At 37.4% G+C, this 1,153,433-nt stretch overlaps 4 protein-coding genes and 1 non-coding gene across 27 annotated transcripts; 3 read left to right on the plus strand and 2 right to left on the minus strand.

Moving 5' to 3' along the window:
* Positions 1-129,875: 129,875 nt before the first annotated feature.
* AKT3 (AKT serine/threonine kinase 3) lies at positions 129,876-522,483 on the plus strand. Of its 4 annotated transcripts, none has more exons than XM_057550146.1 (14): positions 129,876-130,560; positions 140,796-140,953; positions 290,159-290,284; positions 319,367-319,478; positions 346,610-346,754; positions 372,262-372,393; positions 391,454-391,519; positions 392,676-392,744; positions 414,230-414,352; positions 423,202-423,330; positions 435,668-435,882; positions 442,425-442,512; positions 514,742-514,844; positions 520,857-522,483. In XM_057550146.1, the coding sequence occupies exons 2-14, from the start codon at positions 140,908-140,910 to the stop codon at positions 520,940-520,942; spliced, it is 1,440 nt and encodes a 479-aa protein (XP_057406129.1). In that variant the 5' UTR covers positions 129,876-130,560; positions 140,796-140,907; the 3' UTR covers positions 520,943-522,483. The 4 variants fall into 4 exon arrangements, with proteins under 4 accessions (XP_057406129.1, XP_057406134.1, XP_057406126.1 ...); XM_057550151.1 differs by lacking the exon at positions 129,876-130,560 and adding an exon at positions 217,032-217,092 and having other exon boundaries at positions 140,836-140,953; XM_057550143.1 differs by lacking the exons at positions 129,876-130,560; positions 140,796-140,953 and adding exons at positions 187,642-187,707; positions 217,032-217,092.
* Positions 522,484-525,864: 3,381 nt separating this feature from the next.
* Positions 525,865-787,741, minus strand: SDCCAG8 (SHH signaling and ciliogenesis regulator SDCCAG8). 5 transcript variants are annotated; one of them, XM_007182438.3, is made up of 18 exons: positions 787,300-787,741; positions 773,806-773,958; positions 773,008-773,090; positions 762,969-763,082; positions 748,936-749,061; positions 743,488-743,628; positions 735,834-735,898; positions 732,897-733,085; positions 720,424-720,562; positions 703,175-703,327; positions 694,964-695,098; positions 691,990-692,106; positions 650,146-650,288; positions 618,475-618,602; positions 616,246-616,354; positions 607,163-607,294; positions 536,050-536,174; positions 525,865-526,385 (listed from the first exon to the last, which is right to left on the minus strand). In XM_007182438.3, the coding sequence occupies exons 1-17, from the start codon at positions 787,364-787,366 to the stop codon at positions 536,075-536,077; spliced, it is 2,094 nt and encodes a 697-aa protein (XP_007182500.2). In that variant the 5' UTR covers positions 787,367-787,741; the 3' UTR covers positions 525,865-526,385; positions 536,050-536,074. The 5 variants fall into 5 exon arrangements, 4 of the variants coding, with proteins under 4 accessions (XP_007182500.2, XP_028022395.1, XP_028022396.1 ...); XM_028166594.2 differs by lacking the exon at positions 525,865-526,385 and adding an exon at positions 532,661-534,357; XM_028166595.2 differs by lacking the exons at positions 525,865-526,385; positions 536,050-536,174 and adding an exon at positions 606,181-606,553.
* On the plus strand, positions 666,768-666,840 carry TRNAE-CUC (transfer RNA glutamic acid (anticodon CUC)). The gene has a single exon. It is a non-coding gene; the product is annotated as a tRNA-Glu (tRNA).
* Positions 681,210-681,828, minus strand: LOC102998539 (ATP synthase subunit d, mitochondrial-like). Its single transcript, XM_057550168.1, has one exon. The coding sequence runs from the start codon at positions 681,777-681,779 to the stop codon at positions 681,294-681,296; it is 486 nt and encodes a 161-aa protein (XP_057406151.1). The 5' UTR covers positions 681,780-681,828; the 3' UTR covers positions 681,210-681,293.
* A 275-nt stretch (positions 787,742-788,016) lies between the features above and the next one.
* Positions 788,017-934,795, plus strand: CEP170 (centrosomal protein 170). 16 transcript variants are annotated; one of them, XM_057550042.1, is made up of 23 exons: positions 788,215-788,484; positions 789,202-789,385; positions 809,133-809,212; positions 824,379-824,524; positions 845,877-845,966; positions 852,902-852,980; positions 863,382-863,440; positions 863,537-863,699; positions 864,801-864,935; positions 879,028-879,504; positions 883,583-883,746; positions 883,933-884,226; positions 896,113-896,262; positions 898,001-898,081; positions 899,073-899,199; positions 901,392-903,227; positions 910,754-910,988; positions 920,125-920,302; positions 922,305-922,475; positions 926,046-926,134; positions 929,977-930,070; positions 930,828-930,879; positions 932,470-934,795. In XM_057550042.1, the coding sequence occupies exons 4-23, from the start codon at positions 824,420-824,422 to the stop codon at positions 932,757-932,759; spliced, it is 4,869 nt and encodes a 1,622-aa protein (XP_057406025.1). In that variant the 5' UTR covers positions 788,215-788,484; positions 789,202-789,385; positions 809,133-809,212; positions 824,379-824,419; the 3' UTR covers positions 932,760-934,795. The 16 variants fall into 16 exon arrangements, with proteins under 16 accessions (XP_057406044.1, XP_057406025.1, XP_057406029.1 ...); XM_057550046.1 differs by lacking the exon at positions 789,202-789,385 and adding an exon at positions 821,457-821,541; XM_057550056.1 differs by lacking the exon at positions 809,133-809,212.
* The last annotated feature ends 218,638 nt before the right edge of the window (positions 934,796-1,153,433 follow it).

Genomic DNA, 1,153,433 nt, shown 5'->3' on the forward strand with positions numbered 1-1,153,433 from the left:
TAAACAGCTCATGCAGCTCTTAAAAAAACAAACAACCCAATCCAAAAATGGGCAGAAGACCTAAATAGACATTTCTCCAAAGAAGACATATAGATGGGCAAGAAGCACATGAAAAGCTGCTCAACATCACTAATTAGTAGAGAAATGCAAATCAAAACTACAATGACGTATCACCTCACACCAGTTAGACTGGGCATCATCAGAAAATCTACAAACAACAAATGCTGGAGAGGGTGTGGAGAAAGGGGAACCCTCTTGCACTGTTGGTGGGAATGTAAATTGATACAGCCACTATGGAGAACAGTATGGAGGCTCCTTATAAAACTAAAAATAGAATTACCATATGACCCAGCAATCCCACTACTGGGCATATACCCAGAGAAAACCATAATTCAAAAAGACACATGCACCCCAATATTTATTGCAGCACTATTTACAATAGCCAGGTCATGGAAGCAACCTAAATGCCCATCAACAGACGAATGTATAAAGAAGATGTGGTACATATATACAATGGACTATTACTCAGCCATAAAAAGGAACGAAATTGAGTCATTTGTTGAGAGGTGGATGGATCTAGAGACTGTCATACAGAGTGAAGTAAGTCAGAAAGAGAAAAATAAATATCGTATATTAATGCATATATGTGGAACCTAGAAAAATGGTACAGATGAACCGGTTGCAGGCCAGAAATTGAGACACAGAGGTAGAGAACAAATGTATGGACACCAAGGGGGGGAAAACCACGGTGGGGTGGGGATGGTGGTGTGCTGAATTGGGCGATTGGGATTGACATGTATACACTGATGTGTATAAAATTGATGACTAATAAGAACCTGCTGTATAAAAAAATAAATAAAATAAAACTCAAAAATTCAAATAAATAAAGTGCCTATCGGTGTCTGGTGCACTGTCACAATCAATAAACAAGTGATACAGGGATGAAGAATGACTGTGCCCAGCCCAGTGTCTGAGCCATGGCCGCTGTTCAATAAAGGCAGCTCTTAGGGGAAGGGAGAAACAGAAGACCCAGGTTTGAAGGAGGGGTAGCAAGAGCAGCAAGGAACTTCTGAGGGTTCTCTACAATATCCATGAAAATAAACTTGTTAAAATAAATTTATTTGGGGAAATGTCTTTATTTAATAAAGTGATTCCTTGCTGATAAATATTCACCAGAGATTTGCTTTTAAAAACTAAATATTTTTCAAAATAACATTCCACATACCACAAATTTATTTACACCCCACTTTCCTGAACAAATCTGTTGCTTTGAGTCACACCTGTATTAATATTTTAGATATTTTAATAATATTAAAAAGGTGAATGAATGCTTACTACTTCGCTATGGAAAATGAGAAGAAATTAGCTTAATTACCATAGAAGGGCCTTAGTGTAGGCCTGAGGAAAAGCATATAAAGGGCAACCATGAACACAAAGAAATTCCCAATTAACTTTGTTAGGGGAATACCTTCACATAAATCATTAAAGACACCACACAGACTTCTGATTTTAGTGGGCTATTTTGGCATCAAGAGTCAATTAGTGGAGATCCCTTGATATTGACAATTTCTATATTCTACAAATGCACTTCCAGTCTGGTTATTGCAGATTTGTAGATCTGAAAGGAATCTGGTCGTTTCATTTTCACAAGTGGACTCTGAAACCCCAGGAGGTTGAGCTGATTTGCCAAAGGTGGCATAGCCATTTAACTGTGCACTTAGGACTGCACCCAGTTCTCTCAAACACTATTATGGCCACATGATATTATTACTACACTTTTCTTCTCTTTCACCACTGTTCTCCTAAGTCTTTATTCATTCAGTTACAATCTCTACATTACCTCCAAATTCAGCCCAAACACCTTTCCTTTTCAAGCGTTCTTGCTCAACGTCAATGTTCCACTGTCGCTCGGTGCATTTTCCATTATACTTTGTTGAGATCCTAATCTTACTGGGTAAGGGCTGTATGTCCTCCAATATTACATTTGATGTAAAATATATTCAAAATGTTTAATAATAATATTCATGATATTCGATTACAGTCATGAGGTGTTGTAGGTGTAAATTATGACTTTGACCATTGAAACCCTAATTTTTAGAAATGAGAAGAGTGGTGTGGGAAAATATTCTCACCACTAGTGAAAAATCACGTTTTCACAGGGTTTGCAAACAGGGAAATATTTGTAGTTTTGTCTCATATGTTTTGCTTTTTTTGGCAAAAGCAAAAGGCAGTTTTCTTTGCAATAAAAACGGCCTTTCATTTTCGCCAATGCTTCACATCCATTTTTGCCAAGCAAAAAGCTGTTTTCCCAGGAGAAAACAGCTCAAGCTGAAATAAAAGTGAAGCACAATTTATAAAATTTCCCTCATTGAAAACAAAAATCACTCCACTCAATGCAAATGCCACCTAAGGGGCCTTGCATGGAGAAAGATAATGGGAGCGCCATGGTTAAAACACATGTATAAACAAGGTTTCTAGTAGAGACAAAAATAAGTCCAAAGTCATATGGATGGGAGGTTTTAAATTGTGCTCAGAATTAACACTGAGAGTCCAATCTTCATTTCTGTGATCCAAATAGGCCTCAAGAATAACAACACACTCTTGATTGGATCCTTCTGTGTCCTTCACTCGGGATGGCTTCTGTATTAATAACGTCTTCCATGTATTATCATACCATGATCCATTTTGATACTTAACAAAATCATACAGATTAGGAAGAACAGGCATGATCTCCTGTTTGTATAAGTTCACCACTCATGTAACAGAGAGGAAGGCGAGTTGCTCAGATGGTGGCCTAGGTAAGGGGACTGAAGCTCACTAGCATTTCTTTGCCAAGGTGATTAAGTGCCAGAACCTGGGCTAGAACCTAGGTGTTTTGACTCTTTCTTTGTGCTTTACCCTGACGTGCTTTATAACGAACTCCAATCAGAAATTCCCAGTGTGGTCATGGAATTTGTTTTTATTTCTGTTCTATTTTGTTTGCTTTGCATTTTCCCACGTGTGGTGATTTCTGGTATACTTTGAAGTGTCATGGCATATTTGTCAGTGGGTCATCTCTGCTGTTAGAAAGACAAATCCTTTAGAAAATTTTAGTTTTGAAAAAATCAGAAGTTTCCAGTGGCCATGCCAATTGCAAATAGATGGTACAGCAACTGTCACCTTTATAGAAGTAAGCCATTTATTACATAGAAAAATTAAAAGATTGAAACCATTTTTCATTAACAGCAATAGTTAGTTAGCTATTCCTTGAGACTTAGCCTCTGGGGAATTTTTTTTATTGAATGTATTCAGACAAAAGCTGTAATCAGATTGCAAAATGACCCTCAAGTTCTTAATTTATTTAAAATAAGATTTTTGATTCTAAACTTCCACATTTATCAGGACTATTCATTTATAACTCATAATTTCATATTCAAGCAGCCGCAAAAGATAATAATAAATATTCTGCGTAAACTCCAAGCTAGATGTGCACAGTCAGGTAAAATCTTGGTGTGCCACAGACATAGTTTCATTTCCCCTCTATCTATCCCAGTCCTACGTATCTTCTCTGAACAAGAGCTCAAGTCACACCTACTTTGAGAGCATCAAATTTTTCTGATCTTCCACCTTTCCCAGTTTCTCTGTCTATTATACTTTGTACTACAAAATTTACCACTATGTCACAGACCTGTACCCTTTAAAACAGTGATTTTTTATGATAAATGTTATATGTATATTTATCTCGAGAAAAATACTGGGGGGAAAATATGGGTTTATTTTTAATGAAGGCCATGTTTAAGTCTAAAGAGCTTAAAAATAAAGCATTTTTGTTATTGCTCCCTTAAAAATTTACTACTTAATTTTATATTTCTTGGATTATTTCACATGTGTACATTATTTATTATATCGTCCTAACTAGACTGATTGTAAGCTTCCTGAAAGCTTGAATCCTGTCTAAACATTTCTAAGTCCTTCTCAAGACTTATAAGAGTGCTGTGAAAGAACAGATAGTAAATCAATAACTACTGATTTATTAAGAAGGATTTTGTTGGACACACCTCAATTTTATGTTCTCTTAAATTTATTGGGAAGCAGCCACATAGAAAGTCACAAAATCTCATCTTACCTCATTTTATCTCAAAATTCTCATTTAATATTATTTAATCACTCTATTCTGTAACCAAATTACCCTTCATATTTGTAAGGAGGAGATTTCACAGAAGCAGAAATAGAGTAGACAGCAATTTTCAGTAATTAACTGTAGGGTGTGGTACCTTGGACAGCGCCTTGGCGTATTGTATGATTCAACAGTCATTCGATGGACTGAGTGGGATATTTGATTAAATGAGCCTTCAGAAAGCAAATAACTAAGAAAAGAGAAATCGGCAGAGGTGGAAGCAGCATGACAGACAGCAGAACAGTGATACTCAATTAGTGCATTAGTGCACTTCAGAAACCCCTAGGGCACCACTTGGAAGCCTTGGGCTTCCTGTCTCCTTGTATATCATGGGAGGCTGGGGGCTCCCCAGAGTCTACATCAGCCAGATGGTGGCAGGACATCTGGAGCATGTCTGCTGGTGCTGAGTCGCCCTACATTGACAAGGGGAGAAGAGACTGGGCCAGCTCAAGCCACGCGGCTCTAATGTGTGTACACTGCTTGCCCTCCATCATGCACTGTGGAAAGGCCTTCAGTTGAGCAAGGGCGGGATGGTGCCCGTCGCCCTTCCCTCTCCAAAGTGAATGTTAAGAAGCTGACATTTATCAAAATGAACAAACACCTGCTGCCAGTGAAGCATGCCCTAAATAAGGACACATAGAAGAAAGAGCATCTAGAGAGTTTGTGATGAGAACCAGGGGCTCTTGAGACCTAGTGCCTCCAAATGCAAGCTTTCCCTCATACTGTGCACGACATTTTATTACAACCAGCTATACCCCTGCAAGAAGGGAATTCTGTGTCCATGATCTTACTTTGCAGAGATAGAGGAAACAGTATGCAGGTTTCTTCCTGAGATATATCCTAGAGTCTCAGCCTTTTGTTCCTTCTTTCTCATATACAGCAGTTCATTTATATTCCACTGGGCTTCTGCACATAAAATTCATCTCTGTGTGGGTGGAAGTAGCCCCAACTTACTTCCGTGCTGTTCACAGAGTTATTTTCATTATTGGTACATGATGTGCTATCTCTGTAACTCACTGTACTTGGAGAAACAAGTGTTGGACTCTAAAGGGGTAAAATCCAGTTTAATTGCCTTAACTCGACTGTCACCATCAGGGTGAACATTGCTCTCCATCGCCCCTCATCACATGCCTCTACCACCAAACTTAGGTCTAGACCTTCAATAAGAAAACCGGTGTAGACTTCAGTGACTTAGAATTTAAGCTGTGCTCAATGCTCTCCATTCCTATCACATAAAGAGAAAAAGTAAAGTAATTTAGTGCGTCCCGTACCCCTTGCTGAGAAACTCCCTCTGGCACCACGCAAGATAATTTCTGGTAAGGATTTGGTCTGGTTTCGGAAGCGGGAGCTAACACTTACTGAGAGCCTTCTATGTGCCAGACATTTTCACCAGTCTTACTTCGTTAATTATGCTCACAATAGCTCTGGAAAGTGCACATTATTAACCTCATCTTGTGGATGAGAAAACTGAGGCAAAGAGAGGTTCAGTAACTTGCCAACAGTCATGCAGCTAGTGAGTGACAGAGCCAGGATTTCAATTCAGGACGGCGCATTTCCAGGGTCTAAGTCCTTTCCGCTCTGCCATGCTGCTTCTCCTAGTTAGTGCAGGTCCTGTGGGATGCGTGAGGCCATCAGGCATCATTTGGAGTGCAGCAAAAGAGAAAGCCGAGAGGACCCCGTTCAGGAAGTCGTAAATGCTCTCTGTTCTTCCCTACACATAATGCAGCAGCACTTGCAGAAAGAAGCAGGCCTCCTTTCCATCAAACCCCTTTGGGGCTTGCTGAGTACAGCTGGATCATGACACATTCTTTCTATCGTGTTTCTCAGTCATCGTAAGGTACTGTTAGCTTTCAATTACTCCTTAATATCTGACTCTGGCTGTCCTGCTTCCAGAGATAAGAGGGCTGCAAAAATCACCCCCCCCCCCCCCGCTCAAAACCAAGATCTCAGATTAAAAAGCTGCAGAGTTCTCAGTCTCCACAGGCTGTGGAGCCAGTCTGCCCAAGTTCAAATATGGCTCTGCCACTTACTAGCTGATTAGTTTTTGGCAAATTGTTTCCCTTTTCTGTGTCTTGGTCTCCTCATATGTAAAACCAGAAATAATAACAGTACATATTTCACAGGGTTGTGGTGGAGATTTAATGAGGTAATATACGCACAGCACTTAGATGACACCTGACCCTTAGAAAGGGCTTCTTGCTATGGTTGCCATGTAGGCAGATGTTCCCTTTGCACTGTGGCAATGACCCTGGGAGAGATTTCCTTGCTTCCGCTAGAACCATAGCATGGCTGACCAGGAGTCCTTATGAGTATTTGGGGAATGCAGTCCTTATTTTCTGTCTGATGTGCCCTTGAAGCAGGCCTGGGTTCTTTCCTTTGTATCTATGGATTTATTCCTCATTTCAGACTTCTATTATTTGGGAAAGGCAAGGGGCAATGCTAGATGCCTTATGCTGGTAATGGTCTTCAGTTGGGAATGTAACCTACTTCACATCCTTTGCACTGGCCTTTCCCTGGCATCTATCATGACAACATTCCATTTTATTTCAGCCCATTTCATAGGCTGTGGATGTGTTCTATGTCCTACAATAGCTTTAGAGGATCTGAAAGAATCACTGAAATGAAGGAGATTGACCTCAAGGAACTTCCAGCCTGTACCCTTTTGTCAGTCTTCCAATTTCCTTTACACCTACAAGAATGCCTTTCTGATGGTGGCATCCATGTACCTGTTCTGATGAGTCTGCAACATTATTATTTCCTGAAGTTGGCAGCATTATTATATCCTGATAGCTTGGTGTAGCTGTAGTTAAGAAACGTACCCGAGTGCATGCTAAGACAATTATTTTTAACGTCTCTTTCCTTCTCCATTTATACAAGTAGAAAGGTTTGAAAATGTGTAATGAGATGTTTCTGTAAAATCTTGTCCAATATTGAAGAAATATTGGCCTACCTTGACGGACCAAGTGTTGTTCTCAGCACTGGGGAAAATGCAAGTCCTCTGCTCTCATGGAACATTCATTGCAGGGGAGGAAACAGCCAACAAACAGGCACTAAGCAATCAGGATAATTTCGGTAAAGTATTATGAAGAAAAAGGAGGAAGAGGCAGAAGAAGAGGAAGGAGAGGGGGCAGGAAGAACCAGGTAACATGACAGAGAGTAAGTTACAGAAAAGGTGGCAGCACAAGGGCTTTTTGAGGTTGAGGATGTGAGAAAGTCCTTTCTAAAGCAGTGACATTTAAGTTGAGACCTAAAAATGGAGAGAGCCAGCCACTTAGAGTGAGCAGAAGAACCTTCTAGGAAGAAGGAACAGCAAGTGCAAAGTCCCCGAGGCAGAAAAAAAGCATGCTATTCAAGCCAGAGAAAGCATGCCAGTTGGCTGAAGTAGGGGGAGAGTGGTTCAGCATAAGACTGCAGGTGTAGACAGTAACCAGCTCAGGCAGGGCCTTGGGGACCATGGTGAAGAGTTTGTATTTGATGGTGAAACCTGTCTGGCATGTTAGCGACTTGTACCACATGCTAGGCTCCACACAAAGGTCTCCCTTCCTTTGATCTGGCATGATCTTCCTCCAACTTTAACAACCATTTGCTACACCAAATTTTTCAACAGTGCTAAAGTAGAGAAGAAAAAGCATAGGAAGGAAGCAAGTTTTAGAGAAACTTTGCCAAATCTGGATGGAAAGGGAGAAAAATAAATCTTTAGTCTGGGTGCTCATATGTTTGAAGCTGCGGTGGCTCTCGTCTTGTCTGTTACAAAGACAAGACTGGTCAGTGAACAGCAACTTAAGTTCCTTTGGATAACAGTTTCAATTGTTTTAAAGCAAATCACTGGTATCAGAAAGGGCAAAGTTTATCTTACAGACACATTCAAAATCCCAGACATAATTCATCAATTAAATCATATAAATAACAGCTTTCTCCTGGTTCCTGAGTCTGAACTTAAAATGGGATAAGGCAAGGGCAGCCGATTTCTCAGTTATGTACCAAAAAAATCGGGGTCCAGTGTTCAGAAGCAAAACTTAGAGTAAAAGGGTAGCATACATCCCTCAGATAAACTAGATATTAAATGATGCTTTAGATAACTGCTCTGTATAATTTGTTAGTTTAAGCATTAAATGTTATTGCACCATTAAGACAGTATCTATTTCTTGTAGAATGTGGTCCAAACTGCTATTTTAAATAGCTAATCAAACAATATGTAGAAAATTAATGTCATTTTAAGGTCTTTCCTTTTATTGTTTGCTTTAATTTATCTAAAGTTCTGGTCTGCTCTCTGTAACATTCAAAATGAAAAGAATAAGAAAACCTTCTACAGCAAGACCACATGAAAATGATCACTTTCCCCACCACAGTGAACAGAAGGGAAACCCCTTGATTTAGGAATAAGAACTTCCTCTCTGGCAGATTTAATTAAATAACTAAATGTTAATAAAGCGTTTGTCACTGGACTATCTGATTACTTTGAAAGCAATATACTCCCCAAGTTCATTTTCCAAATGAGAAAGTTAAGAATCACAGCAATTTAGGAAGCAATCTCCAGAACAATGCACTTTACAACTCTAGCCAGGAAGAACTCACCGCACCTTCTCTTTTTTGTAAAACTAATGCTATTTGTTGTCCTTCCGTGTATTTGAAGCCAGGAAGTAAAGATCTCCCCAAATTTAGAGAATAAAATCACTTTTCTAACAGTTCCTCTTAGAATGGGCTCCAAAGTGCAAAATAAAAAATACAGCATACATCTCTTCTCCATATTTATATCTTCTGTATTTACATCAGAAGTGAATTTTAATTTAGGAAGCACAGTAACTTGTATTTTAAGAACAAATTAGCCTCATTAGCTAGTACAAAATGCTGCTCCTCCAGCTATCATTTTGAGATTTTAAAAAAATTAGACTCATCTCTCCTTTGCCTTCAGAAGCCAATCCTCAGGTTAAGTGACAGCCTTCAGCCATACATACAGAAGACAGCAAATCATTTCTTGCTTTTGGTCACTGCCTTTGCAGATATCAGGAGCATCCAAAAGGATGGAAAAGATAAGCTATCAGCTACAAGCACTTATATAGGGAGTATACTAAAACCAAATTTAAAAACGATCACCTCTGAGTGGAACTTTGCAGAGGAACAAGCATCCAGGGAGATTTCTGGGGTTCTGACAGATGAGCAGGTCCACTTAATTCTTCAGTGTTGAAAGGTCACGGCCAGGGTAAATCTAATGGCTTTGGAATGAAAAGTATGATAACAATGTAACATATTTTTCCAGCCATGGCGCTCCTTTCACTCTCCTAAAAAAATACTTTAATAATCTCCAGCCATGTCGCTCCTTTTACTCTCCTAAAAAGACACTTTACGAGGCTTCCCTGGTGGCGCAGTGGTTGAGAATCTGCCTACCAATGCAGGGCACGCGGGTTCAAGCCCTGTTCTGGGAAGATCCCACGTGCCGCGGAGTGACTAGGCCAGTGAGCCACAACTACTGAGCCTGCGTGTCTGGAGCCTGTGCTCCGCAACAAGAGAGGCCATGGTAGCGAGAGGCTCGTGCACCGCGATGAAGAGCGGCCCCCACTTGTGGCAACTAGAGAAAGCCCTCGCACAGAAACGAAGACCCAACACAGCCATAAATAAATAAATAAAATTAAAAAAAAAAAGATACTTAAATAATCTCATAGCTGTCACTCACAAGTTTTCCTTCTTGTAAATGTCAGTCCTCCATTTTATTTTATTTATTTTTATTTATTTATTTGTTTGTTTATTTATTTATTTATTTTTGGCTGTGTTGGGTCTTCATTGCAGTGCGTGGGCTTCTCATTGCGGTGGCTTCTCTTGCTGCAGAGCACGGGCTCTAGGTGCACAGGCTTCAGTAGTTGTGGTGCATGGGCTCAGTAGTTGTGGCTCATGGGCTCTAGAGCACAGGCTCAGTAGTTGTGGCACACGGGCTGTTGTTCCGTGGCATGTGGGATCTTCCTGGACCAGGGATCGAATCTGTGTCCCCTGCATTGGCAGGCGGATTCTTAACCACTGTGCCACCAGGGAAGTCCCAGTCCTCCATTTTAAACTACAGTATATACTTTTATGCTAATTACAGTTTAATAATTCTTGACTCCTAGGTAAAACATCAGGAAAACACCCTTAAATTTAAATGCTCCACGGTTGTTACTCTTTTAAGCCAAATCACACAGTCCGTTTTCTCATAAATCAGCCTATCACTTGTTAATCACTATCGTTGCTTTATGCTGATTTCCCTCTAGTTCCTCTATATCTGTCTGCTCCCAGGATTCACAGACCTGAACATAATTTTCCAGGTGTGTTTCTGCCAAAAGCACTAAATTATGCCACCTCTCCCTCATGATGTGATGTCTCCACACATATAGCCCCAAATCACATTAGCTTCCGTGGCATATTGCAAACATGTCTAATTTGTTGTCCGTTCTCTCTCGGTCTCTCTGGAATTACTGTTTCTGGAGTTTTCCCTGTTGCTGCTTACTTTTATAGCTTGCTTTTTTCCCTCCAAAGCATTGGGGTTACACCTGTCTGCTTTAATTCTCATTTTGTTTGATCCTTTCTACACTTTTAACCTCAGAAACCCTGTGTAGCATTTCTCTTTATTCACTGGTGTGTTTCCAGTGCTTCTTGATTTAATTTCATCTGTAAATCTAATTAACATGCTGTTTACTACATTTTTTCCAGGTTATAAATGGACATGCTCAGAAAAAAATCGCACTAACAGAGATTCCCGGGGCCCTTCCCAGCACCTCTCCTACTGGGACAGCCTCAGAAAGTGCAATTAACTTTCTCTAGCTCAGGGGATGGCTGCTTCAGTCACTTTACACCATTTTGATGGACAGCTGGGTCTCCCCCCTAATCAGCCAATTTGGAGCTAGAACAATTACAAAAGACAGCAATTACTGAATGCAGTCTGTCATTGTAAAGATGGAGGTTGAGAAGAGGAAAAGGAAAGAAGAAATGGCCCAAGTTTAGAGTCAGATGATTAAAAAAAAGATCTCAGCCCTCTTGTGGGAGTGGGCCTAATCAGGGGGACTCTGAAAAGCAAAGAGACTCCTAGGTTCGAGGAGGTGAAAATGCAGACCTGCTTTTCTAGCAAGCCTCCAGTTCATCTCTGGACTTCTAGTAACCAGACTCATGATTGCTTTTTGTTGTTATTGTTGTTCTTAAAGATTCCAAGAGTTTCTGACAATCATGCTCAGATATTTAAACAATTACTCTTAAGTTATTTCCTTATGTCTTTATTTTTTGTTATCATTTAAATACATTTCACTTGCGTTTTTAAAATGGCTACAATGACTGACTGGATCTTTTTAAAATTTTTATTTATTTATATTATTTTTATTTTATTTTGGCAGTGCTGGGTCTTCATTGCAGTGTACGGGCTCTTCATTGTGGCGTGTGGGCTTCTCTAGTTGTGGTGCGTGGGCTCCAGAGTGTGTGGGCTCAGTAGTTGCAGCGCATGGCCTTCTCTCTAGTTGCAGCACATGGGCTTAGTTGCCCCGCAGCATGTGGGATCTTAGTTCCCCAACCAGGGATCAAACCCACGTCCCCTGCATTGGAAGGAGAATTCTTAACCACTGGACTGCCAGGGAAGTCCCTTCTGACTGGATCTTTTTTACAGTGATCACAAACTGTAGAACTTTGAAGAGATGGCCTGTCATGGTGCCTTCTTTTGGGCTCAGTAACTCTAAGTTCTTGAAATTTCCCTAATTTCACTTTAGCAATTATCTCAAAAGCACCATATACCTTCTCCATAGCCAGTGAAAAGACCCCAAACTGGGATACTAATCAATGAGCAAGTACTATTTCTCAATTTTAATGGTCACAGTCTTATTAAAACATCATATAAATAAATAAATAAATGCTAGTATATCATGGAAAAAAAACAAAAGAAAAATAATATGTATCTCTATTTAAATATGAATTTGGAGGTGGAGTCAAGATGGCGGTGTGGGAAGACGTGGAGTTAGTGTCTCCCCACAACTAGGGCACCTGCAGGCTGCTGGTGGGGGACTCTGACACCCTAGGAGATGGGAGGAACCCCAAAGTGAACCGGTAGGACACAGGGGGACTGAGGGGAGAGGAGAAGTGGAGGCCAGACAGGATCAGTGCCCCTGAGGCTGGGGAGATCAGGGGAGGCAGGTGGGAGGGGCCCTCCGGGAAAAGCAGGAGAGGAGAGGAGGGTGATCGCCTGGCCCACTCAGGCCAGGGAGGCTGCTGAGCTCCCAAGCTGGTCCCCTGCCCTCCAAAGCCCCCTCCAGGCTGCGTAGGTCCATGAGGGCATAGGAGGGAGGCCAGGGAGATCAAGAGAGTCAGGCGGGAGGGGCCCTCCCAGACCGGAGGAGCAGGAGAGGAGAGGAGGGCATTTGCCCCACCCACTCAAGTCCAGGAAGCCTGCTGATCTCCCAGGTGAGGTCCCCTGCCCTCTGAGACCAGGGGTGGGGGGCCTGCCTGGGCCCCTTGTGTCCCTTGAGCCTAATCCCCACACCCCCACAGTCCCCAGGGCCTTTTCCAGCCCTGTGGGTCCTGAGCATTGGCCCCGCCCACTGCCCAAACCTCACCCTTGCTTAGACCCTGCCCTCCACAGCCAAGGACTTCCCTCCCTTTTTTTTTCTTTTCCCTCCTCTTTTTTACTATTGTGGTACTGATGTACTTTCTGGTTGTTGATTCATCTATATTTTTATTTTTATATTCATCCTAATATATCTGTTAGTTTCCTAGTCTAATTTTATTTTTTACTTTGTTATTGTTGGGTTTTGTTTTGTTTTGTTTTGTTTGCCACCCCGGGCAGCTTGCGGTATCTTGGTTCACAAGCCCAAGGTCGGGGCAAAGCTCCTGCGGTGGGAGCTCCGAGTCCAAACCACTGGACTAACAGATAACCTCAGACCCCAGGGAATATTCATTGGAGTGAGGTCTCATGGAGTTCCTCATCTCAGCACTAAGACCCAGCTCTACCCAATAGTCTACAAACCGGAGTGTTGGAAGCCTCAGGCCAAACAACCAGTAGGAGAGGAACACAATCCCACTCATAAAAAAAAAAAAAAATGAGACAGCAAAAAAATACATCACAGATGAAGGAGCAAGGTAAAAACCTACAAGACCAAATAAGTGAAGAGGAAATAGGCAATCTACCTGAAAAAGAATTCAGAGTAATGATAGTAAAGGTGATCCAGAATCTCAGAAGTAGAATGGAGGTACGGATTGAAAAAGTACAAGAAGTGTTTAACAAAGATCTAGAAGAACTAAAGAACAAACAAGCAGATATGAACAACACAATAACTGAAATGAAAAATACACTAGAAGGAATCAATAACAGAATAACTGAGGCAGAAGAACGAATAAGTGAGCTGGAAGACAAAATGGTGGAAATAACTGTCGAGGAGCTGAATAAAGAAAAAAGAATGAAAAGAATTGAAGACAATCACAGACACCTCTGCGACAACATTAAATGTACCAACATTTGAATTATAGGGGTCCCAGAAGAAAGAGACAAAAAGAAAGGGTCTGAGAAAATATTTGAAGAGATTATAGTCAAAAACTTCCCTAACATGGGAAAGGAAATAGTCACCCAAGTTCAGGAAGCACAAAGAGTCCCATACAGGATAAACCCAAGGAAAAACACACTAAGACACATATTAATCAAACTAACAAAAATTAAATTCAGAGAAAAAATATTAAAAGCAGCAAGGGAAAAACAAAAAAATAATATACAAAGGAATCCCCGTAAGGTTATCAGCTAATTTTTCAGCAGAAACTCTGCAGGCCAGAAGGGAGTGGCAGATATACTTAAAGTGATGAAAGAGAAAAACCTACAACCAAGATTATTCTACCCACAAGGATCTCATTCAGATTCAATGGAGAAGTCAAAAGCTTTTCAGACAAGCAAAAGCTAAGAGAATTCAGCACCACCAAACAGCTCTACAACAAATGCTAAAGGAACTTCTCTAAGTGGGAAACACAAGAGAAGAAAAGGACCTACAAAACCAAACCCAAAACAATTAAGAAAATGGTAATAGGAACATACATATCGATAATTACCTTAAAAGTGAATGGATTAAATGCTCCAACAAAAAGACACAGGCTTGCTGAATGGATACAAAAACAAGACCCATATATATGCTGTCTACAAGAGACCCACTTCAGACTTAGGGACACATACAGACTGAAAGTGAAGGGTTGGAAAAAGATATTCCATGCAAATGGAAATCAAAAGAAAGCTGGAGTAGCAATACTCGTATCAGATAAAATAGACTTTAAAATAAAGACCGTTACAAGAGATAAGGAAGGACACTACATAATGATCAAAGGATCAATACAAGAAAAAGATATAACAATTATAAACGTTTATGCACCCAACATAGGAGCACCTCAGTACATAAGGCAAATGCTAACAACCATGAAAGGAGAAATCGACAGTAACACAATAATAGTAGGGGACTTTAACACCCCACTTACACCAATGGACAGATCATCAAAACAGAAAATAGATAAGGAAACACAAGCTTTAAATGACACAATAGACCCTATCTGGTCTATTGATATTTACAGAACATTCCACCCAAAAATGGCAGAATACACTTTCTTCTCAAGTGAACATGGAACATTCTCCAGGATAGATCACATCTGTGGTCGCAAATCAAGCCTCGGAAAATTTAGGAAAACTGAAATCGTATCAAGCATCTTTTCTGACCACAATGCTATGGCATTGGAAATCAATTACAGGAAAAAAACCTGTAAAAAACACAAATACATGGAGGCTAAACAGTGCAGTACTAAATAACCAAGAGATCACTGAAGAAATCAAAAAATACATAGAAACAAATGACAGTGAAAACACCATGACCCAAAACCTATGGGACACAGCAAAAGCAGTTCTAAGAGGGATGTTTATAGCAATACACTCTCACCTCAAGAAACAAGAAACATCTCAAATAAATAATATAACCCTACACTTAAAACAACTAGAGAAAGAAGAGCAAAGAAAACCCTGTCATTAGAAGGAAAGAAATCATAAAGTTCAGAGAAGAAATAAATGAAATAGAAACAAAGAAAACAATAGCAAAGATCAATAAAACTAAAAGCTGGTTCTTTGAGAGGATAAACAAAATTGATAAACCTTTAGCCAGACTCATCAAGAAAAAAAGGGAGAGGATGGAAATCAATAAAATTGAAATGTAAAAGGAGAAATCACAACTGACACTGCAGAAATACAAAGGATTATAAGAGACTGCTACAAACAACTATATGCCAATAAAATGGACAACCACGAAGAAATGGACAAATTCTTGGAAAGGTACAATTTTCCAAGACTGAACAGGAAGACTTAGAAAATATAAACAGACTTATCACAAATAATGAAATTGAAACCATAATTTAAAATTATCCAACAAACAAAAGTCCAGGACCAGATGGCTTCACAGGTGAATTCTAACAAACATTTAGGGAAGAGCTAACACCGATCCTCCTCAGACTTTTCCAAAAATTGCAGAGGGAGAAACACTCCCAAATTCATTCTATGAAGCCACCATCACCCTGATACCAAAACCAGAGAAAGATATCACAAAAAAAGAAAATTATAGACCAATATCACTGATGAACATAGTTGCAAAAATCCTCAACAAAATACTAGCAAACAGAATCCAACAGCACGTTAAAAGGATCATACACCATGATCACGTAGGATTTATCCCAGGGATGCAAGGATTCTTCAATATACACATATCAATCAATGTGATACACCACATTAACAAATTAAGGAATAAAAACCATATGATCATCTCAATAGATGCAGGAAAAGCTTTTGACAAAATTCAACATCCATTTATGATAAAAACTCTCCAGAAAATTGGCACAGAGGGAACCTACCTCAACATAATAAAGGCCATATATGACAAACCCACATCATACTCAATGGTGAAAAGCTGAAAGCATTTCCTCTAAGATCAGGAACAAGACAAGGATGTCCACTCTCGCCACTCTTATTCAACATAGTTTTGGAAGTCCTAGCCACAGCAATCAGAGAAGAAAAAGCAATAAAAGGAATACAAATTGGAAAAGAAGAAGTAAAACTGTCACTGTTTGCCGATGACATGATACTATACATAGAAAATCCTAAAGATGCCACCAGAAAACTACTAGAAATAATCAGTGAATTTGGTAAGGTTGCAGGTATACAAAATTAATGCACAGAAATCTCTGGCATTCTTACACACCAACAATGAAAAATCAGAAAGAGAAATTAAGCAAACACTCCCATTTACCACTGCAACAAAAAGAATAAAATACCTAGGAATAAACCTGCCTAAGGAGGTGAAAGACTTGTACTCAGAAAACTATAAAACACTGATAAAAGAAATCAAAGGTGACATAAACAGATGGAGAAATAAACCATGTTCTTGGATTGGAAGAATCAATACTGTGAAAATGCATCTACTAGCCAAAGCAGTCTACAGATTCAATACAATCCCTATCAAACTACCAACGGCATTCTTCATGAAATTGAACAAAAAATTTTACAATTCGTATGGAAACACAAAAGACCCCGAATACCCAAAGCAATCTTGAGAAAGAAAAATGGAGTTGGAGGAATCAGGTTCCGTGACTTCAATCTATACCACAAAGCTACAGTAATCAAGACATTATGGTACTGGCACAAAAATAGAAATATAGATCAATGGAACAGTATAGAAAACCCAGAGATAAACCCATGCACATATGGTCACCTTATTTTTGATAAAGGAGGCAAGAATATACAATGGAGAAAAGACAACCTCTTCAATAAGTGGTGCTGGGCTAGAAGGGTGGGATAGGGAGGGTGGGAGGGAGGGAGACGCAAGAGGGAAGAGATATGGGGATATATGTATATGTATAACTGATTCACTTTGTTATAAAGCAGAAACTAACACACCATTGTAAAGCAATTATACTCCAACAAAGATGTTTAAAAAAAAAAGTGGTGCTGGGAAAACTGGACAGCTACATGTAAAAGAATGAAATTAGAACACTCCCTAACACCATACACAAAAATAAACTCAAAATGGATTAAAGACTTAAATGTAAGACCAGACACTATAAAACTCTTAGAGGAAAACATAGGAAGAGCACTCTTTGACATAAACCACAACAAGATCTTTCTTGACCCGCCTCCTAGAGTAACAGAAATAAAAACAAAAATAAACAAATGGGACTTAATTAAACTTAAGAGCTTTTGCACAGCAAAGGAAACCATAAACAAGACAAAAAGACAACCCTCAGAATGGGAGAAAATATTTCCAAATGAAACAACAGACAAAGGATTAATCTCCAAGCAGCTTGTGCAGCTCCATATCGAAAAAACAAACAACCCAATCCCAAAATGGGCAGAAGACCTAAATAGACATTTCTCCAAAGAAGATATACAGATTGCCAACAAACACATGAAAGGATGCTCCACATCACTAATCATTAGAGAAATGCAAATCAAAACTACAATGAGGTATCACCTCATACCTGTCAGAATGGCCATCATCAAAAAATCTAGAAACAGTAAATATTGGAGAGGGTGTGGAGAAAACAGAACCCTCTTGCACTGTTGGTGGGAATGTAAGTTGATACAGCCACTATGGAGAACAGTATGGAAGTTCCTTAAAAAACTAAAAAAAGAACCACCATATGACCCAGCAATCCCACTAGTGGGCATATACCCTGAGAAAATCATAATTCAAAAAGAGTCATGTACCACAATGTTCATTGCAGCACTATTTACAATAGCCAGGACATGGAACCAACCTAAATGCCCATCATCAGATGAATGGATAAAGATGTGGCACATATATCCAATGGAATACTACTCAGCCATAATAAGAAACAAAATTGAGTTATTTGTAGTGAGGTGGATGGACCTAGAGTCTGTCATACAGAGTGAAGTAAGTTAGAAAGAGAAAAACAAATACTGTATGCTAATGCATATTTATGGAATCTAAAAAAAAAAATGGTACTGATGAAACTAGTTGCAGGGCATGAATAAAAAGATAGACGTAGAAAATGGACTTGAGGTCATGGGGTGGGAGGGCGAAGCTGGGGCGAAGTGAGAGTAGCATAGACATATATACAGTACCGAATGTAAAATAGTTGGCTGGTGGGAAGCAGCAGCATAGCACAGGGAGATCAGCTCAGCACTTTGCGATGACCTAGAGGGGTGGGATAGGGAGGGTGGGAGGGAGGCTCAAGAGGGAGGGGATATGGGGACATGTGTATGCATATGGCTGATTCGCTTTGTTGTGCAACAGAAACTAACACAGTATTGTGAAGCAGTTATACTCCAATAAAAATCTATTAAAAATTTTAAATAAATAAATAAATAAATATGAATTTAATTAGAATGATTTCTAATTTAATGTATTTTTTTAATATAGGAGCAGGAAAACAAGAAAGGCTATTTTTTAAAAATTGAGTTATTGGAAGAAGTCATGTCAAAAACTAGAGGAGCTTAATAAAGAAATTCTTCCCAACATAGGTTGGACATTCATCAGGAAGGAGAAGGAAATGAGGTAAAAGAATGGTTGCCAGGGAAAACTTTTTCATATTTGGGGTGGGGTAGAAGGGAGAAAAATCTCATTAGAGGATCTTATGGATATTTGACAAAAGTCTTAATCCTCTCCAACTTTTTTCTGTCTTTGTAAAATTAAGAAAAGGAAGGGGAAACCACATAAAAATCCAGCTTCCTGTGAGCAAAAAAAAAAAAGGAGGAAAAGGTTTTTAGATGGGAGATGCCCAAGAGAGATGAGAATTGTGAAGGCAATCAAATGTCCTCTGTGAGGTAAACAGAAAATAGATTGTGGAAGCTTTTGACACCAAAACCTACTGCACCCCTGAAGCAGGTAGACCACACTCAAACTGGAAGCTTCCACCACACTTTGCACAGGCCTGCAGCTCCACAGGTGAAAGTAAGTTAAATATTTTCTCTCTAGAACAGAATGCAGTTAAGTCCAAATTGGATTTAGCAGTGATCCTGATTCCTGGCTTTGCTCTTTATTGGTTGTCTGGTCCTGCTTAAGACACTTGATCTCTCTCCATATCAGCTTTCTCATCTGTTCAAATATCCTCCCGCATAGGGTTGTAGTAATGATCAAATGAAATAGTGGAAGTGAAACCTCAAACTTGACACAGAAATAAGATGTTTTTCTTAATTACGGTTTCACAAAAACTGGAATGTTTTATTGCTACTAAGAGTGTTTATAGTTACTGTTAATTGCCACTGGAAAACATTCCATTTTATATTCATTAGTCTTAGACCAATGATATCAACACTTTTCGTTTTCAAGCAGAGCAAGAAATAGATAAGAATTAAAATTTTTTAAACATTTGAAATATCTATCAAATACATAATTGCATTGCAAATACTCCTAATTGCATTTATTCTGTAACAATCTATTAAAAACAATCAGATTTAGTATGCAGTTTTTCAAAGCCTTTCAATCTGAATGTTTGTATTCTATCACGTAAGTACCTTGAAATATTTTGCTATATTTCCATTTATTCTACTTCTTTACTAATGATGCGAGGTAAAAAGCAAGTCGTGTAATATGTATCACATTGAAATTATCAAATATTTGACAATCACAGTGATGAGTTTCCAAACAATGGGGTAGTTAAATTAATTTAGCCACTGGCATTCCTGAAACAACTGGACATATCACTTGTGGGTTGGTTACTTATCAGTGAACAGTTGACCCTATTTGGCTGCAAATATGACTGACATTAACCAGACTACAAATATTTACTATGATTATTGCCAATTGTTCACTGATCTGTGATCTAATCTGTTAGTCATTGGTCAACTTGTAAATGACCTGTGCATTTGGATGCACAAAGCATGTTATAATTTAGATTTAGCCTCCAACAATGTATAGGCAAGTAAAATACATGTAAAGTATGCTACGGAAAAGTTCTAGGGATGTGTGTGTGTGTGTGTGTGTGTGTGTGTGTGTGTATAAAAGTTGATATTGCCCATTGGCAGTTCTCTAGTAAGTGAATATCAAAGAGTTTTTGTTAGCAATTGAAGGATTCTCTGGCGATTGTACAAAGATAATGATATATCCATATGTGAAAAGAAGGTTGAGAATAGATGAATATAGTCTTAAGGATCAAGAGTATATACACTGGAACTCATTGATTGGTCTTAACATCACTCAAAGTGGGTGGGCAGCAAGATATTATATGTCCTGTAATATGATGCAGTAGGAAGTAGTGACACAGCACCAACTATGAAATGTTCCTAAAACTTGAACCTGAGTCCAATCAATCCTAGAGCTCTAAACACCAGTTTACAGGAAATACAGGGATAGAGGATACAAGGTCAGACTCAGAATGTAAGACATTCTAAGGACAAATGATCTGGTTTATCCCACTAATCAATGAAAGGGAAAGGATAGAATAAAATAAACTTAAGAGAGATAATCAGGACCTTTTTGGGTCCTTATTTGAACAAATTAACTGCATAAACACACACTTGAGATAAACAGGGGACTTTAAAGATAGACTAGGAATTAGATGATATTGAAGAAATAGTTATTTGGAGGGTCATTGTGCTTATAGAATTGCCCTTGTTTGTTAGGAATGAATTATTGAAGCATTTCAAGGTGAAATAGCATTTTGAATTTTCGTCAAAATACACCATGAAAGGGAGGGGGGAAAGTGTGTGAGGGAATGGCAGGGGGAATGATGAAACAAAATTGGCAAAATGTTAATAATTGTTAAGTCTAGGCGATGGATACCTGAGAACTCAGTATTCTAGTCTATTTACTTCTTTTGTATGGTTTAAATTTTCTCATATTAAAACATTTTTTAAAAAGTAAATGATCTATGCTTCAATGAATTATTAATTCAGATAACACAATCATAGATACCAGCACAATAGTTTTGGGGAAAAGACTGTAGCTTGAAACTTAATTTACCTGCAAGTTTTAAGCCACAAGTCACCAAAAATAAGCTCAATTCTAAACTGCAATGAAACAATAGCCCAACAATCTCCATACAGACCTACTCTTGTTCTGCTCCCCCCCCAGATTCCACCAAATTCTTTTCCATCTGTCCTTCTCTCCTTTCCCACTTCCAACAGACTAACAAGAGTGGGTCATTTTATAGTTGTGTTATTGCATCTTGATCATCAACACATAACCTTCTGTGATGGGGCTAGAGAGGGAAAACACTGTCTTCTCACAAACAAGCTTGGTGCTGTACTCAGTACAGGAGTTGACGCTCATGACCCCAAAGAGGAGCTGGGGCTGATGTCTGGTTAGGTACCTGTAGCTGATGCATAGGGAGAATGAATGCAGGGTAGGTGGAAGAAGATGGTATCTGAATATAAAAATTCCTCAATTCTTGCCATTAATATATAATTTTCCTTTGAATTTTTGTTTAACATTTATAAATGGTTTTATTTTAGATGGATATGCTTTATTTTTGTTCACCACCTCTCCAACAAAAAGGATATTTTTTTAAGCCTAGGAAAAAAAAATATATCCCAGGTTGCCATGTGCAGAGAAGAGAAGCTGCCCCAGGGACAGCAGAGAGGCATAATGTGGAGCAACTGTTTGAAGGGTAGAATGAAAGCACATCCTGATGTCTTGGAGCTAGAGAAGGAAAGGGATATTTACATAAGATGAGATGCCAATAAATTGGAAAGTTCAATGTGCTTAGCAATAGATAGTGGCTCGGACAATGATAGAGGAATCACACTGCTGCAGCAGATTGCATCTTTCGTGTTTAATTTTCATTTAATTCCTGAGGAAGGCAGAGGCTCAAAGGAATGACTCACCCTCATCCTCATCTTTCAGAAAAACCTTTGCCGACCCCTCAAATGCCAAAGCCTGGAAATACCCCTATTTGTTATTCCCTAACAAATGAATTGAAAAATAAGTTGATCACTTTTCCTAAGGCATTTATTGATTAAAAGCAATGTTCATCTGAGTTTCAGCCACGAAGCGGTGTTTCAGACCAAGCAAAGAAGTATAGGGCGGACATTTCCAGCCTGTTCATTTAAAGTGATTCATCTGTCATCATTTTTGTGCCCCCAAAGAACAGTAAGCCCTCTCACCTCCTCTTCTGTCTCTTAATTGCTCTGTTACAAATGTACAGTTAACAAATTAAGGTATTTTATCCATTTTAATCAGAAACATTTTTGTCATCTCAGTTAAAAAATGAACTAAAGCTAAGTGATAGAATTAAAGTTCTGAATAATAAGAATAGTTGAGTTGGGTTCAAAATGAGGTTATAACAAAGTAGAAGTAAAGGAGAAATTGAAATCAAATATTTAAATAACTTTAAAGAGTTTTTTTTTAAATTAAATATAGGTGCAATATGCAGAGCCATCTGGAAACAAAGACAGCATGTTTTAATTGTCAAGAACTTGACATCCAGTGAGAGGTAATTAACCCTTATTGTAGTAGTTTCACAAAAGTCTCAAAACACATATAAAACGTTCACTGCATTGCATTGATTATGAATAGAAGCTGATTTATTACGCTGATTTTAGTTCAAGGTAAACTGGAAAACCTAAAGAATTTTGGATTTACTTAAGGACACAGAGTAGATGACATCCAGCTAATCTTTCTCATCTATGGTTTCCCTTTGGGAGAGGAAGTTGGCTAAAATGTATGTGTCAAGTTTGAGGCTGTGGAGAGGACTGACACCTGATTCTCTTTGTTTCTTCCTAATAGAAAATTAGTCATTAATATGGAAGGCAATCATTGATTTTTTAAAAAATTCTGAATATTGATATTTCTTAGACCATAGGTTCATTTATTCAACAAGAATTTATGGAGCATCTACTATGTTCAAGAGACTGTGCATATAGATTTAAGAACCCATTTCTTAATCTTTTGTTATGTTATTATTTTATAATTAGGTAATAGTTTTTGGCTTTCCCATAATATGAACAGATTTTTGTTACAGTAAAAATATTAGAAGAAAACAGTGATTTCTAGCCACTAACAAACAACTTGCTTTGTTCTCTCAACTTTGTGTCTGATATTAAATGTCATTACCCAAAAGATTATACTATATTGTATTTTTAATTCGAGCCCAAATTATAGCATTTTAGATGAAATTAGAGCCAAGTCCCATTGGTATTTCAAAGTGGCAATATCATGATTTCTCCATATTATGTATTCCAGCATTTTTTTCTCTTTTCCCAACCTGTTCTGTAGACAGGTTTCCAATTCTGTACCATGTCTTCAAGTGTGATTCTGCAGGAAATTTTGTATAATTGGGAAATATTCACTATATTTCAGAAACAACCCTCTAATTTGATAACAAATTTTGGTTTAAATGCAAAGTGTATTTTTATTTCCAAGAATTTGACCTTTATTTCCCACAAAACTCCTATGAAGAAATTCCATTCATAAATTTTATCTATATCAGAACAAAATTGTCTAATTGGCTCTTCTTTGAAATCTGTATTTATCAATTATGGCTTTCTCAGGGAAATTCTAATTTGCAAAAATGCTCTATATTCCAAGCTTTAACAGTTGGAGGTGGATGTCCTTAAGGATGGAGGGGGAAAAAGTTCTTTTTTAAATGGCACATTTACTAATTATAAAATGCTCTTATCTCTCTGTAGCCAAAGCCAAAATGAACATGTGCCTTGTACTAAGAAATCCCAGGATTGTCACAACTTGTGCCAGCTGTTGAGGTTATGACACCTGTGCCAGCATCGCCAGCTCTGCCCACTGTCATCTGTTCCAACTGTTCCATCTGCACTGTTTGTACCAATTCTCCCATTTCTGCATCTGTACCTTCTGCAGAAACGTTTCCAACAATGCCAGCTGTGTCATTGGTGCCAAGTATGCCAGATGTTCTATTTGTCCACCCTGGGCCAAATCAATGCAGTTTTGTGCTCATTAGTTTTAGCTGGTAGATTCTATTTTACAATTTTTTGATATGTATTTAGATTGAATCCAGGCAAAAATTCCCCTTATAACAATTTTACATCTATCTATCCACCTTTTGCCACCACAACATTTTTATCTAACAGCATTATAGTCAGTCCATGTGGTCTTGGTCATACTAAACCAGTTTGTGATAACCAGTTCAACGTTAATTGTGGTAGGGCATTTCCCACAATGTAAAACTATATAGAAGAAAATATTGCAAAAGCCATGGAACACAACAATAAATTGCAAAGTAATTAAAAAAGAATAAACTTTGTTCTGATGAACAAATTGAGAGTGCTCAAAAATCAATATGCTGAGCAGGTTAAAGTAATCAATGGCATAATGTTCTATTAGGCTGCCTGGGTTTAGTGGTGTTTTAATTGACAGAGTTACACATGCAGGTTAATATATATGTCTTACACTCCCGTTTTCTGGGTTCGGCTCTACAGAGTAGTAACCAAGGGTGCACACAGGTGGTAGGGCCAGACCTACCGCGCTTGCCCCTTCCTTGTAGAACTAAGCAAGCTCAGGAGCTGGTCCTCTGGCCAGAAGCTAGTTTCTCTTTCCTCTCTCAAAGGTCAGTGCTACCAGTGCCAACAGAAACCACTCAATGAATAAGAATGCTCTTTCAGCTTTAAAGTTGAAAAGCAGTATTTTCGTACTCACAACCTCATTATTCTACATCACCACAAACCAAAAAGTTTTCTCTTTTCTTTTCTCATTCAGGAAAGCCTTTTTTAAGGAGCACAAACATTTAATCTCTGAATTTTAACCCAAGTTCTTGCCCCTCAAATCATATTCAAGTGTGAAGGATGAGTCCAGAGCTTGTCATTTGAAACTGATGTTTTACCAGGAATGTGAGGTCCAGATGACACGATGCTACCTCCTGTTTATTCAGCCTGGATTATTTAACTTGCCCTTTGCAATGATGAAAGTTCCATCTATTCACTAATGCTTGAAAGTGTTAATGATGGCGTTCTTGACAATGGATAAGATGTCAACTCATGATTACGTCCAAAGATTTGTACTCAGTCTATACATGTGACGAGGTACAGTGAGGAAATGTCCCAACAGCTTTATTAGGTTTTCAAAATCCAGGCAGAAAATACTAAGCTTCCATGGTGAATCACCAAATCACCCTAAAACAGATGACTTTATCTAGGTCTTAGGCTGAAAATCCTGGTGACATCATTTCTTCCCAGACAAAGGTCTGTATGCTGAGGCCCCAGACCCACATGCACAATGGTCTCAGTGCACTCCAGTGTTCCTGTAATGGTAGGACACCCTTCAATCCATAACACTTCTCTCTTCTAAGGTCAGTGATTATTTCTCAGTATCTCAAGTCCTTCACTCTCCTACCCAAATTTTATCTGTTTCTGACCTTTTCACTCTGTACCGTTTCCTAACCTTCTCTGAACGTGGAAAGGAGGTTGAATAAATATCAATTAATTAAAATGGTGGTTTTCTATCAAACTATGCCCACTTCCTAGCTTGAGGAATCCAGCTTGAGTCCTCTGACCCTACTTCTAGAAATGCCACAGACTTTTTGATTCTAATTTCCCATGTTACTAGATGCCAGGAGGGAACATCCTTAATTAGGATTAAAATAGTTTCATGACTTGTTGGGAGTGCACCCTGTACCTTCTCAGAACATTTTAATTAATATAACTTCTGCTCCCTGCTGACAAAGATGTTTCCGATGGTGTTTTGGCCCAACGTATTTACCGCCTTCATTAATGTGAGTCATTTGAATACTTGGAGGAATCCATAAACTTCATAGTTTCACGCAGAATAGAGTGTTAGAAGTGCCACGTAGACATACACAGCTGAGAACGTTTTTCACAATCTATGTGGCCTTTTTTTCATAAGTTTTTAATACGGTGGCCATGAGAACACTCAGATTTGCAGATAAAGAATAGAAAATCATACATTTCAAGGTTCCAATGGAAAAGCGAAAATAGACCTGAATGATTTTGAAATTTGCTATCGTTACATTTAGCTTCCCCTTTAGAATGTTGTTTCTCTGGAATTAGTAAGTCACCACAGAGAAGAATACTGCCCATTGATCCTCAAGCCATTTGGAGTAAACTTCAGTCCTCTTAAGTTTCTTGAGTATTTTACCACCTACTTCCCAATCTCACTGTCCACACTTTGAAGTTTGAAAGGAGAATGGAAAATCTTAACTATGTAGCTGCATCATTATCAGATGTATTAGCATACTATGAGTATCACTCTTTAAATCACAAGTATACTAGCAGTTGTATGATCAGTATTTATGAAATATTATAAAAGATAACAATAACTTACACAGGTACCATGGCTCAACTGGTACTACCACCGTCATTTTCATCATTTTCTCACTCATTTCTACACTATGTTATTTTCAGGTAAATGACATTGCTTGACTCACTAATGTTCCAAACTATTATATTCAGCTCCTAAATGGCAGTCCCCAAACTCCAGTGCTGACATATGTAGATAAGCTATCTACATCTAGAATTGAAGGAAGCCTGTCAAAATGTAGAAGTTTGAGTGAAAAGGAAGAGGTTAATAGAAAACAAATTAGGGCAAGGATAGAAAAGAATAAATCACTGCACCAAATTAGGAATTAATAACTCACAACGTTAATGAACCACCAAGTAGAAAGGAGCCTTAGAGACTCACTAATCCAATCAGAAAACAGGACCTCAGGGGTGAAGTAACATATCCAAACTCACACAGCTAATTAATGGTGAAATCAAGTCTGGAACCAACCTATCCTCAGGTTCCTCACCTGTAAAGTGGGGATGTAAATGATAGGGTCTAACCCATAGAGTTGTTGTGAAGGTTAAATCAGTTAATGGGTAAAAAGCACTTAGAACAGGGTCTGAGAGACAGTGAACATCATTATCATCATTAGGATGCTTGAACCTGTGTGATTTTTACTTCTCTAGGATCATACTAGCTAAATCTTGCAAATCTCAGCATCAATTTAAAGTCACACTTTTATTCTTGGCTGTAAATTATCTTATTTCCATTTTGTATTTGACTATCAAATTTGTCTTATGAAATAAAAAGTTGGAGTATGAGTCTGGAATTAAGGAATAGCCCAACTACTTGATTTTCTGTATCTACCTTGCACACAATGCAGACATTCAGTCAATGCAGAGAACTCTGAGGTGCCCACGTTCATGGAAAGAAGGAAAGGCATGATTTATCTAGACCAATAAAGGACACAAAAACAGCATTATTTGGCTTTAGAGAGAAAGCACACTCTCAATCAGTAGCACACTCCCATGTACTCACGCAGATACTTTCTTGTTACCTCTTTTGTGCCAACCACAGGTATGTGGGACTTTGCCGAGCAACAGAAAGATTATAAGGCAACAGGGATTCAAAAAAAAAAAAACTCTACTCCAAATGGATTGAGTTAACCATGTTGGGAAATTGGGAGAAGACAGAAAGGAAAGTATTGCAGTTACATAATAAAACTAATATCTCATATTTGTAAAGCACTTTACGCTTCTCGGTTTTTACCATCATCTTGATTCTAGGCGTCAGTATTTGGTGGCACGTTAGAATCACCTGGGTGAAGGGGGTTTGAAAAACAGGCTGCCAGACCAATTGAATCAGAATCTCTTGGGGATGGAAACCACGCATCTTTGTTTCTTGAAGAGTCACCAGGCTGTTCAGATGCACCAGGAGGGTTAAGAAACCACTCTTGTAAGGTCAGTCAGTGCGCTTCCCTCTTCATTAAAGCAGCCTCCTAATATAGAAATGTAAGTTAATTTAAATTAATTATTTAGAACTTCGGAATTTTGAGCTTTAAACCTGAAATATTACTTCATTAGAAAGATTTGGATTAAAGTGGGTTAACTTTTCCTTTCTAGGCTTCTGTTTGCAGATTTATTTCTTGCCTCATATCAATACATTTAAGTTGGACTGAATCACAAAGCCAGAGATAGAACATTAGCTCTTGAGTTTGCTCCATATGCTCCTGTAGGAGTTTGCCTCGTTGTTAACCTTGTTACAACTCAAGATCCATCATAACAAGTGTTGCGATGAGTGATGATACGGACAGAACGTGTTAGAGAGATAGGTCACGGCGCTGGTATTTAGTGCTATCACAAATATGCAGTGATACCTAAACCTCATTCATAGTATCATAAGTATGAATCCACAGTGTGTGGGACATACACTAGATAGCTTTTCTCAAGCAAACCTTTCAAGTCGTGTTTAAAACAGTCCACAGAACTTTTATGCATCGAAGCAGAGTTTCCCAACCTGTGGGCAATAGCACACTTGTGTGGCCCAGATGGCTTATGGGTGTGCTGAGATAGTGACCCCTTCACCCTTGGGGCAGTCAGAGCTTCTGCACTAGTTGCCCTCAGACATTAGCAGCCATGTGAATATTAACATTTTCTATGTGCCAGAACATGAAGAATGTTGAAGACCACTGAATAGCACAAGCCAAGCACTGGGGCAGTACTCTCTAGACAATTTTTTACCTTGTTTAATATCCCAAGTTTTTTTTGTTTTTTTTGTTTTTTTAATTTATTTTTGGCTGTGTTGGGTCTTCATTTCTGTGCGAGAGCTTTCTCCAGTTGCAGTGAGCGGGGGCCACTCTTCATCGCGGTGCGCAGGCCTCTCACTGTCGCGGCCTCTCGTTGCGGAGCACAGGCTCCAGACGCGCAGGCTCAGTACTTGTGGCTCACGGGCCTAGTTGCTCCGTGGCATGTGGGATCTTCCCAGACCAGGGCTCGAACCCGTGTCCCCTGCATTGGCAGGCAGATTCTCAACCACTGCGCCACCAGGGAAGCCCTATCCCAAGTTTTTATTTTGGATATTAATACAAAGCAACTATCAACTGTGACTATCATTTCATAAAAGAAGGGGATGGTTGAGCTGTTTGTTTCTAACCTACTTTCATTTTAAAGTAGTTTACATCATGCAAGAGATTACAGTCCAAACTTATGGTGCCAATAAAATATTTTATCAAGGAAAATTGAACCTTACTTTCTGATTTTTATTTTGAAATTTTCAGTCCTACTGAAAAGCTGAAATAATACCACAATGAATATCCATATCCCCTTCACCCATATTCACAATTTGTTTACATTTGGCCACATTTGCTTGATCTCTAACTTTTCTTTCAGTGGAACCATTCGAAGGTTGCAGATGTCATGACACTTCACCCCTAAATACTTTGTCATGCTCCCCTAAGAAAAAATTCTCCAAAACCACCACAATAAGGTTGCTCCACCTAAGAAAATTAGGCTGAATTCAATGTCATCTAATAGGCAGTTCATATCCAAATTTCCCCAGTTGTTTCCAAAATCTCCTTTATAGATTTTTTTCCCATCCAAGATTCAATCCAGTTCCATACATTGTATTTGGCTGTTGCATCTCTTTGGTATTTTTATATCTAGAATAGTCCCCCTCCATGTGTTTTTAAAAAGTCATTTGTTTTTCACTATGTTGACTGTTTTGAAGAATCCAGGCAAGTTATGTTGTAGAATGTCCCACATTTTGTATTCGTCTGTTTACTCACACTTAGATTCAGTTAAAAAGAGCATTTTCAAGCTCCTGAATATACAGGAAAGATATAATCTCAACTAAGTGAATACACTGAATTTAAAGAAGACACCCTCTCCATAGTCCCTGTTTTACTCCCCATGGAGTATCAGTAACTTAGTCGCAGGATGGCACTTTCCACAGGCCAGCATTAGGTAACCATCATCCTACAGAATAAAAATGATTCCACCATAGACCATCTGCCAACACACGGTACCACTGGCAAAAGATGCCAGGTCTTCAGAAGAGTGGCCTAAGGTTCTGCTGGGGTTCACTTATAGGCACTAGAGCAATTGCTCACTCCAATAAATGTGTTAGGCTGAAATGGCCTTTTCTTACCTGGATATCCTCTGTGATCAAAGTGAAATGTGCTGGAGCCCAGCGTCTACTAAACAGTTAACAAAAAAAGATGAATTCAGTACCTACTGACTTGCTGAGGAGCCACACGCTGTACCGATGTTCCAAAGCACCCGTCACAGGGCTGGAGCAAGGCTGCCATCACCCACCTGCCTGCTCCATGAACTTGCTCGGTGCCAAGAATGTCCAGAACTTTTCAGTCATGGACAATAAAATAGAAACACACTCAACAGATGAATGGATAAAGAAGATGTGGCACATATATACAATGGAATATTACTCAGCCATAAAAAGAAATGAAATTGAGTTATTTGTAGTGAGGTGGATGGACCTAGAGTCTGTCATACGGAGTGAAGTACGTCAGAAAGAGAAAAACAAATACCATATGCTAACACATATATATGGAATCTAAGGGAAAAAAAAATAAAGGTCATGAAGAACCTAGGGGTAAGACGGGAATAAAGATGCAGACCTACTAGAGAATGGACTTGAGGATATGGGGAGGGGGAAGGGTAAGCTGTGACAAAGTGAGAGAGTGGCATGGACATATATACACTACCAAACATAAAATAGATAGCTACTGGGAAGCAGCCACATAGCACAGGGATATCAGCTCCGTGCTTTGTGACCACCTAGAGGAGTGGGATAGGGAGGGTGGGAGGGACATGCAAGAGGGAGGAGATATGGGGATATATGTATATGTATAGCTGATTCACTTTGTTATAAAGCAGAAACTAACACACCATTGTAAAGCAATTATATTCCAATAAAGATGTTAAAAAAAAGAAAAAAAAAGAAACACACTCAAGCTTGAGCAAAAAGCGTTTCAGCGGTACCCTGACTTTCATCAAGACATTTCCCTAGTTATGCTGACTAGCATTACAATGTGTGACCAGAGTCCAGGTCAGGGACAGCCTCCAGGCAGGGCCCTCGTTTCCTCCCTGGGGCAGAGAGATTCCTCCACCTGCCAATCTCTGTGTGGCTGTCCTCGCAGGGGAGCCGTCCATCACTCCATCAGGTGCTTCCCTCCGCCTACAAGGTGCACTGAGGGGGGAGTGGGGGGGAAGGGAGAGCTGCAGCCGCCTCTCTCTTAGTGGCTGGTAGGTCCACTCCCCTCCCCAGTCTGCCCCTCCGCCTGGGGAGAGGGGTGCAGAACAGAGCACAAGCCAAGAGCAGTGTGCACCCATGTGTCAGGACACAGATGCCAATTTATTTTAAAAGGACACTCATCTGCTTCTAAAGAGGATTTGCCCAAGGCTTACAATAACAGACACTTCTTACTTCAGTGACTCCACTTCAGGCTGACTGCTCCAGCATCTGTTTTGGGCCATTCTAGAACTCGCTGCTTCTCCACCACCTCGGCTTAGGAACCGGTGGAGCCTTCACACTTGAGGCAGTCCAGATGGTGTGTGACTTTTTCAGGGAATAGTTGGTAAACATGGTAGGTAGGCTTGATATGGTGATCAATTAGATATGGGCAGTGTCAGAGGGAAGAATCAATTGCCCTAAAGGTTTCTAGCTTGACAGCTTGATCTAAAGGTTGGTGTCATTAAATAATAAACGAAGTTCTGAGAGATTAGGTTTAGGGTGGGGCAGATGAGCCATTTATTCACTTATCTTTCACTTTACCTTTTACAGGTTAAAAAAATAGAGTCTGAGTATAAGATTGAGATTTAAATAAATGGGCAATGCTTGGGAATTCGTTATATAAAAAGATCAAATTTTACAGGGGAGCTTATTTTCTCATCTCCTACTGTAAGATTGTCCATTCTGCTATTTTATGGTCAGCATTTTTATCTGTTTTAATAATGACTAATTTGGGGAAAAAATAAAATAAAATATGGTTATAATATAGACAAGACACCACCGGCCATCTAGTGATAGTCTGTCCTAACTTCCTACCTGCTGAAACTTGCAAACAACAAATTATAAAACAATCAAATTATATCAAATGCCACCTTCTTCTTTATAGAACACATCAAACAGTGGTCAAATCAAGGAGATATATTTGTTGGTGTCACTTAGTTGAACTCACATCCTTCACAGGTATCCCAAGATGACCAGATTCCTTGTAGTGGAAATTCCCAAGTTATTAACAACACAGTAGCACAACTCTGTGAGACTGAGTTCCCAATCTTTGGTCACAACCACACTGCACTCCTCTCTAGCCCACCTGTTAGGCTGTTTCACTAAAGTTCAGTAAACTGAGACTTTGGCTTTTGGCTGCTGATCTCTGGAGTTCTGTGCATCCTATGAGATAAGAAGTCATCTGGGGGACTTCCCTGGTGGTGCAGTGGTTAAGACTCCACACTCCCAATGCAGGGGGCCTGAGTTCCATCCCTGGTTAGGGAACTAGATCCCACATGCATGCCGCAACTAAGGAGCCCATGTGCTACAACTAAGGAGCTGGCAAGCTGCAACTAAGGAGCCTGCCTGCCACAACTAAGACCCAGCACAACCAAATAAATAATTTTTTTTTTTAAAAAAGAAGTCATCTGTACAATCCAACTTGCCTGTCTCAGAAATAGTAGGTGTTCATAAACCCTTCCAAGGCAAACACTGTATTAGGGACCCAACACCTAATATACAAGTGTAGGAAAAGGAAGGTATATTAGTTCCTAAGGCTGCCACAATAAAGTACCACAAACTGGATGGCTTAAACAACAGAAATGTATTCTCTTACAGTTCTGGAGGCTTGGAGTCCAAGTTCAAGGTGTCTGTAGAGTCATGTTCCCTCAGAAGGCTCTAGAGGAGGATCCTTCCTTGTCTTCGTAGCTTCCAGTGGTTGCCAGCAATCCTTGGCACCCCTTGGCTCATGGCAACACACCACCAATCCTGTCTCCTTCATCACAGGTGGTTCTCCTTGTGTGTCTGCATCTATGTTCAAATTTCCCTCTTCTTATAAGAACACCAGTCACTGGACTAGGGGCTGCCCTAGTCTAGTATGACCTCATCTTAACTTGATTACATTTGCAAAGATCCAATTTCTAAATAAGGTCACATTCACAGGTAGCAAGGACTCAAACACATCTTTTTGGAAGACACAATTCAACCCACAACAGAAGGAAACTGCAGCTTTTTGGCCTTTGTTCTTTGTAATAAAAGGAGACAGAAATAGTTTTTAATAAATGCAGAATGCTACAAATTTTCTTAAGAAAAAAATTTTAAGTTATATGAAATAGAAATTTTATTAGAATGTTAAGATATACCCTAAAAATTAAAATATATAAAAATCTGAAAATGTTATTAACACTATTTGATTTTATTCTGAACTTTTAACACGTGAGTCAAACGTGCTAATCGGATTGATGAAGACTTGCAGAGACAGAAACACCATATGGTGACACTGGGTAGATAACGGTGCAGACATGAAAGTGGAAGTGAAAACAATTCTTTGGGCCCCCAAAGATTAGATATTGGCAGTAATGCTTTTAGCACCTCCAGAGATTATCAGTCATTTCAAACATTTAAGATTCCCATTGCAGAAACATGGCACCTAGAGTCAGAAAACCAAGGTTATACAGATATTTGCAATCCCGTAAACTGTCCTCATGTCAAGTATGAGAAATGCAGTAGGTGTCTCACGTAACCAAACACCGGGCCTGAATCCCCAGAACAGATTTGTGATCTAAATGAGCAAAGACAGCACTCCATGCTGCTTTAAAAAGAATTATCATAGGTGTTACACTTTCACAAAGTCACCTCTTTCAGCAAAACCAAATTGCTCTATCACCTTTCAATCCAGATCATCATGGTAAAATGCTTTCAAAGCAATTTGCAGTGTTTTGCTTCTTGAGACCACACCCTGCCTGGACAGTCACTTTTACAATCATCATTTTCTCATAGAGCTACAAAGGGGAGGATTAGCCCCAGGATACCGGGATCTTGAACTAATGGATTTATAGCCATTTATACCTGCAGTGTATAAATGGCAACAGGATTGTCAGAAAGCGAAACTTTGACAATATCAAGTCACTCTATCTTGGCTTTCTCAAAGCCAGCCTCACTGTTCACTGTTCTCCACCAAGGTAGGACTCAAGGATAAATTAGCAATCACTTTTTCTGCCATTCATCTGGGCTCCTGTGAAATAGTTCCAACCTAGCTTCTACCCGACTGGGAGCAGGAAGAGACCTCAGAGATCATCTGGTTCAGAGCAGAAAATACTCAAGACTTGTGAGCCAATGACTTATTGGTCATTACCTTGATTGGTCAAGGAGACTTCACAAGTTGTCATCTGGTGGATATGCTAAGATTCCTCTGTCCTATTGGATTTCCTTTTCCAGCTAGAACCAACATTTAAGATTCTCGACGTTAAGTCACTCCTTGCTTTCTCCTAGCTCCTCTTTCCGAACGTCCTGAGTGTGCACTGCCCAGCACAAACCGCACTGTGTGTCTGCTTTTCCCACTGGGTGACGGGCGCCTCCCGGCGGCAGTCCTCTCTTAGCTATCCCTGCCCCCTAGGGTCTAACTCAGTGTCTGGCACGTGGTAAATACTCAGAGAGTTTTTCCTCAATGAAAAAATATTCCTAGAAAGAACAGTACAAGAGGCCTGCCTTTACAATCTGAGTATAAATTCATTTTATTAAAGTTTGCCAAGGTAGTTATTTCACAAGTCACTAAGGGAATGAGATGTGATTTGGGTGCTTCTGTTTGCATGGGGACAGCAGGATGAATGGAGTTAAACTCCAGGGATCTATTTAGGAAAAATACAGGTTTAATGGCAAATTTCAGTTGTCAACAGGGTAGGATGAAGGACTGGGTTGGGGTTGGCTGACAGCTAGGGCTGCCTGAGGGCACTGGGGGCCTTGGAAGGTGGGCAGAGACTTCAAGATGGAGAAGGCAAGGGGCCTGGAAATAAGCATTTCTCCAGTTTCCAAAGGGACTTAAGGCTGTTCCTACTATTGCTCTTCTGAGCAGGTCAGGTTAGTTCAAGCGTGAAGCGATTCAACATGCATTGTACATTGTGTAGCCTAAGGTGTAACTGTCACATGCTAATTCCCAACAGTGATGACAAGCCCCTTTATGGGGGAAGTTAATTTTAAGCAAAGGCCCTGAGTCAAGAGTGCATCCTGCTGCCTTCAGCAGAGGAGACAGAACACCCACCGCTTGGCTGGCTTGGCTCTCTCTTCTTGTCCTGTCCCTGCGTAGCGGTCTATTCCAGTTTCGCCCTGGTGGCTTCTCTGGCGACTGACCCTGACCCACCTGGTTCTTTCTCCTCCCTCTCCCTCTCCCCCAGCAGGGACTCAACGTCTGAGCCAAGACCGGTGCTCTTTTCCCTTGTTGAGTAAAGTGAAGTCATAACTTGCAGGAGGGGACGTGCACACAGTCAGAGGTGCCAGGAAATGAATGAGTCTTAAGATTCAGGGCCCTTCTCTTGCCCACGATTCTTCTGAGGTTCTGGGAGGGTCGACAGCAATTTTGCATTTGTCCATGTGAGATGTTCGCACGTGTGCACACAGACACATACATACGTAGACTTACATTCCTTAAACTTCGGGCTCCATACAAGGATCCATCCCTGGTCTCACATAAAAGTCCTGCACAATCACAGCCCTTCTCAGACTACTATACTGTCAGGCAGCCTGACCTGGCCTAGAAAATTCCATTCCCCAAGCCAATCCCTTAGGCTCTTCCCAGGCCCCTCTACCAACAACAGCCCTCTATGTCTCTCCATCTGTTTATAAAAGATGACAACTTGTCTCTGATCTCTCTGAGCTTTTCTTGACCAGAATCTGGGGTTGTGCAGATAAGAGCTTTGTCTCTGCCTTGGCTCGCTTCTTTGTTTTTTTTTTTTTCCTAAGACTTCCTCTTTCTAGTCATTTCCCCCCCACTGAGAATACTGTTCTCTCCTGCTTTTTAAGGCACATGTCATGGCATAAAATAGAATTCTATTTGGTAATAAAAATCACAGCTTACTGAAAGTCAATGTAAAACTAGGCAGCAAAATTCAAGATCAGTCTGATAAGACAGATTCCTGAGCATTTTTACCTCCCTTTGAAATAATAACTGCAGTTAAATTCCAGATTACTAGTTAACTTCAGTTATTCAGTTCGTTCATCTTCACTTGGGCACTTCTTCCTGCCCTTGGGTGACGCTAGGGAAGCAGCTCTTACAACCTCATCTCCTAAAAACCTTCTTTAAATTCATCAAAGGAACAAGCTCTTTCCTGCCCCAGGGCATCTGAACCCACTTTTCCCTCAGCCCAAAGCGATTTTATCCAGCACTCATGAGAAGGCAGATTCCTTTTCATCCTTCATAACTCAGTAATAAATATGACTATCTAAAGCAAGTCCACTGTCACTCTCTCCTTGCACATTTTGTTTCCTTATCAGAATATGTAATTATTTATTTGTTCATTTACTTGTCTCTTTCTTTTTTTTTTTTTTCCTGCGTCTTCCTTCAAACCATAAGCTTCATGAAGGTAAGGACCGTGCCAGCTTTGTCTCCACTGCATTTGTAGCACAAAATACAGTCTGAAGATAGATGTCATTGTTACGGCAGGCTAGATCACCTTACTTGTCCTGGCTTTTCTCACAGTGCGGACAAGAGAGGCATAAAACATTGTCCCAAGCTCCTGGAAGAGCTCTTCCTAAAGGGGCAGGAACAAGGGAACTCTGTCATTGTCATCATCTCTCTCGGAGCTCAGGAGTTGTCCTCTGAGGCATGACTGTGATGGGGTGGCATCTCCAGGGCCTCGCTTCTCTCCTCCCCAACAGGCTGGCTCTCCTGTGCTTGCTCACCGACTCAGAAAGGGTGGGCCAAGGGCAATGGACCCCATATCAGACTGAATGGCCTCGCCAAATTCCAGCTAGGACTTCCCTCCACGTAGGACAAAGGAGTTTCAGGAGACACGGACATTATTTATATAACGCTCCCCCCACTGGAGAGATGGGTTCCAATGGTCCGCTTTGACACCAGGGACAGCTCCCCTGGGCCTGAGGGTGGGCCCTGGTGCTGAAAAAGCTTTCTGGGATTCCACCCCCTGTCCCACCTGTCCTTTGTTACAGCTTTGAGCCACTCTTCCTCTGTAATAACTTCAGAGGTTCAGAGAGCCATTAGAAGGTTATATTGCATTCAAGGCCAGGCTTCACTCAGACCCAGAGCTCAGGGACTTTCCCTTGGAATCCAATATCTCAGAGTTACACCTGGATACACTGGGAATGTAGTGGGATGGGGTGGGGGGTGGATGGGAACAGGTTCAGAATACCAGCTTCTTCCATCAAGAATTTACAGTCTGGTCAAATCTGGGTTAGTCTTGGCAAAATATTAACTTAGAAGTTATTTGTTCTTTTCATTCCTACAGAATGGGATATTTATATGGATGGTGACTCAGCATATTTTAGAAACTATGAGGCAATTGCATCATATTTAGTGGTTCTGGGGTCAGTAAAACTCTGTAGTCAATGTGCCTTAAGATAACTATGGAGCTAGCTCAGAAGGCATCAACACTGATGTCCCTACCTTTAGTAGCCGGCAGGAAAAACCACCAGCAAGGGTTCACCTTTGATGCAGAATGAAGTGTTTCTTGGGAGTTCTGCCCTGCAGTCAGAGTACTGCAACCCAGAGGAGTTAGCACATCAGTGAGAATAGGTTAGTGCAGAAAGTACTGTAACTGCAAAAGAGGCCTTTCTTGGACTTCAGCATCTTATTGTGTTATACTTATATTTTTGGTATCCATTGATTGAGAAGATACATAATGACAAAAAGACGCTATGAATTCAGTAAAACACCTTTAAATGGATTTACGTCTAACTAAATTAGACACAGAAGGAGCTACACACATTTTTAAAACATAATGTGTATATTCACTTAAGACATTCCACATTCCGTCCACATTCAATCTACATTCAGTCCATGATAGACACAGGGACACCTGAACCCCTTGGAACACCTCACACTGTCCAGGCATTACAGCCCTCATATTCTACCATCAGTCCAAGATACAAGGTCAAAGGGCCTGCCCTTCAGGCATGACACAGACAGGCATCAACAGGGTTTGTTCAACAGATGACAAACCCAGGCAGTAGTCCTGCCCTCGGGAATCAGAAACCAGGCGGATGCTGAGACTGCTGACCAAGTGCGGGGAGGCATAGGGCGTGGATCAGCACCAGGGAGGAAGGAGCCTCGTGTGGTGTGAAGAAGTCCATCCAGCAGGCTAAGGCTCAGGGCAGGACTCTGCTTGGTAGAGGCTATTGGAGACAGGAGTGCTAGAACAAGGCAGGCATCTGCCGAACGGAGCATCATAGGGTGTGGTGGCATGCAACAGCTCTGGGGGCATACAGGAGATCAGGGTCCACCCTTCGGGCTGGTTGGCAGCAAAGGACATTGGCAGGTGTGAAAGTTAGCAGGCGTGGCATAGCAATGGTGTCGTGCATCTGCAGGGTATTTAATTTAGTTCTCAGAGGTACTGGCTGGTAGATCGGGCTGAGATTGCAGATACATTTCTGTTGCCAGGGTTGGCTCAGAACTTGGGGCTAAACTGAGCCAGCCAGTGAAGGCATTAGAACATTCAGCAGGACAAACTAAAGACAACGGCTTCAGGGGCAACAAGGCACTGCCGATGAGCCTGAGAGAATGACAGGACATCACAGCCTCGTAAACGAGTATCACCAGACTCAGAACAGATCTGCATACGCTCCCCAAGGTTCTGAGAACTCAAGTAAGTTATTTAGGAAAAGAGAGAGAGAGAGAGATGGAATAATTTCTGAGTCTCCCCTCTTTTTGCACTCTACATGCATCATTGCATACAGTGGGGGAAAACATTAATACTTGGTGCTTTGCTTCCAGAAAAAGAAAATGAGAGTGAAGCAGCTTTATGGGCAGAATCTTTGTGGGCTCTCTTGATTCAAATCCTTATTGTAATTCAGGAGCCAGAAGCTTTTCCACACTGCCCCCGCAACTCAGACTGGAAGAAACAGCTCCTAGAAACAGCCCCCCACCCCAAGCCCTACAGAAACTCTTCCACATCCTTTGTCTATGCATCAAAAACAGGATGATTAATGTAGATGGTGGTGATGCTTAAAACAGGATCCCTGAGACCCAGGGATGTTATCTAACTGCAAGTGTCTCCGAAATGCCTTTCACAAGCCTCAAAGCGCTCTCCATCAGACACAGCCAATGGAGCAGCCGCGAAAGGCCAGGACAATAAATTGAGATGAGTAGTGCTCAGAATAGTAAAAAGTTCCAGGAATGGCCTTAAGTCAAAACAATGCATCTGGTGGGGAGGGAATTCTGCCCTGAGACTAGCATTCATGGATGGTAATAAATAAAAACTTCAGAAAGAAGGAAAAAGCCCAAGCCAGGAACAGGGCAAGCACAGGGCTGGTTGGGAGCCTCATTAAGTCTCTGATAGGTGACACCCACTGCCAACCCCACCTGAAAGGATCACTTTTTGGCAAGAGATGCTTATAGTTAATTCAAGAGGAAATTTTCATGTGAGGCCCCTAATCTTCTTTCTGGTCTGTGCTAGTTCAAATCCTTTTGAGGCAGCAAGGATCCCTACTCAGACTGAAGTTTCCACATGGCTCATGCACTAAGGAAAGCATCTTAAGGTAGGACTTTGACCCAGGCACCCCTTCTCAAGGTAGCGTCCTCAAAGCATGGAGGAAAGCCTATTTTCTTTCCGTCTGGCCACTCACATCACAGGACAGAGTTTCCACAGGCAGGAACAGGCATGGCTTGCTCTCTTCCAACTTCATCACCTCCCTCCCCAACATAGATATAGTTCATCCCCCATGTCACCAGGCTTTAATAACTAGTAAGAAAAACAGCACCAAGAGCTGGTCATTTGCTGTCTACTGAATGTGGGCTCTGTGCCATGTGCTATCCACGTGGAAGTTACTGCCTAATGGTTTCTGGTGTAGGAGATGCTTCTGGTTGCCTACACAACCCCTCCACACCTCCCTCTCTTCTTTCTAAGGGAAACCTGATCAACCTCTCCCCCATGAAGCTTAAGCAACACATGAGAATGGACCCCAACCCCATCCAGAGGTAGGCAGTGATATAGGTAGGGTCTAAACGAACCATAGTGAGCCCATTCTCCTTGCCAGAGATTGGCTCAGGAACACAGACAAGAACCCATGGCCTTCCTTTAGCGACTGTCACTAGCCTAGGGGTGGGCATGTGACCTAAGCTGGCCCAATCAGCCTGAAGGGAAGGACTTCCGATTCCTGCTCTCTCTTTCCCTCTCCCTCCCTCCCTCCCCATCTCCGTCTCTCCATCTGGGTGTGGACATGGAAGCACATTGCCCCTGTTGCTGCTGAGAAGCCATTCTGAGAACAAAGCCAACACACAGAGATGGGTTAAGTCAGGAACCACTGAGAAGTGGAGTCAGAGCCCTAATCATAGACCTCCTGGAGCCTTCTTAGCTCGGGACTTCTTGATGTGTGACATGATAAATGCCCTTATGATTTAAGCCAGTTTGAGTCAAATTTTCTGTTCCTTGCAGCCAAAAGCATCCTAACTGATATATCTGGAGTAAGATTCTTTTATTTCTTTTCCTCCAGTCCCGCCTCTCTATATTTTTCATTCCTTCCTTCCATTCTAAGGAGGCAGTCGAGCTCTGCTGCTTTTCTGGCTCTGTGACCTTAGGCAAATCCTTCAACCTCCCTGGTCTTCAGTATCCTCATATTTAATGAAGGAGCTGGACTAGAATGATCTGTAAGATCCCTTCGAACTCTAATGTTTATAGTACAAACAGTAAATAGTATATAATACTTCTACTAAAAAGACGTGTCATGTCAAGTAAGTAAACCACTGAGATTAGTTCAAACTAGTTCAAGCTTAAGGCAGAGAGTTGCCAAGACAATAAAAAAGATGGCTTAAGAAGACATGAAGCAACCTCCCGTACACAGCAGGCTTCAAGTCAATGAACACAGAAAATCAATGAGGCGAAAACCATGGACCCCTGAGAATGAAGGAGGTGAAAATAAATTGACCACAAAATCATATGTTCCTTTTATACTCAGCCAAATATACACTACATTCCCAGTCACTCTGTTGTGCTCCCTGGCTCTGACAACCCAAAGAAGAAAAGGAGAAAGGGATGCAGTGTCTTATTCATGAGAAAGACAGCCGAAAGCACTGGAATATGGGAGAAAGAAGGAATGTTATATGGGCCAAGAGGCTCTGAGAGTCAATCTCTGCAGCACTTTTTTCCTTCTATATTCACGCGGGCATTTTGTTCATTCTGAGTCTCCAGTTACTGTGTACTGCACGGACTAAAGACTGTTTCAGTTCAAAGTAGTTTTGCCCCAGTAAAGGATTGTTTGGGGAGGCTTGCTGCCCCTACTTACCTATCGCCTCCAACAAGACAGAGATGCAGTGAAGGAATAAGAAGCACACACAATTGGACAGCAGAAAATTTGGGGGTGAGAGCAGGACACTACTATGCTTAAGGATCCAGGGACAAGCAAGGCATTCTCTGTCCCAGGGAGTGATGGCAGTGAGAGCTTGGGAGCAGTGCCTTTGGGACCCAAGTCAGGACGGGAAGAGGACACTAAACTGTTATGGAACCCACAGAGCAGATGTGTCGTCATTTAGCATGGTCCTGGCATAAATGTTCTGCAGATAGTTGTTGCATTGATGATTAAAGTGGGTAATAATACATCTAAGTCAATGAAGATACACTATGGCGACAAGGTATAGGAGAAATGGAACAAAGGTAGGAGTAGTTGGAATTGTACCTGGAAAGAATAGTGGATAGGGGTCCAGTAGCAGAAAAATATTTACACTAGTGGTTATCAACCCTGGTTGCACTTAGAATCACCTGTGCACATTAAAAAAACAACAGTCGTGATGCTTGAACCCTACCCCAAGAAATTTTGATTCGGCTGGTCTGGAGGGGGGTTAAAGTTTGCAACCACTGGGAGAGGTGAAAGCATGGCTCCAACCAGCTCTTACTACCAGCTCTTCAAGTCCACAGAGTTTTCTGGTTTTTTGTTTATTTATTTATTTATTTTTGCCTGTGTTGGGTCTTCGTTTCTGTGCGAGGGCTTTCACTAGTTGCGGCAAGTGGGGGCCACTCTTCATCGCGGTGCACGGACCTCTAACTGTCGTGGCCTCTTGTTGCAGAGCACAGGCTCTAGACGCGCAGGCTCAGTAGTTGTGGCTCACAGGTCCAGTTGCTCCGCAGCATGTGGGATCCTCCCAGACCAGAGCTCGAACCCGTGTCCCCTGCATTGGCAGGCAGGTTCTCAACCACTGCGCCACCAGGGAAGCGCCAAGTCCACAGAGTTTTGACAAGCAGTTGTAGGGTGCCTTTTACAGTATGAGTGTGTCTGTGCTTTTGGCATGCACACCACCACCAGAACTATCTTCCCAAAGCCCTCTCCTCCAGAACCTCAATGGTTCCCCACTACTTGCAGTTTAAAAATCTAGAACAAATTAATGGCTTTCTTATGCCTCCTTTTCTTGTGATTCATCAACAGCAGTGTCTCCTTACAGTCTTGTCCCAGGGAGCTTTCTGAACCCCAAAAATAAAGATTAAAAAGAAAAAGAAGTCAGAAAGTTGAGTTATGTGCACTTGCTTCAGAGGAAGTGTCCAGAAACAGACCAATTTAAAGATTCCTCTCTTGGTGGACACATTAATAGGAAAAAAGGAGGAACTAGAATAGAAGCCCTGGTTAAAGATCATTAGATTCTTGACAGACAGTCAGGTAAGTGGGTGGGAAACTAATCTCCCAGAGGCAGGCTCTCTTTAAGCTCATTAAAGTTTATTTTTAAATTACTCAAGTGTTTTATCAGGAATATTAATTTCTTCCCAGAAGGAACTTGAGAAACACATCATGCAAAAAGTTCAATCCAGACTAGGTTTGGGACAATTTTTCATTTCCAGTGAAAATCTTACAGCTCTCAGAGAGTACTCCTCCTTTAAAGCAAAGAAAATCATTCTGGCACCACCACATACTCAATCCTAAAGACACAAGACAGTGAGTGACATTTTCAGACTTTCTAGAAAAAAGTTGTCTGATCCAAAATTTCTATACCTGACAATAAATTATTCACATGTAAGGGAAAACTAAAAATATTTTTGTTATGCAAGGATTTTAAATGTATCCCATTTTATTCTCTTTCTGAAAAACTCACTCAAGGAAGTACTCTGGCAAAACAAAAATTAAATTGCAACAAAAATTTCTAAATAGTGTGAAGCAAACTGTATAAGAAGTATGGTAAGTAACTGATGAAGTAAAATTTAGAGTTAAATAGGTGATGATGTTATTGTAAAATGTAAAATAACTGCCAAGATAAACTTCTTTAAAAAATAGAAGCAGCATGTAAGAAAAAGCAGCACCACTCTCTCCATTCTCTTCTTCGTTTTTAATATCTTATTTTATTTTATTTGCTTCGTTGGGTCTTTGGTGCTGCGCGAGGGCTTCTCATTGTGGCGGCTTCTCTTGTTGCAGAGCACGAGCTCTAGGCACGTGGGCTTCAGTAGTTGTGGAACACGGGCTCAGTAGTTGTGGCTCACAGCCTCTAGAGCACAGACTCAGCAGCTGTGGCACAAGGGCTCAGTTGCTCTGCAGTATGTGGGATCTTCCCGGACCAGGGCTCAAACCCGTGTCCCCTGCATTGGCAGGTGGATTCTTAACCACTGCACCACCAAGGAAGTCCCTCCATTCTCTTCTGTGACATCCATCCCCTCTCTGCTGTTTTGCAGTGTGGCACGTGGGAGTATACAGGTAAGTGGTCCATGAGTCTTCTGCCTGGTGGACTAATTTTTTTTTTTTTTTTGGCATACTGATCTTAGTTTATAGCAAAATGCCTCTTTCCTCTAGCAGCACCAAAGATTGAGCTGCTTTGACTCGTTCCTGAACATGACATTCTTTAGGAACAGCCCTAAAAAGACATTTAATAAATAAAGCAAGAGAGTATAGTAAGGGTATAAATATGAGAAAGACCAGCATCTTAGAGTCTTGCCCTCCTAATCTCAGAGCACAGAGTAAAGCTCAAGTCCTCCAAAATGCCTTCCATAAAAAGGCAACAAGAGGAGTTGCCTGACAGAGAGTAGGTAATCCATACATGTTTTTTTGAAAGGAATTAGACGCACAGCTTAGCTGATTTACCTGTCTACTGCAGTCATTTGTAAGGATACATTTGGTAGGTAATGTGCAACCACAGTAAGTGATTGCAAAGATTCTTATTCACCTGATTTGTCAGAAGTCAAATCACTGTTAGAACCCCACCTGCTTTTAGTAGGAGTGCTCTACACCTTACCTGTAAGCTTGGAGCAGAGATGTTTGGGCGGGGAGAGCCAGGTGGGAGGGGGTGGTGAACACCCCACAGCGTGGGGTGGGGGAGGCCACATGCCCAGCTACACACTGTTCTGTCTCAGCCTGGGGCCATATCCTTGGGGTCACTCCTTACTGCCCACAACCTACAATCTCCTGCCCTACCCTTTATCCCTAGCTAAAGAGAATTTGAAATTCAGAGGACCCACTGAAATGCAGCAAGGGTTGGAAGTTACGAATTTATCTGTCTTCATACCACTCACAGGCCTTGAAAATGTTAAGCTAAGAACTTCGTTCCTTAGACAGACAGACAGACACACACACACACACACACACACACACACACACACACACACATATCCCTTCTCTCTCTTCCACCCACCCAAATACAATAGTCCATTCCAGCATTCTGAATAACCAAAGGCTACACTGACAGAGGGAAAATGTGACCTGAGCTCATGTGGCCCCCAGCAATCAACTTTCACATTTAGTATTTTCGTAGGCGTAATAGAAAGCCAGAGACCCTATTCTAATCCTAGAATTTATAACTTTTCTCACCCTCGGCCTCTTAACTGTAAAAATCATAGTGATGGTTGCTTTCCTGCTTAAAGGAGCCATTGAAAGGTTTGCAAAAGACCTATCCCATCAGATCGAAATCTGCATTTTCAGAAAATTCAAGCATACGCTTGGGGGTTTCTCTTTTCCACATCTTGATCCACCTTTTTCACGTACAGTGTCCTTCAAACCTCCAGCAGCTTAGCCCGGATGCTGTGCAGCTGGCGAGCGCCGTGAGAGTTCAAAGTGAGCGCCGCGCGGCCCTCCGCCCGCGCTCGCGGAGGCCCGGCGGGTGGACGCGGAGAGCGCGGCGGGAGGGCGCCCGGGGTCGGGACTGCTCCCCGGCTGCTCCCCGGCTGCTCCCGCTCGCACCGCGGCGATCGCGGCAGAAATGAGAGGAATGCGCCGGGTTCACAGCCGCGTTATCAGCCGCCCGTCCCCCTTTCACCAGCGGGGCCGTAATCCCCTCTCTGTGCCCTCGCCGGCCACCAAGCCGTTTGTAATCCCGTCCCATTGCGGGTCTCAGCCCCGCTCCCGAAGCCCCCTCTGTCGGGCGCGAGCGGCTGGGCGGGTCGCGGAGATGCCGGCGCGCCCCTCGGCTCACCCTCCCCGCCCGGGGTGGCGACGGGTTCCCAGGAGGGAGAGAAAGTGGCCCAGCAGGATCCTGAGCCTGATAGAGAGAGAGGCTGGGGCTCATCCGAACTCTGACATGAAAATACTTTCGGGGGCCCTTGAAAGTGAAAGTGGCTCTGTTTTAAAAAACGAAACAAAGAAACAAAAACACACACACACCTGAATCCATGCTAAGAGGTCCCAGGAGGGAAGGGATTAGAATTAGTTTTCCTTTTCAGATTTACTTATTGCTCAGGATGACGAGAATTGGTCCCAGATTCCAGGGACGCGAGTAGAACAGGAGAGCTGGGATTGAACTTTCTGCCCTGAGACGACTATCGGTCTGTGATGTTCTGTGTGGTGCTGCAGGGTAAAATTTGGACTAAAAAAAGGCCTGTAGGAGAGAAAGGAAAAGAAGGAGATCCAGAGGAGGGTGGAGAAAAGCAACCAGACTGTAAAAATGATAAACCATCACCGAACACTCCCTATATGCCACATAATGTTCTAAAGTGCTCAAACGCGGTACATCGTTTAATCTCACCGCAATTCCACGAGTCTGAAGTAAATAATGTCGTCATTCCCGTTTCGCAGATGAAGACACCAAAGCAAAGAGGTATTAAACAAACTTGCGACTGCAAGGAGATTTGAGCCAAAAGTCTGGCTCCAGAGCTGTAAGGAACCCCCCTTAGTACTGTTCCTTTCCTATTTTGCAAAAACAGGCCCTGGGGAATATACCTGGTTTTAGGCAAATTGTGGCCCCAGTTAGACAAATCACTTAATCTCTGAGTCCCAATTTCTTTATCAGGAATGATGACTTTTCAGGAATGTTGTGAAACTCAAATGAAATAATGTATTTGCATATATTTGCAAAGTAGAAGGCACTTACCATCGTGTAGTCCTAGCCCATCCTTGGAGTGGAGGCCTTAAAAATATCTCCTGAGCAGGGCTCCAGAGTACATTCATTAGCTCTCAGAGGAACTTCCACTTCCGCCTCCGCAATTTGTTATACAGATATTGAAAATGCCCCTCTTCCAAGTAAGCCTCCTTCCCCTCTCACCGACTTCTTTGTTCGGTATGTTGAATATACTACTGAATTTAGGTTGCTTCCCACAGGTATTTCCTTGTAAGCTAGAAACAAATTACTAGACATGATATTGGTTCCATGGTTAATATCCTGGTGGGGTGTGGAGAGAAGCCCGGTTTCTTTTTTAAGCGCGGGGCCTGACCTTAGGAAACCACTAACTTCCTTTTTATTCGCTGCCTAGGTCTTACCTCCACAGCTATTGTGAGGGGGCACGGGGGTGGCGGGATTCTCAGGCTCACCCCTGCTTTTTTTAATGCTGTATGAGGGAAGCGTCTGAGAAAATCAGTCAGGAGAGCTTCAGGAAAGGAAAAAGGGAGCGGGCACGATTCTGCACATGGTTGGAATTGTAGTTTCCATAGTTCCATCCTAGCCATAGTTTGCTAGGGTGGCCATAACAATGTCCCCTAAGCTGAGTGGCTTCAACAACAGAAATTTATTTTATTTATTTACTTCAGAACTTTTATTAAGACCTGAGAGTTAGGAAAAATCTGCATCTTTTTTAAAAGTAGCATGCTTTTCACCATGAAAATGTGAATTCTGAAATGGAGAATATTTTACATATTTCCTTTTGTATCTGGTAACCAGGAAACTTAGATCCAAATTTGCTAGCAGTTTCAGATTTTATGACCTGTGCATCTCCATGCTATCTTGGATTATGGTCTTCCAATCCTATCCATGTTTTCTCTAGCTCTGATTTCTATATTTATATTTTCTCTCTTATTATACAATATATAGTGTAGATACTGCATCCAACCCATTGTGGAATGTGGTAAGGAATATAAATGAATGAAATAAATTAATTTTTCTATAACTCTCTAACTGGGACCAATAATGAACATCACCCAAGAAGACTTGCCTGTGCTATGTGCCTGGCTCTTCCATTTACCTGTGAAACACTAACTTATTAGAATGCAATAAGAATTAATGATATAGCTGATCTAGAGAACTTTAAGCTACTTCAGAAGCAGAGAATACATCAATAAAGCCAAAACAACCAAAGAAGATAATATTCTTCTGACACCAAGTAACAGGCCAGCTCCTGATGTTTACCCCCAACCCCTGCCCTGCTCTGCTCCTTCCTCCCACCCCAGCCCAAGTGCTCCTGTGGCTTTATTTTCACAAGGATTTTGTTGTTGTTGTTGTTGTTGTTTGCCCCCCCCCGCCCCCAGTAACTCACAAATTTGCCCCTTGGGGCTTTAAATCCAGAATACCTAGTCGGCAAAGCAAAATCCAAATGATCAAAAGCAATACTGTTTATTATTATCATTATTAGATTCACTGAAGAGTCTGCTTTTGTCTCACAATGGAGTACAAGAAAGTAAGGTACTGCTGTCCAAACATTTTCCATTAAGATGGCAGAAGATCAGACAGCACAAAGGCTAGTGCCACCTGAAGCTAAATTATCACTTAATATACATAGTGAGCAGCTGATGTCCAGAAGTCAGCATCAAGCTTCTTGCTAACATGATGAGCAATGGCCATCTGTCCCCACAAAGCTAGGCAGCATGACCTTCAGTCCCAGGCGTTGCTAGCTTAGCTCTTTCCCATGATGAAGGATGAGAAAAAGAGCTGCTTTAATAATTTTCTGTTATTAGCAACAATGAAAACCAAAGTGCCCATCCTTATTTTTATTACATATTTTCTACTAAAAGTAAAAAAATAGAGGAAGAATCAACAGGAAACTGGACAGCAAGTTAAAGCTTAGCGATGTGTGATTCTATTTTCTTAGAAGGAAGATATATGCATATAATTAATATGCAACCAAAGAGCAAAGCAGAGCACATGCATTATACTAGAAATTCCTTCATGTTTTATTAATCTAAACTACGTGAAAATATCTAGCTGGAACAAAAGCCACAGCTCAAAACCTCAGGCCACTAAATCTCTATTGACAAATAGCAAGTCACTCTAAACTCTGTGACTACTGTTGTTGGCAGAGAGAAAGTAAACAATAAGAGAGGTAGGTGAGAACAAATCACTACAAAGATATAACCTTGCCAGTAAGGGGTTTGTAATCTAGATTGACTCATTAAATGCTTATGTGAACTGAATGCATTTCCCCATTTGTCTCCTGCATTCTTTTCTGTCTGTCATACAAGGGATCGTTAGCATCGTCAGAACAAAAAGGGGGGAAAAAAAAGTAAGCAGCTGCTTCTCAGTGGGAATTCATCAGTTGACAGAGAGTAAGATAACCATGTCCAAGATCAACAAAACCAGACATTATAAAATGTTTCTTTAAGCCTGAGTGTTTCTCACAATATCAAGCAAATATGTATGCAGTGTGTTATTTTTGTAAAGAATTCCATTTTTCCATAACCTTTTGCTTAACTCTCAGGATTAAAAAAAAAAAAAGAGTTGATTTGTTTTTTTTTTTAAATGTAAGTCATTTCTTAAGAATTTGGTTTAATAGATCATTTAAAGAAATAGGAAATACATAAAAGTTGTTGGTGTATTCCCTAGCATGAGTTAGAACATGAGGAAAAAAACAATCAGCCATGGCTTAATTGTTGGTCTCACAAGGGTCTGAAGGGGTGGGTGGCTTCAGGGTAGTTCAGCAGCTCAAAAGTACCCTCGAGGGCCCAAACTCTTTCATTCTTCTGTTCCACCATCCTCTGTGTATTGGCTTTTCATTCAGATATTTGTCAGCCCAGAGTCCAAAGTTGGCTAGCAAAACTTCAGGTATCATGTTCTCTCACTGGCATCCCAGCAAGGAAGAAAGGGCAGAGGCACAAGTTTTGTCCTTGCCAGGCTCCCTCTTTATTCAGGAAGGGAAGCACTCTGTAGATTTCCCCTTGGATCTTACTGGTAGAACTGGGTCTCTTGTCTATTTGTAGACCAATCACTAGTGAAAATGAAAACAGGTTAAGGACAATCATGATTCACTCCCTGAATGAAATCTCTGCCTGATACCTGCCGGGGGCGGGGGTGGGCGGTTCGGGGTCGGGGGAAGATATGGGCAAATGGCTTTTGGGAAAGCAAGGAATACCATCTATTGCAATGGGCCGGGTCCCAGTTTCCTCCTCATTCTCCAAAAACTCCACCATCACATGGAATTTCTTAGATCTTATCAAGAATGGCCCGTGTAAAATAGCTGCACACCTGATAGGATATTATATTCGAAATCTGTTCCTTTTCTGTCTCTCCAGGCATTTTCCTACTGTTTCCTACCAATTCTTCTATTGGTATAGCTATATAACTTTTTCTCTGGCAGCATCTGTCTGTTACTCTTATGTTTGCCTCTGAGCCTGTACTCTTATCAATCACCTCCCATGTCTGAATAGCCTTGTCCTTGTACATCAACTGATCCACTCCTATTTCACTAAAAATAAAAAACGCAGGTGAGTCTGCTTGTAGTTCCTATGTTCAGGTTTATATCGTTGAAGCTGTGACTTCGGTCTCTAGGATCAGAGCTGACAACAGCAAGGCAGGTTCCCTCAGCTGGCAACAGAGAGGAAGGCAGAGGGCAGAGATCAGGATTCACTGAGGGATCTTGCGACTGGGCTGTACAGACTTGGCCACAAGTGTCCCTTGCTCGTCTATCTTCCATGACCATCTATTAGATGTGTTTGGTTGGGAAAAAAACAATCTTCTTTGAAAGAATGCTTCCCGTCAGACCGTCCAGCCACCAACAGCGGCTTTCTGCCCCTCCCCCATGGCAGGACCCAGCTCTACACCAGGTCTCTGGGACAAACCTGACCTAAGATGGGACAAATTCAAGCAGCTCTGCTCCACACTCCGTGGCTCTTATTGCTTGTCCAATCCTAATAGAACATTATCATAAAACTGCTAGTTTCCAAAAAAAAAAGACAAAGAAATCCATATCTGCCTGGGTGGTTTGAGGGCAAAGGGAGATTTTCCCCCTGTGGGAAGAGCAGCAGGATATTGAAGGCCGGAGTGGTGTTTTCTGTGAATGCTCTCTGAGGATCAGCCTCACCACAACCCACTCTGGCTTTGCTGGGACAGGTCGGGGGAGGCGGCTGTACTCCCTCCCCCAGGCCCAAGTGTCACCACCCCCAGTTTCCTCTTGATGTCCTATGCCACAGCTGAGGCAAGGTTGCAAGACATAAATAAGACTCTTCTAAAGAGGCAAGAAAAAGGAAATAAATAGAAATGATTACAACTGATGACTTAGCTTACTACAAATGTGGTTATTTATTGTCTTTTGGGGGTCCACTTCCAGCCTGGCTCTAGGAACACTTTCTGACATCAGAAGCCATCTGCTACAGAATGCAAAATGGGGGCTCTCCGGAGGGCCACAGGCTGACAGCAAAACAAGACTCTAAAGGAATGCTTCTCAAATGAGGGTGGTTTTGCCCCCCAAGGGACATTTGGCAATGTGGGAGCCATTTTTGGTTGTTACAACTGGGGTGATACTACTGACCTCTAATAAGTAGAGGCCAGAGATTCTGCTAAACATCCTGCCATGCACAGGACAGGTCTCACAGCAGAGAATTATCTGGCCCAAAATGGCAACAGTGCTGAGGTTGAGAAACCTACTCTAGAGACACTAGGCCACCTTCGCAGGAAAATCTGGGATACCATGGCCCTGGCTCTGCCACATTAGTCCATCAGCTCCCTGGAGGATTATAAGGGAGGCGAAGGGGGTGCAAAGACTGTGGATTAGAAAGTCATGGGTGATTGCTGCAGCTCATGGGTGAGGGAGGGAGTGCTTCCCCCTTACTTTAAGCCTGAGTAAGAGGAGATTTCAAGAAACCTATCCCACCAGTTTGATACGGGTCCTCTGAAATTTAGGGGAAATAGGACCTGGCATCTGGCTTTTCTGGAGTAAAAATCTAAACATAAGAGGCTGACTAGAGCTGGCAGAGCAAAGAGAGGGCCAGCTGCACCGGGAGCAAGCTACACTTCTACCAACAGCAGAGAAGGCCGGCCTGGGGTTGCCTTAAAAAAAGTTAATTAAAAAAAAAACAACAACAAAAACACCCTACTGACAAGAACCCTTTGGAGGAACAGATTTCTTACCCCAGCACAGGGGTAAACTGCTAGAATCCCAAGGGATATGGCACAGATAAGGTGGGCTGTAGGATGGGCACAATTCCCTGGGGGCTGAAGAGAGAGCCACCACTCTGTCTCCCCCAGCAGAAACTGAACACACTGGAACGCAGGTTCGTGAGAGTGCTTTATGTAGGGATAGCCTTGAATCTGCCCTTGTGCATTCCTTTTTAACTTGGTGCTTGGTTATTCATAATAAATTACTTGTAAGTATATACTCTATAACAAATATTAATAATCTGACAATTGAGAACCAATGTCATCCATTGAAAGAGAGCTTTGACATGGATTCAAATTCTGGCTCTGCCACTTACTAGCAGGGCCTTGCCCTTGTATTTCAGATTATTTATCTGCAAAGTAGTTCTACAGTTGTTATTTGGATTAATAAGATAAGCACTTAGCACAGAATAAATGTTCAATAAACGGCAGCCTCTGTGCATGTGGATGTGGTCTAAAATGGAACTCATGGAATTGCAACACATAGAACTTTTCTTTAACTCTGCCTGGGCTCTTGTTGTAGGAAAAAATTATGAGGTTCTTTCTGCTCCTGTTGCCAGACTAACGCACATCACAGTGCTTCCCAGGGCTACATGTATCTGCTAGGATGTTTTCAGTTACAAGAACAGAAAACCAAACTAAATGTTCCTTAAACCATACAGTATTTATTATCTCACATTAAGAAGACTATAGGTGAAACAGTTCTAGGGTTAATCCGCAACCAGATCTATGTAATCAAGAATCTTTCTTTCCACTCTCCTATTCCCAGTCCTGTGGCTTTTGTCCTCAGGTTTATTATTTTGGGGTCTTAAGACGGCTGCAGTAGTTCGGAGCATTTTATCCTTACACAATAACATAAAGAGATAGGAAAATGAAGACATTGCTTAATGTTTCTTTTGAAAAGCAAAAATCCCTTTTTCACAGAAGATCACTACTCAGAAATCTTCCTCTCACATCAAATTGGTTGGGGTTGTGTCACATGCTCATGCTTAACCAATCACTGGCAAAGAGAAATAAGACCACCAAGAAAGGTTTGGACCAATCAAGTTTCACTCCAGGAATGGTTCAGGACCTCTTCTCTGAGTATAAGGACATTGGAGAATGAGTAGACAAACAATTGTGGTTGTTACATCACTCAAAATATTTCCAGGCTAAGACTCTGTGAGAGTCCCATCAATTACATCCCCCATGCGGGGTAAATAAATGTCTAGCATCATGACTACACATAGCAATGGGGTGGGAAGGTGTGAGCTTGGAGTTTTTACCAGCAAACTGCCATTAGAAAAGTTTGTTTCCTTTGTCTCTATTTGGTTAGCCCTTCTCCCCAAGTTTCTGTCCCACTTGGCCAGATATGTGTTTTGTTTTGTTTTGTTTTTAAATAATGACTTAATTGCTTTCATCAAAATGATATATACTCATTACTTTTTCAAATGAGCAATACAGAAAAGTACAAAGAAAAAAAAAAGCAATAAATCACCCCAAATTCCACTGCCCAGAACTAACCAATGTTAACATTTGATGAGCATAATTGAACACATCACTAGGCATGTGAGATGGATATGGAAATGGAGAGCTAGATGGAAATAATTTAATGAGGCCATTCTATTTATTTTCTTAATAAATATTAAATTTAATTTTACTTGATTCTAATCTGCAGGAAAAACAACTTGAAGTGAAACTTTTGCATTTTAGACAAATATTTATTGACCCTAAGATACATTGTTTCCTAAAATATCTAAGATTTTTAAAAAAGAGAATAAAATGTTTAAGTTAGACTAGTTTAATTTTTTAAATAGAGGTTTAATTTTAGATAGTAAGGATTGATAGATGGGGTAATTAGCCTCCTCCCATCTCTATCTCCAAATTTCTATTGGTGATATTATTTTCATTTTGTCAAGTTTTGTGATGTTTTCACTATGCTCAGTAACCGTAACTCTGGGGCCAGGCGTTTGAATAAGTCTCCCCTTCTTCCTTCAGGACTTTTTGAAGCAAAGTGCCTGGAGGCAGTGCCACCCACCCAGAGTTCACCAGCTGGGCAAACGGCCACCTCGATGATGTCTGGCTGCAAACTGTCATTCCTTGTTCTGGGCTTTTTTATATTATTCCTTTCTCCCAGACTAACCAGGTCCTACTCGTTCTTCAAAGGCTATTTGAAGTTCCACATCCCTAACATTTCACAACTTAATTTTTACCTTTTCTCTGAAGCCATCCTAAATTTCTTGTCTGTACCATTCATTTTATTATTCATTCTTCCACTGCTTGTTTCGTATGTCTATGTATCATTTCCTCAGGTAAATAATAAGTTCTTTGAGGGCAGGGACCAAATCTAATGCTGCATTTTTTGCCCAGCAGGGCGCTAAGCACTCAATATACACTCAGTAGATGTTTGCTCAGTTGAAATAGCCATGTGTAGAGTAAAACAAAAGCAACAGACTCTGGTATAAAAGACTTAAAAAGCACAGGTATACCCCTGCTTGCTAATCACAGATAGCAAATGGCTGCCAAGCTCCCCACACCCTTTGGGAGAACACACTGAAGCATGTCTCCTGGCCTCTTGAACAGAGACGATCTATATATCGCAGGAAATAATAAGTTGATTGGATCATTTTCTGTAGCACCCACGTGAAGAAATTCAGAAATTTTAATGCTGAAAGTTATCGGTCAATGGAAGGATGGTACTCTCAACCCAGGAAAGTCCATATTTATTCACTAACATGACAAATATCATTGAACAATTACTACGTGCTAGATTCTGACATTGTTGAACTTGATATATATACACTAGATTCTGGTGTTGCTGAACTCGATATATGAGGTCTCTGTCTGCAAGAAGAAGAAGGAAGTGAAAAAGACAGACATTAAACAAATAAAAACTACATGGTGGGTAATTCAAGAGGAGAATTATAAATGCTAATGGGGGGCAGGATCTGAGGGATCCGAAAAGGCTTCCCTGAGGAAGGGCTACTAAACCAAGAGCTGAAGAGGGAGTACAAGTTCCCTTAATTTAATTAGAAAAAGCTCCACCGGAAGGTTAGATTTAAGGAAATCTTTGCACGCAGGTGTGGAGTTAAATGTTAATGCAGACAGAAGGAATGACTTATTTAAATGTTCAGCAATGAAAAAGGATAAAGAAGTGAAAATAACCAGAGGTGACATGTGTTGCATTAGTATCTGTCAGAAGGCTTGAAGCTTTAATTATGAAACAGAAAATCAAGCTAGAATATCTGCTTAGTTGAGAAAATTAATAAATCCCTCCATTCTTTTATTTCAACACTCATTATCATTGGCAAGTTACAAGGCTTAGAGGGTCAGTTGCTTACAATCCTGTACAATAACTTTCCCCCACAAGCATCTTGAAAGCTTTTTCTATCCCTGCTGATTATATGAAAAGTCTTTATGAATACATTTTAAGAGAAATGTATATGCAAAATAAATTTATTTACTTACACAATAAACATTCACCTATTAGTCTAGTTTTTTTAAAATAAGCATTTACCTTTTATCTAAGACTTTGCATCAGGTACTTCATAATCCCCAGTAAAACAGGTATCTCTCATTATATTAACTAGATACATTCCAGCAGTGTGTGTGTGTGTTGTTGTTGTTGCTGGAATGGGGTCCTAAATCAAGAACTATATGTGTTTTACCCCCACTGATTTCTACTAGGGTAATAAAAATGTCAAGCTAAACGAACAAATAAATTCTAGAAATAAAGGCTTTCTACATAGTTGTTACAGAAATACCAACAACATACTTTTGGAACAAATGGTTTAGCTACACACCATTGACCAAATAAGGTCTTTCTCACCTCTGCTCTACTTGCACATGCTGTTCCATTAGCCCCAAACTATATTCCTCCCACCCCGAAGTCACTCTGCTTAAAAAGGGATCAAAGGCTCAGCTGACTGGCACAGAGTCAGCTAATTGGCTTGTTAAACACAGGTTCCCTGCCCAGCCCCCTTCAGAAATTCTAATTCTGTAGGTGGAGGACGAAGCCAGGGAATATGAATTTTGGTCACCACCCCCCAAGGCATTCCAAAGCATGGGCAAATTGGGGAACCACCCCTGACACCCTAAAGCAGGATCTCCATCACATTGCTCTTCCTAGTCTTAGCACAAGACTCAGAATATTGTAATCCCTCATATTTGCTTGTGGAATGAATCAAATGAACGAATTGGGAAAAACGGTTCACTTTTTGTGAAGATGAAAAGGCTAAGATGGGTCTGGTCCTTGGGCAGAGGTGTCTGCTGAGAGCCTCCGTGTTCATCGTAGGTGAGCTCTCATCTTCAGCAGCTGGTCCCTTCCCCACAGCCCCGCAGGGATGGCCCTTCTTCTAGGAGCCCTGACCTCGGGCTCAATTCCCAGGATGTTTTTCTCTCCTTTTGACCAGGAGTGGGGTTGCAATGTTTAGACTTCACCAAAAATGGACGTCTAATTGCCCGAAAATGCAGACGTGAGATTCCAGGTACTGAAACATACCAAATTTGAATGAAAGAGGAACACGTGTAATTTGGGGGGGAATTCTGAGTAAATTTTGATAGGGTACTACCAATAAATTTATCTCCTAGTTTCCACAAACACCGTAAAACAGTTGACATTTTCTGAGAATTCAGTGTTAAACGAGATGTGTATGGACAATTATGTACTAACAATCTTCTAAAATCCTAACAATAATAAGGCAAAGGGGCCGCCTGAAGAAAGTAGAAATAAAAGAAATGACGGCATAAACAAGAGCATTACACTATCCCAGAACAAAACGGGGTTTCGGTGGGCAGAAGGGCAGCGTCTGCTGCGCTGCTGTCTGTGAGAGGACTGAGTAAATGGGAGGGAACAGTGCCCCTTCCAGAAAAAATTTAAAAGCACCCGGAGGACGTAGCTGTTCAGGAATGCCTGCATCGCGATTCTTATTTACCACTGCAGAGCTTAAGCCCGGCTGCGTACGCGTTCACAATATAAACAGGAAGGATTAGAGTGACCCCACGTCCCAAAAGACTGAAGCAGTCCGGGAAAAGCTCTGGTTACCTTGCATCCTGAGCAGCCTGCCCCTTGATGACAAACGTCCCAGATCCGGGCGTTCTTTTGTGGTTCATGGGAAAGCACGGCTAATCCGCGCGGCCCCGCGCGCACGCACATCGCCCATTCAGTGCGGCTCACAAAGCGCCGGAGCCCCGCTTCGGCCCGCCACCCCCGGGCCCCTTGCCCCGCGCCGCCCCCGCCGCCCCACGCGGAAGGGGGAGGCCGGGGAGAGCACGACAGGAAAGAGCTGCCTTTCCACGTCCTCCTCAGTGAGGCTTCGGACGAAAGAGGAAAAGAACACAGATCAGGTTGGTCTTTCTCCTGAAAGCCGTTCTTGCTCTGTTCCACCTGGGATTTACCCGATCTTTTAAACCCTCCACCCTCTGCTCCCCTCGGCTTTTCCATTCTCGTGGTTCATTTACCACTTTCAATGCTCCAGGCTCTGTTCTAAGAGCCTTACAGAAAGTGTCATAATCGTCAAACAACACTGCGAGGTCGGTCTATTTTACAGATGAGGAAACTGAGGCACAAGCTAATTCTGGGGGTGCTGGACGTGAAATCACATTTCCGGAGAACACATTCTTCACCGCTAAGTTACATGTTGCGGCAGCTGCCACTAGCGCAGAACTTTCTGTAATCTGCAACGAGAGTCACCTTGACATAAACACATCTATGTTTCCATATCAACTGTCTCATTTGGAGAGAGCGAGGAGTTCACACGCCAGTCAAGTGGAGAAGATGAGGTGGAAGAAGCTGGAGAGACGGCTCGCAATTTTTCACTAGCAAAGCCTGGCGCGATGGAAGTTCCCTGGCTTCTGTAAGAGCGCAGGTTCAACGAAAGCCTCCACTTCCAGCAGCTCCAGTTTCCCCATTAAAGGGGATGAAAAAAGTCTCTCCCTCTGAGAAGGGGGCTTAAAAACCAAGCTGTAAAAACATGAACCCTCTGTCCCAGCCATTTTCAGTGAGATGGGTGAAAGGAGGGTGCTCTACAGAGGTTTCTTATTTGCTGACGAGTGATCTCCTTGGCATCTTGGAAAATACCCGAAATAGTAAGCTATGTTCCTGGGAATAACTGGATAATTCAGAAAACAAAAAGGCAGTGAACGAAAGTTCAGGCAGATTTGTTAAGGTCTGGGGGCATAGTAATAAGAAAACTGTGCTGAATGGGTGGGGGGAAAGTTTCAACTTCATTAGTGATTAAAGAAATGAAATTAAACAGCAAAGATATACTGAATTTTAACCTGACTCTTCTTCCAAAAAAATACCTAATAAGGTAGAGTGTACCATCTTATATACTGCTGCTGGGAGAGAAAACTGGAGCAAACTTTTAAGAGATGATGTGGAAATACTTAGCAAAAGCCTTAAAAGGTGTGTATTTTTGATCCAGCAGTTCTACCTATGGAGTTTTATCCTAAGGTAATAAATTTAAATATGCCAAATAATTTGGTTAGAGGAAGAGTCAATACAGCATTCTTCAAAATACCAAAAGAATGGGAACAGATCTAGATGTCCATCAGTAGGGAACCTTTTAGATAAGTTACATAATCCATACAAAGGAAGACTGCTTACAATGTATTGCTAAAAGAAAAAAAAGCAGATGTTAAGAGAGTATGCATATCAGGGACTTCCCTGGCAGTCCAGTGGTTAGCGCTCTGCGCTTCCACTGCACGGGGCACAGGTTCAGATCCCTGGTCAGGGAACTAACATCCCACATGCACGCAGCATGGCAAAAAAAAAAAAAAAAAAAAAAAATTAAAACTTTAAAACAATTTTTTTAAAAAAGAATATGCATATCACAATACCTTTTTCTGAAAAAAAGTCTATAGAAATATGTCTGGAAGGGCATACAAAACATTAGTACCCAATGATTGTGAGTTTTATTTTCTCCTTTCTGTTTTTAATTTATCTTCAACTAATATGCATTATGAGTAATAAAGAAAAACAAAATGTTTGTTTTTAGTTTTACTTTTTAAATATTTATTTAGTTTTGGCTGCATCAGGTCTTAGTTGTGGCACATGGGATCTTTCATTGCCACACAGGCTTTTTGTTGCAGCGTGCAGTCTCCTCTCTAGTTGTGGCACGTGGGCTCTAGAGCGTGTGGGCTCTGTAATTGTGGCACGCAGGCTCCAGAGTTCATGGGCTCTGTAGTTGCAGCACACAGGCTCTTTAGTTGTGGTTGTGGGCTTAGTTGCCATGCGGCATGTGGGATCTTAGCTCCCCACCCAGGGATAGAACCTGCATCCCCTGCATTGGAAGGCAGATTCTCAACCACTGGACCACCAGGGAAGTCCCCCAAAATGTTTATTTTTAAGAAGAAAACAAATCTCTCTGTTTACCCCATAATGATTAAATGAGAGCAGACTTTGAGTCCAGAGTGGGACAGTCCCCCATTTGGGTGAGAACAACCTTCAGGCTTTATGACTTTCATAATGGAATGTAAGTCTTGCCACATGGGTGTCTGAGAAGCATAGGAATGTCCTGTTGTCTGATGCTTGGCAAATGCCCATCCAGGAGGAGTGAAATTCAAAAAAGACCGTCTAAGGGGCCTACTGTCCACTGCTCCTGTAGGTATTAGCACAGTACTACTCCACACCAGTAAGACCATTAGCTCTGCACACAGACCTCATTAAATTAGTACTCCACAGAAATGCCTTTGCTGAGTTACGTTATCATGTTATACTCTCGGGTTTATGTTATCATGTTACACCCTTGGCTTCTATCTGGGTTTAAAATGAAATGGTCATATGATGGATCCCTTTTCTATAAATCCTTTGCTGCAGATGTTTTTCATGTCTCCTAATAGCTCTGTGTATTGACTCTCCTGATAAAATTCCTTCAGAGTAGTAGTGTTTAAACTGGCTCCCAGGAGCTACTGAGGGGGCTGAGGGACCAAACCCCTCTACCACTAGGGGACTCTGCTTTTACTTGTTCTGCCACAGATGCCAAATAAAAGGCAGTTTCACCTCCTTCCAAGATTAACCCTCAGAAAAGAGGGATTGCTCTTATATATGTGCCCTTAAAAACTCTCTTAGGGACTTCCCTGGTGGTCCAGTGGTTAAGAATCCGCCTTCCAATGCAGGGGATGTGGGTTCGATCCCTGGTCGAGGAACTAAGATCCCACATGCTGCCAGGCAACTAAGGCTGCACGCTCTGGAGCCTGTGCACCACAACTAGAGAGCCCGCACTGAGCCCACGCACTCCAGAGCCCATGCACCACAACTAGAGAGAAGCCCGCTTGCTACAAGGAAAGATCCTGAGTGCCGCAACTAAGACCTGATGCAGCCAAATTAAAAAAAACAAAACAAAAACAAAACTCTCTCATGTTACCAGGTATGAACCAATTATTTTTAGCCACAAAGTATTATTTAGGAAAGACCAAAAAAAGTGTAAAACAGATTGAAGTAGCTATTTCTGGAGGTATGACCTCACAATTGAAAGTTTCTCGATGCCACTGAAATAAGCCTTTTAAAGATCAGTTTTTAAAAAACAATAAAATAAGTGATTATGTTGTAAGATCACAAAAAACATACTGCATTTTTTTCCTAGGACTGTCGTAATGAAGTATCGCAAACTGTTGACTTAAAGCAACAGAAATTTATTTTCTCACTATTCTGGAAGCTAGAAATCTGCAATTAAGGTGTTGGCGTGGCTGTGCTCCCCCTGAAACCTGTAGAGGGGAATCCTTCCTTGCCTCTTCTAGCTTCTGGTGTTTATTGGCAGTTTTTGGCTTTCCTTGGCTTATAGGTGCAGCACTCTGATCTCCGCCTCCATCACCACATGTCCGTCTTTTCCCTTTGTGTCTCTCCCCTGCTCTCCTTGGATATTGGATCAAGGGCACATCTTATTCCAGTGTGACCTCATTGTAGCTAATTATATCAACAAAGACCCTTTTCCAAATAAAGTTACATTCTGAGACACTAAGGGTTATATTGCAGGAAGGCAGATCCCTCCCAGGGCCCGAGAGTGGGCTCTTGTCTAACACTTGGAAATGAGTTGTCTGAGGAGACACATGTGCTGACAAAGCAAGAGACTTTATTGGGAAGGGGCACCCAGGAGGGGAAGGGAATCCAGGAGGACTGCTCAGCCACATGGCTCACAATCTCAGGTTTTATGGTGATGGGGTTAGTTTCCGGGTTGTCTCTGGCCCATCAGCCAAGATGGATTCCAGTGAGGAGGATTCTGAGAGGTTGGTAGGACATATGGACTGGCATCTCCTCTCCTTTTGACATTTCCCAAATTATTCCAGTTGGTGGTACCTTGTTAGTTCCATGTTCTTTACAAGGACCTCCTGTTTAAGATAACTCATGCAAGTGGTTACTATAGGGCCTGGCCAGGGTGGGCAGTTTCAGTCAGTAATTCCCCTAACAACTCCCCCCTGAGAGACTTTGTACTCAAAGATACTTCTTGGGAATTAGGGTGGAAGTCTCTTTCTTCTGTAACTACTTCCTGCTGAGAATGGGCATAGTCCTGCCTAGTAGAGTAGAAGTCTCTCTCCACCTGATCTGAATGGATGTATTCTGTGCCCAAAACCGGCATTCACTCTCGTAGTAACAACAATTTAGCCTGAAACCGTTGGACCCTGTCAGAGATGAACCTCTAAGCAGGTGAAACAAAGAGGGACCAAACAGGAGGCCTAACAGGATGGTCATTGCCCAGCCCAGAAAAGGAGGCAAAATTTGGGGTGAGGGCTGCAGGGTATGTGACTTTTTTTCTGATTGGTTGGTAGTGAGGTAACAGGGTAGTGCTCCAGGAATCTTGGTGGTGCTCCATCCTTCAGCTGGGTGGGGGCCTTAGTTCCTGCAGAATAACTCAAAGATATAGTTATGCATACTCCTTGTGGAGGAAGCAGGACCCTGCCCCAAGGCTGCACCACCATTTGACTGTTCCTCCCCTGTTTTTGCATCCCCTCCCTTCCCTGATTAGCAACTGTCTGAATCTGCCCTTTGGAACTCAGGGAAGGTCTAGGAGGCTGAATGAAGTCTATATCCAACAAACAAGAAACAGGGGACACAAAAACGATTTGTATTCCAGAGCCCCACAGAGTCCTGTTCAGTTTTAATTCAGGAAACTGGGCGACAATGGCTCTGGCCACTTCCTGCTAAAATGGGACATAGTCCTGAAACCAAGTGGGGCCCTGTGGGGCTCCCAAGCCCTGAAACCAAGTGAGGCCTGGGCATAGAGGCCTCCTTTCGTCCACCATTTCTTATAGGCAAGACTCCAGCCTCCAGGACCTTCCCTGAGTTCTAAAGGGCTGATTCTGAACAGCTGCTAATCAAGGGAGGAGCAGCCAAGAAACCACTTGAGGCAAGGTTAAAGGGACCAGAGAAGCTCATCAAGATTAGGAGAGGAGGGCTTCCCTGGTGCAGTGGTTAGGAATCCGCCTGCCAATGCAGGGGACACAGGTTCAAGCCCTGGTCCAGGAAGATCCCACATGCCACAGAGCAACTAAGCCCATGTGCCACAACTACTGAAGCCCACACACCTACAGCCCATGCTCCACAACAAGGCAAGCCACTGCAATGACAAGCCCGCGCACCGCAATGAAGAGTAGCCCCTGCTCACCACAACTAGAGAAAGCCCACATGCAGCAATGAAGACCCAATGCAGCCAAAAATAAACAAATAAAATAAAATAAATTAAAAAACAAAAAGATTAAGAGACCACCTGGGACTAGATTAAGGGAGTGCAAGTCCTGTTCACACCCTAATCTTGTCAGAGACCCCACCTTTGAAGCTGTTTTAAAAGTCTTCATCAAATCCTCTGGGGTTGGGACACATAGTTTTTCAAGGCAGAAGCCCAATGTGTTCCCCTTTGCCTGGCAAAGTGATAAAGCTATCCTTTTCTACTCCACTCAAGACTCTGTCTCCGGGATTTGAATCGGCACCAGTGTACAGAGATGCCAAGCTTTAGGTAACAGTCCTGCCTCAATTTGGAGAATAGACACCGAATTGGAAATATTTCTGAGTTCCAAGTCCTGGATCTGAGTCTTTTGTGATTAAAATCTCAATCCCTTGGTCTGCCATTTTGGTGTACCTCAACGTATCTCTTGGGGGAACACAATTTAACCCATGATATATACCTACAGAACAAATTTTTAAAAACCAACTGTCTGGTTTTGCTTAAATGACATTTGTGTCTTGAGGTAAAGTTCCAATGACTGCATCATATATAGATTCAAAAACTACTATATAGGGACTTCTCTGGTGGCGCAGTAGTTAAGAATCCACCTGCCAATGCAGGGGACATGGGTTTGAGCCCTGGCCCGGGAAGATCCCACATGCCGTGGAGCAAATAAGCCTGTGAGCAACAACTACTGAGCCTGCACTCTAGAGCCTGTAAACCACAACTACTGAAGCCCACGCACCTAGAGCCCGTGCTCTGCAGCAAGGGAAGCCACCACAATGAGAAGCCTGCGCACCGCAAAAAAGAGTAGCCCCCACTTGCCACAACTAGAGAAAGCCCATGCACAGCAACAAAGACCCAGCACAGCCAAAAATGAAATAATAAATAAATAAAATTTATAAAAATAAAAACTACTGCACCCCAAATAAATTAGATGAAAAGATAATATTCCCTAAAGAAAAAAATGTTGTCTGTGACTCAAAAAGTCACTCCATTTGATGACAACACTGTGTGATAGTTAATTTTATGTGTCAATGGGCCACAGGCTGCCCAGATTAAATGTTAATTCTGGATGTGTCTATAAGGGTGTTTCTGGATGAGATTAACATTTGAATCAGTGGACTCAGCAAAATAGATTGCCCTCCACAGTGGGAGTGGACATCATCCAGTCTATTGAGGGCCTAAATAGAACAAAATTGGAGGAAGAAGGAATTTGCCCCTTTTTTCTGCCTTACTGATTGAACTGGGACATCTCATTTTTCCCGAGCTCAGACTGAGATGTATTCCACTGGTTCCCCAGGTTTTCAGATGTTCAAACTTAGACTAAATTATACCACCTGCTTTCCTGAGTCTCCAGCTTGCAGATAGCAGATCATGGGACGTTTCAGCCTCCGTAACTGCACAAGGCAATTCCTCATAGTCTCTCTCTCTCTATCTCTCTCTCTCTATATATATATATGTATATGTATATATATATATAATATGTAATTACATATATAATTATAATGTTATAATATATATAACATAAATATATATATTCTATTGATTCTATTTTCTGGAGTACCCTAATATGCACTGATACTAAAAATTCATTTAAAGAGTAAATAAAGTTATTTCTTAATATTTGAGAGTTGAAAAAGCACATGTTCTAAATTAGTTTGTATATACTCAGAATCCCTTAATATAATATACATTGAGTTTCCAGGTGATATTTCACTTGAAAAAGGATTCTAGTTTTTTTTTAAGTGTGAGAATAATCCTGGACTCTTGGCTTAAGATCTTAGTGTATTGTTTCTTCCTATTCTATCTTCTTTTTACTTTTTAATCTTTTTTTAGGAACCCTATTTAAGGGTGCCTACTATACGTACAAAAATACTTGCTAGACATAGAGGAAATACTAGTGAATAAAACAGATATGCTTCCTGCTTCTGTGAAGACTCTATTTTTAATGAAAATTGCCTTTGCACAGCAAAGGACACCGTTAACAAAATGAAAAGGCAACCTACTGAATGGGAGAAAATACTTGCAAATCATGTATCTGATAAAGGGTTGATATCTAAAATATATAAACACTCATACAACTCAATATCAGAAAAAACAAACAACGCAATCGAAAAATGGGTAGAAGACTTGAATAAACATTTCTCCAAAGGAGATATACAGATGGCCAACAGGTACATGAAAAGATGCTCAACATTGAAACAGGAGGAAAGGGGGCAGGGCACAACCTTTAAAAGAATGACATAGCCATAGGACATGACATAAATGGTTAGAACCAACTAGGTCCAAGATGGTTGATGAGACTTCCACTAGACCTTGAGCCTCAGTGTACACTCACTGTACCTCACCTCAGTGTACACTCACTGTAACACATCAGCATGCTAATGACACACCCACAGGCACCATGACAGTTCCAAGGCTGACCATAAAGGTGAAAAAGTGAGCAGTGGCCCAATTCCTGGAAATCCCTATACCTTCCCCCCAAATAGCTGGAATACTCCTCCCACTCATTAGCCTATGAAATTACCCATCCCTATAAAAACTGACAACCCCATACCCTGGTGCCACTCTTGCCTTCTGAGATGGCCCATACTCTGTGGAGTGTGTTTCTCTCTAAATAAATCTACTTCTTACCTATCACTTTTTCTCTCACTGAATTCTTTGTGTGATGAGACATCAAGAAGCTGAGCTTCATTAAGTCCTGATACCAGGTGTGTGACCTCAGTTAAAAGACTGTGGGTTCATGTTCCAATCTGAGATGCACGGTTTCAACATCACTAATCATCAAGGAACTACAAATCAAAACCACAATGAGATATCACTTCACATCTGTTAGAATGTCTAGTATCAAAAAGACAAGAAATAAGTATTGGTGAATACATGGAGAAAAGGGAATCCTCATGCATTGTTGGTGGAAATGTAAATTGGTGCAGCCATTATGGAAAACAGTATGGAGGTTCCTCAAAAAATTAAAGATTGAACTATCATATGATAGTAGCGATTCCACCTCTGGTTATTTAATTCAAAGAAAACAGAAACACTAACTCAAAAAGATATCTGCACCCCCATGTTCATTGCAGCATTATTTACAATAGCCAAGATAAGGAAACAACCTAAGTGTCCAATGATGGATGAATGGATAAAGAAAATGTGAATGAAATATTGTCATTTGTGACAACATGGATGGACCTGGAGGGCATGATACTAAGCAAAATAAGTCAGACAGGGAAAGGTGAAAATGATATGATCTCACTTACATGTGGAATCTAAGAAATAAACAAACAGACTAAGCTCATAGAAACAGAGAACAGATTGGTGGTTGCCAGTGGCGGGGGGGGGGGGGGGGGCGGTAAGCCAAATGGGTGAAGGGAGTCAAAAGTTAGAAACTCCCAGTCATAAAGTAAGTCATGGAGATGTAATGTACAACATGGTGACTATACTTAATAACACTGTGTTGCTTGTTTGAAAGTTGCTATGAGAGTAGATCTTAGTTCTTATCACAAGAAAAAAATTCTATAACTATGTATGGTGACGGATGTTAACAAAACAATGTGGTGATAAGTTTGCGATATATACAAATAGTGAATCATTATGTTGTACACCTGAAACTAATATAATGTTACATGTCCATTATATCTCAATGAAAACAAACAAAAAAGAAAACTGCCTTCAATTCTGTTTAGAAGTGGAGAAATTAATGTATAAGGGGCAATAAGAGAGAAATAATAAAAGATTATGAAAAGAAGGGACAATTAAATGAGGGATTATTGGTAAACAATCCTTAGCACCCCCAAACTGTTAATCTTTAGTAATCAGTGGTTGGTTTCTTCATCTCTAACCTACACAAAGTTGGACTAGAATAGAAAAACAAGAGTGTGTTTCCACCCAATCCATTAAGACAAACTCCAAAGCCATGACTATGAACATAGGGGTGCAGCAATCCCCAGGACTGTTGGCCTCATTGTTTTGGGTCCCAAAGTCCATGGTCTGTCTATATGGTGGCTCACTGGGCAAACGGACAACTTTTTCTCCTTTTCTTCCCTATCCCCTACCACAAACCTGCTCTTCCACTATTCTCCTTGACAGAAAATGACACCACCATCTACTAGGTTAGTCAAACATACACATCAATCTTGACTCCTCCTTCTGTATCACTCCTATCAAATTGATCTCTAAGACTTGGCAGTTCTACTTCATAAGTATCTTCTAAATCTATGCACTTGTTTCCATAACCATTTCTACTACCCTAGTATTAAAAATAAAGATTAGGGCTTCCCTGGTGGCGCAGTGGTTGAGAATCTGCCTGCCAATGCAGGGGACACGGGTTCGAGCCCTGGTCTGGGAAGATCCCACGTGCCGCGGAGCAGCTGGGCCCATGAGCCACAATTACTGAGCCTGTGCATCTGGAGCCTGTGCTCTGCAACAAGAGAGGCCGCGATGGTGAGAGGCCCGCGCACCGCGATGAAGAGTGGCCCCCGCTTGCCACAACTAGAGAAAGCCCTCGCACAGAAACGAAGACCCAACACAGCCATAAATAAATAAATAAATACTTTTAAAAAATAAAAAAAAAATAAAAATAAAGATTAGCATTTATTGAGCACTTAATTAATCTCAGGCACAATTTAAACTCTATTTGTATTGACTGTTTTAATTCTGACTACAGCTCTATGTGGTAAGTACAATTACTATCCTGATTTTAGAGGTGAAGAAATGGAGGCACATTCTCAAGGTCACACAGTAAAAAAGTGATGGAGCCTGAATTCAAACCGTGGAAGACTGTCTTCTGAGCCTTAATGACAGTCCTATGCAGCCCAGCAAGGCTACTGCTTTTCCCTAAAGTTTTTGCTTCCTCTATGAGAGCTGAGTATTTTATTCCTCATACCTCCTTACCCCTTTCCTCCCTCCCTACTCTCAGCTGATGACCTTGTCTTCCTCGAGAAAACAGAAGCCACCAAATCCACAAACCAGCATTCATCAGTACCTGTCTTTGCTATCTCCCTTGTTATAATGGAAGAAGTATCCATAGACCCAACTAGGAGTTCTTGGAGAGAATTCAGAAATTTTGTGAACTTAAATGGGAAAAATATTAAATCTCTATTTTCATTAATTGAACAAATCACAGTAGTAGTAGCAAGACTTTTTATCTTTATCAGCAGTAGAAATCATAAATGTTTTGATATCTCCAAATAGCATTCATGCTTCATCATGACTTAAAAATTACAGTAGTTATTAGACCCATTGCTAGATCTTGTAATATAATACATTAATAGAGAAACATACATATTACTATATAATAAACTTGTCTTTTTCTTTTTTACTATTTTTACTATCAAACCCCTCCCCCAAACTCCAGATTCACAGCCAACTGCCTCCTGTCATCTCTAGTTGAGTGTCTAATAAATATTTCAAAGTTAATATATCTGAAACAGAGCTCTTGATTTTCCTGCCCAAACCTGTTGCTTCCTTAAGTCATCCACATGTCAGTAGGTGGCTCTCCCATGTGCTCAGTTGCTTACACTAAAATCTAGGAGTCCTTCTTCATCCCTCCCTTTCTCTCAGCCCCCTTTACCAAGTTCTGTAAGTTTGACCTTTTAGTTCCCCCACCCCACCCCCTGCCCTCTCCCATCACTACACTCAGCCTCACAGGCCTCCTTTCTGTCCCTCAGCACTCCAGGCTTGCTCTCCTTTCAGGCTCTTTCCATTCACTGTTGCCTCCATTTGCATCTCCAGATTCTCACATGGCTTTCACTTCCACATCCTTCAGGTCTCAGCTCAAATGTCATCAACAGCATATTTTACAACCTGTAACTTGTGCTTCCATGTCTCTTGCTTGTTTCTTGTCTGTCTCCCCTCTAGATCATGAGCTCCTTGAGGGCAAGGATCTTGTCTGTCCCATTCACTGTTGTATCCCCAGAGCCTGGATATTGACCACATAATAGATCAATAACAACGTATTGAATGAATAAATATTCAGGCAATGAATTAATATGTGGCTCTTTTGAAGATTAATTAAAATGGTTAGAGTTCTTCCCTCAGCACGGTCCCACCGCATGGGGAGTGCTGGATCACTTTTCTCCAATGAGTCTTCTTCACTTTCTCACTATAACAATTAAGGTTGGTCTGACAAATGTGTTCTGATGAAACAAACATAAAGTTGGAATTCAGTTTAAATCATGGAAAAGGACACTGTGTGCACAGATGAAAATCCCTTTGGGCAAAAGTAAAATAAATGCAGGGTCAATTTATTAGAATGAATGTAGGCCAGAAAGAGTATGGATTTTGGACGGAGGTTGTCCTGCATCCAAGTCCCTGTTTTTTTCCTTCCCAGATTTGCATGTTGGCAATTTCTCCAAGGTCTCCAAGCCTCAGTGTCCTTAGCTGTACCCAAGGATAACCTATATCTACATTATAGGTTGTAAGAGCCGAGTGACCTAACAGACTAAGAGTACTCACACACAGCAGAGCCCTCTGCAGTATCATTTCCATTTGCCACTGTAGCAAGTCCCCTTAAAAAAGCAAGCACTCAGAGTAGCAAGTAACCTAACAGAGCTCCTGTTTTGTCTCATTTTTGAGATTTAATATAGAGCATAATGCAGTTACTTGTGTTTTTTTTTTTCCTAATCCACACCTCAATAGGCTGCTGCAAACAAGGAGAATTTACCAAGTATATTTTTATGCCATAAAAAATTTTCTTCTTTCTTGCCAGCATTTGAATGAGTCCTTTTCCCAGTAATCATGCTGACAAGGATTCATGTCTGTATTCAGCTTAGACTCCCACTGTTTTTTAGGGGTAATTTTCAAATCTTTCTACACAAGTCGACACATATTTCCCATTGATAAATAACAGCCTCCAACTTTTACCACCTGCATACTATTTTGACAGCTCACCCCCCGAAGAAGTTTCTGTGTTTAAGAGAAGTAATTTGTCTAAAGGAAGAGGATATTTTCAAACCACACTTCTAAAAAATGTCAAATAACAGGAATAAAGGGGGAAAATGAGCTTTGGAGTAAAAGAGATAGCAGCTGAATGAAAGAAATCTCAAAGTAAAGAGAACAGAAAAGATCAAGAGATGATATAAAAAAGAAAATAGGAATCTAAACATTTGTTAGAAGCAGAAAATGAAAGTAAAAAATGAAGCTGCGTTCTTACCCAGTTGTGAGAGTTTTAAATGACATGACAATGTTAGTGAAAAGGAAAAGAGATATTTCAAACCAGCGGCTTCACCCTTTGAAAAACTGTCTTTTTTTTGAATTTCAGGATACTGAGAACCAGTTGCTAGAGTTAATACTCAGACACAAGTCCTTCATTGTAGGTGATTTTCCATTAGTAATTTTAATAAAAATTATAACTTCAAATAAATAGAGATAAGAAATTAAGTTATAGTCGAACCCCTAGCTGTACCAAAATGTGAATCACTAAGACATTCTGTTTAGTGAAGTGCCAAGTAATTTGTTGGGGCTCAGAGGTCAAATCTGTACCCTCTCCCCACAATTAGGCATATACAGTTTTGACCTGCAGCCTTTGTTTTGTTTGTTTGTTTGTTTTCATGATAATAGGATCTTTAAAACAAAGAATCCAAAACAGATGTTGACTTTAGAAGGAAGTTTCTTATTGACCAAAGCCCCCAAAACCCATTTCTTAATTAAATGGAAACCCTTTTCCCCAATAATTTATTTCTTCACAGTTTATGTAAATCTGTCCTTAAATTTCTTTTTTTAAGGTCACTTGTCATTCCACTTCTTAATATTGGTTTATTAATGCTACTCCTCATTCCATCTCCTTGTCCTAAAAAATAAATTATCTTCCCTACTACAAATACCTTCACACAGGCTATAAGCTAGGACTTTCATTCCAAGCAACACACTCCTGCAGCTGCTTAAATCTTCTTCATGCTCTGAGTTTTGTTTATACATATTAGGGTTTTTACTAATCAAGCTCTTTTGGTTTGGCGGCTAGTGATGGAAAGAAGGTTGATCTGAGTGAAGACTAGTGGGTACCCACTAAGAATGTTATCCCTTTGCATGCTTCCAGGGTAATTAACACTTCAGTTATTTTGCCTAAAGTCAAGGCATTTGTAGAACTTCCAAAATGTTTTATCAGTATTACTTAGTTAATTAATAATCATGCACAATTTATGACTGCTTGTAGCATTAGATAATATGTAAAAAATAAGAGCCATGTCAAACCATAAAGCAATAATTTGCACTGAAATTTGGAATTTTTAAAAAATACTATTGAAGGATGCTGGTTTCAAGTGAAAGATTATCATATTAATTCCGTTATGGTTCTCATGAAGAAATATTCCAAAAGATTCTTATTGGTCCAAGCTGATTTTTGACCATAAACAGTACAGAGCACATTGCTTCTGTTAGCTATTGGACATGACACAAGTTCTTGATAATATATAATGAGAGAGACTACCACAGCAGCAGCTGGAATAGTAAGGATACAAAGTTGGGCACTCAATTCTTTGGGGGAAAGGTTGTGAGAATCACAAATGGAAGCATTTATGAACAGGATAGGTAAACATGAATTTTGAAAGTTTAGGATCATACTAGCTAGTTGCAAGAGCTTGTAATAACTGTTCACAACCTGTAACAAATTTTTTGAGGGCTCTTATACCTTAAAGATTCTGTATCAGTGTATATGTGTTGCTTAAATAGTAAGTTAAAATTAAAAATTCCATCAATTATTCTGATGTATTCTCTTTTTGAGATTTTTTTTTTTAACATAGGTATCTGGAAACCTCATTTAATGCTCTGAACACAAAAAGAAATTAAAATTTTCTGACCTAAAGCTTGTCTGTCTCCTTATAGCTCAATAATATTCTCAATAACTGAAATAATTTAAAATAAATTTGACCATTTTCTTTCATGTTTGAGCAGCATATTTTATAGTCCAGAGTTTCACTCAAAACTACACAAGTTTTGCCTCCTTTCTCACGCCCTCATTTATTCTTTTTAAATGGGTTAATAGGAGCTAACATATAGTGCATCTACTGTGTTCTAGATATTGGATGATTAGCACTTTATATATATTCTTTCACCTGTCATAGTTTCCATTTTATACATAAGAAGCTTGAGGCTTATCGAGAAGCCTCACTTGCCCAAGATCACCAAGCTTTCAAGTATAGATTTGGATTTGAGTCTCAGGTGAGGCAGTCAAGATATGTAAGTAGAAAAATAGAAACTGACTAGCTGGTTTTAGCAAAAGGAAAAATTTATTAACTGGATAATAGATTGCTTATAGAGCTTCCAGGAGGGCTACAGAAACAACCTCAGAAAAATGGCCAAGAGCAAAGGAAGTTATGCATGCAGAACCACAGCCCAAATCATGCCGCTAAACTTGTCTGGCTGATTCTGCTGTGCAGTCATGTTAGACACTAGTCACAGTAACTTGCGGCCCCAACAGTGCCAGCACTGGGCACCATACATTGATGTCAGCACCACCATTCTTGGAGCCCTGGAACTTGTTTGTTTCAGCTACCACTGCTACCACCAGAAAGAATCTTTCACTATGTCTACTTTTTTGGATCACTAGTCTGTGGCAGGTTAGTCTAACTGACTGAGTCTAGGTCATGTGCCTTGGTCCCAACTGCAAGGAAGACTGAGAAATGAGTAGTCTGGCCCTTTGAGCTTCAATAATGGGAGGTGGGCTCCAACTTGTAAAAAGATTCCTAAGGTGAGAAATTTCCTCCAAAGAGAAAAAGGATCATTTCCTTTTGTTCATTACTCAAGCATTTAACACAACATTGTCACTAAGTAGATGTTCAATAAATATTTGTGAAATGAACAAACAGATGTATGATCCAATTGTCTCTGAGAGAGGCACAAGGAAAATCAAAGAAACACCATCAAAAGCTGATAACACTATTGAAATGGCCAAACAGGTAAATGGCACTCAACTGAAGTTCTGGGTAGTGGATGAGTAAAACTGGAGGCCCAACTCCAGAACACAAAGCTGAAACTGACAAGGCTGGGACTGGGTTGCTTCCTTACTTCCTGGGTAAGCCATTCTCCTGGAAAAGCATGCCTGAAAGAGTCCCCAGACCCTCAGTATTGGTCACTGTAGCTGCTGTCAACTAGGTCAGAAACAACTCACTAGAAAGTATGGAGAAAGCAGTCAGTGCTTGCTGTATGCTACAGGTTTTACACGCATTATCTCATGTAATCATCTGAACAATGCTGTGGAGTAGCTACTACTTGTAGCTCCATTTTACAGAAGAGAAGAGCTAAGGCTTAGGGGGATTGCCTAAGGGTGCATAACTGGCAGGACCTGTCTTATTGACTCCAAATCCATGCAACACTATAAAACAGAAACTTAAACTGTAAAAATAGGTTACTGTGGAAGGCATTTCTGTTACAAAATTTACTAGTTTCACTGTCAACTTATCCCATTATTTCTTATTTCACATTTTTACGGAAGAAATCAGCCTACCCTTGAGCTGGCTCCAGAGAGGGAAATGGAGGGCTGAGCTTGATGCTCTCCAAGGTTCTGAAAACCAATGTTTGAAATTTAAAATTTAACTGCCAGAGTAAAGGTAGCATCATTTTATATTGGCTCTTCAATTTTACACCCAGGGCAAAGCCATCTGTGAGCGGATGAAAACGAAATAATTATGAAATTTAGGAAGTTCTTAAGAAACTAAGTTTTCAACACACCCACATCCATTCACTAAAATTAAGGGATATGAACTCTGAAAACAGACTTCCTTTATACATTTTTGGCTTTCCTCCACAGTTATGAAAGTCAATCCATGCCAGCAATGTCTAAAATCATGATGGGAATTTTCTGAGTGCTGCAGTAAATATATTCTCTTGGTTATGCATCATCAGTCCTGGAACGTTGCTGAGGCCAGGGTAAGCATCTGGAACCAGAGTACCTGGTGGCATAGGCAAGAAACAGCCAGTGGGGTGAGGATCAGAGTCAGAATTGGCAGCAAGAGAGTCTGGAAGAAGAAAAGAAATCAAAAAGAATGGAGGGGAATAAAGATCTGACTTAAGGAGAAAAAAATCTATAAGCTTGAGTGAGGCCAGTTAGAAGGAGCTGAGGCTGTGGCCAGTGGCAAGTTGTGGCTTTCAATTCATGGGGAGAAAGGTATCATCTGCTCTCTCTTTACTCCTAATACCAACTGCAGTGATGCTGTTTCTTTCCAAGTCTTTCTACATAGCTCCACAGGGGTTGACATTGGGCTGGACTGACATCTGCTGCTACTTCTTGCTGCATTCTGTGCTATTTGGAGATACTCTATTGATATCATCCTTCTTTGACCTTGCTTCACTCTGCCCCTCCCACCCCTCCTTCCGCTGTCCTATTTGTAGCAGCCACTTTAGTCCGCTAACAAGGGCTCATTTATCTATTGGTCCTGCTCTTGCTTTTGTTTCTCTTGTCTACTTGGAGTTTAGCTTTTTGATATAAAGCCAGCACGAATTCTCTCTTGTCCTTGAGAAACTGTTGAACATAGCTGACTTGCTACAGCCAGCAGGTAAAAGCATAAGCTAATTCTATATTTCATAGTAGGCTGTTGAGCAGCTTTAAACTTTAGCTAAGCAAATAACCATTTTCCTTTGCAGAAATTGTCATCCTGCCCTTATAATCACAATCCCAAGCCACTGAGATACAGAGACCACATGTGTTTAGAATAAGTAAATAAAAAGAACTGAGCTCCTATCATATGGATTCTGGCTTAGGTTGTTTGGACCGTGCCATTGCAGCTGAAGATGGGTTGCTGCTTACAGAATACTAATTACTATTACTATTCTGAACTGTTCTCTCTTGTGAAAGAAAAAAATATGAGAGAAAAGCTTATTTTGGGTTGGTCACTGAAAATCATAAGCTAAGTTGGAAGAAATTCTATGAACAAATTATATATAGATATATGGTCTATGTAATATATATATATATATACACACACATATATACATTGTACTATATATATATGTGTGTGTGTATATATATATACATATATATATATATATATATAGTACCTAGAAAAAAATATATATATATATATCCAGAATTCTTTACTGAAGTGCCTTTGGGTTTGTACCAAGTCGGAAGTATCACAACTTTTTAGTTATTTAAGTTTTGTGTGCTAACTTTGTTACAACAGTCTGTCAACAATATTTACTGAGGGCTCATGTGTACACAGAATAGTAGAAGACTGATCTTACTGTTTGTTTGACTCTATTCAGATATAACAAATTGATCTAAAAGTCTATTTACCAGAGATTCACCATTGATCATGTATCCCTTGATGTACCTTCTCTTAGTGGATTTAACATCAGATGCTGTGTGAAAACTTGAAGATAAGAGGAAGAGTATTAATCCTTGTACCCAGATACAGGTTTTCCTGGTTTGCTGGGAAAGCTATGGATTTGGAGTCAGGGGACCTAGGATTAAACCCTGGCCCTGTTATTTACAAGTTGCTTGAACTTAAGCAAGTAACTTACTATTTTTGTGCTCTGGTTTACCATCACACAGGATTATCATAAGGATTAAGTGAGACTGTGATGTGAACCAGCTTTTTTTTTTTTTTTTAATACATCACACACACAGGTATATATATATATATATATATATTTTTTTTTTTTTAATAGCTGTGTTGGGTCTTCGTTTCTGTGCAAGGGCTTTCTCTAGTTGCGGCAAGTGGGGGCCACTCTTCATCGCGGTGCACGGGCCTCTCATTATCGCGGCCTCTCTTGTTGCGGAGCACAGGCTCCAGACGCGCAGGCTCAGTAGTTGTGGCTCACAGGCCTAGTTGCTCCGCAGCATGTGGGATCTTCCCAGACCAGGGCTCGAACCCGTGTCCCCTGCGTTGGCAGGCAGATTCTCAACCACTGCGCCACCAGGGAAGCCTGTGAACCAACTTTGTAAACTGTAAAGTACCTTTCAATGTAAAGGATTGATTAGAAACTATGATAATAATTTAACACAGAGACTATGAAATGTACAAGCTGTCAGGATTAAGGATCACATTTCAGAGGATAGCTGCTCTAAATTGTCAACCTATTTCCCCCAAGTACAAGTTAATACTATTATAATAAATTCAAAATATGCTTCAATTTTCTCCTTCTCGGGTTTCATTCCATTGCGAATTAAAACTGAAAAATTCACCAGTAGGGAATGGAAGTAATTTGGTTCATCAGAGCTCTTTTCATTTTAACAATATTCTTTATAATGCATATACTGTAAAGAGAATCACTAAAATAATTTAGAATATATCTGAAAGTGTCTCACCAAGAAATGAAGCAGTTCTACACATTTTCTGATTAGCAGCGTCCTCCCAGGCACCGAGGTCAAATAGGACCATTAGGGTAACTTTTAGATAGACACATCCTCAATGAATAGAGCTCTAAGCGGCATTAGAGAGCATTCTAAGAGCATTCTCTACAGATGCATATTCTCCGGGAGAGAGTACATTCCCTGTTTCTGACAGTGATCTGGCAACGGCTAAGTGAAATTACCAGAGAAGAACTGAGGAAGGGATTTGAATGCCAGCTAGAGGTCTGGACTAGATCAGTAGTTCCCAGTTTAGGGTTGCCAACCTTTTCCCAGCATTTGGAAAAAAAAAAAAGATCAACTATCACCATAATTTTACTTTTTTAAAAAAAGGATTATCTTTATACATAAAAGTAGGATAGCTATAATCACAGAATAAAGAACAGCCCTGCAGATAGAATCATTTTGTTTATTGAAAAACATCACTACACTGTCCTTAGATTTTCCTTTTATTGCAAACCAGAAAAACTTCCTCTGCAGCTAGCACCAGTTGATGGGCCAATATTTGGCAGGAGTTTAGGAGTCCTTTCAACCCTGAAGTGCTATGATCACAAAAACGTACTAAAAAAAATTATTTATTATTCCTCAAGTACAAGATGATACTTTTTGGTGAGAGCGTGTGAGCAGCTATTTGTTGTGCTATGGATAATTTCAAATTTTGAGAGCCTCTGCTATCATTTAGAGTTTTGATGAAAAATGGTTTGATATGTTGATCACTTAATTCTGGTTACTCACCATTATACAATGAATTCGCTTTAATAGCTAACAGAACACAGGAAGAGAAAAGTAAACTAGATAAAAATCTATTGCACATTTTTCTACTATAAAATTGCATAAGCTGTTCAGATATCATAAAAGAGAACATTTGACATTTTCCCTCAGGTGGAAGGTTCAATTTCTCAGGATGTTGCACCAGTGATTTCAGTTGCTTTTTGCCAGGAGTGTGGGATTCATCTGCTGTTTTCTATTTCTATTAGCTGTGAGTTTCTCTGCCTTCAAGTTCCATCTGAGAAGCTGACTAAACTTAGCTCATTCCAGAGAGAAAAGCTCCCACTGGGAAGATGTCACTGGTTAAAGTCTCATGACCCAGGTACCTGAGAAATACAAAGCTCTGCAATTTTGTTCATCATGAAAGAGAAAAAAATATGTTAAAATATCTGCCTGTGTTTTTCCTAGCCATAATCAGATATTCACTAGGCTGGACCATTTTATATGGAAGCTCAAGAATCAGGATAAATTATTTCTTAACAAAACAAAGAATTTTTTTTTTTAAAACAACTGATGTATTTCCTATAAATGGAATGAACAAGATTGTGGCTGTGCAGTAATATTTCAAAACTTTGTAAACATGCAATACATAGCATTTCCATTTAGTGTCCCAGGCATTCTCTGCGCAGTGCAGTGACTGCAATGCATAATAATTGTTTCTGTCCAAATCGAATTTCCTTTTTTAAAGCTCATGAAGGGACCGAGTTGATTTCTTGTCCTTATTTTCTCCCTGTATCAGCCTATCCTGAACATCAGCAAATGTAGGATAATGAGTACAGGGAAAATTAACCCATACTACACTAATGCTCATACACTCATTCACTCACTCATTTATTGTACGAGTATTTGCTTGATGTCTACCCCGTACAAAGCACTGTGCTAAATTCTGGGATTACTAAGATGAAAAAAGAGTTCACAGCCACAGTGTAATGGGGTCTAAGTGAGCACGTATCAACCCAAAAGGAGTCAGGACAGTGTTTCTCAAAATAAAAACTTTTTTTAAACTACAATCCACTGTAAGAAATAAGCTTTTTATCCCAATTCTGTACTCATAAACATATGTATACACACCTTCATGCACACATATGCAAACACATGCAACCAGCACTCAACTGAAACAAAATTTTCGTAAGTCAAACTTATCCTTTCTACATGTGATACAGTATAATATTTTCTGTTCCATTTCATTTAATTTTTTAAAGACTGACATGACTGACTAAATTGATTTCACAGCCCATGTTTCACAATCTGCAATTTGAAAAATAGTGGTCTGGGATAAGTCAGTATGCAGCTAAAAATATCAAATAAGTTGTCAAGAAGTACACTGGAAATAAAAACAAAAGACATTACTTAAATAATATTCGAGTATTTAGGCTGATGTACCTTAACAAAGATATTAACCACAGGAACACAAGGAACATTCTTTGCCCTGGAAGTGATAAGCTTAAATCTAATGAAGTACCATTTCACAAAGGGCATTAACTAAAGGGTAGTAAACCTAACACCTTGATTACACTACAAGTGGTGGTAAATATAGAAAAAAATGAATGACTAAAAACCTCTCGAATTTAATCTCCTGTTCTACATCTGTTCACACTTGCACACCACAAACTACATCTTTAGCAATCTAAAGAGAAGATGAAGGTGATGCAAATATCTGATACAGTTGAAGTTTTCAGACATACAGTCAAATCTTGCTAGAAGCAGCAGAAAGAAATCTGAGATGTAAATATAATTTTCATTAAATACATTCGAAGACTCATTGGTAAATTACCTTACAAATGTCTAAAATACTAGTGCTTTACTTGCATCGTACGTTTCTCAGGGATGGGACTGCCTGTTTACTTCATCCCAGTCTGCATCAGCCTATTTACTTCGGCTGTGCCTCAGACTGCTTTTCTTTCATTCTGCATATTCTCCTTAGGTGATCCATCCATTCTCTCGCTTTGAACTTTTTCCTGAACTCACTGACTGGATAACCAACCCAGATCTTCCCCAGACACATTAGTCAGTTGCCTATTGCATCAATCAATCTAGGAGTCCAATAGATGCCTAAGAAGCAAACATATCTAAAACCCAACTCCCTCCCTCCCTCATAGTGAATCAGTTTCTTCTCTTCCTGTGCTTCCCAATACACTGAATATTACTAGGTAGAACCCGCCCATTTCTGCCTAGGAGTCATGTTTTCTCACGCTCCAAACCCAATCAATCAAGTCACCAAGTTCTGCCAATTCTACCTCCTCAATGTATATATTTAATTCACCCCTTCTTCTTCATACATGTTGCCTCTATCTTTGTTCTGGTCCTCACCACCTCTCACTGGTACAAAAACCTTTCTGCTGATCTCCTACCTCTGGCGCAGGCCCTGTAGCACAAGGCCAGGGGAGGGGCTTTTCAGCACCACTCTCTTCTCTGAGAAGCCTTTGAGCAGAGGTCCCCAACCTTTTTGGCACCAAGGACCAGTTTCATGGAAGACAATTTTTCCACGGACGGGGGGTGGGGGGCTGAGGGAGATGGTTTTGGGATGATTCAAGTGCATTACATTTATTGTGCACTTTATTTCTATTATTATTACATTGTAATATATAATGAAATAATTATACAACTCACCATAATGCAGAATCAGTGGGAGCCCTGAGCTTGTTTTCCTGCAACTAGAGGGTTCCATCTGGGGGTGATGGGAGACAGTGACACCTGAAGTGTGTTGCTTATATCCAGTCTACTGTGTAATCTCTGCTAATGATAACCTGTATTTGCAGCCACTCCCCAGCGCTAGCACCACCACTTCAGCTCTACCTCAGATCATCAGGCATTAGATTCTCATAAGGAGCGCGCAACCTAGATCCCTCGCATGCGCAGTTCACAGTAGGGTTCGCGCTCCTATGAGAATCTAATGCCGCAGCTGATCCGACAGGAGGCGGAGCTCAGGCGGTAATGTGAGTGATGGGGAGTGGCTGTAAATACAGATGAGGCTTTGCTCACTTTCCCGCCACTCACCTCCTGCTGTGCGGCCCGCTTCCTAACAGGCCATGGACCGGTACCGGTCCGTGTCCCAGGGGTTGGGGACCCCTGCCTTAAAGTGCCTGCCATGCCTACAGCACTCTTCCTGGAAGTTTCTTAAGCCAAACTGTTCATGTGTTATACCACATCCCCACAGCTGATGAAAGTTGCTGACCCAAAGGCAGCCAATTGCAGGCCTAGGAGGATGTCCAACATCAGAGTCCTGCCAAAGTGGGGTAGGGGGTGAGATGTGGGAGTGGTCCACACTGGATTAAAACTGGCTGCCAATCAAATCCTCCCTCCTGGGAAACACACAGAGAGGCTGCAGACACACACCTGCACGTGGAGGCACCAGAGACAGCCTAAAGCAGAATGGGCACCAAGACAGCACAGGGACCCGAGCACAGAACATTGCTCTAATTTTCACAAGGTCTTGCTGGGCGGTGGTTAATGTGGTTACCTCTTCCCTACTTTCCCCACGAATCCCTCAACAGTCCCCCATGAACTAAGCAAGTTTCTATCACTTAAAGCTTGGAAGAGCCTAACACCCACAGCTCACTTTTTCCAATCCATCTTCTATCAGCACATAGCTGCAGATGATTCTCCAGAATACAAATGTGCAGGCACAGTCCTGCATCACAACTCTTTACAGCTTCTCCTTCCATATGGGAGAGAAGTTTCAAATCCTGAGCATGTCATGACGCCTGGTCTTGCCTCTTCTGCCTGGGCCTCAGCTTCTCCCTCTCAACTCAGGTGAACCCTCACCTATGCTGTGATCTCTCACCTGCGTGACGCTGCAGACCCTCTTCCCTCTGCCTCGATCCCACCCCGTTTGTCAAGTCTCAGCTTCCACACTTTCCCTCAGGAATGCCAAGGGCAGGCGACCAGGTGGGAGTGGGCACAGTGGTCAACTCACTGTAGGCTGTCGTGGTCATGCTATCGATGCAGCATTTTACTCTAAGGGCAGTTATGGGTGTTAAGCAGGACATCAGATCCTATTTTGAATAACCAATTAGCCTGAGTATCAATTACAAGGGCGAAGCAGAGAGGTGAGTTGGAGGGCCTTTAGAATAGCTTGGGTGAGCTATGGTGGCAGTGGAGGTGAGAGAGGCAAGTGCAATGGGGAGATTAAGAGGATGAATGATCAGGACTTGGTGACTGATTCAGTGTAGGTGTGGTGGCTTTGTAACGTGTCAGCCTGGCTGGGCTAAACTACCTTTCCTAGAATTCCCTTTCCTGCATGTGTCCTGTCTTGTTTCTTCATGAGTTTTTGGAAGATGGAATGGTTAAGTACTGAGGAGCAACTTGTGTACCAGCATAAGCACTGAAAGCACTGTGCTCCCCCATCCTCAGTAACGCGAAGATTTGAGAAGGATGCTCCTAAACAGATGGTCGGACAGACTAAAGCATTAGCTCGCTGAGCCTCCACGCTTGCTAATTAATTCTTCAGTTTACTAGGATTTAAAATGATCGTTCAAAACAAGACATTCCTTAAAATAAATGCTAGGTGAAAGTCTCAACATGGTATTGATTATTAAGATGGTTATTTTAAACAGCTGAGGCTCTTTATTAAATAACAGAATTGCCTTACCTGCCCTGTTGGTTTAATTAAGCTGTTTTCAGTTCATAAAGAGATTATCTACAGTTTTGATGTTCATTTTCTCCTGGATTGTGTTTTCCGGTTTTCTAGTTAAAATGGTAAATGGAACTCTATAGCAGATTTCATTTTACAATTCAGATATATAATAGAGTTGACATTTATTACTGGAAAAGCATAATTTTCAGGACTATGGCTTGAATACCCTGGGTACTGAGAATTAAAAGTTGTGAATTCTAGTTTTGACACAGCTGCTTACTATGTTACCACATGTCACCTAACTTCTGGGTGTTTCTTTCTCACTGGCAAATATTAGAACTGAATACTGACCTACCTCATGCAGAGCAGTGAGAGTGAACTAAGTATCTATTATAAAGGATATTGAGACTGTGTAGTATTTTCACTATACAAAAGATGATGGGGGAAAAAAAAGCCTAAGGCTTAAGCTTTTTATTGTACAGAATTCTTCAAATTTATTAAAGGAGCTTTTGGGTGAGTTTTTTTTTTTTTTTTAAAGAAATTCACGTTCTTTTATTTATTTATTTATTTATTTATGGCTGTGTTGAGTCTTCGTTTCTGTGCGAGGGCTTTCTCTAGTTGTGGCAAGTGGGGACCGCTCTTCATCGCGGTGCGCGGGCCTCTCACCATCGCGGCCCCTCTTGTTGCAGAGCACAGGCTCCAGACGCGCAGGCTCAGTAATTGTGGCTCACGGGCCCAGTTGCTCCGTGGCATGTGGGATCTTCCCAGACCAGGGCTCGAACCCATGTCCCCTGCATTGGCAGGCAGATTCTCAACCACTGCGCCACCAGGGAAGCCCGGGTGAGTTCTTTTTATATTGGAATTCTGATATTGAAAGTGGGTATATGCAAATGCAAACCATGCAACTATTCATTTAGAGCAGTAAATGAAATCTCAAGAGCATTTTTGTAATAAGACAGGCGCTCCAAGTGTATATTATTCCTTTAGAATAACAAACAGGTTTTGAAACATGTAATAATTTGGACAGGTTGCTAGGCTTATTGTTGTCATTTGAAAAAAGGAGCACTGTTATCCAAAAACCTGAGATCTAAAATAATTCAGGGCACAATTTTAAAAAATATATAACATCAGACACACATGATAAAAATCGGTTAATGTGTGTAATGAAGTTAAGACACATACTTTCCTTCTCCTCTTACTCCATTTGTTTATTACCATGAGCATCTCTCTTTGGGAGGGACCTTCAGAGGACATTCGTAAAAGCAGATTCTTGTGTTTTCTTAATCTGGTGCCATGCGAAAGGGAATGCGATGAGAATGTCAAATGCCTGATTGGGACTAGACAGGAGAATATTACCTTTATTAAACATAAAAGTTGATATAGTCTTGTAGGCTCAATAAAACTTGTATGTTCTAGTAAATTATGAAAATTGTTAGAATGTTGGGTTATCAATAAACAACTAGCAAACGAAGTGCTAGGATCATGATCTAAAACACTAAATTAGTTTCTCAAATTTTCAGCATTTTAAAAAGATCACTATATACTAAATAAGAAGAAAATTAATACTTAAAATATTATTGTATAGGATTTTTAAACTGAAGTATAGTTGATTTACAATGTAGTGCTACATTCTAGTGTACAGTAAAGTGATTCAGTTATATATATATGTATAAAAATATATATAGTTTTTCAAATTCTTTTCCATTATAGGGTATTATAAGCTACTGAATATAGTTCCCTGTGCTATACAGTAGGTCGTTGTTTTTTATCCATACTATATACACTAGTTTGCATCTGCTAATCCCAAACTTCCAGTCCATCCCTCCCCCACCCCCTCTCCCCTTTGGCAACCACAAGTCAGTTCTCTATGACTGTGAGTCTGTTTCTGTTTTGTAAATGTGTTCATTTGTATCATTTTTTTTTAGATTCCACATATAAGTGATATCATATGATATTTGTCTCTCTCTGTCTGACTTAACTTTACTTAGTATGATAGTCACTAGGTCCATCCATGTTGCTGTAAATAGCATTTTTTCATTCTTTTTTATGGCTGAGTAATATTCCAGCATATATATATTCTACATCTTCTTTATCCATTCATCTGTTAATGGACACTTAGGTTGCTTTCATGTCCTGGCTATTGTATATAGTGCTGCTATGAACATTGGGGTGCATGCATCTTTTTGAATTAGAGTTTTCTCCAGATATATGCCCAGGAGTGGGATTGCTGGATCATATGGTAGTTCTATTTTTAGTTTTTTAAGGAACCTCCGTACTGTTCTCCATAGTGGCTGTATCAATTTACATTCCCACCAACAGTGTAGGAGGGTTCCCTTTTCTCCACACCCTCTCCAGCATTTATTACTATTATTAGACTTTTTGATGATGGCCATTCTGACCAGTGTGAAGTGATACCTCATTGTACAGTAGTTTTGATTTGCATTTCTCTAATAATTAGCAGTGTTGAACATCTTTTCATGTGCCTGTTGACCATCTGTATGTTTTCTCTGAAGAAATGTCTATTTAGATCTTCTGCCCCCATTTTGATTGGGTTGTTTGTTTTTTTGATATTGAGCTGTATGAGCTGTTTGTATATTTTGGAAATTAATCCCTTGTTGGTCACATCATTTGCAAATAATTTCTCCCATTCTGTAGGTTGTTTTTTCATTTTGTTTATGGTTCCTTTGCTGTGCAAAAGCTTATAAGTTTGATTAGGTCCCATTTGTTTATTGTATTAAATTCTTAAAATTTATATATATATATATATATATATATATATGTACATATACAGACAGACACACACACACATATATTAAGGGATTTTTTTTTATAGGGATTTGATCCTACACAGTGTAGACAGTGCTTATGAGTCTCTGAAAGTCTATTCTCTTTGCATCTGATGTTGGAGTCTAAAGTCCACAGGATGGGCAGCCGGGAAGGAAATATGAATGTAAAGAAAGAATAAGAGCAATCTGGAACTCATAAGCACGAGATGGAGTCCCTCAGGACAAACCGAAACCCATACCAGGTTTTGTTGCCTCTGACCTTTATGGTGTGGGTATCTGCCTAAGCCAGAGTGCTGCCACCCACAGCCGGACCAGGAGTGGGAGAAGCTGAAGGGGGGCCAGGGCAGGGTGGAGCAGTTGCTGGCTGAGTCACTGCCTCACACCATGAGGTGATGAGCCTGCAGGTAAGCGAGAAGGTGTGTGAGCTACAAAATGGCTGTTGCTTCACTTGCTAAAAAATAAAGTGAGGTATATTGAAAATTTAAAGAGTTTATTTGAGCACTTATTAATTCCAACCAGGCAATGGTTAGGAACACTCTGCCAACAGGAGCCAGGGAAAGATATTACAGAACAGGAATGAAAACAAAGAAAGGACATTTTTTGCATGGCTATGGCTTATGACCTACTTGGCTGTTTGTGATCAGCTGTCCTTAGCATCTTGGTCTTGATTTCATAACCTTGAGGCATTTGCAGGCTTAGATTTTGGTTTGCTTACATAGACCATGAAAGCATTAGAGCCACCTCAGTCTAATGGCCTCCTTGTTTAATCAATTTCACAACAACTTCCATCCTCCTGCTCTCCCATAAGAATGTCTCTCAGGAATAAGCTCTTAAATGTTCTGCCTCCTTTTGCACTTAACGGTCAGAATGACAGTAAGGCCAACCTTTCTTTAAGGGTAAGGACCTGGTTAAAAATGACTTCTATACCCAGTGAGTAATGTCCCCTTCAAAATAGGTTCCACAGGAAGTTCTAGTCTTAATCCAATAATTCTTCTGCTCAGATCATTTTTTAAATTCCATTTTTGGAATTTTGTTTTGCATATTCATTCTCAAACAGTGGGAAAGAATGCTAGTCTATTTAATATTGTTAGATATTTCATGTAAAAGTTATTGTAAACTGACTCAGGAAGCAACTCAAAATGGAGTTCAGGGACTTCCCTGGCGGTCCAGTGGTTAAGAATCCGCCTTCCAATAGAGGACACGTGGGTTCCATCCCTGGTCGGGGAACTAGGATCCCACATGTCACGGGGCAACTAAGCCCGCACGCTCCAACTACTGAGCCCGCCTGCTCTGGAGCCTGCGTGCCACAGCTAGAGACAAGCCCTTGTGCCACAACTAAGACCCGATGCAGCCAAAAATAAATAAATAAATAAATATTTTTAAAAATTAAAAATAAATAAACTAGGTCTTCCCTGGCCATCCTATTTTTTAAAAAACTGGAGTTAGTTAAAAAAAAATCATGTTGAGTAAAAGTTCACATGATTTGAATAAGCATATAGCTTCCTATGGGGGCTGCACATGTTTGGATGTAAATGACTGATAGACTGGTTTTTTAAAAAAATTCTCACCTCCTTAAATAAGCTCAACATATTTACCAATTCCAATTGAAGTGTAAATGTATTGCTTTGTCTGCTCACCACCTATCCTTCCCTCTTCTGATGACAGTATACTGCTTTTCCTTGAGAATGAGCCCCTTACCCACTTTCAATCTATTTAGCTTCTGGGGAGGATGGACAACTCAGATGAGATCAATCAGATACATTCCATCACTATGACTACAGTAATTGGCTTGGGGATGGGCCCCAAACCCAAGTATAAGACTCGATTCCAGGACTTTGGCTGAAACTGGCTTTCTTTTGGGGTTACCAAATTAAAAATATAAATCTGTAACTGCTAGGAACCATTATATGGGGAGATCTTCCTGAGGATGAAGTCAATGCAGAATAAGGCAGAGCTGAAAGATGGAGAAAGAATCCTGATGACATCATTTGAGTAGCTAGATTCAGCTCCACCTGAAACCAGGTTCCTGAACTTTTCAGTTGTATGAGCCATTAATTTTTTTTTTCATTTTTACCCACTTAAGTGTGTTTCCCTATGTAATGGATTCAGTCAAGAAAAAAAAAAACAGGAAATGTTACAGCTTATACATACACAAACATGTGGCTTATGTGGTGCCCACTTATCTTGTTATTAGTTTTAGTCTGACATCTTTAATAATGTATATTTCATTTTTCAATTTCATAGCTACGCAAAGCATTTTTAATTTCTGGCCTGCTTTACAGAGCTGGAGATGTAGGGGTAGGGGTAGGGAGGAAAAGGTGGTTATTCTTAAGACATTTTCATTAGTGACTCCTTAAGTTTGGAATATAATGATTTTGAATTAAGATATATCCAAAGTCAGCAATGTTACCATAAGAGGCTAAGAGAATTTAAACCGGAAATTAACCTGACATCTTTTACTTTCTCTATGTGTCACAGCCTTCCTTTTGCCAATCAGGTTAACAGCTCTTTGAGTCTTTCTGGCAGGATATTTCCTGGGCTATCATAAAAAAAAAACTCCGATTCTATCATGTAAACCCATTGCAGGCTGTTTTTCTCTAAAAAATCTGATCAATACATCTGTTTCTCCAGGGGTAGAGAAAGAACAAACAGCAAGTCCTGATAAAACTTCTCTGGCATTGTTCATTTCCTCAAATGCTATACGTGCCACACACTTATTACTTTAGTCCTCTGCTATTAATAAGACTTTTTTTTTTTTTAAAGAATTTCACTTATTTATTTATTTATTTATTTATTTATGGCTGTGTTGGGTCTTCGTTTCTGCGCGAGGGCTTTCTCTAGCTGCGGCAAGCGGGGGCCACTCTTCATCGCAGTGCGCGGGCCTCTCACTATCGCGGCCTCTCTTGTTGCGGAGCACAGGCTCCAGATGCGCAGGCTCAGTAGTTGTGGCTCACGGGCTTAGTTGCTCTGCGGCACGTGGGATCTTCCCAGACCAGGGCTAGAACCCGTGTCCCCTGCATTGGCAGGCAGACTCTCAACCACTGCGCCACCAGGGAAACCCCAATAAGACTTCTTGAGGAAACACTAAAAGCTCTAATTCCATCCAGATGCAAGCAGTGTGCAACACCAGCACCTCATCCTTGAGGTTCTAGCGAAATTACGAAGAGCGTATCGTGACTCATACGTTCTCAAGCATTTCCCTCTGTCCTAAAATCTGAAACCAGGAAATTTGGAGCAGGTTGCTTTTTGGAAATTCACTTTTCAGCTACTGTAACTCGTATCATGGCTCTGCAATATGTTTTCTCTCCTCGCCGAGGAAGGCAGTTAACGTTAAAGAATTAGCTCAGGAGTTCAGCTCCACATCCTTAAAGTCCCTTAAAGGAAAATTACAATGCCACTCACTGCAAACACAGAGCGTCATCAGAAGAAGATTTGCAAACAAGTCTTTGGCTACAGGTTCCACAACACTACCACTTCACATGCAAAGTTGACAAAAGCATTATTCTGTCAGGCCCGATGCAGAGAAATGAGCATGCGTCAGGCAGTGTCTCTTGTGTTGAACCAAATCCTCAAGATGAAATGCAATGATGAGCTTATGATTTCCACCTGTTCCTTTTTCGGCAGGAAACCCAATCTCCTGGTGCCCAGTTGTTCAGTGAAACTTGCCCCTTGTCATTTCTCCCACTGTTCCCTTCCATAGTGATATCCTAGAGAGAAAGTGATTCAGAGAGGCAATAGCTTTGTACAGCTTTACTAAAATTTTCAAGAAGAGTATTCTGGAACCTTTGTGACAGAAAGTTTAGGAAAAACTTTTAACCATTGAAACTTCTTATATGAAGTGTTTAACTACACCCCACTCCACCTGCTCCGTGTAAGGCCACTTAAAGAGAAATACCTGTTCAGAAGTAAAATAATTGTATGGGAAACTGCTACTTCTGTTTTGGAATAATCACTGTCTATTTGAACAAGATTATAACTACCAGAGGAAGACAGCAACTCCTGGAAAGTTTGAAAGGAGCAATGATTTTCCAGAACACCCTTTTCCCTCCTAAGTATATTTTGGGGAGGGTAAGTAAGAGATGGGGAAAGGTAAAAGTTTTACTAAAATAGTGATACTAAAAGATGTTGATACAAAGTGTTCTTAATGAAAACTGCTTAGTCAAAAAGTTGCTGCTGCTTCTTGAATTCATTTCAAATAAAGCTCTCTGTTTAAGAGCTTTGAAAGTAAATTATACATATCACACTAATAGTTGGTTTGAGTTTTCTTTTGACATTATATAATTTCCAACTTTGAGGAAAATACTAGTATTTATAGATAGTATTTATGAATTTTGCAAGTCAAAAATATAACGGACCTTTAGTTGCAATGTTCATATCACTACATAGAGTGACTAATTTTTCAAATTAGTAAAGGAAGTTAGAACTATGAGTCAGTGAGTGGATCACCCTAATGAATGAAAATAAAATTTATGCTTCTCTCAAATGGACTGTATTTTATTTTTAAAATATTTATTAAGGCTTATTAGTTTTGTGCTAAATTTTTTTAGTAGTTTTTCCCTATATGTGTTCCAACTCTTCAGTATGTTATAGTGTTTATACATGCACAATCTAATATTGAGTGAGACATGAAATGGACCTTAACAGATAATAAAGATATACAAACAGTACAGCATATTCCAATCCACTCAGAAGTACAGGTAGAGCGCCACACTTCAGAACCATTTCAATATTTAACACAAACTTTAAGGCAGGAAAAGAGGTCTGTGCTGTTAATCTAATTACCACCTACTAAACTATAAAAACAATGATGAAGCCATTTATATGTCTATTTTCTTGACCTTGTCAAATTTTACATGTAATTAGATTTGTGTAGCAGGTCTTGCTCTATGTAAAATAAATAATCTTATTATAGACTGCAGCAAACATTTGAATATACTTAAACATTCTTTATTTATTCAGCAAACATTCTTAAGCACCTACTATGTGTCTGGCACTATTCTAGGTCCTGTGATGACCAAAGAAAAAGGCACAGTCTCTATGTTCAAGGAGGCGCATGCAGTACAGAGGTGACCATGTAGACAGATGTAATACAGGAACATCATGGTATGTTTTCCAAAAGCATTTCTTTCCAAAAGAAATGGCCACTGAGTGAAGTGTGCACAAATTAGAAACTGTAAGGCTTTAGTTTCAAAGAGCAAAGAGCTAAGATCAAGAGAAGCAATTGGGCTAATAAAATGAATGAATGTCCTTTAAAGTAACAACAACAACAACAAAAGATAGCACCAAGATCCTTGTAACCAACATACGGAGATTAATAGCAATTGTGTGGCCTCAATATTTTCTTGAAAAGTTAAGGTCCAAAGGGAAAGGTGCTAAGAATTCACAGGGATTCACTTTAGTAGCAAAGTGAAGTAGAGGCTGAGAGAATTATAATGTGTGCTATGAAGGGGTCTACAGGGACTTAACACCAAAGTTCAGGAGCTGTGTAGAAGCCCATGTATGTTTAACACAAATCTAAGCAGATGAACACAGTGGAATCAGAGAGAATAATAAAGTCATCTTTTAAATAGGGCAGCTGAGTACTGTAGCCCAGAAACCTAGTAATGATAAACTGGCTTAAATTCTCAGAACCTCGTAGAAGTGGTCTCACTCCAAAAGAGATTCAGGATGAGTTTGATTTCCTTCTTTCTACTGGTTATTGTCGAATTTTAAAGGACAATTGGGGCTGGGATAAATAGTGATTACAAATAGATTAATTATAAAGGTGCTATAGTTGCCTTGGTATTTATATTTCTTTAAATTGTCCTCTAGTATAGTCAGCTAACTACACTGTGCTTTAACATGTGTGCAAAGTCATTGCAATAACGAAATATATTTGTATAAAAATGTATGTGATTGAAACTAATAATCTTTTCAACTCAATTATGCTTATGGGATGCTTGGATCTTTGGGGACCATAGTACCATAAATCAGCACCACCTCTACACACACATACCTATAAAGGCAGCTTATCTCAAATGCAGGCAAGATGAAATAGCAGGAACAGCTAACATTGCTGGGTTTTGCTATGTACCAGGTACTACATTAATTATTTTGAATGTTGTATTTTAGTTAATTCTCTCAACTACTTCAGGACATATGAGCCATAATTATTACCATCTTATACATGAGGAAATTGAGAAGAAATTTGCACTTTTGCATAGTTGGCAAGTGGAGAAGCCAGAATTCCAGGCCAGAGGAGATCAGACTCCAGAACCCAGGGTGCAAATGCATCTCCTTTTTTGAGACATAAGCAGCAGGTAGGTACCTGCCTCTAAGTAAAAAAGAAAGAAAATTGATAGAGAGTAGGAGCATGAAAGTGGAATAGGAAGGAAAGTCGCGAAGAACAGAAAGACAAAGAGCAGAGGCCAAAAAAAGGAACAAAGCAAAAATGTTGTCACTGAAGTAATTGTAGTGGGGACTTTTCGACCACTTTATCCCACCACTGAACTCTCTGCAAGACACTTACCATAATCTATAGTTTTCCTTCATTTTTAATCTTGATTACCTCCCACAATAGAAAGTCTGTTTTCCCCCTAATATACATACAGCACAGAGCACTGCCCAGCACATAATCAGCGAGCAAGAAGCAGTTATTGAATTAATTAAATCGATCAATTAAATAACATAATTTTCAGAATTGGAGGCTAAGTTGCCAGTAACGTTTTCACCCATCAGCTAAGAATTATGTCTGCTCTTCTCTAACAGGCGAGACACTACCTGGAGCGTAGTTTTAGTTTCTGCCCCTTGGGCTGGTAATTCCTACTTGCTTAGCAGTCAAGACTCAAGGACACATGGAAAGGAGGGTAAGAGCAGATTGTGTTAAAGCGGAGAAGTATGGACCTCCTTGAGATCAAAGATGGATTATTTTGATTAGTAGATTCTGTGCTACTTAAATTTGTCATTAAAGTCACTTCAGAATTGCCTTCCCAGAAGAGGTGAGCTTAGTTGGAGGAGTGGGTAGGAGAAAGGTGATGTCAGATGCAGAAGAGGATTTCACTTCCACAATATAGGGCCATGTGGAAGCTCATGAGGAGGTGGCAGTATAGGGGAGAGTGGGAGTGGTAGGCAGTGTGATTTGAGAGTGGTGGTAGCAAATGTGGGAAGAGGAGGAAATGACAGCACTCAGTTGAACAGTGGGCTTAACAATCTGGCAGTAAACTGGGAGCTAACAAGGCCCACCTGGAGTGGTTAGCAACAAAAGAAACATTTGTAGCTCACCAAGAAGATTTGAGGAGAAAATAATATGATGTTTGGCTAGCATGAGACTCATGCTGTATCTTGGACCCAACTTCTTTTGGAATTTCGAAATGGGCAAGAAATGACTGACACGTTTGTGCTTCTGGACTGAAAACTTGTTTCTTTGGTGATATTTTAGCCCCCTTGCCAGCATCATCATGATTTGCTCCATAGTGATTTGGTCTTGACTTTCATGTTCCTTAACATGAGACATTTTGTTACTACTATCTTCCTTATTAAAATTGTTTTGTTTTATTCTTTGATTAACTTCTTGGCACAGATGTACTTTTTGATGCTAATCGTAGGTTTGTTCCTTTTAACTTTTTATTTTCAACCTTTTTCATGATAGTTCAACTTTGCTCAGTTATTCTTTTTGCTGTATACTTATAAAACCTATCTTTCATTTTTAGTCATAAAAGATTCGCTCACCTTAGAGATTCCAACACTCATTTTTTTAAGCCTACAGTCCATCTGTTACCATCTCCTCTATGATATTAGATTGTATTACCCTATGTTGTTTCCTCCAACTTTTGGCAGAAGAGACTATTTTCCAATAAGCCCACTTACTTCATATGACAAGAAATGTATCAAGTTTTTATCAGCTTTCAATGCAGACAGATCGTTAAGCATGCCCCCAAATGTTTAGAATTACCACTTGTTTATGTCACTGATGCAGTGTGTAGGGTGGTTGAGAAGAGAACACAAATATAAAGACTTGGAAAGTGGAGGGCTGTATTAATTATCTACTGAGCTATAAAAAAATTACCCCAAATTTAGCAGCTTAAAACTACATACATTCATCATCTCACAGTTTCTCTAGGTTAGGAGTCTGAACCCAGCATAGCTGGGCCTTCTCCTCAGGGTCTCACTAGGCTGCAATCAAGGTGTCAGCCAGGCTGCTTCCTTTCTGGAGCTCAGGGTCCTCCTCCAAGCTCATGTGGTTACTGGCAGAATTCCATTCCTTGCAGTGATAGGACTGAGGTCCATTCCTTTCTGGCCATCAGCAGGACTGCTTCGACTCCTAGAAGCCATATATAGTTCCTTGCCATGTGTCCCCTCACAGGCCCTCTCACATGACAACTTACCTATTCCAGGGCAGCAGGAGAACTTCACTCCATTCTGATAAGGCAGAGTCTTACATAACCTAAGAGTAACTATCCCCATCACCTTTGTGCCACATCACTTTTGCTGTGTCAATAAAAACTACTCCTTTCTATAGTAATGTGCTGCTCCTCCCTCTCCCCTCTGAGGTTGTGTCATAGGAGGCCTACAAGAGATACAGGACTTCCATGACCATCCATCATCCTATGGACTGAATTGTATCCCCCTAAAATCCTATGTTGAAGCCCTCACCCCCAAATGTGACTGTATTTGGAGATAGGGATGAGGTCACAAGAGTGGCGCCCTGATATAATATAACTAGTGTCTTTATAAGAAAGGACCCAGAGAACACGTTCTGTCTCTCTTCCTCTCCCCTTCTCTCTTTTCCATGTGAGGACACAGCAAGAAAGTAGCCATCTGAAAGCCAGGAAAAGAGCTCTCACCAGGATCCAAGCCCCGCAGGAAACTTGAACTTGGACTTACAGGCTCCAGAACTGTGAGAAAATAAATGTTTGTTGTTTAGGCCAACCAGTCTGTGGTATTTTATTATGGCAGCCTGAACAAACTAAAACATGTCAGTAACAAGGCCAACTTCCCCCCACCTTAGTGTCAGTGGAGGCCATGTGGGCAGCCATAGTTAGACACAGCTGCCCCATCTAGTGCTCATGTGTCAGAAGAGGCCTACTAGGGAGCCAGAACACCCAGCCTTACTCAAGAGTAATGAGGAACCCCTCCACCATAGAGGAAAAAAAAAATAGAAAATCTCAGCAAAGAAACTGAAAATCTCAGCAAAAAATAGAAAATATATATAAGAAACAGAGATTTTCAAACTAAAAAAAATACAATAACTGAAGAAAAAGACTTAAGTGATGGGCTCAACAGCAAAACAGAGAGGACAGAGGATAGAATTAGTGACCATGAATGTAGAACAATACAAATAACCAATCTGAACAGTTAAAAATATATATACTGAAAAAATTTTAAATGAACAGAGTCTCAAAGATCTGTGGGACTATAACAAAAAACTTACTATTCATATTATTGGAGTTCTGAAGAAGGGAAAGAAAATGAGGCTTTTCAGCAATAATGCTGGAACACTTCCAAAATTTGGCAAAAGACATAAACCTACAGATTCAAGAAGCTGAGCAAGCCCCAAACAAACAAACAAAAAACCCCAAAGAAATCGTTGTCAAGACACATCATAGTCAAGCTTCTGAAAACTAAATAGAAATACAAACTCTTGAAAGCAACGAGACATAATGTTTTCCTATATATAGGGGAAAAAGCATTTCAAAAGACAGAGACTTCTCATCAGAAACCATGGAAGCATAAGGAAGTGGCATAATATTTTTCAAGCTGTCAAACCAAAATTCTATGCTCAGTAAAAAATATCCTTCATAAATGAAGGGAAAATCAAGACATTTTCAGAATAAGGAAGATAAAGGAATTTGTCGCCAGAAGACTTGCTCTAAAAATGGCTGAAGGAAGTTCTTTAAACAAAAGAAATTGTAAATGAAAGAATCTTGGAACATCAGAAAGGAAGAATCATGGAAAGAGTAAAGATATGGTAAATACGATAGATTTTCCTTCTCCTTTTGGGTTTTCTAAATAGTGGTTGATGGTAGAGCAAAACTTATAACACTGTCTGACTTGGTCCTCAGTGTATGTAGAGGAAATATTTAAAACAGTTATTGTATAAGGGGTAAAGGAGTGTAAAGGGGATGTAATGGAAAGGGAAACAGATTTCCACACTTCACCCAAACTAGTAAAATGTCAAGACCAATAGACTGTGATAAATCATGTATATACAGTCGGCCTTCCTATTTCACAGGTTCCCCATCTATGGATATGGAAAGCCAACTGTACCCCAACATTTTATGTTAGGGACTTGAGCATCCACAAATTTTGATGCCGGTGGGGGTCCTGGGACCAATCTTCTATGATACTGAGGACGAATGTATAATGTAATACATAGAGCAACCACTAAGAAATCTATACCGAAAGATACACTCAAAAATACTACAGATAAATCAAAATGGAATTCTAAAAATGTTTAAGTAACCCACCTGAAGACCGGAAAAAGGAAACAGAAGAACAAAAGACAGAGAGAATAAACAGAAAACAGAAAATTAAATTGTAGAGTTAAGCCCTAAAATATCAATAATTACCTTAAATGTAAATTGTCTAAATATACCAGTTAAAGACAGAGATTGGCCAAGTGGATGAAAAAGCAAAACACCCTGTATGCTGTGTGCAAGAAGCTCACCTCAGATATAATAATGTAGGTAGGTAGAAAGAAAAATGATGGGAAAAGGTATACCATGCAAACATTAATCAAAAGAAGGCAGGAATGGCTATATTAATATCAGATAAAGTAGACTTCAGAGCAAATTACCTATTAAAGTCTATTAAAGTGGACTTTAGAAATAATTAGCTATAAAGTCTATTCAAGTAGATTTCAGAGCAAAGAAAATTACCAGGAACAGAGAATGACATTACATAATGATAAAAAAGTAAATGCACCAAGAAGATGTAGCAACCCTAAAAATATATGCACCAAAAAACAGAACTGCAAAATATGTGAAGCAAAAACTGATAAAACTTAAATAAGATATACATAAATACACAATTATTGTTGGAGACATTAACACACCTCTTTTAAAAAATGATAGAACAATTAGACAGAAAATCAGCAAGAATATAAAAGGACTCAACAATACCATCAACAACAGGATCTAGTTGACATTTATAGAACTCTCCACCCAATGACAGCAAAATACACCTTATTTTCAAGCACTCACAAAACAAATACCAAAACAGACTCTATCCTGGACCATAAAACAAGCCTCAGATTTTTTAAAGAATGGAAATCATACGCAGTATATTCTCTGATTAGAATGGAATCAAAGTAGAAATCACTAACAGAAAGATAACAGGAAAATTGCCAAACACTTGGAAACTAAACAATGCACATCTAAATAATCCATGGGCCAAAGAGGAAGTCTCAAGGGAAATATTAAAAACACACATAGCTGAATGAAAATGAAAATACAGCATATCAAAATTTGTGGGTTGCAGCTAGAGCAGTGCTGAGAGGCAAATTTATACCACAAAATGTGTATCTTAGACAAGAGGGGAAGTCTCAAATCAATAATCTAAGTTCCCACCTTAAGAAACTAGAAAAAGAAGATCAAAGTAAACCACAAGCAAGCAGAAGGAAAGAAATTATAAATATAGTATTAGAAATCAATGATTCCCAAAGCAGAAAAACAATACAGAAAATCAACGAAACAAAAAGCTGGTTCTTTAAGAAGAGGAATAGGGACTTCCCTGGTGGTACAGTGGTTAAGAATCTGCCTGCCAATGCAGGGGACACTGGTTCCAGCCCTGGTCCGGGAAGACCCCACATGCCGTGGAGCAACTAAGCCTGTGTGCCACAACTACTGAAGCCCGTGCGCCTAGAGCCTATGCTCCACAACAAGAGAAGCCACCGCAATGAGAAGCCCACGCGCCACAACAAAGAGTAGCACCCGCTCGCTGCAACTAGAGAAAGCCTGCATACAGCAATGAAGACCCAACACAGCCAAAAATAAATTAATTAATTAATTTTTTTAAAAAAAGAAAAGATATAAATAAATGGATATACAGACTGTGTTCATGAATAGGAAGGCTTAATGCTATAATGAGGTCAATTCTCTCCAAACTGATATGTAGGTTTAATGCAATGCCTATCAAGATGTGAGCAAGACTTTTTTTAAAGATCTAGACAAAATTTTTCTAAACTTTATATGGAAAAGCACAGAAACTGGAACAGCTAAAATCATTTTGAAACAGAAGAATAAAGAGGGAGGAATCACTGTACCCAATTTCAAGAAGACTATGTGGTGTTGGAGATATAGACACAGAGATCAATGGAAGAGAATAAAGAAGGCAGGAGAAAAACCCACATAAGTACAGACAACTGATTTTTTATAAAGGTGGAAAAACAACTCAAAGAATGAAGGACAGCCTTTCAACAAATGGTGCTGGAGCAATTAGATATCCATATGCTAAAAAAAAAGAAACCTCAATCTAAACCTCACACCTTATACAAAAATTAACTCAAAATGGACCATAATTGTAAATATAAAGTGTAAAACTGTAAAACCCTTAGAAGATAATATAAGAGGAAATCTTTAGGACCTAGGGCTTGATGAAGAGTTCTTAGATGTGTCATCAAATACATGCTCCATAACAGAAAAAAATGATAAATTGGACTCCATCTAAATTAAAAACATTTGCTTTGTGAAAGACCCTGTTAAGAGAATAAGACAAGTTATAGACTGGGAGAAAATATTTTCAAATCACACATGTGATAAAAGATGAGTGTCTAGAGTATATAAAGAACTCTCAAAACTCAAAAGTTAAAACAAAATAACAACAACAACAAAATCCAATTAGAAAGTAGGAAAAACACATGAGACATTTCAGTGAAGAGGATATATGAATGGCAATAAGCACATGAAAAAATGTTTCACATCATAGCCCTTAGGGAAATGAAAATTAAGACCACAGTGAGCTATCATTACACACCTATTAGAATGGCTAAAATTTTTTAAAAAGTGACAACATCGAGTGCTGGCAAGGATACAGAGAAATTGGATCTTTCATATATTGCTGGTGGGAATGTAAATAGTACAACCACTCTCAAAAATAGTTTGGCATTTCTTAAAAAACTAAACATATACTAACTCTATGATTCAGCATTCCTAGGCATTTTTCCCAGAGAAATGGAAACTTATGTCACACAAAGACCTATACATGATTGTTCATAGCAGCTTTATTTGTAATAGCCAAAAACCAGAAACAATCAAAATGTTCTACAATAGGTGAAGAGTTAAATAAACGGTGGTACATCCATACTATGGAATACTACTCAGCAATAAAAAGGAACAAACTGTTGATACATGCAACAATTTGGATAGATCTCAAGAACATTAGATTAAGTGAAAAAAGCTAATTTCAAAAGGTCACATACTGCATATTTCCATTTATATAACATTCTCAAAATGAAAAAATTATAAAGATGTAGAACAGGTTAATGGCTGACAGTCGTTATGGGCAGTGGGGATGGGGTGTGTGTGTGACTATAAACAGCACAAAGGAGATCTTGGTGGTGATGGAATAGGTCTGTGTCTCGATTGTGATGGTGGCTATACGAATCTATACATGAGATAAAATTACATAGAAATATACATGCATATTATGACAGTGTCAGTTTCCTGGTTTTGATATTGTACTGTAGCTATATAAGAGGTAACCAATGGGGCAAAATTGGGTAAAGGATATAGGAGAACTTCCTGTATTGTTATTATACTGTATATGTATAAACTTACTATACTGTATATGTATAAACTCCCTGTTTGCAATTTGCTGTGACTCTACAATTATTTCAAAATAAAGTTTTAAAAACTGAATGTAAATGTATGTTCGTGTGTGTATGTGTATTTGTGTGTGTCTACTTCCTGGTAAAATAGCTGTAACTGTCAGGTACTCTGTTTAGTTTGTTTCTTTTTTAGCAAATTTTAAAGCCATTAACTTAGGACAATAATATTTCCATGTCTCTGTCATATTACCCAATCTATGTATTGGTGAGATGATCTTGAGTGAACTCTCTGAACCTCTGTTTTTGCAGTTGTAAAAATTAGGATAATTATACTTACTTCACATGCCTACAGGATTTTTCTAAGGGTCAAACAAGGTTACGTATGCAAAAACCCTGAACCCTCTATCTGACAAATGATAGACTCTCAGGAAGCAATTTCTTTCCTTCCTTCTTGGTTTCCTTTCACTTTGTATTCCACTACTTGATAAGTCTTTATTTCCAGCTGGGTTTCAAGTACTATTCTCACTCCAGTGGATGGATATACTTAATGTAAAAATCCTATGGATAAAAAAATTAAAGCTCTTTGTAGAAATGTTTATTCAAAGTCCAGGACAGGAAATGTCTGGAATATCTTTTTGCTCTATAAAGTAAGAAAACCATCAAGGACTAATAGGATCATGTCAAAAAAAAACCCAGAAGCCTAATTGAATGCACTTCCACTGGCCTAAGATGGCACAAGTTGAGAAGCAAAAAGAATGAGTAAGAAGGTAGCAGCAGAGGCAGCATAGTTTAAATCTCCCTAAATTCCTCTAAAAACATAAAAAGCAACTATGATAGCAAAACAAAAGACCCATGGATGATATCTACAATAAATCTAAATGACCAGGTATTCCTATGATCCCCCAAGTACTCAACACTCTCAACTACAAGACTTGAGCAATATGAGCATTTGTGCTGGAGAAAAAGAGCACTGACAAATGAGCTTCTAATGGCTCTGAGACCGAGAACCCCCAAAGCACCATGTGGTACTAACTACAAAGCATGGGCCAATCTGAGAACAACAGCTGAAACTAGGAGGATAAAATTCATTGGTAAATTCAAGGGGATTGTGTTGTCATAAAGTCTAATGGAGCAGTCTGAGTCCTATAAACAAATCTCCCCTACAAGACAAAGCCCCACACTGAGGACAAGGTGCTGAAAGGAGAATCCAAATTGAGCAGGATAAAAACTAGAAGGGCAAATAAAGATAAGAACCAGTTAAAAGCTGGGAGGGGGAGCAAGGAGATAGGAGACAAAAAACAGAAATTACTTTTAATCACTTTGAAAATAAAAACATACAGAAGATAGAGCTCTAGAGCTATAAAGCAAGAAAAAATCTTCTGCCCCTCTCCTGAAAGTACAGGAAAGCTCATTTCATTTAAAAATGAACATCAGAAAAAAGATTATAGCTGAATCTCATACAGAGTTATTATAAGAAAAAACAGAATGAGTAGAATAATATCCTTGTAGACAAAAAAAAGTCATGCCATAAAAAGCCTATAAAAATGAAACTATAATTTTATACTTAAAAAATCTAAAAAAAAAAACATGATAGAAATTATGTGAAAATATATCAGAATTAGAAAAATTCAGAAATAAAGTGATTGTTGAAAACAAATATTTGAAAAGACAGGTGACAGAACTCAAGGAAGAATTAGAAAAAAAATATTTTTAAAAACAAAAGCAAAATCAGAGTAACACACAATGGATAATGCTTTGAAAGAAATAGAATATGAAAAATAGAAAGTTTTGAAAAATAAAAAAGAAATTAAGAAAAGAATAATAAAGATTTGAAAGAAATAGATAGATATAGAATATAGACCAAAAAAGCCAACAAACATATGACAGGAATCCAAAGGAGAAAACCAAAGCAATGGAACAGAACAAATGTTAAAAATTATAACATTATAATATAATATTATAAATTACAACATCTTGCAATGAAGAATAATAAGGCAGATTGTCATCTGACTTTTCTACAGCAATACTTTATACCAGAAGATGGTAGAGTTACATATTTAAGACACTCAGAAGAAAATGGAAATCATGGATTTACTATCCAGGCCAAATTAACTTCAAGAATGAAGGTCACAGATAAACTGCTATAAACATGCAAGAACTCACATAATTCTGTTCCCATAATGACTTCCAGAAAAATCTACTAGAGCTTCAAAGAATCAAAAAGACTAGCAAGACATCAAAGTAAGGACTACTGTTGAGCATTATATAAATAAATATTCACATGTAGAACTAAGATTAAATGATAGGATCCACAATCGTGATATCTGATAATGTGGAATTCAGAACAAAAAGCATAAAAAGATATAAAAAACATTTTATAATGCTAAAGGCTCTAATCACAATGAAGATATAATAGTTACTAATATTTATGTACCAAATATAACAGCAATGATTTTCACAGAGCATAAACCATAGGTGATAAAAGGAGAATTAAGACAGAAATACACCCACCCCAATGTTCATAGCAGTACTATTTATAATAGCCAAGATATGGAAGCAAACTAAGTGTCCATCAGCAGATGAATGGATAAAGAAGATGTGATATATATATATAACGGAATATTAGCCATAAAAAAGAATGAAATAATGCCATTTGCTGCAACATGGATGGACCTAGAGATTATCATACTAAGTGAAGTAAGTCAGACAAAGACAAATATCATGTGATATCACTCATATGTGGAATCTAATTTTAAAAAGATACAAATGAACTTATTTACAAAACAGAAGCACACTTACAGATATTGAAAAAAATCTTATGGTTACCAAAGGGAAATGTGGGGGGGAGGGATAAATCAAGAGCTTGGGATGAACACATGCACACTACTATGTATAAAATAGGTAACCAACAAGGACCTACTGTATAGCACAGGGAACTCTACCCAATATTCTGTGATAACCTATAAGAGAAAAGAATCTAAAAAAGAGTGAATATATGTATAACTGAATCACTTTGCTGTACACCTGAAACTAACACAACATTGTAAATCAACTATACTCCAATAAAATTAAAATATTAAAAAAATAAATTAAAGCAGAAATTATTGTCAGAAAACAGAAAAACAGTAGAACTAATAAATACATCCAAAAGGTGGTTTTATAATCAAATTTTAAAAATAGACAAACTACTATGTATTAGTTATTGATGACTGTGTAACAAATTATCCCCAGAATTTAGCATCTTAAGACAAACAAACAATATTCATTATCTCATAGATTCTATGAGTCAGGCATGGCTTAGCTCAGTGCCTTTAGATCCAAGGCTCTCACAAGGCTACAATAAAGGTGTCAGCCTGAGCTATAGTCATCTCAAGGCTCAACTGGGGGAAGATGTGTTCCCAAACTTCTTGCTTCTCCTCGGTATCCTTTCTTTCAACTCTTGTGTTTTAGCTGACTCTGCTTCACTAATTCGGATATTTAATTTTCCATCAATTCCTTGAATGAATGAATTCTCTCTCACCCACCAATTTTCTCTCTTCATTACCCTCGTTGAGTTATATCCCTTTTATTTATTTATTGTCATTTTAGTGGAATTTTGAGAGGGAGAGGAGAAAAAAATACATTTAACCAGATGTAAATACTCAAAGCATGCCTTACATTTCTAATAATTTGTTAATCTCCTGATCATAAACTATATGAACAAAAGGACTGTGTTTGTAACTCCAGAGCTTGAATATTGCCTGCCACATAGCAGGCACAAAATACATGTGTGTTAAATAAATAAATGAGAAGCTGCAGAAGCAGCACAGGATCAAAATCGGTATGAAAGAGGAATTAACAGGTATCAAGAGTCTAAAAATGACTGTCACCCTGGCTTTGCATTGGAAACGCCGGTAGGGCATGAAAAAGTCAGTCTCTATCTCAGAATTAACGAATGAGCGTTCTTGGGAGATCCCATAGTATCCTAACGATGTTTCCTGACTCCAGTTCTTGCAGCTCTTCACTCCATCTTCCTCACTGCTCTAGAGCTCTCTCTCTCTTGCTCTGAAACAAAAATCTACTTGTCCTTTCCCTGTTAAAATCCTGACTGTGATAACCTTCAGTATAAAGTCCAAATTTCTTAGCATGAAATGTTGTCTCAGTGATATTGTCCTTGACTACTGCTCAACCATATCTTTTGCACTATAATTCCTCTCCCCCTTGCAGAGTGCTACAGCCATTCAGAACGGCTTGTAGTACCCCAATGATGCCAGCCCACTTTCTTCATATTCTTTTTTTCGTCTGGTGAATTCTTAGTCATATTTATTTTTAATTTATTTATTTAATTTATTTATTTTTGGCTGCGTTGGGTCTTCGTTGCTGCGGGCGGGCTTTCTCTAGTTGCGGTGAGTGGGTGCTAGTCTTTGTTGCAGTGTGCAGGCTTCTCATTGTTGTGGCTTCTCTTGTTGCAGAGCACGGGCTCTAGGTGTGCAGGCTTCAGTAGTTGTGGCTCATGGGCTCAGTAGTTGTGGCTCACAGGCTCTAGACCGCAGGCTCAGTAGTTGTGGCGCACGGGCTTAGTTGCTCCACAGCACGTGGGATCTTCCCGGACCAGGGCTTGAACCTGTGTCCCCTGCATTGGCAGGCAGATTCTTAACCACTGCACTACCAGAGAAGTCCTTAGTCATATTTTTAAACAGAGCCCAAGATCTTCCCTATGAAGCCTTTCCTTATTTTCCCCTGAAGTAAGACATAAAATTTCTCCTACGGTTTGACAATTCCATCCAGTGTACTTGTATTATGTCAGCTAAACATCTTGTGTACATGCTTATTCTCCATTTCTAGAATACAGGACTTGAGGGTAGGATGCATTACTTATTTGTCTTTGTGTCTGTCTCCAGTGCCCCATAGAGTGTCTATTATGAAGTAAGAAGTTCATAAGGGTTTGTCGACTACATTGGGTATAACAGTATTTTTACAGGACAGTTTTCCATGCCATTTTTGCTCTTCTTTCCTGAACTAGTTATGATGGATCTTATGAGTATATACTAAATCTACTTAATATTAATACTGTAAAAGCAGTTTCTAAACCCTAAAGGAGAACTCAGGCAGTAGAGGGATTCCACCTATAATGGCTGCAATTTAAATTGCTAAATTTAGCAATTTAGCAGAGAAAGAGGACAAACACACTGGTGATTTAATACCACCATTATTATTCTTGTTCCTAAACCAATATTGATGTAAGACTCTACAGCAGGGGTTCCAACTCAATTACCTACAGGAGATAACACGTAACATACATAAGTGAAAGAGTGTATCAAAATGGAGGAACTATGCCCCTTCTGACATGGACAGCCATTTGCTCAACTCCAAGGAGTGAATGCCATTTGAAAACAATGAAATAAAAACCAATAAAACCAATAAAAACCAATAAAATAATAGTGGAGAAAAAAGAAAATACTAAGAGTTTCATAAGTAATAAAAAAAAAAAAGAATTAACAGAGGAACAAAAAAAAATGAGACTAATAGTAAGCAAACAGCAAGATGGTAATCTTAAACCCAACCATATGTATAATCATACAAAAGTAAAGTCAAAACTAGCAATTACCAAACTTGCAGTCTTAAGAAACTTTGCCCTAATAAAAAATTATTGAGGACTCCAAAGAGCGTTTATTCATGTGGGAGACATATATATATATATATATATATATATATATATATATATATATATAAAGAATATATTATATATAAATAAATACATATAACATGCAAAAAATACCATATTAGTTATTTAAAATGAGAAATGTTTAATGTATTTACATATTAATTCATTTAAAATAGCATAACATACTTTTATGATAAATAACTATATTTCCCAAAACAAAAATATTTAGCGAGAAGAGAACATTGTTTTACATTTTTGCAAATTTATTTTAATGTTGGCTTGACAGAAGACAGTTGGATACTCTTGTTTCTGCATTGTCTTCTGTAATTGGTTCTTTTGGCTGAAGTATATGAAGAAAATCCAGCCTCACATAGATATGTAGGTGGAAAAGTTATGTTAATATCTTTTTCATATAACTGTAGATATTCATCTTTGATCCTACACCAAAACTTGAAAAGTGGTAGTTGCTTAAAAGTTAGTTGCAATGTGGACAATGAAACCACATCAATGAACTTTTCATTGTCAAATACATTAAAATCCATTTGTCTATCTAGCACCTTGAATGGTTCTTTACCCCGTTAAGACCATGCATTAATCATTTGGAACATATTGGTTCACTGAGTTTTGCAAATGTTCACACATTTGCAACATTGAAAAAATTACAGTTGTTCATATCATTACCTACCTCATCTATTGGTAAACTGTCAAGTTCACAGTGGCAAGTAAAAGTTTTCCAAAATTCTAATTTTTACTTGAAAGCATAAATGTTATTATCGGTAAAAAATACCTCAGTAGTTTTCCTTGAGGTGATTGGATCACTACATTTATTTTTGGGAGAATCACTGTCATATCTCCCAGTTTGAATTACCATATTTTGTTAGTTGTTCTTAGTAAAAACAGTACTCCATTTAAAATATTGCTAGTTCAGCTTGCAACTCAAATAATCTCACAAGTGCTTTTACTCAGGGCATCATACTTCAATATGTAGCTGAAGTGTTTTATGTGTACATTTAAACAATATGTATTTAATAAAATTGATACATTTTACTCCTTGATAAAGGAGGTTCTTTAAATGAAACTTTTTTTTTTTAAGTACATGCTGAATACCAATGACTGTAGTACATTTGATGTCACTGCCTTCATTCATACTAAGGCAATTTTATCCACCATGGCTTTTGCATACAATGCAAATGTCCCCATAGTAAAAAAAAAAAAAAATAGCATCCTAGTATTATTATGACAATCATTTTGATCTCACAAACACACCGTGAAAGGGCCTTAGGTACTTCAAGGGGTCCAGGGACTACACATTAATGACCTTTGGTCTAAACTCTCCAATTAAAAGCCAGAGGTTATCAGAATGGGTAAAAAAGCAAGAACAAAATATATGCTGTCTACAAGAAACACACTTTAAATATAAACAGACAAATTTGTTACATAGAAAAATAATAAAAATATAATACTCAAACACTGATCCTAAGGCAGCTGGAGTGGGTACATTAATATCAAAGTAGACATCATGAAAAAGCATATTACCATAAATAAAAAGGGACATTTTATAATGGTAAAGGATCAATTTGTTAAGAAGACATTATAATCCTGAATGTATGCACACAGATACTAAAAATATACAGAAAAAAGTGACAGAACTAAAAGGAGAAATGGACAGGTCCACAATTATATTTAGAAATTTCAACATCCTCTCATCAATTGATACAACAAGTAGAGACTTCTAGTTTCCAGTTCTGCATGTAAGGAGCTTGGAAGTTGCCACTCCATTTTAACAAGAAAAAAACTGAATAGACTGAAAAATCAACAAATTTTCTTGGATCTGTAAGAGAGGTGAGGACACAGAGCAAGCCACTGTTCCCAAGATTGGAGAGACAGGCAGGCAAACAGAGTCACAGTTTACTGGAGCAGACACTAAGGAGTAGAAACTGCCTCAGGGTAGAGAAAGCTGAACTTTAATTGACAAATTGCCAGAGGCTTAATGTGGACAAATTTGGGAGTTAAAACTCTAGGATGACCCAGTCATATGGTGATCCCAAAATCCTGTAATGTGAAATTTACCTCTGGGAGCTTGACCAGGTTCCCACAGTAGATATCAGGGAAAATCCTCTTGGGCTTCTAGCAGAGGGAGGAGAAAAGGAACCATTTGAAATATATCTGAGCACTCTGTTCTTCTTAACAAGGCCTGCCCTCAGGGGGAACTAGTTAACTAGAGCCTAACCTGCTAGGGTATTATCAGAGCCTTACTGAGCTGGGACCTGAAATATCCAACTCCAGCTGACTTTAGCCATTCTGTCCCACCCAATGTGGGAGAGAAAAGCTGCGAAACACTTGTGAAGTTCACAGTCCAGAGGCACAGACTCACTAAAAGACTAGTATCTATTTGTAGGACTATAGAACACTTCCTCTCTTCATACCTCATCACCACATTACTAAAGGCGTCTTTACAGCAGTTCCTTTTACCCAGTACATCATGTTCCAGATACCAAGAAAAAATTACAAGCATACTAAAAGGCAAAAAATTACAATGTGAAGAAACAGAGCAAGCATCAAAACCAGACATGACAGGGATTTTTAAATTATTCAATTAGAAATTTAAAACAACTATGATTAATATGTTAAGGGCTCTAATGGATAAAGTAGACAGCATGCAAGAACAAATGTGCAATGAAAGCAGAGAGATGGAAATCCTAAGAAAGAACCAAAAAGAAATGCTGGAGATAAACATTGTAATAGAAATAAATAATGCTTTTGATGGGCTTATTAGTAGATTAGACATGACTGAGGAAAGAATCTTTGAACTTGAGAATATATCAACTAAACAAGTAGACAGAAAATCGGTAAGGATATAAAAGACTTGAACATTAGCATCAACACTGACTTAACTGACATTTATAAAATGCCATATCCAACAACAGCAAAATATACATTCTTTTCAAGAGAATATGGAACATTCAACAAGACAGATCAATATACTGAATCATAAAACAATTGTCAATGCTTTTAAAAGGATTACAGTCATACAGAGTATGATCTCTACTCACAATGGATTTAAATTACAAATCAATAACAAGATGTCTGAAAAATACCAAAATATGTGGAAATTAAACAATACATATCTAAAGAAACCATGGTCCCCCAAAAAACATAATAGAAATTATAAAATATTTTGATTGAAAATGAAAATATAGCATACCAAAATGTTTTTGATACCTCTAAAGCAGTGCTTGCAGGGAAATTTGAATGCTTATTTTAGAAAAAGAATGGTCTAAATCAATAACTTAAGCTTCCATCTTAAGAAATTATAACAACTGGAAGGAAATCATAAAGATAAGATCAGAAATCAATAAAATAGGAAATATGTAAGCAATAGAGAAAAATTAATAAAATCAAATGCTAGTTTTATAAAAAGGTCAATAAAATTAATAAATCTCTAGCTTTACTAATCAAAAAACAAATAAGACTCAAATTATCAATATCAGGAATATAAGAAAAGCTATCACTATAAACCTATAGATATTAAGAGGAGAGTAAAAGAATATTATGATTAACTTTATTCCAGTTAATCCAACAATTTACATGAAATAGAAAAATTCATTAAAATTGTATAAGCCAAAACTTACACAAGATGAAATACAAAATATGAATACTCCCTTAACCATTCAACAAATTGAATTTTTAAAAAACCTTCTCACAGAGAAAACTCAGGCCCCAAATAACTTCACTGCTGAACTCTATCAAACATTTAAAGCAGAAATAATAACAATTCTACAGAAGCTTTTTCAGAAAACAGAGGTAAAAAAAATATTTTCTAATTCATTTTATGAGGACAACATAACCCTGATAACCAAAACAAGGAATGGCATTTCTCACAGAACTAGAACAAATAATTTAAAAATTTGTATGGAACCATATAAGACCCTGAATAGCCAAAATAATCTTGAGAAAGAAGAGCTGAAGGTATCATGCTCTCTGACTTCAGGCAATACTACTAAGCTACAGTAATCAAAACAGTATGGTACTGGCACAAAACAGATGAATAGATCAATGGCATAGAATAGAGAGGCCAGAAATAAACTCATGCACTTATGGTCAGTTAATCTACAACAAAGGAGGCAAGAATATACAATGGAGGAAAGACAGTCTCTTCAATAAGTGGTGCTGGGAAAACTGGACAGCTACATATAAAAGAATGAAATTAGGGCCTCGTTTGTGGTGCAGTAGTTAAGAATCTGCCTGCCAATGCAGGGGACGCAGGTTTGAGCCCTGGTCCGGGAAGATCCCACATGTCACAGAGCAACTAAGCCCGTGTGCCACAACTACTGAGCCTGTGTGCCACAACTACTGAAGCCTGAGTGCCTAGAGCCTGTGCTCTGCAACAAGAGAAGCCACTGCAATGAGAAGCCCATGCACCGCAACAAAGAGTAGCCGTCACTTGCCACAATTAGAGAAAGCCCACATGCAGCAACGAAGACCCAACATGGCCAAAAATAAATAAATTAATTAATTTTTTTAGATAAAGAATGAAATTAGAACCTTCTATAACACCATATACAAAAATAAACTCAAAATGGATTAAAGACCTAAATCTAAGACGAGAAACCATAAAACTCCTAGTGGAAAACATAGGCAGAACACTCTTTGACATAAATCAAAGCAATATTTTTTTAGATCTGTCTCCTAAAGCAAAGGAAATAAAGGCCAAAATAAACAAATGGGACCTAATCAAACTTAAAAGCTTTTACACCGCAAAGGAAATCACTGACAAAATAGAAAGACAAACTGCTGAATGGGAGAAAATATTTGCAAATGATATGACCAATAAGGGGTTAATATACTAAGTGAAATAAGTCAGAGAGAGAAAGACAAATACTGTGATATCGCTTATATGTGGAATCTAAAAAAGACGACAAACTGGTGAATATAACAAAAAAGAAGTGGACTCACAGATATAGAGAACAAACTAGTGGTTACCAGTGGGCAGAGAGAAGGGGGAGGGGCAATATAGGGGTAGGGGATTAAGATGTACAAAATATTATGTATAAAATAAGGTACTAGGATATATTGAACAACATGGGGAATATAGCCAATATTTTATAGTAATTATAAATGGCGCAAAACCTTTAAAAATTGTGAATCACTATACTGTATACCTGTAACATATAATATTGTACATCAACTGTACTTCAATTAAAAAAAGATATTACAAAAATACTACATACCAATATCCTTTATGAACAGAGATTTAAAATCTTCTTTAAAAATTAGGAAATCAAATTAAGCAGTATATAAAAAGGTTAACACGGTATGACCAAGTGGGGTTTATCCAAGAAATGCAAGGTTAGTTTAACATTAAAAAATCAACTAATGTAATTCACCATATTAACAGAACAAAGGAGAAAAACCAAATAAGTATCTCAATAGATGCAGAAAAAGCTTTTAACAAAGTTCTCATAAATTTATGATAAAAATTCTTAGCAAACTAAGAATGGAAGGAAATGTTCTCAGTCTTATAAAGGGCAGTAATTAAAAACCTATACCTAACATTTTACTTAAGAGTGAAATACTGAATGTTTCCCCCCATCCCACATCCCTTTACCACTTCTATTCAGTGTTACAATGGAAGTCCTAACCAGTGTAATAAAGCAAAGAAAAGAAATAAAAAATATACAGATTTGAATAAAAAAAATTATCTTTATTTGTAGATGACATAATCATATACATATGGAGCTTACACAAAAGTTGTTAGAAATTGATAAACTAATTAGTGAAGTCCTGCGATGCAAGGTCAATATACAAATATCAGTTGTATCCCTATATGCTAGCGACAAATAATTAGAAAATCAAATTTCTGAAGAACCATTTATAATAGTTTTAAGACCATGAAACACTTAAGGATAAAATTAGCAAATATATGTAAGATTTGTGCATTGAAATTTTCAAAAATTGTTGAGAAAAAAATCTACCTAAATCAGTGGTGAGATATGCCAGGTTTGTGAATTGGACATTTCAATATTTTTAAATGTTAATTCTCCACAGCTTGATCTACAGATTCAACAGAATTCCAATCAAGAGTCCAGAAGTATTATTTTTTTGGCAGGAATTGACAAGTTGACTCTAAAATTTTTATGGAAGAAATAACCTAGGGTAGATGAGACAATTTTTAAAAAAAGGAACAATGTTGGAGGACTTCAAGGTACCTGATTTTGAAACTTACTAGTAAACTATTGTGGTCAAAAGAGTATGATGTTGGCATAAGTATAGAATATAAATCAATGGAACAGAATAGAGAATCCAGAAATAGATGTACATATATATGGAAACTTGATTTTGATGTTGAAAAGATAATAGTCTTTTCAGCAAAATATACTGGAATAACTAGATATCAACACTGGGGAAAAAAATGAGCCTCAATCCTTGCCTCACGCCATACACAAAAATTTACTCCAAAATGGCTCATAGACCTAGTTGCAACTGGCAAAATTATAAAATGTTTAGAAGAAAACTTAGGAGAAAATTTTTGCAAAGATTTGTTAGATATGCTACAAAAAAAGCATAAACAAAATATTGGTAAATTGGATTTCATCAAAATTAAGTAATTCTGCTCTTCAAAAAAACATTACTGTATATAAAATAGATAAACAACAAGGACTTACTGTATAGCACAGGGAAGTATATTCAGTATCTTGTAATAACCTATAGTGGAAAAGACTGAAAAATATAAATATTTATATATATTTGTATATATATATAATATATATAACTGAATTATTTTGCTGTATACCTGAAACTAACACAATATTGTAAATCAACTATACTTAAATAAAAAAACAAAACAAAACAAAAAACACCATTAAGAAAATAAAAGGCAGGCCACCAACTGGGAGATAATAGTAGCATTTCATATCTCTAACAAAGGATTTATACCCAAAATATGTAATGAACTTTACAACTTAATAACAAGAAGACAAACATTCTAATAAGAAACAGGCAAATCATGTAAGAAGACATTTCACAAAAGAAAATAAATGCATAGCCAACAAATACATGAAAAGATGCTCAATATCATTAAATTTAAACTAAAACCTCAGTGAGGTAATACAACACACCCACTAGAATGGTGAAAATTAACATGACTGATAATATACTCAGTATTGGTGAGCATGTGGAGCAACTGGAATTCTCATTGCTAGTGGAAATGTAAAATGGTACAACCGCTTTGGAAAAGTTTGGAGTTTCTTATAAAGTTAAACATATGATGCACATGACCCAGCTATTACATTCCTAGATATTTACCAGAAAGAAATGCAAACATATGTCCATCTGAAATTTTATAATGTACATAGCAGTTTTATTCATAACAGCCAAAAACTGAAAACAACTACAATGTCAATCAACAGATGAATAAATAAATCATGCTATAGCTATACAACGGGTAATCACCTAGCAGTATTATAGGATAAACAACTGATATACCCAACATAGGTGACTCAAAAACAACATGGTGAGCAAAAGAAGCTGAATACAAAAGAGTACATATTGTGTGATTCCATTTACGTGAAATTCTAGGAAGGGGCAAAACAAAGCAGTAATTACTGAAAGCAGATAAATAGTTACCTACAACTGCAGAAGTGTAGTGGGGAGACTGACTGCCAAAAGGTACCAGGGAAACTTGTACAGTGATGGAAATGATCTTATTTTGACTGTGGTAGTGGTTACAGAGGTCTATAAATTTGTATGTCTCTTGAAATTGCACACTTAAAATAGAGAATTGTATTTTATGTAAATAAAACCTGAGTAAAGTTGATTAAAAAAAGAAGCTGTAAATTCAAATTTTAACAATATGACAGACAGCTAATTAAAACTTTTAGAAAAATACCTACATGAGACTAAGGTAATACATCTGTGACCCAGAATTCTGCTCTGTCATTTACCAAGCACTGACTGACAAGTCTCCCTTGTCAACCAATGATGTAAGTTCAGTTGACTTTTGAACAACTCAGGGCTTAGGAGCACCCACCTTCCTCACAGTCAAAAATCTGCATATAACTTTACAGTCGTCCTCCTTATCCATGGTCCCGCATTCCAGGATTCAATCGACCGCAGATCATGTAGTACTGCTGTATGTATTTAGTGAAAGAAATCTGCATGTAAGTGGACTTGCCCAGTTCAAACACATGTTCCTTGAGGGTCAACTGTATTATTATTATCTCCATTGTACAGATGGCAAAACGGAAGTCTTATTACATCCTTTGTCCAATTTCACATAGCTGGTACATAGTAAAGCTGGGACTCAAACCAAAATTCCAAGTCTTCAATCCCTTGTCAAGTCCACTCTATTGGGTTGGCCAAAAAGTTCGTTCGGGTTTTCTGTGCCATCTTACAGGAAACCAGAACGAACTTTCTGGCCAACCCAATATTATATATTTATTTGCAGGCTTTTCTAGAAGACATACTAATAATGCTAAGCCTCTCCTTCCTTAATGCTCTGAAGAAATTAATGCGCAAGTGACCTCAAACTACATTTATTTTCTTCTTTTCTTTTGTTGGACAGGAATAGTCTTAAAATTGTACTGAATTTGTAATGGTTCCTTGCATTTAAGCCTCTCCTCAATATGTTTCCGTCTAGGGATTTCTTAGTGATTTCTCTCATTTTGTACTCCCAGGATTAGTCTTGTATCCTTTATATCACATACTATTAACAAGTGTAACATGGCAGCCAAGGTTCTAACCTCCATGATCTAAGTAAAGGATAAAGAAGCATCAAATGTTATACAGTTAATTAATATTTTATGTTTAGAAAAAAACACTCCTTCTGCATACTATTCATTGGAAGGTGGGTCAATGGAAAAGGATTTACTTATCAAATGGCAAAATAATACAAAATGATATTCATTAATAAGGCAAATATAACAATTTATCTGTAAATTGTTATGCTCATAAATATGCATACACATATGTGCTGCAGATGTACTGTACTGAAAACAAACTTGGAACTCAATAAAATTTATATTGAAGTTCTGAATATATTTCTAAGGAAGAAGTATTACCCAACCTAGAAAAAGTGAAAAATTCTCTTGCTACAAAATATAAATGCAATAACAGAAGTTCCAGTTTTTGGTCCAGTTAGGTATTCACATGAGATACCTCTCTGGCAGCAAAATCTAGCATACACATATTTTACGACCCAGCATTTCCATTCCTAGGTATCTACCCAAATGAAATGCATACATTTGTGTACCAAACAACATACAAGAATGTTCACAGAAGCACTATTGATAACAGCCCCAAACTGAAAACAATCCAAGTGTCCATCAACAATGGAATGGATTTTATTTTTCAATGTGACATACTCATATAATGAAGTACTACACAGCAATGACAATGTGCAAAATATTGCTATAGGCAACAACACATGAATCTCACAAGCACATTATTGAGAGAAATAAGGCAGATTTAAAAAAAATACATACAGTATGTTCCACTTATATAGACTTAAAAACCAGGCAAAACTAATTTATGACATTAGTAGTTAGGATAGTGGTTACATTTGGGGAGAGAGGTAGGGTGATGACTTGGAGGGGTAGGAAGGGGCTCCAAGAGCACTGGTAGTGTTCTATATCTTCACCTATTGGGCAATTACCTGGGTGAACCTGCTTTGTCAGAATTTATTGAGCAGTCTACTCATGACATGTGCAGTTTTCTGTATGCACACTGTACTACATTAAAAAGTTCATTTAAAAAACATAAAGGCTTTAAAAAGACATTTTCAGACACATAAAAACTGAGAGTACATTACCAGCAGGTACGTCCTCACTAAGGAGAATGTGAAAGCAGTGTCACTCTAAGTGAGGTCTACAGATTAATGCCAGTCTGTGAGCTTTGGCTACTCGTCCAGATGAAAGAAGTCCAGGAACTAGGAGTAAGCATTCAGAAAATGTACAGCAATTTGACAGAGTACTTTTATGACTCTTGAATCTAATAATGAAGATGTGGGGCTTGTATTTCATCTCTGTTTTCTTCATTTAATTGTCACAGTTTATTTATTTATTTATTTATTTTTAAATAACTTTATTTATTTGTTTATTTATTTTTTGGCTGCATTGGGTCTTTGTTGCTGAGTGCAGGCTTTCTCTAGTTACCATGAGCTGGGGCTACTCTTCGTTGCAGTGCTCGGGCTTCTCATAGCGGTGGCTTGTCTTTGTTGCGGAGCATGGGCTCTAGGCGTGCGGGCTTCAGTAGTTGTGGCTCGTGGGCTCTAGAGCACAGGCTCAGTAGCTGTGGCACACAGGCCTAGTTGCTCTGTGGCATGTGGGATCTTCCCGGACCAGGGCTCGAACCCTTTTCCTCTGCCTTGGCAGGCGGATTCTTAACCACTGTGCCACCAGGGGAGTCCTGTCACGCTTAATTTAATTCATATTATTGTACTTAAAAAAATTAGTCTGTGATGATTAAAAGAAAAAAAAAAAGTCCTACACCACAAATAGTTTAAGAAACACCGTGCTAAAGAATATGCTTTTGGAAGAAGGATGATTCAAGATGCACAAAGGAATGGAGAGAAAAGAAAATGGTAAATATTTGGTTAAATAAAATAATCATTGATTGTATAAACATTAATAATAATGTCTCAGGGATATTTTTCAAAAGATATTTAAGATGCACAACTGCAAAAATATATAAAATATATTAACTTGGTAGGTGTGGAGGGAATTGAGTTCAAGCATTTTTTGTTGTTGTTCCTGCTATCACTCCAGGAGGAGGGTAAAGGTATTGAGGAAACTCAGACATTGATATGTTAACTTTGCATATTGTAATTTCTAAAGTAATTACGAAAATAATAGACAAAGAAAGTAATTGCCAAATCAGTAGAAGACCAAAAAAGAAAAAAAAAAAGATAAAATGTAATCATTCAAAAGGAAAGTAAGAAAGGTGTTGGGCAAAGCAGCATGCACACATATACCACTAGCATGACAGGACATACATTTAAAGTCAGGTTTTTTAGGGAAACTTGAAGGCATGGAGCAGCTGAAAATACCCTCCAGGCCCCATTTCTCATTATCCCATAGAGAGGCAAGCTTGAGAAGCCGAGCTCCAGAGGGCCCTGTGCTATGCAATTCTATATGTTTATGAGGGACTTGGAAGGAGGCAGGGGACACCAGTTCAACTCTGCAACTGTGAGAACTTCCTGGTCAAGAACATGGCCTTATTGAATGGGAGCCTCTGGATCTCATCTGCATTATGTCCTTCCACTGAGCTAGGATCTGCTGAGGGAGCTTCTTATTAAGCTACAGACAGTAGGCAGAACAAACAGAAACCATCAAATAGGATAATAGATCTTAAAAAAACCCAATTTTGTGAATTGTTATATGAAATGTAAATGAACTAACTGCTATATTATCTGGTTAAAAGACAAAATTGTCAGATTTCATTTTTAAAAATCCATACAAAGTGTAAGAATACAGAAAGGTTTAAAGAAAGATTCAAAGTAAAAGGATGAAGAAAATCATGTAACTACTACCCAAAGGAAAACTGGTGTAGCTTTACACACACACACACATATACACGTGTATATATCTTGTATATACGCATGTATATGTGTATACTATGTAAATACGTACACACATATATATGTGTATATGTATTTACATAGTATATACATATATGCATTATTATATACATATAGGTATATGTGTGTATAGAGAAAGAGTGATTGCTTTAATATGACACAAAATAGACATTATGGTCAAAAGCATTATTAGAGATTAAGAGGGTCTCCTCATAATGATAAAAGGTTCAATTCATAGGGAAGCTATAAGAATTCTAAATTTGTATGTTTCCAATAGCATAGACTGAAAATATATAAATCAGAAATTGACAAAACTTCAAGAAAAATAGATAAATCCACATCATAATGGGAAATTTTAATATACCTTTCTCAGTAATGGATAGACTATGGAGACCAAAGAAATCAGTAAAAATATAAAAGATTTTAACATCATGATTTTTAAAGATTTATGTATATGGACATATAAAGATATGTATATGATATAACACCCAACAACTGCAGAATACATATTTTTTTCAAGTGCATATGTGGAACATTTACAAAAACTGAGCAAATGCTAGGACAAAATACAAGTCTGAATAATTTGTAAAGGATTGAAATCATACAAAGTATGTTCACATATTTTTTGGAATTAAATACAATTCTAAGAAAAAAATCAGAACACAAATAAAAATTATTTTGAACTAAAATATAATGAAAAGATCACATCTCAGACATATGAGACACCACTAAAGAAGTCTTTAGAGAAAAGTGTGTAACCTTATACACATAATTGGAAAAGAAGAAAGGTTGAAAATTAATGAGTTCATTATCTATCTCAAAAGTTAGAAAAGGAACAGCAAAATAAAACCCCAAAACATTAGAAAATAGAAAATTAGAAAGAGAGCAGCAACTAATGAATTTTAAATGTTGGTAAAATTGGCAAACTTCTGGTGAGAATCAACCAAGAGAGCAAGAGACAGAGAGAAAAAAATAAACCAATATCTGGAATGAAAAAGATGATATTACAGATTCTTCAGACATTAAAAAGAAATAAGAAGATATTGTTTTTAAAAACCTTATGTCATTAAATTTGAAAGTTTAGATGAAAAAGATAAACTCCTTAAAAATTCATGATATATTCACACAATGAAATATTATACAGCAGTAAAAATGAAAAATAAAGCTGCTCACAACAATATGTATGAATTTTAAATATATAATACTGAGAACAAGGAGAAAGTCAAACGAAAACAATCTTATTTATGGACTGACAAATTGGAGGAAACACTATAATGAAAACCACAGAAGTCTAAAAGTGGTTGCTATTGAGGGAGGGGACTATGGTTGGGGAAAAGCACACTGGTTTCAAGGTTGCTGCTTATGTTCTCTTTTTTGGATCTGGATGGTAGTTACATAGGTGTTTGCTTTAAAATCATTGGGCAATCTATACATATGTTTTAAGTACTTTCTGCAAAAATATTATGTTTCACAAGTTAAGAAATGAAGATAAATAATCAACACATGACTAAAAAGAAAGTCCTATGAGCACTCTTCATTTTGCACATATTAGTTCAATCTTTCTCTCTCTTTCACTGTTTCTCACGCAAATATAGTATGTTGTACACTCTAACTAAAATACATTCTTTTCTGAGCGAAGCATTGAGCTGATTTTGTCTCCTCTTGGAATTAGAATTTTGATTGCTACAATAAGGTAGCATGTATCCTATACATATATTCATCTCAGCAGTCCTTTTAGTTAAGAATTTTTGAGGATAATAAGAGAACCGAATGTTAACTTAAGCAGATATAAATAGTCCTATAAAAACGAACATTAGTATTTTGAGGTTAAATTCCAATTTCTCTTCACTAAGGAGCTGGTGAAAACTCTCAGCCAACAGGGCTAAAATAAGTTTGTTTTTTAGTCCAGTACACATAACTCTTCTCTCTTTGTCAAGGTTCTGCTGATGCTCTTCTTTGTCTCACACTCTTATTGGACCACACTGCTCTGTTACTTTCTTATGTTTGGGTCTTTATCACTCTTTGTGGGAAAGACTTGCTATTTCTATAACTGCTTAAAGTTCACTTATTTTAAAATTCTTTTTGGCAGGAAAAGATAGCTTCTAACTGAGGGTTTAAGTAAAGAAAATGCTCTTCTACTGCATGTAAATGTGATCACCTTGACAACCTGGCTCATTGTTATCCATCCCCTCTGGGCCTCCTATTTAACCTCTTTTTTTTTTTTTCAATTTCTTAGTTTTTTCTCTTTTATTTTTTAAAATTTTATAAACTTGACTTATTGTGCAAATTTAAGGTGTACAACGTGTTACTTTGGTACATTTATATGCTGTAATATCATAGCCTTTGTAGTGATATTTATCCCATCACATAGATAGTACAATATTGCTGTCTATATTCATTATACTGTGCATTAGATCTCTAGGGCTTATTTGCAAGTTTGTACCCTTAAATAACATCTATCTTATCCCCCCATCCCCTAGTAATAAACATTTTACTCTCTGTTTTTTTAAATTTTTATTTATTTATTTATTTATTTTTGGCTGTGTTGGGCCTTCATTGCTGTGCGCGGGCTCTCTCCAGTTGTGGCAAGTGGGGGCCACTCTTCATTGCGGTGCGTGGGCTTCTCATTGTGGTGGCTTCTCTTGTTGCGGAGTACGGGCTCTAGGCGCACGGGCTTCAGTAGTTGCGGCAGGTGGCCTCAGTAGTTGTGGCTTGTGGGCTCTAGAGTGCAGGCTCAGTAGTTGTGGCACACGGGCTTAGCTGCTCCGCGGCATGTGAGATCTTCCCGGACCAGGGCTCAAACCCGTGTCCCCTGCATTGGCAGCCGGACTCACAACCACTGTGCTACCAGGGAAGTCCACTCTCTTGTTTTTTTTTTACTAGTTTGACTTTATTGTTTCCACTATGCTGCAGGCTCTACTATAACATAATTTGACAACTTGAGACTTGTTTTTATCTGTGTTAGTCGGATACTAAGCATCAGTTGAATTGGAGAAAGGCATCAGGTTTATCAAAAGAAAATTGAGAGAGAAAAATCTAAGCTGATCTAAAAAGTATGCTGTATTGTCAAGATATGTCCTCAATTGAACTGAAGTGTGAATGGAAGTCTCTATAGAAGGATGGACCTCTATTTTGTGGCAAAGAGTGTTTTTTTCCCCTGCAAAGTCAGCATATTAATCATGTAATTGGTAAATGGATATAAAAAGTACTCCGGGGTCAGGATTAAAGCTGATGAGCATAGAAGCAAAGAAAAAGAAAGTGAGGAAAAAGGTCAGGTCCCAGTCTGAAACCTAATGTTTTGGGAAAGAGCTGGGGTTGCTGGGATGGTAACCCTCTAAGCAGTCCCTGGGCAGTGAGGAGGGTACTCTGAAGGCATGTCTGGAGAATTTTCAAAGTAATTCTGGCATTTGCAATGGAATAAGTTACTTAATGAGAAGCACACTTACCTCCTGTTCTGTTTCCCACAGCTTGGGATATTCAATTAAGAATAACTGGCAATAGGATAATTATTATTTAATTTATAATGACTTTCTTACAGTGATTTGGGTTGATAAACAGCTTGTATATTTTAAACAATTACCTCTTCCTCTTTCTGAGGTTATATTATCAACTGAAAATACATTGGTTGAATTGTGGGAAGTACTCAAACAAACATAACCAGATTCAAATGCTGAATAGATGGGTTGACAAATGAGGACACTGTTACCAGTTTAATCCCCATATGGGCCAATTAGTTTCACATAGAGAAGAACTCTGTTCCAAAGCCACAGATTGCACCATTAACCCCAGTCAGCCGTCTCCAAATGGTGTGTCATTGATCATAAGAGGCCCAGGTATGAGTGTTGATAGCTCAGAGCAAACCCATCATCACCTCTGAGAACAGAGCCATTCTGTTATCTCATACATTCTTCACCTCATAGATGGCAAGGAATATTACCCTAAGATGGAGAAGTTGAAGGCCTCTCTGTTCCCCCATTTCCTGCACCCCATAATCTTACAAAAGGTGAAAAATTACAACTGCATAGCTTCCATTTTTGTAGGAAATCTTCATGCTTTAGAGAAAACTGGTAATAGCATTATAGATAAGCAATACAACTGGCAAGCAACAAACAAATTTGTGGATTCACTTCATCAATAATTAACTCCACCATTCATGGTACCTTAGAAATCCTAACATTGACCCAAACAGATGAGAAAAGCCAAATACATGCTTTCCAGCTCCTGAAACCTTATTACTTCTGGTTAGCTTGTAGAGTAACAAAAATGAATATCAGAAGTAGAATTATATTAAATGTAAAATCTGTAAAATATGACTCTTGGAACACTCAGTCTAAAGTGTAAAGGTTTGTGAATCTTGCTCAATCTCAAAACAAATGAAATCTTACCTAATTTAATTTCTTGCCATGGAAAAAGTTTCAGAGCTATCTTTAACTTGGGACTAAGCCTGAAAAATCATCTCAAAGGGTAATTTGGGGTAAAATGGGGTCAAATTAAAGTAATTTTAAAATAGGCATTAATAAAAAATAGTGTCATCCTTACCATCACTTCTACAAACCTATAATAGATGTTTTGATATGTGGATCCATTTAGCATACTTATCTTTTGGTAATAAAATGTAATTAAGGTAATGGTAAAACTGATTTTAGCAAAAAGCTGCTGCAGTTCTTCTTTGTAACAGAGTCAACATTCCTGGTTCTTTATAAATCTTCTGAATTAAGCCAAAAATCTGGAGCATAAGGAACAATGATCTAAATCTAATGACTGGGAGCCTGGGTAGATTCCCTTTGTGATTCACTCCTTCTCTTCAGTAGGAACTTTGTATACAGGACTAGAGTTCATGGACATTTTGTAAATGTTGGAACCATTTTTTTAATCTTAGATTCCACATCATGTTTATTTTTCACATTCCTTGTCATTCTTGCTGTTTCTCACCCAAACGCTAAATAGTGTTTCTTTACCACTTCCAAGTTTTCAGAGAGTAAAATAATTCCTCTCTCTCCTTGTGAATTTGGATCCCAACTGAAAAATACATACAAAAGATAGGCATTGGAAAAGAAATAGCAGCTTTACATTAGTACAAGTTGGAAATGTGCATTTAGGCCTTCAGACAAGTGAGCTTGCTAAAACTTCACGCAAGAACCAGAAAACCCCAAGCCACACCTGCAGAGTAGGCCTCTTTTGGCATGAGGGGAGCAGACATGTCCCCCATACAGAGGGACCTGAGAATGGGTTAAGTGCCTGCAGGAAGTTTTCGGGGAATTCCTGCGGGGGACTGAAGGAAGCAGGACTGGGCAGAGGGCGAAGTGCAGCACAGTCACAACGAAGACCTCAGTTAATCCTGTGTGTGTGTGTGTGTGTGTGTGTGTGTGTGTGTGTGTGTGTGTGTTGTGATGGGGGAGCAGTAGAGAGGTCTGAGGATATGGATGGTCCTATAGGCTTCCTGAACTGAGGCAAGGGACTAGACCTTACATCCCAGACGGAACAGTCATTGGGTAGGGGATGTAATCTGGGGTAAACCTGCTCTCTCAGTAGAGGACAATTCCTGGGAAGGGGAATTAAGAAGTGTCAATGACCAACATTCTGAGCAGCTGGAGAAATGTCTGCTTCAGTCCTCAAAGGACGGGTTGCAGATCTGGGCATAATGCCACTACAGTGTTGAAGGAACTCAATCAAATGCATGACATATACCACCTTCTGTTCAAGGCACTAAAATGCAGGTTATGATTCAGTTTTCATCCTACATGCATCCTACAGGTATTGCACTTGGCCCTTCCTCCTTTATGTCATGAAGCACTGATGCCATCAAAATTTTCCCACCTGTCTACAAAACTCTTTCTATGTAAATCCTTTCTACGTTCACTCTTACCTTGGAGAAGTACCTACCTTCCATTCAAGGTTTATCCCTTTATCTTTATTCATCTCCCATATCCTTTAGAATCATTCCTTGATAAATAATCCCTTTTCCTTCATTTTCAATGTCTTTCCCTCAACTAGCTCTTTTTCCTTTCCCCATTTATACTGTTTAATTTCTCTCATTCTTAAAAAAAAAAAAAAGTCTCATCACCCTGGGTCCCCTTCTGGCTACTATTCTTCTTCTCTGTCAAACTTTTTGAAAATACAAAGTGGTCTGGTAGAAAGAGCACTGGCTTTGGTGTAAAACAGACCTTGGTGTGAGCCCTGGCTTTGTCCCTTGCTAGCCTAGAAAAATTCCTTAATCTCTCTGAATCTATTTCATCACTTGTAATGTGGGAATGGCAATTCCTATTTAATGAAGTTGTAATGATGGTTAAGAATTGAATATCATAGAATAGATATGGTGGTCATGAATTTAATTTCCCAAATTCAAGTGTTTCTAGAACTGAACTGAATTCAAGTGTTTCAACATTGAGTCTCCATTTGGCTGGGTGGTTAGAAACTTCCTTTCTGCCTGGGGTTGTGATGAAGTTCTGGAGCGAAGGCAGTGGGGAGAATGGCTTACACAGTATCAGTTCACGAGAAGGGAAAGGGTTATTGGTCTTGGTTGTACACACTGGCATCCTCTGAGATGTCGGTCATCTCAATTGCCCTTTGCTGCTGAGCTGTCCCTTAGTCCCTTCAGTGTCATTTGCTGATGTGCTAGAACTGCAGTGCTAATCCTGCATCATAGTTGAGCGTGGGGATCTCAGATGTCTGCCTAAATCTCAGAAATCCTGGTCACACAGGAATTGTTGTGTTGCTGTCCAAGTCATGCTGGGCCCCAGGAAGTTCTGTGGGGGCTGAATGCCTACATTAACCATAAGAAAGAGTCAACCTCTGGTCCTTCCATCCATCCATGCTCTCACAAGGAACAAAACACAACTTTTCTCTTTTTCTGGAATCTTGAAGGTTACCCAGTTATTTACTCATTTTCTCACTTGGGCTGGGGCAGGGGGTAAAGCTGCCCCTTCCCCAGAAACCCAGCCATCTACTCCCGTATTCTCTTCCTCCTGCTAGCCTGAGGAGCTTTATTCTCTTCCTCCTGCTAGCCTGAGGAGCTTTCCAGTGGTGGTGGTGGTATCGAGTGAGTGAGGCCTTGCTCTTGGCACCACATATTCTCCCAAGTCTGCTGTTTTTTTTTTTTTTTATATTTAGGTAACGAGGTCCTTTTTTTTTTTTATTTTAAAGATTTATTGATTGATTGCTATGTTGGGTCTTCGTTTCTGTGCTAGGGCTTTCTCTAGTTGTGGCAAGCGGGGGCCACTCTTCATTGCGGTGCGCGGGCCTCTCACTATCGCGGCCTCTCTTGTTGCGGAGCACAGGCTCCAGACGCGCAGGCTCAGTAGTTGTGGCTCACGGGCCTAGTTGCTCCGCGGCATGTGGGATCTTCCCAGACCAGGGCTCGAACCCGTGTCCCCTGCATTAGCAGGCAGATTCTCAACCACTGCGCCACCAGGGAAGCCCCCAAGTCTGCTGTTTTAAGCCCTAGAGTTATTTCCATTTTGCCCTGAGGGCTAGACTTCTGAAACTAAAAAGCCAGGAAAGGAAGCCTTTCCTCATCAATCTGCTCTGCCATCTCTTTCCTGAGGCAATGATCTTCTAGTTCTCTAGATGGCAAGGAAGAGCTAGGGGAGTCAGAAACCAGAAAACAATGGTTAATATTTCAAGATAGCGTCCTGCCACACTTAAGCAAAATGCCAGGACAGAACTTACTTAGCTCATAGTAGGTTTCAATAAATATTAATTCCTATTCCCATCACTCCACTATCCCCTCTTCCTCAATTGGCCATTTTCTCATTAACTCAGTGAAGCTATCATTGCCATTACACCACGAAACTACTTCCGTAAAAGTAACCATTTACTCCCCAGTGGTAAAATTCAGTAGGAACTTATCAAATTTTCTCTTTTATTTGAACTCCTCTGCAGCATTTCCACTGGCAAATACATCCCCCCTTTTTGAAACTCTCTCTACCTTGGTTTTTATAACTTCTGTTTCTCTCCTTACTCATTTGGCTATTTTTTTTTCTCCATTCCTTCTGTCCTCAAGTATTAGTGTTTACCAAGGTTCAGTTTTTACATCACATTGCTGCCTGATGTCATTTACCCCACTATCTGATGCAGACCTATACCTTCAGACAAAGTCTTTTAGTCAGACCTCCATATTTTCATATCCTCAGATGCCTCTGACATTAAATCAGCTAATTCCTGTAGAGTGCTTAGCACAGGGCTTGACACAGAGTAAGCACTCAATCATGTTAACTACTGTGTTTATTACTGTATCTACCTGAAAGTCTCATAGGTGTACATCAATTTTAATGTCAAAAATGGCTCATTTTGTCTTTTCTCCCTCATAACCTTGCCTCTTGACAACCCTCCACCCCAAAATAAGCAATAACAACCATAGTGTGCATGCACACACACACACACACACACACACACACGCACATTCCTCCTCACAGGGCAAGGAGGGCATAATTCTGGACATAATTCTTCATTCTTCTTCTTTTCACTACCCCTCTGCCCACCATCTAATCACTCTTCCCTGATGATTCTACATCAGAAGTTACTCAGGAGATTCTTCCTTCTTCTCCCTCTCCACTGCTTTTACATGAATATAGACTCTTATTTTTTCTCATGATTATACTTCAAGCCCAGCTCAAATGCCTTCATGACTCTGAAACCTTCCCTGTACCCATTTTCTTTTCCTGGAGGTCCTGATGGTACTCTCTTGCTTTTCTTTGTGTTCCTTTCACTGCCTGGAATGTCTCCTCCTGCCTTATCAATTTCTGACCTCATTTTATTTATTTAAAACATTTTTTTTTGGCCGGGCCGTGTGGCTTGGGGGATCCTAATTCCCTGACCAGGGATCAAACCCAGGCCCTCAGCAGTAAAAGCACAGAGTCTTAACCACCGGACCGCCAGGAAATTCCCTGACCTCATTTTAAAGCTCAGCTAAAATGTCATTAACCTCTCTCTCTATAGGTTGACCTGACTTAGTCTGTCTCATCCCACTGTTAATTGTTCCGTGATGTGTTCTCTTATCCCTTTATATGTGTTTCTATTATTGCACTTATTTGTATTGTTGCTTATTTATGTTGGTATCCTAATAGAATGGAACATCTTGAAGGCAGGCACTGGGTTGTACTCATATCTCTCTCTAGACCTTTGTATAGAGAGTCAACAAGTGTTTATGGAATTAAGTTGAAATGAATGTTAAAATGTGAACTGTATGATATGAGGTGTAAAACGTTTTAGCAGGGAAGACAGTAGGACTAGGCAAACATGCAAATAAGTTTTATGAAACCCTGACTGGAGATTTCAGAAAAAGAGGTTATGATAACCCATCATTAAGGAGGAAGTACATAAAGAATAACAAAAGTTGGGGACTTTGCCTTTTTCTTCATTCTTTATAAGTTTTCCTTTATGAATCATCTAAAGAAGCTTTTGCTCATTAGCAAGAGTTCTAGGTATCCTGTAACTCTGATGTCATGTAAATTCAGATACTTAGAAGCAGGCATCTAGAAGGAAGTAACTTTTCGTTAGAGAAGAAATAGAATGAGAACCTTCTGTAGGCATGTGTGACGTGTTTAGTAAATTGTCCTTCTCTGACTTGTACACTCAAGGCTCACAATAGCACTTTGAATGGAGCAAGATAAAGTTAAGGAGTTTAAACTAGACACCAAAGCCCGATCATTTTCTGAATCTTTTATACTTTGATATAGAACAAAGGAAGGCAACTCATTTTTGGTAATCACAGACATTAAAGGAAAATCAAGGCAGCCTTACACTGTTAAAAAAATCCATCTGATTTGAGATTCATGCCAGTATACAGGGGTTTCATGGCTCAATGTAACCTTAGTCCAAGTTACCAACTCTTAGTACAAATTGTACTTCTATATTTTTATTTTTGATTTTGTGGCATATTTATATTTTTTAGGCTCTTTAGACATAAAATTTCCTAGTGTTCAAATTTTTTAAGAAAAAATTCTGAGAAATTAACCAAAGGCAAGAATCTAAATATTTAATATCATTAATGTGGATAACAATGTATGAAAAAGGCAATTTGTTGTCACATATTTGTCAAACAGAAATACAAGCATATGTAGAGAAGATACTATTTTAATTAATTTTGTGCCTTGAACACCTATTAACCTCAATACATTATTTTTCGGTAATAGCTAATAATTTTTTTATACATGTGAGCACACATCTAAATAAGAAACAGAAAATATTTATACCACAGAGAGAATATGCTTTTTAATAGGAATTTAAAAATGAAGTTTTAACTGAAATCCCCCAATACAAAAAAAGTATGAAATTTCAAGTTAGGTAACTATCATGAAGGAAATAATTCAAAGCCTATTCTGTAACTCAAATGCTCTTATTCACTTTAAGAATATAAAATAGTTGAGACAGAGGAGATTTATGTAGGGATTTTACTGGGGAAAGTTGAGCTCACCAACTCCAGTGGGGAGGGCATGTAGGATGCTTCTTCAGCTTATGCCAGGGGGCTTCCATGGGCTTCCGTGGGATCATGTGAGAGCTTGGGATGTGTTTGTTCCCTGCAAAGAGGGGATTCTGTAGAAATTGGGAAGCAGGTTGCCCAACTGTTTCTGTGGCAGAATCAAGAGGGAGAGAATGGCCTACAGGGCAAAGGATATGTGAGTATTTCCCAAGGACCAGGTGAAGTCCCATGGGAGAGAAGGAGCTGGCTGGAGCCATCTTGAGTCCTGCCTAGGAGACCTTCTGCCAGAGGGTGAAATGACTCTCCAGTAGGGAGAATACAACAGGGCGGAGGAAACAGGAGCTGAGGGGTGATTAGGAGTAGGCAGCTAAAAGAAAAGGTGCATTACCCACATTGTAGGGGTTGCAATTAGAGAAGCCCAGAAGCAACTCTCCAAAGAGACCTTGGAGAGCCAACCTTAAACACATATCAGTAGCTTCATGGGCCAGTGACCTGTGCAGACCTGTGCACAGAGACCTGTACTTGGTTTAATCCTCTGCTTTGCTGTCTTGAAATTCTTAATTATTTTGCAACAAGGGACCCAGCATTTCTGTTTAGCACTGGGTCCTGTAAATCCTATGGGGGGTTCTGTGTGTCAGGCCAAGAGAGTGCAAAACTGGATTACAACAGTACCAGCTAGATAAGAACTGTTTTGTCCTTCACCCAGAGACTGACTTGTGGGGGTACGAGGAAAACGAGATGGAGAAATAGAGAAGCTGAGTTTGCCTGTTTTCTCCATACAGGCTTTCAGCCTAAAGAAGGCTTGAATTCTAAATCAAATTCAGTGTTTTGGTTAAAATCTAATTTCTGATTGAGATAGTGTTTGCAACTGAAAGTGGCCATAGTTCTATCTAGGAACTAAAGGTCAATAGAAAAATTCTGATACTGAATTTCCTCTTACCATAAAAAGCAAACTAGTATTATTTAATGAAATATTACAAATTCAACAGTTGAAGGACTTTGTAGTGGGTTAAAAAAAAGTCAGGTGTAGATTTGAAGCTTTCCAGTTGACTCAGAAAGTATTTTAGTACTTTATTACTTCTTCATTAGTAGAAGAGGTTGTGTTTTAAAATCGATGGGGAAACTTTCTGGAACAGAACTGTATTTACATGAGATAACTGAGGAAGGAGTTGAGGTAATTACTTAGGTGAGGGTTGGAAATTTACTGTCATTATTTCACTGCTAGCTGTTGTATTAAGAAGTTCAGTCCTCACAGAGCAGGTTCTGAAACAGCTAGAAATGCACACCACCTCAGGAAGTTAAAATTATATCCTAAAATGAGGCTCTGGGATTAAAATACGTAGGTATTAGTATTATTGCATACCTCTATTCACCCGCAGTCCGAATAATAATATGTATGCTTTTTGCTTTGGAATCAGAACATGAATTCTAGGTCAATTCTCCACGAGCAGTTATTTAATTGTGGTAACTTTCTGTGACCCAAGTGTTCTGAAATACTAAATATAATGTCCAGAGATTGCTTAAGTTGCTAACAGACTTAGCCATCTAAGAGAGAATATGACAATACGAATGAAAAAATTTTCATTCAAACCCTAGTAACACAGCAGGAAAAAAAGTCTGCCAATATAAAACAAGAGGGAGGTTTCCAGAGAGCTTTAAGTATCCCCTTTGCACATGGCATCAGATTAGTGACATACCTGTTCTTCAGGTATTCTCATGTGTTACTAATACAGACCTATACCTTAAGAAAGATATCTGTAAAAAAGAGATAAGACAATTAGTATCGATAACTATTGCAACTTACTCTTCTTCTACTTATACCTGGATTTAAACTATGTTCTTTTGGAAATTGCTCTATTAATCATCTAGAATATTTATTAATTACAGCTATAGACTTAGCATGGTTATTTCAGAAACCAACTGTGGCAGAGACTGCTGGTTGTTCATCAAAGTAATTTCTTTTTCTTCCTGGGCTAGACTCCATTTCATGGGTTGCCTTGTAGTTTGGTGGCTTGGGAGTGTTCTAGCCAGTGGAATGGGAATGGAAGTGATGTGCACAAAACCTCCCTTGAGTGATTCTCCACGTTTTGCCCCTTTCTGCCAGCTTGATGTTGTGATTATGTGTTGAACATGTCAGAACTCTAACATGGAAGAAACTTTATTCTTATAAATGCTTAGAGGAGACTTGCCTGCCATTCTGAACTTTACATGGATGAGAAATACACTTCTGTAGAAATGCCAGGATAGATTTTTGTATTTATTTGTTGTACCAGCTAGTGTTAACAAATATATTCATGTTTATGGTAAAGGAATTTTAGCTTGCTAATCACTCACTATGTTTTAGATACTATCTAATATTTCATCACATTTAATTCTCATAATAAGCTGTTGAAGAAGTTGTAACCATCGTTGCACAAATGAGGAAATTAAAGCTTAGAAAAGTTAAGAAACTTGCCTAAGACCTAAATTCTGCAGAGGGAGGATTTGAACTCAGATCTCCAAGTCTCCAAAGTGTGTTCATGATCTTTCCAATAAGCCATCCCAAGAGGAGAGTACAGTATAAACTGCACATAGGACACAGAGTTATTTGCCCATTCATTCATTAATTTATCCAACAAACACATTTTGTGCATACTTTGTGTCATGTTCTGTTCTAGGCACTGGAGACAAGATACCCTTGTTATAAAGGCAGAGAGGCAGTAACTTAATTTTTGTTACCTGATGTCCTGAAATTCTAAATGTGCCTTCTAGTTTAAGTTACTCCCAAGAAATGGTGGAAGTACTAACAAATAGCTCTCAGTATCTAATTTACTCATTGGTAGTCAAGAAGAGTGAATACTTTTCTTAAGCTGCATAAGTAACTACTACTGAGAGATACTAGCCTTAAGAATTTCTGGCTTAATAAAGAATGAGGGCTTTGTCTCCAAAATTTAGGAGGGACATTCCCATGGATAAACATGCTCCTGCTGCCCATATTATTGGAAAGTGATGACAACGAAGAGGAGAACTCTAGCATACACTGTGTATGGAGTACCGTCGTATCACAATTGGCAGATTCTCCAAAATCCATGATGGCGCAGTCTAAGAGAAAGAACAATGGTACTTAAGTAAATAATAGTTCTGTAATAAATAATTGTATAATAAAAGCTGATATGCTTTTATTACAGAAATTGATGAAACTACTAGAGTAGAAGTACAAAACACGGAAGAAATAAAAGTTTACAACTTTTCAAATACATGAAGCCCAGAGTATATAATCCATTGTAGTTTATACCATATTTACCTTTAGGGTTTAATTCAGTTAAGATTTAATACAATCTGATGAGATGGAGAAATATTTTGAGGCAGTATGGCTCATAAGACAAATTTGGTTCTCACAAATATGTTGACGTTAAAATTGGAAACAAATGAAAATTGCAGTTGATAAGAGATATCTGGTAATTCAGAATATCACCACTCTCAGAGTTAAGTATTTAAAAGAGCTTTTGAGACACTCTTTTTAGCGCTGGTGTCATAGTGACTATTTTCTTAAAAATAAAAAGTGGGTTGGGTTATTATAGAATAAAAATCTGACCCATTTTTGTTACTCCCAAGCAAGAAATCTGTAACGGAATCACTTTGCCAATAGGGACTGTTAGAGCTCTGATAATTATGGTAATAAATTATATTTTATACAGAGATAAACTAAATAGAATTAGGATACAGTGTATGTTTATTAATCAGTTCATGACGCGCCGGGAAATACGGAAGAAGGAGAAAAGCAGCAATTGAGGACTTTTACTCTCGGGTGGATTGTATATATTAAAATGGCAAATTTTGTTCTGAAACGGTCAGAGAAGTGCTTCCCTTACAAATGGAGAAAATCGACTTAAAAAGCGCTTTCTTTTTTTATTAGGTTTCATATTCCTGTCCACAATCCCAATAGATGTGCATTTCATAAAAGATGTGGACATAGATGTATAAATACGACTCCCTGTATAAATACCAGGGATATAGTGTAAAAGAATGACTACCATCCCAATGTTGTCAGGACATGGTAAGAGTAGGAAGTGCGCGTCGGAAGGAATCACTCCTTCTACAGAAAGAAGCTAACAGCACTAACAAGCTAACAAGACTCTTGCATTGGGAGAAATAACAGGTACACCATCAAGGTTAGAGCCACGTGGCGAAATAATACGGTTTTTTCAAAGTGTTCCAGAAGCAACAATACATGGTGTCAGAAAAAGTGAACTTCTTTTATAACTTTATGGAGTATGATGTAGAGTTAAAAAAAAAAAAATTGGCCATTTTGAAAAAAAAAAAGTGTTTCCATTGCAAATATCCTCAGAAGCCATGAACTTCAAAAGAAAGAAATGCTATCTTCGTAGTGAATGCAATACATCATGGCTTCCCCAAAGTCAATGAAAACTACTGTCTCTAAAAAGTGTGAAATTTTAAGGTTGAATTACGATGCTACTGCAAGCCGTACACTATGTGTGGTGATTGCTTACAGGAAGCCCAGGGATGGCTCTTCCGAAAGAGGTGTTCTAGACTGGACGATAAGGTCTCCTAGGAGTCAGGAAAGGTGTCAGACTCTGGACTGACCTCTGAGGTGCAGAGGGGTGGGGTCGGTTCCCGCCCGGCTCCAAGCTTTCCGGGGCGCGCCCCCCCAGGGCACCGCCCATCTCTGGGGCCTCAGGTCCGGGCCCCTCACGCGCCCGCCTGACCTCCTTGGAGCTGCGGCGGGCGGGAGGAAAAGCCCCGGGCCCGGCTGCGCGCGTTAGGCAGAAGAGCCTCCCCTCCCGGGCCTCGGGTGCCCGCAGCGCGCCACGAGGGCGCGGGGAAAACCCACAACTTCCCGCCCAGGAACGACGCCCCGCTCCCGGCTTCGGCTGGGGAGAAGGGGGGGGCGTGTTCTCGCGAGAGGAGAAGGGGCGCGGGCCGCCGCGGGCTTGGGGGCGCGGGGAAGCCCGCGGACGGGGGACCGCGGGGAGGGGGCAGAGGCGGCGGGCCGGCTGGGGACGCGGGGAAGCAGCTCCCGCCAGTCGCCGTGCGCCAGCCCCTGACGTCAGGAGTTTTCCTCAAAGTCAACAACAAGCCTGCGGCGGCGGCGGTGGCGAGAGCTGATCAGCGGCGGCCCCATAGGGAGGAGGGGGCGGGGAGGCGGCGGCGGGCCCCCCAGCGGGGCGCGGCCCGAGAGGAGGCCGCAGACCCCCGACCCGCGCCAGGCCGCCAGGGCCCAGAGCCTCCACCCGCCGCCGCCTCGCCTCGCCGGCGCGACCCGGCCCCCGCCCGAGCGGAGTTTTCTGGTGATGAATTGAATTTGTAGCCGAGATCCGATTCCCACGTAGAGTCTCCGCCCCCTCCCCCCGCCGCCTCCCTCCTCCCGCCGCCGCCGCCGCCGCCGCTGCCGCCGCCGCCGCCGCCGCCGCCGCCGCCTCCTCCCGCTCCAGCTCCGCGGCCCGGCCGGCTCCCTCCCTCCCTCCCCTGCAGCCCGCCGCCTGCCCTCCCGCCGGCCACACCGGCTCCAGGGGGGCCAGAGGCTCTGCGGGGTGGGGGGAGGACAGGAGGGGAGGAGGAGGGAGGGGGACCCCCGAGTCGCCCCCTCTCCTCCCCCCGCCCCCCGGCTCCATCCTCCGCCGCCGCCCGAGCAGCTGCGGGGCCGCCGCCGCCGCCTTTGCAGGTAACAGCCACCGCCCCCCACTCTCGCCCTCTCCCCGCCGCTCCTGTTCTCCCTCCGGGCCCCCCTCGGGCGGGGTTGGCGGTGGGTAAATGAGGTGGGGGCGTCCGGCTTGTTACCGCGCCGGGGGCGTGGGCGGGGGCTGGGTCGCCGGGGGCTGGGGTTGGGATGCGGGTGCGGAGGCCGGGGATGCCCGGCGCGGACGGACCGCACCCCTCACTTTGCTGAGGGAAGCTGAGGCGGCGGTGCGCGGGGGCCTGGGAGGGTGTTCCTGGCCTAGCGATGCGGTCCGGGTCTGGGCCGCCCGGGCCCGGCGCCTCTGGTCTCTGCGCCACTCTCGATCCAGCCCGCTCACCCTCCTCGCCGGCCGGCGGCTAGGGGAGGGGGCCCGCTCGGCCTGGGGTGGCGGCGGGGTTATGTAACGCGGGGAGCGCCTGTGTCAGGGCGTTTGGGTGGGGGAGGGGGCTGTGTGCGCGTGGGTGGGGGAAGGCAGGGATGCGACGGCTCCCCGGGGTCTTGTTCTCCACCCCCCCCCACCCCGCCGCCGGCGCACAGGAAGAGACGGCCCTGGTGGGGTGGGGGTGTGTGGGAGGTGGGGAACGTGCTTGTCTGTGTTTTTAATAGTAGTGGGGTTTTGATCCGCTCCGGAGTTGTGTGCTAAGAATAGAAATGTACGGAAGATGCTGGCTTTGGCGGATCCAGTGATGCTGTCGCTGCTGGCGGCGGCGGCGGCGGCGGCGGCGGCGGCGGCTCTGGCTGCAAGTAAACAAACCAGCCTCTTCCTCGTCCACCTCCTTCTCCTGCGCATCGGTCTGCATCAGCCATGATGCTAGTGGGGCCCTTCCGAGCCCAAAGTTGAAGCGGAGCTGGTTGCTGTGTTCACCCTGACTCCTAGGCGGGGTCACCCCTTGTTTGGGATTTCCCGGGAATCTACAGTTAGGTTAGATTGAATTTCTTTGGGGCCCTGTTTTCAATACCGGTATTTACTGTTTATCTTCTGAAAGCAGAGGAAATGTTTACCCATTAAGTCAAGGCTGGGACACTCACGTTTCTTCCATCAAAATAATGTTATGAAAATAAAACCAACACGTTTCACCAGTGTGGTAATTGGTTGAAAGCCCAGTAGTTTGTAATGGATAACGTTTCCAAGTAGAAATTCAACAGTGAAACCCAGATATCTATGTTAATTACTCGTGTCAATAAAATGTTCACACTTTTTTAGTTCATCATGAAGCTAAAGAATGTGGAATAGTGACTTTTTTTGTAGTTAATACGTTGGCAACTGCCTCAAATCATCAATTTAGATGTATGTTCCATCTTTGGTAAAGCATGGTCATGTAATATCTTTTAGTGGACTGTAAATCATTAGACAACTACTGGGCTTTGTTTTTGATGGAAAGTCACTAAATTAGGTTATACATTGTTGGAAAATAGTTGAAAAAGCCAAAGGAGGAAGAATTCCCTAAAGACGGTGTAGGAAACTCTGTCTTCTGAACTTGTCATGGCGAAATATGTGTAAATGAATAGGAATATTACAGGAGGTGGTTGTCTAAAACGTGAAAACATCTTTTATTGGAATATCTACTTATTAGTATTACTAGTTTTAAGGTATATGACAGGATGCACAATTATTTGCAAGATAGAAGTCAGGACTGTAGATTTTTTTTTTCCTTTGCTGATACATAGTCTTGACTTTGAAAGTTCACCAGTGAGATTGTATCTGAAGACCTGTTTTTTGTTTTTCTCACTAGGGTTTACCCCAATATCTTTGATTGGTTTGAGCTTTTAATTTTAAAGTGAGGGAAGTGCATATATCACACGAATGAGACAACATTGGAAGTTAGGTGAATGTAAAGTTTTAGTTTTATGTTTGTACTGTGTATTTGCAGTATGTAGTATGTTTTCTTAGAGTGTTTGAAAAATAATGTCTAAAGTAATTCTGTAAAAAAATTTTTGAAACTGTTATTTGTATTCATTTTGTCTCCTACTTTTAGCCTTTCTGTAATGATTACTTTAGTGAATTGTTTTCCAACTTAAAATTAATTTTTACTTTGACTCTTAGTTTAAGTTCTGTATGTCAGAATATTGCTTTGGATGTTTTTGTTTATGTAACTTAAATGGCTGTAAAATATTTTCAATAAGATTTCATTCATTCATTCATTCAACAAATATTAGAGTGTGAACTGTGTGGTAGGGACTGATTTGATTAAAAACTTTTACTATTTACATTTCATCCAGAAGATCACTACTATTAGACGGTGAATTTGTTTTCAGAATCACTGCAAATCTAAACATGTTTTCGTTAAACATATGGGACACATGTACTTAGCATAGAGTCTTGTGCAAAGTAAGGATTTAAGGTTTTTTAAACTCTAGCTTTCTATTTAAACATGAGACATTCTTACAAAAAATTCAATGGAAATTTTCAACTACTTAGTTTTCTTTAAAAAGAGGAACTGGTTTTACAAATTAATTTTGTGGAAGTTTGGAATTTACTTAAACTTTGCATATTTTTATGAAAAGATGGCTATACTTTCTTTTGTTGTTATATCTTTTAGTACTGTAATTCACCCTTGGGAAGATAAGGCAATTGTTAATGATGTGTTAATTGGATTTTTAGCATGATTTGATAGGATCTAGTCTTTATAGTGTGATTAAGTTTCAAGCACTAAAAAATATTTAACATAAGAATATATGACTAACATAAGATGCAAGACAGAAAAAGAAACCATTTCATTTTGACCAAATCAGTCGTGTAATTTGACTTGCATTTTTATTTTTAAGTTAATATAAATTAATGCACATGATTAATTTTTGTAGATTTGTGTTAGATTATTTAAATTATTAAAAATTTGTTTTTTACTCCAGGTTTCAGAGTGCGCATCAGAATTCTAAATGTTCGTTTCATACACCATGTACTTTTCTGTAGTTGCCTGAATCATCTGAATCACCTGATGTTAACTTACATGTTTTATCATGGTCTTTTATGTATGATAGAGCTACATTCAATTTAGAGTTAACGCTAGCCAGTGCCTGATGAGTGCTTGCATGTGCCAGGTACTGTTATATGTGCTTAACATGTGTAAATGCATTTAATCTTCACAATAGCCTGTTACACTTTTGAAAGTGATTTTCACAGGAGAAAATACTTTTTCTGGTATTGTAAAAATTTGTTTCATTTTAACTTTATTTATTTTGAAACACTTTTTCTTTCAGTGTTTGTCCTAATCTGTTTGTACCTATTATTAGAATTCACAATGACAATGCTAAATTTCAATAAACTTGTACAGTAAAATTTCCATAGAAATCAAGATAATATAGTAAAAAAACATATTGACTGATCCGTAACTTTTTTTTTCATTTCATTTCTTTCAAATGCTGAATTAAATGCCACAGATGTTTACATGTTTTATTGTAGCACCATAGTCTTTGAACATGTTAGATGTAAACATTTCCTTTGCCAGGAAATCTTCAAATAGTAGTCGATAGGTAAATTAGTGTATGCTTCTTGACCTGTAGATTTGTTTTTTAGTTCTTTTCAATACTCTGTTTATATTTATTTGTCACCAATTACAGATATTTCACACTTTTAAATGGGTATATTTTGCTAATATTCAGAGGGAAAAGTAAAAAAAAATTATTGGAAGAAATCACTGGGAGATTTTCAAATGAGAATTTTTTTTCTCCATGTTAATTGAAAAAGCCTCTGACTATATTTGGGAGTCTAGGGGATGAGAGGGGGAGGAAGATGGTATTTTTGCCTGTAGTGGAATTTAGTCCAAATTTTGTCTGAGTGGAATTGATGTTTGAATGTTTTATCTTCTCAACTATATATTAACCTTTTGAGGACAGGAACCGTGTATAATCAGGATACTATCACCTAAGATGCCATCTATAAGTGAAATAGATACTCAGTAGCTTTAAACTTGAAGAATCATAAATAAGAGCTATTTAGAGTTCATCTAATGCTATACTTTTATTTTTATGGCTAAGGAAACTGAGGCACAGAGAATTAAAGGACCTTATACAGCATTACTCTGGGCCGGGCAGAGTTGGGAATAGGGACCCAAGTTTCTTGTCCTGTCCTGTGCTCTTTCTAATGCACCATCGTAATGAACTTTGTTACAGGATTCCATACCTACTGGTTAACTTTCAGTTTAATCAGGATTAAAATCTGTCAGGCTGATTAATGGCATTTTTGTGCGTGTGGATTCTTTTTGTTTTATAATCAGGGAGGTCCCCGAGTCAGATTTTAGAAGGATTTTACAGGTGTATTGGAAAAATGTGGCCAACTGTGCAACTAAGATTGTTTTAGTAGCAACCCTCAACCTGTCCGTGTGTTGTTACGTAAGTGCTTTCAAATAGAGACAAGCCACATTTTACGTGAGAAATGTAGGGGTGAATTTGTCAGTAGCTTGTTAAGTGGTGTAGGTGAGCCAGAGGAATCCAATAAGCATTTTCGTAGTTGTTTCAAATTAGAATATTAAATATATCACCCAGCACGAGTTGCTTTTTTTTACTCGATTAATAATGGATGTGTTGGTTGAAATGGCATGCAAATGCCCTAAACAGGGGTAGGGAAGAGGGGGAAAATGCTTTATGGTTTTGTATACATATTTCAAAGTTTATAAAGCTGATTTTTAAGAATTGGCAATTTAGAATAACTGGTATTTTGTGTGAAAGTTAGAAATCTTGCCTTTGCTTATTCAGGTATTTTCCTGTAGTGTGAAACAGTGAAGATATCTATATAGAAAGAGTTTAAAGAAAATCCACAAAGTGTATTGTAGTCTGAAGAGAGGAAAGGTATCCAAAGTATATAGTTTGTATGGTTCACTTCCCTATATGATATGTTTTTAGCAGGATAACAACTCTTAAAAGGACAGACTGGCTTAGAGTTATTTGAAGTGGAGATCAGGTTACCTTGAATTTCCCTTCCACTCCACTATTTTTCCTTTCCCTCAAATCCTTTTAAAAGTTTCATTAGCCTTATGCATTTATTATGGCATATATTAGTTTTACCTATTTCTTAAAATCAGTAAATATCATAGAATTACACCATGGTTACCCTTGACCATCATTTGTTTTTCAAAGTAGCAACTTTCTATTGTATTTGGATATCAGTTCTTCATTACTTTAGTTTGGCTAGCGTATCTAAAGTATATAAAAAATGTGGGTGCAGAGCAAGTATATTCTACATAGTATTAATTATAGCCAAATGTATAGTAGTTTATAGAAGGTTGTATTATAGATTTGTATCATGGCTTTTAACTTAGAAATTAACATACAGGAAATTATTAACCTATGAATTTTGCTCTTTATAAAATAGAATTGCTGGGGGTGCTTTTTAACTTTATGTCAACCTACTTTTAGTCTTCTATTATAATTTCGTTTGTGATGCAGTAGTTATATTTAATTTTTAATTTATTTGAAAACATGCTTTACTGGACTTCTGAAATATAATTTGTTACAGAAAAAACTTCAGAACTATTCACAAATGTTGTACATGTTTTTGAGAGCTCATATTGTGTTACTTTGTAGAAAGCACAACAAACTGATGGAAGAAGTTACTTGTCACTAACTTGTTATGGTAGCTGTGAGGAAATAATGTCGTTATTGATTGGTTATGGTCTTCTTAGGTTCAAAATTGTAGATGTGATAGCTACTGCACAAATTTGTTTTAGAGTTAAATGAGAAAATGTGTGTGAAAGCACTTTGATAATAAATTATAGGTTTGGAAAAGATTTTTGAAATACTTAGTTTTGCTTGCCCCCTGTATACTCAATTATAGTTCTTGTCACAGAGTAGATAACCAATACATCTTTATTGACTGAATGAACATATATGTGTATATATATATAAAACGTTTTCTTGTGCGAATGATATTTTAAACATGTTTGAAGAACTTTATTGCTTAAAATTGAATAGTTGGCTGCTGTAAGTAAACAGATATCTTTTAAAAATTCTTAAAAGTATCATGAAGAAAATATCCCATTCTTTCCCTTTTTCCTCCCATAGTGGATAATTTTGGGCAGTGTTGATGCTTGATTTGTTTGGGAATTGAAACTTCACCATCTCAACAAAAAGAGTCAAAAAATGTCGAGAAAAAAGGATAATTTTAGTGTGTGTTAGGCCTTAAAATTAATGGAGGTCTATAGGAAAAATACTTTAATGAATAGGGAAGAATATTTATTTCAACTTTAATTATTTTTTTTAGGTGCTTCCGTAATGTTTAAGTTCAGGTTTGTTTTTACCACGGCTTCATACCATTCTCTGTCGACTTAACAATATTAATTTGCTTCGTCTTTATTAGGTATCTAAATCTGCATCTTTGTTCTTTCACTCATCCATTCATTCATTTATTCCATATTTGTTGAGCATCTCTTATGTGCCAGGCAGCATTAAATTGCTTTACTAAATAATAATGCTATTGAATGAGGTAAAAGATGTGAAAATGTTTTGTAAATTGTAAAATGACATTCAAATGTAACTATTATCATTATCAAATTCTCAGATAATTTTGTATGAAAATACTTTTAGTGTAACTGCTTTGTGTAAATTATAAATTGAATCTACTAAGAATTTTGTATGAAATTTTTTATAAGAATGGGAAACATGAGATTACCCAGCAATGAATGTTTAATGCAATAGGTTTAAAAGAAAAATAAACCAAATTTTGTTTCTTACAGCTCATTGGATAGGACACATTTCTAAAGAAGTTAGGACTGTAGGACTCTACCTTAGGAAGCAGATTAAATGCCTAAAGTACAGCCCGTCATTTAGCAGATTAGTGTTTTTAATAACATGGAGGACTGAGTGGGAGAGTGTATTTGACTTGGTGCAAAGAGTGTTGCCACTGTAGGAAAAGTAGATCAAAGAGTATGGTTTACTGCTTGAGCGTCAGTAGCATTGGTTCTATACTAAAGACAACGTTTACTTCTAGCTTATTGATCATAATCCTAGGGTAGTATACCTTTGAACGTCTTTCAAATTGTGTTCAAATAATGTATCATTTTAGCCAGAGGTGGCCCAGAGCAGTTTTAAAGCTGAAAACTATGAATATGGGTGGAATTTGGTAACATTTTAATGTGCAAAATGGATAAAGCCATCTCTGTAGTGCCTGGTTCACTGGCCCTGTGGAAGATGATAAATTTTGTCCTGTTGATTTAATATGCATTTAAAAAGTTTAAATGTATAGGCACTGATAAACATCTTTATCTAAAAAACTAGTTTTTGGAAACAGTTTCTTTATAAAACAAAATTCTTTGATTTTGGGTTGATCTGAATATTTCAATATATTGTTTTGTCCTGAAGAGGCAGTGCTAGTGGAAAGTGTGTACCTGTTTTTGTGGTCTTGATTCTCTTATAAAGTAGCTGTATGACGTTGGGCAAGCCACTTCATCTGTCTTGACTTCTGTTTCCTCAGCTGTAAAAGAGGGTCCCTTCTAGCTTTCTAGCTTTAAGATTCTATCAATGAAATGTCCACTTAAAAAAAATAGAATCAATTTTGAAAATACTTTTGTTTTTCTAGTGTTTTATATAAGGGTATTATAATACAAATTATTTTAATAGGAAAATATTCTATATATGTTTATTGGATGTGTATTATTTTTTGTTTATTACTAAGTGTTGGTCGCTGATCTCTTCCTTTTCCAATCCCAAGGATATTAAGATACGAATTTTCATTTACCCAGAGTATACAATTTTATAGTCAGAAACCAGGAATGGCTTAATAGATGTGAGGCCTCTTGCTGTAAGTACTACCAAAGAGAAGGTCTAAGTGCAGTTCTTCTAAAGACATCATTTTGCACTAGTGTCCCTAATAATTTAACTTCCTTATACAGTTGACTCTTGACCAGTACTGGGGTGGGTTGCTTCTCTCACCCCAACCCCAGTGTCAAAAATCTGCCTACTGCTATCTCTATCTCAAAAACAAAGGAATTGATAAATGATTTATCCAAGGGCAGGAAGCTGAAACAGTTTGGATAAAATAAGGATTCAAACTTTAGTTCTTTTGATTCTACATATTGTGGTCTCTAACTGAACACAAACTTTTCCCCACACTTAGTTTAAAGATCTGTAAAATGAAAATGCAGGAACTGTATTTATTGAAAAAAAAATCCATGTATAAATGGACCTGCACAGTTCAAACCCCTGTTGTTCAAGGGTTAATTGTAATTATTTATGTTGTATAAAGAGTTAACCCTTTCAGTTATCTAGCTTCGTATTAAGTAGCCAGTTGACCATGTTGAGTTCTTCAGGAAGTTACAGAAATCAAATTAAAATGATGTTTTGATTCTTTACTGAAAGCTTTTTTGTTTTTGTTTTTTGCCTGTTTTTAATGGTGAAATGGGTCTTGTCCTGAATTATGTGGCCATTTCCTATGGCTGTTTTTCACAGTGTGTTCCCCTGGATTTCAATACATGTTACTAAAGGAAAAAAAAAAGCCCTGGGTGTTCAAGTAAGTTTAGGATTTGCTGAGATAAATAAGGTTATACATTATATATTTTGTACCTTTAATATGGTAATAGTGATGTTTCAAGAGAAAGACGTGGTTTATAGAATTTCGCGAACTTACTTGACCAAATGATTTTTTTTTCTTTTTTTAACCCTCTTTTTCTTCTTATTTTTCTGGAATTTCTCTTCATATTCTGTCAAACATATTTTGGGAAAATACACCGAGATTCTAATATTCCTTTTGATTCTGTACAGTAGCAGACCTGAATGATTTTGAGGACAGTCTTGGTCCAGCCTGTAGTTGCTGCCCTCAGCCCCATGGCACATGAGTGGGGTGGTCTTCTATTCAGCCACATAAACTTTGTCAGTCTTTCTTAAGAGAATGGTAGTCTTAATTCCTGACTGCTAAATGATTAGGCTCTGTACTTAATTTGCATTGGAAAAAGAAGTGTAATTCATTTCAGTACTAGCTAGGAAGTCTAACCTTGAACTTACTCCTGTGCACTATTTATTAAAACCATATTTGAGAAAATAGTATAGTTATATAGTCCATACATCCATTTTTCTGGTTATCTAAAATTTATGCCTGGGTTCCTGTGTCACGTTTTTTGGTCCCTTTCTGTGAAAATGCTTTAATTCAGTTTTATCTTGGCACTTTCCTTTTTAGATTGAGAGGGACAATAAGAAATAGCCAGTAAAGTTCATTGCTGTATATATGTGAGGATATTTTTGAGGACTTTTGTTTATTACACTACAAGGTATCTTATGAAGACCTATGGGTTAAATTTCAGATTTTTGTCCTAGAACAAATTGTTTCCTTATGAACAACTTCTTTTTTTCTTTTTAAAAATATTTATGGATACTGTAAATATTGAAACTGATTGTATTTCCTTATTTGTATTGCTTCCTGAAAGCTTCAAGTTAAATTTGTGGTCCATCTTTCACAAATATGTAGATTTTTACTCTGGCTTCTTTTTATCTTAAGTCAATAAGAATGCAGTCTCTGGAATCAGGTAGATTAGGTTCAGATCTTGGTGCCATCATTCATTAGCTGTGTTGAAATCAGCCACTTAATCTCTGTGAGCCTCAGTTTTCCCATCTATGAAATGGAGTTAATTGTATAATAGATGTAAGCACCTCTAATAGTTCTTGACATGTCCTGAATACTCCATACTTTTTCCCACTTTCATATTCCCTTTGTTTCACTTCATCTACTTTAAAAAATAATTGATTTTATATTATTTATAATATTTTATTTATTGTAATCTACCTAAAATATTTCTTGGAACAAGGCAGAGTAAGCATAGATAAATGTTAGTTACTTAGCACATTGTTTTCTACATAAAATCCAGCAATTAAAAACATTCACAATTGCTTTGCCATACTATTTCTAAATTTACTGAGATTTTGAAACTAGACCTACATGAAGATTTACTTTTAGTCCACCTCACTTTCATTCTCTTCCCTTTTTACCTCAAACACACATTACCAAGGAAATTTTCTGTATTATTTGTGTAGGTGTGACAGTGGTTTTCTTAAGACTTTTTTTTGTTGCAACCTCGTAGGTTAAAAGTTTCACTGTCCTTTGAAGTTCTGTCACAAGACCAGGGAAGTGCATTCATTATAAAACTACTTAATAAATAAGTTCCCCAGTTTGAAGAGCTAGACTTTTATGTGAGGTCAGGCCAGTTGAAGACATTTACAAAGAATTAGTTGTTTGTTATTGCTATGTGAGTTGCAAGAATGGAAAAAAAAGAAATTCTTTCTTCAATACTTCCTTCCAGGCTGAGTCATCACTAGAGAGTGGGAAGGGCAGCAGCAGCAGAGAATCCAAACCCCAAAGCTGGTATCACAAAGTACCTTTTCTCCAAGTTGGGGGCTCAGAGGGGCGCCATCATGAGCGATGTTACCATTGTGAAAGAAGGTTGGGTTCAGAAGAGGGGTAAGTGTTCAACAAAACTGAAAATAATGTGGTTGGTAAGTGTGCTAACACTAAGTGGTGTCCTGGAAGTTGATATTTTTTTCTGATGCTGTTAACAAAGTAAACTGTGACATACTATGTCCACTAAGATAGAAACGATATTTAACATATGTGTTAGGAATTTGCTTGTTATTTAGGAATTCTTTGTAATTCTTGACTTTGATCATTTATAATCAAGAAGGTTAGGCTTTCTGGTATGTTGTGTGCATGGATGTTACAGAAAGTTCATGTTGTATTTTTCTGTATTGTCCACAGATTCTACAATCCAGAGAGCTGTCTTTAGAATGATTTAATATCTAGAAAAGTATCTAACTTGTATGCATTTAAAGACATGTAAATATATAAATAAAAATATTCAATTATATTAAGCCAGTTTGGGCGGTGGCAGGGAAAGGGCTTAAAGTAGTAAAGAGGAAGGATTCACTCACAAACTCATGGATTCAGTAATCCCATAGTTAGATAAGTAAAGTCCTAAAGTAAAAGACCGAATGAGGAAAGGGATTGTGTGTGTGTGTGCGTGTGTGTGTGTGTGTATGTTTAATTTCATATTTTAATTTTTCATGATCTACTTTTATTATTTCTGGTTAATAATAATTATTACTTATTTCTTAAAGTTATTTAGATAAATACTTTAGATAAATAATTCAAATGCATTATTATTTTTTAATACTAAAGGAACTCTTCAATGTAAAGCTTAGTTTATCCTCCATGAGATCACCTGCTAATGTAGTCAGTGTGTTTATTAGAAATCTAGACTAGAGTTTAGATTAGTTGCCAGGCAACTACTGTTTATCCACATGGCCAAATTCAGTAGGATGAAGATGGTTACATTCTCAGAGCTTTTAAGTTCTTGTATATCTATTTTCTGGTTAAAAGTTACCTCTTAATAATTTAGTGATTTTTAATATTCTTTGAAGTTCTGTAGTTAATACTTAGGCTAAAAAGCTGTTGTCAATAGTTAAATATGATTATGTGTTAATGAGTTTTTAAAAATCGGCCTTATTGAGTTGTAATTTACATACAATAAAATTCACCAATTTTAATCCACCAATTTTTACTTTGCTGAATTTTGCTGAATTTATACACTAGTGTAACAAACCCTAAAATCATGATATAGAACATTTCTATCATCCCAGCAAGTTCCCTCATTCCCCTACACAGTCAGTCCTCTTCCCTGAACTCTGGCAACCACTGATTTGCTGTTACTATAATTCTGCTTTTCTAGAATTTCATATAAGTAGGATCATAGAATATGTAGTCCTTTGTGTCTGGTTACTTTCACATAGCGTAATACTTTAAAGATCCATCCATGTTGTTGTATATATCATTAATTTGTTCCTTTTTCTTGTTGAGTGGTATTCCACTATCTGGACATACCACAGTTTATCTGTTTACCAGTTGGTGGACACTTGGGTTGTTTCTAGTTTTTGGCTGTTGTGAATAAAGCTGCTGTGATCATTTGAGTGCACGTCTTTGTGTGATGTGTTTTCATTTTTCTTGGGTATTAACCTAAGAATGAGATTACTGAGTCATATGGTAAGTGTATGTTTATAAAAACTGCTAAACTGTTTTCCAAAGTGGCTATTCGTACTGTTAAGTTTAATTTTTCTCATGTTATTCTTATATAATAAATTTGGAAAGCATTTTCACATTTCAGTGCTGTATGAAAGTTATTTTAAAATTTTTTTAACTTGTCCATTACATTTATATTATTTTTCCTATTTTTTTTGGGGGGGCTGGCAAATAAATCACTTAAACCTTTTGGAGTTTTACTTTATTAATCTCAAAAATTTGCTCTCACAAGACTGTTGTGAGGATTAAATGAGATAGTGGGTGTGGCTGTGTTTTGGCAGTTCTAACACAAATGTAAGCTATTACTATCACCACATTTTATCAAGGATTTAGGGTGGTTCTTGAGTCTTATTTAATTAATCGTGTCTTGTATGAAATACCAAAATAGAAGTTTGGTGTATAGTGCATGGCATACAGAAATATGAAAAAGAATTTCTCAGTGTTTTTCCTGAATTATTTAGTGAATGGGGATTGTAATGAGTGTGTGTGTGTGTGTGTGTGTGTGTGTGTGTGTGTGTGTATTTTGGGAAGTAATAGTCATATAAGCATAAGAATTTGAATAGTACGCAAGGTATAGAATGAAAAGTAACTCTACCTCTTCCAACTAGTTTCTTTCCTCAGAGAGACCTTTTCTATTTTTAATTCTTCTGCTGATTATTATCCCAGTTTTATATATAATATGCTAAACATTGTTTTTGATGAATCTTAAGTAATCTAGTATATCTTCATTGTGAAAAAATGAAGAATTTTAACTTTTAATACCTATTCTCTCCCTTCTTCCTTTTATTGATATTTGTTTATTTTTTGGTGTTTGTGGTTAAACTTCTAGCACTTGCACCGTTAATTATAGAAAGTATAAACTTGCCACTTTATAAGTTGAGGAAAATTAGTACCCCTCACAATCTTTCCCTTGAATTCCACATTCCCTTCCCATTTTATGTCAACTGTAACATTGATTTTATATTTTTAAGGTTTATAATAGTTATATTTGCTGCTTCTGAAAAGCATTAATCCATATTATGATTATGTACGTAATACTGCTAAACAGAGTAGTATGATGGGATCCATAGAGAATAAATGGATTTTTTTTAAACATCTTTATTAGAGTATAATTGCTTTACAATGGTGTGTCAGTTTCTGCTTTATACCAAAGTGAATCAGTTATACATATACATATGTCCCCATAGCTCTTCCCTCTTGCATCTCCCTCCCTCCCACCCTCCCTCTCCCACCCCTCTAGGTGGTCACAAAGCACCGAGCTGATCTCCCTGTGCTATGTGGCTGCTTCCCACTAGCTATCTATTTTACGTTTGGTAGTGTATATATGTCCATGCCACTTTCTCACTTTGTCCCAGCTTACCCTTCCCCCTCCCCGTATCCTCAAGTCCATTCTCTAGTAGGTCTGCATCTTTATTCCTGTCTTGCCCCTAGGTTCTTCTGACCATTTTCTTTTTTTTTATTTTTATTTTTAGATTCCATATATATGCGTTACCATACGGTATTTGTTTTTCTCTTTCTGACTTACTTCACTCTGTATGACAGTCTCTAGGTCCATCCACCTCACTACAAATAACTCAGTTTCGTTCCTTTTTATGGCTGAGTGATATTCCATTGTATATATGTGCCACATGTTCTTTATCCATTCATCCGATGATGGACACTTAGGTTGCTCTCATGTCCTGGCTATTGTAAATAGAGCTGCAATGAACATTTTGGTACATGACTCTTTTTGAATTATGGTTTTCTCAGGGTATATGCCCAGTAGTGGGATTGCTGGGTCGTATGGTAGTTCTATTTTTAGTTTTTTAAGGAACCTCCATACTGTTCTCCATAGTGGGTGTATCAGTTTACATTCCCACCAACAGTGCAAGAGGGTTGGTTCCCTTTTCTCCACACCCTCTCCAGCATTTGTTGTTTATAGATTTTTTGATGATGGCCATTCTGACCGGTGTGAGATGATATCTCATTGTAGTTTTGATTTGCATTTCTCTAATGATTAATGATGTTGAGCATTCTTTCATGTGTTTGTTGGCAATCTGTATATCTTCTTTGGAGAAATGTCTATTTAGGTCTTCTGCCCATTTTTGGATTGAATAGATGGATTTTTATACTCTCTTGGTACTCAAGATCATCCCATACTTTAATCTGGCTTCTAGTTTGGCATATAACTTTTTTCTGAGATTTTATAATTACTACATTTTCCCCCTGTTGGTAGAAGAGGGTGTGCCTTCTTCATCATATCACTTGGTTATCTAGCTTTTTAATCATACTGTTTGTTGAAGTTCTAATGTGAACTGACTTTTTTCTGAGTATGATGCTTAGCTAATATCATTATTTAATTGCATTCTTGGAAAAGTGCTTTCTTAGCTCTCATGTCTTTCTTCTTTTTGTTTTGGATTTATTTTGTGGTTTTCTGGAGTACTTCCTGAAGTACCGTTTTCAGAAAGAATGTGTTTGGGTGCTTGTCAACACCATGTTTGAAATGTCCTTTAAGGAGGATGAGTTATAGTCCTTTTTAATTTATCCTATAAAGCATTTGGTGGATCCTTTGAAAATGTGGGCTGTTCTTCAGTTCTGAGAAATGTCTGTATTTCTTTCATTATTTTTTCCCTTCTATGTTCTCTGTATTCTTTCATGTTTTTTTCCTAGAGCTTCTATACCAATACTCTGTTTTGAAGTTTTTCTTTTTTTTTTTAATGTCTTTGTTTTTTCTCTTTGTTCTGAGAGATTTCCTTGACTCTTCTTGCCCTTTATTGAATTATTTACCTCAGCTTTTACTTTATATTTCTGGGAATTCCTTCTAGTTCATAGTCACCTGCTCTTATTTTACGTATATAATATAATCTGTAATCTTAGGACACTAAAAGCATTTTAATTTTTTTCTCCTCATTGAATAACTCTTCCAGTTTGTTTATTTTGGTTCTTTTTTTTTGGTAGTGGTTGTTTTCTTCAGGTGTCTGGTGATCCCTTTTAGTCTGTATATATATTTCTGAATGAAAGACTGGGGTTACAGATAGTGTCCTCTATTTTTACAATTTATGTGTTTTCCCTATACTTTGGTAAGTTAGGTTCACTGAGTGAGGATTTGTGATGCTAGTGTTTAACTGTACTCTTGAAAGGATTAGTTGAAACAGTTGGACTTCTTTTTTTCTTCCACTCTTAATTTATTCCTTTAGAGATTTTCAGTATTATTTTAATAATAATTTTATGTTTTAGTCAAGCAAATTTCATTATATGGTCTTTTGTTGTTTGGCTATATTTCGGTTCAAAGAATTTCTTCTGAAAGATTATTAATTATTATTTGCTCCTTATTACCCTGGGTAGATTATTATCACCTGAACTTTGGTATACTCATTTGAAAATAAATATAATATCTGCCTCCTTTACCTCACAGTGTGATTGTAAGCATTATGAGATAATGTATGTAGAGGAGTGGTTTTAAACTATTAAACTATAAGTAAAATAAATATAGAAAAATTTATAGTTCTTACTTTGGCTGTCAGTCCTTTTTCTCAAACCTGTATTTATGAATCAGTTCTTAGCTCCTATCCAGGTATAATCTCATTTTATTTGTACTTTTAGTGTTAATAAGTTGCTCTTCAGTAAATATCTTCCTAGAAAAGGAAGAAAAGACTTAAAGATAATTACTGATATTATGTAGGATAAATGCTTTCCTAACTTCGGTTATTAGTGATATATCAGTAGTGAAACCTTTTTTCCTGTACTTATCTGGAACAATTGCAAAATGGTGAGTATTAATTGAGATAACACATTAACATAGTATTGTTGGTGTTAGAAATGACAATAAAAGAAACGTCAGTTGCAAACTGTAGTATTATCTGCGTTTTCCTTCTTAATGGTCCTAGGAGAGCACCTCACATTTTGACTGCACATCAGGATAAGAGGCATCTGCATATATATTAGACACTTCTTAAGTTACCTTCTTCAGAGACCAGCCTGTAGGCATACTCTAGGTAACTAAGAATCTTTAAACTAGATGTCAAAAGTTTTGCTTTCTTAGTTTCCATTAGAGCTTAGTAGTAATATTTGCTCTTAAGAAACTTATTGTATTAATAAAATGGGAAATTTAACCTGCTTAAAGGGTTTAAATTATAGAAATAAGTATATTATAATAATATTACATAAGGGTTTATTGTTATTCATAAAATTTTGTTTGGTTAATAGTACTGTTTCTTAAAAACCTAAGTAGTCTCTTATTAATGTAGAGAGCCAGTTCCTTTGATAACAAGTTAAAATTTGTAATGTATTTCTAGTCAACTCATCATCTTGATGTTTTGAAATTGCTACAAATCTAAGAGGTAGTTTTATCGTTAAAACATTTTGATTGATGAAAATGCTGCAAGATATATTAATTGCTTACACTTTTTGTTGTATTAGTATCTAACAAATCGAACTTTCATGTTGTGTTTTGTGTGTGTAACCAGCTTGTGCTTTTAAAGAACTTTTTCCCTAGTTTTGCCTTGTACTTATGTCCTTTGAATGACATTTGTCTTATATTCTATGAAATGGTTTGCTTAGATGAACCAGAATGTTAGTATTTGGTGATTCTAAGCTAAAACTTTATATGTTTATGAGTTTTCACACAAAACAGCTTAATCCCCACTGTGCAAAATATACCACAGTAACGAAGAATGTAGGCTCGGTTATGTTTTTAGCGCGTGTTGTGATCTAGTCAATTGTAAGTTGTTACAGAAAACAAAGTGTGCATTTTTGGGGGTGCTTATCTAAGTCCAAGGGTCTTTCCTTCTCCTTTAACTTGTATGTACTTGTGTGCATTTTGTTCATGTTTTATTCACAAAGTGACTTTTGAAATAAATTATAAAGTGATTAAGGAGAGAGAAAATGACAGTGTGATTTCCTGTTTACTACTCAGCAGCAAGCATTTTCCATAGAGAGTAAAAAGCGGTGGTAGTGGTGTTAGTGACTGTATAAACCACATGGTAGATTAAAGAAGCTCGCTTTGACTATTGATGTTATAAATGGAGAAGAAACATGGAAAAATTAAATTTATTTTCTAATAGCATTGAAACTTGGAGATTTAATGTATTTGCTGTAATGTGAAATTTGTTTTTCCTATTGTTTCAATATATTTGTTTTGAAAATTTTAATCAAGTAAACCAAATGGAGAGAACCATCAAATAGCTTTCATATGCATTTAGGGTTATATAATTATAAAATTGCCATTACATACCTTACCAATCAACAATTGAGTTTGTGTATTGATTTTGTATCCTACAGTCTCATTAAATTCACTTATTAATGTTAGTTACTCTAAATATTTTGTGATGATAGTCATCTGCAAAGAGCCACAGTTCTGTTTCTTCCTTTGCAGTCTTTATGCCTTTAATTAATTTTTCTGGTCTTACTTCACTGGTTAGGACCTCTAGTATAATGTTGAGTATAATTGGTGAGAGTGGACGTTTTTGCCTTATTTCTCATCTTATTGGGAAAGCATTTATTTTACCACTAAGTATCATATTAGCTGTAGGATTTCATTGCTGCCTTTTATTGGGTTGAGAAAGTTCCCTTCTATTCCCTAGTTTGCTGAGAGTTTTTATCATGAGTGGGTATTCAACTTTTTCAAGAGATTTTCTGGCATCTATTGAAATTACCATTTAATTTTTCCCATTATTCTTTTAATATGTTAATATAGTATACTACTTTCATTGCTGGAATAATCCCATTTGGTCATGATGATCTTTAATATATTGCCAGTTTGTTTTGCTTTTTAAATTTATTTATTTTTGGCTGCGTTGGGTCTTCGTTGCTGCGTGCGGGCTTTCTCTAGTTGTGGTGAGCGGGGGCTACTATTTGTTGCGGTGCTCGGGCTTCTCATTGTGGTGGCTTCTCTTGGTGCAGAGCACGGGCTCTAGGCACTCGGGCGTCAATAGTTGTGGCATGTGGGCTCAGTAGTTGTGGGATATGGGCTTAGTTGCTCTGCAGCATGTGGGATCTTCCTGGACCAGGAATCGAACCCGTGTCCCCTGCATTGGCAGGTGGATTTCTAACCACTGCGCCACCAGGGAAGTCCCATGTTGCCAGTTTCAATTCACTAATACTTTGTTAAGGATCCTTTTTTACATTTATCAGAATACTGATTGATAATTTTCATTTCAAGTTTTGCATAAGTTATGGTAGACTCATAAAATAGGTTGAGAATTCCCTCCTCAAATTTTGAAGGAATTTGCAAAAGATGGGTTTTATTTCTTCTTTATATGTTTGATAAAATGCAATCAGTGAAGCCATCTGGGTTGGAGCATTTTTGTGAGTTTTTTTATAATACATTCAATTTATTTAATAGATACAGGACTATTCAGATTTTGTTTCATCTTGTGTCAGTTTGAGTAAATTGTGTGTTGTAAGGAATTTGTCCATTTCATCTAAGTTGTTCTATTGTCTGCTAATCCTGACATTAGGATTTTCTTGGAGTTGGTTTCTGTTGATTGTTTTTTTTTCTTTGCCTATGATTACATTTTCTTGTTACTTCACATGTCTGGTAATTGTCAGCTGTATACAGTTCGTTGTGGTGATCTCTTATTTCCTACTGAACACCACTGCTTTATGTTCTAATTGGTACTTAACTTGATTCTATTCAGTCTCTACAGTTCATTTCTCCTGTTGTGAAAAGCAGTTGAAATCTCTGCTTTTTTTCCTCCACTTTTTGCTTTATGCTTTCAGGCTCATTGGAGTTTTTCCTATGCATTGGAGTTTTTCCTATACATGCACTATTTATCTAGAATTTGGGCAGAGTTTACGTGCAGGTTTGGGGGCTCCTCTGTGTCTCCCTCTCTCGTGGATATCCTTCTCACTTTCTAGCATTAAAAGTTTTTTTTTAATTTTTTTAAAAATTATTATTTATTTATTCATCCATTTATTTGGCTGTGTTGGGTCCTCGCTTCCGTGCGAGGGCCTCCTCCAGCTGCGGCAAGCGGAGGCCACTCTTCATTGCGGTGCGCGGGCCCCTCACCATTGTGGCCTCTCTTGTTGTGGAGCACAGGCTCCAGACGCGCAGGCTCAGTAGTTGTGGCTCACGGGCCCAGTCTCTCCGCGGCATGTGGGATCCTCCCAGACCAGGGCTCGAACCCGCGTCCCCCGCACCAGCAGGCAGACCCTCAACCACTGTGCCACCAGGGAAGCCCCCATTAAAAGTTTTTGGCAGTTCTGAACTCCATCATCTGACTCCTTAAGCCAGCAAGACTATGAACACTAATCTCAAGGAATGGAGGAGCCCCTAAAGCAAAAAGCCATATAAAAATGCAAATCTCATCCAGTGCAGTTCCCTTCTTTCAGGGACCAGCTTCCCCCCCAGTTTCTGCTTGCTTTTGGTGCTTTCCACTGCCTTCAAATAGGTTTTTTTTTTTAGTATTTTGTGCAGAATTATAATTTTATGTATGGTAAAGTTAGCCTAATACAAGTCACCCTACAATCACTGGAAGTGGAACTCTGCTAGGCATATATTTTAATGTATAGAGCTAAAATTGTTCAAGCTTTATAAGTCACTTAGTTTTGTTATTTGTTAATTTAATTACTCATAACAGATTAAGTGGAGTAGAAATTTCATCTGCCTTTGTGGTTGAGGAAACAATGGTTTAAACCAGCTGAGCTCCAGTCACCTGTAAACATAGCTAAACCTTTTTTCCAAGTAAATTTATAGAATTTTAAGCTAGAGGAGACTTTGAAAGTTGTCTAGTCTTATACCCATTTATCTTACAGATTAGAAAACAGGTCATTTTTTGAGTCAGGGGCAGAGCCAGGACCAGTAGTGGAGTTTCTTTATTGCCAATTTTATGATACTTCATATTTTGTTTTTCTCTTGTCACTCAGGAATGTACTGGAATTGTTTTTAAAAATCTATTATTAGTACCTGGTGAGGGGGTAAGAACTGTTGGACAGGAGGGTTTAAAACTCTCTAAGAACGGAAAAGGGGAGTATCTTCCATCTGGTAGAAACTTCATGTGCTATTGGGGAGTGCAGGGAAGCAATACCTCTTGAACTTGTTGTGTTAACTCCCTTGGAGAAGCTACCTCCATAGCTTCTGTATCCTTTGACATGGAGAAACTTTCTTTAATTATTGGCATTCTGTTCAGTCACATTGTCTTACTGATGTTACAACCATGCACCTACCACTGTATTTTCTTATAGGTATGTTTTTGCTTATGCCAGTTTTTCTGCTTAGCTTTTTTTTTTTTTTTTTTCCTTCTGTCTTTGTCGGTGAAAATCTTTCATGACTGTCAAAGCCAAATTTTAGTATCACCTCCTCGGTATTTTCCCACATCACAGTCTTACAAAGTTAGAACGAATTCTCTTGTCTCTAATATTACATCACTTTCATGCCTTTGCTTCCTTGAGGCTTTATATTGACTAGTTATTGCATGGACCCATTATTTTACTTTCTCCATTATAAACTCCCTCAGGGCAGGAAACTTGTCCAGTATAACTATATTTCTTTCCCGTATAGGGTCTACCAGTACCTTGAACATAGTAGGCTCTTAATCTATTTTTGACGAATGAATAAGGAAGAAGAAGACAATTCTAGACGTTCAAATAGCAGTATGTCACAGATTTCAGGGCAAGGAACTCAATTTGGGACAGCTGAAGCAAGGCAGGGACTACAGAATAGATCATCACAGTTATGAAAGCAGCCTGTACCTAGGATAGAGTTTTGGGATTCCAGATCAGGTCATATATCTGGTGTGTTTTTGTGTGTAGGAACTAATGGGGTAGGAATTAGTAGAACTGACTAAATGGTTATTCCTGGCAGAGGTGGCTGGGCAGAACCCTCTTAGTCCCAGAATAGGTGAGTATATAAGTTATCTAAACCAGGTAAGTGGGACACTATAGTGAAAATATAGTAGTGGTCATAGTTCTGGAAGGTTTATCCATATTTTAAGGGTAATTTTTGCTTTACTCTTAGAACTGAGAAGTGCTTCTGAGTTCATGAAACTTAACTTTTCAAGCTTATAAGAAGAATCTTTTCTGATGTGTTTCTGATGGATCATTTATTGTAACTAAAATCTAACTATATAAGGCATGACTGTTTCATTATTTAACAGCTCTGAGCACCAGTGGTCTTTGTTTTGCCTTCCTGAGAAGTATAAAACAAGTTCTGTTTTCCATGTGATAGGCCTTCAGATATTTCAAGATCACTATGATGTCTTCCCTAAAATCTTCTTTTTAAGCAAAGTGTTCTCTTTTCTTTTTTCTTTTTTAATTTTTATTTATTTATTTATTTATGGCTGTGTTGGGTCTTCGTTTCTGTGCGAGGGCTTTCTCTAGTTGTGGCAAGTGGGGGCCACTCTTCATCGCGGTGCGCGGGCCTCTCACTATCGCGGTCTCTCTTGTTGCGGAGCACAGGCTCCAGATGCGCAGGCTCAGCAATTGTGGCTCACGGGCCTAGTTGCTCCGTGGCTCATGGGATCCTCCCAGACCAGGGCTCGAATCTGTGTCCCCTGCATTAGCAGGCAGATTCTCAACCACTGCGCCACCAGGGAAGCCCCTCTCTTTTCTTTAATTCGTTTATTGTATGACATGGTTTCTAGCGCTCTCATACGTAGTCTTGTCTTACTATGGAAATATCTCAGTTTGTCTTAGAATGTGGTGCCCAGAAGTGAATGTAACAATGTGTTTATTATACTTTCCCATCACTAGTTTGTAAAAGTTTGTGCTTTCTCATACCATAGCCATCACTGGGTGTTATTCTTTTTCTGTTTGTTTGTTTGGTTTTTTGTTTGTTTGTTTTTTAGTTTTTATTGGAGTATAGTTGATTTACAGTGTTGTGTTAATTTCTGCTGTACAGCAAGGTGAATCAGTTATACATATACATATATCCACTCTCTTTTAGATTCTTTTCCCATATAGGTCATTACAGAGTATTGAGAAGAGTTCCCTGTGCTATACAGTAGGTCCTTATTAGTTATCTATTTTATATATAGTAGTGTGTATATGTCAATCCCAGTCTCCCAATTTATCCCTCCTTCCCCCTGCTTCCCCCCTTTTTAGTTTTTGCCATTATATTGCTATTTTATTTTACATTTCTTTGTTACTGAGGCTTAACTTTATTGTTACTGCTTTTAGCCATTGCTTTCCTCAGATAAATTGCTTGTTCTTATACTTAGTCAGTTTTTATATTGAAGCCTATGTCTTTAGTCAAGTTCATAAATTGTATATGTTCTTATTTATTTGTAAGAACTTTTTATATATTCTGAATACTGTTATTTTATTGATCGTTTTGTCACTGTTGCAAATATTGATATTTTCCTGATTTGTTTATGCCTTTTAACTTTAGTTTTGTCTTGGCAAAGGTTTTTAACTGTTACATATTCTACTGTATCAAACTTCTCTTCCAAGGAGGCCATCGAGGTCATACTTAGAAACTTTTACCCTGTTTTCTTTGAGCATCATTATGATTTTAAAAATTTGTGTTATGGAAGTCATATATGAGTTCTTTTTATAAAAGACCAAAGCAGCAAATAAATAAATAGAGTACCATATAATTCCTCCACTATTATTTTCTTTCTCAGAAATATTAGTGTCAAGTGTGTTGTGCCAGTATAAAGTCAAATTTTCCCTCAAATATTTGAGAACCAGAAAGATACATGCCAACTATAAGTAGTATTTGTCTCTTGCCCAGAGATTGGGATTCAGGAAAATTGGGCAGGGCACAGGAATAGGAATAATTGAAGAAATGAGATTTCTATGTTCTATTCTGTATAAAAGTTTGGATCTTTCTGTTTTGTCTCATTTTCCATGAATGGCATCATAATCACTTAACAATATGTCTTAGAGATTTGTCTATGCTGTTGCAACATGGTTACTCAGAAAAGAATGACTACTTTGATAGAACTTGCTTCTAGTGAACCTATTCTTATTTCTCATCCATCGATTTTTCTCATTTTCAAGTACTCATATACTGTCAGTTTAGTCCAGTGGTTAAGAGAATGGAACTTCAAGTCTTGGCTTTGCCTTTTACTACTGACTGTGGGCAAAATAGTCTTAATATGCCTTAAATTTCTCATCTGTAAGATGGAGATGATAATAATGTCTGTTTTATATGGTTGTAAGACCATGTAAAAGATCATAATGTTTGATTAGCTTTTATCACAGTACATGGGATATACTAAATAGTTAATAAACAGTAGCTGCTATTGCTACTTAATATGTTATAGGATATTGCTAAGTTTGACATCAGGTTTACTAATATTTAATATTTAGGCTCACCTATTGTTTTCTCCTATAAAAACAGTTAAGGATCCTTGCCTGTACAGGTTTTTATTTTGTTTTGTTTTTAATACCCTTCTGATGCTCTGTATTTCTCAAAGATTATTGATGCTAACTGGAACTCATAGTGATAACTTACTGTCTTCTCAGACCTTTGGACATCAGTGTTTGCATTATGATGGCTCTCTTGTGAGAAGACAAGTGTAAAAGAGGAGTTAGTATTCCTTTTCTGTTGTCTGGCCTGAATGTTGTGCTCTCTTCCTCAGTCTTCATCTTTTATCATTTTAAAAGTTATGTGTGTCTTTAACAATTTTTAAAAAATTAGTTTATTTTCCTGTATTTGCTCTCTATTATGATACTGCTGTCTTTTCCAACGCTTTTTCTTAAATTAAATGAATTAGTGCTACAGCAACAAGTATGTATATTTTTTTCTTCCTCACTCAGGATTGGGTAAGGCCAAATGATAGTTAATCCTGTGGTTGACTAAAAATGTTTGACATGTAAGAACACTAATTTCCCTATCTTCCACATTTGCAAACTAAGACATTCTATCTAAAATTCATGTGTCAAGAAATAGAGGCTTAAGTATATTTTTTAATGTTATGATATCAACCAATAGAAAAACTAAAAATGAAAATAAAAGTAGTAAAAATTGGGAAGAAAGGTGAAGGGGAACAATTTTTCACCTTCACAGTGGGAAGTCAGTTGATAGGGTCACAGGTGATAAGAAAAAGAGCTATAATGCCAGAAGTATTAAAAGTGGCTATTTTTGGCAAGTGGAATGGTGAGGGTGTGGGGGGTGTGTGTGTGAATGGTGGAAGAGACAGTTTATTTTTAAGTTGTATGTTCTTTCATCTGTTACTGAATGATTGTTACTTTGTGCATGTATTAGTTAATAGTAATAATAAACTGTATCCTGCATGATACCAATTTATGAAAATAAAAAGCATAGTTCTGTATATTGATATAGGTGTAAAAATTGATTGGAAGGAATTATACCAAAATATTAAAAGTGGTTATCTCTGGGTAGTGGGCTGTTTACTTCATTATATTTTTCTGTATTTTGTAAAATTTTTGAAGTTGAATATGTAACTTTTATAATCAGAAAAATATTATTAAGGGAAAATATATAGGATTATCATACATTTGGCATCAGTATGACTGTTTTTTATTTACACAAGTACTACAACTTTTTTTTACTTAAAGGAATTAGAGAACCATATTCTCTGTATGTTTTAAATGTATTAATAAAGCAAGCATTCTGCTAAAAATAACTGAATAACGAGGTAGCCAACAGTAACAAAGACAGGTTTATTTATTTTACCTAAAAAGGGTAAAGGTGGGCAGTAGCTGGTTGTTTGTCAGAGAAGGATAAAATCACCGAAGATTCAAGCTCTCTCTGCTTCTTTACCTTTAGCTTGTTGGCTTTTCATTCCTACAGTTGTTGCTTCAAGGTTTCAAGATGGCTTTCAGTCTGTAGTGGGAGGTGGCCAGGGTAAAAGGTATTGGGAATGGATACTGCATTAGCGAACCAACAATGTGTGCTACAAAAAGTATTGATATATATATATATATATATATATATATATATATATATATATATATATATATATAATTATAATGTTTGTACTTCAGTTCTTAGATTTCTAGCAGAGACAATTTCCAACCTTTACAGAGGTCAGATTGAAAATTTGGCACACAGCATCCTCTAAAATTCACCCCTGTGGAGATTATTCTAAAATATAGCGATTTTTTCTGTTCGTAGGAGTACTAGACTTGTGCTCCCTTCTTAAAAAAAGGGTAGTTTGGTATTCTGAGGTGATAGTGAATTAGGAAGTATGTTTGTAAAATGATCCTCAGTTTGACTTGATTCTCCTTGCAGAATCCAAATTTCAGTTTCTAGCCAGTTTTCTGAGGACTGTGAGTTTTTAGTGTATCAAATCAATTATATAAAGGTTTTCCTTTTTGTTTTTAAGTCAGTATGCAATGAAATTGGTAGTCACAGGTTTTATAGCTGATGATTCCAACTCTAGCAACCCAAAAAGACCCAAATTACATCGTTCAAAGTGTTAGGTTTTATATTTACTTGGATTTTTTCATCCATATATTTTAATGAGTACTACGCCTTATTTTCTTATTCCTCTGTCACTGACTTCTTTAAAAAAATTTTTTTTAATGCAAATTTATATAGCTTTCAGGGTGATATTTATGGCTTTCAGCATTAAAATGGTGCTGAATAAAAATACATTACTATCAAATTAGACTTGTTTGTAAAAGTTTAGGTCTTAGTAGTTGTGTTTATCAATGAATTGATAAACTTCTTTTTTGTTAATTTTTCTTACCAGTTACCCAGAGATATTTATTTAGCGCCAAGCAATTTTATCTTAGTCTAAAAAGGTGTTACCACTTTATGCTTTTGAGGAGTGAAAAGTTGTTCCTGTAAAATAAATGAGCATATTTATTTCTAGTACTTGGATAAACTAATTTCTTTAATCAAATTAGAGAAGTATGTACTGGAGACTGGGGAGGATATGGAGATGCAGGTCACCTGCCTTCATAGAGTCTAGAGTCTAAGTGGGGGAAAAGACTCTTTAAGATGAGTTAATTTCCTCATCTGTAATGTGGGGATAATAATAGTTCTTACCTACCTTATGAAAGTTATTGTGAGGATTGAGTTAAATCATGTGAAAGGCTTTGAATTACGCCAGGCACATAGTATGTGCTTCATAAATGTTAGCTGCTTTTACTATTATTATTAAAAGATAGAGATTTGTACAGAGTGCTTTGGGAACACAGACTAGGCAGGGATTGACTCCCTGGAAAAGGGAGGGGAGTGATAAAATTTTTACCTGCCTTCAATTCTGTTTCATAGTTACCTTGTTTATCTTTGCTGTTGAATGCCTACTGCATAGTAAGTCCTCAAAGGAAGGAATCAGAGAAGTTACACAAGTGAAATTTTCTTAAAACATCTTATAGTAGATGTCAGTAAAATTGGAAGATGTAGTATTAAAATATATCACCCAGTCTTCTATGCCTGACTTAATCCTAGGATAGAATTTAGAATATTTTTTTCAAGTAAGTAAATAACAGAGGATAATTTAAGAAATAGAAAAGCTATTATTTTTAACCAGGCTTTTGAAACAAGCTGTGTTTTCAAATAGTTTTAAGATAATACTTTCCAGCAAGGACTTGGGATGCAAGTATCTTATACTTCAGACTAGACACATAGCTATATATTTTGACATTACTGTGTCATTTTAGATCAGTATAGCTACATTGGTTATCTGCTGCTATATAACAGATTACCCAACACTTAGTGGCTTAAAACATTGATTTATTATTTTTCATGATTCTGTGGTTTGACTCAGTGGTTATTCTGGTGATCTCAATTGGGGTCACTCAATTGGATGCATTTAGAGGGTAACTAGGCAGAACTGGGAGATCCCGGAAGGCTTTGCTCCCATATTTGGGTCCTTGGTGCTGAATGTTGACTGGGAGTGCCTTGGTTCTCCTTCCTGTTGCCTTTCTTCAGCAGGACAGCCTGAACTTCAGAGCATTTGTCTGGCTTCTGAGAATGCAAACTACCAGCCCTACTAAAGGCTAGAACCAGAGCTGGCACAGCATTTGTTCTAATACATTTTATTGGTCAAACAAGTCACAAGGCCAGCCTAGATTCAAGAGGAGGAGAAACAGAGTCCATCTCTTGATGGAAAGAGTGGCAAAGAATTTGAGGCCCCTTAATCTACAGTAGTAGCATGGTGCGTTCTTTTTGATTGGCTATTTGCATTCTACCTTCCATAATTTATCCCTTATGTTTCTTCCCTTATGTTTAACCTTTTTATTTTTTCTTTCATCCTCAGTGAATTTTTGTAGTTTGTCTTCTGTTTCACTGATTTAAGTTTCTGTTCTTTTGGTACAGTGTGGATTTTAGTTCAGCCTTTGTTTTTACTTTGCATTTCTTTCTAGTTTTCTTCTAATGTATCCTACATTTTAGCCTTCTGCCTTTTCTTTGTGTCTTTTATCTTTAATATTATGGAATCTAAATCTTCATTCACAACATAAATCATAGGTGTGGTAGCTGGGCTAGAGTCAGTGTCAGAAACACTGGGGTGGTGTCTACCAGGTTTTGTTATTGACAGTAGGACCCTGAATCTTTGGTTTAGGAATCTAGTGGAAGATGACTAGATAGCCCCTTTTGACAGAGACAACCCTTCAGCTTTTGATAATCACTACTGAGTTTTTACATGTTGTAAAAATGGTTTCAGCTGGTTACCCATAAAATTGTAGTGAAATTATAAATTGCTTAAATTTTGTGATTTAAAACATGTAAGATAAGCTGTTGATATGCTAGTTTAGAAAGCAATTCAACCTGTGCATAACTTAAGTAAACTCAAGTAAAGCCTTTTGATGACTACAGCTGTGGTAAACATGCTGCCTGCAATCTCAGGAGAGATCCTGGTCCAGAACCACCTGACTAAGCCCCTCCTCTCCCATTGAAACTGTGCAGAAGTTTACTGTATTTGAAACGCTACCTTTTGGGGTAGTTATATATAGAAATTGTACAGATTTTGGTATCAAAGTGGTTTTATTTTGCCATAACAACAACCTGAAATGGAGGCCTGTCTTTGGAACTCAGTGGTGGACACAGTCTAGAAAGATTTTGAGGCATTAGTGAAAGCCTGAAAAGCCTTGAATAGATTGTTAGTAGAAGTTTGAGGCCTTTGAGAAGACTGTGGGTAAGAGCTTAGAGAAAAGTGAGAAAAATGTTATCAGCAATTTGAGGAAGGAGATTCTTGTTCTGTAGTGGCAGAAAGTTTAGGAACTCTGTCACCGGCAATAAAATGAGAAGCAGGAAAATGTACACAATGAACTAGGTGATCTAGCTAAGGGGATTTTGTAAGCAGAATGTTAAAAAATTCCTGGTTTCTTCTTGCTGCTTATATATAAAATGTAAAAGGACGGGGACCAACCAAAGGAAGTACTGTTAAACAAAAAGGAGCATGGAACTGTTGAGTTTGAAAATTCCTAGCTTCTTCATTTGACCAGTGTTGCTAAAATTAAGGAGTAGATTCTGGGAAACAGCAAATCCAAGACACTCTGAGGAAAACATGTTCTACAAATGAAGCTGAGGATGTGACTTTAAAATCCTTTAAAACCTCAGAAAGATCCAAGGTGTTGTCTCAAAGACCTCTTGAGTCAAACGGGGTTCTAAGAACATTTAGAGAGTTATCCCTCAGCAGTCTCATCAGAGGCCTACGATATAGAAGGAAGGGCTTATCTTGAAGAGATTTATGGGTATGGCCTTTGTCTCACAGTGGAGTAAACCATGATAAGATTCTCAGGAGACCCACAAAGTTTCTTCTCTCCTCTCTTCCTCCCTTTCCCCTCTTTTTCTTTCTTTTAATGAGAATGAATTGGCCAAAACACTGTCAGCTTGCACTGGACTTGGACAAAGACAGTACAAACGAAAAGCAGCCTTTGGATCCCTGAACCTCTGCAGGCGGGAAGCGTGTTGAGACAACTACACAGCTGCAAACATGGGCTACCCTTTATGGAAAAGAAAGGACGACTTGGAAAGCAGAGCCAAGAGCCTAGAGGACAGAAACAGGCCTTGAATTCTGATCAGGGATTGCCTGTATTGCTCTGGATTTCAGAATTGCTATGAGCCAGTGACTCGCATCCACCTCCTGCTTTCTCTCTTTTGGGCAGCAGTGCTATAGTAGTTTCCCTGTGCCTTTTGTGCCTTTGGTCCTGAGTTCCTGACCCACAGAAACTGTGAGATGAAAAAGCCTTATTGTTATTTTAAAGCTCTAAGTTTTGTGGTAACCTGTTATGCGGTGATAGATAACTAATGCAGTGACAAGTTGAAATTGGAAGGCTGAGAAGAGAACCCTGCAGACATTTCAGCCCTGGGAGTGGGGGAGAACATGAACACAGAGGGCAAATAAGACCTCTGATTTCAAAGGTCTTGATCTGTTAGAATCATGGGCTGACTGTTTGTCATTGGAAAAAGATGTAAAGTCAAGCATATTAATGTGTGTTCTGTTAAACAGTGGAGAAAGGAGTTACCAATAATTATTGCTAAGGACTAGAATTTTATGTGTAAAATGGGGAAGAACCCTACTTACGTTACCTTTAGTTTTACCATTTAACCTTGTTTCTTAGTAAGCAAAGTTGTTTACATAGTGTATATTCTCAGAGGTCAACTTATTAATTTTGTATAAAAGTATTTAAAATGAATAAATCTTAGATACAGTAGGGCTCTATACTCAGCTTTTATCAATTTACTTATCTTTTTTTTTTTTTTTTTGTGTTTTAATTTGGACATTATCTGTGGACATTGTAAAAATTTATTTAAGCCACACTTCAGCTGTGCCAAGCTATTCAGAACTCTTAATTTTTTTTTTTTTTTTTTCCACACACACACACTGTATTTTATTTTTACAAGAGATAAATAGACTGACACCAAGCATTGTACATGGATGACCACAACAAAAGCAACAATGATTGCAATTACCAAACATGAAACACACTTATACTATGTCATAACATTGACATTCAGTCCAGTAATCCTCCACTGTAACAGCTCCTTTACTTTGCAGTGAAAATTGATTTGTATATTCTTTTCCTCTGAGTCCTTGTGGGATTTTTTTTTTTTTAATTCAGACAGAAAGTCACAAAAATTATACTCATCCTCATCAGTTCACTCAGTCCCATGTAATTAATTTCTTTTTTTTCATCTTGATCTTTTGTTAGCACTTTTATGAGTTCATCAGTTTTTCATTAGAGTTCTGAAAATGCTTATTCATTCAGTTCAGCAGTACAGTCAGTTACCAGAAACCTGTACTTGTCAGAGTCTTTTCCATGAATTTCTTGAAGATGAAACTCTTTTATAGGAACATATTTGCAAAATCATCAGAGTACACCCAGAACTGTCTGTAAATGACAAAAGACTTAAAAATGACCATGGTTAAAGATTTGATGAAAGTTCATAATAATGCAGTTGACAAGAAAATTAGTTATTTCTGAGATATACATTTTAAAGTAATAACTAGGATTATTACTTATAACATTATACCAGAACATATAAGATTTTTAGAAGTTTCCTGTAATGTCTGAAACATTTATATTAACATATTTCCATACATATTTCCATACAAATACAAATATAAGATTTTTAGAAATTTCCTGTAATGTCTGAAACATTTATATTAACATATTTCCATACATATTTCCATACAAATACAAATATAAGATTTTTAGAAATTTCATGTAATGTCTGAAACATTTATATTAACATATTTCCATACATATTTCCATACAAATACAAATATAAGATTTTTAGAAATTTCATGTAATGTCTGAAACATTTATATTAACATATTTCCATACATATTTCCATACAAATACAAATATAAGATTTTTAGAAATTTCATGTACTGTCTGAAACATTTATATTAACATATTTCCCTACATATTTCCATACAAATACAAATATAAGATTTTTAGAAATTTCATGTAATGTCTGAAACATTTATATTAACATATTTCCATACAAATAACCCAATGAAAGTTTAGTATTAGTTGTTTTGTTTGTTTTTTTATACTGCAGGTTCTTATTAGGCATCAGTTTTATACACATCAGTGTATACATGTCAATCCCAATCGCCCAATTCAGCACATCACCATCCCCACCTCATCGCAGTTTTCCCCCCTTGGTGTCCATATGTCCATTCTCTACATCTGTGTCTCAACTTCTGCCCTGCAAACTGGCTCATCTGTACCATTTTTCTACGTTCCACATACATGCATTAACATACGATATTTTTCTCTTTCTGACTTACTTCACTCTGTATGACAGTCTCTAGATCCATCCACTTCTCAACAAATGACTCAATTTCGTTCCTTTTTATGGCTGAATAATATTCCATCATATATATGTACCACAACTTCTTTATCCATTCGTCTGTTGATGGGCATTTAGGTTGCTTCCATGACCTGGCTATTGTAAATAGTGCTGCAATGAACATTCGGGTGCACGTGTCTTTTTGAATTACGGTTTTCTCTGGGTATATGCCCAGTAGTGGGATTGCTGGGTCATATGGTAATTCTATTTTTAGTTTTTTAAGGAACCTCCATATTGTTCTCCATAGTGGCTGTATCAATTTACATTCCCACCAACAGTGCAAGAGGGTTCCCTTTTCTCCACACCCTCTCCAGCATTTGTTGTTTGTAGATTTTCTGATGATGCCCATTCTAACAGGAGTGAGGTGATACCTCATTGTAGTTTTGATTTGCATTTCTCTAATAATTAGTGATGTTGAGCATCTTTTCATGTGCTTCGTGGCCGTCTGTATGTCTTCTTTGGAGAAATGTCTATTTAGGTCTTCTGCCCATTTTTGGATTGGGGTGTTTGTTTCTTTGATATTGAGCTGAATGAGCTGTTTATATATTTTGGAGATTAATCCTTTGTCCGTTGATTCATTTGCAAATATTTTCTCCCATTCTGAGGGTTGTCTTTTCGTCTTGTTTATGGTTTCCTTTGCTGTGCAAAAGCTTTGAAGTTTCATTAGGTCCCACTTGTTTATTTTTGTTTTTATTTCCATTACTCTAGGAGGTGGATCGAAAAAGATCTTGCTGTGATTTATGTCAAAGAGTGTTCTTCCTATGTTTTCCTCTAAGAGTTTTATAGTGTCCAGTCTTATATTTAGGTCTCTAATCCATTTTGAGTTTATTTTTGTGTATGGTGTTAGGGAGTATTCTAATTTCATTCTTTTACATGTGGCTGTCCAGTTTTCCCAGCACCACTTATTGAAGAGACTGTCTTTTCTCCATTGTATATCTTTGCCTCCTTTGTCATAGATTAGTTGACCATAGGTGCGTGGGTTAATCTCTGGGCTTTCTATCTTGTTCCATTGATCTATGTTTCTGTTTTTGTGCCAGTACCATATTGTCTTGATTACTGTAGCTTTGTAGTATAGTCTGAAGTCAGGGAGTCTGATTCCTCCAGCTCCATTTTTTTGCCTCAAGACTGCTTTGGCTGTTCGGGGTCTTTTGTGTCTCCATACAAATTTTAAGATGATTTGTTCTAGCTCCGTAAAAAATGCCATTGGTAATTTGATAGGGATTGCATTGAATCTGTAGATTGCTTTGGGTAGTATACTCATTTTCACAATGTTGATTCTTCCAATCCAAGAACATGGTATATCTCTCCATCTGTTGGTATCATCTTTAATTTCTTTCATCAGTGTCTTATAGTTTTCTGCATACAGGTCTTTTGTCTCCCTAGGTAGGTTTATTCCTAGGTATTTTATTCTTTTTGTTGCAATGGTAAATGGGAGTGTTTCCATAATTTCTCTTTCAGATTTTTCATCATTAGTGTATAGGAATGCAAGAGATTTCTGTGCATTAATTTTGTAACCTGCAACTTTACCATATTCATTAATTAGCTCTAGCAGTTTTCTGGTGGCAGTTTTAGGATTCTCTATGTATAGTATCATGTCATCCGCAAACAGTGACAGTTTTACTTCTTCTTTTCCAATTTGTATTCCTTTTATTTCTTTTTCTTCTCTGATTGCCGTGGCTAGGACTTCCAGAACTATGTTGAATAATAGTGGTGAGAGTGGACATCCTTGTCTCGTTCCTGATCTTAGAGGAAATGCTTTCAGTTTTTCACCATTGAGAATGATGTTTGCTGTGGGTTTGTCATATATGGCCTTTATTATGTTGAGGTAGGTTCCCCCTATGCCCACTTTCTGGAGAGTTTTTATCATAAATGGGTGTTGAATTTTGTCAAAAGCTTTTTCTGCATCTATTGAGATGATCATATGGTTTTTATTCTTCAATTTGTTAATATGGTGTATCACATTGATTGATTTGCGTATATTGAAGAATCCTTGCATCCCTGGGATAAATCCCACTTGATCGTGGTGTATGATCCTTTTAATGTGTTGTTGGATTCTGTTTGCTAGTATTTTGTTGAGGATTTTTGCATCTATATTCATCAGTGATATTGGTCTGTAATTTTCTTTTTTTGTAGTGTCTTTGTCTGGTTTTGGTATCAGGGTGATGGTGGCCTCATAGAATGAGTTTGGGAGAGTTCCTTCCTCTGCAATTTTTTGGAAGAGTTTGAGAAGGATGGGTGTTAGCTCTTCTCTAAATGTTTGATAGAATTCACCTGTGAAGCCATCTGGTCCTGGACTTTTGTTTGTTGGAAGATTTTTAATCACAGTTTCAATTTCATTACTTGTGATTGGTCTGTTGATATTTTCTGTTTCTTCCTGGTTCAGTCTTGGAAGGTTATACCTTTCTAAGAATTTGTCCATTTCTTCCAGGTTGTCTATTTTATTGGCATAAAGTTGCTTGTAGTAGTCTCTTAGGATGTTTTGTATTTCTGCGGTGTCTGTTGTAACTTCTCCTTTTTCATTTCTGATTTTATTGATTTGAGTCCTCTCCCTCTTTTTCTTGATGAGTCTGGCTAATGGCTTATCAATTTTGTTTATCTTCTCAAAGAACCAACTTTTAGTTTTATTGATCTTTGCTATTGTTTTCTTTGTTTCTATTTCATTTATTTCTGCTCTGATCTTTATGATTTCTTTCCTTCTGCTAACTTTGGGTTTTGTTTGTTCTTCTTTCTCTAGTTTCTTTAGGTGTAAAGTTAGATTGTTTACTTGAGATTTTTCTTGTTTCTTTAGGTAGGCTTGTATAGCTATAAACTTCCCTCTTAGAACCGCTTTTGCTGCATCCCATAGGATTTGGGTCGTCGTGTTTTCATTGTCATTTGTCTCTAGGTATTTTTTTATTTCCTGTTTGATTTCTTCAGTGATCTCTTGGTTATTTAGTAACGTATTGTTTAGCCTCCATGTGTTTGTCTTTTTTACGTTTTTTTCCCTGTAATTCATTTCTAATCTCATAGCGTTGTGGTCAGAAAAGATGCTTGATATGATTTCAATTTTCTTAAATTTACTGAGGCTTGATTTGTGACCCAAGATGTGATCTATCCTGGAGAATGTTCCGTGTGCACTTGAGAAGAACGTGTAATCTGCCGTTTTTGGATGGAATGTCCTATATATATCAATTAAATCTATCTGGTCTATTGTGTCATTTAAAGCTTCTGTTTCCTTATTTATTTTCATTTTGGATGATCTGTCCATTGGTGTAAGTGAGGTGTTAAAGTCCCCCACTATTATTGTGTTACTGTCGATTTCCTCTTTTAGAGCTGTTAGCAGTTGCCTTATGTATTGAGGTGCTCCTATGTTGGGTGCATATATATTTATAATTGTTATATCTTCTTCTTGGATTGATCCCTGGATCATTATGTAGTGTCCTTCCTTGTCTCTTGTAACATTCTTTATTTTAAAGTCTATTTTATCTGATATGAGTATAGCTACTCCAGCTTTCTTTTGATTTCCATTTGCATGGAATATCTTTTTCCATCCCCTCACTTTCAGTCTGTATGTGTCCCTAGGTCTGAAGTGGGTCTCTTGTAGACAGCATATATATGGGTCTTGTTTTTGTATCCATTCAGCCAGTCTATGTCTTTTGGTTGGGGCATTTAATCCATTCACGTTTAAGGTAATTATCGATATGTATGTTCCTATGACCATTTTCTTAATTGTTTTGGGTTTGTTTTTGTAGGTCCTTTTCTTCTCTTGTGTTTCCCACTTAGAGAAGTTCCTTTAGCATTTGTTGTAGAGCTGGTTTGGTGGTGCTGAATTCTCTTAGCTTTTGCTTGTCTGTAAAGCTTTTGATTTCTCCATCAAATCTAAATGAGATCCTTGCTGGGTAGAGTAATCTTGGTTGTAGGTTCTTCCCTTTCATCACTTTAAGTATTTCATGCCACTCCCTTCTGGCTTGCAGAGTTTCTGCTGAGAAATCAGCTGTTAACCTTATGGGGGTTCCCTTGTATGTTATTTGTCGTTTTTCCCTTGCTGCTTTCAATAATTTTTCTTTGTCTTTAATTTTTGCCACTTTGATTACTATGTGTCTCGGCGTGTTTCTCCTTGGGTTTATTCTGTATGGGACTCTCTGCGCTTCCTGGACTTGGGTGGCTATTTCCTTTCCCATGTTAGGGAAGTTTTCGATTATAATCTCTTCAAATATTTTCTCTGGTCCTTTCTCTCTCTCTTCTCCTTCTGGGACCCCTATAATGCGAATGTTGTTGCGTTTAATGTTGTCCCAGAGGTCTCTTAGGCTGTCTTCATTTCTTTTTATTCTTTTTTCTTTAGTCTGTTCCGCAGCAGTGAATTCCACCAGTCTGTCTTCCAGGTCACTTATCCGTTCTTCTGCCTCAGTTATTCTGCTATTGATTCCTTCTAGTGTAGTTTTCATTTCAGTTATTGTATTGGTCATCTCTGTTTGTTTGTTCTTTAATTCTTCTAGGTCTTTGTTAATCATTTCTTGCATCTTCTCAATCTTTGCCTCCATTCTTATTCCGAGGTCCTGGATCATCTTCACTATCATTATTCTGAATTCTTTTTCTGGAAGGTTGCCTATCTCCACTTCATTTAGTTGTTTTTCTGGGGTTTTTTCTTGTTCCTTCATCTGGTACATAGCCCTCTGCCTTTTCATCTTCTCTGTCTTTCTGTAACTGTGGTTTTTGGTCCACAGGCTGCAGGATTGTAGTTTTTCTTGCTTCTGTTGTCTCAATTTACTTATCTTTAAAGTGAATGAAAAGAGGAAATTACTTTCACTCTTAACTCTTTATTTGAAAATTTTGAAAATTTTAGTCATACAGAAAAGCTAAAAGTTATAGAGTTAATGAGCATGTAAACGTCCTTAATGTTTTACCACATTTGCTTTATGTGTGCTTTTTTTCCCCACCTTTGAGGGTACACTTGCTAAAACTTGCATATATTTAAGGTATACAATACAATGTTTTGAATATATGTGTACATTGTGAAATGATTACCATAATTAAGCTAATTAACATATTCATCACCTCCCACAGTTACAATTTTACTTTTTTTTTTTTTGGTTGAATCATTTGAAAGGAAGATGCAGATGTTGCTCCATCCCTTAGTTCTTTTAGCCCAAATCTCCAAGAATGAGGTATTTATAGCTACAATTAATACAACCAAGAAAATTAATACATTCAACAATCATATCTAATATGGCAGTCCAAAAAAGCTTTTATAAGTTTTTAAAAATCCAGGATCTATACAGTATATTTGGTTATGTCTCTAGCCCGTTTTATTCTGGAATAATAAAAATGTGACATTATGTTGCTTTCTGAGACATTGATTCTACTTTTCTTTGAGGATTTTATGCATCATGTTGCCTTGTAGAATGTTCCACATTCTGGATTTGTCTAATTTTTCTTTATTATTACATCCAGGTTGAACCTTTTTTGGTGAAAATACTGTGTAGATGATGTATAGTTGATCAAGAAGGTGACTTCTGGATCTCTTCACTATAGATATATTTTTTCCCCCATTTACAAACCTGTGGGGTCATAATTCCCAACAACCTTTCACTTCGGTTTTAAACTTCCATTGGTGCCACTGCCTGAATCAATTTTTACATTGTGAATTCCAAAGGAAAATTCCTTTGTAATGGCCATATATAATATATCCATATTTGCAGTTCCCTGCAAAAAAAAAAAATTCCTTAGCACCACTGAAAGAATCCACTGTTGTTTTTTCTTGTTAATAATAAATACGTTATTTGGACTGTGGATTTGAATATATTTATTGTCTGAGTTCCATGTACGTTTATTTTAATTAATGAAGAATTTTGAAAAAGTTCGATTTAATTTAAAACAATAAGTTAATAACAGATCTGTTGGATAGTTTTAGAATTCCTAACAGTGAGGCTCATCGAACAGTTGTGCGATACTTTTTGAATACCAGCTACAGTGTAAGGAGTCACACCAGATAGTATAATGTACTTAACATTAAAAACTGTAGCCCTCAAATACTTATCCAGGTAAGTTGAGAAGGTAAGACACATATGCATATAAAAATAGAATAATATTCACAGCAGGAAAACATATATGCTGAATCACTGGTATAGTCAGTAAATGATTTTTGTGTTCAGGAAACAGTCACTTTGAACTTTGACATGTGCAAAAGCAGTGTAGGTATATGAAATGTCTTAGGATGTCACTGACATTCTGAACCTGGGCTTTTGAAACATATATTCCAATAAATAATCTAGTGCCTACCATGTTATAGCAACCGAAGAAGCAAAAAGAATAAAACGTGTCCCTTGCCCTGAAACACTATCATTGAGGATGATACTGTACTATCACAGGGATGTATACTATATAAAATCATTAAAACTTCTATAATAAATGTATCTACTTAGTGCCAAGGCTGTATAGGAGAGAGAACTAGGAATTCACATTGCTTGGGAAGTGGGTGTGTGACAGGAAAGGCTTCATAGAGTAAGTGGCATTTGAGTCTGAGGGGAAGTTTTTAGATTGAGAATGGAAGCGTATTCTAGGCAATAGAAGATGGGCCCAAATGCCCAGAGGTGTAATAGTGTGTGGCTTGGTTTTAGACCCTGGTGATACCATTTCAGGAAATTCAGAAGTGGTCCTGATTTGGGAGGGGATGATAGAAATGGTTATTCAGCCTTTCGTGTGTGTAATTTTTTTCTCATACAGGAGAACAACACAGTTGAATTTTAACGGTATGTACAATTTTTCAGAAAAAGTATACAGAAAGCAGTGGACTGAAGAATGAACCTGGGAAACACTTAACTCTACTAACAATTGAGGAATGGGAGGAAAAGGAGACCTCCTTAGGGAAGTACAAAAGGCGTTATTTATTAGGAAGGAAGAAAGCTAAAATAGTAATGTCATTAGAACCAATTGACAAGAAATTTTACAAGAGGATGATTAATATCACAACAGAGTGTACAAAGGAAATGAAAAAATTTAAAGAGGCCATTGGATCTGACAAATAATTTTGTGAATTCAGTTTCAGTAATTTGGGGGAGGGGGTTGGAAGCCACTTTTCTGGGGAAAAAGAGAATGATTGAGGCTTAAATACTGGATTTAAACCATTTGTTCGAAAACTTTGGCAGTGAAAAGTAGGGTAGCAATAGAATGAGTACAGTTTGGTCAAGTGAAATTTTTTTTAAAAGTTAGAGAAAGCCTTGTATATATATGATGGCAGAGTGGAACATGCCAGTGGGACAGGAGATACTACAATTTGGCAGAGCATAATTGATGGAACAAAGGGTTGGGAAGAGATGAGAACATAAGAGAAAGGATTAGCCTTGGAAAGGAGGAGAGGCAAACTTCTAGTTGGTCCAAACGGAAGGAAGTGATCATGAAGGAAGAACAGAAAAGGAAAGATTATTAAGGAAGAGAAGTGTAAAAAAGGAACTTACATGTGGTGCTATTACATTCTCTGTGAGTTTGGATAGAGCAAAATCATTTTGGTTTTTGAATTTTCTATTTGATTTATGTATTCCAGGAGCATTAATAGAGGAATTACCCACCCAGTGTAATCTAAAGTTGGAGAGTGGCATGGCAGAAGGCTAAAGGGCAAAGGAGTAGACACGTGGTATTTTCTACCATTAGAAAAATTTTAATACAAAGAAAATATTGAACATCAAAATACTCTAATATTTAAAAATGCAATTATTGTTAATACATAAAGATTTAAAACCTTGTTTAGGAACACAGTATTACTGGGTTTAATTTAAAAAATTTTGTTAGTATATAAATTTAAAAGTATACTTTATATAGATAAAATAACTAATCTAATGTTTAAAATTTTGCAGTGTTTTTTTAACTAAGGACTTTTCTCTATGAGAATAATCAGGACTTCTCAAATTTTAAGCAACAACAACTCAACACAAGCTTAAGCAATGAAGGAAAAATTAAAAGAGGGGATGGATTTATTAGATTATGTAAATGGGGAATCCAAGATGGACTAATTTCAGGTGTTCCCGAATCCAGGAATCCTGGTGATGATGTCAGGTGTTCTTTCTTCTGCTCCATTCTGCTGTTTTCCATCTGTGATGTTCTCATTTTCAAGCAAGGTTCTGCTCTGTAGTAGGCATGTGGTTACTAGAAGCCCCAGGGCAATATCATCATGGCTAACTCCACGAAAGGAAGATAGGCTTTTTCCCCCCAGCCGTATAGCAGATACCAGAGTAGATTGTGTCATTTTTTCACCCCTAATTATCACTGTAGCCAGGGGTGTACATACTCTGATAGTATAGAGCCTGGGTTATGTGATCATTTCTTGAAGGAGGTCACAATAACTGTGAGTTGAAGGGGTGGTGGCTCAAAACTTTGGCACATTTCCTTCTAGTATGTATGTATGTATGTGTGTGTGTGTGTGTGTGTACGTACTTATTTGTTCTGTAACAAACCAAGTAGTGTAATGAATACCTTGTGTCAAATTCCTTAGGAAAGAATCAGCCTTTGATTGCTTATGTAAATGAGTCTTAACAGCTTTTTAAGTTTATGATTTCATAAAAATACTGTAGAAGCCTTTTCTTTTTTACAAGTAAAAGTTTTCTATGCTATATATCACAATATTTCCAGGCCTTCACAAAAATGGAGCAGTTGTTCATGGGTTGACTTCAATAGTAGCAAAACAAACATTTTGTGATGCTGAAAAGAACTGGATGTGTATCGAGCAGAAGTCCTGAGTTTTAATCTTAACTCTTTCAGTAACTAAGTGTGTGTAAACAACACGTAAAACTACTTACACCACTGGGGCTGTAAAAATAGGTGGATTAGAGGTCTTGTGAAGCTCTAAATTTCTGCTATTTTTTTTTTTTTAAAGATTTATTGATTGATTGATTGATTGATTGCTCTGTTGGGTCTTCGTTTCTGTGCGAGGGCTTTCTCTAGTTGCAGCGAGCGGAGGCCACTCTTCATCGCGGTGCGCGGGCCTCTCACTTTCGTGGCCTCTCTTGTTGCGGAGCACAGGCTCCAGACACGCAGGCTCAGTAATTGTGGCTCACGGGCCTAGTTGCTCTGCGGCATGTGGGATCTTCCCAGACCAGGGCTTGAACCTGTGTCCCCTTCATTAGCAGGCCGATTCTCAACCACTGCGCCACCAGGGAAGCCCTCTGCTATTTTTTAATAGAGTAATTTGGGTTACAGAAAAATGTTAAATAAGAGGAATCTTAATATACTGTAAAGAAAATTAATGATCCTAGTTTTCATGTCAGACAGACTTGGATTTGAATTCCAGCTCCTCTACTCACCAGCTGTGTAAACTTGGACAGATTGCTAAACCTTGTCTCATGTAAAGAATGGCAATAATAATAATAATAATAATAATACCACCTGATTTGAAGTGTAAGGATAGAAATGCATTTGATTTCTGCTCAGTAAAATTTTACTTTGATTAGTTTCTGTAAAGTCCCCTACAGCTCCAAAATTTGATATTTGGAATTATTTTTGCTACATGAATATTCATTTGTCCCATCATAACTTTTCTGATAAATTCTATCTAGGAAAATTACTGTTAAGTTACAAATGTAGAGTCATAAATGTATATTTATAACAGCTGCATTATGCCTGTGACATGCTTCCCTTTGAGACCATGTCGTAGAGAATTCATATGGACCATTTCATAATAGAATTTGAGCACTTAATGGTTAGCTATCTTACCAAGAGTTCGGCTTAGTAGTAGATTGTATTGGAATATACCTGATAAAAGGCAAATTATGCTAGCAAAAATGAGGCATACAAACTTAAAGAAAATTCTGACTAGGCCATTGGAAATAAGCTGTGGACTTGGGATCTACTAAGACTCCCGAAATCAAGCTAGATAGATATCACTTAAGATTATTGTAAAGATCAAAGGAACCAAAGTATATAAGCCCTTTAAGCATAGTATTTTTCTTATACATTAGCTACTACTATTGTTATTTTTATCTTCTGGGGGTATGTTTCCTCATGATCAGCAAACCACATTTAGCCAAGAGCAAATGCAATGGAAAATCCAATGCAATTTTTTTTTTTAACTATTTGGCAGTTTCTTTCTTTCTTTTTTTTTTAAAATTAATTTATTTTTGGCTGCGTTGGATCTTCCTTGCTGTGCAAGGAAGTTGTGGCGAGCGGGGCCTACTCTTTGTTGCAGTGCGCAGGCTTCTCATTGCGATGGCTTCTCTTGTTGCAGAGCACGGGCTCTGGGTGCGCGGGCTCCAGTAGTTGTGGCACGTGGGTTCAGTAGTTGTGGCTCACGGGCTCTAGAGCGCAGGCTCAGTAGTTGTGGCTCACGGGCTTAGCTGCTCTGCGGCATGTGGGATCTTCCCGGACCAGGGCTCGAACCCATGTCCTCTGCATCGGCAGGCGGATCCTTAACCACTGTGCAGGGAAGTCCTCCAGTGCAGTTTTTATCTAAGGAGTCTGTTGGAACCTTCAATCAAAAAACAAAACCCCCACAAAACTGAGGAAGCTCATCCAAAATCCCAAACTAGGGTTTTATTTTTTTTCTTATTTTGCTTTAGTTCCTGAAATAATTTTTCATGAGAAATTTTTTAGTATTAATTCATTCAACAAATATTTATTCATTATGGGCTAGGTACTGAGGAAAAGAGCAGTGAACATAGATAGATAACATACTTTATATTAAGGAAAAAAGCCAGTGGCTTGTTTACATTTTATTTTATAATAGCTTTGTAGTTGCAAAATAAAATTGTAGCTATAAGATTAATTAAGGCTTTAGTATACCAGTGACTTTTCGGTAGGCTAGATGGAAAGAAACTTGTTTAACTTTGTTTAATTTGGTGTTTCTGAAACTTTTTGACCTATTTTCCCTATTTTTCCCCCTCACTGAACCCACTTTCAGAGATAATAGTATATAAGTAGGTTTCTTTAACTGAAAGTGAACAATATTAGGTTAACTGTGTGATATTTGTAGGGCAGAAACGGTTGCATATCAACATTTGTAGTTCATCTTATACTAATTGGATTACTTTGTCCTGATTTGCCTGGGACAGTTCTGGTTTATGCCCTGTTGCTCCAGTGGGATTATTTATAGTCTTCTCTTTAAATCTCAGAAGTGCCCTGGTTTGGATGATAAATTTTTTGGTCCCCCTCTAGCTAACACTTTTGATCCACTTATTATGTGCCAGGCAGCATTCAGCCCTGTGAGGTTGGTACTATTTTATCTTTCTTTTTTAAAAATGAGTAAGCTGAGGTACAGAGAGGTTAAGTCTTAAGATTACATACCTAGTAAGTCATGGGGTCAGGATCCAGATGCAGGCACACTGGTCCTAAAGGGTCTTTAGGTGCCTTGTGGTGACACAAGAACGCTCTGTGAATATGCTTAAGGGAAGAGGGGGAGGAAAGAGCTCTGGAGAATTCTGACAGTTAAAAGCAAGTAAAGGGAATAGAAACTTGGAGATGTGGCAGAGAGTAGGAACTAAAAGGAAGGAACTTTAAGTTATACAAAGTAGAAATTGGTGAAATTGATTTATTTCCTCTAATTATCCTCATCCTCTTTTTTTTTTTTTTTTTTTTAAATATTTATTTATTCATTTATTTGGTTGCACCAGGTCTTAGTTGTGGCAAGCGGGCTCCTTAGTTGTAGCTCCTGGGCTCCTTAGTTGTGGCATGTGAACTCAGTTGTGGCATGCATGTGGGATCTAGTTCCCTGACCAGGGATTGAACCCAGGCCTGCTGCATTAGGAGTGTGGAGTCTTATCCACTGCACCACCAGGGAAGTCCCCCTCATCCTCTTTTTAACTAGAAAGAGGTATTTTCCTTTTCACTGTTTAATAAGTGCCCCGAAGTATTAGACAGTTTTCTCTTGAAATATAGTGAAAGAGCATTAATTTAAAGCAGTTTTTTTTATAACATCTTTATTGGAGTATAATTGCTTTACAATGGTGTGTTAGTTTCTGCTTTATAACAAAGTGAATCAGTTATACATATACATATGTTCCCATATCTCTTCCCTCTTGCATCTCCCTCCCTCCCACCCTCCCTATCCCACCCCACTAGGTGGTCACAAAGCGCAGAGCTGATCTCCCTGTGCTATGTGGCTGCTTCCCACTAGTTATCTATTTTACGTTTGGTAGTGTATATATGTCCATGCCACTCTCTCACTTTGTCACATCTTACCCTTCCCCCTCCCCATATCCTCAAGTCCATTCTCTAGTAGGTCTGTGTATTTATTCCTGTCTTGCCACTAGGTTCTTCATGACCTTTTTTTTTTTCCCTTAGATTCCATATATATGTGTTTTGTCTTTTGTCTCCTTAGGTAGGTTTATTCCTAGATATTTTATTCTTTTTGTTGCAGTGGTAAATGGGAGTGTTTTCTTAATTTCACGTTCAGATTTTTCATCGTTAGTGTATAGGAATGCAAGAGATTTCTGTGCATTAATTTTGTATCCTGCTACTTTACCAAATTCATTGATTAGCTCTAGGAGTTATCTAGTAGCATCTTTAGGATTCTCTATGTATAGTATCATGTCATCTGCAAACAGTGACAGCTTTACTTCTTCTTTTCTGATTTGGATTCCTTTTATTTCTTTTTCTTCTCTGATTGCTGTGGCTAACACTTCCAAAACTGTGTTGAATAATAGTGGTGACAGTGGGCAACCTTGTCTTGTTCCTGATCTTAGTGGAAATGGTTTCAGTTTTTCACCATTGAGGATGATGTTGGCCGTGGGTTTGTCATATATGGCCTTTATTATGTTGAGGAAAGTTCCCTCTATGCCTACTTTCTACAGGGCTTTTATCATAAATGGGTGTTGAATTTTGTCAAAAGCTTTCTCTGCATCTATTGAGATGATCATATGGTTTTTCTCCTTCAGTTTGTTAATATGGTGTATCACATTGATTGATTTGCGTATATTGAAGAATCCTTGCATTCCTGGAATAAACCCCACTTGATCATGGTGTATGACCCTTTTAATGTGCTGTTGGATTCTGTTTGCTAGTATTTTGTTGAGGATTTTTGCATCTATGTTCATCAGTGATATTGGCCTGTAGTTTTCTTTCTTTGTGACATCTTTGTCTGGTTTTGGTGTCAGGGTGATGGTGGCCTCGTAGAATGAGTTGGGGAGTGTTCCTCCCTCTGCAGTATTATGGAAGAGTTTGAGAAGGAAGGTGTTAGCTCTTCTCTAAATGTTTGATAGAATTTGCCTGTGAAGCCATCTGGTCCTGGGCTTTTGTTTGTTGGAAGATTTTTAATCACGGTTTCAATTTCAGTGCTTGTGATTGGTCTGTTCATATTTTCTATTTCTTCCTGGTTCAGTCTCGGCAGGTTGTGCATTTCTAAGAATTTGTCCATTTCTTCCAGGTTGTCCATTTTATTGGCATAGAGTTGCTTGTAGTAATCTCTCATGATCGTTTGTATTTCTGCAGTGTCAGTGGTTACTTCTCCTTTTTCATTTCTAATTCTATTGATTTGAGTCTTCTCCCTTTTTTTCTTGATGAGTCTGGCTAATGGTTTATCAATTTTGTTTATCTTCTCAAAGAACCAGCTTTTAGTTTTATTGATCTTTGCTATTGTTTCCTTCATTTCTTTTTCATTTATTTCTGACCTGATCTTTATGATTTCTTTCCTTCTGCTAACTTTGGGGTTTTTTTGTTCTTCTTTCTCTAATTGCTTTAGGTGCAAGGTTAGGTTGTTTATTCGAGATGTTTCCTGTTTCTTGAGGTAGGCTTGTATTGCTATAAACTTCCCTCTTAGCACTGCTTTTGCTGCATCCCATAGGTTTTGGGTCGTTGTGTCTCCATTGTCATTTGTTTCTAGGTATTTTTTGATTTCCCCTTTGATTTCTTCAGTGATCACTTTGTATTAAGTAGTGTATTGTGTAGCCTCCATGTGTTTGTATTGTTTACAGATCTTTTCCTGTAATTGATGTCTAGTCTCATAGCGTCGTGGTCGGAAAAGATACTTGATACGATTTCAATTTTCTTAAATTTACCAAGGCTTGATTTGTGACCCAAGATATGATCTATCCTGGAGAATGTTCCATGAGCGCTTGAGAAAAATGTGTATTCTGTTGTTTTTGGGTGGAATGTCCTATAAATATCAATTAAGTCCATCTTGTTTAATGTATCATTTAAAGCTTGTGTTTCCTTATTTATTTTCATTTTGGATGATCTGTCCATTGGTGAAAGTGGGGTGTTAAAGTCCCCTACTATGATTGTGTTACTGTCGATTTCCCCTTTTATGGTTGTTAGTATTTGCCTTATGTATTGAGGTGCTCCTATGTTGGGTGCATAAATATTTACAACTGTTATACCTTCCTCTTGGATCGATCCCTTGATCATTATATAGTGTCCTTCTTTGTCTCTTGTAATAGTCTTTATTTTAAAGTCTATTTTGTCTGATATGAGAATTGCTACTCCAGCTTTCTTTTGATTTCCATTTGCATGGAATATCTTTTTCCATCCCCTCACTTTCAGTCTGTATGTGTCCCTAGGTCTGAAGTGGGTCTCTTTTAGACAGCATATATATGGGTCTTGTTTTTGTATCCATTCAGCCAGTCTGTGTCTTTTGGTGGGAGCATTTAATCCATTTACATTTAAGGTAATTATCGATATGTATGTTCCTATTCCCATTTTCTTAAATGTTTTGAGTTTGTTATTGTGGGTGTTTTCCTTCTCTTGTGTTTCTTGCCTAGAGAAGTTCCTTTAGCATTTGTTGTAGAGCTGGTTTGGTGGTGCTGAACTCTCTCAGCTTTTGCTTGTCTGTAAAGGTTTTGATTTCTCCATCAAATCTGAATGAGATCCTTGCTGGGTAGAGTAATCTTGGTTGTAGCTTTTTTTTCTTCATCACTTTAAATATGTTCTGCCATTCCCTTCTGGCTTGCAGAGTTTCTGCTGAAAGATCAGCTGTTAACCTTATGGGGATTCCCTTGTGTGTTATTTGTTGTTTTTCCCTTGCTGCTTTTTATATGTTTTCTTTATATTTAATTTTTGACAGTTCGATTAATATGTGTCTTCGTGTGTTTCTCCTTGGATTTATCCTGTATGGGACTCTCCGTGCTTCCAGGACTTGATTAACTATTTCCTTTCCCATATTAGGGAAGTTTTCAACTATAATTTCTTCAAATATTTTCTCAGTCCCTTTCTTTTTCTCTTCTTCTTCTGGGACCCCTATAATTGTTGGTGCGTTTAATGTTGTCCCAGAGGTCTCTGAGACTGTCCTCAATTCTTTTCATTCTTTTTTCTTTATTCTGCTCTGCAGTAGTTATTTCCACTATTTTATCTTCCAGGTCACTTATCCTTTCTTCTGCCTCAGTTATTCTACTATTGATCCCATCTAGAGTATTTTTAATTTCATTTATTGTGTTTTTCATCGTTGCTTGGTTCCTCTTTAGTTCTTCTACGTCCTTGTTAAATGTTTCTTGCATTTTGTCTATTCTATTTCCAAGATTTTGGATCATCCTTACTATCATTATTCTGAATTCTTTTTCAGGTAGATTGCCTATTTCCTCATCATTTGTTAGGTCTGGTGTGTTTTTACCTTGCTCCTTCATCTGCTGTGTGTTTTTCTGTATTCTCATTTTGCTTAACTTACTGTGTTTGGGGTCTCCTTTTTGCAGGCTGCAGGGTCGTTGTTCCTGTTGTTTTTGGTATCTGTCCCCAGTGGCTAAGGTTGGTTCAGTGGGTTGTGTGGGCTTCCTGGTGGAGGGGACTAGTGCCTGTGTTCTGGTGGATGAGGCTGGATCTTGTCTTTCTGGTGGGCACGTCCACGTCTGGTGGTGTGTTTTGGGGTGTCTGTGGCCTTATTATGATTTTAGGCAGCCTCTCTGCTAATGGATGGGGCTGTGTTCCTGTCTTGCTAGTTGTTTGGCATAGGGTGTCCAGCACTGTAGCTTGCTGGTCGTTGAGTGAAGCTGGGTCTTGGTGTTGAGATGGAGATCTCTGGGAGATTTTCATCGTTTGGTATTATGTGGAGCTTGGAGGTCTCTTGTGGACCAGTGTCCTGAAGTTGGCTCTCCCACCTCAGAGGCACAGCCCTGATGCCTGGCTGGAGCACCAAGAGCCTTTCATCCACACGGCTCAGAATAAAAGGGAGAAAAAATAGAAAGAAAGAAGAAGGAGAATAAAGTAAAGTAAGATGAAATAAAATAAAGTTATTAAAATAAAAAAATCAAAAATAATTATTAAGAAAAAAAGAAAAAAATTTTTAAAGTAAAAAAAAAAACAACGGACGGGCAGAACCCTAGGGCAAATGGTGAAAGCAAAGCTATACAGACAAAATCTCACACAGAAGCATACACATACACACTCACAAAAAGAGGAAAAGGGGAAAAAATAATATATCTTGCTCCCAAAGTCCACCTCCTCAATTTGGGACGATTCCTTGTCTATTCAGGTATTCCACAGATGCAGGTACATCAAGTTGTTTGTGTAGCTTTAATCTGCTGCCTCTGAGCCTGCTGGGAGAAATTTCCCTTCCTCTTCTTTGTTCGCACAGCTCCCGGGTTTCAGCTTTGGATTTGGACCCGCCTCTGCGTGTAGGTCGCCTGAGGGCATCTGTTCTTCGCTCAGACAGGACAGGGTTATAGGAGCAGCTGATTCGGGGGCTCTGGCTCACTCAGGCCGGTGGCGGGGGGCGGGGGTTGGGGGAGGGAAGGGTACGGATGCCGGGCGAGCCTGCGGTGGCAGAGGCCGGCGTGACATTGCACCAGCCTGAGGCGCGCCATGCGTTTTCCCTGGGAAGTTGTCCCTGGATCACGGGACTCTGCCAGTGGCGGGCTGCACAGGCTCCCGGGAGGGGCGGTGTGGATAGTGACCTGTGCTTGCACACAGGCTTCTTGGTGGCGGCAGCAGCAGCCTTAACGTTTCATGCCCATCTCTGCGGTTCGCGCTGATAGCCGCGGCTCGTGCCCGTCTCTGGAGCTCGTTTAGGCGGCGCTCTGAATCCCCTCTCCTCGCGCCCCAGGAAACAAAGAGGCAAGAAAAAGTCTCTTGCCTGTTCAGCAGCTCCAGACCTTTTCCCAGACTCCCTCCCGGCTAGCTGTGGTGCGCTAACCCCTTCAGGCTGTGTTCACGCCACCAACCCCGGTCCTCTCCCTGCAGTCCACCAGTTTGTTTATGTGTACTCTGTTTTTAAATTTAGGGATATCTTCTTTTTCCTTAAGTAACGGAAATCACATTTTTGAAAAGGCTTTTAAAAACCTATCAACTTATTTATGACAGTTTCTTCATAGATCTAAAAGTTAATTTTAGGTAGGGAATTTATGGAGCTTTCTTTTTTTTTTTAACTACCTTATTGCCATATTTTAATGTCCTATTTCTACCTCATATCATATTGACTCCAGCCTAGCTGTGTCCTCCTTTATCCCATCTGGAAGTAAAAGAATGCTAAAGTATATTTTTGCTTCACTGACTAATAATTTCTAGAACTATGAATTTATTATTGTCTACAACTATAGTTAACAGTTTGATTTTTACAACCACAACTTTAAGGTAAATGTACAATTCTTAGAATTTTAAATGTAAATGTTTAATGAAAATGAATAAAACAAAACTATTAAATAAGGTAGTATGTAGGCGTTCAGTTAGATTTACCAAACATTGAGGCTCCATTATGGTTAATTTTTCTGCTTTGTACTTAGGGATAAAAAGGTAAGTATAACTGTTTTCCTGTATCATCTTTCCCCTCATTCTCCCTTGTTCTCCCTTCCCACCCCTCCCCTCTGTCCTTTCTTCCCGCCCTCCCACAAACCTTATTGAGAGTCTACTATGTGCCATTTGAGCTCAGGGATATAAAGATGAATAAGTATTGCCTGCACTCATGCCTTAGGGAGACAGACCAGCCCTTGAGTCAACCAGCTCAGAAAAGTGTAGCAAGTGTTAGAGCCAGGCTCGCACCCAGAACTGTCTGGGTTTTTTTAAGGATGAAAAGAATTTAAGTCATCTGAAAGGAGGAGCAGAACTTAAACAGATAGGGAAATAGGGTGAGTATCAGAAAGAGGGGAGCTCGTTGGTCACTGCTGAGAGGGCAATTGCTGTGTTAAGGGGTTGACAGCCTTATTAGTTGCCTTGGAGTTGAAGGTTGAGGAATCAATGCGAAATGAGAAAGTAGTCTTCTAGGAAGCTTGATGTGGTGAAGGGGATTAGAGAAGATGGTAGCTTGAGTTTGTTGTATGATCAAGTGACTATTTTTTATAGTGAGGAGATGAGGAGATGAATATATTTGCTGTCTAGGAGTGAGCTAAGAACTGGCAAGGTGAGATTAAAGGACAAGAGAGAGAAGATGATAGAACAAATTCCTGTAGGAAATTAGATAATATCAAGTACACAAATAGAAAAGAGTGTTGTTTTTTTGTTTGTTTTTGTTTTTTTGCTACCTGACGTTTGAATTACATAATAAAATAGATCACTAAACATCTTTATAATCTGGAAGCTCTTCTAATAGACATATGTGCTAAAATCATTTTAAAAGAATTAAAGGAACTATACTGACTATGTTGTCTGGTATTCCTATATGAAAATAATTAGAAACTCCTTTTATCCATAACTTCCCTGTTGTTCAGTCCTCCAAACAAAAGCAAATGGGTCTTCACTGGTAAGAAAAAAGAGTATCTGTTTTAAGGGTCAGATGTGTCAAATTGTTCTAACTGGAGGGAGGAGTGCTACTGTGTCATAAATAGCAAGTTTTCTGTGTTTATAAATCAGTGTCTGAGAATCCCAGGATTCTCATTCAAGGGGTCTAGGTTAGGATCCAGAAACCAATTAATTTATTTATCCACGAAATGTTTTTTTAAATATTTAAATATTTATTTATTTATTTTGGCTGTGCTGGATCTTTAGTTGCGGCGTGTGGACTTCTTAGTTGCAGCATGAATGTGGGATCTAGTTCCCTGACCAGGGATCGAACCTGGGCCCCCTGCATTGGGAGTGCAGAGTGTTACCCACTGGACCACCAGGGAAGTCCCCTACCAAATGTTTATTGATTGCTTTCCTACCATTTTCTTATTACCATAATGTGTAGGTGATGTCAGAAGGTGGCTCAGGTGCCTACTCTCTAATTGAAGGACAGAGATAATAAATAAGTAGTTAAACAAACAGGATAATTTCATACAGCAATAAGTGCTACAAAGAAAGTAAACCACGGTATGTACTATGAAAACTAGAGTTACCCTGGTGGGGGAGAGAGAGATAACTTTGCAGACGGCTATCTTGGAAGGAGCCTTTCAGGAAGTAACTTTTTAAACCTTGCTTTTTAAAAATTATATTTTAAAATTGTGGTAAAATCTACATAACATAAAATTGACCATTTTAACCATTTTTAAGCATACAGTTCAGTGGCGTTAAGTATATTCACATTGCTCTACAGCTATCACCACCATCCATCTCCAGAACTATTTTTATCTTGCAAAGCCGAAACTTTGTACACTTGGCCCCTTCCATATCCAAAGGTTCTGCATCTGTGGATTCAGCCAATCACAGATTGAAAATATTTTGAAAAAAAAATTCCAGAAAGTTCCTAAAAGCAAAGCTTGAATTTGCCTTGTGCTGGCAGCTATTTACATAGCATATGTAGCATTTCAGATATTGTAAGTAATCTACAGATGATTTAAAGTATATGGGAGGGTATGCATAGGTTGTATGCAAATACTATGTCATTTTATATAAGGGACTTGAGCATCCACAGATTTCGGTATCTGTGAGGGTCCTGGCACCCTGTGGATACCGAGGGATGACTATACTCTTTAAACCAGGGGTCCCCAACCCCCGGGCCACAGACCAGTACTGGTCTGTTAGGAACAGGGCCACACAGCAGGAGGTGAGCAGTGGGCTAGCGAGCAAAGCTTCATCTGTATCTACAGCTGCTCCTCATCACTTGCATTACCGCCTGAGCTCCGCGTCCTGTCAGTTCGGCAGCGGCATTAGATTCTCATAGGAGCACGAACCCTACTTTGAACCGCGCATGCGAGGGATCTAGGTTACGTGCTCCTTATGAGAATCTAATGCCTGATGATCTGAGGTGGAGCTGAGGTGGTGATGCTGGCGCTGGGGAGTGGCTGCAAATACAGATTATCTTTAGCAGAGAGGTTTTACTGCCCAGAGACCATAATAAATCAATTGCTTGCAGACTCAAATCAAAACCCTATCAGTGGACTTCCCTGGTGGTGCAGTGGTTAAGAATCGCCTGCCAGTGCAGGGGACATGGGTTCGAGCCCTGGTCTGGGAAGATCCCACGTGCCACAGAGCAACTAAGCCCGTGTGCCACAATTACTGAAGCCCGTGCGCCTAGAGCCCGTGCTCTGCAACAAGAGAAGTCACCGCACTGAGAAGCCCGCGCACCGCAATGAAGAGTAGCCCCTGCTCGCTGCAACTAGAGGAAGCCTGCGCGTGACAATGAAGACCTAACACAGCCAAAGATAAATAAATTAATTAATTAAAAAAACAAAAACAAAACAACATACGTATCAGTGCGTGGCAAGTGAACACAAGCTCAGGGCTCCCACTGATTCTGTATTATGGTGAGTTGTATAATTATTTCATTATATATTACAATGCAATAATAATAGAAATAAAGTGCATGATAAATGTAATGCGCTTGACTCCCACCCCCACCCTGGTCCGTGGAAAAGTTGTCTTCCACGAAACCAGTCCCTGGTGCTGAAAAGGTTGGGGACTGCTGCTTTAGACAGTAACTCTCCATTTCCTGCTGAATGAGATACAGCAGGAGTCAGAAATAGCTGATTGTTTGAAATCAGAAAGCAGATGGACAGGCAGTAACTGATTAGCAGAAAGGAAAGGTTACAATGCCTGTAAGTGCACAATGCCTGTAAGTGCACAATACCTGTAAGAGGTGTAATACAGTTGACCCTTGAACAACACAGGGGACCCTCATGCAGTCGCAACTCCACGTATAACTTTACAATCAGCCCTCCGTATCTGGAGTTCTGTATCCGCAGATCCAACCAACTACAGATCATGTTGCATTATAGTACTTATGTAGTGAAAAAAATCTGTGTATAAGTGGATTCGTGCAGTTAAGCTCATGTTATTCAAGGGTTATCTGTATTGTGTCTTTCTGAAGCTCCCAAGAGGCTCAGCATTGGGAGGCACCAGATACTAAGGAAAGTTGAGGTCAGAAGTGGAGCTGAAAACGGAGATTGGTCAGAAAATAGGTACGTTTATAGGTTCTCTCTCTATGTATCCTTATAGGTAGGTGACTGCCTCCACCACCAATCCTGGCCTCAGTAGACCAAGGTTTATTTATAAAATTGAAGAAGTGCCTGCATTTTGAAACCAGGGGCAGTGGATGGCTGATTATTTAAAACAAGAAGATTAAGGGAAATCTACATCCAAACTCTGGAACTTCTAGCTTGCTTCCTCTTTTCTCCTTCCAGAACTTCAGTCTGTCCAGCTCATCTCCTTCAGAAAACTGAACTATCTTAAGGTACTGGTAGGCTCACCACAAGAGCCCCCAGAGTGAATTCCACCTGTTGACAAGCCCTATTCCCCCACACAGATCTTTCAATCAATTCTTTTCAGAACCTCATTCTTAACTATGAACTAAGAATCCAGGACCATCAGACATTTGGGGAAAGCCTCCATAAAAAAAGAGAGGTCAAAATAAGTAAACTGAAATATAAAGAGGTGGAGGAGAGGAGTGATACTTGGAGTATTGGGAGAAAACAGACACCATAGGGGTCAAAAGAAAACCTAAAAAAAAAAATCCTCTAATAGTATTATCAGAGAAGACACCTATTTCTCTCCCTACTAAAATGATAGAGAAAACTAAAGCATAAATCCATGAGGGTAAAGAGAACTGGATGAGAGATGACAACAGAAAGAAGATATCAACTATCGGAAGCTGAGAACCTGATGTAGATTTAGCAAAACTGGGAAAGCAGAAACTTAGTTCTGTGATATGGGTAGTTGTGCAATCAGAAGTTGGTCTTTTTTCAATTATGATGTGCTTTGCTTTATTTGCACTACTAGTTCTTATTTTTTGAGTAGTATACTCTCTCCTGATTGGAGCTGTTAATGGGTTATCCACCAGTGGAGAAATCAGAATGATTAAAATGTAGTTTTTGTTTTCATGTGGTTCTCTTAAGTGGTCATGCATTGTATCCTTCTCCCTATTCGTGAACCAACATTTCATAGGAATGGATACCTGATGCTTTTCTGGGTGGCAGTGACAGTGGTATTGAAAAGGATGCTGAAAAGAAAATACAAACAATATTCAACCTAAGAATGTGTTCTAAATTTTGCTTGTAAAGTAGTTGTTTAAAACTTGGTACTTCCTTGTAAAATTATGTAGTAAATGGTTATTAGATTCCCAGACCAAACTTAAATAACTTTTCTTCAGTAGTTAAATGGACATTGGTGAGTGCTCCGGGAGACTGAACTGTTTTGTGTAATATTTTCCTGTGAAAAATTACTTTTTTGTGGTAAAGTGGCTACGTGGATTTAGAGTCATACAGACTTGAATTCAAATCCTGCCTCTGCCATTTTTATGCTGTGCAACCTTGAGTAAGTTACTTAGTGTTTCTGAATCTAAATAAAATCAAATCAGTAAAATGAGATTAATAATATCCTACTCAGAGGGTAGTTGTAATGATTAAGTGAAATTAAAATAGATAAAATCACTCAACCTAGCTCCTGGACCCTATAGGGTCAATAAATGTTTGTAGTTTCCTTCACTTTTACCCTTGTGGTATGTAGTAAGAGGGAACATTAAGAGGGACTTAAGGGAAGTGCGTGTCAATTGAAGGTATGTAACATTTTTGAAATGGAATTCCTGTGTTTTTAAACTTTTCCTTATTTACTTACAACACGTGTGTTCCTTGTCATTTGATATACTTGCTATTGTAATGCTGTAGAAAGAGCATAAGACTGGGACTCAGGAGATCCAGGGTCTAGTCAGCTTCCTTACTAACTAGATGAATGATGGTTGTATATGTTACTTCCCCACTTTGGGTCTCATGTTTGATTTGAAAAGTGAAAGTGTTTTATTGTAAGATGACATCTAGAAATTTGTTTCTGCTCTAACATCATATGATCCTGTGATCTGTGAAGCTGAAGTTGTCTTTTTGCGACCTGGGTTTTGTGAGGTGTTCAGGCTTGGGATACATGTATTGGTACAAACTCAATATAATTGTTTGGAAGACTTGAGATTATTGGAAATTATAATAACTAGATTAATAGCTGATGTTTGGCTTTTTCATTGGAAAATAGTTCTGGCTATAAAACCTATTTTTGACTGGAAATATACCAGGACTAGCCATTGTTTTTCTTCCTACAGAGATAAGTGATCTGTTAGTGCTGTTCACATGAAGCTATCACCGTTATTTTTTTCGATGTCATATAGATGTTACCATTGCCCCTATAAACCCTCCCGACAGTTGTGGACATTTTTATTCCTAGCATGATTTGGGATATGTGTGTGTATGTGTTTGTTTTAAATCATGTTTAATGTTTGTTATGCTAATTTTAGTTCAGTTGGCACTAGCAAAGCGACACCCAGGCTAGATCATGTTATTTGTTTCCATGGTGGTTTTTTGCCTCTCATAGTCTGCATTTTATATTTATGTGTGTGTGTGTGTGTGTGTGTGTGTATATATATATTTATATATATATCTGATTTTATAGTATCTTTTTTCCCAGCTGCATTGAAAGCTCTTCGAGAGCAGTAACCACATTTCTTTTGCTGACTTTAATCTATAATGTCTGGCACATAATTGATATTCAGGATGTATTTTTGAATAAACTAATAAATTCATATTTTTTCCCAACAAATATTAAATGAGTAGAAATATAGTGGTAAATAAAAACTCAGAATACTTACTAGAATTAACAACTGTAGCCTTTGCTCTTACAAAACAGTGAATCTAAAACGAAAGGAAAAAATAACCAAGGTGGTTGTATAAATGACTTTTATTATTGTTTGTGCAAGAACAGTGAACATTCCCTAGTACAGGAAGCAAGTTTTAAAAACTGCTGGCAGAACTAAGAAGTCAGACTGTCCTTGACCCTTAGATCAAATGTTTTAGAGCCTGAGTTTCCTCAAATCTTCTTCAGTTTGGAGTAAACATTTTGACACAATGAAAGATTTATTCTGTAATTTTGGTCTTTATAAACAAAGAGCTTAACTAAATTTGTAGAAACAAAAAACAAAAACTTTCTCATTTGTACTAGTTTCATTTTTAAAAAGTTCATTTCCTTTCAAGTGCATAATACTGTAAAGTGAGCTCAGCTGTATTAGTAGATAAACATGTTGATTCATTTGGCCCTGAGCTACTGAATGAAGCCAGGAGGGGCACACTTTGTTCTTTCCCCCACCCAGTGGCAGAATGTTTTTCTTCCTCTTCTCCTTATTGTGGGAAGGAGACTGGAATAAGTGACTATTTAGGTTTACCTGAATTGATTAGTAGGAGGTAAGGGAAAAAGATTTCTTCACTACTTACTTCTTTTTCTTCTTTTAATTCTTGTCATTAATATAAAGCGTATGCTTTTCATCCAGTTCTCATACTTTAATGTTTGCTGTTATATATTACTTCACAGTTTTTATGAAGCCATTTTACTTAATGCTCTATTTCGAGTTATTTATTGTTATGCGTCAGAGGTGTCTTCAGGTGTGTTGAGGGTGGACTTAATTTTGGAAGCAAAAAAAAGTATGCTTATATCCAGTGGTATTGGGATAATATACTCATATGATTAATTTATGGTAGAGATTTTATGAAGTATAGGAAGAACTTTTATAAAAAACCTAGGATGATCCTTAGTATTTTGGAACAGATTTTAGAAAAGGACCGAAGTATGTGGCTTTTACATAAACCCTATAAGTAGTTGTTTGTTTCAGCACACATTGTTTCCTATGTGTTTCATATCATGTTAGGTACAGTGAATAGGCAAAGATTAATAAGAAATTCTCTATGCCCTCAAGTAGCTTACTATCTGTGTACCATTCCCCAAAGTCATTATGGGTAGGTATTCCTCAAAAATAGATTTCTGCTTTTGAATAAGTTTGGGAAATACCTGGACTAAACAAAATAGAAGGTTTCCTTAGTAGGGTTCTCAAAAGTGTACATTGTAGAATTCCAAAAAGTAATTATACTTTGTGAGATTCTCCAAAAATTCCTTGTGACACAATTTTTTTTCTCATGAAACTTCTCAGGTGGGATCTGAGGAGATGGGAGGGTGTGAGAGATAGTGGCAGTAGCATGTTCAGAAAGAGGACGATTAATGTGTCATGGGACACCTTTTGTGAAACAGTGGACTCATGCAATATTCTTATCTAGCCCATGCCTTTGAATACGTCTCAGAAGTCTAGCGTTTGCTGTAGAATCTCTATTTATGCATCTTAATCCTTTATATTTGGATAAGGGGCTTGATTCTTTTTATTGAATTAGTTAAGTGGAAATGGGAATTAGTAATTAATATGAAAAAGTGCTACCTGTTATCTCAAATTCAGCCTGTCTGAAAGCAGACTAACCATTTCTTCCAAAATAGTTATACCTCCCAGCTTTTCTATTTGATTATACTGTTTTACCCCTTTTCTAGCACTTAGACATGAGACCAGTCATTATTGACCTTTTCCTTTGTCTTATCCAACCATAACCCCAATGCCTATAACCAAATACTGCCTAATTCTTCTGTAACGTTCATCAGTATTTTTTCCATTCCCACTGCTGTCATCTAGCTTAGATACACATGAAGTAAATGATCAGTAAATATTTGTCAAATGATGGAATCTGTGTGACGTTTCCCAGTGCTAATCCTACAGTGCTTTTATTCTGTCTCCCACTCCTAAATTTATATATCTGTCTGAATTATGCTCTTCTGTATGTGTTATATTACACTTTGTTCTCACATCAGTTCTTATGTGCCCCCTCCCCCTTTTTACATTCCTTAATTTCCTTTTCTTTGCAGCTTCTATTTCTTTTGCATTTCAGTAGCAGGAGTATTTTGTGTGGTGAGAAGTTGCTGTACTACTCTCATGACACTGTTCTCCAAAGTCTGGATCAAAGGGCAGAACAGGAGACTATGGGTGAGTTTCAAGGGCTGAGGAATGCTGTCACCCTCCAGCATTTCTGGTTCAACAGCGTCTAATCGTTTTTGACATCTGTACCCCCAATGCTTTTAATAACTTCAGGGTTCATGATTGACTGGTTTGCTGTTATTTGCTTATTGAATACTTATCTGTTAGACACAGAATTATTAATTGTTTGTAAAAACTAAGTTACTAGTTAAATTTTGCTAATTTAAGCATAAAGGAGGTCTCCTGGAGTTGATTGATGGAGAGGCCAGGCTGTCAGAATTGGGGCTACACAGCTGGGAAAGTGCCTCCATTCCCACAATAGCTGTAGGAGAGAGAATATTCAGTAACTGAATATTTTGCTTTTTAAAATTACATTCAGATAGCTATTATACTCTTTAATTATAAACTTGTAAGTTGAGAAATTATTACTTTTCTTTTCAAGCAGAGGTTATTGTGGGGGAAATAATGGGATGACTGGATTTGTATATCCTGGGATTTTAAATCCAGAGATGGGGAGAAAGAGGAAACACAAATTTTCAGAATATGAAAGGATAATTTTGGTCTGCTTCATGCTTGAGTACCCCTTTTTGAGCAGGGTTAGAAGATAGCCTTAGGTCAGTACATTTCTCAGTGTGTACTTGTTAAAACATAATTCAGATCTCTTGATGAAAACTCTACCGTTTCTTGTCTCTTACAGAAGAAAAAAAAACCAAACTGCTATCAATAATCTTTAAGGCTCAGAATGATCTGGACAGAGGTAGAGTTACCATGAAGCTAATTAAAGCTTGAGGTCTCTTGCTTGTGCAGGCTGTTTCCTGGACGGGACCTAAATTGATTAAGGCCACCATAGTTTTACACTTTGACTTCCTCCCTGTCACACTTTCTATCCTTGCAGGTTATGTTGGAGTGGACATAGGGAGTTTTGGAATCCTAAGGAGAGATGTGTTGGTACATTTATGTGATTTGCAGTGCCTTTCATATATAGTTTAGTTATTGCGGGTTGACCCACTTTAAGAACGCTTACCAGCTGGGATCCTCACATGAAGGTACAGGGCCAGAGGCTGAATGGTGATATGAACTGGTCCCGTGACACCCAGTCAGGACTGGAAGAATGTGGGTAATGGAGGAGAAACCAAGATGACCATTTTAAAGGTTGTTAAACATTCTTCTAATCTTACAACTCGTGAAAGAAATGTAGAAGAGGTTTTCACAAATTCAGTAATTTGAAGTATTTAAGCTGGGACAAAGTGGGCATCATCAACAGGCAGTTGTGAAGCTGAAAGAAACTTTTCTAAACTATCAGTTATAAAAAATAAATTTTCACCCTGTATTCTAGGTGAAAGACTGAACTATTCTCTCTGATGACTATAGAAAATGATATTACAAAATCATTGTCATGAAGAGACAGTCAAGTGCAATACAGCCAAGATATGTAGGAAAAATTATTATAAAGGTGTGGAGGGAGTTAATTATTTAAAATATTATGTTAGGATTGTTTGATGTGCTTGAGAACTATTAAAATTTTGTAATTTAACGTAGTTTTCTTTCTCATTCTGAAGAAATACTCAATTTAGGACTTAATTTTGTTTTTATAGTTTTGTATTCTCTTCCGCCAATTTATAAGCTTCAAGCTCCATTAAAACCATTAAAAATCCAGCTACCCTGGATTTCCTCTTGTCTGCCTCTTTAACCTCATCTCATATACTCATCCCCTCATTCATTGCAGTCCAGACATATTCATCTGTTTGTCCCTCAAATGGATTATGTTTGCTCTCATGTCAGGCCTTAGGCACTTGGGTGTTCCACTTTTTCCTTACCTTTTTTTTTATTTGGAAGATTTATTTATTTACTTTTTTTAACATCTTTATTGGAGTATAATTGCTTTACAATGGTGTGTTAGTTTCTGCTCTATAACAAAGTGAATCAGCTATACATATACATATATCACCATATCTCCTCCCTCTTGCGTCTCCCTCCCACCCTGCCTATCCCACCCCGCTAGGTGGACACAAAGCACCGAGCTGATCTCCCTGTGCTATGCGGCTGCTTCCCACTAGCTATCTATTTTCCATTTGCTAGTGTATATACTTCCGTGCCACTCCCTCACTTTGTCCCAGCTTACCCTTCCCCCTTCCAATGTCCTCAAGTCCATTCTCTGCATCTGCGTGTTTATTCCTGTCCTGCCCCTAGGTTCTTCATAACCTTTTTTTTTTAATTTAGATTCCATATATATGTGTTAGCATACAGTATTTGTTTTTCTCTTTCTGACTTACTTCACTCTTTATGACAGTCTCTAGATCCATCCACCTCATTACAAATAACTCAATTTCGTTTCTTTTTATGGCTGAGTAATATTCCATTGTATATATGTGCCACATCTTCTTTATCCATTCATCTGGTGATGGACACTTAGGTTGCTTCCATGTGCTGGCTCTTGTAAATAGAGCTGCAGTGAACATTGTGCTACATGACTCTTTTTGAATTATGGTTTTCTCAGGGTGTATGCCCAGTAGTGGGATTGCTGGGTGGTATGGTAGTTCTATTTTCAGTTTTTTAAGGAACCTCCATACCGTTCTCCATAGTGGCTGTATCAATTTACATTCCCACCAACAGTGCAAGAGGGTTCCCTTTTCTCCACACCCTCTCCAGCATTTATTGTTTGTAGATTTTTTGATGATGGCCATTCTGACTGGTGTGAGGTGATACCTCATTGTATTTTTTTTAAAATTAATTAATTGATTAATTAATTAATTTATTTTTGGCTGTGTTGGGTCTTCGTTTCTGTGCGAGGGCTTTCTCTAGTTGTGGCGAGTGGGGGGCCACTCTTCATTGCAGTGTGCGGGCCTCTCACTGTCGCGGCCTCTTTTGTTGAGGAGCACAGGCTCCAGACGCGCAGGCTCAGAAGTTGTGGCTCACGGGCCTAGTTGCTCCGCGGCATGTGGGATCTTTCCAGACCAGGGCTCGAACCCGTGTCTCCTGCATTGGCAGGCAGATTCTCAACCACTGCACCACTAGGGAAGCCCCTCATTGTAGTTTTGATTTGCATTTCTCTAATGATTAGTGATGTTGAGCATCCTTTCATGTGTTTGTTGGCAATCTGTGTATCTTCTTTGGAGAAATGTCTGTTTAGGTCTTCTGCCCATTTTTGGATTGGGTTGTTTGTTTTTTTGATATTGAGCTGCATGAGCTGCTTGTATATTTTGAAGATTAATCCTTTGTCAGTTGCTTCATTTGCGAATATTTTCTCCCATTCTGAGGGTTGTCTTTTCGTCTTGTTTATGGTTTCCTTTGCTGTGCAAAAGCTTTTAAGTCTTATTAGGTCCCATTAGCTTATTTTTGTTTTTATTTCCATTTCTCTAGAAGGTGGTTCAAAAAGGATCTTGCTGTGATATATGTCATGGAGTGTTCTGCCTATGTTTTCCTCTAAGAGTTTTATAGTGCCTGGCCTTACATTTAGGTCTCTAATCCATTTTGAGTTTACTTTTGTGTATGGTGTTAGGGAGTGTTCTAATTTCATTCTTTTACATGTAGCTGTCCAGTTTTCCCAGCACCACTTATTGAAGAGGATGTCTTTTCTCCATTGTATATTCTTGCCTCCTTTATCAAAGATAAGGTGACCATATGTGTGTGGGTTTATCTCTGGGCTTTCTATCCTATTCCGTTGATCTATATTTCTGTTTTTGTGCCAATACCATACTGTCTTGATTAATGTAGCTTTGTAGCATAGTCTGAAGTCAGGGAGCCTGATTCCTCCAGCTCCGTATTACTTTCTCAAGATTGCTTTGGCTATTCGGGGTCTTTTGTGTTTCCATACAAATTGTGAAATTTTTTGTTCTAGTTCTGTGAAAAATGCCAGTGGTAGTTTGATAGGGATTGCATTGAATCTGTAGATTGCTTTGGGTAGTAGAGTCAATTTCACAATGTTGATTCTTCCAATTCAAGAACATGGTATATCTCTTCATCTGTTTGTATCATCTTTAATTTCTTTCATCAGTGTTGTATAGTTTTCTGTATACAGGTCTTTTGTCTCCTTAAGTAGGTTTATTCCTAGGTATTTTATTCTTACTGCTGCAGTGGTAAATGGGAATGTTTCCTTAATTTCTCTTTCAGATTTTTCATCATTAGTGTATAGGAATGCAAGAGATTTCTGTGCATTAATTTTGTATCCTGCTAATTTACCAAATTCATTGATTAGCTGTCATAGTTTTCTGGTAGCATCTTTAGGATTCTCTGTGTATAGTATCATGTCATCTGCAAACAGTGACAGTTTTACTTCTTTTCTGATTTGGATTCCTTTTATTTCTTTTTCTTCTCTGATTGCTGTGGCTAACACTTCCAAAACTGTGTTGAATAATAGTGGTGAGAGTGGGCAACCTTGTCTTGTTCCTGATCTTAGTGGAAATGGTTTCAGTTTTTCACCATCAAGGACAATGTTGGCTGTGGGTTTGTCATATATGGCCTTTATTATGTTGAGGAAAGTTCCCTCTATGCCTACTTTCTGCAGGGCTTTTATCATAAATGGGTGTTGAGTTTTGTCAAAAGCTTTCTCTGCATCTATTGAGATGATCATATGGTTTTTCTCCTTCAATTTGTTAATATGGTGTATCACGTTGATTGATTTGCGTATATTGAAGAATCCTTGCATTCCTGGAATAAACCCCACTTGATCATGGTGTATGATCCTTTTAATGTGCTGTTGGATTCTGTTTGCTAGTATTTTGTTGAGGATTTTTGCATCTATGTTCATCAGTGATATTGGCCTGTAGTTTTCTTTCTTTGTGACATCTTTGTCTGGTTTTGGTATCAGGGTGATGGTGACCTCATAGAGTCTGGGAGTGTTCCTCCCTCTGCTATATTTGGGAAGAGTTTGAGAAGGATGGGTGTTAGCTCTTCTGTAAATGTTTGATAGAATTCGCCTGTGATGCCATCTGGTCCTGGGCTTTTGTTTGTTTGAAGATTTTTTATCACATTTCAATTTCAGTGCTTGTGATTGGTCTGTTTATATTTTCTTTTTCTTCCTGGTTCAGTCTCGGAAGGTTGTGCTTTTCTAAGAATTTGTCCATTTCTTCCAGGTTGTCCATTTTATTGGCATAGAGTTGCTTTTAGTAATGTCTCATGATCGTTTGTATTTCTGCAGTGTCAGTTGTTACTTCTCCTTTTTCATTTCTAATTCTATTGATTTGAATCTTCTCCCTTTTTTTCTTGATGAGTCTGGCTAATGGTTTATCAATTTTGTTTATCTTCTCAAAGAACCAGCTTTTAGTTTTTTTGATTTTTGCTGTTGTTTCCTTCATTTCTTTTTCATTTATTTCTGATCTGATCTTTATGATTTCTTTCCTTCTGCTAACTTTGGGGTTTTTTGTTCTTTCTCTAATTGCTTTAGGTGTTAGGTTAGGTTGTTTATTCGAGATGTTTCTTGTTTCTTGAGGTAGGATTGTATTGCTGTAAACTTCCCTCTTAGAACTGCTTTTGCTGCATCCCATAGGTTTTGGGTCTTCGTGTTTTCATTGTCGTTTGTTTCTAGGTATTTTTTGATTTCCTCTTTGATTCTTTCAGTGATCTCTCGGTTATTTAGTGGTGTATTGTTTAGCCTCCATGTGTTTGTATTTTTTACAGATTTTTTCCTGTAATTGATATCTAGTCTCATAGCGTTGTGGTCAGAAAAGATACTTGATACGATTTCAGTTCACAAAGGCTTGGTTTGTGACCCAAGATATGATCTATCCTGGAGAATGGTCCATGAGCACTTGAGAAGAAAGTGTATTCTGTTATTTTTGGATGGAATTTCCTATGAATATCAATTAAGTCCATCTTGTTTAATGTATCTTTTTTTTTCTTTTCTTTTTGCATAAGCTTTTTTATGCAGGTGAGAGTAGCAGTTCTCAAGAAGCTACTCTGGACATCTTTAAATCATTTACCTAATGGATTTTTAAAAAATTAATTAATTAATTAATTTTTGGGTGTGTTGGGTCTTCGTTTCTGTGCGAGGGCTTTCTCTAGTTGCGGCGAGCGCGGGCCACTCTTTGTTGCGGTGCATGGGCCTCTCACTGTCACGGCCTCTCTTGTTGCGAAGCACAGGCTCCAGACGCGCAGGCTCAGTAGTTGTGGTTCATGGGCCTAGTTGCTCCGTGGCATGTGGGATCTTCCCAGACCAGGGCTCGAACCCGTGTCCCCTGCACTGGCAGGCAGATTCTCAACCACTGTGCCACCAGGGAAGCCCTAACGTATCATTTAAAGCTTGTGTTTCTTTATTTATTTGCATTTTGGATGATCTGTCCATTGTTGAAAGTGGGGTGTTAAAGTCCCCTACCGTGATTGTGTTACTGTTGATTTCCCCTTTTATGGCTGTCAGCTTTTGCCTTAAGTATTGAAGTTCTCCTATGTTGGGTGCATAAATATTTACAATTGTTATATCTTCTTCTTGGATTGATCCCTTGATCATTATGTAGTGTCCTTCTTTGTCTCTTGTGATAGTCTTTATTTTAAAGTCTATTTTGTCTGATATGAGAATTGCTACTCCAGCTTTCTTTTGATTTCCGTTTGCAAGGAATATCTTTTTCCATCACCTCACTTTTAGTCTGTATGTGTCCCTAGGTCTGAAGTGGGCCTCTTCTAGGCATCATATATATGGGTCTTGTTTTTGTATCCATTCAGCCAGTGTATGTCTTTTGGTTGGAGCATTTAATCCATTTACATTTAAGGTAGTTATCGATATGTATGTTCCTATTCCCATTTTCTTAATTATTTTGGGTTTGTTATTATAAGTCTTTTCCTTCTCTTGTGTTTCCTGCCTAGAGAAATTCCTTTAGCATTTGTTGTAGAGCTGGTTTGGTGGTGCTGAATTCTCTTAGCTTTTGCTTGTCTGTAAAGGTTTTAATTTCTCCGTTGAATCTGAATGAGATCCTTGCTGGGTAGAGTAATCTCGGTTGTGGTTTTTTCCCTTTCATCACTTTAAATATGTCCTGCCACTCCCTTCTGGCTTGCAGAGTTTTTGCTGAAAGATCAGCTGTTAACCTTATGGGGATTCCCTTGTATGTTGTTTGTTGTTTTTCCCTTGCTGCTTTTAATATCTTTTCTTTTTAGTTAATTTTTGATAGTTTACTTAATATGTGTCTTGGCATGTTTCTCCTTGGATTTATCCTGTATGGGACTCTCTCCGCTTCCTGGACTTGATTGTTTCCTTTCCCATATTAGGGAAGTTTTCAACTATTAATCTCTTCAAGTATTTTCTCAGTCCCTTTTTTTCCCTCTTCTTCTTCTAGGACCCCTGTAATTCGAATGTTGGTGCATTTCATGTTGTCCCAGAAGTCTCTGAAATTGTCATCAATTCTTTTCATTCTTTTTTCTTTATTCTGCTCTGCGGCAGTTATTTCCACTATTTTATCTTCCAGGTCACTTATCCATTCTTCTGCCTCAGTTATTCTGTTATTGATTCCTTCTAGAGAATTTTTAATGTCATTTATTGTGTTGTTCATCATTGTTTGTTTGCTCTTTAGTTCTTCTAGGTCCTTGTTAAACGTTTTTGTATTTTCTCCATCCATTCTGTTGCCAAGATCTTGGATCATCTTTAGCATCATTACTCTGAATTCTTTTTCAGGTGGACTGCCTATTTCCCCTTCATTTGTTTGGTCTGGTAGGTTTTTACCTTGCTCCTTCATCTGCTGTGTGTTTTTCTGTCTTCTCATTTTGCTTAACTTACTGTGTGCGGGGTCTCCTTTTTGCAGGCTGCAGGCTCATCAGGTTCATAGTTCCTGTTGTTTTTGGTGACTGCCCCCAGTGGATAAGGTTGTTTCAGTGGGTTGTGTAGGCTTCCTGGTGGAGGGGACTGGTGCCTGTGTTCTGGTGGATGAGGCTGGATCTTATCTTTCTGGTGGGCAGGACCATGTCCAGTGGTGTTTTTTGAGGTGTCTGTGACCTTAGTATGATTTTAGGCAGCCTCTCTGCTAATGGGTGGGCTTGTGTTCCTGTCTTGCTAGTTGTTTGGCATGGGGTGTCCAGCACTGTAGCTTGCTGGTTATTGAGGGGAGCTGGGTCTTAGCGTTGAGATGGAGATATCTGGGAGAGCTTTCGTCATTTGATATTATGTGAGGCTTGAAGGTCTCTGGTGGACCAATGTCCTGAACTCGGCTCTCCCACCTCAGAGGCACAGGCCTGATACCCTGCCAGAGCACCAAGACCCTGTCAGCCACTCAGCCAGGTACGTGGGGAGTTTCTTGACTTTTAGGAAGTCTGAGGTCTTCTGCCAGCATTCAGTAGATGTTCTGTAGGAGTTGTTCCACATGTACATGTAGTTTTGATACATTTGTGGGGAGGAAGGTGATCTCCACGTCTTACTCCTCTGCCATCTTGAAGGTGTCCCCTCCGCCCAGAGGTGGGTGGCAGCAGCCAACCATCTCCAGGCGGCGGTGGAGTTGGGCGGCAGGGCTCACGGGCTCCGGCAGACCATGGAGAACAAGGTCCCCAGCAAGAAGGCGGCCGCAGCTCAGCCCAGGTACAGGCTGAGCCTGAGGAGGCTTTCCTTACCTTTTCGAAGGATTTTTTATTATTTACTTCTCAGGACAAGTGTACTTCTTCTAGAGTTTTTGAACACCCAAAGTATCCTTTTCTTCCTCCCTCATCTCTACCACATCACCTGTTCTAATATTTTTAAAGCATTTACCAGCATGTGACTTTCTGTTTGTTTATATTTTTATTGACTGCCTCCCCCTTTGAGAATATGAGCTTCATGTATGAGAGTTATAGCGTTCACTGCTGTATTCCCAGAGCCTGGAATAGCGTCTGGACCTTTAGGCACTCAATGGATATTTTTTGAATGAAGTGTTACTAATGAGCTTGAGCTTGTACATTTTGCTATGTATTTCTGTGTTATGTATTTACAGTTTCTAATTTTGTTAATTTTTTTTGCATGCCATTTGTCTCTTACGGAAGAAAAATAAACTTTGTCTCTTACAGGTTGTGTTCACTGAATGTAATGCTGGGTTGTCTTATCAATTTGTATAAACTTTCTTTTGATCTTTTCTGCAAATATTGCTTAAGTCTGTTATCTGCCATTATATTTTGATTAAAAGCATTCTGTTTTGGAATATTCAAGCAAACGAAAAACTATAGAGAATAATAAGATGAGCACTCAAGTACCCGTCTTCTAGCTTTATTATATTTTAGTATCAGATCATTTTTTTAAATTAATCGAGCATTACAGATGTACTTGAAGTTTATGCGTCCCTCTCATATTACTCCATCTCCTTTTACCCTGCTTATCCAGAGGTATACCTAGTTCTGTGTTTGCCATTCTCATGCATTTATATTTAAAATATTTTCTTATGTATATATGCATATATTAATAATAGAACTAGTATGTTTTCAAACTTTTTATAAATGATACCATACTGCACGTATCTTCTCCAACTTTTTTCTTTTTTTTATTGAAGTAGGTGATTTACATTGTTGTGATAGTTTTAGGTGTACAATAAAGGGATTCAGTTATACATATATACATATATATCAATTCTTTTTCAGATTCTTTTCCATTATAGGGTATTACAAGTTATTGAATATAGTGCTATACAGTAGGCCCTTGCTTACCTATTTTGTATATAGTAACATGTATCTGTTAATGCCATACTCCAAATTTATACCTCCCCCGCTTCCCCCTTTGGTAACCATAAGTTTGTTTTCAATGCCTGTGAGTCTATTTCTGTTTTGTAAATAAGTTCATTTGTATCATTTTTTTTAGATTCCACATATAAGTGATATCATGACTTCTGTGTTCTCTGTGTGATTTACTTCACTTAGTATGGTAATCTCTAGGTCCATCCATGTTGCTGCAAATGGCATTATTTCGTTCTTTTTTGTGGCGGAGTAATATCCTATTATATATATATACATACATACATATCTATCTATCTAATATCTTCTTTATCCATTCCTCTGTCAGTGGACATTTAGGTTGCTTCCATGCCTTGGCTATTATAAATAGTGCTGCTATGAATATTGGGGTGCATGTATCTTTTTGAAATACGAGTTTTCATCTTTTCTGGATACATGCCCAGGAGTGGAATTGCTGCATCATATGGTAACTCTATTTTTAGTTTTTTAAGGAACCTCTATGCTTTTCTTCATAGTGGCTGCACCCATTTACATTCCTATCAATAGTGTAGCAGGGTTCCCTTCTCTCCACACCCTCTCCACCATTTATTATATGTAGACCTTCTGATGATGGCTATTCTGACTGATGTGAGGTGATACCTCATTGTAGTTTTGATTTGTATTTCTCTAATAATTGGTGATGTTGAGCATCTTTTCATGTGCCTGTTGACCATGTGTATGTATTCTTTGGAGAAATGTCTATTTAGGTCTTTTGCCCATTTTTTTGATTAGGTTGTTTTTTTGATATTGACCTGTATGAACTGTTTGTATATTTTGGAAATTAATCCCTTGTTGGTTGCATCATTTACAAATATTTTCTCCCATTCTTCAGGTTGTCCTTTCATTTTGTTTATGGTTTTCTTTGCTGTGCAAAAGCTTTTAAGTTTAATTAGGTCCCATTTATTTAATTTTGCTTTTATTTTCATTACTCTAGGAGATGGATCCAAAAAAGTATTGCTGTGATTTATGTTAAAGAGTGTTCTGCCTATGTTTTCCTCTAGGAGTTTCATAGTATCCAGTCTTACATTCAGGTCTTTAATCTGTTTTGAGTTTATTTTTGTGTATGGTGTTAGAGAATGTTCTAATTTCATTCTTTTGCATGTAGCTGTCCAGTTTTTCCATCACCGCTTACTGAAGAGACTGTCTTTTCTTCATTGTATATTCTTGCCTCTTTTGTCATAGATTAATTGACCATAGGTGTGAGGATTTATTCCTGAACTTTCTATCCTGTTCCTTTGATCTATGTGTCTGTTTTTGTGCCAGTATCATACTGTTTTGATGACAGTAGCTTTGTAGTATAGTCTGAAGTCAGGGAGCCTTATTCCTCCAGCTCAGTTCTTCTTTCTCAAGATTGTTTTGGCTATTTGGGGTCTTTTATGTTTCCATATAAATTTTAAAATTATTTGTTCTAGGTCTGTGAAAAATGCCATCGGTAATTTGATAGGGATTGCATTGAATATATAGATTTCCTTGGGTAATGTGGTTATTTTGACAATTATTGATTCTTCCAATTGAGGAAAATGATATCTTTCCATATGTTTGTGTCATCTTCAGTTTCTTTCATCAGTGTCTTACAGTTTGTGGGGTGCAGGTCTTTTGGCTCATTAGGAAGGTTTATTCCTAGCTATTTTATTCTTTTTGATGTGATGGTAAATGGGATTGTTTCTTTAATTTCTCTTTCTGATATTTCATTGTTAGTGTATAGAAATGCAACAGATTTCTGTATGCTAGTTTTGTATCCTGCAACTTTATCTAATTTATTGATGAGCTCTAGTAGTTTTTTGGTGGCTACTTGAGGATTTTCTGTGTACAGTATTATGTCATCTGCAAACAGTGACAGTTTTACTTCTTTCTTTCCAATTTGGATTCCTTTTATTTCTTATTCTCCTCTGATTGCTGTGGCTAGGACTTCCAAAACTGTTGAATAAAAGTGGTGAGAGTGGGCATCCTTGTCTTATCTTTTCACCATTGAGTATGATGTTAGCTGTGGGTTTGTCATACATGGGCTTTATTATGTAGAGGTATGTTTGCTCTATGCCCACTTTCTGGAGAATTTTTATCATAAATGGATGTTGAATTTTATCAAAAGCTTTTTTGCATCTATTGAGGTGATCATACGGTTTTCGTTCTTCAATTTTTTTTTTTAATTTTTATTTTATATTGGAGTAGAGATGATTAACAGTGTAGTGTTAGTTTCAGGCGTACAGCAAAGTGATTCAGTTATACATATACATGTATCTATTCTTTTTCAAATTCTTTTCACATTTAGGTTATTACAGAGTATTGAGCAGAGTTCCCTGTGCTGTACAGTAAGTCCTTGTTGGTTATCTATTTTAAATATAGCAGTGTGTACATGTCAATCCCAAACTCCCAATCTGTTCCTCCCCACCCACCCTCCCCCCCTAGTAACCATAAGTGTGTTCTCTAAGTTTGTGAGTCTGTTTCTGTATTTTAGATAAGTTCGTTTATATCATTTTTGTTTTAGGTTCCTCATATAAGCAATATCATATGTTATTTGGTTTTCTCTGTCTTGAATTACTCCACTTAGAATGATAATCTCCAGGTCCATCCATGTTATTGCAAATGGCATTATTTCATTCATTTTAATCGCTGAGTAACATTCCATTGTATATATGTACTACATCTTCTTTATCCATTCATCTGTCGATAGACGTTTAGGTTGCTTCATTCTTCAATTTGTTAATGTGGTGTATCACATTGACTTGCTGATATTGAAAAATCCTTGCATCCCTGGGACAAATCCCATTTGACATGGCGTGTGATCTTTTTAAGGTATTTTTGGATTCTGTTTGCTAGTATTTTGTTTAGGATTTTTACGTCTATGTTCATCAGTGATATTGGCCTGTAATTTTCTTTTATTGTGATATCTTTGTCTGGTTTTGGTATTAGGGTTATGGTGGCTTCATAGAGTGAGGTTGGAAGTTTTCCCTCCTCTGCCATTTTTTGGAATAGTTTCAGAAGGATAGGTGTTAATGCTTCTCTAAATGTTTGGTAGAGTTTACCTGTGAAGCCATCTGGTCCTGGACTTTTGTTTGTTTGGGGAGTTTTTAAATTACTGATTTAATTACATTACTGCTTTTTTTAAACATCTTTATTGGAGTATAATTGCTTTACAATGGTGTGTTACTTTCTGCTTTGTAACAAAGTGAATCAGTTATACATATACATATGTTCCCATATCTCTTCCCTCTTGCATCTCCCTCCCTCCCACCCTCCATATCCCACCCCTCTATGTGGTCACAAAGCACCGAGCTGATCTCCCTGTGCTATGCGGTTGCTTCCCACTAGCTATCTATTTTACATTTGGCAGTGTATATATGTCTATGCCACTCTCTCACCCTGTCACATCTTACCCCTCCCCCTCCCCATATCCTCAAGTCCATTCTCTAGTAGGTCTGTGTCTTTATTCCCGTCTTGCCACTAGGTTCTTCATGACCTTTATTTTCCCTTAGATTCCATATATATGTGTTAGTACACTGTATTTGTTTTTCTCTTTCTGACTTACTTCACTGTGTGACAGACTCTAACTCCATCCACCTCACTACAAATACCTCCATTTCATTTCTTTTTATGGCTGAGTAATATTCCATTGTATATATGTGCCACATCTTCTTTATCCATTCATCTGTTGATGGACATTTAGGTTGCTTCCATGTCCTACCTATTGTAAATAGAGCTGCAATGAACATTTTGGTACATGACTCTTTTTGAATTATGGTGTTCTCAGGGTATATGCCCAGTAGTGGGATTGCTGGGTCGTATGGTAGTTCTATTTGTAGTTTTTTAAGGAACCTCCATACTGTTATCCATAGTGGCTGTATCAATTTACATTCCCACCAACAGTGCAAGAGTGTTCCCTTTTCTACACACCCTCTCCAGCATTGTTTCTAGATTTTTTGATGATGGCCATTCTGACCGGTGTGAGATGATATCTCATTGTAGTTTTGATTTGCATTTCTCTAATGATTAATGATGCTGAGCATTCTTTCATGTGTCTGTTGGCAATCTGTATATCTTCTTTGGAGAAATGTCTGTTTAGGTCTTCTGCCCATTTTTGTATTGGGTTGTTTGTTTTTTTGTTGTTGAGCTGCATGAGCTGCTTGTAAATCTTGGAGATTAATCCTTTGTCAGTTGCTTCATTTGCAAATATTTTCTCCCATTCTGAGGGTTGTCTTTTGGTCTTGTTTATGGTTTCCTTTGCTGTGCAAAAGCTTTTAAGTTTCATTAGGTCCCATTTGTTTATTTGTGTTTTTATTTCCATTTCTCTAGGAGCTGGGTCAAAAAGGATCTTGCTGTGATTTATGGCATAGAGTGTTCTGCCTATGTTTTCCTCTAAGAGTTTGATAGTGTCTGGCCTTACACTTAGGTCTTTAATCCATTTTCAGTTTATTTTTGTGTATGGTGTCAGGGAGTGTTCTAATTTCATACTTTTACATGTACCTGTCCAGTTTTCCCAGCACCACTTATTGAAGAGGCTGTCTTTTCTCCACTGTATATGCTTGCCTCCTTTATCAAAGATAAGGTGACCATATGTGCGTGGGTTTATCTCTGGACTTTCTATCCTGTTCCATTAATCTATATTTCTGTTTTTGTGCCAGTACCAAACTGTCTTGATTACTGTAGCTTTGTAATATAGTCTGAAGTCAGGGAGCCTGATTCCTCCAGCTCCATTTTTCGTTCTCAAGATTGCTTTGGCTATTCGGGGTCTTTTGTGTTTCCATACAAATTGTGAAATGTTTTGTACTAGTTCTGTGAAAAATGCCATTCATAGTTTGATAGGGATTGTACTGAATCTGTAGATTGCTTTGGGTAGTACAGTCATTTTCACAATGTTGATTCTTCCAATCCGAGAACATGGTATATCTCTCCATCTGTTTGTATCATCTTTAATTTCTTTCATCAGTGTCTTATAATTTTCTGCATACAGGTCTTTTGCCTCCTTAGGTAGGTTTATTCCTAGATATTTTATTCTTTTTGTTGCAATGGTAAATGGGAGTGTTTTCTTAATTTCACTTTCAGATTTTTCATCATTAGCGTATAGAAATGCAAGAGATTTCTGTGCATTAATTTTGCTCCTGCTACTTTACCAAATTCATTGCTTAGCTCTCATAGTTTTCTGGTAGCATCTTTAGGATTCTCTGTATAGTATCATGTCATCTGCAAACAGTGACAGCTTTACTTCTTCTTTTCCGATTTGGATTCCTTTTAATTCTTTGTCTTCTCTGATTGCTGTGGCTAACACTTCCAACACTATGTTGAATAATAGTGGTGAGAGTGGGCAACCTTGTCTTGTTCCTGATCTTAGTGGAAATGGTTTCAGTTTTTCACCATCAAGGACAGTGTTGGCTGAGGGTTTGTCATGTATCGCCTTTATTATGTTGAGGAAAGTTCCCTCTATGCCTACTTTCTGCAGGGCTTTTATCATAAATGGGTGTTGAATTTTGTCGAAAGCTTTCTCTGCATCTATTGAGATGATCATATGGTTTTTCTCCTTCAATTTGTTAATATGGTGTATCACGTTGATTGATTTGCGTATATTGAAGAATCCTTGCATTCCTGGAATAAACCCCACTTGATCATGGTGTATGATCCTTTTAATGTGCTGTTGGATTCTGTTTGCTAGTATTTTGTTGAGGATTTTTGCATCTATGTTCATCAGTGATATTGGCCTGTAGTTTTCTTTCTTTGTGACATCTTTGTCTGGTTTTGGTATCAGGGTGATGGTGGCCTCGTAGAATGAGTTGGGGAGTGTTCCTCCCTCTGCAATATTTTGGAAGAGTTTGAGAAGGATAGGTGTTAGCTCTTCTCTAAATGTTTGATAGAATTGGCCTGTGAAACCATCTGGTCCTGGGCTTTTGTTTGTTGGAAGATTTTTAATCACGGTTTCAATTTCAGTGCTTGTGATTGGTCTGTTCATATTTTCTATTTCTTCCTGGTTCAGTCTCGGCAGGTTGTGCATTTCTAAGAATTTGTCCATTTCTTCCAGGTTGTCCATTTTATTGGCATAGAGTTGCTTGTAGTAATCTCTCATGATCGTTTGTATTTCTGCAGTGTCAGTGGTTACTTCTCCTTTTTCATTTCTAATTCTATTGATTTGAGTCTTCTCCCTTTTTTTCTTGATGAGTCTGGCTAATGGTTTATCAATTTTGTTTATCTTCTCAAAGAACCAGCTTTTAGTTTTATTGATCTTTGCTATTGTTTCCTTCATTTCTTTTTCATTTATTTCTGACCTGATCTTTATGATTTCTTTCCTTCTGCTAACTTTGGGGTTTTTTTGTTCTTCTTTCTCTAATTGCTTTAGGTGCAAGGTTAGGTTGTTTATTCGAGATGTTTCCTGTTTCTTGAGGTAGGCTTGTATTGCTATAAACTTCCCTCTTAGCACTGCTTTTGCTGCATCCCATAGGTTTTGGGTCGTTGTGTCTCCATTGTCATTTGTTTCTAGGTATTTTTTGATTTCCCCTTTGATTTCTTCAGTGATCACTTTGTATTAAGTAGTGTATTGTGTAGCCTCCATGTGTTTGTATTGTTTACAGATCTTTTCCTGTAATTGATGTCTAGTCTCATAGCGTCGTGGTCGGAAAAGATACTTGATACGATTTCAATTTTCTTAAATTTACCAAGGCTTGATTTGTGACCCAAGATATGATCTATCCTGGAGAATGTTCCATGAGCGCTTGAGAAAAATGTGTATTCTGTTGTTTTTGGTTGGAATGTCCTATAAATATCTATTAAGTCCATCTTGTTTAATGTATCATTTAAAGCTTGTGTTTCCTTATTTATTTTCATTTTGGATGATCTGTCCATTGGTGAAAGTGGGGTGTTAAAGTCCCCTACTATGATTGTGTTACTGTCGATTTCCCCTTTTATGGTTGTTAGTATTTGCCTTATGTATTGAGGTGCTCCTATGTTGGGTGCATAAATATTTACAACTGTTATACCTTCCTCTTGGATCGATCCCTTGATCATTATATAGTGTCCTTCTTTGTCTCTTGTAATAGTCTTTATTTTAAAGTCTATTTTGTCTGATATGAGAATTGCTACTCCAGCTTTCTTTTGATTTCCATTTGCATGGAATATCTTTTTCCATCCCCTCACTTTCAGTCTGTATGTGTCCCTAGGTCTGAAGTGGGTCTCTTTTAGACAGCATATATACGGGTCTTGTTTTTGTATCCATTCAGCCAGTCTGTGTCTTTTGGTGGGAGCATTTAATCCATTTACATTTAAGGTAATTATCGATATGTATGTTTCTATTCCCATTTTCTTAAATGTTTTGAGTTTGTTATTGTGGGTGTTTTCCTTCTCTTGTGTTTCTTGCCTAGAGAAGTTCCTTTAGCATTTGTTGTAGAGCTGGTTTGGTGGTGCTGAACTCTCTCAGCTTTTGCTTGTCTGTAAAGGTTTTGATTTCTCCATCAAATCTGAATGAGATCCTTGCTGGGTAGAGTAATCTTGGTTGTAGCTTTTTTTTCTTCATCACTTTAAATATGTTCTGCCATTCCCTTCTGGCTTGCAGAGTTTCTGCTGAAAGATCAGCTGTTAACCTTATGGGGATTCCCTTGTGTGTTATTTGTTGTTTTTCCCTTGCTGCTTTTCATATGTTTTCTTTATATTTAATTTTTGACAGTTCGATTAATATGTGTCTTCGTGTGTTTCTTCTTGGATTTATCCTGTATGGGACTCTCCGTGCTTCCAGGACTTGATTAACTATTTCCTTCCCCATATTAGGGAAGTTTTCAACTATAATTTCTTCAAATATTTTCTCAGTCCCTTTCTTTTTCTCTTCTTCTTCTGGGACCCCTATAATTGTTGGTGCGTTTAATGTTGTCCCAGAGGTCTCTGAGACTGTCCTCAATTCTTTTCATTCTTTTTTCTTCATTCCTCTCTGCAGTAGTTATTTCCACTATTTTATCTTCCAGGTCACTTATCCTTTCTTCTGCCTCAGTTATTCTACTATTGATCCCATCTAGAGTATTTTTAATTTCATTTATTGTGTTTTTCATCATTGCTTGGTTCCTCTTTAGTTCTTCTACGTCCTTGTTAAATGTTTCTTGCATTTTGTCTATTCTATTTCCAAGATTTTGGATCATCCTTACTATCATTATTCTGAATTCTTTTTCAGGTAGACTGCCTATTTCCTCTTCAGTTGTTAGGTCTGGTGTGTTTTGACCCTGCTACTTCATCTGCTGTGTGTTTTTCTGTCTTTTCATTTTGCTTATCTTACTGTGTTTGGGGTCTCCTTTTCACAGGCTGCAGGTTCGTAGTTCCCGTTGTTTTTGGTATCTGTCCCCAGTGGCTAAGGTTGGTTCAGTGGGTTGTGTAGGCTTCCTGGTCGAGGGAACTAGTGCGTGTGTTCTGGTGGATGAGGCTGGATCTTGTCTTTCTGGTGGGCATGTCCACGTCTGGTGGTGTGTTTTGGGGTGTCTGTGGCCTTATTATGATTTTAGGCAGCCTCTCTGCTAATGGATGGGGCTGTGTTCCTGTCTTGCTAGTTGTTTGGCATAGGGTGTCCAGCACTGTAGCTTGCTGGTCGTTGAGTGAAGCTGGGTCTTGGTGTTGAGATGGAGATCTCTGGGAGATTTTCATCGTTTGGTATTATGTGGAGCTTGGAGGTCTCTTGTGGACCAGTGTCCTGAAGTTGGCTCTCCCACCTCAGAGGCACAGCCCTGATGCCTGGCTGGAGCACCAAGAGCCTTTCATCCACACGTCTCAGAGTAAAAGGGAGAAAAAATAGAAAGAAAGAAAGAAAGAGGATAAAATATTATGAAGTAAAATAAAGCTAATATAAAGCAAAGCTATACAGACGAAATCTCACCCAGAAGCATACACATATACACTCACAAAAAAAGAAAGGGGAAAAATTAATATATCCTGCTCCCAACGTCCATCTCCTGAATTTGGGATGATTCATTGTGTATTCAGGTATTCAACAGATGCAGGCACATCAAGTTGTTTGTGGAGTTTTAATCCGCTGCTTCTGAGGCTGCTGGGAGAGATTTCCCTTTCTCTTCTTTGTTCGCACAGCTCCCAGGGTTCTGCTTTGGATTTGGACCCGCCTCTGCGTGTAGGTCTCCTGAGGGCGTCTCTTCCCCGCCCAGACAGAACGGGCTTTAAAGGAGCAGCTGCTTTGGGGGCTCTGGCTCACTCGGGCGGGGGGCAGGGAAGGATACGGATGCGGGGCGAGCCTGCGGTGGCGGAGGCCGGTGTGACGTTGCAACAGCCTGAGGCGTGCCGTGCGTTCTCCTGGGGAAGTTGTCCCTGGATCACGGGAGCCTGGCCGTGGTGGGCTGCACCGGCTCCCGGGAGGGGCGGTGTGGAGAGTGACCTGTGCTCACACACAGGCTTTTTGGTGGCGGCAGCAGCAGCCTTAGTGTCTCATGCCCGTTTCTGGGGTCCGCGCTGATAGCTGCGGCTCGCGCCCGTCTCTGGAGTTCATTTAGGCGGCGCTCTGAATCCCCTCTCCTCGCGCACCGGGAAACAAAGAGGCAAGAAAAAGTCTCTTGCCTCTTCGGCAGCTGCAGACTTTTTCCCGGACTCCCTCCTGGCTAGCTGTGGTGCGCTAACCCCTTCAGGCTGTGTTCACGCTGCCAACCCCAGTCCTCTCCCTGCGATCCGACCGAAGCCCAAGCCTCAGCTCCCAGTCCCCGCCCGCCCCGGCGGGTGAGCAGACAAGCCTCTCAGGCTGGTGAGTGCTGGTTGGCACCGATCCTCTGTGCTGGAATCTCTCCGCTTTTCCCTCTGTGCCCCGTTGCCGTGGGGTCCGCGCTGATAGCTGCGGCTCGCGCCCGTTTCTGGAGTTCGTTTAGGCGTCGCTCTGAATCCCCTCTCCTCACGCACCAGGAAACAAAGAGGGAAGAAAAAGTCTCTTGCCTCTTCGGCAGCTGCAGACTTTTTCCCGGACTCCCTCCCGGCTCGCTGTGGTGCGCTAACCCCTTCAGGCTGTGTTCACGCCACCAACTCCAGTCCTCTCCCTGCAATCCGACCGAAGCCGAGCCTCAGCTCTCAGCCCCTGCCCGCCCCGGTGGGTGAGTAGATAAGCCTCTCGGGCTTGTGAGTGCTGCTTGGCACTGATCCTCTGTGCGGGAATCTCTCCGCTTTGCCCTCCGCACCCCTGTGGCTGCACTCTCCTCCGTGGCTCCGAAGCTTCCCCCTCTGCCACCTGCAGTCTCCGCCCGCGAAGGGGCTTCCTAGTGTGTGGAAACCTTTCCTCCTTCACGGCTCCCTCCCACTGGTGCAGGTCCCGTCCCTATTCTTTTGTCTCTGTTATTTCTTTTTTCTTTTGCCCTACCCAAGTACGTGGGGAGTTTCTTGCCTTTTGGGAGGTCTGACGTCTTCTGCCAGCGTTCAGTGGGTGTTCTGTAGGAGCAGTTCCACGTGTAGATGTATTTCTAATGTATCTGTGGGAAGGAAGGTGATCTCCCCGTCTTACTCTTCTGCCATCTTGCCCTATTCCTGCATTACTGTTAATTGGTCTGTTCATATTTTCTTTTCCTTACTGATTCAGTCTTGGGAGACTGTACCTTGCTAAGAATTTGTCCATTTCTTCTAGGTTGTCCATTTTATTGGTGTATAGTTGCTTGGAGTAGTCTCTTATGATGTATTTCTGTATTTCTATGGTGTCATTTGTAACTTCTCCTTTTTCATTTCTATTTTGATTGATTTGGGCCCTGTCTCTTTTTTTCTTGATGACTCTGGTTAAAGTTTTGTCAATTTTGTTTACCTTTTCACAGAACCAGCTTTTGGTTTCATTGATCTTTTCTGTTGTTTTTTTAGTTTCTATTTCATTTATTTCTGCTCTGATCTTTATGATTTTTTTCCTTCTACTAACTTTGGGTTTTGTTTTTTTTCTGTATTTGCTTTAGGTTAGGTTGTTTATTTGATATTTTTCTTGTTTCCTGAGGTAAGCTTGTATTGCTATAAACTTCCTTCTTAGAATTGCTTTTGCCATGTCCCATTGTTGTGTTTTCATTTGTCTCTAGGTATTTTTTGATTTCCTCTTTGATTTCTGCACTGATCCATTGGTTGTTTCGTAACATATTGTTTAGCCTCCACATGTTTGTGTTTTTTTTGCAGTTTTTTTCTTGTAGTTGATTTCTAGTCTTAGAGCCTGGTGGTCAGGAAAGATGCTTGATATGATTTCAATTTCCTTAAATTCACCAAGACTTGTTTTGTGGTCTAGCATGTGATCTGTCCTGGAGAATGTTCCATGTTCACTTGAAAAGAATGTGTATTCTGCTGCTTTCAGGTGGAATGCTCTCTATATAAATCAATTAAGTACATTTGGTCTAATGTGTTATTTAAGGTTGGTGTTTCCTTGATTTTCTGTCTGGATGATCTGTCAATTGATGTTAAGTGGGGCGTTAAAGTCCCCTACTATTATTGTATTACTGTCGATTTCTCCTTTTATGTCTGTTAACGTTTTCTTTATATATTGAGATGCTCCTATGCTGGGTGCATGTATTTTATAATTGTTATATCTTCTTCTTGGATTGATCCCTTGGTCATAGATGGATGAGTGTCCATCTTTGTCTCTTGTAAAAGTCTTTGTTTTAAAGTCTATTTTGTCTGATATGAGTATTGCTACTCCAGCTTTCTTTTGATTTCCATTTGCCTGGAATACCTTTCTCCATCCCCTCACTTTCAGTCTCTATGTGTCTCTAGATCTGAAGTGAGTCTTTTGTAGGCAGCATATATGTGGGTCTTGTTTTTATATCCATTCAGTCAGTCCAAGACTTCTGGCTGGAGCATTTAGTTCGTTCATTTACACTTAAAGTAATTATCAGTATGTATATTCTTATTGCCATTTTTTAAATTGTTTTGAATTTCTTTTGGTAGGTCTCCCCCCCCTTTTTCTTTTGTTCTCTTGTGATTTGATGAGTATCTTTATTTAGTGTTATGTTTGGATTCCCTTTTCTTTTTTGTGTGTATATCTGTTACAGGTTTTTTGTTTGTGGTTACCATGAGGTTTTCGTATGGCACTCTATATATATACTTGGTTGTTTTAAGTTACTGATCTCTCACTTTTGAATACATTTTAACAACCTTACATTTGTACTCTCTTCCCTTCACAGTTTCTGTTTTTGACATTGTATTTTACATCTAATTGTTCTGTGTATCCCTTATTGTGGATAGAGATGATTTTACTACTTTTGTCTTTTAACCTCCCTACTAGCTTTGTGTGTGTTCATGATTTCCTACCTTTATTGTATGTTTCCGTTTACTGGTGATGTTTTTTATTTCGTAATTTTCTTATTCCTAGTTGTGGCCTTTTCTTTTTCGTGTAGAGAAGTTCCTTTAACATTTGCTGTAAAGCTGGTTTGGTGGTGCTGAATTCTTTTAGCTTTTGCTTGTCTGTAAAGGTTTTGATTTCTTCATCAAATCTGAATGAGAGCCTTGCTGAGTAGAGCATTCTTGGTTGTAGGTTTTTCCCTTTCATCACTCTAAATATATTGTGCCATTCTCTTCTGCCCGCAGTTTCTGCTGAAAAATCAACTGATAGCCTCTATAAACCTTTTTTTAGTGTTGTGTTTTTAAGGTGTATTTATATTGATACACGAAGTTCTGATTTTTTCATTTTCACTACTGCGTGGTTTTGCATGAATAAACCACACTTTTTAAAACTGTTCTGTTGAAGAGCTTTAAGTGGTTGCCAGTTTTTAACCTATTACAAGCAGTGCTGCAACAAATGTTTTTGTACGTTCCCCATGTATATATGAAATTTTTATTGCAAATAGAAAATTGCTAGGTCATAGGGTATGCTCTGCCTTCACCTTTACTAGATTTTGTATATTGTTTTTTGAAGTGGTTGTTAACAGTTTACTTCCACCAGCAGTTTTTGAGACTTTTCTTCTTGTCAGACATAATTTTTGTCATTCTGATGTGTGAGAAATGGTATTTTGGTGTTTTAAATTTGAATTTCTCTGGTTATTAATGGGGTTTCTAGTTCTTTTCATATGTTTGTTGCTACGTAATTTCTTTCATAAATTGCATTTTCTATTCTCTGCCCCACCCCCTTTTTTGTATTAGATGGTTTGTCCTTGTTGATTTGTAGGAATTTTTCAGGAATTGATATTCATTATTTGTTATTTGAATTATAAATATTTTCTTTTAGTTTGTGGCTTGTCCTTTTAGTTGTATGAGTACTAACTGTTTTGTACCAAAACCTTTCATTTTCAATATAGATACATTTGTCAATCTTTTCCTTTATAATTTTGCTTCTGGTATTATTTTTAAGAACTTCCTTTCCTACATTGAGGTTATAACAGTCTTTTTATTTATTGTCTATTGCTGCATAACAAATTACCAGCAAAACCTATTTGGTTAAAAGAAACAATAAATATTTATTATTTCTTTTCATTTCTGGGAGCAGGGTGTTTGTGTGGTTATGATTTTGGTCTCTTATGAGGTTGCAGTCAACATGTCAGTCAGGGCTTCAGTCATCTGAAGGTTTAATTAGGGCTGGAGGACTTGCTTTTAAAGATAGCCTACTCAAATGGCCAGTGAGTTGGTGTAGGCTGTTGGTGGGAGGCCTCAGTTCCTCTTGATGTGATCCTTTACTAGGGCCTCTTGAGTGTTATCATAATTTGGAGGCTGACTTCCCCTGAATGAGTGAGCCAGGAGATCACAGTGGAAACTAATGTCTTTTATGATCTAGGCTTTGAAGTCACAGACTGTCACTCAGCCTGTTCATTGTGGGAGGAGACCATCCTGGGACTGGAATACCAATGTGAGAGGATCATTGAAGGCTGTCTTGGAGCCTCACTGCCAGAGTGTCTTACATTTTTTAATAAGATTCCTAAGAAAGTTATTTCACATTTAGTTCTTCTTTATTCCACCTTGAGGATGTTATGTTTTGTGTGTGTGTGTGTGAGCGGGTGTGTTAAGAAGGGGATCTAATCTTATTATTCTTCTAAAAGTATAATAATTGCCTCAATCTCATTTGTTGAGTAATCCATCATATTGTTCTTTTTATATGTGGGTTTGCTTCTGGGCTCTCTGTACTCTCTTTTAGCCTGCTTTTTTATTCCTGCACCAATACCACTTTACAACAAGTACTGATCTCTCTCAAACTCTTTTTACTCTTCTTCCCTACTGGCTTAGCTCTTCTTGTCTCCAAAGGTTATTAAGAGAGAAATTGTTAAATAAATCCATTTGATTTTTAGAATCAGATTCTATGAAGAGTTCTGCTGGGATTTTGCTTAAGGAATATAAAAGTATAACCCTTTTTTCATTAAAAAATTAATAAGTGCTTAGTAAAGATTTGTGAAATATAGATAAGTTAAAAAAACTTAAAACAAATAAAGCATCCATAACCACATCACCCAAACATCATCATTATTGTAGCATTAAGAATTTTTAAAGTTTTGATTTTGTAAAAACTAAATCTTCTCTGTAACAAAAGCCATCACATATTGGGGAAAAAAATAAGGATTAACATTTTTATTGTAGTGTGTGTCCATAAAACATTAAGATAAATAGAAAAATGGACAAAGAATATGAACAGGCATTTGACAGAGGCGGATATACAGAGAAGTCCATATGCTCATTCCTCAAAGGTTAACATTTTCCACATTTGCATTGTCTTTCTTTTTTCTCTCCTTATCCTCCCTGTCATTTCCTCTCTGTCTCAGTGCTTTGTTCCTCCTTCCCCATCAATATATGGTATTTAAAATATATTTATATAGAAATATTTTAAATATATTTAAAGATACTTAGGTTCAAATACATAGATTTATGTTCTGAACCGTTTGAGACATGATGACCCTTTTACCTTTATGTACTTAAGTGTGTGTTTCCTAAAACTAGGACGTTATCTTACATAATTGAAGTATAGTTATCAAAATTAAGAAATGAACATTGATACAATGCTGTTATCCAGATATTGTCAATAATAACCTTTATAGCCCTCCCTCTCCAAAAAAATCCTGGATCATCATGCAAGAATCATTATGTGACATCATGATGTCTGGTCATGCAACTGATACATCAGTTGTCATGTCTCTTTAGTCTACTTTAATCAGGAAGCACATGATACTGCTTTGTCCCAATCCTGGTGATGTTAACTTTGATCACTGGTTACAATGGTGTCTACCAAGATTCTTCTCCATTGTAAGGTTATTATTATTCCCTCTGTAATTAATAAGAATCTTGTGGTGTGATTTTTTTTTTTTTTATTGATTAATTATTTTTGGCTGCGCTGGCTCTTCATTGCTGTGGGCAGGCTTTCTCTAGTTGAGGCGAACCGGGCCTACTCTTCATTGAGGTGTGCAGTTTCTCATTGCGGTGGCTTCTCTTGTTGCGGAGCACGGGCTCTAGGCGTGCAGGCTCAGCAGTTGTGGCTCGTGGCCTCTAGGGTGCAGGCTCAGTAGTTGTGGCACATGGGCTTAGTTGCTCCGCAGCATGTGGGATCTTCCCGGACCAGGGCTTGAACCTGTGTCCCCTGCATTGGCAGGTGGATTCTTAACCACTGTGCCACCAGGGAAGTCCTGTGGTGTGATACTTTGTGACCATATAAATATCTGGTTACTCCTCAAACTTTGGCCCACGAGTTTCAGCATGCAATTATGGTTCTTGTTTGAGTCAGCTGTTTGTTATTCATGGTGATTTTCTAATTTAGTTGTTCCTTTTTAATTTTAATTGACTTTTCACTACAAAAAAAGGTTCTCCTTCATGAATCCTATTTTATTCAATGGATTATAGTCTTTTCCCATCATTATTAATTCTGAAATGCTCAAATTATCCTAGATTTGGCTCATGTAAGCCCTGAAAAGCTAGCTCTATATTCTTTTGACATGTTCCCATCAATTTGTGAAGACTTTCTGACACAATAAAATATTCCAGGCTCATCATATAGTTTCCCAGCTCTAGAATCAACCATTTCTCCAGGGAGCTCTGATTCCTTTTCGTGGAGAATAGTATTATCTTTCTTTTATTCTTAATTACCTTTATTCTTCATTACTGTATGTTTTTATTCTATCTTGATTTGTTCTATTTTTGCGTGACTAACCATACTGCTTTAATTATTTAAGTTTTATAGTTTAGTTTATTATTTAATTATTAGATCTCTCTGGTAATATTTGACACTAGAGACCAATCATGTCTTCTTGCTTGTACTTCAGAACCTCATAATTCCTGTTTTTTTCTCGACCTGTTTGATTGTTTATGTCATGCTTCTTCTGGATTCTTCTTCCTTGATTACGATTTTAAAAGGTAGATTTCCCTAGGATCCTCTGAGGAACCAGGCAGTGTCACTGCTTATTCATTGCTGGTGGGAAATCTATACTGGTTCTGTTTCTCTGGGGACAATTTGATAATATGTATCAAAATTACAAATGTATATTCCCATCTCAGGAATGTATCCTTCAGGTATATTTTTACATTTTGTAATGATGTATATACAGGGTTATTCATACAAATATTGTATGTAATAGCAAAAGATTTGGAGATTATCCACAATAATCTGAAAACTTTATTGACGTTTTTCTCCCTTTTTCTAGTCATATCTGCATAAGGCTAGATTTTCTTCATATATGTCAACCAAAACAATATATTGTAGTAGAGTGAAACAAAAGCTCAAATGTCCATTAATAGTGGATAGGTTAAGTAAATAATGATACAGCAGTATAATGGAATATTATGCAGTTGAAAAAGAATAGGAAGAATAGTATTTATATGGAAAATCATGGAAAAATCATTGCAAGTAAAAAGGAAAAGAGTAAGGTGCAGAACATATTATACAGCACTTTTTGTGTAAAGGAGGGGAACTAGATTATATAGTTTTATTTGCTCTATTGGCATAAGGAACTCTGGAAGGAAAAAGAAGAAACTAACACTTTTCCCCAGGAAGTTGGGTATGAACTGGGCAGATGACAGAGGTGTGATAAGACTCTTTACTGTATACCTTTTTAATCTGTTTGATTTTTGAGACTTGAAAATATCAGTACCACCTGTTTAATTCAATTTTTTAAACGTCTTACAGTATAACTTACACCTGGTTTTGGCACAGTACGAATTGGGGCTTTTTACTAGTTCTAAACCACTGGCCCACAGCATAAAATGTTTCTCAGCACACTGTATGCAGCCTTTTGTCTCTATAGCTTTATACTTCGCCACTTTTGGCTCCATATTTTACATTCTAGCAACATTGAATTTCTTCTAGTTCTTCTCACGCGTGGCACCGTTTCATACCTGTGTATGTTTTACCTATGTCTTCTTCATATTCGTCTTTTAAGAATCAGTTTGTCATGTTCTGTGGGAAGCTGTTCTGCACCTCTGCAGGCTGAGTTGGGTGATTGTCGTAATACTCTGTGTATTTGTCTAGTAGTGCTCTTATCATATTGCATTTTAACGTTCAGCTCCTTGTATAGTACCTAGACATATAGACCCAAAGATTTGCTTCAATTTTTTTTTTTTTTTAATAACTCTGTGTGTAGGGTATGGGTCATCTCTCAAAGAGCTTGTAGTCTTTAATGGAGACATCCATGTAGGAATGTAACGTAAGACAGAGAGTAATAAGTGAGACAATAAGCAAGGTTATATTTCCGAAGAAGTTCTTTTACATGGGTCTTGAAGATGTGCCATGGTCCAGACGGAGACATTTTAACAGGACCTGTTAAAGAGCAGCACATAATCCGGTGTAGCTTCAGTGTAGGGAGTCATGACTCAAGGTGAATTGGGAAGGAAAGGAAAAACAGGGACAGATTGTGAGAGACCTAACATTCTAGTCTGAGGAATTTAAATAGTATCTTGTAGGCAGAGTAGGACTATCGAATGTTTTTGAACAAGGAGCCAATCCGATCTGTGTTTTAGGATGATTACTTTTATACTTTCTGTAGAGTGGTTTGAAAAAGGAAGCTATGAGAGACAGGGGCATCTGTTCAGATATTTTATACTGTAAACTACAGTGTTGAATATGGGATCAAAAACGAACAGGCAGCTACATTTTCAAACTCCATGTTTTTGTCCATATAGTCCATTCAACCTAGAATGATCTCTTATTCCAAAAGTGATATTCTATTCGTCTTTGAAGAGACAGCTTATATGTAACATCTACTAGTAATCCCTGATAAATTCCCTCCAATTGTAATTAATTGTACCCTGTTCTGACTGCCTTTCATTTACTTATGACTTTTCTCATACTCTACCTATCTCATAATAGTTGTCTCATTCACCCCTGGAATTAATTGCTTCCTTCTGGAAACCTTTGTGTTACTTTATTTGACCTACTCATACAACACTCAACACATTGTATTATTGTTTGATGTTTTTTCTGTTTATTTCAATAAACGTTTCTTGGGTACCAAACCTGGAGGAATTCATACTTTGGCAGTCCATATGTTTGTTTATAATATATGATTAGATGTATGAGTTTTTTAGGGCAACTTTATTTTGATCTCTTGCACATAACATAGTTGGTTACTTATTAGGAACTCAATATTGTAGAGACATGAGTGGAACAGTATTAGTTAAAAGCCAGGTTTAAATCCCGACTCTACCACTGTAGCCTGGATCCTCTGTAGGGAAGTTATTTAGCCTATTTAAGCCATAGTTTTCTCACTTGTAAAATGGGGAATTAGTCAGCTTGGGCTGCCATGACAAAATATCATAGACTGGGCAGCTTAAATGACAGAAAGTTATTTCTCACAGTTCTGGAGGCTGTGAAGTCTGAGAGCATGGTTTCAGCATTTTTGGGTTCTGGTGAGGACTTTATTCCTGGCTTGCAGGCAGTACCTTTTTGTTGTGTTCTCACATGGTGGAAAGAGACACAACAAGCTCTCGGATGTCTCTTCTTATAAGGGTACTAACGCCATCGTGAGGGCCCCACCCTTGTGACCCCATCTAAACCTAATTTCTTCCCAAAGGCCCCATCACGTTGGGGGTTAGGCTTTCAACATATGAATTTGTGGCGGGGGCACAAACAGTCCATAGCACTATCTTATACAGTGGTTTTGAGAATTAAATAATTTATGGAAAGCATTTAGCACTGTGCCTCTAACATAAAAAGTGATGTGTTTAACCTGTTGTCATCATTGTCATTATTTTGACTTGGCATAAATTTTGTATATGGGGTAATGGAGGAAAATTAGAGATGCATTAGTGATTTTTCTCTTCATTGATGGAGGATATGTGATCATATTAATTATGAAGGGAAATGTAAAGAAGAGGAGGATTGTAGGCATTCTGATTAGAGGTACTTTCTTCACTCTATCAAGAGACAAGGAGAAGATGGATGCAGATGTTAGGTTTATAGATGTAGCATAAAAATGCTAAGAGTAGAAGAAAAGAGAACCTTTAATATTCTTTATATGTATATGATCTTTAAAATGCAATTCTTAATTGTTTTTATTCAAATCTTTATTTTTCTTTTCTCTGATTTCATTGATAAGGGTGTTTTTCTGTGAGCCCAGGAAGGCAGAAGTATCATTTATATCTTCATCCACAAATAATACTAAATTTGTTTTGCTGGATTTTGAAAAGTTCTGTTTCAAACATTTTGAATCTTAGACATATTTTGACATTTTAGAGTTGGAGTATAATATATTCCTATCCTCTAGCTTGTGGATTTACTTTCTCCTCTCTAAGTTAATGAATCAAGGGTTTATTAGCCTTTCTAGAACTTTAAGTATCTCTAATTCTTTCACTTTTGGCAATAATTCTCCACATTTACTTTATAGAGTCCCTTTGGTGGAGCCCACAGGCGGAGAGGAAGCACAGGATTCATAAGATGGAGGGCGGGTGAGTGACTGAGAATTTGGGCTGGACTTGGAAAAAAAGTGGTAGTGGTTGCACCTTAATAATAGGAATAAATTTGAAGTGTAAGTTGGGACATTACATTGTCTTGGTCAGGTCTGTAAAGATAATGGAATGGTTTTGAGTTTTTTCTTTATGTAAATTTATTAATAATTTATATGACATAGCTATCATGCCATCTGTACTACGATTTTATCAAAATTCACACTGTGAGCACACAGTTGACAGTTTGCAGGAACATAGAGCAAATAGTTTATCCTAGACTACATCTTTTCTTTGGTAATAGTGGTCAAAAATACATCATTAAATTGTGGTTTGGGACTTATCTTTTTTGTTTTCATAACAGAAATTTCACCTCTTAATAATATAACCTTAAATTGGCATGCAGGTTTACTGATGAATTTATGGATTTTCTGTGAGTGTATGTAGTGGTATGTAGTTAGATGAGACTGATTGTAATATTATAAAGTAGAAAAAGTTTGTCTCTAGGACCCTTTCACTGCTTTTTCCTTTTTCCTTCAACCTCCTCATTTAGGAGTTATCCTCCATAGGCCTTTCCCTGTTTTATCTCTATCAAAATAAATCCCCCAGTACTTTAGGGCCTTGACAGGTTATCTTTGAAAGACAAATAGATACATTAAATGGCAGATTTTTTAACATTTAATTGGGGCTTTTGAAAATCCAAACAGAATTTCCTTATGGTGAAACTTGAAACATTGACTGACATCTGTTGGGAGAAATATTTTCAGCCAAGAGAGTTTTCTGACTCTGCTCCTTAAGTGACAACCTGTTGCCAGGTAGGAAGGGAACGAACACTGTTACATGCTAGTGTCTGAGCATCTGTGCCAGGTGCTTTATACAATATCATTTGATCCTCACAGGGAGCTTTGTGAGATAGGCATTCTTATTCACATTTAACAAAAGAGGATCTGAAAGAGTCACAGACAGGTGAAGTGACCTTCCTAAAGAGGTCACATCGGAGGCACATCTTAAAATCAGGACTTTCAGACTCCAAAGCTTTTACATTTACCAGTAGACCAGTATTTGACAGTCATTTTATTTTTTTTGTTTAATCTGTAATTCTTTTTGGTGAACATAAAATATCTTGCCCTCAAGAATTCCTTTACGTGTTTCTATAGAGAGGGTTCCCCATCTCCTTCGTAAGACACCACTTAGATCCTGCTGCTTGTGGTTGATTAGTCTCGAACTTTTTATTGTGTTTTTGGCTAGGAGTATAAAATTGCCTTATTAGCAGAGATGGTCAACACTACAACATTCAGCTCTAAACGTATTGAGTTAGATTTGTTTGTTTTTAGCAGATTGGCCAACTTTGAAGTTTGTACTTAGAGTAAGGCAGTGTATGACATATACTTCCTAAGTACATATACTCTAAGTGTATATACAATATGACAACTGTATATATGTGAACTATAACATTTGGGAATTATCACAGCAAGAATGAATACATTTCTCGTTATTGATACTTTTGAACAGGTATGTTCAGTATTACAAAACATTTTGAAAATGTTCATTCGACAAAGAATTATAAAGTGCTTGCTATGTGCCAGGGCTATACTAAATTCTACACTGAACACAACACTAAAAACACATGGTTTCTGCCCTCAGTGAGATGATAGTTTAGAAGGGAGACAAACTTGTGAGGTAACTATTAAAATACGCTATAATCATTACAGTTACGGAGTCGTGTAGAAGGAAGAGTGGGTGCACTATGGAAGGACAAGTTAATTGTGCTTGGGTGACTCGGAAAGATTTTGAGAAGAGGTAGTTTAAACTGAAGGCCGAATATATTCTTGACTACAGGACAATTCATGATCTGCTCAAACATATTGTATACACAACATTTGCACGGACAGCATTTCCCTTACTTGTATGCATAAATGTAGTATTAAGTTTGAACACTTAGTGTTTTCCCTTTACCTCTAAATCATACATCCTCCATATATCTTTTAGAAGGCTTCTCCTGTAGTTGCTTGTTTCCCTTTATTTTTCTGTTCTGCTGCTGTAAAATTTCTCTGGTTTTTGGAAAGAGGCAGACTAATTGCTGGATAGTAGAGGAAAGTTAAATTTATGATGATTGCTCTATTTCTGCATTCATTACAACAGTTAGTAGTGAGTGAAGCATCACAATGATGGTGGGAAATGGTGAGGAGAGCAGGGTAATGGAGCTAGGCGCCTGATCGCTTTATTATTTTTACTGTTGCACAAATGGTTTTCTTCTATTTAGAATAATCTAAGGACTGAAAGTATGACTAGCTATGTTCTTGAGCTGAAAGTGAAGTTAGAAGACAGTTGTCTGGAGGGAAACATTGCATTCAGTGGTATATTAATTATTTCCTGGCCCATTTTGATTGTAAGGCTTTTTGGTGAATTATACTTATGAAGAGTTCCCCTATGATTAAGTATTAGGATACGTGCCTATCTGTCTCTACTATACATGCTGGTTCTCATAGGCAGACACATTGGCAGATGTTAAGGCAATTCAGTTTAGTTGAGAAACCGCATGATATTATGGAAAGAGCCCTGCACCAGATGTTAGGAAAGCTGAATTCCAATCCTGCCTCTGGCTCTTAGGTAATTTGTTCTCTGCCTTTGAGCTAGTCAGGTAACCTCTCTTAGGCCTCAGTTTCTTGCTTTTTAAATACTAGGTTAGGATAATGCTCCCTAAGGTATTGCTCAACTCACACTTTAATCATTTTATTATTGACAAGGGATTTATTCACCTACCAAATCTTTATTGAGTGCTTTCATATTTCAGGTTCTGTGCTAGGTAGGTATAGTCAAAAAGAGACATGGAGGATAGTCATAGATCAATGGGAGAAAACTGAGAGTTGAGAAACTTATACAGCTCTGGTAAATTTTTGACAAAGGTAGCAAGACCATTCACTGCAGGAGAATAGCCTTCCACAAATGATGCTGGTACAACTGGATTTCCACATGCAGAAGAATCAATTTAGACCCCTACCTCATACTGTATACAAAAAATAACTCAAAATGGATTAAAGACCTAAACATAAAAGCTGAAACTATAAATCTCTTAGAAGAAAATGCATAAATCTTTGTGATCTTGGAATGGGCAGTGGTATTTTAGATTTGATACCAAATGCATGAAGCAACCAATGAAAAATTGATAAATTGGACCTCATCAAAATTAAAAACTTATATGTCAAATGACACTCTTAAGGAAGTGAAAAGACAACCCACAGGATGGGGAAAACATTTGAAAATCATATAGCTGATAAAGGTCTAGTACCCAGAGTATATCAAGAATTTTTATAACTCAATAATAGAAAGACAGCCCAAATTAAAAATGGGCAACGGATCTGAATTGACATTTTTCCAAAGAAGATACACAAATGGCCAATAATTCATGAAGAGGTACTCAACATCATTAGCCAGCAGAGAAATGGAAATCAAAATCACATGAGATATCACTTCACACCCATTAGGATGGCACTAATCAAAAAGATGGATAATGAAAAGTGTTGGTGAGGATATGAAGACATTGGAACCCTCATACACTGCTTGTGGGATTGTAAAATGGTGCAGCTGCTTTGGAAAACAATTTGGCAGTTCCTTGAAAACTTAAACAGAGTTATCATATGATCCAGCAGTTTCGTACCTAGGTATATACCCAAGGAAATTGAAATCATATGTTTATGCAAAACTTGTATATGAATATTCATAGTAGCTTTATTCATAAAAGCCCCAAAGTGGAAATAACCCAGATGTCCAGTAACTGTTGCATGGGTAAACAAAATATGGAATAATCCATAAAATGGAATATTATTTAGCCAGAAAAGTAATGAAGTATACATGCTATACCATGGATGTACCTTGAAAACCTTATGCTAAGTGAAAAAAGTTGGATATGAAAGGCCACATATTTTATGATTCCATTTATATGAAATGTCCAGAATGGGCAAATCCATAGAGACAGAAAGTAGTTTAGTGGTTGTCAGGGCTAGGAGGAAGAGGGAATGGAGAGTGACTGCTAATGGCTGCTAATGGGTTCAGGGTTTCCTTTTAGCGTGATGAAAAATTCTGAAATTACTGATGATGGTTATACAACCTTGTGAATATATTAATACTAAAAACAAAACTGTACACTTTAAAATGGTAATTTTATGGTATGTGAATTATATCTCAATAGTTTTTTTGTTTTTAAAAGACATGGTCCTTTCCTTCATGGTGCTAAAATGAACTGTTAATACGATAGGGATAATAAAGGGTTCCATGGGAGGATACAGTATGACATTCTGTCCTACTGTGTGGAGTTGGGGGTCAGACTCCTGGAATAAGTAACATTTAAATGGAGACCTGAAGAATGAATTGAAGTTACGTAGGTGAAAAAACTGGTATAGTGGAAATTAGGAAACAGGGACGAATATATCAGAATTAATAGCTTAAAGCCAATTTTAGTTCTAACAGGTATAGGGCTCCTACCTCTGGCACTATGTAAGATTGTCACAGATCTTTTACCTTGAGTAATTTAATTATCCTATAATGTGTGTTATGAAAAAATTATATATCTTAACCTTCTGGGGAAAACATTTATTTTTCATGATTTGATTCTAAGTATTTAAAAATTTTAGTGTATGACATTTTATAATTTTAAATTTTCATGAAACCAGAGATAGATTCTATAATTTGTTTATGCTGGGTTTTTTTTTCTCCCCTTTATTTGTATATTTTATAAGCCAAGTTTTCAACCTTACTTCATATAAAAATTCTACTGTTTTCTTTCCTTTTGACAGTTTGAGGTTAATTTCAGATCTTTGTAAGCATTATTTGCTATAGAGTTGGGATAAATACAAATGTTTGTTTCTCTTTGCTGTTAGGTAATAAAGTATTTTATTAAGAAGAAATTTCAAACATATACAAAAGTAGAGAGAATAATATTGTCACCACCCATGTAATCAACACCAGCTTCAAAAATTTCCAACTCAGAGCCAATCTTATTTTATTATATACCCACCTATTCCTTCACTTCCTAAATTATTTGGAAGCAAATCTCAGAAGTTATATCACTTTATATGCATGTTCATATATCTCTTAATGAGAAGAATTATTTTCTTTTTAATATGTATTATTGAGTATTTTTTAACTTGGAAATTTTTCCATATGAAAACAAATTATTTAAAAAGTTATCTCTTGCTGGAAATGAATAGCTAATTTGTTACTCTTTTATATGGTTTTAAAATTTGCTTATATACAGTGTTCATTTCTTCTAATAAATATTAGGTATGCTTATAAAATGATAAAGTTGATGTTATGAGAATGTGGTTCATAGTCTTTATGTTCCTCGTTGTGATTAATTATGATTAACTAGGACTTAGGCATGGTAAAACTTTACAGCCAGTAGTTATGTCCTTTTACCGTATTCAGTGGGCTTTTCTGCTTCGCCTTATGGGAGTGTCTGTATCATTTAACATTATGGGCTACCAGTCCTTGTTGAACACACATCTCTCTTGGCTTCCCTGACATTTGACTTTCTTGGTTCATCCCTGTATTGGAGTGCTCTTTTACTGACACATTATTTTTTGATATCCACTACATGCGACTATATCTCATTCTTATTCTGTTCTTGAGCCTCTTCTGTTCTCTCTGCAAACTCTTATTTCTGCTGTCATGCTGCATGACATCATAAACATACATTATGTATGTATTAGTGAATCCCAAATATTTGTTACTAGTCAATGAAAGAACCTCTCTTTAATGTTCTAGTTGATTATTTAAAATGTTCCCATGGATATCCCATTGTCATGATAAATTCAGATTTTCAAAATTTTCATCTTTTTTTTTCATTAATACTGATTCCCCTTCACCTTTCCTCTATTGACAAATTATTAGACTTCTTCAAATCACTAGGCTAGAAATATTCATACCTTCCTCCTCTTTCAACCTCCTATGCACATCCTATTATCTTGTTCTGTTAACTCTTCCTTCAAAATGTTATTTGCATTTTCATTATTATTACCTATTCTTAGCATTTCCTTTAGGAAATTTCCTAACTACCTTTAGGTCATCTAAGTGCTCTTCTCTGTGATTCCCTAAACCCTGTGTGTTCTCCACAGTCAAGATGATGTATATACATGTCTCTCCCTTATTAGAATTCATACTCTTCAGGGGCTAAGATTGGATTTCATTCATGCTGCGACCATAGTACATGAGACATAGTAATATTCATTAAATTGTTAATTGAATTGAATTGGATTTCTAATCTCTTTACCTACTGTATAATATCCTGTAATATCTAGCTAAGGTCTTGTCTTTCCCTTGCAGTGCATCCTATATAAAGTACTCTTTGAGAATCCAATAAAAGCACTACAGTCTCTATCAATGTGCCCTGTAAATTTCTGTCATGGAACTTATTGCAATCTAAAATTATTGTTTATTTTCTTTTTTATTATCTTTCCCCCCTTTGAATGTATTTCCTGTGATGGTAGGGACCATGTCAGCCTTACACATTTTATATATACATTCTAATATATATGTAAGTATACATTTTAATATAACCTTGCACAGGGTAGGACCTTAATAAGTACCTATTGAATATGAATGGGTATGCTTCCTGCTTAGTTGAGAGCAGTGCACTTATATGTAATACAAATAATTTCACAGCAGTTACAAACCTTAAACTTTGAATCTTTGTTTTATTGTTACCAGACTGATTTTTTTTTTTTTTTTTCTTTTTTGGCCATGCTGTGGTGCTTGCGGGATCTTAGTTCCCTGACCAGGGATTGAACCCGGGCCCTCAGCAGTGAAAGTGCAGAGTCCTAACCACTGGACTGCCAGGGAATTCCCAGACTGATTTTTTCTAAAACAGTACTTTCGTTGGTAAAAAGTCTAGTCAAACTCTTCTACCAGACATAAGACAGGTTCTGGGAATACAAAGATAAATAAGAACATCATTCCTGATTTTTATGGAATTTTGGAATAAAGAGAAAGAAATGCTTAAATATCCTTGCGGAGGTCATGGAAAGCTTCCTAGAGGACATCTGGTATCTCTAAGGTTTTTTCAGCTCAAAAATTGTATAATTCATAGGTGCCATTTTCCTTAGCAGTAACAAAAACTTTGGTAGCCACAAAGAAAAGACTGACTGCTACCAGCAGGATATTCTTGGCTGTTCCCATGGCTGCCCTCATTCTGACTAATTTGAATATTTACTTCAACCTAAGTAGTAACTTTGGAATTGAAATCTAATTCCTTACTAGATAGAGATTATTTTTAGATTACCCATTATTTTGTTAGCTGGGATAACTCGAAGGAGAATTCAGCAGTGTTGTACATGGCCTTACTGAAGCCAGTACAAGCTTTCCTTGTTTGTGGTTTGTTTGCTTTTTGTTTGGTTAACAAGGGAATTAGGAGATATTTGCACTTAGCACTACTAATACACTATTTTTATACTTAATTTATACAACCAATTTACTTATTTTTGTTTTCACTTTCATTCCCATTAGAAGGTAAGCTCTGTGAGAGCAGAATTTTTGTCTGTTGTGTTCATTGCTCAATAAATATTTGTTGAATGAATACTTAAGAAGTCTATTGGTAGCCTTAACAGAGTAGTTCGAATAAAATAGTGGGGATGGAAGCTGGTTTACATGGTTGAGGATAGCCTGAGCTGATAGTGATTTAAAAATCAAACAAGAATAGGTTTTTTCCCCTCCTTTTAAAACATGTGATAAAGAATATTTATGAAAATTCCCTTCTTAGCCACTTTTGTTTCTTTTTACTGCTGATAGCTTGTCAAATCTCTTTAAAATGAGCATGTCCTATTAGGTTTCTTTTTTGTAATTTATATAGGTTTCCTAATCATTAAATTTATTTATTACTGTAAGTCATATGATCTCAACTTCTTATGACTTTTTAGATTTTTGAGAAAATGAAAATTTTAGCTGTTCTTTTCTTTAACCTAAATATAGCTGTGAAATGATGTATCAGTAAATAGTTTTAGACCTTAGATTAATTTTATTTTTTAAAATTGCTAAGCAAATGTGTACCAAAAGTAAATATGTGTAAAAATGTCTTTACATTATTCAAAATTCTAAAATTAGACATCTGTCTAATGATTGTTGTTCTACATTTTGCTAAATGATTAATAGTAATTAAAAGGTTAAATATAAGCTGAAGAAAGCTTTGAATTTTGAAATATTTGCAACAGCTAGTAATCTGACTGATGCAGACGTTTTTGTCAAAGTTGAAAAAGTTAGAGCTAATTAATTTCTTGGGAGACATATGATGAAATTGTAGGTGTGATAACATATTTGAGTAACATATGGTAGTTATGGGGCACCTTTCTAATGATTGAGCAGCCAGTTAAATACAGACTTTTTTGGTTGTTTTTCTTTCATTATCGTTCTTTGTTACTGTGTATTTTTAAATAAATTTAACTTTCCGGAGGTCAGTACTCAGGATTTAATGATTTATATTTAAAATATTAACATGAACACTTTACTCTGAATTGGCATAAATTTAGTAAAAAATTTTCTTAAAAATACATCCCTTTTTTTCCCTCAGCATATGCATGTATTATACTTACATGATTAAAAACAAATTCGGGGGCTTCCCTGGTGGCACAGTGGTTAAGAATCCGCCTGCCAATGCAGGGGGCACGGGTTCGAGCCCTGGTCCAGGAAGATCCCACACGTCGCAGAGCAGCTAAGCCCGTGTGCCACAACTACTGAGCCTGCACTCTAGAGCCCGCGAGCCACATCTACTAAGCCCTCACTCTAGAGCCCGCGAGCCACAACTACTCAGCCCGTGTGCCACAACTACTGAAGCCCGCGCGCCTAGAGCCTGTGCTCTGCAACAAAGAGAAGCCACTGCAATGAGAAGCCCGTGCACCACAATGAAGAGTAGCCCCTGTTCACCACAACTAGGGAAAGCCCGTGTGCAGCAACGAAGACCCAACACAGCCAAAAATAAATAAATAAAATAAATTAATTAAAAAAAAATACAATATGCTCTTTAAAAAAAAAAAAATTAAAAAAAAATCCAGTGTTTGGGGGATTATACTCTCAGTACACATTGTTTAACTCAAATTACCCTTGAATGAAGATCCCCCCAATGTTATGCGGTTACCTTTGATATACATACAGCACATATAGATACATATTTTAAAAATTTAGCTGTATTTTTCTCTCATAAGGATTCACTATTTGTATTTGGACTAATTTCCTTCCTTCCAGTCTTACTTTCTGAATACTGCTTGATTCCGACAACAGATTAAAAAGGAAATAACCATTCTGTTTTTAAAATAGTATCTAATACCTTGGTAGAGGAAGTTCTGAGTTAAGAATTTTGCAATAGAGACAAGTTAAGTAGTGACTTAGAGTTTTTCATTTTTTTAAAAGTTGGATTTTTACCAAAATTTTTATGATTGTGATCTAGTGTATAAATTAAAAATTTCTAACTATCATTCAAAAATATGCACAGTAAAATAAGTTCAGGATGGAAATGCTTCTGTTGTGCTGCAGAGCCAGCCACTGGAGGGTGTTCAAGTTAACTTCTCTTGGTCTCAATATTCTGCTGATTAGGTTGATGAAATGAAAAATAAATGTGAAGGCTGTGCTTTTCTAAGTCTTCTGATATTCAATGAAAAGTGGTATTTGCATCTAAAATGAAATAAACTGAAAAGGAATATAATTTTAAACCTTAAAGGAAAGGTATTGTGAAAATTCTAGAGTTATGAATGAGATAAATATAACATTCCTTTGGTTTCTAATCTAGAAACTATTCAGAATCTTACTGTATTTTTTAATATTCTTACTTTAAAAATTTTCATACAGTTAGAGGATCTAACGTGTCTAGAAACCTCCCAAATTGATTTACTAAACGTTTTTATAGTACCACAATTGTTTTCATTTAAATTTGAGTATCCTACAAATAATTTTGGTATGGACATCTGTTCTATGAATTCTTCCCTGTTCTGAATCTGCTGCAAAGTTTTCCTTGTCAGTTGACATGCTTTTTTAGCGCATGGTGACAAAGACAAATATTCATGAGGGGACTGCTGGAGTATTTTGCTCCAGCTGGGCTCTGAACTTAAGCCTTAAGTAGTAAAGGTGAACTTTCAAGTGACTCACAATAAAGCACTTACTTTCTCATTAATTTAATAAAATTTCTAAAATTTGGATTATTACCTAATTATCTGTGAACACTGAGTCTTAAAGATAGCAGGATTTTCTGCATATAGCTTACCAGTTTGAAAAATGACTTTAGAGATTTATTCCAGTGCTGTAAATTTTAAATAATTTAATTGGTAAGATTGTTATGGTGATTAGCATCTCCAGAAATAAAATCCTAGTGAATAGACTATTCACTTTTTAGAACTTATGAGAGTTTCAGTAGAGTAAAATAATGATTTAGAAATTAATTGATTGGTTTTTTTAATTATCTACAATAATAATCATTAAGTTGGATAATTTAAAAAATTAAAGTAATAATCCGTATAATTCTAGTAGTAGGCAGTATTTAAAGACGAATGGAAAGATGATAGTTTTTCATTCAGTAGGAAAATTTGATATTTGATTTGGTTTCATAGTTGAATAATTTACTTAGACATAGCATTTTTTTGCTTTATAAGTTGTTAAAATATTTTTTATTCTGGTAAGTCTTTATGTCATAAAGTAAGTAAATGACAGATATCAAATCCATAAGCCAACATTAAAATTCACTATAAAACTTGGCCCCAATTCTGAAAGCTATGGTTCATTCTAGAAATGTTTCTGGAACAGTTAGTGAATGATTTTGGAAGATGAGATTTGCATTTTAAATACAGTGTCAACAGTCTTTACCTTGCCATGCATAATTTGTGTTACCAGATGTGCTGAGGTCAGTGTTTTAACCATTCACATCTTATTTTCTGAAATTACTTAGTAACTCTTGAAGGGATTTATGATCAAAAAGAAGGTTTTGAAGGAAAGTATGTTAAGAGTCTTATTAATAGTATGGAAAGCAGTCCATTTTGTGGAGCATGATGTGCTCTGTCACATGGAAACATTTTTTTTGGATGCTTTCATAGCCATCTGTAGAGGGTGGATATTTGATTATACATAAGTCAGATAAAAAAGATAATTTTGACATTGTCTTTGCTTCCCTAAATACCTTGCTTCTGTGAAATGGTGTGTTAGCTTGATCACATCATTACAAAGGAGTTTCATAGTTGGCAATTAAAAGTATGTATAGTAAATTCGTTGTTTATGATTTTTAGTATTTTCTGTTGACAAGAAAAATTTTAAGAACAGATGATCATCAATCTAGCCTGAGAATTAATGATTTTTTTTTGCCTCTGGAATGAAAGATTAATAAACATATTTAAAGTCTATCCATTTCATGTAATTTATTCACTAAATATGTGCCAGAACTTCTCAGAAACTCAGGATTACTATGAAACTATTATATTTATTCTTTTGAAACTTGGGGGAAAATGTAGATGCTTTATTCATTTACAATTACCAGGTATACTGACAAAAATCTGTTATTTTGACTTAGAAATTATCCTAGCATCGTAATTTCTAATGAGATATTGGATTTGGACTAGTTCAGGCAGCAAGAAAGATTCTAAGATAAAGGAACTTAAATTCTGTGCACTTTGTCTTCAACAATAAAATACTTACATTTCTTAAATGCATATATGTTACTATATTCTTTAAAATACATTCATATTATTTTCCTTGAAAAAATTGTCTTTAAGTTAGATGGTATCTCTTTGTGGCTAACGTTAAATCCTTACTATGTATCAGGCATGGTGCTGTGTGCTTTGCATATAGTATGTCATTTTATGTGTTTAAATGTTAAGGATAGAACAGAGAAAGATCATTAGACCTCTGGCTATAGTCATGGGGGTGATCTTTCTTATTTAGGCTCAGACATTTAGATAACTGGGACAGGTCCTTCATTGGTGCATATTGATGATGCAGCTGACAGATGATCCCCCAGGGTTTTAGGAAATCTTTCTAAACTATTGTTCCTTGCTTGACTGAGTTTTCAGGAGCCAGGGAAGATATTCTATCAACTCCCAAGTTTTAAACTTAATATTTGGGATTCAGTAAGTACTTGGAGCAAGGGTGAAGGGGAAGGGCTTACCAAAATGGGAGCTGAGTCTCATCTCTGCCAGCTGTTCTCCATCTATTCATTTCTTCATTCAGTCAAGAAATACTTATTGAGTACCTACTGTGTTAATGGAGCTCACATACAAGTGAGGGAGATAACAAATAAAGATAAATACATAAAGCATATGATATGTTAGACAATAGAGAAAAATCAAGTCTGGGAAAGAGGATATGAAACATCAAGGTTGGCAGCGGTGGGGTGGGGGTCATCTGGGTTGAAATTTTAGATAGGATGGCCTGAAGGATTAAGTTAGTACTAGCCGTGTATGGGGGACATCCATTCCAGAAAGAGGTTAGCTAGTGTAAAGACCTTGTGACAGGTCTGCCCCACAGATGACCGCTGTGGGGCTTCACTAAGTAATTCCCTCAGTGTGCTTCATCATATCCTGTTGCATCTCAGATTGATAAACATGGGCCAGGGGAGAGGTTTCATTTGGTAAGATGTACCTACTATGATGTATACCTTATTAGTGAGCGAAGTCTAGTCCTCCAGTACCTGATTGCTGGGCTTCTTTGATTTGTGCAGGAAGTTAGGCAGGGCATGTAGCACAACCATGGCCCCTTCATACCTGGGAATGCATATTCTTAGGCAGAAGCCATTGCCTTTGTTAGCCAGGTGTTTTCTCAACTGACAGGATGGGCCACCTAAAGTATAAAACCACATCATGTACCTACAGTGCAGTTTGGGAGTATTAGGGTAAATTGTTTAGAAGTAGTATGGTATAAAAGTTAGGTGCCTTTATTAATATGTAAGATGCATTCTATCCATACTATTTATTGTCTGAAGAAATAATATTTAATCCATAGTAGTATATATTCTTTAATATCACAGAAATGTAGCTACCTTGCTGGTAGGAGTGATTGTAAAATAGCAACTGATTCTCTTAAGTTACACATAAAATCAGCATCTTTATAGGTGCTTATGGCTCTTGGTCTAGTTTTTTTCCCCTCAGCTCTTAATATTCCCCTTCTCCTTTAAAAAATTATTGTGTTTAAAAATGTAATACATTTAGACCAGAATAGTGCTTCATACATAGACTTACAGTAAGATGAAAGAATATGAATTGAACTTTCAACTGGTCACCATGCAAATGAAGAAACAGAATATTTCCAGTACCCCAGGAGCCATCTATAAGTCCTGCTCACATCCTCTTTTCCTTCCCCTAAAGGTAAATGTTCTCCTGACTTTTATGGTATTAAATTACCTAGTTTTTACAATATTATAGCTTTAGCAGTTATATATGTCTCCTTAAACAATACAGAATTTTTCCTCTGTTTGGTTTATGTAAATTGGGATAGAACTTTATGCATTCTTTTGTATCTTATTTCTTTCACTCAATATTAGGTTTGTAAGATTCATCCGTATTTAGTGTAGTTTTAGTCCATTAATTTTCTTTGCTGTATAGTATTCCATTGTGTTATTGTACCACAACTTACTTATCCTATTGCAGAGGGGCATTTGAGTTGTTTCTAATTTGTTATTACAAACTATGCTACTCTGAACATTCTTATACATGTCTTCCTGGTGAATATATGTGCACATTTCTATAAGGGTTTATATCCAGGAGTGGAATTACTGAGTCACAGGGAATATATATACTCAACTTTATTAGAATATGAAAAACTGTTCTCCAAAATGGGTGTACCAATGTCCATTTTTGCCAACAGTGTTTGCTCTATATCATCTCCAGTCTTTTATATTACCAGATTTCTAGTTTTTGCCAAAATGGGGTGTGTGTGTGTGTTAGTGTCTTATGGTGGTTTGTATTTGTCATTCCCTGATTGCTAATGAGGTTGAACATTTTTTTTTCACATTTGTCATTCTTTCATTTATTCTTATATCTTAAGATCTTTTATCTGGGATTGTGTTTTTTTTCCTCTTGAAGTATATCCTTTAGAACTTCCTCTAGTACATCTGGCTGGTGGCAACTCTTAGTTTTTTTTAATATACTGTTTTATTTTATGATAAAATATATATAACATAAAAGTTACCATTTTAGCCATTTTTAAGTGTACAGTTCGGTGGCATTTAGTGCATTCACGTTGTTCAACCATCATCACCATCTGTCTCCAGAACTCCTTTCATCTTGCAAAACTCAATCTCTGTACTCATTAAATGATAACTCCCCATTCTCCCGTCCTTTGGCAACCATGATTCTACTTTTTATTACTATGAATTTGACTAATCTAAGTACCTCATATAAGTGGGGTCCTATAGTATTTTTCCTTTTTGACTGGCTTATTATAAACCTTAGAATAATGTCTTCAAGCTTCATCCATGTTGTAGCATGTGGCAGAATTTCCTTTTTAAGGCTGAATAATACTCTGTTGTATGTATATACCATATTTTGTTTATCCATTCATCTGTTGATGTCTTTTAATTTTTATTTGTGTGAAAATGTATTTATTTTGCCTACATTCTTGAAGGATATTTTTTACTGAATAGAGAATTCTAGGTTGATACTTATTTTCTTTTACTCACTGAAGATATCATTCCTCTATTTTTGGGTTTCCACTATTACTATTGAAATGTTAGCTGTTAGTGTAACTGTTGGGCCTTGGAAAGTAATCTTGTTTTTCCTCTGGGTAGTTTTAAGATTTTTCTCTTTGTTTTGTGCCTAGACATGTGTTTCTTCTTATTTATCCTGGTTGAATATTCATTAACTGTCTTGAATATATAGGTAGATTAATGTCTTTCTGGAAAATTCTTAGCCATTCACTCTTCAGGTACTTTCAGTAACCCATTCTCTCTCTGATCTTCTAGGATAACAATAAAAAAAACTTGTAAAATCTTCCCTATGTGTACTCTATGCATCTTGTACCCTTTCTGTGTTTTCCATCTTTTTTTTTTTTTTTGCTTCATTCTAGTTTCTTCTGACGGTTTCCCAGTTCACTCTTTCTCTCTGTATTGGTATCTAACATGATATTAAACATACCCATTGAGTTCTTATTTTTTGGTTATTGTATTTTTTAATTCTAGAATTTATATTTGTGTCTTTCAGATTAGCTATGTCACTTGCATAGTTTTATATTTCACTGCTGAAAATTTCAGATTTTGACTTTTATCTCCAGGAACATGGTAGGCTTGTTGTTTTATTTACACTCTGTGATATTTTGGTATCTGGAATCCCTATGGGTCTGTTTTTGTAATTTGTTGTTTCTGTTGGTTTTTGCTTCTGGTGTCTTAGCTCATCCAAGACACTTGTTATACTCATTGTACTCATTGTAAATACTGTTATTCTTGTTATTTATGGTTGCTATGTTATATAAAGTAGCCACAAAAACTGAATCATTGCTTCTAGAGAAAATGCAGGATTTGGGTTAGTTTCCTGCAATCTTCTGGTCACATTTTCATCAAATGAGCAATACATAACCTTGTCTTATGTGTGTTTCTGTTTAAAGACATTTAATATGTGTTACTGATTTATTAACATTGAACTCCAAGCTAAAAGCACTAACTCATGCATGAATGAACCTTAGTTATCACCTGTATTTTTTTCTCTGTAAAGCACATGACAGCCTTTTTGTGCTTAGGAACACTTGACAGCACTTTAGCGCTACTTTTGTGGGTCATTTTAAACAGTGAAATCATTAACAAGCAGCAGAAAAGTGTGAAAATTGGGACACTAAGTATACCGTGGAAAGGATACTTGTTTACAGTTGGAGAGCTGAAGCAAGAAGGCAGCATCGCCTTTTTCGATTTCACCTGGTGGTTCAATTTTTTTGCAGGTCTGTTCTGTGTGTCCGGAAATAACTGCAAGAGCACCCAGTGTATTGATTTTTGAATTACAAGTAAATTTTAGTGAGTAGACAAATTTGCAAATCAGAATCCTGGAATAATAATAGACTTTGTATACTCAACATTGTATTTGAAAATTATTGGTAGAAATACGAAGCCTTGAATAATGTTATCTTCTCTCTGAGGGGATTTGATTTTGTATCTGCCAGATGCCTTGGAGGCATTAGCAATCTAGGGAACACCTTAAATTAAGCTCAAGTCTTGAGGTTTGCTGGTCCACTCAGATGTCATGAAGCTAGACTGCAGATCTGTGTAAGATCTAGTTTATTTTTTGGTTTTCCACTACCATCAGAGAGTAATCATTGTGATTCCAGCTTAGCATGGGAGTTAGTTTATCAGTCTTCCTTTTGTCTAACATTTAAAATTATTCTTGGTGGAGTATCCAGCTGAATTTCCTAATCTCACACTTACAAAAGTAGAACCTCCCTTCCTTTTTCTCTTCTTAATTTTAATTTCTTCTGCCTTCTCATGATTTTCATATTTCTGTCTCCCTCTTTCCCTTCTTTTGTGTTTTCTTTCATATTTGAAGCATTTGCTATAATTGTTATAAGATTGAATAAATGTTCTCAGTTAAGTACATTTTTTAGTTTTACACTAAGATTTGGTCTTCACATTACTTTAGTAATACCGGAAATAAATTAACTGATTTAAAAAAAATGAAACCTGGGAGTTGGAAAAAGACCTTGATTTTTTTTATTCTGTTTTTTGCCCTTTTTTTATAGTTTATAAAGTGAATCCTCAGCCTTCATATTATTTTGGAAAGAAATGGTGTATAACATGACTTCTTAGTTTTCACTTAGGTTTTTATTGTATTTTATAACAGATGACTGGCTATTGTGGAGAAGTTAAATTTGATTAACGTTACCCTCTTATCAAAACTGTCTTTGTCCCCCTTTATTGTATTTTCTAGCAATAGCCTCAGTGATCCTGATAAAACTTAAGTCAGATGATGTGGCTTCTCTGTTCGGAAACGTCCTATGACTTCCCGTCTCAGTGAAAGCCAGAGTCCCTTCTGGGAAGGCTCTAGGTGATCTGGAGCTCCTCATGACCTCTCTGACCTTCTTCCTAGTAGTCCCTCCCTTGTTCTTCAGCTCTTCATGCTCTAACCATTCCAGCTTTTTTGTGTTCCTGGAACATGTTAGGTATGTTCCCATCTCAAAGCCTTGCTGTTCTCTATGTCAAGAAGACTCTTCCCCCAGATATCTGCATCTAGCTTCCCTTGTATCTTTTCAATTTTCCTTAAAAGTAACCTTCTCAGTGACAACCATCCTGGGTTACCGTATCTAAAACTTTAGCTCCCCCATCCCCTCCAAACTCTTTATATTCCTTCCTTCACTGTTTTATGTTTTTCTCCTTAGCACTTACCAGTATCTAACATTTTATATATTCACTTCCCCCCCATCAGAATATAAACTTCATGAAAGCAGTGATTTTTGTCCACTTTTCCTACTATGTTCCCATTGCCTATCATAGAATAGGGCACTCAGTATTTGTTGAGTGAATAACATATGAATGAAATTTATTACTAGAACCCATTTAAATAAGATAAATCTATATCAAAATGCAAATAAGGAACGTAAATGTAAAAACCTTCACATTTTATTTATTTTTTATTTGTATTTTGAAATAATTTCAAACTTACAGAAAAGTTGGAACAGTAACTCAGAGGCTTTTTTTCCTGATCCATTTGAGTATAAGATGCTCCATTACCCTTGAATACCTCGGCGAATTTTTCTTAGAAACAAGGGCATTCTACATGAGAAGAGTATAACTATGAAGAAATTAATACTGATACATCAATCACTACCATTTAATCCTCAATGTCTCCATCATTCTTTGAGCATATGTTTACTATCTGCACAAGATGCTCTAGGCTCATCTTGCAATATCCCTACCCTAGCTCTGGGATCAGTGTGCTCCAAGGAATCATTTTTGTATAGAGAATGATATTTAGAACCTAAAATATGGATAGTAGTTTTGTTCGTCATATTGGGTGCCACTGTTCTCAGGCCCTTTCAGTACATAGTCAGGAAGTGTGTGTGTGTGTGTGTGTGTGTGTGTGTGTACGTACATATAGGTATATATGTATACATATGTGTGTAGGTATGTATATATACATTTATATGTATATTAATTTCTGTTATATCAATATCTCAATTCCTGTTTAATACTGCAGAGTTCCTTGTAGTTTGGCCTTTCTATATTTATAATTTGCAGTGAGAAACTAGGTCCAGTTATCTTCAATATGTTTCTTATTTGATAATTTCCTCTGTGTAACTAATCTATTTTGATGTCTTATAAGAACTTTTATTCTGGTCTTTATGAACATTGTTTGCTATCTCCTGAACTTATCTAATGGCTAACCTAAAGCAAAGCTTGTTGTAATAAAATTAGACTATACTTCGTAAGAAATTGGTGTGGCAAATCCTGAGGGTTTTCTTTATAATTAATAATTCTGATAACATGGAGAACATGATTAACATGCAGCTCATTTAACTAATAAAAACTATTTTTAGCTCTTTAGCTAATCTATCAATGTATTAGTAATTAGAGCATTTCAAAGATTTATTCATACTTCAACGTTTAATTTCTAGTCTCATGTGAGTTTACAGATGTGACAAAAGGGAGGCAAGGAGCAAGAAGGAGCCAGTATGAGAATTAGTAAAGGGTCTTGAGTGATGTGTTTATTCATTAACTTGGCAAATATTTATTGATTATCTCATATGCATCAAACACTGTTCCCCTGGGAAGATTGTCTATTTTGAGTCAAAATAGACAAACTTTTTACCCTCATAGAATAGAGTTTCTCAACCTTAGCACTTTTGGACCAGAGAATTCTTTGTTATAGGAGGCTGTCTTGTGCACTGTAAGATGCTTAGCAGCATCCCTGGTTTCTACCCACTAGATACCAGCAGCCTGCCTCTACTCCCCGCCCCGCCCCTCCGCCCGGCCCAGTTTGCAATAACCAAAAATGTCTCTAGATATTCCCAAACGTCCACCTGGGGTGGGGAGCAAAATCACTACTCCTGGTTAAGTGCTGCTGATCACAGAACTTGAAATCAAGTGCAGACACAGATATTAAACAGGTGATCATTCAAATATATGTATTTATTATAAATATTTATATATATTCAATGATATATATAATTATCAACTGTGATAAATGCTAATTAAGAAAAGTACAGAGAGCCAAGAAAAAGATAACTCCATACTGAAAACAGATGAAAGTTTTTATTGATTATGTATTAGGTGCTTGATGTAAGAAAATAAATGGTCTTTAAGGGTAGGCTGGCTATATAATATGTCATACAAAATAGGAGGCTTTTAGGAGTATAAGAGTGTACTGTTAATAACCAAGTTGGAACAACAAGTAGAAATAAGGCAACTTGTACATGAGGACTTCACAATCTAATTCCAAGCTTCTATAATCTACTCTGGGAAAAAGACCAATATATGAAACAAGTAGAGAATAATTCAAGGAAATATATTAATTAAGTACTAAACTTTGTCATATGTTAATATAAGCGGTGGTTCATTGTTATTTCTCCATTTTGACTTTATGAAGGCTTCATGAAGAAAGCTGGGATTCCAAGTCTTTAATTTAGTACTTGAGGTTCTCTCTAACATGACTCAACTGTTACTTTTCAGTTCTTAACACGCTGCTACATAATTTCCTAACCTGTTGAAGAGTTTGAACTTGATGTAGCAGATAATAGAGAATTGCTGGAGAGTCTTAATGAAGAATGTAGCATGATGAAATGGTTATCTGTTCTGGAAGAAACCATTCCTTTTTATGCCAGCCTTGATAGTATCAACATTGGGTTATCAAATAACAATATTATGTAACTATCAAGTGTGTATTTTGAAAGAAAAAATTTTTCTTAAACCAAATATCTATGTCTTTTATAAAAAACTGATCTCCAAGGATTATTCTTGTATCAACTTATCTTCATATTCCCTTGTTTTCTTTATTAAACATTGCTTATATTTTAATTTCTTATACTACTTAAGGCACCATAAATTATAACTAACTTTTAAGTTAGTGGCCAAGGTATTTAAAACTGTAAATTATCTTTTAAAAGGTTTAGGCATGGCTTTTCACTTACTCCTTTAAATCTGTTTGCATTCTTTTTGTTGCCTTGCTGAGATCAGAGGTTGGTGTAGGAAAGATCGTAAACTTTGAAATATGGAGCATTTGGGGAAGTTAAGGTCGGTCAAGATGGTACAACATGATGGAAAAGGCATGAAGACCTTGAAACTGATAGAAATAACAGCAGAATGTGGGAGAAAAATATGTATTGGGAAAAGGATGCAGGAATTATGTCGAAGGTACGCTTGCCCATTTTGAATATTTGCTTACTGCCAATTTTGTGCCTGGGAAGAGGGATAAAAACTTTAACTTCCTTTTCCCCACCCTTCCATTGGAAGGACCTTGATTTAAGACTGGTTTAGTTGGTACCGGTTAGTAGTATTTAACCAAGTTAAATAGACCTTTGTGATGACATCCTCAAATATAATGACTATTTACAGCATTGTTCTCTGAAACAAAGCATTCAGAGTACCCACAATCTACCCCTGAAGTTAAAAGAGTACAAGACCACTAAGAAATCTGCAAAGTGTTTCTGATACTAAAAAGTTTAAAGTCTATTGAGTTTGAAAAAATAAAATAAAAAGTTGAAAACACCAAATCTAATACTTGTGTGTAATTGAAATGAGGTTTTTTAGAAAATTAAATTTGGCAAATGATTAATCCTTAATAAGGATTAATTAGTTTGTCTATTTTAGGGAAAAATTAATTTAACAAACCTATTATTATGTGAAATTTACGTAATGAACATGGACAGTACATAATTTCTGTAACATTTATAGCATCAACTACAGAAAAGGCTGAATTAGTATCATCAAATACAAAGAACAAAGATTATTTCAGAATCAAAGCTATTCGTAAAGCACTGCTCATGGTCACTATAATTAACTCAACATTTCAGGACTATTTAAAATGCCATGCCATATCACTTTACTAGATACACCTTTCAGGTGCTTATGTGCTTCATTTTGGATAAGTATCACTTTTTTTGTACCTTCCCATGTTGCGTAGATTTTTTTCTTAGTTGAAAATATTCTCTCATCTGGTGACTTCTGGTTTCGTACCAAAAGTAAAGAAACTTGTAGTTATATTAAATAATAAAACAGAGGTCACCCAAAAAGCACTGTTACAGACCCCATATACAGCATTAGCCCTGGCTCAGCCGCTGGTTGTGATTAGCCAACCAGGCTTCTGTAAGTAAGTTCTCCCACCTTTCCCTGGAGCCAGTGGAGTCTTGATTGGGTGGCATATCAGTGTGAATAGCAGATTGGCTTAGCAGTTGTAGGCCCCTGGGCTGAAGTTTCTAGAGGCTAGCCAACCTCCTGAAACCTCCTTGATACCTAGGAACTTAGCTTTTACTACCTATCTAGGTCCTGCTTTTCTTTGTCCCCCCCCCCCAACCCCCACCCTTTTCCTCCCAGCCCCATTCCCCTGTGGGCTGGATCCTGTTTCAGTTCTTCCATGTATATCTCAGGCCTGTTCCTGTAGACAAAAGTTCATTCTGCAATAAATGTTTCTGCCTTCTCCATTTTGCATTTCTGAGTTGGACCCCCCATGTACCTCTCAGATCAACAAAGCACCATTCTCCCTTCAACAGTGAACAGGGGCACATAGCAGAATATCCTGTCTTTCTCTTAATTAGGCTAAGGAGGAAAAGAAAACAACAAGACAAAAACAAAAACTGTATCATTTTAAAAGATGCAAATAGCACTGCCCCCTCCAAAAAAAAGGAAATGAGAGTGTATTATATATATAAAATTTAGATATAATTGTATTTCTTAGAGTATTACTCATTTAAGCTTTCTTAAATGAGTAATAAATCCAAATCCAAACATTTGGTTAGAAAAGTCCAACTTATTTATAATTGCCTTAGATACACTTTAAAAGTTCTGTCACATGAATGGGTCTTGGTATTTGCCTTGTGGCAAATGTCTTCACGTTATATTGATAGAAGTTGCATAGATACTTAAAATGTGTTGTTCTTCATGATTCTGTAGTAATAATTTTCTAGAAGTTCTTTTTTCCCTTTAGTAGTCTTTCTTTGAGAAACATTTAAAAAATGTATGCCTGCTTTGATGTAAGTTAGAGTTGTGACATAGAGCAATTTTCACAAGTAAATTGGGTCAGGTAGCTCAGAATTAATAATCTTTTTTTCCGAAACATTAACTCATTTCCTATATGTGTATAACCTAGTAGTGTGTGAGTACCAACAGCTAAAACAAAAGGAAGTTTTCTTTTTTTAAAGTAATTTAAAAATATGATTTTATTATTTCTTAGCAGTAAGTTAACTAAGTATTAGACAGCCTTAATCAATAGTGTTTCTAAGAACCGAATGTGTAAAGGGTAGTATGTTTAGAAATAACCACAATTGGAGGACAAGGACATTGAACTTGCTGTCCTTGTAAAATACAGTGTGTGTGTGTGTGTGTGTGTGTGTGTGTCTGTGTCTGTGTCTGTGTCTGTGTCTGTGTCTGTGTGAGTGGGAGAGAGGGCAAGGAAGGGAGGGCTGGAGGAAAGGAGAGGGGTAGGTTAGGGGGTGCATATAGTAGTTGCAAGTAACCATTATGGTGTGAAATTAAAAAGCCTTAGGACACATCTAAAGATGACAAAATATATGTTAATGCAATATAAAATTTGGTTTATTAGAGACAATGAATTATGATTGGAAATAATTGGGGTAAGTTTAAATGAAGGAGGTTTAAAGCAGTGTTTTTGAAGGAGGGAAGACAGATTAGCAGAATGTGAATTTGAGCTAAGTTCATGGGCAAATTAATTTCCACTTACTAACCGAACCACTTTATTCATAGAAACAATACTTTGCCTCTTTATATTGAAGTATATGGGAGGCCATATTGCATTTAGGCAATATGAGAAGAAGTAGGCAGGGAAAGATTTATGAAGGAGATTGGAAAAGATAAAAAGATTGCTGTGCCATAGAAGCCAAGTGAGAGCAATTATCACAACATCACGTATGGATTTAAGAATGAGGCCCGAAAGGAGGTCACTGATAGCCTCATTAGTGACCTTCTAGAGACCAGTTTCAATAGAGTAGTGATGATAAGCAAATTACAGGGAGTTGAAGAGTGAATAGATATTGAAGAAATGGAGAAAGTCACTATAAATTATTCTTTTGAGTTATTTTTTGCTAAAAGGAAAGAAAACAGATTGCAGCAGGTCAGAGGCAGATGATGTTTGAATGGGGTGAGCATGTTCATAGCTTATAGGGAAAGAGTCAAAATGCAGTGAAATTCTGAAGATTCAAGAGAGATATATAGTCACTGACATAACAAAATTTCTATAGATAACAATAAAAATGGGACACCAGAACAGGGGATAGCCCTTGAAAAGGAGGATGTATATGGCCTCCTTTGAAATAGAGAACGAGGGTATTCCAAATAAAGAGACTGTTTCAAATGGAGAATTGAGAAGTTGAGATTATTTACATTCTGTAGTTTCCATGTTTTCTGGGAAGTAAGTTTATTACAGAATCAGAGAGATGGCATTTGAAGGAGATGGTTTTGAATAAAGAAGATGTCTGCTTTTGGTGAATAATCATCTATCAATTTGACCTGTTAGATGGTCGGTCAAGTCAACTAACGATGAGTTAACTTCCCAGGGTTACATGAATTATAGTGTATTCCTTTGGCTTAGTTTCATGAATTAATGTACTATTACTCAGAACAATTACACAGAAAATAGATTGGATAGTATACCAAGGGTGGAGATTGATAAAATGTGTGCGGTAAAAGAAAAAGTAGATGAGAAAAATATAGACTGACCAAGGATTCCTTAGAGAAAGACAAATGAGTAAGGGTAGAAGGGAACTTGTAGACAGGGAAACTAGGGAGAGAATGAAGGACTAGAAATGGTAAGTAAAAGGAAGGAAGAAGTTCAGTGGGAGTGGGGAAATGGAATATTAGCTTAAAATACTAACGGTAGAGTAGTTTATTCCTTCAGCAGTATTTGAGTGCCCACTGTTTCCTGGGCACTGTTCATTGTAGTTTCTTACAAGAGATGGAAGTACCAAATAGGTACTGTTCAACAGAGTTGCCACTAGATGTCACTCTGACTCATATGGCAAGTCTAAACTTGACACTCCTCAAGATACAGGGCTTTAAAAGTCAGACATACATAAATAGGCAGTCTTCACAAGTTTACGAAGATTGATTCGTTCTAATTCAGGTATCTTATTTGTACAGCTACATCCAGAGAAAACCTCCTTTAGAACAAAAACAAACCCTGAAAATTTCTTGTGATTAATACTGTCTTTGCATTGTTGATTTATTTTTACTATGTTAATCACACTTAAATAGTAGTATTCCTCTATTGAGCTTTAAATTTTTCTGAAATCCTACACCAGAGTTTGTGCAGGTATTTTTTTAATACTGTTTTTAGTTGTTTGCTAGATTGGTTGTGGTTTTATAGGGATGAATGAGTTTTTATAAGGACTAACGAAGCTTCTTCTTATTAACTGTTCAAGATTGTGCATGTCTATACTACACTCTGAGTGTGAAGTTTTGCTTGTGTGGCCTTTCTGTTCTCAACTCTAAGGAAGCACACAGTATCTATTCAGCTTATTAAAAAAAAATCTCATTCTTGTTTTCTATCCCAACCAGATAGGATCACCAAGTAGTTTTGCTTCCTTGTCTTCATGTTCAAATAAAGGAGTCATGTTTAGAAAGCTTGTCAGACTTCCTGCCTACCCACAAGGTTTTCCAACTTGGTTCTTTCAAAACCTCTGAACAATCTTGGACAGCTTCGCAATATGATTATTAAAGAAGCATGCAAAAAACGGGCAAACTGACAAATGATGTTGACTTTCCCAGAAACACATATATAAACGATACCCAGGCACACTGTATATGTTATAGGATCTGTTTATGTTCTTATGTTTTCATTTATGTTAATTTTTCTTCATTAGACTGAAGAGCCTGAGGAGACATTGCTTGAACCGTTGGGTCTCAATATAAACAATTTGAAAACCATTATAGTAGAAAAAGCATAGTGCCACACTTTCTGCATATGATATGCCTAACCATATATCCCAGTGCTTTTTACATAACCCATTTTATTGCTGACCCTTAGTTACTTGTGATCCATTATGATCTTAAATGATTTTTAGCCATGTTTGCAAAAAATCAATACTGTGTCTTAAGTACGCTGTTTTCAATTTCTCTCTTTTGAATTTTATTGTGTTGATGGACAAAGTCAATTTATATTTTAAGGTGATTTTCTGTGGTACTTCCCAATGTAATGTTAATACTTTCATTTGGAAAGGTTACTGTTTGCTAACATCCTTATGGTCTATATAAAAACAAGTATTAATCAGGAGAGCCCTTTGCATCAAGGGGCCAGGAACAGAACTTGTGGCACAGACTTGGTAAGCTGCAAAGAAGGAAACAAATACATTATTTGGAATAACTGGAAATAGGCAGAAGATGCAACTGTAACTTGCTTTGAGAATTTTACAAAAGACTTTTCCTTGACTAGAAAAATATTTACTATTTCATTGGTTCTTAAGACTAGATGTTGTTAGGTAATATTTTGGTCTATTAAGTGAAGATATCTACCTTTAATCTCTAAATGTCTCTTGAAAAAAAATTATTTTGCTTTTTGGACAGGTGAACATGAACATTGCATTTACTGAATTATACTAGGTAGAATGGTAAAACAGGAAAGGAGGTCAGTAAAAACTTCCCAGCAGTTGCATCATAATTTTGCTTTCTCAAAATTATGTTGAATTAATCATTATGAGTTATAGCCTCTATGGCATAAAAAGCATTCAGCTATGATGCAGCAATGCTCCATTAATGAAATTCTCTGGGAATTTTTCTATAACCACTTTTTTATTCTTAAATTCACTTTGCCATATAATTTTCAAAATGAAACTTTTTTCTGACATTTATATTGGAATATAAAAAGTAAGTTCATTTCTTCAGGGCTTTACAGTGAAAATATTATATATTCCTTTTTAGGAATATATTCCTTTGTTGTACTGAGAATAATAAGTTTATTTAGATAATGGCCATCTATGCTCTCTATCTCTAATCCCTAAAGGCCTTAACCTCCATTAGGAACAAATGTAGATTTTTGTTTGCTTGAAATAGCTTTCTAAGCATGTAAAAACTCTTTCGACATCATTATTTAGGGGCTCCCATCCTCCCAGTGGAATCAGCCTAATACAAAAACTTTGCAGCTGGTGAGCTCCCAAAGCCCCTTTTGATGATTGTTTTTAAGCTCAGCATGGCAGCTTGCAGTTGTTCCTTTCCTGTACTGGTACCCCCGCTCAGCCCACTGCCATGTTCATGTTCTTGTTCTTCTAGACGATAAGAATTCTCCAGTGGTAAAATACAGGGCTGAAAATTTTTGATGCCTTCTTCATTCTCTGTTCCTCATAATTCTTTTCCATTCATAAAGTTTACTGGAGATTTTCAAGGGAAAGAGCTTGTGACCGCTCTCTCTCTCTCTCTTTTTCTCTATGTCTTCTGTGATGCCTTACTGTCTTAAACTCATTTATTAAATTAAATAATATGTATATCAACAGGCAGTAAGTATCCAGAGGTTATGGGATTCCTCCTCTTCTCAGTAAAGTGTTAGGAATCAGAGATTCAGTCTGCAGTTCTGACTATGGCCTAGTTATCAAACTTCGAAGCTTCATCTCTTATTATGTTCTCTATTGAAAAAAATAAGGGTACAGATAACCCAAGCAGGTGGCAGTTAATGACTTGATTCCCTGACAAACTGGTTGACAAGAAATTGTCTCTAAAGTTTTTTTTGTTTTGCTTAACTAGCTTTATCATCTATAGGCTTGTATTGGTATTATTTAGAGAAAAAAATATCACTCAAGATAAATCATCTTTAGCTCAATGAAATGTAAAGACAGAATACATTTTAATTGAATAATTAAATAGGATGTGATTCAGATATTATGAAATATATAACACAGCTGTAATTGAGAAGATCTAAAAAGACATGGAACTGATAGGCCAAGTTAGAGATGGATGTTAAACTACTGAAAAAAAGATACAGAGAGAAAGTTTGAATATAAAGTACTACCTATATTTGAATTTAGTAAAATAAGTGTTGAACTAGGGAAATAGAAATAAAGCAAAGTGAAAAACTGTTCAGTGAAAGATCTTTTCATTTTGGTTCCACACTGAGAATTTGTGCTTTTGCAGTTTGTTGATAATGTGTATTAAAGTTATGTTCCAGAGTTAATGCAGATTTTGCTAAATTAATTTTTTGCAGGTCTACATAATACATTTTTAAACTGAGATATAATTGACATACAACATTGGATTAATTTCAGGTGTACAACATAATGATTTGTTATTTGTATATATTGTGAAATGATCACTACAGTAAGTTTAATGCATTGTTTCTTTGAAAGCTATTTTCAAGATAAATATTATTGAGTACTGTTGAGGCTTATTTTATGTAATTAGTATATGTCTTGAATTCACTAAACACAACTTAAAGGCATCTTCTAGGAAATCCCTAGAAGTAGTAAAATCTCCATTCCTAGTACCAGTGATCAGATGGGCAGGAGAATAGTCCAGAGGTGAGATTAATAATCAATCTCTCATTCTGGAGAGCTGAGTACTAATATGATCTATTGCCACCAAATTACTTTACCTGTTTTTTGTAAAATAAGAGGGATTGACCTAAATCATCTCAAAAATTCCTGCATGTTTTAGCATAGTGTGATATTTTAAAATCAATGTTTTTAGTGTTATGTTTCATTTTATTATATAGATATGCCCCATACTTCTGTTTTAATTTTTATTTTTTATTTTTTTTAATTTATTTATTTATGGCTGTGTTGGGTCTTCGTTTCTGTGCGAGGGCTTTCTCTAGTTGTGGCAAGCGGGGGCCACTCTTCATCGCGGTGCGCGGGCCTCTCACTATCGCGGCCTCTCTTGTTGCGGAGCACAAGCTCCAGACGCACAAGCTCAGTAGTTGTGGCTCACGGGCCCAGTTGCTCCGCGGCATGTGGGATCTTCCCAGACCAGGGCTCGAACCCGTGTCCCTTGCATTGGCAGGCAGATTCTCAACCACTGCGCCACCAGGGAAGCCCCATACTTCTGTTTTAGAACTGAGATCTTGAACAAGATCATTATAAGAAATTAGAAAACCTCTCCCATTACTTGCAAAAGAAATATCTTTTTGAGAAAATAATAAGTATATATATTTTAATTCATAAGGACTAATAAGTATAGTTATCACAAATGAGATCCCCACATGGTGACAAGAATAGCCATTTCAAAAATTACCATTGAAGGAATAAGGAAGGAATATTGGAACTAACACATCATGGTGTAAAATATAGTAAATCAGGAGATTCTATTTCTTTTACCAGTAATAATTCTCTGAGGTAAATTTTTCTTTAGGGTATGAGATACATACAGAAAAGTAAAAGAATCATAAGAGAACCCCTCTGAATGTTCACAGAGTGAGCATACCATGTAACTATCCATATAAAAGCACAGAACATTACCAGTACCTTCTACGTTTTCACCTGCTGTCCCTCTAGTTACTATCCTCCACCACGCTCATAGGATGGCTTCTGCACCATAGATTACTTTTGCCTGCTTTTGAATATGGAATCCTGTGGTGTCGTTTCTTTTTATGTTTGTTAAGAGTTCATCCATGTTGTTGCGTATAACATTAGTTCTCTCATGCCAATTGCTATATGATGTTTCCATTGTATGACTATACCACAGTTTATTTATCTGTTCGATTGTTGGATATTTGGATTTTTAAAAATTTTTTGCTGTATGTCTTTCAGTATGCTATAGACACACTTCTGTTGAGTGTATACCTAGAAGTTGGACTGCTGGACCATAGGATATGCTTATGTTCAGCTTTTGTAGATACTGTTAGATACTTTCCTGAAGTATTGGGGTTTTTTTTTACATTCTCATCAGCAGTTTATGAGTTCCATTTTTTCTGTATCTTCACCAACACTTGAGAGAGTCTGTCTTTTTAATTTTAGTCTTTCTGTTGGATATATAGTGGTATGGCATTGTGGTTTTAATTTGCTTTTCCCCGATGACTACTGAAGTCGTTGAGCCCCTTTCTTACATTTGCTATTCATGTGGAGTACTAAAATAATTTTATGACACTGCATCGCAAAAAAATTAAACTTCCTTATGTTAAGAAGGGGCATTGTAAATTAGATATTATATAAAACATTTGGCATAATCACTTGTTCTACCTCTTTTTGTTAAATTGTGAAATGCTTTGAAAATCTTTTCTAACTTAATAAAACATTCTCTATTTCAAACCATAAAATTAATCTCAAATGCTTATCTTTTAAGTGTTCTTAAAACTAATTATTGATATCATTTTTGGGAAAAAGCTATCAAAATGAAGTAGTTTAAACAAATAGTATAATTTTTTTTTTTTTTTTTTGCACCAGAAGAAAAATACTAGACTTTGTAGAGAGTGTAATTTAAAGTTGATTTATCTAACTAATTTTAGTTTTAGTGGCCAATTACAGCCTTATCTTCTAACACAGAGTTTGGAGTTTCTTTGAGCAGTATTTTAGAGGTATGTTTCTGAGGTAGAGACCGACTTTTCCATGTGCTCCTACATTTTCTACCTTTCCATGTAGTTATATTGGATACATATGACTAGTTTCTGGCCAGTGGACTGTGTGCAAAAATATTATGTCACTTCTGGGCTGAGGCAGTGTACCTCCTCCCTTGATCTTTTCTCTTGCTATGGTGACTTTGAAGGCTATGTACTCCAAAGTCTCTGTAGTAAGCCAGCCAGCTCTGGTCTGTTCTAGCAGTCAGGGTTAAGTAACCTAATACAGTTTGAATTCAGTAAATGGTGTGTGCATATATATATATATATATATATATATAGAAGATACCATGAAGCCCCATCCGTGATTTTGTGAGCAGAGTGCTGTCTTCCTTAAATACTAGAGTTCAGAGAATATGTTTATGAGGAGAAATAGGTTTCTGATGGCAAAATAAAAAAGACCAAAAAGTTTGTTTTACTATACTACCAAATGAGAAGAAAACACAGACAGATGTTTAAGGTTTCTGACTGTCACAGAGTCATATTTATCATTTATGTCGAATCCCGTCATTTCCACATGATTCTAACTGGTTTGCCTTTTTTTTTTTTTTTTTTTTTTTTCAGTTTAGGAAAGTGACAACTCTCACAGGAGGTGTTATGTCACAGAATATATTGAAGGAGCATGAAAAAAGTATTGTAGTTTACCAGTATTTGCTGAACATTGTGAATACAAAGAACACACCCTAATTGAGATTAAAAACACTTTATTTAGAAAAATAAGTCCTTTTTATCTTCATCTATCATTTAAATTTTTTTATACAGAAGTGATTTCTTTGAAAAGCTCTAATTTGCTTATTTCTTATTCTTGGTTTTGTTGTAGCAAGAATTCCCAGCAACCAAAAATAAGCCTTAGTTAATAACTTGAGGCAAAGAAGTATTTTATATACCATCATGTGTCTGCTAATCTTCTTGTATTAAATTACTTAAGCGACTTGAGTAGAAAACTTTGAAAATGTGAGATGTGTGGTACCAGGGAAATGATCTTAAATAGGACAAAATTGGTTAAGAAATTGAAATGAATAAGAAGCATGTGATAAAAATATGCAGCACTCTCACTGGACTATTTAAATATCTTATGTAAGATTATTGTTGGACTGTGTTCTATAAACTTATAAAAGGAAAATATTAATTCCTTCTATTTAACCTCTTAGAGGTATTGTCAAGATTAATATTCTTACATGTAAATTTTCACAGGTAAGTGTAATAGAATTGTCACTAGCCAAAAGGTTTTAGTTTAAACAACATCAGTATGATAAAAAAAAGATAAATGCCCCTCAATAAATTATTGGAGTAGTTTTTTACTAGTGTTACTGGAAATAGGCGATGTAGTACTACTTTTTGTGTAATACTGATTTGAGAGAAAGACAGAGAAACATTTAAGGAGACAAAAATCAATAATGTCTAAAGACTAACAAACTTTTTACAGAAAATACAGGTATAAATTTTTATAAAATGAAAGACCTAACATACATTTCCCAGATGTATGGCCAACATTTCCTTCAAAAAATAGATTTCCAGATACTTCATAGCCTGAGCAAGTACTTGACTCAGCCCCTCCCCTCAAATTTCATATTTGAGCTTAATAAATATGCTTAGAAAATTTACATAGAGGAAGTTTTAGAGTTTCTAGAGGGCACAATATAAATAATTACTCTCTCCTATCTGGCCTTGTATATATATACTATTAGGCATAAAACGAAGAGTAAAGATGGAGGCCAAAATATACTACCGATAAAGATTAAATTGGAGGTCATAATGTGAGAGCCAAATGGCTTGCTGACTGAATTACAGAGTTAGGCAGACTTTCCCAAGCACATTTCAGGCAGTACAAATAAGACAGCGTCATAGAACTTGGGTCTTTTTTTTGGTAAAGGACCAGATAGTAAATACCTTTGCAGTTCGTATGGTTTCTTTCACAACTATAGCTCCTCAACTCTGATTGTAGTGCAGGAAAGCCACCAGACACAATACCAAACTAATGGGCATGGCTGTGTTCAATAACATTTTATTTAGAAAAACAGACTGCAGACCTTGTGTAGTTAGTTTGCTGATCTCTTACACATAAGAACAAAGACAGCAGACTAATTTCAAAAGGAAGAAAAAGGGCTGAGCTTAATTTTGCATACCAAGATTTTTTTCCCCCAGTTTTATCCACCAGATAAATTACTCCAGAATTAGAGTGAGAAAGGGAAAGAAAGAAGCCTGGAATTATACTAATGAACGTTCCTTATAGGAAATTGGGGGGAAAGTTTTCCTCTGATCTTCAGGCTTACTACCCTTCCAGTGAACACACACAAGAACCTGTTAGGTACAAAGCATTACTTCATACTGAATATTTCAACTTGGAGAGTCTTGGTGTTTGTCAGTGTTAATTTTGGCATAGTTTCTCATCACGTTTATTTCTGGCTAGTGATAGTAAAACCATGTTAATGAGCTCACAGGAGGACTCTTATCTTTCTGCCACATGTGTTGACACGAGGGCATGCTTTAAGATAGCTCAGATTACTCTGTTGATTGATTCATATTTATTGAGTGCCTACAGAGTGCCAGGCATTTTGATAAATGCTAGGGATGTAACAGTGAACAAGAGTGACATGGTTCCTGCCCCCACAAGAGTTTGTGTCGTGCACCTGGGAGGGATCTGAGGAGAGAAAATGATCTCTAAGTTGAAACCTGAAGAATGAGCTGGAGGTGGCCAGTTGACAGGGATGGGGAAGGAAAAAGAGTGTTCAGTAGGACTAACAGCACAGGCCAAAAGGGACAGCTCAGTGTGTCCCCTGTAAGGAACGTTGTTTGAGTGGAAACGGACGAGGCTGGAAAAGGAAGAGGAAGCCAGTGTTGCAGGGCCTCTGTAAGTCTGGTTTGTCCGAAGATCACTGAGAAGTGGTTAAAGGGCTTTAAGACATAAGGTCTTAGAAGTTTGCATTTTTGCATACGTTGGGTTTGGATCAGAAGAGACAAAGGTTGAAACCCTACTGCTGCGCTGCCTGACAGGGTAGCCACGAGCCACAGGTGCTTGTTGAGCGCTTGAAATGTGGCTGGTATGGCTGTGGTAGTGGATTTTAAATTTTATTTAATTTTAATTAAAAATGGGAGCAATAAAAATACTTCAACTTTTGTTAAAGGATTGTTTATTGTTTTGGTAGGATTACATTCCACTTAAGCTGTTGAAAATACAACATCTGAATTGAGGTGTACTGTAGGTGTAAAACACATACTGGGTTTTTAATTCATGCTTTGGGAAAAAAGAATGTAAAATATCTCAGTGTTTTTACTGATTACTTATTGAAATGATATTATCTTGGATATATTTGGTTAATTAAAATATATTATTTAAAATAATTTTACATGTTTACTTTTTTAAACGTGGTTTTAGGAAATTTAAAATTGCATATGTGGCTTGCATTATGTATCAGTTGGATCACTTTGGCTGGAGATCAGGTAGGAGGCTCTTAGAAGAATCCAAGTGAGACATGATGATCTGAGTCAGGGTTGAGGCAACAGGGTAAGGTGGATAAATTTGAGAACTCTCTAGGAGGTAAAACAGATAGGATTTGGCATTTGATTAAATAAGAGAGGTGGCAAACTCGTTGTAAGGAGAAAAAGGGAGCCTCAAAGCACTAAAATATAAGGAAATGCATGGTAGTACCTGAATAGCAAACTAAACAAACAAAAAACAATACATGTTATTTTTCATTGACAATTTAAATCTATATAGCAGTATTTTTCTGCTTGTACTGTTGAATTTTTTTAGCATTTTTAATGTTTGCCTTTAGTAGGTATTACCTAAGAATTGGCTCTTTAGAGTTACATAATTTTGCATTTCTTAGATTGTAGATGGAGGCCAAATTTTACAGTGTAATTAATAGTTTACCATCTTTATATCGTTGTCGTTAATCTCCTTCCATCAGTTACCAAGTAGGAAGTGTGGGGCACAAGGTTTTTATATAATTTTGAGTATATGAAGTCTCTCAACACCCTCCCATTTGATATAATTGAAATTTTTTTACATGTTTTCTTTAAGATTAAGCTTATTTCTATTTAAAAGAACAAGCACTTTATTTACATGTGAAGGTTTACTAGCCCATCTTTAAAGCTGAAACCCTAGAATATCTGATGAATGTTAAACATTTAATACTTTTTCCTACTGGCCTTCTAAGAAATAGGATGCATTTCTAGCTTCATTTTCCAGTCTCTTAAGCTTATGAAAGTAGTCGAGACAGTTTGTTGACCCCAAAGAGATCTTTCAGTCTCTGACTTGTTAGACAACAGGGTCTGTAGTCTTCATTGGCATTCAAATCACAGGCAGCCACTGGGCTCAGTGCAAAGCCAAGCACAGCTTTAGGATTTAGACAAAGCCAATCTGGCAAAGGAACCCAGTTGTCAGGGAAGTTGGCTGTATTGTAAAGAACTGTTGCATAATGGGGAGACCAAGTAGAACTATTAGGATGCAAATGTGAAAAAAATGGTGGAGCTAACCTGCAAAAACAAACATTTCTTTTTTGGTGACGAGTCTATTCATTGTTGCTTTCTTCTGTTTAACTTTGCTGGGCTATAGATGTAGTTGGTGCAATTTGAGTATATTAGTTTATCTTAATCACTGGTCAGAATGCTACTCTATGTTGTTTTTAAGTGAACAGCTAATTTGTATAAAAAGACTAAAGTACTACAGTATTTTGGAATCTTTTCATAATTTTCAACTGTGTCCTACTTTAGCATTGATCAGTTTTTATGTGTGAATTTAATTCGCAGATTAGGATGAAGACACTTTTTGACCCTTGATTTCATTTCATCTGATTTATAGCAAAATATTATTCTCATCATTGACACCCAGTTACTTCCCTAGTGGACTCTGTTGTCTTATCTAATGTAAAACCTTTATCAAGAGGAAAGTATTGAAATTCTTAAAACAGGACTTTAGTTTTGTTTTACTAATGTCCCATTAAGGAAATCTACCCTTTCTCGTTTCTTACTCTGTTCATCCCTGCCTTGAGTGCCCACTTTTCCTTTTGCCTTCTACTTCTTCAGTTTTCTTTTTCTCTTTCTACTTATCATCTTCTTTAGTTAAATATAACTGAATCCGCACTTTGGTAAGTGCTCTGAAGTGACTTGTGCAAGCTCATACATCTTGTACATGATAGAGTCAAGAAAGCTTTCTAGAGGTTGTGAAGGTAAAACTGAGACTTAAAGGAAGAGTAAGTTACTTGCTACAGTGTGAGGGGAATCAGGTTACTGGAAGGGGACCAACAAAAGTATGACAGAATGGAATCTCCCACCTTTCTGGAAGGGAAAGTAGATCTGTAGGGCTGGGTAGTCGATGAGGAAGGGACTGTATTCAGATAATATTTTACATATGTTATTTAAGTGTGCTACAGTTCATTTATTCAGCAAATATTTGTAAGTATCCACAAAGTGCCACTTGCATGGGTACTCTGCATTGGGAAGTTGGGAAGAAAATAGAAAAATATGGGTAGCATCCATCTGAATGGAATCAGATGGACTTTGAGGTTTTTGAAGTAGATGAATCTTGAGCAAAGTCTTTGTACCTCTCTCTGTTTTGTTTTGTTTTAAATTGGCATATGCCTTGACTTTCTCATTTTGCAGTTAGGCTTCCATCTTTATCTTAGCCCTTAGCACTTTCCAAGTTTCCTGATTTCTTTAAGATTCTCCTATTACTGTATTCTCCATTCTTGTTTTCTTTTCCCTTTGAAATATCTTTAAGAACAAAATTGCTCTACAGCTGGTGTTTTCCTGACTTTTAAACCTTTATCTGTAGAGCCGTTTTCTTCCTAATTCTTGTTTTTCATTTTCTTCTGCGACTTTGCTTCGTTCAGCCTCCTTTAGTACCTTTCTTTTCTAGGAAATTTCATTAACACTGGGCATCAAGCCTAGCCATTTGAGACCTTTTTTTCCTTGACCTCAGTTTTTTGGAATTTGAATGTTGATTATTGTAGCTACTAATGGTTAGTGGTTGTAATTTCTAACATTTATCAGTCACTCAATATAGTATGTACCAGGTACTATGCTGACTGCTTTATATATATTATGTAAGTTAAGCCTTGTAACAACTTTGTGTGGTAGGCATTATTATTGTCCAACTTTATGGAGAAAGAAATAGAGCTTCAGAGAGATTAACTTGATGCCACACTGTTAATAGTTGGAGAGCCAGGATTTGAACTCAAGTATCTGACTACAAAAGCATACACTTTTTACCTCATCTCAAGCTTTCTGCCTGATATTTACATTTTCTTATGTTTACAGATTTGTATTTTTAAAAATAAATATTTGGCAGATAGTTTAGACTAAATATAACCAATGCTAAATGTATTTCCCTCTAAATTACCATTATACTTAATATTTACTTAGGACATATTTTGCATTTAGCACTAGCAAGAGGACGTAGTTTCACTTTTTTGATAATATTTGAATTACTAATTTTCAACCTCAAATTCATTCTGCCATTCTGCTTAATTTCCCATGGTACCATCTCACATACCCATCATTTTCTTCCTCTCCTTTTTGGTACTTCTGAAATGTGACCCTTGTATTGAATTGAAATTTTGTTTTCCACATAGGATTGTGTCAAACATGTGTTTACTTCAGCTCAGTCTAATTAAAAAGGATAGAAATAGCTGGGAAGACTAATAATAATGACAGTGATGACAATGACAGTGACGACTACGAGAATGAGGATGATGATAGGAAGACTTAGCCACTCAGATGCTGAAGTTTGTTTCTGGGCGTGCGATAGTAATGTCTGCTAATGAAGGAACATGTGATGAGGGGAACTAGAACAGTATTTTTTTTTGCTGTAAAATAATATTACTAATTATTTTCAGTATGATTAGCCTGTAAAGTTTTACATATCTTACAAAAATGGTATTTTAACAAATATTTTAAAATAATGTAATAGTATGATCTAGTTTTCCTTTTCATAGCTCCCATGTTTTAAAAACAATATTCTAGCATTTCACTTTACTTGTGAACTTTATGCACTCATTCACTCACTCATACATTCTTTCATTCATGAATTCTTTTTTGGTCAGATACTTAACCGTTTACTGGAAGTGTTAGCTAGGCACAGGAGATACGCTGACACACAGGGTTGACACAGCCTCTGCCCTCATGGACTTCACGGCATATCTATCACTGAATTGGATTTTAGAAGGATCGGACTAGCCATATTTTTCCTGTTCAGAGGTCCTGCCATGTTTGACTTCTTGTGGGTTTTAGGCTTTGTGTTAATATATTTGAAAATCCTGACTTCAGACTTACGTCTATAGTTATATAGATATGGATTTGGTTACTGGATATTTTTTATGATGGTTAGCTTTTACTTCTTAGCATTCTGAAATTTTCTTTGTTTCACTCTGTATTTGTGTTTCTGGGCAGTATCCATGCTATGTATTATAGCTATAACTATTGTTAGGTCATGCTTTTGAACTACTGTTTAGTATTCCAGTTGAATAACTAGCACTGCATTTTACTTGTTCTTTGACGAATTTTTAGAATATTCCCCCTTTCCCCTTCTATTTAATCAATACTACAGTATTGATTTGTCTCTTCAGTCAAAACTTTAAATAGCTTTTGAAAAAGAACTATCTTTGGGCTTCCCTGTTGGCCACAGTGGTTAAGAATCCACCTGCCAATGAAAGGGACACAGGTTCGAGCCCTGGTCCAGGAAGATCCCACATGCTGCGGAGCAACTAAGCCTGTGTGCCACAAAACTACTGAGCCTGGGCTCTAGAGCCCGTGAGCCACAACTACTGAAGCCCGTGCGCCTAGAGCCTGTTCTCCGCAACAAGAGAAGCCACTGCAGTGAGAAACCCGCGCACCGCAACTAGAGAAAGCCCTCGGGCAGCAGCGAAGACCCAGCACAGCCAAAAATAATTAAGTAAGAAAATAAATTTTTAAAAAAACCAAAAGACTATCTTTTGTGTCAGTGTGTGCTTTAAAACAAAACTTTTGAGTTTTGACTTTGGTATTTTTGATTGCGTTGTTTTGCAGAAGGTTCCAGTTAAATTAGCTTGAATTGACTCTAGTGTGTCCTCTCTCTATACCTTAAAAGCGAAAGCCCCGAATTGGTCATTTTACTTAGAGTGTATGAGTTGGCATTGCATGATACTGAACAGGTAAAAGAAAGTGTAGGAAAGCAGCTAATTATAGTAATTGCAGCTGGTTTCAAAGTACTTCTGACAGTTTGTGTATTATGCTTACTTGAAAGCATCAAATGGGTGCTAGTTGTGAAATAGAACACCTGTTTGTTGTTGAGCATGTGTTTATGCAGATGATTGTTGTTGCCAAAGCACCTTGATGTAGAGTAGTCCTGTTTACATTTACATTCTCCCCAAAGGATTAACAGTGTTCTCTCAATAAATTTGCAGTCTATTCTCATCTCAAAGGCTGCTGTTTGGAGGATGGTGTGAAAGAGGCAACAAGTGCTTGCTAATCACTTGAATATACATAATTAGCTACAGTCTGGTGCACTGGATTCTTTGTAGAACCATAACAATACTGATTGGAAAAAGCACATAACAATAGATGTGTTACCACATAGTTTTTGAGGGTACTTGTTTGTTCATTGGTATTTAGTTCTCGTTTTTTAGAACTTGAGTTGTTTTTATTTAAAAGTACACAAACTCTTGTTCTTTTTAATGAACTAGTTAGTGTCAGTTATACAACAACTCTTTAAAGTAACCACTAAGTAGCAAATTTCTAGACCAACTAGAGTCTGAGGTTATTACTTAAAAACACATTAGACATATTTAATAATTCCAGAGATTGAGAAACATTTAAGCTTATTGGACAGCTAAATTCAATCCACATTGGAGGATTTTTAGACCAGCATAAAAAAACTGTAAGTTTAAGATGAATAGATCTATATGCAAAGAAACAAAATACATTGTCTTATTTCCTAATGTTCTAGCTTTGTATTACATTGTTGAATAGCTTTGTTGTGGGAATATTTAGACCTCAAATTTTGCATCTTGAAATATGAGTGCAAAGGGAGGGTCATAGGCATTTCAGGCAGCCTTGCATAAAAGCTATGAGGCTGTGGTAATTATTTTCCTTTCCCACTCCCTTCCACACTCACATCCACTCAGGCTTCCATTCCTGATTCCTATAAAGTTGTAGACAGATGGTCACTCACTAACTTAGCATTCTAGAGGTCTAAGTGTGGTTTTCCTCCCTGCATAAAATATTCTGTTAGTACCGTCAAACTTCAGAAGTTCTGATTTAGAAGTGTTAATAAAGAAGAGACTTTTCATATAGTAGCATAGAAAAGAAGCTTGTTAACTTCATCTCCCTAGGAGGTTACAGTGTTGGCCTATTTGACTGAGACTCCTGCAGCGGTTAGCAGTCCTGCCCATGACCCAGGTACAATGCAGCGGTTTAGGTGGTACATGGGGGAGCATTTTACATTTTATTAGTGAAGTATTTATTTTTATATATTAGAATACAGCTAGCCTCTCAGACCTGTACTTTTGTGGAGTGGAAATTGACATAGACTACCCTGAAAAGAGAACGAAGGGAGACTATTTACTCAGAACTTGAGCAGCAAGAGAGTCAGCCACTTTCACTTCCATTTGCCTGATACTCTAAGGCAGGCAGGGGAGTAAAAACAGGGAGCCTTCAGGTGTGCCCTGATTGGAGATTATTGGCATGGGGAAGCTAGAGGCGGGCATCTTATGTGATTGGTTTGGGGAGCATATTTAGCTTTCTCTGGTTGGTCCCGAGTTAGAAGCAGAGGCAAAAATGAGCAAGGTTAGTCATTGCCCAGGTCCTGACTGTTCGGGGCTCATTGCTGTAGAGCTTGTCGTTTGGCTTCCTGGGCTGGTTGCAGAGGTCAGAGTTCTGTTGTCATAATATGTAGTCTGGTCATTGTCTGTTTTCATATTCAGCCTCTCAGGTAGTATTGTTAAGATGAGACTAAATCTATTAAGGAAAAATATTTCCGTGTAGTTTTTAGGTTATGTACCTTAAACTCATTAATCTTAGAAAGCTTTAAGATTTTAGTGTTTCGAAGTTTTCTTTCAGCTGGTTATCCTTTGAAACCTTGAGGAATTGACAGCTTATGACCAGAAGTTTTTCTAAAAGAGCATTGTGATTGCCTGTCTAGCCCTGTTTCATAAGGTTTTAGGTAAAATAAGCTCTATAATCCAAATTCACAATTGCTAGTATGATGCATTAGCAAGCTGAAAGTTCTCAAGAACTCTATAAATTTTTTCCTGATAATTATTTTATTTTATTTTTTTCCTGATAATTATTAAAATTTATAATTGGTATAGTGTCAAATGCTGCCTTTCCAGATATCTCCCTCACAGTGTGTTGGTAAGACAAAGCTGAGTTTATTGCTTGCTGCAGTAAGTGAGAATACCACCTGGACAGAGCTTTGGCAGTGTCTTAGAGGGAAAAAGGCAAGGTTGTTACGTATTGAGGACCAAAGTTTGGTTTAGGGTGGGCTGATACAGGGTGTGTGTGTTTGTGTGTGTGTGTGTGCGCGTGTATGCATGTGTATGTGCATGTGTGTGTTTGATTAGGATTGTATAAGAACCATGATAACACGTAAGGGATTCAAAGAATCTTAGCAAACTCTCTGTTGATACTTTCCATTGAATAGCTTAGTGTCATAGGATTGCAACATGGTACTTTAAGCTGTTGGAATGGTGATTTTTCACTTATTTTAAAGAGATGTAGCTGAGGGCCACACAGATGAATTCTTATAAAATATCAACATTGCACTGTGGGTAACTATCAAATCAGTATTATAATTGTATTATTTTTATTATTATTATAAAACTCAGGTCAGCATCAGATCTCTTAAATTTTTGAGTAAATGTTTCTGAAATATTTATGATGCTTCATTTTCTTGGTTTTACTTTTTTTCTTTACTAGAAATACTTTGAAATAAGAGGGTGGAGTTTCTTTTTCTGTAGCCTAAGAGGATGTGAAACTTGGTTTCCTGACTTCTAAATACCCCTAAGTCATTGTTTCAAGAAGAATAGGGCTTCAGCTTTGCATGTTTCGACCTTATAAATTGCAGTTAAGGGCAAGAATCCTTATAATAATAAACCTTTGGTATTGTAGGCTGATTTATGAAGACTGACCCTAGTTAAATGTTGTCTGTTGTCTGCCCTTTATTTTTATTCCTTTAACAGATGTCAGGTTGAGCTGCCTTGTCCTGATTTTGACCAGTAGTGTGTGTATTCAGCCTCAGTGTGTATTATCTAGGTTGGGCTCCTTTTGAATGTTAATTCGTTCACATTAACCAAAAACATTTATACTGTGTGAATTGCTCGTTTTCTATCATGACCTGGGGGTGTGGAAGTAATCTGCTGGAGACTGAGTGGGCCTACCACAGGAGGCGGGTTTTACCACAGTGCTGACATTCTCTCCTCAGCTCAGGCAGGGAGGCTTGGCCAGGCCACCTGTGCAACCGTCTAAACAGCATAGGATTGGCAGAACCTTATCTGCCTTGCTTTGATTTTATATGGATATATTGGTTGAAGGATGTCAGGTGTTTGGGTTAAAATGAGTTCCTCTTTGCTCTCTATCCCTATCACTACCAAATTACCTGCTTTTTCATGAGGATGCTTTGGCTTTTAAGGGCTATGAGAACAAATTTGACTCTCAATTTGAGCATGTTGACCCACCTGGAACCTTATATCTTTGGTACATTTATTTTTCATGTTGTTTTGACAACTCTTATATGGCTGTGGGGACTGAGGACTTGCCCATAGATAAAGAACTTTCTCTTGGGTTGAGAAAGAGAATATTGGTTGATAAGTTGAGCAACTACAAACTTTTCCAGGACAATTGTTTTCTGTTATTTTGAGAAGTTACCTTTGTAAGTTATTATAGAAACTGAACTTAGGTATTACTAAAAGACTGTATCAAATATTTGCTGTAGTTTTAGGTTGTTATCTGCATTAGTTAAATTCACTTTATATATATAAAATATTTTTACATCTAGTAGGTAGGTCGAATGATATTAACCCAACTTTTTTGGGTAGTTTAGAAAAACTGACTTTTCATCCAGGGAATTTTTTCAGATGTTACCACCAGAATTTACTTAAGCATACTCTAACACATATAAAATCAGTCTTATTCTTTTATTATATACCTTTCATAAATAAATGAAGTAGATTTGACCTCTGTATTGGGGAGTAGGTTATCCCCCAGTTGGAACTCCAAAGTCAGCAAACTTAAGATCTGTTATAATGCCCAGCAGCAGAGTAATCAAAACAGACTTGGAAAGACCAAATATCTTCTCCCAGAAGAAATTTAACACTTAAGTTAGTATTTCTTAAAGGATGGGCTATAGTCCACCAGTATTAGAATCCCTTGGGATACTTATTAAAAATGCAATTTTCCAGAAACAGGAATTACAATGTCTTCGTTTGGGATCCTGCAAGATAAGTATATTTATATTAAGTGCCCCTGGTAATTCATATTTACACTAAAGTTTAGGACTCATTCTCTTAAATTATGATGAAAATCAATACGAAAAAATATATTTCAGCTTATAGATGTTTATTTAATACATAATTTTGTCAAAAATATAACTAATTTTAAGGTACAGTAAGTTTTATAATGTGGAAAATTTTCCCTCATTTTTGTATTTGAAAAAACTATGTCTTTAGAAACTAACTTCTTTATTGATTCTCAATTTTGATATTGACTACTGATTTGTTCACTTAATAGTTCTCTAATTAGGCTTAAAAGTGTGTAGGCTTAAAAAACTGAAAAAAGAGATATAATCAACCAATTTTGTTATTGATTCTATGTAAAGTAGAAAATAGTAGTCTTACCTTTCTCTGAATTCTTGGTGTTTTTTTCCCCCTCTTTCTTGATTTTTGTCCTGCCTCATATTGTCTTAGTTGTTCCTGGGTGTAGACTTTTTCCTTCGAGGACCTCAGGGACAAGGACCCTGTCTTCCCCACCAGTCTCACACAGCATTGGTACAATGGCTCAGAAAAACTTTTTTTTTTTAACTGAAGTACAGTTGATTTACAATGTTATATTAGTTTCAGGTATACAACACAGTGATTTAATATTTTTATAGATTCTACTCCATTTAAAGTTATTATAAAATATTGGCTATATTCCCTGTGTTGTATGTAATCATCCTTGTATCTTATTTATTTTATACCTAGTAGTTTGTACCCCCTAATCTCCTTCCTATGTTGCCCCTCTCCCTGTTCTTCTGCCCACTTGTAACCACTAGTTTGTTCTCTGTATCTGTGAGTCTGTTTCTGTTTTGTCATGTTCATTCCTTTATTTTATTTTTTAGATTTGACACATAAGTGAACATATACAGTGTCTGTCTTTCTTGGAATTATTTCACAAAGCATAATACTCTCCAGGCCCATCCATGTTGCAAATGACAGCATTTCATTCTCTTTATATGGCTGAGTAATATTCTACTGTATGTATATACACCACATCTTCTTTATCCATTTATCTGTTGAGGGACACTTAAGTTGCTTTCGTATCTTGGCAATTGTAAATAATGCTACTGTGAACATTGGGGTGCATATATCTTTTTGAATTAGTGTTCTCATTTTCTTTGAATGTATGCCCAGGAGTGGATTTTGGGATCATGTGGTATTTCTATTTTTAATTTTCTGAGGAACCTCCATACTGTTTTCCGTAGTGGCTGTACCAATTTACATTCCCACCAACAGTGTACTGGGGGTCCACATCTTTCACCAGTGCTCATTATTTGTTGTCTTTTTGACTATAACCATTCTGACTGGTGTGAGGTGTTATCTCATTTTGTTTTGATTTGCATTTCCCTGATGATTTAGTGATGTTGAGCATCTTTTCATGTGCTGGTTGGCCATCTGTGTGTCTTCTTTGGAAAAATATCTATTCCAGTCTTCTGCCCATTTTTTAATTGGGTTATTTGGTTTTTTGATGCTGCATTGTCTGAACTGTTTATATATCTTAGATATTAACCCCTTATCAGACATACTGTTTGCAAATATCTTCTCCCATTTAGCAGGTTGCCTTTTCATTTTGTTGTTCCCCTTACTGTGCAAAAGCTTTTAAGTTTCACTAGGTCCCATTTGTTTCTTTTTGCTTTTGTTTCCCTTACCTAAGGAGACATACCCCAAAAAATATTGCTAAGACTTATGTCAAGAGTGTACTGCCTATGTTTTCTTTTAGGAGTTTTATGGTCTTACATTAAGGTCTTTAATCTATTTTGAGTTTATTTTGGTATATAGTGTGAGAAAATGTTCTAATTTTATTCTTTTACATGTAGCTGTCTAGTTTTCCCAACATCACTTATTGAAGACTTTCCCCCATTGTGTCTTTTGACTTCTTTGTCATAGATTAATTGACCATATGTGCAGGGGGTTATTTCTGAGCTCTCTATTCAGTTCCATTGATCTGTGTGTGTGTGTTTGTGCCAGTACCATGCTGTTTTGATTATTGTAGCTTTGTAGTATAGTCTGAAGTCAGGAAGCATGATACCTCCAACTTTGTTCCTTTTTCTCAAGATTGATTTCACTGTTTGGGGTCTTTTGTGTTTCTATACAAATTTTAAGATTATTTGTTCTAGTTCTGTAAAAAATATTATGTGTATTTTGATAAGGGTTGCATTAAATCTGTAGATTGCTTTAAGTGGTGTGGACATTTTAACAGTATTAATTCTTCCAATTCATGAACACAGATATCTTTTCATTTCTTTGTGTCACCTTCAGCTTCCTTCGTCAGTGTCTTAGAGTTTTCAGAGTATAGGTCTTTCACCTCCTTAGTTAAACTTATTCCTAGGTATTTTATTCTTTTTGATGTGGTTGTTACTGGGGTTGTTTTCATGTTTTCTCTCTCTGATAGTTATTATTAATTTATAGAAAAGCAACAAATATCCGTATATTGATCTTGTATTCTACAACTTTACTGAATTTATTTATTAGTTGTAATAGTTGTTTGGTGGTGACTTTAGGGTTTTCTATTTATAGTATCATGTAATCTGCAAATAGTGACAGTTTAATTGTCACTTCCAATTTTTATGTCTTTTATTTCTTTTTCTTGTCTGATTGCCATGGCTAGGACTGCCAATGCAATGTTAAATAGAAATGGCAAGAGTAGGCATCATTGTCTTGTTCCTGATTTTGGAGAAAAAGCTTTCAGTTTTTCACCACAGAGTATGATGTTAGCTGTGGGTTTGTCATAAATGGCCTTTTTTTGTTGACCTATATGTCCTCTGTACCAGTTTTGTTGAGTTTTTATCATGAATGGGTGTGAATTTTTATCAAGTGATTTTGCTGCATCTATTGAGATGATCATGTGATTTTTATTCTTTGTTTTGTGAATGTGGTGTATCACATTGATTGATTTGTGGATATTCAACCATCCTCACTCACATCCCTGGAGTAAAATCCCACTTGATCATGGTGTATGATCCTTGTTATATGTTGTTGAATTACATTTGCTGTTTTGTTGAGGATTTTTGCATCTATATTTATCAGAGATAATGGCCTATAATTTTCTTTTTTTGTAGGACACTTATCCTGGTTTTGGTATTAGGGTAATGCTGGCCTCAGAATGAATATGGGAGTGTTCCCTCCTCTTCAGTTTTTTCGAATAGTTTGAGAAGGATTGGTATTAACCCTTCTTTATATGTTTGGTAGAATTTCCCAGTGAAGCTGACCAGTCATGGACTTTTGTTTGCTGGGAGTTTTTTTGATTACTGATTTAATTTCAGTACTACTATTGTGTCTGTTCAGATTATCTTTTTCGTCCTGATTCAGTCTTGGAAGATTGTATGTTTCTAGGAATTTATCCATTTCTTCTATGTTGTACAATTTGGTGTATACCTATTCATAGTATTCTCTTATGATTGTTTGTATTTCTGTGATATTGGTTGGAACTTCTCCTCTTTCATTTTTAATTTTGTTTATTTGGGTCCTCTCTCTTTTTTTCTTAATGAGCCTGGATAAAGGGTTATCAATTTTGTTTATGTTTTCAAAAAACCTGCTCTTGGTTTCATTGGTCTTCTCTACTGTTTTTGGTTTTTGTTTTTGTTTTGGTCTCTCTTTTCACTCTGATCTTGATCTTTATTATTTCCTTCCTTCTGCTGACTTTGGGCTTTGTTTTTTTCTTTTTCTAATTCCTTTAGATGATAGGTTATGTTGTTTATATGAGATTTTTCTTGTTCCTTCAGGAAGGCCTGTATTGCTATTACTTCCTTCTTAGACTGCTTTTGCTATGTCTCATAGATATTGGAAGGTTGTGTTTTCATTTTCATTTGTCTCAAGGTACTTTCTGATTTCTACTTTTATTTCTTTGTTGACCTGTTGGTTCTTTAGTAGCATGTTGTTTAGTCTCCATGTGTTTGTGTTTTTCCCAGTTTTCTTCTTGTAATTTATTTCTAGTTTCATACTGATTTGGTTGGAAGAGATGCTTGATATAATTTCTGTCCTCTTAAGTTTGTTGAGATTTGTTTTGTGTCCCAGGAAAGCATTTCTGAGTGATTTGAGAACTGTTTGTATGTTTGTTATGAAATGCAATTTGTTTTATATGATGTGGGAAAAAAAGTATGTACATTTCATAAAAATCAACTTTAAATGAAGTTTCTTGAGGGAGACAACTTTATTTAACTTGAATTTTATAGTGTCATCTAAAAAGAAGTCAGTGAAAATACTCTATCTTCTGTTGTACCATTTTCCTTAGGGGTTGATGGCTGCATTGTGCTTTTACCTTATATCTGGTTATGAAAATAATGGCGAGGTATAGGCTTTGAGTATAGGAATCAGATCCTTGAATCAGTAACAATATAAAGTGAGAAGTATTAATAGGACCTAGTGAATTATCAGAAGTCTAAAAAAATTTAACTTGCATTCTCAGATCTGGAGGTGGAGGGGCAGTTGATTCAGAGTTGACTGGGTTCAGAGTGATAGTGTTTACCTCTACTATGTCATATAGAAAAAGAAAATAGCTTTGGAAGTATGGCTTTTTATTTATTATTTTCTCCTTCTCCTCCTTCTCCTTCCCCTTTCCCTTCTTTTTTTTTTGCATAGTGACAGGGAATCTATAAATAATGGTTAATACAGGAAAACTCCTAGGCTAGACATTATCTTGACAGTTGGTGGACAGATGCTTCTGATTTGAGTGTGAGACTGAGGTATACAGAAAGCACTTCAAAATACTCTTGTAAGCCAGCCAACTTTATTTTCCTTATATTGGGATTGAGTTTTTGGCTGCTCTGTAATATGCTTCTGGTAAGAGCCAGGTCAAATATTTATGGTTTGTTTATTTTGAGTATAGCAGCATCTAGTCATTTTTATAAATCTTTCAGACCTTACTATTACTTATAAACTGATATAAAAAAGACAACATATACATATCAACAGTTTCACTTTGAGTGTTTTATTTATTTAAATTTTTGAGATAAGTTTTATTTCTTTATTGATTTTTAAATAACATGTGTTCATTATAATCAAAAACTTAATAATGTATATCACTGTTGGTTTTTTTCTAAAACATTATTCACTCTCAGTGCTAAATGACAGAAATAAGGAAAATAAGCATTTACTTTGCTCAATCTGTAGCTCTGTGATTTTTTAGAGAATACAAAAGGAACAGGTATATGTTCCTAATGGGAACTTGGAAAATAAGGCCCGAGGCATTGAAAAAAATGAATTCCAAATTACCCCGTCTTCATATTTGGAAGAACTTTCTCATTTTAGTTTTTTTTTTTTATATTGGAGTATAGTTGATTAACAATGTTGTGTTAGTTTCAGGTCTACAGCAAAGTGATTCAGTTATACATATACATGTATCTATTCTTTTTCTTTTCCCATTTAGGTTATTACAGAATATTGAGCAGAATTCCCTGTGCTATACAGTAGGTCCTTGTTGGTTATCTATTTTAAATATAGCAGTGTGTACATGTCAATCCCAAACTCCCAATATAATGTTGAATGAAAAGTGGCTTTGATAATTTTCAAAACAAGTACCTGGATTTATTTCATCCATTTCTTAAGAAAGATTAATTACTTCTTAGACAAGGTACGTTTTGTAATACTTGTTTTATATTACTCATGACTAATATAATATTTCAGGCATGATTTGTCATGATATTTCTTCTTCTGAGTTGGTTGACGTTTTATTGAATATATGAATCTTTATTTTTCTGCATTTTGGAAGAAATTTTCTCTTCCAGTGGGGATTGGGCAGGGCACTCTCATCCAGGGTTCTCCAGTTTGGAGTTTTTCTTCTTTTTAGTTGGAAAGAATTTGTTGACCCTCTATGTGTGATATAATGGCCCTCAGACTTTATTTAAAGACTTTGGCCTGGGGAGGTATGGTGGTCACTGGAAAATATAAAGTTTTGTGATTGAGGAATGTCTTCTGTAAAATAAATTTGACAATTATATTGTTTTCTCCTTAGCATTTTTGTTCATATGTCCGAACTCAAAGGAATGCATAAAATATGTCTTAGAAATGTAAAAAATTAGATGGAACTGCTTTGATGGAATTATGACTGTATATTATAAAGTAAATTTAGGTCATTTCTGTTTCAATTATAGATCTCTTTCGCTAAAATGTTATAGCGTGTTTCTCTTTTACGGTAACAAGTTCAAATGTAAGCAATAAAAACTTAAGCCAGCAGTCTAGTACTTGCAGCATGAATTTAGTAGGTGTGTTAAAATGTATGAATTGTTCTTAATGTTAAACATTTTGTTCATGAGAATAACATAACACCTGCTGTGACCTTTTAAGCTATGTAAATTTTAGTGACTGTAAAATTAAAATGTTTTCCTTTCCAAAATGTGTTTGGAAATTATTTGGAATGTTTTATGCTTGGCTCTTCTAGAGATTTTATTATGTATTTAATGTGAAGAGATTCAGATTTGGTATAAAAACTGAAGCATATCATAGTTCCTAGTTTTAAAAATCTTTTTAAAAAAGTTATCTGTAGGATAATCTCATCTCTGATATACCTTGTCCAGGAGCAACAGAAAGTGTTATCTAACACTACACTAATATCTGTTTCCTTTTAGCACTGACCATTTTGGAGACTATGAATATACTGATACTTTGTTAAAGAAAGTATCAAATAGATAAGAGTACATTGGAATAATAAAATTTCCAGGGTTATTAATTCCCTTTTCTCACCATGATATAAAAAAATAGTAAGAAAATATAAGAATTGTAAGAGTACTACTTATTTTTGTAACCCTGTTTGCCAATGGAATGTGTTGCAGCAGGTACTTTAAAAGAATGGTTTACGTGCTTATTTTTTCTGAGAGGTATACTGTGAGTTAGGAAGATGTTTAAAAGAAAATGGTGATTTGCATTTTGATTTGATGCAAATTGCAGTAATCCATAATTTTATTATGCTTATAGTTTTGAAAGATATTTGTATTTCAGGAGAGTACCTCTTTAACTGGTTAAACTCTTGAATTAGGGCAATATTGTGATATTACCAAGTCTGCTTTTTTCTCCTCACATCTTTTAGACCAGATTAAGCAGGATCAGTCAGGTTGAGACCCTATTTGGATAAAAATCGTAGAACTCTATGTAATACGGGTGGTAAAGCACATGAAGACTGTACTTATATTTGACACTTGCTCATATTTGACTTAATACTTTTTATATTGAAATATGATTTTGAGTGTTTCATGTGTGTTAACGGAAAAAATTTTACGCTCCTTAGTGGCAGAGACTGGTTTCATCCCTTTATTTCTTTTAAAATTTTTTTATTGTGGTAAAATGTACATAAAATTTACCACTTTAACCATTTTTAGTTGTACATTTGCTTTCATTTCTTACGTGTCCCTTGTAATATAAGGTAGTTCAGAATTTATTGAGAATATACACTAGATGTTCAATATAGCAGAGATTGGCTGCTTGTTCACTAAACTCATTTGAATACCCCTCTCACCCCAACCCTACATAGCCAGGCTCTATTCCCCAGTTGTCTTGATACTAGGTGTAGCCATAAGTCTAAGTTCTGATCCCTGAAATATGAGCAGCATTAAGTTTTGTGACTTCTAGGCATGGCTCATAAATGTCTCCTGTGTTCAGTCCTCTTTCTCTTGTCTCTTCTAATGGCAATCATGAAGCCAAGGAGATGGTTGAGCCTCCAAAAGGAAGGAGTCTGGGTCCTTGAATCACTGCCTGGAGGAGAGCCACCCACAGATCAGGAGTATTTGTTTGACTTTACATGAGCCCTAAATAAAATTTTGGTTGTGTTAAGCCAATAAGATCCCATGGTTTATCTCTTTAAGCAGCTCACGAATACACTGAACACTTGTTATAGTGAATAATTTAGTTTACTCAAAATTTAATTCTCTTTGTTAGGAATTGGAAGTGGAAGTCAAGAAAACAAAGTGGAATTGTGAGTGAGAAATTGAGTTTGGCTCCAGTTGGAGGAGGAGTCAATGTGAAACTAACTCAAAAGATGAGCGATGAATAAAGGATAGTGAGAAAAATTTAGAATGATGTGTTAGGGAACTGATAAGAAAAACAGAGAGAGAGCAGGGAGTTACGGTATAAGCACATTAGGATAGGATTTTAAACACTATTGGTTTTAAAAATAGGGATTTTGCCTCATTCCATATGCAGTTTATAAATGTGTTTTTTGCTTATTGCAGGTTTGTTTAATGAATATCTTGATAAAACATGATATTCAGAAAAAAGTGTCATTATTAAATGAGCAGAGTTGCAAACCTACGTGTGTGTGCTGCAATTTAGATTCATTACTTGGATTATTTCCGAAATGAGTCATTCTCTTAGGTACATGAAAAGAATTGAATTATGACTATGTTTTATGCCTATATAAAATACAGTATATCATACTTTTACAATGCCTAAATATAGGTGAAATTTATCTTGTGTTTTAGACGTAAAATACTGCATAGAATGTTTAAAAAGGAGAACATTTATGAATTCATTTTACTAACATTTACATTTACTATTCATATTTTAAGTTGATACCATTTAACTGTTTTGTGCCTCAAACCTGGATTTTATCACCCAATAAAAAAAGCAGATTGGTTAAATATTGTGGCTTAGATAGCTTTTTAAGAAAACCTTTAAAAATGAAGAGTTAATAATACATGTAAGTTAAAAATATACTACACGACTGACCTGATGTTTCCAGTTTTCATCTCCTGTGTAAATTATAACGAAGAGAATATGTGCAATCACTGACTGATGAATACTAATGTCCCAAGTCTTGTGTATGGTGGCAGTGGCTGTAAGATGTGACAGTTTTCTTACCCACTGTTTACAGCAGCTCAGCTGTAGATGAAATTACCTTTTATTCAAGTGGTAAGATACTACCTGACCTGCACTTTGGGCATTGTTGAGGTAGCAATGGCAACCTTTGATTGAAGGGAAAGGTCCTCTCTCTTCCTGGGTGTAGCATCCAGTATGAACAGAATATAGCTCTCTTCTTTCAATCTACACTTAGTCCCGTGCATGTTGAAGATCATGACATGTTGTAAATTCAGTGTCCTGGTTTCATTATCATGCATTTTAAAACAGAAATGCTATTAAAGGTGATTTGAGTTTCCAGGATTCCTTACAAGTATAATGTGGAATGTATGCTGTATAATCTATAAGTTAGCTGGAACTGCACAGGGCTTAAAGTCAAAAGAACTGGTCCATGGGTGTGTTTTTTTTTTTTTTTTAATTAATTTATTATTTATTTATTATTTATGTTTGGCTGTGTTGGGTCTTCATTTCTGTGCGAGGGCTTTCTCTAGTTGCGGCAAGTGGGGGCCGCTCTTCATCGCGATGCACGGGCCTCTCACTATCGCGGCCTCTCTTGTTGCGGAGCACAGGCTCCAGACGCGCAGGCCCAGCAGTTGTGGCTCACGGGCCTAGTTGCTCCGCGGCATGTGGGATCCTCCCAGACCAGGGCTCGAATCCATGTCCCCTGCATTGGCAGGCAGACTCTCAACCACTGCGCCACCAGGGAAGACCCATGGGTGTGTCTCTTAACAGCTCTCAGTCTTGGTTTCCTAATCTGTAAAATCATAATATCCTAAAATCTTAGTGTTAAAAGTGACCTAAGGAGCAATTTGGCACAAACTTTCACTCCAATTTCTTTTATAATATCTTTGGTATATGGCCATCCAATGATAGGAAGCTCAAGATCCCATTCTCTTCTCCTACTGAGTGCTTACAGTTTTCAAACTCTTGAGCGAAACATCTCCCCATTCTTTGTGTGCCATCTACAGGAGCAGAAACTACTGATGGGAATATTAATACCTGACCTGTCTGTTTGACAAGTCAAGGGGAGGATCACACGAAATAATGGGAGTGAAAGCAAGGTGAAGTATTGTGAAAATATCAAATCTTATGATTAATACTAGATAGTGCTTTTTCAACTAATGACTTGTTTAGGAATTAACTACCATTTATAGTAGTGAAATTATTTCTGCGATAAACTAAGTTTTCAATCCCTGACAAGTTAAATAACCTTTGGAACCCTGTCTGTCAGATGGAGTCTGCCAGTGCCCTAGTATTTTTGATGATACCTAGTCTCCAAAAACTAAAAATCTTGACCCACAATTTAAAAGCTACTGGACAAGACTTTTGGGGAGGCATTTAGATTCCCAGTGTACAATAGTAGTAACCTAAAGACTGTAATATAATCTGAACTTGTAGTCATATGGAAGTCACATACACTTTTGCCACAGGATTAGTGTTATTCTTGAATATATTGTGTAAAAACTACTTGCATAAAAACATGACTGTGTTTCGTGTACTAAAAGTGGATGACAGACTCGAGTTCTGCCTGGATGCCTTAATAGTTCTATCTAGTAGTCATACAAAACATAAAGCAGTTTGGGGTAAGTTATTGTTTTTTACCATGTTCATTGACTTATTCTTGAAAGCTTTTAATTAGTAATTTTCCAGTTGCTAAAACTAATCCAGTAAACTAGAAATATGTTTCTTGAAACACACACACATGCACACAGCTAGCATGGCTAAGTGTACTAGAGACTCCAAGGATTTATTGCTCTCTCGGTAGGTAGCCCTTTCTAAGGGAAACTACTCTACCTTCACTTCCTATTATTTGGGATAGATACTTCTGCCCCAGTCAAGCTGATGAGTGGACATCTGACCCAAGAGCTTCTTCAAGGAGTTGGAGAGGTGAAAGACTGAGGTAGCTAAGAGATGGAGAGTTGAAACCGTAACACTGTGTTGGGGTTAGAATTGGTATTAATTTATGAGGGAACCAAACCTCTAAGCAAGGTGAAGACCTAGTGGGCAGAGAGAATGTGAAAATGTAGCAGGCATATTGAGAGAGATGCAGTGGAGTGGTAGGGGGAATGGGAGAGAGAGAAAGAAGAGAGACCAGAGACAGAAAGAGACCAGAACATCCACAATCCCTGAACAAGACAAAGGGAAGTGATGCTTGTCATTTTCCAGATCTAATTCGCCCAAGTTCTACCTATACATCTCTTTGCCTTGGATGAGATTTTTGTATTCTTACAATAAATAACCCTTTGCTTGTATTAGCTTTAGTGGGTTTTTGTTCCTCGCAACTGAAAGAGCCCTAAAAGAGCACTAAGGGTAGAGACAAAATATCAAGGGTAATCTTTGGCTGAGGGCTGCCTCTGACTACTATTCAAGAAATAACCTCTTTTTCTCCCATTCTTTTCTACATAATCATAATAAAATGTTAAGTAATCGTTGCTTTTTAACTTCTAGACCCTCTGGATTTGAAATTCTGTGAATTCATTCTTATTGCTTGATTTGCTTTTATTATAGAAGTGAGAAGTTTGTTGTAAACTGATGCATTGCTTTTGTTTCTGCTGAAGAAGTCTGTACGAATGTTATTCTTCTTGAATCTTTTAAGTCTTGGAGCAGGTTTGCCATCGTTGTTAGGACATCAGCAGACCAATCATTATTTTCTTAGTGGTGTGTCACAGACTTTGACCAAATATATGCAGGTATTTAAGAGTATGCTATACAATATAAATTGTATTTGGTACCTATTATGAGGACTTCAGTTATTCACATTTAATAAGAAAACATCAGCTTTTTACTTCTGTGGCATATATGAGCTCTTAAAAAGATACATTGTAGGTAAACTGAAATGAGAATGCTTATTGGACATACTAGTATCATTTGGTTCTGTAATTCTAATTTATAAACATTTTCTTAACAGTTTAGTTCAGACTGAATTTTGTTCTCCCCATTGCCATCCCCCCTTAGGTAAAGTCTTCAGAATTGTGATTACACAAAGAAAGCATTCTTCTTAAATTATTCTTTGTACTCTTGACAAATGCTGCTTATTAAAAGAGACTTTTAAAATCATCTTAATTTATCCCCTTGGACAATTAGATTTTTTTGCATTATCATTACATAATGCAAAATGGTTTCAGATAGTTTAGAAGTTGTTGGTAGATTTAGCTAAGAAAAACTGATGATGAAATGCTGTAGCACAGTTTTTCTTAAGTCAAGCCAATCTTTAATATTTGGAAATGTTTAGTAAACTAGAAAGCAGAATACAAAAATGAAATATTTTAATTTTAGGGTAAATTGGTCCTGTGGCTCAATACTAGTAGCATAAAGGAAAGCCACTATACCAGTAGCGGGTGATAAGGTTTTTATTTTCTAAGTTTATATCTTCCAAGGTAGAGATTTATTGTAGGAAATTATTGGTGCAACTTGTTGGATGGGCTGATCCTTCTGAATGTAATTATGCCTTTCTTGGTGGGATCACAGTCCTCTAGGATGGTATTGGGATCTTATTACCATTGATACAAACATAGTGTACTGTTAATTGAAGACACAGATGACTTCAGGCTTGAGTAGGGACTCTTGAGTTCTACGTTGAACTAAAAATTCCTTAAAATATTTTACTTTTTCGTGTCCCCAGAGTACTGATCAGAACAGTACTTGTGGATACATGTAAATTGTGGAAATTCAGACCTATGATTTCATTTCACTTCACTAGAAATTTCAGTGATTCATATGAATTCTAGTTGAGTAGTTCAGTGTTTAAAATGTAGTTCATAGAAGATAAACACTTTACGTTTTTATCTAGAGGCACACAACTGGCATCAAAATGAATTTACTCCTGATTAGAGAAAAACGAATCTTACAATTTTTTTCTACACATTTTTTTTTGTCAGAAAAATGTCACTTATATTGGATTTGTAAGCAAAGCCCTAATGTTATTGAAGACTTTTTTTAAAATAGTGAGATTTTATAGATTTTGAAGTAGACAGACAAAAAAATAAGTCAATTTATGTACAATTTTTTTTTTAGGAATATGAAAACTTTTGGATATTATATCCTCCCTGTGCCTATCATGGTACTTGGCACACGGTAGTTAAACTATTTAATAACTGACAGATTTTCTTGAAGAAAATTTTAGGACACATACAAGGAAATTTAAGTCTAGGTTTACTGATACACATGGAGAAGAGTTACGTCTCCATCAGTGAAATATAGACTTGAACCACATGATCTCAATGAAAGGTCACTTGGTGATTTGGTATCTTGAAATGTGTCAGTAGAAATCTTTCCAACAGCCATATCTTATTCTTTTGGAATTTTCAAAATATACTGTACCTTAACAGCAACACTCCAATGAACCTGTATTCATTCTTCTTTACTGAGTTAAAGAAAAAACATTTTACAAAGTGGACACATTGTTTAATTTTGTTTTGCATTTACTAGATTGGAGTGCAAGGCCAATAAATTAAACCCAGGCAGTTCTGTTGCTAATTACATACAACTTCTCTTGAGTATCAGATATTCAAATCCATTTTATGAATATGGTAGAGAGAATAACAACTGTAAAACAAAGCAGTGTGCATGTAAGTGACTGTTAGCGTGCATTTCAGAAAGGATAAATGCTCACCATATGGTACAATTACTGTGTCCAAGTTTTCAAATTAGCTTCTCTCATCCTCCTTATTACTGTCTTTAAAAAGAGAGGAAAAAACCCAACATGATTTATCTACTCTGCAGCAGAACTCTTGACGCAAAACAGCAGCCCAGTTCTGTCCAGTTTTTTTTTCCTTTAGCATAATAGAGGCTGTCGGACTTTTTTATACTAATTACTGTGTGAGCCTCAGATGAACCCCCTTCAATTCACAGGGCTTTGTTAAGGGAGGAGCCGTCAATGTGTCTGCCCGTTTGCAGCTGTGCTGTGGCTTTAGCTTGCTTAACATTATGCTGCTTTTTAGACTTGACAGAAGGGATTTTTTTTTTTTTTTTTTGTATTAAGGCAAAGCAGCCTTGTAGCGAAATGGTTTAAGCAGCTGCATTGTAGGGAAGCACAAAGAAGTTATTATTGTGTCTGTTTAGGGGGGGTAGAATGGAGGGGGAGATATTCGGCTGCTGTTGATGCCGATTGTTGACTTGCCATCTGCCAGATAGGGAGAAGAAAAAAATGACAGCTCCAGCAGGGTGTTCAAGAGGTTGTTTGGAGAGACGCATAAACATGTGCAGATGTCGAACTGAATAATGGCTAGAACTTGAGACGGTTTATGATGCTGCTGATGTTTGTGCATATACAGAATGAATGTATGTGTGGATTTGGTTAACCAAGGCTACATACTAATTATCATTGTTTTCCTGCATGCCCCTTCCCCTTAGCTTGTTAATTAGTTTAGGAGTTTAGTACTTCCTCTTCCTTCTCTTACTCACGTCTAGTTGTAGAAAACAACTTCTCTTAAAATGGCAATAAAACCTTTCTTATTTCTCCATATAGATGATAGCTAATCTATTTGGTTGGTATTAGGTGTGAACTGCTAACTGATAACAGGAGATTTTGATTAGGAAATAGGTCAGGTGAAACACCGTGCTCTTAATGCATACACACATTAACAGTTTAACACTAGTCGGCATGTAAACTATTATTTGAAACTGAATTGATTTTATAGCCTACCACTAGGGGTGAGATGGAGTACCAAATTCACTTTGCTCAGTAATTCCATCATACTTTGAACTTAGATGTTACTAGTTGTGAAACAAAGTTATATGGGAACCTGGCCTTCTTGGTTACCACTCTTTTTCTCTTGGTTGTCTTTGATTCTATAAATGACAGTTACACATTTTCATTATGGAGTAATGAATTGCTTGTATATTTCCTTCTGATCCATTCCTGTTATTAGGTATTAGAGATTTGCTATATCTGTAATATTTTTAAATGCTGTGATAACACTTAACTTCAGGGTGCAGTGTATATGTTTATTTAATGTCTGTTTTTTTTTTATTAGTTTCACCTTAAATAATTGAGAAGGAATAGGGATGTTGGGTAAAATTTCTCAAAGGTATTTATGTTGTACAACACCTCAAATTTTTGTAAACATCAAAACCAATCACAATATGAGTGAGAAAATGAAAAGAGAAGCTCTGACTTTTTTTTTTTTTTTTTTCCCTATTTGGATTTCTATTACCAAAAAAAAAAGTGGGGAATTAAAGAGTTTTTATTTTGACTTTTGGTAAACTCATGCTTTCCTAAAACATTTAGGGTTTTGTTGCCTAATTATTAAACAAAAAACCTTAAGTGTGGTTGAAAGGCAAACATACTGACAGAGCTTTGTGTCCAGAGTAATGTCTTTCTGAAAGGACTAAAGGGAGATTATCTGTTATTTCTACTCTTCATAAAGAAATAGAGGTCAGGTCTATTTAGAAAAACTTTCTTACTGTCGATTTTCCCACAAGTGACTCTAATCCGTATTTGCTGAAAAGGCACAGAGAACCATCAGCTACATTGGACCTTTCCTTTGCCTCGTATATTTAGTTTTTTCTTTTATTTGGAAGGCCACACATATGTCCATATTTTTGTATGTAGAATTATGTACATATGTTTATAGTTTCGTAGTCAGTCCTGATATCCCTCTGCTAAGCTTGGGAGGAAGCAACATGCCATTTTTCAGGTAGAGGTGTTAAACTGAGAAGAGGTGGTTTGACAGCGGCCAGGATGTTAGTGAGAGGCTGAGCAAAAGCAAGCTTGTATAAAAGCAGACTTGCAGTTCTATGCTTGGTTTATCATATCATGTTACTTCAGAACCATTTGTAAAATCTTAGTGCAGGCAAATATACTTACTAAGGTGATTGAAATATTCAAGGCAGAGTGTCTTTGAAGTTACATACACCAGATTTAAATGTCAATTAACTTAGCCGGGCGACTTTATGAAAGTCCCTTTAATCTGTTTAAGTGTTTTCTTCATGTGTTGAAAGAAGGAAACAATCACTGATATTCAAGGATCTTGTAAGAACTAAATGAGATAATAGTATATTTGGAATGTCTGAAACATGTGCAATAGTAGCTGTCACTAATATTTTATTTTTGTTGGGTATGATGTGTAAGTCGAAAGGCCTGTAACTATTGTCATTGGAGTGCTTATATAATGCTCTGTTGCAAAGTGAGCATACAAAATTCTAGAGGCCATCTAAGATATATAAGGTGGTTTTCTTAGAACCTTATATTTATTTAGTGATTTATATGATTATTTCATAAATCTGAAGGGAAATCAGTTATTTCAAGAGAATATCAAGAAAATTGCTGAATGTAACTTTTTTCTGGGTGTGGGATCAGTGGTTATTCAGTAATGATGATTTTATATTGTATCCTGTAAAATCATTTTTCTACTTAAAAAATTTAGCATGGGATTGCTGAAAATTGTATTCATTCCCTTAATTCAATATTAATCTCATTATTTTGGAGCCATATTTTTCTCTGCTATGGCCAATACTTAAGCTGTATTTGGGTTATAATTATTTTTAAAATAAGGTGTTGGAACACATTACAGTTAATAAATGTAATAATTGTAGTGAGCAAACAACACTAAAAAGAATGTTTTATCTCCTCAGGGCGTTTTAAAGCATTATTTGATTGTTCCAACACTTTATTTTGCAGACAAAGAAACTGATCAAGCTCATATAGTGGTGAAAGTCCTGGGATAAGCAGAAGTGTTCTTTTAGAGGGGTGAAGAGGAAATGGCTTTAATTGACCTGAGGGAATCAATATACTCAGTATAGGATGGCTAGTTACCACTCAGGTGTTGGTGGTTCTTTAAGGTTTTTCTTTTAAAATTGTTGTTTCTGTCAGGTATTCTCTCTTTACTAAATATTACTCAATTTTGGATGAAGGGCAAGGGATGTTGCACCTGGGAAAGCTGCCTGATCCAGTTTCTAAGAGTGGTTAATAGGACTGGGTATAGTCCCTAAGGACTTCTATTTTAGTTTTGAAGAATAAATTGGTTATATTTAAAAAAATAAACTTCAGTTTGAGCAATGCTAGCTTCATACTACTATATTTTAATGTTTAATAGCACATGGGTAGTGGATGCCAGTATTCAGATACAGATAGTTAAGTGTTGTACTCTAATATTTTTTTAAAAATTGTATGTTTACCAAAAACAACTTATAATACCAAAGAAGTGGAAATATCCCATAGCCTATGAAACGTATCACAGATTCGGATGAAACTGTTTCACAGTGAGGACATTTCACATATGAGTGAAACTGTACTCGGTGATTTTCAGGACAATTCAAAAAAACTTTAGGAATTTCTAGCTTTAATGTTATATAGATGTATTTGAATTGTGCCTCAGAAAAATACTGCATGGATAGTAATTTTTAAAAATATTGGCCAGTATGTTGAAAGAATAGTTCACTGTCTGACATTCTTTAAGGCATCTTGCTAAATGTTTTGGCTTAAAATTTTTAATGTGTGTAGTTTCAAGAAAATCTGATTAAAGATGTTGGTAAACTTGATAACACTTTTTAGAACAGAAGATGATTAAGATACAAAGGCAGAAAGGCATAAACCGTGAAGTTCATGTGTTTTTTTGGCTAGGCGAGTCACTTATTTGCTTTTAGACTGGAACACAGCATCAAAGTTCATAATTTTATACTTTTAAGTGAAAGCACATAGAACAGCAGCTGTTGTTTCCTGGCATCTTTCTAAAGAGATATTTAAACTTAAGTATATATATTTGTTATAGAAAAGAATTTTATGAAATGACCTTCTTTTCTGTCTTTGCATTTGCATTATTTTCAACTGACTCTTTTAAGATAGCTCTTTGTACTTTCTGTTTTAGTAAAATAGGACTTGGAATTTAGTTTAAAATTTTTTTTTGACCTTAGAAAACTCCATGGTATAGTATAATTTAAAAAGAATAAAACTGTTTAATTCCAGTAGTACATATTTTTAAAATCTAGTTTACCCAAAGTTATGCCAGGTAATGGCATAGTTCCTAAGTGGAGAAATATACCCTAAGTTGTAGAAGCAAGGACTTTTCTTAAAAGTAAATACAAATTCTAAATAAAAGCATCTTTCTACTAAGTGGAAGCCGTATGTCAGGAGATCTTACTGTCCAAAAGAAAATTTTATTTACCATTCACTATAAGGCAGCTCTTCATTTTTGAGGCTGGGTTTATTTGGGGGGTGGCCGGGGGAGGTGGTGGTGATGGGCAGTTTGGACTTGGATAGTCACTAATTAACTTCCACCTAAAACTCTGACATGAAGGTTAGCACTTTTCACATTCTTAAATTAAAAGTCTGTCAGGTCACTGGTCTATACAGGGTGAGTTATCCAGTGTTTTGTACATCCTAAAAAATCTTTGACAAGTGAATACCAGAAAATGTTTTTCCTACTTTGTGTGAAATAGGTACTTTCTGAGGAAAAGGAACAAAACACCCAATGCACATTGCATTAGATTCTAGAAAGTAAATTGATAATCCTTACGCTATGTAAAGATTTTTATAGTTTCAGAATCAGCATGAAAATTAAGTGGGTGCTTTGACCCTTCACTGCCAGTTTGTCATTCGTATTATACGTTATTAATAAATGAGTGGTTCATAACAAATGAGCCTATTGGCTGTTAGCTGCTTATAAGAAGAAACTGGAACCCCTATTTAGTTTGGGGCTGAATGTTAATCTCTGTGAAGTACTTTATCTTTACTGAAAGATTTGTATGTTCTCATATCCTGCAATTTTTAAAAAGCAAATTATTCTACAGAGACCATTATAATAGAAACTTAATATTTAAACAGCACAGAATCATTTATATAATTTTGCATTTTATTATATTTTGAATAACTTCCATGATATTGAGTCTTCAAGTCATTTTCCTTCATGATGCCTTGGTTTTAAGAAAATCTTTCCTCTCAAACTTACTGGAAACATTTGAAAATGAGGGTTATTTGCTTGTAGAAGTATGGATAATGACAAGAAAAGAAATCAATGAGCAAATATATACAGGTTGTTTTATTAAAATTTATTTTTATTAGAATGGTAGGTAAAGACTGTTTTCTGTAATTTCTGTCTATGTGTTAGGTAATACTGCCCTCAGAGGGCCAAGGTAAGTAAATTCATTTTTAACATTGAGAAGCAGCTTTTCTGCTGTTTATCTGATCTTTAAACTTGCTCTGGGGAGGAAAAATGGACTTCTTTGAATCATTGAATAGTGTTTGATTTATGGTTGCATATCTTTGATTTGTTCTGTTCTTTAAATGTGTTAGCTGTATCTGTGTACCTCACTTTGATGACAGCCTCTAAGCATGTTCAGTTCTTTTCTAAGAAAATTATAACAGACGACTGGCCACATATTGCCAAATTAGATTGGTTTACAAAGAGAATAAGAAAATTACCTAGAAAAGTTAAGATGATTTTACTGGGTGTGTGGGTGTGTTTTACTTTTTGTCTCTTTGATAGCAAATATTCTGGTATTCAAAATTATTTGAACCACGCTTTTGAATGTATGGCAGCATCCATTGAAATGGAAGCATTATATTCCCTTCAGTTTTATAAACCTAAGCATAATCACATCTTTCAAATACAATAAATCCAGAATAATGTACTTCACTGGATATGTAATTGTTATATGTAAATATAAATATACTAAATATATACTAAATATACTAAAAGTTGAAATACACTATTATTCCATTTATAAAAGCCTAACATTAATGTGTGGTTTAACATGTCTCTGAATTCAGAGTATTTAAGATTAAATGATAATTAACTTGTGTAATAAAGAAGTAAAGTGGGAAAGGCCTGATGTGAAAATAATGACTTGCATGCTTTTGCCTTTTGCTTTTTGTATGTAGGTAACTTTCTTATGAGATAATTTGAAACAAACATTGAGATGTTTAGTAGTAAATCCAATGGAGTGCTTGCTTTTTTTTTTCCCCTGGAGTTACTTGATACTGAATTAAGAAGGACTATTTCTGTGACAGCATTACCAGTTTTTAGTGAAAGACTTCAATTGGTCGAGCATAAATGACATGTAATTCATTATTATCAGTAATAATAGGGGATAAAAATAGGATATAAGCAAAGTGAATAACAAACATTGAAACTTTATCCACTAAAAAACAGCATGCACTTTGCTCAACTAATGTGGAACAGTGATAGTCTGTATAAATGAAATTAACAAATTACATTTGAAATTTTTTTGTTTTTTGTTGTTGGTTTTTTGTCTGTTTGTTTTGTTTTGTTTGGGGGGGGGTGGTTGGTAGCCCATACAGGGAACAAACCCTACATTTGAAATTTTTTTAAATTATATAAGTTTCAGGTGAATAGCATAATTCAATATCTGTATATACTACAGAGTGATCACCATCATCACCATACGGTTGATCCCCTCTACCTATTTTGCCCAGTCCCCAAGCCCCCTTCCCCTCTGACAACCGCCAATCTGCTCTCTGTATCTACGAGTTTGTTTTTGTTTGTTCATTTGTTTTTTGATGTTCCACACATGAGTGAAAGCACGTGGTATTTGTCTTTCTCTGTCTGACTTTAGCCTAATACCTTCAAGGTCTATCCATGTTGCTAATGGCAGGATTTCATTCTTTATTTATGGCTGAGTAGTATTCCATTATATATATTGTGGTATATATTGTGTATATATACACCACATCTTCTTTATCCATTCATCCATTGATGGATACTTAGGTTGTTTCCGTATCTCGGCTATTGTAAATAATGTTGCTGAACATCGGGGTACAGATATCTTTGTGAATTAGTGTTTTCATGTTCTTTGGATAAAGCTACCCCAGAAGTGGGGTAGCTGGGTCATATGGTAGTTCTATTCTTAATTTTTGGAGGAAACTCTATACTGTTTTCCATAGTGGCTGCACCAGTTTACAATCCCACCAGCAGCATCCCGGGGTTCCCTTTTCTCCACATCTTCTCCAGCATTTGTTATTTCTTGTAACAAATCACGTTTTATTTTATTTTATTTTATTAATTTATTTGTTTTTACATTTTATTTTAAATACTCGATTTACTTTTGTGCAGTTTAATACGTTGTACATATTAGGCACTCACTAAGTCTTTTTTGATTAGCCGTACTTTTAAGAGGTTTTATTTATTTAACAAATGCTTGTATAATACTTACTATGAGCCAGATGTTCTATGTGCTTTACAAGTGCTAATTTATTTCTTCTTCACTACTGTTGTCCCCACTTTCCAAAAGAGGAAGCTGAGGCACAGAGAGATGAAACAGCATGCCCAAAGGCACACAACTAGTGAGTGGCAGAGTTGGCATTTGAAGTCTGGACTTCACATAATGTGTGCTCTGTAAAATGCTGGCCTCATTTTTGAAAGCTTGAGCAGCATGGCAGAGTAGAATTTTGTTGATTGCAATAGATTTTTATTCAGATCTCAACTTTGTCCTTTACGTGTTACCAGTGTCTCAGAGCCTCAGCATCACTGTCTGTGTAACGTGAGGACGTCCTAGCACCAGTCTCTCCATGCCTATGTGAAGAGGTCTCTTGTGCAAAATTCCTGAGCACAGTGCTTGGCTCAGTACATTCAAGTGCCCTTGCCTGCCTTGCTTTCACCACTTACATACTGTGATACAAGTCTCAGTAAGTCTCAGTAAGTATATCGCCTAGGGAAAACAAAGGAGGGAAGAGAGAAGTTACGAAAGGCCATGGATTCACCCTCAGAATAATAGAGTTTGTGATTTGATGCAGTGTAATTTTTGGGTCCCATGCTATTGGAAAGCTATTATAGGAGACACTCCATTGGTGAGAGTCCAAGATAAAACCTGATTCTATTCTGTTGAGTTTTGTTCTATAAGGCAGTGATTTTAATATAGGGGTGGGAAGGTTGAATCACCTGAGGGTTTTTTCAAATGTCACAGGGCTCCTCCTGATGAGCAAGCACTACAACTTTCTCTGCCAACTCCCTGTCCCTGCCATAGTGAGACACTGTTATTGTATATATTGTAGTATATTTTACCCATCAGGTGTTACAACAGAAAAATGGATTGAGCTTTGCAGGGTTGTGTTATAGTGGGATTTCTATTTGAAAGAGCTTTTCTGACATGAGTGTAGTCCCTGTTCTGCATAGTGGTAGGTTTATTCATCCATTCAAGTACTAGAAAATGCCAGCCTTCTCTGTGGTAGGTGCTGGTGGTACATGTAAGTAGGTTTGCAAATGGACTCAGCCCTTCCATGTTTGATACTCATTAAGACTGTTTACTGCAGTGTAAGATATTACATTGATTTTAATATTTAGAGAATATGATGTGGTGAAAAGCAAAATATTTACAGTAAGGAAGTCGTAAAAATTTCTATTAAAGTCTTTTTAAATTTGTCCATTTCTTTGAAATAGTTTAAAATTCTGTTGGCCCTAGCTACTCCGTTAAAATACTGCAGGAATGACTGTATGCTTAATGCAGTGTGTGGAGTTGGAGACTTTTTCCTTATAATGCAGGAAGCAGATTAAAAAGAAAGCTTTGCTTTTGCAATCTACAAGGGCGTAAATGTAAGCAAAATAATAATTTAGTTCACATTTAACCCAGCAGGAAGCTGAGTACAGATTGAGTAATTCTCCACAACATATCTACTGCTAAGTAAACTAATCTCACGGTTTATTCTTCACTAAATTGCCAAGATGCTGTTTTTCTGCTGGCTAGTTTGTATGTGTGCTTTGTTCTCTCTCTCTCTCTCTCTCTCTCTCTCCATTTTCCTTGCTTTTCTCTCACATTAAAACTTAATACTATAACTCTATTAAGATATTCTTATGTTTAAAAGAATAATTAGTAAGTATCACATTTTTGGCTTACAGTGTAGTGTTTCCTAAAAACAAAGGGAACCAGGATTTGATTAACTAATTTACAGAATACCATGAAACAAGTACCAGAATGTTTAAAGGTAGATGGTAATTGTACAATTTTCTTGATAACAAAAGAAAATTATAAAGTAGACTAAGTACTGGCAGACCCGGCATTCTGAGATCTTAGAGAAGCTGGCATTCCAACATCTTGTGGTATTCAGTGCATAGGTACTTTTCTCATGATTGCTTCAAGCTTCAAAGCAAAACATGGATCCCAGGCTTCTTTAGGAAGTAGATATGAAAACTATATTTAATATAAAAATGACAAGTTCATGCATTATGCAGTGGAAGCAAAATTTCTTGACTATAATATACTTTTCAAAATAATCATGAAAGAGCATATGTGGTAAAGCAGAGGAATGTGGGTACATCTGGAAAGCATTTAAGGCATCTTGGAAGCATGATGCGAAATCACCAAAATTGTAAACACCTTCCATCTGGCCAGTTGCAGTGGTAACATTGACTAGTACAAGAGCAGACAAATCTCTCAGTGACCTTATGTGATAGTCATACAACCTGGGTGAAATCATCATAAAGATCTGAATGTTTTGCAATATGACCTCATGAATCAATACTATACAGAAAATCATGAGAGAAAAAGACAGGCCTGGGCAGTATCTTGAAATGTGAAAGGCAAAAGTGTGTTATGTGTTATGCTGGATGGAAATAGTATCATAAACTATATAACCGTGCTTCTCTGCTTGCATTGTCATGAGGCTTCAAAGAGGAGGGGGTGCAGGGCCTATCTTGAATTAACACAGCAGCAAACCTGGATTAACACAGTTCATTTGTGGAACGTTGAAGGACCATATGCTGATACTGCTCCCAGTCTCTTCCCCCACAGAAATGCATCAAACAGCAAATATTATTGAACACCTTTTTCACAAGGCACATAGGTTGCTTTTTGGAAATGCCAAGGCATAGGAGATATTGCCATCCCTCAGTATGACCTCCTGGAGCATTAAAAATGACTGAAGAAGTGGAAGAAGTTTTCGTTTTGAATTTTAATTGCTCAGTCATCTGCTTTTCTCTAGCTCTATTTTCATTGCTGCCTACTATACTTAAAGCTCCGTGAGGGCAGGTACTATGCCTGTATCATTCATTGCTGCATTCTCAGTGCTTTTTTTAGTGCCTTTTTTTAGTAAGTATTTTGACACTCACTAAATATTTTTGAATGACTGAATCTATTAGAAGCCCATTTCCCCCAATTTTAAATAAAAATGTTTAAAGAACCTTATTCTTTGATCTGTGATGCTCATTGAGCAGTACCTTAAAATGACTGAGCTGGGCAAGAGTCATTAATGCTTTTGGCATGTTTTTCAGACATCACCTAATTTTCAGAGACTGTCAGCACACATCCAGAGCTGGTTAATGGCTGTTTGTTGAAGAGATTGCATAGAAGACACCATAGAATTTAACGATTTTAGTTTGCCCAAGGGCAAAGAAAGAACATCCTTGAAAAGGACTTAATGAAAGGGGAATGATAACCTAAAAATTTAGGTTTGCAGGAGCTGCAAGAGTCAACATATATTTAGTAAGCACCTACAGTGTTCAAAAGCACTTTCATTTATTAAAATTTCAGATTGTCCCTATGCAGTTGAAAAATTGTTATTATGCTAGCTCATTGCAATGTAGATAATATAAAAAAATTCTTTAAGATTATTTTCAAGACATCTATAAAACAGTATGATGATAATTTCAGTGAATAGAATAGAAACTCATTTCTTCTATTCCTTCAGAGATAGAAATAGGGCTTTTACTTAGAACTAATTGGAATATGATACTTGGATCTGCTATATAAAAATGTAACAGGCGATTTCAAGAATTGCAAATATTTTATTATGTTTATCATTATACATTTCTTCAGTAACTATATTTAGTTATATTTACAATATAGCACACTATTATGAATTATATATTCAGTATTCATTTATTTATAGTGCTAATATTTATTTATGAAAATCCACTAGTGGAAAAAAGATTCTGCCATGTTTTCTTTGAGGAAGTTCACATGTGTAAATTTGGTTGGCATCTGTCAACAAGCAGCAGAATATTTACAGTATTGTGAACCATAAAATTAAATAGATTTTATACTGAAATTAACATTAAGGCTCTTTTTGTCTTAGGTAAAAATTGACCCATGAAGACTTTTACTTAAGACTAATGGTTTCTTAAAGTCATATAAATTTATTTTTATTGAAAGCTGTCATTTTTTGATTTAAAGCACTTCTTTGGAAATTCTTAAAATACTTGTATTTTCATGGTATTGTACCCTGTGTATATCATTTAATAAAAATAATTCAGAGAGATCTAAGACTTGTGCTTTTTTCTTTGGAAGACTAGTTACCTCTGTGATATCCTACCCCTATCTTTAAAAAAAAAGTAAAAGGTATTAAATCAGTGTTGTGTTTTGGTATTGGATAACCTATTTTATTTCTTTAGCTAGGCTTTGTTTTATATACCTGAAACTAGTTAAAGAGACTTTTTTTCTGCTGGTGGAGTAAACTTATTACTGATTGCTGCCTATTGCCTCATTTATGTAAATACTCCTGAATAAGTGCTGTATTGAGTAGTAGAATGTTTAACGTGAGGTGAATTGTAAATATTACCACAAATGATAATGGCTTCATTTAATAATAATAATAATAATCTAACACTTGTTATATGCCAGGTAATGTTTTAAGTCCTTTTTATGTCCTTCCAAACCCTTCAGGTAGGTACTGTTATGATTCTCATTTTTCAGGTGAGGAAACTAAGGTGTAGAGAGGTTAATTTCCTGCAGCTGATAAATGAAAGAGTCAGAATTCAAACTCAAGCTATTATCCCTCAGAGATGACAAAGACAAATAATATTACATCTTAAAAACTAGGATTGTGGGACTTCCCTGGCGGTCCAGGGGTTAAGACTCTGCACTTCCAACGCAGGGGACATGGGTTCGATCCCTGGTCGAGGAACTAAGATCCCATGTGCCACGTGGTGCAGGCAAGAAAAAAACTTGGACTGTGATTAAACAAGAAAATACAATATAAAAAACTCAGTATTTTCAGGAAAGCTAAGTTTCAGCTTTATGATGAGTCAAAACAGTAATGCCTCTTTCCTGACATGCATGTGAGAATGCCTTCAGCCTCTTCCTTAGCAAGTGATTAGCTTTTGAAGCCTCTGTTACAGCAAGTATGAGTGGCCATTGGTAATTTTAAAAGCTATATCACCTGTATCTATAACAGAAACCATAATTTCAGTTTGCTTTAAGAAATTACAAGAAGTAAATTATTAAGTAAGGTAAGAAAGCTGGCAAAAGTCCAGAATCTGAAGTCCTCATAACTAAGTAAAACTGTGAACTCCAGTAAACAGCTTCTTCCAACCCCACATTTCATAAATAGGATTCTCTGCTATTTATAGAAGTGATGTGGATTTTTCCCTCTGTATGCATAAGGTATTAACTATGAGTCTCTATACCACTCATGCCAAGAACTTAATCAGTAGGGTTTTGTTTGTTTATTTGTTTGGTTTCTGTAGACAAACCTTTGGTTATAGTGTTGAGACGCTGCATTAGTTTTCTAGGGCTGCTGTAACAAATTACGGAAAATTGGGTGGCTTAAAACAACAGACATTTATTCTCTCACAGTTCTGGAGGCCAGAAGTTAGAATCAAGGTATCAGCAGGTGTAAGCAGCAGGTGTAAGTTAGAATCCAGGTGTAAGGCTCCCTGTGGAGACTTCAGAGGAGAATCCTTGCCTCTTACAGCTTCTGGTGTCTTCAGATAGTCCTTTGCTTGTGGTGCATCATTCCAATATCTGTCTCCATGGTCACATTGCCTCTTCCATTTCTCTTTGTGTCAAATCTTCTTCTGCTTCACTTTTATAGATATTTGTAATTGGATTTAGGGCTCACCCAGATAATCCAGGATAAGCTTCTCTTTCGAGAAGCTCCTCTTCTCAAAATCCTTTTGCCATGTAAGGTGTTATTCCCAGTTTCCAGGGATTAGGGTGTATACATACATTTTGGGTTCACCATTCAGTCTACTACAGAAGCCAAAATATCAGAAACTTTGTTAGAAATTATGTGTTGTGATGTTCGTAATAGCATACTTCAAAATATATAAAGCCTCCAGCCAAGGAGTACGAAAGAATTGGAAGCACCCATTAAGGTAGATAGAAAGTTGTGATGGAAATCTTGTCCAGGTGTAACCGTGGTGCTTGCTGACAGTGCATACAAATTTCGAATGTATATTGATGGGTATCCATGGAACAGTCTCTTCAGAGGACTTGGTACCCCATAAATGCTCCTGCTTTATTTAACAAGACTTTCTCCCCATTATAACCAGGCTGTCTCTTAAATTAGTTCAAGTCTATGGGCTATAAATATAAAAATATGATGCAACTTGGTTTTAATGCAGCAGGTATAAACTTAGGGGTAAATGCTATGCTTAAAAAATAAAATGTGGTTGACTTCTAGCAGTCTATCTAAAAGGATCTGTGGCAGAGAGGGTAACTTTATTCTAGGCACTTAGCCCCTGTAAAAGCCAGGACTTTTTGGCCATATTTTTAGAGCAGCCTGAGAAGATGTGCCTTACATGAACTCTCACTGCCTCAGCTGAGTGAATTAAGAAAGTGTTCCATGACCAGCTGGACAAGATCCGGTTTTCTTGGGAACCCCAAGGCTGCAGGAACAATTCTACTTTGCCATCAGTTTACACAGTGTCTTGCCAAGGTGTTGTGAAAAGCTATAACTTTTTTTATTCTTTTAAGCTAGGAATATTATCCTTCTTCTGTACTGGTTTAGAAGGTGGCAATAAGCTCACTTTTTTCTTTTATTAATACCTTATGAGTTTGTGTCCTCGTAAGGCCCATTTCTTTGAGCCTCGGTTCCACTTCTGGAACTAGAAAATGAATATTTAATTAGGCCAACACATCATGCTATTACATGAGCTTTAGTTAAGACTGTTTATAGGAACCTATAAAAAAGGATCCACTTTCAGGAATACTCAGAACCCTTCTGCAAATTTTAGGGGGCACCTGAAATCTTGTGTAATACTGGAATATAAGCTTTATGAGTTAGAGACCATTTTTGGAGGGGGGGGTCTGCAACTGTGTTCCTAGCACCTAGAATAAATTAGTAAATACATGAATGCACTCCAAGCACTTTCTCAGAAAGTCCATTCATATTATAGATGAAAAATGACAAGAAAATAAAAATTACCTTCAAGAGTCTTCATTGAAAGTTTGAGATCCACTATTAGCTTAGCGTGACAGTACAGTTGTTGATTAACTGAATCAATTCAAAATTAGTAATAAAATTTTGTGAGAAATACTTATTTTTATCTAATAAAGAAGGGAAATTTTGACTTTCCAGCTTTTCTTCTGGGTCAATGACTATCTCACAATCTGGGTATAATGTATTACCTGTCAGGGATGCATAATAGATTTATTTTTAAGAACTTTTTGGTAACCAGAAGTCCTGCTATAAACCACATAAAATACTTTAAATTTCTTAAGATTTGTTTAGTAAAAAGAAAATTTTGTGGTGATGTTTTGTGTCTTTTATCTGCGCTTGTAAATACTTAGTGGCTGACAGGAAATTATTTGTAGAAATGAAAACTTATATTTAATTATACACTTTTAAAATAAGTGTATTTAGTACTCTTAAAAAATAAGAAGAAATGATGTATAAGAAGAAATGGTGTTATCCGATTTTTTCTTTTTTAAAATTTTCAAAATGAATTACTTTCATTTTATCTTTGGTATAATTATTAAACCATTATTATTTAGCTTATCAGACTTATAGCACTTTGTACCTCTATAAATTTGTTATTGTTTTAAAATAGCATTTGAACTCTAAATATTATATTGCTAATTAGAGAACATTTTATATTTTATATTTTAAATTTTATATAGGAATACTTAAATATGAATGGAAAAATAAAACAATAAGTACAATCAAGAAAGGAACTGTTTCATTTTTTAATGGGGACTGTGGGTTTAGCATTCTGGTTTTACAAATTTGGCCTGGGTTTATTCACATTAGGGCCATATTTTTAAGTAAATTAAACTGAGGAGGGGTGTCAGGTTTTCCTTTTCTTTCCCTTAAGTTCCTCTTGTGTGCTTATATACTTGTGGGGAAGATATTCATATACATATTTATTCATTTAGTAAGTTATTATTGAGCATCGCTAAAGTGGCAGGCACTAGGTTGGGCACTTGGAGTGTATCACTTGAAGGAAAAAGAACTGACAATGTTTACTTCCGATGGTTAAAACTGAGTTTTAAAGCAAAGAGTAGAATTTTGGAGAACATATCTGCCATCATGAGCTTCACAGCTTCCTACTGCTTACTTTGATTTGTAGTGATAATGAATGTGATTGTATAAGGAATTGTGTCAATATTTGGAAGACCAGTATGACTTGGTGGACTAGTGTTTCCTAAACGAACAGTGAGTGATGTTACAAAATCATGCAGAGCGTAAAAGATTCATTCAGTGTGAAATACAGACCAGTGGACTTCACATAGCAGAGTACAGAAAGTTCACTGATAATGGTTTCAAATTCCACATTGCAGTTAACCTTTTAGAAAATGACTGTTTGTCAAATGCTGGTGTAGTATCAAAGAAAGACATCTATAACTATCTGAATACTCTGCCCTTTTCCAGCTACACATCTGTTTGAGCCAGATTTTTTTTTTCTATATTTCAATCAAAACAACATACCGTAACAGGTTAAAGCAGGTATGAGACTGGCTGTCTTCTGTTAAGCCAAAGGATTAAAGAGACTTTCAAAGATGTAAAGCAGTTCTGCTCTTCACACTAATTTTTTTGTTTTAGAAAATAAAACTATTTTAATAAAAATATTAATGTTGCATGTAATGAGTTTATTGTTACTATTAAAGGAAGTAATAAGAATTTAAATTTTCTTTTCAGTTTCTAATACAGTAAACATTATAGATGTAATCTACATACACAAAAAATTGTTGGGTATATTTAAGTATTAAAAGTATTTAAGGGTGTAAAGAGGTCTGCGATAAGAATTTGGAGAATTGCTGATTCAGAGGAATGATTCCACATCTGAAATACATGTTAGGGGTGAGATTATGGAAGAGCTCACATTTTATACTAAGAAACTGACACTTTACAGTAAACAGTAAGGATTCAGAATATTTTTGAGCACAAAATGATAAAATGAAAGCAGTACATACAGACATTAGAATTATCTGGAGGTGATAGATGTATAAGATGGAAGGAGGGGGATGAGTAGAATGGGAGAGCAGTCACAGTGCATTAGCAGAAGGGCAGATGTAAGGTGTTAGGGCAGTTTGGGTTGGCTAAATGAGAGAGAGACTTGTGAAGGCAGTATTGACCTACCTACTGATAGGATAAGGAGAGGGAACAGTCAAGTGCTAGGTTTGAACTTCGATAACTGGTGTCAAGAGAAACGGATTTGTAGGGAAAGCTGAACTGCTTTCACATTTTTATAGTGCTGTGATTAACCACTTGAGATTGAAAAGCCAGGTGGAAATAGCCAGTAGAGAACTGAAAATTGAGACCAGGGAGCCTTCCAGCTCTTAGAGTATCATGGAACACCTCTGTTGCTTAAAATTTAAAAGAAGTATGAAGTAAGCAAATGGTGATCCGGTTGTTAAAAATTTATATTTTGGTGGCTAGTTGATAGCTTATATCAAAATCTGATAAAATATACATTTATTGACTATTATGTGCTTGGAACTACCATGTGTTCTTAGTTATTACATTTGTGTGTATGAGTGTGTGTGGTTTTTAAGCTCTATTAACCCATGTTCTTTCATTTCCTTGACTTGTTTATAGCATTTGTACAGTTTTTTTCTCATGCATAACAATAAAATGTTGTTTAAACAAGTTACAATCAAGATTTAACAATGAAAACAGAATTTTTCTCTTTCTTTTAAAAAATGACACAATTAGTTGTGGTACATGGAAGAGAAACATCTATTTCATGTCCCTCTTATGATAAGTGTTTTTTCATCGAAATTCCTTGATACTGTGTGTATGATTTATTTTCCAAGGCTTTTTAAAACGGCTGAAAATATGCTCTAACAACCATCTGATACGAAAAACTGAACAAAATGTGTACTCAGTTGACTGATTCTCTGAAGAAATAATGGTGCAAATGAATTATCAAAGTGTGAAATCATTAAAAACAAAACATGTTTGGGTTTTTATTGAATCTTAATTGCAGGCTTATGTATTTTCTTTTGTAAACTAAGTTAAAAGAAAATTGCCTATCTAAATTTTTGGAGGCCAGTGTTGTAGGACATATATTGTACCATAATTTATTTTTCACATAAAAGCTGCTGTTCCTTTTTTCCCCCAGCATTAACATGCATGCTTTCCTCATGTAGGAGAATATATAAAAAACTGGAGGCCAAGATATTTCCTTTTGAAGACAGATGGCTCATTCATAGGATATAAAGAGAAACCCCAAGATGTGGATTTACCTTATCCCCTCAACAACTTTTCAGTAGCAAGTAAGTTAATTATAACTGTTGATTCACCTTGTATTTATTTATTTGTATGGCCTTATGTGTCACATATCATGGGATATATGAAAAGCCTATGAAAAAGTTTAGGTTTGTATTTAATAGAGAAATTTTCAGCTTAGATAGAATTTCAGTTCCTTAGCATAGGGATTATCGATAATATGTGGTCTTATATAATGCAAAATATTTTAATATTTTTATAGTTAGAACTTTGTGATAAAAACAATTCCTCAAGTACATACCTCAAGTTTTTCTCTATAAAGTGTAAACAAAGACCTTTGAACTTGGTTGCTGGACTGAACTTGGTTGTAAGATGCTGCAGTACTTAGTGCATCTCTAATCAAAGTTTCCTATCATAGTTTTAGCTCTTTTGATTGATTGTATGATAAGAAACAAGTGATTTACATTAGACATTATTTTCTGGGGAGATTTTATGTTTGTAGTAAATTTTTCTTCCTTACAAATATCTAACAAAAATGTTTATAATTTAAACTTATTTAGAAATTGTATATTTGCTTGAACATAGCACAAAATAAACTGAAAGATGATAATGATGATTATAATTGTTATGACCAGGCTTTCAGATTGTTCAAATTACTGATTAATCAATGAAAGGAGTTTTCTGTGTTAATTTAGGAGTAAAGCATTTTAAAAGTTATGTTAACTTAGAATAAACTTGCATAAGAGATAAAGTTTGTACCATTGGGATAAAATCTTTAACTAGACACCATTCTTAATTTTAATTTTGGTTGTATGTTGTTATCTATTAGCCACGTTTAGAAAAGATGTGAGGGAAAATTGAAGCAAAAAATAAATTAAAAATATAATAAATAGCAACATCAGAAAATCCAAGGTAATAAAAATCCTCAAATATTATAAAAGTCATTTTATCATTATATAGAGCCCCAGTCTTTTTTATAGATACTTTCTTTCAATTTTTTTAAACAATAAGGTAAAACAATAAACCAAAGAGTTGGTGAAATCTTACTTAAAAAAAAAAAATTCTGTTTATATAAGTGGATTGTTCCGTAGGGAACTTCATTTTTTAAAAAGTGAGAATACTGTTGTATTTGTACATTAATTAAGAAAATAATTTTTCTCTCCACCAAATTTATGGCTTTCTTTCAGTAGAAAATTATTTTAAAAATCCTATTGTCAATTGAAATAATATCTTGTATTTTGTATTGACTTTAAGAATGCATTTTCTTTCTAAAGATCTTTTTTGCAAGCATTTGCTTTAAAGTGATAGAAATTGGCTTTTAAAACATAAGCAACATACATTATCATATCTGACCTAAAGCCAGTATGGTTTCTTAGTTTCTTCTATTTTACTAGCAAATGCTATTATTGGTTTGTCTGAAATAATTTATAAAGTATAGAACTCCTGTATCTGCTGATCAAAATGCAGCATTCTTTGACCTTATGAAATTTCACACCTCAACAAGTTTTAAAGACATACTGTATGTCACAGTCTGCCAACATCTGCTCTGACACTTCCACTGGCAGAGGCTGAAATAAATGCTGCACTCTTGAGGAGAAAACCTATTTAGTGACTGACAGTCAACTTATCCATGAAATCAATATTAGTCGACATCTGTAATCTTTGCTTGTATAATCAAGTAGTTGTGGATAGTTGAGTCAAACTAATAAGTTATAGACCGGCTCCTTAATTTTTGGAAGGGTGTTAACGTGGATCTTATACTAAATAAACTATTTTAAATTGATTATTTTTAACACCTGACTTATTGCAATTGTAAGTTTTATAAATAATAATTATCTGAGGAAATAATGTGTAGTGAAATGGGCCCTGGGTGAAGAAATAGTTCAAATTTAAACTCCACCAAAAGCTATGAGTATGACCTTGGGCAGGTCATTCTCTGAGACACTGTGGTCTTTAGTCCCTTCATCAGCATAGTGAGAACATCTGGATTCAATGAATTTGTAAGGCCCTTTTGTCTCTAACATTCTGTGATTCTGTGATTCTGTGAGGGGAGTTTGAGCAAGCCCTTGAAGAGTGAGTAGGAATTAAGCAAATTAAAATAGAGGTGAAGGATATTCCAGGCAGAGGGTAACAAAGGATGTTTTCATGAGATATTAAGAGAAGGAACAGCTGGAGCCAGAGAGGGTTACTCCACTAATAGTTTCCCTTTTGTCCTAGCCCACTTTAGTATATGAAAAAAGATACTCGTATATGAAAAAAGAAACTAGAAATACAAGGTATTTCGAAGCTACGTTGGGAAATGTTACATATACACATGTATTCCATTCATAGCTACAATGAGTCCCCTACTTTTCCTGATAATTAAAAATGGTACTTCAAAAATTAATCTTTGTGGGTTTTAATGAAATTTTACCAAAATAGGTTTTTTATCCATATGAAAAAAATAAAGTATGAGAACTAGAAGGGATTTGGAATTGATCTTTCCAATCTTCATGAAGTTTCAAATTCCTTTTCTTCTGATTTAAAATTTCCAAACAGATAAGTCTTCATACTAGTTTCTACTTTTCAGTCCACTGCAGTCTAACTTGCTTTCTTATTCACTTGATTGAAACCACTTTTAGTAAGTTCTCCAGTGACCCCTTAATTGCTAAGACTAGTAGACATTTTTCAGTTTTTCTTTTCCTGGATTTATATCTGGGATATATTTTATACTTTTGATTACTACTTCCTTTTTGGGATGATCTCTCCCATTGTGTTCTAGGATGCTTTTCTTGCCTGGTTTTCTTCCTTTGCCTATTGCATGCATTTTGATATCTAACTGGGTTCTGGCCAAGGACTGTTCTCGCTATGTACCCTCTCCCTGGATGGTCACATTCACATTAAGGTTTCAGTTACTCCTAGTATGCAGCTTGCTCTCACACTTACGTATCTTCAGGGCAGGCCTCTTTTCTGAGCATTAAGGTACTATATTCAACTGACTGCTGGACATCTCTACCTAGATATTCTTTTGTAGTCAACATATCCTAAGCTGAACTGAAGATAATTTTGTCAACTTTCCCCCCTGTATTCACTACCTCAGTTCTGTCTTGAGCAGAAACCTGGGTCTATTCCATGCCTTTTTTTTTCTTCAAATCTTCACCCCACTCCCAATTCATTTCTAGTCCTGCTGGTTTTGCTTATTTCTTTAACTTACGTCCTTCTCTGTAACCACCCTAGAATAAGCCCTCATCATCTCTGCTATAGATTCTTAACTATAGATCTCTGCCTGTAGTTTCTACCACTCATATTCTTCCTTCACATGACTGTCAAAGTGATCTTTCTAAAATTAAATACTAACTATGCTGCTACCCTATGAAAGCCCTGCGCTGGATCTTCATTGCCTACTGGATAAAGTCCAGATTCCTTCTATATCACACAAAGATCTCCTCAATCTGGCCTCTGCTTTCAACTCTTGCCTCATCTCTCTTCTGCTGTCCAATTATACTTTGGCAGTACTGAACTGCTTATAATTCCCTATATAAACTATGCTGCTTTCCTACTCTGAGCCTTTGTTTTTGCTGTTCCCTCTGATTGGAATGTCCTTCTGTCCTCTATTTGCTGGAATAATTTTTTTTTTTGTCCTTTAAGACAATTCAGATTTAAATCCCTATCCTCATTCCTTGCTAAATTATTCCTCTCTGCTCTTTACAACGCTGTTATCTTTTGTTGTTATCACATTGTTTCTCGGTTGTCTTGTTCATGTGTATGTCTCGTCCACTAATCTGTGAGTTATTTTAGGGGCAAAAGCCTAGTGTTATATCTCCTAGTGCCTACATACTAGGGTTTAATAACTTTTTGAATGAATGTCTGAAAACATCTAGTCCAGATTTCTCCTTTTTTAGATGAGAAAAAAGAAGCCTTTGAAAATTCAGTGATCTTTTTAAGGTTGCTTTACTAGGTAGTGGTAGTTAAGTATCAAGATTAAAACTCAAATCTCTCTACTGTCATTTAGGTGTTATCTCCCACTCTGCACTAGCCGCCGCCCCCCCCCCAATTCCCCGCCTCCATTCTGTGCCATTTTCCCTATCTAGAGCTTTAAGATCTGATTTTGGGTCCGATTCCAAATCTTAAATTCTAAATATCCTTTGGCACGCGGATTGTAAACTCTCCAACACCTATAAAATGCGGATAACAGTATTTGACCTTTATCCTTTTTTGGGTGGAACAAATATGAACTATATGTGCAGTTGCCTTCTAAATATACTATAGAAATGTAAGTAAAATAATATTTTTTTCAAGAAAATTATATCTCTAATCAGAATTATGGTTAGGTAAGTTACTAATTATATATTGAGATTTATCTTGGCATAGGAAGCATTACACTTTGACTGAAAAATAATATAGGCTACATACAAGCATTGTTGCAAAGCTATTTTCAAAGGTACATTGAGCACAATAGCTTGTCTACCCAGTTAGTAGTCATGGTCTGACATTTTGACAGTTATTAGCCCAACTCAGAAGTGGAAACAATTGCCCAATGGAGAACTTGAACATTTGCCCAGGTCTTGAGGCTCATCCTACTTTTGATCTAATTCTTCCTCCTCACAGTGGTGGGAAGGGAGAAGTGCCAGCCTGTGTCCCCAGGAGCACCTACTAGAATTCTCCCGTATTCCATGTTGCAGAAACTGGCCCACTCTGACAATATCCCTTTCCTCTCTGAAACCTTTCTTCTATCTTCTTCTATCCCTTTTAAAAAAGAAATTGGTCAGTCTGCATTTCGTAGGCCAGTTTTAAAAGTGAAATGACATGTTTACTCACTAATCTGTTTTCCTTCTTCTCTTTGAAAGAAAGTAAGGGAATTATGGGACTTTAACCTACCAAAAACCATTTTTACCTCTGAATAAATATTAGACTCAGAGATCTTAAGTGTGTAGAAAAATCAGTTGATTCCTACTAATGCTTTCATTGTGCTTGTTCACGGGGATAGAGAAATAGCATATGACTTGATTCTTAGTCTTACACAACATGTAATAGAAAAGTCTGCAATCTAGAAAAGCAATACTGTAAATCTAAAATAACCCTATGCTATATAAATGTATACAAGGATTATGAGAGATCAGAATAGCTTACTTTTAAAGGGCTTATTGATTATTAGAACCATACTAGATTCTAAAAGGAGTATAAAATATAATTTTTGTTTGTAGGAATTTATCATTGATTCTGGAACACATTTGAATAGAGCATATAGCAATGGGAGGAAAAATGAGATGAATTTTATAGAAAATAAATGCTGTAGAAGTTGAGAGAGTAGGTAAAGTTAAGGTAAGATGACTAGATAAGAATTTACGCATGAGATAAGGTTAACATGAGCCCAGAAGGACAGGTGATATTTAGGTTTTTGGAAGAAGGAAGACTTTCTCAGTGAGGTTAACAACATAAGCAAATATGAAGTCTGGAATTAAGGAGTAGCCTGTTTGTGAATAGTATAGGCAATATGCTAGATGGATAGAGAGTTTTTGTTGGAGGAAAAAAAACGTTACGATTAGATAAATTGTAATCAGGTTGTGAAAGATCTTGAATACCAGTTTGATGTTTTTAATGGAAACCCGTTGAAAACCATTGGTGGCTTTTGAGCATTAGGTGTCCAATCATATCTGGTTTGATTAAAAAAGAACCTATATGGTTATAGTGTACAGTAGAAGGCATTCATCCATAGACCCAATAGTTTTCTTTTTCTTCCTAATATGAGTCAATCAGTCAGCTAGGGATTGTCTTATTTTCCCTATTTTCCAGTCTCACTGCTGTCATCCTAGTTCAGTTCTTCATCAGTTCCCCCCCTGGATTATTTTGATAGTCTCTTAATAGATCTCTTGCCTTCAAGTATTCTCCTCTCTGGAGTATTTGGAAGCAATGCATAGGATAGATTCATCTTCAAAAAAAAATCTTCCCTTGCACATATCATCTTACTCAGAAGAATCTTAAATTGTCTCCATTTTCACAAGAGGAAGATGAATTTTTTTCATATTTATGTTTATACTGTATATATTCAAGTATTCCTTTTTTCTTCTATTACTCCTCAATGTTCCATACATTTTTGGGACCTAAATTGCTAGATTTTATTAGGTTCAATTGCATGTGGAATTCTAACCCTGCTTTTGTTTTGAGTGATTTTTAGACCATTTTATGTACTTGATCATTTGAAGATTTGGTGCTTTTTTCCCTCTAATTGGGTTCAGATTTTTAGGAAAACAGACAGTTATATCTGGTACTAGGTGCATCTATCTCACTGTAAGGAATGCCTTACTTAAAAATTAAGTGAATTACTATAAATTTAATCAAAATTTCTTCTTATCCTTCATTTTTATGGGTGGTACTATATTTATATATTTGCAAAATTTAACCCATAAACCAAGTTTAGAATTGGGAGTAGAGAGAACCTTTTTTAAAAATCACTTTAAAAGGAGATAGTTTTTAGAAAATTTTTTAAAGAGTATAATGCCATATTTAGTCACATATTTTCTTCCTCTCATTCAAGTCACACTTCAATCTGATAAGAAAAAAATTTTCCACAGAATTTTTACTCTTTCCTCCTTTTTTCTACATTGTACGACGAATGTGCACAAAAGAAAATGTGTAATCCCATTTTAATGGATTTAAGAGTTTCAAATCCAGCTCCTCCTACATGTGAGAACAACCCTCTGTATCTCTGAAAGATTTCATCAGTTACATGTCCTTTATAAACATAAATTTATGTGTGTATCATTTGAGTTTCCTATTAGATAATCTCACGATTTTAATACTTCCTTTATTATAGTACTGCAGGTGACCTGATGAGATTGGTTAGAGCCTGTATTTCCCCTAATACAGGGAAAAGATGATCTCTCACCCCTCTCTTCTGATTTACTCTAGAGCTAATCTATTTAGTTGTAGTCTTTACCTTCTCAGCCCCATTCATCAGCATATAACTTACTATGGGATCTTATGTAGAATCAAGGGAAATGATAAACTTCAAGAGCACAATCACTGTGTATACTCATTTAAAAAATTTCCTATAACATTTATTATAAGATCTGATATATTGGAAGGTCACTTGACTTGGAGTCAGTAGACCTAAGTTTGAGTCTTGGTTCTGCTACTTTACTAGCTATGTGACCTTGGGCAAATGGCATAACTTTTCTGATCTTCGTTTTTCTCATTTTTAAACATGAGGTTATCTACTTCTCAGGGTTATGGTGAGGGTTAAATGAGATGATATAAGTGAAAACACTTTGTAAATTATCAATGCTATCCAAATAAAAGTAATAACATGAGCTAGAATATGCTCAGTAATATTTTCTTAATTGAGTTAAATGGCAGCCATTTTCCCCTCTCCAGCTAAGTTACATTGGAGTAGGGTGGACACTAATCTATTGGGTTTTCTTTAAAGACCATTACAAGTTTTAAGTAGAACCTGTCTACAATGAGGTTGAAGTTGAGACCAGCAGCTCTTGTTTGGTTTGGGGAAAATTTTCAGTTTTATTTAATGCCGAAGACTTTTGTCTGTACAGGCTAGTCTTTCTTATAACTAAACAACATGAGCTAGACCCCTAAACCATGCCCATGGCCTTTCTGGAAAACGAAGAAGACATCACTGCAGCTGAAAGGGCAGCACCATTTGGATTGACCTCAGAGGAACTGGGTGCAGACCAAATTCTTTAATTAGAAGTTTTAGTCAGAAGTTTTTTGTTTTTTAATAAAAGTAATAACATCCTCAAATATCTTTCTGACTGTTCTAGGAGGATTCTTTGGTTACCATCCACTGCGGAAAATTTTTAAATTAATTTGGTTCTCCCATTAGATAATTACATTTTTGTAAGACAGAGTTTGCAATGGGGATTGTTTTTAGGGGAAGGCAGGCAGGGAGTGATCAATGTTAATAGCTTACGTTAATGTGAGGACATAAAAGAGATCCCAGCAGAACCAACCTTCCTTCCTCCCTTCCTTCATCCCTTTCTTTTTCCCTTCCTCCCTTTCTCCTCTTCTTCCTTCTCTCTCTGACTTGCTCCCTTCCTCCCTCCCTCCCTCCCTCTCTCTCTCATTCAACTTCCCCTAAGGTCAGCAATCAACTCTCACTTATCCAAAGATACTTATGTAAAGAACACCATACCTGTAATAATTTTCACTGAATTCTTCTTAAATACTTTTAAATTAAATTGTTTTTAAATACTTTTACCTTTCTTTACTTCCTTTTCTCATCATCCTAAGTAACAACCTCACACGCTTTGTTCTGTTTTGAAATTTCCTACCTTATGTGCATATGATTTAAAGTAACACAATTTGGAAACATAGGAGTTATCACAATTAATAATTAAACATATTTTTAGGAAATCTAAGTTCAAATGAATATTTAGAAAGCTTTTATTGAGGGTTTATTGTGTTCTCAACATTGTACCAGGTACTGAGGGAAAAAAGAAGGAAATAAGGAAGGAAACCAACCTTTCTTTGAGCGTTACTATGTGCCAGGCCCTTTCACATATGTTATCTCATTTAATCTTCACAACAACATTCTGAGGTAAGTATTATGTTCTCCATTTTAAAGAGACTGAGAGAGATTATGTGACTTGCTTTAGGTCACTTATCTGGCAAATGGCAGAGCCAGAATTTCAACCTGTGTCTAACAGAATGCTAACCTTAAAGCCTGCATTCATTTCATTAATCCACAGACATATGATATAGCTCTTGAATTTGAAGAATTTATAATCTAGTAGCAAAAATATGCCACAAACCCTTGGAGTTAGTATTTTGTGATTGGTATTTTGATGGTTCAGTTCTGAAGTAAGTTTATAATTAAAGAGTTTAGGAAAGGGAGGTATCATTAAGGACTAGATCATCAAGAAAAGCCTCATTGAAAATTGAGATTGTTTGGAGAAATAGTAAGATTTCAAAAGATGACATATATTCCAGGTAACAGGAATAGCAATAATTTGAAAAAAATATTTCTAAGAAACTTCGGCTGAATCTCTTATTGTTAATTTAAATGGGTATGAAATCCTCAGATATGAATGAAATCTCCAGATGGTATGTTATTTCTTTATCCCTGTACAGAGTGAAAAATATCAAAGGAGAAAGAAGGATAAATGATAGGAATAAATATGGCACTTGAAATATTAAGCAGAATGCCGTAATCATACCAGATACTTTGTTTTCTTAGTGTCAGAGTTAGGCATTCGGTCCCCTATTTGCTTACTTGGCGTTTTACATGCAGTTTCTGTAGTAACATTGCTATTCATCTTCTCTTCTCGTAGAGTATAAAATAATTTTACTGATGCAAATAAATATTCTATTTTAAAATATCATCTCAAAGTCAATACATTTTTTTATAGCTAAAAAAATTTTGAACTGTAGCTTTTAGCTTGGAAAGGAGAGCATCATCTATCTTTATTTTTTTAAAATCCAATTTATTTTGTGTAAGAGAGCTGAGGTGGTGTGAATGCGGAGTGATCAGTGGGTGTGGGGTGGGAGGATCACCACCTGCGGCCTGTGTGTAATAAGCAACTGTGGTGGATTTTCGTATAATTTTTTAATATTAAATTAATTATTAATAGGTCAATATACTTCAGTTTTTCAAATAAAATTTTACTGAGTGTATAACACTCAGCTAGCCTTTGGTGCTAAGGATCCTTGTACTGTTGTTTTATCTTATTACTGATCCTAGAATTTTCCTCTATGATACCCTTCTATATCTGAAGAGTAAAAATAATTCTTTTTATACACATTTCTGAGTATACTCATTTATCACCTGATTACTTCTATAGATTATTTTTGGTTGAGTTAAATGTAAATAAAACCTAGCTGCCTTATTTATATAATATTTGTTTTTAACTTAAATTTTTTTTTTCTAAAAAGTAGAGCTTTATGTGTAATTACTTTTTAAAATTGTAAATTAGGGAATTCCTGGTGGTCCAGTGGTTAGGACTCTGCCCTTTTACTGCTCTGGTCGAGGAACTAAGAGCCTGCAGGCTGCATGTTGCAGCCAAAAAAAAAAATCCCAAAATTGTAAATTAAAAAATGATTATATGCCCATTATATTTGCTGCTTTAATCCCATCTTACTTATAATTAATACATATGAAATTAACAGAGACTTAAGGAAGTAAAGGAAGAGAACTAACATTTTTTAAGCACCTATAATGTATGAGGTGCCTTATTTACAGGAACATGACAAGAAAAACATGAAATAAATATTACCTTAAAAAAACCAAACTAAATAGTGAAACTGAGACCTAGAGAGATTAAGAAACTTTCCTAGAGTCTCAAAGCAAGTACATGGGACAATTAACTATGATTTGGATTCTGGACTAACACCCGGCTTGAATGCATTTAATCATAAATGGGGTTCAGAGATGACGACATTATTCAAGTAATGTATGTTCAGTACCACAAAAACTTCGTGATATGTCAAGTATTATTAACAGTAGGTTAATAGCAGACTCTCATTGTTCTCAAGAGGTATATTTTATTTAACTGTGAAATTTATTTATGCTACAGCAGAGGGACAAGCATGGCGGTGGTAGCCAGGTGGTTGATTATTTGATAGAAATTTATTATGTAATATTGGGCCAGTCACTTCACCACCCTGGTGTTTTATCATCTGTGATGAGAAGGAGTTGGAATGAAGAATCTCTGAAGTCTTTTCTTCTAGAAGTCAATGATTTGCCTATCAGCAGCAGATAATAATTTCTTGGAACATTCAGTCTATTGAGAAGTAATAATAATAATAATAATAACCACTTGTTGAGCACCTGTTTGCTATGCACTTTATATGTATATTACTAGTTCTGCTGACATTTTTTCAGGATACATAATATCTCTATTTTATAGCTAGGGAAACTGGGCTCATAGAATTTGCCAGTGGTCATGCATCTAATAAACTTTGGAACTGAAAGCTAAACCCACAGCTTTCAGGTGTCAAGGCCAGTGCTTTTTTCACACCACTGCTTAACTAAAACATCTCTGGCTGCTGTAGGGTCTTCAGGTAAGAGGTTTTCTAGCATAGGCAGTTCAGAAGGTGTGGGCTTTCCATGCCCCTAGACTAGATTATATGTTAGCATCATGGATCAAATCTTGTCAGTCTCAACTAGTATATGAAAATACATTTCAGAGCTTTTGGATATTTACATTTAAGGAAACTGAAGCTTAATGCAGAGAATTTAGTAGGTGAAGATTTCAGCCTTCTTCTTCCAATTATATCAAAGAAGTCATAGGAGAAACACTAATTTTTAGAGACAGAATCATCTGGATACTAGTACAAATTATATTATCATTGCATTTTTAACAAACCAGATTTGAGGGACACGTTTTTTATCCTGCTGGAGTTATATACTAAATCGCTGCCTTTCTGTTTTTTCCCCTATATCTTTATGCTATTTTAAAGCATTTGTTATATTTTGAATAAAGTTAAATGAGGCTCAAGGCCACAGTGAGGGGAAGGACCTTTAAGCCTTGGAATTTAGGAAGGATAGAGAGGCATTCTTTGGGGTTGGAAATAATACATAATCAAGCAGATGCTAATGAAAAAATGAAATGCAGAGCATGAAAAAAGAGGCAAGGGTGCCTGTTTGAAAGTTTTATGGAGGAGAGTACATTGCCCCTTTATTACAATAATGTTTCTGCACTATAATAAGGTCTTTCATTGCAAGTTCAGCTTTTTTCATTCATTTGTTTTGTGCTCTGCTTCCTGTTACTAATTGTCAGCACAATGGTCTTCCAACTATGAAGTCTCAGTGTCCTTTTGGACCAATTTGTCATTGTCTTTCTCCCTCACCCCCAACCCGTGCACTATTACTATGGTTGCATTTTTAGACATTTTTAATGTTTTAAAATGGCAGTGCTTTTGAAACATGCCAGAATAGTTCATGCTAATTGAATCATCCAACCAGCAACAGTTATTGCTTCCAAAAGCACACTGATAAAGTTTCTGTCTCTATAGGATATTCTTATAAAGTAATTAAAATATAATTCTTTATAGCATTATTCCATACGCATTGTTTCCTTTGAGCTTTACAATCGTCCTATGGAAATAGGACATTTTGTTAAAATATTTTTATTAAACTGTATTATTTACAGATCTACTGTTACCTCCTAAATTCTTTGGGATTTCTGTGCCTTTAGGAACTTACATTTCTACTGTTTTTCTGCTAATGGCTCTCTATTCTTATAGCTAGATTATTTTACATGACTAAGGAGTCAACAAGGTTGGCTTAGATTGACAAACCTGAAGAAGTTCCGATTCCGATAACTATAGTTACATGTTAATTCATGTTAGGTTTTTAACATTTTGGTCAGTAAATATTTCAAATGTGCTCTCAGCTTTGTATCAATAATCTAATATTGACAGAAAGACATTTTTCCAATGTAACTTTGGTCAATTTTCTTTGGGGGAAAATTGTTTCAGTACTCTGCATGTCACCTGTTTCTATCACTTTAGTATTGCAGAACACTTGAAAGTGAAGTATATAAATAAAGCTTGTTATAAATAAATAAAACTTTACTTCCTCTCTTATAAGCAGCTAACATTCCTAAAACAATATGTGACATACTAAGAAGATCCAAGAATTTAGAGCTAGAAAACCTGGATCAGAGACTCAGCTTTACAACCTTAATGACTTGATGACTTTGAACAAGTGACTTAAAAATCAGACAGCTTTCATTTTCTTTTTTCTATATGTGAAATGGAAATGATGAAAATACTTTAGAACTTTATTGGGAGAATTAAGTGAGAAATAATGCATGTAATATCTTAATGTTGTGGTTAAGCTGCTAATAATATGCTAAAGTAAAGACTTAGTAGTTAATTATTGAAAAAGAATGAATTTTGGAGAAATATATAATGGAAAGCATAGTTTCCCTATTGACCTAAGTTGGCAAAGATGAGATTTTTTTTCTATTCTGCTAGAGATGAATGAGCTGATTATCCCAATGTATGCTGTTCATTTGGCTTGCAGTGTATCAAACTAAATTATAAATTAAGTATTTTTGTACTGTTACAAAGACACAGAGACCTGTTTATGGCTGTGGTTGAAACTTTTTAAATGAGTTTGAGTAAGACTAATCAGGCTAATAGTATGTAGGACAACTTGGACAGGGAGAGAAGGCTGGAGAAGGGGAGACCATCCAGGAGGCCATTTCAGGGATCCAGATTTTGGTAATAAATTCTGCAGTTGGGTGTTAGCAGTGAAAAGAAGGGATGGTTTGTTACAAAAGAACTGTTACAGTGAATGTTGCAGGCTGGGTTGAAGGAGAATCCAAGACGACTGAGGATGTGTTTCTTGGATGATTAGGAAGATGATACAGAAATAAAATGAATGGAAACATTGCGTTGATGTTGTAATTTTCAGTTTGGAAGATTAAAAAATATACCCTTTTAGATATGTTGAGAATGAGGAAATAATAGGTCCTCAAAAGAGAGACGCCAGTTTTGCCATATGGAAATGGAGCTCAATGGAAAGGCTGGCACTAGAGGGGCAGGTTTAAGAGTCATCAAATGTCAGGTGATAATTGCGGCAGAGCCATGAGAGAGACTCCGCAGAATGACATCCAAAGTCCTTACCAGGTCATTGAAGGTCTTTTTGATCTCATCTCCTACCACACCCAGAACTTACTTTACTCCAGTCACACTGGACTTGCCATTTCTCAGACATGTCTGTGGGTTCTCTCCAACTGTGGGTCTTTACTCTTACTGTTCCTTCAACCCAGATCACTCTTCCCACAGATGTCTGCATTGGTTGCCCATTTCATTAAGGAATACCCTTTCTAACTAGTCTTTCTAAAATAGTACCACCCTCCCTGTCATTTTAACTTGTTGCCCTGCGTAATTTTTCTTCATAGTACTTATTATCATCTATTATGTTATAAATTAATTGTTTTACTTGTTTATTGCTTGACCACTTATCTCCTCAGTAAAGTATAAACTTTGTGAAAAATAGGGACTTGGTTTTCTTCACTGCTGTATTTCCAGTGCCTGGCTTGTTGTCAGGCATGCTGTGAACACACAATAAATATTTGTTTAATGAATGTCTAAATTTACTAAGGATAAAATTATTATAAAAGAGAAGCATAACACAAAGTTCTCAGCATAAGGGAGCAGCTCAGTTCTAAGGAAGAATCCTTAAGAAAGAAGATTAATGAATGGTCAGAGAGTTGCAGGTAAAATCAGGCAAGTGTGTGTCATGGGGGCCTGGGAGAGTGACTCACAGGTAGGGAGCCAGGAGCATCAGATGCAGCAAAGAAATGAAAATGAGAAAAAGGGAAATGTATTTGATGAGAAGAAGATTTCAGGAGACCGGTAGAAACCACAGCTTAGCTAAATGGTTAAGAAATATGTAACAAAGGCCACTCTTGTAAATATTGTCTTTTAAAGGGAAGGAAAGCAGCATTCAATACATGTGCATCTTGCTCTATGTGTATATTTATTGTTTGTTCACCCTGGTATGCATTGATAAGCAACTATGAAGATGAGTAGAAATTGTCACATTGATACATGGAAGCTTGAGGTATTTAAGTTGTAAATTAGAGTTGATACAAAATAAATTGATTATTCTAGTAGTGATACTTTTAAACTTCAATGCCCAATGAAATATTCTGAAGTTTAACTTGTGTTCAATGAGTTTAATTCACTAGAAGGGTCTTTATTTTAGGTATTCAAATACACATTTTATTTTCAAAAAATAATTTCCTTGGACATTTTTGGTACATACTTTGAGGAAAGAATCTAAGAGTATTTTGGAAGGAGTTTCTATTTTTGACTTCTTATCGTAAAAATTTTCAGACATACAGGTAAGTAGAGAAAATAGCTTACTGAACTCTAATGGCTATTGTATTGCAAAACAAACAAACAAACAAAAAGCAGAACCAAAAAATAGCTTGCCTAATGGTATATTAGATGTTTGCATGACTCTTACAACTATGTTAGAAAATGCCTCATGTCATTTTCATTATCTTAAACATTGTCCCACAGTGACCACAGTGTATTTTTACCTGAAATTTCAAGTATGTGGAGGGTATGCAGAGAACAGTTGTTCTAGAAGACTCTTGAAGTATTTGTTTGATTAATTAGAAGCAGGATATGGTGGACCAACAAGATAGAGATATGTTGATGGGGAAAGTGTTGGTTCTAAATGTACTTTTGGTAAATGGTGGTATCTGTGGTGACCATATTCATTAAAGAAAAACATATTAGGAGAAGTTCACGTTAACATGTTGTGATTTCAAGTACAGTTTAAATCCGCAAGTAGTATCCATGTTAAAACCAAAGAAGTAAGGTTTATGATAATTAAAATGTCAGAATTTGAAATATGTATCATAAAATGAAAACATCTTCTAGAGTGGAAATAATGTTAGTGACCCAGTCTTACTCCCCTCTTGTATACAATTTTGTATTTTATAAAATAACTTTTTTTTTCTCTTCTGTTTCCTTATATGGAGAAGGATATGTTGACTCTGGGTAATAGGTAAATGATTCAGACCCAAACACTAGAAACATGGAGCTGGACCAATGCAAGTTGGGAATCACTTTTCTATCATTAGTAATTGAAAATTTTTATTACCGCTAGCTTTACTGGTATTGCAGTTTGTGAGGTCCAGCAGTGAAAACATCCGGAGGCTCTGCTGCCCTCCTTGCTGCGTTCTTTCTCTTCTGCTCCTCATTTGAATCCACCTTTCCCTTACACGCCTACTTGGAGAAACAAAAAGTGGCAGGATCAGTATCCTACGAAGGGTAATCCTCATCACTAACCATTCCTATGGTGTGTTCAGAGTCAGGAGCAAACACATTGGGGCCCACCTCCCTCTTCAAACATTGTTATCAGATGAAAGTTATCCTGGATTTCTTTGTAGAAGAAAAGATGTCACAGAAGGGAGAACAGTCAAGCACTGGAAGGTATGGGGAAGGCACAGAGGAGGGAACAGATAGGCCTTTCATCTGCAGATGATTACTGATTTTTTTTAAAGGCAGTTTTCCTAGCAGTGTATTCTTTCCAGATGAGCATGGAATGTGGATTCAGACAGACCTTGGGTAAATCCTTATACAGTTACTTACAAGCTGTGTGTTTGTGAGCAAGTTATTTAGCTAGTTTCAGTCTCAATTCTCTCATTTATAATGTGGAGGATAATAACATAACAGCTCTTAGGGTTGGCCTTCACATGAAATTAACATTTAGAAACCTCTAATCAGTGCAGTGCCTGGCACATAGCGATCGCAGTACACATATCCTCTACTGATCTTGCTACCAGGGTACCTGCCACACCTAAGCTATTATACTCTCAGTGGAATGAATAAATCTCTTTAAGGTTGATGTGTTGAGTCTTAATTGGGTGGTATGCTTTTTTGCTCCCTGGATAATAAAACCTTTAAGTAAAAGAGAGAAATGTTTTTTCCCTCTTTTAAAGAATATCTGTAATATTACATCTGGGGCCTTAAAAATAAACCCTCTTTATGGTCATTATAACTCAGAGCATTATTTAATTTTGTGATTTAATTATAAATAGAATCTATTATTATGCATTTGTTTTTCACATTGGATGTTAGTGGAACTTTTTTTTTTAATTAATTAATTAATTAATTTTTTATGGCTGTGTTGGGTCTTCGTTTCTGTGCAAGGGCTTTCTCTAGTTGTGACAAGCGGGGGCCACTCTTCATCGCAGTGCGCGGGCTTCTCACTATCGCGGCCTCTCTTGTTGCGGAGCACAGGCTCCAGACGCGCAGGCTCAGTAATCGTGGCTCACGGGCCCAGCTGCTCCACGGCATGTGGGATCTTCCCAGACCAGGGCTCGAACCCATGTCCCCTGCATTGGCAGGCAGATTCTCAACCACTGCGCCACCAGGGAATCCCAGTGGAACTATTTTTAAAAGAATATAGTTAGCACTTAAAAGGTTAAAGCATTTGAAATAAAACCTAATCTTTTAAATAAAATCTGAGCCGGTGATGTCTAAAAATTTTTTTGGTATGTATTTTTTTGATTTAGCATCTTGCACTTCCTCTATTTATTTGGCTTTCAGGTTTACAGAGTAATTACAGCTTTGAATGAAACTGGTCATCTGTGGTTCAGAGTGGTCTAAAAGTAAATAGGATGTTTGAAATTCAGCTTATAGTTTAACTTGGTCAGGTGAGTGTAGCTAGTGTATCTATTTACTTTAAATACTGGTGTAACAAAAACTTTATTGAAAAATATCATCTACCCGTAAAAGAATTCAGAATAATGGTAGTAAAGATGATCCAAGATCTCAGAAAAAGAATGGAGGCATGGCTTGAGAAGATACAAAAACCTAGATGAACTAAGGAACAAACAGATGAACAATACAATATCTGAAATAAAAAATACACTAGAAGGAAACAGTAGCAGAATAAGTGAGCAGACGAATGGATAAGTGAGCTGGAAGACAGAATGGTGGAAATCACTGTTGTAGAACAGAATAAAGAAAAAAGAGTGAAAAGAAATGAAGACAGCCTGAGACCGCTGGGACAATGTCAAATGCACGAACATTTGCATTATAGGGGTCCCAGAAGGAGAAGACAGAGAGAAAGGACCTGAGAAAATACTGGAAGAGATAATAGCTGAAAACTTCGCAAACATGGGAAAGGAAACAGTCACCCAAGTCCAGGAAGTGTAGAGAGTCCCAGGCAGGATAAACCCAAGGAGGAACACGCCAAGACATATAGTAATCAAATTGAGAAAAATTAAATACAAAGAAAAAATATTAAAAGCAACAAGGGAGGAGCAACAAATAACATACAAGGGAACTCCCATAAGGTTATCAGCTGATTTCTCAGCAGAAACTCTGCAGGTCAGAAGGCAGTGGCATGATGTGTTTAAAGTGATGAAAGGGAAGAACCTACAACCAAGGATACTCTACCCAGCAAGGCTCTCATTCAGATTCGACAGAGAAATCAAAAGCTTTACAGACAAGCAAAAGCTAAGATAATTCAGCACCACCAGACCAGCTTTGCAACCAATGTTAAAGAAACTTCTCTAGGCAGAAAAGAAAAGGCCAAAACGAGAGACGAAAAAATTCCATATGGAAAAGCTCTTTGGTAAATGCAAACACACAGTAAAGGTAGGAAATTATCCACACACAAATATGATATCAAAACCAGGAATTGCGAGAAGAGAGCACAAATGCAGGAGATTGGAAATGCATTTGAAGTTGAAAGACCAGCAACTTAAAACAATCTTGTTTATATATAGAATGTTATATCAAAACCTCATGATAACCACAAATCAAAAATCTACGATAGATACACACACAAAAAAGAAAAAGGAATCCAAACACAACACTAAAATTAGTCATCAACTCACAAGGGAAGAGAACAAAAGAGTAAGGGAAGAAAAAAGACCTACAAAAACAAACCCCAAACAGTTAATGAAATGGCATTAAGAACACACATATTGATAACTAAAACGTAAATGGATTAAATGCTCCAACCAAAAGACATAGACTGGCCGAATGGATACAAAAGCAAGACCCATATATATGCTATCTACAAGAGACCCACTTCAGATCTAGGAACACATACAAACTGAAAGTGACAGGATGGAAAAAGATATTCCATGCAAATGGAAATCAAAAAAAAGCTGGAGTAGCAATACTCATATCAGACAAAATAGACTTTAAAGACAAGAGACAAGAAGGACACTACCTAGTGATCAAGGGATCAATCCAAGAAGAAGATATAACAATTGATAATATATATGCACCCAACACAGGAGCACCTCAATATATAAGGCAAATACAGCCATAAAAGGAGAAATTGACAGTAACACAATAATAGTGGTGGGCTTTAATACCCCACTTTCATCAGTGGACAGATCATCCAGACAAAATCAATAAGGAAACACAGGCCTTAAATGACACATTAGACCAGATGGACTTAACTGATATTTATAGAGCATTCTATCCAAAAGCAGCAGATTACACATTCTTCTCAAGTGCAAATGGAACATTCTCCAGGATTATTCACATGCTGGGGCACAAAGTGAGCCTTGGAAAATTCAAGAAAATTGAAATTATATCAAGCATCTCTTCTGACAACAATGGTATGAGATTAGAAATCAACTACAAGAAAAAAAAAGTGTAAAAAAAACAAACACATGGAGGCTAAACAATATCCTGCTAAACAACCAATAGATCACTGAAGAAATCAAATAGAAAATCAAAAAATACCTAGAGACAAATGAAAACAAAAGCATGATGATCCAAAACCTATGGGACACAGTAAAAGCAGTTCTAAGAGGGAAGTTTATAGCAATACACTCTTACCTCAGGAAACAAGAAAAATCTCTAATAAGCAACCTAGCCTTATGCCTAAAGCAACTAGAGAAAGAATAACAAAACCCAAAGCTAGTAGAAGGAAAGAAATCATAAAGATCAGAGCAGAAATAAATGAAATAGAGACAAAGAAAATAATAGATCAGTGAAACTAAAAGCTGGTTCTTTGAAAAGGTGAACAAAATTAATAAACCTTTAGCTAGACTCATCAAGAAAAAAAGGGAGAGAGCTCAAATCAATAAAGTTAGACATGAAAAAGGAGAAGTTACAACGGACACCAAAGAAATACAAAGGATCTTAAGAGACTACTAGAAGCAACTATATGCCAAAGAAATGGATAACCTAGAAGAAATGGACAAATTATTAGAAAGGTACAGTCTCCTAAGACTGAACCAGGAAGAAACAGAAAATATGACCAGACCAATCACAAGTACTGAAATTGAAACTGTTTTAAAAATTCCCAACAAGCAAAAGTCCAGGACTAGATGCCTTCACAGACAAATTCTATCAAACATTTAGAGAAGAGTTAACACGTATCCTTCTGAAACTATTCCAAAAAGTTGCAGAGGACGGAACACTCCCAAACTCATTCTAACTCATCATCCTGATATCAGAACCAGACAAAGAGACCACACACACACACACAAAATTACAGCCCAATATCACTGATGAACATAGATGCAAAAATCCTCAACAGAAATACTAGCAATCCAAATCTGACAATACATTAAAAGGATTATACACCATGAACAAGTGGGATTTATCCAAGGGATGCAAGGATTTTTCAGTGTCCTCAAATCAGTTAGTATGATATACCACATCAACAAATTGAAGAATAAAAACCATATGATCATCTCAATAGATGCAGAAAAAGCTTTTGACAAGATTCAACACCCATTTATGATAAAAACTCTGTAGAAAGTGGGCCTAGAGGGAACGTACCTCAACATAATAAAGGCCTTATATGACAAACCTACAGATGACATCATACTCAATGGTGAAAAACAAAGCATTTCCTCACAGATCAGGAACAAGACAAGGATGTCCACTTTCACCACTGCAATTCAACATAGTTTTGGAAGTCCTAGGCAGGGCAATCAGAGAAGAAAAAGAAATAAAAGGAATCCAGATTTGAAAAGAAGAAATAAAACTGTCACTCTTCGCAGACGACATGATACTATATAGAGAGAATCCTAAAGATGCCACCAGAAAAGTACTAGAGCTCTTCAGTGAATTTGGTAAAGTTGCAGGATACAAAATTTGTACACAGAACTCTGTTGCATTTCTATACATTAACATCAAAAGATCAGAAAGAGAAGTTAATGAAACAGTCCCATTTACCGTCACATCAAAATAAATAAAATGCCTAGGAATAAACTTACCTAAGGAGGCAAAAGACCTGTACACCAAAAACTGTAAGATGCTGATGAAAGAAATCAAAGATGACACAAATAGATGGAGAGATATACCATGTTCTTGGATTGGAAGAACCAATATTGTCAAAATGACTATAGTACCCAAGGCAATCAACAGATTCAATACAATCCCTATCAAACTACCATTTTTTTACCAAACTAGAACAAAAAAATCTTAACACATCATAGACCGGAGACATATCAGTACGTGTTTTGTTACCGGAACGTTATTGACTGGAGATGTATCAATACGTTTTTAGAGAGTAATACAATTAATATCACTGGGCGAAGTTGTTAGAAGCCTAAAGTTGATCAAGGGTTCATATTACAACTTAACGATTGTTGTTAGTATTTACATTTTGCTCTGTTAGGTTTTTGTTCTAACCTTGTGTATATTATCAACATAAGTTTTTATTACCATAAAATTTTCAAAAATGAAGCATCGTGAAATTTTGAGTGAAGAAGAATTTGTGGGTGAATTTCATGCACCGAAATTTCTCTGATTGTCCAAGTGTCATATATACTACTGTCTCAGAAGATGATAGTTCTTCAGAACATAATTCTGATTCAGACAATGTGAATATTAGACCAACAAAAAGATAAAAAACCTTAGCAGTTGATTCTGATTCGGAAAGTGAAAATGAAACCCACTGTGCTGGAGAATGCTCCTTTACTTTGACAGAAGTGGATTGAAGATAACATTTCATGAAAATTAGAAGACTTTACAGGTGTGTCAGGTGTAAGTATTGAATGTAATAACCTGCAAAGTGTTAGTGAAATAACATAATTAATTTTTGGTAAGGACTTTTTCAAGTTGGTCGCTTCTCAAACAAAGCTGTATCACGAACAGAATGAAAAATCATATAAGAAGTGTGAGAGGCTTTAAAATGGACTGATGTAACCAATAGTGACATGAAGTAGTTTCTTGGATTAATAATTCTGATGGGACAAATAAAGTCACACTGGAAAGAATATTGGTTGATTGATCCCTTACTTGAAACACCTATCTTTCCAAAGATTATGATGAGAAGAAGTTTGGAACAAATAATGATATTTCTTCACTTTAATGGTAGCTTGGAAACTCCGCTTCCTGCAGACAGAATTTCAAAAGTTAAACCTCTTCTGGATTATTTTCCATCTGTGTACCCAAACAAGAGCCATCATTTGTGGAGAGGATGACTCAGATTCAAAACCTGTAATCCCAGAAAATGTACAAAATATGGAATTTCGGTCAGGATGGATAGCAAATGCTAAACTGATATATATGCAAACTTGAGATTTACACAGGTGAAGGAAAGAAATGGCAAGAAACAATATTATCAGTCCTACAACCTTATCTTGGTTCATGGCACCATATTTACCAAGACAGTTATTACAACAGTGTGTCCACATCTGAAATGCTGTTGAAAAATAAAACCAGAGTTTGTGGGACTATAAGAGAGAATCCTGGTCTACCAAACCAGTTAAAGGAGAAATCTAAAAATCTACAGAGGGGAGAAATGACATTCACACAGAAGGGAGGTGTGATTCTTATATGGAAAGACAAGAGGTTAGTCCACCTGTTAACAATGATTCGTGACACTTCCATAGCATCTACAGGAAAGGAAGACAGGAGGACTGGTCATCAGATAACTAAGCCCACTTGTATATTAGAGTATAATAAATATATGAAAGGAGTTGATTGATCAATATTTGGCAAACTTCAGTATCCTCCAGAAAACTTGAAAATGATATAAGAAAGTGGGTTTCTATTTGAGTAATTGTGGTTTATTCAATGCATTTAAAATTTATTGTAGCCTTAACGCACAGAGTAAAATGACTTACAAGCAATTTTTGTTAGCAGTAGCTAGAGAATGTGTAACTGACCATTCTGGTGAATGTAGTGGTAGTACTGCACCTGGTCCTTCTTGTGGCAGTTTTAAAAGAGCCGCCCACAAAGACCCACCTTGTTGACTATCAGGTAAAAGAAAAGAACATATTCTAGAGAAAATAATACCCACAGGACTAAAAAATGCTGCCAGAAAGTGTAGATTCTGCTCTTCCAGGGGAAAGCGCAGTGAAATATGGTATATTTCTAGTAGATGTTCTGTTCCTCTGCAAGAGGTGACTGCTATACTGTGTATCACACTTGAACGAAGTACTAGAATAGTAAGATATGTACAAAGTTTCAAATAAATACATTAAGTGCAAAAAAGTTGTCGATATTTACTCAAATGCAGGTGTTTAAATATTCACTTAGGTAACAAATCACTGGCCCCAGGCATTAGTTTCTGCCAAAATCCCCCAGTCAATAATGTGTTAAAATTTGTATGGAGACACAAAAGACCCCAGATAGCCAAAGCAATAATTTTTTAAAATATTTTTTGGCTGTGTTGGGTCTTAGTCACGGCATGCGGGATCTTCGTTGCCATGTGTGAGATCTTTGTTGTGGCATGCAGGATCTTTTTTAGTTGCAGCATGCCGGATCTTCATTGTGGCACGCGGGATCTAGTTTCCTGACTAGAGATTCAACCGGGGCCCCCTGCATTGGGAGCATGGAGTCTTAACCACTAGACTACCAGGGAAGGCCTGCCAAAGCAATCTTGAGAAAGAAAAAGGAAGCCTGAGGAATCAGGCTTCCTGAGTTCAGACTATACTACAAAGCTACAGTCATCAAAATAGTATGTTACTGCACAAAAACAGAAAGATAGATCAATGAAACAGGATAGAAAACTCACAAATAAATGCATGTGCCTGTGGTCAATTAATCTATGACAAAGGAGGCAAGAGTATACAATGGAGAAAAGATAGTCTCTTAAATAAGTGGTGCTGGGAAAACTGGACAGCTACATGTAAAAGAATGAAATTAGAACACTCCCTAACACCATACACAAAAATAAACTCAGAATTGATTAAAGACTTAAATGTAAAATGAGATACTGTAAAAGTCTTAGAGGAAAACATAGGAAGAACACTCTTTGGCATAAACCACAGCAAGATCTCTTTCGATCCTTCGCCCAGAGTGATGGAAAGAAAAACAAACAAATGGAACGTAATTATACTCAAAAGCTTTTGCACAGCAAAGCAAACCATAGACACAACTAAATGACAACCCATGGAATGGGAGAAAATATTTTCAAATGTTGTGACTGACAAAGGATTAATCTCCAAAATTTACAAACAGCACATGCAGCTCAATATCAAAAAAACAACCCAATCAAAAAACTGGCCAAAGACCTAAATAGACATTTCTCCAAAGAAGACATACAGATGGCCAGGAGGCACATGAAAAGATTCTCAACATCACTAAGTATTAGAGAAATGCAAATCAAAACTACAATGAGATACCACCTCACACCAGTCAGAATGTTCATCATTAAAAAGTCTACAAACAATAGATGCTGGAGAGGGTATGGAGAAAAGGGAACCCTCCTACACTGTTGGTGGGAACATAAATTGGTACAAGCACTATGGAGAACAGTATGGAGGTTTCTTTCAAAACTAAGAATAGAGCTACCATATGATCCAGCAATCCCACTCCTGGATATATATTCAGAGAAAACCATGGTTTGAAAGAATACATCTGCCCCAATGTTCATTGCAATGCTGTTTACAATAGCCAAACATGGAAGCAGCCTAAATGTTCATTGACAGATGAATGGATAAAGAAGATGTGGTACATATATACAATGGAATATTACTCAGCCATTAAAAAGAATGAAAAATGCCATTTGTAGCAACATGGATGGACCTGGAGATTACCACACTAAGTGAAGTAAGTCATTCTGAGAAAGTCAAATATCATATGATATCACTTATATGCGGAATCTAAAAAAAAATGATACAAATGAACTTATTTACAAAACAGAAACACTCACAGACTTAGAGAATGAATTTATGGTTACCAGAGGGAACAGATGGGGTTGGGGGGAGGGATAGATTGGGAGTTTGGGATTGACATGTACACAGTACTAAATTTAAAATAGATAACCAACAAGGACCTACTGTAAGAGAACTCAGCTCAATATTCTGTAATAATCTGTGGGAAAAGAATTTGAAAAAGAATATATACTTATGTGTATAACTGAATCACTTTGCTGTACACCTGTAACTAACACATCATTGTTAATCAACTATACTCCAATATAAAATAAAATTTGAAAAAAGAAAAATATCATGGGTTATGATATAATAAAAGCTAGCTACCTGACATTTTATCTAAGGATGCTTGCTTTATTCCTGCATATTAAATTGTTCCAGAAGTCATAGATAATCATTTGGTCAATAGCTTTTTAGAATCTCTATCCAAAATTTCTACTTAAAAAAAAAATTAAATTGTCCTACCTTGAGTTAGGAATCTTTACATAATAAAAAGGAAAATATTCTTCTAAAGAAGTATTGGCCAACCTATTTATTAACCCTGTCCCTTTTAAGAATTCTCTTCAAAATAAGTGTTTTTAAACATGCACCATGTCCTGAAAACTTTCATGGCATATTTTTCTTCATTTTAGAGAGAACTGTATGATGTGTTCATGTTTCCATATTATGGCTAACATGAAAGAACCCAAAGTGTTTCTGTTTACTGGCTCAGCTATTTTAATATGGTAATTTAAAGTTTCAACTGTTTTGAGTTTGGATTCAGCTCTTTAATTATATCTGTTTATACACAGCAGTAAACCCTGAGGCATTGTGGTAGAATATTCTCTTCTCCTGATGTTGACTCGACTGTCACTTGAATATTGTGGACTGCCTTTTGGTAGCCACTTCTCTCTTCTATAGTTTCAATCTAATGGGTATTATTTAGAAGTTAGATTGATTTACAGAGTATTTCACACTGAAACCTGTAAACATACAGGTTTATTTCTATTCTTCATGTCCATAATTACATGTAACATTTTTGTTGAGCTAGAGGTTTCAGGAGGACCTGATTAAAACCTTTATACCATTAGTGGAATATTACTTTATAATTACACAGAATGATTAAAAATAGAGCTTGGTATGTGCTGTAAGCTTGTAGAGTTTCTTACTCATTTTTCTTACTTACTATGCCCAGAATCTGGTGCTTTTCCCATAATTGGCATTTCATTTATGTTGCTGATTCATGAATACTTAGTATATTTAGTCAAAACAAGCTTGTTGTGAATAACTACTTATGTCATTTTATTATTATTTTAATATTTTCCCAAAACAATTATATGCATAAATACAAATATTTTATTCTTTTCTAAACGTTACTTTTTAACGTCTGCTTGGGAATGGTAATTAATCACTTTTATTTTCCTTTTTGTAAATTGCAGTAATTAATAACCACTTAGAATCTCATATGTAGTATTTTAAATAGCTTTTACATTTATAGCATTAAGAAGTTCTTTAGATTATAGCATTTAAACTTCATTTAGGTGTAGTGTTGAAAATATGCTTCTTTTAAAGTTTACTTTAATTCCTCATAGTGCTTTTAAAGATGAGAAATCTTGGGGCTTAATGTACTTTGTCTTGGGTAATAATAGCTGATGGTGTGTAATAGAGGCTAGATTTGAATCTGGTATTCTAAAGTCTATTATCTTAATTATCTTGACATCACCACAATGGAAAACTTAAGTAAAACTGAAATAGGTGAACCTTAGAGTGGGCATTCTTTCTTTCCTTTTCTGTTCTTCCTGTGTCCCTTTACTCCATGGTTCACTCTCGAGTGTTTCTGTCAGGACTCTCCCTCTTTTTAAGTGTCTGTTCTCCATTCTTTACATTAAAAGCCAATTGGCAGGAATTCCCTGGTGGTCCAGTGGTTAAGACTCTGTGCTTCCACTGCAGGGGCCACAGGTTCGATGATCCCTGATTGGGGGACTAAGTTCCCACAAGGCACGTGGCAAGGCCAAAACAAAAACAAAAACAAAAAAAAAACCAGTGGGTCAATTACTCAATCATCAGGTATTTACTCTGTACCCTTATGTGCTGTCACTGCTGTAGGTGCTGTGAGGAAGAGTCGTACACATAATTCCTAACTTTTAAGTAATTCATCTAGCTAGGACATCAAATTAACATTAATTAAATGTCTGCAAGACAGTATAGTGAACCATTGGCTGGAAGCTTGATAGGAATTTTATGAAGAAGGAAACAGGAAGGAACAATGGGCTTCAAAGAGAATCAGATTGAGTCTGTACCTTATAGGCAGAGTAAGTTGGGGGAAATTATGTGGTTCTTTATTGGTGTAAATTAGTATAATATCTTTGGTATTTTAAAACTTTTGTATTTCAAACAAAAAATATAAATTGGCATACTATATTTGATTTACATTCATATTTCAGAAAGTGTGTAACATTGTTAAGTACTTAACTGTGAAACGATGGATTTTATGATCTATTGATTCTATTACCTTTCCATTATTTTACATACCACCAGGTTCTCACTTCTCTCCTTACCCATTTTTAGTTCCTTAGTTGATTATCTAAACCACTCCCTTGTCTTGCATCCTGTATTCTGTTTCACTTTCTTGCATTTTCAAACTTACTTAGTTAAATTATAGCTTTGCTTAAATGCAATCCTTTGTATTCCCCATCTGCACTCATGTAACTGAAGTTATCTGGGGAAAACTATACAACCATGATCCCTGGTGGTACTTTAAATTTTTAATCATTAAATTCCATTGGACCCTTAATGCTGTTTAGCAGTCATGGATATTTCCCTAGTCTGTTTGCTCCTAGAAGGCTATTATATATCTTCTCTTTTCTCAAAACCCCAGTGCATCCTCTTCCAACCTTATTCTTAAGGATGGCTTTGCATCCTAATTCATTGAAAAAGTAGAAGCAATGAGCAAATAATTTCTACCAGCTCTGGGCTCCTTTACCCTATCTTCTCTCCTGTTGCATCACTAAACTCTCTATACTCCTGACTACAGCCAGCCCTCTACTTGTTCAGTGAATCCTATCCCTTTTTAACTATATAAGGAAGTTGCTCCAGAAATTTTCTCCTCTTTCCTGTATCATCAAAATTACCTTCTTGTTGGATTATTACTGTCAGAATTCACTCACTTGGAAAATACTTATCGAGTGCTATATGTTAGTTCTCGGTGCTAACAGTATATTAGTAGAGCTTATATTCTAGTTGAAGAAACAGACAGTAAATAAGAAAGATCTTAAGTTAGTCATCTCATATGTACAAAGATGGAAACATGCTATGGGAAATAAAAAGTAAAGCAGGTAAGAGGAGTTGGGGAGTCCTGGGTAAAGGATGCAGATTTCAGTACTGAGTGGCATGGTTGAGGTAGGCTTCAATGTGAAGGTTAGAATTGATTTAAGACTTGAAGGAGGTGAGGAGTTAACTGTGGGGTTGTGTGAGGGGAAGAATGCCTGGCAGAAGGCACAACTAGACAAAAGGCCCTAAAGAGAGAGAGTGCAGTGCATTTCCTCAACAATACTGTCTGCTGCAGTGTCAGCAGACAGCCCTATCCTATTTTCTCTTGTTGTCCAATACCAGATATCCTTTGGAGTGTAGCTCAGGTGTACACCTAATAATAGCAGCTAACATTTATTGAAAACTTACTGTGTGTCACACACTACGCTAAGTATTACAATTACATATTATTAATCCCTACATCAATTTTATGATGTAGGTACTCTTACTGCTTCCCATTTAATACTTGAAGACCAGAGAAGTTAATTGACTTGTCTAAGCTTGCATCGTTAATGGTAGGAAAAAAAGTTGAATCCAGGCACAGTAGTGTTGAAATCCATACTTTTAGCCACTATGCTATATGTTCCTTTTCTTTGAAGTCTTCCTAGATATAGATAATTGCTGATAGAATTTATCACTTCTGACTGACTGGCTCTAGGTGCTATAGATTACTAAGAGTTTAAGGGGGTGCATACTGTCAAAGGCTTATAATCTAAGTAGGGATAAGGATACCTTCTTAAAAATGATAAATAGTAATATAAGGTACTCTATGCTAAGTGAAAAATGAGGGGTACGATAATAAATAATGAGAATGTAGAGTGGAGAACGTAGTGAGAATGTTATGAGAATATAGCTTGGGGAATGGTCAGTCTAGGACCAGGTTGTTATAAAAAGCTTCATGGAAGGAGTAGAATTTGATCGGGACTTAAAGGACAGGTATTCTTTTGGCTGTTGGGGATTACATATGGTTAGGGGTAAAATAAATGGAAAACATTCCAAATAGTAATATTAGCTGGATCAAAGATATAGATAGAGGAAAGAGCAAGATGCATTTAAGGAAAGTTTAATAGTCCAATTTGGCTGGTTAATAGAGCATGTGACTAGAATGGGTGATGGATTGGAAAGGAATACTGAAATCAGGTTGTGAACAAACAGCCTTGAGTGGAGATCCATAGAAATCGGTGAGGTTGCAGTGGTTTGTTTAGAATAGAACTCTGTACTTCTCAACTGTTTACTTCTTGGTTTAAATACAAGTATATTCAAAGAGACATTTTATTTTATTTCTAGAATGCCAGTTAATGAAAACAGAACGACCAAAGCCAAACACATTTATTATCAGATGTCTCCAGTGGACCACTGTTATAGAGAGAACATTTCATGTAGACACTCCAGAGGAAAGGTAAGAAACTCATTATTTCCATTTTGTGAAAAAGTGACAATCAGTCAAAAGGTGTATATGTATCTGACTTGACCACTTGTAAATATCTGTAAATATACTTGTAAAATGCTATAGTCCCCTAATTATTCTGTTTCTGGTATAACAGATAAATGACAGGCTTACAAAAATACTAAATCAAAACCTCTAGGAGTGCTATAAGATATAATTTTTAACAGAAAATAGAGCATTTAAAAGTTAAAATGTAAATTAAAGAGGACATTTTAATCACCAAACTACCTTTTAAAAATTATGTAATTGATTGTGTTCATATTTGGAATTCTAAGGCTGGTGACGGCAAAAGGTTTCAAGGAGTGTGCCATTATGCAAGTGACTTCCTAGAGTGTTATGCTGAGAAGGATTCTGAGATTGGGTCTAAGCTCAGTGAGGAAAAAAAAAAATCGGGCTTGATTGGCGTTGACTATCATCATTGCTAAAGAGGGGGGTGGCAAAATGTTAGTATCTAGCACACCAACTTCATCAGGCCCACATTTCATCTTCCTGATCTACTATCTTCCAATTCTGTCTTAATACCTTTTATCTGGTGGCTCTGATACTGAGTTAGGTCCAACAACCATGAAATCACTTTTCTACACGTTATCATATATGATCCAAATCAGAAACTTTGTGAAGTTAAATGTTATTAGCCTTATTTTCCAAATGAATAAATTAGGTCCTAAGAGGCTTGTCTAAGATTTAAAACAAAAACAACCTCTTCCCCAAATGTAGTAAATAGTAAAGTATTATTTTAATAATACTCTTTTTGTCAATAAATAGTAAACAGTAATGTATGATTAATTGCTTCAGGAAATACAGAAAAGAAGAAAAATAGAAAAGAATGAAAATTTACTCAGAGTTCTAATTCTACAGCCAGAGTTAGGGACTGATAATATTTTCTTTTATATACTTCCAGTCTTACTCTGTGCAGATGTATTTAGGTCTTTGGTAAACATAAAATTTGGTATGTCCTCCCTCCCCACACACCCTTGTCTTCCCTGGCCATTTCTATGTGCTAGATCCTCAGTTTGCTTATGTCTCCACCCATAACCATTGTTGGGCTAGTTACCATGTATCTTTCAGATCTGAGCTTAAAATGTCACATTTCCTACAAAACATTCCCTGACTCTTATAGAAGAGGTAAGACTCCCCTGCTATATACTTAGTTATCTCCTTGTATCCTTTGTATCAAGTATATCTCCACTGTAATCTTTGTTTGCCTTTCTCACTTGACTATAAGATTCTTGACTAGCAAGTATCATATCTTCCTTGCTCATTATTTTATCTTTAGCATGCAGTCCAAGGTCCGACATAGTATTTGTTGACTGGCTGAATGAACGGAACTTTTCCCATGTCAGTATATAGTCTTTGAAAATATTATTCTTTGTGGATTTATAACATCCCATTGAAACATTAATTTTTCCATTTATGTTGGCAAAGCTGGACTTATGCCATATCTTAATAATTATTACTATTTTTTCAAAATAGTCTCAGCTTTTTTAGTACATTCTTTAAAAGTTTTGATTAAAAAACATAATATGGGGCTTCCCTGGTGGTGCAGTGGTTGAGAATCTGCCTGCCAATGCAGGGGACATGCGTTCGAGCCCTGGTCTGGGAAGATCCCACATGCCGCGGAGCAACTAGGCCCGTGAGCCACAACTACTGAGCCTGCGCGTCTGGAGCCTGTGCTCCGCAACAAGAGAGGCCGTGATAGTGAGAGGCCCGCGCACCGCAATGAAGAGTGACCCCCACTTGCCACAACTAGAGAAAGCCCTCACACAGAAACTAAGACCCAACACAGCCAAAAATAAAAAAAAAATTAAAAAACCCAACAAAATCATAATATGAAATCTACCTTCATAACAAATTTTTAAGTTATGATATAGTATTATAAACTATATGCACATTACTGTAGAGCAGATCTCTATAACTTTTTCATCTTGCATGGCTGAACCTCCATACCACTGAATAGCAACTCCGCATTTCCCTCTCCCACCCCTGTCAACCACCATTCTACTTTCTGCTTCTATGAGTTTGACTACCTCACCTTATAGATACCTCATATAAGTGGAAGCATACAATATTTGTCTTTCCGTGATTGTTTCATTTCACTTAGCATAACGTCCATGTTGTAGCATATGACAGGATTTCCTTCTTTTTTTTAAGATTATAATGTTCCATTGTATGTTTATACCATATTTTCTTTATCCACTCAACCATCAATGAACATTTAGGTTGTTTCCACCACTTAGCTATTTTGAATAATACTGCAGTGAACAGGGGAGTACAAATATCTCTTCGAGATCCTGATTTCAATTCTTTGGGATAAATACCTGGAAGTGGATTGCTGGATCATAGGGTAGTTTTATTTTTAAATTTTTTAATTAAAAAATTTTTTTAATTGAAGTATAATTGATTTACAGTGTTGTGTTAGTTTCAGGTATACAACAAAGTGATTCAGTTATACATATAAATCTATTTTTTTTAGATTCTTTTCCCTTATAGGTTATTATAAAATATTGAGTGTAGTTCCCTGTGCTATACAGTAGGTCCTTGTTGGTTATGTATTTTACATATAGTAGTTTGTACCTGTTAATCACAAACTCCTGTGTTAATTAGTCTTTTGAGGAGCTTCCATAGTGTTTTCCATAGTGGCTGCGCCATTTTATATTCCCATCAGCAGTGCACAAGGGTTCCAATTTCTCCACATTCTCACAGTCTTATAGAGGCCATTCTAACAGGTGTGACATGATGTCTCATGTGGTTTTGACTTGCATTCCCATGTTGATTAATGATGTTGAGCATCTTTTCATATTACTGTGATCATTTGTATATCTTCTTTGAAGAAATAACTATTCAAGTCTTTTGGCCATTTTAAAAAGCAGGTTATTTGTTTATAGTAATCTCTTATAATCCTGTTTATTTCTGCAGTATCAGTTTTAATGTCTCCTCTTCCACTTCTGATTTTGAGTCTTCTCTCCTTTTTTTCTTAGTTTAGCTAAAGCTTTGTCAATTTTGTTGATCTTTTCAACAACCCAATTGTTACTTTCATTGAATATTTCTATTCTCTATTTTGTGTGTTTCTGGTCTAATGTTTATTATTTTCTTCCTTCTGCTAACTGTAGGCTTAGTGTGTATGTATAAAGTTAGGTTGCTTATTTGAGGTCTTTGCTCTTTTTTAATGTAGGCATTTATAGCCAAAAAACTTCCATCTTAGTACCACTTTTGCTGCAACCCATAAGTTTTGGTATATTGTATTTTTGTTTTCATTTGTCTCAAGATTTTTTTATTTCTCTTTTGATTTCTTCTTGAATTCATTGGTTGTTCAATAGTATGTAATATGCACATATTTGCAGATTTTCCACTTTTCTTTCTGGTATTGATTTCTAGTTCTATTTCATTGTGGTCAAAAAAGATACTTGGTATGATTTCAGTCTTCTTAACTTTGTTAAGACTTGTTTTATGACCAAACATGTTATCTATCTTGGAGAGTGTGCACTTAAGAAGAATGTTTATTTTGCTGCTGTTGGGTGGAATGTTCTGTATATGTCTGTTAGAGCACTTTGATCTATATAGCATTGTTCAAGTTCTGTTTCCACATTGATCTTATGTCTGCATATTCTGTTATTAAAAGAGGGGTTTTGAAATCTCCTAATATTGTAATGCTGTCACTTCTCCAGTTTTGTTAGTGTTTGTTTCATATATTGCTGTCTTGTTGAGTTCATACATATTTATAGTTGTTATATCTCCCTGGTGAATTGACCATCTTATCGTTATATAATGTCATTCTTTGTCTCTTGTGACAGTTTTTGACATAAAGTCTATTTTGTCTGATATAAGTATGGTTACCCCTGCTCTATTTTATCATTTTTGAATATCTTTTTCCATTCTTGTACTTTAACCTATGTATGTCCTAATATCTAAATTGAGTCTCTTTAGACAACGTATCATGGGATCTTTGTTTATTCATTCAGCCACTCTGTATCTTTTTATTGAGTTAAATCCATTTACCTTTTTAAGGTAATTACTGATAGGGATTTGCCATTTTTTAAATTGTTTTCTGTTTGACTTGTTGCGGTTTTTTTTTTTTTTTTTTTGGTGCCTCTTTTCCTTTCCTGTCATCTTCCTTTGTGTTTCATTGATGTTTTGTATTAACATGCTTTGATTTCTTTCTCATTTTCTCTTGTGTATTTTTTATAGGTATTTTCTTTGTAGTTACCTTAGAGCTGATATAAAATATCTTAAAGTTGTAACAATCTTATTTAAAAATGTTAATAACTTCAGTTGCATACAGGCCTCTACTCTTTTACTTAAATCCTCATACTTTATGTTCTTGGTGTCATAATCACATCTTTTTATATTGAGTATCCATTAACATGTTTTTATATTTATAGTTTTTTAAATACTTTTGTCTTTTAACTTCTGTACGAGAATTAAGTGACTTACATACTATTGTTACAGTATTCCAATATTATGTATTTTTAATATCTGTTTGTGTTTCTGTCTAGTGTCCTTTTGTTTCAACGTGAAGGACTCCCTTCAGCATTTCTTGTAAGGCAGGTCTAGTAGTGATGAACTCCCTCAGCTTTTGTTTACCTGGGAAAGTCTTTATTTCTCCTTTATTTTTGAAGGAGAAAGTTTTGACAGTTATTTATTCTTGGTTGGCAGTTTTTGCCTTTAAACACTTTGAATATATCATTTCACTGCCTTCAGACCTGCAATGTTTCTGCTGAGAAATCCACTGATAGTCTTACAGAGACTCCCTTGTAGGTGATGAGTAGCTTTTCTCTTGCTTCTTTAAAGATTCTCTCTTTGTGTTTGACTTTTGACAATTTCATTATAATGTGTCTTAGTGTAGACTTTTTTTTTGGTTCATCCTAGTTGAATCTGGATGTCCCTTTCCTTTCCCATATTTGGGAAGTTTTCAGCTATTATTTTTCCAAATAAGCTTTCTGCCCCCTTTTCCCTTTCTTCTCCTTCTGGGACTCCCGTAGTGCGTTTAATGTCCATTTGATGGTACCTCATATGTCCCTTAGGCTTTCTTCACTCCTTTTCATTCTTTTTTCTTTTTGCTCCTTTACCTGGATAGTTTCAAATGACATGTTTTTGAGTTTGCTGATTCTTTCTTCTACTTGATCATGACTGCTGTTGAACCTGTCTGTTTAATTTTTCAATTCAGTTATTGTATTCTTAACCTCCAATTTAAAAATATATATTCTCTCTCTGGTGATATTCTCATATTCTTCAAGTATCATTGTACTGAGGTCATTGAGCATCTCTCTTACAGTTATTTTGAATTCTTTGTGAGATAATTGATATACCTCTTTGTCTGTAGGGTCTGGAGAATTACTTAATTCTCTTAATTGGGTCATGTTTCCCTGTTTCTTCATTTGTCTTGTAAGTTTGTGTTGGGATCTGCACACTTGTAAAAACAGCCACCTCTCCCATCTTTAGAAATTGGCTTAGTGCAGGGAATGACCTTTACCAGTCAGCCCAGCTACAGATTCTAGTGAACTCTTCAGCGTTGTCTGTGGATGTGACTTCTCTGGATTGGTGCATGTAAATCTCCAGTTAGAAAGACTTGCGGGTTTCTTTTTTCAGGAGCTCATAATCTCTTGCTCCTTCTAGTGCTTGTCTCCAGTACTGCAGATTCTCTGGAGCCACTGCAAGTCCCCTAGCTCTGTTTTGTTCTCAGCACCATCTAGGCTTCTAGATTATGCCAGGTCCCATCAGTGCTCCAAGTCAGATGAGACAGAACCCAGTCCCATGGGCAGTTCCCGAAAAACCAGAGTATTGGATGCACACTGAACTCTTCTCTTTATCCCCTGATGGAGAGGCTGCTTACTTGGGATACAGGAGTCTCTTAACTGATTTTTGGATTTCTCACAAAGGAAATTAATCTATGTATTGTTATTGAGTCAGTGTCTCTTTGGGGGGAAAGGAGGATCTAGGGCTTCCTATTCTGCCATTTTTCTGATGTCTCCAGAGCATTCTTCAGGTTATTTTTTTAAGGACTAAAGAAAATCTTTATTAGTATTTTAAATGAACTGCCTTAAACTTAAATTAATTTGGAAAACACTGATACATTTAAATATTTAGCATTACACTAGAGTACATACTGTTTATATTCACTTAAATACTTTGGTAGAGTTTTTTCTCTATTTGAAACAGTGAGCTTATTTGTAGCTATTTCATATTTTTATTGCTTTTGTGATTAGGATGTTTGTCATTATTTTTTCTTATTTCTTGGTCTGAAAGAAAGCTGTTGGTTTCTGTTTATTATGTAACTCAAAACATTTATTCTTTTGTTGACAGAGCATCTTCAGGCAACACTAGTTTTGTCTCTTCCGTTCTGATCATATTATCTATTATTTCTCTGTGTTTCTAAGCAATATTTAATAATTTTCATGATAGCAGGTATACTTTTTTCTCCTATTTTAATAAATGTACTTCAAAATATTCACTGTTAAATATGATTTTTATGTATACTTTATTATGTGATACAGGAACATTGACTTTATGAAACAAGTCATTTCCTTTTCTTATAGCTAATCACTTTGTCACCACCATGCCCCACTACACTCACACCCACAATTGCATGTTCACACATACACCCCCCCTTGTGTTATAGCTATATTTATCTACCTGTAGTTTACCAAATACTAATAGTGGGTTCTCACATCACCTGGAGCTCTTTCTGGCTTTTTTGCCCCTATGATTAGGAATACCTTCCTTTGTCTCTCTGTTCCTCACATTCTCTTCCTGTACCAGCTCATTGTACATTTCCATTTATAAATCACCTTTCTCTTTTGATCCCCATCCCAAACTTTGCATTGTTTTTCTTAGACACCACTGTACTCAACACATACTTGTTATATTTTACCTGTAACACCTTGTGATACTTATTCACAATACCAATAAGCTTCCCCTATCACTGTAAGTTCTCCCTACTCCATGCCTTATTTGAGCTTTAGCAGCACTCATATATTAGATATTTTAATTAAATACTTGTTTTCAGATAAATGATTAGCTTATGAAACTTGTTTAGTTTTTGTATAAATGGTATATACTTTAAGATGAATACGTTTTCATAGGGGTCTCTGTTCTGTTTTCTAAATTGACTGCATTTTCCAACATTACATAAGAATTAGAAAATTGGGTACCTTCTTTCAATTAGTGAGATACTTGGGCCCAATATTCTTTTGCATATATGTATATATACACACACACACACACACACACACACACACCCATATATACATATACCACACACACACATATGCATACATACACACACACACACCTCTGTGTTGTTCACTTATGGTGAATTAGGTAATTTAGGTCAGTAATCCACCTAAGAACTTACTAGAAAAGCTGGACAGAATTTTCACAAAAAGGGTTGGGGGGAAGTGACATCCAAGAGCCAATAAGGATGTGAAGAATTATGGGCCAAAACACTCTGGAAGAAAGAAACCCAGAAAAGTGAGCCCACTCTTTCTCTAGGGGTATCTGCCAATTCTAGAAGACATGTCTGAGATGTTAAGATTTGGAGTAACTGTCAGATCTGTGAATCAAATTTTGGAATCCAGGGCCTACCAAAAGGAGACATGGTAAATGACTATATTTTAGGTTGGCACTCTAAAGGACTATACCCTAGAATAAAATGTAAACTGGATATAGACTTACCTTTTAAAGATTGAAGTCTAGCATTAAATTATTTCATTCCTTAAATTTGGTTAACATAATCCACTTTTGCGAGTCACCTATGAGCCTGCTAAAAGCAAATCTCTAAAAGAAGATTATATCTTATTAGGCCTCAAACTATTTCCTTTTTCATGTACATTGTTCAATACTCATTTAAAAAAACAAGTATACAAATATTCAAGACAGTGTGGCCAAAACCACAAAAACAAAATAGACAACAGAGTAAGATTCATAGGGGCTCCAGATAATGGAGTTATCAGGCAGATTGAAATAAATATGTATTAGTATGTTCAAGGAAATAAAAGTTAAGGCTGAGAAATTCAGCATAGAGCTAGAAATTATAAAATAATGAATAAAACGAGAATTATAAAATTGAAAAATAAGATATTTAAAGTTCTTAGTGCTAGTGGGAGGTTTTAGTAATAAATTTAGCCTAGCATTAGGGAAAGTTAGTGAACTCAAAGATATGGTTCTAATAATATCCAGTTGAAAAATGAAAAGATAGAAGGGTAGAAAATAAAGATAAATAAGAGCGGAATGTAAGATAAAGGGAATGCAGTGAGATGGTCTTACATAACACACAATTGGAGTCTCAAAAAATAAGAGTGAAAGAATGGGGCAGAAAGTATTTGAAGAGACAATGGCTGAAAACTTTCTAAAATGGCTAAAAAGATATCAAATCACTTATTCAGGAAGTCCTATAAATCTTATGGAGAAAAAATAGAAGGAAAACCCACCTAGTTTCGTTAGACCTTTTTTTTTTTTTTTTAAATTTTATTTATTTATTTATTTATGGCTGTGTTGGGTCTTCCTTTCTTTGCGAGGGCTTTCTCTCTAGTTGTGGCAAGTGGGGGCCGCTCTTCATCGCAGTGCACGGGCCTCTCACTATCACGGCCTCTCCTGTTGTGGAGCACAGGCTTCAGATGCGCAGGCTCAGTAATTGTGGCTCACGGGCCCAGTTGCTCCGCGGCATGTGGGATCTCCCCACACCAGGGATCGAACCCGTGTCCCCTGCATTGGCAGGCAGATTCTCAACCACTGCGCCACCAGGGAAGCCCTCGTTAGACTTTTGAAAACAAAAGAAAGTGGGAAAATCATCAAAGCACATAGAGATAAAAGTTACTTTGCCTTCAGAGGAGCAACAATCAGATCAAGAGGTAAGAGATCAAGAGAAACCACTGACATGGAATGTATAGAATGGAACGATAGTTGGAGTTAATGTGCTGAAAGAAAATAAGTGCTAATGACCTAAAATCTTTTCCAGAAATAAAGGTAAAATGAAAGTATTTCAGTTGAATATTTTAATAATTTCACTCAAATATTGATAACAATTTAAGAGGTATGGCCAACATGGTGGAGAAGGGAGACGTTGAGCTCTACTCCTCCCACAGGCACATCAGAATTGCAACTGTTTACAGATGAGAACAACCTGAAGACTAGCAGGAGAGATTTTTCAAAACTAAAGATATAAAAATGGGTAAGAGGAGTGGAGACAGTTGCAGAGGTTCTCCCCAAAGGGTGAGAGGTCCAAGCCTTACATCAGGCTCCCCAGCCAGGAAGAGGAGCACCCAGAATGTTTGGCTTTGAAAGTGAGCAAGACTCACATACAGGAGAGCTGGAGGACTATAGGAAACAGACTTGCTCTTAAAGGGCTCATGTAAAATCTCCCAGTGCAGAGGCCACAGAGGCAGTAATTTGAAGAGAGCCTGAGTCAGACCCACTTGCTTGATGATCTTGAGCCTCCCAGAGAGGCAGAAGGCAACTATGACTCCCCCTAGGGATATAGATGCTGGAAGCAGCCATTTTGGAGAGCTCCTTCTACCAAAAGGACACTGGTGCTGGTAAGCACCATTTTGAAGTTTTCCCTCTAGATTATCAGCACTGGTAGCTTGCCCACCCATCAGCCAGGAAGCACCAGCATGGAACCCAACAGGTCCTGGCTCTGCCCACCAGCCCCAGGGCCCCACACACCAGTGGGTCTGGATCAGCCTTGGGAGCCCTCAGGCACCACAGTCAACCTACTAGTGGGCCAGCACCATCACTGGGACCTCCCAGAACCCACAAACAGCTGGCTTGGGACATGACCTAGCTATCCCACCAACCGGGTAGCACCAACCGGGTAGCACCCAAATACCCTGGGCCCTGCAGCTGGTGACCCCAGAACCTGGCCTTGACCACCAGCAGATAAGAACTAGCCTCAGCACCTCCTGGGCCATGAAACCTGCTGTATTGGGACCCAGCCCCACCAACTAGTAGGCTGGCAGCCTCTACATGTCAAGGCCTGTTATCCAGCCAACTTGGGGGTCAACACCCCCTACCACTGTGCCTATGGTGGTCAGCCCTGCCACAAGAGAAGGGCCCATACAGCCCACATGGAGGCACCATATAGCTCTGGTGACCAGAGGGAGGTGTGCTGCTAAGCCCCATATGATGACTCCTACATAAGGCCATTTCTCTAAATTGGGAAATGTAACCAACCTACCTAATACATAGAAATAAAAACAGAGAATTATGCAAAATGAGGTAACAGAGAAATATGTTCCAAACGAAGGAACAAGATAAAACCCCAGAAGAACTAAGTGAAGTAGAGGAAAGCAATTTACTGGATAAAGAGTTCAAGGTAATGATCATAATGATGCTCAACATACTCAGTAGAAGAATGGATGAACACAGTGAGAAGTTTAACAAAGAGAAAATGTAAAGAAGAACCAAAGAAAGCTGAAGAATACAATAGCTGAAATAAAAAATACACTAGAAGGAATCAATAGTAAATTAGATGATAGACGGAAAGATCAGTGAACTGGAAGACAGAGAGTAGTGGAAATCACACAGATGAACTGAAAAAAGAAAAAGGAATTAAAAAAAATAAAGTTAGTTTAAGAGACCTGGGGACAACATCAGGCATACTAACATTCACATTATGAGAGGTCCCAGAAGGAGAAGAGAGAGAGAAAGAGGAGAGAACTTATTTGAATAAATAATAGCTAAAAACTTCTTTAACCTGGAAAAGGAAACAGACATCTGGTCCAGGAGACATAGAGGCCAAAATAAAATGAACCTAAAGAGATTCATACCAATACATACTGTAATTAAAATGGCAAAATTTAAAGAAAGAGAATCTTGAAAGTAGCAAGGGAAAAGCAAGTAGTTATGTACAAGGGAACTTCCATAAGACTATGAGCTGACTTTTCAGTAGAAACTTTTACAGGCCTGAAGGGTGTGTCATGATATATTTAAAGTGATGAAAGGAAAAAATCCTACAATCAAGAATGCTCTACCTAGCAATGCTGTCATTCAGATTTGAAGGAGAGAGAAATAGTTTTATAGACAAAATCTAGAAGAATTTAGCAGCACCAAACCAGGTATATAAGAAATGTTAAAGGGACTTCCCTGAGTGGGAAATAAAAGACCACAGCTAGAAAATATGAAAATTACTAAAGGAAACATCTCATTGGTAACCAGGCAAATATATAATAATGATGGTACGTCAGTCACTTTTAAAGCTAGTAGAAAGGTTAAAAGACAAAAGTAGTAAAATCATTTATAGCTACAATAAGTAGTTAAGGGACACACAAAACAAAATGATGTAAAATATGTCTAAAACATTAAATGTGTGTGTGTGGGTGGATTGTTAGAATGTGTTTGAAGTTAAGTGATCATCAACTTAAAATGATCACATACAATGTTAATATAATGCAAATGTGATACTAAAGCTAGTCATCGTGTCACAAGGGAAGAGAACAAAAGAAGAAGAAAGGAACAAAAAAGAAGCACAAAAACAACCAGAAAGCAATAAATAAAATGCCAGTAAATACAAAATGCCAATATATAGAGTTTAAAGCAAAGACTGTAGCAAGAGACAAAGAAGGATATACATGATGATAAAGGGATCAAGAAGAATATATAAAAATTGTAAATATATATGCACCCAACATAGGAGCACCTAAATACATAAAGCAAATATTAAAGGGAGATATTGACAATAACACAATAATAGGGGACTTTTAACATCTCACTTACATCAAAGGACAGATCATCCAAACAGAAAAATCAGTAAGGCAATACTGGCCTTAAATTTCACATTAGACCAGATAATACACACACACACACACACACACACACACATAGAGCGAGAGAGAGGATATTCCATCTAAACCCAGCAGAATACATATTCTTTTCAAGTGCACATGAAAGACTCTCCAGGATATATCACATGCTAGGCCACAAAACAAGTCTCAACAAATTTAAGAGGATTGAAATTATATCAAGCATCTTTTCCGACTGTGAAGGTATGAGACTAGAAATCACCTACATGGACACATGGCAGCTAAACAATATGTTACTAAACAATCAGTGGGTCACTAAAGAAATCATAGAGGAAATAAAAATATTTTGAGACAAATGAAAATGGAAACACGATTCAAAATCAGTGGGATACAGCAAAAGCAGCTCTAAGAGGGAAGCTTATAATAATACATGCCTACCTCAGGAAACAAGAAAAATCTCAAATAAGCACCCTCACCTTTCACCTAAGAAAACTAGGAATAGAAGAATAAAGAATAAACAAAACCCTGAGTTAGTAGAAAGAAACAAATAATAAAGACCAGAGTAGAAATGAATAAAATAGAGACTGAAAAAATAATAGAAAATATCAATGAAACTAAAAGCTGGTTCTTTGAAAAAGTAAACAAAATTGAAATTCCTTTAGACAGACTCATCAAGAAAAAGAGAAAAGAGCCAAAATGAATAAAATCTGAAATGAAAGAGGAGACATTACAACCAAAACCACAGTAAAGAAAGGATCATAAAAGAATACTGTGAACAATTATACACCAGTAAAATGGACAACCTAGAAGTAATGGATAAATTACTAGAAATGTACAATCTCCCAAAACTGAATGAGGAAGAAATAGAGTATATGAACAGACCAGTTACCAGTAATTGAAATTGAATCAGTTATAAAACAAAACAAAACATTCCAACAAACAAAAGTTCAGGCCAGACAGCTTTTCAGGTGAATTCTACCAAACATTTAAAGAAGAGCTAATACCTATCCTTGTTAAGCTATTCTAAAAAAATTAAAGAGGAAGAAATGCTTAAATAAATGGTGTTGGGAAAACTGGCTGCTTCATGCAAACGAATGAAACTGAACTACTTTCTTAAACTATATACAAAATAATATTAAAATGAATTCAAGACTTAAACGTGAGACCTGAAAGCACAAAACTCCTAAAAGAAAACATAGTCAATATGCTCTTTTTTTAAAAAAAATTAATTAATTAATTAATTTATATTTGGCTGCATTGGGTCTTCGTTGCTGCACGTGGGCTTCCTCCAGCTGTGGCGAGCAGGGGCTACTCTTCATTGCGGTGTGTGGGCCTCTCACTGCGGCGGCCTCTCCCATTGCAGAGCATGGGCTCCAGGTGCACGTGCCTCAGTAGTTGTGGCACGCGGGCCCAGCAGCTGTGGCTCGCAGGCTCCAGAGCGCAGGCTCAGCAGCTGTGGCGCACGGGCCTAGTTGCTCCATGGCATGTGGGATCCTCCCGGACCAGGGCTCGAACCTGTGTCCCCTGCCTTGTCAGGCGGACTCCCAACCACTGCTCCACCAGGGAAGCCCTCAATATGCTCTTTGACATCAGTCTTAGCAATATTTTTTTGATAGGTCTTCCCAGGCAAGAAAAACAAAAGCAGAAATAAACAAATGAGAATATATCAGACAAAAGCTTCTACACAGTGAAGAGAACCATTAACAAAACAAAAAGGCAACTTACTAAATGGGAGAAGGTATTTGCAAATGATATATCCAATAAGAGGTTAATATTCAAAATACATAAAGAACTCTCACACCGTTCAATATCAGGAAAACAATCTGAATAAAAAATAAGCATAGGATCTGAATAGACATTTTTCCAAGGAAGACATACAGATGGCCAGCAGACCCATGAAAAGATGCTCAAAATCACTAACTACCAGGAAAATGGAAATCAAAACCACAATGAGATATCATCTCACACCTGTTAGAATGGAAATTATCAGAAAGATAAGAAATAACAAGTGCTGATGAGGATGTGGGGGAAAGGGAACCCTTGTACACTGTTGGCAGGAATGTAAATTGGTGCAGCCACTATGGAAAACAGTATGGAGGGTCCTCAAAAATTAAAAATAGTACTACCATCCAATCTAGCAAGTTTACTTCTGGTTATTTTTCTGAAGAAAATGGAAACACTAATTTGAAAAGATGTATGCACCCTTGTGTTCATTGCATTATTATTTAAAGTAGCCAAGCTATGGAAGCAACCTTAGTGTCCATCCATAGATGAATGGATAAAGAAGATGTGGTATGCATATACAATGGAAAAAAGAATGAAGTCTTGCCATGACAACATGGATGAACCTAAAAGAGTATTATACTAAGTGAAGTAAGGCAGACAAATACCATATGATTTCAGTTATATGTGGAATCTATAAAACAGAACAGAAACACTCATAGATATGGAGAACAAACAGGTGGTGGCCAGATAGGGAGGATGCAAAGGAAAAAAAAAAGGTACCTATGTGATGTAATGAATGCTAATTAGCTTTACTGAGGTATTCAGTTCACAATGCATATTTATATTTTTAAAGGAATTTTAAAGTGCAGAGCAGAGAAAAGATTACTGATACAGTTTGTTACCAGCAGGCCTGCTGTAAAGGAAATCCTTCTTCAGACAGAATTAAAATCATTCCAAATAGGAGGGAAGATGTAAGAATAAATGAAAAAATTAAAATAGTAAATAAGTTGATAAAGCCAAATGAGTAGTGATCTTATGAACAATAATAATATATTTTGTGGTTTGATTATATAAAGAATAAAACAAATCTGAAATAATAGCGTAAATTGAGGTCGACGGGAAAATGGAGTTCATTTCTAGAGACATCACCGTGTTTTCTGGGAAGAGTTAGAAGTATTGATGTATTAGACTTTGCTAAGTCAGGGATGAATGTTATAATTTCAAGGATAACTTCTAAAAGAAAAGTAAGGGTATGATGATCACCAAGATAATATGAAGAGAAATAGAATCATAAAAAATTAATGAATCTGTTTTACATTATATAAGTGAACTCTGTGTAAGTTAAGAGTGTATTTTAAAATAATGCAGAATAAGATGGCTGAAAACTCTGAAGGAAAACTAAACTGGAATTCTGAAAAAAGTGTAAAATAATAAAACAAAACCAGAAAGGCAAAGAGGAAAATAAGAAGAGGAAACAAGCAGAAAAAAATAAAATAGGGCTTCCCTGGTGGCGCAGTGGTTGAGAGTCTGCCTGCTAATGCAGGAGACGCGGGTTCGAGCCCTGGTCTGGGAAGATCCCACATGCCGCGGAGCGGCTGGGCCCGTGAGCCACAGCTGCTGAGCCTGCGCGTCTGGAGCCTGTGCCCTGCAATGGGAGGGGCCGCGATAGTGAAAGGCCCGTGCACCGCGATGAAGAGCGGTCCCCGCACCGCGATGAAGAGTGGCCCCCACTTGCCGCAACTAGAGAAAGCCCTCGCACGAACCGAAGACCCAGCACAGCCAAAAATAAATAAATTAATTAATTAAATAAATAAATTTAAAAAAAAAATAAAAATAAAAAAAAAAATAAAATAGTGGACTCTTGTGCAACCATATAAATAATTGTATCAAATATTAATGTATTTAACACTGCAGTTAAAAGGCAGAGAATTTCAGAATTGATGAAAATGCAAGGTTTACTTAAATACTCTCTGTAAGAGATGTACTTTAAATATAAAGAGAGCTAGGTTGTATCATGCATTCATTAAGCATAAAAAGGAGATTTGCTATATTATATGAGATTTCAAAATAAAATATTACTAGAAACTAGTAAGACAGCTATGATAAAAGGGTTGATTGATCTGGATGATATACAATTATTAATATGTATGCATACAATAATGATTAAAAAAAGAACAGACAATCCCACAATCATATTTGGAAATTAAAAAAATTTTTTCAATAGGAGCAACTAGACAAAAAATCAACAAAGACACAGAATTATACTACCACCATGATGTAATTGATATTTACAGACTACTACACCCAAAATTGTCAGAATAAACAGTTTTCAAATGCATATGGTTAATTCACCAGGATTAATTGTATCCTGGTTTATAATCCTGGATTATAAAATGATTAATCAGAAATCAAGTGTATAAGAAAACCAGAAAAGCTGCAGGTGTTTGGAAATTGAATAACATACCTCTTAGTAATCACTGAGTCAAAAACAAAATTCAAAAGAGCCATTACAAATTACAGCTGATCTTTGAACAATATGGGTTCGAACGGCACTATTCCACTTATATGTGGATATTTTTTCAATAAATACGTACTCCAGTGCTACACAATGCTTAGTTGGTTGAATCTGAGGATGCAGAACCACAGATACTGGCGGGTTCAATACGGCAGAGTAGGAGGACGTGGAGTTCTCGTCTCCTCACAACTAGGGGACCTACCAGGCGCTGGTGGGGGAGCTCGCACACCTGAGGGGATGGGAGGAACCCCCGAGCGATCGGGTAGGACGTTGGGGGAGGGAGTGGGGAGGAGAAGTGGAGGCCAGACAGGACTGGTGCCCCTGAGGGGTGGCTGGGGGAGGGGAAGAGTTCCCACGCCTGGAGGGGCCCACTCACAGAGAGAGGATCAACAGGTACAGGGAGAGACTCTCAAGGGATCAGAGGATTGGAAGGGAACACAGCCAGTGTTTCCCCTGCCCACTCGGGCCTATGGAGTCTGCTGAGGTCCAGGGCTTGATCTTCTGCCCTCTGAGGGCCCCTCTGGCTGCATGGGTCCTGGGGGCGTGGGAGGGAGAGGGAGGAAAAGTAGAGGCTAGATGGGGACTGGTGCCCCTGAGGGGCAGCTGGAGGAGGTGAGGGGTTCCCACTCGGGAGGGGCCTACCCATGGTGAGGAGATAAGCGGGAATGGAGGGAGACCTTCTTGGGATCGGAGGATGAGAAGGGAACACAGCCAGCATTTCCCCCACCCACTCAGGCCCAGGGAGCCTGGTGAGGTCCAGCACCTGATCCTCTGCCCTCCAAGGCCCCCTCCAGCCACGTGGGGCCTGGGGGCATGGGAGGGAGGAAAAGTAGAGGCAAGAAGGGACTGGTGCCCCTGAGGGACAGCTGGGGGAGGGACCACCCTGAGGCCCCTCTGGGGGCCTAGGCCCCGCCCCACCACCGTCCCCCCCAGGGCCTCTTCTGCCCGCCTAAGCCTAGGCCCTGCCCCTGCCTAGCCCCGCCCCCCACAGCCAAGCCTTTTTTTTTTTAAACAGCATGAGCAAGTGGGTTTTATTCCAGAAATGCAACATTGATTTAATATTAAGACTCAATTAAGTTAAATATACCACATCAATAGAATAAAGGACAAAAACCACATTATCATCTCAGTAGCTGCATAAAAAGCATTGGGCAAAATTCAACATCTCTTCATGATAAAAACACTCAAACTAGAAACAGAAAGAAACATCTTCAACCTGATATAAGACATCTACGAAAAACCCACATCTAACACCATACTTAATGGTGAAAGGCAGTGATGCTTCCCCCTAAAATCAGGAACAATGCAAGAATGTCATCTCTCACCACTTCTTTTCTACATTGTTCTGGACAGGGCTATTAGGCAAGGGAAAGAAATAAAATGAATCTACATTGGAAAAGAAGTAAAACTTTTCTATTTGCAGACAACATAATCCTGTGTGAAGAAAATCCTAAAGAACCCCTGCCCCCCACACAAAACTATTAGACCTAATACAGGGGCTCAACAAGGTTACAATACAAGATCATATACAAAAATCAATTGTATTTCTATACACTTACAATGAATAATTCAAAAATGAAATTAAGAAAACAGTTCCATTTACAATAGCATCAAAAGGATAATATACTTAGGAATAAATTTAACAAATGACATACAAGACTTGTACACTGTAAACTACACAAAACATTGTTGAGTGATCTAAATCTAAGAAGATCTAAATAAGTGGAAAGGCACCTCACATTCACGGATTGGAAGACTTAGTGTTAAGATGGCAATACTCCCCTAGTAGACCTACTGATACAATAAAATCCCTATCAAAATTTGAACAGCTCTTTCCCCCCAGAAATTAACAATCTGACCCTAGAATTCTATCAATAACAAATAAAAGGGTCCCAGAATGGACGGAACAGTCTTGAAAAAGAACAAAGTTCAAGTACTCACACTTCCCAATTTCAAAACCCACTACAAAGCTACTATAGTCAAGACAGTATTGTACTGACATAAGGATAGTATGTAGCCAGATAATGGAATAGAATGAAGAGTCCAGAAACAAACCCATATCTCTGTGGTCAGTTGATTATTGTCAGGGGTGCCAAGGCCATTCAATGGCAAAGAATAATGTTTCAACAAATGGTCTTGGGATAACTGGATGTTCACATGCAAAAGAATGAATTTAGACCTATACCTCACACTGTATACAACAATTAACTAAAAATTGATCAAAAACCTAAATGTAAGAGCTAAAACTATAAAACACTCAGAAGAAAACATAGATGTAAATGTTAATAATCTTGGATTAGGCAATGATTTCCTAGGTATGATACAAAAAGCACAGCAAGAGAAGAAACAAAAATAGGTAATTTGGAATCATCAAAATTAAAACTTTTATCCTTTAAAGGACACTATCAAGAAAGTGAAAAGACAACCCATAGTATGGGAGAAAATGTTTGCAAATCATATACGTCATAAGGGACTTGTATCCAGAATGTACAAAGAAATCTTACAACTCAATACAAAAGACAAATCACACATTTAAAAAATGGGCAAAGGATTTGAATAGAAATTTCTCCAAAGAAGATATACAAATAGCCCATGAGCACATGAGAAGGTGCTCAACATCATTAGCTTCAGGAAAACAAAAATCAAAGTCACAATGAGATACCACTTCACACGCACTGGGATAGCTACAATAAAACAGACAGATAATAACAAGTGTGGAGAAATTAGAAGCCTCATACAGTGCTGGTTGGAGTGTAAAATGGTACAGCTGCTTTGGAGAACAATATGGCAGGTCCTCAAAAGTTAAATATAGAGTTACCATATGACCCAGCAATTCCTCTCCTAGGTATATACCACATAGAAATAAAAACTTATGTATACTCAAAAAAACTTGTATATGATGTTCATAGTAGCATTATTCATAATTGCCAAAAAGTACAAACAATAGAAATATCCATGAACTGACAACTGGATAAATAAATATGGTACATTTTTACAATGGAATGTTATTCAAAAATAATAAGAAATGAAGTACATCATGGATGAGCCTTAAAAACATTTTGTTAAATCACAAGAAGCCAGGCGTAAAGAACAATATATTGTATGATTCCATTTATGTGAAATGCTCAGAACAGGCAGACAGACAGAAAGTACATTGGTAGATGCCTAGGGTTAGGGTTTTTCGTTGGGGTGATTAAAATGTTCTTAAGTGTGCTTAAGTTGTGATGATGGTTGCACAATTTTGTGGACATACTAGATATCACTGAGTTGTTCACATTAAAGGAGTACTCTGTGTGATATGTTAATTATATTCCAATAAGGCTGTTAAAATTGATATAAGTAAATAAATTAATTAAATAACATTTCAGTCCATGTCACATATTCCAGTAATACCAAAGCCTCTCTGGAAATGACTGCTGTGATGCATGGATTGTGGTATCTTGGCTCCCAGGGCGGAGGTTGGGCCTGAGCTCCTGTGGTGGGAGCGCTGAGTCCAAACAGCTGGACTAACAGAGAACCTCAGACCCCAGGGAATCTTAATCAGAGCGAGGTCTCCTGGAGGTCCTCATCTCAGCACCAAGACCCAGCTCTACCCAACTGTCTGCAAACTCCAGTGCTGGATGCCGCAAGCCAAACAGCCAGTAAGACAGGAACACAGCCCCACCCATCAAAAAAAGAAAAGAGATGACAAAAACCTGTTACAGATGGAGGAGCAAGGTAAAAACCTACAAGACCAAATAAAAGAAGAGGAAATAGGCAACCTACCTGAAAAAGAATACAGAGTAATGATAGTAAAGATGATCCAAAGTCACAGAAATAGAATGGAGGCATGGATCAAGAAAATACAAGAGATGGTTAACAAAGACCTAGTAGAACTAAAAACCAAACAAACAGTGAATAACAACACAATAAATGAAATGAAAAATACACTAGAAGGAATCAATAGCAGAATAACTGAGACAGAAGAATGGATAAATGAGCTGGAAGATAGAATGGTGGAAATAACCACTAAGGAGCAGAATAAAGAATGAAAAGAACTAAGGACAGTCTCAGAGACCTCTGGGACAATATTAAATGCAACAACATAACAAATTATAGTGGTCCCAAAAGAAGAATAGAAAGAGAAAGGGTCTGAGAAAATATCTGAAGAAATTATAGTTGAAAACTTCCCTAACGTGGGAAAGGAAATAGCCACCCAAGTCCAGGAAGCACAGAGTCCCATATAGGATAAACCTTAGGAGAAACACACCAAGACACATATTAATCAAACTAACAACAATTAAATTCAAAGAAAAAAAATTAAAAACAGCAAGGGAAAAGCAACAAATAAAATACAAGGGAATCTCTATAAGGTTATCAGCTGATTTTTCAGCAGAAACTGCAGGTCAGAAGGCAGTGGCAGGATATATTTAAAGTGATGACAGGGAAAAACCTACAAGCAAGATTACTCTACCCAGCAAGGATCTCATTCAGATTTGATGGAGAAATCAAAAGCTTTACAGACAAACAAAAGCTAAGAGAATTCAGCACCACCAAACCAGCTTTACAACAAATGCTAAAGGAACTTCTCTAGGTGTGCAACACAAGAGAAGAAAAAGACCCACAAAAACAAACCCCAAACAATTAAGAAAATGGTAATAGGAACATACATTTCAATAATTGCCTTGAATGTAAATGGATTAAATGCTCCAAGCCAAAGATACAGACTGGCTGAATGGATACAAAAACAGGACCCATATATGCTGTCTTCAAGAGATCCACTTCAAACCTAGGGATACATACAGACTGAAAGTGAGGAGATGGAAAAAGCTATTCCATGCAAATGGAAATCAAAAGAAAGCTGGAGTAGCAATACTCGTATCAGATAAAATAGACTTTAAAATAAAGACTTGTTACAAGAGACAAGGAAGGACACTACATAATGATCAAGGGATCAATCCAAGAAGAAAACATAATAATTATAAATATTTATGCACCCAACATAAGAGCACCTCAGTACATAAGGCAAATGCTAACAACCATAAAAGGGGAAATCAACAGTAACACAATAATAGTGGTGGACTTTAATACCCTATGTGCACCAATGGACAGATCATCCAGACAGAAAATAAATAAGGAAACAGAAGCTTTAAATAACACAATAGACCACATAGATTTAATTGATATTTATAGGACATTCCACCCGAAAGCAGTAGAATACACTTTCTTAAGCACACAAGGAACATTCAACAAGATAGATCACATCTTGTGTCACAAATCAAGCCTCAGAAAATGTAAGGAAATTGAAATCGTATCAAGTATCTTTTTTGACCACAACACTATGAGATTAGAAATCAGAGGAAAAAAGCTGTAAAAAACACAAACACATGGAGGCTAAACAGTGTGCTGCTAAAAAACCAAGAGATCACTGAAGAAATCAAAGAGGAACGAAAAAAAAACACATAGAAACAAATGACAACAAAAACACAATGACCCAAAACTGTGTTTCCAAAACACAGGAAAAGCAGTTCTAAGAGGGAAGTTTATAGCAATTGAATCTCACCTCAAGGAACAAGAATAATCTCACATAAACAGTCTAACCTTACACCTAAAGCAACTAGAGAAAGAAGAACAAAGGAAACCCAAAGTTAGCATAGGGAAAGAAATCATAAAGATCAGAGCAGAAATAAATGAAATAGAAACGAAGAAAACAATAGCAAAGATCAATAAAAACAAAAGTTGGTTCTTTCAGAAGATAAACAAAATTGCTAAACCTTTTGCCAGACTCATCAAGAAAAAAAGGGAGAGGACTCAATAAAGTTAGAAATGAAAAAGCAGAAATTACAACTGACACCACAGAAATACAAAGGATCATGAGACTAATACAAGCAACTCTGTGCAAATAAAATGGACAACCTGGAAGAAATGGACAAATTCTTGGAAAGGTGCAATCTTCCAAGACTGAACCGGGAAGAAATAGAAAATATAAACAGACCAATCATAGGTACTGAAATTGAAACTGTGATTGAAAATCTTCCAACAAACAAAAGTCTAGGACCAGATCACTTCACTGGCGACTTCTATCAAATATTTAGAGAAGAACTAACACCTATACTTCTCAAACTCTTCCAAAAAATTGCAGAGGGAGCATCACTCCCAAACTCGTTCAACGAGACCACCATCACCCTGATACCAAAACCAAAGATATCAGGGGAAAAAAAATTACAGACGACTATCACTGATGAGCATAGATGCAAAAAGGTGCTTAGAGGGAAATGTATCACCTCTACAAAGGTGCTTGTATTTGAAAAGAAGAAAGTTCTCTAGTCATTAAGTTTCCATCTTAAGAAAGTAGAAGAGTAGACTAAATTAATCCCAGAGCAATCTGAAAGAAAGAAACAATAGAGAGTAGAATTCAATTAAATAGAAAGCAGAAAAATAATAGGGAATAATCCATAAACAAAAGTTAGTTCTTTGAAAATACTTAATAGAATAAAAAAATGTCTTGGAAGATTGTTAGGAAAAAATAGAAAAAAGAGGGAAGACACAAATTACTGATACTGACCCCTAGAAAACATTGGCACACTTGAACAGCTCAATATCAATGAACAGTATTGAGTTTGAGTAAAATAATTTTCCTGAAGAAAAACTCCAATTCCAGATGGCTTCACTGTTTACTTCTGTCAAATATTTGAAGAGGAAATATTACCAAGCCTACACAATTAATTACGTAAAATAATGGAGGTGGGAACCCTTCCCTTCTCATTTTATAAGGCTGGTGTCACCCTCATTCCAAAAAATGGTCAGTGCTATCATAAGAAGAGAGAACTATATCAACAAAATATTAGCAAACCAAATCCAACAACACATTAAAAGATCATACACCGTAACCATTTGGGATTCATCCCAAGTTCACAAGGATGATTCAACATACACAAATCAGTCAATGTGGTACACCACATAAACAAAAGCCAAAAACCACATGAGCATCTCAATAGATGCAGAAAAAGCATTTGACAAAATTCAACATGTATTCATGATTAAAACTCTTACAAAAGTGGGTATAGAGGGAACATATCTCAAGATAATAAAAGTTATTCATGACAGACCTACAGCCAATATAATAGAGGTGAAAAGCTGAAAGCTTTCCTGCTAAAATCTGGAGCAAGACAAGGATACCCACTCTCACCTCTTCTATTCAACATAGTATTGGAAGTCCTAACCACGGCAGTCAAACAAGAAGAAGAAATTAAAGGTATCCAAACTGGAAGGGAAGAGGTCAAATTGTTATTATATGCAGATGATAATATACTATATTACAAAACCCTAAAGACTTCACATAAAAACTACTAGAAATGATAAACAAATCCAACAAGGTAGCAGGATACAAGATTAACATACAGAAATTGGTTGCATTTCTTTTCACCAATGATGAACTATCAGGGAATGTAAAAAAACAATACCTTTAAAAATTGCACCCCCCAAAATAAAATACTTATGAATAAATTTGATCAAGGAGGTGAAAGACTTATACACTGAAAACTACAAAACATTAATAAAGGAAATTGAAGATAATTCAAAGAAATAGAAAGATATCCCATGCTCTTGGATTGGAAGAATTAATATTGTTAAAATGGCTATACTATCCAAAGCAATCTACAGATTTAATGCAATCCCTATCAAATTACCCATGACATTTTTCACAGAACTAGGACAAATAATCCTAAAATTCATATGGAACCATAAAAGACCCAGAATGACCAAAACAATCCTGAAGAAAAAGAACAAAGCAGGAGGCATAACCCTCCCAGACTTCAGACAATACTACAAAGCTACAATTATCAAAACAGTGTGGTATTGGCATAAAATCAGACATATGGATCAATGGAACAGTACAGAGAGCCCAGAAATAAACCCACACACCAATTGTCAATTAATCTTCAACAAAGGGGGCAAGAATATACAACAGGGAAAAGACAGTCTCTTCAGCAAGTGGTGTTGTGAAAGTTGGCCAGGCACATATAAATCAATGAAATTAGAACACAGCCTCTCACCATACACAAAAATAAACTCAAAATGGCTTAAAGACTTAAACATAAGAAATGACACCATAAAACTCCTAGGAGAGATCATAGGCTAAACATTCTCTGACATAAATCTTAACATTGTTTTCTTAGGTCAGTCTCCTAAGGCAATAGAAATAAAAACAAAAATAAACAAATGAGACCTAATCAAACTTACAAGCTTTTGCATAGCATAGGAAATGATAAACAAAATGAAAAGACAACCTACAAGAATGGGAGAAAATATTTGCAAATATTGCAACCAACAAGAGCTTAATTTCCAAAATATACAAATAGCTCATAACAACAACAAAACAAACAGCCTAGTCAAATAATGGGCAGAAGACGCAAATAGACATTTCTCCAAAGAACAAATATAGATGACCAATAGGCATGTGAAAAGATGCTCAACATTGCTAATTATTAGAGAAATGCAAATCAAAACTACAATGAGGTACCACCTCACACCAGTCAGAATGTCCATCATTAAAAAGTTACAAATAACAAATGCTGGAGAGGGTGTGGAGGAAAGGGAACCCTCCTACATTGTTGGTGGGAATGTAAGTTGGTGCAGCCACTGTGGAAAACGGCATGAAGGTATCTCAGAAATCTAAAAACAGAATTAGCATATGATCCAGCAATCCCACTCCTGGACATATATTCATACAAAAGTATAATTCAGAAAGCCATGTGCCCCTATGTTCATAGCAGCTCTATTCACAATAGCTAAGACATAGAAACAACCTAACTGTCCATCGACAGATGAATGAATAAAGATGTGGTACATATATACAATGGAATACTACTCAGCCATGAAAAAGAACGAAATAATGCCATTTGCAGCAACATGGATGCAACTAGAGACTATCATACTAAGTGAAGTAAGTCAGAAAGAGAAAGACAAAATATGATATCGCTTATATGTGGAATCTAAAATATGACACAAATGAACCTATCTATGAAACAAAAACAGAATCTTAGACCTAGAGAACAGACTGGTGGTTGCCAAGGGGGAGGGAGTTGGGGGAGCGATAGAATGGCAGGTTGGGGTTAGCAGATGTCAGCTTTTATATATAGAATGGAGAAACAACAAAGTCCTACTATATAGCACAGGGAACTATGTTCAATATCCTATCATAAACCATAATGGAAAAGAATACTTTAAAAAAAAGCATGTATTGGGGCTTCCCTGGTGGCGCAGTGGTTGAGAGTCTGCCTGCTAATGCAGGCGACACGGGTTCGAGCCCTGGTCTGGGAAGATCCCACATGCCGCGGAGCAACTAGGCCCGTGAGCCACAATTACTGAGCCTGCGCGTCTGGAGCCTGTGCTCCGCAACAAGAGAGGCCACGACAGTGAGAGGCCCGCGCACCGCGATGAAGAGTGGCCCCAGCTTGCCACAACTAGAGAAAGCCCTTGCACAGAAACAAAGACCCAACACAGCCAAAAATAAATAAATTAATTTAAAAAAAAAAAAAAAGCATGTATATATATTTAACTGTATTACTTTGCTGTACAGCAAACTTAGCATTGTAAATCAACTATAGTTCACTAAAAATATTGATTTAAAAACAAGAAAGAAGTAGCCCAATATACTTGTGACTATAGTCAATGCAAAATTTCTTAACAAAAGTTTGAGAAATCAAATTAAAAAAATATGCAAGAAAAAGGTGAATACATTATGACTAAATGGAGTTTATACTAGAATTCAGTTGTATTAACATCTGAAAATCATTCAACTAATTTCACTGTATTAATAGGATAAAAGAAAACTACCTGGTCATTTCAACAGGTGCAGAAGAAGCATTTGAAAAAATTCAACACTCCTTCATAACAAAAACACTCAGCTGGCTAGGAATGCAAGGGAACTTACTCAACTTGATTAAGGGTATCTACAAACTACAGCTTACATAATACTCAAAGGTAAAAGGCTTGATATTTTCTCTCTTAACATCTGGAACAAAGTAAGAATGTCTGCTCTCACCACTTTTATTTAACATTGTACTGATGGTCTGTTCTAGTGCATTATAAGGCAAGAAAAAGAAATAAAAGGAAACACACTGGAAAGGAAGACGTAAATTGCTCTTGTTTGTAGACAGTATGGTAGTATTTGTAGAAAATCCAGAAAAATAAAAGCTGTTAGAAATAGTAAATGAATTTATTAAGGCTATAGAATAAAAGGTCAACATAGAAAAAGCAATTGTATTTCTAAATACAAGCAAGAAAAATTAGAAAATGAAAAAAAAATTTAAACTTCCATAAAAGCATAAAAGAATACTTAGAAATAAATTCAATTAAAGATTTACAAGATGTTTTCACAGAAAATTACAAAACACTGCATTGGAAAATTGAAGACCTAAATAAATGGAGAGCTATACCATGTTCATGGATTGGAAGACTTAATTTATTAAGATGGCAATTTCCTCCAGATGGACCTACAGATTTAATGCAATTCCAACAGACTTTGTCTTAAGAAATCTGCAAACTGATTTTATTTATATGGAAATAAATGATCCTTTATCTGATAGCACAAGTGTCAAAAAGTAAAAGCTTCCTACTACTGCTCCTGAGACTTATTATTTAAGCTACAAACTGTGCCTATCATTTTTTAAAACAGAAACTTACCTATGATCTGGGTCCAGTTTTTGCCTTTGAAAGCTTTTTCTTGGAACATCTGTTGGACCATAATAAAGAAACTGAGTATGTCAGTGATGGACTTACAATGGCTAAACAATACATTTTAAAAGTGTGGCAAACTTTTGGGGGTCTGTATACTTTATAGATAAGATATGTGCAGATAATTAAAATTTAATCATACTTTAAAAGGATTTTTAGTCAGTTTTCTTAAAATCGTCTTCTCCTTCTCCCCTTCTCCTCCCCCTCCTCCTCCTCCTCCTCCTTCTTCTTTGTTAATATACCTCCAAATAAATGCTAGTATATCTTGAAGTAAAGATGGGGCTTATGTATTACTCTGGAATAGACTTTGTGTTGATTTTATATTTTATAAAAGAGAAGTATTTGCATCATTATGATTCTTTATTAATGGGAATTTTTTCTTGTTTTTGTAGGGAAGAATGGACAGAAGCTATCCAGGCTGTAGCAGACAGACTCCAGAGGCAAGAAGAGGAGAGAATGAATTGTAGTCCAACTTCACAAATTGATAATATAGGAGAGGAAGAGATGGATGCTTCTACAACCCATCATAAAAGAAAGGTAGAAAAGAACATCTTACTCCCCTCCTCAGCACAACATTTATATGTGTAGAAGAAATATGTTAACAACTGCCATTTGCAAAAACTGTTAGCCAATTATCTTATGATATGCTATTATATTGGTGTGGATGGTTTTTAATCAGGTGAATCTTAAACCTGTCATTGTTTAAAACCAAATAATTGAAACATCACTTTATTTCAGTGTTTCAGCAATTACCACTGAATGCTGAAATGGCTTGTTAGGAAGTTGTGATTGACGTGCCGTCATACTACTTTATAATTTGCATTTTTCCCTTATTGTTTTTAATACTATTTTAGAAACTTGGAAATAAAGTGTTTTCCCTAATATGGTCCTTTTCTATTTGGCATTCTGTGTTCTCCTGAAAGCAGAAGGTGAAATGGCTCTGGTATACTTCCTGCTTGGTGCCCCAGCCTCACTAATGTCAGCAGGAAAGCGAACAATCTTGTAAATTATAGCTTTTTATTTTAGTGGCTGCTTCTGAGCCAATGAGGGAAACAGATTTTTTCTTCCCTCAGTGCTCCAGAATAATAATCGCCAATTTATATATTTATGAGAATTGTAAATTATGTTTTTCATTGCTATAGAAAATTGCAAAGCAACTCCCTGTGTAAAAAGTGGTATTTTAAGATTAAGGGTAAAAGTATTCAAAATAGATGAACATGCCATTTTTAATGTTGGAATATATTTGTTATAATAGATTTTAAATTAATCTTCAGGTAGGAAAATGCTAATTCTTAAGGTAATGATCCATGTAATTTGGTATTAACACAGTGATTAAGAACTCTTTGGAGTTAGACTGCCTGAGTTCAAATCCTCTTTTTCCTATGTGCTAACCATGTGAACTTGCTGAGCTTTACAGTTACAACTTAGATTTAGTTAATCGTCCTTTCCTTACCAGAAATTTCTATTCTAATTAGAATAATATTCTATACTTGATCTTGGCCAAATGTCTGAGAACCTGTATGTCTTCCTTGAAGACTAATCCTCTATTTGTTAGTTGAATTGTATCTCTGTTTTCTTTTGAATCACCTTAACAATGCTCTGCCCTTGTTCCTCAGTTATTGCAAAGAGAAAAATACAATCTAGCTTTACCCACCTTCTCAGAGAGAAAAAAGCTTCTTTTGCTCATGTATGTGCACATGTACACAATTAATTTGAAATTTGACTATGCTTATAAATTTAAAGTCATATCCTGATTATTCTCACCCTTTGAGTAATAAACTACCTTGTTCAGTAACAAGCTAGACTGCTGTAGAACTTCTTAATAACAAAGATTAATAGTAAGATGCTATTTAGGCAGGTAGAGGTTGAACGTGGGAAGTTTATAACACTCTAACTAGAAATACTGTTACTGATAGATGTAAGAATTTTGGAAATGAATATGAAAATTTGCAGAAGAACTTTGAATGAAGAGAGACAACCATTTTGAAAGATATAAAAATGGAAAACTATGGAAGATCCTTCTTTTTCTGTTAAGGCTGGTTGTAAATGATTATTAAAGCATAATACGTTTTCCTGTTTTGTTACCAGTGTTGATTATCTTAGAATTTATCACCTTCACTAATTATCACTTATAAAGATTTATTATATGCTTATTTTGTGCTAGGCTCTGAGCAGTACTTTTATATGTGTTATCTCATTTGATCCTCATAGGAATCATATGAGGTAGGTACTGTTATCCCATTTTACAGTTGAGTCCTCTGATATTTAAAGAAGTTAAATATCTTGTTCAAGCATATAATGACTTTACACACTATGCAACTTCAGTATGCAGTCTACTTTTTATTGATTCACATATCTTGAGCTTCTATAATCTCTATAATTGTTATAGTCATAACATAACCAAGCTATATTAGAAACAAAATTATACGGATAGGCTCTCTTATATTTGTACTCTGTTTCTCAAAATAGTATGTCAAATTGTTGCATTTACACAGTGCTTGAATATTAGTTAATTTCATTTTATATTAGAGCACTCTTGGAAAAATCAGTAGAATTTTACTATTATAGAATACTGGTAGAAAGTGAGGTTTCTGTTGTCCTACCGCTTGAGTTCATGTCCTGGGTCTACAATGTGTGTAATTGTGGGGAAAGTCCCTTAATCCTTCTGTCCTTTAGTCCCTTCATCTATAAAAGGAAGATAACAGTGGTACTTACCTCATAGAGTTGTGAGGATTAAAATATAGTTTGGAATATATGTGAAGTGCGTATATACTAAGTGCTCAATGAATATTAGCTATTATTAGCTAGTATTCTTCTTTATCCACATAAAGATAATTAAACATTCACATATTTTTAAAGTGGAGTCTCCTAGAATTCTCTTGTTGAAACTAAGTCTCCAAAATGAAAAATTGATAGAAGTATTTTGAATTTGGGGGGTGGGGGTCCATTGTCTTATTTAGCCTATATCTTATTTCCATTGTAATTTTTAATTTTATTTAAAATGAAATAGTATAAAATAGTTTGAAATAACAAAGAGTACAGAAAAAGAACATTTGTACCACTAACTATGCTATAACAATCGTAATAACTTGGTTCAAAAGGGTGAAATATTACTATCACTTCCTTAAGATGACTCTAAAACTACAGTTGACACATGAACAACACAGAGGCTTGGTGAGCCGCCCTCTGCACAGTTAAAAATCTGCCTATAAATTATAGTCGGCCCTCTGTGTCCCAGTTCTCCCTATCTGTGGTTCCTCTGATGGAACATTTCTTCCATATACACTCTTGTTTTTTATCTGTGATTCTGCATTTGAGGATTCAACCAACAGTGGATCAAAAAAAATCAGTAGAAAAAAATCCACATGTAAATGGATCCACAGAGCTCAAACCCATGTTGTTCAAGAGTCAGATATATATCCTTTATGAATGTCAGTTATAAAAAGAATTGTACAAGTTCAGATTATTTTTAATTTTAGATTGTAAACACAAATATTTTCAGATAAGAATATCCTTCTCTGAGAGATAGCTTCAAGATGGCAGAGGAGTAAGGCATGGAGATCACCTTCCTCCCCACGAATACATCAAAAATACATTTACATGACGAACAGCTCCTACAGAACACCTACTGAACGCTGGCAGAAGACCTCAGACTTCCCAAAAGGCAAGAAACTCCCCACATACCTGACCGTTTGGCTAACAGGGGCTTGGTGCTCCGGCCAGGTGTCAGGCCTGAGCCTCTGAGGTGGGAGAGCCAAGTTCAGGACTTTGGTCCACCGGAGACCTCCCGGCCCCATGTAATATCAAATGGTGAAAGCTCTCTCAGAGATCTCCATCTCAACGTGAAGAGCCAGCTACACTCAACAACCAGCAAGCTACAGTGCTGGACACCCTATGTCAAACAACTAGCAAGACAGGAACACAACCCCACCCATTAGCAGGAAGGCTGCCTAAAATAATAATAACGTCACAGACACCCCAAAACACACCACTGGACGTGGTCCTGCCCACCAGAAAGACAAGGTCCAGCCTCATCCACCAAAACAGAGACACCAGTCCCCTCTACCAGGAAGCCTACACAACCCACTGAAACAACCTTAGCCACTGGGGTAGACACCAAAAACAACAGGAACTATGAACCTGCAGCCTGAAAAAAGGAGACCCCAATACAGTAAGTTAAGCAAAATGAGAAGACAGAGAAACACACAGCAGATGAAGGAGTAAGGTAGAAACCCACCAGACCAGAAAAATGAAGGGGAAATAGGCAGTCTACCTGAAAAAGAATTCAGAGGAATGATAGTAAAGATGATCCAAAATCTTGGAAATAGAATGGAAAAAATACAAGAAACGTTTAACAAGGACCTAGAAGAACTAAAGGAATCAATAGCAGAATAACTGAGGCAGAAGAACGGATAAGTGACCTGGAAGATAAAATAGTGGAAATAACTGCCACAGAGCAGAATAAAGAAAAAAGAATGAAAAGAATTGAGGACAGTCTCAGAGACCCCTTGGACAACATTAAATGCACCAACATTTGAATTATAGGGGTCCCAGAAGAAGAAGAGAAAAAGAAAGGGACTGAGAAAATATTTGAAGAGATTATAGTTGACAACTTCCCTAATATGGGAAAGGAAGTAGTCAAACAAGTCCAGGAAGCACAGAGAGTCCCATACAGGATAAATCCAAGGAGAAACACGCCAAGACACATATTAATCAAACTATCAAAAATTAAATAAAAAGAAAAAATATTAAAAGCAGCAAAGGAAAAACAACAAATAACATACAAGGGAATCCCCACAAGGTCAACAGCTGATCTTTCAGCAGAAACGCTGCAAGCCAGAAGGGAGTAGCAGGACATATTTAAACTGATGAAAGGGAAAAACCTACAACCAAGATTACTCTCCCAGCAAGGATCTCATTCAGATTTGACAGAGAAATTAAAACCTTTACAAACAAGCAAAAGCTAAGATAATTCAGCACCACCAACCCAGTTTTAAAACAAATGCTGGGGCTTCCCTGGTGGCGCAGTGGTTGAGAATCTGCCTGCCAATGCAGGGGACATGGGTTCGAGCCCTGGTCCGGGAGAATCCCACATGCCGCGGAGCAACTAGGGCCGTGAGCCACAGTTACTGAGCCTGCGCGTCTGGAGCCTATTCTACGCAACAAGAGAGGGCGCAATAGCGAGAGGCCCGTGCACCACGATGAAGAGTGCCCCCCACTTGCCGCAACTAGAGAGAGCCCTCGCACAGAAACGAAGACCCAACACAGCCAAAAAAAAAAATAAATTAATTAGTTAATTAAAAAAAACAAAAGAAAACAAATGCTAAAGGAACTTCTCTAGGCAGGAAACACAAGAGAAGGAAAAGACCTACAATAACAAACCCAAAACAATTAAGAAAACGGTAATAGGAACATACATATTGATAACTACCTTAAATATAAATGAATTAAATGCTCCAACCAAAAGACATAGACGGGCTCGATGGATACAAAAACAATACCTGTATATATGCTGTCTACAAGAAACTCACCTCAGACCTAGGGGCACATACAGACTGAAAGCGAGGGGATGGAAAAAGATATTCCATGCAAATGGAAATCAGAAGAAAGCTGGAGTAGCAATTTTCATATCAGACAAAATAGACTTTAAAGTAAAGACTATTACAAGAGACAAATAGGGACACTACATAATGATCAAGGGATCAATCCAAGAAGAAGATATTAACAATTGTAAATCTTTATGCACCCAACATAGGAGCACCTCAATACATAAGGCAAATGCTAACAGCCATAAAAGGGGAAATCGACAGTAACACAATCACAGTAGGGGAGTTTAACACCCCACTTTCACCAATGGACAGATCATCCAAAATGAAAATAAATAAGGAAACACAAGCTTTAAATGATACATTAAACAAGATGAACTTAATTGAAGTTCACAGGACATTCCATCCAAAAACAACAGAATACACTTTGTTCTCAAGTGTTCATGGAACATTCTCCAGGATAGATCATATCTTGGTCACAAATCAAGCCTTGGCAAATTCAAAAAAATTGAAATCATATCAAGTATCTTTTCTGACCACAACGCTATGAGACTAGATATCAATTACAGGAAAAAATCTGTGAAAAATACAAATACATGGAGGCTAAACAATACTACTAAATAACCAAGACATCACTGAAGAAGTCAAAGAGGAAATCAAAAAATACCTAGAAACAAATGACAATGAAAACACGACGGCCCAAAACCTATGGGATGCAGCAAAAGCAGTGCTAAGAGGGAAGTTTATAGCAACACCTACCTCAAGAAACAAGAAACATCTCAAATAAACAACCTAACCTTACACCTGAAGCAGTTAGAGAAAGAAGAACAAAAAACCCCCAAAGTTAGCAGAAGGAAAGAAATCATAAAGATCAGATCAGAAATAAATGAAAAAGAAATGAAGGAAACAATAGCTAAGATCAAAAAAACTAAGAGCTGTTTCTTTGAGAAGATAAACAAAATTGGTAAACCATTCGCCAGACTCATCAAGAAAAAAAGGGAAAAGACTCAAATCAATAGCATTAGAAATGAAACAGGAGAAGTAAAAACTGACACTGCAGAAATACAAAGGATCATGAGGGATCACTACAAGCAACTATATACCAGTAAAATGGACAACCTGGAAAAAGTGGACAAATTCTTAGAAAAGCACAACCTTCCGAGACTGAACCAGGAAGAAATAGAAAAAAGGAACAGACCGATCACAAGCACTGAAATTGAAACTGTGATTTAAAAATCTTCCAACAAACAAAAGCCCAGGACCAGATGGTTTCACAGGCGAATTCTATCAAACATTTACAGAAGAGCTAACACCTATCCTTCTCAAACTCTTCCAAAATATAGCAGAGGGAGGAACACTCCCAAACTCATCCTATGAGGCCACCATCACCCTGATAGCAAAACCAGACAAAGATGTCTCAAGAAAAGGAAACTACAGACCAGTATCACTGATGAACATAGATGCAAAAATCCTCAACAAAACACTAGCAAACAGAATCCAGCAGCACATTAAAAGGATCATACACCATGATCAAGTGGGGTTTATCCCAGGAATGCAAGGATTTTTCAATATACACAAATCAATCAATGTGATAAACCATATTAACAAATTGAAGGAGAAAAACCATATGATCATCTCGATAAAAGCTTTCCTAAGAAAAAGCTTTTGACAAAATTCAACACCGATTTCTGATAAAAACTCTCCAGAAAGTGAGCATAAAGGGAACTTACCTCAACATAATAAAGGCCATATATGCCACAGCCAACTTCGTTCTCACTGGTGAAAAACTGAAACCATTTCCACTAAGATCTAGAACAAGACAAGGTTGCCCACTCTCACCACTATTATTCAACATAGTTTTGGAAGTTTTAGCCACAGCAATCAGAGAACAAAAAAAAATCCAAATCAGAAAAGAAGAAGTAAAACTGTCACTGTTTTCAGATGACATGATACTATACATAGAAAATCTCAGAGATGCTACCAAAAAACTACTAGAGCTAATCAATGAATTTGCTAAAGTAGCAGGATATAAAATTAATGCACAGAAATCTCTTGCATTCCTATACACTAATGATGAAAAATATGAAGGAGAAATTAAGGAAACACTCCCATTTACCATTGCAACAAAAAGAATAGAATACCTAGGAATAAACCTACCTAAGGAGACAAAAGACCTGTATGCAGAAAACTATAAGACACTGATGAAATAAATTAAATACAAATAGATGGAGAGATATACCATGTTCTTGGATTGGAAGAATCAACATTGTGAAAATGACTATACTACCCAAAGCAATCTACAGATTCAGTACAATCCCTATCAAACTATGAATGGCATTTTTCACAGAACTAGTACAAAACATTTCACAATTTGTATGGAAACACAAAAGACCCCAAATAGCCAAAGCAATCTTGAGAAAGAAACATGGAGCTGGAGGAATCAGGTTCCCTGACTTCAGACTCTACTACAAAGCTACAATAATCAAGACAGTATGGTACTGGCACAAAAACAGAAATATACATCAATGGAACAGGAGAGAAAGCCCAGAGATAAACCCACACACATATGGTCACCTTATCTTGATAAAGGAGGTAAGAATATACAGTGGAGAAAAGACAGCCTCTTCAATAAGTGGTGCTGGGAAAACTGGACAGGTACATGTAAAAGAATGAAATTAGAACACTCCCTAATACCTTACACAAAAATGACCTCAAAATGGATTAAAGACCTAAATGTAAGCCTGGACACTATCAGACTCTTAGAGGAAAACAGGCAGAACACTCTAAGACATACATCACAGCAAGATCCTTTTTGACCCACCTCCCAGAGAAATGGAAATAAAAACAAAAATAAACAAACGGGACCTAATGAAACTTAAAACTTTTGCACAGCAAAGGAAACCATAAACAAGACCAAAAGACAACCCTCAGAATGGGAGAAAATATTTGCAAACGAAGCAACTGATAAAGGATTAATCTCCAAAATACACAGGCAGCTCATGCAGCTCAATATCAAAAAAACAAACAACCCAATCCAAAAATGGGCAGAAGACCTAAATAGACATTTCTCCAAAGGAGATATACAGATTGCCAGCAAACACATGAAAGGATTCTCAATATCACTAATCATTAGGGAAATGCAAATCAAAATCACAATGAGGCATCACCTTACAGTAGTCAGAATGGCCATCATCAAAAAATCTACAAATAGTAAATGCTGGAGAGGGTGAGGGTGTGGAGGAAAGGGAACCGTTCTGCACTGCTGGTGGGAATGTAAATTGATAGAGCCAGTATGGTGAACAGTATGGAGGTTCCTTAAAAAACTAAAAATAGAACTACCATTTGACCCAGCAATCCCACTACTGGGCATATACCCTGAGAACACCATAATTCAAAAAGAGTCATGTACCACAATGTTCATTGCAGCTCTATTTACAATAGCCAAGACATGAAAGCAACCTAAGTGTCCATCAACAGTTGAATGGATAAAGAAGATGTGGCACATATATACAATGGAATATTACTCAGCCATAAAAAGAAACGAAATTGAGTTGTTTGTAGTGAGGGGGATGGACCTAGAATCTGTCATACAGAGTGAAGTAAGAGAGAAAGAGAAAAACAAATACCATATGCTAACACATGTATATGGAATCTAAAAAAAAAAAAAAGGTTCTATATAACCTAGGAGCAGGACAGGAAGGAATAAAGATGCAGATGTAGAGAATGGGCTTGAGGACATGGGGAAGGGGAAGGGTAAGCTGGGACGAATGAGAGAGTGGCATGGACATATATACAGTACCAAATGTAAAATAGTTAGGTAGTGGGAAGCAGCCGCATAGCACAGGGAGATCAGCTCGGTGCTTTGTCTCCACTTGGGGGGGGTCATAGGGAGGGCGGGAGGGAGACACAAGAGGGAGGAGATATGGGGATATATGTTTAGGTAAAGCTGATTCACTTTGTTATATAGCAGAAACTAACACACCATTGTAAAGCAATTATACTCCAATAAAGATGTTTTTTAAAAATGAATATGCTCATAATTTACAGAATATATTTTCTTCTTTGTTCACTTTTTGACAAATGGGCAGTAGGATAAAGAGAATACCTACTGATTATGGTAGCTATGCTGAGAATTGTCTTAACTGCTCTCTGTTACCTGGATCAGACAGATGTGGTAAGAGTATTGCCATAGTGTCTGCTCTGCAGCTTGAAACTCTTGGAGAGGGAAGGATACTGGTGGCGGAGAGAAGAGGCAAAGCCCTTGCAACCAGATTCAATTGCTGATCTTTGTTTAAATTAAAAGATGATTTTTCAAAGGAATTTGATTAGAGCAAGGGTCCCCAACCCCCCCATCCACACACCCCCACACCCCGCCGGGCCACACAGCAGGAGGTGAGCAGCGGGTGAGTGAGCGAAGCTTCATGAGTCGCTCCCCATCGCTTGCATTACCGCCTGAACCATCCCTCCCACCCCCAGTCCAAGTTAAAATTGTCTTCCACGAAACCGATCCCTGGTGCCAAAAAGGTTGGAGTCTGTTGGATTAGAGGGCGCAGGCGTGCTTAATCTTGGTCTGCCAAGCTGCCATTATCTATAACCTGTCATGTACGTGAAGCAGCACAGCATAAAAGGATTAACAGTCAGATGGGAATAAAAATTCTGCTTCGTTTTCAAGTAACCAATATAGGCCTCTCTGGGACAGCTGTTTATCATCTCATGACTTAGGTAAGAAGTATAATCAGTACCTCCTATATTCCCATTTTGTCTGATTCCACTTCTTGGAATTTTCTTACTTAATGCCTGACTACCATAACTGATAACAATGGCTAGTATACAGAGAAGGAGAGGAATAAAAGAACAGACCTGCTGAAATCAAGTGATCTCTCACTTCCTACCCAGCGGGAGGAGCAGCATAATCAGTGTTGTAGAAGTTGACTGATAAGATTAGAGCTTCCCCTTCCTTGGGCAAAAGCACTAGAGGAAGCAGGCAGAGAGGTGAACTTCTTGAAAGCCTCCTTTTCACTCCATGGGCCTTATTTGGTTTATCTCTTACATTGTAAATATATGTGGAATTAATGTTTTTTGACCAAATATGCTAAAACCATTGTATTTTTTTTCCTTGTATTCCTCTTCAATTATATATAAATATTTGTAACGTAATTTTGGGGCTAGACAATCTTTTTCTTACATTCTAGTGTGTGTGATTTGAATATACTTATTAAGCACTTTTTTTATATGCACATGCATCTCTTAACCTAAAACAGCCACATTGATATGTTAGAGATTATGTAAAAGAAAGAGTATAACTCTGTAAAATATTTCCCTAATAAATTCTTAGGTTTGGGTTTTAGAGGGTTAATTTTTCTAGAGAGTGTCTTATGCTCTTATTTAAAAAATTTTTTTAATTGAAATATTGTTGATTTACAATATTGTACTAGTTTCAGCCCTTATTTTAAAAATTTTTTTATTGAAGTGTAGTTGATATACAGTATTGTGTTAGTTGATTTACAATTTGTGTTGGTTTCCCCTTTGGTAACCATAAGATTGTTTGCTATGTCTGTGAGTCTGTTTCTGTTTGGGAAATAATTCATTTGTACTTTTTAAAAAGTTTCCACATATAAGTGATGTAATAGTTGTCTTTCTCTGACTTACCTTCACTTAGTATGATAATCTCTAGGTCCATCCACGTTGTTGCAAATGGCATTATTTCGTTCTTTTTTTATGGCTGAGTAATATTCCATTGTGTGTGTGTGTGTGTGTGTGTGTGTGTGTGTGTGTGTGTATCATATCTTTATCCATTCATGTGTTGATGGACACTTAGTTTGCTTCTATATCTTGGCTATTGTAAATAGTATGTTATGCTCTTATTTTTAATTAAAATCTTTTTGTATCTTTTCCCTTAACACCATCCAAAAGAGGAAAATAGTTTACATTTCATTTGTAAAGACTAGATAATCACCGTGTATACCGCACTGAAGATGAACATTTGGTATCAAAGATACTTTTTAAATTTTCTGAAGTTTTATCAAAATAGATATGATAAATGTTTCTGACTTTATCATATAGTAATATAAATTTTATATAGTAATGCAAATTTTTGTTAGTAATATGTTTCCATGTAAATTCCTCTTTTTTTTTAAGATTGACATACTGACAGAAGCTATGAAATTTAGCGTTAAGGCTGTCATCCTTTTTTAAAACCTCCTTGTCCCTAAGAATTACAATCCTTAAAGAATATAGTAGTATTTCATTATTATATATTTCTTTTCATGTGAAAATGTCATAAAGCAATTTACAGCTTATTTTCTAATTTTTATCCCCAGAATTCAGTTTCAGTTTATATGATATTTAGTAATGGGACACAGCAAGTATCATTTTCCAGTGTTTTTAGATATAAAATTAGGTGGGTACTGTTGAAATGAAACTTTGAGCAATAAAAACAATATTATGGCTTAGTTATGAGAATAATGTCTGTCAGTTCTTCACTGCTATGAAGTAAAGTTCCCAAATTTAATATCTTAAAACAATGACAGTTTATAATTTCTTCTGATTTTGTGGTTTGCCTGGGCAATTCTGCTGGTCTCACTTGGACCTTTCAAGCAGCTGTATTCAGCTGGCACGTGGACTGGGCTGGAAAATCCATGAAAGCCTTTCTCCCATGTCTGGATTTTTGGTTCTCCTCCAGTGAGCTCTCTCTTCATGTGATGTCGCATATTCCAGGGCCTCTCCATATGGCCTTTCTCTCCAGCAGATAGCCTGGACTTCCTTACAGCATGAGAGCTGACTTTTAAGAATGAAACTTTTCCAAGAGGGAGAAAGCATACGCTCCCAGACTTAAAGGCTAAGTCTGGAACTGGCACTCTATCACTTTGATGGTATTTTGTGTTTAAAACTGGACACAAAGCCAGGCCAGGGAGAGGGAAAGTTGACTCCATTTCTTCATAGGAGGAATGGCATGTACATACAGGGAGTCGGGGCTGGAGGAATTAGTGTCCGCCATTTTTGGAGACTACCTAGTACAAAGGGCTTTGGGGTAATGTAGTATTACTTGATTTTTAAAAACCTGTTAATGAAAATGAAATTACTTAGTATTACCCACTGTTTGTTCAGATAACACTAATTCTGTTAACTCTATTCTGTATATTTAGAGTGACATCTTTGGTTTTTAGTTGAATTAATAAATATACTTGGTTATTGTTCCTATCTCTTGCTACTTTTCTTTGAATTAGAGATGCTACTGAATGATTAAGACAGTGTAACTTGACATTTGGAAAAATTACCAAGATTATAGATAGCAAATATTATTGAAAAGGAGTGAAGGCATTCGTTTCTAAAATTTTTAGAATTTTTACATGTATCTACAGACATATTCACCAGTGAACCATCTGGTCCTAGAGTTTTCTTGTTGAAAGCTTTTTGACCACAAATTCAATTTCCTTGATAGATATAGGATATTCAAGTTATCTGTTTCTTCTTGAGTAACCTTTGAGTTTGAACCTTTCAAGGAATTTGTTCACTTCATATAAGTTGTTGATTTTATGGACATAAAGTTGTTTATAATACTCCCTTGGGATCCTTCCAGTATCTGTACAATCTGTAATGATTTTACCTCTCTCATTCCTGATATTGGTTATTTGCATCCTCTTTCTTTCTTTTCCTGAATAATCTGGCTAGAGATGTATCAATTTTATTGATTTTCTCAAAGAACCAGCTTTTGGTTACATCAGTTTTTCATTCTTCTTATTTTTTTTCATTTTTTTAATTGGAGTATAGTTGATTTACAATGTTGTGTTAGTTTCTGCTGTAAAGCAGAGTCAGTTATGCATATACATATATCCACTCTTTTTTAGATTCTGTTCCCATATAGGTCATTATAAAGTACTGAATAGAGTTCCCTGTGCTCTTCATCAGGTTCTTACTATTTATCTGTTCTATATATGTGGTATGTATATGTCAAATTCGAATCTCCCAATTTATCCCTTCCCCTCCTTTCCCCCCTGATAACCACAAGTTTATTTTCGACATCTGTGACTCAACTTGTTTTGTAAATGGGTTCATTTGTACCATTTCTTTAGATTCCACATATAAGTGATATCATATGATATTGTTTTCTCTGTCTGACTTACTTCACTCAGTATGACAAACTCTAGATCCAACCATGTCGCTGAAAATGGCATTATTTCATTCTTTCTTATGGCTGAGTAATATTCCATTGTACATATATACCACCTCTTCCTTATCCATTCCTCCATTGATGGATATTTAGGTTGCTTCCATGTCCTGGCTCTTGTAAATAGTGATGCAGTGAACATTGAGGTGCATGTATCTTTTTGAATTATGGTTTTCTCTGGGTATATGCCCAGGAGTGGGATTGCTGGATCCTATGGTAGCTTTATTTTTAGTTTTTTAAGGAATCTTCGTACTGTTTTCCATAGTGGCTGTATCAATTTACTTTCCCATCAACAGTGCAAGAGGGTTCCGTTTTCTCCACACCCTCTCCAGCATTTATTCTTTCTAGATTTTTTGATGATGGCCATTGTGACCTGTGTGAGGTGGTACCTCATTGTAGTTTTGGTTTGCATTTCTCTAATAATAAGTGATGTTGAGCAACTTTTCATGTGTCTCTTGGTCATTTGTATGTCTTCTTTGGAGAAATATCTGTTTACATCTTTGGCCCATTTTTTAAATGGGTTTGTTTTTTTGATACTGAGCTGTATGAACTCTTTGTATATTTTGGAGATTAATCCCTTGTCCGTTGCTTCATTTGTAGATATTTTCTCCCATTCTATGGGTTTTCTTTTCGTTTTGTTTATGGTTTCCTTTGCTGTGCAAAAGCTTTTATGTTTATTTAGATCACATTTGTTTATTTTTGTTTTTATTTTCATTACTTTCAGAGGTGGATCAAAAAAGACGTTACTGCCATTTATGTCAGACAGTGTTCTGCCTATGTTTTTCTCTAAGAGTTTTATAGTATCTGGTGTTACATTTAGGTCTTTAATCCATTTGGATTTATTTTTGTGTATGGTGTTAGAGAATGTTCTAATTTCATTCTTTTACATCTAGTTGTCCAGTTTTCCCAGTGCCTCTTATTGAAGAATTCCTCCATTGTGTATTCTTGCCTCCTTTGTCATAGATTAGGTGACCATAGGTGTGTGGTTTATCTCTGTACTTTCTATCCTGTTCCATTGATCTATATTTCTGTGGTTTGCGACAGTACCATACTGTTTTGATGACTGTAGCTTTGTAGTATAGTCTGTAGTCAGATAGCATGATTCTCCCAGCACCGTTTGTCTTTCTCAGGATTGTTTTGGCCATACAGGGTCTTTTGTGTTTCCATACAAATTTAAAATTTTTCTGTTCTAATTATTTGAAAAATGCCATTGATAACTTGATAGGAATTACATTGAATCTGTAGATTGCCTTGGACAGTATAGTCATTTTGACCATATTGGTTCTTCCAATCCAAGAACATGGTCTCTTTTTCCAGTGGTTTGCAACGTCTTCAATTTCTTTCATCAGTGTCTTAGAGTTTTCAGAGTACATGTCTTTTGTCTCCTTAGGTAGGTTTATTCCTAGATATTTTATTCTTTTTTGATGCAATGGTAAATGGGATTGTTTTGTTAAAATCTCTTTCTGATCTTTGTTGTTAGTGTATAGAAATGCAGCAGATTTCTGTGTGTTAGTTTTGTGTCCTGCAACTTTACCAAATTCATTGATTAGTTCTAGTAGTTTTCTGGTAGCATCTTTAGGATTTTTGATGTATAGTATCATGCAAACAGTGACAGTTTTACTTCTTCTTTTCCAGTTTGGATTCCTTTTATTTCTTTTTCTTCTCTGATTTCCCTGGCTAGGACTTCCAAACCTATGTTGAATAAAAGTGGCAAGAGTGCACATCCTTGTCTTTTTCCTGATCTTAGAGGAAATGTGTTCAGTTTTTCACCATTGAGTATGATGTTTGCTGTGTAGTTGTCGTATATGGCGTTTATTATGTTGAGGTATGTTCCGTCTATGCCCAATAACTGGAGAGTTTTGATCATAAATGGGTGTTGAATTTTGTTAAAAGCCTTTTCTGCACTATTGATATGATTATATGGGTTTTATTCTTCATTTTCTTAATGTTCTGTATCACATTGATTGATTTACATATTTACATATGTTGAAGAATCCTTGCATCCCTGGGATAAATCCCACTTGATCATGGTGTATTTTTTTTTTATTTCTTAATGAGTTTTTAAAATTGGAATATAATTGCTTTACAATGTTGTGTTAGTTTCTGCTGTACAATGAAGTGAATCAGCTGTATGTATATATGTATCCCCTCCCTCGTGGACCTCCCTCCCCACCTCCATTGCACCCATCTAGGTCATCACAGACCACCGAGCTGAACTCCATGTGCTATACAGCAGGTTCCCACTAGGTCTGTATTTTACAGGTGGTAGTGTATTTATGTCACACCTAATCTTCCAATTCATCCAACCCTCCCCTTCCCCCACTGTGTCCACAGGTCCATTCTGTACATCTACGTCTCTATTCCTGCCCTGCAAATAAGTCCATCTGTACCATTTTTCTAGATTCCACATATATGTGTTAATATACAATATTTGTTTTTCTCTTTCGGACGTACTTCACTCTGTATGACAGATGGTAGGTCCATCCACATCTCTACAAATGACCCAATTTTATTTCTTTTCCTGGCTGAGTAATATTCCATTATATATATGTACCACATCTTTATGTTTTCATCTGTTGGTGGATATTTAGGTTGTTTCCATGTCCTGGTTATTGTAAATAGTGCAGCAGGGTACATGTGACTTTATATAAATTTATTTATTTTATTTATTTATATTTAGCTGCATTGGGTCTTCATTGCTGTGCATGGGCTTTCTCTAGTTGCGGTGAGCAGGGGCTGCTCTTTGTTGCGTAATACAGGCTTCTCATTGTGGTGGCTTCTTTTGTTGCGGAGCATGAGCTCTAGGTGCGCAGGCTTCAGTAGTTGCAGCACACAGGCTTAGTGCTCTGCGGCATGTGGGATCTTCCCGGACCAGGGATCGAACCTGTGTCCCCTACATTGTCAGGTGGATTCTTAACCACTGTGCCACCAAGTAAGTCCCTGTGACTTTTTGAATTATGGTTTTTCTCTGGGTATATGCCCAGTAGTGGGATTGCTGGGTCATATGGTAGTTCTATTTTTAGTTTTTTAAGGAATCGCTGTACCGTTCTCCACAGTGGTCGTATCAATTTACATTCCCACCAACAGTGCAAGAGTGTTCCTTTTTCTCCACACCCTCTCCAGCATTTATTGTTTGTAGATTTTTTGATGATGGCCATTCTGAACCGGTGTGAGGTGATGCCTCATTGTGATGTTGAATTGCATTTCTCTAATAATTAGTGCTGTTGAGCATCTTTTCATGTGCCTCTTGGCCATCTGTGTGTCTTCTTTGGTGAAATGTCTATTGAGCTGCATGAGCTGTTTATATATTTTGGAGATTAATCCCTTGTCTGTTGCTTCTTTTGCAAATATTTTCTCACAATCTGAAGGTTGTCTTTTCGTCTTGTTTATTGTTTCCTTTGCTGTGCAAAAGCTTTTATGTTTAATTAGGTCACATTTGCTTTATTTTTATTTTCATTACTCTAGGAGATGGGTCATAAAAGATCTTGCTGTGATTTATGTCAGAAAGTGTTCTGCCTATGTTTTCCTATAAGAATTTTATAGTGTCCAGTCTTACATTTAGGTCTTTAATCCATTTTGAGTTTATTTTTGTGTATGGTGTTAGGGAGTGTTCTAATTTCATTCATTTACATGTACCTGTCCAGTTTTCCCAGCACCACTTATTGAAGAGGATGTTTTTTCTCCGACTTATATTCTTGCCTCCTTTGTCGTAGATTAGGTGACCATATGTGCGTGGGTTTATCTCTGGGCTTTCTATCCTGTTCCATTGATCTATATTTCTGTTTTTTGTGCTAGTATCATACTGTCTTGTTTACTGTGGCTTTGTAGTATAGTCTGAAGTCAGGGAGCCTGATTCCTTCAGCTCCATGTTACTTTCTGAAGATTGCTTTGGCTATTCAAGGTCTTTTGTGTTTCCATACAAATTGTAAAATATTTTGTTCTAATTCTGTGAAAAATGCCCTTGGTAATTTGATGGAGATTGCACTGAACCTGTAGATTACTTTTGGTAGTATAGTCCTTTTTCATAATATTGATTCTTCCAATCGAGGAACATGGTTTATCTCTCCATTTGTTCATGCCATCTTTGATTTCTTTCATAAGTGTTTTATGGTTTTCGGAATACAGGTCTTTTGCCTCCTTAGGTATTTTATTCTTTTTGTTGCAATGGTAAATGTGATTGTTTCCTTAATTTGTTTTTCTGATCTTTTGTTCTTAGTGTATACGAATGCAAGAGATTTCTGTGCATTACTTTTGTATCCTGCAACTTTACCCAATTCACTGATTAGCTCTGCTAGTTTCCTGGTGGCATCTTTAGGATTTTCTATGTAAAGGATCGTATCATCTGCAAACAGTGACAGTTTTACTTCTTCTTTTCCAATTTATATTCCTTTTATTTCTTTTTCTCCTCTGATTGCCGTGTCTAGGACTTCCAGAACTATGTTGAATAATAGGGGTGAGAGTGGACATCCTTGTTTTGTTTGTGACCTTAGAGGATATGCTTTCAGTTTTTCACCATTGAGAATGATGTTTGCTGTGTATTTGTTATATATGACTTTTATTATGTTGAGCTAGGTTCCTTGTATGCTCACTTTCTGGAGAATTTTTATCATAAATCGGTGTTGAAATTTGTTAAACGCTTGTTCTGCATCTATTGATGATTATATGGTTTTTCTTTAATTTGTTAATATTGGTGTATCCCTTTGATTGATTTGCGTATATTGAAGAATCCTTGCATCCCTGCAATAAAACCCTCTTGATCATGGTGCATGACCTTTTGAAAGTGTTGTTGGATTCTGTTTGCTAGTGTTTTGTTGAGGATTTTTGCTTCTATGTTCATCAGTGATACTGGTCCGTAATTTTCTTTTTTTATGATATCTTTTTCTGGTTTTGGTATCCAGGTGATGGTGGATTCGTTGAACGAGTATGGGAGTGTTCCTTCCTCTGCAATTTTTTGGAATAGTTTCAGAAGGATAGTTGTTAGCTCTTCTTTCAGTGTTTCATAGAATTCACCTATGAAACCATCTGGTCCTGTAGTTTTGTTTGTTGAAAGATTTTTAATCACAGTTTCAATTTCATTACTTGTGATTGGTCTGTTTATATTTTCTATTTCTTCCTGGTTCAGTCTTGGAAGGTTGTACCTTTCCAGTAATTTGTCCGTTTCTTCCAGGTTGTCCATTTTATTTGCCTAGAGTTGCTTGTAGTAGTCTCTTATGATCCTTTGTATTTCTGCAGTGTCAGTTGTAATTTCTTCTTTTTCATTTCTAATTTTATAGATTTGAGTCCTCTCACTTTTTTCTTGATGAGTCTGGCTAAAGGTTTATCAAATTTTTTTTAATCTTCTCAAAGAACCAACTTTTGTTTTTATTGATCTTTGCTATCATTTTCTTCGTTTCTATTTCATTTATTTCTGCTCTGATCTGTATGATTTCTTTCCTTCTACTAACTTTAGGCTTTCCTTGTTCTTCTTTCTCTAGTTGCTTTATGTGTAAGATTAGACTATTTATTTGAGATTTTTTTTGTTTCTTGAGGTGAGTTTGAATTGCTATAAACTTCCTTCTTAGATCTGCTTTTTCTGAGTTCTGTAGGTTTTGTGTCATCATGTTTTCATTGTCCTTTGTCTCTAGGTATTTTTTCATTTCCTCTTTGATTTCTTCAGTGATCTCTTGATTTTTTAGCATTGCAGTGCTTTGCCTCCATGTGTTAGTGTTTTTTAGTTCTTTTCCTCTACTTGATTTCTAATCTCATAGCGTTGTGGTTGGAAAAGATGTTTGACACGATTTCAATTGGTAAAAATTTTCCAGTGTTTGATTTCTTACCCAAGATGTGATCTATCCTGGAGAATCTTCCGTGTGCACTTGAGAAGAAAGTGTATTCTGCTGCTTTTGGGTGGAATGTACTATAAGTATCAATTAAGTCTATCTGGTCTATGGTGTCATTTAAAGTTTGTGTTTCCTTATTTATTTTCTTGCTGGATGATGTGTCCTTTGGTGTTAGTGGGGTGTAAAGTCTCTCAGTATAATTGTGTTACTGTCTTTTTCCCCATTTTTGGCTGTTAGCATTTGCCTTATATATTGAGTTGCTCCCATGTTGAGTGCATAAATATTTATAATTTTTATGTTTTCTTTTTAGATTGATCCCTTGATTGTTATGTAGTGTCCTTCCTTATGTCTTGAAACAGTCTTTATTTTAAAGTCTATTTTATCAGATATGAGTATTGCTTCTCCAGCTTTCTTGTGATTTCCTTTTGCATGGAATATCTTTTTCCGTCTCCTCACTTTCAGTCTGTATGTGTCCTTAGGTCTGAAGAGGGTCTCTTGTAGACAGCATATATGGGTCCTGGTTTTGTATCCTTTCAGCCAGTCTGTGTCTTTTGCTTGGAGCATTTAGTCTGTTTACATTCAAGGGGATTATTGATATGTATGTTCCTATTACTAATTTCTTAATTGTTTGGGGTTTGTTTTTGTGGGTATTTTTCTTCTTTTGCGTTTCCTGCCTAGAGAAGTTCCTTTAGCATTTGTCGTAAAGCTGGTTTGGTGGTGCTGTATTCTCTTACCTTTTGCTTGTCTGTAAAGCTTTTGATTTCTCCATCAAATCTGAATGAGATCCTTGCTGGGTAGAGTAATCTTGCTTTTAGGTTTTTCCCTTTCATCACTTTAAATATATCCTGCCACTCCCTTCTGACCTGCAGAGTTTCTGCTGAAAAATCAGCTGATAACCTTATAGGGATTCCCTTGTATATTATTTGTTGCTTTTTCCTTATTGTTTTTAATATTTTTTCTTTGAATTTAATTGTTGTTAGTTTGATTAATATGTGTCTTGCCATGTTTCTCCTAGGGTTTATCTAGTATGGGACTCTCTGCGCTTCCTGGATTTGATTGACTAATTCCTTTCCCATGTTAGGGAAGTTTTCGACTCTAATTTCTTCAGATATTTTCTCAGACCCTTTCTCTTTCCGTTCTTCTGCTGGGACCCCTACAGTTAGAATGTTGGTGCATTTAATGTTGTCCCAGACGTCTCTGAGACTGTCCTCAGTTCTTTCCAGTCTCTTTTCTTTATTCTGCTCCTCGGAAGTTATTTCCACTATTCTGTCTGCCAGCTCATTTATCCCTTCTTCTGCATCAGTTATTCTGCTATTGATTCCTTTTAGTGTATTTTTCATTTCAGTTATTGTGTTGTTCTTCACTGTTTGTTTTTAAGTTCTACCTGGTGTTTGTTAACCATATCTTGTATTTCCTTGATCCGTGCCTCCATTCTATTTTTGAGATTTTGGATCGTCTTTATTATCATTACTCTGAATTCTTTTTCATATTGCTTGCCTATTTTCTCTTCATTTATTTGGTCTTGTAGGTTTTTACCTTATTCCTTCGTCTGTAACATATTTTTTTGTCATCTTATTTTTTTTGATGGGTGGTATTGTGTTCTTGTCTTACTGGTTTTTTGGCCCGAGGCGCCCAGCACTGGAGTTTACAGGCATTTGTTTAGAGCCGGGTCTTGGTGTTGAGATGAGGATTTCTGGGAGACCTCACTGTGATTAATATTTCCTGTTGTCTGAGGTTCTCTGTTAGTCCGGTGGTTTGGGCTTGGCGCACACTCCACAGGAGCTCAGGCCCGATCACCGGCCTGGGAACCAAGATCCCTCAAACCACATGGTGTGGCAAAAGAGAAGAAGAAAAAAAAAGGACCAAATAGAGAGACTGATGTAGAGAACAAACATTATGGACACCAAGGGGGAAAGCAGCTGGTGGGGTGGTGGTGGTGGTGGGATGAATTGGAAGGTTGGGATTGGCATATATACACTAATATGTATAAAATAGATAACTAATAAGAACCTGCTGTAGAAAAAAATAAATAAAATAAAATTCAAAAAAAGGAGCAGTACAAAAACAAACAATAAAAAAATAAAATTAGAAAAAGATATATTAGGAAAAAGAAAAATATAAGTGAAACAACTAAAACAAGGTAAAACAGAACCACAACAGAAAAAAAAAGTGGGCGGGAGCAAGCCAAAACGAGCAGAACAATAACAATATATAAAGAACAAAATAAAATAAGAAAAATTTCAAAATTTATTTGAAAAAATAAAAATTAAATTGAAACAACAAAATAAAATGGAACCACAACCTTGAAAACAAAAATGCTGGAAAAGGCCTTGGCTGTGGGGGTGGGGTGGGGCTTAGTTGAGGGTGAGGTTTAGGCAGGGGTTGGGACCTAGGCTCAGGACCCATGCAACCGGAATATTCAGCGCTGCTGGAGAGGGCCTCGGAGTGCGGAGTTCAGAGGTAAGGCGCTGGGTGGAGGTGCAGGGGCAAGGTTTAGGCCCAACTTGGTCGTAGGGGGTCTCGGAGTGTGAAGTGCAGAGGTAAGGTTCTGGGTGAGGGTGGGGCTTATGCTCAGAATGGCTGGAGGGAGTCACAGAGATCGGATGATTAGGACCTCAGCAGGCTTTCTGGGGCCCAAGTGGGCAGGGGAAACACTGGCTGCATTCCCTTCCAATCCTTTGTTCTCCCGACGGTCTTTCACCATCCCTGTTGATCCCCTCACTGTGGGTGGGCTTCCCAAGAGTGGGAACCCCTTCCCTCCCCCAGCCGCCCCTCCAAGGCTCCAGTTCCATCCTGCCTCCACTTCTCCTCTCTCCTCCCTCCCCACCATGTCTTACTCTGTTGCTCTGGTGTTCCTCCTGTCCCCTTAGGTTTCCGTGGTCCCCCACGTGGTAGGTGCCCTAGTTGTGAGGATATGCGAACTCCATATCCTTCTAGTCTGCCATCTTTATGATCCTTTGAATGTGTTGTTGAATTTGGTTTGCTAATATTTTGTTGAAGATTTTTGTGTCTATGTTCATCAGTGATATTGGCCTGTAATTTTCTTTTTTTGTGTTATCTTTGGTTTTGGTATCAGGGTGATGGTGGCGTCGTTGAGCAAGTTTGGGAGTGTTCTTTTCTCTTCAATTGTTTGGAATAGTTTCAGAAGGATAAGTGTTAACTATTCTTTGATAGAATTCACCTGTGAAGCCATCTGGTCCTGGACCTTTGTTTGTTGGAAGTTTTTAAATCACAGTTTCAATTTCAGTACTTGTGATTAGTCTGTTCATGTTTTCTATTTCTTTCTGTTTCAGTCTTAGGAGATTGTACCTTTCTAAGGATTTGTCTGTTTCTTCTAGGTTATCCATTTTATTGGCATAGAGTTGCTTGTAGTAGTCTCTTATGATCCTTTGTATTTCTGTGGTGTCCTTTGTAACTTTTCCTTTTTCATTTCTAATTTTATTGATTTGAGTCCTCTCCCTTTTTTCCTGATGAGTCTGGCTAAAGGTTTATCAATTTTGTTAATCTTCTCACAGAACCAGCTTTTAGTTTCATTGATCTTTGCTTTTGTTTTCTTTGTCTCTATTTCATTTATTTCTGCTCTGATCTTTATGATTTCTTTCCTTCTACTAACTTTAGGTTTTGTTTGTTCTTTTTTGTCGAGTTGTGTTAGGTGTAAAGATAGTTTACTTGAGATTTTTCTTGTTTCCTGAGTTAAGATTGTATTGCTATAAAAGTCCCTCTTAGAACTGCTTTTGCTGTATCCCATAGGTTTTGGATCATCATTGTCTCATTATCATTTGTCTCTAGGTATGTTTTTATTTCCTCTTTGATTTCTTCAGTGGTCCATTGGTTATTTAGTAACATATTGTTTGGCCTCCATGTGTTTGTGGTTTTTACAGTTTTTTTCCTGTAATTGATATCTAATCCCATAGCATTGTGGTCGGAAAAGATGCTTGATATGATTTCAGTTTTCTTAAACTTACAGAGAGCCACTGAAGTCAGGTCCCAGGATTGCAGTAATCATGGATCTGGACCCACTGTTGTTGCTATGGGGCAAGCTCCATCCTTAGCCTGGCCCAACCTACATGTGTATGTGCCAACAGAATCTACAGCTGCTAAAGCTAGGCTTGTATTTTCTGTGGGAGCACTGCTTGTTTGTTCAGATGTTCTGTAGGCTCTGAGTTTACAAGGCCACTCTTGGAGATGTCATTACACAATTTGCACAGCTACGAGGAGAGATTTCGGCTTTTTTCCTTAGTTGATGTCCCCTGGGGCTTAGCTGTGGTTACAACCTCACCTCTGCATGTGGGTCACCCACAGGGGTCTGCTTTTGAGGCTGCCCTGGATCATATGAGTTTGCCCTGGCGAGGAGGGGACTCGGAGGCTGTGTAGCAGCCAGGGTCGCGGGACCCCTGGCAGTGACAGGTGCATGGGGAAACCAGTGGCCGCGGGCATGAAATAGTTGGCCCCTGTGGTGGCCCTTCCTAGTGCTCAGCCACGGGTGCAAGAGAGCCTTCCCTGGCATTGACAAGGCACATAGGGAAGCCAGAGGCCGCGAGAGAGCCGGCCCCAGTGGGGGCCCTTCCTAGTGCCCAGGGAGGCAAGGGCCAGTGCATGGGGAGAAAGGCTGCAATGGCAGCTCCTCCCCTTCTGTGTCACTTAACAATGGCCCTTTCCTGCTATGGCAGTCTCAGTTTCCTCCACAAGCATTCCCAGTTGCGGATTTCCTCACTCCCGTCTCCTCATGCTGTCTCCTCACAGCCAACAGCAATCCTCTCCCCGGATTTACTCCCCAAACCCCACAGTCCAGCACCCAGCCCCTTTCCACACTGGGACACACGTCTCAGACTGGGGCACACAGGGCTGTGGCACAGACCATCTGTTTAGGTCTCACTCTGTCCTGCCTGCCACAGACCGGGTGCTGCACTCTCTTCTGATAGCCCCCGAAACTCCCCTTCTGTGCCAACTGATCTCCCTGCCAGTGAGGGGCTTCCCAAGATGTGGCAACCTCTTCTCTTCTTTTTTGCTTCTTCTTTCTTTCATCCTCCCCAGTTACGTGGGGATTTCTTGTCCTTTTAGGTGACCGAGGTCCTCTGCTAACTTTCAGCCTGTGCTCTCTGAGAACTGTTCCATTTGTAGATGTATTCTTGATGCATTTGTAGGGAGAGATGAACTCCACGTCCTCCTACTCCTCTGCCATCGTGACCTCCTCTCCTTTTCTTTCTTCTTAAAATTTAATTGATTTCTTTTTTCTTTTCTTTCTTTTTTTTGGTCGCATTGCACCATGCACACAGCATGTAGGAATCCACTTCCTTGACCAGGGATCAAACCCGTACCCCCTGCAATGGAAGCATGCATTCTTAACCACTGGACCGCCAGGGAAGTCCCTAATTGATTTCTGCCCTGATCTTTTTTATTTTTTTCTTCTAATTCTTTTGGATTTAATTTGCTGTTTTTCTAGTTTCTTAAGGTAGAAGCTGAGGTCATCTGTTTGAGACATTTCTGACATTTACTTCAAATGGGTGGTAAAGAGGAAAGAAATACTTCTAAAAAGGCACAAAAATCTTCAATAACTTCTGATTGTTGGTAGGATAAAACCCCAGATCCTTAAATTGTTATTTTTAAATCCCTCTAAACCGAATTTAAATTTAAGATGATAAACTGAGCATACCTCCTCTTTCATCTAAAAGCCTATTAAAATAATAGCAGAGGAATTTTTAAAAGGGACAAGCCCACGAAAATGAAAAGCTGTGTGAGAGAAGGACATTAGTGGAGAAACATTATCAAAATTTTGGAAGTTTGTGGATAAATAGAGTAGGGAAAGCATTCATAGAGGGGGCTATAGAGAGCAATAGTAATTCTGCTTGGCAAAATCCTGGTAATCACCTACTACTTAGAAATGGGAATGAGAAATGAAACTGAAAATAGGCAGATTAAAGACATTCTTAGAGTTCCATGACTCCTCCTTCTGCCTTGGACCAGTTGCTTTCTCAGAAGATATACTGATGTTGTTCTTCTGTTTCTTTGCACTGGGCTCCAGAATTGTTTTCAACATTTCTTATACATGTATCTTTCTCTTTCTTGGAGTCCATCCTTATTTTAATATAGTACATTCTCAAACACTCCCTTCAATACTTTTCTCTTAGATATATTTGGAAATGTTTGTGGAGGACATTTTTGATTGTCACATTGTCCGGGAGTAGTGGCACTACTAAATCCTTAGAAACTTGAGTTCTTGGAAGTGAGTGAAAATGATTTTATTTTCCCTTTGCCCTAACTAATAATTTGAGTAGTTGTGAGATTCTACGTTTAAAATTATTGTCTCCACTATCTGAGAATTGCTTAAATTATTTCCAGCATTCATGATTGGTGATGAGAAAGCCAATGCCATTCTGATTCTTCGTCATTTAAGTGTGCTTAGAAGTTGGTAAAATTTGATTTTGAGTAGGTAATGCAAATATATACATATAAGTTTACAAATAAATTGCATCAAATGTTTCATATTATGTATTTTCATTTGTATTTTTCAGACAATGAATGATTTTGACTATTTGAAACTACTAGGTAAAGGCACTTTTGGGAAAGTTATTTTGGTTCGAGAGAAAGCAAGTGGAAAATACTATGCTATGAAGATTCTGAAGAAAGAAGTTATTATTGCCAAGGTAACTGATTACTAGAGCTGATTATTAAATTTTTGTTTATGGTGTCCACAAGTGTGTGTGTTCATGCATGCACATGACTAAAGTATAGAAATTCCATTAAATAACCAAAATGTTGATTGTAGGCTACAGCTACAATAATATCTGTATATTGATATTTATTTACAGTATTAAAAGTTTCAAAGTTTGTAATATCATCTGACTGTTAGAATCTATTTTATTCCTTTGAGAGGGAAATATTTATTCTATGCTTGTGTGTTTGGGATAATGTTTTCACTATATATTTGTGACCTATATCACTAATTACAGTAGTGATACTTTTTGATATTTCCCCCCAACATTCGGAGTTTTTTATTATTAAATAAAATGGTGAATAGAATAGATTATTAGCATAGATTATTTGTGCCCATAAATTTTATGTAATCATTGAATGCAAAAGCATTCTTGATAAATTTAAAATACTAGAATAATAAAACTAAAATGATCACTACAATACTTCTACTTAAAATCCATCACCACACATAGTTACAAGCTTTATTTTTTGTGGTCAGACCTTTTAAAATTTATTCTTCTAGCAAGTTTCAAATATACATTATGGCATTATTAACTGTATTTATCATTCTGTACATTAAATCCCCATGAATTCTTTATTTTATAACTATAATTTGTATTTTAAAATATATATATTTATTTATTAAACTGAAGAATTAAAATATTATAAATTATGGTTGATTTACAATAGTGTGTTAGTTTCAAGTGTACAGCATAATGATTCAGTTATTTTTTCTGATTATATTCCATTATAGGTTATTATAAGATACTGAATATAATTCCGAGATACACAGTAAATCCTTGTTGCTTATCTATTTTATGTATAGTAGTTTGAATCTGTTAATCCCATACTCCTAATTAGTTCCTCCCCTCTGGTAACCATAAGTTTGTTTTCTATGTCTATGAGTCTATTTCTGTTTTGTATATAGATTCATTTATTTTTTTTTAGATTCCACATAAAAGCGATATCATATAGTATTTGTCTTTGTCTGACTTACTTCACTAAGTATAATAATCTCTAGGTCCATTCATGTTGCTGCAAATGGTATTATGTCATTCTTTTTTATGACTGAGTAATAGTCCATTGTGTGTGTATGTGTATATATATACACACATATACATACATACATATGTGTGTGTGTGTGTGTGTGTGTATGCCACATCTTCTTAAGCCAACTGTCTACTGATGGGCACTTGGGTCATTTCCATGTCTTGCCTATTGTAAATAGTGCTGCTGTGAACATTGAGGTTCGTGTATCTTTTTGAATTAGAGTTTTTGTCTTTTCCAGATATATGCCCAGGAGTGGGATTGCTGGATCATATGGTAGCTCTGTTTTTAGTTTTTTAAGGCATCTCCGTACTGTTTTCCATAGTGGCTGCATCAATTTACATACCCACCAACAATGTAGGAGGGTTCCCTTTTTTCCATACCCTCTCCAACATGTATTATTTGTGGACTTAGTGATGCTAGTCATTCTGACAGGTGTGAGGTGATACTTCATTGTGGTTTTGATTTGCATTTCTCTAATAATTAGTGATGTTGAGCATCTTCTTTGGAGAAATGTCTACTTAGGTCTTCTGCCCATTTTTTAATTGGATTGTTTTTTTTTTTTTTTGATATTGAGTTCCATGACCTGCTTGTATATTTTAGATATTAACTCCTTGTTGGTAGCATCATTTGCAGATATTTTTCTCCCATTCGATAGGTTGTCTTTTTGTTTTGTTGATGGTTTCCTTTGATGTGCACAAGCTTTTAAGTTTAATTAGGTCCCATTTTTAATTTTTGCTTTTATTTCTTTTGTTTTTGAATATTAATCTAAGAAAATATTGCTTCAATTTATGTCCTAGAATGTTTTGCCTATGTTCTCTTCTAGGATTTTTATGGTGTCTTGTCTTATATTTAGGTGTTTAAATCATTTTGAGTTTATTCTTGTATATGGTGTGAGGGAGTGTTCTAATTTCAGTGATTTACATACAGCTATCCAGCTTTCCCATCACTACTTGTTGAAGAAACTGTCTTTTCTCCATCTTATATACTTGCTTCTTCTGTCGAAGATTGACTGTAGGTGCATAGGTTTATTTATGGGCTCTCTATTTTGTACCATTGAGCTATATATTTGTTTTTGTTCCAGTACCATGCAGTTTTAATTACTGTAGCTCTGTAATATAGTCTGATGTCAGGGAGCATGATATTTCCAGCTCTGTTCTTCTGTCTCAAGATTGCTTTGGCAATTTGGGGTCTTTTGTGGTTCCATATAAATTTTAGGAATATTTGTTCTAGCTCTGTGAATAATGTCATAGGTATTTGGACAGGAATTGCATTAAATCTGTAGATTTAATGGGTAGTATGGCCATTTTAATTATATTAATTCTTCCAATCCATGGGCATTCCATTTCATCATTGAATCATCTTCAGTTTCCTTTATCAGTGTTTTATAGTTTTCAATGTATAGATCTTCATCTCCTTGGTTAAGTTTCTTCCTAGATATTTTATTTTATTTTATTTTTTACAGTATTTCAAATGGGATTGCTTTTTTTACTTCCTCTTGTTGATATATCATTATTAGTGTAAAGAAACCCATTTGTGTATATTGGTCTTTTATCCTGCTATCTTGCTGAATTCATTTATTAGTTCTAATAGTTTTTATGTGGCAACTTTAGAGTTCTCCATAAGAGTATCATGTCATTTGCAATTAATGACAGTTTTATCTCTTTCCTCCCAATTTGGATACCTTTTATTTCTTTTCTTATCTGATTGCTGTGGCTAAGACTGTCAATGCTATGTTGAATAGAAATGGTAAGAGTGGGAATCCTTGTCTTGTTCCTGAATTTAGCGGGAAGTCTTTCAGCTTTTAACTGTTCATTTTGTGTTGGCTGTTGTTTTGCTGTAAATGGCCTTTAATATGTTGAAATCTGTTCCCTTTCCCTCTATACCTACTTTGGTGAACGTTTTTATCATAAATGAATGTTGAATTTTGTCAAATACTTTTTCTGCATCTATTGAGATGATCATGTGGTTTTTGTCTCTCCTTTTTTTTTAATGTGGTATATCATATTGATTGATTTGTATATGTTGAACCATCCTTCTGACCCTGGAATGAATCCAAGTTGATCATGGTGCATGATCCTTTTTATGTCATGTTGGATTCGGTTTGCTAATATTTTGTTGAGGATTTTTGCATCTAAATTTATGAAAGATATTGGCTTATAATTTTCTTTTTTTGTAATGTCTTTGTCTGGTGTTGGTATCCGGGTCTTGGTGGCCTTATAGAATAAATTTGGAAGTGTTCCCTCCTCTTTCATTTTTTCAGAATAGTTTGAGAAGGATCGTTATGAATTCTTCTTTGTTTGTTTGTTAGAATCCCCAGTGAAGCGGTTTGATCCTGGATTTTTGTTTGACAGAATTTTAAAATTACACATTCTCTTTCACATCTAGTATTGGTGTGTTCAAATTATCTGTTTCTTCTTGACTTAGTTTTGGCAGACTGTATGTTTTTAGAGATGTACATTTCTTCTAGGTTGTCCAGTGTTTGGCATACAGCTCTTCATAGTATTCTCTATGATTTTTTGTATTTCTGTGGTATTGGTTGTTGTTACATCTCTTTCATTTCTTATTTTGTTTATTTGGGTCCTCTCTCTTTTCTTCTTGGTGTGCTTGGCTAGAGGTTTCTCAATTTTATCTTTTCAAAAAAAACAGCTCTTGGTTTTATTGATCTTTTCTGGTTTTTTTTTTTAATCTATTTTATTTATTCAATCTCTGATCTTATAATTTCTTGTCTTCTGCTGACTTTGGGTTTTGTTTGTTCTTCTTTTTCTAATTCTTTTAGGTGGTAGGTTAGGTTGTTTATTTGTTTATTTTACTTGTTTCTTGAGGAAGGCCTGTATCCCTATGTACTTTTCTCTTAACACTGTTTTACTGCATCCCATAGATTTTGTAAGGTTGTGTTATCATTTTCATTTGCCTCGAAGTATTTTCTGATTCCTTTTTTGATTTCATCGTTGACTCATTGATTTTTAAGTAGCATGTTGTTTAGTCTCCCCATGTTTGTTCTTTTCATATTTTTCTTTCTGTGGTTGATTTCTGTTTTCTTTCAGAATTTTGTACCTTTTGACCACCATCACCGATTTTGCCCACCTACTGCTTCTAGGCTGTTCTCTGTGAGTTCAGGCCTTTCTTTCTCTCCTTTCTTTCTTTCTTTTCTTTCTTCCTCTTTCTTTCTTTCTCTCTCTCTTTCTTTCTTTCTTTCTTTCTTTCTTTCTTTCTTTCTTCCTTCCTTCCTTCCTTCCTTCCTTCCTTCCTTTCTCTGTCTTCCTCCCTCCCTCCCTTTCTCTCTCTCTCTCTTTCTTTCCGTTTCTTTCTCCCTTCCTTCCTTCCTTCCTCCACATATAAGTGAAATCATACAGTATTTGTCTTTCACTGACTTATTTCACTTAGCAAAATGCCCTCAAGGCCCTTCCATATTATTGCAAGTGGCAAGATTTACTTCTTTTTGTGGCCGAATAATATTCCACTGTGTGTATCACATTTTCTTTTTCCATTCAGCCATTGATGGATATGTGGATTTATAAATTGTTTCCATGTCTTGGCTATTGTAAATAATGCTGCAATGTACAGGGGAGTGCAGCTTTCTTTTCACAATAGTGATTTTGTTTCCTTTGGACAAATACCCAGAAGTTTAGTTGCTGGATCAGATTGTAGTTTTAATTTTTTTGACAAACTTCCATACTGTTTTATATAGTGGCTACATCAGTTTACATTCTCACCTACTGTGTACGGGGGTTTCTTTTCTTCACACCCTCGCCAACATTTATTTCTTGCCATTCTAACAGGTGTGAGGTGATAGCTCTATGTGGTTTGGATTTGCATTTCCATCATGGTTAGTGATGTTCAGCACCTTTTCATGTGCCTGTTGGCCATCTGTATGTTTTCTATGGAAAATTGTTTATTCAGATCCTCTGACCATTTTTCAATCAGATTGTTTGTTTTTTGCTATTAAGTTATATGAGTTCTTAATATTTTGGATATTAAACCCTTACCAGATACATGACTTGCAAATATTTTCTCCCATTTAGTAGGTTTTATTTTCATTTTGTTGATGGTTTCCTTTGCTGTGCATAAGCCATTTATTGATTTTTCTTTTTGACATCAAATTAAAAAAATTAATTGACACAACTGGTGTCAAGAAGCTTACCACCTATATTTTTTCTAGTAATTTCATGTTTTAGGTCTTACATTCAAGTTTTTAATCCATTTGGGGTTGATTTTTGTGTATGGTGTAAGAAAGTGGTCCAGTTTCATTCTTTTGCTTGTGGCTGCTTAGTTTTCCTAGCACCATTTATTGAAGAGAGTGTCCTTTCCCCATCATGTGTTCTTGGTTCCTTAGTTGTAAGTTAATTGACCATATATGCATGGGTTTATTTTTGGGCACTCTGTTCTGTTCCACTGATATTTGTGTTTGTCTTTATGCCAATACAATGTCATTTTGACAAGTATAGTATTGCAATATAGTTTGAAATCAGGGAGCATGATGTCTCTAGCTTTGTTCTTTCTCAAGATTGCTTTGGCTATTTGGGGTCTTTGTTGTTACATACACATTTTAGGTTTTTTTGTTCTATTTCTGTGAAAAATGTCATTGGAATTTTGATAGGGATTGCACTGAATTATCAAAGCCTTGTAGTTTTAGATGTACAAGTCTTTTACCTCCTTGTTTAAATTTGTTCTTTAGTATTTTAATTTCTCTAATGCAGTTATAAATGGTATTTTTAAAAACTTAAAAACTTTTTTAAAAAATTAAAAACTTTTCTCTCTTTGAGACTTTGTTATTAGTGTATAGAAACCAATTAATTTTTGTATATTGATTTTGTATCCTGCAACTTTACTGCATTTGTTTATTAGTTCTACTACTCTTTTGGTTATTCTGTATATAAGATTATGTCTTATGCAAATAGAGATGGTTTACTACTTCCTTTCTGATTTAGATTCCTTTTATTTTATTTTTTTGTTTCTAATTGCTCTGGCTAGGACTTCCAATACAATGCTGAATAAAAGTGGTAGGTTGGGCCTCCTGTGTTGCTCCTGTGCTTAGAGGAAAAGCTTTCAGCTTTTTTCCACTGAGTGTGATGTTAGCTGTGAATTTGTCATATATGGCCTTTATTATGCTGAGGTATGTTCCCTCTATAGCCACTTTATTGAGAGTTTTTATCCGAAATGGATGTTGAATTTTGTCAGATGCTTTTTCTTTATCTATTGAAATGATCATATGATTTTTATCCTTCCTCTTGTTAATGGGGTGTATGACGTTGAATGATTTGCAGATGTTGAACCATCCTGGCATGTCTGGAATAAATCCCACTTGATTGTGGTGTATGATCCTTTTAATGTATTGTTGAATTCAGTTTGCTAATATCTTATTTAGGAGTTTTGCATCTATATTCATCAAAGATATTGGTCTGTAATTTTCTTTTTCTGTGGTGGTGTTGTGTGCTTTTTGGTATCCTGGTAACACTGGCCTAATAAAATGAGTTTAGAGTGTTTTGTCATCTTCTATATTCTTGAAGAGTTTCAGAAGAAGGACTGGTATTAATTTTTCTTTAAATGTTGATAGAATTTACCAGTGAGGCCATCTGCTCCTGGGCTTTTTTTTGGGGGAGATTTGTGATTACTGATGCAAACTCCATGTTCATTATTCATCTGTTCAGACATCCTATTACTTCATGATTCAGTCTTGGTAAGTTGTATGTTTCTAGGAATTTATCCATTTTTTCTGAGTTATCTAATTTGTTATCGTATAATTGTTCACTGACCCTTATGATCCTTTATATTTCTGTGGTATCAGTTTTGAATGTTCTCCCTTTTGTTTATGATTTCATTTGAGTCATCTCTCCTCTTTTCTTTCTTTTTTTTAAATTAATTTATTTTGTTTATTTATTTTTGGCTGCATTGGGTCTTAGTTGCTTCGTGTGGGCTTTCTCTAGTTGCAGCAAACAGGAGCTACTCTTCATTGCGGTGCGTGGGCTTCTCATTGTGTTGACTTCTTTTGTTGTGGAGCACAGGCTCTAGGTACGTGGGCTCAGTAGTTGTGGTGCATGGGCTTAGTTGCTCCGCAGCATGTGAGATCTTCCCGGACCAGGGCTTGAACCTGTGTTCCCTGCATTGGCAGGCGGATTCTTAACCACTGTGTCACCAGGGAAGCCCTCTCCTCTTTTCTTAATTTGTTTTGGTAAAGGTTTGTAAATTTTATCTTTTCAAAAAGCCAACTCTTAGTTTTGTTGATTTTTTTAAAAAGTGTCTTTCTAATCTTTGTTTCATTCATTTCTGCTCTATATTATTTCCTTCCTTCTGTCAACTATGGGCTTACTGTGTTCTTTTTCTAGATCCTTAAAGTGTAAAATTAGGTTCTTTATTTTAGATTTTTCTTTTTTCTTAATGTAGGCATTTATCACTACCGACTTTCCTATTAGAATTTCTTTTTCTGTATTCCGTAAATTTTGGTGCACTGTGTTTCCGTTTCCTTTGTCTCAAGAATTTTTTGATTTCCCTTTTGATTTCTTTTTTGACTCATTGGTTCTTCAGAAGTGTTTTGCTTATTTTCTATATAATTGTGAGCTTTCCAGCTTTACTCCTGTTATTTTTAGTTTCATACTACAGCGGTTGGAAACTATAGTTGGTATAATTTTAATCTTTTGAAACTTGTTATGACTTGTTTTGTGATCTAACATATACTCCATCCTGGAGAATGTTTCGTGTATACTTGAGAAGAATATGTATTGTGAAGCCGTTGGATGGAATCTTTTGTATATATCTGTTAGGTCCATTTGCTCTAAAGTGTAGTTCAATCCATTATTGTCTTGTTGATTTTCTATATGGATGATCTTTCCATTGTTGAAAGTGGGGTACTGAAGTCCTTTACTATTATTGCATTGCTGTCTATTTCAGCCTTCATATTTGGTGACAATTGTTTAATATATTTTGATGTTCTCATATTGGGTGTGTATATATTTACAATTGTTATGTCCTCTTGATGAATCGATCCCTTTATCATTATATAATGACCTTCTTTTTCTCTTACAACTTTCGACTTAAAGTCGAAATTGAACTTAAAGTTCAATTCCTACAACTTTGGACTTAAAGTCTATTTGTCTGATAGAAGTATAGCTACCCCTTGTCTCTTTTGGTTTCCATTTACATGGAATATCCTCTTCCATCCCTTCCCTTTCATCATATGAGTTTCCTTAAAACTTAAGTGAGTCTGTTTTAGGCAGCATGTGATTGGGTTTTGTTTTTTTATCCACTCGGCAACTCTGTGTTTTTTAATTGGAGATGTTAAACCATTCATATTTTAAGGAATTATTTTTTTTTCTTTTTTTTAAATTTTATTTATTTATTTTATTTATGGCTGTGTTGGGTCTTCGTTTCTGTGTGAGGGCTTTCTCTAGTTGTGGCAAGCAGGGGCCACTCTTCATCGCGGTGTGCGGGCCTCTCACTATCGCGGCCTCTCTTGTTGTGGAGCACAGGCTCCAGCCGCGCAGGTTCAGTAATTGTGGCTTACGGGCCCAGTTGCTCCGCGGCATGTGGGATCTTCCCAGAGCAGGGCTCGAACCCGTGTCCCCTGCATTGGCAGGCAGACTCTCAACCACTGTGCCACCAGGGAAGCCCCTTAAGGAATTATTGATGGTGAAAGATTTACTATCACCATCTGGTTAATTGCTTTCTAATTATTTTATAGTTTCTTTTTTCTTTTCTTCCTCGCTTGCTTTCTTTGTGAATTGTTCATTTTATATAGTGGTATATTTGATTCTTTTTATCATTTGTGTATCAGAGTTCTTTGCTTTGTGATTACCCTGCTGTTCATAATACATTTTATAGTTATAGCAGTCTATTTTAAGTTGATAACATTTTAACTTCAATTGATTTTAAAAGTCCTACACATTTACTTCCCCCCCAACATTTTATGTTATTGATGTCCCAATTTATATTTTTTATATTCTGTATCCATTAACAAAATATTGTACCTATAATTATTTTTAATGCTTTGTCTTTTAACCTGTATGCTAGAGATCAAAGTGAATTACACACTGCCACTGCAGTTTTAGAGTGTTTCACATTTGTATAATTACCTTTACCAGTGAATTCTATACAGTTATATGTTTTTATGTTACTGATTAATATCTTTTCATTTCCGCTTGAAGAACTCCCTTTAACATTTTATGTAAAGCCGTCGACTGATAAATTTCCTCAACATTTGTTTTTCTGGGAAAGTCTTTATATTTCCTTCATTTTTAAAGGACAGGGTTGCTGGGTAATGTGTTCTAAGTTGATAGTTCTTTTTTTCTTTGAGTACTTTGAATATATCATCTCACTCTCTCCTGGCCTGCAAGATTTCTGTTGAAAAATATGCTGATAGCTTTATTGGAGTTTCTTTGTATGTGATGAATACATTTTCTCTTGCTGCTTTCAAAATTCTCTTTTTCTTAGATTTTTTAAGAGCTTGTTTACAGTGTATCTTGGTAGAGATCTCTTTTGGTTGAATCTGTTTGGGGAGCTTTGGGCTTTGTGTACCTGGGTGTCCATATCTCTCTCCAGCTTAGAGAAGTTTTAAGCCCTTATTTCTTTAAATATGTTTGTGTTCCTTTGTCCCTTCCTTTTCTGGATTTCTATAATTTGAATATTGTTTCATTCTGTGGTATCCCATTAGTCACAGAGGCTTTCTTTACTCTTTCATTCTTACATCTTTTTCTTTGACTGGAAAATGTCAAGGGATCTGTGTTCAAGTTCACACATTGGTTTTTTTTGCCTTATTGAGCCTACTGTTAATTTTCTCTATCGCACTTTTCATTTCATTCTTTGTATTCTCCAGCTCTTGAATTTCTGATCGGTTCTTTTTTTATTATTTCTACTAATTTGTCAAACTTCTTGTTTTGTTCATGTATTGTTCTTCTGAGTTCATTTAGCTGTGTCTCTGCGTTCACTTGAATCTTGCTAAGCTTCCTTAAACACTTTGAATTCTTTTTCACGTAACTCAAATCCATTTCTTTGGTGTCAGTTATTGGAAACTTATTGTGAACTTTTGGTGGTGTCATGTTTTCTTGCTTCTTCATGTTTCTAATGTCTGTGAGTTGATAACCGTGCATTCAAGGGAGCAGTTGCCTTTTTCAGCTTTTTAAGACTAGCTTCACTGGGGAAAGATTATCACCTAAAGATGACTGTGAATATGCCAGCTGGGTAGGGTGCAGTGTCTCTGGTTCCAGGGAGGGCACACTAAAGTCCTTTCTATGCAGCTCTGTCAGCTGAGGTCAACATCAGCGTAGATTGTGACATCTTCCTTTAGAAGATGTGGATGGCAGTGGTGGCAAAAGCTGCTGGGATCCTACTATTCTTTTTTGCCTGTCAAAATTCTAGCCAAGGGAATCCCTCTTGATGGCAGGACTGGTGTGCTGACACTCAGGGCATCAGTGGAACTGGTATCCTGGGACCTGGTGCTCACAGAGCTACCACAACACCTGAGTCGTGGGGGCACAGGTACACTTTCAGTGGCAGTGGCACTGGTTTCTGAGGTGCAGGCACATGAAGACTTCCCATGGAACTGTGGTCTGGGTTCCTGGGAATCACCACAGTGACTCAGGCCCTGGGGTAAAGGGGAATGCAGTAGCAGCAGGATTCCTGGGATGACAGGGTTCAGCAGTGGCTTGGGACCCAGAGCCAGAGTACAGTAGTGTACTTCTTATAGATGGTTGGTCAAATACCTGACTCTGGCCTCACGGTTCTGTTTTATAGCAGCAGCATCTTGGCCTCAGCAATGGTAAGTCATAACCATGGCCTAGGACCCAGGGGGCAGTTACAGATCAGTAACAGATTGGCCCCAGTGATGTTGGGTCATAGCAGCAACTTAGAACTCTGGGGTCGGTTGCAGAGCTCCAACAGCACAATCTACTGATGGGCAGGTCAAAGCCCTGACTTTCAACCCGGGGGGCAGGGTATAGAGCAGCTGTAGCACCACCTGCCCCAGTTATGGTGGGTCAGAGCTCTGACTTGGAACCCCAAGGATGGTGTGCTGAGCAGCAGCATGTGGCCCTGTAATGGCAGGTCAAATGGTGACAGAAACCCAGGGACAGGAAACAGAGTTGCAGCAGCACAGCCTGATGATGGCAGATCAAAGCCACAATTTAGGACCCAGGGGTGGTTGCAGAACAGTGACAACATTGCTTGGTAATGGCCCATTAAAGCCGTGTGTCGGGACCCTAGGGGCAGGGTGCAGAGCAGCAGCAGAGTGGCTCCTTATGACAGGTCAAAGTCCTGTCTTAGGACCCAGGGGTAGGGTGCAGAGCAGTGGTATTGCAGCCCAAGTTATGACTGGTTAAAGCTACAACTTGGGACCCAGTGGCAGGGTACAGAGCAGTGACACAGCCCCATTTATGGCAGGTCAAAGCTGCAGCTGGGTCTTGGGAGTGAAACACAAGCAGAGCAGCCATGGCCCTGGTTGTGGCATGGTAGAGCCCTAAAGTGGGACATGGAAGGCAGGAGACAGAGTAGTAGCCCTTGTATGGCAGGTCAAAGCCCTGATTAGGACTCAGTGGTAGGGCTCAGAGCAGCAGTAGCTTGGCTTTGTGGATGGCTAGATTTTGTGGCATCCTGAGATCCAGGGAGCCAGACACAGCAGCGACTAGGGTCCCTGGGGCCAGGTGTCATCCGCAGCACAGCTCCTGCCCCAGAGAGGAGCTGGGGTGGTGTGGACTTTCGGTAGCTCTGTTAGCTGAGTTCAGTCAGTGTTGGTGAAGACTGTGGGAATCCTCAGTAGTGAAAGCTGCACACAACCACGGCAATGAAGCTTGTTGGAGTTCTCTTGCTCTTATTTTCCCCATAGGGGGAAATCCCTCTGAGGCCATCTTTTTTGGTGCCTAACTGCTCTGATCTAGAGGATGGGATGTCACAGGTAAAATGCTTCCTATACTTTTCTGGCAGCCATCCTTGTTTTTAAAAACTCTACAGGGTTTATGCTGCTTCATTGCTTTCTGCTGATTTCATTGTAGTCCAGAGCTTTTCAAAAGCTGTTTTGATCAGTTTGTAGTTGTTTGTTGTTTTTGTAGGATAACCTAATATTGGGACCTCCTAGCCCTCCATCTTGTTGACATCACTCCTAACAAGTCCTATTTCTGATGCTAAATGTCAGTGGTCCCTAAGACCACTCTCAGGCTTAATATTTCATTAGGAATCATGGATCTAGGAAAGCTGATATACTAGTGGTTATGGCTTATTGTAATGATAACATACAGATTAAAATCAACAAAAGGAAAGTTATATGGGACAAAGTCCAGGAAAAACCTTTCAGGTGTCCTCTCCCAGTAAAGTCACATGGATTCACTTAATTCCCCCAGTAACAATGTGTGACAGCATGTGCAAAGCGTTGTCAACCCAGGAAACTCACCCAAGCCTTGGTTTCCCGGATTTTTATTTTAAGTGAGTCATGTAGGCAAGCAGCACCTGTGTGGTTTCCCTAGCCACCCTGAGCAAAATCAGGCACACAGCATTCATCATTCTTCCTGTTGTTTGCATGAACTGTCTAGTCAAACTGGTGTCATATGGCCCAAGATCTGTGGCATGCAAAAATGCTCTTACCAGGTAGAATATTCCAAGGGATCAGAGCTTATTTCCCAGGAACTAGCCAAGGGACAGTCCTGAGGATTGACTTTCCTTGTGAGTGTACAGGGTTTGAGCAATCCAGGCCTTCTGAGTTCATTCTTCCCTACACATACACCTATTAAAATATCAAACCAGTGCTTTGACTTGACTACTGACATTTCTCTTTCCTTGGCTTTTAAGTTATTGAGTGCTGGTCCCTAACCAGAAATTCTTATCATCTGCCAGCTTCTTTGATCCATTCTTTCAGATTCTCATGAACCTCTGTATTATCTATTGTGCAAATGATTGTGGTTTACTGTAGGAAGCAGATAATGAATGTATTTGCTTTGATCTGCTGCATCTTCATCATCTGTCATTGTGCTATCGGAGGTATGATTTCATTGATTTGTGTTCTGGATTTGCTTCTTGCAGTCGTGAAGATTCTATCATTCTTTAGTATCATTCCTAGGGTCATCATTCACTATTTAATGATTCATTCATTCTTTCTTTCAACAAATATAAATTGAACACCTAATTATTTACTAGTTACTGCCCTAGGCAATGGGAATATGTGACTGAATAAGACTGACCAAAATTCTTCCCCTTTGGAAATTACATTTTAGTCAGGAAACGGACACGTGACAAATGAGTAAATCGTAGTATGTAAGAAATTAATACATACCATGGAGAAAAATTAAGTAGGGTAGGGAAACAAGGAATAGTGGTGTTTGTGATTTTTGTGGTTTTTGTAGTTTTAAATAGAATGATCACAGAAGACCTCACTGAGAAAGTGAAATTTCAGTGAACATTTGAAGGAAATGAGGAAGCAAGGTATTTGGGAGGAAGACTTCAGGTATTTGGGAGGAAGAATATTCCAGACAGTGGAAATCACAATCAAAAAAGCACTGAGGAAGCAGCATATTTTAAAAATAGCTAGGAATCTAGTCTAGCATGGCTTGTGTAGAGTAAGAGTAGTGGAGGGTTGTTTAGGGTAGTGGTAGATGTTGTAAGGATATTGGTTTTTACTCAGTGTAGTGGGAAGCCATTGGAAGTTTTTAAGCAGTATAGTAACATGATATAATTTTCATTTTAATATCATCACTTTGGCTACAGTGTTGAGAATAGACTGTGTGTTGGAAGCAGGGAGTTTGTTAGGAGTTAATGGCAATAATCCAGATAATTGATATAGTGGCTTACATTAGGGTATTAGCAGTGGAGGTGGTAAGACGTAATCAATCCAGGGTATATTTTGATGAAGAGCCGTCAGGATTGTCTAACAGATTGAATGTAGGGTATGAGAGGAAGTAAGGAGTTGAGGATCATTGCCAGGTTTTTGGCCTGAGCAACTGGAAGGATGGTGTTGCCATTTGCAGCAATGGGGATGATTTTTTTCTGTGGAGAAACAAGCCTTTTCATGGGAGATTAGAAATTAGGTTTTGGACCTGTCAAATTTGATATTTCTGTTAGACACCCAAGTTAAAGGCATCTATTAGACATCCATGTCAAATAAGCATTTCTGGAGTTTAGGGAAGAAGCCTGCATTTGAGACACAAATGTGGGAGTCCATGATCACCATATAGACTGTATTTAGCTTCATAATCTGAATGAAGTCACCAAGGGAATGAGTGTACCTATGAAGGGAAGAGGTTAATGACTTCTCTACTGAGTAGGAAGTAGGATTACACTTTGAAACTGTGGGAGTGAGGTTGAGATAAAGAAAGACAACTTCATGAAAATCTCCTGGACTTAATGAAAGTCAGATAGACCTCGGTGCCCATCTCAGCTCAATAGTTTAACTAGGTAAGGTAACCTTGTGGGGTTGTGTGTACATTTCATCATACATACCAGGCCTGCTAGGGGGCCTGGGAAAGTTTTGAAACATTCATACTGAGGAATGGAAGAATGACCTTGGTAGGGATGAGTTAAAGAATCCTAAGAAGATTCAGCTGAGATTAGAGAGGGCATTATATTAAAGAATCCTAAGAAGATTCAGCTGAGATTAGAGAGGGCATTATAATGGTGCTAGTCAGTATGTTTGTGATTTTATTTCCCTTGAGATGTGGAATATATCAATAAAAGTGAGAAAGTAGAGATTGATTTATTCCAATACTGGGAATTGGAAGAGGCAGAAGGAAAGAAGGGAATGTAGTGAAGGGCAATATAGACAAGCAGCATATTCTACAATTTAAGAAGGACTAGGTGCTGAAGATTATGTCATGATTGAAGTCAAAGAAGTTCATGTAGCCCTCCATCCAAGTAACATTGGTTTGGCCAAAAAGTTTGTTTGGGTTTTTCGGTAACATCATATGAAAAACCCAAGCAAACTTTTTGGCCAGCCCGATATTTGGAACAAGAGCATCAAGAATAAAGTATCAAATAACAACATTTGATAAAGGTGATATAGTATTCATAGACAACAGGGAACAATTGTGCTTTCATTTTTTCCATCAAGATGAAAAAGATCTTCAAAAAAGGTAATAGCAATAGAAATGAAGGAACGGTGAGGAGAAAGTGTGAGAGCTGGAGAGTGGAAGTATTAGAAGTCTGCATCTGGGCCATTGCTCAAGCTTTCCAAAGAGGGGGAAGTTACAGCCCCAAAATTTAGAGCTTGATAAGTATGACATCTTTCCTATGGAAACAAAAAGTATAGATTGCTGACATATGGCTTGTCAAAACAGAACAAGTAAGTAATGATCACTTGTAGTCATTGTGGTTTAATTAAGAATAAAGGTGCCAAGGTAAAAACTTCTCCCCTCTTCTCCCTGCTTCCCCACCTGCTACATCTCCTCCTCTGGGTGTCATTTATAGCTCTGGATAAAAAAAAAAAAGATACTTTAGATATGATGTATCTTGATTTCAACCAGCTTCTGATAAAAGTCAGTCATTATAGTCTTGTGGTCAAAATGGAGAAAATAATGTGAACAGAGTTAAAGTACCTAGTTAAGTTGCTACCAAGCTTTCTGAAGATGGGAGGCAGTGTGATGAAGTGGAAATGACCATTGATGTTGGACTTAGATGGGATCAATATTGACCTTTTCACCTGCAACTTGAGCGGTTTAACTTCAGTGAACCTTGATTGCCTCATATAAAATGGGAATAGTCAAACCAAACCTGCTCAGTTACTACAAGGATTAAAGATGACACCCTTGGTCCTCAGTAATAGAGATGTTCTTTTCTTCTGTTTCTCTGCCGTCATTTACTCCTTGTCCTCCCCCCCCTCCAAAAAAACCCCTAACTACCACAAAACAGTAAGTGCGGCAAATGAAAGGAGAATTTTAGACTATGTGTAGTAGAGGAGAGTGATAAATTAGAGACAATTGAGAAAATAAATATGAGGAAGACTATTCTGCCTCATGTTTGCAAGAAATAAAATTCCATTCTCTGTAAACTTCTTTCTATGAAAGAAATTAGATTTTAAAATTCATTGTTGAGTATTTTACCATGGATGAATATACATGAAACTATATTTCAAAAGCTTTTTCATGAAAACATTGTACTTACATTATATACCAAAGCACTATTCATTTGTAATCATGATCAACAAATGGATTTTTTAAAAAGCATCATATTGTTTTAGCCACTAAGCTTTATCACTGTTATTTATAACTTTTTGTTTTGACATATTGCTTTTAACTGTAATTAAAAATTATTGACATCTGTGTTTACTTTTTAGCTTGTGCATACCTTATCTTCATAGCAGAAACTAATTAGTATGTGAAATATTGTACCATTAAATTTGCATTAAGGGGGAAATTCTAATTTGATCAGATGTAAAAATATGGTAGAAAATACATTTTAATACATGAAAGATATGTACATGGTATTAATTCTGGTTTCATTCTTACAACCACGAAATATTGTTTTAGCTTTTGCCTACCTACATCTTTACGTGGCTCCTTTAATGTGATTAGGCAGATCATAGAATTTAGAAAAAATATAATCTTTCATGAAACTTACTAAGTGATTTAGAAAAACAACTGTTACATATAATGAGTTTGTTTCAACAAAATAGAATGAAATATCTGCCAGAAGTATTTTCTGAAGTACTAGAATATCTTTTCTGGTTTCATACTTACCTTTCTTTAAGTCTTTTCCTAATTTACTGCCTCAAATCACTTAAAATCCTGAAGTATAACAGGTAAATGTTATGTCTTCTGTAAATCTCTTTCTGACTGCATATAAAGAAATATTTCTTCTGCTTTACCCTCTTGTTGGAAGCATATAGCTATTAGTTTTTTACTATTAATTTTATATCTCAAAAATACTTCAAACATTTTTTCTTGTTCCTGCTGTTCCTGTCATCCAAGCCATCCTCATTTCACTCTTGTACTGCAGTTGTCTCCTGATTGACCCCTCCTGTTTTTGCTGTCCTTCTCAGAGGAGGCTGAGCAAACTTAAAAACAGAAATCAGCTGTGTGCCTCTGATTCTCCATCTCCTACACCATCACATTACCCAACCTATGATCTTCCAGTAACATTGATTTTCCTTCATTATCCCATTTACTATAGTAGATACCCCAATTTTCCCTTAAGAAAATCAGATCACTTATCAGAATTCGTAATTATTTCTTAAATTGGATATTTACCAATTTGTTATGTCTTCTCCACTAGCATGTGAACTCCATGAGCAAAAGAATCATGTCTTTTTTTTAAACCACTTTATACTTGCACTGTCTTAACATTAAGTAAATGCATATCGAGGATTTTGTTTTTTAATCATTGAATTCGGTTCTATATCTCAAAATAGCCACTTGTATAATCCTTAATCTTGTATTTTACATTCATTATATGATTCTCATAAACTGCAGTATCCCCTTCTCTTCTTTGTTTTTTCCATTAATGTTGACCACCATCTGACTAACTGGAATGAAAGCTCCATGAGGGCAGGGCTTTGATCTGTGTTGTTCAGTTGCCCTGTCTTCATTGGGTAGCACAATACCCAGAATATATTTGTTTCATATCTATTGAAGGAATAAATGATTGAATGAGTGAAGTCCCACACATTTGACATCTTGGAATTCATTCCTATGATAAACAGCTAAGTTCAACAAACACTTAATAAGTACCTACTGTATGCTAATCATTATGCTAGGCACTGTGGGCACAGAAATTAGTTATGGTGTCATTTCTGCTTCTTATTTATTTTGTATTAAGATGTTTGGTATTACTGTAATTAATTTAGAAGTTATAGTATGATATGACAGGGGCTTTCGGACTGTTTGAGCACTTAAGCCTGGTTCTTATTAAACAAATAAGACTGGAATGCTTTCTTACCCATACTTTATTTCACTGGTTTTAAATACTATGTCATTACACTTTACTTTCTGTTCAGACAGAATTGGTCTCACCCTCTTGGAATGGCTTTTGGATTTTAGCATCTTTGATCAGTCTATTGCTCATTTATCTGCTAAGTCTAACTAAGGTCAGATGCTTTTATAAAAATAATAAATATAATGCAGTGTCCTAATGTTCCCTTGTCTTACTTGTAACCTTACTGTGATTTGCCAGCAATATTAAGAAATTGATCCAGTAAGGGCCTTGTTCAGGATCTTGGCAGCAGCAGAGACCAGAGATGCTGTGTTAGTTTCAGCAGTTGTCTTCCTTTCCTTTCATTCTTTAAGATAGTGTTATTTTTAAAATATGAAACATTTTTCCAGTTCTCCATATGTTGAGGAAATCTTTCCTAGTTCACTTCTGATGTCAAGATGAAATTTATGTACAAGATTGGGGAAATACACTCTTAGTGTATTTTTGGTTTGAAATATATCCAGATTTAAAAAGTGTCACCTAGAATAGGCTGTGACCTTTTTTAAAAAAAAAAAAAGAAGCATGCTAAAAAGCCACAAGCAAAAATATACAGCTTTAATACTCTGTTTTTATTTCTAAAATGTATAATTTAGAATTAAATCTTATACAGGTACTGTGTCCCCCTTTTCAATAACTGATTTTTCTTTTAGGTGGAAGACTTACAAATTCTATGATCTTTAATGAAATATATCCTGTAAATCCCCCTGAATACAATGTAATACAAACATGGAAATATTTACTCCATGCCTAGCTGTTAACTTATAAGGCATTCTCTTCAAGGGGAAAGGCTTACTATTTCATTTTCTGCATCCCTAATAATTTTTGCTGATTATTATATCATTATTGCTCTGCTTTAAGTATGACTGAATTTATATGAGTTTATACATTATAGCCATCTGATTTAAATCACTAATTTGATTTGTTGTTTTTTTTTTTTGATGGAAGAGAAGCTTAGCAATAAAAGGAGCATGTGTTTTAAAATCTTTTTCTGTGTCTGTGTTTATCTCTTCTGGTCTTAGAGAAATAGCAAAATTTTTATATTATTTGTGCTCAGAACATATATTAAAGGTTTGCCTTTTTCTTTTGTAGGATGAAGTGGCACACACTTTAACTGAAAGCAGAGTATTAAAGAACACTAGACATCCCTTTTTAACAGTAAGTGCCTAGAGGAAAGATGTTATAATCATAACATCTTATATTTAAGGGAGTTTTATTATAGCAACTAAGCTATAAAAAATAACATTTTAAATAACATTTATTTAGGCATGACATTTTCTTTGTGGATAAGTCAGTTTTGGGGAAATTATTAGAATGTATGGATTAAGTTTACAATATGCATGCATTTGTAGTCCTCTTGTTATATACCCATGAGTTTTTTGAGATTTTTTTTCTTCCCATAACTTTCACTGCCTTAAAAAAATAGAGCAAATACATTTAAAAATAAATTTAAATTTAAAGATAGCATTTAAGTTAAAAATAGGATAAGTCATGGTACATTTTCTTCATTAGATAAAATATAAACTGTGACTTAAATACATATAACTTAGTTATTTTGAAACAAACTGATTTTTTTTTTAGTCCCATTTAGATTGCTTGTAATAGAGGCATAATTTGCAAAGTTTCTGTATGTTCCTGGTTCCAATGAAGAGTATTAAGATTAAAAAGAACAGACTTTCAAAAGGAGAAACTTTTAAAGATTTAGGATTATTTAGTAGGTTTTTTCAGAGGTATCACCAGATACATAGACTTACTTTATTACATTGTTGTGTGTTTATTGTTCAGTGTATTAAGATAGTTGGCTCTAAAGTTTTAATATCTTTATAACCTATAAAATTATCTGAAACAGCTCTATTGGATTGGGTCATGTTATGCGACCTCTATGCAAGAAGTGATACTGAAACTCTATTAGAAACCCAAGTATAACTACTGTAACTGTACTCCTAAGACTTTCCCTGAAGTAATTTGTAGGCCTTACTTTTAAGGTCTCATGGATAAGAACTTTGGGGACCAATACAGTTTCAAGTAGATGACATGGTAGATTGAGAAGTGCTCATAACAATTACTGTTTATTTTTAGTAAAAATCATAATTCTAATTTTTCCCCAAATAACACTCATTGCTGATCTTCACAAAATTTGTTTTATATTTCTCATTAACTTTTACTTAAGCATTCTTAAGGGAATAAATACACTCTTAAGGAACAAGAACAATTCATTTTATCAATCATGCTTACTGTTTCTAAGTATTCTATTTTTGATACCGTTGTAAGAATGTAGGATTATAATGTAACATTTTTTCTTTTTCATTTCAAGTCCTTGAAATATTCCTTCCAGACAAAAGACCGTTTGTGTTTTGTGATGGAATATGTTAATGGGGGAGAGGTGAGTCAAGAAGTATAACCAGCACTTGCATTTGCATGGTAGTATTGTTATTTTTTAAAACTTATTTATAATACAAGTTATAATGTAATAGTTCTCTACTTCTTGATAGGGATTTGTATAGCTCTTTCTACTATTTTAGTAAATGGGAGCTGAATAATTTTCTAATGAAATATAATGATCATTTATTTTTTACAACGACTTTTATGTATAGGAAAGTTTAATCATACTCTTTTTTCTAAATTTTTTAAATGTAAAAACATTTTACTACAGATATGATTTTTAAAATCATGGTTTTTAATTTTGAAAACCAGCAATAGAGGGTTTATGATGCTTTACATAGTTCTTCCTCAAGATTTGTGAAACTTATAAAAAATTATTTTACGCATTTTAAACTCAGTTTAACAATAGGCCATAGGCACATTGTGGTTGAGTTCTGTCTTCTTCTACACAGTAGTTAGAGTAACTTTGACTGTATTAAAGGGATTTTTAAGGAATTTTATAGTTTTGAAGGGAAATTCAATCATTTTAGTAGTATATTTCACCTATTGCTTTATTTTTTATCCTTTCTTCTCCCTATATTTGATCAAAATCAATGCGAGGGGAAAATGTAATTAACTGCACTAGTTAACTGGAAATATTTCACATTGTGAGTGTTCTGAAATAAATTTAATTATTAAATAGGGGCTTGTATCTCACAGACCTTAAAATAGTCTTATTATCCGAAAGGAGGGAAGGAAGAGAGGGAAGGAGGAATGGAAGAAAAGAGAGGGGGAGGGAGGGAGGAAAAGAAAGAAACAAAGAAGGGAGGGAAAGAGAGGGAGAGAGGGAGGGAGGGAGGAAGGAAAGAAGGAAGGAGGGAAGGGAGGAAGAAGAAAATATCCCTTATACAATATTTTCCCCTATAGAATTATCTGACTTATAGGAATTAGTCCATTGCAAAAAATTCATTCATTCATTTGGTAAACACATTTTGAGTGCCTTGGCAGTGTGAGTTTATCCAAATGTGTTAAGAATTTATAATTTATCTTATAACTGTATTATAAATTAGAATATATAGTGAAAGAGCTTTTAATTTATCTTATAAGTGTATTATTATATAGTGAAAGACCTAAGTGTTAATAAATTCATAAAAGAAAATGTGTTAAGGATGATCTAGCATTTAGGGTAGGCTTAATGAGATTTCATCAGAGGAACTGATTTGAGAGGATATTTCAGGTGGAGAGGATGATATGAGCAGAATCACTGGTAGGCAAGCACAGAGGAAGAAGTTGAGTAGTTAGATTATAATAGCCCAGGCATGGGACTTCTCTGCTGGTGCAGTGGTTAAGAATCCGCCTGCCAACGTAGGGAACACGGGTTCAAACCCTGTTCTGGGAAGGTCCCACATGCCACAGAGCAACTAAGCCCGTGCACCACAACTACTGAGCCTGCGCTCTAGAGCCCGCGAGTGACAACTACTGAGCCCTCGTGCCACAACTATTGAAGCTTATGCGCCTAGAGCCCATGCTCTGCAACAAGAGAAGCCACCGCAATAAGAAGCATGTGCACCGCAACGAAGAGTAGCCCTGGCTCGCCGCAACTAGAGAAAGCCCACGTGCAGCAGCAAAGACCCAACACAGCCAAAAATAAATAAATAAAATTAATAAATTTATTTAAAAAAAAAGACATATCAAAAGTGACTTTTGGTTGGGATCAGGAAAATTAATATGTACAGTGAGTTTATGAAGAATGTGTTAAGGGTAAAATTATAAATTTGGGTTTGAAAAGCTTTTTCCTAAGGTTCTAAGAAAAACATATGTGGAGATATCACAGAGAATAAATAAAGGGTCAGAATATGGATACAGATTTGGGAGCCATTCCCATAAAGATTGTAATTTAAGTTATGGAAGTGGATATTTCCTATTTTGTGGGAAATGAAATTGGTGAAACTTCTATGTTAGTATCGATCAAAATTAAAAAAGCATGTATTCTGGGACCCAGCAATTTCATTTCCAGGAATTTATCCTACAAACATGCTCACAAATATACCACAGAATAATATATGGATAAATATATTCATTGCACTATCGTAGTACCTTAAATGAGCATTCAGTAAGGAGACTGCTTAATCAGTGTTACATCCATGCAGAGAAATACTTTATATCCATTAAAAAGAATGAGGTAACCCAATATGGGCTGAGACAATGCAATTTCTAAGACATGTTATGAAATAAGAAAAACAAGGTGCAGACAGAATATAAAGTATGCTACTATTGTGTTAAAGTAAGACCATATATATGTGTATATATGTCTGTGTATACATTGAATATCTCTGGAATTATGTACTGGGACATTATTGCTTACCTTTGGGAGGCAAACTGAGTCACTGGGGAAAAGATGGGAGGACGACTTATTTTTCACTTATTTATTCTTGTGCAGCTTTTGTATTTTGTGTATTAAAATTGAAGGAAGGAAGATAGGCAGGCAGATGGATGGAGGGATGGATGACCAGGGGAGAGAATATTATGTAGGGAAATGATAAACTTCAGGCAAAAACTTGGAGAAGCACTCTTAAATTGCAGAAGTACTCTTAGACAGTATCATGTGTTTGCATCTATTACAAAAATTAGCACATTGTTTTATAATTACGTATTTATTTGTCTATCTTTCCTACTAGACTCAGAGCTCCCTAAGGGACTTACTGGTATAACCCTGGCACCTTCAAATATTTATTGGATGTTTTGAGTGAGTAAATAAGTGAATAGATGAACAGATTCCCTCAGGGAACAGGGATAAAAGAAGTTAGCAAAAGTGGTAAACTAGGAACTGCTGAGAAATAGGAAGAAAAATAGAAAGTAATATGGTACATAGTTTACTTTAGAAAAAAAGCTGAAAATGTTTTTTCAGGAGGAAGTATCTTTGAGTGTATTTATAAAGTACATATTTATTGAGTATGAGCAGGGCACGCTGGTAGATACTGTGGGGCATACAAATCTGAATTAAACATAACTTTTACCCTCAAAGAGTTTATGATCTAGTGAAGAAGATTAGATACAAAATTTATACTAAGTGTAAAGTGATAATTATCACTTGTATCAGAAGCATAGATTAAGGACCATGGGACTTCACTGGAAAGAAAGAAGAATTTTGGATGGTGGGATGAAGGGAACCTGCCTAGAAGCTTAGTAGAGGGAGCTAGGTGGCACCTGCACTTTTATTCTAAATCTAGAGTACTTTGGCGATTAATCAATTGATGACTGTTAAAAAAAATTTTTTTTTACACAAAAGCAGATTTTCAGACTAGCCAGATGGTTTTCTTTAGCGATGGGATTATTTCACCTATTAAATTTATCTGAGAAGGAAATCTATATTCAGTATATGCTTATGGTGACTTATTTTATTTTGGTTTTGCTTTAGGTTCACCATGCCATTATTCCGCTCAGGGATGCTTCCTAGAAATGCAGAAAACTCAATTGCTGTAGAAAAACTACTAAACGTAGAACTTACGTTTTTGAAATAAGACTGAAGTAGAGAGAAGTAAAGTACGAAATCTACAAATTCATACAAACAATCCATACCAACACTTATTGATACACCATGAGTTTCCCAAATGTGGGATGTCTGTGTGGTATCTAGGAAACTTGAGCAGAGAATGCTAGCCTGTTGAAAAGTAAGCTCTGGTAAATTGGTAGTACTCACCCAAATGGCAGCATCCTCAAATCTCTTTCTATCCAGTGTTTGCCCTGAGATAGGCTTCTTTAATGGACCCACTGAAGTTAATTATTACTAGCTAAGTTTTCACTCAGTTCATATTTATTGTCTGTTGATTTTTAATTAGCAATAGTATTCTTTTAGCCTATGTTCTGGAATGTTTATTTTGAAACATAAGATCAACAGCTGAGACATTTCTTTTCTTATACTTTCTTCACATTTTTGTGACTATCTGGACTTCTTTCAGCCTGATAGACTGCACAAGAGTTTAGCATGCTCATGGCCATGCTTGTTATTATCCCTATATTTGCCAATATTGTTTAAAGCACTACATAATCTTGGTGGAAGTAGATTATGAGAGAAATACTGGTTGTGAAAAATCAACAGTGGCTGCTTATAGGCGTATCAGTACAATGGAGTCATATAATTTTATTTAATTTATATGAATTCAGAGAAATAGGCTCAGCAAGAGATAACATAGATAGGAAGGAAGGAGGGAAGGAGGGAGAGAGGGAGGGGAGGAAGGAGAGTGGAAGGGAAGGAAAGAAGGAAATGGTGATTCTGCCATTCCGCTTGCTGAGTATATTCAGAGTGACCTCAAGATGAGAGAGAAATTTGCTATTCTTTTATTCCATGTCAGTTTCTACTTGCCATCCTTAGAGTTTCATGGGATATAAATTCTAGTGCTTAAAAATACATAGTTTTTATAAAACATTGTCATTAAGTGCATTGTAAGTAGAGGTGTTCATCTAAAGAAACTATATTATTTCAATGCTAGAGGGAAAACTGTGCTGAGCTTAACTATATTGAGACAGTATATTGGTCTTCAGTGTAGTACTTTCCTAAGGAATTTCCAAGGATGATTTTGGTTATACCTCATAATCTATGTGTTAACTTTAGAACCCACTCCATTATAGTCTATTTGCCTATTAAATATTTAAAGAGTAACTACTATGAGTTGGACCTCAGAGGATGTAGAAATAAGGAAAATATGGTGCTTTACTTTAGAAGATGAGTATCTAATTGGAGAGACAGACAAGAAAATATACATATGCAGTGTCATTATTGCTATGAAAACACTGGTTGCTGTGGGATACAGAGAATGCCTATTTGAATCAATCCAAAAGGAAGAGAGAGGAGGAAGAGGGAGAATGCCAGGGTAGGAAACACTTCTTAAAGTAGTTGCTAAGCTAAGTCTTGAATGTAACTGTAAGTTACATAAATAAGGATGAGAGGGAGAGCATTCCTACACAGAGAAAATAGAATGTTTAGAGTGTGATGGAGCTCATGCAAGCTCTCCCCCATCTCCCCAGATGTAGCACAGTATGGATGATGCATAGAGTCCTGCAGAGAAAAGCCAGAAGAATCTAACCAGGTAGGTAGGGTCATGTTAGGACAGATCTCTCCCAAGTAATTTAGATTTTATGCTGAAGGCAGTGAAGCATCATGGAAGGACTTCTGTATGAAATGTTTTAGAAAGAAGACTTTGGTAGTGGTATGAGGCTTGTATTGGAAAAGACAAAATTGGATACAGGGAAACTACTTAGAAGCTACTGAAGTTGGAAGGTTTTGGTAATCCGATCATAAAAATGATAAGGTTGTTAATTGAGCCAGTATTAGTGAGAAGGAATCGAGTTCTGAATGGTGTTTAGGTACTAGAATTTCCAGGATTTAATGACTAAATGGAGAGAAAGGGAAACATCACACAGTTTCCTATTTGCTGCTTGGGGAATTGTGTGGATACTGGGCTGTTTGTAAAATCAGGAAACATAGTAAAAGGAATGAGTTCTGAGTTGGTGATCAACTGATCACATATTCAGTTGGTATGTGAGTTACCTCGTGGGGATCTGAAGGAAGTGGGAGAGTCAGGTCAGAGATACAAATAGACTTCAGCAGCAATGCTGAAACTAAGGAAGGGAAGAAATGTCCAGTGTGAGAATAGTGTGTAGTTAGAAAAATAAATGGCTAAGAATGGTGCCTGAAGATACCAACATCAGACATGTTGGTGATGAGAGAAGCCTAAGGAGGATCCTGGATAGAAGGAACCAGACAAGAGAAGCCTTAAAAGTTAAGGAAAGTATATTAAGTGTAAGAGTATAGTAAAGATATACAACTGAAAGATAGCAACTGAATTCATTGGATTTGACATCTACTACTAGTTCCTAAGCAGAGTACCATGGATTCTTCTTTTTTTCTGGCATGATGCAAGGTATGTACCTTGGCTGTAGTATAGAATATACAAGGGTTGGTTTGGAGCTCAGTAGAACAAGGTTATGAAAGTTCAGTGCAACCTTTGGTGGACAGTAAATCAGCATCTGGAGATTATAAAAGTACTCTAATAATGTGACCAATCACACTGCTGCTGACATATCCAAGCCACTCTCTTTTTGTAGCTTAAGTATTATCAAATTCATATGAGAAGCAGAAAAATATTGTGGGGAGAAAAAGTAAAATGAAAACTGACTAAGGTGTTTAGTTTGATTTAGAATGTCTCTACTTAGGACTGTTTCCCAAAATCTTACTCATAGCCTTATTTCTTTCAGGCCTGTAAACCAAACTTCTATAAATCCCTCTCCAGGCTGAAATCTCCTGGAGGTTAAGAGATTCATTAGTGGGGAAAGAAAAATCATTACAAAGAAATGTTACTCATCTGATAAATTTTTCACATTCTTCTATATTCTTTATGTGGGTACAACTGAACCTAACACTTTCCGTTATTTACTATTCTTGTCCACATTTTAGCTCATTGTACACTCTATAGTAAGCCCTTTGATAAAATTCATTTTCTTTTTGCATATGACTTCCAGTTTCATGCCAATCTTGAGATCCTCTCATACTTATTTCAGATTCTCATTATCTGGCTGGCATTTTGTCTTCAATTATCTCATTTTAAATTCACATGAGACAGAAGTGCCGGCAGTCAGCATTCTAGTTCTACTTACTAATTTGTGGAGGTGTGACTTGGGTGATTTTTAAATTAAAAGTATCATTTCATATTCATAGTGATGATTTTTTAAATTTTACTAAATTTATAGATATATGAATATCTGTTGTCAAGAGTCTGACAAGCTAACTTCTTTACTACTTTAGTTATTAATATATTACATAGGTTTTATCAGAATTCTATTGTTTTCACCCAAAGCTTTTTCAAAAAGTCTCAAGACAAGAAGGATGCATTGTAATAGTCACAATAAATTAGTCAAAATAAATAGTCAAAATAAATTTGGGAATGTTTTTAGTATATACTTTTATAATATTTCAAGGCTAGTTTCCCAAAATTCATTCAGCCAATATATCTCTGCATCTAAAGTAATAATCCAAAGACTTGACTAGCCTCAACATCTAAGATGCTTACTTTTATATCTAGAATATTATATGAAGTGACTGGAAGTACAGGAGCTGCCCAGGCATTTATCTGTTTTCACAGTTTCTCTCCATGTGGTTATGGCACAGGATGGCAATTTCAGGGTAGTCAAACTTCTTGCATAAAGGTTGGATTACCCCAGAGTGAGCATTTCAAGAAAGTGAAAACAAAAGGCACAATATAAGTGTAACTTGAGACCCTGAAGAAAAATAAACAAAACAAAACAGGAAATGTAACAAAACAATATTTAAATATTAAAAACTCTAATCCCAAAACACAGTATATAGTCATTTGTGTTCTGCATCTTAACATGATACTTTTAATATTCATCAATATTGTTGCATATATCAGTAGCTTATTTCTTTTTATGGCTTTATTATATGGATGTATTACAATGTGTTTATATAATCTCTAGTAGATAGACATTTGGTTTTCTTGCAGTTTGGAGCTATTATGAAAAAATTTCTTGTGACTAATCCAGTACAAACCTTTGTGTGGATGTATAGTTTCAATTATCTTGGGTAAATATCTAGGAATACAATTTCTGTGTTATTTGGTATGTTCAACTCATAAGAAACTGCCAAATTGTACCATTTTGCATTTCTAGGATGTTACTTATCATCATCACCACACTTGGCATGGTTAGTCTTTCTTAATTTTACCCCTTCTAGTTGATGTGTATCTTATAGTTTTAGCTTGAATTTCCTGAATGATTAATGATACTGAACATGTTTTCCTGTGCTGATTTGCCATGTTGTGTCTTCTTTACTGAAGTATCTGTTAAAATCTTTGGTCCATGTTTTGATTGGGTTGTTTGCCTTCTTAATATTGAGTAATCAGACTTATTTTTATATTCTAGATACAAGTAATTTATCATATATGTTTTGCAAATATTTTCTCCCAGTCTGTGTTCTGCTTTTTCATTTTTTAGCGGGGAATTTTTTTCCTGTGTATATTTTTGTTTAAATCCGTTTTTTAAAAGTCATCTTGTTCGTATGTAATTTACATTCAGTAAACTTCACCACTTTTAAGTGTACAACTTAGTGAGTTTTGACAAATGTGTAGTTTACCATCACCACAGTCATGATATAGAACAGTTCTATCACCCAAACAAGTCTCTCACGCCCCTTTACAGTCAATTCCTACCATCACCTCCTGTCATCGCAACCACTGATGTGCTTTCTTACAAGTGTCTTTTTAAGGACAAAACTTTTAAATTAGATGAAATACAGTTTATAAGTGTTTTTCTTTTGTGGTTTATGCATTTTGGGTTTAATTTAAAACATCTTTTCCTAACGCAAGTTTGTTAAGATTTTCTCCTATGTTTTCTTCTAGAAGTGTTAATACTTTTTTTGACTTATATTTAGGTCTACAACCCATTTCAAGTTAATTTTTGTTTATGGTGCTTGAGTCAAGGTTCATTTTTTTTTGCAACTGGATATTAAATTTTTCCAGCATATTTGTTGAAAAGAATATTTTTTTCACATTGAATTACCCTGACACCTTTGTCAAAAATCAATTGACCATATATATGTGCGGGATGTTTCTGGACTGGACTCTGTGTATTGATCTATGTCCATCCATCCTTATACTTATACCTCACTGTCTTTAATACATTTGCTTTAGAGTAAGTATTGAAGTGAGGCAGTTCAAGTCTTCCAATTTTGCTCTTCTTTTTAAAAAGTGTCTTGGCAACCCTAATATTTTCATATAAATTATAGAATAAGCTTGTTGATTTCTACATGAAGGTCTACTGGACTTTAATTGATAGTGTAATCTGTTGATCAATTTGGGGAGAATTGACATGTTAACAATATTGTCTTCTGATCCATGAACATGGTATATTTTTCCAATTATTTAGATCTTCTTTAATTCTTTCAACAATATCATGTAGTTTTTAGTGTACAGGTCTTGAACATTTTTTGTTAAATTTATCCTTATTTATCTTATTTTTTTGTATTATAAATGATTTGTTTAAAGTTTCAAATCTGAATTGTTTGCATATAGAAATGCAGTTGATATTTACTTATTAGCCTTGAATCCTGCATCCTTGCTCAGTTTGCCTATTTGTTTGCTTGTTCTTAAGTATGTTGAGATTCTCTTTGTAGATGATCACATCATGTGGGAGCAAAGACAGTTTTACTTCCTCTTTTTCAGTCTCAGTGGATTTTCTCTCTTCTTGCCTTATTAAGCTAAGACCTTCAGAACAATGTTAAATAGCAACGTTAAGAGCAGACATCCTTGCCTTATACCGGATCTTAGGGCAAAAGCATTTGTACTTTTCACCATTAAGAATGTTGTTAGCTGTAGGTTTTTCATAGATACCCTTTAACAAGTTGAAGAAGTTCCTTTCTGTTCCCATTTTGCTAAGCTTTTTTTTTTTTTTTAAATCATGATAGGATGTAAAATTTTGTCAAATTATTTTTTTGTATCTGTTGGGATGATCATGTGGGTTTTCTTCTTTATTCTGTTGATATCTTGAATTTCATTGTTTGGTTTTTTTTAATGTTAGACCAACATTGCATTTCTTAGATAAATCCCACTTAGTTATGATGTATTATCCTTTTGGTATGTTGTTGAACCCAGTTTGCTAAAATTTTGGTAAGAATTTTAAATCTTTGTTCACTAGGAATATCACTCTGTAGGGTCCCTTCTCTTCCCTACCCCGAGCAACGTCTCTGGGTTTGGATTCAGGGTAATGCTAACCTCTTAAAATGAGTCAGGCAGCATTGCTTCTTCTATTTTCTGGTAGAATTCACCAGTGAAATTTTGAGACCAAGAGTTTTCTTTGTAGGAAGGTTTTTAACAATGAAGTGAAATTTTAAAAATATATTTATGGAGGCATGCATTTTATCTATTTCTTCTTGAGTGAGCTTTGGTTGTGTGTTTCCAGGAATTTATTTCATCTAATTTTTAAAATTTATTTGCCTAATATTGTTGAATTCCTATCTAGTTCTAGACCCTGAGAAGGCAACTATACTCTACAAGGTTCCTTCTCTCATGCAGTTCATATTATGCAATTATAAAGGAGACTTATGAATTAAATTTCTTCTTAATTGAATAATTTATACATTTATTGTCTCAAGTTAATAGAAACTGTACTTAGAATAATAAATAGATATGCTCTAGAGACCAGAGACCTAAGTTTGAATCTCAGCTCTACCGCTTAAGAGCTATGTGATGCTAGGCAAGCTTCGTAACGTGCCTAAATCTTAGTTTTCTCATCTGTATGATAGAGATAATAATTGTACCTATTTTATAACGTTGTTTTGAGGATTAAATAATCTAATGCATGTAACTTACTTAGTATAGTGCCAAACAAGTAGCAGTACTCAAAAATAGTGCCTATTGTGATAGTAATAATAACATATTTATTATATTTAATCATCTATAATATGGAGATAGCATTTTGTAGCTTTTGTGATTGTTGTTAGAATGTAATGTCTTAATGCTCAAAAATTGTAGTGTTTATTATTTTTATTGTGTTGGTATTGGGTATATTTCATAAATAGCCCAAATATTTCACATTATATCCTAATAGATTTAAATATTTTAAAATAATTACCTTGAGAATTTTTACTCTTTTAAAAGTATATTTTATTCTCCAAATGAAAAATCTATTAATATTTAATGTGGTAGAACTGAGCAATCTCTTTTTTAATCTTGTTAGTAGAGTCATAATAAAATACTTTAATGTAAATTATTTTAATTATGGAAATAGACTGGGAATTTAAAAAAATTTTAAGGAGCTATTTTTGTACTTACCATATTATAAAGTATTTTCATTAGGTGACTTTTGATCCCAGAAAATTTCCTTAACTTTTCATGCCTTGCATTAATTATTTAAAAATTAGATAGCTAGTGGGAAGCAGCTACATAGCACAGGGAGATCAGCTTGGTGCTTTGTGACCACGTAGAGGGGTGGGATAGGGAGGGTGGGAGGGAGACACAAGAGGGAGGAGATATGTGGATATATGTATATGTATAGCTGATTCACTTTGTTATAAAGCAGAAACTAACACACCAATGTAAAGCAATTATACTCCAATAAAGATGTTAAAAAAAAATTGCCAGCTTACAGGCTACTTTTTCTGGTATCAGGCACCTAGTTAGATCGAGAATTCTTTTTACATTTTCAGACTTGTAAGAAGAGGGCAAGAAATAGAGAAATAGGGCTTGAGGTATTTAGCTGAAAATTCATAACCAAACAAGTGTTTCAGAGTCCAGCCATCTGACCTTAGATGCCTTTCAATTCTCCTGAATCATCCTAAGGGTTTAATTTGTATTTTAAGAAATGTAATTTTGAACTATGTATTAAAATATGGCATTTTATCACTATCCTTTCTGGAAGAAACTTTCTTCAAAAACTAAATGTAAATTTACATTACTTTACATTAATTTTTCTGTGTGAAATGCATAGAAACTGAGTTCAGCTTGAGAAGAGGATAGACATGATCTAGAAAACAATCAATATGAATTACCTGTTAAATGTAAGTGTACTTTTATTTGATCCTATAAAACTACATGTTTAAATGTTTTATTGTATAATTGATACCATTCCAATTGTGTAGTATAGTATTTGCTACAGACTGAATCTTTATGTCCCCCCTAAACTCATATGTGGAAACCTAATCCCTAGTGTGATGGCATTTGGAAGGTGGGGACTTTCTAGTGATTAGGTCATGAAGGTGGAGCCCTCCTGAATAGGATTAGTGCCCTTATAAGGGACACCTCAGAGAGTTCACTTGCTCCTTCCCCATTGTGAGGACACTGTGAAAAGACAGCTGTCTGTGAACCAGGAAGCAGGTACCCGATCTGCAAGTGCATTGATCTTGGACTTCGCAGCCTCCAGAATTGTGGGAAATAAATTTCTGTAGTTTATAATCCACCCAGTCTGTGGTAATCTGTTATAACATCCCAAATGGACTAAGACAGTATTGTTGACTAGTTTTCTTGTATGTGAGCTAGAGACATTCTTTTCATCTTAGGTCTTTTTGTAAACCTAAGGGATGTGTTAATCAGCATTATTGCACAGACTACCATGTCTCATTGCTTAATTAATTAGTTGTCTTTAGGTTACTCAGGTTCCAAGCTCAATCAATATTATGATAATGAATGTAATCATTGTAATTATTGACCCATATTGAGCATATTTTGTTATTCTCTGTTAACTGATATTTTGCTATTACAAAGGAGTGACTAAAGTTTGTATAGACAGTATTTGCAAGAAAAAAATGTAATTGAATTTAAAGTCTTAGATTGCAGTGATAGTTCTCAGGATGTTGTTTAAGTCTAGATCTTTATTTTTTAAAAAAGTTTGTTGCATATTTTTCAAAATATAACAATTTATTTTAAAGGTAAACATTCCGGGTTTGTAATGAAATATAAACTTGTATATTTAGATCATTAAGGCAATCTATTAATATTTACATTACTATATTCCCACAGCATTGCTAAGCACAACACACACACACACAAACATGTAGTCGTTGCTAAAGGAACTTAAATTTCTAAAGGTATGTTCCTTGCTTGAGGAGCAAAAAATTCATTTTCTTAACAAAAACAAGATTATTTAGTTATTGTATGTGATTTTTTAATGTTTCTAATAAAAATACTTTACCTTCAAAACGTTAAGCCTTATTTTCCTTATAAATAATTCTTTGGAAAGTATTTTTTAATTTAACTTTATTCTTTGCAGTACGTATTTATTAAGTACCTAATATGTGCTACATGCTAGGCTTGGTGCTGAGGATGCAAAGCTATACAGCACTTGTGCAGTCTTCCTCTTTCTCCTGTGCCTCTGCCAAGAAAAAAAAAAAAAATTGTTAGAAGCCTGAATCAGTAAAATCATCAACAGTATGTTTACTTAAAACCTTTATAAAATTTCTCCCATTATGAAAGTAACAACAGTACATGTATATTGCAGAAAACATCAAAAAGTTATTTCAGTTCAATTGATAAAATACTTATTTATTGACTGCGTGCTACAAGCTAGTCACTGTGCTATGTATTTAGTACGTGTCATGAGGAAGACAGATGGTCTCACATTTAAGGAAAGTATAGTGCTCTGGGAAATGGATATTAAACAAATTATTACAGGTAATTTTCAAGGTATAAAACAGAAAAAAATGCTCTAAATCTTACCATCCAGCAATGATCACTATTACCATATTAATGTATTTTCCTGTTTTTATACTGTACCCATAATTTCCATTTTATTTAATATTGTAAAATACATATTAGTTGCCTAGTAATTAATTATGCAGATGTAATTTATTAAATCCTTACTATATTTTTGAACGTTTAGATTGTTTCCATTACTTAACCAACTTTACTTAAGTATAAGCTACATACAATAAAATGTACTCACTTTAAGTATACATAACTTATATGACTTTTGACAAACATCTATGCATGTAGTCCCCATTACAAAAAGGTGTAGAACATTTCCACTGCCACAAAAAGTTCTGCTATGCCTCTTTGCAGTCAGTCTTCCCTGTCTCATTCTGTCATCTCCTGCTCCTATACCTGGCCCTAGGCAATTACTGATCTGCTTTCTGACACTAAAGATTTGATTTACCTTTTCTAAAATTTCACAGAAATGGAATCATACAATACGTACTCTTTTATGTCTGTTTCTATTTCTTTTGCTCAGCCTAACGTTTTTGAGATTATCCATGTCACAGTAGTTTGTTCCTTCATTGCTGAGTCATGAGCATGCTATATCAATGTTTTTTAATCTGTCCTGCTTTTGGTGTACATTTGGATTGTTTCCAGTCATCGCCTACTATGAATAAAGCTGATATGCACATACATGTACAAGTTTTCTTTTTTCTTGGCTAAATACTGGGGAGTATAATTTTTGAGTTTATAATAAGCGTATGTTTACATTTTGAAAAATTCCAAAACTGTTTTCCAAAATAGTTGTGTCATTTTGCATTCCTCGTATCAATGCCACAAGAATTCTAGTTGTTCCATATCCACACCAACTCTTGGTGTGGTCAGTCATTTTAATTGTAGTCATTCTAATGAGTATATAGAAGTATATTATTGCGGTTGGTTTTGAGTTGCATTTTTCTGATGACTAATGATATTAAATATATTTTCACATATTGGCCATTTGCATACATTTTTTTTACCTGTATGTTCAAATATTTTGTCTATTTATTAATTGGGTTTTCTTATTATTGAATTATAAGAGTTCTTTATATATTCTGGTTATAAATAGTTTGCCAAATGTATGTATTATAAATAGTTCCTCTCACTTTGCAGAAATATTCTGTTTTTCTCTTTTGCTCATTTTCCTACCGGTTACTGGTCTTTTCTCTTATTGATTTACAAGAGATCTCTATATATTAAGGCAATTCGTTGTTTCTCTGTATCATTATTCACAAATTTTACTTCCATTTTGTTACTTGCCTTCTGATCTTGTTTACTGGGTGCCTCTCACCTCCCCTGTTCCCCTCTCCCTCCACCCCCGTTGGCAGTTCAGAAGCTTTTTTATTGTTGTGAACAAATGTGTGGATCTTTCTCTTTATTTGTGTTTGGATTTTGTTATCATACTTAGTAAGGCTCTCCCCATTAAAATCTGTCATACAAAATCTCCTCACAGTATACTTCGACTACTTTTAGTATTCCCATTATTGCATTTAAATTTTTGATGCATCTGAAGTTTCTTTCATGTAAAATATGCACTAAAGATTATACTTTATTTTTTTCAGATAGTAGCCGAGATATCCCAGTACCATTTATAAAATAAGCCATGTTTACTACATTGATTTGAAATGTTACCTTTATAACATAAATTCGAATCTACTTTGGGACTTCTATGTAGAGCCATTAATTATTCTGTATAGTCAAGAAACAGTACAACATTCTCTTAATTCTTATAGCTTACAATATATTTTAATAGTAGTTTTTCTTGTTTCCTGAGGTAAGATTGTATTTCTATAAACTTCCCTCTTAGAAAAAAAAAAAAAAAAATAGTTCCTCTCAGACTGTACCTTGCCTTTTCATTGTCTCAGTGATATTTTCTGAGTAACAGAAGTTTTAAATTTTGAAATCCAATTTATCAGTTTGTCTTCTTTGTTTTTTTTTAAATACTATCTAAGAAATCTTTGTCTATCATGGATGACAAATATTTTCTCCTATATTTCCTTTTATAACTTTTATAATTGTGCTATTACATTTAGGTTTATGATATTTTTTATTTTTATGTATGCTGTAAGCTAAGGATTGAAGTTCATTTTTTATCCCATGTGGATATTTGGTTATTCCAGAATCTATTGTTGAGAAGTCTATCCTTTGCCCCATTGAATGACCTTGACACCTTTGGCAAAAATCAGTTTGACATATGTGTGTGTCCTTTGCTCTAACACTAATACTGCTGCACTATAGAGGCAGTATCCTCAAGGACTCTAGTGGGTGCCACATTTCTTAAGAAGTTTTTCCATTTTGCCTGGTAAGAACAAAAAGTATTTTTAGCTCTATGAGCCTGTGATTTTTTTCACCTGATTCTTTCCAATGGCTCTTTTCCCTGGCCTCAGAATTTTCCTCATATACACATGCTGATTAGTAAGACTCAGAGGCAGTTCATTGCAGGTCCCTGGAGCTCTCCTCTTTGTGGTTCTCTGCCTCGTGAATTATAGATAGTTTGGTCTCCCCAGTCTCTGAACTCTCTATCCTTACTTCAAGGATTCCACAGGTTCTGTTTCGGTTTTCTTTCCCTGTGTTACATTCTGGATGGTCTCTCCAGGCAGCAAGCTGGAACAACCATAATTACCACCTTGTTTCCCTTTTCTTTGGAGTCACTGTACCTTGAAGCCTAATGCTTAATGTATGAAAATCCTTGTTTTATTTATTCTATATCATGGTCAAAACAGAAGTCTCTAACCTTTATACTTTATGGATATTTCCACTGGATGCAAAATTTTAGGATGTGTTTTTTTTCTTTCAGCAATTTGGATGTATCGTTCCATTGTCCTTTCACTTATATAGTTTCTGAGGAGAAGTCTGGGGAAATTCTCCTATTTGTTCTTCTGTATGTATTGGGGTTTTTTCCCCTTCAGAATTTTTTAAAGATTTTCTGTCACTGGTTTTTCAGCAATTTTAGTGTGATCTGACTGGTTATGTTCTGAGTATTGATGCATGTTTGTGAGTTTTCATCTCACTGAGTTTCGATGAAATACCTAATCTGTGCATTTATCTTTTTTATCCTAGTTTGGAAAAATTCAGGCATTACTTTGCAGATGTCTCCCTCTCCCTTTCAGGATCTGCTGTTATCCATATGTTAGACTCCTTGACACTGTCCAAGAGGTTGCTGAGATTTTTTTTTTTTTTCAGGTGCAATTTATATAGTTTTCTTCTGCTATGATTTCTTGTTCATTTGTCTTTTCTCTTGCAGTGTCTAATCTGTTGTTAATCCCATCTAGTGAAATTTTTATTCAGGTATTATATGTTTCATCTTTAAACGTCCTATTTATTTCTATTTCCCATTATCTCTTCTTTATGTTCCTATACTGCTTTAAAGTTACTGTCTATTAATTCCATCATCTCTGTTATTTTTGAGGTCTGTGTCTAATGACTGACTTTTTTGTTGGTGATGGGTCATATTTTCCTGCATCTTCTCATGTCTAGTAATTGTTGATTGTATACTAGATACTTTGATTTTACTTGAGTGTTTAGATTTTGTTGTCTTCCTTCAAAGAGTGTTACATCTTGTTCTGGAGAGCAGTTATTTGCAAATATGATATTTTACAGTCTTGTTTGTTAGCTTTGTTAATGTATGGTTTAGCTTTTACTCTGACTTCTTTGAAATATCCACTGAATGCCTGTGTGTTCAATAATGACACTCTTCTGACTTTTCTCCAAAGTTAAGCAAATATTGTGGCACCATTTATTAAATGGTCATTTTTTTCCCCATATACTTCATATCCTTATATATAATCATCAACTTTACCATATTCTAAATTTTTATAAAGTAACCTGTTTCTGGCTGCCTGATTTCATTGATATTTCTTTTAATTTATATGCCTATTCCATATGAATTGTAGCTTTATAGTATCTCTAAATTTCTTCAGACAGAAGTTTTCTTGAGAGCATTAATATGTTGAGCAAAAATCTTCTGTTTCAATAATATCTTGGCTCATCTCATTTATTTTTTCTAAAAGAGTCACATACCATTTCTACCTTTATATTCTCTTCTTAGCCCACCTAAGTATGACATCTCTTCCCTGAAAGGTAACATATGACCTAATTCCTATGCCTGGTAAATGTTCATTTCCTTCCTGAAACTTTCTTTTCCTTTATTCTTCAGGTATTCTTTCTGTTTGTATTTCTTTTAGGACTCTATCTTAATATCCTGTTCTGCTTCTTTTTCCTGTCCTTATCTGCAGTCATACCCTAAAATTCTGACCTCAACTCTATTTTCAGTTTCTACTAAATTTCTGGGCTATACCTTGCTTCCTTGGTGTCAACAGTATCCTTTATATAAATAACTCACACATTTACCTTTATACCCTTTGGTCCCATAGTTCTGAAGCTGTGCTATCAAGTTCTTATTTAAATGTCAACAGGTCAAAATAAAATCCATTGCTCCTCTGTCCCCATCCCCATTCTTTTCCTTTACACTGCTGGCAGCAACACCTACTCAGCCATCCTTAGGGAAACTTCAACACTGTTGCTCTCTGCCTTTGCCCAAATGGTGCAAGCTAGTTCCCTCTGGAATATTGACTGTCTTGAAAGGTCTGTTACTAGCACTAATGTTCCTCAGAAGCTCTTATCCAGCTCAAAGGTTACTTCTTATATTACCAAACATACTTATTCACTTCTTTAAGTGTGCTTTCTATTTTATAACTACATATTTTTAGTGGAATTATTTATATATCTGGTTGTTCTAACCAAATAGTGATATTCTTTCAGATTGGTACCATTTCCTCTCGTTGTGTCTGCAGCTTTTTCACAATGGTTGTACTGAATTGGTGTTCAGTAAGTTTTGTTGCACTTTATGAATTGTTTACCTGACTACTGTAGTCTCAGATTTTTTTAAATTGATTCTCTAGTTGCTGCCAGAGTTGTCTACTTAAAATTATGCTACTTTTTTTCGGACTTCCCTGGTGGCACAGTGGTTAAGAATCCTTCTGCCAATGCAGGGGACATGTGTTCAAGCCCTGGTCCAGAAAGATCCCACATGCCGCGGAGCAGCTAAGCCTGTGTGCCACAACTACTAAGCCTGCACTCTAGAGCCTGCGAGCCACAACTACTGAGCCCATGTGCCACAACTACTGAAGCCTGTGCGCCTAGAGCCCATGCTCCTCAACAAGAGAAGCCTGAACACCGCAACAAAGAGTATCCCCCACTCGCCGCAACTAGAGAAAGCCAATGCGCAGCAACAAAGACCCAACACAGCCAAAAATAAATAAATAAAATTATGCTAAATTTTTTAACCCAAATGTCTTTGACACTCCTTATCTACAAAATTAATCTCTAAGCCATATCATGGCAGTCAAGGTCCTAAACAATCTGGCCTCATCTTTGTGGGTTTATTTTTCGTTTTCTTCTTTTTTTTTGCTTAAGTTCTGTCATTAGCATGAATGTGTATTATTGTTCTTCAGCTACATGCCCTCCCTATGTGTTGTTTTCTTGCCATTACTATTTTTTTTTCTTTAGAATTAATTTCTTCTACATACATCTATTAATTACCTACTATGTTGATGGACTATACTAGGCTGTGGTCAAAATATTAAGATGGATAGAACTTGTGGTCAAAATATTAAGATGGATATTAAGAGGGATTAATTCGTTCCACATACATTTATTAATTACCTACTATGTTGATGTACTATACTAGGCTGTGGTCAAAATATTAAGATAGATAAAACTTGCACTGATTTGAATGCTTCCCTTATATTCTCCATTTGTGAAAAATCCATCCTTCAAAACGTGAGATACTACCTTATCTGTGAAGTCTTCTCAGATCATTCCAATAAAGATTAATCATCCTTTGCCTCCAAAGCATTTTTAATATTAGAATTACAGAATTTCTCATAGCTCTCTTGTTTTTTTATCTATGCGTATATCTCCTTCATCGGGTTGAATTTCTTAAGGTCAGGGATTATGTCTTAATCACCATTGTATGCCCTCTTTTTCTCTTCCCAGTATCCAATAACAGTGACTTTAAAGTAATTGATGCTCACTAAATGGAAAGTTGGTTCAAAGCCAAGGTAGAAAGTTAGAAGGAATATTCAGAGAAAATCAGGAGAGTTGTAGTACCAAAGCCAAGGAATGTTTATAAGAAGGAGAGGGTAATAAGTGATGTTCTAAGCTCCAGAACGAGAGGTTCTTGGTTATGTTAACAGGAATAAGTTCCATAAAGTAGCAAGGGTAGACATCAGAGGAGAGCAGATTGAGAAATAGAGTTCTTCTCCTTAAGTAGCTTTTTTTTTTTTAGCTGATATTTTTATAGAAATTGGCTGGAAGACAAATTGAAGATTTATGGTCTAAATAAAGATCTAGAAGCCTGCATGTATTATGCTGATTTAGGGAAAATCTATATCTTTTGTATAGTAGATGAGTGGGTACTAGGCTTGACATTTGAAGAAAATTTAGAAATCTAACCATTATTTTCATCTCATTAGAGGACTACCATAAATCTGGGTCACAGGGGTTCCTTCATCAAAATTAGTGATATTTTGTATTAAAGGATGACAGAAATTACTTTGACCTAGAAATATTTCAGAATGGTTTTACTGATGATCCATGCTTCTTTCTACTTCCTGTCTTTGTTTGAATGGTAGAGCATTAATAACATGTATGTGCCTTTATAAAATGAATGAATTTTGAAGCATATCCCTGAGTAATTTCATACATTGGTTTGATTTTTGGCATAGTATATTTGGTCATTTATAAGACACATTGAACATTTCTTCAGTCAGAATGCCTTTTATATTTGATGGTGTGTCATAGTTTTAATTGACCTCATTTTTTTTTCTTGGTATTAACATAAAAAGTTGGTAGAGTTGCAATCAACAGCATCTTAGATTTGATAAAATATGACAATATAGTAGAGAGCATTAAAGTTTAGAGACTATCTGCCAAACATTTTAGTTTTACTATAAATAATGTTGAGCCAGTCTTTTTTGGCAATAGTTACATGATATTACCTCCCTCTCTTTACTATGACAATGGGTTATGCATAAATTTTATCTTAAAATAATGTTAAACTCTTAAGTGGAGTTGGAGGTGGGAAAAGGGAAGATGGAATCTATAGAGAACCTCTTTTATGTTACCTAAATTATGATTTGGTGTGTGAGAAACAAATCTCAGTTAACCATAATTCTTACAAATTTGTAGAAGCAGTTTGTAGAAGTAATCCATGTGAAAATATAGTTAATTTCTGATCTTGCAGTCAAGGATACATTGATTGGTTCATTTCTTTAATCAAAGACATGTATTGAGTACCTACTGTGATACTTGGCAGTGTGCTCAGCACTGCGAACCATCTTTTGTTGTTCTTGGTGGATTTCTTAATACAGTGAAACAGTACACAAAAAGGTCAGTAGTCAATTCATAGTGCCTGAAACTGGCTCCTTCCTCATATACATTATTGAACTGAGAGCTGAGACAGGCAGTTTCTTAAATAAAGAGGCTGTCTAAATGGAGAGCTGGATGCTTGACCACAGTGAGAACCCAATAAATATTTGTTGACTGTTGTTAACGGGAAATGGATGGGCTTATAGTTTTAAGTGATTACATTTGAAAAGATTGGTGTCATAGTTAATTATTATTGAAATAGGAAGAGTCTACATTGAGAACTATTAGGGAAATAATGGGAGCTTCTCAGTCCATTTTGGGCATTACTAAAATAAATTGAAAACGTAAAGCCTCACAGTTTCTCATTGCAGAAAACATGGATTTAAACGTTGAAAACATCTCTAGAGGTATCATGATGAATCAAGAGTTGTAGAATTTAACAAGTTCACATAAATAAGGTTCCACAAATCAGCAGTCATTTCTTTGAAATCAAGTGTAAATCAGATAATTAAGTAGAAATATTACATCTATGCTTATGTGCATTTATTTTAATAAAGTCTCAATACCTAATCCTTGAAAGAGTGAAGCAACAGTATACTGAGGGAGAGATGTAATCTGATGATGCATACTTTTTCCTCTGGTAACTGAAGGTTAAATGGGTAGCAAGCAGAATGCCTTAAACAAGATTGGTATATTGATTAAAGTGCTGATTTAACAGCTCGCAGTCTCCCCTGGAAACCTGGAAAAGATAAGCCAGCTGCTGTCTAAGAGTGCTCAGTGTCCACTGAGAGTATACTATCTATCATCACAATATGGTGGTGAGAGGTGTTTTATGTTTGTGTTAATTTCCCCCACTAAATCAGTAATTATTACAATCCTGTCCCTGCTGTTTACCCTGCAGCTGTTTTTCCATTTGTCGAGAGAGCGGGTGTTCTCTGAGGACCGCACACGTTTCTATGGTGCAGAAATTGTCTCTGCCTTGGACTATCTACATTCCGGAAAGATTGTGTACCGTGATCTCAAGGTAAAAAAGAAAAGTAATCAGAATTTGTTTTTGCAGAGGCTGTAGGGACAAACACAAAGTAATTACAAAGTTACACAGTTCGGAGAAAAGCAGATTTAGTTGGGAAATAAAACCACTCTGTTTAAGAATTTGGTTCACTGTATTTGACAGGAAATTTCATTCACCAGTAAATGTGTAGTTCTTTTATGTCCAAGTTTTTGACATGTAAAATAAGTTCTTTTTGACTGCTCTGATCAAATATGATCTACCAATAATAGTTTCGTTTTTCTGAAAGTGTAATGAGTAATGTTAAACATCTGATTATAAGTCAAGTAACTTTGCAAGTGACATTTTAAAATAAATTTCATTATTATATTCTAACATCCTGTGATGTATTATGAAGAAATTTTTATAATAAATAAGATTATTTGGGGGAAGGAAAATATTTGATTTGGTATTACATTTTTAGTGGGTTTAAATACCTGAAGCATTTTAATATAGCCTTTTACCAATTTGTTTAGTTTCCATTTTAAAAAGCACTGTATTTGTTTTATCAGTAATAGTGACTTTATTTCTCTAAGTTTCTTTCTGTTAAGACCCTCAGAATAGCTCAGGGATTGGCAAACTTTCTGTGAAGGCCAGATAGTAAATATTTTAGGCTTTGCTGCTCTTACAGTGTCTTTTGCAACTCCTCAGTGCTGCTGTTGTAGGGTGAAAGCAGCCACAGACAATATGTAAATGAGCGTGTCTGGCTGTGTTCCAGTAAAACTTTAATTACAAAAACAGGCAGTAGGCAAGATTTCACCCACAGGCCATATTTTGCTGACCCCCGGAGTAACTCATAAAAGGTAGCAGTAATTCTCGTGACACTGTTTTGAATTAGATTGGTCATATTAAGGAAATTTGTACCATGACACACTCTGAACAAGTTCTAAATGTGACAATCTTACTTTCTTAAAAAGTAAATCATATGATAATCTTGACCTATTAAAATCTGACACAGAATTGCTTTATTTATCAAGTACTAGTTCATTTAAAATATGATTTGTAGAAATAGAAGTTATACTAGTCTTTTATGAAATTCTGTTTGTATGAAATAAGGTATATATTTACATATTATAGCATGTAAGAGAAATCACAATTATCCCCTCACTCCCATTCACTCCTTTTTAAACACCTGTGATTCTTAAGTTATCTAATTATTTAAGCAGTTGTCTAAGTTATTTTAAGATGTTGCTCTCACATACATTTGTATTATGAATGATCCCTAAGAAGTAACTATCTCAAAAAATATTATTTTACATGATGACAATGAAATATAGTATGTATTTTTTTAACATCTTTATTGGAGTATAATTGCTCTACAATGGTGTGTTAGTTTCTGCTTTATAACAAAGTGAATCAGTTATACATATACATATATCCCCATATCTCCTCCCTCTTGCGTCTCCCTCCCACCCTCCCTATCCTATCCCTCTAGGTGGTCACAAAGCACCGAGCTGATCTCCCTGTGCTATGTGGCTGCTTCCCACTAGCTATCGATTTTACATTTGGTAGTGTATATATGTCCATGCCACTCTCTCACTTCATCTCAGCTTACCCTTCCCCCTCCCTATGTCCTCAAGTCCAAGTCCATTCTCTATGTCTGCGTCTTTATTCCTGTCCTGCCCCTAGGTTCTTCAGAACCTTTTTTTTTTTTTTAGATTCCATGTATATGTGTTAGCATATGGTATTTTTTCTCTTTCTGACTTACTTCACTCTGTATGACAGACTCTAGGTCCATCCACCTCACTACAAATAACTCAGTTTCATTTCTTTTTATGGCTGAGTAATATTCCATTGTATATATGTGCCACATCTTCTTTATTGTTTTATTTCTTAACATATTATTGATTAAAGAAGCTATAAAATTCTGTTTTTAGGAAAAATGAACTATGCAACTATATCTATATCAGGGATGATCAACTAAGTGCCCAAATAGACCAGAGATGGATATAAATCAACAATATGATTGTATTTAGCCTGCTGCTTTTTATAGCCAGGAGTGGCAGAATTCAGCATCCCTATATCTGATGTCTGAATGGCCAAATAATCCTATAACGTTTAAATGTCTTGAATCCAGAGTTTTAAAAAAAAATTTAGTTATATGGTATGAGAAAACATAAGTTATATAGCATTTCCAAATTTACTTAGAAGTAGTTAGCTCTTCTCTGCTTGATCTACTCCCCCCTACCATTCCCACTTTATATTTTATGAATTCTGTTTATAGGGAGAAGGGGGAGAATTTCCTGGATTTAAGAAAATGAGAATAATTTTAAAGTACTTAGTAATATATCCAAAATGCTTAAAGCTGGAGGATGGAATTATTAGTCTAAAGAAACAAAAGAATACTCACTTGATTGCTAGCATTGATTAAGGAATGACATAATTGGGATGGTTTTGGTCAGCATCTCCATTGATCATTTCTCATTAATGAATCAACATATTGGTACATTGAAGTTCATTTAATGAGTTTTGTTGCTCCATCCTTTCTGATGATGAAATTAGACTAAATTTATTAAGCCACAGTGCTAATACTTTGTATATGAATACCAGTCAGGTAGTTACCATATAAACAGACCACTAACTTTCTTAGACAATTAAGTGGCCTCTGCTCTCTAAATTTATTTACTTTTTAATATAACCTTAAGTTAAAGGTCTAAGTAAATGTATAGCATTGGACAGAATCCATGGAACATACACCGAGAAGAATGGATAATGTAAAAAGTCAGACATTCACAATTTATACGTGTTGTTTGTATCCATATTGCACATGATAGAATGAGATCTTTAGGTAGAATCATAAAAATTTAGAGCTGACCCATAGTTTACAGCTGAGCTCATTGAAGACTAGAAGCCTAGTAAGGGATTTACTCAAAGTAATGGACTAAGTTGGTGACATAGTCAAGATTATTGGATTCCATGAATCCTAACTCCAGGTATAATGTTCTTTTTATTACACCATTCTGCCTTTCTAGAGATGAAATGAACTTTAGGTGGGGGAATTCATTGGATTAATTCTAGGAGATCTTTGTAAATCTAAAATTTGAATAAAGCTGCCAAAGATAAGAGAAGGAATGTTTTAAATATACTTATACAAAATATATTCAAAATAGCATTATCAAAAACTGATTTAGGTACCCACTTTGATTTGTCTCAGATTTGTCTCTGTCTTCTCCTTACTAATGACCTTGTGTTTATTCAAATACAAATCCATTTGAGATACTTATGGTAGCTGCACCTCTCAAGTAAATCAGTACCTGTTTGCCACTGCCCCATTCATCATTAGAGGCAAAGCCTTATTTCATGTGCAAGTTAATTTAAGACATTTTATCAGTTCATAGTTCCTAATAACTTGGTGTTCACAGCAACAGATAAATTATTGCAACTTTTGTTGTACTTTAAAAAGTAAGTTTGCATAATTTATCAATACATGTCATGATATTAAATTTTGCTTCAGTAAGGACCCAAATTCTTTGTGATTACTTAGGAAAAACTGATGTTGCTTTATGATAGCATAAAAATTTGAAGAAATCTCTCCTAAGACTGTGTCAGTAGTATAAATTTTTTTGAAAACTTCTTTTCTGCTTAGCTCTTGTTTTTGTAAGTATTCAATATACCTTTCTTTTCAATGACGATGGCCATCCAAGGATAGGATAGGCTGAATTAGGGACATTTGCAAAGGTACTGATACTGGAATTTCATTAAGAATTAATTTCTGGGACTTCCCTGGTGGCGTAGTGGTTAAGAATCCGCCTGCCAATGTAGGGGACACGGGTTCCATCCCTGGTCTGGGAGGATCCCGCATGCTGTGGAGCAACTAAGCGCATGTGCCACAACTGCTGAGCCCACGTGCCACAACTACTGAAGCCCACGCACCTGGAGCCCGTGCTCCACAACAAGAGAAGCCACCACAATGAGAAGCCTGCGCACCACAACGAAGAGTACCCCCCACTCGCCGCAACCAGAGAAAGCCTGTGCACAGCAACAAAGACCCAACACAGCCATAAATAACTAAATAAATAAATAAATATTTTTTAAAAAGAATTAATTTCTCCCAAGAATTTATGACAGGGGGAAGGGCAAAAAAATGCGTAAATTGCTACTGTATTCTACTTGTGGAAAATCTAATCTTGTTTTCTACCTAATCAGAGAATTTAATGGTTAATTTAACCACTTACATTGTTAATGTGAGAAACTGCCAGATAGATTTAGATAATTTCTAAGACTCAGTGATGGCACAAAGGGATGGTTTCAGAGAGCCTTATATCACAGCCCTCCCAGTCTTCCTCAACTCCTAAATAAACTAGCGGTCTGAATGAAACAGTGTGCTTACTTTACATACAGAGTCTCAAGACATATCCTCTAACTCCCACTTCTAACCAGTCACTCTGGATTTCCTCTTTCATAAAAATTTTAAGCCACTGCTACTAAGAACCCCTTCCACCTCTAACATTAACTTATACTATTGGGCTATGTTACTCAAGTGTAGTAAATTCTTAAATGTAATATTTCTTAAACCCTAACCTAGATGGGATCTCTGCTATTGTATATTGTGAATTCTTTTCCATCTTAGGAAGGTTCAAAGTTTTCCTTTCAGCATTTCAACACACTGTCTTAATTCCATGGTCATTAAGTTCCTGTAGGTCAGCCATGTGACATTTGCAACTTGGATACCCATAAACCTAAATATGCAGTGTGCAGGGGAGGAATTTCTTATTACATTCTTGAGCCTGAGGCAGTCTTTGTACTGATGTAACTGTGCTAAAAAGGGTTTGTAAGAGTGAGTGAAGGGTCTTGTTTTTGGTATTGCTACAGTAGTTGTCAGAGCCCTTAGGAACTGCTATTATCATTCCTTTGTTTAATCACAAAGTGTCAGCCATTTAATTAAAGTGATGCCTAAAAGATATATATATGTGTGTGTATATTTATCATAGATAGATATTAGAATATATATGAATTGTATATTAGAAAGCTTTTAAAAACTTAAAAGTTAAAAACTCTTAAACTTTCTAATAAGAAGAGTTTAATTTTATTCGAGACACCAGCAAGAGCAGAAAAAGGAGCCTAGTGTTTTCTTGCTATAATTTCTTGTTCACAAAGCACAGAGGAAAAAAGATTTCAAAATCTACCAAATCAAGATTCTCTGTCAAATAATGCCTGTCCAATTCAACTGGGTAAAAAATGTTGCCTTTTTAAATGGAAACTCTAGCATGACTAATATTTTTGTCTCCTCAAAGTATGAACCATTAGATGACAAACAATCCTCTGATACAAATTGTAAGCATTACCCAGATTTGAATATATAATCTTTTCTTTCAGACTTCCTATTTAACTTCATACATTGCTTTTGCTGGTGGATGCATCCATTAAGCATAAACATAATGCCCTGCTCTCAATCCTAGATGCTAAGATTGATAGTGGAGATAAAACAGATGCATATGAAGTTTTATAATAGAGAGTACCTGAACAGTCAGTTACAGTGTATGCATTTTTCCTTTTATGGTTAAAAAAAGGAAGAAGGAAAGCATTAGATTTAGGAGAGAGAACCAAAGAAAGGTGATTTGTAAATATTTTTATTCCTCCTTTACACAGTGGAAGGGTCCCTAAAAATGTTTGACTAAATCTTCTTTATGTTAGTGTCAAATGCACTAAGGAAGTGATTTCCAGGTGTTTTTGATATATCTAAGCCATTGATCTGCTTTGGAAAGATTACCAGGTGATTCTGTGCATCCTTCACATTTGTGAATCATAACACTGATCGTTCTTATATTTTATGAAAACTTTGTTATGCATCTATATAAAATTATTATTTATTTTTTAAACCAGACTGGATATTTAATTACCCCCAATTTATCTTTATACAAGATTAGATTTGGGGATATCATTTTTTTTAAGGTGATGTATCTCTGACTGTTGTTCATACTGATGGACAAGTTGTTTTTGTCATTCATGCTCAGCAAAATGACATTTCAGGATGGTGAGAGAAGAAAAATAATTGATGGAGGAAGGTGGACACTATTATAAAATAACTGGCTCAAAAATTGTAAAATATTTTTATTGTTTATTCAAAAGAAATCGTTGCATATTAAAAAGTGTTTTTAATGAAGTCCCGAGCTGACAAAAGTGTTTTATAGGGTTCCATTTCTGAACTTTGCTCTTGTATAGAAGAGCACACACCATTTTGATAAATTATAAATCAGCCATTAAACTCTCCATGTTTAATAAATGATCAATACATTTATTGATTAAGTTCTACATTCAGTATCTCATTTAATTCTCAGAACAGTCACATTGGAATTGTTACTGTTATTTACCTCTGTGCTATAGATGAAGTTGAGGCACATAGATGTCAACAGCACGCACAAGGTTACACAGTAAGAGATAAAACTTGAATTTACGTTTAAGTTCTCTGACTTGACTCCGTAATCTTATGCACATTGCTCTCTACTGCCTCCTGTGCAATATGCTACCTTATCCCCATTATGGTGACCTTTACCCCATCTCTCACAGTCATCCCGTAGGCTGACCTTATTTCTGACTATATCATTGTAATTAAGCTGATTTATAAAACAAGTAGAATGATCAACTGTCCTGTTTTGCCTAGAACTTCCCCAGTTGTAGAACTTTCAAGTCCTGCATCCTGGGAATCCCCCTCAGTTCTAGGTAAACTGGGACTCTTGGTCACTTTCATCCTGTTCCTATTCTTCACTCAAACCCTGTCCCTGCATCTCATTTCATTCCTCATCCCTCAACCCTTGGTATCTTGGAAATGAGATATGAGATTAGAGAATTAGGTATGAATCGGGAATTTTAAAAATATATGTACTTATTGGTATTAAAAACAGTATTTATATGTTTTGATACTTCTGTATCTATCCACTTCAAAACAGTCTCGTCAAAATGTGGAGAATTAGCACATTAGCGCATACTATCATGTTTCACTTTGCATGTAAAGCACATAAAGTGAATTGACATAATATACACCAAACACATTTTATTCAATATTATTATGTATTATTTGACGTTTTTATAAGAATTTTTGTGTATTATAAAAGATATAGTATTTTAAGAACTTAATTTGGTTTTGTTTTTATATGTTATGATGTATTCATGTTAGAACAATAAGCATATTTTTAAAAGTTAAGAAAAGAGCATATATATTTTCATTCAACAAAACAACAGACACTCCAGTGTATACTTCTCTTTCTTGTTATGGCAAGGTAGGAGCAGGAGGAAGAAGAGAGTGCTGTTTGAAAGAGAAGGAAAAGGGGGAGAAAATCAGAAGCAGGAAGAAGAGAAGGGTTTTCAAGGCAGAAAGAGAAGGAGACAGAGATTCTTGACATTTCTGATTGGTTTCTGTATTTAGGACTTACTGCCATTTGTGCAAATTGGGTTTGATTTTGGGGTTCCAGTTAGTAGAGAATCATGAGGAAGATGCAGTCTCTCTGAATTTAGATAAAATAAGAGAACTTTCATTTTTGAAAGGTTTAGCAATATATTTAGGGTTCATTCAGCTCTCTGTAGACAAGTCAAAGACACTCATTTCTCTAAGTCTATGCAGTGCATGAAACGTATTGAGCGTTGAGTTCAGTTGGGTAGCACATTTAAGTTCTATGCTTAAGGACTTATGTGTACTCTGAGCTTTCCTTCACTGAGCACAGCTTGCTTAACTGTATTTAGTTTCTGGTTTATAAGACATTGGGTAATATGACAGAGTATAACATCAAATTTTATATGATTGTTGTCTGTTTATGTTCTTATATGGAGTTCTATTTTGAATTTGATACTGACTTCAGAGTTTGTTTAGGCACTTTCATACATCATCATGTTAAGGAGTAGAATAATGATCTACTCCTTAAGTAAGTTAATTATCATTCATCCTGCTACTATTTTTTTTCACATGTGTTTTTTGTGAATGCATTTCTGTGTATTCCTTTAGGTTATATCTATATGACTGAGCAAGATTAGGGGCCCCATCTATATGTAAGACTATAAGGTTACAACTCAGAACTCACATGTATCTCTGCATGATGATAATTGTAACTTTAGGTTCAAATTGGAAGAAAAAGATCAGTTATTGTTACTATTTTTAATTGCATTGGCTTTGCACAAACTCTTTTCCCCCTTGCATTTCATAATTTTCGCTTGAGGCAGATGATCTTACTATTTGGTTACGTCTTCAAGATTGTTCTTTTTGTATTAATGGATTCAAAGAGATTCCAACTTTATAATACCTGTGCTATATGTTTTCATTAACTGTTGAATGTTTGACTTTCATATTCTTTTTATTTGTAAAAGGATTGGTAGTTCTTTATTACAAAGAACTGCAAAAGAGGATATTGCCTTACCTTATAAAACAAGATTTAGGTTTGATTTATAACCACCACCAAAGAAACATTTCTGTAAGTGAATATTTTATAGTAGCACTAGACTCCCAAGAGAAATGGTTGAAAACCATCTGCATATATCCAGAAGAAGATGCTTGTCTCTTTGGGATTGTTTAGATCACAATTTATTTTAAACAGGAAAAAAGAGGATTGATGTTTGCTTTGGGAAGTTAATTAGGCTCTACTTCTCAGAACTTATGCAATAACGGGCTCTTACTCCTATGGGTTTAAAAATCAATTTATTATTGTGAAGTATTTGATAAAATGTTTCTTTTTACACATGAGTTAGGAAGCTACAGGGTTTGTCAGTACTGAAAAGTTCTATGAACTCTGTGTCCTCTTTCCAAAATATCTTACTCAACATTCAATTATTTTTCAAAACAGTATTTTCCTATTTTTGAAGACTATGGAACAAATTATGTTATCTTTCTTACTACACAGTTGGAGAATTTGATGCTGGATAAAGATGGCCACATAAAAATTACAGATTTTGGACTTTGCAAAGAAGGGATCACAGATGCAGCCACCATGAAGACGTTCTGTGGTACACCAGAGTATCTGGCCCCAGAGGTAGGCTATGTTTCCATTCATAGAAACAAATAACACTGATATAATGTTTTGCAAAGTAAACCATTTAAGCATTAAAAAAAAAATAGCAGTGTCTACTACTCTGACCTGGATTTCAACATGAATCAAATCTGTTTTGCTCCCACTTGTTCAACATGGTATTCTAGGGCAAAAATATATATAAGTTAAACTTTATAAACTATATAAGTACAAGGATACTGGTAACTACAATAAAGTCCATTTTTATTTCTTGGCCATGTGTGTTTTATTTCTTGATTATGCCTATTTTATTTCATTTATTAAAATAGAATAATTGAATGACTACAGCAAGAATGTGAACAGTTTTATGAACCATCTTGGATTTTCCTTAGAAACAAAGAAACAGTGATAATTTGTATTTGTAATATCGTGGGTTTTCATACTTAATGATTGGGAAGTATTTCATTGGGAGAGTTAATGAAATGACAGTAGCTGTATTTTGGAAATCATGCCAAATCAAAGCAAGCTTCAACTAGTGCCCTCCCCATTCTGAGGATTCCATACTAATTCATTAATTTGTTTATTCAAACAATTATATACTATTCATCTACTATATACTGGGTATTTTTCTGGGTGGTGTGTTTATACAAACAAGACACAAAGGACCCTGCTCTCAGGGAACTCACTTCTGGTGGAGGGAGACCTAATAAAAATATATATATAACAGTGTCATGCGATGAAGATGTGTCATGAAGGAAAAGAAGCTAGATAAAGGGAGGTTGTGGTGTGGTGGATGTGTTAGGTAGTGTTCTCATTACTATTACTACAAAACAGACCACTGCAAAGCCTAACCATTTTATGTGATTGAAGGTTCTGAGTCAGGACAGCAGGAATGACTGCTTCATGGTACATGGGGCACGGCAGGGGGTGACTCTGGCTGGAGGCTGGAATCTGGAAGCTCCCCTCTTTCTGTGTCTGGCAGTTAATGCTGGCTCTCAACTGGTACCTTACAGGGCTCTCAAAAGCCTCAGCTTCTCCAAGTGGCCTGGTTTCCTCATACTGGTGGCTTCAGGGTAGCCAAACTATTTTGGCTGTAGGTTCTAAAAGTGAACGTCCTAGGGAACAGTTTAGAAACTGCTTCCATTTTTTTAAAACCTAGCAAACCATGAAGAAATGTTTCATTAGTTTTTTGAAAATTTTTCTTCATAGTATATTTTTAAAAATTTTGTTATCACATGCCATAAATTCCGCCTTTTAAAGTGCACAGTAGTGGTTTTTAGTATGTTCAAAGTTGTGCAATCATCACCACTGTCTAATTCCAGAATATTTTCATTATTACAACAAAGAAATCCCATACACATTAGTTCCTCCCCTATCTCCCCTTGTCCCAGACAACTACTAATCTACTTTCTGTCTCTATAGATGTGCTTGTTCTGGACATTTCATATAAATGGAATCATACAATATGTGGCCTCTTGTGTCTGGCTTCTTTTACTTAGTATGTTTTCAAGATTCATCCATGCTTCAGCATGTTATTGATACTTCATTCCTTTTTATGGCCAAATAATATTCTATTGTATGAATATAAACACATTTTAATTATCCATTCAGCAACTGATGGACATTTAGGTTGCTTCCAGGTTTTGGCTGATAATGCTGCTATGAATATTTCTCTGTGAATCCCCTTTTATGGCCTTGTTTCAGGAACTGCACATCATTTCTGTCATATGCTTATTGGTTTAGCATTCCTAAGCTTACACATATTTAAGGGGTAGTGACATAGACCCCACCTCTACATTGTAAAAGAGCATGTGAGATGGGAGATACTGTTACAGCTGTCTTTGGAAAATATAATCTTCTGCAGATAGAATGTTCAGGGAAAGAGGGGTTTAATCAGAGACCTGAATGCTAAGAGGCAACTATTGTAAAAATAGATGGGAAGAGCTTTCCAAACACAGAGAGCAGCTAGTATAAAAACTGTGAGGCAGAACAAGTTCAGTTCTTCCCTCAAACTCCAACAAGGTTAGTGTGGCTAGAGCCAAATAGGGAGGCATTAATCTTTGATGGATGAAGATAACTATTTATTGAACATGTATTATGTGCCACATGCTATATATGTACGTTGCATATTTGGAATAACCTTTTGTGATAGAAAACCTGTTTTTTTAAAGGTGAGGGAACTGAGGATCAGAATTTTTCTAATGTAATCTGTACAGTAAATCCCCTACATACGAATCTTCAAGTTGCGAACTTTCAAAGATGCGAACACGTCAGGTGTGAGTGAAATTGCAGCTTGCCCTCCGTCTCCTATTGCTAACAACCCTTCAGCTCTACCATCTCCCACCTCCTCTCCCTTCTGCAGTCAGTAACTCTTCTTGCCTGTTCACTCGATGCCAGCCCCTGTATGCCACCTGTTGGACTGTACTACCGTACTTTTCAAGGTACTGTACTGTAAGATTAAAAATGTTTTCTTTATTTTTTGTTTGTTTATTTTGTATGTATTATTTGTGTGAAAACTATTGTAAACCTATTACAGTACAGTACTATGTAGCCAATTGTGTTAGTTGGGTACCTAAGCTAACTTTGTTGGACTTACGAACAAGTTGGACTTACGAACACACTCTTGGAGCGGAACTTGTTCATATGTAGGGGACTTACTGTACACAGCTAGGAGGTGGTAGAGATAGAATTAGGATTCTAACTAGGTTCATCTTATAAAGCCTATTTTTACTTTTTTAACCACATACATCATGGCCCAAAACAGTCACTATTTCAAGGCCACTTATAGATGTAAATAATTGTCATTTTTAAAATAGATGCTTTGTAAATGCTCAACAGCAAAAGGTAATCAAAAGAATTAGGAAATAAGAATACATTCAGAATGATACTAGCATTCCTATACATATAGTAACTAATGCCAGTTTATTATTACAATAGTTCTTTTCAGTTAGAGATTAAATTTACATTTCAAGAATGTTGAGTTACTGTAAATAAATGCTAGTAATTTGAAATATTAGCAGTATTTTTCACAGTAAATTTCCAAATATTATTTTATCGAGGGCTGCCAAAAATAACATTTTTTCTGTTATGAAATCTGGAGTTTAAAATTTTCCATTTTTGTAGCTGAATTAGGTAAAAGTTTAGAAATGTTGTTTCTTGTTTATTCAAATACAAGATTACATTTTCTAGAATAGGATTGTTTTTGTGAATGTCATGAAAAACAAAATCTTTGTTTCTCTGGAGTTCCAATTGCCCTTGCTATACATTTACTATGGCTGATGATATCCCATATTTAGAATAACAAAATTAGTTGTGTCACGATTAGGGGAAATTATTTCTGTAGAAGATAAATACATCTCATTTCAGAAGCAGATGATCTCCTAAGAAACAAAGATATTGTTTTATATGCAAATGTCATCAACTGAAGAACAAAACCAAGAATTTAATGCAAGAAGAGTCCAATTGTTTCTAAATAGAAAGTTTACAATTCACAAGGAATTGTCAATTTCTTTTTAAAGACACGTAAGAAAACCTTTCTGTATACCTTTTAAAAAAAATGTTGCAGAAGTCTGGTCTTTAAAAGAAGTTTATATACCCCATGGCTGATAGATGTTGATTCATAATTAAAATCCTGACACCTTGTTTTTACAGTAGAGAGTGAGCATTGTGGTTACTATCTGCGGATGACAAATCTTGAAACAACTAACTTCTCATGCAGTTATGCTTTTATATTCTAAGTATTTGTGTCCAACACTGCATTTTGTTAAATCAGGGTAACTTTGTGTTATACTCTTACTTTTTTTTATTTTTTATTTTTTTAATTTAATTTTATTTTTGGCTGTGTTGGGTCTTCGTTTCTGTGCGAGGGCTTTCTCCAGCTGTGGCAAGCGGGGGCCACTCTTCATCGCGGTGCGCAGGCCTCTCACTATCGCGGCCTGTCTTGTTGCGGAGCACAAGCTCCAGACGCGCAGGCTCAGTAGTTGTGGCTCACGGGCCTAGTCGTTCTGCGGCATGTGGGATCTTCCCAGACCAGGGCTCGAACCCGTGTCCCCTGCATTGGCAGGCAGATTCTCAACCACTGCGCCACCAGGGAAGCCCCTATACTCTTACTTTTAAAAACAAGAATTTAAGTCCTTTTTTCTGGTCTCTGATATGGACCATTTCACTGAAGAGCACTCATTCATTCATTAAAGAAATATTTATTGAATATTTATTAGGTATCATGCATTCTTTTAGGTGCTGGGAATACAAAGATCATAAGAAATGTTTTTTGTCCGCAGGTAGCTTGCTATATTTACTAAGGTGATAGGATATGTAAAATAATCATTACTGTGCAAGAAAATAATTGCTTTACTAGAATTATGTACAGAATGGTGAAAGGAAAAGGAAGGGTGGTGGGAGGGTCTGGTGACGGTAAAGAGGGAACAGACTGAGAGGAGGCTGGACACATAGATTGGGATCAGAATGCAAAAGAGTTTAGATTTGATCTCATGGACAAGGAAAAATCACTTTTGAACTAAGAGCAGGGCAATAATGTGATCAGATATAGCTGGTCAGAGTTAGAGAGGGATTGGCAAGAGCCGAAACTAGCCTCTTCCCTTTACTTCAGATGGTATCTCTCACTTTCTTTGAACCTTGAAATTTCTAGTTCATACCATTATTAATGCCAGACTTTTCTTGTTTAGTAGCTGCTTATCAGACTTGGAATATGTGCCTGAGCACTGCTTCTCTTTTGAAGGGCTCATTGTCAATATTTTCCCTTCTCCTCTTCTTATAGAAGACTTGTTTACCCATTATGGAGAGATCTTTCTGCAACCTATCATTCATCTAGCAGTGGCATCCGTTACCTTTTAAACTGTGTTTTGTTTTCTTTTGTTTTTTTTTTCTGTTTGTTTTTTTTTTTTTTGGCTGCACTGCACAGCATGGGGGATGTTAGTTCTCCGACCAGGGATCGAACTCGTGCCCACTGCAGTGGAAGCACAGAGTCCTAACCACTGGACCTCCAGGGACGTCCCTAAACTGTTTTAATCTGGTAGGAATGCTCTGCTGCTTAAAGACGGTTGAAGGGTATTTAAAAGATACTTCAAAAAGACTGTTAGAAATTGGTTCAAAGCTGATATATTAACTGTACTATATCTCAGGCTCATAGCTGATTTTTAAATAAACTTTAGTTTTAAATGAACTTAAGTTTTTTCTTGTGGCAAAGACCACCAGGAAAAGAAAAGTTTTATAGTATAAAAATGCCATTTGTTGAAAAAAGGGTATTTTTAAAGTATTTGTTCTCTTCTTTTGATGAAGAATTATAGACCTTTATTATTAAAGGGAAAAAAAATCTTGTCTTTTTTAAAAGAGGTTGCAGAGATACAGTCCTAGCAGGCATATAAACTATACATTTAGTGTGCTACATCTCTAAAAATGCATTAGTATATATAGTTTTAAAGTGTTTTTGCTCTTTCTTGTATTAGAAGGAAATAAATTTGACCTGCCATATATTATGGACTATAAGATATTTTGAGGGGATTTTGTTTTCATAATCTTTACTATATTTTCATGCCTAGAAATTATAAAGAAATTAGAAATCACATATAAAATCTTACTGTTAAATTTTATTATTTGCCTTGGCTCTCATTGAATCCAAACCATCCTTTTATGCAGTGCTAATTATTTAGAGTCTCAGCTTTGCTTTTGAGTTAGCAGTACCTGATCAACTTTCCAACTGTAAAACAGTTTGAAAATCAAATGTAGCTTACATGCAAGACCCAACAAAATTAAAAGTGTTAAGTACGTTTTGGCAGTTCACTTTTATTATGCCCAGTCCTCAAATGTACCAGCAGATAATCATCTGAATGTTAGTTATTTTTCACATGCTTATGTGATCACACAAAAAGTACATGCTAAAAAGAAGCAGATGGTGACAGATGGGGAAGGTTGAATAAGGTGGTTTTGGAAACCTAGAGAAATGCACTTCTGTAATAGTGTAAAAATAAAAATTATTTGATAATCAAGTTAGAACTAACAAAAAGATTGCAAAAACTGACTTGATTGTTGGAAAATACATGGTATCTAGTGGTGGTTGCTGTTCAGGAAAAAAGTGTGTATAATTTTATTTCATATGTGTAAAATACTGTGTTTTTCAGTGGCTGAAAATGGATTTTTTGATGTATTCCTAGTTTTCAGAACCTCATTTTTGGAAAACATTTACTTGGTATCATTTTATTCACTTTTCTTTTGAAGTCTACTAGCTTTAATATCTTTTATAATATGTATTTTGACAATATCTGAAATAGACAAGAATATTTTGATAACTATTTTTTAAATTTATTTATTTTATTTATTTATTTTTGGCTGCGTTGGGTCTTCATTGCTGCTCACGGGCTTTCTCTAGCTGTGGCTATCGGGGGCTACTCTTCGTTGCGGTGCGCGGGCTTCTCATTGCAGTGATTTGTCTTGTTGCAGAGCACGGGCTCTAGGCGCGCGGGCTTCAGTAGTTGTGGCATGCGGGCTCTAGAGTGCAGGCTCAGTAGTTGTGGTGCACGGGCTTAGTTGCTCCGCGGCATGTGGGATCTTCCCGGACCAGGCTTTAACCCATGTCCCCTGAGTTGGCAGGCAGATTCTTAACCACTGCGCCACAAGGGAAGTCCTTGATAACTATTTTGATACAAAGATTTGCTTAAAGTCATTGTGATTCTATATAGATAATAGCACAAATGGAAATTAAATTCTATGTAAATGAAAGGCCAAAAGTATACAATAACTTCTTCAGAATGGGTTGAGAGAATCATGTAAATTAAGGGTGAAGGTTGTTGGTAGTATGGAGGGTAGTGTACATGGGGGGAGTAGTTAGAACCAAACTCGATTTAAGAGTACTAAATGGAATTTTATTTATTTATTTTAAATACAACAAAGAATAAATGAAAAAGACAATTTTATGGGCTCTATCAATATTATCTTTAGGGGATCTTAAAATAAATGAATGAGGTCAAAGTTATATATGTTTGTACATTTCATCTGTAGATAAAAATAGTAGCACACATAGTTGCATTTTGCATACCCTTGGACAAAATTCTACTGGTTCTAACAGATTATGAAACTAAATCTCAAATTCTAAGCTTTTTGTAAAAATTAAAAGTTATTTTAGTAGCTTTCCCAAAACTGTATACATTCCTAATATTTTATTTAATTGTTAATGATTCATGTAACAATTATCCTCTTGAGGTGTTTTTGAAAACCTTCATCTTCCTGATGGTTCTAAAAAGGTCTCATCACCAATATTAAGGGGAAAATTAAGTAAATGAGCACAGTGATTAGTTCAGACAGAAGTTGTCTGCTTTATAGTTAGAATTTATATTTAAGAAATTCTGTCACGAGTTGGCTGACTGTTCATACTCTTTCTGGATAATATTAAAAACCATCCCATTTTGCTATATACCTGAAACTAACACAACATTGTAAATCAACTATATTTCAATTAAAAAGAATTTCATAGTAAAAAAAAAATATCATTTTGTCCCCAAATTGGATATTGTTTAAATATGAACAAAAATGATATTTTTAGTTCAATGTTAATGTCTCTCAACATTTATAAGTAGCAGCTTTTACTTCCCTAGAGTTCTGTCAGTTCTTATAGTAGCTATTTTTCACCTAAAGTTCTTTTCAGTGTTATATAGCCTTTTGGTTTTAACAATCAGAATATTTGCATTCAGTCCTTTGGAATGATCCTAATTTAAGCACAGAGTTTAATTTTAAATTCTCTGCAACATAAGAACATATACAAAACTAACCCTAACTGGGAACACTAGTGATTACCTATAGTGTTTTACAATGGCCATTTATACTTTGGTTACAAAGACCCAGTTTCTTAGAATCCCATATTGTTTGTTGCTTCAGGATAAAAAGGAAGTATAGAAATCTCTGGGAAGATATGCGTAAGTATGATTTAATCACCAGTATTGTATCCATTTAGCTTTTCTCCTTATCAGGAATGTTGCCTGTTCTAGGCAGAGAATGCTTTTGAAAATACGATGTTAGCTGCATGCAAGTACTTGTGTCTGCATGCTAGGAGGTAGCCATAAAGCTTACAGCATCTTAATTCAGAACAAATGGCACTTACAGTTTCAGTCTCTTTAGAATCATTAGAGCGGTTGAAAACTGGATATAAAGTATATATTTATGAAGAAAATACCAATAAACCATGGAATTCATAATTCTTATGAAATATATAGTTCTACTGAAGCTGCAATACATTTTAGAATCTGAATTAGAAGATTTGTAGTTCATTTTTTTAGCCAATTCCTGTGATGTTAGGAATATTAAAGGATTTCTGTAAATTATAAAGTATATACATGTGTGTTTATATATAAAACACACATATAAGTTACCTGAAATATAAGGTTACCAGAAAAAAATTTTTTTGAATTAGCGGTAAATTGGTTCATCCAAGTTCGCAGTTTAGTTTCACAACATAGGTGTACAGACAGTTTGTTTAGATGTTTAATTTTTTCCCCCATCTGTTCTGTCAGGATTATTGATTGAGCAGTAAGCCACTCCAGGGCATACATAGCCTCCTCATAGCTGCTTGCCTTGAGTGCATTGTGTGACCCGGCGAACAAGCTGAGAAAGGTGTTCCTTCAGCTTCCCAGTAAATCTTAATTGGGAAAAGAATATTGAAATGAATATGTTTTTTGAAAGTACCCAGTAGCCAAATATTTACATTGGGAACTTTAATTGATGGTATCATTTTAAGATATATAATTTATTATTTAATGTCATTCTTTGAAATTAGTAACCATTCAAGAGCTGTTCATGGTGATTTTTTAAACTCATCTGGGTTTTGATAAGTAGAAGTATCTACATTAAATGTTATCAAATATTAATCAAATATTACCAGAACATTTAATAGTAATTGATAACCTGCTGTGACTTCCTTGAGTCTTAGATTTTATTATATCATAAAGTGAAGCAATCTCTGGCTTCTAGTGGAAACATTGAAACTAAGACTTTTTTCCTAGAGCTTGTGCTCTGTTGGGGTGTTTATTGATATGACCTCTTGTCATTTTTTAACATTTACATTCTTTTAGTGTTCCAAATCCCCACTTGTTCTTTATCTCTGTTTGGGCATTTGTGTTAAATGTGCTTATAAAGTGAAGCTATATCTATGGTTACAGAGGACAGTAGGTGTAGAAGGAAATACTAAATGTCTGCATTCATATTTAAACTTGATTTTAGTTTAAACATTAGTGACATTGATTTCATGGAAAAGAGACACTGTCTTTAGTTTAATTCTTCAGGATAAGTCTTTCAGTGGATTATTTCTTTAGGAGCAGGTTTTGACCTGCATTTATATCTAGATTATATGATAAATTGCATTTTAATGCAGTTGAAATGTAACATCATTGTTGTACCTCTACATTACCATTTATCCTACTGGTTGGATCAGCCCTCATGATAACCATGAAGTAAATTAGCCTTTTGCTAAGGAAAAAAAATCGTCAGAGGTAACCAGAAGGAATTGCAACTCTTAGGTTAAAGAATGTAAATTTTATATATTACTAGACTGTGGATTTTAATTTCACTCTGGAATTTCTACATTATTTCAAAGTATTGTATTTTGAAATAATTTAGATATAAGGAGAGAGAAAAGCCGTTGTATGAACAGTGGTAACATGTTTTTTATTATATAGCCACATGTAGAATATTATAATCACTTTTATTTTTATTTCTTGTGTATTTCATCTTCCAGCTGTCTTGAGGTAGGAGTTGAACAGAAATCTTTGTTTTTAATTGATAGCAAAGACTCTTAGATAAAGAGGCCTGGCTGAGTTGTTCGGGTATTTTCTCCTCGACATTGCCTAAGTTTTACATGTCAGTAAGATAATACATTACGTCAGATTTGTTCAGTACAAAGTAATACAGCAAACAGTTCTAATTGTAGCATTATGTATGTATATTTCAATTAAAGCTCGTATGTTCAAAAGCAAAACCACATAACTTGAGAATCAGTGTTCGTTTTACAAAGCTAAATAAAATATATTTTATTTTATCAAGCAGATTTTTTTACAATGCAGTTTTATTTTTCAGTTGCTTATTTCTCTTCAAAAATAAAACCGTTTTTTTATGTACTCACTTTCCCTTCTGGCTGCAAACCAGGTATTTAAACAAAAATAAAGGATTGCCAGTTTTGCCAGCTGGGGATGAGAACCCGGCTGGTGAAATGTGGGTTCGGGAGGCAGTTAATCCAGCTTTTATGCTTTTTATGGTTTTATGAAAAAAGAGGTTAAAAGCCACATTTGGCTCTTTATTGTATGTACCACTGTTTTGTTGCTGTTGTAGGAATGCAGTAAAAGGTTACTTATATTTTAAAAATTTTGTTATTAGGTAAAATCTTGCATCTATTAGATAAAGGCCTACAAACAGTACATTCTACTAATTGGATGTGGGAGACATTCAAAAGTCACTGGTATTTAAAAATTATATATACAGCATTTCCTTTAAGTACACAAGTAGAATTCCTTCCTCTTCAAGTTGTTTCTTGTTTTCTATATGTTCTCACATTACTCATTTCAAACAAGTAGAAATTTTAAATATTTTTGGCTAAAGATGGAAACTAGAATTTATTGTTTTCCCCAAAAACATCTTGCTTAGTTTGTTATTTACAAAAGGGTTTTGGAAAAATGTAGGAACTGGACTTATGTTTATATATTGCCAATGTAGTTTCTAGTTGTCTTTAGCCACAAAACAATGATAAAATTGAATTAATACTAGGGATGTAATGTACAATATGATAAATATGGTTAACATGCTGTACGTTACATATGAAAGTTGTTAAGAGAGTAAACCCTAAGAGTTCTCATCACAAGGAAAAAATTTTTTTCTAATTCTTTAATTCTGTTTCTATATGAGATGATAGATGTTCATTAAACTTATTGTAGTAAACATTTCATGATGTATGTAAGTTAAATCATTATGCTGTACACCTTAAACTTATACAATGCTGTATATCAGGTATCAAGCTGTATGTCAATTATGTCTTGGTAAAACTGGAAGAAAAAAAAATCTTTTCATAGCATTTGAAAACACTACTAAATAGATCTTTAGGTAACGTAGTTTTTTTCTTAAAATTACATTCTCCACCTTTAAATACCCTGTCTACCGAAGTGCCTTTCATAGTATTTATAGTAATCATAGTGTAGCTGTCAAAAATATTATGTGCATTTTACGAAATTATTAGTTAAATGTTAAATAAAAGTCACATAGACGTAATCTTCAACAACATACTTAACTCTAAGAAAGTTTAGAACATGAGTACTACTTTGTTCTGTATCAAAATCTCTCTAATGTCATCAATTATAAGATTTTTTTTGATTGATTTATTTCATGGATATGGTTTTCTTGATCTGTTTATCCCAAAGCTAAGAGGATCAGATAAAGTAAGCTTTAAGATTATTCAAATATAGTATCTTAAAATAAAATATTGAAAGATCCAAATAGATAAAGAAAATTCCGTTGGATGAGGAACATACGCAGTAGAAAGGTAAATCAAATTTTACCTTTCTGGGACAAATGGCATGTCATCATGTTTCAGTTTGAACAGGTTGCTCTAACATAGCCTAACTTATACTTGCATATTGTTTCTTACTAAATTTATTTTACATGTAATGTGTTTGGGGAAATAAATTTAAGGTCATATACCCTACAAATATTGAGTCCATAATTTTTATTGTTTGTGTTTAATAGAAATTGTTGTGAGGTACTTAAACTTTGGATACCAAAGGTTATTACAACCCAAACAGCAAATCTTTATATTCACTCTGTTGCTTAAATATTTCCTGAAAGAGTTTAAACATGTAGGGGCCTCCAAAAGTTTTTATATTTATTCTCATGGTTGTCATGCCCTGGACTCTTCTCTAGTACATTGCATTTGTTTACTCCTATCTTTCACTGTTTGATTTGTAGTAGTTGGTTCTTCTCAGTGCAAGAATGTGGTAGACACATTCTGTTCTCTATAATCAGCACAGTTTAGCTCTAAGTTGTTACTTAAAGTCCATGTTAGTGGAACCAGAATGAAAAATTAAGTAGACCTAAGTGAAAATATGCAAATAGTTTTCATTTGATCCTTAGGGCACTCATATATTCATTTACTTAGAATCTGTTGCAATACCTTTTTTGGTACCCAGTCATTTCTGGATATATATTGAACATTTCACGTATTTGGTGTGATTTATATCTTTTGTAGGATGCTTCATAATTTAAATGTCAAGATCTCAGAATAGCCTACCTAGGTTATGTAAAAATCTTATGTTTTATAAATAATGCTTTAAAAGCTAACATGTAAAAATTGATCTTTTACTGGTTTCACTTTTAGGTGTTAGAAGATAATGACTATGGCCGAGCCGTGGATTGGTGGGGCCTTGGGGTTGTCATGTATGAAATGATGTGCGGGAGATTACCTTTCTATAACCAGGATCATGAGAAACTTTTTGAACTAATTCTAATGGAAGACATTAAATTTCCTCGAACACTCTCTTCAGATGCAAAATCATTGCTTTCAGGGCTCTTGATAAAGGATCCAAATAAACGGTAAGCCGCAAATAACACACAGTGAGTTACTGATGAATGTGGTTAGGAATTGCGATGTGGAAATTAATTCAAATATAACTAACTCCAAGAAGCAATGTATTTGGTGTAGACATCTTCCCACTGAGACACTGACTTATTTTTAACTGCATAATATAGAACATTTAAAAAATTTCCTCAACTCTTTCCTAACTTGGAAATTTTATACAAATTTTACCACATAAAGATTTTGAGAGTTTTATGAACAAACAGTTTCTTAATTGCCATGGTGCTTGCTATTGTGGGGATAGGAGGATCCCTTTTTTCCTTTCAGTCTCTGGGCTTTATATTTCTGCTGATTTACATTATAAAACAGATAGAACTGTCTGTGTACTCTCCTCCCACATGTATGTATGTTAACATATCTAACTACATTTTTTGTTTGTCTTTGAAGATAATTCTTTTCCACGCATGGCTGAAAGGGCTAATGGCAAAAATGTCTTTGCATACTTTGTATTTCTATTTTTGTAGCTACAGCTATGACCTGAAGAATCCTACAGCTCTTTGCTTAATGAGCTATAGTATTCATTGTTCAGGTTTATATATTTATTTACACATACATTTGATAAGTCATACATGAAATGACTATTAATTTTAAAATGTCCCTTAATATATGTGCTTGTATATACATGTGTATATTCTTTGTTCCAGTAGATATATATGCATATCAGTATGTCTCTGAAAATCTCTTAGACCTTAAGCGTCTTAAGGGTAGGCCATTTCATATATTGTTTAATCTTTTGTAACACCTCACATAATTTTTGTTAATGTTCTGTTTATGGTTGATGCTCAGTATGTATTTGTTGACAGACTGAATTAATGAGTGAAGGAATAAATGAATTTTAAATTGTGGGCTTTGTCTACCTTAGAGATGGTTTCCATCGCATACTTCTAGCTTTTAAATTTGTGAGGAGCATGATTTTACCTTCAGCAGAAATAAGCAAACATAATAAAAGAGCTACCATCTTTTTGCTTTGTGAAGAACCATTCAAACATGTTTCATAATTCTAGTAACTGAAAGCTTACCTTATATTTATAAAGTGATTTTTTGTTCTTTGTCAGGGCATTTGCACATCTCTTGTTTCCCTTGCTTTTTAGTAGCCTGTGGAGTAGGTAGGATAGATATTATTCTCATTTCCATTTGATTGAGGAGAAAATGAGGCCCAGGGAGGGTTAAGTGATTTATCCTAGTTCTCACAGAAGATTCGTGTAGAACAAGAATAGAAATCAAGTTTATGTGTGCCTATTTGATATTTCTCTTGTATCTTCTTTACAGTGCACTGTTTTCTTAGTTGAGGTTTTAAAATGTATTCCATTTGATGTGATTGTTTCACAACTATTGTAACAAGTGGTACTTGGCAATAGATAATCTTTATATAGAGCTAGGATTTCAATTTTATCTAGTTGAGTTTTGGATCTTAGATTTGCCTTAGATTTCAAGGGCAGTGAATTTTTAACCCATCTTTTTCTGACTCCTGGTTTTCATGTCTATGTCTCATTCATTTTTTTATTGTCATTTCCCACCCTCCACCCACACCCCACCCCCTGGGGATAGCACGTAGTAGGTACTTAATAATTGTTGAATACACGTGAGGTAAATTTCTACGATGTTAGTGGCCTGGTATGTAGGACAACTCTTAAAGTTTTGTCTACCCAGAAGTTGATATTGTCTAAAGAGAAGATGTGGTATTTTTAACTATCTGGTATTTCCTTTTAAGGTAGATATGTCAAGCCCCTCCACTGCTACATTAAAATATTGGGAATGCAAGCATGAATAAGATGGATAATCTCTGCTCTAGTTGTTCATAGAATAATGTGGGGCACAAAACATATATTCACAGATGCTCAGGTTAAACTACATACAAATACTTTTGAAATTATTAGCTGTTAAGGGGATTGGAACACTTGAGCTGGTTCATGAAGGAGTTGGAATTTGCAGTGGCTTTCATGAAGAGAATTTTACATGTAAATAACAGCTAGAATTGCAAATGAACATGGCATTTGAGAAGTTCAGCAACTGGAGTGTAGAATATGAGTTGGGTAACATTGGCAGATGAAGCCAATATGTTAGATTGTAAGGACCTTATCTTTCTTAGAAAATATTTAATCTTTATTCAGAAGGGGATGAGAAGCCACTGAATTATTAAAAGTAAGGGCTGGTGTAATCAGGTCTGTGTTATGAAAAGGTAACTCAGGAAGCTTTGTCATGGATAGATTAGAACAGTGAAGGGCCAGGGGCAGGTAGGCAGAGTAATTAAGAATACATATGGAATTGTCCAGATAAGACATGGAGTCCTTCCTAAAGCAGTTGTAAAGAGTGCTAAATAGAACTTTGTGAATGATTAAATAGAAATGGTGAGGAAGGGGAAGGAGTCAGGATGCCTCTGAGGTTTCCAACTTGGATGACTAGTTTGGAGAATGGAGTTATCATTAACAGAGAAGGAGTACAGGCAAAGGAGGAGGCTTGATGAGGTGGATGTTGATATTAGTTTTGCTACACCGAGTCTGAGGTTTCTATAGAAAACCTAGACGTCAAGCAGGCAGCTGAAAATAGTACCAGTGCTTAATAGAAACACAATAACTGATTTTCTCTGGGTATATGTCCAAGAGTGGGATTGCTGGGTCATATGGTAGTTCTATTTTTAGTTTTTTAAGGAACCTCCATACTGTTCTCCATAGTGGCTGTACCAGTTTACATTCCCACCAGCAGTGTAAGAGGATTCCCTTTTCTCCACCTCCTCTCCAGCATTTATTGTTTGTAGATTTTTTGATGATGGCCATTCTGACTGGTGTGAGGTGATACCTCATCATAGTTTTGATTTGCATTTCTCTAATAATTAGTCATGTTGAGCATCTTTTCATGTGTTTGTTGGCCATCTGTATGTCTTCTTTAGAGAAATATCTATTTAGGTCTTCTGCCCATTTTTTCATTGGGTTGTTTGTTTTTTTGATACTGAGCTGCATGAGCTGTTTGTATATTTTGGAGATTAATCCTTTGTCCGTTGCTTCATTTGCAAATATTTTCTCCCATTCTGAGGGTTGTCTTTTCGTTTTGCTTATGGTTTCCTTTGCTGTGCAAAAGATTTTAAGTTTCATTAGGTCCCATTTGTTTATTTTTGTTTTTATTTTCATTACTCTAGGAGGTGGGTCAGAAAAGATCTTGCTGCAATTTATGTCAAGGAGTGTTCTGCCTATGTTTTCCTCTAAGAGTTTTATACTGTCCGTCCTGACATTTAGGTCTTTAATGCATTTTGAGTTTATTTTTGTGTATGGTGTTAGGGAGTGTTCTAATTTCATTCTTTCACATGTAGCTGTCCAGTTTTCCCAGCAAAGATGAACTTATTTGCAAAGCAGAAATAAAGACACAGATTTGGTATCCACAAACTTATGGATACCAAGGGCGCAAGGATGGGGTGGGATGAATTGGGAGATTGGGATTGACATATATACACTACTATGTATAAAAGAGATAACTAATGTGAACCTACTGTATAGCACAGGGAACTCTATTCAATGCTTTGTGTGACCTAAATGGGAAGGAAATCTAAAAAAAGGGGACATATGTGTACGTATAACTGATTCACTTTGCTGTACAGAAGAAACTAACACAACATTGTAAAGCAACTATACTCCAATAAAAATTAATTTAAAAAAAAGAAACACAAAACTGAATATTTGGATTTGGGATCTGTAGATACCTAGGAGGTAGCTGGAGCCATGAGAATAGTGAAAAGAGTAGAATATAAAAAGAAGGTGGCCTAGGACATAGTCTTGGGAAATGTCAAAATTTAAGAGGTAGAAAGAAGAGAAAGAGCCAACAAAGGACCCTGAAAAGTCTTTGGAAATGTAATCAAAGATAGCACTATAGTATACCTCTTTATTATTCCTATTCAACTATTTTAAATACTGCCTGAATTTCTCTGATACTCTTTACCGAATTGCTATCAGTTCTATCAAAGAGTCAGCTCTCATCTTGCTTTCATTTCTTATTCTTCATTACTTTATGATTATTCTATTAGTATCTCCTTTAGCCTCCTATGCAAATTTTGTAGGAAAAGCATGACCTCATGTTGCATTCAATAACACAAGGAAAATGTGAATTAGATGTTGTTTCTCGTTATGAAGAATCCATAGTAGCTGAGGATTTTAGTTTGGCTTTCTGATATGGAAATTTGGTATTCTTAGACAAAAATATCTTAATGTAAATCATATTTTGATATAATTTTGACGTTTTAAATTGTATATTAGGGAGTCATTGATGTTGAAATTTTTGACAGTTTCACACTTTGAAGAAGCTTGTGTTAAAGAATCTTACCAACTTCTAAAATGGCAGCCTAAGATTATATTCTTAGTCTTTGTATTGCATTCATGGCCGATACTTTAATTTTATATGTATTTGATAAATATAGATTAAATGCTGGCTATGTCCAATGCCAAACTATTGCTAGAGAATTGAGGGACGACATAAAAATGAAAAACTGAAGCTGAATTAAAACCTTTTAATTACAAAAATGATTACGGTTCTCCATTCCAACTCCTACCTCATCCATCATCTCATATATATAATTAAGATTGAAAACAGTATTGAGATAAACAATAACATAAATGTACGAAAATACAATGAACTTCTGATTTTTCTTGTGCATACTACTTTAATGCATACTTTGAAATGTTGAATAATTCTTTTCAGAAGCCTGTGTTTTGATGTTTCTGCTTTTCTGGCTCCCTAAGCACAAGCTTTGAAACGCTTTTTGGATAATCCAATACGAACTCTCCCCTCCAAAGAATTTGCATTCTACCAGGAGAGAGACATATACAACTTGAAATAGAATGAAAAAGAGTGAGGCCAGGGAGTCAAGTGCCGAGTGTTAACTAAATATAGATTTGCCAGTCTGAAAGTTGCAAATATGCATGTAACTATTATGATCTGATCCAATCTAAAAGTTCCATATCAGGAGTGTAGTTTATTCTGTATGAATCTTGAGATAGGAGACCTAGATAGTGGGAACTATAGGATCATCACTACAGATATTCAGATATCAGCTAATTGTTTTGTTTTCCATTCTGACAATGTGTCAGAGGATCCTGGATTCTTCCCAGTCATGTATTTCTTATACCTAATAATAACCAGAATTCATTAAAATTGTATAATTGTTTGTTTTCTATGACCTATTTGCGTTTCTTCCTACTCAGTGTTGTGTTGGGAGTTGAAATGTACCAGCTTAGAATAACCAATCGTTAAATTTAAAAAATTTTGTGAGCTGGTTGTTGAATACAGTCATTATTAAAAATTAAATTATATAAGCTTACAGTTAAATCAGGAACATTAAAATCACGGGTAAAAAATACTCAAAACTCATCACTCTTTAATAATGTTGTTAAATTTTACTCTTATCTATGCTTTTGAGGTTCCTTATCTATTTTGCTTATATATTTTGAGGTTAGAAATACTATATAATGTTTTACTTCCACACATCTTGTATCAGTAAAAATAATAATATATATAAAATGCATTATATTGTATATGCATAATTTCCCTCAGAGAGCTTATTGTTAAGCATTTACCAGCACACATCATTCCTAACGATGAGTAAAATCAAATAAAACTTGCTGTATCAAATTCAGATTTAAATAGATTTCCTTTCTTTTCCTCTTTTCTTTCCCTGTCCTTTCTTTTTTTCTCTTTTTCCTCTTTCCCTCCCACCTTACTTCCTTCTCTGTTTTTTCTGTTTCTCTCATCCTTTCTTCATAGTGACTAGTAGGCACTATATGAAACTGAGAAAGCTAGAAAGCACCTGAATTTCAGATTGTGTCAGGTATCAGTTGAATAACAGTACCTTCAAAGATGGGGTGGGAGTATTTTTAAATTTTTAATTTATATTGAAACTTGCATAGCATATTACATTGCAGTGATATTTCATAGATTAAATTTATCATTTCTGTGAAAATTCATTTGAGATATGAAAATAGTCCATGAGTTTCTGTCTGTTAGCAATGCTCTCCAAATTGTTTTTTCTAAGTAATTATCTAGTCTTTTCAGAATTTATGTTAACAAGGGTGCATTTTGACTAAAGTCGTTCTAAAATAAATTTGGTTTATAGAATTGACAATAGCTACCATTTATTGTGCTAGGTACTCAATGTTATTTCTAATCCTTGCAATAATCCACCAGGCTGGTATTATTAATCCCAGTATACAGATGAGAAAACTGAGATTAAGCAACTTTTTTATTGTCATATACCTCATAAATTTCCAAGCCGGTTGCCTGTTTGAGGTTTGTCTCCAAAGCCTATGCTCTTTTCAAATACCATACTGTCCTGAGGCTAGTTCTTATTAATAGCATATTAGGAAAATTAGATCTTACAACAAAAGCTTTTTATTTTTATGGCTATTTATCACAAGAACTATTTACACATAGAAAATTACATTTCACAAAAACTTTGTAGTTATGCATTCAGCTTACATAAACGTTTTATACTCATTTAATTTTATTTCTGTCCTCACAGCCTTGGTGGAGGACCAGATGATGCAAAAGAAATTATGAGACACAGTTTCTTTTCTGGAGTAAACTGGCAAGATGTGTATGATAAAAAGGTAGGTTATCTTCATGGCATAGTGTTTATATATTTTGGTTAAAATGAATTTACAGCAAAAAAATTTTTAAGTGAATAAAAGTTAATGATGTAATTATATTTTTCATTTTTACTCAGTCATTTAATTGAATATAGGACTTCTTAGCACAAAATTTTCTTGATAGTTTTGACTCCCAAAATGCATTTTGAAATTTTATTCAATGTGATCAAACAATTTTCCTTTTTTATCACAATAATTTGTTAGTTTGCTTCTCATCATTTCCTTAATTCATAAAAAATAAAGGCACCAATGTTATGTTATTCTTCAGGAAAACTAACTAGCAAAACAATCATAATTTTAAAACTTTGTCTCTATGCCTTTCATTTTAAAGTGAACTCTTCATATTTATTTATACAATTTCTTATTTTAAAAGGAATTTAAAGCAATTTAGTTTTAATATTTAACAAAGTAATAAATGTATTTGTCTTCTTTGGAACATCTCTGTTATTTGAAACAGAACTTAAAGACCCAGAGAATGGATGCTACAAATTATATGATTTTATTTTTACTGTAATCTGCTTAGTACTTGTTTTTAATACTGCAGTGTTTACTTAAGTTTAGGAACAGGAAATTATTGTGTTTGTTCTATCTTTAAAATTTTTTTAATTTTATTTTTACTACTTCAGATATTGTTAGTATAGACACTGATTTTTATATTTTGATTTTCAAATGCTCATATAAAAATTTTACTATGAAATTTTTATGTAGTTCAGCATTTGCTTAGAATTTTTATCTAGTCATTTTGTGTAGTTAGTCCTTCCATTTCAATTTATTCCAGGTTTCCATATTTTTCTCTAAAACATATGTCAGTCAACATTTATGTAGTGTCTATTTTGTGCCAAATATTCTTCTCTATTAATTCCTAAAGATAGAATGATATCATATGAGTTATGAGGAAGTGAGACAAGTACTTCATTTTTGTATTATGTTACAGTAATAGGGAGTATGGTGATTTTGTAAGCATTTCCTGTAACTAGGTGTTTAAAATAGTTGCACCATGTTACGATACCTCTACTCAAACTTCACTTCAATTAAACTTACATCTCTTCAGCTCGGTGCTTTGTGACCACCTAGAGGGGTGGGATAGGGAGGGTGGGAGGGAGATGCAAGAGAGAGGAGATATGGGGATATATGTGTATGTAGAGCTGATTCACTTTGTTATAGAGCAGAAACTAGCACACCATTGTGAAGTAATTATGCTCCAATAAAGATGTTAAAAAAAAAAAACACTTCTGAGTTTCTACCATGTATAAAGCACTGAGGTAAGTATTGGATCCTTCTCAAATCTTATGAGAAGCTTGTGACCATTCTTAAGTTTCCTCAGTGTTAATTAACTTCATGTAGACAGGTACACATCCACTTTATAACACTGATGATATTCTTTATGAGTTGCATCCATATATAGCCCCTAATGCACTATGTACTGTTTATCATGTCAGTGCAATATAAAAGAACCTGAAATTGGGAGACTGGGATTGACATATATACACTAATATGTATAAAATAGATAACTAATAAGAACCTGCTGTATAAAAAAATAAATAAAATTAAATTAAAAGAAAAAGAACCTGAAAAAGAAATCTGAAAAGTATCAAGATCTTGGCATGTCTCCTAGAAATAATATATGGTCAGAGGTTTTCTTTGGCAGACAAAGTTATAAGCCACAACTAAATATTCCTTTGATATACCCTGTCCAAGGAGGATTCGACCACAACCACCAACAACAAAATATGACAGAAAGAAAAATTTCTTTAAGAGACAAATGTGGAGCACCAGTATGACACTGCTAACCTTAAAGAAGGGGCAAAACATGGACTTTCTTCAGTCCTATTCAGAGAGTAAGATATGCTACAAAGATTTCGTCATCAGCATGCAGCTTTTCATGTTAAATTGTAGTTTGGCATCACCTAGAGAACGCTCTGAGAACCCACTTAGCACACAGTGAAGAAGCAAGGCTTATCCTGTCACTGTTCCACTGGGCTCAGCATGCCCAGAGCGAAGGTACTATTAAGATGTCTACCCAGGCAGCTCCCTTGTGGTGAATGGAACTGGAGAAGCCAGCAAGTAGGGTAGGAGAAGGAGCTGCCAAAGCACAGCTTTGGATGATATGTGTGAAGAAATGAGTTTAAATTGTTAGTATGTTGATAAAAATAGTTGCTACTTAATTTGAGCAAAGATGTTAACTATCTTGCATAAAGAAGCACAACCACAAAAATCACAAAGTTTCTACACTCATTTACGCCTGCTACAGGTTTACTCTGGGGGTGTGGGTAGTATACTGGGTGTCAGATAAGGTACTAATGTTTTCAGCCATCTTCACACACCTGAAGAAGAACAGCGTCATAGCAGCATGCTTAAATTTTGAGACTCCTTCTAAAAGGATGTGAAAATACGATTGGTTTTATTTGGGTTTGTATTGTATCACTAACAAAGAAGGAATTAATTATAGGAATGCTAATGCCAGTAGCTATTTTAATGAATTCATTTGTAATTCTAGTGTTTTCAAACGTTTTTAAGGAGTCCTATGTCTTTAAAACATGTAACTTATTCATAAAAGGTTAATTCATCTCTAAGATCAGGTATTTTTTATTACAGTTTTACTAATGTGCTTTGGGACATTTATGACTTTTATAGATTTATTACATGATTATTGGCCATTTTTCTATATATTGTGGCAAACCTAGAGATGAAGGCACATGTAAAGATCCTGGTATCTTTAGGGGAAAGCTAAATCTCTTCCTAGGCAAAGTTAAAAGTGAATTAATCTTAATGACAAGTATCATGATGTACCACTCTAAAGAACTTGATACTGGAAGGTGGAAATACTCATCCTGGATCTGCTTCTTCCCTCTTGTGTGGAAATGGACAAGTTGTTTTACTCCCACATAAAATTATGATCTTTGAAGTATCTTCAAGCTTTAGGATTCTCTGGTAGGATATTTTATAATATGAATTTACCTAGTTAAATTTCTATATAAGATTTATACTCAGTTTGTCAGCGTCTACAAAAAAGTCTGCTGGGATTTTCTGTGAGATTATGTTCAATTTATAGAAAAATTTGGGAAGAATTGGCATTTGAACATGCTATACGTCTCCATTTATTTAGGTCTTCTTTAATTACTCTCAGTAATATTTCATAATTTTCAGTGTTTAGTTCTTACCCATATTTTGTTAAATTTATCCATAAGTATTTCATGTCTTCTGATGTGGATGGTATTTTTAAATTTCATTTCCATATTGTTTGCTACCAGTAGAAATAGGATTGATTTTTGTATATTGACCTTGTATGCTACAAGCTATTAGTTTTAGTAGCTTTTTTTGTACGTGACTTAGGGTTATCTAAATAGGAGATCATATCTTCTATAAATAAAAAGTTTTACTCCATTTTCAATCTGCACGTATTTTATTTATTTCTTTTGCCTTATTATATTGGGTAGGACCTTTCTACAAAGTGGAATAGAAATGATGAGAGTTGACATCCTGGCTTTGTTTCTAATCTTAGGGAGAAAACATTTTTTACCATTAAATATGACGTTAATCACATCTAGCACTGAAACCTTCATTACTAAACGTCATTCTCCAGTAAAAAGAACCAAGGTTATTTGGAGAAGTAGTTGATCCCACAGCTGGGATGGGGAAAATGAAAGAAGAGCCCAAGGAATTCTGTGGTACCAGAAAATAAAAAAACAAAGGTAGATGGAAAAAGGTGCATGTTTGTAGGACACAGGAGCCAACCTTAAATAATTCCCAGTGGTGAAAGCTGGAACAATTTCAGTAGCAAAACAAATATTGTATATGACCAAAAATATAAGATACATATCCATGAGTCTATACTGCAGAAATTAATGATTGAACAAATAGATAAAATATTGAGAAGAGACATGTCTTCATTATAGGTGAATTCCAGTTAATAAATGTAGAAGGAATCAGGGAAATAGAAAATTACCATTAAAACACCAGAATAAAAATTGCTGTATGCAAGATTCACCAATGAATGTTAAAATTAGTGGGCAAAAGTTTAAGAAGGAGGGTATTTGCATAGTGTCAACGTATCTTTCCCCCAGATACTTATTTACAAAGATTAAAGGAGTAATTTTACAGTAAAAAGCCCTGGCAAACAGTCTTAAACCAAGTGATCAAGATTAATATCACCAGTAATAAGACACTGAAATCATTATAACCCATGATATGATGCCCTGAGAAGGCTGTATCACTTTTGTACTATTTTTCCTCAAAATGCATAACCTCAGTATAATCATGAGAAAACCTAAGAAACCCTCAAAAGTGTCAGCTTCATGAAAGGCAAGGAATGATTGTGGAACTTTCACAGATTGGAAGAGACTAAGGTGGCATGATGACTAAATGCAATGTGGGATTCTAGATTGGATTTTGGAATAGAAAAGGGCCATAAGTGGAAAAACTGGTGAAATCTAAATAAATTTGGTAGTTAATACTTTTGTACCAATTTAATTTATTAGTTTTGATAACTGTACTATGCTATGTATTAGCATCAGGGGAAGGTGTGTAAAGGGTATATGGGAACTATTTGTACTATTTTTCTAAGTCTTTTCTAAGCCTAAAATTATTTCAGTATAACAAGTTATAAAACTTTGATCTAAGTGTAGGGTTTTTAATACCTCCTTTATTGGGTTGGGGAAGTTCCTTCTATTCCTAGTATGGTAACAGTTTTTATCATGAATAAGTGTTGAATTTTATAAAAAGTTTTTTGCATCTATTGCGATGATCATATGGTTTTTCTCCTTTATATTCTGTTAAAATGGTGAATTGTATTGATTGTTTTTCTAATGTTAAATGAACCTTCTATTCCTGGGGGAAAATCTGCTTACTTATGACATTATCCTTATTATGTATTGCTAGATTTGATGCAATGTGTTTTTTAAAGGGTTCTTTGCATGCTTAAATCATTCATGATACTGAGGCGTCATCTTCTTTTCTTAGAATGTCTTTGTATGGTTTTCATTTCAGGATCATGTTTACCTTTTTAAAATGAGGTGAGAAGTATGCCGTCCTCTTCAATTGTACGGAATTGTTTCTGTAGAATTTATATTAAATGTTCCTTAAATCTTTGGTAGAATTTACCAGTAAAGCCCCTTGGGCCTAGAGTTTTCTCATTGTTGGGAGGTTTGTTAACTATGAACTTAATTCTTGAATAGTTAAGGGACTATTCTGGTTATTCTTGAATAGTTAAGGGACTATTCTGGTTATCTGTTTTTTCTTGATTGAGTTTTGGAATTTTATGGCTTTCAAGGAATTTGTCATCTAAGTTTGCTAATTTATTGGCTTAAAAATGTTTGCAATATTCTCTTTATATCTTTATAGTGTTTGTTGTATATGTAGTGATGACTTCTTTTATTCCTGATATTGGTATATTGTTTTTCTGTGTTCAAAGTCATTAATTCTCATCTTTATTCTGCTTCTTTTGAGTTGATGTTGCTTTTCTTTCTCTATCTTCTTTAGGAGAAAGCTAAGATTATTGGCTTGAGACCTTTCTCTTTTTTCTGACATAAGCACTTAATGCTGTGTTTCTATCTAAGGACAGTTAGCCATGCTTTGCGAATTTTGATATTGTTGTCTTTTCATTTCAAAATATTTTTAGTTCTTCTTGTGATTCCTTCTTAACTCAGGGATTATTCAGGAGAGTGTTGTTCACAATTTCCAAATATATGGATTTTTCAGACATCTTTCTGTTATTGATTCCTACTTATCTATGGTTGGAAAACATATTTCATATGATATTAAGCCTTTAAAATTTATTGAGATTTGTTTTATGGTCGATAAAATGGTTTATCTTGGTGTATGTTTCATACACACTTGAAAAAAATGTGTATTCTACTTATATTGCATAAGATATTCTACCAGTATCCATTAGGTCAAGATGATTGACAGTGTTGTTTATGTCCCCTATATTATTATTGATTTTATGTCTACTTGTTCTATCAGTTACTGAAAAAGGATCATTGAAGTCTTTAGCTATAATTGTGGATTTGCTTGTTTCTCTTTTTAGATCTGCTTCTTGAATTTTGAAGCTTCATTGTTAGTTGCATACACATTTAGGATTGCTATGTCTTCTTAGTGAATCTACCCCTTTTTCATTATGAAGTGTTCTTTTATATTCATAGCATTAATCTTTGTTTTGAAATCTACTTTATCTGGCATTAATATAAGTACTCCAGCTTTCTTTTGAATTTGTATATTTTTACCATCTTGTTATTTTTAACCTATATCATTATATTTAAGTGTATTTTCTCTTAGACATGATATAGTTGATTCTTGCTTTTTTTTGGATTTAATGTATGAGGATTTTATTTACAACGTTATTAACAACAACAAAAAAATTAAACATAGGTTACTGCAGCTAATCCTGTGAGATTTAAGAAGTTCCATTTTAAATTGCCATCAGATTGTCCAAAGATATACAATACTAAATCTGTGGTTTTCTTTATGAAGTACAGTGCTCATATTTTAGGCAGTCCTTTTTTTTTTTTTTAATAAATTTATTTATTTATTTTTGGCTGCCTTGGGTCTTCGTTGCTGCGTGCGAGCTTTCTCTAGTTGTGGTGAGCGGGGGCTGCTCTTCATTGTGGTGCGCGGGCTTCTCATTGTGGTGGCTTCTCTTGTTGTGGAACACAGACTCTAGACTCACAGGCTTCAGTAATTGTAGCTCGCGAGCTCTAGAGCGCAGGCTCAGTAGTTGTGGCACATGGCCTTAGTTGCTCCGAGGCATGTGGGATCTTCCCGGACCAGGGCTCGAACCCGTGTCCCCTGCATTGGTAGGTGGATTCTTAACCACTGCACCACCAGGGAAGCCCTAGTCAGTCTTTTAAACATATAAATACAAAAGAAATGAAATCACTCATTAAAAACTGTGTTAAATGAAGGGTATTTTAAATTTACATTTATGTTGTCCTTGTAATAATACATGCCCAATGAAAATCAGGAGCTTGAAGGGCAATTACACTTCCTACCTGAGTGGACAGTTAGAACAATCAATCATTTTCAGTTTATCATGAACTACTCTGAACTTACTATGAGATGTAGCCAAAGTCAGAATACAGGAGTTAGGGAGAATATTCCTTTTTTTTTTTCTTTTTTTTTTTAGAAATTCACGTTCTTTTATTTACTTATTTATTTATTTATTTATGACTGTGTTGAGTCTTCGTTTCTGTGCGAGGGCTTTCTCTAGTTGTGGCAAGTGGGGACCACTCTTCATCATGGTGCGCGGGCCTCTCACCATCGCGGCCTCTCTTGTTGCGGAGCACAGGCTCCAGACGCGCAGGCTCAGTAATTGTGGCTCACGGGCCCAGTTGCTCCGTGGCATGTGGGATCTTCCCAGACCAGGGCTCGAACCCGTGTCCCCTGCATTGGCAGGCAGATTCTCAACCACTGCGCCACCAGGGAAGCCCGAGAATATTCCTTTTTTGGAGGCAAGTAAGCCCACCGGAATCTGCATGGAAAATAAACATCCTATTGAAGAATTCTAGGTGGAAAAATTAATGTAGTCAATTTCAACCATGCTGAGCTGGCTTAATTTTTTCACTGACTTGTATGATGTCATTCTTCTAAATCAAGTGTGTTTAAGTTCTTTTAGATCATCCACATCTTACCCCAAAAAGGTTTTCATCAATAGGAATAGCATCGATGGCTCCATTTTTCTGTCCCTTCCCTTCATTGTCTTCTTCCAAATCACTTCTTTTGCCATTTTTAGCCCTACCTCTGTAAGCTTTGCTTAATTTGTTTTTATCTCTTTCTGAAGAATGTGTACTGAAATCTTTCAAGACTGGCTACAGTAATACCTGTCTCATCTACATCGCTCATTGAATCATCAGCCTCATCTCCACCTGTTCCCTGGGTGTAACAAGTATCGTCTGCTTCCTCCTCATTATCATCAGCTCAGGATGAAATTCAAACATCTCACAACTACTGAAAACTAGTGCCTACCCTGTTTTGAAGTCTGCTTTCCTTCTTTCCATTTCTTGCTTAAGTTTATCAATCTCTTCTTGTTTTTTCCTTGCATATAAGAAAAGATTCTGGAGTTATTTTGGCAGCATTTGGACCTAGGGCAGAACACTTTTTCAATTAGATCTTCTAATGAAATTCTCTGTTCTTTCTCTTCTTTCTTTTCATAAAAGATAAAAATATACAATACAATATAAATACAATACAATACAAATCCAGGAGGAAGTGTATCATGATACATGCAAATATCTCCCCCTCCATGGCATATCCAAAGCCAGCCATATCTGTTGTTTTCAGTAGCTTCAAAGAAATGTCTGCACACTAACAGTTTAGGAGTTTTTCTTTTCTGCTTCACTGTGCTTGTTACTCACTGCTTCTTCCAGTTTTTTTCTCATCCCAATTAACTGTAGTATACTTTTCAAGTTCTTCACTGCTTGCATCACATTTTCTCACCACAGTCAAGTCATGAGAGAACTTATACTTATCTCCTTTAGTGCTCTGCCCATGCACGTACCACAGATTCAGGATCTGCACCTTTACTTAGTTTTTGAGCGGCAACTACAGGTTTGAATAGCTCATTTAGCTCTTGCAATTCTTACTTCTTGTCATCTTTCTTCAGTTTCTCTTTGGCTTCCCTTTATGCTACCTGATGTGGATTTTGTTGACCAAATTGAACTTGATGAGTGACAGCCTTGATAAACTTTTGTTGCTTTGCTCCTTTCTTGTTCTTTAGACCAAAAGTTTGTCTCCAATAATCTTCTTTTTCTACTCCACTTTTTTGCTTCCCCCAGCCTGAGCAGGTTTCTTGGTTGGGGGGCAGGGGGCATTGTGGAGACAGTTGACACCAGCCAGACTTCAGCACAGTTGGATACCATCAGGGGATCTGGACCCATGGGAGGAGGAGGAAGATGAACACACAGCCACCTTAGTCACTGTACCATACCTTGATTTTTTTCTTATTCATTAGATAATATATGACTTTTTTTTTTTTTTTTTTTTTTTTGGCTGTGTTGGGTCTTCGTTTTTGTGCGAGGGCTTTCTCTAGTTGCGGCAAGTGGGGGCCACTCTTCATCGCGGTGCGCGGACCTCTCACTATCGTGGCCTCTCTTGTTGCGGAACACAGGCTCCAGACGCGCAGGCTCAGCAATTGTGGCTCACGGACCTAGTTGCTCCATGGCATGTGGGATCTTCCCAGACCAGGGCTCGAACCCGTGTCCCCTGCATTGGCAGGCAGTTTCTCAACCACTGCGCCACCAGGGAAGCCAATATATGACTTTTAATGGAATGTGCAGCCCATTTTTATTTAATTCGATTATTGACATAGTTGGGTTGAAATCTGCCATCTTGCAGTTTGTTTTTTATTTGTTTCTTTATCTGCGTTCTTTTGGATTTATTGAATATTTTTATGATTCCATTTTATCTGAGCTATTGTGTCATTAGCTATACTCCTTTGTTTTCTTCTCTTGAGATTGTTTTAGAGTTTTCCATATACTTAACTTATCACACTGTACCTTCAGTTAATATTATAAACATTTCACTTTCAATAGCATATTTGTTTCCCCTTCCATTCTTTATGCTATCATTTTCATATATTTTACTTTCACATGTTATAAACATCACAATACATTATAATTCTCTTTAGCTTTAGACAATTATATTTTAATGTGCTGAAAAATGCTTTATATTTACTACTAGTAGCACTCTCCATTCCTTTATGTAGAGCCATGCGTCCATCTGGTATTGTTTTTTGTTTTGTTTTTTCTTCTTCATTGTTTTTCTTTAGCCTTTACTCTAAAGCTCATTTAGCTCCATGTCTAAGACATGATCCCCCTAATTTGGAAATATTCATGGAAAAAAGAATGCATTTGAAGGAAATATAGGCTTGGAATTGATGGGAATGTGACATTTTAGAGGGGAGACAAGTTTAAGAAGAAATAAAGTCATTATGATTGAAGTGCATGAAATAATTCTGAAGCTGGGAAGAACCAGCAATTTATGGTAGATGCAGAAAATGGAGAATTGAGCCTGTTAATTTGATATCATTTCTTGAAAATTTAGCTCATGTTTGATTGATCCACCTACTCACCAGAATTATAAATCCTGAAGTAGGGGAATGACATAAGATGATTGGACCTTTTCAAGTTTGTTGGTATAGACTTAGGCAGAAGAGTTTGGAAAAGAGAATCTGATTTAGAGATTGCTGCAATGATACAAGTGTTAAGCGGTAGAGTCCAATGAAACAGAATAAAGGCAATGAGGAAGGAAAAAGAAATGTGAATTCTATAGATATTTTAAAGAAGTAAGAATTAGTAATCCAGTCTGACAATCCTGGGGAAGTGGGGGAGGATTATTGCTGGTTTTTGTAATAATTTAATTTTAAATGGAATTATTTCAGGGCTAGAAATACAGCACTAACATTTGGAAATGAGAGCAAGAATCAATAAGGAAATTCAATTAATTTAAAGTTGTGGGAATGGATTTCCTCTATAAAAAGGAGAGGAATGAGAAAATAAATGGGAAAGGGGGGAGGAGACTTAGGGAGAGAGACACAGGGGGAGGGAAGGTATGAGAACACTGAGAGCTATGATTGAGTATTAAAAAATATCCATGGTCAGGAATGGGAGTTGGTTTGAGGACACATTTTTGTAAGGTGTGTCAAGGTCCTTTGTGAAGTATTATTTAAAAAGTTGCAGTGGCACTTTTCTGACTGAATCATGACTCTCTATTTTCTGGTTGAAAAACTCAGCATGAGGAGTTTGGTGATTGATGGCAGTCATGCCAATGTTAGTGATTGTTATTGTTTTCATAAGTAAAGCAAAGTTAGACAAGTATAACATGAACACTAACAAAGAAGAGAGAGAAGCTAAAAAGATGCTTCTAGGTAGCTTCATGTTGATATTCTCCTTGTCCTACTCAAATGGTGGTTCAGTCTAAAACTTCAGGTCAAAGAAAGATGAGCCACAAATATCTACCAAATGTTCTGACAGTTTAACTTTAAAATTACTCTCTTCTGTTGATTGTGAGGCATTGCACTGAGGATATAAAAGAACACAGACAGCTGTCAAAACTAACGTTAGTTGTGATATGAAATGCAAATGGTTTAAGCTGTAAAAGCCCTCAAGTGGGTTAAAAACAAAATATAACTAGATGTTCTGTACAAGAATCTCACCTAAAACAAAATTACACAGAAAAGTGGAAAAAATAAGAGGATGAATAGAGGTTTAACAGTCAAATGTCACAAAAAGTAAACAGAGACAATTATAATTTTGAGCTAAGTAGATTTCAACACGTAAATATTAAATGGGAGAAGTCAGTTTTGGCATAATGAACAATAGTATGATCTCCAACATAAAAAGTAAAATTTTTGCACCAAATAGCATTTATGTGCACAAAACACTATTAGAAATGCCAGAAGGCCTGATAGAAATGCAATTTCTTTCTTAATGTGGCAGATGTTCATCAACTTTGTTGATCTTTTGAAAGAGCCAGCTTGTGATTTTGGTGATTTTCTCTATCAGTTTTCAATTTTCAAATTTATGGATTTATGCTCTCATTTTTATTTATTTTCTTCTCCTTATTTCAGATTTTATTTGCTCGTCTATTTCTGGTTTCCTAAACTGGAAGTGTAGATTATTGTTTTTAGATCTTTCTTTTCAAATGTATGATTCAATGCTATACGTTTTCCTATATATACTTTTTTTAACTGCATCCCACAAATTTTGATAAGTTGTATTTTCATTTTTATTTGGTTAAAAATATATTTAAATTTTTCTTAAGACATCTTATTTGACCTATATGTTATTTAGAACTATATTATTTAATCTCTAAGTATTTGGAGTTTTTCCAGATATCTTTAACTTATTGATTGCCAATTTAATTCTGTTGTGGTTTGAGAGCATACCTTTGTATGATTTCTGTTCTTTTAAATTTTTTAAGGTGTGTTTTATGGCCTAGAATATGGTTTGTCTTGGTGAATGTTCTGTGAGCTTAAGAAGAATGTGTATTGCTACTGTTGTTGGAGAAGGTAGTCTATAAATATCAGTTAGATCCAGTTGGCTGATGGTGCTTTTCAGTCCTTACTAATTTTCTGCCTGCTGGATCTGTCAATTACTGATAAAGGGATGTTAAAGTCTCCAACTGTAATAATCTATTTCTCCTTGCAGTTCTATCAGTTTTTGTCCATTGTATTTTGAAACTCTCTTGTTACATGCGTACACATTAAGCATTGTTACGTCTTTTTGGAGAATTAACCCCTTTATCATTATGTAATGTCTCTTTTTATCTGTGATAATTTTCATTACTCTGAAGTCGGCTCTGTCTGAAATTAATATAGCTACTCCAGCTTTCTTTTGATAAGTGTTACCATTGTTTCCCTTACTTATTTTTTAACCTGCAATTAATGCAGTCTTAGATCACATTAGTTTTTTTGTTTTTATAGAAGTACAGTTGATTTACAATATCCTGTTAGCTTCAGGTGTACAGCCCAGCAATTCATTTATACATATGTATATTTTTTTTGTCTTCAGATACTCTTCCCTTATAGGTTATTACAAAGTATTGAGTATAGTTCCCTGTGCTATACAGTAGATTCTTGTTGGTTATCTATTTTATATGCAGTAGTGTTAATGCCAACCTCATAATTTATCTCTTCCCCCACCCCTTTCCCGTTTGGTAACCATAAGTTTGTTTTCTATGTCTGTGAGTGTCTTTCTGTTTTGGAAATATCTGTTTTGGAAATAAGTTCATTTGTAACTTTTTTTTTTTTTTTAGGTTCCACATATAAGCGATATCATATGATATTTATCTTTCACTGTCTGGCTTATGTTACTTCACTTAGTATGATAATCTCTAGGTCCATCTATGTTGCTGCAAATGGCATTATTTCATTCTTTTTTATGGCTGAGCAATATTCCATTGTATATGTATACACCACATCTTCTTTATCCATTCATCTGTCGATGGACATTCAGGTTGCTTTCATGTCTTGTCTATTGTGAATAGTGATGCTATGAACCTCATGTATCTTTTTGAATTATGACTTTCTCTGGATATATGCCTGGGAGTGGGATTGCAGGATCATATGGTAGCTCTATTTTTAGTTTTTAAGAAGCCTCCATACTGTTCTCCATAGTGGCTGCACCAATTTACATTCCTGCCAACAGTGAAGAAGGGTTCCTTTTTTTCCACACCCTCTCCAGCATTTATTATGTGTAGACTTTTTGATGTTGGCCATTTTGAGCAGTGTGAGGTGGTACCTCATTGTAGTTTTGATTTGCATTTCTCTACTAATTAGTGATGTTGAGCATCTTTTCATGTGCCTTTTGGCCATCTGTGTGTCTTCTTTGGACAGCTACATGTAAAAGAATGAAATGAGAACATTCTCTAACACCATACACAAAAATAAACTCAAAATGGATTAAAGACCTAAATGTAAGACCAGATACTAGAAAAATCCTAGAGGAAAACGTAGGCAGCACACTGTTTGAGCAATATCTTTTTGGATTCATCTCCTAGAGTAATGGAAAAAATAATAATAAACAAATGGGACCTAATTAAACTTAAAAGGTTTTGCACAGCAAAGGATACCATACACAAAACGAAGACAACCTGCAAAATGGGAGAAAATATTTGCAAATGATATGACTGGCAAGGAATTAATCTCCAAAATGTACAAACAGCTCATGTAGTTCAATATCAAAAAAACAAACAACCCAATCAAAAAATGGGCAGAAGATTTAAATAGGTATCCCCTCACTTTTAATCTCTATGTGTCTATATTTAAAGTGGATTTCTTATAGATAACTTATGGTTGGGTCTTGTTTTTTAATCCGCTCTGACAGTCTTTGTCTTTTAGTTGTTTTTAGACATTGACATTTAAAGTGACATTGACATAGTTGAATTAATATCTGTTCATTGAATTAATAGTTGAAATTATTTTCTATTCATTGTCCTGTTCTTTGTATCCTCTTTTCTTTTCCACTTTTTACTTTTTTTCTGACTTGCTTGGTTTTAAGGGAGCGTTTTCTAAGACTGCATTTTTCCTTCTCTCTTAACTTATCATTTACACTTCTTTTAAATTTTTTTAGTGCTTGACCTTAGAGTTTGCAGTCTATATTTATAACTAATTCAAGGCCTTTTTCAAGTAATACTATACCACTTCATGGATAGTACAACTTCCTTATAACATTGCTGTCATTAATGTCACTTTTCCATAAGCTGGAATTATTGTATATATTGTTGCATTATTATTTTGAACAAACCTTTTTTTTTGGCTGCGTTATGCAGCTTCAGGCTCTTAGTTCCCTGACCAGGGATCGAACGCGTGCTCCCTGCATTGGGAGCACAGAGTCTTAACCAATGGACCACCAGGGAAGTCCCATGACAAACTTTTTTTTTTCTATTGGAGTATGGTTGCTTTACGATATTGTGTTAGTTTATACTTTACAGCAAAGTGAATCAGCTATATGTATAAATATATCCCCTCTTTTTTGGATTTCCTTCTCATTTAGGTCACCACAGAGCATTGAGTAGAGTTCCCTGTGCTATACAGTAGGTTCTCATTAGTTATCTATTTTATACATAGTATCAATAGTGTATATATGTCAATCCCAATCTCCCAATTTGTCCCATTCCCTCTTTCCCCCTTGGTATCTATACGTTTGTTCTCTACATCTGTGTCTCTATTTCTGCTTTGTAAATAAGATCGTCTATACCAATTTTTTCAGATTCCACATATATGCATTAATATACAACATTTGTTTTTCTCTTTCTGACTTACTTCACTTTGTAGGACAGTCTCTAGGTCCATACATATCTCTACAAATGACCCAATTTCGTTCCTTTTTATGGCTGAGTAATATTCCATTGTATATATGTACCACATCTTCTTTATCCATTCCTCTGTTAATGGACATTTAGGTTGCTTCCATGTCCTGGCTGTTATAAATAGTGCTGCAGAGAACCTTGAGGTGCATGTGTCTTTTTGAATTGTGGTTTTCTCAGGGTATATGCCCAGTAGTGGGATTGCTAGGTCATATGGTAATTCTATTTTTAGTTTTTTAAGAACCTCCGTACTGTTCTTCATAATGGCTGTATCAATTTACATTCCCACCAACAATGCATGAGGGTTTCCTTTTCTCCAGACCCTCTCCAGCATTTATTGTTTGTAGATTTTTTGATAATGGCCATTCTGACCGGTGTGAGGTGATACCTCATTTTAGTTTTGATTTGCATTTCTCTAATAATTAATGTTGAGCATATTTTAATGTGTTTGTTGGCTATCCGTATGTCTTCTTTGGAGAAATGTCTATTTAGGTCTTCCACCCATTTTTTGATTGGGTTGTTTGTTTTTTTGATATTGAGCTGCATGAGCTGCTTATATATTTTGGAGATTAATCCCTTGTTGGTTGCTTCACCAGCTGTATGTAAAAGATTGAAATTAGAACACTCCCTAATACCATACACAAAAATAAACTCAAAATGAACAAACTTTTGTCTAATTATTTTAACTAAGAATATGGAAAAAAATATTTAATCTTCGTGTATTCCTTCTTTAATACACTTCCTTTCTTTATGTAAATCTAAGTTTCTGACCTATATCATTTGCCTTCTTTTTGATGAATTTCTTTTAACAGTTTTTGCAAGGTAGGTCTCCTGGTGACAAATTGCGTCAGTTTTTTGTCTGGGAAAGTCTTTATTTTTCCTTATTTTTGAAGGATAATTTTGCTATATACAGAATTCTGGGTTGATGCTTTTGTCTTTCAACACTAAGTATTTCACTCCATTTTTCATTGCTTGCAAGATTACTGAAGAGAAATTCAATGTAATTCTTAGCTTTGCACCGTTATAGATAAAGTTTTTTGCTGTGTGTGTGCGCATGCGCACGCACACACACCCACTTCTGCCTTCTCTCAAGATTTTATCTTTGTCTTTGATTTTCTTCAGGTTAAATGGCTATACCGATGGCTAAGTGTAGATTTGGGGGTACTTATCTAGACTGATATTCTCTGAACTTCCAGGACCTGTAGTATGGTGCCTAGCACTAATTTTGGAATACTGTTATTGCTTCAAATATTTCTTTTGTTCCATTCTCTCTCTCCTCATATTCCCATTACACATACATTACATCTTTTATAATTGTCTCACAATTCTTGGATATTCTGTTCTCTTTTATTCTTTTTTCTCTTTGCATTTCAGTTTTGAAAGTTTCTATTAACATTTCTTCAAGCTCACTGATTCTGTCCTTGGCTGTGTTCTATTGGTGTGCCTATCAAAAGCATTCTTAATTTCTGTGATGGTGTTTTTGATTGCTAGCATTTCCTTTGATGCTTTCTTAGAGATTCCATTTATCTACTTGTATTATCCATCTGTTCTTGCATATAGTCAACTTTTTCTACTAAAGCCTTTAGTATATTGATCATAGTTGCTTCAAATTCCTGTTCTCATAATTCCAACATCTCTCTCTGCCATATTTGAGGCTTGCTCTGCATCTTGAAAATATATTTTTTATCTTTTAATATGTCTTATAACTTTTTGTTGAAAGTCAGGCATTAGGTACTGAGTAAAAGAAACTGAGGAAACTGAGGTAAATAGGTCTTTAGTGGAGGTTTTATGTGTATGTCACTAGTTTATCGGGTTTGAATGTACTTAATAGTTTTAGTACCTTTTTTTTTAGGAGGTAGTCTACATAGATGATCATGTCATCTATTTCCAACTTGTATGCCTTTTATTTCTTCTTTTTCTTACCTTATTGCATTGACTAGGATTGCCAGAACAATGTTGTATAGAGATGGTGAGAACAGATATTTAATTATTACTAATTTGGGGGAGATAGAATTTACATTTCCCCTTCTGATTATGATATTAGCTGTAGGTTTTTTTTATGCATGCCATCTCTCAGGTTGACAAAATTGTCTGCTGTTTCTATTTCATGAACATTTTTATTATGAATAAATGCTGGATTTTGTCGAATGCTTTTTTTCTGCATTCATTGAGATAACTATGTGATGTTTCTACCTTAGTTTATTAATACATTGACTCACATTGATTGATTTTCACTTGCATGCCTGTGGTAAACCTCTAAACAATCATGGTATATTATCTTTTTTATATATTGCTAGATTATTTTAGTATTTTGTTAAGGATTTTGCATTTATAATCATAGGAAATATTGGGCTATATTTTTCTTTTCATGTACTATCTGCTTTTAGAATCAGGATAATCCAAAAATAAGTGGTGTTCCCTCTTCTATTTTATGGAAAAGTTTGCATAGAATTGCTCTTATTTCTTCTTTAAATGTTGATAGAATGTCCTGTGAAGCCATCTGAACCTAGAGTAAAGAAATTCAATTTATTTAGTGGATGTACGGTACCTCTTATTATCTGTTTCTTTTTAGTGAGATTTTGTAGTTTATCTGTGTTTCAAGGAATTTAAAAATTTTGTCTAATTGTTGAATTCATTGGCATTAAGTTGATGGATTATTTTCTTTATTTTTTCTATTCCTTTTACCTTGTTTTATAAATTAGCTCTTCCTTTTAGCCAATTATCTTGAAAACTTATTAGATTTGAATCCTTTCTTTTATAATATGAGCTTGTAGTGCTATATTTTTACTACCTCTAAGCACTGCCCTAGCTACATCAGGTAAGTTTTGTTATGTCATATTATGATTTAATTTTTATTTCAAAATGTTTTCTAATTTTCCTTGTGATTCCTTCTATGACCCTATGGTTTATTGAAGTGTGTTGTTTGATTTACAATATTTGGAGATTTTTTAGTTGTCTTTCTGTTTACATCTCTAGTCTAATTTTGTTGTTGTTAAAGAACATTAAGGAACATACTTTGTTTAATTTTAAATAATTTAAATCTATTGAGATTTGTTTTATGAAGAAAATATGGTTTATGTTGATGAGTGTTTCATGTGCATTTGAAATAATGTGTATTCTTCTCATTATATACAGTGTTCTATAATTGTCAATTAGATCAAGTGGGTTAATAGTTTTAAGTATTCTACATCCTTACTGATTGTTTGACAGCTTGCTTTTATCAATTACTAAGAGAGGATAAGTAAAATCCTGAACTATAATTGTGGTGTTGACTAATTCTCTTTCAGTTCTATCACTTTTTCTTTACTTGAAACTTAAAGTTCTGTTCTTAGGTGCACCCAAATTTAAGACTGTTATATCTTCATGCAGTGAATTTCATCACTTCATCTAGGTTAGCCAATTTTGGGCATAAAGATTAGAGTGGATATACATGAAATAGACAATAGAAAAACAATAGAGAAAGTCAATAAAACCAAAAATAGTTCATTGTTTGAAAAGATCAACAAAATTGACAAACTTTTAAGTAGATTGACTAAGAAAAAGAGAAAAAGCAAATATTAAAATCACAAGTGAAAAACATTACTACTGACTTTACAGAAATAAAAAGAATTATGAGAATAATATGAACACCTGTACACTAATAAAGTGGGTAACCTATGTGTATTGGAAAAATTCCTAAAAATGTACAAACTGCCAAAATGACTCCAGTAGAAATAGAAATTTTGAATAGACCTAAAACTAATAAGAAGTAATAAGGACAAAGTAGTCAAAAAACCAATAAAGAAAAGCCCTAGACCAGATAGCTTCACTAGAGAATTCTTCAAACATTTAAAGGAGAAATAATGCCAGTCCTTCTCAAACTATTCCAAGAAACTGTAGAGGAGTGAATACTTCCTGACTCATTCTGTGAAGACAGCATTACCCTGATTCCAAAATCATGCAAAGACACTGCAAGAAAACTATACACCAATACTCCCAGTTAATACACATGCAAAAATTCTCAACAAAACACTAACAAACCAATCAGCAGCATATTAAAAGGATTATACATCATGATGAAGTGAGTTGTATTCCAGGAATGCAAAGATTCATAATACTAAAATCGATCAATGTAATACCCTACTTTAACAGAATGAAGAAAAAACCCATGTGATTTCAGTTGGTGCAGAAAAAGCATTTGACAAAATTCTTCACTTTTTCATGGTAAAAGAAACAAAACAAAACAAAACAAAAACATACTCAGAAAACTAGAAATAGAAGGAAACTTCCTCATCATAATAAAGGCCATGTATGAACCCACAGGTCACACACTCAATGATGAAAGTCTGAAAGCTTTTCCCCAAAGATAAGGAAGAAGACAAGGATTCCTACTTTCAGCAGTTCTTTTCAACATAGTACTAGAAGTTGTTGTCAGAATATTTAGAAAGAAGAGGAAATAAAATGCAATCAAATGGGAAAGGAAGTAGTAAAACTATCTCTGTTAACAGATGACATGATCTTATATGTAGAAAACACTAAGGAATACACACACACACCAAAAAACCTCTTAAAGCTAATGAAAAATCCAGCAAAGTTGCAGAAACAAAATCACACACAAAATACATTATATTTCTACACATTAGCTATATCTGAAAAGTAAATTAAGAAAACAATTCCATAGAAAATAGCATCAAAAAGAATAAAATATTTAGGAATAAATTTAATTAAGTAGATGTAAAATTTATATGCTGCAAACTACAAAACATTGCTTAAATAAATTAGACATAAATAAATAGAAAGACATCCCATGTTTGTGGGTTGGAAACTTAATATTGTTGAGATGATAATTACTGGTCAAAGTGGATGTTACTGATTCAGTGAAATCCTTATGAAATGGTCATATAAAATCATTTTAATATACTGCTGAATTCATTTTGCTGGTACTTTACTGAGGGTTTTTGCAGCAATGTTCATGGGGATATTGGTCTGTAGTTTAGAACATGCATTTCTTTTAAGACAACAAATCAAACCTCAGTAGAACAAAGGAACTACAATATAGCTCTGATCATATTCTGTGATCACATTGCAATAAAACTTGGAGCAATCAGCAAGGAAATACTTCTCTAAAACCCAAACGTTTAAAATAAACTTTAATATAATTCATGGATTAAAAAGTAGGCACATTGGGGCTTCCCTGGTGGCGCAGTGGTTGGGAGTCTGCCTGCCGGTGCAGGGGACATGGGTTCGAGCCCTGGTCTGGGAAGATCCCACATGCCGTGGAGCGGCTGGGCCCGTGAGCCACAACTGCTGAGCCTGTGCGTCTGGAGCCTGTGCTCAGCAACGAGAGGCCACGATGGTGAGAGGCCCGCGCACCGCGATGAAGAGTGGACCCCGCTTGCCGCAACTGGAGAAAGCCCTCGCGCAGAAACGAAGACCCAACACAGCCATAAATAAAGAAAGAAATAAAATAAAATAAAAAAAAGTAGGCACATTGGAAATCAGAAAATATTTAGAACTGAATTACAGTGAAAATTTGTGAAATGCAGCCAAAGAGGTTCTTCTTTTTTCCTTTTTTTTTTTTTGGCTGCATCGGGTCTTTGCTGATGCACATGAGCTTTCTCTAGTTGCAGCGAGCGGGTCTACTCTTCACTGCAGTGCACAGGCTTCTCATTGCAGTGGATTCTCTTGTTCCGGAGCATGGGCTCTAGGCGCACAGGCTTCAGCAGTTGTGGCACATGGGCTTCAGTAGTTATGGCACGTGGGCTCAGTAGTTGTGGCTTGTGGGCTCTAGAGCGCAGGCACTGTGGTTGTGGCGCCTGGGCTTAGTTGCTCCGCGGCATGTGGGATCTTCCCAGACCAGGGCTCAAACACATGTCCCCTGCATTGGGAGGCGGATTCTTAACCACTGTGCCACCAGGGAAGTCCAAAGAGGTTCTTAAATACTTGTATTGTGTTGAGAGCAGGAAACAGAAAAGAAAGGTCAAAAATTAATTAGTAAGTCTTCCAAATCAAATTAGGGGGGAAAAGACCAGCAACAGAATAAACCCAGTGGAAGTGAGTAGATGCAAATAACAAATATAAAAGTAAAAATGAATGAAATAGAAAGCAAACATTTGAAAGGATCAAGAAAACAAAACTGCAGTTATGTAAGAGATTACAAGAGTAGACTAACCTCAAAGTTAATCAAGAAAAGTGAGACAGCACAAAAATATGTGAAAATGGGGCACAACTACAATACCGTAGTTAAACTATGATACAACTACAATGAAAGAATTACTTGATAATTTTTATAAAACTGTAAATTATCAGCTGACTCAAGAAAAATGTGAAAACATATCTATATCTAATCTTTAAATTAGTATAAAATCTGTCATCTTTTCAACTTCAGTGTTTCCACCCCAATACAGAAATAAAAAGTCAGGCCCACATGACTTTTTTTTTTTTAAAGATAACTAATAAAGGTAGTGATTTTTTTTTAAGTATTTATTTATTTATTTATGGCTGTGTTGGGTCTTCGTTTCTGTGCGAGGGCTTTTCTCTAGTTGTGGCAAGCAGGGGCCACTCTTCATCACAGTGCGCGGGCCTCTCACTATCGCGGCCTCTCTTGTTGTGGAGCACAGGCTCCAGATGCGCAGGCTCAGTAATTGTGGCTCACGGGCCCAGCTGCTACGTGGCACATGGGATCTTACCAGACCAGGGCTCGAACCCGTGTCCCCTGCATTTGCAGGCAGATTCTCAACCACTGTGCCGCCAGGGAAGCCCCCACATGACTTTTTTAGATAAACTTCATACAACATTCAAAAAAAGATCATTTCTATCATTAAAAATATTTTATACAAGTTGTTCCTGAAGAAAAGGAGAAAAACATGTTATATGCATCTGAAATTTATATTACAACCTTGATATCAAACCCTGACAAGGCTCATACAGGAAAAAAATTATTGGCCATTTATGAACGTAGACTTAAATTATCCTAAGTAAAGTGTTAACCAGTTATTTCCAACAATGCATAAAATATTTATGTTCTCATATTCATGTTGAATTTTTTCTAGAAATATGATTAGATTAAAAAATGTTTTAATCTCATTTAACTTATTTAGAAATTGTATAATCCACATGATCATCTCAATCTTTTTAGAAAAACTTTTCATGAAGATGAAGTTAGAAACTATTCATTATTTTTAAAAACACATTGAAAACACTTTTAGTAACCTTAGAAGTAAATAGGTTAAAAAAAATTTTTTTAACATCTTTGTTGGAGTATAATTGCTTTACAATATTATGTTAGTTTCTGTTGTATAACAAAGTGAATCAGCTATATGTATACATATATCCCCATATCCCCATTCTCTTGCAACTCCCTCCGACAGTCCCTATCCCACTATTCTAGGTAGTCACAAAGCACTGAGCTGATCTCCCTGTGCTATGCAGGTATTTCCTGCTACCTATTTTACAATTGGTAATATATATATATATCAATGGTACTCTCTCATTTTGCCCCAGTTTACACTTCCCCCTCTCCATGTCCTCAAGTCCATTTTCTAAGGCTGCGTCTTTTTTCCTGTCCTGCCCCTAGGTTCATCAGGACCATTTTGTTTTTTAGATTCCATATATATGTGTTAGCATATGGTATTTGTTTTTCTCTTTCTTACTTACTTCACTCTGTATGACAGACTCTATGTGCATCCACCTCACTACAAATAACTCAGTTTCGTTACTTTTTATGGCCCAGTAATATTCCATTGTATATTTGTGCCACATCATCTTTATCCATTCATCTGTCAATGGACACTTAGGTTTCTTCCATATCCTGGCTATTGTAAACAGTGCTGCAATGAACATTGTGGTACATGACTCTTTTTGAATTATGGTTTTCTCAGCGTATATGCCCAGTAGTGGGATTGCTGGGTCATATGGTAGTTCTGTTTTTAGTTTTTTAAGGAACCTCCATACTGTTCTCCATAGTGGCTGTATCAATTTACATTCCCACCAACAGTGGAAGAGGGTTCCCTTTCTCCACACCCTCTCCAGCATTTATTGTTTGTAGATTTTTTGATGATGGCCTTTCTGACTGGTATGAGGTGATAACTCATTGTAGTTTTGATTTCCATTTCTCTAATGATTAGTGATGTTCAGCATTCTTTCATGTGTGTGTTGGCAATCTGTATATCTTCTTTGGAGAAATGTCTGTTTAGGTCTTCTGCCCACTTTTGGATTGGGTTGTTTGTTTTTTTTGATATTGAGCTCCATGAGCTGTTGTATATTTTGGATATTAATCCTTTGTCAGTTGCTTCGTTTGCAAATATTTTCTCCCATTCTCAGGGTTGTCTTTTCATCTTGTTTATGGTTTCCTTTGCTGTGTAAAAGCTTTTAAGTTTCATTAGGTCCCATTTGTTTATTTTTGTTTTTATTTCCATTTCTCTAGGAGGTGGGTCAAAAAGGATCTTGCTGTCATTTATGTCATAGAGTGTTCTGACTATGCTTTCCTTTAAGAGTTTTATAGTGTCTGGCCTTATATTTAGGTCTTTAATCAACTTTGAGTTTATTTTGTATATGGTGTTAAGGAGTGTTTTAATTTCATTCTTGTACATGTAGCTGTCCAGTTTTCCCAGCACCATTTATTGAAGAGGCTGTCTTTTCTCCATTGTATATTCTTGCCTTCTTTGTCAAAGATAAGGTGACCATATGTGTGTTGGTTTATCTCTGGCCTTTCTATCGTGTTCCATTGATCTATATTTCTGTTTTTGTGCCAGTACCATACTGTCTTGATTACTATAGCTTTGTAGTATAGTCTGAATTCAGGGAGCCTGATTCTCCCAGCTCCATTTTTCTTTCTCAAGATTGCTTTGGCTATTCGGGGTCTTTTGTGTTTCCATACAAATTGTGAAATTTTTTGTTCTAGTTCTGTGAAAAATGCCATTGGTAGTTTGATAGGGATTGCCTTGAATTTGTAGTTGCTTTGGGTAGTATAGTCATTTTCACAATGATTCTTCCAATCCAAGAACGTGGTATATCTCTCCATCTGTTTGTATCGTCATTAATTCCTTTGATCAGTGTCTTATAATTTTCTGCATACCGGTCTTTTGTCTACTTAGGTAGGTTTATTCCTAAGTATTTTATTCTTTTTGTTGCAATGGTAAATGGGAGTGTTTCCTTAATTTCTCTTTCAGATTTTTCATCATTAGTGTATAGGAATGCAAGAGATTTCTGTGCATTAATGCTATATCCTGCTACTTTACCAAATTCATTGATTAGCTCCAGTAGTTTTCTGGTAGCATCTTCAGGATTCTCTAAGTATAATATCATGCCATCTGCAAACAGTGACAGTTTTACTTCTTCTTTTCCAATTTGTATTCCTTTTATTTCTTTTTCATCTCTGATTGCTGTGGCTAAAACTTCCAAAACTATGTTGAATAACAGTGGTGAGAGTGGGCAACCTTGTCTTCTTCCTGATCTTAGAGGAAATAGTTTCAGTTTTTCACCATTGAGAACGATGTTGGCTGTGGGTTTGTCATATAGGGCCTTTAGTATGTTGAGGTAGGGTCGCTCTCTGCCTACCTTCTGGAGAGTTTTTATTGTAAATGGGTGCTGAATTTTGTCAAAAGATTTTTCTGCATCTATTGAGATTATCATATGGTTTTTATCCTTCAGTTTGTTAATATGGTGTATCACATTGATTGATTTGCGTATAATGAAGGATCTTTGCATTCCTGGGATAAACCCCACTTGATCATGGTGTATGATGCTTTTAATGTGCTGTTGGATTCTGTTTGCCAATATTTTGTTGAGGATTTTTGCATCTGTGTTCATCAGTGATATTGGCCTGTAGTTTTCTTTCTTTGTGACATCTTTGTCCGGTTTTGGTATCAGGGTGATGGTGGCCTCGTAGAATGAGTTTGGGAGTGTTCCTCCCTGTGCCATATTTTGGAAGAATTTGAGGAGGATAGGTGTTAGCTCTTCTCTAAATTTTTGATAGAATTCGCCTGTGAAGCCATCTGGTCCTGTGCTTTTTTTTGTTGGAAGATTTTTAATCACAGTTTCTATTTCAGTGCTTGTGATTGGTCTGTTTGTACTTTCTATTTCTTCCTGGTTCAGTTTCGGAAGGTTGTGCTTTTCTAAGAATTTGTCCATTTCTTCCAGGTTGTCCATTATATTGGCATATAGTTGCTTGTAGTAATCACTCATGATCCTTTGTATTTCTGCAGTGTCAGTTGTTACTTCTCCTCTTTCATTTTTAATTCTGTTGATTTGAGTCTTCTTTTTTTTTCTTCATGAGTCTGGCTAATGGTTTATCAAATTTGTTTATCTTCTCAAAGAACCAGTTTTTAATTTTATTGATCTTTGCTATTGTTCCCTTCATTTCTTTTTCATTTATTTCTGATCTGATCTTTATGATTTCTTTCCTGCTGCTAACTTTGGGGTTTTTTGTTCTTCTTTCTCTAATTTCTTTAGGTGTAAGGTTAGGTTGTTTATTTGAAATGTTTCTTGTTTCTTGAGGTAGGATTGTATTGCTATAAACTTGCCTCTTAGAACTGCTTTTGCTTCATCCCAGCGGTTTTGGGTTTTTGTGTTTTCATTGTCATTTGTTTCTAGTTATTTTTTGATTTCCTCTTTGATTTCTTCAGTGATCTCTTGGTTATTTAGTAGTGTATTGTTTAACCTCCATGTGCTTCTATTTTTTACAGTTTTTTTTCCTGTAATTGATATCTAGTCTCATAGCGTTGTGGTTGGAAAAGATATTTGATATGATTTCAATTTTCTTAAATTTACCAAGACTTGATTTGTTACCCAAGATATGATCTATCCTGGAGAATTACATGAGCACTTGAGAAGAAAGTGTATTCTGTTTTTTTTTGAATGGGATGTCCTATAGATATCAATTAAGTCCATCTTGTTTAATGTGTCATTTAAACGTTGTGTTTCCTTATTTATTTTCATTTTGGATGATCTGTCCATTGGTGAAAGTGGGGTGTTAACGTCCACTACTATAGTGTGTTACTGTTTATTTCCCCTTTTATGGCTGTTAGCATTTGCCTTATGTATTGAGGTGCTCCTATGTTGGGTGCATAAAGATTTACAATTGCTATATCATCTTCTTGGATTGATCCCTTGATCATTATGTAGTGTCCTTCTTTGTCTCTTGTAATAGTCTTTATTTTAAACTCTATGTTGTCTGATGTGAGAATTGCTACAACAGCTCTCTTTTGATTTCCATTTGCATGGAGTATCTTTTTCCATCACTTCACTTTCAGTCTGTATGTGTCCCTCGGTCTGAAGTGGGTCTCTTGTAGACAGCATATATATGGGTCTTGTTTTTGTATCCATTTAGCCAGTCTGTGTCTTTTGGTTGGAGCATTTAACCCATTTACATTTAAGGTATTTATCAATATGTATGTTCCTATTGCCATTTTCATAATTGTTTTGGGTTTGTTATTGTAGGTCTTTTCCTTCTCTTGTGTTTGCTGCCTAGAGAAGTTCCTTTAGCATTTGTTGTAAAGCTGTTTGGTGGTGCTGAAGTCTCTTAACTTTTGCTTGTCTGTAAAGGTTTTAATTTCTCCGTCAAATCTGAATGAGATCCTTGTTGGGTAGAGTAATCTTGGTTGTAGCTTTTTCCCTTTCATCACTTTAAGTATGTCCTGCCACTCCCTTCTGGCTTGCAGAGTTTCTGCTGAAAGATCAGCTGTTAACCTTATGGGGATTCCTTTGTATGTTACTTGTTGCTTTTTCTTACTGCTTTTAATGTTTTTTCCTTGTATTTAATTTTTGATAGTTTGATTAATATGTGTCTTGGCTTGTTTCTCCTTGGAGGTATCCTGTATGGGACTCCTTGGGCTTCCTGGAATTGTTTCACTAATACCTTTACCATTTTAGGGAAGTGTTCAGCTACAATCTCTTCAAATATTTTCTCAGACCCTTTTTTTTTTCTCTTCTTCTTCTGGGACCCCTATAATTCGAATGTTGGTGTGTTTAATGTTGTCCCAGCGGTCTCTGAGACTGTCCTCAATTCTTCTCACTTTTTTTTTCTTTATTCTGCTCTGCAGTAGTTATTTCCACTATTTTATGTTCTTGGTCACTTATCCGTTCTTCTGCCTCAGTTTTTCTGCTCTTGATTCCTGCCAGAGAACTTTTAATTTCATTTATCATGTTGTTCATCATTGTTTGTTTGCTCTTTCGTTTTTCCAGGTTGTTGTTAAATGTTTCTTTTATTTTCTACATTTTATTTTCGAGATTTTTGATCATCTTTACTATCATTACCCTGAATTGCTTTTCAGGTAGACTGCCTATTTCCTCTTCATTTGTTTGTTCTGGTGCATTTTCATCTTGATCCTTCATATGCTGCACATTTCTCTGTCTTCTCATTTTGTTTAACTTACTGTGTTTGGGGTTTCCTTTTCACAGGCTGCAGCTTCATATTTCCCATTGTTTTTGCTGTCTGCCCCCTGTGGATGAGGTTGGTTCAGTGCATTGTGTAGGCTTTCTGCTGGAGGGAAGTGGTGCCTGTGTTCTGGTGGTTGGGGCTGGATCTTGTCTTTCTGGTGGGCAGGGCCGTGTCCAGTGGTGTGTTTTGGGGTGTCTGTGAACTTAGTATGATTTTAAACAACCTCTCTGCTAATGGGTGGGGTTGTGTTCCTGTCTTGCTCGTTGTTTGTCATGGGGTGTCCAGCACTGGAGCTTGCTGGCCGTTGGGTGGAGATGGGTCTTAGCATTGAGATCGAGATCTCTGGGAGAGCTCTTGCCAATTGTTACTACATGGGGCCAGGAGGTCTCTGTTGGTCCAGTGTCCTGAGCTCAGCTCTCCCACCTCAGAAGCTCAGGGCTGACACCAGGCCGGAACACCAAGACCCTGTCAGCCACACATCTCAGAAGAAAAGGGAGGAAAAAAGAAAGAAAAATAAATAAATAAAATTATTAAAATTAAAAAAAATAATAAAATTTAAAAAAGAAGAGAACAACCAAACCAATAAACAAATCTACCAATGATAACAAGCGCTAAAAACTAAACTAATATAAACATAAAAATCCAAAACAAATCACTCGCAGACAGCAAAACCGAAGTCTACAGTTGCTTCCAAAGTCCACCGCCTCAATTTTGGGATGATTCATTGTCTATTCAGGTATTTCACAGCTGCAGGGTACATCAAGTTGACTGTGGGAGTTTAATGTGCTGCTCCTGAGGCTGCACAGATAAATTTAATTTCCCTTTTCTGCTTTGTTCTCACAGCTCCTGGGCTTCAGCTTTGGTTTTGGCCCCACCTCTGCTTGTAGGTCGCCTTCAGGCATCTGCTCCTGCCCAGAGTGGATGGGGTTAACACAGCGGCTCATTAGGGGGCTCTTGCTCATTTAGGCCTTTTGGGAAGTCCGAGGTCTTCTTCCAGCATTCAGTAGGTGTTCTGTAGGAGTTTTTCCACATGTAGATGTATTTTTGATGTATTTTTGGGGAGGAAGGTGATCTCCACGTCTTACTCCTCCACCATCTTGAAGGTTCCCTAGGTTTTTATTGTCAAATAATTGACTGTAGGTGTTTGGGTTTAAATATGGGCTTCCTTTTCCATTCCATTGATCTGTGTGTCTGTTTTTGTGCCAGTACTATGTTTTGATTACCATAGCTTTCTAGTATAGTCTGAAGTATGTGGTACCTCCAGCTTTGTTAAAGAACAAGATTGCTTTGTCAATTCAGGGTCTTTTGTGTTTCCATATGAATTTTAGGATTATCTGTTCTAGTTCTGTGAAAAATGTCATGGGTGTTTTGATAGAGATTGCATTAAATCTGTAGATCACTTTTGGTCTTATGACCGTTTTAACAATATTAATCCTTCCAGTCTAAGAGCATGGAATATCTTTCCGTTTCTTTTTAGCATCATTAATTTCCTTAATCAATGTTTTATAGCTTTCAGAGTATACGTCTTTCACCTTCTTGGTTAAGTTTATTTGTTGATATTTTATTCTTTTTGATATGATTTTAAATGGGATTTTTTTACTTTCTTTTTCTGATAGTTCATTATTAAAACTGTGGAAAAGTAACAGGTTTCTGTATATTAATCTTGTATCCTGCAACTTTGCTGAATTCATTTATTAGTTCTAGTAGTTTTTGTGTGGAGACCTTAAGGATTTCTATATAAAGTGTTATGACTAATGCAAAAGAAATAAAAGCAAAAATAAACACATGAGGACCTAATTAAAGTTAAAAGCTTTTGCACAAGCAAAGGAACCCATCAACAAAACAAAAAGACATCCTATGGAATGGTAAAAAAAATTTGCAAATGATATTACTAACAAGGGTTAATGTCCAAAATATATAAACAGCTCATACAACTCAATATCAAAAAAACAAGCAACACAATCAAAAAATGGTTAGAAGATCTGAATAGACATTTCTCCAAAGGAAACATACAGATGGCTAACTGGCACATGTAAAGATGTTCAACATCACTAATCAGAGGAATGCAAATCAAAACCACAATGAGAGATCACCTCATGCCTGTCAGAATGGCTATTATCCAAAAGTATACAAATAACAAATGTTGATGAGGATATGGAGAAAAGGGAAACCTGTACACTGTTGGTGGGAATGTAAATTGGTGCAGCCACTTTGGAAAATAGTAGTTTCCTCAGAAACCTAAAAATTGAACTACCATATGATCCAGCAATTCCACTTCTGGGTATATCTACAGAAAAAAATGAAAACACTAATTCATAAAAGATACATGCACCCCAATGTTCACATCAGCACTACTTACAATAGCCAGGATGTGGAAGCAACCCATGTGTTCATCAACAGATGAATAAAGAAGGTATGGTGTGTGTGTGTATGTGTAAATATATATAGAAATATTACTCAGCCACAAAAAGAATGAAATTCTGCCATTAGGAGCAAAATAGATGGGCCGAGAGAATATTATACTTAATGAAATGTCAGACAAAGAAAGACAAATACTGTATGATATCACTTATATGTGGAATCTAAAAAATAATACAAATGAATGTATATGCAAAGTAGAAATAGAGTCACAGATGTAGAAAACAGACTAGTGGTTACCAACGGGAAGAGGGAAAAGGGGAGGGGCAAGTTAGGGGTATAGGATTAAGGGATAGAAACTACTATGTATAAAATAGATAAACAATGATGGTATGTTGTATAGCACCGGGAATTAGAGCCATTATCTTATAATAACTTTTAATTGAGTACAATCTGTAAAAATACTGTATCACTGTGCTGTACACTTAAAATTAATATAATATGGTAAATCAACTATATTTCAATAAATAAATAGGTTTTTATTAAAAAATATTCTACAAGCTTTATAGGTACTGGTTGGATATTACATATATTTTCTTTAAATGTGAGAACAAGTTAAGGATGTCTATCAATACTACATTCTAGGCAGTTTTATTTTTTTTAATTTATTTATTTTTGTCTGTGTTGGGTCTTCGTTTCTGTGCGAGAGCTTTCTCTAGTTGCGGCGAGCAGGGGTCACTCTTTATTGCTGTGCGCGGGCCTCTCACTGTCGTGGCCTCTCTTGTTGTGGAGCACAGGCTCCAGACACGCAGGCTCAGTAGCTGTGGCTCACGGGCCTAGTTGCTCCGTGGCATGTGGGATCCTCCCAGACCAGGGCTCGAACCCGTGTCCCCTGCATTAGCAGGCGGATTCTCAAACACTGCGCCACCAGGGAAGCCCTCTAGGCAGTTTTTAATCATAGATTATAGCCAACACAATAAGATAAGAAAAAGGAAATAAGGGGTATATGATTTTTAAAGGAAAAAAAAGAGATCTTTATCAGGGGAGTATATAATAATTAAATTTTGTCCTTTTCTTACAGTGGAATATTATACCAAATAAAAAATTAATAACTTGGACTTGTATCAATATTGACGAATCTCAAGTATTTAAGTATAAAAAGGCATGTTACAAAGGATATTTAGGAAACGTGATACCATTATTACAAAAACTGAGAATGAACTAGGAGATGACTATATTCATGACTGTCTATATGTGGGAGAAAAGTATAAAAACTTGCATGTCAATGATACAAAGTAACTCTACAACAGTATTTGCTTGAATATGTGATTGTCGTTGTAAGTTAAAATGTTTGAATCTTAGGGAAGGGTATTTTACTGCATCTCTGTGTTTTATATTCCAAAAAACAAAAGTTTGAAAGTATATGTGACAAAATGTTAACATCCCTTAGGTGTGGTTTTCTTTTTCTATTATTTTCTATTCTTTCCTTTATGCTTGAAATAGGTTTTTTTTAATATTTTAAATTCAAATGGAAGGTGAAATAAATGGAAATACCAAGCATGGGCTACTCAAGAAATTTGAAGAATAAAGAGGAAGCAGTATCTAAATGGAACTTCACCTATAGAATGGATTATATTTGTTTTTGTTTTTGTTTTCCCTATACAGTGAGCCCTCTGTATCCATGGGTTCTGCATCTGTGAATCAAACCAATTGTGCGTGTGTGTGCGTATGTGTATATATGTGTGTGTGTGTGTGTGTGTGTGTGTGTGTGTATATATAATTCTTAATTCCAGAAAGTTCCAAGAAGCAAAACTTGAATTTGCTGCAGGTAGGCAGCTACTACTGTAGCATTTACATTGTATTTACAGCTAATTGTATAGCATTTACATTGTATTAGGTATTATAAGTAATCTAGAGATGACTTAAAGTTTGCTGGAGGATGTGCAGAGGTTATATGCAACTTCTATGCCATTGTATATAAGGGACTTGAGCATCCACAGATTTTCGTATCTTAAGGGGGTCCTGGAACCAATCCCCTATGGATAATGAGGGACAACTGTATACTTAGGGGAAAAATCCAATAAGGACTCTGAAAGTGGGGTTATCTAGAAAAATAAGATTTAAGATGAGAATACATGACTCTTTTTGAATTATGGTTTTCTCAGGGTATATGCCCAGTAGTGGGATTGCTGGGTCATATGGTAGTTCTATTTTTAGTTTTTTACAGAACCTCCATACTGTTCTCCATAGTTGCTGTATCAATTTACATTCCCACCAACAGTGCAAGAGGGTTCCCTTTTCTCCACACCCTCTCCAGCATTTATTGTTTGTAGATTTTTCGATGATGGCCATTCTGACCGGTGTGAGATGATATCTCATTGTAGTTTTGATTTGCATTTCTCTAATGATTAATGATGTTGAGTATTCTTTCATGTGTTTGTTGGCAATCTGTATATCTTCTTTGGAGAAATGTCTATTTAGGTCTTCTGCCCATTTTGGATTGGGTTGTTTGTTTTTTTGATATTGAGCTGCATGAGCTGCTTGTAAATTTTGGCGATTAATCCTTTGTCAGTTGCTTCATTTGCAAATATTTTCTCCCATTCTGAGGGTTGTCTTTTGGTCTTGTTTATGGTTTCCTTTGCTGTGCAAAAGCTTTTAAGTTTCACTAGGTCCCATTTGTTTATTTTTGTTTTTATTTCCATTTCTCTAAGAGATGGGTCAAAAAAGGATCTTGCTGTGATTTATGTCATAGTGGTCTGCCTATGTTTTCCTCTAAGAGTTTGATAGTGTCTGGCCTTACATTTAGGTCTTTAATCCATTTTGAGTTTATTTTTGTGTATGGTGTTATCATGTACCAAAATGTTCATTGCAGCTCTATTTACAATAGCCAGGACATGGAAGCAACCTAAGTGTCCATCAACAGATGAATGGATAAAGAAGACGTGGCACATATATACAATGGAATATTACTCAGCCATAAAAAGAAACGAAATTGAGTTATTTGTAGTGAGGTGGATGGACCTAGAGTCTGTCATACAGAGTGAAGTAAGTCAGAAAGAGAAAAATAAATACCGTATGCTAACACAAATATATGGAATCTAAGGGGAAAAAAAAGGTCATGAAGAACCTACGGGCAAGACAGGAATAAAGACACAGACCTACTAGAGAATGGACTTGAGGATATGGGGAGGGGGAAGGGTAAGCGGTGACAAAGTAAGAGAGTGGCATGGACATATATACACTCCCAAACGTAAAATAGATAGCTAGTGGGAAGCAGCTGCATAACACAGGGAGATCAGCTCGGTGCTTTGTGACCACATAGAGGGGTGGGATAGGGAGGGTGGGAGGGAGGGAGAGGCAAGAGGGAAGAGATATGGGAACATATATATATATGTATAACTGATTCACTTTGTTATAAAGCAGAAACTATCACACCATTGTGAAGCAATTATACTCCAATAAAGATGTTAAAAAATAAAATAAAATAAAATGCAAAAAAAAAATGATGAGAATATACAGATAGTAAGATGTACAATATATAGATAGTAAGCTGTAAGATTAATAAATACAGAGAAAGGTAAGATATAAGAAAAAAGCAAGATCTATGAAGCACAGCTGAAGGGATTAGCCTTTACAAAAGAAGTGGGGCACCTTTGTAGAGACATTGATTGGAAAGAAATAGAAATGCCCACTGAAGCAAATATGTTTATAAATATTTGGTTAGGAAGTTGGGATAATTCCTACCTAAAGTCTGTACTTTCCCTGCCTTCTTAGAGTGAGAAGAATGTGTATGGTCAGTGTCAAAACCTTTGGGAGAGCAACTGTCTTATATGGGGAGAGGAGAGGGAACCAGAGAGAAACCTAACAGGGACATGTAAAGAGGTTCCGGATAGTGCTTGAGGGTCTAGCTGAGATTGAAAATTTTAGAGCCCAATTTTATGCTAACTGTTAAAGCTTTATTCTTTGTAAGGAAATATATATATATATATATATATATATATATATATATATATATATATATATATATATATATATATATATATATATATATATATATAACAGTGAAGACCAAGAGGTATTCAGGCATGATTGATTTGAAATCTTTGGCTCATTTTGAGATTGAACTTATACTTACTACATGTGTATTTATTTTCCAAATATTTCCTTCAGAGGAGAAGAGAAAACTTAATTTTAGAGAGTAATTTAGGTACTTAGTAGTTTATTTTGGTCACTTGGTTGATAGCTCATTTCAATGAAATGGCAGCTTTGTAAATGAGTAATGTTTACTTACTATTTAAGTGCAAGGAACAGAGTGAGACCTAAATGAAATAATGTGTCTTCTGAAAGAGCCAAAGTGAATCTTCCAACCCTTACTATGTTAAGTGTTCCAGTTCATTTATTAAACTTCTGTGTTCCTATTTGAAGATTAATCTTCATCTGTCCCAGATTCTAAGTTAGAACTTTTAGTATTTATTTTTCTACATGTTTACCATTTCAAATGCTCTTCATTTTTTTTAATTAAATTTTTTTTCTGAGATATACTTCACCCTTTAAAGTATACACTTCAGTGGGTTTTAGTATATTCACAGCTGTGCGGCCATCACCACTGATTCCAGAACAGTTTCATCTCTTCATTCCTTCTTGACGATCCGGGTTTCTTTCTGGTATCATTCCCCTTTAGCCTAAACAGTTTCCGTTATCATTTCTTGTAGTGCAGGTTGGCTGTCAAGAAATTTGTTTTCTTTTATCTGATGATGTCTTTATTTTGTCTTCATTACCGAGGGATATTTTCACTGAATATAAAATTGTAAGTACATAGTTTAGAGAGTGCTTATTCAATTATTTGTTACCTTGTAAATTATGTGTTATATTTCACTGGCTGCTTTCAATACATTTCTGTGTGATGGCCTTAGAATAAGTCAGTTTGATTAGGCTGGGCTACATTTCTAGAATTCCCATGCTTTATGAGGTTCTTGTGGGAGATTCCCGGGACAGAAGTGAAGCAGCAGCCATTTTGTGGCTCCTCGTGTTGTTGCATCTATTAGCTCATCTCCTTGCCCTGAGGCACTTGTCAGACCTGCATTTACCCATCTTCCCATGAATCCTCTTTTAGATTTTCCCACTACGGTGCTGGGGTGTATGCTTAGCTCCATGGCAAAGGTCCCCATTAAGGGCAGAGACAGTAAGAAATAACATGGGTTTCAGACTGTCTTGTGAGCTTCAGCTCATGGTTCTGGACTCCACTTTGTTCTTTTCCCCGCTTTACATGCGTCTTCTCTTCCAGCCTTCCTGCCCTATGGACACCAGACTCCAGCATTGAACATGAAGACAGCAGCCTTACAGAGAGAGACTGCATAACCAGCTCCCACAATTGAGGAAGTTTAGATCCCTATAATCCCTTCACACACACACACACACACACACACACAAACACAGTGGTTCTGCTTCTCTGCTTGACTTTGATAGATAGACTTTGGTTTTCAGCCTTTTGAATGTAATTTGAATAGGTGAGGTTTTCTTTGTATTTATTCTATTTGGAGTTTTCTGAACTTTTTGAATTTCTAATCTTTCACTAACTTTGGAGAATTTTGGGCCATTATTTCTTAAAATATATTTTCTGTCTTATTGTCTGTTTCTTGTCTTTTTGTAATTCCCATTACACGTATATTAGGCCATTTGATATTGTCTCACAGGTCTTTGAAGTTCTGTTCACTTTTTCTAATTTTTTATCCTATGCTCTTCATAATGGATAATTTCTATTGATGAATAGACTGAGTCATATGTAATATTTAATCTGTTGTAAGCCCATATAGTGAGTTTCTCATTTTTCCATTCTAGATTTTCTATTTGGTTCTTTTTAAAATAGTCTCCATTTCTCTGCTTAGATTTCCTGTCTCTTTATTCATTATGAACATATTTTACTTCACATCATTCTCTATGGTTATAAAAGCTGCTTTAAAATCTTTGTGTGCTAATTCCAACCTTCACGTCACTCAATATCAGTCTCCATTGATTGTCATTTCCGTGGGCCATCTTTTCCTGTTTCTTTTTACGTTGAGTCATTTTAGAAATTATCCTAGACATTGTGACCGATATGTAGTAGTGCCTCTGAATTCTGTTAGATTATAACAAAGAACGTTGATTCTTTGTTTGGTTGTTTGTTTTAGTAGGCAACTTATCATGGCTGAACTCAAATTGCAAACCGTCTTCTTTCCAGTAGGTGGCAGTTAAAATGTCAAGCCAGTTTATTTAGACTTCACTACGGGGCTTAGAGTCTGTTCTGTGGTTTCAGGAGTCAGCCAGAGTTTTGGGTAGACTTTATGTTCAGAACATGGGGTTCCCTCTTTTTAGCTTTCTGTTTTCTGGGATTTTTCCTCCCTCACTTTTTTTTCTTCCACTTTTATTGAGCTATAATTGACATACGGCACTGTATAAGTTTAAGGTGTACAGCATAACGATTTGACTTACATACATCATGAAATGTTAACCACAATAAGTTTAGTAAACATCCATCATCTCATATACATACAAAATAAAAGAAAAAGAAAACATTTTATTCCTTGTGATGAGAACTCTTAGATTTACTCTCTTAACAACTTTCATATGTAACATACAGGAGTGGTTTTTTTTAAAATTTTTTTCATTGATGTATAGTTCATGTACAATATGATATAAGTTACAGGTATATAATATACTGATTCACAGTTTTTAGAGGTTAAACTCCATTTATAGTTATCATAAAATATTGGCTATATTCCCCATGTTGTATACTATATCCTTGTAGCCTATTTTATGCTTAATAGTATGTACCTCTTAATTCCCTACCCCTATATTGCCTCTCCCCCCTTTCCTCTCCCCACTGATAACCACTAGTTTGTTTTCTATATCGGTGAGTCTGCTTCTTTTTTGTTATATTCACTAATTTGTTATATTTTGTAGATTCCACATATACGTAATATCATACAGTATTTGTCTTTCTCTGTCTGACTTATTTCACTTAGCATAATACCCTCCAAGTCCATCCATGTTGCTGCAAATGGCAAAGTTTCATTCTTTTTCTTTACAGCTGAGCAGTATTTCTATATATATAACCACATCTTTTTCCATTCATCAGTTGGTGGCCACTTAGGTTGCTTCCGTATCTTGCAATTATAAATGATACTGCTGTGAACATTAGGGTGCATGTATCTTTTACGAATTAGTGGTTTGGGGTTTTTTTTAATCTATACCCAGGAGTGGAATTTCTGTGTTACATGGTAGTTCTAGTTTTAGTTTTTTGAGAAACCCCCATACTGTATCCCATAATGGCTGTACCAATATACATTCCTACCAACAGTGTACAAGACTTCCCTTTTCTCCACATCCTCACCAACAGTGTTTTTTTTTTTTTGATGATAGCCATTCTGACAGGTGTGATGTGATATCTCATTGTGGTTTTGATTTGCATTTCCCTGATGATTAGCATCTTTTCATGTGCCTCTTTGCCATCTGCATTTCCTTTTTGGAAAAATGTCTATTCAGTTCTTCTGCCCATTTTTTAATTGAATTGTTTATTTTTTTGATTTTCAGTCTCTGAGCTGTTTATATATATTGGATATTAACCCCTTTTTGGCTATATCATTTGCAAATATTTTCTCCCATTCAGTAGGTTGTCCTTTCGCTTTGTCAATGGTTTCTTTGCTCTGCAAAAGCTTTTAAGTTTAATTAGGTCCATTTACTTTTGCCTTTATTTTCTTTGCTTTAGGAAACAGGTCCAAAGAAATATTGCTGCCATTTATGTCAAAGAGTGTTCTGCCTATGTTTTCCTCTAGAAGTTTTATAGTATCTGGTCTTACATTTAATTCTTTAATCCATTTTGAGTTTATTTTTGTATATGTTGTTAGAGAATATTCTAATTTCATTCTTTTACATGTAGCTGTCCAGTTTTCCCAGCACCACTTATTGAAGAGACTGTCTTTTCTCCATTGTATACTCTTGCTTCCTTTGTCATAGGTTAGGTGACCATAAGTGCATGGGTTTATTTTTGGGCTCAATATTCTCTTCCATTGATCTATGTGTCTGTGTTTGAGCCAGTACCACACTGTTTTGATTCCTGTAGCTTTGTATACAGTCTGAAGTCAGGGAGTGTGATTGCCCCAGCTCATTCTTCATTCTCAAGATTGTCTTGGCTATTAGGGTCTTTTGTGTTTCCATACAAATTTTAAAATTATTTGTTCTAGTTCCGTGAAAAATGCCATTGGTATTTTATTAGGGATTGCATTGAATCTGTGTATTGCCTTGGGTAGTATGGTCATTTTAGCAATATTAAATTCTTCCAGTTCAAGAACACTGAATATCTTCCATATTTTTGTGTCATCTTCACTTTCTTTCATCATTGTCATAGTTTTCCAAGTACAGTTCTTTTACCTCCTTAGGTAGATTTATTCTTACGTATTTTATTCTTTTTGACTTGATGGTAAATGGGATTGTTTCCTTAATTTCTTTTTCTGATAGTTTGTAGTTAATGTGTAGAAATGAAACAGATTTCTGTATGTTAATTTTATATCCTGCAACTTTACCGAATTCACTGATGAGCAATACTAGTTTTCTGGTAACGTCTTTAGGATTTTCTGTGTATACAATCATGTCACCTGCAAACAATGACTGTTTTACTTCTTCCATTCCAGTTTGGATTCTTTTTATTTCTTATGCTTGTCTGATTGCTATGGCTAGGACTTCCAAAACTATGTTAAATAAAAATGGCAAGAGTGGCATCCTTGTCTTGTTTCTGATCTTAGAGGAAATGCTTCCAGCTTTTCACTGTTGGGTATGATGTTAGCTGTGGGTTTTGTCATATATGGCCTTTATTATGTTGAGGTATGTTCCCTCTGTGCCCACTGTCTGGAGAGCTTTTATCATAAATGGGTGTTGAATTTGTCAAAAGCTTTTCTGCATCTAGTGAGATGATCATGTTGTTTTTATTCTTCAGTTTGTTAATGTGGTGTATCACGTTGATTGGTTTGCAGATTTTGAAAAATCCTTGCATCCCCAGGATAAATTCCACATGATCATGGTGTATGATCCTTTTAATGTATTGTTGGATTCACTTTGTTAATATTTTCTTGAGGATTTCTTCTCTCTAGGTTACTTTTTATGTCCATTAATATTTGCCTTATATATTGAGGTGCTCCTATGTTGGGTGAATGCATATATATATATACAATTATTATATCTTCTTCTTGGATTGATTCGTTGATCATTATGTAGTGTCCTTCTTTGTCTCTGGCAGCAGTCTTTATTTTAAAGTCTATTTTGTCTGATATAAGTATTTGTACTCTAGCTTTCTTTTCATTTCCATGTTCATGGAATACCTTTTCCAGTCCGCTCACTTTCAGTCTGTTTGTGTCATTATATCTGAGGTGAGTCTCTTGTAGGCTGCATATATACGGGTCTTGTTCTTGTATCTATTCAGCCACTCTCTGTCTTTTGATTGGAGCATTTAGTACATTTACATTTGAGGTGATTATCAATAAGTATGTTCCTATTGCCATTTTTTAAATTGTTTTAGGGTTGTTTTTGTAGGCTTTTTTTTCCCTTTCTTCTTTTGTTCTTTTGTAATTTGATGACTATCTTTAGTGTTATGTTTGGATTTCTTTTTCTTTTTTGTATGTATATCTATTATAGATATTTTGTGGTTACCAGGAGGTTACTATTATACATATATATGTGTGTGTGTGTGTGTGTGTCTGTGTGTGAATGATTGTTTTAAGTTGCTGATCTCTGAATTTCTATTTTTTTGAATTTTATTTTATTTATTGTTTTTACAGCAGGTTCTTATTATAATGTTATCTATTTTATACATATTAGTGTATATGTATCAATCCCAATCTCCCAATTCATACCACCACCACCCCCATGCACCCGTTTCCCACCATGGTGTCCATATGTTTGTTCTCTACATCTGTGTCTCTTTCTGCCTTGCAAACCAGTGCGTCTGTACCATTTTTCTAGATTCCACATATATGCATTAATATATGATATTTGTATTTCTCTTTCTGACTTATTTCACTCTGTATGACAGTCTCTAGGTCCATCCACGTCTCTACAAATGACCCGATTTTGTTCCTTTTTATGGCTGAGTAATATTCCATTATATATATGTACCACATCTTCTTTATCCATTCGTCTCTCAGTGGGCATTTAGGTTGCTTCCATGACCTGGCTATTGTAAACAGTTCTGCAGTGAACATTGAGGTGCATGTGTCTTTTTGAATTATGGTTTTCTCTGGGTATATGCCCAGTAGTGGGATTGTTGGGCCATATGGTAATTCTATTTTTAGTTTTTTACGGAACCTCCGTACTGTTCTCCATAGTGGCTGTAGCAATTTACATTCCCACCAATAGTGCAAGAGGGTTCCCTTTTCTCCACACCCTCTCCAGCATTTGTTGTTTGTAGATTTTCTGATGATGTGCATTTTAACCAGTGTGAGGTGATACGTCATTGTAGTTTTGGTTTGCATTGCTCTAATAATTAGTGATGTTGAGCAGCTTTTCATGTGCCTCTTGGCCATCTGTATGTCTTCTTTGAATAAATGTCTATTTAGGTCTTCTGCCCATTTTTGGATCTGGTTGTCTGTTTTTTTAATATTGAGCTGCATGAGCTGTTCATATAGTTTGGAGATTTAATCCTTTATCTGTTGATTCGTTTGCAAATATTTTCTCCCATTTTGAGGATTGTGTTTTCAACTTGTTTATAGTTTCCTTTGCTGTGCAAACACTTTTAAGTTTCATTAGGTCCCATTTGTTTATTTTTGTTTTTATTTCCATTACTCTAGGAGGTGGGTCAAAAAAGATCCTGCTGTAATTTATGTCATAGAGTGTTCTTCCTATGTTTTCCTCTAGAGTTTTATAGTGTCCGGTCTTACATTTAGGTATTTAATCCATTTTGAGTTTATTTTTGTGTATGGTGTCAGGGAGTGTTCTAATTTCATTCATTTACATGTACCTGTCCAGTTTTCCCAGCACCACTTATTGAAAAGGCTGTCTTTTCTCCATTGTATATTCTTGTCTCCTTTGTCATAGGTTAGGTGACCATAGGTGCATGGGTTTATCTCTGGGCTTTCTATCCTGTTCCATTGACCTATATTTCTGTTTTTGTGCCAGTACCATATTGTCTTGATTACTGTAGCTTTGTAGTAGAGTCTGAAGTCAGAGAGTCTGATTCCTTCAGCTCCGTTTTTTTCCCTAAAGATTGCTTTGGCTATTCGGAGTCTTTTGTGTCTCCATACAAATTTTAAGATTTTTGTTCTAGTTCTATAGAAAATGCCATTGTTAATTTTATAGGAATTGCATTGAATCTGTAGATTGCTTTGGGTAGTATAGTCATTTTCACAATATTGATTCTTCCAATCCAAGAACATGGTATATCTCTCCATCTCTTTGTGTCATCTTTGATTTCTTTCATCAGTGTCTTATAGTTTTCTGCATACAGGTCTTTTACCTCCTTAGGTAGGTTTATTCCTAGGTATTTTATTATTTTTGTTACAATGGTGAATGGGATTGTTTCCTTAATTTCTCTTTCTGATCTTTCCTTGTTGGTTTATAGGAATGCAAGAGATTCCTTTGCATTAATTTTGTATCCTGCAACCTTGCCAAATTCGCTGATTAGCTCTAGCAGTTTTCTGGTGGCATCTTTAGGATTCTCTATCTATAGTATCATGTCATCTGCAAACAGTGACAGTTTTACTTCCTCTTTTCCAATTTGTATTCCTTTTGTTTCTTTTTCATCTCTGATTGCTGTGGCTAGGACTTCCAAAACTATGTTGAATCATAGTGGTGAGAGTGGACTTCCTTGTCTTGTTCCTGATCTTAGAGAAAATGCTTTCAGTTTTTCACCATTGAGAATGATGTTTGCTGTGGGTTTGTCATATATGGCCTTTATTATGTTTAGGTAGTTTCCCTCTATGCCCACTCTCTGGAGAGCTTTTATCATAAATGGGTGTTGAATTTTGTCAAAAGATTTTTTTGCATCTATTGAGATGATCATATGGTTTTTATTCTTCAATTTGTTAATATGGTGTATCACATTGATTGATTGGCATATATTGAAGAATCCTTGCATCCCTGGGATAAATCCCACTTGATCATGGTGTATGATCCTCTTAATGTGTTGTTGGATTCAGTTTGCTAGTATTTTGTTGAGGATTTTTGTATCTATATTCATCAGTGATATTGGTCTGTAATTTTCTTTTTTTTGTGACATCTTTGTCTGGCTTTGGTATCAGGGTGATGGTGGCCTTGTAGAATGAGTTTGGGAGTTCTCCTTCCTCTGCAATTTTTTGGAAGCGTTTGAGAAGGATGGGTTTTAGCACTTCTCTAAATATTTGACAGAATTCACCTATGAAGCCATCTCGTGCTGGATTATTGTTTGCTGGAAGATTTTTAATCACACTTTCAATTTCATTATTTATGATTGGTCTGTTCATATTTTCTCTTTCTTCCTGTCTCAGTTTTGTAAGGTTATACCTTTCTAAGAATTTGTCCATTTCTTCCAGATTGTCCATTTTATTGGCATAAAGTTGCCTGTAGTAGTCTCTTATGATGCTTTGTATGTCTGCGGTGTCCATAGTAACGTCTCCTTTTTCATTTCTAATTTTATTGATTTGAGTCCTCTCCCTCTTTTTCTTGATGAGTCTGGCTAAAGATTTATCAATTTTGTTCATCTTCTCAAAGAACCAGCTTTTAGTTTTATTGATCTTTGCTATTGTTTTCTTTGTTTCTATTTCATTTATTTCTGCTCTAATCTCTATGATTTCTTTCTTTCTACTAACTTTGAGTTTTGTTTGTTCTTCTTTCTCCAGTTCTCTTAGATTCTCTAACAATCTAAGGTTAGATTGTTTATTTGAGATTCTTCTTGTTTCTTGAGGTAAGATTGTATTGCTATAAACTTCACTGTTAGAACTGCTTTTGCTGCATCCCATAGGTTTTGGATCATCATGTTTTCATTGTCATATGTCTGTAGGTGTTTTTTAACTTCCTTTTTGATTTCTTCAGTGACCTCTTGATTATTTAGTAACGTATTGTTTAGCCTCCATGTGTTTGTGTTCTTTTATGTTTTTTTCCATGTAATTTATTTCTAATCTCATACTGTTGTGGTCGGAAAAGATGCTCAATATGATTTCAATTTTTGTAAATTTACCGAGGCTTGATTTGTGACCCAAGATGTGATCTATCCTGGAGAATGTTCTGTGTGCACTTGAGCAGAAAGTGTAATCTGCTGTTTTCAGATGAAATGTGCTATAAATATCAATTAAATTTATCAGGTCTATTGTGTCATTTAAAGCTTGTGTTTCCTTATTCATTTTCTGTCTGGATGATCTGTCCATTGGTGAAAGTGTTATCTGCTGTTTTCAGATGAAATGTGCTATAAATATCAATTAAATTTATCAGGTCTATTGTGTCATTTAAAGCTTGTGTTTCCTTATTCATTTTCTGTCTGGATGATCTGTCCATTGGTGTAAGTGAAGTGTTAAAGTCCCCCACTATTATTGTGTTACTGTCAATTTCCTCTTTTATAGTTGTTAGTATTTGCCTTATGTACTGAGATGCTCCTATGTTGGGTGCATATATATTTATAATTGTTATATCCTCTTCTTGGATTGATCCCTTTATCATTATGCAGTGTTCTTCCTTATCTCTTGTAACAGTTTATTTTAAAGTCTATTTTATCTGATATGAGTATTGCTACTCCAGCTTTCTTTTGATTTCCAATTGCATGGAATATGTTTTTCCATCCCCTCACTTTCAGTCTGTATGTGTCCCTAGATGTGAAGTCCGTCTCTTGTAGACAGCATATATACGAGTCTTGTTTTTGTATCCATTCAGCCAATCTGTGTGTTTTGGTTGGAGCATTTAATCCACTCACATTTAAGGTAATTATTGATATGTATGTTCCTATTACCATTTTCTTAATTGTTTTGGGTTTGTTTTTGTAGGTCCTTTTCTTCTCTTGTGTTTCCCACTTAGAGAAGTTCCTTTAGCATTTGTTGTAGAGCTGGTTTGGTGGTGCTGAATTCTCTTAGCTTTTGCTTGTCTGTAAAGCTTTTGATTTCTCTGTCAAATCTGAATGAGATCCTTGCCAAGTAAAGTAATCTTGGTTTTAGGTTCTTCCCTTTCATCATTTTTAATATATCATGCCACTCCCTTCTGCCTTGTAGAGTTTCTGCTGAGAAATCAGCTGTTAACCTTATGGGAGTTCCCTTGTATATTATTTGTCAGTTTTCCTTGTTGCTTTTAATAATTTTTCTTTGTCTTTAAGTTTTGTCAATTTGATTACTATGTGTCTCGGTGTGTTTCTCCTTGGGTTTATCCTGCCTGGGACTCTCTGCACTTCCTGGACTTGGATGGCTATTTCCTTTCCCATGTTAGGGAAGTTTTCAACTATAATCTCTTCAAATATTTTCTCAGGTCCTTTCTCTCTCTCTTCTCCTTCTGGGACCCCTATAATGCAAATGTCATGCATTTAATGTTGTCCCAGAGGTGTCTTAAGCTCTCTTCCTTTTTTTCATTCTTTTTTCTTTATTCTGATCCATGGCAGTGATTTCCATCATTCTGTGTTCCAGGTCACTTATATGTTCTCCTGCCTCAGTTATTCTGCTATTGATTTCTTCTAGTTTATTTTTCATTTCAGTTATTGTATTGTTCATCTCTGTTTGTTTGTTCTTTAATTCTTCTATGTCTTTGTTAAACACTTCTTGCATCTTCTTGATATTTGCCTCCATTCTGTTTCCAAGGTCCTGGATCATCTTTACTATCATTATTCTGAATTCTTTTTCTGGAAGGTTGCCTATCTCCACTTCATTTAGCTGTTTTTCTGGAGTTTTATCTTATTGCTTCATCTTGTACATAGTCCTCTGCCTTTTCATTTTGTCTGTCTTTCTGTGAATGTGGTTTTTGTTCCACAGGCTGCAGGATTGTAGTTCTTCTTGCTCCTGCTGTCTGCCCCCTGGTGGATGAGGCTATCTAAGAGACTTGTGCAAGCTTCCTGATGGGAGGGACTGGTGGTTGGTATAGCTGGGTGTTGCTCTGGTGGGCAGAGCTCAGTAAAACTTTAATCTGCTTGACTGCTGACGAGTGAGGCTGAGCTCCCTCCCTGTTGTCTGTTTGACCTGAGGCAACCCAGCACTGGAGCCTATAGGCTCTTTGTTGTGGCTACTGGCAGACTCTGGGAGGGCTTATGCCACAGAGTACTTCCCAGAACTTCTGCTGCCAGTGTCCTTGTCCCCACGGTGAGCCACAACCACCACCACCACCACCCCCCACACCTCTGCAGGAGACCTTCCAACAGTAGCAAGTATGTCTGGTTCAGTCTCCTATGGGGTCACTGCTCCTTCCCCTGGATCCTGATGCACACACTACTATGTGTGTGCCCTCCAAGAGTGGAATCTCTCCTTCCTCCAGTCCTGTTGAAGTCCTACAATCAAATCCCACTAGCCTTCAAAGTCTGATTCTCTGGTAATTCCTCCTCCTGTTGCTGGATCCCAGGTTGTGAAGCCTGACGTGGGACTCAGAACCTTCACTCTAGTGGGTGGACTTCTGTGGTATAATTGTTCTCCAGTTTGCAAGTCATCCACCCAGCGGTTATGGGATTTGATTTTATTGTGATTGCGCCCCTCCTACCATCTCATTGCAGCTTCTCCTTTGTCTTTGGATGTGGGGTATCTTTTCTGGTGAGTTCCTGTGTCTTGCTGTTGATGATTGTTCAGCAGTTAGTTGTGATTTTGGTGCTCTCACAAGAGGGAGTGAGCGCACGTCCTTCTACTCCACCATCTTGAACCAATCTCCTGATCTCTGAATTTCAAATGTACTTTAGCAACCTTGCATTTGTACTCTCCTCCCCTCATGATTACTGTCTTTGATATTATTTTTTACATCTAATTGTTTTGTATATTCCTTAACTGCTTATTGTGGATATAGACGGTTTTACTACTTTTGTCTTTTAACCTTCCCACTAGCGTAGTACATGGACAATATCCTATCTTTACTCAATGTTTGCATTTACCATTGAGCTTTTTCATTTCATAATTTTCTTGTTTCTAGTTGTGGCCTTTTCTTTTACACCTAGAGAAGTTCCTTTAACATTTGTTGTAAAGCTGGTTTGGTGCTGTTGAACTCTTTTAGCTTTTAGTTGTGTCTAAAGCTTTTGGTCTCTTCATCAAATCTGAAAAGAGCCTTGCTGGGTAGAGTATTCTTGGTTGTAGGTTTTTCCATTTAATCACTTTAAATATATCATGCCACTCCATTCTGGACTGCAGAGCTTCTGCTGAAAAATCAACTGATAGACTTCTGGGAGTTTGCTTATATGTTATTTGTTGCTTTTCCCTTGCTGCTTTTAAAACAGTAAGTCCCCTACATACAAACCTTCAACTTGCGAACTTTCAAAGATGCAAACTTGTGTTCCATCAATGTCAGGCGTGAATGAAATTGCAGCCTGCCCTCTATCTCCTATTGCTGACGATCCTTCAGCTCTGCCATCTCCCACCTCCTCTCCCTCCTGCAGTCAGTAACTCTTCTTGCCTGTTCACTTGATGCCAGCCCCTGTATGCCAGATGTTGTACTGTACTACTGTACTTTTCAAGGTACTGTAGTGTAAGATTAAAACTTTTTTTTTATTTTTTGTTTTTTTTATGTATTATTTGTATGAAAAGTATTGTAAATCTATTTCAGTGCAGTACTATATAGCCAATTGTGTTAGTTGGGTATGTAGGCTAACTTTGTTGGACTCACGAACAAATTGGACTTACAAACGTGCTCTTGGAATGGAACTCATTCGTATGTAAGGGACATACTGTATTCTCTGTCTTCAATTTTCGTCATTTTAATTGCAATCCATTTTGGTGTGCTCCTCTTTGGGTTAACACCGTATTGGACTCTGTGCTTCCCAGACTTGGGTGGCTGTTTCCTCCCAGGATAGGGACATTTTCAGCTATTATATCTTCATAAATGTTTTCAGCCCCTTTCTCTCTCTTTTCTCCTTTTGGGACCCCTATGATGAGAATATTATTGTGCTTGATATTATTCCAGAGTCTCTTAAACTGTCCTCATATCTATTCATTCTTTTTTCTTTTTTCTGTTCAACATCAGTGATTTCCACCACTGTGTCTAACAGCTCACAGATCCATTCTCCTCTGTTTCATTGTTGATTCCTTCTAGTTTAATTTTCATTTCAGTTATTGTAGTCTTCATCTCTGTTCTTTATATTTTCTAACTCCTTTTTAAAAACTTCTACCTTCTTGCTCTGTACATTCATTCTTCTCTTGAGTTCTTTAATCACTTCTACGATCGTTACCCTGAATTCTTTCTTGGGTAAATTGCCTATTGTCACTTCACTTAGTTCTTCTGGGGTTTTATAGTGTTCCTTCATCTAGAACATGTTTTTCTGCTGCCTCATTTTGTCTATTTTGCTGTTTTTATTTTTATGTATCTGGTAGGTTAGTTACATTTCCCAACCTTGGAGAAGTTGCCTTCTGTAGGAGGCAACTTATGCGTCCCAGCGGTGCACTCCCCTCTTGTCACCCAAAGTGTGTGCTCTGCGTGTTCCCCCTATGAAGGCTGCATGGGTCCTTCTGTTGTGGCCATTATGTGGGTGACCTGGTAGGCTTAGTTGGCCCCTAGTCCAGCTGGTTACCAGCCCTTGCCTTGTGTGGAGGCTGACAGCTGCTTATTAGTGGGGCCTAGTCATTAGACAGCTGACTGCAGGATCCCAGGGAGCCCCAGGGCTAGTTCTGGTTCACTGGTGGGTGGAGTCAAGGTCCAGAAGACTCCCTGTGGCCTTTGTCCTCCCAGTGGTGGGTGAAGCCAGGTCCTGGGCTTAGTGCCAGACTACAGGCAGGCAGATCTAGGACCTGGATTCTGGCTGCAGGGTCCTGGGATCCCAGAGCTGGTATCAGATCACTGATGGGGACAGGGGGAGCTGGTTCCTGACACAGTTGGGTGTGGAGCCCAGGGTGTCCCTAAGCTTGTGTTGGCCTGCTAGTGGCCGGGGCCAGGGCCCAGCTGCTCTAAGGGCAGGATCTGGCATGCTGGTGGCAGGCTGTATCCTCAGGCTGCAGGATTGTGGTTTTCTTGCATCTGGTGTGTGCCCTCTGGTGGGTGAGGTTGGTCTAGAGGCTCGTACAGGTTTTCTGGAGGGCAAGGCCAGTGCCTACTCACTGGTGGGTGGACTACGGTCTTGGCCCTCTGGTAGGCAGTGTCTAGAGGCATGTCTAAAAGTGGCTGTGGGCTCAGGAAGTCTTTAGGCAGCTTGCCTGCTGATGGGTGGTGCTGTTTCCCTGCCCAGTTAGTTGTTTGTCCTGAAGTGTCACCTGAGGCTATTGGGTGGGGCCAGGTTGTGGTGCTAATGAGCCGGAGGGAGAATCCCACTATGGTGGCTGCCCGCATCAGTGTCCATGCAGCAGAAAGCTCCCAAGTATGGCTGCTGCCTGTGTTTATGTCCCCAAGGTGAGCCATAGCCACTACCGGGTCTCTGGGAGACTCTCCAAGACTAGCAGGTAGATCTGGCCCAGGTTCCAAGCATATTACTGCTTTTGCCCTGGGTCCTGGTATATGTGAGATTTTGTATGTGCCCTTTAAGAGAGAAGTCTCTATTTCTCCCAGTCCTTTGGGACTTCTGAAATTAAGCCCCACTGTTCTTCAAAGCCAAATGCTCTGGGGACTCATCTTTCCATTGCAGCACCCCAGGGTGGGGAGCCCAACGTGGGACTCAGAACTCTCATTCCTGCCGTTCTCCATTTTGTGGGTTGCCCACCTGGGGAAATGGAACTTGATTTAGTGCAAGTATGCCCCTCCTACTTGTCTCCTTATGGTTCTTTCTTTATGCTTTTAGTTGTAGAAGATCTTTTCAGGTAGGTTCTGATTGTTTTCATCAATGGTTGTTCCGCAAATAGTTGTGAATTTGGTGTGCTCATGAGAGGAGGTGAGCTCAGGGTCTTTCTACTCTGCTATCTTGGCCAATCTCCTCCTCCCTCACTTTAAAGCTACTGTGCTTATCCCAAACTCTGTCCCCTGGTTCTTCATGGCAGTAAGATTGTAGGTTTCTAATCCAAGTTTTAACCCTGAATGGTATAGACTAGGGTCCATTTTCAGGCTAAAAGCCACAAAAATAGGAAGTTCATCCAGCACCATTCCTTCTTCATAATGTCTACGTCCCCTGTGTATACCTGTTTCCAGTTGCTTCCCAGAACCTTCAGATTTTTTCCACAGTTTCCAGCTTTTCTTATTTTTTCAAGAGTTTATAATTATCCATAGAAGGTTTGATCCAATAGGAAGTGCTTGGCCATTAAACACAAGCAAAACTTAGTATTTGTTCTGAATTGTGCATTATTACATACCAAATATAAATCTTTTCTTCTGGTGATACAGTAATGCTTTCTATTCATGCAAGAAGTATCCCACAGGGCTTCCCTGGTGGCGCAGTGATTAAGAATCCACCTGCCAATGCAGGGGACACAGGTCCAAGCCCTGGTCCGGGAAGATCCCACATGCCGCAGAGCAAGTAAGCCCGTGCACCACAGCTACTGAGCCTGCACTCAAGAGCCCGTGAGCCACAACTACTGAGCCCACGTGCCACAAGTACTGAAGCCCGTGCACCTGGAGCCCGTGCTCCGCAACAAGAGAAACCACTGCATCAAGAAGCCCACACACCACGATGAAGAGTAGCCCCCACTTGCTGCAACTAGAGAAAACCCGCACGCAGCAACAAAGACCCGATGCAGCCAAAAGTAAAAATAAATAAAATAAATTTCAAAAAAAAATTATCCCACAAATTCATATTTGTGCAACATTCTGAAGAGTTCATGTAAGTGAAAAAGGTTATTTCAACACAATGAATTACCAGTGAATGTTGTGCTTAGTTCAGAACAAGGTAATTCAAGACTGTTCTCTTCCCTACTTGTCCCAATTCTCAGTAACAAGCTCAGACTATTTTAGAAACTGTGTAATTTTTATTACCTTTTGGTGTTGAGTAGTCATCAATAGCCGAAAGAACAATTTTCCATAAAATTACAAACATTTACTACTCATCTGTTTTGTATCAAGTAAAGATAAATAAATTAAGATCCCTGTCCTCAAGTTCCTCACAGCTTAGTAGAGGAGACATAAAGAAGTATGCCATTTGCATTTCTGTGAGATGAGCACTGCATGTCAGAGGTGGTAGGAGTATTTCAAAGGATACCTAACCTAGGTTTTCAGAATAAAGAAACAGTTATGGAGCCAGCACTTCAGGGTTGGATTAGAATTAATAGGAATTTTATTCACGTTTTGATGCTTTTGGATAACTTTAGTATGAAAATTTCAGGCCTTGGTTTTCTCGTTTGAAAATGAGGGGTTTGGATTAGGTCTAGAATAATTCTTTCCAATGCAAATATTTTATAGTTCAATTAAAATGCATTAATAAGAGATACTCCAAACCTACTTCTTTGTTCTTCTTAAGCAATACATGCAGACCTCGTTTTATTGCACTTCCCTTTATTGTGCTTCACAGATAATGCACGTTTTTGCAAATTGAAGGCTTGTGGCAATCCTGCCCCCAAGAAGTCTATCAGCACCATTTTTCCAACAACGTTTGCTCACTTCATGTATCTATCACATTTTGGTAATTCTGGAAATATTTCAAACTTTTTCATTATTATTATATTTGTTATGGTGATCTGTGGTCAGTCATCTTTGATATTACTATTGTAATATTTTGGGGGCACCATGAACCACACTTGTACAAGATGGGCAATAGATGTTGTGTGTGTTCTGACTGCTCCACTGACTGGGCATTCCCCCATTTCTCTCCCTCTCCTTAGACCTGCCTATTCCCTGAGACACAACATTATTGAAATTAGGCTGATTAATAACCCTACAGTGGCCTCCAAGTGTTCAAGGAAAAGGAAGAATCACATGTCTCTCAGTTTAAATCAAAAGCTAGAAATGATTAAGCTTAGTGAAGAAGGCATGTTGAAAGCAGAGATAAACCCAAAGCTAGGCCTCTTGCTCTAGTTAGCCAAATTGTGAATGCAAAGGAAAAGTTCTTTGAAGGAAATTAAAAGTGCTATGCCAGTGAACGCACAAATGATAAGAATGCAAAACAGTCTTATTGCTGATGTAGAGAAAGTTTGAGTGGTCCAGATAGATCAAAGCAGCTACAACATTGCCTTAGTCGAAAGCCTAATCTAGACTCATGCCCTAACACTCTTGAATTGTTTGAAGGCTGAGAGAGGTACGGAAGCTGCAGAAGAAAATCTTGAAACTAGGAGATGTTGGTTCATGAGGTTTAAGGAAAGAAGCCGTCTCCATAACATAAAAGTTCAAAGTGAAACAGCAAGTGCTGATGTAGAAGCTGCAGCAAGTTATCCAGCTAAGATAATTAATGAAGGTGGCTACACTAAACAACAGATTTTCAATGAAGTTGAAACAGCCTTCTTTTGGAAGAAGATGCCATCTAGGACTTTCATAGTTAGGGAGGAGAAGTTAATGCCTGGCTTCAAAGCTTCAAAGGACAGACTGACTCTTTTGTTAGGGGCTATTGCAGCTGGTGACTTTAAGTTGAAGCCAGTGTTCATTTATCATTCCAAAACTCCTAAGGTGCTTAAGAATTATACTAAACCTACTCTGCCTGTGGTTTATAAATGGAAGAACAAAGCCTGGATGACAGCACATCTGTTTACAACGTGGTTTACTGAATATTCTAAGCCCACTGTTGTTGCCCACTGCTCAGATGAAAGATTCCTTTCAGAATATTACTGCTGCTCATTACAATGGACCTGGTCATCTAATGGAAATGTATAATGAGGTTAATGTTGTTTTCACACCTGCTAAGACACATCCATTCTGAAACCCATGGATTAAGGGGTCATTTCAATTTTCAAGTCTTATTATTTAAGAAATTCATTTTGTAAGGCTCTAGCTGCTGTAGATAGTGATTCCTCTGATGGATGTGGGCAAAATAAATTGAAAGCCTTCTGGAAAAGATTCACCATTCTAGATGCCATATCATGATTCATGGGAAGAAGTCAAAAGTTCAACATTAATAGGAGTTTGGAAGAAGTTGATTCCAACCTTCATGGGTGACTTTGAGGAGTTCAAGACTTCAGTGGAAGAAGTAACTGCAGATGTCGTGGAAACAGCAAGAGAACTAGAATTAGAAGTGGAGCCTGAAGATATGACTGAATTGCTGTAACCTCCTGATAAAACTTGAACACATGAGGAGTTGCTTCTTACGGATGAGCAAAGAAAGTGGTTTCTTGAGATGGAATCTACTCCTGGTGAAGATGCTGTGAAGATTGTTGAAATGAAAACACAGTGTTTAGAATATTGCATAAATTTAATTGATAAAGCAGCAGCAGGATTTGAGAGGATTGAGTCCAATCTTGGAAGAAGTCTACTGTGGGTAAAATGCTATCAAACAGCATTGCATGCTACAGAGAAATCATTTGTGAAAGGAAGAATCAATCGATGCAGCAAACTTCATTGTTATTTTATTTTAAGAAATGTCCACAGCCACCCCAGCCTTCAGCAACCACCACCCTGATCAGTCAGCAGCCGTCAACATGGACACAAGACTCTCCACCAGCAAAAAGATTAGGACTCACTGAAGGATCAGATGATGGTTAGCATTTTTTAGCAAGTTATTTAGATATAATGTTATTGCACACATTATAGACTACAGTATAGTGTTAGCATAACCTCTATATGCCCTGGGAAACCAAAAAGTTCTTGTGACTCGCCTTATTGCAATATTAGCTTTATTGTAGTGGTCTGTTCCAGGGCCAGTGATATCTTCGAGGTATGCCTGTGGAGTAATTCAGATCATTTCAAGTCCTGTTTAACTGAAAATTTCCCAGATTAGCTGGTAGTGCTACTTGTTATTTCTTCTAATTTTACAAGTCTGCTGTTCAGCTGCTAGTGTACATCTACAAGGGGAGGCTTGGATGTACAACTTAGGAAAGATAGGTGTGTGTTTACAACCTCTTATGACCACTTTCATAGAAACTGCTCTCTGACTCTCTTCCTTCCCTCAAATTAAACTTTCACCTTTTCCTCCTCAGCTTTTAAAGCCCCTACCTTTCTTTCTTTACTTCTCACCAAAATCTCATCCCCCCAACCTAGGAGCTGTCTTATCACTGGATCTTTTCTAAGGAGTTGATCTGGTGTGATAATGAGAAGGTGGCTGTCATTGCAGGAACTTGGGCAAGGGAGCTAGGTTCTTGGTCATCCTCATAGAAATATAATATGAATTTCTCTATGAAAATATTATGATTATTGGTTGGTAGCTTTATTATTAACATTGCTTTCTCCCCCCCTGTATTTTAGGCTTAATAGACTTTAATATTACTGCCTGGGAGCCTACCCACATTGTGTAGGATTTTTTTGTTTGTTTTTGTTTCCTGTCTATTGAAATAGGTCTCAGGTTTTCTCCAACTTCCTTGCAGGCTTTTGTAACAAAACTGATTTATGAATTGGAAATTGCCTATATATAATTTCTCCCCAATTTACATACTCATTTAATTTTTGCCCATGTTTTTGAACATTCCTAATCAGAAATAGTGATGAGTGGCTGCCACACTGCTGATGCTGGACAGTACCTATAAAATCTCCTGGACGAGGGATAAAGAGCATGTTGTTTCAGCAGGTTCTTAGTGAAAACTGAGGTTTATAATGCATGCAATTTGCCCATAATCACTATCATAGAAGCAAAGTCATTTTTACTACTGTCCCCTGACTTTCAGTAAGGCCCTCTTCATTTCACTAATGAGAACTCCTTTACCTTTATTAGCAGCTCTTCTCCAAGTATAACTGAAATCTTCAAATATGCCTTGTATCTATGGATGTTTGTGAATAGTATCACCTATCGACAGACCTACGGTCATTGAAATGAGTGCTTGTGAACTTTTTAAATGAGAAAATGTATCAAGGAAAAAAAAAACATGAGTTCAAATTTCTGGGAATTACTTTTAAAGCAGTTCAAATCAAATACTGTTTGTTTAAAAGCCCTTCTAGGTTCCAGATGTATTAATTAAATGTTTAATGTGTGTTATAGCTAAAATAGTCATTTCGTTGGGATCAATTTATGATATAATAGTTGTATGTTAGTGTATATCTTGGATCCCTTGGTGCATTTTTTATAGGATCAAGGTCAACATTATGGACATGAATTACTATTGTGTGATTTTGCAAAAATGAAATATAGTTTTTTGAGCTTCTGATCACCTGTCCAGAAAGGTTAATTGACATGGGAAAGGTTAGCAGAAAATATAATTAAATCTTGTTTGTCATAGATCTGTTAGTTTTGTTTGAAATAAATCCTCTTTCCATATTCCCATTTTTCCAATACATGCGTATATTGGAATACACACACACGCACACATGCACACACACACACACACAAACCATAAAACCCATTTTTCAGAAGAACTAGAGATTAAATAAACCAGAATCCCTACCTAATCTTAGTTACTCTCTTGAGTTATTTTGAAGAGGTGGAATTATAGCATCAGATTAGTGTCTGTGACAAATCTAAGCATTCAATAGTTGGCAGTTTCTACTGTGTCTATATTGCCAGTACTTTTGATCCATGTATGTCATCACAGAATGGTGTATGAGATAACCACAGTATTTATTTAATTAAAGTGGCAATTAAAGTTACATAATCACTGTCACCTTTCTCTGAAAGTTTCAAGCCCTGCTGTTTATTTTAAAGCACCTAAACTGAAAACAGAATATACAGACTTTGTGGTAGCAATTGATTTTGTTGCTAAGGAAGGTCAGGGAGACTGACCTTCAAACACCGATGCTGTCCTTCCAGCCATACCAGAAGTGGTGAATATGACTTACTCTAGCAAGTTGAGGAAATTTTTTTCTCTCTCTGTTCTTTCCCTTACACTGTAAAGAAACATAAAAATATTTACTTTTAGAAATTCTAGATAGCAAATAACAGACTGATTCTGTAACAGTTAAAATTTGGTAGAGGGTCAGTGTGGGAGGTGTGGTGGAAGATCACTGCAGAAAGGAGTTACGGAGCTGCAACTCTGCTGCCACTGTAGGGACTTGAGGTTGTAAACCCAATTATTTCTACACCTTTTCAGTAAACTGAAAGCACTTCCTTGAACCCAGCACCTTGATCTTCCTGTTTTGATCATTGGGAACTACGTTTTCTGAAAACAAATTAGCTTTTAGAGAAAGAGCTGTGCCAAGTTTAATGTATCTTTGGGAAAATATGTTAAGTTTGCAGTTAATGACGCTATGGCCATTCATTGAGTTAACATATAAAGGTAGCTGAGATTTACAGTTGAGTGCTCCTGACTTTGTCCATACCTTACCATTACTAAATGAAAGCTTACATTGTGGCAATTGATGCAGGAGTGTTTTGAGAGATGTGTGCAGAGAGAAAAGAAGACGATATTAAGACGATATTGGTTTAAAGACAAAATAGAAAATTAATGTGTTAGCCTGCTAGGGCTGCCATAACAAAATACCACAGACTGGGTGACTTAAACAACAGAAATTTTTATGTTCTCACCGTTCTGGAGGCTGGAATCTAAGATCAAGGTGTTGGCAGGGTTGGTTTCTTCTGAAGCCTCTTTCCTCGGCTTGCAGATGGCCGCCTTCTTGCTTTGTCCTCTGTGTGTGTATGCTCCTGGTGCCCTTTGGAGGGTCCAAATTTTCTCCTCTTATGAGGACACAAGTCAGGTTGGATTAAGGCTAAAGCCCCATTTTAATGTAATCATCTCTTTAAAGACCCTATCTTCACATAGTCACTGGGGGAGGTTAGGACTTCAACATATGGATTTGGAGGGGAATACAGTTCAGCCCATAATAATTAAATATTTGAAATTTGTTCAATTATTGTTTAAATGTATATTCTAGTAATCTGTGATAAAATCCAAGGTCTGAGCATTCTTGATGATTTCTGTGAGTATACCTCTGTTGAAGTACTGTAGCATTTTTTTTGCAAATCTCTCTCACATCTTTCCCCATATACAAAATTTTAGGGTTTTTACTTCCCTGTACATATGTTTACATTTCACTGTATTGCCTTCTGCTTCTGTGTGTGAAGGGGGCTTGGGCAGGAAATAATGTCCTCCAGCATAAATATCTTTAACTAATGTCCGGAGAAGCAATCAAAGGCAAAAACAGTTTTCATGCAAAGTCTTCACATTCTAAGTACTATAGTAGAAAGAGCTTGGGATCAGGAAACCTAGGTTTTTGCTGCTTCAGTTGCTATTTATATCATCTTTAGCAAGTTATTTTACTAACTTTAGCTTTAATTTCCTCGTCTCTAAAATGGTAGACTGAATGTTCTGTGACATCTGATTGAATGATATAGTCACTTATTCAGGAAGTATTACTGAGTACTACTATGTGGCAAGCACTGTTTAAGGAATTAGGGATATAGCCTAAGTGTAAAACAAAGTCCCACATGAGACAACTATAAAAGAAATAGCAAGATGGTACATTTAATCCCAACCATATCAGTAATCACATTAAATGTAGATACTCTAAACACAATTAAAAGACAGAGATTGTCAGACTGGATAAAAAGCAAAAAACACCTCTATGTGGATTAGAGAACCCCACTTTAAATGTAAAATACAGATAGGTAAAATGGGAAATGATATTCCATGCTCATACCAACCAAGAGAAGACTAGAGTGGTTATATTAATATCTATGAAGTAGATTTCAAAGCAAGTAATATTACTGGAGATAAGGAGGATTATTTCATTATAACAAAGGGATCAGTTCATCAAGAGGACATAACAATCTTAATCATTTGTGTACCTAATAACAAAACTTAAATACATAAAGCAAAGCTAATAAAACTGCAAGGAGGGGCTTCCCTGGTGGCGCAGTGGTTGGGAATCTGCCTGCTAATGCAGGGGACACGGGTTCGAGCCCTGGTCTGGAAGGATCCCACATGCCACGGAGCAGCTGGGCCCTTGAGCCACAAATACTGAGCCTGCGCGTCTGGAGCCTGTGCTCCGCAGCAGGAGAGGCCGCGATGGTGAGAGGCCCGCGCTCCGCGATGAAGAGTGGCCCCCGCTTGCCGCAACTAGAGAAAGCCCTAGCACAGAAACGAAGACCCAACATAGCAATCAATCAATCAATCAATCAATAAAAAAATCTTTAAAATGTTCATCTCCTTACTTTAAAAAAAAAAAAAAACTGCAAGGAAAAATAGATAAATCCAAAATTATAGTTGGACATTTCAATACCTATCTTCAAATAATTAATAGAAGTAGAGAGAAAATCATTAAGATTACAAAAGACTTTAGCAATACTATCAACCAAACTTAATCTAACTGACATTTATAGAAAACCACCTAATAACAGAACACTTATTCTTTTCAAGGCCACACAGAACACTTACCATGATATACCATATTTGGGCAAAACAACTCTCTATAAATTTAAAAGGATCCAAATAATTTAAAGCATGTTCTCTTTGAATGAAAGGGAATTAAATTAGAAATCAAAACAAAAGGATATGTGGAAAATTTCCAAGTATTTGGAAACTAAACACAATTTAAAATAATCCATGGGTCAAAGAAACCAGCAGGGAAACGAGAAAGTATCTTGAACTGAGTAAAAATGAAAGCAAAATGTTTAGCTGTGGGATACAACTAATACAATAGTTCAAGGGAAATTTATAGTACCAATTGATTATATTTGAAAAGAAGAAAGGTCTAAGATCAGTTCTATCTTAAGAAACTAAAATAAGAGGAACAAATTAAACCCAGTGTAAGTAGGAGAAAGGAAATAATAAAGATTGGGACAGCAGTTAATGAAATAGAAAGCAGAAAAATAATAGAGAAAATCAATGAAAGGAAAAGCTAGTATTTTTTAGAAGACTGATAAATTTCTAACAAAATTTAACAAAAAAGTGAGAAGAAAATTATTAATATTATGAATGAGAGAGGTGACTTTACTACAGATTTTATGGGTTTTAAATGGTTTATAAGGAAATATTATGAAAACCTTTATCAATAAATTCAACAATTTTGCTGAAATGGACAAATTCCTTGAAAGACACAAGCTGCCAAAGCAAAAGAGATAATCATGAATAGCTTTGTGTGTGTTAAAGAAATTATATTTGTAGTTAAAACCCTTCTCACAAAGAAGACTCCAGACCCATGTGGCTTCACCAATGAATTCCACTGAACGTTTAAGTAAGAAATAGTATCAGTGCTATACAAGTTCTTTCGCAAAATTGAATATTAGGGAATATTTCCTAATTCATTCTATGGGGCTAGCTTAATCTACTACCCAAAGCAGGCAAAGATAGTACAAGAAAAAAACCTATAAACAAATTTCCTTAATAGACATATATGTGGAAAAAACACTTAACATGATTTTAGCAAATTAAGTCCAAAAAAAGATTTTTTTTTAAAATAGCACATCTTTACCAGGTGGGGATTATTCCAGGAATACAAGATTGGTTTAATATTCAATTAATCACTATAATTTATCAGATTAATAGACTGAAAAAATACACGTTTATCTCAATGGATGCAGGAAAAGAAGCATTCAAAACAAATCTAACATTCATTTCTGATGTAAGCCGAAAAGCAAGCAAACAAAAATACTCCCAGTAAACCTGGAATAGGAAACTTTTTTAACCTGATAAAGAACATCTATGGAAAACCTATATTAAATATCTTAATGAAGAAAGACTGAATAGTTTCACAAGGCAAAAATGTTCACTCTGTTCACCATTGTACTGGAGGTTCTAGTAAGGTAAGGCAAGAAAAAGAATTTAAGATGCATATAGATTGGAAAGAAAGAAGTAAATCTGTCTTTATTTATGAACAACATGATTTATATATGTAGAAAATCAGATGGAATCTATAAAAAAGCTACTAAAGTTTAACCCATGGGTGTACTTGATACAAGATGAATATATAGAGTTCAGGATATAAAAAGAACTGTAATTTTATACAGCAGCAACAATCCAAAGTGGAAATGAATAAAAATATTATTTATGATAACAACAGAAATGTGAAATACTTAACGATACTTTTCTTTTTTTAACACCTTTACTGGAGTATAATTGCTTTACGATGTTGTGTTAGTTTCTGCTGTACAACAAAGTGAATCAGCTATATGTATACATATATCCCCACATACCCTCCCTCTTGCGCCTCCCTCCCACTTTTCCTATTCCACCCCTCTAGGTGGTCACAAAGCACCAAGCTGATCTCCCTGTGCTATGCAGCTGCTTCCCACTAGCTAGCTATTTTACATTTCGTAGTGTATATATATCAATGCTACTCTCTCACTTTATCTCAGCTTACCCTTCCCCCTCCCCGTGTCCTCAAGTCCATTCTCTATGTCTGCATCTTTATTCCTATCCTGCCCCTAGGTTCATCAGAACCATATTTTTTTTAGATTCCATATGTATGTATTGGCATACAATATTTGTTTTTCTCTTTCTGACTTACTTCACTCAGTATGACAGACTATAGGTCCATCCACCTCACTACAAATAACTCAAATTCATTGCTTTTTATAGCCGAGTAATAATCCATTGTATATATGTGCCACATCTTTATCCATTCATCTGTCCATGGGCATTTAGGTTGGTTCCATGTCTTGGCTATTGTAAATAGTGCTGCAGTGAACATTGTGGTACATGTCTCTTTTTGAACTATGATTTTCTCAGGGTATATGCCCAGTAGTGGAATTGCTGGGTCATATGGTAGTTCTATTTTTAGTTTTTAAAGGAAGCTCCATACTGTTCTCCATAGTGGCTGTATCGATATACATTCCCACCAACAGTGCAAGAGGGTTCCCTTTTCTCCACACCCTCTCCAGCATTTATTGTTTGTAGATTTTTTGATGATGGCCATTCTGACTGCTGTAAGGTGATACCTCACTGTGATTTTGATTTGTATTTCTCTAATGATTAGTAATGTTGAGCATCTTTTCATGTGTTTGTGGGCAATCTGTATATCTTCTTCAGAGAAATGTCTACTTAGGTCTTCTGCTCATTCTTGGATTGGGTTTTTTTGTTTTTTTGATATTGAGCTGCATGAGCTGCTTGTATATTATGGAGATTAATCCTTTGTCAGTTGCTTCGTTTGCAAATATTTTCCCCCATTCTGAGGGTTGTCTTTTCGTCTTGTTTATGGTTTCCTTTGCTGTGCAAAAACTTTCAAGTTTCATTAGGTCCCATTTGTTTATTTTTGGTTTTATTTCCATTTCTCTAGGTGGATCAAAAAGGATCTTGCTGTGATTTATGTCATAGGGTGTTCTTCCTATGTTTTCCTCTAAGAGTTTTATAGTGTCTGGCCTTACATTTAGGTCTTTAATCCATTTTGAGTTTATTTTTGTGTATGGTGTTACGAAGTGTTCTAATTTCATTCGTTTACATGTAGCTGTTCAGTTCTCCCAGCACCACTTATTGAAGAGGCTGTCTTTTCTCCATTATATATCCTTGGCTCCTTTGTCAAAGATAAGGGGACCATATGTGCATGGGTTTATCTCTGGGTTTTCTATCCTGTTCCATTGATCTATATTTCTTTTCTTGTTGCAGTACCATACTGTCTTGATTACTGTAGCTTTGTAGTAGAGACTGAAGTCCGGGAGCCTGATTCCTCCAGCTCTGTTTTTCTTTCTCAAGAGTGCTTTGGCTATTCGGGGTCTTTTGTGTTTCCATACAAATTGTAAAATTTTTTGTTCTAGTTCTGTGAAAAATGCAATTGGTAGCTTGATAGGGATTGCCTTGAATCTTTAGGTTGCTTTGGGTAGTACAGTCATTTTCACAATGTTGATTCTTCCAATCCAAAAACATGGTATATCTCTCCATCTGTTTGTATTTAATTTCTTTCATCAGTGTCTTATAGTTTTCTACATACAGGTCATTTGTCTCCTTAAGTAGGTTTATTCCTAGGTATTTTATTCTTTTTTTTGCAATGGTAAATGGGAGTGTTTCCTTAATTTCTCTTTCTGATTTTTCGGCATTAGTATAGGAATACAAGATATTTCTGTGCATTAATTTTGTATCCTGCTACTTTACAAAATTGATTAATTCGCTCTGGTAGTTTTCTGATGGCATCTTTAGGATTCTCCATGTATAGTATCATGTCATCTGCAAACAGTGATAGTTTTACTTCTTCTTTTCTGATTTGGATTCCTTTTATTTCTCTTTCTTCTCTGATTGCTGTGGCTAAAACTTCCAAAACTATGTTGAATAATAGTGGTGAGAGCGGGCAACCTTGTCTTGTTCCTGATCTTAGAGGAAATGGTTTCAGTTTTTCACCACTGAGAATGATGTTGGCTGTGGGTTTGTCATATATGGCCTTTATTATGTTGAGGAAAGTTCCCTCTATGCCTACTTTCTGCAGGGCTTTTGTCATAAATGGGTGTTGAATTTTGTTGAAAGCTTTCTCTGCATCTATTGAGATGATCATATGGTTTTTCTCCCTCAATTTGTTAATATGGTGTATCACGTTGATTGATTTGCGTATATTGAAGAATCCTTGCATTCCTGGGATAAACCCCACTTGATCATGGTGTATGATCCTTTTAATGTACTTTTGGATTCTGTTTGCCAGTATTTTGTTTAGGATCTTTGCATCTATGTTCATCAGTGATATTGGCCTGTAGTTTTTGTGTGTGTGTGTGTGTGGCATCTCTGTCTGGTTTTGGTATCAGGGTGATGGCCTCATAGAATGAGTTTGGGAGTGTTCCTCCCTCTGCTATATTTTGGAAGAGTTTGAGAAGGATGGGTGTTAGTTCTTCTCTAAATGTTTGATAGAATTCACCTGTGAAACCATCTGGTCCTGGGCTTTTGTTTGTTGGAAGATTTTTAATCACAGTTTCAATTTCAGTGCTTGTGATTGATCTGTTCATATTTTCTATTTCTTCCTGGTTCAGTCTTTGAAGGTTGTACTTTTCTAAGAATTTGTCCATTTCTTCCAGGTTGTCCATTTTACTGGCATATAGTTGTTTGTAGTAGTCTCTCATGATCCTTTGTATTTCTGCAGTGTCAGTTTTTACTTCTCCTTTTTTATTTCTAATTCTGTTGATTGAGTCTTCTCCCTTTTTTTCTTGATGAGTCTGGCTAATGGTTTATCAATTTTGTTTATCTTCTCAAAGAATCAGCTTTTAGTTTTATTGATCTTTGCTATCATTTCCTTCATTTCTTTTTCATTTATTTTTTATCTAATCTTTATGATTTCTTTCCTTCTGCTAACTTTGGGGGGTTTTTTGTTCTTCTTTCTCTAATTGCTTTAGGTGTAAGGTTAGGTTGTTTATTTGAGATGTTTTTTGTTTCTTGAGGTAGGATTGTATTGCTGTAAACTTCCCTCTTAGAACTGCTTTTGCTGCATCCCATAGGTTTTGAGTTATTGTGTTTTCATTGTGATTTGTTTCTAGCTATTTTTTGCTTTCCTCTTCAATTTCTTCAGTGATCTTTTGGTTATTTAGTAGCATATTGTTTAGCCTTCATGTGTTTGTATTTTTAACAGTTTTTTTCCTGAATTCATATCTAGTCTCATAGCGTTGTGGTTGCAAAAGATACTTGATACGATTTCAGTTTTCTTAAGTGTACCAACGCTTGATTTGTGGCCCATGATATGATCTGTCCTGGAGAATGTTCCATGAGCACTTGAGAAGAAAGTATATTCTGTTGTTTTTGGATGGGATGTCCTATAAATATCAATTAAGTCCGTCTGGTCTAATGTGACTTTTAAAGCTTGTGTTTCCTTACTTATTTTCATTTGGGATGATCTACCCATTGGTGAAAATGGGATGTTAAAGTCCTCTACTATTATTGTGTTACTGTCCATTTCCCCTTTATGGCTGTTAGCATTTGCCTTATGTATTGAGGTGCTCCTATGTTGGGTACATAAATATTTACAACTGTTATATCTTCTTCTTGGATTGATCACTTGATCATTATGTAGTGTCTTTCTTTGTCTCTTGTAATAGTCTTTTCTTTAAAGTCTATTTCATCTGATATGAGTATTGCTACTCCAGCTTCCTTTTGATTTCCATTTGCGTGGACTATCTTTTTCCATCCCTTCACTTTCAGTCTGTATGTGTCTCTACATCTGATGTGGGTCTCTTGTAGACAGCATATATACAGGTCTTGTTTTTGAATCCATTCAGCTAATATGTTTGTTTCGGTTGGAGCATGTAATCCATTTACATTTAAGGTAATTATCAATATGTATGTTCCTATTATTTTCTTAATTGTTTTGGGTTTGTTATTGTAGGTCTTTTCCTTCTTTTGTGTTTCCTGCCTAGAGAAGTTCCTTTAGCATTTGTTGTAAAGCTAGTTTGGTGGTGCTGAATTTTCTTAACTTTCGCTTGTCTGTAAAGGTTTTAATTTCTCTGTCGAATCTGAATGAGATCCTTGCTGGGTAGAGTAATCTTGGTTGTAGGTTTTTCCCTTTCGTCACTTTAAATATGTCTTGCCACTCCCTTCTGGCTTGCAGAGTTTCTGCTGAAAGATCAGCTGTTAACCTTATGGGGATTCCCTTGTATGTTATTTGTTGCTTTTCCCTTGCTGCTTTTAATATTTTTTCTTTGAATTTAATTTTTGATAGTTTGATTAATAAGTGTCTTGGCGTGTTTCTCCTTGGATTTATCCTGTATGAGACTCTCTGTGCTTACTCAACTTGATTGACTATTTCCTTTCACATGTTAGAGAAGTTTTCAACTATAATCTCTTCAAATATTTTCTCAGGCACTTTCTTTATCTCTTCTTCTTCTGGGACCCCTGTAATTTGAATGTTGGTGCTTTTAATATTGTCCCAGAGACCTCTGAGACTGTCCTCAATTCTTTTCATTCTTTTTTCTTTATTCTGCTCTGCGGCAGTTTTTTCCACTATTTTATCTTCCAGGTCACTTATCCATTCTTCTGCCTCAGTTATTCTGCTATTGATTCCTTCTAGAGTATTCTTAATTTATTCTGCTATTGATTCCTTCTAGAGTATTCTTAATTTCATTTATTGTGTTGATTCATCATTGTTTGTTTGCTCTTTAGTTCTTCTCAGTCCTTGTTAAACACTTCTTGTATTTTCTCCATTCTATTTCCGAGATTTTGGATCATCTTCACTATCATTACTCTGAATCCTTTTTCAGGTGGACTGCCTATTTCCTCTTCATTTGTTTGGTCTGGTGTGTTTTTACCTTGCTCCTTCATCTGCTGCATATTTCTCTGTCTTGTCATTTTACTTAGTGTGTTTGGGGTCTCCTTTTCACAGGCTGCAGGTTCGTAGTTCCCATTGTTTTTGGTGTCTGCCCCCAGTGGGTGAGGTTGGTTCAGTGACTTGTGTATGCTTCCTGGTGGAGGGGACTGATACCTGTGTTCTGTTGGGTGGGGCTGCATCTTGTCCTTCTGGTGGGCAGGGCTGCATCCGGTGGTGTGTTTTGGGGTGTCTGTGAACTTGGTATGACTTTAGGCAGCCTCTCTGCTAATGGGTGGGGTTGTGTTCCTGTCTTCCTAGTTTTTTGGCATGGGGCCTTCTGCACTGGAGCTTGCTGGCCGTTGGTGGAGCTGGGTATTAGTGTTGAGATGAAGATCTCTGGGAGAGCTCTCACCAATTGATATCACGTGGGGCTGGAAGGTTTCTGGTGGTCCAGTGTCCTGGACTCGGCCCTCCCACCTCAGGGGCTCAGGTCTGACACCCGGCCAGAGGACCAAGACCCTGCCAGCCGCATGGCTCAGAAGAAAAGGAAGAAAGAAAGAAAAGGAAAAAAAAAAAAAACAGACGGAACTCTAGGACATATGGTAAGAGCAAACCTAAACAGACAAAATCACACAAAGAAGCATACACATACACACTCACAAAAAGAGAAAAGGGGGAAAAAATAAAAAAAATCAAAAAATTAAAAATTAAAAAGGAACAGAGCAACCAAAACAATTAACAAATCCACCAATGATATTAAGCACTAAAAACTAAACTAAGATAAAAATAAAACTAGAAACCAATTAGATGCAGAAAGCAAACCCTAAGTCTACAGTTGCTCCCAAAGTCCACCACCTCAATTTGGGGAACATTCTTTGTCTATTCAGGTATTCTACAGATGCAGGTTTACCAAGTTGATTTTAGGGATTTAATCCACTCCTCCTGAGGCTGCACAGAGAAATTTCCCTTTCTCTTCTTTGTCCACACAGCTCCTGGGGTTCAGCTTTGGTTTTGGCCCTGCCTCTGGGTGTAGGCTGCCCTCAGGAGTCTGTTCCCCGCCCAGACAGGAGAGGGTTAAATCAGCAGCTGATGAGGGCTTTCTTGTTCACTCAGGCCAGGGAAAGGGAGGGGTATGGTAGTCATAATTGGATTGTGGGGCGAGCCTGTGGTGGCAGAGGCTAGCGTGACATTGCAACAGCCTGAGGTGCACTGTGTGTTTTCCCGGGAAAGTTGTCCTTGGATCACAGGACCCTGGCAGTGGCAGGCTGCACAGGCTCCCAGGGGGGTGTAGGTAGTGACCTGTGGTTGCACACAGGATTCTTAGTGGCAGCGGCAGCAGCATTAGCGGTTCATGCCCGCCTCTGGGGTCTGAGCTGATAGCCGTGGCTCGCACCCATCTCTGGAGCTCGTTTAGGCGGTGCTCTGAATGCCCTCTCCTCGCACACCCTGCAGCAATCATCTCTTGCCTCTCTGGCAGGTCCAGACTTTTTCCCAGACTCTCTTCCGGCTAGCTGTCATGCACTAGCCCCCTTCAGGCTGTGTTCACGCAGCCAACCCCAGTCCTCTCCATGGGATCTGACCTGTGAAGCCCAAGCCTCAGCTCCTAGCCCCCACCCACCCCAGCGGGTGAGCAGACAAGCATCTCAGGTTGGTGAGTGCTGGTTGACACTGATCCTTTGTGCAGGAATCTCTCCACTTTGCCCTCTGCACGCCTGTTGCTGCACTCTCTTCCATGGCTCCGAAGCTTCCCCCCTGCCCACCCCTTGTCTCCACCAGTGAAGGGGCTTCCTAGTGTGTGGAAACTTCCTCCTTCACAGCTCCCTCCCAGAGGTTCCCTATTCTTTTGTCTCTTTTTTTTCTTTTTTCTTTTGCCCTACCCAAGTATGTGGGGATTTTCTTGCCTTTTGGGAAGTCTGAGGTCTTCTGCCAGCATTCAGTAGGTGTTCTGTAGGAGTTGTTCCACATGTAGATGTATTTTTGATGTATTTCTGGGGAAGAAGGTGATCTCCACGTCTTTACTCCTCTGCCATCTTGAAGGTCTCTTCTAGGGATGCCTTTGACAAGATTTGAAAGACCTTTATACTGAAAACTAAAATAATTGTTGGGAGAAGTTAAAAACAGCCTAAAGCAATGGAAAGATGTACTGTGTTCATGATCTAGAAGACTCAATATTTTTAAGATGTTAGTTCTCTCAAAATTGATAGATAAATTCAGCACAACCCTAATCAAGACCCTAGGAGGTTATTCTGTAGAGATTATTAGGTTGATTCTAAAATTCATATGAAATGTAGAGGACTTAAAAGAGCCAGAACAACTTGACAAAAAAATGAAGTTGGAGGGCCTACCTACCTGACTTCAAGACTTATTATTAACTCACAGTAATCAAATCAAGAGAGCTTGTTAATGAAGAGATAACATCTTTATTCACCATAAAGTTGGGCAAAGAGATCAATACAACACAATAGAAAATCTGGAAAGAGACTCACATATATATGGTTAATTGACTTTCAATAAAAGTATAAAGATAGTTCAATTGGTGCTGAAACAATTGGACATCCATGTTAAAAAAATAATTTGCAGTATATATGAAATTAACTCCAAATGTATTATAGTTCTGAACATACAGGAGAAAAATCTTTGTGGTATTAGGTTATGCAGAGATTTCTTAGACAAGGGCAAAGCATGATCCATAGAAGAAAAGTAATAAATCAGACTTTATCAAAATTAAGAATGTGTATTCTTCAAAAGTCACAGATAAGAGAATTAACAGAGTAGCCACAAATCACAAATCTGTTAAAGGACATGCATACAGAGTGTATAAAGAACTCTCTAAACCTAATGAGAAGGAAAAAAAGGGCAAATATTTGAGAAGACACTTCATCAAAGAAGAAATAAACTTGTGATAAAGGTGATTGATTATTCATTAGAGAAATATAAATTAAAACATAGTGAAATACCAGCACGTATTAGAATATAGAATAAAACAGAATAAAACAATGTTGGCAAGACTGTGGAACAACTAGGACTCTTCTTTGCTGTTGATAGGAACATGCAGCAATGCAACTACTTTGGGAAAGACTTGGGCATAAAGATTCCTAGAAGCTTTATTTGTTATAGCCCCAAACTAGAAGCAACCCAGAAGTCCATGGAGAGGTGAATGGATAAACAAATTGAGGTACATCTGTATGATGGAATATTACCCAACAGTAAAATGGATGAGCTATTGATACAAGCAATGATGTGGGAGTGTCAAAATAATCATGCTAAGTGAAAGAAACCAGATGAAGGATACATACTATTTGATTCCAAATACATAAAAGTCAAGAAAATATAAACAAATCACTCATGGCAGAAAGCAGGTCAGCTATTGCCTGCAAGGGGATAGAAGAGAGGACAGGATTACATAGGTTTATGAGAAAATATCTACAAGTGATGGGTATATACGTATGTCAAAACATCAAATTGTATACTCTTTTTTTGTACACTCTTAAGATATGTGTGCAGTTTATTGTATGTCAATCATAAAACTGTTCTTTAAAAGTACTTACCCTTGTGGAACTTATATTTTACTGAGGAGGAGTTGTAATGACAATACACATGTATTTTGCACGTGTATATGTAGGTGTGTATGTGTCAGATGTTGAAAAGTCTTTTAAAGAAAAATAAAGCAGTGTGAGGATAGAATAATGGGGAAGGCAGCTGTTTGAGAGAGGAGGTCAGGTAAATGTAGTATCATGACATTTGAACAGAGACTAGTTTAAGCTCCCTGTAATCTTTTGAAAACTGTTTAAAGATTTTTTTCAGTTTTTTTAAAGTTTCAGGTGACCATTCTCTCTCTCATCTAAAAAAATAACAGCTATCCCCTAACTTGAAGGCAGATTTAAGATTTACATTTCTGCCATCAGAAGGAACCAGATGGGAAGGGTGGGCAGAGGTAAGCAAGACCTACTCCACATGCCCAATAGAAGCCCATTTCTGCTCAAAGAACTTCTTGTGGTTAATTTTTTTTTATTGAAAGGATGAGACCTATTTTTTGAACATTTGTAGAATGGTGAATCAGAAAGAAAGTCACAACCAGAATCCCAGTCTCCTACTTGCCTGCCAGAGAGGCAGTTATCCCTCAGTTTTCTAAAAGGAAAACCAAAAATTCTCCCGTCACTATCATTGTTAGTGTTGTGTGCATGTGTATGATGCCAGTGAGGGACTTTAAAAATCATTGCTCTTGTGGAACTTTTATTTTATTGGGAAGGAGGTGTAATGGTGATGCATGTGTATATGTGTCAGATGTTGAAAAGTCTTGAAGAAAAACAAAGCAGTGTGAGAATGAGCTTTTGAATGAATGGAAGAGGGAAGATTTCCATCAGTGGAGTGAACTGCTTGCTTGTTTCCAGTCATCCTAACAGAGCAGCTACAAACGTGTTCTGGTACCTTAGCAGCCATTACAGCTCATCAGTGGAACCTGAATTTGTTTCAGTTCCCAAAAAAGTGATTGCTAATGATAGAGACTTTAGAATATCTGTGTACTGGGGGCATAGAGAAAGAATGTTAAAAAGAAAAGAAATTTAAAATGCTTTGTAACATGTGCTGTAAACTGAAATGTGGTCCTTTATTTCGAAAAAATGCTTTTAATTCTGCTCATCCCTTGGTTTTCTAAAACATAGTCTGAAAATCCTAAAGATGCCACCAGAAAACTACTAGAGTTAATCAATGAATTTGGTAAAGTAGCAGGATACAAAATTAATGCACAGAAATCTCTTGCATTCCTATACACTAACAATGAAAGGTCAGAAAGAGAAATCAAGGAAACAATCCCATTCACGCTTGCAACAAAAAGAATAAAATATCTAGGAATAAACCTACCTAAGGAGGCAAAAGACCTGTATGCAGAAAATTATAAGACACTGATGAAAGAAATTAAAGATGATACAAATAGATGGAGAGATATACCATGTTCCTGGATTGGAAGAATCAACATTGTGAAAATGACTCTACTACCCAAAGCAATCTAAAGATTCAGTGCAATCCCTATCAAATACCAATGGCATTTTTCACAGAACTAGAACAAAAAATTTCACAATTTGTATGGAAACACAAAAGACCCCGAATAGCCAAAGCAATCTTGAGAAAGAAAAACAGAGCTGGAGGAATCAGGCTCCCTGACTCCAGACTATACTACAAAGCTACAGTAATCAAGACAGTATGGTAGGGGCACAAAAACAGAAATATAGATCAGTGGAACAGGATAGAAAGCCCAGAGATAAACCCATGCACATATGGTCACCTTATCTTTGACAAAGGAGGCAAGAATATACAATGGAGAAAAGACAGCTTCTTCAATAAGTGGTGCTGGGAAAACTGAACAGCTACATATAAATGAATAAAATCAGAACACTTCCTAACACCGTACACAAAATAAACTCAAAATGGATTAAAGACCTAAATGTAAGGCCAGACACTATCAAACTCTTAGAGGAAAACATAGGCAGAACACTCTATGACATAAATGACAGCAAGATCCTTTTTGACCCACCTCCTAGAGAAATGGAAATAAAAACAGAAATAAACAAATGGGACCTAATGAAACCTAAAAGCTTTTGCACAGCAAAGGAAACCATAAACAAGACGAAAAGACAACCCTCAGAATGGGAGAAAATATTTGCAAATGAAGCAACTGACAAAGGATTAATCTCCAAAATATACAAGCAGCTCATGCAGCTCAATATCAAAAAAGCAAACAACCCAATCCAAAAATGGGCAGAAGACCTAAGTAGACATTTCTCCAAAGAAGATATACAGATTGCCAACAAACACATGGAAAGATGCTCAACATCACTAATCATTAGAGAAATGGAAATCAAAACCACAATGAGGTATCACCTCACACCAGTTAGACTGGCCATCATCAAAAAATCTACCAACAATAAATGCTGGAGAGGGTGTGGAGAAAAGGGAACCCTCTTGCACTGTTGGTGGGAATGTAAATTGATACAGCCACTATGGAGAACAGTATGGAGGTTCCTTAAAAAACTAAAAATAGAACTACCATATGACCCAGCAATCCCACTACTGGTCATATACCCTGAGAAAACCATAATTCAAAAAGAATCATGTACCACAATGTTCATTGCAGCTGTTATTTACAATAGCCAGGACATTGAAGCAACCTGAATGTCCTTTGACAGATGAATGGATAAAGAAGATGTGGCACATATATACAATGGAATATTAGTCAGTCATTAAAAGGAACAAAATTGAGTTATCTGTAGTGAGGTGGATGGACCTAGAGTCTATCATACAGAGTGAGGTAAGTCAGAAAGTGAAAAACAAATACCGTATGCTAATGCATTATGTGGAATATAAAAAAACGGTACTGATGAACCTAGTGGCAGGGCAGGAATAAAGAATCAGACGTAGAGAACTTACTTGAGGACACGGTGGGGAAGGGGAAGCTGGGATGAAGTGAGAGAGTAGCATTGACGTATATACACTACCAAATGTAAAATGGATGGCTAGTGGGAAGCTGCTGCATAGCACAAGGAGATCAGCTTGATGCTTTATGATGACCTAGGGGGGTGGGAGGGAGGCTCAAAAGGGAAGGAATATGGGGATATATGTATACATATAGCTGATTCGCTTTGTTGTACAGCAGAAACTAACACAACATTATAAAGCAATTATACTCGAATAAAGATGTAAAAAAAATAAATAAAATAGCATGAATTTAAAAAAGCATTGGAGAATAATTTAAAGATTTTTGTCTTATTTAACATAAATTTGGTGACAGTAACAGTGGAACATTCATTGAGTGATGCCAGTTGTGTATTTGTTTCTGTAAAATGTTTATAAAATATACTAATTTCTGTCACTGTGTTTTCCATTTTTCTATCTGAATGGTATTCATCAGAGCACATACTCTGACTCCACGCCCTGAGTCTGGGCTTCCTATGTTAAAAAGAAACCTGTAGGCTCTCACCTGTGAGGCTGGAGCCCTGAGAATCAGGAGCCCCTTCCTGGTTCCTGTCGCTCCCAGCCAGCAGAGGTTAGCGGAAGTGGATGTTCACGTGGCTCAGGCTTCTGTAATCTTCAGCACCCCAAGACTTTCCCCCACCCGATGCCTGCTGCTGGTCAGAGGCGAATGAGTCCAGTTATCTCAACCCTAGAACAGTTACTCTTAATCTTTTGGGTCATGGTTCCTTTTGAGGAACGGGATAAAATCTATGGACAAAACGTTTGCACGTCACTTCGGGGGCTGCCAAGAACCCCTGTTCCAGAGGGTTTCAAGTAAGCAGAGTTATATTTCTTTGCCAAGTATAGAGGCAGCACTCAATCTGTGATCTACGTAACAACTGTGTAGGTAACAACTATGTTATTAAATTGCACATTTAATAATAACCTGTTCAGCTAGGCACCAGGAAGAGCTAGAGAAAGCCAGCAAGGTTGTGCTTTTCCTGCAGTAGGAAGAGCCTACATTTTGTTTCAGCAGCCCAAATCCATTGGTTTTGTATGTATTCTACTAGGAAAAAATATTAGGACAGAATTTTCAGTATCCTCTTCCCACCCTATTTTTTGTTTTTTGCTTTTTTTTTTTTAACATCTTTATTGGAGTATAATTGCTTTACAATGGTGTGTTAGTTTCTGCTTTACAACAAAGTGAATCAGCTATACATATACATATATCCCCATATCCCCTCCCTCTTGCATCTCCCTCCCACCCTCCCTATCCCACCCCTCTAGGTGGTCACAAAGCACCCAGCTGATCTCCCTGTGCTATGCGGCTGCTTCCCACTAGCTATCTATTTTACGTTTGGTAGTGTATATATAAGTCCATGCCACTCTCTCACTTCGTCCCAGCTTAACCTTCCCCTCCTCGTGTCCTCAAGTCCATTCTCTACATCTGCGTCTTTATTCTTGTCCTGCCCCTAGGTTCTGCAGAACCTTTATTTTTTTTTTAGATTCCATATATATGTGTTAGCATACGGTATTTGTTTTTCTCTTTCTGACTTACTTCACTCTGTATGACAGTCTCTAGGTCCATCCACCTCACTACAAATAACTCAATTTTGTTTCTTTTTATGTCTGAGTAATATTCTATTGTATATATGTACCACATCTTCTTTATCCATTCATCTGTCGATGGACACTTAGGTGGTTCCTTAAAAAACTAAAAACAGAACTACCATACGACCCAGCAATCCCACTACTGGGCATAGACCCTGAGAAAACCATAATTCACAAAGAGTCATGTACCACAATGTTCACTGCAGCTCTATTTACAATAGCCAGGACATGGAAGCACCCTGTTCTTTGGTTCTCAATTATTCTGTTTCACACAATCCCTCAAATATTATATAGAACAACCAGGTCTTGACTGTGAAGCCAAATACCACATCTACCTTACACAGTCACTGAGCAGTCTAGCCTCTTGCACTATTCATTTAGTATTTGCTCTCTAATTTTATCCTAGAAATGAATTTTCCTAACTGAAGTCTGTTAACAGTACTCTTTTGCTTCTTACAGCTTGTACCTCCTTTTAAGCCTCAAGTAACATCTGAGACAGACACCAGATACTTTGATGAAGAATTTACAGCTCAGACTATTACAATAACACCACCTGAAAAGTGTAAGTAAATCTAGAAGGAAATTGATTATGTTCTAATGCAATTGAAGAAAACAGCCATTTTTTTTTAACTGGATATTTTCAAGGTCAAATTCCACAGTGATTTATTCTGTTCTATTTAAGAACATGGGGTTTTCAATGTGGAAATATCTAAATACAGGTAGCTAAGAGAAAAGCTTTTTGAGTAAAAAAAAATTATATATGGAAAAATTGTAGAGTTGAGAATTATAGACTAAATTATAGACTAACTAGCCCTTCCTTACTATTCTCTAATAGATTATTTTGACATCAGCTGAAAGGATTCTGAAATGAAGACCTCCCACGTTTCCCACTGCTCATTCAGACACCACCTTCAAAATTTTGCTAATTCTGGTCTCCTGCTTACTTAGTAGTTCTTAAATTCACTTTAAACTGAATCACTCTTTTTTACTTATCTGTGTCTTAAGCAGTAATATCTGTGAAGACATGATTTGGTTTGCTAGTAATTTTTGATATTATAAATTAAATTACATATCTATTAAAACTATACATTCATGTACCACTTAAAATCATTCCACATGTACTAGTGTGTGCCCTACACTTTGGTGAAGTCCTTTCACTTAAAGGGAAGAAAAGGTTGTTATATAATTTATAAACATTCTCATATGCTGACAGAGGTCTGCATTCTGTCATCATTAGTTAAGGAGTAAGGATAAAATTGAGTTTCAGGGACACATTTGGATAGCTAAAAGATTTCTTCAGTCACACATCTTTTGGCTCACAATAACATCATTTTAGTTTTTTTTTCTCCTTTTCTTTTTTATTATATCCTTTCCTACATTCCTTCTCCTCTCTTTCCTTTTTAAAAGGCAGATTAGTTGATAGTGCTAATTTACACTGAGAATCCATGAGAGGGAAGATTGAAGTGCTGTTTCAACTGTGGATGTAGTCAATTGATTACAGCATTGAAAGGCAAACTAGGAGTCATCTAGGCCAAGAGTTTTTAACCTGAGACCCAGGGCCTGACAAAAAGAGGGACTGTGAACCCTGTGAAATGAAAAATATAACTATGTGTGCATATGCACTTTTCTTTCCTTAGACTCGCAAGAGGTTAAGAGCCTCTTAACTTTCATTTTATAAGGGAAGAAATTAAAACCCAGAGAGAAGTTGAGCTTCCCTAAGCCCCGCAGTTAGTGTTAGCTGTAGTCAGGAGCAGGAGATACAGCTTGGCCAACGATGCCCAGGTTAAGCTGTGAAAGGGCAGTATGTTGAAGCACTGCTCATGGTTTGTCACCAGTGGTGGGTGAGGGCTTCACTGCTAGAGTCAGGATCTCTGAGAGTTGAAGATGATGTTAGGAAGCCTGTGGAGTTGTGGGCAATCAGCTACGGACCGTCTGAGTAGGAGCAGTGGGCGTAGCCTTGGCATGGTTTCCCCTGGCCCAGCGCGGGCTGTGGCGATACAATTGTCTGAAATTCTGGGCGACGCCACTGAGTTGTTGGACTGGCCTAGGAGTACTTCCCACCCTAGAGTCTCATCGTTTGGATATAACCTTAATTGTAATCAGACCGCATCGTTCCCCTGCTTCCAACCTTCCAGGGGCCCCACTGCTGCACTCTAAATGCAGCTGCTCACACTGGCTGCACAGCTGTGTCAGATCTGGTCCCATCCTCCTCTCAGACCTCATCCTGTCCATCTTCTCCACAGTCCCTGGGTTCCAGCCCCACCTCGAACATGCCTCGCTGTGCCTCGCTGTGCCTTGGGACTGTGTGTTTACTCTTCTCTGCCTAGAATTCTCTTTTCCCAGACATATGCATGAATAAATTCTTACTTGTCCTTCAGATCTCTTTAAATGTCACTTTATCAGAAAGCTTTCTTTAGCCTCCCGACCTTAAAAACAGTGCAGTCCATCAGACCCCATCACCACCGCCCCCCCCCCCCCAATTCTCTACATTGACACCTTTACTTGCTGGTATTCTTCTGGTTAATTTGTCTCTTTGTTTACTGTCTGTTTCTCCAGCTTGAATGCAGTAGCTCTGAGAAGGATTTGGTTTGTCTTGTTCACTGCTAACCCCAGCTCCGAGTTAGGTACCTGGCTCAGCATAGGTATTCAGTGAATATGTGTTAAATGAGTAAATAAGCGGATTATGGCGAGGCCTGGTGGTTTCAGGGCCAGAAGGAGGCCCGACTCTCTCCAGGCAGTGCTGTTGCCCGTCACAGCCCAGAATCTGTGTCTGGCTTACCTCCTCACGTGATTTCACAGGGAGCTTTGCGAAGTTAAATAGAGCTTTTGGTATTTGTGGATTCTAATTCTTAGGACAAACTAAATGTGCTATTTTGAAAGTCATAGAAATAGGTAGGCTGTGTAAATAAATGCAAAGCCATGAGTGCATATTTTACTCCAAAAAGTTAAAAGTAAAATCCCAGTGTGGAAGAGAATGATGGGATTGAAGAAAGCCCTGGACTTAGACCCTGCTTTGTGTCCTGACTCTGCCCCTCACTAGCTCTGGAATGTGACAGGTCAAAGGGGAGTGCAGGGCTGATCATCTCCAGGAGCCCCGTCTTTCCCCTGTGTGTGCCTGAGAAGCCATCTCTTTAGGAAAGGCACCCAGAGTTCTCTATAGGTTTAAATAACCCTATTTTTAATTTTATTTAAGCATCAGGTTAACCAATCCACAGTGTTCTTTGTTCTGTGACCCACTATGTGAAGGGTGATGGTAGGTAAATACCTAGCAAAAAAGAGTGGACATGGGGATGGGGGAGGGACTACTAAAATATCATGCTAGCAGTGAGGCGTGGCCCTGCCCTGATACTGGGCCCTAGGTGGCCCAAAAACGTGCATCCAGCAAGCATCATCTAGACTGACAGCGTGTGCCACAATCTAGAGGCAGGAGGACCCTGTGGACCTGCCAACTTATTTTCCAATTCAGGGTTTCTAGAGAGAAAAATCAGGGGAAAGAGCTCAGCAGGTGGGCTGAGGCCAAGGTGTGGACACCAGCAGCCTGTCCTTTGCGGCTCCCAGCACCAGGCCGCGGGGCTGGGCTCCTGCCTTAGGGAGTAGCCTCAGTAATTGTGGACTGCAGCCCCTGGGTTCTTCCAGGGCACAAGGGCAGTGTTTTCTCTTGGATGATCCCTGGGTATATCCTAAATCCCCTTAAGAGGCAGATCAAAGGAAAATCTGTGAAGCCTTGAACTGTGATTACATTTAACATAATCTTTTCTTCTTGCAGCTTTGAATAGTGTTGCTGGTGAGAGACCACTGCAGCTCTCAAGCTGCTAAAAGCACAGAGGTTTTGTTCATAAAAACCCACAGTAGGACCATTAAGTTAGCGATTGTCTTCCCACTTGCCACCTTGCTTTTATAAAACAGAATGGAGTTATTTTTTAGAACAAATCAGCAGTTAGAAAGGCAAATGTTCCTTTTTTACAAACAGCTGCAGTAACATGCCAGATTTTCCTCACTGGTGTTAATTAATTGAACAGATTTTGGAATGTGTCGTCTTGCATTATATCCATTAATGGTCCTCTGCCCTCCTCTTAGAGAAAAAGAGGATTTGTTTGAGCTCCTAGTAGCTTTTGCTGCCATATAATTAGTTTGGTTAAATGTTCTAAGGAAGTTGGGCAGCTAATGCTGTAGAATGTAGGGTTGATCACCGTTTTCTTTTCCCGGATGCGTGCTCTTTGGGGTTTTTTTGCATAGTTCATGTCCATCATCATCACTGTTCCCTCTGAACCTTCCTTCAGTGCAGGAACGTATTTATATACGTTGACTGGGTGTGAAGGCCTGGCTGGGGCAGCCGGCTGTCCTGTCAGCTGTCACTTGCATCCAGCTCTCCTCCTTCCACAGCCCCGCTGGCCTGCGCAGCACTGAGGGCCCAGGGGAAACCCTCATTCCTGCCCCAGTGCCTTCCCAACTCGCAGCTCCTCTTGGGGCCATGATCAGAGACTTGCCCCTCACTACTGCCAAGCTCAGAAGAACAGGAGGGAGATGGAGGGAGAGGGTGATATAATTGACTTTAAAGAAGATGCAGATGCGGGGCCCTCACATGGTTATCAACAAGATTTAGATTTACGTTCGGAAATGGGATTAATTTGTTACTAAAGTGACAGAATGAAGATTCTCTTTTAAGTTTGAGCTGACACTGCAGCCTCATAGCAACAATACTGCTTGGAAAGGAAACTCAACCCCTCCTCCTGTCGAGAGCCAGGCTGCCCTGGGCTTCAGGCCTCCCTGCCCTGGTGCAAGGCCTGGTGGCAGCCCAGCGAGCTGGGCAAGCCCTTCTCTGGCGGACAACACCAGGCTTCCCACATGTGCTGTCTGTTCGCTGTGCAGAGACACACCCAGCAAAACAAAGCTGCCAGCGGGGAAAACTATTCCTTTGAAATGTGATTGGCACGTGTCAGAGTCTGAACATTAAGATTTTAGCTGCCTTTCCCCTAGAGAGTTTTTAGAGTTTTACAGAGGTTTTATATGCCATCCACAGCTCCTACCATCTTTAGTATATCTGAAAATACTGCGGAAGGTGTTTGACCTAAAAGATGGTTTGCTTGGTACCTAACTGGTATTTTATAAGGAGGCAGAGATTTCCCCAAATCACAGTGCTATCTGGAAATGAGGACTATAGTTTAAAAGGTCTGTTTGCAGGAGGGAGGTTTACATGGAGCAGGGGGCCTCAAATGCTACTTGTTAGATTGAGTCCCACCTAATACAGTGATACTTTCTGGTACATTCAAGACCACAAAGTTTGGTTAGCAACTTGATCCCATTTCTAGAATCTTCTATTAAAAATAGAATACTGAAAAGAACAGTGAGAAAAGAGCATGAATGTTTGTTATTCTTCAGAGGAATGCAAAGCACCATCCTTTTTGTGTAACAGGGTCAGTGCCCGTGATGCAGTGGGGTCTGGCCTGTATTCCTTCTCCTATTACATGAAATTGATGCTCCCTGGAGAGGTTGGAAAATTAAAAGAATTGGTAATGTACTTCCTATATGAATTTGAGGAAGTGGAATTATTTTGCTTGAAGAAGCTTGGGTATTTGAAAGACTCTCGCTTATTTCCTGTAGCACAGCATATGACCAAAGGCACCGCAAGTGGAGCAGAGGGGTTTAGTGGGGTGAGCCCCAAGGACACAGGGAGGGCCTTCGCGCAGAGCCCAGAACAGATGCACAGGGAACGTTGTGGACTGAGCGACTGAATTCATGACACATATAAGGAAGAGCATTCTGACACTGCAAGATTTTAATCATCAGAATAGTTATGGGAAGAGGTTGGGTGATCCTTTGTAACCTTTCAAATGCAAGAAAACAGGGAAGAGGAAAGGGAGGAGCAGCTTAAATGGAAATAGTCTCTTTCTGTGCCTTTCAAGTCTCCCCATTTGTTTCCTGATGAACTAATACTTAGATGCTGGCCTCTTTCCCTCTCTTTCCTTGACTTATTCTCTTTATTCTACATTAAAGTTTTATCATAGGAAAATTAGGAACAGTGAGTTAAGGCAGATATTAGATGTAGAATAAAGAATGTAAAATCTTAAACATGTAATCAAGGGCTCAAAGGAAATGGAATCGTAATAAGCTTTATTTTGCAATCACACCTAAAGCACCATGAAGAAGAAATGCAAGCATCTGAAGACAGATTGATACTGGATTCTAGGCAGATACTTTGGGTGCCTTAGGATTCTTTGACTTTGTAATTTTGACGTGCATGTTTTCATGAAAGTGAAGGTTATTGAAGATCATTTGTTCCTTTTTATTTTTAAAAATCTTGTCTTCTTCAATAGTTTTTCACAGTTTGAGCCTTGAAATGTTAGTGTCTTGAAGGAGATGATTTGATAGTATTATTTCTTCATAGGTCATGTGTTTGAAAGTGAGAAAGTTTTTGAAATAAGTGTGTCCATCCTATGTTTTATTGATAAACATAAGTTTCTGGGAGCTATTGCCTCCGTTAATCTTTATTACGTTAGGGGTTAGAACTATATAGAGCAGAGATTATGTTGCAAAACATTAATGTAAAATTAAAACAGCTGTTTCCTGCCCGCAGATGATGAGGACGGTATGGATTGCATGGACAATGAGAGGCGGCCGCACTTCCCTCAGTTCTCCTACTCCGCGAGCGGGCGAGAATGAGTCTCTTCTGCTACTTCACTGTCATCTTAGATTTGTGACTGAAAATGATTCCTGGACATCACAGCAGTCCTAGCTCTTACAAATGCAGGAGCACCTTCAGACATCCCAGACCAGTCCAAGGTCTTCGCCCCTCGCCGCCTTTCACCCACATGAGAACACACATATATGCAGACATACTCGACTTTTGTTTTTGCATGAAATTGTATCTCAGTCTAAGGTCTCATGCTGTTGCTGCTACTGTCTTACTATTATAGCAACTTTAAGAGGTAATTTTACAATCTTTGGAAGTCATGAGCCCACCATTGTTCTTTTGTGCACCAACTGTCATCTTTTGGTCTTTTAATTTTTGTTTTTCCCTAACAGTGAAGGCTAAACGATTCTAGGTACATTTTTTAACTTTCTAGACGATAAATCAAAAACTAATTAGACTAAGAAGATTTAGTTTATAATTCAGAACAAGCAATTGTGGAAGCGTGGTGATGTGCATATGCAAAATTTTAGTAAAGCATATCAGATCAGTGCGTAAAATAGGTTATGTATCAGTAAGATCCTACTGGAATTCATTAGGAAGCATTTGAGAGAAGGAATGAACAACTATTAAGATAGATATATACATTTATAAATTTAAATTCTTATTCGATACTGCAGAGGAAGCCTGGTATTACATGTGGATGTCCAGATTTCACAGGCAGTTGTTGGCAAAGGAACATTGTTCGACCAAGGAAGGAAGCATATGCACAGCAGAGTAGGTCACGTAAAGGGTCTATGATATGATTTGCACCAGAGAGCGTTTTATTTCCCCTGTGCTTGGAAACCTTTTTCCCTTCTTGATATTATCACCTCTGATGGCTGAAGAATGTAGACAGGTGTAATGATCCTGCTTTTCACCAAAATTTGTACACCAAGGTAAACAGGTGTTTGCCTTATTTGTTTTAATTTTTTACTTTCAGTTCTACGTGAATTAGCTTTTTCTCAGATGTTAAAACTTTGAATGTCCTTTTATGATTTTGTTTATGTTGCAGTAGTATTTATTTTTTAGTGATGAGAATTGTATGTCATGTTAGCAAATGCAGCTCCAACTTAACATAAAACAGACTTACTGCAGTTTCTTTTGACCTATGTGCAAGGAATGTACACGCCGATGAGAATCATGCACTTTTTCTCCTATGTAAAAAAAAATTTGATGAGGCTCTGAAATTGTACATATAAATTAGAATTTGGCTTTAGGAGAAGAGATGCTGTCATTTAACCCCTTGGTGCTAAAAATGAGAAATCCCCAACTATCCATGCCAAGGGGTTGAAGCAAATGGATGTTATATTTGCTCTTTTGAGAATTGAAATATTATGATGGCCTGGCAACATAATGTAATGAAGAAAATTGAGACCTGGATGATAAGAAATGAACTTTACTTGGCAAAACGAACACATCTCAAGTATTTACGAAGTGGGCAGTAAAGGATAAGGACCTGGTGTGTTTATTCTGATCATGGTACATTTATCACTGAATTAAGCCATCAGGGAAAAAACAAAACAAAAAAGAACACCTCCAACTTTTCTTTTTCTGTATATACTCATGTCCTCCAATTCCGACATTTCTCACTGAAAGGGGACATGTATGCAAACCTCATCTTTCTCTTTCATTAATGATGATCTTCAGATTAAACCCTTTGGTGCTAGGAGCTGACATTTTCCAAAGCGGCCTATGAAGTCCAGGGGGCTCCTGACTCCATGGAGCCATCGTGGAGATGTATTTTAGTTAAACTATCTGACAGCTCCCAAATGGAAGACTACAGCATGACGTAGTGTTATGATTGCATTGTATGAAAGAGCAAGTGACTTTCTAAGTAGGATGAATCATATTCATATGCAGATGTCTTAGCCTCTTGACGCTGGAAGTGTGGGTTTACAGATATGAAACCACTGCTGGCAGTGGGTGGACCACTGGGACTGACAGGGGGTTAAAGGGCATTTTACTAAGGCAGCTAAGACATATTCAGACATAGATTTTATCCTAATTTTTCATATTTCTACCTGAGTGAAGTTCATCCTTAGTACTGAGTAGGAAGTTACAGTAAAATGGTAGTTCATTCTTACTTACACATATAGCTCAACTTTTTTTTTTTTTCACTTGGAATTATGTTGAATGTTTCACTTTGACAAGAAAGTAGACTAGAAGGTATGTCCTGTAAGTTGTCTTGCATCCATTATATAAAAAAGAAACAGGTGAGAGGAAGAGAGGAAAGCTGAGACTGGCTGGTGTTCAGAGCATTCATTTCTTCAGAGGGAAAGTACACCACACACTAAGCACACGGATAGTTTTGGGTTGTTTCCCCCCCCCCCCAAATCTTAAGGTGATTTCCATGACCTTGGCCAAGGACACTTCCTAAGGATTAATGACAGCGTTGACTGTGCCTCAGGCTGGCCACTCTGCACAGCTGGCTCTCCGTCCCCAGCTGGTGCCCGGGGCTTAGTCCCGTATCCCCTCCGAGATTCTGTTAGCGTCACACGGGGTGTGTTGTTGGCTTTGATTTTAAGAATCCCTTACTTTCACTCCCTGATCTCAGTCAACTGGCATGGAAAAACAATAGAAAAACAGAAATGTGTGTAGAAGGAGATTCTAAAACTTCCCTCATGTCTGCCCATAGCTGAAGTTTCGGATTCTGGTGGACGGAAAGGCCTGGCCCTGGAGTCACTCTGTCAGAATAGCAGAAGTTCAGGCTTTGCAGACTCCTTCCTGTACCAACTTCCTTGAAGTCTGCCTCTTGCCATGATGCAGCCATCTTGGAGGAAATTGGCCGTCTCTGCTTGGGTTTTTGGCAGGGCTGCTCACAGCTTTGCTTTCCACACTAACTACATAGCATTATTCCAGTGTTTTCCATTTCCCATACCTGATTTCCAGCTTCTTAAAGCTGACTGTTCTTGCAGGGGCCACTTGCTTCTCTTAGAGTACAAAGTAAGGGCCTTCCTTACTAACTGCAGGGTCTTTCTACTACACCTCAGTGTACACACTTTGCTGCTACTGTTCGTACTGTCTACAGTAGAATTTCCTTATCTTGCTCCTGGTAGTGCATTACAGGCAAGCATGAAATGTAAAGTATTTATTTAAATAAAAAGAAAACCTCTAAATTGGTAATTGAATTACCTCCCTGTAGCTTTATAGTTTGTGACATTTCTTGACCTTGCTAGTTCTTTCATTAGATCCGCGCAAGATCTAGTCATCTGGTTAAGGATTTTAAGCAGACGCAACTATGAACCCAAGAAACTGTATTACTATTACTGTTGGTCATACTAAAACTGTTTATTTCCTTAAGTATATGACCCACAAGGATGTGAAATAACTACAAGAAACTGTTTTTGTACACTGTACATCCTTAGTATTTTTACACGTATATGATAGGGATGCACATTATTTTCCTTCGTACAGACAGCTTAAATAAAGCACTATGTCAATCTGCTACTTCTCTGTTTATTGTTGTTGGATGTGGTTCTGTAATCTCAGAAAATTAAATATTCTTCTTTTCTAAAAAAAAGATTAATAGCGTCACCTGGTATTAACCCGTTCTATATAAAATGTGACAGGAAAGTATGTAAATTTCTTGTAGCTCAAAACACACACAAGATTTATTTTATTACTTCAATAAAATGGCAGTAATGCAACTGTACAAACTTTGATGAAGGGCTGCTTCCAAAGGGGGGGATGCTGACTTCCCAACAATGGGTTTAGGAGAGATCTGTGAAGCTGGAGATGATAGAATAGGTATTTTTTGAGATTTGTTAAGCCCCTAATAGTCCTCACACCAGGTGGTTTGGACCCAGAATTCTTAAGGAATGTAGCTCATCAGTAATGTCTTCCTGATAATGTGTTGCGCTGCATACTTCCTTTCTTAGAGTATATTTTTAAAACGTCATGGCAAATTAACCAAGTGAAACGTGGGTAATAGATGGGTAGGATGGTTGGACTACAGTCTGATTTACCTAGGGTCATTTTTCTGATTTTACCTCATAAACCTATATACTATCGTAGAAACTTGGCTTTGCTCCTGTGACTAAGCCAGATAGAGGAACAGCTTTGGGACCAAAGTTGGTCAAGCATGTATGTGTATGTCACACAGCCAAACTGGAGGGCATTCTCACACGTGCTCTTCTCTCAAAACCACTGGGGTTGACAGATCCAGGAGGCTAACATAAAGTGACCTCTATAATTCTTTAAAGGTGCTATTTTTAGAATATTGTGTAATTTATTTACTGTTCCTGAAACAGAATTAGGGACAATTAATATATCTTATGTGACAACCTTTATGTCTAGCACACTTGATGAAATCAAAAAAACTTCTGAATCTGAATAGAAGTTCTATTCTTTCAGGCTTGACCCTTGTGCATGCTCAAGAGACTCAATGGTCTCTGCGGGTGTGTCATCCCACCGCCTCCAGAGCCTAATCCACATCCCTCTGAGAGGCCGTGATGAGGAGGAGGAGGAGGAGGGTGTGATGTGATGATGATGGCAGATCTGTGCCAGGGAGAACAGCCTGCGGTCAGGGACCTGTCCCCACTGCAGCCTTGCCCTTAGTGTTCCACTGTCATCCTCAAGGACAACACAACACTTTCAGTGCCCATTTTTATTACTTTGAAGCACTTGAGGGCTTAATTGTGTATAGTAGAGATACTATGTTAAACTAAAATGATGATCTGTGTACAGATGTTTGATAGAACTCTAAGTAAATTTTGTAATTTCACTGAGTACATTTTTAGGCTCCTCTCAATTACTGCATACTGAAGAAGACACATGACAACACCAAGCCAAAGATGCTTTTTGTCTGTTTTTGTTGTTAACAGAGTGGAGAGGATAATGCCTAGTGCTTCCTGGTGTCTTCTGATTGTGCACAAATTAGCAGGATGATAAATAATGGAGTCTTGTGGGATGTTGATTAAAAGCAAATAAAGTTGAAGGATAATATATATAGATCTCACCAAGAGGGAAAGAAACATGAATGGCAGGAAGAAAGGTTTGGTCCTTAATACCCTTTAGCCTAGTTAAAATATGTGCCTTTTTTTGGTGTGTTTTTTTCATCACTATAAGATAAAAAGGAAACATTTCAAGTCTTCAAAAAATTCATTTATTGAAATTCACATGTGTAACAGAGCATACAAATGAGCAGATATAAAAACATAATAACTTCGAGCCTTTTCTGAAAACATACACCAGGAGGTCTCCTCATCTAGTGTCAGACTTCAGCTCCAGCCCATCCATCCTGCAGGGACCGCTCGGCAGCGAATGTGGCGGTGACCACGCAGCCCGCCGCAGTCTAAGGTGGGGTCCACTGGGAAGGTCGCGGTGCATTGTGGCATCTTACGTATAAATCAGATGAATGTAAATATCTCTTTGTAAATCATTTATTTCACTGTTTCATCCAGGTCAGCAATCAGATTGTGGCATGCTGGGTAACTGGAAAAAATGATAATAAAAAGTAAGTTTAAATAGATCATGTTCTTCAATGTGATTTGTCTTCTCACTGGTTTAGTTAACCTCTAAGTTTTTGTAGAGAGTTCTTATGCAAAAAATGTAGAAATTGTACGTAACCAATTGTATGAAAAGTTTGTAGGAATATAAGGTGAACTCTTTTAATGCTTTAAATCTGAAAACAAGCTATATTCCAGATCTCTGCGTGTCTCTTAAATAAGGGTGGTCTGATGACAGGACACAGCTAAAGGGCCATCTCTTGCCCCGTGGACAGGAGAAAGGAGACACTGATTCGTGCCAGAATCTGTTTACTGAAAATTGCTCAGACATTACAGTGAGTAAAGCTAGACAAAAAAACAGGATGTGGATAGACCAAGTGTCCCTAAGAAATTCCTGGTGAAATGATAACAAGCTAACACCTCCAAATGTTTAGATGCAGACAATGTGTTTTAACATATATAAAGGCATTTTCACATGGAAACCACCTACCACATGCTGGAAGAGGGAATTTAGTGTATGTCGTCTCCTAGTTTTAAACAGGAATAAATGTTTCAAAACTAGCTCATGAAAATTGGGTTGAGGGAGTCGCAAGTTAGGAAAGTACTGAATACTGCTGCCTGCCCTAGCGGATGCGTCTGTTCAAAGTAGTCTAACCCACGTCAGGAAGTGGTGTCAGAAACCACTGGAAATAGTGACATTGCACAGGACATTTCTCGAGTACCTACTGTGTACTGTGTGGGAAGATGACTAAGACACGGTCTTTGCCCTCCAGGAGTGTGAAGTCACTAAGATGGTAGGGACTAGTCAGAGGGCTAGAATGATAACTACCAAATCCCAGTTTTCACTTCAAGAGATGAATTGGAATGTAATGCAGGGACACGGGCCCCCATCTGGTCTCTGGCTGGGTGAGAATCATCTTCAAGAGAAACAAGTGGGCTCTGCACTCCCCAACAGAGATTTCCTGAACTAGAGAGGGCTCTTGTCTACCCAACTTAAGCCACGATTACTTGTGGAGGATTTCCAAGACAGGACAACGAGTGATCAGCGTGTCCAAGGTCAGAGTTTGCACGAAAAAAATATGAAAATCAGCCTGTTATCTTTTTTAAAAAATGAGGAAACGTTTACATTTCAAGTAGATTTCCCAGTGCATGTGAGACACTCATGACTTTTTAGTGAGCAATTCTGTGGGTTTCGACACAGGGCAATTAGAGTATGGTGTGCAGCCCCTGCTCTCAGACAGTGGGGGGCCCCGGGCGTGGTGAGGAAGTGAGTGGTGTCTGTGTGCATCTCTCTGGGGGTTTGGGAGGTGGATAGACCCTCTTCCGTGGCGCCCATGGGGCTCCTGGAGCAGCACAAGGAAGCCAGGGAGCCCCAGGGCCCTGCCACTGCAGAAAGGGCGCCCCCTGTCTTCAGAGGCTGCCGCCAGCTCCATTTGCCCATCAAACACAGGATCTCCAAGAGCTGATTTGCCTTCCGGTCCTGACTGAACTCATCCAGTGAATGACTGGCTTGAATGACCCTCCCGTCCCACAGGCAGGCAGGCTGCCTGCCCACCGGGTGCTCTGGAAATGGTGGCTTACTGTCTAACTTTAGAGACTCGAGGGCGTCTTTGAATACGAGAATAAACATAAACTGCAATAGGCACGTTTCAAAAAAAAAAAATTTAACTGAACTTGAGGTAGAAAAGACACATACCTGTAACATGCACAACACAGAACAGGAAAGACCTGAAGTAGAAGGGAAATGTACTGTGGGATTTTTTTCAAACCAAGCTCCAGGAAACGGGCAGTTCTCACATGAGTCTTCGCGGTTCCCGCCAGGAACTGCCCATCGCCCGGCCCATTCCCTGCTGGCACTTGCCCAGGGGTCAGCCCACATTTCTCTCCCGGGCTCCGTCGGTTTTCTCTTTCATTTGGTTTTGGTGCAAAGCCCTGCATTCCTCCTCACTTTCATATCACAGTACTTACTGTTCACTGCCCGACCCGTCGTGAGCATTCAGCAGATGTGACTGAATGAATCATGTACCCTGTTATGTCCCTGTCTTCCTGCTAAACAGCTCTCGGTGTCACCCTTGGATGTCTGGATGTTTAGTAAAGAATGTTTCTCAGTTCTTCCCCTTAGGCAGGGAGCATGTCCAGAGAGACAGAATCTTTAGTCACTGCCAAAATCTGGCTCGTCTGCCATCACTTCTTAGGGACATTAGCTATGCCTATTTCCAGAAGGCTGGTTCACTGCCCACACCAGTGTGGACACCGTGAGGTCAGGCTGTAAGGGAGACGAGGGTGTGTGTGCCGATGGGACACAGCGGTGTGAACCGTGGCTTGAGCCCTCAGCCACCATGTTCCCGTCCCTGGACCATCACACCTGTCACCAAGGCCCCTTGCTGTGGACCCCCCTGGGTGGTGTGGCCACTTCTGCAGGTGTCAGTGGCTGCCCTCCAGATTGAGGAGGGCTGAGAGCACACTGGCAGCTGGTCTTCTGAAGTGCTGTCCACAGACGATATAAATGCTCCCCAACTGCAAGCCCGCTATCAGTGACCCGTTTTCTTTGTTCTCGTTTTAGACCCTAACAGAGCCTTCTCTCCACAAACCCTGACTTGTGTGTCTAATTTGTTTCCGAACTTTAAATTCAGAGTTTAAAAAACGAGTCTCTCTGGGTGACCTGAGTTGTTCCCCAAGCAACCACACTGCAGGGTCCAGCCGCACCTTCTCTGCGGCTTTGTTCCCAAGCCTGCAGCCCAGGGACGTCACAGCACCAGCTAGGCCCTACGCATACGGATGCTCACAGTTCGGCCTGCCCCGTGTCTCCATCAGCTGTCTCTTCTCTGTGCATCTCCACCCGGCCTCTTAGCAGCCCCTCCCAATGGAACATCCCTCCTTCTTGCTCTTTCCCTTGCTCATTTGTACGTTTTCCGTCTCTATGTGGCCAAGTGAAAAAAAAAAAAAAAAAAAAAAAAAGGACCTGTTCCTCATACCTCTGTCAGAAAAGCATCTATTTTTAACTCAAGAAAGAAGATAGAATCCCTCCCCCAACCTCTATCTGGGGCATTTCAAAGCTTGGCCCTCAGCTCCAGGGAAGCCACCAGTACCCTCCTCCATGTGTCCCCACTTTGGGAGCCAGGCCACTGCTCTGCGGCTCTCTCAGCTGGGGCCCAGCTCCAGGCTGCTGCCCCGGGGGAGAGGGGCCTCCCTCCCCCTTCCATGCAGCCCACGGCCCAGGGGATGAATACCAGCCTCTCTGGAAGTTCATTTCCCTGCCCATTCATTTGCCAGTTCTAGTCACTAAACTCCTCTGGGCCTGATTTTTCCATCTGTGCAAAAAGGATGCTAAATGATTTCTCCAAGGGGCCCTTTCAAGCCTCCAGCGATCTCAGTGCTACCCTGCTGGACGGTCATCTCTTCTGGGCCCTGTAATGCAGAGAGCTCCGTTTTAAAAGGAAGCTGGTTCTATTACCATTTTTTTTTAACCAGAAACTGAGCGATGTGGAAGCGAAAAACTTACCTGAAGTGGGTCCAGAACTGAGATTTGAACCCAGGCAGTTTGACCTCAAAGTCCAGGCTCTTTTTAATGCTATTCCAACCAGCTTAGTGAAAGAGCAACCGTGTTTGATATTTGTGGGATTAAGTAGGAATCAGATATATCAGGCAACCCGGAATAAATCAGCCATGTGACCTATGGGTGGTCACCAATTTGTCCTCACCAGTCCCCTGCAGAACTTTGTGGAAACGTGGCCTCAGACATGACCACTGACCTGTTAAGAAGGCAGTTCTCCACCCAGCACGGGGCTCAAGGTCGCGAACTGCAGGTCAGGAGAGGCCTGCCTATGCCCCACACGAGTCACCGGAGCTCTGGCTGAGCTGTGTACCCCTCCGGCCAGCACAGCTGCCAAACGGGCAGGAGTTCACGGCAAGGTCGCCACCACAGATCCTCGATTTATTCTTCCCTCCTCCCGGCTGCCTGGCTGGGTCTCTGACAATGAAAGCTCTGTGGGAGGCAGAGTTCAGGCTCCATTTTCCCTGGACTCTGGGGCCTGGCTTTGCTGCCTCTGGGCTCCAACATCGGAAGAGAACTACAGAAGCCAGAAAAACACAACGGTAGAGGCAGGAAAGACTTCCTTGCAGAAAGAAAGTGAGGACAATGACGCTTTAGCTTCCTGGAAAGCAGCAGCTCGATCTGGACTCGGGACTTGCCACGTTGGGGGATGCAGGGAGCCCTGTGCACAGACAGGAGCGGTCAGAGCCGGAGGCCACGCACGCCCAGGGGCGGGACTGCTGTGCCGGCTTCTCCCCAGGGCACACTCCGGCACGGGGGCTCCTTCCACAACCCTCGGGATCCCCAGCGTGTCATCTTCCAGCTTTCTTGAATCTCATGAGTCACAAGCACTTCCCCTGCACATGGGCAGGGGTCTGTGCTTTATACGCACCATGTTTCCATGGTAAATAGATTTTAAGAATTCCCAAAGGACAGACAGTGTCACCAACAGCAGAGAGTGGAGCCTCTGGCTGCCTCATGTTTGAAAGCGTTAAAAATAAAGACAACATTGACATTTGGGGTTGTAATGTGACGGAATTACAGTCTTTTAAAGGCAAGAACCACTTATCTACACTACATGTAATATTCAGTGTTTTGTTCACTTGTCTAATTGGATTAAAATATTTAGCTCCCTTTAAAATCTTGATTGTGAATTTATATTGCAAAATGTAATGTCTGACTTGGGAAGCAATAAGTGGAGCAAATGTATCTGAAGCAATGTAAAATTCAATTTATTTTTCTTCCATGAGTCTTATTCTGAAATTATTCACTCTTGGACAAAGTGAACTAACTGTTAACGAAGAGCAAGTCTGGCTTAAATGAAGCTGTACGCACTTTTCAATATCAATTGCACACAGGGCCTTTAGTTACAAAAAGAAAAAAAGTTAAACTACGCTATTTGAGTTTGAGGAAGCTTCTCTGAGGGTCGCCAGACCCCAGGTTAGAAATGCCGCGCCAGGGGTCTTACGTCATTCTTTAACAACCCTCAGGCAGCAGGGAGTTAATGACATTTTCGCTGCATATGTTCAAGTTTATTTAAAAAAATATGCAAGTCACTTCGGTTGACAGTGTCTTGTACACAGTTTTGAAAGAATCAGGGCAAACTTTAACAGAGTCAGTTTTTATTTGAAAAATATTTTCTGGGAATGTATCAGTGTTTATTTTTGAGACTGACAATTCGGGTGAAAATCAGGATAAAAACAAAAAAACAACAATTTGGTTGAAATCAAATTGTTTGTTTTCATCTATTTAGAATTCTTTCCAAAAAATCTTGGTTCAGGAGGAGGCTTTTTAATTTATTTTATTCAGTGTATCTGCTGTTCTATTCAAGCACCATCTGTCTTGCAGGTAGCTAGCTTCGTGGGAGCGCCGACGTAACTGGGTGAAGCCCTCAGGGCTCCAGGAAGGACCACCACAGACTCTGTGGTCACCTCCAAGTCCCAGCTGGGCGACCCTACAGCTCAGTCTGCAGGCGCCCGCAGGAGCTGCGCGGCCCTCACTGGAGCTCACAGTTCTGAAGCCTCCCCCTCCCTTTCCTTCAGGTCACAAATGGGCCTTTCCTCCCTTCGTCATCATCTGTGTCTTTGTTTCTTGTGCGTGTTTTCAGCTTTCTTCATGAATCCTTTGGCGGAACGAGGTAATCTCCATGATTTTGAACATAATCACGTATGTCTGCTGGATCCATGCACAAGTTTAAATCAAATTAGAAAGAAAATTCACTGCCAAAAATGCTCAAAAGTCATAGGGCCAACTGATTAATCACCAATAAGTCGGTTTCAGATGCTGTTTTCTAAACTGTAAAAGTGATGCATCTGAAGGGACTAAAAAGGCATCCCTCCCCAGACTGAACACCGAGGACGGAATCAAACAGCCTGTTGGGACAGAGTCTATCAGAAAATGCAAATCAGCTGAAACCTTATCCATCACCAAATAAATATACAAGTAAAATAATCTTGATGTAAACGACAGTCCTCTAAGTGGACAGATAATTTCCATTCTTTCCCATCTCTCGGATGCGATCCTCCCCGAGAAAAGACTCTAAGTTCCTCACCAGCTGCCGCCACCCATCCTGGCCAGATGTTAAGAGCCCCAGGCGCTGGGTCACAGACCTCTGACCCCGCTCCCAGCTGTCAGGCCTTACCAAGACTCCCCTGGGGCCCCATAGGTTCTGCATCCTGGACACCACCCCTCAAGTCCCCACCCCCCAACAACCACTGTCACTCCCACGGCCCAGTCCTCCACTCCTGTCCCTGAAGAGAACAGAGGAGAATCATGTTTGGAGTAAGACTGGGTTAGTGTTTTCATGTCTCTATTTCGCTACAAGAACTAACATAGCAATTCATGATGTTTCAAAAGCTGTCTCCCAGAAGTGTTTTCCCCAGGAGTGAAGCGGGAGATTCATAAAGCCAGTGTTTTTAATCAGTCCTAAACTAAGAACAAGTCAGAAGAGCAGCCTTGAACTTGGCGATCAGCAAACTGATCTACGTCCACTGGGTCGGCCACAAGGCCAGCCCGACTCTCGCCAGCAGCGTTTCAGGGGAGACGGGAATTCTCATGGCCAAAGAATGTCACAGGGGCAGTTAGGACGTTGAGCAGCACCCCCCGGCCAGGCATGTTGTTGTGCATGTTTCAGAAGTTAAGCAGAAACAATTTAGAATAATAAAGCCTCCTAAACAGGCTAGATGTTTCCTGTCAGAGGCCACTGGCCAACCCGAGCTTGTCATCTGCTTCAGGGCCCAGGGCTCAGGCACAGGAGCAAATTGGAGGGATGTGACTCAGCTTCAGAGCAGCTGCCCAGGCCAGAAAATATCCATTCTCTTTTGAGAATCCAGTGGATAGAGATTTTTAGAGTTTGACGTGCAAAATTATTATGCTTAATTCATCCAGGCTGGGAAAATGGAAGCCTTTAGCTAAACCATCCTGAAACCAGAGACAAGCCAGAGGACTCTCTCCAGGAGAAGGGTGGGTGTGGAGTGGATGTGGCCGGTCACTCTGGAACCCTCGGGAGGCAGCACCCTCCAAATACCTGCCGGGGTCAAATGGCAGCCTCAAGGGCTCCCTGGAAACTAAATTCAGAGTTCAAGTTTATTCCACGGCAGAAACAGATCTAACGTCGCACTTGGGCGCAAAGAGTGGGCCTTTGGTTTAGAGAGTAGAGAGCTTGCCTGGGTTCCTGCCTCCTCTTTGAATGCTAGTATTTGCTACTGAAAGCCAACATTTTCTCTACCAAGCTTCTTTTGTCATGTTCACATTAAAATAATTCCAAATGCAATATCTGAATCTGAAAGATCCCTTTAGAGATGAGCCAGATGGGCCAGTCTCAGATAGCATAGGATGGTCAAATCCTTTCTGTTGCTTCAGGCAAGGGAAAAAAGACCTGCTCATTTTTCTGAAGAATTTTGAGGTTTTTAGGGTTTTTTTTTTAATGCATTTTACAAAAATGTTGCAATCCATTTGGCAATTATCAGGTTTTTAAAGCCCTGGAAGAGGTTTCTAAGCATTGATGATCCATGTTAAGATCTAAGTGGGCTGTCAGGTAGGCAGATGGGGAGTTAAAAGGCAAACCCCACAGGATAATGATCTGGTCCAGAACGGAGAAGAAACTGCCACATGCTCAGAGCTTGTATAGAAGACTCTCCACAACCCAAGTTCTGAAGTCGTTCTCAGCTCTTGGAGGCCAGGAGCCCCACTGATGCTGAGTCCCGCCAGCTGTCTTGGAGACCCGATGGCCCCAACCTTTGGCTGGCATCACCCAGGGCCCCCCTCAAGGACCTGCCCAGACAGCTGAGTGCTGGTCGAGGTCTGGCCGCACAGGTACAGGATGAGGTGGCTGCACACGCTGGAGGAGCCGGGTGAGAGCTGTGAACATCGTTCCATGGCTGTTGGTCCCACAGGATCTCTGCCCAACCTGTGCTTCTCCCAGGACCTTCCCCAGTTTGGGGAGGAGAGAGGAAAAGAAAAACCCTGATATTTCTTTGGCCTGTAATATATATGCAAGACAACCTGCCATGCACCTCGCAGCTGCCCTCATTTAACACTTCCAATCTCCCTTTGAGTTAGGCTGGTGTGGTACCCACTATGCAGATGTGGAAACTGAGGCTTAGAAGAGACTTCAATGACTTGTTCAGGGCCTAGGGATGACGATGCATTCTGGAATCATTCTCTGTTCTTTCTGCCTCCCAACACTTTCAGAGGCTCTCAAACCCTACTGTCTTCACTGAATTACCCAAACAGCTCGTTAAAATGCAGATTCCTGGGCCCCTCTCCCAGAGATGCCATCTTGGTGTGTGTGAGAAGCCCTGGAACCCATGTTCCTTTATTTATATGTTATATGATGCTTATACAAGCATACCAGATACCTGTGTGACTGTAGGGCGTGTGGCTTGTGCACCACCCTTCCCTGCGAGCAGCCTCAGAGGCCCTGGGAGGGGACAGTGCAGGTGTGTCTCCGTCCCCCGGCTGAGCTCAATGACTGGCTCCTGGGGATGCTCATTTACTATCTGTGGAACAAATGAGGGCTTTTGCAGAGGGGTTTGGTGGGCTGAGTGGGAAAAATCACTCAGAGGATAGTGGCTCCTCGATATCTGTTTGGGCACATGGTCACTTTGAAAAAAGAATGAGACAATTTCTCATCATTTTCATTTCCTGATGCATTTTTCCCATTAATCATTCCAAGCACTTCTTGCACGGCGTCCCCCAGGCACTCATGGAGCACCTGGGAGCAATCCTAATTAGAGGCTGAGGCCTCGGCCAGCCCATGGACCACCTCATTATCCTAACAAACTGCTTGATGGGGTAAAAAGCCCAGCCTCTCTGACAGGAAGAGAAGCAATTTAGGGGGGAAAAAAGGTTTCATTCCCTACACCAAACTCACCTGGACACTCTTTCCCCCATTATCCCTGCTGGTGGCCCCAGACCTAACCTGAACAGGCAAAGTCTGTTAAGGAGTGAGACTTAGGCTCCACTTTCAGTGTCCCTACTTGCTAGCTGTATGCGCTTGTTTGAGCCTCAGCTTCCCCATCTGTGAGATGGGGATAATCAATCTTGCAGGCTTGTTCAAGAGTAATGAGAGTTAATGCATGTTATCTATGGAACACTGCCACACCCTCCGCAAGCACTCCAAACCCTAGCTCAATTATCAGCCAGCTGATTTAAAGCGAGACTCCTACGTTCCATTCACAGGCACTCCCCTGATTGGGAGCGCCTCTTTCCTCCACCAATTCAAACATACGCATCCCCCAGGGGCAGTTCAAAGCCGACCTCCTCCAGAAAGGCTCCTGACCACCGCAGCCCGCCCCACTCTCCCGCCTCCTGCACTCCTCAGCGGTGGTGCCTACACGCTGCTGCTCGGCACTCCGTGTGGCTTGGTGCTTCACTGTGGGTCTGTCCTCCCGTACGAACTTTAGCTCGCTAAAGCGGGCAGGTCCAGGGCCCGCACTTCTGCGTCCTCCACTGTGCCCAGCACAGTCTTCAAGATCTCCCTCCCAGCTTATTCGCTAACCAATGTGACCCCCCCGGGGATTTTAGCCTGGTAAGACGCAGCTCTGTAAAAGGAACAAGGAAGAGACCACGTGTACCCCGGTGCGTTCTCTGGTGGGCGAGGCGCCCTGCACAGTACCTGGGATCTCAGACGTCCCACCTCTTCAGACGGGCTGTCTCTCCAGCAGAAGCCGGTTCTGCTTGCTGAGGAGCTGCACCAGCTGCTGGGCTGTGGCCTGGCTGTGCTTGTCTAGTTGCTTTAGCCTGGAGAAAAATCCACCGCAGAATTAGGGATGGGTTCTGAAAACTGGGGGCAGTAGGCCTCAGAGAGCTGGGGAGCAGAGACTTCAGCCCTTTCCCTGCGTTCCAGCGCTCTGTGTGTCGGAGGGAAGCCCCTGACACTGAACTACGAGCTGGAAGTCAGGGTGACCCCGAAGTGAGGCCCTTGGACGTACTCCTTAAGGTGAATGGAAGTGTGTCAGATACGAAGGGCAATTGGGAGTCTTTTCGGTGACCTGTCAGTGAGGGAGCACACAGATAAAACTGAAGAAAAACTCAAACCTTAAACTCCCAGAGGTCAAAGATGAGGGGCCTAAATGCCTCCATTGTTCAGCTGGAAACGTCTCTGGCAGGCTGGAGCAGACAGCCGGTCCCGGCTGGGGAAGTGGGCGAGGGAAGGCGGAAACACTGAACTAAGGGTTTTCCATTATTAATCACTCAGTCAATCACGAGCTCCGGCATCGCTGACCAGATGTCTTTAAAGATCCTAAATTTGTCATTCTGCTGATGGGCTCTCCTCTCCAGACTTGCTAATTCACTATTATCCTCATTTGTCCACAGACGGCTTCCTACAACCAGTAGCACACTCTCCCATGGAAATGTAGGCCTTGGATTAAATTTAGACTTGAACAACTACCCAGAACTGTTCCGGAAAGAAGTTGGGTATGTCATATGCCCTTCCTCACAGTCCTCAAAAAGCACCAACAGTGAAATTAAGTTGTCTTTTCACAGGAAAAGGATTTTAAAAGCTCAAGATGCCTTACAAACTTCAGGCTACATGTCCTGCATTGAGTCAGAAACTGCGAAGATGGCTCTGCAGACCCTGGGCTCAGCCTGCCCTCAGTTCGAGCTCTCCTGCGGCCCCGTTTCCGGCGGGCTCTGAGCACAACTAAACATCTGCGAGGACAGACGTTCGGGACTTAGGTAGGGGTGGGCAGACTTGTTTACTAAAATGATGCAGCACCCGGAGGCAGGTAAAACTAAAACTGCACCCTGGGAAACCCAACAGTGGCCTAGTGCTTTACTCACGCTCTCCTCAGGTTCCTCCGCCAGGGGGCAACCCTCCCCATTTCCCAGATGGCACCTACCGCCTGCCCCACCCCCTTCTCGAGCGCCAGTGGGTTTTGCAGGAGGTTGTTCAAGCTGCCCCAGAAGGCACACTTACTGCACCCCAGTCTGCAGCCCTATCCTCTCCGCCAAACACTCTGTGCTCCGGGTTTTCAGTCACACCTGGTTTTCTACAACCGCTCCTTCGAGGTGTCCCACATTGCAAGGGTGAGAGGCGGGAACTGGAAATACCTGAGGCAGGGGTCTAGCAGGCGCTGCGCATGCTCCCCAGGTAGGAGCCTGCTCTGACCACGCCCATAGGTCTATGCCCCGCCCACTGCCCCTGCTGTTTCTGGAGAGAGCAAGGACCAAAGACAGTCTTTTTTTTGTTTTTTTTTTTATACAGCAGTTTCTTATTAGTTTTCTATTTTATACCTATTAGTGTATACATGTCAATCGCAATCTCCCAATTCATCCCACCACCACCCCCCCAGCCCCGTTTTCCCCCCTTGGTCTCCATATGTTTGCTCTCTACATCTGTATCCCTATTTCTGCCTTGCAAACCGGTTCATCTGTAGCATTTTTCTAGATTCCACATATATGTGTTATTATGCGATATTTGTTTTCCTCATTCTGACTTAACTTCACTCCATATGACAGACTCTAGGTCCATCCACCTCACTACAAATGACCCAATTTTGTTCCTTTTTATGGCTGAGTAATATTCCATTGTATACATATACCACTTCTTCTCTATCCATTTGTCAGTCGATGGGCATTTACGTTGCTTCCATGTCCTAGCTATTGTAAATAGCGCTGCAATGAACACTGCAGTGCATGTCTACTTTTGAATTATGGTGTTCTCAGGGTATATGCCCAGTAGTGGGGTTGCTGGGTCATATGGTAATTCTATTTTTAGTTTTTTAAGGAACCTCCATACTGTTCTCCATAGTGGCTGTATCCATTTACATTCCCACCAACCGTGCAAGAGGGTTCCCTTTTCTCCACACTCTCTCCAGCATTTGTTGTTTGTGGATTTTCTAATGATGCCCATTCTAACTGGTGTGAGGTGATACCTCATTGTAATTTTGATTTGCATTTCTCTAATAATTAGTGATGTTGAGCAGCTTTTCATGTGCCTCTTGGCCATCTGTATGTCTTCTTTGGAGAAATGTCTATTTAGGTCTTCTGCCAAATTTTTTTTTTTTTAACATCTTTATTGGAGTTTAATTGCTTTACAATGGTGTGTTAGTTTCTGCTGTATAACAAAGTGAACCAGCTATACATATACATATATCCTCATATCTCCTCCCTCTTGCATCTCCCTCCCACCCTCCCTATCCTACTCCTCTAGGTGGACACAAAGCTCCGAGCTGATCTCCCTGTGCTATGCGGCTGATTCCCACCAGCTATCTATTTTACATTAGGTACTGTATATATGTCCATGCCACTCTCTCACTTCGTCCCAGCTTCCCCTTCCCCCTCCCCGTGTCCTCAAGTCCATTCTCTACGTCTGCGTCTTTATTCCTGCCAAGGCAGTCTTATTTCCTGTGTTTGTAGCTACTTGAGACCAGGTTCAGGGTCTCCCTTGCCCTGAGCCTGGGTTGCAGTCTGGCCCCGCCCAGGCTCCCGATTCCCTGGATCAGGCTGGGGCAGAACCCAACCAACAGCAAGGATCTTCCATCCAAGTGGGAGCACTTTCCTGCTTCCGTACTGTATAAATTACATTACCTACCCTCCCACCCACCCACCCCACCCCCCCGCCTTGCCCCCATTGCCCTCCTTCTGATATTGGAGGAGAGAAAAAAAAAGTTTCCTCTGGTGAAGCCTTGGCATTGCAGCTTTGGGAAGCCCAATCTGCCCCCACTGCCATCCATCATGCTGTTATGTGGAGCAATTTTTCCTGAGAGCACAGTCTCAAAACCACCCCACTGGTATCAGACCAAACTGAAGTTTTCCTCCACTGAATCCTCAGCGTGGAGAGGCTGGGAGAAGCAATGACATCCCAGGGAGCAGAGAAGCCAGGCCAGCCAGCTAGGGGCAGGGGGACATTCTGCCCAGGCTGACCCGCTCATCTGAGCAGCGACTGCTGTCCAGCACTGGAGTGGGTACCTTTGAAGACACACAGGTGTTGAGAACAGACTTTTTCCTTGAGAAGCAAACAGTCTAATGCTTTGCTGTTTAAACCAGACAGGCAAAAACACCCTCATTAGCAGCTGAGCTCTCTAGACCATCAGGCGTAGGTGGCTTTCCCCCTCCAGCCAAGTCTTGGGTGTAGAGAGAGCCACAGGCTAAGAGCTACTGAGGTAGCAGCCCACTGACTTCAAGTTTGCTTGAAACAAATGAAACAGAAACATGTGATAAGTAGGTGACACCATCACGGCTTAAAGTCAAGAAGGCGCCAGGAGTGGTCATCCTCCACGTGGTCCCGTGCCCTGCGGATGGATCAGTGAGATAACGTCCCTGCTGACTGATGGGTTTAGTGTGTGTTTTTGGGCTCCTGAAAAGAGTGGCTGCCGGATTCAGGGCTCTGGGCTAAGCCAAAGCCTGTTCTCCCAGCACAAACAGCCGGCCATGGGCTGGCCGCACCGCTCACCGCCAGAAGTGGGGTCACTTCCTGCCTAGATCCTCCTCCCATGGAGCCCTCAGAACCTAGATGAGGCTCAGCTGGTGGTGTTCTGCAAAATGTGGGCCTTGGAACCCTGCAGCAGATACCCAGGAGCCCAGGCCCCGCCCAGACCAGATTAATCAAGTCCCCGGGTGTGAGCCCCACATCAGCAGCGAACCCGGGTTTTCTTGCAGAAGCACCACTGATATAAGGAGTTAAGACCCTTGGGAAAGTCCTGCCTTCCCTCCAGGAGGCTGAAGTCTCACTAGCTTCACAGCTGAAGAGCCAAGGATGGCTTCCCTCCGATTCAACTTGAACTCCAAGCAGTCCCTCTAAGGAGTGTTTTTTCTCCCTTTAAAAAATATGCTCCTTCCTTTTTCAGAGTCAGCCTCTATTGTGTCACTTGATTGCAGCAATAAAGTCAATCACAAGCTCAGAAACACAACAACAAACCCAAACTCACATTTGTTAAAAAAAAAAAAAGCAAACAAACTACAACCCAGGTTTTACATAAAATGGACTTTGTTACGGAAATATATTTCAGTGGTAGCTCTCTCAAGGCCTATTTTGAATATTAGGAAAACAGATTTTTTTTTTAATTAAAAAGTTATTTTTTGTAACAGTCTTCCCCAAACACTGTACAACCCAGCCTACGCTATTCATGAATGCTTTATTACCATCAGCTAAAAGAGATTTCTTGGGGTGTCCTATTGACACATACGCTGTCTTTTATTTTCCGTGGTGGTTACTGCTCTCATTTTTGTTGTGCTTCTAAGTTCAAGTCTTCAGCCAACCATAGCTGCAGCTGCCACCACTGACAAGAGCTAACATTTACTGAGCCTCTGAGCTTATTCCTCCATTAAAACTCACTACAATCCTAAGACGTATGGCTAGGATTATCATCCCATTTTACAGATGAGAAAACTGAAACCGACAGGTTCAATTAACTTGCACAAAGTCACACAAGGAATAAGTGGTAGAGCGTGGAGGCAAAGCTAGGCCGAGTACAGGTGTTCTTAACCACCGTTAACGGTTGGTTAATTCACTGAGTTAGTTACCTCAGCAAACCAACCAACTCTTGGTAAACAGTTCTCATGATGTCAAGAATTACAAAAGATCACTTCCCTTAGGGGGTTCCCAGCCAATTAAGGGGACAAAAAGGGTGCTGCACTGAGGGTACCACCAAGGCATTAAACCACAGGGTCAATACGGTAAGTGCCAGGACCAGGAAGGCTTGTGCCTACCTAGGAAATGGATCACCATCATCTACTAAGTGCTTACTATGTGCTAAGTGCTTATCATTTATTAACTTTTTAGTGCTCATGACAATTCCATGAAGCCGGAACTGTTGTTATCCCCACTTTAAGGATGAGGAAACTGAGGCATAGACAGGATATATGACTAGTCCAAGGTCACTCGGCTGGAAATTTGGGATGTGAAAAGACGAACGGGTGTTGGTCTGGCAGGGGCCAGGGCAGGGCCTTCCCACATGGGAGGTGGTACTGTAAAGGCAATGGTGTCTGGAAACTTTGAGCTGTGCAGTGTGGCTTGACCAGAGGCTGTGGGCTGCTTGGAGGGAGGTGATGCTGGACCCAGTAACGATTTGAGCCAAACTAACAATGGATGTTGTCCTTCAGACAACGGCACTGCCATTTACCAAGAGAGGATGGGAGGAGGGACAGGCCTGGGGTCAGGGTGAGGTACCTATGAGATGCCCACTCACCACCCCAGCAGTTATTCAGCTTGGGGCCTAGAAGCGTCTGGCTGGATCTCCAGCTGTGCCTCCCAAACCTGCCGAGAGGTAAGGCTGTGAACGTGCCAGGGAAGCCTGGCAGAGATTTTCAAGTTTGTTAAAATTACAGATACCCAGGCCCCCACCACCGACTGGCCCAAACCTCTGCTGCAGCGAGAATGAACATGGCCAGGCCCAGGACTTGGGGAGGAGCCGCCTGTCAAGGCTGGCAGAGGGCACGGAGCCAGAAGACACTGCTGGATGACGGGAGGGAGGATGCAGGCCGGGAGAGGAGAGAGGCTTGCAGGAGGAGCAGGGCAGCTTGTGAGTGTCCGCCTGCCCTTCAGCAGGGAACTGTGGCAGAAGCTGACCACAGGGGCGGGAGAGGGGAGACCATCCTAGAGAGCGGCTTGTCTGAGCGCAAGGCGGCAGGAGGGTGTGCTGAGGCCGGAGAGGCTTGAGCCGCTGGGCAGGGCGCCCTGGAGGAGGGAAGAGAAATCCTCAGAGCTGGGCTTCCAGAGGCAGGAGGCACCTGGGCAGCAGGCAGGCCCTTCTCGCAGAGGCAGAGGGGGGCAGGCGAGGTGAGCCTGAGCCTGAGAGGCCTCCGGCTCAGCAGCCTCCTTATTCTGCCCCAGGCAGAGGCCACGAGACAGGAGTTACTCTGAAGGATGAGGGAGCGGGCCAGGGGCAGTGTCTCCTGAAGGGGTGCCTTTTCAGGTGGACACTGGCATCCCGACCTGCCCTCCCGATGATCTCACCCCCTTCTCCGAGCCCTGCAAAGCCTGGGTCAGTGGGCCCCAGACACCCTTTGGCTCCTTCCATCCACAAGCTGGCGGCCCCCCTCTGCCTGGAACGTGACTCCTCCTAACTCACAGGGCTGGAAACTACTGGTTTTCAATGTTCAGGTCTCAGCATAAATGTCCTTCTGAGAGGAAGCAATTTCTTGTTCTGTTTGGGCCCTTTGTTTTGAGCCTCTTCCTGAACAAGGCGTGAAGTAACTGAAGGAGAGAGCGGGGCTGCCCCCAGGGCCCTGTGGAGGGGCCTTTCAGACAGCAGCCACTCCTGCAAGGAGGAGCCCAGCCGACAGCCTGCCAAGCACACAGAGGTGCTGCACAGCAGGAAAGAGAGTGGAATCATCAGCTTTCAGACTTCAATCCCTAATTGGGATGCTCCTTTCCCAAGGCCTGTACCTCATCTCCGGAACGGGCACGTGTTCCATCCTCTCCCAGAGACCCCCAGGACACGCTCACTGTCTGCACCGTGCTGTCCCGGCGCCCAGGGGAGCTGTGGCTAGGCCGGACCCCTCAGGGGCAGGAGGCCATCCCTTCCTGCGAAGCCCCGGTGCTCCCCTGTCCTCACAGGGCACGGCGGTCACAGGAAGGACACTTCCAGGCTACTCTGCACCCAGGCTGGGGTCACCATCCCGATCAGGGCCCATTTCCTTAAGGACCTGCCACCACTGGGCAGATTGGGGCCCCTCAGAGGAGAAGCGCTGCTGCATAGCAAGGGCTCACCTGTGCAAAGGCTCCCTGGGAATGGACAGGCGGGCAGGGGCAGCAGTTACAATGGGAACAAGCAGGCCCAGGTTTCCAAAGCCCAGGTTGCAGATACAACTAAAGGAGACTGGAATGTGGGCTGGGCCCAGGTACATCTCTATTGGCCCAGCAGAGATGCTCTCTGCCACACCCCGCGTGCACAATCACAACCAACTTTTTTTTTTTTTTTTAAATATGCACGACTTTAAGATAAGATGGAGCAAGTGGTGAAATACAAAACAACTTTATGGAGCTGAGTGGGCTGGGAAAAATATCTTATGCAAAACAGAAGCAGTGCAAGCTGCCAGCTCTGGTCCTATGCTTCAGACACTCATTTGCTATGAATACTGTGAAAGCAAGTGAATACATATATTTAAATTTTTGTATGTTGTATGTGATACATACAAAATATATGCAGTGTCTAAATAAGTTATGAGGCATAATAATCAAATGAACACTTGTGAACTCGGTGCCAGGGCTGTGGGACCCCTCCCTATGTATTTTCTCCAGCCCAGCCCCCTACTTACCCCGGAGGTGGCCAGTAACCTCATGCATATGTGGTTTTTGACCAGAGGTTTTAGTTTCACTCAACATTTAACCTGGGAGCTCCCTACAAACTACCGTGGGTGGTTTTCTTGTTTGCTTGATTGTTTTTGGTGGCGATCGTGGTAAAATGTCTTTTGTCCTGCAATGTTTTCAGACTAGAGCCCCTTCTCAGCTAAGTGTTTTCAAAATGCTCAGACCCACAATTTCCCTGGAAGAGGGGCTTCCTCATGTAAGTGAAGAACACTTTTCAGCTAACAAACATGTGAATTTCAAAGGTGCACGTACTGTGACTGTAAAATGTGCACTCAGTTCTCTACTATTCCCAGTAGAGTACTCTAAAATTTACTGAGCATTTACTAAAGGCCAGGGAGTATTGTAGGCAGTAACTAAATTAATGCTCATAACAATACTACACAGTAGGTATTTTTATCATCTGCATTTTGTGCATAAGAAAAGCCGGGCACAGAGAAGTTAGTCATTTGCCCAAGTTCAGACAACCAGAAGGGGTTAACAAGCCCGGATTGACCAGCCACAGATGGCGTGCTCCTCCTTCTGTGCCCTTCTCACGTGGGTGGGACCGCCCCTAGTCGCCTGTCTCGGACTCTTCCTTGCCTCTTCCCTCTCTGTCCACATCGATTCTGTAGATCAGCCCCTAAACCTTCTAAACCCCTCCACAGCTTGTTCTATCCCACGCATCGCACCAGAACACCCATCTACACTTACTACAGTCATTGCTGGTCTGCCTCCCCCACTGAACAATGAATACGCTTAAGGACAGGAATGGGATCTTGTTCAGCTTTCCATCTCCAGCACTTAGCAAGGCGCTGGACAAATGGTGTCAGAAAGAGCAAACCACTTACCAGTGGACAATATTTATACCAAATGTAATACCTGTAATTTCATCTATAGTGTAAGTACATTTTAATATTTAATAACCTTGTTCCCGAAAGAACATAACATATAAATCAAATAATTTTAAGTATGCTATTGAAATCTGTCACTTAATTAAAAGAATCCTAGAACAGATGAATGAGTGCTGGACTTGGAAACAGGAGACATGGGTTCAAAATCCTATCACAAACTACCTATTTTACTTGGGCAAGAGGCTTGATCTCTCTCAATCTCAGGTTCTCCACTTCTAAAATTGAGCAAAGAATACCTCCTGACCTCCTGAATCAGAAACCCTGGGGGGGGGGGTGTGTAGCCAAGCAGTATGTGCTTTAATAAGCCCTCTGGGTGATTCTGATGAATTCTCAAGTTTAAGAACCACTGGTATGCTATAACTCACAGTATCAATCACATACAAAATGAGTTCTTCTGGAGAAGAATGTATTTTGCGTGGCTCCAATTTTGATAATCAAAACAGCCAACTGTCTAAATGAAAACTATCCTAGTCTACTCCTAAGTTTTGGTGTCAGTCATAAAAACTTAAGCAAATTGTGTGATCACTTTGAATCTCAGTTTCCTCACATGTGAAATGACAGGATAAGCTAGAAGTGGATCAGCAAACTTCACACCACAGGCCAAATCCAGCCTGGTCCACTGTCTGTTGTTGTACAATCTGCAAGTTAAGAATGTTTTTTACATTTTTAAATGATTGGAAAAAAATCAAAAGGAAAACAGTATTTTGTGATGTGAACATTCTCTGACATTCAACTTTCAGTGCCCCTAAATAAACTTTCATTGAAACATAGCCATGCTCGTGCACTGGCGTATTGTCTACGGCTGCTTTCGCACAGTTAACAGCGGAGTTGGGGAGCTGCAACAGAGACCATATGGCCACAGAGCCTAAAACATTTATTACTTGACCCTTTAGAAAAAAAAGTTTGCCAGCCCCTGAACTAGAAGATGACTAAGTTCTCTTTGAACTCCAAACTTCTACAATACTATGACTTTATAGAATTTTACTGTGTTCCTATCCTCAAATACCGCCAGCTATCTAGTCATAACAGTACACCTAGGTTGCCCAAGTCGAAGTTTTGAAAACCCAATTACCCTAATTACTACTGCTCTAGGTAATTAATTTGGTGAATAAGCCATATTAAAGTTGTACACTTTGTTCCAATGCTTAAAAATTGCTGCCACATTTTATGAAATTCCGTCTCATTAACGTGGCCATACAGATCAGCTAGAATAAGCCATGTGCTCGGAAATCTGGAACACATTCTAGCCAGCTATCCTCACTTAGAAAATTAAGGCAGTTTCACTAGCTGGTTTGCTGTTTAAATATCCTCTGCCCAAATCTACCCTTTTCAATAATGATTTCAATGCAGGAATTCATTCTAAGGGTCCTGCAATTCTAGGGAGAGTTTACATTTCCAGTAAAGACAATTTACATTCCTGTACTGCCCCTTTAATTTTTCATTCTCTCAAATTTCCAATGAGCCTTGGCTGCCTGTGGAGTACAGCAGGGGGCAGCTTAGGGCAGCAATGGGGAAAAGACCCCTGCTCTTCTCTTCAAAAGGGTCAGGTCCTGTTAGACATGCTAGAGGCAACTTAGAGGTCATTCAGTCCTGCCCATTATGGTGAATCTGGGCCCCAGAGAGTACAAGTGATCTGTCCAAGGTCCCACAGACTGTCTAGAGTAAATCTAGGACTGAAACCCATGTCTCTTGACTCCAGATCTAGTGCTCTGCAGCATTTCAAAATCCTTTTTTTAAAAGGCCGTGACTTCTATTCCATACTAAAAAATAAGGACCTTGAGAAAGGTGACACACTGGGCAACGTACTGGGAAATGGTTGACCCATTTCCCCAAAAAGGCTGGGGAAAAAGGAGGCAATCCCTAGCTCAGTGCTTTTCTACCTCTCTCCGTGAAGAGCACCGGTTTGGGTTTTTTTTATTGTTCTTTTTTAACTTCCACTCTGTTGCAGACTGATAGTTTTGTGAAGTACAATAAAAATGCTGTTGCACTGTCTAATTGCTATAAAAGTTTCTAAGCACTTTCAATCTCTGTTCTTACCTTGTCACCGACCAGTTTGAGGACTCCTTGGTCTGGGAACCACAGACTGGTGTTGGCATGAAGGGTGCAGGAACCAGAGGCCAGAAGCTCCAAAACCAGCTTGGAAAACTCTCTGGCGGCGGCTCAGGCGCCACAGGACTCTGGGCGAGCCTGAGGCAAGGGAGGGCCCCGGCGGTGGCACCCTGGAGTCCCTGACAAGGTCGCTGGCTCTCTGCTGGACCAACAACTGCTTAAAACACAGCTGACTCTGGAAACGAGGCACAGTTTCCCCTCAGATCATTTAGGAACATCTGCTGCGTAGCTACCTTGCAGTCTTAAAAGAGCATGTGCTATCTGACCCGGCTGAGCTTGTAATTCCCTTGGAGGGCTGGGCATGAATAAAGGATCCGCACCACGAAAACAGTGGGGACAGGAGCTGACATGGCAAGAATCTTAGACTCTGAAGGACGTAGGAGACCATTTGCCTTAAGCCTCAGATACCCTTAAGCAGTTCTTTGTAAAACAAAAGCAGAGTCATGGTGAGCACAGCCCCAGTGTGCAAAGAAAAACAGGACAGAGGAATGAAAACTGCTGAAAATCATAATCTTTGCAGAGTAGAATCCAGGCCACTTAGAAGTTCTAGGAGAAAAACCCACATCACCTCTCCTGCCACACCCGGCCTAAACCTAAGCCCGAGCACTCTCTTTTCAAAAATTAGTTATTTGGAAATAATTTCATACTTATAAAAAGTTGGTCACAGAGGTGTGATGAAGTGAGAGTGAGCCCACAGCAGCTAAGGAACCAGACTCAGTCACCACGGCGCATTTACTGACACACATTTAATTAGGTTTTAATAAAAGTAATTTGATAACTACTCCTGGTCATCCACTATAGAACTGTCAGTGCTGAAAGCTTTTTCATTTAGCTTCTCTTCCATCTATACTGAGGCAGCCTCCCCGCTGACCCTTGTCAAAGAACCCCATCTGCTGGTTGCCAGGGTAACTGAAGGCAACCAATTGAGCTGAACAGAGTGACTCAGAAATAAAACCTGCAGCCAAAGGAATTCTGCTAAGAGTAATAAATCATGTAGTAAAAGGGGATCCTCCACACAGTGATGAGTGTTGGGATAATATGATGGCATAACTCTTCCAGCTAGAAGGGTCCATGGCAGATCAGAGTGAGTAGGCCTGCCAGAGGGCTCATGTGGTTGCTAGCGGGCTCAAACAGCAGAGAAGTCCGATCCTGCCCACTTACGCGCCATCGTGGGGGAGAAGGAAGCAGCTAAATCAGTTGTTTAACGTTTGGGCTGCGAAATTCTGAATTTTAAGAAGTGGCAAGAGAACCAGTCCGGGCTTCCAACACTCCTTACTCTATTTTTTTAAAGTACCACAAGTAAACAAAACGCCCCACGTAGCCCAGGAAACTACTGTGGGCTTGAGGAAGGTGGCAAAGAGAACACTGAGACTGCTTTGGAATAAAAATGTCTAGCCCCATCTCTTTGTCATCAATCAACTTTTAGGTGCTCCAAGCAGAAGTCGTCTATGTGCGCAAAATATGCAGTCCTTGAGATAGCAAGGGAGACAGGATTCATCTCAGAGGGTTGGGAGTATCACCATGGGATGGTCTCAGAGAGGGTCAGGGCTCTGAATAAGAAAGACAGACAAGAAGGGGAAAACGAGGCCTTCGGGGGGCTGCTCTGGGTGACAAGAGGCAGCACGTTGCAGGCCCCTGGCAGTGGGCTCAGTGTCGTACCGGAGTCCCTCACAGCACAGGACTCCGTTCCCAGTCCTGACCCCCACTCCTGGTGAGCGCCCGCTGTGCAGACTAGGAATCCCTACAGGCAGTAGTGCCCAGATTTTAAGAAGAAAAAACCCCGGACGTGCTAAATCATCCATCCAGCGTTTAATCTGTATATGGCCGTTCCTTAGTGCTTGTGATGGGAGAGGCAAGGTTAAGGGCAGTAGAAACAACTGCCCTGATAGCCAATTACCATAGGGGATGAGGCAGCAGGGGTGGTGTGCTGGGGGATGAGGGGTGGTGGTCAGGGCAGCCTTACCCTGCAGCGCCACTCCTCTTAGGTTGCACCCCACCCTTCTAAGAGGTGTACAGGCAGGAGGATGCTGAACATCTTCCCAGCCCCTGACCCACAGAGCCATGGGAGGACCCTGTAACCTAAGTCACCCCCAGAGATAATTTCCTGCTTTAGAAAAGAGCAACTGCCAAACAGAAGGTAGGTTTCCCCCCCCATCCTAGATGCCACCAGTGAAAGGATTCATCTTAAGAGTTTTAGTGAGACTCCGTAGACGGCGGCGTCAGGAGCAGCTGTGCACGCCCAGGACGAGCCTTTTCCGGCGCCCCGCTTGTCCAAAGAGCCCACCAAGCAAAGCACTCCCGGGCCACTGCGCGTCCGGGAGCCGCCAGCCCGGCCCCCACCCAGCGCTGGGCGATTGTGCCTCTGCGGGTTGAAGCGTCGGCGGGGCTCCACGTGCGCCTCTAGCGCCCACACCTGCGCTTGGCCCCCTCCGGGCGCCCGCGGCTGGCAGGGCGGCCTCGCGCTCCAGCTCCCGCCACCGCCGCCGCCGCGGGCCCCGCCCGGCCCCGCGTGCCGTCCTCCTCGCGGCTCGGCTCGGCCCGGCCCCGGGATGGTGGGGGCCGCAGGCTCCGGCGGGCGGGCGGGCGGGCGGGCCGCGGGCCGGGGGCGGGGGGGGGAGGGGCTGGTGCCCGGCATCTGGCTCCGGAGGCTCCGCGGGGGCTCGCAGGGCCTCTGGACTGCGGCAGAAGGAGAGGATTAAACTGAGATGGCAGTTGAAGGAAGGAGATGGATGAAAGCTTCATTAACTCCAAGCTCACGTCCCAGTTTCTTTCCCCTGAGAAGCAGTGTGAAAAAAGTTTGGTTTCCTTGTGATGGGAAAGTGCTGCGTGATGGTGTTTGCTTTTCTTACCTTTTAGTTCCTTATTTGTGAACAACAACAAAAAATTAAGCATGATCAAAAAATTAAGTTTGTTGATCATGGAGGACTCCAATTTTAATTAAACAAACAGGAAAAAAATTTTGCTAATAGAGAGGCTGAAGAAATATTACAACCCATTTTAATATCTCTGTTAGTGATTAAGCTTCTCACGTGACTTAATTGAAACTGGCGAATATGTTAAGAACTCAAAAGAAATGAAAATTAAAAGGGTGCTGGGTATGACATGTCTTTATTTTCCCCTTCCAATCTCGTCCAATAACTAAACTGACTTTTATGATCAATCCTAAAATGTACCATAGAAAACAGGACTTCCTGATTCCATAAAAAATATCTTGAGTACTGCTTTATGACACAGTTGTTCATGCTTGAATTCCCTCTCCCCTCTTACAAAGTTACCATTAGTTACACTTCTAAACCCTACTTCCAATTCTTTGTCTCTGCTCACTCTCCGGAATTCTTCCTCCATATTTCAATTCCCAGACACTCTTGAACTTTGCACATGCTGCCAGTTTCAGCTTGCGCAGAATAATCAGTATATTAATTCCACTCGGAGACAGTGAGATTTTTCTAACACAATCTGCCCAACCTGAACTCTTTCCTTCAGAAACACTTTGCCTTTAAAAAGAAACTCCCAGCATGAACCTCATATGAAGCGACATGTAACAGACAGTGCATGTGGCGATGGGCGAGCTGCTCAGAATTAAAAGAGAATTTTTCACTTTGTTTCTTTGGTGCCATGTGCATAATGTACATGTGGACAAAACTGACATCAGACATTTAAAGCAAAAAAAGAGTGGGGGGAGGGGGGATGTGATGGTGGAGGGAAAGAAAGAAAATATGTTGATAAAAACAGTAACTTCTGTTAATCTACATTTTTCAGTTACTGTCTTAATTAAGAATGTTAGGAAATATGTTGCAGTTTAATTGCATTGTTTCAAGAAATTCTAATGCTGACAAATTTGGGACCATGTACACTTGGATGGTAAAAGGGATTGAAGTGGTAATTTCTTCCAACTGGTAGATAATCAAAATTATGCTTTCCACAGACAATCCCCCTGCCCTTGATCCTAAATTCAGAAGACAAAGTAAGAATAGCCTAACACTTAGCATGTTCAGTATGAAATGAGCTCTGAAAAAGAAAGAAAGAAAGAAAGAAAGAAAGAAAGGAACGTGTTTTTAACCTATGTGTATGAGATAGGAATAATTTTTCAATATAAATACAAAGAATTCACAAAAAATGAAAGAGCACTTTATCTGAAATTTCTGGGTAACATTATTATCCTTGCAGAAAATAGTTATTTAGAAAAAAGTCAGTAACAATCTTCAATTTATTCTCTGATGACCTTAAGACAGTAAAAATCATTTGCCTCAGCCACAAGTACATAAACATAATGACAGTCTGAAGACACATTCGGATGTCAGGACACTGTGTCCTTTTCTCCTTCTGCAGCACAGAAGCTCTAGGCTTCATTTCTCTTTGGAGGGAAGACTGCAACATCACAAAGCAAAATAAATTAGAATGTAGTTTCCTTGCTCAGAGTACCTTTGATAGAAGTTGTAGTAGACAGGATAGACTCCCACCTGCTACAGTTTACCACAGCCAACTCATTTTTAACCTGGATATTGCATTTCTTACTTGATCCCATTGTCTGGGACCTGGGTAGCTGGGCTCACTGCCTCTGAGAAGGGAGGTGGCCACTCACACAGCACAAACCAGACGCTGACCAGCGACCCCCACTGACCTGACCACTTCATTCAAACTGGTCTGATGATTTGGTCAGTTCTTTGACTGGATCAACTATGCATTTCACCTTCCATTAACCACGATTTATGATACACCTACAGCCTCAGAGTTAGTTACCTGTCCAACTGAGGAGGCGGGTCTAACTTTTCTAGCAGCTAAAGATATTGCATTATATGTGCAATGGCCCTGAAATGAGAATAAAATAAGATCTGTTTGCCCGAAAACGTAGCTGAAATGTCCAAAAAGCTTGGTGAAGAGAACAAACTCGAAAGACCTGCTCTCACTGGGAGGTCTCGTGGCTTCTTCTGCCTCAGCCTCTCAGAACAAGAATGGCCAGAGGACTTGACCACAGCTGAAAAACCGCCAATGTGCTGCCACCATCAGTGTCTTAATTCTTAAACTTTTATTTACATTTGTATTAGAGAACAGAATCCTAAAGGTCTCAAATTGCTGGATAAATGGCATGTGTGACCTCATATTCCAGAGAGTTCACCAGTATGGAATTAGTATAAATTTTTTTCATGTCTCACAGGAGGTCCAAAATAGTGAAGGGACACATCTCTTGTGTGCTCAACACCTGGGACCACATAAAACTCCCAGCTGACTGACCAAGAAATGAAAGATTTTCCATCTTTTGGGGTTTCTGGAAATTCTGATGGTAGAGGACATTCCCCCCTCCTGCACCCCCCCCCGCCCCCCCGCAGTAGCTGGGCAACCTCCCCAGAAAACCCTTTGTCAGGCAGCACTGGAGGCTGGTGTGCAGAGCCTGGACCCCTGCGGAGGGTGGCAGGAGGCGACACTGTGCTGAGCAGGACCGGAGCATCGTTAATCCCCAGATCAGACAGCGAGAGGAGAGTTCAAGTGGACACAGAGGCAGGGAGAACTCACGAGCGTAATTATAAGTTGAAAAGTTCTGAGTCAATTCTCAGAGTTTAGAGAACATTAAAAGAAGAACACACAATACTGGGGGGAAAAATAGGGAAGCAGTACACGCCCGAGGGCCAATTGCCTCTCCAGCAGCGGCAAGGCTGTTCCTGGGCTCGCAGGACCATTTGTTCCATTACACAATCTCCTGAAGCCATTTAGAGAGAGCTCAAACAACTGCCTGTACCAACACGACACATGGCTTCCCATCCCGACTCTTTGCTAATCCAGACGCTCTAACCATCTTTCTTTAAGATGCCATATGGTTGGCAGAAGCCTGTAGATCTAGCAGCACATCTGCTTGTGCGTTTCTTCTTCCCTCCATCCCCCCCAACAAAAGAAGGATACAGAGACAGACCAAGAGGAGGGCATGCATGTGTACCTCTGCCTATATTGTTATTTCTTTTTACAGATTCTAACTAAATAAAACTATTATGGGGATGCCTGGAATTATTCAGGGCTGGATCATTTTTTACTAGACAACATGGCGATTTATTTGCTTGTCAATGATTTAAATCAAGATTAGAAAAACAAAGGATGGATGATCTCCTTTCTCCAAAGGAAAACCACTTCAAAGCTCTCCTTCTGGGAATCCTTGAAATGCTTTCTTGCCGAAGGAGAGGGACAGCACCCTTGCCTGAAGCGATTTCTCCTCTTCTTTTCGGTCAAGGAAGACAGACAAGCTGAGAAACTAGCAGATACCCAGAGCCTGCTTTGTTAGCAAGCACACGCGGCTGTATGCTAATGAGTCGGCACCGACACGCTGCTTTTTTGGTATGATGAGCAAAGATTGTTGACACTGTTGAAATCCTGGCTCTCCTGGCCTGTGAGCACACGGGCTGCCTCCTTGGAATCTGGCCCCCAGTAAGACAGGCTGCAAAAAAATAATACATTTTCTACTCTCCTGATGACTGAAATCTGGCCATTTGCAACTTAGAGCAGTTGGGCGGGGGGAGGGGACATTAGAAAAACATTCTAAGATATTCTATCAAGCTAGGAATCAAAAAGACACAGGTGAAAATTATGGGTTTCTTTTAAACTAAAAGTTAAACCTGGTAGACACGTGTGAGTGATCAAGGCCAGGATGCTGGCTTCAGGAGCAAACCCTGAAAAGTGAGGGTGAGGGGCCATTATTGTAGCTTCTGCTGCACCGGGTCGCTGGGACGTTCCCACCACACCGGGCAGAGGGCACTCTGCAGATGAGACAGCCCCACTAATGGTACCATCTCAGTTACAGGAGAAAAGCTAAGTTTCAGATCTTCTTGGAAGTTTGTCTGAACCATATGTTGGTTGACCATACATGGTTTACCAAGTCTGCAGAAATATATGGCAGCACAAAAGCAAAGCAGATATTCCACTGTTGCAAAAGTACTTTTTTTAAGTCAAAGAAGAGTAGGGGAAACCGCATCTTTTGATTGCTGAGCATGAAATATCCCTTTTCCCGCCTAGAAACTCTAAGGGATAGGTATTATTATTGCAATTTAACAGATAAGGAGACTGAGGCTTAGAAAGGATTACAAAAAAGAAACAAAAGATCCCAAAACTTTGGCAAAGTTATGCAGCTAGGAACTGCCAAACTCAAAAGGCCGTGCCTACCTCACTTACAGTCCAGGAGGCCCCAGGTGTGCAGCTACACTTATACACACAAGCATTACCTAGTGGATATGCCCAGGGTCAAGTATGCCAGTCTAAGCAGATCACTATTAGCTGGTGAGCAATACACCAGTTATAATTAGTATTCAGGCAGGGGCATCAAATAGTAAATTCCATTTACTTGTACTTTTAACATGAATACAGATTCATGTAACTGAAATGTAAAAACATGAGACGTGACTAAAAAAAACATTGAACATTATAATAAAAATATCAGAATTTATCCATTCAAAAAGTATGCCCTTTAAACAATTCACCTTGGGGTCAGCACATGCATTTCAACCACACTGCCATCACCTAGGACTTGCTGACATGTTCCTTCATAGCCTAGGGCTTAGTGGATACACATGCAGGTTTGTGAATGAGTGTATATTAAGTGCATTTCATCAAAATCATATGTTTTAATAAAATACCTGCAGTCTATGCTATACTAGTCTATGATGAATCAACAGCTCAGAGCAGATATGAGCCTGATTCTATTATCAACAGGAACAACAAACTATCATTAACAATTCTGTTATTATCACTGAGATGTGGCTATGTAGAATGATGAGTTTAAATTTAAAAAAAAAGATGTATGTTGAAATCTGAGCATGATCCAAGGCAAATGCTTCTAAGCCTGTTTCATTTCTAATGTAAAATGATACTACCTACCTCACAGGATTGTTGTGAGAATGAGAGATAACATGTGAAGTGCCTGGCACTTTGTAGATTCTCAATAAATGAAAATACAATCATTATTGTTATTATTTTCAATAGAGGGCTTCGGAGCATATAGAAAGTGCTTTCACATACATTAGCTCATTCAACTCTGAAAACAGCCCTGGAATGTAAGAAGTTTTTCTTCTATCTAATGAATGAGATAGTTGAGATTCAAAAATAAAATAACTAAAGCAATAAATAACATGAGCTATTATTATTATTATTAATTATTTACTGAGCCCTTTCTACATGCAGTTACTGTGATAAGTGCTTTTCTAGCCATTTCCAATTGTAATAGCAACACTTTGAAGAAGGTATTACTGGTACTCTTATAATTCTCATTTTATAGACAAGAAACTAAGGCTAAGAGATGCTGCCAATATTTTGCCTAAATTCACATAGTAAGTGGCAGAGGTGGAAAACAATCCCAGGTCTGTCTTCTAAACCCACGATACTAACAATAGCTGTAAAATATTGAAGACAGGACTAAAAGCCAGATTTCTCCGATTAAAATCCAGGGCCCTTTTGTCTGTACCACATTGTCCTTTGGGACTTATCTAAAGCTACTGTACATGTGACAATGAAATTTCCTAGCATAAAAATCCTTGTCCTTACCAAATTTCTATGTATGCTAACAAACTCTATAGGGCTCATGGTCCAAGTGTCATAAACAATGCACACTCACACAGAGCCCGAATGCTGGGTGCTCCCTACAGCACAGTGAAACATTAAAGCAGGGTTCTTTTATAAGATGGCAGGACATGACATATGCATGTGAATGCATCACACACATAAACACACACGAACAAAGCTGTCATTATATATTTGGAAACTAATATCACTGAAACTGTCAGAAATTTTTTTTATCAAGATAATAGTCTTTCCATAAAAATTAACTGTCAGTAGAAGGCTTCCAAATCAAAATTATATGCTAGGGGTACTAGAACATTCAGAGGTTGCTGACCATATGCTGACATGAAGAAATGGGAGCTGGTGCAACTAAAATCTGGATTTGTGGTTCACGTATGTGCTTTACCAGACAACCTTCTCCAAATAAAGCCACGGAGCTGCTCTCGTGAACTCTCTCCTTGTTTCTGATGCAGTGGGACGAGGGGGCCGTCATCTCAGGTGGGCTCTTCGTGATCCCTCCGCTCTCTCCCTCCCTGCGTCCCCTTTATCTGATCGGACCTGGACTGATTTCTGTAAGTCAAGTCTCCCCATTGGTTCTCTCCTCTATTACCAGAGCTTCCAGGCTCCTAATTTCATTGCTGACTTCAACCCAGTTCAAAGTGGAACAGGATTTCAAACAAACAAACAAACAAACAAAATAAACAAGCAGGAGCCTTTGCTATCACTTCAGTGCTTCCAAGTTCATAAATCTTTGATCACATTTTTAGTCAATGTGGAGGGAGGGTTCCAGCACATGGATTGTGAATGGAAATGTGTTACTTGGAATTTAGTGCTCTGTTAAGTGCAAGGTGCCCCACGGGGGTTTCAGACTTAAAGGATACAAATCTCGAAGGCTTCTCAAGAGTACTCTGGAATGCATCATTATGAGGCAGCACTCATATCTACCAAGAATGGAGACCTACATATTAACTGTCCCACGAGAGTGAGACTAGGTGACCCAGAGGCAGACATTTTAAATGATATGTCTTTCACTAATTTCATAGGCTGCAGTAGTCCTGCGTTGTAGCATGAGAACAAAAATACTATTTTATTCTAACTTTGCTAAAGGTATGGGTAGGATGGACTTCCCCTATCATAAGTGAGTGTGACTTCCTGAGCTAGCTTATCCACTCTGAATAGGACCTATATAACTTACACCTCCTGGAGTACAACACAAGCTCTGATTTCCTATTACACCTTGTTCTGTGTGCTGGGCACTTTAGCAACTCACATAGCTCGTGTTTGCTGAGCAATTTACTGTGTCAGGCACTGTTCTGAACATTTCTGTGTACTAACTTGTTCAATTCTCTTAACCAATTCTCATGATTTAATAGGCTCATATTAAGTACCTTGCCCCAAATCACACAGCACAGAAGCTAAGCCATCTGGGTTCAGGATGCACAGTCTTAACTGCCCTTCCCTACAATGACTCTCAGAGACATTATGTAGGAAAGGATATGATGCTTACCTAGCCTACCAGCCATGGGAATTTGGCGTCATTTAGCCGCTTTGACCCTGAGTTTCTTCAAAGCAAAACATAATTTAAATAACAACTGTCCCATCTATCTATGTCAAAGGGTGGATATATGTATATTATATTATATTCTCTCACATGTTTACTGCTTTCTTTTTCCCATGTGCAGAAGTCTTTTCTAGGTCCAAGTCGGTTGTGACCTCCTTGAGGGGAGAGGCCAGTATCCAGTATATTTTGGTAACTACCATGGCCAGTCATCACCATCTTCATCATAGCCTCATAAGTTGTTGCCACTGTGGGTGCTAATTGGGGCCTCCAAAATGAAAAACCAAGGATCCTTTGCTTCGCTAGTTAAAGACAGGGACAAAGACTTGTTCATACTGCATTTGGTGTTTAAATGCCTTTTCCAAAACAGTCTCAGATGAATTGAAAGGGCAGTGAAATTAGCCAGCTCCACTAAGACAGAAAGCGATTGTCTGACCTGGACTAACGTAGAGCAAAACGAGTGGTATCTTCCCTTCCGGAAGCCCCTGAGGTCAGGTTTGTCACCTGCCCATGTTACACAGGGATATTAAAAACAATACCACAACAACTGACTGGACACAGCTAATATGACGAAAAGGGTGATGAGATTATATACATAAAAAGAAACACTGCCTTTCTAGAGACAGAGAAAATTGTTAATACAAATGAACAGATGTTTGGGAAGAAAATATTATTTCCAAAACCCAGACAAAGCTCTATTTATTACATTTCAGAGACACTTAAATTATAGTGTCTGAAAGCTATCCTATCATGGGTATCTGTGACACCTAAATTATCCAAAAATCTGAAAGGTTAAGCCGAAATAAAGACTTTACTGTGAGAAAGACTTAGAGAGAAAAAGTTCTTTTTTTTCTCTAAGGATCAGGTGATTAAATCTACTGTGTAGCATAACCTAATGAGTACTAAGTTCCAGCACTAAACTTTATGGAAATCCAACAGAATATTAAATTCAAAATTCATTCAGAGATGTTAATATGTGCTATTTTAAAATCTAAATGCAAATTTCACTATTCCTATGGTCTGTTGATATTCTTGTTGTTCACATTGGTTCTTTGAGCACTCCACTGCCCCAAGCTCCAGGCCTGCCCCGGGAGCTCCACAGAAGTCGTGGGGTGTTCTCTGTGCCTCTGTGCTGGGCCAGGCTTAGAATGGAGGTGCTGGGCGTGGCAGCCACTGAGCAGGCTTGGGCTCGGATTTGTTACCATCAACCCTGACCCTCCCAGAAGAAACCAGGCTCACCACTGCCTCTCCCACTGACTAGCATGCTTCTGGCTGCCTCTAGGCATTTCCAGAGAATGGACTGTCACACACTAGCTAAGAAAAAAAAAAGGAAATCTTATTTAGTTGGGCCCAGGAGAAATTAAACAATGAATCAAGTGACCTGAATGGGAGTAACTGTCACAGTCCGGTGTTGATGTAACTCTAAATCTTTTCAGTTCATCATTCCAGCCAATTCAATTCAAGTAAAATACAGACTTCAGTCTAGATTGGAAAGACAACAAAAACAACAGCATAAAGAAGCACACTAAAATCCATTATTGCCTGTGATATTTACAGGTACTTTCAATCTATGTTTCCTTGGGATGGGGTGACCTGACCTTGAATGCCAGGGGTGTCCAATAGGAATCTTTATCATTCTATGCAAGCGATAGAGTGATATTGCCTTTCTCCCTTCATCTATTTCTTGTTTATTGTTCTACCTTACTTCCTACACACCTCACCGGGTGTTGCACAGCTTAGTAAGTTAGCAAAGGCTTGTGATTTTCCTAATGAAAGGTGTTATGGTGTTATGTAAATACACAGTATTATTTTGTCTTTATTCCAGCATTCCTGGATTGAAATAGTTCAGTGTGTGTAAATATGTTGAATCGTGTGTATTAATTGGATTTTTTTTTTAGTAATTCCCTGGCATCCCAGTTAACGAAGTAGATGCAAGCTTACTTGCACAATGAAATATTAAGTATAGTCTCAGACAACGAGTCATAAGTCTTTGTGCCTTTCACATCAAATTCTAGCTAGATGAATCCATCCAGCACTTATAGTCATTTGCTTGAACACTAGACAGAATCACTAAGTTGTGACCTCCCATGAAAATAAACAGAGGCAGATGCAAAGGTTAAAGTTTACAACATAGCAAGTAGCCTACCCCAGAAGATGGGAACAAGGATGTAAGCTCCCGGTAAACAATTAGCATAACCAAAGAGCCTAAGTGTACAACATTCAGAAAAAAATTTTAAAGTACCAATACCACCACATGTTTTAAGTTGGCATTTCCAAAAATAAATATTACTCTGAGGATCAAGTGTCAGTCAGGGCCATGTTGGCTCTTGATAGCCACTTTCATTCCCCCTATGAACATCATTTCATTCAACCATGTTAGAAACCTAGGGTCAAGAGGGCCTGACCACGGCAACCCAACTTTCTTCATGAGGTCTGACTAGAGGGTTATTTCCAGACTTCTCTCTAGACAGTAGTTCCCTACATCTGCTGGCTGCCATAGGAGCATTGAGAGCTCACATCGGTCGCAGGAGCCATCACCATTCAGTAGCCTGTGTGGGCATATGCCCATTTGACAGACTCATCTCATTGTCCTCCCTCTCACAGATGACACACACAAATGGAGTCAAAAGCACAGGCTCTAGAATTATCATAAAGATGGGGGAAAAGTGTCGATGGATTGCTGGAAAATGCACAACACTCATTAAATGGTGAGCTTAACGAGTAACATGACTGTAGGTAACTTTTTTGTTATGTATATTATTTTTCCTCCCAAAATAAAAATCTGCCTATAAGTTCATACTGCAATTGGACTATGCTGTATAGGCATTACAGGAAGTGTTTGAGCCAGGATGGTCTTGGGGCTAAAAAGCCACAGGGACACTCCTGGTTAGCTGGCTGAGTCATCAGGTGGTCCAACAAGGCAAAGAACCACGCCATGATACTGGGAATATAAGGGCAGTCAGCCGGAAGCGATGTGCTTCCTCTCATCTTGGGCCTTAAGTCTAGAATGATCTTCCACAGTGTGGAATCCAAAAAATGTTATTAAAGCAAGAAGCCCAAATACATGTTATGAGTTCTGGCCACAGTGGCTACCAAAATATGTGATACTGGCCCTTCCCCTCAAAGAGGTCACAGCCCATTTGGGCCTAGAAAAGACCTTTACACACGGGAAAAAGAAAGCAGTAAATACGTGTGAAGGGAATGGTCCAGGTGTGAGTGAGTGGTCTTAGAATTCAGAAGAGGAAGTCAGTCAAGAAAACTTCTCCATTGATTCTAAAGCACTGCGTATGACTGATTTTAAAAATGTACAACAGTGCCTTTATATGCATCAATAACACAGAAGTCAGTAAGGGGATGGAAATGAAATAGACAGTCTAGCTGGTAACAAAGGCTTCGATGTGATAAATTTCGTAACAAAGTAGAATGCTAATGCAGCGCAAATCTGACTGGATGCGCCAGAAATAGGAAATGTTTCCCACTAATGCAAACTTATTTGGAGAGTAAGAGAGTGGGCTTCTAAAGCTTCTCAAAGACTGCAAGTCATGCCACAGACAGTTAGAAGGAACGGGTAACTCCTGAAAGCCATTCTGCAGATTGCAACAAAGACTTCAGAGGCTGCTCTCCCCAACCAGAATTCATGGGCTCACGACGAGGTCAGGGACACCTTACAGAGCACATACTGGAATAGTCAGACTGACCCAACATACTTTCTCTTTGATCACCCTTATATTTGACTGTATTTTAGTAAATTATCCATGTAGTTGTATTTTGACAGCTCTCTTTACAGCAGTAAAACAAAATGTGTGCATCGCAAATGGCAAAGATTCAAATTTCAGCTATGTTTATCCAAAATAGCACTGAACTGCTTCTGTACTTATGCTATACTGCCTACAGCTTTACGGAAGGGAAGACAGATGGGATGAATTTAGCAGGGAAACAGCTGTGGCTTGAAGAAGAGACAAGCAAAAGTTTTGCTATCAGGCTTCATTATGTATCAAGGTACCAGTAAAATGTGTATCCGTAAGGCAGCCAAAAAAGTGTTTTTCATTTGACTAGTGATAATCACCTTTTCTCAACAGCTGACAATGTTCTAAGTGGCATTAAGTAGGTAGAGTAATTAAGCAGTAAGATATAACAGGCAGTGCCTTGCTGGGAATTGTGGTTTCCCTCAAGTGTGCTGGGAGGTATAAACTAAGGGGCCGCTGACTTCAACCCCCTGAGAAATGCAGCAAACCCTCAGGTGGGAGCTTGCAAGCTTGCCCCACGCAGCAAGCTGGTGGGAGTGCACACAAGTAGGAAAACGGGGGAAACGCTATCCATGGGGACTGGCAGTTGGGGGCGTATTTGTGTGACTATGACATTACTGAAAGGAAGTTAAGTAAGCTCCCACCTCTACCCTTTTCACCTGTTTCTTAATGATGAATGTGCATCATTCACACTTTGTGGCAATCAACTGGACCTTGAAATGGAGAGCTTGGGCTATTTATTTTCTGAATCATCTTTGTCTGTTTTTAAATGCCCACTTAGATATTCTTCAAGACTAAGATGCTTCAACTTTTCTGAGAACAGGAAATTTCCAGTTTTTACACTGTTGAGGGGGTGATCAATTACTTTGCGAGTTAGGCTTGTTCACAGTGACCATTCTTGCTGGCACCAATCCCATTCTCTCCTGCAGCCTCAGGGCAAACTAACAGATGTGCTACTGTAAATCCTATAGATCCTCCTATATAAGTAGTGTTCACTGCACAAACTTTGTGTTTAAAATAATAAACCATGCATTCTGTGAAAAAACTGTACCCCTGTATTAATTACCTTAAGTAGAGGACTCTATATTGGGTGGCTCCCCAAATTATATATAATGTATGCACTTTATTAACCCCTGATAAACTGCTCTATTAAACAGTTTTTTAAAAATAAATCTAATTTATGCCACAATGGTAAATAACATCATGTTCCACCCAGATCAATAACATTATTATTGCCATGGTAACAGAAAGGGGAAAAACAGATAAAGCCTTAAAAAGGAACAAACACAATACAACATATATACAACAAACCATGGTGTGACTGATGTTTGGTGGCACAAAGTTTTCCTAAAAAGCCTGGAATTACCACATCACCACTGAATGGCAATAAATAAAAAGCATTAACATACTCAAAAGCATGTTAACTGCTTAGAAACTTAATAACTTCCTAAGTATTTTACCATCACTTTCCTTTCCCGTTCTTTCAAAAGGTTATATATTTTATTTCCTTCTGTGTGCAACTATCTCCCCCCTCCCCGCCCCACCGTAAGCTTATGGTAAAGTTCCTCCACTTTTTCAGTGACTTTTGCTTCTGGCAACACTTCTCAGGCCTCTACCTGACTACATCTTGACAACCCCCCCTGACAGCCACTGATTTTCTGGGTCCATTTAGCAGCAGAAAGACTGTGAGGTGTTGTGGGGAGAGCACAGGCTCTGGAGTCAGGCAAACCTGTTTAACTTCTAGCGTCACCTCTCATGGACTATGCAACTGGGGTCACATTTCCTTCTTCTGAGCCTCAGTTTCCTTATCTGTGAATTGGGGTAAACCTTGGAGGGCTGTCGTAGAGCACCTAGTGTAACGGCAGAGTAAAGTGTCAATAACTAGGAATGACATTATGGAAAGAAAATATTTTACTGAATTGCCCTTTCTGCCATCGTCTTATTTCAAATTATTGCTTCTCTTTTTCTTCTCACTATTCATCAATCTGCCTGAAATTTAAGGTAACATAAATATATTTGAAACTGTTAATATTTTACTCTCTCTACCACATTTTCTTCCATGTATCAGAACATAAGATTTTCCCATATAGACAAAGGATACTCATGCTTAAGATACGTATGCAACAGCTTAAGACATGTATGTTGGGACTCAATTCAGAAACTGATCAAGATGCTCCTTGTAGGACAATAGTAGCAGTTTAATGGCAGGAAAGCAGCTCAGATAGCACAGAGAATGGGAATATAAAACAATAGCAAATCTTGCTGGAAGTACAGGAGGAATTTTTTTTAAAAAATTGCTATTATGGGAGCTAAAGTATTCCTAAGATTCTTTGCATCAACATCCCTTCTCATAGACTTGGGAGCAACACCATCCGGGAGCAAGTTCAGCCTCTGTCATGTAGTAGCTGGGTGACCTTGAGCAAGTTACTTAACCTCATTATGCCTCAGTTTCCTCCTGGATAAAATGGGGACAAAGCCAGCATTTGCCTCATAGGGTTGTTTATAAGAGTTAAGCATGTTAATGAAGGTAAGTGCTTAGAATAAGAACAATGGCTGGTGCATAGTAAGGACAATGTACATTAATTAGCTGCTGCAATGGTAATGATAATGATTTTGACAAATATTATATATTTATTATCTGTTGTGTAATTATATACTGTATAATAATTATTACTGTAAGAGGTTCAGGAAATTTGTACATCATAGCAGGTGGTTTAATACAGTGTTCAATGGCTATCAAATTGTGGAAACTGGGGAATCAAGGAGAGGGCCAGGAATCAAGAATCCCTGAAAGCACAAAATGAGAGCAGACACAGGGCCCTGGGCCAGGGAGGCTAAAGGTGTGGATGAATTTCTTTTATATAAGCCATGTTCTTAAGATTGTCCTTGTTGAATACTCAGACTTCTTCATAAGGAGCATGGTCCTAAAATTAGTAACTTGCTCAGACCCACACAAAAGTCAAGACCAAATAGAACTTTGTCTTGTGTGTCCTGAGCGTTCATTTTGGGATGGATTCTGAAGGTTCCTACAGGAAGCTCTCTATCCATACCATGATACTTGACAATTATATTTCTGACAGAGAGAGATACCTTGGGTACTGCAGCCAAAAAGAGAAGAAAACATATAACAACAGTCTAGCACCAATGCTATCTCACAGTGTAAGTCAATAAAGTCGTTGTCTCTTGGTTTCCTCATATTGTAAATGATAATAACCACCCTTGATAACCACTTAACAGAGGGTTGGAGAGTGCCAGCTGAAATTCATAAGGGACACTTGCTGTTGGAATTATATAAACACAGAGACAATCTCTCTTTTAAGAATCAATTTTGAGTGACTTCAATGTGTTAAGGACAAAAGCTTTATAAAACTAATGAAAAACTGGACTTACATATTGTACTTCCACATCAAGCATCAACATTACAAATGTCAGGTTTGCACAAGGACTGCTACCAGCAGAAAGTTAAGAAATAAATACACTGTATTTGAAAAACTATTTCTCCGTGTAGTGATGCCAGTCAACAATGGGAAACTGTTGCAAATATGAATACAGATAGGCCAATCAAAGCAAATACATTTTTACCTAAACGGTGGAGTCTTTCCCTATATTTTCTATAGGGCTCCTATATTACATTTAAAATTATCAGCTATAAATGATCAATTTAAAAGGAAAGAACTATGTCTTGTATCCAAAACCAACTATTAAATAATGTGGACATTTAAATAAATTATTTTTAGCTTTGTGATAATTTTCACTGTTGATGTGACACTGAGAATGAAATTTCTTTGATGTCTTCAGTGTTCAGGATCAACACAACAGACACAAGCTGAATTTAAATATTTATAAGATTCTTTCCAGAAAGAAAAATTATGAAATAATCAATAAGCTAATTTTTACAAAGAAGGATGTATCTGGCAAAAAAAAAAAAAAAAAAAAAAGATAGAAGGTCCATTTGTTACTTACAAAGCATTAATGTTTTCTAACATGTGTGGTAAATACCTATGATTCCTCCACCCATTTTCCTTTTTGGAAGTTCACCACTGTATATTCTGAGACAATCTGCTCCCCTAGAATATGAAATTTGAATAAAGCAGATTTTGTTGATTTTTTTCCCCCAGATGAATACACAAAGACCCTTAAAAAACAAATGTTCTTTAAAATACAGCATGATGAGTATATTTCATATTTATTAAAAATATAGCATCTACCAAAAGACCTTGAAACTGAACTCTAGCTCTTCCAGCCCAATTCTACAAGAGAGAGTTAAATAAGATCAGAATAAAAGGTCCAGGAAAAGCACTATAAAAAAGAGGGGATAAAGATGGAAGATTGCCTCCCAAAAGAAAAAGAAAAAAAAGAAACAACCTCCCTCCCCGCCCCCCCCAGCAAAAACAAACAAGTAAACTGCTTCCCCTCCATTTTTTTAAAATGCTGGGAATGATCCACTTTGACCTATGCATATTAGTGTAAAAATAAAAGCTATAAGACGGGTTTTCCTTAGGTATTTGCATGAAATGAAGTATAGACACAGCTGACAGTTCATTTGAATTTCTTTTATCGCTTTTTCTAAGTAGATTCTCCCATTCTAGTTTCATTACACGTGGAGGCATCCATTTTTTAAGATGAATTTTATTTTGCCACTATAATCCCAAATTTGTCATCTGACTATTTCTGCAGCTTCGTTAAACTAATTCCCTGAAATGCCTCGCATCTTTTAACTTTGAATAACGTGAATGGCTCAGTGGCCTTGGGTCACCTGCGTGACCCAGGCCAGCCACACAGTTAATAAGAGAATTTCCCCACTGGCCAGGGCAGCATTAAGGATGAAAGCAGAACCTGACCACTCTTCTGACCTAATTACATCAGGTTTTCCTTTTCAGTGAACCAAACCAAGGGGAGGAAGCTGAGGAGCAGGGCTTGCTTTCAAGATAAACTCTGCGAGCTCCCGGCTCATGCAGTGGATAAGCAGTCGGAGGAGAGAGAAAACTAGAATGATGAAGACCAAAGAAGGGAGCCGTGTGCCGAGGCCCCCCGGACGCTGGCACAGCCATCAGCCCACCCTACTGGTCCTTGCGCCCGGAACACGCACGCCTTGAGTGCAGAGACCATTCTGACCCATTTTTTGTTTTCTCAGGACCCAGGACAGTGCCCAACCAAATACGGTGACACATTTGAAACTGCTGGTTTGTTAGGTAACATTATCAAATATACTCTGCCCTTGATATGGGCACAAACAGAGGGGTCTAATAAACTGAACCACATTTACAAACATTACAAGGAGAACTTACTACAACGGGTTATGTTAAGGGAACAATGTCCACTTAAGTAATCAGTTTTGTAAAACTGGATTTAATATATCAGGTTTGCCTAAAGTGAGATATAATGACAATAGCTTGGCTTTCTATCAAGCTGAATTTGGGGTAAGACATTTTGAATTAGGGTCATTTATTAAATTTCAGAGTCTCCAGTCTCTTTGCACAACTGAGTGTGATCAAGATAGACAGAAGTAAAGTGTTAACAATTGGACTACTTTTTCATGTTAGGGTAAAATAAAACCTCAAAATTCCCTAGGAATTTTTTGTTATAATTTTTAAAACTTTTCATTCCTTCATTCTGAAATAGAAAGATTCCCTTTAAAAAAAAATTGTTGTACTTTTAAAATGCGCCCCAGATTTTTCTTGTCTGAGGAATTACGGCATTTTTATTCTAAGTAGTGTACATAACTTTAAAATTAATATTTATTTTGGTTATTGAATCTAAAATAAACATTGTTACAAAGTTATGTGGTGGATTCTATTCACTGACCAAGCATTTATCTCCACATCCTCTAGCAAGTTTTCTCTGACCAACCTAGATGTCCAGCATGGTGGATGGTACACTTGTCTTGTTTACTGAAATCCTGACCAGACAAATGGCCCATCCAGTAGGAAGTGCTATGTTGCTCACTATGCAAGATGGAAAAACAAATAAAGAACACGTCTCTTGAATGCAAATAAAAACTAAAGTGAGGTATCACCTCACACTGGTCAGAATGGCCATCATCAAAATGTCTACAAATAATAAAAGCTGGAGAGGGTGTGGAGAAAAAGGAACCCTCCTACACTGTTGGTAGGAAGATAAATTGGTACAACCACTATGGAGAACAGTATGGCGGTTCCTTAAAACACTAAAAATAGAGCTACCATATGACCCAGCAATCCCACTCCTGGGCATATATCTTGAGAAAATCATAATTTGAAAAGATACATGCATCCCAATGTTCACTGCAGCACTATTTACAATAGCCAGGACATGGAAGCAACCTAAATGTCCATCAACATATGAATGGATAAAGAAGATGTGGTATATTTATACAATGGAATATTACTCAGCCATAAAAAAGAAAGAAATAATGCCATTTGCAGCAACATGGATGGACCTAGATATTATCACACTAAGTGAAGTAAGCCAAAGACAAATACCATGTGATATCGCTTATATGTGGAATCTAAAAAAATAAGTGATACAAATGAACTTATATACAAAACAGAAATAGACCCACAGACATAGAAAACAAACTTATGGTTACCAAAGGGGAAATGGGGGGGAACGACATATTAGGAGTTTGGGATTAACATAAACACACTACTATATATAAAATAGATAACCAACAAGGACCTACTGTATAGCACAGGGAAATAACCTCAGTACTTTGTAATAATCTATAAGGGAAAAGAATCTGAAAAAAAATGTATAAATGAATCACTTTGTTGTATACCTGACACTAACACAACATTGTAAATCAACTATTCTTCACTTAAAAAAGAGAACACTTCTCTCAAGCAGCACACCATCCAGTGGGGAACACGGTCTATGTAATCAGGAAGACAGTGCAGGTTACAGGAAAAGCATGGGTTTTAGAAATCTCAGTTATTTAATAATTAAACACCTGACAAAGATTCTCTCCTTGACCAATCTTTAGTCAGGTTCCTCTAAGCTCTCTTTTCAACCAGGCTTTGACCTTGGGCTTCAGTGTCTGCCCTTGTCAGGCCTGCCTTGCCCAGTTTTAGCAAGAATATTGTCAGTTTAAAGAGAATCCCCTACCCTTGAAAACTGATCAGCCTAAATATCTGATCACAATTCCTTAACCTTCACCATTCCCCATGTGTCTGATCATCTTGGCCTGCCTTCAGGAAGGATCCTGTTAGATATGTTTAGCCAGAGTCCTCCCTTATCTCTGAAGTTTCTTCTTAGTAATTTTCTATCTACTGGTTGATTCCACACTCCCACCTGCCCCCCCGTCCTGCTCCTTGACTATGAGCCCTCACACTCTTCCATGTTGTGTTTGAAATTGAGCCAAGTTCTATACTAAGCTCTCTCTCCCCCTATTGCAATAGTGCCTCAATAAAATCTGTTTTTACCACTTCAGCTTCTGTAAGGCTCTGGGTTTTTTGATACTGCTGTAAGACTTATTTTGCTCCTTTGGAGAACAAGATTATTATTACCAATAATAAAAATGAGATAAAATATTACTTTAGCTGAGGCCAAATCCATATTAGTCATTCAGAAAACACTACTTCTTTTAGTATGTACACTTAAAATATATGCTCTAACATGCCCAAACGGGTACAGTAACACAGACTGTGGTGCACTGGGACTGAAGGGCAAGAAGAAATACGTGCAGAGTGGCTGCATCGCCCTCCCACAGCTCCAAGAAAACCAAATGTGAAAGAATCTTCTCTGCCCAGATGACTTTGTGTGAACCGTGAACAGGAAACTATGAATTTTAGCCCTGTTACAATTAGTTCCCAGATGCTCTGGTTGGCCTCTGTGTCTCAGACTCATTGTCTGAAAGGGAAGACAATACTAATGGATCCATCTTGCACAGTATATACAAAAAAAAAGTATCTATTTCATGTTTTAAAGGTCACTGAATATATAACAGCTAGATAGTTGAAGCAAAATACCATATTCATCAGTGAAATAGAAAAGTTTAGCAGCATTCATCTGTTCTCATTTTAAATTTACCACAGTATGTAAATTAGAGGATTTAAAAAAGCATCAGGCAAAAATCTGAGCTAGGTGCGAATGAAAAGCACAATCAGAAGCAAATTTGTGACTGCTTGAAGGGTAAGAGTTTGCCAAATGGGCTGGTACTTAGATTTTACTACTAATCTGAGTTTATGTAAAGCCAGTAGAAAGATCCCAATTATTGTTAAATAACCCAGAGTAGAAATTTGCTGCTAAACTGCTGTACAGTATCGGTCTCAGGTTGGTTCTTGTAAGCATCTTATTTTAGGTACTGAAATTATCACAGGAATACCACGCACAAAGCTGAAGTTTAAATACACAGCCCCAGACATATATACAGTCTGAAGAAAATAAACCAAATACAATTTGGATTAGAGACTGAATTACCTGATTTTAAAAATATTTTGCAGTAGTTGAGAGAATCTACTCAGCCAGGAATAGCAGTTATTGTACCAACTTAACATTACAAAATACGATTGATGGCAAAATGAAATAACCTGATCATTCTTAACAGGATTTTTTTACATCCAAAACATTCATACTATATCAGAAAAGTACAGAGGCGGGTTTGTGATTCACACTTTTGTAGATCTCAGTGGGCCAATATGTTACATTGAGACAACAGCCTACTATTTAAACAGCACCCTGTCTGGTTTCCATGGAACAAATTACCTTCGAAAACAAAATGAACTAGATTAAGTGAAGCCAAGGGAAGGTCAAACTCACGAATGCTGCACATTCTCAAACCTAAGAGTCAGGAGACCTGCTGACTTGGGCTGGGGCCTCGAGCCAGCCAACAACGAAATTTAGAGTCAGAAACAGCTTAAGTGACTACCAAGTCCAGCCTGAGAGACAAGGAGACAGATGCCCACTCAGGTGCCAAATCCAACCCTGCTTCAAGACCAATTGTGTGACAAGACAGCACAAACCTCAGTCTGAATTCTCAGTCTCAGAATGCTTTTGATTACTTCCTGCTTCCTCAAGTAACATCATATTTAATCAATTCTGAAAAGTGGGGATAATAAAATAAATGTCTTTTCTGCCTCATAATGCCTAATCATTCAAAATGTTACACTTTCTGAGTGCCTACTATATTCTAGCACTGTTCTAGGCAGTAGGAAATTGGTGATGAACACGACAGACAAGTCCTGGCCTCGTGACACATTCTAAACCAGGAGAACAAACAGGTTAAGTATAGAGAACAGTGGGTCAGGAGTTCTTCATTGTTTTGAGATTCTGATTAAAGACCAGATCTAGAACCTTGCCTGCTACAATGGAGGCACCCAAAAACTAACTGGATCTGCTTCCCAGAAAAGAAATGAATAGACATTAAATTTTGCATACATTTTCTGGAGATTCGTAGCCCATCTCTGGAGTTCAGTTTAAGAAAGGAGAAGTGGTCTATAACACTGATAAACCAGCAGAAGAGGAAAGGTCTGAGAACTCAGAGGAAAACATGATAAAAACAAAGCAATGGCGTAAGTGCAGGGCAAGAGCAATCAATAAGGCAAAATGGAAAAACAGACAGGGATCTAACTCTCTTTGGAAGGGTTTAGTCAGGAAAGGTTTCCTAAAAGAGGCAAAACAAGAACGGAGCTTTTTTTTTTTTTTTTTTTTTTTACTGTTTACATTTCCTTTTACAAAAGTAACACATGCTCAGTGCAGAAAACTTAGTGATTATTGGAATATGTGAAGGAAGAAAATACACCAATAATCCCACTGCTTAGAGACAGTTAATTTATTATATCCTCTTGTGTGTCGTGTGTGTGTGTGTGTGTGTGTGTACAAGGTGGCAATGTTAAATTTACTTTTTACTCAAGATCCAGGTTAGTTTGAATGTATATGCATTTGAGGCAAGAGCTGGGGCAGAGTTGGATTATTCTGCATAATAGAGGGGGTAAGGAATGTATGGTCCCCAGAACATGAGAAAGCAAATAATTTGAAAGTTATGGGGGAGGGGGGGAAGCAGGAGCAAGGAAAAAAGTACCAGAGTAGATATGTAGATATATAGCCTAGAAAGGACTTTGAAGGAGAGAACTAAGTATCAGTGGAGATTATTACATTGTTTCTAAGAGATGTGTGGCCTTAGTGTTCTCCATTTTCTTAATTACAATATTCTTAGTAAAGTCCATGCTGCTCAGCAGTGCTTTTGTGCATATGAAGTCTTTGGGGAACTCTAGGAGATGCGGAGTTCTACATACAAGTTGACATAGGGCAAAACTTGAGTCCACGTGTGTGAGATACAAAATCTAGAGTGTGAAGAAGACATGATATTTTGGGTACATATCTATTTTTTTTTTTGCAAAAAATAGAATCATATCATATAATATATACTACTTATATCCTATTTGCCCTTGGAGATATATTTTGAACATGTGCAATGTCAATAAACCCTTTTCTTCCAGTAAATGATTTTATTGGCATTTTAATTCCACTGTAGGGAATTTACATACTGTTTATGTAACTAGTCTCCTGATGTTGGATATTTTGATTACTTGATTTAATATTTTGATTTGACTATTTTTAATGTTCTTCTCTTAGAAATAATACTACTGCTTGGAGTCATAATTAGTAGGACTGGCCAAAGAGAGGTATCATTATACTTATTATACTGTATTTTGTTATCTATTTAGATTTCTGTCCTGCTAGGACTCTTGTACCTAGCACCAAAGACAGTATATGATAAGTGTACTGCAGGGAGGAGAGATCATCATGGCTGGGAGGTGAAGGAAGGCTAAACACCGGCAATGTCAGGAGCTTGTAAGTCAGCTACCATCTCTCTTCTGATGTAATTCTTGACTCCCATTTCTTGGGATTTAAAATATTTATTGTAAAAACTATAAATCTAGTTTGAACGGTCATAGAAATAAGGGATATGTAAATTTGAAAAAAAAATGTAGACTTGTTTTAGGGAATATTTAAACCAAACGAAGACATGACCAACAAATGTCATTTTAAAATCATTTGCTTTTAAGGCATTCTGAAGATTCATTCCCGGAGATATCAAAAATGTCACTGGGATTTAGACCAAAGAAACAGCTACTAACGGGGGGGAAAAAATTACTTGATTCCTCCCTTTTCCTCATTTCTCATATCCTATCAACTGCTAGCCAATTTTGTCCCCTAAGTATTTCTCCAGTCCATCCCCTCTTCTTCATCTCTATTTCAGGCTTTAATTATTTCCTATCTAGTTCCCCTGCCTAGCTCCCCCAAATGCATCTTCTATGCAGCCACCAGAGTGAGTTACTTGAAATGCCAATCTGCTACTGTGACCTGTTTAAAATTCTTCATTGGCTCCCCAATACCTTTAGGATAAAAAGCCAGATCCCTGGCACGGATCTCCAATTCATTCCTGCTTTCTGCCTTCCCCACCCCCCACCCCCACCGACACTGACCTGTTTGTAGTTCTTACACCACAAGACGGCACTTCTCTCTCCAGAGCTTTCCTCCAGTTTTCCTCTCTGCCTGGCATGTAGCCTTGTACATCCTCTAAAGGTAAGTTTTGGCCTCCCTACCTCCAAAAAGTTCCCCAACATCTCTCGGGCTGGATTTGTGCGTCTCTTCAGTAACCCTATGCTGCTACATGCCTATCTCTTTACCACATGAGGTGTGCGGGGCTAGAGGGAAGGATTTATACCTCCTTCTCCGGAGAACAAGAGGTCAGTGAGTGCTTAATGTATCTTCTATATCTCCATGACCTGCAGTTCCTATCATGTAACAGGTATTCAATCACTTTTTTTTTTTAACATCTTTATTGGAGTATAATTGCTTTACAACGTTGTGTTAGCTTCTGCTGTATAACAAAGTGAATCAGCTATATGTATACATATATCCCCATATCCCCTCCCTCTTGCATCTCCCTCCCACCCTCCCTATCCCACCCCTCTAGGTGGTCACAAAGCACGGAGCTGATCTCCCTGTGTTATGCAGCTGCTTCCCACTAGCTATCTCTTTTACATTTGGTAGTGTATATATGTCGATGCTACTATATCACTTCGTCCCAGCTTACCCTTCCCCTTCCCCATGTCCTCAAGTCCATTCTCTACATTTGTGTCTGCCAACAAACACATGAAAAGATGCTCAACATCACTAATCATTAGAGAAATGCAAATCAAAACTACAATGAGGTATCACCTCACACCGGTCGGAACGGCCATCATCAAAAGGTATTCAATCACTTTTATTTGTGTTTGTTTTGTTTGTTTTTGTTTTGGATGGACCAAACCATTCTATAGCTTTAAAAGGTTGAAAGAGCTAATAAAGCCAGGTAAGTTCAAATCCTAATGGATTGGTGGAAAGAAATGAGGACACATATGGAATCAGCACAAATTAATCCTAACCATTAGCTAACAGCTTTTAAATTAAAAAAAAAAAATCAGTTCCTAGATAATTACTCATTAATTCAACATAGTTTTATACACTGGGACTTCAGAGGTTGATAACTCATGGTTCACACTGAAGACTTCACAATCTAATAAGGGAGAAGGACATAAAACGCCATGAATACGGTGCTCAAAGTGCTAGAAAACAGAAACATTTACTATAGAATAAGAGGGAGTGACTGACTGTCTAGAATTAAGGAATGTTGACCTCTAGGGAGAGCTCAAACTTTCTATTAGAGCCACCCCTACCCACCCCCCAAATCCTTCCCTGAAAGCAGTTCTCATATGAGATATCTAGAGATCAGGCCCAAATGTATTTTTCAGCCTTTCCTTGGGGTCGTTTAGTCTCCATAGTGAAGACGGGGAGATCTAGGACCCTAAGATGGGAATATGGACCTGAGGGAAAGCAGGCTGTCTGGGCTGCCTCATCTACAGTCATTTAGGCTTCCCTGTTCTAGGCAAAAAGCCAAAAGGAGTCCAGGACTCCATGACCCAGCCAGGCCTAGCAGGAGCTTACCCTGCAGGTGAACACAGTGGCATAATTCAAAATAAGAAATGTGAAATGCAACACTGACACTATGTTCTAAGAGCCATGTGGAAAAACTGGAGCACTTCCAGATATAGGTCACAAAAATGATTATTTAAATGTGGGACAGATATAGAAGTTAAGTATATTTGGTTTGAACCAGAAATGATCATTTCTTTCCAAGGATCAGTTTCCAAGGGCTCTTCTGCCTGGCCCTGTAAAAGAAGAAAAATGTTTCCCAGCCTCAATTCTACATTATCTCCTTCATCTATGATACAGAAATCACTAGCATTATGTGAGATGTAAAATTTAGCTGATTAAAAAAAAACTCTCACAGAGTTGCATCTTAACAATCATTCTGTAATCTATCAGGCCATTTTGTGGAAACCAAACGCTTGGAAAATGCCTAACTCATTCCAAATTACTGTCATAAAATTTATAAAGTCAAAGTCATTTATATAACTGCTAACAACCTTAACAAGCAGCTCCATTAAATGTGACCTACAAACCTTGCAAAATAAGGACCAACTAATAACACAATGAGTAGTTAAATGGCCTAAATAGAGTGAGGGAGCCATTCCAGTTTTAATGAGATCAAAGCATATTTAATAATTGTGATTAATATTTACCGAGTGCTCTCTGGTTGTACATCATTATGCAATAAAAATTTAGATTTATATTACTTAATGACAGTAATTAGATGCACATGTATTGAGCAGTTTTTCCAAATGTGGGGATGTAGATAAGAGGTTATAAATTATTTTTAAGTTGTGTATACACATCAAACTCTGCTTTTGTCTCATTATTTTTTTCCCTTCTACGGTTTTGGGAGCCTGAAAAAGATGAGTTAGAAGACAAAAATGACTGCAAATTCATTTAGTGAGTGACTTCTAAGCGCCTGGCCCTTGGCTATGTACTAGAGAAACAATGAGAACTAGGATATGCTTCCTGTTCTTAAGGAACTCCTTCTAATGAGTCAGACATTCAAAGAATAATTATCATGTCCTGTGTGCTTGATCAAAATGCTGTTTGAACGAAGTGTTGAGTAACACAGAGAGTGGGGTTAAGGAAGGCTTCACTGAAGAGATGACAGCTGACCTGAATCTCAAGAGAGAAGAGATCTCTAGGTAGACAAGGGAAAAGTATTTCAGGCTTTGGGAAGCACAGGCAAGAGCATCTCGACTATGAATTCTCAAAGACAAGAGCTAAGTCTTATGCATCTTTTTAATCCCTAAGCTTAGCACAAGTCCCTGCTGGTACTCAGTAAATATCTCAAGAGTGTACGTATAAACAGTAAATGAATAGATTAATAATTGGATGAACACAAAATCTTCTTTCTGTATATAGCATTCAGAAATGATTCCCGATCCCCAAGAAGAAGGAAAAACATAGCAACAAAAAAAAAATCCCTTTTGAGAGTCCATGAACTGAGAAAAAAAATAGCTGTTACTCTCCTTGCTCATCATAGCCAGATGAGTTGTAATAGAGATAATCAAGACTTCCAGGAACTATTCCTCTCCAAATCCATTCCTTGACATAGTCTCAGTAACCTGGAATAATCACACCTCAACTTTCACCTGTAAATAGCAGACTCCCATTGTCTGGCAGTGCAGCTGTACACAACAGCCGTGAGCCGCCCTTCCTGCCTATGGGTTAGAAAGCATGGACTTGGTATTCATGCCACACATTAGAGTATAAAAGGAAAAAAGTGAAAAACCATGTTTGGAATAGGAGGAGTAAGGGGCGAAAGATGATCAAAGAGCCGTGAAAAACCTATGCAGGTCCCCCATGAAGTGCCACAGTGGGTCATTTCCACCCTTAGATTAATGACAGGTCTCCAAAAACAGCCCTACAGAGCAGTTTATAGGTCTTCACGTCACATTTGTGACGTTTTAAATTTTTACAAGTATTTTAACTTATATTATTATTTTAAGCCAACTTAAACTTTAAAAACGATTAATAATTTCTCAGACTTATCAAGACTGTTAATATTCTAATGTGCATTTTGACTTTCCAGAGAGAGATAGTATTTGCAATATGTCCCAAACTAAAACATCCTGCACTCCTTTTTTCAAAGACCATTTTGTAGGACTGATTGTCCATAGAATACACATTGAAAAATGCTGCCCCAACCCTTTGGGCCACAACAAATGTAGCAAGGGAGTGAAGAGGCAGTTATATAGCACGTTTGTGTGTTTGTTTTGTGAAGTGGCTGTGTGCTATAATCATCATCTTGATAAATACCATGACTTAATTAAGAAAGGAAAATGGAATGGATGCTCAAACCAAGAAAACAATAAAAGGAGAAGTGGAAGGATTATATTCATAACCCAATTTAGAGAGAGGATAGTTGTTAATTACTTGTTGATTTGTTCATTCATTATTTAGGAATGAGACTTAATGCATTCACAGTACCCTTTAAAAACCAGACGTGGGTTCTTAATCCAAGAATTTATCAAAACCCATTTTGAAATCACTTGTATTTTCAGCTGTGCAACCTCCTAGGAGAGCAATTCTTCCAGGACTTTATGCAAAGAGTAGAGCAGCTCCCTAAAGAAAGCAGGGCTGTGTCCCCAAGAATCCCCAGCTGAGTAGCAGGTCACTTGAAAATCTGTACATGAAGGGTGATTCTCTAGGCTGAACAGTGGCCACTGCTTTTACTGCCAAGCAGCTGTGGAAAGTTTGTTTGGTATAAGAATGCTCCATTGGCCCATCTTCTGGGTGGGGTAAGGCTGGCCTAAGACCCAGGGGAAGAGAAAGCAAAAACGGAACAAAGAAAGTTCACTCTCTTCTGCCTCCCGGTTGGTTGCCTCCTCTCTGGTACAAACGGGAAAACTGTGTATGGAGAATGCAATGCAGATTCTTCTTATAAAACTAGTTCATTGTATACCTTTACTCGTCTGACTCTAGTAGCTCCTTCCCAAGTATAGTAGAAACTCTCTGAATGGAAGGCCACTTACCCTGATCACCTAATGAACCAACACTCTCCCTTCCTCTCTATTAAATGCATTGAATGATGTCCAGGGCCCATGCAATACTCATGGCCATTGGCTGCTACTCTATAGTACAACTGGACACTTCTGCTCTCACCAGTTGTGTGTTTCTTCCCAAGTCTGTTTATGCTGCTAACATAAGCACAACTTAATGTTTAGTGGACTCAGAAATACGATTATTAAAAAAAGAGTTTGCTGATTCTATGAAAACAAAGTAGAATGATTTAGAAAGAATCAACAAAGCTGAGTTTAAAAGTCCATCAAATTAGGTGTGCATGAAATAAATGTAAAAGATGTGGTGGGAGAGCGAGAGGGTCATTAAAGTCTCAAATTCTGCATGGAGGTGGTTTCCCAAGTGTCTTTATGTCCTCAGTTGTTTTAGCGAAATCAAAATTGGGTGCATCAAAAGAGGCAATTTTGGTATGGTTTATCCAGGAAAGATGATATGGCACTCCAAATCAGGTAATCCATTCACGAAGAAAATGTCTTGGCCTAAACATACTACCACTTGCTATGACTTCCTGACCTTTCAATTAACCATCCTACTTCCAGTCTCAAGCTTACTGGATGAGCCATTTCTGCTAAACATCTATTTATCTACACTTAGTATTTTCCTTTTGATTATTAGTACTAACCCACCTCCCTACTTCTGGGAACATATAAATTACTGAGGGGGTACAGCAGAAAACACTGAAGCAGAAGTCAGAAAACACAGATTCTAGTCATTACCTGAACTGTAGTCTTAGAAGTCACCTTATCTCTTTGGGCCACTTTCCTCATCTATGAAGTGTCCATGTTGTGTGTAGGGATGGAGGATGAGAGGTAGATGATAAGAGAAGGAGTTGGACTAGATAATCTTTCAGGTCTCTCCTGATTCTTTAAAATGCCATTCTATGCAATTCAGCTTATATAAGACAGGTAGAGTTCTTTAAAACATCTCTTAATCTTTATTTGGAATATAAAATATAAATATTCAGAAAAAATATATAAATTCATTGTTAATGTCAAGAGTAAGTAAATTTACTTGAGAAAAGTAACATTATTTAGAAAAATTTTTTAGAAATTTTAATTACAAAAAAGAAAATACAAAGTTATATATATATACACACATACACACACACACACACACACACACACACGTATATATACACACACACACATAATGATTCAAATAAGATCTAAGTTGCCAACGTAAAATTGATAACTGATATCCTTATAATTTGAGAATGGGAAAAAAAGTCTCTAAGATGTTACACTTCAAATGTCCATGCTCTCTATAATAAAAAGCTTTTGGAAGAAACTATCTTTATTAATTTATATTTCCAAAGTGGATTACAAAGCTATAGTTCTGGGAATAGCATGGAATATAAACTTGTTTAAATAATTCCCAGGTTTAATTTTAATGTTACAAATACAAAACTACAATTACTGACTGGAAAAAATAAACTACTGAAAGAAACAAATGCTGCCTTCTTTAAACTCATTAGTTCTGCAACAGAACTAAAATGAAAAATTAAGCTCAAGACTCAGTTCAGATCCCAACTGAATTTCTTTAACAGCAGTGAGTCTTGTCAAAAATGTATTTCTAGATAAAAAGAAAATTGTTAGGGAGTACTGCCTAACATATTATCTTGGTATTTCTTTCACAGAATGATGCCTGAATCACTTTTTGTGCCACAAAAATAATACAAATTAAGACTCATATACAAAGATAAAGAGATTTAAATCTAAGTATACATCATCTTTTAAAATAACCATTTGCTATTTGTGAGTGGGAAAAGAAACTGTAATACTCAGTTTATATGCTCCCTTGGAGTCTATATCAATTTCAAGTTCTCTTTTATGATTCAGCTATTCTAAGAGTATAAAATATTTTATTAAAAATTAATGTGTTATCCATACAAATGGCAAATATTGAAAATAGGAACATAAATAAAAAATAATAAAAATAGTAAGTCTACTAATACTGAAGAGGAAGGAAGAGAGGAGGGGGAGGAGAGCATGTGAAAGGGAGAGAGATTTTAAACATCCGGTTTCTATTCTGGACCATTTATAGAAACAGACAGACACAGCAAGCAGAAGCCAAGTATATTCTCGGGCTCTGACAGGATTTGTTTTCTATCTTGTCATTACTTTTACTATATTCTTCCTAATAATATTTCTCCAGTGTTCTAGATTTCCTGACCGACAATACCGATCTTATTAAGAGCTTACAAATGAGAGTTGTAGAGGATTCAGGCATGTTCATGGAGTCTGGCTGCCTTGTGAGCCTACTTGCTGGGGGTTTGAAGCTTTCCCAGGAACTCTTCAGCACAAAGGCACACAGCCATGGCAACTTCCTCCCCCATCCTATGCATCCTTCCCAAACTCCTCTGAATGATTTTCTTAGGAACTAGCACACAGTCCCTGGCAGAGCAATAGGTACCCACCTGGTCTATTGCACAAAGTTAAAAGTATATGCATGATGCCCATGTCACTACTGCTGGCACAAAGGCAACAGACTCACTCAACATGCATCCTCTTTGTTTGCTCTTTTAATGAGAGTGAGTCCACGTCATATCCCAAGCAAGTACCTATCAAGCTCAACCCTTTCCATTTCAATGCCATTGAGAGAAAGTCACAGTGCCTACTAAACATGCAGCTTTAGACACACACACTTGTCCTTACATCAAAATAAAACACAATAGAATTCCTCTACACCAAAGATAATGAGGGAACTATTTTGAAAATATGAATGATTTGTTTATGCAGACTATAAAAACATCTCTTTGCATCAAAATAAGTGTCCCTCTTAGTGCACACAGACTATTTTCTATAGAATTTAAATTGCACATGAAATTATAATTGTGTCTTGTTTAATGTAAATTGATTGTCTCAATTATTGGGAAAGCATGTGAATTTTAATGGACTAATTTTAATGGACATGTGCCAAGCAAATCAGCAAAAACTCTAACAGCTCTAACTGTGGAGGTGCACAGCCAGACGTCTCTACAAATCAGGAGGGACTGCCTGGTCTCGAGAATTCGTCCTAACGTGGCGGCCCAGAGGAGTTAGTAAGCTATTCCCCATGAAGAAGAGATCAGCTTTTGACTGTCAGTGTTGGAAGATGCTGTGACAGTGAGGCTGTAATTTGGTTTCTCTCTCTGAAAAAAAAAGATCCACTACTAGTAGAAAGGACTTTTATGGCTATGCTTTTTTAAAAATATTTTTTTTAATGTTCTTTCTTTCTACAGATTAGGCTATCCATGAAAATCAAGGCTTTAACCTGAAGGTAGAACCAACAGAGAATCTAGCAGGACTGTGTCACCAGGAACTAAGACATACTTTTTTTTTTAGCATAGTAAATATACACGTATATATTTATTTATTTATTTTTCAAATAGATCTTTATTGGATCATAATTACTTCACAATACTGTGTTAGTTTCTGTTGCACAACAAAGCGAATCAGCCATATGCATACACATGCCCCCATATCCCCTCCCTCTTGAGCCTCCCTCCCACCCTCCCTATCCCACCCCTACAGGTCATCGCAAAGCGCTGAGCTGATCTCCCTGTGCTATGCTGCTGCTTCCCACCAGCCAACTATTTTACATTCGGTAGTGTGTGTATGTCGATGCTACTCTCCCTTCGCCCCAGCTTCGCCCTCGCACACCATGTCCTCAAGTCCATTTTCTATGTCTATCTGTTTATTCCTGCCCTGCAGCTAGGTTCATCAGTACCTTTTTTTTTTTAGATTCCATATATACGTGTTAGCATACAGTATTTGTTTTTCTCTTTCTGACTTACTTCACTCTGTATGACAGACTCTAGGTCCGTCCACCTCACTACAAATAACTCAATTTCGTTTCTTTTTTATGGCTGAGTAATATTCCATTGTATATATGTGCCACATCTTCTTTATCCATTCATCTGTTGATGGGCTTTCAGGTTGGTTCCATGTCCTGGCTATTGTAAATAGAGCTGCAATGAACATTTTGGTACGTGACTCTTTTTGAATGATGGTTTTCTCAGGGTATATGCCCAGTAGTGGGATTGCTGGGTCGTATGGTAGTTCTGTTTCTAGTTTTTTAAGGAACCTCCGTACTGTTTTCCATAGTGGTTGTATCAATTTACATTCCCACCAAGAGCGCAGGAGGGTTTAAAACACGCTTGAATGTAGGCCTTGGACGTCTGAGGGAAGGCCACCCCAGGAAGCTGGCTGCAGACACATCGCAGCAGCATGCCACATGGTCACTACCTGACATTTCTCCTTTTACAAATCCAGCGTCTGTGAAGTCAAACAAATATCCTCCACACTTACAATCACAGGCAATAGCAGACCTCACCCATTTTGCTACCCAGATAGTGCAACATTTTTATAGTTAAATTATAACCAGTGATGCTGGAGGTATAGATACACACCTGCTGGAAATTGCCAGCCTTATAAGATCTTTTTCTCACACCCCAAGCCTCAAGAAGCACTGTTGATAGGTATAAAAATCACCCCTGGGTATAATATGATGAACAATTTACTACACAGCCAAATTTATACCTCAGCTATAAATCATCATGAATTTACTTTAACTGCTATCTATTTGAGATATTTTAGGAATTGAAAATACAAGGTTTTAATCATATCAGTCTTGAGACTCTTTTTGCAATAGAAAACTGGCAGTATTAATCTAGACATACATGTAGATGTTACGTACAGAGTATAAATTTTGAACCAGTGAATAAAGATTTCTTCTCCTATTCATCAAACTTTCCTGAATGAATTTCTATGCCGTTAAAGAATCAAGCTGAATATAAGGCATTCCTTTCTATAACAAAATTCAGAAAGGGCAATAAGTTATGAGCAACTACAGTTTTTATTGATTCCTTCCTAAATGTTATCTGGCTTGTATAAAACCACCTCAGTGTTAAGATAGTTCCTATAACTTTTTTTTTAAGAACCCAGAGTTTCTGCCAACTAGATACTTGATTAAAATTCATAATTAGTACGTCTCAGATTTTGGATAATGCAGCCTAACAGTGTGAATTCTAACAAAATGCCACACCCAAGGCACACCATTTCACTGGATAAGAGTATGAAATCTGGCCACAGGTGGGTATCTAGAAATAAAAAGCCGAAGCAAAGCAACAGAACCGTGAAAAGATAGAGGAAGAGTAATGTACAAGTGAGGGGGAGTACCAGACAAAGAAGAAGATGAAGAAGTAGCAGATGAGCCACACGGGCTGGTTAGAAAACAACTCAGCAGGAAGTGCACGTTTGGCATCTCAACACCCATCCATCCCACATCCCCACATTTGTAGGGGACTGGTTAAGCTTCACTTAGCAGCCAGAGTCAGTAATGCATCAGCTAGATGGATGTCTCCTTTCTTTTAATGACATTTGCCTAGCATATAAACATTAAAATTTGCATTAAGGGGAAAAGAGTGACTCAAAAGCCACTTTAATGCGGCTTTTCTATATTTCTGCAAAATGCCTTTAAAATATCTGCTCTTTAAATGGCTGCATTATTTTCCATAGGTGATAAGGAGAAAACGGTCCTGCCCCTGTTCTCATACACACACACACACACACACACACACAATAGAATAGCCATTTTTAAAACCAATTGACTTATAGAAAATAAAAACCCAGAAAATATCACTCTATCATCAAGATACTATAAAACCAAATTTTCTCTTTAATCTGTTAAATTCCCATCATGGCAAAAACAATGTATGAAATTGCTCCCCGCAACCCAATTCATGAAATGTTTAACTAAACAAAGGAAAACACTTTACAAAGGACTAAAGGCATTACTCTCCTTATGTAATCACCCTAGAAGTTATTTTGTTCAAAATGATCAAAGACATGTCAAAAACAACATGGAATCCCACAAAGGAGTTAATTCATTATGTTTGATTGATTCTAGATGTCTTTTGTGCAACATGGAAGCACTAAAAGAGCACAAAAAATACTGCTTACAGGGCTGCGTACACAGCCCCAACTCCAAGTACCCTGCAGGCCAGGGCTGAAAACCCAGCAGCTTTTCCTTGAATTGATAGGTAATGGGCTCTCTGTTGGGACTGCCCCTCCCAAGTCAGGTGAAAAAGTTCTGCCTCGGAACAAAATTCCACAAAAGCAGCCTAAAACTCAGTATTTTCTGGGAGAAAAGTGAGATTTTTTTGCAGTCCTATCTATCAGTGGAGATTATTTAGTTTTAAAGGAAGACCTGCTATTTTGTGTTTCTATTTTGTTTTGTTTTGTTATTTAATGAGGATATACTATTAAGTTTGAATTGCAAATTAAAATCCAAGAACTTACATTTAACAAAAGTATATACTGTCTCCTATGTGCAAGCAGACTCCAAGCTCATTTCAGTCTCAGAACAACCCTAAGCAATGGGAACTGTTTTCCCTCCTTTTACACATGAGGAAACTGAGTCACCAAGAAGTGAGGTGACTTGCCCAACATCCACAGCCTGTTCAGTGGTGGGCCTGGGCTTAGAATCCAGGCAGGAAGCTCCAGAAACTGCATGTTTTTAACCACTATCCACCACATGCTCTATTGGTAATTTTAAAATCTTTTTAAAAGCTCATTTAGTCTTGCTATAATAACCTGGGGAGATTTCTAAGGCACATTAGCCTGAAAAAGCTGCTAGCAGAGACTTTGACTCTTAGATACTACACTGTCACTCACAAGTTAGAGTGGGAAAATCTGCTGCGGGGCTTTGTGACCTGGGACTCTGGAGACCTGGAATGGAGTCCAGGACCAGCTCAGATGCTGGCTTCCTGGGGAAACCCAGAGAGGTACGGCAGCATGCTGATGAAAGCACGGGCTCCAGCATTAGACAACCTTGCATTTCTAGACTGGCGATGGGACACATTAGCTAAGTGACTGTGGGTAAGTCACATAACCTCTTGGAGTCTCAGTTTCCCCCTCTAAAAAATAGAAGACAAGAATATTCTCTCAATAGAATTGATCCGATGCTTAAATTAGTCAATGCCTCTCTGCTGCAGATTCTTTAATTACAAAACTGCAGTGTTGTGTTAGAGATCACAAAGTCCCATCTACCAAACAGATACTGTGATTCCATAATACTATGACTACAAGACAGTTGATTATAATACTGTACTCTATTTATATAGTGCTTATGCTTTTCAGACATTTTCACACCTATGATCTGATTTGATACTCATTACTAATCTGCATAGTATTCAATCCCTATTTTATGGATGAGGAAATTGAGCCTGAGAGAGTTTAAAAAGACATAATAAGTCATGGAAATGTAAGTAGTCTGATAATGTAAGCAAAATGACTGGTGAAAAAGTCAATAAACTCAGAAATCAGAAATAGACTACAGATGGGAAATAAGCAGAAAGCTATCAGGGGGCCCCTCTGGCTCTCCAAGTAGGAGATAAATATCATGATGTTTAAAAGGCTAACATCACAGAAATGCCACCCTCCACTCCCCTATCCGCTTAAAAATCCTTCAAAGGCTCCCTTCTCACAGTGAAGAATAAATTTCAAACATTTTTACATGATTCAAGAGAAAGACTCTTCCAGATCTAACTTCTGAGAGTCCCACCTCCTCTTAATATGTAGGAAGCCACAAAAACATTACTCCCACCCTAACAATGAGAAAAAGAGTCAGATAATCAACAAAGCCATAATTATTCTTGAGCCAGAGACCTAAGGTTGGAAGATAACCAGGTGAACTAAATTCCAAAAGGCAGAGTGTCCCTCTGAGGAGAGGCAGAAACACTTGAATTGTTTTATCTTTAGCAGAGCATGGAAAAGAGAAATGGCCACTATAAAAGGAGGGAAGAGGAAAGCAGGCAATGTGCTAATCGGTGCTTAGAGTGTAGGCTAGAGTGATAGTCTAGAATTCCTGGGACCCCCATACACGAGAGGACAAGAAGAGTTTGCACTTATTCTTAAGCACTTTTCCACAGGTTTCCTTCCACTGGATGCTCACGAGAAAGACTGGGAGCAGGAGAGGAGACGTGCACCCCAACCGGGCAGGGCGCAGGCAAAAACCCTGCCCACACGGTAGACGCTATGTTTTCATAGGAAGCAAAAGCCTCAAGCTTCTGGGGAAGGGGCAAGAAATCTTCCCAGGAAAAGGTTCAGTGCCTCTGGGGAAACGTTAGATGCAAAAGCTCTCTTCCCCTGGGAGGGGTGGAACCCTCTTGCACGTGGCCCTAGGAATAGGTAAACTTTCATTGAGGAATAGGTCAAAGCAAAATCCATCATTGCTGTGATGGTAGACATTTGAAATCCAGCTCTCTGGGGAAAAGGAAGTTCTGAATTGTAGTGTCTGCCCATTTCTGTGATGTAAATACTTCTACTGTGGCCAAGTTAAAACTATCAAGATGATGTTAAATGACTCACACATTTATAAAAATTTAATAATCAGCTCCAGCACGCAACTGCATCTGACCCTGAAGAGGCAGCAGGAAATCCCATCCCCATGCCCAATCCCATGCTCATCATAAACCACACGGAGAGTCAAATGGAAAAACCAGAGATAAAAAACAACAATTAACAAAAAAAACCCAGCATCAACTATAAAGAATTTCTTTGTTGGGCCTGTCAACAGACTGAATTCAACACAGGGAGGGAAAATCATTAAATTTGAGATTGGCCAATAGAAATTATCCAAGCTAAATACAAAGAAGATAGAAAGGAGTTAAGGTGGGGGGCAGAGGGGGTAGTGTGGGGAGAGAAGAGACTAGAACAGTACATCTAAGAGCTGTGGGACAACATCAAATGATCTAACCAATGTATAACTGGAATCCCAGAAGGAGGAGAGAAAGAAAGCGAATGGGAAGATCTAACTCCTGCATACTACCTCTTCCTCATCTACTGTCAATCTCCCTTTATATTTTAAAGCCACAGTAAAGTTCTTGAAGAGACCATGTCCTCCTTGACTCCCAGGACCTTCAAACATGTATTCCTTTTTCTCTGTTAAGAGTACTTCTACTTCTCAGGTATTATTTCTCTAAGGAAATGTACACTGGGTTTCTAAACCCAGGTCGGGTGCCAGTCTGGTATGCCCCAGAGCATCCCGATTCACTCTCATCCTATCAGATTATACCCCTGTGATTACTGTGTGCTCCTGAGCAGAAATGAAAGCTCCTTAAGGGTAGAGATCATCACTTTTTGGACTTACATTGGATGTATGGAAGAAATTTTTAGGGATCTTAAGCATGGAAATACATTTTTTTTCTCTAATATAAAAACAGAAATTTACCTGCTCTGTCTTTTTAGCAAAAGCTCTGTCCAAAGAGTGATGTTCAATGCTCATAACCTCTTGTGGTTCTTTGTACATTTCTAACATGTGTCTAGCACCTATTTTTAATTGAATATTTTTAATAATCCAGACTTAACTGAAGAAAAATAAAAATAATAAACAGTATAAAAATATTGAAACTGGTCCATTATAGATGGTTTTATAGAATACTTGTCTCCAAAAAGGCATTAGCTATTTCCTAGTACTTTATGTTCATAGAGTTTTTTCTTTTCTAATGTTTAAATGTTATAAAATTTTCCCTCCCAGGAATAGAAATTAAAATCTGATAGCCTTTTTTTATTTTTTCTGTTTCTAAATAAAAACCTAATAGGTAAAATTGGGGATTTAAAAAGAGTGCTCCTCACTCCCAGTTATGCTGAAAATATGATTTTTAAAACAACTAGGTAAATGTATCCCTCTTGAAATTTTATTTGGGGCTCATATTAAAAACTTTCACACATACAAACAAACACACACATACATTCATATACTCACAAACACTTAGAATATCATAGGCATATCCCAAGTATTGTCCAAAATGTTGTTCCATAAATCACTTGTTGAAAACTCGGAAGGCATTTACCCTTAGAAATAACATTATGTAAACATGGTATTTTGTTTCACAGACTAGTTCACAAGAGCCTATTTAACCCAAAATATAAATAAACTACCTTCTAGAATATTAGCCTCTCAAGTTCCTGTTGCATGTCCAAAATCTAGAACAGAACCTAGTATACGTTAAGGGGTTGGTAAGTATGTTGAATGAAGGATGCTGAATAAATAATAGTGTGAAACATTTGTTGCAGACTAAGTCCGTACCAGACACTGTTTTCTAAAGAGTTTTCAAGGGTAATTTTAGGCCATTATCACAACCTTATAAGGTAGCATTTTTCAGATAATGAAAGTGAGAAACTGAGGAAATAAGGAAGATTAAATTTATGATTTAAGGAATTTGCTCTTGACCTGACATCTAGGAAGAGAGCCTCCTTCTAGGGTGCATGTTCTTAACTACTATACATACTGTGAAAATTAGTAAAAAGAAATCTCATTTAAAATGGTGTTGGGTTTTTTGATACTTAAAGCGTGTGTTTCCTTATTTATTTCATTTTGGATGATCTGTCCATTGGTGAAAGTGGGGTGTTGAAGTCCCCTACTATTATTGTGTTACTGTCGATTTCCCCTTTTATGGCTGTTAGCATTTGCCTTATGTATTGAAGTGCTCCTATGTTGGGTGCATAAATATTTACAATTGTTAATATCTTCTTCTTGGATTGATCCCTTGATCATTATGTAGTATGCTTCTTCGTCTCTTGTAATAGTCTTTATTTTAAAGTCTATTTTGTCTGATATGAGAATTGCTACTCCAGCTTTCTTTTGATTTCCGTTTGCATGGAGTATCTTTTTCCATCCCTTCACTTTCAGTCTGTATGTGCGCCTAGGTCTGAAGTGGGTCTCTTGTAGACAGCATATATAGGGGTCTTGTTTTTGTATCCATTCAGCCAGTGTGTGTCTTTTGGTTGGAGCATTTAATCCATTTACATTTAAGGTAATTATAGATATGTATGTTCCTATTACCATTTTCTTAATTGTTTTGGGTTTGTTTTTGCAGGTCTTTTCCTTCTCTTGTGTTTCCTGCCTAGAGGAATTCCTTTAGCATTTGTCGTAAAGCTGGTTTGGTGGTGCTGAATTCTCTTAACTGTTGCTTGTCTGTAAAGGTTTTAATTTTTCCGTCGAATCTGAATGAGATCCTTGCTGAGTAGAGTAATCTTGGTTGTAGGTTTTTCACTTTCAACACTTTAAATATGCCCTGCCACTCCCTTCTGGCTTGCAGAGTTTCTGCTGAAAACAAACAACCCAATCCAAAAATGGGCAGAAGACCTAAATAGACATTTCCCCAAAGAAGATATACAGATTTCCAACAAACACATGAAAGGATGATCAGCATCACTAACCATTAGAGAAATGCAAATCAAAACTACAATGAGGTATCACCTCACTGGTCAGAATGGCCATCATCAAAAAATCTACAAACAATACATGCTGGAGAGGGTGTGGAGAAAAGGGAACCCTCTTCCACTGTTGGTGGGAATGTAAATTGATACAGCCACTATGGAGAACAGTATGGAGGTTCCTTAAAAAACTAAAAACAGAACTACCATATGATCCAGCAATCTCACCACTGGGCATATACCCTGAGAAAACCATAATTCAAAAAGAGACATGTACCACAATGTTCACTGCAGCACTATTTACAATAGCTAGGACATGGAAGCAACCTAAATGTCCATCGACAGATGAATGGATAAAGAAAATGTGGCACATATATACGATGGAATATTAGACATAAAAGGAAACAAAATTGAGTTATTTGTAGTGAGGTGGATGGACCTAGAGTCTGTCACACAGAGTGAAGTAAGTCAGAAAGAGAAAAACAAATACAGTATGCTAACACATATATATATGGAATCCAAAAAAAAAAAAAAAAAAAAGGTTCTGATGAACCTAGGGGCAGGACAGGAATAAAGATGCAGACGTAGAGAATGGACTTGAGGACACGGGGAGGGGCGAAGCGTAATCTGGGACGAAGTGAGAGAGTGGCATGGACATATATACACTACCAAATGTAAAATAGTTGGCTAGTGGGAAGCAGCTGCACAGCGCAGGGAGATCAGCTCGGTGCTTTGTGACCACCTAGAGGAGTGGGATAGGGAGGTTGGTAGGGAGACACAAGAGGGAGGAGATATGGGGATATACGTATACATATAGTTGATTCACTTTGTTATACAGCAGAAACTAACACAACATTGTAAAGCGATTATACTCCAATAAAGATGTTAAAAAAAAAAAATGGAGTTGGGAGGCCAGCAGGGGAACTCTCAGGCCCTACCACTCCATGTCAATCGCAGACCCATGAAGAAAAGACATACTTTGTATCTCCAACAGGTAGAAGGTTACTCCTTTACTACCCAGCAAGAGGAAGGAAAAAAAAAAAAAAAAAAAAACCTCCTTGCCAGGCGACAGCCCAATTAGAGGCTGTCACAACTCAGCCAATGAAAAGCCACTACTTTGAATTCCCAGTTTCCTCCAGTGAACTCTTTGTTTAATAACAGGCCTGCCCAAGTCCTTCTCTAGAAAAGCACATTCCTCTCCTTTGTCATTTGGACTTGCCTGTGGATCGCCACAGATTAGATGTCCTGAATTGCAATTCTTTTCTGTTCCCGAATTAACCTATTTTGCTGGTAAAATAACTGGCTGTTTTATTGCTTTAGGTCAACAATATTTTCTCTCTACTTTCAGTTTTAGGTCTTAAAAGCATATAACCAGAACCTGAAGGTCGTTTAAAGAATGTTAAGCTCCATAAGGGCAGGGCTGTCTGCTTGTCCAGTGATTTACCCAAGCACATCACTGCTATGTATAATAGGCACTCAATAAATATTTGATGAAGAAGTGAAAGGGAGTCTTTTTCCTTTTCCTGGGTATTGGGCTTATTCTAGGAATAAGTGTGAATTATATTAAAATGTCTGACATTTTCCTCATTCTCTTTTGTTGGGTATATTTCCCATTTAATTTTCTCCCAGGTGATCAGTTATGATACTGTCTGCCTTGTTCCAGCTATATAACTTATTCACTCTCAGATCAAAATCTAACTCCTAAAGCTAGAACTTCCTCTGTTACTGGGAGGGAGGAAAGCAATCTGATTTCAGGTCTTCCCAATACAATGTAATTGAAAATGCCTTCCAGTCCTCTTAGGGCTTTGCCAATAATGCGTAGAATAATTGGATTTTAAAGAAATTGCTTACTGACCCCAACTGACTTATATATTTGGTACAATTTTGGGGGAAAGGGTCAAGTTTTCTAAGCTGTTTCTGGTTTTTGCAGCTTCCTCTTTTCCTCTGCACAATACTCTCAGATTGTTTGTCTTTAGACCCCTTAGGGGAGGCTGCCTACCTAATCCATGGTCCAGCAAAATGAAAGCTAGTGATAACCAAGAAACATTTCAAAATAGAGTTGAAATGAGCTTCTTTCCTAGCAACATATGGATTATATACCAGTTTCTACAATTTGATATTAGAAAATAATGGCATATAAATCTAAAATAACACAGCAATTATGCTAATTTACTTTTAAAAGTATGTTGTCAGTTATTTAGAAACACAGGTTCCCAAGTAGCTCATCACCAAAGGAGTACCTCTCTAAAGAAAACTGGTGGTGGTGATGGACAGACAGGAGGTGAGGATTATACATACATTTGCTTTAGCAAAAGAGATGCTGGATGGTTCACTTCTGAATTACAATTCATACAGGACTTGAAACATAGTTATTGAGAAAATAATACACTGCTGATGTAAATATGTGGTATTGCACTACTGGAGGTCAGCAAAACAACTCACAACAAATGAGATTAATTATCGTGAAGTTAAAGTGAGAGCATTTTATAGTTAAAACTAATAATATCAGTATTTGAACCAAGATGACCTCAGTGCAACACTAATAATGCAATATGAACTAAATGTCCTTCCCCCAAATCATCAGAAGTTAAACTACTGGCGCTTGTGCAATATCACAGGAGTTCTGCAAGGTGTAGAGGCCAGTGAAATACTGCACTGGCATTCTCATTAAGTTGTTTTGACTTATAAAACCCAAATTTCAGTACTTTTAAAACATTCACTTAATAGATTTAAAAACTGCCCACAAGAACTGCAGAAATGACCTATAATTTTGGGTCACTTTTTTGGCCATCAGTACCCAGGGAGCTTTGGTCTATATTTTGATTACTCTTCTTAATGAGGAATAATGATCAACTCAAGAAATTTCCTCAGGAATAGGGAAAGTTTATCAACAAACTTTTGGTTTGTGCAAAACGGAGAGAATAGGAGATAAAACAACAACAACAACAAAAAACCCTCCAGGCAACCAACTCCTACCCAGGCTGCCAAGGGTGGCTGGTCCCCCAGGACATCCTTCCTTTTTGCCTCTGGGGTTTCAGGATGCACCTGAGCAGCCAGAAGACACCTCCCGCGAGAGGGCAGGTGGTGTCACAGCTGCTCTGGACTCTGGGCTCATAGTGCCTTGACCAGCCCAAATAGAGAGGGAGCTTGCAACCATGGGAGTGAGGCAGAGGTGAAGACACTTCTTTGTATCCCCTGGCCGAGTACAGTGACTGGTACAAAATAGTTGCCTAATAAATATAGAACAAACAAATTCAGGCCTCAGCTTACTTTACCAGCACCATATCCATAAACCTGCATTCATCAGCTCATATGCTCTTCAACCACAGCTGTAGCAATGTAGGAAGTAACTCTTTCCAGTCCAAGATTAATTCCTGCTCAGTGCTTGGTGTCCCAACCCTCTTCTACTCTCAGGACACGTAACATTGCCTCTATGTCTACCTCAGCTTCTCCAGATTTATTTCGATTCTAAAAATCCCCTTCACAGAAATACATAGTTTTACGAAACCCCTTAGAAATTTATTAAATTATTTCATTATTTTATATAATATGATTAAGAGGGGAATTTTAAGTAAAAACATTTTATTTGAAATAAGTATATATTTAAGGATTATAATATAAAATTTATTTTAAAAGTTCTTGAACCTAAAACTACTCTAAAAAACAAAGTCTATTAAAAAATATGATGAGTATCTGCAAAGCCTCTAAGCACCTCTCCATAAGACACTTAATAATTTCTCTTGAGCAGAGGGACCTGGCAGATCGCACCTTGACCTAGTGGTCCAAGTCCACACCACCAGTGACAGGACAAACTGACAGCATGTACCCCTCAACACAATGCACCAAGAAGGACACTTGGGATTCCTGCCCCAAATATACAGCCTCAATCTAATCATGAGGAAACATCAGACAAACCCACACTGAGGACCATTATGTAAAACAATCGAGCGGTTCTCATCAAAACTGTCAACTCTGGGAATTCCCTGGAGGTCCAGTGGTTGGGACTCCATGCTTTTACTGCCAAGGGCCCCAGTTCGATCCCTGGTCAGGGAACTAGGATCCCACAAGCCACATGGCGTGGCCAAAAAAAAAGAAAGAGAAAAAAAAAAAGTTTTTTTAAGTGTCAAGTTTGTGGATGATGGGGAAATACTGAGGAACTGTCACAAATCGGTTTTCTCCACTCAAGGGAAATTATTAAGGGTCTAAAGACCACTAAAGAGACATGAGAACTAAATGCAGCATAGGATCTTAAACCAGAATTAGAATATTAGGGGAAAAACCGGTGAAATCCCCATAGGGTCTAGAGATTAGTTTCTAGTATTGCATCAATACTAATTTTCTGGGTCAGATAACTGTATTGTGGTTTTGTAAGAGGCTGACATTGTGGGCAAACGGACGAAGGGTATATAGGCACTCTCAATTATTTTTGCATCTTATTATAAGTCTAAAATTACTTCAAAATAAAAAACTAAATAGATGTAATTTTCCTAGGTAACAAATGACAGCTATTCATTTCATAAATTAAATTCTTACTGAATTAATTATGTAAGAAAAAAGGCAAAACTGGCCAATAACGTTTTTAAAAACTGTGCTCTAAAATGTAGATTTGAAATTAAATCCACGTATAGAACAAAAACATATAAAATAGCTTCATGATTTTTTTTTGAATTCTTACTTTTTAATGTAAAATTCCACTGTTACTTTTATAGATTCCTCATTTTGTTATTGACTATTTTTTAGGGCAATTAAAGATTCAGAGCGAAACTGAGGGGAAGATACAGACACTTCTCACACACATTTGCCACACGTTCATAGCCTCCCCCATTAAGCAACACCCTCCACCAGAGCGGGACATTTGTTACAACTGACGAACCTACACTGGCGCATCATCATCCCCCAACGTCCACAGTTTACATTAGGGTTCACTCTTGGTGCTGTACATTCCATGGGTTTGGAGCAATGTATAATGACATGTATCCATTTATAGTATCATACAGAGAAGTTTCACCGCCCTACGAAAAACCTCTGTGCTTCACCTATTCACCCAACCCCTAACCCCTGGCAACCGCTGATCTTTTCCTTGTCCCCATATTTTTGCCTTTCTGAGAATATCACATAGTTGGAAATCATACAGTATATAATTCTTTCAGATGTGCTTCTTTCACTTAGTAACATGCATTTAAGTTTCCTCCAGGTCTTTCCATGACCTGATAGCTCGTTTCCTTTTAGTGCTGAAGAATATTCCATTGTCTGGATGTACCACACTTTATTTATCCATTCACCTACTGAAGGGCATCTTGGTTTCTTCCAAGTCTTGGCAATTCTGAATAAAGTTGCTGTAGACATCCATGTGCAGGTTTTGTGGTGGACGTAACTTTTAAACTCCCTTCGGTAAATACCAAGGAGCACCATTGCTGGATTGTATGTTTGGTTTTACAAGAAACTGCCAAACTGTCTTCCAAAGTGACTGTACCATTTTGCATTCCTACCAGCAATGAATTAAAGTTCCTTTTGCTACAAAGACTTGTCAGCATTTGGTGGTGTCAGTGTTCCAGATTTTTGCCATTCAAATAGGTGGGTAGTGGTATCTCATTGCCATTTTAACTTGCATTTCCCTGATGACATATGACATGGAGGATTTTTCATATGCTTATTTGCCATCTGTATCTCTTCTTTGGTATCTGTCAAGGTCTTTTGTCCAGTTTTTAATTGGGTTGTTTGTTTTCTTGTTCTTGAACTTTAAGTGTTCTTTGTATATTTTGGGTAACAGTCCTTTATCAGATATGTCTTTTGCAAATATTTTCTCTTAGTTTGTGGCTTGTCTTCTCATTCTCTTGACATTGTCTTTCTCAAAGCAGAAGTTGTGAATTTTAATGAAGTCCATCTTACCAATTATTTCTTTCATGGATCACGCTTTTGATATATCTAGAAGATCATCACCATTCCCAAGTTCATCAAGGTTATCTTCTAGGAGTTTTATAATTTTGCATTTTATATTTAGGTCTGTGATCCATATTGAATTAATCTCATGTAAGGTGTAACATCTGTGTCTATGTCTACATTCATTTTTCTCTATGTGGATGTCCAGTTGTTCCAGCATTATATTTTGAAAGGACTGTCTTTGCTCCACTGTACTGCCTTTGCTACTTTGTCAAAGATTGGTTGACTATGTTTATGTGGGTCTATTTCTGGGCCCTCTATTCTGTTTCATAGATATATTTGTTTGTTCTTTCTTAAATACTACACTGTCTTAATTGCTGTAGGTTTATAGTAAGTTGGAAGTCAGGTAGTATCCAGTCCTCCAACGTTGTTCTTCATTATATTGAAATTGTTTTGGCTATTTTGGGTCTTTTGCCTCCCCATACAGAAACTTTAGAAGCAGTTTGTCCCCATCCACAAAATACCTTGCTGGGATTTTGATTGCACTTGTATTAATATACAGATCAAGTTGGGAAGAACTGATATCTTGATGATATTGAGTCTCCTTTTTTTTTTTTTTTTCTTTTTCCTCCACTCTTTTTTAGATCCTATTCCCACAGAGGTCATTACAGAGTATTGAAGAGAGTTCCCTGTGCTATTCAGTAGGTTCTTATTTGTTATCTATTTTATATATAGTAGTGTGTACATGTCAATCCCAATCTCCCAATTTATCCCTCTCCCCACTTTCTCCTGTGGTAACCACAAGTTTGTTTTCTATATCTGTGACTTTATTTCTGTTTTGTAGATAAGTTCATTTGTACCATTTCTTTAGATTCCACATATAAGTGATATCATATGATATCTGTCTTTCTCTGTCTGACTTACTTCACTCAGTATGACAAGCTCTAGGTCCATCCATGTCACTGCAAATGGCATTATTTCATTTTTTATGGCTGAGTAATATTCCATTGTATATATGTACCACATATTCTTTATCCATTCCTCCATCAATGGACATTTAGGCTGCTTCCATATCCTGGCTGTTGTAAATAGTGCTGCAATGAACATTAGGGTGCATGTATCCTTTTTAATTATGGTTTTCACTGGATATATGCCCAGGAGTGGGATTGGTGGATCATATGGTAGCTCTATTTTTAGTTTTTTTAATGAATCTCCATGCTTTTCTCCATAGTGGCTGTATCAATTTACATTCCCACCAAGAGTATAGGAAGGTTCCCTTTTCTCCACACCCTCTCCAGCATTTATTATTTGTAGATTTTTTGATGATGGTCTTTCTAACTGGTGTGAGGTGATACCTCATTGTAGTTTTGATTTGCATTTCTCTAATAATTAGTGATGCTGAGCATCTTTTCATGTGCCTCTTGGCCATCTGTATGTCTTCTTTGGAGAAATGTCTATTTAGATCTTCTCCCCATTTTTTGGGTTGGGTTGTTTGTTTTTTTGATATAGAGCTGCAGAAGCTGTTTGTATATTTTGGAGATTAATCCCTTGTTGGTTGCTTCATTTGCAAATACTTTCTCCCATTCTGTGGGTTGTCTTTTTGTTTTGTTTATGGTTTCCTTTGCTGTGCAAAAGCTTTTAAGTTTAATTAGGTTCCATTTGTTTATTTTTGTTTTTATTTCCACTACTCTAGGAGGTAGATCAAAAAAGATCTTGCTGTGATTTATGTCAGAGAGTGTTCTGCCTATGTTTTCCTCTAAGAGTTTTATAGTATCCGGTCCTACATTTAGATCTTTAATCCATTTTTGAGTTTATTTTTGTGTACGGTGTTAGGTAGCATTTTAATTTCATTCTTTACAGGTAGCTGTCCAATTTTCCCAGCGCCACATACTGAAGAGACTGTCTGTTCTCCATTGTATATTCTTGCCTCCTTTGTCATAGATTAGGTGACCATAGGCATGTGGATTTATCTCTAGACTTTCTATCCTTTTCCATTGATCTATATTTGTTTTTTTTGTGCCAGTACCATAGTGTTTGATGACTGTAACTTTGTAGTATAGTCTGAAGTCAAGGAGTCTGATTTCTCCAGCTCTGTTTTTCTTTCTCAAGATTGCCTTGGCTATACAGCGTCTTTTGTGTTTGCATACAAATTGTACAATTTTCTGTTCTGATTGTGAAAAATGCTATGGGTAATTTGATAGGGATTGCATTGAATCTGTAGATTACTTTGGGTAGTATAGTCATTTTGACAATATTGATTCTTCCAATCCAAGAACAAGGTATGGCTCTCCATCTGTTTGTGTCATCTTTGATTTATTTCATCAGTATCTTATAGTTTTCTGAGTACAGGTCTTTTGCCTCCTTAGGTAGGTTTATACTTAGGTATTTTATTCTTCTTGATGTGATGGTAAATGGGATTGTTTCCTTAATTTCTCTTTCTGATCTTTCATTGTTAGTGTATAGGAATGCAAGAGATTTCTGTGTATTTATTTTGTATCCTGCAAATTTACCAAATTCATTGATGAGCTCTAATAGTTTTCTAGTAGCATATTTAGGATTTTCTATGTATCATGTCATCTGCAAACAGTGACAGTTTTACTTCTTTTCCAATTTGAATTCCTTTTATCTCTTTTTCTTCTCTGATTGCCATGGCTAGGACTTCCAAAACTATGTTGAATGAAAATGGCTAGAGTGGACATCCTTGTCTTCTTCCTGATCTTAGAGGAAATGCTTTCAATTTTTCACTGTCGAGAATGATGTTTGCTGTGGGTTTGTCGTATATGGCCTTTATTATGTTGATGTAGGTTCCCTCTATGCCCTCTATGCCCTATGATAAAAACTTCTGGAGAGTTTTTATCATAAATGGGTGTTGAATTTTGTCAAAAGCTTTTTCTGCATCTATTGAGATGATCATATGGTTTTTATTCTTCAGTTTGTTAATGTGGTGTATCACATTGATTGATTTGCAGATATTGAAAAATCCTTGCATCCCTGGGATAAATTCCACTTGATCATGGTGTATGATCCTTTTAATGTGTTGTGGGATTCGGTTTGCTAGTATTTTGTTGAGGATTTTTACATCTATATTTATCAATGATATTGGCCTGTAGTTTTCTTTTTTTGTGATATCTTTGTCTGGTTTTGGTATCATGGTGATGGTGGCCTTGCAGAATGAGCTTGGGAGTGTTCCTCCCTCTGCAATTTTTGGGAAGAGTTTGAGAAGGATAGGTGTTAACTCTTCTCTAAATGTTTGATAGAATTCACCTGTGAAGCCATCTGGACTTTTGTTTGTTGGAAGATTTTTAATCAGTTTCAATTTCAGTACATGTGATTGTTCTGTTCATATTTTCTATTTCTTCCTTGTTCAGTCTTGGAAGGCTATACCTTTCTAGGAATTTGTCCATTTCTTCTTGGTTGTCCATTTTATTGGCATATAGTTGCTTGTAGTAGTCTCTTATGATCCTTTGTATTTCTGTTGTGTCCATTGTAACTGATCCTTTTTCATTTCTAATTTTATTGATTTGAGTCCTCTCCCTTTTTTTCTTTATGAGTCTGGCTAAAGAGTTATCAATTTTGTTTATCTTCTCAAAGAACCAACTCTTAGTTTCATCCATCTTTGCTATTGTTTTCTTCACCTCTGTTTCATTTATTTCTGCTGTGATCTTTATGATTTCTTCTACTAACTTTAGGTTTTGTTTGTTTTTCTATCTCTAGTTGCTTTAGGTGTAAGGTTAGGTTGTTTACTTGAGATTTTTCTTGTTTCCTGAGGTAAGATTGTATTGCTGTAAACTTCCCTCTTAGAACTGCTTTTGCTGCATCCCAGAGGTTTTGGATTGTGGTGTTTTTATTGTCATTTGTCCCTAGGTATTTTTTGATTTCCTCTTTGATTTCTTCAGTGATCCTTTGGTTATTTAGTAACATATTATTTAGTCTCCATGTGTTTGTGTTTTTTACAGTTTTTTTCCTGTAATTGATTTCTAATCTCATAGTCTGTAGTTGGAAAAGATGCTTGATATGATTTCAATTTTCTTAAATTTACAGCGGCTTGATTTTTGGCCCAACATGTAATCTATCCTAGAGAATGTTCTGGGTGTACTTGAGAAGAAAGTGTATTCTGCTGCTTTCAGGTGGAATGTCCTATAGATATCAGTTAAGTCTATCTGGTCTAATGTGCCACTTAAGGCTTGTGTTTCCTTATTAATTTTCTGTCTGGATGATCTGTCCATTGGTGTAAGTGGGGTGTTAAAATCCCCAACTATTATTGTGTTATCGTCAATTTCCCCTTTGATGGATGTTAGCATTTGGCTTATAAATTTAGGTGCTCCTACGTTTGGTGCATATAATTTACAATTTTTGTACCTTCTTGGATTGATCCCTTGATCATTATGTACTGTCCTTTCTTATCTCTTATAACAGTCTTTATTTTAAAGTCTATTTTGTCTGATATGAGTATTGCGACTTCAGCTTTCTTTTGATTTCCATTTGCATGGAATATCTTTTTCCATCTCTTCACTTTCAGTCTGTATGTGTCCCTAGGTCTGAAGTGGGTCTCTGTAGACAGCATATCCATTCAGCCAGTCTATGTCTTTTGGATGGAGCATTTAATCCATTTGCATTTAAGGTAATTATCAATATGTATATTCCTACTGCCATTTTCTTAACTTTTTGGATTTTATTTTTTCTTCCCTTACTCTTTTGTTGCCTTCTCTTGTGGTTTGATGATCATCCTTAGTGTTGTGTTTGGGTTGCTTTTTCTTTCTTGTTTGTGTATCTATTGTAGTTTTTGGGTTTGCTATTCCCATGAGGTTTTAATTTAGCAGTCTATATATGTACAAGGTTGTTTTAATTTGCTAGTCTCTTTCCCGCCTACGAACGTTCCTTTAGCATTTGTTGTAAAGCTGATTTCATGGTGCTGAATTCTCTTAGTTTTTGCTTGTCTGTAAAGCTTTGGTTTTCTCCGTCGAATCTGAATGAGAGCCTTGCTGGGTAGAGTATTCTTGGTTGTAGGTTTTTCCCTTTCATCACTTGAAATATATCAAGCAGAGTTTCTGCTGAAAAATCCGCTGATAATAATAATCAGGATTCCCTCATATGTTATTTGTTGCTTTTCCCTTGTTGCTTTTAACATTTTTTCTTTGTCTTTAATTTTTGCCAGTTTGATTAATATGTGTCTTGGCATGTTCCTCCTTGGGTTCATCCAGTGTGGGATTTTCTGTGCTTCCTGGACTTAGAGTGAGTGTTTCCTTTCTCATGTTAGGGAAGTTTCTGGCTAAAATATCTTCAATTATTTTCTCAGGCTCTTTCTCTTTCTCTTCTCCTTCTGGTACCCCTGTAATGAGAATGTTGGTGTGTTTATTATTATCCCGGAGATCTCTGAGACTGTCCTCATTTCTTTTCATTCCTTTTTCTTTATTCTGTTCTGTGGCAGTGATTTCCACCACTATGTCTTCCACCTCACTTATTCGTTCTTCTGCCTCAGTTATTCTGCTGTGGATTCCTTCTACTGCATTTTTCATTTCAGTTATTGTATTGTTCATCTGTTTGTTTGTACTTTAAATCTTCTAGCTCCTTGTTAAACATTTCTTGTATCTTCTTGATCTATCCCTCCACTCTTTTTCCAAGATTTTGGATCATCTTTACTATCATTACTCTGAATTCTTTTTCAGGTAGATTGCCTATCTCCTCTTCATTTAGTTGTTCTTGTGGGTTTTTATCTTGTTCCTTCTTTTGTAACATATTTCTCTGTCATCTCATTTTGTCTAACTTTCTGTGTTTGTGGTGTCCTTTCCACAGGCTGCAGGACTGTAGTTCTCTTGCTTCTGGTGTCTGCTCCCTGGTGGGTGAGTTTGGTCCAGGGGCTTGTGCAGCCTTCCTGGTGGAAGGGACTGGTGCCTGCCCTCTCGTGGGTGCAGCTGGGTCTTGTCCCTCTGATGGGCAGGGCCATGTCAAGGGGTGTGTTTTGAGGTGGATGTGAGCTCAGTAGGACTTTAGGCAGCCTGTCTTCTGATGGGTGGGGCTGTATTCCTATCTTGGTGGTTGTTTGGCCTGAGGTTTTCCAGCTTTGGAGCCACAGGTTGTTGGGTGGGGCTGGGTCTTGGTGCCAAAATATGGACCTCCGGAAGATCTCACTCCAATCAATATTCCCTGGGGCTTCTGCCACCAGTGTTCTTGCCCTCGTGGTGAGTGATAGTCGACCTTCACCTCCCCAGGACACCCTCTAAGACCCCTAGGTAGGTGTAGCCCAGGTTGCTATTGAGGTACTGCTTTGTGCCGGGTCCCAGTGCATGTGAGACCTTGTGTGTGCCATCCAAGCGTTTAGTCTCTGTTTCTCCTGCCCTATGGAGTTCCTGCACTCAAACCCTGCTGGCCTTCATGGCTAAATGGTCTGGGGGTTCTTCTACCCAATTCCAGACCCTCAGACTGTCTTGGAGGGCTATTTTATGTGGGAATGTCCCTATGTAGCCTGCATGGGTTTAATATTTTTTGGTGCGAGGGTTGTTTTTAATATAGATGTTTGCCACCCCTTAATCAGTGTATGCTGGCCGTTATCCCCTTTATAGGAGGTGTGACTGATGTTGTGGTGAACAGAGCCAGCACTGGATATTGAGCAGGGCCTCCCCTTTGCTCTGTGGTTGTCACCACCCTGTCAGACATGGGGTCTGCTCCCTAGTTGTTGGAGTAGAGGCCCTCAGATCTGTTTCTTAGCTGTGTTTCTGATCTGTGGTGTGAGGTAGTAGGATTGGAGTACTCCCACTGGGAGGGAAGCCTCTGAGTATTCCTCCTCTGGACCTGTTCAGCTGTGGCTGTGCTCTGTTATGTCACTTTTCACCTGTTGTGCGAGCTCTTTTACACTGTTGTTGGCACTGCTCTAGGCCCCACCTTAACTGTGGGTATGCCGGCAGTTGGCCCTCGTGTCTCTCAGATATTGTTTTCACCAGACCACCAGCATAGATCCACTTAAGTCAGGTCCCAGGATTGTAGTAATCATGGATTGGACCTACTGTGGGTGCTACGGGGGCAGCTCTGACTCTAGTCTGGCCCAACCCCCATGCGTATGTGCCGACAAAATCTACAGCTGCTAAAGCTAGGCCCATCTTGGTTGCAGGAGCACTGGCTGTTCATTCAGATGTTCTGTAGGCACTGAGTTTACAAAGCCAGTTGCAGCATTGTCAATTCATGGTTTGCACAGCTGTGTGGAGAGGTTTCAGCTTTTCTTTCTTAGTTGCATGGCCCCTAGGGCTCAGTTGTGGTTTCAGCCCCACCTCTGCTTGTGGGCCACCCATAGGAGTCTGCTCTCAAGGCTGCCCTGGAGCACAGGAGTCCACTCCGGCAAGGGGGGGTTGTGGCAGCAGCACGGTGGCTGGGGTCACAGGAGCCCTGGCAGCAACAGGCATGAGGGGGAGCTGGCGGCCGCAGGCACAAGAGAGTCGGCCCCAATGGGGGCCCTTCCTAATACCCAGCCACAGGCGTGGGCGAGCCAGCCCTATTGTTGATGAGGCACGTGGGGAAGCTGGCCCTGGTGGTGACAAGGCATGTGAGGGAGCCAGCCATCGTGGGCACAGGAGAGCTGGCCCTTGGGGGGAGGGGGGCCTCCTAGCACCCAGCCACAGGCAGGATAGAGTAGGCCCCAGAGGGGTCCCCCTAGTGCCTGGCTGCCAGCGTGATAGAACCGGCCCTGGTGGGGGCCCCTCCTAGTGCCCAGCCCCCTGAACAAGAGGCTAGCCCTGGCAGGGGCCCCTCCTTGCACCCGGCTGCTGGCTCAAGAGGGCTGGCCCCAGCAGAGGCCCTTCCTAGTGCCCAGGGAGGAAGGGGTGGCACATGGGGAGAGAGCCTGCAATGGCAGCTCTGCCCCTTACACATCGCTTTGCTTCTATGGCAGTCTGGGTTTCCTCCACAGGCATTCCTGGTTGCAGTGTCCTCACCCCCATCCCCTCAGGCTGTCTCCTTATAGCCAACAGCAGTCCTCTACCCAGCTTTGCTCTCCAAACTCCACATTCCAGCACGCAGCCCCCATCCTCACCGGGGACACGTCTACAGCTGGGGCACACAGGGCTGTGGCACGAACCGTCCGTGTAGGTCTCACTCTGTCCTGCCTGCCACAGAACAGTTGCTGCACTCTCTTCCGATAGCCCCGAAGCTCCCCTTCTGTCCCAACTGATCTACCCACCAGTGAGGGGGCTTCCTCAGATGCAGGAACCTCTCCTCTCCTCAAGCTCCACCCCAGGGCTGCCGTTCCCATCCTGCTTCCTCTCCTCTTCTTTCCCCCTTCTTCTTTCTTTCATCCTACCTGGTTATGGGGGATCTTTCTTGTCCTTTTTGGTGTCCAAGGTCCTCTGCCAATGTTCAGCCAGTGCTCTGTGAGAACTGTTCCATTTGTAGATGTATTCTTGATGCATTTGTGGGGAGAGGTGAACTCCACGTCCTCCTACTCCTCCACCCTCTTGACCTCCTTTGAAACTGAGTCTTCTTATCCATTAACCTGAATATCTCTCTAATTATTAGTTCTTCTTTGATTTCATTCATCAGAGTTTTATAGTTTTCCTCATCTAGATCTTGTACATAATTTGTTAGATTTATACCAAAACTTTTCATTTTAGGGGGGCTAATGTAAATGGTATTGTGTTTTTAATTTCAAATTCCACTTGTTCATTGCTGGTATATAGGAAAGCAAATAACTTTCAGATATTAACCTTGTACCTTGCCACCTTGCCATAATTGCTTTTTAGTTCCAAGAATTTTTTGTCAATTCTTTCAGATTTTCTACATAGATGATCAGGTCATCTTGCAATCAAGAAAGGTTTTTTTTTCTCTTCCCTCCCAGTCTTTATACCTTTTATTTCCATTTCTTGTCTTATTGCATTACTTCCAGTATGATGTTGAAAAGGATGGGTAAAAGGGAATATCCTTGACTTACACCTGATCAATGGGGAAAGCTTTGAGTTTCTCACCATTAAGTATAATGTTAGCTGTAGGGTTTTTTTTTAAGATATTTTTTATCAAGTTGAGAAAGTTCCCCTCTATTTCTAGTTTACTGAGAGTTTTTTAAAATCATAAATGTGTTTGGATTTTGTCAAAAGCTTTTTCTGCATCTATTAATGTGATCATGTGATTTTTCTTTTTTAGCTTATTGATGTGATAGATTACAGTTAATTTTCAAATACTGAACCAGCCTTGCATACTTAGAATAAATCCTACTCAACTGTGGTGTGTAATTCTTTTTAAATGCTGTTGGATTCTATTTGCCAATATTTTGTTTCTTCAAGCACTTCTCGGAAAATAATGAATAGTCCTCCAAAATTTAATGTTGAATTAGATAAAAATCAATACTTTACTTCTTATTTTTAACACTAGTTTTCAAGGAATAAAATTTCTTATTTTTAACACTAGTTTTCAAGGAATAAAATTTCTATTAGAAAAATACAGCTTACAGATTTGGTAAAGATCATTGTGAGGTAGTTTATAAAAGAATTACCAATTCTAAACTAATAATTAGTTTGTTACATTTCAATCAGCAGCTTCATGTCATCATTCAATGGTTTTTAAAATTATTTATTTATTTATTATTATTATCTTTTTTTTTTTTTTTTTTTTTTGGCTGTGTTGGGTCTTTGTTGCTGTACGTGGGCTTTCCTCTAGTTGCGGTGAGCCAGGGCTGCTCTTCATTGCGGTGCATGGGCTTCTCTTGTTGTGGAGCACGGGCTCTAGGCACACGGGCTTCAGTAGTTGTGGTACACGGGCTCAGTGCTCATGGGCTCTAGAGTGCAGGCTCAGTAGTTGTGGCGCATGAGCTTAGTTGCTCCACAGCATGTGGGATCTTCCCAGACCAGGGATCAAACCCGTGTCTCCTGCATTGGCAGGCAGATTCTTAACCACTGCGCCACCAGGGAAGTCCCCATTCAATGGTTTTTATGTATATAATTTAAACAATACACTACCATAAGAAATTTTTTAAAATGTGAGAGTATATAACCAAAAAAACCACCAGGATTCCTGGGGGTTGGTGACATAATAATCACATGAGAACACATGAGTGCGTTCAGCCCATTTCTACTAGCTCTAGGGCTTGCTCCCTCTGTATACACTGTGGAGTTCTCACGTGGTTCTACTTTCTAGGGAGAAATATATGAATCAATACTTATTTTAAAATATAACTAGAAAGAAATACCATTGCTATCTTTAGCCTGAATTCCCTGGTCTGCCTTTCTGGACACCAGGGGTTCCAAACTACCAGCTGGAAAATGTAAACTTTCCTGACTTTATCACTTTAATAATCTTGACAATCAGAATTTAATAAATTCACATCTACTGCAACTCAAAAAATTCTCTTTTTCAAAATGCCCCTCCCAATACATCTACCCACCACCAGTTGGTTGGTCTGTCTCTTGCTTTCTCTGGCTTCCCTCTTTACTGTGCACCCAAATCTTATGAAAAAGTGGTTTAAATTTGCTATTTCAATTTTTCAACTCACACTAAGTTTTCAATCCATATTATATGATTTCTGTACCTACTCTTCCAGTACAAATATTTTTGTTAACATAACCAGTGTTGTCCATGTCACTAAGTCCAATGGATACTTTTCACTCTTATTTAATCACTCAGCAGCATCTGGTAGATCACCTCCTCTTTCCTGAAGTATTTCCATCTGTAGGCATGCATGATAACAAGCCTTTCAAGTTTCTACTTATTTCTCAGGTTACCTTACCTTTAAAACTTTTGATGTTCTTTAGGATTCAGTAAGCCCATCTTCCTTCTCACTTTATTTCTCTAGGTGACCTCATTTACTCCCAAGGTTTCAAATATCCTCTGTAAGCCAGTGGTGATTTCTATCTCCAGCCCAGGGACTCCTGAGCTTAGTCTCTTGTGTCCACATGCTTATTCAACATACCCATTTGTACAATGCTCTTGAACATTAAATTCAACAGGGTCGAAACCTAACACTTGGTCTTATCCCAAACCCAGGCCATCTCGACCACAGACCTGCTTATTTTGTGTATTTTCTATTCCACTAAGTACTACCACTGTGTATGTATTGCTCATGTCATAAATATGGATATGCCCTCTTCCCTACCCAACATAGCCAATCAGTCATTAAGTCCTGTTGATTTCACCTCCTATATATTTCACCAATTTGTTTACTTCTAGCATCATTATTATCAGTTCAATCTAAGCCATCATCATCACTTGACTAACTGCTCTAGTAGCTCCCTAACTGGTCTTGTGTAAACACCATGGCTCTGCTCCAATCCATTATCTACTCTGGAGCTGGAATGCTATTTTTAAAATGCAAGTTTGATCACATAACTCTCCTGTGTTTTAAAAAAAATCTTTTAATATCTTCCTTTTAGTAAAAGGATGAAGTGAAAGGTCTACAATAAAAACTTAAAGGCCTTGTCTTTATCCGGCCCTCACCTGCCTCTCCAACCTCATCACATGCTATTCTTTCCATTATTCTTCATGTTAAACACAGTTTCTTTCCTTCTTTAAAAGTCCTACCTCAGGACCTTCAATTTACAGTTTTCTTTTCTCTAGAAGAGGAGCTGGCAAACTTTTTTAGGAGAGGGCGAGATAGTAAATAGTTTAGGCTTTGTGAGCCAATAGGTCAGTCTCTGACTCACCTACTCAACTCTGACATTGTAGGGTGAAAGGAGCCACAGATGACATGTAAATAAATGAGCATGACTATGTTCCTGAGCCATACAAAATGGGCTTGGGCTGGGGTACAATTTGCCAGCTCCTGCCCTAGGACTAGTAATCCCTATATTGCCACTCACAGATTCATTTCAAGTGTCATTTTTTCATTGAAACTTTTTCTGATCAGGGTAAGTCACCTTATTAAATGTGCTTATACCACAAAGTATATTTCGCTTTCATATAACTAATCATTACTGCAATTAATTAGATATTTGTGAAATCCTCTTGTCAATATCCATCTTCCCTATAAGGCTGTAAACTCCATTAGACTAGGAATTATATTTACTTTGCTATTTTATTCCCAGCATGTGGTGGAGAACATGACACATGGTAGCAATCAATAAATATTTGTTGAATGAATGAACGATTAATTTACTATCTGACCTTCAGTTGGCAACTTTATCTTTCTGAGCCTTAGTTCTCCACCTGGAAAGGAAGATGATAATAACAACTACTTCCCAGGTTTGTTTCAGGTAAGAAAACATGCGTGAGGTGAATTTTGTGAACTCTAAAACAATATACAGATGTAAGAAAAGAAATATTAGAAAGATGAGTTGGTTGCATAGTACAGGAGCAAATTATAGCCCAAGGTCCAAATCTTTTCACTCATTCTGTTGGCCTTCTAGCTAAGAATGGTTTTTGTCTTTTTAAAGGGTTGTAAGAAAACGCAAAAACAAAACAAACACTACATGACAGAGACTACTCGTGGCCCAGGAAGCCTAAAATATTTCACTCTCTGGTCCTTTACAGAAATAGTTTGCTGATCTCTGGCTTAGAAAATAAATGAATGATTAATACTTTATAAGTATACTCATATTTAATATTATGGTATCATTTTCTGACTACCTTTCTTCTCTTCAATAGAGCAAGTGATCACATTTATAAACATTCCTCCTCCCCCTGCCAAGGGACTCTATGTTTACTTTAAATTAAAAAATAATGATAAAAGGAGTATTTAAATATTTTATTTTCCCCTCAGTTATATGAACAATTGATTTTGAAACAGAGTAGGCCTGGGGTGTCTGGGGAATGGGATAGAAATGGGGAGATGGATGCCAAGAAAACTATCTCCACTGGAAGGTTAACTGCTGTTATGTACGTGATTGCTGAGATTTTTTTTCCTGGGTATTTTCATCACTGTATAGAAATTAGGAATGACACATTTATAGTAAATAATAAGGGACTGTGTTTTTCACACACAAAAAAATACTGCACAAAAAAGCAAAGGAATTTGGAATCAAAAGATCATGATTCAAGTTTGAACTCTACCAACTTACTCAATATGGCACTTTGAGCAAATACATTAGTATCTCTCAGCTTGAGCTTCTCCATCTAGAAAAAGAGAGTAAATATTGATTCCATTTAGTACGTGGCTATTATGAGCCAGGTGCTTTACATATATTATATTTGATCTTTATGTCAAACTGCAAAGTGGCTATTGTTAGCTCCAATATATAGATGAAGAAACTGATGCTCAGAGAGGTTAAGTAACTTGCTCAAAGTACACCACTAGGAAGAACCAAAGGGTCTGGAGTCAAATTCTGACTCTAGCAATATATTTAACCTTCTTAGGCCGTACATGTTTTATCTTACAAAAATACATACAAAACCTAATTGCTAGAAGAGAAGTTTTGAAATTCCTGCATATTACATTACCAGCTTGCACCTTAAAGGTAGATGGTTTTCCTACAATGTTCTTTATTAAATCTACTTCTGTGTCTTTAGAGAACAGTAAAGAGGGAAAGTGCTCTCCTCTCTGTGTATTATAAGAACAACCTAAATTGAGAAAGCGTAAATATATAGAAATATTAGATTTTAAGCATGTCCCTTGAGTACCACAGTAACCATGACTTCTATTTATTCCACAGCAATTCCCATTCTGTTTTTGAACCAAACACATTCAATATGTGGCACATCAGTTGATTGTTAAGTCTTTATTACCTTTGCTTCATTATCTCATGTAGTCTCCCATGCTGGACACACTGTTCCTCCAATTCATCATTTCTTCTCTGTAACTTTTCCAGTTTGTCATATGTATACCTTTTTTCTTGACTGAGCTGAGCTATTTCAGATCTAGAGAGGTATAAACACAGAAGTGACAGATGTTGAAGGTTCTTATTACCAAGAGCATGTTTTTAGTGTATAACCTTATCATTTTCTTGAACTCTGTACTTAAACATAACCGTGTCAATAAAAATTATTTTATGTAAAATAAAATATTTCAGAAATTACAGAATGTCTAGTAGAAGGAATATACACACTGCAGGAACTCAAGTGGTAGACAGACAAAGGAATAACAACTTCAACAGAGATAGTTTTTTCAAAGAACAAGACAAAAATGATAATAATCAAATCCCAGTTTTAAAAAGACAGCTATTAGTTTACCAAATATTTACTGAGTATCTATTACAGGCCAGCTACCATGCTGTTACAGGAACAACCTCAGGCCTAATTTCTGACAGAGAGTTGTTTCTTTTAATTAACATAGCTAATTTAATGGTACATGATTAAAATCATATAGTTTTAAAAAATGGTGGTTCTCTGCCCCCTGACTCCACCTCCAGCTTGTCAATGTAATTACTAATATTTCAGTTTGTAGTTAAATCAGTATTAGTTTTATGTCATAACAATTACATAAATATTGGTCCTTGTTGTCTAGGGAGTATATCACGATTACACATGCATTTGTGTACATTTATTTTCCCTAAACAAGTGGACTTTAGTGTAGAATGATTGAGTGGCAAGCCATCTTTTCTGATGGGAGATTCCCAATATTATCAGTATCTGTAATTCTTTCCCCTGTGGCCATTCTGTTTCTCAAAAGAAGGATTCTCCAGTTTCCTGCTTGTTGTGTACAACCCTAACCATCAGTGGTCTAGGAGCTGGTTGGAAATAGAGGGGTGGTGTACTCACCTTTCAGAATGTACACTTTTAATTAATTCCTCTATTCTAATTTCAGTGCAGCTATTTTCACCAGTGCCTGCTGGTTTAATCTCTTCAGAGAGGAAGCTCCTAGTTTTCTGGGTGGAGGAGGGATAGTCACCTGGCTGCATGGGGTGGGGGTAGAACTGTCAACTTTGGTTTCAGTCCTATATTCCACTCCTGCCTTCCAAGTCTTTTTGGGATCCTGAGAGCAGATCAGCTTGCTTCACATACAAGTATCCCTGTCTGCAGACATTTAAGACTCACTTTCCTCCATTTGCTAAGTGAGGTACCATTCCCCCAATTTTCTTTCTGTCTTCACATTATTTCATTTGGGATTACAGATATCTATCTACTTTGGTGATGATTGATGTTTGTCAGGAAATAACGTTACTTCTTCAGTGTCTTGGATGGCCATTTCAAGGCTCAAAATTTGAAGCTAAGAAAGACATCTGTCCAAGAAAAATTGTACTTTGTCCTTGACTTAATTAAACATTACTCCTTACTTCACCATCTCCTCATACTCTACTGCCTCATAGGTTAGAACTGAAAGTTTAAAACTCTTGCACATTAAAATACGAGTAGTTAACAATTGGTTTGTTTCTTGAAGTTTATGTGAGATGCTTGATGTAAAATTATTTCCCTCCAAAGAAAGGATTCCTCCATTAGGTGAAATAGCCATTTTTTTTTTTTTTTCCTACAAAAGATTTGGATTTGCTAAGGGAATTTACCCCAAGGACCAAGCTGCTTCACATGGTATGAAACAATCGCTCGCTTTTAGTTCACCTCATTCCTCATTTTGTTTTCACCTTGGTTCAAGTTTCATCTCGAAGGAAGCTTGCTCTGATTAATACTTGCAGTTCTCAGTATGTCAGCACATTTTTTGAAACTACCTCTAGCTTCTACGCATGCATTAGCTTATAATTTATTCCTGTGAATTGTGCTCTGTGCCTCATCCTTCTTGCTAGATTACAGATTACACACAAGGGCATGGATTATCTCATTTTCAAGCTCAGATTAAGCACTCAATCTATATTTACTTCTTCTAATAATAATTTACTTATATTTGAAATAGTCTAAATAAGTAAACAATGACTATGTCTATCCTTTCAAAATCACATACAATATAAAAGAATTTAGGAGCAGTTATATGAAATTTTTAATTTAGTATTCTTCCACAATTAGTATTTCCTATCACAATATGCACTATGCACTAAAATTCCAAAAGGACCAAAAATATCCTTAAACCGGATTAGAAAAAAATGCGTAAGAATATTTATCTGTTCTCAGGTACTTTCCCAGAAAAACAAGTCACTTTTTAAAAGTCACGAAGAAAACATAGATTTTACAATATAAGAATATAAAGCTTTTACACACAACAAAATCATATGTTTTCATGAGCATGTTCCTTGTAGCACTGTTTCTAGAAACAACCTTGCTCTGTAACCCAATATATGAAAACTTAACCCAGAAATGTATCAACAGATGATTAGTTACATTACTTAAAAAAAGAAATATCAAGATGCTATTCTGATAATATGGCTATTTATTGGTGTTATATATTGACCTAAAAATATGACATATTGGTAAAAAAGGAAAATATTAAAAATCAGCATAAGGTAATTCTATTTTATAAAATAAAAAATATTTTGACATGTATACCACATATTAATATTGATGATCTCTTGGTGTCCAGATTAGAAATATAAAAAATTTTTTTTCCTTTTCTGTATTTTCTGAATTTTTACAATGGACATGTATTGTAATATTTAAAACAAAAAATAAAGTCACCTTGATTTTGAAAAAATTCTTAAGAAACAAAAAGAACTGGGAACAAATTTTTCAAAATTAAAAAAAGGGGAACGTAAAAAATGAGACAAATGAATATTAGAAGCATTATATAATAAACTGCTATCCCCACTCTTCATCAAAATTCCAATTAAAAAAGTACAAGGGATATGAAAAATACAGAGGAAGAAACATAAATGATCAATAAACATTTATAAAACATTCAATTTCCCTATTATTCAAAGAAATGCCTAATAAAACATTTACTGTATGCCTACACTACACCAGGTAGTGGAATTCATCCTTTACATTATGGTCTCAATTAATCCTACAAGGTAAGTGCTTATTCCCTTTTCTCTGGGAGGTAAATATGAGGTTTAATAATTCGCCTAAGGTCACCTAAATGGTGATTAGCCAAGCCCAGACACAAACACTGGTCTGTCCAACTCTAAAGGGGTTGTCCCACCCACTCTGCAACATGGCCCCTCACTCCTTTTTTGAAAAACCTCTCACTTCTTTTTGTCACAAACTGGTATGTACACGTATATACTGAGCAGAATTTAGTGCAGTACTTGAGCAAAGTCATACACATTAAGAGCCTTAACAGGGTTCATAGTCTTTGGACCAGCAATCCCCTTTTAGACATCTCAACTAAGAAAATCATGAAAAAATTCAGATTTATGTATAAAATTATTATTATATTATTCATTACATTTAAAAAGAGTTTAAAATTCTGATGAATTATTATTCATACAAATGATTCAATTAAAATTATGTTTCCCAAGTATTTACTGATGTAGAAAAGTGTTCATCAGATAATATTAAGTAAAAAAAGCAGGATGTAAAACTGTATGTGTATATATATATATACACACACATATGTATATCACTCACAATATAAATGCATGGTAACATACACATTTACCTACACATGGAAAATGACTGAAAGGAAACATGTCAAAAGTTAACAATAGTTATAGTTAGCCGGATGGTAATGTTACAGGAAATTTTTTTCCTTAATTCTTCTTTGCATTTATATCCAAATGCCCTATATTGAGGATATCTTATATACAGAATTTCAAAAATATAAATGTTAATTGTAAAGTACATATTACTATCAAGTATTTTATTGCTACAGTACTTTTCTGCTTTGCATATTTTATGTGTATGCTTTTCCTTGTTTATAATAGTAATTTGCCTACCAGCTTCCAATGTTCAATAAAAATTTGGTATATGTACATGGACATCATCTTTTATCTGTCTAGAGTCCATGATATATTGAAAGAACTAGCAGTTTGCAAAGTTCAAAGAGTAAACTTACAAGCTTCTATGTTAGCTTGAGATTACATTTGTGGCGTGATTGTCCTAGGGTCATATAAAAAGAAAATTGATTCTAATCCATTTTCATAGAAAATTTAGGTAATTTCTGCCTTTACAGAAGCATGAACTTCTCACTGCATTTTTATATACCAGTTATACTGTGTAATTACATTTTCATGAAGTATAATATTTTACTACGATAATTAGGATTACAGTGATAATTGCTTTTTAAGGAAAAAACATGACCCCTTAATTTTTTACTCTTTTAGAGTCTCATTCAACTTTCGGTAATAATTAGCAGAGGCCAATATCAGTTTCTTCTTGTAGAATATAATTTTTGTAGCATCCCAAACTAACATCATCTAAACATGCCAGGGAAAAAAAATAGTTCAACCGGGTATGTGTTCTTTACTTCAATTAAACTCACACAGTTGGATACCTACTGTTGCCAAAACAGTAATATAATTTATACATTATAGCCCACACAGTAAAACTACACTAAAAGTCATTTAACAATATTTATAACACCATAAAATACAGTGTTAAAATATATGAACTGCAATATGTAGCAAAATTATAAAATTTGTTTCTCATCATCAGTGATTAAAACCAGGATCATTGCTCTAGCCTCAATACCCACAACCCTGGTGACAGATTAGAATTCAAATCTTAATGATCAATTTACAATTAACAAGATAGAAGTGAAACAAATTAAACCAACCATTATATATAACGAGACCCAGTGGACTCCCATTGTTCCTCTTAATTACAAAACGCAAATCACAAATACACAACGGGTAGTGTTAGACATCAATCCACGAACCTAGCAACCCCGAAAGTGACAATGATAGAAAAGAAAGAGAAGCAAAACCATGCAGACCCCAGCTCTATGCTCTACATCCTTTTCTTTTCACTGGGGCAAAAGTGTTGAGAGGTGAAAACCTAGCACATGCTGGATCTCCAGTCTGCAGCTGGCAGAGGCTCCCTTCCTAGCCGGTGCCCAACCTCTCTGAGCTCTTCCCAGGCCATGTTTTAGATTGCACTGCAAACATTTTACTGCTGATTCATCTAAGTGCCTGGGGAGAGGGAACACCTCCTTCACTTTGATAAAGAAAAATCACAGTTGCACCAAAGATATTTAAATATCTCCATTTACCAACTTCAGAAACAACCCTACCACTGTAATAAGCTCTCAGAGTCCTGGGGAATAAAGACAAAAGGGAGCTGAAGTTTATGTGAGTTTCATCTAAAATCAGCCAGAATGTCTGCCTAGTGCCAATTAAAAGCAAAATGGAATTACTTGTCTTGTCTGATGCTCAAAAACAAGCTATATAAAATGCATGGAATTGGCAGTTCACTTTTCGTATTAAAATGGGACGTGCCGTTCACAAACCCTGGGGTTACAGACACCACCGGAGCAGTGTGGAAGGCATACTGTGCAGGAAGTACCGGCTCTTCACTGTGGAGGGCTTGCAGACAGCAGAAGCCATGGGCACAGCCATAATGCGACTTACATCTACTTGGGGAGAAACACATAGAACAGGACACACACACGGAGGAACCACTTCTAAACACTTTCATAAAGCGGCCTAGCAGGAGGATGGGATAGAGAGTAAGAGTGTCTGGGATTGGTGCTCCCGGATTGTCAGCTTTCCCAGTGATTCTTCAGGGGCTCTAGACAGAGGACTAGATCTGTGAGTTTAAAAAAAAAAAAAAAAAAGCTTATTTTAAATGGTATGAATCCATTTAGTTAGTATGGGATTTCGAATAACATGAAACTCTTAGACAAAAAAAATGTTTAAATTGTTGGTCAACATGAAATAAATACACTTACTTTCAGGAAAAATTTTACTGCAGTACTCTGAGGAAAACCTGGATTAAAATTACCATATGGTCTACATAATTATTTTAGAGACTGTGCTTTCACAATGACAACAGTTTAGAAAGCTCAAAAAACTTCAGGATTTCCTCACCTCAAAGCACAGGGGGAATTGTTTATCTTAAAAGTTTAGTAGAGGGTATGTAGAGGCTCACTCCTGGAGGGCTTCTACAAGGCTTAATAATAAATGTATAGCTTTACTTTAAAAGAAACACTCTGAGCCCTTCAAGTTTTATAGGTGTTTTCAAAGCAAAGGTAATATCAAAATGGAGTGTCTTTCATGTAGGAAGCCAGAGTGAAATGAGAAATTAAGAGTGAACAAACGAACCACACCCCCGCAAATCACAATTTATCCTATTTATAATGCTAATTTCTTGTGAGACACACAAAATGTACATTTTGTAAATTTTAGGGGCACTTAAAAGTTTTAACAGTAATAAGTTACAACTTATCCAGTCTTTATTATTTGCTAGGTTTTAGTTTCGGATCAACTTATAAAGTTACAGTAGATGCGTATTTTAACTCTTCAGACTTACAAGACAAGGTACCAGAGCAGGAGCTGAAACACAACCAAATCCACATTTTCCTGATCCTGCATTACCTTCAAAAAGGTTTTCCATTGTGGTATAGACTTTATGTCTGTCAGAGAATTATGTCACTCAGACTCTGGCAAAGACAATAATAGCTAGGTGAAGTGATATCCTAATTGCCAGTCAAGACCCTTAAAATGATACCATCAATGACAGCAATAGCACCTACTGTATACTTCTATGGGTCAAGCATGGTGTTAGGTGCTATGTATATGTGTGTACCTATATACATCTCTCTAAATTTCTAATTCCCACCATAATCCTGCAACATAGTTTTTAAAAAGGTTTTTACAGATGGAGAAGCTGAGGTTTGGAGAAATTAAGCGATGTATGCAAGGTCATGAAGCTAAGTGGCAGAGCAAGATTCAAACCTTGTTCCTTCTGAATTCCAAAGTGTTTTTTTACTGCACACTGCCTGTCATCAACAAAGGAATAGTCTGGAATCAGAGTCAGATCAGGATACAGGGGGTAGTAGCACCATGCTTGTTTGTTTCATTCATTCATTCAGTAAATATGTATCAGGTGCCAGCTGTGTATCAGACATAAAGGAACACATTCAATTTACAAAGTAGCAGTCAGGAGCTAGAATCAGAAGTGAGAGGAGTTGAAGAGAAGACACGATGAGGTTCAAGTTCACTAGACTAGTACAGGGTAAATTGATAGACCTAGAGCAGGGGAAAGAAGGCCTCAGGGCACATGGCACAGGTTAACCCAGGCTCACAGGTTAACCCTCACATGCCAAGTATGCTTACTTCTCCATGGAAATATAAAGATTAATTTTTCTTTCCTAAACTTTCCCATCGTAACTACTTTGGCCTGGATTTTCTTTAGTAGTAGATATAAAATAATTATACTTATTGTAAGAAAGATCATAGGCTTTGGAACCAGAAACGTCTAAGTTAGAATTCTAGTGCTCCTACTTACTAGCTATTTAAACATTCTGAGTATTGGTTTCCTCCTCTGTAAAAGAAGGTAATAATTCATGTCTCAAGCTGTTGTGAGAATTAAATAATATATAGCAAGCATATAGCTTCTCTTTCTCTTTTATACACTTCAATTTCCTCAATTATGTCTCCTTAGACAGCAAGATAATTAATCAATAATCAATCCCAAAGCAATCTTAAGATAACACAATCTTTTAAGACCCAATTCAAAATAATTTTTTCTTAAATTATTAATCCAGTTTGTTTGTATCTGTGTGAGGTAAATCAAATATTTCTAGTTAGGAATATGTCCTGTTGATATATTATGAGGGTCTTTTCCACTGCAAAATTATTTGGGTTTCCTTGTCAAGTTTCCTGAAAATACTGGGTATTTTGGTACCCTAAGCCTTTTCCCATCCCAAACAAGATACTTAATTAGTATTCGCTAAGAAGGTGCATGTTCAGAGCACATTCTGGGTGGTTATAGGAGCTTCTGCCTTCCTGTGAGCAGAAAGAATTGGATTCATAAGCCTAAGCCCCCTGATTTTCCAAAAAATTCAGGGATGGGGATTCCATAAGGTAAGCCAGCTTATTGATGCAGGAACCCAAGATAGGGCTCAGAGTGATCAGACATGCTCTGACCCTCCTAGAAATTCTTTCTGAATAATAAACCTAAGTCAGTAGTTGGTTTGCTGAGCCTTATTGCTTGTTCTTTGATGATCTAAGTGAGTTTCAGAAAAGTATGCAAGAGAAGATACACAGATTATTTTCCCATTAGGTTATACTGTAATGCGACATTTTATACCTAGCTAGTTAAATGAATGATTTCTTTTGAGTTCAAGTCAAAGTGATTCTGTTCAATATCATTCGTTTACAAGAGGAAACCACAGTTCAAGCAGGTCAAATAAATTTGTCCAAGATTACGCAGCTACTGTCAGAGCTAAGGTGAGAACTCAGGCTTCTTAGAATTTAGAATATAAATAATTCATTTATTGAGATAATATGCTTAGAAAATATACAGAAAAAAATTCATTAAGAACCCAATCAGTGGATTTATAAAAGAGCATGTACCTACAAAATCAACAATGGCTATTTTATTAAAATAAAACAATTTTAGGAGAAAGAAAAGATGGTTTTGGTTTATTTCAAAGTATCATCTACTTTTATTTTTATACATTCATATTTTACCCATTATCATTTGCCTTAAAGATAGCTTTTATGTGTTCATGGAGAACTATGATAATAGACTAAAATATGTTAGCTGTGTTAAAATATGACTTTGGAACTGCTTGATTTATCTGCATCCTTTATTAAAAGGATGCCATCTTGACCTTTGTGCTCTGAAATTTCATAGTTTTCAATTCTGAACATTAAAAAAGTCAAATTATAGTATGTATACCTAATTATGAAAAAACATCAAGGTGTCTGTATGGACAATTAAGAAAATTTTCATGGAGAGAAAATGTTTTTTTACAGGAAATATGTCAATACATATCTAATTTTGACATTAGACTATAAAATAGTGGAAATGCTGTCTTTTAAGAAAAAAATTACAGTATTCATATAAACAGTGCTCTGAAAGTATTGTATAATATTACCCACCTGCTTTTCTGAGAGATTTGTTCCAGTTTCTTGGCTAATGTGCAGCACTCTTCCTTTAACTTTGTCAGAAATGAATTCTGGGAGGTCAGCAATGAATACTGTTCATTTTCTAGAAATAACAATAACCACCCCCCCAACAACATAAGATGTTTATGGTTGTAGCTCTGCAGTGCTTCCACATGTATAGTGGTAAAAGTGCTAAGACAACCACACTTTTCCTATAAGACGCTAGATCACTTTTATGGTCCTAGGTCAAAGGAATGCTCATCTGGCAAGACACTAAATCTTGTGAGACATTTATTTCCCTAATAATTACACACCAGAAACATTTTTGATCATATCAGCTTTGTGTAATTTTTAACATGTTAATAAATTGTCAAATACCTCAAGTGGAGTCATAGATGCTTATATCTTTGTAATATGCAATATATTTTTACTTTGATAATTTTACTATAAACAGAGTGTCAAATTTATCACAGCCAGATAATTCAAAACTAAAATAATTGAGGAACTCTTTCTACACTGTAATTCATGCTTTATGTTTCATATCTGCTCACATATTTCACTACCCCAATCTTGCATATAATTCTCTAATCATAAAAGAAAAATACATAACTTTCCTTATTTTATTGGAAATAAATAATTTTCCTTATCTACTTAGTGTGAGCTTCAATGAAGATCTGATCAAAGAAACTGAAGAGAGTATGTATTTTTGCGCAAAACAAAAGAAAGTATTCTCATGGTGGCTCAGTTAATACTCTTATCTAGCACTCAGAGATACTGCCCAAGACTCCTTGATCACCGGGATCCTGCTAGTAGTGGAGGCAAACAATAATTCATCCTGTAATCTTCTCCTTTTGTTTTTAGTGGAAAAACAACTACCAAGCCTGGTGAATTTTCATTTCTTCTGGCCAAACACTGTGAGAAGAAAATCTCTACTGAAAGTGATGGAATGAATTATGTGGATCAATATGACATTTGCCTCTTTATTAGCAAACAGATTATTTAATGAATTTTACATTAGCAATTTTTCACTTACAGGATAAGCAACCATTTATTACCATGTCATCAAATATAGTATACATTAAATCACATGAAAATTATCTTTAGGTGAAAGGTTTAACAGGCCCTTTCTTTTCAGTTTTAGACAATGACTGACAAAAAAGCATATAGCATACAAAGCAAAATAAATCAAGGCACTAAAAATTAAGCAACATTTTTCTGGAAGAAACAGGATCAATTAAACTTTTGTTTTAATAGTACAATCAGCTTGGTGTATGTGGTGTGGAGTTATAATGACTGACACTGTCTTGTTTTGACTAACACTGTCTGTGAACACACAACTCAAAAGTGAAAGGAACTACATAATGCTCCGACTGAACAAATCAAACTGCCTATTTTCAAAGTGCATTTTACTTTCAAATTAAAGGTAAAGAGTTACTGGCCAACTCAGTCTGCAGAATAGTGCCAATGTGATGAAAGATGGCAATTTTTAGCCAAGCTGCCAGCTGTGGTCAATGCCTTGTATTAGTGAATTTTAACAGCAGTTGTGAGAACTTGAAGAATGCAAAGGATTAAACATCACTCTAGACTGGGTTGGGGGAGGTGGGGAAATCATACAAATGCTAAAAACGTTCGAAGCTGCAAAGATTAAATAAAGGAACATATCAATTTGGAGCCACTGAATTACATCCAGCTGCGACAGTGAATTAAGAACCGATTAATGGCTAAAGCTTTTCTCCAGTTTGGATGCTGAAGCAAACTCATTAGGCTTTTAGAGTAGCTATAATGTGTGTACTGTGGGAACTGTTCAATGCTATTCAGGAGACTCTAACTGTAAGCTCAGAGCATTTCCCGCAGAGCTTCTGATGCTATTTTCTTTATATAACATGTGTGCCTGAAAACCCAGCCAAAAACAAGCCCTTTGTTTTTCTACTTTGTTGTGGTCTCTCTCAGCTTTACGTTTCTTGAACACAGGTAAATAAACTCATAATCCAGATGGTGCAACAGATGTGAGAGCAGCACTCTGAAATCAACAGACAGTGGGCAATACTTTCCATTTTCTCTTTTAAACGCTAACTAATATGTAATTCGGAATCTCCGGTGTAGTTAGCATCTGCTCCCTTCGGCCAGCCAAAGGTTACAGGTGTTCCTGATGTCATTTCACAGTAAGGCGTGGGCCTGGCTTGTGAGCAAGTGCCCAGGCTCTAATCTTTCCCTACCACCTACCAGTTTTGTCATGCTGGGCCTCCATTTGCTGTATCTTCTGTGTCAGCTCCTGCTCTCTTTGCTGGGCCTGAAGGGCTTGGGCCTTTGCATCGTTGCTAAAGCTCTGCTGAATGCTATCTTTTTCCAGTCTACAAGGCAGAGAGGAGACAGACAGAAATTTAAACTACAGATGCACTAATCCCCATCATTTCCCCTACAGACCACAGAGAGCTGATACGTAGTAAATGGTTAAGCATAAGTAGACAACAATCTTTCTACAGGCTCCCCCTTACTTGAGGCGGAAAATCCAAAGGACCTTTCATACAATGTTAAATACTTGCCATAAATCCAAATGGACTAAAGTAAGCAACTTTAAAAATCAAAAAATCATGACAACTGAATAATGCCATTTTGTAACTGTAAAACACAAACACCATTCTCTATAACATTCTCAATGTTATGTACCGCCAATTAATCTTTTTTCTTTTGAATGGTCAATATTTCCTAAAGATCCTGAAGTTACAGGAACAGCATGACTCAATACACCCGAAACTTAAATTCTTGAAACTAAGTTTTGTAGATCACCTCTGCTTTTCCTCCCAAACTTAAAACGGAATCTCAAATATAATGTAGGCGATTCTATCTGGAGGCAAGTAAATGATTCTGCAGTACCACATGCATGTTTTCCTTAAATATTTTCACACATTAGGCCATGTAATGTGAATATAAATATGAATATGAAAATAAAAAACTTCTCCCAGCACTTCATAATAAGATCCCTTTTGGGTCACACTGAAAGAAATTGCAGGATGAGAAGCTTCTGTAGTCAAAGACGATGTATTTCACCCCACTGTGACTGGATATTAACCAGTGGATGGGTCAATATCCAATCATAGTGGATCCTAAAGAGAGGAACTTCCTAAACAATTAGAACCTGAAGAATGCAAAGGACCTCATCACTGGCACCACTGTGAATAATGACACTGTGTGTGAGCACACACACATAAACACACACACACACACACACATACACACATTAGGTTGGTTCTTTATTCTCTAAATATGGGTAAGTGATATGAAAGTTTCCTTCAATTAACTGGCTTAGTTATTTCTAACTCCTAATCTTCTTGTGGGCATTTCTCATCCATGCTGCTTTAGTTTACTAATTGAGATATTTACTGTCTTGTCTTGCCAAACTAAAAATAAACAATTCCATAAAGCTATCACTACTAGTCTATGTACTGCTGTGGAACTTCAAATCACTGGCTTCTAATCATAAAGCAACATAAGGAAAGTCTGTATTGAAATCAGTCAATGCATGCGGTAATGTAGTACAAAATTCCAGAATGAAAATACACCCACACCTCAATCAAATGGATAATCAGGGGGCCACGCTAAATGTGAAATAAGGTCCCTTCTGGTACTTCTAGTAACAACACCCCGTGGACTTGCTCCAAGGTCTTGCCTCACACTCAGTTCCAAACTGGTATACTGCAACACATGGATGGTCCGTCGAGGCCACTTTTTGCCTCCCCAGTCATACCACGTATTTTCCGGCCATGGAAAGCTGCACATGTCTCTGCGTTTTGCTGGGATGTTTTTTTCCCCCGCCCACCTCACCCCTCTCTGCCTCCCACCAACCCGTCACCCCTGTTCAATGTATACTGCTCCTTTAGGACCTGCTCAAAATTCCCCTCCTCTCTTTCCCCTCTCTCCTAAATTAACTGTTCTTTCTACAGTGACATCAGTATATGTTGTGTATGTATGTATCCTACTAAGATAGCATTCATCACACTTTGGTTATTGGTTTACTTGTCTGTCCCTTTTTGCCATCTTTGTCTCTCTATACCATGAACCCAGCTCAGTACATGGCCACAGAAGTGGGCAGTGAATGTTTAATGAACGGATGTTCTTATATACTTGCCATAGGGGAAAGAAGGCTGCAGTCTTTAAGTGAAGCTGAAGAATCTGCTCAAGTCTTAAATGAGGAGGCAAAAACTTTCCAGACGTGAAAAAAAAGAGAGAAGAGTGTATGGAAGAGAATGCCTCTAAAGGTGTTGCCAGATGGAGCTGCTCCTGCTGAAGGGGTCAGCTTGAAGAGAGCACTGTGGATTCTTTCACTGAGTAACCATCCCCAAGACAGAATCCTAGCTAGAGCAGGGGATATAGGTCGGGAGACCTAGGACTCTGAGATCCCCAGTAATCGGGTGACCAAAAAATGCATTGTTCAAAGCCAATACCCATTTGAGAGTGAAAAGGGGCATTATTAATAATTAATCATAAGTAATTATACCATGACAAACAGTCATAACTGGGACTACCCTTTGTAAACTGGGGCTTATGGTTCACTTACACAAAGGGGCTGCCAGTCTCACCAGTAAATTTCAGAATGAGGAACCTAATTACTGATCTCCTACATTTACTAGAGAAAAGAACTACTGTCTTATTGTTCTCCTTATAAAACAATTTAAAAGAATGCTCTACCAACAAATGTTGTTACACATCAACTTTTGTTTCTTGAATCCTTGCCCAACTTTTACTCTGTTTAAGAAACTACACATTTTATTTTCAATTACATAAAAACACGACATATTTTTGCTTTCCTACCTTCTTTATATACCCCTTTCCTTCCATGTTGCCCTTTCACCTTGCAGGTTCTTTCTGACTTAGCAGGTTTTTTATAAAACCTTAACATTTTAGAACTGAGAAGGAACCTCAAATTTGTTTAATCAAATCCTCTCACATTGTAGTTGGAAAAAAAAAAAGGAGGGTCATAAAGAATTAGAAATCTTCTCAAAGGTTATTGTAAATGCTGTAAAGGCAGAGGTGGGATTCGAAATATTTTGATTTAGGAACCTTATTTTATAACACTCTACAGGTAATGCAATAATGGGTTGAAAGAATTCATAAAAACCACTTAGTTATCCAAGGAAGTGATCAGAGAAGAATCCAAACCAATTCATTTAATACTTAACGTAACTCTGAAAGACACTCTGTTAGGCACGTTATCCAAGGAAGTGGTCAGAGAAGAATCCAAACCAATTCATTTAATACTTAACGTAACTCTGAAAGACACTCCGTTAGGCGCAGGTCAAACAAAGGTACATAAATATGGCACAGTCTCTGTCCCAACAGGGAATTCAAAACGGCCAAAACAGAAGGTAAAAGGTGAAATATACCACCAGAAAGGTACCAGGGAATAAAACTACTACAGCATAGAAAAATAAGAAGTCAACTCCAGCTGGGTGTGAGAGCCTTGTGAAAGATAGCTGGGCCAGGCTTCCCCAAACGGTTTTCATTCAGTTCTTACTCAAAATATTGATGATCTCACTTAACCAAACTTATAGTTACCATATTTTACAAATTGGAATAAAAGCAATGGCAGTAAAGAAGAATTTCTTGGTTGTTATTAAAATAAGGCTGAAAGATGTATTCATAATAGCTAAAACCTGGAAACAACCTAAATGTCCATTAACTGCTAAATAGATAAACAAATCGTGGTATAGCCTTACAATGGAATACTAGAAATAGTAGTAATAAAATAGTAATAAAAAGCTATTGTTACATATGACACCTAGGTGAATCTCAAAGACAGTAGTATGCTTAAAGAAGCCAGGTACTGAAGACATATTTTATGATTTCATTTATGTGAAATTCTAGAAAAGTAAACAATAGTGTGACTGGTCAGTATTTCCAGGACCTGGAGGTGGGGAATGGGCATGAGGGAACTTTGGGGTTGATAGAAATGTTCTATATCATGGTTATGATGGTTCTGTAACTATGTACATTTGTCAAAACACACTTAATTGCAAATTCAAAATTGGTGATTTTTATTATATTTAAATTTACCTCAGTAGAGCTGACTTTAAAAAGGAGAAAATGTATTAGAATAGGAACATCCATCTTTTCCTCCAAGTTATCCACATCACCTGTGGCAACACATGGGCGTGTGGGCCAGGTCGATGTTTACTTGATGACAGTTGAGAGTTAAAAGGAGGGAACAAGTACTGGGTAGGCCTCAAACACAGACTAAGCATACATTGAGGTTTAGTCTCTCCTTTTTTCTGATTATAATTCTGGTTGATTATATTTTCTGAAATGTCATTTACCATCCCATTTAAAAAATGGGATTGAAGAATTAACTTTACATTTCTAATCCTCAACTTTTCCATATCATTTATTATTTTAAATCTTGCTATTTAGAAAAATCCATGTCACCGAGCAAAGATGATTAATCAGATTTTTTTTAAAGTACATTTAAAATTTTACTACTACATTAAAGGACTGAAAGTTTCTGACGATCCTAAAATTCACCAGTGAGTGCGGCACGGAAATGATGAAAGCCTCAAGTCTAACCTGAGGACAAGGACGTGGTGTTGCCAGTGATTTGAGGCACCAATCCTGTCTGCCATGTTTCTATTCACCTTTTACTAGTGACTGAAGTATTAGACACACAACCCTTTTGGTTAAAAGGTGTTTCCTTTTTAAAGTAAAATATAGAGAGCTTTGTGACAGTAGCATATTGGTGTAACAAAATGTATGAGACCATTTATAACATACTTACTAGCTGAGAGCCATTCTTGATGGAATTACAGAGAGAAGCAGCAGGGAGGTGTGGGGTGCTGTTGTGAGTTAAGATACATGATGTCCACTTGTCCCAATAATGGTGATATTATCTTTGATCACTTGGTTGATGTTATTGGTGTGCTGGAAAATGTTTAATAATTGATTTGGGGGGGTATCCCTCATTTGCAGTGTTTACCAATTTTCATTGTAAATACTTCTACCATGTCCTATTTTAATAATATGATTATTATCTATTATTCTTGTGCACTTCTTGGCTTCCTATTCCTACAAGATGTTCCAGTTTCATCTTGTACTGTCCTTTACCAGTCTTGGAATCAGCATTTGCTCAAGGAGCTCTTGTGCCTTTTGGTGGAGAATGGTATTTAGAAATCAAGATCTGTCACTAGGTGGTACTCATTGCTACTGACAAGTCTTGGCTTCTAGGTCACCTTAGTAGACAGAGCCAGTATATGAATATACATATGAATATATAAATATAAATATGAATATTTGTCTATATGTCTTTATATGAATATATACATACACATTCAAATTGATGTCTGTAATTCCAATCCAATAACATAGATAGAACCTAGTCTTCCCTCTTTCCCTAAGTGTAACATTATTCCTCAACAGTGAGAAACTTGGAATCCATTCTTTAACATACTCATTTTCTCAAACTTAGTATACACAGAAGTGCTTTCTAAGTTGCTAATCTACTATGGAAATCAAATCTATGAGTAACTAGAATTAAATATTTCCTTATAGTTTTTTGTTTTGCTTTTTTAAAAATTGAACTATAGTTGATTTACAATATTGTGTTAGTTCAGGTGTACAGCCAAGTGATTCAGATTCTTTTCCATTGTAGGTTATTACAAGATATTGAATATAGTTCCCTGTGCTATACAGTAAATCCTTGTTTTTATCTGTTTTATATGTAGCAGTATCTATCTATTAATGCTTTTTTTTAAAAGCATACACACCATTTTTTCACTTGATTCTCTTTGTGTTCTGGGAAAACCACATCTTAAGAGGCAATGGAGGGACTTCCCTGGTGGCACAGTGGTTAAGAATCTGCCTGCCAATGCAGGGGACATGGGTTCGATCCCTGGTCCAGGAAGATCCCACATGCCACAGAGCAACTAAGCCCGTGCGCCACAACTACTGAGCCCGTGCGCCACAACTACTGAGCGCGTGCGCCACAACTACTGAAGTCCGTGCACCACAACTACTGAGCCCACGTGCTGCAACTACTGAAGCCCGCATGCCTAGAGCCTGTGCTCCACAACAAGAGAAGCCATTGCATTGAGAAGCCTGCGCACCGCAACGAAGAGTAGCCCTCGCTCGCCGCAACTAGAGAAAGCCCACACACAGCAACAAAGACCCAACGTAGCCAAAATAATAATAATAATAAATTAAAAAATAAAAATAAAAAAAAGAGGCAATGGGGTACAGTAGAAAACTCACAGAGCTAGAGGATCCAAGTATAGTATCTACCTCCTTGTTACCTATGTGATTGTGAACAAGTAACTTAATTCTTTTAATTCAGGGGTACTTTCTGAAAATAGGGCAGGAAAAAAGCCTACTTTAAGGGTTAATAATTTTAGTAACCTATTATTTACTAACGTTTAGCATAAGCTAAGCTCTTTACATGTATTCTTTTATTTAATCTCAAACAACCTTAAGAGGTAGGTTCTCTTATCCTCACTTTATAAATGAGGAAACTGAGGTCTAGAGAGGGTGTACAATTTGTTCAAAGTCCCCCAGTTATTAAGGGACATAGCCAGGAAATTCAGGCCTGCCTGAATCTAAAGTCCATAGTATGAATCTCTATGCTTCAATATCTTACTCTGTCAGGGATGCAGAGAAATGAGATAAAGGATGACAAGAGTCTTATTTCAATTATCCGTGTGTGTGTGTGTGTGTGTGTGTGTGTGTGTCATTCACTACCCATATTATCCATCTTGATAGCCAATCCCAAGCTAGTCCTCCTTCTCCTTTCCCATTTGTCCCATATGTTATTGGAACACTTCCTCCTACAATGACACCATCAATTAGTTGTATCCTCCTTAAAGAAATATATTGACTTTTGCAAAAACATTAAAAGGCACATAAATACATCTCCTGCCTCAAGCTTATCACAGACTCCTAGGAAAGATAAGACATACATATCTTAATTGGAATGTAAGTGCCTGAAGAATAGAGACCTTTGTTTTGCTCATTAATTTATTCCAAGAGCCTGGAATGGTGCGTGGAATACAGTTGTGCAGTCAACAAATATTTGATGAATGAATGAACGAGTGAATGAATGAATGAACAACTGTTAAGGGACAGAAAATACTAAGTATCCTTACAGGTTTAAGGATCCTCCTACCTACTGATTAGAAGAAGAGAATGGGATAAAATAATCCCTATTTTGGCCAATAGTTTAATTTAGTTTTATTATTGATAATAACAACAAAATAAAAACAAAGTAAAATCAGTAGACAGAATGATACCTTCCATGTTTGAGAAGAACCAAAATCCTGTACCTGTTTACTATTAACAAGGACTATGTTCTCATATTTGAGCAAATGTAGAAGTAGAGGGATGGAACAAATAGGGAAAGGAAAATACAAGAGGGCTAGGATTCAGTAATCCCTACTTCCTCAAGCATGCAAAAAACTTCATGGCATTATACATATTTCCTAGAGGAAATTATTTCTATTTTCTTCCCTGCAAAGTATATCAGAATTTTAAGTACAATGTTGAAAGTTGAGTTATCAGATCAGAGTGTGAGTCACTTCTAGGAAAGGAAGCAGAAACAAAAGAGGTCAACTTCTTTCAAAGGAATAAACACAAAAGAAAGGAAATAATTCACAGAAACTTTCCTAAAAATATTTTTCCCTCCAAAAATGTTCTCTTATAGTATCTCCAAAATAATTTGAAAACTCTAATCTTCAAGGCCAAGGAGGTGTGCTAGACTCTATTGCCAGCTTCTATTACACCTTCTGAATAACTCACATTTACTTAAGACAAAAACCACAGACTTTTACCATCTCGTCATCTTCCAGTGTCTGTGCTTTCTGTTTTACAAAGCACAGTCAGATGCATTGACCTCTTTATTCTTCATAATAATTCTGTAAGGCAGGGAGATGGAGCAGATATCCTTGTTTGACAGATGAAGTATCTCAAGCTCAGAGAATTAAGAGATTTGCTCAACACTGCACAGCTACTAGTAAGTTTGGTGTCCTTTCCATTCCACGGCATTGCCTTACATGAGGAGTTTAGTAAAATTCTATTGCTCATCCAATTCAACAAATACTTAAACACCAGTTTGTGCCAGGCACAAAAGTGTGGGGATGCATCAGTATACAAGATACAGACCATGACCTTCCCCTCAAAGAGTTCATGGTCTAGTGAAGAAAATAGACAAGAAAAAACAACTAAAATAGTAAGGTAAATAATAAAATGGAGCTAAATTCCTGCTATCATACAGTGGATAGGACAGGAGTTGGGGAGTTGCTAGGCACAGTGAGGGAGGATTTCAGGAAGCTTAAAATATTAGAGGCTTAAAATGAGTAGTAATTAGCCATATAAAGAAAGAGAGGAATATTGTTACAAGTGAAGTGGACAACTGGTGCAAAGGCCCAGGAAAGAGAGAGAATCAGGTGCCTTTGGAAAACTGCAAACAGCTTTGGCACGAGTGGAGGGTGGAATATATGTGTTGTGGGGTAGAAGCGAGCAGTTGGTGGAGGGGAGACTGAAGAAAGATGAGACTGGAGATGTAGGCAGGAGCCAGAACATGAAGCTATTTTTAAGGACTTCATCCTCAGGGAAATAGGGAGCCAATGTAGGGTTTTAAGCAGGGGAGTGTTGTGATCACACTCAAGCTTTAGAAAGATCACTCTGGCTGCAGTGTGGGGAACAGATGGGGAAGGGACAACATTAGAAGCAGGGAGAGCACTTATTACTACAGCAATAGCAAGAGCAATTTTGGTAATTGTTTCTTAGATATAGTAGATATCATAGATAGATACTGAGACTGAATAGCCATCAAATGCACATTTCAGGATTTTCAGCCTTGAAATTGCTTAAGTAGCTCAGAGGTCTCAGATGAATTAAGTGCTTGTCTTGATCAAAGTTCCTGGGAGAATGTTAGGCCCTCCTATATTCTATTTTACAATACCATGGGCCCAATTCTAAAGACTAAAGAATAAGAACAAGCATGCTTTTGCATGAAATAAATTAGACCATGATTTTGCCTTTGCATCTTCATATTGTCAAAATATTCATATTTCCATCTCTGACTTTTCTGTGTAAACTGATCACATGGGTCCACTCTTGCCTTTCCTCTCTGAAAAATATCAGTTTACCTACATATTCCCAATAATTAATTAATCCTTCTGATGAGTAACTTCAAATTAGACATCAGTAGGATCAATATATATTAAAATGACATTTCTGTAACCTCTCAATGGATCTGCATCGCTGTCAAATTGTAGTACAATTGACTGAAAGAGTTTATATTCTATTATAAAAATGTTTTGGAATTAATTTCTAGGATCCAGTTTTAAATTGGGAACATGTTGATTACTTTGTGGCTATTAAATTTCTTCAGAAATATGCTATAATAGCAAGAGTTAACAATTATTAAATACATGTCATAATGTCTCATTTCTCAAGCATAACAGAGTAATGCTTCATTTATCTGGAATGTTGGGAGATGAGCCATTCCACGAGAACTTTCCAGGTATTAGACCCATACAGATCTGACCATTTGCAGTAGAAATGTCTAAAATATATTGCATCTCTGCTTCCTTAAGCAAACTACACCAAATATAACAAAGTCTTCATAATCAAGGTTCATAATGCCTGCTTGCAGCTGCATTCCCTTTGCTAGGAAGCTCCTAGGAATCACTGCTCATTGTTGTATCTTCAGGTATCTACCATAGGGCCTGGAAACAGCAGACACTCAATACGATTTGCTGCATGGGAAGTCTCAGGTGCTATTCTAACAAAACAGAAAGCATACAAAAGCACTAATCTGCTTCTTACAATTTTTTTTTTATTGATTGGTTTGCTATGATTTGCCGCCATGTTTTTTGTTTTGTTACGTTTCTAATTTTTTTTAATATATAAAACTGATGCTTAGGATAGTTCCACTGATCCTACACAGAAAAGTGCAAGGGCTTTGTGATAGTTATTTGCTTCTTAAAAGTACTTCTAAATTTATATCTCAGTTTATGGCTATGTGTCAAATGGCTGAATTTACCAGAAGTCTACGTCTGAGGAAGTAGGGAAGTTCTGTAAGAAAGACAGCAGGGTTTTCATTGTTCTAACGTGATGGCCTTTGGTCAACCACCCAGTATGTTTGTACACAGAAATTAGGATTGTGATCTGCTGACTGACCTTGGCTTGATAACAAAAACACAGTTCATTTTTAAAGCTTGATTAAGATCTCTATAACCTCTCCATTGTTGCACAAACCTCCGGGGCTGAAAAATACTATGCTTATAGAAGAAAAAAACGGACCTGAGGCCAAGTTTTCAGATTCTTACTCCAGTATAATTCTCACTCTTCTAAATAAGAAAATCATTGTTCTTGTCACAGTAATTAGGTCATTTTCCTCATCAAAACATTTTTCCTTTTAGTCATTTCATGATTTAACGTTATTTCTATTTGGCTTGTTAACTCTTGCTTGTAACTATTTTTATCTACATCCTTAACTGTTTCCTCTGCTTCAGGAACTTAAAGTGTTTGCTGGATTTTCTTCTTCCTCAAGCCATTTCTAAGCCATCATCCTCATCATTCTTATAGTTGCAGAACTGTCCTTTCTATTCCTGAGAACCTGCTTTTACCTTTATTCTAAAGCTATTTATATTCAAGTTCATTTCTAGGAGGCAGCCTGTCTTGAGCCTACCCAAACCAGCAGAATTTGTGCCCTAAGAAAAGGAACATGAGCAACTAAAATCCTAAACTACGTCTAAAAATAATGTCGTACTTTTGGCCTTTATCCCTTAGTACATAAACTTCACTGCCAGCAGGGCTGGCTTGGTCATTCTTTGTACACAAGGAGGTAGGGATTAAGGGTGCATACTTTGGTGTCAGCCAGACTGGGCATCAGAGTCTCCATACCTCCACTTACTAGCTGTGTACCCTAAGTGAGTTACTTACCCTATCACTCAGTTTTCTCGGATGTGAAATGGAGTTAGTAACAGTACCTCTCCTTATAAGACTAGTATGATATTGTATGTAAAATACACTTAGTATAGTACTGACACATTGTAAATGTTCAAAAATATCAATTAGTGCCATTATTATTATCATTATTATTTCTTAAAAGATGACTAGTCAAAGTGTAACAATCAATATAATTACTTCAAAGACAAAGCACCTTGAGGAAAGAATAAAAAATTTCCTCAGTTTACTGATAAAACCTACATAGGAGGAGGTGGTATTGCACAGTGGATGTGAGCTTGGGCTTTGGACACACACAGTCCAGATTTGAACCCTGGCTCCACTATGTACTAGTTGAGTGACACCAGAGTGGAACTTCAGCCTAAGGCTTATTTTACCATTTAATAAAATGATATTATTAGAATATGTGAGATAGTCTACATAAAGCAACCAGCAATGTCCAGCCCAGATCATCATTTGAAAGGTGCCTAAATTCAACTAGTGGACTGGCATCTAATTATTTGTCAAATTTACTTTCCATAGCTCTTAACATGTAAAGGTAAAGATGGGACAGTAAGATAAGGAAGAACTTATTGTAATTTGCTGCTGGTACAGCTAACTCTTCAGCTGCTTTCTCTATCCTCCTCCTCCCCTCAAAGTGACAGTTCCTCAGAAAAAAATTAACCAAAGTTAGTCCTGGCTACCAGCTTTAAATTAAAAAGCTGACATGATTTTCTTATTTGTACAGAATGATTCCAATTATTGTAGAAATAGACGTTAGGGTTTATGACTGCATCTACAGTGGACATTGTGGGAAAGCCAGGACAACTGAGGAACAAAAGGTCTAGGGTTACAGTGGCTTGTACGGCAGCCACTGGCCACATGTGGCTACTGAGTACTTGAAATGTGGCTAGTTTGAAGAGAGACATGCCTCAAGTCTGGACTGCTGTGAAGAATTAGAAAAAAAAGTAAAATATATCTAATTAATTTATATCAATTACATGTTGAAAAGATACTATTTTCTATATATTGGGTTAAGTATACTATGTTGTTAAAATTAATTTCACTTGTTTCTTTTTAAATATGGTTATCTGGAAATTTTAAATTGAATATGTGGTTTGCATTTCGTGGCTCCCGTATTTCTCCTGGACAGGGCTGATTTGAGCATAACTCCTTTTCTCCTTCCCTAAAGCAGAGCATCATTTTTAATCTTGATGTTCCATAAATCAAAATAACCATGTTGCCAAACACTGCTAACTCTAAATGTCTCACGAAGATATAAAATCTCATAATTCTTATAAAAAAGCCAAAACTATTAAAATAACATTTTCTTATCTTGATAAACTTCTCATTTGCATCAGCCAGTCACCATTACTTGAAAAGGAGAAACAAAGAAGAATTCTAATAGAAAACTAAGAAAAGCTAAAGCTGAAGTAGTCACCATATTATACAAATGTAAGCAATACAAGCTTTTTTTTTTTTTTTGTAAATCAGATTTGGTTTGAAGCAACTCCCAAAATACATATTCATATTTAAAATTAAATTATAAAGCATATTAAAAAAAATATTCCATACAGCCAAGCTGGCAAATTATAGAAAAATGTCCAGTTATATACATGGATTATAGGCACCTAATAAGTTAATATGCATATAGTTGGAAAATATTTATCATTTAATAGTCTCTCTATAATTGTTAAATGGGAAATAGCAGATTCTCTACGATCCGCCCTCCCACAGATTTCTTTCCTGAATCTTCAGCAATCATCCTCATATCATTCATTCTTTGTTTCTAGTAAGAAACTAACAGTTTCAAAGTCTATCAAGAGTATTAGTTAGTCAATCAATCTGTCAACCAGTTTTTAATAAACTATCCTACTGCCTGGTGAGTTAATCTGTTGCCTTTGTAGTTTTTACTTATTGCAAAACATTATCTCCATTTCATGAAATACAAATAAGCTGCTGAATGGTTTCAAACCTCTAGAAACATTGGTGGAATTTATTTGGTGAGAGAAATATAATTCAAGGATCCAGAAAGGAGAATGAGTGGGAAAGCCAGGACCACACATAGTAAGCCCTCATGAGAATCACAATTCCAGTCATCATTATCATTACAAAGTCGTTCTTTATAGAAAATCTCACTTGAAATATTTATAAATTATGGGCACCTCCAGTGTATTTATAGAAACATTAATACATTATGAGTGCTAAACTTCTTAATTTCTAGAGCTTACTGCCCATGAGTTGCTGCATTTCTTTAGAATACAGGAAAGGATACACACAGAATGGAGGAATATCAGTATGCCAAGAATGGAAGGAGAATGAAATCTACTGCAGAGTTTGACTTAGGGTCCCATACTTTAAATCTGTGCCAATAATCCCTAGCAGAATATTGTTTAAAATAATTTATACCCAAAAGTACCCATAATGTTTTATTCTATAAAATCTTATTCTAAGAGTCAAGCTTTGAAAGGTACATAATTCAATTAGCTGACTGGCATCAAGTTATTTAATTGTCAAATTTACTTTCCAGAACTGTTAACATACAAAGGCAAAGTTGGAACAGCGGATATGGAAGAACTTGCTGCAATGTCACTCTGGCACAGCTAATTGTTCAAGTAACGGTCAAAGATGTTCCCCCTCTCTCACTTCCATTTCAGAGCACTGATTACACCTAAAGTGAAAGTTACTTACCTCCCTGCTCTCTTTGTGAATGAAAGTAAAGTGGGAGGTGGGGGCAGAGACTGAAGTTCCAGAGGCACAGATGAGATAGGAAAACAAATAATTCCCACGTGATAATTCTCAGTTGTCCTACCACAAAATAATTTAAATCATTTTGTGTATTCCCCAAAACCTGATTCCTGGGAGATATGTAGAGATTTAACAGAAAAGTTTCCCTAAGTCATAAAAATTTGACTGAAATACTGAAAACTAAATTTCTTTCTAAAGTCATACTGTGTGTTAGCATATTAAAATCTCTGAGAAGCCCTACTGTCAAGAACCCTATTTAATTCGACTTTCCAAAAGGAATATTTTGGAAAATATTCACCCACCACCATCAGAGGCAGATAGTACAATGGATAAAACCTTATTCTGGAGCCTAACTGCCTAGGCTTGAATCCCAACTCCACCACTTGGTGGTGCTGTGACCTTGGTCAAGGTATTAATCTGCAGACACCTCGGTTTTCTTATCTGTAAAATGGGGCTCATGGCAGCATCCACCTGGAAGGGTTGCATGGAGATTGAGTTCATGTGAGTAATGTGCTCATCATGGAGTAAGCAGTGTGTCCAGGGAGCTATATTTACCACCACCCCCAGGAGGAGTGTTCCAAGAAGCAGTAATTTTTGTTTGTAAGCTAAACTTCTTTGTTTTTTTGTTTCAAGAACCAATAACCATGTGCCCGAGTCCAAAAAGAAAATTATTTTCCCCTTCAGCAACAGGTTGTGTGAGATTTCTACAGAAAGATTTTAATGTGTTTATTCAGATTAGTCATATTATCAATGAATACAAAGGAGTAGTATGTGGAATGCAGGGCAAAGCACTAGACAAGGAGAAAGGAGATGGTGATTCTAGGTTAACTTCCACTAAATGACTGTTGACCTTGGGCACGTCACTAAACTTCTCTGCATCTCAGTTCTCACATATTATAATGAGTATTGGCCTACATGGGAGTTTCATTAATTCATTCATTTAAGATGATCTTCAGTTCAGGACAGTTTATAAATCTAAATACACTGTTTTCTAGGTTTTACACACACACACACACACACAAAGTATGTAGTTACATAAACCTTGTCCACTAGGTTGTAGGATAACTATAAAGAAGAATCATGCTCTCTTCAGTTAAAAATTTTACAGTGCCTAAATATTCCCTCTACAGCTGGAATAGAACATGCACTCAATAAATGTTGAATGAATGCCTCTTTAACAGCAATCAACCCTTATCCCTTCATTCAAAAAAAGTTCAAGACCCCTATGATGTAAGACACTATGCTGGGTACAAATAAGTTTACGTATTTCTGGAAAGCTATTAGTTTTACCTATAAAGAGCTTGCAATTTAATTTGCAGTATGAGAATCAGATGATGACACTAATTGTTGCAGTTTCTGTTCACTACCTTTCAATTTGAATCTCATAATTCAAGTGAGTCTCATGGTATTATTTTATACAGCAGCACCATGCTATGAACATTACTATAAAAAGGTGTTTAGTAACTATGATAGAAGAGATGGCAAAATCAGTATATTACAGTGAAAGCAAGTATGTTCTAATCAATTTTATGTAAAATTTTAGATTAATAAGAATATCTATTAGATGAAACCTTCTTGACGAGTTGGGGGAAAAAAGCATGTTTTAGAGCTGATTTTTAAAAATCAGGTTATCAATTTCCTTTTATTAGAAGACATAACTATTTTCCCTTCAAATGTAGCCTCATCCAGTCTTTAAAGTGACCAAAAGTGTTGATCTCTACAAACAATATAAGCGTAAATAAACATCTTCTATAACTGCTAATTAAATTTCAGTTCTCCTCTTTACAGACAAAAGCATGCTATGGATCATAGACATTTTCTCTAAAATCAGAATATCCCAAAGCACCCTGCCCTAATCGAATGTAATCTATTTGATCTAGGCTGCTCTGAGATGGGGAATGTGAATACGGTGCTCATTGAATTTACGCTGAGTATTTAACCTTTGTGAGAAGAATGCAGAAACTCTTGTGAATAAATTATTAGATCTTTAGAATCCCAAAATAATTGTGCATTTTCATTGTTTTTTCTAGTGATTGCTTTATAACAGTTCCTCCTCTATTGGCATCTTTTTATCAGTAATGTAACATAGGAACTTTTCAAGGACAAGAGTGGAAGACAAGGGCCCACATAAATGGCATGCATGATGTGACCAGACAGACGATTAGCAAGATGTCTTTAGTTTGCAGAGAGAAGGTTTCATTTTCATAGGTCTAAGAAAATGTTTTAAAAGTCCTCCCCTTCTTAGCCCCGCTGTAAACTGTTCCTATTGTAAATGATACTTAATTTGCAGGTGTCTGCCTAAAGGCAGGTCACAGAAAGTCAATGAAAATCAGGGCAATCTCAGCAACAGAAATTAACCTGAAGATCATGGCAGGTAAACATATATTTCAGAGAGCATTATTCCAACTGAAACAATCAAACCGGACTTCAAAAAATGAACAGAGACTTAAAACAACAAAAGCAACCAACAGCATCTATTTTAACATTGCAAATTTCTTAGATATTACAGATGTCACCCAACAGTGCGTGCATTTGCTTCCCATATGTGAACAAAACTGAGGCATCACAAGATAAATTTGAATGGAATGTTAATCTTCACTTTAAATTTTTTTTCTTTTCCTAGCTGACGACACAATTTTAGTATTATCATAACGGAGCTTCTGGCTGGAGAAAATTAAATTAATGGATGGATAAAAAAAGCTTAGAAACTTAAAAAAAATAAACAACTTTCAAATATCTATACTTGATGGTGTCAAGAGCCAAGATGAATGTATTTCAATTGCAACTTCCAAACTAAACTCACAAATTACTACCATTATGCTAAGTGTTAGCTACCCCACTGTGCAGTTTTGCTTTGTGAATTTTTACCTTCCTCTATGAACACTTTTAGCCACTGATCGCACAGCCTTTCAATGTTTTCTGCCTTTTCCTTTAAATAAACTGGCTCTGGCTCCTTCCATCTGGTTCCCCTTCCGTCAGCAACCCTGCACCTGTTCACACCTCCTCTCCTGTTGGATTCCACTGAACATTTCCTCCTCTGCCAGGGCTATTCTGGCACTCGCAACCTTTCTGTCATTCAATCCATCTGTCAGAAGTGAACTTTGTTTACCGCAAGCTTCTGCTTTCTTCTTCAAGAAGCAAAGCCCCTCAAGGTCATTGTCAAATGAACTGTCGGTATGGATTTAAATCCTCTACCGCTAACCAGCAGAAGATGAAGTTCTGTTGTGTAATGTACTTGTGAAAATTACTTTTGGGTTCGGGAAGACAATAATTTGGAGTCAAAGTAGTAAGACATAGTGTTTTAATGATCATTTGTAAAACCAGACGGCTGATATGTATTCCCTTCATGTGTGTCTGCACTTCTTATTATATCAAGTATGAACTATGTATAAGAAGCAAAATAAAAGTTTTAAAGTGAAATCAAAATATCATAAACAAGTTTACACTATGTAAAAATTGCTTCATACTATATAGCATTAACTTGAGGAATAAATATTTTCACTAATGAATTAGCCAAGGGAAAGAGTATTCCAATTAAGAAATTTTACACTGAAATGCTTAAAATGTACAAATATGTACCACTTCAATTATAAGCTATATATTAACACACAGCTCCACTAGTGCTTTGAAAACCTTAACCCATGATATATAAATCAATTCATGTATATTTTAAATTCCATCATTTAAAAAATAAACAATTCTGCCTAAATAATACTCAGATATATGTTGCCAAACAAACACATCATCTATCTAAAGAAATGCAGTTGTATCAATAGGCCAGTTTTGTGAAAGAAATAAACTCATAGGAATTAGGGGAAAATGATACTCTCAATTAAATTTACTCTGTGTCATCTACAGCTATCAAGTACTTGCCCTACCTTCATAAATTGAACATGAAATTACTTTATGTTGAATTATTCACCACTATTTTAGACAACTATATTCTTTAGGAAAAAGGCAAAGCAATGACTCGACTCAAATTTCTTATAAGAAAAAGGAAGATCACTTTTTAGGAGAAAATATATTTTAACCAAAGCACTGTCACAAATGTAAAGCTAAAAGGCACTTTGTTCACAATGTTGCTTTTATAATTCAGAAGAATTACCCCAAGATTTAATCTTACTGCATGTGCTTTTATGAAGTAAAATTAATCAAGTCTGTAAACTTTTCTATATTATTTTTAGAAAAGATAATAAAACATTTTTTCACTGCCACATAATTGAAAACAGGTTTTATTAATAAAATGAGTCTAAAAACACACAATTTAAAATTTGAATCTTAGGTTTGGACTGATTAAATGTAATTTATTAAAAAAGACTTTGTCAGAGAAATTTTTCAGATGCGTTTTAAGAATATTGTAATACTAAATATAAAAGTAAAAACAAAAACCAAAAAACGATAGCTCAAAATCCAAGTACAAAGACATTATTTTTTAGCTCTAATTTCAATTTTATTACTAATCTCCAAAATACTCTATATCCTATAAATCACTCTTAGGTAATATATATAATATAATTTAATATATGGATTTTGAACACAAAATATGAATTCTAAGAGGTGCTTTCTCTTTCATCTTCCTAAAACGTAATTTCTAAATAATTCCATTTTATGTGGAAAAAAATTCAAAAATAGTATCTAATTTACCCAGCAAGTGTGTTAACATTGTTCCGGGTATTTTTTCCCTTTAGTGTAATCTGTGCTTTGACGGTAGTTTGGTTACCTGGATCCCTGCTTCTGAATAGCATGGAAAGAATACTGCTAATTTGATCACTTCTACGGTCTGATTTGCTATATAAAAGAAAGAAGTATTAGCAAAATTCTAGTTTAATAGAGGCTGCTTAAATTACCGTGAAGGAACTCTTCATTTTTAGCAAATTGCGTTTGAAAAACGCACTAGTAGGCTTGTTTTGGAAAATTTGTATAATAAGAACATAAATAAAAACCACTCAGTTTAACATCACTGATAGTCACACACAGATGCATGAATGTGCGCACACACACACACACACACACACACACACACACACACACTTTTCCCCTCCATAAATACGTAAGAAAAAGAACAGGGAAATAATACCACGATTACTTTTACAGATTAGCTAATTTAAGGAATTCAAAGACTACTGTTAATGTTAATTTGCTTAATGTATAACATGCTTATTTTATCTCTTAAATAGAAAACACTAGGAAAAAGTTTTAGATAGTTTGCTACCAACACGGGAAACACAAATGTTACAGAAAAAATAAAGAGGCATTGAAGCAATGTTGCCGGGTTGCACTAGAGAACGGGAAAGCCGTTTCTAAGGGCACTGCCAGGTAAAGACCAAGAGCTGATGTCGTTCACATTCTTTAACATCAGTTTTCCTAAAACAGCATAGGGATGTAGGATGGAAGGTAAAATATTTAAACTCCTTAATAAAGAACTGACCTTAATTTATCTACATTCTGAATGAGACTAATAGTTCTGCTTTTCTAAGAACTGAAAATGATGAAAATACTATTATTTTCCTCTGGTTTATTGATTTTTCTGCCTATATATTCATGAAGTCTTTTAATACCAGAGGATATTCATTCTTCCACCCCCTTCCTCAATTACCTTAAGGCAAGACCTTCTTTCAGATGTGGAAATATTTGCAGGACTGCAGGACAAAGAACTGAGACATTTTCATAGAGTTGATCAAGGGGGAAAAACGGATTTGCAAGATTCTGTTAAAGAGTAAGAAGAGACTAAATGACAACTTTAAATCTGCCACAATCATTTACTAATGTGCTGCTATATCAAATAAGTCTAATTTTTTGACAGCACCAAATTAGATTTATTGCAGAAACTGCTGCATAAATAGCATATGGCTATGTTATACCACCTATTTCAAATCCTGGTAATGTTTCCCTTCCCCCTTCAAAATGAATAAATTGAGCCAAGCTACAAACCTCCTGCGAAAAAAGAAATATACTAGTTCAAAAACAGATGTAGGCGATCTGGATTTCTTTGTTAAAGTAATAGTTTTAGCATGAATGTCCCACCTCTATATTTAAAAAAACATGACTCCTTAATAAGTTATTAAATTTAGTAAGTCAGTTTTCTCTTCCATTTCTTTCAGAATGACTTAATTTGATTTTTGTTTTAAGGTTTTAGGTTCTGAATTATGCTTACATTTTGATGTTCAATCCACAGTTACACAGGGGAAAAAAGAAGGGCAAGTGGCTCTGAATCAAGCATGGCTTAAATCAGGTTATGAGAAATTATTAAGCACAAATGCATGTATCGTATGGCTGCTTTTGGTTTTCATTTGTGAAAGACGTGGTAGAAATCATATCAGAAAGTCTTCCCTAATTTTAACTATAGCTTTGATACTGCAAACTCTTTGATGCATAAAATATATAAAGTGATCATTCCATGTGCCACACTATACACATTAGGACGGCAGAAACGTACAAACTGCAAAAATCAAAGTTCCATGAAAACTGGGATTGAAAACTCACACGACAATTCCGAGATGGGCAATTCTTCCTTTCTCAGTCTCTACCCGGATACCCACCCTACCCCCAACTGTGATGCAATTCAACTCAATTTTTCTTTTTGAACAAAAGTTTCAGTTCTTCCTTAGATGGGAAAGACATTGCAAGGTCTTATCTCAGACCAATGGGCACACCACTGCAAACATCATGGCACTCGGCTACCCCGCAGACTCCCTCTCTGTGGTCAGTCTTCCCAGCTGCCCTATCTGTTACTGTCTGATTAGTTCTGCTAAGGAGCCCCTCCCCTGCCAGCTTTCGGTGCCATCTGTTCTACACAAGATGGCTGCTGCCCAGCAACCTAACACTGCCCTCCTACCTGGCACCCGGCTACCATCCTTACCCCAAAGTGCTAACACAGGTTCTCACTGCTGGCAGCGTCCGGATTTCATTACTACTACTTTGACAAGTGCAGGGTTGTTTGTAATTTCTCTTTTATCCTGATTTTGATGGTACAACCACCTCCCACTGATTCAGTTTGCTTCAGTTTTGTTGCTCACAGATTTTACTCTCCACATTAATCTCCCTCTGGCATGTTACTGCATCTGTTCCCTTTTTTATTATTAATTTTCAAATTCCCACCATTTTTGACAAAAAGGAGGTAATCTACACTCTGTTTCTGCCCATTTCATTTTCTTTAATTTGGAAGATAAGTATGAAAGCATGCCAAAGAAGTTAATTCTCCGTTAACAGTTTATTTTCTGGCATCCCTAAGCCTTTGTATATGAAAAACAGATAGGAATAAATGTTGACTGAATCACAACAACATAGTCGGAACCATTCCTGAATTTAATGAAAAGCAAACATATGAAACAGCATTTTTAAAGTTTATTAGTTATATGAGTTGTCTCATGCTGTCATTCTTCCACTTTTAACACTTTTAATTCTTTGTGGAAATTAGTCTGAGTGCAGGATCTGAGTTTGGGTACATCTATAGTTCTGACATGGGCTCTATTTTCACTGTAGATTAATTTTATTATTCCTTAATATAATTATCATCTTTCTTCAACCCAAACATTGATGATTAATTCACTTGCAGATGATTGCGAATAAATGCCTCATTTCAGAAATAGGCTAAGAATAGAGAATTGCCATCAGTGCAACAAAGCAGAGCTTAAAGAGCCCCTAAGTTGTGGAGCTGCCTCCATTAGGTCTTGTTTAACAAACAGTTAATATCAGGAATGGCAAGATGGTTTTTCCTCTAAAGACAAAGAGGACTACTTAAGATTTAGAAAATAGGAAGTCATATATTTAACAATATATGTGTCCCTCTTTGTGTCCCTAATTTGTCGTCACCACCACCACCACCTTGCAAAAAAGGACTTGAGTAATTTGATCACTGTCCTAACATTTTCTAGATTGAGCAACACATTGTGACTGATAATTAATTTTACATGAATTCATATTAATAGCATAGGAGTCCCTGAATAGATGAGCAACACCTCAGATTTACAGAAACCTGAATGAGTTTAAATGATTTTCATACTCACATATATCCTCATAAAATCACAGTAGAGATCTGTAGGAAATAAAGTACAGTAGGAGATTTTTCCCAAGGCGACAGAAGATAATCCTAAACAGACCTATGCCCAGCCAGGTGAACCACACTTCAGATCTGCTATTGGAAGACCAGAAAATCTAGAACACTGCTAAAACCCACTTATAAGGCCCCAACTTGAACACTCCCTAATCTATCTCTTGCATATATTCCAGTAGTGACTTGTTACTTTATTTTATATAATTCTTTTGTGGGTACAGTTATATTTATAACTACTCCCTTAACACAGGGTGCATTCTTTTGGTAAATCCCTTGGTCAGCAATAGGCTTCTTGGAGGTAGTCACACATAGGTGTCAGAGGGATAAGTTACAAAGACACAGTTACCCTCCCTGCAGGAATTCCTTTGACACTCTCCCTGTGCCCCACCCTCCCCATCGCTTGGTCAGGGCAGGGGATGCTCAGCCCTCCCACAGGTGACCTGCGCTTGCTGGGGAGAGGCCACACAGACCCAAGGTGAAGCAGTCTTTGCTCAGCTGGTCATCGGCTCTACAGGCTGCTTCCAAACATTTTCTGACCTCTCTTGTACCCACTCTGAGCTCCTGAGTTCAGGGAACTGTCTCCTCTGCTTGTCCAATCTAATAGAGTAGTAGCTTAATAAAAGTTTGTTTACTTCATTTGGGCCCTGGTCCTCCATGAGACATGGCCCGAGACGGGCACTGAGGAGACTGGATATACTCCAAGCCTCCTCTTTTCTCAGCATCCTTAAAACGAGCTTTGATTCCAGGATTTACCAACCAATGAATCACTCTACGATCTACTTGTGGGTATCAGGGAGACATTAAATTACAAGTGAGTAATGCCTAATACTAAGTTGATGATCTTTTATACTTCTTTTAGCTTAAATTAGTATTAGAGAGCAGAGCTTTCCTGCAGAAAATTATTCAGACTTAGGGCTACTAGGATAACAATTCTGCTCTTGCTTTTTTTCTCCTATTTTCATTGAACTTGATGTTCATTGTTTTGAATCAGGCAAGTGGTGTGGACAATGCCTTCTCAGTTTCCTCTGGGCTTCTTCAGAGAATGAATTGGCAGCCACCGCCACCATGCTCCAGGCTGTGGGCCTGTGAGGCAGGGAGAAGAGTACATCCCCAGCGTGGATTTTCATTGCACACACATTCAGGCTTCACAGACTGAGAGAAGCAAGCCAGGGAACGTTAAGCAGAACCTTCAGAGACACATTCCCTGGCAGCCTCTGACTCTAACCTCTCCTGCCCCGGGTCACGCTGAGACCAGGGTTCTCAGCCCATCAAACAGGTGGAGCAGAGTGGGCTTGGGCAACGTGGTGCCCACCAGAGCAAAATGAAATGCCTTGTCTTTCCTGGCTCTCTGACAGCCTGTTCCCTCTGATACTGGGTGGGGGAAGGAAAAGAGGACGCAATTTAAAACAGTACCAAGGCTGTCTATTTCAAGACTTGAAGATGTTGGTTGCACATATATCCATTTAAAATTATTTTTGACACGTTCTCTGCTTAATTTATTCATGAAAGGAGTATAAGAAAAAAATGAGCTTAACTTTTAAATGGAAACTTAAGGCTAAGAATTCCTCAATAATTTGGAAAAAAAAGATACAGTTCACTATGGAATAGCAAGAATACATGTCAAGGTTATACCATTCCCTTCAAATGAAGAGATATTGAAAGCTTGGTCTCTTGACCTAAGCTAGTTGTCACCTGAAGAAGAGTGCAGTTCCTTCTGAATTTTTCACTAACAACAAAGATGAAAGGCACGTTTATCCAGCATTTACAGAGATCTTGTCAAACAGCCTGCTGATGAACTTGGTGCTGGAGACACAGAGATGAAAAAGGCCTGCTTCCTGGCCCATGAACTGAGAATTTACAACCCCCAAAGTATTTCTATTTAGCTTTGAATTATGTTTTTATGCTTCTATGTGAATATGAATCCAGATCACAGGTTCTAGAGTTTGATGGACCCAGTTCAAACTCTGCCTCCTCATTTCCCCTGCCCTCCTTCCCCCTGTGTGACTCCTTGTCTCACCCTTCCAAGACTTGGCTTCCTTGGGCTTGTTGTTCTGACTGAGAAAGCAGGGTGTCTCAAGCTTCTTGCATAAAATATCTAATCTTTTACAAAGCATTAGCTTTGTAAAATGCAAAAAAAAGAATTATTAGAAAAATTTTTTTTAATTTAAAGATACAAAAAAAGAGCACACTGACCATGTACTTGGATATTGCGGCAATTTAAAATGATAAAAACGTTTCCAAACACTCTAACCTTTGGATCTATCTTGCCACAGAGTAGTAACCTACAGCCCACCACGGACCACACTTACTATAGTGCTGTTGTAGGAAAACAAGGCACGGTGCTTGGCACGTGCTAAACATTCACCTATGCATCCTTTACATCTCTCTTTTTATATTCTAAGAGTTCTTTAAATAAAACCACAAAGCATCTCTGTGGAGAACTGATCATGCTTCCTTGGATTTATGTTGACAATAGAGAAATCTCTCTCAAACCAACATGACAGAGATGGACTCCTCTTTCTCTTTCCACTTGCAACCATCTCTTAGCCAAAGGAAAAAGCAGGGATTGTTAAAAAGACAATAGAAGGGACATCTGCTGCTTTATTTACTCAGGATCCTGACAACCTTCCCCTAGTAAGAGCACCTCCCCTTGCTTAGTACAACTCTCTTCCCTTACTCTTGAGGTTCTGCCAAGGCTGCCAGCCACAGCACCCAGAAGGGTGTGTGTGCACATGAGTCAGCTTTGAAATTTGAACTGAAGGTTCTGAATTGGAAGTGGAGGAGCCAGGACGTCACATTCTTACGGTTTGAAGTCAAGGGCATCGCCTTTATGTCTAGTTCAGATTGAAGGATGTGGCTCTATGCTGGGGAAGAACCTGAAAGAACGAGCCAACACTCAGACAGGAGTCGAGCCCTGCGACTGACAGAAAATAACTGCACAATGGTGCCGCCTGGAGTCCCTGGTCCCAGAAACCCCGAGGCCCCAGTCGCACCTGGGTTTTACATGGTCTGGTTATCAAACTAATAATTCCCCCTTTTGGGGTTTCTATTACCTCAACCAAAGAGTCCTGACTCATACTGGTAATCTGAGAGGTCAAACCACTAAGAATGCACTTACCAATAGTTATTAGGTGGAAGCTAAAGGCTCTGGAATGGAGGCCTTAATCACCTCTCCCCAAGTAAAGCACCCATCATAATCGGATAACCTGGTGACTTCTCTCTTATACTCTTTCTCACTTTCAAAAAGATACAAACACTATAGCTCAAGTTGCTATCTCTCGAGGTCATAAGGTCAAATCATCCCATCTAGATCACAAAAGTAGGTCATAGCATGATACGTATTTTATGGACCTCCCTTAGATTTCTGCTCTGAGAAGTGCTTTGAAGCACGTACCGTTAAAAACGTTATTTATGTAAAAGGGGAAATACACATTTTAAAGGTAGCCCTGCTGATATAAGCTAGAGCCTAATATGTAATATCATAAAGTAATCTGCCCACATGTATGTAAATGGTAGTCTTGTGAGAGGGATTTAAATTCTATAGCTTTTTAAAGATGTTGGGACATGTCAAAAACAAATATGTGAAGGAATTTCCACTTTTTAATAAAAGCCTCTCTTTCCTCTTGGGTAAAAAAGGAGTGAAGTAAAGGAGCTGTATTACAATGTGTTAAATGACTAAGGCAAATGATGAGCCAAAGGACACTGCTTCTTAGGAAAAGCATAAGCCAAGACTACAATTCACTGACAGGTATTTATATCAGTGTATAAGGGAGCAGCTAATACTAATCTCTATTATAAATTTACGTTACAGATTTTCTTGGTTGTCTTTTAGAAACAATCGCATTAATCCATTTCCCTACTAATTCACATAGAACTACAGCCTGATGGATAACTGTATAGGCTTTGCAAGCAAATTGCTGGGTTTCAAATACATACCAGCTGTGTGACCTTAGACGAATCGTTTTGCTTCTTTGTGCCTAGTTGCATCAAATGTAAAACAAGGAAATAATAGTCTGCATCTTACAGGGCTATTGGGAGGGATAAATGAAAAGCACTCAGCTCAGTTCCCAGAGCACAGGAGAGGTTCGGTAAATGATGGCCCCTTGCCTTTAGCTCCTACCTCTATTATTATTTTTTAAAAAGCTACTTCATGTGGCATGGTACCAGGCAGACCCTAAGATGAATATATTCTTAACCTCAGAGACTGATACTTGTATGTATTTAATTTACTCTCATGTATGCACGTGTACCTCCCAAATGCCATTTTCCCCTCTGGAATTTCCCATGAAACTTCCTTCATTTCCATTTTCCTATATCCAAATGCTACCAAGGATGACTAAGAAATTACCTGTCCCTCTGTCCCTGTAATACTTTATCTGGAATCTCCCTTCTGGATCTTATCATTTATCTTACCAACTCTTTGTGTATTTTTTTTCTTCCCCACTAGCCTATAAGCTTCTGAAGGGCAGCATCTGAAGCTATTTTATATTTATATCTCCCATTATCCCTAGCACAGTGTCTTGTAACAGGAAACGTTCCATGCAGAGTGAGCAAATACATGAACAGGTATCTTTAAATGTACTTCGAAGTTTGTTATTGAAAAGAAAGAAGTTGTTTGACTACTACTAGCAAAGACATAACTGGGAAGGGAGTAGCCTTGTTTTTGTTTTCATGTATACTGGGCTATGTATGCTTAATGATCATGTTTATTAGGCACTGGTTTCAAACACTGTCAGAGGGGCCATCTTTTAATTACAGAGACCTCTAATTTAAAATCCTGTGTGTGTGTGTGTGTGTGTGTGTGTGTGTATGTGTGTGTGTGTCTGAGGTTTTCAAGTGAGCATATTTAGGGGAGAGGCATACTACACTTTACCAACCCTACTTGAATTGTTAGAATGGTTATCATTTGATTCGGCTATGCTTAAACATGTATGTGCATACTAAGTTAAAAATGAAAGAAAAATTACAGAATCATAACATAGTATAATATGTACAAGAAAAATTCCCAACAAAAATTTTCAATCTTATCTCCATGTCATATTTTTTACCCTGATATACCTGATAATACATATATATGTATATATGTATATATTTGTTTATTTATATATCAATACTGGGCTTTGAACAAATAGTCGTAAACTTGCAATATATTAACCATTCCTATAATAATGACTTATTGAGCTCCAACTCTTTGCAAAGGGCTGAGGTAGGTGCTCTGAAAAACATAATATTAATAAGGCCTCTCCTCCCACTTGAGGAATAATGCATTATAGAAGGGAAGACTAGCAGGTACATAAAAACTTCAGAATATGAATTTATTTTTTTCAGATTTTCATTTTTCCTGTTTTGAGGAATTTGTTCAGTAGTAAGAAGTGCCTTCAGCTCTAAGTAGGAAGGATGATTCAGGGGGAAACATGCTCCCTCTGGCATGGGTCATCAGGGAGGACTACAGTGGAAAAATCAGGATTTCAGGGAGACCTGGAAAAGAAGGTAAGATTACAATAGGGCTAGAGAAGCTCAAAGGGGTATTCCGGGTGCAGAGAACAGTAAAAGGGGAGAACAGTCCAAAAGTTGAAGGAGGGTTGCATCTGCTTAAATCACATGCTGGAAATCAGCGTGTGAGAGGATGAAACTGGTAGCAATGAAATAAAACCAGAAGGTTGGGAGCCTGTCAGGCAACCTTAAATGCTGAGTGGTCTGGACCTTCTACAATAGCATGGCACCAAGGAAGGTTCTGAGAGCAGCTACCAGAGTCAAGACAGTGCTTATGGATATCCACTTAGCAGTGGTTGGCACAAGAGATTGGAAGGATGTTAGGAGAGTATTTTCATAACCCTTATGAGAAGCTGGCAGAGCCTAAATTATGATGAATGTAAATGGTGGGTAGGAAGGACATTTCTATGAAATCTCTTTGAGCTTCAAACTAAGGAAACATTTTAAACACAGGATACTCCAAGCAATTTAAATACCTAATGTCCAGAAACAGGAATTTAATAATGCATTGTCTTAAATCATTGTTAGAATCATTGACTATCAGAGCTGGAAGGAAACTTGATGATCTAGTCTAACCTAATTTTATAGGTAAGTATGTGGGTTCAAAGAATTAAGTAATTTGTCAAAAGTTGCAAAGGTAGTGAATGCCTGTTAGAAGATACTATAACTCAGTTTCCTTAACCCTAGGATACCTACCAACCGCCACACCCATACCCTTAGTAAAGTGTGTGGTTTTAATTGTTACTTCACCAAAAGCATCCTTTGAATCACTCTTTATTCTTTTCTTACACACTGAAGGTCCCATTTCAGTCTCCTTAGCTATTCTTCCACTGTACTTGAAAACATGGTCCTCTCCACGTGCTTTCACCCACTCCTTCGGCTACAATATCTTTACGTAAAAGCATCCAGATCTAAACCTCTAGTCCTGATCTTTCTCCTCACGCTAGATCTACCCTGGACATCTCCATCGGAGTTCCGAAATAAAATAGTCTTTCCTCTGCTGCTCCTTTTACATTCCCTAGTTGACTTAATGGATCATCCAGTTAACACAGGCTAGAAACTCTGGAATCACCTTTAATTGTAGCCTCTCTTATCACTACCTTAAATGCCTCCTGAAGATGCTATTTCCTTTCCATTTTGCTGGCTCAGTCACAGCTGAGGACTACCACTGTACTTATATCCTAATTGGAGTCTCTGCCAATCATCTCTTCCAGAACCAATCTGTTTTCACAGTGCCTTTCAATTACCTTCCTTAAATACACATTGGATCCTATCATAGTTCAAGCTCTCTTGACTTCTTACTTGAGTTAAACAGCCTCACAACTGAGGAACTGTAAACGTTTTCTATAAAGGGCCAGATAATAAATATTTTAGGCTTTGAGGACCATACTCAATTCTGCCAAGGCAGTGCTATACATAATACATAAAGGATAATCATGGCTGTGTCCAGTAAAGTTTTACTTATGGATGTATAATTTTTATGTGTCACAAAACAGTGTTTTCCTTTTTTCCCCCCAACCCTTTAAAAATACAGAAAACGTTGATAGCTCATGGGCCGTAAAGAAGCGGAAGGTGTGCCAGATTGGGCCTATGGGCTGCAGCTGCCACCTCTGTCCGAACTGGCCTTCTTGTCTCCTACAACGACCCTCCACGTTCACTCTCCACACAGCTGTCTGAGTCAGGATCCCAACCCAAAAAGTTGATCATGTCGGCAGCCCTGATTAAAGTACATCAAGAGTAACTCCAGAATATGGCCCACAAGACCCCTCCTCTGGTTCCTCTCCCCTTTCCAGGTTTATCTCTTGCCAAACACCTGATGTGACTGTAGAGTTTATATTCCCTCCCATCTTTATGTCTTTGCATATATTGTTCCCTCTGCCTGGGCTATTCACCCCACCTTCCTCCACTTTGAGGACTCCTATTCATGAACTCAGAAAGCTTTCCCTATCACCTTCAGCTGCAATGCAGAATGAGCCAGTTCTCCTTTATATGTGCTCCTGTGGTAATCTTCACTTCTCTATTTACACTGTTATCACACTCTACTATAATTGCATATATAGATCTGGCTCCTTAGTAGAGTGTGAACAACCTAAGGGTAGGAACTGAGTTTTTTTTTTTCTCTCTGTGTCCAGGGCCATCCAATATACTTAAAAGATAGTAGGTGCTCAATAAATACTTGTTAAATAAGTGAATGTTATATTTACTAATTGGGTCCTTCAATAAATGAATTTCTATTTTCCACTTTTAAGTCCAATTAGACAATAAAGAGAAATTCCAAAAAAGTGGCAGGTTATTTTTCTTTCAGATTGGCCTATGGATTTCTACTCCAGTTTTAATTGTCTTTGCCCTAGAAGATTTGAATCCTTATTTTATCATTACTTTATATCATCTTTTTCATATTTAATTTTAAACTCTGTTTAGAATATGCCACTCAAAATATTTAAATTAAGACTAAATGAAGCACTACCTGTGTGGGATTTATTTATTTCAGCTGGTTTACACTGAAAAAGAAAGACGTGAAGTTTCCCAGCCACACACTTGAGTGTATGAATCAATAAAGAGTGGTGAGGGGAAGCAAACTCTAAAAAAACCCCAAATTATATATCAGAAATATTTAGCCCAACAACCAAGTCACATTTTCAGTGCAAAAGAGAGATATACACAGTTCCTTCCATTTTTTATTGTCAACTTTAAATTTATGAATGTGGATTTTATAAAACATCAATATAGACTAAGTGTAAAATGCTTACTAAAGAGTACTATATTTAGAAAATAGGTAATTAAGTTTTATTTTCTATAAGACTAAGTTAAATTTTGGTAGACTTGTAAATAAAGCTCAATAGGAAAAGCTTTCTATGGAACCAAGTAAAACCGTTTTTCTTAAGAACAAAGGAATTAGTTACCACCAGTCCATTTTCAGCAGTTGCTGCATCTTAATATGCTTTACTTGCAAGAAATGGATCTTGTCAGACAGTACAAATTGGTACTGCACAGGAAAGCTCTCTATGGACTTTGACTTCAGAAATTAACTCTCTGAATAAGACAGAATGGCAAAGGGGACAAAACCAGCATTAATATTTATTTATTGAAGCTCAGCCACACTGAGACATTAAAAGCTGTCCTATTTCTGTGGGTTAGTGGCACTTAGCACACAAATTGTTGGTTCTCAATAGAAGTCTGACAGAGAAGAAGAACTATTAACTATCATGATCAAGCTAAATTCCAAAACTTCTAAGATTAAATAACCATAGGAACTATGTTAACATTACATTCTCAGTTCTACAATGACAATACTCTAAATGGGCATTAAAATAATGGTTATTATTCTGCAGTATTAAGCAATTTTTTCTCATAAAAGTGTTTCATCTCTTGGGATTTTTCCAGATATCACACATGTATAAATGATTTGTTTTCTTTCTTTCTTTTTTTCCTTTCTCTCTTTCTCCTTCTTTCTTCTCTTTTTCTTTCATTGTTTAAAAAGGAAGTTGGCAAACCATTTGGAATATTATCATAACAAAATGTTTTTAACCAAGTTTGATTTTAACAGAACTAGAGGCATCTTAACACTAACCCAAAACTTTGGGAGGTTCACCAACCTCTAGAATATTTTTTTTCTCCAAATGCAGGCTGTTCAAGTGGTGCTTTTCTCCATCTGTTATCATACCGTGCTCAGAATTACATTGTCATATTTAATGTAAAAGGGATCAGTCCCCTTTCATAGTTTAAATTCAACATATTACTATGATTAGAAGACCAGTGTTTTTCTAATTTATGAATAAACCAAATTTTATAAACTTACATGTGTATTTAGACAAAGTTCTCTCTAAAAACTGAGAAACTCTAAGAACTGAACAAACCCAAAGCCTTGATCTGAAAACTGAAAAATTGTACTAAAACTCAAAGGGAAAAGAAACCCATTTATATGGTAATGTGACTTACCTACAATTTCAGTTTAAATTTTTCTCTGTGTATATTTATGTATGTGTATGTGTGTTTTCAATACAGCAAATTGCCCAATGTTTACTACCTAAAATGTCTTACTGTAATTTAGGGCTGAGCTACATGTTTACTAAAGTTTTATGACAATGATGATCACATCACAATATCTCATGATGGAAGCAATGTAATTTGAAACCACGATAGTATAAGCATGCTTATAGTAATGGTTTAAACATGAACAGTGCTAATCAATTTCATCTCTAAATTTTACACCTCCTTAGGACTCAGGTTGCTTATTTTGTATCAGTTCCATCTCAGTTTGCATCTTAGAATGTCTTTTACTTTGTCTCTTTCACCACTGACAGTATCTGATTATTTTCCTAAATATATTCCTCAGATACTTCAGTTCAACATTTTTATTATACACAGAATTAACAGAAGAGGTAGTGTAATGGTAGAAGAAATATGTCATTTTGCTTATATTGATAGAGAATCACCTAAATATTTGAGCACTGTAGATGAAAGGTTTTGTAATATATCAGTAATTCCCTGCCACACTTATCATTCACATGTCTGGGTGTTTTGCTTACCACATCTCCACTTTTCTTAATATGCCTAAAAACTGTGTGTGAATTGAATGACTAAGACTTAACTCTAACAACTGTTTGGAAGCCTGTGGCAAAAATCAGTGGAATGAAATTGGTGCTATGGTGCATAATGGGATTAGGCAGTACCTGGTGAGGTGCAGTTGGTGCTCAGATTTGCCCAGCAGTTCTGTCAGTTTCAGGCACTCCTCTCCGGCCCGGGTTGCCTTCTGCTGCTCCTGTTCCAAGTGCTGCTTGCTTTCACTCAGTTCTAAACTCAATTTCTCTATTTCCTTAGGTAGAGAGAAGAGGGAAAAAAGCATCCTATAAAATATATGCACTTGAATTCAAAATTATCTCATTTTTATTTTTGCCATGAATTTTAATGTGATGAAAAATTATTAGAAAATTTAGGCTAGCTTCCATTTTATGACAAAGGGAATTAACACAGCCAAAACTGCACATTAGTGAGGATTTTTCAGATCGTAAGATTCAGTCTAATTTTAAAAATGAAATGATTAAATGAGAATAGTCAAAATGGATAATCTGCACTTTGAATCTAAGGCTCAGTCCCTTTAAAAAATAATACGAACTTAAAAAGTCACTATTTTTAAAATACAACATTTCTGTTTGTGAGATTAGATCAGACATGTGCAGTGATTTACATCAAATATGAGACTCATTTTTTTAAAAGATACATTTACGGTTTCATTTGGATGTTTTGAAAACCAAATTAGATCGTAAAATAATTTAAGATATCTTTTAGAAAAATGTGAGGTGTAAAAGAAGGCATCATTATGATGCACAATATTATTTGGAAAAAAATAATTTAGGAAAAAAATAAAGCATGAGAACCTTCAAGCGTTTTGAATGTATGACATTTCTGAGCTAAAATAATATTGCATTATAATTGCATTTTAAAAAGGCAACAAAAGCACTCTAAGATTAATAAACATCTAAAATATATGAAAATTTATGATAGTTTATTCTTTGGTCTCAGTATGAAATTATCCTTTTTTTACTGAAACTCAAATATTTCAAAGCAAAAATATGTTACATAGAACATAGTTTAAATAACTTATACATTAAAGTACAAATATTTATTTATTATGGAACATCCATAATTAAAAAAAAAAAAGAAAATAGAAGAGATAAATATTCAGACTACTAAAACAAGAAAAACAAAAAAGGGGAAAGTAAAGGGTTGAAACGTTTTCAAATTCAGCAGAAAGCAAGAAGCAATTTTAATACACAAAAATGCAATCCACTCTTGGAAAACAAAACCATGTCTAAGTAGAGTTTTAAACTTGGTATTTAAGTACATTCTAATTTCCTCATGTCATTACTCAATATTCTGAACAATCTACAACTATATTTAATATATCAGGCAGGATAAACTAAATAATTTATTTTTCTACATTTATTACACTACAAATATTCAGTTTATCCCCATCAAAACTGTACACTACCAACAATATAATAAAACAACTTACTATAAGTTATTTATTTTAAAAAAGCCTAAGTAATAATGAGTATATTGCTTTCATTCAGAGTAGATTTTCTATATCTTTCAGATTAGGATACTAAGTGAAACTGGTTTGTTTAAAATATTTTTAACTGTTAAAGTTATATCAATATATTTCCATTCATAACTAAACATAATTAAAGAGATGGAAAAATATAATAGAAAAGTCTCCTAAGTTTTGTCTAACATTTATGAAATTAACAAAAAAGCAAAGAAATATAGAATTGGAATTATACATTAATTTTAAAATTTCAAAAATTCATTCATTAATTTTTTTACACAGTGCTATATGCAAGAATCTATACTAAATATTATGGTGGACTCAGAGAGTTTCCATCTCTACACTCAGGACTTAACAATTCAGTTGAGTAAATGAGACATAAACACACAAAAAGACTATCAAAATGCAAAGCATATAAAAAACAACAAATGAGACTTAGAGAAAATCTGTGCTTCAGTAGGCCAGATTAGGGATACACTAGCATGGGCAAGAAAAGTGGGAAAGAAGGTAAGGCCACATAAACTCATGGAATGATAGATTAGACCAATTATGAAACATCTTGAATTCTAGATTTATAAAGCTGTATTTTTCTTATAGAGAATGAGGAAAAAATGGTTTAAACAGGTATGCAATATGAGAGCAGAGCTTCAAAAAACTGGATCAATGTGTATGATCATTAAAGATAGTAGAGACTGGCAGTAGGGAGACCACAAAAAGACAGGTGCAATACTCCAAACATGAGAAGTAGAGACACTTAAAACAGAAGTATAAAGAGAACATGATGAGTATATGTAAATATCAATAAAAGGAGAGCTATCAGGAGACAACAAAGAATTTTGAATTGAGAGGATACAAAAAAATGACAGAAATAGAAAATGTATAAAATTCCAAACTTTCTTCAAAAGAAAAGGTGCAAGGACTTCCCTGGTGGTGCAGTGGTTAGGAGTCCGCCTGCGAATGTAGGGGACACAGGTTCGAGCCCTGGTCCGGGGGGATCCCACATGCTGCGGAGCAACTAAGCCCGTGCGCCACAACTCCTGAGCCTGCGCTCTACAGCCCACAAGCCACAACTACTGAGCCCGCGTGCCACAACTACTGAAGCCAGAGCGTCTAGAGCCCGTGCTCCGCAACAAGAGAAGCTACCGCAATGAGAAGCCTGCGCACGGCAACAAAGAGTAGCCCCCGCTCTCTGCAATTAGAGAAAGCCCGTGCACAGCAATGAAGATCCAATGCAGCCAAAAATAAAATAAATTTAATTAATTAAAATAAAAAAGAAAATGTGCAACAATTTTTATAAGAACTTTCCAACAACAACGTATGTAACCTTACATTGGTAATTAGGTTTTAAGTATAAAGCATCTGCTTTCTTAATCTCATGTAATAAAAAGTCAGAGGCCACACTGAAAGTCAGTCAAACATAGAGATAAATAACATGGGCCCAGAAGTCAACACAAATCAGGGTTTCAGACACAGCTCTGGCACTTTGCAGCTCTGTGACCTTGGACAAGTGACACAACTCTTACCAGTTTCTTCAGTCTAAAATGAGAGTGATAACTCTAGCAAGCTCCTAAAACTACTGTGAAGATAAAATGAGATGATGAGTACTTAGCAGAGTGCCTAGCATATAGTAAGAGCTGAAAAAAAGACAGCTAGTATCATTACTACTGATTTTTCTCTGTCTTTCAAGAAGAGCAAAAATATAAGTAGAAGAAAAAGACCTGCCTAAGGATATACAGTTATCACTGTGGACTAAAGAGTTCTTGATTTAGTTCAATGAAATTTCCGGATAAAGTCCTATTCTGGAGAAAACTGAATAAAACTTTATTATAATTTCAAAATGCAAAAAGCATTTTTGCTAGGAAGATGGAAAATTACTGCCTGCTTCTGATCATCTGTGCCAGAGAAACAGCTTATTGGTGCAGATAATCAAAATCAACAAATAATCTAACCAGCTGGACCAGGGCTCAACACTTACTCCCTGAGTCAGGAAAATCTGCCATGGCACCAACTCCAACAGTTAGAAGAGGAATCTCTTGCCAGAAATGCCATACTCCCACTGGCAGGGTAACCCTTTGCCTCACCCAACTAGGTCAAGGCTGCTTCCTTGGCTGTATGTAGTGGCTCAGGGATTAAAGACCAACAACAGTCGTAGGCCAATTGTACACTACTCTCAAAGTACACTATTAACCTGCAATGTACAATGCAGTTTGACATGGCCATCTTTTGGCTAACCAGGCAAAGACGAGTCCAGATAGCTTTACACTGTACCAAAAGATACACTTCAAGTCATGAATGTAACCACAGGAATAACTAAAAGTAGAAACTGTTAAAAGTGCCTACCTCAGGAGAATAGTACCAAGGATGGGATGTGGAGAAAGGGAGACTCATTACTGTTCATTTATAATCTGTAAGGTACCAAATTTTCTTATTAATCATGGTAAACTATATTATAATTATTTATTAGATTTTCTTATCAAAGTAATGTGCCTAATTTAAGTCAAATAGTACACCCATCTCCAAGCCTAATCCTCAGTGGCACACAGTATCCACCCCTGATATTTCTCTTCATACTTTTAAGTAACAGACTTATAATGCTATCCCTTGATTTTGCTACATTAGACACCATCTACTGACTTCCTATATTAAAAAAGGTAGTGATTTAGCTCTCTTATACCACCCAATATACCTACGTCACCCTCCCATATAACAATTTTGGTTAAATCATTAGTCAGTAGTTCATTTACATTATAATGATTTTAGAAATATTATTCACTACTGAGACAAGCATTATTCTGCTTAAATTAATTTTCTTGTAAAACATTTTATTATTTATGTAGAATTAATTGCTTGCTTTTTAATAGTTATTTTTCTAGGTAAGTAACATTTTTCCCCAAAGGTTCAAACAGGTCACTCAAATACCCATCAATAAAATTTTTTCAAATAATGAAACATATCAGATAAATCATCAGTTCCGTTAAATTATTTTCCTAGATATATCCTTCTTGGTGACTTATGCCTGGCCTGGTTGATCTCTGTCTTGGGTTAGGCCTTACCCATGATCCTATTAGAGTTTCCTATTTTCTGGGTTTTCAGTCATCCTGTTTTACAGTTTACTCCCTTTTTTGGTTGAAGTACATTCTCCAGGTAACTTTCACAAGAAAGGTTACATGAATAATACATTTTCAAAAAGTATCTGTATGCCTGAAAATGCTGTTATTCTATGCATATACTTGATAATTTGGCTAGGTATGAATATCTATGCTGACACCAATTTTCATTCAGGATTTTTAAGGGATTAGTCCACTGTCATCAAGATTGTAATATAATTTAAAAGCCCTATGCCATTCTGATTCCTAATACTTGGCCTATGAGTTCCTTTTTTGTTTCTGAAAGCTTTTATAATAATTTTTTCCCTGGAATTTTGAAATTTTACAAAGTTAGACTTTGGGATGGGCCTTTTTTCATGCATTGTGCTGGGTTTTCAGTAGGCCCTTTTCAATCTGGAGGTTTGTCTTCTTTAGTTTGAAGAAGTATTCTTGTACTATTATTTTAAAATATTTTGATGCTATATATTTTAATAATTCCTCTTCTTGGAACTCCTGGACTTTGGTTTTTGGCTCTGTTGAATTGATCATCTAATTTTCTTATATATTCTATTTGTTTTCTGATTCTAACTTCTGAGATAGTCCCTTGACTTCATGTTCCAAAAATTCTATTGAATTTAAGAAAAAAATGTTAGCACAGTTTTCATTTCCATGAGCTATTTCTTTTTTTCATTGTTTTTATATAGCATGCTATTTTTATCTTATTAATATAATATTGTATGTCTCCATTAAAATATTAAAGTATTTTAAATGTTCTCCTCTGCTAATATTGCCTCAGTTTCCTTTTTTGTTATTTACGTGTTTTAGACACTCTATTATATAAGAGGCTTTCTTCAAATACATAGTGATACTTGGCAGTCTCTTCATATTTGAGAATGAAGTACTTAAGAAAAGTTTGGATGAAATGATTTTTGGGTAATGTAATAGTTTAGATTATTCTTCAGCAAATATTCCCTTCTATCACCCTTCCACTGGGATTGGAATACGCTATCTCTCCCCAGTGACTTTGGGCTTAGCCATCTGATTTCACTTGGCCAATGGAATTTTCATGTCTATAATGAAAGCAGAAGTCATAAATATATTTATGTGGTTTGACTTTGTTTTTTTATTCTGGTGATTCTCCATGAGAAAAGCATGCCCTGGATAGCTGCTGCCCCTTTTGCCTGGACCACACAATAAATACATGTGGATCAGAACCAAACCCAAACCACAGCTAAGACAACCCACAACCCACAACCTGAAGCAGAGCCACCCAGTCAAATGCAGCGCAACAGATCAATCATATTCCAGCTGACCTGAAGACCGATGAACATGAGCATAAATGATTGCTATTGTAAGCCATGAGTTTCTTCAATATAAAATAATTGACAAACCACTCTTAAGGAACAAGGAGTGCTACAACTGTATATCATCTTAGAATTTATTTCATTTTTGAAATAACTGCATGAAGCATACAGGGCAGGTATCCTTGTTTATACAAATAAGAAACTGAGGGTCAAAAACATTGAATGATTGTCCAAAGAAGTAAATCTAAGTCTTGAACCAGATGTACTGACATTGCTCCTCCATACCATACCATAAATTAGACAATAGCTTTTAATCTTTTTCTTTTCTTCTCTTTTTAACCAAGATCCATAGTAACAAATCCATTTTACATCACAATTTAGAAACATGCACACTCTCCCACATATATGTATAAATGTAACTATCATTTCATAAAACAATATTAATCCTCATTATATGTGAAACACTCAGACATTTCCTATTCCTTCTTATTTTATTCCACGTTTAAAAAAAAAAAAAAACTTTTGGTTTCACCCCATAAAATCGATTTCATGATGCTACAATTTAAAAAGTAGGGAAGGAGTCAAGATGGTGGAGGAGTAGGAGGCGGAGGAGTTCACCTCTCCCCACAGATGCATCTACAAATGGACAATTCTCACACAGCACTGGCTGAACACTAGCAGAGGACCTCAGACACCTAAAAGGACAAGAAAGACCCCTGTGTAACTGGGTAGGACAAAAGAAGAGGAGAGGAAGAGGGACAGCTCCCTGGGGGGAACCTGAAGGAGAGGAGAGGGTCCCGCATCTGGGGAAGCCCCCTCACTGGCGGGGAGATCAGTTGGGACAGAGGGGAGCATCGGGGGCTATTAGAGGAGAGCACAGCAACTGGTCAGTGGCAGGCAGGACAGAGTGAGACCTACACAGATGGTCCGTACCCCAGCCTGAGATGTGTGTCCGCTGGTGCAGACAGGACCTGGAAGCTGGAATGTGGGGTTTGGAAAGCAAACCCAGGAAGAGGACTGCTGTAGGCTGCGAGGAGACAGCCTGAGGGAACAGGAGTGAGGCAATCCGCAACTGGAATGCTTGTGGAGGAAACCCTGATGGCCATAGCCGCGAAGCACCATTGTTGAGTGACACGCAAGGGGCGGGGCCGCCATTGCAGCCTCTCTCCCCACGCACCGGCCCCTGCCTCCATGGGCACTAGGAAGGGCTCCCGCCCACGGTCACCTGCGACACGAAGCACCCTGTCCCCCCCGAGGTCATCTCTCTTGTGCATGTGGCCACAGGCTCCCCCACGCATCCGTCCCCACCAGAGCTCCCCCGACCCAAGAGGCTGCAGCCTTCTCCTCTGCTCCCCGTCCCCACCACAGCGGGCACTCTCACGACCCTGGCCACTGCCGCCTCTGCTGCCCCTCCTCGCCGGGGCGGACTCGTGTGCTCCAGGACAGCCTCGGGAGCAGACCTCTACGGGGCTGGAACCACAGCCAGGCCCCAGGGGCCGTGCAACTAAGGAAGAAAAGCTGAAATCTCTCCTCCCTGCCGCGCAAACCATGAATTGACACCGCCCCCACTGGCTTTGTAAACTCAGTGCCTACAGAACATCTGAACGGACATCCAGTGCTCCTGCAGCCATGACGGGTCTAGCTTTAGCAGCTGTAAACTTTGCGGGCACAAATACATGGGGGTTGGGCCAGGCCAGAGTCTGAGCTGCTCCCATAGCATCCACAGCGGGTCCAGATTCATGATTACTGCAGTCCTGGGACCTGACTTCAGTGGATCTACGCTGGTGGCCTGGTGAAAACAACGTCTGAGAGACACCAGGGCCAATTGCCGGCATACCCACAGTTAAGGCGGGGCCGAGAGCAGTGTCAACAACAGTGTAATCTGAGAGATCGCAAAACGGGTGAAAGGCGACACAACAGAGCACAGCCACAGGTGAACAGGTCCAGAGAAGGAATACTCAGTGGCTCCCCTCCCAGTGAGAGTGCTCCAATCCTGCCCACCTCACACCGCAGATCAGAAACACAGCTAAGAAACAGATCTGGGGGCCTCTAGTCCAACAACTAGGGAGCAGACCCCACGCCTGACAGGGCAGTGACAACCACAGAGCAAAGGGGAGGCCCTGCTCAATATCCAGTGCAATCTCTGGTCACCACAACATCAGTCATACCTCCTGTAAAGGGGATAATGGCCAGCATACACTGAGGAAAGAGGTGGCAGATATGTATACTAAAAATAATCCTCACAACAAAAAAGCTACTATACGCCAATAAAATGGACAACCTAGAAGAAATGGACAAATTCGTAGAAAAGTACAACCTTCCAAGACTGAACAAGGAAGAAATAGAAAATATGAACAGACCAATCACAACTACTGAAATTGAAACTGTGATAAAAAACTTCCAACGAACAAAAGTCCAGGACTAGATGGCTTCACAGGCAAATTCTGTCAAACATTTAGAGAAAAGTTAACACTTATCCTTCTCAAACTATTCCAAAAAATTGCAGAGGAATGAACACTCCCAAGCTCATTCTACAAGGCCACCATCACCTTGATATTAAAAGTAGATAAGCTATCACAGAAGAAGAAAATTACAGGCCAATACCACTGCTGCACATAGACGTAAACATCCTCAACAAAATACTAGCAAACCAAATCCAACAACACATTAAAAGGATCATACACCATGATCAAGTGGGATTTATCCCAGGGATGCAAGGATTCTTCAATATATGTAAATAAATCAATGTAATACACCACATTAACAAACTGAAGAATAAAAACCATATGATCATCTCAATAGATGCAGATAAAGCTTTTGACAAAATTCAGCACACATTTATGATAAAAATTCTCCAGAAAGTGAGCATAGAGGAAACCTACTTAGACATTATAAAGGCCATATACGACAAACCCACAGCAAATATCATTCTCAATGGTGAAAAACTGAAAGCATTTCCCCTAAGATCAGGAACAAGACAAGGATGTCCACTCTCACCACTTTCATTCAACATAGTTTTGGAAGTCCTAGCCATGGCAATCAGTGAAGAAAAAGAAATAAAAGGAATCCCAATTGGAAAAGAAGAAGTAAAAGTGTCAGTGTTTGCAGATGACATGATACTATACATAGAAAATCCTAAAGATGCTACCAGAAAACTACTAGAGCTCGTCAATGAATTTGGTAAGGTTGCAGGATACAAAATGAATACAGAGAAATCGCTTGCATTTCTATACACTAACAATGAAAGATCAGAAAGAGAAATTAAGGAAACAATCCCATTTACCATCACATCAAAAAGAATAAAATAGCTAGGAATAAACCTACCTAAGGAGGCAAAAGACTCAGCAAACTATAAGATACTGATGAACGAACTCAAAGATGACACAAACAGATGGAGAGCTATACCATGTTCTTGGATTGGGAGAATCAACATTGTCAAAATGACTATACTACCCAAAGTAATCTACAGATTCAATGCAATCCCTATCAAATTACCAATAGCATTTTTCACAAAAGTAGAACAAAAAACTTTACAATTTGTATGGAAACACAAAAGACCCTGAATAGCCAAAGCAATCTTGAGAAAGAAAAATGGAACTGGAGGAATCAGGCTCCCTGACTTCAGACTATACTACAAAGCTACAGTCATGAAAACAGTATGGTACTGGCACAAAAACAGAAATATAGATCAATGGAACAGGACAGAAAGCCCAGAGATAAACTCACACACCTATGGTCACCTAATCTATGACAAAGGAGCCAAGAATATACAATGGAGAAAAGACAGTCTCTTCAATAAGTGGTGCTGGTAAAACTTGACAACTACATGTAAAAGAATGAAATTAGAACACTACCTAGCACCATACACAAAAATAAACTCTAAATGAATTAAAGACCTAAATGTAAGACTGGATACTATAAAACTCTTAGAGGAAATCACAGGCAGAACACTCTCTGATATAAATCACAGAAAGATCTTTTTGGATCCACCTCCAAGAGTAATGAAAATAAAAACAAAAATAAAGCAATGGGACCTAATTAAACTTAAAAGCTTTTGCACAGCAAAGAAAACCATTAAAAAAATGAAAAGACAGCCCACAGAATGGGAGAAAATATTTGCAAATGAAGTGACTGACAAGAGATTAATCTCCAAAATATGCAAACAGCTCATGCAGCTCAATATCAAAAATAATAATGATAATAATAAAGCCAAACAACCCAATCAAAATATGGGCGGAAGATTTAAATAGACATTTCTCGAAAGAAGACATACAGATGGCCAAAAAGCACATGAAAAGATGCTCAAGATCACAAATTATTAGAGAAATGCAAATCAAAACTACAATGAGGTATTACCTCACACTGGTCAGAATAGCCATCATCAAAAAATCTACAAACAATAAATGCTGGAGAGGGTCAGGAGAAAAGGGAACCCTCATGCACTGTTGGTGGGAATGTAAATTGGTACAGCCACTATGGAGAACAGTATGGAGGTTCCTTAAAAAAATAAAAAGAGAGCTACCAAATGATCTAGCAATCCCATTCCTGGGCATATATCCGGAGAAAACTGTAAATTCCAAAGGATACATGCACCCTAATGTTCACTGCAGCACTATTTACAATAGCCAGGACATGGAAGCAACCTAAATGTCCATTGACAGAGGAATGGATAAAGAAGATGCAGTATATATATACAATGGAATATTACTCAGCCATAAAAAAGAATGAAATAACGCCATCTGTAGTGAAATGGATGGACCTAGAGACTGTCATACTGAATGAAGTAAGTCAGACAGACAAATATCATATGATATTGCTTATATGTGGAATCTAAAAAAAGGGTACAAATGAACTTATCTACAAAACAAAAATAGAGTTACAGATGTAGAAAACAAACTTATGCTTACCAGGGGTTAAGCAGGGGAGGGACAAACTGGGAGATTGGGATTGACATCTACACACTACTATATATAAAATAGATAACTAATAAGGACCTACTGTAGAGCCCAGGAAACTCTACTCAACACTCTGTAATGTCCTATATGGGAAAAGAATCTAAAAAAGAGTGGATATATGCATACATATAACTGATTCACTTTGCTGTACGGCAGAAACTAACACAACATTGTAAATCAACTATACTCTAATAAAAATTAAAAAAAAAAAAAAGAGAGTCACAGATGTAGAAAACAGACTAATGGTTACCAAGGTGGAAGGGGGGAGGGATAAATTGGGAAATTGGGATTGACATATATACACTACTATATATAAAATAGGTAACTAATAAGAACCTACTGTATAGCACAGAGAACTCTACTCAGTACACTGTAATGTCCTATATGGGAAAAGAATCTTACTGGATATATGTATAGGTATAACTGATTCACTTTGCTGTACAGCAGAAACTAACACAACATTGTAAATCAACTATACCCCAATAAAAATTAATTTAAAAATATAAAAAATAAAAGTAGGGTATATTTCTGATTATAAACTATATATATATATACTTTTTTTTACATCTTTTTAAATAGGATTTATTTTTTTTGAGAAGTTTCAGGTTTACAAAACAATTGAGCAGAAAGTTCAGAAATTTCCCATAAATCCATCTCTCCCTCCCACATAAAGTTTCCCATTATTAACATTTTGCTTTCGTGTGATACATTTATTACAATTGATGAAGCAATATTGACACATTATTATTAACTAAAGCCCATAGTTTCTATGAAGGTTCACTTTTTGTATTTCTTTGACTTTTGACAAATGCATACTGCCATGTATCCATCATTACAGTATTATACAGGATAGTTTCAGTGCCCTACAAATCATCTGTGCTTCAACCCTTCTTCCTTTCCCTTAACCCCCTGGCAACCACTGGTCTTTTACTGTCTCTATAGTTTTGCCTTTTTCCAGAATGTCATATAGTTGGAACCATACTGTAACATAGTCTTTTCAGACTGCCTTCTTTCATTTGGCAATACACATTTAAATTTTCTCTGTGTCTTTTTGTATCTTGATAGCTCTTTTCTTTTTATCTCTGAATAATATTTTATTGTATGGATGTAATACAGTTTGTTTAACCATTTACCTACATCTTGGTAGCTTCCAATTTTAAGGCAATAATAAATAAATCTGCTGTAAACGATCTGTATATAGGTGTTTGTGTAGACATAAGTTTACAACTTATTTGGATGAATACCTAGGACTACAGTTCCCAGTTTGTATGGTAAGACTATGTTTAGCTCTATAAGAAATTGCCAAACTGTTTTCTAAAGTGGTTGTACCGTTTTGCATTCCCACCACTAGTGGGTGAGAGTTCCTATTGCTCTACAATCTGGCTAGCATTTGATGTTCTTACTGCTTTGGATTTTATCAGAAATGTATTTTGCAATTTTTTTCTCCAGTCTGTGATTTGTCTTTCATTCTCTTGATAGTGTCATTTGCAGAGTAAAAGAAAAACTATATATTTTATATAAATTAAATAGAATGAAATAAAGAATTTCATTAAGAGAAGTTCTATTATATACTTCTCCTGATTTCCTGCGGAAAAAAATCTTAAGAAATGAATGCGAAACCCATTTAAAAAATGTTATGTCATCTTAATCCTGAAGGATAACCTTACTTGGAAAGAAAAGGTAGCATATAGGAACTATTTTAATCCAATGGTAGTGATTTATCCCTGCTACTAAACATTATGTGACTTAAAAATCATTTAATAATCATTAATAGAGGGTAATTTATTTGTATACATAAGGAGAAAATGAGGAGAAAAGAAAAAAATACTACAGAACAGTAGGAAGACTGGAACCCTTCCTTGCACAGTGAGAAAGAAGAACCTGTGGTTTTGAAGCTGAGAAAATTTGACAATATGAATTTATCACTCAGAACCCAATGGATGAATTCATAGAATATATTTAGAAAAGTAAAGTGGCATATGATATTGAAAAATAAAACATAACAATCTATCACTTGGGAGATAAACAATAGTTTCTATCAAGTTCTGTGTGGGTAAAAAATATGTACTCATTAGAAATTGAGTATTTACCCCCTGACACTTTTATTACCTCCTAGATATTAAGAATGATTTTATCAAATCATTAATAAGGTTTTGTCTGGAGCTACACTAGCTACCTGTGGCTATTTAAATTTAATTTAATTAAAATAGAGAATGTAGTTGCTCAGTTGCATTCATCACAAAAGTGCTCAACAGCCGCATATGGATCATGGCTGCCGTATCAGACAGTGCAGGTGTAAAATATCTCATCATCACAGAAAATTCTACTTGATAACACTGGTCTAGAATATAGCCAAATTTATTTCTAAGACTCACTCTCCAAACTAGACTCTTGGAAAACCAGCCTAGGTAAATAAAAAGATATTATTAGTAGTAAGAAAGTCATTTTAGAAATGGACAAAATGGCTGTCCTCTTTACTGTAGTAGATGTAGAAGTGTAAGCAGCTCCTTTGCCCCTTTTCTGTTTGTTCATTCCTGTTTTCCTCCAGTCTTGATCATAAAGACGAGATTACCAGGCAACATTTAATCTAGTTCCTGATTTCTGCTTTACTGAATGTACACAATGCCTTGCCTAATCTATTGATTCCTTTCCTGGATTAGAAGGAGTAAGAATGAAGAATTAAGTAGTTAAAGAATGATTGACTCTCTACCCCTAGCTTCCCTTTAGTAAATTTGCAGGTGAACCCCACAGGTGCAGTTGGACCATGTGGGCAAGACAGCCTCCAACTGCAGGTGGACCACGTGAGCAAGACAGCATCCCAAGGAAGATCAGAAGAAGTCAGCAGGTCTGCATGCAATGGAAAGATGATGAAGAATCTGACCTCCTGCCTTAATGATTACGATTGTTTCCCCTTTTTCCCTTTAAATATTGTCATGGCTGAGCAGAATCTTCAGAGTTGGTCTCTAGACACAAGTCTACCTTCTCCCCAGATTGCTCTCTTTTCTGAATGAAGCACCTTTCCTTTCTATTGACACTTGCCCCTCGATTATTGGCTTTTGAGTGGCAAGCAGCCAAACTTGAGTTCGGTAACAGAAGGTTGCTGTTATCATGGTTATCATTGTTGAGGGCACACAACATTGATTTAATATATTTTTACTTCAGGCCTAACAGTAACACTGATACCAGCTATCATTTTTGAGTGCTTACCATGTGTCAGGCGCTGTATTAGCATTCTGTACTTTTAAATTTTGTATTTTTAATATCATTTTGTGTTCATGACAATCTTGTAAAAGTAAATATCCTATCCTTGTTTTACAGATGAGAAAACAGACACAGACATTTAGTGACTTATACAAAATTACATGGTGGCAGAGATGAGATTCAAAATGGGATTAGTCTGATTTCAAGTCCTATAATCTTTTCACTATACGGTATATTGTCTCCCTACACAAACCTTCTGGATGTAACAGAAGATGAAGAAAAAAATGACACAATGTGCTTTCTAAAACCTCTTGGCCTGCAATTTGGCATGGGTAGAAGACACAGACAGACACTGGGAGAAGATTAACTCAGATGGCTGGGATCAAACGTCACACTAGCAAACACAAGGCTCTCAATTTGCAAAGCGCTGGCCAAGATTCACTTTGAAGAAGCATTTCCCCATGAGACTTTAGGGGTAGCCTTGAGGAAGTGGAGTTTGGATGCGCTTAGCCTCAGGTCCCAAAGTTTACATCACAAAGATTCCACACAGCATGAAAGTCAACGTGGCACTTGATCTCTTAGCCTCCCCAATACAGTATGTAACATTTTGGTGAAACTTTTCACTTTTTGGTTACTAAATCAATTCTTACTCTAAGCAAATATTCTTTAAATAATTTTAATAAAAGGTTTTTTTTCTTTCCATAATGATAAGAGAAATGGCATCAACTGATCACATACTCAGAAGCACTTCCTTAGAGCTAAAGTAGCTCTCAAAACGAGTTTTCAAAACAGATGACATGGGTCTATGGCAGAAAAAGAAGTGCCTTTCTAAAAGTATGTACCTAAAGAAGAGAAGAATTTAAGACACCTGATACAAAGCTGATTCTGTTACATTGTGACAATACAGCAGCCTTTTTGGTTAAACCAAGCTTACACTGCTGTTCTGTGATGCTAGAAAATTCATGGGCAAAAATAAGAATCATTGCAGCTCTGTGGTCAGTATACAAAAAAGAGCTGAGGTGATAGCACTACTTTTTTGGGCTGGTTTAATAAATGCTTTATGCTTGCTAGGAGTAGAGAAAGGGCTTGCCTTGCACTCTCATCACAGACAAAATATCAGGCCACTCATAAAGTCTATAATTATTTTTCTTTAAAATACTGAGGTGTTGGACTTCCCTGGTGGTGCAGTGGTTAAGAATCCGCCTGCCAATGCAGGGGACATGGGTTCGAGCCCTGGTCCAGGAAGATCCCACATGCCACGTAGCAACTAAGCCTGTGCACCACAACTACTGAGCCTGTACTCTAGAGCCCGCGAGCCACAACTACTGAGCCTGCACACCGCAACTACTGAAGCCCGAGCACCTAGAACCCGTGTTCCGTAACAAGAGAAGCCACCACAATGAGAAGCCCACACACCACAATGAAGAGTAGCCCCTGTGTGCCGTAACTAGAGGAAGCCCACGTGCAGCAACGAAGACCCAATGCAGCCAAGAATAAATAAATAAAATAAATAAATTTATTAAAAAAAACACTGAGGTTTTTTTTTTGGTCCCCAATTCTACTATGTTCTTTCAGTGTTCTAAAATGGTGCAACATTAACAACATTCAAATCATCATATGCTTACACATTCACACTGTAAACACCATGGAGAGAGAGATCTTGGCCTTTTATGTCTGCTGATGTTAAGAGTTTAGGTATTGTTGGAAATACAAAGGAGAATAAAGATGATTCTGGATGAGGTAAAATGTGAAATAAGATGTAACTGTTGGAAAGCCATAAAAAAGAGGTGATAAATTTTTGAAATGATGCGTTGCAAAAAAGTTGTTAGGTTGCTATGAACATGACTAAGAGCTAGTTGTGGGTCACAGATCAAAATGGATAAAAAAAACCCCCACACTGTGGGTAAAAAGAAGTGAAGTTAAAGAACCCAAAGTTGAAGTAAATGGAAGATTCTTAAATTTATAAAGGAAGACGGAAGATTCTTTAAATTTATATAAATCTGCTAATTGCTGACCATACCACATGGTTAGCATCTATCAATGATGTGGAGTTAAAATGGTCTGAGAATAAATTCTGCATTGGTTCAATACCAGAAAATGTATCAAGAGCTGCACTAAAAATGATAGCCATCTATCATGATGATAAGAAAGAATCCACCACTTCAGAGGTATACCTGCCACCTACCCAGGTTGAATTCTTCATCTTCTACCTGGAAGCTCCCCTGTTTCTGCTCTATAGTTTGATGTCAAGGGCCCTCAGTGGATGCAATCTCACATTGCCCTGCTGTGTGGTACATTTCATCCTTGTCTTCATTCATTATGATCACAGAATCAGATGGCTGAGAGTTAACATTACTGCAACAGGAATATATGATGGAGTTGCAATGTCTAGCAGCAAGAAAGAAATTCAAGAAGTGTAAGTGACTCTGAATACCATTCAACTCAGTAAGTGGACATCTTGGAATGAATATGAAGAGTGAGACATGAATCTATTGAGCACTTCATCAGTCAAAGTGCATTTGTACCTCTCACAGTATGAGCATCCCACCACACTAAGTATAATTTCATAGAACATGTATTTCATACACATGAGCTCTCAAACACAAGCTAACTTGTTTATATCTGGTCCCTGTCTGAATAAACAGTAATCTGTCCCAACCATAAAAGTAAAATGATATGAATTAAAGTTTTTGAGGGAATTCCCTGGTGGTCCAGTGGTTAGGACGCCGCACTCTCACTGCTGAGGGCCCAGGTTCAACCCCTGGTCAGGGAACTAAGATCCCGCAAGACCTACTGCTGCAGCCAAAAAAAAAAAAAAAAAAAAAAGTTTTTGAGAAACAGTATGAATGTCTCCAATGTAGTAGGAATATATAGCTCAACACATATAAAATCAATACATACAAATCCATGTAGACTATGTAAATTATGAGTGATTTAAAAGATTTTAGAAAGTAATTTTGACCTTTACTTTTCCAGTTAAATTTAGAGCATAACCCCCTCCTGAAATGTCATGACACTACAGTGAAATATGCTGAGTTTATTTTAGTAGTAGAATTTATTTCAATGGGCTCACAGATAATTTTACTTCTTTATAAACATTCTAGAGGTTGAATGGGTCAGTTGTACTTTACTATATTTAATAGGAGGAATTAATTGCTTTTGCTATCATTAGTGAAGACCTTGGGATTTGTCCCTACAAACATCAAGGGTCTGCTGTAACTTCAAAGACTTGAAAACAGCTTCTGAACACTGTCTCCTACCCTCCCCCCACTCCCAGTTACAAGTTGACTGAATCAGTAATATCTGACTACTGGACAACTACAAAGTTTAATGCATCTGTAAGTAAAAACTTCCTAGGAATGGTTGCTTGATTGCTTACAAACCTACCTAACTGAATTATCATCCAAGAGAATATTTCTATGTTTTATTCACAGCAGTACCATGAGAGCGGTGTTAGTGGAGTTAATAAACTCAAAACACGTTAGATCTTTGGCAGTTGCCTGTTTTACAAAGCTGGTAATCCTATGGCATCTATTCTACTGCACGTATCTTAAAATGTTGCATGGGGACATTTAAACAGTCTTGTAATGTTTTTGTGGAAAGAATATAACTAAAAAGACTAATGCAGGTCTAAATTCCTGTGTACTTATGAAGGAAATGCTTTAATATGCTGTAACCACCCATGTTATAACTTTTAAAACAAAGAAAGACTCAAAAAATAACTGTTTGGCTTCTTATTTTCTAGAAGGAAATTTATGTCACCAATGTACGTAACATTCCAATTTAATAAAAGGAGAAACCATTTTACATTTAAAATGTTAAAATATAAAACTGACTTTATGGGAATGTAAATTGGTGCAACCACTATGGAAAATGGTATGGAGAGTCCTCAAAAGATTAAAAATAGAACTACCATACAATTGAGCAATTTCTCATCTGGATATTTATCTAAAGGTAATGAAATTACTATCTTGAAAACACATCTGCACCCTCATGTTCACTGCAGCATTATTTACAACAGCCAAGACACAGAAGCAACCTAAGACTCCATTGAAAGATAAATGGATAAAGAAAATGTGGTATACACACACACACACACACACACACACACACTCACTCACACAATGGAACATTATGCAGCCATAAAAAAGGAAATCCTGCCATTTGTGACAATATGGATGGACCTGAGGGCATTATCCTAAGTAAAATAAGTAAGACAGAGAGAGACAAATACTGTACGATGTCACTTATATGTGGAATCTGAAAAAAAAACAAACTCACAGACACAGAGAAAAGACTGGTTGTTGCCAGAGGTGGGGAATGCGGGGGAGGGCAAAATGGGTGAGGCTGGTCAAAAGGTAAAAACTTCCAGTTATAAGATAAATAAGACATTAGTAAAAAAAAAAAAAAAAAAGCCAAGAATAAACTATGACTCCTTCTATTCTTTCCTGAGAATTGGGGCCATGGTCCTTTGGCTGAGGGGCAGGAGAGGGTGGTCAGGGAAGATAACCCCACTGTTTCTGAGATAAGAGTCACCAATGCAAAGGAGTCTTTGACTTGCATTTCCTAACAAATTAACACAAATTTTTTTAATAGTAGTAATTCATGTTAAAAAAATGTTAGACCTAACTCTAACCCAATCCTTTTGAAGACACTTCAAAAATAATTTGCTAGCTACAATAAGTACATTCAAAAGAAAAATAAACCTGGAGTTGTTCCTCTCAAAATGAACTGTATTAAAAACAGGAAGTTCTCTTTTCTGATGGGGCATCTTTATATAAAAAGATTGGTGCTTTCAAAGACCAAAAACTTTATTTGATATGCTTTTCTCTCTGATGAAAGAGGAACAATCTAATAAGTACAAAAGCTGGAAGATTAAAAAAAAAATTACTAAAGAAAAAAATCTACAAATAGTTACTGCAAGCTCAAATGTTCAATACAGTTAGTTGACTTTTATCACCATTTGAAAAATAGTTTTATTACCAATTGAGAAAACCACCCAAAGTAAAAATAAAATAAAATAATTCCAATTTAGGAGAACAAACTGTTACTTTATTCCCCCTTAAACAATTCCTTCTCAACCCTTCAGTTCAATAGAATAAATATTTTTGAGTACCTATGTACCTACTATGTGCCAGACATTGTATAGTATGTATATTATATATTATATATATAACCCGGATTATATATGTAATCCAGGTGGCCAATTACAAATATATATCCAATCTGTCTACTCTTCATCTCACTCTGTCTTTCTTGTCCTTTATAACTATTAAAATATAAACTAATTTTCTATCATTTTGATTAAAAAGCAAACCCAGTGATACATCTAAACTGTTATATCATTTCCTCCTCAAATTTATAATCATCTGGGCTATGGTAAATAACAGAAATTACTGCCATACTCTTGTTTAGCTCTTATAAAAATTTATAGCAGAAAATGTCTTACAAGCATTAATATTAAGGCTCCAGGATTCATGTTAAATGAAGTCTACCCATAATTTTCAGATTATATTACTAAATTTTGGGTATAATTTTGTTCCTTATAGCTCTGTATATTAAAGCTGTGAATATTTTCCAATAGAATAATTCAATTTTAAATACATTAGAATACATTAGAAGCAGCTCTATTTACAACAGCCAGGACATGGAAGCAACCGAAGGGTCCAACAACAGATGAATGGATAAAGAAGGTGTGGCACATATATACAGTGGAATACTACTCAGCCATAAAAAGAAACGAAATTGAGTTATTTATAGTGAGGTGGATGGACCTAGAGACTGTCATACAGAGTGAAGTAAGCCAGAAAGAGAAAAACAAATACCGTATGCTAACACATACATATGGAATCTAAAAATTAAAAAAAAAAAATTGGTTCTGAAGAACATAGGGGCAAACAGGTATAAAGACACAGACGTAGAGAATGGACTTGAGGACACAGGGAGGGGGAAGGGTAAGCTGGGACGAAGTGAGAGAGTGGCATGGACATATATACACTACCAAATGTAAAATAGATAGTGGGAAGCAGCTGCATAGCACAGGGGGATCAGCTCGGTGCTTTGTGAACACCTAGAGGGGTGGGATAGGGAGGATGGGAGGGAGACGCAAGAGGGAGGCAATATGGGGATATATGTATATGTATAGCTGATTCACTTTGTTATAAAGCAGAAACTAACACACCATTGTAAAGCAATTATACTCCAATAAAGATGTTAAAAAAATAAAATAAAATATATTAGAATATATGATTACAATAACTGGTCATATTGCCCACTACTAATTACAGTGTTCTTGATAGTGCAGCATTCTTTATGTGTAGAAATGTGACTAAACACAAATGAAAAATACGAGTAAATATAAAACCACACTAAAACAATTTTAATAAGCAAGAGAATGAAAGGCATTTTCAAGTAAGATATCCTTATATCTTTATATTTATTTATTATATTTATCTATCTATAAAGATAAATAAATTTAAGTGAACTGAAAATACTGCTAATTCTAAACTTATATCTGATTTTGCCACCAGAAACATTATAAGTAAATTTAAATATGTGAAGTTTGTTATGTATTTATGGTTTATAAAATATCTTTTTATTACTAAATGTATTTACAATGATGTCAGGTTCTCATTATGAGATTAAAAATATTTAAAAGACATCAAGGATATCATTTATAATTCCAAATTAAATAGTTTTTTTCAAAATTGAGACTATTATTTTACACGAATTGCAGCATAAAGTTCAGTGCAATGTGGAATTTCAATAATTTCCTATATTTTCCATTAATGCTTTAAATGTAGTATTTTTTTTAAATGTAGTATTTTTTCAGATACTATCGTTACAGGAATACCAATATAATATTCAAGTATACTTTTCAAAGCCAAAAAGTTTTTAGAGTAGATATAAAAGTACTGACAACTACAAAATCACAATTTCCAAAAAAAAAACCTATTAAATAAAGCTGTTCCTATTCCAATAACAAGCATGATTTTTCAGTTACTTTATCAGCCATTAAAAATTGTGTAAAATAAATTAGCCCATTTGTTCTTACCTAGAAAAACAGGAAATGCTGGCATAACTATTTTGTCTCAGATGCTGTACACGTTTTTATTATTTTTCAACTAGAACAAATTAAAACTCTTATACTCCATGTTGCTTTTATAGGAGTTGTCAGAAAAATATTGGTTAAAAATTCTGATTCCTAAAGGGAAAATACAAGATAGGTTTTGGGCAATTTTGCACCTAACTTTCAAGACTTCAGTGTACATTTTTAATTTATCAAATAAAATTTCTCCTCCTTAAATGTTGTGCTGGCTATATTTCGTCTACAAAAATGTGTTCCAGGGGCTTCCCTGGTGGCGCAGTGGTTGAGAGTCTGCCTGCCAATGCAGGGGACACGGGTTCGGGCCCTGGTCTGGGGGGATCCCACATGCCGCGGAGCGACTAGGCCCGTGGGCCACAGCTGCTGAGCCTGCGCGTCTGGAGCCTGTGCTCCGCAACGGGAGGCGGGGGGCCGCGATGGCGGGAGGCCCGCGCACCGCGATGAGGAGTGGCCCCCACTTGCCGCGGCTGGATGGGGCCCTCGCACGGAGGCGAAGACCCAACACAGCCATAGATAAATAAATAAATAAAATAAATAAAACTAAAAAAAAAAAATCTGCTTGTTCTTTAAAAAAAAAAAAAAAAAAAAGTGTTCCAACCAAAAGGACCCTAAAACATTTGGGAGTTTAACTCCCTTGTTTACATCAAGATTTTGTTTAATAAAAACACAGGCCTTTAAAAAAGAACACAGTTAAAGGTAGAAGACACCTCAGTTATCATCTTTATCTATCCCCTCCTTTTACAGATGAGAGCACTGGGGTCCAGTGAGATTGACCCACTGAGGCCCACTAAACTGGACTCGAACCCAGGCTTCATGCTCTTCGCCCATACCTAGTTCCCTTCAAACATGGAATAATGCCAAACCACAAAGCTAACTCAGTTATGAGCACAAACAAGCTTCTATTGGCAATAATTAATTTTTTAAATGCAATAAAGAAAACATATCATCTGTTTCTTCTCTGACAACTGTTATTCAACAAGAAGTTTTTCTTTTTGCTCTATGTATTCTCTTATTAGTTAAATTCTGTCAATCTCTAAGAATCAGAACAAGTTTAATACTCAAACCCCCTTTTTAAAAAACTAGTTTCATAAGACAATATACATCATTTCTTAATTTAGGGAAAAATATATTTTATTGGATTTTATTTTTATCAACATTACTGTTTAGTACAAAATATTTCTGTTCTCTCAAACCAAGAAAAGCTCAAACCTATTCAAGATCTCCCTACTTCAAATGGAATGATTTTATTTTATAGGAAATCATATTTTAATTTTTTACTAAAGCAGTTCCATATGACTGAGAAAAGGAAACCCCTATCCAAGGAGTCTGGACACTTAACAGTACAGGTGATGGAATACAGCTCCTGTTTTTCCCCATACAAATACACTGGACCTCTGTGAGGTCACCTCTCTTTCTACCTACCCAGTTTCTATTACTCCTTGGTGTACCTGATTACAGAGAACATATATCAATGCTCTGGCTCTAAAACTCTAAAGAGTAAGAGAAGTGGAACATTACTGAAAGCATTCCTAGAGCATTCAGACCTACAGGCTCTTCCCTGAACGTTTATACTTGGATTCAAAATATTCTGACCACTGAAACAGCATGTCTGTCTTCAACTCACCTCTTTGCTGCTACTCTGCTCGTGACACAAAATGGATCCTCTTCCACTGGAAAATTGGACAATTTAATCTTATCTTGTTGGAGGATTTTCACCAAAATTAATGAGATGTTCTTATGTGAAGAGGAAACAGCAAAAAATTTTGTTGTTAAAATAACAACAAAACTAGCTTTATTTTTAGAGACACAACTGATTGAAAAAAAAAAATCCTTCTGTACTGAGGCAGGGTGTACGTAATCTCACCTAATGGGGAGTTTTTAGAAAATTCACTTTAGCTGTGGATTATGTAAATATTTCTGTAAAATACTATTTGGGGAACTTAAGAATTCGTTGTACTAAGCTTTAACTCTAAAATCACCTATATCTTCTAACTAATTTTGGCAAGAAAGCTTCAATGTAAAGTAGATGCTTTAGTTAATAAATATTTGGAGTATGATTCTTTCAAATTAATAGCATCCACATACAAAGGAGTAAATCCATCTATTCAATTTATTGACCATCTATTCAATCATAAAAGCTCTACGTATGTATACAGCTTTTCATAGCTTAGAAAACACTTTCATATGCAGTACTGAATATGCTGTGACAATTACAAAACACATAATTCTTACTTTCACTCATTTTCATAGAGGAAAATGAAATAGGTATAAAACAGATAAATATAGGGTAATGATTAGGACAGAACACTTTTGTATTGAGATATAATTGACACATAACATTGTATTACTTTCAGGTGTACAACATAATGATTTGATATATGTATATGGACATAACACTTTTAAAATGAGAGTAGGTCAACAGAATCAATGGAAGAAATCTCAAAAAAATGATTTTGTAGACTCTAATTCCTTAAATTTCCAATTCAGTCCATTTATCCAGATTATTTAGATGAAGAAATTAGAATTCCAGGCAGGCCCATTCCCCTTCCTTTGGGAGTTTCCCAGCACAGGTTTAAATCCTGCCAACTATTAATCCGCTCCATATTTACAAAGGCACTTTGATTTCTTAGTCACCCATGCCTAATTTTTCATAATTTGCCACCACTATAATCTTCTGTCACATGGCTCAGTGGTACCTAAGCACACTAACAGTACATAGTAGGTACAAAAGTAAATATTTTTTGATTTGACTAGAATTATCTTGAAGAAGGTAAATGGTCTGAATCTTAAACAGGAAAACAAACACATCAGTTAAAAAAAATCATACGGAAGGCAGAATGGAAAATACCAAGCTATAAGGAAGTCTTCAGCTACAGGTTGCAGGGCTCTGCCCTGCCTTTCATGTTATACGGTTTAACCCACTGACTTTAATGAGGACACCAATGATACGATGATCAAATTTGCCTGTGACAAAAACCTGAGAGGACTAATTTATTATGGTGAAATGTTAAAAACAGAGTCCAAAACGGTTCAGACAAGCTGACACATAGGTCCAAACTAAAACGATCAAGTTTCAGAGAGACAAATGCAAATATCTGTATTTACTGCCCAATTGTAGGGCAGTAGACTTATGCCATTAGAGGTTTTAACTGAATTTAAGCTCACTAAGAGTTCGCAATGAGACATGTTTGATAAACACATAACCCTAATGATAACTGGCTCTGAAGCTAGATTAATACAAGCTTAGATGACAGCTCCACTTCTATGTACTGCTGAGGTCATACCAAAAATATCATATTTAGTTATCATCATGACTCTTTAAAGCAACTAGATAAAATAGAACACAGGAGAGAGAAATGAAGATAGAGAATGTGAATAATAATCATAACAGCATTAGTAAAAATAATAATTATTAATATTTATAGATCACTTATTAATGTCATGCACTGGGCTAAGAGATTACCTCAAGGTTTTTACAAAACACTATAAAGTGGTAATTTTATCTATCCTCATTTTACAGATAAGAAAACTGAGGCTTGGATATATTAAGTAATTTGACCAAGTTCACCAGGTAGTAGATATTAAAGTGAGAATCTGACTTTAGGCAATCTACTTTCAGGGTCTGAACTTCCGGCTGCCTAACCACCCACCCACCCAGTTCCTGTGACCCTAATTGTATGCTAGGCACTGAAGCACTGGAATACAAAAGTGGATGTGACAAGTAAAAGTCTCTGACCTCAAACTTACATTCCAATGGAAAAGACAGATTTTTTTAAGTAAAAAAAAATAATAAAAAATTATAATAAGTTCCATGAAGGAAACAAGGTACTATGAGAGAATAATGGAGTGGTGCAAGGGGATATACATTAATAGTTAGAGAAGTGAAGACATTTAAACAGAAACCAAAGAAAGAGAAAGAGGTGGTTAAGCACAGGAAGAGTGAAGAAGAACATATAAGGCAGATGTTTGTCCAAAGGCCTTGGCATCTTTGAGAAGCTAAAGGAAAACCATGAGACTCAAGTGAATGCAGAAAGGAAAAGTAGATAGGAAGAGTAGATGTTAAGACAACTGGTGATCAGATTATGCAGGGCCTGGTAAGCTATGGAAAAGAGTTTGGATTTATATTTCTAAATGCAAATGGGAAGACACTCCAAGTTGTTAAATGGAAGAACAACGTGATTCAATTCACATTTGCCTTTGCTAATATGTTGTGTATGGACTGAGGGGGGACATGACTTCATGAAGCTAATATTGTGGCAAGGAAAAAATAGATAACAAACACAATAAATGAGTAAGATATGGAGTAAAATAAAGCAGAAAGGGGAAAAAGAGTACTGGGGGAGTGGTGTACAATTTAAAATAAGGTGGTCAGGGATGGGCTCACAGAGGAAATATTAAAGCAATTACTTGAAGGCATTAAGCTAGTGATCCATAAGGCTATCATGGGGAACAGTGTTCCAGGCAAAGGGAATAGCAAGGACAAAGGCCCTGAAGTGGGATTGTATCTGATGTGTTTGAGGAACAGCAAGGAAGCCAATGTGGCTAGAGCAGAGTGATGGAGGAGAAAAGTAGGAGATGAGGGGCAGAGAGGTAACAGGAGGGCCAGACTGTGCAGTATCTTGTACATCAATTGTGGGGACTTTGGCTTTTACCACGACTAAGGTAGGGAACCACTGATAGTTGCAATCAGAAGAGGGACAAGATTTGTCCCTGCTGTCTGTGAAGGGACTAAAATGGGTTGAAGCACAGAAAAAAGGAAGCCAATTAGGACATTACTATGATAACACCAGTGAAAATGATAGTACCTTGAGCTAGAGTATAGCAGTGGATATAGTGGAAGAAGATATAGGGATGGCAAGCAAGCATATGAAAAGATGTTTAATATCATTAATCATTAGGGAAATGCAAATTAAAGCCACAATGAGATATCATTATACACTTACCAGAATGGCAGCATATAAAAAGACTGATCAAACACTCTAAACAAATATAATTGCTGAAATTTAAATATCATTATAAAAGAAGTTATTTTCATCCTGATTTTAAAACTTTCTAGGCAGAACACTCTTTAACATATATTGCAGCAATATTTTTTTGGATTTTTTTCCTTTTCCTAAAGTAAAGGAAATAAAAGCAAAAATAAACAAATGGGACCTAATTAAACTTAAAAGCTTTTGCACAGCAAAAGAAACCACTGACAAAATGAAAAGACAAGCTACTGAATGGGAGAACATATTTGCAAATGATATGACCAATATAGGATTAATATCCAACACATATAAACAGCTCATACAACTCAATATCAAAAAAAAAACAGCCTAATTAAAAAATGGGCAGAAAAACTGAATAGACATTTTTCCAAAGAGGAAATGCAGATGGCCAAGAGGCACATGAAAAGATGCTCAACATCACTAATTATCAGGGAAATGCAAATCAAAACTACAATGAGATAACACCTCATACCAGTAAGAATGGCTATAAATGAAAAGTCTACAAATAAGAAATATTGGCAAGGATGTGGAGGAAAGGGAACCTTTGTACACTGTTGATGGGCATATAAATTGGTGCAGCCAGTGTGGAAAACAATATGGAAGTTTCTCAAAAAGCTAAAACTAAAACTACCATATGACCCAACAATTCCACTCCTGGGTATATATCTGAAAGAAACAAAAACACCAACTTGAAAAGATACATGCACCCCAATGTTCATAGCAGCATTATTTAAAATTGCTAAGACATGGAAACAACCTAAGTGTCCATTAACAGATGAATGGATAAAGAAGATGTGGTATATATATATGTGTGTGTATGTGTGTGTGTATATATATATATATATATATATATATATATATATACACACACACACACACACATATATATATACACACATATACATTGTGTGTATATGTGTATATATATACATATTCACACAATGGAATAAAAAAGAATGAAAAAGAATGAAATTTGATGGACATGGAGGGTGTTATGCCAAGTAAAATAAGTCAGACAGAGAAAGACAAATACTGTATGATATTATTTATATGTGGAATCTAAAAAATACAACAAACTAGTGAATATAACATAAAAGAAGCAGACTCACAGATATAGAGAATAAACTAGTGGTTACCAGTGCAGGGGCAACGTAGGGGTGGGGGGGTGGGAGGTACACACTACTGAATGTAAGATAGGCTCAAGGACGTATTGTACAACATGGGGAATAAAGCCAATATTTCGTAATAACTGTAAATGGAAAGTAACCTTTTGAATTGTATAAAAATAAAAAATTTTAAAAAACTTTCTGCCTGATATAGCACAACAAAGGTAAACTAGTAGTTAGAGGATCTGTCATCTAGTTTAGGTACTATTACTAATTATTTAAAGATCATTCTTTAGTTCACTTAGGCATTCATTTACTCATTCATTGAACTAACAGATAAAACTTATGGTAGGCCTTCTCTGAGCTGGACACCAGGGATACAATGATGAATAATATATGGACTCTGACTTCATAGTAGTTTACAGACACTTCTGGCAAATAATAGTTTTCTGGGGCTCAGGGTGTCTATCCTCATCTCTTATGCCTCCTTTTGCCCTCCAGGTGTATATGGAACAGTGTCTTTGCATATTCTGTCCCTTTTGCCTGAATGGCCTTCCCTTCCCACTCTCTCTGTTCCCCTCCAGACTAGGTTGAAATATGAATTTTATGGTAGAATCTTTTTTTTTAAATAACAGCTTTATTGACATAATTCACATACAACTCTCCCATTAAAGTATATAATTGAATGTGTTTTAGTATATTCAGAGTTGTGCAACCATCACCTTGATCAACACCCCAAAAGAAACTCCATACCCATTAGCAGTACTCCCCATTTGCCCCCAACCTGCTCAGCCCAAGCATCTATTCATCTTTCTGTCTCTACAGATTTGCCTATTCTGGACATTTCATATAAATCATACAATATGTTGTCTTTTGTGACTAGCTTCTTTCACTTAGCATAATGTTTTCAAGGTTCAGCCATATTGTAGAATGTATCAGTACCTCATTCTTTTCTATTGCCAACATATAGCTGTATAGACATAGATATAGATAATCACATTTTATTTATCCATTTATTAGTTGATAAACACTTGGGTTGTTGCCAGTTTTGGGCTATTATGAATAATGCTGATATGAACACTCATGAACATGTTTTTTTTTTTTTATAAATTTATTCATTTATTTTTGGCTGCATTGGGTCTTCGTTGCTGCCTGCGGGCTTTCTCTAGTTGCGCCGAGGAGGGGCTACTCTTCGTTGCAGTGTGGGGGCTTCTCATTGTGGTGGCTTCTCTTGTTGCAGAGCACAGGATCTAGGCACGCGGGCTTCAGTAGTAGTGGCACGCGGGCTCACTAGTTGTGGCTTGCGGGCTCTAGAGCGCAGGCTTAGTAGTTGTGGCACATGGGCTTAGTTGCTCCACAGCATGTGGGATCTTCCCGGACCAGGGCTTGAACCTGTGTCCCCTGCATTGGCAGGTGGATTCTTAACCACTGAGCCACCAGGGATGTTCCTCATGAACATGTTTTTACCACTGAGCCACCAGGGATGTCCCTCATGAACATATTTTTGTGTGGACATGTTTCATTTCTCTTGGGTATAGACCTAGTAGTAGAATTGCAGGGTAACTTTTGAGAAACTGTCAGACTATTTTCCAAAGCAGCTGCATAGTTTATATCCTGCCAGCAGTGTGAGGCTCCAATTTCTCCACATCCTCGTCAACACTTGTTATTATCTATCTTTTTGATTATAGCCATCCTAGCAGGTGTGAAGTAGTATCTCATTTTCGGTTTGATTTGCATTTCTCTGATAGCTAATGATGATGAACATCTTTTCATGTGCTTATTTGCCATTTGTATATCTTCTTTGGAAAAATATCTATGAAGATTCTTTGCCTGCTTTGGAAATGGTTTATCTTTTTATTATTAAACTGTAAGCCTGCTTTATACATCCTAGTTAACAAGTCTCCTACCAGATAGGTAATTTGTAAAAATTTTCTCCCATTCTGTGGGGGTTTTTTCCACTTTCTTGATGATGTCCTTTGAAGCACAGAAGTTTTTAATTTTGATGATATCCAATTTACCTATTTTTTTTCTATGGTTGCTTATGCTTTTGGTGTCATATCCAAAAAAACCATTGCCTAGTCCAAATTCACAAAGATTTATGCCTATGTCTTCTTCCAAGAGTTTTATAAGCTTAGCTCTTACAGTCAGGTCTTTCTATCTACTTTGAATTTATTTTTATATATAATATAAGGTAGGGGCCCAACTTCATTCTTTTACATGTGGATATCCAGTTTTCCCAGCACCATTTGTTGAAAAACTATTTTTCACCCATTGAATTTTCTTATTTTCCATGTTGAAAACTGATTGACTGTTGTGTAAAATCTTTTTGAATTCTCTCCCACCAAAGTAAGCTACCCTTCCACTGAGCCCTCATCTTATCACAGTCAACTTTCTCACCAGACTATAAGAGTTGTATGAGCAATACATATATTTTATTTTTCAATGCAACCCCAGTGCCTATTTGTTAGTGACACCTAATAGGTTACCAGTAACTATTAGTTAGATAAATGAATGCATTAAAATGAGGTATTAACTCTCAGCTTACTCACAGTCTAATCATTTACGAAATGAAGGGGCCAAACTAAGTCATTAAAGTCTTTTTGGCTCTCAGTACCCACCAAGCTACTGCCCTTTACTATCTGATGTCCTCCCTTTGATCCTTCGTATGAAGCCACTGAAACAAGGGAGACTAAAGATAAAAATTACCTTCATGAATTTTATTGCTACGTGGTTAGAAAGCATCTTCTGAAAAATGCCAAGCTATATTAAGTTACTCTTAACAACCAGCAATGGTTGGGGGAAACGGGGGTGGCGAAAAGGAGCTATAGCAATTACAGTTTTAAAAAATCCATGATTATGGATCCCTCCTGAAAATACGGATAGAGTATAATGATGGATCTGTGGTCATGTTGGCCCCTTCTAAGTTATAGTTGAATGTGAAGCAGAGTAAATAGAGGTGAAAGCCCAGTTGTTCTTAGTGTAAATGTCTTTAGAATGCCTTCTAAAATCTTTCTCATTTTCTCTTCCTACTTTGTTTTTTTCCTTTTCCTCTACTCTCCTTTTCTTGTTTTTATAACTGGAACAACTCAAGAGTCCTTTGTTCTCTCCTGGCTGATGAAGTAAGTCAAAGGTATCCTAAATTCAGCATTTAGAGACTTCAGGCTCTGCTCAAGAAAAGCCTGCTTATCAGTAAGTCACACTTCTTGTATTATGTATTAGTGAGATATATGTGCCATATATCTATATCTAAATATATATACACATACATACATATATCTGTATATATATACACACACAAAGATATCTGTCTTTAGATTTTTAAATATATAAATAGATAGTTGATTCATCATTTGCCTTAAATCCCCTTTTAGACCAAAACATCTGTCTCTTGATATATAAACCCTTAAACAGCTTCAATCACTGTACACACAGTGGACTTTCAATTACTTAGGGAAGAAACACTGACTCAGCCCTATTTTTCTATGATAAACGTAAGTGTAGAGACAAGTTGAAAATGACACCCTAAGGTTTCTAATTCAAATTAGGATATGACAATTACCTCTCAGTATGAGGTTATCATATTAAGTGAAGTAAGACAGAGAAAGACAACTATCATATGATATCGTTTATATGTGGAATCTAAAAAAATGATACAAATGAACTTATTTACGAAACAGAAACAGACTCACAGACATAGAAAACAAATTTATGGTTACCAAAGGGGAAAGCGGGGGAGGAATAAATTAGGAGTTTTGGATTAAAATGTACATACGACTACATGTACAGATAACCAACAATGACCTACTGTATAACATATCTTGTAAAAACCTATAATGGGAAAGAATCTATATATAACTATATATGTAGTTTATATATATATATATAACTGAATCACTTTGCTGCACACCTGAAACTAACACAACATTGTAAATCAACTATATTTCTTTTTTTTTTTTACTATATAATTATTTTTAATGTCCAGAGTTTACAATTCAAGGGCCAGAGCTTTCTCCCAGACTCAAGTTTATAATTGCTCAATTGGCTGGTGAGGCCAGTAGGGATACTTCTTCTTATCTAATTTGGTTTCTGGGAAGACTTCATTCAAGTCCTCAATGGTCATCTGATCAAATGGAATTATGTTCTTCATCTTCTCCAGCTCTTTCTCGTATTCCTCAATCCTGGTCTTAGAGAGAGACAAGAACTCAGCACAAATTTTCACATCTTTTTTTTCTTCAGCATCCACCTGGGCAGTATATTTATCCTCCGGCATAGGAAACTTCAGGGCATTAAACTTCTTCTGGAAGTCATCCACCAAGCCAGCCTTTGCCACACTGGCCTTGTAGTAAGCCCAGTCGATGGCAGGTGGCTTCTCAGGCAGAGCGGCCAACCTGGAGGTGAGGATCTCATTCCAGGATTTCAGGGAGTTAGCAACAGCCTTCTGGTTGTGGGGTATGATCTCCCCAAAAGGTACCCAGTCAATGGCTTTTAGAGCAAGTTTCCGTCCAGCCATCTAGAGATCCTTCACTGACCCCGGAGGCCCACAGTCCACAGCACCAAGAAACGGAAGTAATCAACTATATTTCAATAAATTTTTTTAAATGAGTGAATTCAGATTTCTATGCAGATAATTCTGAGCAAGTGAAAGAAGGACCCAAAAGAAAAGGTAGTACTTGCAATGATGGGACAATCTTTCATGTCAAAGAATTCAACAATTCTTTCTCCTCCATCTTCTTAAGATTTCCCTAAAAGTTTTTACCTCCCCCTTTTCCTTGGCTGCCACTCTCTCTAAGACACGAGCATTCCCTTGTACTTTATGGGGAACTTTCAACCACAGTTGACTCATGACTTCTGAAGCCAGGCCAATGCTATTACTTGCATGTTTTATTACCATGGTGGGGGGGGTGGTGATGGGGGTGGAGGGGAAGAAGAGAGAAAGAGAGAGAGGACGAATATGAATGAATATCAGAACTTCAGTTGTAAGTAGAGAGATTCTATACAGAAAAGAATTTTCTATTCTCCACAGGGAATGCCAAAAAGTCTCAGGGCAGTCAGAAAGCAGGCCAGAAATAAGGACACTGCTGCTTTCTTGTCTTTGCCCTAAAATCTAAATGTCCGTGTAAGTGATCCTCTTAAATACAGATGTTAACAACAAGAAGGGTTAAATTACCTTGACCATCTCTTAAGAATAGCAGCATGAAAATCTAAACATCTTGCAATTTATTAATAGTCATGAGCAGCCTGCAGTTATATCTAGAATCTCTGTCTAGGGCAGCCTCTCACACTGTACTCCAATGAGGGTCAGAGGAACATGCCAGGGATATGTGAAATCTCTAAGAGAATTAAAAACTTGTTCTCATTCTGATGATTAAAAAATCAAAATACAAAAAAATATGATCATATTCTAGGTCATCTAGATCCAGAATTGCCAAAGCATTTCATTCCATGGCTGTATTTATGAGAGCACCAAGGAAAAACTGAAAGTGAAAGCATTAACTATTAATGCCATTTTTCTCCAAAGGAGTTACCAATTTATTCCCAGGGGTCATGGGTTCACACAGATACAAAACTCTGACTGAGGGTATTTAATTCTGCAGGCTTCCTGAAAAGTGACTACTCTTCCAAAATACTACCTTGGGCAGTTTGCTGTTGTCTAAAATCCTTCCAATAGACCTTCATTCTTAATTCAGACTAGGACTTTAATCCTTATTGCAGATTAAATGGTATCTATCTTGTAATTAAATTCAACTGTTTAAAAGGCTAGATGTTTCATTGTTCTACTATTCATCATAATGAAAAGAATATAATCTAAAATTGATGACAGTAAAATTTCATTCTTATCATAACAGAAGTGTCATTTTTATAAAATCAGAGTGAATGGGAAATTTGGAATGACACTTGAGACTCCATGTAATTTTATTGATTTTATTAATACTTAATTCATAATTAAGAACAACAGAGAAATATCTCTTATGTTTCTGAAAACATAGGCATTTAGACATAAAGAAAACCTTAGCTTTCACTTATCCAAGCTTCTCATTTCACTGGGAAAGAAAATGAGGCTCTGAGAGGTTTGCTCAGGAAGTTAGCTGAAAAGTCAAATCAAGTCTTTGGACTCACAGTCCACAGGTAAAATATTACCCTGTACACTCTGTGTTTCACCTTCCATTATTAGTCATGTGGAAATATTCTACAAATTGTTAAAGTAACTGTCAATTCTTTTATTTCTAGAAAACTAATCCTACTTGATTCTAACACTGTTAATAAGAAGACATTTTGTTGTATGCCATCTGAAAATGATGTTGAAAATCTTAAAATCGTCTCATTACATAGAAAACACTACAAAGGAAACAAAAAACTTATGCAAATATTCCCAAAATATGATATGACTTCTGTGCCTGACTGTAGGACATGCGGCATGTTATATGTAGGCAATTACTTGGGATTCTGAACCTTATAGAAGACTTTTTTCTATGGGCAATCTTTTATAACAGAGACGTGGCACTTGAGATACTGAGGTCAGTGATACAAGTATGCTATGGAATCAAAAGACACATACATTCCTTGAACATCTCCTTCCCCTGCGTGTCTATCCCCATTCCTTTGCTCAAGCTGCCATTTTCCAACCTAAATGCCTTCGTCTCCCATCTATGGTGGGCAACATCCTTACCAACCTTCAAGTTTGTCGTCTCTCCTTCTCCTAAATCATCATACCCTTTGGTAGTTTGCTAATGATAGTTATTATGTTCTTTGACATATATTTATTTGCAAACCTGTCTTATATACTCCCTTTTCTAAGAACAGAAGTTCATTCTAGGCCAGCATAGTGCATGCAATATATGGTTATTGAGTTAAAAAAATGAGTGAAGTTTAGGGCAAAAGGATTCTAAATTTATAACAGTATCTGTTCTCTTCAAAATATGACTTATCACTTTCCTTTGAAAGTACACGTAAATGGCCATATTAAAGTGATCTATGAAGAGAAGGCAGCAACACATAAAATGCTTAAGATATTGTTAAGTGGAAAAAGTAAAAACCAAAATTACATCTAGGCTATGTTTACTACTTGAAAATATTATATATGCATATGGACAAAAAGTAGAAGGTAAAACAGAAAAATGAAAACAATTTGCTCTGTTGGGTGGTGGAATTATTGGCTTCTGTGAATGTGTCTATGTTTATACAATAAATATTTTTTTAAATGTATACATATGTAGTAATTAGTAATATTTATACTGGATATTGGTACTAATATTTATGGACTATAAAAAAAAAAGCATCTGTAGCTGTCCTATGTCTAATACCACTCAGTTTGCCGGCCTGCATGGAAACATATTCAAAGAACTGCTGCCACCTGGTAGTCACCAGAATTGCAGACTTGGTAATCAGAGAAGATAACCTGTAAGGTTAGAAGGCTGGGTCAACTTTTAAGGTCAAAATAAGCATGCACAAATTTTTTAAGGACCAAAATATGAATCATCCACTGAAATTGAAACACGGCAAAAATTGTATTTCTTTAGGACCAATAGTTGATGAATCTTATGACTTCCTTAAAACACAAAAATATTTCTTGACTTCACTTTACAGTTTTATATTCCTATCCAAAGGCACACATTTATTTCTAAATATTTATCCCATAAGGCGTATTATTTCTAAAAGGGCTTGTTTTGTTTCTTATTTGTGCCCTTATCTCTAAATAGCCCTATATTGCTACTTTCATATATATTGTTTCTGTGCATATTTGATTTTTTAAAAAATATATTATTATGGTGAATAGCATTATCATCTTTGCTGGAAAATCAAATGACTTTTTTGAACATATGAATTTCCATAGTGGTTTTATGAATGAGATATACATATACTGCCACCTAAAACCACAGCCCAAATCATTATTAAAGTTAATAATGCTAAATGCCCCAAGGATCTGTAACTTGGTATTATTCACTGGATTGATGTGGAACTGTTTCTTTGTTCAAAAAAATCAAACTCAATTTTTTACTGCTAATTTTCTGATCTTACAAACATAATTATAATCTTAAATGGAGAAATTAACTTTATATGGTGTTTTAGAAAAATAATAAGTTGATAACATTTTATAAAATGGAGATATTTTAAATTATTTACATAATCCTATTTGTTCCATTCAAGCATCACACAGCACAAGAACAAAAGAAGCTGATTTATTAGACATATGCCAGGGTGAAGAATTTTCTCAGAATTCTTGGTTAGCCTGTGATAAGAACACAAATTTATCTAAGTATGATGAACAATGCTTTAGGGCATACTTAGGGAAGATGCTATTTAAAAAAAAAAAAAAAGCTTTTATTGCATCACACACATGGAACCAGATTCTCCTTCTTATGGGCTGTAGCCAGCATGAAGTTCACACTACATTAATTTGCACTTGTCGATATGCTACTTTGCAAGTATTTTTAAGGCATGTTCAAATGTGTACTCTGTCTCTTAAACTAGAATATAAACCCCCTAAGGGCAGGACCTGGGTCTTCTAGTTATTACCCCACAGTGCCTAGCGTTCTGGTCTGGGCAGGCCAAGCCCTCTCGAATGGCTGTGGTCTGAGTGAGGAGCAGGGAAACGAATGTGCTAAGCCTCCAGCACTGAAAGACGGTGTGAAGAACACTGGAGAGCAACTCTGTCATCACCAGGACCAAGTGATTACATGTACTAACGGCATGCCCAAGTGGCCCAATCCCAGTCATTTTTTAGAGATAGAAGTGAGACTGCAGGTGGTAGTTGGATAGTTTCTGAAGTCTAGCTCTCAGAAGCCATCCATTATCTCAATATATTCCCCAAAAGCCTTCTGAAGAGAGTATACAGCATTACAGACACATAAGAGAGAACAGAGACGAACGGGATTTTTCTTTAATCTGTAGTTGCTAAATTACGAGTAGAAAAGACAAATATCACTACTAGCCAGTTTAACACATACAGTGAAATATTCCTAGGATGTTTCCAGAATCAAATAAAAGACAATGGACCTCAGAGGTCCATTAGTTGGGTCTTTAGGTAAAGCATATTACTGCTACCGTTTAAAACTAAAAATTTCAGGGAAGAAAGTTCCATGGCCTGTTGTAGCAATCTATTTCAATCTTCTTACTGTCAGAAAGTTATTTCAGGCTGCTGTGATTTCCAGTTGCTGTGATTAAATCTCTTTGTTCTTATTCTTTCCATACTAAAGATTGAGAACAGGTGTTTAACTTTCTCCTTGAAATTATCTGTCAAGTCCTTAAAGATAGTGAAGCAATGCTTTAGTCTTCTCTAAGTAGAAAGGTACAATTCTTCAACTTTTATTACTTTTATTTCCCTGGCCTTACGTAGGACTTACCTTTAGGACGTGTTGGGCTTCCTCTCATATTTACACAAAGCCATACAAAATAGCTGTATTACTCCCAACAATCTAATTCATTCAACTGAACTTAGGAAATAACTCCTGTGTTGATACAGTCCACATTTTTTAATGTCAGCATTAAAGTGTGGAGTCATACTGCTGTAGATACAAGCAACACTCAAACCTTTTTTTGTGCTAATTTTCTAGCCAAAATTTTCTGATCTATTTCTTTTGTATATGTGCTCTAGCCTTAAATGTTTGCTTTGATTACCCCCTTCAGGTAAATTTGAACTTCAACGTTTCCTACTCAGTATTAGCCACAACTCCAAAGTTGTAACTTACACAATACTGACAAGAAAGTCTTTTTATCTCTGAAAGAAATTGAACCAACCTAAAAATTTTGTAATATAAAACAATTTATTTATGTATATGTGTATTCCCATCCAAGCCAGTTTTTAAGCCATGTGCCACTAATAATAAGATAATAAGACTATAACCAATCATATACTCACCTGCTGATGCCATTAGATGATTAAGAGACCAGGGATCAGGCACATTTTCTGTATTTCAAAATACTCTAAAACCATTAAGTTATAATTTAAGATTGATGAGTCTTCAATCTCAAAACTCCACACTCTAGCAGGGCAGGGGAAACAAAGTTTTATCTTTATACTCAGGGCAGGGGTTGGCAAGCTTTTTCTCTAAAGGCTCAGATAGTAAGTATTTCAGTCATGGTGGGCTATGGGGGTCTCTGCCACAACTTCTCAGCTCTGCCTTTGTAGCAGGAAAGCAGCCGTAGACAATACATCAACAAATGAGTGTCGCTGTGCTCTACTACAACTTTATTTGTAAAAACAGACTGCAGGTCAATTTGGCCCATACGCTGTTGCTGGCCAGTCTTCTTTTACAGATACAGGACACCTGCGCATGTTAAACACGCACTCATATCTGCATATGTAAGTAGGAGTATGCATTAGCACACCAAATCTGTCTGCCTATCCCCATAGCTATGGTGGCTTCATGGTCATGTGATCAGTGTGCTCATACAGGGCCCTGTGTTTAGAAGGACCCTGAACTTGCAGTTTAATGCTCTGTGGTCAACGTCTTAAAATTCTTAGGAATTTTATATTGGAATTTGTGTTTTATAGGTGAAGTCTGATGGTACAATGGAAACCCCACTCACATCTGTGGTCTTGTCTCTCCACTGACTCATGGCAGCCCTGGGGCACTTCTTGGACACTTGTTCCCTTCCAGCTTCCTCTTCCTGGCCCCTGCCTTGGGACCTTGCTGCTCTCCATGTTGGGTGGGACCAGGTCATGGCAGTGTTAGGGGGAGGCATTTGTTCTGCCGTTATCCTTTACCTCTGGCGGGAGCCTGGATGTGAGCCTGGGAAAGGTTGGGTTGAGTGTGTACACCCCTAACGCCTGAGGGTAGGGCATGGAGTTGACTATCCCTCCTCCCGCCTGGCAGCACTACAGCACACTCAACGGACTCAGCGTGGAGCCTCTGCCCACCCTGACCCCTGTGCCAAGTGTCTCCCTGTGTGGAGGCTGCAGTCTCTAGGGGGCTGCCCAGCTGACCACCTTGGGATGGAGAAGACTGACTCTCTCCCCTCCCCTCCGGGGCATGGTGTATAGGTTCTGTGGCTAGTGACATGGAGAACCTAGAAACCATGGATTCATCTGTACACCCAGTCATGGGGCACCTATGGGGGTCTGCATTCCCCCACCATGAATATCCCTGTGCTGGAGGGAGTCCAACATTAAATAGCAAATAAAAACACCATGACATTCAGGGGGAGGGAGAAGGGGAGAGAGAGAGAGAGTGAGAGAGAGAGGAAAGGCTGACTGCAGGAGAAAGGAAAACGTTTTGTAATTCAGTACCTTTAACATCACTTTTTTCCTGCTTTTTGAACAAAGGGCCCTGTGTTTTCATTTGGTACTAGGCCCTGATCAAAGAATCAAAGGCTGTAAAGAATCATCTTCTGAGACTCATCTACCAAAATGGAAGCTAATAAAGAAAATTCCACTTATGCATCACTCATTTCAGAGTCAGCTAACCTTCATACCGCCAGGGTAATAACAGGTTTCCTGTAGCCTTCCTAAATCTTAAATGTAAGGCTCTGAAATTAATTATGTATTTTGGATTTCAGACTAAGGGGCTCCTTTCAGAATATGATGATTGGGGTTGCTGCAAGGTAGCTATTTCCTCAGATAGTTTGCTACAGGATTAACTCATTTCCTTAGAATGGTGATGAGGTACCTTATAAATATAAAGCACAATCAAAACATTATGCATGAAATTTATTGATAACAACAAAGAAAGTTGAAATTTTTCTAAGATTTCCCTTTATTTCCTATTAAAGAAGGTAATACCATAACATTCTAACATACAAAAACGTAGATTTCCCTGATTTGAATAAACTAACTGTAAAACAAACACCGTAGAGATGGTATTTGAATATGGGTTGGGCATTATATGATATTAAAGAATTATTAATATTTTTAGGTATGATGATGACGTAGTGATTGTGACAAAAATCCTTCATAGATGCACGTTGAAGTATTTATGGGTAATAACATAATGTCTGAGATCTGCTTTACATACTTCAGCAAAAGCAGAAGAGAGGGAAGACAGAAGAGGAAGAGAAGATGGAGAAGAAAAGGATGACAGGGATGGCAAAGAAGATGAAGATGACAATGAAGGTGAAGATGAAGGAGAGAAAAAATTGTGAGGTAGATGGAATAGGATTGGCAAAATGAGAAGCCTAGGTGATGGAGATGTGGGGATTCATTATAATAGTCTCTTTATCTTCATATATGTCTTTAAATTCCCATAATGGAGTGTGTGTATGTGTATAACTGTTGTCTACAAAAAAATTTCTAATAAAAATCAGGGCACAGATTTTTCATTCTCCTTCATAACAAATGTCTTTTCTTTTTTTTTTTTTTAGTGTGAGAAGCATCCTCTGAGGCTGACAGGAGCTCTCTAAACTGAAGAGATACAAAGGAATTGATGGGAAGGATAATCTGCCCATCAGTTCCTAACACAATAAAAAAAAAGAAAAGGAGAAAATGGGAGGAAGAGATTGCCATTGTTACTCTCCTAACCTTTCCTTCTAATTATGCCAGAGTCAAGGCTTGGGTCACAAGGAAAATGATTTGGGTGGTCAACCATTTGCCCTATTTTGTATACATCAAAAAGCTCTTGTTCTCACCACATTCCAATCTGACAGATTCCCATCTACTTTAAAACTGTAAGAAGCCAGATTAACAAAAATATAAATAAAATGACTATATTACAAGGAACCCCCTTTTTTGTAAACACAGAGATAGCCTTCTTGTTATTCTGAATTGCATGATATGTAACACTTTAAAAGTAAAATACGCTTTATATTATTATAAGTACTTCAGATCAACATTCAACATGCCCAGCTTTTAAAAGTTAAATGTAAATTTCTCTCTTGAGTGCAGATGGTGGCCAAGCAAAGTAGCTCTTCAGTCATAAAGACAGAAGGTCAGGTCATGGCTGAAAGACCAAAGAACAATTGCTGCTTTGCTACTCCAGATCATCAATGGAATGAGACACCACTACTTTCTTTTTTTTTGAAACTGTCTATTCAATACAAAATAGTTACAAGGAGTACCTATAAGATTTCCTCAAATTATGTCCAAGAAAAAATAGTAATAAGCACATCACATCTCTGACGTCCTAAAAAGGCACATCTCTATCTAAAAATAATACTAAAATCATTATAAAAACTGTCAATGTTTCACTATTTAGCAGGAAATATTTACAAATGAAAACTGCTCCTTTTATAATCCTGCAACTTTAGCCTCCACCTCATTAGTGGTTAATTAAAATGAGATATAGCACTAAAAGACAAATATTACGAATACTTCTACACACATTATTCATTTACAAGGGATATTATAATCTTATTATTCCTATAGTGTTCTTTCTCTCTAGAATATTAAAATGTAATTTTTAAATAACTCAGAGACTCTTCCTTACTGTATTTTTCCAGTTAGTCCAAAATGTTATGCTGGCAGATGCTACAGAATAACAGAAAAGGTATATAATAATGCTAGTGAGCATGCCAATATGATACCTTTTTTAAAAAGTCATATAATATATCAGAAAAGGAAAGTTCTGTGTTGGTTAGTAATCCTAGATCTTCAGTTCCTGATAGAAAGGATTTTTAATTCCACTATCAGGCACGCCCCCAACTGGATGGAATGAAATATCAACAGTTTCATTATTTGTACATGTTAACAAGGAAAATTCTTCTGAAAATTTAAAACTTGTTAGAACACTTTGAATATAGTGATACAAAAGCATAATTTGATTTTGGTTGTTTAGATTTTAATTTAATGCCAGGGATTTCGGCTACAACTTGAAAAACTTTTTGTACTAAATTTCATTATCACTTTCATTTTCAATACTTTTTCCCAATTGCCTTTGCATCATTTGCATAGGAGAGTTGATTGGGTTGAAAGGGAGATATGTTGGAAAATACGGTAAAAAGTGTTGAACTAGAAATATATTTCAAAAAAATTTACTTAGGGCTACCCACTTTTAAACCATAGTGATTTCTTTAAAATAATGACACTAAGAACTCAGTCTTATTTTAATTGAATAGATTTCTCAACCTGCTTTCACTAAATAAAAAGAATGAAAGCGTTCAATGTTCTGTACTATAACAAAATTAGAAAATCAAAGTCAGCCTATTAGAACTGCCTCTCTAAAAACTTTATCCACGTTGTCAATTAAAATTGAAGTATCTACATGATCTCAACAAAGATATAATGTAAAACATCTGTTCAAACTGAAATTGAAGTAAGTAGCAGTTTTTTTCCTAACATTTCCAATTTTACTGTATTTAGGTTTCCTGAGCAAACGTATTCATGGTTATCTTAGTTAAAACTGGTTTCACTCTGCCAACGATCAAGTTGATTGACATATTTACATATCAACTCATCTCATCTCACAAATTTTAAACTTTTTCACTTAAAATTGGATTCAAGTTGGCATCTTTAAAGAACTTTATGTACATATATTTTAGGTTCAAAATGAACATTAGAACATTTTCTTTTACTTTTGTAAGTAATAGATACACATATCCAAATGTATATTTATGACCTGTCAGATTGTAATTTCATATGCATGCAGTTGTATTCTCACAATTTCATGTGAAAGGTGATAATTTTAGGCAACTGTAGATGAAATTCTTTTAACAGTATAAATTGGATCATTCCATTAGTTAGAAACAATATAATAGAAATAAATGACTTAGGAATAAAACCACAACCATTTCAGAAAAAAAACATTAGTTATGTCTTTAATTGCTGCAGTTACGCTTGTATCAAATCTTACCTGATCTTTAATTTCAAGATCCCTTTTAGTTTTTGTTCTGTACTCTCTGTGCTCCTTTTCTGCCTCATCCTTCTCCATTTTGGTTTTATTCAATTGATAGCGCATTTCTCCACACACCTGTTAGATTATAAAAACTAGATCAATAGCTGCTGGAATCTACCAGGCAAGGCCTGCAATTAGATCTTTTGGTGCCCCCTAGAGGTCATATAAATAAAATACAATAGAACTTTTCTAAGAATGGCATTTTCTATTAGCATATTCAATATATTCTGTTAAGATGTGGAGGCAATATCAGATGTTATTGAGTCTTACAATTTCAAATGACAGATAAAGAAATGCATAACCAGGGAATTTAAGTGATATATACAAGATTTTTCATGTAAAATAATAGTTTCAATTGCATATTATCATCTAAAATGCACTATCATCTTGCTTTTAACTAGGTAAAATTATTAATTAAAATATTAAGCTATGTCATTATTCATTCAAATTGTCATGGTTATATAGACACTCTATATTAAAAACTTTCCTTTAAACTCTTTATCAGTTAGGCTTTTATTTAAGGAAATTTATAAAGGTATTTTTCTCTCTGCTAATAGACTATATTATCAATATTTAGGAGTAGAGTATTACCCAGCCTGTACTTACCGTAGGCTTTGCAGATTATGTCAATCTTACCATGCACAATACTATGTATTTAAATTAAGAAAGTTAAAAGTCATAGACTGCAAGTAAGCCCCCTCTGCTTTTAAAATAACTATGGCATTCAACATAAAAGGAAAATATACATGTAAGTGAAATGACTTTAACATATTGTTAAATAATAAACACACTCAGTATCTTAAAATTGCATATCATTCTTTATATAATCTTTTTTTTCAATCCAGGGCATCTACAGACAGATAAATACACTTGGAAAATATAATTAGCAGATAAATCTAAATAAAGAAGTTATGAACTTTTGAGATAACTGAGAACTTGTAGAGAGATCAAGTAATACACACATCTGCTAAGTCAGCTTCTAAGTTACAAATACAAGTTTTTAAAAATCATGTATCATCTAATGGCTATATCTGCTTGAGACTTTGCAATTTTGGTAGTTCTCCAAAAATGATCATTAGAATTTTAGAAATTAGTTTCATCATTATTGAAGTATTAGAACCTTATAAAACCTATATGCATTTCCTGTGTTCAAATAAAAAATACGTTAAAAATAAACTAATCTGTGTTCAAAAATTATAGTGACAAGACAGAAGTCAGTAAGCTTCTCCCCAGTGACCCTCAAAAAGCTAAAAAAAAAGAATAAAATTACACAAATTGTATCTGAAATTCAAATACCTTCAATGTGCAAGAGTTAATCCTTCCCCTTTCAAAAATATTAGTAATTCACAAAAAGTTACTAAAGCTAAATAAAATTTAAAAATTAAGAATTACAGAAAAAAAATAGAGGAGCCCTAATTGACTTTCTTCACTATTCCAATCTATTTGATTTACATATAGGAATAAAATTTAAAGACCCCAATTATAATACCAGAACATAACAGTTATACAACCATGGTGTTTAAAACCCAACACCGGTACAAAATTATTATACATAATAAATATCTAAGCATTAGGTCCTGTTTAAAATGACTGTACCCCTTAATTTTATTTTTAAAGTTTCCTTGCCTCACTAATTTCAGTTTAAAATGCATTTGCTAAGTTTATCTGTAACACTTAAATTTCATCTAAAATAAATGAACAAATTAAATTTAACTAGAATTATATTATCCCAGGGTTGGAAGCAGGCTTAAGGCACTCCTCTGATGCTTGAGTCCTTTTGGACAGTTCTAAAGACAAGTAATCATTCTTTACTGTACCATATTTCAACAGAAAGTTCTCTCCTTATAATGAACTGAAAATCCTCATCATAGCTTTCACCCATCAATCCAGGTTAACCATTTCCATCTCTCTGCATCAGTTCCCTTACTTCTACCCCTACCTCCACAAAAACACATCAATTATATTGGCAAATATGATATTTTAAGCTTCTACACTAGCTAGCTTGAATTTTAGAAAGCAAATGAAGAACTATATAAATTCAAGGAAAAAAAAGAAAAAATAGGTTTCCTTTCCTAATATATATTAAAGTTAATTTAAATTACTGAGTTATAAAACAATAATGGCATTAAAAATGTGTCCAAATTTAGGAAAATATGTTGAGAAGTAAAATGCAGTATGAAATGGGTATGCATTTTAATAAAATTATCTGTGTATGTATTGATGAAAAATAAATTGATTTAATTTATTACATCATGCATGTCCATATTTAGTTACTTAGTTTTAAAGCAATGATTACTGAAATCTACACAGATTTCTAGTGTTTCTTAAACATGTACCTTAGCCAGTTAAGACCATTAAGCATTTTAGTTCTTGGTTCACAAGTTTGTGATGCCCATAGTGCAGACACGGTGATACCACAGTGTAAAGTATAAATTTAAGGACCAACAGAATAAGAAGTTGTAGTATTAGAATCTTGATTTTAGAGAACAGGTCTGAAAGGAATGAGAGATGGAGAATTATGTTAAGCACACTTTTCATGTTATAAATAAATACATGTCTTTTAGTATTATTGTGAAGACCAAACTTATGCAAAAAATTACTCCTAGTTGACTAATTCAGATGTACAAGTTTTATCAAGTATTCAATAATTAAAGTAATAAAACTTGTTTATTTACAAGTCTGTCTCAGCAACTTAATCCTTAAGCTCTTTGAGGACATTATTTGTGTCTAATTCATCTTTGTATTTGCAGCACCCAGAAAAGGGCCTGCTGACAATAAGTAAATGTTTGCTGAATGACCGTTATGTGGACCTTAATTACCCTGAAATAACAAAATTTTTATACTCCAGACTTCTTTTTGAGCTTTTTACACTAGGAAAAAATTTTCAACTAAAATATTTAAGTAATTAGTAAACTAAAATCTCTCTTTGTACCTTTGTGACATCCATTTCCCGGGAAGTAAGCTGGTTTTGAATTTCCTCTAGTTGATTAACAGCTGAAATCTTCTCTCTTGTAATCTTTTCCACCTGAACCTCCAGTTGGGCAATACTCTGAGATAGGGTCAACATCTGTACGAGGAAATAAAAGTCCTAAATGATAATGTCATTTGACAAAAATATTTTAAATATCTTGAATTAATAAAGTCTCAGCGTGGCCACTGGGTTCTCTCTGTAAGTCATTTCTCTGTGGATTGGGTATCTCCATTGCTCTGCATTCTCAATTCATCTCCCTTGACTATCACCTCACGTAGTTACTTTTCTTTTTTTTCTGGTGGTGAGAACTTTTAAGATTTGCTCTCTTAGCTACTTTCAAATACACAGTACAGTACTGTTAACTATAGTCACCATGCTTTTTAAATATTAAAAATAGAATCAATCAGCAGATATTTATTAAGAAACTTCCATATGCTATACTAACCCTGTAAGAATACCAAAGTTTTATGTCCTTTAAGAATTTCTAACCACCTTATAAAGATATGCCCAATATCTGAAAAATTCAATAAGAATATAAAATAGTATTTTCAAAAAACACGAAGTATTTTAGTAATTTTGTACTATGGTAGACACAAGAATAAAGGTGCTGAATTTATCCTCCATGTTAAAATATATTTCAAATTTTCTTGATATATTATTTATCACCTAAAATTATTTACATGCACAGTACGTAACACATCACACTGTTTTTAGTTGTCTGTTTCCTCATTAGACGAAGTTCCTCAAGAGCATGTTCCTCAAGAGGTATATGTTTAATGTTTGATGAATGAATGAATCATTAGAATAAATGGCTTTTCTGAGGGACTCTATGGATATCAGGTTCTTAGTTTTTCTTCCCAGGGTCAGAAATGTTTTCTAGACCTTAGACTTAACCTTTATAGTTTTTGGTTTGCAGTTACATTTTACTCTGCTCCAGTAGGTCAAACTTTTCTAAGCTATTAATTTCTCATTTGTATTAGCAGTTTTAAAGTGATGAAGAAATGCTACCTTGCCCCAGATCAAAATATATGGGATAGCTATCAGTTTTTAATCAGCTAAAATAAAAACTGATAACAAATTTGAAATAATATTTGAAATCTATCATTGTACACTAACATGGGTGTGAATTCAGTTTTACAACTGAAATCAATAACTAAAATTTTGTAGTAAAAATCAAGATTACCTTTGTCAACTAATTAAAATTGACAACATGAAAATAATGAGCCCTAGTAGCTATTTTCTAATTTAGACGGTAGATGTATTAATTAACATTCCTGGGGATTGTGGAGAATTGTACATTTAACTTATGGCTGTTTACATGTCTTTCTTTCATCAAGAGATTGGCTACAAATCTAATTTGCACATAAAATTACTTTTACTAATACCAAGCTACAAACTATCCTTATGCAGATTACAATCTGAAAAAAAAATTAAGGTCAAAAGAAGTTAAATGTAACAAATCAAAAATATTAATTGAATTTTCTTAATTTAAAAATTCAAGTTCATGAGTAAGCATATTGTGAATATGTAATTATAGCTTTTCTGGAACCATACAACCATAACAAACTTTAATTACCAGCTACTAAAAACCATATATTACTTATTTATGTGGATCTATGGTAAACATATTAATATTATGTGGTATTTTTGAAGTACATGGGCAGACATTTATTTTGCTAATGGTAAATTCTGAGTCAGTTTCTATAGCATGTAACAAATCACACACCTTCCATATGATTCCTTCCCTCTGCCACCCATCACTTCATTCCTCTGCCCACTACCTGTCTGCTCCCTTCTGTCACCCACTTCTCAAGGCCTCCCCTCCTGTTGTCACACCTTCTTTTTCCCCATGCCCACCATCTGGAAGTCAACATTACACTGCAGGAGCTTCTCCATCCACATCTGTTGCAGGGGCAGAAGTAACACAGACAGCTGCAACACTGCTGGATGTCCAGGGTGTTGACATCAGATAAGTCCTTTAAACTTTGACAGGGGCAAGCAAGAGACAAGGACACCCAGGATGGGAGAGCTTGATAGAAATCTCTACACTAAAGCAGTCCCTAGTGTACTGAACGTGGTATAAAGTGGCATTCCTCATTAAAAAGGTACAAGAGTTAAGGATTCTAGCAATGGGCTTATCAAGGGAACCAACTGAGAAAATTCACAAACCACAGGGGGCATTCAATAAATAGATGATTGAAGGACTGATTGAACGAACAAACTTAGTGGTTTAGTGCAACCAAAGACCATTACTGATGCCAACAGGCAAACTCACAGCAAGTACTGTTCATGGGGGAATGATTCAAAATCTGTCTAGGTAGAAGGCATCTGCTCTCCTAGAGCTTCCCACACAAATGAAATTTTTAAGCAGTAAGAAGAAAGGAAAGAAGAAAAATAATAAAAAGAAGGAAAGAAAATCTACAAGTCTCACGAGCATTCCTACCACTAGGAAAGCAGGGACGTCTGCTCCAGCACTAAGCATGAGAACTTACAACGTTATGATTAATTGTTCAGACTCCCTATTAAATTAACTTCCTGTGCTAGGCAGTGTGATAATTTTCTCTTTTAATTCCCTTTGGAAAGGAATGTATTGGATTAACTTTCAGTTGAAAAAATGAAAACTTAAGTAATGTTCCCAAGTTCATTCAAGCTAATAAATAAAAAGTAAAGCTGGACTTTATATTAAAATTTGTCTGCTTTTACTAACACAAAGGTCCAAGAAATCTACCCAATAGAGCTAATTCTCTCTTTCACTAGAGTAAGAATAATAGCCACAAGCTAAAATTGTTAAAGGGTCTAACCTAAGCCAGGTATTATATTAGGTACTTTCAAAACATTATCTCATTTAATCCTATCAATTCCTTGAGTAGATCAACCAAGGATCTACTACTCTGAAATTTGGAGAGGTTAAATGAATTGTTCAAGGTCACATAAAGGTCAAATTGGATTCAACACTAAATCCTTTTACTTCAGAGCTTCTTTCTGCCATTTTCTGTGAGAGTACTTGCTTCAATGCTAGGATCGGGGCTTCCCTGGTGGCGCAGTGGTTGAGAATCTGCCTGCTAATGCAGGGGACACGGGTTCGAGCCCTGGTCTGGGAAGATCCCACATGCCACGGAGCAGCTGGGCCCGTGAGCCACAATTGCTGAGCCTGCGCGTCTGGAGCCTGTGCCCCGCGACGGGAGGGGCTGCGATAGAGAAAGGCCCGCGCACCGCGATGAAGAGCGGTCCCCGCACCGCGATGAAGAGTGGCCCCCGCTTGCCGCAACTGGAGAAAGCCCTCGCACGAACCGAAGACCCAACACAGCCAAAAATAAATAAATAAATAAATAAATAAGAAAATCCTTAAAAAAATAAAAAAAATAAAAAAAAATGCTAGGATCACTTTCAGCTCTTTATTCATACATCTTTATTTAGGGCAGGATCTTCAGATTAAATGTCAAATAAGGCTTAATGGAGGCAAAAAGAAAAAAAGGACTCAGACTCAGAAATGCATTGTAGGACTTCCCTGGTGGCACAGTGGTTAAGAATCCGCCTGCCAGTGCAGGGGACATGGGTTCGATCCCTGGTGGGGGAATATACCACATGCCACAGAGCAACGAAGCCCATGAGGCATAACTACTGAGCCGGCACTCTAGAGCCCGCGAGCCATAACTACTGAGCCCACGTGCCACAACTACTGAAGCCCACGCGCCTAGAGCCTGTGCTCCGCAACGAGAGAAGGCACTGCAATGAGAAGCCCGCGCACTGCAACAAAGAGTAGCCCCCGCTCACCACAACTAGAGAAAGCCCGCATGCAGCAATGAAGACCCAATGCGGCCAAAAATAAATAAATGAATAAATAAATTTAAAAAAAAAAAGAAATGCATTGTATTTCTGTTGCCACTTTCATTCATGAAATAATTATCAGTTTAAGAAAGTTATACATAAAAGCACCTGGAATATTCCCTGGCACATTTCAGACTTCCTTTATTTCTTCTTATCAGGAATTCTCATCAACATATTTTTACATAGTAGAACTACTCAGCAAGGCAAAAGATTCCACTAAACAACCCAGGAAAAAAGTCTCCTAGGCATGAACGGTAGCTGATCTTTGCTCTTGATGCCATTCATTCTCTCTCTCAAAGCTCAGCTTGCAACTTTACCTCCCTCCATACCTTACTCATGTTGGTACATCTCCCCCACACTCTGCATTTCTAAATCCTGCCTGTTTTTTTGAAGCTCAGTTAAAATGCCACCTTCTCCACCAAGTGTTCCGTGATCTCTTGCAGACAGAAATCTGTTCTGATCCTCTGAACTCTCAGTATTTTAGTCATGCCTTTCCAATGGCATGGGGCCTTCTTCCTTCCATTTGTATTCCCCTTGTATTCATTCAATAAATATATACTGAACACATTTTATGTGGGAGGAATGTGGCAATAAGGCAATAAGGATGTTAACAAACCATATATGCAAGGGAATCATAGTAAATTAGGGGAGATAATTCAATAAGACTTTGCAATAAATTGAGTTATAGAAGCCCATAGGAGGGACTCCCAAAAATTTATCATTGGGAGACCGTGAGAAGATGGTATCGAGAACTCTGAAGGATCAGAGAGGCCAGAGGAAGATTCCTCTAGGCAATGGGGGTGAGGTGGGGGGTGTGGGGATGGGAGGGGAGGGGCAAAGCCCTGAAAAATCCTGAAATGAAAAAATAGTATGGCAGACTGGCATGTTTGCACATTTGAGGAAGTGCAAGTAGATCAGTACGGTGGTAACACAAGGAAGAAAAGAGAAGGGAGATGAGACTGGAGAACGAGAGAGAGGGAAAAAATGTACAATCTTCATGCTATAGTAAAAGATCCTAAATTTTATCCAAGGGGTTATAGAGAGACAAGAAAGGATTTTAAAGCAAGAGACTGACATACTGACGTGTTCATTTTAGAAAGATCATCCTTGGATCTTTGGGTAAGAGAACAGATAAGGAGGTGAGACCAGAAGCAAGGGGCTTCTACCACTTGGGGCTGCAGGAATCACCCAAGGGTAAGATATAGAGAGCAGTGGGATGGAGAGACAGGGCAATGTAAAATCAGTAGGGGCCTGAAACTCTAGAACTTGGTGACTTGATGTACAGGGTGAGGGAGATGCAGGAAACAAGGATGACAGCAAGATTTCTGAGTTGGGCAAATGGATGAATGAATAGTAGTTCTACTATGAGAGGGAAGATGGGAAGTGAAGCTGGTTTGGGAGCTCACTAGAGAGCTAAGGATTTAGGAATCAATACCATATATGTGAAATTAAAGCCACAGTAGTGCTAAAGACATCTAAATCTAAAGCTCTCTGCTAAACTCTAGAACCTCCTATCAAGGTGCTTTCTGGATGTGTCTCCTTCATTATCTCAAAGGCACCTTAAACTCAGAGTAACCTAAAAGGCACACATCATCATTCTCCCAAATCAAGAATATGATTCAGAGAAATCAAAGAAACAGAACCTTTTAAGGAGAATAGGAACAAAAAAATATTCACTAAAAATAGCACAAGGAGGTCTCCAGTGAACACAGCAATGGTAATTTCATTGGCTATGGGCACAGAAGCTGAAATGTAGTGGGCTGAAGAGTGAATGAGCAGTAAGAAAATGAAGACAACATGTATGGACAAATCTTTCAAGAAACTTGACTATTAAGGGGAAGAGTAAGGAGGGATATGGAATTACTAAGGTGGCTTCCAGCCTTGGCCGCACATTGGAATCACCTGGACAATTTTTTAAAATACTGACCCTTAGATCCTACCCTCAGATATTCCCCCATAATTCGTTTGGGATGCAGATTGGGCAATGAGAGTTTTGGAACTTCTGTGTAGCCAAGATTGAGAATGACTGGATTAGAAGAAAGATTGTTTCTTTCAACAGGTGAGAGAAATTTGAGACTATTTTCCTGGTGATAAGGAAAAGGCTATAGTGAAGGACAAAGGTTGAAGATTCAGAAGAGAGTGGGGAACTAATGGAAATAGGTCCCTGAGGTGGTAGAAGAGGATGGGATTCAGAGCAAGAGGAACGGATTAGGATTAAGCCACTCCCATTCTGACATGGTTGCAGTACAGGTGAAATTTTACTTTAGGCAGAGGTGGGGGGGAGATAAATAAGGTGATTACCACGTAATGGCTGTCAACTTTCTTTGCTAGGTAAGTAAGGCTCTCTGCCGAGAATGAGGGGAGAGTTGGTATGGTAGAGAATTTGAGGGGAATAAAAGTGATTTGAAATAGTCCTTGAAAAATGTGTCTTAGATACCAACACTTCCCACCTAGACTATTATAATTACCTCCCACCTGATCTCCAGGGGTTTATTCTGGTCCTCCTTCAAATCTATTGACAGATGATTTTTCTCAAATATATATGGGATCATGACACTGCCCAATTTACTGCCATTCAATGGTTCCCCTTTACTTTTGGATAACATTTAAAACCTTTCACATGCATTTTAAGACCATTCATGATTTGGTCCTTGCATACTTCTCCAAACTCATCTTCCACTACTCTGGCCCTTACTTCCTATGCTCCAGTCACCTGAGCCCTCTCTAAATTCCTAGAAAGTATGATGCTTTCTAGCTTCAGAGCCTTGGGAGTCTTGTTTTCCTGGGTCTGAAACCCTTCCCCTCAACTCTTCACCTGACCACTCCTACTCAACTCTTTTGAGCCTCATTTGCAAAACCTCTTTCTTAGGAAAGTCTTCCATGACTGCCCAGACTAAGTTATATTTGCCTGTTACACATTCTCATGGTACTCTATACCGTACCTTCATGCCTTTATCATAGTGGTAAAAACTCATTTGTGGAAGTATGTGTTTAATGTCTACCTCTCCCACAAGTCTATAAACTTCATGAGGTAACTGCATTGGTCCTGTGACTACCACATTCCCAGGACCTCCAATTAATATCTGTTGAATCCTGAATGAACGGGAGAGAGGAATGCATAGGAGGACTGCTAGAAAGCACCAACAGAATGGTGGACATTGAACCATAAGTGTATGGTGGTGTCATCTGCAAGATTATAGGATTTTTCTTCACTAGCTGAGATCACCAATCCAGGTCAGAGAATGCAGATAATTAGATTGACCTATAAGTAGGTTTTGACAGGCACAATTTTTTTAAAAAGATAAGAAAACAAGGGAGTTTACCTTGGCTCAGGTAAGGTAAGACTTAAAACTCACTGGGCAGAATTTGTGATTTTTCTCTTTATATAGCCTTAGGCTTACACACTGCCTTGCACACGGCAGATACTCAGTAGATATTTGCTGAATGAGTTAATTACCACATGTTTAAGACAGCATGTAGGGTATAAGCTGTGAGCCTGCTTTGAAAAAACAGAACATGTAACCATTGTTTGGGTTACTTCAGGGACCACATCTTGCTCAATTTTACTTAACTGTAGCAACTTTAAAGCTAGGTTCCACTAAACTCTGTATTCTAGTTTGTTACTGTTTTTCAAACACTGCCCATCTCATGTTATCTGTTCCTTTTGCCTCTAATTTCTCCCTTCCATGTATTCATCTGGTTATAGTCATTCATCATGTAATTTGTTAGAACCTATTTTGTACAGAGTATATCTTCACTTTTTTTTTTTGGTTACTTGGTTTCTTACAAGTGTTTTACCTTCTTAAAGTCTAATTTAGGAGTGGGGGATGAAATGGGGGAGTCATCTCTCCTTGATTTAACCAAGCTTGAAGTAAAATCTGGATATCTGCAGAGCACCTGCTCTCCTCTGACAAACAGAAAGGGAATCAAACAGAATGGCAGGATTAGAGTAAATTTCACATTTTCCTATCATGAAATCTAATTGATTATTTTCTTTGGAAAGGTCAGAGAATATAACTTTTATTGAGAAACACATTGAAGAATAGAAAATTTTTATGAACTCTAAGTTATAAGCAACTTGACTACTTAAATGGTTTAAACATGTAAGATCATTCGAGGGAGGCTCAAGAGGGAGGTGATATGGGGATATATGTATACTTATAGCTGATTCACTTTGTTGTACAACAGAAACTAACACAACATTGTAAAGCAATTATATTCCAATAAAGATATCAAAAAAATTTTTTAAATAAACATCATTCAAGAATTGCAGCCTGTAGACTCATCAATTACATCACCACATTTCTTCTGCAATGTCGATAACAAATTGAACCCTTTAAATACCTTTGAGCCCATGTCCTCTCTTTCTTTTGCTATTTCTCTTTTCATCATCTCTTTCTCAAAGGCTCTTTTTTCTTGCTGAGATGCGAGTTCTTTCTCAAGTCGCTCTGTCTGCCTCTCCAGTTCATTCTTCAACTGTTCGCACTGGATTAAAGCCTGCCAGAATAAGACAGAGTGAAATGGGACCTTAGAATTTAGAAGAAATAAGGGGGAAATGAGACAATTAAGCTTTGATTTTATTTAAAATAGTTACAACTCACTGTAAAGTTAAAGTAAAGAATATTTTTATATTTGTTTGTCGACACCACTTACTGATTCATATGTTACATGTATTCAAATTTTACATGTATTCAAATGTTGTATTTATTCACGTATTTCAGTTTGCACAATTAAGGCTACATTAACTAATCAACTAAGAAAATTCAGGTAACAAACCTTGATAAGGGCCACAGAGGAGTCTGAATTTTATAAAAGGGGATCAGAAAAACCAAGTGTTCTAGTATTTTCAATTATATATCATGTTTATACTACAAGAAATATATAAGTATCTAATTTAACTGATTTTTCATCTGGACATGGTTAAAATTATTTGTACTCTAAATGATAAACAGATCAAAATTTTAAGATGAGATGTATTTATCATTACATACAGGCATTTATTGTTTAACATTATATAATAACTGAGTTTCCTTAAATATAAGTAAGATAAGATTTGGTTCACTCTCCTTACACACATAACTAAAGTAAAAATTAGGTAATAATCAAGTTTAGATAAGGAAAGGCTCAAAACAGCATTTACTACCTCGTTTTGTAAAATGAGAAGTGTTATATTTCATTTCTGGCAATTTAAAAGTCGATAATTGTCCTTTAGTTTAAATTTCCCACTCTGAATTTCCAGAAGTAAAATTCTCTCTAACTTCCTTTTGGCTATATTTACAATATCGTTATGCATAACACACAATAATAAACTAAATTCAAAATCTCATGAAAAAAATAAAATTAAGGTGCTTGACATAGAAAATCTGAGTCATACTATGGTGTCTTAGTCTCATCCCAGTGGCTCCTCATAATATCCTCCTCACTCAACCTCTACGTGTTCCCCTGAATTGAGAGAAAGAAACTCAAGTCTCATATGACTTATATACTATGTAATTATAATTTGATAGTCACAGTTGTTGTTAATGGAGATGGAAGCAGTCTCAGTAAAGCACTGTAACCTCTAGGCATTGCTATGCTTCCCTCTGGTGAAAGCTATAATAAATATAGACAATAAACATCTAGGATATATGAATTTTCTTCTTTTTATCATGAGAGCATTAAACCCTAATTTCTTTCAAAGTCTTCTGGAAATGTTCTATACTCTTAGGCATAAAAAAATGAGGATAAAATGCAACTGTCCCAGATTAACTGATAAGCAAATAAAATGCCTGAAAAAAGATTCTCCTAGGGAGTTACTCCCAAGTCCAATTCTAGTTGAAAATGTCTGGAAAATAAAATTTTACATTAGATTTTTAAAAAATGGAAAAGCATAATTTTTCTATAATTTAAACCCTTGGAGCTTGAAATACTATGAATTAGAGATTTTTGCGCTTCAGAACACAATTGCTCTTGTGTAAAATATTTTTTATGAACCTACTAAAAATGTTCATAATGTTCACTGATATATGAATATCATGAAGGGCTAAATTATTATGGAATATAAACTAATATATTTAATCAGAAGGTTTTTCATTGAATAAAAACTCAGGAATCAACCTTATTAGCTACAGGAACAGTGGAAGGAACTGCTGAAGATCACGCTAACATGAAGAGCAACTAAAGAGTCAATTCAAAGAATTCAATCAATTCAAGAACAGGGAACAGTAAATGATCCTGACAGGTAAGAGGCCTAATGTTAAGATGATATAAACAAAAAGCACAAGTGAGAAGTTGTAAATCACTTAAACAAAACCGTTGCTGGAGCCTTGGTTTCGTGGATGGCCTTCTATGAGGAGTAGCCACCACTGAGAGGTGATGGTGAGTATGAAAGCAGTAATGAAACACTGAATAAAAATATTAGGTTAAAAACTGGATATTGATCACTCTCGGTCTGTAGCCAACGATTCCATATAAAATAGCTTTTGCTTTTATTTGTTTTGATTTTAATATGTATGTCTGGTCACAATGAAGAAAATATTAAGTAACATTTGGAATTAGAAAAGTCATTTAATCTTACAATGGTCCTCATATACAAGATTTGGGTTTACTAAATAAATATTTATACATTCTTTCCATTAAAGCCTTGTCTTTTAATTCTAAGACTCACTCTCCTAGTTTTCAGAATCCCAGATGACTCAGTACTCCCTGATTATACTCCATATAATCATTCAGTAAAGGCATATAACCGAATCGTCAAAGACTATTGACCAAAAAGTTCGTTTGGGTTTTTCCGTAAGACGTTTGTCCAACCCAATTAACTGATAGATCTTCACAGGTGACCAAGTTAATTTGGGATCTGTGGCTGCCATTTCTCCTAGTAGTTCCCAAGGTCGTGGTTCCTTCCTTTCCCTGAGCACAATCCCTTTCTTGGTGGAAATGGCTGTAGGTCTTCGGGAGTTGGGGATTTACACAACCCTCACCCACAAGTAGACTCAATCTTCAAAGGGCCTTTTCTCTTCTGGGAAATTTATTTGTGGTCATTCTTTGCTGGCCACGGTAACACATTTTTAAAAACATAATTTATTGGACTTGATATTCCCAGTCCTAGTTTTATTAAACCAAAAAGTATGCACTACTATCTTAATGGAGTCAAAACATTTTCCAAAATAAATTTGTACCTAGTCAACTCAGTTCTTAAAATAGGGAAACTCTTTAGGAAATATAAAAGTCCTTCCCAAGTGCTAGGGTTAGGTTCCTAGATATCCTTGTGATCAAAGAATTCATGATTATAGGATTAAAGAATTATGAAGAATAATACAGGCCACACTTATGAACATAAACTTAAAAATTTATGAAAATGCTTTCACTTTTATGAAATATAGCCCACAAAATAAAAATGATTTTCAACATGTTTTAGGCATTTACTTTAAAAATAATGCACACTAGTGATTATTAATTTATAAACTCGTCCTTACTAGGAACCTATCAGTCAGTCTATCCCTATCTCCCATTTTCAATATATTTATAATTTGTTTTTGTCTTGTGGGAGATAGTGTACATATCAAGAAACATTATATTCTACATTTGTGCTTGCAATCAAGTGCTCAAGGCTTTTCTGATTTTCCTTTTACTTCGGGTTTCTAATTCTTGCCTTTCTGATTCCGCTGTAGTCTAAGGAAAACAATAATTTGAATACTTAAAAAGGAAAAAAGAAGTTTGGGGGGACATTTATTCAACCTTCTGGATTGGTATTTTTTAAAAAATATTTCTTTAGAGGATTATCTCATTATAGATATGCTCATGGGAACATCATGCCAAAGCCAACAATTTCCCTTCCAATAGAGGCAGGCAGGTCTAAGGCCTACTTAACCTTTTTATCTTGTAGCTTTACCAAAACATCACTGCAAAAACCTCTACTTTTCTACCTTCATTTATTCCCAGGTTGATTCTTTCTCCCTTTTAAAATTATTCCCAGTTGTAATGACTTGCACATTTCAAAGAAGAACAGAAACATTTATTGATCACTTACTGTGTGCCATATACTTTCCTAAACGGCTTACACGGATTACTTTATGTAACTCTCTCACTGAGTTTTAAGGGGCTTTTATCACTCTGTTGATAAGAAACTGACGCTTTGAGACATTAAGTAACTTGCCCAAGAGCACAGACCTAGAAAGTGACAGAATAGGGATTTGATCCAAAGAAGTTACACAACTGAATCCATGCATGGCATTATAATGTTCTCATGTTATAGATTTATTTTCTGATAAAATTCTCAGGTGCTTTCATTGCCACTGTAAAAGTATATATAGTCTGTCCTCCTTATCTGCAGGTTCTGTATTCACAGTTTCTGCATCCAAGGTTTCAACCAGTCACAGACTTCTGTCCTGGAACCAATCCCCCATGGATAAAGAGGGAGGACTGAATATGATATGACGTGATATAATACAATATTAATGTAACGTAATGTAATTGCTTCTACTTATTTAGCATGCAATATGCAAAATAGAACACTAGATGGCAACAAATGTTAAGGAACTATAAGAAGAAAGTAACCATTTCGTAACTCAGTAATAAAGTAGTTGGTTTTAAAATTAAAATATGTATGCTGTTTCACTTTTTAATCTCAGAAAGCAAAATTCCTAATACTTTTTTTTTTACATCCTTATTGGAGTATAATTGCTACAATGTTGTGTTAGTTTCTGCTGTACAACAAAGTGAATCAGCTATATGTATACATATATCCCCATATCCCCTCCCTCTTGAGCCTCCTTTCCACCCTTCCTCTCCCACCCCTCTAGGTCATCACAAAGCACCGAGATGATCTCCTTGTGCTATGCAGCAGCTTCCCACTAGCTATCCATTTTACATCTGGTAGTGTATATATGTCAATGCTACTCTTTCACTTCGTCCCAGCTTCCCCTTCCCCCCCGGCATCCTCAAGTCCATTCTCTACATCTGCGTCTTTATTCCTGTCCTGCTACTAGGTTCATCAGTACCATCCTTCTAGATTCCATATATACACGTTAGCATATGGTATTTGTTTTTCTCTTTCGGACTTACTTCACTCTTTATGACAGACTGTAGGTCCATCCACCTCACTACAAATAACTCAATTTCGTTTCTTTTTATGGCTGAGTAATATTCCACTGTATGTATGTGCCACATCTTCTTTATCCATTCATCTGTCAATGGACATTTAGGTTGCTTCCATGCCCTGACTATCGTAAATAGTGCTGCAATGAACATTGTGGTACATGACTCTTTGAATTATGGTTTTCTCAGGGTATGTGCCCAGTAGTGGGATTGCTGGGTCATATGGTAGTTGTATTTTTAGTTTTTTAAGGAACCTCTATACTGTTCTCCATAGTGGCTGTACCAATTTACATTCCCACCAACAGTGCAGGAGGGTTCTCTTTTCTCCACACCCTCTCCAGCATTTATTGTTTGTAGATTTTTTGATGATGGACATTCTGACCAGTGTGAGATGATACCTCATTTTGGTTTTGATTTGCATTTCTCTAATAATTAGTGATGTCGAGCATCTTTTCATGTGTTTGTTGACAATCTGTAAATCTTCTTTGGAGAAATGTCTATTTATGTCTTCTGCCCATTTTTGGATTGGGTTGTTTTTTTGTTATTGAGCTGCATGAGCTGCTTGTATATTTTGGAGATTAATCCTTTGTCAGTTGCTTCGTTTGCAAATACTTTCTCCCCTAATATGTTTTAACATACCTTAGAGATAAAAATTACCAGACTTGCACTGCAGTTTGTAAACTGCTTAGAAATCAATCCTTGAATTATTACTAACTCAGTGAAAAATAGATTTACAATACACAATAGCCTTTCTAGTTCTTAACCATTAAGATTTTAAAAGCACTAATTACAAAAATTCATACTAATATTTAAAGCTAATAATTAACTTTACTTCAGTTCAACAACATTTATTGTACAATTAATATGTAATGGCCATGTGAAGAATACAATGATAGATGTCACAGACCTGGTTTTTAAGGTCTTTTGGTGGAGAGGGCTATGTAAACAGCCACAAAAATTATACACAGCTCACTAGGAATACAGAGAAGGAAGAGATTAATTCAAACAAGAAGGTGCTGGGGAAAACTTCTGGGAAGACTGCCATCTGAGTTGCCCCTCATAGAATAAATAGATACTTCACAGATGGATACAGTGCAGAAAAATACAGCATGAGCAAATTCATGGAAATAGTCAATTGTAGGTCACATTATAGAAACAGCACAGGTTATATGAAAACTTGTAGTGAAAGATAAGGCTAGAAAAGTTAGAGTGGGACCATATTATGAAAGATCTGGAAGGTCAAGCTAAGGATTTGTCTTTTATTCTACTGCAAGAAGAGAGCTGCCTGAACAGGAAGATTTACAGTTTAGGAAAACTTTGGCAGCAATGTGAAAGATATACTGGAATTGAAAGAGACCTGAGGGAGACCAATTAGAAGGCTATTGCAATAGGCTGCATAAGAATATGTGAAGACTTGAACCAGAGCAGGAGTATAGGAATGGAAGCTGCGGGCATAACTTAGTAGGGGTTTTTGAAGAGATGGTGAGAGTTTGATAACTGATTGGATGTTGAGAGTGAGGAATGGGGAGGACCCAAGATATTTTAAAGGTTCCAAGCCAGGGCTGTTGGTAAGATGATAATACCATTATCTGAAGAAAGATAATAGAGAAAATTATAGAAGGAAAAGGAGTGATGGACAGTAAGGAGGAGAGAATTTACAATTTGGTGGTGTAGAGTTTCAGATGCTAATGGCATATCATCCATATAAAGAGGTCTAGTAGCAGCAAGAAATGTAGGTCTGGGGCACAGAGGAGTTCTTAGAGCTAAAGGCACAATGTGGGGGTGGTCAAGTGAGGGGGAGACACAAAGTCCTGGAAATTAGGGCAACATGGCTGGACAGCTAGGAACTGACTGAGGAATGTATGCATTCTAGGCTTGTGGAAAACAAGTTAAAAGACAAGTGGAAGAGTAGACAAGAGCAATGCAAAGAGGACCCACAGAGTGAAACATCAGATTAATCAAGGGGAAATGATGATATGTTATGCTAGTACAGTTACTGTCTTCCTGGAGTTGGGTCAAATGAGGGCTGAGATGAAGTCACTGGGTTTAGTAATCAGGAAGTGACTGGTGACCATAATGTGACCAATTCAGTAGCATGAAATCAGACTACAATTTGTTAAAAGCCTGACTGCAATGTGTTCAGAAGTGAATGGAAAGCTACAAAGGTAAAAACAATTGAGAAGGAAGGATGGAAGATACAAGAAAGATGTGATAACAAATGTCTCAATGTCCCTGAAACCCTAGAAGTAGGAGATATCAAGAACTTAGAGAGATTCATCTTGGGAAGTAAGAGGACCAGATAAGCAAGAAAAAAATGAGAAGACACATTTGAGGGATGAGAAAGTGCTCATGAGGCTCTTGTCAGTTGGTTGTGATCTCAGTAAAGTAGGTTAGCTATTGAGAGTGAGGTGCGAAGAGTGGAGTTGGGAAAGTGAAGAAAGTGGAATTCCTGTCTAGTCTAAAGTACATGTGGTAGGGAGACCTTCAAGAAGGTGGAGGAGTAAGACGTGGAGATCACCTTCCTCCCCACAAATACATCAGAAATACATCCACATGTGGAACAACTCCTACAGAACACCTATTGAACGCTGGCACAAGATATCAGACTTCCCAAAAGATGCCCTCAGGCGACCTACATGCAGAGGCGGGGCCAAAGCCAAAGTTGAACCCCAGGAGATGTGCGACCAAAGAAGAGAAAGGGAAATCTTTCCCAGCAGCCTCAGGAGCAGCAGATTAAATCTCCACAATCAACTTGATGTACCCTGCATCTGTGGAATACCTGAATAGGCAATGAATCATCCCAAAATTGAGATGGTGGACTTTGGGAGCAACTGTAGACTTGGGGTTTGTTTTCTGCATCTCATTTGTTTCTGGTTTTATGTTTATCTTAGTTTAGTATTTAGAGGTTATTATCATTGGTAGATTTGTTTATTGATTTGGTTGCTTTCTTCCTCCTTTTTTTATATATATAGATATATGTGTTTTTTTCCTTTTTCTCTTTTTGTGAATGTGTATGTATATGCTTCTTTGTGTGATTTTCTCTGTATAGCTTTGCTTTTACCATTTGTCCTAGGGTTCTATCTATCCGTTTTTTGTTTTGTTTTTTTGTATAGTTTTTAGTGCTTGTTATTGGTGGATTTGTTTTTAGGTTTGGTTGCTTTCCTCTTTTTTTCTTTTTTATTACTTTTTAATTTTTTTATTTTTAATAATTTTTTATTCTAATAATATTATTATATTTTACTTTTTTCTTTCTTTTTTTCTCCCTTTTCTTCTGAGCCATGTGGCTGACAGGGTCTTGGTGCTCCGGCCGGGTGTCAGGCCTGTGCCTCTGAGGTGGGAGAGCTGAGTTCAGGACATTAGTCCACCAGAGACCTCCTGGCTCCATGTAATATCAAACAGCAAAAGCTCTCCCAGAGATCTCCATCTCAAGGCTAAGACCTAGCTCCACTCAACGACCAGCAAGCTCCAGTGCTGGACACCCAATGCCAAACAACTAGCAAGACAGGAACACAACCCCATCCATTAGCAGACAGGCTGCCTAAAATCATAATAACGTCACAGACACCCCAAAAAACACCACTGGACATGGTCCTGCCCAACAGAAAGACAAGATCCAGCCTCATCCACCAGAACACAGGCAATAGTCCTCTCCACCAGCAAGCCTACACAACCCACTGAACCAACCTTAGCCACTGAAGGCAGACACGAAAAACAGCAGGAACTACGAACCTGCAGCCTGCAAAAAGGAGACCCCAAATACAGTAAGTTAAGCAGAATGAGAAGACAGAGAAACACACAGCAGATGAAGGAGCAAGGTAAAAACCCACCAGACCAAACAAATGAAAAAGAAATAGGCAGTGTACCTGAAAAAGAATTCAGAGTAATGATAGTAAAGATGATCCAAAATCTTGGCAATAGAATGAAGAGAATACAAGAAACGTTTAACAAGGACCTAGAATAACTAAAGAGCAAAGACACAATGATGAACAACAAAATAAATGAAATTAAAAATTCTCTGGAAGGAATCAATAGCAGAATAACTGAGGCAGAGGAATGGATAAGTGACCTGGAAGATAAAATAGTGGAAATAACTACTGCAGAGCAGAATAAAGAAAAAAAAAATGAGAAGAATTGAGGACAGTCCTAGAGACCTCTGGGACAACATTAAACACAACAACATTCGAATTATAGGGGTCACAGAAGAAGAAGAGAAAAAGAAAGGGACTGAGAAAATATTTACAGAGATTATAGTTGAAAACTTCCCTAATATGGGAAAGGAAGTAGTCAATCAAGTCTAGGAAGCTCAGAGAGTCCCATACAGGATAAATCCAAGGAGAAACATGCCAAGACTCATATTAATCAAACTATCAAAAATTAAATACAAAGAAAAAATATTCAAAGCAGCAAGGGAAAAACAACAAATAACATACAAGGGAATCCCCATAAGGTTAACAGCTGATTTTTCAGTAGAAATTCTGCAAGCCAGAAGGGAGTGGCAGGACATATTTAAACTGATGAAAGGGAAAAACCTACAACCAAGATTACTCTACCAGAAAGGATCTCATTCAGATTCAGCGGAGAAATTAAAACCTTTACAGACAAGCAAAAGCTAAGAGAATTCAGCACCACCAAACCAGTTTTACAACAAATCCTAAAGAAACTTCTCTACGCAGGAAACACAAGAGAAGGAAAAGACCTACAATAACAAACCCAGAACAATTATGAAAATGGAAATAGGAACATACATATCGATAATTACCTTAAATGTAAATGGATTAAATGCTTCAGCCAAAAGACACAGAATGGCTGAATGGATACAAAAACAAAACCCATATATATGCTGTCTACAAGAAACCTACTTCGGACCTAGGGACACATACAGACTGAAAGTGAGGGGATGCAAAAAGATATTCCATGCAAATGGAAATCAAAAGAAAGCTGCAGTAGCAATTCTCATATCAGAAAAAATAGACTTTAAAATAAAGACTATTACAAGAGACCAAGTAGGACACTACATAATGATCAAGGGATCAATCCAAGAAGAAGATATAACAATTGTAAATATTTATGCACCCAACATAGGAGCACATCAATACATAAGGCAAATGCTAACAGCCATATAAGGGGAAATCGAAGGTAACACAATCATAGTAGGGGACTTTAACACGCCACTTTCACCAATGGACAGATCATCCAAAATGAAAATAAATAAGGAAACACAAGCTTCAAATGATACACTAAACAAGATGGACTTAATTGATATTTATGGGACATTCCATCCAAAAACAGCAAAATACACTTTCTTCTCAAGTGTTCATGGAATATTCTCCAGGATCGATCATACCTTGGGTCACAAATCAAGCCTTGGTAAATTTAAGAAAATTGAAATCATATCAACTATCTTTTCTGACCACAATGCTATGAGAGTAGATATCAATTACAGGGGAAAAAACCGTAAAAAAATACAAACACATGGAGGTTAAACAATACACTACTAAATAACCAACAGATCAGTGAAAAAATCAAAGAGGAAATCAAAAAATACTTAGAAACAAATGACAATGAAAACACGATGACCCAAAACCTATAGGATGCAGCAAAAGCAGTTCTAAGAGGGAAGTTTATAGCAATACAATCCAACCTCAAGAAACAAGAAACATCTCAAATAAACCACCTAACCTTATACCTAAAGCAATTAGAGAAAGAAAAACAAAAAAAAACCCAAAGTTAGCAGAAGGAAAGAAATCATAAAGATTAGAACAGAAATAAATGAAAAAGAAATGAAGGAAACAATAGCAAAGATCAATAAAACTAAAAGCTGTTCTTTGAGAAGATAACCAAAATTGATAAACCATTAGGCAGACTCATCAAGAGAAAAAAGGAAAAGACTCAAATCAATAGAATTAGACATGAAAAAGGAGAAGTAACAGCTGACACTGCCGAAAAACAAAGGATCATGAGAGATTACTACAATCAACTATATGCCAATAAAATGGACAACCTGGAAGAAATGGACAAATTCTTAGAAAAGCACAACTTTCTGAGACGGAACCAGGAAGAAATAGAAAATATAAACAGACCAATCACAGGCACTGAAATTGAGACTGTGATTAAAAATCTTCCGACAAACAAAAGCCCAGGACCAGATGGCTTTACAGCCGAATTCTATCAAACATTTAGAGAACAGCTAACACCTATCTTTCCCAAACTCTTCCAAAATATAGCAGAGGGAGGAATACTCCCAAACTCATTCTACGAGGCCACCATCACCCTGATACCAAAACCAGACAAAGATGTCACAAAGAAAGAAAACTACAGGCCAATATCACTGATGAACATAGATCCTCAACAAAATACTAGCAAACAGAATTCAACAGCACATTAAAAGGATCATACACCATGATCAAGTGGGGTTTATTCCAGGAATGCAAGGGTTCTTCAATATATGCAAATCAATCAATGTGATATTAGCAAATTGAAGGAGAAAAACCATACGAACATTTCAATAGATGCAGAAAAAGCTTTTGACAAAATTCAACACCCATTTCTGATAAAAACCCTCCAGAAAGTAGCCATAGAGGGAACTTTCCTCAACATAATGAATGCCATATATGACAAACCCACAGCCAACGTCGTTCTCAATGGTGAAAAACTGAAACCATTTCCACTAAGATCAGGAACAAGACAAGGTTGTCCACTCTCACCACTGTTATCGAACATAGCTTGGCAAGTTTTAGCCACAGCAATCAGAGAAGACAAAGAAATAAAAGGAATCCAAATCGGAAAACAAGAAGTAAAGCTGTCACTGCTTGCAGATGACATGATACTATACATAGAGAATCCTAAAGATGCCACCAGAAAATTACTAGAGCTAATCAATGAATTTGGTAAAGTAGCAGCATACAAAATTAATGCACAGAAAACTCTTGCATTCCTATACACTAATGATGAAAAATCTGAAAGAGAAATTAAGGAAACACTCCCATTTACCACTGCAACAAAAAGAATAAAATAGCTAGAAATAAACCTACCTAAGGAGACAAAAGACCTACATGCAGAAAACTATAAGATAATGATAAAAGAAATCAAAGATGATACAAACAGATGGAGAGATATACCATGTTCTTGGATTGGAAGAATCAACATTGTCAAAATGAGTATACTACCCAAAGCAATCTACAGATTTAGTGCAATCCCTATCAAATTACCAATGGCATTTTTCACAGAAGTATAACAAAAAATTTCACAATTTGTATGGAAACACAAAAGACCCTGAATAGCCAAAGCAATCTTGAGAAAGAAAAACGGAGCTGGAAGAATCAGGCTGACTTCAGACTATACTACAAAGCTACAGTAATCAAGACAGTATGGTACTGGCACAGAAACAGAAATAGAGATCAATGGAACAGGATAGAAAGCCCAGAGATAAACCCATGCACATATGGTCACCTTATTTTTGATAAAGGAGGCAAGAATGAACAATGGAGAAAAGACAGCTTCTCCAATAAGTGGTGCTGGGAGAACTGGACAGCTACATGTAAATGAATGAAATTAGAACATTCCCTAACACCATACACAAAAATAAACTCAAAATGGATTAAAGACCTAAATGTAAGGCCAGACACCATAAAACTCTTAGAGGGAAACATAGGCAGAACACTCTATGACATAAATCACAGCAAGATCCTTTTGACCCACCTCCTAGAGTAATGGAAATAAAAATTAAAATACACAAATGTGACCTAATGAAACTTAAAAGCTTTTGCACAGCAGAGGAAACCATAAACAAGACGAAAAGACAACGCTCAGAATGAGAGAAAATATTTGCAAATGAAGCAACTGACAAAGGATTAATCTCCAAAATTTACAAGCAGCACATGCAGCTCAATAGCAAAACAACAAACAACCCAATCCAAAAATGGGCAGAAGACCTAAATAGGCATTTCTCCAAAGAAGATATACAGATAACCAACAAACACATGAAAGAATGCTCAACATCACTAATCATTAGAGAAATGGAAATCAAGACTACAATGAGGTATCACCTCACACTGGTCAGAATGGCCATCATCAAAAAATCTACCAACAATAAATGCTGGAGAGGGTGTGGAGAAAAGGGAACCCTCTTGCCCTGTTGTTGGGAATGTAAATTGATACAGCCACTATGGAGAACAGTATGGAGGTTCCTTTAAAAACTAAAAATAGAACTACCACATGACCCAGCAATCCCACTACTGGTCATATACCCTGAGAAAACCATAATTCAAAAAGAGTCATGTACCACAATGTTCATTGCAGCTCTATTTACAATAGCCAGGACATGGAAGCAACCTAGGTGTCCATTGACAGATTAATGGATAAAGAAGATGTGGCACATATATACAATGGAATATTACTCAGACATAAAAAGAAACGAAATTGAATTATTTGTAGTGAGGTGGATGGACAGAGAGTCTGTCATACAGCGTGAAGTAAGTCAGAAAGAGAAAAACAAATACCGTATGCTAACACATATATATGGAATCTAAAAAAAAAAAAAAAAAGGTTCTGAAGAACCTAGGGGCAGGACAGGAATAAAGAAACAGACATAGAGAATGGACTTGAGGACATGGGGAGGGGGAAGGGTAAGCTGGGACGAAGTGAGAGAGTGGCATGGACATATATACACTACCAAATGTAAAATAGATAGCTAGTGGGAAGCAGTCGCATAGCACAGGGAGATCAGCTCAGGGCTTTGTGACCACCTAGAGGGGTGGGATAGGGAGGGTGGTAGGGAGACACAAGAGGGAGGAGAAATGGGGATATATGTATATGTATAGCTGATTCACTTTGTTATAAAGCAGAAACTAACACACCATTGTAAAGCAATTATATTCCAATAAAGATGTTAAAAAATATAAAATAAAATAAAATTTAGGAAAGTATATGTGGTAGTCAACTGCAAAGAAAAGGATTGCTAAACAGTACTTATACACTGAAGGTGACCGGTATTACTCTCCTGTGGAATTCATTCTGTTGCTTTCTTACATGGTTTCCCTCAGTAACACTTGATAGGCTGAAAATGATAGGAAAAACATGTATGATTTGGCTTAACTTTCACTTGGCACTGGTAAAGTAGTTAAATTGGAAAGGTAAGAATAACAGAATTCTAGAGTGTTACCGAGAGCACACTGCAATTCCCTTAGCGGATATTTACTGAGTACCTATTACTTACCAAACACTATGTAAGATACTAGGGATTTAATAGTGACAAGATGGACAAGTTACTTCCTGCCAGAGAGTTTAAAGTTTAATGAAAGATACAGACAAATAACCAATAAAAATACATTTTGATAAATGCTGTAATGAGTAGTTCTCAACTGGGGGCAATTCTGCACCACCCCCTTCGGGGTCATTTGGCAGTGTCTGGAGATATCTTTGGTTATCAGAACTTGGGGGAGAGGGATGTGCTACTGGCATCTAGTGGGTAGAGGCCAGGGATGCTGCTAAATATCCTATAACGTGGAGGACAATCTCTAAAACAAAGAATTATGTACATCAAAATGTCAATCATGCCAAGGTTGAGAAACCCTGCTCTAAAAGTACATAAGAGGTACATCAAATCTAGACATGGGAGATCAGAGATTTTCTAGAGACAGTGGCATGAAGGATGAAGAAAACATCCAAGCAATGGTGTGGAGAAGAATTTGCATGGCATGTACAGAGACCCAGAGGCTAGAAAATGCATGGCATAAACAGAGGGATTAATAGCCATCACCATCACCACAACTACTTATTGAAGAAATATTTTGTGCCAGAGTTTCTATAAGATAACAGATATAAATTTTAAAATACGGTCCTCATTAAAATCCTATGTGTCAGATATTATTTCCATTTCACAGATGAAGAAAAACTGAGGCACAGAGAATTAAATAACTTGCCCATGGTCACACAGCTGGTGAATCGTGGAGCTAGAAGTTGAATCTAGGTCTCGCTAACTCTACTAAGACCATGCCCAACCTCTAAATTCTACTGCCTTTCCAAGCTGACAGGGGCTGAGTCTGTTGGAGGAGACTAATAAGTGACACTAAAGGGTCGAAAGGAAGCACATTAGGGCAGACCTCATAAGCATGTGAAGTAGTCTGGAGATTACCCTGAAGGCAGTGGGAAATCACTGATGGATTTTAAGTCAGAGTCACATGATCAAATGTGCTTTGAAGAAAGATCACTTCTAGCTGCATTGTAGGGAATGGAGTGAAGGAAAAGAGACAAGGGATGTTACACTTCATGAATCCAGAGATTATGGTATCCTGAACAAGAAAGGTGACAGTGAGGAAAGAATTCAAGCAAACTTCAGGGATTAAAACTCCTATTTAGTGATTGGTTGGAAGCCAAAGGAGAGGATGACATCCAGGTTCCCTATCAGGGCATGACAGTGGACAAAACTGCCATTCAGTGAGTAGAGAACACAGCTGTTTTGATGAAGTGATTATAATGAATTTAGTTTGAGATAGTAAAATTCACATCTAAATGGAAAGGGAAGAGAAACAGCCTGAAGATAATAGATAAAATGAGATATGAGAGGAGGTAGAAGAACTGGAGGCAGTTATGAGGACACTGAGTAGATTTAACTGAGATAGGGAGGAAGAGAAAAGGCTCTGGTCAGAGAGATCAGTTTTAGAGTTTGAGATCTCGTGGACCCTTCAGTTCATGTGGGAGTTACAGAAGAACAGAGAAAATGTTAGAGTTAAGGAAAGCAAAATGTGTCGGGACTAAGATGTTGCATATGTTAACAGTATGGATGTGGAAACCTTTCAGAATGATGAAAAGAGATAAAGTAGAGGGTTCTATGGACTGAATGTTTGTGCCTCTCCAAAAGTCACATGTAGAAACCTAACCCCCAATATGATGGAATTAGATGGTGGGCCCTATGGGAGGTGATTAGGTCATGAAGGTGGAACCCTCATGGATGGGATTAGTGCCCTTATAAAATAGACTTCAAGAGTTCCCTTGCTCCTTCCACCATGTGAAGACACAGTGAGAAGATAGCTGTTTATGAACCAGAAAGTGAGCTCTCACCAAACACCGAATCTGCTGGTGCCTTGATTTTGGACTTCTCAGAACTGTGAGAAATAAATGTTTATTGTTTAAGCCATCCTGTCTAAGGTGTCTTTGTTATAGCAGCCTGAAAGGACATAGACAAGGGGGAAAAGTGTCAGAGGCTAAAGCTCTTAAATAGTGTCAAAGATCTTACAACTATTTTATAAACCCAAGTGATGGATGATTTTCTTTAAAAAAAATGTCAAATAATGTCTTCCAGATTGAGAGTTTATATTGATTAAAATTAGGGAGAGGAGAATCAACGATGATTTCAAAGAGAAGTGGTAACCTATTTTCAAAGAGGAGTTAGGAGTAGGTACTAAAGCAAAGGCCTGGAAACGGCAGTATGGAGTGATATGAATGCTGACCCCTCCATCACAGCCACATGAGATGAAATGAACAGCAAAGGGCTTCACTGGAGGTTTTGAGGGTCATAACATCAGCAAGGGACAGCTAGAGTCAGTCCAAATGAAGAAGTAAGAGTGTTTGAGGAAACAAGATATGTTAGGGCATTTGGTCAGAATGAACATAAGCTTCAAAAGGCATAGGGGCATTATGAGGGTCAAATGGTCTAGGAAGAATTAAAGATGATCTGGATAGAGATAAATGGGTAAGGCAATGACTGAGGAGAAGCTTAATATAAAGCTGATTAGCCCAATAGTTTAATAAAATAGTGATGCTACTATATGGCTTAGACCAATGCTATCTAAAGCATTTTTTGTGATAATGGAAATGTTCTATATCTGCACTGACCAATACAGTAATCACTAGCTACATGTGGCTACTAAGTACTTGAAGCGTGGCTAGTGTGTTTAGGGAAAATACATAGCAACTTCAATGGTTTAAGGTCTGGCCCCCAAACACAGCAATGAATCATCAGTAACCTCCTACTATTCAAAATGCTTAGAACACTGCCTGATCACTAAGTGTTAACTATTACTGTCATTATCATTATCATTAAATGTGTTTGACTTAAGCACACAATGGATACAGACTCATAGCTAAAGATGCTATTAAATACACATATATTATTATTGTGGCATATCTGGATGTTCTCAAACTTTCCCAGGTATAGAGGAAAAACATCTGTCTTCACATACATGAGCATACACAAATGGGTGACTATGGGTGCTAATAGTTTCACTTCACATTAAAAGTTATTGGCAAATAAAAAGATTAAGCATACAAGTCTCTCAAAGTACTGTATCACATCATAATACTATTCTTTCAATAGTGATACAGCAAGAGAATTTGCAGGGGAATAAGAATTCTCCAAAGAGCAAATTTGTTTAATTTAGAAAGTCAACATTAACAAGCTGGTATTCACTTTGTGTGTTTGGAAAAAAGAGTTTAGTTATGGAGAATAACCAAACAAATACCCAGAGAAGAAAAAAAAGGCAAATTATGGCATGCCTTTATTTTAATTTTATTAGACTTGCCTTGGTTTTTTCAAAGTTGGCCTCCTCAGTCATTTGCACAGCTTGTTTCACCTGCTCATAAGCACCTGCTTCTCTTTGCTGCACCTCTGTCAAGCTGCTCCTCACGGAAACTAGTGCAGACATTAAGTCATCTCTTTCTCTGTCAGCACAAAAAGAACATTGAAAACAACAAATGATCAAATGATCGTGTATTCATATGTCAGGAAGAAAAAAGCATTAATATGTATTAGAAGAAGAGCCAGGGCAGGCCAGCTCAGCACATATTCAAGCACACCCCAGAGAAAGACCCTCTGTCCTCACTTGGTGAGGGGCAGGCAGAGCAGCCAGAAAAGCCGGGAGTGTTCATGGCAGGACTACATCCACGTGGGATAAGAACCAATTATGGAGAGGACTGGCATACTGAGGGCTGGAGAGGAAAGCCCAGAAAAGAGGAAATTAATTTAAAAATTAAAAAGGTAGCGGGGGGCAGAAAAGGAGAAAAAAGTAATAAAGTAGGGAAGGTGGGGATTGTACTTCAAAGTAGAAGTAACCATGGTAAGAAGGGACTACTGAGATTTTGTTTACACTGCCGACTCTCCTCTCTACTAGAACAAACATATGTCCTTTCCTTTTCATCTTCCTTCACAATCCTCTTTTTCACCCTTCTCTATGAATTAAAAACTTTCACCTACTTATGAACATATTTCTTCTTTCAATGGGTAGTACTGTTGAATCACTCAAGTGCCCTGGTTACACATATAATGCTCATTATTTTACAAAATCTTATCCCACGGGGTTTGACCATTGGCTAGATCCACCCCCTCCTTAGCAATTTTCAGAAGTACCCTAGGCTAAGCTATTTCTTGGGGACAGAATTGAACTGAAGGCCAAAATGCGTTGGCATGTAAAATAGCAAGGATCCAATCTTATGGATTAAATAAATCCATATAAAAGTCTACAGGGCCAGCCCAAAGCCAGGCCTGAGTGAGCCTCTCACAATGGGAAATTTTACAAATTTACATGATATATCAATGTGAGAGTGAGAGGGCAGTTCTCCAAATTACCATCTTCCAAGGCAAAAGTTCTTTAACTGCTTAAAAATACCGTGGGAATATTTTTATGAATATGATCAAGGAGTTCTTCAAACAAAGCAAGCAATACAGCATTAACCCTGTAACATGCCATCATGATCCAGATGAAAGAGCAGCTGAGGCAGAAGATGAGGTAAGAAGCATGGGTGTCAGTTCTGGGACGAACCAACGAGCATGTAGTATTTAAGGAACCTAGTGTAACACTCAGAGCAAAAAGGAGAAAGTCCCTGAATAATCTTGGCCAATGTTTAAAATAAGGAAAAGAGAGAGTTGGGCTGATATATACATGAGCTTCATCTTGAAATATGCAGTGCCTAAGAAATGCCTTTAATTCTTAAGTTATTCCACAGTTGCTAGCAGTTTTAAGCTTTATTAAGCATTGTTAATAAGTATTATCACTGTTTTTAAAAAGAAAGTCTAGAAGGCTAACTACAACATTTCTTTCTTCCTCATTTCTGGGAAGTTCCTACCCATAGTCTTTCAAAGCCAGCTATACAGAAGATTGCCAATCCCCCACCCCCTAGTCACAAGCTGGACTAAAGTCCCAGGATAGTACAGTAGTAATCATTTCTCCTGTCTGAAAAGTACACTGAAGCTCCTCCAAGGCACTATGAGTTACAGAAAGGAATTTAATATAAAGCAGTTCCATCCTGATTCCCATTTGAAAGTATTCTGATCATTAAGAAAGAAAGAGAAGTTATTGTTGCTCTTACCTACTTCATGACATAATGAGGTCTGAGTGGAAGGCAGAAATTAAAAAATACTATAAGGACTTCAAACCAACTTTTAAATTATATCCAATGTACTCAGCAGTCGTTAAGTATTCTCTCCAAAAAGTCCCAAGTGCTCTAACAAAACACCACAAACATATGGGTGGTCTGGTCTCCAAGTTGTGCCTGATCCTCTCCTTTTCAGCTGCCCAATGTTGTGTCACATAGTCAATAAATTACATGCTAAAAAATCAACAACGTAGCTTAAAACCAGTGTTACAATACTACATTTTGAATAGAGACCAGGAAACTCTTTTATCACATTTGGGATATAACTTTAAAAATCCATATTAGAGTCATGCAGGAAATACTATGATACAGTTCTTTGAGGGTTCAGACCTCTAATTATGCTTCAAATTGGAAATCCAAACGTAAAAAGTTTTGGTCACTCTTCAAAGTCAGCATACACTCAGTATTCAGCATTCTGCATTAGTAAACTGAAAGAAACTGAACACCAGCTTAGGTCATATAGACAAAGATTTTCATTTATAATAAAAGCAGAAACCTTCCATAGTATACTGTTATTAAAGTAGAACATGAGCCAATGACATGCTGACAAAGCAGAAAACCGAACTGAGAAGGTTAACATTTATTTTACGAGGCTAAGAGCTGAAATTTACGATAGAGACAAAGGAATATATAACTGAGCAAGAATCTAATTTCTAAATGACTGCCAGACTTGGAATCAATGTAAACACTGTAGCTTCCTTTCAAAATATTTTTCCCATGACCTAAAAGGATAATATGAAATGCAATATAATAGGGGGAAAAAAGTGTTTTTTATTTGTTGATTGGTTTTGCCAGACTACTTAGTTTACCTTAGACTATCCTCTTTATCTGCATGACTTTGAATATGCTTTTTCCATTTTAAAATTAATTTTTCATTACTTTCTCCTTATAATAAATTAATTACCAATATGGTTAGAGACCTATTTAACACATACTTTCAATTTCAATGCCTTCTTCTACTTCTCCAGTGGTAATCACTGTTAAATATTGTATGTTTATTCTTTCATATCTTTTTCTATGCATATGTATGAACCTGGAGAAAATATATAGTAAGGTTGTGAATGGACCTCTAAAAGAATACAAACAGTGTCATACCAGGTATGTCTTTCTCATCTTGTTTTATTTTTTTCCTTCAACAACATATTTTGGAGCTTAGTCCCACATTAGTCCATATAGATCTACTTAAATCATTTTTTTTTTGGCTGTGCATAAAATTTCATAGTTATCTCAACTGTAGTTTAGTTATTCTTCTTTGAAGGATATTTAGGTTGTTCACATCTAAAAGAAAAACCTCTTGTTTTCTTCTACACCCAGTTTCTGTATTCACAACACTTCTGATACCACATGTGTAGGTTTTCCACATACAGCACTTCTCTAATTCTCAGTGGACGCTAACTCAATTCTGACACTAACTGCCTGGAGTTGGCACAGACCCCACAGGTTAAGGCTCAGTCCCACAAAACTGTCCTCCACTTTAGGTGCCAATTGCAAGTCCCAGGTATCTTGTATCTCTGACCAACTGGCCAGAAATCATGGGTTCCCATGACCCTTTCTAGGATTAAATACTTTGCTAGAACAGTTCACAGAACTCAGGAAAGTGTTTTCCTTACTATTTCCCCTTTATTATAAAAGACCCAACTCATGAACAGATAAACAGAAGAGATGCCTAGGGCAAGGTATGTGGGAAGGGGTGTGGACCTTCCATGCCCTGTCTGGGAGTGCCACCCTCTACCACCTCAATGTGTTGACCAATCCAGAAGCTCCCTAAACTCCATTGTTTAGGGTTTTTATAGAAGTTCCATAGGCATGCTTGATTAAATCATTGCCATTGGTGACTGAACTCCATCTCTAGCCCTTCCCCTTCCTAAAGGTTGGGGAGTAGAGACTGAAAATTCCAATCTTCTAATAATATGGATGGTTTCTGTGGCAACCAGCACTCCCATCCTTAGTGGGTTTCCAAAAGTCATCTACTTAACATAAACTCAGGAGTGGTTGGAATGGGCTTCTTAAGAATAACAACCTATTTCAGAAGCAGGGGACAAAACCCAAATATTAGTACAAAATATGTACCTATTACTATTACCACTTAGAAAAATACAAGAGTTTTAGGAGCTCTATGCAAGGAACAGGAGATGAAGACCAAAATACGTATTTCTTATTAAATCACAATATCATGACACCATCACAAATAATGCAAAAAAAATTCCTACAAATGCCCCATTATGCACATACATACATTCTCTATGGTAGATTTTGAAATGTGTAATACATAATTTAAATATTAATGAATAGTGCTAAATTACCCTTCAAAGTAATGTCAATTTATAGTTCCACCAGCAGGGTATGAAAATACACACTTATTCATAGCCTCATCAATTCTTGAGACCTTTTTTAAATGTCCACCAATTTGATAGTTGGCATTTTTTAAATGGTATTTCCTTGAATAATAACAGAATGAATACCTTTTAAAATAAGATAAAACTTACAAAGAAGAACTAGGTGAAGTGGAGATAAGCAGTCTCTAATAAAGAGTTCAAGGTAATGATAATAAACATGCACAATGAATTTGGGAGGAAAGTGGATGAACACAGGAAGATGTTTAACAAAAACTTAGAACATACAAAAAGAATCAAACAGAGCTGAAGAATACATAACTGAAATTTAAAAATACACTAGAAGGAATCAACAGTAGGTTAGATAATACATAGGAAAAATCAGCAAACTGGAAGACAGAGTAGTAGACACACACACACAAAAAAGAGAAAGAAATCCAAACAAGAAACTAAAAATAGTCATAAAATCAAAAAGGAAAATAGCAAAAGAAGAAGAAAGGGACAGAAAAGAACTTCAAGAATAACCCCAAAACAATTAACAAAATGGCAATGAATACAGACTTATCACTAATTATTTTAAATGTAAATGGACTGAAGCCTATAATCTAAAGACAGAGTGGCTGAATGGATACAAAAACAACACCTGTATATATGCTACCTACAAGAAACTCACTTCAGATCTAAAGACACACACAGATTGAAAGTGAGAGGATGGAAAAAGATAATCCATGCAAATGAAAATCCAAACAAAGCTGGGGGCAGCAATACTTTTATCAGACAAAATAGACTTTAAGACAAAGAGTGTAACAAGAGACAAATAAGGACATTACATAACGATCAAGCGATTTATCCAAGAAGATGATATAACAAGTATAAATATATATGCAGCCAACACAGGAGCACTTAAATACATAAAGCAAATATTAACAACCATAAAGGGAGCTACTGACACAATAATAGAAGCGGACCTTAATATCCCACTTAAATCAATGGACAGATCATCCAAACAGAAAAATCAATAAGGGAACACTGTCCTTATATGATACATTAGACCAAATAACTTAATAGATACATGTGGAACATTTCATCCAAAAACAGCAGAATACACATTCTCTCCATTCTCCAGGACAGATCACATGCTAGGACATGAAACAAGCCTCAGTAAATTTAAGAAAACTGAAATCATATCAAGCATCTTTTCTGACCTTGAAATCACCTATGAGGAAAAAAAAACTACAAAAAACACAAATACATGGAGGATAAACAATATGCTAAAAACAACCAATGGGCCACTGAAGATATCAAAGAAGAAATAAAAAATACCTGTATATAAATGAAAATGAAAACACAATGATCCAAAATCTATGGGATGCAGCAAAAGCAGTTCTAAGAGGGAAGTTTATAGAGATACAACCCTACTTCAGGAAGCAAGAAAAAAAATAAATAACCTAACCCTACACCTAAAGGTAGTAGAAAAAGAAGAACAAACAAAACCCAAACTTAGCTGAAGGATAGAAATCATAAAGATCAGAGTAGAAATAAACGAAATAGAGACTAAAACAACATTAGAAAAGATGAACGAGAAGTTACAACCAACACCACAGAAACTCAAAGGATCATAAGAGATTATTATGAACAATATTTGCCAATAAAATGAACAACCCAGAAGAAATGGACAAATTCCCAGAAATGTACAATCCCCCAATACTGAACTAGAAAGAAACAGAACATATGAATAGACCAATTACTCATAATGAAATTGAATTAGTAATTTAAAAAATCTCCCAACAAACCAAAGTCCAGGACCAGGTGGCTTCACACGTGAATTCTACCAAATGTTCAGAGAAGAGTTAATACCTATCCTTCTCAAACTATTCCAAAAAAACTGCAGAGGAAGGAACTCTTCCAAGCCCATTTTATGAGGCCAGCATCACCCTGACACCAAAACCAGACTGAAGAACCTAGATGGAAATTAAACATCCTCAGCGAAATACTAGCAAACCAAATCCAACAATACATTAAAAGGATCATACACCATGATCAAATGGGATTTATCCTAGGAATGAAAGGATTTTTCAATATCTGCAAATCAATCAGTGTGATATACCACATTAACAAACTGAAGAATAAAAACCATATGATCATCTCAGTAGATGCAGAAAAAGCTTTTTGACAAAATTCAACATTCATTTATAATAAAACCTCTCCAGAAAATACGTTTAGAGGGAACATACCTCAACATAATAAGGGCCATATATGATAAGCCCACAGCTCACATCACAATCAACAGTGAAAAGCAGAAAGCATTTCTTCTAAGATCAGGAATAAGACAAGGATTCCCACTCTCACCACTTTTTTTGGGTGGGGGGAACAGAGAAAGGTTTATTGCAGGGCCATGCAAGGAAAATGGGGGACTGATCCCCCCAAAAACCCTAACTCCCTGAAAGGTTTCAGCAAAATATTTTTAAGGGCAAGCTGAGGGAGGGGCGAGGTTGGTTGTTGCAAACTTCTTGGTGCAGGAATCCTTTGTCCATGAAGATTAGGTCACAATGTTCCTGTAAACCTCCAACAAAACAAATGTTACTCTCTGTTCTGCAACTTTTTATCTCTATATGAATGGAAAAGTGTTATACTATTAAAGGTCAGAGCCTTGAGAATGGGCTATCCTGTATATTTCAGGATATAGGCAACATTCTTAACTTGAAGCAAAAGCCATAGAATACAAAGGTTAAAGTAAAAGAAACAGATTTTATATGGAGTCAGATTTGTTCTTCCCTATCACAGTATCAGACTCAAGGACACCACCAGCTATTCTCAAAACAGTATCTTCTGGCAGCTGCCACCTGCAACCTGATGGTCTCAAGGTCCCTCCTTGTAATTAAGCAATCATTTCAAGCCCCAGCCAATCATTGCTTAACAGGCACCCTTACTTCTTCTTCTTTTTTTTTTTTTTAATAAATTTATTTATTTATTTTGGCTACGTTGCTTTTTCTCTTTTTTTAACATTTTTATTGGTGTATAATTGCTTTACAATGGTGTGTTAGTTTCTGCTTTATAACAAAGTGAATCAGTTATACATATACATATATCCCCACATCTCTTCCCTCTTGCGTCTCCCTCCCTTCCTCCCACCCTCCCTAACCCACCCTTCTAGCTGGTCACAAAGCACTGAGCTGATCTCCCTGTGCTATGCGACTGCTTCCCACTAGCTATCTATTTTACATTTGGTAATGTATATATGTCCGTATATACACTACCACTCTCTCACTTTGTCCCAGCTTACCCTTCCCCCTCCCTGTGCCCTCAAGTCCACTCTCTAGTAGGTCTGCATCTTTATTCCCGTCTTGCCCCTAGGTTCTTCATGACCTTTTTTTTTTTTTTTTACATTCCATATATATGTGTTAGCATACGGTATTTGTTTTTCTCTTTCTGACTTACTTCACTCTGTATGACAGACTCTAGGTGCATCCACCTCACTACAAATAACTCAATTTCGTTTCTTTTTATGGCTGAGTAATATTCTATTGTATATATGTGCCACATCTTCTTTATCCATTCATCTGTCAATGGACTCTTATGTTGCTTCCAAGTCCTGGCTATTGTAAATAGAACTGCAATGAACATTGTGGTACATGACTCTTTTTGAATTATGGTTTTCTCAGGGTATATGCCCAGTAGTGGGATTGCTGGGTCATATGGTTTTTAGTTTTTTAAGGAACCTCCATACTGTTCTCCATACTGGTTGTATCAATTTACATTCCCACCAACAGTATATGAGCGTTCCCTTTTCTCCACACCCTCTCCAGCATTTATTGTTTGTAGATTTTTTGATGATGGCCACTCTGACTGGTGTGAGATGGTATTTGCAGCTCCACTTATTCTACACAGTCAACTTATTTAATTTTGACTCTCACCACTTTTATTCAACATAGTATTGGAAGTCCTAGCCACAGCAATCAGACAAGAAATAAAAGGAATCCAAATTGGAAAGGAAGAAGTAAAACTGTCATTGTTTGCAGATGACATGATACTATATGTAAAAAATCCCCAAGATGCCACCAAAAAAAAACAGTCATCAATGAATTCAGTAAAGTTCTAGAATACAAAATTAATATACAGAAATCTGCTGAATTTCTATACACTAACAATAAACTATCAGAAAGAGCAATTAATAAAATAATCCAATTTCCCATCGCATTGAAAAGAATAAAATACCTAGAAATAAATCTAACTAAGGAGGTAAAAGACCTATAATTGGACAGCTATAAAACACTAATGAAAGAAACTAAAGACGGCAGAACAAATGGAAAGATATCCCCTGTTCATGAATTGAAAGAATTAATATTGTTAAAATGTCCACAGTACCCCAGGTAATCTACAGATTCAATGCAATCCCTATGAAGATACCAATGGCATTTTTCACAGAACCAGAGAAAATAATTCTAAAATACGTTTGGAAACACAAAAGACCCTGAATAGCCAAAACAATGTTGAGAAGGAAGAACAGAGCTGAAGGTATCACACTCCCTGATTTCAAACCATACTACAAAGCTACAGTAGTCAAAACAATATGGTACTGGCACAAAAATGGACACATAGACCAATGGAACAGAATAGAGAGCCCAGAAATAAACCCATGCTTACATGGTCAATTAATCTATGACAAAGTAGGCAAGAACATACAATGGGGAAAAGACAGCCTCTTCAATGAATGGTGTTAGTAAACCTTGACAGCTACACGCAAAAGAGTCAAACTGGACTACTTCTTCACACCATAAACACAAATAAACTGAAAATGGATTAAAGAATTAAATGTAAGACCGGCAACTATAAAACTCCTAGAAGAAAACATAGCCAGTATGCTCTTTGACATTGGTCTTAGCAATATTTTTTTGATATATCTCCTCACAAGGGAAACAAAACAAAAATAAACAAGTGTGACTACATCAAACTAAAACGCTTTTACATAGTGAAGGAAACTATCAACAAAATGAAAAGGCAGCCCACTCAATGGGAGAAGATATTGGCAAACTATGTACCTGATAAGGGGTTACTATCCAAACGATATATCTGATAAGGGGTAAATATCCAAAGAACTCATGCAACTCAACATAAAAAAATAGGCTGATTAAAAACTGGGCAGAGGACCTGAATAGACATTTTTCCAAAGAACTCAAATAGATGGCCAATAGCCACATGATAAGATGCTCAGCAACACTAATCATCAGGAAAATGCACAATTAGATAGCACTTCACACCTGTCAGAATGGCTATCATCAAAATGACAACAAATAACAAGTGTTGGCAAAGATATGGAGAAAAGGCAACTCTAGAGCACTGTTGTTGGAAATGTAAATTAGTAAGCCATTAGGGAAAACAGTATGGAAGTTCCTCAAAAAATTAAAAGTAGAACTACCATAGGATCCAGCAATTTCACTTCTGGGTATTTTTCAGAGGAAAACAAAAACAGAAATTCAAAAGGATGTATGCACCCCTATGTTCATTGCAGCCTTATTTCCAATAGCCATGATATAGAAGCAACCTACATGTCCATCAACAGATGAATGGATTAAAGAGTATGTGATGTATGTGTGTATATACACATACATAAACAATGAAATATTACTCAGCCATACAAAGGAATAAAATCTTGCCATCTGCAACAATATGAATAGACTTAGAGGGTATTATGCTAACTAAAATAAGTCACACAGAGAAAGACAAATACCATATGATTTCACTTATGTGTGGAACCTGAAAAACAAAACAAAACAAAACAAATGAACAAACATAACAGAATAGAAACAGACTCATAGACACAGAGAACAAACAGGTGGTTGCCAGAGAGGAGGGGTTTGGAAGGATGAGTAAAACAGGTGAGATTAAGCACTACAAACTTCTAGTTACAAAATAAATAAGTCAAAAGGATGAAATGTACAGCATGGGGAATATAGTTAATAATATTGTAATAATTTTGCATGGTGACAGATATTACTAGACTTATTGTGGTGATCATTTTGTAATGTATAGAATTATCAAACCACTCTGTTGTGCACCTGGAACTAACATAGTATTGTGGGTCAATTACACTTCAATTAAAAAAAAAAAGAGAATGAATACTTCCTCGTGTATTATCTTCCTCTTTTATTGCTTACCAGTTCCTATTCTGTATCCACTTTGCAACTGGGCAGTTTTTCTTTTCTGTTTCTTTCAAAGGAAATTATTTATACATTGTACCAAAAATTTTGTTATATAAAATGTAAACATTTTCCCATCTTTTAATTTAGTTTGTAATATTGTATCATAAGGATGTTTTGTTTGAATGGAGTCAAATTTATCTTTTTTTTTTCCTTTATGACTCTCACTTTCCTCATCATGCTCAGAACTTTAATTAGCCCAAGGCCATAAAGATATTTTTCTATATTTTCTTCTAATACTTTTGTAGTCTAGAATCATATCTAGGTCTTTAAACCATCTTGAATTTACTTTTGTGAAGTATGATTCCATTCTTTTTTTCAAATATAAACAAGCAAATTTTTAACTTCTTTGAGCCTTGGTTTCCTTAGTTGTAAAATGAGGGTAATGTATTTACCTCACCAATGCTTTACTAAGATTAAAAGAGATTACATTTTTAAATTTCCTGGCACAGTCCTTGGCATATAAGAAATGTTTACTACACGTTACTTGTATCTGAAAATATATTTAACATACTTAATAAATTGTCATTATGTTAAATATATATGAGTAAGTTAATAATATATTTAAGAATTAATATAATATTTAACAAAAAGCAGGACAATCACTGTAGATCATGAAAACTACCACTGGAGAAATTCAGTTTTTATACAACAGCCAATAGGTTAGTCATATGTAGAAACCATGGCTACCAGACATTTTGACTGCTTCTAAAGTATGCGAGGTACAGAAGGGTTTTAATATTTATAGAGCATTTACAATATGGCAGGAACTGTTTTAAGCACTATATAGGTATTCTTTCAATGTCCCCTCAAAAATAACACTATTAGGTACTTTTATCTCCATTTTCAAATGGGGGAATTGAGGCATGAGAAATTAAGTAATTTTTGTGAGGTTACATAGTAAGTTAGCAGTAGAACCGAAGTATGGACCCAGGCAGATTGACTCAAAAGCTAGTGCTCTCGTCACAAGGCTAAGCTGCATCTATAATATCCCAAGAGATAGGTATTATTCCCCCAAACAAAAGAAGACTCCAAACTCAGGGAAGTAAAGTCATTTGTCCAAAGGTCAAAACCAACTTTAATGACCAAGTCTTTCGACTCCCAACACCAGTTCCAATTAGACGATCTCTGATGTTAAGCAATAAATGCCAAAATGCCTGTAGGCCAGGTACTCTGCTAGAAGCCAGGGATACAGAAATAAACAAAACACAGCTGCTGTCTGCAAGTATACACAATATATTATAAAGTTACAGGAGGAAGGAGCCTAAATCAATTGAGGACAAAATGGGGTGAGGCTGGTGAGAGAATACTTCTAAGAGGAAGTGATGTTTGAACTATTTAAATGAACCCAAACAGACAGAGAGAGGTGGCCTTGAGCATAGAGAAAAGTAGAAGGCATGTGAGAGAACACCCTCTATAAATCATCACTGGATGGTATATTAAATAATAATTCTCAACTTCTACAGAATATAATTTTCATAGGAAAGGGCTTCCTCTGGAATAGTGAAAACAAAACAAAAAAGATGTACACAGAAAACTGTAGTATTTCAGCCTAGATGAAAACTTTGACTCCATAAAAGCTCATTTGTAATTTGTCCTTAGTCGATCCTCAAACATTAATAATGGGATATAGTGGGCCCTTCTTCCAGTGTACTCATAATATTCTTCCTAACAGTCACATGATAAAACTTGATAAAAACTCACTTTACCTATAGTACAGCAGGGATATCCAAAATAAGGCAAAATTGAAAGAATTCCTCTCAAACTCAGTTTTGTTATGAATAGTGCTGGATTTGCAATTACAGAGTTATAGAAATGAACAGAGTTATAAAGGTTATCTACTTCAATTCTCTCATTTCAGATGAGACTGAAACCAAGAAAGATAAAATTATTTGTCCAAAATGACACGGCTATACACAGTTGGCAGAACCCACATATTCTGTCTTTAAGAAAGCTACAATGAAGGGACCTTTTAAAATCCATTTTATTTGAAGGTTAACATGTGATTTAGCATGGGGATAAAAAACTACTGTGCCCATTTAAAGACATGAGTTTCCATGTTGCCAAAGACTCCACATATAGAAGCATACTTACTTAGACAGTCTTTCAATGGTCTGCATGTGAACATTATTATGGGTTTGGGAAAGAACAGCTTCATGCTGAGCACATTTCAAACAAAGACCACCAACACGGTTAGAAATATTAGCAGCAAGAAGAGACTCTTTATGCTTTAGTCGCTCTTTAAGATCTTCACAATTTTTCTGAGATTCAACTAGGTCTTTCCTAAAAGGAAGGGAAAAAAGTTCCAGCAAATGTCCAGGTAAAAGTATACTACTTTTAAATGTATCATCATAGTAATAACTACTATCATTTACTGGTGCTTACCTTATTAGGTGCTTTACATACAGTACCTTATTAGTTCTTACCACAACGCTAAAATGTAGGTGTGATTATCCTAATTGACACTTTGAATAAAATGAGCCTTGAAAATATTAAATTTCAATTTGTTTTAAGATTTTAACAGATTAGTCTGCCTCTGATACTGGCTTTCTTTTCACAGGATCCTATCTCCACACAAAAAAATAAAACTCCAAACACAAATCCTAAATAGTTTCTCTTAATAAAGGGGTGGAGCAACATAACACAATATCCTTGAATTGAGGGAAATACCCTATTTCAAATGTTAACCCCTTAAAATTTGTAAAGGCAACCTTAAAAGATCACATAAAGAAAATGGATTTTACGCATGAGTAATTTATTACTGTTCATTTTTCTTCAGTAAAAAAAAAAAAAAAATTATCCATAGAGACACAGATGTAGAGAACAAATGTATGGACACCAAGGGGGGAAAGCAGTGGGTCGGGGAGCAGTGGTGGTGGTGGGATGAATTGGGAGATTGGCATTGACATATATACACTAACATGTATAAAATAGACAACTAATAAGAACCTGCTGTTTAAAAAAAATAAATAAAATTCAAAAAAAATTACCTAATCTACAAAGAACTGCTTCAAAAGAGAGTGGGCTACAGAAAGAAGTTAGATAGAACTTGCCAGACATGAGATTTCATAAGTAGCAGCTATTAGCTGGAAATATGCAACTTGGTAAAGAAAGGGCTGAGGAACTGTGTGTGTGTGTTCTTTGTTTGTTTGTTTTAATGGGATAGCTCTTGGATGAGGTTTTTCTCCAAGTTGACTTGTCAAGGATTAAAAGACCAGTATATGGGTTGTATTTTCCTCCCCCTCCCCAAAAAAGCTTTGGTAAAGTCAACTTGGGTAACTGAGCTTCCTTGCATACACATCCTTTTCATGTTGTATTTTTTAAAAACTTCCAAACTTAAAAAGGAAAAAGTTGTTCTTAAATTCTTAGACTGCTGAAGGCAGGCACTTTATCTCTGGCTCAGACTACTCTCTGCTGTTTCTATTAAATTCAGAGATTTATAGCCATCCTAATTTGTTCACTGTCACAAAGGAGAAGCCAATAATCAAGACACCTGGCTGTCACATACTACCTCGACTCTTGGGATTTAGGGGGCTTTGAGACAGCCTGGGAGAGGTGGAAAAGATCTACAGGAAATCTCAGGGTTAAAAAAAGCTAATCTAATGACACTCTGAAGAAGAAAAAAAGGAGCTGTTTATGTCCTATTCCCAAGATGATATCTACAACATAATAAGTTTTCTTTCTACGTATCATGTAGAAAAAGTCTGACTTTCAAAGGCTTAAAAAGAACTTTAGAAGTACATTCCAAAGTCAAAGAGTCTCCATTACTATTTCTGTCAGGTTCAAATTCAAAACACTCAAGTAGATTCAGTTACATGAAATGGCAAAAAGAAAATTAAAAAGAAATAGGTAACATAAAACCAGAGTTTATAAGAGCAGTGATTTTATTTCTTTCTTTAAGAAAATCTTCTTTAAATAATCTTAAATTATACTAAAAGAAAATGAAGAAACAGAAGGATGCAGGAAACAAAGTCTGGTCCATTGCAAAGTGACGTTTTAATGTAATTAAAGATTGCATAGTTGAATTGTGAATGAGACAAAATAAGTCACATTCCCATAAATATAATGACCTAGAAATATATCACTTTAAAAACTGAAGAACCAAAACACAATAGAAATCAAAATATAGCAAATCAAAAAACCGAAAATTAGACTACCTTTTAAAAGTTTAGGTTTCTTCATGAAAGCTCTAGTAAAGATCTCTAGAGAAATCCTCAACCTTACGAGGCATGAAAAGCATAAGAGTATGTTAAAATAAATGAATAATAACATTTGCAACAAAAGCCATGAGTCTGGTTCTTAGTATTACTCTAGTTATGTCTCTAGACAATGTACAGCCTGGAAGATGTTAAATTTTATTTCAAATTGTACTTATTAAAATAAAATTTAAAAATATTTTAAAGGTTATTTCATTTGCAAATATTTCATTACCACTATTTCAATTAACCTTTAATTTAAAAAAATTAATTCCCGTATCTTTTCCTACTCATAATATATAACAAAGCACTAATGGTTAATCTATAATATATAGGATTTATTGGGATTTTTGAAAACATATCAAAAAGTACATGAAAATTCATATATACTCAAATTCACTATGTATACAAATACTCAAACTATTATATTATTGTTGCAATTTAAAAATTAGACGAAGACTACCTACAGAGGAAAAAAATACTTGCTTGTAATTTGAAAATTAAAGTGCTTTATTTACACTATTTTATTTTAAAAACATAATTTCTATAAGAGCAGCTTCTGATTCTTTTTTCTACGGGAAAACACAAATATTTTACAACTGATGAAGGGATAAAATTTATAATTTAGCTCACAGTTCTTTGAAATGGGATTTGAAAAAGGACTTCAAAAATCCCCGTATCCTTTACCATTCTTAGCAAATTTCATATATTGCATATAAAATATCATCAAGTAATTCCTATATTGACTAAAAGTGGCATTTCAGCAAACATTCAAACATATTTTTAAGATCATTATCGTTTTGCCAATAACTTTAAATGGATGATAATACTTTACCTCAAAAACATCAATTGAGATTCCAGGATTTCACTCTTTTCCTCATAAGTAAGTTTTAGTCTCTCCTTTAGAAAAGAAAAAAAAAATGTATATTTCTCCATGTCCTGTGTTTTATAAGCAAATTTTAATTATTAATATTAAATTCATTTTTTCTTTTTACCCAAGAGGAAAATCATTGTGTCCCCTCTGGAATCACTTTCCCTAGTCCACCCCAAATACTCTATTTTTATTGAGCGGAAGCCTGCAAAGAACTACTGAGTCATAAAACGGTGATTACTAACAAAAATTTTTTTTCAAAATTGCATACATCAGTTCTTATTTTTAAAAAACTGTGACTCCAGGCAAAACCAATTATAACCTGTAAGGTCCATGAGGACAAGGATCAAATCTTCCTGGAATCTCCCATTGCGACTGCTGCATAGCTGACATACCAAAAAATATGTGCTGGATGAATGATAAAAAGGATGCTATAAATCACAGGATGACAGGCCAAAGTGATATACAATCTACAAGCCTCTGCTGATATGCAGTTTTTCTTTAATTCAACATATATTTATTGGGTTTCTAAGACGAATACACCACTAACCTCCAGGAGCTTTAAGAAGGAACAGAAAGACAGATGAACAATTACAACTATTTATAATTTACTCTAATGAAACTACAGAAGGTAAAATGAAATCTGAAAGGCAGGAACTTGTAATTCAGCTGAAGAGAAGTACAGAAGCCTTCACTGGAGGAGATGCAAAGACTTGAAGGATGATTTCCAATGGAGCAAAAGGAACAGAAGCTGGAGAAGGCATGCTATATATTTGGCCAATCAGTATCACTAGAATGTAGAATGCTAGGTGGAAGAGTGAATAGAGATGGGCTGATTAGGTAAGGTGGTCAGTGAGAAGAATAAAAATATGAAGACTTTTATTTAGTCTATACAACTAAACAAAAGTCTCTATGTAGTTGATGTATTAGATGGACATTGAAATCTTTTTATCAGTATTGAATCTTAAATTACTCTGAAGGGTGGAAAAAGGGGATCATCACAAATGAAGACATTGCAAATATATATCAACAGGTGGGAGATAAGTGCATGAACAAGAGAAATCAAGCAACAAAGATAGAAAAGATTTAGTACAAAGCAGTATAAAAGTAAAATTGACAGAATTTTTTTCTCTTAATTTAGTGTTAAATTTTATTTAATTTATTTATTTTTCTATAAATTTATTTATTTAATTTATTTATTTTTGGCTGCATTGGGTCTTTGCTGCTGCACACGGGCTTTCGCTAGTTGTGGTGAGCAGGGACTACTCTTCATTGAGGTGCGCAGGCTTCTCATTGCGGTGGCTTCTCTTGTTGCGGAGCATCGGCTCTAGGCACACAGGTTCAGTAGTTATGGCTCACAGGCTCTAGAGCGCAGGTTCAGTAACTGTGGTGCACGGGCTTAGTTGCTCCGCGGCATATGGGATCTTCCCCAAACAGGACTCGAACCCATGTCCCGTGCATTGGCAGGCGGATTCTTAACCATTGCGCCACCAGGAAAGTCCTAGTGTTAAATTTTATTTGTTTTATTTATTTTTTTTTATTAAAGTATAGTTGATTTACAATATTGTATATGTTTCAGGTCCACAGCCAAGTGATTTAATTATATACATTTTTTCAGATTACATTCCATTATAGGTTATTACAAGATATTGAATATAATTCCCTGTGCTATAAAGTAAATCCTTGTTGCCTATTTATTTTATGCATAGGAGTTTGCATCTGTTAATCCCATACTCCTAATTTGTCTCTCCTTCCCTCCCTCGGTAACCGTAAGTTTGTTTTCTATGTCTGTGAGTCTATTTCTGTTTTGTATATAGATTCATTTGTATTATTTTTTAGATTTCACATATAAGTGATATCATATAGTGTTTGTATTTGTCTGTCTGACTTACTTCACTAAGTATATATTCTCTAGGCCGATCCACATTGCTGCAAATGCAGTGTTTCATTCTTTTTATGGCAGAGTAATATTCCATTTTATATATGCATATATATATAAACATATCTTCTTAAGCCAATTGTCTGTTGATGGGCACTTGAGTTGTTTCCACGTCTTGGCTATTGTAAATAGTGCTGCTATGAACATTCGGGTGCATGTGTCTTCTCAAATATGAGGTTTCATTTTTTTCAGATAAATACCCAGGAGTGGGATTGCTGGATCATATGGTAGCTCTATTTTGAGTTTTTTAAGGAACTTCCATCCTGTTTCCCATAGCGGCTGCACCAGTTTACATTCCCTCCAACAGTGTATGAGGGTTCCCTTCTCGCCATACCCTCTCCAGCATTTATTATTTGTAGACTTTTTGATGATGGCTGTTCTGACCAGTGTGAGGTGGTAACTCATGGTGGTTTTGATTTGTATTTCTCTAACAATCTCTTTTCATGTGCCTGTTGGTCATCTGTATGTCTTCTTTGGAAAAATGTCTATTTAGGTCTTCTGCCCATTTTTTTATTGGGTTGTTTGTTTTTTTGATATTGAGTTATATGAGCTGTTTGTATTTTTGGATATTAACCCCTTGTTGGTCGCATCATTTGTAGATATTTTCTCCTTTTCCATAGGTTTTGTTGCTGGTTTCCTTTGCTGTGCAAAAGCTTTTAGGTCCCACTTGTTTATTTTTGCTTTTATTTCTTTTGCCTTGGGAGACTGACCTAAGAAAATATTGCTATGATTTATGTCAGAAAATGATTTGCCTATGTTCCCTTCTAGGATTTCTATCATGTCATGTAAAGTTGACAGAATTTTATAATTGAATAGGTGTGGGGGAGAAAAAGACATTAAAAATAACCCTGGGTTGCTGAATTGAGCAACCAGGTGAAAGCTGATGCTAAAGATTTTTCCAGACTGAGAAAAGGAGGTAAATGGAACCATTAAAATGTTCAACTAATTCAAAAGAAGGCAGAAAAAAAAGAAAAGGTGAAGAAATAGTAGATGGGAAAAAAAAGACATAGCGAGATAGTGGATTTAAACCCAAGTATATAAATAATCACATTTAAAGGACAGATATTGTCAGATTGGATAAAAAAAGCAAAACTCAACTATATGCTGTCCACAAGAAACCCATATTAAATATGAAAATACAACTATGTTAAAAGTAAAAGGATAGGGAAAAAATACCCTGCTAACACTACTTTCAAAAGAAAGTAGGAATCAGTCAAAATACAAAAAACCATGTGCTTTTCTCTATACCAGCATTGAGGAGTTAGAAAATGAAAAATTTTATATATGTATATTGTTTATGATAATATCATAACTAGTCTAGAAATTAATTCTAAAGAAAGATGTGTAAGACCTTTACTCAGAAATTATAAAAGATTATTGACAAAAATTAAAGATGACCTAAATAGAGTGATACATGATTTTAATATTTCACAATATATTACTGTAAAGATATCAATTCCTCCCCCCAACAAATGACCTATACCTTAAATGTAATCTCAATCAAAACCACTTAATGGCTTTTTGAAACTTGACAAATTAATTCTAAAATGTACTTGGAAATGCAAAAGGCAAGAAACAGTCAGGACATTCTTCAGGTCAAAGAACAATGTTGGAAGACTTGGTCTACCAGATGCAGGGTTATAAGAATCAAGACAGGATAGTAGTAGCACAACGAAGTAGTAGCACAGACACCAAGGAAATAAAACACAAAGCCCAGAAACAGACTCACACATATACACACACCTGATTTATAACAAAGGTGGCAGGCGAATGATTGTCTTTTCCATAGTGGTGCTGTGATATATAAATAACCCTATGGAAGAAGTAACCCCCTACACTTCACATCAGATACAAAAATAAATTCCACGTACACTGTAGTTCTAAATGTAAAAAGCAAGATTATAAAGTTTCTGAAAGATAATATTGAAGAATATCTTCATGACCTTGGGGGTAGGGAAACACTTTTTATGTAGGACACAAAAGGCACTAAAAAAATAAAGGGAAAACACTGATAAATTGGACCACATTAAAATTAAGAAATTCTAATCAAGAAAGAGAAAATGAAAACTCTCAAGAGAGTTCCAAGGCAAGCCATAAGAGTAGGAAAATATGTTTCAACAGATATAACCAACAAAGGGCTTGTATCCATAATATATTAAGAACTTCAAAAAAACATTGTCAGGTAATTCAAAACAATAAGTAGGATATTAGAACAGGCATCTCACAAAAGAGGACATCAAGTGGCCAATAAATATATGAGAAGATATTCAATCACATGAGTAATCAGAGAAATGAAAATGAAAATCACACTGAGACAGCACTACAAGCGCATCAGAAGAACAGAATTATCAAGTGTTGGCAAGGATATAGAGCAATGGTATCACTCATATGCTGCTGACAGAAGCGTAAACTGGTAAAAACCACCTTGGAAAAGTTTGCCCTTAACTCTCAAATAGAACATATATATACACTACTACCAACAGTGCCACTTCAAGGTACATACCCAACGTAAATGTGTACAATGCACACCAATAGACATATAAAAGAATGTTCATAGCAGCAATATTCACGATAGCCCCAAACTGAAAAAATACAAATGTCTTTCAACAATAGAATGGATACATAGATTGTGTTATAGTCATACAGTAGACCCATCAATGAAAATAAACAAACTTCTAACACATGCAACTACATGTATGAATCTATCAAATATAATGTTGAACAAAAAAGGCTAGACAAAAAAGAATATGTACTACGTGATTCAATTTATGTAATGTTTTAAAAACCAGGCAGAAATCAATTCGAGTGTTTGGGGATCATGCTTAGGCATCAATTTTCATAAAAGTCAAGATAGTGATTAGCTTTAAGAGAATGAGGGGGCAGTGACTGGGAGTGGGCATGAACAGGGCTTCTGGGACATGGTAATGTAAGACATTTTACAGGTGACAATTACATGCTTGTTCATTTGGAGATATATCATTAAGCTGTACATTTTTGTTTTGCATACTTTTCTGAATTTATGTTAAATTGTTTCATTAGAAAAATCAAAGGATGGTATGATCAACTAATGTACATATTACAGAATGCTGCTCCAAGGTTCAGGAAGATGAGGACTGATATGTGGAGGTTATTATCACCTTGAAAAGAAACAGTTTAGGGGAATATAGGTGGGGAGGAGCTCAAATAAAGTATGTTGAAGAGAGAATGGGAGGTGAAGAACAGAGGCATGAGTATAGACAACTGTTTGGAAAGACTTTGGTATGAAGGGGAGCAACTGGGTGATAGTTCAAAGGAAATGTAGGACGAAGAGAATATATTTTGTGTTTGTTTGCTTTAAGATGGGAGCTAGTAAAGCACATATTTGGCTGAAAATAACCCAGTCAAGAGGGATAAAAGATACAAGAACAAGAGGAGGTAAGTGTAAGAGTGAAATCCTTGAAAAAAGTGAGAAAGATTTGGAACATAAAGCACACAAATGCACACAGATGTGACCTTTGACACACACAGGATAAAAAAAATGAACCTATAATAGTTATAAATAGAACACTAAGAGAAGACATAAGAGGGAAAGTAATTCTAATGTGGGAAAAGGAGGAATGGAAGCATGTAATCAGGGAAGGTAGAATAGGAGGGGACATTTGAACTAAGTTTGGCAGGCTAGAAACATTTCAATATGTAGAGGATAAGAAGGAAACATTTTAGGTAGGGATGATTGCATAAACCAAAGTCAATTCTTCAAAGAGAAATGGAATTGGGATATAAGTTTATGAAGTAGCAAGTAGTGAGTGGTCTGCATGCTTATAGCCAATACTTGTGAGCGTGACAGAAGAGTGAGAAGTGAGTCTGGAAATGTAGTTTGAAGCAAATTGTAGATGGCTTGGGAGATTGGTCTTAATCCTATGGGTATTAAGTAGATATTATAGTTTATTCAGCTGGAAAAAACAATATAATTTAGTCTTTCAGATTTTTTTTTTAAAGAAAGGAACTCTTTCCTAAATAGTAGAATAAAGCTTGGATTAGGGAATGAGAAAGAGCAGGGAGATTTGGGCCAGAAAGAGCCTTTGGAAAACTATAACAACAACACCTGTAGATGATAATGACAGCAGAACTGTGATTCCTTCTATATTCCCTAGAACATTCCATTTTTGGTGTTGTTTTTACCCAGATCAGAGGATTTAAAAGTATCATTTGATCTTAAAATAGAATTATTTTAGACTCTTTGGGAAATTAGGACATTCAAAAGCATCTGTGTATATGGGGAGTTTAAAAAGCCACAAATATGCCCAGGGAAAATGCATGCTCAGAAAAGTCCTAAGAAGACCTGAAGCTTTCACTCAGGCTGATCTCTAGGCTCAGAGCAAGCCTGGCTGAATGGTGAAGACCAGCACAGCCAAACTGCAAAGACTTGGAGAGTTGGTTCTTGTATTTTGGGGGGGCTTTTTGGTGTTTTTCTTGTTGTTGTTTGTTTCAGCTCCTGGCAAAGAAATCTGTCAAACATCAGCTGACCATGAGCTAATGAAACAGAGACCTCAATGATCACACATGACAAGGAATAGTTTCTACAGAAATAGTTTGGAAAACTCTTAAAACAAAAGGACTACTACAGCCTTCAACAACAAAAAAGACAGCAAACCTTAAAAAAATGGGGTATATGATTTCCAGAGTTACCACAGTATAACACTTCAATGCTCAATTTTCAACAACCAGGCATACAAAGAAAGAGGAAAACATGGCTCACTCAATGAAACAGAATAAATTTACAGGAACCATGCTTATGAAACTATAGACATCAGACTTACTAGACCAAAACTTTAAAACAACTGTTTTAAATATGCTCAAAATGCTAAGAGAAAACATGGACAAAGAACTAAAGGAAGTCAGGAAAACAAACTGTAAAAGGGAACCAAACTAATTCTGGAGATGAAAACAACTAAAACGGAAATGAAAAATTCACTAAAGAGATTTTAGAGAATATATGGGCAGCAGAACAAAGAATCAGCAAATTTGAAGATAGGAACATTGAAATTATTGAGTCTGAGAAGCAGAAAGAAGAAAGAATGAAGAATTACCAAATGATCCAACAATTCCATTTCTGAGTATATACCCAAATGCCTTGAAAGTAGGGCCTCAAACAGATACCTGTGCATCAATGTTCATAGCAGCCTTACTCACAATAGCCAATAGGTTGAAACCCCCCCAAATCCATTAACAAATGAATGGATAAACAACACGTGGTATATACATACAATGGAATATTATTCACCCTTAAAAAGAAATGAAATTATGATACATGTTACAACATGGATGAAACTTGAAAACTCTATGCTAAATGAGACAAGCCAGATGAAAGGAGAAATATTATTTGATTCCACTTACGTGAAGTACCTAGAATAGGCAAACTCATAAAGACAGAAAGTAGAAGAGGTTACCAAGGGTTGCAGGGAGAAGCGAATGGGAGTTATTGTTTAATGGGTAGAGTTTTTGTTTGGAATGATGAAAAAGTTCTGGAAATGAATAGTGTTGATGTTGCACAACACTGTGAATGTACTTAGTGTAAATAAATTATACACTTAAATTTTTAAATGGTTAAAATAGCAAATTTTGTGTTATATATATCTACCACAATAAAAAAAGTACCAAAAAAATAGATGCCTAAGAGAAAAGTACCCAAATACTCACCAGTTCTAGTTTCCATTTTTCAGCCTCACTAGCAGATGCACCTTTGATAATATCTGCATTGCCATTGGAAAATGATCTCTTGGCAGCTTCATCCACCCTAGAATCTTCACCTGTTGTAATCCAAGAATTCTGTATGTTTCCCTAAAATAAAATGTGAAAGTACTTGCATTCAACCTTTAACTTTAAATCAATATACATACTTTACAAATGGAATACTGATTATTATCTGTGATGAAAGGAATAAGAAAAAGAACAGATGCTTCTAAATACAAATCAAGAATTATTTTACATTTTCAAGCTATTAGGGTCATATTCCAAACAAGTGTTACAAAGTCACATTCCTACAGGTACAGGCAATAACGTAAATGAGCAAAGAGGGCTGGATATCAGTATATTGAACAAATGAACTTATCTCTTACTTCTTTGAAGACACATACTCTCGAAACACATAAACCTCTCTTGGCTTGTTTTTCATTTTCCACATTTCATAAAGGCATGACTAATAATAATAATAATAATACATATGATGTTTATGTTTACTATGTGCCAGACACTGTTTTATGTCTTCCACATATATTAACACATTTAATCATTACAACAATCCTATGAGATAAGTTTCACTGTTATCTCCATTTTATAGATGGGGAAACTGAGTCACACAGAGTAACTGCTAAAAGGCACAGAGGTAGAAAGCAGCTAATAGGTGGCAGAGCTAGGATCTGAATCCTGGCATTCTAGCTCCAGAGTCCTAAACCACTATGCTCTTCTGCCTTTTCAGAAAATTATTTCTCTTCAATAAGAAAAACAGTGCATGGTGATAAGCAGAACTGACATGCAGCCTGCACGTCAAGGATTCAGAAAGTAATGGTAGGGACCATGACAGAGCAACCAAAGGAAGTAGTCACTACTCAGTTTCAGTCAATTGCTGCCATGTGTGAATACCAACTCACATTACCAAAAAATCTTTTGATTTTTAAAAAGATGAGGCAGATATCTGGCTCTTCAACTGAAACAGTGTTAAATATTGATTCACTTTTTCAAACAAACAAAACATGCCTACAGACTGAATTTGGTGAAGCCACTGTCAGTTTGCGAACTTTGGCACTCTTTCAACATTCAATGAAATAAGCAGCCCAAAGAACTGGGTGATTTATACGTGAATCAAGAACTAAAATACTTATATTAATTTATTCAACAAGTAATTATTGAACTCCTGCTAAGGGCCAAGGGGTACAGTAATATTAATAAGAGAGGACATGTCCCCAAACACAGAACTATACTGCAGTGTCATATCATGTTAGAATGTAGTAAACTGCATTCATCCAAAGTAGTATTCTGAGATTCTATTCCATATTCTTTGAGAAGTTCAGTTTAATGCAAACATTTGTGAAGTACCTACTATATTCAGGCACTGTGCTAAAAGCTTGGGGAGGGGGGTAAAAATGAGCAAGGCCAATATTATCCTCAAATATTATTTACAGGCTAATGAAGAAGAGAAACCCCTAAGCAGATAATTTCAATTTAACAAGGCAAGTGCTAGGCCACAGGTGTGCATGGGGGACTATGCCAGAACAGAAGAGGGATACTAAGAGCAACTGGAGACTCAAGGAAAGTTTTCTGGAGAAGTTTTGACAATGGTATGATATCTGAAGGGTGAAAAAGAGTAAGCTAGATGGGAAGGGCATGCCAAGAAGAGAGAACATCATGAGAAAATTCACAGAGGCATGAAGCAGCATGGTGCCTGCCAGAGACTTTTAGGCAATTCAGCGTTACTAAAGGTTGAAGCACAAGGCAAAGAATGCCAGAAGATGAAGCTAGAACTGTTCACAGCAGCCAAAATATGGAAACAACCTAAATGTCCATCAAAAGATGAATGGATAAAGAAGATGTAGGGGCTTCCCTGGTGGCGCAGTGGTTGAGAATCTGCCTGCCAATGCAGGGGACACGGGTTCGAGCCCTGGTCTGGGCTCAAAGATCCCACATGCCACGGAGCAACTAGGCCCACATGCCACGGAGCAACTAGGCCCGTGAGCCACAACTACTGAGCCTGCGCGTCTGGAGCCTGTGCTCCGCAACAAGAGAGGCCACGATAGTGAGAGGTCCGCGCACCGCGATGAAGAGTGGCCCCCACTTGCCACAACTAGAGAAAAGCCCTCGCACAGAAACGAAGACCCAACACAGCCAAAAATAAATAAATAAATTAAAAAAAAAAAAAAAGAAGATGTGGTACATATATACAATGGAATGCTACTCAGCCATAAAAAAGAATGAAATAATGCCATTTGCAGCAACATGGATGCAAATAGAGATTATCATACTAAGTAAAGTAAGTCAGAAAGAGAAAGACAAATACCATATGATATCACTTATATGTGGAATCTAAAGTGTGACACAAATGAACCTATCTACAAAACAGAAACAGACTCACAGACATAGAGAACAGACTTGTGGTTACCAAGGGGGAGGAGGGAGGGAGAGGGATGGACTGGGACTCTGGGGTTGGTAGATGCAAACTATTACATATAGAATGGATAAACAACAAGGTCCTAACGTATAGCACAGGGAACTATATTCAATATCCTGTGATAAACCATAATGAAAAAGAATATAAAAAAAGAATGTCTGTATGTGTGTAACTGAGTAACTTTGTGTACAGCAGAGATTGGCACAGCATTGTAAATCAACTATACTTCAATAAAAAAAATTTTTTTTTAAAAAGGAAGAAGCTAGAGAGTTAAATAAGGGTCTGAAAAGCAAAGCATGCAATGCTAATAAGCTTGAGCTTGATTCTGTAGGTAGGGAAAAATCTCCTAAGATTTGATTGCATTCAAAGTAGTCTCGCAGAGCAATGAAGGAGGGTGGTACTAATTTCCTATGGAGAAATTGGAGACAGTATGTAGACTATAGATCACTGACTTATGATATAAAATATTGTTATTCTTTGGAAAGAAGTGCTAATCTAATTGACACTTTGTTCTTTCACAGATAGCTTTTAAAAAACTTGAATGATATTTGACCAAGATTTCAAAAATCAAATTACATTTACATCCCTGAAGATCACTGAAAACCTTTGATTTCTTAACTGAGGGGAGGGGTTGGAATGGACGGGGATGAGAAGAGACATGGAAAGAAATGGCTCAGAAATTTTCTACTTTAAAAAAAATCTCCTAGATCTTTGATTGACCACACATGCCAAAATTTCTAATAAAAAGCATATTTTAATATAATTTTTTGAATTCTCAAGAAAAGCCCCTTAAGAAGGAAAAATGATGAAAAATGAAGATGGAAATGAAGTACTCTTTGAATGGTTTTAGTTTTTTAGAAATAATCTGCTTGCTTCTTCAACTGCTAGGTCATAAACTAGGCTAAAAGCTAAAAGTCATGTAGGCTGCCATCCAAGTCCCAGTCCCGTGGCAAACGAAGATGGTTTGGTTCAATATTGACAAGCTATTCCTAATCTAGGCAGAAAGGCAGTATAATTCGAGGCCAGGTAGATGGATTTGTGGAGTCATATAGTCCTTTGTTTGAGTCCGAGCTTTGTGACATTAGACCAGTTACTTTGGTTACTTAACTGCTGTGTACCGTAATTTAAACACCTGAAAATAGACATAACAACACCTGCCTTGTGTGGCTATCATAAAATTGAAATAATATAATGTAAAGAAAGTACTTGATACAGTACCTGGCATATCATAGCCATGTAATCATCAATAAATACTAATTATTACTATATAACTATTTCAATTGTTTTTCCAAAGAAAGCATTAAGAAACTTTGAAAATATGTATTCAAATCTGCCAACAGCTTTGGCAAGATTTACCATCAGCATGGTAATAGGCTCATTAAAAGGAGTTCAGAAAAAAAAGAAGATAATATCTCTTGATCTGTTTATATTCAAGATATTCTAAATAGTTTTATTTACCTCAAAACTCTCAATACAACACCATGCATAGGTTGCTGAAATGCCTCAATTCACCTACACAAGTAAAAAGTGGGGGCAACAATTCTGTAACAACAAAATAATACAGAAGACTAACATTAAAATAGATATCAAGGTCACCTGACACATCTGTAACAACCATTTCAATATTAGCATTATGTTTTAGCTCATGTGAATGTTTAAACAAAAACCTCTCTACAACTTTATCCTTTCTATAGTCTGTATATCTGTAGTTTTCTTTAGCAAGTTTCCTTTGTTCACATGGCAAAGCATGTGAGCGTTTACCATCATTTCCTTCCCCTTTTGCATTACTCACTTCTCTTGCCCTCTGATTCACTTGTCTGCCTAATTTCCTTTCTTATTTCACTTCCCCATCTTCCACTTCTTTCCATTGTATAAATATTGAAGACTATGAATAACTGAGTCACTATTCACTGTATATTTGGAGGAAAAGCAAAAGAACATACTTATTTTAAAAATGAACTTACTTCTAAGTACTTTCTATATGGCTATATCATTTTCAAATTGACACCAAAATAATAAGAAACTAAGATGAAATTTTTAAGTACTAATATTAATAATATAATAATATAAGCTGGATTAACTACATCCCATAGCAAAAGAGTAAAAAACATTTTTAAGGTAAAAGTATCTCTGACAATTCATAAAGAGATATTAAGCTTAAACATTATTTAAATATCATCATAAAAATTTTATGTCACAGAATTATAGAGATCATCTAATTCTCTGTTCCTCAAAATGTGGTCCACTGATACTAGACTCACTTTGGCAACTTGCTAATAATTCATATTTTTAACTCAAAGTCTTAGCCCAGACCAACTGAATCAGACCCTCAGGGAATGAAGCCCAGGATCTGCACTGTCAGCAAGTATCCCAAGTGACTGTCATTCACATTAAAGATTAAGAACTGCTAATATTGGTGAATTTCTCAAATGCCAATAAATAAACAGAGGACTCATGAGGTTTCATGCTTGAAAGTCCCATAAAATTACTTGTTCAACACCCAGCTTGTTAGGGACAATGGGAAGATTAACATTTTGAATCTTGGACCCTCAGGTCTGTGTTCTTCCTGCTACACCATGCTAATTAGACTTACTGGAACTCAAAGTTCAAAGAAAATTTAGAGAAATACAACAGAAATCTAAGCTACAGTTCTGAACAGTTGCTGGATTTAACCAAGTCCTTCCTATATTACATACTTCCTGCTTTCAGACCTGCTCTTTCCATATGGAAAAAACATAAATGGTATGCTCGGAAAGGAAACCGGAGTGGCTATTAGGCATCACTACATCATTTCATTTGAGGATTCATTCCACCAATAAATTAAAATAGTGAATTTTAATTTTTGAGGCCCCAAGTGAATACCAGCATAGCACTTCTGCCAAACTTCCAGAAAAAAATCTAAGCAGTTAAGAAGGCAGGGGGAAAGGGTAGGAGGCAACATTCAAACTATGTATTTTAGTTTAATCATTTAAATAAATGCTCACAGATGCATCCAGAAGTGTTTGTTCCCTCATTGCTTCCTCTTGCCTTTGAGATTTCAGCTCTTGTTGGAGCCTTTCATTTTCAAGCACAATTACTTGTACCCTATTTTTCATTCCAGAGAGTTCCTCCTATAAAAAACAGAAACAAATACCAAATACATTAAGCATTTTTTTTCTTTTATTTTAAGAAATGCCACTTGTGGACAGCGTACATTAAGCAATTTTAAGTAGTGCTTTTTTTTGTTGATTACTAGATGATCCAGTATGATATAAAGCATGGAAGACTGATGTTGTCTATCCATTTTTGGAAATATTATAATTACATCTAGACAAGCAAAGAAACTCAAGCATTAGCTGACAAAGAGAAGGCTGAGGGAAGATAGTAGAGGACCTGCTAATGGCCATATCACAGGACTGTGTGGCTTCTGAGAATTTTTTGCAGGCTTACAGAAATGCTTTAATTAAAGGGTTTATCTAAAAGACTTTTAAGAATGAGGTAGACTGCTGAAAAATAAGGTAAGATATATTATTATTCTTGCTCCAATGCCAATAACTTGTTGAAAATTGACAGAGGACTACATAGATAATAGAGGACGCTGAGATAGAAAGGCAAGGAAAGTTACAGTGAATATCTATGACCTGAGATAGAAAGGCAAGGAAAGTTACAATGAATATCTATGAACTGCTAGCCAGATGGAAGGAAATTATGAGTGAAATAGTTTGGTGGAGAGTTGTTAAAGAGTGTTTCCTTGGCCGTGCAGGGCATAATATAAAGAACTACCAGTATATAGCAATTAGAAAAGCTATCAAGTTGCATCTCACCCTGAAAAAATGTGAAAAATATTGATATATTGATGGTACAATACTTAACTTAATCTTCATTACCAGTATAATTGTGCAATTGTTTTTATTATACTGCTTGTGCAAAAAACTATCACACAATATATGAAAATTCCATTCAATTATTTTATTCAGAAACAAAATCAAAGCTGTAATTGAAAACTGTAATTAAACAAACATTGCATACTTCCAGTTGTTGGTCTGACATATAAGCAGCTTAGAAGACATCACTCCCATTTTCACAATAAGAAAAAAAGCTGAACAAACTGAAAAATCAACCACTCTTCTTAGATCCATCAGAGAATTAAGGTCACAGGGAAAACTATTATCCCTCAAAATGGAAAGACAGACACACACTCCTGAGAACCACAACCTACCAGAGCAGAAACTTCTGGGGGGACCAGTGCCAGGGTAGAAAAATATATCAATAAAGTAATTGATGAAATGCTGGAAGCTTAGTGCAGACCAGTTTGAGTTAAAAACTCCAGAAGGACCCAGTCTCTGGGGGGAGGTGTCTCCTACACTTTTATATGACATTACCAGGTTCTTACAGCAAAGACTACAGAACCCCTCCCACCCCGCTTCCTCCAGTAGGATAGGAAAAGTAAACAAAAACCATTCTGTTCTTTTTAACCAGGCCTGCCTCAAGAGAAACTATCTTACCAGAGCCTAAAAAAACCTTTTTTTTTTTCAGAACCTAAGTGACCTGGGGGAAGGGAAAAAAACAAACTCCAGCTTCCTAGTCTTGCCATCTCACTTAAGGGGAGGGGGAGACTGAGAAACACTTGTGAAGGACATAGCCAAGGGGCACACATAGCCAAGGGGCACAGGGTCACTAAAAGACTGAGACCTAATCATAGGACTACAAAATGCTACCCATACTCCCATACCCTACCACCACATCAAAAGGGCTCTTATATCATAACAAGGGAATACACTAAAAGAACTGCACATCTCAGAGTGTATTTAAGAAGAATTCTCGAGGGGAGGAGAGAAGATGGCGGAAGAGTAAGACGCGGAGATCACCTTCCTCCCCACAAATACATCAGAAATACATCTACACGTGGAACTGCTCCTATAGAACACCCACCGAACGCTGGCAGAAGACGTCAGGCCTCCCAAAAGGCAAGAAACTCCCCACGTACTTGGGTAGGGCAAAAGAAAAAAGAAATAACAGAGACAAAAGAATAGGGACGGGACCTGCACCAGTGGGAGGGAGCCGTGAAGGAGGAAAGGTTTCCACACACTAGGAAGCCCCTTCACGGCGGAGACTGCGGGTGGCAGAGCGGGGAAGCTTCGGAGCCATGGAGGAGAGCGCAGCAACAGGGGTGCGGAGGGCAAAGCGGAGAGATTCCCACACGGAGGATCGGTGCTGACCAGCACTCACCAGCCCGAGAGGCTTGTCTGCTCAGCCACCGGGGCGGGCGGGGGATGGGAACTGAGGCTCGGGGCTTCAGTCTGATTGCAGGGAGAGGACTGGGGTTGGCGGCGTGAACACAGCCTGAAGGGGTTAGCGCACCACGGCTAGCTGGGAGGGAGTCCGGGAAAAGGTCTGGAGCTGCCGAACAGGCAAGAGACTTTTTCTTGCCTCTTTGTTTCCTGGTGCGCGAGGAGAAGAGATTCAGAGCGCCGCCTAAATGAGCTCCAGAGACAGGCGCGAGCTGCGGCTATCAGCGCGGACCCCAGAGACGGGCATGAAACGCTAAGGCTGCTGCTGCAGCCACCAAGAAGCCTATGTGCAAGCACAGGTCACTATCCACACAGCCCCTCCCGGGAGACTGTGCAGCCTGCCGCTTCCAGGCTCCCGTGATCCAGGGACAACTTCCCTGGGAGAACACACGGCGCACCTCAGGCTGCTGCAACGTCACGCAGGCCTCTGCCGCCGCAGGCTCGCCCCGCATCCGTACCCTTCCCTCCCCCCGGCCTGAGTGAGCCAGAGCCCCAGAAGCAGCTGCTCCTTTAACCCCATTCCTCCTGAGCCGTCTGAGCGAAGAACAGAGGCCCTCAGGCGACCTACACAAAAAGGCAGGTCCAAATGCAAAGCTGAAACCCAGGAGCTGTGCGAACAAAGAAGAGAAAGGGAAATTTCTCCCAGCAGCCTCAGAAGCAGAGGATTAAAGCTCCACAAACAACTTGATGTACCTGCATCTGTTGAATACTTGAATACACAACGAATCATCCCAAATTGAGGAGGTGGACTTTGGGAGCAAGATATATTATTTTTTCCCTTTTCCTCTTTTTGTGAGTGTGTATGTGTATGCTTCTGTGTGAGATTTTGTCTGTATAGCTTTGCTTTAACCATTTGTCCCAGGGTTCTACCTGTCCATTTTTTGTTTGTTTTTTTTTTTTTACTTAAAAAAATTTTTTTTTCTTAATAATTATTTTTTATTTTTTTATTTTAATAACTTTATTTTATTTTACCCCCTTTCTTTTTATTCTTTCTATTTTTTCTCCCTTTTATTCTGAGCCGTGTGGATGAAAGGCTCTTGGTGCTCCAGCCAGGCATCAGGGCTGTGCCTCTGAGGTGGGAGAGCCAACTTCAGGACACTAGTCCACAAGAGGCCTCCCAGCTCCACGTAATACCAAACGGCGAAAATCTCTCAGAGATCTCCATCTCAACATCAAGACCCAGCTTCACTCAACGACCAGCAAGCTACAGTGCTGGACACCCTATGCCAAACAACTAGCAAGACAGGAACACAGCCCCGTCCATTAGCAGAGAGGCTGCCTAAAATCATAATAAGGCCACAGACACCCCAAAACACACCACCAGATGTGGACGTGCCCACCAGACAGACAAGATCCAACCTCACCCACCAGAACTCAGGCACTAGTCCCCTCCACCAGGAAGCCTACACAACCCATTGAACCAACCTTAGCCACTGGGGACAGATACTAAAAACAACAGAAACTATGAACCTGCAGCCTGCAAAAAGGAGACCCCAAACACAGTAAGATAAGCAAAATGAGAAGACGGAAAAACACACAGCAGATGAAGGAGAAAGGTAAAAACACACCAGACCTAACAAATGAAGAGGAAATAGGCAGTCTACCTGAAAAAGAATTCAGAATAATGATAGTAAAGATGATCCAAAATCTTGGAAATAGAATAGACAAAATGCAAGAAACAATTAACAAGGATGTAGAAGAACTAAAGAGGAACCAAGCAACGATGAAAAACACAATAAATGAAACTAAAAATACTCCAGAAGGGATCAATAGCAGAATAACTGAGGCAGGAGAAAGGATAAGTGACCTGGAAGATGAAATAGTGGAAATAACTACTGCAGAGCAGAATGAAGAAAAAAGAATGAAAAGAACTGAGGACAGTCTCAGAGACCTCTGGGACAACATTAAACGCACCAACATTCGAATTATAGGGGTCCCAGAAGAAGAAGAGAAAAAGAAAGAGACTGAGAAAATATTTGAAAACATTATAGTTGAAAACTTCCCTAATATGGGAAAGGAAATAGCTAATTAAGTCCTGGGATCACAGAGAGTCCCACACAGGATAAATCCGAGGAAAAACACGCCAAGACACATATTAATCAAACTATCAAAAATTAAATATAAAGAAAACATATGAAAAGCAGCAAGGGAAAAACAACAAATAACACACAAGGGAATCCCCATAAGGTTAACAGCTGATCTTTCAGCAGAAACTCTGCAAGCCAGAAGGGAGTGGCAGGACATATTTAAAGTGATGAAGGAGAAAAACCTACAACCAAGATTACTCTATCCAGCAAGGATCGCCTTCAGATTTGATGGAGAAATTAAAACCTTTACAGACAAGCAAAAGCTGAGACTTCAGCACCACCAACCAGCGTTACAACAAATGCTAAAGGAACTTTTCTAGGCAAAAAACACTAGAGAAGGAAAACACCTACAATAACAAATGCAAAACATTTAAGAAAATGGGAATAGGAACATACATATCGATAATTACCTTAAATGTAAATGGATTAAATGCTCCAACCGAAAGACGCAGACTGCCTGAATATATACAAAAACGAGACCCGTATATATGCTGTCTACAAGAGACACACTTCACCTAGGGACACATACAGACTGAAAGTGAGGGGATGGAAAAAGATATTCCATGCAAATGGAAATCAAAAGAAAGCTGGAGTAGCAATTCTCATATCAGAAAAAATAAACTTTAAAATAAAGAATATTACAAGAGACAAAGAAGGATACTACATAATGATCAAGGGATCGATTCAAGAAGAAGATATAACAACTGTAAATATTTATGCACCCAACATAGGAGCACCTCAATACATAAGGCAAATACTAACAGCCATAAAAGGGGAAATCGACAGTAACACAATCACAGTAGGGGACTTTAACACCCCACTTTCACCAATGGACAGATCATCCAAAATGAAAATAAATAAGGAAACAAGCTTTAAATGATACATTAAACAAGATGGACTTCATTGATATTTATAGGACATTCCACCCAAAAACAACAGAATACACATTTTTCTCAAGTGCTCATGGAACATTCTCCAGGATAGATCATATCTTGGGTCACAAATCAAGCCTTGGTAAATTTAAGAAAATTGACATCGTATCAAGTATCTTTTCCGACCACAACGTTATGAGATTAGATATCAATTACAGGAAAAGATCTGTAAAAAATACAAACACATGGAGGCTACACAATACACTACTTAATAACGAAGTGATCACTGATGAAATTAAAGGGGAAATCAAAAAATACCTAGAAACAAATGACAATGGAGACACGACGACCCAAAACATATGGGATGCAGCAAAAGCAGTGCTAAGAGGGAAGTTTGTAGCAATACAAGCCTACCTCAAGAAACAGGAAACATCTCGAATAAACAACCTAACCTTGCACCTGAAGCAATTAGAGAAAGAAGAACAAAAAAACCCCAAAGTTAGCAGAAGGAAAGAAATCATAAAGATCAGATCAGAAATAAATGAAAAAGAAATGAAGGAAACAATAGCAAAGAACAAAAAAACTAAAAGATGGTTCTTTGAGAAGATAAACAAAATTGATAAACCATTAGCCAGACTCATCAAGAAAAAAAGGGAGAAGACTCAAATCAATAGAATTAGACATGAAAAAGGAGAAGTAACCACTGACACTGCAGAAATACAAACGATCATGAGAGATTACTACAAGCAACTATATGCCAATAAAATGGACAACCTGGAAGAAATGGAAAAATTCTTAGAAATGCACAACCTGCCGAGACTGAACCAGGAAGAAATAGAAAATATGAACAGACCGATCACAAGCACTGAAATTGAAACTGTGATTAAAAATCTTCCAACAAACAAAAGCCCAGGATCAGATGGCTTCACAGGCAAATTCTATCAAACATTTAGAGAAGAGCTAACACCTATCCTTCTCAAACTCTTCCAAAATATAGCAGAGGGAGGAACACTCCCAAACTCATTCTACGAGGCCACCATCACCCTGATACCAAAACCAGACAAAGATGTCACAAAGAAAGTAAACCACAGGCCAATATCACTGATGAACATAGATGCAAAAATCCTCAACAAAATACTAGCAAACAGAATCCAACAGCACATTAAAAGGATCATACACCATGATCAAGTGGGGTTTACTGTAGGAATGGAATGATTCTTCAATATACGCAAATCAATCAACATGATACATCATATTAACAAATTGAAGGAGAAAAACCATATGATCATCCCAATAGATGCAGAGAAAGCTTTTGACAAATTCAACACCCTTTTATGATAAAAGCCCTCCAGAAAGTAGGCATAGAGGGAACTTTCCTCAACATAATAAAGGCCATATATGACAAACCCACAGCCAACATCGTTCTCAATGGTGAAAAACTGAAACCATTTCCACTAAGATCAGGAACAAGACAAGGTTGCCCACTCTCACCACTATTATTCAACATAGTTTTGGAAGTTTTAGCCACAGCAATCAGAGAAGACAAAGAAATAAAAGGAATCCAAATCGGAAAAGAAGAAGTAAAGCTGTCACTGTTTGCAGATGACATGATACTATACATAGAGAATCCTAAAGATGCTACCAGAAAACTACTAGAGCTAATCAATGAATTTGGTAAAGTAGCAGGATACAAAATTAATGCACAGAAATCTCTTGCATTCCTATACACTAATGATGAGAAATCTGAAAGTGAAATTAAGAAAACACTCCCATTTACCATTGCAACAAAAAGAATAAAATATCTAGGAATAAACCTACGTAAGGAGACAAAAGACCTGTATGCAGAAAATTATAAGACACTGATGAAAGGAATTAAAGATGATACAAATAGATGGAGAGATATACCATGTTCTTGGATTGGAAGAATCAACATTGTGAAAATGACTCTACCACCCAAAGCAATCTACAGATTCAATGCAATCCCTATCAAACTACCACTGGCATTTTTCACAGAACTAGAACAAAAAATTTCACAATTTGTATGGAAACACAAAAGACCCCAAACAGCCAAAGCAATCTTGAGAACGAAAAATGGAGCTGGAGGAATCGGGCTCCCTGACTTAAGACTATACTGCAAAACTACACTAATCAAGACAGTATGGTACTGGCACAAAAACAGAAACATAGATCAATGGAACGGGACAGAAAGCCCAGAGATAAACCCATGCACATATGGTCACTTTATCTTTGATAAAGGAGGCAAGCATATACAGTGGAGAAAGATAGCCTCTTCAATAAGTGGTGCTGGGAAAACTGGACAGGTACATGTAAAAGTATGAAATTAGAACACTCCCTAACACCTTACACAAAAATAAACTCAAAATGGACTAAAGACCTAAATGTAAGGCCAGACACTATCAAACTCTTAGAGGAAAACATAGGCAGAACACTGTATGACATAAATCACAGCAAGATCCTTTTTGACCCAGCTCCTAGAGAAATGGAAATAAAAACACAAATAAACAAATGGGACCTAATGAAACTTAAAAGCTTTTGCACAGCAGAGGAAACCATAAACAAGACCAAAAGACAACCCTCAGAATGGGAGAAAATATTTGCAAATGAAGCAACTGACAAAGGATTAATCTCCAAGGTTTACAAGCAGCTCATGCAGCTCAGTAACAAAAAAAACAAACAACCCAATCCAAAAATGGGCAGAAGACCTAAATACATATTTCTCCAAAGAAGATATACAGATGGCCAACAAACACATGAAAGAATGCTCAACATCATTAATCATTAGAGAAATGCAAATCAAAACTACAATGAGATATCATCTCCCACCGGTCTGCATGGCCATCATCCAAAAATCTAGAAACAATAAATGCTGGAGAGGGTGTGGAGAAAAGGGAACACTCTTGCACTGTTGGTGGGAATGTAAATTGATACAGCCACTATGGAGAACAGTATGGAGGTTCCTTAAAAAACTAAAAATAGAACTACCATACGACCCAGCAATCCCACTACTGGGCATATACCCTGAGAAAACCATAATTCAAAGAGTCATGTACCAAAATGTTCATTGCAGCTCTATTTACAATAGCCAGGACATGGAAGCAACCTAAATGTCCATCATCAGACGAATGGATAAAGAAGATGTGGCACATATATACAATGGAATATTACTCAGCCATAAAAAGAAACGAAATGGAGTTATTTGTAGTGAGGTGGATGGAGTTAGAGTCTGTCATACAGAGTGAAGTAAGTCAGAAAGAGAAAAACAAATACAGTATGCTAACACATATATATGGAATCTAAGGGGAAAAAAAAAGGTCATGAAGAACCTAGTGGCAAGATGGGAATAAAGACACAGACCTACTAGAGAATGGACTTGAGGATATAGGGAGGGGGAAGGGTAAGATGTGACAAAGTGAGAGAGTGGCATGGACATATATACACTACCAAATGTAAAATAGATAGCTAGTGGGAAGCAACCGCATAGCACAGGGAGATCAGCTCTGTGCTTTGTGACCACCTAGAGGGGTGGGAGGGAGGGAGATGCAAGAGGGAAGAGGTATGGGAACGTATGTATACGTATAACTGATTCACTTTGTTATAAAGCAGAAAGTAACACACCATTGTAAAGCAATTATACTGCAATAAAGATGTTAAAAAAAAAAAAAAACAGAAAGCACCAGGCCCAACATTGGTTCACTGGTGAATTCTGTTAAACATTTAAGGAACAAATGAGACCAATTCTGTAAAATATCTTCTATAAAATACCAGAGGAAATACTTCCTCACTTATTCTATGAAGTCAGCATTACCCTACTACCCAAACCGGGGAAGACACTATAGGAATGAATAACTACAGATCAAAATATCTCATGAATAGAGATGCAAAAATCCTCATCAAAATATTAGTGAATCAAATCCCACAATGTATAAAAAGAATTATACAACAGGACCAAATGGAATTTAATCTACCTATGCAAGTCTGGCTCAATATTTCAAAATCAAATAACATAATTCAACAAGCTAGAAAAAAAATCATATGATCATATCAATAGATGCAAAAAAAGCAAGTAACAATATCCAGGAGCCATTCAAGGTCAAAACCTCAGTGAACTAGGAATAAAGGAAATACATCTTCAGTTTAATAAAGAACATCTACAAATAACCCACAGCTAACATTGTACTTCATGGTGAGACAATAGATGGTTTCCTACTAAGATCAAGAATAAGACAATGATGTCACCTCTCATCATTTCTATTCAACATCATATTAGAAGTCCTAGGTAATACAATAAGGCAAGAAAAGAAAATAAAAGCTATACAAGAAGAAATTTTTTTAAAAGACAGCTGTATTTGTCGCAGATGACATTATTGTCTATGAAGAAAATCTCAAAGAATCAAAAAAAAACTGCTAAGATAAGTGATTATAGCAAGGTTGCAGATTACAACGTTAATATACAAAAGCCAATTGTTTTCTTACATATTAGTAATGAGTAATTGGTTTTTGAAATTAAAAACATAATACCATTTACATTAACACTGAAAAAAATGAAATAGGTATAAACTGTACAAAATATGTGTAAGATCTATAAGAATAAAACTGTAAAACTCTGATGAAGACATCAAGGAATATCTAAATAAATGGAGAGATATTCCATGTACATGGATAGGAAGATTCAATATTTTTAAAATATCACCTCCTCCTAACTTGATAGATTTCAATACAATCTCAATCAAAATTCCAGCATGTTACCTTGTAGATATTTACAAACTGATTTTAGAGTTTATATAAAGAGGCAAAAGACCCAGAACAGCCAACATGATATTGAAGGAAAAGAACAAAATTGGAAGATTGACACTACTAGACCTCAAGACTTACTATAAAGCTCCAATAATCAAGACAGTGTGGGACTTCCCTGGTGGCGCAGTGGTTAATAATCTACCTGCCAATGAAGGGGACATGGGTTCGAGCCCTGATCCGGGAAGATGCCACATGCCACAGAGCAACTAAGCCAGTTCACCACAACTACTCAGCCTGCACTCTACAGCTTGCGAGCCACAACTACTGAGCCTGTGTGCTACAACTACTGAAGCCCGCATGCCTAGAGCCTGTGCTCTGCAACAAGAGAAGCCACTGCAATGAGAAGCCCGTGCACCTCAATGAAGAGTAGCCCCTGCTTGTCGCAACTAGAGAAACCCCATGTGCAGCAAAGAAGACCCAATGCAGCCAAAAATAAAGGAAAAATAAATAAAATTTTTAAAAAAGACAGTATGGTATTTGTGAAAGAACTGACCAATAGATCAATGATGTAGAATGGTGAGCCCAGAAATAGACTTACACAAGTACAGTTAACTGATCTTTAACATGGAATAAGGGTAATTCAATGTAGATAGTCTTTTCAAAAAATGATGCTGAAACAGATGGATATCTACATGGAAAAACAAATTTAAATATATCTAGACACAGATCTTATACCTTCACAAATATTAACTCAAAATGGAGCATAGATCTAAATGTAGAACACAAAATAATCAAACAGCTAGAAGAAGAATAAGAGAAAATATTAGTGATCTTGGGTTTCACAATATTTTTAGATATAACACCAAAAGCACAATTCCATGGAAAAAAAATTGATAAGTTGAACTTGATTAAAATTAAAAACTTCTGCTCTATGACGCTGTTAAGAAAATCAAAAGACAAGCCAAAATTGAGAGAAAAGAATTGCAAAAGACATATGTGATAAATGACTGGTATCCAAAGTATATAAAGAACTTTTGAAACTCAACAATAAGAAAATGAACAACCCAATTTAAAAAATGGGCAAAAGACCTGAACAGATACCTCATCAAAGAAAGTATATAAATGGAAAATAAGCATATGAAAAAAATATTCAACACTGTATGTCATCAGGGAATTGAAATTAAAACAACAAGATACCATCACATATCTTTAACACACTAGAAATCAAAACACTGACAACACCAAATCCTGGCAATGATGTGGAACATCAGGAACTCTTATTCTTTGCTGGCAGGAAAACAAAATGGCACAGCCACTGTAGAAGACAGGGTGGCAGTTTCTTATAAGACTAAACATACTGTTACCAGGCAATCCAGCAATTGTGCTTCGTGGTATTTACCCAAATGAGTAAAAAATTTATGCCCACACAAAACCTCTACACAAATGTTCACAGTAGCTTTATTCATAGTTGCCAAAACTTGGAAGCAAGCGAGATTTCCTTCAATGGGTGAATGGATAAACAAACTATGTTATATCCATACAATGGAATATTACTCAGTGATAAAAAGAAATGAGCTATCAAACCATGAAAAGACATGAAGGAAACTTAAATGTATATTATGAACTCAATGAAGCCAACCTGAAAAGGCTACAAAACTGTACGATTCCAACTATATGACATTCTGGAAAAGGCAAAACTATGGAGACAGTAAAAAGATCAGTGGTTGCCAGGGGTTTAGCAGGTAGGAAGGGATAAATAAGCAGAGTGCAGATGATATTTAAGGCAGTGAAATTATTCTGTATGCTACTGTAATGGTGGGTATATGTCATTATACGTTTTTTAAAACTTACAGAATATAAAACACAAAGAGTGAACACTAACGTAAACTGAGGAATTTAGTAAATAATAATGTAATAATACTGGCTCATCAATTGTAACAAACAACTGTACTACACTGATGCATGATGTAAATAACAGGGGAAACTGCTGGGGAGCTATAAAGTACATGGGAGTACATGGGAACTCTATGTACTTTCCATTCAACTTTTCTGTAAACCTAAAACTGATCTAAAAAATAAAGTCTATTAATTAACCAAAATAATAAGATTTCTAGGCCCTTAAACATTACTTTCATTATCTGACTCGCTTGTTAAAATGTATCATATTTATACTCTGTCTGACTTTCAAGGGTTTTGTAATCCTCCATTTTATCAGTTCAGCATTATTTTAATTATTTCTAAGAGATATCCTCCATTGTAAGAATTTAGAATAGATGCCTCATGTCCCCCATAAATAAATCATATTCATCCTGAATATATTCTTTCATTGTTGTTGTTTTCTCTTTGAAATTCGTTCATCTCCCTTCTGCTGATCTAATGATCCTATGCCTTAAGATTATTCTCTCCCACAAAAACATCCCCAAAGACACTAGCTTTTAGTAACCTTCTTCTCTCATTATAATTATAGTTTATACCACAAAACAAACGGCTACACTATATCTTCTACAGGGCTGCTGTGGTCCTCATAGGTAACAGTGCTCTCAACTAGATGTTAAGTTTATTATGATGTATATTGCAGAGTGGCAGAATCTGCCATCCCCTAATATGTCACTTTGGAAGAATTATCTTGAGCTAAGGGCACGTGAAAAACAGCAGGTAAAAGAAGAGTGCTCTGACCTCCCCTTTTCTTCCTGAAAGCAGGAATAAAACTCTCACGTGAAAGATGCTCTCCCTACACCAGGAAGAAAAAAACATTCTTATCACCAGAGACAAGAAGTAGAGGCTGACAGAAATCTGTACAAACAGACCTTGTTAAAAGAACTCATCTTCTTTACCTCCCCACATATTTTAGTTACACTTCCACAGCTGCCTCTCTTTGTTCAACCAAGTATAAAAACATTTAGGTTTCACCACTTCTTTGGGTCTTCACTTCCTTATGAAGGCTCCCATGTCACATAAATCCTGCATTAAATAAATGGGTATCCTTTTATCCTGCTAATCTGCCTTATGTCAATTTAATTTTAAGGCCCAACCAAAGACACTAAGAGAGCAGAGCTAAAGTTTTATTTCCCCTACAATATCTCTTAAGTTTTACCCACAGCATTTTAGGGATTAACAGAAGCTTATTAATGGAATGAGTCCTAGGATATTATTTCAGCTTTTCTGGTAATCCAAGAATACTTGTATAATAATGATTGTGTCCTCAAAAACAAAGAGAAAATGACATGCTAAGATCAGGAAACTCCCTTGGAAACTCAAGACATTAAATGTTTAAAGGTTTCTTAAGTTACCTATCAGACTTATACCTTGGAAGAGTAGCCAAATGTTAAAAATATAATACATATAATACTGATAAAAAAGATATCAGTAACTCCTATAAAAATATCACATGATCTGATGCACTGATATTAAAAAAAACCCAAAAAACTAAAACACTAACATACTTTGGGAAGGCAGAAAGGCTCCAATGGCATTAATGACATTACTAAAGTTCATACAGTCATGCAATATGTAACATCTAGTGTTACATGCCATAGGTGACACATCTGGTTTCTTGATCATAAGTATCAGTACCCCCATGAGCTATCCATATTCAAAGTCAAGGTAAGAACCTTTACACTGACATGGGGTAGATTTAATCTACCGCTTAGAATCCCTACTTGCTGCACAACAATTTCAATAGGTTGGTAAGTGTGGGAGAATGATTGGTATTACTATTCCAAAGCATTTGCCATAAGCTGGGCTAAAGTAAATAAGGTGGAAAGGAAAAATTCTGAAACATGAGGGAATATTATCAAAATATTAGACATAGTTATAGACTACTGGGAAATTAAGTATTCAGAAATGGCATAGTCAGGAGTATCATTCCCAAGCCTGAGAAGCTCCTATTACACATCAGTCTTTTCAATTATATAAAGATGGCAACTGTCAATGTATTGCTATAAACATGACTAATAATAGCAAATTTTCATATAAGGCATTATTAATATCAACTTTAATTTAGGTTGGCTTAAATTTTTAATGAGAAACTTACCTTGCAGAACTTGACTTCTGCCTCTAAATGATGAATGTATTGAGACTGGTCACTGATGATGGGAACAAGATCCTGTAGAGCAGGCATATCGGTTTCCTCATATTCTGATGATTTCTAAGGCAAAAACAAAAACAAATGAAGCATGTTTGGATTTAGCAAAGAATCAGTTAATACCATCTTCACACTCAATTTAGCACTGATGTCATATAAACACAGTATAAACACAGACTAGGGAGATTGCTTCAAGATGGCAGAGTAGAAGGACGTGCGCTCACTTTCTCTTTCAAGAGCACTGGAATCACAACTAACTGCTGAAAAATCATCAAAAGGAAGACACTGGAACTCACCAAAAAAGATACCCCACATCCAAAGACAAAGGAGAAGCTGCAATGAGACAGTAGGAGGGGCGCAATCACAATAAAATCAAATCCCATAACCGTGGGTGGGTGACTCACAAACTGGAGAACACTTATACCACAGAAGTCCACCCAGCGGAGTGGAGGTTCTGAGCCCCACGTCAGGCTTCCCAACCTGGGGTTCCAGCAACGGGAGGAGGAATTCCCAGAGAATCAGACTTTCAAGGCTAGCAGGATTTGATTGCAGGACTTCGACGGGACTGGGGGAAACAGAGAACACACTCTTGGAGGGCACACACAAACTAGTGTGCACATCAGGACCCAGGGGGAAGGAGCAGTGACCCCACAGGAGACTGAACCAGACCTACCTGCTAGTGTTGGAGGGTCTCCTGCAGAGGCGGGGGTGGCTGTGGCTCACTGAAGGGACAAGGACACTGGCAGCAGAAGTTCTGGGAAGTACTCCTTGGCATGAGCCCTCCCGGAGTCTGCCATTAGCCCCACCAAAGAGCCTGTAGCCTCCACTGCTGAGTCACCTCAGGCCAAACAACCAACAGGGAGGGAACTCAGCCCCACCCATCAGCAGACAAGTGGATTAAAGTTTTACTGAGCTCTTCCCACCAGAGCAACACCCAGTTCCACCCACCACCAGTCCCTCCCATCAGGAAGCCTGCACAAGCCTCTTAGATAGACTCATCCGCCAGAGGGCAAACAGCAGAAGCAAGAAGGACTACAATCCTGCAGCCCGTGGAACAAAAACCACATTCACAGAGAGACAAAATGAAAAGGCAGAGGATTATGTACCAGATGAAAGAACAAGATAAAACCCCAGAAAAACAACCAAATGAACTGGAAATAGGCAACCTTCCAGAAAAAGAATTCAGAATAATCATAGTGAAGGTGATCCAGGACATCAGAAAAAGAATGGAGGCAAAGATCAAGAAGATGCAAGAAATGTTTAACAAAGACCTATAAGAATTAAAGACAAACATCTAGAAGAATTAAACAACAAAAAACAGAGATGAACAATACAATAACTGAAATGAAAAACACACTAGAAGGAATCAATAGAAGGATAACTGAGACAGAAGAACAGATAAGTGACCTGGAAGACAATGATGGAATTCACTGCCGTGGAACAGAATAAAGAAAAAAGAATAAAAAGAAATGAAGACAGCCTAAGAGACCTCTGGGACAACATTAAATGCACCAACATTTGTGTTATAGGGGTTCCAGAGGAGAAGAGAGAGAGAAAGGACCTGAGAAAATATTTGAAGAGATTATAGTTGAAAACTTCCCTAACATGGAAAAGGAAACAGCCACCCAGGTCCTGCAAGTGCAGAGAGTCCCAGGCAGGATAAACACAAGGAGAAACACACTGAAACACACAGTAACCAAATTGACAAAAATTAAAGACAAACAAAAATTAATAAAAGCAAAAAGGGAAAAATGACAAATAACATACAAGGGGGGCTTCCCTGGTGGCACAGTGGTTAAGAATCTGCCTGCTGGGCTTCCCTGGTGGCGCAGTGGTTGAGAATCTGCCTGCCAATGCAGGGGACACGGGTTCGAGCCCTGGTCTGGGAAGATCCCACATGCCGCGGAGCAACTGGGCCCGTGAGCCACAACTACTGAGCCTGCGCGTCTGGAGCCCGTGCTCCGCAACAAGAGAGGCCGCGATAGTGAGAGGCCCGCGCACCGCGATGAAGAGTGGCCCCCACTTGCCGCAACTAGAGAAAGCCCTCGCACAGAAACGAAGACCCAACACAGCCAAAAATAAATATATAAATTAAATTAATTAAAAAAAAAAAAAAAAAAAAGAATCTGCCTGCTAATTCAGGCGACATGGGTTCAAGCCCTGGTCTGGGCAGATCCAACATGCTGCAGAGCAACTAAGCCCGCGCACCACAACTACTGAGCCTGCACTCTAAAGCCCTCAAGCCACAACTACTGAGCCCTCATTCTACAACTACTGAAGCCCACATGCCTAGAGCCTGTGCTCCACAAACAGAGAAGCCACCACAAGGAGAAGCCCATGCAAAACGAAGAGTAGCCCCTGCTGAACACAACTACAGAAAGCCCGTGTGCAGCAATGAAGACCCAAGGCAGCCAAAAAAACCAACAAAAAAAGAAAAAAAAAATACAAGGGAACTCCCATAAGGTTAACAGCTGATTTCTCAACAGAAACTCTACAAGCCAGAAAGGAGTGGCAAGATATATTTAAAGTGATTAAAGGGAAGAAACTACAACCAAGTTTACTCTACCTGGCAAGGATCTCACTCAGATTCGATGGAGAAATCAAAAGCTTTACAGACAAGCAAAAGCTAAGAGAATTCAGCACCACCAGATCAGCTCTACAACAAATGCTAAAGGAACTTCTCTAAGAGGGAAACATAAGAGAAGAAAAGGACCTACCAAAACAAACCCAAAACGATTAAGAAAATGGCAATACGAACATACATATCAATAATTACCTTAAATGTGAGTGGATTAAATGCTCCAACCGAAACCAACAGATTGGCTGAATGGATACAAAAACAAGACTCATATATATGCTGTCTACAAGAGACGCACTTCAGACCTAGGGACACATACAGACTGAAAGTGAGGGGATGGAAAAAGATATTCCATGCAAATGGAAATCAAAAGAAAGCTGGAGTAGCCATACTTGTATGAGATCAAAAGACTTTAAAATGAAGAATGCTACAAGAGACAAGAAAGGACACTACATAATGATCAAGGGATCAATCCAAGAAGAAGATATAACAATTATAAATATATATGCATCCAACATAGAAGCACCTCAATACATAAGTCAAATGCTAACAGCTATAAAAGAGGTAATTCACAGTAACACAATAATATTGGGGGACTTTAACATCTCACTTACACCAATGGACAAATAATCCAGACAAAAAATTAATAAGGAAACACAAGCTTTAAATGACACAATAGACCAGTTAGATTTAATTGATATTTATAGGACATTCCATCCAAAAACAACAGTATACACTTTCTTCTCAAGTGCATATGGAACACTGTCCAGGATAGATCACATCTTGGGTCACAAATCAAGCCTTGGTAAATTTAAGAAAATTGAAATCATATCAAGCATCTTTTCCGACCACAATGCTATGAGATTAGAAATAAATTACAGGGAAAAAAACATAAAAAACACAAACATATGGAGGCTAAACCATATGTTACTAAATAACCAAGAGATCACTGAAGAAATCAAAAAGGAAGTTAAAAAACACCTACAGATACATGACAATGAAAACACGATGATCCAAAACTGATGGGATGCAGCAAAAGCAGTTCTAAGAGGGAAGTTTATAGCAATACAATCTTACCTCAAGAAACAAGAAAAATCTCAAATAAACAATCTAACCTTACACCTAAAGGAACTAGAGAAAGAAGAACAAACAAAACCCAAAGTTAGTAGAAGGAAACAAATCATAAAGATCAGAGCACAAATAAATAAAATAGAAACAAAGAAAACTATACCAAAGATCAATAAAACTAATAGCTGGTTCTATGAGAAGATATACAAAATTGATAAATCTTTAGCCAGACTCATCAAGAAAAAGACGGAGAAGACTCAAATCAATAAAATTAGAAATGAAAAAGAAGTTACAACAGACACCGCAGAAATACAAAGCATCATCAGAGACTAGTACAAGCAACTGTATGCTAATAAAATGGACAACCTGGAAGAAATGGACAAATTCTTAGAAAAGCACAACCTTCTGAAACTGAACCAGGAAGAAATAGAAAATATGAACAGACCAATCACAAGTAATGAAATTGAAACTGTGATTAAAAATCTTCCAACAAACAAAAGTTCAGGACCAGATGGTTTCACAGGTAAATTCTATCATATATTTAGAGAAGAGCTAACACCTATCCTTCTCAAACTCTTCCAGGAAATTGCAGAGGAAGGAACACTCCCAAACTCATTCTACAAGGCCACCATCTCTCTGATACCAAAACCAGACAAAGATACTACAAAAAAAGAAAATTACAGACCAATATCACTGATGAACATAGATGCAAAAATCCTCAACAAAATACTAGCAAACAGAATCCAACAACACATTAAAAGGATCATACACCACGATCAAGTGGGATTTATACCAGGGATGCAAGGATTCTTCAATATATGCAAATCAATGTGATACACCATATTAACAAACTGAAGAATAAAAACCATATGATCATCTCAGTAGATGCAGAAAAAGCTTATGACAAAATGTAACACCCATTTATGATAAAAACTCTCCAGAAAATGGGCATAGAGGGAACCTACCTCAACATAATAAAGGCCATATATGACAAACCCACAGCAAACATCATTCTCAATGGTGAAAAACTGAAAGCATTTCCTCTAAGATCAGGAACAAGACAAGGATGTCCACTCTTGCCACTATTATTTAAGATAGTTTTGGAAGTCCTAGCCATGGCAATCAGAGAATAAAAAGAAATAAAAGGAATACAAATTGGAAAAGAAGAAGTAAAACTGTCAGTGTTTGCAGATGACATGATACTATACATAGATAATCCTAAAAATACCACCAGAAAACTACTAGAGCTAATCAGTGAATTTGGTAAAGTTGCAGGATACAAAATTAATGCACAGATCTCTTGCATTTCTACACACTAACAACGAAAGATCAGAAAGAGAATTAAGGAAACAATTGCATTCACCATTGCAACAAAAAGAATAAAATACCTAGGAATAAACCTACCTAAGGAGACAAAAGACCTGTATGCAGAAAACTATAAGACACTGCTGAAAGAAATTAAAGATGATACAAACAGATGGAGAGATATACCATGTTCTTCGATTGGAAGAATCAACATTGTGAAAATGACTATACTACCCAAAGCAATTTACAGATTCAATGCAATCCCTATCAAATTAGCAATGGCATTTTTTTACAGAACTAGAACAAAAAATCTTAAAATTTGTATGGAGACACTGAAGACCCCAAATAGCTAAAGCAATCTTGAAGGGAAAAAAACGTAGCTGGAGGAATCAGACTCCCTGATTTCAGACTACACTACAAAGCTACAGTAATCAAGACAATACGGTACTGGCACAAAAACAGAAATATAGATCAATGGAACAGGATAGAAAGCCCAGAGATAAACCCATGCACCTATGGTCACCTAATCTATGACAAAGGAGACAAGGATATACAATGGAGAAAAGACAGCCTCTTCAATAAGTGGTGCTTGGAAAACTGGACAGCTACATGTAAAAGAATGAAATTAGAACACTCCCTAACACCATACACAAAAATAAACTCACAATGGATTAAAGACCTAAATGTAAGACCGCATACTATAAAACTCTTAGAGGAAAACATAGGAAAAACACTCTTTGACATAAATCACAGCAAGATATTTTTTGACCCACCTCCTGGAGTAATGGAAATAAAAACAAAAATAAGCAAATGGGACCGAAAGAAACTTAAAATCTTTTGCACAGCAAAGGAAACTATAAACAAGACGAAAAGACAAGCCTCAGAATGGGAGAAAATATTTGCAAACGAATCAATGGACAAAGGATTAATCATCAAAATATATAAACAGCTCATGCAGTTCAATATTAAAAAAAACAAACAACCCAATCAAAATATGGTCAGAAGACCTAAATAGACATTTCTTCCAAGAAGGTATACAGAATGCCAACAGGCATATGAAAAGCTGCTCACCATCACTAATTATTAGAGAAATGCAAATCAAAACTACAATGAGGTATCACGTCACGCCAGTTAGAATGGGCATCATCAGAAAATCTACAAACAACAAATGCTGGAGAGGGTGTGGAGAAAAGGGAACCCTCTTGCACTGTTGGTGGGAATGTAAATTGATACAGCCACTATGGAGAATAGTAAGGAGGTTCCTTAAAAAACTAAAAATAGAATTACCATATGACCCAGCAATCCAACTACTGGGCCTATACCCAGAGAAAACCATAATTCAAAAAGACACACACACCCCAATGTTCATTGTAGCACTATTTACAATAGCCAGGTCATGTAAGCAACCTAAATGCCCATCAATGGACGAATGGATAAAGAAGATGTGGTACATATATACAATGGAATATTAGCCATATAATGGAACGAAATTGGGTCATTTGTAGAGATGTGGATGGACCTAGAGACTGTCATACAGAGTGAGGTAAGTCAGAAAGAGAAAAACAAATATCGTATATTAACACATATATGTGGAATCTAGAAAAATGGTACAGATTAACCGGTTTGCAAGGCAGAAATAGAGACACAGATGTAGAGAACAAACTTATGGACACCAGTGTGTGTGTGTGGGGGGGGAAGCGGGGGGATGAATCGGGAGATTGGGACAGTCATATATACACTAATATGTATAAAATAGATAACTAATAAGAATCTGCTGTATAAAAAAATAATTAAAAAAACATAGAGTGGGCTTCCCTGGTGGCGCAGTGGTTGAGAATCTGCCTGCTAATGCAGGGGACACGGGTTCGAGCCCTGGTCTGGGAAGATCCCACATGCCGCGGAGCAACTAGGCCCGTGAGCCACAACTACTGAGCCTGCGCGTCTGGAGCCTGTGCTCCGCAACAAGAGAGGCCACGATAGTGAGAGGCCCGCGCACCGCGATGAAGAGTGGCCCCCGCTTGCCGCAACTAGAGAAAGCCCTCGCACAGAAACGAAGACCCAACATATCAATCAATCAATAAATAAATCTTTAAAAAAAAAATAGGGTAGATCACAATGTGGCTAATAGTATTAATAGTAATAGTAGTAATAGTATTTCTTTATCCTATAAATTCCACCAATAGATAAGAATCAGGGATATGAATATCATTTTTTAAAGATGGACAGTGAAAGTGGTTGTTAAAAGCATATGGCAAATGGAAAAATGCTGGAGTAATATAATTGGCTGGGATGAACTGTCTATTTGAGCCATCTGAAAATGTGACATCCTATTCAGTAATTCTGAGATAAAGGGACAGCTCTTCAAGAAACCACCATAGAAGAGGACAGCTAGCTAAAATTGCAGAACAAGCTGCCTGAAGGAGGGATTCTTTAGACAAGTGTTTGATGCCAAATGTGTGTCAGTAAGGTAAAATTCTATCTGCAAAGGAGTATGTTAGCAAAACCTGATTTTTGATTTTTGACCCTAGTACTCAAGGCAATTCAAGACTCTGCTGCTCTGGAGCCTCCAAGACTAGAGTGCCAAAGCAGATACATACAAAACTGAGATACGCTGCACTGAGGACTCAATGAAGAGACGTCATAAAAAGTGTTAATTCTCTTTACTTCTGCAGCAGTCCTGGAATTGATTTTTTAATGTACATCTTACCTTATCCTAAAATGATTGTAAAATGGTTTATAAATCATACATCATATGATGATATTATTTAAAGAAAAGAGGAAGAGAGGAAAGGGAAAATGAGGTTCAACCAGTTAGATGAACCCAGAGGAAAGCTTGAGATGAGACACACAATCATTTTGTTTTTCAATCCAGCAGAAATTCCTATAAATGATGAAGTACCAGCTCTCATGGCAGAATAATTCTGTAGAGCTTTGCTTCTGGGCATATTTAATAAATTTAAAAACCAAAGAGACTTTAATTAAATGAATTATCTGTGTTAAGTAGAAAGTAACTAATTATAATAATTAATATTAATAGAAAGGGGTTCAGTACATAGGCAAATATGAATTATTACTATGTGTATATAGGGGATAGTCACTGTGAAAATTAAAAACAAGCTTATGGGGCTTCCCTGGTGGCGCAGCGGTTGAGAATCTGCCTGCCAATGCAGGGGACACGGGTTCGAGCCCCGGTCTGGGAAGATCCCACATGCCGCAGAGCAACTAGGCCCGTGAGCCACAACTACTGAGCCTGCGCGTCTGGAGCCTGCGCGTCTGGAGCCTGTGCTCCGCAACAAGAGAGGCCACGACAGTGAGAGGCCCGCGCACCGCGATGAAGAGTGGCCCCCGCTTGCCACAACTAGAGAAAGCCCTCGCACAGAAACGAAGACCCAGCACAGCCAAAAATAAATATAAATAAAACAAGCTTATGTCATGTGGAAAATGTCCATATGAAATAACTTGTATATACTTTGAAGGGTTTATTATAATTTGGATGTCCACATTTTAAAATAACAAGTAATAATGTTTAGACATTTTCTATCTCAACACTGCCTCAGTTTCACTATCAATACAGCCACATATTTCTCATATGTCATATTGGCTATGAAACTGCATTCTAAAGGGTAAAATCTTCAAAAGCTACTTATTATGGTTATGGCTTATAATCATCACATGTAGGTCATATACATTTAGAGTCTAAGTTCCATTCTTTCACATAGCTCCAAAATAAATAGACCTGTGTATTGGTATATACAACTGATGATTTTGATGAGAGTCTTCTTGCCTATTTGAAGTCAGTAAGTTTTGTAATAACACTGCTCAGTTTTATCTTTAAAATGCTAATAAGCATGTCTGAGCATTCAACAGATATAGCACCTTAATCTACTAGACTTAAAAGTACTCCACCCATGTGTGCTTAAGAGCATTCTACAAACTAGGTGTCAACAGTAATAAATTCACTGAATGATGAAATATTATTTTTTAAATTATAATTTATACCTATAAATATTGAATAGGAGTGTGTAGTACATTCCTCTAAAGTGGGAATTAAACATGAAAGTATATGTCAGGCTGGAATGAAGTGTTAATATAAGGGTACTCTTATGACATTTCAGCTGTGAGTAAAGGAAACTGACGTGTCTCCAAGTTTCCAGCATGTAGCCTTGGTATCCAACTGTCACAGACATTGAAAATGCAAGGTGGTTATTGTTGCTATGACATTTTATATTTGTGTCATACTTCATAGGTTTCTAAAGAATTTTAAATATATGATCTTATCTTATTATTACAAAAACCCTGTGAGAGAGTACATAATAGACCCTAGATAGACCTAAAGCCTAGACTATTATTTTGGCCATTTAAACCTGGCCAAATCCTTCCTTCACATATACCCTTTCCCTCACAGTACCCTTCCTTCACAGTACCCTTCCCTCATACCCATCCTCCCTCACAGTACCCTTCCCTCACACCCACCCTGCCCTCACACCTGTCTCAGGCTTTATATCACATTGCTTCAGTCAGAAATAATACACTCCGTCAAAGCAACAGCAATAGAAAACAGCTTCAGAAGAAACAGAGTACAGCTTCTCGTATCACACAATTTAATAACCATATATTTTAAAATTTAGAACAAGATTACATAAAAGAGTAAAACAAAGGACTGCTAGAATTAAACAGTAAATTCTAAAAATAATAAAATATAGATATGCCCCTCTAAAAAAGCAGTGGTTAATCTTTTCCATATATTGTTTCTTTTTTATATTTGCTAACAGTTGCAAAGTAAATTCTCCAAACTATTTCCTCACTCACATTTTTCAAGTGAATAATAAATTAAAAAATCAGAATTCTCTCTGCCATGGAAGTCTCTCTTCTTCAGCCAAAATAATCAGAGGGAAAATAATTTCTTTTAACGTTTTACACTATTAGCAGGCCCTGCTCAGAATCTGTTTACAGTATGTACTACTAAAATGACACAGTAAAATTAAAACATAGTTAGAAAAATAATGCTTTTGTCAGGTTGCAAAAGCTGCTACTTACCAAAGGGGACAATTTTCGTCTTCTTGGAGATACCTCACTCTCCTTAGTTGCTTGTTGGCACAGCAAAGCTTTGAGTTGATTAACTATGGAGCAAAAGTGATGGGTTTATTCACCTTATTTTAGATCCATGGTTTATTATCACCCATCTATCCATCCATCGATCTAACAAATATTGTTAAAATATGTATTATGCACCACAAAATGTGCTACTGACTGGGGACACAAAGACAAACGTAAGAAAACCTCTACCACTTAAGAGCTAAGAATCTTGCTTATGAGCAAGAGGGATATAACTAACTATATATATATATAAGTTATATATAACTATATAAAACAATATAATAAGCTCTAGGTAGACCTAGAGCTATGCATAGTGCTATGAAGAGGAAGCACATAATTGTTTTCACAGAGAAGACAATACAGTGAAGGATGAACAGGAGATTACCGAGCAGAAAAGGGTGAGAAAAAATTCAGTTAGAATGCGTGGCTCATGCAAAGCATAGAAGCATGGCCATAGGTTGGTATGATTAGAACATGGCTTGCAAGATGGACAGCTGAAAGGAAAATAGAAAAATGAGGCTGGAGAGGCAGCTTGGATTCATCTTAAGGAAATACCGCTATGACATCCTATAGGCATCGAGAAGTCAAAGAAAAAAAAATAAGCAAGGGAATTAGATTAGCTGATTTGTGTTTCTCGACTAAAATCCTAGCAATAAAGGATAGACTGGAGTCATTACTGTATGGAGTTTAAAGAATTCACTGTGTGTCATTCAGGTCACGACTGACATTCACACTCACCAGCATGGCTGTGTTGCAGTTCACGCCAGGCATTCCCAGCATCTTCATTTCCTACACTGGTACTAAAAGAAGGATCTATTACATCTTCTCCAATAGTGACATCACTTTCTCTCAGGGCACGTTTCAATTGGTGAATGCTTCTACTGGCACGTTCTGTAACAACATGATGAAAATCAGGGCCAGTGAAATCTGGGCGACCAAAGGTACACTGACTCAAGAAGACAATTCCAAAAGGAAAAGCAATCATTTCTGATACTTCATGGGGAAAAAAGCATAGTTTTGTTTCTAGCTTGCTGAGGAACATACCAGAGGAAGTGAGAGATTAAGTTCATGGGTTAGAAGTTAGACGTGATGATCTCTAAGGTCCCTGACACCTCAGTGATTGATATTCACTATATATAGCTCTACTGCTGAGGAGGACTGAATGGGAGAGCTTCTTCCCCCTCCACTCCTCCAAACAATAGCCTCACAGGGAAAGCACTATCCTAACCCCTCAATGCCTAAGACTCCCCTACCCCTTCTGGAGAGGGGTGGGTGGGCAAAACTGGCAAAAGGGACACCACCACACCAAGTTCCTGCCCAAGGAAGCCTCCTTGTCCCTGTGGGCCAGATGTCCCTCTAGCGTCAAGAGACATATGACTACCTGGCCTAGTTTTGATCAAGATTTGAATAGCTGACGTGCTTATAGCGGCAGCCTCTGTAGTATAGTCGTACTTACGTACTGCTGGCTGACTACATCTTACATAGAAATTCTTGGTTAGTGTACCTGACTACCCCTAGAATTGAAGCTTAAACTCACTAGCACATACTTAACATAAATAGTCTAAAACGAAGTATTTTAAGGTATATTATTCTAGTAGTTCATCTCTAAAAATAGCCCCCAAAGGACCCAGCCTCACATCCTTGTCCTCTCCCAGGTTGAAGCTCAGTGGGCCTGTAACTGGCACTAACCAAGAGAATGCAATGGAAGGCACACCACGCCAAATCAGTCACATCTTTAAAATATCTGGTAGCTTCTGCTTCTACCCTCTCGGAACGCTGGTTTTTGTAAACCCCAAGCCACTAAGTAGGAAGTCTGGCTACCCTGCTGGAGAGATTGTGAAGAGGCCATGTGGAAAGGAAAGGCCCTGAGACCACCACAGGGAGAAGGAGAGAAGCCCAGCCCCACTAACAGCCAGGTGGAGTCTCCCGATGACTCCAGCGCCAGAGGCCATCTACCTACAATGGCATGAAAGAGACCCGAAAACTGCCCAGCTTGAGTCCAATTAACCCACAGATCTGTGAGAGATACTACAAATGCTTTTAGTTGTTGCTTTCTGCCATCAAGCTTTAGAGTGTCTTGTTAAGCGGCAATAGATAAGTGAAATAATTTTTCAGTGAAATATTTACCCAAAAACATCTTCAGCAAAGGATCGAAATCTTACATTAATAACAGAACTATACTAATATAGTAATAGTATACTGTACTATATGTTAATACTATACTATAGTAATATACTAATGACGCTGGTGATGACATTACTAATAATTCTACCCCACTTCATGGATATTTTACATGTATGACAACTGGAGAACCAGGCAATCAATTGGTAATTTCATTAGTTAAAGTCCAGTTACTTTTTCAGGTTTAAATTTGTTATTTCTGCTAATCTCTTATGATTAAATTCTCCAGTTCCAATCTAGAAAACAATAACTATAACAAAAAAATGTTCCTTGCACATTAGAGCTGAAACCCAGATTTCAGTCATAATTTTCAAATTTTGACATCTGTATTTGAAAGTTATTTTTAATTCATAAATTTACCAAATATTTACCTATATCTAACATAGAGATTTATGTCAGAAAAAGATGAATTCCCATGCAAGTTCATGTATAGCTATTATCTATTTCAAATGGATTCTATCTAAATAATTCTTAAGATTTTCAGAGGAGATCTTTTTCTAAGTAAAAACTTTCCCTAATTCAGAGCAACACATAACAATGATGCCAATGAAGTTCTTTCTTTCTTCTGACCAAGGCCCTTCCTTGACAATTATATCTATTTCGTCTTGTGTACTCAGGAGAAAAAGCTCCTATTTCTTGCTACCTACATGGGAACCCTAAAAAAGCTATAAAACAGCTATCTTTTCATTACCAATCATGGATGGAAATATATTTATAAACATATTCTACAGGACCTTGAAAAATTGATTATACTTCCTCCAAGCTCATTAATTTAACAGTCTGAAATCAGAAAAAAATAACCATAACTTAATAGAAAAAAATATTCTCTATCTATCTTACAAAATCTCTAATATAGGTTCTTTGCTTACAGCAACTCATTTTCTACCTTGATTAAACTAAAGAAAACAGGTCTTTTAGGTCAGGGTTCAACAGTGAAATTCTACTACTAACTACACAAGAGACCCAGGGAATTTACCACTACAATTTTCTCCACATCAATCCTGTTTCCATGCAGACCTTTCTCTGACTGGAATTTGGTATTGATAACTAACCAAGCCTGGTCTCCTTTTACTCCTCATGAGTTTAAAAAAGTCCAGATAGGATGCATTCCTGGTTTTAGTAAAATGAGAAGCAGCAATAGTTTTTCAATAACTCAGTATTTTCTAAAGAGACTTGTTAAAGAAAGGAAAATCAAAGTGTTACTTGATAAGCAATTTAGTTCACACAGCGTTAGACTTATGCACTGAAATCTATGAATAAAGCACTTATCTTTACTGCATCCATTAAAAGGAAAGAGATGGTTTCAATTACACTATACATGTGCTCTGTGGAGCCATCAAATGACTTCAACTATAAGACAAAGGATAATTATTTATTTATACGTAATCTGACTAAAAGCTAATAAGCGATATTAGGAAGAGGAAAGGAAATCTGAAAAAAACTGTATAGCTGTAAATCCTTATAGGTAGACTTCTTTCATTAGTTTATAATGATGGCAGAGCTTTATGAGCCCATTTAATCCCTTTCCTAATATTGTTTAATCTTTTAGAATTTTTAACATTCAAAGATTATGTGTTAAATTGCACTATGAAAATAGTATTATGTGAAATAGTAATATATTGAACTCAACAACCATCCCAAAGAAAAGTGATTACACAAGGTTAGGGGCTTTTTGCAACGAGTGACTTTAGTTGTTAGTATCAGAGATGAAGAGAAGGAATTTGTAAGAACTGTGTCCTAAAACTAAAACTAAGGAGGTAAGTGATATTTTAAAGTCATTTCAATACTACATTTCAAAACATGCTAAATGTTTTTCAAATATATACGTACTAACATAATTATACACTGCAACAGACAAACAGAGTTAATCCTGAGGAATAACAACACTCAGATCTTTCAAGACAGATAAAACCCCACTGCTCTTCAACTGGAGCCATTGCAACTGAAGGCCCCATAATCCTTATTAAGAACACTGCTCCCCAGATGCAGTTATCTGCTGCTTACATGTAAGGAAACCAGACTAGACAGGAGGTTCCAGTTATGGTTTCCTATCCCACTGTTAATGGGCACAGCTTTATCTGTCTATAAACAAGAGATGGAAAGAATACTCATTTTCTCTTCTATCCTGAGAGGATGGTAAGAGATTTCACAATACATCCTGGTTTCTTCTCCCCAGCACCAACTATGGGCTGCATATAAACTTAATAACGTTCTACTAATTCTGGGGGTTTTTTTGTTCTTCTTTCTCTAACGGCTTTAGGTGTAAGGTTAGGTTGTTTATTTGAGATTTTTCTTGTTTCTTGAGGTAGGATTGTATTGCTATAAACTTCCCTCTTAGAACTGCTTTTGCTGCATCCCATAGGTTTTGGGTCGTTTTGGGTTTTGTTTTCATTGTCATTTGTTTCTAGGTATTTTTGATTTCCTCTTTGATTTCTTCTAGTAGCGTATTGTTCGTCTCCATGTGTTTGTATTTTTAAAGTTATTTTTTCCTGTAATTGATATCTAGTCTCATAGCGTTGTGGTTGGAAAAGATACTTGATATGATTCAATTTTCTTAAATTTACCAAGGCTTGATTTGTGACCCAAGATATGATCTATCCAGGAGAATGTTCCATGAGCACTTGAGAAGAAAGTACATTCTGTTGTTTTGGATGGAATGTCTTATAAAACTACCAATGGCATTTTTCACAGAACTAGAACAAAAAATTTCACAATTTTTATGGAAACACGAAAGACCCTGAATAGCCAGAGCAATCTTGAGAAAGAAAAACAGAGCTGGAGGAATCAGGCTCCCTGACTTCAGACTATGCTACAAAGTGACAGTAATCAAGACAGTATGGTACTGGCACAAAAACAGAAATATAGATCAATGGAACAGGATAGAAAGCCCAGAGATAAACCCACGCACATACAGTCACCTTATTTTTGATAAAGGAGGCAAGAATATACAATGGAGAAAAGACAACCTCTTCAATAAGTGGCGCTGGGAAAACTGGACAGCTACATGTAAACGAATGAAATTAGAACACACCCTAACACTGTATACAAAAATAAACTCAAAATGGATTAAAGACCTAAATGCAAGGCCAGACACTATAAAACTCTTAGAGGAAAACACAGGCAGAACACTCTATGACATAAATCACAGCAAGATCCTTTTTGACCCACCTCCTAGAGTAATGGAAATAAAAACAAAAATAAACAAATGGGACCTAATGAAACTTAAAAGCTTTTGCACAGCAAAGGAAACCATAAACAAGACTAAAAGACAATTCTCAGAATGGGAGAAAATATTTGTAAACGAAGCAACTGACAAAGGATTAATCTCCAAAATATGCAAGCAGCTCATGCAGCTCAATATCAAAAAAAACCCAACCCAAAAATGAGCAGAAGACCTAAATAGACATTTCTCCAACGAAGATATACAGATTGCCAACAAACACATGAAAGAATGCTCAACATCACTAATCATTAGAGAAATGCAAATCAAAACTACAATGAGGTATCACCTCACACTGGTCAGACTGGCCATCATCAAAAAATCTACAAACAATAAATGCTGGAGAGGGTGTGGAGAAAAGAGAACCCACCTGCACTGTTGGTGGGAATGTAAATTGATACAGCCACTATGGAGAACAGTATGGAGGGTCCTTAAAAAACTAAAAATAGAACTACCATACGACCCAGCAATCCCCCTACTGCGCATACACCCTGAGAAAACCATAATTCAAAAAGAGTCATGTATCACAATGTTCATTGCAGCTCTATTTACAATAGCCAGGACATGGAAGCCAACTAAGTGTCCATCGACAGATGAATGGATAAAGAAGATGTGGCACATATATACAATGGAATATTACTCAGCCATGAAAAGAAATGAAATTGAGTTATTTGTAGTGAGGTGGATGGACCTAGAATCTGTCATACAGAGTGAAGTAAGTCAGAAAGAGAAAAACAAATACCGTATGCTAACACATATATATGGAATCTAAAAAAAAAAAAAAAAGGTTCTGAGGAACCTAGGGGCAGGACAGGAATAAAGATGCAGACGTAGAGAATGGACCTGAGGACACGGGAGGGGGAAGGGTAAGCTGGGACGAAGTGAGAGAGTGGCATGAACATATATACACTACCAAATGTAAAATAGATAGCTAGTGGGAAGCAGCCGTATAGCACAGGGAGATCAGCTCGGTGGTTTGTGACCACCTAGAGGAGTGGGATAGGGAGGGTGGGAGGGAGGCGATATGTGGATATATAGCTGATTCACTTTGTTATAAAGCAGAAACTAACACACTACTGTAAAGCAATTATACTCCAATAAAGATGTTTAAAAAAAGAGGCATGTTTTATATAGCAGAGCTGCATTACAAAAAAAAAAAGAACATGTGACACATATATACAATGGAATATTACTCAGACATAAAAAGAAACGAAATTGAACTATTTGTAGTGAGGTAGATGGACCTAGAGTATGTCATACAGAGTGAAGTAAGTCAGAAAGAGAAAAACAAATACCATATGTTAACACATATATATGGAATCTAAAAAAAAAAAAAAAGTGGTTCTGATGAACCTAGGGGTAGAACAGGAATAAAGACGCAGACATAGAGAATGGACTTGACACGGGGAGCGGGAAGGGTAAGCTGGGACAAAGTGAGAGAGTGGCATATACACACTACCAAATGTAAAATAGATAGCTAGTGGGAAGCAGCTGCATAGCACAGGGAGATCAGCTCGGTGCTTTGCAACCACCTAGAGGGATGGGATAGGGAGGGTGGGAGGGAGACGCAAGAGGGAGGGGATATGGGGATATATGTATACGTATAGCTGATTCACTTTGTTACACAGCAGAAACTAACACAACAATGTAAAGCAATTATACTCTAATAAAGATGTTAGAAAAAAAAGAAAAGAAACAATGGCAGAGGGAAAAAGAGAATAAGGTTTTTAATTAGAAAAATATGGATTCAGAGTGTGGGTGTGTGGGCAAGATGGACAAAGAGGGTCAAAAGTTACAAATTTCCAGTTATAAAATAAACTATGTCCTGGGATATAATGTACAGCATGGTGACTATCATTAATAATACTGTGTTGTACATTTGAAGAGTAAATCTCAAACGTTCTCATCACAAGAAAAATAAAAATTAAAAAATTAAACTTAATTAAGAATACCAACACAAATACAACCTCTGCGTCCTACAGGATCATATGAATATAAATGTAAGTAAATACTATTTCTGCTGGTCCACTATCCAAATATCAATCAATACAATGAGCACTGAAAAGGTTATTAAGCTGCTGACTGCCGACGAATTTCAAATTTCCGCTTAAGTCTGTTTTATTCATTTTTGTAATCCAGTTGCTCTACTTTCTAACTCCTAGCTCAACACTGAGCCTCTCTTCATCAAGATGCTTTTGAACAAAAGGCAAATATGTCCCTGTCTAGGAAGGATCATCACTTATATATGTACTATGGATTACTGATGTCTACATTCTCCATCTGTACTGGGAGATGTGAACAAGAATTATCCTGGTGACAGGGAGGCGGAACCACACCCAGTGAAGTGCTCAGCTGTCTCTGAGAAAACATGCAATGAACCATATCTCCCTAGGCCGAGCATGAGACGAGCTGCAGTTCTTAAAACACGCTTAGACCAGGACAGACAAGCAGAAAAATGAAACCATGGCAAGATAAGAGACACATGTGTCTGTCCACACGTGACTGGGCCTCAGGTAGTTCAGAATATTGTTGTCACTGTTTACTAAGGAATTGACAGGTAGTATGACCAAGATAAAAACAGCATAATCCAAAATCAGAGAAAAAGAGCTTTGTAAATGGCAGTTATAATAATGAAAGAGATTAAAAGTAGTGTGCAGAAACTACAAAATCTCAAAAAAAAATACTATCATAAGACTCTAAAAGCTGAAAAATGTGAAAATGGTTGGTGCCAGGAGTGAAAGATAATCCGAACAAGAATGTAAACATCTTAAGAGAGCAGTGTCTAGAAGATCATTAATGATGGATGGATGTTGGCAAATCAAGATTGACAATATGCATTACAAGGGATACACCTGGTATTTTTTTGGCACCAACTGAGAGGACTTATGCACCTGTCACGTTCCTGATAAAGAAGTAATCCTAGCCAGACTGGCAGAACTTAGGTAAAATTATCAGCCAATACAATCTGTATCCTTAATTGTAATTATTCTCAAGTATGCTTCTCACAAAGTAAATGTTATGAGCAATGCCTTGCTACTTCTAGATCATGGTTCTCAATCTTAGCACTATTGACATTTGGACCTGATAATTCTTGAGTGTAAGGTGATGTGTTGTGTTTGTATAGCAGCGTCCCTGGCCTCTACCCACTAGATGCCAGTAGGCTCCTCCCTGCCAGTTGTGACAACCAAAACTGCCTCTGGACATTACCAGATGTTTCCCGGATGGAAAAAAAGTCACCCTGGTTGATAATTGCTGGTTTAGATTAATAAAACAAGATAGCCCGCGTTCGGGTTTAAGGAGAGACTTCCCACATTGCTACATTGTAACTACAGGCACCTCTTGATGAAAAGTGGTCAGGATAGTGAGCCATCCTGCCACTGTGGTAGGCAGTGCACAACCCATGGCCATCACTACCATGAGGCACTTCTGATCCAGGTATCTGGAGTTGTTATATCTACTGTAATTAAAAACTTGAAATTCATATTTAGTTTCATTTTGTTTACAGGCCTAATACATGAAGCAATAGTTGTACTCTAAGGCCATATTTCAGAGCTACTTTAGGTGATCATTCCTTTAAATATTCCAGCGGGCTTTGATGAAGCTCTCCCATAATCAAGGTTGCTTTAGCAAGTACACAAGCGCATGTCAAGCTACCTTCCCTACCTTTTGATCCTCAAAGGAGTATCACTAAGTGAAAAGGTGGAAAACCTTAGCAAGGACTGGTGAAATGATCAGAGTTTAAGTCTTTTAAAAATCCCAAGAGTTAATATAATTATTCTCAGTATCTCAAAAGCTTGAGAACAACTTCATCTCTTTTTTCTGTCCAAACATGTCCAACATGTGAAAATGCCCTTACAATCTCATAACACTGAACCACTGTTTTGGTTCTACATTATTTCAGGATGACTATTTACTTGTAAAACACCCTTTTTGGGCTGCTAAATCCTGTCTTTTGCCTATTTTACCTCATTAGTAGTAGGGAAGAAAAAATGGAATTCTACAAGCTTTTTGTTATTCTGGTAGAAGAAATGGTCATAAAAGTTAAAACTACTAAGAAAAACCATATAAGTATATAAAACAAAAAATGAATATATGTAATTTAAATTTTATCAGCAAAAAAGTAAACTCAAATGTTTACAAACTTCATTTGCATTACCAATCCTTATTTATTAATAGCCAATAGTTCCATTTCTTTAATTTTTAGAAAAGAGAGATATGTTTCAGTCTGCACTAAAACACCAAAATAATCTTCTCATTTCATAATAAATGCTTCCAGAGCCTTTATTACATTGCTGCCTGTCTTGGTCTCAATGAGGCTGATAGTTAAACACATAAGCAAACATTAGCTATAGAGAATATGTGTGTGTGCATAAATATATACTATATATGGCAAAGAATATTTTAAAATTTTAGAAAACATTTAAGAAAAGCAAAAACAAAAAGAAGAAGAAATACAAGTTTGATGAGTAAAACTGAGAAAAAGAGGAACTTTTACTTAAGTAGTTATACACAGGTTTTCTTAAGTCTGCCAAAGGTCCTGATGATATCACTTCTGGTTAATTCAGTGACCAAACTATTGACTAGTAAGATTAACACTGGCTTTCCACAGATGTGAGTCCTTCTGTGGAATGAAAAAAACACTTTGTAGGAATTGGAAAGATGTTCTATATTTTACTTGTGTACAATTGGCCCATCAATATTATCTTGTTTTATCAAACTAGATCAACTTACAAAGAAAAGGATCACCCCCCCAATTTTATATTTTCTTCCCATATTCAACCTCTCACTTTCTATGAACCTAGTTCCTTACTCTCATTTTTATAAGACAGAAACAGAACCTTTGTCATTTATGTGTTCCAATCCAGTGTTGATAGAAGGGACATTACAGATCCAGGGGTCTGAGGTAGTGCCTGAAGGCGAACCAAGCTCTCATGTGTTTTGCTTGATCCACACAGTATAGGACAAAGGGAAAAGAATAAGAGAAAGGGAAGGAAAAAAAGAGGGAGGGAGCAAGAAAGTAACTGGAATGTTTTTAGAAAAAGCATAAAATGCCCAGTTTGGCCAGAGCCTCACCATTCCCTAGTGTCTTCCACTGACTCCATCACATATTTTGTCATCTGCTTGGCTCCTAAAGGCAATAATTCTCTACCTAGTCCAAACTTTTCATATTCCAGATGAGGAAACAAGAATCCAAGAACAGTTTATTAACTTGCCTAAGGTAACATACATGGTTATTAGAAAAGCAACAGTAAGAGTTGTAACTTGGATCCTAGTTCCACATTCTCTTCTCTGAATCTATCATACTCTTCCACAAATTCAATCTAGAGCCTAAAACACCAAAATGTTGAGAGAAAAACGAGGAACCAGCATATAAAATGTATATAGAAAGTAAATGATGTATTCCTGTCTCGGTATAAGTTTGTTCCATTTCTTTACGCCCACCCAATCAAAGGTGGCCAAGAAGTTGGAGAATAGGTGAGTCATGTATACAGGTATAAAACTGTATCCATAGCTAACACTGCAGCAATAGACGAAACGTGATTCAGTTGTTAAGGCTGGGGCACTGAATTTCTAACAATTTCTCTCCTTCTTTCTAACATCATATCCCTACATTCAAGTGTACAAAATTTAAAACAGCTTGAATTTCCTGTTATTCTGGTTTTCCTGACCCTTTCTTGGCTATAAATTAGTTTATTTTATACCTCATGACCTTGCACTATGATGTGTTGAATTTAAATTAGAGGAAGGGTAGTTGCTATTCTCCCCAGTTATCAATATAATTCTGTGAGTCTTGAATTTTAGATGCCCAAAGAGTGAATGAACACCTAACCATATTGCCAGAAGACCTCCCAAGTCACTTCTGGTTCTAGATTAAACTCTGTGACTCCCAGGATACCTGGGATATGCCCACTTTACACCACACTGAAAACTTTCAGATCATCTACTATGTAGGAATAATATTACAGATCTGTGGGGCAATGAAGTTTTCTAGTTTTTCTGCCAGATCTCTTACTTTGAAGAAGTCTTTCAATCACTTCAGTTCTTACAGTGGGGGCATAGACAATCCAAAGCAGGAGTCATCCTTAGAGGGTGACTACATCTGAAAGGCGTCAGGGAAAGAATAAGAGGTGAGTGTAGAGCCTGCAGATGGGCTCTCTATTTCCATGGGTGCTCTAGGGTCATCAGACTCAAGGAGAGGCAAGAATTCCGCTTAAGTTTTAAAAGCAAGAAAGCAACATTGACTCAGCTTTTCACATCAGAACTTCAAATTCTTCATATACTATAATAGTACCAAAAATTGTGTTTAAAGTAATGAGGAAAAGCTATAAAAAATGAGAGACTATGATGGGAAAATTATAAAAGCATTTTGCATTTTTATATGCCCACTTCCTCGCTAAATACAACTGAAAGAATTAGTAATGATTACATGTACAGTTATTTAGAAACCAGAGGAATAACTTGTGAGGAAAGACCAAGAATACCTATTACCTTTTCTTTAAGCATGAACTAGACAAGACATTTTGGGGAAGTAATGGTGGATAGACAAAACCAAACCAAAACAAAAGAACTTTAAATTGCATTTTATCTGACTGCATAGTAACACAATTCTCAAGTTATTAGGCACAAAACGCTTAAAATAATGAAATTTCATATACAAAATAATGCCACCATACTGTGTTTATTCAGAAACACACATTTTGACGTTAAAGGAAATTATCCTATCTAAAAGTGGTAATTTATATGTGTGAAGTGAAGAACTTCTGATCGTGCTTCACTTCAGTATTAGTTCTGTTTTGTTTCCTTCCATAAGCTATTATATAAACTAAATAAACCTAAAAATTAAAATGCTACTTAACAATAAAATAAGTCCTGAAAACCCGTGAAAAATTTCAAGTTTCATTTCTTGATTCATTGTTAAAACTATCACTAAAAATTAATAAAAAACAAACTTTAACTTTGTTCTCTGCTTTATTTGCTCTTGATTATAAATGTTTTCACTACTTTATATTGTTATAACACTAAATTTTAAATTTATTTTAAAATGAATTATCTTTGAATAAAAACTCTTCACTCTATAATTACTGAAAGCAGTATCGTGGGTATTAAATATAGTACTATAACATTAGTTTGAAATTAACTACTGCATCGAGTCTAATATTAAATAGCCTCTAATACTTAAAGAAAGGTTCAAATTAAGGTCAAAGGAGGAGAAGCACTAGGAGAAACATAATGGAAAACAAGATTTTTTTACCAACCTCAAAAATTAAATGCCACTGGTATTATTGTGCACAGTATTTTTCTTGCTTTCAAATGAAAAGTTAGAAGTGGTTATTTCTGTATCTAACAGCTCTTGAAACATCAGTAGGCTGATGAAGGTATTCATTCAGACCAATTATTTTATTCTTGCAGTTTGAATACTGAGAATGTTGACAGTTTGTAACACTGTTGACAGATGGAAACAATAAATAATAACCCTTTCAAAGTCTAGACTCACTAGAAGATAAATTTGCTAATCTCCTTGAAAAATCTTCACTTTGCTACAAGTACCAATTATAAATAGCAGCTAACATTTAATGAGTGCTTATGTACCAAGCACTGATCTTTACCCTTCTTTTTTATCATAGTAATCTGTAATTATTTTGTTTATCGTGCTTCACTGCATTAATCCAGAGGCTCCCTGAGGACAGTCACGTTGTCTAGTTCCTTATGGTATCCCCAGCATTTGGTATGTCTAACATATAGTAGGCACTAAATTAATGAGTCAGTGTTTTAAATGCTTTAAATATTTTTTAAGCTGTTGGTCAGGGCCTAAATGGTTAAGAAAATGCAAAAGAACAGAAAGTAGAGTGAATTACATCTAGTAGAATAAATATTCTTTAATGAAACTTTTCTTTTAGTCTATATGTCTATGTCCCATATAAAATATATTTCTTGCTTATGGCTAAGATTAAAAAACAAAAAAAAGCCTGAAAATCACTGCTTTATGTGAATTATTTTATTTGCTCCTCACAAGAACCCTGTAGACAATATCATAACTTCTACTTTAAAATAAGAGAAATGAGGTTTCTAGATGTTATATATGATGTTCAAGATGATAGAGCTATCTACAAGTGTATCACTTCTACAGATACTCATAGGGTACTATAGTAATAAAATCTGAATTAGGTAAAAAAAGTTTCAGTAATAGTAATTGTAATATGATTAATAAAGAAAAATATAGGCTTTTAAGGCAGACAGGCCTGACTGAATCTAATACCTGGCTCTGCCACTAACTAGCTGTGTTGGCTTTGGCCTAACTTAACCTCTTTGCACCTCTATTTCCCCATGTGTAGAAGAGGGACATTCATAAGATTGTAAGTTTTAAGTGATTTTTAATGTATGTAAATAGCCTAGACCACTAAATAGAAGCTGTTGTGATTAAAATAATTATTAGTGGGTTTTTTTCCTGGTCCAATAAGTCACATTCAATCCACTACACCACAATTTTAATGTGTAAAAAGAGCGCATCAGGAATTTACTGGATTATAAAGAGAAGTATGGGAACTGGGCAAAACTGGCATTGAGCCGTCCAAGTGTTTCTGCGGGCGTCGGGTAAAAAAGACGCCCAAGATCAGGCAGTTGGTTCAGGTAACTGTGGGAATCAAGGGAAACAACGTTGCTTAAACGTAAAAACAAACACAACTATTTAATCTTTCCACAGCAACATCCATCTTCTTCCTCTGCGTTCTGGCTAGGGCCGAACCAAGGTGTTAGGAAACACACCTGGTCAGCTCCCGCCCATTAGGCCCTGCTATCAAGGGGCTAGGGCACAGAGATTCCGAGCAACTCACCCCGGAGACTCCGCTGATACTGCCCCAGAATCTCCTCCAGGGCAGAGTTCTCCGGGGACTTCGCCATGAACACACTCGGGGCCCAGAGATGGGAGTTGCGTGGGGAAGTGTCCAGTGTTCTCCCCTCGGAGAGCAAGAGGCCTCAGCCCCCGGAAAGGGCCCACCGACTTCCTGCTGCTGCTGTCACCGGGGAGCACAGAATCCCGGACGGAGCTCTCCGGACTCTTCCCACCCACGGGCCCCCGTGGTGGACGTCGGAAGTTGTAGTCCGCAGTGTCCGGGCCTACAGTGTCGAAGTTCCTAAGAGCCCTCCCAATGACACTACAATTCCCAGAGGGCAACGCGCTCCAAGCTCAAGCTTTGGCGGTTTGGCGGCCAGTTCCGGTTGCCAAGAGACTCCTTGGAGGCTCCGCCCATTTCGGTAGCCCAGCCAGGCTTAGTCCTGTCTTCATCCCATCCTGCTGTCTGGACCACCTAATTGACAGAAAGGGCTCACTGAAAGCCTTTCCTCTTCTAAATTCGCTTATATGTAGTTGATCCTTGACCCTTCTCAAGAACGCAAATAACAAGGTCAACACCCTTCATCCGCAACATCTGCCAACACCGCCAAATAAATTCTCAAGAAAAAGAAGCTCTGAATCTCCCAAACAGCGTAGATCGTGAAGGCGGCTGACACTACCAATCTTAGTACGCCCAGCGACCCGACCACAGCTTGGAGTTGGCGCACTGCCAGCTGGGAACTGTAGTCCTTGCCGGTTGCGGTCCCAGCTAAAGCCTGGGTCCTCTTCATTGTTGAAGCTGGTCTTTGGTGTACGCCTGCGCAGTCGGCAGCTGGAGGGGCCTGCGGGTGAGACCCCCCCCCCCCCACACACACAACCCCTTTTCATTGTCTGTGCTTGGCGCCTGCGCAGTAGGAGTTCGCAGGGACAGGGCCGGACCAGGGGTAGGGCCGGGCTCCTCGCCCTCTCCCCGGGCGCCTGCGCACTGGGCGGTCGCTCCTTGCCGTTACCGCTATGTGCGGAGCGTGTGCGGAATAACGTTATTGCCCAGCGGCGCCGAGGGGCCGAGAGCTTGACCGCGGCGGCGGCGGCGGCGACGACGACAGGGTGGGGGAGGACGCTTGCGAGAGACTCACGGGACGCGGCGCGCCCCGCCCCCCCGTCCGGTCCCTCTCAGCAGTGAGGGGTAAGTGATGCGCTCCGATGCCGTCGCCTCCGCCTTTCCACATCCTTTTCCTCGGGTTTGCAGCGGGGGCTCGGGCGCGGCCCGCGGCGGGAGGGGTTGCGGGCCGGCGGCGAGGGGCGCTTCCCTGAGGCTTCGCGCGCCGCCCCCGCCCCGGACCTGGGACTCGGCGGGGGCGCCCCTCCCCCCCCCCCACACCGTCCCCCAACCCTGCGTCCCCGGGCCCTGCGGCCCGGCTTCCCCTGCAAGTGTCCACGTATTGAGTCGTCTCTGGCTCTCCTGGCTTTGTGCAGCCCCCTCCGCCCCAGCAGTTTGCAGGGGTGCGGGCGGAGCAGCGGAAGGAATGGCTGCGCTGCTGCTGGAGAAGGGGTTTTCCCGATCGGAGCAGCTCCCAATGTCGATTCTTTTTGTGTGGTTGGTTTTAGTGTGTGGGGCGGTTTGGGGTGGTCCGGCGAGGAGCCTTTCGGACGCGGTGGGAGGGCGTGGAAGACGTGGTGTCACGCACCCCGCCAGGCGACAGCACCCGCTCAGGCTGTGGCTCCGTAGTAACCCGGGGGAGGAGAGAGTAGCTTCCTGTCGACTTCATTGTCCTGAGATTCAAATGTGGGCTTTGGCATGGGTCCCTTCATTTTATGTAAGGAAAAGAAAAATTAGCAGCTGCCTAACAAAGGGCGGGAAGATGTGGGATTTGTACCCTAAGTCATAGTATCTGTTTTTTAGTGTTTAGCGGAGTTTTACTTGGAGAATGTAAGCTCCTGGAAGACAAGGACAGTGCATGTCCAAGCATTGCCAAGGTGATCAATATAAAATTACTAGCTCACGATGAAGAATGGACCAGGAAGGGCCTGACGACGAAGCTGTTTCTGTAGCAGGAAAATGAACCAGCAGAATGTTTTTTCATAGGGTGGGTAACACATTCACGTTCCTAAGGGAATAGGTTAGGATACATCTTTCCGTTTTGTTTTTTGAGCATTCAAAATAAAACATAGGCCTGGTACATTTCTGTTTCTGAATTTTTTATTCATACTTTTATCCTCTTAATGAAAATTCACCCAATTGGGAGAAATGTGGTGAAGCAGATAACATACTTGATTGAAAATACATCTTTTAAAACGATTTGATTATTAAGCTTACAACCGTTTGCTGGCGTTAAAACAAGCAAAAGAGAGATTGAAGCAGGATGGGGAGGAGCAGGTGGAGGAATGATGTGAGAGGAGAGAGTGACATTATGAATACGGTATCCAGATCTTCACTGATATAACCCTAGCTGGGTATGCCGCAATGATTTAGGAATTCAGCTCTGGAAATATTACATTGCAAGTTGCAAACCATATTGTATTTTTCTGCCATTGTTCTTTAAAAAGTAAAACCAGTGCTGCTTTTACTTTTTCCTAACTTTGCAGATATTGTAGAATTTTGGTGTTTTAAAACTGAGGAGTCTAAATGCATTTGACAGAGAAAGAGGAAGACATTAAAACTTGGAAAGTTAACTGACTTGGCTGTCCAAGCCAAACTGCTAATGAAAGGCAGAGTCAAATAAAACCAAGGTCTCTTCTGCAGTGTGCTCTTTCAGCTGTGTCCCCTAGTCCCCCTACCCTGTGAAAATTTATGGAAAGCTTCTCTGCATGCTTTTTGAGTTGTCTGTGACAATCAAGTTCATTGATACCTCATAGTTGTATTAGTCTAGTCTTTTTCTTTTGATGTGAAAGTAATAACTCTAATGAAGTGGAACTATAGTTTTATAAATTAACTTACTGATATAGGAAGAGATGTCTTAACATGGGCTTTTCATAAAAATGGAAACTGTTGGAATTTTTTCCCTACTTCTTATCAGTAACCATATTTTAATAATATTTTCTGCTATTCGGTAGTATTTTATAATATGATCAACTCTGTAAACTCTGTGAAAAATGAAATTGCTACGTAACAAGAACCCATGAAGTTAACTTTTCTTCAGTTAGTGAATTTTATTATTTTCAATTTAAACAAGAGCTTACTTTTTGAGGAAAAAATTCATGTTGAATTTTTTTATTAAAATTGAATTTGTGCTCTTTTATTAAGTTGATTTTGCCATAAAGTGCTTTTTTGTTGTCTTATACTTTTTATCCCTTAATACTACATTGTATTTTAATAGACTTTTTTTTTAATAGATCTTTACTGGAGTATAATTGCTTCACAATACTGTGTTAGTTTCTGTTGTACAACAAAGTGAATCAGCCATATGCATACATATATCCCCATATCCCCTCCCCTTTGAGCCTCACTCCCACCCTCCCTGTCCCACCTCTGTAGGTCATTGCAAAGCACCGTGCTGATCTCGCTGCGCTGTGCTGCTGCTTCCCACTGGCTAACTATTTTGCATTCAATAGTGTATATATATTGATGCTACTCTCACTTTGCCCCAGCTTTGCCCTCCCACCCCCACTCCCCCGTGTCCTCAAGTCCATTTTCTTTGTCTACGTCTTCACCTGCCACTAGGTTCATCAGTACCATTTTTTTTTAATTTTTTTTTTTTAGATTCCGTATATACATGTTAGCATATGGTATTTGCTTTTCTCTTTCTGACTTACTTCACTCTGTATGACAGACTCTAGGTCCGTCCACCTCACTACAAATAACTCAGTTTCATTTCTTTTTATGGCTGAGTAATATTCCATTGTATATATGTGCCACATCTTCTTTATCCATTCATCTGTCAGTGGGCATTTAGGTTGGTTCCACGTCCTGGCTATTGTACATAGTGCTGCAGTGAACATTGTGGTACATGTCTCTTTTTGAATTATGGTTTTCTCAGGGTGTATGCCCAGTAGTGGGATTGCTGGGTCATATGGTAGTTCTATTTTTAGTTGTATTTTAATAGACATTTTAAAAAAGAATTAGTATATCTCTTAAATTTCAGTTTACTTAAAAAATAATCTGTAATTCACCATGTGGAATTATATTAAATCAAACTTGAAGTGTATTTTACTGTTAAATTTCATGGTGTGCTATTTGTATGGAAGTAAATAACCATTTGCATGTTTTCCAACTTTACACTGTAAAATTATCATGCGTTATGTCTATTAATGTAAATATCAAAGTGCTTTTAAAAACTCTATGCTTAGGGATTTGTTACAAGTATCAGTTTCTTGTTTCCTTTTATCACTTAAAAAAAAAAACCCAAAAAACTAGTTTTATTGTTGCATCTGATATCATTCATCTAGTACTGAATACTGTATATGTTTAAACTTGTGAACATGTTTTTTATTCAACAAAATTCTGTACTGATTATTTTTTTCTTCTTTATCACGAACATTGGGGGGTTAAGCAGTACACTGTTCTAATAAATATCTAACAGACAGCATGATATTAAATTGCCAACTAAAATATCTGTATAGTTGTCAATTATTTTGCAAGTATAAGAAAAAAAGGAATTAAATACCATCTGAAAAATTTTGGTGGGTAGATAATATTGGCTGGAGCATTAAGTGTTGATATGTTTCAGTAAGAAATGGGTTTCATCTAATGGGGAGAAACCTCAGACTATTTTTATTTCATAAACTTTTGTTAATAACCAAGATTTCTAATAACTACCCTTGGTGAAATGGGTCTTTATTTACTCAGATATTTCTTGAGGGAAGTGCTCAGCAATGAGGTAGCCAGTGTGGGCTATCTAAAAGAGTAAGAAAACATCTATCTGGTAGTAGGCTTGATTAAACTGGATATATAGTCCAGTTTAGTTGAAATGATTATGCAACAGTATATTATAATTTTTTTTGCCAAAATGAATGACATAGTTGACATGTACTAAAAGTAAACCCCACTTTTGTGTCAAAGGTAGAAAGGAAACCAACAAAAGCAAGGTTATAAAAACTTTTTAGATCCAATAGAGATTATGTGAAGCATAGAAGTGGAAATGAATCCTAAGCGTGCATTGCTTAGGTTTGAAAAGCAAAGAACGAGACAGCAGAGAGTAAGTCCTTATTTAAGTATATAAATGGCTAATAAATAATAGAAAATATTACCCTTTGGGACATAATATTTACTGAATAAGTGAGTAATACCTACTATGTATTATGCACTTACTAAGTGCCAGACATTGTGTGCGTCTATGCATAATTCATGCAGCAGTTGTGTAAGTAAGGTATTTTACACTTAAAGTTGAGAATACTTGAGGTCCAGAGTTAGTGAATAATTTTGCCTCTCTGTCACACATTATTAAGTGGTAAAGCCTGTTACTGAACCTTTGTCTTTTTGACTAAAGCCAAAATTCTTTCCACTCATCTTTTTCAGTAAGTTAAAAAAGGCAACATTTATTCCCTTCTAATTCACAAAATTTTAGAATTAGAGGAGACTTTAGAAATCATCTCAAACAATGTGCTGCTTACTACTAATATCCCTGAGATCTTACTGAGTCCAGCTTTTCCATGAGAAACACTTCCATGAAAAAATGGGCATAGGATGGTAATTTTGCTTTTGAAAAATGTAATAGATTTTACTAAACTGAGCTAGTATCTGCTTTACTGTGTAACTTCTTCCATTGGTTGCAGTTCTATCTTTAAGAGTAAGATACAGTAAGGTTTTTCTCAATATATTGGGTCTCTGTTAAGTTTTCCTTCTTCTAAATTAAATACTACAACCCCTACAACCTCATGTGATACAGTTTCCTTTACCTTCCTCATCTCTGTCACTAGATACAATCAGTTTTGTCAGTGCTATTCTTTTTTGTTCTGATTCTGTTTCCAGCTTTAGTTCTGCAGTTGTGGTCTGAATACAGTGTAGTGAAATTACCCCTTTTCTTAATTCAAGCTATATACTTGTGTTTACGGTCTAAAATTTCATTAACTCTAACAACAGTAATGTCTTGCCAGTTCTAGGCAAAAAAATGAGAGAAAAACGTTATGTGGCTTTTCAGGTTATATTTATCCAATTCAAGGGATTACTTTTTTTACATTCTGTATTTCTACTTTTCTAATGTTAAAATAACCTTTTTTTATGAAATGATAATGTTAGTAGGTGGTAGGTTTCTTTAGATATTTGTCTTCGGGTTTTGTTTTCGTGTTTTTAAATAAGCAATAAAAAGTTCGCCTTTTGTTGTTTCCTATTTTGTTTTTTGAAAAATTTGTCTGTAAATCACTGATGCAGGCAACATAAACCCGCATCTTTTGTATGTTAAGATCTTTCCCATTCTGTATATACATGTAGATGATGTTTTTTAAACAATATGTATCTTTAATCCTTCTAAATATCATCTACTTGAGTGTAGTTAAAACTTGAGATCTTTTTTAAAATTTTATTATTTTTGACTGCGTTGGGTCTTCGTTGCTGCACACAGGCTTTCTCTAGTTGTGGTGAGTGGGGGCTACTCTTCGTTGTGGTGCGCCGGCTTCTCATTGTGGTGGCTTCTCTTTTTGTGGAGCACGGACTCTAGAGCGCAAGCTCAGTAGTTGTGGCGCACGGGCTTCGTTGCTCCGCGGCATGTGGGATCTTCCCAGACCAGGGCTCGAGCCCGTGTCCCCTGCTTTGGCAGGCAGACTCTCAACCACTGCGCCACCAGGGAAGCCCTTGGAACCTTCTTGAATAATGATTCTGTCATCCAAGGGATTAGCTTCTCTTCCTGGCTTTTTGACATTTATAAATTTAACAAGCAAGCCCTCTTATGTCTTCATCTTGTGCATGTATTGGATATAGCCAAGGGCATACCATGCAAATTTATAAATAGAATAAAAGTTACATAAATAAAGTATGCTGGAGGAAAAAGGTGACACAAAGATAATGAAAACCATTTTAATGTTTTGTTTGTTTTTAATTAAGGAGAAAATCATTATATTCTCTAGTACTAAGGGAGTTGGTTGAAGCTTACTGTCTGGTGGGGATATGGATAATTATATAATTATATGATATGAAGTCAAGTAAGCGTAGGTGCTGTGAGTAAAAATAAATCAGAGTAAAGGGGTAGAGTGATGGACTATTTTTTATTTATTTTTAAATAGTCATTCAAATAACACATTAAAATGGTTCAAAAAAAATCAAACAATATTTTAAAAACAAACAATGTGAAAAATCCTCCCACCTATCTACCCTATCTGCTGAGTTAATAGGTAACTTTTCATGTATCCTTCCAGTGAATTTGTTTTCAATTTAAGTAAATACAGTATATATTTTTAACCTACTTACCTCCTTTTACACAAAAGATAGCCTCTTTATACAAAAAAGCGGCATCTTGAGAGCTACTATTTTAGTGACTGGTTAGGGAATACCACTCTTTGAGAAGGTGTCATTTAGCAGAGACTTATATTATGTAAGGAAACACACCATGTAGATATCTGGAGAGTGCTCTGGTCCTGAGACAGGAAAGGGATGAATGAATTCAGAGAACAAAGAGGCCACTGGCTGGAGATGAGTGAGCAAGAGGAAGGAAGAATAGGAGGAAACGAGTTTGGATAGAGATTGTATTGGTTGCCTTTATTTAAAATGCCTTGGGAGTTCATTGGACTGTTTTGAGAAGAGGAGTGACAAAAGAATTGACTTACATTTTTAAAAGATGGTTCTGGCTGTTTTGTGGATAATAGACTGGAGGGGAAAAGAATGGGAACAGGGAGATGAGTTAAGAGACAATTGGAATACTTTAAACTGAGGTGTTAATGGTTTAGACTAGAGTGGTAGTGGTGGAGATAGTGAAAGTTATTAGATTCTGGTTTTAAAAAATCAAGAGTTTTGGACATGTTAGGTTTGAAATGTCTATTAAATGTCCAAGTGGAGATAATCAAGTAGGCAGTTGAATATTCAAGTCTAGGTTTCAGAGGAGAGGTTGGGACTGAAGATATTTAAATTTTAAGCATCACCAGTAGACCATATTTAAAGCTCTAGGACTGGAAGACATCGCTTAGGTTGAGAGTTTGAGAGTAATTAGATTAAGAGGTCCAAGAAAGAATTGTACCTGATACTCTCCAATAGTGAAAGCTTAGCAAGAGAGAAGGAGCCATCAAGGATTGAAAAGAGGTGGCCAGTGAGGTAATGAGTGTGGTGTCCCAGAAGACAAGTAAAGAAAGTATGTTTAGGGACTTCCCTGGTGGTCCAGTGGTCAGGACTCTGCGCTTCCACTGCAGGGGGCACAGGTTTGATCCCTGGTTGGGGAACTGAGATCCCGCAAGCTGCGAGGTACGGCCAAAATAAAATAAAATAAAGTAAAATTTTTTTAAAAAAAGTATGTTTAGAGATAAGGAGTGATCAGTCAACTATACCACCTTTAATCACTTAAACATTTCTTAAGAAATCAGGTTATATCCTTTTTCCTTGTTAACTATCTCTGAAAAAGTTATTATCAGACCTGTCTTTATTCTCATTTATCAGTGAAGATGTTCTTTTTTTTTTTTGGCTATGCCATGCGGCTTGCAGGATCTTAGTTCCCCAACCATGGATTGAACCCGGACCACTGCACTGCAAGTGCCGAGTCCTAACCACTGGACTGTTAGGGAATTCCCGAGATGTTCGTTATTATTCTCCCCCAGAAACTAATAAATCTAAAGCTGTGAACAAAGTTTTACTCACAGATACGTTGCTGCAGTTTCTTAGGTGGATGGATGCGGCTGCTTCCGCTACTGAGATTTGTACAGGGGAGCTGGTGGCTGTTCACTGAGAAGGATTTGCTATCGGGAATTGCCTCAGAGGCATTAACTGTGTGATCTTGGGCATGTCACATCGTTTCAGAAGTTCAGTTTCTCCATCTGTAAAATAAAGCTGGCAGTAGTCCAGCTACCTCAGAGGTTTATTTTGTAAAACAAATGAGATAGATATAAAAGACATGACAGGTATAATTGCACGTAGGGATCCCCTTCCCCGTGCCCCAAGTGTGGTAACACTTGATAGTGTTAGATTTGAAGAAACGTTTTGGTTTGGGTGATGAATAAAAGTATGTTTTCATTCTCACTCTGTAAGAATAGTTTTTCACTCCTTGTGCATTCTGTCCCCATAGGCAGTTTTGTACATCATTTTACAATACTCTTGGGGTTGGAGGAAAGGACATGAGGCCAGAAAGAGGCTTTGAAATAATAACTTTCTCCATTCATAAGCACACCTTTCAAATCTAAGCATAGTGTCTGAATGAGAATGAAGTCAGAAAAAAGTAAGCAGGCCAGCTTACTTTTTTTCCAGACCAACAAAGAGCATTTTCCTATTTTAACTAGCTTTTTACTGGATAAGGATTTGTCAGATTCAAAGCTCAAGGGTTGATTAGGGGTCTTGAACTCCAGTCAGCCAGCTAGAAACTGATTTCACGAAACAGAGGATAGGGGAAATGAATGCCCTTGATGATGGAGAAGTAAGTATAAAATCTTTATTTTGGTGAAAAGGGAACATTGCAAATAGAGGACTTTCTGTGGTAAGCTTTTTTAGGCAATAGGACTATAACTTCAAAATATCTAGAAAATACCATTAAGTCAGGAAGAACACATTCTTAAAATCCTACTAGCTAGTGACACCACCGTTACATATTCTTGTCTATTTTGGTTTAATCTGATAACGTTTTATCATGAGATTAAACTTTCATTTTACGAAGCTTACAATTTATGGAAATTAAGGATGTTTTTAAAAATTGTAAACAACCCTATAGTGGACATTTCTAACTGAATTTCTGCGCAGATCAGTATTTTTCTTTCCTACTATTTCAAGAAATGAACTGTATCAAAGAACATGTAAAATTCTAAAACCTTTTCTCATTTTCTAACGTACTGATAATACTCCATCCGCCCCCGCCCCACCTCAGTCTGTTGCCAAAGTACACCTCCCTCATTGGGGTATGAAATTGTGCTTCTTCAACGCTTCACCACTGCTGGGTATTACATAACTTTTAAAAATTTTTGCCCAGTTGATAAACTAAAAACCTTATTTAAATTTCTCTTATCAGTAATACATCTGAAAGGCTTTTAAAAAATGCTTATTGGTTGTTTTTATTTCTAAAATAAAAGGCTCTTATTTTTAGTGAATAGCTCATCATATTCACTCGTAACAACTTCTTTTTCCAAGATTACCATTTGCCTTTTAAGTTTATGTTATTTTTACCCAGCAAAAATCTTTAACTTGTATATAGCCTAATTTCTTTTTTCTTTTTCTTATGAAGTAATCCCGCTGCACAAAATTTTATTGAATACATACCTATATTTTTTCTTGTAGAATTTATGATTTGAATTTTTACATGCAAATGTGTTAATTTATCTAAAATATATTTAGCCATATATATAGCCTTTTGTCATGTATTGCATGACGCTTCATTATCTATCACAATTTGAAATGTCTTCTTAATATGCATAGATTTATTTCTGGATCTTTTATTCCATTTGATTGCTGCCTATTCCTGCACTGCTATATTATTACCACGTATTATAACATAGGTTTATAGTATCTGTTTACAAATGGATACTTTCCTCTTTACCCTATTCTGGTGTCATAGAATTTACCTAGTTATCCTTGTATGCTTTTTTTTTTTTCCAGATGTGTTTTAGGGTTATTTTGTTAAGCTCATTTGAAAAAATCCTTTTGGGGTTTTGATTGAGATTAAACTGAGTTTATTGACTTATTTATGATCTAAAAGATGACAAAGGAACTCTCAAACAGGTATTTAAGGCCTTAGTTTTTAACAGTGTTTTCAGGTCTATTCAAGTTTCTATCTGTTTTTGAGTCACTGTGTCATTTTCATCTGCCTAGAAGTTTATTCACTTGAGGTTTTCAAAGTTAGAAGCCTAAAATTGTAGATATAATTATTCTGTAAATTGAAAAGATCATGTCTGTGGTTACACCTTTTTTTCTGGCCGCACCATGAGGCATGCAGGATCTTAGTTCCCCAATCAGGGACCAGGGATCGAACCCGCACCCCCTGCAGTGGAAGCGCTGAGTGTTAACCACTGGACCACCAGGGAAGTCCAAGTTACATCCTTTTATAAAGCTAAATATTTGTGAGGAATGAAGAAGAAAAATCTGCCAGTGTTTGTATGTATGTATGTATGTATGTATGTATGTATGTATGTATTTATTTATTTATTTATTATGGCTGTGTTGGGTCTTTGTTTCTGTGCGAGGGCTTTCTCTAGTCGTGGCAAGTGGAGGCCACTCTTCATCGCGGTGCGCGGGCTTCTCACTATCGCGGCCTCTCTTGTTGTGGAGCACAGGCTCCAGACGCGCAGGCTCAGTAATTGTGGCTCAGGGGCCTAGTTGCTCTGTGGCATGTGGGACCCTCCCAGACCAGGGCTCGAACCCGTGTCCCCTGCATTGGCAGGCAGACTCTCAACCACTGCGCCACCAGGGAAGCCCTGCCAGGGGTTTTAGTACTTTTTTTTTTTTTTTTTCAGAATGAGCTTTTTGATTTGCCATTTTTGTCTTTATGTTTCTAATTTATTATTTTTAAAAATCTTTAATACTTATCTCTACTAGTTGTCGAATAGTAAGTTTATTTTTATTTTTCAGTTCAGTGGAAAACACTAAAGGCTGTAAATTTTTTTTATCAGTACACCTTTGGGTACCTTCCTTAGATTTTACATATATTAGTCTCAGAGTTTTTACTCTTTAAACTATTTATTCCTTTTCACCAGAGTTAATTCGTGAGATAAGTTTTTGTTTTTAAATACAGGGCCTGTGTGTATGTGATTTATTATTGTTCTTGTGGATTTTTTTCCTAGTATTTTTTTTAACATCTTTATTGGTGTATAATTGCTTTCCAATGGTGTGTTAGTTTCTGCTTTATAACAAAGTGAATCAGCTATACATTATACGTATATCCCCATATCTCTTTCCTAGTATTTTTAATGAAAATTCTCAAGCGGACAGGGAAATTGAAACAGTTTCATAGTGACTACTCGTATACCCACCCTCTTGATTCTACCATTAATATTATGTTAGTTTTATCACATATCTGGTCATAAATCCATTGTCTGTTCGTCAGTTTATCTTACATTTTGATCCATTTCCAAGTAAACTGTAGACGTCTGTGTGTGTGTGTGTGTGTAAGAAAAGGGTTCTTAAATCATTTGAAATTGTTTCAGTTTTAAGTTTTCTGAATGTGCTTTTGAAATATTTTCTAACAACCACTGTCATATTAAACAATAGTTTAAAAATGAAATATACTGTTTTCTATTCCAGTAGTATTACTGAACTCAATTTTTCTGTAAATAGCTAGCTTACAAAATTGACACTGATGACACCGAGCTATTCCTCTTTTGGAGGACAGGGGTATTCATCGTGTGTATGTTCATCTGTGTGCGTGTGCTTTTGAAGAGGAATGGTAGATAGTTTGGTTTTTGTTTTTGATTAAGCTGAAGAGCTATTGAACGAAACATACACAGTTTCTCTAATCTAGTAATTCTGCTATTTCCTTCAATTGCAAATCCAGGAATGAAATATTTTTTCTCAGTTCTCCATCTCACTACCTTCCACTTCGACTATTCCCCTACCCTTCACTTACGTGAAAAATTCTGTGTTGGGCTATTCACTAAAAAAAGAGCCTTTGCTTGCAGTAAGAGAGCATGGTTAGACCCTAAGATTTTAAGTGGTTCATATGACAAATTCCAGAATGTTAAAGATGTACTATATGGAATAAGGAATTTAAAATTTGTAAATTGGAGAGGTGGGAACAAACAGTGCAATTAAATGAAAGGTAAATAAAGTAAAATTCAAAAATTTATTTGGGGAGGGTGGCTTAGGGACAAGAGAATTGGGCTATTCAGTGTCTAGTAATTATTGTTAGTGACATTCAGAACATAATTCATTAATGGAATCTGGCACCATTTTTGCTAATGGTATTTAGGTTAATTGCAAGTCCGTAACCCTTGCTCCCTAAAGATATGAGGTTTGTATAAGATGGATATTTCATCAAAGAATGCTCTCTTGACAACCATTTCTTTCATCTGATTTTCAGGTGTCTGGTTTTGTCACTAGGATTTCTAATCTCTGAGTTGTTCTTCCCTTTCTCTCTTTTTCTTGGGTGCAATTTGTAGTTTTTCCCTCCAGCCTCAGCATTCTAAGTCAAGACATTGTGTATTTCCTGTGCCGTAGTATTTTCTAAATTTCTTTCTCTTTAGTCTTCACAATTACAGCCCATTTCCGCCATCCCTACTCTCCCATGTTGTCAACCCAGTCAGTCCAAGCTGAAGGGGTCTTTTTGAGGAACTAGAAAATAAGTGTTTTCGTGTACACGTTTCATCAGTGATTTATCTAAATAAAGGGAGGTTGCGAGAGAGAGTACCTGGGTGGTTGATACTGCCATTTATTCAAGATAGAGAAAACAGGAGGAAGGCAGATTTTGTTCAGAAGATGGAAGGATGCAATTTTTTTTTTCAGATTAATTCTGACAGGTGAGTGGGGACTTGGAACTGAAAATGATTTATAAGTAATTAAGGTCTGCATCTTATAAAAGAGGTTTTGACTTGAAACTTAGATGCGTGACTTAATGTAATAAACCGTATTTGAAGTCCAGTAGCTTCAAAGAAGTCTCAAAACGAACATGTATTGGGAAGTAACCTCCTTAAAACACGGATTTAAAGAGAAAGTAGAGACTTTCAAAGAGATTGAGGAGTGGCCACGGAAGTCAGAGAAACCAAAGTAATGTTTCTAGAAGGTAAGAATGGTCACAGATACTGAGAGGTCATGTAATAGGAATATTAATGATCATTGGGTTTAGCAAGTATGAGGACATTTTTGATCATGATTCAGTAAGGCAGTTGAGAGGAAGAGAGAGGACAAAAATTCAGTAAACCTTGAGAAGATAGGGTAAATTCAAGAATGGTTGAAAGGTGAGGATGTGGATTAGCAAAAGCAGACTAGTCTTTAAAGCCTAGCGCTAAACAGAAGGAAGGAAAGCTCTTTTTGGTGAATTATATACTGTCTGTACTTTATTTTCTTTTTCAAGGCTTTAAAATTTTTTCATGCTTTTTAATCATTTGAAAACACATTCTTAACAGTTCTTTTGTAAAACAGATTTTCAAAATGCAAAAACTTACCTTGAAAACAGAATAAGCTCTTAAAACATATGATAATATATTACTCCCTTTATTTGAAAGTTCATTAATTTTAAGGACATAGATTCTGAAAGGGTAAGATATCCTTAATTCTAATAGGCAGTTGTATTTTTATATTCCAACTTTGCTGCGTGTAAAAGGAGCTAGTCTTAAGAACTGGATTATAGTTTCTTAACAGGAAATAACATTTATTAAAACTAGTAAAGCTACTTTTTAAAATAAGTTGCTGTCTAAGGGTATCATGCTCAAAATCCAAAAGTTACCTTGGCCTTGGAAATCCAAATTTACCAATATGGGTACTGAGTTCTGTTATAAAATTGCTTTCTGACTAGGAGATTTGAGTCTTTCTCTGATAATGTATATATACCATATACTCTAAAAAGTAAGTTTACTTTTTGACAAAATTCAAATATAATGATCAAGATCACATCTTAAAAATGTATTAGAGTATGAGTAAACCTTCTGTGTTGGATCCAAAATAAATGAAGGATGCAAAAGCAAAATTTTTATCAAATATATCAGTGTTAAAAATAAGGACGGAATAAGGGCTTATGTCCAGAGCAGGGAAGAATAATTATGAAATTTATGAATCTGAGTCTCTAGGCACTTACTGGAAATAAAAATTATTTACTGCTTTTCATATTTTGAGTATTTTTATTTGATCATGTGAAAGTGTCTGATCTAAGTCTCCATGGGCTATGAATAAGAAATTAATGGATATCTATGAAATGCAGGATTATTATATCTTTTTTATGGATTCTCGAACATGAAATGGAAGCAGTAAACTACTTCAAATAAAAAAATTTAATAGAAATCTCAACAGGACTCTGATTAATTAATTTAATATATATTTTTCCTTTTGCTGGCATTTACCCCATAGGTTGGTCTTTAGTAGTGTGACACGATTTTATCTGTTTAATGCAGTCATAGGAAACTATTTGTCTGTCAAAAGTTGCAAAACTGCAGGGAAAAAAATGGGGGTCATGTGAAGGAGAGAACCAACTTCATTTTTTTGAGATAATCACCTTTATAAGCCTAAATTGTTTTACAAATTAAAACATATATTTTTTTTTAGTAAATACTGTCATCAGATATCTGCTTCAGAAAAATAGGACGGCTTAGTTATTTCTGTCTTAGATGACTTTGGAGGTTGTTTCTTGATCTTAGGATAAACACACACACACACACACACACTCTTTGTCAACATGGTGTAAATAAACGAATAATTTGTACAAGGGGTTTGATCTCCGTTTTACTTTTGGCACTGTTACTATGTAGCTATATGACATTGGACAAGTCTTTAGTCTTACTGTCTCATTTTGTTCATTTGTAAAAATAAAAGCCTTACACTATGTAAAATTTAAGGTTACCATGTACTTTTAAAGTAATCTTTATTGTGTCTGTGAAAGGTTTAGAATATTCTTCAGTTTTCTGTTTATGTTCCATTGAGTCACAAATAAATAAGAGAACCAGAGGAATTGGAGGGTTTGTATGGTATGCAGTGGTGTATAGAAATGGAAAAAAAAAAAAAAATGAAGAGGGCTGAGCAGAGAAAGAAAGGAAGGCTTGAGGAAATAAGCTTTCAGAAGGTAAACCTTTTTTTTTTCTTTTTCCCCACATATCCTGATATTCATTTGGGTTCAGAGTATTATCTCCTAGTAATAATTGTTCCTAAAAATACCAATAATCTTTTAATCTATTTTGGCCACTTTTTATCCTCAAACTTGCAGAAGCTCTTCTCCAAATGAAATAAATGTCAACAGGGAATTATTCTTTAGCTACGCCTGGAGATACCCTCTCTTAAAAGAATTGCTGAAAGAATTGCCTTCTCAGAAATATTCACACTACAAATTATTTCCAGTAAAACCATTACATACCTCATAGTTTTCTGGTAATGATGAACCTAATTCTGTAAGCATCAATAGTTTAATGAATTATAAAGTATGAAAGAACAGACTTTCGGACATAGTAACAGTTGAAATGACTATTGAAAAATTTCAGCCAAAAGATAGGCTTGATTGCTTAATGTAAATTACTAATTTGTATGAATTCTGTATACCTTTATGATTAAAAATATGAAGCTCATTATGCTCATTTGATCAGACCAAAATTTCTCTTTGCAACATAAATTATTTTTCATCTTCCTGTTCTGTGTGTTTTTATTCTAAAGGTATGAAGTATTTAACTAAAGCCATCCTTAATGTAAGTAATTTTGTGATTCCTGTTTGTATAAAGCTGAGCTAGCTAGGGTACCCACTAGCAGTATGTGAATATTTACATTTAAATTAATTAAAATTAAAAAAAATAAATCTTAAACTCATTTGCCATATTTCAAGCGCTCAGTAGTTCACATGTGGCCTGTGGCTTATGTACTGGACAGTGTAGATACAGAACCCTTCTATCATCAAAGTTCTATTGCACAGTACTGTAATATTTATGAGCATTGTAATTTAACATGAAGGTAAAAAGAAATAGTGCATAATTTAAGCTAGTAATTAACAACTTGTTATTAGACAATGAATAAGTGCTTCTGTGATGCATTCATAAAATATATACTTGTCTAAAACATACTCTGAGACTTCTTAGTTATTCTTTTGATTTCAGTTTTCATGTGTTGTACTGATACTGCGGTGGAAATGATTTATACCCACCTCCCAAACAATTTATTTATAGTGAATTAGATGAGAAAAGGTAGTGATGATAATTAGAAAAAGTTTTTCTTTTTTTTTTTTCATTGAAGTATAGTTGATTTACAATGTTGTGTTAGTTTCTGGTGTATAGAAAAGTGATTCAGTTATACATATATTCTTTTTAATATTCTTTTATATTATGATTTATTACAGAGTATTTAACATAGTTTCCTGTGGTGTACAGTAGGACTTTGTTGTTTATCTGTTTTATACATAATAGTTTGTATCTGCTAATCCCAAACTCCTAATTTATTCCTCCTCCACTCCTTTTCCCCTTTGGTAACCATACATTTCTTTTTTTTTTAACATCTTTATTGGAGTATAATTGCTTTACAATGGTGTGTTAGTTTCCACTTTACAACAAAGTGAATCAGTTATACGTATACATATGTTCCCATTTCTCTTCCCTCTTGCGTCTCCCTCCCTCCCACCCTCCCTATCCCACCCCTCTAGGTGGTCACAAACCACCGAGCTGATCTCCCTGTGCTATGTGGCTGCTTCCCACTAGCTATCTGTTTTACATTTGGTAGTGTATATATATCCATGCCACTCTCTCACTTTGTAACACCTTACCCTTACATTTCTTTTTTATGTTTGTGAGTCTGTTTCTGTTTTACAAATAAGTTCATTTGTATCATATTTTAGATTACACATATAAGAGATATCATATGGTATTTGTCTTTTTTTCTGACTTACTTTACTTACTGTGATAATCTCTGGGTCCACCCATGTTGCTGCAAATGGCATTATTTCATTCTTTTTTACGACTGAGTACTATTCCATTGTGTATATATACCACATCTTATCCTTTCATCTGTTGATGGACATTTAGGTTGCTTCCGTGTCTTGGCTATTGTAAACAGTGCCACTATGAACATTGGGCTTCATGTATCTTTTCGAATCAGAGTAGAAAAAGTTTTTAAATGGCACATAAGGCAGTTATATGCTGAAATTCATTACAGAAGAACGACAGAAACAAGAGACATTGTTGTCATAGAGTGAACTAAAAAAGGTGACTCAAAAACATTTGCGTTTCAGGCTCTTATAAACCCTTAACTCAAGCTGCTTTCTTCCATTGTCACTCCCTCCTGTAGGTTCTGTTTTCAATTCTTTGAGACAGCTTGGTGCACCTTTTCCTGCTCCTAGTAATAGTTGACCTGACAAAGTTTTTCAGATTCATAGTTGTGCCTTGAGCTTAGAGATAGTTTACTGTTCTTTCAAATTCTAGGTTTCTGATCTATGCTGTACCCCGATTTACTGAATTTGTACCATTCCTCTAGATGGATCACTGATTTTTGGTCTCTGATTTTAATGTAAATTGATTGATTCTTCCTTGTCTATGGACTTCTCAGGGAGAAAACCTTGGAACCTACTGGTAGCCCAGCAGGAAGCTAAGAGGTAGATTGAAAATAGATTGAATTTTGCATGACCTGTCAGTGTTTATTGTGTAAAAAGATAGTGTCACAGAACATGTTACTAGGTAAAAATATGTTCTTTTCAGTCATATTCAAACTCTTTAGCCAAATCTTCCTCTATAGGAATTGACATCACTAGCATCATTTTAAGGCATACTTGAGGAAAATACAAAGGCGACTAGTTGTGGAAGAACCCCTGAACTTGGTATATGAAAGCCCAGGTTTGAATTCAGATAGCTCCTGTTTACTACTACTAGATTCGTGACCTTGGTTAAGTCATTTAACTTCAGCTTTCTTCAAGGGAAAAATGTTTCTCCCATGCTTGTTTTGTCTCATTCATGCTTGTATGAAAGTATAAGCACCTAGTACAGTTACTGGAACAAAGGAGGTACTTGATAAATACTTGAATCTGGGTCTTGATTTGTTGGTGTAAAACAACAAAATTATGTTTTAACAAAGTTGTACAGTTCTAGAAAAGAAAACAAGTCAGCCTTTACATTTTTCATAAACTGGCAGAGAAAACTTGGCAGAAACTCTTTTTTTTCCTTTAGAAGGATGTTTATATGAACAAAAGGAAGATCAACTGATTTTTTATACAGGCATTTACATATAAATCATTTAGTGTTTGCTTCTTAGATTTTGTTTTTTTTATGCTTTGAAGGGTGTTTTAAAAATACCTTGTCTTCGTGATGTTGTACAAGAAACTGAAAAAAATTCCTTTTGTGTCTTTGAAATGCATATTCTTATTTCTCTGAAATAGTCCTTAAATAGGAAAATTTCATCCTTAATATTAACTTCTTTTTTAACATCTTTATTGGAGTATAATTGCTTTACAGTGTTGTGTTAGTTTCTGCTATATAACAAAGTGAATCGGCTATATGCATACATATGTTCCCATATCCCCTCCCTCTTGCGTCTCCCTCCTACCCTCCTTATCCCACCCCTCTAGGTGGTCACAAAGCACCGAACTGATCTCCCTGTGCTGTGCAGCTGCTTCCCACTAGCTAGCTATTTTACATTTGGTAGTGTATATATGTCAGTGCTACTCTCTCACTTCGTCCCAGCTTCCCCTTCCCCCTCCCAGTGTCCTCAAGTCCATTCTCTACGTCTGTATCTTTATTCCTGTCCTTTGGCAGAAACTTTTAATGCCTAGACAATTTGTAGAAAAGTATATCATCAAATCTAAGTCTTCTTTTGAAAATATATAGTAAACTCAGATATAGAATATATGACTATTGATATTTGGAATATCATCTTCATTTTCCTTAACGAAAAAATTTTTTACTTTTTAATGCTGTTTTAGGCAAAAGTTGTAAATTAGGTTTTTTCTCTACATGTATTTGGTTTTTTCAAGATTTAATTAATAATGTATGTGGCAGATTATAAAGGTAAAATTTGGAGCAGTCGTTCCAAAATAATAAAGAGTATATGAAAGCAGAAGTTTTCCCAGTACAGAATTTGTTCACATGCTCATGAACAAGTATCTTGGTAGGTATCCAAAAAAAGCACAGCTGTGGATTTAATTTATGGGATTAACTGTACTGTCTCAAATGGGGGTGGGGATTTTAAAAGGAATAAATTTTTCCCAAGAATGTATTTCATTATCTCTCCCATATCAAGTTAATTATACAGCAGAGTTGAATTTTTGAGTATGTTCTAAGTATATGTCACTTTCTCAGACACGTTTCCAGGACCACCCACCCTAAACAGCACCACCTTAGAACTGTTACATCATGCTGTTCTTGTTTTTCATGTTCCAGTCTTCCCGTTGTCACTGAAGTTGTCCTATTCATTTACTTCGCTTTTGTTTGTCTATCTTTGCTTCTATGAGATTATGAACTTTTTCTATCTTATCACTCTTTCCCTGTTACTAGTGCATAGTACATGCTTTATGAATGAAGAAAAACTAGATTAATTCATTGTGTGGTACTCTGTAAAATAAGAGTTCTCTGGTGTAACTGTTGTATAATGTTTGTCTGCTTTCTAGAACTTACATAATTTTCGTTAAAAAGCTGTGTGCATGTGTGTGTATGAAGTGCTTAGAACTGTCTGGCATATAATAAATGGTCAATAAATGCTATCTATTATTATAAGTAAAAGATTATAGAAAATGATGTTTTTTTGCCTTTATAGCATATGATCAATCATATCTGCACCTTATTTGATCCTGAGTCCTTAGCTGAAATGCATCCCTAATGTTTTTTTCATTTTCAGAAATATAAGGTATCAGAGGCAGAGCCTTTAGTGTTGAGGATATTTTCTATTAGGGATTTAGTAGGGGGAAAATGTGAAATAGTAATCCTGAATTTATACATTTATTTAAAAGTTAGTCACTTATCTTTTGGGTACTCAGTATGATAGGATAAAAAGACGTGATATTTATAGCAGCTTTATTAATAACTGCCAAAACTTGGAAGCAACTAAGATGTCCTTTCACAGGTGAATGGATAAACTGTCATACATCCAGAGAGTGGAATATTATTCAGCGTTAAAAAGAAATGAGCTATCAAGCTGTGAGAAGATACAGAGGAACCTTAAATGCATATTACTAAGTGAAAGAAAGCAATCTGAAAAGGCTACATACTGTCTGATTCCAATTATATGATGTTGTAGAAAAGTATGGAGGCATTAAAAAAAAAAAAGAGTTGTTGCCAGGGGTTGGTGCAGGGAGGGATGAATAGGAGGAGCATAGAGGGTTTTTAGGGCAATGAAGATACTCTAAGATACCATAATGACAAGATACATGCCATCATAACCCATAGAACGTACAACAGAATTTTATGTCTAGTCTACGTATCTAAGATTGTAGGCTTCTCGATTAAGTTATTCCAGTGTTAGAAATTGATGCTATGGGAAATGGAAGAGTCTTGAGTTGTGTTTTAGCTATATTGTTAATCGCTTTAAATGAAGCAAGAAAATGTATTCATTTCTCAATAATAGACGTTAATATTTGTAATTCTTAAGTGAGATTTCCTGGAGTTTTTACTTTTTGTGATGAAAGCTCTTACCTTCTCTCATGCCCAAAACACATGCACATGTATTTGGAGTTTTGATTTTTCAGAATTATGTATAAAACTCTCAGGACCCTGAATCTATTTAGCGTGTTAAATCTAAACCTAAGCCATACACATGTTAATTATATGTTCATGATTAATGGGTAAGCATACTCCATATGGTCTAATCTCTGAAACTATACTAGTAAGTTTTGGGACCAATCTTTTAGTCTCTTAATTCCTCTTCAGATAAAATTCTTCCATTATATCAGATAATATATAGTAGTACCCTGGATATATCAAATTCCTTTCTTTGAATTCGAAGAACTCAGTATTCTTATTGAATTTGATCTTTAATTTGGAAGGGAGATGCAATGCTATTTTACAATAGCATCTCACCTATAGAATTCTGCTGCCTACAACTAAAGATCCAAAAATAAACTAAAGCTTGTGGAGTGACAAAATTTATCTTTCAAATGAAAACACATGTAGTTTATTCACAGGAGCTCTCATTCAGATTCTTGTTGTTCATTTTGAGCCTAGTTGAAATATACTTATGTTATTTTTAAGGCCTTGCAGGAAGGAATGGGGCCTTAAAGTGAAAAATGAATACTGATGAGAAGCGAGAAGACGGAAAAAACATGTACGATGTAAGTACGGGGTCTCAGAAAAGCAGAACTATCAATAGATAGTATTAGGACAGATACAGCCCATATTCCTTATATATTCTGATGAAATCACTTTTACAGCATAGTTTAATAATTATTGATAATAGTGATGATCATGAGCTACTAGTAGAGTTAAATACAGTAGTTAATATTTTGAGTTGTAAAAGGTGGGTAAATGTGAAATATATTTTAAAATATTTTCATTGAAAATGGTAAAACTAAAAACTGGTGTTGATACTTTAAGGCAGACTTTCTATAAAGGGCCAGAAAGTAAATATTTAAGGCCTTGTAAGCCGTATGATCTCTGTATGAACTACTCAACTCCACTGTTGTAATACAAAAGCTTTGTGTTTCATTAAAACTTTATTCAGAAAGTAGGCAGAAGGTCAAAGTTAGCCAATCCCTGATTTAAGGAAAAAATTCTCAATTCTGTGGAAAACTTAAATGTCAAAAATACCTTGTTCTAAGATAGACAAAACCAAATACAAAACTGAGCGAAATAAAGTTTTACTATGTCTCCAATTTAAGAACAGAGGAATCAAGGCAGAGAGAGGACTTGAGTGGCCTTTCTTTTTCAATAACACTGTTTTAAAAATCATGGTAAAATATATATAACATAAAATTTACCATTTTAACCATAGGGTGTACAGTTCAGTGACATTAAATTCACAGTGTGTAACTGACACCACTATTTCTTTCTTTCTTTTTTTTTAAGTAGTAGCTCGTGTGTTTTTTTTTTAATTAATTAATTTATTATTATTTATTTTTGGCTGTGTTGGGTCTTTGTTTCTGTGTGAGGGCTTTCTCTAGTTGCGGCAAGCGGGGGCCACTCTTCATCGTGGTGCACGGGCCTCTCACTATCGCGGCCTCTCTTGTTGCAGAGCACAGGCTCCAGACACGTACGCTCAGTAGTTGTGGCTCACGGGCCTAGTTGCTCTGTGGCATGTGGGATCTTCCCAGACCAGGGCTTGAACCTGTGTCCCCTGCATTGGCAGGCAGATTCTCAACCACTGCGCCACCAGGGAAGCCCAACACCACTATTTCTACAACTTTATCATCATCCCAAACAGAAATTCTGTGCCCATTAAACAACTTCTTATTCTCTCCCTTCAGCCCCTTATAATCTCTATCCTACTTTCTGACTGTATAAATTTGCCTATTTTAGGTCCCTCTTATAAGTGGATCATACAGTATTTGCCCTTTTGCGTCTGGCTTATTTCACTTAGCATAATATAATATGTTTTAAGATTCATCCATGTTGTAGCATGTATCAGAATTTCACTTCTTTTTATGACTGAATAATATTCCCTTATATGTACATATATTTTGTTTATTCATCTGTTGATAAACACTTGGGTTGTTTCCACCTTTTGGCTATTGTGAATAATGCTGCAGTGAACATTGGTGTACAAGTATCTGCGTGAGTCCATATTTTTTCAGTTGTTTTCAGTATGTACCAAGGAGTGGAATTGCTGGATGATATGGAAATTCTCTGTGTAGCTTTTTGAGAAACCATAGCAGCTACACCTTTACACATCCCCACCAGCAATGCACAGGGTTCCAATTTCTCCACATTCTTACCAACACTTGTTATTTTCATTTTTTGATAATAGCCATCCTAATAGGTGTAAAGTGGTATCTCATTGTGATTCTGATTTGCATTTCCCTAATAATTAATATTCTGGATATGAATCGCTTACCAGGTAAATGATTTGCAAATATTTTCTCCCATTCTTTTCACTCTCTACGTAGTGTCCCTTGATGCACAAAAATGTTAAGTTCTGATAAAGTCCAATTTATCTGCTTTTTCCTTCTAAGAGTTTTACATAGTTTTAGCTCTTATGCTTAAGTCTTTGATCCATTTTGAGTTAACTTTTGTATATGGTATTAGGTAAGAGTACAACTTTATTTTTTTGCATGGGGTATCCAATTTTTTCAGCACTAATTGTTGAAAAGGCTGTCTTTTTCCCATTGAATGTTCTTGGCACCCTTGTTGAAAACCAGTAGACCATATATGTGAAGATTTATTTCTGGGCTGTCTGTTCTGTTCCATTAGCATATAGATCTGTCTTTATGCAGCACTCTACTGTTGTAATTACTGTCACTTTGTAGGAAGTTTTGAAATAAGGAAATGTGAATTCTTCAACATTGCTCTTCTTTTCCAGGATTTTTTTGGCTATCCAGGGTCCCACAAGATTCCATATGACTTATAGAATGGAGTTTTCTTTTTCTTCAAACAGTACTGTTGGGATTTTGATAAGGATCACACTGACTTTGTAGATTGCTTTGGTAGTCTTACCACCTAACAATATTAGGTCTTCAAATCTGTGAGGTCTTCAAATCTGTGAGTACAGAATGTCCTTAAATTTATTTAGGTCTCCTTTAAATTCTCTCAGCAGTGTTTTTTATTTTTCAGGATATAAGTCTTGGGTCATCTTGGTTATATCTTCCTAAATATTTTATTCTTTTTGATGCTGTTATAAATGGAATTTTCTTCTTAATTTCTTTTTCAGATTGTTCATTGCTAATAACTAGAAATGCAACTGATTTTTTACTTAATTTTATATCCTCCAATTTCTCTGAATTCATTCATTAGCTCTGGTAGTGTGGGTTTTGTTGTTGTTTTGGTAGACTTTTTAGCGTTTTCTACGTATAAGATCATGTCATCTTTGAACAGAGGTGATTTTACTTCTTCCATTTAATTTTGATGCCTTTAATTTCTCTTTCTTACCTAATTACTCTGGCTAGGACTTCCAGTACTTTGTTAAATAGAAATGATGAAAGCAGGTGTTCTTTTCCTGTTCCTGATTTTAGGGGCACAGGTTTTTAGTTTCTTACCATTGAGTATGAATTTAGCTGTGGGCTTTTCATATTTGGCCTGTATCATGTTCAAAAAGTTTCCTTCTCTTCCTACTTTACTGAGTGTTTTTATCATGAAAGGATTTTGAATATTGTCAAATACTTTTTCTGCATCAGTCTGCATAATTAACTAATGCAATTTCTGATCATTTTTTCCTTTCATTTTATGATTATACTCTGTTACCTTGATTCATTTTTATATGTTGACCCGTCTTTTCATTCCAGGAATAAATCCCATGTAGCCATGGTATATAATCCTTTTTAATATGCTGCTGAATTCAGCCAGTATTTTGTTGAAGATTGTTACATCAGTAATATCTTAGTGTGGTTTTCTTTTCTTGTAGTTTCTATGTCTACCTTTGGTATCAGGTATTGCTGCCCTCATAGAATGAATTAAGATGTCTTCCCTCTTCAGTTTTTTGGAAGAGTTTACGAAGAATTGGTGTTAATTCCTTTTTTTTTTAAATTGAGGTATATTTGATTTACAGTATTGTATTAGCTTCAGGTGTACGACATAGTGATTCAAAATTTTTACAGATTATACTCCATTTATAGTTATTATAAAATATTCCTGATGCTGTACAATATATCCTTGAGGCTTATTTATATTATACATAATAGTTTGTACCACTTAATCCCCTACCCGTATTCTGCCCCTCCCCCTTTCCTTTCCTCTCTCTCACTGGTAACCACTACTTTGTTCCCTGTATCTGTGAATCTGTTTGTTCTTTGTTATATTCACTAGTTTATTTTTATACATATAAGTGATATCATACAGTATTTGTCTTTCACTGACTTGTTTCACTTAGCCTAATATCCTCCAGGTCCATATGTGTTGTTGAAAATGGCAAAACTTCATTCTTTTTTTATGGCTGAGTAGTATTTCGTTCTATATAAATATATATTCACGTCTTCTTTATTCGTTCATCTTTGGATGGATGGACACATAGGTTGCTTCCATATTTTGAGTATTGTAAGTAATGCTGCTATGAACGTTGGGGTATATATTCAATATATATATATATATTTTTCAATATGCCTTTTTGAATTAGTGTTTTTGTTTGCTTCTGATACATACCCAGGAGTGGGGTTGTTGGATCCTATGGTAGTTTTATTTTGAGTTTTTTGAGGAACCTCCATACTGTTTTACAAAGTAGCTGTACCAATTGATATTCCCACCAACAGTGGACAGGGGTTCCGTTTTCTTGACATCTTTGCCAACATTTGTTATTTGTGGTCTTTTTGATGGTAGCCATTTTGACAGGTATGAGGTGATATCTCATTGTGGTTTCACTTTACATTTCTCTGTTGATTAGCAGTGTTCAGCATCTTTTCATGTTCCTGTTGATGTTGAGTTGCATGAGATCTTTGTATATTTACCCTTTATCAGATATATCATTTGGATATTAACCTTTTATCAGGTACATAGTTTGCAAATATCTTCTTCCATTTAGTAGGCTGCCTTTTCATTTTGTTGATAGTTTTCTTCACAGTGCAACAATGTTTTAGTTTGATGTACTCACACTTGTTTATTTTTTTGTTTTGTTTCCCTTGCTTGAGGACATATGTCCAAAAAAACATTGCTAAGACCAGTGTCAAAGAGTGTACTACCTGTGTTTTCTTCTAGGAGTTTTATGGGTTCAGGTCTTACATTTAAGTCTTTAATCTATTTCGAGTTTATTTTTGTATATGATGTGAGACAGTAGTCCAGTTTAACTCCTTTGCATGTAGCTGTCCAGGTTTATCAGCACCATTTATTGAAGAGGCTGTCTTTTCTCCACTGTACATTCTTTCCTGTTTTGTCATAGATTAATTGACCATATAAGCATGGGTTTATTTCTGGGCTCTCTATTCTGTTCCATTGATCTATGTGTCTTTTTTTAGGCCAGTGCCATACTGTTTTGATTACTACAGCCTTATAGTATGGTTTGAAATGAGGGAGTGTGATACTGCCAGCTTTGTTCTTCTGTCTCGATATTACTTTTGGCTATTCAGGGTCTTTTGTGTTAACACACAAATTTTAGAATTATTCTAGTTATTTGCTTTTGGCATTATGAACATTTTAACAATATAAATTCTTAAAATCCATGAACATGGTATATCTTTTCATTTGTATCATTTTCAGTTTCTTTCTTCAGTGTTCACAGTTTTCTGGTTACAGGTCTTTTACCTCCTTAGATTTATTCCTAGGTATTTTATTCTTTTTGATACAATGGGAAATCAGATTGTTTTCTTAATTTTTCTTTTTGATAGTTCATCATTAATATATAGAAATGCAGCAGATTTCTGTATATTAATTTTGTATCCTGCAAGTTTACCAGATTCATTAATGAGCTTTATTAGTTTTCTGGTGACATCTTTAGGATTTTCTATGTGTAGTATCACATTGTCTGCAAACAGTGACAGTTTTACTTCTTCCTTTCTGACTTGGATTCCTCGTGTTTCTTTTTCTTCTCTGATGGTTGTGGCTAGGACTTCCAAAACTATGTTAAATAAAAGTGGTAAGAGTGGGAATCCTTGTGTTGTTCCTGATCTTAAAGGAAATGCTTTCTGCTTTTCACCGTTGAGTCTAATGTTAGCTGTGGGCTTGTCATATATGGCCTTTATCATGTTGAGGTATGTTCCCCCCAACACATTTTCTGGAGAGTTTTTATCATAAATGAATGTTGAATTTTGTCAAAAGCTTTTTTTGCATTTATTGAGATGATCATGTGGTTTTTATTCTTCAGTATGTTAGTGTGGTATCACATTGATTTGCAGGTATTGAAAAGTCCTTGCATCCCTGGGATAAATCCCATTTGATCACAGTGTATAATCTTTATAACGTATTGTTGGATTTGGTTTGCTAATATTTTATTTAGGATTTTTGCATCTGGGTTCATCAGTGATATTGGCCTGTGAATTTTTTTTTTTTTTTTTTTGTAGTGTCTTTGTCTAGTTTTGCTATCAGGGTGATGTTGGCCTCATAAAATGGGTTTGGAAGAGTTCCTTCCTCTGTAGTTTTTGGAATAGTTTGAGGATCGGTATTAATTCTTTTCTAAATGTTTGTTAGAATTTGCCTGTGAAGCCATATGGTCCTGAACTTTTGTTTGGAGGTTTTATTTATTTATTTATTTTTCTTAAATTACTGATGCAATTTCATCTAGTAATTGGTCTGTCAGTCGTTTCTGTTTCTTCCCAGTTCAGTATTGGGAAGATTGTACATTTCTGGGAATTTGTCCATTTCTTCTAGGTTGTCTATTTCATTGACATAATATTGTTCACAGTAACCTTTTATGATCCTTTGAATTTCTGTGGCATTGGTTGTAACTTCTTTTTCATTTCTGATTTTATGATTTGAATCCTTTCTCTTTTTTCTTGATGAGTCTGTCTAAAGGTTTATCAATTTTGTTTATCTTTTCAAAGTACTAGCTTTTAGTTTCTTTAATCTTTTTTTATTGTTTTTTAGCCCCTTTTTCATTTATTTCTGCTCTGATCTTTATGATTTCTTTCCTTCATCTAACTTTGGGTTTTGATTGCTTTTCTTTTGGTAGTTCCTTTAGGTGTAATGTTAGGTTGTTTGAGACTTTTCTTGTTTCCTGAGGTAAGCTTGTATCACTATAAACTTCCATCTTTGAACTGCTTTGGCTACATCCCATAGATTTGGATCATTGTGTTTTCATTTTCATTTGTCTACAGGTATTTGGGGGTTTCTTCTTTGATTTCTTAAGTGACCCATTGGTTGTTTAGTAACATATTGTTAAGCCTCCATCTGTTTGTGGTTTGGGTAGTTTTTTTCTTGTAGTTGATTCCTAGTCTCGTAGCATTTTGGTGGAAAATATGTTTGATATGACTTCAGTTTTCTTAAATTTACTGAGACTTATTTTGTGGCCTAGCATGTCACCTATCCTGGAGAATATTTCACATGCACTTGAAAAGAATGTGTATCCTGCTGCTTTTGGATGGAATGTTCTATATATATCTATTAAGTCCATCCATTTTAATGTGTCATTTAAGGTTAATGTTTCCTTACTGATTTGCTGTCTGAATGATCTGTTCCTTGATGTAAGTGGGGTGTTAAGCAAAAAGTTAGAAAATGTAAAGAGCAAACAGAGCTGAAGAATATGTAACAAATTTTAAAATATGTTAGAAGGAATCAGGAGTAGGTTAGGTGATACAGAGGAACAGTCAGCAAACTGGGAGACAGTAGTGGCAATCACCCAAGCTCAACAGAAAAGTGTTTAAATTTAAAATGAGGATAGATTAAGAGACCACTGGTACAAAGTCAGGTGTAAAAACATTAACATTATAGGGGTCCTAGAAGGAGAAGAGAGAGAGAAAGGGGCAGAGAACATACTTGAAGATATAACAGCTGAAAACTTCCCTAACCTAGGAAAGGAGCAGACATCTAGGTCCAGGATGTACAGAGTCCCAAACAGGATCAACCCAAAGGGGACCACACCAAGATACATTGTAATTAAAATGGCAGAAGTTAAAAAGAGGATATTAAAAGCAGCAAAGGATAAGCAACAGTTACACATAAGGGACTGAGCTGATTTTTTAGCAGAAACTCTGCAGGTCAGAAGGAAGTGACACAATATACTTAAAGTGATGAAAGGGAAAAGTCTACAACCCAGAAAACTCTACCTGTCAAGGTTCTCATTCAGATTTGATAGATCAAAATTTTACAAACAAGCAAAAACTGAAAGAGTTCAGCACCACCAAACAAACTTTACAAGAACGTTAAAGTGATTTCTTTAAGCAAAAAAGAAAGGCCACAACTAGAAACAGTAATCTTTATTATTTTCTTGCTTCAGTTACCTTTGGGTTTGGTTTCCTTAAGGTGTGCATTTAGATTATTGATTTGAGATCTTTTTTTCGCTTGTTTTTTTTAAAAGTAGTTACAGCTGTAAATTTCTCTATTAGGACAGCTTTTGAGCAAATCTTACGAGTTTTGTTATTCTGTATTGTTTTCATTTGTTTCAATTTATTTTTTAATTGTCTTATGATTGCTTCTTTTACCCACTCCTTGTTAAAGAGTGTGTTGTTTAGTTTTTACATATTGAGAATTTTCCAGCTTTCCTGTTGTTATTGATTTCTAATTTCATTAGATTGTGATTAGAAAAGTTGTTTTGTAATATTTCCATCTTTTAAAATTCATTAAGACTTGTTTTAGGCCTAACATTATGGTCTATTATGGAGAATATTCTTTGTGCACTTGAGAAGAATGTGATTCTGCTATAGTTGAGTGGAGTGTTTTGTATGTATCTGTTAGGTCAGATTGGTTCATAGTGTTATCAAGTCTTCTCTTTCTTTATTGATCTTTTGTCTGGTTGTTTTTCATAGTTGAAAATGGGGCATTGAAGTCTTCACTGTTACTGTTCTACTGTCTACTTATCCTTTTAATTTTGTCCATTTTTGCTTCATATATTTTGATGTTCTGTTGTTAGGTGTGTATATGTTTGCAGTTTTTATATCTTGCTGTGTTGAACCTTTTATCAATATATAATGTTCTTTTTTGTCTTTTGTAAGCTTTTTTGAATTAAAATCTATTTTATTTGACATTAACATAGCCACCTCAGCTTTCTTTTGATTCCTGTTTGCATGGAATTTCTTGTTATATCTTTTTACTTTCAACCTCTTTGTGTCTTTACATATACAGACTCTCTCATAGATAATATGAAGATGGATCCTTTTATTTTATCCAGCTTGCCTTTTTTTTCATTTTAATAGGAGAATTTAATACAAAGGTTTTATGAGGAAGTACCTTGAAATACATAAGTGTTTGAACTGATCCATTAGTTTTCCTTATCGTAGCTTCTTTCCAAATTCATAAAGTTACCAAGAATATTCTTTTAGCCATTTCATCTGAGAGTATGGAAACGTTAGTGTATCATATGTTGTTTGATGAACTATAAAATGCTCATTTGTCCAGGGGTTGTTTGGAGGCATATCCAGAGTTAGATTAACATGATTGTGGAGACTTTTGCCCCTTTATTTAGCTTCTGTTGAATCATAGCTGGTGTTTGTAATTTTAATAGTATCTATCCTGAAGTTTGAAATCAATGCAATTAGAATGAAGTAACCAAACTACAGATATGGAGAGTAGACGTTATTATTGAGAATTCACTTCTCTTAAGAGTAGCTAACGTTCTTGAGTCAATCTGGAAAAAAGAAAAGGAAACAATGATTATGACACTAAAGAAAATTGGGATAATATATGGTCACTGAGATATTTTATTATATTTTGAATAGCTAGTTTATTTTAATATTATTTTATTTCAAAATCATATGATAAAAGAAGCAGTTTTCTAGAAGTATACTGAATAGGGCACCTGGAGTTTTCTCTGTTCCTTCCCAGTCTCACTAATACAAAGAGAATGAGAGGAGGCCACTTGGGAAGAGAAGTTGAGAAAGTTTTGGAAGACGGGGAGCTGTGGGAGGAAGAAATAAAGAAAAAAAGGAATTCTCATAGAATCTTGGAAAGGCTTGGGAATGTGAGATACCAGGTATCTTGGAAGGCAGGGTGGACTGAAACCAGGAAAATCAGTTGAAGTTCATATAAAGAACTAGTAGGCTCCATTGCCCAAACCCCTATTCCCACAGAAGATTAGAGGTTTATTATCTGAAGATACTAAATCAGAGAGACTCTAAACATGTGACCATCAAGCGCATTCAAGGGTGGGATAAGGTGCTATGTTTAACCAAGGAGATAAATACATAGAAACTCTTCCCATGGAATGGTGAGGTTCCCCCCAGTTATTTCTTCTTGACTTGGCTCCCACAGCATCATCAGTGTGCTCTTGCCCACTTCAGGAGGAGATTGGAGGATTCTCCTATGGGTAAACTGAACTGTTCCAGATGGTGAAAAAGTAAACTATAGATGTTGACCTTTTTCCCAAAGAAAAAGTGAGCTTGCATCTTCTATAGCTGGATTCTGTCCTTGTTGGACTTTTTGTTAAAATAAGCTTCCTTTATCTAAAATTTCTAGTTCTGTAATACATAACAGCCTTAGGTTTAATTATACAAATAAATATTACCATTCTGAGATGAAGAAACTGGAAAAAAGGGAACAATTTCAACAAAATTTCAATTGTGTATTTCTGAAAATACTCAAGTGAGTGTATTGGACTATCAGTGTACTTTTAAAAAGATACTGTATTTCAGTAAATTATACTCATATTTTGTGCATTATAGTCAGTGATGAAGCAAATCACTGCACATCTCTCAATGGCTTAAAACAACACTAATTCTATTTTTCAGCTAAGGGTTGAATGATATACTGAGGGCCTGCTTCAAGTTCTGTGTTAGATACACATCTGTTCTACATGTGTCTCATTCTCCTTGAAGTAATGGGCTAGCTAGGGCATGTTCTTTCTATGGTAATGGCAGAGGTACAAGAGGTCAAACCCAATTGCCCAAGCACATTTTAGCTTCCACTTGTATCACAGCTATTAACACCATTCCGTTGGCCAAAATAAGTCATGAGGCAGAGCCCAGAGCTATGGAATGGGAAGTTATACTCCCACCTTTAATTGGAGGAATTGCAAAGTCATAGGGCAAAGGTTATAGTTTATGGCTGTACTTGAGATGTAATAAGGCCTGGGACTGTAATCTTTGCAAAGGTCAGTGGTCCTCCATACTCTTCAGTCATTAGATCCCCAGTATGACCTGAAAACTATTTGTGCTTTGAGAAAGTGTTACAGGAATTTTAATCAGTGATCCATTAAATGTACTTTTCAGAATTGAAATATGTATGAAATAAAGGTTATAGTATTTTTAATTTTATGAGTAAGCTATAAGGCATATTATATTGCCATAATTTTTACCCTAAACTATTTCTTTAAGTGAATAATTTTAGAACATTGACATAGAAGATATTCAACGTATGTTTATTGTTTGGTTGATGTATTTTGAGTCTCAAATTATGACATTAGTGTATTATTTGGCAGAAAAGATTAGGAGGAGAGGGAGAAAAGGCAATGAGCATAAATTGAGTGCCCCCCAATATGCTGGATACTATAAGATAGCATATCTATATCTCACTTTATCTTGATTTGCTCTCTTCTTGTTTTTTGGGGTTATTTTGTTTTTCTTTTCCTTTTTACAGATAGGATATCTGAAGTGCCCAAGTCATGACCTTGGGCATATTCTATCCAATCGGCAAACCCAAAGGCCCCTTTTCCTGCCCTTTAGAGGAAGCTGAGCTGAAACCTCTGCCTTGGCCACTGAGGAAGCTCAGTTTTCAGTTTTACCCATGTGCAAGTGTCAGTATTACTCAGTGAGTAGGAAAAGAGCATTGCAACTAAGGGACCAGTGAGAAAGCTGTCTTAGATAAGGGAATAGAGTCCCATATGAGAACTGAGAGACAGTGGGTTTATATCATATCTCATTCCCTCCCATTGTAGAAAAACTAGAAGATGACTCATGGTCACTGCCCCACCCCAGTAAATAAATACCCTTCATCTTGAGGATTATGTGTTTCATTTTTGTTTTTTAGAAAATGTGTATATTTGTTACCTTTTAAGTGTCATTGAAGGTCAAAATAAAATATGTAAAAAGCCATTATTTTAAATTTATTTTATTTTATATAGTTATATAATTACTGTATGTTTATATTGTGGAGTTATATATTACATATTGGTGTATTATATAATTTTGCTTGCTATTGCCTAAATACTTAATATATTTTTGTAGCATATGAATCATGCTTACATACTACTTTGTGATTTAAAAAATGTTTGGAAACTTTTTTTTTTTTTTTTTTTTAAGTTATCACCGATTTCTTGCAGGAGTTCTTTTTTTTTTTTTTTTTAATTAATTAATTTATTTATTTATTTTGGGCTGTGTTGGGTCTTCGTGTCTGTGTGAGGGCTTTCTCTAGTTGTGGCAAGCGGGGGCCACTCCTCATCGCGGTGCGCGGGCCTCTCACTATGGCGGCCTCTCTTGTTGCGGAGCACAGGCTCCAGACGCGCAGGCTCAGCAGTTGTGGCTCACGGGCCCAGTTGCTCCACAGCATGTGGGATCTTCCCGGACCAGGGCTCGAACCTGTGTCCCCTGCATTAGCAGGCAGACTCTCAACCACTGCGCCACCAGGGAAACCCTGGAAACTGTTCTTGTTGCCCATGGTTGGCTCTGGTGTTTCATTTACTGTATTTAGGTTAATTTGATTTCCTTTAACATGTCATATGGACATTGCCCATACAAATGCTGAAAAGTTTTTTTCTTCAGTTCCCTTAAATGAGTTTATAACTGTTGACTTACTTATTAATGTCATGTTTTAAAATTGTCTTTCCTTGGAAAGGCAGTATGCAAATTATATACCATATTTAGATTGAAGGTTTTTTCTTACGGTAAAATTTTTTTGATTCTCTGTTGATTTGGCCAGGACATACATATAAAATGCTGAAAAGCATTTTGACAGAAAGTAGACGGATGGAAGACTAACAACAACATTTGCATCAAGGAATTAGGTGAATGGAAGATTTAAGAATCCACGTAAATTGACCATATCAATTCAATAAATTGAGAAGGGAGTAAGACTTAATTGTTATAACTTTACAGAAAATTATTTGCTTATTTTGGTGAAACCAATTGTTTCATGTATGTGTAGATAAATTCATAATATATGGGATTTTTACCTTAACATGAAATTCTACATTTTAAAGGTTTCTCTTTTAACATATAGATGTGTTTCTTATTGCAGAATGTTTCGTTTCACTGTTTTGTAGTATAGCTTCTAATTAAATCATATAAGAATGTATATGGGAATTTCATAGGAAAAATATTTACAAGTAGTATCCTTTTGACCAATAAGAAAAAAACTGTTGAGTAGATACTATCCTTATTCCCATTTTACACAAGAGGAAACTAAGGGACACGGGGTAGGTAACTTGCGCAAGGTCATGTGGAAATAAGTGGTGGAACCAGGAGTCAGACTTCTCCACCAATCTGTCTGACTCTTAAGTTTATGCTCTTAATGACATAGTCACATCCTCTAAGATAGTAATTCTTAGAGCCCGGTCAACAGGCCTCTGGGAATCCCTGAAACCATTTCAAGGGTTACGAGGTCAAAACTATTTTCATAATATTATCAAAACATTATTGGCTTTTTTATTGTATAGACCTTTGAACTGATAATACGGAAAAACAATGGTGGCTAAAGCTGCTACTTCCTTAGTCAAGGCATTGGCATCGTACTATGCTAATAGTAATCATATTCTTCACTGGCATGCACTCGCAGGTAAGAAAAAAAGCCAGTTTCACTTAAGAATGTCCTTGATGAAGTGTTAAAAGTGATTAAGTTTATTAAATCTTGACCTTTGAATTACATCTTTTTAATGTTTTGTAAGACTAAATGGAACTACACATAAAGCACTTACGCTGTATACCAAAGTGCCACGGTTATCTCAAGAAAAAGCATTTGTGTCATTGAGTTGTGAGCTGAACTAGCCAGTTGTTTCATAGAACATGATTTTTACTTGAAACGATGACTGACAGACAAATTATGGTTTTGTAGACCTGAGTATTTAGCAGACAGTATAAACCTGTCACTTCAAGGAAAAGAATTGACAGTATTTTTTTGCCAGTAAATTTTAGGCAACATTTTCTAAGAGAAAATTAGAATTTTAGGAGTTTGATTCTGCTGCTTAACAGCTGCCCAGTAATTAAAGACTTTTCAGATGAGATGGGTGATGATATAAATGAATGTGATATTTTAAAATAGTATAATGAAATGTGTTTTCACTTGGAAGATCTGTGTAACTCAGGGAACCAGTGTTTTTCAAATGACCAATGCACAGTGTTGCAAAATCTCTTCAAAGCAGAAGATGGATTTTCATGTTAAAATGTATGGAAAGTTTCAGATTCCATATTATAAATAACTTTCAGGAAATTACCACCTGTGAAGTTTTGATGTAGTATCAAAGAAAACTATCTTCAGTTATTTGGAAAGATTATTAAAATAAATTTCCCATTTGCCACTACTTATCTGGGAATAAGTATGAAGCTAGGCTTTTAAATATTTTAAGTTAAACAGTATATGGCAACAGATTGAATTCAGAGCAGATATGAAAATCTTCTATTAAGCCAGAGCTTAAAGAGATTTTAAAAAATGTAAAATAGTGCTATTCTTCTCACTAATTATTTGTTTTGGAAATATAGTAAATCTTCATTAAAATGTTAGCTATTTTTCTGTAAAATTGATTTATTGATAATTTTAAATGAATTAATACATACCAGTTTCTCAGTTTTTATTTCTAATATGGTAAATATTAATATATTTAACCCATGTAAACAAAATGTTCTTTAGGGTCCTTTTTTTTAAAAAAAAGAGTGTAAAAGAGTCTTAAGGACAAAAAGTTTAGGAGCTGCTGCTCTAGAAAAAACATATTTAGAAAGTACCGTACAGGGCTTCCCTGGTGGCGCAGTGGTTAAGAATCCGCCTGCCAATGCAGGGGACACGGGTTTGAGCCCTAGTCTGGGAGGATCCCACATGCGGCGGAGCGGCTGGGTCCATGCACCACAACTACTGAGCCTGCGCTCTAGAGCCCGCGCGCCTAGGACCCGTGCTCCGCAGCAAGAGAAGCCACCTCAGTGAAAAGCCCATGCACCGCAGCAAGGGGTAGCCTCTGCTTCCCTCAACTAGAGAAAAGCCCGAGTGCAGCAATGGAGACCCAGTGCAGCCAAAATAAAATAAATAAATTAAAAAAAAAAAAACCATTCACTTAAAAAAAAAAAAAGTACCATACATGTTAGGACAGAGAAATTGAAATTGCATGTTTTTGAAAGTGCATTAAGTGGTCTACACTTGGTAGAGAAAGAAGCAGTTTCTTTGGTGTCCATTGTTAGCTCTTAATCAGATATCAAATATATTCATTTGAATTGAGTGTCTTTCTCAAATCATTTATAATTGAGACACTTATTTGTATAACATTGCTAGTGTTTACTGAGGTTAACGTGATACTAATGTGATCATTTACTTGAGAATTGTAGACCTTTTTAAGCTATGTTCAAATTGTAGACCTTTATAAGCTATAGAGATACGATAAATGTTATTAGTTGACTACCTACTTAATTGCCTAATGTATTCCTTTTTAAGTGAACTCTTAATGGAGTCTTAATGGACTTACTTTACTGCTGAGAATTTGGTAGATATGTTGTTTCCTGGGACCCGTGGACTGTCTTATTTATGTAGTCAGGGGTAAATGTTGAATGCAGTTCTATTCCAAGGCCTAGTTATAGGGTTTGGTGAATAGATACTAAAGTTGAAAATATCTAAATGTATGTTTTTCTGAATCTCTCTCTGCAGGATGACGTAGCTTTGCCAAAGACTTAGAAGCTAAGCAGAAAATGAGCTTAACATCCTGGTTTTTGGTGAGCAGTGGAGGCACTCGCCACAGGCTGCCACGAGAAATGATTTTTGTTGGAAGAGATGACTGTGAGCTCATGTTGCAGGTAATTGCATCTGCCTTCTGTATGTGTCTACTCAAAACCTGGAACTGACATGAAATATTTTTCTACTCCTTTGGAGAGCAACTCTACTTATTAACATTTGAACTTTCCAGCTCTCCCTCTTTAAGCTCTAGCTACTAGTTTAATAAATTTTCTCCCCCTTGTATCGTTTAAAAATAAGTTGTAAGTCTTGGAGATTATATTTTGAAAAATGAGAGCTTTGAGTAGAGAAGTTTGTTTTTAAGAAGTAAGAAGTTTTACATTATACACTTTTAAAATAAGACTTGTAAATAATTCATAAAATTAACACAGCATGAAGTAAAATGAATTTTAATCATGGGTACTTAATTGATACTGGAATTAATCTCTTTTTCTTTTAGAGGTTTTCATTATGATATCTTCCAGTAGTTTGAGCATACAGATTGTTGGCATTTACTGAATTATGTACAAAGGAGTTACTTTTAAAAGATAATTTTAAGATTTTTTTAATTAATTTATTCATTTTTAAATTTATTTATTTATTTTATTTATTTTTGGCTGTGTTGGGTTTTCGTTGCTGCGCGCGGGCTTTCTCTAGTTGCGGTGAGCGGGGGCTGCTCTTTGTTGCGGTGCACGGGCTTCTCATTGCGGTAGCTTCTCTTGTTGCGGAGTATGGGCTCTAGGTGCAGGGACTTCAGTAGTTGTGGCTTGCAGGCTCTAGAGCGCAGGCTCAGTAGTTGTGGCACACAGGCTTAGTTGCTCCGCGGCATGTGGGGTCTTCCCGGACCAGGACTTGAACCCCTGTCCCCTGCATTGGCAGGCGGATTCTTAACCCCTGCGCCACCAGGGAAGCCCTTTTAAGATGTTTTTGAGCAAAGTAATTAGAAAAATGCATCCCCAGGTTTTTGAGATTTAGTTACTTTAATAGGTCCTGACAATCTAGAATAGAATCTTACCCCCTTGCCCTCCCCCCTTTTGTTGGTTAAAAACTGTAAACAAGTACTTAGAATAGAGAGATTTGTTCTGTTAGCCCAGGGTTTCTCAACTGGGGTGATCCTGTCTCCCCCCACCTCCCCCAAAAGATATTTGGAAGTATTTGGAGACATTTTGCTTTTCTTTTTTTTTAAGAGACAGTTTATTTATTTATTTATTTATTTAGGCTGCCCCAGGTGTTAGTTGCGGCACATGGGATCTTCGTCGCGGCATGCAGGATCTTTAGTTGCAGCATCCAGACTTCTTAGTTGCAGGATCTTTAGTTGCACTGGAATCTAGTTCCCTGTCCAGGGATTGAACCTGGGCCCCCTGCATTGGGAGCGCAGAGTCTTACCCACTGGACAACCAGTCCCCATTTTGATTGTTGTGCATGGTAGAGGGTTGGAGGTGGTTGCTACTGACATCAGTAGGCAAAGGTCAAGAGACCGGGGGGGGGTTGCAAACATCCTACAGTATATAACATACTTCTTCATACCCCCTATACCGCCCCCACCGAACACACCCAACAAAGAATTATTTGGCCAAAAATATCAATACTGCTGAGACTGAGAAACCCTACATTGTCCCCAGAAAAGTCCGATTTGCATATATTTACGTACGTTTTTACTTTAAAAGTAAAGAACCTATTTTATAGTTTTGAGACAGTAAAAGTAAAGCCACTATATAGCTGTATGAGTATATGAGTTACATGTATAATGAAACCTTAATTAAAGAAATTCAATGAGAGAAATAGAATAGTACAGAGATTTTTTGGGCTCCTCAGTGAGATGGAGTAGTGAGACTAGCAACTGAGAAGAAGGCAGTAATGATTCTGTTTGGATATAGGCCCCTTGTAACTGAAACATATCTTAGGTTCAAGCTGGGGGGAACTCATTCATTAGAGACTGGAAGAGGTACTTTCTATGTGGCATTTGTATCAACCAGCAGAGCAGTATCTTAGGAAATGTGGGAATGGCTGTTTAGGAACTTGCAGAATAAATCTTTTCTTACCTAGAGATAAGATTAAGAGACATGACTGGTAAGGTGTCCGTGTCCTGGATTATGTGTAACGAATGTAAGTTGTCTGACAATTTGTGAGGTGGAGGGAGGAAGCTGAGAGTCCAAGGAGACCAAGATGGGTTCCAATTCACAGGACACACCATCGGAGAGGAAAGAGCTACACAGAGAAAGAACTCTGTGGAGGATTACCCTTGAGTATGCAGTTGAGTACTGATCAGCACACATAAGTGAAGAAACTACCCAAGGGCAGAGGAAAGAAACCCACTCAAATTAGAGTTAACAGCACCCAGCACTAACAGGGTCAGGAATGGTGCCTGTTGCTAACAGCCAGACTGGAAAACCTCACAATTCACAGGGCATTGGCCTCTACCCCTTAGTAGTGGGGAAATAATTAACCCTAGTCTGAGTTCTACTCTTATCTCAATCTTAAAAACAATACTCAAAAGGGTCACACTGTTTTTAAGTAACTTAGCTGTGTCCCAGACCAAAGTTCAAGAATATTTATAGGAATACAGAAGTACAAAGGTAAAATTCCCAGTGTTTGTTAGCCAATAAAAAATTATCAGGCCTGTAAAGAAGCAGGAAAATGTGACCCATAATGAAGATTGATTAAAGATTTTTTGTTTCTGAAGAGTTTGGCAAAGTTTGGCAAAATTTAAAAATGGCAAAACAATCTTGTAAAAGAAGAATAAAGTTGCACAACTCACACTTCTTAACTTCAAAATTTATTACAAAGCTAGCAATACTGGAATAAGGGTAGACATACAGACAAATGGAACAGAATGAAGAGTTCAGAAGGAAACCCATATATCTATGGCTGTTATGGTTTGAATTGTGTCCCCCCCCCAAAAGATGTATCAAAGTCCTAATATCCCATACTTGTGAATGTGATCTTATTAGGAAATAGGGTCTTTGAGGATGTGATCAAGTTAAGATGAAGTCATTAGGGTGGACCTTAAGCCAATATAACTTGGTGTCATAGGATGAGGAGAAAACAGACACAGAGAGAAGACAGCCATGTAAAGATAGAAGCAGAGATTAAGAGTTATGCTACCAGAAGCTAAGGAAACCTGGGGCTACCAGAAACTGGAAGAGGCAAGGAAGGATTCTTCCCTGGAAGTTTTGGAGGAAACATCGCCCTGCCAACTCCTTGATTCTGGACTTCGTGAATCCAGAACTTTGAGAGAATAAACTTGGACTGTTTTAAGCCACTCAATTTATGGTACTTTGTTATGGCAGCCCAAGGAAACTGCTACAGTAGGTTTTTGAGAAGGGTGCCAAGTCCATTCAGTAAAGGAAAGAATGGTCTTTCCAACAGATAAAGCTAGGACAACCAGATTTCTACATGTAAAAGAATGAATTTAGACCCCTACCTTACAACATATATAAAAATTAACTCAAAATGGATCAGTGACCTGAATCTAAGAGCTAAAGCCATAAAACTCTTAGAAGAAATCATAGGGATAAATCATCATGACCTTGGATTTGGCAGTGGATTCTTAGATATGATACCAATAGCACAAGCAACAAAAGAAAAAGTAGGTAAATTGGACTTCATCAAAATTAAAAATTTGTGCATCTAAGGATACTATCAAGAGAGGAAAAAGACAACTCACAGAATTGGAGAAAATATTTGCAAAACCATACATATCTTATAATATCCAGAGTATATAAAGAACTCCTACAACTCAACAACAAATACACAAACAACCCCCTTAAAAAATGGTCAAAAAACTTGAGTAGACATTTCTCCAAAGAAGATATAAAAATGGCTAATAAGCACATGAAAGTCACTCAACATCATTTGTCATTAAGAAATGCAGATCAGAACCGCAATGAAATACTGCTTCATATCTACTGGGATGGCAATAATGTTAAAAAGAAACAAAAAAGAAGAAGATAAGTGTTGGGAAGGGTGTGGAGAAATTGAAATTCTTGTACTTTGCTGGTGGGAATGTGTAAAATGGGGTAGCCGCTGTGGAAAACAATTTAGGGGTTCCTCAAAAAGCTAAACAATTATCATATGACCCAGCAATTCCACTAGTAGGCTATACCCAGAATAATTGAAAGCTAGGATTCAAACAGATACTTGTATTTAAGTCAGTGTTCATTGTAGTGTTATTCACAGTAGCCAAAGGTGACAACATCCCAAGTGTCCAGCAGCAGATGAAGGGATAAACAAAATGCAGTATATATCAATACATATAATGGATTATTATTCAGCTACAAAAAGAAACAAAGTTTGAATACATGCTGCAACAGAAATGAACCTTGAAAACATTATGCTAAATGAAATAAGCCAGAAACAATGACAAATATTGTATGATTCTACTTACATGAACTATCTAAAACAAGCAAATTCATAGAGATATAAAGTAGATTAGTGGTTACCAGTGGCTGGAGGAAGGAGGGTTGAAGAGTTATTGCTTTACAGTTACAGTTTTTGTTTGGAGTGATGAAAAAATTTTGGAAAGGGGTATGGTTTGGGGTGTTAAATTTTGGAATCAGATATTGTGAAACGGTGATGATTACACAACATTGTAAATTTAATTAATGCCACTGAATCGTACAACGAAAATGGTTAAAATGACAAATATTATGTTATATATATTTTACCACAGTGAAAAATCTAGAAGGAAATCAATGGCAATAGAATTTGAAAATATCTTTGAATCGATTCAGGTATCATAAACAAAATAATGCCTTTACAACAGAAATTTAAAGAAAATCAATAATTTTTAAAGTGCAAAAACCAATATTCCCACTATAAGAAGTCAAAAATTAACATAACATTTTTATTTAAAGTTCATCAAAGTGTCTGATGTGGGCATCTATTCTACTTATGACTATTTTTAAATTTATGCTTTATTTTAAAAATAAAATATAAAGTTGGTGAAACTCCATGATCAGGCAAGAAAAAAACCAGTTTTGACCTGTTCCTCAGACCCCACCTCTAAAGATACTTCTTCCTTTTATCTGATAGGAGCATACTCCTTTTAGCACTAACCTAGACACAGTGTATTCTCTGAAAAAGTTCCATGATTTGATCGCCATGATGGTTACCTGGTAGTCAGAATCAGTGCTACAAATTAATGGAACTCTTCTTAGTACAGAAAGACACATCTTTTGTATGGAAGTAAGAACAAGTATTTGCAAATTGTATTTAGTTTTTAAATGGTTTAGTCGAGGAGCTTCAAGATGGCGAAAGAGTAAGACGTGGAGATCACCTTCCTCCCCACAAATACATCAGAAATACATCTACATATGGAACAACTCCTACAGAACACCTACTGAACGCTGACAGAAGACCTCAGACCTCCCAAAAGGCAAGAAACTCCCCCACGTACCTGGGTAGGGCAAAAGAAAAAAGAGAGACAAAAGAATAGGGACCTGCACCAGTGGGAGGGAGCTGCAAAAGAGGAAAGGTTTCCACACACTAGGAAACCCCTTCGTGGGCGGAGACTGCGGGTGGCGGAGGGGGGAAGCTTCAGAGTCACGGAGGAGAGCGCAGCAACAGAGGGCAAAGCAGAGAGATTCCCGCACGGAGGATCAGTGCCGACCAGCACTCACCAGCCCTAGAGGCTTGTCTGCTCACCCGTCGGGACAGGTGGGGGCTGGGAGCTGAGGCTTGGGCTTTGGTTGGATCCCAGGGAGAGGACTGGAGTGGGCTGTGTGAACACAGCCTGAAGAGGGCTAGTGCACCACGGCTAGCCAGGAGGGAGTCCAGGAAAAAGTCTGGAGGTGCCGAAGAGGCAAGAGACTTTTTCATGCCTCTTTGTTTCCTGGTGCGCGAGGAGAAGGGATTAAGAGCGCTGCCTAAAGGAGCTCCAAAGACAGGCGTGAGCTGCGGCTGTCAGTGTGGACCCCAGAGACGGGCATGAGACGCTAAGGCTGCTGCTGCAGCCACCAAGAAGCCTGTGTGCAAGCACAGGTCACTATTCACACCTCCCCTCCCGGGAGCCTGTGCAGCCCGCCACTGCCAGGGTCCCGTGATCCAGGGACAACTTACCCGGGAGAATGCACAGCGTGCCTCAGGCTGGTGCAACGTCACGCCGGCCTCTGCCGCCGCAGGCTCGCCCCGCATCCGTACCCCTCCCTACACCCGGCCTGAGTGAGCCAGGGCCCCCGAATCGGCTGCTCCTTTATTTAACCCCGTCCTGTCTGAGCGAAGAACAGACGCCCTCAGGTGACCTACACGCAGACGCGGGGCCAAATCTAAAGCTGAAACCCAGGAACTGTGCGAACAAAGAAGAGAAAGGGAAATCTCTCCCAGCAGCATCAGGAGCAGCAGATTAAATCTCCACAATCAACTTGATGTACCCTGCATCTGTGGAATACCTGAATAGACAACAGATCATCCCAAATTGAGGAGGTGGACTTTGGGAGCAATTTTTTTTTCCTTTTTTCTCTTTTTGTAACTGTGTATGTGTATGCATCTATGTGTGATTTTTTCTGTATAGGTTTGCTTTTACCATTTGTCCTAGGGTTCTGTCTGTCTTTTTTTAGTATAGTTTTTAGCGCTTGTCATTGGTGGATTTGTTTTTTTGGTTTGGTTGCTCTCTTCTTTCTTTCCTTCTTTTTTTTTTTATTACTTTAAAAAATTTTTTTTAATAATTATGTTTTATTTTTTATTTTAATAATTTTTCAATTTAACTTAATTTAATTTTATCTTCTTTCTTTCTTTCTTTCTATTTTTTTTCTCCCTTTTATTCTGAGCTGTGTGGATGACAAGCTTTTGGTGCTCCACCCAGGTGTCAGGGCTGTGCCTCTGAGGTGGGAGAACCAAGTTCAGGACATTGGTCCACAAGAGACCTCCCAGCTCCAGGTAATGTCAAATGGCGAAAATCTCCCAGAGATCTCCATCTCAACACCAAGACCCAGCTCCACTCAACAACCAGCAAGCTCCAGTGCTGAACACCCTATACCAAACAACTAGCAAGACAGTAACACAACCTCACCCATTAGCAAGAGGCTGCCTAAAATCATGATAAGGCCACAGACACCCCAAAACACACCACCAGACGTGGACCTGCCCACCAGAAAGACAAGATCCAGCCTAATCCACCAGAACACAGGCCCTAGTCCCCTCCCCCAGGAGGCGTACACAGCCCACTGAAATAACCGTAGCCACTGGGGGCAGACACCAAACACAACGGGAACTACGAACCTGCAGCCTACGAAAAGGAGACCTCAAATACAGTAAGGTAAGCAAAATGAGAAACAGACAGCAGATGAAGGAGCAAGGTAAAAACCCACCAGACCTAACAAATGAAGAGGAAATAGGCAGTCTACCTGAAAAAGAATTCAGAATAATGAGAGTAAAGATGATCCAAAATCTTGGAAATAGAATGGAGAAAATACAAGAAATGTTTAAGAAGGACCTAGAAGGACTAAAGAGCAAACAAACAGTTTTGAACCACACAATAAATGAAATTAAAAATTCTCTAAAAGGGATCAATAGCAGAATAACTGAGGCAAAAGAACGGATAAGTGACCTGGAAGATAAAATAGTGGAAATAACTAATGCAGAGCAGAATAAAGAAAAAAGAATGAAAAGAACTGAGGACAGTCTCAGAGACCTCTGGGACAACATTAAATGCACCAACATTCGAATTATAGGGGTCCCAGACGAAGAGAAAAAGAAAGGGACTGAGAAAATATTTGAAGAGATTCTAGTTGAAACCTTCCCTAATACGGGAAAAGAAAGAGTTAATCAAGTCCAGAAAGCACAGAGAGTCCCATACAGGATAAATCCAAGGAGAAACACGCCAAGACACATATTAATCAAACCTTCAAAAATTAAATACAAAGAAAAAATATTAAAAGCAGCAAGGGAAAAACAATAAATAACACACAAGGGAATCCCCATAAGGTTAACAGCTGATCTTTCAGCAGAAACTCTGCAGGCCAGAAGGGAGTGGCAGGACATATTTGGGAAAAACCTAAAACCAAGATTACCCAGCAAGGATCTCATTCAGATTCACCGGAGAAATTAAAACCTTTATACACATGCAAAAGCTAAGAGAATTCAGCACCACCAAACCAGTTTTACAACAAATCCTAAAGAAACTTCTCTAGGCAGGAAACACAAGAGAAGGAAAAGACCTACAATAACAAACCCAGAACAATTAAGAAAATGGTAATAGGAACATACATATCGATAATTACCTTAAATGTAAATGGATTAAATGCTCCAACCAAAAGACATAGACTGGCTGAATGGATACAAAAACAAGACCCGTATATATGCTGTCTACAAGAGACCCACTTCAGACCTAGGGACACATACAGACTGAAAGTGAGGGGATGGAAAAAGATATTGCATACAAATGGAAATCAAACGAAAGCTGGTGTAGCAATTCTCATATCAGACAAAATCGACTTTAAAATAAAGACTATTACGAGAGACACTAGAAGGACACTACTAATATCAAGGGATCGATCCAAGAAGAAGATATAACAATTGTAAATATTTATGCACCCAACATAGGAGCACCTGAATACATAAGGCAAATACTAACAGCCATAAAAGGAGAAATCAACAGCACAGTCATAGTAGGGGACTTTAACACCCCACTTTCACCAATGGGCAGATCATCCAAAATGAAAATAAACAAGGAATCACAAGCTTTAAATGATACATTAAACAAGATGAACTTAATTGATATTTATAGGACATTCCATCCAAAAACAACAGAATACATTTTCTTCTGAAGTGCTCATGGAACATTTTCCACGATCGATCATACCGTGGGTCACAAATCAAGCCTTGGTAAATTTAAGAGAATTGAAATCATATCAAGTATCTTTTCTGACTACAACGCTATGAGACTAGATATCAGTTACAGGAAAAAATCTGTAAAAAATAAAAACACATGGAGGCTAAACAATACACTACTTAATAACCAAGAGATCACTGAAGAAAACAAAGAGGAAATCAAAAAATACCTAGAAACAAATGACACTGAAAACACGACGACCCAAAATCTATGGGATGGAGCAAAAGCAGTTCTAAGAGGGAAGTTTATGGCAATACAATCCTACCTTAAGAAACAAAAAACATCTCAAATAACCAACCTAACCTTACACCTAAAGCAATTAGAGAAAGAAGAACAAAAAAACCCCAATGTTAGCAGAAGGAAAGAAATCATAAAGATCAGATCAGAAATAAATGAAACAAAAATGAAGGAAACAATAGCAAAGATCAATAAAGCTAAAAGCTGGTGCTTTGGGAAGATAAACAAAATTGATAAACCATTAGGCAGACTCATCAAGAAAAAGAGGGAGAAGACTCAAATCAAAAGAATTAGAAATGAAAAAGGAGAAGTAACAACTGACATAGCAGAAATACAAAGGATCATGAGAGCTAACTACAAGCAACTATATGCCAATAAAATGGACAACCTGGAAGAAATGGACAAATTCTTAGAAATGCACAACCTTTGGAGACTGAACCAGGAAGAAATAGAAAATATGAACAGATCAATCACAAGCACTGAAATTGAAACTGTGATTAAAAATCTTCCAACAAACAAAAGCCCAGGACCAGATGGCTTCACAGGCGAATTCTATCAAACATTTAGAGAAGAGCTAACACCTATCCTTCTCAAACTCTTCCAAAATATAGTAGAGGGAGGAACTCTCCCAAACTCATTCTACGAGGCCACCATCACCCTGATACCAAAACCAGACAAAGATGTCACAAAGAAAGAAAACTACAGGCCAATATCATTGATGAACATAGATGCAAAAATCCTTAACAAAATAGTAGCAAACAGAATCCAACAGCACATTAAAAGGATCATACACCATGATCAAGTGGGGTTTATCCCAGGAATGCAAGGATTCTTCAATATACACAAATCAATCAATGTGTTACATCATATTAATAAATTGAAGGAGAAAAACCATATGATCATCTCAATAGATGCAGAAAAAGCTTTTGACAGAATTCAACACCCATGTATTATAAAAACCCTCCAGAAAGTAGGCATAGAGGGAACTTACCTCAACATAATAAAGGCTATATATGACAATCCCACAGCCAACATCGTTCTCAATGTTGAAAAACGGAAACCATTTCCACTAAGATCAGGAACAATACAAGATTGCCCACTCTTACCAGTATTATTCAACATAGTTTTGGAAGTTTTAGCCACAGCAATCAGAGAAGAAAAAGAAATAAAAGGAATCCAAATTGGAAAAAAAGAAGTAAAGCTATCACTGTTTGCAGATGACATGATAGTATACATAGAGAATCCTAAAGATGCTATCAGAAAACTACTAGAGCTAATCAATGAATTTGGTAAATTTGCAGGATAACAAATTAATGCACAGAAATCTCTTGCATTCCTATACACTAATGATGAAAAATCTGAAAGTGAAGTTAAGAAAACGGTCACATTTACCATTGCAACAAAAAGAATAAAATATCTAGGAATAATCCTACCTAAGGAGACAAAAGACCTGTATGCAGAAAATTATAAGACACTGATGAAAGAAATTAAAGATGATACAAACAGATTGAGAGATATACCATATTCTTGGATTGGAAGAATCAACATTGTGAAAATGACTCTACTACACAAAGCAATCTACAGATTCAATGCAATCCCTATCAAACTACCACTGGCATTTTTCACAGAACTAGAACAAAAAATTTCACAATTTGTATGGAAACACAAAAGACCCCGAATAGCCAAAGCCATCTTGAGAACGAAAAATGGAGCTGGGGGAATCAGGCTCCCTGACTTCAGACTATATTACAAAGCTTCAGTAATCAAGACAGTTTGGTACTGGCACAAAAACAGAAATAAGAGATCAATGGACCAGGATAGAAAGCCCAGAGATAAACCCACACACATATGGTCACCTTATCTTTGATAAAGGAGGCAAGAATATACAGTGGAGAAAAGACAGCCTCTTCAATAAGTGGTGCTGGGAAAACTGTACAGCTCCATGTAAAAGAATGAGATTAGAACACTCCCTAACACCATACACAAAAATAAACTCAAAATGGATTAAAGACCTAAATGTAAGGCCAGACACTGTCAAACTCTTAGAGGAAAACATAGGCAGAACAGTCTATGACATAAATCACAGCAAGATCCTTTTTAACCCAGCTCCTAGAGAAATGGAAATAAAAAGAAAAATAAACAAATGGGACCTAATGAAATGTAAAAGCTTTTGCACAGCTAAGGAAACCATAAACAAGACGAAAAGACAACCCTCAGAATGGGAGAAAATATTTGCAAATGAAGCAACTGACAAAGCATTATCTCCAAAATATACAAGCAGCTCACACAGCTCCATATCAAAAAAACAAACAACCCAATCCAAAAACGGGCAGAAGGCCTAAATAGACATTTCTCCAAAGAAGATATATAGATTGCCAACAAGCACATGAAAGAATGCTCAAAATCATTAATCATTAGAGAACTTGAAATCAAAACTACAATGAGGTATCACCTCACACTGGTCAGAATGGCCATCATCAAAAAATCTACAAACAATAAATGCTGGAGAGGGTGTGGAGAAAAGGGAACCCTCTTGCCCTGTTGTTGGGAATGTCAATTGACACAGCCACTATGGAGAACAGTATGGAGGTTCCTTAAAAAACTAAAATTAGAACTACCATATGACCCAGCAATCCCACTACTGGGCATATACCCTGAGAAAACCATCATTCAAAAAGAGTCATGTACCACAATGTTCATTGCAGCTCTATTTGCAATAGCCAGGACATGGAAGCAAGCTAAGTGTCCATCAACAGATGAATGGATAAAGAAGATGTGGCACAAATATACAATGGAATATTACTCAGTCATAAAAAGAAACGAAATGGAGTTATTTGTAGTGAGGTCGATGGACCTAGAGTCTGTCATACAGAGTGAAGTAAGTCAGAAAAACAAATACCGTATGCTAACACATATACATGGAATCTAAAAAAAAAAATGGTCATGAAGAACCTAGGTGCAAGATGGGAATAAAGACACAGACCTACTAGAGAATGGACTTGAGGATACAGCGAGGGGGAAGGGTAAGGTGGTACAAAGTGAGAGAGTGGCATGGACATGTATACACTACCAAATGCAAAAGAGATAGCTAGTGGAAAGCAGCCGCATAACACAGGGAGATCAGCTCGGTGCTTTGTGACCACCTAGAGGGGTGGGATAGGGAGTGTGGGAGGGCGGGAGACGCAAGAGGGAAGAGATATGGGGATATGTGTATATGTATAGCTGATTCACTTTGTTATAAAGCAGAAATGAACACACCACTGTAAAGCAATTATACTCCAATAAAGATGTTAAAAAAAAAGGCAAAGCCTTATAAAGTAAAATAAAATAAATAAATAAATGGTGTAGTCTTTCATAGAATATTAGTAAAATAAATGGATTAGTTAAAACTTACTGTTCTTTTTATGTTATTTCTGAAAAGTGAACTAAGCTCACGTATGGAGAAGTGGAGACTTACAAGTATATAAATATTAGTGAAATATATTTGTTTTGAAAACTTGGAGCTGTAGAGTTGATGAAGTTATGATTTCATTTTAAGGCGTTATGTAGATGAATGGTTCTACATTGGTTAGATCAGTTGGTGTGATAATTAAAATGGTTAGAAATACAAATAATTACTATTTGTTTGCTTTTTAATGAGTAAATAAAAGATCTTTTAAATTCTGTTAACCTAATTTAGCATTTATGGTTTAAAACCCTTTATTTTTAACATACAGGAAACAACTGGTTAGTTGTTAGGTTTTAGAATCTCTGCCTCTGAATAATTTTCAGTAGTTTCTTACCTGTAAAGATTTCAACTATAAATAGATTTACCAGCATTGTAAACATACTTTGATGATAATGTAGCTTAAAACCCAGTGCAAAACGGAAACAAATGATCCATGAGGTCATATGCTCTGTTTGATTACAATTACATTTTTTTTGTCAATTATGACCAAAAAAATGTTTTGAATTTTTTGTTGCTGTTATTTCATCTCATTCCAAAAAAGGTAGTCTAAAGAATGTGGTCATTGAGAAGAAAATGTGCTTGGATATTAAAGAGTAGGTGATTAAACACGGGATTCTGGAATTCGAGTTTTGTTTCTGCCACTTACGTTGGAAGGCTTTAGCAAATTAATGAACTTGCTGTGCTTGTTTGTCTTGCTATAGAAAGATGATTATGCGATGCTATGTTCCATAAGACATATTATGTAAAATAAATCTTAGAGAGCCGTGAATGAAAGGTATAATGTATAATTATTGGGTAAAGATTATACTGTCTTTGTTTTGAGTGACACACAATATTACTACTATTAAAAGTACCATGCAGTTGAATAATAACTTTCTCTTGTTCTCAGTGTTCATTTATGTTGATTCAGTTGTTCCTCAAGAATTTCTTAAAGATATAATTACCTCCATTCTACAGATGATAAAATTAAGATTCAGAAAGACTTAGTCACTGTGTTTTATTACAATATATTGGATTCCTCTATATACAAGTTGAGTTGCATTTTGAAAAAAGTTCATATCTAAATTCTAATTTTATCTTCATAAATTTTTTTAATTGTACCAAGTGCATGAATTTTACTCGATTTGGAGAATCATCATCATACTAATTAAATAGTTTTCCTAATGCGTAATAGAAAATATAATAAAATTATATTTGACTCACTGTTTTAGTATTTTAATTTTTGTATGATGTATTAACGACGGAGTACGTTTTGAAGATCATAGGTTAGTAATTTTCATCTATCCTTTGGAGCACATAGCAAAGGATAAATCACTGTTTATTATTATGATTGTAAAAACGCAACTGGACTTTTTTTTTTTTTTTAAAACACTTTATTTATTTATTTATTTATTTATTTATTTATTTATTTATTGGCTGTGTTGGGTCTTCGTTTCTGTGCGAGGGCTTTCTCTAGTTGTGGTAAGCGGGGGCCACTCTCTTCATCGCGGTGCGCGGGTCTCTCACTATCGCGGCCTCTCTTGTTGCGGAGCACAGGCTCCAGTCGCGCAGGCTCAGTAGTTGTGGCTCGCGGGCCTAGCTGCTCCGCGGCATGTGGGATCTTCCCAGACCAGGGCTCGAACCCGTGTGCTCTGCATTGGCAGGCAGATTCTCAACCACTGCGCCACCAGGGAAGCCCCGCAACTGGACTTTTAAAGAATGTTTCAGCTATACTATCTTTAAAAAATTTTTTTTAATTATTTATTTATTTTTGGCTGTGTTAGGTCTTCGTTGCTGCGCGCGGGCATTCTCTAGTTGCAGCGAGTGGGGGCTACTCTTTGTTGCGGTGTGTGGGCTCCTCATTGCGGTGGCTTCTCTTGTTGCACAGCACTGGCTCTAGGCGCGTGGGCTTCTGTAGTTGTGGCTCGTGGGCTCAGTAGTTGTGGCTCACGGGCTCTAGAGCACAGACTCAGTAGTTGTGGCACACAGGCTTAGTTGCTCTGAGGCATGTGGGATCTTCCCGGACCAGGACTCGAACCTGTGTCCCCTGCATTGGCAGGCGGATTCTTAACCATTGCGCCACCAGGGAAGCCCCTCTTTTAAAATTTTTAAATGATGAGACATACAGTGGCAATCTTTCCCTTTTTAGTTTTTTCTTAACATATGTATCCATGTATTTGTGTCTTTTTCTCTCATATTTTTAGTAGGAAAGAGAAGTAACAGCCATTTCATATCCAAAGCATGTATGACACATATCAGGTAACCATTTGTACCATTTCATATGTTAGTTTTTAGTTAGAAATTAGTCAGTGTGAGTCTTTGCTGCTTTATTGTTGTGCCCAGCCTGAAACTGTTTTTTATGTTTTGATTTTATTTGATGGCAGACTTTTTCTTCTTTGTTTGTTGCAGGAAAAGAAGTATTTCTTTCTAAAAAAAAGTATTATTGCTTCATTTTGTTACTCTTATTTTCCAAAATTTTCTGGTTTTATAATCATCTGAGAGCCACAATTTTTTGTTTGTTTGTTTTGGTTTGGTTCTGTTGTTTTAAGCCACCTGGTTTGTAGGCTTCTTAAAATTTGGTCTGAACTTTGTAACTTCAATACTTTTGCTATTTTATACATAAGAAAACTTTTCTACCTCCATTCTTTATGAAATGAGATTGGCCAAATAGCATGGATTTTCTTTCCATCAAACCTTTTTAAACATATACTGTGTGTAGGCTGAGGTATCAATGTGTATACAGATAGGGTCTCTCTGTCCTTTAAGACTTATAATCTAGTAGAAGGATATGTGTATGTAAATAAGTGGGTATAAACAGTATGATACAGGACAGTGATGGGAGTTGGTATGGGGTACAGAAAAAAGAGATTGGTCAGTTCTGCCTGCAAGGAAATGTGGGAATGTGAAATCTGGAAAGACTTCTGGAGGAGATTGCTTTAGCTGAATTATCTTAAAAGATGAATAAATGGTTTCTGGAAGGTTAGAGTGTGGTTGAGCGCGTGATATTGAAGATAGCATTGCATTCAGTGTCTATTTAGGTAAATTAAAATAGTTCCTTGTAGTTTGTATATAAGATGTGAAGGCAAACGTTTTGAGAGATTAATACTTGGGCATTAGAAGAGGCCAGATCTTGGAAGGCCTTGTGTACTATATTAAAGACTTGGTGTATCTTACCTTAGCCAGTAAGAGGATTGAGGAGTTTTTAAGCAGAGCAATATTTCCTTTTCAGATGCTTTGCATGCATTTAATCCTCACAAAAAAAAAAAAAAAAAACTGTGAGCTAGGTATACCTTTTTGTAGAATGATTATACAAAGATTAGTAATTTTACCAAGGTCTCACAACTGGCAAGTGGCTGGACCAGTTCTTTTTGACTCCAACACCTGTGCTTTAAACTACTATTCTATATTACTGCTCAGGATTAGAGATTGGAATTGGTATAAGCAGTTAGATGATTATAATAATCTAGGAAGAGACGGTTAAGTTCTAAGGAAGAGAGTATCATTTAAAATGAAGAACAGAAGACAGAGCAGGAGAGAGATTGAAAATAGAAGGCTGTGCTTTCTAGTTATATATAATGAACGAGGGAGAGAAAAAGAATGTAAGACCTAGCCTTTCTGGCATGGAAATAGATGAAGTAGCGGTTCAGGAGGTGTACTTTTGGGGAACAAGATAATGAGTTTGAGGTTCCTGAGGGATACCCAGATTGAGATATTAAACAGAAAACTGGAAATAAATATATGAAGCTGAGCAGAGTAGTCCATGAAGAAGGTAGAGATTTGGGGATTAGGAGCATAAAGGGAACAGTTGAAGCCAGGGGGGAATCTAGGTTATATAGAGAAGGAAGTAAAGTCAGAGTTATAGGATGTGGTTGCTTGGGAGAAAAGGAAGGGGTCAGAATATTAGATGTCTTGCGGTTGTCAAAGGACTTAGGTAATATACTAGTAAATTATTGTAAATAATTGAGAAAACTGGAAGAATAGGAGAATGTAGTCACAGAGAAATACTACGGCTTAGATTCCATAGGTGGAATCAATTTCGCATGATAAAGTTTAGCAATGGGAGTGGTATGACAAGATATGGTAAGGATTTTGGTTGTGGGAGTAGAGAAGGCTAGATTTTTATATGGGGTATCTACAGAGACATTTAAAATCAACCATGAAGAAGTAGGAATTTGAATTTACCATTACCTCAAAACTTAAGTCAAAAAGTTAGCAACTTTTTGCAAATGATTGCAGCAACCTGGGAGGTGAGTGTGAGTGTGTGTGTGTGTGTGTGTGTGTGTGTGTGAATATATAGTGTGTATGTATATTTATTTATACTTATATTTATATATAGGTGGATAACAAGGACTTCAGAAAAGTAAAAAGTTTTTTTCATCGGAGGGGGAAAGTAATGGTCTAGAAGCCACAATAGTAGACAGGACTGCAGTTCAGACTGCATCTCTGAACTCAACAGAATATTGGATTTAGGAGGATATCATCCACTTTAAAGGAATGTCGTGGAAATAGTGTTCTCAGGGGGAAAGCCAGATTTTAAAGGAAGGAAGTAGGAGATAACCCTAAGAGCTTGAGAATGAAGAGGCATTTCAAGTAAGGAGGATTCTCAAGTGTGTAGTGTAAAAGCCTACACTTTGTAGGTCTTTGTAGAAAGTAAAACTTATGAGGGAAGAGGCATAGGCTCTTGTGGGGGAAAGGACTATAAGGGGATAGTGACTAGAAAGTCTTGCATTCTTTTTTTTTTTTTTTTATAAATTTAATAAATTTATTTTATTTATTTTTTTTTTTTGGCTGCTTTGGGTCTTTGTTGCTGTGCATGGGCTTTCTCTAGTTGCTGTGAGCAGGGGATACTCTTTGTTGCGGTGCGTGGGCCTCTCATTGTGGTGGCTTCTCTTGTTGTGGAGCACGGGCTCTAGGCACGCAGGCTTCAGTAGTTGTGGCACACGGGCTCAGCAGTTGTGGCTCATGGGCTCTAGAGCGCAGGCTCAGTAGTTGTGGTGCATGGGCTTCGTTGCTCCACGGCATGTGGGATCTTCCCAGGTCAGGGCTCAAACCCGTGTTGCCTGCATTGGCAGGCGGATTCTTAACTACTGCGCCACCAGGGAAGTCCCACCATTAGGGACTTTTTTTTTTTAATTTTTTTTAAAATTAATTAATTTATTTATTTTGGCTTTGTTGGGTCTTCGTTTCTGTGCGAGGGCCCTCTCTAGTTGTGGCGAGCGGGGGCCACTCTTCATCGCGGTGCGTGGGCCTCTCACTGTCGTGGCCTCTCTTGTTGCAGAGCACAGGCTCCAGACGCGCAGGCTCAGTAGTTGTGGCTCACGGGCCTAGTCGCTTTGCGGCATGTGGGATCTTCCCAGACCAGGGCTCGAACCCGTGTCCCCTGCATTGGCAGGCAGATTCTCAACCACTGCACCACCAGGGAAGCCCGAGTCTTGCATTCTTACCGAAGGCATAAGGTGGAACAAATAAGAGATCTGGTCAAAATTGACTATCTTTTGATTTAAACCTGGACCAGATAAGGTTTTTCCATTAGTATTAGAAATTTGATGAAGTTGGCTGTCTTTGTCACGGTTTAAATTGTATGTTTCTTAGAGATTATTAAATTTTTATTGAAAAGCTCAAATGGGTTGTGAAGATTAAGTTGCAATGCACTTTCTCCTGGCTCAGTTTAATCTAGAGGAAGTGTGAATTTATCTGGAAATGAAAATGGTTTAATGCTTGTGTGGTTAGATGAGAATAACAAATCTTTTTTATTCCCTCAGTTTTTCTTGACCACTTACTTGACATATTATATTCTATAATCTTGGTTTCCTGCTTAGTTTCTGTGATGGGTACAGAAACACACTGATACCTTGAATACATTTGATAAATAAGAACAGGCATTTTTATTTGCTTTCATTGGCTGTTATTTTTTGAAGAGTTACACAAATGCAATGACTTGTCTTGTGATTTCTAAACTGATGATATCCCTTGCCTTGAGTTCATAAGACTAGTCTTCTCAAAAAGTTATTAAGGTCTTTATTAAACAAAGAAAAAAGATGCTTTTTCTGGTTCCATATAACATGCCCACTCCTTCACTCCTCAATCTCCAAAGCTGTAGTGGCATCTCAGTGAACTCTCATTTTCTTAAGTGTGCTCTACGTTTAGTAGTAGGTTTTCTTGTATTATCTACCCCCATAAACGATTTGAGGGCAGGGTGCATGTCAGATTCAGAATATTCCAGGTTTCTATCAAGTTGTAAACTTAGGGAATTGGCCGCTTCAAATTATTTCCTCCTCAGTTTTTTCTCCATATCTCTGAGCCATGTAGACTTCCCTCAAAAGCTGCCATTCCCTGACTCTATGAGCAGCCATTTGATTTTTTTTCTCAATATCTAACAGTAAATTTTCACTTTCCTTTCTGATTTCTTTTCCTCAAGTCTCGTTTAGATTTTTTCCCCTTGAATTTCATCACACTCTCTTCTAAGAACTTCTGCCCTTTCTCTGTATTCTCTTGCTCACAGAGAGATTATTTATGGTAGTCTAGTCACTATTTATTTAGAGGTTGCATATACTTGAACTCTCACTTGCCTTACAACATGTAGAGATGTTTTTTCTTCCTTAGACTAATTCAACTTGATAAATCCACAGTTAGGAGAAATTATGTTTGTAATCGTGCTTCATTTGCTTCTTATCACCCTAATATCTGAATTTAGTATTTCATTAATTTAAACAGAGTGACAGTTTAAACATGACAATAAAAACCAAAACAAAGTTTAAGTAACTTTTAGATTTAATGCAGGTGTTTTGCAGCAGTCTAATTTGCCATAATAGATGGTTTTTCAGGCAAGCTGTAGAGAAGTGGGGGTAATAGTACTATTCATGAAGTTACTCTGAATTCTGAGATTTGCAGTTTGTCTTAAAGAAATTGAGATTGCAGAAAAAAACAAAACAACCCCCCCCCCAGATCAACCTTTAAGAAGAATAAAAGTGTATGTATGATAAATCTTTAGATTTTGTTGGAAGAATGCTTTAGGTCACATATTGTTTCTTCCTAATGTCAGTTATTTTAATATAGAGTTTTGTGTGCTGAAAGGAAAGACCAAAACTTTTTCAATATAGAATTTAAGCTAATTGGGTAACGGACTTTCTAATTTTTGTAATATTTATTTGGAAAGGATTATTTCAACTAGGATTTATATCTTTATTATTATTTTATTAGTTGCTGACCTTTCCCATTTTTCTAATGTGGCTAGGAGTAAGGCTGTGTTTACTGTTTGTTATAGCTACAAGTGTCAGGTTAATATTTCCTATAGTGTCCTTGGTTTTTTCTCCCCTGTTGTCTTTGAGTTTCCGTAGAGGCTCCTTCTTATATAGTGCTTTACAGTTTTTTCTATTGTATTGAAACTTCCATTGTAATGGTAATAATAATAGTTATTTATAAATCCCTGTTGATATGATGGTAAGGTTTGGGAGGAGGGGAAGCATGCTGAAGTACTATTAGTTCTCAGTCTTTGACCTTCACAAGTACATCTCAGCTTTTTTTTGTTCACCTCCCTAGGTGAGACAGGAAGGCTAGATGAGGCTGGAGTTGGGTATTTCCATCCTCCCATGTCAGTTAGGCTCTGGTAAAACCCACACTGGTTGACTTGCGTGAGCTCTGGAAAAGTAGTTTTCCTTGAGGACAGGCTGTTGCTGAGGAGAGCACAATGGGTGTATTTCAAAATGACTACTTTCCCTCTCACCATGCCAGAAGCATGAGAAGATTTTTCTCCAATCCTCACCCTGAGATCCTTGTGGGGCTTCTGGAGGTAAAACTCAGGAAAAAATGATGTTCCCGCCAAGGCTGTGCCCCCAGGAGTTCTTGCTTTCAAGCTAGTTGACATTCAAGTTTCCAGCAATTAATCATTTAACCTTTAAGCTTTCCTACCAGTTGGAGGTTGCAGCGGTAGTTTCAACTGCTCCCAGTGAGCTATGATTCTCTGTATTCGCCTGTCTCTCCAGATTTCAGAGTGGCAGTTGACCTTATGACCTCAATTTTCTGATGAAACTAAGACAAGTTTTTGATTTTCAGTTTAACTTTTTTCTTGTTATGAGGATAGGAATGATGACTTCCAAGCTCCTTACATGCTGGGCTGGAAACTGAAAATTATATCTCCTCCCCATTTTGGATGCTTCCTTTGCTTTTAGTACACCAAGGTTCACATAGTAACCCAGTAATAAATGGTTCTTGAGTTCACGTTCAGTGGTTCTCAGACTATTTCTTCCTATGACTGTAGTGATATTTCCTTTGGATACAAATTTCCAAAGGCTTGTAGTTCATCTCTGAGCTACTTTCATCTGCAGATAACTCACTAAGCTCTGGAGAAAGAGAGTGTGTGTGTACTTTAAAAGAGACTTAAAAGCAATTTTCAAAAATCAGTTTGCCATTCTAATTCCTTTTTTTGACTTTCTCTTTCTCTCTTAGACCTCTCCCATGAGTTTTAGAACCCATGTTTTAAGCGAGGATAATTTTATTCAGGAACATATCAGATTGTGTCCCTTAATCTTTGGTATTGAAAGATGTAAATCCTATATGGTAATTTTTCTTACAGTGAGGTATATAAAACATAAAATTATAATTCACATGATTTCCATATAAGAATTTCAAATTATAAAAAAAAAATTATTGTCGTTCAATACATTCAACAAAGTCAACTGAATTAAATTCTCTCAAAAGTAGAACGTGTGACTTTGGTAGAAAAGAATGTCTTAAAATTTTGGCTGCTTTCCTCTTTGGGAAGTGATGCCAAATTTCTGTTAAATAGTAACAGTTTAAATCTTATTGAATCTACTTTTACTTTGGTATTTCCCTATATTTATCTGCTATCCTATTAACATAAAGTATTTAGACAAAAATCTTTGTTTTTGTTATTTATTTTAGCGTTTTCTTGTGTTTACTAACTTAAAGAATTTTCTTTCAGTCTCGTAGTGTGGATAAGCAACATGCTGTAATCAATTACGATGCCTCTACTGATGAACATTTGGTGAAAGATTTGGGCAGCCTAAATGGGGTAAGTTAAGAGTTTGCTTTTTGTCTTATTTGAATTTTTTGTTTAATATTGTAAGAAAACAAATATAACACAAAATCCTGTTTGTGTTATATTCCCTTTTCTTTAGTTTGCACTTACTTTTAAATGCTTACTAGGTACATAGCACTTTGAGGACCATACGGTAGAATATGAGTGTAGCCCATGTTCCCAAGAAATGATGTTGGTAGTAAATACTTAACAGGAATTCAGATGGTTGTTGGTTGTTTTTATCCAGTGGTTAAAAAAAGACTTCTTTAAGGAGGTTAAGATGAAAGCTTGCCCTTACTGAATGGCTTGAATTTATATGTGATAAAGCAGTGGAAAGTCATGACAGTAAGAATGCAAAAAAGCACTCTTGGGAGTCAGAGAAGTGTGGGTTAACTTTGGAAAAAAAAAAGATGCAAACGTGGTTTGGTACCAAATGGTTGGAGGATCTTCTATACTAGAGTAAAAAGTGAAACACATCCATTTACCTTAACAAATGTGGTATATGATCTAAATACTAGTGTTTATTATTGCTTCTTTGGTTTCCTACATTGAAGATTTTTGTGTTATTGCAGTGAATTTTTTCCTAATTCTTCATTTGATCTTTCTACATTGGCAGAATGTAAGTAGCTGCAGAATAAGAGAATGCTAAAGTATTGAATAATTTATCTTATTTTTTCTCAATTTTCTCATGGCTCGGCTAACATAAGCAAATATAATTTTGTTCAGATCTGTGCTGTTGAATTTCTTAAAATGACTTTAACAGAAATTAAATGTATCCAAACTTCGTCTAACTGCTGCTTCTTTTCAAAATATACATTAAACATTATATGGAAAAACATCTGCAGAAATTTGGCAAATATGGTAAAACTTTTTTTTTCTTGTCCTGAATTGGCCTGCTACTGAAGGACTTTTATGTTTATTCACTGAGATACTTTTTTTGTAGGCATGTTTTTATGTTAGTTTTATTCACACCTTTATTTGTTTCTCATGACACATAAAACTAAGTCTCAATCCTCATGTTTGAACTGAAATACCTCACATTTGGCATCACCCACTTTTCCAGATTCATGATCCATCATCACATTTTCCTTGCCATACCTCCAAAACAGTAGTTTTCCTACTATACTGTCTCCTTCTCCAAAAAATTTGTTAGATTTTCTGCAGCCCAGTAGTTCTTCCATCTGCCTTGTCATTTGTAAAAGTTGTACCTACTTTTAAAAATAAAATACAAATTCTACATCTTCCTGAAGGGAGCAGAGAAAAGGTATTTAAGAATATTGACTTGTTAACGTGTTGAATGGATTAAAGTAGAAGGAGATAGGCAGATGATGTAGAAACTGTTTTACCATGGACCATGTCAGGAAGCATTTCGATTCCAAGGTGCTATTTAAGGAGTTACTCTCTTCCTTCTCCGCACCTACAGACTTCTGTTTTAATCTCTGTTTTGGGTGCTTTATGAGCCTTGTATCTGCTTGTGCATATCTGTCACTGTGCTAGATTATGTGCTTCTGAACAGTTCATGTGCCTTTTGCTTCTGATAAGTACACCACAGTGCCTAGCACAAGGTTCTGCACAGTGCATGAACCCAGTAAATCTTTTCGAATGGAATTGAATGAATTTTTTATATGAAAGACTTTATAGAGAAAAATTTTAATCCACTTTTATATGTGGAATATTTTAACAATGTTATATTCTGTTTTTAAGCCTAGAATGTTTTGTCTTGACCACAGTGCTATTCTTAGGTGTCTTTACATTATATCTTGGAAAATAATAAGTGAGAATTACATCACAGTGTTTTAGTCTTTTAAAATATTGTGATCAAATATAAAAATTATTGATGTTGGTTGTAAAACAAATCAGGTGAAATATTAACTTCTAAGTTTATCTAGGCTGACCTTATAATTTGATTGTACTCAGTAATTGTCTGAAATACAATAACTCACAGAGTGACATCTTCATTTTGAACTTGAAATCAGGACCTAGATTTGAATCTCAGTCTGTAATTTACCACCATTATAACCCCGGACAAATTACATAAACTCTCTGAAATTCGGTTTCCTCATATATATTCCTATTAGTTCCCAAAGTTGTGCAAAAATTTAATGAGTTGAAGGTTATGAATGTGAAGCCTCAATGCAAAATTTAGTTACCTGTCTTCAGCTCTAAAATAGTGAAATGATAATTCCTGCTCTGTAGTATTGTTATGAGTATCAAATGTGACAATACATGTGAGTATGTGCCTGGTACAGAACTTCAGAATATTACACAATTGGATAAATGCACTGTTACCCAAATGGATAGCCTAGGAAATATGCCAGAATGGACTTTGGTAGCCAAAGTCTGTGAACTACCAGCTATCATGCATTTTATTCATAGAAAACTTGTAGATTATTATTCACAGCCTATTTATTCTTAACATTCATATAATTCTAGAAATTTGAGCATCAGGTTAAAAGTAGTAATTTCAGAGGGGGCACAGTATAGGTGGTTATGAGCCCAGCTTGAATTCTTACTAGTGAGGTAACCCTGGACAAGTTACTTAATTTTTCTGTTCCTCAGTTTTTTTAACAGAAATAGTAAAATGGTACTCCTCTCAGGTTGTTGTGAAGCTATAAATAAGTTAATAGTTTTAAACACCTAGTTCAGTAAGTGTTAGTTACTATTGCTGTTGTTATGGTAAGAAAAGCAGTTAAAACAAGTTTAGCATCCTGTAGCCTACATACTTTTCAGTGAATACATACACAGTTAAATTATTTTGGAAAGCACTTATCAACTAAACTCAACTTATAAATAACTACCTGTGACCACTTCCACTCTCACTTCCTTTCACCCTACCCTAAAATATACTCCCAAGTTACCTAGGTCCACACTTGCATTTATTACTACCAGAAATGAGGTTGTTCTGCTTGGGGAAGCTGGAACTGGTTCTGTAGCTGATGTGATAGTAGGCTATTTCCCTGCAAGCCCCTCGAAGCTTCTCTTTCTATGAGAGCCCTTGTTTGCCTTCAGTTCTTCCTGCCCCCTCCATGCACTGGAGTACCTGCACCTCTCTGATAGCCACCATTGACCTTTGCCGTACCACTCCCATCCCATTCCACCTCACCTCCCTGTGTTCCAGCCCCTGCTATGTCCCCTTTCACACTGGCGTTCCTGCAGCATCAGACCAGTATGGCATAGAAAGAGGAAGGTATGAAAGGAGTGGTTAGGAGAAGAAGACGAGACTTTTCTCACTGGCAACATGATTGAGATAGTTGTGCTGCTGGTCACTCCATTCACATTTCCCAGAGCATTAATGCAGTACATGGTGGTTATATGATTTTATACTGTCAATTATGTAATTTATTTGTATGTAAATTAAATAGATATTTATCTGGTTTGGTTTGCTTCTCTGAGGTTAGTGGTTCGGTTGGGGGAGTTTGGGGAGCTGGCTTGGCCAGGCTTGGGCACCCAAGCTTCCTTGATGTGCAGAGAATGTGGGGTTTGTAGTTCAGAGAGCTGAATTTGAATCCCAGTAATTCTGCTTCTGAACTCTGAGATCTTGATTGTTACTTTGCACCCTGTGCGTCGTTGTCCTCACCTGTCCTACCTACCAGGTAGAGGTGTGATCAAATGATGTTGACATAAGAAACAAAACCTATTTTTCTTTCCATATCTAATTTATTAAAATGCTTCATAATTGATTTATTTAAGTGATTTTTTCCTGTAGCTCTTTGAAATTTTCTCTCCTTTTATAATTTTCGACCGTCAGGAGACTTTTTGCTTCCAAATGTTTTCACTTACATTTTGCAAGCTGAAACTTCGTGTCTGGCTCATATTTCCTGAGCCTTTTTAGACCTTAGGGAATATTTCTGTCATAAATGCCAGCAGGTTAAAATTATGTGTCTCTTAATCTCTGAAAGTACCTAGTACATATGTTAAAAACAATAGGTGCTTAACATTTAAGAGAGTCAAGCAATAAGCTTTGAGTGAATCTTAAAGCTCATCTTAGGCCTTTTGAGTAATTATGGTATTTTAGGTTGAGACAGTTTTAAATAAATTGGTTTAGAACTGTGGCATCTCTCTTATACCATGTACCTAATTATCTTCTGCATACCAAACATCAGTTAATTAATATTTTCTTTTATTCTTCTCTTTTTCATCATTTTCCTCAGCTTTTCTCTTTTGTAATTAATATAGAATATTTTGGTAAACTCAAGATATAAGTCTTAAAACACTCTAAAAATGTTTGTTTTGGAAACGAGCCTGAAATTAGAGTTTATAAATGTCTGAAGCCTTTGAATTTTCTTTGTATTAACATTTCAGTCTTTCTGTGAAGCATGTGAGAAACTTGTTATTTAGGATTACTCATAAATCATCCTAATGTGTGATCTTGAGTTTTAGCAGTATTCTGCTGTCTCCTTATATCTGGAATAAGATTACAACTTCTAATTTTTTTGTTTGTTTTTGGTAGATTTAGAAACTGGTATTCTATGACATATTACAAAGTGCTAGCTATGCAAAGGAATTTGAGAATATGATCATAATAACCCAATCCCCTTATATATTTTACTGTATAACATTCAGGACCCTTCTAAATTTCCTCATTATGGAGGGAACCTTCCCAAGTAAGGTATCATGGCCATCTCAAATCCAATAACATAAAAGATGGGAAAAATGAAATTTAAAAGGGAAGAGTAAAGGAATTTTTAAAGTTTCAACTTATCAAAGAAAAACATATTGGGTATTTATATGATGTTCGCATTCCAAGCAATTAAGTATAACATTGTTCTATGTTTTATAAATCTAGAGAATTCTAGGTCTTTAACTTCTAGTATGCCAGGAAAAATAGTCATCACCATTTACCATCTGTGTTCAATGGACCCCTTAAGTCTTTTTACAAATAGTTTACACAAGTAAGAATTAAAAGATGAGAGAGCAACTTGAAATTTTAATAAAAAATGAGGCATGACAGACTCAAATTTTTATTCCATATTTTCCTGGTTTTGAAAGGTACATAACATGCAAAATGGGTATTGTTCTTTGAATGCCACTAACTGTTCATTAGCTGTCATGCCTTCTCTGGGATATATATCTATTTTATAAATGTTGATTTCAGTTTTCAAGGACATCTCTAGCTAGTTCTAGCTTACCATTATTTCTAGTTTTTCTTGCTCTTGCATTATCAAAATGCATTATTTTTAAGACTTTGACATTTTAAAATTTTAAGGGGAAAGTCATCTTCTTTTTCTTCCATAATTGTAAAACAGTACAACAGTTACAAGATCAATTCAATAATTTTATTTCTACATCATCTCTTTCCTTCTAGTTACCTTTGTATAGATACCCGCCTTGATCATTTGTCCACTTACATACTAAATCAAATGAGTATTGAAACACAAACACTAAAAAATGAGAGAAAACTGTCAAAATTTCTTTTAAAATACAGAATCATCAGTTTCGTGTTAAAAAATATTGCATCATTCTTCTTATTGATTTAGGCTAACTGGATGAAAAATATCTTAGTTTCTTTTTGACTCTGGAAACATTCTTCTCTCATCAATTCTTGTGTTAGGGAAAATTCATCTAGGATTATCTTCATCTGAAGACTCCTGGTCTGATATTTTGCGTACGTTATTATCATTTTATCATTTTTATTATAGTCTAGAGTGCTGCTCTACTTTTTGTATTTACCTTATAATTGTGAAATATCTTCCTGTCTCTTTTTTTTTTTCTCTTTGCCTTTATGGATGTTAAATTAAAAATTCTGAATTCTCAGTTGTGCTCTTTGATAGCTTAAAAAAAAAAAGACAAAGATGGTGTCTCCAGATGTCTTTTATATCTTCTTGGGAAGGTGGTGCAATATTTTGGGCCATGCAGTAAGAAACCTAAAGGTTGATGCAATAGTAATGATTTATTTCACAATTGCATCATCCATCTAGCTCTGTGCTATTCGCTGCACTAGCCACTAGCCATGTGTGGCTGTTGAGCACTTGAAATGTGACTAGTCTAAAAATAAAAAGGTAAAAAAAAAAAAGAATGTAAAATGTCTTCTTAATTTTCATATTCATTATTTGTTAAAATAGTACTATTTGGGATGTATGGGTTAAATTAAAAGTATATTATCAAAATTAATTTCTCCTCTTTCATTTTGCCTTTTTAATGTGCCTACTAGAAAATTTAGTAGTATATGTGTAGCTTCCATTTGTGGCTTGCAGTGTTTCTGTTGAATAGTGATGTTCTAGGTAATTCCATTCTTCTGTTATTATTTTGGTCATTTTCAACAAAATTAGAAATAATTGATAAGTTCAAATACTTATGGGATGATGATGATGAAACAGAATGTTTCAACATACAGAAAAAATAATGTATCTATAATGTATCTTAGATTCATGTAAGGCTCCTATAATGTATCTTAAATTCATAAAAGGGTCCAAAGGACTCGTTGGCAATTGTAAAATAGAATGAGTTTTATTCAGTTTTTTTAAGTAAATTTTCTTTTTGTTCTTTGGAAGACTTCTAGGAATAAAAATAATGAAATCTCAATCCTCACAGATAATTACAGTTGTCCAGAAAAGTTAAAATTGAGTCCAGTGGGCCCTGATGGTATATTGAGAGCTATATTATATTTTACCCTTTACAGTTTCTAGCTTCGGGTCAGAGCTTTTCTTGACGTCATTTTTAGGTGCCTAAATTTGTCGTGGCAGCATAGTAGACTCAGAGGAACCACATCCTGGTTCTTTGTGTGTTACTTGTAATAGTAATAAAGGGCTTAGTATGAAATCATTTATTAGCCTATAAGATGCATAGCGCATTTTATGATGATACACAAGCTGTATTAGCCACCATTTGATACATACTTTAAAGTATAAGGTTTGAGTATTTGCTTGTCTAAATTGTAATAATTAATACTTCATATATAAACTTAACACCTTTTTTTTTTTCTCCTGTAGACTTTTGTGAATGATGTAAGAATTCCAGAACAGACTTATATCACCTTGAAACTTGAAGATAAGTTGAGATTTGGATATGATATCCTTATTGATTTTGTGCATTTATTAAATTTATTCAAAGATCTTTACTCCGGTGTAAATTAACATTTCTTGAGACATAAGAATTCATAATATAGGCATGCTGGAAGTCTCTGTGCCCTTCCAAACTAAAATACATGTTTAAAAAAATACCTTTTTTTTTTTTTTTTTTGGTTATTATGCCTGTTCCTAAAAATAATCCTGGAAAAGTTGATGGACTCTTTTTTTTTCTCCTCACTCTGTATTATAGTTTCAGCAGAAGTATCCCTGCAGTGCTATTATATATGCAGTTGGGGTATCAAAGAATGTAACTGGGGAGAGGACAGAGAGTGTGTAATAGTAGCCCAGCCCAGGGATTTTTTTTTTTCCTGGTTAAATGATAATGACACAGGTCAACCTCCAGGAGAAATGTAAAGAATTTAACCCTATCTTTCCTTCTGTCCCCACTTTTACTCCATTTTATGCATTCCATCTCTGTTGCCTGTTCAATTCAAATTTTTCCATATCCTGTGTCTTCTGAGACCCATGCTCCCTGATTAAGTACATTATGCATTTAGCGTGTATTTAAAATTCTTTTGTTTGAAAATAGGATTCTAAGAACTGAAGAAGGATATGATGGTGTTCTCCTAGTAAAGAATCACTAGTGAAGAGAAGGGACATGATTGGAGGAAGAAGAATAAAAGCATTTCTATTCATACAAGGCAAAAAGCTTTGTAAAAATAACTTGTTTATATTTAATTAAAATACAGATATTATACATTATGCTGAATGGGTTTTTTTTCACTTTTAATTTTTTCATTTACTGCATTTATCTGGACTTTGATATTAAAGAATGTATCAAATGTACTGGCAACTTGGATGTACTTTTATCACTGTAGCAGAGAAAATGTCTCAGCTAAGTAGAGCTGATACTTAGGTAAAGTAAATGTACTGACACTTTAAAATTGTTCCTAGAGCATAATTAGTTTTTATTTTAGATTTAACTTAAAGTTTATGAAAAAAATAGTTTTGTAGCACATCATATAACCTTTATACTTGTAGAGCCAAAGCAGCATGTGAAAAGTGAAACCATTAAACATTAATACCTTTGATTTGTATATTTTAAATCCTTTAAAAAATATGTATCACATAAAATGATTAGGAATTAGCATTAAAGCCTTGATTCAGGGGTTATTTTCTACCAACCTAAGTTTCATCAAAAAATAAATACAGGTATATTTGGAATTTAAGTAACTCAATTCATTTGACATCAGCTGTTTCAAAACATGAGAAAATAGTAGGAAATTTGGGTTTCAGTAAAACTCTATAAAGTTTACTTTGAATTTTAAATCAAGAAGAAACTATTGAGAAGCAACTCATCATCTTTTGTAGATTGCATAATGATTTCTTAATAGAGAACTAATATTTCCTTATATAATTGCTCACAATATTTCTGTCGAAAATTCCTGGGACAAATGTTTTGTTCCCAAGGACTTTTTCAGGGCTGTAAATCAGTGTTGAGCCAGAACGACTACCCAGATCCTCAGGTTAGGCTCAGTTGATTTCATTATTTAAAAATAGCATTTCATATTGCTTTTGATTTTTGAGCATTGTGTATAAATGAACATTGGGCTGTTTCAGTGGCAGAAATTTTATTATATAGGATGAAATTTTAAAAAACAAATTTATTCTGATACCAGACTGAAGTCACTATCATGCTTTATTCATAATTAAAATTAAGTTTAATAGTTAGCTAGTCTACAAACTGTTATACCTTGTAGTTGAAAACTGTTTAATTAAAATGCCACAGCAATAGAAAGAACAGTTTTACCATGAATTGAGACTGGAACTAAGAAACAGAATTTATCTGCCAAAAGTTTTTTTTCTAACCGGAGAAATTGATTTGGAAAAGCAAGTAGTGAAATATCCAAGTTTAAGAAATGACTATAAACTCAGGAGGTATAGTAAAATGCTGCAGTAATCAAGATAAACTTCAGAAGGGGGTAATATATCTCCAGATGGCCAGAAATGTAGCAGGTAAGCAAGCCTAAGTTCATTTATTTTACAATTATTTATTAAATGTCTCCCATGTGCCGGGCATAGTCCCCGCAGTCTGGGGGTACAGTACTAAATAAAACAGACCACAGTCTCTGTCTTCCTGGAGCTTACACTTTAATGGGGTTGGAGGGAACTGACAGCACGCACAAAAAGGATAATAGAGGGTGATAAATTCTATGGAGAAAAAGTCTGAATGGGAGACAGAGAGCTAGTGCTGGTGAGTGAGAAGTTATAATTTTAAAAAGGCTATTCATGAAGACTTCACTGAGAAGCCAGCAATGGACCAGGTAAAGACGCTGGCCTTAATGGATCTATCCGGGGAAACTGCTCTTCAAGCAGATAGAAGAGTTAAGTGCAAGACTTAAACCAGGAGCATGTTTGCCATATTTGAGGAACAGCCTTAGAAGTCAGTGTGGCTGGAGCCAGTGAAGAGTAGGAGAATATGGGGAGCCAGAGTGTATCACCCTAAATAGGCCACTATAAGAATTTTGGCTTTTATTTTAAGTGAAATGGGGAGCCATTAGAGGGTTTGATCAGAGGAGTGATGTGATAATGACTTATATGTTTAAAAGAATCCTCTGGTTACTCTTTTTCAAAGACTAAGGGTGGAAGTGGGCAGCGGTGAAAAGAGGGAGACCAGTTAGGAGGCTGTACAGTAGTTGGCAGTAGTTCCAAGTGAGCAGTAATGGAGGTTTGGACCAGGGTGATAGAAGCAGAGATAGTGAGAAATGATAGAATTCTGTACATATGTTGAAGATGGAGCCAGTAATATTCTTGATTAGATTGGATGTAGACTAAGAGAAAGAAAAGAGTCAAGGATGAATCCAAGACTGTACAGTTGATTTAAACAATTAGAAAAATAGAGTCACCATTAACTGACAGCATATTCTGTGGGTAGAGCAGATATTATGGGGAAAATGGGAAGAATATTCCCCCTAAATCCATTTAAATTTGGTTTAATTGAATTTGGTTTAATTGAATTTTGCCACTGTTACTGTTTTCTTTTTGATTTCTGCTGTCTTTATTAATTTCTTCTAAGTGAAAGCTGAGATAATTCAAGATCTTTCTTTTCTAATATAGGCATTTAGTGCTATAAAATTTCCTCTAAGTACAGGCATACCTTGGAGATATTGTGGTTTCAGTTCCAGACCACTGCAGTATTGCAAAAAGCCAGTCACACAAATTTTTTGGTTGCCCAATGAGTATGAAAGTTATGTTTATAAACAACATTGGAGTCTATTAAGTGTGCAATAGCATTATGTCTAAAAAAATTGTATATACCTTAATTTAAAAATACTTTATTGCTAAAAAATGTTAACTCTCATCTGAGCCTTCAGCGAGTCCTGATCTTTTTACTGATGCAGGGTCTTGTCTCAGTGTTGACAGCTGCTGACTGATCAGGGTGGTGGCGACTGAAGGTTGGGGTGGCTGTGGCCATTTCTTAGAATAAGACAGCAGTGAAGTTTGTCACATCGGTTGACTCTTCCCTTCAAGAACAATTTTTCTGTAGTACACAATGTTGTTTCATAGCATTTTATCCACAGTAGAACTTCTTTCAAAATTGGAGTCAGTCCTCTCAAATCCTGTTGCTGTTTTATCAACTGAGTTTATGCATTATTCTGAATACTTTGTTGTCATTTCAAAATCGTCACAGCATCTTCATGAGGAAGAGTTTCCATCTCAAGAAACCATTTTCTGGGACTTCACTGGTGGTCCAGTGGTTAAGACTCTGCACTTCCAGTGCAGAGGACGCAGGTTCATCCCTGGTTGGGAAGTTCCGCATGCTGAACGGTGCAGCCAAAAAACAAACAAAAAGAAACCACTTTCTTTGCTCCTTCATAGGAAGCAACTTCTTATGCGTTCAAGTTTTATCATGAGATTGCAGCAATTCACTCACATCTTCAGGCTCCACTTCTAATTCTAGTTTTCTTGCTGATTCCACCACATCTGCAGTTACTTGTTGCACTGAAGTCTTGAACCACTCAAAGTCACCCATGGGGGTTGGAATCAACTTCTTCCAAACTCCTGTTAATGTTGATATTTTAATCTCTTCCCATGAATCATGAATGTTCTTAACAGCATCTAGAATGGTGAGTCTTTTCCAGAAGGTTTTCAATGGACTTTTCCCAGATCCATCAGAGGAATCACTGTATATGGCAGCTTTATGAAATGTATTTATTCAATAATAAGACTTGAAAGTCGAAATAACTCCTTGATCCATGGGCTGCAGAATGGATGTTGTTAGCAGGCATGAAAACAACATTAATCTTGTACATCTCCATCAGAGCTCTTGCATGGCCAGGTGCATTGTCATTGAGCAGAAATATTTTGAAAGGAATCTTTTTCTGAGCAGTAGGTCTCAAACAGTGGGCTTAAAGTATTCATTAAATCATGTTGTAAACAGATGTGCTGTCATCCAGGCTTTATTGTTCAACTGTTAGAGCACAGGCAGAGTAGATTTAGCATAATTCTTAAGGATCCTAGGATTTTCAGAATGGTAAGTAAGCATTGGCTTCAACTTAAAGTCACCAGCTGCATTAGCCCCTAACTAGAGAGTCATCCTGCCCTTTGAAGCTTTGAAGCCAAGGCATTGACTTCTGCTCTCTAGCTATGGAAGTCCTAGAGGGCATCTTCTTCCAAAGCAGACTGTTTTCTCTACACTGAAAATCTGTTGTTTAGTGTAGTCACCTCCATTATAATTCTTAGCTAGATCTTCTGGATAACTTGCTGTAGCTTCTACATCAGCACTTGCTGCTTCACTTTGCAATTTTATGTTATGGAGACAGCTTCTTTTCCTAAGTTTCATGAACCAGCCTCTGCTACCTTCACACGTTTCTTCTGCAGCTTCCTCACCTCTCTCAGCCTTCATTGAGGAGAGTTAGGGCCTTGCTCTGGATTAGACTTTGGCCTAAGAGAAAGTTGTGGTCTGATCTTCTGTTCAGACCACTCAAACTTACTCCAGGTTAGCAATAAGACTGTTTAGCTATTCATGTGGTCACTAGAGTAGCACTTTTAATTTCCCTCAAGAACTTTCCCTTTGCATTCACAATTTGGCTGACTGGCACACGAGGCCTAGCTTTGGTTCTGTCTTGGCTTTTGACATGCCTTCCTCACTAAGTTTAGTCATTTCTAGCTTTTAACATAAAGTGAAAGATGTGTGACTCTTCATTTCACTTGAATATTTGGAGGTTATCATAGGGTTATTAATTGGCCTAATTTCAATGTCGTTGTGTCTTAGGGAATAGGGTGGCCTGAGGAGAGGAACAGGAACGGCCAGTTGGTAGACCAGTCAGAACTTGCACAACATCTATCAGTTAAGTTCACCATCTTATATGGGTGAGGTTCATGGTGCCCCAAAACAATTACAATAGTAACATCAAAGATCACTGATGACAGATCACCATAATAAATATAAAAATAATGAAAACGTTTGAATTATCGTGAGAATTACCAAAATGTGATACAGAGATACAAAGTGAGCAAATGCTGTTAGAAAAATGGTTCTGATAGACTTGCTGGGTGCAGCGTTGCCACAGACCTTCAGTTTGTGAAAAACACAATATCTGCAAAGCACAATAAACGGAAGTGCAATAAAACAAAGTATGCCTGTAATGCTTTAACATGCAAGATACTTTCTAGTTTCTCTTTTGATCTTTGCATCATTGGGTTATTTAATCTTTGTTACTTAGTTTCTAAATATTTGGAGATTTTTCCCAGAGACTTTGTTATTAATTTCTAATTTAATCCCATAGTGGTCAGGAACATACTATGTATATCTCAAATCCTGTCCTGTCACCCAGAATATATCTAGTCTATCTGGGTAAATATTCTCTATGTACTTGAAAAGAATGTGCATTCTACTGCTTTTGGTTGGAGTATTCTATTAATGTCGGTTAGGCCAGGTTAGTTGGTAGTGTTGTTCGCATCTTCTGTATTTTACTGATTTGTTGTCTACTTGTTCTGTCAATTTTTGAGAAAGAGATATTGAAATCTTGGGCTATAATTGGGTTTGTCTGTTTCTCCTTGCAGAAGTTTTTGCTTCATGTAATTTGAAACTCTATTATTAGTTATGTAAACATTTAGAATTATTGTGTCCTCTTGGTAAGCTGATCCCCTTTATAATTATAAAATGACCTGCTTTGTCTGTGATAATATTACTTTTTGCCCTGAAATCTGGTTTGTCTAGACATTAGTTTTGGATTGGTGTTAGCATGGTATATCTCTTGCATTCTTTTACTTTTAACCTATTGTCTCTACATTTGAAGTAGGCAGCATATAGTTGGTCTTACTGTTTCATTCAATCTGATCATTTCTGCCTTCATTTGGGGATTTAGAGCATTCACATTTAATGATGTGGTTAGACTTAAATCTATCATCTTGATATTTGTGCTCAATTTGCCCCATCATTTTTTTTTCTTTTTCTCTTAATTAATTTTGGATTATTTAAACCTTTTTTAGGATTTCATTTTGTCTCCTTTGTTAGCTTATTACTGTAACACTTTTTAAAAAATTTTAGTGGTTGTTTTAAGATTTACAATTTTATCCTTAATTTTAAGCTGTATTTTCAAGTGACATTATACCACTTCACGTATAGTATAAGAGCGTTACAGTAGTATACTTTCTTCTGTCCTGACCTTTGTGCTACAGTTGTCATACATTTTATTTTTATATATGTTACAAATCCCATTCTACATTGTTATCAGTAAAACATCAGTTATCTTTTAAAGAGATTTAAATAATAAGAAAAATATCTTAGATTTTTATGGCCATTGTACTCATATCTTAAACCAATGTAGCTACCATTTCTTGTGCTCTTCATCCTTTTTTATAGATTCATGTTTTCATCTAGTATCATTTTCTTTCTATGTAAAGAACTTCCTATAATATTTGTTATAGTATGGCACTGCTGGTGATGAATTCTTTCATCTTTTTTATGTCTGGAAAAGCATTTCATTTTAGTTATTGGAAGTTATTTTTTCTGGGCATAGAATTCTAAATGACATTTCTTTTCTTTCAGTTACTTTAAAGTTGTTGCTCCACTGTATTCTCACTTGCATTGGTTCCCTTTTCCCCTGGTTTTGAGCAGTTTGATTATGATGTGCCTTTGTGTAGTTTTCTTCATGTTTCTTGTGCTTGAGGATTTTTGAGCTTCTTGGATATGTGGGTTTATACTTTTAACCAAATTTAGAAAAAATTTCAGCCATTATTTCTTCAAATCTTTTTTTTCCGTCCTCCCTATTTTTTTTCCAAAGACTTCAAGTAAATGTATATTAGCCTACTTGAAGTTGTCTCCTAGCTTACTGAGGCTCTATTTATTATTTTTTAATAATTATCTGTTCTCTCTGCATTTCAATTTGGGTTGTTATTATTGTTTACTAAACTTTTCTTTGGCTGTGTCTAATCTGCAGTTAACCCATCCAGTACAGTTTTCAGCTCTAGAAGTTCAATTTGGATTTTGTTTTTGGTATCTTCCAAGTCTCTACTTATTTTTTTTAAACAATATAATAACTGTGTTAACATGTTTGTTGACATCTGTGTCAGTTTTGGGTCAGTTTTGATTGTTTTTTGCATTCACTGTAAGTTTTGACTGAATGGCAGACATTGTGAATTTTTACCTTGTTGAGTATTATATGCATATTTTTGGATTCCTATAAATATTTTTGAGCTTTGTTCTGGGAAACAGGTTACTTGGAAACAATTTCATCATGTTGAGTCTTGCTTTTAAGATTTGTTAGGCTTCTAAGATTAGTCTGGGGTTAATTAATTCCCCACTACAGAGGCAAGGTCTTTCTGTATACTCTGCTGTAGGGGTCAGCAAAACTATTGGTAAATCTGACTCTCAGGCTGTATTTGTAAATAAAGTTTTATTGGCACACAGCGATATACACTCACTTACATATTTCTATGGCCGCTTTTATACTACCACAGCAGAGTTGAGTAGTTGCAACAGAGACCATATGGCCCTCAAAATGTTTACTGTCTGCCCCTTTTTAGAAACAATTTACCAATCCCTGCTTTATCCAGTGGCTCATGATACATGAGGTTTTCCAGCTTGGCTGTTGTAATTAGACACTATTTCTGGCCCTGCTTGAGCACTGGGCACTCTAATACTTTCAAGTGGTTCTTGTCCCAGTCGTTTCTCAAATGAATGTGCTGATCAGTATTCAGCTGAATACTTGAGCAAGTCCCTGTAACAGTCTCTGGAATTCTGTCTCTGTGCAGCTCTCTTCTCTTCAGTACTCAGTCCCATCAACTCTAGTCACCTTGGTCTCCCTAGACTCTCAACCCTCTGTCTTCCACAGCTCAGAGAGTCTGCCAGGTTCTGCCTGGATTACCCATCCTTGCAGTGTGACTTGGAAGCTCTCTTAAGGTAGTGAGTTGGGGCAGTGATTGCGCTCACTTTGCTTTGTTCCTCTTCACTCAAGACAGTGGTCTTTTGTTACCTGGTGTTGATTGTCTTGCAGACCATGGTTTTATGTATTTTGTCTGGTTTTCAGTTGTTTCTTATTTAAAGAAATGCGGAAATAATCTATAAAGATTAATGATTTTTAGTAAGCAAGATTTAAGTAAGCATGTAACTTTCTTCTGGAATTTTTTGAGATATAATTGACATACAACTATAGTTAATATTACTGTATTGTATATTTTGTAACTTATTGACATCATAAGTAATTGTACCTTAGATTGTCATTTTTCTGAATTAACCAAGTTAGAAACGGTTACCTGGGTCTGTACCACTAGGAAGATAGTAGCTTTGGAGGGAAAAGCTGAGGTTAGGGCAGTCTCAAAATCTCGTAGTCATACCAGAGTTCTCAGGTAAATTCATGACCTAAACAGAAGGATTTTTGAGGGCTTTGGTGCCCCACACAGGAGTTTTTTGGTAAGGTAAAGTGTGCGAACCTATGAGTTACACCCTCTTATAAGTTTTCCTTGATCTTAAAAAAGTCTAAATCTAAAGAGAATACCCCAGACTAGCCTTGAGGAATAGCCTTAAAAGCCCTCCCAGGAGAATCTAGAAGCATCAGAAAACACTCACAACAGGCTAAAATCATTTGTTTCCCGTTGAAAAAAATAGAAATGGCTTTCAATATTTTTAAGGTGCTGTGTTTAACATTGAAAATGTAGGAATGCTATGAATCTTCTCCAGCTGTTAATAAGTTTCTTGGGGGGTAAAACAAAGTTACTAGATTTTTACTTTTTATTAGCTATACTTAGTTATGAACTGTATATTGTCATATATACCAACAAATGTATATCAGCATATGTAAATAACAAAAAAGGAAAATTTTATTATTTCACAGTTATAGGAAGCAATGTAAACTGATAGGAAACCCCTGCACCTGGTATTCAGTTGAATAGATTGTTATCTTGGGTTCTGCCCCGTTAGTCCTCAAGTTCCTCATCTATAGAATGGGAAGGCGGGTTAATGGAATTGAACAGGATATTCCCAAAGCGCTTTACAATTCTAAAAAATTCTGAGTTTTTATTATTTTAATGAGTAGAACTATCGGTCAAATACTCGTTAACAAGTTTACTGCTTGTTATGCATGGGAAGTCTGTTTTTCTCCCACGTGGTAATTGAAGCTTTCTACCCTTGAAGTCACGGGTGCTCTGAATTGGTAAAGAAGACTAGAATTTACTATGTGGTTATAAAAGTCCTTTCATTACAGGGTTAAGTAATGGTGAGAAATGTGACCTCTACTGTTTAGTGAAAGATCTTTTTAATATACAGAGGCATTGTTCTTTTTTGTATAATAATGAAAGCATTCATTATATCTAGCTTTTGGTTCTAATCTGTATAGAATCAGTTGTTTGATAATGTAGTATGACCCTGATTGCAATTCATGGGGGGAAGGAGTGTTTGTAGTTGCTGTTAAGACCCTAATTATAACATTTCTTTTGCACTTTCAAGATGAACTTCATTTTATCAATGCTTGTGAAGTAGGAGTAATTGAATTCCTTCAGGATTTACTGTTGGGTAATCACTGATGATGTACTTCTTTTTAGATTTTTGTGATTAGCTATCAATATAATTTGATCCAGCTACTTTCTCTTTGTGGTCATATTATTGTTAGTGAGAACTGAAAATGTCTTTTGTGCTTCAATTAATCATCCAGTTATTCGCTTCTTGAAGGCCATGATCACCTAAGTTTAGAATTACTTGCTAGATTTTAAGATTTTATTTAGTATTTAAAAATGAAATTTTTATATTTGTGAGCATATTTTAACATTTAATTCTTAAAGAGAATATAGTCATTCTACTGTAACTACCTGTAGAAAATAGGACAATTTCTATATTATCTTTGATCATTTTAAGCTTGATTATCAGAATTTTGAAATTATATTCTTCCTTAGCCCTGTTTACATACAAATCTTTTCACTGTAGTACGAGGAGAAATGAGGGTCCCTGAAGAAGCTCTAAAGGTAAAAAGATTTTACTTATTTCTTTCGTAAATCTACCATTTACTAGGGTTGATTTCACTCATGTATATTTCACTTCCATTTTAAAATGTTTTATAGCACGAGAAGTTTACCATTCAGCTTCAATTGTCCCAAAAATCTTCAGAATCAGAATTATTGAAATCTGCATGTGCCAAAAGCATAGATTCAAAGGTAGCAGATACCATGGCAGAAGTGCCGCACAAAGCTACAGAAGCACTAAAATCTGAGGAAAAAGCCATAGGTAAGTTAACCTCTTTCAAAATATCATATTTATACTCGATTATGAAGAAATTGCATGCTTTGTTCTCAAAAGCTTGGCCATACCCTTATAAAAATAATGAATGATAATAATGACAATTTCAGAGTGGGTTTTAATGCAGCCAGTGCTTCATTAGAAAACATTATAAAACATATAATTATATGGCAGTTGTATGTAGGTGTGTTTAATATGTTTAAATATTTGAGGAAAGTACATATAATTTGCCTTATAGTATTTTTATTATTTCATGTTTGCTACTTTTTTTTCTGGATTGTAACTGAAATGAATGAAAAGGAAATGTCCAGTAATGCCTACATCATCATAATTATTGTATTTATAGTATTCCAGGAACTGTAAAAAATATTTTATATAGATAATCCCATTCATACAAAAGCAATTTTTAAAACTGCTAGACATTACCAGATTGCTCAAATATAAATCTGTTAGTCCAGTTAACAACTAGTTTAAATTTAGTTACTGTGCAATGCCCTTAGGTTTTAATAAAAAATAAAAAATGGTCACTTATACGAAAATTTAGTTTTGTCTTTCATATTTAGATTTATGAGCCATTTCTGTATACCAAAGAACTAATTACACTTTGACAAAAAGCTATTGGGCTATAGCAGTTTACATTACTTAGATAATAGCCAGTGCAGAATTTCATTTATTTCATCATGTTCAATATTGAATGAGATTCACAAATACTAAGTTATTCAACTTAGAGTGCTTTTCAGCTATCTAGACTATACAGTTGACCCTTGAACAACACTGCTTTGAACTATGCAGGTCCACTTATGCAGATTTTTTTTCAGTAGTAAACACTACAATACTACAGGGTCCACTTTAGTTGAATCTACGAATGTGGAACTGCATATATGGGGGGACTGTGGACTTGGAAGGCTGACTGTAAGTTATACTCGAATTTTCAACTGCAGGGAAGGTTGAGGCTCCTAACCCCGTGTTGTTCAGGGGTCAGCTGTACTTTTTCATTTAATAAATCAACAGGGCAATTCTAGCATTCTGCAAAAGCATTGTTTTTCCTGTTTCATATGCTTTAGACAGATTTTTCCCACCTCTTTCCAGATACTTCTGCTATGCCCCGTGGTACTCCATTATATGGGCAGCCATCATGGTGGGGGGATGATGAGGTGGATGAACAAAGAGCTTTCAAGTCAAATGGCAAACCTGAAGAGAAAAATCGTGAAACTGGAACATCAGGTAAAAAAATCTCAGGCTATGACGTTAAGTAGGTATTTTAGGAAGAACTTATCATCAAAGCAAAAATCTGTCTACCCTTAAAAGAGATGTCTCCTATTCTTTAATATGATAAAAATAGTTGATGAATGTTTTAATGATGTTGTCATTTTAAATTAAATTTATTTATTATGAATGATTCTCTCATAAAGTATTAATTCTAATATCTTTGTAAATCACTTTTATTTAAAATATTTTTCCTTATGTAACTTATTTATGAGGGTGTTAAAACTTGATATATAGTTAAATAATATAATTGGGCATTTTAAGTATTTTTAAATAATTATTAAAATGTTTTAATTATACCAAAATAGTAACTACAAACTAGTTTTGTGTGTTTTCATTAGATTCACAAACACATAATCATATTTTTAAATGAAAATTTTTTATTATGTTCAAAATGTTGTATGAAGTTTAAAACTTCTTTAAAATCTCAGTGTGCCCAATTTGTTGGGGTATGTTAGCAACAAGATTAGCTGTTCAGCAGCCAGAATGAAGAAATAATTCTAGATCACATTCTCAGATTAATAGTCAAGGAACATAATCTTTTGTTGCTGGAGAAGTTTAGTAATGAACTAAGTGAAAAGCCAGAAAATCAAGATTTCCAGGACATAAATGGAGGTATCAGTTGTCTATCACACAAGGACTTGACAAGGACATCAACACTGAAGGATGAACAACCAGTTTCCGTGATAATAGCAGATAAGGATTAGAACTGGAGGAATTAAATACAGGCACCAGGGAGCAGTATGGAAAGCCAGCTTTGACTCTGAGTCAAGGATAGATTCCATCAGAAGTCCTGTCAACTTTCTACCTTTGACCATAATTCTACAAGATAAATAAGAGATTTTTCTTAGCTGGAGAATAAGAGCACTGGCTCTTAAATATGCTCTAATTTTACCAGGATACAAGTCTTAGAAAGCTGGCCTTATCAACTTGATCTCAAAGTGCCCCAAACTGAAAGTTGTGAACTTTGCAAATAAATTCCCATCTCAGTTTCCTTGTTTCTGTGGCCAACACGGTTTTTTCTTCATGTTCAAGCTCAGAAACTTAGTATTATTTAGCATACCCTCAAATGCAAATAATAGAAATACCACCTGAGACTAAACAGGAAGGAAAATCTACTGGCTTAAATAAATAACTGAACCTCTTCAGCATTGGTTAATGCAGCATCTCAATGGTGTCATCAGCTAGCTATTTTCTCTCGGACTCTCTGCCCTTCTATTCACAGTGGCTGCATACTGAGGGAGTTTCCCCTCGTACTCATAGGCTGCTTGCCAGTAGCAGTTGGAGTGCATGCTACTTTGATCACATCCAGTGGGAAATAGCAAAGGTCGCTTCTAGAAGAACCCCTGGAAACTTTCCCCAAAGTTTTCAACACATTTGTCATCTCATTGGCCTCTCATGGGTTCAGGAGTAGGTCACCTGCTTATTTCTGAACCAATCCCTGGCAAGGGTTATGAGATTATCCTTAAGCCAATCGTACCCATCCTGAAGCTGAATATGGGGTTAGTTTTCCCCTAAGGCACATGAGCTGTATCAGGAAAGAGTTAGAGATACCTGGGAATGTTGGAGTTCTTTTAGGAGGGAGGAACAGGAAATGCATTTTGGAAGGCAGTCAAGAATGTCTACTTTATATGAAATCTTTGTGTCTTCCCTTCCTTTCACCTCATCTATTATATTGCCTACTTCTGTTGCCCTTTTTTTCCATTGAATCATAATTGAACTATTTCCAGTTTCAACCCTTCTGCAGTTAATTTTGTATAATAAATCTAAGCTGCCGTTTATTTCCTTTCTTTAAGAAACTACAGTAGCTTCCTTTTGCTTGCCAAATAGATATTATGTCAAAGTTCTCTCTAATTTTGTTCCAGTTTCCTTAGCCTTGTAACCCACTACCAGTTGTATAGTGCTCTCTCCCAGTGCATTTCCCCATAAAGTAGACTAATTCCTGCCTGCTCTTCTCCCACAGACATGTATACACATAAATCAGGTAGTATAAAATTCTAAAGGATATGTCTGTTTATATGTATTGCTAATATGTAACACTTTCCTTCAGTATTTTGTGTGTATGCCTTCTCATCTAAACTATAAGTTCCTTACTTCAGGGATCCCATATTATTTTATCATTGTGTACTAGAGCCAACTAGGAGAAAGAGAGAGAGGGAGAGAGAGAAGGGGAGGGGCAGAGAGAGAGAAAGGAAGGGAGAGAGAGAGAGAGGGGAGAGTGAGAAAAAAAAAATGTACCAATAATTAGGTGGTTAACTTAGAAGAAAACACAGCAGAATTTAACTGTTGCCAAATTCTGAAAATAATTGTAATACTGAGTTTACCTAGCCATTAAAGATCCTTCCACCCTCACACACAAAACAACTTTTGAAATCTGAAATACATATCTTCTAGAATACAATGAATGTAATTACAATAAATGGAAATACAGTAAATGTAATTTTTGTACTGGAGACAGAACCATGATTTATTAACAACAGCTAGCACTTCAGTGGTGCTTGCTTTATCCAGACACTCTTCTTAGTGCCCTGCATATGTTTAATCATTTAATCCTCTCACAGCGATACCTAAAAGTAGTTACTGTTATCATCCCCATTTTATAAATAAGGAAACGGCGGCAAGGTGATGTGAATTTATTCACAAGGTCACCCTGCTAGCAAATAGTGTAGCTGGGATTCGAACCCAGGTAGCCTGACTCGAGTCCATGCTCTTAACCACAAACAGTTAACATTTCAGCCATCATTACACACACACACACACACACACACACACACACACACAGATTCACTCCAAAAGAATATACTTCGTAGAGTATAAAGATTAAAACAAGCACTCCAAAACCAAATTGACATAAAAAATTGATCTCTCATACCTAAGTGTAATGAAATGAATTTCAAACTGTGAAGCATCCAGTAGTAATTTCATCCGTGTGAATGAAACTAAATTCTTAAATGATTACCAGCTTGTGTGCCATGTCTCATTGAGTATCTTTTCTGCCAGATGACAAAAGCTGTCTCATAATCTTGGGATTATTTTTGAGTTAGAAGGAATTAAGTGATGTACGTCTTTTGTTAAGTAACTTGAAGCACTCTGTCAGATTCAGCTGATTAAAAGCCTTAATGAGGGGCTTCCCTGGTGGCGCAGTGGTTGAGAATCTGCCTGCCAATGCAGGGCACACGGGTTCGAGCCCTGGTCTGGGAAGATCCCACATGCCACGGAGCAGCTGGGCCCGTGAGCCACAACTACTGAGCCTGCACGTCTGGAGCCTGTGCTCCGCAACAAGAGAGGCCGCGATAGTGAGAGGCCCGCGCACCGCGATGAAGAGTGGCCCCCGCTTGCCACAACTAGAGAAAGCCCTCGCACAGAAACGAAGACCCAACACAGCCATAAATAAAATAAATAAATAAAATTTGAAGAAAAAAAAAAAAGCCTTAATGAGAGTCTCATTTGCTTTCTTATATTAGTGTGAAGATGTTATTGTTCCAGATTTATCATTTGTAGTTTTTTAAAATATAGGGTGAGAGAAACAGTTTACTAATCTGAAATAATTTATGATGCCAGCAGATACTGTAGAATCAAATTTGAAAATGTATATTGAATGCTATTTCACTTGGTCATTTTGAAATTAACGTTTTTTGTAGTGTTTCAGATTATGAAATATAAATGATTAGTTTATTTGTTCTCTAAGCATGCTTTTTTGGTAAAAGCAAAAAGTGATTTGCTTCTTGGTTACCAATTTTTAGAATGTAAAATCTTAGTATTTATTTTGAAAAGTGAACATTCCAGAAAGGATAATAGAGTATCTACTACCTAGTAACTTTTTATGTCCCTTTCTGTGGGTCCATGTGTATCCAGAATCTCCTACCAATTTACCTTAAAGCCCAAAGAAACCTAGAAGCAAATATTAGAGCAATCAAGTTCTCCTGAAATTGTGTGAATATTTGAGTCCTATTAAAGGAGAATTTGTCCTCATTTTAGTTCAGGTATGCTCTTCTACCTTCTAACTTGGTTTAAACAGTTTAAACATTTTTTAGGTTACAATTAAAGGCCTTTAAGTGTTGCATACATTTTGAAAAGGTGTGTACAACTGTGAAGAGTAGATTTTTGGCTCTTTTACACTGATTTTTAGTCTAATTAAACTAAATTTGAAAACTTTTGAGTTGTAGTTCCTTTTTGGTAAAAGGAGTTTCCCAGTCTTTGTAATTTGAAGTACTTGAATATACTAGGTTGGATGGATATCTTAAGCAGAATTTGCCTTCATAATTATAGTCTTTATTATCTCGAAATAGCTTAATATTTCATTTAATTTAGTACAGAAGAATGAAGGGAACATATTTTCTGAATTATGTATATTATAAGGTTCCCTGGAAGGTCACACAATCATAAAATACCTTAAGAATTTAAGGATATTGCTCTTCTGATTTAGATAAACATAATTAATTCTAGCATAATCAGTTATTAAATACTTTTAAATATCTAGCAATTGAGATTAATAATAAAATATTGGTATAAATAAAATATTAGTATTTTAGTATATAATTTAGTTTACTTTAGTATAAACAAAATAGGTTTTGAAGAGAAATGCATGTTAAATTCATAAATTTCAGAATATGTTTTGCCAGTGTACTGAGAGAGGAAAGCTGTTTTATTTTTCTATATTAATTTAGAAGACCCCTAATAATTTTTCTAGTGGGCGTACAATTCCCAAATATACTAGGCCCACAGTTGATCTGGTTTTATCATCTTCAGAGAAATGAATTCCTCTACATAAATGAATTTTCCAGATGACTGAACTTTACTTTTACAACTGAAATTTTTTTTTAAGTTTAACCATTTCCTAAATTTCTATTAAATGAATTACCAATGTCATTGCCTTCTTAAGCACAGAAGGCTGAATATAATTTAAATGTTTGCTTTATGACTCAGAAGCATCATTATGAACATCAGTGATTGAACTGTGATACATTACAGTGATGCCTTTGGGAGACTTGAAGTATGTAAGACTGCTCCATATACTTAATGAATGGTTCTGAACTACTGTGTTTTTGAGGCATGTGTCTGCTCTTGATTGTTTTTTGATTTATCTCGACCACTTGACTCTTCTTAGTGCAATATGTCTGACCTTAATCCTTGCTTTTACATCCCCTCCAGATTTGCCACATGTAATCTGAGTAAATAGTCAAAAAAAGGTTCTCAATGAAGGACTTTCCTGGTAGTAACGATCACAAATATGAGGATATAGGTGTTGTCATATCTGTCTTGGGTTTTTTATTTTAGAGTTAGATTTTGGGTTTTAGTTTCTTGTTTCCCTAATTAGCTATGTTGAAGAGTTGGAGGAGGAAAAGTAAGAGAAACATTTATTTTTGTGCCTACTTTGTGCCAGACTTTTTCTGGATAACTTATCTCACTGAATCTTCACAACAATCTTATGGGTAGATATTATTTTCGCATTTTACAATGAGGAAAATGAGAATTAAGGACTGATAGAGACAGGACTTAACCTGATTTCAAATCTTCTCCCTACTTTCCACTAATCATATCATATATGCTGCCTTTCCACTCTGTTGTGCTGCTTGACATTGTTAGATAAGCGATTTTTGGTTAAATTAGGTGTTAACTTGTATAAGTCTCAGGGTTTCTAATCCTTGGAGTAAAGGCAGTTTTGAAGTAGGACTAACTTAGAAAATAATAATCTTAAAAGTAGTTATGTGCAGTTGTTGATCTCTGCTTTTTTAATGTGTTATAATGTGAAAGCATATTAAAAGTATGTCAGTATTAACTGTGAAGTTTTTTTCACAAGGGAGGAAACTTGGGAACATACTCATTTGAATTGTGAATGACAAGTAAATGATAAATGCTATACCCCTGGGCCAGCTTTTTGTAGTTATTGCTTCATAGTTCAGCCACATCATTTTATTTGGGTATTCAGGTAGTGGTAGTAGGAAACTACTAACCCTTGTCTTCAGGGTTACTCTGTTACCTGTAAGGACGTGGAAAGCAAAATGAATGACTGAATGAATAAATGACGATAGATAGGATAGGTTTATTTATTTATTTATTTATTTAACGTCTTTATTGGAGTATAATTGCTTTACATTGTGTTAGTTTCTGCTGTATGACGAAGTGAATCAGCTATACATATGCTTACATCCCCATATCCCCTCCCTCTTGCGTGTCCCTCCCACGCCTCTAGGCGGTCACAAAGCACCGAGCTGATCTCCCTGTGCTATACGGCTGCTTCCCACTAGCTATCTGTTTTACATTTGGTAGTGTATATATGTCCATGCCACTCTCTCACTTCGTCCCAGCTTATCCTTCTTTCTCCCTGTGTCCTCAAGTCCATTCTCTATGTCTGCATCTTTATTCCTGTCCTGCCCCTAGGTTCTTCAGAACTTTTTTTTTTTTTTAAGATTCCATTTATACATGTTAGCATATGGTATTTGTTTTTCTCTTTCTGACTTACTTCACTCTGTATGACAGATTCTAGGTCCATCCACCTCACTACAAATAACTCAATTTCATTTCTTTTTATGGATGAGTAATATTCCATTGTATATATGTGCCACATCTTCTTTATCCATTCATCTGTAGATGGACACTTAGGTTACTCCCATGTCCTGGCTATTTTAAATAGTGCTACAAGGACCATTGTGGAACATGACTTTTTTTGAATTATGGTTTTCTCAGGGTATATGCCCAGTACTGGGATTGCTGGGACGTATGGTTCTTCTATTTTTAGTATTTTAAGGAACCTCCATACTGTTCTTCATAGTGGCTCTATCAATTTACATTCCCACCAACAGTGTAAGAGGGTTCCCTTTCCTCCACACCCTCTCCAGCATTTTTTGTTGGTAGATTTTTTGATGATGCCCATTCGGAATGGTGTGAGGTGATACCGCATTCTGGTTTTGATTTGTATTTCTCTAATGATTACTGACGCTGAGCATCCATCCTTTCATGTGTTTGTTGGCAATCTGTATATCTTCTTTGGAGAAATGTCTATTTAGGTCTTCTGCCTGTTTTTGGATTGGGTTGTTTGTTTTTTTGATATTGAGCTGTGTGAGCTGCTTGTATATTTTGGAGATAATGCTTTGTCAGTTGCTTCATTTGCAAATATTTTCTCCCATTCTAAGGGTTGTCTTTTCGTCTTGTTTATGGTTTCCTTTGCTGTGCAAAAGCTTTTAAGTTTCGTTAGGTCCCATTTGTGCGTTTTTGTTTTAATTTCCGTTTCTCTAGGAGGTGGGTCAAAAAGGATCTTGCTGTGATTTATGTCACAGAGTGTTCTGCCTATGTTTTCCTCTAAGAGTTTTATAGTGTCTGGCCTTACATTTAGGTCTTTAATGCATTTTGAGTTTTTTTTGTGTGTATGGTGTTAGGGAGTGTTCTAATTTCATTCTTTCATATGTAGCTGTCCAGTTTTCCCAGCACCACTTATTGAAGAGGCTGTCTTTTCTCCATTGTATGTTCTTGCCTCCTTTATCAAAGATAAGATGACCCTATGTGCGTGGGTTTATCTCTGGGCTTTCTGTCCTGTTCCATTGATCTATATTTCTGTTTTTGTGCCAGTACCTTACTGTCTTGATTACTGTAGCTTTGTAGTATAGTCTGAATTCAGGGAGCCTAATTCCTCCAGCTCTGTTTTTCTTTCTAAGGATTGCTTTGGCTCTTTGGGGTCTTCTGTGTTTCCACACAAATTGTGAAATTTTTATTCTAGTTCTGTGAAAAATGCCATTGCTAGTTTGATAGGGATGGCATTGAATCTGTAGATTGCTTTGGGTAGTAGAGTCATTTTCACAGTGTTGACTCCTCCAGTCCAAGAACATGGTATATCTCTCCATCTGTTTGTGTCATCTTTAATTTCTTTCATCAGTGTCTTATACTTTTTTGCATACAGGTCTTTTGTCTCCTTAGGTAGGTTTATTCCTAGCTATTTTATTTTTGTTGCAATGGTAAATGGGAGTGTTCCCTTAATTTCTCTTTCAGATTTTTCATCATTAGTGTATAGGAATGCAAGAGATTTCTGTGCATTAATGTTGTATCCTGCTACTTTACCAAATTCATTGATTAGCTCTAGTAGTTTTCTAGCAGCATCTTTAGGATTCTCTATGTATAGTATCATGTCATCTGCAGACAGTGACAGCTTTACTTCTTCTTTTCTGATTTGGATTCCTTTTATTTCATTTTCTTCTCTGACTGCTGTGGCTAAAACTTCCAAAACTATGTTGAATAATAGTGGTGAGAGTGGGCAACCTTGTCTTGTTCCTGATCTTAGAGGAAATGTTTTCAGTTTTTCACCATTGAGAACGATGTTGGCTGTGGGTTTGTCATATATGGCCTTTATTATGTTGAGGTAAGTTCCCTCTATGCCCACTTTCTTGAGAGCTTTTATCATAAAAGGGTTTTGAATTTTGTCAAAAGCTTTTTCTGCATCTGTTGAGATGATCATATGGATTTTCTCCTTCAATTTGTTAATATGGTTTATCACATTGATTGATTTGCATATATTGAAGAGTCCTTGCATTCTTGGGATAAACCCCACTTGATCATGGTATATGATCCTTTTAATGTGCTGTTGGATTCTGTTTGCTAGTATTTTGTTGAGGATTTTTGCCTCTATGTTCATCAGTGATATTGGCTTGTAGTTTTCTTTTTTTGTGACATCTTTGTCTGGTTTTGGTATCTGGGTGACGGTGGCCTAGTAGAATGAGTTTGGGAGTGTTCCTCCCTCTACTATATCTTGGAAGAGTTTGAGTAGGATAGGTGTTAGCTCTTCTGTAAATGTTTGATAGAATTCGTCTGTGAAGCCATCTGGTCCTGGGCTTTTGTTTGTTGGAAGATTTTTAATCACAGTTTCAAGTTCAGTGTTTGTGATTGGTCTGCTTATATTTTCTATTTCTTCCTGGTTCAGTCTCGAAAGGTTGGGCTTTTCTAAGAATTTGTTCATTACTTCCAGGTTGTCCATTTTATTGGCATATAGTTGCTTGTAGTAATCTCTCATGATCCTTTGTATCTCTGGAGTGTCAGTTGTTACTTCTCCTTTTTCATTTCTAATTCTATTGATTTGAGTCTTCTCCCTTTTTTTCTTGTTGAGTCTGTCTAATGGTTTATCAATTTTGTTTATCTTCTCAAAGAACCAGCTTTTAGTTTTATTGATCTTTGCTATTGTTTCCTTCATTTCTTTTTCATTTATTTCTGATCTGATATTTATGATTTCTTTCTTTCTGCTAACTTTGGGGGTTTTTTGTTCTCTTTCTCTAATTGCTTTTGGTGTAAGTTTAGGTTGTTTATTTGAGATTTTTCTTGTTTCTTGAGGTAGGATTGTATTGCTATAAACTTCCTTCTTAGAACTGCCTTTGCTGCATCCCATAGGTTTTGGGTCATCATGTTTTCATTATCATTTGTTTCTAGGTATTTTGTAATTTCCTCTTGGTTTCTTCAGTGATCTCTTGGTTGTTTAATAGCGTACTGTTTAGCCTCCATGTGTTAGTTGTTTTACAGTTTTTTTCCTGTAACTGATATTGTCTCATAGCATTGTGGTCGGGAAAGATACTTGATATGATTTCAATTTTCTTAAATTTACCAAGGCTTGATTTGTGACCCAAGATATGATCTACCATGGAGAACGTTCCATGAGTACTTGAGAAGAAAGTGTATTCTGTTGCTTTTGGATGGAATGTCCTTTAAATATCAATTAAATCCATCTTGTTTAATGTATCATTTGAAGCTTGTGTTTCCTTATTTATTTTCATTTTGGTTGATCTGTCCATTGGTGAAAGTGGGGTGTTAAAGTCCCCTACTCTGATTGTGTTACTGTCGATTTCCCCTTTTATGGCTGTTAGCAATTGCCTATGTATTGAGGTGCTCCTATGTTGGGTGCATAAATATTTACAATTGGTATATCTTCTTCTTGGATTGATCCCTTGATCATTATGTAGTGTCTTCTTTGTCTCTTGTAATAGTCTTATTTTAAAGTCTATTTTGTCTGATATGAGAATTGCTACACCAGCTTTCTTTTGATTTCTATTTGCATGGAATATCTTTTTCCATCCCCTCTCTTTCAGTCTGTACGTTTTCCTAGGTCTGAAGTGGGTCTCTGTACACAGCCTATATATGGGTCTTGTTTTTGTATCCATTCATCCAGTCTGTGTCTTTTGTTTGGAGCATTTAATCCATTTATATTTAAGGTAATCGTTGATATGTATGTTCCTGTTACCATTTTCTTAATTGTTTTTGCTTTGTTATTGTAGGTCTTTTCCTTCTCTTGTGTTTCCTGCCTAGAGAAGTTCCTTTAACATTTGTTGTAAAGCTGGTTTGGTGGTGCTGAATTCTCTTAGCTTTTGCTTGTCTGTAAAGGTTTTAATTTCTCCATCACATCTGAATGAGATATTTGCTGGGTAGAGTAATCTTGGTTTTAGGTTTTTCCCTTTCATCACTTTAAGTATGTCCTGCTACTCCCTTCTGGCTTGCAGAGTTTCTGCTGAAACATAAGCTGTTAACCTTATGGGGATTCCCTTGTATCTTATTGTTGTTTTTCCCTTGCTGCTTTCAATATTTTTTCTATGTATTTAATTTTTGATAGTTTGATTAATATGTGTCTTGGCATGTTTCTCCTTGGATTTCTCCTGTATGGGAGTCTCAGCGCTTCCTGGACTTGATTGACTATTTCCATTCCCATATTAGGGAAGTTTTCAACTATAATCTCTTCAAATGTTTTCTCTTCCTTTCTTTTTCTCTTTTTCTTCTGGGACCCCTATAATTTGAATGTTGGTGTGTTTAATGTTGTCCCAGAGGTCTCTGAGATTGTTCTCAATTCTTTTCATTCTTTTTTCTTTATTCTGCTCTGCAGTAGTTATATCCACTATTTTGTCTTCCAGGTCACTTATGCATTCTTCTGCCTCAGTTATTCTGCTATTGATTCCTTCTAGAGACTTTTTAATTTCATTTACTGTGTTCATCTGTCTTTGTTTGCTCTTTAGTTCTTCTAGGTCCTTATTAAACGTTTCTTATATTTTCTCCATTCTATTTCCAAGATTTTGGATCATCTTTAGTATCATTACTCTGAATTCTTTTTCAGGTAGACTGCCTATTTCCTCTTCATTTGTTTGGTCTGGTGGGTTTTTACCTTGCTCCTTCATCTGCAGCGTATTTCTCTGTCTTCTCATTTTGCTTAACTTACTGTGTTTGGTGTCTCCTTCTCACAGGCTGCAGGTTCATAGTTCCCATTGTTTTTGGTGTCTGCCCCCAGTGGGTATGGTTGGTTCAGTGGATTGTGTAGGCTTCCTGGTGCAGGGGAATGGTGCCTGTGTTCTGGTGGATGAGGCTGGATCTTGTCTTTCTGGTGGGCAGGACTGTGTCCAGTGGTGTGTTTTGGGGTGTCTGTGAACTTACTATGATTTTAGGCAGCCTCTCTGCTAATGGGTGGGGATGTGCTCCTGTCTTGCTAGTGTTTTGGCATAGGGTGTCCAGCACTGGAGCTTGCTGGTCATTGAATGGAGCTGAGGCTTAGCATTGAGATGGAAATCTCTGGGAGAGCTCTCACTGATTGATATTACGTGGGGCCGGGATGTCCCTGGTGGTCTGATGTCCTGAACTCGGCTCTCCCACCTCAGAGGCTCAGGTCTGACACCCGGCTGGAGCACCAAGACCCTGTCAGCCACACGGCCATCCAAGAAGGATAGAATGGAAGCTGAGAAGTCAGCATAAGGCAGGTCTAACAGGTTTGATTCTGAATAGAATACAGCTGCAAAGTGAATATTAGGAGATTAATTGTAAAGTAGATTCTCCTAAAGGTGCTGAAAATTGCAAGAAATCACTTGCCAAATTTGAGCAAGCATCAGAGCCTATAGGATAGGTTTGTAAACCAGTTGTACTGTATGAAATTGATCAAGTACAGTTCATGATATATAGTAAATAAATCAATGTATGAAAAAATAAAAACATTAATGAGTTTATTAATATATATAAAGTAGTTAATGCATATTACTCTCATGGAAATTTTAAGTGACAGGCCTTCAGAGTAAACACTCAAGTGGATACTTTAAGGAAAAGATAAATGAACTCTGTAATAAAGAAATTTTTAAAACGTAACTTAGGTTATTAAGAATCCTGTATATCCTCTTACTCCAGAAAATGTGTAGAATTATTGCTTTGATAGTGTAGTGGGTTTTTTTTGTTTTTTTTTTTATTAAATGATGTTTAATTAATTAATTAATGTTTATTTATTTATTTATGGCTGCGTTGGGTCTTCGTTTCTGAGCGAGGGCCCTCTCCAGCTGCGGCAGGCAGGGGCCACTCTTCATCGCGGTGCACGGGCCTCTCACCATCGCGGCCTCTCCTGTTGCGGAGCACAAGCTCCAGATGCGCAGGCCCAGTAGTTATGGCTCATGGGCCCAGCCGCTCCGCGGCATGTGGGATCCTCCCAGACCAGGGCTCAAACCTGCAATCCCTGCACCGGCAGGCAGACCCCCAACCACTGCGCCACCAGGGAAGCCCAGTGTAGTGTTTTTAATACACTTTTTTCATTTTCAGTAGTGAGAAAAAGTAGATTTTGAAAAGGATAATTTTTACGTTGAAAATTGTTTTTGTTATATATTCTATTTACTGTCTGTGTAATTTGCTTTCACTTTTTTTTTTTGGAAGTGGAGCTTGATGTCTTCTAATACCCTATGCCACACATTTGACTACAGAGATGTTGCTGTCCCATTCTTCTATAACCTAAAAGCAAACAGCTTAATGACTGTTTCACATTCACGGTATTGCTAAGAAACTGATTATAGCACCTGAAGAATCCCATCAGTATTTAATATTTGAAAAAATGTGTCAAGACCAAATACTTCACTTAATTAGAAAATGATTAGAAACAACCTCGTCCCCCCGTATTGCCTTTCCTTCCTAATAATTTATCTGCAAATGGTTTTTCTCTCTGTTTTTAAAAGGAATGCTTTTTTGAGCTTTAGGGAAATATTTTTCATTTGAATTCACTCTTTACCATCTTGATAATAGTTCTTTTGTTTCCTGAAAAAACGGGGCAGTTTAATCTTTAAATTTTTCTTGCATTTGCTTAAAGCATTTCAGTTATCATTTTCATTGATGTGCCTTCACATATTTTATATATAAATGCATTTATCTTTATACCTTCATATTTGTCCCTGGGGCAACAGAGGAATAATAGTGTTCCAGAATTGCTTACTTATGCCAGCTCTTGTTGATCTGAGATTTATAATTCAGCTTTCCTCCAAGGATTTTGACACTTGGATGTATTCTGCTGTATAGAAATGTACATGAACTTCCTTTTGGAATTAATTGGCTGGCAACTGAATTGTCTATTTTTAACTTACTTGTTTTCATACTGCTGCTTGGATTGCAATGCCACAAGCAAACCACATGTTTTATCTTTACTCATTCTTTTATTCTTTATAAAATGTGTCTGTTTTCTTATAAGGATCACACATTGGTAATATTATTTTTGTCCTGGTAATATTATTTTTGTCCTTCTAAAAGTAATGTCTCTGAATGTGATGGTGAAGAATGGTAAGTGGAATCATTATGTCCAGAACATTGCTTACATATTGACATCATGTTTCTTTCTTCATTTGAGCACCTGTTCTCCTTTGGAAATTTACTTGTTTTCATAGATATTTCAGATATTTCATCCTCCTTACTTGATAAGGAAGTTTATATTTTTTTCTATCTCTCTGTATATGTACATTGAACATGCATATCCATCTCCATTTGATTTCAGTTCTTTTGTACTTTGATGATTTCTGGATCCAAGTTGGAAAAAATATGGACCTAGCCATGCAAGGTCCACCTCTTAACTTCTTTGCTATCCTTTGCCACTGCTGCTGCTTATCTTGCATCTCCTATTGGTAACTGAATGCTACATTTATAATCAGAATTATTTCTCTTCTGTGACATTTGCCATTCTTTTTCATCCAGACTATGATCTGCCTTCTGATTTCCATGGAATAATACAAGTGGCCATTACTATACTCCTTCAAGTGCTAGAAGCTTCCAAATATTTTGAATTTTCTCTTATTTTTCTTATTAGGGTGCAGCATAGATGCCAAGCAAGTTGAGGAACAATCTGCAGCTGCAAATGAAGAAGTACTTTTTCCTTTCTGTAGGGAACCAAGTTATTTTGAAATCCCTACAAAAGAATTTCAGCAACCATCACAAATAACAGAGAGTACTATTCATGAAATCCCAACAAAAGACACACCAAGTTCTCATACGACAGGTGCAGGGCATGCTTCATTTACCATTGAATTTGATGACAGTACCCCAGGGAAAGTAACTATTAGAGATCATGTGACAAAATTTACTTCTGATCAGCGCCACAAATCAAAGAAGTCTTCTCCTGGAGCTCAAGACCTGCCAGGGATTCAAACTGGAATGATGGCACCGGAAAACAAAGTCGCTGACTGGCTAGCACAGAACAACCCTCCTCAGGTGGCATGGGAAAGATCAGAAGAAGATTCCAAAAGTATTAAAAGTGATGTTCCAGTTTACTTAAAAAGGTTGAAAGGTAAAGTGAATTGATCATTTTAGAACTTGCTATTTTATGGTAAAGTTCAGTCTTCACAGTTACCAAACTACTATTAGATAAATAATTGTATGGTATAAAGCTTCTGCATTTTTGAAGGTTTATATTTGATTTTAAAGCTCAAAAGCCAGCCATACTGCCCACATCCAACTTACTCATTCAAAACAGTCTGCCTTCATTTTCTTGCCAAAACCAGATTGGTTTTGTTAATTTGTATGTATGCCATTATATATGTTTCTTTTTCTTATGGAAATAAAAGATTCATTCAGTTCACCAGTGGAATTCCCTAGAAGGCAGTTCTCATCATTTTCTTGACTTAAGGAAAAGATATATTCAATTCTGTTTTTCTCTATTATGTGCTTCCTGTAAAATGGCAGTATGTAGATTTTGAAAGTTTTAAGCCATTGGATAATGGGCTGACAGTTCTACTTTGGTAATATAGTCACATTGTTGGTAGAGTGTTTCAAACTGTTCTCAGGTTATTACTCATGTCATGAAACAAAAATTTTTTTGTTAAGAGATACTGGGAATTAATTGAATTAAGAATTTTTTCACTAGTAAGACTTTTGTAAAAATTGTAGTTAAATGTTTATTTGTGAAATAATTATTATATATGTTTTATTAGTATAATACTTGACCAAAGTTAGTAAAATCTTTCTTTATACCTGTACATCGAAGTATCAACTGATCATTTTTTTCCATTGATTTTGCTAATTAAATTAATTTAGAATTTTCTGAATACAGTTTTACGTTACTCTATCTTAATTTTATTCAACAAGCTGTCTATAAGGGAAAAGATTGCATGTTAATCTGACCATTCTGTTACTATACAAAAAGTTAAAGAGCTTTAAAAGAACACTCGTTGAGGTCAGAGATTATATATTACTTACCTTATATCTCTTTCCTGGGGCTTGAGTATGTGATAGGTACTCAGTAATTTGAATAAACAATGAATGACTTCACTATCATTGACAAGACTGACCCTGGTTTAACCTGTACTTTATGGCTTGGGATTCTGTTCGGCTAATGAAGAAATACCTATTTCTGATTTACTTCTAAGGCATTTCAGGATAGTGAGACGGTGTGACTACCTAATTCTTTGTCAGGGCCTATTTCTATATTTAATTATAATCATAAGCAATTACCTGGCATATGAACTTTTAACATGTGATTGTTGTCTTTACTCCTACTAGATAATAACCAATATATAATTGAGACCTATACCTGTATTGATATATATAGGTTAAAGCTCACAAATGAAAGCTACCCATTTGTAAATTGATCATTTTTATGAATTGGATAAGATAATACTGATATCCTCGTATAATGTAAAAAGTACTGTGAACTTTGAAAATTTAGAAATGACATCGTCTTTTTTAGACCACCCTTAATAAACATACAAAACTGAGCTAAAATATCCTTTTAAAAGCCACCATTAAAAAGTACCTTTATGGGACTTCCCTGGAGTTCCAGTGGTTAAGACTCCGTGCTTCCACTGCAGGGGGCACGAGTTCCATCCCTGGTGGGGGAACTAAGATCCCGCATGCCACTCAGTGTGGCCAAAAAAAAAAGAAAAATGAAAAACAAAAAACTTTTATTACATCCTTTATTATAACTGTATTTTTAGTTGTAATAACTATTTTCTGTTTTAGCTGTTATTTTGATTCCATATAGAGGCATTAATGCTCACATTCACACTGTATTTATATATTCGTTATTAGATATTTAAGAACCTTACCAGAAATTATACAAATTATTATTATCCCTCAAAGGTGATTTATAAGTAGATATACATTCTAGTATGTTGCTATTGCTTAGAACCCTGCTTTTGGATTTGCTGCCTTCAGGCCATTTTACAAACCATCCAAGAAAATGTCTTTGTGAATATAACTCATTTTTGATCCAAGATAGATCCATTTTATTTCTTCAGACATATTTATGAATGACATTTTACTTTTCCCCAAAGTCAGAGCTGCCATCATTAGATAAAGATTTTCCACAATTTACGATATCAAAAGTATATATCTAGTCTCTAGATAAATATAAGTATAGCAAATTGTAACAATTTTACAATAATAGACTTTCAGCAACTGCTTAGTCAAAAACTTGAAAGTAGGTAAAACAAAACAACTTTGCTCCTGCAAGAGTGAAGTGTACATGCTTTGGGACAGTTAAAGAAAATAATGTTCACAAAGCCCATACACTTTTACCCTTTAGGAGAGTTGCAGCTTTTTTTGGCCACAACTCCTGACTAGGTTACAGCTAATCTACCCTTAAAAATACTGAAAGAACTTCAACATATTAATGCCTGATTAATAATAGACAAAACAGAAAGAATCTTGTTAAGAACAGTTCCCAGTGATTTTTTGTTGTTGTTAAGTAAGAACAGAAATTGCAGTTCTGATCAGATGTGTTATCTTCTATAACACTGAGAAATGCAAAAAGAATAATAATTTTTGAAAAAAGAAAATGGCTAATGTATAGAGAATTTTTAACCTATAACTTAAAGAAAAGATGCTGAAAGGACCTGACACCAAATAAGTGCCAAATTTTTGTATGGTGTTACAAGAACTAAATTCTGTAAAGATGGCATTTTCATATTGTATACGTGTGTGATATGGGTTGTGTGGTCTTACTACACATGAAATGTGGGAGTTTAGTTATTTACAGCTCTCACAAACTGGATTCCTTTTCAGTGCGTCCAGTGCAATATGAAATAGGTTGTACAATGTCCTGTTTTTAATGAGTTTTGTATTTGAACTAGTAGTTTTGTTTGGTTCTGCATTCCATCTGCCTATCCCTAGCTTAATTACCAAGGCACAAATTCCATTAATTAAATTAAACACCATTTTTTTCCTTTCAGATTGCATTTTCAGTAGTTGCTACTTTGAAGAAAGATTTCAGATTTAGTCCTGGAAGTATTGGAATACACGTGGTTGACTAGAGTAATTTATAGCTTTCTTCTAAAGAGCTATCATTTAAGCCCTCATTTGTGATTCAGCCCTCATTTGTGATTCAATCTAAAACATGCATAGAATAACTCTTGACTTTCCATTAAATTCATGCTATAATAATATAATAATTGTAATTTGATTATTTCTTCTAGTGTACTTATTATTTAGATAATAAGAATTCTAAATCAGTGAAAAATCAAGTAATTTTCATAAACTTTCACATTTAATCCCTAATAGAACTATGAAGGGTAACAAAAAAACCTCTGGTAGGAAGCTGATGTTTTCAAAATTCAACTACAGTATTCTAACTTGACTCTATATGCTTAACAGAGAAGACATATTTTTATCTAGTTATATTTAGCACCATGCCATTTGTCTGGTAGATTTATGTAGGATTTCATAGACTGTGCTTTTCCATGCTAGGCCTTTTAGCATGCTTTATTTAACTCGCTGAAGCCACCAGAGTTTAAATGAGCACACATGCAAAATTGCAAAAATTCTCATAGCTAGAAAGAGGTTTGTAAAGAATTGTACAATAATTGGTGGAAACTACAAATTTGCATTTTTATATTAAAAAGGCAAGGTATGCTATACTTTTGGAAGTTTTGAACATCACTGAAAGTTAAGTTTCATCACATTTTTTATGGCATTTGCATTCTCTTTTCCTGTGTAATGATAAGCACTTCAGTGGGATCACACTTTTTTCTGTCTTTTTCTCTCTAATGCTAAAAATAAATTTTTGATTGCTTAAATAAGGTATAAGGTTTAAAGGCAGGATAAATGTTTAATGTTATAAATACAGACTGTCACAGATGATATAGCATTGCTTATCTGTTAAGGCATTGGTAAACCATTATAAAGTTAAAATTTGGAGAAAGAAAAGTAATCCTATTCAGTTGTTTATAAAGGACTCATTGTTGGTTGATAAAATTTGAATGTAAGCATTGCAGTTGAGGGAAGTTTGCAGAGCCTGTTACTGAAAAGAACATATGACTTTTGATTGAAAAGGGGAAGGGGGCAAAACAAGCAGCACCTTTGTATGTGCTTCTGATTTTCTACATGGGATTTTTTCCTTCTCTATTATGCGGTTTCTTTTTTGTGTCCAGGAAATAAACATGATGATGGTACACAGAGTGACTCAGAAAATGCTGGGGCTCACAGGCGCTGTAGCAAACGTGCAACTCTTGAGGAGCACTTAAGGCGCCACCATTCAGAACAGAAAAAGCTACAGAAGGCCCAGGCTACTGAAAAGCATCAAGACCAAGCTGTTGTAAGTCAAACTGCTTTTATGATTGCATTCTTTGATGAAGACAGTCCCAGAAAAAGAAGGTCATATTCTTTTACTCACAGTACGGGAATCTTGTGTCAGGAAACTACTTATACAGCACCACATACAAAACTTGAAAAAACAAAATCTCCAACAGCAGATGCCAAAGTGGTTTCTTTGTCTTTACAGACTAGCTCTGCGCACCACAGAGGGGGGCATGGTGTTCCACATGGGAAATTGTTAAAACAGAAATCAGAGGAGCCATCGGTGTCAATTCCCTTCCTACAAACTGCATTATTAAGAAGTTCAGGGAGTCTGGGGCACAGACCAAGCCAGGAGATGGATAAAATGTTAAAAAATCAAGCTACTTCTGCTGCTTCTGAAAAGGATAATGATGATGACCAAAGTGACAAGGGTACTTATACCATTGAGTTAGAGAATCCCAACAGTGAGGAAGTGGAAGCAAGAAAAATGATTGACAAGGTAAATAATTGAAATTTGGGTATGATATCAGTTTTCTCGTGGTGTATTACTATTGGAAATTACTAGAGAGTATAAAATGTTTTCATGTAGTCAGTATCTTGAAACTTTAGGAGTTTGTTAGGGAACTGCAAGACTAACAATAAGACCAAAATGCTTTCTGAGTTTATTCTGCTTATATTCTGAATTTGCCCGAGTTTCATATGTAAAGTCCTGTACGTATAAGCTGATTGGACCTTTTGAAGTTGTATAAATTTAAGATTGACTTTTCAAATGCTATACTTTGGCCATTCTCACTTTGCATTTATTTAAAAACTAAAAATCAAAACCAGATTGCTATGACTCTGTTAATATAAACATGAACATTAACTGATAATAAACAAAGGTTTCCTGCCTACTAATTTCATTTTGGAAGCAGATGAAAATACATATGTTTTAATCAATTTTGTTCTTTTTCCTTAGTTTCTTCTCTTAATTTCTATTCAGTGCTGTCTGTGGTGATAGAAAAGTGTATAAAAACAAAATCAGTGTGTTTATGATACTCTGAGTTTAACCAAGTGTATACCTAGTCATGATGATTATTTACATTTCAGATTTGTTTTTTGATGTTATTGGTTAATGTGTATAATGATTGTTGTATGATTTAAAAAGTAGTTTTGCTTCCAGTAATGGAAGGTTGACTTTAGAATCAGCTATATATTTTATCCCCTGGAAGATAGAAACATAAATTTGGCTAAACATTAATCTCTTGTTTAAGTTCTTGTTACTCAGCACGTGAGCAGCATTAGCATCATTAGGGAGCTTGTTAGAAATACAAAATCTCAGGCCCATCTTAAACATACTGAATCAGAATCTGCTTAAAAGGAGGGCTCATATGCACATTAACATTTGAGATGCACTAGTTCAGATGATGAGTTTACATAGTGGTCTTTTAGAGAGTAGACAAGGTAAATAACCCTTGGGGATACAGGAAAATTATTAGGAATTACGTTTACTTTTTTTTATATATGTAAATTTAATTATTTTATTTATTTTTGGCTGCGTTGGGTCTTCGTTTCTGCACGCAGGCATTCTCTAGTTGCGGCGAGCGGGGGCTACTCTCGGTTGCAGTGTGCAGGCTTCTCGTTGCGGTGGCTTCTCTTGTTGTGGAACATGGGCTCTAGGTGCACGGGCTTCAGTAGTTGTTGCATGCGGGCTCAGTAGTTGTGGCTCGCGGGCTCTAGAGCACAGTCTCGGTAGTTGTGGCACATGGGCTTAGTTGCTCTGTGGCATGTGGGATCTTCCCCGGCCAGGGCTCGAACCTGTGTCCCCTGCATTGGCAAGCGGATTCTTAACCACTCCGCCACCAGGGAAGCCCTGGATTTATGTTTACTTTTTTTTTTTTTTTTTTTTTTTTTTTTGGCTGCGTTGGGTCTTCGTTGCTGCCTGCGGGCTTTCTCTAGTTGTGGCGAGCAGGGGCTACTCTTTGTTGTGCATGGGCTTCTCATTGCGGTGGCTTCTCTTGTTGCGGAGCACGGGCTCTAGAGCGCAGGCTCAGTAGTTGTGGCGCATGGGCTTCGTTACTCTGTGGCGTGTAAGAACTTCCCAGACCAGGGCTTGAACCCGTGTCCCCTGCATTGGCAGGTGGATTCTTAACCACTGCGCCACCACGGAAGGCCTGTGTTTACTTTTAATTTCATAGTTTTTATTTCTATTTAGAAGTGTGTTCTATAGTGTATGTATGTAATTTCTAATATCCATTTATTGAGGAGCACATGCTCAAAATTTTTTACTGTTGGGGTATAGACTTCCAAACTTTTGGAGACCCATTAATTTAGGAAATAGATGTTATGAAAGTTGTTTATAAGCGAAATAAAGCAATTAAGAAACAGAGTGATTTTTCTGATTATATTAAAGGAAATCTAAGAACACGGTGGTAGCAATAGAAAATGACTCTTGGTGATTTCGAATTATTTTCATCATTGGGAATCAATAATGACATTTCTTTCAGATTATTTTAAAGTTTATAATTTTTCCTCTGGTTGTTGAGAACAAGTATAGTGCTATTTAAAATACTGTCAAATAGAAAATAAAAGGATAGTTTTCGAAAAAAAAAAGAGAGTGCTAAGAAGTTTTAAAATTCAGATTAATATTTTATCCTATTATAGCTTTGTTTGGTTTATGGATATTTCATTCATAGTTATTGATGTTTTCTCTATTAAAAGATCTTACAGTGAGGGGGTTATATTGTAGTATTTAAGAACGTGAACACTTGCAGGCAGACAGATTTGAGATTAAGTGCAAACCCTACATGTATTAGATATAAGTACATTGAGTAAACTCGAGTAAACTAACCTCTTTAAGCCTGTGTTTATTTTTTTAATAAACTGGAGATTTCACTAAGTTATGAAAAGAATTCAATAAAATATATAAAAGTCTTATTACAATGCCTATCTTATAGTAAAAGGTCTATAAATGTTAGCTATGTTATTACCCTTACTAGGAGTTTCCACATATGAATCTCTACACTAGGTATTGATTAATCTTGAAAAGTTCCTCAGCATTGAAAGGGCCAAATCTGAAGCTCAAGTGGAAGGTACAGTGCAAGGGAATAGCCTGGCCAGAATAGCAGAAAGCCAAGAAAGAAGTCACTGTTGCAGATGAGACTCTTTAAAAGTAAACTGCTGGATAGAGAGAGGGACCACAAAACCTGGTGTATACCTGCTGTCTATAATTATCATAAGCATCTTTTTTTCATTTTCAAAAAGAGCCCCAGTTTCCATGACAAATTATATGGTCAAACTATGGATAAAGGAAACCAAGATTTTAAAGCAGGATTCATTTAAGGGAATAATGTCAGGATGTGACTAAGTAGATAATTCAGAGTCATTCTTGGTTTGTATAAACCAGAAAACAAAGCTAAGACTGTAAGTCTAGGGAAAAACAAGAATCACTACATTATCTTGGTGAATACCAAAGAAAAAGAGCTGAGATTCTACTAGCTGTGGTTAAAGCTAGAGGTCAGATTCAGGCTAACTAAAGTCAGGCTCTGGGGAAACAAATGTCTGAAGAAAATGAGGTAACCTGTGGGCCTGAAGAAAACAAAGACCAAAAATAGTCAGAATCAAGGCATAAGAAGGACTTTGGGAGGATGGGAGTAGATTCAAGCATCATATCGAATTGCTTGGGTAAGCTGTCATCCATTTTCTCCCTTTTGAAGTTAGGATGTGTGGGATGGAAGTTGGGACCATCAGCTGTTGTCCATCTGAATTTAATTGTTGTTTGGTCCTGAAAAAATGTGGTCTCTTTCCCTTTTTACTCCCTTATTTGAGAGCTGGTTTATTTCATTAATTTATACTTTTATCAACCTTTATTCAACATCAACCATGTGCCAGGCTTTGTGTTAGGAGAGGGAGATTGCAATTGAAAAGACAGAGTTCTTCCCCTCAATAACTAAGTATGTGGAGGGACGGAAATACACAAATGAAAACATATGAATTAAAAACGGTATGATGAATGCTTTGATAAACAAACTCTTCAAGGAAGGGTACCAATAGCTTACATGAGGGGATCTCAGGTTAAATATCTTTTCCTCAGAGAAGTCTTTAGCTATCCAATCTAAGGAAACCTCCCTAGTCACTGTCAAATCAGCTTGTTTCATTTTAATCATAAGCTTTTTAACCAGTTGATAGTTTCCTATTTATTTATTTGCCTCCCCACTCCACTATAACACACACACACGTGCGTCTGCACACAAGAATATAAACTTCATGACTGCAGGAACCTAGTGCCTGGTATATAAAATGTCCTCAATAAATATTGAATTTAATTGCCAACTGAGCTCATTTTGAAACATGTGGAATTAATCCTTTAACAGGTATGGTCAAGGAGGGTTTTCCAAAAATATGGAGCAACCTTTTCAAAAGCACAGGAGGGTAGGGGACTTGTTCAGAGGACCACAGTTACTTTTAGAGAGATGAGATTGGACTAGATCTTGAAGGCCCCTACATTTCATACGAAGAACTTTAGATTTTTTAATGCTAAAGGCAGTGGTGAATCATTGAAAGCTTTTAAATCTGGCAGTGATGTGCAAATCACTGTTGTAAGTGTGAAGAATGGATTGAAAATTGGAAAGGCTGGAAGCAGAGAAGGCAATTAAAAAGCTGCTGACATGTCCAGTAGTCAGTTGGATATAAAGGTCTGGATCTTAGGAAAGATACAAAGGTCTGGGCTAAAATAACAGTTTTGGAATTATAAGAGTAGATGTGAATGCAGAATAATAGATGAGATCACTTGGAAAGAATGTATAGCGTGAGAAGAGGCAAAGTATGAAATTTTTAGCAACACCAGTGTGGGTGGACAAAGGAATAAGAGTGAATAAAGGAGGATCAAACAGAGGACTAAGAGAAAACCAAAAGAAAATAGTATCTTGGAATCAAAAACTCACTTACTCAAAAAGTTGAGTAAGCAGCAGTGTTACATGATACACTGATATTAAATATGATAAGCACTAGAATGCCTTTTCAGTTTTTCCCCAAAATACATTGTATTTCTGGGTCTAGAGAAGATAAGCAGAACATATGTTTCCATCTTAACTCAGGAGAAGTTGCATACTGTTAAAATGTGATCTCTTTAAAGAGATGATCAAGCTGAAATCCTATTATCTTTTTCAGTGCTGGTTGTATTGTTAAGTAGTTAAAAGGTGCTGAGATATCCACACCCCAACCCCCAAGTTATGGGATTACAGCATTTTGGTTTGTACTTTTGTGTTGTGTGTTTGTCAGTAGATAAGCTTATTTTATGCTTTGTCCCCAAATTTACCTTTTATAATATTAACACAAATGTCTGTTATTTATAAAGAACTCTTAAGTTTTACATCTAAGCTTACATGGAGATGCGCTATAATAAGAAAGTGCTGTTAACTGCCTGGATTAAAGGTAATTATCTTCCACTGCAATGATAATCTCCCCTAGACCTCCCTCCTTTGACTTCCCTATGGTACCTAGAGAACCCATCATAGTACCAGTTTCTTTCCCCACTCCTTCGTCCACAGTTCTGCCGAGGGAAGAGGAGGATGTTGTCAGGGCTGCTTCATAGCCTTTCAAGCTAAATGAGGAAGATTTGTAGTGAAAACGGAAAGCTAAATATTAAATGAAAAGGAAAAAATTGGTCATTGTAGAGGGCTTGAGGTTCTTTTGAAAAAGTATTTCTCTTCTCCATAAATTTCATACCATAGACCAGTTCTTCCAGATACTTGTCCTTTCCTGAGTTTTGACTCCCCAAATACCTCTTATTAGCATATTCTCTCCCCTCATGGGGCCTTGTATCTATCAGTGCTGATTCTGTAGGCAGCAGGTGGTAGGGAAAAATCCAGAACCAGGAGAACTATAACAAGACTGGAAACGTGGAATGAAGAACATCTACAGCAGTGCGTCAGCCCAGAGGAAGTCCGTGCTGAGAACCTAGATCCAGGTTTAAGCAGTTTGGAATGGAGATATTCCAAACTCTAGTTCACAGCAAGATTTTACATTAGGTCCCAGTCAGAGCCAGGGAACCATGATAAACCAGAGTCAGAATCTAGGTAGAGCGTGCCAGTTAGAACACAGAGGAAGGAGGCATGTTCAAAGTCCACTCAAACACCCAATCGAGATGTATGGGAACTAAAGGATAAGAGATCAAATAAGAGCTTGAGTCGTAAGAGAGGACATTGATAACAGAGGCTGCATTTGGATTTTGACTTAACATTTTTTTCTACTTCCTGTCAATCCAGAAATAATCTGAGTTAATGGGCCAAAGCAAATAGTGGTTCTTAACAGGTAAATTATGACAGCTTGATTTTTCTCCCTCTTATACTAATCTTCTTTCTTGCGGTCTCTTCTCTGAACAATTTTTTTTTAAATTTTCTATCAGGAGAATTTACTTTTGGTCACTCTGATTGATGCTCCTCTCCCCTTCGTAGCACCCCATGTTCTTCTTAGGTATAGGAAACCCTATCCTGCTATATTAATTCCCAAAGCTTCATAAGGGAACCCTCACCTTTTTTTCAGTCAAAAGCTTAACATTTAATAGGTTTGCCCCTGTTTTCCTTTCTCTATTATTGTATGCGATCTTATTTATTTTCCTGCTTTTAAGGGGCTTTCCACTTACTGTGCCCTAGTCTAATGAGCTCTTCCCTGTGTGGTTTTTTTGTTTTGTTTTGTTTTTGCATGCCTACCTCCTTCTCATAATTTACTTTCAGAGGCTTTTTTTTAACCACCCTACCTAAAATAGCCCTAGCATTCCCCTCTTACTACCATGTTTCATTTTCTTTATAGAACTTACCTCTAGCTAGTTTACTTTCTTTCTGTCCTTTCTAGAATGATCTTATTTGCCTTGACCATTTCTGTATGTCTTGTGCCTTGAACAGTGCCTGGTATGTAGTAGACACTCAATATCTGTTGAATGAATGAATGAGAAAGAAAAATTTTTGACATGCTTTTTTCATTTTTATCAATATTTGTATGTGGTTAGCTATATATTAGCTAAATTATTTCATTGAATTTATAGATTGGTTAAATCCAGTCAGGCCTCCACAAACAGGTTTTCCTGTATTTTATGTGCTGAAACTAGTTTATATCTTGATTTCAAAGTAACTTGTTAAAATGTATAATTTAAAACCTTGTATGTTTTATAAGCTTCTCTTTGTACTAAGAAACATGATTTCTTGTACTAAGAAACATGGTTGTGTCAGAAGAAATGTATAAGTTTCAGGGGAATTGCCTTGATTAGTAGAAAACTAGAGATACCTTTGCATTTCTAGCGGTACCTACCTAACGACTTAGTGCTTAAGAATCTGTTTGGCAAGGAAAGGAAAGGTAAGATGGTCATTGATGAGCAGTCAGATTTTAGGGATGAAAGAAAAGAATTCATGACAATGAAATAAGCCATAAAGAGGAGAGAAATTGGACATTTTAACTATAGAAGCATTAGAGTAGACCTGAGTGTGATTTGAATATACAAAAGGAGGAGCTAATAGAAAAAGAATCGTAAACAGTGATGGAAAGGGAAGAGATTGTGGCTGTAAGACTCCTAAGGAATGGGAACAATCAAGGACGTAGGATAGATTTTGGGAGAGGACAAAGATTTACCCAGACAGAGGTGAAAAGGAAGAAGATAAGGCCAGATAGTGCCCTTTTTAAAAAACTGAGGTAAAATTCACATGACATTTGCCATGTTAGCCATTTAAAGTGTGCGGTTTATTGATTTTTAGTACATTCACGGTGTTATGCAACCATCAGTACTGTCTAATTCCTGGACATTTTCATCACCCTAAAAAGAAATCCCATACCTACTAAGCAGTCACTTCAGATTCCTCCGTCCCCCAGCTCCTGGCAACCACTAATCTACTTTCTGCATCAGTGGATTAGCATATTCTGGCCATGTCATATAAATGGAATCTCATAGTATGTGGCCTTTTATGACTTGCTACTTTTCACTTAGCATATCTTTTCAAGGCTCATCCATGCTATAGCATGCATCAACACTTCATTCCTTTTTATGACTGAATAATATACCATTGTGTGGGTATACCACATTTTATTTATCCATTCATCCATTAATAGACATTTGGGTTGCTTCTACCTTTTGGCTGTTGTGAATAATGCTCCATGAGCATGCATGTATATGTGTTTATTTGTATACCATGATAAATTATAAAATATCTCTCCTACCCCCATTCTTAACTCCTTTTTTTCTAACAATTTTGTCTGAATTTTCCATTTAAAAGTTGATTACAAATATGTTATAAAAATAACAATGTTAAACATTCAGAACCGTTTATTCCACTGAATTTGTGGGACTTTCCATTTTAAAAATGAAATTAGAGTTTCATGGAAAATTACAAGTTAAAAAAAATTCTCCTCTATTAAATCTTCCTGATTTTGTTCCCTGATGTTAGTGGCTAGCATTCTGCATAGTTCTTGAACTATTTATGTGTGAAGTGATTTCCATAAGCCATGGGAACCTCTACTATTGATTTGAACTGGTAGAGACCCTGCTCTCCTTACCCAGGAGGTCGTTGCTCATTGAAGAAAGAGACGTTCTCATCATCTGAGGGTGAAACTTGAGTGCATTTTTACTTAGACACTTTGATATGATCAGTATACTAATGCAGTACCATTCTTCCGTTGTTATTTTAAAATAGGCCTACAAAAGCTTCATATTTAACCTATTATGTTTCTCATTTCTGTGGGAAGATAAATTCTGAATTTCAACTGATCTGGAAAATTTTTTAGCTAATAAATAAAAGACTATTGCTATTGAATTGCCATTTTGCTCTACATTTGTATTATCGTATTTCTATGCCTAAGTCTTCTCCCTTCCCCCACCCCTTTTGTCTCCACTTTCTGTCACAAGAAGCAAGCCACCTATGTCTGAGGTTGCCAAATGTAATTTGACCTCTCTTTACAAGTATTCAGTAGGTGGAATATTTACCCCCATGAAAGTTAATCCTGTGTTCTTTGGTTTGATATACCATTATTCCCCCTTCCCCAACCTCCAATTTCAGAATTAGAAACGGTAGACATTTTTAGTACAGTCTGAACTTTTAAACAAAAATGACGATAATGGTAATATGCTAGTGAAAAACCAAGGGCAAACTTTTCATAGGCTTGGTTTGTGTTGTATATACTAGCTCTTTATCATCTGAAGAATGTTTAGTTTCTTTAAATTTAAAACTAAAATCTAAAAATATTGTCTGGTTCTTATAGAAATATTGTTTTAACTGCAAAATACCCCTGCATGGTTCAGGTGACATTCTCTTTTATTTTTCCTAAGCTCCTGTTTTGGACTAAACTCCTCGAGAGCAAGGACTGAGTTATATCTATATTATATATATATTAAATGCCCTATGGTGGTGAGCCCAGTAGCCTACAAATAACAAGTACCATATCTCAGTAACAGGTTGTTAAAATTGTTTAAAGTAGTCAATGAGATATAGATGTGAAATCCCAAAGTGAGATGCCAGATATCACATACACATATTCAAAAGAAAAGATTGAGACCATGTTCCAGAATTCTGTCTTCTTACCCTAAACCTAGAGGCTGTGGGGAGGGTCACAGGTCACTCCCCCATATGGAGATGAATCCACGTGGCTCATGGGAACTGTAGAAGAGAGTACATGAAAGCCACTCCCAACCCCTAAGAGAAATAAGTTATCTTTAAACTGCCAGTCCCAGAGAGCTCAGAGAATATAAGTTCAAAAAGAAATTTTCAGTTTCCATACCACTCCTCCTTCCTCCCCATGCCCTTCAGAAGAATTAAAAACTGACTGACAAACTTGGGGAGGAGGGTTCTACTTAGAGTGGAAGCATAAAAGTTGGACAGATATCTGATCTCTCTCCCTTCCTCAGTTTAGACTTCTAGCCTAAAAAAGTTCCTAGCTGAGTGAGGGACACCTGATTTTGTACTCTTATCAGGTTTGGGAGTTTAATCGAGCCCTGGTCAGAGTGGGGAAGAGAAGAGATTCATGAGCCTGGGTTAGTATACTGTATTTGAAATACCCTTGAGCCATCTAGGAGGAGAAAGTACAGATAGGTGAGCAGCTGTCTACAGTTGGTGATTTAAGTGAAGCCTTGGATATGGGTGGAATCACCTAGGGACAAAATCTAGAATGAAAAGATGAGAAAATCTAGCAAACTTGGTCTCTGCTTTGAGGAGCTCTTAAGTTCTGTTTAAGCATTATATTGCATGTCAGATTATATGTACTTTTTTAGATATGAAAAGTATTATAGCTTCAAAGTACATAGACAGTATAGCTGTTTCTGTCTTTGTTTTCACACGAAAGTTGTGGATTTTTTGTACCTAGACACGAAAATGACAGTTTGGATTTCAAGCTGAGCTGGTTGTAACTATTACTAATTTTTCAAAACACTATCAAAAATACAGATATGAACTTTGAAGGCTTCTTTGCTCATACAGCAGTACTTCAGGCCCTATCACTTGCTTGGAAAATAAATTGCTACTTCTCTGACAGATACATATGCACAGCTATCTCTAATGTTTTAAGAGGAATCTGTAGAAAGTCATCTGAGTACTCTTTCTGTACAACTTCAGTTCCCCTCCCTAAAAACATTAGTTCTCTGTGTGTGGGTCTTTTGTTATTATTTCAAAATAGTGTCAGAAGCGATTTGGAGAGATTTAATATATTTGAAACTGCTGGTGCTTAGATATTTGAAGAAATCAAGTTTTGGAGGTCCATTATTAGAATTAAATATCATCAAATCAGAAATTAACTGAAGGTAATTTGTAAATTAACATGCCAGAGAGATGCAACATGCAAGTAATCACATGTGGTTATTTTTGTCTTTTACTCCCAAACTTGAACTGTAATTTTTTTTCTAGTGATTATACAAATAAGGAAATAAACTTCAGTAAATGTGGAGTTCAGTGACTTGAGTTAGAAATAATTTTAAAATTTTATTTTAAGATAGTCACATAACTTAGTAGTTCTAATTTCTTTCTTTATAAGTGGGGTTGAAGGCAGAGCACATGGAAAGGTATACTTAGCAGGTTTTATTGCTGTTCTTGTTAAACTTACGAATTCTGCTGTTTAGCAAAATGAAGCAGGTTTGGTTTTTTCCTTCTGTACACTGTGCTTCCATGTATTATTAAAATTTATATTTGATTTAAAGTTAATACACAATTTGCTCTTAAAGCAAAGATAATTTAAAATATTGCGTGGTTCAACAGAATATTAAATCGTAATTCCTGAAAACTATACAGTTACATTTGAATTAAATATTAAGTAATGCCATCTAGTGGTAACATTTCCAAGTTTAGTGAATTTGAAAATTTGGTATCTGCTTTACTAAATGTGGACTTCAGAATTTATCAGCTAGGTATACTATATCATTAAAAAGGTTTCTGGAAAATAGTTTAACCTAAGGGTTTTTTCCTTTTTGGTAGAAAATGAAGGCTCTTTGGTTATGTTCTAAAGATCCTTTCTACAAAGTGCTAATTGAAACACATTATTATTCTTTATTGTGATAACTAGAGCCACAACTATTACCTGTAAATAATAAGCATTGGGAACAAAGTAGGCTTAATAGTAAAACAGAAGGTTAAAGTTTATTTAGTTATAACCTTTTCCCAGTCTATTCAGGGCCTATTATGTGCCAATAAATGAGTAAGACTCAGGTAACTGCCCTTAAAGGCACATGATTGATTGTTGGTCTCTGTGTTTAGAATATTTCAGAAGTGTTGACCATAGACAGCCTTCTTATTGAAAATGCTGATCTGTGTGAACAGACTCAGGAATCTGCATTTCAAACAAAGGCCTTTAAGTTTAAAAATTATATTCTATACAAAGTTTGAGAATTATGGTATATTCAATACAAAGGTCATATGTTAAAATCTGTCATTTAGGACCTTAGAAAACTATATGTATAAATTTAACTCATATATGTAAATGTTAAGCATCTGTTAGGGAAGGAACAGATAAAATCAGCCATACCTTTAAGCTTCCAGCATGCTTCTCAAAAATAACGGAGCAAAGAGACAAGCTGAAAACAAGCTGAAGTGGTGTGGTACTCTTTCCTAACTCTTGGCATTATTGTAATGCTTAACATTATTAACATCTTTTAACAAAGCAAAGGTAATATCCTGAATATCTCTTATTTATTATCAAATAGTACATTTTGCTAAATGTTTAAAAAGGACATTTACATTTACATAAGCTGTCACTGCCCTGTTTTCGTCTCCAGCTGTTACTCCTATTGGATGTTACCCTATCATTAAACAAGTTTCCCTCATTACTGAAGTTACCTATGAAATTAACTTGAAATATTATTTGCCTCTGAAGTTACTGATAATACTCACATATTAATCTGGTACTCAGACTTTTCATTTATAAAATAATTTTCTCCTCCTAGGTATTTGGAGTAGATGACAATCAAGATTATAATAGGCCTGTTATCAAAGAAAAACATAAAGATCTGGTAAAAGATTGGGCTCTCAATTCTGCTGCAGTAGTAATGGAAGAAAGAAAGCCACTGAGTACACCTGGATTTCACAGCTCAGAGGTATACACATCTTTCTCATATTTTTTACATGCACAAAATATAAATTTTTATCATTTGTAATTACAGCTGACCCTTGAACAACACGAGTTTGAAGTGCACAGCTCCACTCACACACAGATTTTTTTTCACTAGGTACATACTGTGGTAGTACATGATCCATGGTTGGTTGAATCCAAGGATTGGGGACCATGGACACAGAGGGCCAACTGCAAAGTTATACATGGATTTTTGACTACATAGAGGGTTGGAACCCTTATTCCCCTCACCCCCCCACCTTTGTTCAAGGGTCAACTGTATATTATTATAAACAATTGATATATCCTCTTGTAAAATACTTTAAATTAATATGCTTTTGTCAGTGAGTGAAAATGTTAAATTTCAGTAAGCAATTAATGAACTATATGCTCACTAATCAAATTGACATTATGAGATAAGACAAAAAAATATACACTGCATATACTTTCTAGGAGGTCATGTATTTGGAATGGAAAGATCTGTCATGCCAGGAAGCATGTGTATAGTAGTGCCTGATAGATACAACTTATAAACCTAAATAAGTGCCCTTGTAGTGCAGCCCAGGATGTAACTAGAATAATGTGAAATTAATTAAGGGTGGCTTGGTTAAGATAGTTTTGGAGTCAGTATAGTATAGTAGAGCTTCTAGGACCTGAGTGTGAATCCCAGAACTGCCACATTTAACAGAATACCTTTGAGTCAGTCATTTCCCCTCTCTCATCTTCAGTTTTCTCATCTATACAAATGGCATTTTTGATAAAACCTATTTACAGGGAAGGATGTGAAGCATAGAAAGTACCCAGCATCGTAATTGTCTGAGATTTATGCAGTCAACAAATGTTTATTCCCTTATCAGAAATATTAGAATTTCATTCTACACTGATATGTTGGAAAGAAGTGTTAAAAAAGAAATGTATATGACTGAGAATTATTAATTAATTATAATTTATTCAACTAACAAGATCTAACATTCAGTGGACGCTTTCTGCGTACCATTTTACAAATAATGAAACTGAAGTATGTAGAAATTAATTTGGTCAGTGTCTTAAAACTAGTACCTTGTGGAGCCAGAATTTGAACCTTAAGGAGACTTGATTTCTTAACTCATTCTCTTATTCTTATATTGCCTTTCAGGAAATGAGTTAATTTAAAATATACAAGTAGTAAATAAATGTTGACTATAAATAAAATAAAATCTTAAGATATAAATAAAACAAAATATAAATGAGGTATTGAATTTGTGTGAAATGTAAGTATTCTTTATAGACAACTAAATACACATATATATTTGCTTATTAATGTAAAAATTTTTCCTTTATGGTCTGCTGTTTCCTGAAAACTGTCAAAACAACTACTGTATTTTAGTATTCTTTTTTCCTCCTTCATCTTAGAGAATTTTTATTTTGATTTCTGTTTTATGAGATGCGTAATTTACTTATTGAAAGCGAGTGATACTTACTTGAAGCAATGTTTTAGTATTCTGATTAATCTAGAAAGGGTGCTGGTGATTGTGAACTTGTAGGACTTCCTCTTCTCCTCTCTATCCCTTCAGCCCATGCCAAGTAAATTTATATATAGCCTGAGTATGTACCTGCCTTTGAAGGAGTCACCTAAACAAGCCATTAGAACAGTCTGCACAGAATGAGTCTACATAAATGTGTGTCTTTGAAACCCACCCTGTTGTGGGTGTTCCTAACATGATTTGTACTGGTACTTCCTTCAGTCTCAGAACTGTGAGCAGCTCCCACGAAACCTTGGAGGAAATTCAAAGATTCAGCAGACTTTGGTACCCTTAGGCTTCACTGTATGTATGTCACTATGTGTACAACTTACTATTTTAATCTATTATTCTTGAAATCATATAGTATATAGCCTGTATGAAATATTTATCAGTTTCTAGCCTGTCATTTGACACTTTTAAGAAAATATTGTTTTGAATAATTCAGAATAAAATTTGGTCAGAGCTTTCCATTCCTTAGTTGTCATTACAGGTTCAATACTAAGCATTGGCTTAAACTTTCAGTGAGGAAACATTTTTTCTATACTCCTAGATCTTCCATATTAAATGCCTAGATTGACCTAGTCTTAAGAATTACCAATATACATCCATAAGTCTGTGGAAGCATATCATGAATTAAATTCTATTTCACAGTTGACTAAGTACTTGCCTTAAGGACACATGTAGACAGGGGCAGGTCTAGGTTCAGACTGGTTATACAAAAATCCTTAAAGGTTGAGTCATTTCTAGCTTCTTCTGGAAGTACTAAAGTGTTGTAGAAAGAAGCCTCAAGCTTTGGGTTTGTTTTTGAAATCCCTGAAGACATGACCTGGGAGATTTAATACTCCTAGAGACTCTGGAACCAATCTGATTCCTGGAAACATTTAGAGGGCTGGAGAACAACTTAGAAATAGGTCTTTAAACTCTCTGTTCTGTAGAATGGAGTAGAACTAACTTCACTGTGGTAGCCACAAAGCTACTGTAGTACGCCTGAGTTTATTTAGTAGCAGTAAATTTTAAGCTCTAAGAGTTTATTTTAGTACCATTGTTAGTACTTAATAAGTACAGAAAATTATACTACATTCACAGTAATAATGTTGTAGTTAAAAGAGGTGCCTAGAAAATCTTCAATTTATATATGAGGAAATTTAGGACATGATAATATATCAATGTGAGGTTTAAATATTGCTTTGTATGATAGGTTAAATGGAATTTAATAACTAAATGGAATTCTGTGAACACGAGAATCAGATTTGACCAGACTAGGTCATTGCATTTTCTTGTTTCTCTCCTTTAGGAAGGCACATCTTCATCTGGAAACAAGCGTTGGGTTTCACAGTGGGCTAGTTTGGCTGCCAATCATACAAGGCATGATCAAGAAGAAAGGATAATGGAGTTGTCTGTACCTGTTTCTTTAGAGAATGGTATTTTCCTTCCTTCTTTCTTTTTTTTTGTGAATCATACATCAATTTTTAAAATACTATAAGCTAAATCTATAGAGTGAGACGTAAATTAAACCTAAATAAACATATTCACATAGTCTCATGCTCATACTAAATATAGATTTTATTTTCAATAAAAATGCAGATATCATTAAAATATACCCCTAACTGAAGATAAAGAGATAATTTGTAGATGAAGCATATATATACACACTCACACAAATTTATATGTGACTTTATATGTATACAACATATATATAGATGAAAATTTAAAAATAAGACTAACACAGTTCCAAACTATCCCATTCATTAACACAACAAATATTTAAATGCCACTGTATGCTATATGTTCAATGAAAAAGAATTTACTTAATATGTATTTAATTTACTTAATACATCATTTGCAAACCTATGTAATATGATTTTTATTATCTTTTTATTATATTTCTGTGAACTGAAATATAAAGTTTCTTTAAAAAAAACACAAAATTATATGCCTCTTATGATTTTGTTATTAGATTCAGTTAATTACATTCTTAAATAAAAATAAAACTCAAGGAGAATTTGTATGTGGCTTTTTACCTGTATTCTTAGTTGTATTATTGGAAATGGAAATAGAAATTTATTTTGTCTTTGACTTGTGACACCCAGAAATCTGTTTAGGAATTTTGTAAATATTAGTCAGCAAGTATTTGAGCAAGGTACAATACACATCAGTGTACTAGAAAAGCTATATAATTTATCATAGAAGCTAGAAGTAATTTTTAATATTACCAAAAATCTTTGGAAAGACAGAGTAATTTGCAGCTTGGTTCACATAAACTGATTACTGTTTGGGAAACAAAACAGAGAAGCTAGGCAAATTTACAAAAGAATCATTATAAAATTATTATTAGCTGTGGAAAGCAAAATTTTATACTTGTTATAAAAATTAATAGTACTTGGCCTTCATTATTTCATTCCTGTTTCATGTTCTAAATGAACTTACTTAGATAAGCTGATAAATCTACTTATAATCTAAAATGTTCTCGTCAAATATTCATTGAGTGTGTGTTAGGAGCCAGGACAGTGTGAGAAATCCTAGAAAAATACAAAAAGATAAAATAGCTATTACAGTTTAGTGCTTCAAGTAGCACTAAGGAGATAAGACATAACCAAATAACATGATTAATTGCTAAATTAAAGTTACATCAGTAAGTTATTAGGTATTTTCCTGCATTATAACCATAGTATTGCTATGAAGTTTAAATGCTAAAATTTTAGAATTATAAAGGGAAGAAAAGACCCACAGAAGCTATATCTAGTATCTTTTTCCCACTTATCCCCAAAAGATTTAAATGCTTTATATGTTAATTTATATTTCCCTAAAAAGATCCCTTTTCTCAGAAATACATTCCATTTATAAGCAGTCAGGAAAGTCCTCCTTAAATAGTATTCTCAAAGTCTCTCACATGGAAACATCAAAGTTATATATTTTCTCATTGGCTTCTCAGTTTGAGGCTTTAATATACCAGAAGATCATAATTTAAAAATACCTCAGTTTGTAAAATTATGGCAAGTCCTGTCACCTTTTTTCCATTCTTATAATTTTTAAAAATCTTTTAATGAGCTTTGAATTTTTTTTTTTAGAAAACCTTGGTAAAATTCTACATTTTCTGTTTTACTTAGGAAATCCAAACTTGTCATTCTTTCAGTAGATAATAATGCTTATTAAAAACCAGGTGTATTATTATTCTTTACTATGTAATTCAAAGTATAACAAATAAACAGTGTTTATTAGTCATTATTTTTGCAATTCAGTGTACCCTACATAGAGTCCATTTTTTGTGAGCGAAACTTCACAGATGGGACAAGTCACAAAAGCAAGAATGAACACAGTAAACTTCTCTGCCATAAAACACATTAAGCGAAAAAAGAGAGCAACAGATGTAGGTTTAAGATCAGATGACCCTGATTTTCATCTCACACAATTTGCTTTCTTGACTCTCCTATTAGTAATCTACCTATTTGTGCATTTTGGCATTGTATTTTCTTTTTAAACTACACTGTCACAATGTTGGCTTATTTATTCAAAGTTTTACTTTATACTTAAGCCATTTCTTAACTTCAGAATCTAAGGTAATATGGTACTTGTTTGCCCCAGTAAGTTCCTTATTTGTTGTTTTATTTTATAGATACAGATATCAGTGAATCTGGCCTTTCAGTGAGAAGTACTGGCTCAGCAACTTCCTTGGCTAGTCAGGGAGAGAGAAAGAGACGAACCCTTCCCCAGCTTCCAAATGAAGAGAAGTCTCTTGAGAGCTCCAGAACAAAGGTTATAGCACAGAGGTCAGAGATAGGAGAAAAACAAGACACGGAACTTCAGGAGAAAGAAGCACCTACACAGGTATACCAGAAAGATAAACAGGATGCTGAGAGAGCCCTGAGTAAAATGAACAGGGCAGTAAATGGTGAGACTCTTAAAAGTGGTGGAGATAATAAAACCCTGCTTCACTTAGGCAGCTCTTATTCTGGAAAGGAGAAAAGTGAAACTGATAAGGAAGCTTCTTTTGTAAAGCAAACATTAGCTAAAATCCAGCAACAAGAACAAAAGGAACAGGCACAGTGGACACCTACTAAATTATCTTCTTCAAAAAATATTTCAGGTCAGATAGATAGATGTAGGGAGGAACCTTTTAAACAGGAGTCACAACCTCAAGAAAAAATTCCAGGACTTTCTACAAGCAAAGGAGAAAGAGTGATACAAAACGAGGGTAAACGAAGAAAAGCTGAGGAAATTCTGAAAAGTCAGACTTCAAAGGGAGGAGACAAGAAGGAATCCTCCAAGTCATTAGTGCGGCAAGGAAGCTTCACTATAGAGAAACCTAGCCCCAACATACCCATAGAACTAATTCCCCATATAAATAAACAGGCTTCATCTACATCCTCTTCTTTAGCGTTAACAACTGCCAGCAGAATACGAGAAAGAAGTGATTCTATGGATACTGATTCTAGTTTGGACACAACCCTTATTCTAAAAGACACAGAAGCAGTAATGGCTTTTCTAGAAGCTAAACTGCGTGAAGATAATAAAACTGATGAAGGCCCAGATACTCCCAGTTATAACAGAGACAACTCCATTTCACCTGAATCTGATGTGGACACAGCTAGTACCATCAGTCTGGTTACTGGAGAGACTGAAAGAAAGTCAACCCAAAAGCGAAAGAGTTTCACTAGTCTCTACAAAGATAGGTGTTCCACAGGTTCTCCTTCCAAAGATGTTACAAAGTCATCATCTTCAGGTGCTAGGGAGAAAATTGAAAAGAAAACAAAAAGTCGTTCCACAGACGTAGGTTCTAGGGCAGAGGGTCGTAAATTTGTGCAGTCCAGTGGAAGAATAAGGCAGCCTTCAGTAGATTTAACAGATGATGACCAAACCTCTAGTGTACCTCATTCAGCCATCTCTGATGTTATGTCGTCTGATCAGGAAACTTACTCTTGTAAATCTCACGGAAGGACTCCACTTACCTCAACGGATGAGCATGCACATTCCAAACTGGAAGGAAGTAAAGTAACTAAGTCCAAGACTTCTCCTGGAGCACCTGGTGCATCCAGTAAATCAACTACTCTCCCAAGGCCACGACCCACCAGGACTTCCCTCTTGCGCAGAGCCCGACTTGGTGAAGCTTCAGACAGTGAACTCGCCGATGCTGACAAAGCATCTGTGGCTTCTGAAGTGTCCACGACAAGTTCGACATCGAAACCTCCCACAGGAAGGCGTAACATTTCTAGGATTGATTTGTTAGCTCAGCCTCGTAGAACAAGGCTTGGCTCATTATCAGCTCGCAGTGACTCTGAAGCAACAATCTCTAGAAGCAGTGCCTCTTCACGGACCGCAGAAGCCATCATTAGAAGTGGAGCCAGATTAGTACCTTCAGATAAATTTTCTCCTAGAATTAGAGCTAACAGTATCTCTCGACTCTCTGACTCCAAGGTCAAAAGTATGACCTCAACACATGGCTCTCCTTCAGGTAAATTGGATCCAGACTTATTATAATATTAGCATATTTCTTTTATGTTTTGGGACTCCTTTTTTTAAAAATTAAATATAAGTGTTGATTCCCAAAATTTTCAGCAGAAAGGTCATGCTGTAGAGGGTTTTGTTCCTATAAAAATTACTTTATTTAGCTTAGTAAATGGAAAATTCAGAAGTTATACACACTTCCAATTAATGTCCTGGTGCAAAATAGTGATTTCAAAATTAGAAGTATATTGAACCGATTTGGGAATTTTAATTGTCTAGTTGGTGAGGTATCTGGATTTGTGTGTCAGAGTTAGATTAGGAATTATTATCTAGTTTATATAATAGAAATTAATAAGTATTAATATTGTGTTTCTAAAAACATGTTTAACTTTTAAACATCTTCACATAATTCTAAGAGTCTGAAGAAAAGCAGTATACCCTTTATTACTCCTTTCAGAGCTAAATGAAATAATCAGTTTTAGCCTTTTTTCCCATTTATTTTGAAACGTCTTGTATTTTTTTAAGTTAAATCTGTTTATGGTCGGGGCAGGTGAAAACTGATCCTTAATTTATTGCAGTGAAAGAAGATGGATTTGAGAGACAGTCACTAAGCACGTGGGCGAAACTGGGCTATAGAAATTTAACTGGTTATGAGCATTATCTCATAAGGTGCCGTTATATCATTTAACTATAGTAATTAGCTGTCATTGATTGTAATAATTACAAAAGCTACTTTCTCCCCACCAGAATTAACTGCTTCTGGCATATTTGTCTGTTTATATACTTCATATTCAAAGCCATAGCCAGTGAGAATACATATGTGACCAAAGAGTACTCAGACAGATATTGGTGTGTGTCCTGTAAACATGGTCTCATTACTTCATAATCAGCTTCATATGTGGGTGTGGCTGAAAAGGACAGTTGAGGGGAAACCAGCTGTTAAAAGACTTGAAGATTCATTTTCATCAATCATCTTAGTGAGCCCTAAGTCTTGAGTGAAGAGTAAAGGGGAAAGTTGGTGTGCAATCTTTTTTTCTTTTTTAATTTTTACTTCTGTCACAGTACAGCCTACAAGACCCAAAACTAGTGGTACTTGGCAAGTGTTATTTTTTTCATTTTTTGTTCCTCCTCTCTCCTCTTCACTGCTGCTTTCCTCCACTCCATTCACATTCCATCTCTCTCCTGGTCTATGGGTGAGGTGATGATGATCATCATGGATGTAAGCTGAAGATAGATAACATACAGTCCTGATTCCAAAAGAATAGATGACATTTCCGTTATTACTGTTGTCCTCCTTGTTTCTACACTTCAAGCTTTGGTTGGTGGTTCATGGGTTTGTTGCCAAGTATTTTAAAAGTACTCTCACTTGATTTATGTTTCCCCAGTGTTGTTATCTGTTGTTCCATGTGGCTCTGCTTCTTCAGTTCACAGTTCCTTTGCTGCATTCTATGGTGTGTACTCTTACCAGATTTCTTCTGCCACATTGCTTGTTTCTTCACCTCATGTCTATTTAAGTACATAAAAATGTTTAAGTATTCTCCTGTCTTAACGTAAGCTGTGACGTAAGTTGTATGTTACCAAGTAGCATGAAACTCTTGGTAACTCTTCCTTCGGTACTAGTTATCTAGCTCTTAACACATGAGTGATCTGATTTTATTCCTCAGTGTTTACCAGAGGGGCTTATTTGAGATGCAAACCAAATATGATTACTTCAGCAAGTCTAAGAAACAGCTGTAAGATGCCATATATGTGTGTGTGTGTGTGTGTGTGTGTGTGTGTGTGTATATATATATCTTTAAAGATATATTTTGTTTCTTGCTTCTTTGAATACAGAACTTGATAAACATCTTTCTGTGTCCAAAAAGTACCTTGAATTGCTTAATGAAATTTCCTAGGGCAAACTGACGTGTGTGATCTTGGCCTTCTCCATACTTACTAGCAGTATATTAAATAATTAGAGTCATGGAATTTAATAGTTCAAGGGGTTATTCAGTTTAGGGAACTAAGGCCAAGAGATGGAATAACCTGCCCTGGTCACATAGATATATATAGCAAGAACAGGTTGAGAATCCAAGGCTTTTAATTCCCAACCTATTGCTTTTTTGACCACAACCAGTCTAGCTCTGAGAAATAGTCTCTACTTGTGTGCAAGCTTCCAGAGGACAGCTGGACTCTATTGGATTATTATCATGAATATATATAAGGCCAATATACAGTATAAAGATTTTGGTATTGTTCACCATAATCTTTGTAATTATGATGTTTTACCAAGTTCATGTTCTCTTTTCCACCTTATTGAGCCTGAAGCCACATTGTGATCCAGGATTATATATTCAGATTCTCTCAAGATGCCCATTTACAGTTTTATATCCTATCTAGGACAATGACCAGGGTCTTTCAGTCAGGGTAACATACTAAAATAGTTACATGTGGTAGGTAGTAAAAATTAAAACAAACAAACATACTTTTTTGATTTTCCTAATTGAGGTGTCTTTGATATTATGACATTTCTACTTAATATAATTATAAATCTTGAATGGAAAAAGAAAATAAAAATTCATAGCTTTTGAAATATGATTTAAAAGAATGTGAAACCATACTTGTCAGTGTTGCTATTCACACTATAAACTTCAAAGATCTTAGAAATATCTGAACTTAGAGCCTGTGATGTCCAAATTGTCATATGTAAAAACAATTCTATAAAGCTTCAAATTCTGTATTTTAACCTATGTTAAAAAAAGCTTTTCAAAGAAATATACGTGATAAAAATAGAAGCATGGAAATCTCGGATTTAGCAAAATTAAGAGGAAGGTTTCTTTTATGCTTCTTTAATTCTGATGTAATTTGTTTTTAGGAGTTTAGTTTCCCCCCACACCACCAAAATTTCTTCAATGATCCTTCAGTATGAAGTTATATTAAAATATCCAGATTTATTTTCATACGATACATTTAAAACTTAGCACCCTGAATTATCAAAATAAAGCAGTTGGTTTTCATTATGTTTTAAGTACACATTCTAAAAATTTTTAAAATCATGTTAACATCCTTAGAATTTTTTTAGACCATTTGCTTTCCCACTTTTATTATAATCCTCAAAATTTATAGGTGGTAGGAGTTAAAAGTTGGGCATGCATGGCTTGAGTTATTTTTTCTCAGGTCAAAGGCTAATACAGAACACTGTCAGGGATTTTTTCCCTCAAATGGTCTTACTGCTACTTGCTTATAAATATACATGTAAAACATGTTTGTGGCTTAATTTCCCACAAAAATATTCTGATATAAGTATGAAGATGCAATGTTTGTTTTCTGAAATGTATTTGTTACATCTATAGATGTGGATGTGTTTTGATGTCAACAGAGTTTTGGTTAACAGTAAAAGAAATCAAAACAGTCACAGATAAATGATCCAAATAACTCTTTTTCCCTTTTTAAGTTATTTATACATCATAGATAGTATGTTTTCTTAGTGAAATGTAGTAGTTTATTACTTCCACAAGAGGGAGTGTTGCATAATTTTATAACTAAAGTCTTTTTAAATAATGTAACTAAAATAATTTTCAGGTTAGCTACAAAATTAAGCCCATCTTAGAACTTTTTCTCATTTTATTATATGTGCTGTCTAGCACTTCATCAACCCAAGAAGCTTCTTAGAGATTGGCATTTCAGATACCTTCAATACAAATTTTCAATTTAAGGATTTATCTGAAATGCCTTATTAGTACCAATGTATGAAATAAGCCTAATGATATAAAATTACATTTGATTCTCTAAATGATTTTACCTAAGCAGGATGAAATTCAAGAAAAAAGTAAAAAAATTTTTCAGCACTGGTAAAAAAAAAAAAAAATCACAAAAACAGTCATTCTATGAGAAGTCTAGGATGTCTTTTTTTTTAATTAGTCTAACTTGAAATGTTTTTTTTTAAAAATATAAAATATTTATTTTTTGTAAAGCACTTGGAACGAATTTTGCACTCTGGAAGTCAGTAGACCTGGCTTAAACTTTGATTTAAGCAATGCAAGACCTTTCTAGGCCTGATTTTTATCTATACAAGAATTTGGACTATCTAATGTCTAAGGTCATTTTATTCTAAAATTCTATGAAATAAGAAGGCACTGGGGAAAGTTAAAAACATTTTTACTTGAAGTTTGCTCTGCAATAGCTAGCAGATTATAGGGAGTTTTCTTCAGATAAAATGTATTGATGCTACAGTTTGGAAGCAAAGATTAAGAACGCAAAGGTATTGAGAGAAGTTCTTCGACAAGTAACAGATCAGAGGTCCTGGCTTTAAACTCCCTTTCCCAGTCCCTTTAGAGAAGTTCTTCGACAAATAACAGGTCAGAGGTCCTGGCTTTAAACTCCCTTTCCCAGTCCCTTTTTCACCAGTAGTCATCATTTCACTTCTCAGTTCTACACTTTGCTGTTGTTACACAAGCCAAGTTTTGTCCAGAGGTTAACTCGAGCTTTGCTTCATAGCACACCATGTATGATATGCTTTCCATTGGTAAAGATAACCTTTAATTGTTCAAAGACTTATTAATCATATTTTCATTTTCTGCTATGTCCTACTTATTTTATCTCTCAATTTCAGGAGAACAAACCTAAATATGTTACTTTTCAGGTTTTAAAATATGCTTTGTTCTTTTGGTTGCTTTTCTTTTTATTTTCCTTCATTCCTCCCTCCCTCCCTCCCTCCCTTCCTTCCTTCCATTATTTTTAAATTTTTAATATAATTTTAAAGGTTACTTTTCACTTACAGTTATTACAAAATATTGGCTATATTCCCCATGTTGTATAATAATACATCCTTGAGCCCATCTTATACCCAATAGTTTGTGCCTCCCACCAGGCCCCCATATTGCCTCTCCCCCTTTAAAAGTTATTATTAGAAGCTTCAGTATTCTTACTGGATTCTAGATAGACCTATAAAAATAGGTGGAAAGTTTATGAATTTCATTTGAAAAAGAAGTTTCTCTTTTATTCTTTTCTCCAAAATGTAATGATTCTCTGACCTCAAGACTTAGACTGTTAAAATTAAATTCTAATGTGGCTCAACTTATACATTGTCTCCTGACATTTAGCACTTGGTTCTCACTTTCTCATTCTGCTTTCATGCGCTCTGCCACTCATGAAATCTATCAGCCGTTGATGCCATTCTCTCTAAATTACCTCTACATTAACTACCTGAGTTCCATAATACCTGCTTATGTTTTCATATCTTCTGCAGTTTATTAAAACTCTTTGTTATTGGTTTTGTCTTCTCTCCAATTTTCAGTTTTAGGTATGGTTACATAGTTTCCACATCAAAAATCAGGAACTTTAGTCTAACAAATAATCTTTTTTTATTTATGAATTTCCTTTTATGAATCATATTCTAGGATAGCAAAATAAAAAGCATTTATCATTTAATGAAATGCCTTTATTAAAAAGTACAGATTTGTTTGCCATATATCTAATTGCCTTGCCATTATTTCTGTTTTTTAAAAAAACTTCTTTGTTCTTGTTCCTTAACTTTTCCTAAAATTGTTTTCACGTCTCAGGGTCAGTTCAACTTAAGGAGTTTTCAAATGTCTAGAAATGAGTAAATTTCCACCATGGTAAAAGTAATATTTATGTTAATGAATTATAATGTTAAAATCAGAAATTATATTTATTACCCCCTTCAAAAAACTCTATGATTAATTACCTGGAGTTCCATATATGTATTTCGTACACTTTTACAGAAAGCCGTGAAGTTTCTGCCTATCTTCATTCTGTCAAATAGGAGTTTGAATCCAGACAAATGGGTAGGCTCTGATTTATGATGTAGTCCTGATTACAGATTTCTTTTTCTCTGTTCTTAAAGCAGTTCTGGGGGCAGTGTGTATCAATTTTATTTGAGAGCCAACTCAGCCTTACAGAGCCCCAGGCAAAAATGTAGTTAGGGGAGGAAAAGACCGGAAAGGCATAAAATTCTAGTGGAGTAGTATGAAGGAATTCTAGACTTCACAAACCTACACAGCCTAGAGGCAGTTTCTGTTTTAAAAGAGAGAGAGAGAGGTAAAACTCTTCTAATATTAATAGCAGTTGGAACTTATAGCAGGAGCTAAGGTTTTATCACTTTAGCCACCAAAAACATCTCATGCTTTTTTTTTTTTTTTTTTTTTTAATTAATTTATTTATTTATTTTTGGCTGTGTTGGGTCTTCGTTTCTGTGCGAGGGCTTTCTCCAATTGCGGCGAGCGGGGGCCACTCTTCATTGCAGTGCGCGGGCCTCTCACTGTCACGGCCTCTCCCCTTGCGGAGCACAGGCTCCAGACGCGCAGGCTCAGTAGTTGTGGCTCACGGGCCTAGTTGCTCGGCGGCATGTGGGATCTTCCCAGACCAGGGCTCGAACCCGTGTCCCCTGCATTGGCAGGCAGATTCTCAACCACTGCACCACCAGGGAAGCCCCATCTCATGCTTTTTACTAGTTTTTTCTAATCTGAGAAAAGGAAATGGTCAGTATCTAGGAATTAATTCATTTATTCAAAACTATTTATTAAACATTTGTTAGCCGGACACTCTGCTAAGTGCTAGGTACATGTTAGTGGCTTAAATAGGCATAATTCCTGCCCTTTTGAAGTTTACCATGAATTAGCCGTTATCTCCCTGTTTTTTACCTCTTTATGCTTCACACTTTATGTTTGATTCTTATATTAACAGTAGTAGTGATCTGTCTGCATTAATTTGTCTTCTGATTTTCAAATGTGTCAGCAAAACCATTTTTTAAATCTTTACTAACCTTAAATAAGAAAGTGATTGCCACTTTCTTTAATGTGACTATTGTCAGTATCTTCTGTGCCATAAATGTCAGTGGTTGTGAGAATGGCTTGTAGGTTTTATTGCCATTGTCTGCTTTCACCATATGCTTTCAGTGTCAAGGCAGCAGTTGTACTGAGGATGCTTTGTTGTGTTTTTACCGTGTAAAAAGATTTTTTCCAATCATAGCATAACAGGATGTTGAATGACAGAGGTAATGTTTTTTTTTCCTGCCATAAGGCATAATTTCCACAGCAGGAATTATGCATATTTGTATGTTGGGAAAAGAGGGTTTTTACCATCTCCATGTTGAAAGTCCATGTGGCATGAGGAAATCTTTTCCTTTATTTTTATTTCTGTTGTTGTTGTTGCTATCATTAAAAAAAATCCATATCGTCACTTAAATGAGAAATATTTGCAATTAAATAGTACCTGAGTTAATAAACATTTATGAATAGAGCTTGCTTAGTTGTTTGTCATTAGTGAATTTTTCATCTGAATGTTTATTCACCATGCTACAGAAAATGTGATCCTTCTATTCCTCTTAATTCGTCATTGTTTTTAATTCACCAAAGTATAATGTTTCTATCTTTAAGGAGTAGTAGACTTATGGTTTTTGTGAGGTATGTGTACATCAGTTATTGAAAATTGTGCTGTGTGTGCTCTCATGGTGTTTTTGAAATCATGATTTTTATTTTATCTCTTTTAAAAGATAACATAATAATTCTTTTTTTAATAATTAAACTAATTTAGTAAATTCAAGATGGAGGCGCTTTCCTACTGATTATGCTTCCACCTCAGAAGATGAATTTGGATCAAACCGTAATTCCCCTAAACATACCCGTCTACGTACTTCTCCAGCCCTGAAAACGACTCGATTGCAGAGCTCTGGGTCAGCAATGCCTACTAGTTCTTCATTCAAACACCGGATAAAAGAACAGGAAGACTACATCCGCGATTGGACTGCTCATCGAGAAGAAATAGCCAGGTTGGTTTTAATGGGTTATCTCTAAGAGTTGAAATTGTTCCAACTTGATAACAAGTTTAGCTTTTACTTGGTTTGTACTAATAGTCCAAGGAATGAAATCCACAGATAACTATGAACTTAGTTTTGTTGGTAGTATTACTGTCTATCCTTTTTTTTTTAATATGGTATTTTTAATGTGAGTGCTACTTACATGTTGTAGAATTAATTTATTTTGGTAAACCACCCTTTCTTATTTCTAGTAGAGATACTGATGAATTAATATAATTTTTGAAAGGTAGTCAGTATCAGCTCTACATAATTGAGAATTGTGCAGCTAAATTTTTGATTACTTTCCTTTTACCTTCCAAAGAGGTAATAGTGTACTTCTTAGAGATGTTGCTAATGTTCTCTGGGGAGAATTAGAGTTAGTCAGATTATTACTCATACTTTGGTGAGTTCATTAGATACAGTCAGTACAATCCTTTAATAATTAAATGAAAATAATATTTTGAATGTTAAATAAATGTATTTATAATAACCTTAAGATTACATAATAAAAAGTAAAATTCATGCTGCAGATGTGATTTTTAATTGATAACATTGTAGTTGAACATTAAAGAGAGGCTCTACTCAAATAAATGCTATAGTAGTTAAGGGTTTTTTAAGTTTGTAAGGTATTAAATTTTACGGCAGTATGCCACATGTTACCTAAACATTTTCACTGTGTACATGCTAAAATTATTTCTGCCTTTAGTTTAAGACCCTAATCTTCAAGTTTTATTCTTGACAACATTTATTAAAGAATTTATTTATAATAATTCATAAATGCTTTTTAAAAAAACTTTTATGATGATTTTATGATGTTCATCTTTTGTTTTCTTTACTCTGTGGACTTCTGTGAATTGTTTTTTTCTGGCTCATTAGTTTAATGTTTTTTTGGTTTTTTGGTTTTTTTGTCTTTAATGACTGTTCACTTGTGATTGCTTTTAGTTCTTAAAGAACATGCCCTTCTAATCTCATTGCGCTGCTTAAACATTGTTTTTTGGCCATATAAATGACAATAATTATTGAAGCATTGTAAACCGGTTCTGATTAGAGTACAGGCATATATGTGCTTTGGGATCCATGAATTATTATGGGCCCACAAAACTCCTGTTAGTGAGAGAATCTTGACACTACATTTTTTCTTGTGGGCACAGCTGGCAACAGCAGGCCTTGCTCTTGTCTCATCATTTTTCTCCTTCCCATGCAGAAGTCTCACCACGTGAGCTCAAGGGGTACCTGGGGGAACTAGAGTTTTCTGCTTTTTCTTAGGAGGCTTTGTGTCTCAAGCTGTCTACCCCAAACTAGGACACCTAAACACCTTCTTCTGGGCCAAACCCACTTCCCTGCCCCTAAACAGAAAAGAATTATGATACAAAGGGGAAAGTGAATAAGAACTGTCTGTTATATTTTCACTTAGTTTTATTTTGTTAGTATGTGCATTTTATTACCCTTGTCTATGTATATTTTATTATCTATAGTAGTACTCTAAAGCTAGGCTATTTAACCTCTAATGATTTCATGCCTTTTTCCTCCAGTTTCTTAGTAGCATTATGCTAATAAAACTTGCTATTGGGATTTAATTTTTCAAGGTATATTTTTCAGCCATACATCTCAAAGCAAGAGAAAGTTCTTTTTGTTTATTAAGAAATTTAAAAAGGCGGGCGGAAGATGCAAGGAAGTATGCAAGGAAAGAAAGTTAATGTTGATATTTAATGTTCCTATAAGACGCTGATAAGTTTGCTTAATATGAGGAAATTTATTTTCAAATAACTATGAATCACATACTAAATAGAATGGAGAAATACATAGCTTTATTTCTTTAAATTGGCTACCACTTTCACTTAAGAAAACTCACATGCTGGAGCAATACTTTTTAAAGAGTAATAGGTAAAAATACTTTTATTTGAAAAGCACAATAATGATTTTAATTTATTACAAAATGTTTTATGCTTTGTCATACTCTATTTGCTTAGATTTTAGAGCTATATTACTAAACGAGCACTTTGTAAGTCTGTACATAGTAATTATTTACCTTCGTTTAAACTTAAAGCACAAAAATTCCATCTGGAATATAAAGAATATAAGCAAAATACAATATATTTAGTCTTTCAATTTAAAGAGGAAACTTTTTTCCAGGTACCCCCGATACATGTGCTTTCGATAGCGCTTGTCCCAGTTTCTCCATTATAACACAGATACAGATTTGCTTCCCTTAGGAATTTCTTAGATTATACCTTTATGAATTTTAGGGTAAACAAAGCTATAATACCACCTTTACAAATTATCAAATATAATACATTTAACCTAAAAATTATACTGGAAGATTACATAATTCTCATTTGAATCACAATGCACTTAAAGATATTTCAGTGTTTTAGATTCATTATTACACATTCCACTGTAACATTAAATTTTTTAGGAGAGAGTTCTAGTTAACAATATTTTATTTTAAGGTTTAACAACCAGTTCATTATAGATATGTTATAGGAGAGGATTAAATCATAAAGGCAATATAATATTTTATCCTAATGTTGATTGAAGGTATTATTTGCAAAGGTGAGATCCTCTTGCATCTTTACACCTCTGCAGTTTTGTTTTGGATCAAGTTTTTATATGCATAAGTTCTTTATATATATTGTATATATGCGTGTAATCCCCGTCCACTCAACAAAGAATTCCTAAGCAACTCCTATGAGCAGAATGTAGTGTTTAGCGTGAGTGAACTGTAAAGATGACTTAGACATGGATGTCCTCAGTTCAGAGTCAGAGGAAAGAAGCAAAGGTGTTGTGTGCAGTTGATACAGGCAGAGTGACAGAAGAGGTTTTAAAAAATATGAAGTTTGTCCAAGTATAAGATGTAAAGGTATATAGTTAATGGATGACCAAATTGAAGATAATACGGAGCCAGCTAAATAATAGGAGACTTTGAATGCCAGCTACGAAGTGTGCACATTATTTTATGTATGTTGAAACTTTAAGATTTTTGAAAAGGAAGGTAACTTAAGATCTATATTAAAAGAAGGTAACTCTGAAGGGCATTTTGTAGAATTGTTTGAGAGAGAAGAGAGCCTAGAGATAAACTAGTAATCTATTCTAGAAGTTAATGTGCAAGATATTGAAGACCTGAGACAAGATAGTGGTAGTGAGGGTACAAGTGGAGATATGGACGTGTAACAGTTGACAGCGTTTGATGATTGCCAGCATGACTCCATGGTTGTTCAAATGGATATTGGTAAGAATAAGGAAGACAAAAGACAAGAAGGAAGACAAGCTTCGTTTTGGACATACTGACTTTAAGGTACTTAAGGAGCAGCCATGTGAAAGCATATGGCTCTGCAACATAGGAAGCTGATGAGAGCTAGAATCATCGTTTTGGAAGTCAAAGAGAAAATACTTGAAGCTGTGGTCATAGATGATACTGCCAGGAAATGGTGAGTGAACCTAGAATACTGTTGAACTCGGAGGTATAACCTAAATTATAAGGATGCAGTATAGCTGAATGATCAAAATCGTGGACTCTGGGATCAGGCCTTCTAGATTGAAACCCAGCTCTACCCACAAGGTCTGTATGACCCTTGACAAGTTAAGTAACTGTGCTCTAGTGATCTCATGCATAAAATGGATGTAACAGTAGTGCCAACTTGAGAGAGTTGACAGACTGATTCATGTACATAACCTAGTGCTTGACATATATAGTAAGCTATCAATAAATGTTATATTTAAGTGGAGTGCAGAGAAAACTGTGGTGTGTGTGTATACTCAAATATGATTATATTTAGAACTTAATTGTGAGCTTTCCGTTTTCTGTATGACTCCAGATGTAATTGGAGTTTCAGAATCAATGCTATATTCTTATAATTTATAAAATATTCTATTAGGCTTACCCTATACAAATAGGACACCTAAGAATCTCAACCAAGGTTTTGTTCACATTTTCAATCCAAACATTATTTTAAAATGTTCTTTTTTACCTGAGAATAATAACGCTGATATGTAAGTGGTTTGTTTTATTTTTTAAATATTGAAATGATTGTTAAATAAAGGTATCACAGAACACCCACCTAATGAGTCCTACTCCCTGATTTGATAGCCTCCAAAGTGAAGTCATCTGACACTTCATGTCAAGAGGGAAAAGGCTTTTATTATTACTAAGTCTTTTACATATAATACTTTTATTAGTGAAATTCAAATAAGAATACCTATTAAATACATTTTTTAAAATTTTAAAATAGAACTACGGTTTATATTTTTCAAGCCTAAATAATATTTGCAATTAAAATTACAAATGTATGGTAATCTTAACGGTGAAAAACCAAATACTTGTAATTTTAATACATTACTAAAAGCTTTTTTGTTTTATTTTTTTGGTAAGAGTCAGTTTAATTTAGTGGCCAGAATTAAGTAGTATGGGGTTCCTTATAATCTATAAAGTAATGTAATGAAACATCTATGCATAGCAATCTATTTTAGTTTAAAAAGTCTTTTAATGGCAATACAGTTAAAGGATATACTATATTTGGGAATATGTGTGGAAGTGAGCTTTAATAATACTAAAGTATTTTTTATTTTGGAGAAAAGACCATAGAGGTAAAAATTACATTATCAAGGAATAAAGTACATCTGTTCAGTCAGTTTTAAGCTTTATTGGTTCAAAATAGCTAAAGTCTAGGTCCAGCCTGTGTCTGTTTGTTCTGTTGGGCTAGGCCAGATCCAAATAGCAAGGGTAGGAACAAAACATCTGCCCAGAATAACTGTCAAATGACAGTTATTCTTCAGTTTCTGTATAGTTTTTCAGCGTTTCCTAGATATTATGCCTTCATCATATTCTCTGACCTGAGGGTACCTTATACTACCTCTTTGCATGTACTTTGGCTATCTCAAATCTTGCTCATTGAATAAGGGCAGTATTTTCCTGTCCGGTGACTTCACACCATCTTCTTTTAACTTGAAGACTTTGTGTCTGGGGGAAATGGCATGGGGTGGTGGCGGTGGTTGTTTCTTTAATTTTTCTCATTTATTTAAGAACTGTTTATTGACGGCCAAGAGTGTGCTAAGACCTTCAAAGTTATCTTCTTATCATTACCTCTTCATGACTTGCTCAGTTTAGTTGAAGCATATTCATAAGTTTAAAGACTACACTTAAGTAAATATAACTTATCTGTGGTGCTAAGCTCACGTTTAAACTTAGTTTCATTGAAGAAAATGAGAGGTAACTTTTTAAAAAAATATATAATTAAATTCCTACCTCTTTTGATGGCCAGAAATAGATTCTACATACTTTATTCCTCTATTTGGGCCAGCCATTAAATTGCTTTGGCTACCCGAAAGAGCTTCCAATTTCAATTCATTACTCTCCCAACCTAAGCCAGTCTTTTGTGGCTCAGATTACCTATTTCTCCCAATTCTCCATGCTTTCATTGAATGCCCACAATAGATGTGGATTGCCATAATTCTTTCATTAAGGTTTTTTGTAATATTGCATCAAAATTCCATCAACATATAATAAATATAACTGAGAGTTTCCACCAAAAGAAGAATAAGATCTTCCTTATCAGTAGGAAACTTTTTTTGTGAAACTTCCCTATAGTCTTTAGCTAGGTCAAGTATATGAGTTAATCTTTATGCCTCTTGAGAGCTAGGCTTCTTTGATTATTTATTATAAAGAATTCAACATAAGATTTTCTGGAATGTCTCTCCTAAAACTAATTTTATATTTTTATCACTTCTGTCATTTAAAAAGTAGACTAAATTATTTCTTAAAAGCTAAGTAAAGTTACAGTTATAATCTCTTATCCAGTGTTAAAATAACAAGAGGTTTGATTTGTTATCATTTGCTTCAATGTTAGGATTCTAAAGCTAGTATACTTCTTTAATAGCTCATCACTTCCTTTTTTCCAGTAATATCAAAGGCAATCTCATGCTCATGGTTTATATGTATATCCTTTGAAACTCTACTTACCTATAAAAACTTTTGAAACTTAATATGCTATAAAAAAGATAAAACAGATATTTTCCTTTTCAGTTAATTTAAAACCTAAAAGAGTGTTAATGTTGGCAATTTAAATCAATAAAGTCTGATAGTTTGTTTCTATCATGGTTATTAGGTCACACTTACAAATATTGCATGTTTAATAGGACATGCATTTCACAAGGACTCTTATTTTCAATATTTTAAACTTCCAGTATACCCAAAGCGTATTATTAATACATTTTCTCCTGTTTTTAACCCTTCAGTGAAAAATAACCTTTAATTGATTTAAATAAGAAAGGGGACATTACTGAGAGAGTTCACCTGAGAAAATCATAAACTTCATAAAATATGTCCTCGTTACCCCACCTTTTTACAAATAATGCATATTCATTTCTACAAAATTTTTGAAATTGGATTATTTGTTCTGACACTAAGGTAGACAAAATTAGCACAGATGTTATAGAACTTAACCCTGAAACTATATTTCCTTCCTTAAGGACTGTTATCCTATCCATATTTTATAATAAAATAAAATTAAATATGAAAATTATCCATTTTTCTAATTAGAAGGCTTGAGTTTTTATTGGTATTGCAAAGGAAGCCAATGGAAGCAAAACTCCAAATAAAAGGTCTGTTCATTTTAGAATTTCCTCCTTCAGCAGATTTATAGAGGTGGAGATTGAGAATAAGAACAGGGGTTATAAACTTGGAGATCAAAGAAAGAACACTGAATACAAGAGATATAAAGTACTACATTATTGTAGAATATTCTAATAAATATAATCTAGAAGTATTACAGAATTAATTTGTAAACCTAGATTGAACAACCATATGAATAGATCCATACTCTCTGTTGAGTCATAAAACTGTTATTTCTGAAGATATTCATAACTTTGGCTTTGTTTTTTCTTGATAATTTTATATGTCTTTTAGAATTCCTAATACTGGTTTTAGTAGGTACTAAGATTTTTAAGCAATGCAGATTTAAGTTAATGGTCTATATTATTGAGTCAGCTTTAAGATAGGAATTGCCATGCAAAGAAACAGCTGGTATATATGCAACATACTTGTAAATTAAAAGAAAGCTTTTTGGGTGCCTACTAACTGAACAGTATACGTGGTATATACATTAAGAGTTCATTGTAGTACAGCTTTTACTGTATAACATGTTGACATTGCTGTTGTTTGTGTTTTTTCTAATTAATTCATTACTGCTTTCTACAAATATCAGAAGCTTCATCGTACAAATGTCTGCATAAAAAACATTAAAAATAAAATAGATGGTTAGATAAGTAAAAGTTGTCTATTTCGTATCTCATTAAACTGGGTTATTCTGTTTCTCATCCTAGTTCATTTATTTTAGGAAATTACAAGAGTGGAATATTTTATCTAAGGAAACAGTTTACACCCATTCTCAAAAGAATTACATCAACAGTTAACAAGTTTTTAAAAATTATATGTGGAATGGTAATATGAGATATAGCGTGATGTATAGAAAGATCTGGTTACACCACTTACTGTTTGTGACCTTAACCGAAAAATAGTTGCATAACCTCTCCTGAGGCTGATTTTCCTCATCTACAAAACAAGATGATTAATACCTCTCTTACAAGGTGGTTGTAAGAATTAGAGTTGGTGAATATAACGCTTCTTTATAATGGTTTTGATCATAATATAATGGTAAGTATTGGTTTTGATTATTTGAAAATATAATTCTAAGCTTCTGAAGCCGAGGACCCTGTCTGCTTATTCACCATTGCAGCCCTTAGGGCCTACCACAGTGGCCAGATCAGTAAATATTTATTGGTAAATAAAAAGGAATTGACCACAGATTGCTTCTGTTGGGCCATAAGCTTCAACATAGCTTTTCTTTTTAAATCTGTAGTTAAGTTTTTATGCAATTACTGCATTCCTTGAAAGTCTTTCAAGCTCACATTTTGCATAAGTTAAAAAACTGTTACACTGTGCTTTGGATTTTAGAGTTGGGAATCTTAAAACAGGTACTTTACAAATATTCTGTCATTCCAAAACCTTCCCTGTGGAAGTAGCCAAATAGAGATCATGTGCAGTGGATGCATAACTTAGAAAATGTTCATTTATCACCAATAACAATTATTTAATTCTTCAATCCATGTAGCTAAAAATACAAATAAATGGCTTTATGGAAATAAGCTCTAAACCTGGAATCTGGCCCTGTCTTAGCTACTTTTAAGTTTTGTGGTCGTGAGCAAGCCAGTAATTTTCTCCGAAAATGTGTCTTTATTCATAATCAGATAAGTTCTACCTCACAAGCTCTACCTCTACCTTGTGACCCTCAAATGACATATTGTATACTGTGAAGTATGGTATATGGTGTAAAATGCCATGCTGTGTCACAGTTCCTCACCTTGGTACTGTACACCCCTTGGGCCGTCTGGGAAAGCTTAGGGAGCTCTTCTCAGAAGAATGTTTCTGAATGCATAAACGTAAAATACTTAGAATGACAAAGAAATCCAATTATATTGAAATACAGTTATCAAAATATTTTTAAAGGTATATAGTAATATATGGTTCTCTGTTAACATACTAAATGGAATGTTATTGCTTGGGTTTAATGAACTGCAGTAATTTTGAAATAGTGATGACTAAGTGTTTTGAGGTACTTGTAGCAACTGTAATGTGATTTTGCTGACAAAAATCAGCAGTATTGCTAATGCCACTGTTGTTTATTGCTTGTATTTATAATTGAAAGAAATGCTAAGTTTCAGGTAGGAGAGTAGTAAAAATAAAGTTGTAATTGCTTTTCTCATTCAAGTTCATGGACTCCTTGAATTCTGTTCACCACCCCCAAGTTTAAGAACTCCTGTATAGTCATTAACATTAACAGTGTATTTTTAAAAGACATATCACTACTTCAGGTGTTTAACATGTATTTTTCAAAGTGACAACTTGTAGATGATGTGCAATTTAGTTTTATTAATTTTTGGAATTAAAGTTTAAGACTTTGAGTATCAAACAGTTAATAGCATGTCCAAAAAATCTTAAGTTTTGAGTACAAATCTTTAACTAAATATACAATTTATGTAACTGATTCTATCAAAATGATTGTTTCTAGACCTGTTATTTGAAAGTATTAAACTTCTTTTCTAAAATTATTGCCAGGATCAGCCAAGATCTTGCTCTCATTGCTCGGGAAATCAACGATGTAGCAGGAGAGATAGATTCAGTGACTTCATCAGGCACTGCCCCTAGTACCACAGTAAGCACTGCTGCCACCACCCCTGGCTCTGCCATAGACACTAGAGAAGAGGTAGGAGATCTTCATGGAGAAATGCATAAGGTTCTTTCTTTTCTTTATTTCTTTTGCTTTTAGCTTTTTGCTTAGTTTATTTTAGTTACGTCCACCCTTCCTGTTTGCATGAAGCTCTGCATTTTCCAACTTTGCTTTAACAAGTTTCTTTTATGTTTTTATAACAAAACTAGTAAAGGCTAACATTTTGTCTACTATTAGCATGAAGCTATAAAATTATTTAAAATAAGCACTTTGTAAAATATGAAAATAAACGGTATCTGAAAAGCAAACCCAAATTTGGTAAATGTATAAATAATTAATAGTTGTATAAAGTTTTTGTAAATTTTACATAGCTTCTTAACTAGGAGTTATCTCTAGTAGCAAAGAAAGAGAAAAATTCTACACTTTTCACGACTTTAAATAATTCTGTTGATGAATATACACATGCATATGTATACACAAAGATTCTTCAAAAATTGAAATATACCTACACACACACTCAAATATGTGTATTCAGTTTTGAAACATTCTTGTGAACTCTGCAATGTAATTTAGCATATATAGACTATTGCCCTTCCAAAACCAGGGCCTCCTGCCCTCCCACTCCAGGGGCCACCATGTACATTACATGGCTCCAGAAGGTGCCTTTAACATATAATATAAAAATAATGTAGTCTGGCCATGTTGGCTCTCTTGATTTGGTGCAGAGATACAAACAAAAGATTGGCATTTTGAAAAATGAATTATAGTTTTATTAGGACAAAGCCACACTAATTTGTTTAATTATCATCTGGCAGTTTTATGCTACAACGTCAGAATTGAGTAGTCAGACAGAGGCTGTATGGCTGCAAAGCCTAAAATATTTATTATCTGGCCCTTTACAGAAAAAATTTGCCAGCCCGTAATATTGATGATTCATTCCACTCCCTTAATTTTATAAAATAATGTTCTCAGTAGTAGCCAAAAATGGCTAGCCTTTTTCACAAATTTAATTCTGGTAAACTGTACTACTAAAATTTTCTTCAGTTGCTTTTTGTCACATTTATAATCTTATTCTTTAATGGTCATTTTTTGGTTGTTTTTTTTCCCCTTTATGTGTTGTCTAATTTGGTAAATGATGTTTCATCAACCTGTGTAGAGTTTTGTTACCACAGTGATCAATTGTAAATGTATATAAAAATCATTCTTATTGGTGAAGAACAAAAGAATCCTCTTGGTGGCAAGACATACACAATTCTTCTGGTACATTTTAAATGATGAAGATATTATTTTCACAGCTGTCTAACGAAATTTTACCTAACATGATTGTACATTCACTCAGACCCAGTAAAATTTTTCAAACATTTCATTGAGTAGACTTCCATTTTTTCCTTTTGGCTTTATTTCTTATTATTGTACTAGAGTTTATTCCTTCTTCAGTAAACCTGAGCTACTTTGTACTGTACGTGTATAGTTTGCACTGTAGATGGCAGTATATCATTTGTACTGGAATATGTCATTTCTGTAACATAGCTAAAAGTTTATCTAAGACCAAAAAATACTTTGTGAATTAAAAAAACTTTTTTTCTTTTGTAAACTTAATTATAATTTGCAATTTATTTATTATCTGTGAAGAAATTTGGCACCTGGATTTGGGGAGAAAAAAAGAAAAAAACAAGATAGGAAACTAAAAGAAAAAGAAACATTATTTTACACGGGCAAGGCAATGTGAGTAAAATGAACTCCTTGTCCATCTACATGGCTCAGTTTTTTCTATTTACCATCTGTGTTTTCCATTTAGGGGAAACCTTATCCATGGAAGAATCAAATTTAACATAGTTACATATTTTGGATTTTGAAAATAAAATCAATGTAGATGAACATTTATTTTATAAAACAAACACCTTTGAAGTGCTTATAAAAAGAAAGTAATTGGTTTATTGAAGATATCATGTTTCTGTTACTACCTGAGAATGGAATAACTTCTGTCTAATTATAAAAACTATAATGGCAATATCTGTATTTTTCCAAATTACTCTGTGCTCATAAGGATTTGCTTTTGTCCTATTAGTTAGTTGATCGTGTTTTTGATGAAAGCCTCAACTTCCGGAAGATCCCTCCATTAGTTCATTCTAAAACACCAGAAGGAAACAACTGTCGGTCTAGTGATCCAAGACCTCAACCAGCAGAGCCTCCTGATCACTTAACAATTACAAGGCGGAGAACCTGGAGCAGGGATGAAGTGAGTAAACCATAAACATTAACAAATGGCAGAGGAGGCATGCCCCATTGGTGGGAAAAAGATGAGAACTATTCAATATATAGGGCTGGGAAAAAAGTGCTTGTCCTTATGGGTAGAATGGAATTTCATCCTGACATCACATCAAGTACAAATAATTAACTCCAAATGAATTTAGTTCCTAAAGGGCAAAAGCAGAACTTTAAAATTTTTTAGTAAAATATAGGTAAATATCTTTCAACATTGCAGTAGGGAATGATTTCTTAAAAGACACAAAAAGTTTTGACTTTAATAAAAGATTGATAAATTTGAGTATGTTAGAGGACTATGTGAAACATACAGGCAACAAGGGATTAGTATACAGAATATATCAGAACTCCTACAATCAATTTAAAAAGGCAAAAACAGCCCAATAGAAAAATCTGCAAATAACATGCACAGCATTTCACTGAAAATACCCAAGGCTTATGAAGAGATGTTCAACTTCATGAGTGTTCAGAGAAATACTTTTCCAAGACTGCAGTGAGATTATTTTATACTCATTCAATTGGCAACAAATAAAAGTCTTAAAATATTAAATGTTGGGGAAGATGTGGATACCTAAGATTTCTTATTGTTGCTAGTGAGGTTAAATTGGTCCAGTCACTTTGGCAAACAGTTTGACATTATTTCCTAAAGTTGAGCATAAACACAGCCCATTATCTAGTAGTTTTGCTGCTAGTGCATACCCTTTCCCATTGAGAGCAAAAGTCATGCAAAAGGATATTTATAATACCAGTGTGGACAGTAACAAAACTTGGAAACAGTCTAAGTGTTTATATCTGAAGAAAATTGAATGTATTAACCAGTATGTGCAGAAATTGAACAATTTATTGGAGTAATCAAAACAAATGAACTACAGCAACATGCCACAATGTGGATGAATTTTAGCAATAGAACATTAAATGAAAAAAGTAATTCTCAAAAGATTGTCTATAGTGTGTTTTGTCACAAATTAATAAAATAAAAGTATATACTTAGGACAGAAATAGATCTAACAAATTATATAAAAAGGAAAGCAAGGGAATGATAAATGGGATTCAGGACATTGTTTACCTTGGGCGGAGGGAGACAGGGAGCTGCAATGGAAAAAACCTAGAGGTAGATTATAGCAGTTAGCTGTTTCTTTATAACAAACCACAAAAATCTCAGTGGCATAAAGCAATAGGCATTTATTTATCACACACCTGTGGGTTAACTGGTGGTACTGCTCAGCTGGACAATTAAAAGTTGTAGGTTGAGTTCAGGTTTGCTCCATGTGTCTCTCGTTGCTAAGACCACATCTGTGGATCACTGGATATACGAAACTGGAGGTAAAAGTTAGTATATAAGAATATATATGTTTGCAGTAGTACAGAGTAGAAAAAAATCTACCTGATGGAGAAGCACTGTAGCTAGTTCCATGGCTGCAATTATAATATGCTAGATGTTTTTAGAACACACTTTCTTTGTCCTGATAGTTGATAAGTTGCTCTTGGTTTCAGGGAAAGGGCCCATTCTCTAATCTTATTCATACTTACTTGTCCTGAGGTCTAGGAAGATAAATTCCTCTAAATGTAATAAAACTATAGAAGTTTATATTTTTAAAGAGAATGGAAACATTTAGATTGATATCTCATAGTTGATAATCAGAAAAATTTTAATACATTGTGATACTGAACTCTATGACGTAGAAAAGAGAGATATCCTTTCTATGTTATAATCTACCTTGGACTATCCTGCCCTTTCTCACTCCTTCCTAATTAATATGTCTTCTACTCCTATTTGGCCTTTTTTCTCAAGGCTCACAAAATACCATTATGCTTATTTAGCCTTTCATTGTCTTTATGTTGCCTTTCACACCCTAAGTTACCTTTTATCCCTCACTAAATTCAAATACTTATCATACTGAAGTTCTGGTTTTCCATGATACTTTCCTTATTAATGCCACCGCTCACTGAACTCCCTTTCATTAGAATTCGTAAAGCAGTGAATCACAATTAGTACTTATTTACATTGTTTTTATAAAAATATTTAATAATATTTCCTGTATGTTGTTGTTATCTCCCCTACCAGTGTTTAAAGCATCTTAACATCCAAGCCCATATCTTATTTTCTGGATTTTTTTTTTACAGAGTCTAGATATAGTTCTGACAATGTAAGGAACTGATTTTAGAACCCATATCTAGTCCCAAGTTCAGTCCTTTTTCTAGCATTCCACACTAGCTGTGCCTTTCATGGTTTAGCTCTTGGCAAACTACAGGATGCAGGCCAAATTCAGCCTACCACCTGGTTTTGTAAATAAAGTCTTATTATGACACAGCTGCCTTTGCTATAATGTAGCTGCTTTTGCTATAATGAGGTGCATAGTTGGGACAGAGACCATATGGCCCCAGTCTTCACTCTCTGGCCCTTTACAGAAGTTTGCTAACCCTTGGTTTTGCCCATAAAGTTCAACTGAGGTGGTAACAACCCCCATCATTAAAACTTATTATTTTGAGTAAATTTTTTAAAATTATCTTTCCCACTGTGGAGAACAAGGATTATAATCTTCTTGATCTCTGTGTGCATATTATTTGGTGAATATTGGCCTACTATTTAATACTAGGAGACATGCCTTGAGTTTGGCTCAAGTACTCAGTGTAGTTGAAGGTGATATATAACTGTTATCATTTTGAATTTAATTCCACCAATGGGATATCCTAAAACTAGAGCATTATGGGAGGGTTATTAACCAAGGGACTAAATTAATGAAATAAACATCGATTAACAGAATCTTATATGGGAACAAAGTCTCCAAATTCAGTCACTGATTGAATGATTTTTTGACTGCACATTATTTGTCCAGCACTGTTTTGATGCCCTCACAACTGAGCGCAGAAGGCAGCCAAGTAAGCAGGTAATTACAATTCACTGGGATAAGTGTAAGAAGGGAAATATAGGATGTGATACTGTGGGAACCCGTAGGAAAGGCACTTGAGAAAATTCAGAGAAGGGTTCTTAGAGATATTGCCATAGAATTTAAGTCCTGAAGGATGGGAGAGGTGTTGGACACTCAAAAACTGGGTCCAGTTGAGAGGGCTAGGGGATGATGAGAGATGACAATGGACATACTTCATGGAGGAAATTGAGGAATAGAAAATCAATACAACACAGTCCCTATACACAAGACTCTGGCTAGCGAAGGGGTCAGACACTGAAAGATAATAAATTACTTATATTTTCCCATTTATGATCATTTGAATTGGAAGCATGAGGGACAGGATCATGGTAGTAATAGAAGATTAGATAATATGGATTGTTTTTTGAAAGTTATATGATGAAAATAATATGGAAACTTGACAAGTTATTTAACAAAAAAGAACTCCTTTGTTAATACTTACTTTTCTTTCTCAATTTAGTTACACATTACTCTAATTAGATTCATTGATCTTTATTAAAATTAGCATAAATATTAAATGCCCCTAAATGTAGTGAGTTGTGACTAGTATTCTTGGTGGTTATCCAATAGAGCAGTACTATTTTAATGTCTGTTCTTTTCTTTTCATGTTTCAGGTCATGGGAGATAATCTGCTGCTGTCATCTGTCTTTCAGTTTTCTAGGAAGATAAGACAGTCCATAGATAAGACAGCTGGAAAGATCAGGTATTGTTGTATTACTCAAACATCCTTGCTTCTGTTACCATTTGTTCCACTTTCTGCAAGCCTGCTACCACAGCTTCTGGGAACTCGTGAAGTCAATGGTACTGAACCTTACTGCTGCCACTAGCATGTTCTTTCCTTTTTAGATATTATAGCTATATGCTAGACAGCACAAAGGGAACAAAAAGAGAACAGATGTCCCAAATAATCAGCCCCTTGGTAACTGAGAGCTAACAGCTGTAATCACTTAGATTAATTTTATTAATAATCAGAAAAATTTGCTCTTCCACAAAATAATAGTAAGTATTTGAAATTAACAGAATTTTAGGGCATCTTTTATGAGACCTCAAACTTTAGTCTAGTTACAGCTTCCTCATCAGTAAAAAGAACAAAATGAGTACTCTTGTTAGACTCAGAAAATTTATGTTAAAAGGCCGTAGATAGTCAAAAACTAGATTTTCTAATGCCTTTGCTATTTATTTATGTTGAATTACAATAATTTTTTCAGTGTCTGACCCCTTCGCTAGCCAGAGTCTTGTGTATAGGGACTGTGTTGTATTGAATTTTCTATTCCTCAATTCCCTCCATGAAGTATGTCCATTGTCATCTCTCATCATCCCCTAGCCCTCTCAACTGGACCCAGTTTTTGAGTGTCCAACACCTCTCCCATCCTTCAGGACTTAAATTCCATGGCAATATCTCTAAGAACCCTTCTCTGAATTTTCTCAAGTGCCTTTCCTACGGGTTCCCACAGTATCACATCCTATATTTCCCTTCTTACACTTATCCCAGTGAATTGTAATTACCTGCTTACTTGGCTGCCTTCTGCGCTCAGTTGTGAGGGCATCAAAACAGTGCTGGACAAATAATGTGCAGTCAAAAAATCAATCAGTGACTGAGTTTGGAGACTTTGTTCCCATATAAGATTCTGTTAATCGATGTTTATTTCATTAATTTAGTCCCTTGGTTAATAACCCTCCCATAATGCTCTAGTTTTAGGATATCCCATTGGTGGAATTAAATTCAAAATGATAACAGTTATATATCACCTTCAACTACACTGAGTACTTGAGCCAAACTCAAGGCATGTCTCCTAGTATTAAATAGTAGGCATATGATTGGGCCCTAAAGGTTTGTTAATTCATGTGTAATAAGTAATTGATTAAGCTGACTTTTTTCTTCCTACAAATTTCAGTTGGGCTTTACGCCAGGGAAGGGAGAGCTTCATTTGTCTCTGGGCACATGCTTGATTAGTAAATCATAGGAGGATGGTTTGTCATGTGAAGGAGAGCTCTCTTACTTGTGACAGAAGATGGGATCAGCAAACTTGGGAGTGATGTAGTCATTAAAGGAACACTTACACAATACTCCATCTAAGATGATGTTAGAGCACTAATGACTTAAATCACTGAGTACGATTAAAATGAAAATAATGCACTCATTTATAAGCCCAATCAGAAATTAGAAAATGGTATTATTAATTAAGAGCCTGCAACTAATGTAATTTCTCTAAATCAGTTATAAACCTGAAAATGTGCACATTTTTAATTTAGAGAGATCCAGTGAAAATATATTGTTATTATACCTTTTACTTCTTTGTAACATGATTTTAATAATAAAAATATTATTTAAATAATAAAATAAATTTTAAAAATAAAAAGGGGTGGGGGCTTCCCTGGTGGCACAGTAGTTGAGAATCTGCCTGCCAATGCAGGGGACACGGGTTCGAGCCCTGGTCTGGGAAGATCCCACATGCCACGGAGCGACTAAGCCCGTGAGCCACAACTACTGAGCCTGCGCGTCTGGAGCCTGTGCTCCACAACGGGAGAGGCCGCGACGGGGAGAGGCCCGTGCACCACGATGAAGAGTGGCCCCCGCTCGCCACAACTGGAGAAAGCCCTCGCACAGAAACGAAGACCCAACACAGCCAAAAATAAATATAAATAAATTAATTAATTTTTTAAAAAAAGATTAAAAGCCTAAAAATGAACTAAGTTTTTAAAAAAATAAAAAATAAAAAAAATAAAAAATAAAAATAAAAAGGGGTGATTGGACTTAGATGGATTAGAAGTTGTGAATAGTAAAATACAGATGGTAAAGCAAAATAATGAAATTAAGACAAATCACATGTAGGTAGCAAAGACAGCTGCCTGCTCAAATAAATGAGCTAGAATGTAAGTTCGGTGAGAGTAGGGGTCTTTGTCTAAACATACAGTGACTAGAATGTACAATATTTGTTACTATTTGTTGATGAATGATTATTAAATTATTACTCTCTAGGAAATTAAGCTTCTTTAAAACTCATAGCTGTATGTGAAAATTGATAAGGGTAAACTTATCAATAAAGACATATTGTCTTTAAGTTTTTTATCCCTTCAGTGGCTTAGAACTCTGGGGACATTTGTGTGTGTGTGTGTGAGTTAGGAACCTCAGGTGACAATTCTAAGACATTTTCAGCAAAGGTGAAATATGTATGGTTCAACAATTTGAAAAAGCACAAGCATTATACTCAGTAACCACCTTCTGGCAAAATTCACTGAATTTTCAGTGTGGCTAAGCACAGACTTTTTATATTGTACGAGTCCATTGTAATTCTAAGTTGGTCCATGAAATAGTCATTGTTTTCTTACTTTCACCAATCCTAATGCTGTAAGGACTCTTTTATAGAGCACATAATAATTTCTTATGCCTTAATATCATAGTCATTAGGATAACAGCTCTTAGATAGCTGGCAAGGATGTTTAGTCTTTTGGGTATAGAAATTTTAACAGTAGATCAGAAGAATATTCTTATATAGGATTCTGGAACCATTGTTGCCTTTTTAAGTATGGTTATTTGTAACTGTTGATGTTCCAGACTTGATTAGATGTTTATGAATTTCATGTTTTTAGATAAGTTGAACCTAGCATATTGAACTTCGAAGAAATACAAATAAAAATGTAATTTAGTTTACTACTTAAGTACTGATCAGCTTCTAATAGTAATACTTTACTTTCTGGTACAGTGTTGGTTTTTATATAAGGCAGTTAAACTAGATTTCCAAGCCCAATGACGAAATTCAAATAGAAACTAAAAAGGTACCTAGTATTTACAGCTCTCTAAAGCTGCCGAATCATGTCTTCTAGACTGAAGAGAGAAGTATACCACATTTGAAAGACAAGTCAAAATTTTGTGGTACTTTATTTTATAAGTTAAGATACTTGAAATTAATTTTGAACATAAGGATCTTTATTAGCAATTGTTTTTGTCAAAAGGATAGTGTCTTAACTCTTAATAGGTTATTATGTACAAATATACTAACAGGAATTAGGATTTTTAAAGAAAAGCAGCATAAGTACTCTAGTTTTCAACCTTTGAAATAATGTACACGCTTTGCTCAGTCAGTATGAAGCCTTTTCCTATGTTAAGAGGTCTTAACAGACACAGTTGTTTATACCTAATTCAACCTATTTTCATCTTATATTTGTACTGCATATGTTCTCTGTGAATGAAGTTGTGTTTTATAAAAGGTGGTTATATGGTTAATTACAAGTATTAGATAAAATTTTGGGGTTATTCATCTACATTTGTTTTATATTTGGTTTTCAGTAAAGAATGAGATAAGTACTAAAGGGTTTATGTGTGTATTCGTAACCAGTCAGTTACTTTATTAGTACAAATCTCTCACATAAATGAGTTTATTGGTAATGTTGGCTCAGTATTTAATTCACAGTTCGTGTTAACACTTAGTGTTTTTTTTTAATTCTTGTGTAGCTTTGAAAAGATACGTTGTTTTTGTATTATCATTAAAAATGTGATAAGTTTTTAAAATATGAAAAGTAAAATGCTTATTTTTTTATTTATAGAATATTATTTAAAGACAAAGATCGGAATTGGGATGAAATAGAAAGCAAGTTAAGAGCTGAAAGTGAAGTCCCTATTGTGAAAACCTCAAGCATGGTGTGATCATTTTTCTTGAATATTAAAACATTTTTTTAAAGTAAGGTTTTGTTTTCAGGGAATGATATGCTTATTTTTAAACTGTTGATTTACATTTATAAAAGAAGATGTAAGTGCACAAATTTGGGAAATTTTATGCCTTCAATTGTCTCTCACAGGGATTTAAAATGTTGACTGCTTCAGAGTTGCAGAGGGTATGGAGGAACCTTTTATGTTTCTCACTATTATACACTCTTGTTCTTGTAATAATTATATGTTATAAATAAGCAATTTTGAAATAGGAGCCAAACTCAAATATAAGTTGACATGAGTCATTTCTATTTACTTAATAGACTGCTTGTCTCCTCCTCAAGAATTTGTACAGATTTTTATTGTTCAGGAAGTCATCCTAAAACCGAGGTTGCAGTTTATACATTTTCCAAAGAAAATCCTTAAGCACCTTTACAAAGTTGTTGCAAGATTGATCAATACAAGTTTTTCAGAATCTTTGCTTATTATTATTATTATTATCTTGAACTTTTCATCTTCTGTCATCATCTCATTGAAAAAAAATCTGTGTCAACGTTAAAGATTTTAAAATTTGAATCTTGTTTACTGGATATCATGAATTATTTCGTATCCTGTTGCTACAGATGTGGTGCCATGTCGATAATATTAAGGATTCGAAATAAGATTAGTGTGAGGTTCATTGCTTATCCAATCAAATAAAAATGTTTTAATTAAAGTAAGCTAATCTTTGTCATTGCTTTCCCTACAGGAGATTTCTTCTATCTTACAGGAGCTAAAAAGAGTTGAAAAGCAGCTACAAGGTAAATTTACTACTGATTAAGGGTAAAGAGCTAACAGTTTGGGACAAGTACATTCTTAAGTGGTATTTCTAAAATATTATTAAGTATTAGAACACTGTTTGATTAAGTGTAATGATGTATGGATAAAGATATAACGTTCTACATATTCAAATTACTCATAAAAAGAAAGTATTAAAACCAGTATAAATAATTAAAAATATAATAAAGTTAAATTCTAGGCACATAGGCTAGAAGTTATAATTCATAGTATTATATGTAGTATCTATTATTTATATATAAATAATAGTATATGAAAAATATATAAAATATTAAAATGTGTATATGCAGGTGAAAATGCTTATTGACAGCATTGTTTACTTGATTTGATAATTCTTAAATTATATATATGGTATAACCCAAATGAACTTATGTTATAAATAATAATCATTTGGATAAACCACAAGAAATGAGTGCATATTGGACACAAGGACCAGAAGGAGGAGGTAGAGAAGGAAAAAAAAAAGAGACTGTTGGCCTCCTAAACTTCAACAGGGACATTGTTTTTGGTGTATGTCAGATCTTTAATTATGCATTTATGCCTATGTGTGTCTTGACCTGGAAGTCCCCAGTGGTACAACAAGCAGATTCCAGAGTCAGTTGCTAATTCTACTGTCTTTGTTGATTGAATTATCAGAGGCGTGATATGTTGGTCCTACTAAGTGATTCTTAACCTTTTTTTCAGCCTCAGCACACCTAAGGGTTATAATATAACCCCCATGAGGCAAAGTGGCTTGTTTACATGATTATTAGCTGGGAGGAGGGCGTATGCTTTTAAAAGGACCTCTTAAATAATTCTTGTATCTGTGGTGCTTCTTTCTCCCAACTCCCCACTCTACCCAATGCCAAGTTGAAAATCACTGTCCAAGATTTTCCCTTGTCCACGCCAAGGATCTTTTGGATTGAAAGCTGGTTTTTATCTGGCCCTTCCCATGAGGTAGCAGGGTCTATTTGGCCTGCTGGGGCTGACACGGGATATTAGTATCTGGGCTATGAGGGGAACTTTATGGCCCAGTGGTAACATGTATACTTGTACATGGCTAATACCCTAGCACTCTCACCAGGATGAATGACGGCATGCTGTGGTAGCATTCAGAGTGTGCTGATACGACTTTGGCCTCCTCAACCTTCAGGTTACTCTGAACAGCGTTTTAGCAACCAATCTCCAATTATCTGAGTAATAAATAAGGCCAGGAGTGTTTCTTTAAATCATAACCAATATTTTCATCATCCTCTTATAATGATTAAAGCATATTTCAAAAAGATCTTTCCTGAATTCCATATCTCCAAATCCTAGTCTTCCAGCAGGCTCAGATGCCCATAAGTAGCCTACTCAAGGGAAGCTTTTAGGTTTTTATAATCTACAATATAGATCAGCCCCAGAATTCCTGAAAGCGGGGTTTTAAATATAGAATTGAAAGGATTAGCCAAGTTTAAGCTCATATAAGCGTCAGTCATTGAAATATTATCCAAGTCATAAGCAATATTCATATCCAGGTTTAACTGTATCTGCAATTATATCTTTTTCCCTCTATTCCTTTTTTTTTCTTTCAGCAATCAATGCTATGATTGACCCAGATGGAACTCTGGAAGCTCTGAACAACATGGGATTTTCCAGTGCTATCTTGCCATCTCCATCAAAACAGAAGTCCAGTCCTGTGAATAACCACAGCAGCCCGGGTCAGACACCGACACTTTGCCAACCAGAAGCTAGGGTTCTTCATCCTGCTGCTGTTTCAGTCTCAGCTGAATTTGAGAATGCCGAATCTGAGGCTGATTTCAGTATACATTTCAATAGGTTCAACCCTGATGGGGAAGAGGAAGATGTTACAGTACATGAATGACTTTCTCTTGCTTGTTAAAAATAATTACCTGTGGAATGACTAGGAATATTGGAAGCAGCATAGTGTTGACTTATACAAAATAAGAGAGCTTGGTCAACTACAATCTTGTTATCTCTGTCTTCTTAATTTTATTTATTTATTTTTTATCTATAATGTGGAGTCATAGTAATCCTTTCAAACCATATAGATAACCATTTGATGCACATAGAGGAAAAATCAGATTGTGACAGTTTCACATTTTGTGGTTTTATGATTTTCAAATTGAATTAGATAATTGCATTCTTTCCCTTCATAGATCTTTGTTTTTTTTCTTTAAGCCATGCTGTGACCTACAAGCAAACTAAATACCCAACATTTCTGACCCCCATGTATCCTGTGCCAAGCTGCTCCCTGAAATGGACTTCCTCTTCATCTGTACAGATTTGTTAAACACTTATATTTGCTTCTTAAATAATAGGATTTATATTAGTATTCATTACCATTGGATACAATGACATATTACTCTCCGCAGTCAAACTGACCTTTCAAAACAGTCCTTCTTGTGTTCTAAAATTTTCCAACATATATGTGATTTATATAACTTTGTTGCTGCGTAAATTTTCTTGGGGTTTATGGAGATGAACTATTACGTTTGCACTAAGATTTGCTGGGAGTGGTAGGTGGGCATATCTATATGTCAGTAAGGACTAACCATCTTTTTTTTTTTTTGTATATAGGATATGGATAACTGTATTTGTTTTAACCCCACAGTGTTTTACTCCACTTTCAAAAAGATGAATTTGGCACTTTTTACCATTTTTTTTTTTAATGAAAGTAAGATTTTGTCTCATTTTAGGGCAAATAACTAGAAGGATTAAACTAGACAGATAGTTTGGGTGGAGTATATTTTTAAAACTAAGAACATGTATATTGGTCCTGTGTTACCAAGTTTATATGTGACAGTTGAAAAAATTTTTCCCTTGAAATGATCATGAAGTTAAAATTTTTGGCATTAGGAAACTTGGAGAACCAGTAGTCATAAGATTAGTGGATAGTTTCACTCCCAAGCAATGAGTTGCTTCTGTGTGTTTCCCTGTAGGACCCAGTAGTAAATCCTGTCTCAGTCGTGTACATTTATAAGGACCCTGCAAGGCGACAACGACCAAGGCTTTGGGCCTGTGCTAAACAGGAAGCTTATGAAAAGTATCTTCTATAAACTTGTTTCTTCTCCTTCCAGTAAGTTCACATTTGGATAAGTTTAAAAAGAAAGTAATTATCTTTATGTTTCCAGAACACTATAATTTGGGTGTATCTTATTAATTCAGTTAAATATTATTAGTAGACCTTGACCCCATCAGTCTATAAAGGTTAAAACTGCAACTTTTGCAACGTTTATGAAATACTCTAATATTTCAGCAATAATCCTGTGCTACATTTGTTTTAAGAAAGTAGCTCTGTTCACTTCAAAACTTTACAGGATTTTTTAAAATCCTGTACTGTTGGGCCAGTTAAAGATGCAAAAAAACTGTTTTGTAGAGATGTAAAAACAAAAGTCTGTTGTATAATGGATCTCATATTTTTCTTTAAATTAAAAAAAAATAGGGTAAATGGACTGTTCTCCTTGTAAACCTAAATTCCCAATTCTGTCTAATAAAGGAAGACTGAAAAAATGATTTTAAAGAGCATGAATGGAAAGATACAATTGCTTTGAAGAAATAAGTGAAACATTAAAACAGGGTCAATCCATTTGAAGAAAAAGTATGACAAAGTAATCACCACTGTTTCCTCTTTGTTTAATGTTTGGGTACTGATTATATCAACATGGAAGTAGAAGGTAAGGAGTTGTTTAGGAAAATATTAGCATCTATTCTACTTACATTATCATTTAAGTGTTTACACAGTTTTGTTCAATTACAAACATTTGGCCTTTTACTATGTTATTTTTATTTTGTATGAATACATTATTCTCCTTATTTATTTTTGTTACCTTTATTACTTATGTTATTTTGTTATGCATTTACAACTCCATTTTTAAATAAAGTGTTTCTGGAACTTTATGCAGTTGATTGTACATTTTCTTTCTTCTACCATCTGGATTGCTAATGCTTCATCAATTTATATAATAATTGTATATCATTTTCCAAGGTTTAGCAAAAGAAGAAATTCTTCAGTTTTAATTAATATGTGGTAACTGTAAAACTTCATACTATTTTGGGCTAAAGAAGAAAATATTTTCTTAGCAAATTATAGCAAATATAATTCTCTTAGCTTAATACTCTGATGTAATAGGTACATGCACAGCCTTTATTTTTAGCTGGCCTGGAGTCATCAGAAAGCTTTATGACAGTGATATATTTGGGGAACAAAGAAGAATTTAAAATACATCTTAAATTTAAGAACTATCCATTTGGACTCATTTTCTTTCATTGTATCATTCGTACCCAAGAGTCTTGAATATTTCCCTGTTAACAATAACAATAATGTTATTATTCAGCATTCTATTTCTCGGCCTGACCTTTTTAGGCTTTCCATAATGTGGCTCTTTTTTTATGTCAGTGTACACCTGATACAGACTCTCCACCATGAGTTCCTGACAGTCTGGAGCTTCTTCACCGCTCTGTGTGCTGCTTCTTCCTCCCCTTCCTTCCTGCTTATGCACATTCCTTCCATTCCTCAGAGTCCCACCGACCTCTTCATAAAGCTTCCCTCACTTGACTGGGCCACAGCAAAGGGCTGTGCCACGTACTTACATTTTCCCCTTCCCTTCCCGCCCTATATATACATGTGTTTCTTCCTTCTAAATTAATAATCTCTATTTCCTGGGTATACTGTATTTTAAAATGTCTGTGCTGTTTTGCTTCCTTCATCTGTCTTTGGTTTTGCTTGCCATATACGTCTCTGCCTGACAGGATCGTAACTTTTGAAAGGAAACTAGACTTAGAAGCTTAGGCTCCAGACCCATTCCTCACTACCTAAAAATGTGTTTCTGTATCTTCTGATCTGCAGAATGAAAGCATCTTGATATCCAAGTCCCTTCTAATCCAAGTGGTCTATGACTGTGAAATGGTTCTCCTTCCTGTTTTTCTTCAGAAAACCTTCTCTTGATTCCTTGCCCTACAGAATCTTCTCTTCATTGTGTTCTTATAACCCCTTGTTATAGCCCAGATCATATTTATTCAACAACTGTGTACTAAGTGCCTAACACATACGTAGGCACTGAGGTTACTGTAGGTGAACAGAAGTAAATGATTGCCTTCACAGACCTTATATTCTAGAATAGGGAAACAGATGATAGAAACTAAAAATTAGTTAAATAAGTTGATGATGTCAGATGGAGGATCACATTCGCCCTTACCTCCCAGCGGATTGTTTACATAGCTCTCTCCCAATAGACAGTTTCTTAAAAGTAAGTGCATACTGCTCAACAAATGATTCAATTAAATACTTTCTATTCAGGTTTCTGGGAACATTTTGTGGTCTGACTTCCAACCTCCCCTTTCCCCTTGGTTCCCCTGTTTGGTGTAGTTAGGCCCATAGTCTCTCTCTCTCTCTCTTTTTTTTTTTAATTTTTATTGGAGCATAGTTGATTTACAATGTTGTGTTAGTTTCAGGTGTACAGCAAAGTGAATCATTTTTACATATACCCACTCTTTTTTTACATTCTTTTTCCATATAGGCCATTACAGAGTATTCAGTTCCCTGTGCTACACAGTAGGTTCTTATTATCTGTTTTATATATAGTAGGGTGTATATGTCATCCCCAACCTCCCAATTTGTCCCTGCCCCCCTTATCCCCTGGTAACCGTAAGTTTGTTTTCTACATCTGTGACTCTACTTCTGTTTTGTAAGTAAGTTCATTAGTACTATTTTTTTTAAGATTCCACATATAAGCAATATCATAAGATTTGTCTTTCTCAGTCTGACTTACTTCACGTAGTATGATAATCTCCAGGTCCATCCATGTTGCTACAAATGGCATTATTTTGTTCTTTTTTATGGCTGAGTAATATTCCATTGTATATATGTACCACATCTTCTTTATCCGTTCCTCTATCGATGGACATTTAGGTTGTTTCCATGTCCTGGCTATTGTAAATAGTGCTGCAATGAACACTGGGGTGCATGTGTCTTTTTGAATTATGGTTTTCTCTGGGTATATGCCCAGTAGTGGGATTGCTGGGTCGTATGGTAGTTCTATTTTTAGTTTTTTAAGGAACCTCCATACTGTTCTCCATAGAGGCTGTACCAAGTTACATTCCCACCAACAGTGTAGGAGGGTTCCCTTTTCTCCACATCCCCTCCAGCATTTATTGTTTGTAGACTTTTTGATGATGGCCATTCTGACTGCTGTGAGGTGATATCTCATTGTAGTTTTGATTTGCACTTCTCTAATAATAAGTGATGTTGAGCATGTTTACATGTCCTTTTTGGCCATCTGTATGTCTTCTTTGGAGAAATGTCTATTTAGACCTTCCACCCATTGTTTGATTGGGTTGTTTGTTTCTTTAATATTGAGCTGCATGAGCTGTTTGTATATTTTGGAGATTAATCCCTTGTCAGTTGCTTCGTTTGCAAATATTTTCTCCCATTCTGAGGGTTGTCTTTTCGTTTTGTTCATGGTTTCCTTTGCTGTGCAAAAGCTTTTAAGTTTAATTAGATCCCATTTGTTTGTTTTTATTTTCATTACTGCAGGAGGTAGGTCATAAAAGATCTTGCTGTCATTTATGTCATAGAGTGTTCTGCCTATGTTTTCCTCTAAGAGTTTGATAGTATTTGGCCTTACATTTAGGTCTTTAATCCATTTTGAGTTTATTTTTGTGTATGGTGTTAGGGAGTGTTCTCATTTCATTCTTTTACATGTAGCTGTCCAGTTTTTCCAGCACCACTTATTGAAGAGGCTGTCTTTTCTCCATTGTATATTCTTGCCTCCTTTATGAAAGATAAGGTGACCATATGTGCGTGGGCTTATCTCTGGGCTTTCTATCCTGTTTCATTGATCTATATTTCTGTTTTTGTGCCAGTACCATACTGTCTTGATTACTGTAGCTATGTAATATAGTCTGAAGTCAGGGAGCCTGATCCCTCCAGCTCCATTTTTCTTTCTCAACATTTTCTTTCTCAAAGCCAATTGCTTTGGCTATTCGGGGTCTTTTGTGTTTCCATACAAATTGTGAAATTTTTTCTTCTAGTTCTGTGAAAAATGCCATTTGTAGTTTGATAGGGATTGCACTGAATCTGTAGATTGCTTTGGGTAGTATAGTCATTTTCACAATGTTGATTCTTCCAATCCAAGAACATGGTATATCTCTCCATCTGTTTGTATCATCTTTAACTTCTTTCATCAGTGTCTTATAGTTTTCTGCATACAGGTCTTTTGTCTCCTTCGGTAGATTTATTCCTAGCTATTGTATTCTTTTTGTTGCAATGGTAAATGGGAGTGTTTCCTTAATTTCTCTTTCATATTTTTTATCATTAGTGTATAGGAATGCAAGAGATTTCTGTGCATTAATTTTGTATCCTGCTACATTACCAAATTCATTGATCAGCTCTAGTAGTTTTCTGGTAGAGTGTTTAGGATTCTCTATGTATAGTATCATGTCATCTGCAAACAGTGACAGCTTTACTTCTTCTTTTCCGATTTGGATTCCTTTTATTTCTTTTTCTTCTCTGATTGCTGTGGCTAAAACTTCCAAAACTATGTTGAATAATAGTGGTGACAGTGGGCAACCTTGTCTTGTTCCTGATCTTAGTGGAAATGGTTTCAGTTTTTCACCATTGAGAACGATGTTGGCTGTGGGTTTGTCATATATGGCCTTTATTATGTTGAGGAAAGTTCCCTCTATGCCTACTTTATGGAGGGTTTTTATCATAAATCGGTGTTGAATTTTGTCAAAAGCTTTTTCTGCATCTATTGAGATGATTATGTGTTTTTTATCCTTCAATTTGTTAGTATGGTGTATCACATTGATTTGCGTATATTGAAGAATCATTCCATTCCTACAGTAAACCCCACTTGATCATGGTGTATGATCCTTTTAATGTGCTGTTGGATTCTGTCTGCTAGTATTTTGTTGAGGATTTTTGCATCTATGTTCATCAGTGATATTGGCCTGTAGTTTTCTTTCTTTGTGAAATCATTGTCTGGTTTTGGTATCAGAGTGATGGGGGTCTCATAGAATGAGTTTGGGAGTGTTCCTCCCTCTGCTATACTTTGGAGGAGTTTGAGAAGGATAGGTGTTAGCTCTTCTCTAAATGTTTGATAAAATTAGCCTGTGAAGCCATCTGGTCCTAGACTTTTGTTTGTTGGAAGATATTTAATCACAGTCTCAATTTCAGTGCTTGTGATTGGTCTGTTTATATTTTCTGTTTCTTCCTGGTTCTGTCTCAGAAGGTTGTGCTTTTCTAAGAGTTTGTCCATTTCTTCCAGGTTGTCCATTTTATTGGCATATAGTTGCTTGTAGTAATCCCTCATGATCCTTTGTATTTCTGCTATGTCAGTTGTTGCTTCTCCTTTTTCATTTCTAATTTTATTGATTTGAGTCCTCTTCCTATTTTTCTTGATGAGTCTGGCTAATGGTTTATCAATTTTAGTTATCTTCTCAAAGAACTAGCTTTTAGTTTTATTGATCTTTGCTATTGTCTCCTTCATTTCTTTTTCATTTATTTCTGATCTAATCTTTATGATTTCTTTCCTTTTGCTAACTTTGGGGGTTTTTTGTTCTTCTTTCTCTAATTGCTTTAGGTGTAAGGTTAGGTTGTTTATTTGAAATGTTTCTTGTTTCTTAAGGTAGGATTGTATTGCTATAAAATTCCCTCTTAGAACTACTTTTGCTGTATCCCATAGGTTTTGGGTCATTGTGTTTTCATTGTCATTTGTTTCTAGGTATTTTTTGATCTCCTCTTTTGATTTCTTCAGTGATCTCTTGGTTATTAAGTGGTGTACTGTTTTGCCTCCATTTGTTTGTGTTTTTTACAGATTTTTTTTCCTGTAATTGATATCTCGTCTCATAGCATTGTGCTTGGAAAAGACACTTGATATGATTTCAATTTTCTTAAATTTACCAAGGCTTGATTTGTGACCCAAAATATGATCTATCCTGGAGAATGTTCCATGAGCACTTGAGAAGAAAGTTTATTCTGTTGTTTTTGGATGGAATGTCCTATAAATATCAATTAAGTCCATCTTGTTTAATGTATCATTTAAAGCTTGTGTTTCCTTATTTATTTTCATTTTGGATGATCTGTCCATTGGTGAAAGTGGGGTGTTAAAGTCCCCTACTATGTTTGTGTTACTGTCGATTTCCCCTTTTATGGCTGTTAGCATTTGCCTTATGTATTGAGGTACTCCTATGTTGGATGTGTAAATATTTACAATTGTTATATCTTCTTCTTGGATTGATCCCTTGATCACTATGTAGTGTCCTTCTGTGTCTCTCGTAATAGTCTTTATTTTAAAGTCGATTTTGTCTGATATGAGAATTGCTACTGCAGCTTTCTTTTGATTTCCATTTGCATGGAATATCTTTTTCCATCCCCTCACTTTCAGTCTGTATGTGTCCCAGGTCTGAAGTGGGTCTGTTGTAGACAGCATATATATGGGTCTTGTTTTTGTATCCATTCAGCCAGTCTATGTCTTTTGGTTGGAGCATTTAGTCCATTTACATTTAAGGTAATTATCGATATGTTTGTTCCTATTACCATTTTCTTAATTGTTTTGGGTTTGTTATTGTAGGTCTTTTCCTTCTCTTTTGTTTCTTGCCTAGAGAAGTTCCTTTAGCATTTGTTATAAAGCTGGTTTGGTTTTGCTGAATTCTCGTAGCTTTTGCTTGTCTGTAAAGGTTTTAAGTTCTCCATCAAATCTGAATGAGATCCTTGCTGGGTAGAGTAATCTTGGTTGTAGGTTTTTCCCTTTCATCACGTTCCATATGTCCTGCCAATCCCTTCTGGCTTGCAGGGTTTCTGCTGAAACATCAGCTATTAACCTTATGGGGATTCCATTGTATGTTATTTGTTGTTTTTCCCTTGCTGCTTTTAATATTTTTTCTTTGTATTTAATTTTTGATAGTTTGATTAATATGTGTCTAGGCATGTTTCTCCTTGGATTTATCCTGTATGGGACTCTGCACTTCCTGCACTTGATTAAGTATTTCCTCTCCTATGTTAAGGAAGTTTTCAACTATAATCTCTTCAAATATTTTCTCAGTCCCTTTTTCTCTTCTTCTTCTGGGACCCCTATAATTCAAATGTTGGTACTTTTACTGTTATCCCAGAGGTCTCTGAGACTGTCCTCAATTCTTTTCATTCTTTTTTCTTTATTCTGCCCTGCAGTAGTTATTTCCACTATTTTATCTTCCAGGTCACTTATGCATTCTTCTGCCTCAGCTATTCTGCTATTGATTCCTTCTAGAGAATTTTTAATTTCATTTATTGTGTTGTTCATCATTGTTTGTTTGCTCTTTAGTTCTTTTGGTCCTCGTTAAATGTTTCTTGTATTTTCTCCATCACATTTCCAAGATTTTAGATCATCTTTACTCTCATTACTCTGAATTCTTTTTCAGATGGACTACCTATTTCCTCTTCATTTGTTTGGTCTGGTGGGTTTTTACCTTGCTCCTTCATCTGCTGTGTGTTTCTCTATCTTCTCTTTTTGCTTAACTTACTGTGTTTGGGATCCCCTTTTTGCAGGCTGCAGGTTCGTAGTTCCTGTTGTTTCTGGTGTCTGCCCCCAGTGGCTAAGTTTGGTTAAGTGGATTGTGTAGGCTCCCTGTTGGAGGGGACTAGTGCCTGTGTTCTGGTGGATTAGGCTGGATCTTGTCTTTCTGGTGGGCAAGTCCACGTCCGGTGGTGTGTTTTGGGGTGTCTGTGACCTTATTATGATTTTAGGCAGCCTCTCTGCTAATGGATGGTGCTGTGTTCCTGTCTTGCTAGTTGTTCGGCATAGGGTGTCCAGCAATGGAGCTTGCTGGTCGTTGAGTGATTCTGGGTCTTAGCATTGAGATGGAGATCTCTGGGCGAGCTTTTGCCATTTGATATTACATGGAGCCAGGAGGTCTCTGGTGGACCAATGTCCTGAATTCAGCTCTCCCACCTCAGAGGCACAGGCCTGACACCCAGCAGGAGCACCAAGATCTTGTCAGCCACACGGCTCAGAAGAAAAAGAGGAAAAGAAGAAAGAAAGAAAGAAAGAAAGAAATTAAATAGAATAAAGTTTTAAAAATAATTATTAAAAATAAAAAATATTTTAAAGTAATGAAAAAAGAAGAAACGGAGACAGACAAATGGTAAAAGCAAAGCTATTCAGACAAAATCACACAAAGAAGAATACACATACACACTCACAAAAAGAGAAAAAGGAAAAATATATATATATATGTATATCTCCAAAGTCCACCTCCTCAATTTGGGATGATTCGTTGTCTATTTGGGTATTCCACAGATGCTGGGTACATCAAGTTGATTGTGGAGATTTAATCCTCTGCTCCTGGGGCTGCTGGGAGTAATTTCCCTTTCTCTTCTTTGTTCGCACAGGTCCCAGGGTTCAGCTTGGGATTTGGACCCGCCTCTGCGTGTAGGTCGCCTGCGGGCGTCTGTTCTTCGCTCAGACAGGACAGGGTTCAAGTAGCAGCTGATTAGGGGACGCTGGCTCACTCAGGCCGGGGGAGGGAGGGGTAAGGATGCGGGGCGAGCCTGCAGCGGCAGAGGCCGGCGTGACGTTGCACCAGCCTGAGGCGCCCTGCGTTCTCCCGGGGAAGTTGTCCCTGGATCACGGGACCCTGGCAGTGGTGGGCTGCACAGGCTCCCAGGAGGGGCGGTGTGGATAGTGACCTGTGCTCGCACACAGGCTTCTTGGTGGCTGCAGCAGCAGCCTTAGCGTCTCATGCCGGTCTTTGCAGTCCGCGCTGATAGCCGCGGCTCTCACCCATCTCTGGAGCTCCTTTACGCGGCGCTCTTAATCCCCTCTCCTCGTGCACCAGGAAACAAAGAGGCAAGAAAAAGTCTCTTGCCTGTTCGGCAGCTCCAGACCTTCTCCCGGACTCCCTCCCGGCTAGGTGTGGTGCGCTAACCCATTCAGGCTGTGTTCACACCGCCAACCCCAGTCCTCTCCCTGCGATCCGACCGAAGCCCGAGCCTCAGCTCCCAGCCCCCGCCCGCCCCAGCGGGTGAGCAGACAAGCCTCTGGGGCTGGTGAGTGCTGGTCGGCAGCGATCCTCTGTGCGGGAATCTCTCCACTTTGCCCTCCACACCCCTGTGGCTGTGCTCTCCTCCGTGGCTCCGAAGCTTCCCCCCCCCCCACCACCACCCGTCTCTACCAGTGAAGGGGTTTCCTAGTGTGTGGAAACGTTTCCTCCTTCACAGCTCCCTCTCAGAGGTGCAGGTCCCATCCCTATTCTTTTGTCTCTGTTTTTTCTTTTTTCTTTTGCCGTACCCAGGTACGTGGGGAGTTTTTTGCCTTTTGGGAAGTCTGAGGTCTTCTGCCAGTGTTCAGTAGGTGTTCTGTAGGAGTTGTTCCACATGTAGATGTATTTCTGATGTATTTGCGGGGAGGAAGTTGATCTCCACGTCTTACTCTTCCACCATCTTGAAGGTCTCTCCCAGAAGCTATATATGTAATAGCCAGAAACTGGAAACATACTAAAGTTCACCAATAGGTAAATAGATAAATAGTGATACTACATTCATAAAGTGAGATTCTGTTCAACAATAGAAAGGAACAAACTACTGAAACAATCACAGACCAATTTCAAAATCATGTTGAGCTAAAGAAGCTGACAGAAAATGGTACATACTTTATAATTCAATTTATGTGAAATCCTAGAGAAGGCAAAACATCTGTAATACAGAGAACAGATCAGAGCTTGTAATGGGTAGTAGTGGGGGTAAAAGAGGAAATTGACTACAAACAAGCACAAGAGAGTTTTTGGCATGGTGGTAGCTAAGGGGTGAATACATTTGACAAAACTCATCAGACTGTACACTTAAAAAAGTGCTTTTCAATTGTATGTAAATTATTTCTCAAAGTTGATCTATGTTAGAAAGTCATGAATATTTCCCTATAACTTTGGTGCATATAATTACTTTCTCAAATTGCTTTTTATGGGCATCTCTTTCCTGCCTTCCTACACTGATTCTTAGCTCTCCAATGAGTCCTCATACTAGGACGTGTTGCTGTCACCTCTCCAAATCTGCTGCCACCCACTCTGGGGTCAATCTGGAACTAAGCAACCTGCTAAAACTTTAAGGGTTGGGATTGACTTCTTTAGACAAAAACAATGAATGGTTGTGAAGAAATATGATTGAACTGAAGTCCTTATCATTTAGCTCCTGACAGAAATAATTATGTGCGCTAAAACTCTGCCCAGCTCAGGTTCTGTGGTTTGTTACCATGTTGGAGAGGTCTGCAGCTTCCAGTGAAGAGACACCACACCACCAGCAGAGACAGGCACTGTGCTGGGTATTTGACATACATTCAGTCATTTATTTTTCAAATATTTATTTGATCATCTAGGAATGAATACAGTGCTTCCCTTAAGGAGATGAAGACTCAAAGTATACCAGAGGAGACAGACAAATAATTTCAATACAGTTTATGAAAAAGTTTTCAGTCCAGATTGCTCTCCTATTCCTAGCACTAGGCTTGAAGACTGACCAAACTGGCGTTGAATAAATTCTTGTTGAATGGATGAGTGGATGGATGGATGAGTGAGTGGATGGGTAGATTAAAAAAGGAGCAAGTTGAACTCTAATCTCAATTGTACTTGAACCAGAATTATGCATTTGATTTGAAGCGAGGGGCTTCAAGAAGCCCCACTAAGAGATTCTGTTCAAGCCATATGGGCCCTTTTTGTGGGTTTCTTTCTAGAAATGTAAATTTCCTGCAGAATCATTAATTTCCTAGGAATTAAGTGGTCCTCTAGGATGCTTACTTGAAGGAGAGGCCAACATTCCTAAAGAACACTAAGTGCTGGCAGTGCTAGGTGAAAGGGCAGGTAAAGGGCCAGCAGGAGCCAGGGAGGCAAACTTCATTCACCCACAGCTCACTGAGAACAGTCAAGAGGGAAGGGGAGCTTTATTTTCTTTTGACATTTCTAAGCACGTACCCCCAGATCAGACCTCAGGCCTTCAAAGCAGACTGCCGCATTTGCCTGGTAGTCTCTGTGAACACCTTTGTTTTATGCTGTTTTTCCAGAGATGGGATTTATGGAAGTGTTCGCTGTGCCTGCCAACAGTGGAAAACTGGCCAAGACCTGAGTGGGAAATACTTCTACCCAGGTTGCACTACCTGTTTGGAAGCAAATATAAATTTCAGAAAAATAGCCAGAATCCAAGGGTATTGGAGACTGTAGCTTGGATGGGGAAGCTGACATTAGTAGCAAGTATCTGTTCTTCTCAAGAGAAATGGTATGTCCTAACCCATTAGATCTCCGAATTTTCCACATTTTACTTCTTAAGAGAAAGAGCTCACTAAAAGTACAGTCAGTGTAAGAGAAAATGGGCCAGACAATGGAAAATTATTTGGCCATTAAAAAGAAATGAAGTAATAATACATGCTGCAATATGATTGAACCTTGAAAACATTATGCTAAATGAAAGTAGACAGTCACAAAAGACCATATATTGTATGATTCCATTTATGTGAAATATCCAGAATAGATAAATAGATAGATAATAGATAAATATAGAGAGACAAAAAGTAGACTAGGGGTTGCCTATGGTTGCAATGGAGGGATGGAAGGATTGGAGAGTTATAGCTAAATGGTACAGAGTTTCTTCTGGGGTGACGAAAATGTTTAAAATTGATTGTGGCAATGGTTGCACAACTGTGTAAATATACTAAAAACCATTCATTGTGTACTTTAAATAGTTGAATTATAACATATCTATTATCTATATCTATATAAAATAGATATGTGAATAAAGTTATTTCCAAAAAAGAAGAATTTAACGTGATACTATTACTACTTTCTACTACTATTAGGAGAAGGAGGGGGGAGGAGGAGAGGAAACGTAAGGTCAGGCGAAGATGCAACTGATTACTCTGCTCTAGAAGTGACCAGCTTTACGCCTATTAGCATTCCTCCTTGCCTATAGATGTCTGTACTCTACATTTTCCTTTGTATTCATTTTTAAATCTTATTGGTTCCCTCATTAATTAATGAGTTAAATAAAATCTTTGACGTGTGTGTTCTTTTTAAAAAACAGAAAATGAGATATTTCTCATGAAGATTTTTAGTTTATCAAAACGAGTTGTATTGGGAGAACTGGAAGCCAAGACACACGTGAAGAGTCAGTACTGTATCAGTCTGAAATGAGCAACTATTATGTGCTGACCCTGTGCTAGGTCCTTTAGTACTTCATTTAATCTTCACAGCAACCCGGAATTATAGATAAGAATTACTCATCCCATTTTACAGAAAGAGCAGAGGTTTGAGTCAAATAAGAGGCTCTAGATTACAAAGTAAGTGTGAGTCAGATTTGAACTCGGGTCCAACTGACTTTTTCAATCCTCCTTATTTTCAGTCATGAGGAGACAATATGGTATAAATGTAGTAGAAAGCCACTCAGTGGAGTTAGAAATCTGCAACTAAATTTAATGTAGTTTTGGCTTTGGGCAAGTGATTTCAATTCTTGCCTCACTTTCATTATCTGTAAAATGGGGTAGGGAGGTTGACTAGCTGATCTCTGATGTATCTTCCTGCTATATTAGTTTGTATTCTGTGACCTTCAGATACTTCACTCTTCACTCTCTTCCCCAGATTTGAGGCAGAAACATATTTTGCTGTCTTTACAGTAATCCTGCCTCTCTTCCTGTTCCCTTAATAAATGATTGGCCAGACGCTCACTCTTGCATTCTTATGTTATTCTTCCTTAAGCTGTGTAATATTTTGCTCATTTCACTTTTGCCCACACAAAGATTGCCAGTGATTTGGCCTAGTGATGATGGTACACTTCCCGAAAAAAAGGCCTAGCATTTACTGAACCCCTTCTGTATGCCAGGCACTACTGACCAGGGCAGTATTTTGAGAGTTTGTTTTCCAACATATTCCTCCCTTTGGCCACAATTGCTCATGGTCTCTGGGGAGGAGAGAAAGCAAAACTCAACTGTAATTCTCTCTGGCTTTGAGGTTTTAGAGACCAAAGCCCTTAGGGGAATATATATGACTTTTAGACAAGTGAAACAAAGCAGATTCTCAGAATTTAGTTGGAATTCCAAGAGAGAAGGATTTCTTCCATTCTAGAAAATGAAGACCTTCTGTCTCCAGAGAGAAGGGGAGAACCCGCTATAGCTTCAGAGCAGCGCCACTGCGAGGCAGCTGCATCCCTGAAGAAAAACTGTGGGACGTGTGTCTGGGCAATTGGGACTGTGGACAGCTTGGAAAGTTCCCCTTGACTTGCACGCTGCACAGAAGCAGCAGAGGACCAACAGGCCAGGTTCCCTGGACAGTAGGCCTCTCAGGGGTGACTTCTGCGGTCAGTTTGACACAGTGTGGAATTGAAGCTGAATCTGGCCTCTGTACCCCAACACCAAATTAAATCTTAGAGACAGAGTTTTGGGTGAAGTAGAAAAGAATAGCTTTACTGCTTTGCCAGACAAAGGGGGCCACAGTGGGCTAATGCCCTCAAAACTGTGTGTCCCAACCTGGATGGGGTAGTGAGGAGTTTTATAATAATGGTTCAAAGAGGGTGTGATCAGCTCATGGACATTCTTCTGATTGGTTGGTGATGCAGTAAGTGGGCGTCAGCATCATCAACCTTGTGGTTCCAACTAGTCTGGGGTCTACGTGCTTGTGGGCAGCATACAGTTAACTTCTCCCACCTGGTGGGGGTTTCAGTATCTGCAAAACAGCTCAAAGATACTGTTATGTGTATCCCTTGAGGGGGGAACAAGGACCCTGTTCCAAGGCTGCACTGTTGTTGTTGTTTTTTTTTTTTTTCAAACATCTTTATTGAAGTATAATTGCCTTACAATAGTGTGTTAGCATCTGCTTTATAACAAAGTGAATCTGTTATACATATACAATATGTTCCCATTTCTCTTCCCTCTTACATCTCCCTCCCTCCCACCCTCCCCATCCCACCCCTCTAGGTGGTCACAAAGCACCGAGCTGATCTCCCTGTGCTATGCGGCTGCTTCCCACTAGCTATCTATTTTACATTTGGTAGTGTATATATGTCCATGACACTCTCTTACCCTGTCACATCTCACCCCACCCCCTCCCCATATCCTCAAGTCCATTCTCTAGTAGGTCTGTGTCTTTATTCCCGTCTTGCCACTAGGTTCTTCATGGCCTTTTTTTTTCCCCCTTAGATTCCATATATATGTGTTAGCATACTGTATTTGTTTTTCTCTTTCTGAATTACTTCACTCTGTATGACAGACTCTAACTCCATCCACCTCATTACAAATACCTCCATTTCATTTCTTTTTATGGCTGAGTAATATTTCATTGTATATATGTGCCACATCTTCTTTATCCATTCATCCAATGATGGACACTTAGGTTGCTTCCATGTCCTGGCTATTGTAAATAGAGCTGCAATGAACATTTTGGTACATGACTCTTTTTGACCTATGGTTTTCTCAGGGTATATGCCCAGTAGTGGGATTGCTGGGTCGTATGGTAGTTCTATTTGTAGTTTTTTAAGGAACCTCCATACTGTTCTCCATAGTGGCTGTATCAATTTACATTCCCACCAACAGTGCAAGAGTGTTCCCTTTCCTCCACACCCTCTCCAGCATTTATTGTTTCTAGATTTTTTGATGATGGCCATTCTGACCGGTGTGAGATGATATCTCATTGTAGTTTTGATTTGCATTTCTCTAATGATTAATGATGTTGAGCATTCTTTCATGTGTCTGTAGGCCATCTGTATATCTTCTTTGGAGAAATGTCTATTTAGATCTTCTGCCCATTTTTGGATTGGGTTGTTCGTTTTTTTGTTATTGAGCTGCATGAGCTGCTTGTAAATCTTGGAGATTAATCCTTTGTCAGTTGCTTCATTTGCAAATATTTTCTCCCATTCTGAGGGTTGTCTTTTGGTCTTGTTTATGGTTTCCTTTGCTGTGCAAAAGCTTTTCAGTTTCATTAGGTCCCATTTGTTTATTTGTGTTCTTATTTCCATTTCTCTGGGAGCTGGGTCAAAAAGAATCTTGCTGTGATGTATGTCATAGAGTGTTCTGCCTATGTTTTCCTCTAAGAGTTTGATAGTGTCTGCCCTTACACTTAGGTCTTTAATCCATTTTGAGTTTATTTTTAAGCATGGTGTCAGGGAGTGTTCTAATTTCATACTTTTACATGTTCCTGTCCAATTTTCCCAGCACCACTTATTGAAGAGGCTGTCTTTTCTCCACTGTATATGCTTGCCTCCTTTATCAAAGATAAGGTGACCATATGTGTGTGGGTTTATCTCTGGGCTTTCTATCCTGTTCCATTGATCTATATTTCTGTTTTTGTGCCAGTACCAAACTGTCTAGATTACTGAAGCTTTGTAATATAGTCTGAAGTCAGGGAGCCTGATTCCCCCAGCTCCATTTTTCGTTCTCAAGATGGCTTTGGCTATTCGGGGTCTTTTGTGTTTCCATACAAATTGTGAAATTTTTTGTTCTAGTTCTGTGAAAAATGCCAGTGGTAGTTTGATAGGGATTGCATTGAATCTGTAGATTGCTTTGGGTAGTAGAGACATTTTCACAATGTTGATTCTTCCAATCCAGGAACATGGTATATCTCTCCATCTATTTGTATCATCTTTAATTTCTTTCATCAGTGTCTTATAATTTTCTGCATACAGGTCTTTTGTCTCCTTAGGTAGGTTTATTCCTAGATATTTTATTCTTTTTGTTGCAATGGTAAATGGGAGTGTTTTCTTAATTTCACTTTCAGATTTTTCGTCATTAGTGTATAGAAATGCAAGAGATTTCTGTGCATTAATTTTGTATCCTGCTACTTTACCAAATTCATTGATTAGCTCTAGGAGTTTTCTGGTAGCATCTTTAGGATTCTCTATGTATAGTATCATGTCATCTGCAAATAGTGACAGCTTTACTTCTTCTTTTCCGATTTGGATTCCTTTTATTTCTTTGTCTTCTCTGATTGCTGTGGCTAGGACTTCCAGAACTATGTTGAATAATAGTGGTGAGAGTGGGCAACCTTGTCTTGTTCCTGATCTTAGTGGAAATGGTTTCAGTTTTTCACCATTGAGGACAATGTTGGCTGTGGGTTTGTCATATATGGCCTTTATTATGTTGAGGAAAGTTCCCTCTATGCCTACTTTCTGCAGGGCTTTTATCATAAATGGGTGTTGAATTTTGTCAAAAGCTTTCTCTGCATCTATTGAGATGATCATATGGTTTTTCTCCTTCAATTTGTTAATATGGTGTATCACATTGATTGATTTGCGTATATTGAAGAATCCTTGCATTCCTGGGATAAACCCCACTTGATCATGGTGTATGATCCTTTTAATGTGCTGTTGGATTCTGTTTGCTAGTATTTTGTTGAGGATTTTTGCATCTATGTTCATCAGTGATATTGGCCTGTAGTTTTCTTTCTTTGTGACATCTTTGTCTGGTTTTGGTATCAGGGTGATGGTGGCCTCGTAGAATGAGTTGGGGAGTGTTCCTCCCTCTGCAATATTTTGGAAGAGTTTGAGAAGGATAGGTGTTAGCTCTTCTCTAAATGTTTGATAGAATTCGCCTGTGAAGCCATCTGGTCCTGGGCTTTTGTTTGTTGGAAGGTTTTTAATCACAGTTTCAATTTCAGTGCTTGTGATTGGTCTGTTCATATTTTCTATTTCTTCCTGGTTCAGTCTCGGCAGTTTGTGCATTTCTAAGAATCTGTCCATTTCTTCCAGGTTGTCCATTTTATTGGCATAGAGTTGCTTGTAGTAATCTCTCATGATCTTTTGTATTTCTGCAGTGTCAGTGGTTACTTCTCCTTTTTCATTTCTAATTCTATTGATCTGAGTCTTCTCCCTTTTTCTCTTGATGAGTCTGGCTAATGGTTTATCAATTTTGTTTATCTTCTCAAAGAACCAGCTTTTAGTTTCATTGATTTTTGCTATTGTTTCCTTCATTTCTTTTTCATTTATTTCTGACCTGATCTTTATAATTTCTTTCCTTCTGCTGGCTTTGGGTTTTTTTTGTTCTTCTTTCTCTAATTGCTTTAGGTGCAAGGTTAGGTTGTTTATTCGAGATGTTGCCTGTTTCTTGAGGTAGGCTTGTATTGCTATAAACTTCCCTCTTAGCACTGCTTTTGCTGCGTCCCATAGGTTTTGGGTCGTCGTGTCTCCATTGTCATTTGTTTCTAGGTATTTTTTGATTTCCCCTTTGATTTCTTCAGTAATCACTTCGTTATTAAGTAATGTATTGTGTAGCCTCCATGTGTTTGTATTTTTTACAGCTCTTTTCCTGTAATTGATATCTAGTCTCATAGCGTTGTGGTCGGAAAAGATACTTGATACGATTTCAATTTTCTTAAATTTACCAAGGCTTGATTTGTGACCCAAGATATGATCTATCCTGGAGAATGTTCCATGAGCACTTGAGAAAAATGTGTATTCTGTTGTTTTTGGGTGGAATGTCCTATAAATATCAATTAAGTCCATATTGTTTAATGTATCATTTAAAGCTTGTGTTTCCTTATTTATTTTCATTTTGGATGATCTGTCCATTGGTGAAAGTGGGGTGTTAAAGTCCCCTACTATGATTGTGTTGCTGTCAATTTCCCCTTTCATGGCTGTTAGTATTTGCCTTATGTATTGAGGTGCTCCTATGTTGGGTGCATAAATATTTACAATTGTTATACCTTCCTCTTGGATCGATCCCTTGATCATTATATAGTGTCCTTCTTTGTCTCTTGTAATAGTCTTTATTTTAAAGTCTATTTTGTCTGATATGAGAATTGCTACTCCAGCTTTCTTTTGATTTCCATTTGCATGGAATATCTTTTTCCATCCCCTCACTTTCAGTCTGTATGTGTCCCTAGGTCTGAAGTGGGTCTCTTGTAGACAGCATATGTATGGGTCTTGTTTTTGTATCCATTCAGCCAGCCTGTGTCTTTTGGTGGGAGCATTTAATCCATTTACATTCAAGGTAATTATCGATATGTATGTTCCTATTCCCATTTTCTTAAATGTATTGGGTTTGTTATTGTAGGTGTTTTCCTTCTCTTGTGTTTCTTGCCTAGAGAAGTTCCTTTAGCATTTGTTGTAAAGCTGGTTTGGTGGTGCTGAACTCTCTCAGCTTTTGCTTGTCTGTAAAGGTTTTAATTTCTCCATCGAATCTGAATGAGATCCTTGCTGGGTAGAGTAATCTTGGTTGTAGGTTTTTCTCCTTCATGACTTTAAGTATATCCTGCCACTCCCTTCTGGCTTGCAGAGTTTCTGCTGAGAGATCAGATGTTAACCTTATGGGGATTCCCTTGTGTGTTATTTGTTTTTTTTCCCTTGCTGCCTTTAATATGTTTTCCTTATATTTAATTTTTGACAGTTTGATTAATATGTGTCTTGGCGTGTTCCTCCTTGGGTTTATCCTGTATGGGACTCTCTGTGCTTCCAGGACTTGATTAACTATTTCCTTTCCCATATTAGGGAAGTTTTCAACTATAATCTCTTCAAAAATTTTCTCAGTCCCTTTCTTTTTCTCTTCTTCTTCTGGTACCCCTATAATTCGAATGTTGGCACGTTTAATGTTGTCCCAGAGGTCCCTGAGACTGTCCTCAGTTCTTTTCATTCTTTTTTCTTTATCCTGCTCTGTAGTAGTTATTTCCACCATTTTATCTTCCAGGTCACTTATCCTTTCTTCTGCCTCAGTTATTCTACTATTGATCCCATCTAGAGTATTTTTAATTTCATTTATTGTGTTTTTCATCATTGCTTGGTTCCTCTTTAGTTCTTCTACATCCTTGTTAAATGTTTCTTGCATTTTGTCTATTCTGTTTCCAAGATTTTGGATCATCCTTACTATCATTATTCTGAATTCTTTTTCAGGTAGACTACCTATTTCCTCTTCATTTGTTAAGTCCAGTGTGTTTTGAGCCTGCTCCTTCATCTGCTGTGTGTTTTTCTGTCGTCTCATTTTGCCTATCTTACTGTGTTTGGGGTCTCCTTTTCACAGGCTGCAGGTTCGTAGTTCCCGTTGTTTTTGGTATCTGTCCCCAGCGGCTAAGGTTGGTTCAGTGGGTTGTGTAGGCTTCCTGGTGGAGGGAACTAGTGCCTGAGTTCTGGTGGATGAGGCTAGATCTTGTCTTTCTGGTGGGCACGTCCACGTCTGGTGGTGTATTTTGGGGTGTCTGTGGCCTTATTATGATTTTAGGCAGCCTCTCTGCCAATGGATGGGGTTGTGTTCCTGTCTAGCTAGTTGTTTGGCATAGGATGTCCAGCACTGTAGCTTGCTGGTCGTCGAGCGAAGCTGGGTCTTGATGTTGAGATGGTGATCTCTGGGAGATTTTTGCCGTTTGGTATTACGTGGAGCTGGGAGGGCTCTTGTGGACCAGTGTTCTGAAGTTGGCTCTCCCACCTCAGAGGCACGGCCCTGATGCCTGGCTGGAGCACCAAGAGCCTTTCGTCCACACGGCTCAGAGTAAAAGGGAGAAAAAATAGAAAGAAAGAAAGAAAGAAAGAAAGAGGCTATAATATAGTGAAGTAAAATAAAGCTATTGTAAAGCAAAGCTATACAGACAAAATCTCACCCAGAAGCATATACATATACACTCACAAAAAAAAGGAAAAGGGGAAAAATTAATATCTCCTGCTCCCAGAGTCCACCTCCTGACTTTGGGCTGATTCGTTGTCTATTCAGGTATTCAGCAGATGCAGGCACATCAAGTTGATTGTGGAGCTTTAATCCGCTGCTTCTGAGGCTGCTGGGAGAGATTTCCCCTTCTCTTCCCTGTTCGCACAGCTCCTGGGGTTCAGCTTTGGATTTGGACCCGCCTCTGCGTGGAGGTCGCCTGAGGGCGTCTGTTCCCCGCCCAGACAGGACGGGGTTAAAGGAGCAGCTGCTTCGGGGGCTCTGGCTCACCCAGGCCGCGGGGAGGGAGCGGTACGGAGGAGGCGGGGCGAGCCTGCGGCGGCCGAGGCCGGCGTGACGTTGCACCAGCTCGAGGCGCGCAGTGCGTTCTCCCGGGGATGTTGTCCCCGGATCCCGGGACCCTGGCAGTGGCGGCTGCACAGGCTACCGGGAGGGGCGGTGTGGAGAGTGACCTGTGCTCACACACAGGCTTTTTGGAGGCGGCAGCAGCAGCCCCAGCGTCTCACGCTCGTCTCTGGGGTCCGCGCTGATCGCCGTGGCTTGCGCCCTTCTCTGGAGTTCGTTTAGGCGGCGCTCTGAATCCCCTCTCCTTGCGCGCAGCGAAACAAAGAGGCAAGAAAAAGTCTCTTGCCTCTTCGGCAGCTGCAGACCTTTTCCCGGTCTCCCTCCCGGCTAGCTGTGGTGCGCCAACCCCTTCAGGCTGTGTTCACGCCGCCAGCCCCAGTCCTCTCCCTGCGATCCGACCGCAGCCCGAGCCTCAGCTCCCAGCCCTGCCCGCCCCGGCGGGGGAGCAGACAAGCCTCTCGGGCTGGTGAGCGCCGCTCGGCGCCGAGCCTCTGTGCGGGAGTCTCTCCGATTTTCCCTCTGCGCCCCTGTTGCTGTGGGATCCGCGCTGATAGCCGCGGCTCGCGCCCTTCTCTGGAGTTCGTTTAGGCGGCGCTCTGAATCCCCTCTCCTTGCCCGCCGCGAAACAAAGAGGCAAGAAAAAGTCTCCTGCCTCTTCGGCAGCTGCAGACTTTTTCCCGGACTTCTTCCGGGCTAGCTGTGGTGCGCTAACCCCTTCAGGCTGTGTTCACGCCGCCAGCCCCAGTCCTCTCCCTGCGATCCGACCGCAGCCCGAGCCTCAGCTCCCAGCCCCGCCCGCCCCGGCGGGGGAGCAGACAAGCCTCTCGGGCTGGTGAGCGCCGCTCGGCGCCGAGCCTCTGTGCGGGAGTCTCTCCGATTTTCCCTCTGCGCCCCTGTTGCTGTGGGATCCGCGCTGATAGCCGCGGCTCGCGCCCTTCTCTGGAGTTCGTTTAGGCGGCGCTCTGAATCCCCTCTCCTTGCCCGCCGCGAAACACAGAGGGAAGAAAAAGTCTCTTGCCTCTTCGGCAGCTGCAGACTTTTTCCCCGGACTCCCTCCCGGCTAGCTGTGGTGCGCTAACCCCTTCAGGCTGTGTTCACGCCGCCAGCCCCAGTCCTCTCCCTGCGATCCGACCGAAGCCCGAGCCTCAGCTCCCAGCCCCGCCCGCCCAGGCGGCTAAGGAGACAAGCCTCTCGGGCTGGTGAGTGCTGCTCGGCGCCGAGCCTCTGTGCGGGAACCTCTCCGCTTTGCCCTCTGCACCTCTGTGGCTGCGCTCTCCTCCGTGGCTCTGAAGCTTCCCCCCTCCGCCCCCCGCAGTCTCCGCCCGCGAAGGGGCTCCTAGTGCGTGGAAACCTTTCCTCCTTCACGGCTCCCTCCCGCTGGTGCAGGTGCCGTCCCTATTCTTTTGTCTCTGTTATTTCTTTTTTCTTTTGCCCTACCCAAGTACGGGGGGAGTTTCTTGCCTTTTTGGAGGTCGGACGTTTTCTGCCAGCGTTCAGTGGGTGTTCTGTAGGAGCAGTTCCACGTGTAGGTGTATTTCTACTGTATCTGTGGGAAGGAATGTGATCTCCGCGTCTTACTCTTCCGCCATCTTCTCTATCCACCCACTGTTGTTGTTTTTAATTTTTGTTTTAAATAGGAGCAGAGTTGATTAACAATGGTGTGTTAGTTTCAGGTATAGAGCAAAGTGAATCAATTATACATATACATGTATCTATTCTTTTTCAAATTATTTTCCCATTTAGGTTATTACAGAGTATTGAGCAGAGTACCCTGTGCTATATAGAAGGTCCTTGTCGGTTATCTACTTTAAATATAGCAGTGTGTACATGTCAATCCCAAACTCCCAATCTATCCCTCCCCACCACACTTCCCCACTGGTAACCATAAGTTCGTTCTCTAAGTCTGTGAGTCTGTTTCTGTTTTGTAAATAAGTTCATTAATACCATTTTTTAAAGATTCCACATATAAGCAATATCATATGATATTTGTCTTTCTCTGTCTGACTTACTTCACTTAGTATAATAATCTCTAAGTCCATCCATGTTGCTGCAAATGGCATTATTTCGTTCTTTTTTATGGCTGAGTAATATTCCATTGTATACGTGTACCACATCTTGTATATATGTATACAAGATGTGGTACATATATGTATACATATTGTATATATGTACCAAATGTCTATCAGTGGACATTTAGGTTGTTTCCATGTCCTGGCTATTGTAAATAGTGCTGCTATGAATATTGGGGTGCATGTATCTTTTTGAATTATGGTTTTCTCTGAGTATATGCCTAGGAGTAGGATTGCTGGGTCATATGGTAGTTCTATTTTTAGTTTTTTAAGGAACCTCCACGCTGTTCTCCATAGTGGCTGTACCAATTTATATTCCCAGCAACAGTGCAAGAAGGTTCCCTTTTCTCCACATCCCCTCCAGCATTTATTGTTTGTAGACTTTTTGATGATGGCCATTCTGACTCGTGTGAGGTGATATCTCATTGTAGTTTCAATTTACATTTCTCTACTAATTAGTGATGTTGAGCATCTTTTCATGTGCCTCTTGGCCATCTGTATGTCTTCTTTGGAGAAATGTCTATTTAGGTCTTCTGTCCATGTTTTGATTGGGTTGTTTGTATTTTTTATATTGAGCTGCATGAGCTGTTTATAAATTTTGGAGATTAATTTTGTTGGTCACATTGTTTTGCAAATATTTTCTCCCATTCTGAGGGTTGTCTTTTCACTTTCTTTATGGTTTCCTTTGCTGTGTAAAAGCTTTTAAGTTTAATTCGGTCCCATTTGTTTATTTTTAGTTTTGTTTGCATTACTCTAGGAGATGGATTGAAAAAGATATTGCTGCAACTTATGCCAAAGAGTGTTCTGCTTGTGTTTTCCTCTAAGTTTTATAGCATCTGGTCTTACATTTAGGTCTTTAATCCATGTTGAGTTTATTTTTGTGTATAGTGTTAAAGAATACTCTAATTTTATTTTTTACATGTAGCTGTCCCGTTTTCTCAGCACCATTTATAAAGACTGTCTTTTCTCCATTGTATAGTCTTGTCTCCTTTGTCATAGATTAATTGACCATATGTGCATGGGTTTATCTCTGGGCTTTCTATCCTGTTCCATTGATCTATATTTCTGTTTTTTTGCCAGTACCATACTGTTTTGATGACTATAGCTTTGTAGTATAGTCTGAAGTCAGGGAGCCTGATTCCTCCAGCTCCATTTATCTTTCTCAAGATTGCTTTGGCTATTTGGGGTCTTTTTGTGTTTCCATACAAATTTTAAGATTTCTTTGTTCTAGTTCTGTGAAAAATGTCATTGGTAATTTCTTGACTGTTCCTCCCTTGTCTCCACAACCCCACCCTTCCCTAATTAGCAACTGTTTGAACCTGCCCATTGAAACTCAGGGAAGGTCATGGAGGCTGAATGAAGCCTATTTCCTGAAATCAAGAAATAGGGGACACAGAAAGGCTTTTGTGCCTTGGAGCCCCACAGGGTCCTGATCGGTTTCAGAATTCTGTAGACTATCCTTGGTAGGAGCAGAGCCAGGGTTTGAGCCCAGGTCAGTTCCTCTGGGACAGTCCAGGCAAATTCTTAATTTGCCCCTTTCACTCCCCAAAGTGTCTCTATTTATAACAAATTAAATGTGCATCCAGTTTTGCCGCCCAATAGCCTGGGCGTCACTTCCATCAGCCTCATTCTCAAAAGCCAGGAGCCAAAGGAGAGAGGTGAGCACCCATCCAGCCTCCACGCTGCTGACCAAGGGCTGGAGGGGTGGTGGTGGCAGCATGTGGCCCCCCTCTCCATGGCCAAGCAGGCTGGGAAAGCCTCGGGAAGCCTGCATCCTTGGGTCAGGCTGTGGAGGATGCAAGAGAGGGTGAAGAGTGTTTCTCTTCAGTAGGATCCCTGGGAGGTAGGTGCTTCTGCCAAGGGTGGAGCACGTTTTGTGGGCCTGAAGTTTATGGGGCCATTTTGAAGGCAAGGAACACAAAATTACAAATATAAAATTTGGCACTTAAGTGAATATTTATTTAGAATGAGATGAGAAATTGCAACTACTTACAAGTTTCAAAAGCTGTAAAAATGCCACAACATTGTTGTTGAACCCAAGTTCGTGTGTCTGAGGCACAGTGAAGCCAAAGAGACTGAAGAGTGGAGTTTGGAACAGAGCAAGGTTTATTGCAGGGCCAAGCAAGGAGAACAGAACAGGCAGCTCATGCTCAAAAAAGCCCCAGCTCAAAAAAGCTGGATGGTTTTTGGGGAAGAGTTCTTACAGGCAAAATTTGGGGGGAGGGCTGTAGAGTATGTGACCTTCCTCTGGTTGGTTGGTGGTGAGGTAACAGGGTGGGGTTCCAGGAATCTCAGTCATCAGCCTTCATGTTCCAATCAGTCTGGGGCCTATGTCCTCGGCTCAGCCTGAAATTATCATCCTCCACCTGGGTGGGGGCCTTAGTTCCCGTAGAAGAATGCAGAGATGTGTATCAGATTGTTACGTATATCCCTTGAAGAGGATATGCTTTTCGTTTGTTTCTTTTGTTTCTTCATTCCCCTAATTAGTAGCTATTTGAATCTGTCCTTTGGAACTCAGGGAAGGTCTAGGAGGCTGAAACCTTTTTCCTACAAACTAGAAACCAGGGACATGGAAAGGTTTTTGTACCCAGGAGGGCCCTGCAGTGTCCTGCTTGGTTTCAACATCGCCAAATCCAGTAAAAGAAACCTCTGTAATATTTTTTTCCCTGCATTTCTGGGCTTTATTCTCTTTGATGGCCTCTACATGTGATGACAATTTTGTAATATCACTTTCTACCAAGAGAATAGAAAGGTATTTGTCTTTCCTCTAGCATGGTTGATCAAGTTTGTTTTTTGATAGTTGGGTGCACAAAACAAGAGACTTCATACATTGGTGGACTTGCTGTTTATAGTATTGCTGTTAAGTTTGTGCCATATAAGCACAGAAATTCTAATGAATTCTATTTTTTTGCTATTCCCATGAAAAAGAGAAAACCAATTAATGGTGCATTTATAATTGTTTATGCTGCATTCACAAACATATTCGTGATAGGAGAGAACTTCAATTTTTGACCAGGCATCAATGAAAACCTATTTTCCTGCTCATACACGATTATACATCAGATAATGAAAAGGGTGTTTCCATAGACCAGCTTCTAGCTCCACGCATTGCAGACCTTGTTTCTCTCCACCAGCCACATACTGCCTATATGGGGTGCCTTTGGGCACTTTCCTATCATGTCTGCACTATCATGTTACACCGTGCAGGTTGAGTTCACCACGCAGGTTGAGTTGGCAGTAGTGTGCTGGTAGGAGGGTTTCAAGAGACCATTCCTACACTGGAAAAGGTAGCAACAGCTTAACTGTACCAAGAGATTGTGAACCACATAATTATATGCTACTAAACCCAAACAAAATACATCCCCAAATCAAATTTCCTTTATCTAGATCTCATGCCCATGATCATTCTGATGTCACCTGACAGCAGGTTAAATGCTGTCAGAGGGGGCATTCATAATGAAAAGAGACAGTAGCCTTAACCAATTGCAAATTTTATACAAAACATATGATCCTGTCCACACATGGCTAAGTCCATCCAGGACTTTGGAAAGGGCTGATGCAAGTGAAGAGCCTTGAAAAACAAATTTCTTTGTATTCACTGTAAATCAGCTGTGAACTCCCCATGCCTCTCTAGCCAGAGCACTTCAGCGCTCTGGAAATGTATGAGATTTTCTATTCATTCAAGAAGTATTTATTGAACATCTACTTATCTCAGGCACTGTGGTTGGCACTGGAGTTCAGCAGTAAGGACCTGCTGTTCCAAAAGTTCCTGACCTTTTGGAACTTTCTGGGCTACTGCACATTGAAGATAGTTTCCTAGCCCAGCAACAGCCCTGACACAAAATTGTCAGAGTTCACAAAGCAACGCAGGGGTTTGTGGAGCTGGAGAGAAACTTCTGCATGTTGGGGCCTCTGGTCTCCTCACCATTCTTCTCCCCACACTCCCACCCAATCACTCAACAGTTTCTGGGATCAAATCTCGCATTACCTGTAGTCACTGTCTTAAGTTTTCTGCAGGCTACAAGGGTAGGTCCCCTTTGAAATCTTCAGGGAGGTGAGTGATATATGCATTGACTTGACATGCCTGCATTTTATATTCATAATCTATATCCAGTGGATCAGCAGATACTGTCCCCAGGGTCCTCTTAAACTTAATTTCTTTTTTTTTTTTAAATGTATCTGTTACTCTTTGTCCTGTAGTTTCTTTCTTTTTTTTTTAAATTTTATTTATTTATTTATTTATTTATGGCTGTGTTGGGTCTTCGTTTCTGTGCGAGGGCCCTCTCCAGCCGCGGCAAGCGGGGACCACTCTTCATCGCGGTGCGCGGGCCTCTCACTATCGTGGCCTCTCTTGTTGTGGAGCGCAGGCTCCAGACGCGCAGGCTCAGTAGTTGTGGCTCACGGGCCCAGTTGCTCCGCGGCATGTGGGATCTTCCCAGACCAGGGCTCGAACCCGTGTGCCCTGCATTGGCAGGCAGATTCTCAACCACTGCGCCACCAGGGAAGCCCAAAACTTAATTTCTGACTTTCAAGCTATTGCCTCTTATTATATCCTGAGGGAGAGAGGAATCCACAAGAAGATATATTTTAAGATATTTTGTCCTGGCTTTTTAGCTCCAGCAATATCAGCCAGATATAAAATCCTGCTCCCTTTTAGTGTCTAGAAACACTGGATAAAATATAACATTTTTCATTTAATTTTAATTTTAAAGCATAACTGAATTCAAAAATTCCCAGGGGCCAGAATTAAAAAGGAAACTGAAATACAGAGCTGATTCCGTGATCTTGCTGAGAGACTGCTGTCACGGCTTCTTGGTGCCCGGAAGGCTTGGGCTTTATTTCATGCAGAGAGAGGAAATGAGCCTTGGAGTGTGCGTGCGTGAGTGGTAGGCAGTCAGAACTGTGATTGTCACGTGAGCCACCTCAGGGAAAAGGTGACTGGGCATGAGAAAGGGGCAATGTGTGAGGAGGAAAGAGGGTCTTTCTCCAGAAATCTGAGTTCAGATCCTCAGATTTGTAAATCACAGTAAATCTCAAGCCTGATACATTTTTCTTTAGTACCTGGTTACATTGTAGTGAAATTGTAGAACACAAAAGTCAAAGAGAAAATTTTAGACTTAATTAAAGAGAAAGAGACATTTTTTTTTAAACCAAAGACTACAACTAGACTTCTCCACAGCAACAAAAGCTAGAAAGCAGGGAATTGATACACTGTTTATGGGTGCATATTTGTGCAGAAGAATAAAAGCATATGTGGAAATGACACATACTAATTTCTGAATCAAGTTATCCCTGAGGATGGAGAGAAGTGGAAGGGGATGGACATTGGGTGGGCCTTTAGCTGGGCTGTAATATTTTATTAAAATGTAGCATTTTTGTTTGCTAAAATAATGGGTTCAAAGCAATTAAGATAGAGTATTAATAACTGCCTCATCTTGATGGTATGCCATAGAATTTGTTATCTTTTGTGCTTTTTTGTATGCCTGAATTGTTTCAAGTTAAAAAAAAAAGTGTTTTAAGATATTTTTCCTTGCCCTCTCTTATTTGATTTATGCTTTAAGAATGTCAATCAGTTAAAAGATTGAAATTGATACTGAATTTCTGGCATGTCTAACAAGGAGAATTATTCATCGGATCTACTTATCATACACTTGAAGGAGACAGAATGTAAAAAGAATTGAATTGGCACCGAACTGCTCTTCTGAAACTGAGCTAGCATTGCTGGCAAAATCCATTAAGTGCAACATTGGCTCATGCAATTAGACACTGGGGCTTGCATCCAACATGCAGGCCTCTGTATCTCCTGCCTTCTATCCAGGAAAGTTTATATACAATGGAGAATACATAATGGAATTACTAAAGAAGATTTTAGAATTTCATTTTTCCAAATTTGTTTTTTTTTTTTAAAATACAATGGTTCTTCATTCAATGACTTAGCTGTTGTCTTCCCTTAGATGCAGAGGCTAGACAAGAGGATTTCTCCAAAGTCTCTTGATAATCCATCACAAGATTACTTAACATAATTGCCTAGTTTTTTGCCTTAATTAGCTTCCAGGATTTTCTAATTTTGGCAAGTGTTTCTAGAAGATGGGAGTGAAGGATTAGGGAGAGTGAAACAGGGAAGGAGGGAAAGCTAATAATGAGGCATTCTCAGGTCTTCTCTCTTATAGGGAACTGGGGCTTGATTCCACCAGGTAATCAATGTATGACCAAGTCATAATGGTCTTGAGAGAGAAAGGAAGTTGTTTGGGGGCATGTTGAGTTGACAACTGGAAGGTAATTTTATGCTGTTTCCACAATACACTCCCAGGATCCCAAAGGCAGAGAAAGAACTAGAATGCGCCTGAGCCAGGGAGGAGAAGGGAGACTAGAATGTGTTGAATACACCTGGTGCCAGGCACTGCTCACACAATGTCACACTTCATTCTCCCCAGACTTGGTCAGGTGAACTTACCATTGTGTCTTCCAGAAATGGAAGCAGAGTCTCATGAAAATGAGCGGCTTGCCCACGCCATGTGGTCCAGTGGAACATTGTTTCTCACTTCCAGGCGTGTGACTCAAAGTGTCTCCTCACTGCTGCTGACCACACAGGGCCGGCTCTCCGTCTGTGCTCTGTTGCTCCCCAGGGCATGGTGCACGGGGCTCAGCGGTAGCTGGCCTCAGTGTTGCCTGGTCCTGAGGGTCTGGGACCAGACCTGGTGGCCAGCTGGTGTGGGACAGCTTCCCAGTCAGGTCACAGGGCATTATGTAATTTCTGATTTTATCTGAGTCACCAAAACGTCTTATGTTGCTCAAGGAATTCTACAGGGATTTATCTCAGAATGAAGTAGATAGGAATGAAAAACTATCTTATCAAAGGAAGAAAAAAATTCAATAACTTCAGTGTTTCCAAATTGTAGTTTTTGATACCTTGGGTCTTGAGACGCTGGTATGATTTATTTGGTGTGTTTCATCCCAAAGCAGCCAGCTGGCTTCTTTGATGAGAACAGCACCGTGAATCACCGCAGCCACAGCAACTGCGAGACCATTTTCTATCCCATGTTTGAGTTTGTGGAGCTCTGCCGTGTACATTTGTCACTGGAGGCTCATAACAGCCCTGTGGACATGTTTGATTACCCCACTATAAAGATGAGGAGAGACGGAGTGTACTAGTGACCTTCCCAAGGTCGGAGAGCTTCTGGTGCCAGTGGGCATTCTAAGACACCGGACGGACGATGGAAATGTGAGCCCTGCTTGACCCAGGGTGGAGTGGAACCCTGCCTGTGTACCCTGCAGACTTTTCAGATTGAGCCTGTTTTAAATTAAACCCCAGATTTCCCAGTTTACACTAAACCTGCTCCCCTGTAGCCTTGCCATCTCAGGGCGACTCCATCCTTCCAGTTGCCCAGGCAAATAAACAAACAAACAAAATCACTGGAGTCATCCTTGCCTCTCCTCTTTCTCTCACACTTACATCCAGTGTCCTACAAAATCCTATTGACTTTACCTTGAACATATCCAGAATCTGACCACTTCTCACCACCTCCCCAGCTCTCCCCCGGTCTGAGTCACCTTCAACACTTGCATGGATTCTTGCACTGACCTCCCAAGTGGTCTCCCTGCTTCTTCTCATTGGCCTCAGTGTAATAGCCAGAGATCTTTTGAAGATATGACATAGGTTGTAAGTCAGATCAGATATTTCTCTGCTCATCACCCAGCACTGGCTCTCATTTCACTCAGCACAAAAGCTAACATTCTTACAGTGACTACAGAGTCCTGTCTGTTTGCTCCGGCCCCATTACCTGATCACCTCCACTCCTACTATGCTCTCCTTCCTATTCCACTCCAGCCACACAGACCTCTGTACTGTTACCCCAGAATCCTGGGCATGTTCTTACTGCAGGGTCTTCACGCCAGATCTTCTGTCTCCTTGGAATGCTCTATCCTCAGATTGCACTTGGCCAGCTCCCTCATCTCCTTCAAATCTGTGCTTCTCACTGAAGACTACCCTGAGAGCTCTTTAATACTGCGTCATACTCTATACTGTTGCATCTGATCCACTGTACCCTGTTCTAATATTTTTTTCTATAATCCTTATTTCCTTCTGTATTATTACATAATATTATAATAGGTAGCAGATAAACTGTATTATTATCCAAATATGTTCTATGATGCTCTCTGGAGAGGATTATACCTCCCCCCAGCCCATTGACTTGACTACATGACTTGCTCTGATTAATGACCTGTGAGCAGAGGTGCAACATTGTACGAGAAATGCCTGGCACCAGGAGGGTGCTCAACACATTCTAGTCTCCCTTCTCCCCACTGGCTCCACCCCTGGCTCAGGGGCATTCTAGTTCTTTCTCTGCCTTTGGGATCCTAGGAGTGTATTGTGGAAACAGCATAAAACTACCTTCCAGTTGTCAAAAGTTTTAGGAACCAGCATGTGGTCTACAATTTTTTTTTTAAATCCTGTCATGACATTTGTTGCAATTGACTTCTTTCACTTAGCAATAATATTTTTGGAGTCATTCATTTTTTTTCTGAGTTCATTATATTGTGTCTTTTCATTGCTACTTCAACAGGCTGGGTCCAAAGGGAAGGCAATGTGCAGCAGAACTGCAGCTTACCAGCAATCGTCAGACAGCATCAGTCAGAAGGGAAACTTTGTCGTGGAAGCCATTAAAATTTTGGAAGAGTTTGTCTCTCCTGACTGACTCACATCTCTTTTGCTCAATGATGTATCACAAGCACCTAGAAAGAATTTAGCATATAGTTTCATAAATATTTGAATGAATATTGAGGAATGTCATTTAAGGAGTGCTAAGGATATTTTTGATCCCCAAATATTCTTCCCCTGCCTGGTTTCTGAAGGCTGAAACTTTATTACTATACATGTACTCTTTTAGGTTAAGCATTATTACTGAAACATTTAAAAAATTATGCTATAATTGATTTTATTAATATTTTTAATACAAATGATGTATTAACACCAATAAGGGCAAAGAAAATACTTGGATTGTGAAAGACACCCTGATAATTGGAAAGAGAGCTAAAGAGTCATCCACCCTTTGGCCAAATGATGTTGAGGTGAATAGCCCTTGTTTTAGAAGCTGGACCATGGAAGAACTGGGCATCTGTTTCTAAAACCATTATTACACAAATGATTTATCTCTGATCATTGAACTTCTGTCATCTTTAGCACTAATTTTTTTAGCTTTATATTTTAAAAAGTAGCTTTATGGAGGCATAATTTGCTTAAAATAAAATTCACTAATTTTAAGTGTATGGTGGGATGAGTTTTGGTATTTGTATGCAGTCACATAATCTCTACTGCAATCAAGATATTAGAAGAGTTCCACCCCTCTTGGAAGTCCTCTTCCCTAACCCAGCCAAGGGCAACCACCGATCCTCTTTCTGTCTCTATATTTTTGCATTTTCTAGAATTTCATGTGAGTGTAATCTTACAATTTGAGTCTGTTGTGTTTGACTTCTTTCATTTAGAAATAATGTTTTTGCACTCATTCATGTTTTTGAGTAATATTCTGTTCCTTTTTTTTGCTGAGTAGTATTCCAAAGTATGGATATGCACAATCTATCAATTCAAAAACTGATGGAGGGACTTCCCTAGTGATCCAGTGGTAAAGAATCCATCTTCCAATGCAGGGGATGTGGGTTCGATCCCTGGTTGAGGAACTAAGATCCCACATTCCATGGGGCAACTACACCCGTGCACCACAACTATTGAGCTCGCATGCCTTAACCAGAGAGCCCGCGTGCTGCAAAATTACAGAGCCCACGCACTCTGGAGCCCACGCACCACAGCTACAGAGCCCAGGTGCCCTGGAGCCTGTGCACCACAACTAGAGAGGGAAAACCACCGCCACAACTAAAGAGAAACCCACGCACTGCAAGGAAAGATCCTGCGTGCCGCAAATAAGACCCAATGCAGCCAAAAAGAAAAAAAAAGAAAAGAAAAAAAACCTGATGGACATTTTGGTTGTTAATAGTTTTTGTTTTAATTATTTTTTGTGGTAAAATATACATAATATAAAATTTGCCATTTTAACCATTTTCCTACTGAAGTTTCATTTTTATTGCTATTTTTAGTATTATGCCAAGGAGTTGATTTGATATAGGAAAATGAGCTATTAATATAAAGCTAACATTATTTTCCTTCCTCCAAAGTTAATATCTTAATATTCCAGAAATATTTCAAATACAGTTTTGGTATAACATCACACAGATATAAGATAAGGCTTTATTTATTTTAAAGATATTTTTTCTCTGTAGTGGCTTCTAAAAGCATGGCTAGAGTCATTCAGTGCAGGTCAAAAGCAATAGTGAAAAAAAACCAATATTCAGTATCCAGTCAGACCAACATTCAGGCCATGATGAAATGGGTGTTTTCTTCTTTTTTCCTTCCTTAACGCAGTTCTCACTTCCTGTTAGATCAATGAGACGACAAAAAATTCAAGAGAATTTTCAGCAACTGAAACTACAAATTGTGAAGCTACTAAAATCTCTAAAGTGACTGGTGCTTTGCTAAATTTCCATTTTTCTCATTTCTTTTTAGAGTCATTATTCTTAGAGGTTCTACTGCATATGCAGTTACTCAGTTAATTCCAACAGCCCTTTTAACCATTTTTAAGTTTTCAGTTCAGTGCCATTAAGTACATTCACAATGTTTTGCAACCATCACCACCATGTGTTTCCATAACTTTTTCATCATCTCAAATAGAAACTCTGTACCCATTAGACACTAACTTTCCATTCTCCCCTCTTCTGAGCTCCTGGTAATTACTGTTCTACTTCCTGTCTCTATGAATTTTATTATTTAAAGTATCTCTTACAAGTGGAATCATACAATAGTTAACCTTCAGTGGCCGGTTTATTTCACTTAGCATTTGCAACTATGTATGCATCCATGTGGTATCATGTATCAGATTCTCACTTTTTAAGAGTGAATAATATTTCATAATAATAAAAATAAAAAGTGCTTTTACTCATGACATTTTATTTACTCTTTCATCTTGATGAAATTTGGGTTGTTTCCATCTTTTCGCTATTATGTATAACATTTCTATGTATCTTGGTGTACAAGTATCTGTTTGAGTCACTGCTTTCAATTCTATTGAGTATACAAGTTGAGAGGGAATTGCTGAATCATATGGTAATTTTATGTTTAACTTTTTGAGGAACCGTCAAATTATTTTCACAGTGGCTGCACCATTTTACATTTCCACCAATACTCCATAAGGGTTGCAATTTCTCTACATCCTCGTCAACATGTATTTTCCATTTTTAAAAAAAAATTAAAATTTTAAAATAAATTACTGGATGTGAAGTTTGTGGTTGTGGTTTGACTTTCATTTCTCTAATGGTTAGTGATGTTGAACATTTTTTCAAGTGCTTATTAGTCATTTGTGTATCTTCTTTGCAGAAATGTCTATTCAAGTCTTTGCCCAGTTTTTAAGTTCATTGTCTATTTGTTGTAGGAGTTCTTTCTATATTCTGGATATTAAACCCCCATAATATATGATTTGCAAGTATTTTCTCCTATTCTGTGGGTTTTCCTCCCACTCCTTTGATAGTGTCCTTTGATGCACAGAAGCTTTAATTCTGGTGAAGTTCAGTTTATCTATTTTTTCTTTGATTGACTATGCTTAGGTATCATATCTAAGAATCATGACAAATCCAGTGTCATAAAGATTTCCCCCTGTCTTCTTCTAGGAACTTTACAGTTTCAGGTCTTTTATTTAAGTCTTTAATCCTCTTTGGGTTAATTTTTGTATATGATGTAATGTAAGCACCTACCTTCATTCTTTCGCATGTGGATAACCAGTTTTCCCAGAACGATTTGTTGAAAAGTCTGTCTTTCCTCCACTGAATGGTCTTGGAACCTTTGTCAAAGACTAGTTGACCAAATACATATATCTGGGTTTATTTCTGGACTCTTTATTCTATTCCATTGGTTTATATGTGTCCTTATGTTAGAACCACACCATTGATAAATGTAGCTTTGTAGTAAGTTTTGAAATCAAGAAGTGTGAGTCCAACCTTTTTCTTCTTTATCAAGAATGTCTTAGCTGTTCAGGCTCCCATGAGATTCCACATGAATTTTAAGATAGCTTTTTCTATTCCTACCAAAAACAAACAAATAAAAAAACCAAACTGAGATTTTTAACAGGGATTGCATTGAATTCTATGAAAACTATAATAGATCATTTTGGGTGGTATTGTGATCTTAACAATATTAAGTCTTCCAATCCATTAACACTGGATGGTTTTCTATTTTTAGTGTTTTTAAAAAAATTTCTTTTAGCAATGCTTTTGTAGTTTAAGTATACAAGTCATTTGCTTCCTTTGTTACATTTATTCCTAAGTATTTTTTATACTATTGTAAATGAGATTGTTATTTTCATTTCCTTTCTAGATTGTTCATTGTTAGTGTATAGAAATGAAACTGATTATTATGTGTTGATTTTGTATCTTGCAACTTTGATGAATTCATTTATTAGCTCTGATAGATTTGTATGTGCTTGTGTATCTACATATAAGATCATGTCATCTATGAACAGAGGTAATTTTATTTATTTGTTTCCAATTTGAATGCGTTTTATTCCTTTTCCTTGCCTAATTTCTCTGACTAGAACTTCCAATACTACTGTTGAATAGAAATGGTGAAAGCAGGCATCCTTGTTTTTGTTTATAGGTTTTGACTTTTCAATAATGTTGTTATGAACATTCATGTTCAAATCTTTATATTGACATATATTTCATTTCTCTTGGGAGATACCTAAGAATTGGATTGATGGGTCACATGGGAATTGTATGTTTAATTTCATAAGATATTGTCATATGTGTTCTAAAATGGCTGTATCATTTTTCATTCTCACCAGCAAGGTGTGAGAATTCCAGTTGATCCACATCTTCTTTTGTAAGACTTTTTAGCTTTAGACATTCTAATGACTGGGTAAACATATATAATAGTGGGTTTGGGTTTTTTTCTTTTGAGCGTTCATGTGATTTTAATTTGCATTTCGCTGATGACTAGTGATTCTGAGCATGTTTTTGGTGTGCTACTTGTTAAATTTTAAAACAAACTCTGGGATGGATATGAAATTAGGAACTTTTTTGTCAATATACTTTACTGTGAGCTTTCCAAAGGGATAGGTTTCTTAGATCATGTTTTAGTAGCAAGAGTGAAGAATGGCTGAGAGGAAATTGTCTTTCTGTATCCTATTCTTTCTTCAAGGCTCCCCTCTTTTTTTTTTTTTCCACAGTGGCTTTTTACACAAAAGTGAGCTTTTGAGAATGTATCTTAACAATCATTCATTTCTTATTGTAACTTTAGGTCTAGGTGTTACCTCTTGCAAAATTATACTATACTAAGTCCTACATATAATCATAGAATGAAACACTATGTCTTTTGTTAAAGAAATTGAAGTGGAGAGAGGACAGAATGGGTTTGGTGAAATGAAAGATATGATGAGGGAAAACAATATTTTGAAGGAAGGAGAGCAGGAGGAGAACATTTACTGAAAGATTGTTGAGGATCAGGTGCTGTCACAAGTTTGGAGATTCAAAGGTGACCTGCAGGTTTTTAGCTCAGGTGGTTGGGAAAATAATAAAGTTGACAGAATTAAGACTAGTTGAAGAGAAGTAAATGTGGGAAGATGACAGAATATTTTTTAGATTTTTTGAAAGTTAAGCAGTGAGTGTTTGCTGGCTCAAAAGATGGAAATTCTTGAAAGAGTTCAGGCCTAGATGTAATATGGGAGTCTTTTCACAAAGAGCTCCGGGAGGAAGTCATAAGCACAGGTCAGAGCTAGTAGGAAGAAATGGTAAATAGAATGGGTTTTTAGAACTTGGCAGGCATGTGTTTCAAGCTCTGTTCGCTAATTACAACATATGAAATCTTAAGCAAGTTGGGTAATCTTTCTGAGATTCAGCTTTTTTTCCTGTAAGGTGAAGCTAGTAACACCCAGTTGATAGGGCTGATGAATAAAATAAATTATAATGTACATATAACCTTAACACATTGACAAGCACATATTATGCTCTGTATTATGCAATTAGAAATATCTCCAAGGCAGAGACAAATGAGAGAAGGACTGAGTAGGACTGAGAATTTTAAGACAGAAGTTATAGTCAACAGTGCCTAGGTAATCATTAGCAATCTCTGATAGAACACTAAAGTGAAAATAATAAAAATTAGAATAGTCCCTTTTTTAAAGTTGTAACTATTTCAGATACATTATGTAAGTCGGGCCATATTGCTCCAGGTTCAGTTTTATTTGGGTTGTGGTGAAGAAGTGGAGGTAGAAAGTGAAATGAAAGAATGGGAAGAATTGGAATATTTTACTTGGAGAGGAATTATGGTCCATCGCTTTTCTAAAACTCCAAGCAACTCACATAGTAGTGAGAATGCCTAAGAGGCTCAAATCATGTTTGTCTAAACTAAAAGAAAAATACCTGTTATGATTATGTGGATTATAACCGATTTTTTTTTTCCTTAACAGATTTTTAAGACTCAAGACACACTCTGTTTATCAGGCCTTTGCATCACTGTTTCTTCATCTGAGAACGTTCTTCCCCAAATATCATGCTAGTTAATTCCTTCATTGCATTCAGCTCAAATTTCAATTCCTCAGATAGGACTTCTCTGAACACCCTCTGAGATAACCACTCATGCCCTACTACTTTTCAGGGTTTGACATTAACATTCTTCATAGCATTTATCATCATTTGACATGCACTTATCTGTTTACTGACTAATTTATTGTCTATAACCTCTCCCTCAACTAAAATGCAAGCTCCAAGATAGCACAATTTTTGTTTAATTCACTGCTGTGTGTCCAGTGCCTATAACAGTATCTAGTGCATTGGCAGTTAATAAGTGAGAACACAGAGAGATGAATGAATGAACTGAGTTTTTGTCTTTCCCAATAGCTGAAGCAGAAAGTGTATTTTTTTCCCTCTCTCATAATTGCTACTGATCCATTAAAAAAAAGAAACTTTGTATTATTTTGGAATAGATTTAGATTTATAAAAATAGGTACAAAGACAGTACAGAGAATTCCTTCATAACCTCTTCACCCAGTTTTCTCTGTTGTTAACATCCTACATTACCATGATATATTTGTCAAAATTAAGATGCCACCATTGGTACATTGCTGTTAACTAAGTTCCAGACTTTATTTGGATTTCACCAGCTTTCCCATTCATGACCACTTTCTGTACCAGGAGGCAATCCTGGGTCTTACACTGCATTTAGTCACAACATCTCCTTAGCTGGCTCTGGTCTACGACAGTTCCTTAGTCTTTCCTTCCTTTTCATGACCTTGACAGTTTTGGTGCTGATCCATTTTTGAGAGTTAAAGTTTTGACAGAACTTCCACTCTCCATCAAGATATCTCTCCCTTGCCTCCATCAATATACTCTAAAATTTACTAATTTTTAGTGAAAGTTTGGGCTCCTGCAATGGATAGCCTATGTTGGTCTGTCTTGTGCAACCTTATTTCACATATTGTGAGCGTTCTATAAAGAATCTTGTGCTCAAATTGAAAATTTAACCAGAAAATGTCAGGAAAGAAAAAATATTTTGTAGAATAGTAGATTGTTACTTTCTGTATTAGTGAGAATGTTTTGTCTGATATTTGCAAAAAATAGCTTGTCTCCTTTCAAGTCCTCTTTAATCAATGCTTCTTTTCACCCTTCCTGTAAAGGGGATACATTTCTCAAGGAATAGTATGAGGTTTAAAATTAAGGTAGTTTTTCTCCAACCTGTGAAAAAAAATTTTTGATTTTATAAAATTTTACCTGAACAGGCCAAAAAAAGAGAAGAGTGTGTTTTTCATCACATGTATGAATGTAGTAGACATAATACATCAATAAATTTATAAACTTCTGAAAGACATTGTTAAAAAAATAAATAAATAAGCAACAGACAGGGTGAAAATATTCACAAGACACACGGCGGACAAAATTCTTATATCCAGACTATATAAAGAACTCCTATAGCTCAATTCTAAAAAGACAAACAACCCTTTGAAAAATTGGACAAAAGACCTGAATTAACATCTCACAAAGAAAGATACACTAAATACATGAAAAAGTTCTCAACATCTAGTCATAATGGAAATGCAAATCAAAACCACATTAAGCATAATCATACTATCTTTATTCAGAATAATCTCAAACCAGAAACAACCCAGAATATAATTAAGCAAATTGTGGTATATTTACATAATGAAATACAACTCACCAATAAAAAATAATGAGCTATTGATGCATACAATTGCATTTCCTGAGTGAAAGAATCTGGACACAAAAGAAACTTACAGTATGAGTCCATATATGAATTTCTAGGACATAAACTATTCTAGAAACTAATCTATGGTGAAAAAAATCTTAAAAATGATCACCTCTGGGAGGAAGAGGGTGGGAGAATTGACTGGGAAGGACACAAGGGAACTTTCTGGGAGGATGGCCATTTTAAAAAATTGGGTTATTTGTTCAATCTGTGAATTTTAATCATTTCAACAAAAAGGAATCTTTAGTCACCAGGATCTGGAAGATGAGGATTGAAAAGTACTGTAAAAGGTCATGTAAAAGCAATCTTTAGAATAAACCACAGTTCGACGCCATCCAAACTGAGTCATGTATGCTGAGATTGTGTCTGCTATTTGTGTCTGACTATGCTTATAAGTCATCATCAATTTAATAGTTATTCTTTTGAAAACAAAACCAAAAGCAATACAAATTTAGGTTATAAGTCACATCCAGCATCAGATCTGAAGAAAAAAAGTGCATCTTAAATTTGAGGAAACAGGATTTGCTCACATAATGGCTATATTATTTAACGCTCAAAAGGCAGATGTGGAAAAATACCTTCATTATCACATGTTTAGATAAGGAGGCTGTATTAGTCAGCTAGGGCTGATATAACAAAATACCATAGACTGGGTAGCTTATTTATTTATTTAAAAAATGTTTTCCCAGATCTCTACATTTTATTGCAGGCAAAGTATTCGTCAATAAATTCAAAGGGCTTGCAAAAAAATAAACTAGTGACAACAGGTAATATATCTGACACATCACTGCATAATCAGTAAATGCCAGTCATTATCAAGAAGTCCGAAAACCAGCATCAGCTCACCCGTTTTTATTTACATCTTTATTGAAGTATAATTGCTTTACAATGGTGTGTTAGTTTCTGCTTTATAACAAAGTGAATCAGCTATACATACACATACATCCCCATATCTCCTCCCTCTTGCATCTCCCTCCCACCCTTCCTATCCCACCCTTCTAGGTGGACACAAAGCACTGAGTTGATCTCCCTATGCTATGCAGCTGCTTCCCACTAGCTATCTATTTTACATTTGGTAGTGTATATATGCCACTCTCTCACTTTGTCCAGGCTTGCCCTTCCTGCTCCCCGTGTCAAGTCATTTCTCTATGTCTGCATCTTTATTCCTGTCCTGCCCCTAGGTTCATCAGAACCTTTTTTTTTTTTTTTAGATTCCATATATATGTGTTAACATATGGTATTTGTTTTTCTCTTTCTGACTTACTTCACTGTATGACAGATTCTAGGTCTATCCACCTCACTACAAATAACTCAATTTCGTTTCTTTTCATGGCTGAGTAATATTCCATTGTATATATGTGCCACATCTTCTTTATCCATTCATCTGTCGATGGACACTTAGGTTGTTTTCATATCCTGGTTATTCTAAAGAGGGCTGCAGTGAACATTGGGGTGCATGTGTCTTTTTGAATTATGGTTTTCTCAGGGTGTATGCCCAGTAGTGGGATTGCTGGGTTGTATGGTAGTTCTATTTTTAGTTTTTTAAGGAACCTCCATACTGTCCTCCATAGTGGCTGTATCAATTTACATTCCCACTAACACTGCAGGAGGGTTCCCTTTTCTCCACACCCTCTCCAGCATTTATTGTTTTTAGATTTTTTGATGATGGCCATTCTGACAGGCGTGAGGTGATACCTCATTGTAGTTTTGATTTGCATTTCTCTAATGATTAGTGATGTTGAGTATCCTTACACGAGTTTGTTGGCAATCTGTATATCTTCTTTGGAGAAAGGTCTAGGTCTTCTGCACATTTTTGGATTACGTTGTTTGTTTTATCAATATTGAGCTGCATGAGCTGCTTGTTTATTTTGGAGATTAATCCTTTGTCAGTTGCTTCATTTGCAAATATATTCTCCCATTCTGAGGGTTGTCTTTTCTTCTTGTTTATGGTTTCCCTAGCTATGCAAAGTTTTAAGTTTCGTTAGGCCCCATTTGTTTGTTTTTGTTTTTATTTCCATTTCTCTAAGAGGTCGGTCAAACAGGATCTTTCTGTGATTTATATCATAGAGTGTTCTGCTTATGTTTTCCTCTAAGAGTTTTATAGTGTCTGGCCTTACGTGTAGGTCTTTAATCCATTTTGAGTTTATTTTGGTGTATGGTGTTAGGGAGTGTTCTAATTTCATTCTTTTACATGTAGCTGTACAGTTTTCCCAGCACCACTTATCGAAGAGGCTGTCTTTTCTCCATTGTATATTCTTGCCTCCTTTATCAATGATAAGGTGACCATATGTGTGTGTGTTTATCTCTGGGCTTTCTATCCTGTTCTATTGATCTATATTTCTGTTTTTGTGCCAGTACCATACTGTCTTGATTACTGTAGCTTTGTAGTTTAGTCTGAAGTCAGGGAGCCTGATCCCTCCAGCTCCATTTTTCTTTCTCAACACTGCTTTGGCTATTGGGGGTCTTTTGTGTTTCCATACAAATTGTGAAAATTTTTGTTGTAGTTCTGTGAACAATGCCATTGGTAGTTTAATAGGGATTGCATTGAACCTGTAGATTGCTTTGGGTAGTATAGTCCTTTTCACAATGTTGATTCTTCCAATCCAAGAACATGGTATATCTCTCCATCTGTTTGTATCATCTTTAATTTCTTTCATCAGTGTCTTATAGTTTTCTGCATACACGTCTTTTGTCTCCTCAGGTAGGTTTATTCCTAGATATTTTATTCTTTTTGTTGCAATGGTAAATGGGAGTGTTTCCTTAATTTCCCTTTCAGATTTTTCATCATTAGTGTATAGGAATGCAAGAGATTTCTGTGCATTAATTTTGTATCCTGCTACTTTACCAAATTCATTGATTAATTCCGGTAGTTTTCTGGTAGCATCTTTGGGATTCTAAATGTATAGTATCATGTCATCTGCAAACAGTGACAGTTTTACTTCTTCTTTTCCAATTATGAATCTTTTTATTTCTTTTTCTTCTCTGATTGCTGTGGCTATAACTTCCAAAACTGTGTTGAATAATAGTGGTGAGAGTGGGCAACCTTGTCTTGTTCCTGATCTTAGTAGAAATGGTTTCAGATTTTCACCATTGAGAATGATGTTGGCTGTGGTTTTGTCATATATGGCCTTTATTATGTTGAGGTAGGTTCCCTCTATGCCCACTTTCTGGAGAGTTTTTATCATAAATAGGTGTTGAATTTTGTTGAAAGCTTTCTCTGAATTTATTGAGATGATCATATGGTTTTTCTCCTTCAATTTGTTTTTTTTTTAACATCTTTATTGGAGTATAATTGCTTTACAATGGTGTGTTAATTTCTGCTTTATAACAAAGTGAAACAGTTATACATATACGTATGTTCCCATATCTCTTCCCTCTTGCATCTCCCTCCCTCCCACCCTCCCTATCCCACCCCTCTAGGTGGTCACAAAGCACTGAGCTGATCTCCCTGTGCTATGTGGCTGCTTCCCACTAGCTATCTATTTTACATTTGGTAGTGTATATATGTCCATGCCACTCTCTCACTTTGTCACAGCTTATCCTTCCCCCTCCCCATATCCTCAAGTCCATTCTCTAGTAAGTCTGTGTCATTATTCCTGTCTTTCTCCTAGGTTCTTCATGACCTTTTTTTTTTTTTTTTTTAGATTCCATATATATGTGTTAGCATACAGTATTTCTTTTTCTCTTTCTGACTTACTTCACTGTATGACAGACTCTAGGTCCATCCACCTCACTACAAATAACTCAATTTCGTTTCTTTTTATGGCTGAGTAATATTCCATTGTATATATGTGCCACATCTTCTTTATCCATTCATCTGTTGATGGACAGTTAGGTTGCTTCCATGTCCTGGTTATTGTAAATAGAGCTGCAATGAACATTTTGGTACTTGACTCATTGAATTATGGTTTTCTCAGGGTATATGCCCAGTAGTGGGATTGCTGGGTCATATGGTAGTTCTATTTTTAGTTTTTTAAGGAAACTCCATACTTCTCTCCATAGTGGCTGTATCCGTTTACATTCCCACTAACAATGCAAGAGGGTTCCCTTTTCTCCACACCCTCTTCAGCATTTATTGTTTGTACATTTTTTGATGATGGCCATTCTGACTGGTGTGAGGTGATACCTCATTTTAGTTTTGATTTGCATTTGTCTAGTGATTAATGATGTTGAGCATTCTTGCATGTGTTTGTTGGCAATCTTTATATGATCTTTGGAGAAATGTCTATTTAGGTCTTAACCACTGCGCCACCAGGGAAGCCCTGGTATCTCTTTTCATGAGGGCACTAATCCCACATAGGAGGCCCATCCTCATGACCTCATGTAGCCTTAATAACCTTCCAAAGTCCCAGTACCAAATATTGTCACCTTGGGGGTTAGGCTTCAACATATGAATTTGGGAGAGGACAAAAGCATTTAGTCCATAACAGAGAGCAAAGGTATCTTTCCAAAAGAGACCTGAACTCATCATTCCTTACTTTTGTCTCTTGCTTACAAACCTCCTTGGCTTTCTGCTGCCTATGGGCTAGAGTATAAACTCTTGAACATGGGTCCTACACAACTAGATTCTGCTCACTGTTCTTAACCTGTACAAATCCCCCAACACAGCCCTTGCCCATGTCGCAGTCCACCACCCTCCACGACTTTCCTTTTTTGCCTCTAAGCCTTTGCACTTGCTGTTTCCTCTGGTTAAAACACCTTTATTTCCTTTATGTTCTGAAACTTCTCTTACTTATATGCCTTAGCCCAGTGAACCAGAAGCACACCTTGAGATAATTCATGTGGAAGGGATTTAATAAGGAAATGCTCCTAGGTGAAAGTATCAGAGATTGATGGAGACAGGACTGGGAAGGGGAGGGGGCCAAGCCAAGGGGGGCATATCAGGCAGATGCCCATGGAGGATGGCTTCAGCCTGATCTTGCAGGGGACTCTGAAGTGTAAGTGTTGGCCTGGAGTTGTGCCATCCTTGGGCAAGGATCTGGAATTTCATAATTCTACAGACTCCAGTAGTTATGGACTCCATCAGCTAAGGGTTTCCCTACAGGCCCCTTAAACTTCCAGGCACTTGCATCTCCTTGCGTAGGCAGGCAAATCACCTCCAGTAGTCAGAGGACAGTGCCCTGAAAAAGAGCCAGAGGCATGAGACATTAGATGTAGAAACATGGAAACCAGGAATGGGAGTGGTAAGAGCTCTTTGAGGGGGAAGCTGGAGCACTGACATGTCCCCTACACCAAAGGCTACATCAACTACTGCATCCTTTCTATTTTTATTTTTAATTAGTTTACAGTTTAAACATTCTGAAAGATACTGCAAGTTCTAAACTTTTAGTGGTGCTGCTCATACATGACCATGTGATCCACAACCCAGTAAAAGAGCCCCCTTTCAAGGAAGCTTTGCAATGGTACAGTTGTGCAATATGGGTGTTTCTTACTGTAAGAAAACAATTATACATGGCACATTCTTATTCATATTTTGTAACGTAAAAATTTACAAACACACCTAATCAAATAAATAATAATAAAGAATTTGAATGGATTTGTTAAGTATCCTAAAACCACAACATAGAATAATGGCCACTTTGACTCACAGGTTATTTACATGATAACATCAGTGTGGGTTCACTGATACAAAGCTCAAAACAGAAGGAGTAAATCTGTGAAGAATCTGAGATTTTTTTCTTAATAGGCATACTTAATTTTCCCAACATGACAGTTCTTATGCTATCATGTATATGTTACAGATTTATTACCTGCATTGCACTTAGATGTTTATTTGATTCTCTTCCTGACTGTGATGTGAGCTTTGCAAGGGCAGAGACTGGGAATGATTTACATTTATACAACTGCTTAACTTATAAGAGCTAGTTGGTGCTCGAATGTATAGTGAAGGCATGAATTATGTTAATGAATTTATTTAAAATACAAAATTCAAGACACATCCATCCTAATTCTTTGTTTTTGTATTCTTGAAAAGGTTTCAAATGTTTTTATTTTCAAAGAAGTAATAAGTTCACACAGGAAACACAGCTTCATTCAGAATCACTAACATTTACTCACTTCTGTAATTCTCACCCTGGTCCCAGGAGTTTAACAACATCAGGTGCCATGAGACTTCCAGTCTGGCTTCAGAGACAGTTACTAACACTGATGATCAATTCCCACCTGATCAGACCATTAGCTGTGTCAGGCCACTGCCTCTCCTCCTCTCCTGCCCTCCCTCTTATGGAAAAGTAAAAGCCACAGAGGGCACCCTTGAGGCCCCCAGGAATATGTCTGATGGACCCCTGGAGTCCTCTGTCATAGTTGTTAATGTTTGTGAAAATGCCAGCTAATATAAATATTTTATTGTCCTAACAATTGCTCTAAATTTGTCTGCATTTCCAGGCTGACTTACAAAGGTAAAAATTGTTACTGCTTATTAAGTAATTACCATGTAGGATAGCTATTGTCATTGATAGCCCTTGTTATAAATGAGAAAATGAGACTCAGAGACAGGAACTGACTTCACCAATGTCACTCAATTATGAAGTGACAGAGTCAAGGTTTGAATACAAACTTTCAACCACTGTGTCAAGAACAATGAAAGATCTGTGACTTTGCCCTACCTGTAAGCTATGAAGTTAGCCTCCTACAGTTTCATGAATGCTGGCAGAAAATATAAGAGACCTGGGTCAGAGGCAAAAAACTATTTCCCACAGCAACTGGAATATTCAGAGTATCACCATCTTCTTGAGCTGGCCCCCCAAACCCCAATTCCCACAGGACAATGTACTGAAAATCCAGTGGCACCTGTACACACCTTGGTGACAGAAGAACTCTGCACTCCAGACAGTAAACATGGCTGCCCATTGCACTGGAGAGAGACACTATTTCCCATCTAAGGCTGTTTGCTATATGAATACTCTGGGAAAGATACTCCAGAAAAAAGGCCTCTGCTCTCAAAACATGCAGAAATGTGAGAAACCCATGAAAAATTGTCTCCCAACACTAACTGCCTCACGACTATATCACAGATATGTTTCCTCAAATATTACTTTCATGATGATATGGTTTATGGAGTGCCACCTAATGTATCTATTTTACTATGCAAAAATATTTTAAGGGTATGTTAAATGACCGAGAAGCAGAATGTGTGTCTGCTATCTATGGTACTAAAAAAATCATCCAGATGGGTTGGAACAAATTTAAAAATCTCATTCATGGCATGTTTTCTGCAACCAATCTTCAATAAAATCCATAAATTTATTACTTGAATGCTGATTTTTAATACAGAACCATGATAATCCACATAATAAAAGACAAAATTCCCCAAGAAACAAAAACCCTAAGACAGTTCCTGAATTCAAAGAATTAAAAAAAAAAGATTTATATTCTATAAAAAGTTGCCACAACACATGACATGATATCAGTTTATAGGATAATGAAGGCTTGTGAGAAAGAGTAGACTTACCAGATTGCAGGAAATTATTATAGGTTAGTTGTGTTTATAGCTAATGAAATGGTAAATGACTTTGATCAGATTATTGAGGCAATATCATTTTGATAATACCATTTATGGAGCAGTTATCCCTGAACACAGTAAAACCTTTTCAAGGTTGATTCATGTTTTCAGTTGTTGTCACCTCTTGGTAGCAAAGACAGACATATATGCACTGGCTGCTGTATGAAATAATATAAATTGTACCCTCCAGATATTCAATCATTTAATAAATATAAGTGCCTACTTTGCTCATGGCATGAGATAGGTGCTGATAGAATTCAAACATCAGAGAAGTTCATGACCAGAGGAGTGAATTGACTAGGCAGGGGATAATAAAGCTACATGCAAGTGCTAGAATAAATAGAAAGAAACGTGTCTGGTGCACTGTTCAAGATGGCAGCATAGGAAGATCCTGAACTTGCCTCCTCCCACAGACACAACAAATCTACAACCATGTATGGAATAACACCCTCTGAAAGGGATCTGAAAACTGGATAAACAGAGTCTCCATAACCAAGGGTAAAAGGACAGCATCAAGATGGGTAGGAAAGGCAGACATATGGGTTTGCCAAGGAAAAATCCACACCCCAGCTGTGGCAGTCTGCAATTGGGAGGGATCACAAAGGTATGGATATTTTCCCTGAGGAGTAAGGATTTGAGCTTCACATCAGGCATTCCAACCCCTAGATCCTGCACAGGAGAGGCAAGCCCCCAAAACACCTGGCTTTGAAAAGCAATGGACGACATACCCGGGAAAACTATAGAACTGCAGGGAATGGAAAACCTGTTCTTAAAGGGCTTGTGCCAACTCGCTCAAACTGAAAACCATACAGAAACACCAGAATGAAAAGTGCACGGACCATAGGTGAAGGGGATCCACTTACTAATCTTGAAGCATCTTCCAGAGAAACAAGAACAAGCTGGGATGTGCCCTGAGGACTGAGACACGGGTGGGAGTTATTTGTATGATCTCAGGTTACCTTGCTAATAGTGGCTCTGGTGGGACTCATTTTGGAAATCTCCATCTAACATATCAGCACCGGTGAGTGTACCTCACTGAGAGTGTCACCCACTCCTGAACTTCCGCCGGACTTCACAGCCAGCTGGGTGATAATTCCACCCACAATTGCCTGGCAGCCACAGTAGCCAGGCCCTGCAGCTGTTTTGGGGGCCAGCCCCAGTTACCAGCATGCCACTGCAGCAGTTATGGCCCCACCACAACAGGAGGAGCATATGCATCTCACATAGAGGACACCCCTTGAGCACTAGGCTCTGATGGCCAAGTAAAATTCCACTTCTGAGGCCCACAGGACATCTCCTACATAAAGCCACTCCTTCAAGACTGATATACAATGGTACAAATGAATTTATTTACAAAACAGAAATACAGTCACAGATGTAGAAAACAAACTATGGTTACCAAGGGGGAGAGGGGGAAGGATAAATTGGGAGACTGAGATTCACATATACACACTATATAAAATAGATAACTAATAAGAACCTACTGTACAGCACAGGAAACTCTACTCAGTACTCTGTAATGACCTATATAGGAAAAGAATCTAAAAAATAGTGGATATATGTATATGTGTAACTGATTCACTTTGCTGTACAACAGAAATTAACACAACATTTTAAATCAACTATACTCCAATAAAAATTAATTTAAAAAAGACTGATATACATAATACATAGAAACAAATACAGAGAATTAGGCAAAATGATGGAAGAGTGAAACATGTTCCAATTGAAAGAAAAAGACAAAACCTTAGAAAAAGAACTAAATGAAACGGAAATAAGCAATCTACCTGATAAATAGTTCAAAGTAATGCTCATAAAAATACCAAATTCAGGAGAAAAATGCATGAACATAGTGAGAATTTCAAAAAAGAGATAGAAAATATAAGAAAATAGTACAGAGAAGTTTAAATTGAAAAATGAATGAGAGGGGTTCAACAGCAGATTGGATGAGGTAGAAGAACGAATCAGCAAAGTGGAAGACAAAGCAATGGAACTCACCCAGACAGAAGAGCAAAATTTAAAAAGAATTTTTAAAAAGTGAAGATACCTTAAGGGACTTTTCAGATAACATCAAGTAGAATAATATTCACATTATAGGGGTCTCAGAAGGAGAAGAAAGAGAGAAAGAGCCAGAAAAATGATTTAAAGAAATAGTGACTGAAAACTTCCCCAATCTGGGAAAGGAAACAGAAATCCAGATCCAGGAAACACAGAGAGTTCTGAATAAGATGAACCCAAAGACCCACAGCAGGCCACACTATAATTAAAATGGTAAAAGTTAAGGATAAGGAGAGAACCCTAAAAGCAGCAAGAGAAAAACAACTTTTTACATAAAAGGGAACTTCCATAAGGCTATCAGCAGATTTTTCAGCAGAAACTCTACAGGCCAGAAGCGAGTGGCAAAACATATTCAAAGTGCTGAAATGAAAAAAATTTCAACCAAGAATTTTCTACTCAGGAGGTTATCATTCAGAATGTAAGGAACAATTAAGAATTTCCCAGGTAAGCAAAAGCTAAAAGAATTTAGCAAAACTAAAGAGGCATTAAAAGAAATATTAAAGGGACTCCTTTAAGCTGAAAAGAAATGGCAGTAATTAAAAATAAGAAAACATGAAAAATTAAAAATCTCACTAAGAAAGATAAATATATATTAAAGACAGTGCGTCAATCACTTATAAAGCAAGCATGAAGGTTAAAAGACAAAAGTAGCAAAATTAACTAAAATTACAATAATTACTTAAGAGATACTAAAATATAGATTTGTAAAATGTGTCAGAAAGAGTATAAAATATGGAGGGGGTAAAAGATAAAACTTTGCAATATGTTCAAATTCAAGTTGTTACCAAATTAGACTGATTTTTACATATGATGGTATATTTGAACCTCACAGTAATCACAAGGAAAAAAATTAAAATAAATACACAAAAGAAAAAAAAAAGAAAGGATTGGTTCAGGATGGCAGAGTAGAAGAACGTGCTCTCACTCCCTCCTGCAAGAACACCGGAATCACAACTAACTGCTGAACAATCATTGAGAGGAAGACACTGGAACTCACCAAAAAAGATACTCCACATCAAAAGACAAAGGAGAAGTCACAACGAGATGGTAGGAGGGGCGCAGTCACAATAAAATTAAATCCCTTAACTGCTGGGTGGGTGACCCACAAACTGGAGAATACTTATACCACAGAAGTCCACCCACTGGAGTGAAGGTTCTGAGACCTACTTCAGGCTTCCCAACCTGGGGGTCCGGCAACAGGAGGAGGAATTCCTACAGAATAAGACTTTGAAGGCTAGCGGGATTTGATTGCAGGACTTCGACAGGACTGGGGGAAACAGAGACTCCACTCTTGGAGGGAACACACAAAGTAGTGTGTGCATCAGGGCCCAGGGGAAGGAGCAGTGACCCCATAGGAGACTGAACCAGACCTACCTGCTACTGTTGGAGGGTCTCCTGTAGAGACGGAGGGGGGCTCTGTCTCACCATGAGGACAAGGACACGGGCAGCAGAAGTTCTGGGAAGTAATCCTTGGCATGAGCCCTCCCAGAGTCTGTCATTAGCTCCACCAAAGAGCCTGGGTAGGCTCCAGTGCTGGGTAGCCTCAGACCAAACAACCAACAGGGAGGAAATCCAGTCCCACCAATCAGCATACAAGCAGATTAAAGTTTTATTGAGCTCTGCCCACCAGAGCAACAGCCACCACCAGTCCCTCCCATCAGGAAACTTGCACAAGCCTCTTAAATAGCCTCATCCACCAGAGGGCAGACAGCAGAAGCAAGAAGAACTACAGTCCTGCAGTCTGCAGTACAAAAACCACATTCACAGAAAGATAGACAAGATGAAAAGGCAGAGGTCTATGTACCAGGTGGAGGAACAAGATAAAACCCCAGAAAAACAACTAAATGAAGTGGAGATAGGCAAGCTTCCAGAAAAAGAATTCAGAATAATGATAGTGAAGATGATCCAGGACCTTAGAAAAAGAATGGAGGCAAAGATTGAGAAGATGCAAGAAATGTTTAACAAAGACCTAGAAGAATTAAAGAACAAACACACAGAGATGAACAATACAATAACTGAAATGAAAACTACACTAGAAGGAATCAATAGCAGAATAACTGAGGCAGAAGAATGGATAAGTGACCTGGAAGACAGAATGGTGGAATTCACTGCTGCAGAACAGAATAAAGAAAAAAGAATGAAAAGAAATGAACATAGCCTAAGAGACCTCTGGGACAACATTAAACGCAACAACATTCGCATTATAGGGGTCCCAGAAGGAGAAGAGAGAGAGAAAGGACCCGAGAAAATATATGAAGAGATTATAGTGGAAAACTTCCCTAACATGGGAAAGGAAATAGGCACCGAAGCTGAGGAAGCACAGACAGCCCCATACAGGATAAACCCAAGGAGAAACATGCCAAGACACATAGTAATCAAATTGGCAAAAATTAAAGACAACAAAAATTATTGAAAGCAGCAAGGGAAAAACGACAAATAACACACAAGGGAACTCCCATAAAGTTAACAGCTGATTTCTCAGCAGAAACTCTACAAGCCAGAAGAGAGTGGCATGATATACTTAAAGTGATGAAAGGGAAGAACCTACAATCAAGATTACTCTACCTGGCAAGGATCTCATTCAGATTCGATGCGGAAATCAAAAGCTTTACAGACAAGCAAAAGCTAAGAAAATTCAGCAAAACCAAACCAGCTCTACAACAAATGCTAAAGGAACTTCTCTAAGTGCGAAACACAAGAGAAGGAAAGGACCTACAAAAACAAACACAAAACAATTCAGAAAATGGTAATAGGAACATACATATTGATAATTACGTTAAATGTGAATGGATTAAATGCTCCAACCAAAAGACACAGGCTTGCTGAATGGATAAAAAGACAAGACCCATACATATGCTGTCTACAAGAGACCCACTTCAGACCTAGGCACACAAACAGACTGAAAGTGAGGGGATGAAAAAAGATATTCCATGCAAATGGAAATCAAAAGACAGCTGGAGTAGCAATACTCATGTCAGATAAAATAGACTTTAAAATAAAGAATGTTACAAGAGATAAGGAAGGACACTACATAATGATCAAGGGATCAATCCAAGAAGAAGATAGAACAATTATAAATATATATGCACCCAACATAGGAGCACCTCAATACATAAGGCAACTGCTAGCAGCTATAAAACACGAAATCGACAGTAACACAATAATAGTGGGGGACTTTAGCATCTCACTTACACCAATAGACAGATCGTCCAAACAGAAAATTAATAAGGAAACACAAGCTTTAAAGGACACAATAGACCAGATAGATTTAATTGATATTTATAGGACATTCCATCCAAAAAGAGCAGATTACACTTTCTTCTCAAGTGTGCATGGAACATTCTCCAGGATAGATCACATCTTGGATCACAAATCAAGCCTCAGTAAATTTAAGAAAACTGAAATCATATCAAGCAGCTTTTCTGACCACAATGCTATGAGATTAGAAATGAATTACAGGGAAAAGCCCGTAAAAAACACAAATACATGGAAGCTAAAGAATATGTTACTAAATAACCAAGCGATCATTGAAGAAATCAAAGAGGAAATCAAAAAATACCTGGAGGGCTTCCCTGGTGGCACAGTGGTTGAGAATCTGCCTGCCAATGCAGGGGACACGGGTTCGAGCCCTGGTCTGGGAAGATCCCACATGCCGCGGAGTGACTGGGCCCGAAAGCCACAACTGCTGAGCCTGCGCGTCTGAAGCCTGTGCTCCGCAACAAGAGAGGCCGCGATAGTGAGAGGCCCGCGCACCGCGATGAAGAGTGGCCCCCGCTTGCCGCAACTAGAGAAAACCCTCGCGCAGAAACGAAGACCCAACAGAGCCAAAAATAAATTAAATAAATAAATTAAAAAAAAAAAAACAACTAGGAGACAAATGACAATGAAAACGCGATGATCCAAAACCTATGGGATGCGGCAAAAGCAGTTCTAAGAGGGAAGATTATAGCTATACAAGCTTACCTCAAGAAAAAAGAAAAATCTCAAATAAACAATCTAACCTTACACCTAAGGAACTAGAGAAAGAAGAACAAACAAAACCCAAAGTTAGCAGAAGGAAAGAAATCATAAAGATCACAGCAGAAATAAATGAAATAGAAACAGAGAAAACAATAGCAAAGATCAATAAAACTAAAACCTGGTTCTTTGAGAAGATAAACAAAATTGATAAACCGTTAGGCAGACTCATCAAAAAAAGAGGGAGAAGACTCAAATCAATGAAATTAGAAATGAAAGAGGAGAAGTTACAACAGACACAGCAGAAATACAAAGCATCCTAAGAGACTACTACAAGTAACTCTATGCCAATAAAATGGACAACCTGGAAGAAATGGACAAATTCTTAGAAAGGTATAACTTTCCAAGACTGAACCAGGAAGAAATGGAAAATATGAACAGACCAATGACAAGTAATGAAATTGAAACTGTGATTAAAAATCTTCCAACATGGGCTTCCCTGCTGGCGCAGTGGTTGAGAATCTGCCTGCCAATGCAGGGGACACGGGTTCAAGCCCTGGTTTGGGAAAATCCTACATGCCACGGAGCAAATGGGCCCATGAACCACAATTACTGAGCCTGCGCATCTGGATCCTGTGCTCCACAACAAGAGAGGCCGTGATAGTGAGAGGCCCGTGCACCACGATGAAGAGTGTCCCCCACTTGCCGCAAGTAGAGAGAGCCCTCGCACAGAAATGGACACCGAACACAGCCAAAAATAAATAAATAAAAAACTAAAAAATTAAAGCCCAATTCAAATGTCCCTTTCACTATGAAGCCTTCCCTAAAATTTCTTTCCCTCTTTAAAAAAAAAAAAAAATCTTCCAACAAACAAAAGTCCAGGACCAGATGGCTTCACAGGTGAATTCTATCAAACATTTAGAGAAGAGCTAACACCCATCCTTCTCAAACTCTTCCAAAAAATTGCAGAGGAAAGAACCCTCCTAAACTCATTCTACAAGGCCACCATCCGTCTGATACCAAAACCAGACAAAGATACTACAAAAAAAAAAAAAAGAAAATTACAGAGCAATATCACTGATGAATATAGATGCAAAAATCCTGAGCAAAATACTAGCAAACAGAATCCAACAACACATTAAAAGGATCGTACACCATGATCAAGTGGGATTTATCCCAAGGATGCAAGGATTCTTCAATATACACAAATCAATCAATGTGATACACCATATTAACAAATTGAAGAAGAAAAACCATCAATAGATGCAGAAAAAGCTTTTGACAAAATTCAACACCCATTTATGATAAAAACTCTCCAGAAAGTGGGCATAGAGAGAACCTACCTCAACATATAAAGGCCACATATGACAAACCCACAGCATACATCATTCTCAATGGTGAAAAACTGGAAGCATTTCCTCTAAGATCAGGAACAAGAAAAGGATGTCCAATCTCACCACTATTATTCAATATAGTTTTGGAAGTCCTAGCCACGGCAGTCAGAGAAGAAAAATAAATAAAAGGAATAGAAATTGGAAAAGAAGAAGTAAAACTGTCACTGTTTGCAGATGATATCATACTATACATAGAGAATCCTAAAGATGCCACCAGAAAACTACTAGAGCTAATCACTGAATTTTGTAAAGTTACAGGATACAAAATTAATGCACAGACATCTCTTGCATTCCTATACACTAATGATGAAACATATGAAAGAGAAATTAAGGAATCACTCTCATTTACCATTGCAACAAAAAGAATAACATACCTAGGAATAAACCTACCTAGGGAGACAAAAGACCTGTATGCAGAAAAGTATAAGACACTGATGAAAGAAATTAAAGATGATACCAACAGTTGGAGAGATATACCATGTTCTTGGATTGGAAGAGTCAATATTGTGAAAATGACTTTACTACCCAAAGCAATCTACAGATTCAATGCAATCTCTATCAAATTACCAATGGCATTTTTTATGGAGCTAGAACAAAAAAATCCTAAAATTTGTATGGAGACACAAACAATACCGAATAGCCAAAGCAGTCTTGAGGGAAAAAAACAGAGCTGGAGGAATCAGACTCCCTGACTTCAGACTATACTACAAAGCTACAGGGGTCAAGGCAATATGGTACTGGAACAAAAACAGAAACATAGATCAATGGAACAAGATAGAAAGCTCAGAGATAAACCCATGCACATATGGTCAACTAATCTATGACAAAGGAGGCTAGGATATACAATGGAGAAAAGACAGTCTCTTCAATAAGTGGTGCTGGGAAAATGGGACAGCTTCATGTAAAAGAATGAAATTAGAGCACTCCCTAACACCATACACAAAAATAAACTCAAAATGGATTAGAGACCTAAATGTAAGACCAGACACTATAAAACTCTTAGCGGAAAACATATGAAGAACACTCATTGATATAAATCACGACAAGATCTTTTCTGATCCACCTGCTAGAAAAATGGAAATAAAACAAAAATAAACAAATGGGACCAAATGAAACTTAAAAGCTTTTGCACAGCAAAGGAAACCATAAACAAGACAAAAAGACAACCCTCAGATTGGGAAAAAATATTTGCAAATGAATCAACGGACAAAGGATTAATCTCCAAAATATATAAACAACTCATGCAGCCCAATATTAAAAAAACAAACAACCCAATCCAAAAATGGTCAGAAAACCTAGATAGACATTTCTCCAAAGAAGACATACAGATGGCCAAGAAGCACATGTAAAGCTGCTCAACATCACTAATTATTAGAGAAATGCAAATCAAAACTACAATGAGGTATCACTTCACACCAGTTAGAATGGGCGTCATCAGAACATCTACAAACAGCAAATGCTGGAGAGGGTGTGGAGAAAAGGGAACCCTCTTGCCCTTTTGGTGGGAATGTAAATTGATACAGCCTCTATGGAGGACAGTATGGAGTTTCCTTAAAAAACGAAAAATAGAACTACCATACAACCCAGCAATCCCACTAATGGGCATATACCCAGAGAAAACCATAATTCAAAAAGACACATGCACCCCAATGTTCATTGCAGCACTATTTACAATAGCCCAGTCATGGAAGCAACCTAAATGCCCATCAACAGACGACTGGATAAAGAAGATGTCATACATATATACAATGGAATATTATTCAGCCATAAAAAGGAACGAAATTAGGCCATTGGTAGAGACGTGGATGGATCTAGAGACTGTCATACAGAGTGAAGTAAGTCAGAAATTGAAAAGCAAATATTGTATATTAACGCATATATGTGGAACCTAGAAAAATGGTACAGGTGAACCAATGTGCAGGGCAGATATTGTGACACAGATGTAGAGAACAAACATATGGATACCAAGGTGGGAAAGCGGCGGGGGGGGTGGTGGTGGTGGTGGTGTGATGAACTGGGAGATTGGGATTGACATGTATACACTGATGTGTATAAAATGGATGACTAATAAGAACCTGCTGTATAAAAAAATAAGTAAAAGAAAATTAAAAAAAAATAAAAGAACTTAAACATAATACTAAAGAAAACCAGCAAAATGCAAGGGAAGAGAGAAAAAAAAGAAAGGAACAGAGAGGATCCACAAAAACAGAAAACGATTTAAAAAATGACAATAAGTACACACCTATCAATAATTACTTTACATGTTAATTACCTAAATTCATCCATCAAAAGACATAGAGTGGCTAAATGGATTTAAGAAAAATTACCCATCTATATGCTGTCTACAAGAGACGCATTTCAGAAGTAAGGACACACACAGACTGGAAGTGGAGGAATAGTAAAAGATATTCCATGCAAATGGAATGAAAAGAAAGCTGGAGTAGCTATACTAATATCAGACAAAATAGACTTTAAAGCAAAGCCTGTAATAAAAGAAAAAGAAGGACATTACATAATGTTAAAGGGGTAATCCAGCAAAAGGATATAATATATATAAATGTATACACACCCAACATAGGAGAACCAAAATATAAAGCAAATTTTAATGGACTTAGAGGGAGAAATTGAAAACAATACAATAATAGTAAGGGACTTTAACACCCCATTTACATCAAAGGATAGATCATCCAGACAAAAAATCAATAAGGAAACAGTGGAATTAAACAATACACTAGGGCCAGATAAACTTAATAAATATATATAGAACATTCCATCCAAATGTAGCAGAATACACATTTTTCTCAAGTGAAGATGAAACATTCTCCAGAATAGATTACGTGTTAGGTCACAAAACAAGTCTCAATAAATTCAAGAAGATTGAAATTATATCAAGCATCTTTTCTTTCCACAAAGGTATGAAACAAGAAATCAATCACAAGAAATAAATGGGAAAAAGTACAAAAACGTGGAGATTAAACAACATGCTACTGAGTATCCAATGGATCACTGAAGAAATAAAAGTAAAAATAAAAATATACCTAGAGAAAATGAAAACAGAAATATGACATACCAAGGTCCATGCGATGAAGCAAAAATGGATCTAGGAAGGAAGGTCATAGTAGTACAGACATACCTCAAAAAACAAGAAAAATCCCAAATAAACAATGTAACTTAACACCAAAAGGAACCAGAAAAAGAAAAAATGAAGCCCAAAATTCCTAGAGGGAAAGTAGTAATAAAGATCAGAATGGAAATATATGAAAAAGAGACTAAAAAAATTAGAAAAGATAAATGAAACTAAAACCTGGTTCTTTGAAAAGATAAATAAAATCAAAAGCAATTAGCAAGACTAACCAAGAAAAAAGACAAAAGGCTCAAATAATTAAAATCAGAAATTAAAGAGGAGAAATTATAACTGATAACACAGAAAAACAAAGGATCATAAAAGACTACTATGAACACCAACAAATTGGATAACCTAGAAGAAATAGGTAAATTTCTAAGAAACATAAAGTCTTTCAGACTTACTCATGAAGAAATAGAAAATATTAATAAAGAGATTGAAACTGTAATCAAAAAGCTCCCAACCAACAAAAGCCCAGGTCCAGACAGCTTCATTGGTGACTTCTACAAAACATTCAAAGAGATTTATTACCTATACTTCTCAAATTCTTCCAAAAAATTGAAGAAGAGGAAAACCTTCCAAACACATTTTATAAAGCCAGCATTACTCTGATACCAAAACCAGACAAGGACACCACAAAAACAGAAAATTACAGGCCAGTATCCCTGATGAACACAGATGCAAAAAATCCTCGACAAAATACTAGCAAACCTAATCCAACAACACATTAAAAGGATAATACACCATGATCAAGTGAGATTTATTCTGGGGATGCAAGGATGATTCAACTTCCACAAATCAATCAATGTGATACATCACATAATAAAATGAATGGTGAAAATCAAATGATCTTCTCAATAGATGCAGAAAAATCATTTGACAAAATTCAACATCCATTTATGATAAAAACTCTAAACAAAGTGGCTATAGAAAGAATGTATCTCAACATAATAAAGGCCATATATGACAAACCCACAGCTAATATCATAGTGGTGAAAAGCTGAAAGCTTTTCCTCTAAGATCAGAAATAAGACAAGGCCCACTCTTGACACTTTTACTCAACACAGTATTGGCAGTCCTAGTCACAGCAATTAGGTAAGAAAAAGCAATAAAAGGCATCCAAATCAGAAAGAAAGAAGTAAAACTGTCACAGTTTGCAGATGACATGTTACTATATATAGAAAACCCCAAAGACTCCACCAAAAGACTGTTAGGACTAATAAATGAATCAATAAAATTGCAGTATAGAAAATCAATATAAAGATATCTGTGGCATTTCTATACACTAATAACAAACTCTCCCAAAGAGAAATGAAGAAAACAATCCCATTTATAATTGCATCAAAACAGAATAGAATTCCTAGGAATAAATTTAACCAAGGAAGTGAAAGACCCATGCACTGAAAACTAACAGACACTGACAAAAGAACTTGAAGAAGATACAGAAAATGGAAAGCTATTCCATGCTCATGGATTAGAAGAATTAATATTGTTAAAATGTCCATACTACCCAAAGCAATCTACAAATTCAATGCAATCCCTATTAAAATACCAATGGTGGAGGAGGGAGAAGATGGCGGAAGAGTAAGACGCGGAGATCACCTTCCTTCCCACAGATACAGTAGAAATACATCTACACGTGGAACTGCTCCTACAGAATACCCACTGAACGATGGCAGAAAACGTCCGACCTCCAAAAAGGCAAGAAACTCCCCCCGTACTTGGGTAGGGCAAAAGAAAAAAGAAATAACAGAGACAAAAGAATAGGGACAGCACCTGCACCAGTGGGAGGGAGCTGTGAAGGAGGAAAGGTTTCCACGCACTAGGAAGCCCCTTCGCGGGCGGAGACTGCGGGTGGCGGAGGGGGGAAGCTTTGGAGCCACGGAGGAGAGCGCAGCCACAGGGGTGCGGAGGGCAAAGCGGAGAGGTTCCCGCACAGAAGCTCGGCGCCGAGCAGCACTCACCAGCCCAAGAGGCTTGTCTGCTTCCCCGCCGGGGCAGGCGGGGCTGGGAGCTGAGGCTCGGGGCTTCGGTTGGATCGCAGGGAGAGGACTGGGGCTGGCGGCGTGAACACAGCCTGAAGGGGTTAGCGCACCACAGCTAGCCGGGAGGGAGTCCGGGGAAAAAGTCTGCAGCTGCCGAAGAGGCAAGAGACTTTTTCTTCCCTCTGTGTTTCCTGGTGCGCGAGGAGAGGGGATTCAGAGCACCGCCTAAACGAACTTCAGAGACTGGCGCGAGCCGCAGCTATCAGCGCAGACCCCACAGCAACAGGGGCACAGAGGAAAAAACGGAGAGACTCCCGCACAGAGGCTTGGCGCCGAGCAGCGCTCACCAGCCCGAGAGGCTTGTCTGTTCACCTGCCGGGGCGGGCGGGGCTGGGAGCTGAGGCTCGGCTTCGGTCGGATCGCAGGGAGAGGACTGGGGCTGGCAGCGTGAACACAGCCTGAAGGGGTTGGCGCACCACAGCTAGCCGGGAGGGAGACCGGGAAAAGGTCTGCAGCTGCCGAAGAGGCAAGAGACTTTTTCTTGCCTCTTAGTTTCGCTGTGCGCAAGGAGAGGGGATTCAGAGCGCCGCCTAAACGAACTCCAGAGAAGGGCGCGAGTTGCGGCGATCAGCGCGGACCCCAGAGACGGGCGTGAGACGCTGGGGCTGCTGCTGCCGCCTCCAAAAAGCCTGTGTGTGAGCACAGGTCACTCTCCACACCGCCCCTCCCGGTAGCCTGTGCAGCCGCCACTGCCAGGGTCCCGGGATCCGGGGACAACATCCCCGGGAGAACGCACTGCGTGCCTCAGGCTGGTGCAACGTCACGCCGGCCTCTGACGCTGCAGGCTCGCCCCGCCTCCTCTGAACCCCTCCCTCCCCGCGGCCTGAGTGAGCCAGAGCCCCCGAAGCAGCTGCTCCTTTAACCCCGTCCTGTCTGGGCGGGGAACAGACGCCCTCAGGCGACCTCCACGCAGAGGCGGGTCCAAATCCAAAGCTGAACCCCAGGAGCTGTGCGAACAGGGAAGAGAAGGGGAAATCTCTCCCAGCAGCCTCAGAAGCAGCGGATTAAAGCTCCACAAACAACTTGATGTGCCTGCACCTGTTGAATACCTGAATAGACAACGAATCAGCCCAAATTCAGGAGGGGGACTCTGGGAGCAGGAGATATTAATTTTTCCCCTTTTCCTTTTTTTTGTGAGTGTATATGTATATGCTTCTGGGTGAGATTTTGTCTGTATAGCTTTGCTTTACAATAGCTTTATTTTACTTCACTATATTATAGCCTCTTTCTTTCTTTCTTTCTATTTTTTCTCCCTTTTACTCTGAGCTGTGTGGACGAAAGGCTCTTGGTGCTCCAGCCAGGCATCAGGGCCGTGCCTCTGAGGTGGGAGAGCCAACTTCAGAACACAGGTCCATAAGAGACCTCCCAGCTCCACGTAATACCAAACGGCAAAAATCTCCCAGAGATCTCCATCTCAACATCAAGACCCAGCTTCACCCCATGACCAGCAAGCTACAGTGCTGGACACCCTATGCCAAACAACTAGCTAGACAGGAACACAACCCCATCCATTAGCAGAGAGGCTGCCTAAAATCATAATAAGGCCACAGACACCCCAAAATACACCAGCAGACGTGGACGTGCCCACCAGAAAGACAAGATCTAGCCTCATCCACCAGAACTCAGGCACTAGTTCCCTCCACCAGGAAGCCTACACAACCCACTGAACCAACCTTAGCCACTGGGGACAGATACCAAAAACAACGGGAACTACAAACCTGCAGCCTGTGAAAAGGAGACCCCAAACACAGTAAGATAGGCAAAATGAGACGACAGAAAAACACACAGCAGATGAAGGAGCAGGCTCAAAACACACTGGACTTAACAAATGAAGAGGAAATAGGTAGTCTACCTGAAAAAGAATTCAGAATAATGATAGTAAGGATGATCCAAAATCTTGGAAATAGAATAGACAAAATGCAAGAAACATTTAACAAGGATGTAGAAGAACTAAAGAGGAACCAAGCAATGATGAAGAACACAATAAATGAAATTAAAAATACTCTAGATGGGATCAATAGTAGAATAACTGAGGCAGAAGAAAGGATAAGTGACCTGGAAGATAAAATGGTGGAAATAACTACTACAGAGCAGGATAAAGAAAAAAGAATGAAAAGAACTGAGGACAGTCTCAGGGACCTCTGGGACAACATTAAACGCTCCAACATTCGAATTATAGGGGTACCAGAAGAAGAAGAGAAAAAGAAAGGGACTGAGAAAATTTTTGAAGAGATTATAGTTGAAAACTTCCCTAATATGGGAAAGGAAATAGTTAATCAAGTCCTGGAAGCACAGAGAGTCCTATACAGGATAAACCCAAGGAGGAACACGCCAAGACACATATTAATCAAACTGTCAAAAATTAAATATAAGGAAAACATATTAAAGGCAGCAAGGGAAAAAAAACAAATAACACACAAGGGAATCCCCATAAGGTTAACATCTGATCTATCAGCAGAAACTCTGCAAGCCAGAAGGGAGTGGCAGGATATACTTAAAGTCATGAAGGAGAAAAACCTACAACCAAGATTACTCTACCCAGCAAGGATCTCATTCAGATTCGATGGAGAAATTAAAACCTTTACAGACAAGCAAAAGCTGAGAGAGTTCAGCACCACCAAACCAGCTTTACAACAAATGCTAAAGGAACTTCTCTAGGCAAGAAACACAAGAGAAGGAAAACACCTACAATAACAAACCCAATACATTTAAGAAAATGGGAATAGGAACATACATATCGATAATTACCTTGAATGTAAATGGATTAAATGCTCCCACCAAAAGACACAGGCTGGCTGAATGGATACAAAAACAAGACCCATATATATGCTGTCTACAAGAGACCCACTTCAGACCTAGAGACACATACAGATTGAAAGTGAGGGGATGGAAAAAGATATTCCATGCAAATGGAAATCAAAAGAAAGCTGGAGTAGCAATTCTCATATCAGACAAAATAGACTTTAAAATAAAGACTATTACAAGAGACAAAGAAGGATACTATATAATGATCAAGGGATTGATCCAAGAGGAAGGTATAACAATTGTAAATATTTATGCACCCAACATAGGAGCACCTCAATACATAAGGCAAATACTAACAGCCATAAAAGGGGAAATTGACAGCAACACAATCATAGTAGGGGACTTTAACACCCCACTTTCACCAATGGACAGATCATCCAAAATGAAAATAAATAAGGAAACACAAGCTTTAAATGATACATTAAACAAGGTGGACTTAATTGATATTTATAGGACATTCCACCCAAAAACAACAGAATACACATTTTTCTCAAGTGCTCATGGAACATTCTCCAGGATAGATCATATCTTGGGTCACAAATCAAGCCTTGGTAAATTTAAGAAAATTGAAATCGTATCAAGTATCTTTTCCGACCACAACGCTATGAGACTAGATATCAATTACAGGAAAAGAGCTGTAAAAAATACAAACACATGGAGGCTACACAATACATTACTTAATAACGAAGTGATTACTGAAGAAATCAAAGGGGAAATCAAAAAATACCTAGAAACAAATGACAACGGAGACACAACGACCCAAAACCTATGGGACGCAGCAAAAGCAGTGCTAAGAGGGAAGTTTATAGCAATACAAGCCTACCTCAAGAAACAGGAAACATCTCGAATAAACAACCTAACCTTGCACCTAAAGCAATTAGAGAAAGAAGAACAAAAAAACCCCAAAGCCAACAGAAGGAAAGAAATTATAAAGATCAGGTCAGAAATAAATGAAAAAGAAATGAAGGAAACAATAGCAAAAATCAATGAAACTAAAAGCTGGTTCTTTGAGAAGATAAACAAAATTGATAAACCATTAGCCAGACTCATCAAGAAAAAAAGGGAGAAGACCCAGATCAATAGAATTAGAAATGAAAAAGGAGAAGTAACCACTGACACTGCAGAAATACAAAAGATCATGAGAGATTACTACAAGCAACTCTATGCCAATAAAATGGACAACCTGGAAGAAATGGACAGATTCTTAGAAATGCACAAACTGCCGAGACTGAACCAGGAAGAAACAGAAAATATGAACAGACCAATCACAAGCACTGAAATTGAAACTGTGATTAAAAACCTTCCAACAAACAAAAGCCCAGGACCAGATGGCTTCACAGGTGAATTCTATCAAACATTTAGAGAAGAGCTAACACCTATCCTTCTCAAACTCTTCCAAAATATTGCAGAGGGAGGAACACTCCCAAACTCATTCTACGAGGCCACCATCACCCTGATACCAAAACCAGACAAAGATGTCACAAAGAAAGAAAACTACAGGCCAATATCACTGATGAACATAGATGCAAAAATCCTCAACAAAATACTAGCAAACAGAATCCAACAGCACATTAAAAGGATCATACACCATGATTAAGTGGGGTTTATCCCAGGAATGCAAGGATTCTTCAATATACGCAAATCAATCAATGTGATACACCATATTAACAAATTGAAGGAGAAAAACCATATGATCATCTCAATAGATGCAGAGAAAGCTTTTGACAAAATTCAACACCCATTTATGATAAAAGCCCTGCAGAAAGTAGGCATAGAGGGAACTTTCCTCAACATAATAAAGGCCATATATGACAAACCCACAGCCAACATTGTCCTCAATGGTGAAAAACTGAAACCATTTCCACTAAGATCAGGAACAAGACAAGGTTGCCCACTCTCACCACTATTATTCAACATAGTTCTGGAAGTCCTAGCCACAGCAATCAGAGAAGACAAAGAAATAAAAGGAATCCAAATCGGAAAAGAAGAAGTAAAGCTGTCACTATTTGCAGATGACATGATACTATACATAGAGAATCCTAAAGATGCTACCAGAAAACTCCTAGAGCTAATCAATGAATTTGGTAAAGTAGCAGGATACAAAATTAATGCACAGAAATCTCTTGCATTTCTATACACTAATGATGAAAAATCTGAAAGTGAAATTAAGAAAACACTCCCATTTACCATTGCAACAAAAAGAATAAAATATCTAGGAATAAACCTACCTAAGGAGACAAAAGACCTGTATGCAGAAAATTATAAGACACTGATGAAAGAAATTAAAGATGATACAAATAGATGGAGAGATATACCATGTTCCTGGATTGGAAGAATCAACATTGTGAAAATGACTCTACTTCCCAAAGCAATCTACAGATTCAATGCAATCCCTATCAAACTACCACTGGCATTTTTCACAGAACTAGAACAAAAAATTTCACAATTTGTATGGAAACACAAAAGACCCCGAATAGCCAAAGCCATCTTGAGAACGAAAAATGGAGCTGGGGGAATCAGGCTCCCTGACTTCAGACTATATTACAAAGCTTCAGTAATCAAGACAGTTTGGTACTGGCACAAAAACAGAAATATAGATCAATGGAACAGGATAGAAAGCCCAGAGATAAACCCACACACATATGGTCAACTTATCTTTGATAAAGGAGGCAAGCATATACAGTGGAGAAAAGACAGCCTCTTCAATAAGTGGTGCTGGGAAAATTGGACAGGAACATGTAAAAGTATGAAATTAGAACACTCCCTGACACCATGCTTAAAAATAAACTCAAAATGGATTAAAGACCTAAGTGTAAGGGCAGACACTATCAAACTCTTAGAGGAAAACATAGGCAGAACACTCTATGACATACATCACAGCAAGATTCTTTTTGACCCAGCTCCCAGAGAAATGGAAATAAGAACACAAATAAACAAATGGGACCTAATGAAACTGAAAAGCTTTTGCACAGCAAAGGAAACCATAAACAAGACCAAAAGACAACCCTCAGAATGGGAGAAAATATTTGCAAATGAACTAACTGACAAAGGATTAATCTCCAAGATTTACAAGCAGCTCATGCAGCTCAATAACAAAAAAACGAACAACCCAATCCAAAAATGGGCAGAAGATCTAAATAGACATTTCTCCAAAGAAGATATACAGATGGCCTACAGACACATGAAAGAATGCTCAACATCATTAATCATTAGAGAAATGCAAATCAAAACTACAATGAGATATCATCTCACACCGGTCAGAATGGCCATCATCAAAAAATCTAGAAACAATAAATGCTGGAGAGGGTGTGGAGGAAAGGGAACACTCTTGCACTGTTGGTGGGAATGTAAATTGATACAGCCACTATGGAGAACAGTATGGAGGTTCCTTAAAAAACTACAAATAGAACTACCATACGACCCAGCAATCCCACTACTGGGCATATACCCTGAGAAAACCATAGGTCAAAAAGAGTCATGTACCAAAATGTTCATTGCAGCTCTATTTACAATAGCCAGGACATGGAAGCAACCTAAATGTCCATCGACAGATGAATGGATGAAGAAGATGTGGCACATATATACAATGGAATATTACTCAGCCATAAAAAGAAATGAAATGGAGGTATTTGTAATGAGGTGGATGGAGTTAGAGTCTGTCATACAGAGTGAAGTAAGTCAGAAAGAGAAAAACAAATACAGTATGCTAACACATATATACGGAATCTAAGGAAAAAAAAAAAAAAGGCCATGAAGAACCTAGTGGCAAGACGGGAATAAAGACACAGACCTACTAGAGAATGGACTTGAGGATATGGGGAGGGGGTGGGGTGAGATGTGACAGGGTAAGAGAGTGTCATGGACATATATACACTACCAAATGTAAAATAGATAACTAGTGGGAAGCAGCCGCACAGCACAGGGAGATCAGCTCGGTGCTTTGTGACCACCTAGAGGGGTGGGATGGGGAGGGTGGGAGGGAGGGAGATGCAAGAGGGAAGAGAAATGGGAACATATTGTATATGTATAACTGATTCACTTTGTTATAAAGCAGAAGCTAACACACTATTGTAAGGCAATTATACTTCAATAAAGATGTTAAAAAAAAAATACCAATGGTGTTTTTCACAGAAGTAGAACAAAAAATTCTAAAATTTGTATGGAAACACAAAAGACCCCAAATAACCAAAACAATCTTGAGAAAGAAGAACAGAGCTGGAGGTATCATGCTTCCTAATGTCAAACTATACTACAAAACTATAGTAATAAAAACAGTATGGTATTGGCAAAAAACAGATACATAGATCAACGAAACAGAATAGAGAGCTCAGAAATACACCCACACATATATGGACAGCTAATCTACAACAAAGGTAAAAAAAATACAATGGATAAAGGACAGTAAGTGGTGTTGGGAAAACTGGACAGCCACATGCAAAAGAATGAATCTAGACTACTATCTTACACCATACACAAAAATTAACTCAAAATGGATGAAAGACTTGAATGTAAGATCTTAAACCATAAAGCTTCTAGAAGAAAACATAGGGAGTAACCTCACTGACATTGGTCTTAGCAATGTTTTTATGGATCTGATTCCAAAAGCAAGGATAACAAAGCAAAAATAAACAAATGAAGCTACATCAAACTAAAAAGCTTCTTCACAGCAAAGGAAACCATCAACAAAATGAAAGACAACCTACTGATGGGAGAAGACATTTGCAAATGATATATCTGATAAGGGGTTGATATACAAAATATACAAAGAACTCATACAACTCAACATTTAAAAAAAAAACCCAATTAAAAATGGGCAAAAGATCTGAATAGACATTTTTCCAAAGATGGCACATGAAAAGGTGCTCAATATCACTAATTATCAGGGAAATACAGATCAAAACCACAATAAGATATCACCTCACACTTGTTAGAACGGCTATTATTGAAAAGACAAGGAATGACAAATGTTGGAGAGGATGTGGAGAAAAGGGAGCCCTCATACACTGTTGGTGGGACATACACTCTTTCCGTAGCCACTGTGGAAAACAGAATGGAGTTTCCTCGAAAAATTAAGAATAGGGACTTCCCTGGTGGTCCAGTGGTTGAGACTTCACCTTCCAGTGCAGGGGGCGTGGGTTCAATCCCTGGTCAGGGAGCTAGGATCCCACATGCCTCGCGGCCAAAAAAACCAAAACACAAAACAGAAGCAGTATTGTAACAAATTCAATAAAGACTTTAAAAATGATCCACATCAAAAAAATCTTAAAAAAAAAATTCAGAATAGAACTACTATATGACATAGCTAATTCCACTTCTGGATATCTATTCAGAGAAAACAAAAACACTAATTCAAAACCATATATGTACCCCTATATTAATTGCAGCATTATTATAATAGCCAAGACATGGAAACAATTTTACTGTACATTGATGGATGAATGGATAAAGAAAGTGCAGTATATGTGTGTGTGTATATATATAGAAAGAAGGAAATCCTGTCATTAGTGACAACATGAATGGACCTCTAAGGTATTATGCTAAGTAATATGTCAAATGGAGAAAGACAAATACTATATGATTTCACTTATATGTGGAGTCTAAACAAAACAAAACAAAAACAAAAATAAAAAATAAAACAAAAATAACACTCATAGATACAGATAACAGATTAGTGGTTATGAGAAGGGAAAGGATTTGGGAGTGGGTGAAATAAATAAAGGGAGTCAAGTTGTATGGTGATGGCTGGTAACTAGACCTGTGGTGTGACCACTCTGTAGTATATATAGATGTTGAATTATAATGCTGTACATCTGAAACATATACAAAAAGAAAAAAAAGAAAACTGTGCCTATAGAAAGGTGTAGAAAAGTGTTCTGGGTATTCATATGATATTTGTATTCACCAAAAACTATAAAAGAATAACTATAAGAACAATTATCATTTATATATTTTAAGAGGATTTTTGGTTTTACAGAAGAATTTGCCATAGGATTCCTCTGCATGGCAGTGTTCCTCAATTGAATTAAAACTTTCATTTGATCCACTACAATTGAATTTACAAAGCAACTCTTCGGCCATAAATTTACTGGGTAAAAGATGTCACTTTATAACCTTTTTTAATTTGCCCTCAAATTGCATTGAGTTTAATAATTAATGATAAGTAGCATTAAAAAGGCAGAATCCCAGGGCTGGAGGGTCACTCAATAAAGAATTCCCGTTACAAAAACAAAACAAAACAAAGCTAAACAAATTCCTCTCCTGTGTCTGAGAGGAATGGTTAAACATGCAGGCCAAACTTGAACCTTATTCTCTTAAATTTTTTTTTTTAATTTTTTCATGCTCTGGGATATTGTGGAATGATTTTAAAACAGGCAAGGGAGAAATATAATTACATCAGGCAGCTGGTTTCTAATCAACCTGTGATCACCAAGTTCCAGATGGCAATGAAGAGCTCTAATTTTGCTATGTGCTGGAATTATTTATTGATCTCTATTAAGCAGCCAGCAGCTCCATATTCTGGACTGCACTTCAATACACATAAATGATTTAGATTTGCATTGTAAACGTGCCTGCTGCACTGTGACTGGAGACATTTCTGAAATGACATTTGATTCTGCTTTGCCTTGGCCTATTCACAGGTGGCCAGTCCTTGTTTACAGACATAAACCAGTTTTCAGCTTCTTTCACCTCTCTTCCTGCTGAAGATGTGTTAAAGCTCTGAGAGTTCAGACCAGTCCCATAATAGAAATTGTCTGGTCTGGCGTCTGATCTTTCTCCGGCTTTAGACCCTATTTAACAAAAAGTTCAGAGTGTCATCTCTTAGTGTTAGTGGACCAGAGAAGGGCAAATGGTGAGAGAGGTGAAGGATGAAGGTATGAGGAAGATTCAGAACCTAGATATGGATAGACAAGGGGTAGGGCAGCTCACATCATAAGGCCAGAGCTCAGATCCACAGGAGTCAGCTGGGCAAGGAGTTGCAGACAGGGGTCTGGATCCAGGCAGGTGACAAGCATATGGTGCATTAAAGAATATTGGTTGAGGACCTACTAAGTGCAAAACAATATCCAGAGTCCAGGTTGCTCAGATCAAGAGGCAGGGATCAGGGAACAAGGTAAGATGATGGGAAGAATGGAGCAAGGTAGCTCGTAGAAGTTTAGGAACTGGCCAGAGCTCTGCCAGTAAGAAAACTACGACGGGGTCCATGTAGATTCATGTCAAATTACCCTTTATTTATTTATTTTTTCTTTTTTTAACATGATCACAGGCACCTCCCAGGTAAAGCAGCCCATGTTCCCAGGGGCCTCCCTACTGGGAAGTGGGGTGGGGAAGGGGAGGAAGCACAGGATTTATTTCTGGGACTTGGGGAAGGATGGTACTACAAGCCTTAGAAGGTTTTCCTCACCCGGGCCAATCTTCCAATTCTGAAAGAACTGGAGGACAAACTCTAATGAGGCTCAGATGCCGTCACCCTTTCAGGCTGGGGCAGGGACCCAGTTTTCTGGCACCCAGACAAGTAGGGGGTGGGATCCGCGAGGAAGGAACTAAAAGCTCATTTATGGGACTAGGTGAGAGTTTAACTGGGAGGCGGGATATCTGTGCACAGCAGCCGGTGGGGGGCGGGGGGCGGTCCATGAATTTGTAAACTTCTGGGACGCATCCCCAAGCTTTACAAAGGGGTCTGGGACTGCCCAAAGCTCTAGCTGGCTTCCCAGCCCATCTGGCGCCTCTTCTCATAACTAACCTCTTGTGCCTGGAGTCCCGGCCCTGCAGGGCAGGCCAACTGCACGGTGCTCATCGTGGCCACTGGTATGGGCAAGTTCGAGGCGGGCGTCTCCAAGATCCCGCAGACCGGCGAGCCGCGCCACTGGCCCACACCCTGGGTGAGAAGCAGCTGATCGTGGCCATCAGCAACATGGACTGGACCAAGCCTGCCTACAGCACCGCGCGCTTCCAGGAGATCACGAAGAAGTGAGCACCTACATTGGGAAGATCAGCTACAACCCAGCTTCTGTGGCCTTCGCGTCCATCTCGGGCTGTCACGGCGACAACGTGCAGGAGGCCAGCACCAACGTGAGCGCAGGGTGGGTTCGTTGGCAGGCTGCGCAGGTCCTTGGGTGGGCGTGCCGGGAGCCACGCCCCACATCTACGCCCTGCTTCCCCTCAGATGCCCTGGTTCAAGGGCTGCAAGGACAAGAAGAGAAGCATGTCTCGCTGTGGTTTCCTCTATATAAAAATTCTATGTATTTACTGAATAAAATTAATAAAAGTTAACTGGCTGTCTTGGTTTCTTCCAAGGAGGAAAGCATGAGGTAAATGGGGGAACTCTAGGTAGATTAACAACTTATTTAAGGCCGTAGGCTTCAAAGTGTTTATGCCCTGGGTTGCGAACATGATTTAGGGTCTTACTTCCTTCTCCTACTCAGGGCTCTATCCCATCCTTCTGTGTCCCTCAAACCTAATCACCTCTGGCAGTCCTCCCTGTGAGGAAGAGGAATTGGTTTGAGATGTGAAAATACATTCACAATGGGATAGGGTAGGATCTTAGTGCCAATAGGTTAGTTCAACTCCACCTCAAATTACCCTTTAAATGTCCCCAAGAAGTTTGCAGTTTGAGCAGGGGTTCTCAAATAGTGGCCTGTAGATTTATAGCATCCTAATTTTGTGGGGCAAAAGGAGAAGGGGGGACATGAAAAATACAGATTCAGGTGCCCCATCCCAGATACAGTGAATCAGAATCCCTGAGGATTCTGAATTTTAGAAGAAAATAAAATCACTCTCTTCCAATTGTGAGTCTTACGCACCTTTTTGAGAACCACAAATTTAAAGGGATCTTTGGGTGAATTTTTATTATAAATTTAAAAAATTAAATTAAAAGTATACATATATAAATAAAACATTATTGCTAAAGTTGGAACTAAAACCCATACTTTAATAAAAATTACCGTTAAGTCTTTCACTAGATTTCTCTGTTGGCACTATGGCAGTTGCTGTTTACATTTACTACTACTGGATGCATGAAGTAAGGCAGGACCTGAAGCTGGAGTCTGAGAGCCAGGGACTATGTAATCTCCTCTGGGTCAGAAGTATCTCATTGTGAAGTAACAGAGCCTTCAGGTGAGATTGGACCTTCCTTGAGGGCAAGGACTTATGTTTTCACATATCTCTGAATGCCCTTCTCCTAATCCACCTCTGGAATAGTGTAGGGCCTTAATAAATGATTGCTCAGTTAGCTTTTGCTGCTTAACAAACTACCTCCAAATTCAGTGGTTTAAAACAACTGTCTTGCTTGGGATCTGTGAGCCAGCTTTGGGTGGGCTGATCAGCTGAGTTTGGCTGTAAAATGCAGGTTGGGTCCAGCTTTGCTCCACCTGTCTCTCATCCTCCATTGATTAGCATGTCCTCCTCATGGCAATGGCAGAAGCCCAAGAGGGAAAAGGAAAACACAAGTAGCCTCTTAAAGTTTATACACAGAACTAGCAAACTACCACTATTGTCCCCATTCAATTAGGCAAAGAAAGTTATAGGGGCAAGCCCAAAGTTATGGATTGAGAAAGTTTACATCTTTAGTGGAAAAACTTCAATTCTACATGGCAAAGAGAATAGACTCGGGGAAGGGTGAACAATTGACACCAATAATTCAATCTACCAGAGATAGTGAATGTGAATAAAGCAAATTTTTATACTTCCTAGAGTATAATAAGAATTGGGGACAAGGGGAACCAAGACAGTTTCAATGTGACACTGAATTACTTGCATTATAGATTCATTAGGAAGCCTAACATAAGACTAATTGTTAGGCTTGATGAAGGGTGTTACTGATAATTCATGACAGTTGACATTCTTTAACAAGCCAAGTATAGCAATATCAAGAGCCAACTATAGTTTTAAGCAGAGAGGGGAAAAAAAGATATTCTTTTTCTACACATTTTGCAACTCTCTGGGATTTGCCTGAGCAGTGAAATGCAATGGCTGTCCTAACTCACATCTTTCCTCTGGAGAATTGAAGTGAAATCCAAACACTGATGTAGTTATGGCTACAAATGACCGATTTGTGATTTAACACCTGATGAATGTCACTAAAACCTCATTAATCTTCAGTTAGACAGGCATCTTACATATTACTACATCTTCCTCATCCTGAGAAACCATTAGCTTTCTGGGCAAAGGCAATAAAGTCAATAAGCAGAACTCATTGCATATCTTAAGTGCAGGTCTCTCCATAATGGTGCTTATGTGATGGGCTACCTGTGTTTCTTGATTAATGCTGGTTGATGACCTGGGACTATTCCATCATTCAGGGATCCTCATCATGTTCCCATGGCTGCTTTTATCAGCTTAAGCATTTTGAAAATCCCACTCCCTTATTACTTCAGAGGAGTTTTGCAGGGATGAAAAGGATGTGTCTGTCACTGATGAAAGAAATTGAAGATGACAGAAACAAATGGAAAGCTATGCTGTGTTCATGGACTGGAGAACTAATATTGTTAAAATGATCGAAATACCCAAGGCAATCTTCAGATTCAATGCAATCCCTATCAAAATACCTTTGGCATTTTCCACAGAACTAGAAAAAATAATTCTAAAATTTGTATGGAAACACAAAAGACCTGAAATAGCCAAAACAATTATTGAGAAAGAAGAACAGATCTGGAGGCATCATGCTCCCTGACTCCAGACTACACTGCAAAGCTACAGTCATCAAAACAGTATGGTACTGGCATAAAAACAGACACATAGATCAATGGAACAGAATAGAAAGCCCAGAAATAAACCCCCACACTTATGGCTGACTAATCTGTGATAAAGGAGACAAGAATATACAATGGAGAAAAAGACAGTCTCTTCAATAAGTGGTGCTGAGAGAACTGGACAGCTACATGTAAAAGAATGAAATTAGAACATTCTCTAGCACCATATACAAAAATAAACTCAAAATGGATTAAAGACCTAAATATAAGACTGGAAACCATAAAACTCCCAGAAGAAAACATAGGCAGAACATTCTTTGACATAAATAGTAGCAATATTTTTTCAGATCTGTCTCCTAAGGCAAAAGAAACAAAAGCAAAAATAAAGAAATGGGACCTAATTAAAATTAAAATATTTTGCACAGCAAAGGAAAACACTGACAAAGTGAAAAGACAATCTACTGAATGGGAGAAAATACTTGCAAACGCTATGATCAGTAAGGGGTTAGTAACCAAAATATAGAAACAGCTTATACAACGCAACATCAAATACATAAATAAATAAATAACCTGGTTAAAAAATGGGTAGAAGACCTAAACAGACATTTTTCCAAAGAAGATGTACAGGTGGCCAACGGGCACATGAAAAGATGTTTAACATCATTAATCATCAGAGAAATGCAAATCAAAACCACAGTGAGATACCACCTCACACCTCTCAGAATGGCTGTCATCAAAAAGACCACAAATAACAAATGTTGGTGAGGATGTGGAGAAACGGAACCTTCCTACACTGTTGGGGGGAATGTAAATTGGCAAACTAGAACTACCATATGATCCAGCAATTCCACTCCTGGGTGTCTATCTGAAGAAAATGAAAACACTAATTTGAAAAGATACATGCATCCCAATGTTCACAGCAGCATTATTTATAATTGCCAAGATAAGGAAGCAACATAAGTGTCCATCAACAGATGAATGGATAAAGAAGGCGTGTTTTATACATATGTGTGTATGTATATATATATATACACACACACACACACACGTATGTATATACAATGGAATACTACTCAGCCATGAAAAGAATCACATTTTGCCATTTGCAACAACATGGATGGACTTGGAGAGTATTATGCTTAGTGAAATTAGTCAGACAGAGAAAGACAAATACTGTATGATATCAATTATATGCAGAATAATTGAAAAATTATTCTGAAAAAATACAACAAACTAGTGAATATAACAAAAAAGAAACAGACTCACAGATATAGAAAACAAACTGGTGGTTACCAGAGGGGAGAGGGAAGGGATGAAGCACAAGATAAGGGTAGGGGATTAAGAGGTACAAACTATTATGTATAAAATAAATAAGCTACAAGGATCTATTGTACAGCACAGGGAATACAGCCAATATTTTATAACAACTATAAATGGAATATAACCTTTAAAAATTGTGAATTGCTATGTTGTACACCTGAAACTTATATAATATCATAAATCAACTATACCTCAATTAAAAAAAGAAAAGGATTTGTCCATCATTATTACAGGGAACAGGAAATTGGAGCAAAAATTTGAATCCCTAAATTTCCCAGAGATAAGAAATTGAAAATGCATATATTCTTGGAGTTTGGAGTTTAGTAGGTAGAACTCCATTTCAGCCTAGTAGTACAAAAACTCCTTAAGGTTCCTTGAATCTCTTGTGAATGCTATGGCCCTTGAATGACCTAATACAGGCTTTTGCTCCATCTTTATGGCTTTTTGATCTTCCTAACAAGGGGAATCAAAGTAGAAAGTTAAGTGCTAAGTATTGTCAACACTTAGAACTTGAAGCTCTTATTGTTGTAGTGTCTCCTTACCCCTTGAACAGAAATAATGCTGGTGGCGGCAATGCTGGTGATGGGGTGTGTATGTATGTGTTTCCTATTTGGTTCCCAGAAATCTTAATCCTAAAGAGAAGTCCCCTACCCCTCTTCTGTTGCCAGCTGCTTTCCACTGTGGGCCTATTCCCATCAGGCCCACAGATTCTGTATTCCCCTCCTCAGACCACCAAAGATCACTCTAAAGTTGTATCTGACAGTTGCCTATTTGAAGTTATCTGGCTCTCACAAATGGAGACCCTTTGCCACTATGTCTGTGAAGAACTCTGGCTGCCACTCACCAGTTTTTAGCCCCATGGAAACACTGAGAAGTCCTAATTAAGCTGTTTCCAGATCTGCCTCTCACAAGGAAAATGACCTTTGGGCCACCCCCAGGAAAGATTTTTTACCTCTTATTTTGTCATTGAGGTTAATTTTCTGCATGAGGCTAAATTAACCTCAAGAGCTCATGCTTGGAAAATCATCTTTTAGAGGCAGCCAAGATTCAAGTTCAATAACTACCTAATTCCATTCTGGCTGTTTACTGTTTGCCAGCACCTTCCTTTCTGAGAGCAGATACCCTCACCTCTTTCCTGCAGCTTCAGGTATCAGGGGAGAATTCCTCTAGAGATAGAATCTTTCTTTGGCATTATTTAGTGGGTTTGTATTCTTGTAAATCTTTATATGCCATATGTGGCCTCTCCACTTGTACCTGATGAATTCATCAGTGTTCTGGCAGGATTTCTAAATTCAGAGAAAGGTGATTATAGAACAATTTATTATGCAATAAGCTTAGCTAGACTGCCCACAGACACGTTTTAAATTATCAGTGCTAACTGGAACCAGCAAGAGCATGGATAATTGAAATTCTCTGCTATCCCACAAATGCTATTTTAGTTGCTGTGATGGTTTTTAATGTGTCAATTTGGTTGAATCACTTTTCCTGGAAATCTCTTTCCTATTGGTTTCTGGTTAAGATGGACCACTAGACAGGTTTTTATAGGCGATTTGGGGGGAGCCAGTGAAGTTGTAGCCATTTTGTAGCTCACATGCCTTGTCACTTATCTTCTGGCTCACCTTGTTAGCATGAGGCAGGGGTCAGGCCTGCAACTGCTCTACCCTCCTCTGGATTCTCCTTCAGCTTCTCCCTGCATGTGTGCTTAGCTCAGTGATGAAGGGTCTTGGCTTCTGCAGGACACCTACACCATTGATGTCAGATGCTACAAGAAATGACAAGGACTTCTGTCTATTTTTGTGGGCTCTAGCTCATGCTTGTGTGTTTCACCTTGTTCTTGCTCTGCACCACTTTACATCTTTCTTCCCTTCCCAACTGTCTGCCTTATGGATCTACATCTTCTATAAAATGTCCTAGTGGTTCTGCTTCTCTGCTTGACCTTGACTGATACAGCGGCTAAGGTGAAATGTCTTCCAACCAAACCATAGCAGTTGAGGAGAAGAAGACTATTGAGAAGGAGGAAAAGAAAAGGGCAGTGTTCTGATGTGTAGTAAGGTCTGGACAAGAGCAACGGCCTTGGCAGATGGTATGATGCTGACTGTACTTTCCTAAGTTTGGGCTTGGACTTTCTCTTCTAATTCCTGGCTCTCGGGCTACTTTTAAGATTTTTCTCTTTAAAATTGGCTTTAAGCAATTTGATTATGATGTGCCTTGGTGTATTTTTCTTCATGTTATTGTTCTTTGGGGGGTTTGTTCTTTTTAGATCTGTGGGTTTATAGTTTTCATCAAATCCGGGAAAATTTTGGTTATTGTCTCTTCAAATGTTTATTCTGTTACTCTAGCTCTCTCACTGTTATTCAGGGATCCTAATCACATCCTAATCACATTAGGCTGCTTAAAGTTGTCCTGATAGTCTGTTCATTTTTTCTGCCTTGTTTAAGTTCACATAGTTTCTATTGCTGTGTCTTGTGTTGGTTGATCTTTCCATCTGCAATATCTGATCTGCCATTAATCCCTCCAGTGTATTTTTTCATCTCAGATTTTATAGTTTTAATCTTTAGAAATTTGACCTGGGTCTTTCTTTTTAAAAAATATCTTTTTATAACTTTCATGACTACTTAATATTGTGAAATAAATGTCATATTTTTATGGCAAGACAAGAGAAATTTAAACAAAAATTCTTCTCTGCCCTTTGTCCTCCTCTCTCCCTGCACTGTGCATTGTGTATCGGAATCATGCATCAACAAAACCTCCCCCATGGGCAGGAATACCTGCTCAACCATAAAGAGCAACATTCTCCTAACATCAACAAGACAACTCCTTAAAAGATAACATTCCTTCTTGATCTTGTAAAGGTGTCACATGACCCACCATGATGATGCTTAGACCTGGATTATGTAAACTGTCAATAACACGTCATTTGATGTACAGCCCTCTGTCTCAAAAAGCTTATATAACTGTGCCTTGACTTCTAACCAGTGGAACAGTTCTCAGACCTTTCTGAGATGCTCTTCCTGGGTTATAATCCTCAAATTTGGCTTGAATAAAATTTTCCATTTCTTTCTTAGATCGACTGATTAATTTTTTATTGACAATATGCTCCATCTTTCCTCCTTCTCAAATATATGTATAGCTTTAATAACAATTCTATGTCCTTTGTCTACAAATTCTATTATTTTTGTCATTTTGGGGTCTACTTTAATGGGTTAATTTTTCTCCTCATTTTGGGTCATACTTTCCTGCTTCTTTGCATGCCTGATAATTTTTGATTGGATGCTAAACATTCGAATTTTACATTTTTAAGTGACAGATATTTTTGTATTCCTATAAATATTCTTGAGCTTTGTTCTGGGATATTCAGAAACAGATTGATTCTTTGGAGGCTTGCTTTTGTCAGGTGGGACCAGAACAATCTTTAGTCTAGGGCTAATTTTGCTCCTCTTTTAGGCAAACCCCTTCTATTGTCCTATAAATTAAGAGGTTTTTCTACTCTCTGGGGAAATCCAAATTATTTCCAGCCTTATGTGAGCCCCTAGTGTTACTGAACCAAAACTTGGGTCTGCTCATGCATGCACAGTAAAGCCAATCTACTGACAGTGGGTTGTTATGAAAGAAAGTGCAGCGTTTATTGTAGGGTACCAATACAAGGAGTTCAGATAGCTAATGCTCAAAAAGCCCAAACTCCCCAGTGGGTTTCAGTAAAGGAATTTTTAAAGGCAAGGTGAGGGAGGGGTGATCCCAGGGTATGTGATCAGCTCATGCAAAATTCTCTGATTGGTTCATGGTGAGGTAACAGGGCAGTGTCACAGGGGATAACATTATCAATTCTTAGGTTCCTCTAGGCCTGGGGGCTATGTGCTCATGGTCATCAAATAGTTAATGTCTTCCATTTGGTGGGGATTTTAGCATCTGTAAACAACAAAGGAAATGTGCAACAGATACTATTATCTAGATACTTCAGAGAGGAGCTAAAGCAGAGGATACAGGTGAGGGGTCTGTCCCCAGGAAAGCCCCTTGGGGTCCTTCTCAGTTACACTAGGCTAGTTTTTCCCACATATGTACTGATTAGTACTCTATTAAAGAATCAAGGGGGAACCCTAGGCAGATCTCTTCAACTCTTTCTCAGTTCAACTCTCTCTTCTTTGGTACTCTGCTCTGTGAACTTCAGCCATCTTGTCCTGCCTGGACTCCCAATTCTGCCTCTTCAAGTCTGGGACACTGCTAGGAACCACTTGGAATCCCTCTTGTTACCGAAAAAAATTTGTGTGCCTGATGCACAGTGAGGCCAAATAAACCAACATGTTGGAGTTTGGAGCAGAGAAGGGTTTATTGCAAGGCCAAGCAAGGAGAATGGGTAGCTTGTGCTAAAAAAACCCTGAACTCCCTGATGGTTCTGGGGGAGAAGTTTTTATAGGCAAAATTTGGGATGAGGGCTGTAGGGTATGTGCCTTTCTTTTGATTGGTTGGTGGAGAGGTAATAGGGTGATACTCCAGGAATCTTGTGCTCAGCCTGAAGGTGCCATCCTCCATCTGGGTGGGAGCCTTAGTTCTGCAGGAGAACTCAAAGATATTGTTATGTATATTCCTTGAGGAGGAACCAGGACCCTGCTTTATCATTGCACTATTTTTTTCTTGACTGTTCCTCCCTTGTTTCTGCATTCCCTCCCTTCCCTGATTAGCAACAGTTTGAATCTGCTCTTTGGAACTCAAAGAAGGTCAAGGAGACTGAATGAAGCCTATTTCTTACAAACAAGAAATGAGGGACATGGAAAGCTTTTTGTACCAGGTAGGGCCCCCATAGGATCCTGCTCAGTTTCACCATCTTTGGGCTGCAGTCTGGAAACTGTCCAGGTAGTATGTTGGGGCAATTGTAGGACTCACCCCTTTTCCTGTACTGCCTGATGTGTGATGTATAAAAACTTTTGCTTTGTCTATTTTTAAAGTTGTTTAGGAAGGATAAATCTAGTCCCTGTTAGTGCATCTTGGTTGGAAGTGGAAATCTCAATTTATGTAGGCCAATTTTGAGATAAAGTTTTTTTCTGCTAAGTCTGTTTAACCTAAGAGTATCCTGTCATGCAAGTCAGCTACTAAAAAAATAATAAAATACACAAAAAGCCCTGTTACCACATACAATTAGTTATATGGATAACTCATGACTTTTTAACATTTTTACAACTAGAACAAAACACAAAAATCAATTACATGCCCAGAATGATGTGAGATGGCCATTAATGTCCATAGCCTCCAATTTGAAATTTGTTTTTATTATTATTTATATTAATTATTCTGACAAGTCAATGTAAATGTATATGTCTAAAACACATTTATAGTAATGAGATACTATTTTTATCTGTTATATAGAGAGATTGTAGCATTTTTCTATAAGAATTCATTTTTAAAGCATGCTCCTATGCTTAAAAAAAGTTAGAAAAACAACTGTCATGCTCTGTCATGGAAACTGTTTCATAGCAACAGTCCTTAAAGAATACAGAGTGGGGCATTTGAGGAACAAGGAATGAGGTAAGCACAGTGATAGAAAAAGGGCATCAACTCAAAATAATGAACAGAATCAAGTCCTAATGCTGTGTCTGGACATAGGCTCATTTCAAAAGCAACACTGTGTAGGTCCAAGATCTTAATTTTACTGGGTCCCTTTTTTCCACACTAGGATTTTCTAAACTGTGTTTCAGATGTTTTCCCAAACACAAGTTTCAGATGTAAATAGGGCAAAAGTGATCCTGGGTATAAATAAGTTTGGAAGAAACTTTGAAAAAGCCTGCATACAATGTTCTATTACTAGACATGTCCAGTATGTACTTACATGAAGGGATCTGACAAGTATTGTTTAATCAAGCATTTTATTAAACAATATTTCCTGAGAGAAAAGTGTTATTTGCAAAATCAGTTTGGGGAACTCTGATGTAGATGTTAAAAATATTTATAATGAGTGCCATTATATAGTTGTCATTATCATTAGGGTCTTTAAATGTTAAGTGTTTCTGTTGTATTTTGTCATTTTTCTAATGCTGCTCTGTGAAATATGTAGCCACTAGCTACATGGAGCTATTTAAATTTAAATTAATTAAAATTGAATACAATTCAAAATTCAATTCCTCAGTCATACTAGTTATGTTTTAAGTGCTCAATAGTGCTCATGTGGCAGGAAGCTACCTCTAGGTTGTTTTTTTTTTTTTTTTTTTTTTTGGTCTGTTTGTCCAAAGTAAATACCTCATTAATGCAAATCTTCACAAATTTCTAAAACATGCAGTATAGACACTCTTATCTAGAGTTCTCAAATACCTTTGAAAACAACAATTTATTAATCTTCATAAAAGCTTCGTGAAGCACTAACCATAATTCCTTCCTGGAGAGAAGACCTCAGGTGTTGTCATTTAAGGGAAATTTTAGTTGCTGAATTTAACTTAATTGCTCAATTAGTCATTTGTGAAAGTTCCCTGTGATTCTCTGAATGTGCCATAAGCAAAAGCAAAGAATATACAAAACCTGAGACCAAATCCTCACCATTTTATGATACAAAGTGGGGAAGTCACATGTAACTGGGTACCCTAACAGGTACAAGTAGGGATGGGCATGTGGCATTTGTCCCAATCTTGGGGTGTACATTGAACTTTGAGCACTTCCCTCAGTGAAGGACCGGACAGTTTTCTTGGTCCTTAGTGTTAGAAATTGTCCATATTCCTATTCCAAACATCAGTTCCAGGCATGGTAGCAGTGTCAAAACTTAAACACCCACACTGTTTAGGTGTGCAAAGAAAAACATAGCTTTTTTTTAAAAAAAATAACTAATCTAATGAATCTTTTACAGGGGTCTCTCCCTGCAGGAAGGATGGGAACAATAACTTTAAATCTGGTAATGGATGGTAACAAAACCTCTTCCAGTTTGGGTGATCCTGTTCAGGTCATACTGGCTTTCAGGTTTCTGCTCTGTCTGCTCCCCTCCAGGAGGGAGTCTGGGTGTGTATTTCTAGGACGTCCATAATGGGGAGAAGAAGGAGGATCAGGATCCACACATAAGGAAGCCCTGGATCCTCGTTGATCTCTGTCTTGAGGGGCTGCTCTGTTATGCTCTCTGGCCTTCTGACGATTGAGTGCACCCTCTCAGTTGAGGTACTCAGAATCAGCAAATAAAAATATAGGACACCCAGTTAAATTTGAATTTCACATAAACAACAAATAAGACTTAGTATAAGTATGGGACTATAAAGTATTGTAAAAATCATTTGGTATGTATGTGAAATTCAAGCTTAACCAGGCCTCCTGTATTTCATCTGGCAATCCCACAGCACTGTGCATCCCCTCATGGGGTGTGCAGGGAATTCTGGGTCTCTGGCTCACCATGCACAGATGGAACACCATTCTCCCCCTCCCAGTAACACTCCCTAGCACCTTTGTGAAGCTGAGCTTGGGATTTCCAGGAGAGGTTTCAGTCTCTCCATCCCATGAGCTGGTTTTCTTGGGTGCTTTCATACCTACCTCACTGTTTCCTCAGCTGCATCCACACATTAGGCTCAATCCATCTCCCTTTTCCTTTCCCGACTTTACCAGAGGAAAAAGTCCAGGCTCACTTTCTCTGTTCCATCTTCTCCTTCTTCCCAGGACACAAGCTTCAGACACTCAGACTGTCCTTATGGCAGAGTGCCTACTCTCTGTGACACTAGGAAAAAATGATGACCTGCGTGGATCAGGTGTAACTCTTATTATGGGGCAGTATGAAACTAGAAACAACCAAGGATGAAAACACCTGGTTTTAAAAGAGGATAATGTCATGATTCTCATACAAACATAAAATGAGCGCACATCAAAGACTTTATTTAACTCATTAATTAATGAGGGAACCAGAAATTTATTACAAATGGTTCAAAGGAGACTCCGAAGAGCAGACACAATTATAGGCCATTAAGAATGTTGAAATGTATTTGCATTAAGCAAATTAAAAAAAAAAAGTGAATTGGCTTCTTCCATAATAGGGGGAGGGAAGCCAATTGAAATTCCTTGGGAAAGAATTTGCATTTCTATGACAGAAATTATTTGATTACTATTAGGTTTCTACAGTTAATTTCCATCTCCACAGAGTTGAAAAATAACCCAGTCAAAAGCAATGAAAATTGGAGGTAACCCAGATGGATGAGCTAGTTAGGATACTCACTATATTTCAAAGTCTTTCTCAATAATATTTTATAGTTTAATATATTAAAACTACTACCCTATTACAGGTGTTTTTTCAATTTCTTGAGTCACCTAGAGGCCCTAATTTGGCCTTGCCTATGACTGATTGATTTTTCCATGGAGACACACTATTTAAGAAGCTTCCTGGTCATGAAATGGTGAAAATACCATGAATTCTGTAATCAAATATATCTGGATTTGAATCCTGGCCCTCTCAATACTAGCTTCATGACTTTGGGAAAGTCATATTATTTCTGAGCCTCATCTGTTAAATAAGTATAATAAAACCTAATCTAAGTGGTGAAGAAAATCAAATGAGGTAATGTATATGAAGTTCCCAGCACAGTACCTGGAATATAGTGGTGATCAACAATGTTTGTTGGATAGAACTGTAAAAAGGAGTTTGCTTCTGTGCCAGAGTCTTCTTGCTTTTGTCCTGTTGAATGATTATCCTTGCTACGTGCCTTCTTGGAACCAAGCAGACCTCTGCTGGCCCCCCCTCCTCCCCAAGACTGCCCCTCCATGTCTCCTGCCTCTTGTTTGTAGAACAGCTGAAGTCTCCCAGGCCTCCCAGAGTCACAAAGGAGCAGGCTCAAGCAGCTAATGGTTAGGACAATAGAGTCACAGGCTCAGTATCTGATGCACATTCCCGAATTGTTTTACAGGTACTGTAACTGCCAGCAGAGGGAAAAGGCTGACTGCATGATGACCAGACTGCAACCATGACATAAACTGCTCCATCTTGAGCAGTACTGAATCTATGGCTAGTACAGTTCCAAGAACTGGACTTGAGACAATGGGATTAACACTATTGCAGATAATAATCTATATCTTTGTGGGCATCAAAATAATTCTACCTTGTTCTGCTCATGTATGTAAATGGGCAACTACAACTGTCAGCAAAGAGAAGCTACAGACCCATGTTGATATCTTCCAGTCTAAGAATACGATGCCCTATGTCAGAATGAAGAAGTTACAGAAGACGGACCTTCGCCCATGATCCCATAGAAATGGAACGATGTTCTGACAGGTGGGGATTTGTAAGCAGCTTTTGGCAGGAAAGAGCTCTCTGCAGGAGGCCCCTTTGTCTTGTCACTAACCTTAAACCAGGCACCCCCATGCCCTGCTCATCTCCGGCCCCAGCACACCTTTCAAATCTTTTGATCACACAAAACCTTGCCTAACTTGTTGGTTCTTTCTCTAGATCAAAGAAGTAGAAATAAAAAATCAGTAATTAACAGATGACCAGATATCTTCCCTAGCTTCCCCTTCAGTAATCTCGTGAACAAACTGTGTGAACATGATAGCATCTATAGAAAAACCACAAGAAGTCGAGAAGCTTGCGCACAAGCCTGCACACAGTGGGGGATGGTGATGACCCTGGCCCCCTATCTCAATGATTAACTGAGATTACTTTCCTTTTTCCCTTTAAAAGCTTTCATGGTTGAGCAGAATCTTCGGAGATGGTTTTTGGTGGACACTGAGTCCACAGTCTTCCCAGATTGCCGGCATTCTGATTAAAAGCAACTTTTCTTTCTACTCTTTCTCTATCTGTCTCTCTCTTATTGATTTTTTGAGTGGTGAGCAGCCAGACTCGAGTTCAGTAACATTCTTGCAGTGTTCCCAGAAGTCCGTTGAATGATGGATTTCTACCCCAATGACTTGGAGAGATTAAGAGACTTAGATCAATAAAGTGAATCCTCGCATTTTGTAATGAACTGAGACCCAGAAGTTAAACAAGTTGTTCAGGTCACCCAGATGGTAAAAGGGAACATGGCACAGAGGACAGGGCAGTGAGTGCAGATTCAGCTCCAGCACTTGCTTGTCTGACTTTGGATAATTTTAACAGTTACCACATATTGACTGCCTGCTATTTGCTAGGTGTTGTGCTGGGCAAATCACAAGCGTTGTCTCATTTCAGCCTCTGATGAGCTTATGACAGCGACCCTATGATGTCAATCTGAAATTCATACTCTCATCTCTTTGGCTCTTAAACCAAAGGTACCACACCACCTTTCATTAAATTTCTTGAACTACAGATTTTTTGCCTCCATTTTTCTAGATACTATAAAGAACGTTAAATGTAAACATACTCAACTTCCTTCACTCTTTCCTTCAAAGCTGCATCTTCCCATCCTTCCTCCTCCTTTATTTCTCACACTTTGGACATTGAGGAAGAGCTATCTGTCTTTCTTCCTGGCCAAGATGAATCCCTCTACCTGACTATTGACCATCCTTCTTCTCACTTGCTCCATAACTCTGCACCATCATTCATACCCTCTCTCTCCTGGTCCCTGAAAGTGGTCCTTTCCATTGACTCAAGCCCTTAGCTTGAGAGGGGGAGTAGATCCCTATCTTGGGTGGTGATGGGTGCCTGTCCTCAAGTTGTGAAACTACCTCCTGTCATAAAGATACGAGAAGCTTTTTTTCCTTTGTACAAAGACAATTAGCTAACACAGATGATCATCCCCAAAATTAGGTAAAGTTAGGATGAACTTTGTGTGTCAAATGGTGCTTTCAAGTTCTCTTACTTGAGGATTAGTTACTGTGTATCTTGAGAGCATGGGTTAATGGGTTGTATCTGCCTAGTTATATAAAAAATGAGATTTCTTTCTGTCTTTGCACTCTCTTAGCAGATTGCCGGTAATATGCATCATATTCTTGTTTAATGCTTACTCAATAACCAACTCATGAACCAAGCTCTGTTAGCTTCAAACTTTTCTTCTGCAGCTTCCTCACCTCTCTCAGCTGTCACAGAATTAAAGGAAGTCAGGGCCTTGCTCTAGATTAGATTTTGGCTTAAGGGAATGTTGTGACTTGTTTGATCTTTTATCTGACCACTAAAACATTCTCCATATCAGCAATAAGGCTGTTTTTCTTTTTTATCATTTGTGTGTTCACTGGAGGAGCACTTTTAATTTCCTTCAAGAACTTTCCCTTTGCATTCACAATGCAGCTAACGGTTTGGCACAAGAGGCCTAGTTTTCAGTCTGTCTCAGCTAGGAGAAGATTTTGTATTTAATTACATTCACCAGCACATACTTGTGAAGTCTTGCTGTGGGCAACACTTCCCTTTGTTTCTGTGACATCACTCTTGTGTTCCCTCTGGGTCTATGGCTCACTTTGGCTTCTTGTACTGGCTTACCTCCTTTGCCTCATCCTTTAAACAATGTGTCCTCCCAAGTTTCTCCTGAGTTCTAGTTTCTTCTTCATAAGACCAATTTCAGCCATGCTCAACATGTATGCTGTTGAGAGCTAATTTCCCTCTCTAGTCCAGATCTCATTTCCAGACTTGAACTTTGAATTGTCTATTGGACATCATCATGAAGCACTTTTTCCCATTAGCACTTCAAACTCAACATGACAGAGTAGTGGAGGGGACAGAAAGAATGTTGGTTTGCAATAAGAATTTTTGCTCCTATACTAGAGCTGAGTCATGCCCTGACGATTAGCCCTGTAACAATGGAAAAGGTATTTCTAACCTCTCTGAGCCTCACTTTCTTCATCTAACAAATGGAAATAATGATAGCATTAGTATGAGTATTACAAGAGATAACATATATGTATAAAGAACTGGCACATAGTAGGCACTTAATAAATTGAAATTGTCATTATTATGTGTTCAAAAATAATAACAAAATAGCTTCCCTTTTTCAAATATAGATTCTGTACCTTTTCCCCCCTTGTCTTGACTAACGGCAATAACATCCTCTTAATCTCTCAAGCCATAAAGTTGTTGACATCAAACAAATCACCAAGTCTCATGAATTGTGCCTCCTAAATATCTTTCAAATCTGTTGTGTCCTCTAACTTTGCTGTCTCTGGCCTTTATCACCTCTTGCTTAGATAACTACGATTTTTCTCCTAGACTCTATGTCACTCATCCTCCAGCCCATTTTCATATTCAATAAATATCAGATGATGTTGTTGTTAAATAAGTAACTAGAGTGTTCTTTCTAAAATGAAAATTTGGAAAAATGTCTATTTAGGTTTTCTGCCCATTGTTTGATTGGGTTTGTTTTTTTGATATTGAGCTGCATGAGCTGGTGTATATTTTGGAGATTAATCCTTTGTCAGTTGCTTCATTTGCAAATATTTTCTACCATTCTGAAGGTTGTCTTTTCATCTTGTTTATGGTTTCCTTTGCTGTGCAAAAGTTTTAAGTTTAATTAGGTCCCATTAGTTTATTTTTGTTTTTATTTTCATTACTCTAGGAGATGGGTCAAGAAAGATCTTGCTGTGATTTATGTCAAAGAGTGTTCTGCCTATGTTTTCCTCTAAGAGTTTTATAGTGTCTAGACTTACATTCAGGTCTTTAACCCATTTTGAACTTATTTTTGTGTATGGTGTTAGGGAGTGTTCTAATTTCATTCTTTTACGTGTAGCTGGCTAACAGACACATGAAAAGATGCTCAACATCACTAATTATTAGATAAGTGCAAATCAAAACTACAATGAGGTATCACTTCACACTGGTCAGAATAGCCATTATTAAAAAATCTACAAACAATAGATGCTGGAGAGGGTGTGGAGAAAAGGGAACCCTCATGTACTGTTGGTGGGAGTGTAAATTGATACAGCCACTATGGAAAACAGTATGGAAGTTCCTTAAAAAACTAAAAATAAAACTATCATATGACCCAGCAATCCCACTACTGGGCATATACCCAGAGAAAAACACAATTCAAAAAATACATGCACCCCAATGTTCATAGCAGCACTGTTTACAATAGCCAGAACATGGAAGCAAGCTAAATGTCCATCAACAGAGGAATGGATAAAGAAGATGTGGTACATCATATATACAATGGAATATTACTCAGCCATAAAAAGGAACAAAATTGGGCCATTTGTAGAGACGTGGATGGACTGTCATACAGAGTGAAGTAAGTCAGAAAGAGGAAAACAAATATCGTATATTAATGCATATATGTGGACTCTAGAAAAATGGTACAGATGATCCTATTTGCAAAGCAGAAATAGAGACACAGATGTAGAGAACAAATGTATGGATACCAAGAGGGAAAGGGGGGAGTGGGAGGAATTGGGAGATTGGGATTGACACATATACACTATTGATACTATGTATAAAAGAGATAACTAATGAGAACCTACTGTATAGCACAGGGAACTCTACTTAATGCACTGTGGTGACCTGAACGGGAAGGAAGTCCAAAAAGGAGGGGATATATGTATATGTATGGCTGATTCCTTTTGCTGTACAGTAGAAACTAACACAACATTGTAAATCAACTATACTCCAATAAAAATTAATTTAAAAAATTAAAAAGCTTAAAAAAATGAAAGTTACTCAACTCTGCTTAAATATCCCTTAATAGTTACCATTTTCTGCAAGATAAAATCTACTCTCTTTATTCTGGCATATCAAATTCAGCTATAGTCATCCTCTGCCATTCTGAACACATGCCCTGTACCCAGCCTTGCCAGGACACCTGCCATCCCCTCCCCACACCATGCTGTGTCTTGCCTTAGTATTTGTCCTCCCCTCTGCTGAGAATCCTCTTCTCCACATATATTCCTTGTACAGGGAGCTGCTACACATCCTTCCACACTCTGTTCAGATATCACCTCTTATTTTTCATTGACCACCCAAGACGAGGCATCTGTATTAGTTTTCTATCACCATGATAACAAATTATCACAAACTTAATGGCTTAAAACAATACAAAGTTACTATCTTACAATGTTGGAGGTCACAAGTCAAAATGAGTCTCATTGAACTAAAATCAAATTGTTTTCAGAGTATATTCCTTCTGGAGGCTCTAAGAGAGAATCTGTTTCCTTGACTTTTTTTTAGCTTCTGGAGGCTGTCTGTACCCCTTGTGGTTCCTGACCCCCTTCCTCCATCTTCAAGGCAGTCTCATAGCATCTTAAAATCTTTCCCTGATTCTGAAATTCTCCCTCCTTTTTCCCTTTTTTTTCTTGTAAAAGTAATTTTCTGTTGAGGTATAATTGATATACAATATATAATTAATTTTAGGTGTACAAGGTAGTGTGTTGACATTTGTATACATTGAGAAATGATCAAACAATAAGTCTATTTACCATCTGTCACCATACAATGTCAATACAATATTATTGGCTATATTCCCCATGCTGTACTTTACATTGCCATGACTTATGTGTTTCATAACTGGAAGTTTGAACTTCTTGATCTCCTTCACCCATTTTGTTCCCCCACCTCCCCTCTGGCAACTTTGAATCTGTTTCCTGTATCTATGAGTCTGGGTTTTGTTTTATTTTGTTTATTTGTTTTGTTTTATAGATTCCACATTTAAGTGAAATCATGTGGTATTTGTCTTTGTCTGACTTATTTCACTTAGCATAAGACCCTCAAGGTCCATCTATGTTGTTGCAAATGGCAAGATTTCATTCTTTTTTACAGTTGAATAATCTTTCATTGTATATACGTATACCACACTTTCTTTATAACATTCATCCGTCAGTGGACATTTTGGTTCCTTCTATATCTTGTCTATTGAAAATAATGCTGCAATGAACATAAGGGTGCACATATCTTTTTGAATTAGTGTTTTTGTTTTCTTTGAATATATACAGTAGTGAAATTGTTAGGTCATACCATAGATCTAATTTTTTAAATTGAAGTATAGTTGATTTACATTATTGTGTTAGTTTCAGGTGTACAGCAAAATGATTCAGTTATAACTGTACACCTGAAACTAACACAATATTGTAAATCAACTATACCTCAATTAAAAAAATATATATTTTTCCAGATTCTTTTCCATTATAAGTTATTACAAGATATTGAATATAGTTCCCTAATAATAGATCTATTTTTAATATTTTGAGGAAACTCCGTACTGTTTTCCATAGTGGCTGCACCAATTTACACACCCACCAACAGTGCACAAATATTCCCTTTTATCTACATCCTTGCCAACACTTGTTATTTCTTTTTTGTTTTCTTATCTTTTTGATAATAGCATTCTGACAGGTGCAAGGAGATATCTCATTGTGGTTTTGATTTGCATTTCCCAGATGATTAGTGATGTTGAGCATCTTTTCATATGCCTGTTGGCCATCTTTATGTCTTCTTTGGAGTAATGTCTGTTCAGATTCTCTGCTCATTTTTTAATCAGATTATTTGGTTTTTGTTGTTGTTATTGAGTTCTTTATATATTGTGGATATTAACCCATTATTGGATATATGATTTGCAAATGTCTTCTTCCATTCAGTAGGTTTCCTTGCTGTGCAGAAGCTTTTTAGTTTGATGTCCCATTTGTTTATATTTGCTTGTTTCCCTTACCTTTGGAGTCAGATTCCCCCCCCCCCCCCAAAAAAATCCCTAAGACACATGTCAAGGAGATTATCACCTATGCTTTCTTCTAGGAGTTTTATGGTTTCAGGTCTTACATTCAAATTTTTAATCCGTTTTGACTATTTTTATATACAGTGTAAGAGAGTGGTCCATTTTCTTTCTTCTGCATGTATCTGTCCAGTTTTCTCAATACTATTTATTGAAGACACTGTCATTTCCCCATTGTATATTCTTGCCTCCTTTGTCATAAATTAATTGACTTTATAGGTATGGATTTATCTCTGTGCTCTATTCTGTTCTGTTGACTTTTGTGTCTGTTTTTATGCCAAAACATACTGTTCTGATTACTATAGCTTTGTAGTATTTTTTGAAATCAAGGAGCATGATTCCTCCAACCCTGTTCTTTCTCAAGATTGTTTTGGTTATCGGGAGTCTTCTGTGTTTCCATACAAATTTTAGAGTTATTAGTTCTTGTTCTATGAAAAATGTCATTGGAAATTTGATAGGGATTGCATCGAATTTGTAGATTGCTTTTGATAGTATGGACATTTTAATAATATTAGTTCTTCTACTCCATGAGCACAGACTGTCTTTCCATTTATTTATGTCTTCTTCAGTTTCTTTCATCATTGTCTTTTAGTTTTCAGTGTATAGGTCTTTCATTCCTTGGTTAAATTTATTCCCAAGTTTTTAATTCTTTTTGATGCAATTGTAAATGGGATTGTTTTCTTCATTTCTCTTTGAAAGAGTTTGTTATTAGTGTATAGAAATGCAACAGATTTTGTATATTGATTTTGTATCCTGCAACTTTACTGAAATCGTTTATTATTTCTGATAATCTTTGGTGCAGTCTGTGGGGTTTTCTATAGAAGTAACATGTCATCTGCAAATTGTGACAGTTTTACTTTTTCCTTTCCAATTTGGATGACTTTTATTTCTTTTTCTTGCCTAATTGCTGTGGCTAGAACTTTCAATACTGTGTTGAATAAAAGTGGCAAGAGTGAGCATCCTTGTCTTATTTCTGATCTTAGAGGAAAAGTGTTCAGCTTTTTGCTGTTGAGTATGATGTTAACTGTAGGTTTATCATATATGACCTTTATTATATAGAGGTATGTTCCTTTTATAGGCACTTTGTTGAGAATTTTTGTCATAAATAGATATTTAATTTTGCCAATTTTTTTCCTGCATCTATTGAGATGATCATATGATTTTTCTGTTTCATTTTGTTAATGTGATATGTCATATTGATTAATTTGTGGATGTTGAGCCATCTTTTCATCCCTGAAATAAATCCTACTTGATCATTGTGTATGATCCTTTTACTGTGTTTTTGAATTTGGTTTGTTAATATATTGTTGAGGATTTTTGCATCTATGTTCATCATGGCTATTGGCCTGTAGTTTTCCTTTTTTATGGTGCCCTTGTCTGGTTTTGGTATCAGGGTAATTCTAGACTCATAAAATGAGTTTGGAAGGTTTTCCTCTTCATTTTTTTGGAAGAGTTTGACAAAGATATGTATTAAATCTTCTTTGAATGTTTTGTAGAATTCACCAGTGAAGCCACCTGGTCCTGGACTTTTGTATATTGGGAGGTTTTTTAAATTACTGATTCAATCTCCTAGTAATTGGTCTATTCATATTTTCTATTTCTTCATTATTTGGTCCTGGAAGAATGTATGCTTCTAGGAATTTATTAATTTCTTCTAGGTTATCCAGTTTGTCAGCATATAATTCATAGTAGTCTGTTATGATTATTTGTATTTCTGTGGTATCAGTTGTAACTTCTCTTTCATTTTAATTTTATTTATTTCAACCCTCTTTTTTTTAATAGGTTTGCCAATTTTGTTTATCTTTTCAAAGAATGAACTCTTAGCTTCATTGATCTTTTCTATTGTTCTTTTATTTAAGTCTCTTTACATTTCTTTCCATTCCTATCTTTTTTTTAAAATCATATTTCTTTTTTAGACATAGGCTAACATTTTTTTAAATTAATTAATTAATTAATTAATTTTTGGCTGTGTTGGGTCTTCATTTCTGTGTGAGGGCTTTCTCTAGTTGCAGCAAGCGGGGGCCACTCTTCATGGCGGTGCGTGGGCCTCTCACTATCGCGGCCTCTCTTGTTGCGGAGCACAGGCTCCAGACGCACAGGCTCAGTAGTTGTGGCTCACGGGCCTAGTTGCTCCACGGCATGTGGAATCTTCCCAGACCAGGGCTTGAACCCGTGTCCCCTGCATTGGCAGGCAGATTCTCAACCACTGCGCCACCAGGGAAGCCCCTCCATTCCTATCTTTATTATTTCCTTCCTTCTATTAACTTGGGGCTTTGTTTGTTTTTCTTTTTCTAGTTCCTTTAGGTGTAACATTAGATTGTTTGAGATTTCTCTTGTTTCTTGAGGTAAGCCTATGAACTTCCCTCTTAGAAGCACTTTTGCTGCATCTCAAAGATTTTGGTATGTCATATTTCTGTTTCCTTTGTCTCTAGGTATTTTGAAAAATATCTCCTTTGATTTCTTCTATGTCCCAGTAGTTGTTCAGGAACACGTTGTTTAATCTCCATGTATTTGAAGTTTTTTCATGTTTTTGATTTCTGGTTTCATTCATTGCGGTTGGAAAAATGCTTGATATGATTTCAATCTTCTTGAATTTATTGAGATTTGCTTTGTGGTCTAACTTGTGATCTATTCTGGATTCCATGTGCACTTGAGAATAATGTGTGCTTTTATATATCTATTAAGTCCATCTAGTCTAATGTGTCATTTAAGACCAATGTTTTCTTATTGATTTTTTGCCTGGATGATATATCCATTTATATAAGTTGGGTGTTAAAGTCACCTACTCTCATTGTATAGTTGTCAATTTCTTCCTTTAGGTCTGTTAATATTTGCTTTACATTTTTGGTGCTCCTATGTTGGGTATGCACCACATATACATTTATAAATGTTATATCTTCTTGCTGGATTGACGCCTTTATCATTATGTAGTGCCCCTCTTTGTCTTTTATTATACTCTTTGTTTTAAAATCTATTTTCTCTGATATTAGTATAGTTACACCAGCTTTCTTTTCATTTCCATAGAATATCTTTTTCCATCCATTCACTTTTAGTCTGTGTGTGCCCTTACTTCTGAAGTGAGTCTCTTTTAGGCCGTAAACAGATTTTTTTTTTTTAATCCATTCAACCACTCTATATCTTTTGATTGGTGAATTTAGTCTATTTACATTTAAAGTAATTATTGTATTATGTACTTAGTGCATTTTTACATTGCTTTCTGGCTGTTTTTGTAGTTCCCCTCTGTTCTTTTCTACTTTTCTTTCTCTCTTCCTGTGAGGTTTGATGACTCTCTGTAGTGTTATGTTTAGTTCATTTCTCACTTTCTTTGTGTATTTATGATAATTTTTTGCTATGTTGTTACTGTGATGTTCACATATATCCCTCTATGTATATAAGTTTATTTTAAGTTGCTAGCAAAATTTAAATTTGAACACATTCCAAAATTCTACATTTTTACTCCACTGTCCCATTTTTTTTAATGTCACATTTTACATTTTTAATTTTATGTATCACTTAACAAATTATTGTACTTTTAGGTTACTTCATAGTACCTTTATAAGTGATTAATCCTCTACCTTTACTATATATTTACCTTTTTCAGTGAGAATTTTACTTTCATTTGTTTTCTTAGTATTATTGGTGCCATTTCTTTTCAGCTTAAAGTAGTCCTTGTTACGTTCCTTTAAGCCTCATTTAGTAGTGATGAACTCCTTTAGCTTTTGCTTGTTTACACAAATTTTTATGTCTCTAATTCTGAATGATAACCTTGCTGGGCAGAGTATTCTTGGTTAGAAAATTGTCTTTTGTGTTTTTTTTTTCCTCTCAGCACTTTGAATATGTCATGCCATACCCTAGTCACTTGCAAAGTTCCTGCTGAGAAATCTGCTGATAGCCTTATGGGGTTTCCCTTGTATATAACAATTTCTTTTTCTCTTGCTGCTTTAAGGTTCTGTCTTTATCTTTAACTCCTGCCATTTTAGTTATAATCTGTCTTGGTATGGATATCTCTGCATTTATCTTATTTGAAACTCTCTAGGTTTCCTTTTCTGCCCCTTTCTTTTCCTTCTGGTACCCCTATAATGCAAATGTTATTCCACTTGATGTTGTCCCATAGGTCCCTTAAGTATCTTTATTTATTAATTATTTTTTCTTTTTGCTGCTCTGTCTGGGTGAGTTCTAGCTCACTGATTTACTCTTTTGTTTCATCCACCCGACTCTTAAACCTCTGTACTGTATTTTTTTGATTTGGTTATTGTATTCTTCCTCTCCGTGATTGTTGTTTGGTACTTTCTTACATTTTCTATCTCTTTGTTGAAGTTCGCACTGTGTTCATTCATCCTCTCCCAGGTTCAGTGAGCCACTTTATGACATTACTTTTAATTCTATCGGTTACTTATCTCTGTATCAGTAAGGTCTTTTTTGAGGTTTCATCTTGTTCTTTCATTTAAAAAAATTTTCTCTTTTTTCTCATTTCACTTGACCCTCTGTGTTTATTTCTATGTATTAGGCAAAAGGGCTACTTTTCTCCATCTTGAAGGAGTGGCCTTGTGTAGGTGATGAATCTTCTCATTCAACCTTGCCTTAGCTCTTGGTTATCTCTTGAACCTTCATGGTTGTCCAAACTGTCTGACTTATTCTTGATATGTCCCTGTTTTTCAGGGTGTGCCATGACCTGTCAGTGTTCCAAGAGGGGGAGAATCTCATTTAGCACCTAATTTCAGGCTGATTGGAAGCCAGACCCTTAGGCAGCAGCTTTTAAAGTTTGCAAAAATATACAATCCTGTGGGGCAGCAATTGTCATTCCTGGTGGCCTCTAGTCCAGGAAAGATATCTGGAGGTGTCCCCTGGGCAACAGTTGCAAAAATTGGGGCTCCTGGTGACTGTATAAGCTAGTAGGCCTTATAGAGCTGTTGTGAGGCCAAAGAGGTGCACAAAGATGGTGTCTCCCTGCTTATGTACCTTGGGAGTGTTTCCTTAGCCCCTAGATGCGTGGGAAACCAGAAGCCTGTCCCCCAGGTGAAGCTCCAGGCTAAATAAATAAGCCTTTTTCACAAGAAGACTGTGGTTGTGTTTCAGTCTATTGTCTGTGCAGCACCCTGGGGTGGTAGTCTGCCTAGAACCATGCTTCCAAATGTTACAGTCCCATGGAGGTCAGTAGCACTTTGCTTCACTTGGATGTCAGCCCTACTGGTTTTCTAAGGCAGACCTTTTGGGGACCTCATCTCTCCAGTGCACATCCCAGGGGTTTGGGTGCCTGGTGTGGGGTACCAGCACCTTGCTCCTCAGGGAGAAGCACTGGACTGGTGAGATACTTCCCAATTCATGTTGCTGCACTGGGGATGGGGTTTTTGCTGATAATCTCTGTCTTTCTTACCCATCTTGTGTTGGTCCTTGTATCTGATGTGGAGAAGCAGTTCATCTAGTTTTCAGTTTTAAGAGGGAAATGATCCATATATAGCTATAGCTGTAGATTTGGTGTGTTCATGGAAGGAGGTGAGTTCAGGATCTTCCTACACTGTCATCTTGGACCCCTGCCCATTTCTTTCTCCTTTTTAAAGAACCACTGTGATTAGATTGGGCCCACTCAGATACTTCAGGATCATCTTCCTATTTGAAGTTCAGTTGATTAGCAAACTTAATTCCATCTGCAACCATAATTTTCCTTCACCATGCAACTTAACGTATTCCCAGATTCTGGGGATTAGGACACAGGAATCTTTGTGGGGAGTATCAAGGAGTCCTTGATACTCCTGTGATAGTTTGTGCAAACCTAACTATAACACTTGTGACATGCACAGCAGCCGGAAGATGGCTAGAACAAGAATTGCAGAGACAACTTTGCTTCTTATGAGATGTGAAAACTACTTAACTTCTCTCTGCTTCAGTTTCCTCATTTGTGAAATGACGATGATAATAATATCTATTTTATAGAGGTGTTGAGAGAATTAAGTTACATTACTTAAGCACTTTGTAGAATGCTTGGCACAGAATAGTTACTAAATAAATGTAATACTGTTATATATGAACATATAGCCATAAGACATCTGACACCTAGTGAATGCTGAATGTATATGAGTTGCATTCCTTTGCCTTCCTTCCTTCTCAATTTTATCTGTTTTCTATCAGACAGGAGGTGATAAAAGAGTGGAAGAAAGAAAGAAAATGTCCCGTATGCATTCTGGAATCAAGATCCAAAAAGAATCTTCATCTTAAACAAGCTGTCAGTGTGATGGGCAAGAAAGAGTGCAACTCCACTGTACTGTTTGACTTCACTGGACATCAAGAGTATTGCATTCAGGCTCTAATGGGCTGCCAGTAGGGATGATGTGAGTATGGGGACAGGTTAGTAAAACTAAATAAAATGTGGAGCAAGGACATTGTCTTTTGAGTTCTCTGAATGTCTGAACATCAAAAAATGACAGATTCCGTATTTCAAAGTGAACTTAGATTTCCTCAGTAATTTGCAAGTGAGAAATGCTCAGAGTATCTTCAATAGGCCAGGAACAAGTGGAGAGCATGAGAGGAATTTGATTAATTAAGTGGGCTATGATGGCCAATGGGTCTCAGAACATTAATTTAGAAAGAATTATCAGGTTAAGTTTTTGACATGGAAGTAATGCCAGCTCATAAAGAATGCCCACCCCGTTTTTGCTGACTTTAGAGAGAATTTCCTGGTAGAGTGGTGTCAAGCTTTGAATGCAGACAAAGCCCTCTGCACTTCTGACATTTCTATGTTTCACAGAGAGAGTGTGACTGTTGCCTGGGATGATAACTTCAGCTCAAAGAAATATCAGAATCTGCCTAAGCCAAATTAACTAACTATACCTAAGTCAAAATACCTTTAAAAAATATTGTTGTGAATGTGAATGTGTGTGCAAAAGTGTATCTGTGTATGTAGATGGGGAGGAAGGTCATTGTGTATATTTAATTCCTTAGTGTGAAATATTTGTTCCCTTTTTCTATGGATGTTTTAGTAAAGACTCAACAAGCAACATAAAATGTATGAAATCAAATGACAAAGCAATGCAAGTCAATTCTATGAGGATTCTATGCAGACATCCCTATGTGGCTAGTATATTGCAACTAGCAGTTCACAGCATATTATGTTTGTGAAATCAGGTACTTGGTTGAGAATGAGATTTTAAAAAAATTCAGGTGACTGCCATTTAAAAGTTTCTATTGGGGGAGAACTTCAAGAAGGCAGATGAGTAAGATGTGATCACCTTCCTCCCCACAAATAAAAAAAATACACCTACATGTGGAACAGCTCCTATAGAATGCCTACTGAATGCAGATGGAAGACCTCAGACTTCCCAAAGGGCAAGAAAATCCCCACATACTGGGGTAGGGCAAAAGAAAAAAGAAAAAACAGAGACAAAAGAATAGGGACAGGACCTGCACCTCTGGGAGGGAGCTGTGAAGGAGGAAATGTTTCCACACACTAGGGAACCCCTTCACTGGTGGGGATGGGGGGTGGGCGGGGGGGGGGCAGAAGCTTCAGAGCCATGGAGGAGAGCACAGCAACAAGGGTGCAGAGGGCAAAGCAGAGAGATTTCCACACAGAGGATTGGTGCCGACCAGGACTCACCAACCTGAGACGCTTCTCTGCTCACCCACTGGGGTGGGTGGGGGTTGGGAACTGAGGCCCGGGCTTTGGAGGTCAGACCCGAGGAAAGGACTGGGATTGGCTGCATGAAGACAGCCTGAAAGTGGCTAGTGCGCCAAAGCTAGCCAGGAGGGAGTCAGGGAAAATGTCTGACCTGCCGGAGAGGCAAGAGACCATTGTTTTGGGGTGTGCAAGGAGAGGGGATTCCTCCTCCATGTGCCCACAGAAGGCAGAGCCCCACCTAAGCAAACTCCAGAGACAGTCACGAGCCACAACTGTCAGCTCAGACCCCAGAGACAGGCATGAACTGCTAATGCTGCCACCGCTGCCACCAAAAATCCTGTGTGCAAGCACAGGTCACTACCACCCCCGCAGGGAGCCTGTGCAGCCCACCACTGCCAGGGTCCCATGATCCAGGGACAACTTCCCTGGGAGAACACACAGCGTGCCTCAGGCTGTTGCAATGTCACATTGGTCCCTGCTGCCTCAGGTTCACCCCATATTCCACTTATAACTACCCCTCCCTCTCCCCAGCCTGAGTGAGCAAGAGAGTCCTAATCAGCTGCTGCTTTAGCCCTGTCCTGTCTGGGTGGGGAACAGACACCTGAGGGCGGCCTACATGCAGAGGTGGGGCCAAAACAAAAGCTGCAACCCAGGAGCTGTGCAAACAAAGAAGAGAAAGGGAAATTTCTCCATGCAGCCTCAGGAGCAGTGGATTAAATCCCCACAATCAACTTGATGTACCCTGCATCTGTGGAATACCTGAATAGAAAACTAATGTTCCAAAAATTGAGGCAGTGGACTTTGGGAGCAACTGTAGATTTGGGGTTTGCTTTCTGCATCTGATTTGTTTCTGGTTTTATGTTTATCTTAGTTTAGTTTTTAGTGCTTGTTATCATTGGTGCATTTGCTTATTGGTTTGGTTGCTCTCTTCCTTTCTTTTTTTTAGTTTTTACTTTATTTTATTTTTTTATTATTTTTATTATTTTATTTTTTTCCCTTTTTTCTCTTGTGACTGTGTATGTGTGACTGTGACTGTGTATGTGTATGCTTCTTTGTGTGATTTGTCTGTTTAGTTTTGCTTTTACCATTTGTCTTAGGTTTCTGTCCATTTTTTTTGTTCGTTTATTTGTTGTTGTTGTTTGTTTTCTTTTTATGAGTGTGTGTGTTTGTGTATATTTCTTTGTGTGATTTTGTCTGTTTAGTTTTGCTTTTACCATTTGGTTTGGGGTTCTATCTGCTCGTTTTTGTTTTTTTTTTCCTTCCTTTTCTTCCGAGCTGTGTGGCTGGCAGGGTCTTGGTGCTCTGGCTGGGTGTCAGGCCTGAGTCTCTGAGGTGGGAGAGCTGAGTCCAGGACATTTGACCACCACAGACCTTCTGGTCCCACATAATATCAATTGGCAAGAGCTGTCCCAGAGATCTCCGTCCCAACACTAAGACTCAGCTCCACCAAACGGGCAGCAAGTTCCAGTGCTGGAAGCCCCATGCCAAACAACTAGCAAGATAGGAACACAACCCCACCCATTAGCAGAAAGGCTGCCTAAAGTCATACTAAGCTCACAGACAGCCCAAAACACACCACAGGATGTGGCTGTGCCCACCAGAAGGACAATATCAAGCTCTACCCACCAGAACACAGGCACCAGTCCCCTCCACCAGGAAGCCTACACAAGCCACTGAACCAACCTCACCCACTGGGGGCAGACACCAAAAACAACGGGAACTACAAACCTGCAGTCTGCGAAAAGGAGACCCCATTCACAGTAAGTTAAGCAAAATGAGAAGACAGAGACATACACAGCAGATGAAGGAGCAAGGTAAAAACCCACCAGACCAAACAAATAGAGGAAATAGGCAGTCTACCTGAAAAAGAATTCAGAGTAATGATAGTAAAGATGATCCAAAATCTCAGAAATAGAAAGGAGAAAATACAAGAAACGTTCAACAAGGACCTAGAAGAACTAAAGAGCAAACAAACAATGATGAACAACATAATAAATGAAATTAAAATTACTCTAGAAAAAATCAATAGCAGAATAACAGAAGCAGAAGAATGGATAAGTGACCTGGAAGATAAAATAGTGGAAATAACTGCTGCAGAGCAGAATAAAGAAATGAATAAAAGAATGAAAAGAATTGAGGACAGTCTCAGAGACCTCTGGGACAACATTAAGGGCACCAACTTTTGAATTATAGAGGTCCCAGAAGAAGAAGAGAAAAAGAAAGGGTCTGAGAAAGTATTTGAAGAGACTATAGTTGAAAACTTCCCTAACATGGGAAAGGAAATAGTCAATCAAGTCCAGGAAGCACAGAGAGTCCAATACAGGATAGATCCAAGGAGAAACACGCCAAGACACATATTAATCAAACTATCAAAAATTAAATACAAAGAAAAAATATTAAAAGCAGCAAGGGAAAAGCAACAAATAACATACAAGGGAATCCCCATAAGGTTAACAGATGATGTTTCAGCAGAAACTCTGCAAGCCTGAAGGGAGTGGCAAGACATATTTAAAGTGATGAAAGGGAAAAACCTAAAACCAAGATTAATCTACCCAGCAAGGATCTCCTTCAGATTGGAGAAAGAAATTAAAACCTTTACAGACAAGCAAAAGCTAAGCGAATTCTGCACAACAAAACCAGTTACAACAAATGTTAAAGGAACTTCCCTAGGCAGGAAACACAAGAGAAGGAAAAGACCTATAAAAACAAACCCAAAACAATTAAGAAAATGGTAATAGGAACATACATATTGATAATCATCTTAAATGTAAATGGATTAAATGCTCCAACCAAAAGACACAGACTGGCTGAATGGATACAAAAACAAGAACCATATATATGCTGTCTACAAGAGACCCACTTCAGACCTAGGGACACATACATAGTGAAAGTGAGGGGATGGTAAAAGATATTCCAAGCAAATGGAAATCAAAAGAAAGCTGGAGTAGCAATTCTCATATCAGACAAAATAGACTTTAAAATAAAGACTATTACAAGAGAAAAAGAAGGACACTACATAATGATCAAGGGATCAACCCAAGAAGAAGATATAACAATTGTAAATATTTATGCACCCAACATAGGAGCACCTCAGTACATAAGGCAAATGCTAACAGCCATAAAAGGGGAAATCGACAGTAACACAATCATAGTAGGGGACTTTAACACCCTACTTTCACCAATGGACAGATGATCCAAAATGAAAATAAGCAAGCTAACATAAGCTTTAAATGATATATTAAACAAGTTGGATTTAATTGATATTTATAGGACATTCCATCCAAAAACAACAGAATACACTTTCTTTTCAAGTGCTCATGGAACATTCTCCAGGATAGATCATATCTTGGGTCAAAACTCAAGCCTTGGTAAACTGTAAAAAAATGAAATCATTTCAAGTATCTTTTCTGACCACAACACTATGAGACTAGATATCAATTACAGGGAAAAATCTGTAAGAAATACAAACACATGGAGGCTAAACAACACACTACTAAATAACCAAGCGATCACTGAAGAAATCAAAGTGGAAATCAAAAAATATCTAGAAACAAATGACAATGAAAACATGACAACCCAAAACCTATGGGATGCAGCTAAAGCAGTTCTAAGAGGGAAGTTTATAGCAACACAATCCTAGCTCAAGAAACAAGAAACATCTCAAGTAAACAACCTACCCTTACACCTAAAGCAATTAGAGAAAGCAGAACAAAAAAACCCCCAAAGTTAGGAGAAGGAAAGAAATCATAAAGATCATATCAGAAATAAATGAAAAATAAATGAAGGAAACAATAGCTAAGATCAATAAAACTAAAAGCTGGTTCTTTGAGAAGATATACAAAATTGATAAACCACTAGCCAGACTCATCAAGAAAAAAAAGAAGACTCAAATCAATAGAATTAGAAATGAAAAAGGAAAAGTAACAACTGACACTGAAGAAATACAAAGTATCATGAGAGACTACTACAAGCAACTATATTCCAATAAAATGGACAACCTGGAAGAAATGGACAAATTCTTAGAAAAGTACAACCTTCCAAGACTGAAGCAGGAAGAAATAGAAAATATGAACAGACCAATCACAAGTAGTGAAATTGAAACTGTGATTAAAAATCTTCCAACAGGGCTTCCCTGGTGGCTCAATGGTTGAGAATCTGCCTGCCAATGCAGGGGACACAGGTTTGAGCCCTGGTCTGGGAGGATCCCACGTGCTGTGGAGCAACTGGGCCTGTGAGTCACAATTACTGAGCCTGCGCATCTAGAGCCTGTGCTCTGCAACAAGAGAGACCATAATAGTGAGAGGCCCGTGCACCACGATGAAGAGTGGCCCCCGTTTGCCACAACTAGAGAAAGCCCTCGCACAGAAACGAAGACCCAACACAGCCAGAAATAAATAAATTTAAAAAAATAAAAATAAATCTTCCAACAGACAAAAGTCCAGGACCATATGGCTTCACAGGTGAATTCTATCAAACATTTAGAGAAGAGCTAACACCTATCCTTCTCAAACTCTTCCAAAATATAGCAGAGAGAGCAACACTCTGAAACTCATTCTACGAGGCCACCATCACCCTGATACCAAAACCAGACAAAGATACTACCAAAAAAAGAAAACTACAGACCAATATCACTGATGAACATAGATGCAAAAATCCCTCCCAAAATACTAGCAAACAGAATCCAACAGCATATTAAAAGGATCATACACCATGATTAAATGGGGTTTATCCCAGGAGTGCAGGGATTCTTCAATGTATGCAAATCAGTCAATGTGATACACCATATTAACAAACTGAAGGATTAAAACCATATGATAATCTCAATAGTAGTAGAAAAAGCTTTTGTCAAAATTCAACACCCATTTATGATAAAGACTCTCAAGAAAGTGGGCATACAAGGAACCTACCTCAACATAATAAAGGCCATATATGACAAACCCACAGCCAACATCGTTCTCAATGGTAAAAAACTGAAATTATTTCCTCTAAGATCAGGAACAAGACAAGGGTGCCCACTCTCACCACTATTATTCAACATAGTTTTGGAAGTCCTAGCCATGGCAATCAGAGAAGAAAAAGAAATAAAAGGAATCCAAATTGGAAAAGAAGAAGTAAAACTGTCACTGTTTGCAGATGACATGATACTATACATAGAGAATCCTAAGGATGCTACCAGAAAACTACTAGAGCTAATCAATGAATTTGGTAAAGTAGCAGGATACAAAATTAATGCACAGAAATCTCTTGCATCCCTATACACTAATGATGAAAAGTCTGAAAGAGAAATTATGGAAACACTCCCATTTACCATTGCAACAAAAAGAATAAAATACCCATGAATAAACCTACCTAAGGAGGCAAAAGACCTGTATGCAGAAAACTATCAGACACTGATGAAAGAAATGAAAGGTGATACAAACAGTTGGAGAGATATACCATGTTCCTGGATTGGAAGAATCAACATTGTGAAAATGAGTATACTACCCAAAGCAATCTACAGATTCAATGCAATCCCTATCAAACTACCAATGGCATTTTCCACAGAACTAGAAAAAAAATTGTATGGAAACACAAAAGACCCTGAATAGCCAAAGCAATCTTGAGAAAGAAAAACGGAGCTGGAGGAATCAGACTCCCTGACTTTAGACTATACTACAAAGCTACAGTAATCAAGACAGTATGGTACTGGCACAAAAACAGAAATATAGACCAATGGAACAGGATAGAAAGCTCAGAGATAAACCCACACACATGTCATCACCTTATCTTTGATAAAGGGGGCAAGAATATACAGTGGAGAAAAGACAGCCTATTCAATAAGTGGCGCTGGGAAAACTCAACAGGTACATGTAAAAGAATGAAATTAGAACACTTCCTAACACCATACACAAAAATAAACTCAAAATGGATTAAAGACCTAATTGTAAGGCCAGACCCTACAAAACTCTTAGAGGAAAACATGGGCAGATCACTGTATGACATAAATCACAGGAAGATCCTTTTTGACCCACCTCTTAGAGAAATGGAAATAAAAACAAAAATAAAGATATGGGACCTAATGAAACTTAAAAGCTTTTGCACAGCAAAGGAAACCATAAACAAGATGAAAGGACAACCCTCAGAACCGGAGAACATATTTGCAAATGAAGCAACTGACAAAGGATTAATCTCCAAAATATACAAGCAGCTCAATATCAGAAAAACAGAAAACCCAATCAAAAAATGGGTGGAAGACCTAAATAGACATTTCTCCAAAGAAGATATACAGATTTCCAACAAATACATGAAAGGATGCTTGGCATCACTAATCATTAGAGAAATGCAAATCAAAACCACAGTGAGGTATCACCTCACACCATTCAGAATGGGCATGATCAAAAAATCTACAAAGAGTAAATGCTGGAGAGGGTGTGGAGAAAATGGAACCCTCTTGCACTGTTGGTGGGAATGTACGTTGATACAGCCAACATTATGGAGGTTCCTTAAAAAACTAAAAATAGAACTACCATGTGACCCAGCAATCCCACTTCTGGAGATATACCCTGAGAAAATCATAATTCAAAATGAGACATGTACCACAATGTTTATTGCAGCAGTGTTTACAATAGCCAGGGCATGGAAGCAAGCTAAGTGTCCATCGACAGATGCATGGATAAAGAAGATGTGGCACATATATACAATGAAGTATTACTCAGCCATAAAAAGAAATGAAATTGAGTTATTTGTAGTGAGGTGGATGGACCTAGTCTGTCATACAGAGTGAAGTAAGTCAGAAAAAGAAAAACAAATACCGTATGCTAACACATATATATGGAATCTAAAAAAAAAAAAAAAAGGTTCTGGTGAATGTTGGGGCAGGACAGGAATAAAGTTGCAGATGTAGAGAATGGACTTGAGGACACAGGGAGGGGGAAGTGTAAGCTGGGATTAAGTGAGAGAGTAGCATTGACATATATACACTACCAAATGTAGAATAGATAGCTAGTGGGAAGCAGCTGCATCACACACGTAGATCAGCTTGGTGCTTTGTGACCACCTAGAGGGGTGGAATAGGAAATATGGAAGGGAGGTACAAGAGGGAGGGAATATGGGGATATATATATACATATAGCTGATTCACTTTGTTATACAGCAGAAACTAACACAACATTTTAAAGCAATTATACTCCAATAAAGATGTTAAAAATAAAAAAAATAAAAATAAAAAGTTTCTATCAGTGTTCTGAACCAAAGCAGGAGAATTCCTTTCACCTTTGAGACAGAGTTCTTTTTCTAAAAATGTATGAGTTCTGTTTAGTATCGTTAGCTAGATGTATTCATTTTCTTGGTTACTGATAGTAGAAACCAAGTTTTTGAGCATCAGAAGAAAAAGAATTAGAACAAGTAGCTCATGGAATTGATGAAAGCATTGGAGAACTAGGTTCAGAAAATAAATATGCAAGAACTAAGGAAAATTTTCTAGCTGACAACAGAGATAGGTCATGACACAAGAACACCATGCTTGGGAAACCACTGTTACCAGTGATCCTGACCACTGCTGCCCCCACTATTCTGGATGGTAGTCACTGGAGGTCACCACTCACCACCAGAATAAGGTCTAATAAAGCTTCCTTTTCATTTGCTCCTGATTCAAAACTCTGGCAAGGACTCCATACCTGTCCAAGATTAGATCATGAACACAACTGACTGCCTATGCCCTGTTTTCCTCTAAGACCCACAGGATGGCGTGTTTCCCAAATATAACACCTCACCAACCAATGAACCAACCAATAAACTTCAAATATCAAGTATCTACTACATACAGAATTTTCCCTCAAAGTTTTGTTTTAATCCATGCTATCCCTAATGATCATGTAATTGATAGTCCAAATCAGGGTTACTCTGAGTGTGAAAGCTGGTGCTGGGATAACATAGTTGTAAATTAGAACTGTCCTGGGCAAACTGAGATAAATGATTGTCCTGCCTATATCTGAACAGTTATTACTTGCCCTTAAGGGTTATGTTTTTGTCTTACCTAAGAATTTGCTCATGGTGCACAGCATGCTGAAATATAGCAAGAAGGTCTGATCTTCTCTTTAATTCAAGATGGGGGAAAAACCCTGTGATGAAGAATGGAATTGAATTTGGTGCAGCTCTATACCCACTGGGAGTCATAAAGGTAGAAATGTTGAAGACTGAACTCCCCAGCCTTTGGACCTCTACCGTGTGTTTTTGTGACTGAGTGGTCTGGATCTCAGGACAGTGGGCTTGGATGTACCCTAAATAAAATGGATGTGCTGTTCATCAAAAATCCTGAAGCAGCAAAGGAAGAAGGCCTTGTTAAGGGGTAGGGAAATATATTTTTCTATTCATAGCGTGAAATGTCTCATTGGATCTACACTCTAAGGTTTGGAGATTCCTGTTAGTGGTGGGGTGGGAGAAATTGCTTCTGGGAGCTCAGAAGGAGCTCTCAGGTCAGGTTTCATTATGATGTACCCAGGTGTGGTTTCTATGTACTCATCATGCTTGGGTTTTATAGCCCTTTTTGAATCCATGGCTTGATGATATCTTTCATTTGTTTTGGAAAATTCTCACTTTTTTGGGAAATGATCTCAAACTTACAGAAAGTTACAATAACAATACAAAAAACTTTTTTCTCTGAACCATTAAGGTTGAGCTGCCAACATGATGCCTTATAACCCTTGAATAGTTTAATGTGTATTACCTGCAAATGAGAACGTTCTACAAAACTATAGTGCAACCATAAAAATCAAGAAATTAACTTTAGCTTACTACTACCATCTAATCCTCAGGTTACATTCAAGTTTCATCAGTAGTCCCAACAATGCCTTCTATATCAGAAAGATCGAGTCTAGAACTTTGCATTTAAATTTCATGTCTTTAGTCTCCTTTAGAGTAGACAACTTTCCATCCTTCGAGTTTTTTTCTTGGTTTTCATGACTTTGACACTTTGGAAGATTACACGAATTGCTTTGTAGAATGTCCCTCAGTTTGAGTTTGTCTAATGTTTTCTCATCATTAGACTCAGTGTATGCGTCTTTGGCAGGGGTGTCATACATTATTTTCTCATTGCATCTTGTCAGATGACTCATGATTTTGACTTAGGGATGATGCTCACATTGACCTCCTGATTAAGGTAGTTCTCCCAGGCTTCTCACCTGTAAAGCTGCACTTTCCCTTTAGTAATTAGTACATAATTTGTAGGCAGGTGACTAAAGACTAGTAAATATCTCATTCCCCCTCAAAATTTCAATGTATTCAGTTATTATTTATATTAACATGGTGTCATGAATCCCTACTTTGTTCAATGGGTCATAATCTGTTATTGTCATTAACAATGACCCTCCAAAACAAGGTCCTACTGTACTGCACAGAGAACTGTATTCAATATCCTATGATAAACCATAATGGAGAAGAATATTTAAAAAATACATAGATATGTATAACTGAATCACTTTGCTGTACAGTAGTAATTAACACATTATAAATCAACTATACTTCATTAAAAAACAAAACAAAACAAAAAACAAAAAAACAATGACCCCCCCCCCCCCCAGGTGAGCCAGATCCCTTTAAGGAGACTTCCTGGATGTCCCTCACAACACTTCTGCTTACATGTCATTAGTCAGAACTATTCAAATAACCTCACGCAACAGCAGTGGATCCTAGGAAAAGCCTTTTATTCCAGGTGTCAATGTGCCCAGCTAAGATCAATATTCTCTTAGTAGGAAAAATGCAGAGAATGGATATGGGGAGGCACCTAGCAGCCTCTGCCACTGCAGCTTAAAAAATAAAAATCCATATGAGGATTTCTTGGTGTATTCTGGAATATTATTTCTTTTTTTTTTTTTTTTTACTTTTTTAAAAAAATTAATTAATTAATTAATTTATTTATGGCTGTGTTGGGTCTTCGTTTCTGTGCGAGGGCTTTCTCTAGTTGCGGCAAGTGGGGGCCACTCTTCATCGCGGTGCGTGGGCCTCTCACTGTCGCGGCCTCTCTTGTTGCGGAGCACAGGCTCCAGACGCGCAGGCTCAGTAGTTGTGGCTCACGGGCCTAGTTGCTCCGCGGCATGTGGAATCTTCCCAGACCAGGGCTTGAACCCGTGTCCCCTGCATTGGCAGGCAGTTTCTCAACCACTGTGCCACCAGGGAAGCCCCTGGAATATTATTTCTTAGCAACATTTATGAAAATAGAGAAGATATGTATATTAATCACAATTTTAAGGCACTATATCCAGAGTTTTTTTAAAATAGTTACATAGTTTTCAAATAAATAGTACTCCTTTGAAGGTTTGCAAAACAGGGTAAAATGTAAAGAAATGTGCATTGGGTTCCAATTTTCGTTATTGATCTGCTTTGTAACATTTGGGAAAGTCACTTGAAATGTCTGTGTGACTGTCTGTTTGTAAGAATGCCTGTATAAGGAGGTATTGTTAAGTCTAGAAAGTGAGAGAATTTCTAGGGCTAAAGGTACTCTCTCAGTAAACACATAAACACATCATCATTTTCGAGAGGGGCACTAGGCTATGTTTAGTGATGAGTAACTTTGTCAAATTATATAAAATAGATTTAATGCTAGACATTTTTGGGGTAAAGCAAATATTAACTTTTATTGTTAAAGTGTGTTCCCATGGATAGAAATGCCTCAGTTTCCTCATCCATTAAATGACTCAATAATCTTTACCTCCCAGAATTATTGTGAGGATTAAATGTGACAGCATATGAAATGTGATTATCACAGTGTCTGGCCCATAGTATGTACCTGATAAGTAGTATTTATTAATTTTACAATAATAATATTTTTATGATTAGAGGGTATCTGTACTTGTCTATGTAAAGGACTATACTAGTGTCAAAACAGGGATGAGGCTTTGGTCACTTATGTTAAGTGATTCACTACTCTGATAAAAATTCACAAAAATGAAACTGTGCTAAATAGCTTTTTTGAAAAAAATATGGTTCCCACTGTACTACTAGTTTTCATAAATAAGCCAAGCTGAAAGAGGTGTGACAGGGCTCTAGGGCCTATGCTATCATACCTGCCGGCAGCGTTTTCCTTACTACCTGAGGATACATTGGATCCTGGGGAGTTCTAGTTCATCATCTACAGAAAATACTGGAAGAAAAGATACTAGAAAAGTTTATTTTAAAAATCAGTTAAAACCGGGTTCAACTGGAACTCATGTTCTAGCATTTTTAATGCCTTGGTCTTTCCCACTGCTATTTGTGTAATATTGGAACTCTGGTGTTGATACAAGTCTATAAATCAGAAATACTCTCTTCTGTCTTGATTTCATTGTGGTTAAAATGAGATAAATCTAGTTGAATGAGAACAATTAGATTATAATAATAGAATTCCTCCTTTGGGTGCTTCCTCAGTACCTGCGGTTTGACCTTACCTAAAAAGAATTTCAGAACTAAAACTATCATATGACTAAAAACTGAGAGCACATACTTTTGAAGGTATTTCAATCCCTGTGAAATTTGTAGGCATATTAACCTCCCACAACTGGAGATGTTATAAAGCAAGTGCTTAGCATTGCATTATCAAGATGATAATTCTAACAGCACAATGGCATAAAAATATGACACCTGGAAGACAATATACAGCATGTAAGAAATAAAATTTATCTAAAACTTGTTTATCCTTGGGTGATCAAGCCCTAACGTTTGCAGAAAAGTTGCATATAAATGTAGGAGTGAATCAAAGAAGAAGAAAAACATTAGTTCTTCAAAGAACATTTTTGGGCAAATGTTGCCACTCAATAGAGAAAAAGCAATTATGGTCCCATGAGTCAGTTAAGATGGAATGTTGTTCTAATGAAAGTAACAAATAAACAGAAATCTTCCAGTCTTGAGATCTATCCCTTGCCAGGGTTTTGGGACACAAGTGACTCACTATCACTATTTTTACTTAAAGGAATGCATCTCCCCTGCTCCCCCCCCCCAAAACAAAACAAAACCAAAAAAAAAAAAAAAAAAAGAAAGAGAAGAGGAGTCAGAGAGAAATGCAAAAGTAGGAGGGGAAGGAAAGGGCACACCAAAGAGCATAACAGGTTATTTTCTTCAAGGTGGGAGAAGTTCATCAGGGAATCCTTCACTGGAGCCTTTATGAAGTCTTCAGTGATGTACAAAGTGTGGGGTGGCACTGCTGATGCACAGTGATTTTTAAAAGGCAGACACACTTTTACTTCTTAGTTTTATTAATGTCTTTACATTCTCTACAGACAATGCCTTCTTGCTTCCACGGGGGCTGACCATTCCCTCTACTCTGTCCTTGGTATGTCCCTGGAGGAGCTTTGAGTTTTATAAAATAAGCCATTTAAAGTTATACTTACATAAGGGAGTTTAGAGAGCAGAGTGGAGTGCAGCTTAATTTCAAAAGGTAATTAATCAGGTGTTTTTTAAAGGCCACTGCTTTTCCTGACTTGCTGTTTGTTCTCCATCATCTGTCTTGGATCACTTGTGCCATCTGTTTTTCAGGCTCTGTATTGCTGAAGTCACTTATGCGGTTCATGATCCATGAAACTGCTTTAGCAATGAAATGACATACCCAATCCAGGGTTCAAAGCAAATTTTTATGTCCCCTCTAGGTCAGAATCCAAACTATGGAAGAAATAGGGATGTCACAACTTTACAAAGTAGTCAAGTCTTCTAAAAGTCTACCTAGCCAGGTAATTACATAGTTCTCCCCCTATTAAACAAAGAAGATAAAAAAGCACAACATAAAAGATTTTTTCCTAAACATACATGTTTATTATGGAAAATATAGTAAGCCCCAAAGAAGAAAAAAGAAGGCAACTATAATTCCACTACTTAGAGATAACTATTACTTCTTTGGGTATATGTATATTTTCAACTCTTTACATAGACTGCATATATCTATACACACACATATATACACACAGAGTACGTTCATATATATGTATATAAATATATATATACGTATATAGACTGTTTCACAACTTTTTCTCACTGAATAGATTATGAACATTTATCTATGTTATTACCACAGCATTCTTCTTGAAGACTTAGAATGAGGCATGTTTTCAACAGGCCTTTATTCTGTTGGGAAGATCTATTCTGACTGTAGTTAGGGCCAAGAAAAGAGGTATAAGATGATGCCTAATGTTAAGTGCAGAACTGCTCTGTTTTGCTAGACATTTTGTTCTTTTGAGATGATTAGAAGCATGATATTTCAAGATATTTGGTCATCTTCTATTAGCCTCTCCAAGAAGTGACAAAACTCAAAGGTTGTTTATGGAAGGATTGATAGTTTCATGCCTGCATGTCAGTAGCAGAGAAAACATCAGAACAAATTCAGACTTATCTACGTGGTCCTTAGTGCGAAGGACAATCATTTGTTTAAGTTGGACTGCCTAGTGTGTTTAGTATTGGCATCAGGTCTAAGTCAGAATCTTAGAGATATAAGGAAAATGTTCTGCCAAGTGCAGGAATCCTTTCTACAGCAGGCCCAACAGCAGGTGACAGCCTAAACTATGATCGAATTTCATAAAGGATGACTCTTCCAACTGCAATCCATGTCGCTGATGGATAGTTCTGGAGATCAGGAACTTACTGCTTATGTTAACAAATTTCTGCTTCCCAATAACTCTCCTGCCTGTATCTAATGTCTGCTCTCTGGACTACCACAGATTAGTCTGTTCTGCATGAGTCTTCACACTTGCCTTTCCAGAGTCTTTTTCACCCTACAGTAAACATCCTGCTTTTTGTAATGGTTGACATACCAGCTGGTTTTCTTAGGATGCACTCCTTGTATGTTTCTTCTCTCTGAGTCATTCAGATTGAAGGGGATCTCCAAGTTTGTTCTGGTCTGTAGAGGACAGTAGCACTCAGATCTCTGATGATCAAGACCTAGAATATACATCAGTAGACCTGAGACTAAATTCACTTTTTTTTTATTGTTTTAGCATCTGTGTTACTCTGTTGGATGAGAGTGAATATGAATGAATATACTGGTTATTCTCTGTTTGCTTCCCCAACAGATAGATTCTCCACTTTGTCCTCCCTGAAAGATTCCCTAGGAGTCTGAACTCTACTGAATGTACCTCTCAGGTGGCCCTGCTCTCTAACTTCTGATTGGGCTTGGCCCCAGCATGAACTTTGAGGGTAAGAGCAAGAAGGTATTGAACCATTTTTAAAAAGAACAGGGAATGTGTCTTACCTGTGGCCTCAGCTCCTGCTGGGAATTATGGTGCCAGTTCTTGGGTGAGTCACTATTACTCGTTAGTTGCCTTTACCCTGTAAACAGTTCCTTCATTAAACTCTTCTCAGTTAAACTCTTTGACAGTGCCAACATTTTCTGCTGGGACACAGCCTGGTATAAGGAGCATACAGGCACTAAAATGCTGAGAAATTTTTCAGATGAACTGCACCAGAAAAGATCTTCCTGCTTCTGTTTGTGTAGTATTATTTTTTTTTTTAAACTCCCAGATATAGTATTTTGAACTTAGCTCTCAGGGAGTTCTTTATGTTGGTGTCAGCCAATCATTTCAGATGGTTGAGATCATTTAGATCTTGATTTTATTAATAATCTTAGCCTTCCTCCTCAACAATTTGCTAACTGTGTACAAATTTTATTACTATGTGATCTCTATCTCTATCCATGGAGAGGCAGTATAGCATCGTGAGGAAAAATCAACTTCGGAGTAGATAGAGTTAGGTTTGAATGACTAACCATGTGACTTTAGAAAAATTACTTAAAATGAGCTTCAATTTCTTCGTCTATAAGATAAGCATAATACCAGAAAAATTTGGTGTGAGTTTAACAAAAATGTCTTTAAAGCCCTTATGTCCCTCTTGGCCCATGACAAGCATTCAATAAATGATAGCTTGCATACAGAAATGCATGCTATCCCAAAAAGAAAGAAGGGAAATAAGAATACCATTCAAGATATAAGTATAGAATAGGAGGCGTATGGATTGTGTGCGGGGGTATGGGGTGGGGAGGGGAGTAAACAAGTGAACTCACCCTCAGACTTCCCATAGAGTGGAAAGTAATTTCACTGGGAACTTCCATCATCTGAAAAGATGGTTATTTGAACATTTTTTCTTGGACCTCTGGCTTTGCTTCTCCAGCTGTCTTTGTTTACTGAGCTTTCTCTGCCTTCTCTCTTCTCTGCCCCAACCATCTCCTCCCTCCCCTAATTCAAAATTTTTCCTGCCTACTGCCAAGACATAGTACTTTATTTATCAATTTGTTCTATGTTTTTGTTTTCTAATATATTGTTTTCTGTTTTCATGTTTACTAATGCACTATTTCTGCTTTCCTAGGAGTAATTGTTCACCTTTTACTATTTTTTGTTGAATACTTATTTATTTTCATTCTGCTCTATTTTTCATACTTAGCGTTTTTATTGTCACTATTTTCTAGATATTCTACAAATTTTATTTTGATTTATTTTTGACAAAAGAATCATTTGAGAAAACTCTTAAGTTCCCATGTTGTAATTTCTAGTTTTATTGCACTGTGATTAGAGAATATCATTTGTATTTGTAATAGCATTTATACCACATTTATACCTTTTTAAACTTGGCTCAGATTTTTTGCAGGTGGTCTAATGTGTTGGATTCTATAAATATATCATGGACATATAACAGTTCAGTGTTTACATTTTCTGGTTATAGGCTTTGCTATACAGTTTTAGGCATTTGTATTAGGGCTTTATATATATTTTTGGTGCCTTCTTTCTTTGTCATGAGATGAGAGGGTAGAGTAAAGTCTCACCGTCATTTCTCTTTCCATATCTCTTTGCATTTCCTGAAGTTTTATCTTCATGAAATTTTTATGCATAAAACATTGCACATACAGTTTTTATGCATAACATTTGGATTTTACCTTTTATAAAGAGATTTTCTCTCCTCCTTGATTCTGGCTATTATTTTCTTTTTTTTTTTTTTTGGCCACACTGCGTGGCATGTGGGATCTTAGTTCCCAGACCAGGGATCAAACCCACGTCCCCAGCAGTGGAAGCGTGGAGTCTTAACCACTGGACCGCCAGGGAAATCCTCCACCTTGATTCTGATTGGCCTGCTGTTAACCGCACAGGTTTAACATTCCAGGGAGAAATCTGATTAAGAGAAGGATCTCAGCGCTGCTAATAGTGGTTCAGGACCATGGACAGCTATGCCTCTAGGAACCGTCTTCCTCACTTCAGCGTCTTAAACATTGGGAATCACAGAGTTAGAGAAGAGATAGGGAGAGTCACCTTAAAATGATAAGTTGATTTCTGGTCTTGCATAAGACTTAACAGAAGGCTGCTGGACTGTGCAAATCCAGAAACTGTTCAAAGTAGGGAAGTCACTCCTAGTGTCTTCAATCTTACTACCTCATTGGGCAAGATTATTCCTATTGTGAGGGAGACTGCCCTAAGCTGTTTTGGCTGAGACATGTTTCTAAAAATGCATCCAATTAACTTCCCCTGTTGTGGTTTCTTGCTCACCAAACATTATTCTGATTATAATTCAACATCCCATATAATTCTAGCTGTAGAGAGAAAATATATTAGGTATGGCAATGCTAACATTTCAGCCCATGTCAATGCAAACATTTCAGTATAATTTGGTAACTTGGCATCTGGGTTCTATACATTATTTTCTGTGTGCTTAATTAGCATAATCACTTCACTTCCAGAAATACTCATCCTTCCTCAATTGTGGGTAAATCAGCTTTTGCATATATGAGGTTAAGAGTCAGAATTTAAAACTTTATGAATTCACTAAGATAGTTCTTATGATGGTAATCTGCCAACTTGCACTTTTTCATTACTGTGCACTTTCCAAAAAGAGCGTGGACCATGTGTGAGCAAGGGGAGAGCCCTGTGGCACTCCACCAAATTCCCCTTTCCAAGTTCACATTGACTTATTAACCAATGCTCACTATCACATGAAACTGTAACTGAATCTGGGTGCCTGGCATGATGAAATGGTGTGAGATTCAAGCAGCAATATGAATATTCAAACATCTGTTTATTTCCTGGGAGAAAAATTTTAGTTAAAGAAAAGTATCTTTAAACACTGTTTATCTTTGACTAAAGAAAAGCAAGCAAGCACTTAATTTATGGATTTGTTAATTGCTCTTCTCATCTGAGAACACTGGTGTTGAATATACATCATTAATTTCCAGATTTTGCACTGAATAATCTCAAAGACTAAATGACATTGTGCCTACATGGGTGCCTGAGGAATGACTATAAAAGCAATCCTGGAGCTACTGAGGCTGTCACAGTGGCACTTAGCTGTTTTGTTTGGGCCTAGGGCCACTTTTTTCCCAAATAAAGTAAAATAAACTTGGTTCTTACTTATAACACATACATAAATACACTGAGGTTCATTTATATTTGAATTTTGAAAAACCTGTTACCAGGAAGGCACATCAATGCATTTTTCTTATGCTGGTAGTAATTTAAGGCAGCTCTGCTTTCTTTCTGAAGCATTTTCTTATGCCAGCAATAGGGCATCTCCAGTTTTTATGGAGAGCCTTTCTTTATGAAGTCACATGGCTACATTTAGTCAATTTCAGTCAACGATATTTACTAAATGCCACTAGAGCAGAAGTGAACACCAACAGAAAGTCATATTTTACAAAGATCATCACCTCAGTATCCTAACCTGCCACGTCATAATAATTGTGAGGTTTCTCTTTTTTGCTGCAATTGGTCTCCTGATTGTGGCTGGAGGAATACAGGTGCCCATGTAGCCTCCTGAGAGAACTTGCATGACCTTTCTAGAAAGGAGGTTCTTGGATAATGAGTAATTTTTAAAAGCTTGAATGAGTCAGCATCAATAGCAGAAGGAAAAAAAATGAGGTTGGACAATCCAAGAAGCCATTTGGCAGGAGAAGGGCTCTGAGGGAAACCCCTGGTTTAGGAAACAACTCAGGAGTTGCTTCTGTCATATTAGGGTGGGATGGTAGGAGACTGGGAATCTTGGGGATTTAGTTGCCTAATTTCTTGCCTAAATTCTGATGCAAATAATGAGAAGCACTTAAGGACTTCTGCTTCTGCCACTGTAGAGTATATTTGTCACATTTTGGCCGTGAAGCATCCACACAATTCCTATTAGCACAGCAATATCCTTTTATTAGGAATTCGTCACTGTGGGCAGCTTTGTTGGTATGGGTGAGAGCATGTGACTTAGTTTTGGCTGCTTGGACATTTTTTTAATGGGATTTTGAACAGTGAATGAGATATGGGCAGTCTTGCTCCACAGGTGCAAGTAAACTAGAATATCCCTGGGGCAGCCTATATTTTCTGCTGCCCAGCCCTGAGGGGGAAATTCCTTTGTTCTGACCTGTTCTCCAAGCCTTGTTCTCCAATTCTTTGTCACTTCTTTGGGTCTCCCCACTCATACTTTAAAAATAAAATAAATACCTTTTTGTTAAATCTATCTAGAATACTCACATAGTCCTGACTAACTTCAAGGATGGTGTAGAAGTGCAATCCCACCATGTTTCTGGAAGCAGAACCAGCCCTTATCACTACCACAGTACACATGCACCACACGTTTATAGCTTGTCTTATAAGAGGTTACTGATATGCCCAGCTAGAAAGGAAGCTCTTAAGTGGAAAGAAATAGTTGTAAATTTCCTTTAAAAGATTTACTTTGCAATTCTGCCATGGTGGGAATGTGGAGTTCTTACTGATGCTCTCTAATTTCCTCAATAAATAAAATGAAAGACTGAGAATTGACGTTAAAATTTGAATAACATATAGATCAAAGGAAAAAAAATTAATGACCTTTTAGATAACTAAGACAAAAACAGTTGTGGCATCAACACAATTCTATTTAATTATGTATTAAATAATTTGCAGGAAAGTGAAAACAAGTTGATAGCCAAGTCAATATATCACTAAATGAGCATTTGGTCTGATTTTTTGCTGAATTGACCAAATAAAGCAGTAGTTTAGGAATCATCTAAACATAGCCATGTTCCTTCAGAAAACAGAACTTGCAGGTAGCACTATCCCTGAAAATTGGGGCATGTAGTTAGCACTTTCAGGTTTTCAGCCTGTGAAGGAAGAATCTAAAAGGTGACACAAAGCAAGGGGGTCATTAGGAAAATGTAACTTTTTTTTTTTTTTTTTACATTTTGGCCGCCAGATTGTGAGATCTTAGTTCCCTGACCAGGGATTGAACCCCGGGGCCATGGCAGTGAAAGTGCTGAGTCCTAACCACTGGACCACCAGGGAATTCACTGCCACTAGTCTTTCTTATAGCTTACCATCTGTTCAACGGACGGCCTTGGACTGAACATTCTTATTTTTTATTTCTCATTTTCTTACCACCTGGTCCTGACACACACATCACTCCCCTCCACGCCCCCCGCCCCAGCTCATGCAGTTTCACTCGTGTTGGCAACTTTGCTTTTATCAGGGCTTGGTCTATCAACCTACATTCTCTTTAGAGAGACAAAATAAAACCAAACTCATCTCCACCCACTTAGCCCTCGGAACCTTTAACTGCTGTAATATTTTAAAAAGTAAATAAAAGAAGTAATAAATAAAACAAGCTCACTTACTCCCTAAGTCTGGAGTTTGGTGTTAGTCTTTTGCAAAATATGTTTTGAGCCCACTGTGGTGACTACCAGAGGCTTTGGTGAGTCATGCTCAACCCAGTGAGAACAGAAGTGCTGACACGCACCCTGAAGCATGGAGTCCCTATTTGCCCTTCAGAATGGCTGCCGGAACTAATTTATTGCTCAACTTGAAAAGCCATTTTTTTTATAACTCACTGTGGTTTTCCCTTGTTTGTTTCTCCTACTGTCCCGCAAAGGGTACTGAGAAATTACTTTTGTTAATTTCTCATACTGGCAGTGACTAGGGAAATCACCCATTCGTTACTACCTAACGAGGGCAAAACGGACCCGTTCTGAAGCCCAGTGCCCACCTCCCAGCACACAGACGCCTGTCTCACGCTCCCCCTTGTCTCCGGTGAGCGGAGGGCTGCCTTCAGGGGCTGTCTCCCATTTGCCTTCATCAATCTTAGGACTATATCATGCCCATGGAAATCTCAATTTCCAGTCAGCAAAGGAGTCACATAAAAGTAAGATCACTGAGGTTTTTTTCCCTTCACTGGCAGTTTACATTTTCCTGGGGCTTATAAATCTCCCAGCATTTATTACAGTTTCTAGTTTGATGTTAGCTTATTTGTGAAGCTGTCTGTCATCATGCTTAAAATTGAGGGGGCCCACAATCTTGCCAGGAGACGTGAGTAATTCCAACTGTCCTCCCCCCTAGCTTTTGGGCAGCAGGAAACTCTGAGTCAGTGCAGATGAGCCCCTACAGCATTTAGAATGCTCTTCCACTGTGCCTCCCAACCACACTGAGCAACTAACAGAACTGTGACCGGTGTTCATGCCTCCCCTGAATTTGTTTGCTTGATTTGTCCTTGAGTGTCCTTGGAAGATTTGCTCTCTCCTTGTCCACTGGGGCTTGGACACCCCGTTCTTGGGGTTGGCTCCAAGTTGACTCTGGCCCTGACTTAGAGCAGATGCTATAGGCCAAGAAACCTACAGCCTTGGCAAAACTGGAGATGATGGATGTTTCATGTTGGGACACAGGAAGGTTGAGAACCTCTAATGAACCTGGACTACTAGTTAAAAACCACGTCAGACTCTTTAGAGTGGTTAGCCCTGGGCTATGGAATTAAGAGGGACATTTATTTTCTTTTTTAGATTCAGCTGCACTTTCTGCAATGGACGTGTATCAACAAAATACACGATGCCATTCAGAAATTGCCCCATTGTCATGTTGCTGGTGTTATTAGGGGCGCTGTTGTATCTGATGAATAAAAATCTAGGCTGGACACTCCAAGCAAAATCAATGGACCTGATATGTGTTCTCACTTCTTAACCCCGGGGAATTTTAAATATAAAAGTATTCCATGTGATCAAATTAACAGGTTCAGAGAATGGATGGGTATTTTGGTTACTGCTTTTCCACCCTTCCTACCAGCTGCCCTGGCTCACAGCACTTTGAGAATGGCACTTATAAAGGAAACCGTGTACTTTCTTGTAAGTGGAGCGCCCAGCTCCCTCTTTTCCAGAGACTGACCCTCTCTCTGCGTCAGGCTAGCTGCACTCCTAGGCCTCCTGGATTTCATCAGGGCCAGTGGAGTGGTCAGGTTTCCTTTTGTTTCTCCTCATATCCTTTCAAAGGCATTTAGTTTATGTACCTATCACAGATTGCAAAATACAGTCATTTAATCCTCTTATCTGGTCTGCATGCCCCTTTGCATGGGCATGTATTGTGACTTTGCCACTCCATCCATCAAGAGGGGCTTATTTAATGGAATCTGGACAGACCTCGCAACTTGTTTGGCCAGTAAAATATGGAGAAAGCAATGTTGTGGGACTTTCAAGGCTGGATTATAAGAGGCCTTGGAACTTCTGCTTTTACTGTCTTCGAATGCTGCTCTGATACCACTAACTTACTGGAGGATGAGAGGTCAATGGAAGGGAATCAAGGCTCTCAGTCAACTGCCAGTCACATGAATGATGCCATCTTGGACCTGACAGTCCAGTAAGCCCTTCAACTGAACACAGTCAAATGAGGGAGCCCAGAAAAAATAAATCATGTGTTTAGTTTTGGGGTGGTAATTGCACAGCAATAGATAATTGAAAAGCTCAATGCCTTTTAGAGACTGAAACACCTAAATCGTATTCATGCTAACACATGGTTAGTACAGTGATGGATGTTGGAGGGGTATTGACTGCAGGTAAGGCAAATAGGCAGTGGCCAGAACACGAGGCCTTATAGTCTATGGTCAAGAGTTTAGACTTAATCCTAAGAACAGCTATAGAAGGATTTAGGCAAGAAAGTAACCTGGTCAGATTTTCATTTTATAAAGTTACATTGGCATCCATGTGGAGAATGGATTTAAAGAGGTCAAGTCTGGAGGCAGGAAGACCATTTGGAAGGCTATTACTGTAGTTATTAAGAGTTGAAGGTAGGCTGAGGAATGGGGCAAGTGACAAAAAATAGAAAATGGATTCAAAGATTTTAGAGATATCAAAAAGGCAAAATTGGTGGGACTTGATTGGAAGAGGAAACTGGGTGGAGAGTGGTATCAGGCCTAGAGATGGAGAATTCTGGGGGCAGAGGAAATTAAATTTGGAAGGAAAGATGATGAGTTTGCTTTCTTAAATGCTTGTGGAGGAAGCATTCATATGGAGAATTCTGATGGGCAATTTTATATAGAGGACTACATTTAAAGAGGTCAGAAGAAGACTCACAATAAAATTAAAACCACCAGTAATTGTCAATTTTAAATAAAGCAGTATTTTCCTTTCTGGTTAAAGGTAGTACACATAGAAGTCAGAGAGCCAGAATTTTATTTTTTCTGGCCAACCTGTAGAAGAGAACACAACTTATAGAACAGAACGTAAACATGGATTTTGAAAATCAACTCTAAAACTCCTAAGAGAACAAGAAAGATTCTGTTTCATGATTCATGAGGGGTGACATTTTAGAGTTGATTTCATAAGGGAATTCATTAAGCCAGTACAGAGCCATGCCATTTTAATGCCATGTAATGTTTAAGTACCTTTAGCTTTGATTTTTAAATTAGCAGAAGCAAATAAAGAGAGCTTCACTTTAACTGTGGGAAATCGCACTTCTGTACTTCAAGTGACTTCAAATTTGTCCTGATGCTGCCGTCCAAATAACCCCAGTGCTTACCAACATAATTGTTAATTTCCTGAGTAGTAAATCCTTACTTTGTCTCAGTTTCTCTCCTACAAGATTGGATAGGAAAATGGGAATAGGACCTACTAATAGGTCTTACTGATAGCCTCTGGAAGAGCTACCAGTGTGAGGAGTCAGACAAAATATGTAATAAATTTTTTTTAGTGTCAGGAGAAACTTTAGAGATTGCTTGCCTATCCCCCTGCCTCTCACTTTCACTCCTTCTCTGTCTCTCTCTCTCTCTCTCTCACACACACACACCTCCCCGACACACATTCAGATGCAGACACAAAGGATATTAATAAAAGCTAGTATTTGTTGAGAAGTTTTTGTCTATCAGGCACTGCTTTAAATGGTTCACATATATTAGCTCATTTAATCCTCAAACCACAATTAAGTAGATACTATTACTATTGCTTTTTATTTTACAGATGAGGTAGCAAGGTACAGAGAGGTTAAATAACTTGCTCAAGGTTACCAAGCTAGTAACTGGTGTGGCTGAAACTCAAAGGAGGGCATCTGGCTCTGGGATCAACCCAACCAAAACAGCATAGATGTTGACAACACTGCAGGAAGTAAAAAAGGGATAAAATGAATTCTACTTGAGTTTCCCTCTAACCTTAGCCTCACTCCCAAACAAGCAGAGAGCAGATCAGGAAGGAATTATATGCAGTCCCCCCCCTCCGTGCCTCCAGACCAGCCTCCTTCCCCAGACTCGGTGCCAGCTTGTGCCAAGCCCCCAGAGGGCAGTGCCGAGCTATCTACCAGGCAGACAGCACAAGCAGGCGCTGAGAAGGGCCCCATTCTTCCTTCACACATCTCCTGTTGGATTCTCCCTCATTCCATTAAGGTCTTTCTGTACAAACAAGTAGGCTGCTCATAAAGCCTTGCCCTGGGCACCCTACAGCAACCCCACCCTCTTACTCTGCTTTATTTTCCAAGTCTTTATTGTTACCTGACATTATATTATATTCTCATTTTAATTGTGTCCCCCTACTTGGAAAGAAGCCCTATGAGGACAGGGACTTTTCCTGTCACATCAATTATAGTTCCAGCACCTACCATAATGCCTGGCACATAGTAGGGGCTCATTAAATATTGAGTGCTGTTGGAGCTCAGGGCAGGCTGCCCCCAAATATGCCAAAGTGGCATATTGATCATTTTGAATTAAAGTTACTTGAGAAATAGCCAGTGCAAGAAGAAACTCTGACCCTCCTCTCTGTCCCCACTGAAAGCAGGAACTAAATTTCTCATTTGAAAGGTGCCTCCCTGCACCAGGAGAAAGAGAGAAAAACATTCTTATCACCACAGATAGGGAATTCAGGGTGGAGAAGTCTGACAACAAACATTGTTACTTCTTTACGAATTTACTACCCCAAGCTCAACCTCTGTTTAGATTCTTCACTAATTAAGCACCCAAGACTAAATTCCTTTGTCCTGTCAGTTCCTCACAAATGTATTGTTTCTTTGTCTAAAAAGTATAAAAGCCACCTGCCTTGACTATTTCTATGAGACCTCCATAGGTACCACTCAAATTAGTTTTTTTCTCCTGTTAATCTGTTTTATGTCAGTTTAATTTTAAGACCAGCGCAAGACCTCAGGAGGGGTAGGGGGGAAATTTCTCCTTCTCAGCAGTGCACGTTGAAGAGTGTTGAGTTCAGCCTCCCCTGGTCAGGAGGACTGGGGAAAAGAGGTTTTAGCATAAATACAATGAGCATTAAAGAATTCAGCAGTTCTCAGCAAGGCCCCGAGCCAGGGTGTGTACTGAAATCTCAAGGTGCCACTTACAGTCTGAATTTGTTGATTTGATCCCCATTGTGGCGCAGAAGCCAGTTTAATAAGTCTTTCATTTGTTTCTCACTGGGAAGGAGCTGAGCAAGGTTCCCAACTGTGGATTGACCAGGGGCGGGAGAGTTGTGGGAAGACTTGGTGGCTTCCAGGCTCAGCTTTGCCTGGACACCCATGAGGGTTCCAGTCTGCTTTGTGTTCCATCAGCTCTCCTGGGGTGAAGTCCCCACCAGGCTCTCTGAGGAAGGGCTAGTCTCTAGAACAAGGGAGGGTCTTTTCCAACAGGGAGAGCTGAACAACAGTATAGTCTTTAAGAGCTTAGGGTTTGAGCTTACATTAAAAATTGGTTCTGTTGCTTCCCTGTAGTGTGGCCTTGAACGAGCTACTTAACCTCTCTGAGCCTCTCTCCTCATCTGTTTAATGAAAAGAACTATACCTATTTTGTGAGATAGTTCTCAGGACTCATGAGATAAGTGCTCACTAAACAGTAGTCTATTACAAAAGAATCACCTTATTTTTGAAGTGGGCAATTCAACCTATTTCCAGGAGATTTCTGGTGTGCTTTCAGATATCTATCGGGATTTTGTGAAAGGGTTGACTGAAATAGCTTTCATGTTCCAGAATTTTCTTAAACAATAGGTTTTCCCAAAGTGCATTTCATAGACTACTCATTACCAGGATGTTAGTAGATATCACAAAAACAGACAAATATTGCAGTGTTTATGCAGTCTGTAATCAGCTGAGTGGCTATTGCAAATATCTAAGAGAAGTATTTCCCAGTTTCCCAAATTCATTAGATCACAGACTTTTCTTTTAATGGAGTGCTTGATAGAATTTACATTCCATGCAAAGTAGTGTGAGAGAAACTGCTTTCAAAAGAAAAAGACTCAGTTCTATATCAGGAGAAATAACTGGCATCTTATTGTATTAAACAATCTAGTCTCATCCAAGAAAATAAGAGTGCTGTTTGTCAATTTTAGTTTAGGTAGTGGGGACAAAGGAAAAAAGACGATTTTGAATGCTCCATACTAAGGCAGCAGGTCAGCTCCAAGTCCTGTATGGTGGGTCAAGAGTGAAGGGAATACTGATACGGAGCAGGACCCTGTGAGGCTCCTGGGCACAAAAGCCTTTCTGTGGCCCTCATTTCTTTGATTGCAGGAAAGAGTCTTCATTCACCCTCCATGACCTTTCTGGAGGTCCAATGGGTAGGTTCAAGCAGTAGTTAATTAGGAAAGGGTGGGGAGGCGAGGCAAGGGAGGGACAAACAGTCAAGGGAAACAACAGTGCAGCCTTGGGGCAGGGTCCTTGTTCCCCATCAAGGGATACACACAACAATATCTTTGAGCTTGTTTTTCAGAGACTGAAACCCCCAGCAGGTGGGAGAAGTTAACGGTTAACTGGTTAAGGACAGTATACTGCAAGCACATAGACCCCAGACTAGTTGGAAACACAGGGTTGATGATGCTGACTCCCACTTACTGCATCACCAACCAATCAGAAGAATATCCACGAGCTGATCACGCCCTCTTTGAACCATTGCTATAAAACTTCTCACTACCCCCTCCAGGTTGGGACACAGTTTTGAAGGCCTTAGCCCACTGTGGCCCCCTTTGCCTGGCAAAGCAATAAAGCTCTTCTCTTCTACTTCACTCAAAACTCTGTCTCCAAGACTTAATTCAGTGTTGGGGTACAGAGGCCAGATTCAGCTTCAGTATGACAATGAAGTGCACTTCTATTGCTAAGACATCCTGAGAAGGATTTGTAAAGTATCTTGTAAGTGGTCAATATGTTTTAAATTCAAGAGCCACAGATATGGTAACAACTACTCTTTAGGCCTCAGGGAAGCTTTAGGGAGAAGCAATTTCATACCTAAGCCACACTGATTTTAAGTGTAATATTGCAAACCATTGTTGAAATTACGTAGAGGTTATCAGACAGCAAGTGAGATTCGAATGCGTATCACTTTCCTTGAGCTGAATCTCTGTAATGTTCTTATTTGTAAATTTATTTTGCTTAGAAAGTACATGCACCATCAGTCAAAAACTACCTCTTGGTTTTCATTTAAGTTCTTCCTTTATTAGAATGGCTTCCAAGTCATTCATTGAGAAATAAAGCCAATTCAAAGATTTTGTCCATAGGCACAAAATGGATTTTTTAAAAGTGCTGCTGCACAAAGAATTGTTATTTTGCCGACAAAAAATTCTGTTCCTCTTCTCTCTCCTCTCCTAAGTCCTATTTGTTTCAGGCCTGCATGCAAATGCCAGCTCTATAGGCCATACGCTGTCTGAAGCACACTTGAGCCTGAAATAAACTTAACCTCTAAGCCTTGGTTTTCTCACCTGAAAATGGGGATATTTCTGCCTGTCTTAGAGAGCTGTTATGAGGATGGAGGGACAGAAAGTGCAGTTAGTGGCCAATGAATAGCATCTGTTATTCTGAGCATCCTTGTAGCTTTGGGCTTCAGGCTAGTGAAGAGTGTGAGGTGGCATTTTTTTTTTTAGTTCAGTGGTTAAAAAGACAATAAAAATAGAAGCATTCTTTCCCTAATGAAGTCATAGGTAGATGACCAGAATTTGTAAAGCATAAGCTAGGAGCTGCTATGCCTGAAAAAGTGGACTGGGGTGCGGAGGTGGGGAGGGGCTTCACTTGGGCACGGGGAAGCAATCTGATCACAAGCTGCACTGTTCCTCACAGGAACTTAAGCCTCTTTGGAACAATATTTGAAAACATGGCTCTAGCAAATCATGTTTGGAAATCAAGTATCTTGGGGCATCTTGGGGTATCTTGGGGCAGGAGCTGATCAATCTTGGAAGAAGGATGTGTTTGCTGCCAGCCAAGCCAGCAGGCCCTGGACCTGCTCTCTCCAAGCTTGGCCCTGCTTTGCCTGCAGCCAGGTCAGCTCGAGGAGGGCCTGGAGGAGCCATCTACCCTTTTGCTGTGTCCCATCTACAGAGCCCAGGGGAAGCATTCTCTAGGAGTTTGACTTTACGCTCAGGTGGGCCTAATCACGGAGAGATGACACGGGGCCCAGGCAGAACGGCTGAGACTTCTACTGGTTGGGACCCACATCTCCTTCATACATTTCTTATCTTTCTTTGTCCATTCATCCAACAGATATTTATTATCCAGTAATAAGTATTATCCAGATACTAAGCCAGAAGCTGCAGAGAGAAGATGAATAAGACACTATCCGGTCATCCAGGAGCTCCTAACCTAATAGGAGGATACACATATATCCCAGCAAACACCTAATAAATATAGCACATCTCATGAATGCTGCAAATGACATGTGCAGAGTGATGGGAGCATAGAGTGAACAGCCAGTCCAAGTTTATGTTATTAAGATGGGCAAAAACAGACACAGAGACTTAGTGTTAGACGATCTATGTTATTTCACGCTCATTCTCATTTTTTCCCCTTGTCTCTTGTATCATCCTTCCCTCAAATCATGATCAAAATTTGGAAAGATGGTAGACTAAAAGTGGCCCTTTCTGCAAAATTCTTCTTGAGGATGAACATCTGCTCTCCTCTTAGAGGCCAACTCTAGTGATAGCCACCATTTATTGACTGTTTATTATCCATTGGATTCTTGCTAAGTCCTTTAGGATTATGTATTATCCTATATATATAAACGTATTATGTCATTTAATTTCACAGAATCTTTATGATAACACCTCAACACAGATATTTTCAAAATAAAGAATGGGGAGACTCAAAGTAATTGAGAAATTTTCTCACACAGCTAGTAAATGGCAGAATCTGGATGTGAGCTCAGGTTTGACTGGCCCTAAATCCTTAGGTCTTGGGATGGATAATTTTATGTGTCAAGTTGCCTGGATCAAGGGATGCCGCCTAAAACATTTCTGGGTGGGTCTTTGAGGGTGTTTCTGAAGGAGATTAAAGTTTGATTCATCAGGCTGAGTAAAGAGAGCCTTCCCCCTCAATGTGGGTGCAGACCATCCAATCCACTGACGGCCCTAATAGAACAAAAAGGCAAAGGAAGGAAAAATTGTCTCTCTTCTTGAGCTGGGATACCCATCTTTTCCTGCCCTCAGACATGGGAGCTCCTGTTCTCGGGCCTTTGGGTTCTAGGACTTATGCCAGTAGCCTTGCAGTTCTCAGGTCTTTGGCCTTGGGCTAGGAGTTACACCAATGGCTCCCTTGATTCTCAGGCCTTCAGATTGAGACTGAATTATACCACCAGCATTTCTGATTCTCCAGTTTTCAGATGGCAGACTGTGGGACTTCTTGACCTCCACAACCTCATGAGGCAATTTCTATAATAAATCCCCTCTTATACATATCTCTATACATCCTATCGGTTCTGTTTCTCTGGAGGACTCTAACACAGGTCTTTTCCAATTTACCATTGCCTCTCCCATGCCATTTCTAACCTGCAAAGAGCCTGTATCTCAGAATGAGCATAGAGCTGAGCAGTGGGTTAAGTGGCCATCTGTTTTATGTGCTTTGAAATCAGAAATGACAGATCCATTGAAAATGAGTTGCCTGGATTAAACAATGCCTAACTAAACAGGAAAGGACTCTCACGGGAATTAAACCATTCTTCTCCTTTTGCTCTGAGTTCTTTCTGTGGTTCTACCTATTTTGTGTGTTGACCACAAGGCATCCAAATTTACTGAGCTTTTCTTTGATACTGAACTTGGGACTGGTTGTCGTTGCCCTAATCTCATCTCATAGTGCTTCCGTTTCTTATATTTAGCAAATGGAAATGATGCCCCCTCCTCATCAGGGGACTACAGGGTCTAGATGATGACTTGCATCAGTAATCCAGAAGGCGACCTAGGAACAGTACTGGTGGCTCTTCATTTGTACTAGAGATGACACTTTTCCTATATAAAGCTCTTAGAAACTGTCACTGTGAATGATGTGCTGATTAAAGATAATGGTGACAATGATAATTCTTTAATTACGCTTTATACTTCTCACCTCCTTGGAATCGCAAAAGGATTCATACATGTCCTTACTCAAAATAGATCCATTAGCTATACTAAGATAAAAAGGCTACTGATAAAGTGCTGGACATTGAGGCTCATAGGGGAGAAAGCCAAATGGACTTAGCCCCATTCACTGTCCTTTTCCCAGAAAAATATCCTTTTTCTTAGAATCCTCTCAATGGTGGTTTCCACATCAGGTCTACAAGAGATAGTGGCGATGAACATAAAGGATTAGGAGGGTAAGGAGTCTCACCTAGGTGGGCTCAGTTGCTTTGTCACACTGGGCGGGGGGAGGCCACCCTGCCCCTGTGAGTGCCAAGAAGCACCAAGGAGGCTGCCCAAGGTATTCTGTCCACTCAGCTCAAACATGTCCTCTGCTGGGCAAATTTGGGAAAAAGGAGTCATTAAACTGGGACTCTCTCAAGACCAGGCAGTTCTCTTTCAATTGTAGGTTTTTGTTTTTTTTTTCTCTCTCTCTTTACACTCTTCTCTCTATTCCAGCCTATTCATCTTCTTGGAGAAGCTGCTCTACTACCCACAGAGTGGGACCAGTCCTGTGTACCTGATAAGCAATTAGGCATAGCTGACTGGGCCAGGGATGGACATCTGAACTTGAGGGGCAGATACCTTCTTCTGGCCATTGGGAATTGGGAGACTGTTAGGGAGCTGAGCTGGAAGGTTCTGCTGACTCGAGTGATTGGACTGCCATTTTGGAAGAACTCTGAGGCCCCTGAAAAGAAATCAGTCTGCAGAAAGAAAAGAATGGAAAAAGAATCACAGAAAGAAGAGAGATTAAAGATGGGTAGTGAGGTGGAGGGAGAAGCTGCACAGTGAGATTGTGGGCTCTAAACTTGTTCTGTAAGATTCCCTGTATCCATACAACAGATCCTCCTTTACTTGAGCTAGTTTGAATGGGTTTCTGGTGTTTGAATTGTCTCTGAATAAGACACTGGGTATTGCCTCAGTCTGACCCTAAAACTCAAATGAGTAAAGATAGCCTCAGAAACACCCTCATGTCTCATGTCTGTGACTCTAGCTAAGAGTGTAACCCAGGCCATGTGGCCCTTGTGGATTAGGAGCCACTCTTCATGTGAGTGAGGCTCCACTGGCTGTAAGAAAAAAGAGAGTCATTCCAATAATGAGGTTTTTTAAAAAAAGAATACTTATAACACATAGAAATAAGGAAGGCAGTAATTTCAACTGCCTGGCCCAGGCTAATGGAAGCTAGAAGGTACAGTAGCTCTACTGTCTTTATTGACAACTTCTTGACCCAGAGGAAGTTGTGTCCTTAGAATGGGGCTTCTACAGATCCTCCTTTAAACGCCATGTTTCCACATCTCAGCTACGGTCTCCTTACTTCTCTTTCCTTCCAATACTAATTAACTTACTCTCTTCCTTCCGATATTAATGGACTTTTCCCCAATAACTCCCACAAAATTCCCCAGAAAGTGACAATCTGATTGGGCCACTTTGTTCCTGCTTGGGCACAGCACTTGCCCTGGACTATAAAGACCATTGACCATCATGAGATGGCCTACCCTTAAGCCTGGTGCCCAGTCCTGGCCTATTGAACTCATCTGTATTCAGATAACAGCCACCTGCAGCTTCTCTCTCAGTAAGGTTGTGGGATGGACAGTTTCTATCAGAAGGATCTGACAGTGTCAGCCACCCAGAGCATCACTGTATTTTCATATCCTAGCTTGTGGAGGTCAACTTTGTTAAGAAACATTATCTGAAACTTGGAAGTAAAAATAGGATGACTGCATGTCTTTGTAATGTCATACTGTACCACTGTCCAAAAACACCCTAAAGATTTTTTAAATTCTCTACTTTTGTTTGACTTACTATTGAAGGGAAGCAGAATTTGCCACTCCAAAATATGCCTCTTGGGCATAAGAATTATTCTAGGCTGATTATTTTTAAGAAATAGCAGACACAGGAGAAGCTCTGGAAACTGAGTGGAAGTTAGCCTTCTGTAAAAGACATTTACATTGATAAGGTAAATCTCCATTTGTAAGGGTGGCTCCCTTTCTGTACCAGGTAGAGAAGGATGACTCAACTTGGAGAAACCCTCATCAATGGAGAAGACACCAACGTAAATCTGCAGTAACAACCTTACCCTTGTTGACTGTGCTTTCCCTGATAGCCTTCCTAACTTGGAGAAACCCTCATCAATGGAGAAGACACCAACGTAAATCTGCAGTAACAACCTTACCCTTGTTGACTGTGCTTTCCCTGATAGCCTTCCTAACTTGGAGAAACCCTCATCAATGGAGAAGACACCAACGTAAATCTGCAGTAACAACCTTACCCTTGTTGACTGTGCTTTCCCTGATAGCCTTCCTAACTTGGAGAAACCCTCATCAATGGAGAAGACACCAACGTAAATCTGCAGTAACAACCTTACCCTTGTTGACTGTGCTTTCCCTGATAGCCTTCCTAACTTGGAGAAACCCTCATCAATGGAGAAGACACCAACGTAAATCTGCAGTAACAACCTTACCCTTGTTGACTGTGCTTTCCCTGATAGCCTTCCTAACTTGGAGAAACCCTCATCAATGGAGAAGACACCAACGTAAATCTGCAGTAACAACCTTACCCTTGTTGACTGTGCTTTCCCTGATAGCCTTCCTAACTTGGAGAAACCCTCATCAATGGAGAAGACACCAACGTAAATCTGCAGTAACAACCTTACCCTTGTTGACTGTGCTTTCCCTGATAGCCTTCCTAACTTGGAGAAACCCTCATCAATGGAGAAGACACCAACGTAAATCTGCAGTAACAACCTTACCCTTGTTGACTGTGCTTTCCCTGATAGCCTTCCTAACTTGGAGAAACCCTCATCAATGGAGAAGACACCAACGTAAATCTGCAGTAACAACCTTACCCTTGTTGACTGTGCTTTCCCTGATAGCCTTCCTAACTTGGAGAAACCCTCATCAATGGAGAAGACACCAACGTAAATCTGCAGTAACAACCTTACCCTTGTTGACTGTGCTTTCCCTGATAGCCTTCCTAACTTGGAGAAACCCTCATCAATGGAGAAGACACCAACGTAAATCTGCAGTAACAACCTTACCCTTGTTGACTGTGCTTTCCCTGATAGCCTTCCTAACTTGGAGAAACCCTCATCAATGGAGAAGACACCAACGTAAATCTGCAGTAACAACCTTACCCTTGTTGACTGTGCTTTCCCTGATAGCCTTCCTAACTTGGAGAAACCCTCATCAATGGAGAAGACACCAACGTAAATCTGCAGTAACAACCTTACCCTTGTTGACTGTGCTTTCCCTGATAGCCTTCCTAACTTGGAGAAACCCTCATCAATGGAGAAGACACCAACGTAAATCTGCAGTAACAACCTTACCCTTGTTGACTGTGCTTTCCCTGATAGCCTTCCTAACTTGGAGAAACCCTCATCAATGGAGAAGACACCAACGTAAATCTGCAGTAACAACCTTACCCTTGTTGACCGTGCTTTCCCTGATAGCCTTCCTAACTTGGAGAAACCCTCATCAATGGAGAAGACACCAACGTAAATCTGCAGTAACAACCTTACCCTTGTTGACTGTGCTTTCCCTGATAGCCTTCCTAACTTGGAGAAACCCTCATCAATGGAGAAGACACCAACGTAAATCTGCAGTAACAACCTTACCCTTGTTGACTGTGCTTTCCCTGATAGCCTTCCTAACTTGGAGAAACCCTCATCAATGGAGAAGACACCAACGTAAATCTGCAGTAACAACCTTACCCTTGTTGACTGTGCTTTCCCTGATAGCCTTCCTAACTTGGAGAAACCCTCATCAATGGAGAAGACACCAACGTAAATCTGCAGTAACAACCTTACCCTTGTTGACTGTGCTTTCCCTGATAGCCTTCCTAACTTGGAGAAACCCTCATCAATGGAGAAGACACCAACGTAAATCTGCAGTAACAACCTTACCCTTGTTGACTGTGCTTTCCCTGATAGCCTTCCTAACTTGGAGAAACCCTCATCAATGGAGAAGACACCAACGTAAATCTGCAGTAACAACCTTACCCTTGTTGACTGTGCTTTCCCTGATAGCCTTCCTAACTTGGAGAAACCCTCATCAATGGAGAAGACACCAACGTAAATCTGCAGTAACAACCTTACCCTTGTTGACTGTGCTTTCCCTGATAGCCTTCCTAACTTGGAGAAACCCTCATCAATGGAGAAGACACCAACGTAAATCTGCAGTAACAACCTTACCCTTGTTGACTGTGCTTTCCCTGATAGCCTTCCTAACTTGGAGAAACCCTCATCAATGGAGAAGACACCAACGTAAATCTGCAGTAACAACCTTACCCTTGTTGACTGTGCTTTCCCTGATAGCCTTCCTAACTTGGAGAAACCCTCATCAATGGAGAAGACACCAACGTAAATCTGCAGTAACAACCTTACCCTTGTTGACTGTGCTTTCCCTGATAGCCTTCCTAACTTGGAGAAACCCTCATCAATGGAGAAGACACCAACGTAAATCTGCAGTAACAACCTTACCCTTGTTGACTGTGCTTTCCCTGATAGCCTTCCTAACTTGGAGAAACCCTCATCAATGGAGAAGACACCAACGTAAATCTGCAATAACAACCTTACCCTTGTTGACTGTGCTTTCCCTGATAGCCTTCCTAACTGGCTTCCCCACTCTCCAACATCTTCTTTTGTCTTTAGCTGGAGATGGTATTTAAGGTGGTGGCTTGGGCCATTTTAGAAATTTACTTGGTTTTCTTGGGTATTTCCCATGTACGGGAGTTATATATTCTATTAAACTTCTGTTTTTCTCCTATTTATCTTTTATTATGGGGCAGGGGGGAGTCTCAGCCAAGAACCTAGAAGAGTAGAGGGAAAATTACTTTTCCTCCTCTATACTATTTACTATTTTTTTTAAAACATCTTTATTGAAGTATAATTGCTTTACAATGGTGTGTTAGTTTCTGCTTTATAACAAAGTGAATCAGTTATACATATACATATGTTCCCATATCTCTTCCCTCTTGCATCTCCCTCCCTCCCACCCTCCCCATCCCACCCTCCTAGGTGGTCACAAAACACCGAGCTGATCTCCCTGTGCTATGCGGCTGCTTCCCACTAGCTATCTATTTTACATTTGGTAGTGTATATATGTCCATGACACTCTCTCACCCTGTCACATCTCCCCCCTCCCCCTCCCCATATCCTCAAGTCCATTCTCTAGTAGGTCTGTGTCTTTATTCCCGTCTTGCCACTAGGTTCTTCATGGCCTTTTTTTGGGGCCCAGACTCTGTGAAGCTACATGTTAATTTTATTCTGATAGAGATGCAGATGATTTCTTTCCTTTCAGAAGATTTTATTGCCCTATAAGACGTTAACCAATTTGGCCTCTAAATTAGCAAACTTATTCCAGCACGCCATTCCTGACGGTCTATATGAATCTTTGTTCTTCCAGTTCTCCTTTGAAACAGATTTACCATTCTCTGATTCTGTCTTTTATGAAGTAAATAAATCTTTGATACATATTCACTCTGTGTTTATATCATAATCATGTTTTAAGTTTATGAAAATTATACTTTGACCATTCAGCCAGACAGGCTGGGGAAAGTTTTCTGGGAATTGTCAGACGCAAAAAGGATAGAATCGGGCTTTTCTTTGTCATGGCTGACTTGAGGTTCATTCCCAGACATGAGTGTCCTTGACCAGGGCCTGATGTGGGGGTGAGGAGGGTTCCATCGCTGAGATACCAATATCATGAGGAAGGCTGGGATCCACAGTAGGGGAGACAAAGCAAGAATGATGAGAGTGACTAGAAAAATTAGAATTTTCACTAAATTGGGAAAACGGAAGAGAGTACTGCTGGATAAGAGGGGACCTTAACACAACAAGCAGAGACAAACTGGGAATGTCCTTTATCCAATAAGCTCTGACTAGAGGCCAATACTCATGTCTTTATTAGTGTTCAGAACTTTACTTAATACTAGTAATAATATTACAGATAATCTACGTAAGTAATTAATTCCTAAGCTTTGATTGCCTAATAGTGCTAGCAGGCCTACACATGATATTGCTGATCTTTACCCCAGTCTCGCTAATTGGTAATATGATGAAGAGAGGGACGTGAAGAAAGTAAATAACTCACCCATGTTTTTTGCACACTTAGAATTGCTACAGAAAGGATTTAAACCTAAGTTTGTCTAATTCCACGGTCCATGGGCTCACCCTTTCCTTCCTCCCTATTTCCTCCCTCCCTCTCTATCTCAAACACTTATTGAGTACCTACCATGTGCCAGGCTCTTGGGATATAGCAAGAAACAAAGTCCTTGTTCTCAGGGAGTTTACATTCCAGTGGGAGAGACACAGAAAATAATAATTAAAAAATACATCTCCTGTGGCAGCAGGGGCTATGAAGAAGACACAGCTTTCATATTTCTTGTTTGATGCCCATCAGCAGTGCATTTTTCTCATACTACATCCCTCATGCTCATGCAGTGCTTAACTCTGGCCTGGAGAATCAGGAGGACTTCATAGAAACACCTGCAGTCTCTTTGCCTCAGGGCCTTTAGCAAAGAAAAGCAGACATAGTGGCAGACAAAGCTGCTGGAAGTAGTGGTGCTAGTGGCAGCCAGAAGCTTAATCATGCATTCCAAAGGCACTGTACGTGATGTCACATTTCTGGTCCTGGAAGGGAAACCGAGGGCAGCTCCTTGGAAGTCGTAATCGGCCCCCTATCTGCCACGGAGGCACCTACACAGTTTCCGAGGCGTGACTGCAGAGACTCGAAAGGGTTCACTCACTCTGACAGGAATCGATAATAATTGTTGCTGAGCTAAAATTTGTGCTAAGAAATCGGCATTTATAAGTCAGGATCTCAGTGGAGAGGCCATGACAATAATTAAAATAAGTGTCACACCTGAATAATTAGACCACCTTATGGCTGTGTTGGAGAAGGAAAAACTTGCCTCTACCCTTCTAGGTTCTTCCAGCTGGTCTAAGAATTGAATTAACATCAGACAGGTTAATAGTAGAAAGTCAAATTTAATTTCATACATATGGGAATCCCATATACATGAGAGGTTCAGAGCCAGAAAGGCAAAATGAGGTATGTATGCAATCCTGAGTTAAGAAATGGGGTAGGGGCCTGGGGCTTCCAAGGACAGGAAGGTCATTCATAGGACAAGAAGAAGACCAGTTGTTTGGCAATTAGATGTTTGCCCTGCCATATATATGGGGCCACCTAGATAACATTTATTTCCATTAATAACTCTTTTCTGGGAAACCCCCCAATTTAAATTATTCTGGGTAGTTAAGGAAGGGGCAGTAATTTCTCTTGAACCTGCAGGGTCTTGATTACCTTTAGTTCAAAATGATCCTCATGCAAAAGTGGCACATTTGGGGGAAGCTCATTCTGAACCCCTACAATTGTTGTTTTACCTGTTTGTAGGACTTCTGGTTGCAATGCAGCATCAAAAATGACAAAGAAAGATCTTGAGACCGTAACAATTCAGAAAAGATAGGATTCCAGAAACTTCTGGGACACTGACACTTGGGAGGCTCTGCCTGGAAAGCACTTGCCTTTTTCTTTTTAAATTTGTTGAGGACTTCTTTTTTTCTCCCATTAATGGGGCCTCTAAATACCAACTTTGTATTTTAACTCCTTCAAGGAATCCTCACCACCCACCTCTCACCCCCTGCCTGATTCTGAGTGTGAAGGAAGAGAAGAGGCCAGGGATTGCTAACCGAAGGCCTGGAGGGAAAGAGAACAGGATGAGACGGACAGTGAGCCTTGAGAGGCCTCACACAGGCCCTTCCAGGAGATCCCTGGTTTTGCACTTCTTTTGGGGACTGGTCTGGATTGCTGAGACTATGGTCTGTGTACTGGCATCTTGGTCAATAGGGCTCAGCTTCCTGGTTGGGCTCCTGTTTCTTAATTTCCTCATGCCTGCCAGGGGCATCACTGGATCCAGCTCTCCTTCTTGTGTGCAGGGGTTACAGCAGGTCATGGATTTGGTGAGGCCAGTTACTCTGGGCTGGCTGCTTCATAGCCTCTGACGGCTCTGCTAACTCTGGCTCTGTGTATTCTCAAACTTGCCTACACATTGGGATCACCTGGAGAGATTAAAAAAAAAAAAATCAGAGGTAGATGGGACCAGGCATCAGTAATTTAAGAAATCTCCCCAGGTGATTCTAATACTCAGACAAGCTGGAGAACCACTGTCCTAAGAGTCATAAGAGTGAGCTGGTCTCACAGTAGACACGTGCTTATGTTTCTGGGCAGTGAACACATGAACCCATGATGGATCAATAGCATGACATTCTCGTGGAAGAGAGCACCTACTTCTGTGGCATAGCATGTGGCAGCCATATTCTGAATCATGATCTTATTCCTGTTTTACAGAGGAGGAAAATGGGGCTCAGTAAGGATAGGCAAAATTCCCTAGGTAGGCAGTTATTATACTCAGCTAGAAGGAGCAGAACAATGTGTGTGTGCTGAAGACTCTACTGTTAGAGCAGAGGGGAGACCAGGAACGAATTTCACTCTATGTAAGTTGTGGCATGCCAGAGCTAGCACTTCAGGATCTACAAATTAGAGCTTTTCCAAATTTCCACCTTAAAGAGCCAATTCCAAACCTTAAAACCAGTTACATTGGATTTAAGGGCTGAAGCCCAGTAATTCAAGAGTGTTGCACTTGGGCGTGGCTCTGCAAGGAGGAGAGATGGGCCCTGGTAAGGATTATGTTAGGGACAAACAGGGTGTGTCTTCTGGGGACCGCACTATGGATTCTCAAACAAATCTGTGACAGGTAGAGTGAGGTGGGGAAGGACATAGATCAATGAACTGTCTAGCTCAACACATCCCCACTTCCTCAGGCAAATAAAACCACAGGGAGAAACAGACAAGAAAGCTATTCATGTGTTGGTCCACCATGTGCCTTGATTCTGGAATAGTCTTTCCCATCCAAGTCACGGCTGCAGTCTTCCGAAATTATCCTACCTCTGAAAAAGCCACTCCAGCACATGAATCTTCCATGATGTCTCTCACAGAGTGGTATCCACACCCCTTATTCAAAGATCCAACACACTCTCCAATTTGATCTTTCTCTACTTTTCTGGTGTTCTTTTCTTTTTTTTTTGGTGTTATTTTCACTTACCCTCCACCAACCTTGGGTTTCAGCAAGTTGGATCTAATGGCCGTTTTCTGAAAATGCTCTGAGGCTAGTCTCACTGGCCAGAGCGCTCTACATGTCCTCCACCCTCAGCGCATGCCCTCCCCCCATAGCTACCCAAGCCCCTGCTTTCCTCAAAGCCCAGTTCACACTCCTCCTGTTTGTTAGTGGTCTTCTCACGGCTTCCAGGTATACTGAAGCCTCCTTACCTTGGATTCACAAAGCAGAGTTAGTTGCAGCCTTGTTTACAGCACTCCACAATCTACCTTCTTTGGGTGTGTGTGTTCTGTCCATCACTAGATGCTCATAAAAAGTAGAGCAGAAAAATTTTTAAAAATCCTTTTATCCCTTATATGAGTAATCTTAATGATAACCTGGCAAGCGCTTAGGTATATCAAGTTGATTAGTTTACAACTGCTGCATAACGTATTACTGCAATCTTAGTGGCTTAAAACAATACTCATTTACTATCTTACAGTTTTTGTAGGTCAGAAGTTTGGGTAAGGTGTGGGATTGGATTTCTGCTCATGGTCTCAAAGGGCTGAAATCAGGTGTTAGCTGGTCCTTGTTCAAGCTCATTCCCTGTGTTTGTTGCTATTGATAGAATTCATTTCCTGTAGTTGTAGGACTGAGGTCCCCATATTTCTTTCTGGCTGTCAACCAAGGGTTGCTCTCAGCTCTGTAAAAAACATTAATAAACAGAAACTTCAATTAAATAGAGTCAGGAGACCAGGGGAGGAGCTCTCACACCCTGTGACAGCAGCAGAGCTGAACAGGAAGAAGAAAGACTCCTCTTCTTTCCTGGCATGAACTCAGCCAATGAAAAGCCATGGACTCTTTCTTACTGTAGCCCTCCCAACTTCCTTTTCCTCCTAATAAAAGCGTTCTCCTTCCCTTGCCATGAGGGGACTTGCATGTTGGCTCACCATAGTTGCAGACCTTGAATTGCAATTCTCTGCTGGTTCTGAATGAACCCTTTTTTTTTTTTTTCCTGGAGAAATAACTGGCAGTCTATTTGTTTTAGGCCAAAGTTTTGGTGGCCTATATGGGGACCAGAGTAGACTCTCAACAGCTCTGGGGTAGGTAAGCAAACAGGTGCCATTACCCACAGGTTGACCCATATCTCACTGATTTTTTTCACTGACCCTGGAGTTTGAAGGTAGCTCTTCTCCTAGATCCAAGCTCATGCCCTCTTTGCATCTGAAGCTCTCCAGGCTTTATTTGAGATCTAGTTAAAGGTTTTGTCTTTCTGGTTAAGAGCTTGTTCTGTATGCAAGTACTCATTTGACACTTGGTTTGATTTTGGGATCAGACTGTTTCACTGAAATTGGCTGAGAAGCCTCTAGCCCATTCCTTTGGGAACAGGGGCTACTTCACTGAAACTGTGCCAGTTCAGCCATCGGCCCATTCATTTGGCACAGGGACTGTTCTATGGGAACTAGGTGGAAAGCCTGTGGCCTGGCTCCTCCAGGACCAAGCTGCTCCCATTGAACTGGCTGGTATTAGGCCTGCTGGCTATTGAGTTGCAAGCTGTTTGAGATATTTGAACGTTTATGCTGTTTGAATTGCTAGCTGTTTGAGCTGTTTGAAAACTGTTCTTTTACTCTAGAGAAAATCCTATGAGAAACAAGGACCCAGTTATCTAAATATTTTGAGGACTGCCCTCTCCCCCAAAAGGGACTCCAGCAGACTTTATGTTTAAAAACTGTGGTCCTTCCTCATATGCATTTTTAACTAAATGAACTGACCTGACCAAAGGCAATTTAGAAAATCAATTGCCATTATGGGGAAATTTTGAAACACCCAAGCTTAATTTTCTGAAAGCTGAATTGGACTACAATAGCTCAAAGTTTTCCAGAAAAAAATGGATTGCCTATTTTGACTGGTATTTGAGACTTCCAAACATTATGCAGAGCCTAAAGTGACCTCTTTCTGCAGAATAAGGTTTTAAGATTGACTGAGGCAAACAAATGATTAAAGAAAGATCAAACGGCTCTTGAAGCCTCAGGCTCTTCTTCTTGGCTTTTTTGTCTCAGGCTCTACCTCAAATGCCATTTTCCTCCTTGCTTTCTATGCTGCCTGCATCTCCCGTATACCTTCAGTTCTCCCACTTTAATTCTCTCACCAAACTTTCCTTTTTCTCTGAAACACTACCCACTCCATTTCCTCTGAACTTATCAGAACCTGTCCCTTTAGAATTAAGCCTTCTGAGAATCCAAAGAGGCTAAACCCTTAATTTCTTACATACTCTGGACTGAAGCTGAATTGTGAGCCATCGTCAAAGATGTTCCCAAAGTAACCAAAGATCCTCACAGATTTGCTGAGGTATTTAATATAGTTATTCAAACTTATTAACCTGGTTTCTCTGACTTAACATCAGCTAGTTCATATTGTTGTTGGTGAAGGCCAGGATGTTGTTAGATGAAAACCACTAATTGGGAAAATCCTGAAAGGTCTCTAGAATTACAACTGAGAGACCAACCTGCTAACTTATTATATGGTCAGGCTCAGGCAATTGCTAGGTGAATTCATCAAGCAATTCTTAGGGCTTTTCTAAAGCCTGTTGATGGGAAGAAAATTCAGACTTGCACACAAAAATCTGATGAACATGTTCAGGACTATTACAATCAACTTGATTGTTTTTAAAGAAAATTCTAGTCTTCCTTCAGATGTTGATTCTATCTGGGTAGCTTTTAACTCTATGCTTATTAATGGGCTGAACTGGAACCTTTCCTTTCTAGTAAAAAGGAGCAGGATGGAACGGGAAACTATGTCTATTCTAGATTTACTTAATCTGGCAAACCAGCTCTCTTGTACTCTAGATGTGTGACCTCAAAGGAAGACCACCAAAATTCTTAATCTTCAACACCAGCAATCGAAAGCCCCTAAACAAAACCAATGCCCTTCTGGTTTCTGCTATTATTACAAGTAGCCAGGATATTGGAAAAGAGATTGTTACAAACTGAAGCACTTTAGGTGCCTTCAGCCCTCTAACTAGCCTTTCCAACATCCTCACAATTCTCAATGATGGGCTCTTCCTAATCCTCCCTCTTAATCAGCTTGGAAAAACATTTCTTCAGAATGGGATGAATCTCTTCCAGTCCTAATTGACACCAGAGCCACTCTCTTAGTGCTCAGTCTCACTATTATAAAACATCCTCTGCCTTGGAGTACTAAAATAGTTCAAATAGCGGGGATCTCTGATGAACTTCAAGAGATCCCCGCCTCTGAACCTATTCCCTTTTGTTTAGGCTCCTTTCTCCTTAGTTCCTCTCTCTCTATCCATTTACTAGGCTGAGACTTCTTAGAAAAGCATCATGTCGGAATATCTTTCTCCCAAAATGGGGGAATAATTCTAGAATTTGACAGTAGTCATCAAAGTAACCCACCAGGTAAATTAAACGACCCTTTGACATCGTTTATTTGTTATTGACATCAATCATTTGTCCCTATTGAATCAGCTACCACTTTCCTTATGGGCTAAAACTCCCACTGATGTTGGCAAAGATCACAGCATGCTTCCCATCAAGATTCAAATAGATCCCCCAAAACCTCTTCCCAGAATGAATCAATATCTTATAAGTAAAGAAACCCTTCAATGCATAAAGCCCATAACAGAATATTATAAGACTCAATGCCTCATTATCCCTTGTACTAGTCCCTGAATTACTCCCATTTTACTGGTGAGAAAACCTAGACTTTTGTCCAGGACCAATAAATGACATTGTTATTCCTCAACCCCTGTTATTTCTAATCCCCACATGCTGCTAATATCCCACTGGAAGCGAATTCTTTACTGTAATTGATTTATGCAGTGCATTCTTTAGTATTCCATTTGATGAAGCTAGCTAATACCTTTTTGCCTTCACTTGGGAAGAAAAACAATTCACCTGAACAGTAATGCCTCAGGGTTTTACTGAGAGTTCTTCCTATTTCTCACAAATCTTGAAGGCTGATCTGGATGATATAAAGTTCCCTAGGGGTTCTACTTTGTTGCAATACGTGGATGATGTGATTTGCTTCTTGCTCTTCTTCTCAAGATTCCTCACAGGAAGACAGCATCCACTTACTAAAGCTTTTAGCCTTAAAGGGACATAAAGTTGCCAAAGAAAAATTGCAGTTTGCCCAAACCCAGGTTTAATATTTAGGGTATCAGATATAGAACAAGGGATACACCTAGATCCAGATTCACGGTGCCCTAAGTTTTCCAAAACTTAAAGCTAAGAGTCAACTGTGAGGTTTTCTTGGGCTAGTTGGTTATTGCCGAAATAGATTCCAAATTTCTCTCTTATGGCAAAACCTCTGTATTCTTTACTCAACATTAACAGCCCTGACCCAATTTTATAGGAAGAACCAGACAACATAGCCTTCATGGCCATAAAAGAGAGTCTGATGAACCCATCTGCCCTTGGTATCCCAATTATCAGATCCTCCTTTTCCTTTTTATATATGGGAAGGAAGGGAATGCCCTTAGAGTACTCACCCCAAAACATGGGGACCACCACCAACCCATAGGGTATTATAGCCAGCAACTGGACCCTGCGGCACAGGCATGGCCTCCTTGCCTTAGAGCCGTTGCAGTCACTGCCCTTTTGATTAAGACCACTGAGAAATTTGTTGTGGGATCCCCTTTAACCATTTTTGTACCTCATGCAGTAGAAGCTCTCCTGAATTCTCATCACACTCAACATTTCTCACCCAGCGGCCTCACCTCCTAAGAAATCCTTTTATTAACTGTCCCTCACATAACTGTTTTATGTTGTAATTCTTAGCCTAACTACTCTTCTCCTCTCCATCACTGATGAAGTTCGTCATGACTGCTTAATGCTGATGGACCACCTCCTGATTCCTCATAATGATCTACAGGAAATTCCATTAGGTAATATTGACTTCTCATGGTTCTTATTTAAAAGGTGACAGTGGCAAATATTATGCTGGGCATGCTATTACAACTTCTTTTGATGTTATTGAGGCAACATCTTTACCTATGGCTACTTTAGCCCAACATGCTTTTATACAGGCTTGTACTTTAGCCAAGGACAAAACTGCCAATATTTATACTGATAGTAGATATGCTTTTGGAGTAGTTCATGATTTTGGAATGTTCTTGAAGCAATGTGGCTTTCTTACTTTCAGTGGGAATAAAATTAAAAATGGCCCCTATGTTCAGGAATTATTGAATGCAATACTTTCACCTGCCACTTTAGCTATTATTAAGATTCTAGGACATTCTAATCTTGATTCTCTGAAAATTAAGGGAAATCACCTTGCTGACATTTTTGCAAGGAATGCTGTCCTTAAAGGGATTAACAGCAGCCAAACATCTATCATGGTCCAAAGGGATAGTTCTCCAAATGATAATTTAGAAAAACTGGCTAGAGAGGCCCAATAATTGGCCTCAGAAAGGAAAAACAAGATTGGAAATCCAACAGTTTTCGGTTTGATAAAAAGAGCAAGCTCTGGTTTGGACTACATAACAACCCAGTCTTACCAGAGACCCTAAAATTCCCACTCCTCACCATTGTACATACATTACACTATCAGTCTAGTGACAAAATGATAGCCTTCATGCATCAATATTGGTGGGGAAACATTAACAAGGCTGCAGAAAGTGCCTATCTCATTTGTTCCACTTTTCCAAAGTGCAACCCAGGGAAGCCTGTTTGTACTTCTCCTGCATATTTCAAACTGCCTAGGCCATTCATGTTCTAGCAAATGGATTTCTTACAACTTCCTCCATCTCATGGATATAAATATGTTTTAGTCATGGTCTGCATGTTTTCACACTGGACTGAAGCCTTCTCTTACAGACAGGCTAGTACCTCTTCTGTGGCTAAAGTCCTTTTGGAAAAGAGTATCCCTACATGGGGAATGCCTCTCCAACTTCACAGTGATTGAGGAACCCATTTTATGGGCCAGGTACTTTCACAAGTCTGTGTTGTTTGGCCAGTTTTACAACACTTTCACTGTACTTACCGCCCTCAATTCTCTGGTTTAGTTGGACACAGTAATGGCATTATTAATACTCAATTGGCAAAATTTGTAGAGGCCCTCCAAATGCCTTGGCTAAAAGCATTTTCATTGGTCCTTCTAAATCTCAGGGGTAGCCCTTTTGGAACTCATGAACTCTCACCCATTGAGATAGTCACAGGATGCCCAATACACTTGGCTTCTGATTCTTTTGACCCATAACTAATAAAAGGAGAAATATTCTAATATTGAAAAGGCCTAATCACTTCTATTAAAATAACCATGTTTTGGTAGAACCATCTTTTCAAAGTGTACCCTTGGGAGATGAAGACCTCAAGCATCACACCTTGCAGTCTGAAGATTTTGTCTATTGGGAAAGATACCTCCAGAAGAACTCTCTTCAACCTCAGTGGAAAGGCCCCTATCCAATACTGCTATCCAACCCTTGTGCCACCAAACTCCAAGGAATAGACTCTTGGATTCATATGACACACCTAAACAAAGCACAGAAACCTGACTGTACCTACACATTATCTGATGACTTGAAAGTAAAGATTTCCTGGAATTGAAGCAGACAACATCTGATGAGACAGCTTTCCCAAGATATCTGGATCAGACCTGTTGGAAGTTTGTTGCCAAACCATTAATGATGACATAATGCTTCAGATGATCTCTAATTTCTATGATCTTGATAATATTGGGTTGGCCCAAAAGTTTGTTCGGGTCTTTCCATAAGCTGTCATGGAAAACCCCAAATGAAATTTCTGGCCAATATATGAAGTTTAGATTAAAAGTGCCTGAGAGTTCTCCCTCTTACCCTTCGTTGTTACTTGAATATGACCTCAATAGGTTTCCAATCTGTTCACTTTCCCTTTGACCTGAGACACTACATCCAGGGAAGTTCCATTTGACATTTAGAGACAAAAAGCCACTGAAACCAGAAAACCTGACTCTTGATCAGCAATGCTTTCAGAGAAGGATCTTGATCAAAAGGGGGAAAATGTAAAAAATTTAATAAACAGGAACCTCAATTACATAGAGTTGGGAGACCCGAAAGGGGAGTTCTCATGTCCTGTGACACTAGCAGACCCTTACAAGAAGATGAAAGTCTCCTCTTCTTTCCTGGTAAGAACACAGCCAATGAAAAGCCACGGACTCTTTGCTTATGTATCCCTCTCAACTTCCTTTTTCCCTCTGTAAAAGAGTTCTTCCCTTGTTATGCAGGCACTTACATGTGGCTCACTGTGGTTGCAGACCCATAATTGCAATTCTCTGCTGTTCCCAAATAAACACTTTTTTAGCTAGAGAAATAACTGGCAGTCTACTTGTTTTAGGTCAATAGCTCCTAAAGGCCACTCTCAGATTCTTGCCACAAGGGCCCATCCATCTTCAAAGCCAGCAGAAGAACGTCTCTTGAATTGAATTGCTCTCAGGTTTGCACAGACTTCTCTGGTCTCTGACCTCTAGGCTCAAATTTAAAGGACTCGTGTGATTAGGTCAGACCCACCCAGGATAATCTCTCTTTTGCCATATGTTTTGCCATAATATATCCTGGGATTGATACATAGGTTCTACCCACACTCAAAAAAGAGGAGATTATATAAGGGTCATTGAAGTCATCTTGGAATTCTGCCTACCACACAAATATTAATCAATAATGCACTAACTAAATCCTATCTTTGGGCCATTGGACTCTGGGTGTGTTTATGGTCTCAAGTCTTTTTGATTCCCTCCTGATATATTTACAATTTTTTGTGTGTGCATACATGTATCCCTTTTTCTGGGAAGAAGATCCATGATTTTCATTAGATTCTCAAACATTCTGGAAGTGTTCACTCATCACAGACACCCACACCAGGTGAATTAAATCAGAGTCACTGCAGATGGTAAATTCTAATGGTAGCCTAAGTGGAAAACCACCATGTGCAAGGAACACTGGGCTTGGAAGATAAGTGACCTTGGTTTTTATCTCATTACCAGTGTCTCTTGACCATGAGACCTTAGAGAAATCACTCAACTTCTTTGGGTCTCATGTGCAAAGAGGATTATAATAATAAGTGCTGTTTCTAACAGTTTTTAGGAGGATGAAAAGTATGTAAAAATGTTTTGCAAACTGAAGTGTTAGCATTTACCAGTTATCAGTGTGAAGAGACACTAAGTGAGTAGGAGACAATATTTTGAGTGGAAAAGGAAGGTAGAAGTTCACATCTATCAGAGTTCAATATTAGATACTGTGTACCTTCCAGAGTCTTCTGCTGTTGGGAACAAGTAAATTGCCATAACCTTTCTGGAAAGCAATTTCCCAATATATATCAGGAGTGTAAAAAATGTCCAAGCCAGTTGACCCCAGGATAACATTTCTAGGGATTTCTTTTAAGCATTTAATTTATTTTTCGTTTAAGGATTTAATGAATGTACAAAGATTATGGTAGTATAAAATTGGAAACAATCTAAATATTTAACAATAAGGGATTGTTTAATGATAAATGAGATATTATTTAAGTGTTAACATTCTTTTGCATTTAAATATTTGACATTTGTATGATATGTTTGCATTTTTTAAGAGTTCTAGAAGGATTTATACCGAAATATTGACAGTGGTTCAGGGGATGAAATTTTTGGAAGTATTATTATTTCTTTCTTATATTGAATCTGCATTATTTTTTTTTTTTTGGATTTTCCATTTAAAAAGAAAAGTCTGTTAAAAGTACTCAGTGTTGTTAAGGATCAGGGTGACTTCCAACCCTACTGCGTGCAGAATCCATTTCTCTTATCCCAAGGGAAGAGTCAGGAGCACAAACGGGGCTTATCCCCGATGCCAGGGGCTGACTCAGAATGATAAAATAATTATCTGCTTTTCTCCCAAAGGCTGGCCATCCTGCCTTCCTCCACTTTCCATCCCCAAGCTGGGCCAGGATATTTTGAGCAAAATGAGTCACTGAAATCTCTAATGTGAAAATTGTCCCTCCTTAAGCTGGGTTCTCTGAACTCAGTGTTCTCACTGATTGCCACCCTCTGTGCCCTATCTTTGTCACAACTGGGAGGCTGACCTTTCTTGAGACCCAGCTGAAGTAGTGTGGGGTTTGGCATGGGACCCAGGTCTAGGCTACCAGACTAATTAGTTGTGCTGCTTTGTGCATGCAGTTTAGATGCTCTGAGTTTTGATTTCGTAATCTCTAGTTGCCAGACAAATGGGTTGGTAGGAGCAGCTTAGATGGACCCATGGAAGCATTTGCAAACTTGGACGTGTTCACGTGGCACTTCTGATCAAACCATCGTTCCTGCTGATCCAAACTAGTGTGATGTTCCAGCTCTAAAACTGTGGCTCATGACCTGTGGGCTCACTGTGTGCCACAGTCACCGCTGAGCTGCTGCTCCCACGCTTGTCTCCGCAGTCCTGTTCTAAGCTGTGGCCTAATACTACTCTTCTCCCCTACGTGGCTCTTGCCATTGCCTCACACCAGGACCAGAACCCTGTCTTTTAACCCCCATCCCAGAGTGTAAAGTAATATTTCTCAAAGTGTGTTCCCTGTATCATCTGCCACCAACTTGCCTGGATCCTAGTTAAAAACCATATCCCTGGGTCAAATTCCAGACTTACGGATCAGAATTGGCTGTTGGGATGACTGGGAATCTATGCTGTTATTAAGTTCTCCACATAATTCTTCTGCACATTAACGTTTGAACACCACTGATCCAGGGCTTGGATACTGAATGTAGACCTCTCAGATGCTGCCTGTCTGTTTGCTTTCCTGGCTGGCCTGGACTCTGGTATTGGGTACTCCCTATTTCTTGGTTTCTGATACTTATCTTGTACTTCCTTGTATGATTAGTGCACTGTTACTTACAAATGAACAAAAACTCAATCCAAAATTATTTAAAGAAAAAGAAACTTTATTGTAGAAGTTCAGGAATAGACTGCTTTCAAGCATGGCTTGATCCAGGGGCGCATGCTCTGTTTTTCTCTGTCTCCTCACTTGGCTACTCTCTCCTCTTTGTTTCATTCTCAGAAAGAATTGATTCTGTGCTCACAGAATGTCTACAGAGGATCTAGATCTTATAGCCTATCAGATTTTAGCCTGGTGGAAAGTTTAAGTCCAAAATTCTCATCAAAGTCTTACACAGACTTTCTCTGGCTCTGATGGGGTCACCTGTGCATCCTTGAGCTAGCCACACATTTCAGGGGGATGAGTGCCTCTCATTGACCATGATTCAGTGGTGGTTAGCTTTCAAAAACATAGACTAAGGTGGGAGTTGGCAGGGGCGGGGGTGGGTGCATTCCCTAATGAAAATTGTAGGCTTTTCTCAGAAGTAAGGTAAATGGTTGCTAAATGACCCCAGGCGCAAATGTCCATTTACTCCTTTTGTGAAATTTGGACTCTCCCCGAAACTGCTGTGACTCAGGCCCACAGCACTCTGTCTGATGTTCTGACCTTGTGGGTCAGCTCCTGTATCTGTGATAAGGCACCTGGCTTGTGCAGTCCCCATGGTTTCCCCACGCCCGTGCCCTGTCCCACTCTAGTCATATCAGCCATGCCCCTCTGAGTGCCAGCTGTTACAACAGGCCCAGTTTCCTCTACTATCCATTATTACCCATAGCCAAACCCAGAATCAAAACAGAAATTTCTTTTGAAATCCAAAGTAGAAGATGATCAGCTGAATTCAGACATAACTGAGGGTAAGGGAACCTCTTTTATTAAAGCCCTGTCCCTCTGTCAGAGGTGATTTCACTCAAACTCTTAAAAGCTCAGGATAATTTATCCCCCACCAGGCTGCACTGAAAGGGAATAGCCAGCAGGCCTGAAGCACAGGGGTTGATGGCAAGATGAGAGGCTGCACTTGGTTCCCCAGGAGAGAGCTACAGATTGAGTCCATTCCCCGTCCTGCAGAGGTGACAATGCAGCAGGCTGCCTGGGGGCTGACACTGGGGTTAGACATAAAGAAAAGAATTAAGCAAAGAAGGAGCCTTGGCCAGGAGGAGACTTTGTTCTCTGGGCTACACACCAGAGCTGGAAGAGACTCCAGTAGCCTGAAGCCCACAGTGCTGTGTGCTCTTTTGGTTCAGGATGGGATTCCAACAGGGGTCAGACCATCTGCCTTACACTGTATGGGGAGAGATTAGAGATTAGCTGCTCACCTTCTCTCACCTTTATTTGGGCCAAGACAAATTTCCAGACGGAGTATACCTACAGGACAGAGAATATTTCCCACTGGGCAAATGTAATTAGATGAGACAAGAACAAAGCTTTGAAGCCCTAATTCGGGGCAAACCCTTAAGTGGTTTATACATATGAACAGCCAGGAAACAGGGGCTGAGGCTGTCCTTGCCAGGCCTGGGCAGAGACAGGGGCTGAGGCTGTCCTTGCCAGGCCTGGGCAGAGCTAACGCTGGGAGTGAGAGCTGCACCACTGATCCTGTGCTTGGCTCTAAACCTCCTTCCATTTAGCAGCTGTGGACCCCACACTCTGGAATATGTTTTTGGTGTGTCCAAGGAGGAAGGTCTGTCAGTGCTTGAAATTGGATTGTTTCAAATAACCATTGTGCAGAATGACAGTGAGGAAGGCAAAATATGGATGCTTCCCCCTAAACTTAAGGGCCAAAAGGGATTTTTTTGGGAGGTTAGGTTTATGTACCTAACATAAACTATTTATTATTTATTTATAAATAAAATTATTTATTTTTTAATATAAACTATTTATTATTTATTTATAAATAAAATTATTTATTTTTTATTTTTTTATTCAGTATAGTTGATTTACAATATTGTGTTAGTTTCAGGTGTTAGTTTCAGCAAAGCGATATATTCTTTTTCAGATTCTTTCCATTATAGATCATTACAGAACATTGAATATAGTTCCCTGTGCTATACAGTAGGTCTTTGCTGTTTATCTACTTTATAGATAGCAGTGCGTATCTGTTAATCCCAAACTTCTAATTTACCCCTCCCCCCCCTTTCCCCTTTGGTAACCTTAAGTTTGTTTTCAATGCCTGTGAGTCTATTTCTGTTTTGTAAATAAGTTCACTTATATCATTTTTTTAGATTCCACATATAAGTGATATCACATGATATTTGTCTTTGTCTGACTTAATTCACTTAGTATGGTAATCTCTAGGTCCATCCACGTTGCTGCAAATGGCATTTCATTCATTTATTTTTATTTTTTATTGGAGTATAATTGCTTTACAATGTTGTGTTGGTTTCTGCCATACAGCGAAGTGAATCAGCCATATGTGTATATACACATCTCCTCCCTCTTGAACCTCCCTCCCCGCCCCCATCCCACCCAACTAGGCCATCACAGAGCACCAAGCTGAGCTCCATGTGTATTTCATTCTTTTTTATGGCTGAGTAATATTCCATTTCATATATATGTGTGTGTGTGTGTATATATATATATATATATATATATATATATATATATAAAATCACATCTTCTTTATCCATTCATCTGTTAATGGACATTTAGGTTGTTTCCATGTCTGGGCTATTGTAATAGTGCTGCTATGAACATAGGGGTGCATGTGTCTTTTCAAAATAGAGTTTTCATCTTTTTCGGATATATGCCCAGGAGTGGGATTGCTGGATCATATGGTAACTTTATTTTTAGTTTTTAAAGAAACCTCCATACTGTTTTCCATAGTGACTGCACCAATTTACAGTCCCACCAACAGTGTAGAAGTGTTTCTTTTTCTGCACATCCTCTCCAGCATTTATTATTTGTAGACTTTTTGATGATGGCCATTCTGACCAGTGTGAGGTGATATCTCATTGTAGTTTTTTTTTTTAATAAATTATTGGATTGAACTAAACTTTATTATTATTATTTTTAAATTTATTTATTTATTTATTTTTGGCTGCATTGGGTCTTCATTGCTGCGTGCAGGCCTTCTCTAGTTGTGGCGAATGGGGGCTACTCTTCGTTGCAGTGTGTGGCCTTCTCATTGTGGTGGCTTCTCTTGTTGTGGAGCACGGGCTCTAGGTGTTCAGGCTTCAGTAGTTGTGGCACGCGGGCTTTAGAATGCAGGCTCAGTAGTTGCGGTACATGGGCTTAGTTGCTCCGCGGCACGTGGGATCTTCCTGGACCAGGGCTCAAACCCATGTCCCCTGCATTGGCAGGCAGATTCTTAACCACTATGCCACCAGGGCAGTCCCCTTATTGTAGTTTTGATTTGCATTTCTCTAATAATTAGTGATGTTGAGCATCTTTTCATGTGCCTGTTGGCCATCTGTATGTCTTCTTTGGAGAAATGTTTATTTAGGTCTTCTCCCCATTTTTTTGATTGAGTTATTTGGTTTTTTGATATTGAGTTGTATGAACTGTTTGTATATTTTGGAAATTAAGCCCTTGTTGGTAGGACCTAAAGGAACTTGTCATCAACAGCTGACAGTTTTTCTGCTCTTGCTCTGGGATGGAGGAAGTGGGGAGGTGATTGAGCCTAGACCGGAATCTCTCAAGATCCAGGAGATTTTGCCCAGGGACACGTGAAATGGGAGCAGCAGGACCACTGGGGGAAAGGAACTTGCAATGCCGAGATCTGGGGATTTCCCCAGTCTTCCCTGGGTAGGAATGTCCACCCCCAGTTGAAGGACCAATTCCGCAGGAATAGAACCATGGGCAGTAAGGAGGAGGAGGATCACAGCTCTTCTGGCTAGCCTGCTTCGATCCCACACTGGGGTTGGTCTCAGATGCTGCCCAGGAACCCGCTGGCAGTGCCTTTGATAGCACCCCGTTCTTGGGTGTAGGGCCACAGATTTGCTTTTTACCCAAGTCTCTCTGGCTGCTGAAAAATGTAAGAATATCAATGAGGAATATCTTAAAGAGCTGCTTTTGGTCTTCTTGCCAGAGAACCAATATTGGTTGTGAACAATAGGGCTACATCAGGGGTGTAGGGCCACAGATTTGATTTTTACCCAAATCTCTCTGGCTGATGAAAAATGTAAGAATATCAATGAGGAATATCTTAAAGAGCTGCTTTTGGTCTTCTTGCCAGAGAACCAATATTGGTTGTGAACAATAGGGCTACATCAGGGGTGCAGAAATATGACTTTTTCAGTGGTGTTCCAAGGAATACTGGAATCTTATCAAAAGCAACATATCAAATTATTGATTCAATTATTTAAAGTGCATTAGCAGAGGATGCCTATCAGACTCAGACATCTGAGTGTCTAATCCAGTGAAAAGAGTCCATGCAGGGAGCATATGTTAAAGTTCTTTGCATCTCTATGTGAGCACAGTGTATGATATGTGACATCAATGTTAATTTTTTGTTTTTGTTTTGGTTGGGTGATGAGATGAGCAAGGGATTAAAATTCCATGTTTGCTTCCACTGACCTACCCTGCCCATTTGGGAAATAATTTGTTTTCTTGAACACATCACATGACTTCTTTTGTTTTTAATTGATAGAACAAAATGGATTTTATAAAACAAACTGGAAAATTTCCAGTGAGCCCATTTCCACAAATATCAGGTTATTGCTGCTCTGTCCCCTCAACTGAGGGTACAAATAGTTCAGATATCCCCAGAAACTCTTGCCTACTTAAATAGTATTGCTCAGAAATGAACTAGCACTTTGGCTTAAAGGTAACTGTCTTAAGCTTTTTACGACATCAAAAACACACAGATCAACATTTAAGTAATTAAGTCAGTCATCAAGATGTTTGGTTTACAGCATGTAAAATAATCATCTCTATTGAGTCTTCAAAGAACTGAGCAGTTGAATGTCATGCCAGCACAGCCTTTATTGAGTCCTTTTATTAAATCTTGTGAATTAAAAGGCCCCCAATTTTGAAATATCTGGGGGGAGTTGGTCTCATTGTGTTTCCCTTGGGGTTTGGGGATGTGGTCCAAGAGAGCAAAGCCTACTCTTAGGAAAATCTTCTAATTCTGATCCACAAAGGAAGTCCAGGGGAGAAGAGAGAGTGTATTTCCATTTGTTGTCTACAGGGTTATTTGCTTGTATTGCTCTGGAAATGGGATGACTCTGTATGTCTGGGTTATAGTTGATGGAATAAAGCATCATTTTATACCATATCTGAGAAATAACTTGAGTCTATAAAAAATAATAAAGTGGGCCAGCTCCTTCTGGGAACATCCTCTGTCTGTCCCTGGGATCCTGCTTCCATTAATATATATGGATAACGCCTGACATTGCTTTATAGTTATGTGCCTGTCAACCCTGTATTTATTAATACACCCCTAGGCTTTCATAAGGTGATGAAAACAGTGATGTTATATATCCCGTTGGATGTGTCTTTAAAAAATAAAACACTCTCTGCTGAATTGTAAGCTGTTTCACAAGGTAGAGGCTGTTTGGGAGGGCCTTCCTAGAATCAGGGCTTGGCCAAGGACAGGACTGGCTAGTCTGGTGATTCCTGTAAAACCAAGTTCAGATGACTATGAAATAATCCTGGATTCCAGGGCCAGATCTATGCTGCTGAGTTAGTTCTTGCCTGCCCACTTTTGTCACTCTTTTACTTTATGACTTGGAGATGAATTTATTTCCTGAATCCTTGGTCCCAAACTGTGAAAAAAGAATAAACTACCCATCACTAACTTGAACCTTAAAGGAATGGCTGTATTAGGTATTCATTATGTGCCAGCCACTGTTGTCAGCACCTTACATGTTTTAACTCATGTCATCCTCATAGCAACCCCAATGAGGCAGGTCCTGTCACTATTCCTACTTTGCAGGTGGGGGAGGTGAGATACCGAGAGGATGGGTCACTTGCCCCAAAGCACACAGTCAAGGCAAGAGTTCAGGCGTCTACCAGAACCTGTGCTCCTCACAAGCCCCGGCTACTGCCTTCCCTATGGACAGTTGCTTATATGTGCTGGGGGCCCCTTGGAGGCACAGGGCCAAGGATGCTTTTTGGGTTACGCTGTTATGTCACCTTTCTGTAGCTCTTTCAAATAGCAATTTCATTCATTACAAGAACAAACAAGCAAAAGAATCAAAAAGTAACCCATTGAGAGAGACCCTCTCAAGTCCTCTACTTGTTTCTCACCAGTTAAATTGAGCCTTGGCTGCTTCACACACTGTTGCTGAGCAGAGAACCTTCCAAAGCATTAGTGGTTTACTTTGGTTGAGAAACAGAACAACTTCTCCAAGCTCAGAAAGCTTTCCTCGAGCCATGATAGCCCTACCTGATATCTGAAACACAATTATAAACTCTGAGATCCTAAACAAAATATGAGGGTTGAGTTCGGTAACGGTTTCCCCTTTCTCCTTCCTAGGCTGGTCACTCAAGTTCTTACTGCATAAAATCTTTAAGAAGGAGGAATCCCCACAAGGCCATTCAGTCATATTTCTAATCTGGGTATGGAAATCCTGCCTGCAGAGCTAGAGTGCTTACCTGGGTCCAGATCCTGGGACTACCACTCAGCAGCAGGATGACTTTTATGAAGTTATTTAACTTCTGTAAGCACTGATTTCCTTATCTATAAAATGCGGATAATATTGGTAACCACCTCTTCATATTCTTAAGAGGAAATATGTAAAGTAGTGCTTAGCATACTGCTGGGAACATAGTAAGCACTCAATAAATGCACCTATTATTGCTATTAAGGTCATCTCATCTTTGTTCAAAACTTTCAGTGATGAGGAGCTAACTACCTCATAAAGCAACTTGTTGGAAAGCTCTAGTTCAAGGAATCCTATAATTTGATATATAAGAGAACAATTAGTTCAATCTCATTAGTTCACAAGCAAGAAATCTAAGGCACAGAAGGATTAAATGATTTACCCAAGGATATACCACTAGTCAAGGGCAGAACCAACACTAGAACTTCAGAGCCCCTGGCATTGACTCCAGTGTCTTTTCCTTTCTTAAATTATGTCAAAGGCTACCTCCCTGTAATTCTTCCCTGTGGGTCCAACTTTCTCCCTGTCATTGGCCCCAGCAATAAATACTGAATCCTTTTAAAACATGAGTGTTGAAATGAGATTTCACATTGTCCATGATCAGATTTTAATAAATATTAGAATTCTTGTCTTTTTCTTGGCACTTCTAAGTACTCCACAGATAGGTTACAGAACCAGAAATGCTGCCCTTTATAAACATGGCATGGAGCTATTTCTTATATTTCCTTTTCACATTCGGGTAAAAAGGGGTCATGACATACAATCATCCTTATTCTCTAACCTGATCTTATTATGAGTAACATTTTATTCATTCTTCAATCTATCCATTTGTTGCTCAAAATGAGTCCTTACTCTTTGCCAGATACTGTGGATACACAAACAAAAAGACATGCTCTCTTCTCTCCAGATGCTAATGAAAAAGTGGAAGGACAGATCCATGAACAATGGTAACTGGGCAATAATTAATACAGTGGAGACAGGTGCATGGTTTTCGAGAAGCACAGAGGAAGGAGGTTTAATCTACCTTAGGTCGGGGGTTCAGGTAGGGGTACGTGTAGACCTAGGAAGAGAGTCAGTTGAGGAAGTGATCTGTGGCTGTGCGAAGGTAAGTGGTACCATTACTGTGACAGACAGTGGCTGGTTGTTCAAGAAGCTGTTTCTCCTTCTTCCTGCGCACACCAGCCCTCCTTATGATCAGGAGGCCACATGACTGAGTTTTAGCCGATAAAATGTAAGCAGAAGTCATAAGTGCTACTTCGGCTCAGACCACTAATTCTCTGGCATGTGACTCTTCGTGTGCTTCCTCCATCTGCAGGCTAGATGCAGACACAGGCAGTGAACTGGAAGGCACATGTTGCAGGTGTAGAGCCGCAAGATGGAAGGGGCTGGGTCCCTGGTCAGAAGTGAGCCTGCTGCTGATCACATACACGTATTTCAGACTTGATGAATGTGAGAAATAAATTTCTATTATGTTTAAGCCATTACACATTTTGGGGTTAACTTTTTGTTGTTGAAGCAGTTGGTGTTACTACTATTGCAATTAACTAAACTCAGAAGTTGGGATTTATTTACAGCATGTTGAAACCAACCAAACTAGCCAAGCCAGTCTGAAAAAAGTACAGCCAGTAATCCTGGGTTCTTAGTCTACTAGACAATGAGCTAACTTGGGAGCTAGACTCACAATTTGTTCCTCTCTTGGAAAATTCCATTTGAAATAGATTTGGCTCCTTATCCTTGAAGAAATCATTTTAGCCTGATTGAAATGTTCCTGTTTCCCATAGATAACATGGCTTACTCTACAGCTGGTTGCTGCTGCTAAAAATCTACAGCTTGCTTTTTTTTCTTTGTAAGCAAAAAGGAAGGAGCAGGAAGCAACTTTACTCCTTATACAGAGAAGGGAAAGAGGATTGGCAGCCTATGTATGAGTATGGAAAAGGCAAAAAAGGAAAAATATCTTGCCTGTTGTCAGTGTGATTTTTCAGGGCTTTTTCTCCAGTGAGCTGGAGCTAGCTCGGCTTTCTTTCACATCCCTAACTTGATCTTAATCAGATCACATCATATTTCATTATAATTTTATTGTCACTTCTGACATTTCTGCCACAAAATAACCCACGGACTTCAGTCAAATCAAATAAGGACACAATCAAATAAGGAATAAATTGGAGAATTCTAAAGAAAAAAGAGAGATGTCTGAATATTGACATTTCTCTAGTTCATATATATGCAACATATTTTCTATTCATTCATTTAAGCATCTGTATTAGTCACCTAATGCCAAGTAACAAATTATTCCAAAACTTGGTGGCTTACAACATCAGTCATTTCATTATCTCACTGTTTCTGAAGGTCAGGAATCTGGGAGTGGCTTAGCTGAATGATTCTGGCTCAGGGTCTTTCGTGAAGTTGCAGGCAAGATGTTGGCTGGGGCCTGCAGTCATGTGAAGGCTTGACTGTGGCCAGAGGATCTGATTCCAAGATCACACACTCACGTGTCTGTTGCCTGGAGGCCTCAGTTCCTAATTATGTGGCCCTTACCATAGGTCTGCTCATGACATGTCAGCTCACTTCACCCAGAGTAAGCGATTCAAGAGAGAACGAGTGAGGAGGAAGCCATGGTTCCTTTCATGACTTAGTCCCTGAAATCATACACCACCATGTCTGCTTTATTCTTTTCATTAGAAGTGAGTCACTAAATCTAGCCCACACACGAAGAGGAAGTAAATGCCACCTCTTGAAAGAAAAAGTATCAAACAATTTGTGGATGTATTTTAAAACCACCCCAGCATTTGATAGTTACCTTCTTTGTACCAGCACTCTTCAATGCGCTGGAGATCCAGGAATAAAGAAAATAATGAATACTTCAAAAGAATGTCTGTCATAAACTAGCAACAGATGTTAAGGATCAACTTGGAGACATTTTTCCAGCCCCCTTTTCCCACCATAGGCTGTAATATCAGTCAGTCAGCCAGTTATGTCTGCTGATTGAATGCTTACTAAGTCTTGGACAGTGCAAAGATGGAAAATATTGTATAGGGAATGTCTACTTGATTATACACTAAATATACAGTTTTCTACCTATCTCTCAATCATGAATATAACACACATATTTAGACATGATTCATCCTGCATACCAATTAGCATCAAAGAGACCTTCATGCAACCAAAGACTTAACAGTTTTCCCACACAAATTGTGTTTTCTGACCAAACATTCTTTTTGATAAGTTTCAGATAGAGTAAGAAGTAGAAAACAAACTAATGAAAGTTAACATAACTTTTGTGATATCAACACAAAGAGCCACATGTGACATAATAATAGTAACTACCTAAAAGATTACATACTCACTGTGGTATGGATTAATTCAGGTGGCTCCCTTTAAACTACTCCCTCTTGATAAATGGATAAATGAAGGTGACCTTGGGTAATCTTCGGTGCTCTGACAGGTGCCAATTCTCCTTCAGGGAAGCAATGCCTTACAATTCTAAGGTTCAATTCTATATCACCCTAGCAGACCTGAGCAAAATGGACTGGCTGTGGCACCCACTGAAGACTCCTAGAATCCCATAGTCAAAGAGGTGGAAAGGGCCTTGGGATGTAAACTAGTCAAACATCTCCATTTTGCCATTGTAGAGACGGAGGCTTAGAGAAGCGAGGGGACTTGCCCTGAATCATCCAGTTGTCAGTGGCAGATGTGAGATTACAAGCCAGATTTCCTGGTTTCAATCTTGACTTCTTTCTCTATTGTCCACATTGCCTCTTGCAGTAGCAGTCCCCCTGGGTGCCTTCTGAGCAGGAGAATGCCATATTTGCAAAGTGAAAGGCAGTTGGCTGTTGTTAGCCTCTGCAACACTCCTATTCTTTACAAATTGCTATCCAAACATTTTGTGGAATGTAATGATAGCCAGTATTTTTGAGGACTCACTACTGCCAGGATTGTTCTTAATCTTATTTAATTCTCACAAAAATCCAGTGAGGTTGTTATTACTATGATTCTATTTTTATACCAAAGAATCCAGGCACTGAGAGGGTACGTAACTTGCCCAGGGTTGCTTAGGTAGTGAGTGTCAGAGCTGGTCTTCAAACCTCAGCAATTTGGGGGCTTCCCTGGTGGCGCAGTGGTTGAGAATCTGCCTGCCAATGCAGGGGACACGGGTTTGAGCCCTTGTCTGGGAAGATCCCACATGCCGCGGAGCAACTAGGCCCGTGAGCCACAACTACTGAGCCTGCGCGTCTGGAGCCTGTGCTCCGCAACAAGAGAGGCCGTGACAGTGAAAGAAGGCCCGTGCACCGCGATGAAGAGTGGTCCCCACTCGCCACAACAGGAGAAAGCCCTCGCACAGAAACGAAGACCCAACACAGCCAAAAATAAATAAATAAATTTATTAAAAAAAAAAAAAAGACTCTACCCCTACATTACTTCCTTTCTTCCACCTCATAACTTAAAAAAAAAAAAAATCTCAGCAATTTGGCTCTAGAACTCATGCCCTTTAGCCCTAGGCTATTATTAATTGCAATTCTGCTCACCAACAATGTTTTCCCTCTTTGTGCTTAAGCTGTTCCTGTTGAGGGGGAAGGTGTCTTCGCTTGTGCTATGCCCTAGCCTGGAATCGGTCTGTGTACCCCTAACTAGCCTTTAGGACCCGCAGCAAGTCCAACATCTTTCAAGAAGTCTTCCTGGATTCCCTCCCTGTTGTGAGGCAATAATTTTTGATCCAGTGTCCTTGCAGTACTCCTCATTTAGCACTTTCCTAGCCCTCACTGCACCAGAAGCTTTCTTCACACACAAGTGAACAATAGCTTGAGGCAATGGCATGAGCACTGGATTAGAAAAAAGAAGGCCTGGGTTCCAGTCCCTGGTGTACCACAACTTGCCTAGTGACCCTGCAAAGCTTGTCAAGCCATGTGGGCTTTGGAATCTGTAGAAAGCAGTGTTGGCTATCCGGCAATGCCCAGTGGCATTATTGATTCAGGTAAGGTTCCTCATATATGCTAAAACGTTAGGTGAGGAAGTGTCGGGGAGCAGGCTGTCTGTGTGCTTTTACTCTATCACCCCACAGATTACTTCCTGTTTGCAGAGAGAAAGCATACCATTACTCTGGAGAGATCCAAGGCCACCATCTTAACCAAGAAGTCAAACTGAGCATCATTAACTGAGGGAAAAGCTAAAATTTATGAGCCTCATGATGTGATGCAATACAAAATGCACACAACACCATCTATGAAGTTTTCTTTCTTTTCTAACAGCCTTACTGAGATGTAATTCACATACCAGATAATTCACCCATTTAAAGTGTTCAGTTGGATTTTTTTTATATTTATAGAATTGTACAGCCATCACCGGAATCGAATTTTAGAACATTTTCATCGTCCCAAAAAGAAGCTCTACACCCATTAGCAGTCATTCACATATCCTCCTTCTCCTGCCCCCATTCCTAGGCAACCACTAATCTACTTTATGTTTGTATAGATTGCTTATTCTGGACATTCATATAAATAAAATAACATAACATATGGTCCTTTGTGACTGATTTCTTTCACGTAGTATGTTTTCAAGGTTCATTCACATATCAGTATTCCCCTCTTTTTTATGGCCTAATAATATCCTATTGTATGGAATGAAATGTACCACATTTTATTTATCTATCAGTTGATGGATACGTGAGTTGTTTCTGTTTTTTGTTTATTATAAATATTGCTGCTACGTGTTCAAATTTTTATGTGGACATATTTTTTCAATTCTATCTCGGCTGTATACCTCAAAGTGTAATTGCTGGGTCATATGGTAACTCTGTGTTTCATAAAAATATATTTTTTGAATGAAAAAAATATTACAATATTTTAAAAAAAGACTTTGTTTTTTAGAGCAGTTTTAGGTTCACAAAACTGAGAGGAATGTCTAGAGATTTCCCATATACCCCTTGCCACCACACATGCATAGTGTTCCCTCTGCCCTCATCAACATACCCACTAGAGTGGTACATTTCTCACAACTGAGGAACCTACATTGACACATCGTAATCGTCCAAAGTCCACAGTTTACATTAGGGTTCACTCTTGGTGTTGTACATTCTGTGGGTTTGGACATGTATCCATTATATGGTATCATACAGAGTATTTTCACTGCCCTGAAAGTCCTCTGTGCTCCACCTATTCATTCTTCCCTTCCACCCCACACCCTGCCACCACTGATTTTTTTTTACTTTCTCCATAATTTTGCCTTTTCCAGAATGTCACATATTTGGAATAATACAGTATGTAGCCTTTTCAGATTGGCTTTTATCACTTAGTAATATGCATTTAAAGTTCCTCCATGTCTTTTCATGGCTGGATAGTTCATTTCTTCTTAGTGCTGAATAATATTTCATTGTCTGGATACACCACAGTTTATTTATCCACTCACCTACTGAAAGACATTTTGGTTGCTTCCAGTTTTTGGCAATTATAAATAAAGCGTCTATAGACATCCTTGTGTAGGTTTTTGTGTGGACATATGTTTTCAACCCCTTTGGTTACCGAGGAGCACAATTGCTGGACTGCATGTTAAGTAGTACGTTTAGTTTTATAAGAAACTGCCAAACTGTCTTTCCAAGTGGCCATACAATTTTGCATTCCCACCAACAGTGAATGAGAGTTTCTGTTGCTCCATAACCTCACCAGCATTTGGTGTTGTCAGTGTTCTCGATTTTGGCCATTCTAATAGGTATGTAGTGAGACCTTATTATTTTAATTGCATTTCCCTGATGACATATGAGGAGGAACATCTTTTCATATGCTTATTTGCCATTTGTATATCTTCTTTGGTGTGGTGACTGTTAAGGTCTTTGTACCATTTTTTAATTGGGTTGTTTGTTTTCTTGTTGATTTTTAAGAGTTCTTCGTAGATTTTGGATAACAGTCCTTTGATAGAAGTATCTTTTGCAAATATTTTCTCCCAGTCTCCAGCTTGTCTTCTCATTCTCTTGACATTGTTTTTTTGTGAAGCAGAAGTTCTTAATTTTAATGAAGTACAGCTTATCAATTATTTCTTTTATGAATCATGGCTTTGGTGTTGTATCTAAAAAGCCATCGCCATACCCAAGGTCATCTAGTTTGCTCCTATTATCTTCTAGGAGTTTTATAGTTTTGTGTTTTACATGTAGGTCTAAAATTGATTTTGAGTTAATTTTTTTGAAGTATGTAAGGTCTGTGTCTAGATTCATTTTTTTGCATGCAAATATTCAGTTGTTCCAGCACCATTTGTTGAAAAGACTATCTTTGCTCCATGGTATTGTCTTTGCTCCTTTGTCAAAGGTCAGTTGACTATATTTATGTGGGTCTACTTCTGGGCTCTCTATTCTGTTCCATTGATATATTTGTCTGGTCTATCACCAGTACCACAGTGTCTTGATTACTATAGCTTTATAGTAAGTCTTTAAGTTGAGTAGCATTAATCCTCCAATTTTGTTTTTCTCCTTCAATATTGTGTTCATTATTCTTGGGCTTTTGCTTCTCTATATGAACTTTAGAATCAGTTTGTTAATAGCCACTAAATAACTTGCTGTGATTTTGACTGGGATTTCATTGAATCTATAAATCAATTTAGAAAGACCTGACATCTTGAAAATATCGAGTCTTCCTATCCATGAACATGAAATATGTCTCCATTTATTTAGTTTTTCTTTGCTTTAATTCATCAGAGTTTTGTATACAGATCATATACATTTTCATATAGATCATATATGTATTTTGTTGGATTTATACTTATTTCTTTTTTGGGGGGATAATAATGTAAATAATTTCAAATTCCACTTGTCCCATTGCTGGTGTATGGGAAAACAACAGACTTTTGTACTTTTGTATATTAACTTTATATCCTGCAACTTTGCTGTAACTGCTTATTAGTTCCAGGAGGGTGTTTTTTGTTTGTTTGTTTTTTGTTAACTCTCTTGGATTTTCTACATAGATGATTATGTCATCTGAAAACAAAGACACTTTTATTTCTTTCTTCCAAGTCTGTATACTTTTTATTCCCTTTTTTCATTTCATTAACTAGGGTTTCTAGCACAACGGTGAAGAGGAATGTTGAGAGTGGCCATTCTTGCCTTGTTCCTAATACATTTAATGTTTTAAGGAACTGCCAGACTGTTTTCCAAAGTGGCTGCATCATCTTACATTCCCATGAGCAATGTATGAAAATATGAAGTTTTGTCAAACATGTTCAGTAAAGCCTTAGGCCTAACTTTCAGTTTACAGGAAACATTGACAGAGAAAAGAGTTAACGGATACCATGAGGAAGCAATCAGAAAAATACAGAAAGTGAGACATTCTCTAGTTGATCTCTTCAAAAATTCAGTGAGTCAATGTCCTTTAAAAAAGAAGGATGATGGAGGCTATTTTAGATTAAAAGACACTAAAGAAACATAACCAAATCTAATGTGTAAATCTTAATTAGATCCTGCTTAGAGCAAAAACAAAAAAATCAGCTCTAAAAGACATTTTTGGAATAAGTTGGGATATTTGAATGGATATTAGATAGTATTAGGGAATTATTGTAAAATTTCTTAGATATGGTATTAATATTATAGTTAAATAGGAGGGGAATGTTCTTATTTTTAAGAGATGCAGCTGAATTATTTAGGGACTTTAAGTGTCATGATACCTGTAACTTCTTTCAAGTTGTTCAACAATCTCTCCGATCTCTCTCTCTCTCTCTCTCTCTCTCTCTCACACACACACACACACACACACACAGATAATGCAAGTAATATAATGGAAGATGTGAGTTTTGAAATACAGGTGATGAATATGTGTACGGGTGCTCAGTATATGTTATACTGTTTCAGCTTTTGTGACTGTTGACATTTTTCATAATAAAAAGTTGGAAAGAAAAGAGATTAAAAGCTCCATGATTTATAATTTTAGCTTTGTCTCTGCAATTAGACTGCAAACCCTGAAGGTCTAGGGTCCAATTTATACCCGTCTAGCACCTGTACCAAGCCCAGTGCCCAGAACCTTGAAGGTTTCTGGCAATGATTCCTCAGTACAGATGTCTAATCACTAATCAGGAGGCAATGGAGAAACTTGCACAGACTAGCAGTCCTGAAAGTGTTGCTGAACTGGAAGGAGATATGTATGACATCCTGCACTCTTTATAGCTCTAGTTTGGAAAATGAGTGGGTAGTAATCGCAGCCATGTTCCCGATGGCTACCAGCAAAAACCAGCTTTTTAAACTTTGCTCCCAGAGTGGTTAGTGCAAAAGAAAACAGGAATCAACCAGCATCCCAATTAGCATCACTCATGTTGATTGCTGCTACTGCCTAAGCCTAAGCAAGTCAGCTAAGTAACATCCTGAAACAAAACATAACCCCTGGGGTAATGAACTCTTAACTGTCCTAAAAGACAGAGATCTTGGGGAAAAGATTCTTGGCATATATGCACCATTCCAACACATAAGGGGCATTTCCAAGACTAGCCCTGGTGGAGGGTGAGTTCCTGGGACTTTACAAAAACATCAGGGTCACCTGGGCCAACTAAGAGCAATCCTAATCTAATATTCTTCTCAGCTTTCCATTCTTTTCCTGACCCCTATTTGACAGGAGATGGAAAAGAATTGTCCTCTGCCAGTGCAGCTTTCTTCACTTGGAAACAAGAGTCATTTTTTTCTCTACAGTATTGTTTTTAGGATTATGGAGTGAATGCTAGAAATATAACATGTGCCTTAGGAGAAACAGAAAAGTAAGTGCTTGAACTAGATAAATCTATTTGGCCTTTCCTCCTTCAAAGATAGATAGCACATCTCAAACCTCCTGGAGACTCCTAATTTCAAAGGTTCTGTGTTGTTATTCCTGCAAACTGATAAAATGTCCTAGTTATTCTTTTGTCTCCAAATTGAATCTGTATTTCTCAGATGACTTACCTCTAACCCCTTGTGATACAAAACTCCTTTCTCATACACTGGGTTCTATTAGTTTTTGGAAAGTGTTGCCACTGTGGACATTGTTGCAAAGCAAGAATGGTCTGTTTTCCTGATATAGAACAGCTTCTTTTTATCAGAGAGTCTGACCTCATGCTCTGAATTCCAAGAACAGTATTGGTTTACATTTTCTACACCTTTGCTAGTGCATGTATTCTGACCCTATATCAGTCCAGCATATATTAAACTTTTGTTTCCAGACATGTGGTGGTCATTGCTGTGTCCACATGCTACGTCTATAAATGACCATAATCCTGGAATTCATTTAGTTAACAGAATTCAGGCTTTGTAGGGACCATATTGATTCCCATTAAGATTTCTAGGAGTGCAAAAACAAGCTCCATTAAATTTCACAAAGGGGAAAGAAAATTGACACAAAAATTAAGTGACTTACCTCTAGTAGTATTTCCTAAGATGTGTATCAGAGAAAAGAGATCAATGTTCCAACATATTTGGTAAAACTGCACACCAGATCCTACTTTTCGAAGGCCTCAATGTACGTTAACATATTGAAGGTTTAGGAAGGTCCTGCAGTAAAGAAATTTGTTTAACTTTATTTAATTCAGTGTTTGCTAAATTTACTGGCCTACAAAATGTCTTTTAAAAATTGTGGGGGGGCTTCCCTGGTGGTGCAGTGGTTGAGAATCCGCCTGCCAATGCAGGGGACACGGGTTCGAGCCCTGGTCTGGGAAGATCCCACATGCCGTGGAGCAACTGGGCCCGTGAGCCACAACTACTGAGCCTGCGCGTCTGGAGCCTGTGCTCCGCGCAACAAGAGAGGCCGCGATAGTGAGAGGCCCGCGCACCACGACGAAGAGTGGCCCCCACTTGCCGCAACTAGAGAAAGCCCTCGCACAGAAACGAAGACCCAACACAGCCAAAATAAATAAATAAATAAATAAGTAAATTTATTAAAAAAAATAAAAAAAATAAAAAATTGTGTAACATCAGTTTCTCAGGGAAGGCACTTTGGAAAATTATGACCTATAATTACTATAAAGAAGAATAAGTTATTCAAATACACTATTAAAAATTAGGAGCCAGAGAAAATTGAATATTGATTGGATATTTGATGATATTAATGTTATTATTAACTTTTAAGTGTGATAATGAGATTCAGTCTGTGGGTTTTTCTTGACCCCTTATCACATGCTGAAATACTTACAAATGAAATGATTTAGTATCTTAAGTTTGCTTCAAAATGATTCAGAGCAGGGCAGCCTGGAGTAGGTGACTACGTAAACTGACATCAGACATTAGTTGATAACTATTCAAGCTTTTTATCTTAAAGAAAATGGTCATGTTTTAAAAAATTCTTTTCTAACATTGGAGATCTGAGTACCTAATTATTGTTTGATGGCATGAAGATGCTTCAGAAAGTATCTCCAAGCAACTTCTAATTTGCAGGATAGTAGTAAGATGGTTATTTCTAAGCAGATGCTAAAGACGTGAACTAGGAGCATTCCCCAGGACCCAGCTCAAGGCTGCCACCACGCAATAAGCACTTGCTAATCAATGGATTGACTTGATAGAGGACCCAGGAGTATTCCAATTCCAATGCATTTCACCTATCTACATACTTTATTTTTATGATGGGACTTGCTAGGATCCCAGAATCTTAAGCTAGTCCAAAGATCACATTTGACAAGTTAAGACAAGGAGTTCCAAAGATTGTATCCATCATGGTGAGCTCCAGTGGCTCAGAGGCACAGTAGAGGAAAGACATGGCTTTGGAAACCTACTTGGGTTTATGTCTATGGATCATCACTTTCTAGCTGTGAGATCTTAAGCAAGTCATTTAGGTTCTTTTGGCTCTGTTTCTTCACCTGTAAAATTGGAATAGTAACAATAACAATATCTCCTCATAAAGCCATTGTGACTCTTAAATTAGATGATCTACTTAATAATTATCAATTATTATTGTCATCACCATCACATAATCTTTCTAGTCACTGGTGGGGATTGCTGATATTCTGAGTAACTCCCAGTCAAGTCCTATGAGTCTTTGTTTCCCAACAAAGAATGGGAAACAGTTATGAAACTAATGGAAATAGGTAGCTGCTAAGCAATCACAATAGCTCAAAAGAGGCAAAAAATGGTTACTTTTGTATCTACCTTAGGAAATATGTTTTCTCTTTCGGAACAGTTTTTACCACAATTTGTTTAAGTGAGAAAGGCAGGCAATACCACCCTGATCTAGTTTATTAAAATAGAAATTTGCTTAAATCTTAAATATTAAAACTTTATCAGGGATGTGTTGCTGATACCATTGCTATTATAGGTTATTCTTGTTGTAAATATTTGTAACATTCCTGAAAAAGGCATGTGTGGAGTGATTATTTACATTTTGATTTCTACTTTATAACTTTAATAATAACTTTTATAATAATTTTAGAAATATACCACCTCAGGAAAAGAAGTTGAAAGTTATTAAGCAATAAGGAGCTTAGGCATCCAAATGTTCCTTTCATGGAACATTTAGTCTTCATATATCTTTAATTTTCCTGCACAATTCCTTTAAGAGTTCAAATTATCAGTTCAGATGATTTTAGACAATTAACATATACATATGTTTAAAACCGTCATTTTTTCCATTCCCCTGGGATTGTCACAGTGATTTCTTAGGACTTAAAAGAAAATCAGCCACAGATATTCAGAAAATTTTAGCAATATAAGCACCCTGATCAAAAGCAGCAAGGGGAGAGTGTTATGATCCAAAGACTAAAGGCTTTGTAGACAGCAGACCTGGATTCCACTGAAAAAATTATTTCACTTTTGCTAAGCTTTGATTTCCTATCTATAAAACAGTTTTACTTACTGGTTGACTCAAGAATTGAAAGGTATAAAGCATGCAAAGTTTGGCACGTAACATGATAAACATTAGCCATTTTCAATGAACAATTGTCAAATGACTAACAGACTTTTTTAAAAGTGGTTTAGCTTGATGGGAACTTTTAAAATGTTGACAAAGTCTACCAGGTCTTCCTCTTCACTTGTTCTTTGGTGATTGTCTCTGCTTCTAGAGACAGAAGTGTATGAAATAGTTGTATGTCCCTCTCTCCTTGGAGAAGCAAGATTTTCATTTACAATCTCTGCTCTCTTAGAGGCTAAAAAATGGTATTCTTGTGTAGACTCTGTGGCTTGTTGGGGTTGTTGTGGTGGCAGTGACATTCTCTTGGGACTTTTCACTTCCTAAGCCAGAGGGCAAGTCCCTGAAGGGCTCCCTTAACCTCACTGAGTGCTACTGCTCTGACCACTGCTGAGAGATGGTTCATGGAAAAAGACTAAATGGCTAAATTGGACCATTGCCTACATAGTGAATCACCATGAGAACTGAGTATCTTTAAAGAGATTTCTTTTCAAGGTACCTTGAAAATATATGGGTCAGGTTCTTAACCGTTTATTCCATGCTTTCTGATTAGTGACCAGGTTGTTGGACACATTTCCTAATAAAGCCCAAACCCAGGAGTGCTTCCTTGTATAAAAATGTATGTATCCAAGAAAAAAAAAAATGGTTCTGAAGGTCCTATGATCTTTCTCTCATGGGGCAGTGGACTTTGCTTTTGTTCCTTTCTTTCCCTTTCTCTTTCTTTACAATTAAAACAAAGATGCAAAATCAAAAGAAAATCCTGAAAACTAATCAGCTACTCTACTGAAAGCTTCCATTTCACTCAAAAAGGCAAATATAAGCAGATTTGTTTTCCCAGTTTTACCCTGCCTCCGGCACATATGGACATAGTTTATTTTCTCAATGTATAAGCAAACCATTCTATGTCATAATAAAATGCAAATGAGTGCCCAAGTCCACAGACATGTTCGCCAACCCCAAAGGGAATTTCTCAAGCTGTTTAAGCCTGAGATTGCTAGTTGTCCTTCTGAATTTTTAAATACCAGGGAATTTCATTTTTTATTACCTTATTAGAATGGTATTATATAATATTAGCCACTTGTATTCTCTTTACCTCTTTAACCCCATTATTTTCCTGAGCCCACACTCAGATAATGAAAGGAGCACTTAGATTAAAAATAAATAAGTATAACTAGTAATTGTGTTCTGCACTTTATATAATCCCCCATTTCATACCTTAGGAGGACAGCTCTTTATTCTTGAAATTCATTGTTGAGAGTCAGGGTCTGCAGAGAGTTAGTGGGAGTTTAAAGTGGTTTATATCTGATGATGGGTTTTTGTCAGAGACTGCTGGGGTAAATTGAAAGCAAACGTCCCGGCCTATCTCAAGGACCCAATTCTCTCCCCAGATGTAAGAAACTAAGATGCACTCAACTAAACTACAGCATGAAAGTATTTGAATCAAATTAGGGTTAGAAAGAGATCGAACCTCTCATCAGTGAACTGCAGTCACCCTCATAGTCCTCCAGGCTCTAAGAGAAATCCATTTTTCTCTGGCCCATTGAGGGTCCAAAAACAAGAGCTCTCAGTCAAGGCAAGGACAGACCTTAGCATTTCTGGTGTTTACTTCTGATCATCTGGAGTCATTGGTTTAAGCCTACATACACTAGGGAGGGGAGGGATTCAGTCATATAAGTAAAGGGAGTAGGTACAATAAAGAGGCAAGAAAAACAATGCTGCAAGGAGTGGAGGGGGAAGAGGAGAGACTCAGCAAGTTCCAAAGCAGAGGCAGGTTGGGATAGAGTCCTAGAAAAATAGGACTTCCTTCATAAGACAGGGGGAGAGCTGAGCAATAAACACGAGGCCAAGATAAGAATGAATGAGTCCTGTTTGATTAGCCCCAAAGAATCTCCTCTTTGTGAGCATCAGCTGGACTAGGATATAAAGTCTCAAACCAGGAGGCAATCTGCACCCACCTAACTCATTAACGGGAAGGCTTATCTAAAGAGCAATATCCCAGATAAAGCTGATTTGTGTCATTATCCCTTCAGTACCTGCTGGGTGTCTTTAAGGATCAAAAGCATCTTAATGTACTTAACCTGCTGATCATTAGGGAAGGAGCAAAGAGAGCTGTGGTCGGAACCCTGGAGGCAGAAGCCAGACAGAGAAATGGAGCTCGGCTCAATGTTGTGCCCCTGCTATTACTCTCAGGCCAGCAGATCAGGCCTGTTGGTTAGCCTTAGACCTGAGTTGGGAATAGATCCATAGCTGCCCGTGAGCATCAAAAAAAAAAAAATCCTGGAAAAGGTGTTTGAGCCAGAGCTGTCACTTAAGCAATTTAGTACGTCCAGGGGCCATAGCTACATTTATTGCCTCAGTTGGCTTGTATGCAGTTCTGGTATGTGATTAAAGGGAGGATAGGATTAATGTCCTTTTGACAACAGTACCCATCCACATAAGACAAGGATGCAGTTTATTTCTTAAGAGTACTATAAACCTGAGTATGATTTGTGGCTGGCTTTCCAACTGAGCTGCAACTTTCAGGAGAAGCCCCCTCCTCCCCCTGGCAACAAATACATTCTTTGCCTTGAGAGTTCTAAAACCAGTTTCAACCTTAGACAGCAGCCAGAAGCAAAAAAAAATCCCTCCTTCTCTGAGACTTTGTGCAGAGAAACATATAAGGGCAGGACCAAGGACAAGGACCATGTTGTGTCCTCTGCTGCATGTCCAGTATCCAGCACCAAGCTTGGCATGTAGTAAATACTCCACAACAACTGATAAATAAATGAGTATAATAAATGATTGGACGAATGACTATAAATTCTTTAAGCTTTAGCTTCAAGCTTATTTGAAAGCTTAATGGTAAGGTTCAATCCAAATAATTATTTTACTTATATTTATCTGCGGAATTTCCTCGAGGGTAAAGAAAAAAATGATGAGTAATATGGAAAGGGCACAACACCCTTTTGCTATGAAACAGGCCTTAGTTTTTCCAGAAGTTCAAAAGCAGTGGTTCTCAAAAATAATCATTAGAAACCTATGGGGAGATTTAAAAGAATACAGATTCCTTAATAACTCCTAGTTTTAATTAACTGGTTTCAAATGGCCCCCAACTATCTGGATTTAAGAAAACAACCACCCTAAAATATTCTGTTGATGAGCTAGGTGTTGGAAACCACTGGCCCATCGTGTTCCACCTTCCTAATGAACGTGAGTATGGGCTTAGTGCTGCTTTGGGTTTCTTCGCTTTTTCTGGGAAATTGCACCATTTTAGTATTGACAAGGCTAAGGATAAGGGACCAAGTTGATTTTAAAGTGAAAATTGTGAAATAAATGAGATTTGTCTCCAGTGTTCTGCTTCCTCTCTGTTATGGGCTGAATTGTGTCTCCCTCAAACTCATATGTTGAAGTCCTAACCCCAATACCTTAGAATGTGATTGTATTTGGAGATAGGGTCTTTAAAGAGGTAAAACGAATTCATTAGGGTGAGCCCTAACTCAAACTGACTAGTATTCTAATAAAAAGATGAAATTAGGATGTACACACAGACAGAGGGAAGACCATGTGAGGACACAGAGAGAAGATGGCCACCTACAAGCCAAGAGAGGCCTCAGAAGAAATCAACTTGCCAGCAACTTGATCTCGAAGTTCTAGCCTCCAGAATCATGAGAAAATAAATTTCTGTTGTTTAAGCCACCCAGTCTGTGATACTTTGTATGGGCAGCCCTAGCAAACTAATACACTCTCCTATCTGCAACCTCTCTTTATTCCTCACCTTCCCCAACCAGGGGCAGATTACTCTTTCTGAACTCCCAGGTCTCCTCAGCAGAACTGCTTCATCTGAGCTGTGTCTACTATACAGGACTCCAAGTTCTAGATGTGTGTCTTTGATTCAATTCAGAGATCATCTGCCACTCCTGCCCGTGTAACAGGTGCTCTCACAGGTACCAGGGAGCAGAAAAGATGCTGTTTCAAGGTTCTCACAGCACCCTCTCAGTTGACCTCTCTCTAGGTCAGTCCCACTGGAGTCTGCTAGGTAAATACAATAAGCTTATCAACAAATTCCTATCTGGATTATTATGGATCTTCTAGTCTAAATGCTTTCTCTAAGAATGCACTTCAACTAGGTACTCTTGAGATCAGGAACATTATCTCATTTATTCAACATTTTAAAAAGTAATTGTCATGTAGAAGATGCTCAACAAACCTTATTTTCAGAATCAAAGTGATCATCTTGCTTCCTTTTAGACACTTCTGGTGACTGAGAGCTCATTACTGACATGGCAATTTCTTTACTTAGCATATTGATTAAGACATATATTTAGGACATGTACATTATAGTTAATGTATATTATGAATATAATTTAGATTAAAATTATAAAATGGAAATAAAATTTTCTTATTTATAGCCTTGGAAAAATCTTCTTTCAATTGGTTTTAGCTCTGGTGTATGAAAATAATTTAATTTCTCTTACATGTCAAACCTATTATTTAGTCATCAGATATCTTTTGGCACCCTGCTACATATTAGGTACTGGTATAGAATGGTGAACAGATGTAGTTCCTGCCCTCATTTAGGTAGTCTGGTAGAAGGGGACAGATGAAAAAAAGATATATATAGCCAACTAAAGAATGTCATTCACCATCTGGTTCTATAAGAATGAAGTCACTAGCCACTGCAGTTGCTGTTCAGGGTGGAGATCAGAAATGAGGCACTCTGTGCTCTGGGAAAAACTGGAAGAACAGGCCTTCAGATAGATATTTTCAAGAGAAAGTTTTATGAACCCAATTTCTTGCATCTTCTCATACCTAGAAAAGCACTAAGATCATTAATGGACACATCTGCTCCTCGTGACTAGCAGCAACTGTCTACCGAGATGTGTACTGGATTGCACGTACTCCCTTCACCAAAATCACATATATACTGACCTCCCCCGTACCTCTTCAGAGAAGTTCCTCAGCGCCATCTGAGAGGCTGTCTCCCGGGCCATGTCCTCATTAGGCTCCAAATAAAACAACGCATAGCTCTCACGTTGTGCACTTTTTTTTTTTTTTAATTTTTATTTATTTATTTATTTATTTATGGCTGTGTTGGGTCTTCGTTTCTGTGCGAGGGCTTTCTCTAGTTGCGGCGAGCGGGGGCCACTCTTCATCGCGGTGCGCGGGCCTCTCACTGTCGCAGCCTCTCCTGTTGCGGAGCACAGGCTCCAGACGCGCAGGCTCAGTAATTGTGGCTCACGGGCCCAGCTGCTCCGCGGCATGTGGGATCTTCCCAGACCAGGGCTCGAACCCGTGTCCCCTGCATTGGCAAGCAGATTCTCAACCACTGCGCCACCAGGGAAGCCCTGTGCACTTTTTTTTAGTCAACAATATATATAACCAAAGACTGTGATAAATGCCATGAAGTGAATGTATAAAAGATGCCATTAGAAAGACCAACAGAGGCATTCTGTTTAGAGTGAAGACTCAGAGAAAGGAGTTTTGAAAAGGTGAGATTTGACAGATGATAGCTGTTAGCCAGGGGAGAGAAGGGAAATAATATTCTGTTAAAGGGAGCAACATGTGTGGAGATGCTGAAGTAGGAAGCTTGTCACATCCAGGAACCAGAAGGCCAATGAGGCTGGGGAGGGGAAGTGCATGGGATTGATCAAGAAGCTGCTGGTGAGTGGTGGGGGAGTTTGCACTGAAATTATCACCAGTATTGTAGAATACTTTTTCTGTTTACTGAACTATAATTCTACCTGTTCCTCTCTAGAGGATGTGGTTTCTGGTCCAGGTGTCCTTTCTGAGCCCCTTTCCTGCCAAGCTTGTGCCTGGCTTGAGCTCAGATGGGGTAATCCTTCCAGGATTCCTAAGAATATGTGTATATATCCCTGAGTAGCTAATATTGTATATCCTAAAATCTTTTTTTTTCTTATAGCCTTTTTACATATGAGATGGGATTCTCAAATAATAAAAGCACAGTTACAACCATATGAAAATCGATCTTTTTGTACTGGTTGCGCCTTATATCTTCCTTTGTTAGTTCTCTGCTCTAACAGAGCTGAATCAGAACTTCACTTTTAACCTAAAATATTATTTTATTATGGCTATATCTTCACTTCCATCCTAGATTGTAAGCTCCTAGGGTCACTATTCAGGGTTGAATCATCCTATGTACCCAGCACAGACATCACCCAAGACTGAGACCTCAGTCTATTTTCCTTGCTCTTTCCAAGCACTCAGCACTGCTGCACAATCACCACAGGGTGAGTACATGGCAAATGTTAGGACTAACGGTCTAAGTCAGGGAAAAAAAAACCAGATTAACTATATATTTTGGCCTGGGGGGTTATTTTACATTATTTTCTGCCTTATTATAAGATATTGAATGGCTTGTGCTACAGGGATCTGGGGAAGTTGTCTTTCTAGTCATGCTTTAGGTTAAAAAAGAAACAGATCAATCGAGAGAGTAATCTGACACTTGGTTTGGGGAATGCCAGAGACCTTGAGTCTTTATAGAACATTGTTAATTAGTAAGTTGCACCTTGCATGGGGTTTAGAGCGTTCTGTAACAGAAATTGCTTTGGTTTACAGTTTTCTTTAGGTCTTTTAGAAATTCATCAGTATTGACAGAGTTGCTGTCTTATTTGGGCTGCTGAATTACATCTAGTCCATTCTACGGAAAGGGATTATGTCTTATTTAATGTTGTATTCCAGCGCTTGGCACAGTGCCTGGCACATAGAGGTGCTCCCAGATGTTTATTATGGAATTCTAGACTATATAGATATTTCCTGGAAATGTTTCTGTTTATAGTCTTATGTTGGCCACATTGTATTGAAGCTTTAAATGCATCTCATAACTCTGGGCAATTGTATGGTCTTCTCCTCTAGATCCTCTGGTGGCATGAAGGGTTTAATCGGGGATCAAGTACCCTGTCCTACACACTCCGTGGGGCTAGGAGTTCCTGACCAAGTCTGGACTCTTGGAGAACAGAATCTCTTCTGAGCTTATTTTTATAATTATTTGGTACAGTACATACTAAGTGGTCAACATATGTTTGTGGATGGCAGTGAATAAATGTATTACCAGAGAAGGAATTGTACCAGTTCCATGACTGTGATCACCAGAGCAGTGAGTGGTCAATTCTGTAGAGACTTGCGCCTTGTTCAGAGTCAGCTTCTGAAGATTCAGTTATCAGTACTGTTGTTAGACACTGATGATAATACCGTCTGGAACAGACTTGACTTAGAGCATTAAATCAATCTGTCAAAGAGGATCATGTGGCTTCCTGGGGTTGAACTCAATTCTGTTTTTTAGATAGGGACAAATCATGTTCTTTTGCTGGGGATGCAATTTGAAAGGTTCCTCACTGCCTCAGTGATCTCAGGTAGCCTTGGCTATGCCCAGAATCTGTGGCAGATATCTGGTTGTCTGGCTTTGAATACAAACAAGTTCCTGCAGTCCCTAAGGAAAATCTTTATAGGCAAGGCCAGAACAAGGCATGTTTGTAAGAACTGTCAAAATGCAGTGATTAAAGTGATAGGAAAAGCCCTTGACACTCTCCACACACCCAAGAATACCTCCTTTGTGCCACAGAGCATACAATTCTCATCACTTCTCAAAACTGAGAAGTTTAAAGAAGATGACACATTTGCTAGTTTACACAGTAGCAGGGATTATTTTAGAAAATGTACCCATATTTTTTAGAATCCTGTATTAGATTCAGAGAGTAGGCGTCAATAGGGAGGTAGGGTAGGAATCAGGGACAGAGCTTAGAATTACAGAAGAGAGGGACAGGAAGAGAGGGAAGAAGAAAATGTGTGTGTACATGTGTGTGTGTGACAGAGGTAGAGAAAGACAGAGAGAGGTCATTTTATGCTAAATGCTAAATGGAGCCCACAGGAATCAGAGTACTAAATTTACTTATGTTCCTACTTTTTTGTTGTTGTTGTTAAATCTTAAGTTAACGTGAGGAAGGGCACAAATTAACTTAATATTGCCATTTCAGTTAGCTAAACAAAAACTGGCAAAAAATGTTAGCCTTTTAGGGGCAGAAACTTATTTACTGCTGTATCCCCAGTGCCTAGGAAGGTGCTTTGTACCTAGTAGGCCCTGGACAAATGTATATGAATAAAAAATGAATTAACCACTACCAAATATTTACAGAAGAATTAATACCGAGTCTTTACAAACTCTTCCAAGAAATAAAATAAGGGAGACTATTTCCTATCTCATTTTATGAAGCCATTACCATCCTGATGCCAAAACCAAAGACATCACAAGAAAACTACAGACCAACATCTCTTATGAATATAGATGAAAAATTTCAACAAAATACTAGCAAACTGAATCCAGCAACATATACAAAGGATAATACAAATACTGTGATAAAGTGGGATTTATCCTAGGAATACAATGTTGGTTTAAAATTTGAAATTAATGTAATATACCATATCAATAGAATAAATAAAATGCACATGATTATCCAAACAGAAAAGAATCTGGCAAAATCCAACACTCTTCAATGATAAAAATACTATACAAATGTGGAGTAGAAGAGAACTTCCTCAACCTGATAAAGGGCATTTATAAGAAACCCACAGCTAATATCATACTTAATGGTGAAAGATTGGATGCTTTCCCCTTAAGATGAGAGAGAAAAAAAAAAATCAAGGATGTCTGCTCTCACCATTTCTATCCAACATTATCCTGGAGGTTCTAGCCAGGGCAATTTGGCAAGAAAAGGAAATAAAAGGCGTCCAGATTGGAAAGGAAGAAGTAAAACTCTCTCTATTTACAGATGATCTGATCTTGTATATAGAAAATTCTAAGGAACCCACTAAAAAACTATTAGAATTAATAAATGAGTTCAGCAATGGTTCAGAATTTAAGATCAATATGTAAATATTAATCATGTTCTTATACATTTATATTAATCGTATTCTTATACATTTGCAATGAACAATCTGAAAATGAAGTGAAATGAAAACATTTACAATAGCATCAAAAAGAATAAAATACTTAAGAATAAATTTAGGCAGTGGTTAAGAATCTGCCTGCCAATGCAGGGGACACGGGTTCAATCCCTGGTCCTCGAAGGTCCCACATGCCGCAGAGCAACTAAGCCCGTGTGCCACAACTACTGAGCATGCGTCCTGCAACTACTGAAGCCCACGCACCTAGAAGCTGTGCTCCACAACAAGAGAAGCCACCACAGTGAGAAGCCCACGCACTACAATGAAGAGTAGCTCCCGCTCACCACAACTAGAGAAAGCCCGCGTGCAGCAACGAAGACCCAATGCAGCCAAAAAAAAAAAAAAAAATTACCCAGCCCATAATAACTAACCATATTTTGAGGCTGCTCTCGCCTTTTGAGATGGCCCACACTCTGTCTGTGGAGTGTGTGTTTCTCTCTGAATAAATCCACTTCTTACCCATCACTTTGTCTCTCACTGAATTCTTTCTGTGATGAGACATCAAGAACCTGAGCTTCATTAAGTCCTGAAACCAGCAAATGAAGCACAGATTATGTAGAATTACAGGATGGCTTGCTGAGAAGAGCCTGGATCTGCAGGCCTGGCAGAGAAAGAAAGCTGCTCATCATGATTCAGAATGGGTCTCCTCCCCCTCCGGTCCTCCTCTTTGTGACATCCTAGAACATCCTAGGATGCTGCTGGTCTTTGAACTCCACTCCCTCACCCCAGAGGTCTGACAGCCTCGGTATCAGCCTCCACCCTCATGTGGGTATCAGCTGGGGCAGCCTGGAATTTTATAAGAATTCCAATGTTAACGAGTAGGTTCTGTTGGAGACACAAGTCTTTTCTCTAACTCCTACCCCCCACCTCATGCTGCATCCCCACTTCTCTCTCCCTCTGTTTTGTGTTTTAGATGCGAGAGGATCTTTCATATATACAAGTCCTTGATTTGAACTTAAAAAATAAATAGTATGAAAGAAAAAAAAAAAAAAAAAGAATAAATTTAGCAGAAGAAATGCAAAATTTATACTCTGGAAACTACAAAATATTGTTGAAAAAAATTAAAGAAGATCTCAATAAAATGAAAGATATTCCATTTTCATGGATTGGAACGTTGTTAAGATGGCAAACCTCTCCAAATTGGTCTACAGGTTCAACACAATCCCTATCAGAATCCCTACGGGCTTCTTTGTAGAAACTGACAAGCTGATTCCAAATTTCATATGAAATTGTAAGGGATCCAAAATAGCCAAAACAGTTTAAAAAGAGGAACACAGTAGGAGATCCAGGCTTTCTGATTTCAAAACTTACTATAAACCAGTGGTAATCAAGAGAGTATAGTCCTGGCATAATTATAGGTCTATAGAACAATGGAGTAGAATTGAGAGTCCAGAAATAAACCTATGCATCTATGGTCAATAGATTTTCAACAAAGGTGTGAAGACCATTTAACTAATAATAGTCTTCAACAAATGGTACTGGGATAATTAGATATCCATGTGCAAAAGAATGAAGTTGGACCCCTGCCTCACACTGTTTATAACATTAATTCAAAATGGATCAAATGACTAAATGTAAGAGCTAATATTATAATACTCTTAGAAAAAAAACAGAGGTAAATCTTCCTGACCTTGGAATTAGCAAGTTTCTTAGTAGACCAAAAGCACAAGCAACCAAAGGAAAAAAAAAATAGATAAATGAAATTCAAGATTAAAAACTTCTGTGTTCCAAAGAACACTATCAAGAAACTGAAAAGACAACCCACAGGATGGGAAAAAAAATTGCAAATCATATATCTGATAAGGGAGTTATGTCAGAATATATAAAAAATTCTTACAAGTCGAGAATAAGAAAAACATTTCCCAAATAAATAACAGACAAATAATCTACATAAACATTTCTCCAAAGAGGCTATACAAATGGCCAATAGCAAACAAAAAGATGCTTGGCACCATTGGTCATCATGGAAATACAAATCAAAACCACAATGAGACAATGAGATACCACTTCATACCAACAAAGATAGCTATAATAAAAAAGTCAGATAAAAACAAGTGTTGGTGAGGATGTGGAGAAATTGGAACGCTCATAAACTGCTGGTGGGAATGTGAAATGGTATGGCCACTTTGGAAGCATTCTGAAAATTCCTCGAAAAGTTAAACGCAGAGTTACCATATAACCCTGCAATTCCAGTTCTATTAGGTATATTCCCAAGAGAAATGAAACATGTGTCTACATAAAAACACATACATGAATGTTCATAGCAGCATTATTCAAAAGTGCTGAAATAGTCAAAAGGTGGAAACAACCCAACTGTCCATGAGCTGATGAATGAATAAACAAAAGTGGTATATCCGGGCTTCCCTGGTGGCGCAGTGGTTGAGAATCTGCCTGCCAATGCAGGGGACACGGGTTCGGGCCCTGGTCTGGGAGGATCCCACATGCCGCGGAGCGGCTGGGCCCATGAGCCACAATTACTGAGCCTGCGCGTCTGGAGCCTGTGCTCCGCAACAAGAGAGGCCGCGATAGTGAGAGGCCCGCGCACCGTGATGAAGAGTGGCCCCCGCTTGCCACAACTAGAGAAAGCCCTCGCACAGAAACGAAGACCCAACACAGCCATTAATAAAATAAAATAAAATAAACACAGAATAATCATTAAAAAAAAAAAAAAAAAAAAAAGTGGTATATCCATACAATGAAATATTTTTTGGCTAAAAAGGTACATACAAATTACTAATACACGCTACAGCATGAATGAACATTGAAAACATTGTGCTAAGTGAAAGATATCAGTCATGAAGGACAACATATTATGATTACTCTTATATTAAATGTCCAGAATAGGTCAATTTATAGAGACAAAAAATAGATTTGTGGTTGCCTGGGGGTGGGGGCAATGGAGTGGTTGTGGAATGATAACTAAAGGGTCTGGTTTTCTTTTTGGAGTACCGAAAATGTTCTAAAACTGACTGGGGTGATGGTTGCCCAACTGTAAATATACCAAAAACAATTTAATCGTACACTCTAAATTATATGGTATGTGAATTTTATCTCAATAAAACTGTTACCAAAAAAAGAGAATGAATTAATAACTTGAGAGTTTGGGGATTTGAATAAAGCCCATCACACAAATAGATAAAGTACATATCCAAGTTTTAAATTAATCAATAAAACCTTTAGAAATCACAGAAGTTTTCTCCTTCAATTAAAAAAAAATCAAGTCTATTAGGACTAGAATTGAGTTACTCTAAAGTCCTGAACAACACTCAGATTCTATGGAAATAATATTTAAGAAGGAGCCTCCTTTTAGCCAACGTTGAGAGAAGTAAAACCACATGATGCATTTAAATACATTTCCAACTGATGAGAGTAGATTTGGATAAAACCGTAACAAACTCTAATTCATATAAAGCCAAGCTCCCTGGTGGCCTAGGTTTAGCACAGTGTGGCATTCACAGAAAAATCAGCCTGACATCCAACAACGATATTTGAAAAGCAATTTAAATATTATGAATAATTTTGCAAAGCATTCTTAATACAGAGCAAGCCTATTGAAATCTCTTTCCCTCTTGCTCTCTTTCTCAGCAACTCATGAACATGACAACTACCCAAATAACTCCCTCTTCTCCTATCTGAACTCATCCCTCTTTACCTCCTAAAAAACTCTTTCCAATCCTGCCCTGGTTGCTCCTGTTCTTTCCCTCCCATCTCATCTTCTATGTGTAGTCTGTACTCACTGGCCAACAGTTCTCTGTCATTAACAGTGTAAATCTATTCGGCTCATTTTAATAACTTCTAATTCTCCCTTTCACACACCACCCTGTTTCTAGGCAAGAAAGGTCACAAAGACAGAATCCATTTTAACAGACAAAAGAGGGTGTGAGGCTATAATGTTATTTTTCTGGTTTTGTTGCCTGACATATTTAAAAATTAGAGGTGACAGATTAAGGCTTGTAGGAAGAGAAAGTGAACACCACTCTGTGCTTTCTGGAATCTTCTACTTACCAGGGCAGCCAGAACATCAGTTGGAAGTAGGAGAAGGGCAGTTTAGTTCTCTGTGTACTTGGTGGTGACTGTCACCCCAGTTCGAAGGAGAATTGTTTTAAATCTTAGAAAGCATGACTCCTCCATTTACATTAGTCATCTTAAGTGGACTGACCCCAAGCCTTTGAGGTCAATAAAATTATAAGGCATGTTAAGGATCTAAAAGAATCCACAATGACTCTGTTCTTTAAAACAGAATCCCTGAGGATGATGCTTCAACCGCTAACCCGAAGACAGGATGAAAAGGGTTAAGAAATCAATTCCAGTAGCATTCAGACTGCTTTTCAAGTTATTTGCAGTCAGCCAGTCAATGGCATTTATTGAGTGATTGTCCTCTGTGTATCAAGCACCAAATTAACTTTTAAATTGCAAGTTTTGCAAAGAGAACTCTTTTCACCCCTTGGCCAAGGTAAGTATATCTTTCTCTACAGACGAACTCTGTCTGGGAGTTCCCTGGCATTCCGGATACCTCTGCACAACAGTCAGAGGTTGGTGCCCTAATTTCACATAAATAGAGGAGGCAGACTGCTTTCCCTAGTTCCCCTGCTTATTCTTCTCCAAGTTGGTAAGAAAATTTCAGTCAAAATTGAAATCCACACTGGGACAGCCTAGGCTGACTTAGAACGTTCACTTGATTGAATACGATTTTCTGATCTGCCATCGCTCTCTTATGTTTAAATCTTTCCAACTTGGGATCTTTCTCTGAGAAAGGGCAGCAATAGGAATCCTGTACAGATCTGTGGGTATCACTGTTTGAAATGTCAGTTGAGGTCTCTGAGGGAAGATGCCAGGTAAGGTGCAATCAGTTAAGGAGTGTAAAGTCATTTAGTATCAATATTTACACTCATTGAGAGAATAACTTTTTAGAGGGGTAAGGAACCAGCTACTCTCATTTGAACTCTTTTTTCCTCTATTTCCTTCTACCAGCCCACTTTTGGCTATTTTTGAATTTGTTAGCACCATTGAATAAAGGTTAAGGGAGAGGAAAAGAACAGCAAATCTTGATTAGTCGTGCTTAGGTGAAATGTTCTGCAGAGTAGAACTTGAGACACATGCCAGGGTTCTGAAAGAAGTATCCCTGACTTCTGTGCTTCAGGTGTATAGATGATGAAGAGCAGTAACAAGCAGCAGGACTGGAGAAGTCCGGCTCCCCACGTGGGTGTGGGCTGCTGTGTGCATGCCGCCCGGCTTGCTTTTCCCAGGGAAACTCTTACACGCTGAGAGGCTCTACTTCTGTTCTGTGTAAGTTGAAATGTGCCTGGCTTGACCTCGGTTGACTTTAGGAAGTATGTGAGATGGAAGGTGACGCTCTGAGCAGGAAGTCTACACCATCACTCTTAGGTTCAAGTCTAGTGATCTTGTTTTCTTGTCAAAATAGACGGCAAAGCCTTAACAGCAATACAGAAGAGACTGTCTTTACACACAGAATTCATACCTGGGGACTGGATATCAAGTTAAATCATTCCTTTGAAACTACTCAGCTGCCTGAACTGGATGAGATTCGTAAACTCCAAGCTCAAGGTAGGAGCTGATAGGTCCCAAATTGCACTTTTCTAACATTCCCATGGATTTCAAGCTTGATTGGATGTCACCTAATAATGAATGGCATTGAGTCTTCAGGTCTGAAAAAGCAGGTGCCTTAGGAAGTAAGTAGCTGGGAAAATAAAGCATTCTTTTCAAATGGCTATCAGCAGTTTCTTTGTGAAATGTGCAGATTCTAAAATGAGAAACTTCTTAAATTTTTAAAATAAAAAATATTTTTACTTCTGGCAACTGAAGAAAGTATGCCCCGAATTAGGAGTTTCCTGGGAGAGGCTGCACATTAACTCACTCTCCATTTAGTGGGATATGGGCAGCACAGTAACCATAAAGTACACCAAAAACACTGCCCAACACCTGATGTTGTCAAGGTGGGCATTATCCCTTCTAATTAGTTTGTGTGTTGGGGGGGAAGGAGGAGGCAGGAAGAGATCATGAAATGATTATAAGCCTTCTAAATGTGTGGCTGTTTACTGTTGTTCAGACGTGTGTGGGGCTGCCATTGGGGAGGTTGATACAGCAAAGCGAAACCTCAGTGAATTCACGGTTGCCCCAGTATATTTTCCATGCTCACAATCATCAGTAGTTCCTGAAAGTTCTAAAGCAATTTTTAATAAAATGCACTGTTTCTATGCTATTTCAGTTTTCCATTCTGTGCCTAGCACATGACTGCTAAAATTGCTTAATAGCTACTTATTATTGCTAAGAATGAATAAAAATAGTTGACTCTATATACTACTACTTTATTTCTAGATAGCCAACAATTTTATTCTCCACAGTTTTATGATGACTAGTGCCTGGATTCATTGTGGCAGTTGATCATTAATGAATTCTGAAACATTCACTTGGGACATTGCAATGAATAAGGCACAGCCTGTGTCCTCAGGGGCTCACTGCCTAGTGTGGGAGGCAAAGGAATAGACAACTAACGACAAAGCTCTGGAGTAAATGCTGTGGATAGAGTGCAGGTCAAGGGAAAAGGCACAGGAGGTGATTCCCTGTGGCTTTTTTCCAGCTGAAAGACTGGAACCCTCTGTAGAAAACAGGCGTGGGAATACCTGGGTCATCAGGGAAGAATATTTCCATATCAAGGGATGTGATGCTAGAGTGTAATGCTTCCTCACCAAGGGCTCAGACCTGAGGACTTGGGGGATTATTGAAGTCATTAATTATTTAGATACATGTCTATTAAACATACTAATCACATGCATGAAGTTCTCTACCTACCGTACAATCTTCCATCCTCCCCACGCCCAGCAACCGTGGGCTGACAAGTTAAATAGCAGGCGCATAATCTACCATTGCATTAGCGATGGATTGTGCCCTGCCAAACAGAAAAGTTATGACTTGCAGCTGTAATGATGTTTTATTTCTTCCATAGTATCCCTATATCTAAAATGGTAATGCTTTGATCAAGTGCTCACACAAGCTTAGGAGTTAGAATTCCATAAACAGACACCAGAGAAAGGAACTGCTATGTGGAACATCAGTTGGAAAGCATCTTGGAAGAGAGTTGCCCTGTCAATCAGAGGATTCCCTAGAAGTACTCTTACCCCTTGATTATGGAGGGAAGGTCATTTGGTAATAGTTTTGGTAAGGGCTGTGGCGGTGGACTGTTCAAGGTCACACTCTGGTCCCGAGTAGCATGGAGGAAGTGTTTTCAATTGTTCTAAATCTCTTATGCTCAGGTTTCCTTCCATCCCTGCAGAAGCCTCCTTCTGAAACTCAGAGGTACCAAATCCTCCCTCTATATGCTCTTCTCCAGTGATCTTCTCTATATGCCAAGCATGAGCAGGGGATTACTGAGCTGGAACTGACAGCCTCTAACTAAGCTAGACTCTGGGGCAGGTTCTCAAGAGTTTACCATGGTGATGGTGCCAAGGCAGAGGCTGTGAGCCTGGGGAGAAGAGGGGCCTTGGCCCTGATGCTAAGCAGAGGCTTAGAAATAATTTTGCAGGCAGTTGGGGATACTTGATAGAAGCATTAAGTCAATGGGTAGAGTTGAGGGAAGACAAAGGGACAGTCTCCACTCACTTTCAAGTATATCTGAAGAGGGTCTACCTCTGTTAAGAGCAGAGACTTTATTTATTTGTTCTTTCAGCAAATGGCAGGCATTATGATGGTTGATTTCAAGTGTCAACTTGACTGGGTCATGGGTTGGTCAAACATCCTGCATGTGTCTGTGAGGGTGTTTCTAGATGAGATTAACATTTGAATAGGTAGACTGAGTAAAGCAAATTTTCCTCCCCAATGTGGATAGGCCTGATCCAAGCCACTGAAGTCCTGAATAGAATAAAAGGCTAAGTAAGAAAAAATTCTTTCTCTCTGCCTGATTGTCTTCAAGTTGGGACTTTGGTTTTCTCCTGCTTTTAGACTTGGACTCTGAATGGAACTTACACCATCAGCTCTCCTGCTTCTCAGGTCTTTAGATTTGGACTGGAACTGTACCACTGGCTCTCTAGAGTCTTAACTTCTTAGCCTCCATAATGGCCCCTGGTCTAACTGATCTTACATTCTTGTTGGGTGAGACAGATCATAAACAAAGCAAACAAACACAACAAGTGAACAAGAAAGACTATTATGATCAAGGCTGTGATTCCTACAGAAGAATTCAAACAAAATGGTGTGATAGTAAGTGACTGGATGTCTCTTTTAAGTTGGGTGGTCAGGGAAGGTCTTTCTGAGGAGATGACATTTAAACTGAGTTTGGAGTGACAAAAAGCAGCTTGACAAAAGTCCTCGGAGAAAAGCCTTCCCAACAGAGAGAATAGTAAGCGCAAAGGCCCTGAGGTAGAAACAAGCATGGTATGAGTAACAAAAAAGCCAGCATGATTAGCCCTAGTGAGTAAGAGGCAAGGTGGCAGAAGACAAAATCAAAGATTTATCAGGTAACAATGGGTTTTGTAAACTGTAAACCAGAAAAAGAGTTTGAATATTATTATAATGACAAGCAAAGGCCATTGAAAGGTTGGGTTCCAGGTAGTAATTGGATCTGATTTGGATTTTTTAAAAGATTTCTCTGGTTGCTGTGTAGAGAATGAATCATAGGACTTCCAAAATGATGGTGGGCTCCATTTACCCATTTTCTGCTTCTTCCCAAGTGCCCTACAAAATGACTATAAAGAAATGTAAATAAAGAGGCAAAGCTCACAAATACAATGATAATGGAAGAGGATGTGACAGCAACAGGAATTGGAAGCTAAAACCTGACAGATGAGTGGTATCTGACTTGTCAGGTATAAACTGGCAATGAGGGAAGCAGAGAAAAATCTGATTTACATTGCAGACAATCCCCTGCCCAAAGACCCTTTTAAGACTTAGGGATCGCTATGATCAGGTACCTCTAGAAGGGAGGTCAAAGTGAAGTTACAGAAGGATTGGTCGAAAGTCAGTTTAAGAAGCAAACAGGACTTCAAATTGATTCCCCCTTTCCATGAAGCTTGTGATTGCCGCCCCCCCCCCCCCACACTCTTACAGGAGACTGGTGATCCATTCTCTGGAGAGGGTAAAATTGAGGGTCTCTGGAATTACTTAGGCACAGTTGTGGTACAAATAAGAGGGGAATTAAATGAAAGTTTACATACAATATATTGGGACCCCACTGAGTTCCCAGAAAGTTGACACCCAAACTTATACCTCTCAGGTATAAGTTGGAAAAACTCAGGATGGATATTGGGAAAGGATGGATATTGGAAAAGCTCTCTCTGGGGGAATTTTACTAGTTAAAGAAGAGACATAAGATATTGACATGGGAGTTCTCAAGGAAATAGCCCAGATAAATCATCTTGTGGGAAAGTCCATAGTTTTCTGCATAGATAAATTCTTGCCTTTGTGCAAAGAGCTTCTAACCAGCTTTTTAGTACCCACTTAAATATTCTCAGACTGCTAAGAATCATCAGACATTTGGGCTCTATTTTTTAATATCATCATACAAAATATAAAAGCTAGAGTCACAAACAAACAAACAAGCAAGCAAAATAAAGTGGCATGGGGAAGATTTCTGTAAAAGGAAAAGAGAATTTAATATCAAACAAAATTTTCTCTATTATTAATTTCCTTAAGAACATATTTTTAAAAGGTATTGCATCCATGAATCAGTAATAGAATGCTATAAGATAAAACATTTGGAAAAAAGATCTTAGGACCTAAAAAAACTAATAACTGTGATAAAAACATAATGCAACGATACAAAAATCAACTCAGTAGAAGGGTTGGAGGGAAAAGTTCAGGAAATCTTCCTTGAAATAGAGCAAGCAAAAAGATTAAAAACAGGAGAAAAAGAGAAAAACTTGAGGATCAGAAATCCCAAAACTTAAATAACATGAATTAATAAGAGTCAGGGAAAGTAGAAGGAAGAAAACCATTTATGAAATAATTTCAGAAAATAATCCAGAACTAAAGTACAGAAATCTCCAGGTTGAAAGTTCCCCTTAGATGCCCAAAACTGTGGATGAAAACAGATCAAGACACATCATTGTGAAATATCAGAATACTGAGGAACAAAGAGCCAATCATAAAAGCTTCCAGAGAAGAAAAATAAAAACATTAAGACAATTATTAACTCCAGGGAAAGCAAAAAGTTGCCCAAGGAAGAAAGTAACCATGGTACACTGCATGGCTTAGTAGTAAGTAGTGCACACTGCTTCTCAGGAGGGCTTTGTAGCACTTTAGGCATTGTTGTGCAGCAATGTCCTGCCCATTGCAGGACTTTCAGCATACCTGGTTCTCATCCACTAAATTCCACTGACTGACCCAGCCCCTCCCACCCAACCCCCCTAACACTGACAAACCAAATGCTGCCCCACATTTCAAATTCCCTTTTAAGGGGTATTACTGAGCCACGTTGAAAATCACTAGTTTACAGAGTCATAATAATGTAAAACCTAATTATAAATAAAATCAAAATTGAACTGTGAATACAGAGTGACTACAGGGTGTGTAGACAAAGGAGGGGTGCATATGAGAGCCAAATCTTCATTCTCCACCTTGAAAAGTCAATAGTTAATGCCTAAAACTGACCAATCATGATCTATTTAGAGATTTGAAGGTAAATACAACAGATCAAAATAGTTGAAGGTGGCTTATTCTAGGGAGGAGAAAATGGAAGGTAAAGGGATGATTGAATGCCATTTTTTGTAAAAATACTTATAGAATTATTTATTTAAAAGTATGTGCAAGTATAATTTTGATGAAGTTTAAAATGAGTTTGGAGGTAGCAGTGGAGGCATGGAGATAGGAATGTATCTTTGTCTATCTGTCAGTCTATCCATCTATTCGTATATCCATTTTACAGAAGGTGAAAATGAGGCTTAGGAGACTTACAGAGGTTAATAAGCCACAGAGCCAGCAGAGGGAGGAGCCAGAAAGCAGTCTGACTCTAACACCAGAGCCCCTGATCACTCTCCTTTGCTGCCCTAAAAGAGCAAGTGAGAGGAAAGAGTGAAGGGAGTGGGCAACAGACAAGAGGAACAAATGACATGTCCTTTGAAGGTTGTTTCTATCTTTTGTGACTCTAGGTGTTGCCCAGGGGGACATTGTGGCAGATGTGATTTATAGAGCTCTCTGTCCACAGACTGCTGTAGGAGGGCAGATGAATGGAGGGAGCCACTCCAGAGCTATTAAGAGAAGAAAGGGAACTAGGACTGAGTCTCTGCCTTCAAATGTTGCCTTCTCAGAGTGAAAAAAGAGGCCTAAAGAGTTGCACATTTCATATAGCTGATCCCAGGGCACTGTCTCAAACAGGAATGACCTGTGTATTTAGAACATCCACCCTAGTCATTTTCTCTTGTGTAACTTCAGAACCTATCTGTATAGTAATTCTCTGTGAATATATTTGAAAATAATGTCAGCCCCAAAGTAGTTTGGCTTAGATTTTTCAGCTTTTATGTTTTCCTTGGCACAAGGGAAATCTCATTTCTTTCCCTAAATACCCTGTTTCTTATCTCCATTATCTCATTTATCACATCATATTTTATATAGCTATTATTATTTTAATCACAATGTAATCTTTTCTCCTTGCAGAAAGTTGGAAAAAATTAGAAAACTACAAATAAGAAAATAAAAGCCACCCATAATTCCACCACATAAAGATAGCCACTGCTTGTACCTGGGTGGTGCCGTCTCCTCCATACACATGAGAACTTGAGCTTGTGATTAAAACTTTCATCTATGAATCTCCAGCCCCAGGCAGGGCACCCGACACAGCTGACACTCAATAAATGTTTGCTAAAGCTTTAGTTAAGCATCTGGCATTTAAGTAAAAGATATATCTAAAAATATAAAAAGTAGCCAGCTGGTCCACTTGGGAAGAGACGTGAGGAATCTTTGAAAACTCTATACATCAACTTTAAATCACCAAGAATATTTTCAAGATCCTTCTACTATCTTGCTCCTTTTCCAAAATTTGTTCTCTACAATGGAGCAACATTCTCTTCAACTCTCACTGAGCTGTTCTCATAGCCTCATGAGCTCCCTGGGCTCATATAGATCTTCATGTCTCCCCCTCTTCTAGAATGCTCTCCTCTCATGCTGTTCTGTTGATCTATAGCTTATCCATCTTCTAGTTCCAGCTCAAGTCCAATCTTCCACCCATGTGTCCCTGACTACTTGACTTCATTTACTTCCTTTTCTCCTCTAAATTCTGCAGCCCCTGGAGCCTGCAGCTTAGCACTTCTTGTGGTTGATTTGAACCATATACCATAATTGCACCTGGGTTTGCTTTCTTTCTCCTTAGAAGAGGACTAGACACATTACTCAGAACTGTTGCAAATACAGGAATATCCCCTAAGTACAGGCATACCTTGGAGATATTGTGGGTTCAGTTCCAGACCACTGCAATAAAGCTAATATCACAATAAAGCAAGTCACATTAATTTTTTTGTTTCCTGGTGTATATAAAAGTTATGTTTATACTATACTGTAGTCTATTAAGTATGCAATAGCATTATGTCTAAAAAATGTACATACCTTAATTTAAAAATGTTTTATTGCTCAGATGCTATCATCTGAGCATTCAATGAGTCATAATCTTATTGAGGGTGCAGGGTCTTGCCTCAGTGTTGACGGCTGCTGACTGATCAGGGTGGTAGTTGCTGAAGGTTGGAGTGGCTGTGGCCATTTCTTAAAATAGGACAACAGTGAAGTTTCCCACATCTATTGACTCTTCCCTTCACAAATGATTTCTCTGTAGCACACAGTGCTCTTTGATAGCATTTTACCCAAAGCAGGACTTAATTCAAAATTGGAGTCAATCCTCTCAAACCCTGCTGCTGCTTTATCAACTGAGTTTATATAATATTCTAGATCCTTTGTTGTCATGTCAACAGTTTTCACAGCACCTTTACCAGGAGTAGATTCCATCTCAAGAAACCACTTTCTTTGCCCATTCATAAAAAGCAACTTCTCATTTTCATTCAAGTGTTACCATGAGATTGCAGCAATTCAACCACATCTTCAGGCTCCACTTCTAATTCTATTTCTCTTGCTATTTCCACCACATCTGCAGTTACTTCTCCCACTGAAGTCTTGAACCCCTCAAAGTCATCCATGAGGTCTGGAATCAACTTCTTCCAAACTCCTGTTAGTGTTGATATTTTGACTCCATGAATCTCGAATGTTCTTAATGGCATCTAGAATGGTGGGTCTTTTCCAGAAGGTTTTCAAATGACTTTTCTCAGATCCAGCAGAGGAATCACTGTGGCAGCTGTAGCCTTATGAAATGTATTTATTCAATAATAAGACTTGAAAGTCAAAATGACTCCTTGATCTATGGGCTGCAGAATGGATGTTGTTGTTAGCAGGCATGAAAACAACATTAATCTTGTACATCTCCATCAGAGCTCTTGCATGGCCAGGTGCATTGTCAATGAGCAGAAATATTTTGAAAAGAGTCTTATTTTCTCAGCAGTAGGTCTCAAACAGTGGGCTTAAAATATTCACTAAACCATGCTGTAAACAGACGTGCTGTCATCCAGGCTTTATTGTTCCACTGACAGAGCACAGGCAGAGTAGATTTAGCATAATTCTTAAGGGCCCTAGGATTTTCAGAATGGTAAGTAAGCATTGGCTTCAACTTAAAGTCACCAGCTGCATTAGCCCCTAACAAGAGAGTCATTCTGCCCTTTGAAGCTTTGACGCCAAGGCATTGACTTCTCCTCTCTAGCTATGAAAGTCCTAGAGGGCATCTTCTTCCCAGAGAAGACTGTTTCATCTACATTGAAAATCTGTTGTTTAGTGTAGTCACCTCCATTATAATTGTCTTAGCTAGGTCTTCTGGATAACTTGCTATAGCTTCTGCATCAGCAATTGCTATTATGGAGACAGCTTCTTTCCTTAAACTTCATGAATCAACTCTTAGCTACAAACTTTTCTTCTTCAGCTTCCTCACCTCTCTCAGCCTTCATAGAATTGAAGAGAGTTAGGGCCTTGCTCTGGATTAGGCTTTGTCTTAAGGTAATGTTGTGGTTGGTTTAATCTTCTATTCAGAGCACTAAAACTTACTCTGTACCAGCAATAAGGCTGTTTTGCTTTCTTAGCATTTATGTGTTCACTGAAGTAGCACTTTTAATTTCCTTCAAGAACTTTTCCTTTGCATTCACAACTTGACTAACTGTTTGGCATACAAGGCCAAGCTTTCAGCCTATCTCGGCTTTCTACATGCCTTCCTCACTAAGCATAATCATTTCTAGCTTTTGATTTAAACTGAGAGACATGTGACTCTTCCTTTTGCTTGGAGGCCATTATAGGGTTGTTAAGGGGCCTAATTCCCATATTGTTGTGTCTCAGGGGATAGGGAGGCCCAAGGAGAGGGAGAGAGATGGGAATGGCCAGTCATCGGAGCAGTCAGAACACATACAACATATATCGATTAAGTTCATCATTTTATATGGGTGAGGTTTGTGGTTTTGAGAACAATTACAATAGTAGCAGCAAAGATCAGTGATCACAGATCACCATAACAAATATAATGATAAGGAAAAAGCTTGAAATATTGCTAGAATTACCAAAATGTGACACAGAAATCTGAAGTGAGCAAATGGTGTTGTAAAAATGGTGGCAATAGGCTTGCTGGATGCAGGGTTGCCACAAAGCTTCAATTTGTAAAAAACACAATATCTATCCACAAAGTGCAATAAAATGAAGCATAATAAAATGAGGCTGCCTGTAGCTAATCCTAGGTTGGAGAGGCGGTTTCTTGGTGATGCTGAGAGTGGGCTATGAAAAGTGCTCTTTCAAGGAACTGGAGGTCCAGATACTGGGCTCTGAGGTGATTTTTTTTTTTTTTTAATAGAGCTCAAAAGAGACATGAGATAGAGAGTTGTTTTATTTGGAACCTGTGGGTTAGCCATAGACTAACAACCATGTGAGTTGAAGAGGGCAGATTACTTCCTGAAATCTCTAAACACGAGAGTTTAATCTCTGCAGTAAACCTGCCTGCACCAGGTACAAAATACGTGGGAGGAAAATGAAATAATACAATCCATCTGAAGAGCCTTGAGCACAGATGTTTCATTAAACTCTCAGACAATAACAACCCCAGCAACAGCAGATATTCCCTGTTTAGTCTGCGGGCTAGGGAGATTTGCCGAGCAAGAAGGATGAACCCACCCAACCGTCTTGACCTTCCCCTGGATATTGCTGCCCTCGTAAAAACCCAGACCTGGCCGCCAGGGAGAAGGCTTACACCACTTCTTCATTTCTCTCTTGCTTTGCAATTTTGCAATTACCCCCCACAAATGGGTATGTGAATTGAACGGCAGCACTTGTAAAGGTACAAACTGAAGCTGAGGTTGCTTCCCAGCTGGTTGTCACTCAGGCTTGTGGAACAGATTCTCTGAGGCACGATCCTGGCAGCCCATTGACAAGAATTTGTGGTGGTTTAAGTTAAGGAGTTGTTATGGTGTGGTCTTCACTTGTACTGTCCTCTCTTCCTCCACACTCCTTTTGTGAGATATTTTACCTCCCAAAACTAGGTAGATTGCTCTGGGGGCCGATGCTCAGAGTGCGGCACATTGAAAAGCTGCAGTAACGTCCCGCAGTGGCAATGGGGCGGCTCCTCGGGGTGACCCCTGGCCAGGCGGACAGCATGGTGCGCTGGGCATTGCCGACCTCAGGCCCTGAGCTGGGAGGCATGTGAAGTTCTCAAAGTATTTCCTGCACCAAATTGGCACCCGAGTAAATGTGGTAAATTCCATTGATTCTACTCGGGGAACACAGATCCTGTTTTCTTTCTGATTTCTTTTTTTGTGCATTTAAGTTAGATAAGAAATTAACTCTTCCTGTACAGAGAGTCAGCAGATGACTTACTTACTCATATGATGCCATATTCCCATCTTTGGAAGAAGCTTTCCCAAACTGATTGACTCAAAAACTCAAGCTGGCCTTTCAGCCTGAGGGATGGAGCTAGAGCAGATACTCACTACTGACATTTCTCTGAGGCTGTGTTGTGTCTGTGGTTGTTTGAATCCTTTGAATGTCTGCCTCCTTCAATACTTATTTCCTTTTTCTCCCCAACTTTATTGAGGTATAATTGACTTCAATAAATAAAATAAATAAAAATTGCATTTCAGGTATACAACATGATGATTTGATACATGTGTACACTGTGAAATGATTACCACAGCCAAGTTAATTAATAGAGTCATCACCTCACTTAAGGTTTTGTTTGTTTGTGGTGAGCACATTTACCATCTACTCTCTTTAGCAAATTTCAAGTATACGATATGGTATTAGTACCTATAGTCATCATGCTGTACATTAGATCCCCAGAACTTATTCATAATACATATTACTTGAGTGCTACTGCAAGGCAATATCCTGGTGGTGGTGGTGGTGGTGTGTGTGTTGGGTGGAGTGGGAGAAAGCAGGTGACATATAAAATACCTCTGGCCTTGAGGACGTCAATTAGTAGAAGAGATTGGACATGCCTACCCAGCTCTTGTGCCAAGCAGAATCCATTTTGTATGGTTAGATAGGAAAAAGTGCTCTGGGGAATCAGGAAGAGAGAGGGTACTGAGGCTGGTGGGGCTAGGAAAAGCTTAGCATGGAAAGAAATGGCATTTGTGCCTGGCTTTGAAGGCTGAGCCAGATTTGAAAGAGGTTTTGGGGATGGATGTGAACAAATGCAGTCCAAGAAAAGCTCCAAGATATAAAACCTAGAAGAATCAGTAATTCTATATAGCCAGGGAGGTCGCAAATGGAGTAGTGGGCTAAGAGCATGTACCCCAGAACCAGACAGCTGGGGTTCAAGTACTGTCTCTGCCACTCTTGCTCTGTAACTTTGAGCAAATTCCTTCACTTCTCTCAGCTGAGGTGTCCTCATTTATATGGAAACCCACAGCACTGCCCACAGCATCTCGTAGGTTTTGCCCATCCATGACCAGTTTGGAAACCATCTTGGCTTTGGCCGATGGTGGGTACTCCAGCATCCAATGTCCCTTCTTTCCTCATCGAGTCCCCGGGCTGGACTTGGGCAGTGTTGGGGAGCCCCTTCTCTCCCTGAAACCTCCCCCCATCCCCATCTCTTCTCCTCCATCCACTCCATCCATTTCAGTGTCCCATCTCCCTCTGGTGGTTGCCTCCAGTCTCCGTGAGCAGTGTTTCTAGCTTCAGGCACCCTATGTATGAAGGGCTGTAGGGCTTTCACATTCTGTAAATTGTAGCATCTGCAAGACAAGTCAGCTTTTCTCCTGCTGATGTTGGTCAGATCCTCAGCCAATAGCATGCCCAGAAGTTCTGGCTATTTACACCAAGTCAGACCTTCCTTCTACTAAGAGGTGAGGAAGGGGAGGAGAGGGGAAGGGTGAAAGGAGGCAGAACTGCATTCTTCCACAGGTACAATAAAGACAATGAAAGTATTTGCCTCATAGGTACTTCCCCAAGATCATATGCAAATAATGTAAGCAAAACCCATGACACAGTGCCAGGCACAGGGCAATCTTTCAATAACTATTGGTAGTAGTAGTATTGTATCTATATTCTTGGGGTTAGATGACCTGGATAGTTGAGATAAAATGATAAAGTCCTGAGAAGCAGGACTTTTTGCATCTTCTCCCCATAGGGTTACCTCTCTGGGTCTCAGTTTCCTCATCTGTTAAATGGAGGTGATAATAGTAACAGTACATGTACATAGATTGGTTCTGAGAGCTTAGAACAGTGTCAGGCAGAAAACTCTATCTGTGTTTGCTTTATTATTATTATTATTACCAGGGACTTCCAGGTTTCTGTGTCTCTGTGCCAACATCAATTTCCAAGGAAGAGAATTGAGCTGCCTATATTGAGCCAGGTGTCACTTTGGGTTAAGTTGGGTGGGGCAGAGGTGGGAAGATTATTTGGTACAGACATGGCCCACAGGAACCCATATCACTGTGTTTACAGAGAAAACAGACTTGGCAGGAGCTGCCTACTGCAGTCAGTAGTCCCATTTTACAGATGAGGCAACTAACTAAACATCAGATATGTTAGGTTACGTGTTCAAGGTCATGTTGAGTCATCAGTGAGACATAGAACTTAGATTAAAATGTAAATTTCTGTTTCTTTTCAAGCCCACAATCTCTCCTTCCACAGTCTTCTGTGTTCCCTTGTGTCCCTCTGAGCAGGTGTACCCAGCTACCTTTGAACCAAACACCATGATGTGGCAGGTTCTTCTTGTTGGAAGAAAACGTAAATGATAAATGATAGCAAGAAGACAATAATAGGCTAATACTTACTTAACAGTAAACTGAAGCGAGAAAACCTGAAGTTCACTTTCCCATTTTAAATTAGGTTACACAGGCCATTAAGTCAAGATATATTTTTAGATTTTTGGACAGAGTGTACAATAGCCAGAACTTATTGCTATGTGAAAACCAGACATTCAAGTTTAGATACCAAGCATCCAACTTAAAACTTACCTTATCACCAACATCTGCCTTGCAAGAGAGGAACCAAAAAAGAGACAACACTGTCAGGAAGTGGAAGTTGTCTTGGATTTGGAGCTGATACTGATTATAAGTTTTCTTAATTATGAAAATCATTATCTCAGTGTAACTCTGTCCTTTTCTTTTAATTAAATAAACACAGTTCATCCAGCCTGAGGGTGTAGCACTGAATAGATTTCAGAGGCTGTGTAGAAAATTCTGCAAGTTCTGCATGTTCATAGATTTTTAAAAAATTCTCAACTTTGCAATGAATGTTCTTGAATAAGAAATGGCTACAGAAATGCATATATTTTACAGGTTTTTGCTTCTCTAAGCGCACTTTGCTTTACCAGTAGACTGAATGTTCCTCATGGGCAGGGACCTTGCCTGTTTGCTTATTATTGTAGCCCCAGTGCCTGGCAAAAAGTTCTCTGCTCAGCCAGTATTTCTCAAGGTGAACTGGATTCCAGGAACTTTGGCTTCTATTTCCATTGTAATCACTATATACAAATAAATAGCCAGATAAGGCAGATATGATTATCAATATTTTGGGGGCATGTAAACTGAGGCAGGAAAAAGTCAGCTTACCTGTCTTAAAGTTAAAAAGCCAATAAGTGAAAAAGCAGAGGCTGGAACCCAGGGCTCATGTCTCTGAGCCTGTCTTTATTCTACAAGACAGGACAGGAGTTGCAGATGTGGCACCTTGTTCCTATTCCCCACACCTAAGGGGACTGATGTGAATAGTTTTGGAGAATTATTGTCTTTAGCTGCTGTGAAACCCTTGTATGAATGTTCCAATACAAAAATATTTTAAAATTGATAATGAATTAAAAGATATCTGGAGTTGACTTGATATCTTTCTATTTCCCAAAACCAAGCCAAACATTTCCTAAATCCAGAGTAATAACATTCATTATTTCATGTTTTCTTTCTTTTTTTAGAAGTCATCAGGCTCCTATTTTGTTTATAACTTCACAATGATCAATAAGCAAGCAACCACATGGTTCCCCCTAATCATTTTATCTATTGAACCAAATTCTGAGACTCATGACAAATGTGTCTGAACTCCAAACCTTATCATATTATTTAACAGCAAATGTTTGCCTCCCCTAATCTCCAGAACTGCAAGAAGTCCCAGCATATTGAATTTTTTAACTTTCATTGTGGAACACATTTCTGATTTTTTTTCCATCGTGATTTATTTCCTTCCCTAATCTCTTTAAGTATGGATTATATTTAAGGTATACTCAAGAGCAGTTGTGTGTGTGCTCATACTGGCTTGCTGGAGCTAACTGTTAAATTTTCAAGAATTTTTGCAAGCTGGTTATTAAATACAGCCATTATTAAAACTTAAATTATTTAAACTTACAATTAAATAACATATTAAAAACAGGTAATAAATATGTAAACATCACTTTGTAATTACTACCTTTTGCTACTGTTATCTATGCTCTTGGGATTATTGGTGCATTGATGGAATTACTATACAATGGTGTGCTTCTGTCCATATCTTCCCAATTCTCTGTGCATTGATGTCACATTAGCTTGAAGTCGGCCTTGGTGGGAGTATTTTCACCATGGAAATTGGTAGGCTGCACAAAGCAGAGATTTTTTTCTCTGTAGAGCCACCTGCTAAACATTACTAGCACAGGTATAGCCACAGGAGAATGACATGGCAGGCTCTGAATCTCTGGTTAACAACTATCTCACCTTGGGTGAGATGCCTAGTCTCTCTGAGCTTTAGTTTCCTTGTCTGTAAAATAAATTTGTTGTAAGGATCAAATAGTGGTATGCATATAAGCCACTGATCACAATTCTTAGCTCATCACATGGAATGTGCTTTAAAAATATGGCTAACATAATTGTTAATAATGCCAGCCTTCTCTTCTTCCTCTGTGTAGTAGGAAGAGAACATGTCTTTTCAAAGATACCTGCTGCTGCTTTTGTCATCTACATAAATAGCACGGCAGGTTTTTCCAGTGTTTAAGAATATGCCTTGATGGAGCTTGAAGAAACTTTTATGGGAGGAAAAGTGAAGCTCCCTTTGACATAGCCTATTTGGGCAACATTATGTACAATTTAGAATTGAATTCATCTGCACAGTAAAGAAAGAAGAACTTTGAGATTTGGTGGGCAATCCAGAAAGAAGGAGTGAAAAAAACAGTAGGATATGCAAAGAATTGCAGAGCTCTGAAGAGAGTCTGTAGATGGAGGTGGAAGAGCGAGCTAGCAATAGGGAACCAGGCAAGGGTTGAAGAACAATCCATCCAGGGAAAATTTTCCTGTGATGAGGGTGGGGTGGAATGTACAACTTTCAAGGTGAAGTTGTTTCTGGTCTTGACTTTCTTTCATTACTGCCACATTACTGTTCCATAAAAGTATGGAACATTGTGTTAGTGGTGTTTGGGGAGTCAGAAGGGGCCAAATACGTGGGTCATAGAAAATTCAGTGGAAGGAAAAGGTGTAAGAAGGATGTAATCTGCACCCCTCCATCCCTTATATCTTGGGAATCTACAGAAATCTGAGTAAGCTCCCTGAATTTTCCACGGTATATGAGATGGAAACTTGAGTCATTTTTCTTAATTATTCAACGCAGGTTTAGAAGACAATTAGGCAGCAGACTTGTGGGTTACAAGGAACAGTCTTAACCCAAGTTCCACACAGATGTTGACCCAACCTATATTTTTAGCCCTAATCTCTCTCAAGCTGCAATCTGCCTCTCCAACTGCCTGGTTAGCCTCTCTTCCTGTACCTCAAAATTAATAGATGAAAATGAAGTAACTCCCCCCACAAACATGTTCTTCTGCACTGATAATTTTTATTAACGGACCATTTCCTTCAAGATGTTTGAAGTAAACAACTACTAGAAATAGCAACGTAACAATTCATGTCCCCCAAACCCAATACACAAATTAAAAGGGTTGCTACTGATGAATGGCTTTCCCTTTTCTCTGAAGTATTCTTGACAGTTTTAAAGCACCTGTACCCAAACTATCTCCCACAACTCAGACTATAATCTCGTAAACCGTAAGGTTTCTTCCCATTTTACAGATCAGGAAACCAGTGTTAAGCAGCAGAGAGGAACAATTTATTCACTGTCAATCCACAGGCAGTGGGTCGCTGGTCTTCTCACTGCTGGGCCAGCATTCTCTGGGACCAGTGGCTCCCCACTTGCCTGAGGACCAGCTCTCCCACCTCAAGACCCTGGTTTCCATTGCTCTGTAGCATCAGTTCTTTCATAAAGAGCTCCCCAGGTGGAGTGGAGTCAGTGTTGAGAACTGCTGTCTTAGAACTTGACTCTCTGGCCATGGGTGGTCTCCTATATGATATTAGTTGGCTACTAAACATGTACTAGTGATTCTGAACAAAAATAGAGGATCACATTAATTACATTTAAGTTTTACTTATTTCTGCCTGAGCTAGTATGATTACTGCTATGAAAGTTAGTAATGGCTCACATGTATCACTGGCTAAGATGATGTTTCTATTGTTTCCTACAAATCTTTGATGTTTGGGTGCTTTTCTTTCAGCAAGGGAAACTTTAAAGTGAAGAACAGGATGCTTTCACAAAGGGTTTGTTTTATTTTGGGGTGGAAGGGGGAAGAACTAAAACCAAGTACGCTGGTGGCCTTGCAGGTGAGGCAGGCCTTTCCTGCTTAGATAAGGGGTTTCCTGAAAAGGCAGATCTGTGATTCTCAATGTACAGAGACTAAGACAAGTGTAGACCCTTGGTGGGGAGCACCTGGAGCTTGGTCGAATGCTGGAATTGAGGGGGTGAGAATGCCTAGCACCTGATACTTATAGTTATCAGTCACTGCTGACTCCCTCTCCCCTCTCTGTATTTCTACCTGGTAAACATCTATGCTTTCCTCAGTCCCATAGTTAAAACCATCTTCTCTGTGGGGACTTTCTTGACTTACTCATGCTGAATTGATTTCTCCTTCAGTGTGTTCCCGTGGCATCCCATAGCACCTCCCTCTTTCACATGATGGTGTGTCAGTTTGGTCAGTCCATTCCCAGCTAGACTATGGGCTTCTGGTGGGCAGAGATGATTCATTTTCATGGCCCAGGGACTGTCCATGGTCTACCATGTGGGAGGTACCCATAAAATGCTTCTTGGAATAACTTGCTAAATAAATAATGAAAGGGTCAGCCAAGCAAGGTGGGAGGCGTGGGTAGTAGGAGGGCTTAAACAAACAGGATCTAAGGAGCTGTGGTATATTGTTCTGGTTAAAACCTCATCTTGAAAGATGATGGCTTTGAGTTGGGAGGAGAGGGGAAAGCAACTACTTTCAAAATGGCTCTTATGTGCCAATAAAAGCGACTGAAAGCAACTTTAAAACACATTAAATGTAAGTGCTCATCTGTGGATGTGTTGGACATGACCCTCTTTTATGCTGGAATAGAATGAGAGAGGGTGGGAGGGAACACCGAGCATACCATATCCATTATCCAGAAATGTCTGTCACATAAGTGACACAAATACTTAGGACTAACTTCTCTCATGTGATTATCTCAGGTGATATAACTAATAACACATCTCATTGAAAGATGTGCCCTTTTAAATGACAGGGGCAAGAAATACAGAAATGTAGTCCCCAGGCCAACACACTGCTGCAAAATTAAGTTATCAGTCTCTTGGGTCTTTGGAGTTATTCATACTTTTCATTTCCTTTTTAAGTACTAGTGATAAAGGTGGGTCAGAAACAAGAACTTAATGGCAAACTTTCAAAGAGCACTTTGACTTAGCCTTCTAAGACTGTGGCAGCCCAGAGTAGTGATGCTGTCTTTGAGTGCATGTAGGGGTTAAAATATCCATGTGTGTAATTTAGGAGTGAAGAAAGTAATTTCTTCTTTGGATAAATTCAATTAATTGTCCTGGACCGGGAGAAGGACAGACTGACGGTCTTGAAACACTTTTGGTATCTGTGGTTTTATACGTGTGTAGAAGAGAGAGAGAGAAAAGAGGAGAAAGGAAGGGAGAAAAGGGGAGAAGGAAGGGGAGAGAGAAAAGGAGAATGAGAGAGAGTGAGGAGAGGAGAGAGAGGCAGGAAGGGAACTGCTGTTCTGTTTTCCTGAAGGATCAAGGGAGGGAACTATACAGGCAGATTTAGACAGATGTTAGGAGTTGTGTAATCCTGGAATTGCCTCCCTGAATGGGCATCTCAGACATGGCTGGTTTATGGATTCCTGTCAAGAGCAGTTGCTTCACAAGAGTGTCCTCAGGCTTTTCTCAGAATTTAGCCAGGCTGAGCAATTTCTCCCCCTTTCATTGGTCAAGCAGGACATTTCTCTTAAGATTCTGATTCTTCAGAGATTGAGAAAGGAGGTTTGCTGAGGCCTCATGTTTTAAGACTTAATAAGTCACTGGAGCATCTATTCGAATGAACTTCCAGTCCTTCCTGCAATCACATTGAATTGGAAGGCCCTGGTCCTGGGCAGGGGGATGAGGAGGCAACTGGGCAAGGGCAGCAGGGTTATGGAAGTTGAACTTTACTTCTGGATTTGGCTCTGGGCCTGTGAGCGTCTCAGTCCGGATGTCTGAAGAAGGTGTGAGGCCAGGCCAGGAGGTGCAGGGCTGTGTTGGCAAACTCCTCTGTCCTGAGCGGCTGTGTCAATACCCACCTACAACTTCAAACCAAACTTTATTGGATTGCTTCACTAAGCTACTCCCTGTGTCCACTCACTTGGAAAGGAGAGTACAGGAAATATGAATTAAATTACACTTTCTTTATAGCTGAGTAAGTGTGCTGGATTCCTTTTCAGATTCTTACAGTTACCCCTGCACACTGGAGGAAAAATATACAATGATGTTTTTCAAAGACTAACTTTTTTATCTCAGCTTTCCTCTGGTCTGGATTCTTCTTTTGTTTTGAAATTCATTTTCAAGTGCTTTTCTGCCATCACCTTCCCCCACCAGCAGCAGTTAGAAGCAGCACATGTGTCATCTAGACTGTAGAGAGGGTTAAACACTGGAGCTGGGTTTTGAGTACCTGAGATTGAATCTCGGTGCTACCATTAACTAGTAGTATACTAACTAGCAGGATACTTTGGACGAGTCATTTGTCTTCTCAAAGCCTTAGTGGTCTCATCTGTAAAATGGGGAAAATGACAATTATGTCACACAATGGGGTTGTGTGAAAGTTAAACAAGAAAACATTGTGCTCAAAATGGGCACCAAGTTAAATGTTGGTTGAATAACTAAATTTGCAGATGAGTGAGCCTTGACCTTGGTTTAATGACAGAACTAAGGCAAGTCATTATGAATTTCTTCCTGATTGCTGAATTGTTTCTTTACACAGTTGAATTTTGGTTGTCCAGAGACCAATTATCTGATTTCTTAATTGAAATACTGATTTTTCTGGATCACTAAGAAATTTCTGTATGTAAGGTGCATGTATGTATTGTGTGTGTTTATGTTTCCCATATTTCATGGTGGAGAATGGTGTTTTACCGTCAGCCAAAGAATTTCTATATAGCAAAGCAAACATAATGATCTTTCTGATAGAGACATATATTTCAAGCAATGCAAATTGGGACTGTGTTTCATGATTATGCATTTCCAGCATAATACTTTATACTATAAACTATATTAGAGTACATCATGGCAGCTCCAAAAGAATTAATGGGTAGGGGACTAAAGATGTGTAGAGTAGGAAGCAGTGTCAGATGTGGTGTTTCAGGGAGTTTAGGGAGACTAGAAACAGGTGGTTTAATCCTAAAATGCATGAAATGCTTTGTACTTTTCAAAGTCCCCTCACTTATAAGATTTCATTTGGTTCTAACAGTACCTCATGCAGATATTTAAGTTAATTGTTGTTGTCCCCATTTTATTGATAATAAAACATACCTAGTAGTTAAGGAACCTGAGCAAGTTTTGTAGAGGAGACAGGATTAAAAACCACATAATCTTATTCCAGAAATTCAAGGATAATTCACACCTGCAAATGTGATCATTTGTGATCAATCAATGTGATATATCACCTAAACAAAATGAAGGATAAAAACCATATGATCATCTCAATAGATGCAGAAAAAGCATTGACAAGACTCAACACCCACTTATGATAAAAACTCTCAATAAAGTGGGTATAGAAGGAATGCACTTCAATGTAATAAAGGTCATGTATGACAAGCACACAGCTAAAATCATACTCAGTGGTGAAAAACTGAAAGCTATCCTTCAAAAATCAGGAGCAAGACAAAGATGCCCACTCTTGCCACTCTTATTGAACGTGGAAGTCCTAGCCAGAGAAATCAGGAAAGAAGAAGAAATAAAAGACACCCAAATTGGAAAGGAAGAAGTAAAACTGTCACTATATTTGGATGACATGATTTTATATATAGAAGACCCAAAAGACTCCACCAAAAACACTATTAGAAATAATAAAATAGTAAAGTTGCAGGTTACAAAATCAACATACAAAAATCTGTTGTGTTTCTATATGCTAACAATGAGCTAGCATAAAGAGAAATTAAGAAAACAATTCTATTTACAATCACAATAAAAATAACAAAATATCTAGGAATAAATTTAATCAAGGAAGTGAAAGACCTGCACACTGAAAACTGTAAGATGTTATTGAAAGAAACTGAAGACACAAATAAATGGAAAGATATTCCATGCTCATGGACTGGAAGAATTAACATTGTTAGAATGTCCTAAATATTACCTAACGCAATCTGAAGATTCAGTGCAATCCCTATCAAAATCCCAAGGACATTTTTCACATAAATATAACAAAAAACTCTGAAATTTATGTGGAACCACAAAAGACCCCAGTAGCCAAAGCAATCCTGAGAAAAAAGAACAAAGCTGGAGGTATCACGCTCCCTGATTTCAAACTATTTTACAAAGCTATAGTAATCAAAACAGCATGCTATTAGCAGAAAAACAGATACATAGATAAGGGAACAGATTTAAGATCCCAGAAATAAACCGACACACACACACACATATATACACAAGTAGTTTATGACAAAGCAGAAAAGCACATACAATGGAGAAAGGATAGTCTCTTCAATAAATCGTGTTGGGAACACTAGACAGCTACATGCAAAAAAATAAATAAAACTAGACCATTATCTCACAACACACACACAAATCAACTCAAGATGGATTAAAGACTTGAATGTAAGACTTAAAAGCTTAAAACTCCTAGAAGAAAACATAGGCAGTACATTCTTTGACAGCAGTCTCAGCAATATTTTTCTGTTATGTCTCCTCAGGCAAGGAAAACAAAAGCAAATATAAACAAATGGGACTACATCAAACTAAAAAGCTTCTGCACAGGAAAGGAAACCATAAACAAAACAAAAAGACAACCTCGTGATTGGTAGAAGATATTTGCAAATCATATATCTGATAAGGGGGCAATATCCAAAATATATAAAGAACTCATACAACTCAACAATGAAAAAAACAACAACCTGATTAAAAAATGGACAGTGGAGCTGAATAAAAAAATTTCCAGACATTCAAGAAAGATAGACAAGAAAGATAGACAAGATGAAAAGGCAGAGGGCTATGTACCATGTGAAGGAACAAGATAAAACCCAGAAAAACAACTAAATGAAGTGGAGATAGGCAACCTTCTAGAAAAAGAATTCAGAATAATGATAGTGAAGATGATCCAGGACCTCGGAAAAAGAATGGAGGTAAAGATCGAGAAGATGCAAGAAATGTTTAACAAAGACTTAGAAGAATTAAAGAACAAACAAACAGAGATGAACAATACAATAACTGAAATGAAAACTACACTAGAAGGAATCAATAGCAGAATAACTGAGGCAGAAGAATGGATAAGTGACCTGGAAGACAGAATGGTGGAATTCACTGCTGTGGAACAGAAAAAAGAAAAATAAATGAAAAGAAATGAAGACAGTCTACGAGACCTCTGGGACAACATTACACATAACAACATTTGCATTATAGGGGTCCCAGAAGGAGAAGATAGAGAGAAAGGACCAGAGAAAATATTTGAAGGGATTATAATCGAAAACTTCCCTGACATGGGAAAGGAAATAGCCACCCAAGTCCAGGAAGCGCAGAGAGTCCCGTACAGGATAAACCCAAGGAGAAACATGCCGAGACACATAGTAATCAAAGTGGTAAAAATTAAAGACAAATTACTGAAAGCAGCAAGGGAAAAATGACAAATAATATACAAGGGAACTCCCATAAGGTTAACAGCTGATTTCTCAACAGAAACTCTACAAGCCAGAAAGGAGTGGCATGATATACTTAAAGTAATGAAAGGGAAGAACCTACAATCAAGATTACTCTACCTGGCAAGGATCTCATTCAGATTCGATGCGGAAATCAAAAGCTTTACAGACAAGCAAAAGCTAAGAGAATTTAGCACCACAAAACCAGCTCTACAACAAACGCTAAAGGAACTTCTCTAAGTGGGAAACACAAGAGAAGAAAAGGACCTACAAAAACAAACCCAAAACAATTAAGAAAATGGTCATAGGAACATACATATCGATAATTACCTTAAACGTGAATGGATTAAATGCTCCAACCAAAAGACACAGGCTTGCTGAATGGATACAAACACAAGACCCATATATATGCTCTCTACAAGAGACCCACTTCAGACCTAGAGACACATACAGACTGAAAGTGAGGGTATGGAAAAAGATATTCCATGCAAATGGAAATCAAAAGAAAGCTGGAGTAGCAGTACTCATATCAGATAAAATAGACTTTAAAATAAAGAATGTTACAAGAGACAAGGAAGGACACTACATAATGATTAAGGGATCAATCCAAGAGGAAGATATAACAATTATAAATATATATGCACCCAACATAGGAGCACCTCAATACATAGGCAACTGCTAACAGCTCTAAAAGAGGAAATTGACAGTAACACAATAATAGTGGGGGACTTTTACACCTCACTTACATCAATGGACAGATCATCCAAAATGAAAATAAATAAGGAAACAGAAGCTTTAAATGACATAATAGACTAGATAGATTTAATTGATATTTATAGGACATTCCATCCAAAAACAGCAGATTACACGTTCTTCTCAAGTGAACACGGAACATTCTCCAGGATAGATCACATCTTGGGTCACAAATCAAGCCTCGGTAAATTTAAGAAAATTGAAATCATATCAAGCATCTTTTCTGACCAAAATGCTATGAGATCAGAAATGCATTACAGGGAATAAAAATATAAAAAACACAAACACAAGGAGGCTAAACAATACGTTACTAAATAACCAAGAGATCACTGAAGAAATCAAAGAGGAAATAAAAAAATACCTAGAGACAAATAACAATGAAAACACGACAATCCAAAACGTATGGGATGCAGCAAAAGCAGTTCTAAGAGGGAAGTTTATAGCTATACAAGGCTACATCAAGAAACAAGAGAAATCTCAAATAATCAAACCTTACACCTAAAGGAACTAGAGAAAGAAGAACAAACAAAATACAAAGTTAGCAAAAGGAAAGAAATCATAAAGATCACAGCAGAAATAAATGAAATATAAACAAAGAAAACAATAGCAAAAATCAATTAAACTAAAAGCTGGTTCCTTGAGAAGATAAACAAAATTGATAAACCATTAGTCAGACTCATCAAGAAAAAGAGGGAGAGGACTCAAATAAATAAAATTAGAAATGAAAAAGGAGAGGTTACAACAGACACTGCAGAAATACAAAGCATCCTAAGAGACTACTACAAGCAACTGTATGCCAATAAAATGGACAACCTGGAAGAAATGGACAAATTCTTAGAAAGGTATAATCTTCTAAGACTGAACCAGGAAGAAATAGAAAATATGAACAGACCAATCACAAGTAATGAAATTGAAATTGTGATTAAAAATCTTCCAACAAACAAAAGTCCAGGACCAGATGGCTTCACAAGTGAATTCTATCAAACATTTAGAGACAAGCTAACACCCATCCTTCTCAAACTCTTCCAAAAAATTGCAGAGGAAGGAACATTCCCAAACTCATTCTATGAGGCCATCTTCACCCTGATACCAAAACCAGACAAAGATACTACAAAAAAAGAAAATTACAGACCAATATCACTGATGAATATAGATGCAAAAATCCTCAACAAAATACTAGCCAACAGAATCCAACAACACATTAAAAGGATCATACACCATGATCAAGTGAGATTTATCCCAGGGATGCAAGGATTCTTCAATATACACAAATCAATCAATGTGATACACCATATTAACTAACTGAAGAATAAAAACCATATGATCATCTCAATAGATGCATAAAAAGCTTTTGACAAATTTCAACACCTGTTTATGATAAAAACTCTCCAGAAAGTGGGCATAGAGGGAACCTACCTCAACATATAAAGGCTATATTTGACAAACCCACAGCAAACATTATTCTCAATGGTGAAAAACTGAAAGCATTTCCTCTAAGATCAGGAACGAGACAAGGATGTCCACTCTCACCACTATTATTCAACATAGTTTTGGAAGTCCTAGCCACGGCAATCAGAGAAGAAAAAGAAATAAAAGGAATCCAAATAGGAAAAGAAGAACTAAAACTGTCACTGTTTGCAGATGACATGATACTATACATAGAGAATCCTAAAGATGCCACCAGAAAACTACTAGAGCTAATCAATGAATTTGGTAAAGTTTCAGGATACAAAATTAATGCACAGAAATCTCTTGCACTCCTATACACTAATGATGAAAAATCTGAAAGAGAAATTAAGGGAACACTCCCATTTACCATTGCAACAAAAAGAATAAAATACCTAGGAATAAACCTACCTAGGGAAACAAAAGACCTGTATGCAGAAAACTATAAGACACTGATGAAAGAAATTAAACATGATTACCAACAGATGAAGAGATATACCATGTTCTTGGATTGGAAGACTCAATATTGTGAAAATAACTCTACTACCCAAAGCAATCTACAGATTCAATGCAATCCCTATCAAACTACCAATGGCATTTTCCACAGAACTAGAATAAAAAATGCTACAATTTGTATGGAAACACAAAAGACCCCGAATAGCCAAAGCAATATTGAGTTGGAGTTAACAGAGTTAACGGAGTTGGAGGAATCAGATTCCCTGACTTTAGACTATACTACAAAGCTACAGTAATCAAGACAGTATGGTACTGGCACAAAAACAGAAATATCGACCAATGGAACAGGATAGAAAGCTCAGAGATGAGCCCACACACGTCGTCACCTTATCTTTGATAAAGGGGGCAAGAATATACAGTGGAGAAAAGACAGCCTATTCAATAAGTGGCGCTGGGAAAACTCAACAGGTACATGTAAAAGAATGAAATTAGAACACTTCCTAACACCATACACAAAAATAAACTCAAAATGGATTAAAGACCTAAATGTAAGGCCAGACCCTACAAAACTCTTAGAGGAAAACATGGGCAGATCACTGTACAACATAAATCACAGGAAGATCCTTTTTGACCCACCGCCTAGAGAAATGGAAATAAAAACAAAAATAAACATATGGGACCTAATGAAACTTAAAAGCTTTTGCACAGCAAAGGAAACCATAAACAAGATGAAAGGACAACCCTCAGAACCAGAGAACATATTTGCAAATGAAGCAACTGACAAAGGATTAATCTCCAAAATATACAAGCAGCTCAGTATCAGAAAAACAGAAAACCCAATCCAAAAATGGGCGGAAGACCTAAATAGAGATTTCTCCAAAGAAGACATACAGATGGCCAAGAAGCGCATGAAAAGCTGCTCAACATCAGTAATTATTAGAGAAATGCAAATCAAAGCTCCAATGAGGTATCACCTCACACCAGTTAGAATGGGCATCATCAGAAAATCTACAAACAACAAATGCTCGAGAGGGTGTGGAGAAAAGGGAACCCTCTTGCACTATTAGTGGGAATGTAAATTGATACAGCCACTGTAGAGAACAGTATGGAGGTTCCTTAAAAAACTAAAAATAGAATTACCATATGACCCAGCAATCCCACTACTGGGCATATACCCAGAGAAAACCATAATTCAAAAAGACACATGCGGGCTTCCCTGGTGGCGCAGTGGTTGAGAATCTGCCTGCCAATGCAGGGGACAAGGGTTTGAGCCCTGGTCTGGGAGGATCCCACATGCCGTGGAGCGACTAGGCCTGTGAGCCACAATTGCTGAGCCTGCGCGTCTGGAGCCTGTGCTCCTCAACAGGAGAGGCTACGATAGTGAGAGGCCTGCACACCGCGATGAAGAGTGGCCCCCACTTGCCGCAACTAGAGAAAGCCCTCACACAGAAATGAAGACCCAACACAGCCAAAAATAAATAAATAAATAAATAAAATTAAAAAAAAAAAAAAGACACACGCACCCCAATGTTCATTGCAGGACTGTTTACAATAGCCAGGTCATGGAAGCAACCTAAACGCCCATTGACAGACGAATGGATAAAGAAGTTGTGGGACATATATACAATGGAATATTACTCAGCCATAAAAAGGAACGATATTGGGTCATTTGTTGAGATGTGCCTCGATCTAGAGACTGTCATACAGAGTGAAGTAAGTCAGAAAGAGAAAAACAAATATCGTATATTAACGCATATATGTGGAACCTAGAAAAATGGTACAGATGAACCGTTTTGCAGGGCAGAAATTGAGCCACAGATCTAGAGAACAAATATATGGACACCAAGGGGGGAAAGTGGTGGTGGGGGTGGTGGTGGTGGGATGAATTGGGCGATTGGGATTGACATGTATACACTGATGTGTATAAAATTGATGACTAATAAGAATCTGCTGTATAAAAAATAAATAAAATAAAATTCAAAGATTAAACAAAAAAAAATGTTTTTTCCAAAGAAGATACACAGATGGCCAACAGGTACATGAAAAGGTGTTCAACATCATTAATTATTGTGGAAATGGAAATCAAAACCACAATGAGATATTACTTCACACGTGTTGGAATGGCTATTATCAAAAAGGCAAGAAATAACAAGTTTGGAGAGGATGTAGAGAAAAGAGAACCCTTGTGCACTGTTGGTGGGACTGTAAATTGGTGCAGCCACTGTGGAAAACAGTATGGAGATTCCTCAAAAAATTAAGAATAGAACTACCATATGATCCAGTTTTCCCATTTCTGGGTATTTATCCAAAGAATACAAAAACACTAATTCAAAAAGATATATGCACCCCTATGTTAATTGAAGCATTTTTTTTTCCTTTTTTTACAACAGCCAAGATATGGAAACAACTTAAGCTCCTATCAACAGATGGATGGAGAAAGAAGATGTTTTATATATATATATATATATATATATATATATATATATATACATACACACACACACTATATATATATATATGTGTGTGTATATATACACACAATAGAATACTACTCAGCCTTAACAAAGGAAGGAAATCTTGCCACTTGTGACAACATGGATGGACCTAGAGGGTATTACGCTAAGTAAAATAACTCAGACCTAGAAAGACAAAAAGACAAATACTGTATGATTTCACGCATATGTGGAATATAAAAAACAAGCAAACAAAAAAACAAAATAAATGAACAAACCAAACCAAATCAAAACAAAAAGGTAGATACAGAGAACAGAGTAGTGGTTACCAGAAGGGAAGAGGTGGGGGAGGGGGGAGGGCACAATGGGCAAAAGAGGTCACTCGCAGTGATGACAGATTGAAACTAAACTTTTGGTTATGAGCATGGTGTAGTGTATACAGAAGCAGAAACGTAATGTTGTACCCATGAAACCTATGTAATGTTATAAACCAATGTTACCTCAATTAAAAAAACACCTAATCTGACTTAAGTATTCTTTTTCACTAACTGGTCTCCCAGTTTCCACAGAGCAGCAAGAGTGACCTTTGAAAAATGTAAGTCAGATCTCGTCACTCTCCTGCTGATCTGACCAATCCTGAGTCCACGCAGTGGCTCAGTCCCCTGGGTGAGCCGGCCCCTGACTACCTCTCTCCCTCTTCGCCTTCCATTCTCCCTCTGGCTCACCATCCCCAGCTCATTGGTCTTTCCTTTCCCAACTTGCCAGTGGCTTTCCTGCCTCAGGGCTTTTGAAGGTCCTGTTTCCTTTGCCTGGAATGCTCTTCCCCCCAGACCCACATATGACGGGCTCCTTCTTATTACCATTTACGTTTTAGCTCAAATGCCACCTCCTCAGAAAGACCTTCCTTGATGATCCTGTCCAGCAGGGCATGGCCTCCCCACCGTAGTCACCACCTGTAGCAGAGCTTCTCAGCCAGTGTGCCTCAGTATACTGGTGTGTTGCTAGTGGATGAAGGGGGTGCTCAACCCTAAGAAGGTCTGTGGTAGCCAGAGTCTGGGGCTGGCTGCCTTCAGCTATGCACAGCCTCGTGCCTGTCTTCCAGTATTCTGCAGATGCCATCACGTTTTATCCATATCATCAAGTGAACACACTTGGGAATCACTCCTGGAATCACCCTGTATTATTTTTTCAAAAGCACTTATGACTATCTGAAATTAACAAATTTGTTTATCTCACCTCCCTTCACTAGAATGTAGCAGACTTTATTCTGTTCATCCTTGTATATCCTGCAATGCCTAAGATAGCACCTGCTACATAGTGCTATTTTATTTGTTAAAAGAATAAGCCCCCTCTTGGGGCTTCCCTGGTGGCACAGTGGTTGAGAATCTTCCTGCCAATGCAGGGGACACGGGTTCGTGCCCCGGTCTGGGAAGATCCCACATGCCGTGGAGCAACTAGGCCCGTGAGCCACAGCTACTGAGCCTGCGCGTCTGGAGCCTGTGCTCCGCAACAAGAGAGGCCACGACAGTGAGAGGCCCACGCACCGCGATGAGCCGCGGCGAAGAGTGGCCCCCGCTTGCCGCAACTAGAGAAAGTCCTCCCGCAGAAACGAAGACCCAACACAGCCAAAAATAAATAAATAAATAAATAAATAAATAAATAAACTTGAAAAAAGGCCACAAGCAAAATTAAAAAAAAAAAAAAAAGAATAAGCCCTCTTTATTGTTCAGAAAGGACAAGGATAGGAAACTGGGTTAGGATTTGGGGTAAAATTCAAGCACTGAGTAGGTGAAATAATCCAACAGCTTTTGGCAGAATAACAAAATAAATCCTTAATTATTTTAAGCTGCTACTACAAGCCCAGAAATAGAGTAAGTGTAGTTATATAACATTATTCTCCAAAAGAACAAATTCATAGCAAAATCAGCTGATTTGAATATAAGCTAAGTACGAGGCTGTGGAAGGTTCTGCGAAAATCATTATTTGTAAATTCATAATATTTATTTAATATTTAATACTAAATCCAAACTGCAGAAATTTACTGGGATAATAACTTTCATTTTTGGGGGAATGTAGGAAAATCATGCTACAAAAATAAGCTTCTCTTTTTATTGTGAGTTTCTGCTTCCCATCAATTTCAGCTCTAAGTCAGTAGACAGGTGAATGAAGGTCAAACCTTATAGCACGATGAGCAAAATAATGGCTATAATTTTGACAGCTAACTACTGATTTTCTCTTCTCCGAGAACAAGCACAGAGGTGCAAAAGGAGTCACTATTCTATCTAAAAGGTAAACCTGTGCTAACAGTAACACAAACAGGGTCTCACGGATGAATTTTATCTTTGGCCCACTACACAAATTTTATCATCAAAATGCATACAAAAAGAGTTTACCTGGGGTTTGTTTTTTTCCCCGAGCTACAGACTTTCTTATGACCAGCTCCTCCCACGTTTAACTCACATAACACACACTCGGGCAGACAGCATAGCTCTCTTTCATTTAAGGAATAAACACTATCTTTATTGCCAAATTGGTAGGAAGTATTCTTACAGTGGTTTCTACCACATGACTTCAGGAAGAATCATTATCTGGAGAAGCTGGGCAGCCACAGATACTTTTAAGGCGCTGATCAAGTTTCAAGCCTATCTGTGCTTTGATCAGGAGCTGTACGAGGGGAATGCACTGTTCTTTGCATTTTTCGATATTGATTTCTTGGAAATAGGTTTCGGTATTCTGGAGGTATTGCCGGCCGAGAGGGACATTAGCAAAGGGCAATCCTAAACTGTGTCTACATGAGGTCTCTACAACTGGTTTCAACGGGAAACATCCAGTCAATCAGCATTTATCGTTAAAAGAAGGAACCAAACCACCCACTTTACTGACTTAGCTCCACGGAAGAACTTAAATTTTGCATGAATGAACTAGTGGTTTAAGACAGAGCAGCTTTTGCCAAAGAGAGGGGAAAAGAAATTGAGTGATTAGATTGTGTAGCAGGTTTACCTGGAAGAAACTTCACTTGCGTATTGTTTTGATTGTAAGTAACACACTTTTCAGGCGCTAATGCTGTTGATGCCAGAGGCTAGTCTGAGCGACAGCATGGTTTTATATTTTCTTTGTGATCCACAGTAAGGCTTACCTTCACCTTGAACCTCCTTGTGAGGCACGCAGTCTCTTTACTGTGCTGCTAATAAGCTATGCTCATTTCTGCCACTGAGCCTTGCCTACCCTGAGCCTGCCTCCTTTAGCACTGCGAGCCGCAAAGATCACTGCGTGAGGCGAAATCACTGCTTGACGCGAAATCACTGTGCGCCGCAAAGATCACTGCGCACCGCAAAATCACTGCGAGCTGCAAGATCACCGTGAACCGCAAGATCATTGTGCGCTGCAAAGATCACTGCGCACCGCAAAAATCAACTTTAAGCTGAATTATGTCTTTGGGTTAGATGAGAGGTCAGCTTTTGGTTAAAATGGACATCTTTTAAATAATTTTCTATTTCTTACTGCAAAAGTCTTTTAATTAGAGGATTAGGTTTCTCAAACTTACCTGAAGATAAAAATAGCACTACACTTATAGCACTGAATGTGATTCTGCTAGACAGGGTAGGGGGGTGTTCAGGTGGGGTAGGGGGTGGGGAGGTGGGGAATGGGGGTGGTGGTGATGAAGACTCAGGATTCTATTTTAAACAAATATCCCAGACGGGTCTTATGTCAGGCAAGTTTGTCAAACTATAATGGAAGTTGGATGGTGGGAAAGGAAAGCACAGACGTTAGTAAATCGCTTTAATGTGTGGCTGGTAAAACGGCTCAAGGCTATTGCTGGGCAGTGGTTCCCTCAAATCCTCTGCCCTGGGCCAACTAAAACAGTTTTAGGGCTTGGGTTATTCATAAGTCCAGAAGACAAAGTTTTTATGTTGGAAGGCATCCTGGAGCGAATGTTCTGCCCTCAGTTTACCGAGAAGGAAACTGAAGCTTCAATAACTTGCTCATGTAACGCATCAGAGGAAGAGCTCAGATCACTAACTCAGGGCCGTGTAGTCAGGCCAGGCCCTGTGCTCTAATGGGCTCTAAATGTGGGGTTTACTGTACTGTCAGCATTTTGAAATTCTTAATAATCTTATCTTTGAATTTGTGTTTTGCAAGTGAAGTCTGATGAGGTGATGGAGCATGCCCATGACAGAGGAGAAGCGCAATATCCTGATCCATTGTCCTGTGCCACACCACTGACGTACAGTGTCTGTAGTATAGCACGAGTATTCTGGTGGGCCCACGCTCCATGGGGGCTATGAGTCTCAAAATGAGTACAAATGGGAAGGTTCATGTCTGAGTAAACAGGGTCCCTGAGAGCCCCCAAAGGCCGTCCTTTCCATTTGAACCATAATTTGCTCCCAACGTAGAAAGGAAATGGCATTTAAGAAGTCCATATGACAAAAAAAAAAAAAAGAAGTCCATATGACAAAGGAGCCTACCATATCCTTTCTTACTCTTGTTACTTCCCTGTATTAGCCAACCACTTACACTGAAAGTGATGCCATAGAAGGAAAGGCAAAGAGGGTTACCCACAGTTCCTTTTCTTTTCAGTCCTTTATTCCTCGTCAGTAAGTAGAAGGTAGTGCATGTAGATAGAATGAGTGTATATCAAGAGGTGAAAAAAAAAAAAACCCGTTGAATTAGTTTTGTGCAGCATTTCTGTTGTTCTGGTAAGACAAAATACATATGCATGCCTGAGCTATGAAATAGGAATTGTGTAATTTCTGTGATTCTGCATTAGTTAAATGCTCTTATGTTTGCATTCTAAAGGTGAACAATATAAAGGTGAACAGTAAAATTCATCCTATTAATTTAAAATTTAAAATTTGCCTTACTTAGAACAACATTAAATTGCAAATAAAAAGCACCATGAAAAGTTGAGAGAGACTGTGGAAGGAAGGATAAAACTTTTTATTTTAGCATCGTTAACCCTTTTTTCTTGCTTTTTGAACAAGAAGCCTGCATTGTAATTTTGCGCTGGGTCCTGCAAATTACATAGCTGGCCTTGTCCCAGCTCCCATTCCAATGGTGTCTGAATCTCGAGCTTCCAACACAGCACTGGCTCTCTGGGAGGGGTGCTACAAAGGGCAGTAGACTGAAAAGGGGGCAGGAAGACAGAGGCATGAGTTCCTCCTCAGGCATAATAATGTCACTTTGGCTTCTACAAGAAAAATCTGTGCAGCAGCTTTACGTTGGTCTCCATGGAAACTGGTAATATATTAAAAATGAAAAGTTAAAACACCTTTCCACTGGCTCTCCCTCTAGGAAGGAATCTCCTGTAACTAAAATACGTTAATAGATGCAGCCTCCTGTTGGCTCCTGCCAGACCTCAGGTGACAGAGTTCTTTCCTTTCAAGCACAGGCTTCCATGAAGCAATTACCTTTCTTTTCACTCTTTCAGTCCAGTGAACAAGATAAGAGAAAATCAAAAGCAATCCATTGTACTCCAATGAGTGTGAGCTTAGGGCTTCTCTTCAGACACACAGAACTGAGCTTCTCTGTCTCCTAGCTTTCTGTTAGGTTATAGTTCTCGATTTTCTTAGAACTGAAAGCAAATATCTTTTGGAAGGTTTTGTTTATAGTTTGGTCTGAGTCAAACTTGGAAGACCGAACTCTCTCCCAACGTTAGGTTTACTGTGGGGGGAAGGTAGTGAATTTCAACATCCCCTCTACCTTGAGCTTCAGAGGCATCTTCTGTGACCAAAGAAGGAAGCAGCCCAGGGTAACAGAGTGATGGAATCTGTGTGGCCATTCGGTGGGTGCTAGCTCTCGGAGCTTTGTTCCCGTCTCTGGCTGTAATTGGGAAACTTTGCAAGTGGTCCTCCCAAGAGAACACAAAGAAGAATGCTGAATATTGATCTTGCCCCCTCCAAAGAAATCCTCAAAGAGCCTCACCTCATGAATGCACTCAGGCTGGCATCTAATTTTCAGGAATGGTAAGGACTCCATAGTAGGAATGGAGGGCACTCACCATCATTCACAGTGGGTTTTCAAACCACGGAAGCCCTGCCCCTGATATTCAGACAGCACCTCATCCCCTCCCACCCAAACCCCTGCTTGGGTGGAAAGATGTAAATGAAGAGCAGCGTCAGGTGGGGCTGCAGATGAACTGTGTTCTCTCTGCCTGCAGCATAAACAGTAACACACAACAGAACAAGATAAAATGCCCTTGTCCCCGAGTCCTCCCGTATCAACACAGACGCCGGTGCCGTACCACGCACCTGGGGAGCCGGCCCTGCAGGGTCTCTAGCCCACAGACTCACCTGTGTTGCTTCCTCGATGGGAAAAGAAACAAATCTGCTAATGGTGCTTTTCTGTGGCGAGGAGATAAGTGTCCTAATTAGGAAAGTTTCGAAAATGAGTGATTGAGGCATTATTTGATCTGATTTGGGTATTGCTACAGTTTGAAGCCTGAACACATTAAGCAGTAGTGAATTAGAGTAACAGGGTAGGCTAGGCAGAAAGAAAGAAAATCCTTAATGTGTTTTCTATTGAAATTACCTCTAAATAGCTTCTTAGAAAAAGGTCAAGGAAAAAATATATTTCTGTATTCACTCTCCATCCATCCTTTGTGTCCAGCTTGTTATCCAGAAAGATTTAATTCTGTGGTTTATTACCATTAGAGCATTAACACAAACAACACTGATATATGTAGATAATGACTTTCAACATGACCGAAATGTCTGGAAGTGTAGTGTGCTGGGAATCAGGCTGATTTCTTTGTGAGGATTCCTGTATCTGACTTCAAATCTTGCTGAAAAATCAGCTCCTCTGTGAAGACTTTTAGGCTCTCCCACCTCCCACCATACATAACTCCCATAGCCTAACAGGTTAAAAAAAACCATTTAAAATAATTATTACTTTTTGTCCTTGCTTCTATTATTGCGGTGGTATAGTGCAGTAGAAAAGGCACAGGGATAAGGAGGCAAGCTGGCCTGCATGTAAAGACCAGCTCTCTGGCATACAAGCCACATGATTCAGGGCAAGCTGTAACTCTTGATTTCTTCCACTGTAAAGCAAGGATGATGGTTATACTGACTTGGAATTGTTATAAGATATGATATAACAAAATACAGAATGTGCATTATTCAAGAATAAATGTCCAAGATAATTATTCAGGCATTAGTCACCTGCCCTATTGTAATAGATTCCAATCCTTAGAATTTATGAATGTGTTATCTCACATGGCAAAAGGGATCTTGCAGATGTGATTTAAGTTGAGGATCATGAAATGGGGGGATTATCCTGGATTATTTGGGTAGGTCTAATGTAATCACATTGTCCTTAAAAGTGGAAGAGGGGGGCAGAAGAAGGGTCGGAACCATGAGATGTGAGGATTCTACCCACCATTGCTGTCTCTGAAGATGGAGGAAGGGCACAGGGAGCTAAGAAATTCAAGTGGCCTCTAGAAGCCAGAAAAGGAAGAAAATGGATTGCCCCTAGACCATTTCATAAAAAAATGCAGCACTGCCTACACCCTGATTTTAAGCCAGCGAGACCTGTGTTGAAATTTTTACCAACAGAACTATAAGATAATGAATTCCTGTTGTCTTAAGCCACTAAGTTTTGGGTAACTTGTTATAGCAGCAATAGGAAAGTAATACACTTGCCTTATGTATTTTCCACCTGACAGCCAGAGGGAACTTTTGAAAACCTTGGACGGATCATGATACTTTTCTGCTCAAAACCCTCCAATGGCCTCAGTCTCACTCTGAGTACTCTGAAGACTGACAGGTTCCTCGGGACCCTACAGGTTCTGACCCTGCCACCTCCCTGACCTTAGCTCTATAAATCTTCCCTCTCTTACTCTGTGGCTGTTCCTAGAACATGGCAAGCCCTCTCCTCACCACAGGGCCTTTGCCTCCACTCAGGTTCCCTCTCCCTGAAATCCTCCAACCTCAGAGTTGGTGTGGTCTGGTGGGTAAGCACATGGGCTTGAGCCAGCTTGTCTGGGTTCCAGCCCCACCTCTGCCACTTGCTCGATAGATAGATAGATAGTGTTGGCAAGTTATTTAGCTTTTAGTTAAAAAGCAGTTTTAGTTTAGCGCTTCAGTTTCCTCATCTGCAAAATGAGGATAATCACAGCTCCTATAGCATGTGATTTTCATGAGGATTTAGGACTGTACCTGCTTCAGCTAGACCCCTCAATAACTGTTTCAGTGCATCTTTGTGGCTCAATGCCTTTTCCTCTGTCTTGGCTCAGCTTACTGATTCCTATGATTCTTTGTCACTTTATTGTATTTTTCCTCCTTGCACTCATCACCACCTGACATGTATATATTTGCTTATTCCCATTGTCTCCCTTACTAGACTGTAAGCTCCATGAGATCAGGGATTTTCTTTTGTTCACTATTGAATCCTCAGCTCCTGGTACAGTGCGTGGTTCCAGTAGGCTCCCAATGTTTGTTTGAAAATGGATTTATTCCTGTCGGGAATGCAGGAGAGGAGACATCGACAGTGAATCTGAGGTTGAAGTGTGAGACCTCTAAGGCTTTTTTTTTGTCCCCAAGGTTGAAGATGTTGCTCATGTTCACAGCCCTAAGTCCTGGTTGTTTATTTGGTATCTCAGGCAAAGTTTTGTCATAGGTACTTTCTCATGTCCTTTCTAGCTGATGTCTTTCCCATAAGGGCCCTCCAATGGGGCGTCTTGGCTCTTCCATGTTCCTACCTCTAGGAAACACATGTTACTTGCCTGAGTCCTTAGGTACCTACTTAGTTCCATGCAATAGTTGATATTCATGCCTTAATAAAACAATTTATATGCAGTGAGGGAGCACGAGGTCTTACTATAACTAAAGATGCCTATGACCCTAGATTACTTCTAAAGATACAAAGTGTTGACCATGAGGCAGACAGGAGGGAACAGTTTTAAGGGAGACTCCTTAAAATCATGTCACATAAAGAATTGTCATTTATAACTCTTACAGTTGGGTTGTAATTTGTCAACAGTACTGTAGAAACTGCTAAAAAATAGGATGTGGCCTATTTGGAGATTTAAGTCCTACAGTGGTATAAGGTCATTTAGAGTAATCTTATTTAAAGAATTTTCTGAATATTGGTGGCATCTTGCTGCTACATGCAGACTTTGTGCACACAGAAATAGAAGAGCAAGTATTTTTAATTATCTGATTATTCAGGCCATTGATAGAGCTTAAAAAATGAAATGAATGATGGTTTATTTGACTGAATTAAGAGAATCTGCTGGTTGACTTGTATACCAATCAGGGTTTAGGTGCAAGTAATAAACACTCCATGGCTTCTGTTTTCTTTTTTATTGTGGTAAAATATACATAACATACAAATTTACCATTTTAACAGTCAACTGTACAATTTCAGTGACATTAAGTATATTCACATTTTTGTGCAACCATCACCACTATCCATTTCCAGAATTTGTTCATCATTTGAAATAGAAACTCTGTACCCATTAAACAATAACTTCCCATTCATTTCAACCCGAAGGCCTCTTGTAACCTTTCTTGTAGAGAAGGTCTAGTACTAACAAACTCTCTCAGCTTTCATTTGACTGAGAATGTCTTAATTACTCCCTCATTTTTGAAGGACAGTTTTGCAGATATGGAATTCTTGTTTGACAGTTTTCTTCTTTCAACACTTTAAATATATCAATTTTGCTGCCTTCTGGTCTGAAAGGTTTCTGCTGAGAAATCCAGAGATAGTCGAACTGAGGATCCCTTGTGGGTGATGAGTCACACCACCATCAATTATTTCCCTAATCCCAAATTCCTTTCTTCTACTCTCCATATTCAAACCAAGTCTTCTAGATTTATCTCTTTCATATTTATTAAACATATTCTTTCCTCTCTATCCTCACTGCCACGAACTTAGTTCTTCTCTTGTTAGGATTACAATTCTGCTTCCTACTGTGTTTTTTTAAGTATGCTTTTGACTTTCTCTGGTACATTTTCAGTGTTCCATAAATTTGATCTGAAACACTTATGGCCATGATGTTTAACTATTTAAAGTTGTTCGTTGGTTCCTCATGGCCTTTGGCAAAGTCCAGACTTCTGGCCATGACATTTAAGACCTCCTGCCTCAATCTCTCTTTGCCCAGTTTTCTCAGGTTTACTCAACTACTGGTGATTTCATGAGTGTTGTGGGTATCTTCTGTAAGTACATGCCCGAAAAGTACTTTTTTTTTTCATCTTTGCTTGGATGATTTCTACCCACCACTTAACACTTGGCCTAGGACACACTTCATCTGGAAGTCTTATCTCATCATTTTCTCACCACCACAGATTAAATATTTTTCATGCTCTTAGGGCATCTTGTATATATTTTTATCGTGCCACTTGGCACTCTGTATTGTACAATCTTTTGTTTTTCTAAGTGTTTTCCTGCTGTACAGTAGGGAATGGACATTTTAAACTTAGTTTCATGTTTTTAATGCCTAACAAAATGTAAGTTCTATAAATCCATGTGGAATGAATAAATGAATGAGTCACCACCATCCTTGTTATAGGAAAGCATTTTAAAAAACTGTCAGAATTCCTCTTATCTTTCTTTAGAGAAAATTTTTAAAGTTTCATTATTATTAATACTTTACAAACACCCAATAGTGAATGGAAAGAGCTTGGCCAGTTTCTATGTCTTTCAAGAAACAGAGATGGAATTAATATACTACAAGTAGAATCTTTTCAGATTTTTTTTCAATGATGTAGCCCATTCCCATATCTTATTTAAACTATCCTCTCAGTTGCTATCATTTCTCAAGCAGCCATTTTTATTGTTTTCCATTTTTACATCACCTTCCCAGTCCCTATTACTAAGTGGAGACCCTAAAACAGTTATTTTCCACTCTACTAAGGGAAGCCTTACTGTTGGTGCAGGACCATGTTCTTCCAACACATAATTTGCTATCACATTGAATAACATTTTATGAATATTTCCACAGGTCAACCTGCACCACTGATCTTCCTTATGACTGGTCTGTCTTTTGATTTTGGTTGTGAGGGCAGTTAATAACATAATGATTCTGGAGTTCAGCCCTGAATATTGTATTATCTCCTATAAAGGGGTCAGTTTAATCCATCAGAGCTGGAGAGTGATCAAAGAAAAGAGTGCTAAAGCAAATTAGGTTAAGTCCACTGAGTGAGAGTCATGCAGCACCCCTACAAGCTGACCAGTCATTTCCACAGTTGTCATTTCCTTTGAAGAAAATAAAAATAAGACCCTAGAAAAGTGGTACTGTTCAGATAAAGGGGAAAAGTAGCTTAGAATGTCCATGGGACTAACTGCCTAACTGTATTCCTTGGAAGATGTAGAAAACAGGCCACTGCAAAATTTATGCCACACCCTTCTCGTTTTTTCCCACTGAGCTCCCTATACTTTAGCTAAGTTGGGCTGCTCATTCTTTCTCAGTCACATCCTCAGCATTCTCACTTTTATACTTCCATATGGTTGCCTTGGAAAACATCCATTAGTGTTCTATTTCTCTGAGTCCTTCCCATTCTAAAATAGAGCTTCCTACATGGAAGTTCACTGTTTTTCCATGCAATGATCTCTTCCTGTTTCTATGAGTACAAAGCAGTTTCTTCAATCCTCTCTTCATTATCTACTTTATGTGGAGATTATTTTTTGTATGTTATGCACCTTAAAATCCCTAGCACTGTACCTTGTGTCTAGTAGGTGCTCAGTAAGAGATTGTGGCATGAATGCCGCAAATGTGCATGGTTCCAGCAACTGTGAGAGCAGCGAAGGAGGCATTCCTCGCCTGTGGGAGAGACAGAGAGCTGGGACCACGGGGATGCACACAAGCATGAGTGATGTTGGGACTGAGGCAGCGGTTCCACAACTAACACATGGAAGAAAAGGTGCTGAGTCAAAGGCGCATTAGAAATGTCAGAGCTTTGACATATTCCTGCCCTTTGGGAGGGAGGGAAAGATGTGAGAAAGAGAGCCAAAGCCAGATCCCTATGTCCTGCTCCATTATGCCCTGTTATCGCTTTTTTTTTTTTTTTAATTTATTTTATTTATTTATTTATGGCTGTGTTGGGTCCTCGTTTCTGTGTGAGGGCTTTCTCTAGTTGTGGCAAGCAGGGGCCACTCTTCATCGCGATGCGCGGGCCTCTCACTGTCGTGGCCTCTCTTGTTGCGGAGCACAGGCTCCAGACGCGCAGGCTCAGTAACTGTGGCTCACGGGCCCAGCCGCTCCGCGGCATGTGGGATCTTCCCAGACCAGGGCTCGAACCCGTGTCCCCTGCATTGGCAGGCAGACTCTCAACCACTGCGCCACCAGGGAAGCCCATGTCCTGTTATCTCTTGATCGGAGTTATTCTGGGAAGAAAAAGAATGTGACCCTCAGTCTCAAGGAGGATGAAGAAGCCCAGCAGGATGGAGACTTTTACATTTATGACGTTGAACACAATGACAAAAATGACCTAAGCTTTTTTATAAGGAGCATTTAAATTATTTTGGCACCCCCCCACCAGAGGGCCACTGGTATTTGGAGAGGGGGTTCAGGTAAAAATAATGTGAGCCATATGCGCTCGGCTCTCTCCAGGGGCTCAGGGTCTGTGTAATATTTGCTGTTGCTAATGGAAGTTTGATTTGCAAAGTCCACTTTCAGCTCCAGTTCCAGCCTTGGGCTCTGGGGTCCAGGGCTGTTTTTCATATCTCAATAATCCTAAAGGAACTTTCATGTTTACCCTTGTCAGACTGCTCAGGCTAACGAAAATATCAGGTGTTTTTTCCTTTAAATTGGAATTAGATCCACTTAAGGTAGGAACACTCTTATGTTAATTTGAACTTGATTGGTAAAACGTGAGCTAATTTTAAAAATACAATTTCTTTGCTAGATAAGCTCTTTCAAACATGGGTTTTCCATGCTATTGGGACAAAGACTTCAGAGTATTTTCTCCCTTTTGCTCTGTGAGGAGATGGAGGAATACTTTAATTCCCCAGCTCTGAAGTATTCCGTATTCCTGTGTGTTGTTACTGTTGAGGCACGTCTGACTTTCTCTGCTGTTCTCTCATTTCGCCCATCTTCTGCATGTTTAAATAGCTAATTAGCGTCAAATTGCTTTATTAGGTGCAAGTTTGCCAACAATTTTAGGCTTTTTATAATCTGCTAAAGCCATTCATCTAAAGAGACTTTCCAATTTTGTTCTGAAAATTTAAAATACTCCAGAAAGCAATACAGTATACAAAATGTAAAAACTTTTGTAATATGATATTTTCATCACTGCGTATATAAGACTATGTTGCTACATTTGTTGTTTCTTTTTAGCATTTTAATTCAAATGATGAGGTGGCAAAGAACAATTCCAGGGAAGAATTGTCATACATAATCCCACAACACTAACATAAAATATTTTCATTTTTGTGTCTTATCCTTTAGGCCTTGTTTATGTGCTTTGTAAGTATTTTTCTTGGTACTGTTGAAGGCATTGTATGCATGCCATTTTGTTTTTTGTAATTTTTAACTAAAAGCCACATAGTGTCAAAATAATAGTCTACCTAAAACAAAAAGGGTAAGAAGTCAAGAGAATAGTAATAAAAAATGGTACGCTGAGAATTTGGGAGGGTGCTGATAGCGGAACAAAACAGGGAAGGGAGTAGAGGAAGTCAATACTTATGAATTTTTTGGATGATTTTTAGTTTTTAAGTAACATTTGGTGTATACATGACAATATAAAAATATATATGTAAGCCATAAAGCATAAAAGTACAATGATGACACCACCTGTTAGATTTTGATCAA

This window comes from Balaenoptera acutorostrata, chromosome 1 (genome assembly GCF_949987535.1).
Source record: "Balaenoptera acutorostrata chromosome 1, mBalAcu1.1, whole genome shotgun sequence".
Lineage (NCBI taxonomy): Eukaryota > Metazoa > Chordata > Mammalia > Artiodactyla > Balaenopteridae > Balaenoptera > Balaenoptera acutorostrata.

Excerpts from the sequence above, each read along its gene's own strand:
- AKT3 (XM_057550143.1), top strand. The coding sequence starts at position 187,657 with ATGACACTGTTCTCCAAAGTCTGGATCAAAGGGCAGAACAGGAGACTA. Across the intron at positions 346,755-372,261 it reads CAACCCATCATAAAAGAAAG|ACAATGAATGATTTTGACTA; the intron begins GTAGAAAAGAAC and ends TGTATTTTTCAG. Across the intron at positions 442,513-514,741 it reads AAGATGTGTATGATAAAAAG|CTTGTACCTCCTTTTAAGCC; the intron begins GTAGGTTATCTT and ends TGCTTCTTACAG.
- LOC102998539 (XM_057550168.1), bottom strand. The coding sequence starts at position 681,779 with ATGGCTGGACGGAAACTTGCTCTAAAAGCCATTGACTGGGTACCTTTT.
- SDCCAG8 (XM_007182438.3), bottom strand. The coding sequence starts at position 787,366 with ATGGCGAAGTCCCCGGAGAACTCTGCCCTGGAGGAGATTCTGGGGCAG. Across the intron at positions 733,086-735,833 it reads TCTCAATTGATGTTTTTGAG|GAAAGACCTAGTTGAATCTC; the intron begins GTAAAGTATTAT and ends CCTTCCTTTTAG. Across the intron at positions 618,603-650,145 it reads CACCAACTGCACCTCACCAG|ACTGGAAAAAGATAGCATTC; the intron begins GTACTGCCTAAT and ends TCTGCCTTGTAG.
- CEP170 (XM_057550061.1), top strand. The coding sequence starts at position 824,420 with ATGAGCTTAACATCCTGGTTTTTGGTGAGCAGTGGAGGCACTCGCCAC. Across the intron at positions 879,505-883,582 it reads TTACTTAAAAAGGTTGAAAG|GAAATAAACATGATGATGGT; the intron begins GTAAAGTGAATT and ends TTTTGTGTCCAG. Across the intron at positions 930,071-930,827 it reads TTGTGAAAACCTCAAGCATG|GAGATTTCTTCTATCTTACA; the intron begins GTGTGATCATTT and ends CTTTCCCTACAG.